Source organism: Linepithema humile, chromosome 1 (genome assembly GCF_040581485.1).
Source record: "Linepithema humile isolate Giens D197 chromosome 1, Lhum_UNIL_v1.0, whole genome shotgun sequence".
NCBI lineage: Eukaryota > Metazoa > Arthropoda > Insecta > Hymenoptera > Formicidae > Linepithema > Linepithema humile.
In genome coordinates this window covers 39,662,655-40,782,886 of record NC_090128.1, presented here as the reverse complement: position 1 = coordinate 40,782,886, position 1,120,232 = coordinate 39,662,655, and the positions used below count along the sequence as shown (strand labels likewise).

At 37.9% G+C, this 1,120,232-nt stretch overlaps 67 protein-coding genes, 9 long non-coding RNA genes, 7 other non-coding genes and 2 pseudogenes across 157 annotated transcripts; 40 read left to right on the top strand and 45 right to left on the bottom strand.

Moving 5' to 3' along the window:
- The first annotated feature begins 455 nt into the window (after nt 1-455).
- Nucleotides 456-9,043, top strand: Jhbp16 (Juvenile hormone binding protein 16). Its single transcript, XM_012363966.2, has 4 exons — nt 456-1,725; nt 3,243-3,505; nt 5,366-5,477; nt 5,795-9,043. Exons 1-4 carry the CDS (start codon nt 1,662-1,664, stop codon nt 6,088-6,090), a joined length of 735 nt encoding a protein of 244 aa, XP_012219389.1. The 5' UTR covers nt 456-1,661; the 3' UTR covers nt 6,091-9,043.
- Nucleotides 9,044-9,197: 154 nt separating this feature from the next.
- Nucleotides 9,198-14,847, top strand: LOC105670442 (Juvenile hormone binding protein 2). The gene is made up of 4 exons (XM_012363962.2): nt 9,198-9,505; nt 10,892-11,179; nt 12,290-12,439; nt 12,829-14,847. The coding sequence occupies exons 1-4, from the start codon at nt 9,337-9,339 to the stop codon at nt 12,978-12,980; spliced, it is 759 nt and encodes a 252-aa protein (XP_012219385.1). The 5' UTR covers nt 9,198-9,336; the 3' UTR covers nt 12,981-14,847.
- Nucleotides 14,848-21,548: 6,701 nt separating this feature from the next.
- Nucleotides 21,549-28,811, top strand: LOC105670452 (Juvenile hormone binding protein 3). The gene is made up of 4 exons (XM_012363981.2): nt 21,549-21,766; nt 23,579-23,810; nt 26,358-26,506; nt 26,662-28,811. The coding sequence occupies exons 1-4, from the start codon at nt 21,697-21,699 to the stop codon at nt 26,958-26,960; spliced, it is 750 nt and encodes a 249-aa protein (XP_012219404.1). The 5' UTR covers nt 21,549-21,696; the 3' UTR covers nt 26,961-28,811.
- Nucleotides 28,812-30,962: 2,151 nt separating this feature from the next.
- Nucleotides 30,963-33,016, bottom strand: LOC105670456 (protein takeout). The gene is made up of 3 exons (XM_012363984.2): nt 32,833-33,016; nt 31,736-32,098; nt 30,963-31,588 (listed from the first exon to the last, which is right to left on the bottom strand). The coding sequence occupies exons 1-3, from the start codon at nt 32,888-32,890 to the stop codon at nt 31,290-31,292; spliced, it is 720 nt and encodes a 239-aa protein (XP_012219407.1). The 5' UTR covers nt 32,891-33,016; the 3' UTR covers nt 30,963-31,289.
- A 5,886-nt stretch (nt 33,017-38,902) lies between these two features.
- Nucleotides 38,903-45,342, top strand: LOC105670453 (circadian clock-controlled protein daywake-like). The gene is made up of 6 exons (XM_012363982.2): nt 38,903-39,055; nt 42,650-42,690; nt 44,142-44,344; nt 44,495-44,669; nt 44,842-44,991; nt 45,113-45,342. The coding sequence occupies exons 1-6, from the start codon at nt 39,030-39,032 to the stop codon at nt 45,262-45,264; spliced, it is 747 nt and encodes a 248-aa protein (XP_012219405.1). The 5' UTR covers nt 38,903-39,029; the 3' UTR covers nt 45,265-45,342.
- Nucleotides 45,343-46,581: 1,239 nt separating this feature from the next.
- Nucleotides 46,582-52,796, bottom strand: LOC105670454 (circadian clock-controlled protein daywake). Its single transcript, XM_012363983.2, has 4 exons — nt 51,376-52,796; nt 47,870-48,250; nt 47,483-47,632; nt 46,582-47,192 (listed from the first exon to the last, which is right to left on the bottom strand). Exons 1-4 carry the CDS (start codon nt 51,434-51,436, stop codon nt 47,044-47,046), a joined length of 741 nt encoding a protein of 246 aa, XP_012219406.1. The 5' UTR covers nt 51,437-52,796; the 3' UTR covers nt 46,582-47,043.
- Nucleotides 52,797-52,944: 148 nt separating this feature from the next.
- On the bottom strand, nt 52,945-98,143 carry LOC105670450 (uncharacterized). The gene is made up of 9 exons (XM_012363979.2): nt 97,894-98,143; nt 95,367-95,587; nt 95,063-95,108; nt 56,313-57,704; nt 55,831-56,100; nt 55,202-55,483; nt 54,934-55,060; nt 54,687-54,842; nt 52,945-53,814 (listed from the first exon to the last, which is right to left on the bottom strand). Exons 4-9 carry the CDS (start codon nt 57,120-57,122, stop codon nt 53,693-53,695), a joined length of 1,767 nt encoding a protein of 588 aa, XP_012219402.1. The 5' UTR covers nt 57,123-57,704; nt 95,063-95,108; nt 95,367-95,587; nt 97,894-98,143; the 3' UTR covers nt 52,945-53,692.
- LOC105670451 (protein takeout-like) lies at nt 57,988-59,330 on the top strand. Its single transcript, XM_012363980.2, has 3 exons — nt 57,988-58,110; nt 58,419-58,659; nt 58,801-59,330. The coding sequence occupies exons 1-3, from the start codon at nt 58,035-58,037 to the stop codon at nt 59,240-59,242; spliced, it is 759 nt and encodes a 252-aa protein (XP_012219403.1). The 5' UTR covers nt 57,988-58,034; the 3' UTR covers nt 59,243-59,330.
- On the top strand, nt 65,621-72,897 carry LOC105670462 (protein takeout-like). Of its 2 annotated transcripts, XM_012363994.2 has the most exons (5): nt 65,621-65,787; nt 65,890-66,075; nt 70,284-70,376; nt 71,624-71,905; nt 72,057-72,897. In XM_012363994.2, the coding sequence occupies exons 2-5, from the start codon at nt 65,949-65,951 to the stop codon at nt 72,359-72,361; spliced, it is 807 nt and encodes a 268-aa protein (XP_012219417.1). In that variant the 5' UTR covers nt 65,621-65,787; nt 65,890-65,948; the 3' UTR covers nt 72,362-72,897. The 2 variants fall into 2 exon arrangements, with proteins under 2 accessions (XP_012219417.1, XP_012219416.1); XM_012363993.2 differs by having other exon boundaries at nt 65,621-66,075.
- Nucleotides 73,327-83,437, top strand: LOC105670460 (MFS-type transporter SLC18B1-like). Its single transcript, XM_012363991.2, has 8 exons — nt 73,327-73,723; nt 77,650-77,745; nt 78,469-78,759; nt 79,131-79,251; nt 79,336-79,559; nt 79,757-79,932; nt 80,098-80,266; nt 80,831-83,437. Exons 1-8 carry the CDS (start codon nt 73,610-73,612, stop codon nt 81,137-81,139), a joined length of 1,500 nt encoding a protein of 499 aa, XP_012219414.1. The 5' UTR covers nt 73,327-73,609; the 3' UTR covers nt 81,140-83,437.
- Nucleotides 86,005-128,791, top strand: LOC105670436 (uncharacterized). 2 transcript variants are annotated; one of them, XM_067358748.1, is made up of 10 exons: nt 86,005-86,272; nt 115,643-116,080; nt 116,816-116,981; nt 118,577-118,698; nt 119,505-125,093; nt 125,524-125,935; nt 126,232-126,666; nt 127,275-127,476; nt 127,561-127,752; nt 128,185-128,791. In XM_067358748.1, the coding sequence occupies exons 2-10, from the start codon at nt 115,720-115,722 to the stop codon at nt 128,368-128,370; spliced, it is 7,665 nt and encodes a 2,554-aa protein (XP_067214849.1). In that variant the 5' UTR covers nt 86,005-86,272; nt 115,643-115,719; the 3' UTR covers nt 128,371-128,791. The 2 variants fall into 2 exon arrangements, with proteins under 2 accessions (XP_067214849.1, XP_067214851.1); XM_067358750.1 differs by lacking the exon at nt 86,005-86,272 and adding an exon at nt 114,532-115,198.
- DCTN3-p24 (Dynactin 3, p24 subunit) lies at nt 128,511-130,512 on the bottom strand. Its single transcript, XM_012363985.2, has 2 exons — nt 130,369-130,512; nt 128,511-130,021 (listed from the first exon to the last, which is right to left on the bottom strand). Exon 2 carries the CDS (start codon nt 130,011-130,013, stop codon nt 129,444-129,446), a length of 570 nt encoding a protein of 189 aa, XP_012219408.1. The 5' UTR covers nt 130,014-130,021; nt 130,369-130,512; the 3' UTR covers nt 128,511-129,443.
- A 1,631-nt stretch (nt 130,513-132,143) lies between these two features.
- Nucleotides 132,144-137,393, top strand: LOC136997455 (uncharacterized). The gene is made up of 2 exons (XM_067348332.1): nt 132,144-135,279; nt 136,699-137,393. Exons 1-2 carry the CDS (start codon nt 132,144-132,146, stop codon nt 137,391-137,393), a joined length of 3,831 nt encoding a protein of 1,276 aa, XP_067204433.1.
- A 2,757-nt stretch (nt 137,394-140,150) lies between these two features.
- Hs6st (heparan sulfate 6-O-sulfotransferase) lies at nt 140,151-147,475 on the top strand. The gene is given in 5 exon segments (XM_012363959.2): nt 140,151-140,554; nt 140,556-140,947; nt 141,864-142,267; nt 142,672-142,851; nt 143,936-147,475. Coding segments are annotated over 5 exon segments (1,404 nt in total). The 5' UTR covers nt 140,151-140,444; the 3' UTR covers nt 144,254-147,475.
- A 68-nt stretch (nt 147,476-147,543) lies between these two features.
- LOC105670461 (SPRY domain-containing protein 7) lies at nt 147,544-149,462 on the bottom strand. Its single transcript, XM_012363992.2, has 4 exons — nt 148,914-149,462; nt 148,204-148,481; nt 147,963-148,065; nt 147,544-147,882 (listed from the first exon to the last, which is right to left on the bottom strand). Exons 1-4 carry the CDS (start codon nt 149,014-149,016, stop codon nt 147,785-147,787), a joined length of 582 nt encoding a protein of 193 aa, XP_012219415.1. The 5' UTR covers nt 149,017-149,462; the 3' UTR covers nt 147,544-147,784.
- A 247-nt stretch (nt 149,463-149,709) lies between these two features.
- RpL35A (ribosomal protein L35A) lies at nt 149,710-151,124 on the bottom strand. Of its 2 annotated transcripts, none has more exons than XM_012363989.2 (4): nt 151,051-151,124; nt 150,326-150,568; nt 149,898-150,056; nt 149,710-149,778 (listed from the first exon to the last, which is right to left on the bottom strand). In XM_012363989.2, the coding sequence occupies exons 2-4, from the start codon at nt 150,563-150,565 to the stop codon at nt 149,755-149,757; spliced, it is 423 nt and encodes a 140-aa protein (XP_012219412.1). In that variant the 5' UTR covers nt 150,566-150,568; nt 151,051-151,124; the 3' UTR covers nt 149,710-149,754. The 2 variants fall into 2 exon arrangements, with proteins under 2 accessions (XP_012219412.1, XP_012219413.1); XM_012363990.2 differs by having other exon boundaries at nt 150,951-151,092.
- An 838-nt stretch (nt 151,125-151,962) lies between these two features.
- Spred (Sprouty-related protein with EVH-1 domain) lies at nt 151,963-159,230 on the top strand. Of its 4 annotated transcripts, XM_012363986.2 has the most exons (8): nt 151,967-152,464; nt 152,615-152,729; nt 154,061-154,355; nt 154,534-154,702; nt 155,249-155,260; nt 155,357-155,418; nt 155,564-156,069; nt 156,491-157,718. In XM_012363986.2, the coding sequence occupies exons 2-8, from the start codon at nt 152,710-152,712 to the stop codon at nt 156,645-156,647; spliced, it is 1,221 nt and encodes a 406-aa protein (XP_012219409.1). In that variant the 5' UTR covers nt 151,967-152,464; nt 152,615-152,709; the 3' UTR covers nt 156,648-157,718. The 4 variants fall into 4 exon arrangements, with proteins under 4 accessions (XP_067214899.1, XP_012219409.1, XP_067214896.1 ...); XM_067358798.1 differs by lacking the exon at nt 156,491-157,718 and adding an exon at nt 158,442-159,230 and having other exon boundaries at nt 151,963-152,729; XM_067358795.1 differs by lacking the exon at nt 155,249-155,260 and having other exon boundaries at nt 151,967-152,729; nt 155,393-155,418.
- LOC137001006 (uncharacterized) lies at nt 155,563-158,442 on the bottom strand. The gene is made up of 2 exons (XR_010891155.1): nt 157,730-158,442; nt 155,563-157,567 (listed from the first exon to the last, which is right to left on the bottom strand). It is a non-coding gene; the product is annotated as an uncharacterized lncRNA (long non-coding RNA).
- Nucleotides 159,231-159,241: 11 nt separating the features above from the next.
- Fdx1 (Ferredoxin 1) lies at nt 159,242-160,576 on the bottom strand. Its single transcript, XM_012363963.2, has 4 exons — nt 160,224-160,576; nt 160,084-160,135; nt 159,550-159,797; nt 159,242-159,466 (listed from the first exon to the last, which is right to left on the bottom strand). The coding sequence occupies exons 1-4, from the start codon at nt 160,330-160,332 to the stop codon at nt 159,363-159,365; spliced, it is 513 nt and encodes a 170-aa protein (XP_012219386.1). The 5' UTR covers nt 160,333-160,576; the 3' UTR covers nt 159,242-159,362.
- A 7,266-nt stretch (nt 160,577-167,842) lies between these two features.
- Nucleotides 167,843-168,568, top strand: LOC136997454 (uncharacterized). Its single transcript, XM_067348328.1, has one exon. The coding sequence runs from the start codon at nt 167,843-167,845 to the stop codon at nt 168,566-168,568; it is 726 nt and encodes a 241-aa protein (XP_067204429.1).
- A 3,357-nt stretch (nt 168,569-171,925) lies between these two features.
- Nucleotides 171,926-172,302, bottom strand: LOC105677361 (uncharacterized). Its single transcript, XR_001101545.2, has 2 exons — nt 172,180-172,302; nt 171,926-171,967 (listed from the first exon to the last, which is right to left on the bottom strand). It is a non-coding gene; the product is annotated as an uncharacterized lncRNA (long non-coding RNA).
- On the top strand, nt 172,162-175,057 carry LOC137000976 (uncharacterized). 5 transcript variants are annotated; one of them, XM_067358671.1, is made up of 8 exons: nt 172,164-172,303; nt 172,378-172,449; nt 172,517-172,557; nt 172,644-172,776; nt 172,967-173,206; nt 173,440-173,626; nt 174,306-174,490; nt 174,628-175,057. In XM_067358671.1, exons 1-8 carry the CDS (start codon nt 172,270-172,272, stop codon nt 174,828-174,830), a joined length of 1,095 nt encoding a protein of 364 aa, XP_067214772.1. In that variant the 5' UTR covers nt 172,164-172,269; the 3' UTR covers nt 174,831-175,057. The 5 variants fall into 5 exon arrangements, with proteins under 5 accessions (XP_067214789.1, XP_067214772.1, XP_067214794.1 ...); XM_067358693.1 differs by lacking the exon at nt 174,306-174,490 and having other exon boundaries at nt 174,628-174,892; XM_067358676.1 differs by lacking the exon at nt 172,378-172,449 and having other exon boundaries at nt 172,169-172,303.
- LOC136996839 (uncharacterized) lies at nt 174,973-177,327 on the bottom strand. The gene is made up of 2 exons (XM_067358647.1): nt 176,372-177,327; nt 174,973-175,743 (listed from the first exon to the last, which is right to left on the bottom strand). The coding sequence occupies exons 1-2, from the start codon at nt 176,993-176,995 to the stop codon at nt 175,048-175,050; spliced, it is 1,320 nt and encodes a 439-aa protein (XP_067214748.1). The 5' UTR covers nt 176,996-177,327; the 3' UTR covers nt 174,973-175,047.
- Nucleotides 177,328-177,887: 560 nt separating this feature from the next.
- On the top strand, nt 177,888-183,154 carry LOC105670672 (uncharacterized). The gene is made up of 10 exons (XM_067358564.1): nt 177,888-178,244; nt 178,347-179,029; nt 179,100-179,212; nt 179,295-181,176; nt 181,246-181,376; nt 181,457-181,549; nt 181,642-181,731; nt 181,890-181,969; nt 182,315-182,473; nt 182,562-183,154. The coding sequence occupies exons 1-10, from the start codon at nt 178,221-178,223 to the stop codon at nt 182,670-182,672; spliced, it is 3,366 nt and encodes a 1,121-aa protein (XP_067214665.1). The 5' UTR covers nt 177,888-178,220; the 3' UTR covers nt 182,673-183,154.
- LOC105671043 (phosphoribosylformylglycinamidine synthase-like) lies at nt 182,502-190,543 on the bottom strand. Of its 2 annotated transcripts, XM_012364893.2 has the most exons (10): nt 190,403-190,543; nt 188,492-188,770; nt 188,273-188,414; nt 188,021-188,171; nt 187,402-187,792; nt 187,120-187,232; nt 186,703-186,947; nt 185,844-186,559; nt 184,053-185,762; nt 182,502-183,945 (listed from the first exon to the last, which is right to left on the bottom strand). In XM_012364893.2, the coding sequence occupies exons 2-10, from the start codon at nt 188,758-188,760 to the stop codon at nt 183,708-183,710; spliced, it is 3,975 nt and encodes a 1,324-aa protein (XP_012220316.2). In that variant the 5' UTR covers nt 188,761-188,770; nt 190,403-190,543; the 3' UTR covers nt 182,502-183,707. The 2 variants fall into 2 exon arrangements, with proteins under 2 accessions (XP_012220316.2, XP_067214659.1); XM_067358558.1 differs by lacking the exon at nt 190,403-190,543 and having other exon boundaries at nt 188,492-188,978.
- ClpP (Caseinolytic protease proteolytic subunit) lies at nt 190,503-192,246 on the top strand. Of its 2 annotated transcripts, XM_012364892.2 has the most exons (5): nt 190,503-190,586; nt 191,160-191,219; nt 191,329-191,463; nt 191,528-191,918; nt 191,993-192,246. In XM_012364892.2, the coding sequence occupies exons 2-5, from the start codon at nt 191,184-191,186 to the stop codon at nt 192,145-192,147; spliced, it is 717 nt and encodes a 238-aa protein (XP_012220315.1). In that variant the 5' UTR covers nt 190,503-190,586; nt 191,160-191,183; the 3' UTR covers nt 192,148-192,246. The 2 variants fall into 2 exon arrangements, with proteins under 2 accessions (XP_012220315.1, XP_067214816.1); XM_067358715.1 differs by lacking the exon at nt 190,503-190,586 and having other exon boundaries at nt 190,781-191,219.
- On the bottom strand, nt 192,198-195,352 carry lft (lowfat). 2 transcript variants are annotated; one of them, XM_012364891.2, is made up of 4 exons: nt 194,769-195,352; nt 194,172-194,354; nt 193,737-194,083; nt 192,198-193,660 (listed from the first exon to the last, which is right to left on the bottom strand). In XM_012364891.2, the coding sequence occupies exons 2-4, from the start codon at nt 194,326-194,328 to the stop codon at nt 193,256-193,258; spliced, it is 909 nt and encodes a 302-aa protein (XP_012220314.1). In that variant the 5' UTR covers nt 194,329-194,354; nt 194,769-195,352; the 3' UTR covers nt 192,198-193,255. The 2 variants fall into 2 exon arrangements, with proteins under 2 accessions (XP_012220314.1, XP_067214808.1); XM_067358707.1 differs by having other exon boundaries at nt 194,632-194,769.
- A 1,390-nt stretch (nt 195,353-196,742) lies between these two features.
- Nucleotides 196,743-200,785, top strand: CycE (cyclin E). Its single transcript, XM_012364910.2, has 3 exons — nt 196,743-197,777; nt 198,229-198,838; nt 198,996-200,785. The coding sequence occupies exons 1-3, from the start codon at nt 197,764-197,766 to the stop codon at nt 199,752-199,754; spliced, it is 1,383 nt and encodes a 460-aa protein (XP_012220333.1). The 5' UTR covers nt 196,743-197,763; the 3' UTR covers nt 199,755-200,785.
- On the bottom strand, nt 200,325-204,336 carry LOC137000987 (uncharacterized). Its single transcript, XR_010891127.1, has 2 exons — nt 204,198-204,336; nt 200,325-202,068 (listed from the first exon to the last, which is right to left on the bottom strand). It is a non-coding gene; the product is annotated as an uncharacterized lncRNA (long non-coding RNA).
- Nucleotides 201,746-211,602, top strand: tacc (transforming acidic coiled-coil protein). Of its 3 annotated transcripts, none has more exons than XM_012364895.2 (7): nt 201,746-201,888; nt 202,356-202,508; nt 207,751-209,416; nt 209,514-209,812; nt 209,898-210,118; nt 210,203-210,514; nt 210,673-211,602. In XM_012364895.2, exons 2-7 carry the CDS (start codon nt 202,398-202,400, stop codon nt 210,866-210,868), a joined length of 2,805 nt encoding a protein of 934 aa, XP_012220318.1. In that variant the 5' UTR covers nt 201,746-201,888; nt 202,356-202,397; the 3' UTR covers nt 210,869-211,602. The 3 variants fall into 3 exon arrangements, with proteins under 3 accessions (XP_012220318.1, XP_012220321.1, XP_012220320.1); XM_012364898.2 differs by lacking the exons at nt 201,746-201,888; nt 202,356-202,508 and adding exons at nt 204,395-204,538; nt 205,424-206,696; XM_012364897.2 differs by lacking the exons at nt 201,746-201,888; nt 202,356-202,508 and adding an exon at nt 207,439-207,556.
- mi (minus) lies at nt 210,878-214,620 on the bottom strand. The gene is made up of 5 exons (XM_012364899.2): nt 214,240-214,620; nt 213,173-213,923; nt 212,817-213,089; nt 212,189-212,738; nt 210,878-212,110 (listed from the first exon to the last, which is right to left on the bottom strand). Exons 2-5 carry the CDS (start codon nt 213,913-213,915, stop codon nt 211,886-211,888), a joined length of 1,791 nt encoding a protein of 596 aa, XP_012220322.1. The 5' UTR covers nt 213,916-213,923; nt 214,240-214,620; the 3' UTR covers nt 210,878-211,885.
- A 219-nt stretch (nt 214,621-214,839) lies between these two features.
- Nucleotides 214,840-218,196, top strand: LOC105671052 (Translocase of outer membrane 40). Its single transcript, XM_012364912.2, has 6 exons — nt 214,840-215,220; nt 215,586-215,700; nt 215,777-216,030; nt 216,119-216,280; nt 216,470-216,619; nt 216,707-218,196. Exons 1-6 carry the CDS (start codon nt 215,043-215,045, stop codon nt 216,844-216,846), a joined length of 999 nt encoding a protein of 332 aa, XP_012220335.1. The 5' UTR covers nt 214,840-215,042; the 3' UTR covers nt 216,847-218,196.
- Nucleotides 218,197-221,990: 3,794 nt separating this feature from the next.
- Nucleotides 221,991-293,586, top strand: LOC105671038 (box A-binding factor-like). Of its 4 annotated transcripts, none has more exons than XM_012364877.2 (9): nt 221,991-222,502; nt 222,581-222,718; nt 262,993-263,398; nt 264,074-265,060; nt 276,932-277,059; nt 277,692-278,018; nt 286,487-286,662; nt 288,941-289,226; nt 289,612-293,586. In XM_012364877.2, the coding sequence occupies exons 2-9, from the start codon at nt 222,655-222,657 to the stop codon at nt 290,028-290,030; spliced, it is 2,793 nt and encodes a 930-aa protein (XP_012220300.1). In that variant the 5' UTR covers nt 221,991-222,502; nt 222,581-222,654; the 3' UTR covers nt 290,031-293,586. The 4 variants fall into 4 exon arrangements, with proteins under 4 accessions (XP_012220300.1, XP_012220299.1, XP_012220298.1 ...); XM_012364876.2 differs by having other exon boundaries at nt 221,991-222,506; XM_012364875.2 differs by lacking the exon at nt 286,487-286,662 and adding an exon at nt 287,304-287,395 and having other exon boundaries at nt 221,991-222,718.
- On the bottom strand, nt 283,926-285,006 carry LOC136997213 (uncharacterized; annotated as a pseudogene).
- Nucleotides 289,392-300,758, bottom strand: LOC105671040 (uncharacterized). Of its 6 annotated transcripts, none has more exons than XR_001100550.2 (4): nt 300,043-300,723; nt 294,715-294,922; nt 291,529-291,645; nt 289,392-290,004 (listed from the first exon to the last, which is right to left on the bottom strand). It is a non-coding gene; the product is annotated as an uncharacterized lncRNA (long non-coding RNA). The 6 variants fall into 6 exon arrangements; XR_001100545.2 differs by lacking the exon at nt 289,392-290,004 and adding an exon at nt 298,005-298,287 and having other exon boundaries at nt 290,986-291,645; nt 294,715-294,909; nt 300,043-300,744; XR_001100543.2 differs by lacking the exon at nt 289,392-290,004 and having other exon boundaries at nt 290,986-291,645; nt 300,043-300,758.
- Nucleotides 295,953-317,896, top strand: LOC105671039 (uncharacterized). Of its 9 annotated transcripts, none has more exons than XM_012364880.2 (9): nt 295,997-296,090; nt 304,170-305,552; nt 308,131-308,621; nt 308,703-309,303; nt 310,824-311,372; nt 312,384-312,509; nt 313,295-313,430; nt 314,670-314,835; nt 315,373-317,896. In XM_012364880.2, the coding sequence occupies exons 2-9, from the start codon at nt 305,532-305,534 to the stop codon at nt 315,464-315,466; spliced, it is 2,184 nt and encodes a 727-aa protein (XP_012220303.1). In that variant the 5' UTR covers nt 295,997-296,090; nt 304,170-305,531; the 3' UTR covers nt 315,467-317,896. The 9 variants fall into 9 exon arrangements, with proteins under 9 accessions (XP_012220306.1, XP_012220304.1, XP_012220310.1 ...); XM_067358601.1 differs by having other exon boundaries at nt 310,824-311,381; XM_067358612.1 differs by having other exon boundaries at nt 308,113-308,621; nt 310,824-311,381.
- Nucleotides 317,897-331,599: 13,703 nt separating this feature from the next.
- LOC137000986 (uncharacterized) lies at nt 331,600-402,626 on the bottom strand. Its single transcript, XR_010891126.1, has 6 exons — nt 402,520-402,626; nt 394,302-394,586; nt 391,271-391,423; nt 383,634-383,726; nt 342,061-342,290; nt 331,600-331,844 (listed from the first exon to the last, which is right to left on the bottom strand). It is a non-coding gene; the product is annotated as an uncharacterized lncRNA (long non-coding RNA).
- On the top strand, nt 394,356-401,384 carry LOC105671050 (GATA-binding factor A-like). 2 transcript variants are annotated; one of them, XM_012364909.2, is made up of 5 exons: nt 394,356-394,543; nt 394,704-394,957; nt 398,226-398,398; nt 398,780-399,044; nt 399,376-401,384. In XM_012364909.2, the coding sequence occupies exons 1-5, from the start codon at nt 394,356-394,358 to the stop codon at nt 399,720-399,722; spliced, it is 1,227 nt and encodes a 408-aa protein (XP_012220332.1). In that variant the 3' UTR covers nt 399,723-401,384. The 2 variants fall into 2 exon arrangements, with proteins under 2 accessions (XP_012220332.1, XP_012220331.1); XM_012364908.2 differs by having other exon boundaries at nt 398,765-399,044.
- On the top strand, nt 401,533-405,519 carry Hr83 (Hormone receptor 83). The gene is made up of 6 exons (XM_067358665.1): nt 401,533-402,360; nt 402,539-402,679; nt 402,852-402,947; nt 404,172-404,435; nt 404,699-405,007; nt 405,119-405,519. Exons 1-6 carry the CDS (start codon nt 402,357-402,359, stop codon nt 405,349-405,351), a joined length of 1,047 nt encoding a protein of 348 aa, XP_067214766.1. The 5' UTR covers nt 401,533-402,356; the 3' UTR covers nt 405,352-405,519.
- A 512-nt stretch (nt 405,520-406,031) lies between these two features.
- Nucleotides 406,032-411,689, top strand: LOC105671033 (uncharacterized). The gene is made up of 14 exons (XM_067348325.1): nt 406,032-406,068; nt 406,276-406,464; nt 406,519-406,827; nt 406,971-407,168; nt 407,684-407,911; nt 408,166-408,366; nt 409,642-409,890; nt 409,973-410,155; nt 410,293-410,440; nt 410,577-410,779; nt 410,893-411,096; nt 411,255-411,278; nt 411,357-411,523; nt 411,605-411,689. Exons 1-14 carry the CDS (start codon nt 406,032-406,034, stop codon nt 411,656-411,658), a joined length of 2,394 nt encoding a protein of 797 aa, XP_067204426.1. The 3' UTR covers nt 411,659-411,689.
- Nucleotides 411,685-418,876, bottom strand: LOC105671046 (Rho GTPase-activating protein conundrum). Of its 3 annotated transcripts, none has more exons than XM_012364901.2 (10): nt 418,249-418,876; nt 416,450-416,701; nt 416,050-416,291; nt 415,783-415,910; nt 415,514-415,707; nt 415,271-415,433; nt 414,843-415,186; nt 414,599-414,765; nt 414,334-414,511; nt 411,685-414,241 (listed from the first exon to the last, which is right to left on the bottom strand). In XM_012364901.2, the coding sequence occupies exons 2-10, from the start codon at nt 416,586-416,588 to the stop codon at nt 413,865-413,867; spliced, it is 1,932 nt and encodes a 643-aa protein (XP_012220324.1). In that variant the 5' UTR covers nt 416,589-416,701; nt 418,249-418,876; the 3' UTR covers nt 411,685-413,864. The 3 variants fall into 3 exon arrangements, with proteins under 3 accessions (XP_012220324.1, XP_012220323.1, XP_012220325.1); XM_012364900.2 differs by lacking the exon at nt 418,249-418,876 and adding an exon at nt 417,704-418,225; XM_012364902.2 differs by lacking the exon at nt 418,249-418,876 and adding an exon at nt 417,372-417,663.
- Nucleotides 418,877-419,236: 360 nt separating this feature from the next.
- Nucleotides 419,237-421,304, bottom strand: Tap42 (immunoglobulin binding protein Tap42). Its single transcript, XM_012364905.2, has 4 exons — nt 421,031-421,304; nt 420,512-420,865; nt 420,037-420,437; nt 419,237-419,950 (listed from the first exon to the last, which is right to left on the bottom strand). The coding sequence occupies exons 1-4, from the start codon at nt 421,175-421,177 to the stop codon at nt 419,734-419,736; spliced, it is 1,119 nt and encodes a 372-aa protein (XP_012220328.1). The 5' UTR covers nt 421,178-421,304; the 3' UTR covers nt 419,237-419,733.
- Nucleotides 421,305-421,493: 189 nt separating this feature from the next.
- LOC105671036 (zinc finger CCCH-type with G patch domain-containing protein) lies at nt 421,494-424,168 on the bottom strand. Its single transcript, XM_067361316.1, has 9 exons — nt 423,952-424,168; nt 423,625-423,843; nt 423,240-423,320; nt 423,032-423,172; nt 422,800-422,942; nt 422,553-422,731; nt 422,211-422,489; nt 421,968-422,147; nt 421,494-421,878 (listed from the first exon to the last, which is right to left on the bottom strand). Exons 1-9 carry the CDS (start codon nt 424,000-424,002, stop codon nt 421,580-421,582), a joined length of 1,572 nt encoding a protein of 523 aa, XP_067217417.1. The 5' UTR covers nt 424,003-424,168; the 3' UTR covers nt 421,494-421,579.
- A 247-nt stretch (nt 424,169-424,415) lies between these two features.
- TRNAM-CAU (transfer RNA methionine (anticodon CAU)) lies at nt 424,416-424,488 on the top strand. The gene has a single exon. It is a non-coding gene; the product is annotated as a tRNA-Met (tRNA).
- Nucleotides 424,489-427,713: 3,225 nt separating this feature from the next.
- LOC105671054 (barH-like 2 homeobox protein) lies at nt 427,714-432,440 on the bottom strand. Of its 2 annotated transcripts, XM_012364914.2 has the most exons (4): nt 431,756-432,440; nt 431,233-431,360; nt 429,104-429,443; nt 427,714-428,840 (listed from the first exon to the last, which is right to left on the bottom strand). In XM_012364914.2, the coding sequence occupies exons 2-4, from the start codon at nt 431,300-431,302 to the stop codon at nt 428,573-428,575; spliced, it is 678 nt and encodes a 225-aa protein (XP_012220337.1). In that variant the 5' UTR covers nt 431,303-431,360; nt 431,756-432,440; the 3' UTR covers nt 427,714-428,572. The 2 variants fall into 2 exon arrangements, with proteins under 2 accessions (XP_012220337.1, XP_067203000.1); XM_067346899.1 differs by lacking the exon at nt 431,756-432,440 and having other exon boundaries at nt 431,233-431,746.
- Nucleotides 432,441-438,605: 6,165 nt separating this feature from the next.
- LOC136996953 (uncharacterized) lies at nt 438,606-442,732 on the bottom strand. Of its 3 annotated transcripts, none has more exons than XR_010887782.1 (5): nt 442,159-442,732; nt 441,887-442,019; nt 440,710-441,423; nt 440,417-440,629; nt 438,606-440,141 (listed from the first exon to the last, which is right to left on the bottom strand). It is a non-coding gene; the product is annotated as an uncharacterized lncRNA (long non-coding RNA). The 3 variants fall into 3 exon arrangements; XR_010887783.1 differs by having other exon boundaries at nt 438,606-440,024; XR_010887781.1 differs by lacking the exon at nt 438,606-440,141 and having other exon boundaries at nt 440,173-440,629.
- A 188-nt stretch (nt 442,733-442,920) lies between these two features.
- LOC105671035 (golgin-45) lies at nt 442,921-444,989 on the top strand. The gene is made up of 6 exons (XM_012364872.2): nt 442,921-443,121; nt 443,301-443,845; nt 443,922-444,121; nt 444,253-444,381; nt 444,462-444,684; nt 444,756-444,989. The coding sequence occupies exons 1-6, from the start codon at nt 443,073-443,075 to the stop codon at nt 444,918-444,920; spliced, it is 1,311 nt and encodes a 436-aa protein (XP_012220295.1). The 5' UTR covers nt 442,921-443,072; the 3' UTR covers nt 444,921-444,989.
- A 491-nt stretch (nt 444,990-445,480) lies between these two features.
- On the top strand, nt 445,481-448,099 carry Ccz1 (vacuolar fusion protein CCZ1). The gene is made up of 10 exons (XM_012364907.2): nt 445,481-445,757; nt 445,845-445,939; nt 446,001-446,094; nt 446,186-446,392; nt 446,485-446,660; nt 446,731-446,874; nt 446,952-447,097; nt 447,190-447,454; nt 447,529-447,656; nt 447,725-448,099. The coding sequence occupies exons 1-10, from the start codon at nt 445,683-445,685 to the stop codon at nt 447,775-447,777; spliced, it is 1,383 nt and encodes a 460-aa protein (XP_012220330.1). The 5' UTR covers nt 445,481-445,682; the 3' UTR covers nt 447,778-448,099.
- Nucleotides 448,054-451,278, bottom strand: LOC105671048 (uncharacterized). The gene is made up of 7 exons (XM_012364906.2): nt 450,995-451,278; nt 450,770-450,871; nt 450,535-450,677; nt 449,545-450,335; nt 449,105-449,468; nt 448,649-449,017; nt 448,054-448,570 (listed from the first exon to the last, which is right to left on the bottom strand). The coding sequence occupies exons 2-7, from the start codon at nt 450,864-450,866 to the stop codon at nt 448,112-448,114; spliced, it is 2,223 nt and encodes a 740-aa protein (XP_012220329.1). The 5' UTR covers nt 450,867-450,871; nt 450,995-451,278; the 3' UTR covers nt 448,054-448,111.
- A 1,719-nt stretch (nt 451,279-452,997) lies between these two features.
- LOC136997554 (U6 spliceosomal RNA) lies at nt 452,998-453,104 on the bottom strand. Its single transcript, XR_010888268.1, has one exon. It is a non-coding gene; the product is annotated as a U6 spliceosomal RNA (small nuclear RNA).
- Nucleotides 453,105-453,269: 165 nt separating this feature from the next.
- LOC105677977 (neuroligin-1-like) lies at nt 453,270-653,599 on the top strand. Of its 6 annotated transcripts, none has more exons than XM_067361303.1 (14): nt 453,270-453,532; nt 453,670-456,065; nt 514,996-515,128; nt 543,501-543,555; nt 589,911-589,949; nt 621,022-621,681; nt 632,042-632,339; nt 635,169-635,321; nt 636,215-636,415; nt 645,323-645,515; nt 646,330-646,774; nt 648,912-649,185; nt 649,676-649,822; nt 649,905-653,599. In XM_067361303.1, exons 6-14 carry the CDS (start codon nt 621,448-621,450, stop codon nt 650,540-650,542), a joined length of 2,583 nt encoding a protein of 860 aa, XP_067217404.1. In that variant the 5' UTR covers nt 453,270-453,532; nt 453,670-456,065; nt 514,996-515,128; nt 543,501-543,555; nt 589,911-589,949; nt 621,022-621,447; the 3' UTR covers nt 650,543-653,599. The 6 variants fall into 6 exon arrangements, with proteins under 6 accessions (XP_067217404.1, XP_067217405.1, XP_067217403.1 ...); XM_067361304.1 differs by having other exon boundaries at nt 453,270-454,660; nt 455,897-456,065; XM_067361305.1 differs by lacking the exons at nt 453,270-453,532; nt 453,670-456,065 and adding exons at nt 472,211-472,291; nt 473,282-473,729.
- Nucleotides 553,379-559,333, bottom strand: LOC137001943 (uncharacterized). 3 transcript variants are annotated; one of them, XM_067361308.1, is made up of 2 exons: nt 554,457-559,333; nt 553,379-553,915 (listed from the first exon to the last, which is right to left on the bottom strand). In XM_067361308.1, the coding sequence occupies exon 1, from the start codon at nt 559,274-559,276 to the stop codon at nt 556,916-556,918; it is 2,361 nt and encodes a 786-aa protein (XP_067217409.1). In that variant the 5' UTR covers nt 559,277-559,333; the 3' UTR covers nt 553,379-553,915; nt 554,457-556,915. The 3 variants fall into 3 exon arrangements, with proteins under 3 accessions (XP_067217409.1, XP_067217410.1, XP_067217411.1); XM_067361309.1 differs by having other exon boundaries at nt 554,729-559,333; XM_067361310.1 differs by having other exon boundaries at nt 554,729-556,910.
- Nucleotides 610,634-613,179, bottom strand: AP-1mu (adaptor protein complex 1, mu subunit). The gene is made up of 2 exons (XM_012376909.2): nt 612,988-613,179; nt 610,634-612,615 (listed from the first exon to the last, which is right to left on the bottom strand). The coding sequence occupies exon 2, from the start codon at nt 612,602-612,604 to the stop codon at nt 611,336-611,338; it is 1,269 nt and encodes a 422-aa protein (XP_012232332.1). The 5' UTR covers nt 612,605-612,615; nt 612,988-613,179; the 3' UTR covers nt 610,634-611,335.
- A 90-nt stretch (nt 653,600-653,689) lies between the features above and the next one.
- Nucleotides 653,690-656,102, bottom strand: La (La autoantigen-like). The gene is made up of 7 exons (XM_012376907.2): nt 655,684-656,102; nt 655,180-655,533; nt 654,940-655,082; nt 654,775-654,856; nt 654,419-654,673; nt 654,193-654,328; nt 653,690-653,974 (listed from the first exon to the last, which is right to left on the bottom strand). The coding sequence occupies exons 1-7, from the start codon at nt 655,921-655,923 to the stop codon at nt 653,892-653,894; spliced, it is 1,293 nt and encodes a 430-aa protein (XP_012232330.1). The 5' UTR covers nt 655,924-656,102; the 3' UTR covers nt 653,690-653,891.
- On the bottom strand, nt 654,048-654,144 carry LOC136997552 (small nucleolar RNA U6-53/MBII-28). The gene has a single exon (XR_010888266.1). It is a non-coding gene; the product is annotated as a small nucleolar RNA U6-53/MBII-28 (small nucleolar RNA).
- A 972-nt stretch (nt 656,103-657,074) lies between the features above and the next one.
- Tctp (translationally controlled tumor protein) lies at nt 657,075-660,279 on the top strand. The gene is made up of 5 exons (XM_012376901.2): nt 657,075-657,232; nt 657,909-657,979; nt 658,061-658,248; nt 659,234-659,503; nt 659,787-660,279. Exons 1-4 carry the CDS (start codon nt 657,205-657,207, stop codon nt 659,463-659,465), a joined length of 519 nt encoding a protein of 172 aa, XP_012232324.1. The 5' UTR covers nt 657,075-657,204; the 3' UTR covers nt 659,466-659,503; nt 659,787-660,279.
- Nucleotides 660,280-660,860: 581 nt separating this feature from the next.
- Nucleotides 660,861-738,924, bottom strand: LOC105677968 (retinoic acid receptor RXR-alpha-B). Of its 12 annotated transcripts, XM_067346892.1 has the most exons (8): nt 712,509-712,523; nt 710,778-710,995; nt 701,872-702,294; nt 676,706-676,832; nt 676,225-676,386; nt 668,286-668,706; nt 666,969-667,300; nt 660,861-666,721 (listed from the first exon to the last, which is right to left on the bottom strand). In XM_067346892.1, the coding sequence occupies exons 3-8, from the start codon at nt 701,954-701,956 to the stop codon at nt 666,445-666,447; spliced, it is 1,404 nt and encodes a 467-aa protein (XP_067202993.1). In that variant the 5' UTR covers nt 701,957-702,294; nt 710,778-710,995; nt 712,509-712,523; the 3' UTR covers nt 660,861-666,444. The 12 variants fall into 12 exon arrangements, with proteins under 12 accessions (XP_067202993.1, XP_067202994.1, XP_067202996.1 ...); XM_067346893.1 differs by lacking the exon at nt 710,778-710,995 and having other exon boundaries at nt 712,509-713,697; XM_067346895.1 differs by lacking the exons at nt 710,778-710,995; nt 712,509-712,523 and adding an exon at nt 711,212-712,434 and having other exon boundaries at nt 676,225-676,362.
- Nucleotides 716,881-721,974, top strand: LOC137001946 (uncharacterized). The gene is made up of 3 exons (XM_067361315.1): nt 716,881-719,170; nt 719,546-719,753; nt 720,523-721,974. Exons 1-3 carry the CDS (start codon nt 718,804-718,806, stop codon nt 721,592-721,594), a joined length of 1,647 nt encoding a protein of 548 aa, XP_067217416.1. The 5' UTR covers nt 716,881-718,803; the 3' UTR covers nt 721,595-721,974.
- A 127-nt stretch (nt 738,925-739,051) lies between the features above and the next one.
- Nucleotides 739,052-740,726, top strand: LOC105677969 (integrator complex subunit 15). The gene is made up of 4 exons (XM_012376898.2): nt 739,052-739,270; nt 739,411-740,032; nt 740,122-740,420; nt 740,494-740,726. Exons 1-4 carry the CDS (start codon nt 739,192-739,194, stop codon nt 740,580-740,582), a joined length of 1,089 nt encoding a protein of 362 aa, XP_012232321.1. The 5' UTR covers nt 739,052-739,191; the 3' UTR covers nt 740,583-740,726.
- Nucleotides 740,432-741,985, bottom strand: LOC105677970 (ribosomal RNA-processing protein 7 homolog A). The gene is made up of 4 exons (XM_012376899.2): nt 741,710-741,985; nt 741,296-741,628; nt 740,930-741,226; nt 740,432-740,857 (listed from the first exon to the last, which is right to left on the bottom strand). Exons 1-4 carry the CDS (start codon nt 741,744-741,746, stop codon nt 740,772-740,774), a joined length of 753 nt encoding a protein of 250 aa, XP_012232322.1. The 5' UTR covers nt 741,747-741,985; the 3' UTR covers nt 740,432-740,771.
- An 884-nt stretch (nt 741,986-742,869) lies between these two features.
- Nucleotides 742,870-745,380, top strand: LOC105677948 (transmembrane protein 145-like). Its single transcript, XM_012376865.2, has 4 exons — nt 742,870-743,062; nt 743,570-743,996; nt 744,072-744,661; nt 744,781-745,380. The coding sequence occupies exons 1-4, from the start codon at nt 742,919-742,921 to the stop codon at nt 745,057-745,059; spliced, it is 1,440 nt and encodes a 479-aa protein (XP_012232288.1). The 5' UTR covers nt 742,870-742,918; the 3' UTR covers nt 745,060-745,380.
- Nucleotides 745,381-745,562: 182 nt separating this feature from the next.
- On the bottom strand, nt 745,563-746,550 carry Alr (Evr1_Alr domain-containing protein Alr). The gene is made up of 2 exons (XM_067346900.1): nt 746,164-746,550; nt 745,563-746,021 (listed from the first exon to the last, which is right to left on the bottom strand). The coding sequence occupies exons 1-2, from the start codon at nt 746,249-746,251 to the stop codon at nt 745,633-745,635; spliced, it is 477 nt and encodes a 158-aa protein (XP_067203001.1). The 5' UTR covers nt 746,252-746,550; the 3' UTR covers nt 745,563-745,632.
- A 99-nt stretch (nt 746,551-746,649) lies between these two features.
- On the top strand, nt 746,650-752,479 carry LOC105677991 (ATP-dependent RNA helicase DHX30-like). Of its 3 annotated transcripts, none has more exons than XM_067361298.1 (15): nt 746,650-746,667; nt 746,795-746,985; nt 747,101-747,226; nt 747,450-747,564; nt 747,650-747,721; nt 747,794-747,875; nt 748,186-748,562; nt 748,653-748,846; nt 748,930-749,943; nt 750,112-750,453; nt 750,552-750,796; nt 750,933-751,155; nt 751,225-751,414; nt 751,506-751,579; nt 751,657-752,030. In XM_067361298.1, the coding sequence occupies exons 3-15, from the start codon at nt 747,186-747,188 to the stop codon at nt 751,865-751,867; spliced, it is 3,180 nt and encodes a 1,059-aa protein (XP_067217399.1). In that variant the 5' UTR covers nt 746,650-746,667; nt 746,795-746,985; nt 747,101-747,185; the 3' UTR covers nt 751,868-752,030. The 3 variants fall into 3 exon arrangements, with proteins under 3 accessions (XP_067217399.1, XP_067217400.1, XP_012232349.2); XM_067361299.1 differs by lacking the exon at nt 746,650-746,667 and adding an exon at nt 752,238-752,479 and having other exon boundaries at nt 746,714-746,985; nt 751,657-751,873; XM_012376926.2 differs by lacking the exon at nt 746,650-746,667 and having other exon boundaries at nt 746,714-746,985.
- A 146-nt stretch (nt 752,480-752,625) lies between these two features.
- sha (shavenoid) lies at nt 752,626-832,963 on the bottom strand. Of its 4 annotated transcripts, XM_067361294.1 has the most exons (11): nt 782,992-783,220; nt 782,814-782,884; nt 779,724-779,853; nt 778,598-778,768; nt 761,633-761,746; nt 761,109-761,242; nt 760,535-760,685; nt 759,838-760,169; nt 758,874-759,095; nt 758,560-758,662; nt 752,626-758,110 (listed from the first exon to the last, which is right to left on the bottom strand). In XM_067361294.1, exons 3-11 carry the CDS (start codon nt 779,836-779,838, stop codon nt 755,259-755,261), a joined length of 4,194 nt encoding a protein of 1,397 aa, XP_067217395.1. In that variant the 5' UTR covers nt 779,839-779,853; nt 782,814-782,884; nt 782,992-783,220; the 3' UTR covers nt 752,626-755,258. The 4 variants fall into 4 exon arrangements, with proteins under 4 accessions (XP_067217395.1, XP_067217397.1, XP_067217393.1 ...); XM_067361296.1 differs by lacking the exons at nt 782,814-782,884; nt 782,992-783,220 and adding an exon at nt 831,981-832,963; XM_067361292.1 differs by lacking the exons at nt 782,814-782,884; nt 782,992-783,220 and having other exon boundaries at nt 779,724-781,744.
- Nucleotides 783,271-843,598, top strand: LOC105677989 (uncharacterized). Of its 4 annotated transcripts, none has more exons than XM_067346902.1 (6): nt 783,271-783,519; nt 819,657-819,835; nt 832,958-833,122; nt 834,950-838,713; nt 842,649-842,957; nt 843,317-843,598. In XM_067346902.1, exons 1-4 carry the CDS (start codon nt 783,507-783,509, stop codon nt 835,022-835,024), a joined length of 432 nt encoding a protein of 143 aa, XP_067203003.1. In that variant the 5' UTR covers nt 783,271-783,506; the 3' UTR covers nt 835,025-838,713; nt 842,649-842,957; nt 843,317-843,598. The 4 variants fall into 4 exon arrangements, with proteins under 4 accessions (XP_067203003.1, XP_067203002.1, XP_067203004.1 ...); XM_067346901.1 differs by having other exon boundaries at nt 842,646-842,957; XM_067346903.1 differs by having other exon boundaries at nt 783,275-783,519; nt 838,171-838,713; nt 842,646-842,957.
- On the bottom strand, nt 842,667-849,352 carry LOC105677988 (odorant receptor 46a-like). 6 transcript variants are annotated; one of them, XM_067346890.1, is made up of 6 exons: nt 846,675-849,352; nt 846,144-846,433; nt 844,449-845,071; nt 844,272-844,376; nt 843,711-843,869; nt 842,667-842,808 (listed from the first exon to the last, which is right to left on the bottom strand). In XM_067346890.1, exons 1-6 carry the CDS (start codon nt 846,746-846,748, stop codon nt 842,743-842,745), a joined length of 1,317 nt encoding a protein of 438 aa, XP_067202991.1. In that variant the 5' UTR covers nt 846,749-849,352; the 3' UTR covers nt 842,667-842,742. The 6 variants fall into 6 exon arrangements, with proteins under 6 accessions (XP_067202991.1, XP_012232344.2, XP_067202989.1 ...); XM_012376921.2 differs by having other exon boundaries at nt 844,272-845,071; XM_067346888.1 differs by lacking the exon at nt 842,667-842,808 and having other exon boundaries at nt 842,956-843,869.
- TRNAE-CUC (transfer RNA glutamic acid (anticodon CUC)) lies at nt 847,450-847,521 on the bottom strand. The gene has a single exon. It is a non-coding gene; the product is annotated as a tRNA-Glu (tRNA).
- TRNAL-CAA (transfer RNA leucine (anticodon CAA)) lies at nt 847,967-848,088 on the bottom strand. The gene is made up of 2 exons: nt 848,051-848,088; nt 847,967-848,012 (listed from the first exon to the last, which is right to left on the bottom strand). It is a non-coding gene; the product is annotated as a tRNA-Leu (tRNA).
- TRNAL-CAA (transfer RNA leucine (anticodon CAA)) lies at nt 848,379-848,501 on the bottom strand. The gene is made up of 2 exons: nt 848,464-848,501; nt 848,379-848,424 (listed from the first exon to the last, which is right to left on the bottom strand). It is a non-coding gene; the product is annotated as a tRNA-Leu (tRNA).
- TRNAV-CAC (transfer RNA valine (anticodon CAC)) lies at nt 848,865-848,937 on the bottom strand. The gene has a single exon. It is a non-coding gene; the product is annotated as a tRNA-Val (tRNA).
- A 1,406-nt stretch (nt 849,353-850,758) lies between the features above and the next one.
- Nucleotides 850,759-855,444, bottom strand: cos (kinesin-like protein costa). Its single transcript, XM_012376931.2, has 2 exons — nt 855,232-855,444; nt 850,759-854,907 (listed from the first exon to the last, which is right to left on the bottom strand). The coding sequence occupies exon 2, from the start codon at nt 854,867-854,869 to the stop codon at nt 852,329-852,331; it is 2,541 nt and encodes an 846-aa protein (XP_012232354.1). The 5' UTR covers nt 854,870-854,907; nt 855,232-855,444; the 3' UTR covers nt 850,759-852,328.
- Nucleotides 855,445-855,700: 256 nt separating this feature from the next.
- Oseg4 (intraflagellar transport protein Oseg4) lies at nt 855,701-926,382 on the top strand. The gene is made up of 3 exons (XM_012376943.2): nt 855,701-855,853; nt 855,923-862,067; nt 925,720-926,382. Exon 2 carries the CDS (start codon nt 855,969-855,971, stop codon nt 859,518-859,520), a length of 3,552 nt encoding a protein of 1,183 aa, XP_012232366.1. The 5' UTR covers nt 855,701-855,853; nt 855,923-855,968; the 3' UTR covers nt 859,521-862,067; nt 925,720-926,382.
- Nucleotides 873,444-990,733, top strand: dlp (dally-like). The gene is made up of 8 exons (XM_012376917.2): nt 873,444-873,859; nt 973,310-973,480; nt 980,364-980,506; nt 984,045-984,293; nt 984,730-984,898; nt 985,278-985,677; nt 986,274-986,440; nt 986,548-990,733. Exons 2-8 carry the CDS (start codon nt 973,372-973,374, stop codon nt 986,913-986,915), a joined length of 1,605 nt encoding a protein of 534 aa, XP_012232340.1. The 5' UTR covers nt 873,444-873,859; nt 973,310-973,371; the 3' UTR covers nt 986,916-990,733.
- On the bottom strand, nt 975,031-976,942 carry LOC105677986 (uncharacterized). 2 transcript variants are annotated; one of them, XR_010887779.1, is made up of 4 exons: nt 976,765-976,942; nt 976,481-976,630; nt 975,605-975,759; nt 975,031-975,355 (listed from the first exon to the last, which is right to left on the bottom strand). It is a non-coding gene; the product is annotated as an uncharacterized lncRNA (long non-coding RNA). The 2 variants fall into 2 exon arrangements; XR_001101643.2 differs by lacking the exon at nt 976,481-976,630 and having other exon boundaries at nt 976,765-976,924.
- A 297-nt stretch (nt 990,734-991,030) lies between the features above and the next one.
- Nab2 (Nuclear polyadenosine RNA-binding 2) lies at nt 991,031-996,764 on the bottom strand. Its single transcript, XM_012376911.2, has 7 exons — nt 996,494-996,764; nt 994,234-996,048; nt 993,891-994,056; nt 993,496-993,659; nt 993,102-993,405; nt 992,904-993,033; nt 991,031-992,816 (listed from the first exon to the last, which is right to left on the bottom strand). Exons 1-7 carry the CDS (start codon nt 996,530-996,532, stop codon nt 992,585-992,587), a joined length of 2,850 nt encoding a protein of 949 aa, XP_012232334.1. The 5' UTR covers nt 996,533-996,764; the 3' UTR covers nt 991,031-992,584.
- A 1,741-nt stretch (nt 996,765-998,505) lies between these two features.
- Nucleotides 998,506-999,809, top strand: LOC105677983 (uncharacterized). Its single transcript, XM_067346904.1, has 4 exons — nt 998,506-998,643; nt 998,824-998,965; nt 999,166-999,237; nt 999,569-999,809. Exons 1-4 carry the CDS (start codon nt 998,591-998,593, stop codon nt 999,698-999,700), a joined length of 399 nt encoding a protein of 132 aa, XP_067203005.1. The 5' UTR covers nt 998,506-998,590; the 3' UTR covers nt 999,701-999,809.
- A 13,135-nt stretch (nt 999,810-1,012,944) lies between these two features.
- Nucleotides 1,012,945-1,074,563, top strand: LOC105677982 (uncharacterized). Its single transcript, XM_012376913.2, has 3 exons — nt 1,012,945-1,014,712; nt 1,060,812-1,061,043; nt 1,068,692-1,074,563. The coding sequence occupies exons 1-3, from the start codon at nt 1,014,602-1,014,604 to the stop codon at nt 1,069,021-1,069,023; spliced, it is 675 nt and encodes a 224-aa protein (XP_012232336.1). The 5' UTR covers nt 1,012,945-1,014,601; the 3' UTR covers nt 1,069,024-1,074,563.
- LOC136996954 (uncharacterized) lies at nt 1,044,086-1,094,703 on the bottom strand. The gene is made up of 3 exons (XR_010887785.1): nt 1,093,491-1,094,703; nt 1,093,009-1,093,075; nt 1,044,086-1,044,518 (listed from the first exon to the last, which is right to left on the bottom strand). It is a non-coding gene; the product is annotated as an uncharacterized lncRNA (long non-coding RNA).
- Nucleotides 1,084,682-1,087,250, bottom strand: LOC137001945 (uncharacterized). Its single transcript, XM_067361314.1, has 2 exons — nt 1,085,254-1,087,250; nt 1,084,682-1,084,888 (listed from the first exon to the last, which is right to left on the bottom strand). The coding sequence occupies exon 1, from the start codon at nt 1,087,002-1,087,004 to the stop codon at nt 1,085,256-1,085,258; it is 1,749 nt and encodes a 582-aa protein (XP_067217415.1). The 5' UTR covers nt 1,087,005-1,087,250; the 3' UTR covers nt 1,084,682-1,084,888; nt 1,085,254-1,085,255.
- A 12-nt stretch (nt 1,094,704-1,094,715) lies between the features above and the next one.
- LOC136996955 (uncharacterized) lies at nt 1,094,716-1,095,477 on the top strand. The gene is made up of 2 exons (XR_010887786.1): nt 1,094,716-1,095,238; nt 1,095,436-1,095,477. It is a non-coding gene; the product is annotated as an uncharacterized lncRNA (long non-coding RNA).
- A 145-nt stretch (nt 1,095,478-1,095,622) lies between these two features.
- On the bottom strand, nt 1,095,623-1,102,560 carry LOC105677961 (4'-phosphopantetheine phosphatase). The gene is made up of 13 exons (XM_012376879.2): nt 1,102,199-1,102,560; nt 1,101,255-1,101,537; nt 1,100,703-1,100,886; nt 1,100,532-1,100,624; nt 1,100,113-1,100,260; nt 1,099,630-1,099,820; nt 1,099,168-1,099,442; nt 1,098,949-1,099,101; nt 1,098,771-1,098,858; nt 1,098,476-1,098,680; nt 1,098,240-1,098,397; nt 1,097,987-1,098,156; nt 1,095,623-1,097,859 (listed from the first exon to the last, which is right to left on the bottom strand). The coding sequence occupies exons 1-13, from the start codon at nt 1,102,308-1,102,310 to the stop codon at nt 1,097,502-1,097,504; spliced, it is 2,418 nt and encodes an 805-aa protein (XP_012232302.1). The 5' UTR covers nt 1,102,311-1,102,560; the 3' UTR covers nt 1,095,623-1,097,501.
- Nucleotides 1,102,561-1,103,634: 1,074 nt separating this feature from the next.
- Nucleotides 1,103,635-1,104,112, top strand: LOC136996951 (histone-lysine N-methyltransferase SETMAR-like; annotated as a pseudogene).
- Nucleotides 1,104,113-1,104,708: 596 nt separating this feature from the next.
- Alg9 (alpha-1,2-mannosyltransferase Alg9) lies at nt 1,104,709-1,108,869 on the bottom strand. 4 transcript variants are annotated; one of them, XM_067361313.1, is made up of 13 exons: nt 1,108,716-1,108,812; nt 1,108,026-1,108,174; nt 1,107,865-1,107,934; nt 1,107,548-1,107,753; nt 1,107,336-1,107,449; nt 1,107,144-1,107,254; nt 1,106,767-1,107,049; nt 1,106,399-1,106,515; nt 1,105,950-1,106,163; nt 1,105,663-1,105,804; nt 1,105,397-1,105,526; nt 1,105,135-1,105,265; nt 1,104,709-1,105,010 (listed from the first exon to the last, which is right to left on the bottom strand). In XM_067361313.1, exons 4-13 carry the CDS (start codon nt 1,107,679-1,107,681, stop codon nt 1,104,869-1,104,871), a joined length of 1,518 nt encoding a protein of 505 aa, XP_067217414.1. In that variant the 5' UTR covers nt 1,107,682-1,107,753; nt 1,107,865-1,107,934; nt 1,108,026-1,108,174; nt 1,108,716-1,108,812; the 3' UTR covers nt 1,104,709-1,104,868. The 4 variants fall into 4 exon arrangements, with proteins under 4 accessions (XP_067217414.1, XP_012232308.1, XP_012232307.1 ...); XM_012376885.2 differs by having other exon boundaries at nt 1,107,865-1,107,891; XM_012376884.2 differs by lacking the exon at nt 1,107,865-1,107,934 and having other exon boundaries at nt 1,108,026-1,108,164; nt 1,108,716-1,108,869.
- A 312-nt stretch (nt 1,108,870-1,109,181) lies between these two features.
- LOC105677966 (cilia- and flagella-associated protein 300-like) lies at nt 1,109,182-1,110,739 on the top strand. Its single transcript, XM_012376887.2, has 6 exons — nt 1,109,182-1,109,308; nt 1,109,449-1,109,530; nt 1,109,792-1,109,861; nt 1,109,949-1,110,121; nt 1,110,223-1,110,395; nt 1,110,476-1,110,739. The coding sequence occupies exons 1-6, from the start codon at nt 1,109,214-1,109,216 to the stop codon at nt 1,110,672-1,110,674; spliced, it is 792 nt and encodes a 263-aa protein (XP_012232310.1). The 5' UTR covers nt 1,109,182-1,109,213; the 3' UTR covers nt 1,110,675-1,110,739.
- On the bottom strand, nt 1,110,712-1,119,906 carry LOC105677962 (uncharacterized). Of its 3 annotated transcripts, none has more exons than XM_012376883.2 (12): nt 1,118,804-1,119,906; nt 1,117,594-1,117,848; nt 1,117,119-1,117,272; nt 1,116,997-1,117,044; nt 1,116,650-1,116,834; nt 1,116,383-1,116,503; nt 1,115,779-1,116,307; nt 1,115,273-1,115,478; nt 1,114,956-1,115,193; nt 1,112,696-1,112,912; nt 1,112,456-1,112,628; nt 1,110,712-1,112,377 (listed from the first exon to the last, which is right to left on the bottom strand). In XM_012376883.2, the coding sequence occupies exons 3-12, from the start codon at nt 1,117,250-1,117,252 to the stop codon at nt 1,112,279-1,112,281; spliced, it is 1,950 nt and encodes a 649-aa protein (XP_012232306.1). In that variant the 5' UTR covers nt 1,117,253-1,117,272; nt 1,117,594-1,117,848; nt 1,118,804-1,119,906; the 3' UTR covers nt 1,110,712-1,112,278. The 3 variants fall into 3 exon arrangements, with proteins under 3 accessions (XP_012232306.1, XP_012232303.1, XP_012232304.1); XM_012376880.2 differs by having other exon boundaries at nt 1,117,580-1,117,848; nt 1,118,804-1,119,905; XM_012376881.2 differs by lacking the exon at nt 1,118,804-1,119,906 and adding an exon at nt 1,118,695-1,118,712 and having other exon boundaries at nt 1,117,580-1,117,848.
- Between the last annotated feature and the right edge of the window lie 326 nt (nt 1,119,907-1,120,232).

Sequence of the window (1,120,232 nt, the reverse complement as noted above, 5' to 3'; positions counted from 1 at the left end):
ATGCTCTTAGCTTTGATTGCGCCAAAAAGAGTTAATTGATAAGTAGAATAGCGTTCTTTCCTATAATTCTTAGGTTATATTGAATGTAAACAATCGCATGTCAGCACTCCCAAGCACGCAGTCTTCGAGATCCAACTGCTGCACATTTCTCTTCTTGCATCATTTCTCTCTCACTTACCTTTACGATAATAAAAATATTCACAGAAATTCTCAGTAAGGTATAAAGAATGTAATGTATGTTCTTATAATATAAAAAATGTACAGTTGAGAAAAAAAATACACAGTAGGGGGAAATTTTATTTTAACAATCTAATTTTATGATAATTTTACGATAGATCTATTTTCTAAACAAAAATTACAGCCACATAAAAAGATTTTTCTGAAAAAAGATTTTTCTCTCCTCTAATTGAGATAAACACAATGCTCGCAAAGGAAATGTGCAATTTCTAAGAACAGCTAAAATATTCCTATGCTTGCCTGTGAATGGTACGTATGATACCTACCTGAGAGAAATGTGCAATCAGCTCGTAGAAGAAGTGCAATGATCCCTTAAGGCAAATATCTCTCTCTTTTCTCGTTTTGTATTTTTCAAGGACTCGCTCATCTGCAAACTTGTATTACATTGAACTACCATAGAACAGCATTACAGGATAACAGTCGAAGCATGTTCCAAGGTCTTGCGCGTTGCCGAGATTAACATCTTCACCGTCCTTGAGTCTTCTGTTAAAAATTTAAATGAGCAAATAGCGATATGAATCATTTAATATTTGAATTTTTTAATGCTTATTATCTGATTATTTAAGCGTGCTTTGTAACTGCATAATAAGAATGTGAATACTTAAAGTCTTCAAAAATGTTTTGCACAATAAAAAATATACTGTGGCTGTGAAAATTAATTAGCTCCTTTTTATCAAAGTTGATAAATATTTAAAAGTTAATTTACTTTCTATTTAAAATTTTGAGTATTTTTGCATTTAAAATGTACATAAATAATATAAAATGTCATTTTTTTAAATTCCGAACTTCTATTGTTTCAAAATAAATTTTCAAGGTATAAATTTAATACGAAAAGATAATTCATAAAAAGTTTAGCGCAAAATGTTGTCGCAACTAGATCATAATTTTTACGTGTAATATAAAAAAATATCTCGTGCACAAGATATGTGTATCAAAATTTTTTTTACATTTGTTTGTATTTCCATAATCTGTTACAAATTGTTCCGCCTTTAACCGCGCACAGCAATGCAATGTTAGGTAATCCGTTGCACGAGACCCGTTTTCTCCTTCTATCGTGGACGTTCCTTCGCACGAAGAAAACTTGCCCGAATGTCTGAACGGGAGGGAAAAGAGACTTTTTAGAGGTAGTTCCCACTCCTGTTCGAAATATATTGTTGACTTCGTAAAGTTCTCCTACTACTGTACACTCGTGTGATTGTATAATAAGATCCAGTAAAAATTCTTAACTCGGATGAGGTTTCGTCTCTTCTCACATCAGATGTATTGCAAACGGTGAAAGTATAAGGAACGCATTTCTCGTCCGCATGGTGTTCCGAGTAAATCATTGTTGATCGTAAGTGTCAAAAAGAGTCTCTTCGGCGTACTTCAGGTTCATTACACGGAGACAAAAAAGAAAGAGAGAGAGAGAGAGATCAAACGGAAAGATGCAGCCGAAGATATTCTTCTTGCTTGCGCTGCTGATGTACACTTCGACGGCCGACGATTTCGGTGAGTACGTCCGTTGACTTTAATGACTGTTTGCGCGAGGAATTTTGATGCCAGTGATTTCCATGCTCCGTATCGACAAAGAAAGTGCATAATAGTTGCATAGAATTCAATGCAGTGGTGTGCAGTGATGGAATATATAATAAATTAGTGCTCATGTCAATATTCTGATTGTTACAATTTAAGTGAATTCAATGTTTTTATTAGTTATCTCGAAATACTTTATTACATAATTTCAATAAGTTTCTTTGTCTTTCTTTTATGAATTAAAATTTTTTCAATTTTTCTCTTGAAATTAATAAATTAAATTTAGAAATTATTTATGTAAAGTGACTACATCATGGTAATTTTTATTTTACTAAAATCTATTGTATTTTTTGTTATATTATGATTTAGCTGAATTATAAAAATAACGTGTGAACATATGAAGCATTCGATAGGACACTCTGCGATCATTTTCTCCTGAAATTTCTCTCAGTTGCCGAAACTTTCGTAATCAGTTAGCATGCGTCACGTTAAATTGCATGATTGTGTATTAAAAAAAAAAAAAATACAGCGAGTGATAGGGGTCAACACGAAATATTACTTTCACTGATCGGTCAAAGAAAACAGAGTTTGAGGATGAAATAAAACACTCCATCAAAATATTTTATTTAAATAAAATTGCCGACGTAAGGAACCGTATAATCTAAATAAATAAGTTTCTTGTTCGCGTTTACATAACCTAAGAATCTAGTGCTACTTTCATTGAAAGCTTCGTACATCGTTGCGATATATTCTCTTGTGCGTTGTGCTCTAGCATAATCAAAAAAAGAAAATACAGTTTTACCTGAAGTGTCGTAATGAATTTACAAAACAAAGTAGTGTTTATAGGCTGCATTACAGTTTCGCTTCAAGAACCATTTTTAAAACCAGTTTTAAAAAAAATGTAACCAATCAATTAAAATCGTCTGTTCGCTAACATATTACATAATGATCTTATTTTGTAAGAGAATGTGGAATACAGGAATCAATGTTCTCAAGAAAAAGTGTAACATGTTATCAGAACCGAGATGTTTAAAAGTGAAAGTTCCATTATGTGCAATTGCGCGTGTTACATTCAATGCTAATTAATAAATTCTCACTATAATCCACTGCTAATGCGCACTAAACTTAATTCAGTTCTTAAGAACAATTTATTTGTGAATTTTTCACAACATTGTTCTCCATTGAGATCAAAATAAAATATCTCATTCTCAACTTATTGTAGATAAATCAGAAAGTAAAAAAACAGGAAATGTAGATCAAAATGACTCGCATAAAATATATTTTAAAGAACTTTTTAAATGAAAAACGTCTCTTTACTTTTTTACTTTTACGATAATTTGTTTTTTTCTCTAAATCTTTTAGTTTGTGTGCGCGTGTACACATAGACTTAATTCTTGAATCATTAACTTTAATGATTTTTTTTATATATTCTTTTTCATAACGCAATGTATATTTAACCGATAAATCGACTGTCAATCATGTGTTGTTTTTAGAGGATCATTTTAAAAACTGTCATCCTAATATGTTGGGTTTCGACGTCTGTATACGAGAAGGATTAAATGCGATTCGACCTTATTTCAAAACCGGTCTGCCGAAATACAATGTGCCCCCGTTTGATCCGTTTTTTGCCAAAGAGATAACGGCCACGAGAGGGGTTACAAATTTTGGCTTTACTTTAATTCTTCGAAATGTCACTGAAACCGGATGGTCCAACAGTAAAGTGACAAAATTCACCTCCGATTTAAAAAACAACAAGGTACATGTACATAAAAATATCATGCTACTTATCGCATCCCAGTTAGTACATGTTCGTTTCAGAAACGTTTCACAAATGTTTCTTCGAAACGTTTTATAACGGTTCTTAAAAACGTTTCTCATTGGTTAAAATGTCAATTCAAAAAACGTTACAAGAAACGTAATTTTTGGACAAAAAACGTTTAAGAAACGATCAAAAAAATGGTTTTTTTTAATCCACGTGCAAAAAAAATAAATTTTTTTTCACGGAACTAATAAAATAATACATTTACATACATGTATTATTGTGTATAAATGCTTAAAGACATCTAAAAAATGTCTAAAATTTTTTGGACATCTAGTTATCTTTTAGATATCTAAAAGACATTTGTGCTGCTTGGTACACACACATAGCATTTATATACAGGGTGATTCAAAATAACCTGATGTCTTTGCAATGCCATATTCTTGAGCGAATTCTGAGACGATTTTTCCTTTTACAAAATTTTGTCCAAAGCTTAGTTTTCGAGTTATAATTGAAAACAGGTAGCAACTTATGAGTTCGGTACAACGGGAAGGCAGGGACGCGCAACGTATAATGAGACTGTCAAGTGTTTACTATCGTCTCATGACGCATTGCACCGTCCCTGCCTGTCCGTTGTATCGGACTCGTAAGTAGCAAACTATTTTCAATTAGAACTCGAAAACTAAGCTTCAGACAAAATTTTGTAAAAGGAAAAATCGTCTCAGAATTCGCTCAAAAATATGGCATTGCAAGGACATCAGGTTATTTTGAATTACCCTGTATATATATAATGCATTTTATATACACTCAAAAAAATATTTCGCTGATGTAGTTAGATTTCAAGATATCGCAACAAGAATGTATCGCTATTTTTCGTATCTGTAAAAACATTGTTTGTCACATATAGAATTTATAGCAGTAATGTTCTAGCAATAGCTTCTGAAAAATTTAGGTACCATTGCTAAATGTTATTCATTGCATGATCTAACACGTGATTGATCTTATATAGATAGACGTTTTAGAGAAACTTTCTTTTTAAAGTTCACAAATAATACAGATATATATTCTGTTTCTGTCATCTAAACTGATTAAGTAATTACATATGCAATATCACAACAGTTGCTAATCATTTATCTGTTTTAGTTAATTTTTTACACCTAGAAAATTTTAGCTATTATTGCAAGATCATTTTTTTAAGTGTATTATATATTTTTCGCGAATAAAGGAAAAAACATTTTTTTTCTTTTATTTATGAAAAAAAATGTATATGTTCATATAAATGCAATAGTTAATATATTTTTTGCAATGTTACAATAAAATATCACAAATATAGTATTTAATTCATCACAATGACATAGTAAATTGATGTAGTAAATATCAATATATCATAATATCAATATCACAAATATAGTAAAATATAATATTTAAAAAAAATCTTATACTAAATTATTTTTATTAATTAAACTTATAATATATTATGTAACTTTTATTACATTAAATTCTTAAAAAGCATTTAAACAACTAAAGAAAAATATATGAAGAAAATTAAGACACAAATTAAATTTTAAAAAATTTTCCTGTTATTATTTCTGTAAAAATTAAAAATATTTTTAAAACGTGGAAAAACGTTTCTTAAATTATGGTTCCGAAAACGTTTCTTATTGATGTTCGACGGTTAAAAAACATTAGATACATATAAGAAACGTATATGAAACGAACATGTGCTACCTGAGATATTCTTGTATTGCATTTATCTCGCATATTGCAAATTATAAATATATTTTGAGATAAACTTTCGTATAATATAATAAGCAAAAAATTAACTTATTAAATAATTTTAAATATTGTATTAATTAGGTTGTGTATACGCAAAGTTTCCCGGAAAAAGCGTTGACAGGTAATTACGAATTTAAAGGCGCACTTTTCAGCTCTTCTATTGCTAACAAAGGAAGATTTACACTCACTCTGTGTAAGTACTAATAATAAACTCATATATGATTAATAAATTTATTTCCTACACGTATGTTACTATTTATATAAAAATGGCATAAAAATTAAAATAGAGTTTAAAATTTGAAAAAATTCTAATTTATTTGCAAGTATTTTTTTTCAAAATAACTATAAAAGAGTCAAATTTAATTTTTCATTTTAGTCACATTCGACATATTTTTTATCGGTAATACTGTCGAATATAAACTAAAAACAAAATAATTCAATATTGCTGCAGTAAAGAATAAGTAGCTTTTTTATTATTTGTATTCTTGTTGATGTAGAAAATATTTTCAGATGATCTAATACAAACAACCACTGTGACCAAAGTTCCAGGACAGAAAGTGCGCGCCCAGATGGATGTTCAGATCATTAGAGATTTAAAACTCCACATTACAAATCTTGTATTCGGCAGGGAATACATCGAAAATATGCTAGATAGAATAATCAATTCTGCCTGGCAACCGGGTTTCGTGATCACGAGACGTCTGATCAACGAACTCGTTTCGACCGCTTTTACGGAAATCTTCGACAAAGCCTTCCGCAATTTTCCCTTCGAGCAGATATTCAAACAGAAATTGTCTATAAATTAGATCAATTACAGCTTTGAAGTATTATTAAAGCTGAATCGATGAAACACATATCTTCATTAATAAATAAGAAAGTAAATTATTTGCCAGTTCAAAAACAGCCCGTGGTTACATAAGAAAGCGAAATTTATTTAGATGGATTTTGTGAAATTTCGTGCAATTCTCTTGTCATGTTTACATAATAAGTTTCACTATAATAAGTTTCATAAAAATCAATATAAATTAGCATATAAGATATGAAGCTACATTAAATAAATATATATATATTTTTTTTTATAATTTTTATATCATTGTGTTATGTATCTTACATAAATTATTTAATAAATTTCTAAAATAAAACGGAAAAACGGTTTACATCTTTTTTAAAATTATTTCTATTTTTTAATCTAATTTCCTAAAAAACCAAGCAAATAAGTTAGATATGATAATAAATCTTCAATTCTTCATTGATTTTTCTTTTTGAAACATTTATATGAGGACGCGCATTGTCTTGTTGATAGCAAACGCGACTTCTATCTTGCGGAAAACTTTTTCGTACACAAAATTCGTCAATTGTTGAGATATAAAATGCACTTTTATCCAAGATTATCGCAGCTTTAATGATTTCAGAAATTTTTAATCGGGGATTCTCTAAAATCTGATATTATTTACATTTTATTCTGCAAACTTTTTAAATAATCTACGTGCTACCACTGGATAACTTTATATATACAAATCAACTTTTATATACAAATCAACTATATTTTTGTCACTTATAAATGTTGCATATCGAGTTTATATTGCAAGTTAGTTTTAATCAAAAACAAAACGTGGGGATATTTCTTTTTCTAAATAGAAATCTACTTTGAAAGGCCGTGGTCATCAACCTCTTATACGGGACCTCTTATACAGAATATACGGACACATCGTGAGACATTGGGCCAAAGAATATTGATATGCGAATTAAAATTTTATGCATAACGTATAATGCTAATTAATTTCCAATAACCGAAGCGCTGAATTTATAATCAACAATCACATTAATTCGATTGTATCATTCCACTCCGATGATTTTAATGAGCGCAACGTTCTCGTTTCAACTTATTCGTTACAACAATGTGGAATATATATATATATAATAATACATAATATATATACATAATAACATGAATTCAAGAAAGCCGTACATTGCGAAAAAAATTTTTAAATAATTTTCACATTAGCTATTTTTTACAAAGTACAAATTTATCTTAATAATTTATACGAAAAAAAATTGCATAAGTTAAAATATGTGTCCAAATTTAAAAAGGTTATTTGTTATGCATACTATAATATGCATAAAATGCATAAAATAAAGAAAGTGTATAAAATAAAATATTATAATGTAAAAACAATTATTTCAAATGTAACACATTGCATAAAAATCACGTTAGTTAGTAAAACATTACAGATACAAAATTTCGCACATAAGCTTGTATTATCAAAACTAATTGATTTAACACGTTTAATAAATAAAAAATTTGATAGAATTATGTCTTTTTATAAATAATTACTCGGAGATCCGCTATAAAATTATGCGTTTCTCAGAATCATTTGCAGACTATCTTCCCGATTTTGTTTCTTGCTCACGTTTAGACGCAGGAAGCCTGATCGGTGACGGATGACGATCTTCCGCGAATATGCGCGCAAGCGAATCGGAAACGTGACTTAAAAATGAATGTGACCAAGGCGATTAACGGTGCTTAACGTTCTCCCTACTCTCATTTCGGTTGTTCCATGACGTCCACTTTGACGTCTATCGTACGTTTTCTTTCGCCTGTACTCGTCGCACATTTTTATCGGCAGCTACATATATGTATTGTAAACTGGAGATGCCCCCCATTCAACTTTTGCTATGCTTTCAAATTCAAGCTAAGCGCTTATACAGTTAAATTGCGCAATTTTATAGATTATTCAGTTGAATCAATAAAGCATACTCGATTTAATGCACGCAATGTACCTGCAATTGCTTACTTATTTGGTTCGCTAATTATGAGAAGTGGAGAAAACCCCTTTTTAGACATCTTTTCCAATCATTAAGCACGTGCTACTTCAATATCAGCGAGGATAAAAAAAAATTGTAAACAAATGTCTGCAATTATCGGGAAAGTAAGCGCGCTGATACATTAAATAATCAACGTTTTTTCATTTTTTTCGGGATATTCTTGGCGATAAATTGTATGAACGAGACGAAGCCGGCTTGTTAGAAGAATTCAATATCCCGTTGTTTGTTGCGGTTATTTGAAATTAGCGGTAAAAGTCACAAACAATCTTCTATGAAATTTGCACCGCTTCCTTTGTTTTTTCTCTCTAAGAAAGTTGCACGACAAAACCTATCGTAGCAATGGCATAACTTTATTTACGTTGATTTTAAAATTAATTCAATAATAAAATTTTAATATAAATTGCGATTTTATTGAAAACTTGTAGTTAACTTGTAGTTAAGAAGGGAATAAGAAATTTATATATACATATATAAAATTATAAAAAAAAGACAAATAATTTTTGTCTCAAGTTATTTTGACTAAATCTGCCAAATCGCGCCACGAAAGAATCATAAATACTTTTAGAAAGCTAGAAGCATGCGAAATAACTTGATATCATGAAAAAAGATACCTTTCTTTAGTACAAAGAAAGTCATAAAAGCAAAACTTTCGAACCCTGAAGAAGTCTATACAAGCTAATTTAGCATACATATAAAGAATATATGTATAAATTCTGAATTTTTAACAAGTCCATTAATTGAATAGATCACGTTCGCTTGAATTATAATAAAATGTAATATTCAATTTCTGAAAAGTAAGAGTAATTCCTTTTAGGAGACTTATGTCAATTTCGGCGCCTTTCCTCTAATTTAAAAGTTATGATCTTGAACCGATCTTGTATATTGACACAGACGTATATTCACATCTTTTTTTTATTTAACATTCAATTTGTTCTGGACCTATACATTGTATGTACAAAGAACATCAAAGAATCCGACCGACTCAGTGTCTTGCTCGACAACTTGATTCTCTTCTTTTTCTCCTTCGTGTTCAAGGCTAGTACAGCGGGGGGGCAATGTCAAGGTGGCCTATAAGGCTGGGTACATCCCTGCCAACCGATCATTCTTCGTCGAGAAACCTGATCGAGTTGCGCGGTTCGCCAGCTAATACCGGATCACAAAGTTGATCACAAAGTTGATCGTGAAGACAAAAAGAAAGTACGTGAATTTTCTTGCTGAACGAAGAAATGAGGGGTGCCGCGCTATTGTGCTACGCGTGCTTGTTGCTGGTCGGCGTCCAGGCTATTGGCAAGTACAGAGGTTTAGAATTTTTGGAACCGTGCTCCAGGAACGATCAGAGGCTAGAAGCTTGCCTCGCCAGAACGGCCAATGTACTCGTCGAACGCTTTCGTCAAGGTGAGCTTTATCAGTGTAAAGCAATCGATAACTTTTTTGTATGATTTTATAATATAATGCGCATACGAAGTGACAAAATTATAATTCAGCTAGTCATTCACGCAACACGAGTTTTGAAGCAAAAAACGAAGCTATATGAGTTATGATAAAAAATGTTATTAAATCTGATAGTCTAAGAGCGCGTCTGTAAACTTTTAGTATAAAAGATTAGTGCGCGTTATGCTTTATTTAAAAAAGTGGACACGATTTTGTAAAAGGCGTTCCCTTCTATTTTCTAGAATTTTTTGTTTTTTATTTCCAACTTCTGAATTTGATTGCATATTTGTATTTTAAATATATTAGAAGATTCTATCTAATTTAAAAATAGAATTCGAGCGCATATAAGATAAAAGTTAAAATAAATTTCTTCTAATTTTTTTTATTTTAAAACAATGTGACATTCACTGTGACAACAATGTGACTCTTATTATAATAACTTATATGTACATAGTATGTGCAAAGAATCTTGGAACAGTGCAGTCTATGTTTCACGTACCAAGTGAAGGTAACAGATAATTGAACTTTGCGGTTGCTGAAGCGTACGCTCGCGCACTTCTCTATTTTCAATTTTTTTTTTATTTTGCGTAGTTCGCAGGAAATGTTGGCAATTCCGTTACTATTAGCATATGCAACATTTTTGATAAAATATTTTGATAATTTGAAGATTTAATCGAATTCAATGGATGTAAATTGTTACTTTTCAACTGTTAACAGTATTTTTAGAATAAAATTTTAAATAAATAAAATTTTAAATAAATAAAATTTTAAATAAATAAAATTAGTTAAAGTTTTGTTATAATTTATCCTTTTTTTATATACTCGAAATTTTGAGAAAAGTGCCAAACTTTATGATAATACAAGTGATTAGTAAATAAACTGAAAGTTGAAAGTCTGAAACTGACCGGTTTCACAACCACGTGGTTTAACGATGGATGCGGGTTATAACGGTGTATTCGAATGGTCACCCAGTGTCCTACATTCTACTCATTTCATGGTATTGCTCCAGGTGCGGGAGCAATAGCTTTCTTACCAACAATGTATTAGAGAGAAGCTATTGTAAATTCATTTTTCAAATTAATCAATTTTGTAAAATAAAAATTACAAAATTGATTAATAAACGGAAAAATTGATATTACATTAATCTGTCGATAAAAATAAAACATTATTTATTTCTGTAGATCAAACTGTTTCAATTGCAACGATTCAGTTATTGTTAATTATAATAATTAAAAGTTGAGATTTTTGAGAACTTCGAGTTTTGCAAGATTGCGCGCAAGTTTTATTACGCTGGAAGAACTACGTTTCTTGCGACGAAGCATATTACTACGTTTCAACTTCTTTTTCCAGGTCTACCGCAACTAGGTTACCCAGAAGTAGAACCAATTATTCTGGACGAGTTGCACATCGCGCTGGGAGGCGGCCCGAACGGCTACAGAGCGCAATTCAGAAATATTACAGCAAGAGGTGTATCTTCTCTGCGAATAACAGGCCTTAGGACGAGACTGAGTGATGACGAGGTGCAGTTACAGTTGGCCTTCAGCATTCCAAAAATTAGAGCGGGTGCTAGATACCGTTCTACCGGAACGTTGATCCTAGTCCAGGCTAGCGGAGCTGGCGATTATTGGGGCGAGTACGGTAAGTCCTGGAACAATACAATGAATTAATTACGCTGTTCAATAGCGTAACATATTTGATATACGACTGTGTTAATTGTTATATAAAATACGACTACGTAAAACATGTATATATTATATATTACTATAAAAATATTAATAGCATTAATATTAATATTTTTATAGTTCATAATTAATAGCATTAATTATGTATTTATTTAAAACATATGCAGATCAATTTTCGCCGTCCGCTCGTAAAATGCCACCGCGAGCATGTTGTGATTGCAGTAACTTTCACCGTCTGCGCAATATACATTTATTATCAATGAATTGCGTTTGTCGCAGTAAATGCCATTTCATGACATCCCAAACAGTTAAAGATAATAGTATAAACTGTGTATACACACATTCGAGCAAGTTTAAGCAATTGTAATATAGACATTATCTTTTATCAAGTACAATCAATTTAAAATTTATCGCATAAAACAATATTGAATAATTAATTATGATTGTACTAAAAATGTTTATGTAAAAAAATGTTATTTATTACCCTTGACAATGTTCGCCGCTAATACTGCGGTGTACTGACGATCACTGATCTTTGATATTGAACTCCTTACGAATGGCAACAAGATATACTCACTTGCTGTGAGACGGCACACTCTTTTTTGAATGATATGCGCGCTTTCTTAAAGACAGCGCGACACATAAGTCGTACTTTTTACCTGCAATTATATAATTTTTATAAGTAATATGCTCGACACTAATAATTTTAATAATTAAAAATTATTACACTTAGAAATTATTATACTTATTACCCAATTCTATTTATTGCATAAAAAAAATTATTAATAACATTTAGACTACATGTAGTTTTACAAAACAATTATAAAAATAATCGATGTAAACTGTATAAATATGTTGAAAATTCATTTGTTTAATTTATAATTATTTTACCACTTTTGTTTGATTTGTCATTGACAATAGAGTAGCTATTATTAAAGCAAAGCACGTCAGCCACACGTTTGCTGTAATTTATGTAAATTCATTGCGGTCTGCCCCTCTAATCCCTTATGCATATAGCATTCACTTTTTATCCTTCACAATTTCACACAAATTCTTGTGTTTGCAGAGGGTGTCAAGGCCAAGGTTTTTATTAGAGCAAAGCCGTTCTTGGTTGAAGGCCGTCGTTATCTTAGATTGCAGCAACTAAAAATGGATTTCAGCGTACAAAGTATCAAGATGGGAGTCGAAAATGTGCGCGACTCCAATAGCATATTGCGTAAGTGTTTCAATATTTGCGAAACGTTGAAGAATAAAAATCTTTACAATTCCAACGCACACATATATGCATACAAAAAATACAATAATATAATATATAAAAGCAAAATAATAATATTTATCCGGCTTTTATTAGCTTCTTCGGTTCTCTAATCTCTTGATTATACATATATCTTAATCGTTTATATTTAACATTCTTTCTTTCCATAATATTATTACTTATATATTTTTTTTTTAAATTGAGAAAAATCAGAATAAATACATACTCTTGTAACCTTGATCATTGATTGAGTGCTCGTTACAAAAGATTCCAACAACAAATTGAAAATTTAGATGGCCAAAAAAAAGAAGCCTTAAATTTTAACATTCAAATATTCTTTTTTTTTACAGTGGCAGCACTAAATCTCTTCATCAACACGAACAGTCAAGAATTACTGAAAGAGATGAAACCAGATCTCAGACGGAAGTTGGTACAAGTGATGACGACCTTCGTGGAGAAGTTATTTGCCCAGGTGCCGTACGACGCGTGGGTCGTGGATTAAGTCAAAAGCAAAAGTCGACTGTCGCTGCATCATTAGTGTAATTTTGAATCCTGAAGCGAGGCTCAAGGGGGAAGAAAAAGGAATCTTCGCGGAAGTCGGACATGCGACAAGCAATAAAGATGTTGTGTTTAAAACTACAATGGAAATACCGAATGGCAGAATGTCACGCGGTGAAACTGGTATTTCCGAGGGTCAAAAAAAAAAGCTTGCGTATAACGATGAATGGTCTCTCTAATCTTGCGCGCGAATTGCCTGAGAAGCATCTGCCACTGCCAAGGTCAAATAATTGCGTATAAATGCATAGCATATACTATACAGGGTATTTTGTAAGATATTCATGTCGACTTCCAAGCGAATGTTCAGCAAAAATATTAAACTTAATATTCTTTTCTATCTTTTTGTAAAAATTTTTAGAGCACAGTTATGATGATTTGCGCAAAAAGTAAAAATCATAAAAATTTCAAAGATGCACGTCAATGTAATAAATAATTATATATACACACATAGATAATTTAGGGAAAACATCGATTGCGAATAATTCGTAATTAATCTTTCTGGCTTCTGTTTGTTTGCAATTAGTTTGCCATTTTTTTCCATGTTTGCTTCACTAGTGATATTGAAGGAGCTAAACTAACGATTAATCACTCCAAGTATTTTATATAATGACGTATTTAAGTAATGACATGATTAGATATATCTGCATTTTCATACATATTCATTTTTATTAAGTAACATTAATATACACATGCTGATACAAAACTAAATAGTAAATAAGATTTGCCGAAAGATTTGGACAATCGTAGATCGTATAAATTTTATGCATATAAATTTTATGTACATATCATTTTTACACGTCCTCCTCTTTTTATTAAATAAGAACACTTGTATTGCTTATTTATCGAGCACTCATGTGTTAGTTATCTTTTGTTTCGAAATAAACGGTAGCGTTTCAACTTTGTCTCAGATTTTATTTTTATCACCTCTAAGTTTTTTAAAAGTTTGCATTTTTATTAATACATTATTTAAATGCTAATTACATTTATACATGCTGTACATAGCAGTTTCTATCTTATTTTATTTTATTTTTTTAATTTTACGTTTGCATGTAATTAGACAAATGTGGAATAGTAGGACAATGACGCAAGAGCAATAATATATTCATTACTAATTGTAAGATAAATTATGTGGAAACTCAATGACTTTTAAATTACGCATAGTAATTGTTTATAGAATCCATAATATTGCTTGGTAGCTATTGTTCTGCAACGAGAATGTTGTAATTGTATGCGTCAAACTATTCTGATCGGAAATTCACTATGCGATTCAGCGATGCATTTTATTCTCGCTTCACTTTACGACACCGCATCATTTAAATTCCGCACGCATGACTGCTATCACAGGGATCTGTGACAATTATAAGATAAAAATAAGATAAAAATTAATGATGATAGCCTTGGGATAATAAAATAATCGGAAAACTAAATTATTATTAACGTCGTGAATTATTTTTCAGACTCACAGATTATCTGTTTCAATAACCAGCGATAATAACGATTGCATTTACAATGCAATGTTATGAATATGAATAAAATTTTAAATACTCAAGTACAGTATGTGTTTTCTGATTTTCTACAATCATAAGTCATTGAGGCAAATATTTACTCGAAGATAACAGCTAATGTATTCCTAGAATTTTAAAATTCCAACTTTTTGTGTGCAACAATTAAATATATATATGATTAAGAATTAAGTAACAACTCGTACGACGAGACAGTAAATGTAAAAAATATTACAGCATAATAATTATATGTGTAGTAAGATTGTAGTGTAAATCTGATAATAATAAATTATATTTCTTCAAACTAAATCATGTTTTTTTTCTAAGAATTCTGCTGAGCAGACATATTATTCTCGTAGAAAAAATGCAATACACTTAGTCATTGGTAATAATATGTATTTTTCTTTTTCCAATAAAAAGTTATATAATTAAAAATATATTACTTATAAAGCAAAGAGATAATAAATAAAGTTTTATAAACTTTTTAAATAAATCTCAGTGGTTTGCGTGCGTATAATAGCAAAAGTACATTTTTTTATAAAGACAAAAAGACAAAGTCGTTATATCAATACTTAACAAATACTTAGAAAGAATTATATTTCTTTTTGTATATTTTTATGTATTTGTTTATGCAAATTTCTTATAATTTGTATGTTATATAGATACCATAATCTTTTTCTTGCGCATAAACCAAAGTGCTCAATCATTAGCGAAATTATGCAAAGTAAAAAATAATAACTTCTACTAAGCGGATGATAATTGCAAACTTTATTCCAACTTTAATATCCGATAAATAACATTAACATTCCGAGGGATGAATGTATCTATAATGGAAACGATACTGGATTTGCATTCTTGCAAGAAACCGACCATCTTGGAGTACGTTTCTCGGAGCGCTACGCAAATACACTCCTAGTCAGCATTATGTCTTCTCGATTAATCAATCAATTGCGAAGTTATAATATTAGTGATTGTTGTTTTTTTCGTGGGACTCCAGATTTATTTTATTGAATGACGGACGGTATGAGACTAATTAGCGTTGCACCAAATTATTTCAGTGAATTATTATGTCAGGAAAAACCGAGCATTTTGTGATCATTCTGCGCGTGCTTACTTTTCGATTCGACGCACTGCACGCAATGATTTTCAAAAACTTTTATAATATAAGAAATGCCTTAATGTTCTGCCTGAATTGCTAAAAAAAAACTATGAGAGAAATGTAAGACCGTATAACATCATTTGTGCATGCTTTCAAGATAAAATTTACACGCGCGGATATCTTGTGTCTTCGGCTAATTTTTTGATCGCGGCATATGTTGAAAATACTTGTCTTAGGCACGTTTCATGCAAAATTGAAGAGTGCCATCATTGAGCTAAAATATACAAAGAGGAAAGAATTTAATGTGCGTAGAAAAAACAATTCTTTTTCTGATAATGCTGCTAAACATATTTTCATAAAATATCCTATATTACGTATATCTAAAATATAATTTGACTTTTAATTATTTATCTAAATTGTGTAACATATTAAATTTATATTAATTATTTATCTAAATAATTATTATATTACATTATGTTTTTAAGTATTTCCATAAAAATGTTTAATATTTATGAATTCTTGAAATTTTACACTGAAGACGCATATAAAGAAAGTTGAGTGGTTATTATTATTACAAGACTCTATACTCCAATTTTTTCTCAATGCTTTTGATGAAAATAAAGATGTTTACTGTGTAAGTCACAATGTGATGACACATTCACCAGGTAAACAGTATTAAGTTACATTAAAATCATATTCCGTAATCACATAACTTCATTTTCTAAAACATATCAAAGTTTGATATTATATGTATTGATATTTTGTATTCTGCAAATACAAAAAAAATCTGCAAAACAACCGATGGTCTTATGTAAATTTGGAATATAAGGATTTAATTATAGAAACAAAGTATAAATATTTCTTCAAACTTGTTATGTTTTCTTCAAAGTTTATAAATAAAAAACTAATATTACAAGAAATTTATTTATAAATCTAACAACTTTTTTATATTTATATATTTGTTTAGATGCATGAATAATTATCTTGATTTTAATTTTCTTATTTTCGATTTTATTTTAATTAGCAGAGTGTAAAGAAAAAAATTTCTGCATATCACAAATAAAAAATTCATTAATGCACATAATATTCGCGCAAATAAGTAGTCAGGCAGTATAGTCGATTTAATGTGCATTATCATAAGTCATAGGTCTAATTTCAATAATTTCTTTGATTTGATGGATGATCATCAATTATAGCGTAATTTCAGTCGGATCAGTCTCTCGCATATGCGTAATAAGCAATCATTCTCGCATGTCCAGAAGTTACATTCCCGTCAGCAAGATTTGATCTTTTGCATCTTGATGACGCATGGTATTGTTTGAACTAATCTGGGTTTTCAGCAAATACAGCAAGATGTATTGAGAAAATTATTAGAAATTACTGGATCGTTGTATATAAAATGGTTTCTTATAAACAATTTTTAAATTGTTGTTAAAAATAAAGAAAATATGTTTTCAGCTATATATGTTTAAATCATAATCACATACAATTGTCTTTGTTAATATATAATTTTTTTTTAATGTAGAATTATATTATATTACAAACACAGTTTCTATATAAAAACAGATTTAATAACTGATATCGATACACACAACACTTTATATGCTAAAATACAAAAATTTTACAAATACAAAACATCGATACAAATACAAATACAAAAACATCGATATTTTTTAAGCTACTGTTTTGATACTTTTATTTTATAATTTGTTGAGAAAAGCTGAATTATTAAATTTACACAAACAAGTTTTTTTGCATTTTTAATAAATATTTTTTTATTTTGATTAAATTTTTTTTTATTTTTTTATTTTTATTTTTTTTTTTATTTATGTATTTATTTTTTTATAATATATATAGTATATAGTATAATATATATAGTATCTAGTATATATAGTATAGTATATGTAAAATATGGTAAAATATGGTAAAATATAATATAATCAGGATTGGGAAAGTTATTTTGTAAAAGTATCTAGTTAAAGTTACAGTTCTTTTCACTAAAAAAACAACTAGTTACAGTTACAAGTTACCGACTCTGAAAAATAACACGTTACAGTTATAGTTACTCAAAAAGTAACGAGTCGTTACTTTTCAATTATTTTTTTACAATAAATGTACACTACTATTTTAAATATAAGAATCTTACATTTCAAGATTTATTAACTTATTATATACTACATAGGTACTTAATTTTGTGTTATATTATTTTATATGTAATAAATCACAATTGTTTTAAACTTAAAATATTAAATTAATTAATAATTTAAAATAAATTATTATACACTTAGAATAAAAATTATAGAATTAAGATTTTTCAGTTTAAAAATTCACGAATTTCACACAAACAGTTGTAACTTTCCGAAAAATCGTAGACTAATGTTTCAGTTCTTCTTAAAGTCTCAACTTTATGTTTATATAATCATTCTCAAAGATAATTTATTACTGGATGGCAGTGCATTCTTTAAATGAGAATTTGTTTATTTCTGTTAAATTTCATAATTAATATCTATACGTTTATCCGTTTATTTATTTAACAAATATCGAATCTACACTTAATATGACAAATTCCATGACAATTTTGTTCCTTTCCTAATGCATATGTTTATGCGACTATGCAAGTGTGTTTGGATAGGCCCTAATTTTTACAATTAATACAATCGTATATAGAATATTAAAATAACTGTTAAATTAGTTACTAGTTACCATAAATGTGTAACTAAGTTAAGTTACAGTTATAGATAAAAAAAAAAGAACGAAGTTAAGTTATAGTTACCAAAAAAAAATAACTGTAACTGTAACTTCGTTACAAGTAACGAGTTACTTCCCAACCCTGAATATAATTAATATAATATAATAATTAATAAAAAATAGAAATTAGTTATTTGGGTCTTATTAATCAACCAATTATCAATTTAAATATAATAGCTATGCAAGTCCAAAGCCAGGTGTTAGGTGCTCTTAAATTAATAAAACGAATTAAAATCGCAGACGTTTCGGCACATTTATTGTGGCCATCCTCAGTGACAACATACAAACGGCGATCAACACCTTGACAAACAAATTAAAATTATACATAAATAAATATAGGCCGCAAGGTTAAACGCATTTCATTTAAAAATTTTTAACCGTTTTAAAATCCATATTTATGTGTTACGGATGACGAAGATTTAAAATATAAAATTCTTACTTGACGAGTCAGTGGTATAAAAAGTTAAAAAAGCGATGTATTATAATAATATAATATAGTTAATATAGCAAATATAACAATAAAATAAGATTTTAATTTTATAGTTTGTACAATTACTACATAACAGTTTTTCTTATAGTTGATAGCCTTTGTTAAAAGATTTTAATATATACGACAGCTTTTTTTGAAAGATAAAACAACACTTTTGTTTTGGTTGTGACAAGAGCGTGTACTTGGCGCCTTTCTTTTACATTTTTTTTTTAAAGGTTAAATTTACACAAAAAATGTACAATATTTAAAACAGAAAAAGAGAAATAAGAAATAGCGCAATAAAAAAGAACATAAAATTTAAGCTTTTGAAATCCGATATTTTATAATGTTTACAGCGTAACAATTTAATATTATCATGATTTGGACAAGGACTCTCATACATTAATTTTTTCTTAATCTTCTCTTAAGGTTACTACAGACTACAGACTGTAGTCTACAGTCATAAAGAGTGTGTGTTCTACAGCTCTGCAGTTATAAAATTGTTTTTAACCGGACTGTCAGATTTTTAAAAATTCTGTTCTATGTTTCGAAAGTCGAAAGTCGAAAAGTCGAATAAAAATTATTATATCTCAGATTAAGAATTGAATAAAATTGTAATGTTATTAAATTTTATTTTTTAGATATTCAATTTTACATTTAACAAAAAAATATTTATTTTTTATTAAAAGAAAGTAGTTCATTAATTTATTAATCCCATAAAAAATAATGAGTATAACAATTTACAAAACAATTGTATTATATTATTTTATATAAAACTTTATATTCAAAATATTTTTATGGCTAAAGTTATGTCAATTTTATCACTCTAGTTTTTATTACGTTGTAATGTTTTAAAAAGGCAAAATGTCTAATGATTTAAACGTTTATGTAGAAGCTGAAAATTTTATTCAACTGTTAAGAAAATTGAAAAAAAAATCTGTCTTTTATGTGTTCATTGGTATCGATCCATGAAAAATTGGTATTCTTTGTTGCATGGCATATATAATTGCATCGATGGCCGCGTCTTTTGTCGACAGTATTGCGCATTATATAAGAACAGCATCTTGAAACATGTATTTTAAGAGTTTAATAGGTCATTTAAAAACTATTTTTTTGCTATCTGTCAGAAAAAAAGAAACTTAATCTATCTATGATTACAATTCGCTATTCCAATCCGTTTGTATTTCGAAATTTAAAAATAATTTAATTCATCCATCCAAAAAAATATGTGCGAAATACGTACGGAGTTGATAAAATTATTTTATAATGTAACAATAAAAAAATTTTAATAATTTTTTATTTAAATATTGATAACAACAAAAAAGAACAGAAATCAAAAATCAAAAATATCAAAATAATTTTTATTTCTTAAAAAAAAATCGATATTTGGTTATAATTGGTGATGATCACACATTATATACACGTATATCGATTGCAGTAATGCACCCTAAAATGTGTAGAATACATTTTTACGCAATGTTGTACAAATGTATTAAGAAATCTACTTGTCCACCCAAAATCAAATTGACTCGCCTCCTTAACTGATTAATATTAAATTCTTAGACGCTGTTGATTTCTAAGCCGATTTCAAGGTAAAAGTTCAAAAATAAATGCGTTAATTAAGCTTATTGGAATTACGTTTCTTTTCTTTCGAATAGATGCGAAATCTTCGTTTAGAAAAGCAAGCGCTCAGTAAATATGTAAAAAAATTATAATTTTATATGAAGAAATATGAAACTCGCAAAATCCTTTTATTGATAGATTCCGCAGAAAACTTTTAACAAGCAAAGTTTATTGCAATAATTTTAATTTCTTTATCAATAAGATATTTTCTATCTCACAAATATTCGTTTCGACGTAGATGATAAAAGCTACAGTTTTTAATAATTCAATTTTTGTTCACCAATTGACGTTTATCAATTTAACTGGATTATTTATTATTTTTTTTTAGTTATACAAGAATAATTACAAGAGATATATTGTGCAAAATAATTTCATGATATTAAATTCACGTATACACGTTCAGTATAGACTTGATGACTCTTTAATCGCGTATAATTATTTGATTGCCTCTAATTAAATGTTTATATCATGTAAGAAGTACTATTACGTGTAGTTTATTTTCGTTATATTTTTAAAGTAATACTGCCTAAATAAGAAATATTGCGCTTAATAAGAAACAATATCTTGCGCAAAGTTACTTTTGCCAAATTTAATTTTGCTGAACTTTTACAATTATCTATATACAAGTTTAAATAAAAAAAGTTTAATACTTTAAAGAAATATCTAATATCTCAAGTGTATTTTTAGATAACTTTATGATAATTTTGTATTTATGCATGGAATAATAGAACTGAAAACAATAATAGAAAAACTCAATTACAATTCATAATTGAGCAATTAACTTACGTGGGATGTGCAAGTCAGCTATTTCTTTTAATCAGCCATTCACTAAAATTCACGAAGAACAAAACTGAAACAGCAAATATCGCTTTTTGACTGTTATTGAAGTGTCGTGCTATCAACAGGATTCGCACGTCAACGGGTATCCGTTCTCTGTTTTCGTGATTAACACGTGCGCGTTTTTGTTTTGAGGTCAGGAAGGAGAGAGCCAGATATCATCTGGAGAACAACAATTGTTCTCATCTTGAATTATGAGCAGGTGGGGAGGATCGAGACTGTTATAAGACGTACAGCTCGCACGGATCATTCATTTCCAGCCCGGCTATCTTCGGATCGATTTTGGTGCGGGAGCTCGATTGTCCAGCAACCCCGTCGTCCAATCTTGCTCTTAAGCAGCTCAGACAGTTCCGTGTTTGCATTTCTTCCGTGAAAGACAAAAATGGCAGTGAAGGCAACGATCATTATGATCTTGTTTGCCGTGACAAATGCGGTACCTGTGCGAGATATCCGTAAGTAAATTTTCATAAGATGTAAGATTGTGTGTAATATTCTTGTTTTTAATATCATTCAGCAAGCATTTAAAAAAATATATCAATCAAATAAAAATTTTTATTTTGTATTTTTATGTGACTATATTTATTACAAAAGTATTAAAGAAATTTTATCAAAATAAATAATTTTTATTACAAAAAAATTTTCCGCTGCTAAATCTGAAAATTTTTAAAAAACAATGAAAAGGCTAATAATAAAATTTAATTTAAACGTTAACAATTATAACGTAAATTTTAAATAAATAACGAGAAATATATATAAATTAGGAAATTAATCAACATATTATTCGATTTAACAGCATAAAATCATTTTAATATTAATATTTTTTGCTTATGTTAAATTTCAATCTGTTTTAATACTTGCTGATCATAAGAAGCTTTTGAGTAAAATTGATAAAAATTAGTAATATAATATTTTATTTACTAATTTTTAGTAATTGTTAAATTAAAAATTATATTTTCCGCATATTTATATAACTAATTTGTATATAGGAAATAGCAAAATAATTCTTATTGCATCATTACATGGCTTACAATATATTATATGAACATCGCCATGAATATTGTCAGTAATATTTTATGCCGGAAATTAAAACCGTATATATGTTATGAACAGATGATAAGTAAGGCATTAAGGCAATAAAGCATAATGCCCGAGATCGGGCAGAGTGATAAAACATTTGTTATTTTATTGCATTGACCGAGCAATATAAATAAAAATAAATATAAATATATATATATCACTCTGTCCGATCTCGGACCTTGTGTATAATACCTTATTTATCACTTTGTCCATAACATATATAAAAGTTGATGACCATGATAATGTTTCTTTTAAATTTGGCAAATTAAATTTTATAATGATATCTCATTTTTTGCAGCTTATGCGGGAGTAAAAACACGAGACTTTTATGTTAAAGATTAAAGATTGTGAATTAGAGATTATATAATAATTCGATTGATCAAAATAAAGTAAGCAAATAAGATGAAGATTAATTGATTATTCAAATTCATCTCCAATTCACAATGTCAATTCTCAATGCGTAGTCTGACAACGTAAGGTGTTTGATATCACTTTTTAAATTGCTATCGATTAATTTTACTAAAAACCTGATCACTTCAGGCGTTAAATAATTCAAGTTATCCTCAGATTAGTTGGGTCGCGTAGAAATACGAGCTGCTTCATCGGCTGCCTTGAACTTGACACACAATCGTGTCTCTTGATAGACGTTGTTATTTATATATTAAGCTAGTTCCTACTGCAGTCAATTGTTAAATGGCTAAGCGCTAAAGGTCTTCGATATTTGTTCAAACACAATTTTTTCCAAATCTACTTGAACTTTGATACGTTCGCGATTTATCATCGTTCTTATCATCGAACTTCTTTGTTTTTAAAACTTAAGCAATTCTTTTATTTGCGCAGTTTTTTTGCGTCATTATATTTATTAGACTTGACACATCCGGATCGGATTTTATTGTCACAATTCTTGGAAAACATCGGAGATTGCATGACGAACAGGCTAATATCGTCTAATTAGGTGATATAAATTTGCATTGCACATATACGTCGAGAATAATTTTAATATTAATTTAAATAATAATCGTACATTGAGCAATTATGTTATAAAAAGCATGTTATGTAAAATTGGATAATGTGATTATTTATACATCAAAAATTGTGCAATCCGATGCAGATTCTTGCCAATAAATATTTATTATATTCTCTATATTCTTATGCTGTTTATTTAATAATCTTCAATGCTTTTGCAGCCGAATTCTTGCACATTTGTCGTGTGAATGTACCGAAGTACGAGGCATGCGTCGTCGACAGCATAGAATTTTTGAAGCCGTATCTCAAAGTAGGCGTACCGGAATACAATATCCCATCATTGGAACCTCTCAAACTAAAGAAATTGACGATTGCACTTACAAACACCTTGCAAATACAGCTGACCGATGTCTTGGCAAACGGTGCGAGTAACTTCAAAGTTAGTAATGTAAAGTAAGTATCAAAAATATTGCAGTATCTCTTGTAAAAATGGAAGTCTGGTGTCAATCATTTGAAATAATTATTTTATTAATTTTTATTAATTTTTATTTATTAATTTATTTACTAATAATAAAATAATTTTTTGATTAATTTGATGAAAAATAATTACTTTAAACAATTGGCATCAGACTTATAAAATTAAAAAATTCTCTCCAATATACAAAAAATGAAAAAGAAAATTTCTTTTGCCGTTGTTGATTTGTGAAGGCGATATTGACGATTTAACAATCTTTCTTTTCGTAATTGTCAAATATCTTGATAACTCTGAGAGAGTTTTGGGTTAATAATCTTTTGGACAGTAATTTATCTTTTTTTATTTCTTGAGTTAATAATCTATAAATATAGCATTATGTTCAAATCAAGTAATATATGTAGTATGAGTTGTGCTCAGATCTTACGAAACTTCCGACGCGTATTTATACTTCTACTTTCAAATCAGTGCTGAATAGGCGAGAATCTTGTCGATTATACGATAAATAAACGTACGAGTGTATCATTCGAATAATAATCATCAGATATGGTCTCACAATTAAATTGATCGCATATAGTAACTTTTGCTCGACCATCAATCCAACTAAATTACATATAATTATGAAAGATACATGATTGCACACGTGTAGTTTTTGCTGTTTGACGTTTTTATATGCTGGTAGTTAGTTATTAAAGAGAAATATTTAAGTGCGCATTAAATCGCTTCGATTCTTTAATATGCATCGCTCTAGTAAATCTGTAAGAAAAATTAAACATTTTTATATCTTCTACTTTTTTTATATCTTCTACTTATATCTATACAAATATCAGTTTTGACACAAAAAATTGCAAAGATTCGAAAAGTCATAAAATCGATAAATTAAAAGACAATTTCGAGAGCAGAGCTGATGTTCGAGTGTGCAAAAATATTCCGATAAAAAAATTATATAATTAGATAGTTAAATTATATAAACTACATAAACGTTAACCTATATAAACTATATAATTAGATAGTTATATAACTAATAAAATAACTCTAATAAAAACTACTGATAAAAAAACTCTACTGTTAGAACGTGACAATCGATTTATTCTAATTACGTTTTATTTAAATGATCATAACAAATTGATTGAAACGATCTAATAATACTATTTTATCGCACTTGAGCATCAGCGCTTGCAATTCGTAACTGTTTCAATTTTTACAAATTTTATTTCTATTAATGAAAGAAAGTTAACTGAAGAGATTAAATATATAATGAGGCAAAATATATTTTAATAATAAAAAGTTTTTTATGTAGATATATTAGTTATACATTTTTTAACAGAAAATATTCTTCGAATCAATTTCTCTCATGATGATGAGATTTCTCTCATGAATTTTAAATATTTCGAGGTTTCAAAATTTTGATAACTTTTTAATATGTTTATTATAACAACGCGTATTGCTGCCGCGGCGTAAGAGTTAATTCGCGACGGAGAAGAAATAAATCAAATCGCGTAATAGTAGAACATGAATGCTTTACGATTTGTATTCCGCATGCGGATGGCCGTGACACAAACACTCAAAGTATATCTATGAAGCGTCGAGAATAACCGTGCCGTTCTTCGATTGCGAGGAAAGGAAGATGAGTATAATCGATGCAGACCGGAAAACCAAACGGAAACGACAATCGCCAGTAGCGTTTCTTGTTACCTCGTGACACGCGAAATTTAAAAGGACTCCCGTCAAACGGCACGAGGATTGAGAGCGAATGAGAAAGAGAGATGTAGCTTAGAATATATGGTATTGTAATAACGCGGACAATAATAGAAGGTCGATGCCGTTGCGTTGAAATTGTCATTAATGACAGTTCCCACGTGTGGGAACTGCGAATGGAAGGCTTATTAATCCAATGATAATTTATCGTGCGTTCGTCATAACATGAAATGCGCACATAATATTGATGTTTTAACATGACACCATTATGCAGCGTACACATTGTGTAATAAGTCGTATTGGTCGTAGACAATCTTGAAAATAACAACTGAATATTCACAAGGATTTCACTTTCTAGCAACTTTATATTTCTGTAATAAGCATTCGCACTCAATTAGCATCTCTAATGAAATGCATATGAAATCATGAGATGTACGCGCGAATGTTCGTACAATTGTAATGATAGCTCTTTCTTTCTCTCTCTCTCTCTCTCTCTCTCTCTCTCTCTCTCTCTCTCTCTTCGATAGGGTCGGTATCCTTACAAACCGTAATATCGGTGTCATATCGCGTGCAATTAACTTGGAGAATAAAATACTGAATGAAAATCTCACGTCTTACGAAACAACTAAAGATTTAATTTGTACGCATGGATGCGTGATAATGGCTGTGTTCCAAAATCCACTGCCAGTACTGAAAATCTATAGTTTACGTTACGTATATTGTAGATTTTCAGTACTGGCAGTGAATTTTGGAACGCAGCCAATATGACTTAAGGTGTCACGCGCGTTCGGCGAATGTATGTCTCTAATACTGTTCTTTGTTCTTTCAAGAGTCGCCTTCAAAGAGAATGTGCACGTGACGGTGAACGTACAATTGCCGAATATCCAAGTTGAGGGGAAATACGATATCGACGGCAAAATATTGTTGCTTCCGCTTCGCGGCTCTGGCCCGCTGCACGGCAACTTCTCAAACTGCTTAGGTATTTATCGTCGTTTCTGCAAACAGCAGAATTTCTTAAACCGTGATGCAGAATATGTTTCAGCATCAACTCTAATAATAATCATTGTTTGCATAAAATTTTTCACTCGCACATCTCGTACGAGATTGGGTCTCATATCTCGTATAACTTTTTAGGCGCGTGCAAAATCGTGGCTGAAAGATACATCGACGAGAACGGCGTCGAGAAATTTCGCGTCAAGGATTTTAAGCTGAAGATTACGGTAGGTCAGGGTACAGTGAAGCTGGACAATCTGTTTGACGGCGAACAGGCCCTCGGAGACATTGTCAACTCTACCATCAACAACAATTTCGATCTCTTCATGAAGGAACTTTTGCCGTACGTGGAGAAGGCGCTCTCCGACGCGTTCGCGCACATCAGCACTAGCATCGTCGCGCAGTTCTCGGCCGCTCAGCTTTTTCCCGGTGCGTATTGATAATCCAGATGAGCGGACTGGAGACTAATTGTAAATTTACAAAAGCGATAAAGCGGAAGTGTTAAAAAAAAACTTATTGCTATTTTCCGCTACATCGAATCTTTCTTACTCCGCGTATATGCTCGACTAAGATTCGCATGATTTAATTTGTGACACGTTAAGATTCTGTAGCGGATTTTCGATCTAGTCGGCACTCGATTCTAGCGAGAAACGACGAATAAAAGAATCGTGAATCGTGATTTTAGTGTCATTTAAAAATTCTATACTAAACTATTCAAAAGATAACGGTGAACTATTGTGACGAAAGATGTGACGAGTGATCGCGCGGATCAATGAGTCTGATTTACGATCTTTCGACATATGCAGGATATTTATTTAATTAATCAATACTACCTCAAAATTGAAGTAGCGCAAACCAGCCGAATATTTGCGAAACGTAGAACTTAAGAAAGATGATGACATTTCTTAGACGCTTTCTTTTTTTCACTTTTAGGGTGAAAGATATGCGAAATGAAAGTTTGAAAATACTAAGAAATGCAAAAATTTTAGAAAATATTTTTGTATATTTCTCGATGAGTCAAAATTTTTTTAATACGAAATTTCTATGATTATTATTACAAAATGCGAAAAATATTAGATAAGCTAAATATGTAGGATTAGTTTTAGCCCTGATCTACAATAGGCCTGTTCTTTATAGTTGAACTGGCTGCACTAGTTCAGAGTTTATCTTTCTCCTTCCAATGTAGAGGGAAAAAGAAAAACTCTGAACTAGTACAGCCAGTTCAGCTATAAAGAACAGACCTAGTGTGCTTCTTGCTTATTGTTTCTTGCCCTCTGCCTTTCGTATCTTTGTTTTTTATGTGTTTGTCGCATGGAGTCAAGAAACACCATGATTTACAATTTCTCTTTTCTAAAAATTTCCAAAGAAAAATATGCCTTTAAATAAAGCAAAAAGGCAGAAAACAAAAATCAAAAAGCACATTGTAGATTGCGTTTTAGGGAAAAGTTTCTTATAAAAATCAAAGTGAAAAATCAAACTGAAAAATCAAAGTAAAAAATCAAAGTGAAAAATCAAAGTGAAAAATCAAAGTAAAAAATCGAGTATTTCTTTGTAAATTTAATGATAAGATATTGTAAATCAAAACTCTTACTCTCTGATTCAATTCCAATTGAAACAACTTATCGACGAACAGTAAACAGCATGCTATTTTATAATTTATTTTATCCATTATTTGCCAGCAAAGATAAAGAAATCTGTAGAGTTTATCTGTGAGATTATAATACAATATATTTTTATAATGATAATATTAATGAATATACGGCGATACGGTGCGTTTTTCAATGCGTTATGTATTGTTAAATAATGTTATTGAATCTAATATTTGTCAAATAATATCAATATTTTTGTTTTTTTTTTTTTTTGTTTTTAAATCAAATATAATTTGTATTTGTATAAGATAGGTTTACTTATGTAACAATTTTTAAATCAATCGCATGTTATATAAATAACACATTATACATTTAATCACGATAATGATACTAATCAACGCTGCAATATGTATTCTACAATAGCATTAATTGCTATTGATTAATTCAAAACATTTTCAATAACACATGCTACTTACATATGCTGTAAACGTAATTTTATTGTATTGCAGTAAGCAATTAAAATATTCTTAGAAGTAAATTTTTAAAAGTAAATTCTTAAATCATAGATAGTGTATATACTGTGTATCTGTAATAAATTTATTAAAATTTATTGAATTGTATATTGATAAGAAAATCACTTATTCCAATTATAAAATATAATTAATATTATTTTGTTATTAAAATAAATCAGTGAAACTCTAATTCTATATTTTTACTTTTAATCTCTTTGTTTCTCTCAATTATATGTCAAAGCGAAAGTCATAATACACAGCTACATGAATATGCTTTGCTACAAGAAATTTATTTAAATTCCCCACAAAACAAGCGTCAGCAATAAATTGCAAATATTTATAATATAAACAAGCCGAAGGATAATTTAATCAGATTATTTTTTTAAATTTTACTGCATATAAATAACAAATTACACCGGCGCAATAGATATAAAATATTACAAAAAATGTACATACACACACACACACACACATCAATCTCAATCATTTCCAACTTATGTATATTTATTAGCCACTTTTTTCAAAACTGGTGCATAATATAACAAGAAAATTTAATGAAATTTTGCTAAAATATATTTGAAAATTTCTCTCACAATTGACCCCATTAATTAATTTCATAAATATTTCAGCAATTTTTCATTAAAAAGTAACAGTTTTCAGTTTAATTCAGTAAATTTCATAATGATAATTATTTCAAAACTCTCTCTCTCTTTTATTACTTTTTAGCAGTATATTTTAATATTCCTTATATTTCATAGTATTACACATTAAATTTTCATACGGAAAATTATGATTTATTTTGAAATATATTCAGTAATTTTTCAAAGACTTATTTTACTTTTTAATTTTTAAATTAAAAAAAAATTTATTAACACTCGATTTATATTCGAAATACATTCTGATTTTCATCAAAAGAGTCATAATATAAATATGTTCGTGATCATTACTGTTAAAGAGTGTATAAAGTGCTATTTTTTCGGCGTTTTCGGCGAAATTTATTTCCCGTTTTTCTTCTCCAATTCTTAACCGACTTTGCTGAAATTTTTTCTTTGAGTTTTTTTAATATTAAAAATTTTTTTACGTTTTTTACATTTCTGGCTTTATATACTCGGGGTAACATTAAATATCATAGAAAAAATGTCAACAAAATCGGTTAAGAATTGGAGAAGAAAAACTGGAAACGCGCGCGCGCGCGAGAGAGAATGTGTTATTTATTATTATTCAAAGAATCCTATATATAAGATACCTGTTTCTTATTTTATTATCTATTTCTTATTTAATTAATAAAAAAATTTTCCCTTGCTCCACTGTCATTAAGGGGCGGCAAATTTGATTCAGCCTAGAAGCGGCAGAAACCGAAATCCGTCTCTGCTTTCAGCAAAATATTTCCATCAGGGATATCTGATTTTCTTTGTACTAATTATCACAGATGAATATTTAATGTTACCAGTTTTCTAAAATCGCAAGGTATCCTTTGAATACACGCAATATTCGATACGGTAAATATTCACATAAGGTCAATACCCTCAAAAGTTAATGACCTTGACATATATTGTTAAGGACATATCCCCGAGTAACAATCAAATCTATGTGTCTAGTTTTTTGATAGTGAATCCTCTCCCCCCCTCTCCCCCGTAGAGAGAGGGGGCGAAACACACTGCCTTCACGCATACATTTTCTACGCGAAGCGAGATTCTACATGGGTTTGGAACTTTCCAGGTTCGCGAAGTTTTTAACTTTCAGTTGCAAACCCATGTGGAACTTCGCTTCGCGTGGAAAGTGTATGCGTGGAGGCAGTGTATTCCGCTCCCCTCCCCCCCTACGGAAGAGCTTCACCATAAAAAAAACTATACACATAGGGTCTGGATTGAATCTCGCTTTGCGTGGAAAGTTGTAAATCTATGTGGAATCTTGGAAACGATGATGTATTCAATAAATTGTTTTTGTTAATAACTTTTTAATAAACAACGAGTGACGGCTAAAACCTTGTGATTATTACTCAGGGATATGTCCTTGACAATATATATCAAGGTCATTAACTTTTGAAGGTGCTGACCTTATGCGAATATTTACCTGATTTTCTTTTTACTAATCATCACAGATGTCATGACAAAATATTTAATGTTACCGTTTTTTAATATTGCAAGGTACCCTTTGAACACACGCAATATTCGAAACTGTGAACATTAGCTTAAAGTAATACGTTTATTTGATATAAAAAAGAACAAAAAAAAAAAAAAAAAATTGACTTTTTATATTATTAATACATAAGTAATACAATTTTGTTATCAAACAGAGTTGTAAAATTTGCTTACAATTAGCTTAAATAAGAGATAAAAAATTGTTATTATAACATATTTATTTTTAAATAATTTTTTAACTATGATATCAAATATCTTAGCACATAATTTTTATAAATTTATATGTTGTCAAATTAATACAAAGATATTTTAATACTAATGCGTACAAATTTGCATTGTTATGCTAGCAATTAACAACGATTACATAATATATCTACATTCATTAACTAGCAAAAGTAAAATTTGTATTGCCTCTCACTAAAATATTGTAAAATTCAGTTTCAGTTCGTTTCTTCAATTAAAATAGAAAATATGCAAAATGACCTCGTGACAATAGACCTTAAAGTCCTAGAGTGATTTACGTTCGTTCACAGAGGAAACAGCTCTTCGTAAGTGAAATGTTTAACTATATCATTGGCCACCGAGATAATCACTTTAGAAACAGCTTCTTCTAAAGCCGGCTTGAAAGTTTTAATAATCTCTTCATTATTATTCCCTATAAAATTCTCAATAATTTCCTGTAATTGTCCTAAATTCCCAGTATTTTCATATTGATTTTCGAAATCTTTGATGTCGAGATTTAGCAATATCTTCGACAAATATATATATCTCTTGGCACCTTTGGTTATCATTTTAAAGTTCAAGTTTACGTCCGCATCTACGTTATCTGTAAAAAAAACACAGTCTGATTATTTCAGTGGAATAAACTCAGATTTCCATTTTTTTCAAATATTTAAATATAGATTTTTATAAATTTTAATTTAATTCTAGTGCAAAATCGATTATTTCATATAATGTATTGTAATTTACATACCTGTAATAATATAAACCTTTCCTTGATAAGCAATAGGCACCAGTATGCGAATATTAAAATCATATGTGGTGTTCATGTAGATACGATTAAATGAAATTTTAGTAGCGTAACGAAGAGTGTCGAGATTCATAGTAAAATTTTTTATGGTGAAATCGCAAAGTCCGCTCACTTCTGTATTTTTCACATATAATTTCACGCTATTTGATTCCGAAATAATGAGTTTGTCAAGATACAACGGATCGTTCGACGGAATATCCAATTCCGGAATTCCTTCGCAGATTTTACCCTTTAAATTATCAATGTTGTCCAATATGCATTTGTCGAGATTCGGATCTTTCCGACCGCACACGTGAATGTATGAAGCTGCAAGAAATTTATATAACTGTTATTAATTTGTAACAGACGGAATAAAATAATAAATTGGAAATAAAGTATAAATGAGCAAAATATATTTTAAAATGCGTAATATTTTTATGATACGTAATCGGTATATCAAATATTTTATGCAATGCTAAATCTTTAATAATATTGCATTATCTGTGTGATATTTTATGAATTATATAGATGATAAATAATAAAAGATTCTTAAACGCCATTTTCAATACTTTCGTTATTTAACTGTAGAGTATATTTTTTATCGTTGAAAATTGCGAACGCGAATGTATTTGTTGCACTCGTACACGCTATTATGTGTTAGTTGATCTTTTTTGCATTTTTTATAAGTTCTCTGTATTTTTTTGTCAAGAGGTGACATTTGATTAAAAGATAATTGTACTTGAACTATGTTCTCTTTTTTTCTCAATCATATTTTTTTACATTCGCGTTATATCATCTAACATGTATTTTACGTCATATTTAAATTGTCATTCCGTTATTGTATTATTATTAAAATGTTTCTAATTATATTAAAATTGCTACATTTCCTCGTAACATCCGGATGAATAATCCATATCAAAAAATGATATTTTGTCAAACGTTTCTTTCCAATCACGCGATCAGTCTCTTGCTTCAAGTAGATGTATAATAACAATTTTTTCCAAGCAATATAACAAGAAAAACGTACATATATCATGATAGAAACACAAAAATGTACTTACGTATTTCCGCCGCAACATGTGTTGTTACAATTACAAAAGCTAAGGCTATTGCAAACATTTTTCACACAACAAAAGTTTTTCTCGCGATGCAAGAACGCCTGCTAAGACTGCTATGAGAATGACTAAGAATACGATTTTAAAGACAGCGAAAGCGAATAAAGACTGACCTATTCACGATCGAATCAAGCTTATATATGTGCATACTGCACTGCATATATCAGTCAGTGGTTTATAACCGGTTTTTTTTTCTTGCACTGCGTTATAATTCACTTTGTTTAAGTTCACGGCTAAATTTATTTTTGTGACAAAATTAAAGAAATCAGTATGCATTAATTATCGTCGTGCACGACATATATTAACACATACCAGAAATAAAAAAAGAAAGCAAGAATTAGAATTAAGAAAATTTTATCAATATATTTTATCATTATAAGCAAGTTTTCTTCACGTGGAAAGACATTTCAGTACAAACTTTGGCAGAACTATTCACCATATATATATCACAAAAAAATAAATACTCTATGCCGATAAAAATTTATTTAAATTACATTATAAAAATATAAATAATGCATTTATGTTAAATCAATTTCATAACTGTATAATTTTGTAAACAAAATATTTTAGTCAAGAAATATCACGATGTCACAGCACTAAAAAATTGCGGAAATAAAATTAAAGAAATTTTATATATCTTTTTGTGATAAGAAATGCATTTGCAAATTTTGCTTGTAAAGGGTAATTTCTATTTTTTTTCTATTTTTTATTAGATTGCGTAAGAAGAGACTATGTAAATAATGAATAATCGGCAGAAGAAACATTTTCCACAGCATTTCATATTTAACAAAGCATGAGATACGCCTTTTTATAATAAATCATAATAAATAATAATAAAGAAGCAAATAAGATTTATCGAGGATATTTGCTTAAATAGCTTTTATAACGTTTATAAAAAAATGCCTAGTCAATCTTGCGATCAACCAATCCCCGTTTATATCTTTGAGCTATTATCAATTTCATCATTTACTTACAAGAAATAAAAATGCAAGATAATGTACATAATTGCAGTGAAATAATTAAAAACATTTATTATCAGTATTGAATAATACTGTATTTAATAATTTCATAATTAATTAGTTAAAGCCTAAGCATTGGAATACTAAAATTTTTATTAAATCATATTTTTGCAATTTATTGAACGTAACCTTGAAGTTCCCGTCTTGCACTCATTCCGATCGGAATCGACTTTTCACTTGTTTACAAGTTATTGAAATATCAAAGAATGTATATAATAAGGCAGCTGATGGAAAATGAAATTATTTTTAAATATTTCGAAATAAAGTAAAAGTCTTAATGACTGAACATGTCTCAATTTTTTACATATATTAAAAAAATAATTTGTACTTAATGTTTATAAATATAAACTCTATAATATTTATAAATATAAATATAAAACTCAGAAGTTAAATTAAAAATCAATTAAAATGCAATAACCTAAGCTAACCTAATAAAAAAAAACTAACAAAAAAACTATAAGAATCAAAACGAGATACTGAGATGCTAAAAATTTTTATCAGAAATTAATTCAGAGAAGCGATACGAATACAGAAACGTTTCAGTTCAATTTATGAGTCCTCTTCAGTCTGGTAGGATTCTACCCAAAAAATAACAATAATCATAAATAATGTGCGTAAATAACGTGCGACAGTTACTTTTTCTATTGAAAAAAATTTATTGTGTTATATTTAACTTTGTAATGATTAATAGAACGAGCTGAAATTATATTGTGCGAGACAATTTAGATTAATCTTGAATTTTATTAAGGACAAATAATTTTTTAAAACGAAAGGAAGCATGATTAGTTCGAATAAGTTTTAGAAACCAGTTTCAAAAAATTTCCGATTTTCTGATGTAAAAAATATCTTTTTTATATATATATATATATATATATGTATTCTATATTATGTCGAGATACTAATAAATTTATTTTAAATATATAATAACTACATTTACATGCAAAATGATTTTGACATGCAAAATAGTTAATAAAAATAAATTTTTTTCTATTTCTGTTTTTTCTATTTCTACTTTAAACTGAATTTCAGGATGCAAACTGCATAATTTTAATATGAAAATTATTCAGTAACATTGATATTTTCTAAAGAATTATTGACTAGAATTAGTAGTTGTAAAATATAATATATAATAATTAAAATAAATAGTTTATGAACAGAATAAATTATTTTATACATATTCAACAAATTTTTACCAAATAAATATTTTATTCTCACACAATGTAATTATAAACATAACATAATTTTTAAAAAATTGTGTATTTTCTCTCTGCATATTTGAAACCGCTTGATCAACTTTGAAAGTAAAACTTTATTAGCATATTAGATCTACTACTAAGAATACGAGATATAATGTAACGTTTATATTAAAGACATTAACATAAAATGCGAAAACACGACGGATGAAAACTAGAAAGAAAAATATTGCTACGTATTGTATCGGGTAAACTCAGTTACGTGTATTGCGCTAAATTTCCTGTTTCTTAATATGTTGACATGTCAATTTTAACATTGATATTTCATTTCCTTTACTAGAAAACGATATTTACCGAAATATTTTTAGTTTCTATGTACAACTTACGTAAAACATTTTATAATAGATAATAGATAATAGATATAATAGATAATAGATACAATAATACTCAAACCAAATCTACATAAGCATTACAAATGTAAATTTAATTTAAATGCAAATAATTTATGAATAATGTAATTAATAAATTGATGTAATTAACTTGAATAATAAATACATTATATAATAAAATAATTTTTATCTCAGATCTTCTTTGAGCTGAACAACATGACAAAAGTCTCGAAAAACATTATAGTTATTTATTTAAATTTTATGGTCAGCAGTCTGGAAAAAAACAATTGCTGAAAAAATTAATGAAGAAATAAAGATACAATATAAAAATCGAGAAAAATTTCAAATATCTTATAAACAGCTTTATCACGAGAATAATAATTTTATAGTATTAAAAAGTGATTTGAGTAATTCCTAACTAAAATTATAAAATGCAGTTAATAATTTTACATTCTCTTGAGTTTCCGCAAACGATTCATCAAGATACAGTACATAAAAATCTTATATAAAAAATGTTAATGTATGTATATATGTAAATGTAATTCAATATACACTTCAGCGGATAAATGCTTCGAAGTATTATGGCGACAAATATGATATTATGAATACGTCATAAATTTTCGCTTTCAGCTCATTTTCAACGTTTCAGTTTAAAAAACAATACCGCTGGAACATTTTCGATCGCACTCGACGCATTTATAACACCAACCGAATTGCACTAGTAGTGTAATGTAGCAATAATGCTGTTCGAGTTACTACTTCTTACCTGTTGGCAGTTGACTTTTTTATGCGTTTTATTTCCATCCGATAACAAGAAAGAAATAACAAATCGTTTGCCTTCAATAGATTGCCTTCAATTTGCTGCAATAACAACTACTGCATCTCGCCCGTAACGATTCTATAACGCAACTCTAACGCATCATCGGTGTATCGAATTTTTTCGCTATATTGAGACATCGACCAATGATAAAGCAAACGTGGCACCATCATAAAAGCGCATTATTCTCGTTACAAAATACATCATCGCGCCTCTTACTCGCAACTAACTTGCATAACGCACAATGTTGACTTTAAACATGTGACTTCTCTCATGCATGACCACATTGTTCGCGAGGTACACGCGCGTCAATCTTTCAAGCTAAGTATTTACGGAAAAAATATAAAACAGAAGAAGATATTAAATGGAAAAAAATGTACAAAAGCTTTCTAATTGTTGATTGCAGAAAAATAACGTATTTTTGAATCTGATTTGCCTGTATTCTAGAGTTTGCAGTCGATCGCGAACATCTTGAAAAGATGACCTTTTTTTGTTTATCAAATTTTTAGAGCGTTCCGATACTTCGATGAATCTTGAAAGAACTCTTTATTTATAATAGCTCATATAACTTTAAAGTTTGCCGACCTATGTTTATCAAGAAACGCGATCGCATTTCGCGTCAAGTCACGCGCAACAAATAACAAGGCGGATTACGTGCATATATTTGCATTCAGTACTTTAACAGTCAAAAGTATTTTAAATATTTAAAATATTTAAAATATTTTACTTTATTTTAATAAAGTACGTATATGTATAATGCAAACATCTGCTTAATTAATTCTGTACTCAGTCCAAATATACTACTGAAATAAATACAAAATACTCTCAACTAGAAAGGTCGCGTCTAAATGCACGGTTCGCCTTGCCGCTCGCTGCGCGTAGCTTTGGTGCGGAACTATGTCTTTTGATTGCCACATCGTCATAGATGCAGATTGACATGCACGTGACTTGCGTGGACTTGCGAAAAATGTGGATTCGGATTTTGTCACGGATCGTGGCTTTTTGGGCGTCGCTAGTCACCCCATTTTTCAACTAATAAGAGCGGCGAAATTACTCGCAAACCGGTGTCTACCAGTTTTTCATGGCTATGCATTAATGCATGGCAATCTTTGCGTCCTAGATTACATTCATGTAATCATTCATTAAATTATAAAAGAATATTCATTACCACGTAACGACTTTTAATCTTTTCTAATAGATATTTTCATAGAATTTTTTTCATTAAATTAATTTACTTGAAAATATTGCACTTATATAACTGTAATATTCATGTATGAAAATGTTATATATTTACTTACATTTACTTAGACATAAAGCGATATTTTTTTGTTATAAAGTTACTAACATACAACAATATAGTTACTAACTAACAACCAATTATTAAGATACATTATATTTTTATAGCTTAATTAAAGAATCAACTTAAATATAATCAGTGGCGCAACCCATGGGAAGGGGGGGGGGGTTTCGGGGGTTAAAACCCGCCCCCGAAATTTAATTAATATACCTTATTTTTTTATTAACGTAACAGCAAAAAGTCTGCAGTTAAATAAAATGCGTTCAAATATTTGTATTTTTTGTCTGTTATTAAATATAGTCACAATTTTAATAATTCAAAATTCACGCCAATATCCTTGCACACAAATAATTATGATAGCTTCTCCAGCTATACTGCTGTTCGAACGTATATAATATCTACTTTAAGATATTCATATTGTGAAAGAATTTAAATAAGTTACTTAAAAAACATCTAGCAGCCATATATGCATATATAGACAAATTTTCTGATTATTTAAGCATTCCAGTTAATCTGATTATTTAAGAAAAACCAAGAAAACTCGATATCAATTTATAATTATGCTACTATAAAAATAAATTGTATTTTTTATCAAACAATGTAACATTTTTATATTTTTTAGTGTACAATATAAAATTATTCTGACTTTTGGTCATATTGTTTTATTTGGTGTGTGTGAATTTTGTTTCGAGTAAAATGCGAACGTAAAATGTATACCACCAGAGAAGTACTCCGTGCACATTAGAAATATAATCTTGAAATTAAAAAGATAATAAAAATTTTACGTGAAATAAATTATACATATCAAAATTTATAATACAAGGACGTATTCCATGTGACATGAATCTTAAATGAATACTATATACGATGTGACAACTAGAATTGATACATCTGTTGATCATTCAAAGTACCGTGAAGCCACATTAATAATTAATAAGCTGGGTATTCTCTTTTTTTTTTCTCGCAGCACCCTTTTTGCATTTGTTTTGAACGATTAATGACAGAGAAAAGAACTTTTTGTATTGATTTATCTAAATCTTATGATTTATCTAACTCTTATTTTGAAATAAGCTTTACGGTGCTGCAACTTTAACGAGGAGTTGCGAAATATTAACACCCGATCGGAAACACCGGTTTTGCTTCGAATTGCGAGCGAATTGCGCCCGTCTTGCCGGTTTCCTTCCAGAATCGAGAAACGTGTTCTTCAACGTCCGAGGTTGGTCCGATGGTCAATAAGTGGCACGAGGCAATCAACTAGCTGAAATGCATGGCATTTTACCCCTCTCCTTCTCACTGTTTAAAACAGCATAGCTCTTAAGCCGCGAATATCTTATTATATTCGGCGGTCAAACAGTGGCGTTAAGTGCTAGCAATCGTTAGTAAGCTTCGGGATTAACTTCGGGATTGTCCACGACTGAACCGGCGACTATGTACGCTGTCATTATTCGCGCCTGGTAAATCCATTGTGACTTATATATTTAATTAAGCATCTTAATTATCCGATTGTTGACGTCTAATTAATATAATTTAAAATTTTTATATTATAATGATATATATTATAATAATTTTTAATTTTTATTATCGGCGAAAGCTATGAGAGAATTGGTGAAATCATACAGCGATCAGTGAATGACGAACTTGTGAAATACAGAACAGCATAAAAGTTTCTTTTTTTTCATTTATTCAAGATCATGTTAACAATTAAAAATATATTGATAAAAAACTGAGTGCCTTGCGAGTTTATATTAATAGAATTAGGATTGATTGAAATAATAAAATCAAACAACAAAAGACTCAAAGTTGTCTGATAGACTACTGCTGTTTTGCATTTCATAACTATAATTTTTGCAATTGAGAATTCAGTGACCGCAACATAAATTGACTAAGAGTGAAATGAAATGAACGTTTATATGTATTATTTTTCATAGCAATACGTGTAGTAAATTATACACATATATAATTATATGTAATAATATGTATATATGCAGTTATGTGACGCAACAATCGGATAAAAATTTCTCTGATACAAGAAACAATATTAGATAAATAATTAAACAAAGATAACAAATATATGTATCTTGCTTCAGAAAATATTATTATATTTCTTCAAAGAGTCTAATAAAAGATTTTAACACATTGTTGACCTATTATGTGCAAAAACTGATCGCGCTATCACCGGCTGTTTTCATCGAATAATTATTTTTATAATGGAATTAAAACATGAATAGTCATAGCCGGTCTAGAATGTTGACGTGTTTTTAGAAATTTCCATTGGCGTAACTAGAAAATTTTTCTAGGGGGCGGAAAAGCATGGCCGCTTCTATAAATTTTAAATTCCTATTGTGAAGTCTTTTACTGTCGGCCATTTAATGATAGGGTAATAATTCTAAATCAAATAAATATTTTAAAATACTTCTAACTTTCTTACGTCAGAGCTTTGTGCTGCGTACCAAAATTATTTTTATTTTTAATCCATTTGTGATATAGTAACTTTTTCTTAGTTTAATTATTCATAATTATAACATACGCAGAATTTTAACCTCGTGAGGTTAAATCGCTTTCAAAATGTTGCGCAAAAAACTACTACGTCTTTTAATTTAAATTTATTACTACGTGCTGTATTTTATTTGAATTAATTACTATTTCTGCGAAATTTCTGGGAGAAGTGGGGAGGGGGGGGGAGGCAGTCAACTTCTGGAAAGAAGATGGTCCTCTAGAATCTCCCCTAGTAATGCCTATGGAAGCTCCAAAAATATACTCTTGTAGAACAAACATTCGATAAATATATATATATATGCAAAAGGAGAAAACATATATATATACAAATAATTAAGTAACAAGTTACAAATTAATTATTTTACAATTAATAATTTTTTAGGAATGTGCTAAAAATGATTAATTTTAACAACTACATTTTTTACACCGATTGTGTCACTTTTCTTTCAAATAAGCGCTATGTCATTGTAATTATCAGTTTATTTTTGCACAATGTATTTTTTGCAGGAATAGCCTATTAGTTTGATCATGACGACATTCTTAATGTTGTCCTTTATGCTAAACAGTCCTTAATCCATTCGTGATATAGTAACTTTTTCTTAGTTTAATTATTCATAATTATAACATACGCAGAATTTTAACCTCGTGAGGTTAAATCGCTTTTAAAATGTTGCGCAAAAAACTACTACGTCTTTTAATTTAAATTTATTACTACGTGCTGTATTATAATAGTATGTAAAGAATTATTTATTATTATTTATTATTTATTTATTTTTAAAAAGAAATCTTTTTGAAGATTTTATATTGATCAAATTGCATAAAATTGAATTTATTATTAAAGAGTACGAAATTTAAAGTACATTGTTCTCATATATCGAGAAACTTAATGTACATATAGGAATTATTGGAAAGAAAGGAAGAGAGAAAAAATATCTGTCTAATAAATTTATTATTTTGAGGTAATATAATATAAGTACTGTTACATCAATACGTTTACGTTAAATTAATACATTTACGTTTAACATGAATAGATTAATATGTTATTCATGTTAACATGTATAATATATTGAAATGTTTTTAACATGATATATGCCTTATATCATTACTGCGTTTAATTAAATGTTAAATATCTTGAATAGATCGTATTCTAAAAAACATAAAATATGACTTGCTTTTTATTGTGTTCGTAGCTGAGATAAAAATTGCATTTTTTACACACTTTGTTGTGACGATTATAATAGTTACGACGAGTACAAAGTCAGTCATAAAAAAAAATTTAAATACGCTTAAATACGTCTTTGTTATTCAGATTCCATAATTAGATAGATATCGTCAGAAGATATTTATCGTGCAAAATATGCCTCACTTCTAAACTGGTGTCACTACATTTCTTTAATAAATGCTTATACTATATATTTAATATTTATTTTTATAATTTTTTTTTTTTTTCAATAATTTAAAATTAAAATTGCTTAAATTGCATCTAAGAAAATTATATTTTGTAGCTGATTTTTCCGTTTCGAATCCCTTGCGTAATTTTTGAGGCTTCCTAGAAATCGTTAGGTTAAAATGACGCAATAGGCGCATTGAGACAGAAATATCTTAATGTATAAAACGTGGAATGAAGTAATATGTCGTAGCTGCGTTTTTGTAAGATCCAATTGACGTCTGTAACGTTGTATTATCATTTTATCACGCAACTTGATATAAAATTAATTATGCATTCTTCTTCTACAATATCTATTTTTCTAATTTTTTTTCGTTTTTTACAAACATTTTCCTATCTTAAAAAACAGATATGTAGCCGCGTCACGTAAAAATCAGAGAATAATACGTACGAAGGATAAATATAATTGCTAACTCAACTTGTTTTATTCAAAGTCGAGAATAATGTAGAACAAATAATTTTTAACTCTTGTCATATGATTAATATTACAAAATAGTTTGCGAATGTCAAACATCTTTTGGAGTTCTCAGAATCCAAAATGCTGCTCGTAAGGACGAGATGTAAAGTGGAGAATTTGAACAGTCTTCGATCAACGAAATTGATAGTGTGAAACGTCCGAAGTCCAGCGAAATCCTTTGCTAACTCAAAAGATACACTTTGCTTGTAAACTCCAACTTTCCGTGTAACTAATCGTTGAGACTTAGCGTCAACCTAAAATCTATTAAATCAAGCATCGAAGACTTCAAAATGTCTTCAAGAATCCCATCAAAGTTTAAATATAAAATATATGTAGATATATAAAAGATTTTATCACGTATCAAGGTTTGTTACGTATATAAAATATATATAGAGATATATAAAAGATTTTATCAAAAATTTTTACGTAATATCTGAGCAGTGTCTATTATTGTGATTAAAAATAGCATTGTACATGCGTATAATGCGGAATGATAAATAGAAATAATACTGGTACTTATTAAAAGACATGCCGTAAACAGCAATCATTCCATTTTAAGAAACAATAGTAATTGGTTCTATAAAAATTTTATTAGCTTATTAATATTAATGATTGAATTCATTGTCAATTAATGATCTTTTATTTTAGTTTTGCCTGCATGCTATTTACCGTAGCCTTGGCCACAATACGTGAGTAATATTAGAATTATTAAAATATTACTTAATTATTTATAGATTATTTATAGGTAAAATGTGTGTCATGTTAATATATTACCGATTTAACAAATTGGTGTATAATTTAAGATATGTCTGAGAACTGAACGAACAATATATCTGCTAATTTCATCTCATTTGTATTCTATACTTGGATAAATATTTATTTATAAATCGATTATCTGGAAATAATGGCATTCTTTCTACACATCGTAAACTACCTCGAAAATAACTACCTCAATAAATAATAATGATTGCATAGCAATAACTGGATGGTTGGAAAAACGTTATATGTCACATTTTATACATTTTGAAGAAAACTAAAAATACTACGCACATTCATATTTAAGAAAGTTCATATTCAGTACCTTACTTTACATACAATCTTTTTCCACGTGTGTATTACTTAACCGCTAACCAGCTGCATCTCAGATGTCAATATTGCAACATTCAACGTTCTATGAAAAATGAAAGTAAACTTTAAACTGTGAAACATTGTAATAATTTGAGCAAAATAAATGTGTCCCAGACTTACCGTATCACCCGTTAATGGCAGATTCCTGAGGTCATTTGGAGACGAAAATCTTAATACCAATAGGAAAGGCTTAAAGTTTACCAATCAGCTTGTCAGAATTTCGCGCGCTCAGAGACATTGCATCTCGAAAGGACCCTTGCACAACACTTTATGTAGCAGATCATACTTCGTACCGATAGTATTGATTTTCTCTCATGACATGAGAAACGTCATTTGTCAATGGCACGACTGCTTTGACAGTTCGACGCGCATCGCGTTTTAATACAATTTAGAAATTATTATCGTTAGTAAATTCGTTAGTATTGCGAACAATGTAAATAAAGTGAATAAAGTGAATAAGAGCTGAGTGAAGTGAATAAAACGTATTGAATAAAGTGTTGTGCAAGAGTCCTTTAGAGATGCGATGTCCCTGAGCGCGCGAAATTCTGACAAGCTAATTGATAAACTTTAAGCCTTTCCCATTCAAATACCATAGTAGTCTCGACATTTTGATATTAAGATTTTCGTCTCCAAATGACCTCAGGAATCTGCTATTAACGGGTGATACGGTAAGTCTGGGAAAAAAATTTGTTAGGAAAAAAACATTGAATATGATTATACGAAAGCGATGCATTTGTTGAACTCTTATTTTGCTCAAAATATTACAACGTTTCAGCTTGAAGTTTTCATTTTTCGTGGAAGAATGTTGAATGTTGCAATACTGGCATTTATATACATATCAAGAGACACGGTAGTGTCTCGCGCCAAGTTCACGCGCAACGCAAGACCGAACGTGTATCTTTATAATATTACGCACACTCACACACACATTATTCATTGTGACATTCAAAAATTCTTGAGACTTTAAATTTAAAAGAGAATTTACAGATTAATGTTTTTACGTTTCTTGCAGCACCGTACATAAAAGTATGCAGTCGAAACGATCCAAACATAAATATGTGTGTAGCTAATTCGATTGAGCAACTACGACCGAAATTGACTACAGGAATTCCTGAATTAGATGTTCCAACAATCGAACCGTTTATACTGAAGCGTATACAACTATTAAAGGGTCCCAAAAATGCGAAGCTTGACTTCCTAATTTCGAACTTACAAGTTGGTATAGTATATCGAAGCTTGCATTAACACTTAACATTTTATACTAGGTTTGCTTATGTAGAGTAGAGTATAAAATATATGTACATAGTTGAAAAGATAACGAAAAGATTATATAAAATTTTTTTCAATTAAAAATTGTGCAAATAGGTGTATGGGCCTTCCACATTCAAGATTCGAGACTTAAAGGTAGATTTAAAAGATAATATAATCATTACTTTTAAAGTCAACTTCCCCAAGCTTGAGTTTCGTGGAAAATATCGAATAGATACGCAAATTCTGTTAATCAGATTGTTTGGAGAAGGAAATGTCACTGGAAATTTCCGTAAGTCTTGCATGTTTATAAAAAATTTGTCGTCTAACTTCTTGTTAAAACATAAATAAAACATGTGCGCGCGCGTATGTGCGCGTGTGGTAAAAAATTAATTAAAATAAAATTTAAATTAAATTTTAAGTAAAATATTTTATCTCTGAATAATCTGCTATATATTTTACAGTTGGCTACGACAGCAACTGCTTTTTGAAGGCTAACAAAGTTTTAAAGAATAACAATACCCACATAAACTTTGAGAAAATGAAATTTAACATTAGGGTAGGCAAAGCCCATTTTAATCTTGGCAATCTGTTTAACGGCGATGAAGTTCTCGGTATGTTTAAATTTTTATTTGTTTTTCTAATACGTTTTTGTTTTAAGAAATTTGCAGTAAATATAATCGCGCCTCAATCGTCATGCATCATACTGCAATTGTTATTTTTCTTTCGAATCAGGAGCAGCTGGCAACGAGGTTGTGAATGCTAATAGTCATTTGTTGGTGGAAGAGCTAACACCTGAACTCGAAAATTCTTTATCGGATCTCCTGACGAACATCGCCAACAAGATCACCGAAAAATTCACATACGATGAACTGTTTCCCCTTTAATAATTTACCTCTCAAACTTATTGAGATCGATACATTTCGATTTTTGTTAGTCAAATTTTTAAACAGCGAGAATCATCATCTTTTCATGTATGTTAATTAAGATTTTTATTTTTTTAATAATATTTTATAATATATAAATATTATATATATATATATATATATATATATATATATATATATATATATATATTTATAATATATAACTAGCTGTATATAATGCAGTTTGCGCTTAATTGCTTTTTATTAACACATTGATTGACAAGCTCGATTTACAATAAAAAAAATCTCTCTTTATGAATTTTTCTTATTTTTTGTATACTAACTTTCTCTTAAAAAATTATTCATCATATACTAACTTTTTTTATCTGCATCTTTAGTTTTCGCATTATCGTAGTCCAATTATCGTACTTTAATTAATAGTGATTACATCGATAAAATTCTTGTATTTTAATTATCAAACGCCGAGATAATTTACTAATTTAGATCATTATATGCTAAATTTATATAGCGTGACTACACTTAATACTTTTAATGAAATGTGTTTAAATTAAAATGGTTTACGCTATTATCTTTTTTTAGAAATTGAATTTATAAATCAAAGATTAGATACAATAATCATAAACTGATTAAATCTTATAAAAGGATATGCATTCATAGTTTTAACTGTAATATAATTGCACTTTATTAAATGTTATGCAAATACAATCGGACTTCGTGAAAAAATGCAACGCAAATAAAAATAATGAACGGTTACAATAATAATTGGTATATTTGTAGATTGTTATTCTAATGATTATTATTAAATCGAGCGTATTGATGACTAATATGTATTGATACTAATTGTGAGATGATTATACGCATGTGCATTTCAAGGAACAAGTTTTACATTTTTGGTTCAACATCCTCATTATAATCATTCTATTCATCATTTAAAATGTATCAGCAATCGCTTTAAGAAAACGGTAAATTACGACAAGTGTAAATTGATGACGCAAATATGAAATATCGTAAGAACTGTAAATTTATAAAAGAACTGTGCAATAATGTTCTTTTTGTAAGTAAAATTATGAAGTTATGAATTACATTTGAAATAATACTTTTTATTTGTCGCTTGACATGTAACTAAAAGTTTTTAAATTATTTTCTTTTTTTTTAGAAGTGACCATTTTTTATGTGAAGTCAAGTTTTATGTTACATTATGATTGTCCAAAATTTAGTCTCTCTGCGATCTCGTGATATTGCATGAATATTTAAAAACAATTTATAAGATAATATAGTAAACCTGCTATTCAATCAGATAATTAAACTGCTACGATGTAAAATAATTTTTTTTTTTTTTTTTTCAAGCAACACATTTTCTATATGTGCGATTTAATTGACTTCGGATAAAAAATTGTGCGTCATAGATAATATATATAATATATATATAACAAATATAAAATGTAATTAACAATTTGTGGATAAGAAAGTAGAGAAATAAACAAGAAGTAGACGTTGAATGTGTAATGTTTTGTTCCTTTAATGCCTGCTAAACGAACATTTCAGTACTTCTCATGTACAAAAATAAAAATAAACAACGTTCTTTCGAGACTATACGCCTATTAATTAAATAAAATAATTTTTTTAAAACAAAACAACAATTTGCCGACTAACCGGCAGAAATAAAAAAGTGATAAAGTGAAGAACATTAACTTCTGTTACCTCGACTAATGCTCGTATTATCCATGTCCTATTTTATATTACCAAAGACAAGCCGAACAAAATTCGTTTATTGAAGAACTAGGGAACGAGTTCTTTCTTAGTGAGAACACTGAGTGCTCTGGCAGCAAGAGCTTTGCTCACAGTCGCGGCAGTATCCTCGGCAATTGGACTCGCAATATCCAAAACTAGGCGAGGATTTGCATTAAAGAACGACGCGGCGGCTTCAGCTAAAATAAATAGAAATAAGCATATATTTTTAAATAAAATGTAAAAAATAAATATAAATAAGTAAATAAATAAGATGCAGGAAGTATAAGACATAAAGCATGTCCTTTATCTTTCTTTTGCCATGAAACTCTTTTCTTGCTGCGTATTTATGTTATTAATGCTATAAAAATTTAAAAATCATACTTGAGCAGCAAATATCTGAAGATTCGTTAATAACAAATATATTTAGGGAATATATAATTCTTATGCCGTTATTAAATAAGCTTTTAAACAGAATTCTAATCCGTACCGGCCAACGTGTGAGCGGGAGGTGCCTTCAGTTTAATATTTCCATCACCGATGCGAATTTTAGTAAGCAACTTGTCGATCGCAATTCTCTGCACACCATTTTTATCGGTGACCTCCTTGCCTTGCACGTTTACTTGAGCTTCAGTGTCAGCTGGAGAGTGAAAAAACACAATTGTAAAAATCACACGACATAAGAAAGTTATATGACAGCATTTTAAAAGACTAACTTTTAGATTTCTTCTACCATAGCACTTCAATATAAAATACTTTTAACGCTTAAAATTGTTAAACGTAAAATGACACGATTGAACTTTAATACATCAAGATATTTAAATATCGTGCATTATCACTGTTTAATAAGATCAATTTGGTTTCATAAGAGACTTACTGAAATTCCCCTTAAAGTTACCAAGTCCGCTTAGAGGCAGCAACAGCAACCTTCCCTGAACGTCATACTCTCCGTTCACGTAAATGTGAGGTAATCGGACCTTGATGAAAATCGTCAAGTCGTTGGGATTCGCTTTAAGTTCGTGTACAATGTAATTCGTTGCGCCGTAAACGCGAGTCTGACTCATGTTAGCCTTAATTTTCAAGGAGTCTAGATTTCTATCTATAGTTAAAGATGGTAGAAATAAGGGATCTAACGCCGGCAATTTCAAGGAAGGCACTCCCTTGGCGAGGAGCGGGGTGAGCGCTTGCAGCTGTTTCAAAATACACTTGTCATATTCCTGCGGATTATCCGTTCGCGGACACGATGTCACTCCAGGAGCTGGAAATATCGATTACAGTCCAATTAATATGTGTTTTTGCAATAAAGTATTAAATTGTTTAATAGAAACCATCTGTAGAATCTAAGAATAATAAAATATATAATAATTATACACCAACCATACTTTCCACTTTCAAAATAAAGATTTAATATATTATAAGTTTACTCTCTTAAAAAAAGTGTTTTCCGAGCATATTGTAAAGCATATTATTAAAAAAATAGTTATTGATATATAATGACGTCCAAAATACACACGGAAAGAACACTTTTGCTGAAAGATCTAAAAATTACGCCAGATAAAGATCTGTAAATAAATTTTGTTGTACATTCAAAATTTATCAATAGAACATTCGAAACTGACCAAGTACTCTATTGATAAATTTTAATTGTCCAACAAAATTTACAGATCTTTATTTGGCATAATTTTTAGATCTTTCAGTAAAAATTTTCTTTCCATGTAGAGTTAAAAACATATTCTTAATTTTTATTTCTTATGAAACTTTCTACATATTATTAAAATAAATTAAAAAATCAACTTCTCATTCTGCGAAAGAAGAAACTAAATTAAATTAATAGTAAACAAACAATATTTTATCCTCAAAATTGTTCAAACATTATGTAGAAGCAATATAACATATGCAACAACGCAATAATAGGATTAAATAAAGACATCAAAGTAAAGAAGACTTTTGCAGGTACATTGTACTTGTTTCTAAGATACGTGACGTCATCGAGCTATGAAAAACAGATATTAAGCATCTTTGAAGCAAGCATTGCATCCTGTTACAATGTCGGTTGAGCGAACGCGATAATAAAAACGTGACGATGACTAAGAGAACGGCTTTTTTCCGGTCAATCGATCGACCAGGCCTAAAATCGAAAGTGCACGGTAGTAGAAAGTGTAATTACGAAGGCGACCGGTGAATAATTTTTTTTTTTTTTTGATCATTTAATATACAGCGAATTTGTGTGTGTCATGTGAAGTATCGGTGAAACGATGCGTTAACGATCAAAAAAACTTTAACCGCTGGATAGATCGTCGGGCCACTCTTGAGCAATAGCGAAAGATATGGTAATTCATTCACTAGAGCAAATACGAAGACTGACTTCTTGATTTAGAAAATAAGATAATCTTTCTTGATTTCTCCGTAAATTGTTAAACTAAAATCGAAGTATCGATAAAAATACATAAAATAAGATACTGACAAAGATAAATAATGATGTTCGGTAATAATTCAGTCCTAATTTTAGAGAAGAAAAAAATAAAATATATTTAAAAAAAAACAAATCTCTATCAATTTTTTATCTCTAGTATGTTTAAATGTGCAATTTGTTCTACAAAATTGTTTTTTACTCTTGTTTTAATTATCAATGAGCCTGATAATTGTTAATTAATTTTAATCTTTTTTCTAAATCACAAATTATTATATTTACTGTCAATGATCAAAATGGATTCGTAGTAATTGTAATATCAACGACAGACGTTACATGAACACTTTGCTTCTCATGAACAATGTAATGATAAAAGTAAAAGTGATAAAAATAAATTCTAGAAGAATAAAATAATGTTTACCAGTTTTTCCCGTTGAAACAAATACGTCTTCTCAAGATTGTATCGTTTTACACGCACGACTAATGGCGGCGACAGGTAAAGCATTGCACAGGTAAAAGTGCAAGATTAAATTGCAAATTACATTGTCTTGCGTATGCAACATGTAAGAGTAGGAACATATCGCACAAGCATATGCATCCGATTTTCCTTTGATGATGTCGCAATACTTCCGGGTTTTCTATCGATTTCTCAATGAAGATCGTCACGCTTTTATAAAATCGTATATGTATCTACACGCAAAAATTGCAAAAATTGCGAAAAAATATAAAACTATTGCATCAAAAATCGCAGTCTACTTCACGTATAACTTTAATTATAGTTTCGATGAAACAATTATCTTTGATCGCTAGAAAATTAAATTAAAAACATCATATCACTGTAAAGAACCGCTATAAAAAAACCGCTGTAAAAAAACTTTCATAAAAATTAGAAAACTTACGTAGTCAAACATTATATGATTTTACGGCGGGATTTTTTCCAATGATCATGACTTTTCTTTAATACTAGTCTATATTTATACATATACATTACTAAACTTAATGATTAAAAAAAATATATTCTTTGATTTATATGTATAATCGCATAAGCTGTGGCAATTAGAGAAAAAATTATAGAAAAATTTTATTAATTTAGTAATGAATCAAATTTTGTGTTTTAAAAGTTGCAATTTTGTGCTTCTATTAATGCATAAATTTAAAAGAAATCAATTTTGTACAATTGTGTAAAACGGTACAATCTTGAAGACGTTTTTGTTTCAGTGGGAAAAATTGGAAAACGTCATTTTATATTTTTAGAATTTCTATTATTACATTTTATTTTCGTGAGAAGCGAAGTATTCATGTAACGCCTGTCGTTGAAAAAATTCCTATTTAGCCATTGGAGATAACGTTATTTCTCAGAATTAATTATTCTAGCAAACCACTTATTCCAATAATGTATGCGTTTCACATACATTTTACATAAACTACTTACCGAATTGATTAATGAGAAGCAAGAAAAAAAATATAATTTCAATGAATGCAAACATAAGTTTAAAAATATTCATATAAAAAAGAATAAAATTTAATAATACGATCTATTGTTTAAAAAAAACTGATTTTAAAAACTCATCAAGTATTTCTACTAGTTTTAATGTCACACATTTTTTAAAAGTGTTTTGTACAAAAAATTTTTTTCATGTATTTTCATGTATACGAAATCTTCTTCTCTCGATTATCATATCGATATCATTACGCAACATCCTGTTTGTAAATCAGATTCCGTTTTAAAATCTTTAATTTGTGATATAGAATAAAAAAGAAGAAACCGGATAAATAAGAATACACGAAACCTGTAATAACAAATAAATGATAATTATACTGATTTTATGTTGTCAGACGATAATACAAGAGAGAAAGAACACAATATTTATTATAACAATTGCACAAATTATGAGTTGTTATCAAACGAGTAAAAAGGTCATTGATGCTTCATTGTTTAGTCAATAAATAATTCAGTAACGAAGACGACTTACGCAGCTCCGACACGGCGGTTCTGGCCGACGCGGCGAACAACACGAGCCCGATCAGCATCATCTTCCCCGATGATTTTGCTTGCGCGACGAAATTCGATTGTCGGCTCCTCTCGCGAGATGCGGTGCAATTAGCGACAGCGATATCGAAAATGCGTACGATGGCCCGTCGTGCGGGTATATATAAAGTAAGTGCACTTTCTCCGTGCGCGTGACACCCCACTTGGCCGGTAGCGATAGTGAATTTATCACGGTAGAATGCCTCCTTTTAACTCAGTCAGGGCCGTAGCCAGACTGGACATACGTGTACATATACACGCACACGCGTGCAAAATGCAGCGCACACAGTGGTCTGCGTGGTGCGTTCGCCAGAATTGCGGGAAACTACCAAGTTCCGAAGGATTACAATCTCGCGGCGTCTTCGCGAATGACACGCGCTCTTTTTCACGACGTCCAAGGATGAGAACGGTACGTGCGGCTGCATTGCGCGGCTGAGTACGCATCGTGCTTTTAAGGCGGAATCGTTGACTTTCGAAATGCCGCCACTCCGTTACACGGAGTGTCATTTTTTTCTCTGTACACATATATATGCGCGTCCTGAAAGAAACTCCATGAAGTAACGTATAATTTCAGCCGGATGACGAGGCTATTAGCGCTCATTCAAGGATAGTGATCCTTTCGGATCTATGGCTGTTTTCCATGGCTTGCCGACGTAATGTTCTTCTTTGTTTGATTGGGAACCATCAATTTTTTACTCAATTTTTCAGGCGATTAACATACAAGCCGGCTCTGCCGACTTTTTATAACCTCTCGTGTTTTTATACGATTTCATTTGAAATGCAGCATTGTCGATATAAAAATTGCTTCATCCAACTAATACGCAAAAACCGTGTCAATCGAATCTCAATAAATGTCAACATGAATCAGGCGAAGAAAGGAAAATCCCACTCGCATCCGCACGAAAGCATGTAACAAGCATTCATCAATTACGTAATACTGCATTAATTACGTAATGAAGATGCATACTGAGCTGTGGTAATATGCATGTGGTAAGTGTTACATATGTGAGATTAGAGTTACAACCCGCGTACAAAAGATACGTGCAAAATTACGCTACTGATTACGATACTGAAGCTTAGAAATGTCAACACTTTCAAGCCATAGGCCAGGGCTGTGATCCGCGGTCATGTACTTTGCATTATAGGGAGAAAAGTTACTCAATTAAACATAAATCTTACCGAGAACTCCTTTATTTACCGGCAGCTGTGCGCATAACACTTTCAACCGTTATCGGGATCGCAACTGACAAATAAAGTTTTCATATATGGAAATCTATGAATAATCAGTCACAGTCCAGTACATGCGACCGATCGATGTGATCATTCGCATTGATTTTCCACACTTAGCAGCTCCTGCGGTTAGCCAAGATTCAGAGTAATCGTCTCGTATGTAAATAATTATTAACTATCATGTCCTTGTTGCATCGATGTTACCCAATCCTTTCCCGTATAATATAAAATTTGTAAAAAATAACGCTCACAGAACAATCAAAAAAAACGTTTGCAGTAAACGATTGCGAATACTGAAAAGTTGATTCGATCAAGATTTATTTATAAAAAGTCTACGTTCTTCAATTATTGTGAGTCCAAAATGCACTATTGTGTAATTACTTGCAAATGAACAATTAAAAATAAACCTGTTTGCACAGATTAAATTAATATGTAGATTAAATTATTATGTAAACCCAAGGTAGAGCTATTTATGTAGAACTCCGGAACACAAGACACGCGACTTTCCCCACGGCTGAATCAAGAATAGAACTTGAATTTCCCAAATGCGATTACGCAAAAAAATATCGGCTCATCTCTCTTCCGTGCGTGGTGTAAGGAAAAGTTTCGACGAGATATTTCTCTTCTCTCCTGTTAAGAATTATTTTATTGACACACGTTTACTTCAACGGAAGTAACGTTAAAATACCCATTCATTCTAAATTAAAATACCTTGCGTATACAATATTTATTCAATATGCAAATAAATAAATAAAGAAAAATAAATTGTAGGGAAAGTGATAAACGCGCGTGCACAATGCTAATAGACGCTATTAAAGCACATCATTGTAATTTAAAATTGTAACCTCTAAACAAATAAATCAATATTCTAATAATAAATAAATAAATCCGGACAAATTTGCAAATAAAGAAGTGAATTGAATAAATAATTAAACGTCTATAATAAAAAAGTATACGTGAAATCGGCGAACAGAACCGGAGGCGCAAAGTTCTCGACCGTTTCCGAATACCTGACCAGCCAAGCAAATCGATTAATTAACCGGTAAATCCTTGTACATCCTATAGATCAGCGCGTCGGCTGTTTTTTCGCTGAGACCTTTGGTCGCGAAGTCGTCAGCGAGCATCGCGGCGACTGCCTCCGCAGCCATTAAACCTGTAAAGGATGAAAGTCAGCGTGAATGAGAAATTAATCGAGTTAATATCTCGCGCGCGAGATCGGTTCGTTACGGGCACGTTCGGTCGCAAGAAAGCGGAGGCGGACTTTTACTCAGCGGCGATCTCGGCTCCGACGTTCCGCGATGTCGCGATACAGTGCGCGCGGTCACATTCTCGTTTCTACTCGTTCTCGAGATCACGGTGACAAACGGGCGCGCGGTGTAGAATTTAGAATACGGCGCGACATCCTTCGCGATATTGCACTTTTCTCCGCTATGTACTTTTTATATAATTGTCGTGGGATTGCCTGTTCGATAAGAGGTATCGCCATATCGCGTGTCGTGGTTTGGAGACGACTTTCCACGAAAGAATCCGACTTTTTATTCTGCCAAGTAATTACGGAAGAAATACGTAACAGAAACAAATGCGTCTTCGCGCAATCGTCAAGGATCGGTCTTACAATCGACCGGTTACCGATTGATTTATCTTACCGGTTGATTGGAAAAATATCGACCACTAATATTTTATTTTCTTTGAAAATAATAAAATAAAATAATATTGAAATTTGATTATTTAGTTTGAAATATGTAGTCGATATCGTAGCAAGCTAAGGAGATGAATATTTCAACATTATTTCATAACACGACTATTTCTAAATAATGAAGATTTCATAAATTATAAAATTAGTTTTTATGCTACTTTTAAGATGCAACTTAATTATTTTGGACAGCCTCTTCAACGAAATGTGTAAATGTTTCAGTTGGAAAATTTGTGCTATGTTAAGAAATATTTTTTTAAATCAGAATAATTAATTTGAAAAAAAGATTAGATACGTTTTCGCTTAATAATGCAATTATTAGTGTTACTTACCGTGACTGAGAATAGCTTGTACTGGCCCCTTCTCATTTATACCTTGCAGACTAATCTTCTTGTCCTTGGAGGATAGTTTCGCTCTGGCAGCGCGAACGATCATTAGCTCTTCGTTGATTTTCTTCAATTCTAGCGTGAAATCACCCACTACCTCAGCTATTAGCATAACAAAAGTATATTATTATCATTTCTATCTTTACAATCTCACACAAAATTTCGTAATGATTTGTGCGATTATTTTTCTTACTAAAGTTTCCAGCGAACAGGCCGTTGCCACGTAACATTTCTCTTCCCACCTTGCCCGTAAGTGTATACTGAGACTTTACGCGAAGTAACGGCACGCGTATTCTCAAAATCACATGCATCACGTCATCCTAGAATATATTTAGAGCGTATAGCATGTGAAAATTCTCTTTCATTAATTTACGGATACATAAAACAATATTAAAGAACACTTTAAACAATTTATTTTTTATTGAGTAAATCTATGCAGTTAAATAAATGGTCGATCTTACTTCAGCTACTTCTTCAGAATGCGCCCGCTTTATTCTCTTGGTGTCGTTGAGCTTTATATTCTGGGAAACGCTATCATCTTTCACGTTCATTCCGCCGTAATGATAGATTAACTGCATGCCTTCCTCAAAGTATCCTTGTTGTTCCTGATAGCTTTTCGCATACCTCATTAAATCTTTTAATCTTTTAGCTTCCATAGCAGCTTTAACTATGTCGTTTCTTTTCCTCAAGGCTTCGCCTTCCGTGAAATTGTATATGATAAATCTTGTGCTATCCCGAATATTCTATAACACGATTTTTCAAGAAGCTTAAGAAAAATTCAGAATTAAAAATATAAGACTGTGGAATACAAAATTTAAAAATTAAATTGGAGCTTATAAGTTTTATAAAAAATTTAACAATTTTGATAAAAAGTATGAATAATAATTAATTTCAGTTTGTTAATATAAAATAAGATAAAAATATATTTTAAAAATAGTATGTAATAATACTATTATTAAAAGAAGATAAAATGTATTTATATAAAAAATTAATAATTTTGAAAAATATTTGTTTGGCCAAATAGATAAATTTGCCTGTTTAATAAAAATATATCTCTTTGATTATAAACTTACAAATAAAATAATAATACCTTTATGACATCCTCGGTGCCATATACTCGTCGATTCTCTTTGGAATCGACACCCAGATTTCCGAAATGTTTTACGCTTCCGTTAGCCTTATCATCCGCGTAGACAATATCGATATACCCCGATCGCTCTTTCATTCTATCTGTCGATAATCTAGAATTGCCTGAAGCTACGATATCCGATTGCGGAAACTGTTCTCTGTTATACAACGCAGGCGCTCTTGCATCACCCCGATTTTTCAACCTAGTCTCCACTGTTTCCGATGCAGAAACCTGTTTTCAAATTTTGTGGCTTGAAAGTCGCTGCATATTATCTTACAACTTATCTTACTACTATTCTGTTTTGAAAATTACACGACTTACGTAAGAAGATTATATAATATAATTTTACTAATTTCTTATTTGTGTTAATTAAAAAAGATTGATTTTTATTTAAATTAATTATAAATTATAATATATAAAATAAATTAAAATTGCAATCTCACTTCGACATCCTCGCCTCGTCTGCCACTTTGTCGTTGTTCGTACTGCCGGCTGTTTTTCGGATTTCCAGTGAATTGTGAGCCCGCTGTACCTTCGCAGTCTTCGTCGTACGAACTTCTTTGATGTCCTCGGAAGTCTCTCGCTCTCTGTGCATAAGCGGATTGAACATAAGCCGGACGCTTTCCGAAGTTTCCAGCCCCATCGTCGCTCGTTGCTCTCAAATTGCCTCTGTAAAAGCCATCGGACGTCGCGTCAGGTCGAAAAGGTATCTGTCGGTCGTATTGCGGATTGTGTTCGTATATCCTGGAGCCGTATTGATCCTGTTGCAATCTGTCGAAGCGACCTTCTTGATAGCGCGATGAGGGCCTGATGTCAGTGGCGCGATTCACAGGCGAAATCACGGTTTCGAAGCTCTCCCTCGGCGCACTGGGTTCCCTCATCATAGTGTGAAATTGATACTTGACAGAATCCACGTCTCTGAGGTCGCTGTAACTCACATATCCAGCCTCGAGCTCGCTCAAGTTAGACTTCGGTGCGCCGCGAGCTACGTAGATGCTCTCCAAAGTCGACTCGTTGAGACCGACGATCTCCAGATTTCTCAGGATTATTCTGTAATTGGTGTCGCCTTCGGACTGATCCACCTTGATCACCGGCACTCTCAACGGGTCCAGTCTGCCTACCTTCGTCAGACCTCCGGACACCGTCCTGTTCCAGAGCATCCGAGACATCTCCAGCAAAGCGCATCTCGCCAGCGTCGCTGTGAAAAGTATCAGAAGCACGTGAAGCACATTCCGTTCCATCGGTCTTCTCATTTTGTCGATTTGATGGCTGGTTATTTCACAAAGCAATCGTGGCCTCCAAATTCGTTGACAGAAAATATCAAATTTATTACGAACGCAGAATTTAGAGAAATATTTTTCAGATTCTTCAATACGGTATGTCAATCTCCCAAACGTAGATCGGTTTATAAATTAACACTAGTACGATACTGATGACGACGAATATCAACAAGATGCACGCGATGATTGTGCATATCAGCATTCCATTCAACATAGATTGCGCGTCGTTAGTTCTACGATGATTTTAGGCAGCATATTGAAAGTGCCGATATTTTGCGAGATCAGTCAATTAATATGTGAGAAGAATCGAAGGATATGCGCGCAAGCATAGGCTGACTGCAAGTCGGCGATGCACTCGCAGGGCATTTTTATAGTTGATCGTGGAAGGATATAGACGATCTGGGCCATGGACCAATCTTATATGATGCTGGCTAACTAATTGTAAGTGGCTTAGTCAGACGTTGATACATTTTCTTCGGCGCGCATGACATTTCCTTAAATTCCTCCATTGCGCAATGATCTAATACAGAGCAAGGTCCTCCGACGGCCTCCCGCCTGCGATCACGATAGATCGTTATCACAAATCACGTTGAATAAATTTCTTGTTTCGAAGAGTCAGAGCATTGGTAAAAATATTGAAAATTAAATTGCGCCTTTATTGCATGAACGTAAATTTAATTGTGTCACGAAAACGAAAAATAAATTACTTCACGAGTTAAAAACAAGCGTATTAGTTCATCAAGTGAAAAAGGTACAACGTAAGGTGAAATCTCGAAATTGCACAATCAGCGCATTGCCAATTGATTGTAAAATTCACACATATGTATATTCAGCATTTTGGCGCACCGATGAGTTATTCTACGCGTGGAGTTCATCGCAGCCACAATGCACATCAATGCGAATATTCTTGCATTCTTATTTATAACAGCCAGCATTGTTGCAGTAAAATCTCGAAATATACGTAAGTACTACTGTGTGATCGCTTTATAAAATGGATAACAAAATTAATATTTAATCTTTCCAAAGAGAATCATATCATATTATTTTAACGCAATATGCGATCATCACAAGACGTTTATCTTATAAAAATATTCCATAAAACTGAAATTTTCCACCCGATATCTTATGTCCACATCAATTATGCTCAATAAAATAGCGTGTAGCAAATAATTTCAAAATTTTAATGTGTCTTTCAACAATTTGTAAACGCTGTACAAATGTTACTGTATGGCAAAATTTGCGAGTAAAATTGCAGAATACTTTTTTTAGCGACGTTTCTGAAGATATGTCACCGCAGCGATCCGAATCTGAACGAATGCGTAAAACGAAGCATCGACTCGTTACGGCCTTACTTGAAGACAGGCATTCCAGCATTACAAATACCACCTTGCGAGCCGCTTCGCGTGCCGCGGATCGAAATCAGTCAGATGGCTGGTCCAATTTCCATTAAATCGACGTATACCGACATCGAGGTTCAAGGCGGAACGAGTTTCATTTTAAAGAGCGTCAAGTAAGTCTAGTGATAGGCTGAATTTAGAAGCAAGCTTAAATTTATTTAAATTGAAATGACAAGCTCGGTAAACTTTTTTCTCATTGTAAAAAACTTGACTATACTGATAGAATTGCATTAATTGCGTGCTGTCTTTTTCAGAGTTGACGTCGATAAGAATCGCGTTAGATTAAAACTGCATCTTCCACGTCTTGAAATGATCGCGCACTATAACATGGAGGGAAAAATCCTGTTGTTACCCATAACCGGAAACGGATTGGCGCGTGGCAATTTCACGGATATCGACGTCGTAGCCACCATCCAAGGCGAACGTTATCAATCTCAAAACACTGACGAGACTCATTATCGCGTGATCGACTTTTACGTGGACTTCGACGTTGGACATGCCAACATAAATCTGGAGAATTTATTTAATGGCGATAATACTCTGTCCGATGCTATGAATCTCTTTTTGAATAATAATTGGAAAATGGTAGCGGCCGAAATAAAGCCAGCTCTCGAGAATACAGTTTCAGAATTGTTTAAGACATTTGCGAATAAGATTTATTCCAAATTTCCGCTGGACACGTTGTTGCCACCTTAAATATATTGTTGTTTTATATTTATTTTTTACAGTTATTAAGATTTTATAAATAAATTTGTAATTAAATAAATATATTTAATTTTATTTTTAAAAATAAGAGTTGATTAACTTAATTATAATTAATAATAAGTTGATTAATATATTTATAATTAATAATAGTTAATAAATATATAATTGTATAAAATAAAAGAATATATCTATTTACAATTAATTTAAAAAATATAAAAGATAATTTGTCAAAAATTCCCTTAAATATAGTTTAAAATTGTAAGATTTTAACAATGTGACAGCTTAAAGTGTAAACTTGTTTATTATTTTGAACAAAAACAAACGATAAAAACGAATTAAACATAGAAAATAAATCTTCTGCAGCTTAAATATGTGCCTGTATCTTTAAAACTATGCTACAGTAAGTATGTCAAACTCTGATATGTATAATTTTTAATTTAAAAAAAATACATACATATGTAATCTAGATTTTGTACAGTATTTGCTGACATCACACCAGCATCACGTCAGCATTTTAATTGCAGTATGATAAAAAAAGCCTATAAAAGTGTGTATTTAGATCATTTATTTGCAGAGGCAATTTAGCAATTTGCTTCACCACAGAAAACACTAATTCCAATATAATTTTTTCTTGAATTAGATAGTTATTTATTTTTTGATAGCAACTATATTTTTTTAAATAAATTTAATTGTTGAAACTTATACTTATAAAGAATTATGTCTTAATAATTGCATATATCGTATTCACAAAAATGTTCATCCATCTTATACATGTAATATTATGCTTGGTATATAACATACAATATATTCAAATTAATTGTGTGATACATCCACGTCTAATCAATTAAGTTTCCTTCAAACCGCTGACCATTATTACATACTCGCACACCTGAAAATCATCTCTCAGGCTGTCGGAACTCGTTCGATCGTATTCTTGAAGCGTTGGAACAACACACTTCATGATATTAAACTATTTGCATGGAAAAACAGTATTTCCATATATCTTATTTTTTAAAAAGTATGATTTTTTTATCATTTTATTCACATTTTCATACGGATTTAGTCTTAAGCAAAAATTATGTTACGTACATCTGTATTATTACTTTTTTTCGTCAAGTTTTTTCCGTAAATTCTGTCAAGTCACATTTCTTAGTAAGCATTTATGACATTTTATCGCATTATACGAATAATTATAATTCTCCACACTTAGTAGTAAATATGTATTTATATAATATTTAGTTGTTTTTTACAAAATAAGCAACATAGAAATAATAAACATTGTGTAATTAATATAAAAAATAAATAATAATAAATAAATATATAACAATATTTTTAAGAGTGATAATATAGTAATGCAATTATTTATTTACATACATTTTGACATTAATTACTTATATTTAATATTTACATTTAAAACAATTAACATTTATATTTTTAAAACAGAAACGCAAGTAGCATCATTAGGCATTTTATTTATTTTATATGTATTTCTAATAATTATAGAAGATAAAGCAAGGATTTAACGCAAGCAAGGCTTTTTTGGTTTCCACAAAAAGTTATTGTAATGTACGCACAAGATGCAATTATGCAAATATAGAATAACTGTTGTAATGCGTTCGATTTATTTATTAAAATGCAAATTGCTTTGCATTTCCACGTAATTCATTCTTACGTTATACATGATTCAAGAAACACAAAGAAAACAAAGTTCTGCGAAAGATAAATTCGAAGAAACAATCAAACTTTATATTTATATTTAAAATATTTAACTGTAAACTATTTAATTAATTTCTTTAAGAAAAATTAAAAATTTTGCACTAAAATCCTGTGACGACTCTTAATGCTGTTCTATTATATTGTATTTGTAAAATATTTAATATTTATATTTTTGAAACACACACACACACACAGACAGAAGTATAAGTAACATTATTAGGCATTCCATGTATTTTACATTTCTAATGATTATAGAAGATAAAGAGAAAATTTAATCACTTTTTTATTTTCACAAAAAATTATTACAATATAGCGCATAAAATGCAATTATACAAATATGGAATAATTGCTGCAATGCGATCGATTTATTTATTAAAATGCAAATTGCTTTGCATTTTCATGTAATTCATTCTTACGTTGCATATAATTCAAGAAACACAAAGAAAACAGAGCGGAAGAAACAATGGAACTTTATCAAGAGACACGGTAGTGTCTCGCGCCAAGTGCACGCGCAGCGCGAGACCAAACGTGTATCTTTACGCGAGCCCAAAGAGCCCAGAGAGCCGAGATTATCGGAATTCAATAATGCCTGAGCCGATAGAGTTGATAATAGCCTCAATCGATAGCGCATACCCAAAATATATAATAAAAGTATTCTTGTTTTTGCTCTACGTGCTCTATAAATAAACATATAAAAGTCCAAAGTCGAAATGTCAAAAATTATTATTAATTTTCTAGGATGTACAGTTATCATTTTTTACACTAGATGGCTATTGATATGTTGATAGTTAGGTTTGTGTTGGTAGCGCTATCACAGATAGCCGCGCTTATTACCAAATATCCTTTCAGAAGATTTTGACACATTTTCAAAAGAATAATAGCGAATTGGGCCATTCGCACTACATTGCACTGGTGCACACTCAAGGCTGCTTAGTGTTCACCAGTTTTTTATTAGTGTTCACCAGAGCAGTGTAGTGCAGTGTAATGCGAGTGATCAAATTCGTTATAAGTGTATTAAGTGAAATAAGTGTATATGTATATAGGTTATAAGTGTTGTATTTTAATTTTACCATACATTCTGTCAAAAAGCTTTAGTGTATGATTTGTCTAAAATAAATAAAATTAAATATCTTAAAGTTTAATATTTCAGTTCTACGTATTCTAAATTAGTTCTAACAATATTTATAATTTCCAGTCAATTTTATATATAAAAAAATATAGCATAAGTCACTTTTTGTAGTTATCCTAAATTAGTTCCAATATTTATAATTTCCAGTCAATTGTATATCCATAGAAAATAGGAAACAAAAATTATAAACATAAACTTTACAAGAAACCTTGTAATACACAAAATAAAATTGACTGAAAATTATAAATATTGTTGAAACTAATTAAGGATACATAGAACAATATTAAACTTTGATATTTAATTTTATTTATTTTAGACAAATTATACTGAAGTCTTGAGCCGTGTGCTTTTTTGACAGATAAAATTGACTGGAAATTATAAATATTGTTGGAACTAATTTAGGATACATAGAACAGAAATATTAAACTTTCATATTTACTTTTATTTATTTTAGACAAATCATACTAGAGTCTTGAAACGTGTGCTTTTTTGACAGATTCTAAATTAGTTTCAACATTTATAATTTCCAATCAATTTTATCACAAAACAAAACAGTATTGTTTTACCTTTCAAAAAAATTGTCGTATATATTAAACCTTTCAAAAAAACCTGTCGTATATATCAAAACCTTTTGAAAAAACTAGTCGTATATATTAAAATTTTCAAAAAAGCTATTACATATACTTTCTACAAAAAAATATGATATCAGAAAATGGCACCAAGTGGGACTAAAGAACTATGAAAAAAGTTGTAAACTATTTCTATAAAACTCTTCTATAAAATATTTGTACATAAAACTGTCGTATAGATATATTAAAAAAGATATCTTTCAACAAAAGCTGTCGTATATATAATTAACTATATTATATATTATATTTTACCATATTTTAAATATACTACACTATATATACTATATATTTTGTAAAAAAATATATATTACGTTGACCAGAAAATAATTGCGGTATTGGTTGCGGTATTTCTGCAATTTTATGAAACGTATTTTGATAAAATAACTTACAAATATATAAATATTTTTATTATATAATTGATTATATCGTGCTTATTTCGTGCTCTATCTAACTATGTTATTTGTGTTTAATAACAATATCTGTTTTGCTCAATTTTAGACCGTTGGAAAAATATAGAAAAACAAGGTTTTCGGAAGATTTTCTTCTATGAGTTCAAGCTTGGGCGCAGTGCAGCGTAAACAGCTCATATCAACGAAGTGTAGAACGAGTGAAGTGTTAACAAACAGTCCAACATTGATTCAAAAATTTTACGCTGAAGATGTTACCCTTGAAAATCGTGAAGGTTACGAACAACATTCTTTAGACGACGATCAACTGACATAGAAAAATCCACTTTCCGAGCCCTTTTTTCTCTTCCTGATTACTTTCTAATGGCCTTCAGTTGTTGTTTTTTTCCACTCTTCCACAAGATCACGAACTGTACGTGGATTGGTTTCCACCACTTCAATGGATCATTGTCCGCTAAAGAAGGTTGCCCACGACCCTCACGATCTACAAGGCTAACGTCTTTATCAGAAAATGTTTTAAATCAATTCGTTCGTAATGCCCTATCTACACCGAAGGATAATTCTACTTGTGGCTCATCCGATCACTTTCGCCCGTCTACACTAAGTACAATTTTAGTGTTGTTATATTGGTACCGTTGACTTTAAAACCGGTAATAATTTCAGTACCTGACCTATAAAACAAACTTTCATCCGATCTAAGGTAACTCGAATTGTTATTCTGTTCGACAGAAGATTATTTTTTATAGAAATATTTTTGCTTTTTATATGCAAATATTCTAATGAGTGATTTGCTTTTTTGAGTTGGTACGATTGAAAACCAACTTCAGTATGATTTTCGGTCGTCTACATTACTCGCTCGGATGAGTCACAAGCAGGATTATCCTTTGGTGTAGATAGGGCATAAGCGTTTCTCTCGTTCTACACTTTGTTGATGTTTCGAGTGGTTTGCGCTGCATCTCGGCCAAGTTACTTCGGCATTATTTTGAACTCGTACAAAAAAATCTTCTAAAAATCTTGTTTTTTCACATTTTTATGAAATTGAACAAAACTGATATTGTTAATAAACACGAATAACATAGTTAGATAAAGCACGAAATAAGTTTTTAAATAATAATCAATATATAATAAAATAATTTATTTCAGAAAACGTTTCATAAAATTGCAGACATTAAAATTGCAATTATTTTCCAATCTTAGCTCCTTGGACTTCAAATTTCAACTATTATAGAACTATTATAAACAAAAGCAATTTAATTGCCTAATGACACTTTTTATTACTTATTTAATTACCTCGTGTCACTTTTTATTACCTATTACATTCTTATTACTACTTATTACTACATTCAAAACCTACAACTTTTAAGAGATAAATAAAAGCATTAACTAAATACAAATTTTCTGTTATCGTAAAATAAATATTCTAAATTATCCTATACACGTTATTTAAAATTTTAAAATAATAACTTTAGCATTAACACTCTAAAATTTATTTGTGCAATATACGAAATATCTCATTTTGTTTCTTTCTAATCGTCTAATTAAAATACTGCAATTAATTTTTTTCATAAATCAAGAAAACTCAACAAATATTATTGTGCCATTTCTTGTGAGTTTCAATGGAATCATATAAATCTTGTAAGATAAAAATAGGAATTTGTAATAAATACTTTTTATGAACTTCGTCTAAATCTTATTTCTTAAGAAATAGATTTGATTTGATAAGAATTCTTAATCAAATCAAATTTCATAGATTTACTTTTTGCAAAAAGTACGAATTTACAGAATGCATAATTAATGAGCACAATCTTTTATTAATGATATCATTGCCAATTGATAGCAGCCTTGCTACAAACTATGTTATTAACCTTCTCAATGTTATTAACCTTCTCAATGTTAAAATTTCAATGTTCAATTTCAATGTCATATAAAACAATTCAACTCCTTTTTAGATTCTATGTATTTTATAACTGCGACAGCATTCATTAGTATATAGTAATAAAAATAGTATTAATAATAGCATAATAATAAAAATAGTATTAGTATATAATAATAAAATACAAATATATTTTTTAGTTAATTATCCCTTAATTAAAATTACAAAAATTTTTAAAATAAATGTGTAAAAATAGTGATAAGTTGTCGCAATATGATGTCAAGGTAAATCATAAAATAATATTATTGAAAAAATAAATCATAAAGCAAAAGAAAAAAAATGTTACAAAGATACCAGCACGTTTACAAAGAATTCTGTTAGTCGTAAATATAAAATTACGCTATAAATCGAACAGTGATAGTTCATTAATGATACATTTATCGCAATTGTACATGTAAATTTTATGTATATGTAAAATATTAAAAACGATCGGTGCTGAACGTGGTAGATGTAGAAAGAGGCGGGCAGCGGGCGGTAGTGGCACCTTTTCGGAGTAGGGGGACTCCGCGCATATAAGACAGAATATGAACCGGTCTTGTTCTTAGTTTATCACAAAGTACGTATCTATCCAGCAGTCGGTGGGACCCTTCCATCCTTTTGCATTCCTTATCTCGCGTTTATTTTTTTTTTCTCTCTCGATTATAACGATATTGTATACCCATCACGATTATGTTTCTTGTTTCACCCTCGTGCCAGAAACGCTGCCGGTTTTTCAGTTAAAAGTACATTACATGTACCTTAGTGCCTTCTTGCAAGTGTCCCTCGCGAGGGCTAATCGATCGCAGCGGCGTGATCGCTAAGGATCTCTATTCGCATTTTTGCAGACATAATCAGAACGAGAAAGTGAGGAGTGTCGTATTTCCCGAAAAAGAGCGCTGTCAGGATGGCCTCCGCGAGGATAGCTTTCGTCCTGCTCTTAGGATTCTGCTGTCTTGGCGGTTTCGTGTCCTGCGAGGATAAGAACGTCACGGAGGCTAACAACGGGCTCAAAGAGCCGAATTTCGCTATCCGTAAGTCATGTGTAATATTTTTCTCCGAATTGAATATGTACACTTTATCCTCCAAAGTGTTGCTAGAAACGCTGTATTGATTGCTATGCATTGCGCGAGCTTGTGAGTCATAGATATCGCCGTGGTAATATTCATTAATTATCTGATCATCCATGATCAGATGACGCTGTAATACGTGCAGATACTGAAGATTACTTTCCATCGAAATTGCAATTCAAATAGCTAACAACTCTTGAAAACGTTAATATTTCCGCATATTCGGAATACTATGTCAAATATTATTCAAACTTAAAATGCTCAATTTATTCAAATTTAAAAGATTTTCTATTCTACTTTCTTAAGTAACAAAAAGTAAGAGTCATAATTTTAATTTTGTATTATTACTGCTATTTATAATATTAATACAATTTAAAATTTTTAGTTGCACTTTAATCTCAGAATAGTTGCAATTTTTAAAATATTATGCCATTATTCGATAAATGTTATTGGAATCTAAAAGTAAAACATCACGAAAAAAGAAATTAATGTGCCGCGCATTTCAAGAAAAGTTTGTTACTGTTTTTATTGCTAATAATTATTATCAATAATTTAATATCTTAAACTATATATTTCTTAATTTTAAAAAGTCAATTTTTGCTTCATATTTTTATGCATTTGTGATAAATATGTGTAATAAATAATAGGAAATGATTACGCGCAGGTATAATCTTACTTCGTGTTTTCATTCGCATTTTCCGCCAAACATCTCGAGCGTATCTGCCTTTCTCTTTCGTCATAATCTGAAGAAATATGAACACAGACAAACAATGAACACGTACAATATACGATTACGTGACGGAAGCCCGTTGTTTTGATTACATTTGCGACTATCCACCTGTAACCACGCAAACTTCTTCGCGATAAAATTTGATCAAAGCTAGAGTTGATTTCCGCAAATTGCAAATTTTATGATTAGAATGTTAACATCTTGATTCAATAATATATTATTTTAAATAATATCTAAAATATATCGTATATTTTGCTACATATATATAATCTTGCTACATATATACATTCTCATACATAATTATTGTCGGCAATTATAAGTGAATCAACCGTAAAAATTATTATAATCATAGACGTCATAGCCAGCACATATAAAAAACTGATACATAAAAATATAAATTTACATAAATTCTTATCTATAATTATTATAAATAGAGCGAGAATGTTTATCGACGATCAGAATTAGCAAAGCACTTCCCAAAAAAATAGTAAATCATGATTTTTCCTATCAAAATATTTAGATAATTTATTTTTTGGTTTTTAATAAATACAATTTTGTCAAAAAATATAACTTTCTATTTTGATATCATAATAGTAAAAATTGTATGTACTTATTAATTATTATTTAATATCAGAATATTTAGAGAAAATTCAAAAGTTTATGAATTAAAAATATTAATTGCAAAAAATTCAAAATAATAAATAAATTTAGAAATTTTGACACTAAAAGTTAAAATCGAGACTAAACGTAGAATTTTTGTATAAAAAATTTTATTAAATATAAAATAGTTGCCGCGATATCTTTTATATTACTATCCATCACACTGTTCTTCAAGCAAAAATTTATATTTATAAAAGCATGCCAAATTTCGCCACTCCTAAGAGTATAATAGTAATCAAATTAGAGAAACAATTCGCGTTTCCGAATGTAATGTGAAACGACGCGCACATTGGTTTTCGCCGATATAATGTCTCGGGATATGGCGTAATGTCTCTTGACGGCGTGGCGAAGGTTATGTCAGAGATTACGTAATTCCTGTGTCGTGGATCAGCGGCAATCGTCTGGAGAAAGTACTGGGTTAAAGTCGGTATTACAACAACGTGCACAAAACATTGCCAATTCTGTACTCTGTATACTTTACGTAGTACTAAAATGATGACATTTCTTCGACACAAATATTAAACCGGAAATCAGACTCCAAAGTGAACTTTACACAATAAAGGAAAAAAATTCTGAAAATCTCTACTTTTTTCATTTTTCTGGAGAACAAAAAATACTACAATAAATATTATTAAATGTTATTAAAAGTTTATTATAAAAGTCCATTATAAAATATTTTTCTGCAGAATAATTTATCAAAATTTTTAATTTTCTGAACAAATTAACTTTAACAATCCAGTAAAAAAAAATCATTCAGCAAAAACTAGTAATTAATAATATTCTATTGCAAAATAAAGGTAAGATTTTCTTCACAATAGTTTTTAAAGCATAAAAAAATGCATTTTTTTATACCTTTTTTATTTATTTTCTTTTTTTATAGTACTTATATTTTTGATCATCAAATATTACATTGCACCTGTTCCTTCTTTTTCTTTCATTTTGCGCATGCAAAATATTCGCATAATCAATTAGAAGCGGGTATCCCGAGTGAAAGTGAAGACGTAATAGGTATGCCAGTGATTCGTCAGATGGTCCAGATTCTTATGCGAGACATAATATTGATACAAAGAAATCAATGTGTCCCTGCTGGTTGATATAGATTTTACGAGAAAAGCCTGATATAAAGCGCAAAAATATAGCTTATTTTCAGGAATTTTGGCAAAAAAATTATTAGATATATTGTAACAATTATTTACAAATTTTGCACGTTTTAAAAATATTTGTGAGTTATGGCATGTCAAAATATAAGACATTCTTTTAATTTCAAATAAAACACTTCTAAAAAAGCCTATGTTGTTGGATGATATTACAATTGCTTTACTCATCACACACTATTCGAATACCCAAACGTTTTGATAGAAATAAAAATTCATTAATTAATATATATTGGCAAAATAAATATATTTTTGTGTATAAACCAGATATTTTAATTTTGTTACAACCATAATCTTTCCGCAATTATTAATTATTAATTACTTTACATTAACATTTTCGATCGAAGAAACCTAATAAAAACCTAATATATATATATATATATATATATCATGCTAAAATTCTAAAATGTCCGGATCATCAAAGAAGACTATCAAAAAGTTGAACAATTAACGAATACAAAGTCGTCACGAGTTCTTATTTTCTTCATTAAAATGTAAAAAAAAATAAAATAAAATTTTTAATTAATGAAAAATTTTTCTCCAAAAAGCAGATGAACAGCTGTATCATTTAAAAATTCGTAAGTACACCGCTTTTTTCAATCAATATTTCTTAAATTTAGGCTTGATACAATAGCATCAATTGATTGTTAGCCTTGCGAGGTCACTGAAAGTGAGAGTGATTGCATAAAATGCATAAAAGGAAGCAGGAAGACGTTGCAGAACGAATTCACTGAACGGATGTACATGCAATTCCGTGCATGTATAATTTCCAGTATAATAAATTAATCATTAGTAGGATCTTATGGCAAAAAAAAAAGAATGACGTCGATTTAATAATTTGATCTAGCGGCTTAATCGCTCTTCAATAATAATTTCTAATAATGACAGTAACGTATTGAGATCATTAACAATCATTATAAAGATTGCTGACAATTCTAGAATAATAATGTAATAATAATAATTACTTAAGTACATATATCAATAAATAATCGATTAAAATGATATGCATAATTGCACAAGCCAATTAATTAATTGACGAAATACACGACATGGAAGAAAAATCAATCAAGTTATTAAGTCTTTTAAGGCTACAATTTATAGAAGATGCCAACTCTGATATAAACCATTAATTATTAATACTTTGCAAAATGCAGAAAAATAAGAATTCTAAATTGCGGAAAATTTAAGAAGTTTGGCTATCTTGACACAACAATTATTTAATCAATATTTTCTTGATTCATTTCGAATTTTAAAGTTTGCATCATAGAAGTTCAGCATTTCTATGAAATCGAAAAGATTGCGAAAATTAAGAATCCTGTAAATACACATTATCTGGAATAGATATATGCGAATCTGCAATTCAAATAAATCTTGTGTGTCATAAGAAAGCATTTGTAGACTCGTATTTAAATTAAAAAGATATAAATATGTCTACCCGTATTGAAAAAAGTACTTAAGAATCAATAGTAACTATCAATAATTCTAGTGCTCATAAAATCTCAGGATTAATTTATTACTCAACACGTCAAATCATATGTTATTACTATTATCGCACCTATTATTAATTACATAATGCTTCTTGCGCCACGTCTAATCACCTACAGTTAACAAATTTTTTTTTCTTGCAGCCGAGTACATAATACCATGCAGCAAGAAAGATCCAAAGATCGATTCGTGCTTTCTTAACGCGCTCACTCACATGCAGCCGTACCTGGTGAAAGGTGAGTAAAATGCGTCTCGTGCGCATGCACACATGTCGCAAATATATCATAATTCATTAAATTAGCCAAGTGCTCGTCGTTGCACTAAAAAGGATGTGCGATAAATGATGTAATATTTGATATTATCGTACACTTATCTTTCATAGATATCTTATCTTGCAAAATATTTAGAAATAAAAAAGAAACTAAATTTATTAATTAAATGTTGGCATTTTCCTCTATACGAATGAGTTTATAAGTTTTTCTTCTCTCTGTTTAGCAAAATTCTACAAATTTCAAGCGTTTGTAGCATTAACTGTTTGAGTGTCGGACGGGATAACGAAAGTGACATTAGTGTCCGCGCAAAGCAATCGTCCTAATGCGAATACGCTCGATTTCTATTCTGATTGCCAGCATTTGATCTATCATTAAATCGATGCTCTTTTTTCCTGTTTCGTAAAAAGCAATTAATTATGTAATATTGACTAATTATTCGTATGTAAAACGAAGGAGCGTGATCCTTGGCGCTTAGAGTTAAACATACATTGCCATATTGGACTTAACGTTTCAGTGCGCAACTAAATGATCAGTTTCGACATGGCTTATATCACTATTTATTGCAAAATACTCAAATAGTTCTGACAAAGAAGATTGATGCAGCAAGCATTTTATTCGCCCGATATATTTATTTTATGAAGTCGGAATTATTTTTTATTTCCACTTTTCTTTTTATCAAATTTATGTAATGCCGATTAATGCAACGCAAAGACCAATTAACGAAGCTGTAGGTAGTAAAATGTGAATACCAAATGTTACATAAAGCATATTGCCATGTCGTAAGAGCGTAAACTTTCATCGGCTCACTCCGCAAATATCGTAAAAATTTGTACAACTGACGATTTAAATCCCTACAATAACGTTTTATGTAACAGGTTAAGCCAAAATGTCGCGGGCTTCGTAGAAAAGTATTACAACACAATTACACGCACAATTCTGTCACAAGACTAATGTCTCGATTATTTTTCTGCTAATCCACACGTTTCTGCTATTTTTAGTTTTTTAAAAAGGTGATATTATAGTGAATAAATCTAAATTAAGTAAACTGTTAAATGATAGCATAAGATTTCTCTAAAAATTATATAAAGGAAAAAAAATTGATCGAAGATATTGGGAGAATAACGTAAAAACAGAGTATATAGAAACTTCTGATTAATCGTTGTCAACTAATCAGATTTATAATTATTTTACAAATATAAATTTTTCAACAGGCATACCAGAACTGGAATTGCCTCCGATCGAACCGTTAGTGATTCCCGAACTGAAAATAGAAAATGGACAAGGCCCGGTGCGCGTACGAGCAATCTTCACTAATATCACCGCGATAGGACCAGGAAATTACAGTGTCACCAAAGTGCGAATAAACGTTGCGACATATAGAATTGACCTTCACCTAACATTACCCAAGATCGAGGTTCACGGCAACTACGATATCGATGGGAACATACTCCTCTTCCCCATACAAAGTCATGGCAATTTCTGGGCATTGTTCGGTAAGTTCTCATGAGGCATAATAGAGTGACTCTTAGAAAAAACTTTTTAGTTGCTCAAATTGATAATAAATGTGAATTTTATTATTTTAATTCACATTTGATATATTCTTCTCGCGTTACTCGATACTTATTTAACGCTTTGATCATTTAGGCGACTTAAAGGCGATGGCTCGCATACAAGGCGTCGAGGAAATAAAGGATGGCGTTCGTTACATGAAAATCAGTCGATTGCTGATCAGCTTCAGCCTCGGTCGAGCTAGATTCCGCATATCGGATCATTTGAACGGCAACAATGTCATCGGCCAGGCGATGAATCAATTTTTGAATCAGAACGCCAAAGAGATAATCGAGGAGATGAAACCGGCGGCTAGCATTAGTGTCGCCAAGCACTTTAAGGAATTCCTGAACACCGCTTTCAACAAATTGCCTCTGCAAATCTGGCTGCCCGACTCGTAAGAGAGAGAAAGTTCCAATTTCTATGAATGCAAGTACAAAATTCACACGTATACGGACGGAAAAGTCGTGATTGGTGTAACGTTTTATTAAAGTACGAGTATACGTGATTGTTGAAAAATAGTGTGACGTAAGTAATCGTAATAGACTTTTTCTTTCATTAAAGTATTACTCGTTAAGTATAATGAATTATTATGATAATTATGATATTTAAAAACTTCATCGTAATCATACATTTTTTTCAATTTTAAAATTAATTAAATCATATATTTTAATTGAAAGTAAATAATTGTCAGATTTATTAGATTTATGTTTTCTAGAATTAAGTCTGCATTTCTTAATAGTGCAAACATTTTTATAAACATTCATGGTTTTGAAATTGTTAAACTTGATTCGCCATTAATTGGCAAAATAATATGTAGTTTAAGGGTATTTGTATGATTATTTGTAAGATTTCTCACTTTGTATAATTGTTGCATTACGATTTGTTACATATGCGCATGTTTCATAAAAATAATATACATATTTGGCGTAAAACACTATCGTGTTTTTTTTATTATTATATATAAAGCTGTATAAAATATATTTAGCAAAACATTATCAATAACTGTCACATTTCAATCACTTTTCAATAAAACCGATAAGTCTACCTCAAAATAAAAGAATTTTAACTTTGTTTTTATTCGTTGATATTTTTACGAAAACTTGCTTTCGACTTTTCGAAAATAAAAAAAAAGATTTCCATAATCTAATTTCGATCAAATATAATATTACGTCATAAAATCTCTCTCTTGTAGAGAATGTGAGTTTTGCATTCAGACTTCTCGTTTTCAAAGGAGAAGTGCGATGTACACAAATGGTTGGATTAAATCGGGGTTAAATCGGCTCCGGCGCGCCGCGGTTGCTCGTAAACTCACGCCCTACAGCACACGCGCGAGACGCTCGGCAGCGTCGGCCGATAATGAATTAGAACCGTGGTAGGACATATCATTCGACCTCCGACCCTGTTCTCCATTCTTTCCAAATCCTTAAAAGTGACCGGCGTCACGTAGTGCAAACAACGACACTCAGCCACGCACATCGTAAATCCGTGCGCGCGTCACAGGCGCGAGACGAGGCAAGAAACAACACACTGTGTATATTCCAATCAAGTGTGTATTATTTACTGTAAGAGTGACAAACAGTCAGTCAGTCGGTCGATTCGTGCTCGTTCCCGATGTCGTAAAGCGCAATCAAAGTGTGCAAGACGGAATGGCGATCGCTCATTTCACCAAGAGGCAATGGCTCACCCTCATCGTCATCAGTATTGCCGATTTCGCGAATGCCATCTGCGTCTCGCTACAAGCGCCGTTCTACCCGCAAGAGGTAAGAGGACGATAACCGTCGACAATACTTTTATATACAGGATGACTGCTACCGAAGAACTACGTTCGCGTAAATAAAGAGTACGGAAACTAGTGAATAATCTTGCAATTTAATTTATTACCACGTCTGGATATGTCATTCTTGTAAAAAAAATCTTTCAATCTTTTCCAAGATGCCTTTGCGAAACTTCGAATGATAGTGATATTTGCGTGAAATGTCACCCATAGTCATAACAACGACGATAATCGACTTAAAGTGTGTTGTTCAGTGACATTATACGATATAAATTGCTTGCTCATATGATAACTTATTAACTAAATAAGATTTGTATCGTCGTCATCGCGATAGGAATTTCAAACACGGTACCAAAGTGTTTACAAAATTGTCACCTCATTATTATTGCCCTTATAATGTACAAAGTGAGTCGATAAAAACAAAACTTAAATATTTTTCTTAAATTCGAAAATACAAAAGAATGTGTAGAATTTAGATTCATGATCGAAAAAAAGTAAATATAATACTTTTTTCTCTTTAAAAAAGTTTCTTTATCTCACAATCTTTAATTATTATTATTATCTCACAGTTTTTTATGTACTCCAATTCCTTACATATTGCAGTAAGATGACTTTGCAGCCATACTTCACAATATCACCTTGAAATAACTTTAACCTTGAAAATTTAGAATGGAGAATATCTTCAAGATGTAAAATTATTTTACTTAATATATCTTAAATGTTAAAATAAGAGAATTAGTCATTTAGAACTAATTAATTGTATTATATATATATATATATATATATATACACACACATTCCGTACCTTCAAATAATAAAAAAATATGTTTTTATATAAATATTTTGTCTTTAATGACTCACTCTGTATTATAAATTTTATGAAATTGATGTTTCTATTCCGTCTTACTTTTATAGTTCTAATCTTTATAGTTCAATTAAATTAACGTCAGTATAAATAATAGATACTTTTATATCTCATTATGAACAGGATGTTTTGCAACTTTAATTTTCTGGTTAAATTCAAAATCAATCTTTAGCAAAAACGTCGAAAGAAATCATTATTTATCATATATTTCTAATTTTTAATATTTTATGTATTTCTAAGCAAATTGTAAATTCATTAAAGTCACTAAATTCATTTGTCACTATAATTATGGTCGCACAAGTTATGTAACAAGTCGGCTACATCCTGTGTACAAAAATACAGTAATATATCCAACAAATTACATCAGAAAATGTTTGCATTCTTTTAAGAAAATCTGTATGATGAAATCTTTGCTGATGTACGTAAAATGGATTACTGTTACACGCACAATTTATTATATATAGTAATTGCTACGAAATATGATATGGACAAAGAAGAGATTTATTTCTTAACATAAATGTAAGCAAATAATCAAAAATATTTTATTAATAATATTTTTTAATTTTTAAATATTTAATTGTAAATTCCAATTTTATTATACGCGCCACATAAAAATATTTGCGAAATAAGCTATGTCAATTTTTATTATATCAAAAAATATTAGATATTACTAGATGAGAGATAAAAAAATATATCGTTTACGCGAATATTTGTAAAACTGTAAGGTTATCTTAATGATATAATGTTACTAGCTATAAATCAAATAAGCCTTTCTCGTTCTTTATCACAGTGAGATGGTAATGTTCAATAAGACGATAAGAGGCAGTTATCCGCGCTACTTGTTTCTTTTCACAAGCGCCAAAAAATGATCTGTCAGTCTCGTATGTTTTTGTCAGATTATACGCACACTACGAACGTATTTCTAACTCGAAACATTATATTTCGATTGGATTTATTTGTTTATTATTAATAATAACCTCTTATTATTAATAATTAACCTCTTTCGATAAAATTAGTTGCGTTAATAGAGCAAAGATATGATATTCTCTGCTTTATTTTATATCTCGCGAATGATAATGCTCCAATATCTATCTACAAAAGCACATTTAATCGCAGAAGAGTTTCGTCGGAATATCGAGTATAAGCAGCTTTCTCGTGTTTCAAAGTTTCATTAATTCAGCACGTTCAATATTTTATAGCAAATATTTTATTTAAATATTTATATATAAATATTTTATTTGCTATAAAATATTGAATATTTAAATTAAATATTATAATTATTATATTTATAACTTTTAATAAAATTTTATAAAATTTTATACATATATGTCAAAAAAACTATAAAAAAATTATGAAATAATACACATTTTTCTATAGTCTGCGTCATCGAAGGCGTCAAATTATCTGAATTTAAATCATTCTTTCAAGAGAGCAAAGGTTAACGTTTGTGGAAGAAATCTTCTCGATAAGTCGAAAGTCTGGCATGTTCAATTTATTTTCTTCTTAATAGAATCTCTATCTTGAGAGGCGCGTACGAGAACATACAAAACTATTAAAAAAAAATACAGGCCTACGATATGCAATATTTTCTGCGTAGAAAGAAGTTTTTGCTACGAAAAATCTTCCTTAATCGAATTGGACGTCAGAATCTATTTGCTACTCTGTAGTTAAAAATGCATTATACACTTATCTTGTTATAAACCAATAATTAACAGAGAGTCGAGAATGAGACTTCTCAACAAACGCGCCTACTGTAATTTGTCTTTTTATTGCATAATAACATTGCTTGGAAAGATCCCGTATTAATATTCTCTTTTATTTTTTCTTTTAACACATTGTCTCAATTATACTGATCGCACGATGCTAAGCACGCAATAACTTCATGAAGTGAAACGAAGGATTACGGCACTTGAAAGTTTGCGCGATTATATGTAGTATTATATATGTATAGTTAAATGCGTTATATATATAAACCGTAATATACAAAGTAATCATGTTTTTTCGAAATACGTTTTAAATGAATCTAAAAAACTTAAAAAACTAATTAATTTTTATAAAGCAGCTCGATGATCGAAGCTTTTATAAAGATTTCAAAACTTCTTCAGAGAATATCTCACAAGAAGTTTATCAATGCGTAATTATTGCTGTTCGTAATGTTCTTTCTTTAACTTGTAATTTTCTTTTATTTTAATCTTGACCAATTTGATCTTGACATTCTATCTGACTCTAAAAAATGAGCGAAATATATCGTACTTGGTGGTTACTTTGAACTGAATTTTTTGAGATTATCTCTGATGATTCAGTCAATTAATAAAATCGCTTATCGACTTACAAACACAGATATATAAATTCGATCAATACGCAAAAACTCGTAATAAAGTTCAAGATTTTGTAAGCATTTTTACGTCGCATAAAATTAAAGAAGTTTAATACAACTCGATTATTTTGCTATTGATTAATAATTTCTTTTAATATAATTTATATATTATAATTCATTATGATTGAATAAGTAATGTCAGTAAGTAATGTCTAGATATTATCTAATTGTTATTATATCAATAATTATGATCGAGCTAAGCTTTAGTTATATGTTAATTAACTGCCTAAACTTTCATAGTTGAATTGAAATATATACCGCACAATTATAGTTTTTACATTGCCACACATTTAAAAGAGTGTTTTCCATCTACCGAAATTGATTTCTAGTTTCCACGTGAAAAATATATCACGCAATTTTTCTGCCATTCCACGTGTGTGCACGGATGGAGCACGTGTTTAAGGATGTTTTCCGTATGTCGGGGGACAAACGACGACATAATTCGCTCGATAATTCGCTTGGTAGGCTCACCGCGTAAAGCGGAGCTCCAAAGTTTATCGAAACATTATTTGAACGAACATTAACTGCAATGCGACGAGATAATAGATAGAGCTGCTGCGTAACTCGATGTATCTTCGAATTGCTAATATTTCGGACCGGTCGACAAATTAACACGTATGTACCGTATGTATATATGTAAATTTTCATTTGTTTGAACATTTCTTCACAGGCCGAGAAGAAAGGCGCGTCACCCTCAGAGTATGGATTGGTTTTCGGGATTTTCGAGTTGGTGGTTTTCATGATTAGCCCGTTCTACGGACAACGCGTGAGTGGTGACATATAATTACCGCCAACATACTGCATACATTGCAATTTCATGTTTACGACATGTTTAACATTAGAGAAGTCAAATCGCTGTCATATTAATAGATAACACAAAATAATAAAATTCATTAAAATGTAATCTAGACGACTTTTTCTCGTTAATGTTTTTGGTACGGTCATAAATCATCCACGCTTATTTGCGTTTTGAATATCTAATCTACACGGAAATATCTTTCGTCACGGAGAAACATATTAAATAAAATATGATGAAATAGTAATAAAGATGAAGAAAATAAGTTTATACAATATCATAAATAAGATTCAATCCAGATAGTTAAATGTTAACGATTTTAGCAGATAAATTATTTGGTCAAATTTGCTGTCAAGCTGCATCAACATTGTTAACATTTTGTTTATTGGGATTTTCGTGACTATATTTGAGATACAAACCCAACTGAGCCTGTGCAATGATTAGAGTTATAACACAAAACGCATAAGTTTGCCATTTCTCAGGCTCGCCGGTTGTTGCGTGGATTAATTTTCCATGAATTAGTAGTTAATATTTTACACAACTGTATTTTTGCAAAATAAAAATAATAATTTGCCACTATTTGAAAAAAATAATTTGTAAAATAACAATTAAAATGTACTGTTATATATACAAAATAATGATAAAACCGTCGATTATTTTTAATTAATGAATCGCATTTTCTATCTTTCGCAGCTCAATCAAATCGGTCCAAAACTCCTATTCAATGGCGGTATCCTAACTACAGGAGCCTGCGCCATATTATTCGGTCTGTTAGACAAAGTCGATGGTCATTATCCCTTCATAATCTTATCTTTCGTAATCAGAATTGTAGAGGCATTAGGGAATGCTGCATTTTTGACAGCTAGCTTCGCTATTATTGCCAAAGAATTTCCCAACAATGTCGCCACGACATTCGCTAGCTTGGAAACCTTTTTCGGCTTGGGCTTAATCGTAGGTCCCACCGTGGGAGGTGCACTCTATCAAGTAATGTATTTTCAATGACATTCTCCAAATCTTGTAAATATCTATATTTTGCAGAATAACGTGTTGATCACAAATAATTCTTCTCTTTATTATCATTTATAGTTATTGGTAGTCTAACTCAATAATAAAGATTTGCAAAAACATAGCAGACAAATTTTAATAAGTAAATTGAGTATTGTATTTAAAAGACAGCACATAAATATTTTCAAATATTTAAAAATCAATTATTAGAATTTGATGGAAAATATATTGCCAATAGCATGAAGAAGTAAATATGTACTAGAAAAATCTTATAAAGATCTCTTTTATATATCCAAAGATTAAAATATATATTAAAATATCATTAATATCACGCAATGTGAACGAATTAGGTTGGTGGATACACCACTCCATTCGCAGTTCTTGGCTCAGCATTGTTCTTGGCAGCCGTCAGCACTGCGTTCATTCTACCTGTGCACAATGAAAGCGAACAAGATGCACACAATAACGGAGGTACTATTTGAATAGATATTAAATTGACGATTACACAATCGTAATTCTATCAATTTATACTACACATTATTTTACGATTTCTAGGAGTGACAAAAGTCTTAAAGATTCCAGGCGTGATGATCGCCTCGACGTCGATAGTCGCAGCAAGTATGAGTATCGGATTCTTGCAAGCAACCCTGGAGCCGCATCTGAGACAATTTAACTTGAGTCCTGTTGTGTTAGGACTAATGTTCGTCATTAACGGTGGCACGTACGCGATAACGGCGCCAGCATGGGGCTGGCTTTGTGACAAATATTGGCATCCAAAAGTAATTTTCCGCACAATAACTACGAAGATTATCGTGATTCTGTACAGAATTTTTAAGTAAATTATCCCCATGCATTTACACATCAATAATTTCGAACACTAAAAGTCTGCCGTAGCTTCAATATACACATTGCATCAAGTTTCACATATGTTATGTCTCTCATAAATATCTCTCAAGAGATATATGATGCTCTTCAGGTAGCAACTATCGCTGGAAGTTTTCTCGTGATGATCGGTTTCTGTTTGATCGGCCCGGCACCGTTCATTCCGTCGCCTACCATAATCTGGTTGACCATCAGCGGTCTCGTAATCCATGGCTTAGGCATGGCTGCCCAACTGGTTGCGAGTTTCACAGACGCTTTGCGATCATCCATGTAAGTCGTACGAGAATAAATCTGCATTCAATAATCTCGATTATTTGCAAATTGTACGAAATATGAATTGCTTTTTTCTGTTTATCTATTACATAGAAGTCTCATACAGTTTGTAAGATATTACAGATAAGTTATAATATTTTAATAATTATTATTCATATTAAGAGAGTACGGATTCCCGAACAGTCTTGAAACTTATGGTCTCATCAGCGGATTATGGACAAGTACTTTCGCTCTCGGAGCTTTTATCGGTCCCAGCCTCGCTGGTATTTTGTTGGACAACATTGGTTTCAGAAACGCTTCTATGTTTATCGTGTTACTTCATACGCTGGTGGTACGTTTTATTCATTTTATAATATATGATTTAAATTTCTAAAATACTTTTTCTAAAAAGAAGCATTGTAGCTTAATAATAATTTGTTATTTTCAGACAAATAAATGCATAGTTTTGTTCTAGGAAGCATTAATATTTATAAAGCATATATTTCAGTAAGCAAAATGTTAACAATTTTAATCAAATTTGCAGTCAATCTGCTAACATTTGACTATCTGTAATTTTAGTAATCATGATTTCTAATCTTTGGCACTTATAAAGAAATAAATCTATGAAAATAATTTATTAAATAAATAAATAATCTGTTTTAAACAATCTATAATTCGTAACAGAATTCAAAATAGAATTGCTATTCATAATTTCATGTGCTACATAATACAAGAAAGCATTTCAAAAATCGGATTACATGTGCATATAATCTGATTCTTCCATTAGTTTCTTCACTATTACACCGCACATAAATTATAAAATAGTAGTATTACATCACAAATTCTATGAATAAAAAATTATCCCGACATGAAACAACAAATCGCAAATTTATTTATACGAATTATTTGCACGCAGGGCGTGATAGCCGCGGTATTCCTGAGTAGCTGCTCTCACGCGCCCAAACCGTACACCGACGTCGGCGCGGTCGAGAATATCAGGGCACCGCTGATGAATAGTGACCGGTCGGCCCGCAGTGGCAGTTCGCATCAGACCGTACGGGGCCAGGGTGTACCGATCGATCGACCCAACGCCATGAATTCGCTCATCGCGTGCAACAGTTACTCGAACCGAGCCGGAGCCTGGTCCAGAGTATCGTACAGCGGCCGTTACTCGCACAGCTACGGATCCATAGAGAACAAACGATACTTGGAACTCACCACGTGATATCGATCGACTTCACGCCAGCAAGACGGACAATAATACAGCGCAAGATTTCGCTTCTCCATTTACTCTGGTTATCATCGAGACTTTTTAATTTCCGCAATAAATAGCTCGACTGGAAATAATTTTATATATATACATATATATGTATATAAAATTCTTCATATTTTTTTGATAGCATAACTGGCACTATTCAAAATTCTTATTGTAAATAATAAATAGGATCAAGATTATGGAGATAGTCAACGGAATGAAAAAAAATTTTCCTCCAGTTTAATCTGGATTTAATTCTCTTATTAATAAATGCGCGAGTTTCAATTTCTACTATCTGCGTAATCTTAACTTTTTAATCGTGAAATAGGTTTTATAGAAACCACAAAAGTAAACAACAAGAACAAATAAAAATTACAAAAATTACTAGTTAATAACATAATTGCAAAATATTTTTAATTTAGATTAATATATAAATTTATGTATAAATTTCTATTATATTTAAAAGATCGAAGATTGAATATATATAAAGTCACGCTGGAATTAAAATAACCAATCTCGCGAAAAAAGAAAAGCGAAGGAAACAGACACACACGTACACACACACATACACACGCATTGGTGCATAAAACGTTTCAAGCAGTATTCATATAGTGCATTATCGCTTTATCACGGTTTATTTAGCGGACTCAAGCTGCACCGTTCTCTTTTTGTTAAATGTCTGATTTGACTTCGATCCTCCCGCTACTTCGTGAGGCCACTATTACTACTAATAATAGCGTTCGTTGAGAAATCGAGTCATATCACTTAGCTGGTGTATTGTAAGCAACGATTGTAACACTATCATGTACACGCGCACATTGCAACGTTATCAGGTTTAACTCTTGGATGCATAAAAGGGGTTTTTGAAATCATCATAATTGAGATAATATTTATTTATTCTTAATAGCTTCAATTTTTTTCTCCTAAATAAATTCAAGGAAATATTAAGACTATCCTCAGAGTATTCAACTTAAATTTGTCGATATTGTTTTTCTGCTTTTCTGTTCTTGCTTTTGCAAACCTGTATTTCTGAATCGTGCATCCAAGATTATTAGCGATATTTTTTAGCGGTACACTATTATCATTTGCTCATACTCTATTCGCAACGCAAATCTTGCCGACATGTTTGACAATCGTCAAATGTAGTTTTTCAGTGCTCGTATCACGAATAAATCGCGTAATACTTAATAAAAAGTGTTAATTTTGTAATAATGTACGTAAGAGCGTTGTTATTTCGTTATAAAATTGTTATAAAATTATTATGATATAAAGTGCTATCAATATTGAATATGTAATAGAAAATATTGAGAAAGCCAGGAAACGTGATTGGTCCATGTTTAATAAATGGTGTTTGAATCTCGAATTATATACAATTATGCCATTGCAAATACAGGTTTATTTCAATGGAAGAGGTAATTAATGTTGTGAGTGTTAATGATACACCATAAACATGATGTATAGAGTGGACCACGGAACTGAACCGAACTCTAGCACTTGTTCTGTTGAAAATAGAAAAAAATGGTAGAGAAAAAAAGTTAAATGGCATAATAAAAAAATTTTTCTAATATGTATTTTTTCTTTATGAATAGGTTCTGAATTCTGAATAATGTCTGTATAGAAGTATTAAGGAATTATTAATCAAAAAATTAATATTTCACGAAATTAATATTACTTAAAAAATTAATTTTTCACGTTTTTCACAAATTATACTTGTCATTTTTGAGATACATGCTTTATGATGTGTAAACGTTCCATTGTATTTACGATTATGGATTTTAAATCTGAACACTTGAAAACGTATAAAGCAGTATCAATTGATCACAGTAATTATAAAGTAATTATAAAGATAAAATATATTCGCGTCCATGGACTTACTTTAAAGATACATTGTACATTATAAGTGCTAGAAACGGCCAAGTTTCGTGGATCACCCTGTATAGCGTGTAAATGTAGTGACTTCCGTTACGATTATTTTTTTCTGATTATTCTGATTACCGACCGTTTATAGAATTGTTCACCAGACAAAAAACTAAAGAAGTATCAGATTGAATAATGAAATTGTACATATATATGCACAAATTTTTTTAGTTGTAATTGATATATTTGTTATTTTAACAATCAATTGTTAATCACACGCATAATCCTTGTATGACGTTCTTTACCATTCTTTATATTAAATTAGATATCGTAACATTTTTAAGAGCGTAAAGTACGAATATATTGTAACCTGATGAATTCGCAATAAAAATATTTTTATTTAAAGCGCAATTCTCGATTAGCGATCTTTTACTTTAGTTAAGAATATATCACTGCTACTTGTGGTGGCTAAAAGTAATCAAAATAATTCAATTTCCTAAAGTAATTTAAAGATATCAGGAATTCCCTCAATAATCATGTATAACATTTTCCTCTCACATACGCGAGTTAGAAACTAATGCATCTCGCGAGACGCATACGTATACTTCTTTCTTTCTCCCGTGAAATTTACTTTCATGCGACTCTCATTGCCTTTAACGACCACGCCGGGTTTCCAAACGTCGTTGTGCCTGACAAACGTTCTTTCCTGCGTTCGATTTGAATTCCAAGGTGTTCACGCATACGCGACACGCCCACGCACGTGCGCGAATTCTTTAACAATATATGCACGAATGTCGTTTCTTCTGTTCTTATCTGTATATGTATAACAAAGAAAAAAAGGTTCATTCCGTGAACACCGCGTGTGCGATGATTCATATCTCAAATATTAAAAGCAGATAATCTCCGAGACAGAGAAAGGATACATTGCTAAAATATTTCATCACTAGTTTAACTTTAAGACATTTTAGCTTAAATATTCTATACTTTTACAATCTTTTCGTAGATAAAACATAGTATTCGTAAAATATTAAATTAATTTTGCCCTTAAAATTCAATTAAAAATCCCTTTAAAAAAATAGCATATCTCTATCTTTTAAATTTGACCAATTTTCATAACACTACTTGAAAAATATTATCTAATAAAAATTATCTAATCTAACTTAATATTTAATCGTAACTTTCTACGTTAGTTTTTAAAATAGATAATGCGATTTCTTTTTTAAAATAGTTTTTGTACTCTGTGCAAAAAAATCAATTGCACGTACTTTCTTTAGTTTTTCTTTTTTACATAACTAATAATCATTGGCAGAACTCAGGTATCCTCCTAACTAACTTTATTGCACGAGAACGAATACAACACGTATAGCCAGATAATGTGCTACTGTTTCCGTAACTATTTCGTATTCCGCAGATCTTCGTGTTCACTCGTGTGCATCGATCTGTCAGTAAATGATTCTGCTGTTTCTACAATGTGCTAGCAAACCTCTATTCGACACTTCTCGCAAACGGCTTTCATGTTACATGATGCAGTACATAAGATCAATGACACACACTCACCGAGACGTTAAAATCTTTTTTTTTTTCAGAAAATGCCGTATTTATGAATTATTTATGAATTATTTCAAATTTGTGTAATGTATAAAATAATTCAATGTAAAAATCTATAAAAAATAAGTAAAAAATTTAATAACTACCAATTAGGCTATATATATATATATACTCATTAAAATTATTCAGTGTATAAAACTTTACATTTTTATCTTCAAGAAACCAAGCATTCTCAATATAATAAAAAAATGAAGGCAACGCTTTCCGACGAACGGAAGGAAATAGCGAAAGAGAGTAGAAACTCCAAGATATAAAGAGAGAAAGAGAGAGAGAGAGAGAAAAAAGAGTTCGAAAGTCTTTGTCTTTCCCTCTTCAAACACAACCGAGCGCGAAAGCGAAGTGGAAGAACGAAAGGAAGACGAAAGAATTACTAACGCATACGGCGTTGCTCACCGATGTGCATCGAAGTATCCGCCAAAGCACTAACCTCCCCTCCTCCGATATCCCTCGTCTCCTTTTCTAACGACAAGACATAAGGCGTTACGTCGCGAATTCCTACGGATCTCGCCGTCCCGGCCGGTTGAATGCGAGAATTCACTACCGGAAGGAACAGCATGGTCGACGGCAACGCAATCAATTAATGCAATTACGTAATTAATTTATTTTAATGTAAAGAATGTATTAATAAAATTTAACTTCTAGCATGTACACAAAATGGACCAAAGAAAATGTCCCACTCTATTTTTGTTTCGTAATTGACAGACAACTATGTGTTTTAAAAAAATCTATCAAATGTCTCCCTCGAAAATAAAACTGTCTCGGTATTCTTCGTACAAATCAGTTGATCACAAAGTAAATGGGGTGAAAAGTTTTCGTCGACTACAGACAAAGTAAATTTGAGTAGACAAAAAAATCATATGTGGCAATCTATTAGGGCAATCTTTTCAAGTTAAATTTTTAATTTACTAAAGTGCACTAAAAATTAGAATAATAAAACGCCTAACGCCAGATGTACAATTCATCACATATCCTGACAGCATTACAGGAATCTCATCCCTGCACAGCGTTCTTCTAGATCAAAGCCAATTGTAAGAAATATCGTTATCAGCTCTCACGCAGGTAGGTAGACAGATACAAATACACCTTGCTCCAGACCTCCCCCGTACCTCGGCCTACCGTCAGGTGCACATATCGGGCGAGGTGCTGCCACCTGAGCAGGTACACCCGCAAATAAAGACAAATAGATGTATACGCACACGCGCGAAGATGCACGCACACGCAGATACGTAACGAGCAACCCGCGAAAAAGAGCGAACCTGCGGAAAGGGGGTTGCCGGTCGTTCTTCCCACCTTTCGTCCTGTCAACTGGTAGAGGGGCCCCGATACGCAGGCGCAAAGACCCGTAGGTCCCTTACACCAAGAGCGAGCGGCCGGGGTCCGACTCCTGAGACCCAAAGTCCGTTTCTATCGCAGAAGGCCGCGCATCGTGCTGATCGTCGGCGTCGCTCAGCGGCTCGTGATTTCCAGCCGGTACTTTGGTTAGTTTTTGTTCCCGGTTTTCTCTCTCTTTCGATCGCGAGTGAAACGTGCGCGATTTTCGCATTCCGACGATTGCGTAAATTGATCAGTGACGAGAAAGAAGTAATTCGTGTTTATCGGTGTGCACTGTGATATGAGAATCTAGGAACGCCGGTTGGGGTAAGTCACGTGTTTTATTTAAAAATTACTTTCTTAATCGTAAAGAGTACGAAGACTAACGTATTTCGTATAAAATTATGTAAGCAAACGTTTGGAAATATGTTCTCTTAAAGAGATCTAAATCATATATTTCAGCACATATGTGTAAAAATTGTAAAATCGAAATAAACTTTATAAATTTTATACAGACTGTTAGTCTGCTCTGGACAATTGAGAAAATAGTGTCAAATTTGCAATTTACTCGTAATATTACGAGTAAAATATAAAACAAAAAATTAAAAGTGTTCGATCGGACTTTTCAATTTTACGTATTTTGCGAGAAAAATTATTGCTCATTTTTATAAACGCAGAATAAGTAAAATAAATGAAAACTTCATGATAAATCAATTCATGAAGTTATAATCTTGCGGATTGCATATATTATAATATTTTTATGACATTATAAAATTTTTTGTCCCGAGCATATAAGACTGTCGGCGGCGTTAACTTTTTATGAGATATGACGAAAGACGATTTACAGAGATGTCGAAAGACAACAATATTGGATGTACAATAATTTAGAAACTCTTTCTAGAGCTTTATAAGATTCTGAACAATTACTGAATATTTTTAAAAATATCCTGTTTCACGAATAACTAAAGGCAACATTACCTTCCTATCTCGCTTATCTCCATCTAATTACTGTCCGCGATTAATCGTGAAAAACATGAAAAACCTTCGTGTAATTGCAAGTCCGCAAAATAACATTTGCATTAATATCCCCGCAGCACGAGAGAGCTGCAGCGCGATTCCTGGCTTGCAGCGGAGGTAGATAACCAAGCGGAGCACTGACCGGTGATTTGAATGCGTGATGCAGTTGCGCGAGCTTGCGATTCATAAACGCTCCTTACTTGCTGCCCGGTAGCAGAAATACGATACGCACACGAGCATAAACATCGTTGCAATTTATTTCCCCAGACATTCGCTTGACCTCACACGATATAACACTTGCTGCATCCACGATAAATAATAATCTTGCTACAATTCGTTTCGTACTGTCTTAATCCTTCGTGGATAAAATCATTATCCTCTCTCGAGGAAAAAAGCGCGGTCCGTTCGTCAAAATCGGAACAGTCATGCAAATTAATAAATCTCCATTTTCCTGACATTTAAGTTTTTAAAGGTTATGATAATGCACAGCCGGCACGATTTTTGAAGTTTAAAACAATTGAGGATGTTTATAATGATTTATTTTAGCTAAATTATGTAATTATGCTTAATAATCCAAGTTTCCCGCACACCATATGGCGCGAGATAAAATGCTGTTGGATAAAATATCTTGGAAAAAGCATCGATTAATAATTGATGTTCATCATGCAATGCCATCAACGTCTCACGCTTTATGAAGCGTCTTCGACGTTTTTACTTAAGAGAAAGCTATTTCGCGCGTAGGTTGCAATGAGGACATCGGTTAGGGTTATTTGAAATTGTGATTCCAGGCGTGTCCGCAAAGGGAAGGTTAGGACAAGCAGACGAATGAACGTTTGTACTACGTGCTTGTACATCGTCGGGGAGCAAATCACGTTAGCCTAATGCCTGGAACGAGCACGTTCGTATGGATACAACGTGGGTATTGTATCCGTACTCGACTACCTGAATATCCTGTGGCTCTTTACGCCATAAAAGAATTCGTGTAGAATTTCAACCTCGTGGCGCTTTTCGACAGGAATGCAGATCTCATGCTGAGAAACAACGGAGAACAATTGTAGCTAAATAATTTATGAGTTGAGACAGTTGTATCTTCTTGCAACTTTGTCAAGCGCAAACAGCTAAACAAAAATATAAAAACTATTATTTTCTATATTTAAGATGTAAAATTTTTAGATTTATTTACTAAAATATTTATTATAAAATATTAAATAATTGCAAAAAAAAACTATAATCAGTCTGGATATTTTCTCTAATAAAAAATTAATTTTAAATTCGTCGAACGGAAATTCTAGGACGCGCTGTAGGCGTTAAGAAGCATTTCGTGAAGTGTCAACGGCAATATTTTACTTTCGTCACGATATGATGTCACCGGTGATAATCAAGTGCCGTGGAAAGCTCATGATCTCTGCAATCCGCGTAAACAGGACGTAGAAAACAAGCACCGTGCTCATCGCATTAACCGGGCGTGCGATTAATCTCCATTTCGCGCAATTTCTTACATTGCAGCCCATTATCCTCTCCCCTCGCTGTCCCACCGAGGTGTCAAAATGCAAAGTAAGTGTACCGACGCAGACAGACTCGAATTAATCGCTCGATAACAGCGCGCGACGAGGTACAACTCAAGGAGGCCTCGGCGTCGAGAGATCGACCGCCGTGACTCGTTATTCGACGAAATGAGCTGCAGGTCTTCACGGACGAGCCAATCGCTCTCTCTTTCCACAAGTGTTTTGCATATGGTCTCTGTCTGGTTGTGGGTCCCGCGTCGGGCCCGTTCGAGACACGATCGCGGTGAGATTCGGGGCCTCTCAAGTGTCCCTGCGTTCGTATACGCGCGCGTACGCGCGTGTGTGCCTACGTGCGAGAGAGTGCGCGCCGTCACGAAATGTAGTCGAACCGGCTGCGAACGCATACGCGATGCATCTCGGGACTGTGCCCCGGAACTTCGCAGGACGGGCCCGGATGAATTTCTTTCTGCCAGATCGCGTCACGGTTTGCAAAACGCGCGCGGCGGTAAAAGTTTTACATCCTGCGACTGACGGACGCGGCCTTCCCTCGCGGCCGGGAGAGCGGTGGATTTTACGACTTCACATCGTATCGATACTTGGTTGCGCAAAACCGAAAACCGCCGGATTCTTTAGGAAAGGGGATCCCGTGCGCGAACGCGGAGAAAGAACGATGTAATTAAATGTCTTCTAGCAAGGCCGCGACAAGTATCAAGTTTAATTATACGCCCGTTAGTTTAATAGAAGTTGCAAAGTTGATCTTATAACTGCTGATAGAAGTACCGTTTAATGTATATCTAAACACGACAGACGCGAAATAAACACGAAATCTAAATTATGTTTAAGTAGCTAATTGTTATTATTAATTCCCAAACATTGAATTTCTTTAACATTTTAATTCAGAGAATTATAAAATATTCTAATCCGCAATTTTTATCTTTAAATAAAATATTAAAATACGTAAAAATTGTTGGCCAATGCAAAATAGCTTTAAATTTACATAATATAAGCATGGAGCATGGATTGTTCCATCAGAATAAATAAATTTGTTTGTACAAACATACATAGTTTTAAACATACACATTAATACTCGTATTAAAATCCGTGTTTAAAATGCTTATGATGCATAATAAATTCCGAGTATCTCGTCGTTCCCAGGATGTTCAGGAAAGGATAATGATACCGCCGCGTTCGATCTATACATTCATTTTAGCTGCCGTGGTATGCGCATATTCTGCCATTTCTCGTCTCGCGGCGCCGAGAGGCAGAAGCGACCGTTCGCCCGAAAGGGAATACCTCGGCTGGAAGAAAGACTCGTAAAAGCGACTGTGTAGTCATTGCGCTATATGTAAAGATCCGCGGGCTTCTGTCAAACAATAGATGCTGACGTCACGAGACTGTAACCTGCATCGCGCCAAACGAGCATCATCTCACGAGTCGCGAACGTTCCGCGAACTTTGTCCGTGGCTTTTGAACCGATGAGACAAGTGTTTGATGCGTATGGCGCCAGCATTCTTATTTCCGTACAATTATACACCATTATTTGCATATTGCTCGAGACCGTTCAATCGAAGAGCCGGAGGAAAAGTCAACAGTACATAGATAATTTATCGTTTGGAAGTCGAGAAAATTTGATAACGCGATGCAATTTTATTCGATTAATTTATTATTGCTAATAATAACTGCTGCGCTACTTTCTTAAAAAAAAATATAAAAAAAATATACGTATTTCGTTATTTTCTATTTGTGTCCGATATTCTTTCCAAAAATTTGTATCTAGTTTCAAAATAAATACTCGCGCTCCACTTACATTCATTCACACACGACAATCAATCATCTCGCAAAAGATCTCCCCGCAAATCTGACGCGCGATGCCCCTCGCAATGTGAAATATTACGTCAATGCATCATCGCGCGAAGATCCGAGAGGCGAAATATCGTTAAAGTCGTGAAATCGATAAATTATCGCCGTGACCCGATATCTCCGGGAGCTCGCGAATCGCGACCGTCGACGGAACACAGTCATTTTCATTCCCGTGCGGATCTCACTCGCTGTAACGCGCTGTAACACGCGGCGCGATGGGACATAACGCGTCCTTTTTTTCTCGATCGCGATCGCTCTCAGGCCGATGTGGACTTTCACCATTTAAAATTCGTCTGGTTCACCTGACCGAGTCATCGAGTTCGTTCGGCCGGCTCCGCAGGTCCGGATCGGCAGAAGGAGGCCTTGCTAAATATCTTATTACTTTTGAATTAACATATCGGTACCGAGAGATAACAGGACTTTTTCTTGCTCCGCGACTCCCTGTCAGCGTGTTGCGGAACGTTGTTAGGTTATATGGGTCACTCGGCGACGATCCCTTCATTGGCACGTCGGAGATCGGTTCCGCGTGCATTGGAACGAGAACTCAAGCGAGAAGCACGAAATCCGCCTGATAAACGCGCGATCGGATAAAATTTAATTGACTGTCATAGACGCGGCGCGCACGCTCGCGTATGAACGTGTTTTTTTAGCCAAGTACAACTCGTTCGCGCTTTCGCGAATGTTATCGTCGATTGGGTAGCTGCGTGTTGTAAATGTCAGCGATTTCTAATATTCGAGTAGCTCCGAGCAAGCCATTTGCAAGCCCATCAGACAAAATTAAAACACTGTCAATGCTTGTCATAGCTCGCACTATCTCTGTTTGAATGGAGCGCAGTGAAAATCGACGATTCTTTCACCTGACGAGTTAGTCTCGCGTGCACGAATGCAGTTGTACAGGTGTCTCCTACTTCCCGCCGCATCGCATCGCATCGCCGCCCGAACCCCGCTCGCGATCGATTGGATCGATCTTCGTGACTGAGAATTTCTATGCGGCGGAAAAAAAACTCGCTGCATCATGAAGAATAGTTATCAAAGTCAATCGCACACGTATACGCGTATATGCATATCGGGACGCGCAACTTCTCCCGCTTCGATCGCTCGCTCCCTCGCTCGGCAGCTTTCATTTGAGTTTCTATCGGTGCATGTTGGACTTTCAACGAAGAGGTCTACGACTTCTCGACAAACGTCCCAACTAGTTAGTACAGTAATTGATAGTTCGTCATGAGCGCCATTCTCGCACGGATAATTCTAATCGCGATTTTATTCGTGCGCCGTGGTTCGATGACTGCGCTTTTGTCCGTTCCAGTGTTTTGACAAAATAACGACAGCGCGACTGTAAATGATAAATGCTTTCGTGAAAAGTCGCTACCAACGTTAAACTTACCAACGTAAAACGTGAAATTTTACTTAAAAAATTATAGTAAATTGAGAGGAAAAATATGTCATCGACAAGTGCGCGTATAAAGAGAATTTCTTTGTAAATGGAAATAGTGACACATATTAAAATGTCCTCAATATTTCATACAATTTTTTTCCAAATCTTTAATAATTAATTTTATTAATTAATCGATTTACAAAAAAGCAGTCTAATTAACATTAAAATTTACGATCAAGATCGATATTTTATTTTTACGAAATTTTAATTCTCCTAAGTATACATTTTGATAAATTGCCAAAGTAAAGTGTATGTTGGATTAATATTTCGATGCGTAAAAAAGAGAACTTCGAAATTCTCTCAATATTTACTTCTTTTGTAATATTCTCAATTCAATCAAATTTTTCCTTTTTCTAGAAACTGCGGTGGAAATCTTAAACCTATTCTTCGAGATAGTACTCAATTTAAATTTAACGAAATCGGATTTTCTGCAAAATTTTCATTATTAAATTCAAAGGTTAAATCATACATATTTTTTTAAAAGATGCAAGTTTTTAGGGATAAAATTCAATCCGTGCCAAGTTTAGTTGGCAGAAAGTTTGCAGATAACGCGGACTCCCCTCCATCGACTGTTTCAATAAATTATAAAAAGCGCCCGCAGCAAATAGTTCGGAACTTTGCTTATCGCCTCACAACGACCGACCGGGTCGTTCTCCGTTCACCGCTCGCAAAATGGCGTCGGGGACAGTTAGACCTGTTACGTCAGGTCGCCGATTACGGTCGTGCCAAACGACAGAACGTATTTTAGAATTTAATCCCTTCCCGCACATGTAAATGTCCTCTTCTTTCTATCTCTTTCTCTCTTTCTCTCGCGACCCTGTTCCCATCCGTACAAACGGAGAGATGCGGCACGCACATGCAGTTTCTGCATGTACATACATTCGCATGATGGCTGTAACTGGGTTAAGCGACCCGCGAAAGAATTGAGGTATGCGTCCTTGGTACATGAAGAGAAGTACCGTTTCGAACGCCGAGCAAAATTGAACAATCAACTGCACGAATGATCATGTTTTTTTTTATTTCGTTTGTTTCTATTCGCACAGGCGAGTATTCCCGAATGAAAGAATGGAAGAATGCAAGACAATTGGCCTACTAGGAAGTAACGAATTACTTTATTAAAGACCTGTGAAACTTGGAAAGCATCACCTACAATTAGAAAGCATGTCTTTATATCTCTAATGCACAATTCACTTAAAGAATTACTCAAATTAAAATGAACAGACTCGGTAATTGACGTAGAAATGAACGACGTGTTTCATAAATCAAGTAGCCGCATGAACGATCGCGAATGAAAATTACTAAATTCACATCGGCGATCCGGACGATTACACGGTTTGCAATCATTTTGATCGATGCGATGCCGCTATGTTTCCTGTTATTTCCCTGCTGCACTACTGTCGCGTCTGAGGAATGCGATTCGCTCGATCGGTCGATCGGTAAATAATTGGGTTAACGGGGTTTCGCGATGGGATCGTCGTCGCGCCGACAGTCGAGGAAAACGGCCTTGATAAAATTATACAGACGTCCTAAGGACGTTTCCTCAGCTTTCTCCAAACGTATCTCTAACCGACTGACCGATCGATCGATCGATCGCTTCATTTCTCTGTAACCGCACGATTGTATGTTACTTGCGGCACTTGGCGTACACGCTTATCTTCGCACAGTTGTTTAACTCTTCGCGAGCATTGCGAACTAATTAGCGAATTAATTAAAATCTCTGGTCGCGGATTAACGTCAGCGTCGACTAAAATAATTATGCTCCTTGGGAATATAAAGAGCACTTGCACATTATTCATTGCGTAAAAATAAATTGCTTTATATAATTATCGTGTTGTGGAATACCGTAAATTAAAATTTAAGACAATTTTGTAAAAATAGCGGTAGGGAAAAGAAGAGAGATATTAAAGGAAATAAATTCAATTATCATCACATAGCAAAATTAATCACTTTATATCTCTGAGCGCGTAATCTTCGAATAAATTATAAAATTTCTTCGACGACATTCAGTCGAAGGTCAGATAACTTTTACGAAATATTCCGAAGAACTGCGTAATTATGCGACTGCTCGTCTGTTACCAAATAGGCATTTCTAACTGGATATTTAAATTCCTGTCTTTCGTCTGATAGAATGAAATCGGGGATCGTCTCCGACGGACCGGTCGACCGCATTAATTAAGCTAACCTTTGCGCGGTGGAGGTATCGTCGCAGTGGTTTTGCGAATGGAGTCGTCCTTGGCGCTGCCTCGGGATTCCTTTAAGGCCGACTTGAGCTTTCCCCGGGCATAAGTCATTCCTGACAGCTACTAAAACGACTACCACTATTTCTACTTGAAAAGTCCTCGAGAATTTACTTTTCCTTTTTTTCTCCTCATTCGCCACATAAATATTCGTGACACAATAGCGTCATACAAATCTGCAATTTCACTGACCGAACAGGAAAAATAAATCTTTGATAGTTTGATATGTTTTTAAAATATGCACATTTTCAGTCTGTAATAAAATCGACATACAAAATATGCGAACGTCCACCAAATTTATTATTAAAAAGATTACTTAATTGATAAATGCAGAAGAGAATTTTTTTTTTAATTACAACTTTCCGAGAAAAAATATGGTATAATTGGTCAGATGCAAATATATATAATTAGTTATGAAAAGATCTGATAACATATGTAATCTTATGATCATATAAAATTGCAGATCTTTTCGTAACTAATTATATATATTTACATCTGACCATATTATATCATTTTTCTCGGGTTTTAATTATATAAAAAGTATCTGTTGGTCCTTTGAATTATAGTTTGAATTATAAATTTATATTCTGGAATTTGTATAAATTGCAAAATACATTACTGTAAAAATCATAAGGTTCAACTTGCGCTTTTAATTCTTCTCATTTAGCATCCCAATATATTTAATCGTTCTTGTAATTGCACGTATTAAAGTTTTACTTGTGTCGGTTGATTGGCTCGATTAGTCGTCGTGTCACTGAGCGCAACATTATTAGCGAAAATTTATGCATTCGCGAATTCACGTTCAAACAGCAAGCGGATTATTTCTTTGATTTTACTCGAATCCGGTTTATAAACCGCTTTCACGGAAATAGATCTATTTAATCAAACGAGAAGTTCATTAATATCGCAGATAATGCTTACCTGCGTACATAATCAGAGACTTATGGGCACTCATTGCCGTAAGCAAACCCTTAATACCAAATTTATGGCTGTTTCAGTGCAACATATCGAGAAAATTTGTAAATCTAGAAAAGCCTGTCGAGATAAATTGTAAACTACTCACCGATACGATGCGCAGCAGCGGAGTTGTAGTTTATCTGCACGTTGATCTGCAAAATACAGAATTATATACAAATTATAACAGTGTCCAAAATAATTAATATTTCAAAAATAATTATATTGCGCGTATTGAACTTTTACTTGCTCATTAAGCAGATATTTAATAAAACTGTTACATAATTATTTTAAAAAAATCTGATTTTTATTTAAATATTTAAAAATCTTAAAAATATGTGTGCAAGATAATCTCGAAAATAAATGATTAATATATCTTGCAAATAATAAATAAATGATAATTTATTACTTACTTTAAAGTTGCTCCGCCGATGCCCGATGTTCCCTGGACCTCCTCCTCCTCTCTGTGGTCCATCGATGGCTGCTCCTTCATAGCATCACTCGCGAAAACACGACGATCGCGCGATACTTTTTACGACACTGACCGAGATTAACCGACGCGATCTTTGTCACATCACGACAAAGGAAAAACTCAAAAATTCACAAGAATCCGTACGGCACAAATGAGCAAGCGCTAGAAGGAAATCAAAGATTGCGTATTTAATTTTATGTACTATCCGCCGCGACTATGCTAAACCTAAAGTATTTTTGTAAACTTTCGCGCTTTTTGGATATAAAAATCTGCGTTCTAAAGCATTCAATAAGTAGTTAATTGCACGAATTGTAAATTGGCAATTATTGTTCGGAAATAATATAATATTTATTACGATCGCGATTTGAGATATAATACGGACCGATTTCTCGTTGCCGTCTACCCTATTTGAGTGTTGCCATGCGAATAATAACAAAGTCATAGTACGCAAACAACAGCGTACTATGTACGTAGGTCACAAAGACTAAACACAACCACTGAGTTGCGCGTTAAAGTATTTCGGCACTAGCTCGCGACATCTATACACGGAGAAAATTTTAAATAAAAAATTACTATGATACGGCAGTAATCACGGACCACAAGAGAAATTGTAAGTTTAAATACTATAGCTATTATGTGAAAATCATAGTAAAAATTTTTATAATTTCTTTGGTCTGCAGCTACTGCCGTGCATAGTAATTTTTGATATAAAATTTTCTCCGTGTAGTTATTTATGATTTTTGCGATACCACTTTGCGCGCTATCACCTTGCTATCGCATGTAACGACACTCAAACAGAATAGATGGCAGCGGAAAATCGCATCTCATATCACATCTCAAATCGCAATCATGACAAAAGTAAAATTATTTGTCAATCTCTATTACAAGTCAATCTCTATTACTTTATTTTAATTGTTCGCAAACTATTAATAAAAAACATATTAGACAAACAGAAATATTTGTAAAATATGATATTTTGCAGACAAAAGTAATTGAGTATTTTAAACTAGAAATTTTTCACATATTTTTATTAAAGAAAACTCTAAAACTGAAAAGTTCGAATTGCTCAAATGCCTGAAATTTCCCAGTATTAGTTTGTATCTTGTTAACTCTTGAGTGACACGTTATTTTCTTTCGCAATTGGCATCGCACAATATTTTAAATCTCTTTGAAGCATCATCAAAGAAATCTCTTACATTAACAACCGGTTTCTAGTTTGGATTGAGATATATTTAAATCGCTTGAATATGCATATGACACTAAATAACATTATATATTCATATTTAATAATCATTATTTTCTAATTCATTTTTTCTTATTTTTATTGCGCTGCCTTTGCACAATTTCGCATTTGCTTAACATGTGACAACATTAGAATGAAAAAAACGAATAAAAGACAGAATCATGCAATAAATTTTAATATCGATAAATTAAAAAAAAACACTACGATTTCTGTGGTCAACAGATTAATAATATTGCGTGATTTCATTTGTTTTTTACTGGCTTTCTGGCGTTTGATTATGTAGTCACGTAATCAAACAAATATGAAATAGCCGCAAAATAAAATAAAAAGCAAAATCAGAAAAAAAAGAAAATTAAAAGAAAAATCATTAAAGTTTTTACAATTGTAATTCTAGTTATTTAAATAAATAATTATGATGACGCACATTATATAATTACCTACAATTACAGTCAAAATCTAAATATCTTTTCTCCTAATTTTCGCTTTTTTTCCCGCTTCCTTTCTTGCGTTGTCGTCTACTTCACATTTATCTGATATGACCACGGACCACGTGAGAAAGCGTGAGAAGAACACAAAATGCTATGCAATGCTATTGAATTACTCCCACAAAGATCATTTTATCTGATGTTAATATTAATGTTAAAATGCATCGCGTCGTATCTTCTGTCATTCGCTGGTTTTCTCACTGTAACGTCATGTTGACAAATATCAAATAGTAAGAAGACAATGTCAGAAGAAAAGTAAGAAAAAAAATTAGAAAAAAATACAGAAATTTGTTTATATGTCAATAAATTGTATCTGTTTATATGTCTAAATTGTATTCTAACTTAGAGATATGCAGTGATTATGTTTGCGGTTGTGACGAAACCGCAGTACAACGGAGTACATCATCATTTTCGTTAACGTATTATCATATTAGAGAACGCGAACGCAATTAAGTTTATTCAGGACACACAAATATTAACTTTGTGTCTTTTAAATTAGATTTTAATTGTGTCTTTTAATTCAGATTTTAATCGTGTCTTTTAATTCAGGGTTAATTCTACTTGTATTTTTCGCATAATTCCAATTACTTCAATTGTATTATTTTTCGCGTTGTCTCTATGCGTTACACTGTGCAACGGCGATCATACCCGCATATATCTACACGCTTCGAATCGATTTTGTACCGTTTATTGGCAGAAACCGAACGGTATACTTGTTTATTTATATATTTTTTACTTACATAATGAAAAATCGAGACAGGAAAGAAAGTAAAAGCATCTTGCATCTTGTATCATTCTGAAAACAGAAAAAGAATATACTTAAACGCAAAAAAATACTTAGAATATTACAGAAAAACGAACAATTCCCTAATTTGCAAAAGAAGATAATATCGTTGAATTTATCGAAGAATCTATCGTTTCGATTCTACGGAACACTCTGCAAACATGTGATACCGGTCTAGGACGAGAATAGAAACGAGAATATATGAAAACCAGTGCTAAACGCGTGATCCGTACAAGCCGCCCGGTATGGCCAGATCGGCATGGGATTTCTAAGTAGCGATCTCCAGACACACACATGTGTGTGTACACATAAGCATGCATATGTACGGCTCTGGCGACACTTTCACTCGCTGCCAATGTCCGATCGGCTCCAGCAATACTGAACCGGCACGACAACGGAGCTGGCGTTACAGTTTCGTTCCACTGGCCAGGGAATCCGGTCTCCCGATACTGCGAATCCGGCTGCGCGAACAATGGATCTCCCTCGACGAGATCAGATCCGATTTCGCGAAAGAACGCACGCGATAAATGATGAAAGTGGCCTGTCTATCATAGCAAGAACGTGAAATGCACTTTGACAGGCGAAGATCCGATGAGGATCTCATAAAGATCCAATGTATCGTAATGAACAATGCATTTCCGTAATAAACCGTGCATAATTAGAGATAAAAACGCCGATACTTTATCCACATAATTATTATTGAGCTAATGATAATTATCATTGAGTTTTTAAGTTGTAATTAATAAAGAACATTGTTGAATTATCGCAACTGCACGTACATTTTGCTAGAAATTCTGTAAATTTAGAAAATCGATTTTATATGTAGCAATCTAGTATATGTGCTTGCTGACAACGCAACAGATAGCCGATACCGTTGGCAAAATGTGGGAATTATTTATCTCCATCGTTATATCTCTCTCCAGTTCGTTTGGCTTCAGACAATGTAATTCATTAATTGTAAATACGAGTGGCTGGGATAACGAGGAACTGTTTCCTCTCCGTCGATTTGGGCGGGCGCGTTAATTATGTTGCGGGTGAGATAGCAAATTATCAATTTGCAAGATTAATGACGCTAAATCGGTAAATCCAATGGCTCGCTGTAATAAGCGGCGTTAGTTTCACCTTAGGCAGCTGAGTTTCGCAAGCCGGCGGCGTTTCATAATCCGCGCGCGCGCGCGCGGTGGCCGTTATAACACGAGCGAATTCTTCCAGTTCGTCGCGTTAACTCGGATCTTATCGAAATGAGATGCCGCAACGATATACGCGACGAGCATCCGTTACAACGTGTGATCCCGGGGAATGATGACAAACAATGGCTCTCTCAACGCGTTATGCTAATTACTTCCGATCCCGGCTACGTATCATCGCGACGGTATCGAAGGTCGGCGCCGAAGTTATAGTTCTAGCGGTGTAAAACCGCTGGCGCGAATTGTAGCTTGAAAATCGCATTCCGCATGCATAAATGTCCGAGAAAAAACACATCGCGAATTTTTCCCATGTCCTTCAGCGATAAGTATGTGTGTGCGTGCTGCTACTATTGGAAATCCCATGCGGAGAATTAGTCATCGATCGAAGGGCTCTCACATTTGCACAACCATATGAATTAATTATATTACAATTATAACTGCTCCCTGCAGAATGAATCAGTGCATATTTTAAATTGTTTGTAGAATACACATAGCTACATTTGTAAGTTGCAAAAGATATTTTGATAGAAGTCACCGTTAACAGATATAGATCTCCCTCGAGTGATTCAAAAGATTTCAGAAACTTCCTTGAGATGACTTGTCGATTCGCTCGAAAAGCATATTAATTGCAAATAAATAAATAATATTTAAATTTTATTGAGAGATATAACACACACGTGTCCATAATCCGCGCAGCATGTGTTTGGCTATGTTTGCGCAACATATGTTTCGAAGGAAAAGGTCAGACTACAAGGCTGTAGAAGATGTTTCCTGAAACCACTTACTGTTCACTACCTGATCCAATGTGATGAAAAGCAGTGCCATTCTCAGAACAGTCCGGCAGCTATTATTTGCTGGATCATTCGTTCTATAAATCTGTCTATCCAGTGCCGGATCTACACATAAGTTAGATAAGCTACAGCTTAGGGGCCTCACATTATAAGGGGGCCTCTTTAGTATAGAAAAGATTTTTAAAAATGTATTTTTTGTTAATAAGAGGGGGCCTCCTTAAGATCATAGCTTAGGGGCCACAAAATCGTACATCCGGCTTTGTATCTATCCCATGCAATAATGATGATAAATTCGTAAGAATGAAATTAACAATAAGATGACGGAATCACTACACATAAGTGTATATATGTATACATCACCCTTCAGCTAAGATAATAAAGATAAAAAAAAGATACAAAATGACTTTTTCACCTTTCTTTCAAACGCAAATATATAAAAATGCAAGAAAAAATTAAAAAGAAAATTTTCATAAAAAATTGTTCAAAATCGGAATAAAGAAATTATTTAAAACAAATATTTTTAAAATAAATTTGGAAAAAAATATAAATTTTTTAATATAATCATGACTTCGTTTAATACAAGTCCATCCAACGCCAAACGAACTTATTTCTTATAAAAAGAAATCATTCTGTTTGCGCTTTCAACTAGCATTGACGTTTCTATGACCTTATTAGAAAAAAATTCTTCTTTAAAACTTTCTTCATTACTTCGAAAACGTGAAATTTACACAACTATCGATTCTGTATGATGAATGATAATTTATATTTCGAATTTGCTACAGAATTTGTAATATATTTAATAACACAAAGCTATTCGTTATTGTCGTAAAGCAGATGCTTTTCCCCTTTTTTTTTTGTTTGATCAATACTACCAACCTTCACTTCGTTGAAAAGAGCTCAAAATGATTACTATATGATTTTCACTGTTTTCGACTTTGTCTACAGTAAAAAAAGTAAGGGGAAAAAATTTCTTCTCCTAATAAAGAAATCAAGAAAAGTAAAAGTCTTTTTTTGTACTCAACATATTAGTAATATAGTTTTCACTGTTCGTTTACTTTTTCTATTCCTATAAAAAATGTATGCAAAACTTTTACAAAAGAAGAAAATATAAAAACATTATAAATAGCACGCTTAAATAACAGGAATGCGTATGGCATCAGCGAAGCGAATAAATCTCATGTGTGTGCGTATGTATGCGTATAGCATTCAAAAAAGTCTATTTCCTTAATCAGGAAACGACTATTCGTTCCATAGTAACCACGTTGGCACCGGCATGATGGGGGACTACAAGGTCAAGTTTGATGCTCCCCGATAGATCGGCCAGACTAGCTTACATCGTCGTATCTGTTCTCACGATCGCTTGGTTCGTACGCAATAAATTTTTTCTTTTACACACGAAGCATGAAAACGGCGGGAAGTGATGCACAAAACTTTGTCGCCGACCTCATGCTTCACGGCGCGTTCTTGCGAATTATGCAATTCACTGGTGAAAGCACGACTGTGTGTCGCATAATTAAAAAAAATCGCACGTGCCAATCTAGTCAGCGGTAACCCACAATAAAAGATCCATAAGCAAACACTTTTACGGTATTTAATATGCACGCGAGTTCGTTAAGGTGTTAATTACAATTTTTCCGAGCGAACAACCGTAGATAAAATCGTTTAATATGAAAGTCGATAAAGAGTTTCAAGTTTTTTGATATGAGATTAATTTATCAATTTTAATCGACTACAGTTTCACGAAGAGCCGCAAATAATACATTTTCAATTTTTAATTTTTATTATACATAATGCAATGGTTTAGAAAGTAAATGGTGAAACTGATCAAAAATTCATAATTTAATTTCTATATTACATAAAATATTGTAAAACTAGAATATCGTATTAAAATCTCACTTTTATCAAATTTGAACAACATTGCTAACAGTTGGCTATGTTTTAATGCGATATTCTAGTGTCACATGTTTATTTAATCTAAAATTAAATTCTGAATTTTTAATCGTTTTCACCATTTACTTTAATTTAATTCAACCTGATATTATATATTGCAGTATACTATTCAAAAAATTGTTAGAGTATCAATAATGTCGTAATAAGGCTTACATAACAGAACTGATTTTACTTAGAAGAAACTAATCCATAATAATAATATATTAAAAAATCATTTTGTCCATTATTATAGCAAGTGGCACAGCTAGCCAACGACTGGAATAATTTGCGGAGATCCTGTTTCAGTATAATTTGTAGAAAATTTGTCACGGCTTTTGTGAGTCTTTAATGTATTTTCGAAAAGTCTGCCTTTCAGCAATCATTTCAATTTTTGTTCTAAAAATAAGTGTACGTATTTGTTCACACACTTCTCCCGATTTGGTTGTCTGCAATCGCTCTCTGTCTTTGAAATGGAAATTGTGCAAGAGGAAAGTATAAAAGTAATCACGTCGGAGAGCTAACAGGAAGACATTCACCTAATGATCACTCTACAAATTCTTTTATATCCGTAATTTTTCTGATCTCTATACTCGACAGATCGAGATGATCGCCGCGCGCGCACTTATCCCGGTAGTCATTGCACACTCGTTACCGGCGAGATACAACATAATTTCACGTACGTATGCCGGCTTTAATGAAATCGAAATCATCATCCCGCGGCCGCGCCTAATAAGTCACATTAGACTTGTCTACAACAAGGTCGTTCTCTCTCGCTCCGTCCTCCCGCGCCTCCTCTCGCTTTTTCGCCCACCAAGTATGCGATCTCTCTCGCGATTCGGCCGGTACTTTCATTTTGCCGCCGACTCGCCGGTGTCGTTCGTGCGACCGTTTATGGCCATTAAATGAAATTCCGCGTCCGTCAGGCGAGTTGCATACGGCGCGAGAAAACGTGTCGCATCTGACTGCAGAATGCGCGATTACAATAGCCGGACGCCGTTGTTCGCATATTATTGAAATCGCTTGCCTAACACTCGCTCTGTGATGCTAAAAGTATACTAAGAGATATTTAGATCAGAAATCATTTCTCTTGTATTATACACGTAACAAGTTAATATTAAAATTATAAGATAATTGTTATAATCCAAATTATCCATATATTAGTCAAATATTAGCATTGTTGGCATATTTAGCTATCCTGTAAACGTTCTGTTATCCTGGCGTTATGACTCTCATACAAAGTGTCCCATGAAGTTGCTGACATTAATTAGCTGTCATTTTCAAACGCACATAGGAAACAAGAAAGTAAAATATCTTTTAACAGAAGACATTTTGCAGATTTATTTACATACAAAGACAATCGGAAATATCTTTATCATTAAATCAATGTTTATAAAAATATGCCAAATTTCGCTAATTTTAATGGTGTATATTTTTGAAGAATGCATCAGAATTATAACAAAAAAATTAAGTCGCGTTTGGAAACTATAAAAAACTTTATGCAACAAAAGTTACAGTTACAGTTAATTCTGACGTTACTTGGCATTTTTTTTACAAATGTTTATTTAACGATAAAAATATTACATTTAGTTTATATGTAAATAAAGCTGCGAAATGTCCTCTATTATAAAGTATTTTATTTTTCTTGCTTCCTATGTGTGTTTAAAAATGACAGTTAATTAGTTTCAGCCACTTCCCGTGGGACATCCTGTACAACTAACGCATCGTACCGTTAACCACCCTAAACCATTGCAAGCGTTTCCATCATCGTCAAGCCACTGCAATAAAAAGCCCGACAACACGCCACATTACGACAACGGTCGTAAAAATTGCGGTGCAATGTTCCCGCGAGAGATGCGCGAGTTGCGATTATCCCGACGGTTACGTCGATCTCGACCGCGGCGCGTTTTCTTCCTTGTGCAGCGCGAAGAAATACGCTCGCACGCCTCGAACGACGACGAATGACGCGTGAAACGACCTGTAGCGAAATCATGCAGTATTTACCGTGGAATGTCGTTGGCTCGTGCCCTCCTCGGCCGATTCCCCGTTGCAAGCTGCCGCCGTTCTCCTCAAGGCGATCGTAAGCTTCGCCCGAGGTGCGATCTGTATCGTTGGGCGGACTCGTGCGCGCCCACATATATACATGACATCAGAATACATATGAATATGTATAATATACGTGTGTTGCATGTAAATACATGAAGTTGGAGGGTGCACGAAGCGGTCTTTATGCAAGTGTGGGCCGACAAGGCCCCCGGGCGCGCCGTGTCTCGCACTACTGCAAAAGCCTGTCTGTCCCACTTTCTAATCAAACCGATCCAGCCTGGATCGGTTTTCGTCCCGCCGATCATTCTGCCTTTGCGCCAATCTCTGGAAAAAATTTCGGCTAAGGTCAATTGTGCAATTTTTACAAAACTATCGAAAAAATTCTTGAATCTGATTTTATCGAATCGTTTATGAGAAATAACCTATTTCTAAAATTTCAATTCTGAAAATTAAAAAAAATATTATTTTGTGAAAAGTATTAAAATGTTATTAATTTAATATACCTATATCTGTTTTGATTCGTGCAAACTATTCCAAGAAATTCTAAAAATATGAGAATTATTGGAATAAAAACAACATTTCATATGCAACGATCCAATAAAATAACCGGTCAGCCTCGATAAAACTACAAAGTTGTACTTTGTACTTATTGCATAAAATTATATTCCTCTCTAAGAAAAGAGAAGCGAAAAAATTCTTACATTATCATTAAAATACATTGACATTAATCAAAAGAATAATTTTGTCGAACAGGTTCCCATTCGAAAAATTCGTTACTGTTTATCGTTTTGCCCGGAAACAGGTTCTCATTTGCGTCGCTTTTTCCTTTTGCCTTGGACACCTTTATTATCAAGTATGAAAAGCACAGTTTTTTAACACACTGACACTTTACCATTTGCATCGCGGTATTCCTCTCGCGCATTTTATTTGCCAGCGAAAGGAATTTGCACGAAAGGCGCTTTCCAAATGCGCGTTATGCCGCATTTAATTAGAATCTTGTAATTGCTTGTTTAATGAACGCTGAGGAAGGAATATATGGAAAGTTGGTACAAGCTTGTTGTAGATGCGCTCGGCCAATGCTTGAGCATTAACGATCTGCATCATTCATTAATGTGCGATCTTGTTGGGCGCTTGCTCAATTGATTTGTGAAAAGAAGCTGAGAAACTGGAATTTCACACGTGTTGTTTTGCACTGGAATTTCATACGTGTTGTTTTGCAGTAATACAATCTTTAACGTGTTTAAAAATAACATATTGTAATCACCTGCTTTACAATCTCGTTTAAAGAAGAAGCATCTTCAGTAAAGCATGATTATTATCTAATAAATCTTTAGTACGTAACTGATAATGTAGAAAATCATAAACAGTAAGAGAAGTTATATCTTTAATAAATTAAAAATTTAGAATTAATAAATTACAAAATAACTAATTATTTACAATTAAAAAGCACACACAGTAAATTTTTTTAAAATAATTGAATTAGTATTTATATTTTACTTTCTTATAATTCAATATCAAAATATTTGCAATGCCTTTTAATCTGCGAACCTAATACGTAAACCAGTTTGATCTGATTTATTGCAGCTATCTCGTATTTATGGACAAGATTGTATAACATGAAACGGGAGGAATGTCGAAAGACTAATCGCGTCTATCGCGAGTCGCGAAGAAAGGGCGAGCAGGAAAGATACGAGAAAAATTGTTCGCATGGGACTCTACAGATTTGAATTTATAAAGAGCCGAGCAGTTCCGCCTCCCGGAGAGACTCGGCATGTGAATTTTTCCACGAGTATTTACTCTGCGTCCGATGACCGGTGTGCGAGCCGCGCAAGAATTACGAACGCAATTCGTTTCGTCTACGTCTATTTCTGTCGCTTGGTACACGCGCTCTCCCTTCCAGACACCTGTGATTATCGAGAGAAATCACCGATCTATGTCCTTCGAGATTATGTCGTTGCCAGTTCTTGTAGTAATCTGAGCTCTACACTATCTAATCGATAATTGCTATTATATAAAGTTAAAACAACTTACTTTCTTCTTATGTCATTCATTAAAAAATTCTACCAGATATGACATTCCTAAAGAAACATTTTCGTCGCTGAAGGAAATGTCGCAAACCGAAATCGAGTAATTTTTCGAATTGTGCTAATACGAGAAAATGTCATATTTATCTTCCATTAACGTGTCGAATCTAATTTTTGCTAATATCTTGCTACGGATATTATCCAAGGCCAAAGTGTGGTATTGCGACATCCAATTTTAATCGTTTACGAAGCGATTATGTCGCTAAACCATTTCTTCAGACTACTTTTTACTCCGCACGCCATTTCGCACTTTAAAATTATCTTCGCCTAACAGTAATGCTTTACGTTTTCTTCTCGTACATATTACTATTACGTACTTATAAAAACTTTACTGTAAAATTTACATTCAATTACTACAGCCACATCGCGTGCCGCGTGGAGTTAAATTGCGATACATATTTTCTGTTTGCGATAAGTGAACATGTAAATAAACATTTACGGCTAGAAAATGCAATATAGAAATACACGTCTTTACCTATTCGTAATGTCGTCCGTGACTACCGGTCAGTTAAATGAGAAAGGGACCGTCTCGGTAATCACAAGGCCACTGCAAGTTATTGCTGCGATTTTCCCGTTTAACATTGTTTTTCCTGTGTATCTAACCAAGCGGAATTCGTATTTTTATCTCACACACCGGGTGACGAGCGAATATTTCATATTTATGCGCTTCAACGGTCTCACACTCTCTGCGCCACGTTCGTGATTGTGACACATTATTTATGCATAACGTAAGCGGATATTTTCATAAACTATTTTTAAGACATCGATTGGAAAACTGTTATAAACTGCAAATCTCTTTTAAACCTCTTTTCAAATTTTCACATTTTTATGAATCCAAAAATATTAGCGCAAAAAATCATAATTAGATTTTAAATAATGCAAATCTTAATTGTAATTTTATAAAGAAAATTTTTATACCAAAGTGTCGAGGCTATTATCTCGACTAATCTGTTATTATCAAGTAATAACAGATGTTATTACTTGGTTGGTCTGAGACACCGTGACTAGAAAAAGATGAGATAGATATATCAGTATAATTCAAAATATAAATATTCCTCTACGTTACACGAAGCTAAACAGCAACTATTAAATCCGCATTAGATTGCAAGTTGCAATTACGGATTGAAATCTGAGTTGGTATCACGCGCAGAACTTCCGTTTTGCGTGAAAGGGAATCGCAATTGATTCTAACAGCGAAAGTTTTGAATCGCGTGCCGGAGTTTGTATTTCATATGCGATAAGATCGTATAAAAAAAAATTAATGTTATAATCAGTTAAAGCTTGAATTATATAATGGAAAGATTAGATACAAAAAGCTGAAAACGAAAGCCGTAATAATGTTCAACACTAAAATATTATGCATCCGAGTAATATAAATTCTAATCAAAACAATAAATTAACAAATTAATTATTTTTTTAGATGCATAAAGGCCGTAAAAAAGGCAATTCGCAATTCGAATTCGCAGCCTTATATTCCCTTGCGTTCACACGCCGTTTAAATGCAATTACTGTCCGGCAATGAAAAAGATTTCAACGCTTCGAGGACGGATAAGCGGTGACTTCAACGACGGGTTCATTACGGTACATTCGCGTTAAACGTTGCGCTTAAGAATTCGCTTTACCTTATATCTCACAGATTATCCTTTACGCTTCATATACTTTACGACGGAATATTATTCCCTCAATAGCCTATTACAACATGAATACACATACTTCTAAAGTATAATTCTTCTAAAGTATATTTCTGCCGCTTATAGAGCAGTGGAGTCTATTATGCATGTATCTCCCGATACCTTAAGCGCCAATTCTCTCGTTCAGCTTTTATTGTCGAATCACGTACTCGTATGTCTGCCATGATAGCTGACATAATACGTAAAGTATGAACAAGTATCGCGCAATGAATAGTACGACCATGATTCTACGTTCGACAATAAATCAGAAACCGCAGAATAAGTTTCTTAAAAATTAATCTCATACAAAAAATTTTATTCAATTTGATTTTTATATATAAAATCACTTTTTTCTCGACTATATCACTCGTCACTGAATATCCTGCGTATGTTGAATAAATATTTTTCATATTTGCAAAATGATAATAAAAAAATACTGCTTGTGACGCATCTGATATTTTTTTTACGAGACACTAGCTAAAAACTTTTGCGTTGAAGAACGTAACATGAGAATTTGAGAGTTTATCGCACTCCATGTAGCTACTTTCTTGCTGACAGTTTTTGCGTCACCTGACATTACGGTAACTTTTTACTCGGCTACCGCATCAATCCGTGATCTTCCGCGGCAATTATCGCGGCGTTCTTCCGTAACGGCGGCATTACGATCCGTAAGCGCGTGCATTACGAGACGCGGCGGATTAATAGGATAACGAGCGCAAACATAAAGAAAAAAAAAAGACGACCCTCGGATCAATCGTAAATCCTATCCGACTTGGATAACCTTGCAATGTCGGCTACGGGTAATCGTCGGCGAAAGTAAAACCGCAAAGCATATGCGAATTCGGTGAGGGGATAAACGCTACGTCGTGCTGAATTCGATTATTCGGGCTCGCCAGTGTCACGTGCTAATTCGTCCGGTTTAACCAGAATTCGTCTAATAATACTTTTCGTTCGAGCAAAACCTGAAAAGCGAAGTTCAAGCTCTAAGATCTCATATGCGGCATTATTTAGGGTTAATAACGTAAGGTTATACTTCCTGGTTTCGCTAATGGTACTCTCACTTTTGTCTGTTACGTAGCCGGAAGGTAATGACCCATTATTAAGTAATTTAAAGCTTTATTTTAGACAATGAAGTAATTGATATCCTTGATATTATAACTTTGCCAATAATTAATTAATTATTATAACTTTGCTAATATTTTCAACAATCAAATGAAAACTAAGAAGCTAAATAATTCTGAAAAACACCCTGTTGCAATAGCGGTTCGTACAGATTTAGATGCCACATAAAATACAGCTTGTGGCAAAACATGTTCGACTTTGAAGGTTGACGTGACACGAAGAATTTTTGTACTTCAATAATTGTCGTCTGCGCCGGTCTGAATAACTGTCTTGTTCTAGCACAGAGAAGTATACAAACGAGCGCAGTTGCGTGGGTGTACGTATTGTCTCGCAAGGAATGTAGAAAGTAAAGTATCTTGGGTAACACAGCTCCGATGGGAGCAAGAGTATAGGTTGCCTGCCAGCGAGGATGTGCCTCAGAGAGTCCCAACTCTATCATCATCGTCGTCGTTGTCGTCGTCGTCGTCGTCGTCATCATCATCATCATCATCAGCACTGTTCTGCTGCCGGCTGCCTTCGTGTTGCAGAAAGGTCATTGCGGAGGCCTGACTGCAATGCAGCGAGCCGCATACTCGAAACGGGACACTATTTATTAAAGCGAATATCGCATCTACCGAAGCCACATTCAAAGATTTTGGACGTGCCGTACCGTTCATTCATATAGAATAAAAAATTTGCGCTTTTTGTGCCAAACAACGAAATAGTTGTCTGTTTCATAAATTTAACAGATCATATCCTTGGCTTGCGCTGATTCTATCAAATTCCAGATCGCCACGTCGGTGAATCGTGAAGAATTTTAACGTTCATTTCGATATACCGCAAGCGCCGAATAGTTCTCAAGTAATTACAGCTGATATTTGGCGCGAGAAAAGCGTCTCGATGCGACAAGAGATCGGTTCGCATCCGCCAAACGTGCGATAAACCTTTGACATTTCGAGGATTCCAGACACCGCGGTTGCATAATATGCGCATCCGCATATACATATAGACGCACACACGTATATATGTATACGCACACTCGTGTGCAGGGAGAATGCAGCTTTATCTTCTAAAGAGAGTGTAATCGATGCGTCCCGTCGGCATACTTTTCCTATTCGATTCAGCTTCGGATGTTCGCTTTCGGTGCAAGAAAGAGAACGGTCTCGTCCTAGACTCTGCGCACAATGGAGGCTGGGCCGTCGTCTTCGTCGTTCGCGCGCACCGTGAAATTGACTGGTTACACTTATAATTAGGCATACAATGGCCTGTAACTATTCAGCCCGCGGCCGGCTCGTCTTAGTTCGGCGTTCGACCGATAAGCGTAATAACACGTTCGCGTCTATCTTTACACCTGCTGACATCCGCGAATAATCGGCGGTGCGACGCTCGCGCGCGGAGATGCTCCGCGCATCTCGGTTTCTCTTGATAACGTCACTTTCACCCCGAGCTGCCAATAACGATTTTACATAATCCGATTAAATTTCGATGTAAAATAAACCTGCTTAGGGAAGAATAGAGAGAGAGAGAGAGAGAGAGAATTAGAAATGAGAAACACTTTTATTCATATAATTTGTCTAAAAATATTGTGTCGTTAATTATAAAATAAGTAATTCTAATCCGATCGATCTTAAACTATTTATAAATTTATATTATATTCACGAGAATTAAAATTATTTAATCTAAACTTTCTAATAAGGTATAAATCTTAAATCAAGTTTTATTTCAAATTTAATATTCATATAAAATTTGATAGTCTTTTTATCTCATAATTCAATCTAAATCCTCTTATTTAATATATATTTAACATATATTAAAATTATAACTTTTAAAGATAAAATAAATTTACTGTTATATAAGTCCTCATTAAAAGACGATTGGTTATGCTACTTAGCACAATCGTTATATTGTAGCTAATCAATTCATCATTGTTAAGCAAAATTGATCTTTAATCGCACTTAAAGACACGTTTCTATTAATAAGTCGACGAAATATTAGTTTTACATAACAATACTTGAAGAAGTAAAATTAACTACCGGAATTTTAACATTTCGTGTGCAATAAACTAATTATTTGAATTCAAATGCTATAATATAATCATAATATGAGCTAACATAAAATATTTTTACGTGTAGAATATTTTGATTATGCTGACGTTTAACTTAGTTTTCTAGCTACGCTGCGTAAGACTGATAAAAGTTCAAATTAACTTTCCAAGATAAAGTGCGAGAGAATCGGTTTCGGTATCTAAGACTGCATCCTTGCTAACCTAAGGACATCAGTAACGTTCAACCGTTTCCGAAGGTCCGCGAAGGGTAATAGCGTGTGGGGAAAACAAGCAGAACTGGTCTCTCTCGCGCGCGATATTAAACTACGCAGGATCCTTCGATCGCGGTTCGCGCTCCCGCAGCTCGCAATGATAATCCTGGCACGACGTAAACGACTTTTGCGACTGTTTCATTTATGTATGAAGGAGCGCTGTCCTTGATTGGCTATCGATGCAAATTTCTAACAGCAAAATGTCACTCGGGGCAATGCTTATAAATCAAATCGCCGGCGTGCAATTAAAATACCGAGTATGATATCGACCTGAGTCGCGATGGGAAACGTAACGGTGGATTATTAAAACGTGCATGCACTTTGAAAGTGGACGCAGGAAAAGGTGGATACCTTCCTGTCGTGTTGTCCTCCCTCGCGATTTCCTACGGTCATTTTCCACCGTAATCCCTTTGTCTGTCAATGTTAATGCAGAGGTTGCCTTGAGTAACGCAGCGCATTCAAATAGTCTAGAGATTGCCTTGAGCAACGCGATACATTCACATTGCGCAGAAGTTTTCATGGTAAAAAAAAATGGTCGCAACAGTTCAGAATTTTATTACCTTATTATCCTTGATATGTGAATATGATCGGCGTAATTGTTATTCTTGTCGTGACGTTCGATATTCGGACGGATTATGATATCCATTCTTAAGTCATTCGCAATACACATATCAGGTCCGCGTTGTTATATCATATTGTAATTTTCTATTCTTTTTTTTTCCGACCGAATCACGAATTGTGCATAGATAATGCTGAAGAGTTACGCAAGATTTCGCCGCACGATTGCGATCAAGGTGAAAGTCTTCGAACTCGGTAGAGCGAGACTTAGTGGTATCAGCAGGCGAGTCTCATAAATTACAGGCAATGTCATTGGAGAGTGTCCTTTAACGACGAGCAAGGAGAGTCTTTTCTGGCTCGAGGATAATCGCGTGCTTCACGGTGGACTCGTTGCGTTTCTCGTCCTTTTTCGCGACACGATCCAGCAGCGATATAGATACGTTCCCGCCGATTTCCTCGCCACGGCATATGGGTGCCTATCCGGCGAATCCCCCCGCGACTTTTAATACAATTATCTCGCTTTTATTCACGAGCGCAATCAAGTCGCCTCGCAGATGCCCGCCTCTTGAGCGGATTAATTCTAGCGCGTCACGGTGAATTTCACGCGGCGAGCAGAAATTTTTATCCGGAGAATCGCTTGTCGCGTATCAAAGGATACTTTTATGCAGCAAATGGCTGTCTTAACGAGCTTCATTTTAAGATACCTATTGCTTTCAGTTCCTTTTAATCTTGTCTAGACGAGATTCAGTTAGCGAGATCTCGTTGTATTATATAAATTATTAGAAATATTTTAGCCTGTATAATTAATATTATACAGGCTAAAATTTAATTTCCATTACAGAAAAAATGTGTGACTTTTTATGTGACAGAAATCGAAATAAGTTTAAAAAAATAAAATAAACTTCTTTGTGTACAGATATAATTTTTTGGAACAAAAGTATTGTATTTTAATTGAGCGCGAATGTAATAATATTCACTATTTTTCATCTCAATTTATGATCTTTTCATTTATGCAAAATATTCGATAATATGATAGAAATAATTTTATTCAAAAACATAAATATTGCATACAGATTTGTAGGAAATTTTTGGCGTATTAAGTCACACGTCACTTTTTTACAGTATCTTATATTAAATTAGATCTTTTTCCGTGAGAGATTTAAAAAACCAGAGAAACTGAATGATACTTTTCAGTGGTGTTACGACTGCACTTTTTTTCGCAAACGTAAGACGCTTTCACTGAAATGTGCAAGAACGCCGAATTCTTCAGTGGCAGAAACATAAGCGTAGTATTGAGCATGGGAACAAAAAGTAGAATAACAAAATACATTAGGTAGATAAACTAACGTCGTAAAATGAGAATAAAAGAAAGAGAAGTCGATTTAACGATCATTTAATGTCAATTAATTATTTTCAAAATAATTGCACGTTTAAGTCTGATCTATAATAAGAGGAAGCAATGATGATGATGATGATGATGATGATGATGATGATGATAATGATAATGAAGATTATTGATTCCGCGTGATAACTATCATTCCAATAAAAACGTTAATATGCTGATTTACTTTGCACATTTAATACGAATTAATGCCAGAGTATTTTTAACGATGACCATGTTTTTAACGTATCATGACAACAAAAAATTTTTGCTAATACCAATCAATGTAATTTTTTCTAATAAATACGTGACATAAATAATGTAAGAATCATAAAAAATCAATAAAAGCGTAAATCGCATTCCATGCATAAATTATTCAAATTCTGAATAGTTTTGACATTTCAACAAGTAGGATTTAAACTGCTACTGATTCTTTATTGCCTTTAAATTGGTTAAAAGTCTGAAAGCCTTTGACACCTTTGTTAAACACAAATAACATAAATCATGTAAATATATTTGTTATTCGTTGAAAAAAGGTGTTGAAGATTTTGATGACGCTAGTCAAAAGGAATAATTCGAATGAATCGGAAGTGTGACTCTTGCGGTTTCGGAAAAAACACATTAAATGTGTCGCTATCTTCGTGGATTATGTCACGGAGATAGGATCCTGTGCAAAATCGACCCTGGTAAACTCCAGGCTTCTTCCTCGGCAGGACTCTCCGCGTCGACCGCGGGGTGAATCAGTCCTTTGTGCCGGGCTCTCTCAGGGTCAACCACTTTCGGTGCGGTATATGCCTACGACGGTTTATATGTACACTCGCAAACACACTCGCTCGTCCCGAGCGTGCCTACAGGGTGTCTTGAAAGTCACTTGGCGTAGCCAACAGTTAAGTACCACCAGCTAGTTAGGTATTTTCAGACTGACTCCGGCTCCTCAAGCCGCATCTTCTCGAAAGAGAGATAAGATTAAATATGTGTATATACGGCCAGAAAATTTGTACTTGTGAAATTTGTGCGAGAAAATTACCCTTGATTTCGTAAAACAAATCTGAGACATTTCTACGCGAGAAAAAATATAAATAAATATTAAGAAAATAGAAATAAAATTTACAAGTTCGAATATTTTAAAAGAAAAAAATTTAATTAATAACATACCAATTAAATGATCTCAGATCCTCCTGCAATTAACAATTATTGGCAGTTATCGATCAATTAAAATTTTTAAAGCGGATAGAAACGAGAAACGTAAAAAAATTGATGTTTTTACGTTATAATGACGTTGAAAAAAAGAAGAAGACAATTGACGTCCTTGCTCATTCTTCGAGATCTTTTTATTACTCGATGTATACTTTATGTAAACAAATTAGATTTAAGTATCGCATTATATAACAAAAGACACGCAGGCTATTGAATATAACTACACGTAACTATACGTAACAATATCATATATAATGTGAAAAAATCTCGCGCGGCAGCACCAAGCAGCGAAAAAACGAGACGACAGTTGCCGCGTTAAAGGCTCATTCGGGCTCGCACGCTCATTTCTTTCTTAAACGTTCGTAGAGATTTATTTCGAGTGGGTGCTTCGAGAGGAACGTTTTCCACATCGTCCGGCCTGCGGCGGTTAGAAGGGGTTAAACCTCGCGTTTTGCTCGTTTTCTCCGGCGGCCGGCGGATCGCGAAGTTTATTGGCTCGACGCCGTTCAAAGCCGAAAAAATAAGCCAAATAGGCTGCTGCTACGCAGAGGGAACGCGAAGGATGGTGGGAGGTTCGCAGGAAACGCACGGAGGACGAAAAGGAGTGAGAGGGAGAGAGAGAGAGAGAGAGAGAGAGAGAGAGAGAGAGAGACAAAGCGTGTAGCAAATTCATCTTTGTCGGCCAGAGCGAGGATGTTTCTCACGAAATTTCTCATCGCGATTCGCACGAGCCTCTAATTCGATGCTCGTTGCTGATTCACTCGTGACACGTCGTCTCGCACGCAGGCGAAAACAATTCAACGATGCGATCAACAGTGCGCAAACCTTCCGTCTTTCTCAGCGGTCTCTCGCCGCGATTGAGTCAGCGTTAAGAAGTAATTGATTTTTGCGTTCGGCGAGAACAGGTTCGATAAATTGTTTCGCGAGAATATCGATAAGATATATGCCAGTTCGGACATCTCTCTCTTTCCCATATCTCCTGCGCCTCATCGTTCTCTGGGAAGGTATAAATCTATCTCTATCGCTGACATCACTGACGGGTATCTACGTTAACTGATTAATAGGCCACTTTGGAGCTCGGCAATCAAAATAAATACTATAATAGTTATAAACTAAACTGAACTCAAATAAGTTTGTATGTTTGTATGTAGCGTCTTGAACAAATTTTGTCAACCAAGCTTCTAGTCACAAATCGATAGTCGAATTAAATCTTTGCACCGCTTTCAAACGAAAATACCGAAATATGATTGCAAAACCAAGCCTTAAAAAATTAACTATGTTTTTTAATCCCCTATAATTTAAAATCCGCTTGAAATCCAATGAAATAAATAATCTTAAACAATATTAAAAATTGTATTGAAATTAATTCAATAATAGAAACACTGTAATAGGACAACTGGCTATTATCACACAACTGGCGATACACAAACATGACAATTTGTTTGCAGAAACGGGACGCATGACAAACGGACACGAGGGCGTTATCAGGTGAGGGTTCAGCAGCTTTCGGCGACGCGATCGAGAGATGTCGAATGCCGGCGGCGCGGACAATCCGGCGTTCGCCAACGAGGACGAGCGCGTCGGCAACTCCAAGCTGGAGAACGGCGGCAAGCAACCGGCCTTGGATCAGGATCGCAAGTCCTCAACAGCGGACGGCGCGCCGCTAGAAAATGGCCATCAGCGATCCTACATATCGCAGCACTACGTCGAGCCTGTCAAGCCCAGCTCGGAGCAGTCTTACAAAACGGAAACGCGAATCGAGCTGCCGGCCGATGACGCGGAAAAGAGCACGTCCGAGCCGAAGAAGCTCAACGGCGTTCACGGGAACGGCAACAACAATGACGCCAGCTTCCTCAATAACAGCGCCACGAGCGTACAGGTCAACGGTGAGTTGAAATGCACGTGATATCCCACTACCGCACAATAAATATACTGTAAATACATTACACACACAAGCGAATAATTTGAAGTGTCACAAGCGAGAAAGAGACTTAAGGAAGACCTTATTGATTTCCATCGCCCATCGGATGTGATTTCAGCGAGAACTTTCGACCGTTAATTGCCACCACTGACGCGACCATCGGTTTATTGAGAAAGAGTCCTATTCGTGACCGGAGAAACCCCAGGAAGTATCGCGCGCGATACTTTTTACGATGAATCCGTTGATATTTAATCGCGCTGCGATATTTACTGCATCTGATGTCACACCGATCGTCTTTCCGTTTTGATATTTGATCTTGTATCGCGTGTATTTGACAATGGCAGTAATAAAAGCAAGCTTTGATAATTACAGATGCCGTCTCTTCATTAAATTTAATTAAATTATATATTAATCATTTCTTTCGTTAATTAATTATTATATTCTTATATGTTTTTTGATAAAAATTGATTTTCACATTTCGCGTAACTCTCATATTTCGTACGATGCGCAACGTATTTCGTTTGTTTTTTTGATTATATCGCGCGAAAAACAGGAAGCTCGGTCCTGCTTTAGCTTCGTCGCTATTTCGCGGAATGCGGTTTCTCCGCTGTTTCATACGACCGGAAAATGAAAACCGGTTGCGTACCTTACGCACTACGGATAATACTTTGATAGTAAACGGTTTCCCGTTTTTTCATAGAGTCTGGAAAGAAGGAGCAGATCGAGGCCGTAAATCTAGAACTCGTCTCAATGAGGCCGTACACGGGTAACAATATCCAGACGAAAGGTCAGGAAGCCTGTGAAGTGCCAACTGATCCTTACGAGGAGTACTTCGTGCCAGTTAATGAGCATCGAAAGTACATCAGGTAACGTTGTTCGTCGAAGCAAAGCAAGAACAAGTGTTTTGCGCTTATGGATTTCTTTTCCTTTCTATCTCTATTTTCTAACTCTCTTATTAACTGTTTTTCGTGACTACTATTCACCAGCCCGGCGTGCATAAATTATTCTGAATTTTAGAAACAGAAAACATGGTATGACAATGAAAGACATAAAACGTACGTAGCTTACAATCCACATCTTCCGTCTATATGCTAATTGTAAGTTAATAATCATTGTAAATGCTTTTAGACAAGTGTGGTAAAGACTCTCCTTCGTTGACGTTGTTCTTATTTTACTTTTATAAATAAGAAACATATATTACACGAAACAGGACTTTGCGATAGAAACTAAAGATACTAAAACTACGATGAGCCGGAATTTGAGTGCGCGCATACGTATGAGACGAGAGTAAAAAAATAAACTCACAATTCTTATAATATTTATGTTTAGAAATTAAATTAAGACAAAAAAATTCCGGTTTACATTTGAATTGGTCTACTAAATACATCCTGCAGAAGACAATGATAGTGCACGATAGTTACATTTCTTTCAATATCTCCCTTAGCGTAATTATACTGCAAGGACTATCGTAAAACTGTGGCAAAAATATTTGAAATGTGGAATAGAGATATATTAGCGTATCATCCGCGGACGTGCCGAGAGTGTCGAGAGACGATAAAGATCCGTCTTAGCACCGTTTCTAGCCGCAACAAATGGCAGAGCGCAGAGCTTGGCCGCTACTAATTGAAAAGCCTCACACAAAGAGGTGGCAAGAAAGAATTAGACGGTATTTTCTGTTATCACGGTACTTAGCAGGGGTCCCGAGGCCGAGGTTGAAACGACCGTGGCTGGAGTGCGTTTTGATTTGGGCCCGGGCGTCGGCCGCGAGGGACTCAGCCTGAGAGACCCCGCCGCCGGACTGGTCGACTATTCCCACTGGCTGACAGCCCTCAGGTACTTGACGGATGCTTTCGAGGAGAAGGAAAAAAAAAGCAAAGCAGAAACAGCTGGGGAATTGTCTTAGTGGAATATGTATACTTTGGTGTCTCTTAGGGGCACGCGGTCGCGCACTAACACGCTTACGCTACCGCTCCTTCCAATATCGAATACGTTTCTTTCTTCGTGTCCGATATGTTTCCTTTAGGATGATTTTACGCCCAAGAATTTACCCGGCGTATCGAAATGTCGATACCAAGTTAACTTGTGGATGAGATAATTTCGACACGAGCGCTGGTGAACGTAGAAAGCATCGAATAACTGGTTGATAAGTTAATCTCAAAAGTGTAGTATCTTGAGCGAACACTACACAAATCATATCTCGCATTCTTCTATCGTCACTTTCGGTTGAATATTTGAGGAAGTACACGATACGCGTTACACGAAATACACGATCCAGAGATTAGGCATTCGGGGACTGTACCAGGAAGCTTCTAATCTCATTGGCTGACGACTGTGCTAGGAACCGCGTTACACGCGCAACGCTGTATAAAATATGCTTTCTGGGTTTAGGACGAAGAAAATATTCAAGCGTGCACGATGCATTTTTGTCGTGTCTCTACGTAGCGTCGAAATTATGTTGCAGGGGCGAGAAGCTTTACGTCACGAAGGACAAGAGGTCCAAAAATTCGCACTGGAGAAGAATGGCCTGGGGATGCGCGCTCTTGGTCGTGACAATTGCCGTGATTATCGTCATATTGGCCGCAAGTAAGACGCCTTCTTTTTCTCTTTGCAAATTTTATTTTTACACAAAATATTAACGCGAGCGCGCTTTACTGTTTTATATCGAAAAATGACCTCAATTCAAGAAATTGAGTTAATTTTTCAACTATATGGGAAATAAAAAAATAAACTATATACACTCAAAAAAATATTTCGCTGATGTAGTTAGATTTCTAGATATCGCAACAAGAATGTATCGCTATTTTTCGTATCTGTGAAAACATTGTTTGTCACATACAGAATTTATAGCAGTAATGTTCTAGCAATAGCTTCTGAAAAATTTAGGTACCATTGCTAAATATTATTCATTGCATGATCTAACACGTGATTGATCTTATATAGATAGGCGCTTTAGAGAAACTTTCTTTTTAAAGTTCACAAACAATACAGATATATATTCTGTTTCTGTCATCTAAACTGATTAAGTAATTACATATACAATATCACAACAGTTGCTAATCATTTATCTGTTTTAGTTAATTTTTTACACCTAGAAAATTTTAGCTATTATTGCAAGATCATTTTTTTGAGTGTAATATAACAAAAGCTATCCTTAAATATTAATTTGAATAGTAAAACAAAAAATGAAAGTACGATAGTACTTGTTGGCATTTTTTTATATAAATCAAAAAGCATGATTACGCTGCTTGGAATTTTTCGCACATATTTTTGCGACCACTTTCGACATTTAAAGTTAAAAGATTTAAATATGATAAAAAATAGATCAGAGATGTAGTTTTTGTAAAAGTACCAAATATAATTGCTTTATACCCGACACATTCTTATTTTAGCCGGCGTAATCTTTACACAAGAAGCTACAGAACCCTTGGAAAATGTGGCAGAAGGTGACACTCGCCAATATGACGATGAACACACAGCCGAAAGGAAGATATACGTAAAAAATACACCGTCAAGTCCACCACCGTTTACGTCAAGTTTCCCGCCGTGGCGTCCGACCGACGAAACAATATATCAAACCGTACCGAACGCATTAGACGGAGTTCTGCGACTGGACAATCTCAATTGGAGCGACGATTTGAGCGATGTCAAGTCGCGAGTGTACAGACAAGTAAGCGACGAAATAAAGCAGCATCTAGAAAATATCCTTCAGCAGACAGACAACGCGTCTGTTGTCAAAGTGTATGATATCAATAAAGAAGGCGAAGTAAAATTCAGAATAAGCCATCCGCCGTTTAACACGCCTGGGGAAAGTCAAAAATACATCGAAGAGATATTGCAAAAGGAAGGTAACATGATCGGACAATATCATTTGAATAGACTTCAAGTGGAAAAACTTATCGATCAGTGTGAACACGGCAATCTCGAGTGCACCGGAAACTGTAAATACGATTACTTCGCGGTTGCATTTACGTGTACTTGCAATTCTGGAAAGAGCTTGGATCAGGATGGCAAAACTTGTAACGATAGCGACTTGAGTAATGTCGAAATGGACGATACGAAGCCGCAATCCGGCACAGAATCAATTCATGATATTGTTAAGGGTAGAAGCGAGTCCGGAAATACGGACGCGAGTCATCCCAACACTTGGAAGAATCCGGACTTTAAATCGACAGAATCTGAAATGGATGACATTCACTCACACTCACCTATAGAACAGCAGACCGAATCTACACCAACGACGATATACATACACATGGTGCCAAATGATAATTGGAATCACGAGCATTCGCATCATTCAACAGAAGCTACACCCGAACCCGAACCTTCTATTAAACCAGAAGAACCAACAGTACAATCATTTACCGTCGCCACAGTTGAATCAGAGCTCACTGCTGAACCAGAACCCCCTGCTAAGCCCGAGCCCACTGCTGAACCAGAGCCCTCTGTTAAGCCAGAGCCCACTGCCGAACCAGAATCGACTGCTAAATTGGAGCCTTCTGCGCAACCAGAACCAACTTCCGAACCAGAACCTACTGCTGAACCAGAACCTAGTGCCGAACCAGAGTCTAGTGCTGAACCAGAACCCAGCGCTGAACCAGAACCCAGCGCTGAACCAGAGCCCAGCGCTGAACCAGAACCCAGTGCTGAACCAGAGCCTAGTGCTGAACCGAAACCCGCTACAGAGCCGACTGCTTTTGAACCTACAACCGTATCGGAACCTGCTGCCGAACCAAAACCTACGTCCGAGCAAGAGCCTAGTGCAAAGCCAGAGCCGATTGATGTGCCAGACTCTACAGTTGAACCAGAGCCTAGTGCTGAACCAGAACCAGAGCCTAGTGCTGAACCAGAACCCACTGCAACATCGGAAATTACTGTCGACGCGAAATCTATAACCGAAAAAGAACCTACTGTGGAACCAGTGCCTGTCACGGAACCAACAGCAATTTTCAATGAAGCGAATCACGATATAAAATCAAGTACGGAATCATATTTGATAACAACACACTCACATTTGAAATCAGACACTGAAATATCTAGTCAGCCAGAACCGACCGCTGAACCAATTCCTGCCGAACCATCTACACAAATATCACTTTTAGACGACGAGAATACAACTGACGTATCCAAATTCTTAATCGATTCAAGAAATGAAAACAACAATTCCAAAGATGATGATTCGTTAATCACCACTGCAAAGTCTAATGAAAATCCAATAGATGATGACGCTCCATTGCGCGTAATACCTTTAACATCAAAAAATCATTCCACAGATAAAAACAGTGATACGCAAATTATAACGGAATCAACAACAATACAATCTTACACTACAAAGAGTGATAAAATTGGTGAAAATGCAACCATTGAGAAGGATCTTATTATTTTAAATAATGAAGATTCAAAACAGAATAATGAAGAATCAGGCGCGGAACAATCTACATTAAGTCCCGATCGCCAGAAAGATAAAGAAAGTGACTCTACCATAGAACTTGATTTAATAACCAAACAACAATCAAGCACTAGCTCGGATATTTTCAAACCCAGTTCAACTACTATGTCACTGGAAGAAAAAATAGAATTAACTACTCTTAGATCCACGCTTAGCGATAGACATTTCCATACGATAGAAATAAATGGCGTAAGTAATAAAAATTCAGAAATTTATAATAAACCTGAAATACACGAGACAACTACAACACCAGAAATTGCTTCTATCGACACGTCCACTCAGCCAATAGCTGAGGAACACGCACGTCAGAAGGAATCCGATATACCAATTTCGAATGAGAGAAATGTCATCGAACATATGCCGACGACAGTCTTTCCTAAAATACCGAAAGATTTCGCGAAAAATGTCGAGCCGTTGAGAAAACCGGACGACGAGCACATCATGCTGATACCGAAATTCGAACAACCTATAGAATTACACGCGATAATTCCGCAGCTCATTCCGGAACAAAGTGCGCAACCCGCAAATAAATCTTCGAAAGCGGAAAATTCGACGACAGAAACCAGTAACGAGACAGCGGTTAACGAAAATGTGCACGCGAAAAAGCCCATGAGAAATTCGACTTCGTTCGGTTCACCCACAGTGCGTGCTGACGAGAATATCGTTCGTACGGATAATAATCGGCAAGCGGTTCGGCCTGATGAAGTCCAAGAACATTCCACGAGCCACCCCCTTCACCCGGCGGTATTTCCCGAAAATTCAGTAGATCATCACGCAGGAAAATCTGACGTGACTGACGATCGACACGTTGAGGATATGTCGCCGTTCCTGCCGGACGTTCACAAGGAAAAAGAAAACGCGAAAAAAGCACCGCGGCTGGATAAGGACGAACAAGAAGTTCCCAATCCTTTCGAAACCCACATCGACGACGTTATAACGCATCGGCCCTTAATACGCACTAATACGGGCGACACGAAACACCGAGTGAATGAAACTGAAACCAAAGATTTGTTAAACGACGTTAACTCACATTCGGCGAGTGATGAAAGGAAGACAGATATCGCGGAGAATAATGCGGAAAATCGTAAAAAAAATATAGATGACGGAAGCAACAGCGTTAAAGACACTGTTAAGAATGATTTGGACGTTAGCGAAGTCGATGGAAAATCCAAAATTGAAAATGTATTGCATCAAGATGATAGTTTTGCGAAGTCAAACGATGACATAGCAGAAGATATGAATGAAAAAAGCAACGGTTCCTCTGAAGATGACGAAGAAACATTGAGAGTGATTCCATTGACGGTAGGAGATAAATCGATAGATTCAATTTCTCAAACAACAACGCAATCTGTAGGCAAGATAACACCAAACGAGCCCGTTGAAAGTACTACAACTTCTGCCGGGAAGAAAGTGGAAAAAGAAGTTGCAAGTTCGGCGGTAGAAAGTAGTACGACCAGCTCGGAGAAACCGGAAGAGAACGCTGTGGAGGATCAATACAACGACATTACAGATGAAACTTTGTTAAAAGGATACCGACATGATAACGCCGACAAGAACATTCCGGTTAAAGTTGCCGAGGAATCCAAGAAAGCGGTTTTTAACGACATTGATACTGTCTCTCGTAAAGCCACGCCTTCGACTACCGCATTTGATACCATGAAGGTAAGAAACGAGACGAACGAGGAAATATCTTCCGATACGACGCAAAGTCCGACGACTGCGAAAGACGCCTTGGGTAACCAAATGGAAGACGCCAGATTGACCACACAAGAACCTGTGCTACCAATGGAAATCCAACAAGAATTATCAACGACCGTAGCAACCGACAAGGTCGAAATCACCACAATGATCGATGATAATAAGCGAGAACAAAATAATGCGGAATTATCGAACGTTGGCCGATCCGATGAGAAAGAAACCGTGACGACGGTGCAGATTGCAACGACTCAATCCACGCTAGAAACCAAGACCACAGCTCAAATCCCGATCTTGCCTGAAGAGCTGCAGACAACGGAAAGCGACGTGTTAATGACAACGTCAGCGACGCCGAGAGAAGAGGAAAAAGTGACGCAGGCAGCTAAGAAGAAAACGGAGTCGGAAGTTTCGACAGGAAGTGTTAACAACAAAAGTAACGAGAAAGGAAACGCTGTCACGCATAGCGCCGAACTGGACATCGATGCGAACAGTACTTCGTCGGAAAGAAGCATGGCTGCGACGATAGTGCACAAAAGTAATTCGAACGTGGAAGCGATGGCTGAGAATTCGACGGAGAGCGCGAAGGTCGAGACGACAGAAAAGAATATCGCATATAGCGTAGAAACCTCATCAATACCTTACGATGTCACCACCGTGGAAGATGTCAGACCGGTGACGGAAGTGCTAGAAGACGACACGCAACCTATGATAGATTACAGAATGCTGTTCATCACGACAACGCCGAGATCGATCATGATCGAGCAGAGTTCGGATGAATTGTCCGACGAGGCGCTCAGAGTGATACCGCTGGAAAAGAGTCAGGAGAGCAAGAAAAAAGCGGACAAGAAGGGTTTCGACAAGTATAAATATAAGAAAGAGAAAGATCTGAGCCTGGAAGAGCAGGACGAGGAAAATGTATTAACGGAAAGTTCTGATCCAATCACTCTTTCCCAAACAGAATCGTCGAAAATTATTGTCGCGGACGACAAAGAGCTGAGCGATAGCGCGGTGAGCTCCGATTTAGACCCGGGTGTGCCCAGGCTTATCGTAACCGACACAGAAGGCAATATCGTGCCGATACCAAAGCTGAAGACCGCAGAAAATCTTGACATTCATGACGATGACGAAAATAAGGGAACGGTCGCGGAAGCGAAGCCTAAGAATTATCCCAATTTCATACCCGTGTCGGAGGAAATAATCGAATCGGCGCCGGTCACGGAGCCCTACGTGATCATGCGAAATTACACTTATCGTCCTGCGATCGGAGGGAAAAATGCTGCGGGCGAGGCGGCGATCGAAGGTCGCGCGAGTGACCCAGAAACGGATCTCTCGCATGGCGACGTGAGAACAACGGACGCGGATGGCGAACAACCTGTCTCTTTTGTCTTGGATCAATCGTTCGGCGACACCGTGGAGGCAAAAGTGGATCGCGTTACGAAAGAGCCGACCATGATCCGAACGACCGTGCGAACTACGCCGTTGGATGTGGATGACGAGAGCGCGACTGCCGTCGCCAGCAGCTTCGCAAAATCCATGCCGAACGTGATCCTGTCGAAATGCACCGCGGGTCAATTTCAGTGTATCAACGGTACGTCCAGAGACGGCGCATACTGCGTGCCGCTATCCGCCAAATGTGATTCCGAGAACGATTGTTCCGACGGCTCGGATGAATTGAAATGCGTGGAAGAGGGTTGCCCGGGCAATTTCCGCTGCGCCAGTGGACAATGCCTGAAGAGACACCTCGTGTGTAACAAGATCGTCGACTGCGACGACGGCAGCGACGAGCACGATTGCGAGAACTGGAAGTGCCAGTCGGACGAATTCAAGTGTCAAAGCGGTAAGCGAAGCATCGAGATCGAAATATATAAAGATTTGAAGATAAAATTGGTTCAAAACTTAAAATACAAAATTTGGAAAAATAAAAAAAGAAGAAAATTATAGCATGAATACAAAACTTAAACTTTTGTAAAAATTCAAAGAAAACACAGAAACATTGGACCACTTTAATAGTAAAGTATTTTTAAATTATATTATCGTTTAAAAAAGTTTAAATTATATCAAACTCAAAATTTGTTTAAATTCTTTATAGAGTAAAAATTATTTTATCTTAAAAATTTGCTAAAAAAATCTCAAAAATTAATTTTTTTAATCTAGACCCTTTTTATCTTCACGTACAAAGAGATAAACAACAAAATTCAACGAAACATGCATGATTTAAGCATCGATAATTTTTTTAATTTAAATACGATTGTAAAATATGATTTCAGGAAGATGCATTCCAGCGCTATGGCAATGCGACGGTCGGCCCGACTGCGAAGACCATCGAGACGAGCACCATTGCGCCGAAAGCTGCGGCAATAACGAATATCTGTGCCCGACAGAGAAATGGTGCATTCCGCAAACCTGGCGATGCAACGGAATTTCCGAGTGCATTAACGGGGAAGACGAGAAGCTCTGCGATTGCGCTCTAGATCAATTCAAGTGTCAAGTCGGTGGATGCATTCCCTTAACTCAAGTTTGCGATGGCATTGAGAACTGTCCGGATCATTCGGACGAATGGAGCTGTCTAATAGTCAATGTCACTGCGGACAGAAACCTAACTGATACAGAAACAGATAGCAATGCCGATAAGAATGTGGCGAGCGAATTGACTGATCGCGTGCCATTCTTAAAAATAAGGTATATAAATATTGTATAATAAATATCAATTGCTTACCTTTTTAATTTTTATCATATCGTAGTGAAAATTGTAGATCAATAACATATATGCTTCATTAAACAATCATAAATTATGCTTAATATTCATAATTATTAAATAAAAATAGATTTTATTAGGATATGGAATTAAGAAATATAATGAGAATTCGTGGAAATAAAAAATAATCAACTTCACGAATCAGACTATAATAGTTCATAATTATACTTTAAAATAAATTACGTTAGCGGTATCAATAATCACACATTTATAATTGCAGACAATATGACGGTGATTATCAATTAGTTTGCTCGGACGGATGGAGCGAGGAATTCAGCGATTCCTATTGTCGTGCTTTGGGATTTGTTGGAGCTGAAACTACCAAATTGTCCGACTTGGATGAAAAACTATGGGACCAGAACCGAAAAATCTTAAGACTGAAAGCTAATCCAAATCACCGTCAATCGCTCGTCACAAATCTAGAGCAAGTAGAATTTTGCGTATCGGATAAGGTCGTGCAAGTTTCGTGCCAAGAATTCTCGTGCGGCCTGCACTATGCTGAAGGACCAAGCGCGAGATTGGCGGATGGAATTCCAGCCAGCGATGGACAATGGTCCAGCGTGGCTTTATTGAAAGAGCTAAAACACGGAGCTGTTTGTACAGCCAGTATACTAGGTCCTATGCACGCTCTCGCCAGTTATTCCTGCGTTTATAGGTAATTAAATGATTTCAATAAGATTTGTAAGTTCGTTTAAAGCTGCTAATTTTGTATTATTGCATTTGCCTCGCAACTTACGATTCTAATTTTAATAACAGATTCTCTGATCAATTTAGACTCGATTTTTGTCCTTAAATGTTTTAAACAATCTATAATTTTAAATAGATTTTGACATAATTTTAATAGAAAATATTTAAAAATCGAAATGCAATTATAAATAGATTTTGTCTAAAGTACGTTTTATCGAGACATTGTTAGTTTTTCTATTATAAGCTATATAAAAAGGGTCTTTCGTAAACTAAAAGCTTCAGAGAGACAAACAGATAACGAAAACATATTCTTTAATTAATTTTAAGTATATTTTATGTGAACAGAAATTTAACATAAAAATATTAATGTGAAATTGAAAAAATACGATGAAAAATGATAGTTTTTTGACATTTTTACCCGGGAAATTTAATTCGAATTGATCAGAGAATTTGTTATTAAAATTAACGAATTGTAAGTCGCATCACTATCAATGTAAGAATATATAATTTTATTCACAAAAATATAAATGACGTTAACATTACTATATAATGTAATTTTTTTACTTGAATTTACAGATACAAAGGACAGAGCGAATGGCAACTTTTAACTGATGGCAATATGTTGAAAGGGCATACCGTTAAAAATATCATACCTTATCCGCAAGTAAAATATAATCAGTTCCTCTACAACAATGATATCGCCCTAATTGAATTAGACGAGCCGTTAGTATTTTCCAGAAATATTAGCGCTATGTGCCTTCCCAGACAGCCTATTCAGGTAAACTTTTGCTTAAATTTTGTTACGCATAATTCTTATTAAATCGACACATTTTCATAATGTTCAATAATTCTTGTAATTCAGCCGAGACAGATTTGTGTAACGGCAGGATGGGGATTCCCTGTGAACGGTCAAATAGACTTGCAACAATATCTCAAATTCTTGCCCGTCCCGACGTACGACTCCGACAAATGTAACTCGAGTCATTACGCGGGATTCATCACGGAACACAATATATGCGCAGGATTCACTGACATGGATAAAGGCCCTTGTTATGTAAGCTAAATGTCACGGAAAGCAACATCCGTCATCATTTCCATAATAATTAAGTCAGAGAATATTTGCGATGTTGAAAGGGTATAGAAAATATGTAGTTATATATATGTAGTTACAAACCACGAATATATGCGCTTTTCATTAATTATACCATAATATTAGTGTATCCTAATTAATCAAGACAGATATTTGAAATTGGTCAGTATTGCAATATTGCAAATATACAAATATCCATAATGCAAATATATAAATATTCATAATGCGGTGCTTGGAGAATTAAAAATCGATTAAAAATAGTAATTAACAGATTACTAGTAGTTATATATTAATGATCGGATAGAATTTATTTACTATCGCAAATTTGCTATCGTCATAACGAATTTTAATGAACTGCTGAATTAGTTGATAATTCATTGTAATGTGTATTTTTAGAATGACGAAGGAGCGCCATTGATGTGTGTCAGTGAATCGCAAGGTGCATCGGAAAGATGGGAAATTCAGGGTTTATTAAGTCATCACAGCAGATGCTCGAGAGGCCATCCAGCGATTTACTCGAGCTTGGAACCAGCACTCTCGTGGCTGCGTGAATCAGTGCCAGCTTTGCGAACGCAAAGCTAAATCAATATTGTATGGATATCTCGAATTATACGAGAAATCGGTACTTTATGATATTGTACATTAAATGAAAAAGATTGCAATTTTAATAAGCGAAAAAATTGCGAAATAATTGTAGAACTGCAGAATGAAAAAATTCAACATGGATTTTTCCACTTTTTATTTGTGGTCGAAAGTTACATACATTTAATTCGCTTTCACCTGATTTCTTCACATTTTCCAATTTCGATGTTCCTATATTGACAGCACACAAAAGGTGTGTGTAATTATCAATCTTTTTTTTTAAATTTGAATAGAACCAAACGATAAGTAGTTAAATGTTAAGATACATATAAAAAAAATCAAAGACGACGAAATTATACTGACCTATAATTAAGGAAATGTTATGTAAATACTGTATAAAGTAACTGTTTATTATGCATAATGTGGTATAAGAATTTATTAGCGAAATAGGTCTCCTAAATTTACATTTTCCATAAAATTTTGGCTTATTACTATATATATTTACACGAAACTGATCATTATAACTCAATATTATTATTACTTGATCAAGCTAAAACAATTTGTAATATTTTGGATTTTTATCAATATACTTTTGTATACCGATTACAAAATTATTTAACATAAGAGACCAATACATATACATGTCCGATTATATACTAATCGACAGTTTGTCTCAGAGATCCTAAATAAGGATTCCTGAAATGAACAACGGATAGAATTAAACAGTAGATAAATGTATATAATATATGACTATTTTATAATAAAATACATTGTTATAGAGATTAAACAATAAAGTATGTTCATATATGCGTATCATTGATAAATGCGTATTTTTTATTTTACATAAAAAAGTAGGTGAATAAATATACTTTAAACAAGCCCGATATTTTCATTACAGACCAAATTACAGACCATATTTTTATTTTAAAACATTTACTGTGTATATTTTGCAACAAATAGTTTTAAAAATTATTGATAAAATTAAATTTGCACTATACATAAAACATAGGTTGCACTAAAATGTGAATTTAAATTAACAATAATATTCTTAAATGGACAGAACAATTATCTTTTCAATCATCTGTTTGTTTCTTTGGCTTAGCTGCTATTTCTGCAGCTGTGACTGCAGTATCTAATGTAATTAGTGATTCTGATATACTGCTTATGACTGCATCATATTTAGATAAGAGATCGCGTGTATGACTGCTCAGTTCTGCAGAATTCTCATAAGCTTTTAGATATGACAATGACAACTTGTTAAATGCACTATTTAATTCGGGTACATTTTTTATGCGTTCCGATTCTAATATAGGTGTGAGTTCCTGCACTTTAATTAGCAGCTTATGATTCTCCATAATCTCTGGTTCCAATGTCAACAACAATTGAGCTTTAGCACTTGCAGGTACATCAATGTCCTCAGACACGGGCTCCAAATAGCCATTTAACTCTGGTAGCCGTTTGATAAGTGTGTTTGGCTTGTCTCTACCTGACAGTGCCGAAGAAATCAATGAGTTGATATCTAGGAGACGATCAATGATAGCATTTGGTGGTACAGGATCGTCAACATTGATTGTCTTGTTGAGTCCATGTACCTGCTTCTCCAAATTAGCAATTCTATCTTCCAGCAACTTGACAGATGACATTTTAAAGGCTAAAATACAAAAATATAAGCCATTATGTCATCAAAATGTAGGAAACAGCTGAACATAAAATGTACTATTTAATTTCTTATTTCTACTCTTCTGTCTTTTCAAATTTGTATATTATTTACAGAAATCATATAATATTTTTTATTTTAGTCACAGAAATTGATTTAAAGTAGAATATATATTATTAAATGACAGAGTATAATCACTTACCGTCCTAATTAAACATTACAGTAAAAAAAATGTAAAATTAATTCGTAAAAAACCCGTATAAATAAGTAAAATGCACAATAAAATTAATATATAAACCAATAAACAGATTTAATACTTAATACACACAGTTAATACTTACTTGCTATTAAAAACGTTAATTCAATTGGCGATGAATTTGACAGAAGCAACCTAGGAGGTTACGTTTCTTGGTTCACACAATCACTCGCTACATGCGCGACATCTCACGTAACCATTTTGCGCAAGTGTATGCACAACACAGTTCGTAATTTGAAAGTAACACCTTTTAATTAATGCACGATAAAAAATTTAATAGAATATAGATACGATCGATTGCCCTACTCTGATTAATTTTACGCATGATATGTATAAAACCATTCTCCTCACTCATGATTCTGCATCGTAAGATTATTTACTTTCCGTTCGTAGCTTTATGCGCGGAATGAGAACCAATGCACCATGCGAGCATACATTGATACACATCGAGAGTGTTAAATAACATACAAATTATAAAATGCATTATCAATGCACGTAGAGGCGTTCAATGAAACTACTTGCAATTGGTATGACCTTTGATTACAATCAATTACAGTCAAAAATAAACGCGATTATTCCTCAGGGACAGTTTAATGTTTCTAGGTAAATTTTGAATCTACAGAGTGCTCCGTTCAAAAGAAAATAAATTTTAACGATGATTTCTACAATTATTTTATGCAATTTTGTCACGACATAAAGTGACATAAGCAAAATGAATTTTCTTATACTTACTTTTGGCACAAATTTTCTGTTTGCCTTACACTCATTCTTTCAGCTCCTGTTCAGCTCTCTACAGCTTTCAGCTTCTTTCAGCTTTCCTTCTCTGTAAAAAAAGATTATATTTAAAAATTGGGCATTTTATAAAATATATTAATAAAACTCATATTAATGAAAATTTTTTAAAGTACGGATAGTCTAAAAATTTCCAAATTATTATTTTTTTAATTCGATGAATGCTAAAATACAATTTGAGAAATTTAAAACATAACTTTTTACATTAATATGGTTATATGTTTGTTTAAGATCAATATAAATGCAAGATCTTCGTAAATAAACGCCAATAGTTTAAATGAAGAAAACCGCTACGACATAAAGCTCCGCTACACAAGCTAAGCGATCACTCGAAATTCGGCGTCTCGACAACCGCCGCAAACTCTAATGCGCAAGTCGCGACGCCGAATTTCGTCGCTCGATGAGATCGATCGCCGTCGATCGCGAGAGATCGTTTTGAAAGCTTCACTTGTTCTTAAACAGTCGAAACGTTCAGATTATTAATTCCTTCTAAAAACGCATCTGAAAATCTTGAGACTAAATTGTCGAACCGCTCTCCGCGATTTCACGAATCCGAGTGCGAATTAACGTCAATTACTTTCGTTGGAATTTGTTCATTTAATTGTTAAAATTTGTGTTAATTAAATGTTATTGCCTGGTTTACTAAAAAATAGACAGTTGCTTTATTTCTCCGTAAGTTCGAACACCAGACATTTTACCTTCAACTCGCTCGTGTTTATAAGCTTTGTTTTTCGATTGTGCTTTGATCGGCTGAATAATATTTTCTGGCCTTGCTGCTACGTATGAGAAACGGTCGCACGAGTTGGACGATTTGTCGAGATAATAATTCGCATAAAGACTTTCAGCTTCAATTCAAAAAAGGGATTCCACCCGCGACTCCGTTTGCTGCGCGTTTTTCGTGAAAAACGGTTCCGGTAATCTGTGTCTGCATCGCCGCTAGCATACGCGCGAATTCGACACGAACATTTTGGTCCTTCGAGCCGGATCGTAGCGACGGATCGCGAATTGGAAAATTCAAAAGTAGCACCCTTTCTGGTGCAGTTTCATCTTGATAAATTCTCGTTCAGCATGGCCGAAATCTTAACAAAACAGAGGCAGGTGTTACGCTCGCTTGATCGCTCATTAGACAATTTTAAAAAAATCGGCAAAGGCAATCTAAGTGCAGCGCGAGTACGGAATCGAATAAGCGCGTTGAAAGACTGTTGGGCCGAAATTCAAGCCGGTCATCTCGAGCTAGTGACTCGGCTTACGAAGCAGGAGCAAGCCGCTTGCAGTTACTTCTCGGAGAATCTATACGACCACGCTGAGGACACATATCACGCAACCTCCGACTTTATGGCCGAATGTCTGGAAGAATTGGAACCTCCGGTGAGCCCGAACCAATCTATTATAAATAGTAGTGTGCACCATGGCTACACGTCGTCGGTTGCTCTTCAACATTTGCCTCCCATCAAATTGCCGCCCTTTGACGGAAAATTCGAGGAGTGGGAGAGCTTTCGCGATCGTTTCACCGCGTTAATCATTGACAATCACGATCTCACGAATTTTACGCGGATGCATTATTTAACATCAAGTCTCAGAGGCCACGCCCTCGATTGCGTGAAGTGTTTAGCTGTGACCGAAAACAATTTCACAGTAGCGTGGAATTTGCTAAAATCACGTTACGAGAGCGCGCGCCGTTTATTGAATGTGCATCTGAGCACGCTGTTGAATTTGAGCAGCGTAACTCGCGAGTCCGTGTCGGATCTCCAGTCCCTACGCGACAGGGTCGGGGTCGCTGTAGCAGCATTGAAAAATTTAAAACGGTCTCCGGAACAATTGTGGAACGACATGCTTGTGTGTATCGTTTCGCAAAGGCTCGATCCTGTTACACGAAAGGCGTGGAATCTAAAGTTCTGTACTGAAGACCTTCCGTCCTTCGAAGATCTTAAAACGTTCCTTGACACACGCATCCGCGCGTTAGAAGATCTCAAGCTTCCAGCCGTCAACGCGGATAAGGCAACCAAAGCATCATCTGCAAAAATTAATAGCGCCAACGCAACTACAGCTCTGCATGCTCCATGTTCCTTGTGTAACGCGAATCACAATTTACAATCCTGTTCAACATTTATAAATAAGAATCCGAGCGAACGTCGCGAAATAGTCAAAGCCGAAAATCGTTGCACGAACTGCTTAAGCAAGCGACATAATTACTACGCATGTACAAGTAAATTCACGTGCCGACATTGCAAACGTAAGCATCATTCCATGCTGCACGAAAGCTCGGATTCTTCATCAAAAAGTGCTGAAAGCGCGGCGCAGCAACAGCCAGCAAGCTCTGCCGAGACAGCTGTCTCAGAAGTAAAATCTTTGTTTGTTTCCACTAAAAAACAGACCCGATCAACGATCTTGTTGGCAACTGCTTGGCTGAACGTTGCCGCGCCGTCCGGTCGCACGATTTGCGTTCGAGCATTGCTCGATCAAGGGTCCGAAATGACCTTCATTACTGAGCGTCTCGCTCAGCAATTAAAGTTGAAGCGAATTCGTATGCCGATTTCAATATCCGCGATCGGAGGTGTAAGTGCCGGAACGCATCGCCACACCGCACAAATACTTATTTCGCCGCGAAATGCATTGACTCCGGTTTTCTCCACGACCGCACTCATTCTAAAAACATTAACGGCATACTCGCCACCTCGCGCAGCACAAAATTCAGTCTCAATTCCTTTCAAAAATCTTACGTTGGCGGATGACAATCCTTTCAGCTCTCATCCCATCGACATCCTCATCGGTGCAGATCTCTATGGGGAAACTCTGCTCGATGGAATCCAAAAATCCACGTCCGGAGAGCCGGTCGCTCAAAATACCGCGTTCGGTTGGATTATCTCCGGGCCGATCGTTCTTTCGAACTCTCCCATGAACACGTCCTCAGTTAACACGACATGTCAGAAAGCACTAAAGGTTAACGCAAATCATTGCTGCAATTCCGACTCTCTCGAGTACGAATTGCGCAAATTCTGGGAGATCGAAGAGATGCCTCACAAAAAAATATTAAGTCCCGAAGACGAACGTTGCGAGACTCATTTCCGGAATACGCACTCGCGAGATTCCACCGGAAGATACGTAGTGCGTCTTCCATTCAAACACGGTCCTCCAATTGACATTGGAGACTCTCGCGCTATAGCTGAGAAATCACTGCGCAATTTAATTCGAAGACTCGACGCTCATCCCGCGCAGGCACACGAATATTCAGATTTTCTCTCAGAGTACGAACTCCTCGGGCACATGCAGGTCGCTCCGAAATCGTTCTCGCACAAAGGGCAATGCATTTATATTCCACACCATTCCGTCATCCGGGATAGTAGCACAACGACACGCTTACGCGTTGTCTTCGACGCTTCGAGAGCAACTTCAAACGGATCGTCTCTAAACGATCATCTCTTAGCAGGCCCGAAGCTCCAATCAGAACTTCCGGCCGTTATAATGCAATGGCGACAGTTCAAATACGTCTTCACTGCCGATATCACAAAAATGTATCGGCAAATCCGCGTTGATCCTCGCGACATGGACTATCAGAGAATTCTATGGCAGTCCGCCTCAGCACACGTCACAGAATTTCAATTACTCACGGTCACATACGGAACAGCCTGTGCACCATTCTTAGCTCTTCGTGTTCTCAAACAACTGGTGCAGGACGAAGGTCAGAAGTTTCCTCTCGCAGTTCCCGTGTTGACGAATCAGACTTATGTCGACGACGTACTCTTCGGCGAACACGACGTAACACGCATTCGTCAAGTACGCGAACAGTTGATTCGACTCTTGCGATGCGGCGGTTTCGAATTACGAAAATGGGCAAGCAACTCGCAGGATCTTCTAGCCGAGATCAACCCGGAGGATCACGGTCTCGCTTGCACAAAACCTCTCGACGAGAGCGAAACGCTCAAAGTGCTCGGCGTCGGTTGGAATCCCGTGCTCGACGTGTTCCAATTCCAATCGACATTAAAGGACCATCCGCCAGATACCAAACGCTCGATACTTGCGATCATTGCAAAAATTTTCGATCCCCTTGGTTGGGTGACACCTGCAACTATCATCGCAAAGGTTTTCATGCAAACTCTATGGCGCCTTAAATTGGAGTGGGACCAAAAGATTCCACCATCACAATTAACTACATGGCACCAAATTCATTCAAATCTTAGGTTGCTCAACGAATTCCGAGTGCCCCGTTGGACAGGGTGCGGTCCACACGTCGTCAAGCAAGAATTGCACGGCTTTGCCGATGCTTCGCTCGTTGCATACGCCGCAGTTGTTTACCTCAAGGTCACTTCATCTGACGGAAACTCAACAATATCGCTCATAGCCGGAAAATCTAGAGTAGCTCCATTAAAGCCCTTAAGCATTCCGCGTTTAGAACTGTCTGCCGCCGTTCTTCTATCACGGCTAATGAAATTCGTACAAGAATCAATCTCAGCAAATACTACTCAATGCTACTGTTGGACGGACTCCACAATCGTATTAGCGTGGATTCGTCAACATCCATCTCGGTGGAAAACATTTGTTGCAAACCGCGTCACCGAAATTCTTGCAAATCTCCCTCATCTCACTTGGCGTCATGTATCAACCGACGATAATCCAGCTGATTGCGCGTCTCGCGGATTGCTCGCACAAGATTTAATCAATCATCACTTATGGTGGTCAGGCCCACCATGGCTAAAACGCTCTTCCGAATTTTGGCCGATTGAGAATAGCACAGTGTCCCACGAAACGGAGCTCGAAGTGCGAACTACATGCGCAACGGTCGCAATGAACGATCGCGAATGGGATCTAGCGAAAAAATATTCATCCTGGCCTAAATTGATCCGCGTTACAGCTTATATATATAAATTTTTAAATAAATGTAAACGCAGGAAGCACGATCAACCGCAAGGGTCTGAAGTTCCTGCCGCAGTATCCGCTGACGAATATCGCAGCGCTAAACTTTATTGGATCCGCTATATCCAACAAGCCTTATTTTCCACGGAAATCCAAGCGCTCACTCATAAAAGATCGCTCAACCATAAAAGTCCAATCCTTTCCTTTAATCCATTCATTGATCAGGACAATGTGTTACGAGTGGGAGGCCGATTGCAAAATTCGCCTCTCCCATTCAACAGGAAGCATCCGATTCTACTCGCGTCACATCCGCTTGTCCATCTCATTATTAAAAATGCGCACGTGCGATCCTTGCATGCTGGATTACAACTAACCTTAAATGTATTAAGACAGGAATTTTGGATCCTACGCAGTCGAAGTATGACCAAAGCCATCATTCATCGATGCGTTCCGTGCGCTCGCGAAAAGGCAGCTGTTCCGTCACAGTTAATGGGAAATCTTCCCGCGATCCGAGTCACAAAACCAGAGCGCAGCTTCCTGCATTGTGGCGTTGATTATGCCGGTCCGATCCAAATTCGCACAAGTAGCGGTCGCGGAATCAAGACTCAAAAGGCATATATCGCCTTATTCATTTGCCTTAATTCACGAGCGATTCATCTTGAGCTCGTTAGTAATTACTCGACCGACGCATTTCTCGATGCGTATTTACGATTCTGCTCTCGGAGAGGATTACCGGAGTCAATGTATTCCGATAACGGAACTACATTCTTAGGCGCTGACAGAGAGCTCGCGTCCGCATATCGGGCCGCTCTCACCGAGAGCAATTTTCAAAATAAAATCGCGACTGACAGTGTAAGCTGGAATTTTATTCCCCCATCTGCGCCGCATTTCGGCGGACTGTGGGAGGCTGGTGTAAAAAGTGTGAAACATCATCTCCGCCGCCTAGTCAAAAACGAGACGCTCACATTCGAGGAATTCACGACGCTTCTTTGTCGAATAGAGGCGTGCTTGAATTCGCGACCTATTGCGCCGCTAAGCGACCATCTCGACGATTACGAACCCTTGACTCCGGGCCATTTCCTAATCGGTTCTGCTATCACAACGACTCCTGAACCATCGTTGCTCAATCTGAAGGAAAGTCGGTTGTCACGATGGCAACGCGTGCGATTAATGACCGAAAAATTCTGGAAACTCTGGCAAAACGAATATGTCAACACACTCCAGCAACGAGTCAAATGGAAGCGCAAACAAGAAATAATAAAGGTCGGTCAGATGGTTCTCTTGCGCAAGCCAGATTTGCCCCCCTGCAAATGGGAGCTCGGGCGCATTACGCAATTACACTCTGGTTCAGATGCATTACCTCGCGTCGTGTCAATAAAAACAGCGTCGTCCGAATTCAAGCGCCCAATCACAAAATTATGTTTATTACCTCTCGATAGCGAGCCAACGAACACTCCATCGGTGTAAAAAAAAAAAAAAAACCCCCACGCCAAGAAACTCACAAGAATTTATCATCGAATTTGATTCTGTGTTTACTCGAATTTCACCAGTCATCAATTTCGCATTCGCGACGGTATTACGGCTGGAGCTTCGTTGTCGAGCGTTTTCACTAGTTCGAGAGTTCGATCATATTTCGGAATTGCCATTCCAAGGCGGGCGGTATGTTTAAGATCAATATAAATGCAAGATCTTCGTAAATAAACGCCAATAGTTTAAATGAAGAAAACCGCTACGACATAAAGCTCCGCTACACAAGCTAAGCGATCACTCGAAATTCGGCGTCTCAACAACCGCCGCAAACTCTAATGCGCAAGTCGCGACGCCGAATTTCGTCGCTCGATGAGATCGATCGCCGTCGATCGCGAGAGATCGTTTTGAAAGCTTCACTTGTTCTTAAACAGTCGAAACGTTCAGATTATTAATTCCTTCTAAAAACGCATCTGAAAATCTTGAGACTAAATTGTCGAACCGCTCTCCGCGATTTCACGAATCCGAGTGCGAATTAACGTCAATTACTTTCGTTGGAATTTGTTCATTTAATTGTTAAAATTTGTGTTAATTAAATGTTATTGCCTGGTTTACTAAAAAATAGACAGTTGCTTTATTTCTCCGTAAGTTCGAACACCAGACATTTTACCTTCAACTCGCTCGTGTTTATAAGCTTTGTTTTTCGATTGTGCTTTGATCGGCTGAATAATATTTTCTGGCCTTGCTGCTACGTATGAGAAACGGTCGCACGAGTTGGACGATTTGTCGAGATAATAATTCGCATAAAGACTTTCAGCTTCAATTCAAAAAAGGGATTCCACCCGCGACTCCGTTTGCTGCGCGTTTTTCGTGAAAAACGGTTCCGGTAATCTGTGTCTGCATCGCCGCTAGCATACGCGCGAATTCGACACGAACAATGTTAATATGTCCAAAATACACCCAAAGGATATCCAGAGGATGTCCTGTCGTCCCAAAAACGTCTTCGGGATATCCTCTGGACATCTTTTGGATATATTGTGTTGTCTGGATAGATTATTCTTTATTCTATATTCGATATTTATCATTTATTACTGAATGATATTTATACATACATGCATTCAGAATAGAAAGAAATTCGAGGTTATAAAACACCAGTCGCGCTATAATCGCCAACTCAGGTATTAAATTTCGCCGAATAAATTCCTTTAGGTCGCATTTACTTTTATTTGCACAAAATAATTTCGCACTTACATCGCATTCTCGAATCTAAATCTCGCGTAAGAAAATATACTTTTTAATGAGAAACACATGCATCTACACATCTATTCTCATTCGATCAACTCTAGAGACTCAAATATGTGCGCCGCATACTTCACACGATACATCGTATATTGCAACTTTAGTCATAATTAGAACCATAAAATATTACACACAAATACGTAAAATATAAATATTCTAATTCTAATTCTATATTTATATATTATATATTATATATCATATTACATAAATATGCTAATTATAATATATAAATACATATAGTTATGATAAAATATTCTAACTAAGAAATGCTTACATATGAGCAATATTTTTACTCAATTTTTTATCTATGCAAATAAACAATTATGTAACTTCAGAACTGCTAAAAATCCTCTTACTTTATACTTCTTTCTCTTTTTGAAACATGATCGTAGTCGATACTTGTCAACAATGTATACAATTAAAATAAATATAAAATAATATGTAAACCATTCATGAAACATTTATATCGAAATTCATAAGAAATTTAATTTATGGTCTTTTTCAAATTCTTATGTTTTTATATCATTGCTTGCAAGATATAATTCACTTTCCTGTTCAAAATTGCTATACATTAAAATACATTATTCTTTATTTTATATTCAATATTTATTGTTCGATTATTAAATAATATCTCTAAATAGGATTGAAAATAGAGAGAAATTCAAGGTTATGAATACCAACTTCTATTTTCGCAACTTACGTATCGAATTTCGGCAAGTGGATTTCTTTTGGTCGTTTTTACTTCCATTTGCACGAAGTAGTGTTTTCACACTTACGTCGTTTTGCATTCCTAATCTAGATTTCTCGTATGCACATGTGACGCGGTAAAATATATTTTTTAATGAGAAACCCACGCATATTGATTCTCATTCATGATTTGGCCAACCCTGAAAAAAACTTGCAAACTTGCACCGCGCACTTCATGGTACATTGTGTATTACTACTTTAGTCATAATTGTAACTATAAATTGTCACCAATTATTACCACAATTTATCTAATAAAGATAAATGCTCACATGTCATGAGCAATTCTCTTTGATATTATCACGTATGTTTTGTTTTATAAATAATAAATACTTATTCATTTAGTGACAATTATATAAATACGCAGCTTATTGAAAGCTCTTCTCTTACACTCCATCTTTCTCTTTTTAAAATGCGATATTTCTCTTTTTAATATGCGATAAATTGTTTTGCAATCAGTTTGAGAGAATCCATAAAACATTTATGAAATATCAATATAACAATTCATAAAAAGCAAAGTACCTTAAGTTTGTGAAGAAATAACTATAATAATTACCTTTTGCATTTGTTTTTTTTTTTTTTTTTTTGACAATTGAGATATTGCATTTTTATTCTTTGAACGCGACAAAAAAAGATGTGGCTTTCATTTGCATGGAGAGCCACTGCGTCATATGAATACGCGTCGGAGTACGAAATGTACGCGTTGGGCCAACGAGCGCTACATAAACCAATAAGTAACGACTGTGTGCACTTACATTTCTCGAATAATATAAGTACGTATACACACATACAGCTTCAGGAGAGCGCAGCAACGAAACGCGAGCTGATCTCGCTTCGGAGCGGAGTGCGCGGGGGGAATGTAGACAGCATCTGTCATGGCCGACGTTCAGTGCGAATGTAGTCACGGTTGGATTGTGTCGGCGTACGGTGGCGCGCGACAGTGCGTTGTCGTCCTTCACTGAGAGGTGGGTGAAGTTGACAGGAGTGTGAGCATGGATCGCGATAATAATGGGCAGACAGACTGGTACGGATGCAAAGATAGACGCTGTCACTAGCGAGCTCGCGGTGCTCGCCGTGCTGGAGAAGAAGGAGGTAGAGGAGGAGGAGGTCCGCGACGACGACGACGACGACGATGATGGAGTCGCGGCATCCGCGCAGGGCTCGCCTGCGTAGCGTCGTCGGGGTATGTTTGTTCCTCGCGCTAACCGGAATCGTTTACTTGGGCTACTTTTGTCCGGATCACGTGTGCGCTCTAACCAACCGCGAGATCAAAGAGTCCGTCAGGGTATCTGAGAGCTTGTCTGCTGCTGCCGGCTCTCTTGCCGGTTCCGCCGCTCTGTCTTCCGTGTCCGTCGAATTCGACAAGAACGGCCTGCTCTCGGTGCATCCCGCCTTCAAGTTGCAGAGCATCCAGGGTAGCCTGGGCTATGATGATGTCTTCGCCAACGACACCTTCCAGTTTGATATCAACGCTCACGATGTCATGGTTTTTTTGCATATACAAAAAACTGGCAAGTATCTAAAGAAAGTCTCTCTATGTTCATTATTATTTATGAGTAAAGTTTTATGAAAATAATTTTTTCGAAAATTTATTGATGCCACATAAAGTTTTGATTTGTGGTTCAATCCGTGATTCATAATGCAAGATGCAAGTTATTTTGCAATTCATAATTCATTTTTAATTCATATTTATCCATTTATAAATTTTAATATAAATGCATCAGAATTTATTTCTGAATTGATTTTTTCAAATCGCAGCATTTTATGCAAGTTATAATTTTTTATTTTTACTCTTGTGAAGACACAACGGAATAATTGCTAGAACCAGAAATATCTGTTGTGATAAAAATTATCTAACATTTAAATATAAATGTTTGTAAGATTTATTGCACAACATTGTGAAAAGTAAGCAAATCTTTGATAAAATTGTAAAAATTTAATTAAGATTAAAATGTGTGTCAAAATGTGTTTAAGCATATATTGCATCAAGATTTTTTTTAGTATATGATTGGACAAAAATGAAACAAAGCAATGTCACTTCCCTTCGAGCCATTGTGCACTTGAATTATTGCATTATTCATCAGACATACTCAAAGCCCCAAGCCCTATCTTAGAAAGAAAGAAAAAGAATAATTCAAAGATATGCAGTTATTTAGTATGCTGTATGCTTGCATTCTTTCTATCTTCTTTTTTTTTGTATTCATAACTTTTCTTTTGTAAAAGTTTACCTTATAATACATTTGTTTTGTAAATTTTAGTTTTAAAAAACCAATGGTAGATTACATATATGGCATAATTATACATAATATTTATATATACAAATAATAAGAAATTGCTAAATTTTATCTATACATTTGTACATGAAAATATTTTCTTTATTTTATTCTTGTTAGAACATATTTAACATTACATTTCTCTTGTCAAAAGGTGGGACACTATTTGGGAAACATCTAGTACGAGATCTAGATCTGCAGAGACCATGTTCATGTCAACGACGACGCAAACGTTGCTTCTGTTTCCGTCCAAATCGTAACGAAAACTGGTTGTTCTCACGATATTCCACCGGCTGGAAGTGCGGTCTACACGCAGATTGGACCGAACTCACGGGTTGCGTAGATACCGAGCTCAATAAGATTGAAGCGGAAGGCATTAAACGCCGTTACTTTTACATAACTATTATAAGAGATCCCGTAGCGAGGTATCTCTCCGAATTTAGACATGTCCAAAGAGGCGCTACGTGGAGAGGTGCTCGTCATTGGTGCGGAGGTACTCAAGCAAATATACCCCAATGTTACAATGGTCCCAGTTGGCAAGGCGTCACCTTAGAACAGGTAATGGTATTTCACATTTTGTGTGCATAAGCACTTGAACTTTTAGTTTGCTGTATCTAATCAGTACTTTTACTTATTTGTCTCATGTTATTTTTTTATGAAAGATGGGCTGCATACAACAGCAACCTATTCATACGTTATTCTATGTCTAGAAATACATTAAGATAAGAGTTTTTCCTTATCACAATAAAAGTTGTCTTTCTTGATTTACATAGACCCCTATTTCCTGCCAGATAACTTTGCCCTCTGCCATAATAAGAGTACATTATGCTTATAATTTGTTGTTACCAATATGAGCGACAAAAACAGGATTTTATCTGAAGTAATAGAAATGGAAAATAAAGATTACGATACCGATTCGAAAAAGAATTCTGTTTAATAATGTGATTATTATATTTGTTCAGTTTATGGCGTGTCCCTACAATTTGGCGAGTAATCGTCAAACCAGAATGCTGGCAGATCTGTCAATAGTTGGCTGTTACAACTCCACTCTCAGTAGTGCTGATAGAGATCGTTTAATGTTGGCCAGCGCTAAGCACAACTTGCAGTTCATGCCATTCTTCATGTTGACTGAATATCAGAAGGTATGCAATACATATATTATTATTACTATTATTATAATTATTATTATTTTAACATTTATTGTATCGTTTATAATTCGTTACAATACTCGTATAATATTCATTATTAAAAATCATCCTTTTTATCGATTGGAGAGATATCACGTTATCAGTAATCAATCAATAAAATAAGATAAAATAAGATATTTTATAACTCGTTCTACATTCTATATGCAGAATATTGGAGAAAGCAATCGTAAATTTAATAATACAACAGTAATATTGTAAGCTATATTAAATTGTTGTTCTTATGCATCACGTTCGCGGCTTGACTGCTTAAGAATAGACATCTAAACGTAAATATTTATGAGAACTCCCCTCTCAACATCTGCGAGCAAAAGGTTTATTCCATAGATTATCCAATGCTATCCTTAATCTTTTACATTTATGATGGCTATTCTATGTGTAATACACAATCAGAAAATATTTAAAAATTTGTTATTTTTATATAATTTGTCGTAATTTGTGTATTATATAAACTTGAAAAATAACATCATTAAATAAAGTGCTCCAGAATTCTAGAAGCATCTTTTTTTAATGTAATTATTATTTTTTTGTAACGTCGTATGATTTCTTGTGATATTAATTTATCATGAATATATTAACTTTTTTTTCGTTGTAACATATTACTATCGGAGCAAGTTAAAGTTGTTAGCCTTGATCTCTCACATACTTGATATCGAGAAACATTCAATTGCATAATAATATAACAGTTCATGTTAGAATATTTAAATCATTATTTTATCAAAATATCTACTTGTTTATATATCATACTTACATATAATTATATTAAAATATTGAATCTATATATTTTGTACATATATATATATAATAATTAGTATTTGCAATAGGAAAATATGGCATAAAGTATATAATGTAAAATAAACTGTTTACGCCTGTATTTTCAGTTATTAAAACAATTGTGTACTGTAATAATCAAAATATATAATTCATAAATTATTGAAAATATTGAAATTAATGATAAAGATGTCTTATATGTTTTACTTTTATATTTATACTAATGGCAAAATATTGTATTACATATTAGGTTGGGCAGTATTCTTTCGAAGAAACATTTGGAATGCGATTTGCGGTGGCTTTTGAGCAGCATAATGCCACACTCAGTGCAGCTACCATGGCAACTCTTAGCGCGGAGCAATTAGACGCCGTACGTAGACTCAACAGTCTGGACCTGGAGCTCTACGAGTTTGCAAAGAATCTCGCTTTTCAAAGATTTAAACGGCTTAGAGATCGTGATCCCTATTTCGTACAACGATTCCAACACCTTGGTGAATTACCATCGAGGCAAAGTGCCACAGAATTTAACTGGGATTCTGTCATTGAAGATACTACATATAACGAATAATGTGTGAGTAAATTATTAAGCAATCTTTATCGAAGCTTTGCATTTGACACCAAGCAAATAGCTTTGCTCTGAATTTAAGCATTTCAAGAAAATGCTTGAAACAGAGTGCTTTACATATAAATCATCACACACTTATCTAAAATTTACCAAAAGCACAGAAATATACTTGGACAAAACCAAAGAAAGCTCGGAGAACCTTGGTATGACAAACCTAGGTACTCTATTAGTAGCTAAAAATGTAAAAATTGTTACATATTAGTCGCAGAAATTTTTTATGATTCATGAAATGCTCGTAAACCCTATAAAAGTTCTTCCATATATAAGTAATCTTTGCTTATATAAATATCTTTGCTTATAATTATATAAATAGTCGTAAAGTTGCTAATTTTTTATACTTATGACATTAAAGATTGAATTATTGATAATTTATCTCAAATTAAATTAAACATATCTTTATATTTCTTTATTGATTTATATTATATAAATCCAGTTTATATAAATCCATTAGATTAATCAAAACAAATGTTGGTGACTTATATTTGTATATAAAAATTTATATAAATTTATATAAATTTTTATATAAATCACAAACATTTCTTTTGATTAATCCAATGGATTTCTATAATTTATTTAATAAACAGGATTTACATAAATAGTTCTATAATACATGTTGATAAAAATAACTTGTTATCTAAATTGACTAATATTATATATACAATGATAGTTTTTTTATATACGAAAAACATTTTGAAAATTATTTTAATTACAAAAGTTTGTTGCTTTAGTTTTAAAGTATCCTCACATGACTTTTTTATTTGCTTAAAAAAACAGACTTATCTAGAATTTCTGTATCAGAAATTTTTTTAATTTTTATATTTTAAGTAACAGACATATTAAGTAACATTATTTATTCCTAAATGTGATGTAAAATGTTATTGTATTCAAGTATTGAAATAAGCATAAATTTCTCTAAATTATTTATAAAAAAAATACACATTAGAAAAATTGACGCTTTGAAATGCAAAAATGTTAAATAATTATATAATAACAATAATGATTAATTTTATTTATGTTTGATACGCATAATATTGAATTCACATTATACATCATCCAGACGTAAATATAACGAATGTTATTATAATTATTGCACAAATGTTTTATATTAAAAGAGAGATTATCTTTTAATTAAAAATACACATCAGGAAAATTGACATTTTGAAATGCAAAAATGTTAAATAATTATATAATAACAATAATTAATTTTATTTATGTTTGATACGCATAATATTGAATTCACATTATGCATCATCCAGACGTAAATATAACGAATGTCATTATAATTATTGCACAAATGTTTTATATTAAAAGAGAGATTATCTTTTGATTAAAAGATAAATGAATCATTTCAAATCTCAAATTACTTTGCACACTATCATTTATAGAGGAAGCCAAGAAGAAAATAGTAATCATATTTTAACGTTTCATAAATTTTTATGCGTTATACATTTTTTATATCAGTAGCATATTCTAATTAAAAAGTGTGAAGGTTTCGAACTACTTTTGTAAATATCTTCGAAAGTATATTTTTTAGTCGAATTATTTGCAGCATAATTGAAACAAGCTCATTAGTTTTACAAAAGCATTTTTATAGTTTGAGTGATAAAATACTAATCATGTGGTAAACCGTACACAAATCAATGTATCTTCAAACGTGGAGGAAAAAAGTACTGATTTCCCATATTGATCTGCACATTATTGAAAAACTGATGATTACAACGGCCCTACATTCGATTAATCTATATTATAGAAAATGCTACATTGTTTATTAATTATACTATCATTTCGTTCTAAGAAGTGTTCAATATCTATGTAATTATAAATCACATCGGAAGTCCTCCTTGCAAATATTTCATAAAATTATTTAAGTTATTTAATTGCGGGCCTACATAGTTTAATCAAACGGCAGTATAATCGTGATCATTATCTCTTTAAAGTCAGTCATTCTACTTTAACATGATTTATACCAACTGAACACGCAACAATAAGTGCAATAAAATTCACGTGCGTTACCATTATAAATATTTCATATCATCCAGTCATAAAATAATTGTAATATAGCTATTATTTTAATCAGCGGCTAATAATTATAATATAGGCTGCAAAGGCTCTCTTAAAGATGTAATGATGGTCTTTCGAATGAATACAATATATATAATTACTTAGTTATATAGGAAACAGAGTGCCATAAAAATTATGTATTAAAAAAATTAACCACTGAGAATAAATAAACAATATGTTATGTTCAACACGTAGAGATTTCATTATGGCAAATAATATAAGGTAGTACATTGTTTCAATCGAATGACCTATTTATACAATACAAATATGTAATGTTAAGCGCGTAACAATATTGATATTGATAATTGTTTAAAATTAATATTAAGGACCAAAGATATAATATGTTTCAGCAAGTATTCAGAAAGCTTGCAGCACAAACAGTTGTAAGAAACTTTTTATACACATCATTAGATAAAAAACTCTTATTACGTCGATGATAAGCGCAAATTGTTATCTTAATGTTTTTTTGTTCAGCTATTCTTATATTTTAATTAATATGCGCTTATCTGACTGTGATCGATTCTTATATCACGTAAAGTATAGTTCTATTCGATTAAATGATAGTCTCTGCAGCTTATTTTGCATTAGATGTTCGTGTGTTTAATGTCGGTAAAAATTTATTTCATAATACTGAATTGGTCAAACAATTATACGATTAACGATGTAAAAAGAGATGCAAGTTTTCGACGTGTTAAAAAGAACATGAAACATTAGCTTTAATATTCAATACAATACTTGTAGTAAGAGAAAGAAACTATAAAAAGAAATAGTTAATGAAATGCCATGACACTAGCCTAAAAAAGCGAACAATAGGCCTAAAGCGGTCGATTATTTAAACCAGTGTACATACCATACCATTAGTCATCTAAGGATCAATAAAAATCGATATGTATACAATGGATATACATACGTACATATATGTATATTATATATTACACAAATTGTACACACATATTTATAATTACATCTATTATTATACAATTATAAACAAAGATATATAGTTGTAAGATAGATATCGGATCCGAATAGAGCTAAATCTAACTCATTCGAACGATTAATGTTGTAAACCCTTTAATTTTAATAAATCTGAAGAATTCTCAGTTACTTATGCAAAATTTACTTATTACAAATCTTTGTGTTCTGTAGAGAATACATCGAAAAATAGATCCACATCATTAGGCAAATCATTTATTTCACGTTCCTCGATTTAAGTATATTCACATATCATCATGCAATTATTATAATAAACGTTTATACTTCATGACATGTTTTCTTAACACTATGCCATTGTAGCCCCTTAGTTAGGATTTGTATTTTTCTCAACTAATTTCAACATTTAATCAAAATTGAAATGGATGAAAAATATCAACTTTGACAATATACCGACCATTTACTTTTGTTTTTATCACTCTGCTAGAGCAATGATTGTTCCAGCATTATTTTCTCAAAGCCCATTGGTAGAGTATGAATAAAATTTTCCAGAATTATGTCTAAAATGGCTCCATCGTCCACTAAAAATTAAATTAAACAATATCACTGATAAAAGTCTATTATCTCATGATATTACTTATTTTTAGAACAGAAAACTTACCATATAATATTGGATAAACCCTTCCTTTTATTCCTATAATTGGAGCATTTATTGATTCTCCATTCAAATAAAAATTTAACTCTACATGATCATAGGTTATTCCCTGAAAAAAATTCTGGTTATTTTAAAGAGATATGAATAGCTATAAAAAAATTATTAACTCTCCAATTAAATTTCTATTAATTTTTAAAATAAAATATTCAAATAGAAACATCACACATAATAGTAGGTATATACTTACAATGATATCTCCTTCTTGTACAGGATTTTGAATCTTATGAAGTTCTTGCTCGTTATGCCTTATGATACCATCAGAATTAAGTGCCCAACTTTCTGAATCCTTCCCTCCTACGGCAACATTAAGATCCGCGTCCCTCCTAGCCAGTCCAATAGCCCATATGCCACCCTGCTGTATCTTTACTTCAAAGTAACTTTTACTCTGAACGAGAGGAGCATTTGTTAAGGCACCGCCACTTCCGCATATTCTTAGACCATTTTTCACTATCACTACTTCATTTCCTACAAAAAAAAGTATTTAAAAATCACAATTACACTTGCCAGTTAAGATATCCGTATATAATTCAAATATACACCAATTATATAAAAAAACACTCAAGATTCATAAAGAGATCTGGACGGAACAAGTGTCTAAAAAATATACGAGTTTATCGAACTTTTTTAAAATACTTGTTATTATTGAATATATGTCAATATTAAAATGCATGGAAATTATGTGTGATTTCACATTATTGCATAATATTGCAGAATATATCCTAAATATATTTTTAATGACCCGAAAACAATAAAATCAACATCTATTTGCAAATTACACAGGCATTATTTTAAAACGATTTAAATACAGTGTCGTGTAAATTAGGCGACGTATGATTTCCGTTACGTCACATCAATTAATCCCCATGATCTGACACTTGTGTCACAAATGACAGTTACCCATGTGAGTTGTGTCTAAGGCGATAGGATTTCGCTCCCGTTTCGGTGCTTGAGTCGCAGCAAAGCCGAGGCCGTCGAAACAATTTCTCAAACAGCAAAACATCGCTGTTTACAATTGCTTGCAGTTATGGATTTGCAATTTGTTTACAAATGCAGCAAATATAACATTGTATCGATAGCAGGAGAAAAACAGCTTTTTTTCTTTCTCACTGGGAATGAATCCTGGCTACCGATTTTCCGCTTATTCTCCGAAATGTGCAAAATCCATCCGTAAACGGTCACGCAGCTCGACTGACGCAACCCCGATGAGAAACACTATTCAAATTATGCATAAGCAAATCTCACGAAAATGGCTTCCTTTCCCAGATTTTAATCAACATGAATTATTTGGATAAGCTTTCATCACGTGGCGTCCCATATTTCATGGTACTTCCTCGTATACTTAACGGTGTAAATTCATTGTTTTTTTAAACACTCGGTATGATACAAAGTTGAGGTTAGATTAAGTAAGATCAGGTTAGATTTTGCGTTGTAACTGTAACGAAGAGAAAATAATGCGCGCGCGCACACATATAATTCTGCAGTCTTGCAGCAATAATCCTCAGATGTGAGAAACCAATATAAAAAAACATTTAAAAATTTTGTGTAATTTACCCTGATAAACAATAAAGTTAAAATACATGCGAATATAAAATTCATTTTTATTTTAATACGAAGAGAAATATTTAACGCTTTTCTATATTATAATTGACTAATATCATTGCAGGGATTATGAATATAAGATTAAAAATGCAGATTTTGGTACCAAAATGGTATTTATTTATTTATGTTATACAACAGTTTATATTCGACTGGGATACATCATCTGCAACACAAAATAATTCAAATTAAACATTTCTTTTAATTAAAAATGTGTATAAAACTTACAATAGGGATTACAATAGATGCTTCTATAAAATCATTAAGTAATAAATTTTTACTCACAATTCTGATACGATGACCCATAGCCTTAGCAGGCAAATTTCTCTTAAATTTAGCGCGTACTGATCCACTTGCTCCATGAGGACGAGTAACTTTGCCCCAGATGGCCCTTACCTTTGTTTTCTTTGTGGTTTTTCCAGGTACGGGAGTCTTGTTTTTAGCCTAATTTTTATGCATTAATTATTAATAATCAATCATTTTAAAAAATAATTTAATAAAATAATTATATATTTAATTTAAATTAGCAACAAATTATACTATACTGTCATTTAAAATTTCAACATCCAAAGATATTAGATATAAAAAAAGATTTTTTGATGTAAGAAAATAAAAGTTGACAATTAAATCTATAAAATTAATCTAAGAAAATATATGTTTTGATTATCTGCATTAACTTAGTTCTTTATACATAAAAGTGTACATAGTTTTACCTTGTATACATAGACACATCGTTTTCCTATATAGAAATCAGAGTCTAGTTTAGTTCTGGCTCCTTCAATTTTAAGAAGAGCGGTATGCTCGTGTTGATTGCGCAATCCACGTTTGTAACCAGTGAAGATTGCCTTTGCATACAAACGTCCATGCCTCTTGAAAGGTCTTTTTCTCAGAGCCACAGGCGCATCTTCTGTAGTGCCTTCCTTTGTCTTAGGTGTTTTCGTTTTGCTCGTCATTTTCTACAAAAAAAAAAAAACATAATAACATAACAAGAATATTAATTATCACATAAATATTTCTCCAAGAAAATTATAAAATCACAATTCACAAACAACTTAATAGAGAACTTTAGGGTTATGTGTGACAGCAATGATGGGTAGTGATGAGAACATTTTGTTCAAAACTACGTGAAATTGCTACACATTTGTAGAATTCGGAATTTTTTGAGATATAACAATTAATTCTAAATTAATGTCTCCTCAATTAACATTTTTAACTTATATTGTGTATACACGCTTTCCTTCACAATATGAAAGGTTAAGGTGCCACATGAAACAAGTTATGATAATCCATAGAAATCTTCGGCAATTAAGTAAAATATGAGAAAGTAATTAATCTTACTGTTACTTAATATAATGCTTCGCAAAGTACTGCTATTATTTATGAAACAGATTAATTACGTCGGCTAAATTTTCTTATTAAATACGAACAACAAACGTACCGGATGTAGAACTGTGTAGAACACAACCTAAAAGAAATAGAAAATCTTACTTCCCTCTGCTGGCAGAAAATATAATTAATACAAAACTCACATGGTAATGTCACATTCTTAAAATAAAAAAATTACGACAAGTTGTGTCTAATTATGCAAGAAAATTTATCTCCTCTATTTAGTTTATATTCGAGTAGGTATAATTTCTCAATTTAAATACTCAAAAACACAATAAGAAGTAAAATAAAATTTCTACAGTCAAAAGAAGCTTGCTAAATTTAACTTAACATTTTATTGTAGTTTTTTATAAGTCAACGTGTAATATATGTATATTCTTGAACTTGCCTCCAGAGATCTATCCTCGCAATGCTAGATAATTTTCACTTAGCCCTGGTAGTTTTATATTAATTTGAATCTGAACATCGAATCAGTTATGTCGACTGTGTTGTTCATATTTACCCGCTGCTACCAATAAGGCACGTATGTCGGCGCGTTTGATTGTTATATATAGAATTGTGTACATCGATGAATGAATCCTGTTGCACAGACCGGCGACTTCGCCCTACGGAAATCCATAAACATTCCGCAAAACTACGACTTACAATTCTATTAAATAATAATAAATAAATCTGTAAAGTGTTCACGAGTGCTATTGTCTTCTCATTCGCACTCGCGAAAATTGCTTGGTTCATTTAATCGTATAAAAAACAAATTAATTAATAACGACTTCGCGAGCAAACGTTTTTTCGCAAGCATCGCATTGCGATATGCTCCGATGCACATTATGGGGAGCAGTGTCTTTTTTTAAAACTACACCTTTCAAGTGAAGAGACGTGTAATCGGTGTGACTGAGCGTGAAAAGAGTGTAAGCGGTCGATAAAATATTCCAAGATACGGACCTGGTTTTTCGCGCATGCGCAATAGTACAAAAACAACGACATGCATGGGAAATGTTACGGCTGCGAAAATCTTGGCGGAAATCTCAACGGACTAGAGCGATTCGGATAAAGTATAGATACGTGGAAAAGATTGGGGTAATCTTTCGAAACGTGACAGACAGCAGGCCAAACTCTTTGTTTACTCGGACGAAACACTAGATCGTCGCGCAGGCGCGAAGAGACAGGCCCAGCTTGTAAAGCTGGATCGATGCAGCTTTGAGAGAGCAGGCGCGATGGACTAGTGGCGGTCTGGTATCGTTGGTATGGTCCCGACGTGGTGTTCTGTGTCGTGTGCGATATCGAAGGCGATGGATGTGCGGCGATAGAGCTAGTTTACACCGATCGTTTTGATACGTACCAAGTACTATGTTCGTACTAAATGAATTTTAGCCTCCAGACCGGTGTAAACGATGCGTAGTACGAATATAGTGCGAATTTAGTACGAGAATAAGACGTACGGTGTAAACTAAATCGTAAACTGCACGGTGAGTGCAAAGTGAAGGAAAAAGAGGCGGCGGTGGAGGAGGTGGCGGCGGAAAGGGAGGAGGAGGCGTACTGCTGGGGCGTTTCCTGTGTATCGGTGTCGCGCGTCGGTGCTGATCTAAAAATAATAAAATAATAAAAATGCTCCGCAGGTAGAATCGCGCGATCGAATGTCTTTTCGATGCGACGAAAATGGTGAAGTGTGGGAAAAAGTGGGCTTTGAGTGAAGGCTTCAATACCTCGAATCATGACAGAGACGTCGGACGAGTAAGTATTTACGAACAGCGGTTTTCATTCTCATGCTGCATCCTACTTCGTGGACCGTACCATTTTCTTGAAGTGCCCGTTATTACTCTCTTTATTATTGTTGTTGTCGTTCCACATTTGACATCGAATACACGCTTCGTTCAGACATGTTTTTATCTGATTTTGTATATACTTTCACTTTCTATTCAGCTGTCTTGGATCTCTCTTTCTCTTCTTCTCCCATCTTATTTCTTTTTCTTTTTCGTCAATTTTTGTTTACGGATTAGAATGACGCGAATAAATTTTGCAACAAATTTCTATTTTTTTTCCCCTATTCGGAATATCTCGTAATTTATAAACGTAATACAAATTTTGTCGCATAATATTCGCGGTGTTTATTTCTTGCTTTTATTTATTCTTTTATCAATTCTTTTATCAATCTCTTTTATCAATCTCTTTCTGTTTTCCTAGTTTACGTGTCTTCCATTCTTTCTTTTCCTCCTACAACTCTACAATAGTATCCAATGTTGTTACATGTGGACCGGTCGTTCATTCATTAAATCAATATCAATCGGACGATATCGTATACATTCGCGTGAATTGAAATTTTCAATGAAACTTCAAGCTCATTCACGTATTGTTTGACGTTTTTAAACGTGAACTATCAGTCTCTAAAAATCTTTATAAACGTATACAATTATATAAAATTCTTTATATTAAAAGTTTATTATATTAAAAAATTTTTCTGTATTAAAAAAAGGATTTTTTTTTTTAATCAGTTTTACATATATAAATATAATAATAAGGCTATAAAATAAAATGCTTACTTTTTTTTATTTGTACACATAAAAAAATTAATAAAAGTAATCTTTAATATCAGTTATTGTATATAATAAATAATAGCCTATACAATTTATGTATTGTTAATGAATTATAGTGTTTCGAATTCATTAAAATGGGATAAAAATAAAAATTTAATAAAAATTAGTAATAATAATATTTATTTAATGAAACATTTGCTTTTTGTTTTTCGGCATATACGTGGCTTTAGCTGGCCAGGCTTACAACATTCGATTTTCCACTCTCCCTTTCCCTTTGTCCCTCCTTCTCGACTTCCTCCCTCATCTTTATCACCCTTTTCATCCACTCATATCCTCTATCATCCTCATCCAATAGATCTTTATAAATAAATTATAAATAAAAATTAGTAATTCTTTTCTTGATACTCTATATATGCCATTTAAATTTGTCTGTAATATTGCTTTACATTACTTTAATTTACTTGAATTAATTTAATTATTATGATCAGTGTAATATAATATAATAATAATAATTATGTCTTTTTTTTCTAGTGATAACTGTTTGGTGAAGGTCCACGCCCAGGTAATGACAAGAGATGACAGTTCCGGCGGTTGGATTCCTTTGAGTGGAGGTGGCTTAGCAAATGTTTCAGTTATACGTAAAGTTATTTCATCAGAAATACATCAAACAAATAATACCAATGGAACTGGTGTGTCCGCTACCATAAATTCTGCCTCTAACACAGCTGTTGGTCCTCAAAATCACGAATCTTCTAATATCTCCCCACCTGTAAATAAGAGAAAGCACGAATATGTTATTTATGGCAAACGCATCAAAGATCAATCCGTAAGTCTCATATGTCTGTAAATAATTTATTTTAGTTGACATTTATTCCAAGAAGAATGCTTAAATAATGTGGCAGCTACATTTAATATAGCTTATCATGTTACATATAATTTGATATTAATATAAATATATTTATTGTATGTGATTTGTATGCAAATAAATGTCTCTTTTTCTACAGGTTGTCCTTAGTTGTACAATCAAAAAAGATTTTGAATATAATAAGGTAATGCCAACTTTTCATCACTGGCGAACAGGGGAAAAAAAGTTTGGACTAACGTTTCAAACGGCTGCTGATGCAAGGGCATTTGATAAAGGTGTTCGAACAGCAGTTGAAGAATTATTAGAAGGTATTATATTTTCCTTGCCAAAATCAGTTATAAGAAATTAATATAATTGTTCAAATTAAAAAATTGCATCTACAATAAGTGTTAGATTTTGAGATTGTTATTCAGTGTCAATAGTATAAAAAAGATCTCTTTAATTTAAATGCACTTTTTATTTTGTTTTCTCCCTATCAATTTCAATGTATATTTATTTGGTTTAAATGTGAAAAATGTAAAAAAGTCTAGAAAACATATAAATTCATTATTATAGTTAAAACTGACATTATTTTGTAATAGAGTGGATGACTTTGATTTAGTATGTTTTTTGTCTTTTTTATATTTTATCTATATATACATATTTATTTAGATATTCTATCTATACTCAGACATTTATAATTATCAGCTCTAAATATCAGTCATGTTAACAGAATGCACATTGTGCGTGTAAAAAGATATTACATCAAAGTCATCCATGTTTTTACAAAGTAAATTTAGTTTATAACAAACATGAGATTCTTTTGCAATATTTTATTAATTTATTCGCACTTATTTTGCTGCAATTTATTATGGATTGTGGAAATGGTAAGCTCGATGATTTTGAAGTCATGTTTTATTATTTTGTTGTTCTTTATTTTTCCATTTGATTTTACTGTAAGACTATACCTCAATATGTGATAGGTCTGTCTGAGTTAACGTTGACCACCAATGCTGCAGATGCTGGAGACGAGGATGTTTTTATGGTAAGAAAATTTATAGTCTCATTTACTAACTTTACTAAACTTTAGTCAAGGAAATTTATAATAATAACGGTAAGAAAAGTTACGTTAACAAATCAAAAGAGAAATAGAGCAACAAAGTTTTTATTAAAATTATTAAATTTTGCAGACTTTGAATTTGCCAGTGGAACAACTAGAATCACATCCATCTTCAGACACATCTCATATAGCTCGAGTACACTGCATCGGTGATTCCTCTATTAAAGATCCGCCGTTACAACATCCCTTGGCATCCACAGCAAATATCGGATCGGATAATTATCCCTATGTGCAGCTTACGACATTTAACCATGAATATTTATATCCTATCATCGATGATCGCAAAGGTGAAAGATTGGACGGACATAATACCTCCAATAGTGGAAGTACGCTGAAAACGCCAAGTATCATAATGTCCCAACCTTCAGCAAATATTGTGAAACGCAACGTGCCTGTACGCTGCAAACATTGTCAAGAGCTATATTCGGTACAACACAATCCCAAAGGTTCCTGTGAATATGCTCCTGATCCATTTAGACGTGGAATCGCAATAGTATCTTGTTTATCATGTGCTCAATGTATGCTATATCATTGCATGAGTGATGCGGAAGGTGATTTTGAACAAAGTCCTTGTAGGTAAGTTATATTATTTCAACTATCATCGATGTTATTTTTTAAAATTTATTATATCATTATTATCACTTGTTACATTTTTATAATTATTACACGTTATATAATTATCTCACACATTGTTCATTTTGCTTGTTACGAACTTTCACTTGTGTTACTATTTTGTACTTTTCTTATAAACTTATTCCAATTTAATTCCAATTTCTCACAGATTGTATAAAAATTATTGTATGAATATTAAAATACTTTTTTGAAAGAATAATTTTGCATAACTACTTTTTAAGCTGTGCATTGGTATTTTTTGTATATTACCTATGCAATTGTCTTCTAAAAATAAATTGCTCCAATTTATAATAAATAGTTTCAAAATATACTCAATTAATTATAATAAATAAATAAATTACAAAACATTATGTATATCATGCAGTTGTAGCATGGAGGAAGGATGCGGACGCAGATGGTTTGGTTTGGCATTATTATCACTGATCGTTCCTTGCTTATGGATATATCCTCCACTTAAAGCTGTACATTGGTGCGGGATGTCATGCGGAATATGTGGCGGGCGTCACGATCCTGTGGGATAGCCGGAGAAACTTTTTGCTGTTTCTGCACAATGTTGAACTGGATCAAGAAATTTCTTTGCATTATACAATGCAGTAAATGTGTATAAATGTCACATTAATTGCATTATTTGATGTGGAACAAACGGAGCATAGGTTGCTGTCAAAAGTATCAAAAAAAATAGACAGCTTCCAGTACACGCACTCCATCATCATTTTTTAAAATTGATCAAAGAGAAAACACCCGGTGTAGCACAAGATATATTACATGTAGTCCCATACAATGTATATTCCTTATATTTTATATACTTTATTAGCAATGTGCATTATTTAATCTCACCACACGTTAATTTGTTGTGCAGTCAATTAGTATTATTTGACTTCAGCAATTTAATGTGAGGTAAAGATATTATCAAAGGAGTGTGATCATATGCTAAAATCCAAGACAACAATTTTCTGAATAAATTATTAATTGATTAAATATAAATGAAAGTTAAATTTTGTATTTTTATCTTCAAATATACTGTCAGTTGTTGTTCGTCTATTTGTCAATACTATTGTTGTTTATACTATTAACTCAAAGGAATTTGCAAACAATACCAGCAGAATTAACACATTTCTTATTTTTTTAATTCTAAATACAAAATATGATGTAAAAACATTAAAATAGATTAACAAAGACTGGCTAGTTGGTTTTGCAATTTAAGTTGGATAAATCAAATTTTAATAATCATGATACATCCTTTCTCACACTGATAATTCCAAGGAAATGTTTTTAATTACCTTATCTGTTTCTCCTTTAAATATCATGGGGCAAACCGCTTCATTGAACTGAGTATAAAAAAATTTCTTTGTGTTGGTCCACAAAAACTACACTCTACAATGTGCACCATGTATCACAAATAGATGGTTCAAAGTCCATTTGCTGCTTTCCATAGATTGATCTATGGATTGTATTGTATATGTATATTTCATAAATACTATGTATATATAAATTTGTCTATATTGTATATTCAATAAGTATTGTATATACTCAAAAAAAATATTGTATATACGAGGTTTGACAATAAAGTTCGCGAACTCATTGCGGCATCATTGCTACATACCTTATTGCTGGATGTAACTGTGGTCCCTAACGTAGTCCCCTTGGTCTCCTTGCTATGCATATATGCCATCACCTTTTTCAAGCCTTCAAAGCTGTCCTGCAATTGATTTTGTATGACCTTCAGAGCTATTATTGTATTATTCTTGATGTCAGTGTTGTATGTTTCTTTCAAGGTTTTTTTAAACGGAAAAAACTCACATGAAGCTAGATCAGGACAGTGTTATACAAGTAGGGATAGTCATGGTACAGAATCTACAAGGTCTTGAAAAAAAGTTCAGGTCATGTTTGTTTAACTTTTTTACGGTCTTCAGCATTTCTAAACAGCAAGCTTGATTAATGCTGGTGAATCCATCTCGTCATTAGTGACACGATTCAGAATCTTGCCTTTCCAGAAGATCTTGACAAATTTCAGCTCATCTTTGTTTTCTCATCTTTAGATTTTCAGCTAAAATTTTTTACTGTTTCTCTATCAATTTGTACTGCATCCACAATGCTTCTCACAGTTAATCGATAATTAGCACGTACAATTTCACAAATTTTTTTAATGTTTCCATCAATTCTGCTCGTTGATAATTGACCTGATCTGTCGTTATCATTATCAGTCACATTTTTTCTACCCTCAGAAAAACGTTTAACCCATTTGTAAATTGCAATTTTCTTCATAGCATCATCCTCATAAATTTTCACTAACATTTCCTGAATTTTATTCCCAGCTTTACCGAGTTCCACAAGAAACTTGATGTTCGCACGTTGTTCTAATTCAAGATAAGGCATTATTACAACCAAATGCCAAAACACGCACAAAGAAAAACCGTGCTTACAAACGAAACATCGGAATACGCCGCAATCACTGCAATAGAAAGTTCAAGAAAGCTGTAGAGAGCTAACCAGTGATGCCAGAAATGTACGGTAACATGTCACAGCGCACTATGTCATTTCTAGCAAACATTGCTATAGTGAATGCAAGGCGGTAAATTCGCAACTTTATTGTCACACTTCATATATTATATAAATATATATAATTTTATTACTACTGTATATAAATATCAGGTCGATTATTATCATAAAATACTTAATTTTTGTACGAATTGCGTATATTATTATTAATTTTAAGCATTTGGTTGATATTTGTAATGTAAAAATTATTTATATAATATTTAATTAATAAGTAGAAAATTTTTTTTTTTAATTATAATCGAAAAAATTAATTACATTTATATAAGTATATATAAGTATAAATTTCCTTGACAAGCATGTGTGATGCTAAATTAAAAAATATGTATGTGTGATGATACTTCCAAGTATACCTATAAATGTAAGTTTAAAAACCAACTAGATATTTTTCATTATTATATTTGAATGTTGCAAATTCAAAAATTAAATTTTAAATCTGCAAGTCTATTATATCATAAATATGTTAAAATTTTGTATGATTGTAACTGAAAAAAGATGTGTATCTTAATCCAATGTATAAGAAATAAATATATTGTACCATAAAGAAATATTGCATAAGTTATTTTTAGATTCTGTATATTTATGAAAATATCTATAAAAATCTATTTATTATAACAGACAATATATACAAAATATGTTATTTACATATTGAACTTTGTTAAATTCTGAAAAAATAATTGCTAATGTGGAGCAGGTGTATGTCCATCTACATAGAAATTTCTAGTTGCTTTAGGTAACCTTAGCTCTATGCCATCTAATTCTTTGGTTAAAATTATCTGGCAACCTAAAAAAAGATTAGAATTAGGAATTAACATATTCGATAAATGCTCGTAAAGACTTCGTCATTCAAGAAAAAAAATATTATACCCAGCCTAGAATTTTCTTTCAAAAAAGGTGCTAGATCTAACAAATCTTCCTCCTTCTCTTCAGCTATTGGAAGTTTTTCTGTATAATCATGATGAACATACACGTGACAAGTTGTACATGCTAAAGAGGCCTCACAAGCTCCTTCCATTTCAATCTCATATCTATGGGCCAAATAAAGCACATTATCTCCTACTTTTCCTCTTACTGAAAATTTCTTGCCATTTTTGTCGATGAAGGTGACATTGACTCTGAAAAAATAACCGATAAAATTATGTTGATTGTTCTTAATATCAAATTATAAATATAAAAATTTATATTTTGTTAATTTAATTCATATATAATAATACTTATACATAGAAAAAATTAAAAAATATTTCCTTCTTATTTCTAACTAGAGAAAAATGTACTTTGTATTAACTACAATTTTAATACTACTTATAAACTTTGTATTATATATAAAATCAAATTAAAAAATTTATCCTTTTCTTAAATAAAATGGATTTTTCGATGTAACAATGTGTTTATTGTACTTACACATCAGCTTCAGTTTTAGGATCTTGCATTTCATATTCACCATGAAACATACCTATAGAAACATTAGTTAAACTTTAAAAAACTTAATAATTTTGCTATATAATAACAGTAATATAATGAAATTATTCTCATTTCTTTACATTTCGATGTGTGAATTTTTTGGTTAAATACTCTAAAGTGATTTTTAGATATACACATTCTTTTCATACAGAATGTCAACGATCGTAAGAGAAACGTCATATTTGACATGATTCACAATATCATATTAGAATATTCGATTCGTATAAATTTACACGTGCTAACAACGTGTGCAAAAGTAAACAAAAACCAAAACTAGCAGAAACTACCGTGCACTGTGCAGTGCAAATCGCAACCTGCTGCAATTTGCAATCTACAACAATGGCTGCGTTCCGAAATTCACTGCCAGTACTGAAAATCTACAATATACGTAACGTAAACTGCAGATTTTCAGTACTGGCAGTGAATTTCGGAACGCAGTCAATGAATGCGTTCGGAAAACAACAGTTGCACAACTGTTGTATATGTCTTGTCAATACTCGACGTTGATTTGTTGGCTCTAAAGCCTTGTGTCCACGATACTAGAACTCGGTCCGAGATCTCGGACTGAGGGAAAGTTACTAGAACTCGGATCATGTACACACTGAATTTGGATGCAAAACTCAAATAAGAAGCTCAAACGAAAAAATGCGTTGCGTCCCATTTTTCGGAACGAGTTATTGCGAGTTATTAGATTTTACTAGTTTCTTTTGCTATCTGTCAAGACAAAATATAAGATACATAGGGCCACTTTTTCCAACGTCGGTTAACTTTAACCGACTGGTAACTTTTCAGAATAGCCAACTGAAAACTCGAAACTTGTATATGTATATGTATATACAAGTTTCGAGTTTTAAGTTGGAATCCAAAATGTTCGTGTCGAATTCGCGCGTATGCTAGCGGCGATGCAGACACAGATTACCGGAACCGTTTTTCACGAAAAACGCGCAGCAAACGGAGTCGCGGGTGGAATCCCTTTTTTGAATTGAAGCTGAAAGTCTTTATGCGAATTATTATCTCGACAAATCGTCCAACTCGTGCGACCGTTTCTCATACGTAGCAGCAAGGCCAGAAAATATTATTCAGCCGATCAAAGCACAGTCGAAAAACAAAGCTTATAAACACGAGCGAGTTGAAGGTAAAATGTCTGGTGTTCGAACTTACGGAGAAATAAAGCAACTGTCTATTTTTTAGTAAACCAGGCAATAACATTTAATTAACACAAATTTTAACAATTAAATGAACAAATTCCAACGAAAGTAATTGACGTTAATTCGCACTCGGATTCGTGAAATCGCGGAGAGCGGTTCGACAATTTAGTCTCAAGATTTTCAGATGCGTTTTTAGAAGGAATTAATAATCTGAACGTTTCGACTGTTTAAGAACAAGTGAAGCTTTCAAAACGATCTCTCGCGATCGACGGCGATCGATCTCATCGAGCGACGAAATTCGGCGTCGCGACTTGCGCATTAGAGTTTGCGGCGGTTGTTGAGACGCCGAATTTCGAGTGATCGCTTAGCTTGTGTAGCGGAGCTTTATGTCGTAGCGGTTTTCTTCATTTAAACTATTTGCATTTATTTACGAAGATCTTGCATTTATATTGATCTTAAACATACCGCCCGCCTTGGAATGGCAATTCCGAAATATGATCGAACTCTCGAACTAGTGAAAACGCTCGACAACGAAGCTCCAGCCGTAATACCGTCGCGAATGCGAAATTGATGACTGGTGAAATTCGAGTAAACACAGAATCAAATTCGATGATAAATTCTTGTGAGTTTCTTGGCGTGGGGGTTTTTTTTTTTTTTTTTTTACACCGATGGAGTGTTCGTTGGCTCGCTATCGAGAGGTAATAAACATAATTTTGTGATTGGGCGCTTGAATTCGGACGACGCTGTTTTTATTGACACGACGCGAGGTAATGCATCTGAACCAGAGTGTAATTGCGTAATGCGCCCGAGCTCCCATTTGCAGGGAGGCAAATCTGGCTTGCGCAAGAGAACCATCTGACCGACCTTTATTATTTCTTGTTTGCGCTTCCATTTGACTCGTTGCTGGAGTGTGTTGACATATTCGTTTTGCCAGAGTTTCCAGAATTTTTCGGTCATTAATCGCACGCGTTGCCATCGTGACAACCGACTTTCCTTCAGATTGAGCAACGATGGTTCAGGAGTCGTTGTGATAGCAGAACCGATTAGGAAATGGCCCGGAGTCAAGGGTTCGTAATCGTCGAGATGGTCGCTTAGCGGCGCAATAGGTCGCGAATTCAAGCACGCCTCTATTCGACAAAGAAGCGTCGTGAATTCCTCGAATGTGAGCGTCTCGTTTTTGACTAGGCGGCGGAGATGATGTTTCACACTTTTTACACCAGCCTCCCACAGTCCGCCGAAATGCGGCGCAGATGGGGGAATAAAATTCCAGCTTACACTGTCAGTCGCGATTTTATTTTGAAAATTGCTCTCGGTGAGAGCGGCCCGATATGCGGACGCGAGCTCTCTGTCAGCGCCTAAGAATGTAGTTCCGTTATCGGAATACATTGACTCCGGTAATCCTCTCCGAGAGCAGAATCGTAAATACGCATCGAGAAATGCGTCGGTCGAGTAATTACTAACGAGCTCAAGATGAATCGCTCGTGAATTAAGGCAAATGAATAAGGCGATATATGCCTTTTGAGTCTTGATTCCGCGACCGCTACTTGTGCGAATTTGGATCGGACCGGCATAATCAACGCCACAATGCAGGAAGCTGCGCTCTGGTTTTGTGACTCGGATCGCGGGAAGATTTCCCATTAACTGTGACGGAACAGCTGCCTTTTCGCGAGCGCACGGAACGCATCGATGAATGATGGCTTTGGTCATACTTCGACTGCGTAGGATCCAAAATTCCTGTCTTAATACATTTAAGGTTAGTTGTAATCCAGCATGCAAGGATCGCACGTGCGCATTTTTAATAATGAGATGGACAAGCGGATGTGACGCGAGTAGAATCGGATGCTTCCTGTTGAATGGGAGAGGCGAATTTTGCAATCGGCCTCCCACTCGTAACACATTGTCCTGATCAATGAATGGATTAAAGGAAAGGATTGGACTTTTATGGTTGAGCGATCTTTTATGAGTGAGCGCTTGGATTTCCGTGGAAAATAAGGCTTGTTGGATATAGCGGATCCAATAAAGTTTAGCGCTGCGATATTCGTCAGCGGATACTGCGGCAGGAACTTCAGACCCTTGCGGTTGATCGTGCTTCCTGCGTTTACATTTATTTAAAAATTTATATATATAAGCTGTAACGCGGATCAATTTAGGCCAGGATGAATATTTTTTCGCTAGATCCCATTCGCGATCGTTCATTGCGACCGTTGCGCATGTAGTTCGCACTTCGAGCTCCGTTTCGTGGGACACTGTGCTATTCTCAATCGGCCAAAATTCGGAAGAGCGTTTTAGCCATGGTGGGCCTGACCACCATAAGTGATGATTGATTAAATCTTGTGCGAGCAATCCGCGAGACGCGCAATCAGCTGGATTATCGTCGGTTGATACATGACGCCAAGTGAGATGAGGGAGATTTGCAAGAATTTCGGTGACGCGGTTTGCAACAAATGTTTTCCACCGAGATGGATGTTGACGAATCCACGCTAATACGATTGTGGAGTCCGTCCAACAGTAGCATTGAGTAGTATTTGCTGAGATTGATTCTTGTACGAATTTCATTAGCCGTGATAGAAGAACGGCGGCAGACAGTTCTAAACGCGGAATGCTTAAGGGCTTTAATGGAGCTACTCTAGATTTTCCGGCTATGAGCGATATTGTTGAGTTTCCGTCAGATGAAGTGACCTTGAGGTAAACAACTGCGGCGTATGCAACGAGCGAAGCATCGGCAAAGCCGTGCAATTCTTGCTTGACGACGTGTGGACCGCACCCTGTCCAACGGGGCACTCGGAATTCGTTGAGCAACCTAAGATTTGAATGAATTTGGTGCCATGTAGTTAATTGTGATGGTGGAATCTTTTGGTCCCACTCCAATTTAAGGCGCCATAGAGTTTGCATGAAAACCTTTGCGATGATAGTTGCAGGTGTCACCCAACCAAGGGGATCGAAAATTTTTGCAATGATCGCAAGTATCGAGCGTTTGGTATCTGGCGGATGGTCCTTTAATGTCGATTGGAATTGGAACACGTCGAGCACGGGATTCCAACCGACGCCGAGCACTTTGAGCGTTTCGCTCTCGTCGAGAGGTTTTGTGCAAGCGAGACCGTGATCCTCCGGGTTGATCTCGGCTAGAAGATCCTGCGAGTTGCTTGCCCATTTTCGTAATTCGAAACCGCCGCATCGCAAGAGTCGAATCAACTGTTCGCGTACTTGACGAATGCGTGTTACGTCGTGTTCGCCGAAGAGTACGTCGTCGACATAAGTCTGATTCGTCAACACGGGAACTGCGAGAGGAAACTTCTGACCTTCGTCCTGCACCAGTTGTTTGAGAACACGAAGAGCTAAGAATGGTGCACAGGCTGTTCCGTATGTGACCGTGAGTAATTGAAATTCTGTGACGTGTGCTGAGGCGGACTGCCATAGAATTCTCTGATAGTCCATGTCGCGAGGATCAACGCGGATTTGCCGATACATTTTTGTGATATCGGCAGTGAAGACGTATTTGAACTGTCGCCATTGCATTATAACGGCCGGAAGTTCTGATTGGAGCTTCGGGCCTGCTAAGAGATGATCGTTTAGAGACGATCCGTTTGAAGTTGCTCTCGAAGCGTCGAAGACAACGCGTAAGCGTGTCGTTGTGCTACTATCCCGGATGACGGAATGGTGTGGAATATAAATGCATTGCCCTTTGTGCGAGAACGATTTCGGAGCGACCTGCATGTGCCCGAGGAGTTCGTACTCTGAGAGAAAATCTGAATATTCGCGTGCCTGCGCGGGATGAGCGTCGAGTCTTCGAATTAAATTGCGCAGTGATTTCTCAGCTATAGCGCGAGAGTCTCCAATGTCAATTGGAGGACCGTGTTTGAATGGAAGACGCACTACGTATCTTCCGGTGGAATCTCGCGAGTGCGTATTCCGGAAATGAGTCTCGCAACGTTCGTCTTCGGGACTTAATATTTTTTTGTGAGGCATCTCTTCGATCTCCCAGAATTTACGCAATTCGTACTCGAGAGAGTCGGAATTGCAGCAATGATTTGCGTTAACCTTTAGTGCTTTCTGACATGTCGTGTTAACTGAGGACGTGTTCATGGGAGAGTTCGAAAGAACGAAATACAGAACTTTAGATTCCACGCCTTTCGTGTAACAGGATCGAGCCTTTGCGAAACGATACACACAAGCATGTCGTTCCACAATTGTTCCGGAGACCGTTTTAAATTTTTCAATGCTGCTACAGCGACCCCGACCCTGTCGCGTAGGGACTGGAGATCCGACACGGACTCGCGAGTTACGCTGCTCAAATTCAACAGCGTGCTCAGATGCACATTCAATAAACGGCGCGCGCTCTCGTAACGTGATTTTAGCAAATTCCACGCTACTGTGAAATTGTTTTCGGTCACAGCTAAACACTTCACGCAATCGAGGGCGTGGCCTCTGAGACTTGATGTTAAATAATGCATCCGCGTAAAATTCGTGAGATCGTGATTGTCAATGATTAACGCGGTGAAACGATCGCGAAAGCTCTCCCACTCCTCGAATTTTCCGTCAAAGGGCGGCAATTTGATGGGAGGCAAATGTTGAAGAGCAACCGACGACGTGTAGCCATGGTGCACACTACTATTTATAATAGATTGGTTCGGGCTCACCGGAGGTTCCAATTCTTCCAGACATTCGGCCATAAAGTCGGAGGTTGCGTGATATGTGTCCTCAGCGTGGTCGTATAGATTCTCCGAGAAGTAACTGCAAGCGGCTTGCTCCTGCTTCGTAAGCCGAGTCACTAGCTCGAGATGACCGGCTTGAATTTCGGCCCAACAGTCTTTCAACGCGCTTATTCGATTCCGTACTCGCGCTGCACTTAGATTGCCTTTGCCGATTTTTTTAAAATTGTCCAATGAGCGATCAAGCGAGCGTAACACCTGCCTCTGTTTTGTTAAGATTTCGGCCATGCTGAACGAGAATTTATCAAGATGAAACTGCACCAGAAAGGGTGCTACTTTTGAATTTTCCAATTCGCGATCCGTCGCTACGATCCGGCTCGAAGGACCAAAATGTTCGTGTCGAATTCGCGCGTATGCTAGCGGCGATGCAGACACAGATTATCGGAACCGTTTTTCACGAAAAACGCGCAGCAAACGGAGTCGCGGGTGGAATCCCTTTTTTTGAATTGAAGCTGAAAGTCTTTATGCGAATTATTATCTCGACAAATCGTCCAACTCGTGCGACCGTTTCTCATACGTAGCAGCAAGGCCAGAAAATATTATTCAGCCGATCAAAGCACAATCGAAAAACAAAGCTTATAAACACGAGCGAGTTGAAGGTAAAATGTCTGGTGTTCGAACTTACGGAGAAATAAAGCAACTGTCTATTTTTTAGTAAACCAGGCAATAACATTTAATTAACACAAATTTTAACAATTAAATGAACAAATTCCAACGAAAGTAATTGACGTTAATTCGCACTCGGATTCGTGAAATCGCGGAGAGCGGTTCGACAATTTAGTCTCAAGATTTTCAGATGCGTTTTTAGAAGGAATTAATAATCTGAACGTTTCGACTGTTTAAGAACAAGTGAAGCTTTCAAAACGATCTCTCGCGATCGACGGCGATCGATCTCATCGAGCGACGAAATTCGGCGTCGCGACTTGCGCATTAGAGTTTGCGGCGGTTGTCGAGACGCCGAATTTCGAGTGATCGCTTAGCTTATATTCCGAAACGGAGCTCGAAGTGCGAACTACATGCGCAACGGTCGCAATGAACGATCGCGAATGGGATCTAGCGAAAAAATATTCATCCTGGCCTAAATTGATCCGCGTTACAGCTTATATATATAAATTTTTAAATAAATGTAAACGCAGGAAGCACGATCAACCGCAAGGGTCTGAAGTTCCTGCCGCAGTATCCGCTGACGAATATCGCAGCGCTAAACTTTATTGGATCCGCTATATCCAACAAGCCTTATTTTCCACGGAAATCCAAGCGCTCACTCATAAAAGATCGCTCAACCATAAAAGTCCAATCCTTTCCTTTAATCCATTCATTGATCAGGACAATGTGTTACGAGTGGGAGGCCGATTGCAAAATTCGCCTCTCCCATTCAACAGGAAGCATCCGATTCTACTCGCGTCACATCCGCTTGTCCATCTCATTATTAAAAATGCGCACGTGCGATCCTTGCATGCTGGATTACAACTAACCTTAAATGTATTAAGACAGGAATTTTGGATCCTACGCAGTCGAAGTATGACCAAAGCCATCATTCATCGATGCGTTCCGTGCGCTCGCGAAAAGGCAGCTGTTCCGTCACAGTTAATGGGAAATCTTCCCGCGATCCGAGTCACAAAACCAGAGCGCAGCTTCCTGCATTGTGGCGTTGATTATGCCGGTCCGATCCAAATTCGCACAAGTAGCGGTCGCGGAATCAAGACTCAAAAGGCATATATCGCCTTATTCATTTGCCTTAATTCACGAGCGATTCATCTTGAGCTCGTTAGTAATTACTCGACCGACGCATTTCTCGATGCGTATTTACGATTCTGCTCTCGTAGAGGATTACCGGAGTCAATGTATTCCGATAACGGAACTACATTCTTAGGCGCTGACAGAGAGCTCGCGTCCGCATATCGGGCCGCTCTCACCGAGAGCAATTTTCAAAATAAAATCGCGACTGACAGTGTAAGCTGGAATTTTATTCCCCCATCTGCGCCGCATTTCGGCGGACTGTGGGAGGCTGGTGTAAAAAGTGTGAAACATCATCTCCGCCGCCTAGTCAAAAACGAGACGCTCACATTCGAGGAATTCACAACGCTTCTTTGTCGAATAGAGGCGTGCTTGAATTCGCGACCTATTGCGCCGCTAAGCGACCATCTCGACGATTACGAACCCTTGACTCCGGGCCATTTCCTAATCGGTTCTGCTATCACAACGACTCCTGAACCATCGTTGCTCAATCTGAAGGAAAGTCGGTTGTCACGATGGCAACGCGTGCGATTAATGACCGAAAAATTCTGGAAACTCTGGCAAAACGAATATGTCAACACACTCCAGCAACGAGTCAAATGGAAGCGCAAACAAGAAATAATAAAGGTCGGTCAGATGGTTCTCTTGCGCAAGCCAGATTTGCCTCCCTGCAAATGGGAGCTCGGGCGCATTACGCAATTACACTCTGGTTCAGATGCATTACCTCGCGTCGTGTCAATAAAAACAGCGTCGTCCGAATTCAAGCGCCCAATCACAAAATTATGTTTATTACCTCTCGATAGCGAGCCAACGAACACTCCATCGGTGTAAAAAAAAAAAAAACCCCCACGCCAAGAAACTCACAAGAATTTATCATCGAATTTGATTCTGTGTTTACTCGAATTTCACCAGTCATCAATTTCGCATTCGCGACGGTATTACGGCTGGAGCTTCGTTGTCGAGCGTTTTCACTAGTTCGAGAGTTCGATCATATTTCGGAATTGCCATTCCAAGGCGGGCGGTATGTTTAAGATCAATATAAATGCAAGATCTTCGTAAATAAATGCAAATAGTTTAAATGAAGAAAACCGCTACGACATAAAGCTCCGCTACACAAGCTAAGCGATCACTCGAAATTCGGCGTCTCAACAACCGCCGCAAACTCTAATGCGCAAGTCGCGACGCCGAATTTCGTCGCTCGATGAGATCGATCGCCGTCGATCGCGAGAGATCGTTTTGAAAGCTTCACTTGTTCTTAAACAGTCGAAACGTTCAGATTATTAATTCCTTCTAAAACGCATCTGAAAATCTTGAGACTAAATTGTCGAACCGCTCTCCGCGATTTCACGAATCCGAGTGCGAATTAACGTCAATTACTTTCGTTGGAATTTGTTCATTTAATTGTTAAAATTTGTGTTAATTAAATGTTATTGCCTGGTTTACCAAAAAATAGACAGTTGCTTTATTTCTCCGTAAGTTCGAACACCAGACATTTTATCTTCAACTCGCTCGTGTTTATAAGCTTTGTTTTTCGACTGTGCTTTGATCGGCTGAATAATATTTTCTATTTTCTATTTTCCCTATAATAGTGATACGAGATACTGTGAACAATATAAATAATATTTTAGTAAGTAATTATAGAATTGAAAAAATAAGAGAAATATAATTCTTAAATAAAATAAATTAATAAGATTAATAATTAATAAAATTTACATAAGTAGCTATTATTAGTTTTAATGCAGATTAAATTAGACATTAAAAATATATTATAACCTATATATACATATTATTTTTCAAGAAAAGTATAATAATATATAAAATTGATTTTCAGTAAAAACTTCTTTTATAATAAAAAATGGATAATAAGGAAAATGTTAAAATTTTATTAATGTTATATCAACAACATTCTTGTTTATATGTTACAAAAAGTGTTGATTATCATAATCGTATGAAACGAGATCAAGCTTTACAGATAATCTGTAATCAGTACAAAGAATTAACAGGACAACCACTAACAACTGAAATTGCAAAAAAAAATTAATAATTTAAGATCACAATATCTGGACCATCTAAATAAAATAAAACATTTGAAATCAAGCGGTGCATCACTTGATGATATCTATAAACCAACTTGGCAATATAACATAGATCAGAAAATCATCGTAAAGAATCGTAACTCGATTACAACGCTAACTATATTCAGCCAAGTATAAATATTATTGTTCGAGGACTCGGACCGAGATCTCGGATTGAGTTCTAGCATCGTGGACACAAGGCTTAAAAGATCTGATAGAATACTCCAATGGCGATGAGCGCTCACACAACCGTTGTGTTTTCTGAACGCACCTAGTACAACACATGAGTGAATGGGAGAGAGAAAAATGAATTGAAATAAACGAAGAGCAAATGAGAGAGAAATTCAGATGGCATCATTGTGTTAAGCCTTGTGTCCACGATGCTAGAACTCAATCCAAGATCTCGGTCCGAGTCCTCGAACAATAATATTTATACTTGGCTGAATATAGTTAGCGTTGTAATCGAGTTACGATTCTTTACGATGATTTTCTGATCTATGTTATATTGCCAAGTTGGTTTATAGATATCATCAAGTGATGCACCGCTTGATTTCGAATGTTTTATTTTATTTAGATGGTCCAGATATTGTGATCTTAAATTATTAATTTTTTTTGCAATTTCAGTTGTTAGTGGTTGTCCTGTTAATTCTTTGTACTGATTACAGATTATCTGTAAAGCTTGATCTCGTTTCATACGATTATGATAATCAACACTTTTTGTAACATATAAACAAGGATGTTGTTGATATAACATTAATAAAATTTTAACATTTTCCTTATTATCCATTTTTTATTATAAAAGAAGTTTTTTCTGAAAATCAATTTTATATATTATTATACTTTTCTTGAAAAATAATATGTATATATAGGTTATAATATATTTTTAATGTCTAATTTAATCTGCATTAAAACTAATAATAGCTACTTATGTAAATTTTATTAATTATTAATCTTATTAATTTATTTTATTTAAGAATTATATTTCTCTTATTTTTTCAATTCTATAATTACTTACTAAAATATTATTTATATTGTTCACAGTGAGTGCGTTCGAAAATAAGTTTGGTTGGTGTTGGGAAAAAAGATAAAGTTGGCAGTATTGAAAATTACCAGTGCTGCGTTTCGTTTCTTCCACTGGGATCATTGGAATTATACGTTATACCAGGGATCACTGAGGTTTGTTGAGGTTATTAAGGACATAAAAAAATTTGCTATTTGAGGTATTATGAAAGAGGTAAAGAAGAAGTAAAACATATTTTATAATAATATGCTTTATCTATATATATATAAATAAATATATATGCTATAGTTATTATATGTAATAATTAATGTAATCATAATTAAATACAGTAAAACAAATGTATTCTAACCTTTACTTCTTTTTCTCTTTTTTATAAATTATTGTTTCTTATATTTAAATGTAACATAATTGTGTAATATTTACAGATCACTTCTCTTGTTACTTATTATACGTCTCTTAAACATATATTTAAAAAATGAAGAAATCTGTGCAATTAGTTAAGAAACACAACACTCGTCAATTGAAGTTGCTTGATGAAATAACCAATATAGAATATATAATAGAAGTTAATGAAGAAGATTTCAATCGCGCTTATAAAGGTATTATTTCAATATTAAACAGTTTTCTGTAATTGTGCAATAATTTAAATATACCTATATTCAACATGTTTGTTTCATTATCAATATCTGAAGCATTGTTGTCTGTTTCATTTTGATTAGTCTCAATATTTGACAATAAATCATCAAGTTGTATGATAGTATTTATATTTTTCATATTTTTTTTCGAAGAACTGGGATTATCAATTGTGCTCGAATTACGTTCGTTAATTAAAAGGGTATGTTTTGCTTTTTGTAGCAAAGCATTAGCAAATGTAATATCTATATATAAAAATAACAATATATAATTATTTTTGCATGCTTTCTTATCTGGATAGTTAACTGTTTAATATTGAAATAATACCTTTATAAGCGCGATTGAAATCTTCTTCATTAACTTCTATTATATATTCTATATTGGTTATTTCATCAAGCAACTTCAATTGACGAGTGTTGTGTTTCTTAACTAATTGCACAGATTTCTTCATTTTTTAAATATATGTTTAAGAGACGTATAATAAGTAACAAGAGAAGTGATCTGTAAATATTACACAATTATGTTACATTTAAATATAAGAAACAATAATTTATAAAAAAGAGAAAAAGAAGTAAAGGTTAGAATACATTTGTTTTACTGTATTTAATTATGATTACATTAATTATTACATATAATAACTATAGCATATATATTTATTTATATATATATAGATAAAGCATATTATTATAAAATATGTTTTACTTCTTCTTTACCTCTTTCATAATACCTCAAATAGCAAATTTTTTTATGTCCTTAATAACCTCAACAAACCTCAGTGATCCCTGGTATAACGTATAATTCCAATGATCCCAGTGGAAGAAACGAAACGCAGCACTGGTAATTTTCAATACTGCCAACTTTATCTTTTTTCCCAACACCAACCAAACTTATTTTCGAACGCACTCTATAAGGCCGGCGTCACATAGAACCCGTAATCCGTAATCCGCACCGGAAGTCCGCAAAAGTTACTAGGGATTGCGTCTGTCTGTATTTTAGATATTTCATGTATGAATGTTCTCTCACTTACGGCGTTTGACGCGTAAATTTTAGGTTTTGTGTCAGTGTTCACGATGACTTCTATATATTCTGCAGTAAATATTATTTTATATTAAATGCTATTTGATATATGCAAGCTGTTATAAATATAAATTATTAATAAATGTATCTTATTTTACAGCGAATGAAATGTGGCTATTGCGGGTGGGTAATGTCGGACGACATGGACGAACTAATAAAACATAAATGTTTTGCAACATTCGATGAGGAAGTGGATGTCATAGTTGTCGACAAGGACAAAGTTGTTACAATGAGTATGTTACAATGCTTTCAAAATGTATATTTCGGCGTAGTTCGATATAATCATTTAACCTTTCAGCAACATTTCAAAAATATTACACATTGCAATGTCATATTCCTTACATATTTATACAAGATATGATTGAAAGGAATTGTATACCTCAAGAATACTATAACAATTACTGAAATATGATTATTTTACAGATACTCCAGAGACAGTGGAGAAGCAGCAGCAGAGGCAAAACAGCAGCAGCAGTGCTTCAAAAATCGATAGTACTGCAAAGAATGGCTTGACAGCCTTAATATCAGCAGATGCAATTGACGAATTGCTTATCGAGACTGTCGAGCAGAAAAGGCCTTTGTGGGATCATTCGCAAGGCTACAAAAATCGGACAAAGTTGAAAACCGACGCCTTATGGACAGAAGTTTCCAACATAATGGGTGGTATGAATATCAAGTAGTGATCGTGTATTATTTAATGTTAAAGGTTATGCATCACTTTTAAAGTGAGGTAACAGGCCAATCCAGACGGATTTGTATAACACATAAACATATGTATAAAAAAACCAATTCATTTTCTTATGCATATGCTTATGCACTTATGCAAGTTTGTGTGGATATACTGCAGCGTGATTTCGATTACAATAAAATTATTTTTAATTATGTTAAAATTGCAGGTGTCAAGAGTCCCGTAGAATGCAAAAAAAGATGGGGATATTTAAGAGACAATTATACAAAAGCTAGAAAATTGATGAAGAGCTATGTTCGGAGCGGATCAAGTGCAGAAGATGGCCGGCCTGTTAAAAGCAGTTTCCGCTTCTATGACAGAATGCAGTTTTTAGAATCGGTCATCCAGAGTGGACCGTAAGTATTTTTTATTTCATGGAAATTATTAAATGAAGCTGAAATTTGCAGAATTATTTCGAAATTGTAAAAATATAGTACAAATTTTAAACAATTTATTTCAGCTACTAATAAGCTTTGTAAGTTTCCTCATCACCCAAATTTTTTATATTTTATAACAAAATTAAATATTGTTAAGCGTATTTTCTTTTAAGACAAAATTTCGAATGCTACTGGTAATTTGTGAATAATTTAATATCAATGAAATAGGTCAAATAATTCGCATATTATGTTTATTATAAATTTCTGAGTTTTGTCCATGTTAGCACCATAATTTTCAAAATTGGCTGCTATATTGTAAAAAAAATAAAATAACGGACATTTGAAATAATTCACATATAATGTTCATGACATGAACCCTTCAATATTTTTTGTACAATTTTGAATATTTCTATAAATTTATTTATTTCTTTTATCAATCGAGAATTTATTTCATTAATTTCATTTATTATTTTAAAAAAGCGTTGAAATTGCTCGTATTATCCTAACAAATTTAATGTATATATTGTGCTATGAAGAATGCCAATCTATATTTCATAATTAAAATTTGTACGACTCTTGGCAAAAAGGAATATTTAACTTAATAAAATTCAGCTTCAAAATGTGATTAATAATAACATAAAATCTGATGATCTTGTAGAACAGTCAGCTCCCTACCGATGACATTGCGCGAAAATTCAGACCCATCAAATGTTTCTGTAGATGACAACATAGAAACATTCACAAGACCCCAATCAGAAGAAAAAAGCAATGATAGCAACAGCCGGCCGGGTAGTTCTGCGGATAGTTCTGTCAGCTGCAATTCGCGAGTTTCGAAACGACTACGTATGTGTATATATATGTATATATATATATATATATATATATATATATATTCTAGTTGCGCAAGGAAAAACCGTGCAGGATATAGGACGTCACAATATTATAATAAAACTCAATTATTATTATTTTCTCTTTAACAGGCAGCGAAGAAATTACACAAATTGAAGCTGAGTTGATGTCATACCTCAAGGAATCCCAGCCAATTCATGATCCAGTGCACAGCTTTTGCGATATGCTAGGGGATATTCTACGGCGTTTGCCATATAACAAACGGCGAGATTTACAAATGGAATTTCTCACCCGGGCAATCGAAGTAGAAAAGAGTTCAGATTTAGATATATAAGATATTAGATATATAAGATATTAGATACATTAAGATAATATAATTAATAACTAATATTTTTATATATGCAGTTTTATTTTATTCCAAAGAACTATTAAAATAAAAAATATAATTGTTGGAATTAAAGCTAAATCTACTAGAATGTTATGCTATTATTTTATTGATTTTAATGAAAAAAATATGTACATCTTTTTTAAAAAGATTATTTAAATAGAGACTAAAAATCATTTGCGAGTACTTTATCCCACTGCCACGATAATGGATTCACATCTTCAAAATACGACGCGTATGCATTTCGCACTCTAATTGCTTCAAGATTTTGATATCTGTTTCTTTTATTAATATCTACTAATCCCATAGAAATTATTTCACGATCTGCAGTACTGAGAGTTTGGTAGCGTCTTTCTCGCAATGGCAGATGTTCTTCTGAAGTAATAATAAAATTATGTAAAGCTGTTGAAGCTTGGACAATTTTTTGGACAGTTGACGTACATGCTATAATCGGCCGACGAAAAATTCTCCAACGTGCAGCTAATATTCCAAACGAACTCTCAACGACTCTTCTCGCGCGACTAAGTCTATAATTAAAAATTTTATTTGTTATATTTAAATTTCCACTTCGAGGGTACGGCCTCATCATGTAGGTCGTGAGTGGAAACGCTTCGTCTGCAACAAAAACGAAGGGAAATTCTTCGTTACTGCCATCAAGTTGTGCAGCTGGCGGTATTTTTAATTTCTTGTCTTCCAACAGATTCATCAGCCCGCTGTTAGTGAGAACTCCTGAATCACCTTGCCTTCCCGGAGCTCCGATGTCAACAATTATGAAGCGATACTTAGCATCGCTAATGGCTAGCAAATTGATGCTATGGTTTCCTTTGTAGTTGTAGAAGCAAGAGCCACTATTAGCTGGCGCCTGAAATTATAAACAATAGGAGTAAAAATAATTGTTTTATAATTATGTGTTCCAGCACAATTACACTTTATCAATATATATATATATAGATTAATTATAAAGAAAAAAGTTATATATATCTAGTTATATATATCTATATATATATAGATTAATTATAAAGAAAAAAGTTTCAAAAGATAGAATTAATAAAACCGTACTTTTTCCAGAATCGCAATTTATTAAAACCGTATAATTTACAGATAAAAAATTATAAGAGAGAAAGCGTTCCGTTTAGAACTTTCCTTTAAGTTCTTTTATCACTGAAGTATATTACAAAAGTGGTAATATCGTAGTGTGGTTCACTAATGAAAAATTGAAAGAAAATATTCATTCCACTATAGAATTCTGCCTTTCAGTCTTTCAATGCAACTCACTCATATGCTGACATTGAGTATAAATTTAGATTTTGATATAAAGTACATTGATTATATCTCATACAGGATCATATCTCATACAGATTATATCTCATACACAATATAATATTGTTAGAATGTTTGAAGGATATCATGTGCTATCTGAGATGAAACAGCATAAGTTTTAGATGTTCTGCATATATATAATTAAAGGGAGATTTATATCATTTTCTTACCTGCATCACAATGTGTTTGCCGTCTATTGCTCCAATGCAATGTGGAAAGTTCCAGTCTTTGTTGAAATCGTCACTGATTGTATGCCAATTAGTTTCATTAAGTTGCAAAAAAACTTTTTCTTTCAAGGTAGTCCATATTTCTTCGCATACCTCTGCTATTATTTTGGAAACTGTATTATGACCGATTCTAAATGCATATGAAATTGATGTCATACTGTCTCCAGATGCTAAATAGCGTAAAGTGACTTCCAATCGAGTACGAGGAGGTATTGGTTCCCTGATACACTCTTGTTTTGTAATACCTGGCCCAACCAATACTAATAGTCTTTGAAATGTTTCAGGTGACATTCTAAAGTAATTGAAATACTTGTCTGAATCATTCAATTGCATTTCTAGTACCAAGTTGTCGCTTGCTCCTTGCAATCGTCTTCTTTCCAGCTGAAATATCGGTCGCACCCAGCACTTGCGCTTCTGTTTTTTGGCACTTTCCAGTCTCTTCAATTTTAAATAAATTGTAAACATGTAAATCACTCTATTGTACGTTAGTTTTCTTTGATGAAATGGAGAAGCCACTGAATTTTTCAACATTGTAATCATAACTAATAACATGAACCGAAGATTCATTATGCTTCTAATTTCAAAATTGTCAAACAAGTCACTTTATAAAAATAACAATTATTAAGATTATGACACGTTTATTTTTATTTAAAGTCGGAGTGCAATTGCATTGCGTGCTTACATGCCTCCTTGTAGAAATTGCGTCCGTAACGTTACGTGTGTTTTTTCTCCTTGTGTCCCATGGAGCCGTAAATACACACGTAACGGTATTACTATTTTTTATTTAACAGATTATAATTGTTTATTTGTATTTTATTCATAAGAAAACTACAAAATATATTATAATTTTAACAAAAATTTTAATTAAATCGTCAAATTTAGTTAAATAAATAAAATTAAAAAAAGCATTACTAGTAATAACTAGTAACTTTTAGTAACTTTTACGGAAATTTCATGGAATTACGGCTCCATGGGACACAAGGAGATAAAACACACGTAACGTTACGGACGCAATCCCTAGTAACTTTTGCGGACTTCCGGTGCGGATTACGGATTACGGGCTGTATGTGACGGCACCCTAAGTATCTTATATTTTGTCTTGACAGATAGCAAAAGAAACTAGTAAAATCTAATAACTCGCAATAACTCTTTCCGAAAAATGGGACGCAACGCATTTTTTCGTTCGAGCTTCTTATTCGAGTTTTGCATCCAAGTTCAGTGTGTACATGATCCGAGTTCTAGTAACTGTCCCTCGGTCCGAGATCTCGGACCGAGTTCTAGCATCGTGGACACAAGGCTTTACTTACCTATTTCGGGCATGCGCACATTTTATTTGAATTGTACGTATTATTTAAATTACCTATATAACGGTCAAATAAACATAAATGTTGCCAATTTTTTTTATTTTTAACAATAATCAAAATATGAACAACTTGTACACGTTATCAACTTTTATATTCTTCTAAATGATATAATAATAAATATTACAAGAATGTCAACACAGATTATGTCGATTTACGTGTCGGTTATAAAATTTGACGTATAGAAAATCGGATGCGTACTTGGAACCAATCAGTACATTCGAAACAATCCGAAACGCCACAAGTTGTTGATCATACTTGATCTTATCCTAACTGCGTGTGTATAAACATTGGAAGAGAAAAACGAAGAAACTCAATCGTATTTATATCACTGCATTGTTACAACTGGTTGCAATTTCTTTTCATTTTTCACAACTCTTCCAAATAAAATTATCAAACAAAATTGTATCATAAAAATCACCATAACCACCATGGACAAGTGCGTTCAGGCTGAGGTATGTATATATTCAAGTAATAAAAAAAATGTAATAATTTATGTTATTTGAGAATTATCGTAACTGTATAAATCTGAATTACATGTTTAACTTTTATCGTAGGTTACGTTTCAGGATTTTGAGGTAGACGAACGATTCAAAAAACTGCAGCTCTCTTTAAAATTGGCTCGACTAAGAAATCAGTGCAACAAGAATGTAGATCAGAAGCTATTCTCTGGTCCAACTTGGTCCAACATCTCTAGCATTAATGGGGATAGTACCAATGTCAGTTATTTGAATTCACCATGCTGGATAAATTCACCTTTGAATCCTACAATGTCACATGCTCCTTCGATGAAGAGCGAGATTTTAACTTCCAGTAATAATCTCAGAAACATACTTTTGAAAAAAAAGCATTACAATACTAATAATAGAAAAATAATGGCTACATCCAGTGTGAAACAGTGCGATGTTAACCAAGATAAATTTGATCAATTTGTTATGCCACCTCCAGTAGGAAGTAAAATTTATCGCACAGATGGGAAAAACCAAGACAGAGTTCATATGTTGTCAAATGATAAAAAAGCAGCATCAACTGTGTTTGATGGTTTTGTACAGTTTTCCCCATCAAATATGCTTTCTGCGAAGAACAGCTGTATATCCACTAATACTAACAAAAACTATCCACAATCTTATGTTGCATCACAGATTTCTGTCGATAAAATACAGAAAGTTAGAGTTTTTTCAAGATGGAAAGTTATATTTAACGATCAATATGAATTAATAATCAAAGGAACGTTAGAATGGTAAGTACAAAATGTACGTTGTAGACATCATTAATTTATTTAAATATTAACATTTATTTATCTTTAATAGTGGAAAACTTGTACATAGCAAACCGATTGTAAGAAGATACACTGCAACATGTATTGAATCCAAATTTAAACACAAATATAATCTAAAAGGAAATATTGTCGATGAAACAAATGGTATTTAAGAGTAAAATCCATTTTATCAATTTGATATATTACTTATTTTATTAATTTTACATTACTTGTCACTCTCACGCAGAATTGCCGGATTATGTACACAACAAATTTTACAATGGATTTCCTGATGACTGGGAGAATGTTTATTTGATATGGAAAACCTATATTAGCCAGGGATGTCCAATAAAATTTCGTTGGCCCACTCCTATTACTGATAGTGATGACGACTTAAAAAGTGAAATGACAGATTTGACCTACGCTTGCGTGAGTAATGGTAGAACTGTTTTCAAAATGAAGTCTTACAGATCAACTGAACACAACCAGTCTGAATATTTGAGCAATAAATCTCCAAAGGAGAAAAAAATACATCATAATCGTTCTGCAAACAATTCTCAAAGATGCAAGACAAATACTTCGTTTGCAAAGCCCTTTATTCCTAATTCAGAAGATAATACAGCACCTATTGCACAAACGAGGAATGTAAACTTAGCACACGACGAAGATAATGAACAGCGTTTTAAATCGAATGCAAATACATCGTACTCTTTCAGGGAAATGGCCAAATTAATAGATCCAGACGAATACATTCAGGAGGATAAGCTGAATGTTATTATTAACAATTTGGTGGATAAGAATTGTCCTGAGACATATATTGATAACGTTGTCCAAGTATTAGATCGTCTGAATTACATAGTGTCTTACACACTGCCTTCAGAACGTAGTTATGACTCGATAGTTGTTACGAATCAGGATACTTCCAAGTCGGCACCGATCCCGCAACAGCAGATTACCATGCACAATAACAAACGTGTAGATACTAATAATACTCAAAACCGAGCGACGGAACAGAAAAGCTATGCACATTCTACCGACCCGGGATACGAAAGTATAAAAAATGATTTTATCACCACCCATCAGTCGAATCCAGCTGTAACTGTTGAGCCGGAGCAGAACGATAACAGAGATTCAGATAAATTGGAGAGCGAAATTTACGCGGGCATACCAAAAATATCGGTCGAACAAGTTTTAAGACACAGAGAAAAAATGCACAAGCGTCCAGCGAGAAAGAAAATAGTTCCTCAGCAGAATGCTGAACAGCACAATGCGAGATTTCGGTCGCATTGTGCTGTCGATTCGCCGCACACTGAACCTGTTCAAACAATTTCAATCACGAATGCTAAGGAAACTTTACTTACCGAATTTTACAGCACGTCTGATGAAGCAACGGACATGGGAAGACGCCACAAAGTTGTGCATCAAAGACCGCACGAAGCAACTTTTTCTATCAATCCGAAAGTACTGAAGAACAATATAGGTGTACATGAAGCAGCGAAGCCTCCGCAACAGCAGGCACATTCGCGAATTATTTCTAATGTCGATAGCAAAGTGATTACTGTAGATACAAACACGCAGGAAGCAAATAAAAGTACAAAGTCAAATATTTATTTAAACAAAGATATTGTGATTAATGATGAAAGTAATAACAATGTTTCCGAAAAGCCTCGAAGACTGCATATAGAATTCATCAGACAACCGGAAAGCGAGATTGTAACGAAGAGATCAAAACCTATCATAACCAATTCGATACCGGTGAAGCTGAATTTGAAAATAAGTAACACGAGTTTAAATAACGCACAATTGCATTATTCAGACATGATTGTCGAGGAGGACAAGCAGCGTGCGAATACCCGGTCGACGAATAAAGTTTACACGAAGGAACCCGTATTTACCACGAAATCTGTGATTATTAAAAATGATTCTAAAATGACAGATGATAATAAAAAGGAGGCTCATCCCAGTAAGAAAGATTCGACGAAATCGATGATGAGTCCAGCAATTGAACAATCTAACAGCGATAAACGTAAAAATCATTCTAAAGTGTTGATCGCGTGGATACCAAAAGTAGTGCACTATGCGAAATCCTCGTATAAATTAGGGCTGATTTTCCAAGGCAAATTACTCAAGTAAGTTGTCTTGAACAATTTTATTGACAATTGTGACGATGTTAAATTAATTTTTTTTTCTATTTATAGCGAGACTGGTTATGTCATCAATAGACATTTCACGACGGATGTTATACTGAAAAGATTATCGGAAACGTTGATCGAAACCGTAAATCATGAATTCTACGAACTTCGCGGACATTTGAATGACAATAAACATAGTAAAGTATCTAAAATCTGATAAAAATATGGTGCGCTTTATGACAAATCTATTCAATTAACAATTTCATTTTGCACTTAGATATTTCCAAGAAGCTTGCAATGCAATGTCGCAACGGATGTCCCGCGAATATCAAACAGTTCTGCCTAACTTGGGAAACTTTGCAAAACGATAGTAATGTATTTTCTTGAAATATATCTTACTCTGAATAGAAATCATTTTATATGTATATAATATGTATATAAAATGTATATAAAATTTTGAAGACAATCTTCATGATGCGTCGGTGGACTCATTGAAGGCGCTTGTTAGTTCGAGAGGACGTAAGATCGTGCCACCATTGTGCTACTGGGAAGGTGAGTAAATAATACAAACTATTGGGTTGTATAATAAGTAACTTTGGAATTTTTTTCCAATAGAAAACCTATTAAAAAATCCGAAATTACACAGCCCAATAGATTTTTGCGTACACTGGAAAAAATTGCTATCTACTTACATTTTTTTTTATATATAGGTGAACGTATAAGTATGAAAGATAACAATCCAGTCTATAACCCGGGCAATTTAACTTTGTTCAGCTCGAACGAAGCATTGGTAAGTCGTTATAATTACTGAATATCTTCATTATTAATGGCTTTATAACATTCGCGTATTAACGCAATTGTTTTTTTATTTTGTAAAATATTAAAAAAAAAAAACCCAGAAAGTCAATTCAAAAAGTGTATAAAAAGTGCAAGTATACTTAATAAGTAGAAACTGTTATTCAAATTCGATGAGGATTCTAATACAAATAGAAAGCAAATAGTTTTGACTATATGTCTCTAAAATAGATATAATAATATTATATTTTTCCACTCTAAATATTAGCAAAAAATTTACAAATCATGTTTTTATCGACTGAAACAATTGTTACTGAAAAAATTTCCATCTTCCAACAAGTCACCGAGGGTCAAAACTGCGAGCACTACGAAGAAGCAAGACAAATCCGCAGAAAAATCCGCAGAAAAATCCGCGGTCAGTAGTAAACGACGGATAGCACAACGATTGACGTATTCATCCACCGATAGTGAAGAAGAGAAAAAAGTATCTCCGCGTAAGGTAACGTTAAAATTGATTGAAACAAAAATAAAGTTATTCTCTTTTTATTCTATCAAGAAAAACTATACATTAAATTTCTTTTTTGCAGCGTTTCCGCAACTCTCAGTCGAAACAGCATGCAGATGCGAAATCTTTGAAAAGTCAAATAAGAAAACAAATATTCTCTTTGCGAAGCAGAGCTTTACATGAAGACAATTAAATCCAAGTAATTTTCACGTTTTTGAATGTTCTTGATATTTTGTGTTCTGAATTATTTGCGTTTTAAATTTGTTCTAAATATAAAATTTATTGTTCGTATTTTATATTATCGCGCGCGAACATAGACAAAGATCTCGACATTCTTTTCCTAACGAGTTCGAAATCATAAACAAGTCACGAAGTTGTTTTGAAATTTTTACATATCATGGCAATGTAATATAGAAGTTTTTTTTTAAAAAGATGTTCTTGAATAGAACTCGTTGCAAATATTTATGAAAGATAAAGCAACAGATTTGAGATGTATTACTTTCGTATTAATTATAACAATTATATACATTGATTTGATATTGATTATATAAATTGTATGTACGAAATACTACTCCGAAATACCCTAACAAGTTATTTAAGGAATATGCATAATTTACATGTCTGAATAAAAGTTGTAAATAACTAATGCAAATACAAAATAGTTTTTTTTTTCAATTTTACATATTTTTACATAACATAATGTATTCTTAAATGAGGGTTGAATAAACGCTATTCAGAAATTTCAAGCAAATGTGACTGTATCCTAAATGATATATCGTATGGAATTTTATATATAAAGACTATTTAATATACATGCCACGTTTTTAAGAGCAGCGGTTATATCGCTAATATGATCTCCACTAATTCGGATCTTGACTATCGAGTGAATTCTAATCATCTTTGTCGACAATTAGAATAGTAGAGATGATGTACATTTACGTAAACGTGAGAAATAACTGAAGTGTTTATCTGTACGTAATATAAAAGGGAAAACTTTAGGAAGAAATAGAAAAATACCAAAAGTACCCAAAAATCAGAAATAATTATCTTGGATTTAAGAATTTTATTGCTTATTTATCTATTTATCTCATAATTTTCAGACTCTTCTTATGTTCAACTCTTGAGAATTGTATGAAAAGAGAGTTTATATAAAAAAAATATAAGCAGCGATAGAAAATTGTTATAAAATTCTTCATTAATGAATATGTTGAATTTGACAGATATCTATCTAGCTGTGCTCTTGGCACCAGGTGTATGCATTATCGAAAATTCGCTGCCACGGCGAGTCTTTAAAGTCCCATTCCACTGGCTTCCAAGGCCATTGCCACATTTGCGTGCACCTCTCAGGATGCGGCATCATCGCCAAGTGTCGCCCGTCTTTGGAGCAAACGGCTGCGATGCCATTTACACTGCCGTTTGGATTCATAGGATACGATATGGTCGAATTACCATGATCGTCCGTATATCTGCGATAGAAATAATATAAAGTAACGTAGAGTATTCTTAAAATATTTAGAACTTTATCAATATGTGTTTCATTCTTAATTTCATAAAGAGATCACGCAAAATGTACCTGATTGGTAAGCAATTGTTCCTCTTGAGAGTTTGCAAAACCTCCTCACGGAAAGTGAACCTGCCCTCTCCGTGAGCTATCCATATCCCCAGCACGCTATCCTCCATCCCTTTCAGCATGATCGAGGGTGAGCTCTCGATTCTGACAGTGCTCCACCTGCACTCGAATCTCTCCGAGAGATTGTGGTCCAAATAAATCCCTGGTCCGTTCTCAACGTCCTCGTCGCCCACCCATCCTAGCAAACTCATCAGCTGACAACCATTGCAAACTCCTAAACTGAATGTGTCCTCGCGAGCGACGAATCGTTGCAGCTGCTCGCGTAACGATGGATGGAAGAGAAAGCTAGCCGCCCATCCCTTGGCGGAACCGCAGACGTCGGCGTAGCTAAAGCCACCGGGGAAGATAACACCTCTGAAGACCTCCAGGGTGACATGGTGTTCCAGTAGATCCTGCATCGTGACGTCCCAGACGTCGAAGCCGGCTGCCAGCAGAGAAGCGGCCATCTCTCTGTCCCCGTTAATACCTTCCTCTCGTATCACCGCTACTTTGATGTGTCCCGACGGATTTTTCGGTATTGAACGAGACCTAAGGGGATCGAAACTTAGCCGATAGGCTGGAACAGTACGTTCCCACAGCCTGGTAAATTCCTCCAGAGCACAGATAACGTTCGTCTGATGGCGCTCCAGTTGGTAACTGGTCTCTTCCCACATGTTCATCGCTTCGATTACGGTGGTGTTGAGTGCGACGTTATTGTGCACCTTGATGATCACGTCCGATAACAGTCCAAGGCCTACAGACTTTCCGATGAGGAACACGGGTGCTCCATGGCGCTGGAACACTCCTATCGCTTCATCGCAGTACTTCTCATCGACCTCCAGCACCCAGCCAACCTCCTCGGTAAACAAAACATCAATGGCGGATGCAGATTTGTGAGTTATGTCGACGTTTATCCCGGATATTCCAGCGAAGCACATCTCCAGAAGACACGTGATCAGTCCACCGTCGCTAACATCGTGACCGGCGAGAACTTTGTTGTCGGCAATCAGTTGCTGCGTGGCGTCAAAGGCGCTTCTGAAAGCCTGCGCGTTCTCAACGTCCGGCACGTCGTCGCCCAATTGATTGTAGACCTGAGACAGGGCTGTTCCACCGAGCCGGCTCTTCCCGCCGGACAGATCGACGAAGAGTAAGCGACCCTGCCGTCCCGCGGCAGGAGCTTTGAGATCCGGAGTGATTACCTGGCGAACGTCGGGACACGGCGCATAGCAGGACACGACGAGAGTACCGGGTGCTTTGACGACGTCCTTGCCGATGCGCGCGGCCATGCTGAGCGAGTCCTTGCCGCCGTCGATCGCAATTCCAAGCTCCTTCATCAACGAACACATAGCCGAACAGGCTTCATAAAGCGCAGCGCCCTCGCCGGGTAGTTTCGCCGGCCACATCCAGTTGCCGCTGCATTTGACATCTCGAAGACTGGAGATTCGCGCAAACACCAGATTGCTGAGGGCCTCAGCCACCGTCATGCGAGCGCCGGCCGCTTCATTCACCAGTCCCTTAATCGGCTGTTCGCCAATGGAAGTCGCGATGCCTTCCACAGAGAAATGTGAAATGGCTATCACGGCGACGTCCGCCAGAGGCGTGTGCAGTGGACCGACACATTGCTGCTGGGCTACTAAGCCCGTCACGCAACGGTCTACCTTGTTTGTTAAGTATCTGTATATGACAATCAATTTGATAATCAATAAAGTTTTATTATAGTCTTATAATAGAATTGATAATAATAAAACACAATACCGTTTGCTAGCTACTGAAGGCAGTCGAAGAACTCTGTCTAAAGCGCTAGGCACGGTCAATCCATCGGGCAGGCTCATCGGGAATCTCGGCGGCGACACCTTCTGCAGATTGAAGACCTTGCGAGGCATTTTCCCAAGAATAACATCCAATTCCAGATTCACCGGATGCTTGCTACTATCCAAGTTTTTATCTTCGTAATTAAGATACTTCGAGGCATCGCAGCTTTCCTCCTCGGAAACAATAATTTTTCCATTTCCGGTAACAGTGCCGACAAAATTGATCGGACACTTCTCACGCGCAGCGATTCTCCTCAACAGACCGTCGTCCTCCGGTTTGCACAAGATCGCGTCGCTTTCTTGATACTCCGCGCCCCAAAGTTCCATCGTGCTGATACTAGGATCACCGAGGTCAAAGTTTCTTGTGAAGATCACGGCACCGGCGGGTTCCACCAGTTCCTTGAGGACATTGCCGTTACCACCGGCACCCTGATCGTGAATACTGAGAATTGGATTGCCGTTGCCCATCTCCGCGCACGCACGCACCAAGCGGTTCAATTTTTGCTCCATCTCGGGATCGCCACGTTGCACAGCACCGAAATCCAGTTCGGCACTGTTATCGCCTTGTACCTCCACGCTGCTCGCCGAACCGCCACCCACGCCGATTCGATAGACTGGCCCGCCGATCTTGACTACTTTCATACCTCGTTCTGCTGGAACCTGAACAAGAATTATCGCATGTATGTAATATCCGAATCACGGTGCAAGTAAAAAGTTTTTTTTTTTAGTAGTATTATACTCTGAAAAATCAACTATTGTAAAAACTATTTACAATACCGCGAAAAATAAACTTAGAACCTTACTTTATTAGCAAAATTCGCATCCATGGTTCCTAATCCTCCACTGAACATTATGGGCTTGATCCATTCTCGTCTGACTCCTGCGTTATCCGTTGCTCCGTAAGAGCGTACAAAACCGGACACAACTGGCTCTCCAAATTTGTTTCCATAGTCGGATGCACCGTTGCTAGCTTCAATTATGATTTCTAACGGCGATGCCATGTTGTTGGGATAAATTGCATCCTTTTCTTCCCATAGTAAATCGTAGTCTGCAAAAGATAAACAGTGTATTGAGAATGATCCGATATTGATGTTTAGACGTTGGTGGTTTATTTACTAGGCAAAATATCTGAACCGATAGCTGCAACCATTTATTCACAATATAGATAAACACTATAATTTTAACAAAACTTAATCAAGAAAAATAAAGATTTAACGTACCTGGAATGTGGAGATTGCCAACACTGTAACCTGCAGTGCCTGCTATATAATTTCCTCCTCTACCAATACCTTGAATATCCCTCAGTCGACCTCCAGTGCCAGTTGTAGCACCACTGTTATAACATTAATTCATATTTAAAACATATATCAAATCAAATATAGCAGTAAATCATTAATCATTCATGAAACAAATTAAATCGGTATACAAACAATCTAAAATATGTAACATTGATTCTTTAATTTGATTTTACCTACTCATTATATAATATTACCTAGATTTACCTAAAAGGTGCCACACCAGTTGGAAAGTTATGTGTCTCCGCTGTAAAAATGAGATGCTGTTTGACATCGTCTAGATGAAAATTGCTGCATTTGTCAGTTTTTATAGGACGCAGGACGGAGACTTGAAATCCTTCTATGGCGCTGCTGTTATCGCTGAATTTAATCACATTGTTCGGATTTGAATAATTTTGCGTGTCTATGACCATATCGATCAAGGATTGTTTTTCCTCTTTGCCATCCAAAACGATGCGCCCTTTAAAGAACCAATGACGGCTATGTTCACTATTAGATTGCGCTAAATCGAAACATTCCACACTAGTTGGATTGCGTTTCAACTTCCGGAGAAATAATTCTGTATAAAAATCTAAATCCCAATCGTCAAATGCCAAACCTGCAAAACAAGATCGTATAATAAAGAAATTAGATAATGTAAAAAAATTAAATTATTTAAAATAATGAAAACATAGATTTATTAACAGGAAAAACAAGCTAAGATAATCCAAACTATACAATTTTATCTATATTTCAAATATCTATTTTTAATTGAAAAAGATCTAAGCTTACAGCTATGTATTGCTATTTACTCAATTGTTTATATCTGCTATGTATTACTACTTACCCAATTTCGTATTAACTTCTTCTAAAGCTTGCCTGCCTTTATTAATTACATCAACTTCGAACCATTTCTCTGGCCTGAAGCCATGATCAAACGTTTCGATGGGTTTTACGTATCTACATTCCGTCATCCGATCTCCCAGTACATCTACAATCTATAAAACAAGTGTCTTTTTAAATAAACTGGATTATACAATAATAGTAGTTTTAGCTTTCAAAAAATATTGATTTTTAAATATAAGGAATGTGTACATACAGCATTCTCTACTTTTTTATCAAACGTTCCTTTATGCTTGATGCGATATCTAATAGCCGCTTCTATCCTTGTTACTTTATTCAATTTGACAGATTTACATATGGAAACTGCGTTACTAGAAAATGCTGTCGAGAAATTCAATCTATAACAACAGAAAGTTATTTTATACGAAGCATAAAACCAAAGTTATAAATATGATCATTAAATATAAATCTTTACCTGGGTCCAATTTCAATAACAATAGCATGATTTTCAGTTTTATTGAACACACTGTCACATCGCAAACATTCTCGCTCGAAGGGAGGTGCCAAGATCCACTTCAATATTCGGACTTCCTCTTCCTGAAGCGGCTCGGTTGTTTCCACATAGTAACATAGCTCGGTCTCAAGATCCGTCACCGATGCCTCGATTTGCGACACTTTGTGCAGTTTGCTTTTCAGCTGGCCCGTCTTTAATCCAGGTGCCTTGTAAAACTTCAGGATACCCATCTTTAACAATCTATAAGAACGACCGAGATGTTAATGAAGTAGATGGCGAGCAGTGACCATCTGAGATTAAAAACATCGAGCTGTGATAGCTTTATCGATATCGTGGACCACTCAGCGAGCTGAAATTTTTTCCGTTCTGGATTGCGGGAGGTCGATGCAACAGGCGGCTAACTGATGAAATCATGTGAAGCAATTGACTTGCCTAATTCAATTCAAACCAATTCAATGTCCATGAAGTATATAGTGCGCATTATCTCAGAGCTATAGTCATTTTTGAGTTCCTTGAAATCCTTCGTCTAATTTGAATCTGATTTTTTCCAAAGAATCATAATCTACTTTTTAATTCTTAATATTAATTATAGTCATAATTATTTTTTTAATAGAATTTAATTTAAAATTATATAAACATGAGATTTAATTTGTATTCTTAAAATTTAATTTGTCAAAGATTTTTAATTTTTAATGTCAATCAAGAGATGAAATGGCATCTGGTATTTCACGGTCAAATATATTTAGAAAAATTACATATATTTATTACTTTTCATAAGAAAATTTTAGGCAAATTCTTAAGTTTTATATTGAAAATTGAAAATTTAGAACATTCAAGTTTTTGCTTTGACAAAAAACTGTAAGAAAAGATAGAAATGCATTAATTTTTTCACAGCATACAAAATATATTCAAAGATTTTAAGAATTGTTCAAGAATCAAGGGATTTTACGTTTTAAAAGTATTTCAAAATCGTAGGAATATTTAAATGTAATGATGAAAAGGTCATTTAATGCTATCATTTGTTTGTCGCCTTATGACGTTGAAAGACAAACTGCTTTACGTGATATCAATGTTGTAATTGCTTCATCGATGTTGAAAGCATAATATTGGGTCATGAGGTCATCTTATGAAGTAAACTTCAATTACTATGCTTTTATAGTTAACTATTTATATCTATAATATCAGATTTCTTTTACAATAAATATCTTGTTTAAAATCCTAAAACTATACACTAAATATTATTTGTTTGATTAATTTTATTTTTTTTATAATTCTTACTGTAATAAACATTTTGAGTTTTTTATAATAGCAAACAAAATTTTATAATTTGTAGAACAAAATTATTAAAACTGAATTTTTTCCACACATTTATGTATCCTAAACATAAAAAATATTTATTAAAGTTCTTAATTTGTTACAGTATGTTGGCATATGCTTGCATACCGCATATTATAAAAACAAAAGTAAAACTTATGTAAACGTTTTTGTAAACATATACAAGAATACATATAATTTGCATATATTTAGTTTTTATTGTTCATTGTCAGAAATCTAGTTAAACAAACAATTTTTATGTCAGAACTTTGAATAATCATCTTTCTCAATCCAACCATATTAACCTTATAAAATTTGATTTTTAAAACTTTTACAGTGAAAGGCAACAATTTTAATCTTTATTTTGTATGTGTTAGAAAGATGTATTATTCACCACATTATACAAAATATGTGATAAATTTTATCAAAATTATTGAAGATCCTTCTATTTATCTCATTTTTTTCGAATAACATACTATATGTTTTAACCGCTAAAATGCGTATCTTAATACACCAAATATTGGGTACATGAATTAAAAAATTAATAATTATACTTACTTTATATGTTCGTAACGTCGTTTTTTTACGTTTTAACTTTTTATTCAACTTGAGAAGTCTTTTATATGTTGTTTCAATATAACCTTATCAAAATTATTCAACTTCGCAATTTTTAGGATAGTCATATTCCGATAAACGTGACGTGGAGACATTTTTTCACAGGTTTTAATGAAATTTTATCTACGTATGTATCTTAATGTGTAGAATAAGGATATAATAATCAAAATTGTAGCTGGATACTGTAGAAAGAATAACAATTCGTTAAAAAATGATTTTTTAAGGTTAAGAAATCTGTCATATCTTCGTTCTGTTTGGCCGTTCATATGTATTTTCAATCGTCAATGCATAGTTTGATACAGGCTTTAGATTCTAGGGAATTTAATTGATAAATTTTGGCAAAAATTTGTGAATTTGACAAAAATTGTCAAAAAATCCAATGAAAAAGCACGATTGGAAGATTGGAACGTTGAATATAACCTATACAAAACGAATAATTAAGAGTATTTATTAATGAGAAAAAAACAAATTAATGAACAAGAGAAAGTTTCTTCTTCTTGCATTCTAATGTGTATTGTCTCCTCATGAATTTACATACAATTTTGTTTAACATTTAATGTATGGAGTATAGGTTATATTTGATATCATGCTTTTTATATTATTTAAATATTAGTTATAAGTTATAAGCTATTTGGTTTAAAAAATACTGTGATTGCCATTACATCTTTATATTTACTGAAACCATTCTTTTTATAAATAGTTATTGCATATTCCACATACAAAAATGTTGCGAAAAATGAGCAGCTTACTACAAATCACTGTAAGTATCATATTTATATAAAGAAATTTTTAATCAAATTTCTAAATAAATTGTGCTGAATTTATTTTATATAAAGATTATTAATATGATAATTTTTTTTTTGTAATAGGCTCAGGGATACAAAATGTGTAACAGACACTTAAATTTTGTACCTATTGTAGTGGAACAGAGTGGACGTGGTGAGCGTGCATATGATATTTATTCACGTCTTCTAAAGGAGAGGATTATTTGTCTTATGGGTCCGGTATGATATAATTTTTGGAACTAGGAATATTAATGTAGAATTTTTTAAAATAATTTTTTTATAGATTACAGATGATGTTTCTTCCGCAGTAGTTGCTCAACTTCTTTTTCTGCAGTCAGAAAGTAGTAAGAATCCCATTCACTTGTACATTAACTCACCTGGTGGCAGTGTAACAGCAGGACTTGGTATATACGACACTATGCAATATGTTCTTCCTCCTGTCTCTACATGGTGTGTTGGCCAAGCATGTTCTATGGCCAGTCTACTTTTGGCAGCTGGAACCAAAGGCATGCGCCACTCTTTACCTAATGCTAGAATTATGACTCATCAACCATCAGGAGGTGTACAAGGACAAGCTACGGATATTCAAATACAAGCCTTAGAAATTCTTAAATTAAAAAAACAAATCAATGAGTTATATGTGAAACACACTGAACAGGATTTAGAAAATATAGGTATGTGTTAATATTTTCTCTGAAATTTGCAGTGAAATATATCCATATTTAATAAAATAATCATATTTTTATAGAAAAGATTATGGAGAGAGATAATTTTATGAGTCCAGCAGAAGCTAAAGAGTTTGGAATAATAGACAAAATATTAGCTCATCCTATGCAAGAAGAAACTGCGAAAGCAGCAATAGAGAAATCGGATAATGTGGCAGCAAAGCCTGTTACTGCATAGGATGAGTATACAGGTACTATTTTATGTTGTAATAAATGCATTAAAAGAAATTGTGTTTATCAATGTTTAATAATAATAATAAACTATTTATAAAACAAATTATAAACTATATCCTATTCAACTGTGCTCGAAAGTAGTACATTCGCCCTTTCTCTCAAATCGGTGTATATAAAATATACTAACTTATAACAGCAGTATGAATATCGAGATAATATAATCACCTTACTCTTTTTCTGTGTATTAATATCTTCAGAACTAGAGCAGAAGCACAGTGTGTTGCTAAAAGCAACTGTCTAACTTGCGATATATGAAAAACCTATTTACCCTAAAGTGTACTATCATGTGTTAAAAGTTCGCCTCTGTTCAAGTTTCATAGCCCAATTGTAATTACGCATGTTGTTTACAATTTACAGATTTGTTTCAACAATTTTTATACATCAGTAGAAGTCAATGTATTACGTTTCGTTTAAATTTACCCTGTTTATATAACCATTATCTTACGATTTTACCTTAAAATTCTCTCTTGGCAATTTATGTTATTACGAATATCCATACACACACGCTAATTTTATAATATATTAATTTAAAAAAATTCCAAATTATTGCATTTGCAAATTATTGCAAAATTGCATCTACTTGACTTTGCCCGATCGTACTTTAACAACAATCAAGAGTTAACAAAAATTATACGAGATATAGATAATGGAAGACAAAGCCTTGTATCCCAAAATATATACATGATTAAGTAGATTCAATATGTAAATGCGAGCATTTTTTGTAGCGCGTAGTATATCTTTATAACTCTTGAAGGTGGATGGTAGAGTTGTATACTCAGTGCTCTTATACATAATATATCAAAATATCCCATTTAAGATCTATTATCACCAGAAAGCTTTATAAAGAAAAACTCTATAAAGAGATATGCTTTATAAAAAGGACGGAATAATTCTTGTCATTAAGCCTTAAAAAGAATTAAGTAAAATTGTTCATAAAAATCGATCCTCATAAAAAAATATCTCAGGAAGCTATTTTTTCAAAACTATTACCATCCTTCGCGAGAAAGACCAGTCTTGTGCGTTGTTTGTTTCAATGACATTCACGTCAGAATTTATTGCGGACAGACCTGCGCGTGTGCAAGCATTAGTATGTCTTTCTTTTCTTTTGGAAATCTAAGTTCTCGTCCCGCTAATCGGGCAGTCTCAAGTTCACGCTCAGCTAAGGCCAATTCCATTGCCACGACCCCGCCGCCACTCTCGTGCTCCCTAGCCACCCAGTCTAATGCCATTTGACTGCGCATATCATCGTCTAACGCGCGATGACTATAATGCGCGACTACTTCCTGCCTGCTGCACTGTCTCTCTCTCATGGCTTTCAAAGAGCCATTCCAATGAAGCAATTGAAAGACTGTCATTAATTCTTGAAATTCCAACATTGTTCTTCCACGATTGCACTCCAACATAAAACGGAATGCACCTATTCCTGTGTTTGGATCCTCTTTCTCGTCGCCACTCCCCTGAAAAAAACATGTGTGTGTTGTGAACAAATATCTTTAATTTAATATAATAAATAACTTTTCGTATTTTATTTACTTGTGCTTGGCTTCCAACTCCGTTTGATGTCGCTGAAGGCTTCGCAAAACTTGCCCTCGCCTCCGCAACAGCTTTCTCGATAAAGTCATCAGTAATTTTTCTCGATGGATGCTCATTGAATACAGAATTCATCAGTGCAATTTTTGCAGCCGATCTGCGCGCTTCCGCCTTAGTGGGGCAATTCTGAAAACTTCCAAAACAGGATCCACCAGGAAGTGTTACGTAACAAACATAAGGCGGGTTAGCGCCAGGGACAGACTCATAAATAACTAGTGCACCGTTTCTCAATTCTGCTCCTCTCGCTTGTTTCATCTGCCAAAATTCTTGCAATGCTTCCACAACATTTACTACACATAAAAAGTAAAAAAATATGATGTAGAATTACATAAAATTATGAATGTGCTCATAAAATTAAAACGGAAAATTTTATTATACCTCTGCCATAGCCTTGACTGTGCTTTGCGAAACTATTAACAACTGCGTCCACAGCTTCTCTCAAAACTTGTTTAGCACGGGCATCCACCAGTCCACCTGTGACCCCCATGTTTTCAGGAACACGAGATTTTGTCTTAACTGGCATCATGCCCTGCATTACTCAAAAATTTGCATACATTTACTCTGAAAATATACAGAACTTACATTAGTCAAAAACTTAGATCTATTTATAATATATCCAAAAGTATATAAAGCATTCTTTTAAAATTATTTATAATTTTTAAATTAACGGTAAAAACAGCTTCCACAGCAGCATATATTTTTTTATTTCAAATTTTTTGATCAAAAATGCAAAATGTCGAATATACGTGCAAAAGTGGAAAACATCCTTCCCAAAGTTATAAGAACGCACTGATCGAGAGTTATTTGAATTCGTGAATAATAGAAATAGCAGAAATACATTCTATAATAAAATGCTGAGTTCCCATGACGAAGCACAACGAGCACCATTCGCTGTCACCGTTGACACTTGCACTCGCGTTCGGCGTTAAATTGGCCCGCTCGTGCCGTCGTGCACGACGCCGACGCTCTACTCACCGCAGATTCTGCGAAGACAATGCTGCGTACGCGCACCACCGTCTTCCTGGTGGACGTCTGACGTCCGACGTTCACCGCGCGACGAGCGTGTCGGATGCTGCGCGACAACGGGAGCGGTGGGTCGACGGTGGCATCGGTGGCGCGAGACGATTATCCAGGAAGCCCGGTCGCACGGCAGACCCCAGGATGCCCAGGAATTCGGTGTAAATTACTCTCCGATCGGCGCACCACCGCACCGAGCGCCGCAGGATCAAATTGCAAGCACATATAATACGTTTAATGGCCCCGGGACCGCTGACGATTTCCAGAAAACCAGGGCCGTGTAACCTGCGCGTGCACCCCGCAACACCGCCGCTCACCTCATCGATCTACGTGTTTCATTTTGTCGCCGAAGCTCGCCAATCAAGAGTTAAGCATTCACATTTTTTTCTTTTTTTCTTCTTTTTTCACAATGAGTTGGATGCCAACAATAGCACTTTTTTGAAGGAAATATATCATTTTATTCCTTTAATATATATTTTTCTTAAATATTTGTATTGTCATATATATAACATAAGCTTTATAGTAAAGAAATAAACGATTCGCGAAGAAACATGTCAAGAGATATTGATCATTTGTCTCTCGCGCTTCCGACAGGTGCACCGGTATCGAATGTCATAATATAAAATTCAGTTATATCGCATTGAAGGGATTCTTTTTGTTTCAATATGATCTCTTAGTACGGTACATTGTGCAGGTCATTAAAATAAAATTATTTTATTGCATATAGATAAAAGTTACAAAAATGACAATATAATTCAAGATATAATGTGTCATATCTCTACATCAAATATTTTAATTAATCGCTTTTGTACCTTATGTTTGATGAAATTATTTATTAAAATTGAAAAAGGGTAAAAAAAAGAAATTATATATGAAAATAAGAAAGGAATCTTATATGAAAAACAAAAAAAATGTGATAAATGTTGACTTTATCAGCTTGATTTTTGCCATTAATGTTCTCATATGCATATATTACATGCACCCAATTTAGGATATATACGCGACATTATCGGAGCAACGTGAATAATTTGTGTTCTAGATGACTGAAAATGCTTGCGAGAAGACTTGGCGACAAATGCGCCATCATATAATTACTCGTGAAACTTTAATGCACCTGTGGGTAAAACAGCACTATTTATAGTTACTGTAACCGCGGTATATTTAAAAAAAAAATCTTTTTTTAATAGAATACTATTTTTAAACATATTTTGCCTTAAAAGATATATTAAAGTAAATAATAAAAAAATTTTTATTTTATATAAACAATGCTGTGATTAATTCTTAAGGCACTTTCGTCGCTATTATTTTTAATTTTCAAATATTTATTAATCTAATATTATTTTAACATTATTTCATATCTTATACTTTACTTTTTTGATATTTTACATTTAATTATTACCATATATGTATATAAATTTAAAAAAAATTAAATATAGCTGTTTAAGTAAATAACTTTCAATCTAGCAATAAATACTTTTCAAAGAAACAAAATGACTCAACTACAAATATTTATAAAAATCTTCATATATCCTCATTGCGCACAATATTCGGTACAAGTAACCAAATAAATCGAAATTATCAAATTTATTAATATACAGAAAACATCAGCGACATGTCAAGTAACATAAGTATCCCGTTGGAATTGGGATTCGTGTGAAATGAATCCCGGCGTGCCTTCGTACGAGCAGTTAGTATATCTATGTATACCCATGGCAGGACATTGCTCGCCCTTAGAGCGTTTGCCCGCCTCGGAAGCAGGAAAAGCCCGCGCACGACCCAAGCGACGACGATTTACGCGCGCACATTTCCCGCGTGGCTAGCGGCTCCAGTGCAACCGTGTGCATAGGATCGCGCGTGTGTGAGTACCGTGGATCAGCTGAGCGCCAGCTGTGTCGTGTGTCTCGGCCAATCGGTGACGAGTATACAGCGCGGCGAGGCGCCCACTACTTTGGCGTTCCCGCGAAACGTCGATTCACAAGCGCCGAGGCAGTACGCTGTGCGGTAGGATCGTGTGCGGGTTTATGACCTCGTAGTCCTACGCGATTGTCCCCGGCGTGCTAATTTCACGTGTGTGCAGACGTGGTCACAAGTACTGTACGTTTTCCGTCCTGACGCGAGTCCAGTGTGAAATCCGTGGCGAAAACGACGACACGAGACCAGCAGGAAATACACAGATGTGCAGCACGACGCGCAGCTGCACGGCTTCGGCGGGCTTTTGCACCTTCCGTTTACCGCGCACGACCCTTTGAAGTCAACGTGAACCGTCCCAGCACCAGGACCTGCCTCTGGCTGTTCGGCCAATGTGGATTACTGCATTTTAAGGGTAATTTCACCCGAACGAACTGGTCACGCAAGCAGCACCCGAACGGAGAGACGCCGATCGTGGAGTAGCTTTCAGGCGGGCAGAAAAATCAGAATTTACATGCGGAGAGGAAAGTATTCCGGTGCCGAGGCATTGTGGCAATATCGTGTACGAAATGTGTAACGAAAATGTCCAAAATCTGCCCCTTTTTTGAGGTTATGCGGTACATATAGAGGGCGTCGTATACGTGCAGGGGTTGGTCGTCGTTTCGCGCGCTGCTCTCCCGCGCTCTTAAGATTCACGTCCTCTATTTTCGTTAAAATATTGTTAATTCCCGGCTTGGGCATACCGCAAAATAGCTTTAAAAAAAGCCGAATAAATTTTCCGACCATCAAAATTTACGGTGGACAAAAATCGTGAGTCGATATATCGAATCAAAGGCTGCCAAGTGGACATGCATTATGGCGATTGTGTGTTGGTAGGTTTCGCGCGCTCCTCCACTTTTCAGGATTTTCCTAGGAAAATCATTGTGCCTAGATCGAGAAAATCAAGCGTACGCTCGATCTAAGAGTCCCTCCTATCACGGACATATAGAAAAAAATTATTCTGACGGCAAATATTTTTCGTACACGTCGACAATCTCGCAGCAAGATGCCACAGACCAGGTGAGTGATGATGTTATGTTTTACGTAAAATTTGGACTGTATCTTTTCTTCCTGGGCTCAGGAGTATTTTATATGTGATGAAATCGATTCGGCGCGTATCAATTGTCCGATTAAAAAATATATTTTTTCCGTTCATGCTAAAACTTTGCACATATAACCTTCTTGCTGTGGATGCTTCCTTTTCTAAAACTTTAGCAGCTTTTCTTCAATAATATAATAATTTTGCATCCACTAGTTTTTCAGATAACACTATTTGCTATATGAATCTGCAAACAAACTGCACATTTGTTTTAAAATACTTTTAATGACTATTGAATTTTTATACATTAGCCAAAAATCATGTGTTTGATATTTTCGAAGACGTTTATTTTGTTTACCTCATACAAATTGTTAGAGTTAAGCAATATTACAAGCTTTTGCAAAATGAAGTAAATTTGTGTTGTACAAATAGTTTACAGGAAAAGAAGTCACAAATTTACTTGCAAGGAGGCAAGGCACTATCTTTAAAGCGCAAAAGGCGTGCAACAGAGCTCTCAGAGGATTCAGAAAACATTTATCCACCCACTAAAGTGCCAGTGCTGTCTCACTCCTCATATACTGAATCTTGTCTCACTACACACTCGGTGGACACTACATGCACTCTTCAACATCAGACGTCTCCACTGAAGGAACAGCAAGAGCCAGCAACATGGTCCGAATTAAGAACTGCCACTTGTTTCCTAACACCATCAGCCTCTAATAGCACATCTAGCAGACCTAGTCCATTGCCATCTTTTCCATGGGCAGATGGCTCCCAAGTATGGTCCCTTATGTGTCTTGGAGATCAGAAAACTCTAATTCAGAGGGATCCAGAAATGTTCCAAAGGCATCCAACATTGCAGCCACAGATGAGAGCAATTTTATTGGATTGGTTAATTGAAGTTTGTGAAGTATATAAACTACATAGAGAAACTTATTACTTGGCTATGGACTATATAGACAGATATCTGTCTATTCATCATGATGTACCTAAAAATCAGTTGCAACTCATAGGAATAACATGTCTTTTTATTGCTTCTAAGGTTTGTATATATATATATTTTTTTTTAAGTTAAATTATTTGAAATAAATTTAAATAAATTTTTCTTCTTTTTTTTATTTTTGTTTTTGCAATTTAATAGATATTTTTATTTAACAAAGAAATTTGAAAATAAAATATTATAAATCTTTTGCTTGCAGGTTGAAGAAATATATCCACCCAAAATCGCAGAATTTGCATATGTCACTGATGGAGCCTGCACAGAAGAAGAAATTTTAGGGAAGGAGTTAGTAATTTTGAAAGGACTTGGTTGGAATTTATCTCCCATAACTGCTCCAGGGTGGCTCAATATTTATATGCAGATCGAATCGGGCGATTCATCCAGACCAAATGCTTTTATATATCCACAATATGGTGGACTGCAATATTCTCAAGCAGCTCAGCTATTGGACTTGGCGACTTTGGACAAGGGTTGCTTAAAGTTTCCTTACAGCCACATAGCTGCTGCGGCAATTTATCATACTCAAGGAAGGGAATGCGCATTAAGGGTATCACGATTGTCATGGGAACAACTCGCTCCTTGTGCCAAATGGCTCACAGCGTTTGCTACTACCGTCGCGGAAGAGGAATCCCAGTCTCTCTTAAGGTCTACAATCATGCCTGTGGAATCGCACTCTGGATCCGGACTGAAGGCCACCGTACCTAATATCGTCGTGGACGAATCGCATCGCATACAGACACACGTGGTCGACTTGAAAATGCTGGAAAAGGCGCAGCGATTAGCCGAAGGAATTTCAACCGGCTATGCGAACGATTCGGACGTAATTGTCGAATCTGGTAGACAAAGCCCGAACGAGAGCGGTCTTTTAACTCCACCGTCTAGTAGTCAGAAAAGTTCTCCGGTTTCGCCGTGTCCTACACCGCAGTGTTCCACACCGCAGTTACATCCTTATACATAATTAAATATTTGCAAGTACTTTATATTACATACGATGAATTCATATATTTACTACGTACGCACGCAATGAGAATTTCACTGAGCATTTCCGACGATTCATATAGAAAAGAATTATTAAATGCTTTAAAGAAGCATTTTGAAAACTATCGCATACATGCGGAAATACTGATGACATTGGATATCGTGTGACATGTTATTGTAAATAATATGATGCTTCCTAACATTCGTTGTTGCGAATAATTGGATTAGAGATACTTGCCTTTCGAGTCGGATTTAGTAACAACAAGCATTATAAAATGTCAAGCATTTTTTTCAGACATACGTAAAGTAACGCGGAATTAATACAATATTAGTTATTTTATTCACGAACGGTTGAAAAAGTGCCTTTTGTCAAAGCATTTACAAAATAATATGCCTGTCAAAGTATTTATAAAATGTCTTAAATATGAGCCATATACATGGCTATTCTCTGTGATTGTACTCACTGCACTAAAGTTCACGTCCTACATCGGATTGAGTCATAAATAATTTTTAATAATTATTTTTCTTAGGTAAGTTTTTGCTACTGCGGTTAAAGTGTTTATGATTCAACCCGATATTAACACATTTAGATTCAACTTGTCTTTATTACTTTATAAACATATATATAACGAAACACAGAAAGATGGTGCCTGCAAAAAGTGACCTTAAATAATTATTTCTACCTGATTTTGAAAGAAAGATAAAATATTGTGAATAGTATTCTTTTATACAATTTGCTTTATGGCAGCGCGTATTGAGCCGGGGATGTATTTTTATGTATATGTATATTATGAAATTCTATTAAAAAGTCTTCTCTATTCTTAACTCAAGAGTAAATGGTGAGGGATGAATGAAGGAGTGAAGTGTGACAAGAACAAAAAAAAAGACTAATAATCTTTAATGAGTAAGCATTAAAATTTTGTGGTGAATCGCACTGCCTTGCATGTAGCAATGTGCCGGTTTATACATATTTGTATGAAGACTTTGACAATAAAAATATTTGCAGACTTACATTAACAAGATAATTATTTTATGTTTGCGAAAATTGTTAATTTATTTATACTTCTCTCGAATATGATTTTGTTTTAATAAGAGCAACAGTTTATGATAAACAATTATCATTAATTATTAAATAATTTGGCGTATTCATCGTATCAAATAATCATTTTCATTTTTGTAATTATATCTCGAATAATAAATTTCGAAGATAATGCAAATCAAGGAAAGAATTTCTTAAATTTCACCAACAGCACCGATTAATATCGACGTGATAGTTGCGATGCGGACGGGAACGATCCCGCCGGGTCTTGATTTCAAATTCTACAATAATCGATTAGTAAAGCGAACAGTGTTGCGATATGGGACCGGTTGTATGCGCATGTGCGGCTCTGCGCATGTGCGGTGATGGAGATCCAGTGCCGTTATATGTTATGTGTTGACTGTATGGCGGGACGTTTTGACATGAGAAGGTCTGGTGACTACAAATAAGGTAAGATTTATTTATTTACAAGCATGGAATCTACGGAGCCAGCAGCTAAAAAACCAAGAAGTAAAAAATTTCAATCAATTTCAAAAAATTTAGAAATATTTTTAATGTAGCGGGGTAACGGTGCCTTGTTTAATTTGTATGAGACACTGTACTGACGCCGTATTGCCGCACATGCGCATACAACCGGTCCCATATCGCAACACTGAAAGCGAATCGCCACGTATAGCGCGATACATTCGATAGTACTGCATTACCGATCAAGTGCGGAATATTCGTGTGGCGCCGCGATGCCGAGTCGCGAAACTAAACGGTGCGCTCTGATTCGTCGCCGCGTTCATATTCAAGTTTGTCAAACGTCTCGCAGCCGTTAGTCAAACCGATCGCAAAACGAATTCGCTCGCAGACTCGATCGCTTGGTGCGAACGTTGGTGCGGAAGTTGAAGTGCCTTACGTGCGGTAGGAGTCCGCCTCGGTCTAGACATTTGCGGATTCCGACATCAATGTTGGTGCATATCGAGTGACGGAAGTGTGAGTGTAAACACGTTGCCTCTGCACGAAAACTCCCTTTGTCCTCCCAACAGTCGTGAGAAGTGCAAGAGTGAGTGAGATCTTTCGAGTGTTCTTCGTAAGTAGTTTTGCTTCAAACCTTCGTTCTTCTTTATGTGAGTGTCTCGTACCATGTTTTGTGGAAGATTACTTTAAGGGCTCAAAGGGCTCATTAACTCCGCCGGCGGGATTTGTGAAACTTTGCTGGCATTTTTTATTACTCGCGGAATCCTTGGAGTCCATTTCTTCTCAGAACGACCTACAAATCAACAATAATTTCGTAATAAAAAAGTCAATATCATTTTTTTAGAGATGTAACTGACATTCTTTGAAAGTAAATCTAACAATATCAATTTTTTATATGCATTTTTCGCATTTTTACTGTATTGTTTACTAACTTTACTGTATACAATGTTATAAATTTATAAATATTTATCACAGCGATATCGATATGAAACAAAATATTTAGACATTCCATGTAATTCTGTTATATTTATTTTTATTAAATTGTGAAGTGATATTATCTACAATGGTATTTCCTAGCAGAAGACCGATAAGAATTTTCGAAGTAGTGGAACAAGCCCGAGAATGTCGAGCCCAAGAGGCATTGGAGTGTCTCGTGAGGGCACAAGAGTCATACTGAAAGAGATAACTGCGACTCTTCACAATTCACCAATGATATATCCTTCGCAAGAAAAGGTACTATTGATAAATTTAAAATTTTTATTGTTTTAATACTATTTTTTATATTGTATTAAGTTGCACCACATAAAATTGCAGATATTCGACCAGTTGATCGCGATTAGTAAAGTGAATATAAAGCATATTTCTAATTGTGTTAATCATTTTTAGATAAGATATTGTGTTTCTCAATTTTTTAAACAAGCTATTTTTGTTATTGCTAACTGCAATAATTGCAGAATTGAAATTAATACTATTGCCAATTGCTAAATTAAAAGAAATAAAAAAGAATATATTTAATATTTAGTTGAAAAAACTACTAGTTGTGCATTAAATAAATTTTATCTTTTCAAAAACACAGTTTTTTAAATTTTGATCGGCAATTTCATGTGCAATTTACAGTACAATAAGAAAATTGTTCTGACGATAAGTGTAGCACAGTGAGAACTTTCGGGACAATACTTTTCTCACATTTGTTTGTGTGATACATCAATAATACGCCTGCACGGAAATAACAATAGCCAACGCAGCCTGGCTCTTATCGCCCGCGCCTTCTCCTTTCACCCTTCTTCGCTTTCCTCTCGGATTTCGCAGCTGACAGTCAGACCGGAGAATGTGTTTCTATAAATAAATCTCCGTATATCTCCAGGAGTACCTTGAAACAAAAATAAGTTTCGCTTCCCGCCATGCGGTAGCATTTCTTTGACGACCGGAAGGAACGCGGATTTACCCGCGGATGAACTCGCGTTTTAATTTTATATCCTCTCGAATGCTTTCTCCATATTATGATATATAAAACAATTTGATGTAATTCAGCTTTGACCAGAAGAACAGATGGAGTTGAGACAAATCTCGTCTTTTGCTTCTTGCAATCAGTATCTGAAAATTGCTAAATTTTTTTGAAGAGCTCGAAGAGCTTGAATATGATGTTATCTTTGTCACGTGTCACGTTATTTTATTATTTTATTTTAAATTCAATGAAAAACTGATTAACGATGGGAAATAACTGTAAAGAAATATAACTGTAAAGCGCCTCGATTATTTTTTTACGTGTCCATGCGTGCTACGCGCGTGGAATGAAATTAAACGCATTCGTCAAGTGGGTGTGAAGCATCTTGTAATTACATACAATTTGCACGAATTATACGTCAAATATATTATTGTATGTTCTACAATATATATCTGTTTTATAAACAGATAAATCTTTAAATATCAAATCAACAATATTTTTCTCCGTCATTCTCTGTCAGTTTTAATATATTAAGATCAAATATACCAAAATGTTGACCAAAATACCAAAAGACTGAAGTTTTAATATATTCTTTAATATATTCTCATATTTTTCAGTTTCTTCCACCTGTTCGAAGTGATTTCATCTACATCATATGATGTAAACAAAATCTTTATAAGACAATACCATACTTTGGTTTGGCATGTCGATCTCCCTTGTCACGATTACATACGATAAGATGTGGCGTTGCAACCGTGCACTTAATTATTTCGACATTCGTCAATGCATCGCAATCTTATTCCAGATATCAACTAGTGATTTAAAAGATCTTTTATTTTCTCATCGAGCTATCTCATCGGTACTCTTCGTATTGGATGATAGATGATACTCTTGAAGATTCTCGTCTGGAATAGCTCTCATAGCAGTCATCGCAGTCATCGCAACACGCACTCGTGTCAGCGTGATAATATACTCACCTTATCTCACGATGCTTTATCACCGAGTGTATCCGCGTCGCTCCAGATAGCGCTACGCTGTTCGCGCGGCTCTCAACATGCGCTCGATGGCCCAAGAGTCCTGTTTTTCCCACCACTTCCATAGTTGGTGATCTTTGCGGCATAATGTCCGTACGGCGTGTGCGCGGCTGGACGGTACGGCACGGTGCGACGGGCGTTAGTACGCATCATCGTGGCGCGACGGAGGCGATGGTACTCGTCGCGGTGCAGCTCTTGCCGAAAGTCCGGTCAACGCGCGGCGACACCGTGTGAATCGTCTCGACGGCGGCCTCGCCGAGGATCTCGAATTTCGTTCGTGAAAGGTGAGGCGGTGTTTTGCCGTTGTTTTACCCTTTCCCTCCTTTCTCTCTTCCTCTTCGGCGACCTCTCGCGCGGTGCACATGCACACGTATGTATGCGCGGTGCCGCGCCGAAGTGTGTCGTTCGTTGACGATGACGGGTGCTGGTGGGTGGTTCGGCGTTGGTAGTGGTGGCTGTGGACGTCTAGAGTATCGACTAAGGGAACGCGCCGCGGGGGCTAATATTAGAATCTCGATGAGAGATAACTGTCGTTGACCTCACGTCGCGGACCCTAATTTTGGGCCCGCCGCTCGCGAGACACCTTAACTCTTTTTTTTTTTTTCTTTCTCTCCGTCTTTCGCCTCGTCGGAGAACGGTCTGTGTCATAAGAACGTCGTAGATTCCAGAGCGCGCGCCGAGGGTTGCGTCAGAGCGACGAGTGTCGAGTTCTAGAATTGATTAGGAAGGACTTGGTCGTGACACTTCCCGCGTCACAGAGCCTTATCAGTAGCTGTTTCATTTTTCTTTGCTATTTCGCGTTTTCATTTTATTGCCATTTATCGCTGTTTTTTTTTTTTTTTTTTATCATCTCCATCTCCTGTGCTCGTTAGCCATTCGAGTGCACTCTGTTTATTCATTGCAAATTCTGTTGTAAAGATATACGAATATACACATCTGCGATTTCGGATCATATAATTTTATTTCTTGTAAGTAATCTTGAAATATTATAAATAATTTCCTACTCGTTAATTCTCTGTTAATTCATATCTTCCACAAAGTTTAATATCCGACCGAATATAATGACTCAATGTAATTGCGACACGAGAATCGTGTCTCCGTACAAAAGTGTATTTTGCACGCGTTGCGCCTGCTAATATAGTTTGAACGCGCTATTGTTTATGTCAAAGGTGTTAAGTGGCGTCCCTAATAAGCGCTGAGAGTTGAAGCGAGGGTTGTTGACTGTGTTGGAGGGATAAGAGAGACACACCCCGAGATAATGCTAGTGCCCCTATCAGCGCGGTCAGATGAGAATGAGTCATTGCGATGGTCGCGTTGCAGTCCCGTGATGTTGTCAAGATTGCCGAATAAGGAGTGCGAGAGACTCGTGTTTTTCGCCGTGAACTAAACTCGATTGTCCTGTCCGTCGTTTATTGGCTTTATTTTCAGAAACTGAGTTTGTGCTTTTCACTACCAAATATCTTCTATTAATTAGCTTTTTAAGATGTAATAAAATTAGATTAATTTCCTGTCACAAATCATCTTCCCACGATTTTTATATTTTATGTCTATTTTATTTAAAATGTAAATTGTTCTTTCCTTTATATTTTGCTTGGGATATTTTTCTTGAATATTCAGCAGAATTCCTTGAATTTAAGACTGCCTGTATGTTTGCACGTGTAGGAATTAGCTTATCTCGTCTGACTATCTATGCTTGAGGAACCACGTCAATTGTGTTACAAATCGCTAGCAATTAATTTATTCAGTAATTACGACCAATTCAGTATTACAGATTACGTCATTTTTATAAACAGTAGCAAATTTACAATTTAAAAACTTTTACGTTATTACATTCGCATGAAGCATCACACAAAAAACTGGAAGTGACAGAAAAATTGTCATTAAATTTTTTGAATGTAGAATCTCTGCCGGAAGCATTGAATATATATTGTACGTTAATTAAAAGCTTTAATAGGCAAAAAAACCGGAGAATACATTCAAATTAAGTATGAAATATACTATTAGATTTATCTAATAAGATACTTGTTGTACGCATCGTATTGTACATTGAATCAGTCAGATGTCTCGCCACACAATGTATACAATGAGTCATGTATACATTCAGTATTTGCGAGAAGGAGAAAGCGAGGTCGAAAATATTAATATTCGCGCGGCCGTCAAACGAAATAGAAGCATCGGACAAACGCTTTGTGTCGAAATATAATTTGTGCGTTCGGAATCACAGGGGTTAATTATTTGCGTCGATTTCGACAATTCGCTCATATGCTTCCTCAACGGACGATAAGCGTGTCAAGGGTGAAAAGCGTAGAAGGGGAAGTGAAACCGTCTCACCGCGGGGTTCCTTGAACTCGCGCGTAAATATGGGACTACGTTGTTGCGTGTTAGTGACAGCCGAAAGTTGAGGAGGTCGTTCGAGGAGTCATGGGGAATCTTCAGTCACAGGTAAAAACTCCGCGACGCTGGCGCAAAAGGCGCGCTTGCTTGTTCCCCGTTCAACAATCTCGTTTGTCGCGTCACGCGAGAATTGTTGCTCGGCAGCGTGGATACACGCGGTTGGTCAATCACTCCTCCGTGTGAGATAAAATCGTTCGAAAATATTATTTCTGCCATTAGAACGTCCGTGCCATTAGTCCATCGCTATCTCGTTATGCATCGAAAAAGAAAACAAAAAGAACATCTTCCTTCCTGTTCATTTTCATAATAGCTTCGTGTCAATTTATGTGGATATACAATTAACGCGAAACGGCAGATTCAAACGAGTCGCGAATCGATGGGATTTAAATTCGTTTTATTTGGCCTTCTCAATGCTGTGAGAATCACAGTGAGTTCTTCGAGGAAACAGTTGTGCGATCTTCCGGTCTAATAGCGACTTTGTGTTCCTCTCCGCTCTTTATCGCCGATACTGTTATTCCTGCGCTTGTAGGCACTTTGCAGCGACAATCGATTTCTAACGCGTCTTTTCCGGAACACTTTTGAGGCAGGTATCTGCTCAGAAACTGTTGCAAATAGAAGAGCACAGCCGGGGGCCAGCACGACAGAGCGTGCCAGAACCTTTCTCTCTCTCTCGGTGAGACTTTATAATTAGCCCGAGTGAGGTGTGAGATGGTTGCGCAATTTGTTTCACAAAAACCGGCAGACCTCGAACGACCGTCAGCTGATCTGGTCAGCGGCGCGATCGCCAGTAAACGTCAGTGTTTCGTAGGCTGCACGTCGCCGCTGCTATCCGAATGGAGTATATCAATAAACTTCTGCATCGCGCCGCCAGCACGAGTCCGAGAATGTCTCCGTCGCCCACGCCGACGGTACATTGCGCCGTGCACGCGTCCGAAGGCGTTTTCCGCCCGAGCTCTTCTTACCTCAGCGCGATCATTCCACTTCATTCAGAGAAATCATCATATCTCAGTGCTCAGCGTGCTTCAGCGAGCGTTTTATTTTAAAACGTTACGAAAGAGACGACGCTTTCGCAAAGCGTGCTAACAGCGTTTTCTATTTTCAGAGCGGCAACGACAACCTTACGCCGAAGACTGCGGAGCATGAGGTCAAGGTTCGCTTCGCTCGCGAGTTCGCCGACGCGGGATTAGTCGCGGAGAATCTCTGCTCGGCACGGGAGAGCCTCTCGTCGGCCAGCAGCTTCCACAGCATTAGCAGCACCCTCAGCACGAAGAGCAGCAGCGGCATCTGTCCGGATTCGACGTCCGACAATTCGGATGACATCGCGAACACGTCTTACGTGAACCGCAATATATCTGGCGTAGAAGACTTGATTCTCGCGTGTGCCGACATTCATCTGGGAAGCGACTGCGACACTCAGAATCTCAGCCAGGATCAGACCTTCGCATCGGCCACAGACGGGACGTCCTTTCACGCGAGCGACTGCTCTCTCAACGAGGATGCGCTGGACAGCGTCGGTAATGAGACGCGTGTGATCGAGAATTCTCAATTGAAGGAGGCCTGCGTTTCATTGGATCAAACGCATACTTTCGAATCGTTTATCGACGCCACTCTCGTTCAAGATTCGGAATCTGTGACTCCTCCCGCGAAAGCGGGTGCGCCGCAGATTGAGGAATCGATCAAAAAACATATTCCACCAGAGGAAAGTGACAACACAGTGAACGAGTTTGAAACTGCATGCAATATCACATGTAGCATCGCAGAGGATTCACTGCCAGCGAGTGATGCCGATAACAATCAGCTGAATGTGACGGCTACCATTTCGCCTGACAGTTTGATCTCCAATGTGGTCACGCGAGTCCTGAACGAGGAACGCGCGGTAGAAGATAGTTGCAGTGCCGAAACGCCACCTGTAGAAAATTCGGAATTGTGTCCTATTGAGGTTTCCGTTCCGTCCGCATTTTCTCCAGTGCAACATACTGATTTGCCGTCACCCACCGTCTCCAGTATATTATTAGAAGATAGTAAAGCGAAAGAGAGTAGCGAGCACAATTTATCCGAACCGGCGCAAGAGGACGCATCATCGACGGCGTTATCATCATCCAACGATATCGATCAACAATCGTCCGTATTATCGCAAGCAACTGTAAATAGCTCTGTCGTTGAAGCGGAATCGAAAGAAATTATTATCAGAAAAGATTCGCCGCAGCCATACGATTGCATTGGTTCGGACAGCAAAGAAGATAATACTCAATTGTTGAACACAACCAGTATTGTAGAGCCGAAAGTATTGGAAGTTCGAGAAAACGTACAAACGAGTGTCGACAGAAAAGATTCAGAAATAAGATATAACGTATTGAACGAAACGCAGAATATCGTGCACGGTTCTTTATCTGAGAAAGAAAACGCCATATGCAACGAGACGCGTGTTGTAGAACGTAATCTGCCAGAAAGTGTAAAAGAAAATCTCGTCGAAAGTGCAACTCCGTTGAATGCGATTAAAGAGAACGCGCTTATCGAAGAAGAGCTCGATCGTACGCTTACGTTGCAAGAGTTGGATATAAATTTCGCATTAGATGAAGAACAATATGAGGATTTTAAGCCTCAACGACAGAGTACGACATTGTCGTTGATCAACAAAGAGGCGGACTTTGAAGAACTTAAATCCACCGCGCAACAACTTACTAATGAACTACTTAATCCTAAACTGGAGCTCGCAGACGAAACAGAAACAGAAAAGACAGAAGAGTTTGTCAGCGCAACGGCTGAGAGTAAGTATACAAGTTCGATCGGGCGCTCTTAAAACTTTCTCACAAACATTCACGATTCAAATTTATTAATTGAGGAAATTTTGTTATTGCTTTACAGTTTTCCAGGATCCTTCGATCTTTGATTTTTTATTAGCACGAAGTGACTCTAATCGTATAAATCGCCTTAGAGCGGAATCTTTGTACATTAAATTTGACCCATTGGTATCGAATATCAACATGTTGCCTCAAGGAAATGCCCAGTCAGTGAATGAAGAGCAGAACGGCAAGAGTGAATCGCCAGTTCCCAACGTAGATACACCAAAACGTAATCCTGCCTTAGCGGCTATAGACAGGCTGCTCTTTTATAGCCCTCTTCCTAGTGGAACGGACAAAATAGAAGAAGCTCAAGAGAAAAATGTAAGTTAGAATCTATAAACTTTTGTTTCTCTAATTGTTATGGAAAACATTCGAGCATAAGATAAACAATAAAATTTTTTTTCAGGAGCAACCAGTAGAAGAGCCTAAATCCGACGCACCACTTATCGCCGATCACGTAGATATGAGTAAAGAGCTTGAACTCGTAAGAACTACGGTACTACAATTAGAAGATGAATTAGAGAAACAGAAGAAAGAGCACAAAGCAGAACTGGAAAAACAGAAAGAAAAAATTAATAAACTGCAGACACAAATAGCGCAAGAAGTGAAAACCAAAAGCCAGATGACGTAAGTGATTTATTTAATATTTATTTATAGCGTTCGTAAAGATTTATTTAGACTGAATAAAACATGTGAATATAATTGGTTCAGGGTTGTTGTGGAAGAATACGAAAAGTCGATTAGCAGATTACTTACGGAGCGAGAAAAGGATCGTACAAACTTCGAACAAGAGAAAGCAAAGTTGCAAGAGGAACTGCAAGCCGCGAATCACCATTTGACTAATACAGAAGCGGCATTTAATGATGTGCACCAAAAATACGAGAGGCTCAAAGGAGTTGTGTCGGCATACAAAAATAATGAAACTGTACTAAAAGAAAGTATTCAAGAAAATGTAGATACTATAAAGACGTTGGAAACACGATACGACCAACTCAAGGAGCACGCAATGACTCAACTAGAAAAGTATGTGTAATCGATATAGAAATAAATATACGTATAAAGATCGATATATAAAGATAGATATAGACGTAGATATACAAAATCTCTTACTTTTTTCCTGAGATAAATAGATATTAAATTCATACAAATATTAATTATTTATTAATTTGTTGTGTTCTTAGAGCCAATCTGGAGTTGGATGGGATACGAAAGCAAAACGAGGCAGAAACCGTGAAATTACATGCGATGATAAGGAAAGCTGAACTCAAGAGTAATTCGCTGGCCGAGCTCGTGGAGCAAAAGACTAAGGAAAATAAGGAACTCACGAAAATCCTAGACGAGGTTATTGCCAGGGTCGCCCCCGGAAATTCGGAATGAGAATAAGAATGAAGTATCGCGATTTTTGGCGCGATTAGTCTTTATTTTTTTACACATCCCTCATCTTCGTTTTAAATACAGACATGTGTTATAACTTTTTAAAACGCAATTTGTAATGACCTTATGAGTTACCACATATACATATACACATATTAGAGAAACAGAAGAAAGAGCACAGAGCAGAAAGCAAAGTTGCAAGAAGAATTGAAAAAGCAGGAAGCAGCTTTTCGAAATCCATTAATATCGAATATCAACATTGCCTCAAGGAAATGCCTGGTTAGTGAATGAAGAACAGAATGCCAAGAATGAGTCGCTAGTTCTCGATGTAGGTATACCAAAACGTAATCTTGCAAAACAAAATTAATGATTTGCAGGTTTATTAATAAACTGCAGTTTGTTAATTGTTTTTGACAGGATCATGTTTTGAGACACCTACATCGAGAATTGGCCATTCACCTTTGCCGTTCTTAAAATTAATGAACTACAGTTTATTAATTTTTTCCAGAAAATTCCTTTTTCTGCTTTTTAAATTCTTCTTGCAACTTTGCTTTTTCTTGTTCAAAGATGTGTGTATGTGTATATGTATGTACATATATACATGTATATGTGCATATGTAATAACTCATAAAATTATTACAAATTGCGTTTTACTTCAGAAAAGCGCCGTTTATTAATTATTTATAAGTTGTGAAATAAGAATATTTTAAAGCTAATAAAACTATGCTTATTAAAAACACACCTCTTATTTATACGATAAAAAACGTTTAATACCCCGGCAAGTGGGCGTGTAACAGTATACAATCCCATTTTTAAATTTGATATTACTATAATACAACACATTTTATATTCTCGTGTTATTAAATTACACAAAAGTCATAGTATAAACACACGTTGGCTAAATATATATATATATAAGCACCCATATTTGGTCATTTTAATATTCCGTCCGCCGAAAAAAGAAAAAAAGCGAACTTTGCATGCAACCTTTTGAATTTTACTAATTGCATCGAGTAGCTGTCAATCTATTGGCCTAGTATCGATAAGAAACAGTACGTGATGCTTGGCTAGTTTCAGCATCCGGTCGCTTGTACTACCAGGTTTCCGCGGAATATTCCTATTTTCGAGGTCTGGCATAAATTTTTTGATTGTGCGTGCCAAGTTTGCGGCGTACTGTTTGAACTTCGGATGATTCATGCCGATGCCTTTGCTTCGTAGGGCCTCCGCGACCGCCCAAAGTAATTTCTGAAAATGAGCCAGAAAAAAATTTATACTCATCGAGATGCAAAATACTAAGATGACAAGATAAACGATATAATATACCTTTCTATGCGTGTCGCTCAATTCATTTCTTCCTTGAGTGAAAGACGTATCGTTCTTCGAAAGAATACTGCTCGACGAGTGTCTATCCCACATGATTCGCGAGGTGTTTTCCAATTCATGTGTGCAGTCAAAAGACAGGCTCTTCGCCCACTTGAGTCGTGGCCCTTGCAACTCCTCCTCGCATTTTCTTTTTCTACTTTCTTCCCTCAGCGGCACCTGCTTCGTGTCTTCGGCGTCGTTTTCCATCTTTTTCGACGGTGAAAATAAAACGCGCTTGATCTTTTGTTTTTCTGAATTGTTCATACCTATTAATTTACTAGGACCCGCGTGCTCCGACGATGGGCTTTGAAACAGCGCACGCTTCGAAGTTTCTAATTTAGATTTACGTGGACTCGATCCGTCCAGCATTAATCTCCGCACTACCCTTTTCTTTGCCGAACTTCTTGGGCTTTTGCCCCGAGGACTCTTACCCCTTGGACTTTTACCTCGTGGGTTCTTGCCACGTGGACTTTTACCTCGTGGACTCTTTCCCTTTTTGTGCGTCGGTTTCCTATGTTACAAAGATAAAGATTTAGGAAAATATGTTTTTTTTCTTCACAAATTATAATATTTTTGTTACGACACATACTTAATTTGCACCACTAGCTGCCTTTTCTCGGAGAGTCCCAATCCCTGCAAGTTGGCACTAGAGAAAGTCTTGCGCCTTCTGGCTAAATGTGTCAGCCTCTTGCCTGGACTCTGACCGTTTTCGCGCTTGGCCAATAAACGCTTCTTCGCGCTTCCCAGTGGCTGTTTTGAAAACCATATGTTACAAGTTGACTGCGTTTCAGCTCCTATGTATCTCTCGCATAATTTAACTGTTAAATTCTCGTATTCTTCTGCAGTCTTGTTTCTGTTATAACTAAAATTAAAAAAAAAAATGATATTAGCAACCACAATATATTCAGAATATATTCTTAATTAAAAAGAAAAACATTAACTCACTGTATGCCATGAAATTTGTGAAGGTATGCTTGAGGCCATGTTAAAATTGTGGCTTCTTCTTCATTAATTGTGTGATAAAAAAAAGGAGACTGCTCAAGAGATGCGTTAGAGTTGATTACAATCGATGGAACTCTAATCGGCTCTTTAATCATATTAACAGGATTCCTTATTTCCATAGGAACACTTTGTTGTGTACTTAAATTATCACTACTATCACTATTATTGTTTACACTCGATTGTGTATTTTCTGTATTATTAGCAGGCAACTCGCAAGCGTCGAAAGCATTTGTCAAATTCCTTGGAGTGCCTTTTGTACATTGATAAATATTTCTATCACTAATTTCCGTAGTCGTTTGCTTCTGGGCGTTTGTACTTTCTGCAGATTCCGAATTTGCATTCAGTAATGGATATCCAGTCCAGAAATATTGATGATTTTTATAAATAAGTTGCAAAAAATCAGAGCAATCATTTTGACATATTGTATGCCTCGGCGGAGGTGGGACACCACTCAGAAACTTATTAATTCTGTTTAATAAATAACCGTCTGATTTTGCAATTAATTCAGCTTGCGAAGGTTTTTGGGGACTAATTGCTGTCAATGTATTGTCCTCTGGTAATGCACTATCATCTCTGTTCTCCATGTCACTCTCAGTTTCACTATCAAACATCTCTGGACTGGAGACATTTGGGAATGTCTCCGCGATTTGCGAACCATCATGTTGATTAGCAAAACAGCAGTCCATGGAATTTTCTGAAAGTATAAATGATTATTACTGTTAAATTTTAATAGATTTAATGTAGCAGAAAATTTCAAGTGTTTATGTTGTTATTTGCAATATATGTATTGTTCATGTATTTCACAAATTTTAACATTATTTATTTTTCAGACAATGTTCCGTTTATGAACATAATTAAAAGTACATGCATCGAGCTACGATGAGAATCAGGACGTGTCATCAGGACATCGTATAACGGACCGTAAAACGCCACGATTCGAATGTGCATCATATAATGCGTCATATGTGTATACAAGCATATGTAAACTTACGAAGGTGCACAGTGCTTACGTTTCAAGTATTATGACAGTTGAAGAAGTTACACTCCTTTTTCTTTTACGGATTTCCTTCCGTTTTGTGACACACAATATCACACTTCATGGAGCTCTGTTCAATAATGCACTGGCTGCGAGCCAAATTCATTTATTATTCGGATCCCCGCGAGTCACAATAACCGTACTGCTCTGCATTGCCCCGTATACATCGTGAGATTATAAAAATATGTGTGCGATGACGATGTCGCGTAATTTAAAGCACCTTTCGCATCAAGTGAGTGATGCGCGACACACAACAGTTAAAAATCGGTCTAAAGAAATGGTACATTTATGAGATGGATCGGAACATTGGGCTTGTTCGTTTTAGCTGCACTGGGGCAGCTCTGGGTCTGCTCTAAACAAGATAATACAGGACAAACTATTTATCTGTCCTGTATTATCCTGTGTAGAGCAGACCCAGAGCAGCCCCAGTGTAGCTAAAACGAACAAGCCCATTATGCACGTATTTTGAATACACCTTTATTATTCATGCTTTTAGTTGGAACTAGAATTGCATTAGAATTTCATAGTTGGCATCCCTGCGTCGCACGGCTAGCGCCAACTATGTTCGCAGAAGAAACATCGTGGTTGTCCTTTACAAATGGCGACCCACGGTAAAACACGGCGTGCTGTATAACCCGCAAGGCTGGTCCGGCCTGTATCCGTCGTGTAAATAAACGTTGAAACCTTTGGTGCGTCGTATCCGGTCGAGCGATTAGACTGAAAGCAATCGTCGACGCGAAACAGATTAGACAATTCCGTGTCGATAAATCCGTGATAATGGGAAATGTGATGGCCGCCTCCGCACCTCCTCCGCCTTCACCTCCGCCACCGGGTCCCGGACTGATGCCGAATTTAGGGCCACAGGACCCGTCCAAGGATGTGTACGCGCCCACTGACGCGACCACCCAGGTCGATAACCCGGGTACCATCGAGGATCTGCACAAGAGATGCAAAGGTAACGTGTCGAAGAGGAAGGATCTCGACTTTCGATCACTTCTCGTTTTTGTCTTGCTCCGACCCTCGTGTTTTTCCATTTTATCACAGAAAACTTGCGGGTAGATTATTTTCTTGGCGATGAATAATTAATATATGATTTCTCTTACTTGGATGGCTTTTCGCATTGCTCATCTCTGTTTGACAACATAAAAGAAAAGTATTAGATTATTCATCGATAAATATTGAAGGATACAATTTTTTAAATTAATGTGTTATATTGTGCTTTTTGGTCAATTAATTTGCTATTTTATTATGTTATTATTTCCATGTATATGCCTGTGATTTGTAGCAATTAACTATATTTTTTATGTGCTTATTTTACAGATATATTTCCTATAAATTTTGAAGGAGCAAAACTGGTAGTCAATAAAGGATTGAGTAATCATTTCCACATTTCACATACCATTAACATGAGTTCTGTAATACAATCTGGCTACAGGTAAATGAACAAAAAATTATTTGTTTTGATCATTTTTATTCTGAGATATTTCATTATTTGATTAATTTTCTTTTAGATTTGGTGCAACTTATGTTGGTACAAAACAACTTTCACCTACAGAGGCGTATCCTGTATTATTAGGTGATATCGATCCAAGTGGAAATCTTAATGCCAATATTCTTCATCAATTGGGCTCAAGACTCAAAGGCAAATTAGCAGCACAGGTGCAAAGAAGTAAATTCACTGCTGTACAAATGACAGCTGATTATCGTGGTGATGCGTATACATGCTCAGTAACCTTAGGCAACCCAGACATTCTTAATTGCTCCGGTAAGTTAATAATTATAAAAATATGCTATCTGTATGTCAAAATAGTTTTACGTGGTATCTATGTTACATATTGCAAATATATTTTCAGGCGTTCTTGTTTTACATTACCTTCAAACCTTGACACCATCGCTTGCGTTGGGTGGTGAGCTTGCATATCAACGAGGACCAGCCTTACCAGGTGGACAAATCGCATTAATGTCTGCCGCGGGAAGATATACGTACGGTAACTCCACATTCAGCGGCAGCATAAGTAAGTAGCTCTAACATTCTCAATAGTATAATTATTTTCAAAAAGATTGTAACATTTTTTTCGAAATACATCAAAATCTTAAGAAGAATCTTACAATTATGATGCATAAAAGGTTTCTATCTCTTTTTGAAGATAACTGTACGATTTTTTATGTTCCCTTTTTTTATTTTTTAAATAATTATTTTTAAGGTCCATCCGCTTGCCATCTCTGTTTCCACCAAAGGGCTAGTCAACAATTACAAGTGGGCGTTGAGTTAGAAATTAATGCGGGTATGCAAGAATCGACGGCAACAATCGGTTATCAAGTCGATTTACCTAAAGCAGATTTAGTGTTCAAAGGTGTGCATGAAGTTACTTGATAAACATTCGAATATTGACATAATCTTATCTGATTATCTAATCTTTGATTTCTACTGTATCATACAGGTAGTGTAGATACGAATTGGACGGTAGGGGCGGTTCTAGAAAAGAGGTTACAGCCCTTGCCATTCTCGTTTGCACTCAGCGGTATGATCAATCATAACAAACAGCAGTTTAGATTGGGTTGCGGACTAATCATCGGTTAAGAGCATCAACCGACCACGAGATGCACATCCAAAGGAAATCGGGGACTTCGTTTACTGCGCAGTCAGAGCCGCAAACGTGTAATCTTAGGATCTAGAATAATGCCACATTGATCCCTTCCCGACTTTGATGATTGTCTGGCCGTTTTGTTAAAAATATAATACGTTAAGCGATCATGTTTATTTGATTAAAACGTATATGTGTAGATTTCAGGATTGAGCTTTTTCTTTTTACTACTGTCTACATGTTTTTATTTCCGCCTATAATATTCTGCCATTAGAATTATCATATACTGTACTATACATTTTCTTGACAGATGTTCTTCTTTCCATGAAAAATTTTAGGTATATTTTCGTGAACAACATAACAAATTGGCGGATATTAAAACTAACAATCAAGTTGCAAGTGTTATATGGGTTAAGGGTTCATTTGGCAACTGAAGCAGACACCACAAAAGAACTGATAAAATTTCTCTTTATTATATTTATGCTAAACTGATGTTATTGTTATGAATCTCTTCTAATTGAAGATGTAGAATCACTTCGTTAAATATGTTATAAAATTTTATTTCCCGAACGTACTGATAACTTCTTCAGGTTTTCATAACAGATAGATAAAATTTATACATATTCTATCCTCTTGATCTACATATAACTTAGCATTTATTTAAATAGAAATTTTTATTGTTACAAATGCATTTATTATGAAAATTACTCAAAGAATGGTTTTCTATGTCGTATAATTGGTTTAAAAATTGCTGAATATGTTTATTTAATACAGATTTTATCTCGAAAATTTTCAACTTATAAGATAATGAAAGATTTTTGAAGATTCGTGTTCATGTATTTAAAATTGTAGTCTGCTGGTTATTAAAAAATTATTGTAAATGAATATGAATATTGCACAAAAAATATTCTATGGTCTGCAAAATCAGAAAAATATAGTTAGGCATTATAAAGCAATATCCGCTTTATGTTGATCAATTAATTCGCGCATACTTTGCTGTACAATGAATGAGAATAAGTGTAATATTTTTAAGAAAATTATGAACTAAAATTTTTAAGATGCATGTCCGTGAATCAAGATGTTCAAAAGTTAATTGATTATTGATCACGAGAAATTTAATTTTTCAGATTAAGTATAGTATAAAGCTTACTACAACAGAAAAATATATTTTTATTCTAACGGTGATAATGTAAAATTTTATATACGAAAAGCAATAGCTAAAGAGACGACTCGGTTTATAAATCTGTGACAGCACGTGAGAGACCCACGGTTTCTTATTCTTTAATCCGATTGTATTTTTATTGTAAGTACAGACAGAATAAAAAGTTGTATATTGTTGAACAGTATGTAGATTTTTAATTACTGTTCTTTTTATGTATAAAAAAATATATTTATATAAATGCACAAGTGTCGTCTCGTATACAGCAATTTCGAACATTCGCGCAATTTCACTCAGGCGCACGCGCATTGCGTCTAGATATTTGTGCATTATATATAATTGTTAATAAAGAATTAAAAACTGTATTTTATAACTTTATTAATTTAATTATTATATGCATTATTTATTTGTTAATATTACATTTATTTTTTACACTTATAAAGTATTTAAAGATTTAAAATTGTATAGAATTTTAAATCTCTCCTACATTCATAATGTATCTAAACGCGCGCGCAAACGTTAAAAATTTGTGCAACTTCATGTGAAAAGGCACTCTTGAATCCTGATCGCCTGTGTACACCTTGTTCTTTCCTCCTGGTCGAATAGGTCGAGTTTCTAAGGTCAGAGCATGCAATTGTGAGTTCACTTCCCGGAGAAAACAATAAGCAATTAGCGCGAGGATCATTAAAAGGCAGTGAGCCGCGCGTACGCCGCGGCGCTGCGATTACATACGGTCAACATACTCGGAGATTGAAGGCTAGAGAGAATTGAGGCTAGCTCGTACATATATATCATTTTATTCACTAATTATAGCTATGTATGATAAATTTTCTAAATATTTCCACGAATTGACACTATTTTTGACAATTAAAAATTTCCGCACTGATACATGTAAAAATAAATGAAAGTAATTGTTCATTTTTGGTATAGTTTCTCTAGTATGTCATATGTTCTGTGTAGAAAGCCATTTGCTCTGTTTAATAATATAAATTAAGCAGTACAATAAAAAAGCAGTATACATTTCAAAGAAAATTGGAGTAAAAGTATTCATGATAAGCGTAATAAATACATTTTTATAAAATAGTTAATATATCGCCTCGTCATGTTTTGTTATTTTCTGCTCTGAAGTTTGTTAAGAATCTTTAAAGGTATAAAGTATATCCATATAAATTGCATATGCTTATGCGCTATGCAAGTTGTCTGAATATACCCTTAGACCTGAAAATTTATTAGCGTTTTCGATTATACAGGATTTGAACGACCCAGGGTTGATCAATCACTATTTTACTATAAATGCAAGTCTTTCATTGGTGGAGAGGTTGCAATGACGTCATTAACCAACCCTGGGTCGTTCAAATCCTGTATAATCGAAAACGCTATGGCCGGTATTCATAGTCCGTTCTTATATTTAATAGCGTTTTCGATTATACAGGATTTGAACGACCCAGGGTTGGTTAATGACGTCATTGCAACCTCTCCACCAATGAAAGACTTGCATTTATAGTAAAATAGTGATTGATCAACCCTGGGTCGTTCAAATCCTGTATAATCGAAAACGCTATTAGAAATTTGAACTGTTCACATTTTACGGTTATTACGGCAAACTTCGATCATGTGAGTACGTTAATTTTACTTAATAGTGATATTATTAAATTAATTATTTTTATATCTATCCTAAACTAACAGTAACATAACATAATCAATAATTTCTCACTCAACAATATAATAGTTACGTGCATATTATATTATAATACATTGTTGAGTGAGAAATTATAACATTGATGGTATGTTTTTGTTGGTGTTAGTGCTTGTTAGGATATTAAGAAGTTTCTACAATAATATTACTTTTTGACACATTTAAAGATATTGCTCTTTGATGGATGTTTAATGAGATTGTTTAATGAAGCAGTGTGTATAAAAAATACTTCATTAAAAATTAGGTCAGGAGAGGTTAGGTTCTTTATTCTATGCTGTGCACACAACGAGAAATTTGCTTGCATTTGAGTTTAAGATCTGTGTACTGGGATGATTCGAGGTGATTTGAATGCTTACATGTGTGAACATTAATTTTATTTATGAAACACATCTCGTGTGTGTACAGAAATACATGCACAGTTAAAAACATGAGCAGTTCAGATAGACTTCTACAAAGCTGAAGTTTTGCAATTCAATTTTCTACTAAAGTAAATAAATAATTTTGTTCTTATTTTCGTGAAAATTTTTGAAGAATATTATATTAATTATAATTTATTTGAAAAACGTGTTATGCAATGTGTAACGCTCCAAAAAATGTTTCCTTTCACAATAATGAAACGGTTTCGAAAGGCTAAAAACAAAATGTGTAAAATTTACTTTCTTTTTTGATTCGATAAAACTAATATTTGCGTATACACAAATGTGGGTTAGTAATAATCAATTGGATGAATGAATGAATGAACGATCGATCGTAGAAACGGACGAATGAATGGACAGGCTTGTCCTTGACAGTCGAGTATCTGTAACCTGGCACTCTCGAAACAGTCGCTGCTTGCTTATTCTTCAGCTTGCCGACCCTGTAAACAATCTTTTCTCCCTTTATGCACCACTGTTCGGGATATGTGTATAACGTTCTTCCGGTATTGATTTATTAGTTATAAAATGTTTAAAGTAGAATTTTAGGGGCAAGGAGTGGAGGACGGCGAATAATATGAATTACATTTGATTAAATCAATTATGTGTATTGATAAGAAATAACTACATGTTTATTTTCACCTATAATTAAACTATAAAATGAATAACATACAGATTAATATTTTCAGAAAATCACAAATGTCATATGATCAAGATAAATTGTATATCAGCGATCAAGAATCTTGAAACATGAAGCTGTACTAATTTTGGATAACTCAGAATGTATGCGTCAAATCCACATTTATGTATATCATGACTGTAATTTGGCTTCTTTAAAGAATAAGTACAAAATAATAAACGTAAGTAAAAATATTAATAATAAGTCATGTAATAAGTAAATTAATTAATATAAATATAATTTTAGAGTTTTTACTTACGTGATAACAGTCTGATATAAATATCAGATGCAAAGTTTTCATTCTAAAATTCGAAGGAAGAGAAAAATGGGTCCAAAAAAAGGTAATCTTGCTTTATACTGGCATTTGCAGAGCAATTTTTATTCTTTTGTATTTTTCAATTTTATTATAATACTGAAAAATATTTTCGTGATTTAATTGAGTATTTATTGAACATAAAATAAAAAAAAAAACAATATTTGAAATAAAATATGTATCAAAATTTTTTATTATTGTTTTGAACAAAATGTTATTTAATGTAAATTATATACTTTAATCGTCAAATTGTAATTAGTTTCATTATTAAAATATTTTAAAAGAAAAAATATAACAGAATTTGAAATTTATGCGTAGAATTTTGGACGTGCCGTAACAGGAAAGACTCTACACGGGTTAGCAATACTGATCATGATAGTCAAAATCCAAGAGCATCATCAATTTGTCTCTCAAAGCTGCAAGAAGAGCAAGAAGAGCAGTGTAGTAATCAGGTAACCAAGAAAACTCATGCAGTACTAATTTTGTTAATAATGAACTTTACGAAAAGCCACACGGTCGTCAGTTATCCTTGTAATAAGAGCGCAATAAAATTGCACTTTGCGATGCATAAATTCCAACGAGCCACGAACGATGCAGTGTGAAACGTACAGAAGCCGGCCTCGATGCGACCGATCAGGAGGAAAGGAAGAGGAGGTACGGGGTGGTCACTAGCCAGCCCCCCGCGCGCTGATAAGGAAACCGCGTGCGGCGCGGTATAGAATCCACGCCGATAATAAATGCCGCACCGCGCCGCACCGCGCGGCGACTTTACTACTCCCATACTTTTCCCTGGTATGATTCGCGCTGCCCCTACCATCGACGCTTCAATATAAGGCATCAACCCTCCCCTCTCTGGCCGTCACTTCGTTTGCGACCACGATACATATCGGTCGCCCTCTCTCTCTCTCTCCCGCTCGCTCGCAATTCGTTCCGTCTTACTCCCACCTGGCCCACCCGCTCCCTTCTTCATCCCTCACCGTGCTTTTCCGTTCGTTCTCGCGGCATCCTCGTCTCGCCCTCATCCACTCCGACGGTTCGCCGGTGAATTCGCATTGCCTCGGCCATCCACGGTGCCGCAATTCCGCTTCGTTCTCCGTCTCTATCCTTCGCTCTACTTCTTTCTCTTTTCCCCTTTTGTCTTGCCGTCCTTTTTCTCCATTCCTCTACCTCTCGTTCCGTCACTCTTCCGTCGCTTGCTCCGTTTGCTCTATGTACATAATATACACGAGCCGCGCTCCCGATCATAGAGCAGTGGCGCGGGTTCTCGTATAGCCAGCAAAAGTCTGGACCTTAATTTTCGTCTAGTCGCCGATCGATATACACCGATTATACGCCGATCGCTCTCATTTTAATCTTCCGCGGATTTTCACGAGACAACACGTGTGGCTCTTCGTAGGTGAGAACGCCGTGTTCGCAATCACCTTCGTCGAACGTGTCAAGCCTCTCTTTTACGAATGGTGCGAATTCCAGGTACGAGAACGGTCGCAAAGCGAAAAGAGTCGCAACGAACCGGGGACAGGAGTCAAAATCGCATCGATCACGAGATGAAAAGAAGGAGAAGCGAAGACGATGGTAAACCAGTCGCAAAGTATCGGCATCGGGAATACGGTGAGTACCACTTTCATCCTTGGCGCGATCTTTGCGATCACCCTTCGGGATAGGCGCGAACGGAATCCACGCTCGCTCGATCGAACGACGTTCGCGGCGAGGCGCGTGACGCGCGTGACCGATTGATCCTCGCAGCATCGCCCGAACGTGCTCCGAGATGCAACGTCCCGAAGAGGAGCATGTACACGATGTGTTGTCAAAGCGCTTAACTGGGCCGGTGGTCCGCGAGTCACTGCGGGCCGGGGGCCGGTCGTGGGGGATGTATATATGTTGGATATCAGAGTGATAACGCCGCCCCTGGTCTTGCGATAACGCCCGGCCGGTATATTATACGCCGCTGGCTGACTGGTACAGCCGCCGATTTGCATTCAGCTCGTTACATCTGCCGCGAGTATCCTTCCGGCATCTTTCAGAGCATCGCATCGGTAAGGGAAATTTTGCACAACGTGCCACAAATTCGGATTGTTATTTAATATGAAATTATCGTCGTTCGCAAATCCACAAAACAGGTACTCCATACACATAACAATTATTCTCGATCTTATGATCTTATATAGTTTGAAATCAAGAGATCACGAACATTAAATAACAGTGCTTATTTTTGACGATCGTATGCTAGATACTTGAAAATTATGTCAAAATTCTGCGATGAAATTTCTTTATAATTTTGATTATTTTTTGGGTTATTCTAAAATTTGGCATTTTTAATATTATTCGAGGATTTTTTAGATATTGCGATAATCTAAGATTAAGCAACGTGTGCTCTGCATTCAGATATATGATTCATCTATTTTATGCTTGTAAAAGATGGAACAATCAGCGAATTACATGTTGCAAGTTTCTTTTCTATTTTGAAATAACAGTTTAGAAATAATTTAGCAGAGTGTCATATCTATTTTTTTAAATACTCATTTGCGGAGTTATTTGATTAACCGGAAAATATGCATTTATTAATTTAATTTTGTCGTGATGACGAATAAAGCGACTTTTTAAATTCCACAAAAGAATTAACTTTTCAAGATTAAGTTTTTTTTTATCAAATTAATGTTTTTTTTGCAAATTTTTACGTTCCATATGGTATTTACAATTAATATATTTACATGATATTATTGATATTTTATGCAAGACACACTTATATATCATGATATTTTTAGAATGATAAAAGTTCTTAAGTATTTCTCATAAAACCGCGATCGTTTATGGCAATCAGCTGCTTTTATTCGCGGTTCGTGGAAAAAAATTATATCACGTAACGCTGATCGATTATGCCACATGATAATTATTAACGAAGATAACAAACCGCAGCTCGTGATTAAAGTAGCACATTCGAAATGCCAATGATTATGAGATACAATTCGATTGTCTTGAATATAATAAATACATATTATTATATTTAAGATAATAGTTAATTTTATATATATGTTGTGCCAAAATATTGTTTATTCGCTTAACATAGCGAGTCATCAGATATCGGCGATGTTATATAAACGGCCATGCAAAACTTTTACGTATAGAAACATACAGCACAGCATATCTGCATATAGTTTATCTACATTATATTTTAGCGTAGCGCTTCAAACGCCGTTGTAATTATTCTCAAACTTTCCCCCACGTCGCCTAGAAAAGTAGAAACATCGAAAGTGACGCTTTCGATATTTCGGTAATATATTTCCAATGGTGTAAAGATAAGAGAGTTGGCCTACCATCCTATTCTGGTGCATCAGCCGCATCGCCGGCACCTGTAATGCCCACTTTGGACATTCTCTCGACGAGCTGAATTTTATCGCCTCGGTCGTCAGGGTCGCCATTATTTCTATTTAAACACTTGCTCGCTGCGTCACATGTCTCCTGAGTCATTCCAACGCGTGTCATTTCGTGACGTTCGAAGACGAGCCACCTTCGACCGCCTTTCGATTGAGCACTCGTTTCATTGTCCGCGACGTTTAAATCTCGCGGTTTGTTATTAGCTAACTTATTCATTCGGCAAGTAAATAATGATAGAGGAATAATTAAAATTGTTTTTTTCTGCAACCAATTTTTCTGCATAAAAGTAACATGAGTAAGCAAAAGAATATATATTTTTGCAACCACTTTCACTGTATTTCTGTAACAAACTTTTAAACATTGCAAATACGTGATGAATATATGACGAAGCGAGCGCTTTAGTTTCCTCAGAATTAGCATGTCGCGCTATTACGGTATCGTGTCGTAATTATTTTTGTGAGATATTAGGAAAAGTCTCGGATGGAGACGCAAACCATCGTGAACTCTCTACTGAAAACAATTCAGATATTAATGAACGGCAAATTGTTACACATTGTCGAGTCGGGATCACATGAGTCACATGTGCGCGGCTATACAAAAGGACCGCTTGTTTTTAATACTACATGTAAGATAAACTTTGGACCCCGTTTGTTCTTGAGCTGACAAAACTACCGGGACGTCGGCGAATTTTCTTTGTCCATCAGTATTCTTTGTGTTTCGTCAATTTACACATGTAATTTCCTCGTGTAAACATTATTACACATGTAATTTCCTCGTGTAAACATTATCAATTCAAGACATTATTAAATTTAATTATTATTGAATTAATTTTTCATATACGCGTTCGTTGCAATTATATTTCCGGATATGCACATGAGATAATTATAATATTTTATACATAGAAAATATACAAAGAAAAGGGGTGAAGCTCGACCTCTGCGAGCTTTGAAAGATGTTATCGCGTTGAGTCAGGCGATTTTGTATGTTTCATTTCGTAACTATCCTTACGTAAAGTCGAGAGTTCAAAATGTCAAGTCCACGCTAGATGTTTTCACAGTTTTGGTCAGACGATAAAAGTATTACAAAAAAAAAAAAATATATATTTTTTTTTTCGATTTATACTCGTTTTTGACTGCCGACTTTTTTGAACGTAGATTTATGCGTCATCAAAATAGATAAAATTATCTCTTTTTCGAAATAAGACACACGTAATGCCTCAAAATATTTTGGATAGCTTTCTCTTCAACAAATTTTGTATTGTTTGATTTTAGGCCGTTCGTAATAATCGAACTTTGTTGAAGTCGCGTATGTAAATGTGCACGACGCGGTGGTTTTCTATCGCGATGGAAAATCAGCACTGTCAAGAAGTAATCAGCCGCGCTTACTTCATTTGCATAAAAAGTTAGGAACATACATAAAGTATCGCAAATAGAATATTAATTAGAACGCGATATTAATTTTATAACTATTGTATACGTTAACAAATTTCGTATATAGATGATAATCGAATAATCTCAGCAACTGTTTTCAGTAAGCAAAATCGTTAGTAGATTGACAGCAAATTTAATCAAATTGTTTCACCAATATGATTAAATTTGCTATCGATCTACCAACATCACTAATATTTAGCAATCTGAGTTGTTTATCAGACTAGAATTTGTTATAGATTTATTATCTGCAATTGATGTGAACTAATTACTCAGTAAAGTCATCGAAGATCAACCGCGATAAGTTATAACGTAACCTCGATTTCGATCAATAAACTTCTTCTCTGATATTTCACATATTTAATAAGCTCGGTCTTCCGCATTACAGTTTCTCTTTGATAATGATTCAATATCAATCTTTACGTTAAAAATATACAACAATTTTATATCAATTTTATCCGTCAATTAAAAAATATGTGGTTATTTAATAATCAAGCAAGTGTGTAGACACAAAAGTTAATGGAAAACTCATAAATTTAAACGGTAAATAATTTCGCGATAGTTAACAACTGCACGACCGACAATATTTAATTATTAAAATAATCACAATTCCAGGGAATTTTTGAAGAGTCATATATTGTAGAGATACGTCATTTGGAAAAAACGCTCGCAATTGTTATCGTCGTCCATCGAGTCGTTTTGGTCGAAGGCCCGAATACGCCGTACAGTCGGGTACTTGTGTCTATGCCGGATTCAACAGTGAGGTCACAGTGGCGCACAAAAGTCATGGTTCACGTAAACCGATGTACATTAAATCATCGCCATCGTTTTATCCGATAGTAGAATCGTTGCCGTCATCCTCCGTCACGTCGCCCTCATTCGCCGGTTGCTACCGACGTCTATCGAGTGAATCTCATTTCAGTAAAATAACTTAATCTTTTCTTTCGATTGTGTCTCCTTAAAAAAGATTGAAATTCAAAGAAAACTCGACAGAGAAAATGAGCAGTAAACTAGTAAAATATTCATTGTAATCAGTAATAGAATTTCAAGATTTTTACTTGCAAATTTTTAAGCAAGTTAAGAAAATCAAAAGTATTAAAATATCTTGTAAGACTGTTTTGCTTGAAAAGTCTTGAATGTCAAATATTATGAACGTTCATAGCATTGTAAATATTTGTTTTTAATTTTTCACCAAGACCTTTAATAATGTTATAATGTTTTTTTCAACTTTTTGATTTTTAGCCTTTAATTTAAAATTTCTTGAGACGATTTGAATCCGATCACTAATTGTAATCTCAGTTTAAGAACTCGCTGGATTGAATCATCCAAGACGATGAAAAATTAAATTACTGAGTCGAGGAGTAATTGGAGTGGTCGAATTATGTGGTTCAAGCTGCATATTGGAGTTATAATTTAGTGTTTTAATTGTGGGCAATGTAATTAACATTGCTCGATAACGAAGCGCGATGCATTTTTCGTCACAACCGCTATTCGTGCTTCTATTGTAGTTGACTTTATAATTCTCTTCGGGATCGCGAGACATTGATGCTTTTGGTCATAGATCATGATACTTATCAGTTCGATAAAACGTGACTAGATATTGAAATAGGATTTTCGAGGCGTTTAGATTTTAAAATGCAATTTTTCAATAGGAGTTGTCAGACCTTTAAACTTTTTAAATGACGTTTTTAAATAGGGTTTTTATTTCGATTGTTATCAACGGCAAAAATTTTTATGACGTCACCGAGAGGAAGTGTGAAGAAATGCGGATGCAATGCGAAAAACCACATCCGCGTATGCTAAATTACACAAATGCGACCGCAGTGGAATGTCGCTGATAAAATTTAACGTAACGTATCTTGGAATCTACGCGAGATAATTAAGATACTTTCAAACGAAATTAGAGTACTGCACAACTTTGCGGTATTTATTATCAACGTGAAGTGCAACCACAGTTTTTTTTTTTGCGCACTTGGTTAATTTTATCAAAAGAAACGGTAAAAATATAAATTACAGTATAAACGTATTATTAATCCTTCGCGTAGTTACTAAATAACTCAGATTCAGTTACTTTTGACATGAACAACATTGCTTCTTACGCCGCGATAACGGCTTTTTATCAACGATAAAATTGCTCTCTTTCTCTCTCTCTCTTGTTAGACAACATCATTAGCTCGCATGAAGTACGTGCACTACTATGTTATTAGTCTTTATCATCTCGCGCGCATTTTATCGCCTCCTCTGGTCCGTGACACTCACAATTTTACGCGTATCGTATGTCACGGAACGGATAGCGCAACGTATCTTATGTTATAGCGCAATCTCGCATAATTACAGAATCGCTGATACGCGGCCTCTATCATAATTACTGAACGAATCGAGTTATCATCACGTCACGTCGCTAGATTATCCCCGCGAAAATAAATCTAATAATAATATATCCAATTGTGCCTAGTCGCAATATGATTCACGCTCTATTGTCGATAATCCGTCTGCTACTTCGCCTCCTTGTAAACGAGGATTATCACATATGCATCACGCATACGACGTTACAATTTGCATGCGTACAACATTAATTTGCATTAACAATAACTAGATTTCTTTCTGCTTTGTTGAATATATATATATATGTGTGTGTGTGTGTGTGTGTGTGTGTGTGTGTGTGTAGAAGGCACGCGTAATGTACTTTTCACATTTCTCGCAAATAACAAGGAGAAATAATAAAGACACTTCTTTGTTTATGAAATAACCAAATTTAATGTAATTTGATTTAATTAACGCTTTTCGTGTGTTTAATTTACACGCTTTATAAGCTGCAAATGCAAGGAATCCAAGTCCATTCATTATCGGACGTTTTCCACGCACAGAAGCAACATTGGGCTTGTTCGTTTTAGCTGCACTGGGGCAGCTCTGGGTCTGCTCTAAACAAGATAATACAGGACAAACTATTTATCTGTCCTGTATTATCCTGTGTAGAGCAGAACCAGAGCAGCCCCAGTGTAGCTAAAACGAACAAGCCCATTACGTCACGGTTCAAAGTACAGTGTCGAGACAGTTTCCATAACTTCTCGGCCGAAATTCATGTGTTTTTGGATCTCTCTCTCTCTATATTAATAGATTCTCGCTTCGGCACTGTAATTGCTGCTATTTTCTTTATGATGTAATTGCGATTTAATCTAATCAGTTGCACTCTGACATTGTTTCTATTTCTACTAAATTTTATCCACGGTTGTTAAGACGCAGAATATACAAAGTTTTAATAACGATCACTTTATCACGATGATAGAGCAACATGGAGATCATATTTCAAAGTTTTGTAAAATAATCGATTAGCAACTTTATGTTTATTGGACAAATAGGTTGCGCACGGCAGCGCACGATTGGTATTATTTTACATATTACCGAGATTAGTATTACAGTAAAACCCCGTTTATCCGAACTAAAGGCGGTGGAGCCATTTCGGATAATCTTTTTTTCCGAATAATCCATGGGAACTATTATTGGTAGTTAAAGGCTAGAAATAAACTAACAGTATGTATTACAATGTGCATCTAACATCTAACTCGAAGGGCAGCCAACAATGTTGCGCCAAAGACATAAACAAAATATGAATTAGTTATAAGACTTTAAGTATCTAACGTCTGTCACGCACATAGCTTTTACGCCATTTCGGTTAAGCCGGGTTTCGGGTCGGATAAACGGGGGTTTTACTGTCGCAGTTTTACTATCGCAATCTTTGAGAAAGCTGGGAGATTACGTTGTTCCCAAGATGACACGGAAGATAGGTTCATAGGAGGAGAATAGCGAATAGTTATGGATGCTATAAAATGGCCGCTACAGTAGAAGGGGAAGGTGGTCCGTTATGAGAAATCAAGGTCTTCTAGCTCGCTCCGCCTTCATTCAAATTTGCCAACTAGGCAGTTCTTATTTTAATGATCTCAAGTCTACATCAATGATACTTTAATATAAAATTACAATTTAATATACAGTTGTAACTACATTTTAAATCTAAGTTTACTGTCTTGTAAAAATATCTTACACAAGTGAAACATATTTCCACGATAATTAAGAGTTAATTTATATCGCGTATTAGTATTTTTTAAACCCAGATACTTTGAATCGAGTCAGTATTTGGAGAAAACGAAAACAAACAGGTTATTATGAACTGACCATACCACACATATCTCTTCAGAATTTATGAACTAGCATATTTGTAGTTTTCTACGACGCCACATTTCTCTCAATTTTTAAGTCGACGTTTACTGATCACTTTATAGTTCCGTTGCATTTACGTTGAAGAAAGGTAATAATGGACTGTAATATCCCGGCGCAATATTGAAAGATAATGTTGAAAATCAGTTTCTTTTCTTGAAAGGAAAAGTTCTTTGAAGGGCTGGAAAGTCTTTTAAAAACTAGTCAGATAATGGTACTAATATCTTCCTTGTGTCTGGTCCGGGAGATTACGAAGAAGAATGCTTTGCGTTATCATGTATCTTGAGTGCTACTGCGCTTTAACAAATACTGGATGATTAGTAACGATGACTCAGAGTCGTTTTACGTTTTAAGGGATGTTTCCTTCTAGAATCTTCTCGAGGCGTAGCTAGGTTTATTTTCTATAATTTGTCTACCATTTTTTACTTTTATTTTTTAAGTTTTTATCTTTTAACCTTTAATCTTTAATATTTTAAAGCAGGGCTCGGAATTATTTCATCTTTTCGGCCGATTCTCGTGGTATACACCTCCTTTCCTCTCCTTACCGCGCGCGCGGCAGTCGCTAGAACCAGCACCGCCGATGTCCTATCTACACCGAAGGATCCTGCTTGTGGCTCATCCGACCACTTTCGCCTTCAGTGTGATTTTCAATTCGTCTACATTACTAGCTCCCTCGCTCGGATGAGCGATAAGCAGGATCATCCTTCGGTGTAGATAGGCGGCGGCGCTGTCCCTAGCAACTGCCGCGCGCGCGCGCGCGCGCGCGCGCGCGGTAAGGAGAGAAACGGAGGCGTATACTACGAGAATCGGCTGAAAAGATGAAATAATTCCGAGCTCTGTTTTAAAGCGCTCAAAAAGAGAAATTATATATATTGGTAGATTTATAACGATAGAAAATAACGATTTTACTTCAGGAAGCGAAGAGATTGATGTTTTATGAAAATTAGTTATTATGACAGCACCGTCGGAGTTACCAGTCACGTTCATTTAGTTCAAAGAATCGATTTACCATATGGAAATTCGATTCTTGTTACGTAAGGGTGGCTAATATTGTTGAACCATCGCCGATAAATAGCGAGTGGAAAAAGCTGTGCAAATTTATTTTACCATTTTGTGTTTTAATTTAATGGTATCGTGTTATTATTATCATTAAAAAAAAACTCATAAACTATAATATAAATATTCGTAATTAATTAATCGCGAAAAAATCAGTTTTAATACTGTTTTCTACTTTCATTAAAGTATCTATCTTTATTTCTTTTCTCGGTTTAATTGTATTGAGAATTACGTTTAGAATGAAAGGGGTTATTTTCAAACATATTTTTAAAGACAGCAAGACATAAGAAACTATGAAAAATTTTATAATCATGTTTTATTTAAAATGATGGGCGGAACAATACAAAGTTCAATTTTTAGAACGTGACAATTTTTTTTAAGCTAAACAAAATAGAAAGTTTTACCACATTAAATATTTATTTGTGAAGAAACTTTCACTCTAATATTTTCCCATTAGTTTTTATTAGTTTTTACAACCAGATAATAGTTTTTATTGGAGTTGCAACTAAATTAGTGATACTTCCTTCAAGAATGTCAGTGTCAAAAGGGTGTGTTGCAAGAGAAACGAAGCTATTTAACGCTGCAGGTAAAGAGCCCCGTAGCTGTTACGTCATTTGGAGCCGGCGGTGTTAGCATTGTTTTCGAATTTTTTGAAACGGCGCCTACATGCAGTTCGTGCGAGTACAAAACACCATGGTCCGTCGCATTCAACGATGCAGTGACCGCAGTCTGCCGCCATGTAAGTCGAGTGCATACCGGGTGTCGCGCCGTAAAGTCACGTGGAATTATTATCATTTGTAAATTCACTAGAAATTGAATTCATCTTTTGCGGCAGCTATCTGTCGCACATTCTTTATTTTTGCAAGTGCTTTTTCAAAATGTACGTTCATCGTGCAAAAGATAATTCGCGGCAAAAATCGTGGCCTCCGACACACGGAATACGCGATGCTTTTCGCTCAAGATTATTGCACGCTCGTATTTAACTGCGCGCTTATAATCGGAAAATGGATGGAACATTTCGTAAAAGTTTAGTACCGTGAACTGGCGATTTCATATGCGCTATAAAAAAATTAAACTTGTCAATCTGGAATTTTAATGAAAATAAAAAGTAGCGTCGTTCGTATTTTGATTCAAGTGTTGAATTGACAACAAAATAAAATATAAATAATAATTGGTTATTGCTCTTCCTTAATTAAATTAAAAATCTTTTTAATATATATAGCCAATAGAGCAAGAGCTGGATCGATTTGCTCAAAAATTCCTTTTATTTATAAATTTCTACAGACGTTTCGGCCAAGGTACGTGGCCATCTTCAGTGTAATACAAATTATAAAATTTAGTACATGATTAGAGAAGCGTTGGTACTATTTTTTGACTAAGGAAACGCATCCTCTGATAAACGTGTAGTACAATGTGGTTAGTAAAGTTATATACGTGTGAAGCCACGGACCGTCTTAACGGTTCGTCACTACTATGTAAAAGCAATTAAAACTATGACATGTGTCCACGGCTGTGAGTGGGACTCGAAAATAAAATATAATTACTTTATTTTTTCCAACTTGAAATTTTGAGAAATTAACTTTCAACTAATTGTAGTTTACAGGCAGGCAGAGAAGTGGAAAATACCGCACTTAGACATTATATGTTCCTCGCGCAATAGAAAAGTAATATTATTTTAACTGCGACTATATACGATTGACGATAAGCTAACTATGTTTCGTAATACAGGCCAAGGCGACAGCATAATACAGGAAATAAACATAAACACATCTGCTTGATTTTTAGTTTGAAATATTTTGTTCGGCGGATTTGCTTATTAGTAAATCATATTTTCTTCAGCGCGTCACGTTTCTCCGTCGACTCCACTTCCGCTGCAGCGTCGCGCATTTCTTTTTCTTAATATCTAACCAAGCAAAATAATATCAATGGTATTAATATAGTAGCAACGTGATCTTTTTATCAGGCACCGAAAGATTACTTTTCTCTCTTTAAGGCTCCTGATCCCGTAGCCGTGAACTCCGCGTTGACAGTGGCGACATAATTGTGGTAGGAATAAAAACCTAGTCGAATTTACCTAGTCGATTTATTGTATAAGTAAATAGTGTAACAGTTTGACCTAATCAATTGATACGATAAAAGTAAATTACTGAATAACATACAAAATGCTAATTTATAATTCAAAAATTTGTTTAAAAAAAAATAAACGCGATAAATACAGAATATATATAGCTTAGTACCGTTACCGACATGTCCATATGACAGAAATGCTCATGCAGCGTCTTAGGCGGAGAATCGATGAACTATTAGACGTGAAAAAATGACATGTTGACTACCCAATTTATTCTTGCGTGCCATTTCGTTAATATTCGTTAAATGTTAGTGCTGTGATATGTGACGTGTTCATGAAACCTGTAAAATTATCCGAAAACTAAGATTAGCAGGGAAAGCCCAACGTAGAAGGAGTATTTTCTACTCATACAGACAGCTGTCAACCGTGTGTTTTCTCGCATAATTAGGCTTCGCTTCACGGTTGATTTAACGATTGTTTATAACCTGTCAAGGAAAAAGCATAGTTTTCGGACAATTTTACAGGTGTCTTAAAGCGATCTAGAGTGTTACTTTGTTAAATTATCATTTTATTTAGAAATGGCACGCAAGAATTCTCGGCGTGTCATTTCTCGCTTCTGACGTCACGAATCTAATATGGCTGCGGTGACTACCCAGGAGCCTTAATGAAGAATTACATTATTTCGATTTATCTAGGCGGTGAGAGACTTCGCGATTCTGCCTCGCGATTGTTCCAAGGAGAATTTACACCGGTTTCACGGACAATTTCACCGAGAAGAAAATCGGTGACACGATTCCGGAGCACGTCTCCCAACTTTCGCAATCGTCCGCGCACGCTTCGAGCATCGCACATATACGTGCCGTCGCAATGCGCGTCTCCCCGCGTACACTTCCTCCCACCTCGAGATCTCAGGTCTTCTCGACCGGTGGGCTAGCCACCCCGAAGGCTCTCCGCGATCTGCCTCCGACCGGAAGTCAGCCTTCTCGTGGACGGAGGTGTCGCCCCGCGTACCGTTTTCCGTGTAGCGCGCGCGGACTCCTTGTAGCGGCGGACGATGAAGGAAGGCACTTTTCCCAGGGCGGTCGAATTCGCGCGTATTGCGGCCGCGAATCGGCGATGGCTCTTTCGCGACGACTAATTTCATGAAATACCGAGCGCGTGATAATGCACACACGGAGAATGACTGAACGTGGACGACTATATCTGACTCGTGCACTCGGGGTGCTATCTTCGCGCGTGTGCCACGCGAAATGTTGGGTGGCTTTCTATCGGGTTCCGGTGTACCTGCGCGAGCGATAGGACTTATCTCACGATATACCGGTGCCTGACGAAACCTGACTTGAGCCGCACGAACACCCGCGTTCGCCGTGCAGTGCGCATCTTCGGGCTGCGTACGGCGGAACGCTCGTGTGCACTTCTTTCCGCCATCATCTGCGGATTCTCGGCGGAAACGTCCGGCGGCTCTCGGTGAATATTTTTCGAGAAGACTCACTCGGTCTTATATAAAAAATTTATGTTTCGGCGTAGGAAAGATTCGTTGATCTAATTGAGAATCAATTTTCGCTTGGAGAAACTGATCTCGTTTCTTTTGCTCCCAGCGAACTATGTACCGTTACGTATTATTATCCGCACGCCGCGTATTATTGCGTATCGTGATTTACTGGCGAGCTGAGGAATAAAGTCGACTACCGGCGCGGTTAGATGGCTGTAATGGTCGCTTTTGTGGGGTCGATGGGTTTTCTATAATCCGTACAGACCGCCGGTGAATGTATTGCGCTGATACGTCGTTTGTATATAAATGGGTTAAGGCTTTAAATTCTTTTAACGAGCTGATGTACATATGTTTGTACATATGTTTGTTATTCATGTTATTAAGAAGTTTGTACGTATGTTTTTACTCATGCTGGACGCATTATGGACGTTAACTTCTTTAAGGGTTTTTGTCTTTTAAAATCCTCAACACTGGTAACAGAAAATTGTGAAACTTTAATGCAAGATTTGCATTTTTGAAAATTTTTCTAAATTGAGTTATAATTTTTACTAAATTCTGAGATTAAGACAATCAAGATTATATAAAAATTAAATTAATTTGCTTTAATTTACTTAAAATCGTGCAAAAAATTCAATGAATTCTATAGTGAAATTGTTTTGCTGCAATCTGTTTCGAATATTTTTATATAATTATAAATTATGGAAAAATTCGTGGAAAATATTTTGCATTTACTCTTCAATTATAGCATATGGATTTTCCCCGATAAAGGATCGACTCTAATTTTTTTGAAAAATTTCTACGCGAAATGGGGATACTTTCTATGCGGCTGCCACGCTGTCGGAAAATGCATTTTTTCCCGTCGGACGGAAAACTTTACGCATCCGTTAATATTCGATTTTAGAATACGTCGAACGACAGTGTTTGACGGCAGCAAGTAGCTAATGAAACGCGCGTGGATGTCTGGGCGGGTATTATCATTCAGATAAGAATCTCTTCGAGTTCCGACACCCGACACGGGTTTCTCCTCGCGCCTCCCCCCAGCTCTGTTTACCTACGGATAGTGTATACGCCCATGAATAAACGTCATTTCTTGCGACCGATTCCTCCGCCCTCGCCTTAATGTCGATCATTTTTTATCTAGATCTCACGATCGCGGCCAATTAATTTGCGCGCGATGAATAGATCCGTTAATAAATGCCGCGCGAGGAGATAAAAGCTCGATATATGGTGTGTCTGAAAGTGTGTTCTTATATTTTTCTATTCGTGATTTTCTTGACAAATTTAGAATTTTAGAATATCTCTTCTCTGTCTTCGACACTGAAGCTTAAATTTCCATAATTAACTCTAAAATTAAAAATTTCTTATCGAAATAAAGTTAAATTTCTTTGCGGGAGAAGAATAGCGCCGTCGGTATTATTGTATATCCTGTATAATTCGTAGAAAGAAAAAGAAGAGCGGTCAAAGAATAAATTTGTTGAGAGCCACTGTCGGTTTGCAACTAGTTCAGATAAGGTATCGCCCGGCGGTCGCTGTGCGCGCGATAGCGCTTCGCAGCGCGGCCCCGATGTAACGCATCGCCACGTATTTACGGTTCCTACAAATGCACGCGGACGTTTATGCGTCTTCTACATAGGCATAAACGTGCACGTATGTAAAGCAGAAGGAAAGAGAGAGAGAGGAAAAAAGAAGGAGACATTGCACGTGGCGTGCGAGGAATTAGGCGAGTCTGTCGGCTGTGTACATTTTCTCGATGTTGTTAAATGTCTTTGTTAATTAGATTGACATTTTTTTCCTTCAACGAATAACGTGCCGGTTTATATCATCATTTATTGATCATTCTACCTTACTTTTTCGAGAGAACTTAAAAAATTCTGCTCTAATTAAATTTTGAAACTTGTTGCACGATGAGAAATTATTTATCGACGAACTATTGGCGTTTTTTGACAATTAATAACTTGAAAATTTACAATAACTTCAGAGAGAATCTGTTCCCAATTGAATAAATTCGTTATTAAAATGCTACTTGATAGAATTTATTGTGTGCTTTGTATTTTATGATTATGAAGACGATATTCTTCCAAGAAAGATTTTCGGGAGAGAGAAAGTTTCTGAAACACAGAATTCATTATCAAGGAAATTACATTTTTATCATAGTTTAGAATGTAGGAGAGAGAAAACGCGAGTTTTTTTTACGGACGTCAAAAAATTGTAGATAAGAGATCGTATCGAGTAAGGACGTCGAGCTTTCGTGCGCTTCAGGAGTGACAGACGATGGTCCTTATGTTGAAGTTGATAATCGCGCGTGTCAAGCACATATGAGAGCGTAGTGTAACTTGGGTTGTTGATAGGGTAATCTCTTGCGGCAGAGAGATTAGCCAAGGACGCGGAGATAAACTTCTGCATTGTTAACACCCCTTCTCTCTGCTACCTTGGCGATACAGGCTCATGTATACTCTCTCTTTCTCTCGTTCCGTGATACGATTCTTACTCTCCTTCGCTTAGCTCCTGACGATAATGACGTCACGAAACGTTCTAATCGGGTCAATATGACGATAACGCGCTACGTAAGAACTTATGAAGGATCGAGATTGCATGTCTGAGAATTTATGATCTGGGTTTCTTGTCGCTAAAGCAAACCTGTTGTGCCCGACAAAATAAAAATGTCCCGATCATATTGTTTCAATTCTCTGTTTATTATAAAGTTTCGTAAAATTATCGGCAATATAAATGCGCAGCAATTTTATGAGTATTTTATATAAAAAAGAAATATATGAACTGTTAAGTGATGATAAGAACAGGGTTATGTCTACGCGTAAACAATGTAAATTATGTCTAACATGTCATCTATGTAAACAATACATAATTTTGGTGTAGCAGCTATTGGTGCATATAATGGTGTGTGCTCATTTAATTGCAGTGTCTTTCTTTTATTTTTTTTAAAGAGTTTTGTCACGAATGATTTTGAAACGATACCATATTAATAGCGTATTAACGATAGCATATTAACTATTTAATAAAGGAGCAACAAATGAAAGGAGCTTTGTTTACAGTGCGAACATAAGCCTATCAATGATTTAGGATCTTCCAAACAAAGCAAAAAGCGATATTTCGACATTATACATTCCTAAGAGTTCTGTAACTTAAGAAGTTAATATCTCTTGAACGAAGCGTTTGCGAGCATTCTTCCAAAGGAAATTTTTCTTTGTTTTGAGGTCCTAAATACGTATTTCAAGTTTAACCCGGGAACACCCTGTATATATATATATATATACATACTTTATTCTTCAACTATTGCCAAGAACGGACGTGGTTACAATATTTCTAACCACACTCATTTATCCATATCTCGCGCTTTTTCCATACAATTCATTTCATTTCTTTACATTCCACTTAACTTCGTCTTTCCTTGCCTTTTGACTTATCTACCTTACAATATTTTGCTATTCATCTTTATTCTTTCTTCTTATTCTTTCTTCTTATTTACTAATTTCGTATTTACATTCTTTGGCTCTTTTAACCTTTCATTAATTTACTTTGATTTACTTTACTTAATATTATACTAATTCGCCAATCCTATTTACTTTAACTTTATTTATTTCATTTATCTTTTGCTTGTTATAACTCACTGCCACATCTTACTCATCCGCATCCTATTTCTCCTCCGACTATTCCACATAACCTAATCTAAAAACATTACTAATCTGAAAAAAGTCAATATTAATAATTATGTAAACAATGAATATCGATAAAATCTTGAGATCTACGGCACAAAATACCAAAAAACAAAAAATTTTTTTAGAAATTACTTTGTATGTGTTTTGTTATTTTATGCCTTTTAAAACAAAATTCTTTTTAGAAAAATTTTCGAAAGAAAAAGAAAAAAAGCACTGAAAACTTTTGGAGATAATGCGCATCTTATCTGATCTTATCTATCGTTAAAGGTTGTCTTTCGTGCCAGTCGTCCTCGCACCTGGTTGCATTTTACGTGGGGGTTGCGCGTGAATCCGTACGTTGCCTTTCTTTTTCTCGTCGCGAGGGGTAAGGCAGACAGCTGAACAGCCCGCGTCGTCGTCCGCCTTCCGTGGGGTCGTGGGCTGAGTGATAAGGTGAAAAAGACGGTTATTTTCCCATACGCGCCGGAGCGGAAACGCCGCGTCAGGGGAACGCGGCGGGGGAGAAATGCGTCCTCTATGCGGGTTTTATCGTGTATAAAACGTACCTCGTCGCCGGCTCGGCCCACTTCGTGAACGTTGCTCGCGACTCATGCTAATGAGCACGTGGTAATGAATTGCGTCGTCAGTAACTACGGATTTCGTGGGTCGTTACTTTTGCGAAATCCAAAACGTCTATTCTACGATTATTAAGGCTTAACCCTTGAGACTCTTTCTGTGAAAGATCGAAAAGATAATACTTTCTTTCATTATTTTCTTTTGCGAAATCCAAAACGTTTATTCTACGGTTATTAAGGCTTAACCCTTGAGACTCTTTCTGTGAAAGGTCGAAGGGATGAAACTTTCTTTCATTATTTTCTTAATTGCTTAGCTAATTAATCATTCGGAAAGTATTACAGAGTGCTGACAGTGCATTTTATATTAGTATATGATATATTAGTATAAGGAAAACAAATGAGTTTTGAATATGAGAAGTGGTTTTGAATATGAGAAGTGGTTTTGAATATGAGAAGCGGTTAGCGTAATATTGTTTTAGAAACAGATTTTTTTCCCAGAAAATTATACTCTGAAAATATGGGTTGTATATATTTTTGTAAATATTTTTAGAAGTATAATGGATGTTGCAAAAAGATAATGTGTGCATGTGTATATGTTTTTACATCTATTTTTCTAAATTTTGAAAAATAATTCTTATAGGAAAAGTATGTTTTACTATACGACATTAACAAAGCAAACCCCTTTCTTAATTTGTCTGAGGTATAAGCCATTAGTCCATTGGGGATTTAAAGTATTCCCTTAAGTTTTAGACGTATGTCTAGAAGGTTTCTCAGGGGATCTAAGAGGCGAGCCCAAGCCGAGTCCGACCCTAATCGCGAACACAAATCAAAATTTTTTTAAGCCGAACCTCTCGTACCGAGTTTGTATTGGTCGTACAATTCATGTGGCTGAATCTACATGATAATTTCGTGATGAATAACGAAAAATGAAAATTAGCAGCTTATATTTTTTTATTATATATAAATACATACTACAATCCTCTACTATCACATCCCAATTCTTTACTTATTTCTTCCCACGCATCATTTCTTTTTAACTTATTATAATGTTGGGGATTTTTAGCGTTCCATAAATAATCTTTTCTGTTCATAAGCACTAATTAATTGCAAACATTTTTCCTCAGACTATTCCATCTTGTCTATCAAAGTATGATTGTACCCAGTGATGCGATATCTACTACCGGGCTCGCGGCTCTCGAGCCCCAACACAAGTAAGAAGCGCTACGTCACGCGTCTGTGTGTGCTCGGCCGTTCGGCTATAGAGAGAGAGCGGACGTCTCTGTCTTGCTACCATCGAGCCGACGTAAACACATTGCGGACGGCAAATGCTCAGAAACAAGCGCTTTTAATCGAGTAAGGCGAGTAAGGCCTAGCAAATTCGAAATCCCGTATTCGAGACTTGATTTTTGCAACTTTTTTTTTTCTTTTTTCCACATTTGTTTCTAACAATGTAAGTTAGTTAATAATGTTTTTTTGGCTAAAAAATATTATTTTGTATATTAATAATATATTTGCATATGTTAAATTAATAACTAATTATTTTAAAAAGAATACTGATTTGCTATTATAAATAGAAAAATGAAGTCATTTTACAACATACATATTGCAACAAAGTGCAATTTAACATGTGCAATTATTGTTAATAAATATAAAATAATATTTTTTAGCCAAAAGCATTATCTAATGATTCACTTGATGGTACAGTGCTAAAAACAAATATCAAAAAAGAAAAAAAATGTTACAAAAGCAGTTTTCAAACACAAGATTTTCAATATTCCTGCCACTCGCCTTAATCGATTAGCCACGCTTCTTAACATTTATCTCTATCGAAAGATTACACACCTGGAAAATTTTTAACTATTTATTTTAAATTACTGCATATTAGCAAGAGTTACTGTACTGTGGAGATTAGTGGAGAAACGGTAACATACAATGCAGTCAAATACATCTTACAAATGCAGTCAAATAGATCAAAGATTTATTGCACTCTTGTTAGCATGTTAAAGTATGTGTAGCGTATTATTAGTTCATTAGTAATTTTAAGTGTTTATAATAGTGGTCTTCCACACCACCTTTGAGGTTCCACTAACTAGGCACGTTCGATTTTTTTTAAGTGAATCGTCGCCTGGAGCCCTATCGTACCACTTTTTTAAAATTATAATTTAAGGTAAAAGTAATTTTTATTGTTTTGATGTTGATGGACCATATCTTGTGCAAAAATAAAATAAATAATTAAAGTTAAAATAAAAGTAAATTTCTCTAAATTCTCGACCGTCTATTAAAAAATTCTTTTATGGTTTGAAGATTGTTATAGAGTAGTATAAAGTACATATAGAGAAATAAAATATATAAAGAAATTATTGAAAATAAATGTATGAAAGTTTAGTGTTATATGTAATTTAATTTTCAACAATTTCTGTATATATTTTATTTTTCTATTAAAACAGCTGAATACAACAACAGCTGAATACGAAAGCAGCAATCTTAACACACTTCTTCCGTCTTCGTCTGTTTCAAGATTTTGCATTTATTCACTCGCACGTCTCGCGGTCAATTCTGTATACATCTATAAAATATAATTCCTAATATCAAAACACAATGCTCACTTTCTTGGTTGTTACCGTCGGTTACAGTCCAGTGAAAATCTTTGAAAATCTTTGTTGAATACGTATATTTATTTTCCCAGTGCTATAATTATTATAATAATTATAATTTAATATTTTACGAGACATTGTTTCGCTGCGTGTTGCTGTTTGAAGGAGATACTATAGCCGTAACTAGTGAGATATAAATTATATTTCTTTTCTCTTTTATTATATGTTTTTTAATGTTTTATTATTGTATAGTTTTTTAATTATTGGCGCATTGGCAAACGAAACTGGAGTCTTAAAGTCCTGTCACTTTATACTTGCAAGTAAATATTTTATTTATATTTTATATTTTATATGCATTTGTAATATTTTCGTGTTCAGACAGTTAACTCGTATCGCAGGGATTCCGACTGCGATCGTGCATTTCGAATTACTCCATATATTATTCTCTGACTTCTATTTTTTACTTTAAAAATGAGTGACAAGGCAAAAAATACACGTAAACGAAGTTTTTCGGAATCTTGGCTTCAAGATGATCGTTTCAAACCTTGGATTCGTAAAGTATCATTGGACGAAAGTCTTTTTTATTGTATTATATGCAATAAAGAAATGTCTTGCTATTCATCGCATGTTGCAAGACATGCAAATTCTGCGAGTTATAAGGACAAGATGAAACAAAATATATCAGATGACGATATAAGTCCAAGAACCAAAATTTCAAAATATAACATTAAATTTAAAAAAAAATGGTTGGATATAGCATTATTTAAGCCATGGTTACGCGAAGTGTCAAATGACAAGAGTGCATTTTTTTGCACATTTTGCAACAAATCGTTTATTGGAGATTTATCAAACGTATATCGTCACGCATTTTCTAAAAAACACGTGGAACAAAACAAACAACAAGAAACAGACGAAGATGTCGATATGATAGAGGAATCGATTTCATTTAAAGAGCGAAGGAAATTGGCAGAAATTCGATATGCAGCGTTGATTGCAGATAGAAATATTCCTTTCCAAACTGCGAAAGATATTCTCAATTTTTTCCAAGAGATAGGAAAGGATTCGGACGTATTACAAAAAATGAGTATGAGCCGAAAGAAATGTACAAACATTATTTCAAATGTACTATGCCCAATAGAAACAGATCGTGTGGTTGAAAGCATTCGAAATACCAAATTTTCTATTTTTATAGACAAAACGTCTGATATTTCTAATGAAAAGTGGATGACGTTTCTTGTTCGATTTGTTGATTCTGAAACATTAGATATTCGCACGCAATTAGTAAAATTAATTAATATTGACGCAAAAAGTAGCAGTGCGGACAAAATATTTCATGCATTTCAAAATGAGATGTGGAGATTGCAGATTCCATTTACAAATATTATTGCTTTATCATGTGACAATGCGCCTGTCATGATAGAAAAATATACGTCATTTAAAAGAAAATTAAAAGAAACTTGTAAACATTTACTAACATTTGCGTGTCCATGCCATTTCGCTGCATTGATTGCACATTCTGCATGTGCAAAAATACCAGAGTATTGCGAAGAATTTTTGAAAGAAATTTTAAATTATATTAATAGTAGTCCTAAGCGTTCAGCTATTTATAGAGACTTTAGTGATTGCTTTTTGGAAACAAGTCACAACATTTTAAAATTGTCTCATACGCGATGGCTTTCTCGCCATTCATGTATTGAAAGAATTCTTGAGTCTTGGGATGCTATCAAGCTTTTTCTGACTGATATGGCGTTGGCAGACAAATCAAAGTCTGCAAAAGATTTAATGTCTGTAATGGGAAGTTACGATGTAAAAGCATATTTTTTATTTTTAGAGCATATTTTAGATCATTTTAATTCATTTAATGCATTTTTCCAAGCAACAGAAACAAGAATTCATTTATTGCAACCAAAGTCAGTAAAATTTTTAACAACAATATGCAAATATTTCTTGAAGCCAGAATTATTGAAAACCGTATGTAATAATATTGAATTTTCTCAAAAAGAAAATCAAAAATCTTTACAAGAAATAAATTTGGGATCCGAATGCGAGGAATATCTCGATGAATTTATAAAAGAAGGACCTACAGACACGATGTACAATTACAAATGTAACATAATTACAAATATACGAGAAAATTGTTTACAATTTTACGTCACCGCTGCTGAAGAAATTAGTAAAAGATTACCAATTAATGACAAATTTTTGTCCACATTAACAGTTTTAGAAGTAAATGTAGCTTTATCAGATAATGATAAAGAAATATCATTTAACGATGTTTCTTTTATTGCCAAAACTATAGGCGGATTTGACGAAAACGGTTTGCGGGAAGAATGGTTAAAATTATATGAAGATTTTACTGAGACAGACAAAATAAATTTTTCTAATTTAAATTTTGATGATATGTGAAAAAAAATTTTACGAAGTAACAACACTATAAAATATCCTAATATGAAATCTTTGATGAATGTTATTCAAACACTGCCTAATTCTAATGCAGATCCTGAAAGGATGTTTTCAGTTTTATCTGATTTAAAAACCAAAAAACGCAACAAACTTTCGGTCACTAATGTTAACGCTCTTTGTGTTTTAAAATCAGTATTAAAATCGCGTAAGGAAACAGTGCTAAATATGAACATTAATGAGAGGCATTTGTCTTTGATGTCGGCAAAGACACTGTACGCCAGTAGTCCTGGGAAAATAAAAAGGAATACAACGTTACATATTGCAGATGATGGTCCATCACAAGAGTGCAATGAATCTTTGATCTATTTGACTGCATTTGTAAGATGTATTTGACTGCATTGTATGTTACCATTTCTCCACTAATCTCCACAGTACAGTAACTCTTGCTAATATGCAGTAATTTAAAATAAATAGTTAAAAATTTTCCAGGTGTGTAATCTTTCGATAGAGATAAATGTTAAGAAGCGTGGCTAATCGATTAAGGCGAGTGGCAGGAATATTGAAAATCTTGTGTTTGAAAACTGCTTTTGTAACATTTTTTTTCTTTTTTGATATTTGTTTTTAGCACTGTACCATCAAGTGAATCATTAGATAATGCTTTTGGCTAAAAAATATTATTTTATATTTATTAACAATAATTGCACATGTTAAATTGCACTTTGTTGCAATATGTATGTTGTAAAATGACTTCATTTTTCTATTTATAATAGCAAATCAGTATTCTTTTTAAAATAATTAGTTATTAATTTAACATATGCAAATATATTATTAATATACAAAATAATATTTTTTAGCCAAAAAAACATTAACTAACTTACATTGTTAGAAACAAATGTGGAAAAAAGAAAAAAAAAAGTTGCAAAAATCAAGTCTCGAATACGGGATTTCGAATTTGCTAGGCCTTACTCATTTTAATGTAAAATTATTTTATATCTTTCTTCTTTCTAAATTAAATTAAAATTAGATAAATTAGAAAATTGATTTTTTATATTTTTTAAATAAAAAGCATATAATTTTTCATATTTCCGAATGTATGTTTTGAAACAAACAGTTCTTGGTATGTGTTGTCCCTCAGACATCACAAAGCCGCTTCAAAACGCCCCCATGGTTATCTTGCGTGCGTCAGACGTGTATGTTTGTCAAAACATTCTGCAGTTTTGAACCGTTAACCAGTCATTAGGAAATATCTGTGCTGAGATATATTTTAGGTTACTTTCCGATACTTTCTAGAAATATTTTAAGGATTTTGTCCTTTCTCTTCAAAGACAAACAATATTTTAGAAGCGTGCTTGACTTGTGAGTTATCATCAATGTTTATTTTTTACAATTAAAATATTATGTAATATAATATAATAAAAATTTATGCTAATTCGAAAAGAAAAAAAAAGATGCTAAGAGTTTTTCTAATTTAACACAATTAAAGTTGTCGTCGATGTATCGAAGCGATAAAATGAGAATCGCTGATGCAGGCGGCAGCGAAGGTGATGGTAAATCGAAGAAGGACGTAGGAAAGTGTACGAGGTATTATAACAAACTGCCGTGCAGTATTTTATGGGTTCCATAAGGAAATGTCGTGACTCGCGATTGTTCCGCGTGTAATATCGGTGCGTAAAGGCGATTAAGACTTGGCGCGGTAATTAATGCGAGGAATACGAATCGTTCCGACGAGAAAATAAGCGCCCGCTTCTTGCTTTCACGTCACGATTTTCAATTTGTACGAAGAAAATTTCTAACACAATCAATGACAGTTTTACTTTTGCACATCCGTTTCTTTACTTTCATAAAAGATTTCTACAATTGATAAATTAATATCGTCAATAGGACGTACAGAAAGACTTGATAAATTTTTTTTGCGCGAAGTATAACTCTGTTAAATCCGTCTCGTAAGCATTGTAATCGATGTGATGCCATTTTTTTCGTTTTAAATGAAATTACACGAAACTCTACAGCTCTCTTTTTATTTTGTTGTGAATTAATTATTATCCGCAAGTGCTGTAACGGGGTAAAGCTGAAAATCTGAATATCCCTGGAAATATATTTTTCCAGTAAAGTACGATGGAGCCTTAACTACCGTTGGTCACTCCGTGCTTGCTGTGCTGCGTACAATCGCATCCACGGCTATACGCTTCTCGGCGCGATCCCGCGCGGCATCGCGCTCGCGGCATACGTGTCGCGAACAAACGTCGTCATATGCACGTCGCGTATACGTAATGCAATGCTGTTCTGCGAACTAATGCCATCTGTGACTTGCGAAGTGAACAACGCGACGTGATATGTAAATTTTTTTCGGGGCGGGGGAGAGGAAAGTCTTGATATTTTTTTTCTTGGGAAAGATTACTCTGATATAAATTACATTACGTAATATATATATATATACACATTTTATATATATATATATATATATATATATATATATATAAAATGCATATTTAAACTGGAACTTGGAACTAAATATGTAGCATGAATGAAGCATAACTTTGAAGACAATTTTGTCTTATATACGTTCGGTAGCTAATGTTAAAACTAATACAATAATATAAATATATAGCTCTTTTTCTTATTAAAATAATATTCTTGAAAACGTGGATGTGAGAGCCATAGGACCCTATCGACCATGCCAAAAATGATTTCAATCATGACTTCAAATGGGACAAAGTTGACATACTAGACAGAGAACCGTGTTATAGTAAAAGATTAGCTTCCGAAATGCTACATATAAAAAGACAGAGTACAGGACTGAATAAACAGGAAGACACGGAATTATTACCTGACACATATCTTCCAATCCTTAAGAAATTCTTTAAAACCATCCTTTAAAATTTTTCCTTAATCTATCCTCTCTCTTCCTTCTTTCCTACATTTTGCCAGTCAAGCCTGGCTCACTGCCGTCGACGCATGTCTTATTTTATTTACTTGATACTTATTTCTAACGGATCTCCTAAGGTATATATCTTTTTCGAAACTAATTTATTTTTATGTTTAGTTTTGTTTTTTCTTTTAATTTTTAACCTTATTTTTAATCTAATTTATTTTCTCTGATCTATTTCTCTTTCTGTTTGCAAGTTAGATGATCCATGGCTTCTCATAAGTTTAATTGAAAAAAATGTACTATCCATGTCAAAAAAAGGTATCTATACATAATTAATGAATTGAATTCGTGAAAATTTCGTGTTTGGAGAACGTTCTTAACTCTTCGTTTTCATATTAATAGGATGCGTTACCTAAATTATTCTGACTATCTTGTCAACGTTTTCCGACTAACGACGATTTTTTAATTTGTTACACTGAAGATGGCCACGTCCTTTAGACCGAAACGTATGTAATGTTATAATAAAAGGAAAATTTGAGCAATTATAACTAGCTCCTGCTCTATCAGCTTAAAACTAATATTAAATGAATATGTATTAGGCCTATGTTATTATTATATTCTGTTAGTATATTATCTCTACATGTACTTTAACAGTTTTTTTTTGTTCTATTCTCTTCTGCAGTAAAATTTGACAAAATTATAAATTTTATAATATAATTTGGTCAGTTGACTGATAGATGTTTTACGTCCTATTATTGTAGGATGATTTAAAGAATCATATCAGAAGAAATTTATACTACGTCAGAAAATCTTTATTGAATGAATACCTTGAGTTATTTTCATATTAGATATATTTACTTTCCATAGGATCTATATATAATCAAAGCATTAAGTCTTAATTAAAGCCTCTTTGTTTGTTTAATAGCAGATTTTATGAGTTAGAACTTTTCTTTTTTATAACCGGATTTTTATATTTTGTAGAAAATTTACAAGCTCTTTATTTTGTGTACCAAAGCACCGAAATATAATGAGAGAAATATTATTCTTTGTTGAGAACAAAAACCGAGATTCATTGTTGACTTTTGACATAAAAGATGTGCGCCGTACGAAAAGGTTAAAACAACTCCTCAAAAAACCTCTTTTTCTAATAATAAATCAAAGAAAACAAGAAAAAAAAATTCTGAAATTTTGAAGTTGCCGCGTCCAGTCTTTGTTTGAAATAATGCATCGTCTGTTAAATATTTGTTTAAAACATAATATGTAACAGAGGATCTTTTAACAGTGATTAGTATTTGCGGTTTACTGATTTTTTTCAGTTATCAACAAGCTGGTCACTGAATTTATCAATATACAAATACGTCTGTAATTATTCCAACTGTTTTAATTTTACAGTCTTTTTTTTATATCAGCATTTATATGCAGCGGAAAAAGCGGGGCTAAAGTGTATAAAATGTGAATCGCAATGTATTAAATCTAAAGTTGAAAAAAATCGAGAGACCGTTTTGTTTTTAGCGGCAAAAATAAAACGAGTAGAATAAACACGGGTTGGATTTGTGAGACGAGTGGGCAAACATAAAACACTGGATTATCTTTCGGTCGATCCATTCGTCGCCGGGTTTATCGAACGTTTCGACGCGGAAGGCACGTTCGGAGCAACGGGAATGCGACATTATTCCGGTGATAACGCGGACCCTAATTGTTATGTTTTCGTCGTTCCCGCGCGAAAAGCGGCGACGCGAATAATACCCAAGCAGGGCGGTCAGACTCGTTTGACCAGAAATGCGTAACGCACTTGGTATACACATGTCTGATAAATAAACGCGCCATGATTTCCGGTTGCGGCCGTGGGAGTGCTTTCGCGAACTTCTCACGAGGAAGGCTAACCGTGTCACACCTTGGGAAAGAAAAGAGAACAAGCAAGCTTACGAGGAAAGCTTGGATTTGCGAATTTCTTACAATTGCATGAGGAGCGAGGGATATTCAATTGTGAAAATTAGGAGGCAAAAATGAAAGAACAGCTCAGACTTAATTTTGAATATTGTATTTAGGCATCGATCCCGCGTGATTTCATCAATGGTTTTCAGTGTAGATCGGATCACGGCGACGGGGATGCATTCTTTTTCTCTCTCCCTTCCCCCCCTATTTTTTTTTAACAAGCATAGATTTTGTTATCGCTCTGGGGCAGCAGTCCGGCAGCGAAACCGGATGTCCGCCCGCGCAGGATGTGACGTCAGAGCTGCTGGCAGGCCAACAAGTACCGTAAACCTGCCCGACTGCTTGCAACGCAAACATTTTCCTCTCTACGCGTCTCCTTTTCTCGCTTCCCTCCGCTCACCCCGCGCCGATTCTTTCTCGCCTTTCGGCCCATCCTTTACATTCGTTCTCTCGCCCTAAGTTACACATACGATCCGGTATTTTGAGATCCGATACCACTTGAATGAAATAGGAGGAATTAGTGTTTGGAAGTAAAAATTCCACATTGGACATTGATGAGGTGATTGATGTTTTTAAACTATTGATCGTATACAATTCATCGTACATTTAACATAAATCTTATTCTGCGCTTTTGTCACTGGAACATACTCACAAAAGGGAATATTTGGAAGATCCGACAAAATCAATTTTAAAAGGCCTGTTGATCTGTTTATCATGTACACACATGAAAATGTGTTTATATACAAAATAACAGTTTTACTCCGTTTGAACCGCACCGGTTTTAGGGTTTTCTGGGTCAGTGCGTATTTGCATAGCTCAAGTTATTTAAAAGTCGATATTCGCACTTTTGTTCTTTTAATGTTTTAAAATCTGTAAAAATAAGAATGGGATGTTAAATAATAAAAGAAACCGGTAAAAAAAAACGTTATTTTGCCGAGGCAAAAAATTAATGGATGCCGCACGACAGTCCGAAGGCTGTTTTTTTGGTGAAAGTTTTAGGCAAATATTTAGAATGCGCATGTTGCTTTCTTTTTCAGAATATTTTTTATTTTATTACAATAACCTGATCAGGTTAGCTTATGGTGGTTGTATAACTTTCTTTCTCTAAAATAATATTTTAACACGCAAAAAATGTCAAATGATAATTTCTTAACAGAATTTCTAGAATTTCTAAAATTAAATATTATATTCTAAAAAAAGTGATTTATTGCCATGAGAAACTATGTGTACAGGTGCAGTATTTTTTTTTGCGGGCGAGAAAAAAGCATTTTTTGGAATATAAAAACTATTGAGTGTGTCCCTTAATTTTATTCATATCTGGGCTTATGCAGAGTCGTAAAGTGACATTAAATAATATCTGACGGACTTAATTAAGGGTCTCCTATTCCTCGAGCCTTATAAGTTTATCTTAGGCCTCTATTACATGGTGGATGAGAATATGGTAGAACGTCATTCCAACCGTGAACCTTTCGATGACTGATTTATCGCTCTTTTTCCGCTCCAAGGCCTGATCCTTTTCTCATAGTCGCTTCATTTCGCCCTTCGTCCCTTTCTCGCAACTCCAACCACTTGTAACCATTTCTTATAAATGGAGTTACATACTTACAAAATATCGGTAAATTGATTTCTTTTGGGCTCAATAATCTCAGAGGGAAACTGTGAAATTGAGTTCGACGATTCATCGTTTTGTGAAGGCCATGAAATTAGTGACTGCAACGCGGAGTATCATGTTTCAAGGCAACGATCAGACTCGATTGATGCCTATCAGTGGAATAAATTTTTCGAATGAACTTGTCGCGACCTTTTTTAATATTCTCGGCTCGATGCACGTGCATTTTCTTCTTTAATTTCGATTTCGACGAATTACAATATTTGTTCCTTCTCTCCGAAATTTATTATTAAAATATTAGGATTCTAGATTTAAAAAAAAATATAAACAAATTTGCAATTCACAATTTATAGTAATTTGCGAAAATTGTCTACGGTATTCAACTTTCTGCACTGTTCGCGATTCTTCGTCATTCATCGAATAACGTTTCAGCGCAGTCATTCGCGTATTCACTTTCTTCTTAGGTCATTCGATCAGAAGAGTATAAAGACGCACGAACGAGCGCGAATCTATGACGCAAAGTAATACGAATAGACTGATTCATCTGACTCGCGATTTTTTAATACGTCAAAGCTTCACTGACAAATTTGCGCGCATGATGAATCACGAATGCAGACGCGATGAATTTTGCCTCCGCGCTGTATACGAATTTTGCACGTACTGTGAATCGCGTGTTGTTTAGTTTAATGTTTTATTTTCGTACAGAAGCGGCAGCGTGAAGATAACGAGAATGTTTGTTGTGTTTCGCGGTTCATAAAACTTAAGAAGCAGCAAGTACTTGAGATATTCATCCCCGAAAGTCGCGATAACGCGGAATCGGCGGCCATTAAGAAACGTAACAAACCCCTGAGCAAGCTATTAAGTTTTCGTTGCCCTCATCGAACACGGCAGATAAGCCGACCAAAAATCCGAGTACTTCGGAGTGCGCGCCGGGCTCTTACAGCCATTCGGAAATATTGCACGCTGTCTTGTGAAGTGGAGTCGAGACGCCGAGTCTCGACGATCGAGGGAATCATTAATTTCCCAGAAGTATTCTGCCGTAAAACCTTGGTCGGAAAGTCTCAACAACCGATAAGAGCGATCGACAACTCTGACGCGCAGTTTCAGTAATTTTACAGCAATTAACAGTCGGTTTTAGCCAAGCAGTTACAGCTAATCGCGAAGAAATGACCATGCGCGATTATAATAAGACGCGCAATTAAAATTAATATACGCCATCAAGCAACCTTGGCAATAATTGAGTAAAATTGTTTACGACGCAATTTTCACTTTTCCAATATACACGATGAAATTCTTGCCGCTGGTCGATTATTTGTCGATAATCCGCAGAAGGGCCATTTGTAAAGTGCTTAAATTGTCGGTGACGAGAGGAAAAAGAGGGTCCAAAAAGAGAGCCGGCGTAAAGCGGCGGCACTTAAGTGCCTCACGCTGCATGTGCGATTCGTCTCTTCTCGCGTTACGCCACGCTGTCTGCGTTTCGTTGTTTCGCGGCTCGTGACGGCTGAAACTCATCACGACGGGGACAGAAGAAAACCTGTCGACAATCTCCTGACCTCCGATCGAAAAGTCGCAGCGGGTGTTCACATAAAAGGCCCGAATGCGCAGTCTACACTCATAAAAGAAAGTGTTTAAATTTAAAACATTAAAGTGTTTTATTTTTTGTCTTCACTTTTGAAGACGCTCAATTTTTGCTTCATTTTTTAAACGCTCAAAAGTGTTTAATTGTTAAACGGACATGCGAAATGTTAAAAAGTGTTTAATTTTGAAAAATGTTTTATTCGGAAACATATAAAGGTGTTTTCGAATAAAACACTTTTCCGAATTTTAAAAAGTTTTAAAATAAAACGCCAAAAACCGTTTTATTTAATTAATTTAATTTTTTGAGTTTACAAACAACACATAACATTTACAATGAAAGAATATTAAATGAGGTCCAAAATTTGGAAAGCTTTTGATTATTGTATATAATTTTGTTCAACAATATTTTATCAAAGAAATCCAGCACCGTCTTGTAATTTGCTGAATAATGGAGAGTCTCATGCATAATAACATTCCAACAAACAAAGAGTAGATTTGACAGCAGCTGGATTTTCAACTTTCATTTTTATAATATCATCAGCGCAAATAAAATCAGATACCAATTTTTCCTCTTCTTCGAAAAATTTTATTATTATGTCATAACCTATACAGCACACGAAGATTGCATACACATGCATGGGAATGATAAAATCTTCAAACTTTAATTCTAGTCGTCCTTAGCAATGCCTCTCAATGCACTTTACAATTCATCAAAATATAACGTCTTGAAAAAAAAAAACGTTTTACTTTAATTTCAGTAAGGTGTTTTGTTTTTCGGCGTATATATACACACGACTGTTATGTGTAAGAATTTAGTGCGACAAGAACGATTTTTTAATAATATTTAAAAACTCAAAATTGCATTAAAGTCCTGCGGACAATTTTCTTAATTATTTCAATCGATATTTAATCCAAATATATTAAAATCAGAATTTTTCGAATGTTTTTTAAGTCGAATATATTTTATACTGTTGAATATATTTTATCCTGTCGAATATATTTTATACTGTTGCATTTAGCGTTCTTTCTTTCCGCTTGCAAGTGAAAGGACTGAAATTCTTTTCACGGAATTTCTGTGTCTCCATTCACGAAGGAAAGCAAACAGCGCGGTCGAGACAATTAAAAAAAAAAAAAGAGTCTGCAAACCACGAAATGGGCACTACAGAAATGGCAAATAATGTAAATCCTGGGTTACCTCGGCCGACGCCCCGTTTCCGGCTCGGTTTTATGGCACCTTCTCTCTCACTTGGTCGACATTGTTTCTTTTTTGTTAATGACCCGCGCGCCTTTTTCCTCACCGCGCGCCGCTCTTAATATTTGCTCACCTCCCTTCGTCGGAATGTCCTATGCCGGATCATACAAAGAGGACGTGCTTGCGGGTTCTTTAACTGTGTCCACTTCGTCTTCTGAACTAGTACCATAATAAACGTCGCACAAAACAGTCGATTCATTCTACAGGGAATCTCGAAATGAGATATCGTTAGTTTTTTATATTATCTTGGGAAGAAATTTATAACAGCCGCACCATTAATTTTCCATTAAGAGAAGCAAAATAGCTGTTTACAATGTCTTACAATTTTTTTAGAGAAAAAGTTGCAACGCGATAATTTTTTGCCGCTGTTTTCTAGAAACACGACACATCCGCGACGGGAATTAATTCGCGTTTCTCCGCAGCGACGCCGGAACTGGTGAATGAATTTCCGCCACTCGTTATTGGTGGTATTTAGACTAAATAGAGCGAGGAGTAGCGTATAAATCAGCAGGCTTGAGGTTTGTTTATAATAAAGGCAAAGATAAAAGAGAGTAGAGGCTCCGAGATAAATAGGGGTTAGTGACCCCCTCCTTCTTCTTCTCCCTCTCGCTCCCGCGCATATATTTGTCTCTCTTTCTTCATCTCGTTTACGCGAGGAGTTTTCCTCAAAGCCAGACGAAACGACTTATCGGTCGTAAACTGTTAATTTCGACGAGTATCTGCTGATCGATATATTAAGTCTCTTCGTCCGAAAAGTCTTTCTCACACAATTAGCCTTACGCGGCGAGGATGAAGGACTCTTAATCAACGGTGACATCTATTAATCTTCGAGACGAGCTCATACTTCAAACAATCACCACTACACAATTTGTCTCACAGTTTTGCTTATTTTCTATACTGATAGTTTATTTTTTTCAGTAAAAAATATATGCAAGAAAATATATAAAGAGATAATAACTATTGCTACCTTGAATATCTCTTAAATTGAGATATCAAGATCTTGTTTCTTCGAGGTTGTATGGTAACGAGGGGGACGTACATAGATAAAAAATAATTTTACCTAGAGGGTGCATCAAAATAAAATGAAGTTTATCTTTGTTTTTTTTAAATGAAATATTATTTTTATATATTTATTTTTTGATAGCGGCTACTATAAAGACGAATACATTGATTTATGACATGAGGTTATTCAAAGTCATTAAAGCTTAGTTATGATAAAAATATTTTATTAATGATTAGATGATAATAAATAGTTTACATTTACAGTAGTACATGTGTCATCATACAATCTCGACGAAACGGAATCTTGATATCTCATTTAGTTAAAAGATATTGAAGGCAATAGTTATTGCCTCACCTTGTATATTGTATAAGAAAATTTTAATTTGAAAATAATGTCAATTAAATTTAATTAAAGAACTATAGCAATTTTCTGTTAATCATTAGTAACGCTTTTAATGATTTTGTGAAGTATATTACTTCGTTTTCTCTGTTTATGACCAATTTTAAAAACATTCAAAATCTTAAACCATTTTTCGAAAATCACATATAGGATTAAAGCGTGACAGTCAATCGATTTTTTCGTATGAGAAAGGTTAATCCTTTTGACGAGGAAAAAGCATGAATGGATTTCGAGGAAAAGAAGATGAGATGAACATATCGCTTCTGTCGCAGTCCGTTGATACTTCGCAGCCGTCTTGTGTAACTTTTATGAGTTCTTCATTTTATTACCCATTAACTTTGAAAAGAAGCGTGATTAATGCGCTGAAAGAAAGTCGGAGTTTCGATCATCTAGTCTTCTTCGCCTCTAATCAGATTTACTAATTTATGTGTGTACGTGTGTGTGTGTGTGTGTGTGTGTGTGTGTATGTGTGAAGATAAGCTTGTTAATGAACACTATAGCACAATTCCAATTAAAAATATAGAAGTCATCGATATAACAAATCAACAAGATTAAGATATAAATGCCTAAGATATAAATTTTATATGCATTATATGTCAAATTTTAAGATCAAGTTTTAATGACAGCGCTCGCCTGAATCATACGTCTTAATTAAATTTAAAAATCGTGTCAATGATAGAAAACTATTAAATAATATTTCATACTGTGATTATTCTTCAAAAAGTCTTTTAAAACTATAGATAGTGTAGCAAACTTTCGCTGATATATCTATATCGCGATCTAGCCATATCGATTATTCGTCAACATCAAATTGATCAATTTAATTCGCCACAAATGTTTTTTACGGAAGATTTTATTACGCAATCATTTTTATTCAAATTTTGGCGACATGCCGCATTCCAATCGCAGGTGTGTTTACGCTCATTAACGCGAACTTGATGCTTTCTGCATCAGGTAGTTAATAGCTGACACGCGTGCGTTCAGCAAGTTTATTAGCGAGATTCTGTCTCACGTTTTAACGATTTTTTGAATTATTAATTGTGATTATTCGAATCAATTCTGTATTATTAACAAAATTATACCATCGATACAATTCTAACTATAACATATCTATAAGATATAATTAGTATGTGGATTCATAATTTTTCTAAGAAATGTATTTATGCGTTTTCATGCGATTATTTGTTAATATGAGTTTATTCTTATCTAAAAAATATTTTCTCTCTTATGTTTCAAAGCGCTTTGACAATATTACATTCTAGTCAAATTACGGATTATTTAATAAATCAGGAGAGAATTAAATAGAGAAATTCATCGATCGTTAAATAATATCTGATAATATCTCATCGCGATGCAACTTACGCGCGGCTCCTCTCGTTCGAGCGAAATGTAGAAACGGACTGCAGTTCAAAGGTCAACTCTCGGTCAGCATGATCGAGAGTAGAATACACTCGTTCTACGTCTTCGTTTTTGCCGTACAATGCGGCGAAATTTCCATTGCCGTGACGTTGCCATTCTCGCCCTACTCCCCCGCACGGACGGTCGTCCTCTTTGTTTGTGCGCAGCGTGCAGGCACCGCCTGATAAAGTAACAGCTCATTATTCGTCTGGCAGATGTTAATTGGGTTAGTCCCGTCTTTTTTTACAATTGTATGTCACGTCGCGAAGCGTCACGAAAATATTGCGAGAATTGAAGAGCGCCGAGAAACGGACATAAGCTAACAACGTTTTCTTACACAACAGATATAGAGTAATCATTAGTCTGACGCGTCTTTCTAATCGTGCGTATGAGAAAGAGATAGCGTAACATACAGTGAGAAGCATGTGATCTTACTAATATATTGTCGGAAGAATGTTAAATAAATTACATTTTATTTTGTGGCGATGTTATCCAATTCGATATCGATTGACATTAAGTCATTAAATCAAAATCTTTCGTTTTCTGCGTAGATTATATATATATATATATATATATATATATATATATAAATTCGCGTCGTGTTCTATCTTTGTAGTTTCGTCTTGTTCGCGCACGTCATGATAGAAAGTCGTTGGACTTTATATTTGATAGGTATGCAAATGTGGCGGCAATGATAATCGACGCGGTAGTAAGAGGTTAAAACGCCGCAGGTTGTTTCTTCTTTTCTTTCGCACCGCACACACGTGCAAGTGCGAGGAACACGTATCGTGGTCGCGTGCCGTCTCGTATCACGTTATCGGCCTTATCACGTTTTATCGGGCCGAGGTAGTAGTTTTGTACGACTCCGCGTTAAGATACCGAGGTGTCGTTGCGATCACAAAACGTGAATGATTTATCATGATCTATTTGTGACTTTGTTTTGTCGAATCGCATTGCCACGTGGCTATCGCTATCTATTTCTTTATTGAAATTACAGAATATCAATAATAACCGATTCGAAGAAACGTGATTTGGTTGCAATTGGCATTTTGTATTAAATTTTTCTTTTACTACAAAATGCTTGCTAAAAAAAAACGTTATACATTTTGCAGTTTTGCATATTTTTTTACTCCCGCGGTGTTGTATATATAAACAGGATGTTTTATTCCTGTATTATGCCGGCTTTGTTGAAAAAACGTAGATTGGGGGGACTGTCGGCAATGTTTGCACATTTTATGACATACAGACTGTCCCATAGCAAAACACTCTTTCTACATTCACAAATCCCTCGTATTAGGGACGAAAAAGTTTTCTTTTTTTTTTTTATGGAGATAAAAACCCTATCGTTAGACAAAAATTAGACAGCATAAAGCACAATATTTTATATAGTACAAATATAAATATAAATAAAAGCAAGTTGTTAAAACTGAAAATTGGGATGGTTTTGTTATGAAACAAATCTGAAAATAGACAAGCGTAAATATTAATTCCCAAATCTTTTAACATAATTCTTATGTCGCATAAATTATTCTGATTTATTTTTCAATCATTTTCAACTAACATACACGTATTAGTAGATAAAATCGTTCGATTGTGATACAAAATGTGACAAAATAGTAAAAACAATAACGTAACACAATAAACAGAAGAACAAACAAAAAAATGTTTAATAACATAAATAATTTAAGTTTTGTGCTTGTTACAAATTTAACGATCAGTTAATTCTGTGTTGCAAAGTACACTTATCATTTTTATCGCCAAATCGTCCGATACGTAAAGTACTGTGCAAGTGCGAAAAATTGTCAAAGATACGAAAACGTGACGTTAAGTAGATTAGTCCTATCTCGAGTCGCGGGATGAATGAATTACGAACGATTATACAGCGATTGTATTATCTTCTATTTCTACTCTGCCAGCAGAGTTATCATAAGCGTAGTACGGCGCGCGGAGTACACACCGCGATTGCGGGCTTTCTATCGCCTTTTAAAAGTCGCATAGTATCCTAATCTGCAACGACGGCCAACAGCCGTCGATGCAGTTTCAGCGGCAGACACCGCGACGACATCGTGACGCCAATGATGACGAGTCGGCAAGCGTAAGCAGTTTTCGAATATGACTGTTCGTCTTTGATCAACTGTAAACAAAATCGCTAAAAAAAATACAGAAATTATTTTGTTTTCGAAATTTTTTAATAATATTATTGTGTCAAATGTATTGGATTGATGAGAAAGTTCTTTTGAATTTTTCCGTAAAAATAAGAGGCAAAAATCCGAAGAAACGTGATCGATCTAATATGGTATTATTAAATATTGATGCCTGACAAAATATTTCACACTTCGCGATCGTAATATCGTACATTTTCGACGATCGACTATTATTTAACGAGTTGAGTAATATGAGGATGCATCGATTTCTTTCTGTAATTTCCATACGTGCTATTTTGAACACGAGCAACTTGGTTGCTAGTGAATCATTCGATATGCTTCGCGCGTGCGAATGTCGGTCGTGGATTGTAAATTATGGTTTCGCGAGCGACAACGACGACATGCGGAGAACGCGTCGCCCTCGTGGACGATGTACGCGGGAACACCTGGCCTTTTTCTTATCGGAAATAGGTGGAACGCACTTACTCCTAGTTCAACGTCATACCTATCCAACGACCGTCTCACTTATCCACAATGCACTCGCTGTTCCTTCGTCGACGCACTCCAGCGTCTCATACGAGTGCTTTTATTTTACGTTTCGTCAAATTCTAACACGAGAAAAAAATTAACGAAGCTAGGGAAACACTCTTCTTCTTCGAATGTATTGAAAAGTGTGAACATTCACGTCCAAAGATACTTATGTTTTTTTATTGTTAATTTTTATCTTATCTAAATCATTATCTATCATCATCAGCTACCACGAGTTCTAACGAGTAGAAGAAGAAGAAGAAGATGATGATGTAGAAGGGACTGGTGAGGTAGAGATAAAGAGGCTATTCAATCTCTGAAAATCTCGTCGTAAACCGCATCGATATATATAAGCGCTGCGTTTACTCGTATTGCGGATAACAGAGACTGTTTTTGTGGTGGGTCTGGAAGATAAGGGCAACCTCTGGCCTCAATGTACAAAACCTCTTCCGCTCGTCCAGCGAGCTGGAAACTCCGCTCTCTCGAGCTACCGTTTAGGAGCGGCCGTCACCGATTTCTCGCGCGCGTATTTTGCAGGGCAATAAACGAGCGCCCCGTTTTCCCCGCGTCGTAAATAATTCCAGAAGCGTCTTATCGCGCTCATCTTGCGTTTTGTTGCATTTTGATAACTCGAGAAGTATCGACTCGTCGAAAATGAAATAAGAAAGACGAATTAATATTGGAGATAAGATAAGATTGCGCAAACTAAATATCGAAGTTAATAAAAGTAAATATTAGATTTGTAAAGTAAATTTTGAAGTTACCTAATATAATTCGGGCCATTCGGAATATGTTTTTTATAATTTGTAAGAGACTGAAGAACTTACAGCAGAGAGAAAAAAAATGGAATGTATTAATTGTAGAATTTTATAAAAAAGGCGGAATGTAGATTTTACATGGAATATGAAAATACAATCCACTTGTGTATCGGTCGTCGAAGAATCAAAGCCGACTGTTCCTTTGTCGATGTTGACTATTTGTTTGTTTGACTGTTCCAACAATGGGAAAAGATCCCTTCTGCTCTGCAGCTGTACACGCATATATTTTCTTCATGGAATGATTAATCGGGGTCGCGGCTCTGCATCTCCTCGTCTCAGATACGGGGCGACTAATTCCTTTCCGTTGATCTTAAAAAGTCCTTTATTCGAAACTTTATATTTGGATGATATTCATATTGCGCCTTGCATTTAGCGTTTTGCACTTTAAATGAATCCATGTTAAAATGCGCAAATATATTTAAATATTATTCAATCATCATTGAATGTATATTTAATTATTACGAAATAAGATTATTTTAATGATATAAAATTTTTCGCAGCTCTCAGGAGAGTATTTTGATATTTTCAAAATAATTATACTGATACTTTTAAGTATTAAAAAAAAATTATTATTGATAAAAATAAAATTTTCATAATTACTCATTATTTTGTAATGCGTTTGAAGAATAATCTGCGACAGAACGCATTATCAGAGCTATGCACCAGAACACCCTGCAAACGCGTGCAAATTTTATTTACGTTACTTCGGAGGCTGCTCGAGACTGTACTTAGGCCTTTTGTGCAAAAATATGTTTTTTAATAGAATTCGCTGAGTGGCAACGGCAGATAATCCAGTGAGCCTGACCTCTCCAATTCGATTAGGTAACGTCAATAAGGTCGGCTGAATGTTAAACGGTCGATATATCGCGTTCAGGAGTGATGATACCGACGTCTTGAATGAACGTCATTAAATCGAATCATCTTTCCTCAAACAAAGAATATATTTTATTATCGGAATTATTAAGATTACATATATGATATATAATTCTTAAGTATGTATTTTAATGCTCGAATCAACGTTGAAGTTTAACGTGTATAATAATTATTTAATATTTCCGATAATATTTAAATTACATAATAGAAAGATAATAATAAGCAAGATAAATGGTCAGATAAACATGACTGTAGTGACTTTTGGCACCGATTTAATTTTAATTTTCAATTATTTTTGGAGAAAAAGAATAAGTTCGGCAAAGTAAAATTATCGAAAACTTTGCAATGTGACGAAAGGTTTGTTGGTTCATTAGTCATACAGTTAGATGCGTAATGATATTTGAACTTTGTCGGATGAACACAGTTACAAGCTAGATTCAGATTGGGACGCACGTGACATTTCTGAGGTTTCCCCTCGTGCGCCAAGATTATTACTCAGCGGCCGCGTGGACAATCGAGTTACGCATCAAATTGTCACGATCGGGCCGATCGGATCGGCCCATATTGCCTCGTTCGAGGTCAGACAATGGTTTATTAAGAACGCAAGAGTTGTACGTGCAGTATACCGCATTTTCGTTCCAATTATTTAACACAATTGTTTGAAATATGTCGAGCAAAAAGTGCCGATTTTCCAGAAAATCGATGCACTTCGAAATTAGTAATTCCAGAAATATAAACTGAACGACAAATATTTAGTTATTTTAATCTTATTTTATCTCCTTTTATCAAGCGAATTAAATAATGTGAGATATGTATTTCAATGTGTTTTTTAAAAAGTGATTTATATTTAAATATATTCTATAAATATATTATATATAAATATGTTGATAGCTTTGTCGTCTATATATAGAAAGAGATATCTTCTGTGTATATAATATACATACAGACGACAGGAATAATTCTTAGACACTCTGTATACGTGAAACATAAACCGAGTTTACCCCGGCAAGAGCGCAATAAAATTGAAGACCATAGGATCACTGTGTACGTGCTCGTTGGTCCTGCCACGATTTGTGGTGACCCTTGACGATTAAAAATAATATTTTTATCTCCGCGAGAGAGAGAGAGAGAACAGCTCGCGAAACCATTTTTCCCTCGTTTCTTTGCTCTTTTATTAGCCTCGTTTCTCTCTTTCTCTCCGCGTATTGCTCTCTTCCTCGCCTCTTCGTACACGCACGCAGTGTCCATCCGTACGTGAATGCGTGTGCCACCACTAACGACGCGTAGATAAGAGCACGTGGTTATTTTTGTAACGCACCGGCTAGCAACAGTTTCTCGGTGTCATCGGTACATCGGACGCGTGTGCGTCCTACGTCTGTCGAATCTCGATCGATTTCGACACTCTTACGAGACAATCATTGCGTGATTACGCGATCGCGATCACTCGGTTAGAAAGAACTACGTACGTAGCTAAAACGCATCTGTTTTTTTCCTTCCTCGAACTTTTCGAGACCAATTAAATTGAAATATTTATTCGCGTTCGTTCTTATATTTCAATAATTATAATTAGTACTATATTTTATAAATATTCTAAATTCTTTATTCTATTTTTTTTCTTAATATTATACAATCCTATTTTACAATTCCTCTTTTTTAACTTTAATTTTAACGAATTCTCTAATGAGTTTGGAACAAATTTTTCTTAGCAGAAATATCGAAGGAGATTATTATTTTTTATGACTTTTTTGTGTTTAGTATTTTTTTCTTTTTTTTTAAGAAACAAGACAAATTATATTTAACATCATAATTTTACTATAGCACTATTACTATAATACAAAGTATTTCTATAAATATTTTCTTTGAAATGTTTGATAAGATGGATTCTCGATAAGATACGTCCCACGGTAAATAAAATGATTGAATGCATTTTTCTGAAACATTTAGTTGCGCGTTACGACATTGCTTTCTACATATTAAGATGTGTGTTTGTATGTGTTGTAAACGTTTACTTGCGGATGAGTCCATATTTCGGAATCTTGTGACACGATTATGCAACTTATTACCCTCGTAACTTGTTTTTGCCGTTGACAAAGTAACTAACTTATGCTTGAAAAGATAAAATAATGCGATATATACTTTCTTCATCTTCATCAAGGCACTTTGAGATATCCCTTGACGAGAATGATATGCAAGAATTTGCGGGAGTTAAATGCAAAATGTTAATTGTATGCTTATGAGGATATAATTTGTCTTCGTAAAGATGTAAATTTGTCTTTGTTTGCAGACCACAGTCCTCACTGAATTGTAGATCGAAAATTTGCATAAGTTAAAAAACCGAGAAATACCATGTATTTGAATCTTATATTTTTGAGAATCCTGTAAAAAAGAATAAATAATGGTGATAATTTACTTCTTAATAATCTTATGAGATTAAAATTAAATCAAATTAAGATAAAAGATGCTATTAGATTTATCGCCGGTAATACCACAGTGCTAACCGTTACTTCATTATCACTAACGCTCCCCTCAAAAGTACCGCACGTGTGCGCTGAGTTAGGGTTTTTTCTTTCACGGGCGAACATGCTCATAATATACCCAACGAATCGTATTTGACGATTGTGTAGTGTTGATCGAGTATGTCGGGGCCGCGGAACCGGCGTCGCAATCCGCGCGGGAGGCAGTCAAGCAGGAGGAGGCAGAGGCGGTGGCGACGATAAAGACTGAGGACGTCATCGAGCACGAAGTCGGCCAGCAGCAGGAGCAACAGCAACATCAGCAACAGCTGGTGTACGTCGCGAAGGAAGAGGTCGGGGAAGAGAGTGGTGTGGGCGTGCTGGAGGCGGGACAGCTGGAAATGGAAAATGGCGCCCTGGTAGAGCCAACCGGTGCTGAAGTAGTCGCTATTGCAGTCGCTGCCGCTGCCGCCACCACCACTGCCACCGCCACCGACGATCACGTCAATGAGGATCCCAACGCTACTTATACCCTTCACGAGCTGGGCTACCATTCCGCACACATAATCCATGAGAGGTAAGTGAGTCAGGGCAAAATATATTGATCCAATATCAGAATAGATATCTGTCTTTTGCAAATAATGCGGAACAACGGACGGAATTTTATCGCGATTTTTGTGTCGCGTTATTTTATGTGCACATTTTATTACATCGGCATTTTTGAAGCAAATAAAAGCTTTCTGTAGTATTCTGTAAATTTTGTATAATTTTTTTCTTGATTGTTTACGTTTCTTAGATTTATTTGCGAATGATGTGGATATTGTATTAAGATAATGATGTTGAGCATTAAATGTAAAGGTTTCTCAGGATTTTTATAAAAATCAAAGCAGTTTAAGTCTTAATAATTTTGTTTTCACGTATTAAATTATTTTGTTTTTCTCAAAATTATTCATTAATCAAATTCTGAATCATATTTATTAATCAAGCTGTGAAATTGAAAAATATTATTATTTTAATCCTAATTTATAAAGTAAAAAAATTATTACAATTATGAAATTCCACTGCATTGTCTGACATAAAATTTATTGAATAAATTCTAAAGTAAATAAATAAAGAATTCAAATTTCAAATAAAAATTTACAAATTTTTTATCGTCAACGTGGAAAATAAAAGCTTCTTAAATATTATCTGTCATGCATATATAACATATCAAGAATAAACAAGAGCCTTTCTATTTTAATTCAACCCCCAGTTTCGAGAGTGGCGACATAAAAGAGGAACAGCAACAAGTTTCACAGCCGCCCCACCAGTCGCACCACCAACAACTTGACACGCACCACCATCATCAACACACGCCACAGCAATACGTTCAGCTTGGGGCGACAGAGGTCCCGGTTCCCGAGGGAGGGGATAACCGGCACTCGTCGGAGGTCTCCATTACGCCGCAGGGACGCTGTGCTAGCAGTCACATGCTTCACTCTACGATGCATCGTTACGGTACAGACACGCTCTCGTCGACTACTACGGAGCACCATCATCATCATCATCAGCAACAACAACATCATCACTTATCCGAAGTGCATCAACATGTCACCGTCTTGCCGTCCGCTCATCGTCACCTCGAGGATTCGCAACAGCACCATCATCAAGAACCCGACGATGACGTGGACCGAAATGTGAGTAGCATCACTGCGGCCATGAGGGGTGCACGGGGTGATTACCTGAACAGTCTGCTGAATGAAACCACTCGAAATGTGTTTTTCGAGAATCTGCGAATCGCGTCGAACACCGCGTCCAATAACGGCGGCAACAATCATCACCATCACACGCCGCATCACCTGGAGGACGTGCTCTCCGAGGAGTCCTATCTGCAGCATCAGATCCGCACGAGTGGCGGCTCCCCGTCGGTGAGAACTGTCGGTGGTGGCTCTCCAACTTCCAGCCACAGTCCACACGACGAGCAGGGTCTCTCGTCACCGCATCGCCAGACTCAGGAGGCCGGTTACAGTCCCAACGATCCAGGTAGACTGCAGTCCTTCACGCATCTCACGTCCATGCAACCGCCGCCGTCGGTGCAGACAAATCACGGGCTGCAGGAGGCCGATCGTGTGTCCGATCCGATATACATGGACTCGATCTACACGCATCACGCAACTGCCGCCGGCACTCCTCATCATCATCAGGATCAGCACGAGCAGGGCGCCTCAGCACCGCACTCGCCTAGTGGTCCGCTCTCCAGGTTAGTGATTGTTATCGTTATCATCGTCGCGTGCCGTAGACCGTGATGTGTCAGATGTGAAGGGATCCAGGCTAATTATTCGGCTCCTTGCCGAAGTTACATTTTTTATCATCTTACCTTTAAATAACAAAATATTTTTTATAATAAAATGGGTAAAATAACTAATAAACATGCGTTGACCAGTGTTAACGTCAGTGTTAAGCGTGAGAAAATTTTAATGTGCTTTTTTTTTACGTTTTTTTTTTTTTTAGTAGAAATGTGATATTGATGAATCGTAATCTTAAATTGCACTATTGTGTGTGTGGCATCGTTCGTTGACACCGCGTCGCGACGTCTTTCCGCGAGATCTGCGGTCATTCCGCGCGAAAAATTCGCTTTGCTTGAAGTTCATTATTTACCGGGAATATAATCAGTCGTCGTCTCCGAGACGTTAGATTTAATATAGGATTATGCGTCACTTTTGATATCTCGTCGTGTGCAAAACGGGAATCTAATTAGCAACGATGTAAAATTATAATGTGTTATATTATTAATAATTATGTGCTACACACATCATATCGAGGTCTACATTCAGATAGCATTAGAGCAGTGTTTTTTTTTGCGGTCAGATAAAAGGAAATGATCTCACCATTTGTATTTAAAATCCACAATTGGTTCTTTTGAAGGATCCATGTTTGCTAAACATTAATGCAGAGTTAGTTCGCAACAATCGGACTCCTATTTGTGATTTAAATTTTATTTTTATTCACACAAGTGCGGTGCGATCAAAAGTGCGATTGTTTTGCAAAACGCATGCCGTCTCGCGCTCACGTAAATTTACACGTCCTTCACTGCGCGCAGAAAATATTTACTTGCGGACCTAAGGGCTGTTTCGCGAGGGGCTGATGTATGCGTAGGCGATACATTCACGAAACAAAGCGCAACCGTCGATGAAAGAGCACGACGACGCGCGGCTCTATGCTAACAGGCCACATGAAAGCGAAGATTGTCTCCACCCCCATCGTCGTGTTTGTTGATTTATTCGGCACGAACCCTCAAATTTAGGTGCTTGAGATCCTACAGTGATCGTCTTCGAAACACTCTTCCGCCACGATCCTCGTAATGTGGTTTATTTTTCCATCTGTTGATTGGCCGTCTCAGTTGTCTCAATTTTTTTTGTCATTCTCTTTTCTTTCTTGTATTCCATCACATCATTTCTCTCATATCAGTAGGAATTTTTTTTTATCTTTGACCTGTTCTTCGAAAAGTTTCAATGGAGCGCTCAATATTATCTCAAGTTATTTTTTTAATTTTTGCATGATTTACAGTACATTTTAATACAATTCTTAAAAAAATGTATTTTTTAATTAAAAAATGTATTTATTAATCAATACGAAGATTAGACTAGAAAATATTGGAATTTTACGTTTGTTTAAATAAGAAGAAATGCCAAGGCTACTGATTGAGAACAAATGAAGGAATTTTATCGGAAATTCTATTAGAAAGAGTAATCTTTTTACTTGGGTTTTTTTCGAGCGACTTCCAGTTTTCGCGTGTTTCCCTTCACATTCCCTTCATATTCGATGCTTGTCGATGATAAGGCAAGCAAGTTTCACTGATCCACAGATCGCATTGTTTGCCACCCTCCGATTCCGGGAAGAGAACGAGACAGATTGCTCGCATTGCGAGAATCGCGAGAATCGAAGACATCGTGCGTCATATCCAAGGTTTTATGTTGATTCACTTGATCGGCGCGCGTTTGCGCACACGATGATCGCCGGATTTATCTTTATTACGTGACAATAAAGAGAATATATTCACGGGAGGAATCGCATATTGGCAAAGACGAGTTCACAATTTAATACGGATTCGGTATTGGAACAAGGAGAAAAGAAAGATCGTATCTGAGAAAAATATTATATCAATTGGCGATGTTAAATCGATAACTTCCCGATGCATCGACTACGATACTTTAACTTCATTTACTTTTCCACGATATTTTTGATCACTTTCTTGCTAGTCTTATCAGACGCGCTCGATCTGCATCCGATAAGGATTTATTGACCGATCGATGCGATTGACTGATAGATTTTCATCGTCATCACCCGGCAATTCTTCTACGAAAAGAGAGCAGTCGGATCACCGCGATCGGTTTCATCGCGGCGAATGTAATCGAGAAGGAAAAAGATAAAACGAGGAGAAGGAAGAAAGATGGAAAGCGGAGAGAGAGAGAGAGAGAGAGAGAAAAGGAGAGAGAAAGAGGAGAGCTCATAAGCTCTCATAAGCTCTCATAAGCTCTCATTTAAGAATTTCGTGCTTGTTGCTCTCTCACTCACGCATTGTACACGTGCACGGGCCACGACCTTTCCAAATTTGATATCGAAAGTTCGAGTGCAGATCGCGATCCGCTTTGGTCGCTTCTTTTTAATGATGTTTGCTCTTTTTTTGGCCGACTCACGAAATTGCGCTATTGCAGAGAAGTTGTCCGTTTCTCTTATGTAATCTGGCCATGAAGTTACGTAAATTTATTTCAATTTTTTACACTCGTCGAATAAAGATCATACGTTATTCTTGAAGAATCACGAGTCAATTCTACTAATGTCCGGTTTTAGTTGTCTTAATTATTTATAATCTATTTAATAGCATCTTATAGTGTAAGTGCTAATGAGTGTTACGTTTTAGAATAAAAACAAATTATATGAATTAAGATTAATAATATTAATAAAATAAATTAATAATAGTCGATAGATAATATAATAATAAAATAACAGTTGAAATTTTAGCTTTTTCTCTCTTTCTCTCATCCCTAGACAGCTTTAAGAATACTTTATTTTGAAATAATTAGAATCTCTGAACTTTATAGGACTCTCGACTTATTTTGATTAATAAAACTACGTACAAATGAAAGAATCAGTTTTCAAAATACATTATTTTAAAGAAGTAATATTGCAATACGAAGAAAGAAACTTGAGAATAAATAAATCGCAGTCATTAATACTCGTTGGGAGTTTGTTGTGAATCATTTGAGAGTTTACAGTTCATAAATACATCCACACTGCGTTCTACGAATCACATAGAACGAAACCCTTCGCACCAATACAAACTCCCATTGTTTAATCTTTTTGTTTTCTATTATAACGTCTCAGTTTTTATTGCTCTATCATATTTGATATTTTTGCAATTAATGCAATATATTCATATCTAGATTCTCAACTTTATGTTATTATATAAAGTATCGAATGCATGTTACCTATAAAAAATTTTATATTTTTTTCTATAGTTCTATAGTTTGAAAATTGTCTCGAAATTTTTGGGAATTTTCCCTGAAAGAAATTGTTATAGTTTCTCGCTTAAAGCAACTGCACATAGTGCAAGTCAGAGTATCACGACGCGCGGTCAATGTATGCAGCTGTTTCTACATTTAAAGGTGACTCCAGCATTTGTTTTCCTTTGCATGTGTGTTCACGAGTACGGTTGTCTTTCGATGCGAGTATGCCGGCGGAAGTGACACGTGGTGGATTTTGCTTCGTATTTCGACAGCTAATTACTTATTGTTCGTTCGGGATAATTAGCGCTTGTTTATGTTCCCATTACAACGTTTAGTTTAATAAGACTGAATTCAGATTTTGCAAGAATTTGTGATTATCCGACACATCCATTGCAGAAGATTGAATACAGAATTTATTGCAAAATATGTCAATATTTATTAAAAATATATGTAATAAAAAAAAAGTTTTCGTGTTTCTCGTTAGAGAATCTCACAAAAACAAAACGTTGCGCAATTCTACTTTTGCACGTGCGAATTGTTGGGGCATTTCCTTAAAAGCAGGACCAAGCGAGAGGATTCGCTTCGTAATCGGTGGGGAACTTTAAATAGTGGGGCGTCTCGAGTGGTTGGCGGATGCTAGTGGGGATACTTCGTGACAGGCGCGGTTGGAGAAAACGAAGTTGGAATACATCGTGAAATGCGATCACTCGGTGTTGCCGCGGTCGAGAAGGGGAAACACTTGCAAAAAGCGCGAGCGAGTGGGGATGATTGTCCGTCGCTGCAGGAAAGTGGCCGGGTGGGGAAAAAGAGACCAGAAGGGGAATCCTGACCACCTTCGAGGTCCTCCTGGTCCCCATACTACTCGACGTTTCGTGCACTTCGTTAGATTACATGTTGCTCAGTTCGTGTCTGCCTGGTGACAGATACGGGGAGCTCGCAGCGTTATTTCTTTTCTTTGACACGGCGACACTTTTTTTCCTCGCTTTCTGAAATTTACAAGTCTGAGACGAGCAAAGAAAAAGGTGACGAGAAGAAGAGAGATACATATATCGGAGCATATCAGCATCAGCTATCACGTCTGCTAACATGCAGTAAGTCTTTATAATCAGAAATTTTATTTATAAATAATTTATCGTGTGTTTTGTCTACCTATCTATTTATCTTAGGTTTTCATCTTTTTAAATGATGCTTTGTGTGTTGTTTATTTTTTATATGAACAAAATTCACTGGATGCTTATTATAATATTATGTAGATTTTGAATTTTTTGGGATTTTGCATAGCTATAGATTATGAATTTTGCTTATATTTTATCCATAATTGTCGAAATTTGTATACAATCTCTGATAGATGATTATATATGTCACATTTATCAAAATAATGACATTTTTAAAATTTATTTATTATTTAATATATATACTTCAGATACCTTGAAAATAGCTGTTAATTTAGCAAGATTCAAATTTATATCGTAAATTATTATTTGAGCAATATTAATTTTTTACAAGAGTTTCTTTATTTAAATTTCCTCGCGTTTTCGTTGATTGCAGTGCAAATTGTTATTTGTTTTCTACTAATAATCGCGAATGCATTGATATCCACGCAATCGGCCGCTTCAGCTGTACATTTTTTTGGATCCAATCCGATTAAATGCACTGTCTTCGGAAACCCTGACGTTATCACAGTATGATTAAAATAAAAATGAAGCAAGTATCGAACCGATAACAATTGGCACGACGGCAGTGTAAATAAATACGATGTAAATAGTCTTTTATAATTTCGATGATTGATATTTATAATAGTACGCTGATACTTGAATATTTTTTATACAATTTTAAACGTTACACAATTTCAATTTATCGATCTTTGGTGTAGTTTGTTTTCTATAATTACAATCGATAATTACTGATTTATATCTGATCCACATAAGAGAGCATCGTATAAAAAAATGATTTTTATATCGATATATCTTTCGTTATCTTACCTTATTTTTTAGAACTTTTTTTTAAATAAATACAGATTTTTATTTGTCGTGTATCACATATACGTGTATTGCAAATATTAAGTTCATATACTAACATGATTTATTTCTTGCGCTCTGTCAACCCTGACCGTATAAAAAGATCAGCAATGATATCTTCACCAGTCTCGATGCGGCTAATCAAATAAGAAATGGTGCTCCCCTTATCTCGTCATACGAGATATCTACCGTGTTACAGCATTCTCGAAACAGCATGAACTTTCGCAACGTTGAAATATTTTCTATACACGGTGTTCTGTAAGTCGCGTATTTTCTGCGAAACGGAGAGTCGGGCTGAGAATAATGAGAGTTACTTCGTGGCATCAATAATTCTTCAGTCAACTCTTTTGTATAGACGGAGCGATTTTATTTTTTAAACAGAATTTTTCAATACTTTAACAAAGTTTTATTTAAAGACTTAGGTATGTTATGCATTTAAGGACTTGGATTCAAAAACTTAATATGTTACACACACATGATGTTTATCAGAAATGGAACAATTATAAAACGATAGAAAATTTTCCATTTTTAATTCCGATATTCGGCTTGCGGAGTCTAATCGTCACCGTTATTGATTTATCGAAGATATACTCAAACTTCATATTGACTTCCGTGTCGATATCCCTGAGCAAACACGAATCTTTCACCCTTCACACTTACGTTTGTACGCCCAGTAAATTTATCATCCTCATCTTTACCTTTATATCGCCCTCTTCCGCGGGCCATCGTGAGAAGAGCGTCTTATCAGCTCGGTGGATTCAGATAGTACTACGGCAGCAGGGCTATAACCCCGTCGACATTAAACTCGCTATATTGGATTTCGCGAAATTCGCACTATTCGCCGACCGTGAGGTACCCTCGTCTTTCTCCGGTGGCAAATAGCATGTGTATTATATCTGCCATTTATCTTTTGTTTATTAAATAAACTTGTCACGCTGCTATTCCGACGAGCTAATATAAAGCTCTTGTGTCAAAACGCCCGAAAAGTTGAAAAACAATAAAGTCCATCAGAAGTTTATTAGAATTATTATTAACATTATGATGGTTCATTACGACGATAAATTTTCATTCACGATTTGTCGTTTTATTGTTTTTCGTATGCGTGGGAGGTGGTTCTTCATCCGGCCGGATTTTGTTAGTTATCTAAATAATTGTCATGGTTAGTTGCATCCCGAGTTTCTTGCGGGAGGAAGAGTTTAAGATTGAGATTACGGATGGCGGCGGCGGCGGCAATTAAAAGTGCGGCGAAGATTCTTAGAAGAAACCCGAGATCTGCTATTGAGCTCCCCGTGCAGCCGTTACGCATGCATAGAATACACGCACACGTCCGCGATGTAAAGGCGTTCTCGATTCCTGTTAGTATGACGTTACGTCATTACTTTCTTCAACGTTAGACCATCATTCGTACCCGCTGAGTGCAAACTGTATATCGCTGGAAATACTCTGTAACCCTCCCCCCCCTTCTCCCTCCCCCCGTTAGTGATGAAGAAAAACAACTATTTACTGCATTTTTGGTTTACTTACTTTTTTAAAACTTAACATTTTTTTTTACTTTGTATTGAATGTTGATTTTTCCGATAAAAATTTCGTTTACTTAGAGATACGATTTTAAAAAACTTCAAAGCAGGCAGCTATATTTTTTATCTGATTTTACTTGAGCAACTTCGAGCTTAGTTACAAAAGTACATGTTGAAACTTGAAAAAGTCGACTAAGAAATCTCAAAGCTCAATATAATAACATTCCATACAATTCAAATGAATTATTGTTGCATCATAAATAAAAGAGCGCTATATCTTTTTCAAACATAATTTTTTTTCTATATGTTATTAATGGTTCATGATTGCAATTTGTATTTATTTAGGACTTGATCAATATTTGTCGAACGGTGCCTTGCAATCGTGTGTTTTTTTCCATGGTCGTCACAGCCTTTCGTAGATTTGTCGAAGGAAGGTTCCTTCCGCTTAGCTCGCTGTCGGTCGTTTACATTGCGGAACGCATTAGCGGGGACGGGATCGCGCGCATCGCTGCGCCAGGCGTGCAAATTGCACGCAGCGCGTGCCTGTCTAATACGTTTCCGCTCGTATTAGTGCTTTTACAAAGTACTCGGTGTTGCACCTGGTACACAACTATACGGGATACGCGCAACCAGTTCTCCTCTTTCCTTCTGCACTCGTATTGCATCGGAACGGACGCTCTGTCGCACTTAGCAGCATGCACTTAAAGACGCATCCTCGTGCCCATCGAGCTCGTGTCGATACGCACGCGACATATCCTAAGACAATCGAAACCGTTAGGCGGCTTTCATTCACCCGTATTTGCATTGCGTGATGCAATCGCGCCTCCCTGTCTGCTGCACGCGTAGAATGAATATGGAACAAAAAAATAATACTCCTCCGCGCAAAATTCGTCGGTATAGTCGAAACGGAAATTTTGCGGAATGCCTGAAAAGCATTTGCCACGCCGAAGAAAAAATTCAGATTCCACTCGTCGGTGAAATTGTTCTCAATACTCTCCCGTCTTAAAATCGATTCGGAAAATTAATGCGTCTTTGAAAGCCTTCGTGTCGATCATCCTCGATATCAGCTTATTGCTTCACATCATAACCTATCCTAATGTTATGTAAATGTAAATCGCCTAAGCAGATTTCGTCGCGGTCAAGCCATGGTCGGCGAGTATCGAGTTCACCGTCGATGTGCAAATTTCGTATTCGTCATAACTCGGCCGGCGATCGGACGTAATATGTTGCTGGCCGTGCACTTTTGCACGCGAGTCGCAGTTTTCGTCTATCCGCTCACGTGTCGATCACATGCGGAATATTTATAACTTAAATTTCACAAAAATGACATTGTTCTAAGAATGGAGTTTTGATTTTGATTCTAAGAATCAGAACTCAATATGATTCATAATGTAACTATAAACAGCTTAATGTACACTGGAAAAAAAGTTTTGTTGTATTATAAGAAATTCTGGTTGATTCTACTAGTACGTTTGTTCAAAAATGGACGAAACAAATTTGTTGTTGGAATTACCAGAAGATTCTGTTAAATTTCATCCTGTTTAAATCTATCAGAATTTCTTGTAAACCTTACTACATCGTGTTGTTAGATTTACAAAACTCTACCAGAATTTCTTGTTAACTTTACTATATCGTTTTGTTAGGTTAACACAACTTTGCAGTTAAAAAACAAGTTCGGATAGGTGTGGTTTTTGTAAAATACTAACAATATATTTTGGTTTAAAGTATACTCAGTGATGTGATGTTTCCTACCGGGCTCCCGGCTCCCGAGCCCGGTAGGAAACATTACATCACTGGTATACATATATTTCATTAAAAAAAAAAAACACCACGTGATCATAAAACTTTTCGGATGTAAGGCTGATGGCAGAGACCGAGACGTAAAAACTTATGTATGTCGTAGTCGTTTCCACACATATCCAATAACCTTTCACGACTTACGTTTTTCTCTGCCTTACCATACGTCCACGACAGACGTCTACGACAGACATAAGTGCTTACTTCTCGTTCTCTGCCATCGGCCTAACTAATATTCCGTAATGGATTCCACGACGCGACGTAAAACTTTAGCGAGCTCAGTTGAGACTGTTCCGACTGCTTAACGCCATTGCTTCGCGAAAGATCTAATGCGCGCGATACACGCCGCGAGTAGCGAGGGCGCAGTAGCAGTGTAACAAATGAATGCGGCGAACAGTTGATCAACCGTTTAGTGAGTAATGACGAAACTGTTGCAGAGCGCTGCGATTTATGTAAATATAACAAGAAGTTTTGTAGATCCAACAAGAAAACACTTATTCAAATCCTTATAGTAAAGTTAACCAAACGGTGTTGATATAAGGTGTAAAATTTTGTGACGATAACCAGAAATTCTGTTTCGTTCGACTAAAATACGGTCAACCAGAAGAATTTTGTTAATATAATAAAACCATTTTTCTCAGTGTAGGTACTCGTCGTTCCATTTTACAATTAGTGTAGTTTTTATTTATTTTTTTCTTTCAGGAAATCTACGCGCGCGCGTTTACAATGTTCTTGAATATTAACAAAACGCATAGCAATTTATATAACAACGATGTTCGAATAATATTTGAAAATGCCTCACGCAATCTTTCATGTAAAAAAAAAATCACTCAGTTATTCCTGAATTAATCAAACCGAATTAATCATCAGCCTTTCATCAGCGATGCTTCTGAAACACGTTGTAATCGTTTGTAATCGCCATTCAAAATAATGTAAGCACAAGCTATTTTTGCTCGAATCCTGAAAATTGTCAGGTTTGCACATTCCATTTCTTTTCTGAAATTTGTTTGTTGTTTTAAATTTGTCATTCGTGTGTTAAATTTCCATTAATCTATATTTATTTTTCACATGTAGCCTCTCTTCTATTTATGGAGACTTTAACTGGGCTAAGGTTTCGTTCGTTGCGGAGGTTTCTCTCTTTTGTGCTTCATTTGCGAAGGAAATTGCGCGCACGGCGCTTATCGATGTTCTCTCTCTCTTTCTCTGTCTCGATCGGCGATGAGTTTGGTGGATACACAACCGCGTGAGGAGAGCATCTCGGGAATCATCGACATCGCGGGAGTGATGTGTCTCCGGACACGTACCAATATGCTGAAACGTGCCCGGGGCACCGCGCAGCAGCTCAAGGCCGCGTCCGTATTGACATCACCGCGAACGTACGAGCGGGCGGTGCTTTCGTTTGTTTTAAGCCGGCCGCTTCTTTACCTTGTTTGGAACACGTTAATGCGCGCGAAGATAAAGCAAAGCGCACGTGTGCGATGCGCGCGTGGCACGCCGAGCGCATCGGCGGCGTGGCCTTTCACGAATTACACGCGAAAAAAAAGCATATGCAATCTATATACAGGGTGATTCAAAATAACCTGATGTCCTTGCAATGCCATATTCTTGAACGAATTCTGAGACGATTTTTCCTTTTACAAAATTTTGTCCGAAGCTTAGTTTTCGAGTTATAATTGAAAATAGATAGCAACTTACGAGTTCGGTACAACGGGCAGGCAGGGACGCGCAACGTATAATGAGACTGTCAAGTGTTTACTATCGTCTCATGACACATTACACCGTCCCTGTCTGCCCGTTGTATCGGACTCGTAAGTAGCAAACTATTTTCAATTATAACTCGAAAACTAAGCTTCGGACAAAATTTTGTAAAAGGAAAAATCGTCTCAGAATTCGCTCAAGAATATGGCATTGCAAGGACATCAGGTTATTTTGAATCACCCTGTATAAATACGACCCTATCGAGACTCGCCGTATCGTCCAGACGATCCGCCACTTATCACACAGCCGCGCTTTAAAATTATTAGTAACATTTAATTTTGATCGCTACATATAAAATCAAAATATATTTCTGCTTTTCAATACGATTGTTATGAGCAGAATAAAAACAAACAAAAAAATTGACGCTCAAACACAACCGTGCTTAAGTCTGCAACCTGTCGGCATTCTCGAGATCTTTCTTTCCCAAATATTTTAGACAATAGTTCTTACAATAGTTCTCACAATCTCTTTGTCAATCTTTGGAATGATTCTTAGTGGATAACAATTCCAAGAATTCACCCTAAAGTCTCTGGGAATCCTGAAAAACCCTTGACGAACAATTCTTTAAAATCGTTGAAGGACACTCAGAAGTGGACCGTTTTGCTCCCGTTTGCACACCAGGGATTCGTCTGAAGGCAAGGAATTCGTTTATTGCCATTTTGTTCAGGTAGTTTTTGCAGTGCGTTGGAGTGGTTACCAATTTGGAAAGTAAAAACAGCTCTCGACACTAGCAATAGCAATGATAACAAAGTCGTTACGTGGAGTGAAGTCGTTTATGCGTAGGGCATCGACATCTGGAGATATGAAAAAAGTCAAAAGGTGCATGCTTGTGTTCTTCGGGCACGCGCCCGCATTGTTGGCGAGCATTCCTGTTTCCGTTTTCCCGTTGGATTGCTTTCTGAAGTCTTCCGACACGGAACGGCGATAATGACGGTGCACTTTGGTGGTTATAAACACAGTTTAGACATATTGAAAGAATCGAAAAAAAAAAAGAGAAAAAAACAAATAAGATACAACTGTCCCCTTTGCCGCCAAATGTAGCGACACAAATATTGGTACTGTTCACAAGAGCAGCCATTTTAGTCTTCATTTTTCGTTGAAATTCAATTTCGTATCGAAGTTTAACAATTTCCACGGATTACAAACCCGAGTCTGGTACAGATGTATAGTGCCACGCGTGCACATCCGCAATAAAACCGAGAGAAACTCTCCAGGGTGTCGATCGAATCGATCCGGACGATCGATTCACGCGATACACGCCTCCCCACGATCCAAATCCCATGGGTAGGGGCGTATTTATCCGCGAGACGTGATCCACGCGTGAAACATGAGACACACTTATGAGATGGATGGCCGTTGCGCGCTTCTCTCTGCTCAGCAATTGAGTGTACAATTTTTATTTTCTCTTTTCACAAGTCGCTCTGGAAAGCAACTCGATCGTTATCGAAGCCTTATGTAAAGAAAAGTTTTAATTTATTTTTTAAGAAGTCATCCTGTATCACGATTACCAATATAAGCTTCCTTCTCTTTGCAGCTCGTCGTTGTATCGGACGATGAGCAGCGTGAGCACGATGGGTACTGGAACAGGAACCGGATATATTCCTTACATGACGAGCAGCCCCACAGAATTGGCGTCGTCGCCTCAGTTGTGGAACAATCAGGGTACGTATCACCGCTGCGGAGATAATTGACCCGATAATGCGTTTCTGACGTATTAAGCAGATGACTGTCAGAGCTAACGTCTGCATTCTCTGATGCAGCATTCTTGTTGGTGATCGCGTGAGTCATCGAGAACTTAGAAGATTTTTGAGCAAAAATGCAGCTTTAAAGATTCACTGGACGCGAGAGAATTTTATTCTATCTGTGAGTCGTGGTTGTTAATGGACGCTTTAGCAAAAATTATTCAGAAAATGTTCAAAAATTAACAGAAATTATTAGCGTTATTAGTTAAAATTATTCATTTCAATCGTGATTAATTATATTCTTCAATCAATTTAAAGCAAATATTGTCAGAGGACGAAATAGAAAGGTGGATAGAGAATAGTAGAATAAAATACAATGGGAGTTTTCTAACAAAGGCACAAGTACTTTTTTACACTTCTTAGTTGAGTCATTTTATGTGAGGATTTGAGGTTATTTCTGACTCAGTGCTATCTATATCTTTGCTGAAAGATTTCCATTACCTGGTGACATTTTTATTAAAGAAAAACTCTTCATCTTGACAAAAGAGATTTGAAAAGGACAAGGATCATAATTTTCAGGTTACCTACAGTGCATTTTTATTTTGTCCGCAGTTACAGCTCTGAGCACGGGACTTCCCATTTCTGAGGATTATGGTAGTAGCAAGTCCTCAGGCGCAGTGTCCCATCAATCCTTACCGGCATTTTCGCAACCTTTTGGCAGTCGGTCTAGCTTCCGTGGTTATAGTCCACCATTCTCGTCGTCTCAACAGAACACCACTGGTACTGTTACCGGTGCCGCTGTCGAAAGCGCTTCTTGGACGTATGCGACACCAACAAGCGATCCGATGACGACGCAATACGCCACGCCGTCAAGACGACAAACCGTCAATCCGGTATCAGCACCAACGCAGCTCAGCGCCGCGGCGAGTTTGACTGCCAGTGAGTAATTTTCATATTAGACAAATTTTTTGCTTGCGAAATTAGATGTAATGGTGTGATGAATGGAGTTGGGTGTAATTAGAGCAATTTTAGAGGAATTTTTAATCCTTTCAAGGTTGTTCTTATGAACAAAGAATACGCGAAAATATGATAGGCTTTTAGGTCTTTATTTACGTTAGCAAAGATACAAGCTTTTGAAGAAATAATTTTATTCGTTCAATTTTTAAGATAGAAAATTAAAAGTGATTGTCATTGGGCAAAATTTAACATTGAAAAGGCGAATAAAACAATAGTGGCAGAAATAGATTAATAATTGAACTTTTTTAATTTTATAATTGGAGAAAATCGCGAGGAAGCCTTATTGAATTTTTTTAACGATTGTTTGTGCCTTTCCTGAAATTTGTCGCATCTGCAAATATCTGCAGCATATAGTTGCATGCATATGCATATATCTGCAGCGATCGCTACGTATTCTCACGATTTAGATCGTCAAATCGCGATGTTCGTGTCTCCGGCAGTGAAATTGCGAGAATTGGCCAACTGTCATTGCGATAACGCAAACGTGTGTGGGTCATTTTATTCAATCAGTGGAATTTAATGAAAAACATTCTTTGTAGCTTACTAATCAGCGTGACTTAACGGCTGGATGTATATAATTTTTTCACGTGCAATTCCAGCATAACTTTCCGATTACATATTAATTCGGTTGTTTCACAAAATCGCAAATTAAAAAATTTTTTTACGTTAAAATATTTTGTCGTTTAATTGTCGTAAAAATAAATTTTTAGTGATTCTGAATAATATATGAGATAGATATTACGGAGGCTCTATTGATGATACAGAATTTTTCTCATTGTCGTTCGAAAATTCGTCACGTCCTTTCAATATCCGAGCTCACGCAGTGAGCGAAATACGAAACTAAAGTATAGAATGATATGGGTGAGCTGTAAGCCTCCAACCGGGGAGGTCCTTGAGCAGTCAGAAATTCCTGCGGTTGTCGTAATGGTAGATCCTGCATCGTTGAATCATGCATCCCTGAAGTGGGCGGTGTCTTTTGACCAACCTTCGTTGCGTACATCTGCGACCGTACCGAAATAGACGAGCGCCGGCGCTAAACAACACGAGAGGTGGTTTATCCTGCGTCGCATCGACGCGCGCGGTGCGCAGCGTGGTATTGTCAAGCGTGATCGGTGGGCGTGTTGCGCGCGTTTATATATACGTTTCCTCGAGGTTTCAAATTCCGCACTCGATGCATATTACTTCCACATTCGGATCCGCTTTCTTGAAAAATATCCAGCCAAACAAAAAATGTTTTATTTTTGTGTTTTGTTATTTTTTCGCGAAAAGTTAAATTGTTATATAGTTTTTGTATCGTTGTATCATTATTGGATATTTTTTATATATACGAGGGATGTTCATGTCAAAACCGAAATTTAACAGTACGCAGTTACTGAAAGAAACTCCGATTTTGACGTAGACATTCCTCGTAGAATAAACTCGTTTGTTGATATAAAAAAAAAGGAAAGAAAAAGAAAGAAAAAGAAAAAAAAGAAACACTAAAGTTTTTATTTATCGATATATGTATAATGCTTGGTCAGTAACAAGGTCAAGTGACAAGGTCAGTGAGGAAAATATTACGAATAATCAATTATTAATTATCAATAATCATTAATTTCGACTGAATTAGTTCCATAATTTGTTTTTAATTGTTTCGATAATTATTAGTTCTGTCATTAGTTTCGATCGAATAATCAAAATCGCCGTGGTTCATCTTGCATACCAAATTTATCGAACAGCATAAATATTATCATTTTATCGTCGAGCTCTGTTTTGTGTTGGATTTTCCAACGCGATTTGTAGGATTCCGAGCGACGCGCGAGAAACTCCTTCCCCGCAGATGACGAATTGGCGTTAACCGAAGCCTTTATTATGATCGACGGCGTATCGTGTTGCGGTCGTCATAAATAATGAAGAAAAAAAGGATTTCAATAGCTTTCCGTATTCGTGAAAAATCCAACACGGAGACGGGATCAGGCGTAGCCCGATGGGACAGATAGTCGCATAGTTGTGACTAATTCGTTCATGCCACTAAATTAGGGCCGTATCCAACCGACCGTCTCGAATTTCTCGTTTCGGTTTCCCCTTACGCTGACCCAAGTTTTCCTCGAGAGTGATATTTCTCGCGCGACTTTTTTTTTTTCTCCACTCGCGTATTACTATTTATGAATGCCGTTAAATGAATATTGGATGATCGATGGGATAGATGACTGATATCTTATGGATTTCCATCGTTATTGCGGAGACGCGAGATTTATCGCTCGCACGGGTCACTGGCTGCTGACCAACGATATATCGACTTTGTAAATGAGAATCCGCGATACGAATTCGCGGTTTTGTTGTGCTTCACTGGCCTCCGTCGGGAGCAGATTAACTAATAAATACAATGAACTCTTTTTTTAATTCGCAATCGGTCACGCGTACTTTTATGACACTCGGTTCGCGATCTCTCGCCAACTTTTAAATAGCATCTTTATTTTTTTTTAGAAAGATAAAGATATAGAATGTCTTTTCTTTGCTTTGGAATAATAATTTTCGCGATATTTACATCGTAATCTTAATTTTATAAGATATTCTATTTCCGATTTCCCAAGATTTTAATTACATTGCTTATGAAAATATGTATAAAAGGGAGCACCTGCTTTCTTCTCGAAATCAGTTATTCGGTAATTGCCGCGGACGTTCGTTCTCTCGCTTCGTAGAAGCGTTCGCGCCTCGAGAGACTCAGGTTCCGAGCTCTTTATCGTCTACGATTTCGGACTTCGCGGTAGTCGTGAAAGAGAGCGTTTCTAACGTATCTCCACGTCGCAGTCGGTCCGCGCGGGGCACCCGTTTCTGCAACGTCACGCGCCGACCGGCTATCGAAGGAGAGGCATTGATACGACCATGACCTAGGCTGCACGAACGCGTAGGCTTAATCTAGTTATGTCTACGTGTGAGATAGAGGTGACGACAGGATTGTATCTAGCGGGGGCGTGTCATTACGATAAATTCCGTCGTAACGTACTTTCAGACGCGTAACATCTAGGTATCTAATCGAATGTCAACCGATGATGTCAGCTGAATGTTAACACGCGCGTTAAATTCGTATATCGTCTGCCGAAAATGGAAGCGGGCGTATCTCATCGCGTTCTCTCCGCGATTAATCGAGATTGCGCTCGCGGTAATCGGAATCTTCGGAATCTCGGACTTCCTACTCGGCCGTAAAATTATGCGAGATCGCAGGTGTAGTCTTAGATTACGAAAGGTTACTTTCGCGTCGAGTTTATTAAATCCACAACTTGTTCGTGTCCAGATTATTTTTGCAATTCTCTAGATGTAAATTAAAATTATACATACACGACGGTAATAAATTTATGGTGATGAAGTGTCACGTTCGCGGAGCATGTTATGTCGCCGGATAAGCAAATTCGATTAAAGCGCAAAATCTTTTTTTCTTTTTTTAAATGCCTCGTCCGCAATTAATTCTGGCTCTTATGCAAGCTTAAGTTCACGACCGAGGTCGATATATCGCATGCAACTTGTTTTATCCGCAACGTGACTCTCTCTCTCTCTCTCCTTCTCCGGCTTACTGTCTTTTTCTGTCCGTTTTCGGTAATAATTAAGTCTCGCTCGGCTGATAACGGCGAGTACATTGAACGTTAAATTCAACGCGTGTCGATTATTTATCACGGACGTTAATAATGACGCCGAGATAGATGTTGCCTCCTCAAGGTTCATGGAGGTCGACCGGACCTTTTTATCCGCATGACGTAAAGGTTTGCCACGCCGCGAGAGAGCAATGAGTCAAAGTCGAAAATATCTCGAATCCGAATCTCGAATCTCTTCGCTGAATATTCTTCGCGCCCGAAAGTGTCGTCGTTAATTTCGGATTTTTCTCTCATCGAAGACCCCGAAGAATTTGTCATAAGGACGCACGGACGATGTTGAAAATTTGTCATCGGCCAAAAAATGAGAACCGAGTACTCGTCCTGTTTCTCTCAACATTTAACGCGCGCGACATCGTATGAGAACGAATTAGTCGTCCTCGGAGATCTCTTTGCTCGACTGCTTTTTTTCCCATGCTCGAGTCAAGTGCTTCTATTTTGAACCTTCGAATCAGTTCCACGTTATTCTTTACGCGATATTAATACCGTGCTTTCATTTATCTCTAACGGTGTCGCGACACGCGGTTGTCGTGGCGGTAACTGGATGCGCGACGGTGATTAGAGTGATCGAGGCATCATGATCAAACGGCGGGAAAATGAAACTGAAGGGGGAGAGATGCGTCTTAGAGGGATGTTCCCGGCTGGGAAGAGAGAGTTTAAAGACTTTAAGTGGTTCTTTAGGGGCTGTAGTCTGTGGTTACACATGCCGCACCATCCTCACTCTGTGCCGGCGGATCGGCAACGGGAAAGGGAGAGAAGGGGAGGGGGAGGGGGAGACGCGCCTTTTAACATACCGCGCGACCTCGAGTGTTTCGTCCGCGAGGAGTTCACCGTCATTTTAAGTTCGACCGCGCCAGACATCCACTTCCACCTTCCTACAGGGAAATCGTCTCTCGGTGTTCTTTCATGTACGTCGTATGCGTGAGCACCGCAAGAGCCCGTGCATCATCCTGAAGGACTACACGTTGCACGTGGCCGTCCCTAAATTAATCCGAAAACTTTCTTCTTTTTTTGGACCACCGCAGCTCGCCTTTTTTTTCGTTTATATTTACATTTACGATCGGCATCCTTTAACCGATTAGAACAGATTTATATTAGTTTTTTTTTTTTTTTTATTAAATGAAGAATAGACGAATAAAAATGAATATGTATTTAATAATCTAAAAATATTTGGAAAAACCGAGAATTAAATAGGAGGAGATTAATTTTCAATTTTTGTATTTTTGATTTTTTCTTAGCTTCCAAGTGTACTTTGTAATAATGATCGGGTGCGAAAGGTCGAAGTTATAAATAACAATTGCACCGCGCGCAATGTTTGTACGCCTGGCACGAAACGAGGTATGCAGGTACGCCGCACGGGCGATTGGCCGAGCTTTCTATATAAAATAATAAGTGTCGCGGAGAGCCGAGGGTAGATTAGAGTGGCCGGAGAGGGCAAAAGCGCGGGTGAAACAAGAATGTTATGATAACGTATGCGACGATAACGTGGCGCTTATTGCCGCCGGCATAATCGTCTAACTGTGAAATTAAGTTCGCTGTGAGAAATAATGCCGTAATCGAAACTGTTACTTTAATCCGGCATGTAAAAGTACATGTTAAACCATTTATTTCTTATTACTTTTTTTTCTCGTGTTTTTTTTTTATCTGCCACTACCGTTAATTTTTCCTGTTACTTCTCGCTATCGTTGACTCGCGACTTTCTCGCGTTGCGCACTCGAGGATGAGGTGTCGCGAAGGTCAGAATGCAGATGCAATGGCGTCATTTGGGTGCGAAAGTGCAATTTGAGCCCGTGCGCTTGTAACGTAGGTTTTAGCGTGAAGAACACACCCCACGAAGGATACCCAGCCACGTCAGCTACTTCTTACTTACATAATATCCGATTGCTTCCCAGTCCGATTCCGCTCCTATCTCGAGAGGATTCTCGTGTCCTCTGACCTCTTCGTCCTCATGTCGCTTCGGTAATTCAATGCCCGCATTTTAATTCCTTATCTCTTCCATCTCCCTCCCACACCGTTTTGCGTCCTTTCATATCTAGTTACGGACGCGTCTCTAGTTCGAAAACAGCGTGCCGAGTTATGGGCGCCATGAAACGACGTAAGCAATCGGATATCACGACCTTAATTCTGATAATATTAATAACGATTTGAGAGATATGATATTATAGCGAATGAAAAAAAGACGGTCGAGTTTTCTACGAAAAAATATAGACATTTTCACAGCACTTTATGCAAATTATTTTACAATTATACACTGCAATCTCTCTTATCATTGTATTATTTAAATTAAAATGAGTACTGCTGTAATATTGTTAATTGTATTACGTACATATATTCTCTTGAAGACTCTCTCGGTATCGTTTTTACATGTTTCTCTGTTGCGTAAAAAATTATCGGATCGTGTCTTTTTGCTGAACTAGTCCATTCTTCTAATTCGCACTCGCAATTTCTCGCGAACGACGATAATCCGACGATTAACGACCCGGTATTTGTGGGTCAAGGTGGCGTCATAAAGGCGCGAGAACGCAACTCGACCCGCGCCCGTATACATAGCGCGGTACGCTCTGAGAGAGTTCGTAGGACTTGGACGGGCATCAGCAGCTTCTTGCTTACCTACATACAATATCCAATTGCTTCCCAGTCGCATTTCTGCCAAATACGCTGCTCGCGTACGCCGACCTCTCCTCGTTCTCTCCTTCTCCGCTTTGCTTTTCTTCTCCTTTTTTTTTCCACCGCGTAACCTGAGACGAATTCTCTTATTTTTCTCCGTCGTCAAGTGACGCGCTCGCTCGGCCTCTACTAGGAAGGATAAACTCGCGGATTTACGTGGATTTGCACTTTAGCGCTCATGCCGTTAAGCGACGGTGTGGACCGGATGTGGTCCGATTTGAAAAAATCATATTTTAATTTTTCGCCAAGTGGCAACGTGATTTAAATAATGAGGAAGAAAAACGTTTTCGCAATTAAGTACATTTATGGCAATAATATTTGCTTTAAATTTGAGCCAATAATTTTATTATTGAAATAATAATCGTATACAATGAGCTTTTCAATATGATATACGATGCGGCTACTGGGTTGACTTGCATTATTATCGGCTAACGCCGGAAATTCTGATAACGCAATGTCCGTTTCCATTCTTCCCTCGTCGCCTTTATGCTTCCTGTATTCTTCCCTCTCTGTTATTCGTTCGCGCTCTTCGTTCCCTCGCGTTTTCCTCAATTTTCATAGTTACTTTATTACGAACAGTTATTAATGTTTTAATGTTTATAATATTTTCACAACATATTTATGTTTATTTTGAAACAAATATCCTGACATTGGAAAGCGACACATTGGAAAAGTAAGGAACGTATTTTCGCATCGCACAATATTCCGTTATATAATTATTGATTTCTAGAAAGTCATCAAAATATCAATAACACAAAAATCATCATTAAGAACCACTTAGGTTCATCTTAAACTCATTTATACACTTGAAGAATTAGAAAACATTTGAAATTCTTGCATTCTATATTTTCTTTATAAAGCTCTATATAATTCACTAGAGTTGGCAATTATTATTTTTATTAATTCCTCGTTCTTTTATTTTGTTAGACGAGAAAAGTAAAGCCGAATATTTTCATTGCTCGGACTTGTTTTCCGTGGAACGTATTTTGCGTATTCTGGAATAGTTTATGTTCTACGCTGCGCTCGCGGCTGAGAAACTATGCATATTCATAGTCACGTAAATCGCAGTGGGGGAATACCGCTAACTAACGAAGCGCGATTGTTTCCGAATGGTCACGTAAAAAGAGGCCACTGCAGATATGGTCTCTCCCGTCATAGACACGTGTTCTTTACCTGGTCGCCAAATTGCGTCGCGTCGCGCGCATCGGAAATATCGATAGCACCGGAAGCACGCGTGATTGTATTATTATTACGCATTTTTATTTCAGTGATAGAAAGGAAAGAAATTCACGGGAGAAGCCGAGCGATCACTATTCTCGCAAATCTTGCAAATTTATTTTATACCATGTTCTTGTCTCCGCTTTTTCGAGGAAAACATATTTATTTTTACAAGTAAAAAATATGCAGAAAAAAAATGAGCACGTTCTTTTTCTCACAAAAGATGAATATTATCAATGAGCACATTTTCATGCGTATTTTCTATCTTCGCTTGTAAAAATAAGTACTTTTTGCTTTTGATTTTCTCATTTATTCTATTATAAATTAATTAATGCAGTATTAAATTATAATAAAATTGCTCCGTGTCAAGCATGTATATATAAGTTATATTGTATATGTAATCATTAACTTGATTTTGTGAATTAACACTTATAAATTGTGTAGAATGTGCAGAGCACCGAGCAGTGTGCATTGCAAAATTATATATTTTCGGTATTTATTGTTAAATACTAACCGCTATCAAATATTACGTCATTAAGAATCAGAGATATTGCATTACATTTTTTTATCGGACATCTTATCGTTTGAGCTGAACCATTACTGTTAGTCGACGATACACCATGCCCTCTGTGAAGTCACCGACAGCACATTGACGGTTCATTATTTTGCGATCCGATTTCCATTCGAGTGGTCCAAATTATAATCAATCAATTTTGCAGACGATTAACGAAATGTAATGCAATTTAAAAAGAAGAAAAATGGTGAAAGGGGTGACGGATGTGTATGGAAGTGTATATATGTGTGATAGAGTAAGTGTTCCCGCGCGTTACATCTTGATTGAACTTTCTGAGAAACACAGTGTGTATGAAATGAACACAGTGCACAACATCGAGGCGGAGTACTTTACGGAGGGCCGCGAGTGCGTGAATTGCGGCGCGATTTCCACACCCTTATGGCGTAGGGATGGCACCGGGCATTACCTCTGCAACGCATGCGGTCTCTACCACAAGATGAACGGAATGAATCGTCCTCTAATTAAACAGCCACGTCGCTTGGTAAGGAAGGCTTCACGGTGCCGCCATTGCGACGCTATCGCGATCCGGAACGGTTTGACAAAGCCGTTTGCCGAAAAGATTGCGGGGACCCGCTGCGCGCGACTCGGTAGTTTGCGCTTTGTTACAATTTTCATCATACTCGAAAGATTTGAAAAGAAAAAAAAAAATTACATTTTTTTCTAAAAACAGTAAGAAACACACAGAATTTGGGTTCCTTTTTTTTTTACGCAAACGTCTTGCAAACCGTTGGTTCTACGAGCCGGATTTAGTCGCAAGGTAGAAAAAGGGATGTAAGAGAGAAAGAGACAGAAAGAGAGAGAAAATACGAAAAGGATACTTTCTCGCTCGTCCTCGTTACTGTCCAGAAGCCTATGTGGAAAATCGCCCGTGACGTTCTGCCCTCCCGTAAGTCCGCGATACGCTGAGCGATCGCATCTCGATCCCGGAATATAAAACTGCAAAAAAAAAAAAGAAAGAAGCACGTTACGTCGCCGCATGCGCGCGACGTCAGTCTCACCCCCTCCTTGTTCCGGGTGGGAGGTGAGAGATAGGGTGCGGGCTCGATCCGCACCGCTATGTGTGTGTGTTCGGCACGCGCAGGAAAGAAACACCCCTAACGCATGGCCTCATGTCTGTTTCAGTGGCGGACCAGGGCGATTACTACAAAGGCTACTGTGGGTATAGTGGCGCCCGTCGTGGCGCCTTCTCGGAGGAGAAATCGAGCCGTCGTTTGGTAGGTGTCATCCTCCCCAGTCAGCATTCTCTCTCTTTCTCTCTCTCTCTCTCTTTCTCTCTTTCTATCTTTCCACCTCTTTATCTCGTAACACGGTATGAATAATAATATATTTTCCCAGTGTTTTTTTTTTTCTTTTTCTGTTCTTTGGCACTCCTTATCCTGTGGTTCATTGTATCCTCCATCATGTTTTCCTCATCACTGTTTGATCTTTATTGCACTCAAGTATAAGATGATAATTAATGATTGGAAGATAGTTGGATTTGTGGTTTGTGTGTGATAACATGTAATAAATTTTGGACTATCGGATATATTAAATTGATGTTTCCCCATCAAGTCTTAGCACTGATGGATAGGGGATGAAGATGATGTTGATCGAAAATCCAATAGTATTTATGAAATTGATAATTATATTTATTTAAAATAATATACTTTTGATTCTCTCTCTCTCTCTCAATTAATATCGTAGTATTGACGGATAGATAAAGATGACACTGACAAATGTAATTAAATATATAAAATTTAATATGTATAAATATAATAATCAATTATTATATATAAATCAATATTGAATTGACATATTAAAGTTGCTTGTAAAAAATTAGTGTTCTTTAAGCAAATAAGTAAAATAAGTGAAAAAGAGGGAGGATATATGGACAAAAAATCAACATATGTACATACTTCCAAGCGGTCAAACATCGACAATGTCCTTTCTGTCCCGACTTCTCCTCAATCTTACTGTCTCGCGTTAACATCACACTTTTTCTTCGATCACGTCATTGTACTAAACGCCACAGTCGCGATTGCCGTGACGAAAGCAGTCGGTCCTACCGACTGTCCTCGTCGTCGGTGGCGCGTTTCTAAAATAGAAAACACTCGGATTCGTAGCCCCGAGGTGCCACTATACCCATGGTACGAGCACTCTCACCCCCGAAATCACGTGCAGCCTGGTCGTAAAGCACGCCTCGTCTCGTGCCGCTCGCAACTTCCGATCACACGGAATGATTCTTTGTGTTTGTTGAGTTTTTCCAGGCTCACGTGATCTTCGTGACTGAGGGTGGCTCGCTCTTTTCTGCTCCGCGGTCTCTGCGGTAACTTGCACAGAAAACTTTCTAGTCACGGTAAACTGACTCAATTCTCTCCCACGTCCGTACGGACTCATTACTGGCTCTGACGGCGAAAGCGACTGATGGCCACCCGATTTTTCCACGGTCGAATATGAAATGAATAAAGAGCTATAAACGTTCGAATATTTGGAAATTAATTTTCGACCTTGGTTTTGTACTTTAACTTTCGAAATTCACGTTACAAAAGTTTCTCTCATGTTTTCGACATCGATCATAATGTTAAACTAAGTCTGATGTTTCATATTTCGCGTTCTTGTTAGAATGAAACCAGATACCTTTTAAAAACAGTACGACTCGTCATTGTGTTTTCACTAGAACACTCACGGCTACGGAATCGTTCAAAAAATAAATTTTTTTTTTCCTCTCCCATCGAAGGAAGGTGACAACATATTATAATAATGATTTTGTATTTCTGTAGTCTGCTACGAGGCGCGTTGGCCTCTCGTGCAGTAACTGTGAAACTACGATGACGTCGCTGTGGCGTCGTAACTCGATGGGTGAACCCGTATGCAACGCCTGTGGTCTTTATTTCAAGCTGCATGGCGTCAACAGGCCGTCTACTATGAAGAAGGATAGCATTCAAACGCGCAAGCGAAAACCTAAAGGTGGGATGAAGACCAGTGACACGCCTCTTTCCAACAACGTCCAGCAATGCACAAACAACAACAACAATAATAACAATAACAGCGTCAAGATTGAACCAGGTAGGTCCTAGATAGCACAATATTGATAGCATTCGACATTCATCTAGTGAACATTTTATAAAAAAACATTTTCACAAAACTTGACATTCTTAAATTAAATATAATATAATATGTCTACGATATAAAAATAGCCAAAATAAGCGCATTTATGAAATCTTCATAGAAAACATTTTTATAATATCTTTAATTGTTTTACGAATGTTTGTCGTTAGAAATTAAATGCTTTTCACTTTTCACCGATTTTTCGCTTCTCTTCTTTCTCCAATTTTTTTTTATTGTATTTTTCAACGGACTAATTTTCAAAGCAAAAGTTTTTACTTGCCATGCTATGCCGATTTTGTGCGTCAAAAAAATATTAAGAAACATTTTATTATTTTAAACCCAGACGCTTATGGCGATTTGAGGATGGGTCACACCGTGTCGCAGGTGACATACGCTAGCGCCCTGTACAACAATCCTCAGTCTTCGAGCAGGTTAGTGTCCTATCAACCTACGCCCTCGTCGAATCTGTACTACGATATGATCGCTTCGCAACAACAACAGCAGCAGCAGCAGCAGCAACAGCAGCAGCATCAACAGCTAATGGAGATCCATTCGCCGAAAATCGAATGCCCGTCCCCATCTTGCTCCACGGGGGTGCGTTCACCGGGAATGGTCTCCCAGTCTCAGTCGCCTGATCATCATCAGCTCACTTCGCCGCATATCGTCACTTTGGGCAGTCCGTCGACTAGCCCAACCGGATCGAAAATCATGCTGGATAACGGTCACCTGGAAAGGCCTACAGTCGTGTCGATATCGTCTTAAGGACGATAGAATTTCGTGATACTAAACGGGGAGATACACTAGCTAAGAATTGTTTGTATGAGATGTCGGAATTGCCACTCAGAATCTCGTTAGGTTACATACCCAGTAAACATTGCATATCCTATGTATATACATGAAATATCCATAATGTGAAAAAATGTACTGTATATACTATGTACATACATATGATATAGATACATTTGATGTAGATACATTTGTGGATATACATAAGATATCTTAAGATATACATAGAATCAGTCATTAGTTCGTTTTGCTTGCCGTTATGTGACGCATTATGCGCTATCTATCTCGTATTTAAATTTTAATCATGAGAACTATATAAAATTTGCAAAAGGCGGGTAATAATATTAAAGATGTAATAACTGTTTCTATCTGTTTAATATCTGAATCCCAACACAGGGAATTTAGATAAACTAATTGTTCAAAAATTGAGTAGATAAATATCCGAATGAATGAAAATTTGTTTATTATTAAAAAACGTACTGTATATACTATGTACATACATAGAATGTACCTCATGTACATGCTACGAATGTGTATTGCACATTCTCGGAATATATCCTATGTACATACTGCGAACGTGCACTGCACATCTTCGGAATATACCCCATGTATACCAATGAATTATGAATGTACACTGCATATCTTTGGAATATACTTATGTATGTACTATGGACATCCTATGTACATACATGTAATAATTATTTCACATACATAGGATATGCGCTTTATATACTTTTCACATTCTCTGTATATACATAGAATATACAATATATATATATATATATATATACATAGGACGTACATAGAACGTTCTAATGTTTATTGGGTATTGCACTTTATACATTATATGTTACTTTTGTATGTATATTGGATTTTGCAGCCTGTAATCCAATATGAGAGAAAATTTTCGAATATGCATTAATGTTGCATATTTCATTTTTTTCCCCAATATATGGAAACAACAAAAGAAATATCCCGCTGGGTTTTCTTTCCTTCCGCGTATTTGTGATACATGAAGTTGAAAGTTATGTATCGTTACGTACTCAATTCGAATAGATTAGAGTATGTATATTACGTGTGTATGTTTTGGAAAAATTACAATCAATTTTTTTTCTTTTTGTAGAAGTGATCTTTTTTTCTTTTATGCGCTTTTTTTTACAAGCGCAAAATACTAAATTTTAGAGAATCCATTAAGTACGATCAATTACTATATGAGCCACTCAGAAGCCAAACTGATTAACTCCACTTTTTTGTAATTTTTCAAATTTTAGTATCAAAGCACATAATCGGTGCCCTAACTTTTCATAAATAAAATAAATTGATAGAGTCTTTGGTGTTTGAGCGATTCATATATAATATGTACGTGTGTTATTAGTAATATGTATATATATATTCATATCAATATAAATATATAATTGCAAATTGGAATATGCAATTATAATTATAATAATGCTAGGATAAGTCTTGTAAATACCTTTTAGGGTGAATTTAAAATGGGTTCAAGATTTTTCCATAGAAAGAAATTTCTATCGAATTGCAGCGATGTCATCGCATGCGAGAAATTTCGTGAAGAAATGCATTCCGTGAACATCTGTAACAAAAAAGAAAAAAAGTGATAATCGTAATTCCTGTAGAGAATATTGTATATTATGAACATATTGTGTTGATATATCGGATAATTACATATATTTTATATTTTATGATGTCCATTGATAATTTTTAATTGTATGTTATGTAATATGAATTGCGATTATCTCGCGAAAAAAAATTACAGAATGTGCGAATTAATAAGGTTCTTTTAATTCTTTCTATTTTAGACATATTGCACTATATAATAAATTTTATTACTTTACTGATGATGAATTTACTGCATTAACCTAGTCTATCTAATATTATATATTTTTTCAATGCTCTAAAATTTCCACTCTATACTTATTGTTACCGATGAGTTTTCAAGATTCTTGTAAATTTTTAAGCAAGTCAAGAATGACTGAAAATCAAGAATTTCAAAACATCTTACAAGATTGTGATTTTGATTGAAAATTTTGAAAATCTTAAAAATCTTTAATGTGTTTATATGATATTGTACACATATATATATATATGTGTATATATGTGTATTTATATGTATATGTGTTATATTATAAAATATTTAATATTTTAGACATTGAAAACTTCCTAGACTTTTCAAGACTCAATCATAATAACCTTACAAAATGTATTGAGATTTCTTGATTTTCAGTATTTAACTTAAAATGTCTTAAAACGAATTTGAATCATCAGTATATACACTAATCTAATTTAATTTCTATGTTTAATAAAGTACTTTCAAATTTTTTATAGCTTGAATTTTGCCTCCTGGATCTTGTTCGTGCGATCATAATTAAATAATTACAGGTATTAATTTCAGTGTAATACTTTTTTTTCCTTTTTAGATATTTCTTGTAAGAAAAGTAATGGATCCAAAATTATGTAATTGTAATATGTACCCAAAATAATCATTCAAAAAGTATTGGAAATAAAACTGTTAGCTTTTTCACATTATCAGCTAAAGGACAAAGAGGGGGTAAACGCTATATTTTACCGTTCATATGCTTACCTTGACTTTTTGCATAATTTTACGGAAACGTTCTTTTCTTTTCCCAGTAATTTTTTACGCTTATTTACTTATCTCATAGTTTTTACTTATTTACTTATTACTCTCTTCAATTTTTTAAAATTTAGTTAATTTAATTATTTAATTAGCAGAGGGGACCTCACCTTTTCTATTCTTTTTCCAAATACGCTAATATACCTCAACTGTTTCATTTCCCATGCTACTTGTATATGTTACATAGCAATATCGATTAAAGATCTACAACTTTCGGTTATTGCCGATTTTTGTAGCTGATGCTCATTGCTTTTGGCCGCCTACGGTTCTTACAATTGACAATATCTTGTCAAAGGATTCTTTTGACTGTTTAATTATTTGTTGCTAGGAACGCGAGTCGGAAATTAGCTGAAAGTTGTAGCGCTAAAATTGCATTAAAAAGTTATATATTGCTGAATACTTTTTGGAAAAAGTTGGAAATTATATAAATTTTGGAAATTTGTGTAATTCCTTAGTTTATCTTTTGTTTTTTTTTATTCATTTCTTTTTTCTTTTTTTTACCAAAGAAGACTTCATTAACAAGTCTTGCATCAATATCTAAGATGATACCAAATTGCAGACTATATATCTATATATGTAAATTGAAAACTTTTTTATATAATATATAAGCGTTTTTATATATATCACCACGTGCAAGCGATTAAAAATAATAAGAATAATGTAATACAACTAGACAATAATATATACAACGGTGCACATTATACAAATAAACATATCCGACGGCTATGCAAACATATGCGATGACTGTAATGTAACTTTTTCCCTTTCGTAACATCGCATTACATCAATATGTTTAACAAAATATATTTTTAGAGTGTTATGTATCAAGACATCAGTTATTTTGTAAAAGAAAATGAAATAAAATCAAAAAGTTTCGCTATACGTCCTATCTCCGATTTATTCGCTTAAATTTATAAGTAAATTCATATTAAAAAAAGTCATCTAAAAATTTAGAACTAACTAAGATCATTACTAGAATTATACACTTTTTTTTATAAATTATGAATAAATGTACTATCCAACGTGCACTATCACTTCATATGCAATCGCATAATGTGAAACGTGCGATTTATGTTTTTTTCCTCCAAACTGTATCCACTATATTATTCAAGAGCAAAACCATGTACTTTTAGTATTATCAAAATGGATTACCCGAGTCACGATTAACGTTTGACCGCTGTAATACTCACAAAAACACTACTCAGCTGATGAAGCGAAAAGTCAGTGAACGGCCGGCGGAAGATTCATCCTTGTGTATTTTGGGCGATAATAAAATATCTCGCCTAATCTTTGTACATGTCAGAGATATTCTTTTGTTTGCGGCAATGGCGCAGTGACAGCATGGGCCACTAAATAATTAAAATACTTAAAAAAAATTACCAATCGCTTGAATGATGATTGTTTATTTAAATAGTTTTTAATTAAGATCTCTTTTAAATTAAATTTTAATTAATTATTACGAAAATTTGTAGCTAATTAAAACTTCCGTTTCAAAACTTCCCACACATCACGCATATCCAAAAGACGACCGGAAGACATCTCGAAGATATCTTTGAGAGATACGATATTTTCGAGACGTCTTCTTCGAAACGTCCTCCGGATATGCATACTGTGTAGGTTTTTTCTTAATTTGTCTTAGTTTTCAGGACTTGAAATAAAACAGAATCCACACAGCACAGCATATCTAAAAGATGTCCAAAGGATATCCCGAAGACGTTTTTGGAAACGACAGAAAGTATCCTCTGGGTATCCTTTGGATGTATTTATTTTAGACATGTGTGCTGGTAAGTGATTTAGTATCTTAGTATTCTTAGCTTGATAAAAATAAACAATAAACGCAACTTGCACAATTTATTTTGATTAATCCAAGGGTGTTTTGCTATTGAATAATTACAGGAATACAATTGTTACATAAAAAAGGAATGTCGTCATGAATTCCGCCTGATTACGCCGTTGCATCCGGGGCAATAATACACGCTGGATCGTCGCCTTATTAGGATGATGTCTCACCTGATCCGCTTATCAGCATACCCCGATGTGTGCTTTGTAACCATGACAACAACCCTCCGCCCCCAAACTTCCCCTCCTTCCGACCGCTGATAAGAGATCTCAGGACTTTATACGCGCCGTACACATCTAGATATACACCGCACGGATGTGCGCTTGTACACGGCAAGGTAAACCGTTCCCTCATCACAGGGAGCTCTACGAAAATAACCTGGGATAAGAGTAATAAACTGTGAACAACATGAGCGCGGCTATATAATTTTTTTCATAACACAAGATTCAGCTGCATTCTCTCTTGTCTCTCTGGCAAATTGTCTTGCAATGCTTTTATTCGAACATTATCAAAATTTTTTCAACATTTTTCTATGCGAGGTGCAAGTCAAAAGTATGTATATATTTTTTCCCTGATTTTTATCGATGGTTTTTATGCGTTATCTTTGTATCACACCACGTATATTTCGTGTTAAATAATTATTAATAATATGTGGAAGTTTAATACGAAACAAATTTTGAAAGAGGAGTCCATCTTATGGATTCTATCATGTCCGTTACCTTCACTTTCTTTTAATCTATTATTGGTTCGAAAAATACTTTTTCTCTTACAGATAAGATATCTTGCTACGAAATATTTTCCGCATTTTAAGCTTCAAATATTTTTCTCTGTAAATATTATATTTACTATATTTATCTAAGTATTACAATTTCTTTTTTAGTTTTTTTCCAGCATTTTTCTTTTTAAAAATTTTTCTTTCTCATTCTTCTGAGATTATTTTGTTTAATTAATGATTAAGTAAATAAATATGCATTTTATATTTATAAACGCTCTACGCAGCCGCTTATTTCAATCATCCCTGAAGGAGACTGTTGCCGTCAAACTGATTCCACGAGTGGAACATCACCACGAAGTTTCGCAACACATGTGATGCGAGCGATGAAGAAGTGCGGGGGACGCCGCGGGGAGCACCATCAGTGCTCCAATATGGCGTGAGCAGAAGAGGGCATAGTACGTCGAGGCACGGCGGCATCATTCGCCTCCTAATCGTCGTCAGTCAATATTTGACAGGCTCTCGGATCAAATCGAAGCTTCGATCTTGCGCTACCAGACGGCAGTTACGACGACAACGACGACCGCGATTACGAGAGCGACGGACGAGAGCCGCGACGACGAGGACGAGCCGGAGCAGGTCTCCACGCACTCCCCGCGGAAGCGCACCTGTGTCAAGCGCGCGCCGCATGTGTGTCTCGCTTCACAAATTCACTCGCGGATCCAGCAACGAGGAGCGAGTTCCGAGAACGTCGTGGACCCGCAACCAGTTTCCAGAAGGGATACACCACACGGCCGCACTTCCTCTTTGTCTTCCTCCTTCGCGAGGTGATCCGTAAGTGAAAATTCTCTTCGCGCGACATTTTCGGCGCGATTTCGCGCTTTGACAGAAACCGGCGTCGCGTAAATAGCGAGTAAACGAGCATATCTGATGTCGGCAAACTTTAATTGTCGTGGAATAATTTTTTTTGTCTGTAGCATAGTTAGTGGATGTGATATATAATCTAAAAATAAGCTGAAATAAGATCGGTTGACATAAGAAGGTAGCACTGACGAAACCGAGTTAAGTAAATAGAAGCCTGAAGTATATAGAACTCTGAATCATTTCCCTTTTATATAAACTTACAAAATAATGTGAATCGAATTATTAATTTCATAATCATAATTAATATTGATACAAGTTGATGTTTGAAGTTATATAAACATTTAATATAAATTTTTCAAATTTAAGGATACATACAACAAACGTTAGTAAAATATAAGATTTATATTTATAACAAACGAAAGAGAATAATAATACATATAATAAAGTTTAAAGTTAGGCTCGTTATAGAAATTTTATTTTTGGGTGAATTTGGTTGTGAAAGAAACAATCGCAAGGGTCGAGACTTGATCCTTGAGCGTCGAAGCACTTACACGATTTTTACCTGAACCTAAACGGCGTTGAGCGAGAAAGAGAGAGAGATGCACGCAAGAAGGTGCCGACGAACGAAAGCGAACATCCGTGGTAACGCGAGTACAACGCGTACACGAAAGAAACAATATTGTGTTTTATATTCGGGTCGTTTCGACACTTGTGTTTTATACGCGGCCCGCTTCCTCCTCTTCGTCCATATGTACCGACATCGAAATCTAGACACGAGCCTCACCGGCTTGATTCCTCCGTCTCTCTCCTTTTCTCGGGATCACCTTCTTCTTTCTTTCTTCATGTCTCCTAAATGTGCTCTTTTTCAAGGTCTGGGTTCACGTCGATTCGTCTGTTTTTTCATCCAAAAATGCGTCACATGTGCGTCCGAACTCGTGCGAGCAATGTCACCGTGGCAATATGAGAATTTTACGCCTCTCATAGTGTTACGAATAATTATTCGACACAGTTTGTGACGTTTGCATCAATAGTAAAGTTAGCTACGAAGATAGCGAAATCTAGAAACCCGATTATTAGAGTCAGCGAATATTATAAAAATTAATTATTCGCTAATTTTGTCAAATAACGCCGTTATTTAACTAATTAAATTTTTCGTTCTTCCAATTTTAACGCGAATTAGATCAGAGTCTGATTCAGTTCTTGTTTTTACATGTTAAACCTTTCGGTATAAATTTTTTTTTGACTCAACATTAATTAAATCAATCAAAAATTACTGCAATTATATAATATTTCATTATTGAATAGTTTGGCAATACAAACTTACTTATTCTTTACATGCAACACATTCTTGTGGAAAATTTTATGCATGCCACACACGAAGTCATCAAAGTATACGTAATACCCAGTTCACACAAATGATCGAAAACATTTGCAGACTTTTGAGCACACCCATTTACAGCATATTAATAAATTAATGTTTAATTAATATACCTGCGTCTGGCTTACGAACGAGACATAACTTAAACGACGGTGTCCAGATTGTTCGAACGATGCTGTTGATAGTGCGAATATAAAATCGACGATTACTCCGACGGTCAGTGCTTGCGACGGAAGATTTCGATGAACATTCTTGAATAACATTCCGCAACATTCCGTTTTTTTTTATAAATTTTATTAAATTTTTTAAAATTTTATATAAATTATTCACATTTTTATTTTTCTCGGCCACATACACACTGCGTTTTTTATCCACCTGTTTTTTTTTTTTTTCAAACATTGCACAAACCTTTTCCAATTCACACTCGATTATTATACCTTCGGGATTTATCTACCAACACAATATTTGATTTTATTTTCACTAAAATCCGAATTTGGGAAACTTACGAGAGTCTTTCCGAATTTTCCATCGATTACGACACAATCGACGTCGAAAGCAACATCCACTGTAAAAACCGTTTTTACGTGTAAACCAAGTAACTTTTCTACTTTGCGCGAATTTTCTTTTTCGGTTTACGTTCGTTCACAATACAGTTTATTCCCGAATACGATGGATCGATCTGATTTCGGATTTTATCTGGAAATCGCAGGCTGCGCGATGTCGGTATCGCTGCTCCTCGCGGCGTCTGGCACGAAACTATCCGTCGTCAGGAAGAGAGAGAGATATCCCCTGAGCGCAGATAATATTTTATTAATCATTAAGCACATAGCCGCCGCACATATAAGATAATGGGAATAATATCAGGCAATGACGATAATACTGTTTGTCGTGCACGTTAATTATTGGTCCTCGCGCACCGCGACCGACTCTCGCGCCGCGCCGTCGGCGACGATGTATCCGCTCGATTATCGATCTGTCTGGCGTTGATTTGTTCGGAAGTGACAAGATTTATTTTTGTAAAGCGTTGCATAAATTTATCATAGATTAAACAAACGACGAATTCTTCAAAGAATTCAAAAATCTCGATTTGACATGATAGCAACGGAAAGAAATTTTTTAAAGGCAATGGAATACCTACGCATAGAAAAAATATGCTGGTAGCAAAAATTTTAACAACGATTCTTCGATTATTTAACATTGCACATTGTTTCAAATTGATACAACAACAATGAGAAATTAAAAGCCTGTCAAAAATTCGTACAAGATTAATTCAAGAATGATGTAAGTTTTTCAACCATGTAACTTTGATTTAATACGTTGAAATCTTGTAAGTTTTACTATTTATAATTGAAAACTATGTAATTTGTAAAGCGTTAATACGTTGGTATAAATTAATGGAGTTCGGATAAAAATAGAAATTCGCTGATGTCGCGATAAATGTGAAAAAAGCGTCGCGATACAGGCTTTAGTTCCGAATGTGATTCCATCGTAAATCATTTTTCCAAGGTCTCGCAGCGTTCCATTCGTGGCCGAGCGATCGAAATACAAATATTGGAATAAAAAGTTTCGATCCCGTCGCTACACTGCAGAAACGCAAACATCACCATGGCGGTACAAGGCGCGCGTCTCTTCTCTTCGAGAAAAATGACGAATTCGTAAAACATCGTCATTTATCGACAGTCAGTGTTTCGCGATTGAAAAATCTGAGCATTGGTATCTTGATTTCGTGCCGTCATCTAGTTCTCCAAGTTTATTTTTTTTTTTCGGATACTTGACGACGTACGAGCGCACTATATTTGCGATGAAAACAATGAGCGTGGAACTTATTTGCACGGCGCGGTCGTAGCGCGATGTTAATCCCGTCGACGTTAAAATCGAGGCAGTTCTGTCTCGTTGTAAATTTCAGTAATTGCGCCGTAAAACCTCCTTCATCTTTGCGCGAGACACGAGGCATCGCGCTGCGTGGTTAAACATCGCGTCTATTGAGCCATAAAGGAGTTCTTACGTTCGCCATTTTAGTGCACGTGCGTGCATCATGCTTGATTGTAAGACGATGACAAATTGTAATAAAATTTTATGGGCTAGTAATAAGTAATAAGAGTCGTGAAGTTTGGTCTTAGAGCTGTTGTCTTATTTCGTAGTTCTGAAAAGTCTTCATGATAGAGTCATCAGATTTGTTGTCAAACTACAATTCCTGCGTTGTAAGTTTGAGCTAAATTTATACAATCTTTCAGACGGTTTATCAAAAAGATTTATTTCCTAGACTTCTAATAGAATCTTCAGACTTCCAGTTTACTTACGAATAGTACATGATGATAAAAGTGGGAGAGAAGTGGGAGAGAAGTATGAGGGCCTTCGAATTTTCATTAACGTAAAATTATCTTCCTGCTTAAATTTTGATTAAAAAAAACGTCAGCTGAAACATGACTTATATATCAGTATTCCTCGAATTGCATGATGTCGCAACGTGCAAAAATAAGACATCATTTTCGCGTAGATGCTCTCAGCGATACGGACTCTCACATACGAATGCGAATCACTTACCTACACACATATACATTTTTTAATGTACGATGATAAGGGATTTCTACGTGGCTGATAAAGAAAATGGCCTCGACGTGCTCGCGCTTCGTTTAATGACGTAAATATCCTCTTTGCTCGATCGATTTTTGCTTCTCGTCGTCGTGTTTGCGCCAGAAAAATTCGTTGTGTATTAATCGCCTCAGAGCGCGAAGTGCAGGATATCCTTGACGCTATTATATTTCATTGATGTCACCATCTGCAAAGCCCTCGTACTTTTTCATGAGAATCAACACTCGTCCACGTTCTTTACATACTCCGTGAATTACCTCACTTCGATCGTAAATCTGTAAATTGTGCTTCCGTGATGTCTCGCACGTGCAGATTTCTTACGCGAATCCAGATGATTTATTTTCGGAATTATTCACTTCGTTTTATGCGCCACACTTTTGCAATTTTTCTCGAGCAGCCGTCTCTAAGACGAGTATCGAAATCGCATCGAGCCCCTCACTACTATCTTTCGGGTTGCACACGTAGTGTTCGATCTCGTGCGGCGCACTTACGGGTTAAAGTACATTTCGCGCCCCGTTCTCGGGTGAATCCCCGCGGAATTCGCCCGGGAAAATCCGGTGAATCGGCGCGACGTCGAAGTAGGAGCGGCCCTACGCGCTCCTGGCGGACCCGACGACTGAAATTATCATTTTAGCTGATATACTAGCTAATGTAAGGATGCAGTTTTATCTCTTATTATCATGGGAAACGAGATAAATCGCGATAGTGCCGTTTATTTTGACAACGTGGCGGTACCTCGTGCGCCTCCCCATCGGCGATGACGTCGCGCTTTGTGTATCGGTCCTGGTATCTCTGCTCAATGATTTTGCCGTCTCCGACTTAGATACCTTGCACCTTACTGATACACTTTGCCTATCTATCATATAATCGCATGTATAAAGTTTGTAATAAAACAAGGATGCTGTCGCAGATCAAGCGCCGATGCATGCGCGAAGCGCGTTGTACGCGCGAAGAAGTTTTACATAGAAGTCTCTTTATCTTCGTTGTGATGTTTCTTTATCTTTATTAATTTAATCGCTAATTGCAATATTTGTAAATTAATTATTTAATTTTCACTTGAGTAGCAATTTTGATTAATAAAAGTTTCAAGTTTTTACAGTTTAGTGTGAAAAACATACAATAATAACAAAAAATAGATAAAATTAAATATTATAAATAATATTATAAAATTTATATAATATTCGGATGTTAAAAATTATTCAAAAAAAAGATCGATGTGCGAACTATCATTTTGTAATTGAAAAAAATTCAACACTCTCAGTTATTTTATTTGAGTTTAATCTTTATCATAATACAAGGACTCAAATTTTATAATTTAATTTTTTATTTTGAGAAAGACAGATGGTTACCGCGAGCGCACGTCAAAAATTAATTCATGCGTCATTGCGACATTGAGAAATCTCTCGTGTAATTATACATCGCGCGTCGCACTTACCTCTTGTTTGTCGACAACGCACTGTTTACTTACTCCGCGACATAACACGATTGTAAAATTGAACGATCGCCAAACTTCGCCCATTAAAGCTCTGTGTGCAGGTGGTTTAATTGCATTTCGAAGTTAATCCGCGCCGATGCGTCTTCGACGCGATATCGAATTGTTGCTTCAACGAAAACGTCGAAACAGAGAAGGCGGATATCTTTACGATTCCGTCGAAAATGCACTTTTTACTTTTGCAATCGACGATTTTATGAGAATCAATAAGTCTTATTGGCGGCCGTCTATTGACTAATTCACCACGCAAACAGAGAACAAATTGTAAGAAGATTGGAAGAATTGAAAGATAAGAACATCGCGCGCGGACATATCAATAATCTTTTTTTCTTAATCATAAACATGTATAAGTATCATTTATTCTAACAATTTTATAAAGTCAAGAGAATATTATGATTCATTCTACGGAATTTTCGGTGTGTTGCAACTGCGTACAATCTCTTCTGCTCCTTTTGTCGCGGCTCATAACAGCGCGCTGTTATCAGCGGAATTTGCTGCTTCGAGAGGAAACCTGCGATGCATGTGTGTGCGTGTACGTGCGTGTGTTCTTGATTTCTATCGAGTGGGCGCGCTTACGTTGCGCTATCATTGCGATCGCAGGTAGAAAATATCCAACAGCGTCACGTACACCGTCCCGTACAGTTCTCCGCGTTAAAAGGTTCGTAGTTTGAAAAAAAAAATATTTTTCTCTGTTTCGTGCCGCCGATTTCGAAAAAATTTCTCTCACGGAGTTAATCGGAGTGGATCGATTGATTTATGACGGTAAACATATTTTTCTTTACCTAGCTCTCGGTTGTTCGTTGGGGTCTCATTGTCTCTCGCTTTAGTTTTAGAAGTTTTAAAGATTTTAGAAGTTTTAGAAGGAAACACTTATGCTAGGATCCTTTTGATAAGTGTATTGTTTAACTTCAGCGAAATCACTATCAGTGAAAATAAAAAAATAGTTTGTTTTCAAAGATAGGTAACTGTACAGTTATAACATTTTCTTATATTTCAAAAGCTATCTTTTTTTTTTGACCTTGCATTCTGATCTAGACCTGAAAGATTAAAAATAAGTGGGTTTAAGATATGAGTTAAGTGTCCTACTTTTTTCAGATCACTTGCTCACAAAAATTGTGACGGTTTCGCCTATCGATGACGTTTTGTTTGCAGAAATGAATCAGGACGCATGGTGACGCGGAGCAATAATCATTATCTTGATGACTTTGCTACGTGTATTCTGTACATAAAATTCGTAATTGAAGTTACCACCTTTTTTCCCTCCCCTATCTGTTCTATTTCGGGGTTGGATGATGATTGATTGCGCGGCATATCATAGCGCCATCAATTATCTATGATTTAATCAGCATTTAGTCCGCTTTGAGATATTTGCGCGTTTATCACGCGAATAAAAATAAATTTTAATATTATCATTATTAGCGTAATAACTGTAATATAATTATTTTATTTTATGAATATTAATATAATTTCGATCTATTTACATTTTATTAAAAATAATGTACTGTGGATAGTACACGAAAGATACAGCGGAATGGATTGAGAACTAGATTTACGCCGTTAAAAATCGCTAACTGTCTTTATTAACTCGATTGTCTCGATTGACTTATTGTGATCATTCTTTAACCCTCTTTTTGCTACGGCAATAGCTCCTCGAAAAGTGCATACGCTATACGAGAGCGTCGAACGCCACTAGCCTTCGTGCATACGAGCAGCAGAATTGTTGCAAGTTATCACCTATTGATAGAATTGCTTAATTTATTTTATTGAAAAAAGTAAATCACTTTCTCCATAAAAAATTAAAAAAAAAACTTGAAATTTTAGATGTCACCTAATCACCTTTAGTAAAGCGACCGCTCAACAATGAGTGTAATAAACTATTATAGTCACCCTATTATAGTCACCCAATAAAAAAATTAGAAATGTTTTTTCTAGATTCGTGTAAAGACAGTTATGCGAAAGATTAAAAGAATTAGAAAAAGAATTAGAAAAACATTCTTTTAACCTTTCGTATAATTGTTTTTACACGACTCTCTCGTATTAAAACTTTTACGCAGTATTTTGAAATACAGTTATACTGTTATCATGAAATAAGCTAGAGGTTTTTGCTCGACTATGGAAACGGCAAAACTTCTTTAATGGCCTGAAAAAGCGGACAATTTTTTTAGTGCATGTGTTTTTTAATGCTAATATGTCGAGCCTACAGAATTTTACCCCAAATTTATTCATTGTCAGTATAGATATATAATCCTTACAGGATTATGGATCCCCATTTACAGGATTTATAATATGTATTAATGGAATAGAATATATAATATTTAGAAAGAGCGAAAGTTTGTCGAAGTCGTAGAATCCTTGAGCCTTGAACTGACCGTTAAAGGATTTTTAATTTCATGAAATATTAGAATAACTGTTTAATTATTACGGCAATTGTATGAAAAAAAAACATTATTTAGAAATCATTGAAAGATTTTTTTAAATAACCATTTTTCTGGATAATTTTTATGTTTATCAGACGATCTTAACATAATGAATACCTCCTGTTTCAATTTTTTGTACTATTAAAGATCCTATTACAAATCCGCTATAGCGACTGGTCAATGTGCGCGGGTGAATCATCATCCCCCTACACTTAAGCTATCGCCGCTACAAAATGGCGTTGGCAAATGCAAGGCGTTAGCAACGATGGCCGACGATGACGACGAGGCCTCACGGACACGTCTCGTTCCCTCGCGCCACTCGTTATCTTCATCGCGGCTACATCGCACCGTCGCCATTATCAATAAGCAAACAAACGGACCCCTCCGTGACCTTTTTCCCCCCGGATCGTGTTGCGTATCATTTGCCCAATCCGAGTGGACAGAATTACGGACGCGCAGGTTTGTTGGATTTTACCGCGATCTGACGACATAATGCAAACAGTACTTGTTGAACGATGAGCGATTTCGTAACAAAATTTTTATATGAAGTAGTCAAAAAGTTATTTTGTACACATACTAGACTCATCTTGGAGATTCGTCATTCAATCGATATTCTACCGAGACATTATTTTCATGAAAATAAACTTTGATATTAATTATTAAGAGTATATTTCTTCGCTTTAAATGCATATACTTGCATTTCTTATATTAAATATAAAACATGTGTATAAAAAATAAATTGCGGACAGATTTAACATTTTTTTACGCCGATCAGCAAGTTATGTATGCAACAGTATGCCAGCGTATATTCCGTGAATTTAATTGGCAAATTGTATTGCAGAAGACATGTCTGTCTGCCGATTGAATCGCGTATTTGCCGATGAGTGAAGCTGCTCGGCAATGTGTATTGCAGCTTCTGCCGATCGGTAAAACGTGCTGAATTAAATGTCGTAGACGCACCTTCATGCCAGATTATTGCGTAAACCGTGTATTGCAGAAGGCAAGAAGCGCGGAAAAATATACGAAAATAACCGCAGGAGAATCTCGAGAGCTGATTGACCAATGAAATACGAGGGACCGCCCAATCGGTCTCTCCCGCTACTGTTCGTGTCCGTTTAAACTATCTTCTGCTACTTCTCCATGTACAGCTCCTTTCTCTCTCTTCCTCTTCGTCGCTCTTCCGTTCTCTTCGTGACGATGTCAACGACGACGAGGAGTATACATCATCTCGTCTGTGCGAGGTGTAGTAGAAACACAGTAGAGAAACGCCGTTCCACCACTTTCCTTCCACCCTTCCTCCCCGTTTCTTTGTGAGACAACGCGACGAGTCGATTCTACGGTTCTCTCGCCGTCGTCAGTTGGAAAGCGCTTCCCGTTGGCGAAGCGTCTCAGCTGAGCGTTTCTTTCGAGTGCTCCTCGTCGTCGATCGTACCGCGAGTACTTTCGAGTGCATACGCGTGATACATTCCAGATCAGTGCGTGAGGGGGTTGCAAAAGTGCATTGAACAGAGAAAACACGGCACGAGTTTCTAATGCGACACGCGGCGAACGAGGTATCGATGAATGTTTAATTTGCCCGGGTGCGAAATTTTTAAGGAAGTATAGATTTAAACTTTATGTGAGTTAACTTTATCATACTTGAGATTTGATTTCAAGGAATTTTATTTAATAAAATTGCGGTAGAGTAGTTCTTTTTTCACTCGGCAGACTCCATGCAGACGCGACGCGCACAATTTGTTGCGTATATCACTTCGCGGATTTATGCACAGATTCACATTCTATCAATATTATGTGCTTAGTTTTTATACAAAATATTTTTTTATATAGAATATATATTGCATTATAAATATGTTTCGGAATTAAAAATTAGAAGATTAAAAATGGAAATATATAAATTGTGTTTAATATTTTACTAAATACTGCTGTATTTAATAAAATTGACGAAAGATATTAATGGTTAAAAAAAAAAAACAATTGGATATCACATATGACAAAGCGGTATCATATGCGGCAATTAACGGTATTAAAAATTAAACAAAAATAAATTAACGACGGTAATAAAAATGGCAAACAATAATAATCTGCTTATCAACAATATGCAAAGTCTGTGTAATTTTATTTCACGTGGGACAAGTTTTATTTTCTTTTTGTCAATCGAGTTGACGTGAAATAGAAGGCTAAACTCTTGAGTTAATTAAATTGACTTTTCAGGCGAATAACTAAAACTTTGTCAGTGAACGTGAATGATACTACAGCAAATTTATTCACTGTAAAATTATTATAAAAATCAAAGATTTCAGCGATTTTATTTATCACAATTAGAGTTTAAAATAAAATAATCTTTTATTGATTAAGATAATCTAAAACATTTTGTTATCAATTTAATTCATTCACTTCAGGGATAAACCTTATGATTCTACGAAATAAATTTTTCTTTAAGAATTTTTGTGAAGATTTTAATTTCTTAAAATGAAAATAATATAACTCATATCATTGTTGTAAACATTTCAGTATTTCTTTCAATATTTGAAGTTTTATTTGACATTTAGGGAAAATTCTTATTAGTTTCTGTCACAATATTCATTATAATTGCTGGATAATAACTAGTTTCTAGTTATTTTCGATACTTTTCGTTCTCTTCATCGATCCATTGGATACTAGTCTATATTTTATAAATATGTTCAAGTAATGTGTGTATTTTTTAAAATTTTGCTCTAATTCTTTTGTATTAAAAAGCGCTATTATTATCACTATTAAAACACTTAGAATATAACGCAGTGTTCAATGAATACAACTTCTACAGATGCGATACAAGTTTACAAAAATATAACAAATAATTCTTCTTATTCGCATCACTAGAATTCATGACTCACCATTATTATCGCATTACTCCGATTTGGTGAACGCAACGCTGAGATACAGATTGCGAGATCATCGGCGACGAGATATAGCGGAAGTCGCGCGAGGTCTTTGCCAAAGAAAAAAGTCGCGTGCTCTCACGCCGGAAGTCGAAACTTGACATTGCCGAGCGGAAGTGTGACGCAGGACAAACAGTGCCTCTCGCATTTTTTTCCGAGACGGACGAGGTGTGTCCCCGGTCCTTTCCCTCCCCCTCCTATCCTCATCACTAAACTGGCTGTGTATGTTTCTCGCCCGTCGGCCGAAACGATTTTGTGTCGCGTGCCTCGAAGGATTCCCCTGAAAGAATGACTAATCGAATCCGCAGGACCGTTAGATTTTCATTTTATTAATTGACGCTTTTAAGAAACAACTTAATTTAATTCACTGCTTTTTTAGAGACTTACTACTCTTTTTATTATGCTTAAAGATAAATATTTAGGATCTTCACACACACATCTTTATACTATTGCAAAATTTTTATTGAACATCAAAATAAAATAATATACGTTGGGATTGTTAAATTTATCTGTCATCTCCGTTCGAATTGTTATTGATTATTATAATTGATTATTTATAATTACTTCTTGAAATTTTTCTGCCTTCTTAGAAAATTGAATTTGTTTCCGCGAGAGCGAGAAATACAACGTAATTCTATATATCAGTGAGCGCCTAATGAGTAACTATTTGTAATGTAGTTGCATCTCCAGAACGGAAGTCACCGATGAAAGCAAAAGTTTTCGCACGATCGCCAACCTAGACACTAATCTCGTCCGTTATCCGAATAAAAATCCGGCAGATGACTTTTGCTTGCGCCGTTCCGTTACGCGACGATAACGCGACGATAACGCTGTTCTGGTGTCTTCGTGCGCGAGTTTTCGCACGAGGTCGTGTCACTCTGTCGTTAACATTTATATTACGCTGTCGAAAATAATCAGGCTTCAATTATGATAGACTTACATTTATCTTTTGAATAAGCTTATCGGATATTACTAGATATACTAATAACGTAATACGTCTATTAACGATAAGATATTTTTTAATTATTATATTTCCGGTACTAAGTGCAAGTGAGATTAATTAAGAATAGAAGTTTGTTTGATACAGATTTAACGAAACAAGTGTAGGAAGTAACAACTAAAGATTTCTCGTTGGAAGAAAATATTTTCGCACTCGGAGTAAATAATGTGCGATCAGATAATTGAATTATCCCAGATGTGACATGTTATTTAGGACGCGATGAAAGAAACGCTGGTGAAGCAGGAGATCAAAATGGAATGGGACGGTCATCACACGAACAATAATTCACCGCAAGTTCCTGGAAGCGAGGAACAGACAACCAGCAGTCCTCAGAGCGTAATAACGACCAGAAGACACGTGAGGACCATCACCACCGCTGGTCACATAACCGAAAGTATCGCCGAGGTCGAGCCGGAATCGCCAGATTCCAATTCGGTCGCCGACAATCTTCATCACGGGCTTCATCAGCAGAGAAACGAGCAGCACGAGCAAGCTCAGCAGCGTAATTACCAAGAGGAGCAGCAACAAGCGCATCAGGCGCAGCAGCATTACGTGCAGATCTCTCATCCGGGCGCCGAGGATCAGTCACGCCCGGCGGATCAGCAGCGCGTCGTTTACGCCACCAGCAACGGGCAGGAGGTTCAGGTGGAAGTCTCGGAGACGTCGGCGACCACCATCACGTTGACGGTTAAGGAACCGCCCAGGTAAGGACGATCAAAGAATTTCCATAATTAAGAATTGAAAAAAGAAACAAAAATGGAAAAAAAAGCGCAAATTCTGTGAAGGTACGAGACGCCTGCGCAGGACAGAACGGAAATGGATCGGATGTACGCTTATTCCGACGGTCACGAGGTCCGGCGGGACAACCAAGTGATCACCGTGCAGATGCCGCCCGATCATCGGCGAGGCCCGCACGCGGGACACAGATTCAGCCCTCACGAGAATCACCAAACGCCCTCCGGGACGAACGTCGGCGCCAGGTACCAGGCGTCGCCGGTGCTGGCCGCCGCGGAGGATTACGACGCCACGACGATCGTCACGCAGCCGGGATCCACGGTGCATCTCGGGTCACCCGCGCCACCGTATTCGCCGCCGATCGACGGTATTCGCGCCGGCCAGCAGCTCGTGGCGACGAGTTACGCTGACGCGAGCGGCGGTGTCGTCAAGTACGATACCGAAGCCGCGGCGGCCGCGGAAAGCATCAAACCCAGCACGTACACCACCCTGGAGACGGTCGCTATTCCGCCCACGCAAACCATTCAGTACACGCAATACTTGCCGAGCAACGAGACTTACCAGCAGGCGCCGACATACAGCTACGCTAAACCGGGAGATCCTGTAATCCTGGCGTATCCACCGGCGCAGCTAGGATCGAGAGCCACTGAGGTGAGAAATTATATGTCGTTGATATTTGAATTATATATCCTGTTTCTGACTTTTGAAAGCTTTTGGACTTTTTGAGAACTTTTTATATTTTTTATTCAGAATATCTAAATATATATTGAATATATATTGTAAAAATACTTAGTAAATTTATATGAATAAAATATAATAATTGCATGATACAATAAATAATGAGAATATGTTTGAATCATCTTTTTGTTGCGAGGGCCATTGTTACGGTGAAAAATGTATGAAATCGTAATTTATTATTTTCCACTTATATCTTTTCAAGTTTCCATTATATTGTATACAAAGGTGCATTCTCCAAAGTCAAATGTGAAAACACTCCGTGTTTCTGGACTGAACTTGTCAGATGTTAAGCTTATCATTTGTTCATTATACTGTCCGGAAACGGTAATCTCATCATGCAATTTTTTCTTTTATATTTCCTCAAAATAAAAAAAACATGACGTCAATTGACATTGATAAATAATGAATTGATACAATGTAAGATTGGTTTTAAAGAATGCATTGTTGTAAATAAAATGTTAGGTATACACCTTAAGGGGGGAACTCCAATCGACGGGACTCAAAAATCGAAATTCCAATTTTCGCATGACTCTACAGTTTAGTATTTCGAAAATATGTTCCCAAAGCTTTAAGTCGGAACTCGAAGATTAAATGGAGCTACAGCCCGTTGGAATGTAGCGCGTCACGCTGTGATAGGTATCTTTATTGAAAGCTTACTGAAAACTAAATGCGTCTCTCTCAAAATCACTTTTTCCAAATTGACGTGCACCATAACTCAAAAAATATTTAACCGACCCATTTCTACTGATACACACATTTACATAAATATTTTCTTTAGGTGATAAACCTCCAAAATAATAAAATTGTTTAATTTAATTCGTTTAATTGTATAATGAAATGACGAAATTTTCGTGAAAATTGATACCTTTTTTTCAAACTGCCATCATTTTGTCAATTTTGCACTTTTTCCTTTGTTACCTGCGCAATTTCTTAAAAAAGACAAATCTTCTTTGTTTTTTTACTTCAGATAAGTAGAACAGCCGCTATGCTGCGCGTCGCACAGCAACTTTTGAAACAGAGAACCTCACAATTGTTTAAATAATTTCTTTAATAAATTTTTTTTTGGCTAACTAATGGTTTTTTCTTTTGTTCATAAGTATATAAAAATACTCTCAAAATTGAAATTAGTTCCAGTGCATAGTTCTCGAAGAAAATGGTTACAAAGTTACATATGAATTTGCGCTCGTCGATTGGAGTTCCCCCCTTAAGAAAATATAAGTAAAAATAGTAATTTATGATTATTTGATTACACAGTTCTACAAAAAAATAGCTTTTTTACGAACACAAGAATGCAAGATAGAGTTTTTTCGTTGAACTGTGTTATGAGAATCCTGAAAATTTAATGATCTTCGATTCTAGATTTTCGTACAGCTTCGTAAATTTGATTAATCTCGAGAGAAGCGTACGAAACCAATTTGATTTACGTCCAACAGGTGGAATCACCCAGTGGCGCGTACATAAAGGGCGATCCTACGCTAGCGTCGTCTTTAACCGCCACTCGAGCGGTGCCGCTACATTACGAGCCGCCTGGCTCTCCGGGCTCGCAAGTGACTCTGTACAGCACAGGGGCGTCGTATCAATACGTGAAAACGCCTTCGGGCGATCCTTACTGGCCGGCCGGTAGCACACCCTCGCCCCCGACCTTGGAATACGTTCAAGGATATCCGGGCATCACCGCGATCTCTGTCAGCGACGCTACGAATATGCAACTGTACTCCGGCGGCGCATATAGCGTTTCCGCAAGCGGGAATGGGCCACCCTCGTGGACAACCCTTTCGCTACCTGGCGGCGACGAGTTCGACAGTACTGTCCTTGCAACCGAACCGAAGGAATGTGCTAATTGTGCGGTCAACATGACGCCATTATGGAGACGAGACAATACCGGCCACTACCTTTGCAATGCCTGTGGAATTTACACCAAGTTGAACGGCGTCAGCAGACCGCCTATAAGATGCTCGAAGCCGAAGCAGTCGGTCACACCGGTAAACACTGTGCGAATCACGATTATTGCAATCAAACCGTATAATTTATTTATTTTTCAAAATAACATGTACACACAAGTTTCTTATTGCGCACATTTTCGTCATTTTCGACAGTATTATATTTCTACTATTACCTCTTTTTTTAAGACAATTCTAATAATGTAATTCGCAATTTGTATTTTGTTTAGCATTTGCAAGCTACTTGTAACGAGTTTCAATTTATTTTTATTATTTTTTTAATGATTTCTGACGCAATAGATTTATGCAAAATATTATTTGCAAATATTAGTAGAGCTAAAGAAGCCGCGGTCCTCAAATGTTTAATGGATAGATCCGAAATCCGTTTGACCATAGCCAAAATGAGGCCGCTGCTATTTACCCTGATAAATTTCTCGCCCATAAAGCGTACACGGCTTCGATATTAAGTAACGTTCTCGCGCCCTCGCTCTCACTTTTCCGTTTCCCTCTACCGCTACCAAAGACAGAGGAAAGAGGGACGTTATCTCTTGCCGAGCAAATAATCACTACGGGACTCGCTGGCGGCCGTTGTTTGCTCTAGTTTTCTTGTGCTCCGAGCACTCCCATTTTCGTAGTCTCGATTTCTCAAACACCTCATCGTCAGCGACGGCGCATTTTGTTTCGTCATCGTCCGTCGAGAGTAATCAATCATCTCACGAGCGACTTTAAGAAATATATGCCTTATTTATACCTAAATTTTTCGATGGAAAAACAAAAGCGTTTACGGAATTAAATTTTTTCTTTTTTTGGTAACTGAATATCTTATTTTTGATAACGGAGAGCGTTATCAGGAATTGTTTTAATCAGTTATTTGTAATTTTTATATATTGCATCTTTCGCATATTTTTTGAGAGTAATTTTCTGTCGGAATTAAAATATTGCCAGTACAAAGTGTCTTAAGTATTAATTAAAGTTTCTTAGAAATATTTTCATTTATCTTTAATTTCTAATAATTTAATATTTCATGTAAAAGTAGCGCTTTTTATACTGTAGACCAGCGTACGGAGGACGGGAGTGCAATGTGCAAATTGTAACACAAGCAACACGACCCTTTGGAGACGAAACAACAGTGGGGAGCCTGTCTGTAACGCGTGCGGCCTTTACTTCAAGCTGCATAATGTGAGTTTTGCACAGTTATATAATTCAATTAAATTTTCTTATTTGCATGGAAGTAAAAATTTTCTTTATATAACCGATTCTAATATTATTAAAAATATTTAAAAAAACAAATAACGATATAAGCTATTTCCGATTGCTGAAAAATGTAATATTCCTGTGATCTATCTCAACAATGTTCTAAGAACTACCACAATGTCTTCTATTCTCGCGATAAAACGCCAAGAGCAACGAAGTAAACCATTTTTAATTATCACTAATCTCGCTGCGACTGGTCAGCGTCGTTATCAGTCTTTTTTGCGATTGCCAGTCTCGATAACGACGATTTGATTGTTTTTACAATCTTGCAATGCCTGTGATGAGACGACCCCCGTCTCGACGCTGGAGCGCAGATTATCGCGCGAATCAGTGCAAACGATCGTGACAACACATTTAATTAAATGTGTGACTGTAGAGGATCGTTGGAAAGAAATATCCATGTTTTTTTTCCTTTTCATTCTTTCATTAACTTTCCAATACAAAACTTGAAAAATCGCGCGTAACACATCCGTGTCTTCGCGAATCATAGATTACTGAAAGTAAATATTTTTCAGTAATATTATTTACAAAAAATATATTATTAAAACCATTTTAAATATGAAATTATTTGCGGCGTACAACAACTGCCTGATTATATAAACCTTAATCCATTTGGACAAAAGGCGTATTTCTTTATATTTGATTTACCGTTTGATTACTTTTATGTTAAAACAGGTGTGCAGAACTGAAAATGTGTAACATAATTTTAGGTGAATAGGCCGTTGAGCATGAAGAAGGAAGGAATACAGACACGAAAGAGAAAACCAAAGAATCACTCGGGAATCGCTGCAAATCTACCTGGAACCAGTGGTATTCACAAGGCCGAGATTAAATCCAGTCTACTCGGTGAGTCTTCGGTGAGCAAGTCTATTATTATACAGTTTATTTCTACTAACATCTTGCATCAATTTTCATCTTGGCTCTTAACAAACATAGAAAATATATATTTGCCTATCCGAATTTGCTTTGCTAAAATTTTTTTAACCGTGCAATTATTCATCATTCAGAAATTATTCGCATCAAAATAAACATCATTTTCCTTATGATGCCTTCTCATCTTTGCAAATGTTAATCGGGCATTCAGCCTGATTCGATTAGGTGTACCTACAGGTGGGGATGATCGAAATCGAAGAACGCGTATTTGCATGCGACAAATTTACGCGATTATTTCAATGCACAGTTATTTAAACAATTATACGTATGCTTAATAGAGATATCGACGAATTGTCGCACTATTTATCATATTTGAAATTAATATTGTCAAGCTAAAAACTGCTCTTACCACATCGCTACCATCGAGACGTATCAATAGTAATGATCAATTAGTTTCTCCGTGTGTAAATACCAATCGCGTCTCCGCGGAACGGCGAGCCAATAATTTCCATCCGCGTCCATCGACAACCGCGATGGCCGACTAAACACACGATCGCACGTACATGTGACAGCGCGCGTAGGGGGGCTCGGGGAAAGGTTCGATCAGAGCACATAACAACCGATAACATGCTTCGGATTGGTCGCAACTCGGGATGTGCTCCGATAGCGCGATAGGTACTTCTCTCTCTTCGACAGGGGATTAAGTGTAAGCATAAAGAAACACGCAGGGAGAGCGTGGGATATTACCTTCGAAACGTCGATTTATTTCTGTCACCTGAGATTATAATAAAATAGAAAAAATCGACGTGAAAAAAAGAAAAATTATCAAAAGCGCGTTTGATTATAATAATTTTGATCAGAACTTAAGATAATGTACTTAAGATAATATAATTGAAGAGAATATATATTTCATCGAATAAATTTATCGCGATAAGAGCACAAGCTGATCGCTAAATCTTTAAGTTTAAACATCATATAATTAAAGAAAAACAAGCGAAAGATTAAAAATAATAAATTCATTAAGATCACGCAAGTTTGTGCGGTACAAACAATGTATTTTAGAATACTACGCATCTTTTGGAATACACATTTCACGTATATGTGTTACACGTCGAAAGCAGTGGAAAGTACTATGTACAATCATAATCAGCGCGTCGAGCGTGGCGAGCAGAGTAATCGTGACCGATGTCGTCTTTTCTGTTGACGTTACAGTGGACTCGTTGCAGTTGAACATGTACGCAAGCGGGGGTGGGGGTGGTGGAAGGGTTCAAGAGCATTGTCTTCCTGTAGGTACACCGACTGGGGCACAATTAGGGCATGCACACTCGCCTCTCGCATTACCTACCGCCGCCGTGTTGAATCGTCAAACCACCCTTACGTAAGTCATGAGTCATCTCATTTACAGCACAAGATTTGCGCATCCCGACGCGTCGATGGCAGACTGACGATTTATTAACGAACTGGCTATCAAAACGAAATAAAATCGAATAAATTTAGAATAAAAAATGAAATAGATGATTGGTTATTTGATTAATTTATTTTTTGAAATGTCTCGATATTAATATTATTTTATTATATATTATTAACTTTAACTTTGATAAAACGGAACTCACAATTCCAAGTTTTGAAGAATGAAGAGAATGAGGATGGTTTTGAGATATCTATTCATCATAGCGCAACAAAACTTTCTATTTAAAAATTTAAATATAAAAATAATATAAACGATTTAAAGCGTGATTGCTACATTCCGTCAAAATGTAATTTAATTAATTCCTTTTTATAATCAAGTTGAATAGCAGGAAATTAATCAGAGTTATTTGTTATTAAAATTATTATTTCAATATTAAAATTCATTATTATTTATTCCATAATAGGAAAATTACTTATAAACATTTATTTATAATTTTTATTTTAGCGTGCCACCAATAGAACCAATCACTAGTCAGTCTAGCAGTGACCTCGCTTCGGTTATAACATCAACCACAGCTGTCCATGCAAACAGACCGTAGGGATCCACATTCTGTTCGTATCGGTAAAACTTGTGGGAAATACTTACCGATTGTAGCTTTAAACGAGCGCTGTAAAGTTGGAACGAACGTGCATCGACTTCGTAAATGGTTACCGATATGGAAATGCTTTACTCAGCGATAGAAACACGATTCTGTCCATCACAAATAGCTAAAATATTTTGTATAAAGAAAAAAAAATAGCGCGTATACATTATAAATGTTCGTACTCAGTTATTTAGTGCTGAATAAAAACATCCTATCTACATTAATTTCATGCAAAAAAAAATGAGATTTAGCATTAAACGCATAATGTCAATGCAAATCGAAGGAGGATCGATGTCTAATTATTACGATTTTCGGAAACGATTATTGAAATGTATTCCGATTTATATTTATTGCTAAAAGTACAGTAGTTTCTAGATACAGATATACTGTTTGAAACCGGCCGACGATTTATAATAAGGATAACTTCGTTTATCTTTCGCAAATTTTCTCGGTTGCTCACCGTGAAGAGGGTGAGACAACAAAGAGAGATAAAGCATTATCAAAGAAAAAGGAGCGAGCACGAGATAAGGAGCTCAGGTATCTTATACCTGGAAACTACTGTAGAGTAGTTGTACCTAATAAATCTATCTCAGCTTTTTTGAGGATTAAGTAGCGTGGCGCATTTTAATCGATTTATTCCACTCTGCTATCTCTTCTGTTGCGCTTTACGTATGTTATTTTTAATTTTGCAAAATAACAGAAGCAGATGTTTCGTATGGCACACGCAACATTTTCCGTCTCTTCTTCCTACAACCGATATTGTAGACTACTGTGTCGCAGCATGTGACTGAATTGACACGCTACCTATCAGAAAAAATGGAAAATATAATTATTATATTAAGGAAAAATATAACAAAACTATGAATTTTATGAAATATTTGATAAATAGTGAAAAATTTACTTAAAGTCTCTTGTTTTGTAGATACAGATTACGGAAAACGGAGATTCTAGTCCTAATTATTTTATCCCAGTAGGTGAATTATTAGCAATGTTGGCTGTCTGGGATTATGCATCGATTGTTTTTATAAATAAATGTAGTTCTCAGCTTGAATTCTACATTTGCCATGTTTAGGACAGTGCAGAATATTTTACATCGTTAATCCAATATTTATCGTGCGACTTGTACTTAATACATGTGTATGTACTCTGGTTCGTTTGCGCAATCTTGTAAATATGCATTTACGCCGATCCAAAGATATATGTGTATCTAGATATGTATAGGTGTATATCTTAATTTTCTCCAAAGAGTAATATATATCGTATATAACTGGAAATCGTCCTCATTAAAAATATGACATTTTTCGAGATAATATTCAGATTACTTTGATCAACAATATTTATCAATATTGTATCAAACTTTGCAAATAGAATCAAACTTTGCAATTATGCAGATGTCTTGTCATTAAAGAAATCGTAATTATACATTATATAAATGGAATCATTTAATCTAAATAATAAATATAATTGTAGTAGTAAATTCTTAACTTCTTCAATAGCCATTAATTCTTATTTTCTCACTATTTTTTACAATTTGAACATTATCAACTATGCAGTAATCTAATACACTTAATAAACATCAACCTCTCATAAAGAAAATAATGAGAGAAAAAGGTAGTGATATAAACATGTGGGCATCGATGTGCCGACCAGCGCGCAGTTTATAATTCTGTTATATAAAACAGGAAGTGCGCTATTCTAGAGTTAATAAAGAAAATTAATTGTGCGTGAATTCGCGTTTTCCGGCGAGTTTACAGACTAATGTCCGCATTTCTCTTCTCCTCTGTTGACGGTGATGCGTAATGTATTAGGCAGAATAGTTTGCAGGATTGCAAGCTGCTCGTAATTATGCGACGCGATAAGATGGGAATAAGATGCTTGCGAGAGCTGTGAGTCTCGCCGTGCGACAGCAGCTCGTCATATCTCAACGCGAGAGGTTTCCGCGCAGATAACGTCTGTCTGTAAGTTACCCAGTGTAATTTAATAATTAGCGCGTGAATTTAGTAATTAGTGAGAATATTGTAAATTATTTTATTAGCGTTGCACATAGCGTTCCGCCACGCGGAAGCTCGAGCGGCGGATATTTAGCGTCGGAATGGAAGTGCACAAAGTACGATTTGATCGCGATTACCGGGCGTTTTGCTGTATGCTAATAACATGTACATCGCATAATAAGTGTGAGGAGAATAAAGTACAAAGCGCACAAATCCATCATGGTTTATCATGTTGTATCATCGTTTCGGCGCGTTCCTCCTCTGTCATGGAAGTGTCAAGATAATCGTTTCATTATTTCAGGTAACATGTTTTACTGTTCGCCAACCAGAATTTTGCGTTTTGCATCTAAATTGTAATTAAGCAGTTATGATAATAAATAGATATTATTACGAATTTTTGGCGGGATTATTGAAAAATATTCAGCAATGTAAACTTGAGTAACGTTTGAGCGTAACTCTATTCATCTCGTCCTCTCACGCTAAACAAAATTCAATGTTTCACGTATACGTTAATCACGTTGAAACTTTAACTATTTATACTCTGCTATAAATTCTACATTTCGCAAAGGAAGCATCGGATTTCATGCGTAAAAAAATTACATGTCAGGATTTCACAAAAATTCATCGCACAGTTTTAGTAAAACATTCACGTCTCCCGAATTGCAGGGGTTAATAGCGAATATACGCGCGGCATAAAGGAGTGGTGCGCGTACGTGCACAAAGGCACGGCGATCGCGACGTGCAGAGCGCCGGGAAGAAAAGGCGGAGGGAATGCAGCGGAGTGCAACGAAGGTAGAATGCTGGACCGCAGGCAAGGAGGTGACAGGCAAGGAGAACGAGAGAGGCGGCCGGCCCGGTGGCAGACGGGGAGAGGGAGAGCGAGAGTCCATCAGCCTAAAGAGCGGCTATCGTGTCGGCTAAGGGCTATTCCATGTTAGCCGCTCTCACCGGGCTCCTTTTTTTCCACCTCTTTATTCCCCTACGGGACTTTTTACACCGTGGCGCAAACGTGGCGCCGCCCTCGTCGATCCCTTCCCCGCCGTCGAACCGCCGAAAGCACCGCTCTCCACCCCTCGCGATCCACTGCCTGTCCTTCTTCCACCGAAGGGCTCCCCTCGCCCCGCCGCCCCCCATACATTTTCGGCCCGGTAATTTATCGTTTTTGGTGCCTCTCGTTGCGCCGCGGGGTTCCAGGAAATTCGGCGGTGAGGAAGGGGGGGGGGGTGACGATTTATCGCCGGCAGCGATTCGCGAGCGGGGAAAAAGATGTTCTTCGCAGTCTAGGATGGGCTCGATAATGTTGCGATCAAGCGAGTTGTACATACGGGCGTTGTTTTAATCACTCCTGATTTATATATGCGAAGTTACGGCGGGATAAGGGTGGTACGGACAATTAAAAATAAATGCTAGGCTTCCAATGGTCCCCATAAAAATTGAGAAGGGAATGATCACGGACACATTTCTTTGTCTCAAGTTCTGATTGGGACAAGGGTCGGTCTCGCTACAGATGTAGCCGCGGGTCTCACGACAATAAAAGCTCCGTGAAATACTGCCGACCGAATATGAAAAATCATTATCGACGTAGTAAAGGCGAGATTAGATACACGCGTCGTAGATTCGCTCGCTCGGTGGCGGGTGAGCAGAAACGCATTTATTAGAAATAAATTCCATCGAAGTGTACAATGAAGCGAGAGTGCCTTGGCCGAAGACGGGCTGAATGGCCGATAAAATACCGGTGAGCAAATCGCAAAAATTGTTAATAATAACCGATGAGACTGCGAGAAACGGTTGGCACTTTTCGGAGATCGCAGCTGTATCTTTTATTAGAAAAACGATTATCTCGGTTTAATACGTCATTCCTCATCGACGCAGCGACTAAGTGTCTCTTGAGCGTACGAGTTATGTTGATTGCTTCTTGATACAATTGTTGAAATAAATTTCTTTCTATTTAAAATTTAAGAAATAATCTAAATGAAAGAGATTAAAACTGAATTCAGATTTGATTATGCTTTAATATTAGAGATCTCGAAAATTTTACCTGATCGTCAATATTATTAATAAATATTTTATTCGATTTAATAAAATCGATATCTTTTAAAATGCTAAAGCTAAAATTTTTGATAGAATATTAAAAATAAAAATGTAAAATCCTTTCTATTTGATTATAACAAATTTAAGAATTGTGCATCAATTTTATGAAGTAAATTCCTGTCAGCTTTTCTATTTTATTTATTTTTATGAAAAGGACAGATATATCACGACTGTAAATTGGTAGTACTATTATTAAATAGCATCGATGCACATGCGTGTAATATCAGTATTCAGATAACACATCTTCCTTTCGCGAGAAATGCGCGAGACTATTCGCGATAAAACGTGAATGACTATTGTGGCAGGCGGCTTAATGTATCCATGAGATATCGCCGATCACAAGTCTGAAATCGGTATTTGAATGCTGATAGTTCAATACTGTTCGTAAATTATATTTAAATGATATTTTGCAAAAAAGCCAACAAAGTGAATTAACAGTTCTTTAATTAAAATATGGAAGTAATAATGCCCGAATTTATTGGAATAAATTATAAATATATATATTTGTTACAAAGACAAAATAAATGAATCAAATAAATAATAAATTTCTGTTCTGAATTATAGATTAAATAAATAAAACTTACATTTGTTTAAAGATACCTTATTAATCATAATGCATTATTTTCATTATTTTGCTGCATTAATTTTGCACACTTTTTATTATCAATATATTATCAATTTTCGAACACAAGTATAAATAGAAAATCGATATTAACATAGTATTTTATATTGTGTAGTATTATTATAATTTTCTACAAAAAAGTAATAATGTCAAATTCAAATGACAAAAAGCACGTGTAATAAGACAGATACATATATAAAACAAATATAAAAAACGATATAATAATAATAAAATAAAATAGAAATCAAACATTTGACGATCTTGATTAATAAATGATTGTCAAAATACGTATTTGCAGGAATTATGTACTTTATTCGTAATATTGAATCATGTTAAAAACGTAAAATGAATAAGTTATAATTGTAGTATCCTGGCATTGAGAGAAAAATGTGTAATATTTGAAGCTATAATATTAAAAAATCATTATTGTCAGGGTATTCATTTTTATAGAAACTGTTACTATAATATTATACGCATAGTGTTACTAACCATATAATCAATATAAAAATTTTATTATAAGTTATAATAACTTTAAATATAAATGTAGGAAAATATTAGGTGTATAAGTTAATTCGGTGCCTTTAATTTTACATATTGCTAATAATTATTTTAAAGTTATATATTTTCTTGTCCTAATGTGGTTTTAAAAGACTGTCAATTATGTTTACTAAACGTCAATTAATGCAGCAAAATAAACTACAGAATCTTAAAAATTAACAGTAAGTACAATGGCCATGGATAAAATGCATATCATATCAAGCTTTTGCCTTTTAATTAAAAAAAAATACTGTTGAAGCCGATATGATTTGTACTGCTCTTAGAGAAAGTGCAGCCCATAAAACATGCAAGAAGTGATATCAAAGGTTTCGTGATGAAGACTACAATTTAAATGATGAATCACGTTCTGGTCAATCAAAATAATTTGAAGATAAAAAATTGCAGTTGCTACAATTTAAATGATAAATCACATTCTGGTTAATCAAAATAATTTGAAGATAAAAAATTGCAGTTGCTACTCGATCAAGACTCCAAATTCAAAAAGAGCATCCTGAGCAGTTAGAAGTGATTCATGAAGTCATTTCTTTTCAAAATATTTAATTTCGCAAAAAAGACTATTGTTATTGCTGGTTAAATTTAGTACCGTTGTCAAAATCAACTCTAATAAATCTGTGTGAATATTTATAATACTTGTTAAAAGTGAGTCCTAAGGATCAGATTTTTGGTGTATTCATTATACATACATTAAATACGACTAAAAAATTATTAATATAATATTAATAGTAATATTAAATAGTAATAATAATAGTAATGGTAAATATTAATAATATATTTACCATTACTATTATTATTATTATTATTATTTTATATTAATAATATAAAATATTTATCATTATACTCTTCTTCAATTTTGTATTATACTTTAAAGTTCAGATATATTGTATTTTTCTTTCATTATTGCCCAAGCTTTTGGATATTGGTTTTTTACGTACTCTTTCATAATGGAAAGTTTCAATGTAATCTTTATATGAACACGACAGATCTTACATTTTACGTAGAGATAATCATTACTCATCGTAAGAAGATTCCACAAGTTAAATATGTATATGCCTTCTTTTCAATGTATTATGTATGCGATTTAAACGTCTTAACATGTTCAGTTGTTTCTTATATAAAATGAGAACTAAACATTGAATGTATCTTGCGATTAGATTGTCATATTTTGTATAATATTCCCACACCCAGAATCGTACCTCTCTGTTTGTAAAATACTCTAAATGAAAACTTTTGAAATCATCGTTTATAGAGTGATAAGTTAAAATTTTTTGTTTTATACATATTTTACATTGTACTCGAAAGTATAATTTTGTGAAATATTCCCACTGCCAACAGTTTTTTTCATCAGCGTTCATTGTAGACATTATATCTGTTTCGTATAATAAAATGCGAGCGACTAAATACAGTAGAAACGTTCGTATCAAAAAGTGTTAGACAAAGTTAAAAACAGTGAAGTCGAAAGAAATTTAAAAAAAAAAGATTAAAAATATAATAGAAGGAAGATTAAAATCAAAGAAAGATTAAAAAGGGATCCAGTAAACTTAAATATTTCTTTGTTCATATCTAATCATTTGTATTCTAAATCTGTTCTTAGCATACTTATCAATTTAGAAAAGCGGAAAATTTAAGTGTCTAATTATTTAAAAACCTTTGTTAATCTTTGCAATATTATTTTTAATATGTGATAGAATTACCTAAACATAGTGCACATCGTATCAGGCCGTGCTTGCATAAACCGAGATGCGTTAAAAAAGTCAAAATACGCTTATAACATAGTTATACATACTTTAATTTAAATAATGCAACAAAATTTTAATTTAAGATTTATAAAAATGTCAAAGAATCAATATATAAGACCAGAATTAAAGGACATAAGAACGACATAAATAAAAAGAGCTGTTCCCCCTCGGTTATTTCTAAACATAAGATTGATTCCTCTCACGATTTCGACTGGGATAATGTAAGGATTTTGGACGGGGAACCTTCTTATGGAAAAAGAATGATATCGGAAATGGTTTTTATAAAAAGACAACGTGCAGGCTTAAACAATCAGAATGACACCGAACGCTTACTCCCCAATTAATCTGTTTCCTAAATTCCTTCATCCCCTCCACTTCACTTATACCTTTCCTTCCATACTCCTTATCCTTCCGCCTCCCCCCCCCCCTCACTTTTCCATCATTACCTGAATTTGTTTTTACTCTATTATGAACATTAAGATCTCAACCATCATATAGAATGGATCTAAGATTTCTCTTCTACCTCGCTCCTTCTGAGTGGATGAGCCGATATTCTACATGTATTTTACTACAAGTATGTAAAAATTATTTCTATCTCCGGTCGGCGCACTTATTGTAACACGAATTCTCATTTGGTTCTTTATTTTGATTACAGTCCTAGCGTCGTTAGATTTTGAACTACACTTCTGTTAACTATGGATTGTAAAAAAATTTTTTCGCTTCTTATACTGTTTATTTAATTAATGCGTTGCGTTTTATTTGTTTTTGTATAATAATACTAAAGATGGCCTGATGACAGGCAGAAACGTTTGTTTTAATATAAATGTAATAATCGAAAAAACTATTATACGATAACCTTCGCACGAATAATCTGCTGTGTGGCTCTTTACGCTCCTTTCGAATATTATTGATTTCGACAATCACCAGAGCCTGATACATCTATAATTTTTAATATATAAAAGATTGACATTTCATCAATTTTTGCTAAAATAACAGGAACTTTAATTCAAATATAGAAATTGCATGAAAAATTTATGAATATTACTCGATAACAGTCTTTTCTTCATATAATTTTCTAATATTTTGACTTTTACAATTAGCAGCGTGGAATTAGTGCCACGTTTGCGTCAACATGTATCGCGTATTGAGCGTTCATCAAGCAAGGCAATCCATTTATGTGACCGGTTTTATTTAATCCCTTATCTATCTATCATTCACGTAACTTACTCTCCGAAGAAATTGCGCTCGATGATTAGCGTGTACATCGGACGATGAATTTTGTCTTCATAATTTAATGCGTTTCGTCGAATATGACGTTTTCATACAAAATTATCGCGCGTAAACAATGAAACGTTCGAAATTTTTTAAGCGAACTTTCGCGATATCACCAGGTCTCTTCATTGGCCATGCGGTCGCATGGCAGCTATGCGTGCAGATTACGGCCGTTTTACTTTACATTTTTCACTCGCGTGCATGTATGCAACGAGGAGGTGCTCTATGAGGCGTATTATCGTCCAACCCGTCCGATTGGTCGGCTAGTACACAAGAGTCGTGCGTCACGATGCACCGCGAAAACGCTTGTGGGGGGGAAAGCCTCATTATTGCGTAGCTGCAAAAATGCGTGTAACGAGCATACAATAGCAGGCAAACAACATATCGTTCTTTGCAAAAATAATGTGATTAATAATATCGACGAAGATGAAAATAAAAGATGCAAATAAAAAACTTTACAATTTTACGATAAAAATGATAATTTGCGATTTTCGATAAAAATATCTTTAGATCCTATTTATTGATTATACAAATTTTTATCAACATGTGACAAATATTTATAAGCAAAAAAAAATAGGATAAGTGATCAGTATATTTTAAAATTTTCAGCATTTTTTCTAATTTTTTAATATAAAAATTTAAATTCTATAATAGCAGCAAATAACAATAAATTACAATCCATTCGAAGTTTCAAAAAACCTAGTGCCTAATACATTTTCCAACTATTCCGCATGTGGGTGCTCCGTATAGAATCTTAATGTTTATGGGAAGAGTATAATCTGTGTCTGTGTGCGCGACTCGCGTGTACGAGGATGGCGCCAACATTTCGACGTCGAAGGAGCATCTTGTAGTCGGGTAGTACTCTACGATGTTCGATCGTAGTTTGGTCCAGGACACGCTGTTATCCACATGCATGTATAGTTTATCTGCATATGTGGACGCGGCACACACAACTCGCGGTCCACTAAAACGAGACTACAGGAATGCAGAGACGGCAGCTCGCCGTAGATGCAGTGCTTAATTTCCGTGGGTGCGGCGTCGATGTATTTTTTATTTGGTCCCAAAAAGTCTGATATAAGATAAATTGTTAGAAGTACAAATGTTTAAGATATGTTTAAAAAATTTGTTCAACACCGAGATATTTATTATCTTATTGATAAGAGACGTAAAAGAATTTTTACAATTAAATATATTTAATTTTATTATTAGTATATGTATATTTTAATACACTAAAAAATAAAAATTATTTTTTATAAGTGATATCTCAAAGAAAATTCCTGCTTTATGTGCAACAACAAAAATGATAAATATAGCAAAATAAAATATTTTATCATAAATTAGATAAAAATGTATTACAATGTCGAAGTGTTGACGTTATTGTATTTACATAAATACATTTACATAAACTATTATTGCGATCTGATTTATGATCCACTATTTGCAAACTTCCGAATAGAAAAATAAAAAAATTAATTTTGTTTGTTAAATTTAAAAATATTATATAAAGTATAAAAAATTGATAATTAATAATTTGATAATTTTAAAATAGATTTTCATATTACCATATTCGTGCAGTTAAATCTCAAGGGGTTTAGGAAAAAGTAGCATTCCTATTGCTAAGACGATATAGAGCTTTTAACATACCTACCTAAAAACGTTGTTATTTTAGGATCTTTAAAATCCATCGAAAAATTTTTGTTTCGTTCAAGCACTTTACTGAAAAACTACGAGAATAAATTTATCATTTATCTTTGTTTTACATAAAGCAGGATTAGCAAATAAAACTTAAATTATATTTTTATAACTCTTTAGAATTTTTTTCTGACAAGATAATTGTTAAAATGTAAGAAATTAAAAAAGATTGACTAAGTTAGGAAACTAAAAATGGTGTTGATTTGATGTTTGATATGTAATAATTTTAAACTGCATTATAATCATTACAAGCGCATTCAAAATAAACAACACATTCAGATATATTCATATCCATATAAAATATTTCGCACTATAATCTCCAATAAGCAACCACAATTTGACAATAAATAATGATAAATTTAGTACGCAAACCGCTCGTTTCATCTCGTTTATCGTGCTATTATTGTTTTAATTTATTCAACACGAACGTTGCTATAATTGCTACACGTTATCGGCGCGATTGTTGAACTGAGCATTCAGACACGCAAGTCAATGTCGGAAAAATAGCAGTTTGCTTTTTTCTTCATTCTTCAAAATATATACGATATGCCGTCGCGATTGGCAAGCGTCGACCATTTTGCGGCTCCAAGGGCAAAAGGATATATCTTTATTCTTTCGTGAGTGTTCGTGTCGTTGGCGCATTAGCCATTTTCGTGTTGCTGTTTCGTGCTGCATTGCCATTGACGATAGAAATCTCATGTTCGGTTCATGTCGTTAAACTGACTGATTGTCCGTTGCAATGAACTTCAATTCCGATCGATCGGTCAAGCAAGAATCTCATACTAATGAAACTTTCTCAGAAACATTTGATCTTTCGATTGATACAGCAAATTTTATCATTTCTATGATATTTCTCACTTAAAATTGATTGGAATAATTTGTTCAATTAATATAATTATAATTTATATATATAAATATTTTTCTCTATTCAATACATGCTAATTCATTTTCAATTAAAGGTATAATAAAATATAACATTTAAAAGAGAAAATGTAGATAAGTACCTTTAGTCATCTTAAATAAAGGAATTATAATTAATGATATGTGATTTATACAAAGTGCATTAAGATTATCATTAATTCATAGATACTGTAAAATTGAATAAAACAATTGCGATTGATAACAAGCAAATGAAACACAAAGTGTTTTGGCGAATTCAATATTACAAAGTAAAGCGTAAATGTCACTACATTCTTTCTACTTTAAAATTTTGCAGCTTTCTTATTATTATAAATAGGTTCTCATTTTTCCAATTGCAACAAAATACAAACTAAACTTTTATAATTTCAACTGCCATTAAAAAATTTGACAATACGTATTCATAAAATTGAAATGCGTAGAATTCCGGAAGCGAACGAGTTCCCTGGGGCATAAGCCGGCTGCACAAGCCGCCATTCCGTCGGCGAACTACGCGGCGCTGTCGTGAATGGCTGTTTTTAAAGATTGCCTCAACTTTACCTTAAAGATTTTCAAGGATAGAGTATGCATGCATAGACGTAGATATGCAATGTAGAACGCGGTACCGATGACATACGATGACAATGTTTCTGCTTGTCAGCGCAGATCGACGGTGATGATAAGATCAAGGACCATTGTTGCGTTTTAATTTTTATATATATTTCAGCAAATATTTACTTTAGATTTTAATTAAATAATATCGAATAATAAAGATAAACGTAGAATAAATTAAATTAAACATTTGACACAAGTGCAGCGATTACCGCGAGATAAGTAATTATCGTGCAGCATAGATATTTCATTGAACTATAGCGATATTACGGAGATAAAGAGCGATGCTATGATGTGATTGTTGTAACATTAAAGCTTGCACAGTTTTTGATAAAATGAAACGCTTGCATATCTATATAATACATATAAGCGCCCTCATAAGACTGATCGATTCATATATCTCTTTCATAATAAATTAGCTTGAAAAATATCACATTCCTCTAGCATTATTTACGAAGACGATAACACGCGTATTATATTTACTTAACCGTTTCTATACGATTCCATGCCGTATCGGCAGAAATCTAAATACATATTGCTTAAAAATATTTGGCTGTATATTATTATAAATTGTAATCTTGGGATTGTTTAGATAAATCCTAGGTATTTAAATAATTACATAATAATGAGAAGATTCGTGGAAGAAAATTGTGACGAATCTTTGCTCATATTTAATTTCTTTAACCTTTAGTCGATGCTTCCATTGTTTCAATTTTGCTCTAAACTTCAAAGTTTTAATCTACTCAGCTGATGTGAAAAAGTTGGACATTCGTCTATTAAAGCGAATTAAGAAATTTCTTTCTAAATGGAAAAAAAGCGTATCAAAGGCAATAGTAACTATTTTGATCAATCTTGTCTGTTAATGTTTAATATTTTGCTCTCGACTTTACATAAAAATTTTTAATTTACATTCAATAGTGTGGCTATTTTTTATGTGCTTTACAAAAGTGCATTAAACGGATGTTGCATCGAACTCTTTGATCGCGCCGTAATTGGTCCGCGGACAGTTGAAGCGAATGTAGCGCAACCATTATCGTCGGTCATTATTAATTCTTGCCATTCACGCAGAAGAGATTTTGTGGGTTGCTGGCCGCGAAAAATGGCTTGTTATAATCGAGCTTGTGCCGTTTGATCGGGAACATTTAATCGTGCTGCGCCCGCCAAAATGCAATCCGGCGCACGTTTATCGTTTGTAAGAGCCGCTCGTACCGCGCTTTCTGTAAATTAAAACCGCTACTATCGCGCAGTACGTGCATTTCTCGATAAACCTGATAATGCATTCATTAACTTCCAACGTGCGGTGCTCCGGCGCGATGATAAGATCGCTTTCGTCTCGAACTTGGTTGATAGTAATACGCGCACCCGTGATAGCAGAAGTGATGACAAAGACGCGAGCAACGCAGACTCGACTTTGCGAGGAACTCCCGCTGTCGCTACTTTGTCGCGCAAATTTAGCATATTGATAATCAAGAGCAATATAGGAAGTACCGTAACAAATTTATACCGCGACATTTTGAATATTAAAGACATTCTGTTTCATTTCGGCAATGCAATTTTAATCGTCTAATTCTTCTGAAAAAAAACAAAAGAAGAACGTTGCTTCCCGAGTCGAAATTTAGCGTCTCTTTTAATGCTCATACAGCCTATATGAACCTATTTTTACGGAATTAGAACCTAGAACTCCTCTTTTAAAACTTGATTTCCTATAATTTGACGTTGAAATACTACTTTAAACCTATAGAGCCTCACAAAATAGATTGTATTACTAATAGAGAACTCCTCCATTAAACCTCGAACTTTTATCTAGTATATATATATATACTAGATAAATTCGACCTATAAAAGTTGTTATAATGTTTAATCATAAAGGAAAATATTTGATTCGTTGCATTTCCAACTTTCATTAATATTGATACCTTTCCGTTTCCTTCTTCAAAATAGTGATATATCTGAAAAAAATTCAACGCAAAAAAATTTTTTTAAATTAATTTTTTTATTAAATGTTAACTATTTTAGATGTACTCGTTAAAATTCAAATAAAAATGAAAAACTATACGAGCAATATGCATAATGTGGTTGTATTTTGATTATTGCTTTATTAAGTGATACAATATTATCAAACGTTTCAGTCTTAATTTGGACCTTTTTCTGTATAAGTATTTCTGTCTGAACTTGTTTTAACGCATGTTAACTACCCGAGTCGAAATTTAGCACCTATATTGAACCTTAATCTTTTATTTTGAGGTAGGCATAAGAGAGTCAAAGTAGATGTTATGCATTGTATCGTATGTATATAATAGCACCTACTTTGGCGCTACAATATGTCCGAAATTTCCTTTTTTCCTGCTAAAGCTTCAAAGTAGGGTTTAGTTAAAACTCTCCGTTGACCCGCTTTAGACCCTGAAAATATATAGATTCTTTTTTGCCAGCACTACTTTTATGATATTATCAAGAAATTCTAATGATTGCAAAAATCTTCACAATAATAAAGAAAATTACTAACTATATAATTTTAATTGATGATAATTTTAATAGCATACAATTTTTAAAAATATCAGAAATCAATACTCAATAGTTGAATTTTGATATTATATTTTGATATTATCAAGAAATTTCTAATAATTACAAATTTTCAAAAGATAATAAAATTCAACTAAATGGTATTGATTGATGATATTTTTAAATTGTATGCTATTAAAAATTATCGTTAATCAAAATTATAGTTAGTATTTTTCTTTATTGTGAACATTTGCAATCATTAGAATTTCTTGATAATATCATAAAAGTAGTGCTGGCAAAAAGGAATCTATATATTTTCAGGGTCTAAAGCGGGTCAACGGAGAGTTTTAACTAAACCCTACTTTGAAGCTTTAGCAGGAAAAAAGGAAATTTCGGACATATTGTAGCGCCAAAGTAGGTGCTATTATATACATACGATACAATGCATAACATCTACTTTGACTCTCTTATGCCTACCTCAAAATAAAAGATTAAGGTTCAATATAGGTGCTAAATTTCAACTCGGGTTCTTTCATTGATATTTTGCAAATAATTATGTGTTATAATATTTTATACAAAAATTTAATCCAAGCATTGGCGATATCAATATTCTTTAAGCTTTCCTAACATTGGAAACGTTGCGTCCTGCTGCTTTCTCGCAGTGTTTCTGCCAATATTCGCAGGACTCTCGGTTTTTCGCTGACGCGGTCTGTTTCGATGGACCATTCCGTCGAGTCGTCGCCTCGTCGCGCCGCTTTATTCCGCGCTTTATTTCGCCACCTCCCTCTCGCCTCCTTCTGTCACTCGGGGTCCGGGATCGCGTCGTCGACCGAGTTCTTTCTTTTTCGTTTCGCAGCGACTCGTTCGCCCACAGGCCTATTACCAGGACCTACGGTCGATCCTGATGCACCCACGTTTCCCCGCACGCAGTCGCAATCGCCAACACATGCGCGCGCGTCCCGGTTTCCAGGAAGCGAGAGGAGGAATGCCGACGCCGTTGACGATTAGATTGCGACAGAGAGGCTCCGCCAATTTCGGAATGGATCCGCGAGGACCGCGAAAGTCGCCGCGCGATACGAGGAGAAAAAAGATGTCTCGAGTGTGCAGCTGTCGCGAAAGCGCCCCTAGCTTGCGGTATCTCGATTGGACAGGAGCTATGCAGTCGAGAAATAAGTATCTTGGAATAGAGTGAAAAATAGTAAGCCTAAAAATGAGGCACAAGTTTTCCCGATGTTATCGGAAAAATGACAGCTACACGTGTCGAGTACTGTTAAGGTGCCTTTTCACGCTGACGCTCGACGCTCATTTTTAGCGTCCAAATATGTCACGTGAACAAAGTTGACGCTGGATGTGAAAAATGCATGAAAAGAGTTTCTCGTAAAATTTAGCGTCAGTCAGCGGTCTGCGTCGGTATTCATCAATATTTGTATATATCAAAACTGTTAAAAGTTTTTGTCACTGATTTTGTTCAGTTAATTTTTTCACTCGCTTTATTAATAATTACTGTTTTAAATATTAAAAAAAGTGTAATTAAGTAGGAATAAGATAAAAACCTTTGGTTACCAGTTCTACTTATTTTATCGAAAATGCTAAAAAAATGTTTATTAATAATTTTTTTATTATATGTAATATTTTTTATTATATGTTTACAAACATAAAATATTTACTTCATGTCATATTATTTATTTTGATAAGTATACAAAATGTATATCTTTTCAATTAAACAAAGTTTCATATTATTGCAAACTTTGATAAGTAGAGTAGGAAAAACGATATTAGAATAGTTGTTCAGTATTAGAAAATTTCTAATGTAATACTTAAGAATAGCATTTTTCAAAGTTAGAAAATTAATTGTATAGAATAAAAATGCACAGCATATTTGTATATATTATATTTCAAGCTTTTATTTATAATAAAATAACTTTTTATTGAATTAAATTTACATAACATTAATATTAAATTTACATAATTAAACATATATAATATAAAGATAATTATAAAAATATATTTTGCAAATAAATACAATACTGCTGATTCTTCCAAACCTCAAAAAGTATCATTTTTAATTCATTACTTATTCATTCTTTTTATTTTCTTTATATATATGTAGTATTGGATAATAAAATCAATTATTACTTTTTATTACTTAAATAACATCCATTTTTATTAACAAGGTTGAAAGACCACATGAGACATATGCAAATCCAATAGCGAATAGCACGCACAGACAGATCATCGCACAGATCGCACGACTTGACGCTAAAGCTAAAAAAATCCAGCTTTTTTTTCTTGACGCTAGCGTCAACTCGAAGTCACGTGACAACGCTGAAACGAGCGTCCCATGAATTTGCACCTTTATAGTACTAAAAAATCATAAAATTTATGAAAAAGTTTGACAAGAGATTAGACTTACACATAATTCGATCTACTATACAGGGTGATTCAAAATAACCTGATGTCCTTGCAATGCCATATTCTTGAACGAATTCTGAGACGATTTTTTCTTTTACAAAATTTTGTCCGAAGCTTAGTTTTCGAGTTATAATTGAAAATAGATAGCAACTTACGAGTTCGGTACAACGGGCAGGCAGGGACGCGCAACGTATAATGAGACTGTCAAGTGTTTACTATCGTCTCATGACACATTACACCGTCCCTGTCTGTCCGTTGTATCGGACTCGTAAGTAGCAAACTATTTTCAATTATAACTCGAAAACTAAGCTTCGGACAAAATTTTGTAAAAGGAAAAATCGTCTCAGAATTCGCTCAAGAATATGGCATTGCAAGGACATCAGGTTATTTTGAATCACCCTGTATATATGATAAATGTAAACTTTGATAAATGCCACAGCTGTGCAATAAAATACTTGCACTACATTATATTTGCGTATTGTAAAACGGCGCACGAGACGTCGCTAGATTCATTACGTGTAAGGCGTAGAGTTTTTTTTTATTCGTTTCTATGGCGCACGAATGTCGATATGTAAATTGCAGTAATGTTTAATGCATGTGGGTTGATTTGTCGTTACGTGGCCGGTCCGCACTGGTGAAAGGTTCACTGTCAGAGAGGCGTGCGCAATCTATAAACTTGTGCAGATATAAATCATTTATAAGCCGATAAAAGTTTGATCTTTCTAAAAACGAAAGATGCAAAAGTTATTGGAGAGAATTTATGGCGATTGCTTATTGTTTAAAAAAACGCACGAACAATTATATCCTTTTTTAGGCGATAGATTCTATATTTTTTATATTTTATCGTATAATTTAGATGACAGTGTTTAGATTATATAATTTTGATTTGAGTAAATTCTCATGTAATTCCCCAACAAAATGTGTTGAGAAATTCTTAAAAATAGACAATATAGAACAAAGAAGTACAGCTATTTTCTTAAAGTACATGTATGTATTTCTGGTTTAAAATATTTTGTTAATTTATTCTATGAATTACAACGATTGATTCTGTCACATTGCTGGGATTCTCGAAATGACAGACGCAAAGACAACAGGAATGGAGAGAGCTAAGAGGGGCGGCCACCCCTGGCTAAGCTGCACCCTTCAATTTTCTGATCGGCGCCACGCCTATCTCTACTGTTACTTAACGTTCAACTGCATGCGATATTTTATCCCAATGAGATAATGCAGGCATTTCGCCTAATCGATTAGCTCCAATTATCGTTGACGTGCATTATACTTATAACAGACCAAAGCGCTAGTGGAATTGCTACCATTAATTTTATGGACGAAGCTCAACAGTTACGAAATGTTGTAATTGTGATATAGTGTATATAGTATGAATAATAATAATGTATAGTATAATTAATAATATAGCAAAATATTTTTGAAAAATCACTGCTGTCGCACATGTGTGATATTAAGATTTCATGAGAATCGGTACGTCACATGTAACGCTTGGCAACGACCATATAAAGAGTGATATAGCATTAAAAAAAACTATGGGAAAAATGACCAAAGCGAAATTCTTTCGGGATAAAATTTTTCTCGTTTCAAATTTCTGTTTTCTTTTCTCGATAGGTGCTCACAGTCTGTCAAAAAGATCTGCATGCAAATTCTTTCGGATTATTGTGAACAATAATTCTGTCGATTGAAGAGGACGCGTCAAAGGAGTCAAAGAACCAGGCTTAATTGGCGCCGACAATCCGGTGGCTTGTGGCGACGTGAAACGAGAAGACGCAGGGAGACACGAGGAAAGAAAAACAAAGAAAACAAAAGATCGGAGGATTAAAACCTGGAAAAACAAAACCGGCCGGACGGCGACGCTAATGCGTGCTGCGGGATTGACCAACACAAGGATCGCCTTTTCCTGGAAGCAGTTGCCGCTTGTCAAGAAAGATAATTTTCGTTCCGCAGCGGGACCCCTTCGATGCAGGAGAAGACCTAACGATAGCCTCCTCCCCAGCCCACTTCCATTTCGTCCACCTCCTCGCCTTGAAACACCTCCCGACGGTCCACCTTTCTCGTGGCTCCGCTGTCTCTTTCTTCCCATTCCCCGTTCTTTTCTCATTCCGTTAGTTATTTTTTCGTCCATCTCATACGTCATAAATTCAAACTTTCGACACTAAAAGATCAGACTGCTTTACGCTTCCTTGGGAATCTTTTTGTTAACTTTAAAGATTCTTCCAGCTTCCCCTGGTTTATGTGATTTTTCTTCTTTTTCGCGCCACTTTTTACACTACTTTTTATTTGCGTATTTTTTTTTATTTGTCGTATTAGTCTTTTCAGGTCTTTTATCATGCTTTGTACTTTCATCGTAATCCGCTGTAATCTTACATTCTGACATGAATTCTTTCCTTCCCTCTTTCTTTTCACCCAACATCCGCTCTCCTTTAAATTTTTCCTATCAACCCTATTTTTCTATCTCCCCTCCTTTCGCTTTGGATACCCCGTCTCTCTCCTCCCATGTTCCTCCAGGTTTAACTCCCGGCACTTTGTCCTCTCTCCCCCCTTCCGCCGTTTGCCTCGTTCCTCTCACCTACCGTCGGGAATTGCATTCCACGTCGAGGCCGCTAATGGACGACGAATGGTCGAAGGGGTGTGAGTGCACGGAGAGTGCACTCTTGCCCTCCCCGTTCCGCTCGGTCCTCCCCCTCCGCGTGTCCCTCCCGCGCCCCGTCGTCTCACGACCGAGAAAGAAATCGACGCGAGCGTTTCTCCCCGGGGGAACACCCTGTCCGCGTCCCGGTGCATACCTGGTCGTCCCGTTTATGGTGCCGCCATGATGGAACCAACGTCCGGACGCTCCTGCACATTCCGCCCGGCATATAAATTAGTGATATTTTATGAATTTTATATTGCGCGCCGCGAGACAGGAATCTTCTGGCAGTACGGGAGGACGCCGCTGGCTTATTGTGCGGGAAGACGTCGCGACTCGTCGGGGGAATATTATTTCACTTCTTTTTTTTTATCCGAGGAACACAGTGTTGATGTTTACTGCGGAGAACTCTTCCTCTCGCTATTTTAGATTGCGCAGCCATCAGTCGCTATCATCATCGTCACAAGGAAGGAGCTAAATTGGAAGAATAAATCTCCGAAAAGTACGACGTAATGAGAGATTTTTATCGTGCAAGTTTAGAATCCATAAAGTCCGCATGAAGTGCACGAATCTCTTGCACGAAACGCAGTATTAACGAATGATATCCTGGAGAAATTGATGAAAATTTGAAGAATAAGGTTAAGGAACATTTAGTCGGAACAATAAATATGTATCATTACAGGCATAACTTCATGATACACTTTAGAAAATCGGCAGGCACTTTATATTATTGAACAGCGTATTTGAGGTCGTAAAAACTTACATTAACGGCTTACGTCGTCTTGTTCGGGAGAAGTAGCGGCTTTAATTAAACAAGATGCCGGAATGTACGAAAGATATGGTGCTCGTATGTCGAGCGATCGAAACTGCCGGCGCAGAGAGCGCGATATAAATATTTCGGTAGTCGAACGCCGAATTTATGATCTGATAAAGGTTTACGAGTAAATGATTCGCTCGCGAGAGCGCGCATTCGCAAAACGCGATGATTACGCCTACGGCTGTAAGTGGTAATACTGTGCGTTGAGAGTGCTTGAAGAGTACGAAAGAATCCTTTAGGTATTTCGATTGCCGCGGAGAAAGATTGCATATGGTCAATTTATTAAGGCTCGCGTATATTTGCGATTGTAAACGGTGCATACGCGATCGCTTCGCCGCTAATATTACAAATTATGAACGATTCCGGAATCGTTATTGATGTATTATTGATGAAGCGCGCAGAGTGATTCTCGCGCGCGCGCGCGCAATCATACACTGTGCTTTCCACTCAATATTAATTCACCTTCCGTTTAATGTTAAAGAATGTGTGTGTTGTATATATTTCATTAAATTTATATTCTGTTAAGTTGTTTGAATATTGTATCATTATTTTATCTCGCGCTCTTTATACTTTAAATTTTAATATGCACTATCAAATTCAATGTGGACCGTTTTATCACCGATTTGTGAATAAATACGTATCTCAGACGTTGAATTAGTTAAGAGAAGAAAAATGCAAATGTAAGTCGCGAAACTCGTGTGACAAATAAAAGGAATCAACGAACACGTGGCGACGCTTCGTGGCGGTTTCTTTTGGGCGAGAATCACACGATGCTGCTTGGGGAGTTCCGTATAGATCGTATCGCCGCAACAATTGGTAGCCAAGATCGTGTTCAGATAAAATAAAAATCTGAAAAATGGTAGAGAGAACAGCTCCATTAGCCGTTCCTTGGCCGCCGTGAAAAAAGACCAACACCGCGTATCTAATCCCTCAAAACTTTTAATAAATTTCATCAGAAAATCGTCGAATGATTAATTATGATCGAATTCCAGCAAGGATCCAGCGCGACAGCATGAGAGAAACAAATGTAATATCACGTAAAACACGAAGAAAGCAAATAATTAATATTTTAATTTCTGAAAAACTTAATTTATAATTTATCCTAGCAACACAGAATATTTAGTATACTGAGTATACTGAGCTTCAAATGATGGTCAGTGAAAATTCTAAACAGGGTTTCAAACTTAAATAAAAATCGCTATTTAACTCCAAACGTCGAACATAATTTTCGCGTTGTAGAAAAAGAAATGACGGCTGAAAGGCTTAGAGCGTTGTTCGTTAATTCATTCTACTCGAACGACTCGAACCGAATCTCGATAAACTCGCCGCGATAAACTTTTCTCTTTCTCTTTTTCACAGAGACCTTCCTTTTCTCAGAGACACATTATTACTTCGGCTCCAGTGGCATTCGTCTAGTCTGTCTAAAATTCCTAATATTTTTAGGCAAATTGCTTTTTATTATTGTTTTTATCATTTTTTTTTGTCTAAGCTCAAGTATTTTAAATCCTTCGCTTCAAGAGGGAAGATTATCTATTAAAATCATACAGACAATATACTAACGTTTTACAAATTAGTAACGGAGATCGTGTCTGATGGATAGAGAATTACATGGATGGATAGATAAGTGTCTGCACAGCGGGAGAAGGTAACTCTTGAAAAATATTGTTTCTTACGAAACAGAGATATTTTCAATATCAGTAACAGAGATAAAAAGCATTATATCTGCACGCATGCTGCGTTTTCAAAGACTTAAGAAAGGACTCCTTTTGACCTTGTCACGCATTAACACTATTATCCGACATTCTTTAAATGTTATCGAATAGGTTTATTATTCTTTAAAAGTTGACCAAGGATAACTTGTGAGATTATAAGGACTGATGTTAGAAGAACTTGCTACTTTATCCCTTGAATGCTTTAAATTACATGATAAAAGAATAACAATAGATACAAAACCGTCAATTGTGACGGCCCACACTGGTCTCAAACGACATGAGCTGTCTCAAAACCCCCTACAGCCTTCAATTTTTGACCGATTTCAATCTTTTTTTTTTTTAAATAATCTGTATAAAATTTCCAAGAGATCTGTGGGAGCCGATTTTTAAAAAACTTAGTTAACAATTCTAATGTTTAAACAAATTAGGAATTTTTGGATTTTTTACTTATATCTCCCTAAAAATTATACTTTTGTGTTATATATTGCATGAAATTTATGTAAAAAATTGTAAAAATGAAAAAAAAGTGTTGATATAATAATCCAATTGTTATAAACAAATTAGATTAAACCATTCAGGTCCATGAGCAAACCATTAGCGTTAGCAAGAAAATGAATACAGATATGACAGCATTAGGTAAAAATATGATTATGCATTAAAAAAAAATTTGCCTATTTGTTTAAACAATTTTTGTTTAAACAAAAAGTTATAAACAACGAGATTATTAGAAACTAATAGCGTTTTTCGCTTTTACGAGAAAAATTACGAAGGGAATGTGCCTTGCAAAATTTTTTTTAAATCTTAATTTTCAATAAAAAATATAAATAAATATTTCTATGACGAGTGAGTGCCCATTTGGACCCATTCATGGGCAAATCATTAACGATAACAAGAAAATGAATACAAGAATGAGAGTATTGGGTAAAACTACGATTATCCATTAAAAAAAAGTTTTTATTAATATTGTTTAAACAGTTTTTGTTTAAACAAATTGCTAAAAACAGTGAGATTTTCAAAAACTAATAACGCCATTCGATTTTACGTAAAAAATTACGATGGAAGTGTGTCTTAAAAAATTATAACATACAATTGTTTATTTCTTTATTGTATTGATTAAACAAATTGCTTCTTTCCACCTACCTTTAAATTACATTGCAAATAAATCTTAGAGATTGAAATTTGTTATTGGATAATATTGAGAATTTTGTGAATTGTTTCATATTGGAAGTAGGAAAAAGTTTAGATCAATTTTATGAGGTTTAGTACTTCATTTACTTTATTATTATAGAATTTATGCATCCAATGTCATCAGAATAAGTTTTCTTTGTTTATGCGAGGTTTAGAGTATTTCATTTGTTTCAGTATTATAAAAAAAGGAGTTCTATAAAATTTGCTTATTCGCTGTCAGTATAAATTTTCGTCTTTTGCTTTGTTTCCCATTTGTTTCGTTATTATAATATCGAGTTAAATAACATTTTGGTTTTTAAAATAGCAAAAGTTTACGTGTTTTTTACAAGATTTCGTTCGTCATTCGTTTCAGTATTATATAATTTGCGCATTTAATGTCAAAATAAGTTTTGGTTTTTGTTCAAGGTTTTCTTAGTTTTTCATTTGTTTCAGTATTATAGAATAATTGAATTCTATACAATTTTCACATTCGATATTAAAATAAGTTTTTGTTTTTTGTTCGAGGTCTAGAGTATTTTATTTGTTTCAGTATTATAAAAAAAGGAGTTCTATAAAAGCTTATTCGCTGCCACTATAAATTTTCGTCTTTAGCTTCGTTTCCAATTTGTTTCGGTATTGTGAAATCGAGTTTAATGACATTTTGGTTTTTGAAATAGGTAAAAGTTTACGTGTTTTTTACAAGGTTTCGTTCTTCATTCGTTTCAGTATTATATAATTTGCGCATTCAATGTTAAAATAAGTTTTGGTTTTTGTTCAAGGTTTTCTTAGTTTTTCATTTGTTTATGTATTATAGAATTAAATTCTATAAAATTTTCGCATTCGATGTTAAAATAAGTTTTTGTTTGTTCTTCGATGTTTAGAGTATTTTATTTGTTACAGTATTATGGAAATAAGTTCTATAAAATTTGCTAAATCGATGTCAGATTAAGTTTTTGTCTTTAGTTCAATACTTTGTTTTTTATTTGTTTCTGTATTATGAATATTGCGGGTTTGATGTCAGAGTAATTTTTCGTCCTATGTTCTATGATTTAATTAAATGATTAAAAATTTGTGTTTTACTAAGGCGTTTTTACTTTTAGTTTTATCAATTTTTTATTAGAAATGGAAAAGTTTGAAATTTCTAATAGTGCTTTATGCAATATACTGTTAGAACCTGAAAGTGATAAAAGCATTAATGCTCTAATAAGCCACATTAGACAGCACTATGATTTGGATGACAAAACTTTTGTATTAGTAGAGAAAAAACTTGTTCGATCCTTTATGCCTACTTTTAAATCAAAGTTTTCCAGTGTTTTATATAACGAAAATGTGTTTAGAAAAAAAATGCTAAGTGGTTGTCTCAACATTTCTATGTTGCTTTTAATGAGGATATAAATGTTGGTGGAAGGCCTGTTGTGGAAGATTTTAACAAAGGATCGAGAGCCACAAAGTATAGAAAAATTCAAACGATTGCAGAGAGTTATTCTTTCGAAGAAATTCAGAAAGCTTTTTTTAAACATTTGCGTGACTCTGGAAAGGAACATTTAATAGCAAATATAGAAAATTTGTTATCTGAAACTTCAAAGAGTGATCGAAATACAAATGATCCTATTTCTTTTACCGAAGATGAATGTATATCCCTTATAGAAGATGCAAAGTTGTCAAAATGGCAATACGACTCTATACGAAAACAAATTTCTGCAAAAAATGCTGATATTTTAATTCCTTATCAAAATCTTTCATTAGCAAAACAGAAATGTTATCCTTCTCCAGAGCATATAACCATAACCGATAAAAGTGCTGATGTCGATTTACAAGCTCTTTTAAACCATACATGCAAACGCATTTTAGAAATTCCACGTCTGCGTGTTAAAGATAATTTAATTGGAAACAATACAGAATTGTCATTAACTACGATTTCAAAATGGGGATGTGATGGTGCATCTGGTCATAGCCGTTATAAACAAAAATTTTCTGATGGAACTACTTCTGATGAAAGCATTTTTGTAACATCAATTGTGCCTCTTACTTTGGTCTTGAATAATGCAAATGCAGTTAATCAGAAAGTAATTTGGAGTAATGCTCAGCCTGGTTCAACTAGACATTGTCGTGTCATTAATTTTGAATTCACAAAAGAATCTAAGGAAACGATAACAAAGAAAGTTAATCAGATAAATGATAAGATTACATTTTTGCAGCCAACAACAATTGAGACAGATTCTGTTAAAATTAAAATAAATCACTCCTTGTATTTAACAATGATTGATGGGAAAGTTGCACAGGCCTTGACTGATACTCCTTCTTCTGCATCCTGTGTCATTTGCCAAGCAACATCCTCGGAAATGAATAACTTACAAAAATTATCTCTTAAGACAGTAAATGAAGAACATTATAAATATGGTCTTTCTAGTCTACATGCGTGGATAAGGTTTATGGAGTGTATTCTTCATATAGCATATCGTTTGGAATTTCGTAGGTGGTCTGTTCGATCAGTTGAAGATAAACTAAAAGTTAAGGAAACAACACGAAGGATACAGAAGGAATTTAGAGAAAAATCCGGCCTTCTCGTAGACTATCCAAAACAGGGTTCTGGATCATCTAACGATGGAAATACTGCGAGAAGATTTTTCCGCGATCCGGAACTGACAGCTGAAATTACGAAAGTTGATTTGAAACTAATTGAGAGATTTGGTATAATTTTGCAAACCCTTTCTTGTGGAATTAAAGTAGATGCAAAAAAATTTGATGATTATACTAAAGAAACAGCAAAATTATATATGCAACTCTATGACTGGTACTATATGCCTTCTTCTGTCCACAAGATCCTATTTCATGGTTCAGAAATAATTCAGCACTTCCTTCTTATTCCAATAGGAATCTTGTCAGAAGAAGCACAAGAATCGCATAACAAAGACATTAAACATTACAGAGAATTTAATACTCGAAAGTGCAGTAGAATTTCTACAAACACCGATTTATTACATAAGCTACTAATATCATCTGACCCTTATATTTCAAGCCTTCGATGTCAACCAAAATATCAAAAGCACGTTATTGATTCTCCTGCAAAAGACTTATTAGATTACTCATAAGAAACAAATTTTTAATTTAATTCTTTAAAGATTGACGTTAAAATATGTTTTAATTATTAATGATTATGTTTTTATAATGAGGATTTGCAATACTCGATAATTGTTTGCTCATGGACCTGAATGGTTTAATCTAATTTGTTTATAACAATTGGATTATTATATCAACACTTTTTTTTCATTTTTACAATTTTTTACATAAATTTCATGCAATATATACCACGAAAGTATAATTTTTAGGGAGATATAAGTAAAAAATCCAAAAATTCCTAATTTGTTTAAACATTAGAATTGTTAACTAAGTTTTTTAAAAATCGGCTCCCACAGATCTCTTGGAAATTTTATACAGATTATTTAAAAAAAAAAAAGATTGAAATCGGTCAAAAATTGAAGGCTGTAGGGGGTTTTGAGACAGCTCATGTTGTTTGAGACCAGTGTGCGGCCGCGTCCTCTGTCGCGCATATGACAGAATGCCACTTGTAATGGTACTTATAAGATTATTATTATCTCAAGATTATACGGATAATCAGCCCCCAAATATTTACCTGACTAGAGGTTTGTGGTCGGCTCCTGAGAGTCGTGTAACTTTCTCAGAACTGATATTATACTTCTTCGAAAATGGGAAATTTCTTCATTGAAGGATACGAGCGAATAAAGAGAAAAAGGCAAAGAAACGGAGTTCGATGGATTTCTTCCTAAGCTACCGGTATTATATGATAAACATCAGGTCGCGGAGGTTCTTACCTGGTCACTTTCGACTTTTCTGCGGTGAGAGACCTCCCATACGCATGTGCTTCTACTTCACGTTTGCCGCAGATAACGTGTGCAATTGGACGATCACTTTCAGGTCGGTCGATCTCCATTATGACAAAGAGCATTATCCTCTGCTATTTCCATTAAGTCGTTCTGTGAGTTATGCGATCTGGTATCGGAGTGTGTCGAATTCCTAACGGGAACATTCAAATATCGCTGATCTGTAACAATAAATTCACATTGTCAGCCTTATGGTGAGAATTACAAATAAATATAAAATAGATCTAGACTACTCACGGGGCTATTCTGATCGAAATAAATGAAGTCAAATTTAATTATAATTAAATACTATTAGTGCTGTCAATACCCAGCTATCTGACTACTGAGTACCCGAATAATCGGGTACCTAAGTTTCCGAAATATAATAATTACATACACGTATTGCATTGTAATTGCATTGCTAATACAAAATTATCGCATATAATAGTATTACATATAAAAAATAAAACATTATAAATTATAAATTTTTATAATGTTATTTTTTACATGTAATACGATTATATCGATTATGTACGAGATAATCAGGTATTACACGAGTACCCAGTTCTAAATGATAGCACTAATCACTATAAACAATATATCTTTATACTATCTATCGTGATTATGATTTTTTTTGTAAAAATAACAACATAATTGAAGTAGCTTCGGTTTTAAAATATTTATTAAGTATTATCCGAGTATCCAGTTTTAAATGATAGCACTAATCACTATAAACAATATATCTTTATACTATCTATCGTGATTATGATTTTTTGGGTCAAAATGACAACATGATTAAAGTAGCTTCGATTTCAAAATATTTATCAAGTATTACCCGAGTATTCAGTTCTAAATGATAGCACTAATCACTATATATCTTTATACTACCTATCGTGATTATGATTTTTTTGTCAAAATGGCAACATAATTGAAGTAGCTTCGGTTTGCTCTATCTTAAAGAAATTAAATATAAAATTATATAAAATTACTTATAAATTTTGAACAAAAGGTTATTATAACTAAAATAATAAAGTAAATTTAATCCATGCATTATACTGATGCGCACTGACTTCCCGAGAAAAAATGGTATAATATGGTCAGATGTAAATATATATAATTAGTTATGAAAAGATCTGATAACATGTAATATTTTATATAATCATATAAAATTGCATATGTTACCAGATCTTTTCATAACTAATTATATATATTTACATCTAAATTATATATATTTACATCAATTATACCATTTTTTCTCGGGTTTGTCTTTCCTTCTGTATAAAACAGTTCAGTAATTGAAACAATTCCGATCTATTCTATAAAAATGTATTCTAAAAAAATCAAGTTTACAAAATTAAAGGCAATGCATGTCTTTCGAAATAAAATTTGAATGCAATGTGCTTTTAATTGGAATAATAATTATTCAGATCTATAGCGGACGTACTGTTATGCGTGATGACCATAATTGCATAAAGAGCGCACCGCCACATGCGGTTGATTAATGCAAGCGACGATAGTGCAAGTGCAAGTGCGAAAGATGGAAACAACCTTTCGTCGAGAAGTCTCGAGTGTGTTCTCGTTTTGCTCGCCATACGCATATCCCGATGAGACTCATCTACGATAATAAAAGCATGATTGCGCGCTTCTTGAATTTTCAATTGCACAGTTAATGCGCGACAAGATATCTCTAAAGAGATTAATTTGTTTTGCCACTTTTATTTTTTATATGCAACTTGTGCACATTTGCAGTGTTACGCACGAGTATGCACATGGCGTTTAATCATTATTAAATTACTCATAAAGCTCATTTTTTAATTAAAAAAACACAACTAATACTAATATTAAACATTTTGTTTCATATATAAGTATTAATTTCATTGCCAGAAAAATATATTTTCCAAAAAAACGTTAAAAAATAATACAAAAATAAAATAAAAAGTTTGATGCAAAAAATATGCAATTATATTAACTATAAATACGTGGTGAAAAATTCTTAGTTATTCGAAATTCTTAACCAACCTTTTACAACTGTGTATATATCGCGTGTATCTATATTGGAGAATCTGCTGGTAAATAATCGAAGAACCGCAATACGTTTATGGTTGATTACCCAGTGATATTTTAAGCAACAATTTACGATGCATGAAGAGACATGCATTATATGACGGGGGTAAATTTCAAAGTTCATTACTAAACCAGCCCTTCAAGCTATAAAGTGGATAATACACGTTTGGCTATGAGCGCACTTTCAGTTTGCAAATTACATATCAGAGATTATAATCACAATTTGTAATTCATAGCCATAGCAATACTTACTGCATTCTTAACAAGCAGTACGTCACGATAAGATATGAACAATGTTTTCTATGCATCATATACAACGACCGACTGCACATTGTGTTTAACATTTTAACATTTACAGATAAACTTGATGTTTACATATCGCGAGTACACATCGCAAAATTTGTCTCATTACAATTTCTTAGCTGGAATCTATTATACTAAGTGTGCTTGTCAAATATTTTCTAACGATAGATATTTTTAAAAAAGGTAACGCACAACAGCGTTACTTACTTCCACCAGCATACTAATTCTATATAAATACTAACGCCAATCTTTAATAAGTTACATTGTCACTTTGTAATTATTTTGCATACTGCCATTGTGAAATATCTCCACGGGTGTCTTTTGCATTAAACGAACTTTTATTCCGAGTTCGTGTTAATTCAAAGAAATCTCGTGTTAATCGCACCCGCGGCTTAAGACAAGACACAAAAAAGCGAAAAGCACTAGGTGCACGCTGGTAGTTAAACCGTTACCAAGGACCGCGGCGTTCCGTAAAGTCCGCGCGTATATTTATCTGCACGCAGGCGACTGATTTATTATAACTACGATAAACGCGAGTAATCGCGACCTAATCGACCGGTAATTAACTTCAAGTTTCCAATTAACGGAGTAAGCTACGATCGTATTTTTCGCCGCGATCTCCGACAAACCCAATTAGTCATTACTCCCCGATGCGCACTTTACGTTTTACGTTTGATACTTTGCACCTATATCAATACAGCTGATAGAAAAATGAATAAATTTTATATAAAATAATGAGATTTTTCAAATAATTTTGATATCGTAGTCGTTCATATCACGTTATATTTATTCAAATTTAAATATTTAAATTTCGACAGTGTGATTGCACTTTCCGACGGTGCGTGAGCCGCATGATTTTTCCTCGTAATCAGTCGTTTACGTGAACTAACAAGTTGTCAAAATGTTAAATTTAATATCAACAAAAGAAATAGGCTAAAAGTGTATTTTGTTATAAAGCCGTATATGTTCAATATTCAAAATATCTATAGATGTTTCAGATAAAATAATAGATAATAAGTGACTTTGCTTTGATTTGTGTTATCAACTAAAGCTTATGTTGGTATTTTGTAACAATTTAGATTATCGTAAAAATTTCAGATAAAATATTTCAGATAAAAATATTTAATATAATTTGAATAACTCGAATATTTGATAAAAGAAATAAAATATTAAGGTAGTTGTCTCATAAAATAAATTTCTTACAAATTAATCCAAATTTTCACTACATCTTTATTGAACTAATATCTAAGTATTGTATATCTAAGTCTTGCAATAAAAAAATTTACCATTTTTCAGAAGCTGAGATAATTGTAATTATAATTAGTACTTTTAACACGTGTTGCATACACCATACTAAGATTAACGTCATATTTTTAATTTTTAATTATCTTGAAAACTATATTTAAGACTTTAATGAAAAATAATGAGCATGCAGAAGACAAGTATATGAACATTAAAAAAAAACACCATTATTGACCGTTTAGTTTCAACAATATAATCGTAAGAAGTATATAATTTTTAATATTTTTTGATGTATAAAAAATTTGAGCAGTAGGATGTGACTCACGATATACAATTCTTACATGTGTAGTATGGATAATCTCAACCAAAAGTTTACTCTAGCAAGCGCAAGAAATTAAATTATTAATTACTTTTAAATTATTATTAAACTTCCGATTGATTCTTTTTAGTAATAAATTGTTCGTATAATAAATTAAATAATACGTAATAATATATCTAAATTTTATTATTTGAGTTTTTCTTTTTAATGAAAGATTTAACTTTTAGATCATACTGTCGCAAAACAACTATCTTAATAAATTTGTATTTTTCTAAATCGATTTAACTTTTCAAATCATAATATTATAAAATTTTACGTTTAAAAAATTAGTCAATTCTAAAAAATTATTTATTTAATAATAATAAAACAATCTATTTAAACGTTAAATCTTGCAATATTATGATTTGAAGAATCAAATAAGTTTAGAAAAACAATCTCTCTGAAAAAAAATCCACTTCTTTATAAAAATTATCCCATTTAAACACCCTGAGTGTCCATCCAATAACGCATTCAGGATATTTTTTCGGGGGGGGGGGGAGGAGGGGGGGGGTTTAAAATTCTCACACACAAAATGAAATAGTATGACCAAAAGTTAGGATAATTTTATACTGCACACTAAAAAATATAAAAATGTTACATCGTTTAATAAAAAATACAATTTATTTTTATAGTAGCATAATTATAAATTAATATCGAGTTTTCTTGGTTTTTCTTAAATAATCAGATTAACTGGATTGCTTAAATAATCAAAAAATTTGTCTATATATACAATATATTGTATGTATGTATATAGACAAATATATATACATGTATATATACATATGGCTGCTAGATGTTTCTTAAGTAACTTATTTAAATCCTTTCACAATATAAATATCTTAAAGTAGATATTATATACATTCAAACAGCAGTATATCTGGAAAAGCTATCATAATTATTTGTGTGCAAGTATATTGGCGTGAATTTTGAATTATTAAAATTGTGACTGTAGTTAATAACAGACAAAAAATACAAATGTTTGAACTACATTTCATTTAATTACAGATTTTCTACTTTTTGCTGTTAAGTTAATAAAAAAATAAGGTATATTAATTAAATTTCGGAAGGGGGGGAGGGTTAACTCCCCCTCCCCCCCTATGGGTGCGCCACTGAGCCCACCGATATATGCTTTAAATGCGATAAAAGGAGCATTCTGCTAATAATGAGAATTGTATCAAACTATGACTGATCAAAAGACACGCATACACGTACGGAGTGATCTGTGTGTGGAAAAAAGCTTGCAAGCGAACGAGCCAAAAAGCTTTAGAAACGGGGTAGTCCATAAGTCAGACTCGAAGCGGCACGGATACCCCGAAGATACCTGTGAGGAACGACCCGGCAAGCCTCCTTATCCTCGTTCGATCTGGTCGGACATTATAGGCGCGACAAGGTGGAAAGGAGACGCCAACACCGATCGTCGAAAAGGGTAAAGAGAGATAAAGAGGGAGCGCGCTAAAGAAAGAGAAACACACAAGCGCGCGAGGAGAGAAAGAGAGAAAAAGGGGGTGGCGGAGAGAGAGAGAGATTTTATGAAAATCGATTCTGGGGTGGATGTGCGTGGTCGCCGCCTCCTCAGCTGCAGTTTCCACGTGGGCGTTATTCGCTCCGCCCCGAAGAGAGAACGCGATCAGATCTGGAGAACCGCCTTAGCCCGATCGCGGACGTTACCGTCATTCCCTCCCCGGACTGTGTCTGGCCTCGTCTGTCCGCCCCCCCCCCCTCAATTACCGCGGCTAGCCATCCCTTCCTGGTGGAGTCCGATCCTACTCGACGACGGTGGCGACTCCGTCCTACCTCCCGCGCCGCGGCTTCTCCCCGTCCCGCGGCGAGAAGCAAGAAAGTGACCCTACCGGGACAGTTTCAGAGACGCAGTCACCGGCTGCACCACGTCTTGGAGGTAGTGTCCCGTGTCACCTCACATACACAAACACCGGCGCGAATGCGAATCCGCTAGATCGCGCAGATCGTCCGTGATCCCTGAGCAGTCAAAGGAGTCAACCGGGCGATGGACTGAAATGAATCGAGACGGATCCTGCAATTGATGAATTGATCCTGGAAGCTCCGATCACTACTGAGCTGACGGTGAATGAAAGTGACGATATGTTCCTGGATTGTGGAGGAGGTGTAATCACGGAGCTTTTGTGACGAACGTGGTGGACAGTGAAGTACGCTTCGCAGAAATTAAACAGTGCACTCGGAAGTGCCTAAAGTGTTCTACTACTTGTTGAAGAATAGTTTATATTATGTACTAAAGTATTGACTATATATGCAATCGGCGATTTTTCGAGAGAATTAAATTATTACTTAAAATAGAAGCGATTTTACAAATATTAACAGGACACATCAGTTTGAATCTTAGCTATATGACTTAAAAATAAAAATTCTGATTATTTGTGATATCGTGTTTATCAAAAAGAGAAAAGAAAATTGTAAAAATTCTAAAGATTCCTCGCAAATGGATTTTCCGCGTAAGATATAACGCAGTTTTCGTGAAGTGCGTGGCAAAATTCAGGCATGCGGAAGAATGAGCAAACAAAAAAATATTTGGGACTAATAGTAATCTCAGACAAGCAGGTAAAGGACAACGGTGTTTGAATACAGTTGATGCGTCACCAAATCTTCAAGGATTGACCTGTTTTTCTTTCCCCCGGACCCAGACCCAGAGAGATGAGCAGAGAGATAGCTGAAATAAAATACTGAAAGATATTGATTAAGAAACACTGATGTATAAAGTATTTTGTAAATCATCGTTTTTGATAGATTGAAATAAAAATTTCGCACGGTAAGATATAAATTGATTGCAACTTCTTGAATGCTACTGAGTTCGACGATTAATATCGTTGGCAAATATTTTTTTACGAACGAAAATATTACTTTAATTAATAAAGCATAGAAAAAAGGAAAAAGTGAGAAGTGGCGCAAAGTTGTGCGCGATTATTAATTAGACATAAAGTGCCGAAAAGAAGATCGTAGAATCATATTTCCTACTACGAAGATTTTCTGGCAGAATAATTTTCCCCGAGACGAGAATGTTAGGCACTGACTGATAACACGTGAGTATGATATTTCGTTCAGAAAGAACATTTTTTAAATATAACGCAAATTTTAACCCTTTGCTGAAATTGCTGGAATCGAGGAAAGACGTTTACTGAGGCGATGTTATTTGGAATAATTATTGCCAATTGAATAAAATAATATATATCGCCAATTTGTTTCAGAGTAAAATTGCTTCTGCGGTTTAACAATGGTTGTCATTCCGCGTACGATAAACTTTCAAATATTATCAAATCGCGATCATAAATTTGATATTAATTTCTATAGCCGAGCGAAGATAATTAACGCGATCGGAAATGTCGAAGCAATTTCAGAGAATCACTACTATCGCAATTGTACTCGAGGAAACAGGCAGATAAGAATAATTGTCGCGCATCGCGTTGCATTTAGGATGCACATTGCGTTGCGATCGCCACATACATATTATATCGTTTTCTACACTGGAAAAAAAGTTTTGTTGTATTATAAGAAATTCTGGTTGATTCTACTAGTACGTTTGTTCAAAAATGGACGAAACAAATTTGTTGTTGGAATTACCAGAAGATTCTGTTAAATTTCATCCTGTTTAAATCTATCAGAATTTCTTGTAAACCTTACTACATCGTGTTGTTAGATTTACAAAACTCTACCAGAATTTCTTGTTAACTTTACTATATCGTTTTGTTAGGTTAATACAACTTTGCAGTTAAAAAACAAGTTCGGATAGGTGTGGTTTTTGTAAAATACTAACAATATATTTTGGTTTAAAGTATACTCAGTGATGTGATGTTTCCTACCGGGCTCCCGGCTCCCGAGCCCGGTAGGAAACATTACATCACTGGTATACATATATTTCATTAAAAAAAAAAAAAACACCACGTGATCATAAAACTTTTCGGATGTAAGGCTGATGGCAGAGACCGAGACGTAAAAACTTATGTATGTCGTAGTCGTTTCCACACATATCCAATAACCTTTCACGACTTACGTTTTTCTCTGCCTTACCATACGTCCACGACAGACGTCTACGACAGACATAAGTGCTTACTTCTCGTTCTCTGCCATCGGCCTAACTAATATTCCGTAATGGATTCCACGACGCGACGTAAAACTTTAGCGAGCTCAGTTGAGACTGTTCCGACTGCTTAAGGCTCCTGGGTAGTCACCGCAGCCATATTAAATTCGTGACGTCAGAAGCGAGAAATGACACGCCGAGAATTCTTGCGTGCCATTTCTAAATAAAATGATAATTTAACAAAGTAACACTCTGGATCGCTTTAAGACACCTGTAAAATTGTCCGAAAACTATGCTTTTTCCTTGACAGGTTATAAACAATTGTTAAATCAACAGTGAAACGAAGCCTAATTATGCGAGAAAACACACGGTTGACAGCTGTCTGTATGAGTAGAAAATTCTCCTTCTACGTTGGGCTTTCCCTGCTAATCTTAGTTTTCGGATAATTTTACAGGTTTCATGAACACGTCACATATCACAGTACTAACATTTAACGAATATTAATGAAATGGCACGCAAGAATAAATTGGGTAGTCAACATGTCATTTTTTCACGCCTAATAGTTCATCGATTCTCCACCTAAGACGCTGCATAAGAATTTCTGTCATATGGACATGTCGGTAACGGTACTAAGCTATATATATTCTGTATTTATCGCGTTTATTTTTTTGTAAACAAATTTTTAAATTATAAATTAACATTTTGTATGTTATTCAGTAATTTACTTTTATCGAATCAATTGATTAGGTCAAACTGTTACACTATTTATTTATACGATAAATCGACTGGGTAAATTCGACTAGGTTTTTATTCCTACCACAATTATGTCGCTACTGTCAACGCGGAGTTCACGGCTGCGGGACCAGGAGCCTTAACGCCATTGCTTCGCGAAAGATCTAATGCGCGCGATACACGCCGCGAGTAGCGAGGGCGCAGTAGCAGTGTAACAAATGAATGCGGCGAACAGTTGATCAACCGTTTAGTGAGTAATGACGAAACTGTTGCAGAGCGCTGCGATTTATGTAAATATAACAAGAAGTTTTGTAGATCCAACAAGAAAACACTTATTCAAATCCTTATAGTAAAGTTAACCAAACGGTGTTGATATAAGGTGTAAAATTTTGTGACGATAACCAGAAATTCTGTTTCGTTCGACTAAAATACGGTCAACCAGAAGAATTTTGTTAATATAATAAAACCATTTTTCTCAGTGTATATTTTAGCGTTTCCTTGTATGCTGATGTTAATTACCGATAATAACCATAATGGCTTACATGCAAGAACCTTCGCATACGCATTTGCAAATTTCCGTCGAGCACAATATGGAAATAGATATTGAACGCAGATATTAATTGATTGATATTAATTGATCGATGTCAAATGATATAAATTTGTTCTGCGTTCAAAGTCTTTTTTCACGCATTTCTTAAAATATTATGTATTATATATTATATTATGTATTATGTATTATAAATTATTTCAAATTTTTTTCCTCTTTTTTTTATTACCTAACAATAAAAATATTTATTTTTTATTTATCAGGTTTGTATCTGTTTTGATTATTTATTATCTTAGATCAAATTTGCTATCAATCTGCCAACATTGCTAATATTTTATTCACTGAAATATATAACGTTGATAATTTTTGCGACGTTGATGAAGGCCTTCAGTGCCTGCATAGAATACTGGTAATTATCGATATCACTTATCCCCCTACTCCTCCACCCCCTCCCCTCACTCGGCTTTGTAATACAAGTGTTCCGGTTTGCATGATAAAACTTTGATAATTCAGAAGCGACGATTAGTAGCATTTTATTAACGCTATTGAATAACTCTTGTAAGAGCGATTTTATATCAATTAAAAAAAAAAACGCCAAGAAAATAGAATAATATTTCACCGCTTTAATTTGATAGTGCAAATAGTTGAATCTCAGATTAGTTGTTTTTCGTCTTTTGATTGCAATTTTAAGAGAGAAATTAACGATCGTACAATGCTTATTTGATTTCGATTTAATAGCGACGATTAGACCGCTTAGAAGTAATAGGAGATAAATGTGTGAATAAATATAGAAGTAAATTACTGTGCATACATGAATTGGCATATTTGCGTTAATAAAACTTGTTAATATAATCTTGATTATATCATGTGAAACGCGCAAAATAAAAGCTTTACAATCTGCTAAAAAATAAATATACGGAATTGAAGAATTTTAGAGAAAAAAATACTAGAATTTAAACTGCGTATGTGTGCGATTGCGAATAAAATGGCGTGTAAAAGTTTATCGCTGCTCATATTGCAGTTTCATTACATGTTCTAGGTAAAGAAATAGTTCAATACATTCTTTGGAGGAGCATGACGGTCGCCGATAAATCACGAATTGCTTCACGCGCTTGCCGCATTATCGGTTAACAGTTATTACAATCGAGAATATGGAATATTTTACTGCATGACATGACATTACCGCCGTATCTGATGTAAGCGATAGTCGCGAGCAACAGACGTCAGTTCGTTATCCAGTCCTTTGTTATCTGTTGAAATGCGAAATTAAAAACAATACCTTCACCTGACTTTTCCCCTCCTCGACTCTTATTAGCACATTACGCGCAAAACATAAAATTGGAGATAAAGTTAAAACACGACTAAAATGTATAGCAAATATATATGATACTAAAATAAAATATAAAACAATTGCGAAACTATCGTTAATAAATTTGTTATGAAAAATGATTAAAATAAAATTAATACTTCTTGATTTTTATCAGCAATTTTCATTGCAAGTATTGCAATGTTTATTTTAATTAATTTAAATTTATTGTATTAAGCTTACTCTTTACTGCTTTGCAGCAAATATATGTATAATCACTTATATTTGGATAAAATTCTTACGTTATATACAATGTAGATTTATTTTTGACCGGGTGATATTAATTTTTTTCAGCAGTAAATTGAGATGTACGAATATAACAAGATTATCATATAAATGTGAAAATAAAAGCATATCATCAATTACTAAAAATCAGGCTTACAGCTGGAGAGAAATCATAATGCCTATAAATATCGATTTATCTGACGAGATGCCGTACCAGACATCGTTAATAATCGAGCATCTGTTGCACGAGATATACTCCAGGACCGCCATCGCGCTGTCTGGGCATCCTGTTACCCGAATACTTTTCACTCTTTTTTTTCCAGCATTAATCCCCGGCATCTTCTGCTAATCTTTGACAATCCTCTGCATCAATTTTTTACGTCATTTTCATTCAAAGAGCGCATTTAATTTGTATGACAATTAAAATCGTTCTTTGATGACAAACTTCTTTGCAAAGTTAACATTCTATTTTTAGAATTTTAATGTAATTGAGTTTTCTGACTCTGTCAATCCTTTATGTGGGTTTTATACGTCATTTTTATCACAATCGCATACGATAATTTGCATAAGATTAGATTTAACTTGCTTTTCTCTGCAAAAGATTATTTTCCTTTTCTAAAGTTTTTTAATTCCGTATATATGTTTATTTTTTAGAAGAATTAATTTTTTAGAAGAATTAAAACCTTTTATTTTTGGATATAACAAGATGTAATTCAAACGTTAACAAGTTTATTAACATAAAGATTATATCAAGAATTCTGATAATTGTAAATATAAAAAATATAAATTCGAAGATATAAAATACAAATTTAAATCCTTTAAATTCTTGTTACACAAAAATTAATTATTTGTGATATAGAACAGAGAATAAGATAACTAATCCTCTAAGGATTTATTAAACAATTATATCTGAGCGTATTCGCGTTCATACGAAGAGATAAATGTTATCGCGGCAAATAATTCCGTTAATCGAGTGGGCGCAAAATCAATTCCGCGATCGGCGAGTCAGCGCGAGTCCTATAAAAATTATGCGCTGACGAGCGCGTTCTGAGATAGATAATTAGTCGGCAAAGCTATTGTGTTGCTGGTTTAACACACGCGCAGACCGTATCGCGGTGCGGGAAATAGTTGTTTAGATAAAACTCGTAGTGGAGAATGGCGGTGCCGGCATATTCCGATGTACCGCGATATGTATTCATGAAGTTATCGTTTACTCCTTAACACCGTCCTGTTTTGTGTACAGTATGCGCTATCTTTCAGAGTGATAGAGATGAAATATATTACACTTTGCAATATAAATTAATAAAATTCACCGACTGCACTACTTTTCGAGTAAGCACGTGATCCCAGTGCTCTATTTCGCGATTTTATTTTATTCCTATTCTATATTCGGCAATTGTACATCCAAATACTGAAATATAGAAACTTATTAAGATCTGTGATGTAGTCACATTACGCTAAATTGAAATTTAAATATTAAATTAGAAGCAACAAAAATCGAACGTGTTGATATTATGCGCACCCAGTAGATCACAAAGGACCAGTCATATACATACAATATGTATATTAAATAAGTCTTTTTTAAAAAGTCTAATTGTAAAACAGATTATTATACAAATGAATATAGATAACGAAGAAATAAAATAACGGGAATGCAAGCGGCTAAATGCTTTGGAGGCTCAACTTCACAATTTTGAATCTTTCATTGACTCATAGCAATTATTTTTCAGACTTTTTATATTATTTAAGCAAAACGTGAGAGATTGTTGGTTGGACATCTCACATCAGATAAATTTTACCAGGGACACCCAGTATAAGAGGGTGCCCACGTGGACATACGTACGACTATCGGTCGCTCATAAAGCACGAACGCGTAGGCCTCTCTCCCCACAGAACAATGCCTGTCGCTATATCACGATACGTTCGTACACTACTCGCTTTCGGTATCGGAGTCGCCTTTTATCGCGAAGCTACGCTCCTACGTCGCCGTCTCACCACCGCTCGACAAGTGTTGCGACATGCGGGTGGAACTCTACTTTTCACCCTTTCTTCGTCGCTCAGTATCGCACACGAGACAATAAATACATAAATGTGTTAATACTTGTCAGGTGCAATATCGACGTGCTGAATAAGTACTATAATGCCTGATTAAAAGTCTCATCAATAATATAGAGAATATAGTTATAATAAATTTAACATTTGTATTTATACTTATATTGCTGTAATTCTCATTTTATCATATATTTTTTTTCTCAAAACATGAATTAAAATCATCAAATATTTTTCCAACAAAATTTCATAATAACAATTACAGCGATCTATAGCAAGTAATATTAGTAAAATAATAACATGATATGCCATATAAATGATATGCTAAACTTGTTTGTTACATTACGATAATGAGTCTGTAATTCTGTTTATTATTTTACAAAACTACTTTTTCGAAAAACATCGTTCCACAATCAAGCATTGAAAATTGATTTGTCTTTTTATCATCACCGATATCCAGCAAATTTACTAATTTACAAAGTAACTGAAGCATCGACATCGCGAACACGTGAATAACACATCCGGTTGGAATTATGCATTGGCGATTTAGCTTTGCAAATGACATCACTCGAAAATGATTCTGGTCTTCCGTGACATTAGTCGGTCGTGCTTGCTGCGGAAGACCAGAACGTACCACTATCGGTCACTTCGTGATAGCTTATCGCTCTACCGGGTGCTCTTCGACGATTACTTCACATCCGCCTGAAACAGTCGTTCCTAATCAGCGTCTTTCCAACGATGGGACAGACCTTCCGTCTGCATTTAATTTTTTTTGTAGGTAATTTAAAGCGCTCGCACGATATTATATAAGTAGCTAGCCTTGTGCTAGCCCGATTACGCTATTGCATTGGAATTTATCTGTAGAATTATCTGGTAAATAATTATAATTAATCTAATATTATCTATTTCAAATACGCATAGTTTTACTTCGCGAATGTATAATATTTATAAAATCGAATATATAAATACTTAATTAAGTTTACGCAATTGTAAATTGTGTTTGGAAATTAACTTTGGAATGCTAGAAAAATGATGTGAAGCGGATTTATTATCGTGAACTTTCTTGTTGATGCTTCAATTACAATTCAATTATGTCTCGCCAAGCGTTGCGTCGGGAAAGATTGCCGAGATGTTACCGAACGTCTTTTCAGGCAGACAATTTTCGTTTTAAGGTAAAGCGTTCGAACACAAGTGCCGATCTTTTCACGGGAAAAAAGGGACTGCTCGCGTCGATCTGAAGTGGCACCAGATTTTTTACACGTCTTCGGAGATGCATACGTTCACATCTAACCGCACACACATACACACACACAAAGGGATGCATTCGTGCGGCTGTGTATAGTATAATAGATACAGCCAAGACGGCACACTATGAAAGCGGTCGTGGGCTTTTTAGGCCTAATTAGTTGTCGCCCGGCATCTCGTCTCGTTCCCAACAGAAAATCTAGATCTAGAATCCAGACAGATGTTGCTAACCAATGACCCTTCCGATCTTTTTTCCCTCTTCTTTGTTTAGTCACACAATGCTGCATGTACGCATATCTTTGCTTAAAATATTACATGCTTCGTAAAATTTTCATTTGATACAATGAGATATACAAATTTAAAAAAAAACGTTTGGTCAAATCTTTCGTTCAAATAAATGCGATACGTGGTATCTGCGAAAAATTGAATAGAATAATATTTTAGTTCTAACGCAAAAACACGTCTTTTGTGTACTTTCAGTATAAAATAGATTTTGTCAGCTGTATAAGACCGGCGTAGTTTTGAGCTGTGAACTATTCGTCGTCGTTTTGTGGAAGAGGAACAACCATAACAGCCGCGACGGTCGCGCAATCGCGCGTAACCTTTGGGATAATCGTACGCGTCCACGCACTCGCATTTATCCACGACGACGAGGCACTTGGCGTCGTGCCGCAAATCCATAAACCACTTAGGTACTCGACAGCGAGTACTTTCAATACTCCCTTACCCACGTGCTGCAAGCCTTAAATAAGCGCCTATTGCCTTCCCGCGTTGCTACATTGAACAGCCTTTCCACGACAAAAGCGCCTGTTGGCTTCGCGTGTCCGTAAAGCGACGTGTTGCATTACAATCATGCGCTGTAAACTTTATATACCCACAAATACGCGAACGAATTTAAGTATGTATCGCACAGGGGCGTTGAAATCGTGGAAAAAACAAAATGTGCCATCTTCTGAATTTTTAGAACAATAATAATGCTATTTTCCGAAAATAGCTCACAATTAAGAAATCAAGAAGAGACGTTGATAATTTTTATATAAAAGTAGATAAGTACACAAGCTATTTTTAAATTTTATACTAAAATATATGATATAATTTTGGTGATTAAATATTAATTAAATTATCTAAATACCTAATTATCAAATTAAATAATAATTAATTATTATCAAAATAATTTCATAATGATTTTCATGATAATACTTTCATCTACTTTGTTAGAAAATATTTAGAAATATTTTTGGGCTTTCAGAACTTTATAGCAAAATGATAAATGAATATCTCAATACTTCTAGAAAACATATTTCGCCGCCTATGATAGTCGATATCGCACAACGCTAAACCGATGCTCCACGCAGAATAGGATTTTTCCATGCGTCTTTTGTCACGCATCGAACTGCATTTCAAAGGATTCGATACCAAATAAACGCAGAACAAAATACGCTGTAGGCGTAATTTGCTATTACGAGAAAATTGAAATTTAGATGACATCCGCACAGGTATATAAGAATAAAAGATCTCCAAGCACACTGCTCTTCCTTAATCTTCGAGCGCGAATTTTCGAGACGATCGAGAGAAGAATACAAAACCGTCATGAGCTACGGATATTGCATTGCCCCCGTTCTTTCGAATTCTTAGGTAGGCGGTGTTTGAGTCTGTTCAATATCGTTATACAAGATCGAGATGCAAATTTCGGAAATTTTTCGGTGAAAGTGCTCGCCTTTTCGCTCTCGTGAAAACAATCGCGAGTGAATCACCGGAGTATTGCGTGACATTTACTATTTTGGTAAGAATTTAAACCGTCTTTTCTAGAGACTATATAAATCTTGTAAAACTCGATGCCGAAGCTAATTACGAAAGAATTCCAAGTTTTAATGAATTAAATATGAGACCAAGTTCTCGTTCGCTGGCATTTTTATCGACAAATTTCAAGATTTAGTGCATTTCAATATTGAGATTTTTGTACTCTTATTTTTTATAATTTAATCGCAGAAACTCCAGAATTTAAAAAAAAAAAAAAAAATTTTATAACTTTAAAAATCGAGATTGCATAATAAGTGCAAAAAATTTTTTACTTCTCTTAGCCTGCACACAAATGTATATGCACAGACACACATACTCGTTGCTTCGTTGATCACCAGATACAATCTGGATTATATTACCCAGTTTTCTCACGTCGAGCTACGAAGAAAGGGGCTGGCGAGTCGCGTCTCTTCTCATTCGCGCGGAAAACGATCCAGTGGTGGAAGAAGTTATCGCGAGATCGGACCCGCTAATATCGCCGATCCAATCTGCGATCGTTCGCTCCCGAAACTCGAGAGCTGCGAATAAAGTCGCGGGCGCGAAGATACGCGCGCCGAGATAGGATCGCGAGTGCTACGCGCTCGCATCGTGATACGCGCGCGAGAGTGAGTCCCGGGGCGATTTAAACGGCGATTCGATGGTCGCATGGAGAGACCAGAGGGTTGGAAGTATCGAGTAAATTGAAGTTAACCAAGTTGTTAGCCGTTGATGAAGAAACAAGAGATGGCGAGCAGCCTCGCGATTCTCGGGCTCAAGTCAATTTTTATGCACTTACGCTGCTGAACTGTTCATTATGAGAAAGGCACTTATACTGCGAACATAATGTACGTATGTAATGTTCGTCATGCAATCCATACTAATTTTTTTACTTCTATTTTTTAAAACTATAAAGATATTATTTCTTTAGCCGTATATCATTCCCCGTGATACAATTAATTTTCATTTAATCAATTGTAATATAATTGTAGTAATTTAATTTAATTAGCCTTTCATCATATATTTATATCTACATTCAACTCTATATAAATTGGTAAAAAATTTTTACTTCAACAATAGATAACATATAATTATAGTAATAAATATGAGTGTTATTGCAAGGATTAATGTTAGCGGAACGGACATAAATAGAATTCAATGCATGCGCCGGTTGTGAAAACGAGATTGGTCCACGTTCACTTTCGACATCGTGCCATTTAGCGGGCGTCGCGTTCGCGTTTGCCGGAGATCATAAAACGCCCGTTAATGATTTTATGAATCGATAAGAATCGCGATGACTTTCTGCAATAATAATGTTGCCGCGCTGTCTACCCGGCACGATCGATAAGATCGGTAACGATCTCGCGCGTTTCAGATCGCGCACGCTTACACACGATAAAGCGATGTAATTTGTTGTAATTCGCACCGTTCTTTTAGATCTTGATACGCGCGAAGTTTTTCAATCAAACGTAATAGAGACAAAGTTGCAAGTATTTTTTTTTTAAACTGCAGCAGCGTTGCTGTACTTTCCGAACGAAATGGAAAAACATAATAATTGTTACTGACAAAGCAGAAAACTGTTCATTCTAATTATAGAGCAAATAATAAAGCAAAACGTGGTAATGGTATTCTTTCTAATAAAATAATAATTAAAATATGGATTAGCGAATTAAAACCGGTATCATCATCGATTAAATACGAGGCTTGCGTTTGCTATTTTACGGAGCAAAAACGATGGCAGAACCGAACTGCGGACCGTCGACGAGAGGATTAAGCGCACACCTGCATTCGAAGTGACCGATCCTTCGCTCATACCGCCCGAAACAAAGTTGTCCCTCTCGGTTTCTCGGTACGTCTCGCTCCTCCGGCTTCGAGCCGGGGCCCCGATCGGGACCGCGGTGTCTCATTAGCCGGCGATGTAATTTTCAGGGAGCTGTCCGTTAATCCTCTCTTCTCCTTTTTTCACACGATCGGCCCTCTCGCTCCCTCACTCGCGCCGTCGCCCGCTCTCTCCGTCTTCATCCGGCTGTTCTCTTTGATCCGGTCCGAGAGACGCTTTCCGGGATCTTGTCCCCGACATCCGACGTCGCCGCCTTCGAGGCGCTCGAAAGCGCCGACAAACTGGTTTCGCCCTGTACGTACCGTATTAGCGACATAAAATTCAGGGCCCGGAATCGAATCGGTCGAACAGGTCAGTCAATGAACACTCGGGAGAGAAACTCATGGAATAATCTCAGAGTACATTGTCATTATTTAAATAAACTCCCGAGTGTGTGTGGCTTATATTAGGTCCTTGAATAAGTTCTCGCTGTTTCTTAAAAGATGGCGTAGCGGCACTCTGTGCATGGAATTTCGTACGGAAACGCATCAGCTAAGTAGTACTATATGTAACCTCAAATTCTAGTAGATACAGTTTACCACAGTGTCAACCACGTGTTTAATTACCTATTGCGAAAATGTCTACTTTTGTGCCAAATAAAGTGTTTTTGCGGGGAATTTTATTGCACTGCTTTATTCAAAAGAAATCTGCAGCTGAAGCACACAGAATTCTTGTTGAAACATATGGTGACAATGCTCTGTCGAATACGACATGCAGAGACTGGTTTAGGCGCTTTAAAAATAATGACTTTGACCTTGAAGATAAAGAACGTTCTGGAGCACCGACAAAGTTTGAAGACGAAGAATTGGAGGCATTGCTTGATCTAGATCCATGTCAGACGCTAGTAGAGCTCGGGAAAACATTGCAAGTAGATGCGTCAACAGTTTCAAAACGTTTAAAAGCGTTAGGAATGATCCAAAAGCAAGGACATTGGGTGCCGTATGAGTTGAAGCCGAGAGACGTTGAACGACGTTTTCTCATGTGTGAATTGCTGCTTCAACGGCATAAAAGAAAAGGTTTTCTGCACCGTATCATCACTGGAGATGAAAAGTGGATACACTACGATAATCCTAAGCGTAGAAAATCGTGGGGTAAGCCCGGCCATGCATCAACATCGTCGGCAAAGCCGAATATCCATGGTTCGAAACTTCTGCTCTGCATTTGGTGGGATCAGCAGGGCGTAATTTATTATGAGCTGCTTAAACCTAATGAAACTATCACGGGAGCTCGCTATCGACTTCAGATGATGCGTTTGAGTCGAGCTCTAAAAGAAAAGCGGCCACTATACGGGCAGAGACACGACAAAGTCATTTTGTTACATGACAATGCTCGGCCACATGTGGCAAAACCAGTCAAAACTTACCTGGAAACGCTTCAATGGGAAGTTCTACCTCACCCGCTGTATTCACCGGACATAGCCCCCTCGGATTACCACTTGTTTCGGTCGATGGCGCATGGTTTGAGCGAGCAGCGCTTCCATTCTTTCGAAGAAACCGAAAAATGGGTCGATTCATGGATTGCGTCAAAAGATGAATCGTTTTTTCGACGGGGGATTCAATTACTGCCAGAAAGATGGGAGAAAGTGGTCTCTAATGATGGACAATACTTTGAGTAAAGTTATTGTAAGCCTTATATTTTAAATTAATGTTTTTTTTAACAAAAAAAACAGCGAGAACTTATTCAAGGTCCTAATATGATTCTTTGATTTCAGAATCAATCAGAATTGAGAATTTTTTCATTCATCCTGAAGAGATTTTCGTTCTTGTGCGCATAATACATGTTAATTCGAAGACTAAAAGTTTAACAAAAAATAGATGCTTATCAATTAAACGAGAAGCGCATTAAATAGTAGGAGCAAGAATTTAAGTATGCAATAAAAAGCGTCGATAACGTCTTTTTTTTTTCTTTTTTAATTCAGATCTTCATCGCGAGCCGGATGTAACTGAAAAAAGATCGGTTTGCGCGTCATGCTCGCTCGCTCGAGCTGGTTTCCGAAGGGATCGTCATCGGACGGCAGCTCTCTCGCCCTCTCGCCTCGTTTCTTTTTTCCCCCGTGCCTCGTCCGGATAAATTGAAACGAGCTCGGAACGGCGGTGGCATTAATTTAACGCGCCTTCGCTGGGCAATGACCGGCGGACGTTCTCTAAACGCTCAAAGCTCGGCCGCACCCATCTTCTCCTCCGGTACCGCGCGGCTCGCCGTGCACCGGGTTGACATCCAGTATGCCTAGGGACAAGGTTGTCCCACTGTAAGTAATTATACGTAACTCGCGAGAGGGACACGTAAGTTGTAGTTACATGCGCGCATACGCTCGTAACGGCGAAAATTACGAGCGGAGCCGCGCGAGAGCTCGGGCCATCGGGACTTGATATTTACCGAAAATCGCGTCCGGCGCCCGGTTTTGCTTTTCAGTATTTTCTAATAACGAGTCTCGCGCCCGTGCGAGCTGGAATATCTTCGCATTAATTAGAAATCGTTGATTCTTACCGGCCTACCAAGATACAACGTTCGACATTAATGTTCCATTAGAGACTTTCGTATCGATAAAACGTTTATGAATCGTCCGCTCAAAAAGAATTACCATCTGACATCGTAACTTAAATGTGCCTAAATAAAATACACATAAATGAATGAATTAAACATAAATTCAGTCAAATCACTTTGGAGCGTTAAATCATTGTTGAAGATATATACTCAGGGTCGGATGTACGATTTTGTGGCCCCTAAGCTATGACCTTAAGGAGGCCCTCATTTTATTAACAAAAAATACATTTTTTAAAATCTTTTCTATACTAAGGAGGCCCCTTTATAATGTGAGGCCCTAAGCTGTAGCTTATCTAGCTTATGTGTAGATCCGGCACTGTATATACTTGCGATTTTTTCCTTTTCTTATTTATAAAATATTTTCTTTTTACAAAATATTATTTTTAGATCTCTGTATGACTTTGATTATATATACTAGGTGTTGGAATTAATTCGTAGCGTTTTACAAAAGATGGCATTAGCCAACTATTTATAGTCACACATACAAAAGTAAATATTCCCTAGGAAGCTACTGGTATAGCGCATCTTTACCAGTATATGACGTTTCGTTATTGTGTCCATAGCATTTGTCGTGCAGTGTCAAACATGTCGAAGTTCGTACCTGAAAAATCGTTTTTGCGGGGAGTGTTACTTCATTATTTCAATATGAAGAAAAGTGCCGCGGAAAGTCATCGCATTTTAGTGGATGTTTACGGTGAACATGCCCTGGCTGAGCAAACTTGCAGAAAGTGGTTTGCGCGGTTCAAAAATGGAAATTTTGACTTGGAAGACAAGGAACGTCCCGGTCAGCCGAAAAAGTTCGAAGATGAAGATTTGGTGACGTTGCTCGATGAAGACCCGGGCCAAACACTTCTGGAGTTATCCTCATCGCTTGGAGTCGACTTTTCGACGGTCAGTAAACGCCTTAAAGCCATAGGAATGGTACAAAAACAAGGAACGTGGGTCCCACATGAGTTAAAGCCAAGGGACGTCGAACGGCGTTTAGTCACCTGTGAGCTGCTGCTTCAACGGCAGGTAAGGAAAGGATTTTTGCATCGAATAGTCACTGGCGACGAAAAGTGGGTACTCTACGACAATCCCAAACGCAGAAAATCGTGGGGCTTTCCCGGTCATGCATCGATATCATCTCCCAAGCAGAATATTCATGGGAAGAAAATCATGTTGTGCATATGGTGGGATCAGCTGGGCGTTATCTATTATGAGTTGCTCCAACCGGGTGAAACCATCACTGGGGACCTCTACAGACGACAATTGATGCGTTTAAATCGAGCATTACAGGAAAAGCGGCCGCAATATAAAGATCGACATGACAAAGTAATTTTGCTCCATGACAATGCGAGACCTCATGTTTCGAAAGTCGTGAAAACTTATTTGGAAACGCTAAAATGGGAAGTTTTGCCTCACCCGCCATATTCCCCGGATATTGCTCCATCTGATTTTCATTTGTTCCGATCCATGGCGCATGGCTTATCAGAGCAGCACTTTGACAACTACGAAATGACTAAAAATTGGATCGATTCATTCATCGAATCTAAAGACGAAGAATTTTTCCGACGTGGTATCCGTGCTTTGCCAGAAAGATGGCAAAAAGTAGTGGATAACGATGGACAATACTTTGAATGACGCCACTGTAATGATACTTGCATAATAAACCACGAAATTTTGCAAAAAAACGCTACGAATTAATTCCAACACCTAGTAGTTACATATTAGATAGTTCTATATTAAGGGCTTCCTGTTTCTTTCTCCAACATTGATAACTCTATCGCAGCTTTAAAACGCCGGTTTGCGTAAGAATAACTATTCTCTATCATCTGTTTTAGTCACGTAGACCATTTTAATATCTAATCTGCGGTTTAAACCATAATATATAGTAATCACACATTTTACACGAAGTTTAAATGCTTGGTATACGATAATATATGCTCATTTTTTCAATAATTACAGGCGCCTGCTTGCGAGGCGAGAAGTTTCCTTACAGGATAAGCTTATATCTGTTTCTTTTTCTCATATCTAGCTCTCTCGCACCTTAGTTACGGATCTATGATAGTAATTTAAGGAGGCTCGTCTGAACGATCCTGCAAATGGCTCGACGTGTTATAACTGTCGACGTATGTCCTGCCAACAGTCCACCGGAGGAACGCAGGAAAATACTTTAATTTCTTGTCCTTCGTTTTTCTCTTAAATATCTAATAACTATATTTTACTTCTAAAAGCGCTAATATCGATTATGCGTATATCTCGTTACACCTTTAATTAAAGCGGTCTCTCTAATTTGACGTTTTCAGTCTCCCTATGCGTCTGACAAGTTTGTCTAATGTTTATTTCAGTCTGTTAATGACTGCCATTTGTTTCCATTCACATTATACCAGTCTATCGCCCAACTTGTCATTACTAATGGTACTCGCAGGCTGATATATGAGTTATTTATTTCGAAAGTGGCGTGAGTAAAATTTTGAAGCGCGACAAACTTAAAAGAGATATGAACATAGATTGATACCACAAATTCATCTCAATCAAGTTTTTAAATTAATTATGTCATTTTCAAATTATCTGTTTCTATCAATTATTAATCACTTTTCTCTTAGACTTTATCAATTCTTCATTAATGTATATAAATATTTTAACAATTAAATCTGTAAAAAAGTCTCTAATTAAAAAGTAATTCTCATTATTTTTTGATACAGCAACGTAGCATAGTAAGCAAATTACAGTCTTCTGATTTCGAACAAACAATCTGCATCAAACTGCAACGTCGATTTCGGCGTGCTGCTCACACGCCGATTTATCGCTCTTGCTCTCGAAGAGATTCATTAAAATTTAACATCCTCGACGGACAAGGACAGTCCCGACACCGATTCATTCTGCCGATTTCATCAAAAGTCGAATAAAGCCCATTAAAAAGCTAACGTTCCGAAGGACGATATACACATCGCCATTAATCCGCGATTAATTATCACTTTAACGGCCCGTTATGCCCGAGATAGTCGAACCTTTTAACACGCCCCTGCTTTTCGTCAATCTCGGCGACGGCGACGACGGCGTCGTTAGCAGGGTGGACAAACATCCGGCGACTTCTCCGCGGGACATTTGTCCGGTGTGACGCGGGTTAGCCATCCGGTTAGCCGCTATTTCTTCGCGCGCTGTGTGTAGTCGGCATAATCGTAAATTATAACAACACCTTCGACGGTCGGCCGGCGCGCTGGAAGCCGAGATGCGCCCACGTGTGCGCGCGTGTGTACATACGTTGATTCACGTTTTTCGAATATGAAATCTAGCGAAAGAGAGAGAGAGAGAGAGTGAGTCAGTGCGAGAATTTATTTCGCCTTGGGGCTGACCCTTGTTGGACACTCGAGAAAAGTGTACACACGTATGTGCGTGTACGAAGAAATATATGTAGAACGGGAAAGTTAATAAAAATATAGAACAGGAAAATTAATAAAAAATAATTTTAAAAAATTCTAACAAGTAATGGCAGCAGAAGGAAATAGTGTAATGCGAAATTCAATTCCTTTGAGATACTGGGCGGTTCGAGATCGACGAATGACTTCCCGTCCGATCCTTATTACGACACGTAATCTCGATTTATGTTTCGTCGATGCATGCCAAAGACGCAATCGCGAAATCAGTGAGAGCACAACGTGCATGTGTAATTACGAGGCTGCGGGAGCTCACACGGCGCTACTCGTCGCAATTAAAATGCAAGCGAGAACGATCGAGATATTGCCAATTAGTCGCGCGGATCGTTAGGATCGGCATGAGAAGGGTCCGAGTTAATACGCGTCCTTCTTCAGTGCGCACGAAATCCTCAACACGATCGCGTAAATAATTTGACACGTGAATCGTACGCCGCCGCGGTCGCGTATACAGTGAGAATTTAAAGTATCTTGCTCCACTTAATTCTGGCCGATGACAAGCGGTGCTTAAAAATATTAATAATGTAACACGAAATGTTAATGATGCCCTCGTTTCGATATTTTAATGTCCATCGTTCAAATTTATAATTGTCAATAAAAGTCCTATTAAAATGTTGCGTTAAACTCAAATGTTAGATTAAGTATCTAATTAATTAATTAATCCTTAATAAAAATATTTAACGTCGCTAAAAATCTTCTCGAGACATTCTTAGCCTTCGGTTATTTGTTTCAGCAATAAATGATAACTATAATTATAAGAATCGCCGTTCAAATCTCTCATAAATTTCTCTGAATCTTACGTCGAGCTCGAATAAAATGTTCACTCTGCAGATATTATAAGGAGTTGACGCGTTATATGACTCGTAAACCATCTCACCGCGCGCCGATCTCGATATTGATTCGATTTACATGCGGATCCACACCCGGGACCGGCGTCGAGTGTCATACGTCAGATTTACAGCCGATTACTGCGGCTAATCCCGACACTCTCCCGAGAGCGCAGCTCGGCTCGCACACTCGCAACTGTAAACCCGCAATAAAATCTGATAAAATCGTATCGAATGCAGCCGGACTCATTCTCTCTTCTTCTTACTCTTTTTTTTCTCTCTCTCTCTCTCTCTCTCTCTCTCTCTCTCTCTCTCTCTCTCTCCCTTTTTTTTTCTCTCAGTATCGGCCGAAGACCCGTTACGTCGGAGGACGAGGTAATTAATTTCGCCTTGCGAACGCGCCTCGGCACTAGGCCAATGCAAACACCTCGCCGAGAAGGAAGGTGAGCCAGCCGACGCACGGCGACGCTTAAATATATACGCACGCACATATGCGTACGTATACGTGCGCATATTTAGCCGCGCTTGTGTTGCATTTTACCTCGCCGTCCACTTCCATAAATCCACGAGAGCCGTCCTTCGTCCTGCGAGGAACTGAGGAATATAACTGTTTCCAACATCAAGGGAATAAGATATGTAACGTGCGCGCTGGCCATTATCGTTATTTCGATGAGATTAAGCGTCGTCGTAGAAATGTCGCGCTCTTTTCGTAGCCATTTATCCATCTAGCCTCCATCGTGCGAGAGTTAGCGGCAACTGCGCTATTACGCGATATCTTCGCAGAAAAAGAGATTTTATTCTATTAAATTCTGTAATGTATTTAAATCAGTCGATGCTAATTTCTAAAGTGCGTTCCTCGATACGACCGAATGGCGTTCCGCGAATTTATCGAAAAAATTCCGTGAAGAAGGCCGCGGAGACAGCGATTAAAAAATTCAATCGCTTTAACGAACTGACGAATGATACGGCCGACCGCGTATCATGGCGTTAATTACTGCCTGGGGGAGAGAGCGCGTTAGAGGAGCTTAACTCTTCCTCGCCTATCTGCGAAGCGCGTGGTGCTATCCGGCGCAGCGGTGTGCTTCTCGTCGGCGCGCACAGATGCATTAATTGAACTTGCTTAAATTATTGCGAGCTGTTAATTGCGCGAGCCACGGCGTTCTCTCGCTGGTGTGTGGAGTCGTTGCGCCAGACGATACGTACTATAATTATTAAAGTAAATAAAATTATAAGTATATTGAGATATTAAATAATATTTAATATCAAATATTAAAACTAGAAAGAAAGATTCTTTCCCAATAAAACTGTGTGCAATAAAATGTATAACTTTTTCAACAAGAAAGTGGCAAGCTTGAAATGGCTCTGTCGCATGTCTGTCTCGGGCAGAATTAAAATATCGGAAAATTTAAAGCGTTTCACCGAATCATTCACGTAATCGGCACAAAGCCATTGCCGTTGCCTTCGACAGCTATGAAACGAGCGAAATGTCATACAAAAGCGCCGCGAGGAACGCGGAGGTACTTATAGGGCTGTCGGCGATATTCTGAGCACTAGGGCGGCTCTCACAGCCGACCGATAGGCATTGCGATTAGAGCACGTATCAGCCCGCATTCCAGTGATATCGCGGGCACCGCAGATGAGCAGCAGCGCGCACTCGGCTCGCGATGCCAACGTTCATTGTATCAACGTTGACGTTCGATCCGACATTGCTGCTGTTGAGGAAGTCGGTGTTCTGCATTAACTTGTAATTAATATCGTGCATGATTACACTTAAGTATTCAAGTTTTAAATTATATATATGCGTATACAAAAAATAAAATATAAATTTTCTTACTTAGTCGATCGGAATGTTATCCGTGATTTTTGTCTTTAGAAACTGCGATTGAAATCGTTATATCTATTTTTCAATCAGTATCAATTTACTATAAAAAATTCTTTCGATCATGAAGGAGTATGCACAAGCTTATCAATCGCTAAAGAAAATGAAATAATCGCTTCCGCGCGTAAACAAAGTTAAGAATACTTGTACCTGAAAAGTCTCTTATCGCGTCCCTCATATTCAGCCCGCATTAATTCGCGATCGATCACGCGCGACGTTAATTAATTACGCGCGTTTTCGTGTCGACGGACAGCTGCGTAGTTTCGTGCCCGCGGGTATGATTACACAAATTAGTGGGAAGAGGATTTTCCTCGGGGGTTGCATGAGCGGCGCCAGAATTTTTCTTAAAACTCGAAGCTTTGCAGTTTTTCCCAAATAAAAGTTATTGAAAACTTTATTTACTTATTACAGAATAAAATATGAAATCAATTTTATCAAAAAAAACCTAAAATTATCTGAAAGATAAATTTTAATCATCTACTCATGCAATTTAATTTGTGTTTAATTTATAATTAAAAAATTATTAATGCTTTTGCATTGAAATGAACAGTTTTATAAACATTTTTATAGGTTCAGCTCTAATCTCCGTGGACGAAATATGACTTTCATTGCATATACAATATTATCTATGTATACCTTTTTCTCGCGGCGCCCATGTGGTCGCCATATCGAGAAGTTAAATTGTATCGCCGTGCGCGATATTACCTGCGTGATCGGCTCGCGATCGGCCGATAGTTACGGCCGTGTCCGGCTCACCCTCGGGCGAATTCTCACAGCGGCCGAGGGTAAGTCATCAACGTGGGCCATAAATTCGCATGCATGAGCAGCCTTCGTCTCGGCAGCGCGGAGAGAAAAAGAGACAGAGAGAGAGGCAGACAGGAGAGAACCCGATAACTCCATTAAATCTCAATAAAACTCCACCTCGGATTCCCATCTCGCCTTAATGCGTCTCCGCTGGCGGGAATGTCGCGCGACGAACATGCGATCGGCATGAGTGCATCGAAATTCGAAATCCGCGATTTTTTTCTTGTCTCGCGTCCTTTTTTTTCTTTTCACGCAGCTACAAAGATACTCTTATCCGATCCCGCGCGCGTAACTCAGATGCCGGGAAGAGCCGTGCATTTCCTTCGGCTCACACGCTATGCGGTCGGCGCGTATTGCATAAAAGTGTGAAAAGGGAAAGGGATGCTTCGTAATCTCACTTGGCATGTTCGATGTTTTATCTTAACATTTGTTTCATGTTCTCGAGACGGTTATTAGATATCGCGCTTGTCTGTCGTCACTGATTTTCACGCGTATTTCTTGTATATAAAGCATTGATGCGAAATTCGTCACTTCTACACACAAATTTCTAGTGCTTTTAATTTAAAGCCGCGATACGCGGCTTTCCGATTTTCGATTGCCAAACGGCGGACGTCAATGCCACGAGAACGGCGTTTCGAACACGCAGGCGCGGCACGCGTGTTCGCGTGCTCGGCTTCGATATATCGCGCGATTGCGTAAGCCGATTAACGGTAAAATCGCTGGCAGCGCGAGACGAACGCGCGCATAGCTCGGCTCGCTAAAAATCGACACGCGATCCAATGTTGCGCGCGATGCAACGTTATATGCATCCGAGAGCGGTGTCTCTCCGCCGCCGCCGCCGCTGCCACCGCCGCAGCAAGTTGCATTGCAACTGTTGCAATCGGATGCAGTCAAGCGAGACATCGACTCCGCATGCGGTCCAGCAGAGCTTCCTCCGGTAGCTCGATGTCCCGAGAACACGGTGGAACAGTGCACTATAGCTCGTTGTAGGAAAATGCAAGTTGTTATGAGAAAATTAAGTTTCTGTACAATCGCGCGTAAGTGAGACTGTTTATCGATCACTAATGAACGTAAGTAAAAAAAAAAAAAAAAATCGGCGTTAACTCCTTTTATCAATCGACAATCGAAGTAGATGAATAATAATCGTTAAAAACTGTGAATTGAAAATAAAAAGATAATTTCTCGTAATGCGCCTTTTCCAAGTAATCGCGACAATTATGAAAATTATGACGAAAGCTGTCTCAATTTGCTACAATGTTTGTCTCAATTTGTTACATATCAATTATCCCTGTAGTGTAATAAATCTCCATCGAGACGCAAGGCGACCAACCGCTTATTACGGACGAACACTCGAAGTAATCGCAATTATTTCTGCGTCGTGTGGTAAATACAGTTTGTTGTGCGCCAGCAATGAGAAAAACGCATCTTGCAACTGGATATTAGTATCGAACGTGGTTTCGCATCATACTTCACCTCTCCCAACGCACTAATTTTGCTATTTATTATTATTATCCAAAGTAAACTTAACTTTTTTCGAACTCGCATTCCACACGGTCGATCGTTATTCTCCTCTCTCTCTTCTAAGATTCTGTATTTTTTTTTAATTTTACACCTAAGTAAGTAAGTAGTTTATGTTCCGTGCTACTGTTACATTCTTATGAGCGCAGCTTCCGTCGACCAGGATGAAATTATTGCGCGATAGTTAAAAAAGGAAAGAAAAACAAAAAAATGAGAGAGAGAGAGAGAAAGAGAGAGAGAGAAGAAAGAAAAGAGAGCGAGAACGAGGCGGACTTATCAAAGTCGCGCATCGAATGGTTTAACCGCTTTGCAGATTAGCCGCGCGGATATCGTACGAAGCGCCCGATAAAATCGCGGCCGTATCTACCGGGCACAATAATCGTAACGTCCCGACCGGGATGCAATAATAATCGTCCGCCGAGACGAATAAACGTAATGAAGTCTTATCGTTAATTGGATGATAAAGGAAAAAGTATCGTCGCGCGCGCCGTCCGCGGATCTTCTTACTCGCCATATCCGCGATTTATGCCGCGAGGCCGCTGCCGATCTGGCGCTTGACCGGTTTAAGATCGCGGCTGGGAAAAGAAGGGAAAAGCGTGCTTATCGCGACCGCGCGCGTTATAAATACATCTACGGCTAAGTAAATACCGCGAGTAACGAGTCGCCGTGGCGAAGAAAAAAACGGCGAAATAACCGCTGTTACTTAAGACAGAAGGCGCAATTACTTTTGCGCCCGTTTAACATCGTCGAATATTTTCTTCCCGGCCTCGCGCGTCGGATTCAGTAAGCCTTTATGATTTAGCTGACCACTAGCGTACAAATTGGCATATCAGATAACACTGGTAGCTTCTGAATGTAGATAAGTTGATAATATTCGTAAATTATTACGCGAAACGCGTCGTAAAAAAATTGCAGTACGATTATTGCAAAAAAAGAGTGTAAATATTTGAGATAAGAAATTATTTGCACAAGTGGATGCCGTAGATACAAAGCGCGATTTCTTAAATAGAATAATATACGTTTGTTTTTCCGCAAGACTCGCATTCCGATACAGAAACCGTCGGTATTTTTCGCTCTTATTCATCGGTGAAAATCTCCGCCGCGGAAATCGCTTGGAGAACGCGTAAATCGATCGCCCTAATTAAGTGGAACGATTATTTTTGCGACACGCACCTCGGGACCGGTTCGATGCGTGCGTGTGCACGCGCTTCGCAATCTGATTATTCCGATAAACATCCGGTGGGTGCAATGCTTCGAGATGCAAATGCACCCGAGTGCAGCACGCATATCGTTATGCATTAATATCGACGATCGCTTGTCGAGATGAACACCGCCGAAAACACCCTTGACGTTTCGCGCCCGCAAATGGATGCGTGGGCGATCGGTTTCGGCATTCGACCGAGCAGCTCTCCGCCGCTCTTCCCGTCGAATCATACGCGTGTGCAAACGTTATGCAGTGACCGGTTAACGGACTCGCCCGCTCAATTTACTCTGTTTGTTGCAGCGGCGCAACTGACACTTAATTAAGATTTACTCGTTCCACTCGCAAACGGAGCACATAATCTATTAATGATGATAACGAATCATGTGAAAAAGAAGAGAGAGAAGGAGAAAGAGAGAGAGAATGAGAGAAAGAGAGAGAAAGAGCGAGCAGTGGGTGGACTTGACTTTACATATATTCGCAGTAGATTCCAGTGATAACGCGGAAGGAAAAGAGAGAATCGCTACGAACGGTTTCCGCGTAGTTTCAGAACCGGGAGCATGTTTCTCAATATTTATGGGGTGGTGTTAAGCATGATAATGTTGCGAGATACGCTAATAGCGTTTATGATATGCAGATAAGAATGGTTCGAACGGTTCCTCTGTGCAGTCTCATAAATTTCAGATCGTTTATGTTAATATGGACAATAATAAATGATCGAATAAATAATATGACACATTAATTGCTATATGACAAGTTCTATGATTAATTTGTTGGAACGCGATACGATGCTGCTTCTTTTTTATCGAGTAGTATCTAAATCAACTTGTAAACCCACAATTACGATATATCAGTAATCTTTAACACAGTCACTCTTTTTGAAACACTTGTCGAAATAAGTGCCGCAAATTGTACATTTAACGATGAATATTTTGCAACTGCTTTATAAATGGCATCCCGATACGCACGCGGGAAAAATCGATATCAAACTCGTCAAAGGAATTCATCATCCAAGTTCAGATCGCGCTGAAAAGCCGTAGCGAGAACGGGAGATATAACTCTAAACTGCCGGCACACGGCAATATCATAAATCCGTTTCTGCTTTTGCAAATCATGTAATTGCTATTCCGCGCGTTCACGCAAACGTTTTCTCCCCGTCTAGGCAAAAAGAACGAGATCGGCCGGCGGCTCGCGCCGGTAGCGCCGGTCTCGCATCCTGCGTACAATCCAATTATAGCAGCCGCGATCGGCCGCGGACCAGATCCCGCGCGGTCGCGCTTATCATAAATCAAGATTAACGGTCGGCGAAGATTTTCGCAGAGTCCGGTCGGCCGTAAGTATCGATTTTTTTTGCTGAAAAACCCTACGCATATAACTGCACAGTGTCTGACGCGATTGCGAGTTAACGTGAAACAGCTGCAGACAAAAAAATATCCCACGAAAGAGCATGATCGATTAGCGCCTCGTGCGCGTTAACGGGTTAAACGTCCGCGCGATCAAACGATAATTCATGATTTTTTTGTGTTTTTCCGTGATCGTCCCCCCCCCCCCCCCCTGCTCTCTTCCCGCTCCCACCACTCAACGTCGTCATCGACGACAAAACTGGTTTGTCCCTCGTCGCGGAAGAGGAGCGGACTTTCCAGGAGCGGATCTGTATGAGAACTAGTAAAACTTGGAATTCTTAAAACGATCGTCAACGAATTCCTGATCGGAATACTTTCGTCCAGAAGTATTCGTGAAATTTTTAGAGTTATACATTATAGAATAAAAGAACATAGTTTTAAACAGATTTCTTCAACCTTTGCAAACTGGAAAGCCGATATTTTTCGGCTCTAAATTATTCTGTTTTTCTATCGAAAAAATAGTAATGCGTTATAAATTATTAAAAAATTCATATTTCTGAATATTAACAATGTCTTAAAATTGATTGCAATACAATTTTCTCAACAATCCAGACACACCATGGTTTTATTAATAAAGCTATAATAATAAATATTAGCGCGTAAGAAAAGCTTTTTTCATATTTAAAATGTAAAATCGTTAAACATTTCTGTTGAAAAAAAAATATTAGCTAGGCTTCAAAGAAAGACTGGAGCTTTCCTGACCGCGGATCGGTCGCACGGAAGAAATCCACGATACTTGGCGATTTTCGATCGTCGATCAAATCGGAGCGGCGGATCCCCCGATGTATAGGGGAAGGTGGGGTAAGACGGACCCCCTAAGCGAAAATGGCTATATTTTTTATATTAATGACAAAAAATAACTGAAATTTAGCATGAAGAAACTGTAGAATGTTTATTATAAGATTATAATGTTAAATTTTCAAAATTTGCAAAAGTTTGAATTATTATTAAGATTTTTAAAAACTTAACTTTTGTCCGTTTTACCCCACGGGTGGGGTAAAATAAACCATCCCATGGGGTAAAACGGACCAAGCCGAGATAATATGGATCAAGAAATAATTTAACTGATTAACTCAAAATCAAAACTATATATTATTTATTAAATATTTTTGAATAAGAATAGAAATTAATTTAACATTAATCATTTTATTATACACACAAATCTTTAAAATAATTATAATCTTTATAATTTTTAACGTTTATATTAAATATAACATTTTTTAAAATAAAGCATGTAAATAAAATAAATAATTATTATAAAATCTGTTTTTATTTGGAGACATTATTTTCAATAAATTTCAAGTTTCTTCTACTTTTAACAGTGCGTTTTTTATTTTTCATAGCTTTTTCCAGTAAAAAAAATGAAATATAAAATATTTCTCAAATCAGAGCAAATATATAAGCAGAAAACTATAAGTAGAAAGTATAAGTAGAAAATATAAGTAGAACAAATATATAAATTGGTCCGTTTTACCCCATTTAAATTGGTCCATTTTACCCCACATAACAACATTAATATTATCTTATTTTTATTTACCTGTATCAAAATTATTTTTGAAATGTAACTGATGAAATATTACTTCTAAATAACCAGAAATATGGAACTTGTAAAAAAATTTAAAAATTTTAAGTTTTGCAATCTTAGTCACTTAAAATGTAATACTAAGAAATTAGATCACGAGATCTATTTGCAAGAATTTGACGTTTCTTTATAAATAACTTACGATAGTCTTATGATATAATGACGTAATTTTTAAACAGTTAAAAAGCATCAAAAAGAAAATTAATTTTATGTTTATCCAGCAGATAGAGGTACGTGCTAATAAGATCTAGCAAATGGACTATTTTACCCCGCGGTCCGTCTTACCCCACCTTCCCCTACTTAAACCGGTCATCAACGAGACCAGATCTCCGACAGGTTACGATAAATCGCAAGTAACGGCCGCGGCCGGAGGGATTCGCGCTGCCGGGTTCGTGTTAATTTTCTGTTTGTTTTCTAATTAACCTCTCGCGAATGAGAGCAGGCGAGCGTGCGAGCGAGCGAGCGAGTGTTGCCTCGCCAAACTCGCTCGCTCGCGGTCGGGCGTGACCATATTAACCGCGCGAGTTTCTCAGGATTATAATTCCGGCTTGGCGGGATTACACATCGCGCTTTAATAAATTCAATAATTAAGATACTACGGGGGATTAAGAGAATAATATAGTGAACCGTCGCGCCACGCGGTTTTGATCTTGCTCCTCGACCAGCGCACGCCCCGAATGCGTTATCGCGCCTGAAAACGCCTCTCGCGACGTGCTCTATGCACCGTGCATTATTCGTTATCACCTCGCCCCTATCGCGAAACATTGAAGCTGCCACAATGTTGTTTAAAAGAAATGTTAATACACTTATCTGACTTAAATCTTTAATCCTTCGTTTATATCTTGAAGTCTAAGAACCCCCATTTTCCTACATTGCGATATATCTATTTTAATGAACATTTTCTCCGAATAATTTTATAGCACTTTATAAACACATCGATCATATCGTACTCGAAATGCATCCGTGCATTAAAAAGTGCGGTGTGTACATTTACGAACGGAAGACTCCGTCGTTCCCCACGATGCAAATGGAACTTAATGAATGAGATGTCGACCAGATAATTCCGTGGAGCTAAGTGAATTTTTACGAGGATCAGGACCCTCGCTCCTGCCCTCGTTCCCATGTGTTTCTGGCTCCGCGGACGCGTGCGTGTGCGTACGTGTGCGCCATCGTCGAGCCTGGCTGCGCTCTGTTTTTTCCAACCGGTCATGGTCACAACAGGCATACGTATAACACGCGGGCCGCAATAATATTTCATCAAGCCGGCGAACAAGATTTCGCGGCAACGGCAGCGCGCGGAAAGAAATGGCATCGTCGCTAACTTTTTCGGCGCTTTTAGCTAATGTAAATCGTACGCGCATCGTGCGACCAGGCGCCGCATGGTCAGGCTTAAGTGGAGGGTTCGGAGAGGAGCCTGTTGTGCTGATCGAGCCGGTCGAAAGGTATAGAGACACGACCTGCCAATGAGTTAGCAGCGGTTCTCAAGCGGTCTACGGAATTATGAAGAAATTCAACACAAGCAAAATCGTAAAAATTTCAAAATTGCTCTAAAATCGTATTTTTGAAAATATTACAAAAAGTTTTATAACGTAAAAGTTGAAATTGTAACGATCTATTATGTGTTGTCAAGAGAGACATTACTGAGACTGATACTGCGAATTATGACGACAACTTCGAGTAATCGAAATCCAAACGATGTACAAAATGGCCAAATAAAATCGCGAGAGCGAAAGATTAATTTTTTATCATTGCCACCTATCGAATGAGTTAGTTAACGAGTAAAGTTCTTATCGATGTGTGACTCTCGTTCTTTACTGAACCTCTTAACATTTACCGTTCATCGTTTATCACCGTGTCGTTTTTTTGCCCGTAGTTTCTAAAGTAATAGCATATACAAAAACATTGCCTATAATTATATAAAATCTATTAAAAAAATATATGTACTTATTTAGAATAATTTAGAAAAAATGAGATTCTTTAATTAAATTTATGGCGGTCTTATTAATTCTTATCCAGGAAATTTATTCGCATTTGATAAATAATTATCAAATATCAATTATTATATCACAATGTGGCATCCTACTTGGAGAGAAAAAGTCAAATAATATTGAGAACACCTGCACGGCGGTAACGGCGACGGCGACGATGTATTCCCGTAGGAAACGAATAGTGATTCATGATGGGACACGGAAAGGCGACACACGATCGGCAAGTTTTATATTATAATTACACCTCTACTCTCCGATTTCGGCAGCAATGCTCATTTTCGGCCGAACGTCACTCTTATTAATCACACCTTTCCATTTGCATATTGAAGCAAATCGTCATTGCAATTTCCACATATTACGAAAGACGACGCGTATATTCAAACGCGGTATTCGAGCGAAAAAACGAGAACGAGAACGGATTTATACGTATCGCGATTATTTAATTAATTTATGCCACTTTTTTATACACATTCATACTTCGCGATCACCATGATTCTTGGTATCGGCGGAGAGTAATACAGATTTAGCGTTAGTATGCGATCTCTTTCGAACGGAGAGTGATGGAAACCGTTCGCACGATAGATTCAATCAAGTTAGCTTGAATTATTAATCCACATATAATAAATCCCGACTACAAATCGCGATAGTGCGCGCGGCACGCTGAGAATGCGTCCAGCAAAACGCACAGGTGCGTTTCTCATGGCGGCGTCGAAAGACCTGCTTGCTTCTGATTAGCCGTATTTATTAAAATTTATATAGGCGTCAGAATTTACAGTCTGCAAATCATCTGTATTTATATAGTGCTTGTTTGTTTCAATTCTAAGTTTAGCTTTTCGTTCAATAACACAGCTCTACAAAAAATAGGTTTTTTTCGAACACAAAAATGTGAGGTATCTTCTTTTATAATTCTTTTGATGCTGAACACAATGACGGTTTTTAAAATATTCCATCACGTAACAATTTTGAAAAATTTAAGGTGAAAGTTGTAACAAAAAGCTATTTTGACTATTTTCACAAAAAAAGAAAAATCACTTTTCAAACACGTCGCATACCATAGCTATGACATGGTAAAGTATGTCAAAATGGCCCTTTTTACAATTAATCTTGAATTTCTCAAAATTGTGATGTGACAGAGCATTTTTAAGACCAGCATTGTATTCAGCATCACAAAAACTATAAAAGGAGATATCTCGCAGTTTTGTGTTCTTTTTTTTTTATTGAACTATGTAATTTGCGTACACAAAATGCAGCATCTTTAAGAAAATATAATAATCATTATTATATAATCTAAATGTTGATCAAAATATCATTAATATGTGTATAATGTATATAGAATTTTATAGATTATTTATCAAATACATACAAGTTTTGCTTCATTTTCAACATTAAATATTTTTTGGCTATTAAATTTCAGTCAAAGAAGCAGGTAAAGAATGTGTTATTAAATTTTAAAATTATCCAAAACTGAGTGTCGACAAAATAAATTAGTGATTTCAATTTTTAAATCCGTAAATTTATAAATTCTTGGATATTTCATCATAAAGTAATCATGTTTGAAAAGTTTATCTTTATTTTAAATTTTAATTTGACATAATCGCATTTTTCGACAGATATATATCAACAGAGACGTCTTAATGTATGCAGATAAAATAAAATCTCGAGAATAGGCCTCGGCAAAAAGTATGCTTTATAGAATATATTATAAGCTATCGCCGCTATTATGGCGGCTGAAACGCCATAACTGAATATTTCCTGCTATACATTGAGGATGCAACCTCGATGGGGGAATTAATGACAGGTCGGCCCACTATGATGGACAGTAATAGCCGGTTACGCTGACATAATAGAACCCCGGTTTTCCAAAGGTCGAATGGAACGCCTACATTAATAAAATGGCGCGATTTCTTTCTCATCAACGCTTATCGTCTTTATTTTATACACATATATTTAGCATTGATATTAATTTAAAAATAAAAATCACGTCTTCATTTCTAAATTATTTTCCAGAATTATTTTAGAATAAAAAAATAAATTTTCTAGATAAAATCTGTTTAGTTTTAGTCGAATGTCTCTCTTAAATTAAAAATTTGGTAAAAAAATGTTTAATCTACTTATTTTCAATATAAAATAACGATCTTACATTATTATAGTCTTCAATAACCCACACTTTCACAAGCCTACTAATCGACATCGATCGTTAGACCGACGTGTGTTAGTGCACTTCCGGTCGCGCGTTCTCCGTTTCTAATCGGACTCGAGATCAACCCTGCGACGAATTCCCGTCATTCATTGGTGTCGGACTGTGCCGCATGGATGGACGTTTCAGATATTGCGTGTAGATAAGCGCGCATAATGCGTCACAAGGCTGGCTTTGCGTACCTGGCGGGCTGTGTATCGCGCCGAGTCTCGAAGGTACACGTCGGCCGCAGATGCCTGCAACAGCCGTCCGCTACGCCATCGACTTTATTGGAAAGTCATGTTCCAGGCTAAAACCGGAAGTTTCAGCCTGTTCCTCATCGCGATGTGGAATACCTCTGACAGAAGATCGCTTCGAGGCACTTCGATTTATTGATCGCCCAGATGACATCATATTTACAGCTCCGTAAATATGACGTCACCGGATAGAAAAATTACAATCGGAAAATAATCTTTCTCTCTAATACCTTAAAGACGAGTAAAAACAAAATTATAGGAACAACTAATTTCCTAGACATTTTCAGAAAACTTCAGAGATAAACTCTTTCCATTTTGCATTATAACAATGTTAGTTTCACTTCTTCGTTTTCGCGAAGTTCAATGTTTCCAACGTCAGTCGTAACGTTCGTTCGAATCTTCCGCCCACGATTCGTGCAGCGCGAGAGCACGCGATAATCCGAATAAAAGAACGGCCATCGCGCGTATCTCGACGACGACGACGAGGCAGGCAAGCAGGCGGGCAGGTAGGCAGCCAGCCGTCTCAATCGCGGTCGAAGAATTCCTACCAACGCCTACTAATCGAGCGTGACGAAAACGACGACGACGATGACGACGACGACGACGACGTGGACCCGGAATCATGCTCCGTTACGATACTCTTACGCGACCGCGAGAGAAGCGACGGAGCAGCAATGGAGGGAGAATCGCGCGCTCCGGAACGTTCGCCGGTGTATCTACGCTACTGCTCGTACACATGTACATACACCGGTATTCCGTTTTAATTCGCCGGCTTTTTAGCAGCTTTACGACACGGAAATCCCGGAAAGCGGGTTCGAATAATTGCTAGATTTCCATTGGCGCGCGCCAACGCGAGCTCACGTGCACCTCCGCCGAGTCTACCGCATCTACCATGAATGTCGGCTGGATGCATAAATCTCCCTCGCAGCATTCGAGTGAATAGCAAGGGTACCGCAGAGAAAGAGAGAAAGAGTGAATGAGCGAGAGAGGTCGCGCTTCCTGGTTCGGGCTCTCCTGGCCGCGCAAAAATCGGAATCTATAAAAGGCGATTCACGGTGTAATTCATAAATATTTAAGCGACGTAGAGAACCGCGCTCGTGCGCTATATCAAAGCACCCATATACACGTGTCCACATATAACACACGTTTTTGACGTGTTATCCCCCCGCCGGGCTTCGTGATATATTCGATGTAATGTATCCATGCGCGAGCGAACGAGCGAGCGACGTCTCCGTCTTATTTAAACGCGCGGCAGCCCGAGAACGATCCTGAAAGCGCGCATACGTGAAATGTGCGTATGCAAATTTCCGGCGAAATCTCAGCGAATATCGTGAGAGTCTTGCATATCGCAGCCATTTCTCAACACTCGTACATAATGCAACACGTTTATTATTTTATTAATCCCGCGAATCTACTTAGGCGACGTCGGCATCCCCGACGCGTTCGCGCGGAATCAATTTCCGCGTAGCGCTCCACCGGCGAGTTTCGACAATTAATACAAAAAGCGACGACGTGATAAACGCGCTGCATAAATATATCGATAATCACGTGGGAAAACTTGCGAAATTACGATAACGAAGTCGCCGAACGTGTTTGTAATCGTACGCCCCGATATGCAAAGGAAAGTACTGACGTGTGTGTGTGTGTGTAATTCACGATCTAGTTAAACGTATTAATAGGCACGCCGGGTAATCGCCGGTGGTTACAATTTATCAAGAGTCATCGACATTCCGCATGCATACACGCAGGCAGTGATATACAATACGCCATTAAGTGCCGGGAGGATGCTCCCTCCGCGCGTCGCGTAATTATTTTCCCGTAAGAAACAGAAGGAGAGAGACGCGTTCCATCGTTCCGCATGAGCAATTTCCTGTCGATTCGTTTCCACCGACTAATTCTTCCAATATTAATTAACCGCCGTAATTTAAGCGACCCGCTGACTCTTTCTGGCATGCGTTACACTAGTTGTTCCTAAACATGCTCCTCGTATTTCTCGCTCTCGTTCGGAGTAATCGACAGCTAGATTAGCGTGAGCTTCCGTCGCGATTGAATGTGAAAAGAAAAAGCAGAATCGCGCGCGCGATTCGATGGCTATTATCTATCTCTAATCGCGTTCTACGCGTCAGAGATATATGCAACGCGCATTCTCAGATTTTCATATCGCGACTTTCGTCTCTCGAGTCGCAACGAGCGGACGCTCGAAACGCGACCGCGATTGCGCGCATTTCTGCATCCGGCACGATCCGAGCGAGTCCTTTCGAAGTTCTCGATCTCCTCTCTTCCTTTTTCTTTCATTCTTTTTTTCTTAGCAACCGGGTCTCTCGTACCACCCGCTCGGAGAATGTTCGCGGGCTGAATTGACCGTACGTTTCATGTAAAGTAGGCGTAAGTAGGCAAACCGGGCGCCGATGAGCGACCGAACGGAACGCTTTCTTTTTATCTTCGTAAGAAGGTTACGTGAATCCTGAATTTGTCAAAAAAAAAAATCCAATGCTCCGGTTTCTGTCTATCGCGGATCTCGTACAAAATATCTCCATGTTCTCCAACATATTCAACACTTGTTTAATACAAACATTTCTGTAATACATTTCTAACAGATTCTCTATTTTACTACATACACATTCATAACTAAAATATTATTAGTGGAATAAAAATAAGATAAACTGAGATAAAAAAAGATAAAGCGAGATAAATATGGAAAAGGTAAGATAAGATATAATATTTCCTTGATGCAACTTTGATGCAACTTTTGTAACATTATAAAAGTAAACAACGTCTCACACTTTTCCAGAAATACGGAATATCAAATGCGATCGCATGCGAACAACTCCGCGCCGTACGAATCGCGGAAACGCGCTACCGTGAGAAAAGAGAGAGATAATAATGTCTATAGAACGATGCGAACAGAGACGGGGAGAGACATACGAGAAGCGCTCGATTTCCATCGTGCGCGCGAGCGCACGCACGCACGCATGCTGCTCGTTGCAGCTCGTCCGGTTGCCTTGCTTACGAGCTCGCGTCGTTATTCCGTATGTGCGATTGAGATCTCGTTTATTCCGGACGCGCGCGAAAAGTCGGCGCGCGTAACTAACAACGGCGTAAGTAAACGGAGAAGGGCTCCGGAGAGAAAGAGAGAAAGAGAGAGAGGGAGAGAGAGATCCCGAGAGTCGTCTCTGTATACGCGTTTTAACTTACTTACTTGCTCGCTCACCGGCTTTACACTTACCGCGCGCGGAATTTTACGTCGGTCGGAGACGATTGGTTCTGCAAAACCAGCAGTAGTAACGCACCCGCGGCAGCCGCGGATCGTCGTATCATTGAATAATAATTAGGCAATAACAAGCCGGGCATGCGAATAGGTCCGCGTATATGCATACGGCTGCTGTCGCTTTGCGGACGTATAAAGTAGAACGCGCTACTTCTACCGCGTACGCTATTTTCCAACGCCGGAGCGTCGACGTGGTCGTTTAACGCATTCTGTGAAACAATATGTGCCATTCCGAACATTGTGTTCGATTTTTCATTATAAATTATCATCTTATCACCATGTGTGATAAGAGAATTAGAAAATATATATGAACATAAGAATTAATTTAATAACATTTGAAAAAATTTGATAATGTTCTAATTCTTTAAATAACTCGCGTTACTATGTTTCTTTTGATTAATTAGTTTGCCGATTTTGTGTCAATGCACAAAAGTCAGCGGTCAGGATCGATCAAGGCCCGATTGAATTTCCGAAGAAAAATATGCCTTTACATAAAGACAAGGTAGAACAATGAAAGGTAGAAAACGAAAGGTAGAAAACAAAAATCAAGAAACACATTATAGATTGGACTTTAGTTGACAATTTTCTCTTTTCTCCGAAAATCTCGCTAATTCTGACTCATGGAAAAGAATTTGACAGAACATTGTTTCCCTTGTGAAATTTATAGTATCAAGCGTGACTCATTGTTAGAAGAGACATTCCATTTATATTGTCGTTCTTTTTGACAAAGCGCTGCTGTCTAGATGATCCTTTTCATGTAATGTCATGACCGGCAAATTACTATGTCTGTCCTTAACCTTGGCGCCAATTTTCTTACCTACGACTTACCTTTGAATCCTTAGTCGTCGTCAAGGCGCCACCGAAGGTGATTCCGATTTTTATTGCTCTAGGTTGTCATCAGCGTGGGAAGTGAGAGTTTCTCTGAAAAAATGTTTCAGACAAAAGAATTAACTTTTTTTACTACGCAAAAACTGGATGAAAAGCGCTATGCTACGAAATTTTTCAAATGTGATTTCTTTTTAAGTAGAATTTAGTGAATCATTATGAATTATTAAGAATATAATATCTCGTCATGTAACAACTAGAAAAATTTTTAAATAATTGATTTAATAATACTTAGCAATGCTAGAATAAAATATATAAATTAAAAAAATTAAACATTTTATCCTTTTACAATCATTAATTACTTTATATTATCGAAAATAATATCGAATTCACCAATAAAAATAATATAACATTCTAATATTAACCGACTAAGCAAAATCAATTGCACGAGCTCAGAAAAAATCGATTATCTGAATAAGTTCAGTAGAAATAAAGCGCGCGCGATAAAAAGGTAGAAGGATACGAGTTTTTCTCGAAACGATACGATATTTCACTTAACGGCTTAAACGTTCACCATCGTACCGGACGCGCGGCTTTATCTTCGGGATTTTCCGAAGAACGCATATACATGATGCACCTTCGACGCGCGTATTTCAGATTTACTGCTAGATTCGGCCGAGCGTCTGCGAGCGGTGGACAATAAAAATAGCGATAAAAAAAGATCGTTATTACCGGGGAATATTTTTAGCGAGATATACGCGGCAGTAAATCAGGGACGATCTACCGAGGTGTTCACGACCGGTTCGAACGACACTTTAATTGTTCGAAGCGGGTAAGTCGCAGGACTGTTAAACGACGGTAAAAAACAATGACACGTCGATCCGTCACGGCGCGAAAAAAAGTACTTTGCAGTAACAGAAAAGCCATTCTCGAAATTTATGTTGAAGCGCGATAATGCAGAGAAGCACAATGTTTACCGCGCAGTTCACTAGGGATTTTTTTTTTATTAAACTTATCTAGCGTCGCGTTTCTCTCACGAAAATGCTGAAAATTAAAAGTCTCAAGTGCCATTTGACTTTTCCGACACTCTTAGGCATATTTCAAACACTTGTATTTACTTACACTCTCATCGTTCATTCGCTTCATTCGTGCGATCGAATCTAATACACAAGTAGACATGTGTAGACACACGTATGCACACAAAGGGATATCGAGTATTTCTACGGCAATAGAGAGAATCGAAGTAGCAAAAATTCTCGTTGCGCAAGTACGAGGAGCCTCCTTGCTCGCATCTCTTTCCCTCTCTTCCTCTCTCTTTCTCTCGCTCCCCCCACCCCTTCTTTCACCTACACGACAACGTATCCGTGTATGTTGTGGCGTAAATGCGAATAAATTTATTTCGCGAGAAGATTTATACTAACGACGAGAGCAGCTCGCCGAGGCATTTAAGTCGGATAAACATTGACATTAGACCGTAAGTGCACGCCGATCCGGGATTCGCCTCAAAATGCAGGCGCGCGTGTACATCGTTATTATCGTCCGATGTGTGTATACATTGGCGAACTATACGGCGTGCTTTATAGATAATTATATGCACTCGGGTAAAGTTAATAATAAGCGCCGCGTATCATTTGCAGAGTGCGTTTAGGTCCGCCGTAGTTAAAGGGGGAAGCGAGATCACAGAGTCAAGAAATATTTATCACATCGAATGACATTTTAATTCAATCTGCGTTTCGTACAAATAAATTCGTAAAAATAAATTTCATAAAAGCACAAATAACTGCGTTATGCATATTTATCGGATATGTATTTTTCTGCACATATATTTCGCAACAAATCAAGAACTGATCGCGGATTTGATATTCGGAAGAAAGTAAAATTACAAGAGCAATCATAATTGTCATTTTAATATAAATATAATTATTAAATAGTAGGTAAATTACGATTGCTGTCAAAAGTATTGTTAAATTAATAATAACGCACATTCACAAGCAGCTGCATCATCGCGGGTCCCACACGACCTCGAGATGAAGCGGCGCGTGCCGAAACTGGACCACAATCCCTCGAGTGGGATCTTATCTGGTGTTTGCATCTCTACCGTCTCAGGTTACCGAAAGGCACGTCTGAAGCGCCCCGTGGCGATCGGATGCGCATGATACCTCTCACACATAATTTCTCAGGAAGTGTGTTAATTGAATAGGATAAGATCGATATCTCGGCGTATATTTATCGATATCATTGATGTTCTATGTGTGTGATATCTTGTAGAATATTTTACAAGAGTAGAATTTACCTATTTTCCCGAAACATTGAATATTCTGTATAATTTTCTATAGCCTAATAAAATATTCGTAATTAAATATAAAGAGCGTCCCTAAAAAAGTAATCTTCTTAAGGGATCTTTTTTTCAAGCCAAGGGTGTCTTAGGTTAATTCTTTTTTTTTTCATTAATTGTACTGATTAATGCCTCAACCCTCGCCTAATTGTAATACTTGTGGTTGATTTATTTTTCAAGAAACATCGCACCTCCGTCAGGTAACCGTATGCCCGTTTTGGGGGCGCAGAAAAGAATCGTTTGAAAGATAGCCTGCCGAGCTTAGTTTATTGGCTCGATCTGGTCGTCCGGACGGGGAAAACACGCGACACGATCACCTTGACTGCGGTTTTCGAATTGAGAATGGAAGACTCGCGCGAGTAAGCCGAAAGATCTCTCTTTCTCTCTCCCTCTTTCTCTCTCGCTGTCTTCGGTGGTTGGTCAATCGTAAATAAGTTTACCGGATTAATGCGGTGAACAACCTTTTTCCCATTACTGCAGTACGTCCGTGTATATATCTTTCTTGTAACAAATTTGCATCGTGCAATGTTTAGTTTAATTCTGTATATCGTACAGAAAGGTGAAATACCTTTTCGCATCTCTTTCTACTCGACTATGTAGTTACTCGCGCAGAAATTAAACTCCTAAGCACCGGCGTTCATTCGTGGCATCTAAGGCACGATTTGCCGGCACGGCGATCGATAAATCGTGACTGGAGTCTCTTCACGGGGGAACCCTTATTTATTGCATTTCAAAACTTATAGAAGCGCGTCACGCGATTACCACATCTTTATACGTCACGCATACCTGTTTGCATCTCGAAAGAATGCATCTCGGAAGAAAGCTCGCACGAATATTATAAATATAAGATATTGTTGACAAATAAGTTTAGTAAGTATTTTCATTTAATAGCGACTTGCCGATAAGATAGGGAACCAAATTGTCGAAAAGAATAATATTAATTCACTTTCCATTTGTACATTTGTGGATAACTAATAATTATTATTAGCACAATCGAAGAAATTTAAAGCCCAGTGAAATCTATTAAATAATTAAATTATATTGCAAGTGTAATCGTCAAGGATATTTGTTTAATAACGCAACGATAATATCACGAAAGTGGGATAAGCTCTTCAACCACGAAGAGTGCTCCAAGACATATCACCGAACCTCTGTGTCACCTCAAGAAGTTAAAAAAAAAAAAAAAAAAAACGACCGCTGCAACATGCGTGATACGCGTGAATGTGTGTGCGCGCGAGAGTGTATAGGGCCTACAAGGAAACCCTTCTACGCGGTCGGCGCCGTGGCGCCTCGACACCAGCCGGTCCTCGGGATGAGAGAACAGTCCCGATGCACCTAAGTACTTCGTCGTAATCGTCAGAGGCTCGTCTTCCACGAATGCCGCCGGATTAAAGCTCTTCGATCGTGCGGCGCCTCGCGACGTCTGGCCAGCGTACGCAAATAGCGCCGCTTGACCCTACGATGCCCTCCAGAGTGCAACAAGACTCTAAGTACATTGCGCGTAACTCGTTTGTCAAATTTTAACAATTTGAATTAATTACAATTGAAGAAATTTAATATAAAAATAGTTCCTTTACTAATTAATTTCTATTAATTATTCTCATAAGTTATTATAATAATAAAATATGGGACCACTTTTGGCAAAATATTAAGTTAAAAATAATTTCAGTCTGGTTTGCAGAGAAACCTATTGAAATTTTTATTTCATAATGTTTATCTGATATAACGAATTTGCGCCAGATAAGGAATATACGACTCCAAGAAACAGAATTCAATTATCGTTTAAGATAAAAACGTCTGTGTTTTGCCAAAGTTTAGGAGATAAATTTCTTCTTTTATATTCACAATACACGTCCGAAAATATTAAACACCCCACAATTTCACCACACAGCAACACCTGACTTCTACGCACCGTAAAAGAACTGGAAACCTCTCAAACCTTTTCTCATTCTATTTGGTCCCTTTAACCGGCGTCCATTACTGATATATACCTGGTGCCATCGATGCGGTGGCGTCGGACCCTTCTAACTCGTTGCAACTCTCCGCCCGGCTCTCATCTAAATTCCGTGTAATCCATCGAGGGCCGTGAAAAGTACGGCGCCGCGTTGATGTGGCGCCGCAGCCGCCTAACATCGAAACGCGATTATTTTCTTAACCGGTTCCCATTAGAGAATCCGATATTTTCCGCTCCGCTAGATCGCTCTCATAAAGCGCGGCGATCGTGCCGGGGAGTTCGTAATCACGCTTAATTGCGCGCGCGTATCCCGATAAAGTAGTACCTACCGCTTATGCAAAAAATATCTGTTGTGCATAGTTCATAAATACGTGTGCGCAGAATAAATTTTGACTCTCGGGATTGCCAAAGAATTCGCAATTTTTGAAAAATAAATATATATATACGCATTTCAGTTAGAAAAAAATCTAATATTAATTATTCCATTATTTTTCACTATGTATGCAACCTTTAGTATGCTAGAAAAAATAATAACTGTTATTTACGATCTCGGTCGTTTTTATTTCTTTATATCTTCAAGTTAGTTTACGAATAAAATTTACAGAAGAGTAAGAATAAAAGTCATAAAATATCAATCCTTACGAATAGTTAAACTGCCTAAAAAAATTCGAAAGCCTAAATTGATGATATCCTGAGGGTTAAATGCGTTAGCAGCTTTATTTTATTATCTATTTAAACGTCTTAGCGGTTTTATGCCATTAGCAGAGCTACCGTCTTAATATCATCCGACATATTCGATGATTTATTACATAATTGATACGCGCGTACTGATTTACAGTTCGCGTAAATTACCTATTTTATTCATCTTGTGATCAATGGTGTCTACACGCGCAAAATGTATCTGCGATCATAAATATCCAGTGACATCAACAACTAGTAGATGCATCGGACAACGACGGATGAGCCGAGACACAATGACCGGCAGTAAACGTCGCATAAATGTAACCGTATCACTGTATAAATATGTAATTTCCGCTAATGAAGAGAACACGGTGTTTTATCGCGGAAGTGAAACGCCGTCGGCGAACGCGCGCATTTGGTAACTTGTAACCGCGTGTGTAAATTAGAGCAGCGGCGACGTGTAATTTGTAAGTCTCGCGAGCGGGGTTATTATTCATCGAGCTAATGTTAATTTCGCGACGAAAATCATAATCACGTTAATAATAGCAATAATATGAGAGTACCGTATTCACGGCCGATATAATTACAGTGCTATTATCGGCGTAATAAACTTGCGTATACGTGCATACCGTCGCGTATACATGTAACAAGCTCGGCAAGCGTAATCGCATCCACACCTTAGTGTGATTTAAGCGTGTCTTAAATGTTCCATTAAAGAGAGAGAGAGAGAGAGAGAGAGAGAGAGAGAGAGAGAGAAAGAGAGAAAGAGAGAGAGGGGGGGGGAGAAAGAATTGTGTTTTCTACGTGAGAAAACACTTTAGAAAATATTCTCTGTTTATCCCTGCCTATTTTTTCCAGAAAGAATTGTTGAAGAAAAAGAAACTTCTCATGAAAAATAGATTATCAATTGCTGATGAAAATTAAAAGCGCCATATTATTTTACACACAATCCCGATCTCAATTTTAATTTTATAATAACAGCTATACACGTTGCGTTAATCGTGATGCAAAAACGTTCAGAGAAGGATCACGCAACGCGCGAATAATAAATTAGCTTTCATCGGATCGCGTGACACATACCCACCGCCTTTCACGCCGATTATGCCGCGCAGCTTAATAAATAATAAAGTGTCCGACGGGAGACCTGATATCTCGAAGCTTTAGTTTATATATCATTCTAGATTAAATTAAAAATTATAACGGTATTTTAAAAACTCTCATTGTGTATCGATTAGCGAGTAAAATTATTTCTATAATTTACAGCAAAAACGTGAATTCTACGAATATAATATTGCAAATAATATTCGTGAGTCGGACATATGTTATTAATATTATCAGATCGGGTGTCTAAAATTTAATTGATTAAATGGTATCAGAGCATATTCTATAAGTAAATATAAAAAAAAGAGATATTTTTATAAATATAAATCTATTAAAATTTTCTTAAAAAATTATAGTAAAAATACAAGATAATTAATCACTGCGTTTGGATTTTTGTAAAAAATTGTAGAAAAATAAATTAAATTTTCTAGTGATATCTCAATCTCGAATTAAATTTTAACAACTTGAAGTAAGCAGTAAATATAGTTCAAATAAATAGATTAGATAAATATTTACTCTATATATTTTATACTTCTGTTATAAATATTCTATTTTTAAAAAAGCATTCATAGACTCTTGCAGTTATAACCTTTAAGATTTAATATTTTTATTTCGGATTTTCAATCATATAAATCAAACTGATTATGATCTGTGATATTTCAGTAAAATTGTGTGCATTAAATTATTTTAATGACTAACACAAATAATCTAATACTTATATCACCATGTCATCGATAACGACATTCGTTACGTTTCACTTATCATCGTCGGGGATAAATTGATTTTGTCACGTTTACAAGGCTGCGCGCTTTTCCACAACGTTGTCAAGATATCAAACTTACTCTGATGTCGATAAGTTATGCTAATTTTATTACTGCTGTATAGTACGTGTGTGATATACGTGTTTTTCTATCGCAAATTGAGATAAGCTGCGTTGCCACTTGTTACGCTTCGTCAAACAATGCAACGGCAATATAACGTCATTAAGGCCAATTAGAAAAATCAATATTATAACTCGAAAAAGAATCAAAATTGTTAAAACAGCGAATTGCAGCACTATCGATAGGTTTTACTCAAGTATTAATAAAATGACGTATCTAATTGCCACGCGTTATTTTATAATATATCTACATTTTTGATCGTTGTTCTGATACAAGTAAATTGATAATTTATACTTATTAAGACAAAAATATATAGCTTCAATAGCTTTGCATAAATAATCTATAAAGGGAAAAATAATTAAATTTTATTTCCCGTAAATAAATAAATTAAATTAAACTGCACGATTCAAAATTAATTTTCCAATCAATAATAATTTCAAAAAGAAATCGTAAAGATAGACGATAGATTTAAAAATCGATTCTGTTTCAATCTTTTAACTTCCGGCGTCGTCGATAATTATCGTTAGTTTTAAAAGCTGATTTATATCATAAACTACAAATCTATAGTTTCCGCAAAATTTCATATAAAATAAAAAAATGTTTAAAAAAAAATGTTGCGTATAAACAGATTGAACCAATCTTATTATCTAATCAACCCGTTTATTTATATTGATATAATTACACATACCTGCAGCGGAATTCATGCGGATCTCTAGTCGCAATTGCTAGTCTCTACGCTGCGACTTCTACCTCAGTAATTGAGCACTGGATGTTTAATTTATAGCAGTAATTGAAATACTGTCACTGGATACTGTGCTGGTTCTGACTGGTTTATCGGCATCTGTAATAGCATAACTTCATAGCTTACTTTCTCAATTCTCCGAATATCGATCATACACGCTGTCAACGACATTCGTATCATTTTTCATCGTTATAAATTTAGTTCTTAACGCTCTACCTTAGAAATTATTTCTATTTCTGAGAAAAGAACGCGTGCCTTTCTCTTTCCAAATTTTATAAATCAATTCAAGGCATCCGGAAAAAGTTCCAGAGAAAATTAATTCTTCTGATAGATTTGAATTATACTTTTTGAATAAAAAATGTGACGGAAATTACTAGGTGAGAAACAAATTTAATGCTACAATGAATTTGTTGTATTTGGAAAATTTGCAATGTTTCTGCTTCATCTTTCTTTATAAAGTTGTAAGCGGATTTTTAATAATATAATACTCCTGAAACCGAATCTGACGTGATCGGGCGCTATCTACTTCGCCATGCAGCGGATTATTGCGATTGCGTGCATCCCCTAAGCGCGCTGGTACACGCGTCGGCTAGCGTACACGCGTGCATGCATACGCGACGAAAGTTTTGGACCCGCCTACACGGAGGGCTCTTCGTGGCCGCGATGGCCGCTATCGGTATCTCTGATTCTACGGTCGGCGTCCAGACGTCGAAGGTGGAGACGCGTCTGCGCTTCTCCCTTCTCCGGCTCCCTTTCTCAGCCGATGCCCTTCTCTCGTCGGACCGCGTTTCTCTCTACACGACGCGATCGTATTATCATTTGATCCCCACTACGGCGTACCGTGGTCGATTCCCCCTTTCAGGCTTGCGCTCTCTTCTCTCTTTCCTCTATTCCCGTTCGCGAGCTCCCCACTCTCGACGTACGGAGTGACGGCCGTTTAACTTTGTGTTCGGAGCTTGGCCAACCGGAGGCATTAATTTAAAATAGTACGTGATAAAAAATATGGAGAACATACGAGAGAATTTATGCTTTAATCATTTTTTTCAACATTTCTTAGACAATTCACAAAACGTGATATAATAAATTAAAAGTAAAAGTAAATGAACGAACTTGCAGGATATTTCTCTCCCGTTCATTTCTCTTTTCTCTCGTTTTGCGCGAACGCATCTCGGTGAATCTTTCCTTTCGCGCGAGCCGCACGTCGGACGTGACTATAAATTATCCTGCCCTCCGCTCTCTTCGGAGTTTCTGAGCTCATCGCGGAGGGCCGACTGGTGGAACACGCTGATCGTGGTTCGCTTCTTCGGAAAACGCGCGTCCCAGACAATGGGACGTCCGTGGGCGGCAAGGCGTATGAGAATTGTATATCTACTATTCCGTCGTCGAGACTATCTCACACCTAGAAATGTTGAAAAATATCGCCGCATATCGGGATACTTTTGTTCAATCAGTTGTATCGATATCATTATTAATTCCGAGAGTTTGCTCTCCGCGGAATATCGCTAAGATATGTTAAGTTGCATATTCTGCAAATAGCTAGATTATTTTAAACAGAATTTTAATATAAATTGTATTTTTATTTCGTCGATTTACTTGCGTGCGTGCTGTGTTTCATGTACTTAGTCGTTTCGATTCCATAACTCTTTTGCAAATAACATAATTAAATAAATTGTTTTCCTAAAGTTTCTTAAAACAAAAGATTGTGAGTATACTTCGTGTTTACCGGCCGATAGTGTGCATTCGTTTCTCTGAATTTCGCGATGCAAAACGCACCGTGTTCCGTGCATCGCGTTCAAATGGAATGCATAGATATGGCGAGGCTGCACGTATTCTTAAGGAAACGCATATCTTGGCAATGAGACTCGTGGGCGGTACAGTACTCACGCACCGAAATGGTCGCGATGTGCGAGAAACGCCGATACGTATCGCATTATATATGCTATTTTTGTTTCTCTAACAATACCGCGAGATAAATTTCTGACGCGCCGCAAATAGCACCGGTAATGGCAAATATCGTCGTAAAGTCCATATTGCCTCGTAAAATATCGCGTAACGGACTTAACACGGGATGGAAACCGTAATTATCAATTATCGCGAGTAAAACATTTACAATGTATTCGCTTAATTTTTTGTCCCCCCCCCCCCCCCAATGCTGTTTGCAATGATATGAAAAATTAGAAAAGAATAAATTAGAAAAAAGACCTACATCGTTTTGCAGTGATAAAAAATACTGCACGTTCGATTAAATTTTAGAAACGCTGCTATTGAAACATACAAATCAATAGAAATCAATAGGAATTAGCGAAACATACACGCGTCGTATTGGCACGGAAATATCGTTGAAAACTACTTCGCATCGCAGTTGGAACTGTATATATTTTCAGTCAATATTTTCTCATTCGTGTCGCGCTAAACTTTACGCGTTACTTACTCGATCGAGCAAGTCGAAGGACTTCTAGTTTTCCCATGCACGAGGACGAGAACGCTTCTTTGCACGGTCCGGCAAGACGGGAGAGACCCGTCGGCGACCATGACGGGACTCGGCATTTTTTCATGACCATCCTTGATCTCACGGACGACCCACGCCGCGTCTACTCGTCGTCCCTACATAACGCTCGGCGAGACCTCAATGTGTACAGTCGTTTATCGGCTAAAGGAACCATTAGCATTATCTCTCTTTGCTGCAGGATGTATTATTACCGCTTCCATATTATTAGCGGCATTTGCGCAGCGATATATCTTTCCGCGGTAGCGAAATGGAATTGCCGGCGGTAACCCTTTAACGCGCAAATTGTGCGCCGCGCGCACTCGTATTTGTATTTCGTACTGTCGGCATCGAGATCAAAGAGATTACGCAGTCGAAAAGGTTGTTATCGTTACTCTTTCAAAGATAATTAATTATACAATAATATGTAATAAAAATTTAACGATATGCCAGAATTGCTGAGAATCAATATTCATATAGAAATGATCTTACCAACTTTCGACACTTTCGTTTTCGCAGATGCCGTGGTGGTAGCTCTGGGGGAGGATGTTCCACGGGGGCGGAAGTGGCGGGTACGGCGCAGGTTCCGATTACCAGCAACAGTCCCAACAACAGCAGCAGCAACACGGACAGCAGCTCCAAGCGCCCGTCTACGTTCCCTCGTCCAGGCCGGCGATTCCATCCGCCACGGCTGCACAATATCATTCTTTCCCTACTTCGCCCTCGCCCGCATGGTACATCAACTTTTATTCAAAGCTAACGTTAGATTTGCACAATCTGAAACATAAAAAAAAAATTAATTAAAATTACACAGAGTTGCAATATTGCTTTTATTATTTTTCATTGGAGAAAATATCTGTAATCTGAGAGGATTAAACATTTGATTCTGTGAAGGGAGAAGACGGCATCCTGGCAGCACGGAGTGGAGACGTACGCGGCGCATCACGCGCTCGCCGGTCACACGAGCGGCACCGCGACGGCGATGGGGCCGCATGCTGGACCTGGCCATCCGCATGCGGGACATCCGCACGCAGCGCATCCGCATTCAACCCTCGCGGCCGCTGCACCGTTCTACGCGCAAAACGTCGCGATGATGTCCTCGTGGCGTGCCTACGACAGCGCCAGCTTCCAGCGCGCGTCACCTTATGGTTCGTATCAATGCAAACTTTGATATAAATATGTCTCCTTCGATCTGCCGTAAAAGTTGTCATTTTACAATCCGGAAACATATTGCAAAATTATGGCCAAAAAGATGTGAAATGCAAAAATTTCTTCGAGTAAATAAATCAATGTGAATGTGTTTAAACTAGAGTTAATAAATTATTTTCTTGAAAACTAAATGATAACTAAAATATTAATATTAATTAGAATATAAGGCTCTGGTGATTGTTAAATCACATAAAATCAATAAGGAGCGTAAAGAGCCAAAATGCTAGATCTCCGTGCGAAGGTTATGATATATTCGTTAAAAATGTTTACAAACATTTCGACCTGCCATCAGGCCTTCTTCAATGTACAAAATAAGTAATATAAAGATTCGCTCGCAAAGATTAAATAATTAAAAGATGTGGAAGACGTATTTGCAATTCTTTATAGTCCATATTGTTGTTCGTTAAAAAATTAGATAGGACTGCAATAGATGCAAGAATACAATAATAGTTAAAATAATTAAAATAAAAAAAGGTAAAATTAAGAAAAGCGATAAACGTACTTGTATTAATACATGATGGAGAAGCGTTCGCCCACGTAGAAGGAACGAGGTGGAAAAGTTAATACCGTATGTCTTTCCATATTGACCTTGAATAACTTAGTGATCATAATTTGTTAGAGAAATTCTGAAATTTCGATTGATAGTAGGAAGGGAGAAGGGGGGGGGGGAGTCAGTAGGGAAGGAGAAAGATGGGGGTAAAAAAGAGAATTGGTAGAGGAAAAAAGGAGGGGAAAGAAATTTGTAGAGGAGGAAATAAATTAATAATCGGGAGATAGCCACCAGGTAAACGATCCGTGTCGTTTTGATTGTTAAGCCCTGCATTTTGTCTTTTAATAAAGACCATTTCAGAAATGAGTCTTTTCGGATAAGAGGATTTACCGTCTAATATCCTAACATTATTCCAATCAAAATCATGGGAAGAATCAATTCTGTGTTTAGAAATGACAGAATGACAACGTCGTTTTTTTGTTCTTTCATTCTGGTGTTAAGCTGTCGTTTTGTCTGTCCAACGTAAGTCATATTGCAATCACGACACGGAATCAAATATACAACTTGGCAATGTGAAAGTTTATCTAACTTGTCTTTCTCTGTTTTGATAACACATTTTAAATTGTTCGTGATTGAACATGCTAATTGAAAGTTGAAAGTTCTAGCTATGGAATTAAAATCTTTATATATAGAAGAGATGTAGGGAATGGTTAAAAAAGTTTTAGTTTCTCCCTTCCTACCATTAATCAGAATTTCGGAATTTCTCTAACAAATTATGATCACTAAGTTATTCAAGGTCAACATGGAAAGACATACGGTATTAACTTTTCCACCTCGTTCCTTCTACGTGGGCGAACGCTTCTCCATCATGTATTAATACAAGTACGTTTATCGCTTTTCTTAATTTTACCTTTTTTTATTTTAATTATTTTAACTATTATTGTATTCTTGCATCTATTGCAGTCCTATCTAATTTTTTAACGAACAACAATATGGACTATAAAGGATTGCAAATACGACTTCCACATCTTTTAATTATTTAATCTTTGCGAGCGGATCTTTATATTATTTATTTTGTACATTGAAGAAGGCCTGATGGCAAGTCGAAACGTTTGTAAACATTTTTAACGAATATATCATAACCTTTGCACGAAGATCTAGCATTTTGGCTCTTTACGCTCCTTATTGATTTTATTTGATTAAAAATATTAATCTAACTATAAAATTATATTAATTGTAAGTATGCGATGTTAAATTATCTTTATTCGCTGTAACGCGGAGATAGTGTCGATGTAGTTGGATTACGTTAATTTTTCTCGGCGGAGCTTGCTCGCGACGGCGCGTGAAAACGAGGGTGCACGCATCCCGCTTCGTTGGCGTGCATCACGCGTGAAGTCGCGATGATAAACAAACAAAAGTTATGTGAACTACCCGTAGCCGGCGGGACGATAAGATACGCAGGCATGCAATTTCCTACGGTGCCGATTAGTTTATCGAAACCGCAAACGATATCACGAATGGCGGGGCTACGCGAGGGCGAACTACTCGTGTAATTTTCAAGCGGACTGTTTTTACTTAGCTCCTAAACTTTCCGGAAATTTATTTTCGTGCCGTGTCGATCGGCCGCCGCCGACGTCAGACGCGAGAGTTTTCTAGTCGAGACTGTCCGAATGAATCATATATGTGCGCGGTAATAGCAACCACTTAACGAAATTGCCTCACTTAACACTTTACAGGCGGAATCCCGTTTTAACAGTCGGATGTCATTCATGCAGGCGGATCGTGCGAACTACGAATATTTTTAATGACACCTGAAATAAAGCGAATTAACGCGCGCGGAAAGGAAGCGTTTGACTTGATGATTAACACTCCGGCTCCGTGAATAGCGCTGTCGGAATGGGAAACGCGGCGGACGCGAGAGAAAGAGAGACTACTTTCCTCGAGGATGCTGCACACGGCGGGCCATGTGCGATGGATTAGTGATAGCGGCGCCTTTGAAGTGGGACCGGGTCGATCCCGCGGTCAAGTGTTTTACGGCGTAGCGCGGGGAATCGGTTCAGCGTGCGCGCGGATGCCTTCTCTGGAGAGTGCGGGAACCGTTCCGTCGCGCTCTGCCGTCGCTGTCTAACTATAAATCCCGTTGCGGGCATCCTCGAAACCAGATAAATGTAAGAGCGGTCTTATCCTGTCAGCTCGGTGCGGCACAAAGATGAGTCCCGATTCACAGAGCAAGTAGAATTAGAATTAAAAGTGGAATCGTGTTGCGCGCGATGCGAAGAAAAATTTGCGGTGGAATTAATTTTAATGTTAAATTTTCTTTTACTGAATTATCTTTCATTATATACATATTCGAAATTGGAGAAGATGTAAATAACGCGTGTACCGCAAACGAGAAGACAGTCAAATCATGACATCGCGGATAAGGAACAATTATTTATTACAAGCTTGACATTGTATAACACAAGTAGCTAAATAGACATTATGTTAAATTAATGCTATATAAAACTCTGAAAGCATTCAGATTTTTTTATTTTACCAAGTCTGAAAAAAAAGAGAAGTTGCATTTCGTCCGTCAAATCAGCGCTCTGTCAATTAAAAAATGTAGAATAAATTTTAGCCCGAAAATTTTTGATAATCAGAAATAGAAAGATTGATTCAGTTAGCTTTAGGACAAATAAAACAAGAAAACAACTAATCGATAAAAAAAATGATTGTAGACACCGCCATGGACTTCCAATTCGGGGAGGGCCGCGAGTGTGTGAATTGCGGCGCGATATCGACACCGCTCTGGCGAAGGGATGGCACTGGCCATTATCTCTGTAACGCATGCGGACTTTATCACAAGATGAACGGCATGAACAGGCCGCTCATCAAGCCCTCGAAACGCCTGGTAAGTTCATCCATAAATGATCATACGAAATTTCGTCTCCGTGCGCCTATATGTGTTCACTTTGTTAAAGTGCATTTTTTTGCATCTCCAAAAAAGTGATGTAGTATCATATAAAGCGTTCGCTTGAAAGAATCTAAACAAACTTTTACCGCTAACGTTTCGCGTAGATGAGAAATATGACAATGAATTCATATAGATTTGTCAAAATCTACAAAAACACCTTTATAAATATATGGCAATAAATTGTTTCGTCCGCAGTAAAACATATTTAAAAAGAAATTTGGTTCAGTATTCTTTTAATATCACGCACATGGTTGCGTTTGTACGAATTGAGCTACGCCACAGCGTGCGTTACAAATGGGACAGATGTCGGAATTTCAGAGCGCGACGAGGCGACTCGGGCTGTGCTGCACAAATTGCGGCACCCGTACTACTACCTTGTGGAGGCGCAACAACGAGGGCGAGCCGGTGTGCAACGCTTGCGGTCTGTACTTCAAATTGCACGGGGTCAACAGGCCGCTTGCTATGCGGAAGGACGGCATTCAGACGAGGAAGAGGAAACCGAAGAAGACCCCGGAACCGAATGCTAGATCATCCACAGGAGACCACGAAACCACCGCTTCGACCACTTCCTCTCCTTCCACGGGTTCGTAAATATTATATTACTTTCTGTGGCAAAGAAAGATAACGAAATACAAAAATACGGGATCCTAAAATAGATAATTAAACGGTATCAAAACAATTAAATAAACAGAATGAGCAATGATTGCAGTTTTAGTTACATAATTTTATTTCATTTAATTTCACGAACCTGTTTTTTAATATTAAATTCTTAATTAGTGCAAAGAAAATGAATTATTATAATATAATTTCTAATTTTTTATATATTTTTTGTATTTGATATTGTAAATTATAAAGCCTTTTTCATTCATTATTTAGCACGATTTATTTGCAACGTCACGATTACTTCCCTATAGATTTAAAGAGTAATCAGCAACAGCAGCAGCAGCAGCAGCAGCAGCAGCAACAGCAGCACCATCAAATCGAGGTGTCGAAATCATCGGGCTCATCGACGTCAACAGACAGACCCGTCTACCTCGGACATACCTCTCTGCTGGCCACCGGAAATGTGCCCGCTGTGAAAACGGAACCGCGGAGCTGCGACGGCATCGTCGGCCAGCCGTACTCATCTTACTATCAGCATCCCCATCAACTCACCGCCACCAGCGAGCATCAGCAGCAGAGCTATTACGGCACTCAAGAAGCACCTTATCATCATCAACATCACGTCACCACGGCGGCGAAATTACTCGCGTCCTCGTAATTGCTTAGCGATCGAAAGGATCGCCTTGAAGAATGAATTCAGACGCGCCGAGAGACAAAGAAGACTTTTCCGCATCGCGGGATTGATCGAGAACTCGGCGAGAAACCCAAAATCAACGATCACAAAGTATCGAGTAGTGAACCGATAAGGAAAAAGGAAACGATGAAATCAAATTGAAACACGCCTTTGACAAGTGGAAGAAGGATGCTTCCACATTACGGGACTAGTCAGTGGCGAACGTGTAAATTATTCCAAAATCTGAGAAATCAGCTGCTTTATCGATAGCAATTGAAACGCGGGAAATATTCTGAAAGGAAAGTACTACTTTGTGTGAAAACTCTTGGCTTTCCGAGGAGAAAAGTTTGCACATATAGAGAAATCTATACGGATATTTTTACTTATCCGATAAAATGATTTGAGAAGAATGAAGACATCGTCGATGTGCCTCAAAGACTTCAACTTTGAATACGATATCCTGATCGAGAGGAAAACTAAATCTCTAGTCAATGACAGGGATTACAAAAAATGAAGGACAACGTGTACTAAAAATTACACCGCTGCTATAGCGACAGTGATCGAGAAATCGGGACAAACATTTTGAAATGCTAACACAAGACGCAGCACATTTGCATGTCTAATTACGCGCTTTTTGTACCCGTTCGAATACCCGACACATGTAAATAATTGAGTTATAATAAAATAATATAATAGGCGTGCGCGCGAGGAAAGAGAGAGAGAGAGAGAGAAAGAGAGAGAGAGGGAGGAGGAGAGAAAGAGAGTGCTTCTTGATCTGACAAAGTGTGACGCGTAGAAATACTTAATAAAACTGATGGATTATCGGCAAGATTCGTATGCAATAAAATAAAAATCTAAATTCTGCGTTTGAAGAACAACTAAACGTTTTTCACGCTGTTTTTCAAATTTGTAATAAGTAAAAAAAATGTTGCCGAGATTGTCCGACGACATTTAATACAAGTGTATTGTATTGACATACAAATATTGTTGTATTGACATACAATACATTTCAACCCGCACATGCCGATCATCCATCACGATTTTTTTTCTGTTACACAGCAAATGCCGCACGCACGCAGAGTACTTAATTGTAAATAATCCCTATGATAAGCTATCGCATTGTTAGGAATAGATCGACTTTTTCGGCCTCGATGACTCCACCGCTTCATTTAATGTGTTAATTTAATTTAAAATAACACCGGATCTCAGAATACTTGCTTGCAGCAACACTTAACGGTTGCTCGAAATATATTGAATTATCTTGTTTGAATCACTTTTCTCAAATAGTAAAAAAATGTGCTATTTATTCTATTTATCCAACTCGCCGACAAGCATAAATAGATCTATAAAATTATTATAAAAAATAAGCATAATATAGACGCAGGAAGTAGATAAAATCAATTCTTCGAGGCGCGATAATATTATGAGACTTGTAATAACCCCCGCACAAATATAATAAGAACTCACTACGAGAGAGGAGGAAAAGCTTGACAAGATATAATTTATTGACTCGAGGCCCGAAGAGCTGCCACGACTTTTTTTCCTAAAGCATACATTTAGTTAACGTTAATCAAGAGAATAGATCTTTGTGTATAGTTCCTCTGTAATTACTTTTGTCACGCGTAATAAATAATTTTACTCACTTTAGTCGACAGAAATTGTGTTTTCTTTTGAGCTGAGGAAAGAAATGCCCTAATCTAATGGAAATTTAGTAATGAGTGAATAAATTAATCGCATTGCACTTCTATGATTAATTAAAATTCGAGCAATAAATGACTATTCATATTCCACGTTTCGACTTTTTAACTAGAGACAAATAAATTATTGAATATGTTAATGTTGTATTGATAGTGATATTCTTTGAAGAAGCAAAGAATTATTTGTACGTATGCAAAAAGATAATTTTGTATTATTGTAATTATATCTTGTATAATAATGATCTACATAACATTTGTAAAATTTGATTCTTGAAATATTTTAAATGTATTGCTAATAAAATAAAAGAAGCTAAAATTACTTCTCTGTTGATTAAAATTCAAGTTTCAACACACACAAAGATAGAAAATTGTACTTTCGTTTGGTATATTTTTATGTTCTCCAAACACCAAATGAAACACAAATCGCAAATAAGATCTTTCTCAATAAAATATCTTATTTTACCTTCATGGAAAGGATTCGTAAACTAAATATACCGCAGCACTTTTTCCTCTTACAAATAAATTATGGATAATTATCACAAGTACTTACTTGTCTTCTATACGAGGACTTGAACAAAGCCGTCTCCTTGCGCAATCTATCTAGAATAATTTCACGATCGAACAATGGTGTCACGCTCGACCAGTCCATCGCAAATATTACCCTTTCGCGTTCTGACGTTTGAAGTGGCACGTTGGACAAATCAAACTCGCCCCCGTCCGTTTCCACCACTATCGCGTTAAACCTCCCTCGGACGGGGGTTCGTTTCACGTCGCTGACAGAGTTTGTCTTCGCTCGCGAGTCCAGTCGGGCACGATTTACTTAGATCGCTTTGCGAGTATCGCTCAGACATCACCGCGCAATTCGTCCCTCAACAGCTTTGTGTTCGACAATCTCGAATTCGTCGCAGTGAAATATCAAAAAATGGGTAAATATATCTTTGTTTATCCACTCAATCGGAAATAACAACCCTATTGACGATACCAGTGCACGCGTCTCGACAACTTTCTCGCAATAAAATTAATCGTAGATATTTTTAACCTGTAAAATGGATCTCGGTGTTCTGAAAACAACTGAAAATTCTTACCTGACATTTCTCGCGACAGGAAGAACTCTGCCCACGCCGGTGTCCTGCAAAGTGTGCGGTGATCGATCATATGGAAAACATTACGGTGTTTATTGTTGCGATGGCTGCTCGTGCTTCTTCAAGAGATCCGTGCGTCGCGGCGCTCTCTTCACTTGTACAAGTTTGTACACTTTAAGTCGAAGTAATGTACACTTAAGTCGAAGTAATGTAAAATACATACGACGTTCCAGTATCGCCAAATAACTAAAAAAAAAAAATCCAATTGTATTAAAACATATATCTTGTACATAAATATCATATAATTATTAAAATCGGATTCTGTAATTCTTTAGATAGCGATGGATCTTGCACCGTTGATAAAGCCAGACGAAATTGGTGTCCGCATTGCCGTCTAAAAAAGTGTTTCTCAGTTGGCATGAATACCGCAGGTAAGTGAAGATTTAATAAGGGCAGAAGCACTGATTATAACACTCATATTTAGCTAACAATCAAATTTTCATTTTAGAATTAATATAAAACAAATATTAACTACATTGCATACACTTTTATGTCTGCTTAAAAAATAATAACTATTATCATTAATTGTCTGCATATTTAAATTTGCGATTAAAACATATTTTTCTTCCCTGAAAAATTTTATAGTTATAAAATACATTATTTTTTATCAAGCTATAATTTTCTATTGATCAGTCTATTAATTGTTATTGTCTCATGCAAAATAATATATCAATTATTAAATTAAATAAAGTCGATATTTTTTACGAAAAATCAGCGCTGTGAAATAGACATAGCCAGATCGAGTAGGTGCTAAACACCTCAATGAAATGCAAACAATGGCGTGTGTTAGACACGTGTTCCTTCACCCTTAACGTTATCCGGAAAAATTAATTGACAGCAGACCTGCAATAAGACAATCAATGTCAATCTAAATTACGTCTATTTTATTTTTTTGTACCTCACAAGAGATTTATTTTATTTTATTTTAAATAATGTAATATAAAATTAAATAATAACATATAAAGAAACACCTAAAAATTTTAAGAAAAAAATTAACACAATTTTCTCAGTTTATACATAAAATAGTACTTTGCAAATTTAATATTAAACAGATTCGATAAAAAATATTTATAAAAATATACTAAAATTATTAAAAAAGTCTCTGTCATATAATATTCATAATTAAAACTGACAGGAGAGAATAAAAATCAGCACAATCATCTTTCATAGATAGTCTAGTAAATAATTTAGTAGTAGCCATTGCTGTAACATGTCACGTAAAACGACATCGAGTGTCAACTCCGGTGGTCAGCTCTTAAGTACACAAAGCTTACCCTCTGATCGGAGAATTAAAGCTACCCCTCTGAAATCGTTTGACATCATTGTTACACATATCGATTATAGCGAAGGTAAAAGAAGGCAGTCACTCGATAACGTACAAATAAAAATCCCGCGAAATTTTTTTATTTATTTGGAAGATTTTTAAAGAAATATTTAAAAATATTTAACTTTAATCCGAGAAATTTTTATAAATTTTTATAAAATATTAATTTTAAATTTCTAAACAAAAATTCCTAGCACAAATCCAAACAAATAGTAATTTTCTTGATATCTCACGAGATATCGTTAAACTTTTAAAGCAAATCTTTTCACAGCGGTGCAGGAGGAACGAGGACCGCGCGTTCGAAGTAACGCGCTCTCAAATCCGCATAATTCTAACATTACTTGGAAGCCTAGAATCGAATCGTCAGCAACTTTTTATGCACACTTTAATAGCTCCGAGATGCATTTGCCTTTCAAAAATCCTGCCGTAAATAATACTTTAATGATGAAGACGCTACACAGAACTGAAAATAGAGACAACATTTTGTTTCCTGTCATTTCGCGTCACGTACAATCAGCAAGGATTATATCGCCTGGTAATTTCTTCTTCATTAAATATTTCACTTATTAACTTTCAATAAACTCCGCAGATTATTTCAACAATTGCTGCATTATTAATAAAATATATAAAATAAAGTGTGAAATATATAAAATAATATGATTAAAATTGTTCATTTGTAAATTGTTTTAATTTAATTTAATTATTTTAAAGAAATTCTAATCTAAAAGATAGTGTGCCACATATAGTTATTATATTATTCTTTATGACAATGTATAAACAGATTTTATATTGCATCAGGCACGGCTATACATTACGAAATATCCGCGCAAATATTCCTGGCTGCCGTTCGCAATGCGCGTCGACACCGGGATTTCTCGATCCTGGACACGGAGGAGCAAAATAAAATCCTTCGTCGTGGATGGTCCGCTCTTTTCGTTTTGCGCGCAGCTACGTGGCCGATCGACTTAATGAATATACGAGGGCAGAGCGCAACGAGTAACGACAATGCGTCAGCCTGCTTGAACGCCGCGCGTATCGCGATCACAAAGCTGCAGCTCGACGATGTCGAATTATGCATTTTGGACACATTCGTGCTATGCCGACCCGGTAAATAACAACTGAATAAAAATCAATAATAGCGCGAGAGCTGTACAATTCCGATAACGCGCGCGTTAAATTTCTCGGCGTATAAAAGCGCAATATTATTGTGAATTGCAGAAATTGCCGATACCACCAACGGTTTCCACGTAATGTCGCAAGCGCGAGATAACGCCGTGGAAGCTTTAATACGACACCTCCAGCATCGGGACGATCGCGATAACAAACTGGCCAGGATTCTATTTGTCTTGCCTATTCTAACCGGATGCTGCCCTCGGGAATTGGCCGGGGAGCTATTCGCGCCGATAATCGGCGACGCAGATCTGGAAAGAGTCATCGCGTCTGTGCGATAAATCAGTCGCAAAATTAAAAATATAAATATTGTAATCGCACGTTATCAAATACCTATTTTATTTACTACTATTAATTTATACGATTCAAAATGTGTACTTTCAAGCATAACGCTAATAAATGTAGTAACCAATAAAATATATGCAGAAATATCACGGCAAAAGCGCGTTCTTAATTGCATAACGACAATTGAATTCCAATACTATTCTGCATTCCTTTGTGTGGCAATCAAGGATATTTAGCATCTTAAATCGCTATAAATCACGCTGTTTTGTAAACTAACGCCGAGTGCATGCATTCGACGTAGAATTTCGCACGGCACACAGTCTCTAGATTGCAAAGGCGAGGAACAAGCGAGAAATAAGTTCTAGGTGCAGATTAAACAGGAAATTAGAGTTTCTGCGTGTATTAATTCGGAATAAACTATTATTGCACTTAGTAATGCATAAATCGTTTGTCAAATAATTAATCGGAATTTATAATGGCGTTAGGAAGAATGTTCATCTTCTCTTTCATTGCTGCTGTAGCGATAGGTGAGTAACGCTGCAAAATTATCAAGATGTAAAATGCTTAAATGTTAAGCTGTATTAAAAAATATCATTTTAATCTACGCTGACCAATTACTTTTAATATATCTGAAATAAATATACGGTAAAAAATTTCAGTCACATCTGCAATAGGAATGCAACACAAGCCACAATATCGAGTACATGAAACAGGTAAGAACTTAAACTTTTTTTCTCCCTTGTCTGCTTCTTGAATAATAATTCATAAGATAACAATGTTAAATGCTGCTGCAGAAGCCGGCTGGAACGGGAATGTATTAGAGAAACATTGTACGTATTGCAATAAAATGAGAAATTAAACAACGTAATATTACTCTTTGGTGTAATAATAATTAATAAACCGTAATAATTATTTCAAAGGTAAGAGTGAGCCTCAATCGACGGTCGAGTATTACAACTTGAACGAAACGCAATATCTTTTCTTCTCTCAGAGAGTGACTTGGGACGAAGCGCGTGTGCTGTGCAGCTATTATAACGCGAAACTCGCCATTTTAAACACCATGGAGAAGGCCAAAAGCGTCGCAGAGACGATAGCGGATTCCAATATAGGTGATTTAATGCGATAAGATGTCCGTCATATAAACTTCTCCGTTATCTATCCAGATTATTCAAATAACAATCTGTTACACATGCAATTACATCCAATAAATTGTACAAAATTAGAAATGGAGGAAGACTCGTGGCTCGGTGGCCGACGCTTGGGAAATACATGGTCGTGGATGTATGATCACATTGAATCACAGAAGAATACCGAAATACCTGTGGAAACAAACATGGAGAATTATCCTCCGTGGGCTAGGAAACCGTCGCGATCGATGAAGGACTGTTTGGCGATTGACCGTCGCGCTCATTCTCATCCCAATTTCGTCGATCTCGATTGTCGTCTGCAGCGACCGTTTATTTGCGAAAAAAGTAATCAAAATCTAACACCACCTGTATTCCACCTGTTACAAATTTAGTTCAAATCCTAATTAACAATCATAATAAATATTAATATTATAAGATTTAATTTAATATTAATTGCAAGATTCATCGATTTCAATTTCTGTCAATAGGATCCGATGAGGAAACCGGCAAACCCATACCTTTCAAGTGGGTGCAGATACAACAACACACGTACACCCTTTATCACGCCAGATTCACCTGGGAAGAAGCCGCGGTATACTGTCGTTTATTAGGCGCCAGATTGGCGATCCTGAAGAGCTCTAACATCATCGAAATCCTCGCCAATACCATGACGAAGGCTCGTCCAGGTAAAAAAGTGGCGCGATTAATGATTTTATCGTTGTAGCTATAACTCCGTAATGTTCATATGAGAGCGTCATCACTACTTTGTATATTGATACGTATGAATGTGAAAAAAAGATTACCTGTTAGTCGTAAACAGTAACCATAAATCACAGATTAAGTTAAAGATAATAACAATAAACGGTATTATGGCATTCACACAATCTCTCCGCATATACCATGAGATATAAAACTTTGAGATATAAAACTTGAGAGATGCTTTTAAAGTCGATAATAAAATAAGAATCATGATAACTGTATGATTTAACACGACGTATCTCAGTAAATTGAAATCCAGTGGATGGTCAACAATTTATTCATAATAACTTGCATTTGTAATAACTATAATTGTTAACAAAAGAAGAAGACAAGCATAAGCAGTTCGAAACTTCTGTAGAATTTCTAGATTTTTGCAGTTCTAGTTTTGATGGGAATTTTTAACTAAAAGCCAAATCGATTAAATCGAAATCTTTTTTGTAAGACTTCGAGACTGTCTGGGTCGGGGCGCACTATTCCTACGGACAATGGATCTGGATGTCCACCGGTGCGGGTTTGGATCCTGTAACGAATAAGAATGGATATCCGCCGTGGAGATACGGCAGATCGGAGAGGAATGAAGGATGCCTACTCCTCGATCGGCACATGGAAAATACGCCAAACTTCATCGCGGCAAACTGCGACCGCAAGCGTGATTTCGTGTGCGAGGAATGTGCGTTCATCGCGGTGTTTGTTTACCGCTTCCGATATAATCGCGCGCACGAGAGAAGACTGAACTCGTTTAACCGAGCGCACAATGCAAATACGAGCCAATTTCCGCACAAGTTTAGCGAACTTACGCATAGTTACAGCCGTGAAAGTTACAAAACATGATACTTTTCACGACATTCACACACGATACTGTTCGTCCTTCTCTCGCGCAGCGTAAAGATAATCGCGTTATTTATGGCTTGACGTTTACTTTAGATCCGGAAGACGAAACCACCAGTTGGCTGAATGAGCCGATAAAGTTCGCGTACGGCAATAGCATCTATATCATTTATCCGATAGAAAAGACCTGGCAAGAGAGCAGCGCGTTCTGTAACGAGCGGGGTAGCGTACTCGCTTATATGAACGACATAAATGTCACCAATTTGATCGTCGAAGCAATGGGCGATCATCCCAAAGGTATGTAATCGATGGAACGAATTCAGCCGGTCTAAAAATCGAATAGAAACTATTATACGTGCTCTATCTATTTCATTATCCGGTCAATAATTTATTCGTATAAAATGCAAGTAATTCCATAATTTTATGGGATCTCTATATTTCCTGTAAATTTGTAGAAAATTTTAATTAAAGAATAAGTCAATTAATTATGCGAATCACATTTGTTCAAGTTACGTATCAATGTGCTACGTTGCATTAATATGTTGTGATTATTGTCCCAGTAAACAAAATATTAGCAATGTTGGCAGATTGAGCAAATTTGATCAAATAATAAATTTGATCGAATCAGCTGTCAATATTGCTAATATTTGGCTCTATCTGAGGTATTAATATTCCTATATTATTGAACATAAACTTATATCATTTTTTAATATGTAATTAGAATTTATATTACGATTAACCCTTAACGGTTACCGTGGGATCTGTGTGACCCCAACGAAAGTTTGGGCTGAATTTTCTCTACGTTATTATTTCAATATATTGGACTTCTGTCGCTATCTATCGACAGTTCTAGGTTCCCTCTATGCGACCATAAGCCAGGTGCTGGCTAGAACGCGTCAGTTCATGTTCGACAGCTGTTTTTTCTTTAAAATTACCTCTTCATACCTCAAAATAAAAACCTTTTTTGAAACGCGCATTATGGTACTGATTTTTTGCTTAAAGTGCTATATTTGAAGAATATACCCTAAAAATTTTTTGAAAAAATATTAGAAATCTAAAAAGTTATGATATTTTAAGTGAAAAGGTCATTTTTTACGTATCTTATGATTCAGTAATTTTGTTGCAATGTTCGAATTAAAATTTAACATAACATGAAATTGATTCACATTTTACACTATTTGAAGAATGTTCAATAATTTTTTTGACTTAAAACGATCAATAGTTTGGGTGCGACAATCGTTCAAAGTCGTTATTTTGACCCCGTGTAACCGTTAAGAATTAATGTTAACATTAATATTTCTCTGTGCATATACGGAATATCTCAGACTAATCGTATCACCTGTTAATAGCAAATTTCTGAAGTTTCTCATATAGTAAGAATATAAAAATCAATATGCGTGCCCGAGTGCATGAATTTTTAACAATTTGATTCATCAACTTTGAACACTTTTCATTAACTTTTGCAGCCTCAACATTTTGGTATAAAGATTTTCGTCTCAAAATGACCTCTGGAATCTGCTATTAACAGTTGATTTAAAACAAATCTCTGTATATAATAGTATTCTATCGTAGACATAAGTCACATTTGGGTCGGAGGGCATCTTGTTAAACCGAACGAGTGGCAATGGGCACATAGTGGTCGCAGGATCGCGAACAAGAAGGATTCCTTCGGATTCCCACCGTGGGCAAACATGAACGAGCAATTCGATTATTATATTAGGCATTCGTCGACCTGCTTAAATTTAGATCGCAGTGATCATGTGAAGCCGCATTTGTACGGCCTCGACTGCAATAGCAAGCAACCGTTCGTTTGCAAAATAAGTATGGGCGGCTGTTGGAAGATACAGCGTTTTTCTATGCAAACAATAATAAATTACGTACATAATAAATACATACATTTCAGCGTGCGACGTAACACCGCCTGTAAAGAACGGTAACTGGATGTGCCGGGATACGGCAAAAGGCAAGCACTGCGAATTACATTGTGATAAAGGATTCATGACAATGGGCGTAAAAAATATATCCTGCACATATCAAAACGGCTGGAGCACTATAAAAAATTGGCTCGAGGTTCCGCTCTGTCTCGGTAACAAATAATTTTGAAACTGGCCAATTAAAGATTTGAGCACTAAAATAATAAACTTCATAATTCACATATTATACAATTCTAAATATATTTCATATTTGTTACAAAACTATTTTGGGACTAAAAATATTTGGCAGAATTGAAGGACTACGCGAAGCGAATGGTGAGGTCGTTGGATCACGATTTGCAAATCAGCGCGGGCTACTACTTCATTCTGGATCACGCGAACGAAAAAATGCAATCGTCATCGTTGCGTTTCGTGGAACAAATTCTAAACATTTTTCCGTAAGTGCCGTTTCAACAATTCATTTATGCAAATACATTAATATGTTGTCTTAATAACAAACAAAATAAAAATATTTATCTTATAAATGATCTAAAAATCATCGTCATCAATTTTACCATTTCAATCATATTTTAGGATAAATTATAATCTCAAAATGGGAATGTATTGCACGGCATCGCCGACTCAATTGCCATTCAATCAAACCGACATTTGCGCCACTTTACATACGATTAATAATCTCACAAAAAAATCGAACGCTATTGACAGCCGTCAACAAGCGCATTCTGATATCTTGCGTCAGCACCTGTCGATGCACAAGGGAAAAAAAATCGTAATATGTACGCAAATAAAATAAAATAAAAATAATGACACATTCCCTTTTAATTACTAGTAATATGTTATACGCAATATTAATTTCACAATAATTCATTTATTTCTTTTTTCTCGATAGTCACAGTCATCGACGTGAAGCATATATCTCGTTACATAGAAATTCTTGTCCATATGAAAACTATCGGCAATCAGATAGTTGCAATCGGCTTGCAGGATGATTGGGAAATTTTATTAGCCTTGGCTTCTATCGGCTTCGATCGTCGTAAAAATCTTTATCTATTCAATACAACGCAATTTGACACGGTTATCAATGAACTGCACAGTGAGTAAGACTATAATTTAATATTCCAGGTGTGGAATGTTAAAAAAATTCCGCTCCTAAAATTAATTTTGCATATTAACTCAACAATTATATGACACTTCTATTTTTAATAATCTTAAGTTGCTCAGATGAAAATAATTACTCGTTCTTTCACGCAGGTTTCAGGAAGAGGACGCTAAAATGTAAGAAATTATGACCAAGATTAATCTCAGGAAATTTCAGAATAATTTGTATTCTACGATTATATTTTGCGATTTTAGGTCCAACAGAAGGGAATCTCATCGATGTGTATTCGATTAAATCTAAAGCAAATACAGATTCAGCTCTTCACGGATTCGGCCTAAATGATACATCAGTCAGTAATATGGAAAACATAACAAATAGTTCTAATGAGCAAAATCAGGCTGATATAAATTTGCAAGAACAGGTATATTAATTATAGTAATAATGATTGTATATTGATATTACTGACATAATTATAATCGTGCTTATTCTATAAATTATGTAGGCAAAATCTAAAGGTGAAAATCCAATAAAGCCTCAGGATCAGGATCTAGGATAATCAAAAGGATAATCATCAGAGAACAATAGTAATAAACGTTTCTTTCGCTCAACATATAAAATATTTCTTCGAAGACATAACTGAAAATAATTAAAAATTCATATTATTTCGATTCTTATTTTGCAGATATGTCCAACGATGCCCTCGAGAATACGCAAACTCGAAGAACTTCCTGAAAATTCTTAAAACGTAGACATAGCAAAGTTTAGCGCGTACAGCAATACACAACTAAATGATTATGGATGTTATTATTTCGTCCATTTTACACAGTTTTTCTATGGATTATACATGGATAGCGCACGGGATATCTCTCCAACGTTTGTTTTCTTTGGCACTTTATTAACGCAAATATAACAATTTATGAAATGATATATACAAAGTCTTATGATAATATGGCGTATCAAATGGTAAAGAAAACACGCTATTTCTCCTGTGAAAATGATATGTCACAATAATAGAACCACATTAAAATTCTTACACAAATATAATCTTATAGAATTCCATTGTTCCCGTTTATATAAGATTTATAGGCACATTATCATTGACATCATCACATAAGCATGAGATAATTAGAATCACGTTAATAATTACCATTATATATCGTCTGTGAATAAAACAATATAGAAAGTTTAAGAAACTAAATAATGATCTTCTAAGAGATCATTACATTTAGTTTGTCACAGTTTTATACACAATGAGATATTATTTTAGTTGAAAAGATTAACAACCGACAAAATTATAATCATCCTAATGAGGTTCCACAGGCTGTTATTAACAACATTATAATAAATTATAAACCTTAAAGCCAACTGTTGCAATAATATTTGAAATGCCACATCATGTATTGTACAAAATTACATAACATGAGAAACATCTTGCTCTGCTGCATATTATCAGACTGCACCTACTTTTTACTGCATAATCAATTAATGAAAAATAAATATTATTAATAAAGAACATTTAAATATATTCGTAACACCCAATTCAAGAATATAAATGTTCTTGCATAATCTCTATTTTGTAATGCAATTGTGATGTACAAATCAATATTGGTCGCAACATATAAAATCGAAGAAATAAAATTTCGTATTCTGTAGAAAAAAAATTGTACTTATGTAAATTACGTTTAATTTCTAATGAAAAAAAATAATTGAAAAATCTATCCTATTAAATTATTGCACCTCGAGACAAATGGATTAGTAAATCATCCACATATTGTAAGATGTGTAAACTAATAAACGTAATATGTGTAATATGATTATTAGCATCAAAAGTGAGGTGATATATGGTATCATGGTTGACTAATGAGCAAAAACCTACTTAAGTAGCATTAACTAACCTATATATATACAATATCTTACAATTCACAGAAATAAAGACAAAATGCTGCAGATCTTTTGACATGCAGACAGGCACTATTATTATTCGGAATAATGCATTATATCAATGCCTTCGCAAATTACACTGGTCAGCACGATTTTTGTCACAAGAAAACTATAATTGTCTTTAATGTATATTTTTACGCTGAATTAAAATATGAATCAGATTTGTTCTATCATCCACAGTTTTTCTAACAGCTATTTCTGATATAATTTTATCGTTTTTAGTATTTTTTATAATGATAATTTGTACTATTGTAATGGTCTTCTTTATGTATTGTAAATATAATGTATGAATATTATTGTTATAATAACAGTAAACATATACTCTTCCTCAGTAAAAAAAGACTGTGCAGGCTAAAAAAAATTTATATTCTCACATGTTGAGATATGGGCTGCGTAACCCTTTGTAGAAATCCTAATATGCTGATTGACTATTGTTGGACAAAAAAAAGAGATCTTTCACAAGCAAAATGTGCCACAAAATCATCGACTGTTACTTTTTAAATAAAGCAGCATAACTTAGTATTATTATTTAAGTACTCAATTTTGTCAAACTAAGATCATGTGTTACTTAATAATTTTGTCCGATAGAGAAAATCTAAAAACATACTTGATTTCAACATAAAAAATATCAGTAGATTCACCGATTTAAATCTTGTGACAAAAAAATTTATTTTTTTGACCAGTGTTATATATCGCAAATCACTTACCTTCTTTGTAAAATTCGATGTGTTAATATGTTACATAACTTATGCATTAATATGGTTTAAAGTAACGAAATGAAAATTTGAAGTATGCGATCATTATCTTAAACGATTTAATTATCAGTAATACTTTTTTTTGTATTTACGATATCTCTCTACTTCTGACTGCCTCCGTAATTGATTTATCAGTTCCGTCGGAACGCGCCATAACTTATCAATATTATTAAGTAGAGCTTCCGTTACCTGACAGCATATGGCAGCCATGTTGACCTGAGCAGTTAGATCGGCAGGGTCCCGAGGATAAATGTATCGAGGTGGAAAAAGCGACGGTGCTACTATCATCGCCACATTATGAATCGACATTTTGTTCGACGCCTGATTCTCAACAACCAGTTTTAAAAAATTTAACAACGCCTCTAAAGTATACCGATGTTCGACGGGTAGCAACAGCACCAGCAAATTAAGAGCGTACATCAAGTCACTAGGATTCTTTACGCCTGTGTACGAAAACATTTTTTTGTAGACCTTTGGTCTATTCATATAGAATATCTAATCTATAGAATATCTATGTAAATAATATTGCACTAACCATGACTTTGATAAAAAACATCAATCAGCTCAACAGTGAGAAGTGGTTGTGGCAAGTCCCGTAACAATCTTTTCAAAACGGCCGATAAATCGTGGCATGGAGTGCGCTTAAACAGTTTATCCATCTCCTTTGGTTTACAATAAAAATCTGTTTCCAGCTCCGTACAGATCATTTCCACCTGGACAATTGTCGTTAGTACGTAATGGCGTGTAAAAAATTATCATTAAATATTTTAATTAATAATAACATTTCGTTACATATTTACCTTTTGCTTGTGGCCACCGACACGAAGAATACCTTCCTCTTTCACTCCACGCGTTGTCAATTCACTAAGAATCTTTTGGAACACTAATGGTATGTTATTTTCTTCACTTGTTAATTGACTGTCCCTGAGCAATAGTGTTGACAAAGAAACGCCAAATAAATTTCCACCTATAATTATATATAAATTTATATTACAAGACAGTCACGACACAAAAAGAGCGAATACAAGCGTCAGTATTACGTACTTTTTCTTCGTCGCTTATTGGGCTTCCGTCTCGTAAGTGGTATATTATATTTATCGAAAATCGCCGTTAGTTCGAGCCACAAAAGGGGCTGCAATCTCGTAAGATCTCGTTGCGATAATAAATCTACATCTTGCCGAGCATAATCTTCAGCGGCCGTAAGATTGTCAGAAGACCACGCTTGAGATTTCGCCTCGTTGGTTCTGCACATCTCTTCAAAACTGAGATGACCATGCGACGACGTGCGACTTAGCGGACGAGCTATTAAGTTTTCATCCGTCGGTCTCGTCAAGCCGTATAAACTGCTGTGACTTCGAGTTACTGTCGCGTGACTTCCCGAACTTCGTCTAAAATAATATATACCACACGATAATTAGAAAAATATTTCAAAAACAGTAATTTAATTATCTTAAAGTTTGTTTTAAACTTACCGAAGAGTTGATTCCTTTGATACGGCCAATTTTTTGACTGACTCAATATCTGAATGTGCTGTACCACTTGTTACATCACTAAGATCATCGTTATTATGCCTCTGACTTGGTCTGGCAATGTGTACCGTCCCCAATCTATGATAGCCGGTTAACTGTATTCCTTCTGCAACAACACGCAATATTTTAAACTTCAAAGTAAAGCTACTAAAAGATTATAAAATATAGATGTAAAGACAATAATACCAGAATCGTTCGCGACATCTCCCCTCGACCAGTTGCCAGTTCTTCTGAAAATTTCTTGTATAGGTACAGGAGCAGGAGCAGGCATTGACGCAGAGCTGAGAACAGTCTGTGGAGCACTTGGTGTTCTACGAACTGTTGCTTTTCCCTCATTTGACGCACGATGAAATATCGATACAAAACTCGGAATGCAAGCGCTTTAAATAATTAAAGAGGAATTATATCGCAACAATAAAAAAAATTTTTTATTACATAAAACATAATAAACTTACTTTTGTGCATCCTCGCAAACGGTAACCGTCGGAGGTGAAGGAGGTGATGCATTTTCTGGTGTAGCACTTGGAATTGAATCGAGAGAATCAGGAGTAGCGCTACGTGATCGTGTGCCCGTGCTAGACACCTAAATAAATACATTTCTGATTAATTTAATAAATAAAATTTGACAATTATAATTGTGAACAAAATTTGTAATTAATTAAAAAATAATTATTTTGAGATACAAGCGAATTTTATTTATCTATCATTAATTATTGACATACCTCTACGTCTTTAAAAACATCTCTAATGTCCGGCTTGCGAACACGTTGGCGTTGATTAAAACGTTGTTTAACTGTGTGATTGAGTGATCTCACGCGACGTTTCACAGCTTCTGCTTGAGCTCGCGATAGCGGACGCAAGGCTGCTCCTAATTCCTCCGGTTGTACTTCCCTGCCTGCTTTCCATGCTTCTGTTAACTGTCCTAAGCCTGCTGCACGTAACCATTCAGCTTCTTCTTCTCCCTCTGTAAAAAAAGAGCACAAAAACATTCATATATGTTAAATAAGATATTACGCCTTAGAACAATAATCGCACTTTTCAGATTAAAGCTCATTTTTCAGAATTTTTGGAAAAATATTTAAATAATAGCATAAGTTTAATATATAATACTGTTATACAAACCATCATAACTTCGTGGGCATTCTTCGTCAAGATAATCGTCCAACATTTTTGTTTCCTCTATCATTTTCTGATATTCCTCCCAGTATTCGAGTAGGTGGTTATCACCTCCTGTGTAGGTGGCACCATGTCCTCTATCCATGTTTCCGTCTTCTTTTCTCTTGTATCTTTGGTACAATATTTACCAACTAAAGTGTCATTGGAGACGTTTGAAAACTATGAAGTACTTCCAGAAGTGTGTTCTTGGTCCGATATCTAAAAGAAGATTGTATTATCGTGTCAAAATCTGTTTTATATCCCACATTTGTGTCATTTTTCACTTAATCTTTGATGATTCAGAGAGATAACACCACGATTAGTAATCAACATAAGTAAATGATATTACAAGTATAAAATTATCTCCATTATGAGTAATAGTCAGACAATAGCCAGGAATGGCGAAACAAAAAATATTATTACCTTATATGGCTATTATTAATACAATAATTTTTTAAATAAAATATTAAACAATAGACACTAAATTTTCATATCTAATTATTTTCAAAAATCTAGTCTTTATATAATTGTATTTTGCAAAATGAAAAAAATGGTTAAAATGCATTGAAATCAATTTAATTAAGTTCTACTGCTTGTTTCATATTTAAAAAATAATTTTAAAATGTTATAAAAATTATTTTTAGATATGAAATATTTTGAGAATATATATCTGTGTCAATCAAATTTCGAAGTTTTAGAAATATACAAATTAATGAAATTTTTGCCCAAAAAATTTTGTTAAACACTCAGTTGACAGTTACGTAGTTCAGACAATTATTCGTGATGGAATAATTTTTTTGAATGATACGTCGTTTCATCACATTCCACAAACGGAGAAACTAAGTAAACTTCAATAAATTTACGATTGTTTATTTAGCACACGACATACGCAACTGCAATTTCCAATGCGCTCGTAAACGGCAAATCTACCAGCGAACTTATCGTCAACGTAATGTCGAGTACACGCAAAAAATACGATAAATGTCGCTAATAATTTATTCATAACACCGTCCTTCTTTCGAATAACAAGCTGCACACATTACGGCGCATCTTGCATGCGCGCGCGCGCGGGTAAACACGCAGCTTCCACACCACGGTACAGGCACACACTACATGTTCACCGAAATACATTTTACGCAATGAAGCGCAAAATATAACCGCTTACGAACGTATATTTCACACATATATCGATACATAACCTAATTCATCGCTGCAACTTACATTGACACAGTTAACACCACGATGTCTTTTTCATGAATGGGATACGCGCGTCGTGAGCGGGATTCCTTTCCAAGGAACTCAATGACGTGTGCAGGCCCATCGTGCTCCGAAAGCGAGCTCCGAGATACAGGGTGATTTAAACGGTGAGGGAGCGAGGAGGAAAAAGACGGAGATACCGAAGGAAAGACGAACGCAGCACCGCTGCTTTTAATCCGCGGTGAAGAAACCACGCCGCTCGCTCGCTCGCTCGTTCACGCGCGTCGAATGCCAAGTGCGACTTTTCGAGGCTAGCCGCTTCCGAGAAGTCCTAATGTATTCCGCGCGCGACTGGCGCGCGACCACGCATCGCGTCGGAGATCGGAGGCGAGGGTGGGAAGGCGACGCGACGTGCGTGCATGCGTACGTTCACGAGACACGCTCACGCGACGCTAATCCGCTGCATGTTTCCAAGCGCGCAAACACGCCGCGGAAAAAAAAGAAGATATTCAAACGCGGCCCGACAACCTGTTGCGCGCACACACATAGGCACGTACACATATACATACACACTGGTTCGCGTTTTTGTCGTTCCTGAGTGACACCTGCGCCGCGGCAATCTCAGGGTTGGACGCCATCTTCCATACCGAAAGGTAGCAGGAAGGTGGCTGAGATTTTCAGCACCATCGCCGAAATTGGAGATCTGCTCGTTTGCATTTTTTTCCTGTCATCTCACACTCTAGTGCGTTGTCTAATTTACGTTATCTAACGTTAACAACCGACATCAGTGGCAAAAGACACCAGCTCGGCACGAAATTTTGACTAATAATAAAAACACATTAAAATAAATGCTTGTTAAAATATCTGCTATTTAGTTCAAGGATGGAAGTTCTCATTCGTTTTCACAAATACATCCACGTTGCGTGTTTACTTCGAGACTAAAGTGAAATAACTGCATGTAAAATAAAAAAGTGCGAAATTACGGGAACGTAATCAATTTGAATATGGATAAAACTGCGTGGAATGCAACTTCATCAGCCACATCAACAAAAAAAAACAACAATCGATGACTGTAATTACGGGAACGTAAAAACTCGATCGATCATACCAATCACGCTCGCAATCATACAAATTACCGTCGCAATTATCGGCTCGATAACATGTTGTAGCATTCCCGATATCAGGCGCCAATATCGTTCGCAATATTAGCTTACGGTACTGACGAGCACAATGTGTGCACGCGCGCGCGAATACAAACACAGATTTCTACGTACTTACGCGGCAAATACGTATACGCAATAGCCTTCTGGGTGGAACGCGTTATATCGGGACGGCCATTTACAGGTGCTTAACTGCGCGTTGCACACGCGCACATATTATGGCAACATCATGAATCATTAACGTCGAAAACGAGATGCGAGTGCAGATTCTTGAGGCGAGCGAGCGTACCGCCGCGGCGCAATTTTCCGAACGCATGAGGAATCTGGGACGTGGTTACTGGAAGAGCTCTTTCACGGATTGAATTCATATTGGCTTTGTAATAAATTACTCACGACCTTTATGTCTCTCTTTTAATGCCTCTTTTAAAGCAACAATAGCGTGTTCGAATAAAAAGAACCTGTTTACCCTCTTTCGCATTCTGCAGAACTTTATATATTTTATAGTACACGCATAAGTATACAATGCAATTCTGCACAAGGAGAGAGAGTTACCGACTAAAACTACCTTAATTATAGGTTTCACGGAGATACTGCATTATGGTTCGTTTGCAAAAGTATATACGATTTATTAATCGATAAAATATAAATAGATATACGTGTATATACGTTTGTAATTTGTTTAAAAAATTACCGCCTCCTTCCCTCCCATAATGCAAGATATAATTTAAATATTTTAAGATGGACCTGCAGTTTTGCCTAAATCTGATTAAAATATGATTCGACACATTACAATTCGTCGTAACTTCAATATCAGATAAACAAAAACGTAAAAAAACATACCATGATACAGAATTCTGTAACGCGCACAAAAATCTTCGGTGTATCTCTTGACATTTAACTTCTATTAGCACGATTGCCCCATCCGCGACGATGCGTGTCTTTGTATTCGTCCATCGCGCGGGCTCGTTCGAGATACTCGGAATCGTCTTTTTCTTCCATTTTTTCCTTCAAAACGGCTTCGTTGTCCTCATCGTTTGCGCTTGTGCTATTATTCGCTACATCTTGCAGACATCGAGAATTTACCATATTACGCTGTGATGGATCAGGCCAGCTAAAATATTAGAAATAGTGCATATTATCATCTGCCATTATCAAATCAAAGTTATAAGAAAGATGTTAGGCATGTTGTTTACTTACTCTCCATCTTTAACCCTTTGTTCATAGAATTCATCAACTGTTAAGACTGGTAAACTGGGATAGCCCGCTCCAAAAACCTTCTTCTGTATTTCATCACGTGTAATAATAATGGGTTGTAATTTTGGAGCAGGTTTATGTTTCTGACTCTTCTGTGATTCGGAAGCCAAAGTGTGCATTGGTCCCATTTTCTTCATATTTTCCAAGAGTGTTTTCTCAGTATCCAATAAATTTAACTCCTCAATTATTTGAACTGCATATAATTTTAAAAGAGTAACAAAATATTCCCTCTTGGTTTCATCGTCAATATTTGGATTGTCCAAATTTTTCTTCAAGATATCCAAACGAGACTCCAAATCTTTCTCTTGCCTGTATCTTTGTAACTTTGCATTTCTACGAAGTACCTAAAATAAAATTATTATTATGTTATTATTATTAATTATATTCTGCAATAATTATGCAACAATAGGAAACTAACCATATCCTCTAACATCTTCGGTGGTTCTTTTTGCGATTTGTTTTGACTATCTCCCGCATCTTGCTTTTCATCATCTGTTGAATTAATCTCTGGTACTTCTACATCTGTCAAACCGTATGTTTTCAGTCGTTTTAAAAAATCTACAAAATATATTTCTGCTACTTTAACGAGATGCAATCTGTCGTCGACGCCACACATTTTTGTGGTAAGCTTTCCAAGTAGAGCTGGTAGTAAAAAATATTTGACATTCTCCGTAGCTACTTCCTCGAAAGACTCATTGTCGCTGAACATGTCCACCATAGACACCAGTTTTGTTGCATCTTCAAACATACGCATTGTTCGCCTGACGTCTGCCTGCAATAAACAAAAGAGACAAAAGGGTTATTAGGTATTATAATTTTTATTGTAAGAAAAGATGTTGAGATAAATAGTCGAAGGGAATTCGACTTGGTTTAGAAACAGTATATGTATACGTTGCTCGGCGATTGGTTATATGATAAAGTATTAAAATTACGATACCTGTACTTTTGTACTGTTTGTTGGCTCCTGCGTATTATTAATATTGTTGTACAGTTCAAAAGCATTGTCAAATAACTTTGACAATGTCGTAGGATCTTTTTCCTCTTTCTCAAGGCTTAAGCCTTTCAACAAAATTCCCTCTGACATTATTGTTATTTTGTAATTATTTTTCAATGTATAAATCGTTTAGAATTGTCTGTTTATCATTAAATGATCGTACTCTTCGCTCAGGTTGGATTAGGTTAGCTTAGTTTCGAATGTTATGAAAATTGTCATACGAAAGACGACCTCTCGTGAGGTATATTGTAACTAGAATAAAAAGCGGTAAATTCAAATAATGGGAAAATACGTTGTATAGAGAATTAAGTAATTTGCAAAAAAAAAAAAATTTTTTTAAATAAAAATATTAATAAAAAATTTTATTTAAATTTGGTTTTAATATGGTTTTCAAAAATAGTTGATATATTCTTTACTTAACATTTATTATGTTGACATATCTAACTTTATATACAAACATACTTAATGTATATATTTTTTATCATATACATATCAAAATATAGATAATTTCGCTTTATTCTTCCTTTGATTCTGTTCGGCAACGATACTTTTCTCCGAAGCTCTTAAATTAGTAAGTTCCTTTTGTGTTTCATTATACTTCATTACAATGCTATTATACAGTACACTACCCTTAACATGTCTTGCTAATGATTCTTTGAGCTTCAAAGATTCTCTTTCTAATCGGTTGATGTCCTTACCAATTTGAAAACTGGCTACATTTAGATTCCTATTAGATTCTGTCTTAAATTTATCTCTACTTCGTGAACTACCAGCTTCATTGTCATCTTTAGCTGCAAAATATTAATTATATTTAAGCATATATATATATTTATTAATTATATTTAATAAATTCATTAATACATTCTTTTTTTTAACTTACCTCTGTCGCCTAACGTTTTATTTAAAAAATTAAACACGTTACTAGCCTCTTTCTGTTTTTCTCTTTGATACTGCCTTTCTTTTTGTTGTTTTAATTTTTGTTGTTGTTTGCGCATTTTACGTTCTGCAGAGAACAAGTCCTTATCATTGCCCGCAAACTCACGTAGTTCCATACAATGATCTGAAAAATATAGCAAATTAATATAGCGTATTACGTGGTAACTGAAAAAAAACTGAAACAAACCTAATGATTTTCCTGCTGGTAAAACTGTGGCTTTAACAGGTTCTATTCTACCGTCACTCCGTTTTCCAAGACCAGACCCAACTACATAACCCATTTGCATCATTATTTTACTACCAATACCGCGTGTATGTCTTTCCCAATTTCCTAAAGGTTCGTTGGGTTGTGGTAACAAGAGAGATGTGTGAATTAATTGTTCATTCGAGTATGATGGTGAATTAGGATCAGACTCTTCATCATCACTATCATCAGACGTATCTGATAGTTCTAAATCCGCATCACCTATCGATATAAATATTTTATAGTAGACTATATGATATAATGTAATTAATTTTTAATACATACCAAGAGGTAAGAGATCTTGTAAACCAACTTCCACAATTTTGCCGCTTGCCTCAAATTTTACTCTGTATTCATCTCCATCGTTTTCAGGTAACTTTAAAATAACGGATCTATGCCACATATTGTTCTTTTGTTTAGCTAATACTCTGCTCCCCATTTTGATGTTGTGAAAATCAGGCTCCCTAAATATTATATTAAAATAAATTCTAAATATAAGAAATCTTTTAAAATTTATTAAGAAAAAATATACTTGTATTCTTGTAGGCTTGAAAATGCCACAATTTCACCGTGAGAGTAATGGCAATTTTCATCGGAAAACTTACAACTGCCATCAAGGAAATATGGACATGGAATCATTTCTTTGTGTGTTGGATTGAGGAAGAAGACTCGCACCTGATTAATAATCAAATTTGAAGATGAAAAGGAAGTAAGAATATATATACTATATACATATCATACAATTGCTAGCACTACAAATTTACCTTAATATCATGGATGTTTTTAATTGTTGCGTCACTGTTTTCGTGAATAGAACATACCATAGCATTATGATAGCCAACACCACCCCAAGTACTGCCATAAGGGGCCTTGCATTTCATACCCTCTAGCGCCTTCAATTCATCCTACAAGATCAACTTGCACCGTATAATTGTGTCATTGCTATGACATAGAGAATAGTTGTATACTGACTTCAATATTATCAGAATCCACAGCAGTTGAACCATCCTGTTTTGTGCTTTCACTAACGTCTAAAGGTTTTGCCAGCTCTGCCTAATGAGTTTAAGTAATATTTAATTACACATAAAGCTGTCTTTATTGTACAATTTTACATACCAAATATATAATAGTCATGCTCGAAATGCTTGAAAATTATAAAAAATATGCTGCAACAAATCTTTATATAATAAATCCCAGTTAGAAAAATGTTAGGAATGTAGGTTGACAGCAAATTTCTATCAGGCCATCAGGAAATAATACTTTACAATATTAGTTTGATTAATTTACAATCAATCATAAAAAAGATAAAACCAACAATTAGCTCTGCCAATAATTAATAATCATATCTCAGACAGACCTTGAATAAGGCATATTCTTTATCCAATGGATCTTCTGTGTTATCAGAATCTTCATTTTCGTCATCTTCGTCTTTGTTTTCTGCATTATTTCCTTCAAGACTTTGCAAGCTCTCTCTCGTCAAAGAAATGAGTTCCTCAATGTCAGACTTTAGACTGAGCAAATTCTCTCTTTCAGGACCTTTTGATGTTGCAGACAGTGTCATATCCACTTGTGATAACTAAAAAAATACAATTGCAAGTCTAAATAAATAAAGTATGCTAAGAAAGATTTAAATAAGATTCAACTTAAAGATGTCAAAATGTTCTTTATTAAATTGTTGATATACCTGAGTCTTATATTGCTCGATGGCTTCTTTTAAACTCTTCGAGTCTGTCATATTGTAATCAATATGAAGTAAATAAAGAATGTAGGATAATCATTAAGCTGCATAAAATGCTTTTTTACAAGTATTGACAATTCCTAGTATTTACATGAAACAGCTTAGGACAGCTTCGACCCTATGCAACCCTGTTCGTTGCAAGACTGCCAATTATTTCTCATTTCATTCTATTTCCCTATTGCAAAAATGTTCCTATACTTACCTAACGATTTCTCCAAAGATTTGGCGATTTTAAGTGGATGTAAAAATTGTGTAGCAATTTTCGAGACATAATTTTGTAACATTGTGTAACATTATGTATACAAATAACACAATTTTAATATTCTTACAATAAAAATACTAGTAACATATTTTAGAAATCAAATTTAGACAGGATAAATGCTGTATATAAAAAGTTGCATCAGATAGTTGCCTCGGTAGCGCAGTAGGCAGCGCGTAAGTCTCATAATCTTAAGGTCGTGAGTTCGATCCTCACCCGGGGCAATTTCTTTTGGATATGTTAAATAATTTTTATTTTTTTTTAGTTATATGTGAACAGATCAATTTTAATATTTTATTTGATATATTTTTACAATATAAAAATTATTTGAGATATAAATGAATGATTCTTGCACAACTATAACTTTTCGAACTATTATTATATGTTACATGTATTTGCAAAATTTGTATTAACATTTTAATTATTTTTATAATAAAAATATTGTGTAACGTAGAAAACTTTGTAATTATGAAAAAATTACTTGTTATAAATTTTGTAAATCAAAGGTTCGCGATTGCTCCTTAGATCTTTAAAATTTGTGACTTGGCTAACAAATGGCAAATTTATGAAAAGTCAGTCGATGAACATAGAAAAGTGGTTCGCTTGGAGGAGAAACAGAACATAAGAGACAATTATGCAAATGTGACGCCTGCAAGAAAAGCCCGTCGGCTCTTGGAATTGAAATGTGGAAGTTAAAACGAGTTGGAATTGTTTGCTGCCCTTTAGCGGTAGCACAATTTGCAAGTAAACAGCCCATTAAGCTGAATTCGCCGTAGGCTGCACTGTTTCCCAAAGGAATAGACATTGTTCGCGGTGTTTCTTACACTCTATTGTAATTCCGATATTTCTGAAAATCGTAATTCAAAATTCTTATTTGTCTTGTAAACCTTCATATAAAGAATATAATTATTAAATAGTCACTGTTTATCACTGTTTTTCAAATAACTGCATATCCTATTTCTTAAACTTAAAATAGATATTTATTGAATTTAAAATAGCAATTAATTATATCGATTTTATGGTTCTTTAGTCATCATATTCATGAACGTTTGAAAAGTCTACAGTTTCTATTTACGCGGATTGACTAAAAATTGCGAAACGCTCTTATTTTCAGCATCATTCAGACGTGTCATTGAGTTGTCTATGAATGATGCAAAAAAAAAAAAGAAAAAAAAAAAGAAATGCACATCCTGTGGTGATGCCACACAATCCCTATAAACTGCGAAATCCTGGGCGTTGATTCAGGTCGCATTCACGGCGCATCGCATTGGGTCTCGCGATGAAAAGGTACCGCTTTCTGAATATATTCCAATTAAAAAGTCGGAGCTTCGTTACACTCGGCCCTGCCCTCCCCGGCCACCGCCCGCTGCCGCCCTTTTCGCCCCGAGGCCGCCGACCCCTCTTACTTCTGGCTTTTGCCTTTCGTCAAGGGAGGAAAGATAGAAAGAAGGAAAGAGAGAAATCGGTACCTGGGTTTTTCTCCAGCAATTACTTCGTTGCTTTTTCCCCAAAGAATTAGAAGCGCTCGCGCGTTGCTTTCTTCGGCGCATCTTCCTTTCTCCGTGCGGTATATCGACTCGCCCATGAATTAAAGTCTAAACGAGGGAATTTATTCATTATCTTCTACGATGAGAATAAAAGACATCACAAGAAACGTGATAAATATTTCGTCGATAGGACACAACACAATCACAGCTCGCATGTTTCGCGAAAGGATTAAACGCCGCCAATGGGCTTGTTCGTTTTAGCTGCACTGGGGCAGCTCTGGGTCTGCTCTAAACAAGATAATACAGGACAAACTATTTATCTGTCCTGTATTATCCTGTGTAGAGCAGACCCAGAGCAGCCCCAGTGTAGCTAAAACGAACAAGCCCAATGTTCACCCCGGAATGTGGAGAAGTTACGTCTCTCCCCAAGAGTTGTGTGAAAGAGGTCGAAGAATTTCTTTTCCGCGCACGTACGAATCGCCCCCCTGTGAAGTATTTAACGATGCCGCGTTACAGAGACACGAAGCGAGCTCTAGAGGGATAAGAAGCGCGTGCCCAAGTGCCAACACGACTTACGCACGTATGCACACGCAACGTACGCGCGACTATTCGTCGCAATACAATACGCACGTGGCCGGACGCGTGCCACTTGTCTCACGTATCTCGGTTGGAATCCCTCTTCGTGATTCGCTTTTCAGCTCTCAATAAAGATGATCGTATATCGAATTATGGAGATAAAATCGAAACGCACACAAGAAATGTGAAATTTTTTGTCTTCGTATTACGGTTTATTGATAAGATTATTTTTATAGTGGACAATCGTTTTTTAATAATGGTAATAAAAGAATTATTAAATACAAGCTGCGACGATCGAGATCGATATATAAATAAATAAATGATAAATCACTTATTTTTCAAAGATGTTCCGCCGAAGCTTGAAGCCTCAGGCCTTTCTCCTCCTCCTCTCGATAGTTCACATCAATGGCTGCTCCTTCCTCGCAAAAACACGATTGCACGATATTTTTCATGATTGATATTAATTTTAAACATTTCTTTATAAGTCAGATTTATCAAACGTGTATAAAAAGGATCGATAATGTAACATTGGCATCTGCGTAAAGTTAGATAAAAACAAAAAGCTGTTTATTTTTTGTTTTTAATGCATACTGTTTTTATTCCAATTCTCTTTACTGCCCGATGTTAGATATCTCCGTCAAGTAAAGAACTGTTAACTTGAATTAAAGGTTAAAAAGTTAAAACTAGAGATTGATGCTTCCTCCAAACGAGTTACACGCAGCTTCGAGCAAAATTGATGCGCTTGCCGTAATTTAGTTTTCTCTCAATCCAATTAGTGCGAACAATTTTAGCTGCAAAAATCGTCGTAATAATCGTAACAGTTGCACATTGTCGTTGTTTCCGTGCAATTAAATTCATCACACACGCCAATTTCAGCCCATACGGGAATCACTCGACCACTCGAATCACTTGACTTGTAACGATTTCAACCAATTACTCGTGCTTGGCCACGTGTCTATTGCCACGTGTGTACATTGCTTGTCTACTTACAAAAAAGCAGATAAAAATGTAAGATAATACAATGAAATATATCCGAGTGCTTTGTACTTGAAATTGTCCGGATGAACTTGAGTCAATATAAAAGCGCAGAAAGTGAATTTGAGGGTGAGCACGTTAAATGAAATATCGATTGGCTTGTATTAGTTTTGATAATAATTTATTTATCTACAGTAACTTCCTGTTTTTTCGCAAAGAGAGTAGTCAATAGATTTGACGGTGAGTAACAATAATCAACTAAATTACTGGGGATTAGTCCGATTAGCGCTTACGTATGTCGTCAAACATTGCACATTCGGTAATTGATAATATTACTTTCACCTGTATGTCGAGATTACATTTATCTAAAACGCTAAAGTAGCTACGAATTAAATCTGTCGCTAAACTGCGTAAATTGTTAATCGTCAATCGAACGCATACTTTTAATTCCGATTTATATTGTAAAGTAGCAGCACGATTTTTTTTCTTTACAGCGAAATAACTCCTCTCGTCTATCTTCTAAATACAATATCATTATTGCATCTAGAATTGCATCTATGGTGACAGATCACATATTGTGTTGTAACATTGCAATAATATCGATTATAGAAATTATGTTATTCTTCGAAGAAGATGTCAATTTTTATCGTGAAATGTTGATTCTTTCGTTCAATTCGATCTGCGAGCTATGCCTACCGATCAACTATGGATTGTAATTACATATTTACATCTTTACTCAATCCTCATTTTTAATACTTAGCATGCAAGAGAAGACGCGGAAGAACCGACTGCGATAAAACTTTGCATCAGCATGTTTGCATGAGCAAAGAAATACAATATCGACACGGTTGAAGTTCAACAGACATGTAATTAACGGGAAAAAGAATTTATGTATGTTTTTGACATTCTTTTGTCATCTTTTCCATAAAACATATTTCTAGATAAAAACAATATACCGCCAAATTTTAAACACAACCTAATAAGAAAAGGTATAACAACTTAAAAAAAGAAACACAATATTTACGAATACTTTCCTTACCCATTAATTAAGCGCTTATAGCAAGTGATTTTTTAAAGCAAACCTTTTCAATTCACTAATAATTTAGAGCAAACTCCGGTATAATAAAAAATATTGTTAAAACACTTCAAGTTAGCTTGGCACTCACGACACAATTAATCCGTAATCGTTCCTTCGAGCGCGGCGAGTCCAAACCAAATCATTCGCGCTGATCCAAAACTCATTATCTTGACGTCTTCGGGATCACGCGGGTTAGAGTGGGCAGCCGTGGACGTAGGTGACATTGCGGAAGAGCGCGGCCGCCGTCGAGAGAAACGCTGCCGTGGAGGCGGTGGATGGTGCCGGCGGCGGCGGTGGCGGTGGCGGATGACTGGCCTGTGTTTGTGCGTTGTACGGTGAACAATAAGCGTCTATGCTGCCGTGATGAAGACCCACACTGCGTACCAGAAGATCCTTCTCCACGGTGGCTTGATGACGCAACTGCTCCAATCGTAGCTGATTCTGTCGCTTCCATTTCGTTCTGCAATGAAAACACACATTTGCCGTTCCTCCACATGATGCTACACGAAATTCTCTCTCAACTAAAACATCGGGTGACTGAATTTTCAAGTTCTGAGCGATTGAATACAAAGAACTTGTCGAGCATGTCGGAAAATACAAGCTGGTTTATTGAATTTTAAGTACCTTTTAGTTTTATAGGTTTACTACTTGAAGATTCTTTTTTATTTTGTATAAAGTTATCAATTCCCCTTTTACATGTTTTAACAGTGAATTCCCATTTACCTTCTGTTTTGGTACCAAGTCTTTACTTGAGTCTCCGAAAGCGATAAGGCGTCAGCGACGTCGCTGCGATCTGCCACGCTGAGATATTTCTGACAGCGAAACTTCCTCTCGAGGTAAGCCAGCTGGGCATGGGTGAAGGCGGTTCGTCGTCTCCGTGGTTTTCTACCGGTCGACGACGCACTGCTGGCGGTCACTCCGCATGATTTCGCGGACGTAGTAGCCGGACCGGGCGACGGCGAAAGCGCCGGTGGAGGACTCCCTAGACGCGTGCAAGGACTACTACCAGGATCGATAGTGTCCTCGGAATCGGAATGCACGGCCGAATCGTCCTCCGAGTCTTCTGCAGCATATTTTTGTACAATCTATATTCGCAAGTATAGCGTAATGACTTTTCCGACGTTTAAATAATAATTTTTGAATATTCAACGATGTGAAGAAAAATTTGCTCTTCACTGTTCCGCAATGAAGCTCATCTCAGAATCTCCAAACATGATTTCAGATTCCCAGATTATTTGTGGAAAGAAATTTTTGTATTTTATTACATTTCTTTGCATATCATTAAATTAATTGTTAATTTATCCACAGAAGAGATACGCAGCGGACAAATGATACAACGCGTTTCCCCGCTATTTTGCGTTAACAGCTATTTTCAGATAATCCAATCATTGAGTCCGATCGGTCGGCCAAAATCTATTACCGAAACAATAATCCAGACCGAACCCCAACCGATTGTGATCGATCTCGGTTACGGCAAACTATCTCAATTAGCAAGATCTCTGCCGCACTCCCTTAGGATTAGCCGATAGACTCGTAATGGCGCGCCGGGGGGTAATAATCTTCGATGAAAGTCCACGGGATAACGAGCTCTAACGAATCTTTCGGCACCTCGCACCATCTGTAGAATCGTTCTTAATGGGGCACAACCTCCGAGGGGGTTAGTCACCCCTGGTGGCCCTGCGTCAGTGATTTAAATAATAGAAACGCACCACGGGGTCCACTTTCTAACGAGAATTCTAGCTATCTGCCACGCGTCTAGAAATGTTTGCGTGTAAAAAACACAATCCTCGTCTATGAAAGAGCTGTGAAATCGATCAACGATAAAAACTGTGTGATAAACTCTGTGTCGTCTTTGTTTTTCGTTTTTCCACCTATCTCCATATATTTCGGTATATTTTTCTAAATTATATTCAAAACGTATTAAATTTTATATTCAAATTACATTCAAAATGTATTAAATTTTAATTTATCAAAATTATTATAAATTTAATTTGCTCTTTTGTAACATAAATAGATTATTGAATAAAATTATGAATGTACAATATAGAATAAAAGTAACATACGGCAGTGATTTCAAATATCTGAAAGTCTCTTAGTTAAAGCAGTTGTCCACAGTACATTTAACAGACAACATCACAATGCTTACATTGGTTCCATGCAGCCTCTTAATTATCGCAATTTTTGACTACCAATTGTTTTTAAAAAATCTGGACTATGATTGAACTTTGGTTATTTACGCGATTATGTTTTATTCCGGCGATTTATCAGAATACAAACTATGTACTGAAGATGATCGAAAGGTCGAAACGTTACGAAGTGTATTGAATAAAGAAGATTGTAAAAGACAACCAAATTCCTGTGTTGGCTCCCCCTTTTTTTCTAATTTGTTAATTTATGTGAGCCGAGATTAATTGGTTTATAATTTAATTAAAATTATGCCGATTCAAACCTCGCTTAAGATTATTTTAAAGACATGCAATTTGATTTTGTGATTTTTTAAATTTAATTTGCTTTTTTAATTCTTAATTTTTTTGTTACATGACAGAAAATACTGGAATCATGTTAAAACTTTCTATAAGAAAATGAAAACATGTAATATCTTTATAGAAATCTGTTTATAAAATGATTTGATCAAAATGATTTATTTAATTGTTAATTGCGCAACTTGTAAAAGAAAGATTAATTGTAGTTCAAAAATAATTCTTTGATATTTCTTAACGTTATGATGAATATTGTTGATTAATATTCTTAGATATTCTTAGATATTCTTAATAATTATTAATATTCTTAATAATTTCTACTATCTATATCGCTTATTTCTATTTCCTGCAACAAGTTTCAATGAAACTTACCTTGAACTCGATCGACCAGCACATCCCCCAAAAGATCTCTGATCAGGAAAGACTTGTGCTCTTGCATCATCGCCGTCGGCGAAGCGACACACTCACTCGCGATCGTCAATCGTCACTCAAAATTGTACCTGACAAAACAACAACACAATCAATCGCGTTGATTTAAGACGAACCGTACCGACACATTCGCACCGCAGAGGAAATCGACTTTCATGCTATCGTATGGACGCTCGGCGTCGTTCTGCGTCGACCGACGACCGCTACGGCTGACCGGAAACGTCCCCGAACCCCGATGCCACTGTCGTTCACGTCGTCGTCGTCGACGAGGGCACGCGAGACAAACGCGCGGGGGTGGAGACTCACACATAAGAGCTTGGAAGTTAGCACGCGATCGAGGGGGGGGAGGGGATATACGCGCTACCCCCGCGACCCCCGTGAATTAATCCGCCCGTTTATTTTGAACGGGCTGCCTAATGCCCGCGCGATTTCGCAGCCATTTTGGGGGTGGAAGCGCCATGCTCACCCCACTGCAAGAGCGACACGCTTCCCCGATTGGTTCGCGGAGGCTGGAACGCGGTGGTGAAGAGACGAGATCTCGGCGTCGCCATTGGTCGACAGATTCCGCAGCCAGTCCTTCCTGTACTCGCGATCCGCTATCCCGGTGCACGCTTCGACTTAAGTGGATCCGGATGAAGGGGTGCGAGGGGTAATAGTGCAGTGGATGGCGAGGGTGGAAGTTGCGGGGGAGTCCGGGTGCGAGGGGGCGGAGAGACAGATGCAAACGGGGGAAGTCATTGGCGAGCGATTACTGCGAAACGAGAGAAACAAATTGAATGTGAAACTTTTCTGCGAGCGCGCGATATAGAACTGGTTTCTATGATTTCAGTGCTTGAAAGGCGGATACTTGCCGAGTTTCCGCTGTTATTGGTCTCAGTCGTCTCGTTGCTCGCGCTTGTTGGCTTCGTTACAAAACTTCAGGAGAACGCCGCAACGATGAGGTATAATAAATTCTGAAGATGTTCACTTTACTACTAATATTAACTATAAAAATTCAACGTGCACACGTCACAAAAAGAAAAGATCGATTCTTTCACTGCGTTCTTCGCGGGACGCAATATGTAACAGAAATACGCATCGAATATTTTTGTATACTTTTTAAATAATAACAAATTCTAGATTTACGAAAATACTGAATCTCCGGGGAAAAGTGTTACATTTGGGATACAAAACTCGAATATTTTTATTTACGAATATTGAAAGCGTGAAATATCGCCGATGAAAAATGCAACGTGCAGACGAAACCAATTCCACCCTGCAATAACGCGGAATAACGTAACGGGGATGCGCATCAACATTTGCATAAATACGTCCTTCGCACAGATTCCTCTTCCCGTGCCTCATTCACCGGCTCGCCAGGAGTAGCTTGCGAGTGTAAATATGCATGATGTATGCTCACCATCGCGAGTTCCATATCGCCACCCGCCCCCCTCACTTGCATCCCAGTCAACCTCCTACATTTCTGTCTCGCTGTATGCTATTCACCGCATCACCACTCACCCCTTTTAAGCACCTGTCGACATGCGAGCGCATAAACGTGTGTACGTTTGACGCTGCGCCGCGAAATCATCCGGGATGAATTCAGCGACGCACGGCATCGTCGAGTGCGCGAGCGTGTAAGAAAAGCTACGTGTAAGCCGCGAGTCTCGTGAAGCTCTTCGCATAATGCGGATATGCATGGATGAAGAAATGCGTTATTGAAACCAGAAACAATCTCAGCAAATTTAATCAAAATACTGCTCTTGTAACATTCATTAATCGCTGCAAATTAATAGGTTGATGCGCTCTATGTTGTAATCTGTAATACAAGTCAAAAAAGCGTGAGTTTTTCTTATTCAAATATATAAATGTTAATGACCGTTATCTGATAATGATTGCAGTTGTCGACGAGTCAATGTTCGATAACATTACCATATATTACTCGGTGATCCTGAAATTTTGCAGAAACGCCGGCGCATAGCATTAATTAAGGCTCCAATTAATTCTGATCGCTCACGCGAGCTCACCTTGAAGCAAGTGGTGAAGCCAGCGACGGTAGAGTGGATGCTCGCTCTATCCTCGGATTTTTGGCTCTCCTTATCCTTGTACAGCGTCGCGTGGCGTTGCATAAAGCGTCGTCCTAACGCAAGCACTGTCACCGACGCTGGACGTCGATGGTGTTTTAATGGCGATGGTGATGACAGTGTCATTGTGCGCTGCGAAACAAGAGACCCTTCGACTCGCGAGCCAAGGTTGGCGCGCGCGTTTCGGAATTCATTAGGTTTAACGTATGCGGGAGATTAATTCAAGGGCCAGCAAAGCGGCCAGGCGTCTCCTTCACGGGTGCGGAAAAGGGCGCCGTAGAGGATCGCCGGAATAAATGCATGCCGGCAAACGGACTAAATTGAGGATCGTCGAAGCTACAAGAAACAAAGGGCCTGTCGAAGTTGTCGCCGACTATTGGAATAACACGTTAATCGCCGTTGAGCCTTCACTGACGGATAAATCTATCGAGACAAAAAAAGATCAAGTATCAAGAATAAACATTTAAGCCGCTCAGAAGCCAAACTGACTAACTCCATCAAATAAAAAGTAAAGAAAATTAATAAATTTATACATAAACGCTGTTTTTTTAAATTTTGTTTGAAATATGTACACAAACAAATATTTTAGAATATTAAACATATAACTTTTATGTTACAATGTAGAAAATACAAAACAAAAATATATATATATATATATATATATATATATATATATATATATCAAGAATAATCGTTCATATATTTACAAATTAAACTTTTTGAAAAATTAGACATCAATCATGTGCTTCGACACTAAAATTAAAAATCTTGCAAAAAGTGGAGTTAGTCACCTTGGCTTCTGAGTCATTTAATAGTAAGTTATTTTGTATTAATTTAAAAAAATACAGAGAGAAAAAATGTTCTGTATTTTTCGTACCTCAAATAATTGTAGCTTCTATCAATTTATTGTAGGAAATAGCTGGAATTGTAATTATCAGTAACAATTATTTATATCTCACTTCGTATTTCAGTAATTTGACGTAAATTTTTAAAAATAAAATCAAAAGTAAATATTTCTAAATAAACACATAATTTTCAGATGTCACAATTACGGCGATTCAGAAGTTTTCTTTGCGAAGGGACTTCAGTTACGTGTGCATGAAAAATTCCAGGGAAACAGTTTATCGCATTTATCGTGCCCTGGATGAAGGCAAATTAATGATAATAAGAGTGGAGGGCGGTACGCGTGGAATTAGCTGCAAATCATCACTCCCGCTAGCTGATCATTATCGGCAATTTGCGACGTTTACTCCCTCATGGGATCCGAGATCTCATCTCGGGGTGCTTCTCTCCAGCCCGCTTCGCTTCTCTACGCATTTGTGTCGTGCAAATAGGATATTGTCGACGACGAATCATTTTCTGATAGCACAGGGGTCGAATAAATTTACAAATTAGACGTATGAGGGATGTGATTTTTTTCGACAATACGATATTGCGTTAAAAATTCTTACGACCGCAATGTTATAAACCTATTTTACGTAGCATAAAATAATTACGTTATATACTTCTCTCGTAATAACGGTAAAAATAGTTATATAAAACAATATGTAATAACAATGTTGTTATAGAATCTGAAAATGTGATTACAGAATCCGGTTCTGGAATTTTTTTGTGCATCGCAAACGCGAGGCTCAATCAGCCGAAAATTCTGGCGATGTCTGGCGTATTGATAACAATAATAGCACGGTCGCGGATCGTCCCGGTGAATAGCTAAATACAGATAAAGAACTGCGAAGGGGATCATGGCGGAGCGATTTAGAACAGAAGCGGCAACGGGGGTGGCTATCGAGCCACAATGCGGAGGACCTCGGAATCGTTAACAATCGCGGCAAGCGCAAGATCCATTGATGTGCGACCGCGCGTGTGAATATAACTGCCGAGGTGAAGTTTCCGTATGAAGCGGCATCGTCCAGCCCTTTCTGCTTTTACGGAAGAGTACAAAGGCCTCAGGTTTTAACTAAAAAATATTTTTTAAACACTGCGGCAAAGAGTCGCGCGCGAGAAAGCGATTTGCACTCCTTTTACTTAATATTCTTTAATCACTCACTTCGCATTCATCACAATTTATGAGATAATTTAACACATTTGACATTAATAAGTATTAAAATACAATCTTCTATTTTCCATATTAACTTGTAAAAAATTTATCTCGGATTAAACAATAATTAATAAAGATAATACAAAATAATGAAGATTTATGAAATTTCATAATTGCAGAAGTTTGAAATGATAAAATTTGCACGAGGATTGACGCGACATTTCGGAACGCGTCATCTTTCTGTGGAAATTATTTGATCTGTACCATAATTCGATGTTATTCTGTCGTCGCGTATACGGGCTATTGTGTTTCTCTTATAGAGAGGAGACACTCTCGAAGAATGATGGTTATGGGAAAAGGAGTGCTTGAACACGGACGTTGGTCAGGCTCCTGCGGTTCCAATTACGATTGAAAGGCGCTCCTGTTTGTTCGCTTCCTATAACTGCGGACTCTTCAGAGCCTCGTAGAACCGTACTCTAGCCCCATGGCCACTTTTGAGCTCGGTGAGCGCGTTTCCATAGCGAATACGCGATTTCGCGACGGCTGCAACGGCAGCTTCCTTCGCGAGAAGAATCCTATTCCGGCATTTGAATACAATTAACACGCAATCCTCGTCAGAAAGGAAATTCAACAATGTTGGTAATTGATTAGATAATTACTGTTTCGCAGAAATTTTAATCATTACATATGTTAAATATTTAATATCAAATATATTTAATTCCAATTTCTCTGATAATGCATTGACCAATAAAAAATAGATTTGATCGCGCGCGATATTTTTATATGATTGTATTTATTTATGTTCCTGAGAAATAAGATAAGAAAATCGAAATAGTTTTCGAATCGTTGGATCCAACGCTTATATTTCCATAACACGCTTTCTCGATGTCAGGAAATGGGGCGGTGCTGAACACACCGATTATGCGATGTAACCGCGTTTCTGCTTTCGCGTAAAGTGCCGAGTAATCAAAGGAACGATTGTCGTCACAAAGGTGCTTGATTGGCTCGTTTATGCTACGGTAATGCCCGGACTACTGCTACCAAGACAACATAGATTCCCGCGGAGAGAAGGATCGCACCCCTCTAACGAGCTCTCCATGAGATCGCGCGCCTATCCGAAAACAACGTCATTCACTAAAGCACAGATGTCTTAACTTATTAAGTATCATTACTAAAGTAGAAAAATAACGATTAAAGTAATCGTAGAGACAAATAGTACATATAATATATATGCGTATTTTATCAAACTGTGAACAGCGCGTCGTCTAAAGAAATTTACCTAAGCATCACAATGATACACTCTTGTTTCGGAAGCAATTTGATCATGATTGTCAATTTATCTTTCCCTAACATCTCGTAAAAAAGCATAACAATCAGCATTATGGATTAAGATGAACGCCGTCAGGAAAGGGATCCCGCGGCAGACAGCCCGAGGCAGTGGCGCGCGAGGAGTCATGTATCCCGCGGAGTCGGTGGTGTATCAGCGCGCCGAAGTTGGGAGGGTGGCTTGTTTACTAGCGACAGTTGATTTGACAAAGCCGCGGGTCCATTTATACGAGCAAATATTACAGGGGCGCAGTCGAGGGGCGGCTTGTTATCCGCTCATTGAAGTTAACCACGGGGCTAAGTGCGCGCGGGGGTAGCGGCGACGGCGGCAACGACGGTGGAGGCGGCCGAGGACCGGAGGGTTGGTGGATGCAGCTAGCAGCGAGGGTAGGGATGGGGTCGAGAAGAGAGCCGGAGGAAGAGAGACGGCTTGCGCGAAAGCCCGCGAGCCAATAAGAGGCCAGATCGTCGCCGCCGAGTAACCACAAGGCTTTCCGCCAGATTATTCGACCGAGATTGAAAAGTTAGCACCGGCTGCTTCGCGGTATCCGTAGGATGTTACCCTCGCAGTTTCCGCCGGTTTTTCGCTTAAAATGCCTGTCTATAAAAAATACAACTTGCCTGCCTATGAAAATTGCAATTTGATTTTTTGTAAAATAATAAATGTCTAGAAAGAGTGAGAACAATGTAGAGATTGTACAAACGTCTCACTTCTATTGGATTAATTGTCGCAATCAATTTTTCTTCACTAAATCATTATTATTTTGCGACTGTTATTTTTGCGACTTTCGAATTTTTAACATTAAAAAATTTTACTACTTTATTCTGCCATCGAATTAAAATCGTGGTTAAATCTTGCAAGCTAGCTGGGTCAAGTGTGCGCAACATCCCCAAAAATGTTTACTTCTGTATAATGCGGTAATGTCTGTGCTGTTTACTGACCGATAAGCACTCCGCAATTCCTCGGCACGTGAATAATGCCTTCACCAGAACCGACATGAATATTCACGAATATTAAACGCAAAAATGCATGCCATGCAAAAACAGATTAATGAAAAAGAACGTTTGAATAAAAAGTATTATGTATACAACTGCACAATTAAATTATATACAATTTTACTCATCAATAATAGCACTCAATTTTACGTAAAATCTTTCCAGTAGAATTTAAATTCAAGTTTTGATTATCATAATATATTCAATAAAAAGATTTTTTCAAGTACAACAAATAATTACCCATTTTACTTAAAAACAATAAATTTGGAAAAAATTAGACTATCTGCGATTTTTTTTATTGTATAATTTTTTATATATTTTATATATGTGAGTGCTTGCATTGTCGATAATGTAAAAAAATCCGAAAGTAAAGAAACGAGGTGAAAAAAGATAATTCTTCTGAATAGGTCGGCGAAGGTGGAAAATTGTGACGACGAGCGACCTGGAAAGGGAAAAAAATTTCCGGATAACCGACGCGGAAATACGGATAATGATTACTTTCTCATATTTTAATTACGATATAATTAATTGAAATGTTTCGCTGTACGTGAAAGTACTCGACTAAAATGAGATGCAAGCGCGGCGAAGACTGTTGCTTTTCTCTTCACCGAGATAGTATTTCGCTTTATGCAGCAGAAATTTTCTTTCTTTCACAATTTAGGCCACAATTCCATACGTGGGAAATTAGGTAGAAAATTTCGCGAAGAAATTCTCGGTACACCTAATTAATTCATGAAATTAATTCACAGGCGAATTTAATTAACTTGTCGTAATGGTATTTTATCAAAAGATTCATTAAATTAACGTCGTAAAATATGTTCATAGAAATGTAAAACGCATCGATGGTGATAAAATAATGATAATGAATAAATTCGCAATAGATTTTTGCTTCATTAATTTCTTAATCGGAAACAAAAGAAAACACAAAAAATACGTAATTATGTTGTACTTTGTTGTTAGCAGCATTCAACATATTTGATGTAAAAATAAAATGCGACGATTTTCTTTCACTTGCAAATAACATAATAAATAGAATTCGACTTTTTTACAAATTAATCAAAACTGCTTAATTTTATTTTATTAAATATTTTTATAAATATTTTAACGTAAACTAGAACGCGAAACAGATAGCGTTTTATATATACATCTTTCGTTTGCCAGCTCCAGTGTTTCCTGCTAGCCGCGCATCACTTCCACCCAGTAGTTGTCTCAATATCTCGAAACCCCTTCGGACACTTCGTTATTCGTTACCGCGACACTGTATTCACGTTATAGTGTTAACGAAACAATAGCGGGCCGCAGGAGTCAGAAGAAGTTAGATTGCGCGATGGACAAAGCGAGAACGCGTTGTCATTGTTAGCATTCAATTGTTCTCTCTTTGTTCCAGACATTGTTTCCGGTAACCCTTTCGCGGTAACAAGGAAGAAGCTCAATTAGAGCGGTTTGAGGACTTAAACGCCCAGAGGCTGCTGCGGTTTAAGAAGCAAGGATGCTACACAGCATCGGCCGGAGAGCATCGTTAATGCGAGCAAACAAGGCGATTCTTTTAATCGCGCCGGCAGTGACGCGGTTGTATGTCAGATTTCATTAAAAGTATTAATTGTTCCGAATACGCATACAACACATATGCATATTTGGCTTAAATATCGCAAGTGTTCAATATACAATTCCTAATTATTTAACCGAGAAAAAACGCAAGTTAGAGTAATTTATTCCCTTGCAAAATTTTACTAAATAAAAATTGATGAAGCATATGTGACATTTAATCATATGCGAATTTTGAAATATCTAAACGTTGATTATCTATTTGCCAACATAATTATTAATAATTTGAGTTTTTATATTAAACACTGAATCTCTCCAAATGCCAGTAATTTATTATGCCATCTTAGCATGTGTAATTTGTGACATTTAATTAAAATTGTACATCGCATTCGTATAAATAATATAAAGGAAATATCGTTAGTATTTGCGCAGGCGCTACTCACGTCACGCAGCTGTTTCCTCCTGTTATCCTGTCGCATCGCTGTTTCTATCTCGGAACCACTGTTATCTTTCGGCCAACGTTCCGCCAGGTAATCGGCGAGAAGATATCCCGCCGACGAGTCGACCCGAATAGGAGGGAGGACTATTGATCGTTGCAAATACGGCATCGCCTATCCATTACCTATCATACCTGCGCTCGAGGGACGTTACCAGGATATTCGAATGGCCAATTGTCCTACGGTCATTGCCCTCCTTCGAGCAAGCCCACCAAGGACGGAATAATAGAAACGTCATCCTAGGAGATACTCCGTCGCACGCATGATGTCCTAGTGGAAAAACAAGACCGTGCTTTGAAGCACAAATTGAGATAAATCCTGTTATCATGCTGCAATTAGTATCCACCGCAGTCAAACACCTCGTTGTCGTTTGAAGTCGCGAACTATCTGAATGCACAGTAAATGTATATACTTTAAATTCGCCTCTTTGCAAAATTTTTTACTCACGTTATCTTAAGCGTAAAGATAAAAGAAGCGATATTTCTTTATTGCAATGCTTTATACATGTGTAAATTATTTTGTTATATATTTTTTTGTTCTACATTATTATTAATAAATTAAAGTTTTCCTTATTTGTCCGGAGTTTTAATTAGATATGTTGGAATACTGTATTTGCATATTAAATGTTAATATTAATTATGTGTATAATTGTAGACAATTACCGAAGGGACGAGTCTGTGACACATTTGAACGCGTGCCAGATGTTTTCAGTGAGAAGTAAACAGTACGGTTGCCGCGGCACAGTTCGATGTGTCGGCGCACGCGTCACCGATACAGTTGTGTGTTGTAGCGTTATTGGAAATATGCTCGAATATTTGGATATTTTTTTCGGGCTCGCGGCTGCGTACCGTTTCATGATCGCCTGTGATCGGCACCTGAAATTAAGATGCACCGAAGACGAATTGGAACCGATAAAAAAAGTACAATACAATAAAGCAATACATCTGCGTCTTACCTTTCATCTTAACTCATTTGCAACCGACATCTCATAATTTTTATGCATAATTCTTTATCCTAAACACACAAAGGTGTCCTGACCGTGTGCGAAAACCTAAATTTACTGAAAGAAATGATTATCCGGGAGTGTCTTAAGCTTCACTTTGGCCAGTCTTGTAGGTCGTCGGAAAGCCCGCTGTTTTCGACGTAATTTGCAGGTAATTTCCAGCCGCGCATATTGCACCCTGACATTCTGCTATCCTGGCGCTCCTGGAACACCCTCCTACTGCAGAGAGTCGTGGCGGAGCCCGGAAGCAGGAGCCGCGCCCGCGCGAGCGTGCCTGAGTTATAGCTTCCTGGTGGTGCAAATGCTTCTGGCGCCACTCTCTTGACGAGTGACAGGACATTGATGAGCGTGTCGAAGGATGCGAGGAGATGCGTGTCATTGTCGTCGCTGACGGCGAAAGAAAGTGCGGCTTGGTGGCTTGCATCGCTGCGAAAATTCGATCGTTCACATGCAGCCCTGATCCGAGGGATGCTTGCCGTTCGAAAGCGCATACGTCATGGGGGTGGGAGCGTCGTAGCGCTGACGGACCGGAGAAAAAAAATCTTTCCTCATGCTACCCTGATGCGGAGAATATTTGTGAGCAACGAACGCGTGCCGATTGACCGTCGTGAATGTTTTCACGAATGCACTTGACTGTTTAACGAAATAGCAGTTAATCGAGGAGTTCTGAAATGTAAAATAATATAAATTTTTAATGAAGACGTCAACTCGATTTCATGGCATTCTCGCTATTATCGTATGATAATTCTCATTTATAACAGCCCAACTGAATACAATGATATATTTAACATTATTGATTTACAGAAAATTAGAATAAAATTGCAATTTATAGTTAATAATCGTGTTTAGAATTACAAGTTGCAAGTTAATGGCAACTATTTGATGTAGCTTATAAATATAGCCACAAATTAAAATAGCTAATATTTTTGACTATTCTAATAGATCCATTATATACCTTAGATTTCATATTTATACATTTAGCATTCCATGAAAAATTGCTTCTATAAATTCTTCAAAGAATTTTTTTTAATCATATTTGTTGGTGTTATTCGCTGGTGCATATTCGCGAATTGATTAAGGGTTAGGGGTTCAGTTTCTTTAAGATATCGCTTTCTAGAATCAGAATTACCTTCCTAGATGTGTCTCCTTTCTCGTATCCTGATACTCAAGCTTACTCTACCTTTTGAAGTTCCTCGCGTATATAATGTGATGTAGATTTTTTTCTTAGTAAATACGCAAGATACACGACTTTTGCCACATCTCTATGAAAATTATATTAAAATGTATTTTGTTATAATATATAAAATAAGCATCAAAAAACATGTTAGCATTATTTTAAGAATAAATTTCTCTTGACGAATAGTAAACAGAATTTTATTCTTAGTGGAAATATTTTCTTACGATTTTCGCTCATTTGTGCATTGTATCTCTGTAAATATATGTATTATGTATGTACTATGCAGTGCTATATGTATGGAGTGCATCTATATATCACTTTTGTTTCCTCCGAGTAGTGGGCAGCACCGTTCGGTGCACAGGTTTTATCATCGTGACGTGATATGATAGCCAATACCATGGTGTAAAGAATGTAAGGTGAAGTATTGCGCATATGGCGGCGACTTCAAATTTCAACCAATCAAATTTGCCCGATGAGGAAACGCGCCAATTATAAATGTAGTAAGTTATTTAAAAATAATATATTTAAACAATACAATTATTATATGTTTATTAATATGAAAAATGTAAATGCAATGTAATATTTACTAACCACATGTAATCTTTGAATTTTCATCCCTCTGGCAAGCCTGTAACCATTTTCTTCGCAGCTCAGGATCTTGAGGAAACGAGTAATATCTCACTTTTTTGCTGAATATATAATTTGTCCGATTTTTACAATTTCTCACGAAACAACTTGGCATGGTTGAAAATTTGTCGTCGACTTGTCAAAACTTCACAAGTAATATTCACACATGCACACAAGTGATAGCCACCGATGTCAATCATTGTCAAAACTATGTAACTGATTCTATCGTGCGCCGGCCATATTGAATTTTGTATCACCGGGCATATTTGATTGGTTCGCTGTTCCCCACTACTTTTGAACCACTGCGCATTCATCGGAATGCTTCACCTTATATTCTTTACACCATGGCCAATACCAGAGCTAACCTCATATCCTTCCCTTTCATCGCTTGTTTAACATATGCTATTATCGTTAAAATTTTATTTATATATCATGTAAATTGTAAATATTAACCAAATAATAATATATTGAATAACATATAAATCTGCGATAAGTGTCTACACTGCCAAACATGAGTGCTCCTACAAATCTCAAGAAACACAGTACCCACTGTCAACCAGGTTAGCTGTTTTATTAATTTAAATTACAATCTTGTATATTATCAATCGTTAATGTCTACGATAAGAAAATTGTACTATCATTGAAGAAGTATACCAAATGTATATGTATTACAGTAGTATACACGAATTTAATATTTTAATATTTTTAAGATAATAGTAACAATAACTTATTTTTTAAGATGTTCATGTAATGGGTTGTGTTGAACGAACGCAAGGAGATGGCATGGAAAATGTGACGGCAGACAAGGTTGAGATTAAACAAAATCGAAGTCGGCTTGGCGAAACTCTCATTTATCATCCTACAAACTTGAAGCAATTAGGATCAACAGCTCCTGTGACTCCCACTGGTACAATAGTGAACCTAGTGCCAAAGAACATTAGCAATGTAAAGCCAAACAGACGTATTTTGCATTCTTTAAAATCAAAAGAACCAAAATTTGTACCTTATGAACCATATAAGGCAGCTGTTAATCCAATAGTGCCACTTGAAAAGAAGAACAAAAAATTTCCCAGAAGTGAATCAAGTATGAATGCCGCAATCGCACAAGTTGCTGCGATGAAAATACAAGACACTGGTACAAGAGTGAAGGATTGTGTGAAAGAAAATGAAGAGAAGATATTAGAAGACGAGTGGAACAGCGAAAAACGGATGTACGAAGCTGAAATCCGCAAGCTGAAAGAAGAGAACAATCAACTTGAAACTCAGTTAAAATTTCAAGCACAAGTAAGTAAGGCAGTTAAGTTTTGATTAATAAAGAAATTTGTTTTTATGATTTGTACAACGACATATAAATGTACAGGTCAATGGAGAATTAAAGAACTTGCTGGTTGCTGCGGTAGGCGAAGATTTGCAAACAAGAGTTCATCTATTAACCGAAGACAAGTTGCAACTTGCAAGAGCTCTTTTGAATTCAGCTCAACGTTTATCTACGCATCAAGAACAAACAGAATGGCTGGCAGGCCAATGTGAAGTTTGGAGAAGTAAATTTCTAGCCAGTAGGTAATTAATAATTATTTCCTACATTACATGGAGTTTTAGAGGCTTTACCTTTTGGTTTGCACAAAATTTACGATTTTTCAAACTTTAAACTTTAATAAAATAATATGTCAATAAAATGAAACCTATTATAGTTTAATGGTGGAAGATTTGGCAAGATGGAAGGCTGCACTCTGCCAAAGAACAATAGAACTTCAAGAAACTATGAAACGGCTATTAGAAGAACATACCGGTATTCGCGATACATCGCTTAAAACATACAAGTATGCTTTATAGATATATTGCCTATACGTTACATTGCTTATACAATTTTAACTAACAAAAATTATTTTTGTTTTTTCAGAATGCTCATGATCCTGCGAGAGAAATTTGATCCTGTAGGGACATCTGGCAAGAAACATGGATTAGTTAGTACTAATATTATGGATCTTGCGCAAGGAAGTTGTCAACTTGCGGAAATTCTGAAAGTTACTTTGCTCAGTGGTATCCCGGATTCAGAATTGCAAAAAGATATCGATATAACTGGTTTAGATATGAAAACACTTGCAGAGAACAATGCGGAGAAGGTGAAGTAGTTTGATTTTTAATACTTTTTAAAATAATAGTTTGATAGAATAAATTAATATTTAATTTACAGTTATTAATGAATCAAAAATTACCTATGACTGAAAGAGATGATGTTGCTTGTACTGCGGTGATGGGGGCAGCGGTTGCGGTTGGCGGGCAAATGTTTCTTCCACGATGTGACACTAACAATATGACATGTTGCCCGCATTGCAGTGGCGAAATTAAACAGATTTGAAGAAAACCCTACTTTTTATATCTTCCACATAACTCTTTTTGTACTAAATATACCGAATATTTTTTAAAATCTAATGTTATAACACAATACTTTAGCTCTATATTTTTTTCTTTTTATATCTAATTAATTTATATCTAATTAATATATAGTTTATAAGGCAAGATTATAATTTGCAATTTTTTGTAATCTTAGTTTTTGGTTATAATTGTATATTTATAAACTTACATTTTTTTTCATTAAAAAATTATGTAAATTGTTTTAACCACTGATAGTGTTTGTTGTTTCTTTTTTGTAAAACCAAAAAGAATCTACTTTTAGTAGCTGCATCTCGTATTTTTTTTTCTTTTTCCTAACGTTCAATTATATATTTTATTTTGAATGTAAAAGATATGAAAAGTGGTAAGAGAGTAATGAGGTAAGAATGTGAAGGTTTCGAGCTAGCCCAGAGATATGGTTCTCTCTCGGCTCGTGTCAAGCTATTTAGACTTTTTCTCTCTCGATACAAAATCATTTTTAGTGAAGATTCAAAATTTTAGCCAAGATTCGAACCAAATATGTACATATATAGTTCAGTGGTAACAGAACAGACCAAATATCCCACCTGACGATGTTGGTAACAGTGACTTCTCTGAATCAAAACAATTATCTGTCAGAGATAGGTTAATCTAGTAGCTGTCATTTCAATCAGGTTGACATGTTGTTTTACTGAATAAAACCAAATCCTTGCAGTATTTGTAATAGCCGTAACTTTAAATCAGTAAAATGACTTCCAAATCCGAAATCACGTTGGAACATTTTTACATTTTTAATGGCACGTATGCAAAAAAAGAAGGAGAGGTAAATATGGAGAAACATATCAAAGTATATATTTATTTATGTAAAATGTATGTTTTTTTATTGTGTGACGTAAAAATTATTTTTTAGGAGGAAAAGAAAATATTATATTATTATCCAGAAAAAGATTTGGATGTCCAAATTAAGAACATAGGACTCAGCGAAGCAATAATCAAGTTTACAGAGTATGTATTGCAATTATATAATTTTACCAAAAGTTATTCTCTATAAAAAAAAACATTATAGATCTTTCAACCCTGGGCAACCGTGTGACTATTGCCACACACATAAAACACGTCAAATATATTATCAACCAGAACCTAATTTTTGGATGGTAATGGTAAGTACTTAAAAAGAATAGAATAAGATAATATATATATTTTTTTAAACTAATATGTGTCATAAACTAACCTCATATTAATATTTTATAGATTGTTGGTATACCATATATTTATAAAGAACGGGATGGTAATAAGTATCAAAACGATGAGGTCTCCAGTGGTGTTTGCCAAGCTATATTAAAACAGACATATATGATGTTTAGATTATTTATGGGCTCTTTTGAAACTATTATTAATGATCCGGAATGTGGATCTGTAATGTTATTGAAACTGAAACTGGAACATTTTTATTCACGAGTAAGGAAATGCATATTTCATAATTGTGAATTATGTATTTGAAATATGGACATACATTTTTATTTATATATTTTGTTTTTATTTTGTTTCAGTACCTCCTTCAACTAAAACTAAATAATAGCGACATCTTAGACGTTTTTCAAGGTTTACAATTTTTACCTCTTGATAAGATCACATTTCTCAAGGTGCAATGTTTTATGAATCTTGTAGAAGCTATGTTTACACAAGTAAAATACACAGCATTTCTTTACAATGACCAAGTTGTTTGGTAAGTAATAGTTTAGTTCTATTATAATATACATATTTTAAACAATTTTTATATAAGTTTGTGCATTTAGGAGCGGATTGGAACCTGAAGATATGCAAGTGGTTTATAATTATTTAGTGAGTACTATTTTGCCCGCACATCTTGAAAAAGAATTACACGGAGGCTCAATACCTAGAAACTCTTCTTCACCATTCACAACTTCACATTATGGAAAGTAAGAGCAAATATATTTTGTTCTAATTTAAATGTATTTTACAACAAGAATATCGTTAAAAATAATGTTCTTTACAGATTTGTTACTGGGCCTGCTAGTGTTAACGAGCCCAGTTTAATTGGAAAATCACCTAAAGTTTTTATCAATTATTCCAGTAAACCGGTATCATTATATTTAGTAGTGTATCGAGCATTAAGTGCTACAATATGTCTCTTTGTTGATAGTAAGTGAAATCTAAAATTATAATCCATTGTTAGTAAAGTTACACTTTTTCATCAATATAAAATTTAAAATATTTGTTTTTTTATTTTTCAGAGAAAACTAGTTTATTGATTGATTTTTTCAAAAGCTTAGATGGTTTTCTAGGCCCACAGTTAACCACGCTGGTTAGTTCTGTAGCTGAGCAATGCTCTAAAAATGTAACAGCCACATCAGAATCGTGTATAAAGTATTTGTATTTTAATAAGCTAAATCTAGCATACAAAAGTACAATACATTTAGATAATAGACGTTGTTCCAATGTACTTACAACACCTGAAGTATTGAGGATCATCTCCGATATGTACAATGACAAAAATAGGTATATATATTTTCAAAATTCATTAAATTTTATATTAATAAAAATTATGTATTAATTAGTAATTTGATCTTTAGGTTGAACGAAGCTGGAGAAATAATTATAAAGACTATGAGCGATTATTGGATTATTGGGAAATTATCCAATTTGAGAGAATTTTTTGTCGTTATACAGCAAAAAAGTGCAAGCATTATAGAAATTGATGGTGAGTGCAACATATTCCATGTAATTGAAATTATGCGTATACATTTATATTATTGATTTCTATTACAGATGAAGTGAAGAGACTTTGTGAAAAACAATTAAAAAGTATTTTTTTCCATTGATGGGTCACCAAGAATAAAAAATATATAGTCGAATATTATTTTATCATTTTTATAATTAATTTTTTATCGTGCTGTTTTGCCAGTTATCAACAAGCAATATACATTCTGTAAAGTGGTATCTCAATTGTAGCTATATAATTTATACATATGTGATATAAAATATGAATTTTCTCTTTACATTTTTTTCTCGTATAATTCATTACTAGAAATTTAGATATTTGCTATCTAAATTTACGACATATTGTACAGGAGGTATGTAAATAACAGAAACTATGATAATTGTAGCAACATTGTAATTAGATTATAAAGAAAATTGTATAAATCTGTTAACATTTTAATTAGATGTTTCGTCCTTTACACTTTTAGGAATATTGTTAGAGAATTTTTTCAGTTTTGCTACAAAGAAACCATCCATATTATGTACATGCGGATAAAATCGTTTAGTTAACTTTAATGAAGGGTGAAATCGATGTTGTCTATAACTTGTGAAACCGTCGGTTCCAAATTCCAAACCAGTTGGCAACAACTTAACGTCGCGTTTCTTGAGAGCATAATCGATAATCCACTCGTTCTCTTCCGGTAAAATCGAACAAGTCGAGTAAATAATAATACCGCCTGTTTCTGAACGCGCATTGACGCAATCTATCGCAGCTAGTAACAATTCTCTCTGCAAGGTGCAACAACGCTGAATGTCTATTTCTTCCTTATTTGTTTTTACACTTGGGTCTTTCGCGACTACACCCGTGCCTGTGCATGGAGCATCTAACAAGACTCTGTCAAAGCCTTTCATAATCTGAAAATTATTGAAACAATTATTAATTCTGAGAAAACGATCTTGTGCAAATTATAGAAGAGCAATCAAATCAATTACCGTGGGGAATTTTCTCCCATCGTAACTGCAGATTATGGAATTGACAATCCCAAGTCTGTGGAAGTTTCCAATAACAGCCTTCAATCGATCTTTGTTTACATCGTTAGCGAACAGTGTTCCGGTATTCTTCATGAGAGCGGCAATATGTGATGCTTTACCGCCTGGTGCGGCGCACATGTCGAGAATTCTCTCATTTTCTTTCGGGTCCAGTGCCATAACGGGCAAGAAGCTGGAAGCGCCTTGTATAATATAATGTCCAGCTAGATACTCCGGTGTTGCGCCCATGGGTACTTGGGAGGAATATACCACCAAACCAACTTTCGTCCATTTTCCTATCGGATCGAGATTAACACCCCTATTGATTAGAGCCTAAAAATAAATTTTATATCACGATTATAAGCAACTACTTTTGAATATAAGAACAATATTGATTTACTGTATAAAATATAAATCTACCTCTGCTAGATCGCGCCGTCGTGTTCTTAAAGTATTTGTGCGAATGGTCATAGGCCTCTCTACCTCACTCGCTTCTAAAAATTCTACTAACTCGTCCAGTGAAAACATTTGTATCAATTTCTCCATTAAGAAATCATTATAACTGTAATATATACATAAGTCTCGTTGAAGTAGTTCTATGTATGCAGAACGTGGTATATTTTCCGATCGTAATCTCTTAAAATCTGATAGTACTATAATAACATCTCGTATTCGCTGCTGAATATCTTTCAAGTCAGTGATATTGTCACCGTTTTCTTCAGTTGGAAACGTAAATACGCTTTGATGAGCCGTCATATCATCCATTTCTTCCTGTGCAAGTTTTCTGTTAAACACAAAAAATAAAAAAAAAATTAATAAAAATAAAAATATCATAGAAAGTAATTTAAAAATTTACTCACTCTTCTTTCTGCTTTTTCTTTTTTAATTTTATGTTAGCTTTTTCTATTGGCAATAAATCATCATCATCATCACTTTCATCATTTTCCTCTTCTTCATCTTGCTCCATTTGATCATCGTCAACAGATTCTTCCTCATCGCTAAGCGCTATTTCGTCACTATCACTTTCTTTCTGCTTTTTCTTTTTTAATTTTGTATTAGCTTTCTTTATCGGCAGTAAATCGTCATCATCACTTTCATCATTTTCCTCTTCTTCATCTTGCTCCATTTGATCATCGTCAACAGATTCTTCCTCATCGCTAAGCGCTATTTCATAACTATCACTTTCTTTTTGCTTTTTCTTTTTTAATTTTGTGTTAGCTTTCTTTATCGACAGTAAATTGTCATCATCATTACTTTCATCATTTTCCTCTTCATCCTGCTCCTTTTGATCATCATCAATAAATTCTTCATCATCAATAGATTCTTCCTCATCACTGAGCGCCATTTCCTCACTATCGTCTTCTGTATTGTTCACAAATTTCTGTTTTCCTTTCTTTAAATTTTTCTTTGATTTTGTAAGGAGTAATTGATTATCATTATCACTCATATCTTGTTCGTTTCTCTCATCTTTATCCACTTTTTTATTTTTCTGTTTTATTCTTTTTTTGTTTACAAGTTGCTTTACTTTTGTTTTTGACTCAGATAGATTATCAGAATGAATCTTCATATCATCTCTATGATGATCGTTATTGATAACTGTCTTAATCTTTTTTTCTTTCTTTTTCTTCAGTTGCTTTGATATATCTTTTCCCTAAAATTAATTAAATAAAAAAACATTTATATAAAATTGTGATATATATATAACAGTTATCATATCCAGATAGCAAAATATTAGCAATGTTTGCAGATTAACAATAAATTTAATCAAATTATTTTTTCAATTTATCAAATTTTTTGTCAATCTGCTAACATTGCTAACAATTTGTTTATTAGGCAAAAGAGAAACATACATTTTTCAATTGTATATGTTCTTCTTCCACATTAATTTTTTTCTTGAGTAATTTTTTTGCCTCTTTTTTCAGCTGTTCATTCTTCAGTAATCTCTTCTTTGCTCGTTGCTTTTGTCGATGACTTAACTTGTTTTCATCTTTAACTGCAATGCAATAAATAAGTTTATACTTACTTATCTTATATATAATTTCTTTATGTCAATATCAATAGAAATTTATTGCTATGTTTTCATACCGAGAACTCCTTTTGGAAAAGTTGGATCACTTTGCTTTTTCGCCTTTCTTCCACGTCCTGTAGGAGCTTTACTCTCAAAATTTATTTTACGACCCATTTAGCCTATAAATTCACAAAAGGTTTTTTCTGTTTGTTTCATGAATATAATATAATTTTTTTAACTTTTATTTTAAGGGTAATTAAGTTTATTTCTTTTATACAAGATTATCATAAAAATCAACTTACGGCTTATTGTTTAAACAATCAGAATTCTAACCTCCACGAGGTATCAAATTAGAAAATATCACTGATTGTACAATATACCTTAATAGTAAGATGTTAATTTTATTTAATAAAATTATAAACAAATCTATATCTTATAAATTTCTTTCAACACAATATCCGTACTGATTATTTTATTAAAATGTTGCGCACAATTTCTACCGATACACATGTTTCAACACGTTGCTTCGCTTTGCCATGTTTTGCCATGCAACATGCAGTGATGCGATGTTGTTTACCGGGCTCCCGGCTTCATAGCTCCACACAAGCAAGAAGCACGTACATGTGCTGCGCAAAGCGTTCTGCGCAGCACATGTACGCGCTTCTCGCTTGTGTGGGGCTATGAAGCCGGGAGCCTGGTAGACAACATCACATCACTGCTGCCATACTTTCAGCATGGTTACTAATGGAGGCAAATATGTCTACTTTAAGCGCCATATTCAAGATTGGTAACTCAAAACTAATATAATAAATCATGTCAATATACATAAATATATATATATATATATAATTTAAATAAGAATACATTTGTAAAAGAATACATTACTATACAAATATATATTTTTTATAAAATTTTTAATATTTATTATTACAACATTTTTTATATTAAAAGAAATAGTAATGTTAAACTTTTCAACTTTTTATATTCCATTAACAAATTTTAACTCGATATTTGCACTTCACACATTGTGACCGAATTTTCGCCGCAGTCAAGATACAAAGGCGTCAAAAGTGCGCGCGAGTCAACGTAAACCTAATTTAGCGGGGCATTGAAATTCGATGAAGGGAAAGATTCGACTCGGGAGTGGTTTAGAGAGCGAAAGGTCGAGTGAAAAAGACGGGCTGGCCGTTTTCGTTGCATACGTCGATGTACTTGATCCTGCCTTTGTCGCAACGCTACGACGATCCCCGTGCTACCCGACTTCTCTCATTTACGACGTCCTCTCTGTGTTTCACGGCTTGTTTTAATGACACGTCTATCGGCTGCCTATAAAAGAGAAAACTCGGAAGTTAATAATAGACCAGTATCGTAAAAGCTGTACGTCAATAAGTTTTCACAAGCAAATACGTAGAGTCGCTTTGTGAAGTTGAACAAAATTAAACAAATTAATACTTTAGATAAAATTTATTTACAAAACTTTTATGCTGTAAAACTTAAATTTTATTTTTAATAATAAAACTTGTATCATGTTTTTAGTTAGATTTATATCACGTTTAAAACTTGTATAAATTTATATTAAGATTCTGATATTATGATCATTTATTTTTATTACATTTTGTCTTTAACGTGATCTCATTATGATGTTGATCATCCAACGCATTAAAATTAGATGCATATAAATTTTCAAGAATGTAGGGTTTCAAAATGGTTAAAAATATGTCGATGGGACTGTTAAACGATTAATGTTTGAATAAATATCTGGTCAATGTACGAAAACTGCTTATTAGCTTTTTAATTACAAAAAATATATTAGGTGCACGTGCCGCCCATATAACGCTTATCACAATATACCGGCAAGTAGCCGTTTGATAAGAAATCTACGCCTACGTGGCACGATTCAGGTATTAGGACGTCTAAATATCTTAATTATAAGACATCTTAATTATTCTGGACATGTCTTCGTGGTAATACCGTAAATCAATATAAAGCTAATAAGAAATACGATGCGGAAAGGGATCATTAGTTATTACATTTATATGTTATTCGTGAACATACTAGAACTACGTGACTTGTAATCAAATAGCTGCAAGATGTTGAGATTATTAATGTTTTCTAAAAAAAACTGTGAAATTAATTACACTTTTACATAATTATTGCAACATTATATCTTTCAATTCGTTATATTAATCTTTAAATATACATTATTTTCTCGTGAAATTGAGATCAAAATAAAATTATTCACGGAATGAATAGAAAAAATAAGCATATGTCAAATTAAAAAAATTAATTATAAAATTAATTTGCAAAAAATGTGGAACGCTTCACGATTTTGCGTGTCATCCTTGCGCAGGGGCCATGCTAATCTTCTCTGTATCGTTCCAATTTTAGTATATGTACTGCCGAAGCAAGTACAACGGGTAGTTTATAATAGCATTATATATACTAAACGATCAGTACAAAAGCACTTTCGAGAAAACTCTGTTGTATTAGAGCGTAGAGGGTTCGTTTTAACTTTGTTTAGCAATCTAGCGGTGAAGAAGCAAACTATTTTGCTAAAGTACCACCATCTGTCTTATTTTACATGAACCTTTGAGAAATTTGAAATAAATCTTACTGAAATCAGTCTTGTTCACGGTTAGTATTTCCGCGGTTTTCATCAACGAATTCGCTGAGTAACGAATGTTTAAAACGATGTAAAAGTGCACAGTGCGTGTAAAACAATGTTCTAGCTAATCTCGCTAGTTACATTGACAAATTTTCGCTTTCCTCGCCGTTCGCGCGAGTCGAAAAGTTAACCGCATTTATTTCCGCGGAGTGTCGAAATTTGTACATCATACACGGTATTTCGTTGTTGTTTTTCGTCGTTGTTAAAAGTAAAAAATGCGTATCGTGTTTATATCAAATATCGCGGACGCATATGTATGAAATGCGATCGACAAAGGAAGTTGAGCGGACGATGAATATTTTTCTGTCACAGATACAACGGCAAGACGGATAATTCGATCTGATTTGTCAAGTACGTGTCAATTTTCTAACTGGCTGTGGAAAACATATTTGGCTCTGTAGCACACATAAAAGTCTACATAAAAGTAACATAATGCCGTGTAGCATCGGCCTACGCTATGCAAAGGAACAATTCTCGGAACGGCTTGGCTCTATGGATTCCTAGAAATCGTGAAATATGTTGTGTTTACAAACATCGGCAATGTAGTGAAGTTGAGCGGACGATGAATATTTTTCTATCACAGATACAACAGCGTCGGATAATCGGTTAGATTTGTCAAGCACGTATTCGATTTTCTAACTGGCTGTGGAAAACATATTTGACTCTGTAGCCACATAAAAGTCTACATAAAAGAAACATAATAGTGCCGCACGGCATCGGCTTGTGCTGCGGTAGTAAACAATTCTCGGAATACCTCGGCTTTGTATACAGATTCCTAGAAATAGTGAAATACATTGTGTTTATAAACATCGGCAATGTAGGGACAATTTGTCGCGTTCCTATCCATATGTTAGTTAGCGCTCACAGATGTCGCAGCGTTCGTTAAAAGTTCTGTTCCTACGGGGATTACACGAATCTCAACACGGGCGCGCCAGACGCTCTCTTCGCGATATTACGTCTTCATTTCTGATTTTGCTAGTTCAAACTAAGTACGCGAGGTAACAAATATTTGGTAGTGCTCCAATGCGATAGCGTCGCGCGAAAGTGATTGTGTGTAAAACAGCGCGTGTTGTGATCAAACTCGTTCGCGGATACATTGACAAATTTTCACGATCGCCGGCTTTCACGTTTTTCGTCGTGCGCATTCGAATCGAGAAGTTAACCGCATCTGTTTCGCGTAGTACCGAATGGCGAATTTGAGCATCGTACGCCGACGTTGCTATTGTTAGCGTAATTAGCGGTGAGAAGCCCATATCGTGTCTATATCAAATATTACAAGCGTGGATAGGATTTAGCAAACAAGGTAAGCCGAGCGGCCGAATCCTTAGTTTCTACTACGCGGATATAATGGCGGGGCATCCGATAATTTGATCAGATTTATCAAGTATCCAATCTCGTAGCTTTTCATCGTAGAAAACGTTTTATCTTGTAATGCACACAAAAGCCGTGTTATCTAGAAACATTGCATGGCTCCGGCCGAACGATCTATACAAGTACATTTCTCAGCACGGATTCCTGGAAATACATAAATTTTAAAGATATCGGTAATTTAGGGATGATATATTGTGTACTTATCCAAATATAAATTAGCACATACAGGTGTCGCGGCGTTCGTTAAAAGTGTAAGTTTCCTTAGCGTATGCTCAGTCAGGAAGTAGAATCGCTGAAGGCGTTAATTTACGGGATCAAGGACGAGTTCGATAATAATATTAATATTTAAATTAATAATGTCTTTTTTAAGATCTTCACCAGAGATCATACATTTATTTCAATTAAAAAGTTCTCTCTTATCCGCGAAATACGTGATTTCCAGATATACATAAATATATATTGTCCACTTAGCTTATGCTACTCGTTAACTCGCTTTAGTTTCTCTTAAAGCCCTTGTTCGGTATCAGGCCTCAATATTCGCTTCTCTCCTTGTTCGGCACACCAAGTCTTTTTTGTCCATAAATCGGCAATCTCGCCTGACTCCCTTTACTACTCCTCTTCCAATATCTTTACGTTCACCACTCTGTATTATGCACTTACTATTTCAACTTCCGACCACGGAAAAAGCCCCGCGTACTTCGTTACCTCTCTTTTATTCTCTTCTCCCTTGACCCTACTCGAAGATTTTTCCCTTATCCACCAATCCAAATTCGCCAGGCACCGTCCGGTGGCCAGTGCCCCCTTTTCTGCTTATTTCGCTACGTTCCTAATTGTTTCTGATCAGTTACTTTACCCTCTTTACCGACTATCGGCAATTCGTCTCCTAATTTTCTTACAAAAGTTTCAATCTCATGTGGGGATTATACAAATCTCGGCACGACTTCGTGCGTTGGCAGATGCTCCTCGCAGTGTCATGTCGTTTATCGTTGATTTTATTCGTACGGGAGTGAATAAGTGTTCGATGATTTTTACGCGCGATCGAGTTTGCTCGCGGATACGTCGACGAATTTTCGTGATTGCTGCTTTCGTGCTTTTCACCGGACGTATAGCCGAGTCGCGAAGTTAATTTGTGCGGAAAACCGAGATTTGATCGTCAATGACTTTTTAGGCAATATTCTTCGTCGTTATTAAAAGTGACAAGTATGTATCGTGCATCAAGTGTCGCGTGTGAATGTGTTTCAAGTGCAGTCAACGAAGGAAGCGGCAACAGCGGCGAATGGATTTTCAGAATATCCAACGATAAAATGGATCCTTGGTCTATGCCATCTTCAGATAAGGTTAGTCGTATTGTTAGATTCAACTTTTAAACATTCAACTTTTTAATGTGCCATCCTGATGCGAAACTGCAGCGATTTGGGGTGCGATATTTTCTATCGCTATTTTTGTCAGCCTTATTGATAAATTAGGATGTTATTCTTACTGAAATTTGGTTTGCACTTTTGGTTTTATAAAGAAACCAATATTTTTACTAGATTATCTAAATACATTTGCACGTATCAATATTATAACCACGGGAATAAAGATACAATTATTATATACCGAAAATGTGCAATAAGCTGTAAATACAAGGAATTTTAAATTTATTGATTTATTATTTTTTAGTCTAAAAATAAATGAATTAAAGAGAAAGTTATATATGAAAGAGCATACATATGTTAACAAATTATTTAATATTATTTTATTTGGAAATCAATTTTCAATATATGCAAAATAGTAATAATTCTTAATATATTTTGCATATATTATAACATTATGAGCAAATTTTTAATACTAATAATTATTTGATTGAAAGAGAAAAGTGTTCCAAAATAGAATTATTAGTGAATTTTGCAGATGAATTCAAAATTTTATTTATGTCTTTGCTGGGTGGTGCGTTTCACGATGTTTATGTCGGAGAAAAAGTTTCGGTGGCGCGCGACGCGATAGAGGAAAAGTTCGACATTCATGACAGAATTTTAAAGTTTACACCGGCGAGAATATGAATGTTTAATGGCCGCTCCGCGTCGACCAGGAGGAAACGAGCGGTACACCAGCGAGCGCGATTTGATTTTTTTCGCGGCAGTGCTATCTAACAGCCGCTCGGTAATGTAATTTACATAGCGCGAAAAAGGAAACGTTCGTCGACGACCCTCTCTCTCCTTTTGCCCACGGCCCCGGAAGCATTTCAATTATCCAAGATCTGTTTGTATTTCGTGACTGTACTTCGCAATCGGAAGGCACATTTCAGTTATCTGAATATTATCATTTCGTTTTGGCGAGATAGCTGCTTTATTTCGCATATATCATGTATTCTTGTAAAAGAGTAAGAATACTAATTTAAAAGATATGCACAAAAAAGATGTGCATAGTAAATATATTTTTATTTTAACGTAGAATTGAAAATGCATAAGGTATTTAGTTTCATGCATAAACGTCCTTTAATCAGACAGAATAAACTTTAATAGTCTAAAGTCGAAGAGAAACTACGGTTTCACTATATTATACAATAGAGTTTCAAAAGCGACTATTATGTCTCTATATGTTACACCGATGGATTGTGGCTTCAAGTTACAATGAATTATTCACGTACAGATATAACTACATTTAGCAGGAATTATTTGGCCATTTAGTAGAGAATTGAAAAAGAAGAAACGCAGCGTTAAATTTTTCAAATGAGGGGGGAGATTCTTGAAAATTATTGTCGATCTGGTTGTAAAAAATCTCGAAACTGGGTTGACATTTAGAAATACCTTAGTATCTCGACACGTTACGTCACGCAACGTAATAATGAATTACCGCACGCGGACATAATCGCAGTAGCGTAACAGCGGTCACGACTTCAATTAAAGCCGGCTATTCAATTGTGTAAGCGTCTGCTTCTCTCTTTCTCTCTCTCTCTCTCTCTCTCTCTCTCTCTCTCTCTCTCTCTCTCTCTCTCTCTCCCTCTCTCTCTCTCTCTCTCTCTCTCTCTATTGCACGCGCGAATCGAGCGTAGTGTAGCGCGGGTCAAGTCGGGATCTCACGCGATTCGACTACGCAGGGCACGTATTTCGTGGCACCATCGAGTCGTTAGAATTCAACCTCGGGCGCGTTGTGCTCGGATCGTTGGAAATAATTAAGCTCCCACCGCGCGCGGTTCGGGCCGTGGGACAAAGTCCTCGAGGGTGGAAATTGCCGGACTTCGACGGACGGATGACGACGCGGCTGTAAGAATTTCATTGTCCGGAAAATTAATTAAATAGCTCGATCGAACGCAAATTGGTCGTGCGACCGAGTTTTTACGAAGGAATCATCCGTCGGCCGGAGAAAATTCGATCGTATCAGCCGTCGTGCCACCGGTTGCTCAATTCAATAACGTAGTGTCGAAGGGACGGATCTGCACTTCGTTAAGATGATCCAGTGAGATTAGTTAAGTTATTGTCTACGTTATTTATTACGTTGATCCGTCTCATTATTCTACCTTTCGCGGTATAATTTATTACTCGAATATTCGCAGCGTTATCTATTTTCGCATATTATGTTAAAGTAAAATTAAAAATTAAATTAGACAAAATTAAATATATATATTTATTAGATTATTCGTGAAACATTGCGGAAAATATCAATTAAATACTGTAATAATGATGAGAACTTATTTGTCGAATGATTATTTCGTTTGAAAAATATTTTATATGAGATAAAATGGAAAATGTAATAAAGGTACAAGTATTTCAGATAGGTTTTAGCGAATAGCAGTAAAACTCTCCCCTTTCATTTAAAAAGCAACACCCATCTCATAAATGTGCACTTTGCGCATGAAGAAGGAGCTTGTTTCGTAGAAGTAGAAATTGTAAGAAGTAAAATACGGGATTAGGAGGGGGCCGTACTTGCTATGGAGACGATTTCAAATGGATTTGCTTGCAGCAAAGTGAGCTCAGGTCGGTCGCGGCCGACGTAATCGCCAGAATCCATCCTGTTATAACTTATGCAAGTCTTCGCATAATCCGGGAGCGTCCACCCTCTGTGTTATACATTTTCAGAGTGTACCATAAAGCGCGTTGAACATGTAAATTTAGTGGCGTTGCGCGGATTTTCATTTCAAACGAAAAGCCAATGACTATGCGCGGGCGCAAAAATTTTTGTACGCTGGATATTCATGGCTATCGTCAAGCATGACGCTTACAGGAATGAAATTCATTTTGCATATCCGTCAGACATCTTTATCTTGCATTAATGAACCTACGACATTTGCATACGGAAACTTTTCCATGCCATATTGATGGATTCAAAATATTTTCATTTTAGATCAGAAAATTTTCAGAAAAAGGTTGATGGAAGTGAAACTTAAAAGAACAACATAAGAATGTGTAATAACGTTTTCCTGATCAAAATTATAAAAAAAAAAAATTGTGGTTTATTTTTTTTTTATATTGCTCCGCTTTTATAGTAATCCGCATATTTTTATCATGCCCGTAATTTCTGAAAGACTTCGCAACAGGGATTTATATGATTTATGGCTCTTCTGATAATTTCTATGCAAATCGATTCGATTCGACGGTTCGGTCATAATTTACGATATAAAATGGCCACACGCATGCATATACAGGTACATATGTGCTCGTTACAATAGCAATTCCGCAAATTATTCTCGTTTCGCAATCGCTTCTAACTTGATTACATATTAATTTATAATTATTGTTAAGTGGAGCGTACATTTCATTCGGAGATTGTCGTAATTATAATAAACGTTAACTAAAAGTACAAATTAAAATATGATTATTCCTAATTACATCTATATTTAATCGCAAATTACGTTTCTGATTTGCAATTGTACTCGACTGAATTAAAATTGAGCTAAATAGCAGATTAATGCGTGACGCCTCTTGCAAAAATTATCTAATCCAATTTTTATTTTCATTAAAATTGATCATCCGCGTTATATTTAAATCGCTCTCATTAATATATAAAGAAAGATTTTCACACATTTATTTGTCTAGTAAATATATTCTTTTATTCAAGCAAATTTCAAGTACCTTTATCGATGCTTTTAATGCAATTGAGATCGGCCGGCTCTTTTTTCCCACACAATTATACCATCGATCGTTCGGTTTTATTTTCTCCGAGAGAGAAAATTGGAAATGGGTTCGGAGATAATAGTTGTAGCAGCATGTGACGATAAGGGGATAAATTTGACCGTGAGAAATTTGTTCCACGGGGAAGATGCAGAAGATACAACTCGGTGTACAGGGTTGCTTGCACGCGGCAGGATAAACCTTCCGGAAATCGCCAACAGTTTTCAACATTCGCTAAAAGAAGGTAGACGGCGAGGAGAAAAGGCATTCTCGGAAGCCCGGGCCTCCTCCTCCTCCTCCCCCCTCTGCCCCTTCTACTTGGCGCCGTTTCCTCTCTTCTCTTCACCTGCGTCCTGTTCACTTAGCGTCCCCTGTGCTTTTTGCCAGCTTTTCTTGCGCCCGCCTCACAAGTTTCCGCAGTTTCTATCTCTGCTTATACACCGCCTGGAGCTTTTATCTTGCTCTTATCTTGCCGAGGTACGACGCGACGCGACGCTCTCGGGAAGAATTCGCCGTGGTCTTGTTCGGCGCTTAAAGTAAAGTTTAAGCCGCATCATTGAATCCATCGATCCTTTCTTTTTTTTTTCTCTCTTTTTCCCGCCCACGTGTCGCGCTACAACTATTTCTTCAGTTTCTTTGTAGGTCCTCGGTTTCTTTTTTCTTTTTCGTTTACGTGCTTTATTGTTTTCGATCTGTTTCTCGCGCCCTCGATTATTATTACGGTATCCCAGACTCGCCACTAGAAACAAACCCATTTTTTTCTCCACTTTGCTCTCATCGCTCTCGTTATCCTTTTTGCGTCTCCATTTATAAACTGTTTTCTTCAGTTTATCTCGTCTCGCAGTGGCCTCGCTCTATTAAAACTTCGCGTGCCTTTGTCTCTAACTTTACCGCGCCGCCTACGCGCCGCACTTCATTTCTTCGCCGTCCCTTTTATTTTCTCCCGTCCCCCTTATTTGATCCCCACGTTGCCACCTCGCTACCTTTAGTATATTCATTCCCTTTCAAGTAGCTGCGTACACCGCTGTTAACCGTCACCTTTCCACGTCGCCCTCTTCCTCTACTCGGCGCCGACCCTATGCTCTTGCCTTATCTAGAAAGTGTCACCCCTTCCGCTCGTGCCGTCCTTTGTTTGTATACTTTCTTCCTCTGCATTATTTCTACGTATTCAGTCTTGTTCTCCGTATGTTCTTTCACCGTCGACATTACATATTCTTCATCTTCTTATCCTTCTGCGTCGCGCATACGTCGTTTTGTTTTCTACATTTTTCCCGTTTTCTTTAGACGTCTATATGTACGCTGCGTCGTGTGTCTCACAAACGTGTATCCAAATAAAAAAAATAAAAAAAATACTGCAAGCAAAGAAGTCATTGCGATGAGGAAGGCGAGCATCCTCATAAAAGAGAACTTTATGCAGCATTTAAAATCGTTTACGTTATTTATCTTAAATTGAATTTCTCTTAAGCGAACATACTCTTCTTTATTCACAATAAATAGCCGTCATCTCATTAAAAAATCAAGGGTATTACGCGAAATTATTTTTACATCTCGTGAATGTAGGGGAAGGTGGGGTAAGACGGACCGCGGGGTAAAATGGTCCATTTGCTAGATCTTATTAGTAAGTACCTCTATCTGCTGGATAAACATAAAATTAATTTCCTTTTTGATGCTTTTTAACTGTTTAAAAATTACGTCATTATATCATAAGACTATCGTAAGTTATTTATAAAGAAACGTCAAATTCTTGCAAATAGATCTCGTGATCTAATTTCTTAGTATTACATTTTAAGTGACTAAGATTGCAAAACTTAATATTTTTAAATTTTTCTACAAGTTCCATATTTCTGGTTATTGAGAAGTAATATTTCATCAGTTACATTTAAAAAATAATTTTGATACAGGTAAATAAAAATAAGATAATATTAATGTTGTCATGTGGGGTAAAATAGACCAATTTAAATGGGGTAAAACGGACCAATTTATATATTTGTTCTACTTATATTTTCTACTTATACTTTCTACTTATAGTTTTCTGCTTATATATTTGCTCTGATTTGAGAAATATTTACATCTCATTTTTTTTTACTGAAAAAAGCTATGAAAAATAAAAAACGCACTGTTAAAAGTAGAAGAAACTTGAAATTTATTGAAAATAATGTCTCCAAATAAAAACAGATTTTATAATAATTATTTATTTTATTTACATGCTTTATTTTAAAATGTTATATTTAATGTTATATTTAATATAAACGTTAAAAATTATAAAGATTATAATTATTTTAAAGATTTGTGTGTATAATAAAATAATTAATGTTAAATTAATTTCTATTCTTATTCAAAAATATTTAATAAATACTATATAGTTTTGATTTTGAGTTGATCAGTTAAATTATTTCTTGATCCATATTATCTCGGCTTGGTCCATTTTACCCCATGGGATGGTCCATTTTACCCCACCTATGGGGTAAAACGGACCAAAATTAAGTTTTTAAAAATCTTAATAATAATTCAAACTTTTGCAAATTTTGAAAATTTAACATTATAATCTTATAATAAACATTCTACAGTTTCTTCATGCTAAATTTTAGTTATTTTTTGTCATTAATATAAAAAATATAGCCATTTTTGCTTAGGGGGTCCGTCTTACCCCACCTTCCACACTATTATTCGAGAAAGATTTTAGATATCTTGATTTACTCTCGACTTTTCATTTCGGTTTCATTCATATGCTAAATAGGTATTAGTTATTTCATTGTTCTGCAGCATTGGTAATATGGTTCTCTAATTGTCATATCAATACGGTCGATCAACATTGTCGTATAATATACGACAATTGTATTGACCCATATTCTATGAGATTGGCTCGTGAGAGATTAATGCTGTACAATGGTCAAATAATTAATTTCGTCGGACAATTTGAATTTATTATCGGAAAGAAAAACGAGGGAATGAACTTACACCTTTTGAAATTTTAAGAATGTTAATTATGAAAAAGAGACTTGGATAACATGTGTGCAGCTCAGAAACACGTAATTTAAATATGAAAGTAAAATCTAATTTAAATTAAAATTTACTGGGCCGCAACATCAAGTTCGTATTTCATCGCAGGTAGACTGTTCATGACAGGCATTTGGATTTATAATGCCTGTCATATGTCGGCTAATTTCAAGATAGTTTGCTTTGAATAAAAGATTATTATTTTAATAACTAATTAAATTCTGTTATTTTTTTTATTGCTTTACATATTGCAATATTGAATATAACATGCGTTAGAATATAGTATGTAAACAATTAAAAAGTTTAATTTTTTTTCGATATAATAATCCAATAGATTGAGATATGAAAAATGTATAATATTACTGCAGTTTCCAATTTTGCTGTTTGCAAATAAAAAAATAAAATAAAAAACTCGTGGAAATAGGACGAGATTTTTACGATTTTTTTTTTTTAATATTGCAGCATTAATGTACGACTACTATCTACTAGGTTTAAGCATTCCTGAATATCTCGCAGGCAGTGTGTGTTGCAGCGATAATCTCGCTGCTTTGATGAGACGGATTCTCGCAAATCGGTGGGAATTTTCAGCAGTCGCGAGCGCAAACAGCAGGATGTACACGCATAAAAAAACATACACACACGCACACACATACACATACTTGCGCGAGGCGTTGAGGACAAGCAAAGGTATAGACAAAAGGGGCGACCTATATACACACACGGGGTGCGCCTAATCTGCATTCGCTTTGACTTTTAAATTCCGCGACACGGACTTTACAATAGGGCGAAGTGGTTGGAGAGGTCGGTGTGACGGGGGAGGGGAAGAGATGAGAGAAAAGGAGAAAGAGAGAGAGAAAGTTGGAGGAGAGTGCATGATGCTCGATGCAGAGACGCCACTGCAACGTTGTAGTTCGGTGCAGACGCGCCGCGGAGATCGCTGTAGATTTGCCTAAGGGGTCAGAAACTCTTCTCATTTTCCACGTCCGTCCGTTTGTCCTCCCCCCGTTTCCCTCACTCACTCCTCCTCACTTTTCCCTTCCTCCTTCCGTCCCGCGCCTTCGCGTTCCTTTTTCACTTATACGGGCGTACTCGGCAGAAAGGTTATCGCTTATCTCGTAAATACTCGCTCTTTTGAAATGCAAATGGCGAATTGTGTAAAAATATAAATTATACGCCGCTCCTTAGGCGGCGCCCGTTTTCGCTACGTAATAATTTATACGTTCAGATGCGAGCGCGGAAAATTCAGCTAAACGAACGTAAACGAGAGCGTGCGTATTTGTATCTTGGCTTTATTTTATGCGGAATTCCGCACGAAATCGGTCGGGTGCGCGTTTTTATTCTCTTCATAAATGCAATTAATGCTGTATAAAATCAAATTGTCGATCGCGAACTTTTATTAACCTAATAATAAAATAATACGAGTTCAATAGCCGAACTGTACGGCGCGTAGTAGTTTATTCGTGCAATTCTAAAATTAACTGTGTACAATGCACACTGGCGTTGAGAAATAACGCTGATGTAATTACTCCAATATTTTCGTTTGCGCGAGCATCGTAACAGGTGGCGGCGCACTTTGTTGAGATATTTCCCGTATGCGCGCATTCGTTTTCCTTTAAGCGTAAAACGCCGTGGAAACCTAAAATTCTATCTTTCCGACGCGATGATAGTGATGGATGGCATCTAGCCGATAGAAATCTAGCAGCATAAATTGAAATTGCAGCGTTGCCGTATATACGCGCGATGCTACAACAGAGCGAGCACATCGCGCTCATCTTTCTCACGGAGAACGCGATGCGGTTTGATATTTTATCGCGATACGTACTTTACCTTTGCTTCACGTTAAAACTTGAGGTATTGTGAAATTTAATATAAAAAAAAAAAAAAAATTGCGTTAAGGAACGCGTAGAAGTTTCAGAGCTCGCCTCATCAGGCACCGCCATACTTTACTTTACGTTCTTCATTGTAACGCAATTTCAAGTTCACTCCCTTTGCCAAGTTTAGGGTCAATAACGACGTTGTGTACTTACTTGCCTCGCTTAAGGCGACAGCGTTGTCGTTAACGCGTCTAATATTTTCCTGTCACGTTATGCATAGTGCATAATATTCGCCCGTGAAAGTCAGACTAACGCGGTTTACGCTAATATTGTTACGCCTATTAATTAGGAAAGTTGCTTCACAGCACAAGCTGCAAACTTTGTTCCCGAAGGGGTCGCGGGGAGGGGGAGGGGGTGACGAGGGCGAAAGGGCGGGGAGGAAGTTTTTCTCATTTTCCTCCTCTGCGGCCAACTCAAGTCAACTGATTTAAGTAAGTCAATTTTCCCCGCTATTTTATTTTAGCGCATTAGACGAAAAGTTACACCGCTCTCTCCTCTCGCCGGTACAGAAAATCCTATCGAGCTGGCTTCTGTCGTTCTTATGGAAACTGAGCTCGAGGAGAGATACTCAAGTGCGCTTAATAAGCATGACTCGTGTTCGCGGACGCGTTTTCCACTCGCTCAAAGGACCGATTTCGCGTTTCGCTTTACACCAATGATTACCATCGCGCGCGAGTCACTCGCGTTTTATTTTTAAACGCCCGTCCAACTCAATTAATCTCGGTGCTGAATCTTGAACCTCGCGCGAGCGCGATCGGCGAAATTATTTAAAGCACGCGATTCATCTCGACCTGCAAAGAATTTGTTTAATTCACTTTTAATTATGCGTACAGCTCAGATCTGCGTTACTTTCCGCGCTGCCTCATAATCGACTTTCTTTTTCATGTACATTTTTTTTTTCAAATACATAAATGTATTTTTTCTCAATATCGCGCGACGTATTGCTCCTCGGATCATCTTCTCCGAGTCCCGCGACTATATTAACAATGATACCGTAAGGCAATTGGTTGCGTTCAAAAGGGACAGCCGGGCGGCGCGATAGGCGAGGAGAGAAACGAGAGCAAAGGAACCAAGAAAAAGAAGACGAAGACGCACGAATAACAGGGTCGCGCGGTGCATTTTCTTTTCAGCGCACAAAGCGAAGTTTCTCGGGGTTGAGGACCGGGACATCGTGTTGGTCTTTCCCTTGCTCTCTTTTTCTCTCTCTCTTTCTCTCGTAGGAGGAAACGTTCCACGGGGAAACGCTATTTCATCCTATCCAATCGCTTTGTCTGCATCGTACCGAGGTTGACGGCCCCTTAACACAATTTTTCAAGTGGATCGCCGATGCCGCTCGCGTCCCCCGGGCTTCTCTCCGTCTTTTTCTCTTTCCGCTCGTGCCTTAAGGCTGAATGGACCAACCTCTTGTCCGCGCCCGACGCTCGTCGCGATGCATCGCGAAGATCAAAAGGCGCATTCGGCAAAAGACGAATAAACATTGTGCACTTTTGTCTACGGCCGCGCGTCCCGGCCGGCGGATCTGTGCGCCGCGTGTCCTTTCGAAGTCGCGGGAGCGTGAGACTCTTCCGTGTGAGACGCGGAGTTCAAATACGATGCGCAAAACTCGAGCGAACCCGGCGAACTCTTCCTCGACTTCTTTCGTCTCGTCAACGGGTCTACGCGACCCGGGCACGATCGCGCGAATCATTCGAGCACCGTTGAGTAACGACTAGCCTATACCGCCGCGCAGTGCAGCCGCTTTCGACCGGGCGAAAGCCGAAAGCCTCGCCCGCCCGCCCGCTTGTGGCGTTTCCGCGAACGCTCGACGAAATCCGCACTCTCGCACTCCACGTATAAGCCTCTCTCGCGGTGAAAGGATTATGCTCGTTTCTCACGACGATATAGTTGCTCGATGACATTCCCGAGGGGTTCCGCCAACCAACCAACCAGCCAGCTAGCTAGGCGCCGACCCTCCCCTCCCTCCGCCGACCACCCATCCTCGTTATCCTCGCACTTCCGCTTGAGCCTCCATCCGCCTCGCAATCGGCGTTTTGAATGTGTCGCTGCAATAGTTTACAGGTTACGTGTGCAACGCGGCTACGTGACGAGAACGCGCAACTAAATTAAACTAAACTAAAGCGCCGTGTTTGTTCCCCCAAAGAGAGAAAGAGAGAGAGAGAGAGAGAGAGAGAGGTAAAAAGGGAAAGACAGATACAACCGGTAACGTATTACGTGCTACCGAAAACGCGTCTATGGTCGGGACTCTCGCGTCCGACCCGGACTCGAACTAACGGGATGCAATTAATGTCTGTCAATTTTCAGAATTCAATATTCTACGCTCCGCTGCGTCCGACATGAGGTTGTAACACGAGCGTTCCCGATGCTCGTAGCGGTTTGTTAATATGATGCTGAAAGTAATAAATGAACGTTTTGGCACGAAGCGGGCTTTTGAAAAGAGACTTGTCGTCAATCTTGGGACATCGAAATTGCAGATAGTCAATTAAGCTGCATATGCCAATTAAAGTGCAATTATTCACGGCCACTTTGCTCATTCGTTAAAAAGAGATACGATATCGCGCGTTTTAAACAAAATAAAAACGTTCGCATTAAAACTGCGCCGCGTCTAAACGAGGCACATTAAGTTACATCGCGTTTAGACGTCGACTACAAGCGCGGAAATGTCCGGGCTCTCTCGTTTCCGCGCGCTGCAGGTGCATCTCATTAGCCAAAATAACCCCCGCCCGGTTAATGATGCTTCGACTTAACTTTCTCGCGCGGCATAAAGTTGGCTCGCAACAAATTTCTTACTCAGTTTCTTCCGCGGCCGCACCCTTGCAACGGATGTTCGACATTCTCGCTACCGATTCTCCCGGGTCCTGCAACCCGCTCGCCCCCAACGCCGCTACCCACTCCGCTCTCTGTGAGAGTGGCGGTTCGTGCCACTAATTACTCGAATTACGCTATCGCTCGTTGTAAAGAACAAATATCAGCGACTTCTTAGTCGCGTGCACTGACGTATGAATTAACCAGAGAAGTTTTATGGCAAAATTAAACAGCGCTGTGTTGATCCATAATTTAATTCCGCATCGTCGAAAAGTGGCGTACAAAATTATCCTTTTCCGCAGCAGATAAAAATCACGAAAAAAATATTACGAAAATGAATTAACTACAATGTATCGTGGCCATCTTGCTACAAGTTTTATAATCCTTCGGGGAGTCTGCTGTATTCATTATGAATATCTTAGTCGGTGGAGGTTTCAGGATGCGAAGTTCGGCGAGTGGGCAATGTAATTTTAACTATTTAACGAGTCCCGCTATTACTGTTTCCTTGCGCGTATTTCCGAGCAACAAGTGCCTTTTTTCAGTAAAATTGCCGTGGGAGAGGCTGATCGTTATCTACAAAATTAATCAACCGTCTAGCGTGGCGGAAGGGCTCAGTGAGCGGTAACCCTAGAACGTAACGAGGCGAAACTTCGTTAGCCTTAAAGTGCGAAGGTCGGGATTCGCGGTGTCTACTTCAAACTCCGCGTGGCGCGGTGTAATAATAACGTCAGAGCACAAATGCCGCCTCGGGCGTAATCAATGTTAGAAACGAAAATTCAATCCGAGAGTCACCGGAGATCGCTTAATCGGAACGTAATTACGGTTTCGGCCGTGATTTACATTTCAGCGTTACGTCGCGCACGAATATGCAAATATCAGAATTACCATTAATACTATCAATATTTGTATTAACGCAGGGGTTTTATACTAATGGAAGCGAGGGACCCGCCAGTCATTCCGGTATAAATACATACATTGGCACCCACGTCCGATACCGTTGCGCATAATTGTCAATATAATCGTTACAATAATTTGTGGTCATCCTATGTGACGGTGTCGTGTAGGCGGACATCGCGGCATCGCAGTATGTATACATAACGTGTATATACATCTTCATCTATATACACACACGGATGTCGGTTCGTGCGCGCAAATTATTGCACACTCCACTTTGAAGACGGGGGCCCGAGGTAACCGACGGTCGTGAATACGTTATCCCCCGTAGGAAATTTCGTCAGAATACCGGCGCGGGAGAATTTCACCCGAGCCAGTAATAAACCGAACCGAACTCGGCCAATTCTCAATTTTTATCGGTCGCTCTTCGGAAAATAGCCTTGCCCCGCGGACGAGTCCGGCGGTGGACTTGTCGGCACAAAGCTTTCGGGGACAAGCGGTATTGGTTTTACATGGACAAATTTTCTCGCGCAGGCCGCCGTAAAAAAGTTGCAAACGAGTTTTTGCGAAATTTCGATACGCGTGCGTGAATGCATCGCGCGTACATGAGATATTTCTAATTTGCTCTCGAAGTATGATTCGTATGATACGCGAGGCGATTGGCACATAAAATGCGATATATCGCGTTGCGATCAAATTTATCAAAGAATCTACCGTTTAAATTAATGTTGGTGGGGGAGAGATTCCGGGACCAGCCTATCGCGTTTTAACGCCGGACAATTTTTGGCACCTCGTTCATCGTCGAATCATTAATCACTGTAATTAATGTCGCTTTGTGGTTAGTTAGACGTGACCATTAATTACCTTCATTTATTACCTATTATCGCAATAATCATAGTTATCGCATAAGGTCGAAGCTGTGAAACTCTCTATCGCGTGCAATTTCTGCTCGACCGTTTTGTTGAACATCTACTTCATAATAGTCTCGTTTGCATTGTGAAAATATAATTTCTGGATGGTGAGCGCGTTCGCATTGCTTCTCGTAACGAAAATTCGATAACATTTTTATAAATAATTTTCACCATCGCTGCAGACTGCCATGCGGAAAATATTTGAGATTACGTTAATGTGCGAAAATATTTCCATTTCGCGTTAAAAAGCTTTTTTGTAGCCCAGATTTTAATGCGACCAAAAGTTGTATAGCAGAAAATTGGTTGAAACTCTATTAAGACCCACTTAAATTTTATTAAAAAAGCAAATCTTGTTATTTACACAGCTTTCACGCTTAATTGGCAAAATTTTTTTTTACTTATTTTCGTCCCCCGCGACAGTGACAATCTTGGATTCACGTGGGTCGCGTGCACGCGGGTTTTTATCTGCCAGTATCGTAAGATACATGAAACGCGGACAAAACGCGACTGTAATATTTGTCTGTGCGATAATGTACCGCGCGCTCGTTCCGTGCACGCCAGCCGTACCGAAGCACGTTTAATTAATTATCCGCGACGGCGCTCCATTTGCAAAAAGAGAGAGCAAATTGATAAGGTCCGCGCGGATCCGAGCTGACCTGTGACACGTGTGTGCGCGCACGCGCGCGCGCGCAAAGAGTTACATTAGCCGATGCACGAGCAAATTGCGTCTGTTTCGGGGCGCACACGTATACACACGATGTATACGGCGGCGATACGCGTGTCGTGTAAATCGAGAATCAACGGGAACAACGCACATAGATCACGCGCGCGTCCCCCGAATGTATGTGCCTGAGTGCATGTGTGTGGTCTCGTGTCTGAGCTAACAGCAACGGAACACAATTCGGCACGCGAGTTAGATGCGGTCGGAGACGAGCAGACGCATAGCTCTGTCTGGCATTTACATACCGTTGCGATTTTACGACGTAACACGACGCGGCGGTGAAGTGCGTGGCGCGCCGTAGACTTATTCAACCTCCTTCGGGATCTTTTCGCGGGGGCGTAACGAGCGCGCACGGCCGTGTTCGCGCGCCGTGGATTCAACACGGGCGACACGCACGACGATGACGGTGCATTTGTGTGCGGGTGTATTTGCAAAGTTACGTTAGCACACATGAATGCCAAACTGACAAACAAGGATACGTATACGTGCACGCGGTCTCCGTATCGTTTCAGTACTGAATTGCAAACTTGTAGCGGCATATGTAAGGTTCTGCCGCAGCGCGGTATGCGCATATGCGATTTGTCGTGCAAATGAGATCAATTATGTGTGTCAAGCATGTGAAATAATTTGATCGCGGGACTTGAAATTAGAATTAATAGAGTTGTTAATAATATTCCCGCCGGCGTAAAGTGACTCGGATGGTGCAATCTGTCTTCATTTCACGGTGGCTTTCCCTGAGATTTTTATTCGTGACATTACAAGCCTTTTCAAGTCGCGATCTTTTATCATATGTCAAATATATCAGTTTTTCGCGTAATGGATTGCCCCGCGCGCGCGGTCCCGTGAGGAAAAGAGAAGCTGCACGTCGCGCTGGCCTGTTTGTCATTTAGCCATGAGAAAACGTTTCTCTTAATAGCGAAATAAACGCACGTTGTTGCACCACGTCGTATATTTGCATCGTGAGAGATCGCGGGTGTACAAACTACGAATTCAATGTGCGTAGGCGACTTTAGCTAGCACACGCCGCTAAAACGGAACGTTAGCGGATAAGCGCGCATATGGCCGTTGTGTAAGTTCTGCACCCACCCGCGGCGGGGTACCTCGCGATATACCGTGCCGAGTTGTCGAGAGTCAAACATACGAAAGACGAACTTGGCGCGCGAGCATACGTGTTCTCGCCGTAACTTGCGATTGTAGCGTATCGTTCGAAATAATGTTTGTTAACTTTCTCGGCTAACTTTGCGGCTCAACGATCCCTTCCGGAATTCTGTTAACCGTCGTGCAACAAAATACTCGAGAGCGGAAAAAGAATTCGCGAAACTGCGATAAAACTACTCTTGCAATTTTTAACAAATGAATAAAAGATGTCGTTAGTTTGATATCGTAATAAGGGCCCACGTGTGCTCGACAATAGTCACGGACGGAACGAAATGTTGTACAACCACGCGCGCCAGTTTGATCCTTTCGGAGTTTTTAAGACGCGCCACCCCATCGGCTCCCGATGTCACGAACCTGACACGCGTGCTTGACAATGAGACTCGCACGCGCTTCCGCACGCACATGACACCCCCGACACACTCGCACACACATTCATATGTTGTACCTGACTGATCGCGAATATACGTAACGGCCGTAGCAGCAAGTTTACAGACGGATGTACGTACGGATGCACGGACGGACGTCGGATCGATCCGTGGCCCTGGAAAAGGTGCGGGGCACGGGGTCGGGAAGCAGCGAGAGGCGGCGGCGCGGCGGAGGGTCGCTCTTCTCGCGACGGGAGGGAAGGAAAGCCGCTGTTGAGAGAGGGATGGTAGTCCTGGCGACTGCTGCGCCGTCGCGACGTTGCTCGACGTCGGGGCCAGCCGAGAGTCCACCCGGTGGGGAGTCGGTTCCTCTCCTCCCCTCCTCCACGCTGCCCCCTTCATCCTCTTTCTTCCACTTTCAGCTTCTCTCTTTTCCACCATCCCTCAATCAACTCTCTCGCGCACTTCCGCCTCGCTATTGCCGCCGTCTTCGTTCATCCACTCCGCCGAGTTGCGCCCTCTCGCTCCAATCCAGTCTCCCTTCTCCGTCTCGCCTGTTCGCGCACCCCCTATTGGTCTCCTCTCTCCCACCGCCGCCCGCCGCCCTCTCGCACCCTGCCTCTCCCACTCTGCTCCAGTCTCACTCTCTCACCGCGTAGCTCTGCAAAAACAAGCATACGGCTATCTCCAGTAGCACCCCGGTACACAGACCCGACTAGAGCGTCACGTCGGGCGTCCCGCATGCCTACGGGTAACGTGGACCTCACGTTTCTCGCGTCTCGCTGTCGCGGCGACGTCATACGCGAGCGTTGCGCGTCACGTGCTACCTGCGCGTGACACCCGGCAAGTCGCAACGTGTAATCCACGACGACGACCCCACGACCTTCTCTCGGTGAAGGATTATTATCCAGTCCGGTGATAGTTGGACAAAATTTTACGTTCTCCGACGTATTTCGCGTGCGTACCTTCGAGCCGCGACCCCGGTTGCCCGAAATTGTGCCGAGATCCCGGAATCACGCGCGTGTCCTTTTTCGCGTGCTTAGATTCGGCATATTAATCGAGTGACCTGTTGTCCGACAGTGTTGCCGATCGTACTTTATACGCCCTCCGGAACGACGATTACCGGTAAATTCCGAGGGGAGTTGTTGAGAATGTCGGTCCGGCGATTTAGTCGCGAGTTGTGAGAAGAGCACGAGAGAACTGCACGCGTATATCGACGATGTCGGGATCAAATACCGAGGAAAATCGGTAGCGCGATGCTCTCTCATGCGCGATTACGGAGTCGCGGATGTCGAGGACTCTTTCTGCGGGAGCAACGCGAGCAACCGACGGGAGAGACTCATCGGAAAGTTTGATGCTTACGCGCTAGCGGAAACTTGGTCCGTACTCATCGTCCTCTTTCTCGTCGACGACAGTCGTCTTGCGACGGCGAAATTTCACCGAAGCGTTTTATGATTGAGAGTTCGGTACGCTGTACTCGTCGCGCAAATCCCCCTTTCTCTCTTTTTTCTCTTTTTCCCCGCGCGAAACTTTCCGCAGACTTCTCCGCAGGAGACCGCGTGAAACTCGTGGAATCATTAGAGCGTTATCATCACCGGTCGACATCGACCCGAACTTTATCCGGCCGTCGATAATTCGTGCGGATCGTCCGATCATAGTTTCGTATCTCGTCGGTCGGTCGGTCGGTCGGTCGGTCGCGCCGTTAATAACCGCATCACGTGTAATGATTGATCGTTTCCAGTTTTCCGAGCGAGTTCACATATGTAACATACATGAGCTAGCGACCAGAAATGAACACTCTTTCGGTTGTCACCCTTTTATCGAGCCAATCGACGTATTATTGGACAAATTGGGCTTATCTTGAAGAGACCTCAGCGTGTATTGTTCCGGCGTGACGAGAATTCATGTTGAATGTGACAGTTAAAGTGCCGAATTGAAGAGTTGACTCGCGTTTTTTTTTTTCTTTACGCGGTCCAGTGTGTTCTCGTGATCTCTCGACTTTGCACGAGCGTGCGGGAATATAGGGTGGCCCTCATCTGTCCGGCGTGTTCGCGAGGTGAATCGGCGCGAAGCGTGTTTCGGACAATACAGATTATTCCGGGCACGGGGACCGGATGTTGCGAACGGCCAGCAGGACGTGGATTTACACGTCACGCACGGCTGAAGGGAGATTCTGACCGCTCGCACCGGTAAGTCGATGTTTGATGAATCCACTGTTAATCTGCCGCGCGTACAACGGAACTCTCAAACCATTCTCGCTAATGCCCCGTGCGCCATTAATCGCGAATTTATCGCGTGATGGGATAAAAAGAGGGACGATCCGCAGAGGGATAAGTCACAAACCTGGTATTGAATGGAAAGCTTACAGAGGACTCGGTTAATAAGTATTAAAGGCTAGGTATAACAAGCTTATCACATATGTTTTTGAGTTTTTACGTGAAAGGGAGTAGAAAAAAATGTCAAGTAAATAAACTATTTTAGAAATAATTTTATTATATCTAAAATTTTCATAGAAAGATATTATGTCGAATATGTGATATTAAACATTTTATTTTGAGGAGCATTTTATTAGATCGTTTGAGTTTTCTGTAAAGGTAGGAAACTTTATAAAAGAAAAAAAAAATGAGTGGGCGTCTAAAGTACGAAGCTTGTACGCTTCGTACTTTGATCTATTTTATTTAATGATATGCGCCCTCACGTTAATGCATTCACTCGTTAACCATGACATAATTATCATTCGATTAATTGCAGTTGGCATTCAACGTCTTTCATTGTCTGAAATAATCATTTACCGGTGAAACATTTATACTTGGACGATAGTTTCCACGAACTTTTTTGTAATACTTTTTTTTCACTGCTTTTGTTGGACGGCAGAAACTTGTGCTTTTGACGAGAAACGAAAAGTAAATTTAACGACTGCTTTTAGAATGGTTTTATTCATGGATGTTGAAGACTTATAAAAATATTAAAACGTGAACATTCATTTATAGATATAAGAGGTAAAATTTGAGTAAAATTATAGCAAATAACGTTAATTATATATTGACTCAAATTAATTACAGACACTTTATTAAAATTATGGCTACAGCAAAGTTAGCAATTTACTTGCATAATGAAATTTTTAAATTTTGTTTATAATTGTAGATCTTTATCAGAAATTTAATTTTAATCGCATAAAATAAACTTTCAATTATATCTAACAATAACTTTGTGAATGAGTAATATAGATAGACAACATGGTTTAGATTGACGTAAATAATCTCCGAATAGAGTTGAGTCTTATAGCGAATACACTCGTGGTTAAATCAATTTGCAATCGAACAAAGTTCATAGCGCACATTCACGTAACTCCGTCCGCGATTGAATGCGCCTGACGTTTTAACAACGATCATAATGGCACGCCACACGCAAGCTCCCCGAATCGTTATAGTTAACTACGCTCCGAATTAATTGATGAGCACAATCGAATCTGACGGCGATTCCGCCCAAGTAAAACCAGTCGAATCGCATCCAAGCATAATTATATGCTCGCAATTTAATAGAGTCTGTCCGAGTTTGCATTCACTTTCGGATAAGCGTCTCAGAAACCGGGTGCACGCTGCTTCCATTATCGGGTGGATCCGATTAGTATATCCAATCGACGGCGAATACGCGGCGAACGAAATTTCGATTTTTATTTCGTATCCTTATTTCGATTTCGCTTTATTCTCATCTATTTTCCTCTCGAGAGCCAGCCTCGTGTATTCCCTTATTTCTTACGAGAATTACTAGGAGGTAATTTTGAAAATTGCTCGTACTATTATCCGATCCTGCAAATCGAATTAGCTTCTCCCCTCCGTTCCTGCAGGAAGAATACTACGCGAAGTTTTTGCTACTTTTCAAATGAACGCCGGTGCGCTCAATCTTGTTTACTGGCGTTGCGTTTTATCGTGCGCCTATGGCGTCTCCAATATCGGAAATGCTTTTCCAACTGTCTTCAATTTTCCACTCCATTTCCAACGTCATGCGTAAAGTTTCTTGCCTGCACGATTCTTCTCATATCCGGCAGACGGTCTTAATCAATGCTAGATTTATAAAACGGATATCATTAGCTCAATCTTTTTAATACCGATTGTATCTTATTTAGAGAAAAATCCAGCACGAATTGTATATTTATGGTTGGAGAAAATGTTCGAAATGTGGTATCTAATGGTATAAATGATGGCACAGTGATATAGTAACTTCATTGAGAACTAACTGAGATGACCTCTTGGAATTCTCTGATAGATCACAGTGCTTGAATTTAGTGGCATCATTTTCGTAATAGCGCGTACATCAACGTACGTGTTCGTCGTAATGATTTGGCCTCTCACATAGTAGTTACGATAGTGAGCTGCCTTATTGACCTGTTAGAACGTGCTCGGATGTAATACACTCCGTTACGTGTTCTCTGTGCAATATTTATTACTATAAATATTTAGTTTTCCATATCTAACGTTTAAAAGAAAATTTACAATACAAGTGTCATTCTCTCGAGACATTAAGATTAAAAAAAATTTTTTTCCTTCAATGTATACGTATTTGCGAAAACGGAGCTTTATAATATTATGCACGGATGAAAAGTCCGACGTATAATTCATTTCTCAATTATTTCCGCCACGTTGAGCGGCTTTCACGACGAAAGAAGAATACAGCTTTGCATCTTGACGTCCCGCGGGATATAAACAGGATTGTAAAATTCCCGCGGTTTCCGACTTAAAAATTTTAATGAGCAGATTTAGTAGCGCATAAACTACGTCTGACTCCCGGCGAAGCTTAATTGTATCCTTCACAATGTACGCTTGCCAACTAAAGGATATAATACACAATAAAGCACGATGCTTCTATGAGACAACGAAGCGGGAGAAAAAAGTACATGCGGAAACTCGCGATCAACGCGGATGAATTGGCTCCTTCCGGTCCGTCATGGATTTGTCCGATTCGCAGACGCATTTGTATTGCTCGCGTGTCATGTTAATTAAACACGTTGTGATGATTATTCGAGAGTTTTCGAGTATATATATTATATCATAAATATGAGAATATAATTAGCAGCTACTATATTAAGCCATTAATCATCATTCCGCTTCGAAATGGTGTTTGCATCTCTGAATTCGCTTTTAGTAACTCGGGCTTCTCCGGCATGCACGGTGCCCTCTCTATTAAAATCGTAAATAAGTGCGACACGTGCGCGTGAAAGACTCAAGAGAGAGACCTTTTACTCTTGTCGCGGAATAAAAATATTGCCATTAAGCGGCGCCATTCTTGACATCGTTGGTACGGTTCCGCGCGCGTGCGATTCTCGACGTCGTCGTCGTAGGTATCAAGCCGGGCGCCGGATATGCGCTCCGGTCGCACGCGCTTTGCATATCAAGACTTGTGTATCAAGTTACCCTTTGTGCATCACGGCCGACGCGCGCAAGCACCAGGTTCATTTATCTCTCCCGCTCTCTCCTTTGCATACATACGTCGCACGTGTGTCCGATCGTCGTCCTGCCGTCGCCCCGTCATCCCGTCGCTCGCTCGAGATTTTACGAGTTGATGCCTGCCCGGTAACCGTGTGATTACACGCTCGCGTTTCCCGAATGCTGTACGCGTGCCGCGCATCCCCGAACAAGCGATATTTGTGCGACATGCAAGATTATTGGCGAAGTCACTCGCGCGATTATGCGCGTACAGCGAGCACTGAGCGGTCGAGACACGTAGTTAATCTCGGAATGTATACCAGGTGACGTGAGTCAAAGACGATAAGTGCAATTAGTATCGAGATGTTAAAGGCATGTTATCGGGCGTGTCGATACAATCGTTACGATCGTTGCGTTGAAATTTTAACAATCAACCCGATTGTCTCTGATTTATAGAGAGACACATTTTTGAAAGTCGCTTATGAAATAAAAAGCATTTCAACCAGCCTGACACTAAGAAGGTGTAATGGAACGCACTAGGTAATAGCACGTCAGTTTTCGTTTTATATGTGACAGAAAACGAGCACATTCTAGCGGTGATCTAGCGGAGATTCTATGGGCTCGTTCCGCGACCCTTTTCAAGAGGTTTCTACTGGCGCTCCGCTGTTACGAACAGAACATTATGATATTCGTATAGTCCTCATAACAATAACAATTTCTATAAGAAGTTTGCTAAATCTACTTCTGTCATTGAGTTATCGATGCACCAACGTGCATCGAGCGAGAAAAGTACACGGATGCACATCCCTCGATAAATTTAAAGTTTCAGTTAATCACTCGCGGATAATTAATTATTCTCCCCGCGTGCGATTATGATTTGTCAAGTGTCATCGCGTTGAACTGAACGAATGAGTGCTCCGGTGAAGAAAACTCTACGGGAGAAGCTCACGCGAGGTTAAACGTCTCATTCATACGTCATTAAGTCACTCATCACCGCGACGTTGAGCACTCTTGTCTACCGCGAACTGTATACGTGTCGCGCACAGTGCACGCGACACGTACACATACCGCCCTGAATACCGCGCGCAAGGAGGCGCAAGGAGGAGAGCATCCGTGTCGTCGTCGTCTGACGTGGAATTGGCGCGAGTAAAGACACCAATACCCCGCATCCGCACCGCATAAACCCTGCATCCACTTACTCGAGTGGCTTCGCTATTCACGTGAATTTAGCCGCCGAAATATTACCGGAAATGACGTTCACACGGGCAGGCCGTGATGCACAAAGGGACGTCGTGACGTACAATCCGATATTGTGCCAAGACGTCAGGATGAAGAGGAGGGGGGGGGGGGAGCGAAGGGAGGTGGAGAAGATGGCTAGCTTAATTAGGAGAGACGCGCTCCTTAATTAACTAGTTAGCGCACGCGATAAGGAGCGCCGCCTGCCGACTCGTCGACGTTATCGGGGAGCCAGTTCTGTTTGAATTCCGCTCTGTATGAATTACGCGGAATCGCGATCTGCGACGCGACTCGGTGCACGGCGGGGACTCCTCTAAAACCAGCGGCATTAAACCGACATCATCGTGTTGAACTTTCCAGTTAGCCGTTGGCGCCTGTGGAGACCGCGGTCGCTCGCTCGCACATGTACTGAGATTACCGTACAAATTTCATTCGCGCAAATTGCGTTTCTCAGGCAAACGAATGTTTCGCCGTGCGGAGCGGCACAACGGGGCGCTCCTCCCCGCTCGTGATATCAGATGAATCTCGTACTTTTGGTTCCGCGAGTCCGGCTACCGCTTCGCTTTTGTAACGAGGCGCTTGTATAAAGCCCGATGTCTGCTGCAGTATTTCGCCTATCTCTGTGTCATTAAGATTAATATCTTTAATTCAATTGAAAGGCACCAGCTGCCTCAGAGGACTCTTTGCGATTCCGGGCGCACTCACCTTAATGCTTATTAATATTATGAAGGACTGCAAATTAGATATTAACGCAATCTTTTAATCTAGATACGCTGGAGTAAAAAGTGTCTCAATTTGAATACATGAAGCCGACTTTTTCAAATATGCATTTCATGCAGGCGCGAGGCGCGCTGTAAGAAAATATCGTAAGACAGCGCTCGGAATTAGTTGCACATTTCGGGCCGATTTCCGAGACGACGCCTCCTGTTCCCCCACTACCACCCGGCCGCTGGCGGCCGAGCCGCCGATAACTCTGGCTCAGGAGTGTTTTATATTAAAAATAGGTTGGATTGTTTAGGCATCTTTCAGAAAATCGTAATATTTTCATCACTACATAAATAATGTTTTATTTTATAAATACATAATACATATATATATTTAATTATTAATGAAAATAAACAATATTTATGTAGCAAAGAAAATATTACTATTTTCTGAGAGGTGCCTCAACAACCCAGCTTATTTCTAATATAAAACGCTCCTGCGCCAGAGCTATCGGCGGCTCGGCCGCCAGCGGCCGGGCGGTAGTGGGGGAACAGGAGGCGTCGTCTCGGGAATCGGCCCGAAATGTGCAACGAATTCCGAGCGCTGTCGTAAGATATTACTATTTTACCAATAAAAAAGAAAAAAAATACGTTTCTTGAAAGGCAGAAAGCTTTTTTCACTCGTATTCAAATCCGAAAGAAAATATCGCGCGTGACCCATATTTTTCCACGGTCGCGACAATACGCCGGCGATGCCGATTTATTAAATACATTTGCGCGGGGGTAATAAAACAATAGCGGATCGTTTATTCGCGCGTACGATATCATTAATCGCCGTTACACGGGATCCCTTATGCGCGAAATTGCAGCGCGAGGTATACAACAACACGACTCGATAACGGCCGATGAAAAATCGCGCATTAATTCCAGCCTATTTATTACATTAGAAACACTCGCTGCTATCCGACACTTATTTTTCATTCTGTCATCGTTAGCTGCAACAACCGCGGCTGTTGCGAGCTATTAATCTTTTTCCTCTCTTGCCCTCCGGCCCGTACCCTCGTGCTCCCGCGTTCTCCTCCCCGCTCGCGTCTTACGCCCCCTCATCATCCGGCTGTGCGCGCCTATCCCTCTGATATAATTATAATGGATTGAGACGCGCGCGGCGCGCGCGAGAAGTGATATCGAATATTCCGCCCGTTCCCGTATCACCTTGCCACGGGGCGGAAACATCAGGTGGCCCTTGTGAATCCGTTTCTCTCTCGGCGAAAAGCGCGCGTCAGATAATTCCACCGGCGACGGCGGACATTCGTCAGTGTCATCCGCGAAAAGAAGAAGCGCCCGCAGTACGTTGGGAAAAAGGTTTTTCGCGCAGTGCCGCCCGGAAGATTCCTGGCACCGGGGCAAAAAAATAATTTGTCAACTAAAACCTGGGAACTGGATTTAACAAAGAAACAAATATAGACTCTCTTTTTTTTTTTCTCTCTCTTTCTCTAGAATATATTATATATTTTAATATTCTTCAGCGAAATAGTTTATTAATAGATATTTATTTTGTTACGTGTTCATATTATCGCGTTTAATGTTTATGGCCGCTTTCCGGCTAATAACAAATCGACCCAAGTATTACTCTGTTCGATATCCAATATCGAACAAAGATAGAATGTTACTTGTGTCGACTTGTGTCATTAGTTGGAAAGCGGCCTCTAAATTCCTTATTATTAATATTCTTGGTAACAAGATTCTACGATTTTAATTTTAACGTTTATATAGAAAGATAGATATACGATTATTGTTCGCGAGATCTCCGCAACGGAGCCATCTTCATAAATCTATCTTTTGTGGTAGACCCTATTCTCCAGAGACGAACAACGGAAAACGAGCACCTTTCAGCTGGCTCGCGACGTATTTGTTCCCGGTTTCCCGCGTGTGCTGCGTCGCCTCCGGCGAATGATATCACGCCGCCTGTTTGAAGTGTAAATTTCAAGTGCTACCAAGTTTACGCACAGATCCGTATTGTAGTTCAGGAAGGCGTGAATTTATTTTGTAACAAATGTTTTCTTGTATTTATGCAAATTTCCCGACGCGCGTATAATAATGCGCGCATAAACGTTGATTTTTGCACTAGAAGGAATTGCGCGATCGTAACTCATCCATATACGAGAGTCATTTTTAAACGGTTAGACGAGATTTTTAGTTAAAATACGCGCAACTGCTTGTTAACGCAAAAAAGATGGTCGTGCAAGTACGCGACGTGCGCGTTTTCTGGGTGGTAGTGTCGGCAAAATACGATGAATCTGGATGTGTGTTCTTTTGATCTCGAGAGCAAAAAGACGAGGAACTCGGGGAACGATGAAAGAAATTAACGAAGTGTATACTCAAAGCGTCTAGCAGGGAGTTTAAGGTTATCGCTAGAGAGAAGCCTGAAAGCGGCCATCCCATAACGTTTTTCAGCACCGTTATTCGTTAACCCATTTTTGAATTGAAACTGCATGTGCCATATGCATTTTTTAATATTGCTGGTAAATAACGCTATTATTTAAGCAAGTGTTTGTATTGCATCCAGGAATTGTAAATCAGAAATTTGCCCTATTATGTATGGATTTAATTACGTTGTACAATACAATGTTGTTCCAATTTTGAAATAGAGGCATGTATTTTGTTATTAATAATAGTTAATAAACTAAAAAAATTAGAATAAAATTGGCGCGTTGCAACAAGAAATATAATTAATAATTATTATACGCCTTTCCTTTCCGCAAATGTATTTTTCTTTTTATTTCATTATACAGATTAGTTGAAGTATTCTGTGTGACATATTTGCTCTCAATTTTTAATTTATACTTGTGGCATAGTATGCATCCTGAAAAATTCTCTCAGCGTTGGTCCAATTTATATAATATTTAATCCTCTGCAAGGGTAAAAGCCTTATCTTGAATTATTTGGAAAATATTGAAGGAAGAGGAAAAAGAGGAAAAATAAAAAACTCGTAATCTTTTCTACTTTCTAAACTACATTCTATTCTAAATACAATATCAATAGATATCAAAACATTTTTTTATTTATTTTTATTTTACATACAAAAAATATATACGTTAAATAAACAGAACAATTTCTGCATGAGTTTTGATATTTATAAACACTGTGGAAAATTGATGTTTCTAAATACATATTCAAGAATGCTTGCGTATGTATGGTGTTCAAAATATTTTTTTCTCTCTTTCTTTTTCTTCCAATATTTTTGAAAATAATTTAAGGTAGATGTTTGGCTTACATTATACTTCCAAGACTATATATTATATAAACTGTGCGGGAAAGCAGCACTATAGGAATTTTTTAAAATGTATACATCTTATGTCACAAATGTAAATTAAAAGCAAATATTTACACGCAGCATGTTCCAACAAATTTATGTAATAGAAAAATGTATTTCCGATTTATAATTAATAATTTTGTTTATTATTGCGTCAATTCTGTTCTAATTTTGTTTATTTATTATTATTAATAATAACAAATATATATTAGAAATGAAGAGATAATTAATCCGCTAAGAGATATAATGTAATTAAATCTGTACATATATATTCTTTTAATCTACAATTTACTAAATGGTAGTGTTAAGAAAATATGGCATGGAAAAATATAGCTTTAAAAAATAATAGATGTATCAGGCTCTGATGATTGTTAAAATCAATAAATTTGAAAGGAGCGTAAAGAGCCAACAGCCAGATATTCGTGCGAAGGTTATCGTGTATTAATATATAACCATTGAACAATACATTAAAAAAACAAACGTTTCAGCCTGTCATCAGGCCTTTATCAATGTTATTACAAAATTCAAAAAATACGCAACGCAAAAATTATAAACACACATTGAGGTTTCAACCATCACATTATATGGTTCTAAGTTTTTTCTCCTACCTCGTTCCATCTTGTGTGGACGAGCTTTCTACTATGTTTAACACAATTTAACGTGGTTTTAACTACTCTTCAGTTTATTATGTCAATTTTACTTCGGTTTATGTTTATAATTTTTGCGTTGCGTATTTTTTGAATTTTGTAATAACATTGATAAAGGCCTGATGACAGGCTGAAACGTTTGTTTTTTTAATGTATTGTTCAATGGTTATATATTAATACACGATAACCTTCGCACGAATATCTGGCTGTTGGCTCTTTACGCTCCTTTCAAATTTATTAATATAGCTTTAATTTTAAAATAGATGCTAAAAGTGATTATGTATTATTGAACAAGGATCGATAAATGCTGCAAAAAAATATTGACGTGGCATTCCGCTTTTAGACATGTTTTTAATAAACCACTATTTTTACTTTAAATAGTTACAGCTGATAAAATTGATGAGATTACAGAAAAGCGTTATTACATGTAGGATTATCATTTGTAATTTGTCGAATACATATAAAAATCTGCTGTACAAAAAGCAGACAATCATAAAGTACTAGATATCGATAATTCCATAACGGAATGTAGAAGCAATACAATTTTATGGAAAGATAGTAAATATTGATTATGTCTATATTTAGAAAAACGTTTCATCTGTAAACTCGGATAATTATTAAGTCAGACTGTTTAATACATCGAAAAATTTGAACAAAGAAAAAAGGATTAAAAACAACGAGTCTGCTTTCGACTATTCATTTCATTGGTCGAGTCGTTTCTCGCAAAAAAAAAAACCATAAAGAATCCGCGAGTGTGATTAAAAGGAAAGACGTGATATTGCCAGCAGTCGCTCTAATTGAGAAAAATAAATTAAAAGCCGGGTGTGCACGGATAGAATGGAATATTTGGAGGTTACGGCGTGGATGTGCAACAGCGCGATACCAGTTGGAGCGACGACGAAGAGGTAACGTTTCGATGACCGCCCTGGTGCGCTGCGCCGCGTCCATTAATTAATTTTTCGTGCCTTTTTCGTGGTTCCAATTAAGCTGAGGTGGTTGCGAGCTTAATCTCCACTTCATCTTATGCTCCCGCGCTTAGAATAATACCCGGTCGCGAAGAAAGGAGCTCGACGAGAGAGAGCGCCGAAGGAAGGAACGGGTAAAACCGCGCGGCCACGATCCGCCTCGGAGCATGCTTGTTGCCCGCTGGTTTCTCGATGCGGCCACGTGCAAATAAGCTTTTAATGCCCGCAGCTCGCTGGTAAATAATAATTTAATCGCGTGCCGTGCACCGCTGGTCTTTTTTTTGGGTCACCAGACGGTTGAAATAACCTCGAAATTCAGCCGCCGATTAGAAATACGACCACTACACGATGTTTACGACATGTTTTCGATAGTATCGGATATAGTATCGTATTTACTTTATTTCGTTATACTAAATGTTTTTATAGCTACAAAATTTTTCTTTTATATTAGCCGCATGCAAATGCTCGAGAGGTAGTATTGTGGGAGGGGAAAAAATGATAGTCTAGATGAGAGAAAGCTGCTGGAGTCCGGAAGCCTTTTTAAATTACCATTGCGTTACTTTCCGTCGTCTCCAGTAGACTGGGAACAGGAAGCCTGAGATGAAAGGAGACGAAGGACACCCTAGAGGCGTCGATCTTGCCGGCACAACCGCGCAGCAGGTGATGGTGCACTTGTTAGAGGGAAAACGCCAGCGTGTGCATCTTCCGACCGCATAGCTTCCTGTTCATAAATTTAACGGTGTTGCATGGACGTCGTTTTTCTTCACGTTGCGCAACGATATGAAATTTCCGACGATGTAAGTATCGGTAAATAAAGAGGGATTGCATGCTGTATCGGTTATCATTTAGTTTTGGCGGACTATCGGATACTCGACTTGTTTTAAGAGCAATTTAGAAAAAAATTAATTATAAAATAAAGCCAATATTTTTACGCTAACTGTACGTTAAGTTTATTTAATTATTTTGTTAATTACAAAATATGTTACCGTATTGTAACAATGCTTGGTAAAAATACGGAAACGTAGCAATTTAAAAAAAAACACTTACAAATTCTCTGTAAAACCGTCAACTGAATCTCACCGCGTTTTTCGCCGGTGTGCTTCGCTTTGAAACTGCGTTGTTCATTTATCACGCGAAAGTATTCGGTTGATTCGTCGTTTTGCGTTCACGATGCCAGGATACACCTTTTCAATCTCGCCGTTGTCAGGAAGGCGGCAAACTCGCGGTCGAGCACGGTTCTATACATTTTTTTGCTCGCGTCATAGTTTAAGCTTTAGTTTCGACCATACGTCTGAGAATAAAACTTGGAAAAAGGGTAAAGCATCGGAATTTCATGCCATAAATTCCGTCACTCGCGTTCTCCCATAGTTTACAGCTCGCGTTAACTGCGGGCACACCCACCCACCCACCATTGGTTCGGCGCCCTCGTTGCGTTTTAACTTTTCGAAATTCCTTTCGGCGAGAGACATTTTGTTGTCCTCCCTCGCCTCGTCGAGGCACGTATTTGAGCGCGCGATTCCTCGTTCCGGCGTACTCGTTCCGAGAACTTTTTGCAACGGCGAACGATAATGGCGTGCACCTCTCAATAACCTGACACGACGACCTTCCCTTCTTCTTCCTTCTCCCTCTTTGCCTCCCCTTCCTCTTCTTATACCGCCTCGCGCTTCTTCTTTCCCGGCTGCATTCTCGTCTCCGGCATCGCATCTGGAGTCAATTTCGCCTCTTCTCCGGATCGTATGATTTTCCCGATCAGTTCCCGCTGCCGTCGTTGCTGCGAACAACGCCTGCACCACAGACTGCGAGAAAAAAGCTCAGACGAGAGGTGGATGAGATCTAGACGAGGGGACGGTCGGCATGGGGGGAGGTCTTTCAAGAGAAATGCTGAACTGCCGTGTAAATCTCTCGCGAGATTTGCAGATAATGCATCGCGTATGATGCAGACGAGCCTCGATACCGTTCCTCGAAAATTCCATCGCAGTCGTCGTCTTACCGTTCCTTTTCGCATATGTTATTAGAATGACTCCGTTTTATTTCAAGTGTATTGCAAAATACACCTCGGTTATCAGAACTCTTGTTAGACTCCGCTCCGCCCCACAGTTTCATATTCGCATTCTCATTCAAATTCATGATGTCTCGAAACTAATTTACTTTCAAAATAAAGGTCCATGTAATATTCGAGCGCTGTATTACAATTCAGGTTCAATTTAAGATGAAAATAGAACCGATGAGATATAGAGAGCGCAATTTGCGGAGTTAGTTTGGCAAAAAGGGAAGGATGGCACTTGGTGCACTTAATAGGCCTAATGTGTACTTCGACGTGTCGAAACTATTGCGGCGAAGATTGCGTAGTTCAGATATAAAGTCCTTGCGTATGCAATCAAAATATGTAAATCGGAGGTAAAATATATGAGAGTTGATAAAGAGATTACGGCGTCTTGCTCGTCGTGCTGTGAATTGATATTGTATAACGTGACCATACAATAGAATGTATCCATGTGGAAATATTCACAGTCAGGTCAATTTAAACTTGTTCGGTACCATGTCGTGACAAGAAGTTTCGTGACGACGCCGCCATATTTAATACTACCGACATGTAATCTACCGGGCAAGTCGCAAAAGTGAATTTCTCGTGCGATGATATTTGAGAGTGTTAATGGGTTTCTTTATGACAGAAATGATTCACTTCTTCGTAATTTCTTTCGAGTATTTTTCCAAGCTTTCTCCCGACAATCATTTGAACAAGTTATTACTCGCGAATGCGAATTGTAACGTCAAGCAATCAACATGTTGCTGAATAAACATTTAATTATTTAGCATATTTAAATATTGATACAAATAGAAATTAATATTTAAACACACCGAGCTGTAATTTCTGATTTCCATATTCGCGCGTTAGTTTAATTAATTAGTTGATGTGTTATTACATTCTAAAATTATACGGAACCGATATCTTCTTTTTAATATCACATTTTCGAGAGCTGCAGGTGACTCGTCAATAATTAGAACAAGCATAATTTATGTGTAGATGTATGAAACTGCAGCCCGAAATAAATTGTTTACCGGTAATTGGCAATGCACATTGGTACTATAAATTGTAATTGAATTATTACGATCGGTATTGTATTGCGCTTGCCTTTAAATCACACCTATCAGATGACAAAGTTAACGATAGAGATTGGCCTGTGCGCGTTATGACAAATATAATACATTAACTTAGATTATTTGCGCGCATTAAAATATTTAATTTAATACGGATTAATCATCGAGATTTGTTTTGTTGTGTTATGTAATCGAACACTCTCATATATTCGTGTTGTGTTGCGCAACATCAAAGGGAGTGATTAACGTTTACACATAGAACTCTATCTCTTTTCGTGATAAATAAAATGGAGTATCATCCAATCGGAAGCCCTTAATTTATATCGCAAAGGGGTCTCCACTAAATTTCTATACGGTTCTTCGGGCTTATATAAAATGGCGGACTTGATTAAAACGAGCAAAAGACAAAGACAGATGTCTCCTAAATAAACCAGGACATTCGGCGCTTCAATCGCAATCGTCTCATTCTTTTCTGCGCGGAATCTCTGAAAAAGAAAAATTGCTCTTTTTTTCCTCTTTTTTTTTGGGTATGTCGAGTCAGGGTTGATTAAAACAACTGGTCTTGAAGGAGAATCTGAATTACAATAAGTAAAAAAATATTATAAATACTAAATTATTGCAATTAACATTAATAATTATAATTTTTTCCAAGAATTATTTCTGTGAATTGTGGATGACGGTAAACAAAGAACGCGGACGGCGAAATGCGCAGCAAAAATTCGAGCAAACCCTAGCGCAATCGCAATCAGGCCAATCAATTGTTCTCTTTTTGCGACACTCGCGGTGCTCGTGCTCTTCTTCCGCGCAAGCTCACCGCATGATTAAAAAAAACCGAAGAGAGACAAGAAAGCCGCGGGCGGGAAAGAGACGGCGGGATGAAGGGGGGAGCGGCGGCGAGGCAAAACGGTGGAAATGCTCCGAGCACGAAAACTAGGTTCGCGCGACAGCGGGCTCCGTGCTCGAAACGAGCACGCGAGCCAGGTCGTCGGGCCCGCGCGTGGAGTGCACTCGGAAAAGTAATTAGCATAATAAATTAGCTCGCAAATAAAACCGGTCTGCGCGGATGACGTACACGCGCATGCGGGAAGCACGGTTAACGACATCACTCTCGTGATTAGGATAACAAAGGGAGCTCGCGGCCAAGCTCCGAAGGGATTGTTCGCCCTGCAAGAGCGCGCGCCAGCGAAACGTCAATTAGTGCCGGGAAACAGAGAGGGGAGGGAATGTTGTGACGCCAGATGGAGAAAGCAAAGGAAAATGAAAGAGAGAAAGGGCGAGAGCAAGTACGGTGAGAAAAAGGGACGGCGCGTTATCCTTTGTGTTGCGAGGTTTTCACCCATGGCTGCAGCCACGACGTTGCTTTTTCAAGACTGCGACCTATGACTTCCTCTTCTCCCTTCCCCCCCCCCCCCTACTGTGCAAGTTGGCTCCGGCCCCGAAGGCGGGGGTCGAAAAGCGTTCCGAGCAAAAGCGGCTGAAATTAGTTTAGCGTCACTTCGTTTCGGTATCCGCGGTTCATGGGGAGCTTCGAACTTGGTTCCCAACGAAAGAGTCGGAAACTTCTTTTTCCGCTCATTCGGCTCGAGCTGCTCGGGCCACAGGCCGCGTGTAAAGAGCGCGGAGAACGTATCTGGTAGGAAATCCCTCCTCGCTTTCTCGGCGGGGAATCCCGCTCCTTGCTCTCGAGTTTCATCGCGGAACTTGCTCGCGGACCCGCTGCGAACTGATCTTTTTTTTCTGCTACATCGCGAGGATTTCATTCTGTACAAGTGCTTTTTTGCTAATCTTGTAAAGTAAAGAGCGAATCTTTTTGCGGCCGGTGAGATGCACGAGAATTCTCCGTAATTACGGAGGATATCAAGACGCCTCTTTCGATGAATTTTAATCTCTATTTGAAAACGTGTTTTTATAAAGCACATTTTTGTTTTAACAATTATTTAGTTTCTTTGTGGAAATAATTTTCATAACGCGTCTTATCAACTGTTTAACTCTTACATTCGCACCTTCATTGCACGATAGTAATATATGTCGATTTGCTTTATGCGCATTTTATAATTTACGAAACCCGATAAAGAGCAACAGTTATTTTTGTTTATAGCGCTGTACGTGTCATACGATCGGCCGTTAAATGTTAATCAGAGCGACGATGAAACAAGAATTTCGCGCAATCACCAGCGATCATGAATATCGATACGTGAATTGCGAGAATAAGGAAGCCGTGAATCGTCGTAAAGGCGTCAGAGGCTCGGCATTATTCGCCGATTGTCAGGTGTCGCGTTGTATCTATAATGTAGTTTTTCGGCGCGACAAATATGTGCGCGCGCGGCCAGTATCGTCGTCACGTTTGTCGCCAACATCCGCCGCGGCATTCCGCGGAAAATTGTGCGCGTTCTTCGAGAGTCAGCCGCGCGGCAGCTTTACGCCGCGCCATATTTCCGACTTTTCACTTAAACTGAAGACGACCGCGTGCCCATTCGTCCGCTTCTTCCATCTTTTCCTCTTTATTTCCGCCGTTCGAGAACAAGAATTTCGCTCTCCGTCGCCGTTTTTTTTTCCATTTTCGCGCAACTTGACCGCGTTACCTTATCGGATCTCAGATATCGAGTCTCGGTCGACGTTCGCTGCGCTTCATGAACTACATCGTCGCGTGCAAGCTTCTCTTGCAAAATTTACTTATTACTGTTTAATCTGGTTGTTCAATCTTAGTGCTCAACATATATTTCGGCGGAGAAGGAAGGTAGTACCGGCTGGCGTACCAATCATCGTGATCTCGTTTCCTTTCGTCTTTTATTTCCGGCTCTTCTAACCGCTTGGGGATTGCATTGTTTCCGCTATCGGATTCGCATTATTTTCCTTGCGTCGTTATACTCGTGCTGAAGCCCCAATCTCATTGTGTGTTTTATAACATTTACGTAAGCTATGGTTTTATCATCGATTGTGCTCAATCGTATTGAAGAGGCACGGCGCTTTATCAGAACGTCGTGTTGCATTTGTTTTTTTCAATCGACGAGATAAATAATTTACGATATAATCGAATGTATTGTATTCTTACAATGTTTTGAATCACATTTTGTGTACCAATTTAGAATTTCGTTGAAATTGTTTTAATGCAGAAAGCAGGGAGAAAAACAGACGGGAGAAAATGAAGTTAAAAACAACGAACCTATTTCTTCATGCTTTCGGCGAGTATAGCAGCGGTCACATGCAGGCGACACGGCAGAAAATCGTGGTCTAAGGAAGGCGGCAGCGGCGGCGGCGGCGGCGGCGGCGGCGGCTCCGGCGCCGCAAAATAAAAGAAGCGTTATCGACGGCCGCGCGCGCTATGCCGTCGTTTTGCGAAAAACTATTTCCTAACGATACGAGAGAGACCCTCGGTGGCCACTCGGCCGTGGCTCGTCGGTCGCCGGTGTATTTACCGCGCTCCGATTCCGGATAATTAAACCCCCCTTTGCCCCCTTTCCCGTTAAACTACTTTGGCGCTTAATTACAAGGTTAATTAAAATGCTGACACTACTTGGCACGATTAAATTAACAGATTTATCGCGCCGAGCGGATTAAAAGCCCGCGCCTTACAAATTGCGTTATCCCGGCCGAGGTTCGCGTCTTGCTCCGCTTTTACGCGAAGCACTCATCTCTGTGCAGAGGCCGAGAGAGAGAGAGAAAGAGAGATGGAGCGCGCGCTGCAGTACGCACTTACATTACGCCACGTCCGCGCCGCACATTTATGCGTCGTTTCTCGCGTTGTGCGCGAGCTGCTGAAGCTGCAAAACATCTGCATCCAGCATCCGCAGTGTGTTTCGTCGGTGGTGCATCGGACCGGGAGTTCCCGAAATGTTTGCGTTGACCTCGAACCGAAAGCTAACTTTGCCTTTGAGAAGGTGTGGAGAGAGAGAGAGAAAGAGAGAACAGCTTTAACCCCAAAGGCGCAGTATCACGACGGTTTGGTTTTTTTCACGTCTGACTTCTCGAAGTCTCTCTTCTTCTCTTTCTCTCTCTCTCTCTCTGTCATCTCCTTTCGTGGCTCGTTTACCGCTTGCTGCTCGCAACTGCAGCTGCGATGCTTGTGTGCAGCTGCGGCTTTAACTCGGCCAATGAAACGGCAACCGATTCACTCTCCCATCTCGTTCGCTAGTTGCTCCACTCCAAGCCAATTTTCCTCTCCGTTTTCTTTGCATCGAAAGCCGGTTTTCTTTCGCGCCGTCGGAAACGCGGGAGTTTGTCTAAATAACTGAAAATGAGTTCCTTAAGAGAGCAAAGCGGACGTATAATACGAGCGAACGTAATAGCAGTGTAGAGAAGGAACGAGGGAAGTTGGATAGCGTTTGGCGGTGAAATTGCTGGAATCGGACTGGCAGATTCGATGTTTCGCAGAAACCGAGAAAGCTTTTAATGTTCAACCACCAGTGACGGTTCTTTTTTTACGATTGTGAATTTTTCAAAGGATTAATTTGGGGTAATAAATATGATATATTTCTGTGTATTATATATTTAATGTACAGAATATATAGAGTTTATAAATATGTATAAAATATATTAAATTTATACCATCTCGTGGAAACGTCCGTCAAGCTTATTGAAGGCTTAGAAATTACGGCTCGGCTAGTCCGCCATCGCTACTCTTTGTATTTACCTGTTCTTCATTTATGTACGCTCCGCTTTTCAGGCGAAAGTAACGCGCGGGTTTGAATAGTGAAACGATTCCGTTCGCGAGGCAAATACCGGATATCTCGGTTTATCTTTTCCCAGAACTACGAGGAAGTGTTTGGTCTGTATTTGGGCAGTGCGTTGTTTCGCCCGAAAGCGCGCGTTTATGCGAGGCGCGAGTGTGTTACTCTTAACGTTGCAGTTATTTGTTTGCGTCGCTCCGCAGGACTATAGGTACATCGCGCGAAATCCCGATTAAGGTTCGGCTTTGTACCGTCGAGTATTTCGGTACAGCCGGGTGTCTCGTTAATCACGGATTCCTTGGGAAAATTGGAAGCGAAAATCCTGATAGCGAGGTCGATACCGAGAGCGGAGAGACGGACGGATATATGAGCGTGTATACCTTTACCTACCGCGCGCCGTACGATGTGGTCCGAGCGAAATTTCGGTTCTGCCGTAATGGACCGGGCGGGATGGCGAGTACGGGAGTAACGAGGGCCGTTACACATTCTCGACGGAAGTACGACTTGTACATTTACAAAAATATTCACACAAAAAATTCCGAGGGATCGAGGTTTGCCCGGATCTCTCCTTTCGCGCAGTTAAGGTAATAAGCGCGCGCGATAAATCCGCGCAATATGAATGATACACCCGGCAACAATCGAGAAGTCATAAAGAAAGATACGGGCGAGAAATACGGGCAATAATATTCCGTTATCTTCGCGCCGCAATTTTCTTCCTTTCGTTTGCGAGAATCTCAGCACCTATCGCAGTAAACTGCGAATAAAGGCACGATGACTCTTCTTATCTCGCGTCGCGGAATAAACATCGATAATATCAACCCGCGTAACAACCGGTAATCGCTCACGTAATTGCATAACATTTTCTCTTCCAAGAGTTTCCTAATACGTTATTGATGGCACATCCTATGCACGCCACCCTTCGGAAGAAGTTAATTCGTTTAACGAGATGAGGCTGATCACGGCGGAAGGGGGGGGGGGAGGGGGTTTCTTTTTCATTATCCATTAATCTATCCCCTCGTCATCTGTCTTCTGTACCGCCCCTTTCTTTCTTTAAACACGCCGTCCTAAAAGCGGGCATCGCCGGGGGGTTGGGTTTTCGCGGCCTACCCTCTAATTGACCCAGTTCAGAAGATAAGTATCTCGTGGTACAGTCAGCGCTGCAAGTTATCGCTTTCTGTCTCTCTCTCTCTCTCTCTCACTCGCGCGCGCGGGCGCGACAAATCTGCTCGCCACCTCTTGACGTCGTCGCAGCTGTAACAGCCCTCGGGGATCTTGACGTCGTCGGGAAAGTGTTGATGACGATAATCTCGGAAAAATGCGATTAAATTGCAATCACGCTCCGGACGGACTATATTAAATCTTAAGCGTTTTACATTTTTATGCGGATGAAATTATTCGCGCGAAGGCGCCGCCCAGAAGGTAAAATTTTCATATCTATGCGGAACGGGCGCTAGAAAGTTTATGGAACGCTCCATAAAAATATAACGGCAAAGATATACAAAGTATTTCACGTTCCCCGATTTCTTTCTCCCTTTTTCTCCGTTCTTCCTATCTGCAGATCTCTCAGTCAATTTAGCGTCCATTGATTCAATGGTCATTCACTGACGCACTTATATTTCTCCTTGTCGACCGTTCGGCCAATTATTTTACGAACGATCCATCGGCCCATTAAATTCCGCGGCGGGAGGGCGGAATATCAAACGATGCTGAATGTAAGGAGGAAATAATTCATGAAATTTTGTCGGGGTTGTTGAAATTACCCGACGCAAAGCACGGTCGGTATAATTGGAAGCGTTTTAGAAACGGTGACCCAACGGGTCCCCGTGGAGGGACTGCGAGACCGAATAAAATAATAACCAGTTATGAAGGGGCATGCAGAGCGGGAAAAGAATAATTCTGTTTGCCTTTGAGCGCGATATAATCTGCCCGGTTGGCGAAACGAAAGGTTAAGCAAACTGCGATAGCCGAATAATTGTTTAATGCTGGTAAGGTTAATGAGCGAGCGGAAAAGAAAGCACGTATACACATGCAGTCGGAAAGTACACCTTTGAATTTCAATGCAGTCCCTCGTTAAACGATCGGCGTTATGGAAACGCGGAATTAATTAGGAGCGCATTAGCTCGCGTTAAATTTTGACGTAATTTGCCGTGGTGTGCATTATTTCGTACTTTAATCATTTCCATACTTTAATGCTTATTTGTTATTAATTAATCACTTCGAATAAGCCTATGGGCGCATTTAAATGGTGAATTTTGAGTAACGTGCACATTTTTTAAATACAGAGAGAAACAATTTTGAAGAGGGATAAATTAAAAATCTCATATCACATATCACGTTTATACTTTCTTTGAAATTAAATGCTAATTACGAAATACTAAATTTGTATATCCGACATTTTAAAAAGTACACACGCGGTATACGCCGCGCGAGAGCAAATTGTGAAAATAAATCTGGAATTACCGCAGTGCAACTTCAAAGATTTCGCGGCTAGACGGGTATGCGAGAATCCGTAAAAATCCCCGATGCTCGAATTATTTTTCTGCCTCCCGGCGCTTCCGCTAGCTATGTGGTTTCGCGGTCTGGGACGCTGTGCGACACACTAAGAATTTAGAATCGTAAAAATCGAGATATCAGAGACCGCGCAGGACGGAGGGAAAGCAGTGCCGGTGCACGAGTCTAAGGCATAGCTTCAGTGATTTCCGGAGGGTATAATCTTTGCGCTGGAGCGAAAATCAGAGTATCGACGAGGAGAATAAGAATGAGGACGATGCATATCCACGTAGGAAAATTGTGACACGAAACAGTCACAATTAATTATTGATTGATATGAATTTTTACATTGATATTGTTCTTAACAACATTTCGAATTGAATTTTTCGAAGTAAAAATCTTCCGCTTCAGAATTGAAGCAATCGTGCACGTTTTGTCGGAAACGGGCGGAAGACGAGTAGCAGATGATCACAAGTTCGAAGGGCTACGAGAAAGGGTTGAGGACGCCGCAGCGCGAAAATGAGATTGGCTCAAGTTGAAAATACTAAGCGGAAAACTGTCGCGACTTCTTCCTTTTCTTCCTTTCAAACGCAACCCAACTAACTTTGCCTTTTTTTTTCACGGTTTCCACAATTCAATGGCGCGCCGACGACCTTTTGTCACTGCCGACGACAAATTTGACGGGTTCGCATTAATCTCGCCTCTATTACCGCGTTGGGCCGACGACGTCGCGGATAATTTCTGCTTCCCGAAATTTCGCGGGTCCGCCGCCAGAAAAACCGTCGCACGAATTACGACTTTGGCGACTGAAAGAAATAGGGCGCGCGAGGGATGTCGGCATAATCGTACAGCTGGGATTTTCTTCCCTCCTTTATTTCTGCGCGCGTGCGCGCGCGCGAACACCGGCAATATGCCACCCAAACCTGCGTACGACAACTTACGCGGCAATTTGTAATTGTGAGCGAGATAAAGCACGTGCATTGAAATTTTTTTAGACAATTTATACAACTGTCATGCGTGCGCGTGTGCAAATTGGAACTGTAGGACGGAAAATTTATTCCGCAAATTTTGCAAATAATTATATGCACGAATGTATCGCCGCTTAATTTATTTTAACAATCTACCGTTTTTAGTACCGCACATATGCAGAACTTATTGTCTCTGTATGCGTAACGATGAGTAATTGAGATAGTAAGTGTGGTGGATTTTACATTAGGCGACGCGACGTGCTTTGTTGCGTGTGGTTGCCGCAGTAATGTTTCATCACGTTTACAGGGAAGACAGCAAAATGTATTCTAATTAGAATTTTATTTTTTGTTTACGCACTACTATTAGGAAATACGAGTTTTCATACGAAACATTACGCGCGATGTCGGGTATGTCGGACATTTGCAAACCGGTTTCCAGGGACTAGTCGTAAGTTGCTGGTTAGCATGTAAACTTCGACCAACTGCATATCCATTAGCATGAGCAAACACGCTATGATTAATGTAGCTACGAGTATATGTTAAATAATTCATATTTATCGTTTTCCGTGTAAATTTAATATCAATATGTAGGGAAAAAACGCAAATAAACGGAATCAAATGTAAACAAAATGTATAAAATATACGACCTAACAACATACATATGCAGTAATAACTGCAGAATAATAATAATCACACAGTAATTGTTTAACCTAGATATAATATGAATTTTGGAAAAATGAAAAATAATATCGTTGACATGTTTTAAAGGAAAATAATCGCGAAGAAATAATCATAAGTAGAATAACGACGTGTAGAAACGTGTATATTGCTTCTTTTTCGTCGCGCCGCGAAATCGAAGACCGCAGTTGCGCGCAAAAAATTTGGCTCTTTCGCATTAATCTCGGTCCTGCCGTTTGTTGCAACGATAGGAGAGTCGTTGTAATTTTTGTTTCTCGAATTTTAATGGTACGTTTAAGTGAAAAACCGTTGCGACGATTTACTCCACGTCGGCCATAAGAGAACAGGACGGCGACGTGTATAGGCAACACGGAAAAAGGAACAGGATGGAAAATTACCGTGCGCCTTGCCACCGAAATAAAAGCAGCTGCTGCCACTCGCAGCGAGAATATTTGACTCCCGTTCTATATTAGATATGCTAATTTTTCTACAGTAATTCCTGCCTCTCGCGTGCATTAGCCTTCGCTCTTAACTTCGCGTTCCCTCCATCTTCGCGCGCCGTAATTCGGTGAAACAAAAGAAAACTTTCTTTCAGGAAAGCAGAAATTCCGGTAAATTTTTTAAGTAACCATGACGAGCTGATTTATACTCGCTTTTAAAAACTTGAATAATTTATTAAAAGTGCAAATAAAAAAATCAGGCATAACGTAATAACTGTGTTGGAGACAATAGTCACGAATTATAAACACACGAAGACACATGAGTTACAGTGAGACACTGATTTAAATGTAACTCGTACGTGTGCGTTCGATTATCAATATTTGGCGGAAAGGCAATTTTGAAATTCGGAATTTTATAGCTCGTGGAATAACGCGCGACGTTAAAGAGTGGGCAACGGAAAGACGTAGAGCAGAAGTGCGGTAAAGAGTGATGAAGAAAGGGAATAGCGGGTGGGAAAGACGAGAAATTAAACGGACGTCGTTGGGAATTGCTGGGTAATTGAAAGCCCGACTGTAGTAGAAGGACGGTATCTCGTCTTTGTCGTTCCCGACACGCGGAAGCACGGAAACCGGCTATGAAGCGGAAAGGGGCGCGAAGGGACCATTCGAACATTAATTCAGATATTTCGCCTGACGAGAGCTGAATATTCGGTCCTCCGTCACGATAGAGACAGTTTTCTCATGCTTTCTCTCTCATATTGGTCTAATCAGAAATCCGTGTTATACTTTTTTATTACAAATTTGCATAAATATGTATATAAAAATGTATATAAAAATGTGTATATAAAATATGTATATAAAAATTCTTGTAAGAAATCCCGTGGAAACACGATCTTCAAAGTGTGTCGCATTACAAAATTATCATTTTTATAATTTAACAATGTAACTTTTTTAAATATAAATTTTCGTATTTATTCAAGAGTCTCTTTTACACGCTCTGTGAAAAAAACGTTACATGGAATATTTCGCGTTCACGACGGGCACAATGCTATCGTCCATCGGGACGTCCTGTCCTGTCGCCCGCGCCACTCTCGACTAACTCGATGGCATAACTATGAGATTGCAGTTGCTAATATCACAGATTCGAGATCCTTTGTTGATCTTGCCGCGATGGCGCGCAATTAGCGCAGCTTCATGGAACAGTATTCATCTTTGGCCACCAATTTGTTGGCGGTCCGGTAGACCATGCCGTGTACGAATTCTGTGTACCTAAGGTGTTCCGATTGGCCGAGCCGGCTGGCAATTATGTACAGAACCGCGATGTAAATCCACAGCGATTAACATCGTCCGCGTGCAGTTTCGACGGACGTTTCACTGAATTATCAGGAAGCACCTCTTTTTGCGTCCGACTTAACGGATTTGCAAAATTATGGCTCGCACGATAATGAGATTATATCAATGTTGAGCAACGATCTTTCTGCTATATATGAGCTACGAAACCACGTTAAACAATTAGATTTTTTCGCTATATATTTAATAAATATTGTACATTAACAAAAGGAAAATATTTTATATTTTATTTTAATAAAAGAAATATTTATGGAACACAAAGAGAATTCTTAGATAAAAGCACCCGTAATCTGAGACATATATAATATTAATGAATACAATATTTTTTCCTTGTTCGAATTTTTGCCGTATACATCGAGCTAAATAATTATGACGGATATTTTTGTATGTGCGGTATGAAAGTTTGAATTGCTCAATTTGAATGTTCAATAAATATGGTGTTTATGATACCGTTCGTGAACGAGGGTCCGCGGTTTCGGCCTTTGTCGAACTTGGTAGCAAACGAGCAATTAGCGTGGAACGGTATTCATCTTTCATCAGCAATTTGAGCGTGCTTTGCCTAGCCATGTCGCGGTATTCGGGAATGATGTTCTGATTGAATCGTCGACGATACATCTAATGACGCTGCTGGTTATACGTGCGTAAATCACGAGATTGACTATGTGAACCCGCTAAGAGCAGAAAGCGCGAGCTCCCATTTATCTTAATGGAAGTTTAAGCTTTCGCGATCGGACAATTGATATATTGATAAAGATGCCCGCCTCCGCAGCGCGCGATCTATTTCTAAAATAGCACGCGTATGTGAAACATATTTCCGTACACATTATTCTGTTATTTCTTCTATATAACAGTGCGATTATAGCAAGACTGAATATTTCACCGACAAAAAGATAGAAATTATGATAAGCATTGTTTTTTCATAATTCTTTACCTTCCTTTATACGTCACGATGTATTCAGTGCGCTCTGCGACGACCGAAGTAGAAAAACTGAGGGAAAAAAAATGTCACAACCGCCAGCAGGTTGCGAACCTTTGTTCCTGCGACACCAGCGAACCATTATTACTAAAATGGTACACGATCGCGGTCTCGTGCCCGCGTCAAGGGACGCGTCAAGGGTTTTATCGGGGACCAAAAAGCTTGCCGCTGTCTCGCGTCGAAACGCCGAAATAAATGCTAGCGCCGACGAATAAATCACTCCGGGAGAAATAAATGCTGCTTTCGTCTCGTGTACGCGGACAGGTAGGGGAGTTGGGGAGGGAGGGAGGGGGCGAGGCGCCCCCGGGTCGAGGTATCGATCAGGGTCAGTCTAGAATTTCCGTCGAGGACCTATATCAATCGATGGAGGTACGTGTGCGTCACGGAACCGCTCTTACGACGTCCGTTCCACCACGTTTGTTTCCGGAGAAAGGGGGGGAAACCTCGCGACTACTCTCTCTTTCTCTCTATCGCCCATTCACCCGCCCGCTGAATCGCATCCACCTCGAAGTGCGAGTTCGAGAAGGTCCATAAATCTATCCGACGAACTCACTGCCTGTTTGCAGTCTTACAGGCGTGACATTAGCTAATTGGTTGGTTTTGTTGCCGTCGGAGATTAAGCATCGATTCTGCAGCAGGTAACAAAACCGTATTCTTCATTCAATTTGACGCGTATTCGAATAATCCCCCTGAATGGGCAAAAATTCTTTAATTACATTAAGAGAATTTTCATTTAAATTATTTCGTGCAAAATTTTTTTCTGCGAAGAAAAAAAGACAGTAATTATTATCACCATTTGTTACAGTCGCATTAGGGTTCATATATCTTACTGAAGCACGCCGCACATATCGCTTTAATCAACTGTAGTGGCTCGCAGCGTTGTTGATCGATCTGTTCTTACGTCGCGGAACACGCGCATGGAGTGCCCGCGCACAAATGTAACCGCGAACTAATGCGAGGAACATGTATCGTTACATCGTGCTTATCCGCGAGGTGTAAACTGGTTATCGCGTACATTACGGAGTCTCGCGAAGTTGCGCACGAAGTCCCGCGGCCACTCCTGCAATTTATTGACCGTACGCACGCTTGGTAAATCCGCGACATTTTTCATCAGCCCGATATAATTTCTCGTGTAATTCGTCGCGCGATATTATCTCATTGTAGGATCGCGCGAACGCCCCGGAACGTTCACATTCGCGCAACGTCGCTCTTTCGTACTTCCGTCAAACGAATGCTTTTCCCTAGCTCGGGCGGCGCAACGAACGCTCTGATTTTCATTGAATATTGAAACGACCCGAAACCACCGCTGGCGGGACTTCCTCCTGGAGGGTTTCATGGTCGCGCGATTGCAATTGTATGCCGTGGGGTTACTGCACTTTCGTTTCGTGCGGTAGGTCGGTCGGTCGGTCGGCTGCGAGAGCCGCCACCGCCGCGCCGTATAAAATTAACGTACGTGCGCGGCCCCACCGCGCGGAATATAATTCACGGCAACCGCGACATCGTGTAGAGCGTAACGAGTAGTAATTAACGTTCTTTCGCGTCTCGCGTGGCGTAACGTCCCTTACCGCCACGCACCTTGCAAACGAATTACCGCCGGCCACGAAATCGCGACGAAATCGGTGCATAAGAAAGGCTTTTGGCACGCTTTCAAGTTTTTCGGTTTCTTGAAATTCAAGCTTCTCCTTTATATTGTATATTTGATGCAAGCATTTATTTTTAACGTATCGCGATTGATTGTCGCACGTAATGTTTTATCGAATAATTGATTATTAATGAATGAATCTTATCGTGCAAATATCATTTGCTTCCCGAGTCGAAATTTAGCGTCTCTTTTAATGCTCATACAGCCTATATGAACCTATTTTTACGGAATTAGAACCTAGAACTCCTCTTTTAAAACTTGATCTCCTATAATTTGATGTTGAAATACTACTTTAAACCTATAGAGCCTCACAAAATAGATTGTATTACTAATAGAGAACTCCTCCATTAAACCTCGAACTTTTATCTAGTATATATATATATACTAGATAAATTCGACCTATAAAAGTTATTATAATGTTTAATCATAAAGAAAAATATTTAATTCGTTGCATTTCCAACTTTTATTAATATTGATACCTTTCCGTTTCCTTCTTCAAAATAGTGATATGATATCTGAAAAAGATTCAGCGCAAAAAAATTGTTTTAAATTAATTTTTTTATTAAATGTTAACTATTTTAGATGTACTCGTTAAAATTCAAATAAGAATGAAAAACTATACGAGCAATATGCATAATGTGGTTGTATTTTGATTATTGCTTTATTAAGTGATACAATATTATCAAACGTTTCAGTCTTAATTTGGACCTTTTTCTGTATAAATATTTCTGTCTGAACTTGTTTTAACGCATGTTAACTATACTTAATAATATACTCTTAACTATATGTATTACATATACTTAATAAATAATATTTAATTCAATAAATATTATGTAATGTTTTTAATATTTTATTTTATATTTAATATCTTAATTTAATATTTTTAATATAATCACAAAGGTATATGGATTTTCAGCACTAGTTTTATGATATTATCAAGAAATTCTAATGATTGCAAAAATCTTCACAATAATAAAAAAAATTACTAACTATATAATTTCAATTAATGATAATTTTTAATAACATAGAATTTTTTAAAATATTAGAAATTAATACTCAATAGTTGAATTTTGATATTATATTTTGATATTATCAAGAAATTTCTAATAATTACAAATTTTCAAAAGATAATAAAATTCAACTAAATGGTATTGATTAATGATATTTTTAAATTGTATGCTATTAAAAATTATCGTTAATCAAAATTATAGTCAGTATTTTTCTTTATTGTGGACATTTGCAATCATTAGAATTTCTTGATAATATCATAAAAGTAGTGCTGGCAAAAAGAAATCTATATATTTTCAGGGTCTAAAGCGGGTCAACGGAGGGTTTTAACTAAACCCTACTTTGAAGCTTTAGCAGGAAAAAAGGAAATTTCGGACATATTGTAGCGCCAAAGTAGGTGCTATTATATACATACGATACAATGCATAACATCTACTTTGACTCTCTTATGCCTACCTCAAAATAAAAGATTAAGGTTCAATATAGGTGCTAAATTTCGACTCGGGTTGACTGGTTAAAATATATTGCAACTAAACGTGTAGATGAAAGAGAGAGCAATTTATTTTTTAATAATGGAAGTCAACAATTTATCTAACTTAAAAATCTAATCAGTTTTGTTGTGTCATTCCACTTCAATGATTTCGCACTTGCGAATCTTGCTTCCAACATCTTTGAAAAAAGTTTCAAGGCGTGCATGCGAGCAAAAGTCCATCCATGGTTCTTAATTAAATTCCAAGGCCGTGTAATTGCGTTTCGAATGATTTACACAGCGGTCGTGGAATCAGTGCGGCGGCAGTCTCGGCTTGAAAGTTTTCCCGGCGGCCGGAGTTGAAATCAGAAACAAGTGCGGAGATATGAAACACGTTCCTTGCGCAATTAGCACAATAGGCGAGAGAGTTTCACGGCCAGTTGTGTTGTTGAATGGTATTTTTCATTGGGGTGGAATGGGAGTGCGGGAAATAAAGTGCGTCATACTGGTTAACTTCCATCGAGAATCGCCACGGATCGATAGGTCGATGGTACTGAGAATCTGAAGAGACTCATTGTTGGGCTGCTGCAATGTAGCCCTCCGAAATCCGAAACAGATACAACGAGGTGGGGCGGATTTTTCGTAGAAGCTATTTACTATCCGTTGTACAATGGCGCATGAAATACGGCTGGCACAAGTTCAACCGCCAATGTTTGCCGGTGTCGTCACCCAAATTGTCTTTCACTGTACGCTGTACTACAACTTTCGGCAAACGCGCGCGGACAGTACTTGCGTGCGCACCTAAATATCGTCCGCCGAACTTCAATAGGGCTCGCGAGTTCGCTGGAAAATGCAAGCGTCACTCCGTTTGACACTATAGAATAAAATTTAATCAAACTTTGTTAATGCGATATAGCAGATAAAAGCAGATGATAATTTAGATCGATCAAAATTCGTGCAGTTTCACGATTGGAATATTAAGCGAGGATAAAAAAAGAACTTAAAAAATTGTGCTTCTTATTTTTGTCATAAATTGTCTCGGGAATTTTTAGCCTCTTGCGAGCTTTAATTTCGCGCAAATTCATATAAATTTTTATTAAGAATGTAAAATGCATACACGTGGTGTGTGTCAGGAAACAATTTTTTTTCTCTACCGTCGCACAAAAACTCTTTGAGAGCACTCTGTCCAGCTCATGGCTGTTCTTTGAAGTATTGATGGACATTGTTCCCGAAACAAACGACGCCGTTCGCGGAACCTATTTACAATTTACGCGAAATGTAGCGTTGGCACAACTTCAACGGCCAATTGGCTATCGATTCGCAAGCGTTATGGCAACGTTCTGTTACTATCCGAGTTATATGCTACCGTATAGGTGGAGACAGTTATCTGCAACAGGCGCACCGGAACGCGCGCGACGGCCACATAACATGCAGTATGCACGTAGTTGCACAAATTTTCATACAGAGTGGAACATGTGATCTAAAAGGAAGAAATTCCGAAGTTAACCTTCTGCATATCTGATCAGTTCTGTGTAAGGGTAAAAATAATTTTGCCCGTACATTTGCCCTGCGTTTATCTGTTCGCTATCGCATAACACGTATAACGCGTAAGCACACATATTATACACGTATTTTAAACGTAGAATGTAATCTAAATCTGCCGCGCGCTTTATTACAAATTACCTAAAATATTCAACGTACTTTGTTCTTTTCAGTTTATTATTTACACTGACAGTAACATATTAACAGACTTTAAACAACTGCGTAACGCGGAAAATTAACGGGAAACGTTTTAATCCCATTCACAGCGCGCGAATCAAAATGTTGTGAATGCTACGCGTTCGAAAGTTAAATCCTTACGAAGTTACGGTTTACGTCGCACGCGCAGGGTTATACGAGCTTAAGTCCTTTATGGAGTTATAAACTCGCGGAGGAGAGAGAGAGAGAACTATACGTCCGAGAGTTAAATCCGCGTAAGCACTAAGAGTGCAAAAAGCTCACAATTAGACATATATGATACAGATTTAACGCATCCAATATGTACAGACTAATATTGTTATTAACAGAAGCTTTTCTCATGTGGATCGATGCCTTTAATACGTATTAGCGTTAATAACATCGCGCACATGCGTAATTGCGGAAATATTGCCCGCTCTTGTAGGACAGATTAGTCATATTAAATATTTTCAATATAAATTTTACGTCGACTTGCGCGAACGATCCGCGTTATTTTAACGCAATTAACAGCGGTTCGGTCTTCCGAGAGTTACAGAATGCGACGCGTAGAAATATCCTGTTTCGAACGATTGCATCGTTCTGCGATTCGATAATTAAAAACCTCCACGCGGCGCCATCATCTCGTTCCTCGATTTAAACGCACGCGACGCGGAGATCACGGTTCTCACGCCTATTCCCGTAATTGGTGCCCGCAATCTGCGGATCTCGTGTCTTATGATTGGAATCATGTCGCCGGCAGAGATTACGTGATCCTCGATCGCTTCTTCCTATATGTGTGTGTGTGTGTGCGTGTGCGCGCGCGCGCGCGCGCGTGTGTGTGCGTGTGTGCGCGCGCGAGCGCGCGCACGGCTGGCCGGCTCTACGTACGTACTACGGGCTAAATTGGGGAAGTCCATTACGGATCAATCTCGGGGATGTCGTTTAATCAGCGACTAGTAACGATGCCATCCCTGGGTTGTAAACTGTCGATAGCGGGTGTTATCAATTTTAGTGCTATTCGCCGCGCCATTATCGGCCTCGCTTTTGCTCGCTCGCGCGCACTTATTCGCGCGCGGCATAACGATCGGCACTGAGGCAGTCTCATTGTCGCCACCGCTGTGTCGTCGCACAGCGATGAAGCAAAGAAAGTGAGTGGGCAATGCGGGGCTGCCCGATCGGTGTTTTCGGTGTTTTGAATCGATTGTATCTCCCTGCTGCCACCCTTCTCGCGCCGCGCGCTTGCGGTGGCAATATCGTATCGCCGGAGAAAAAGGCTGTCCGCGTTGACGCGAACGCAATTTGGCGCGAATCAAACGTCGTTAGTCGACGAGTGCCGCTTCTGAATGCGCCTCTTTTGCAGCGAACATATTTAAAGTAACTGCCGTGATATCGTTACACCGCGCTCGTTTCGCGTCCGCCCGCCACCACTTCGCATTATTTCCCGCAGCCTTTCAATGAAGACTCGTGTGCAAGCTGCAGCTAACGACTTCCGTTGCGTCGTTTCAATGAGTGAGGAAAAGTTTCTCCCTTTCTCCGCGGTGCTACGGTACACGCCTGTGCGCGATGAAATCGTCTTCGATCCGAGCCATTCCCCCCCCCCCTCCCCCCTTTGCAAAACGTGACGCGAGTTTACTTAAAATTCCTCTCGGATCCGTTGCGTAATGCAATGTGAGTTTTCATATCAGACTGCGGAGAAGTGCACTCTAGTTTAAATAAGTTCTCCTCTTTTAATTCTCCAATTCTCTCTTTATAACTTTCATAAACTTTGTGCAATTTCTAATTTTATTAATATTAATGAAAGATAATATTGACATTAATTATTATAATTTTATTAATATTGTGCTTCCACCAGTATCGAAGAGTAATACATTTTTCGTCCGTTCCGTAACGAAGACAAAATGCCTCGCCTGTCCCCGCTCCCTAAACGGCAACAGATCTCAGCTCGGACAAGTTAATGCAGTCGTAGATCGTGTACCGTACCGATCGCCCTCTCTTCCTCTCTTTCCCCATTTCTCTCTCGTTATTTTCGAGTGACTTATACTCGGAATTACCGCTTTAACAAGATCCAAAGTTTCGTACGTCTATGGGATAAAGCATGAGCGTCACGGCCGAAAGTTCCGTGGGGTCGATGAGAAACTCATTCTCCGTTAAAGAAGGGTAAATTCCTTTCGACCCTAATTACGCGACTCGGCGATCTCACGGCTGTCTCCTTTATGGGGCTGTTACGCAAAGATAATCGTTCTTCGTAGTGCATCCGGGCGCCAGATTTCACGGGCCCCTTTGATTCTGTCACCTTGAGTGTACCCCCCCTCCCCCCCCGCATCGCAGGATCGATAAGGATAATTTACGAACTATGATATGCGCGCGCGCCCGAGGACCGATGCGACTTTACGGAAAATACTTTTTTTACGAGATTTAAATTCCACTTTGGATTTATGGTCGTTTACGTCCCCCTGTAACTTTTCATAAAGCGGCCTCTCACGGTGTGACGGAACGCCATTGTGCGTTATGGTCGATGACGCAAGTTATCGGGTCGTGTGGATGATTGATGATAATAATTTGTTAGTAATATTTTTCGAGAGATATTTGCTATTTTTTTGTTATTGCTTATGATCAAATGTAGGACAATATTTTCCTCTCTTTCCTTTTTTAAGATTCTTTTTCTCTTTATTGTAATGGAATTAAAAAATCACAAAAATTTTATATTACTGTTACAAAAAAATTGCAATTGTAAATGCATGTGACATTTGCATCTGGTTTATGCGATCGGATAAAATGATAAAAAAAAGCTAATGCATATATGTTCGCTAAAATATATATGTTATTCTTTATCTATATTCTTTATGGTCCAGCAGATCGAAGCGTTTTTTTTTATGCATTACACGCGTGTAGCAAAAATAATATTGAAAAATGATACAATTAATTCTATGAATTTCCAGGTTTTTTAATGGATTGAAACGGATTAAAATTTCAAAGTAAAATTGCTTTTTAAACATTGTAAACATACTCAACTGCGTGTGCGCGTATTTACAAACTGAATTACACACAATTGTCCAGTGCAATTTCGAAAGAAAAGGCGATATCGGGGATACCTCAGACATCCTTCGGATAAGAATTGTTCGCTACGCGTAAAGAGGGAACTGCGATTGAGAGGGCAGGAGAAGATCGGAAAAGAAGGGTGTCCTTTCTCACAGTCTCTGCATGCTGGCCCCAAATTCCTGCGGTTGTGGTCGCGGAAGGATGCATGTGGGCGGATGGGTGCAGGAACGAGAGGCGAGGGCGCGGTGCGGGCGGAAGGGGATAGAGGAATGTCTGCGATGCTGACTGCGGAAACGTAATTTCTCGCTACGTTGCAGTCGGTGGACCTTCTTCCTTGTGGCTCCGCCACCTTCCGACCTGCGACTTCTCTCTCTTCTTCATTCCTCGTTGAGAAAGAACCAGAGTCGTCGTCGTCGTCGTCGCCGCCAACGTGCCGCGCGCGAAAGTGTCGATACGAGGGCGAACCACCGGAATTTCTCGTCCCCGAGCCGGGTTTCTTTTCTCCCTCTTCTTCCCCGTGTTTTCTTCTCCCACTGTGGCTTGCCATCTCGCTGCGCTGGCTCGTTCCGGCTCCGCTCGGCCGTCCGGAAGTGAATCCCCGAGCGAAAATTCCCGCCCCGCGGTGGTGATATTCCACAATTCTGACCACCGTGGACGATTGAGATACGCGGACCTTTACTTTATTTTCGCACGTAAAAATTTGCCACTAAGCGCTATGTTGAAATTTACCATCGCGCGCTACGTAAAACTTGAAGGACGATTGGGCACGAACGAAGCATACCGTTATTTATGTTTCGTGTTGTTCTGTGCACCCGCAAAACTCTCAAGCGAATTGCCGAGAGTTCGGTTTCTCGAGTTCGCAAGGAAGATTCCAGGGCGAAAGATCGCGCTCACGGCTGCCGCTCGTTTACCGGGCGCATCCTTTACGTCGCCAACGACACTCCTTCCTCGTCCCTCCCTCTTTCCCCCTCTCATCGTGTCATTTCCTCTTCGGTCGCGCGAGTTTTATCGGTCCCGGCGCTCTTGATTCTTTCACGTGGCGAGTTTTCGAGCCGATCCGCGCGCGTTCGACCGGACAGCTTCCGTCCGCCGGCTTCGAAAGGACAAAAGGACCGGGGCCTTTATATCTTTCATGGACCATTTCGCGTCCCGGGGTAAGATGACGTGTGCGAGCGCGACATTTACGATGTCTGTGTGAACACGGAAGCGGCGACGCGTAATTGCGCCCGTTTATTGCGCCGATAGTACACCTGTCGACTGCACATTTATTTATCGAGAGCTTCGGCACGGTGGCCGCTGTGCCGATCCCGACAACTGTAAAGCGCGCGTAGGACTTTGATTGTTGTTTATTCGGCCAGGACGCCACGCGTGTGTGACCGTTTACGCCATGAACTTTGATGATTGTGTAATCTCTTTCGCTTCAAAAGGTGAAATAAACGCAACCCATTATTGCCTCCGCAATGATAAATATGACAGATTCGCGGATGTCAATTTTTATTAGCGCAATTGTTGATGATTATGTTTTGCAATTTATCATAACTGTAATTAACTGTAGATAACTACGGCTGCGATGGTAATTGTTTTTACAACATTTCTCAGCACGACTGAAATACGGGAGAATGTTAATCCCGCGGTGAACTGTGATGCATACCGTGCCTACATTACGATATCCCCGTGAACGGATCGGACAAATGCGCCGCCCTCTCCAATGCTAAATGTGTAAATGCGATAATTCCGACGATAATGACGGCCGACCGCAAAACAGCCGTACGGTTAAACTATGGCGCGACACAATATTATCGACAGCGGCGGCAAACAGAGCGGCGCGCAGGAAGGCGCGAGGCGGCGGAACAAATTCGTCGGAGCAATTTTTCTCAACGTCGCTCGTGCGTTCGTGACGAATGGTTTCCGCGAAATTTCGGAAAGTTCCTTCCTTCCTCGCGCGAGCGCGAGGGAGAACCGCCGCGGCGGGCGGCGGAACGGGGGGCCAACTCCTGATTAATCGTGTTTCGTCGGCCGTCCGATATATCCATTACCTCGCACCTGCAGCCCACCTGTTCCGCCGGCCTATCTATCTATTCTAAGCGGCGCCTTGCCACCTCACCCGTCCTCGCGTTCTCGCGCGAGTGCGAGCGCGGAATTAATCAACGTTTCCTCAAAACGCGGCCGGTCGGCCGGCGGCTCCCACTTTATTCCTCCTACGCTCGTCGCCGTCGAGAAATTGCGACCGCCGCAATTTGTCACCTGACTCTCACTCACTCTCTCACTCTCTTTCTTTCTGTCTGCCTGCCTACCTGCCTCTCTCTCTCTCTCTCTCTCTCTCTCTCTCTCTCTCTTTTTCTTTTGCGCGCGAGCGTCATTCCGTTCACATGTTCCGGTATAGTCCGCCGTCAGGCCGTACCTGGTTTTAAATTGCGTCAGGATATTTCTCGCGGAAATAATGCCGGGCTAACGAATTTGTCCCAGCGAATTGCGATATTATCAATTTGGTGCCGGCCACTGAATTTAATTCGCCACCTCGATCGCGTTCCCGTTTAGCAAGACGCAAAACGAACCTATGTGAACTTGGCACCCGACTTTTAATAAATAAAGTTTTAAATAAGTAAAATGATAGTACTTCGTTTGTAGTTGTTTGTAGTAAAAATATTTTCGTTTGTAGTTCAACCCATTATCAAAAAAAAAATGTTTAAAAAATGACTGTCACCCGACTTTAAGATTTTTCAAATCCGCTTTTTCCACGTGATTCAGAATCGTTTGTAGTTGTTTGTAGTAATTTTCCTTTTGTTTGTAGTTGAATAGTTTAAAAGTTATAACATATTTGCAATAAACAAATAATGTAACTTTGTCAATTTTGAAGATTTTTCAAATCCGCTTTTTCCACGTGATTCAGAATCGTTTGTAGTTGTTTGTAGTGATTTTCTTTTCGTTTGTAGTTGAATAGTTTAAAAGTTACAAAATATTTGCAATAAACAAATAATGTAACTTTGACAATTTTAAAGATTTTTTAAATCCGCTTTTTCCACGTGATTCAGAATTGTTTGTAGTTGTTTGTAGCGATTTTTTTTTTGTTTGTAGTTGAATAGTTTAAAAGTTACAAAATATTTGCAATAAACAAATAATGTAACTTTGTCAATTTTGAAGATTTTTCTATTTTTCACTACAAACAACTACAAACGATTCCGAATCACGTGGAAGAAGCGGATTTGAAAAATCTTCAAAATTGACAAAGTTACATTATTTGTTTATTGCAAATATTTTGTAACTTTTAAACTATTCAACTACAAACAAAAAAAAAATCGCTACAAACAACTACAAACAATTCTGAATCACGTGGAAGAAGCGGATTTGAAAAATCTTAAAGTCGGGTGACAGTCTGTTCGCGATCGAAATGAGACTCCGATCGGAATAGAGAGGTGCCGGGTGCGCTCAGAGAGAGCGAAGGGTAAGATTGGCGGCAAGGAAAGAACGGAGTGAGCAGCGAAAGGAACGAGAAGGAGAGAGAACGCTGGCGGTCGCACGAACCGGCAACCGAGCGAGAGAAAGAGAGCTAAATGGAATTAAGTGAGCGAAAAGTGAGGATCCGCAGACGCGGGGAAACGGATCAAGTCGTATGAGCGCGATAAATGTTTGTAGAGCGATGATACTTGCAGAATAATGCACTTTATTGTCAATAATTAATCAAACGAAATTAACAAAAGTTCGCTGGCGATTAAGCCCGTCGATTACGTTCACGCGACAAGCGTCTAAATCTCGCAAAAAAAGAAAAGATTCGAGAAACAGCTGATTTCGAAGCCCGAAACTAAGCTTTCGTACGCTTGAGACGAAAAATGAGAAAACTAATTACTAGCACTCAGCGACTTGAAGTGTCTTCTCACTCGGAATTGAAGAAAGCTTCTGGTTTTGCAAAAATGACCGAGTGAAACGCCTGTCCGGTTGATCGGCTTGCGACCGCCTTTTTCACATCGGAGAGAGGGCCAGATGATCGATGATGATTCGTGCAGATCTAAACTCAAGCGCCAGAGAGGGGAACGCTATCTCTGATGATTTTGAAATTTTCGTCTTTTCAACGCTTCTCTCATGGCTTTCGCTGTTAGAAGTAAAAATAAAAACAATAGCAGCGGCTCACTCAAGATTGTTTACCGAGGCATGTTTTTCCGCGGCGAACGCTAAACATGGTCATATTCTGCCCGTTAATGTGAATTTGTTACAACGTATACGATAACGAATTATAAAGACAAAATTATAGAAATATATGACGAAAAAGAAATTATAAAAACGACATAACGCACGCAGCGCGAAGCTCGATCGTTAACACAGTCATTTTTTAAACATTTTTTTTTTGATAATGGGTTGAACTACAAACGAAAATATTTTTACTACAAACAACTACAAACGAAGTACTATCATTTTACTTAATTAAAACTTTATTTATTAAAAGTCGGGTGCCAAGTTCACATAGGTGCAAAACGATGCGACGAAATACGACACGATGCGACGCGATACGATGCTCTATCTGTTTCTCCGTTGTCCAACTATAATACATCTCTTTTATCCTCGGATCGATTCTCTTTTAACACGCGACAAAGTATTTCAAAAGTATGCGACTAACGAGAATATTTTCCGAAGCACGATCAAATAAAAAGGTCGTTTGATATTGATTTTTCGCAAGAATTTTTCATCGCAAGATTACCTCTCTCGCTGTGAGTAGTAGCCCCTTTTAACACTGGAGATTAAATTTGAGAGAAATAAAGATGACCTGATCGAAATGTGCACGATAAATGACCATGATGCAGCACGCTGCGCAAAAAGATTCCTAGTTCCGTTGCAAAATTAAAATAATATATGTACCGGCGCTGTTGCGCAGCTCTCCACGCGGTTCCAATTTATCCGTATTATCCGCCCCAGCCTCACGACGGAGACACCTTAGGCAAGGCTGCTGCCTCGCCGGCAAACGACAATGTCGCGAGGGATGATATGGAGGGTCGTAGGGAAGCTCGAGAAGTCGGAAAGGGAGAAGGGCATTATCGGAAAAGAGCTTTGCCGCTTTATTACGCGATGTCGAGGACGAGGGCAAACATTTGTAGCGTATGCTCAAATATTTTGCCACCGAGGCCGCTCCCGCCCCAGCCCCCCCCCCCCCCCCCCCCCCCCCCCCCCGTCCTACCCTGCTGCCGCCGGCTCCGCATTGACCTGCGACTGCCACCCCTCGGGCTGAAATGGACCCCATTACGAGAGGAAGTATAGAACGTCGCATTCGCGCCCGAGAGAGGCTCGATACGCGTATACTCTGCGGCTCATAGCTATAATCCGTGTTGTAGCCCGAAGGAAGATCCGTTCGAAGACAATGCCTGTTCACGGTGTGTCGCGCCAGAAACCCGTAGTCAGCTTTACGATATTCGCGTGAATTTCGCGCGAGTCACGCCCAGAATAGACTTCGACTTTGATTCCTCGGCGAGAAATGGATTTCTCTTACTTTCGTGAGAATACACGCGCTGCACGGAGGAAATATCAATTTTACCTGGACATTCCGCCTGATCGTAAATTCACGTGCACACTCCGCGCAATCCGGAATCTGTGTCCTTTCCAATCTGAAATTAATTATTTAAATCTCGCTTCGAGAAGTAAAATATTATGTGAATATAATCAGATCAAGTTTCGAAATAGTGAACGCAGGCAGCGAGCATATGCATCGAGAGTATGGCAAATGTACGTATGGTATTGGCGAAATATGTTTCTTTGAATAACAAAGAGCTAAAGTATGTATCGTCAAACAACAAAGAGCTAAATTTAGATTGAAAATTCACGTACGTATGTATATGTGTGTGCGTATACATATATGTTTCGGTGGGGTCGTGGTCACATTATGGCGGCTAGGTCGAACTCCGAGAGGAGAATCGGGGTAAAATCGATATCGCGTGTTTTGTGTACCGATATTGCTTCCCGCGACAAAACTAGGTACACTCGAGAGCGGCCAATTGCGACGAAAAACTTTGACCTTTGAAGGCGTGCGTTCGACGGAAGTGGTTTCTCGAGATTCCGACGCCGTCGAGTCTGAATGAAAACGATTATCTCAAATCAACGAGCTGGGGGGGGGGGGGGGGCGGTTTTATCGAGCATTGTGGTTTTAATGTTTCGTGAATATTCATGTGGACCACCGAACTCCGAACGTACGCGGATCACGAATCAAATTAGTAATCAGTACAACTTAAAAAAAGTTCCGCAAGTCATAAATGATTGACAAATTCCATAAATTGTGATAGAATTTTTAATGAAAGTTTTTACTGTTATTTTTTCCCCCGTCGTGCACGTTTGTAAGAGCGGTGTTCACATCCCGGGGTCAACCGCAGGATTAACCGTGGTTATTAGCGCGTACTAGCAACAATTAACTCTTTGTCGCGTGTTGATTTAAAGGGAAAACCACGGCGCGGTTTGTCTTGCGTCGGCCGCGATGCTGTTTTCAACGCGCGAAATAGCAAAGTAAAAGTCGCGCGAGCGAAACTCGTCAGCCGGGAGTTAATTTGAAAATTTCAAGAAAGCCAGAGTGTGTTGCGTGACAATATATCGTGCGTTAATTATGACGTCCTGTGTTCTTGCCGCGGAAAGGGGTCAGAGAATAATTACAAACGGTTACATCGCTAGGCGGGTTGTTTCAGAAAGACGTCCGACAACAGCGCGCGTTGTGCTTTATATAACTTGCACGCGGTTTTTCTTCATCGGGGAGTTTAATCGGCAGCTTAATTAACGAACTATTTTAATTAAAGTATTAAAGCATATTGAGAAATTAACTTTTGATCGTGTAAAGTCAAAAGTTCATTCTTCAAACAATTTTTAACTTTGCGCTTTTAATAAAACTTTGTTTTATCAATTAAAATGGAAAATTTTTAGCGGGGAAAGAATTTCGATTTCGAATTCGTTCAAGAATAGGTTCTCAATGCCGGTAAATATCTCTTTCTCTCGAGAAAGTGCTCGTGTACGGCTGCACGGTAAACCGTTTTTCCGCTCGCGGTGTTAAATAATCGATTTACGCGCTCGAAGAGAGTCACCGGCGGTAAATTAACTGCGCTCGTAGGAAGCTTTCTTCGAGTGTATCACGATGCAGGTTACATCCCCGATTCTGCGACAAGAGGGAAAAAAGAACGCCGGCGAATTTAACGGGTGGATGAGCTACAACACGTCGTGATTATCTCGCGTGTCGGAGTATACGAGAGAAGCCCCTCGACATTTTCCGTGAATTTACGTTTTCCACTACACGGACCACGGGAAATTAAACGTCGATGGGAATGCCGATTTAGCTCTAGAAATGCCGGACTGTTGGTATACGAGAAAGCTGTCTCTCCCGCGCGAGATAACTAAAATCCGACGTTTATTCCCGCATTTACTTTAAGAGGGAGTTATTTGTTTATAATACCGTTTTGTGAAAGCAAACACGGGGAGAAAAAATCTTGTTTCGCGCGCGTACCGGCCATTTCTCGTACAAGGCGTTTCACTTTTTCATTATTTTTCCTCATAATACGCAGTTGGATTTTATGAATAAATGTCATATTATAATATTTATATTCAAGTGCGCTCGTAAATTATATTTGATATTAATACGGAGACAAGGTAAACTAAATTTTAGAACCGAGAGGTATGGGAACGAGGATTTTCCGGGGCGCCGGCGCGCCGGAGAACAGCGTGTTCTCGCCATTACCGAAAATTCGTCGCTTCGATTACGTACGGTCAACGGATAGCGTGCTCAGCACATATAAGCAGGGGAAAGACATCTTGCATGGTCGAGCAGCAACGGCGGCCCGACCGACAACTGCGCGGCGAGAGATAGCAATTTCAGAGCTTGCACCGGCACACTCGACGACGTGTTCCTTCCGCGATCCCGACGACGCGATAGGAGATGAATTAAAGAAGCGCTGATTTAGCGCGTCCGGCAACACGGCGCGGCGCAGCTCCATTAGCAAAAATTAGCATACGCTCGCTCGCCGAAACGCGTTATCACGCGAAATGGCACGGAACCGGGAATTATTTTCTCTAATCCAATTAGAAGGGGTGTGGAGGCGGAAGAGGAGGAGGGGGGGGGAGGAAGGGCGGAAGAACGACGAGGGGGGTAAGAGGCGATAAAAGCTCGCCCTCTCACCGCCGTCGGGGGTTGCCTCGTCCGCAGCAATCGGTCTTCATTAGCCCGGCACGAACTTTTCCTCCGGCTTAGCTCAAATTAAGCTCGCATGCTCGCGCTAATCGCGCGATAACGAATTACTGCGTACGGGCGGAGCCGCGGAATCTGAGAAGGGGGCAACGATGAGCGGTGTATTATCGAGGATCGAAACCGCCGCCGTCGGGAGACATCCGGCGGTGGACGAAGGAATCCGCTATCACACGGGACGACAGTTTGCGGATTGGAAAAGCGAGGCGAGCTATTAATCCCCGGCTGCATCGCGTTTTCCGGCTGGCTCGGGGCTGGAAAGGACGGAGGGCGGGAGGGAAGTGGAACTGGCGGGGGTGGACCGGGGCCGAGACGCGCACTCTTGCTCGACGTTATCCGTACGGCGTCGTTTGATGGGTTCCAATATGTACTTTTGGGATTTTGTCGCACAGAACGGTTCTTAACAAAGATCATCTTTTCTGTTTATACAGGGCGCACCTCGCGTTTCCTTTCGCCTATGGATTCCTCTTTGAGCAATTTGAAGAGCGGAAAACCTTTCTCACAAAGGGATACGTGTCTGTCTAAAAAATGATGGCAGCGATCGAGTCTTCTTCAGAGGGATACGTAAGTAGAAATGAGCAAACATATTATTTTTTAAATGTATATTTATTCGGGATTATATATGTATATACGCGAACCGGAATTTCGCGATAGTTGCGATGTACAAAACAGTGTGCGTAAGTGAGAATTGCGAGATGGCGAGTGCATTGCGAGTGCATTGCGAGTGCATCGAGAGCGGGGTCGGATTTGTCGAGGCCGGGACAAAAGAAATTCCGGTGGGATGGAAGACAATGGCGCAACAACTTGCAAATTGAAACACTAAAAAAACACGATTAATCTCGCTCGCATCACGTTTTCTCGCCGCAATTGTGAGAAACAAAGCTCTCGGATGGAGCTCGACCTGATGCCGCTGCGCATTTCGCTCCGATTCTTTCGATGAGGTAATTTCAAGGAGGCTCGAGTTTCGTCTGATTTCCGTGGATAGAGAACGAACACGAATGTTTACACTCGTCCGTAAAAGTGCCCGCTGGCGAAGGAAATTTAATAGAGGGAGAGATCCCGCGTTCGCCCGTTTTTGTACACAAAGAGCAACCTCCAATTTTTATGCCCGCTCGCCATCAAACAATCGCGAAAATCACTTATTGTTTGCTGCTCTGTTTACTCACATGCATGAACGATTCAATCAATATGGTCGGGCTAATTTTTGTGAACTTTTTTGTCGTCTAGTTTATTGAAATTGTTAAGCGAATTTTGATCGAAATCGTGGCGGAAACGCGATCAGACAATTTTTCAGCTTTTTTCTGATTTCTTTCATATCGCGCCCTGTACATGACGATCTTCGCGAGAGAAGCAAAACTGATGACGATCGGGAAAGAGAGAAATGGTTTCTCGCACGGGGAAAACTTTATTAAACACGTTGAGCGCGTGGATCGGTAATGACACCAAGTTAGCTTTTCTCGCGCTACAACGATTACCTACGCGAAGTTTCTCAGTTAGATTCCCACACCTTCCAACTTCTAGGACATTAAGTTTCCGAAACTTCGTTTGATTTACGTCGACCGTGCGCATCGGTCTGTAACTACGAATATATCATTATCAATTAATCGGCGCGCTTTACAATCATTGAATGTAGTAGAAATACGCGAATTCACGGTTTAATTAAATGTTACAAGGATATCCGACTTGATGAGTGCTTGTATATTTAGTCAGTCGCCTGAGTTTAATTTGTCCGCACGGAAACGCAAAATATATTTGCGTTTATGAGCATATGTACCCTTTATGCCTTGAATATTTCAAAATATGAATTTTAAATTGTTCCATCAAACACAAAATTTTAATGATTGCTTTGCATAGTGAAGAATGCGCTATAATTTAATTTACTTCACAATATAAAATTACCTCACATCTTTGTGGATACATTGTTACTAAAATACATTTTTTTTTGCAGTCGGATAATTGCGAAAATATATTTTCTTTTTTTTCAAAATTTATATTTTAAACGAAGACAAATAACTTTAACGAACAAAATGCAACAGCACAGGTGAAAGCCGGTGAAATAGTAAACATTTTAAATCGGAGAACTCGCGTAATGGAATTAATCAGATAGGATCCAAGTCAAGTTTGACCGAGTCGTTAACTCGATCGGGATCGACACCGGTTAAAGCAGACGACGCGAGAAAAGTATTTAAGGATCGCTTACTGTAATTGAGCTCCATTCCGCCGCCAACGAGCCTTTCGGCTCAAAGGCACTTCGTTAACTGCTTTACATTATCGCGCGCAACTCATTACTTCTCATAAAATATTTTTCCCTCGCCTTCCTCATTACCAGCGATCATTAACCGCGATTGGAACAGTGCTACCATTCGCGCGATTCAGTTAAGCGAATACGAGGCAAATTTCAACGCGCTGCGAGACGCTTTCGGATAACAAAATTAAAGCTAAACAATATTTGCATTATCAATTACTGCGTCGTGTGATAATATTGTCAGCGAAACATTTTCGTCTAATTTGATCTCCAATCGCTCGTGTGATCTTTATTTGATTTTTACTGACAGTGAATTAACAGACGTAAGAGCTAGTTTGTTAAAAAAGCATCATTCTGCATTTATTTAAATTATTAAACACGATAGAGACATAATTATTAATTTTCACACACGACTTCGAAGTAGAGCAATAATTCTACGTATAAGAAAATTAACGAGCTGTCTTCATAGAATTACGATGCACTCGCCTGCCAAGATTCTCCAGATCGCTGCCAGTGGCGGGGTCCCTTTATAAAAGTTGACGAAAACCACACGAACGGCGGCCTCGAAAATTGCTCAGGCACGGCTGTCCTGTGAAAACTATCCTGGCGTTTTCATGCGGCGGTGTCGGGGACGCGTAATTTCGTAAAGTAGTTAGTCGCTGTGTGCGTGGGGCTGAATATTTTTTCGCTCGCTCATTTTTTTCTTTTTTCTTTCCTCCCCTTTTTATTGCAAATGCGCGTCTCCTCTCACGATGCGGTGCTCGTCCTGAGAAGCGCATCGGCGCTCCGCTTCCGATAAAACAGCCAAGGTGATCCGTAAAGCGGTAAGTAAGCTGCCGAGTCCCGGCTGGAAAATGCAGATGCAATTAAGCTGTGACAACCCCGGCGCTTTCTCTCTTTCCCCCCCCCCCTCCCAGACATTTTCGCACGGGAACGCGATATTTTCTATCGCGTCGCTGCGCGATGAGCGATTTCGCGTAATTAGATGGAAGATGTTACTCTCCCGATTAACTTAATCCACTTCCACGGTTGACACCGAATGGCGATACTCGTCGGCGAGCTGTAGGGAGTAATTTAATGACGTTGTTTAATGTAATATGCGAGCGAGAGCAACTTTCACATTCGGGAGTCGAAAATGTCAATCCTGCGATAAGTCGCGCGCGATTCGATTTGTATTATTAATACGCCGACGCGAAAGACCAAATCGCACGCGAAAGCACCCGCGCAGCTAGAGCTTTGCTCAGCCGTTATGGCAACATAAATGGCTGCGACATTACTCTTTCCAGTCCGGGCGCATGTTTTATTCGGCGACGTCGATGGAGATGATCTGGCTATACTGCTTAGTGCAAGAACACGAATGCATTTTGTAGACAATATATATGGCCGTTGTCGCGCGTAGCACACAGTTGGCTTTCGCGATGCGATTTTACCCGGCGTATACCGGTGGTGGTTGGGGGGAGGGGGGGGGGTTGAAGACTAGAGAGTGGGGCGGAGATAGTGAACAAAAGTCCGAGGATGGCTCCCGAGGGCTGAGCGGATGTTGGTTCGGTAGTATTGCTTTGGTTTGCTTTACAATTCAAAGAAGGTCCGCGACTCTTTTTAAGTATTCAGGATGCAGCGTCGTCGTGGGAGTGCGACAGTAAGTGATGGTTTTCGCGACCACCGTTCTTCCAGGACGGGGAGGACGCTCCAACTGCTCGCTGCACGCGCTTGAGACGTTCCGTCCAATAAAGTTACGCCCGGGGAGAAGCAACGTATTAATTGAAATCCATTTATGCATCTCTGCCCGAGAGAGAGAGAGAGAGGGGGGGGGGGGAGATAGGGGCTCTCGCCAATAATTTAGCAGTGTTGTTGAACTCTGGAAAATTAGGCAAGCGCGTGAGGCAGCGCGCGTATAAAATACTAATTTTTCAGAACTGCAATGAATTAAAAAAAACTGCAATGAATTAGAACGCTACCTGTAATGTAGAGAAAATATACATTAGCTATTTTTTTAGAATAATAGAATAATAGAAATAATAGAATAACAAAATTAGAGTTATACTTTGTATTAAAATATTGACGGGTATTTCAAATATTGACTTGAAGCAATTTTACCAGCTAGCGTACAGTACGACGTTAAACAAATTTGAAATGGAGAACGGCGGTAAATATCTGTTCTCCACAAGGCTCCAATTAAGAGTATTAATAACATCGGACAGCTCGGGGTAATAATAAAAACCGCGCCGTCACAGGGACTTTGAAACGGCGTGTCTTGATCGCGGAACAAAAATCATCGTACCGTAGCTACGCAACGTGAGATAAATGTGAAACTTGATCACCTCGGCTATAAAACTCGTTTATTTTTCAGTGCCGCGCGCGATGATCACGCGCGGAATTCGCGCTAGGAAACCGTAGCCGTCGTCGTTGCTGCCGCATCGTATCACAAATAGCGACCAGAAAAGGGAGAAACGCGAGGCGCGAGTTTATTTTCGACTCCGCATACCGACCGGAGAGTGACGAGTTTTCTGGTCCTGTTTCGATGCGGGGAAATATTGCGCTCGCCTTTGACGCATGATATATTGCGCCGGCGATTTATCTTCTTCCCTCTGTTTATGCTCATACGCGACATCCTTCTATCCCGCTGTCCCTCTCTCTCGCCCTTCTTTTCCCTCTTTGTCTCGCTTGCCATCGGAAATGGATGTATCTCTTTCCGTCCCTCTCTTTCTCTCCCTCCGTCTCTGTCTCGTCAAAGATATAATATCGTCGGGTTGTTCGCGCATGGCCGGACAACGGATAATTTCGTGAAATTACGCGCCGGATGCTTAATTGCTTTTGCGCGCTATTCGGGAAGCGCCAATTCCCGTTGTATTCGGGCCTTCGTATTTGCTGCCGCTCTGGATATCTGCTTAACCCGCTTTTACATCGTTTCATGAAACCCATTCGGTCCTCGAACTTCACTGACGGTCACGGACTCCGAATTTCCATTACGGTCGCATTTGAAAGTCGCTTTCGCTAAAACGCGTTTTTTCCCCCCGTTAATCTGCGACAATCGGTGCGTGGATTTGTGACCGTGCTGCACACGTATGTGCATTTTTTGATCTTGGTGTTATCTATTTTTTGTATACAAAAAAAATATCGCAAAAGTTGACGTACACGGCATACTTGCATACGAAAGTAAAGCTCTTGCGCTTCCTCCATACCTCGCGAAATTCTGTTTTTGAGCGGCTCGTTTCCGGGATGCAACTGTTTAAATAATAAACGCGACATCGCACCGCACTACACAAGCGATCACCTAGAGCTTTGAAATAAAAATCAGCCTGCGAATCCAGCACTGAAATGTCGCGACTCGGAAAAGTCGTGACAACGCGAAACAAATTGCATCGGAAGCACGACATATCTTCTTTTTTAACGACGACAGAAAGAATATTTTCCTTTCTATCTTCTGCACTGTTGCGAATATTCGATTCGCGTGCTTCTTATTCAATGTCGATTATTTTCTGATTTTGTTATTTACATCCGGTTTTATTATTTATAATCTCGACTGAAGCACTAAACATGTGAAATATTTGTAATATGTCTTTAAATCACTTTCTCATATTTATCGATTAAAATAGCAGCAACTTGTTTTCCAACAGCTTTTCCAGCGTATTTTAAATCCGTATTTTTTTCCATTGTTAAACAATTTTTTTTTTGACATTTCGAATCATATATCCACAGCTTCGATAACGCTACGTGTACACAGCAGTCTCAAAGCAAAATCCAAACAAATGAAATACCAGCACTTTCAGCATTTTCTATTTTCACCTCTCATTTTTCTTCATCACTCTGCTTGAACTTACGAAATAGATTTTGCTGTTTTACGTGAAAAATTTGAACTACAACTGAAAGCCTTTTAGAATCCATACTTTTTCAGACAAACATATTTTACCGTGGAAAAGCAATTTTTATTATTATTCCGCCGCGCGGAAGAATTAACAGCCGTTGAATACGTTGCACGTGCGCAATGATTCAGCGCGCGGAACTGCACGTTGCGAAACGTGTAAGTAATTGCAGCTGCGACGTATTGATAGTAGCAGACTCTGACATCTCGAAATCTTTTTCACTGTCGGCGACATCGTTGCGTTGCTCGCGCGCGCCGGTCGCATTCGCGATGCGAACCGCGCGCATTATAGAGGAAAGTTCCAATTTAATACGCAACGTCGTGCTCAACAGAACTGGCGCGCGAGTGGTTACGCGAAAGCAATTTTATTTTAACTTTTTAATTATAAGTCGACGCAGAGCGATAAGCCATTCGTGAGCTTATGCATTCCCGTTGCTCCAGGGTGAATCCCTGGAAAACCACTGATCATCGCCGCCGCCGCCGCCGCCGCCGCCGCCGCCGCCTCCGCCTGCCGCCGTCCTTTTCTAATTTACGGTAAACCAAATTTAATACCGGATCCGCTCGTGATTCGAACGTCCCTGTTGCTTAACGTACGGATTGTTTTGCCTTTAAACACTTTGACATCGCTTCGATAATCCATCACAGATGTTTAAATATTCGACGATTTTTTAACGGTACAATTTTTTGCGTGCGTTGAAATGTGTTATTAAATCTATCTATGAATTTAATATTGTCTGCCACTTAAATATTTACGAATAAATAAAGTAGCGCATTAGATAATATTTATCGGCTATAAAAGAACTATGAAAAAACATTACCGTTTAGATAAGCAAGTGACGTTTACGGTCGCGCATGAAAGTTGTTGTCAAACGAATCGTTTTACGGTCTTCGACGGCTTGATGACTCGGATGACAGGTCCGGATTATCGCGCTGCTCGCACATGCACTGTCATTAAACGATGAATTTATAAGTCTATCTATGCCATTAGCGACATTAAACTTATAAATTCCGTTGAGTTCGTTCGTTGTTCGTAATCTGGATTTATTAATGTTGAACTACGCGAGTGAAACTCTATACAAATTGAAAATTGAAAACGGAAACTGCAACGATAACAAACGCAATCGTCGTTACAATCGTGATTGCGACGCAATCCGTAGTTGCGTTTTGTAATTCGTACGCGATACTAAGCACATATGAATAATTTATATACGTACACAGATATTGTTAGCTATTATTGACTCATCCTTAGTTTCTACAGTTGTACCGCTACACGGATTAAAATTACTCGTAACGTTTAAACATGTCATAACTTATAGAAATTTTAATGAACAATTAAAATGTTAAATTGCAACAAAATTTATATTTCTAATTATTAACATTCTTTTAATTAATTACCAATTAATTTTATCACTAATTGATTTTGCTTATAATAATATTCTAATAGGTCAAATAAATCGGTAATTATTTAATAGAAAAATGTTGTATCCTGTGATTAACATCTCATAATTTTTAATCGCCATAAAAAGTTAATATCGATGCAATATCGTTGGAAATGAAACACTTGTTTAATCACGGCAACAATTTTTAATTCACAAATGTTTTCAACAGCTTTATAATAGAGTAATATTGCTTGAGGAAAAAAAAGAATTGGTGAGCATTGATTGAATGGTGAATTAAAATTTCAACAGACGGGTGGAAAAGCTGGCGCGCACCTGCAATCGCGATTACTTTAGATGCGCGAACAAGCGGTTCTGCATATCGTACGCGTATGCCAATTTCGCGGCGATTTCATTGCATCGTATACATGATGCATCGACGCATGATTCGAAGTGTACGGAATAATAGAAAAATGTATTTGTAAACAAGTGCATTTTTCGAAATAAATATGCTTTCGAAGCGAAAGACTCAAACAATAACATAATTTAACACATTGACTGTTCGACGTGTTTTGAATGTCCACACCACAGTAAAATTTGTATATATGTACCTCAATAAAGTAGTTGTAAAATACATATTGTTAAAAATTTTTTTAATTGTAATAATTTAAAAGTGCACTTTTTATTTTACATCATTATTATTACGTTTTACGCTGTTTAAAATTTTACGAGCAGCGGAATTCATTTGTTGAAAATGTTTTCATTAATAATATCGTCGGTCACACCGGTGATCTCAGCAGTCAATGTGTTAAGAATATATCACAAAGGTAATAAATATATGCAATTCGAAATCTAAATTAATATTCTAGATTTATCACAGTATCGCATCTTTTTCATGTAGAGATATTATTTATATAAAAAGAACGTCCGTTTTTTCGAATTTATGAATCAAGAGAAGAGGCGATATCCATCCGTCTATTCTATAAAAGCTCCGCACATATAATATCTATGAGAAAATTTACAAACCACTCCGAGCGTTGAGTGGCTCTAGAGAAGCTTCCCTTACCGGGGCCGCTCGTCGCGGATAAGTGCAATATCCCTGTCATGCGGATGGTCGTGTATTATTACTGACGGCGAGTCATGCGGAAGTGATTAGGTGGAAGAGCAAGGTATTCGGCGCGGCGATTGTCCATACAGTTGTTACGCGATCCGCTTGCCGGAACGACGAGACGAGACGCGAACAAGAAACAGAGAGAGAGAGAGAGAGAGAGAGATAGAGACGGAGAGGAACGAATTCTCGCGATAAGACGCCGCGCGCTGCATCTCGAGATGCACCTGTGCGCCGTAACCGGAAACGAGACGCCCGTTCGCCGCCACTCCCGCGACATGGCCCCGGGTCAAACATGCAAAATCCATCCGGGCACGTGAGCCGCATGTGAACGTGCCGCTGCAAACCGAGCTGCACTACGTGCGCCTGTAATACGTATAACGAGGGTCCAAGTATATAGACCTGTTATACAGGTGCGGAAGTTTCATTCTCCGCCACCTGGCTAGCTTATCCCGCATCTTTCTCTCTTCCTTCTCTCCTTCCTCCCTCTCTCTCTCTCTCTCTCTCTCTCGTCCTTTACCTTCCGACATTTCCGAGGACTAATACGCGGATCCTGCTGATCTCGCTTAACGGCCGCAATATCCAGAGACGTCCGGATACTCGGTCAGGCGCGCTATCGCAAGAAGGCTCGGCGCGCGAGAGCAGGCGTTACACGGGATCTCGCGGCTTGATTAGGAGATAAGACCGGTTATATTAACGCTTTCCATTCTGGCTAAGAACTGTCGTTTCCAGGGGAATGCAGTTTACGGCGTTCGGCGTTCGTTACGTAGCGATGCATACTGTAGTGCACCGGCGTTGCGCGTTTACCCACCCGTATCAATAAATTTATAGATTACACGTATATAATGCTTAACGTTAATGCACTGATTAGAGAAATTCGCGCAAGCGCCGGATGATGCATCGCGGGCTTTGAATCTGCGAGGATAGCAAAAGCGAGGCGAACGCAAAAGCTGCTTGATATTCATATTTTAATTATGCAGCGAGTCGTGTTGATTCTGCATGCGAGAGTTCCATCCTTTAGCACCTGGCTTTACCCGCTTTCGCCGGAATTGGGCATCTCTGGTCATCCCAGGGGGCTAATATGCCGATCCTTGGCCTCGGTTAATACCCGCGATAACCGGGGCGGCAGAGATTTCATCACCTATACACACGTCCGCGCGCGCGCTCCACGAGCGCACCAGCACTGCGCGTACACACGTAGATCGGCGCGATCTAAAGCGCGTGCGACGGATTTATGTAGATCGCGTCACGAAACGGTAATCCCGGCGAAAGAATAGGGGGAGGTCAGCACTCAGCGCGAGTTTCTTTGTAATTCACTCGTAAGGATTATCGCGCCGGGCGCTGCGCCGCGAGCTCGCGATATTGCGGCTCGCGATTTTCTCGGGAATGACGTTATCGCGTGGCACCGTAAAATCGGAGGAAATCGCGCGCGCGCGCGCGGGGTTTTTGAATTGCCGTTTTTTTTTCCTTCCCGCAACGTCGCGATAATGTTCGGCGCTCGCATGGTAATTCCGCCGCTATCGCCGCTCCGCGCGCGGCAACGTTTACATTTTGTAATAACGTCCGGAAATGATCTATCGCTCTGTACACGCCTGGCGAAATGGTCGAATATCAGGCCGCGTCGCGGAATACATGCATTTGTAATATAAGTGCAAAAGGGCCGCCCTCGAGCCGTATTGCGCTGTCCCGCCCGGATCGCGATGTAACCGTTCAGCCGCTTTAATTATAACGATATCAACTCGACTACGCGTATATAATTCCCATTATGCAAAACTTGAGCCATTTATTTAAGCAAACAATGTCCGACTGAGAAAATGACGTCTCTCAGCGGCTGAATTCAAGCTCCCCTCCCTCTTCTCCCCCCTCCCTCCCGCCGCTATAAATATGTACGCGGTGTAAAATAGAATTTAGGTGTGTTTTATTTCTTAAGCGGGGAGAGCGCTGAAAGTGCCCGTAAATGTTCTTACACTATGAGAGATGCGCTCAGCCCAAACTCGGGTAGCCCTCTTGCGTAAGATAAACAACAAAAGAGCGTCGTGTGTGTGTGTGTGTGTGCCGACTCGAGATCTTAATCCAGATTTAAACGAGGGACGTGAGGGAGGGGGAGGACGTAAGTCACAGTCCCCAAAACGTAAACCGTGGCTACACCCGTGGAAACGTCGCCCCGTGCATTACATCCGTGGAATTGCCCGTCTCTCACTCGTAACCGCCGCGTTCTCGCGACTAAGCCGGTTATAAACTACGGAAATATTTTCGATTGATGTTCTCATGTAAATCTTATCCTCATAAAAAACCTTTTCAAAGAACTGTACTTTCAAAAATATATTATATTAAAAAAAAGTTTTTCTCACAAAAAACCTTTCCAAAAAAATTGTACTTTTAAAAAAAGTTGTATATATTAAATAAAAATTTGCTACATATTCTGTCTATAAAAGAGGTGATATCAGAAAATGACGCCAAGTTTAAATAAAGAACCTTTCAAAAAAAGTTGCATGTATATCTAATTATTTATTTAAAAATGATATTTATGTTTATATCTAGTTAATTATCTAATTAATTCTTCTTAAGTATACTTTTTAAAATAATTGCATCTGTATCTAGTTATTTTTTTTTATATCTGTATCTAGTTAAATAAAAAAATTTTTCAAATTTAATCAAAATAAAAAAATATTACAAAATTTCGCAAAAAACTTGGCGCTGCTATAAAATAGCCTTCATTGCTCTATAATATTTTAAGATGTATAATAATATTTTAATAGCCTTCATTGCTCTATAATATTTTAAGATGTATAATAATATTTTAAGGCTATTTTATAGCAGCGCCAAGTTTTTTGCGAAATTTTGTAATATTTTTTTATTTTAATTAAATTTGAAAAATTTTTTTATTTAACTAGATACAGATATAAAAAAAAATAACTAGATACAGATGCAATTATTTTAAAAAGTATACTTAAGAAGAATTAATTAGATAATTAACTAGATATAAACATAAATATCATTTTTAAATAAATAATTAGATATACATGCAACTTTTTTTGAAAGGTTCTTTATTTAAACTTGGCGTCATTTTCTGATATCACCTCTTTTATAGACAGAATATGTAGCAAATTTTTATTTAATATATACAACTTTTTTTAAAAGTACAATTTTTTTGGAAAGGTTTTTTGTGAGAAAAACTTTTTTTTAATATAATATATTTTTGAAAGTACAGTTCTTTGAAAAGGTTTTTTATGAGGAAAACTTTTTTTAAAAAAACAATTTTTTGGAAAGGTTTTTTTATGAGGAAAACTTTTTTTTAATATAACAAGGCGTGTACTTGGCGCCCTTTTTTTACCTTTTTTTAAAAAAAGGTTTTTTGTGAGATATCATTTCTTTTTTTTAGTAAAAATAATTTTAATAAATATGATTCTTTTTTTTTAGTAAAAATAATGGTAATAATATCCCACCATCACTCCCGTCATATTTTCAATACGACGATCCTCTTTTTGATTATAGAAATCTTAATTTATACAAACCTAATAATTTTTTTTATATTTTACAACATGTTTTATAAGAAAATTATTAGTGATCATAAAAAGGTTATAAAAAACTATCTGTATTTCTAAGTTATTGCGTTTTTTTCATATATAAAAACAGATTACTTTTGATCAAATTTCTGTAAGAATGACAAAAACATCTTTAGCACCTCTAGACCATTGTCTTTTTTTAATTAGCGTATCGTCAGCTTCAATCCAAGTGTTAGACATTTCTTCTCTATAAACATTACATACCTGCCGATTCCACCAATGTGCACAAAGTACACTTTCTGTCCACTAACTACAGAATACTAACAAGGGAACGTTCACAAGTGTCCCCTCCCCGATTTGATTCTCCTTGAAATATGTTGTAAAACATACAATTTGAGGAGACACGTATTTTTTTATAGCGGCCCTAACTCAAATTTAAGGGATCAAACACTTCTTTGAAAAAAAAACGGTTTTTTTCTTTGTGTGTAACTATCGCCAAAACCGTAGGAGATAAAAAAATATTTCAAATAGAAGTTGTATGGCTTGTAATGGACTTTATAACTGTGTAGTTAAATTTTCAAAAAATGAAATTTTTTTTAATTTACCCCCACCCCTTGTTATTATTTTTTCGAATTTCAAAATTTTTGTAATGACAAAAGTTGTAGCATTTTTTACGCTGAATTCAACCATATATGATTTTATTATGTTTCGAAATCACATCTTTCAAAAATGAGTCATCAATATCACATTATATGCGTCGCGCTGCATGACCGTTTATACCGCACTTGTGTTGTGCATAGTCGCAAAATAAATATAAAAATGACATGTTAATTTATATTTGAGAAAGAAAAGTTAACTAAAATTGTTGCTAAAGCATCTCTTTCACATTACACTCTTATAGATAATCGCTGCATTTCGTGCGCAGCGCGTTGTTATATGCAAGTTAGCTATCAGCGCATATTACACTTTGAAGTTTTGCTTGCAGTGACCACGGGAAAATAATTTATGAAACGAAAACAGTGAATGAATTAATCTATTCAACATATATCTACCCTGACTCTACCTTCTTGGCCCGACTTGACTGAGAATGAAATAAAATATAAAATTCTGTACAGTTTACTCTTTTTCAATAATTTTAATATACTGTGATTCTACATGCTATTACATTCCACTAAATTACTACGATTTTTTTAAACTATGGTATATAAAATGTATATTATAAGTATAATTATAATATATATAAATAAGCTTATATATATATAAAAGCTTATTTATTGTATCAATATATTATAATTATACTTATAATATACATTTTATATTTCAAGATTTTATATACCATAGTTTACAAAAATCGTAATAATTTAATAGAATGTAATAGTATGTAGAATATATCGCAGTATATTAAAATTATTGAAAAAGAGTATGTACAGAATTTTATTCATTGTCAGTCAAGTCGGGCCAAGAGAGTAGAGTCAGGGTGGATATATGTTGAATAGATTGATTCATTCACTGTTTTCGTTTCATAAATTATTTTCCTGTGGTCACTGCAAGCAAAACTTCAAAGTGTAATATGCGCTGATAACTAACTTGTATATGACAACGCGCTGCATACGAAATGCAGCGATTATCTATAAGAGTGTAATGTGGAAGGGATGCTTTAGCAACAATTTTAGTTAACTTTTCTTCCTTAAATATGTGATAACATGTCATTTTTATATTTATTTAACGACTATTGCGCAACACAAGTGCGGTATAAACAATGCGTCATGCAGCGCGACGCATATAATATGATACTGATGACTTATTTTTGAAAGATGCGATTTCGGAACATAATAAAATCATATATGGTTGAATTCAGCGTAAAAAATGCTACAACTTTTGTCATTACAAAAATTTTGAAATTCGAAAAAATAATACCAAGGGGTAAGAGTAAATTAAAAAAAATTACATTTTTTGAAAATCCAACTACACAGTTATAAAGCCCATTACAAGCCATACAACTTCTACTTGAAACATTTTTTTATATCTCCTACGGTTTTGGCGATAGTTACACACAAAGAAAAAACTCGTTTTTTTCAAAAGGGTGTTTCACCCTTTAAATTTGAGTTAGGGCCACTATAAAAAAATACGTGTCTTCTCAAATTGTATGTTTTACAACATATTTCAAGGAGAATCAAATCGGGAGGGGACACTTGCGAACGTTCCCTTTAAGAGTGTTGTCAGCATGTGTGTTGCTACACTTCTGCACTTCAAGACGAGAAAATTTTTTTTATAAAGAATACTATTATTTTGATATACACTATCTCTATTCGTCTCCACAACACGTTACATATACATTTTACGACCGATATTAATTATATCAATGTGATTAGTATCATCAAAGCTGCGAGCTGACAGGTCTGAGCGCCGCCATGTTGGAAAAGAACAGACATCTTTTAGAAAAAGAAAGGAAAGAAAAAAGACGCTCTTATGCGGGAATCGACATTTCACGGGATGTAGAAAAGGACAACCATGTCGCATTTTGATGCTTCTAGTTGACAAAGGAAAAACTTATATATTAGAGAAGGATGACGAACAGACGACGACGACGACCAAGACTTACATAGATTTCGGCATATTTCGACTTTGGCAAACTTTGGCAATTAATATATTTTTTTAGAAAGCATGTACAAAAAAAGTAAAGATACTTTTATTATGTAAATCGCATGTGCTCTATCGATTGAGCCTATTATAAATTCGATCGGTCCACGCATTATTGAGATATGAAAATCTCGACTCCTATCAGCTCATGTGCTCGCGTAAAGATACACGGTCGGTCTTGCGCTGCGCGTGAACTTGGCGCGAGACACTACCGTGTCTCTTGATCTTAAGATACTCAGCCCGGTGCGCTCGAGAGAGTTGCCTCTCTCCTCCCCCCTCCCCTCTCTCTCTTTCTTTCTCTCTCTCTCTCTCTCTCTCTCTCTCGTCCTGACTATCCGGTCGACTTACCGTAAGGACGCCGGTTATATCACGTAGAAAATCCATTCTATTCCATCAGCTGCCGGATACGATATCGCCGGTACCCGTGCAACGGGCGCTTTTATAGCGCCCAATCATTTTTAAGAGTCCTACGAGCCCAAGCATATCCTTGGCCATTCTTGTCGAACCAGAATCGAATCCCACTACTCTGCCCTTATCACCGGTACAAGGGGAGGGGGGGGGGGGGACGGAAGTGCGGAAAATACTTTCTAGATCGACGCCCGAATTAAATCCGCGGCCAGGAATATATACCTATATAAGCGTGTGCAGCTGTCGAGCCCTCGAGAGCGCCATTAAAATGGAATATGGAGATTCGAGACGAGGTCCTTCAAAAGCGGTCGTCCGTGATTGCATCAACGTGCGAAATTTCGTGCAGCGAGGACGACAGGCTTGCCGAGCCTCTCTGTCTCTCTCCCTCTTTCTCTCTCTCTTTCTCTCTCTTTCTCTCTCTCTCTCTCTCTTCCTCTCCCTCCCTCTCTCACTCCGAGATTTCTTTAGGGATTATTAAAATTCTCAAAATAACTTTTGACTGCTTTAACGAGAATTATAATACATCGCTTGTTATATTTTGATTCTTTTCTGAAATGTCTGTTATTCTTTAAAGCTCTATTTTTATATATATTTGAATATATTTTTTATATATTATTTAAAATAATATTTGAGGAAGAAAATTTCAAAATTACTGCACAATATGTAAATTATAAGACGTTTCTTTAAAACGGAAATTTCGACAGCTGACAATTATGAGGAACGTTATTATTTTATATTGATCGGCATTAATCCTTTGCAATTTTATGTTGAAGTGGATTTGACAGAATGCTTCACGATAATCCTGCAAATTCTCTTGCAAAAAGTTCCCTTGCAAATAGTTAGTTGAAGCAGCGCATGATTACCATGTTTTCCCCATTTTTATAAAATTTCTTAAATAATGAAAGGTGAGTGTTACATTTGTTTTAATCCGATAGCTGTAAAACAAGGACGCCGATATTCAATATTGGTAGAAATTAATTCGGATCGGAAAGGATTAAAGACATATTTATATCGACAAATTATTATTAGAAATATTTTACTAGCGCAGTTCTCTCTGGAGCGCGCGCGTAACTTAATACGATACCGATTCATAAAAGCATACATCACTCTTAGAGCGTTTCAGTTAATTGACTCGCGGACTAACTGTATCACGATTTAAAGCCGCCGGCGAAATTTATGAACATTCCTACGCGTACATATAGACGCATCTGCAATTAAACGCGGCGCGAGATTATTGCAATCGCTGCGTCGAAATATCCGGGATTATCCGATCGCGCGTTCTCGGTAACCTCAGTGGCAACTTTGAATATCGATTTCGCGCTGCGAAATATCCGACTAATCCGAACCGTTTACTTTTTCCCTTGCGCGAATTGCGACACGGTCGTAAGAAGCGAGCGGAGCCATTGTCCACTGCGGCAAGTCGCGCCGAAGCGATCACGGGGCGACAAAACACAGGCCGGCGTAGCCGAGCTTGTAGCGGACGTTGGGAAAAAGCTTTCGCCCGAGCGAGCGTGGGGCGCAATCCCCGAAGTAAGCGACGAGCGTAAGCCGCGTAATTAAGTTAGCGCGCGTGACGGGGAAGAAGGAGATCTCGTCCGCAGTTTCCTCAATTGTGCGAATTAATGCGGCCTCGTCTGGGAAAAAAAAGGATAGGGGACCACCTCGTCCGAGTACCAGGGCGCCGTAAAAACGTCTATATCAACGCGCCGCGACGCCGCAAAAAAAAAAAAAAAATCCCGGGAACAGAGAAAACGAGGGAAAAGGGTGGCGCAGCCGGGAGAGAGCAATGCGAGGGAGACTGGCAGAAGGGCGGCCAAGAAACGCGGCATTCTACCATTTCACGACGTGTCTTACAAAGGATCCGGATTTTCAAGAGTCGCTCGTTCGAATTCAACACTCGCTTGGAATGGACGCGTTTAAGCCGCTTAATTCTCGATAAGCTGGAAAGCTGATCTTCGCTGCATTTAGTGACGCGAAGCGAGAGAGAAAGAGAGAGAGAGAATGAGAACGAGAACAAGGGAGCGAGCGACCGAATTCTCTCGCGCGTACGGCGCTCCGCGCTCTTGTCGAGGCTACGCCGCGTCCCTCGACCAGTTTATCTCCATCTCTTTGTCCACCGTATTCGCCGTTTCGACTGTCAATTGGGCCGCGACAACCTGGCCTTCTCGATATCAATTATCCGCAGGATTCGATTGTCGGCTCTTCTGCACAGTCACGCTGCGCGGAAGACCTAAAGAGATCCGGATAGGTGATTCGCGTCGTTACTTCCGATCAAAATGATTCGAGTTATTCGCGCAGATATTCACTGGATTCAATAATTGCGCCGTTTAACTTTGATTTAATATTCGAATTTATAAACTTTATCGAGCTCGATCTTGTATTTATTTTACTATCGAGGTTACAATTTAAACGCCATTTTTATAGCGACCATAAATGTGAGATTCTCCAATCTCTCGAGCGATAGGACGGGTGAAGTTAACTAAAAATGTCTTTGACGAATATGCTCTGTGATTCTTGCCGCATTGAGAAATGACTGCAAATTCCGGATACCGTTATCAGATTTTCGCGCGCAGGGCGAAACTCACTTGTTTCGTGCTCGCGGCGAGACGACAGATCGTCGGCGATAACTGCCTTGAACTTTCGTCGAGAAATGGAAAAGTTAGCTTTTCTCGGTGGCGTGACAGCGTCCAGGCGAAAGATAAGGGCGGCGGCGGCGGTGGCGGCGGCGGCGGCGGCGGCGGCAGCGGCGGCGGCGACGAAGGAATAAATCTACGCACAAGAGTGGCATGCTCGCAAGTGGAAACTTCGTTAGGCAGCAGCCGCGCGAAACAGTAGAAAAAGGGGAAGAGCAGGCGACGGTAGACAAGATTGCGGGGTGGTTTTTACCTGGCCGCTGCGTAATTGACTTTCAAGAACTGAAATCTTGTCGTGAAGTTTGCCCAACTACTACTTTGCGTCTCGCACAGAGGAACTCTTAAACAGTGGAAAGTGTTATAACGTTACGGCGGGCAATAGCCGGTGAATTCCCAGTGTATATATATTTGCTGACGTCCGTTCGGCGCTCGTGAAAGGGACGGCGAGAATCGCGATGGAAACGCGACGCGGTCCGTTGGCAGCGTCCGGCAATTAGCGAAGTAAGTTGAAACCGAGGGAAGTGCTAATTCAAGTCGTTGCGTTTAATACGAATGACCGTGACGACCCCGAAACTTTTCATCGTACTTCGTTTCTATGGACTGATCGTGCTTCACGGAGAAAAGATCACTCAACCTCTTTCAGGTCTGAATTATCTTTCTTACTTCTGCTGAAGTGTGCCTCGGCTAAAATTGAGTCTTACGTACAAGTTAATAAAGATTTAATTCTTCGTGCGACGCTGACAGTCGTTTATTCGCGTAAACTCTATATTCGTTTCAATTTATTCTCGGCAAACGTATTTTTACCTTTCGTTTCATTTGCCTTTTTCACTCAATTATCATGATAAATATGAAGAAAATTAAATTATTTATTTCCGAATTTAACTTTACTTTTCAACTCAAAGTAATTAAATCATTAGAGATTCATGAGTCTCGCGGAAAATGTAGCTGGTATTTGGAGCGCAAAGAGTTAAATAAACGAGGATGAGAGACGGGAGCGAAGTGCGAATGTAACGCACGCAGATTGAGGGAGGTTTAATCGCTGACGCCCTGGTCCGGTTACAGCTGCCAAGATTCTCATTACAAATCTGGCACTGCGAAGCGAAAAGCTGAGATTACTACCGTGCCATTGACTACCGTTCATCCCGTCGACCTCACGTATCCACGCACACAGACACAGATACACCGCACTCGCGTTGATTCGCCAATGCGCGCGCTCTCTCTCTCTCCCTCTCTCCTTCTCCTTCTGCCTGAGCGCATAAAAACCTCTTCAGGAACTGCATCAAAGGAACGCTCGCCCCGGGCTCTTTATCGGGTCGGTTCGGGTCGGGTCGGGTTTAGAGCGAGCTCGTAAGCGCACCTCGCGAAATTCCAATGCGTTTGCTCTACGTTGCGTCGGCGTCTGTTGTCGCCATTGTGCGAACTGTCGAATTTTACGTCGGATTCCGGATCGCAGACCGCCGCCTGAGCCTGTGCGATTGTCTGAGCCCTGGCGTTTGCACGTGTCGGGTTTCGAGTCTCCTCGTTCGTCGTCGAATCTAATCTCGCGGAATTGAAGGTAACGACGCGACACCGAGCACGACTTCCGTCGACGCCGGTGATTTCGACGGCTCGTACCTCTTTCTCTTTCTCTTTCTCTCTCACGTAAGTCGCCTTCCGGCACGCTGGATCTCAATCTGCGAAAGAGAACCGTCGATTGCATCCTCAGAATTTGCAACATGGTTAAAATCTCGTCACTCGTCCGCGCTTCAATGTATTTTGCGAAAAGGTATTTCTTAATCCTTTAAAATACAAAAGTTATTGCGACTTTTTTTTATATGAAAAATGTAACGCGATTTAAGTAATAGAGGAAAAAAACAAACAAATTCTTGCATAAATATACGGAAGATTAGGAAGGAGTGTGAGGGAAAGGCGAGACGATCTTCGAGAATGGTAATTGCGGCGATATACGTGTACACAATGGCGGAAAATATGTTCCCGGAATGATTGAGTTTTGATCCGAAATTCCGATCACGAAACGGTAGGGCAATTTACGAGAGAGTGCCAATGGACAGCTGTTGTATAATGTACGATATAATTCAGTTTATAGCCCTCCACTAGAGTGATTCCAATGCGATCGTAACTACCGCACTGCTTGAATGACGGTAATACAAAACATCTAAAATACGAGACACTCTTACAGTTTTCCCGAGGAGAATATTTTTTATTGCGCCGCAAATCTATTAAGTTTTCTCACGTGCCGCTTATTATCTCCCACTTATTTGGAAAAGAACACCTTCAACGAGGTGCGCTGAACTTTAGTTAGTCAAGAAAATTCTTTTCAGGCCTGAATATTCCCAACCGAGACGGTACGTTTTAACTATGTGCTTTATCAGAAACACGCATAATCGCACACGCTCGCTATATCTCCACTTAAATGACTGTCTTAGCAACATTTCGATTTTCCGAGCGATCGATACGCGCACGTATCTCATTGCACCAAGACGTTTCTCGAATGCGAATATCTCGCGTGCACCAAAGTACGTATATTACCTGTACAATGACGCAACGTTGCCGGTGATAATAGACAACGATAAGGGGAGATTGCGTTATTACTAACCTGAGGATTATGCCTGTAAAGCAGCAAACTTGCTAAAGCAAAGAGCGAAATAAGGCAAACGAGAGTAAAACGAAATGTATTTATTGCAATAATTATGTACATTGTTGGCGAGAATGCCGCCAAGTTTGCCGGATTCGTCAATTAGTTTTACGAATTAGCCGCTCGGTATTTTCGCAGTTATAAATAGTTTTCAGTTATAAGTAGCGACGTTAAATAAAACGGAGAGCGCGTAACTGGATGAAATTTTTGAACCGGTGGCACTCCCTCGTTCGCAGGCACGCATAAAGGCGCGTCTTCGCTTTGAGGTAGCGAAGATCCCAAGTTACTTTTAATACGGCCCGGTATCTTGTAAATTAGTTTTGCGAAGAGAACTTTTGCGCATTAACGAGAGAATACGCGAGATAATCTTGTAAAATATAATCTTTCGTACGCGCGCTGTTGTAAATTAGATGAAGGTATTACGGGAAGCATCTTAGCTAATGGGAAAAGAAATGGCTACAGTGGTTCTCGCAGGGAATTGACGGTCGGATGAAAAAAGAAAGAGAGTAATTGCGAGATGACAAAATTCGCCCGTAAAGCGCGCAACACTCCCACGGTAGATTCTTAAGGTAACTTTTCAATCAATTAATGAAACTTGACGATCCGTTAGATTATTTTTGCCAGGAGATTATCGGTTTCCGGGAAAATATTGGACGTGTATGGACTGCCGGAAACTACACGTCACGCGATATCATACGCGTTTGCAAGTGCACTACGCAACGATTGAGAGGCGGAAGAGGTGCTCGCATTGGAAATGTACGAGAAACGCCAGCGCTGACGGCTCGCGATGAGATTTAAGCGTATATGAGCGTTCACAATTTCGTTGCTTGGATCGACGATATTTCATTAGTAAAATATTAGCGTACTCCGTCGCGCCAAAACTTTTGATTAATCTACACGCTTGTGCGGCGCGTGTAGCGTAAGTTGAAAATTAATATTAGATTTCGAATGACTTTCCGGCAAGGTAATATCCGAAGCGCATCGCGAGACATATAATTATATGTGGGATATGCGCGAGAAACGCAAGGTATCTACAGTGGAATAATTAACACATAAAAGGAAATTTTATCTTTGAACGAATGCTTAAAACACCAAGCGCTTTTTTTCACCAGATTTCGTTCATCTTTCTCGTCGCAGCGCGAGCAAATTAAAAAGTTGCTTGAAAAAGCGACTCTTACGCGCGCGATACGTACCTTTGATTAATGAATAGCGCCGCTCTCTTTTCCGAATATCACGCGCAAATTGGTAGCTCATTATTAGCGACGGGCGACCGTATGTCCCCGTAAAAGCCGCTTGTTCAAGCATATTTTATGTGCTAATAAATCTCAGATATATCCAGCTATTAAAACTTTCCAATGGAAAAGCTAATAAATTTCTATCAAAGAGACGCTACGCGGCACACGTTTCGCCGCGCGCGGACGCGAAATCCGAATCCGTTACCGGCTGCCGTGTGTTGCGATTGCCGACAGAAACGTCGGATTATTTTACGCCGCCACGCCCGATACAATGTCCGTCAATGTATGGGGTATTAATTGCAGCAATTTTTCGTTATTTACCTTTGATGTATTTGGTGTCGCAGTTTCCCGCGATATAATATTTCTCAATTATCCATGTAGCGACCGAAAATATTCGAGATCCCGGTAAATAACACCGACTTCACAATTAATTGTCGCGCGTAATTTAATTGAGGGATATATACTCAGGATCCTCTTTTATGATGCAAATTTTGCGGGCGCGCTCGCGAACGTGAATGCCGCTCGGCAAATCAAGCCAGCGCCGTAACTTGTCGTCGTGAAATTATTAACGGCAACAGCAATCATCAGGCCGTCATTATGCCAGCGAATTAATCACCAGTAAGCATTAATGTCGGTGTGCGCAACAGTACTCTACATAATAGGTCTGTACATAAAAATTTATCTAGAAGTGCGATGAGAAGGAAAGGACACATTATACTTTAAATATCTTTTTGAATATCGCGCCGTACATTACGTTTATTGCCTACTATTTTTTTAAGCTTTAAAAGCAAGAGCATCTCTATTTAGGTGTAATTATAATAATTCAGTTAATATTATTTTTTGAGATAAGTGAGAGAGATATTGTGTGTGACCAGAATTAGCTTCGCATTGTTTCGTGTAATTTAATTTTTTTCTTTTTTTTTTTGCGAGTACAACGAGCGAGAATTCGAGCGATCCGGAATGCTGCAATTCAGCTTTGATACTTTGAAATTGATACCAAGTTGCCACATTGTGTGCCAAGTTACAAAAGACTTTGGAGAGGTTTAAGATTAAATTTTTTTGTCACGAGCGCACTCTCGGGCACCTCTTTGCACGGAGTATATTATGTTAGAACCGCAACGCGCGAACGCGCGTTTCGACTGCGGCACGCGAAGCCTAATCGTCACGCGACTATTATGCGTAATGACAATCATGTCGTTACACTCATGGGGTAAATAGAAGCATAACTGCCAACGCGCGTACGTGACGATTCGCGTTGGTGCGGGCGCACCACTTGCTCGGCGCTCTCTCCACTTTTGCCACTTATTTCGCCGTTATTTTCCCGCTTGTTCGATGAAAACTATCCCCATATTTTTTGGATAGTTATCAGCGCGTTTGCTGAACTCCGAAATTAATTACGCGACTAATTCAATTACGGCCGAAGTTAAGAGCACCCTTTGTGAAAAAGTTATGAATTTATGGGGCGTATCCAGGCGATACGCGTCCTGTTAACTCGGATACCAAAATGCAAATTGCCGCGCGATCACTGAATGAGGCAATATTCTACTTTACTTTGTTTAAGCTTATATTGTACGATATTAATATCAATTATCGACGGCAAGATAATATGATATTACTACATGTTTTCGTTCCGCTTTAAAAACGAATAAAATAAGCAAAAAAAAAAAAAAAAAAACAACTAATGCGTTTGAAAAAAAAGTGAAAATTGATTGAAAGAATACAGCACGCGCGAATCGGCCGTGCCAAATTTAGCAAAATATTTCCCAATATCACAGATTGCGAGTAACGGCTTTTACGTATCTGTGCGAACTTCGCACCGACCACAACTTGCGATGAAAAAAAAACCGTGTAAAACCGCAAACAGCATCGGAATGTAAAACACCGACCCTACCGCAGCTGTTAGCAACGAATTAACGAGCGTTCGCGCTGTTACGTCAGCAGGAGTGGACACCGCGACACCATGCCCGCTGTGTGGATGTTACTAGCAATGTAAATATCAGCCTATCTTATGCGATAACACGCGCGCGGTCTACGGAACGCGCGATAATACGACCGACTTTACTATGTAAATCTCTTATTGCCGTACTTGCTCCGTTTTAATGTCCGGACTTAATTCCGTGCAACGAGCGCCGTTTGTCGATGCGATTGTGCCGCAGTACAGAGTGCCGCGGAATCCCGAAATCTTATTTTAATGACCGCTATTTGAATCTAAATTATCGAATTGATTTGATGGACGTTAATAATTTTCAACTTATGCTTTCAAAATTATAGATTGTTTAAGTTCGAGCGTTTTTTAGTTTTATTTCTTATATAGATTTTCTTTTTTTTTTTTTTATGTAAATATATGTATAATCGCATTGCTTTTTGCGCAAAGTTTGCACAATAAAATCATATAATCTCGGAAAATTTGTAATTTAAATTGATGTAAAACGAGATAAATTATTGATCCGTCTGTGCTTTTTATAGTGTGCTGTTCTTTTAAAAAAAAATCTACCTTGATATCTTGATGTGCACATAAACCACTTTGCCTGAATATTTCTGAGCTATTCGCCGTGCTAATTTCCAATTTATAGTCGAGATTATCGATTTTACGCCGCTTTTAAAAATATTTTGCAAAATTATTTACAATGACGATAACACAGTAATAATCTTTATACGCGAATGTAATTCCATTCCAAAAACGTTAATTAGAATTAATGGAGATTTAACTCGTTTCTTTCTTGGCGACTAAATATGGAAAAGGAATGGGATATATATTCTTCATTCTGTGTATCTCTATGTTTACAAATAACTTTTGCTTTTTATCTTTATACGCTAAAGTTATTCTGATGAATTTTTCTCCTGCTTGCAAAATTTATCAAAATTGCTGAACCATTAATCGATGTGGTAATATCGACATGTGCTTAAAAAGTGGATTTTCACATCGGGAGATGTTGAATATTAAAATAAAGCGTCATGCATTTAACAGGCGCAGTAATTAAGCATACACAATGTACCGTAACAAAATTCCCCGCTGTTCGTTTAGAATATTGCGAATGGCGAGGTGACGCGCGGCAAATTGTAGGACGCGCCGTGCAAATATAAAATTGCAGATTGCAACACACGTCACGCTGTACAGCCGAATGTGCAAAAATATTTTGACGCTCGTTACAAAATTATCCGGACGCGTTGAACGACGATTAATATTGTAAAAATTCCACGATTTTGATGAAAAAAAAGGTATGTAGTGGTGGTGCGTGTCGCGACAACGATCGGTCATCGAGGCGATTCATTATATACATTTGATGTTTGCGTAATTGCTTTTGCTTTATTATTCCATGGAGAATCGTATTTCGATTACTCTTGGAAACACAATATTCAACAGTCGCTGGTATTTCGTACATGAAATTTTACAGTGACTCCTGTCAGCATATCACTCTGTCGACAATGAGTGTCATTAATATTCATTTTGATGTTCTTTGACTGGTTGTATAAACGCGAAATATTATCTAGTCGATGCAGCCCTTTGGGGAACAAAATCCCCTTTGGGATGCGACGAGAGAAGGAAATTATGGTAATGATAAACGACAAAGTAAATTTTCTTCATCGCGGAAAAATAAATTCTTTTTTTGAATACATACTTTTTTTTATCGTACGTAATAATTATACTAATGCATTACTGTCGTAACGAGTATTTTCCAAAAAGACCTTCAGAAAAGAATTTGTTATTTAAGAATGACGTAGCGCAAACTGGGGAGTTTATGCATTTATGCTAAACGTTCACCGAGAGAATCTCGAAGGGACGGTAGAAATTTGTTCGCGCGCGGAGCAAGAAATCTCTAATGTTGAAACCGGCAAACAATTTTCGCCTTCGCCATGAAGAAGCAGCGGTAAATTCCGGAGGACGGCGTATGGGAATCCAAGGGTCGATATCGCATAAAAACAGCGGATCACAGGAACGCGCGGCAAACTCGCAAGTGGAGAGCTCATAAATAAAAGATATTGCCGGCAAAGAGAGAGAGAGAGAGAGAGAGAGACAGAGAGGGGGGGGGAGCGGACAATTATTCTCGCATAGAACGACTTGTTTCTTGTGTCATCGAATACATTACATCCGGTGTACATTACATGATGTACGCTTACACGTCGCGAGATTCCACTTAACCCCGCGACCGCCGCGCGACGTCTTTGCCCGCCGGCGACAAAAACTCGGGCGCGCGAGCCGCGGGAGACGATACTACCGAACGAGTGCATATTGCGCCGAAATTATTCTATGCAAATCGCATTATTCCCGCCTCACCGCATTACAACCGACTGTAATGTATTCCGGAGGGGGATTTATGCGGCTTTGCGGAATAATACCTGACTTAACACATTACTACGGGGAGTTGGACGCGACAATAAGAGCCTCGGCGAAGGGGATGAGAGTGCGATCGGTTGTTCTTAGTTCGAGCTATCCCTCGATCTTGAGTTCCGCGCTTCAGGCACCTTCGTAAATATTGCAGGAAACGTTCTTGGTAAAACGAAACTGTTTGTTCGACAAATAGCGTTTTAAAATTGCATATTTTGCGGAAAATTGCAAGTAAAATTATAATCGCTGAATTATGTCAACTATTTGTGTTGCATTTAATTTCGATTATAATTATTTCAATGTGTGTTCCAAGGGATATTACGAAGACCAAAAATAATATAAAAATGTTTTGCGGAGCGCGGCATAAGGATAAATGCAAATTCAATCGTCAGACGGAACTGCGCAATACGCGCTAACTAGATTAACCGGCTGAAGTATAATCTTCTTTACGGCTCGGGGAGCTTAACGACCCACTGTGTACTCAATAATGGCGATACCGATGCCATTAAAAGACGCTTGTCTGCCGACAACCGGCTCTTCGTCGGCCATGGATTTGCATAAAATGATTGGAAATCTCCGACGAGAATGCTCGTTACTCAGCGCGACTTATCGTGCATAATGTCAAATTTCTTCCGTCAATCTAATGTACGGTTTTCTTCGCGCCGACGAAGGAAGGATAACGTCGTTTCTAAAACAATGGCCGGATATAAATAATAATTAGGTGCGTCCCTCTTTTTCTCCTTTTTCCTTCTCTTTCTCTCTCCCTCTCCTCGTGCGCACTTAACGGAAACGGGTAATTACTCTAAGTTTATACCTAATTTCTCCCGAATTAGAGCGGCGCGAGATTACGTTCCAGGTTCGCGCGCACGTTACGCGATATTGTAAACACGCTGATACTTCATCGGGAGTTAACGTCGCGGACATGTACTGCCGCGCGGCGATAAATTAGAACGTAGATTAGAATAGTTAATGCCAGCCCCGTTCGAACGCCAACGTCGCTTATGTTAATAAATCTCGCAATGGTGTTGCGCGCACCGGTGGGATCAAATGCGGACAAAGGGATGGAGAAAGATATCAGACGGAGCTGCGTCTAATCTATCAATAATACCATCAACAATACGTCAGAATTAAATGGAGAAAGTGCGGCGAACTCGACGGTTCCTCGCATACGTGGGAAATATTTTACGTCAAATATAACAGATTCGCCACTTTACAGCATCAATAAAAGGATCCAGGCAAAAAAGAAAAAAAAAAACAATACTTTTGGAAGAACGATTCATAAGCGTGAAAAATTATATACATCCGGAATAGAAATTCATGGAATTCCCACGATATAAGCGATTTTTCTCGCCGCATTTCTCTTTCGTCCCTTCCGCCCTGTTCCTTCCGTCGCGGCGCGATATATCTTTCATCTTGTGAGTGGCATTCCAAAGTTTCGACGATGAGTGAGCTGTTCGAGTCCGGATTCATCCGAAATTGCTGTCCCTCGCGCGCAAAATCTTAACCTGAGTCTGCCGACAGTCAATTACCGAGTGGGTGCTGAAATCAGAGTAAATGCCGTCAGCGAGGGTTGGCGGAGGGAGCTCGTGTGACCTCCCGCGCGAAGGACGATGGATGCTTTCCTCGACGGTGGTGGCGGTTTACCAGTTGAAGGCGCCAGGACCAGGACCGGAATTTTCGAACAAAAGAGCGGCGGTCCTGATTTAGTAGCGTGCATAATTTCGTCCTGGTCATAAATTAATATTTCCACCGCTTTGTCCATTCGTCGACCTGCCTGCGGCCGCGGAAGAAAAGGATCTTGATGAATGAAAATCCTTTTACAAATTTTGATGATATATACGAGCGCGCCCGTATAATTTTGACAACAGCCCGAATTTACGCGTTTGCAAATACTTGCTCTCATATTTCGCGCGGATGTGGAATTTGTCGCGCTGTTCATTAGCATATAAATTATATCAAAACTGTAATTATCTCTAGAATATTAATTGAATATCGCTTTTTTAAATTAATTGATAATAGATTGAAATGCAACATAATATTTCGATTCTACGATTATATACAGATACGCGCGCGCGCGCGATGCGATCTATATATGTATTTCTGAGATATATTATGCTTGGAATTTTCTTTTTTCTTGATATGGACTTTCTTTGTTATCTCGATAAAGACGTTCCTTTTTCTACTTCTTTCACTAGTAAATTAGTTCAAGAATGAAATGAGGGACGAAGCTTGTGATAAGCTAAGATAAACTTGTGATAAGCTACGATAAGTTTCACAATTAGTGACGTTAGATAACGTGTAGTGTGTGTTAGATAACGTATAATAGAAACATTTATGAGACAAAATATTTCACATGCTTTCATCTAAAAAAAATATTTTTTTTTTTTTAGTACAATACATAATAAAACATTATTAAAAATATTATTCGCAAAATGTAAACAAATATATGAATTATTTTACAATATTTGGTATTTTTCTCTTATTTCGCGGATAATATTTCTACGCATAGCATTTTGTTATATTTCATCAATTCTTGTATCATACAGATTAATTCAAACTGTTGCACACAATTTAACGTAAAATAAACATTTTTCAGACGGAAATATGAATGAAATGCGTTACTTTTTAGTGGATTATTTTCTTCCTCGTCTATTTTTGTTTTTGACAGTTTCACGATATTATTTGTTCAAATTTGCATAAATTATAACCAGCGCATCGAAATTAAAACAAATGTTCTTTTAAGCATCGATTCTAGTCTCAATGAAGGAATTTCATTTATTGTTTGATTATGCTTTAATGAGCAAATGGGAATAATTTCACAATAACCAAAGCTAATTTATATCAATTATAATATGGGGAAGCATTTGAATTATCCAATAATTATCATTTATTTAGTATAGTTAGTGGATATTGTATGTATTGATATAATATTTATTAATATTTTCCGTATATTTGTTGCAGATTAATCGGACTTTTCGAATCGGATTACATTGTATTAGGCTGCACGATTCTTAAGGTGAGAGTTTATAAAATTAACTCTACAAATTTTTCATTTAAATTCCACGCAAATATTCAGCGAAATAAAGACATATGCGTGACGCAAAAGGAAAAAAAATCCGTTGCGGTTGCGGAAATAAACGGTTTCAAATGAAAAAGCGAGGATTAAGAATTTAAGGACGACGGAACTGCATCGCGGAGCGATGTATCGCGATGCAAAGCTGCGAACGTTGAAATTAAACAGTCCTGCTAACAGCTTCGGGGCGCTTCCATCAATTTAGGCTCACCCACCTTTTTTTTTTTTTATTTGAAACGAATGCCGTTGCGGGCCTGAACAGTACTCGCGGAAATTTAAATGTATGTCGGTGGATATACGCGAATGTGTGTTCCTGTATGTACGCGAAGCTTATCTGCAGATTAGGACTTAAGCCGGGAATGGGGAAAAAATCGCATCGATCGATTATTCGGTCGACATCGCCGTGCGCGAATTAAACAACTTCAATTCAGCGAGCAATTCATTATTGCGAGCGCAATAAAAGCGTAAAATAATTAATTATTTGAAAATTTGCGGTACGAAATCAACGAATGGTCCGCTATGATTATTATAAAGGTATAAACAATGGTAATGACGAGCGTTTTTACGAGCGCTATTCAGAATAATAAGTGTTATGGAATAATTATTCGCGTTCTCTCAGGTAGTTGTATAGTTTCGATGTATTCAATAAATCTAATAAAATGCGCAGTCTCTGTTTCGGAATTCAATATCGCGGCTAAAGCTACGATTGCGCACGTGTAAAATGCGGCAAACTCATAACAACGTTTGCAATGCACGCGGCACAAATTAGGGAAGAATTTCGCCGGTCGGAGATTGTTTGTGTGTAATATCGTTGGTCGATATTTATTGCGTAGAGAGCGCCGAACGAGAGTAAGCGCGATTTCCTAAATTTCCTACGTATATCCTCTTTTTTTTATCGACACATCGATATACTTCACACACAGCAATTGTAAATAACTACGTCGCGACACAAAAAGTTTAGTTTTATACAACTCTGGAAAATTGCTCGATATGAAATATCGGTGTCAAATAAATGGAATATTCTGTATGTCGTTTGACGCGCTGAAATTGGAGATAATAAAATGTTATGAAAAAGGCGAGAGAGCGGGTGATGAGGTGCGTTTGCGAAAATGTTGTCACGCGTAATCAACATTGATCAGACCAGTCCAGTCTGAATTTGTGATAACGCGTATTTCCGTTAATCCGACCCATAGTTGACGTGATCATCAGCGGTGCGCAATTATGGCGAAATTCTCGAGCGCGGTAAACGATTATGAAAAATATACGCGCAAAAATTGATGAGTGAAAGAAAAATATCCCGCACGCATCACACCGATCGCGATGGCGTATTCAGTCGCGGAGGATAATGGAGGACTGATTCGGGAAAGGCTTAAGGATTAAAAATTATTGTTACGTGAACGCCGATTGATGTTGCGAATATCGCGTGAATGTAGAGTGGCCGTTTGGGCACCATTAAACACGACAAGATTTATCACGATTCTTTCTCCATGCGACAGCACGGCGTCACGGAATTATTTGCAGACTTTGCAAACAGCCGGTGGACGGCGGATGAGACAAACTCGTTTAACCGATATTACGACCGCCTATATGCAGGCAGCTAGTTGCGCGGTCGACTGAATCCGCATCATGAAAATATCACATGACGTTTGAGCCGCATTTGCATAACGCGTCCACCGACACGTTAGTCTCGAGGATTAACAATTATCATATCGAGCGACCGGAAAATACGCTATAACTCTTCATTATTCGTTTAATCCAGGTCAGTTGAAAAACTTTTCGCGTCGAAACATTTTATCGTCAAAAAACTGCTTTGTGTAATTTACAACGAAATAATATATCTTTTTTTTCTCAATAACAATGGAAAATTCGGTTTGCAACTGTCGAATGTTACAAAACACCTCTCCGACATGCGTGATGTGTATATTAAGACGCCATTTTTGGAATTCTGCGGCAGTCGCTCTTGAATTCGAAACTCTTTATTTGAATTTTCGTCAAAAGTCTCGTTTAGCGAAGTGTCTGGTTTTTTTTTTCCCTCTCCGAACTAGAGGCGCGTTTAGTGTGAACTGTCACGTCCGTCGCAGTGGCAATTTGTCGCGCGACGGAACGTCAGGTCGAGCCACTGAAATTTTTAATTCCTTACGAGGCGAGGTAGAACAAGGACGGTGGTTCATTTGTTCTTGAGACAATTATGTCGTGAGAATAAGGCGCGGAGCGGGTCGCGGGTACAAAAGCGGGAAGAGAGAAAGAAGATAGCGTTGTCACGCCGAGCACCGCCGGATGTAACGCAGCTCGCTATTCGGTCTTTTATCGTTAACCTTATTTCTGCGATGTTATTCTTATGACAAACGTTTCTCCCTGAATTAACTGCTTGAGAGTACGTTAATCTGTACACGAATTGCCGGTGTTAAACTCGATGAAAGTTACGCGCGTTTCATAATTCATTCGCTACTAGTAATCCTGATTCTCGTACACCCCACGTCGCAATTAGATTCGTCTGCTTACAATTAACACACAGCAAATACTCGAGACGCGTGTCGGAGAACTTTATCAGCGTGCACAATCGGAAGCTACTTACGGCGATGAAGTTCCACGTTGTTGCGCCAACACTTTCCCGCGGCCGTTATTTCGTTTCGCGTGTCGCCGGTTATACTCGCGCCGTGGGGGTGATACGCGTCGCAGTTTCTCGCTTCCGCGATTGTCGGGCTGTATTTGCATCGCGGATACCTGGGTCGCCCGCGAGTGTCGAAGCGTCGTAGCGCGAACGTACACGGGGAACCATCGAGTCCCGTGATGGTAATTCGCTTTCGCCCGTCAGCTTCGCGCCGCCGACATGCACCTGCCTGAGTTTGACGCCACGGCCAAATTTCCGGCATCCTTTTTCGCATTCAGTAGTAACATCATGTAACTAGTCAGACAGCAAATCTCCCGAGCGGTTTCATGTATTATCACGCTTGTCTGTGTGTGTGTGTGAATCGATCTTTTCTTCAAAAAACTCGGAAGTTCAGACAATTTGAAGCACTTTCTTAGAATTTTTAGCGAAACAATTTTTCCATTGAATGTCGAAAAAAAAAAAAATTATTTACAAAAATTAAGCAAAACATTTGAGATTTCTGAAAATAAGCTTGCAAGGATTCTGAACACTGCAGGCACGTAGTTGTCTTTTCCGCACGGAATCAACGGGGCGCTAAACTCGATATGTGCGTCGTCAGGTACGAACATAATTATCAAACAAACTTACGCCGTTGCGTGCGAAGAACCCGTTACACAGGATGCATTAAGATGCAATTCTGCGGAACAGACGCTGAATGTTGATGACGCGACTGTCAGAATCGTTCGTTTCTTGATGCGAGTTTCCGCTCGCCGAGTGTTCCTCTCAAAAGAAGGGAAACTATATCTACGGTCTACGTCGATTTTCACAGAGCAGAACTGCATAGCCGTGAATATCGATTGTGCCGATGTTCTTTGAAAAATGAAATTTATAACGCGGAGATATTCTTTCAGAGGTTGTCAGTCTTTTTAAGAAGTTTTCCGATATCACGCTTGATCTTGGAGAAACTCTTTAGCTAACTCGATATGTTGTCACGTACGAACGTAATTATCGAACAAACTTAAGTCGTTGTATTAACTTGAGCCATTTTAAGGGCTGGGAACTGCTAATGGGAATGTCGTTAACATCGCGCTCATCGACCCGTAAATTCGTAAAAACTTTTGCGAACGGTAATGCGATCGCGAAAGTAAGCGCGATGTAATCCGTTTACTGGCTCGAACAATGCAGCGCGACGCTCACATAAAATTGTTGAAATTAAAACATCGGCTGATGCGTCGGTCCTCGAATTGAAAAATATTATCGCGCCAATGAGTTTATCGACGGAAAAACATTTGCAGTGCGCTGTTGAAGCAATTAGAGATAATAAAGTTTTGATTCAACGGGCTTAGAGCTTTAAGTTTTCGGCTCGTTAAATTCATCGCCAACTTTATTGTAACGCGAAAAAATGCTATTCGCGAGTCGGTAATAGTGCTGATAAAACCATGCAGTTTACGCAGGCATTACGGATAATCTCTACTCGCGACAAGAACCCGACGCGACGGGACCGTTTATCGTCACGCGTAAAACCGCGATGCATCACGTCAAACCGACGTACACATCTCGCATGTGCACACACGACGACGCACTCCCGGCGGTCTTTTTGCCGTCGTTGTATTGCGCGAACTTTCGAGCGTCCAGGTAAACAGGAATGAATCATCGCGTCGCAGCGGTGTGCTCGCTAGATCGCTAGATCGACAGGGTAAAATATAGTTCGGCGCGGTCGCTCTTTCTCTCGCTGTGCGCGCTCTCTCCCCTCCTCGAGCGATCGAATCGAATTTTCGAGGTCACGCGAGACCCGCGAAGGCGCGTGATCGGTCTATTTATGAGCTGCCTCGCGCGAGAGAAGCCCGTTTCCCAAAGCGGAAAGAAGCATTTAACGAAAGGATTGGCGTTACACTTTTATTCGTTTCTACGGCGACGATGGCAGTCGTCGAGCTAAGAGCCGGGTGAGGTCCTCGTCCGAGGTCTGAAAGTGGCGGCGTGCTTTCTGCGGCACGTACGTGTCTTAAAATAGCGCTTTCGCCACCCGATGTAAAGAAACTTTAAATTCAACCGTCGATCTTAGAAATTCCGAGTCCCTTTATTGATGTTTGCAGCATGCGCGATAACGACGCGCGTGTGCGGCGGGATTTACGGTTACGGCAAAAATTTTAGAGAATACTCCGGGGATGTGCGACACGCCCCAAGTACCATCAAGTATGGATCGCCGATCGTCAAAACAAATCGTTGACAATTATATTCGATAAATCGCGCCGCCTTCGCACCTGCACTTTCGAAGTAAGCGGCCCGCTCGCCAATGAGCTTAGCTATTATCTCTTACCCGCTTACATTCGCTTTAATGTTCCGTTCGATTTAGCGGCCGACGCTGGCCCCGAAGGGGATCAAAGTTGCTAACTCTCCCTCAGCAGTATACGTACCCGTGCCCTTTGCAGTGCTACACGGGGAACAACGAAACGAAATTGATCGGAGTTTACTGCTGTCGTAACCTCCTTACAACTCCATTGAGCGTGGCCGCGCGGGAGGGTTCTTTTCATCGTAAATTTCTGGCGCCGACGTGACGCCCCGAGCAACTCTCCCTAAACTCGTAGCAAAACGCGGCGCTTCGATCCGTTTTAGAAACGTGTGCTCGCTCGCACCGCGGGAATTGCGACCTCGTCAGGCTGCTGCCAGACGCATCAACGTTGCGCCTATGTTAACGGCGGGCGAAAATCGGATACGAGTTCCGGGCTTCCCCTGGGTTTCCCCCGCGGAACAAGGCAGCGCTACACGGCTCGCCGCCGTAATGATTCCGACATATGGCTTCCAGAGTACGCAACGCGCAGTGGCGGAATGCATAGATTTCCACGGTTAAGTAGAGCTGCGGCCAACCAACAGTTTCCGTACAAGTGCAGAATAATGCAGCTGATAAAACGCTCTCGCGAATTCCACGGAATATGTAGATTCATTTCGCTCTTTCGATCTCTTTCTTCCCCCCTTCCCCCCTCGCTCTCTCTCTCTCTCTCTCTCTCTGTCTCCCCAACATACCGCACCGCACGATAACTCCGATACCCGGTCGAGTTTCAAATTAATTCACGGAAATAATCTACGACGCAATGTTCATATTCAGCTATTCGCATACCTTCAGTTTTAGCCGTCTTCCTTTCTATTTTAGATAATTGATATGAAAAATAAGTTAAAAAAAATCGGAACGGAGTCGATCACGAACGTAGATACGCGCGAGCCTCGGAAGTTTGAAAATTTCAACCAAAGTAATGTAATATTTTTTAAAAACTGCATTTCAATCAACGGTGTAGACATGGAAAAGTTTTTCCTGGAATCTGGGACAGTGTCAAATTGAATAGAAACAATTTGTGAAAACAAGTGCATTGTGTGCTATTTTGCATGAACGGGCAACGAAATATTTAGAAGGCGACCGGTTTCATTTCACGATTAAATATTTCCGAGATACAATCCAATTTTTCCCAGGGGCGAGTTCGAAACGGTCGGTTCGCCGTTGCATAACGTAGTGCAATTACTTTAAACGGTTTGGCGAATGGTACAGTAAGGGAGAAAGAGGCAGAGAACGAGAGAAACAGAGAGAGAAGGAGATCCCGGCGAGGGTGTACGTGCCGGCGAGTACCTACGAACTATTAGGCGGCACCTACGCAGCCGCGATTTAGTTCACCTCAGCGGATAAATTCTAGTACAGCAACAGAACAGTTCCCCAAAGCCCCCGAGCTTCTAAGCGTTCCCGTTTACGCGATAAAATCTGAAACGGCGGAAAAAGTTGCGCGCGCTCACCGCTCCGCCGCACGGAGGCTGCGTCGCGCCTCGTTCCGTTCCCTAACTACTTCCCGAAAGAGAGTCCACAGGTTGACAAGGGTTTATCGGTCTCGCACGCTGATACCGTCGTTAGTTTCTCGATCAGACTCGCTAATCGCATCGCGCGATTCTGGCGAAGAGAAGATCCCAAGGATTACGATCTCAGCGGCAAATCGGGTCTCGGCGTGCACAATGTGCGTAAAACGCATGACGAAGTGGAGTTTATGAAAATTTTATGATATGAAAGAAGATATTTTGGATATTTGAGATTAAAACATTTGGAATTATACACTGCTTTTATTTAATGAAATTAAATATGTAAACGGAAAAAAGAGACGCGTTATATTTATTATTTGCTTCAACGCTGCGATCAATTTTGGAAAATTTATTTAATAGCACAAGAGTTCATGAAAGCCGATAACAGTTCGCATCGAAATTTTACAGCGCCGTTAATACTCTTCCATATCGTGTTAACATTGCGATTCAAATACGCAATTCGCGCGATTAGAGTCGACGACCGCGAAGGATCCGGGATCGATTTCGGCCTGAGTAATGCCGAATCGGATTTTCCAATATTCGCGGCTACGATCGGTGAAAGTGGATGGAGAGGGGGAGGGTACGGGAAAGGTACGCGCAAATGTCATCAACGCGCCGATCGGCGGACCATACAAAATGGAAAAATTGCGAACGCGGGAAAAGCGCTTCCGCTTCTGTACCTTTTTATGCGATAACTGTGCGTCATCTACAGCCCTGGGCGGCGACGGTGGAATTTTTGGTGGGATCGATAGACGATTTCACGCGAGCGATAACGGCCGTACAATAACAGGATGAAACAAGATACGCTAGAGTAGAGAAAGAGAGCTACGGTACGCTAATGCTGTTGTGTTAAAATTTTGCGAGATATCTGGCGGATCAATATCGCGCGATACTCTACTTCTCGGCGAAGGATGCTTTTTCCGTCGGAACATCGGATATTACATGATGGCTTTACAGTGCAGAGAAAACTTTCTTCTTATCGAAGTTCTTTGAATTGATCGTATCGCTGAGAGAATCCGTCAATGAAATGTCAGCAGCACGCGATACGTCGATATTGTTGCAACGGTTGTTCGCTGACCGTTCGTGCTACTCGACGATGCCGATCGGACTATTTCTCCTCGGGACATTTCGGCGCGGAAGGCGTGTCGTCTCGCGCCCATAAAACACAAATATGGAGTGATGTCGCGCAATACGCCCGGGAGGTCGTCGGGTCCCACCGACGAGCACTCGTCGCAGCAGCGCGCGAAATTACGAGCCGCTCGAGAAGAAATACGTCCGCAGTACTGCATGCCCCGGACGCTTAAGTGGCAACCGGCACTCCGCGCGGCGGACATCATGCGGCGCGTTTTCCGCATCCCTTGCGCGGGCGGCGGTTACCGGGCGTCGTAAATAAAGCCGCATCGCTCGCAATATCCGCGCGTACAGATCACCGGCCACGACTAATGCGCCGCCTCGTTAGATACAAGCCGAGTCGTTTGCAGATTACCGCTTTCTTTGTCGGCGCAGCCGTGAGGAAAGACGACGCCGAGAAAGACGACGACGACGACGACGACGACGACGCCAACGGCGGAGAACGACAGGGGGAGGGAAAAAAAGGGGCGAGGGTGAGAAAGAAAGACGGTAGGAAGCGGTAGATCCTGCCGGCGGAAGGGAACACTCCGTTAAGCTAAGTCCACATCCTTCACCGCAGCAATAAAGACGATCGCGCAGTATAACGGCCGCGGTTTCTACCGTGCCTCGATGAATGCTCCTTTACGTTCCGAGGGGTTGATTGATAATTTTTGGAGGAATTGAGGCTTGGAATTTTTTCGCCGGGCGTCTTTTTAAGTGCGGTCATTAAGCGGGGATAAGGAAAAATAAACAGATGTTGGGTGAGAAAAAATATGTTCTTCATTATCTCGCGTAATTTGAAAGATTAATATTTGAAGCATTGGCAAATATTTTCTCGACAAAGTTATTCCGTGAAACTCGTTGCCGATCTCACGATAAAGTTTTCATCGCGCTCGCGTCCCCGTATAGATACTTATTTAAGCTTCGGGTCCAATCAAGAGATTCCCAGCTGCGTATTTTCGAGCGATGTACGGCCCGTAGATTTTACGCGCGATACCTTGCCTACAGTATCGTAATTCTCCAGACGAGTCGACGCGGCATCTCATATATTGTATCCTGTATCCAGTATCTATCACGCATCCCGTGTACACGTGGATGCACGCGACAGTCGTTGCACACCATATAGTATACGTCTATCTGAGAAATTTACGCAGAAATTTCTAGCTGACGCTGTCTCTTTGAAACGCTAAAGTTGCTCGAGTTACGCTAAACGCTTGACTGTGCCGCCACTACAAACTGCTATAACGCAAGATGCCTGAAGTTTTAACTTTTTTATATCTTTCAGGAGAGCGCTTGAGCCAGCGCTTTTACCTGAATTTAAGAGTCGGGCTGGTTTATTCTTTTTCCGCATTTCATTAGAAGTATTCAGTTTGTATCTCGATTCCGTTTGTGTGTTTCGCTTAATGCACCTCAAAGTATACATATTTACACTGTAAAAAATTACTGACTGAAAATTCAGACAAAAGTGTTTGAAGTTTTCTTACAGTCACATTGTCTGAATTTTCAGACAGAATATTGTCTTAATTTCTAGCCACAGTTGTCTGAATTTCTGGCCACAGTTGTCTGAATTTATAGCCACAGTTGTCTAAATTTTTGGCCATGGTTGTCTGAATTTCTGGACACAGTTGTCTGAATTTTTGATCACAGTTGTCTGAATTTATAGCCACAGTTGTCTAAATTTTTGGCCATGGTTGTCTGAATTTCTGGACACAGTTGTCTGAATTTCTAGCCACAGTTGTCTGAATTTCTGGACACAGTTGTCTGAATTTCTAGCCACAGTTGTCTGAATTTCTAGCCACAGTTGTCTGAATTTCTAGCCACAATTGTCTGAATATTTTTGATCTCAATGTCTGAATATTCGGACAATTTTGTCATAATTTTTAACCAGTTGTCTGAATATTTTTAATTTTAATATCTGAACATTTAAACACTTTTGTCTGAATTTCTAACAAGTTGTATAAATATTTCTTCATCTCGTCTATATATTCAGTTATTTTTGTCTTAATTTCTAGTTAACAGTCTAAATATATCTGTTTTAAATGTCTAAATATTTGGACATTTAAATTTGAATTTCTATCCACCTGTTATTGGGTCTGTCTTTTTATTGCTAAACTAGTGCAGCCAGTTCAGCAATAAGAAACAGATTTAATGACAGGTGGACAAAAATTCAAATTTAAGTGTCCGAATATTTAAACATTTAAAACAGATATATTTAGACTATTAACTAGAAATCAAGACAAAAATAACTAAATATATAGACGAGATAAAGAAATATTTATACAACTGGTTAGAAATTCAGACAAAAGTGTTTAAATGTTCAGATATTAAAATTAAAAATATTCAGATTTAATGACAGGTGGATAAAAATTCAAATTTAAGTGTCCGAATATTTGAACATTTAAAAACAGATATATTTAGATTACTAACTAGATCTATAATCTTTAGATAAATGCTAAGTTACAGCTGCCTAAATTTTGCTTATTTTTTTAAGAAAAATTAAGTGTTCCTTTAATTTTTGTAAATAGTATATATATTTAGATTTGAAACATATATATTAATAACACAGTGTATTTACAGTAGAGCCCATATATATATTAATAACATATATATTAATAACACAGTAATTACAGTAGAGCCCATCTGGAACGCCGCGATTCATAAACCTGGAGCGCATTGGATAATTTAACAGCTTTATTATTAATTCCATTGTTTTTCTTGGTGGATTCCATTGCTTTACTCCCTTTCTGAGGGTTTATGCCAAGGAAACATCTGAAACACAAATATCACACATGCCTATGTCATTCAAGATACATAAACACTAATACAGTGAAATATTTATTCACTGAGAAAAATGGTTTTATTATATTAACAAAATTCTTTTGGTTAACCGTATTTTAGTCAAACGAAACAAAATTTACACTACTACTGCGCCCTCGCTACTCGCGGCGTGAATCGCGCGCATTAGATCTTTCGCGAAGCAATAGCGCAGAGCAGTCAGAACAGTCTCAATTGAGCTCGCTAAAGTTTTATGTCGCGTCGTAGATCCATTACGGAATATTAGTTAGGCTGATGGCAGAGAACGAGAAGTAAATAATTTAAAGTGATTATAAATGATATTAAGTGATTACAAGTGATATTAAATAATTTAAAGTGATTTAAATAGGATGGAATTTAACTGAATTTTCTGATAATTCCAACAACAAATTTGTTTCGTCCATTTTTGAACAAACGTACCAGTAGAATCAATCAGAATTTCTTATAATACAATAAAATTTTTTCCAGTGTTGGTTTTCTAAATTACTGCACATACCTCTGCATAAACTGCAAGGTGGCATCAATGGATTTAGGATAGCGGAATCCAAAAACATAATAGCATAGGAAGACCGTTAGGAATCCCTCCAAAATATTTGCCACTTTGATTTGAAATTCTTCTCGAATCACAACATCACACTTAGCGGCATAATCAAATAAGGATTGACCTGCAAGAGGAATGCAGGAGGAATGCAGAGGAATGCAGAGGAATGCAGAACAATTAATAAAAGTGAACAAAATTATGTATGTAAAAACACTATCACTCTTTACCTCTTATAATCATGATACAGCCCATGCAGTGTTCTTGGGCAGCCTCCAAGACCTCGTTTTCAGAGCACATCTTCTGCAAAATACAAAGTAACTATCAAAAAATGTTTTTCAATATATTAATCATGCTCAAAAATTATTTTAAGTAAAGTTGCTAAATAAAATTTTAAGAGTTCATGTACATTCAATAGAACAAACAGATCAGTGGACTTCTCTTTCATGTACATTACGAGAAGAGGAACTACTGCTTTTGCACTTGGTTCATTGGAACGCTCAGTTTGTGCTGCAGTATTCATTTCTTCTAACAAATTCTGCATTTGCATATACTGAGAGCTTTTTGATGGTTTTTTTTCCTCATCAGCGCAGTACGAGGCCATGAATTCTGCAAAAAAATTGGCGCCTTCAAGTGCCTTAAACCATACTGAATGTACATTTTTTCCAAGGAGCAGCGAAGCATGCTCATAAACAAATAAGGTAGTGAGCATAACTGGCCATGAAGTAAAAAGATCAGTCCACTGTTCCTTGGTCTTCGTTCTATTAATGAAGTGTCTCTGTAAAGCGTAAGTATCACGGAGTAGAGTCTTGACTTGCTCTGCCATTTCATCAATGATGTAATGCTCCATAATAGCCTTCTTCTTCTCTTCTTGATTAACAGGATTCTCTATTTCAGGCTCCCACATGCCTTGCGCACACCCATACTCATCAAAGAGCATGGGAGGATCGTCAACAGTAGCATCATCTCTCACAAGTTTTTTTCTATTGGCTGCTGCCTGTTTTTTTTTGTCCTTCTCAGTGTTATCCTTCTTGTAATTAATCATGTTATATACTGATTTGACAAAAGCATTAAAATTGTCTCCAGCAACATTTCCTCCCATGCACACTTGAAAGGCGTATTCATTCACCTTGTCACGAATAGAGCAGCAATATCGTCGAATAATCCCAGTGTCGAATTGCTTATTATTATAGCAGTGTGTTGCCAATAATTTACAAACAGCCAACTTTGATTTAGCTAGCTGCTTGATCTTCTTTGCTTTATCATCACATTTGAGGGCATCATTGATCATGGTGGCAAGCCTTGTGATAGGAGGCTGGACTCTCTGAGACATATCTAGATTGAGTTCTGAACAGTTAAAAGTAAATGCAGTGATAAGCAAGGAAATACATAATTGGGGATATCTAGATACATGATCATTTGCATACGTACTACGTAAGAGAGAGCTGAAAAAAGAAAGTAATACTTTAAATCTCACCTAAAGTTGTTTGCTGATGGTCGATTTCTTGACTATTTGGGGTACTAACCACTGTTGAAGACTGACTGTTGATCACAGTTGAAGGACCAGCATCAATTCTGGTTTTCTCAGGCCACTCACTTCCCAGTGGGAGTACCATCACACATAAGTACGTGCCTACTGGTGTATTGTTTGCCATGTCCAGCAGCACATCATCGTCATCAATTTCAGCCCCATCTGTGTCATCGTAAATCTGAGGCGTGATGAACACATGATACAATTTGTACAATTAATTTCTTTTGACAATGCATAAGTTAAAAATTACTATAACTAACACTCACAGATGTCAATTCAGGAACTTCCTCCAAAAGCAGTTTAAGTATAGCTTTTTCTTTTAATTCAAACACATTGTTAGCTGAGATAGTGAATCGCTGTGTTCTATCTTTGGTCACTAACTTGAAAATGGGCATACTATTAAAATGAAGAATGAAAATAGATAGGATGGGTTCTAAATCCTCTTCTATTAATAAGCAATATTTATCTATCTAAATACCAGTTCTTGCGGAAAGCACTTTAATATGGTTAGATTAGATTAGGTGGTATATATATTCAGATGATATAAATTACCTGATATTTGTGAAATTTATTGATGAAGCCCTTTGTAACTCGTAAATTCTTCGTTCACTTTCACTCACGTCACATCATCGGCAAGGAAACAAATTGCTACACGTTCAGCGTTTCACGAAAACATCAACTAGTCCATGGAAAAACAAAAAACTAATAATATAGCTGTCAATGTGTGAGAAGTAAAGCCAATGTCACTATCACTTTATTTCCGTATTGTACCTACAAGAGAACTGATTAAAATATACGAATCGCGTTAAATATAAAATATGAAGAAATGAATTATGAAAATATTTACATATTCCACTGCATGAACGTAACATCATAATATTACAACTCACAGCTTTGTGCATACGAAGCCATGTTTTATCCTCACAAATATTTTTAAATTTATAGTATATACATGGAGAGGGTAGTAACTCAGAAGTTTGTTTAATGAAATACATTCATATCCTGTAGGTGTACTCAACTCATATGCTCTTATATGTGGTCGGAATTTTGTTTCTACAGTTTCAACTACAAAGTATATGTTTTGTTTAGTATCACAAAGTATAATTCTTATTTGACCCATGATCACATTTTGTTGGTAGCTATCTTGCCGTACAGCCACAACATTCCCTTTTTTATATAACGTTCCTTTCACAGTTGCTGTTACACATTCCTGCATGCCAGCTTCAAGATGTGCTCTTAATACTGCATATTGCAAACTCTCTGAGTACATGTGCGCAAGGAAGTCTGTCATTTCAGATGTATTAACAACATTCCTCAGGCCACATCCTGATCTACAGAGACACTGCAGAAATTCGTGCTTTGTGCTGAGCGTGTAGGTTATATTCTTGAAATTACGACATGATCTCAAGGCACGCTTGAAAAATGTATGTTTGCTCTCAAATCTCATCGTCCATACTTTTATAAGTGGTCCATAAATAGTAATAAGTTCTGGATAGTGTGACATGTAGTGATGCTTAGGACGGAGTGGTACATCAGGGAAAAGTTCCCTTCTCGTTATGAGATAGTTTTGAATTAATGTCTGCAAATATGGCAAATGTGAGACATGTAAAACTGGTGCACACACAATTTCAACGATCTCTGTCAACAGAAGTAGGCATTGCCACACTTCGTTGTCCTTATCTTCTATATGATTAATTATTATCAAAGGAAACAATCTCAGAAATGTCCAGATCTGCCATGCGCCACCCCTTACTTTTTCAGCTTTTGATTTCAAGTGGAGTGGTTTATCCCTTCGATCTTCACTTGAGTACGGGAAGTTGTCAATCAATTCATTTAACTCACTGAGTGTAAACCAACCATGATTAATCAAGTAGTTAATAAAAAGTGCTACATCATATGTGATTACACCTTCCATCAAATCATGTCCTAAGCAAGGTGGGAGACCAGCATTACATACATGGTAGTATAGCAGATCATTGAAGACAGAATTGAATTTAATACCATGGTAGGGGGTAATTTCCTTCGTTTCAGCATTAACTTTTACTTTTGTTAAACAGTTTCTGTACGAATCAACCGTCCTCCTTTCAAAAGTTTTGCATTCACCATCTTCATCAAAAAATGCATATCTGTTCAAATCACAGTATCGGCAGAAGTAAATTGATCTACTAAAGTTGTCGACAAACCCGCCTAATGTGTGACTTCCTAAGTTGTCTCCTGTAATAAAGACAAGTGAACCCTTGACAGTGTCATGGCCAGGAACATTTATCCCAACACTCTCAATTATTTTTAAATCCTCCACTATTTCACCATATACAGCTTGATGATCAAAATTTTTCTTTTTGCACAATGCCACAAGGTAGATGGAATTCTTTTGAAATCGAACATAATCAGGAAGGTTTCCAATGGCAAGATACACACCTACAAGTTCGTGATGGCCCTTTGCAGGCCCAATAGGTGTCACAACTTTAAAGCCATCTTGATATAGTATTAGACGCAATCCATTTGGATTCTCTTTGAAAAATTTACTAGTTCTGAAAGCACTACCATCTGTAAAGTCTTTGAACAGACCATCCTCATATTGTACAGGTGCACTAATATTGAAATCCAGAGACTTATCATGAAATAATGCCTTTAAAGTCTCTGAAATAGGCACAAAATGGAAGAATTCACCTTTTGATAGGGGCTTCTTCTTAGGCCACACAAAATGAAAATGTGACTTGTAAAACTCTTTTCGCGAGTAAATAGTTTGCAGTTCTTTAAATTTAGTAGAGCATGAATTGTCTGAAAAAACATCTTTTAGAATTTTATTTACCTGTGAGAAAGATATGCCTTCCTTTTGCAAATGCTTTTTTAAACTCCTCTTCACCCTTTCCTGCTCATGTACAGTTAGAGTCTTCAGCTCCTCAACAATATATTGAATTGTACTTTCCGGAATAAAGTATTCACATTCAAGTTTGAGATAGAAGATAGCCAAAGCGTTAATGAATGAATCGCGATTATCATAATCTTCATCATTATCATCCTCATCGCTAGTATTTTTGGTTATTGTTAAATCTTCATCTTTCTCTCTATAATCTATGTTTTCAGAATTTACTTCTAACCCATCGTCAATGTTCATGTCAACTGTAGTTGGAATTAAAATCTGACATTTATGATATTTAGTCAAATGTCCTGAAAATGAATTTACTCTATCATACTTCTTGTTGCAAGTATTATAAGGGCAAGTTACTTCTAATCCATTAATCATATGCTTTTTAAGATGATTAACTAAAACTTTGTAACTGTCAACTTGTTTCCTGCATATTTCTACAGTGCACACAAATCTTGCTTCATTGTTGGACACACAGGTGATATTTTTGTCTTTTAATCTGCTTACGTAGATTTTGTGTGATCGTATAAGGTGAGAGCGGAGGCTAGTCTCAGTTGAAAATCCTGATTTGCAATTATGATATCCGCAACGGTAGATAGAAGTGAGATGACGATGACATTTCCAATGCCTCAGGTGACTTTTGAGATTCTGAGCTTCGTAATTACAAAAGTAACACTTAAACATGGCTCCACCAAAAAGTAATTTAAATTTGAATTAAATAATAATTTGCTTTGACCAAAAAGTATACCAAAAAGTAATTTAAATTTGAATTAAATAATAATTTGCTTTGACACATGAAACATCAAAATCAACACGTTGCTATCAAAATTTAAAAAAAAAGCAGAGAAATCGCAGAGAACATCCACACATCGGGTTATAAAACCACAGCATGTCTGAAATTTTAGACATTGGTGTCTGAAAAATTAGACAACATATTTTTTCAAATATGTTGTCTAAGTTTTCGGACACCAATTCTAAATATTTCGGACAGACGCGCCACTATTCTGAACTTTCAGAGAAACTACTCTGATAATTAAGACAAATTGTCTGAAATTACTTTCAGGCACCCAAATCTGAAAATTCAGACAGAAAATGTGTCTGAATTTTTAGGCAATTTTTTACAGTGTTGTCTAAGTTTTCGGACACCAATTCTAAATATTTCGGACAGACGCGCCACTATTCTGAACTTTCAGAGAAACTACTCTGATAATTAAGACAAATTGTCTGAAATTACTTTCAGGCACCCAAATCTGAAAATTCAGACAGAAAATGTGTCTGAATTTTTAGGCAATTTTTTACAGTGTATATAAACGAAATGAGAGAACCTGACCGATTCCACTTTTTGCCATATTCGTATATTTTGTAGTCACTTTTTACTTACAATTAATTTTCAATCGTCAATTTCATTGTTTTATTTATTTTGTACAACAATTTTCCGAGCGATTTTGCAGATTGCGCAATTTCATATTTGAGACTGCTGTGTTGCAACAATATTAAATTTATTGCTCATGAATAATAGCGAGCGACCGAGGTCTTTGCTTGATTAAAGCTTTGATGCTCTCTTCGGGAGAATCTGTTGAAGTTACGGCTTCAATATAAACGTCTAGAAAGTGCAGTTCTGTGTCGCGCCGTCAAGTAACTATTAATTGACGAGTATACGTGCTATGAATTTTCGAGGGAGTTTTAACGTGACACAAATCCGATATTGGAGCTATCGAGGCGCAGACAAAGCCTGAGTGACGCAATATCTGCTCGAACGATATTACTGATCTTTAAAGATTCAGATAGATTTCGGCGGCTTATCGGTGTAGCGTCAATTTCTTTCATCGATCGAATTTTCGATTAATCCGCAATATATATACCTGATCCGTATATTTTTTGAAATTGTTATCACACCGCCGAGCCACATCTTTCCCGCAGCGCTATTTCTCTATCGGTTTCGTATGACGTCAGTCTTTCCATTCGCGAGGGACAATCTCAGAGCGCTCGTGATCAAAGCCATCTACAGCCTTGCTACACACGACAGACCAACTCGTCCCTTGTCCCGGACACTGTCTCGCCGAATCACCGACAAAGCTCACCGTAACCCGCCACGGTTCCAGCAGCGGCAGCGGCGTGCCATCGGATATCGGTCGGCGAACAAACGACGACGAAGGCCTCGCGAGACCGCAAGGCTGCCGGTATCTCAACATATATCCGTTGCGTATGGCCCGAACGTATATACGGGCGGTACGTTTGCTCGTTCGCTCACTCGCTCGCCCGGACTTTCGTAACAAAGCCCCGGAGCTCCTTCCGTCGTCCCGGCTATGTGGCCAAAGCCGGTATTTGGGATTTCCGTACCGTCGTTCAGCTCACTTCCCCGTGTGGTCCTCCGACTGTCTCCCCTCGCCGTCCCGTTGGCGGTTAGTTGCGGACTCGTCACCGCTCCGGGCGTGAATCCGGCGAAACGAGATGAGACGGAACGGCGGAGAAGGAAGCGGGAGGAAAACGAGAACGAGAGAACGGACGACGGGACTGGATGAACGGGATGGACACAGACACGGAAACTCCGTGTCGAGCCCGGAAGCGGGCGTGCTGCTCTCGCCGGCGAACTGTTCTCGTCATCCGCGGGCGATATTAAGCGGGGAACTTTGGGCCGAATTTATGCCGACGTGCGCGTGCTTGATGGCTTCATTACAGCGGGCTCGGCCCGCGCGCGCGGAGACGAATGGCGCGACTCGGCGCGGCACCCGGAAACACCGCAAACTGCATCCCGATTACATCGGTCGGATACGCGACGGTCGCGCGTTTCGCGGCTGAACGCTCCTATCGGGTTGATCGCGCGATGGCACGGCGTGAGAGATGAGGCAGACGGATTTCAACATCGGCTACAAATGATTTGGAAATTACGATCCTCACCCTCGGAGTCGTGTGGAGAGAGAGAAAGAGAGAGAGAGAGAGAGAGAGAGAGAGAGAGAGAGAGAGAAAGAGAGAGGGACGGATTTAACCCCCGCGTCGCAATTCCCCTCGGCGGTCGTTACGCTCGGATTTTCAGTCCCGATTACATCGCGGTATTTCCAGGCCGGGACTCGTTCGTTCGCTTGTTCGCTCGCTCGCATGCTCCCTGCAACTTCGCGTTCGCCGTTATGTTACGACCGGTGATGAATAAAAAATGAACAGGCGACGTAAGTCTCGACGCCCGCGAGCGATATCGACCGAAAACTTCGCCGGGCGAAAATTTACGCTCGCATACTTGATGGTGCCTTTACATCATCAGCGCGCCGCCGCCGCCCGCCCGTCCGCTCGACGACAAAGTTGCAACCGGCTTTAACATTAATGACGCGCAATCACGTCCGGCAAAAGCGTTCGTTCACGTGCAACATGACACAAATGTGTATAACTAAGCTTATTTACAATGCACGCGCGTGCGGGGGTTGTATGATGTTTGCGACTGATGTAACATTGCTTTTATAATGATTTACCGCCGGGAGCCACAGCGAATGCTAACATTTTATTTACATTGTTCCCCGAACGACTGCGTTTATCGCTGAATGTGAGATACGATTGTCTCCGAATGACCGCGTTTATCGCCTGAATGTGAGATACGGCCGCGGTTTCAAACGTGTCTGCATTTTCATCCCGCGCGTCCCTTGATTTTCGGCAAATTTGTCGACTCGCGTCGTGCCGTTTGGATCTCTCTGGAACGAATTGAGCGCGAGAGAACGCGACGGGGTAGAAATGGAAATCTACAGGGCGCCGGCTATATACGGTTGTACACGCCCCGGCAGACAGTGCTACCCTCATAGCGCGAAATTAAGCACGAACTTCGCCGATGAATTTACGTTCGCGCGAGGTTTGATGGCGTCATTACGTCAGGGGCGACAGCGGAGACGAGGTCGTAGAAACAACCTTGACAAATTACGTATCCCTATTACATAGCCGGCGGCAAATTCGCGTTACGAGGATAGATTGCGACGGCCAGGGCGTTTCCCCCCGGGACTATCAGCATCATTTTGTGATATTTCGAGTCGTTCTTTCTGCCGGACGATAAAAATTCTGTTAGGCGCAACGAGATAGCCGCGCGACGCTATTTCAACTCGGACCGGCACGCAGAGCTCTCCACTGTTGACCGAGTTTGCGGAAGAACGTGAATATTCAGTAGAATAGACAAACTTTTTTTCGACAAAATGTATTATGGTTAAAAAAAACGTAGAACAATTCGTATAATTGTAACAAATCTTGTACTACGTTGCTTTCTATTACGAAAATAAAGAAAATTTAATGCAAATTAGCTAAATTAAAAATTTATCGTATCGATTTAACGTTGAAAAAATTATGGTCGAAATAACAACGCGCGTTAAGATAACAAAATTTAACGACAACAATATTTTTCGACGAAAATAAATTAGTCTATGCACTGGTCCTTATTATATGTTGTCCAGGCCTATATGAAGTTAGCCCCCCATTTTTCGATTTTGAATATTTTTTTAGTTGTTCCAGGTTGTTCTACGTTTGTTCTATATTGTTCCAAAGTTATGAACAAAAAAATCGAAAAACATGACGGGAAAAAGACAAAATAATTCTCTACCTTCAAGAGTAAAGTGCTCTTTAAACGTTTGTTCTGACAAAACTGAGAGTTGTTCCAGATTGTTCTGTGCCTATTTCTCATTGTTCCAGGTTTTAGTGTCGCTGGTGTAACATTATCGGTCGAAAAAGACAAAATAATTCTCTACCTTCAAGAGTAAAGTGCTCTTTAAACGTTTGTTCTGACAAAACTGAGAGTTGTTCCGGATTGTTCTGTGTCTATTTCTCATTGTTCTAGGTTTTAGTGTCGCTGATGTAACATTATCGGTCGAAAAAGACAAAATAATTCTCTACCTTCAAGAGTAAAGTGCCTTTTATATGTTTGTTCTGGTGAAACTGAGAGTTGTTCTGGGTTGTTCTATTCGTTTTTAGCTTAAATATGTAATTTGGTGTCAAAACATAATATAATAATAGCGATAAATGTAAAAATACTATTTGGACGCTTAATGCTATTTTTTGCTATATCTTTTTAAATTCTTTTTTAGGGGGATTAATATTTTAGAACAATGTTTAGAACAATTAGAACAATCCAGAACAGCAAAAAAATTTGAATTTAAAAAAAAATGGGTGGCCACAAAAATAAATCGTTTTTTTGCTTTTCCCGTCATGTTTTTCGATTTTTTTGTTCATAACTTTGGAACAATATAGAACAAACGTAGAACAACCTGGAACAACTAAAAAAATATTCAAAATCGAAAAATGGGGGGCTAACTTCATATAGGCGTTGTCCAGAGCAACTCACGTTGCTCATCACGGTGCGACGCACATAACGCTGAGTCGCAAACATCCCAATATTCTCTGGCAGAGGACTCTCGAGTGTGCGCGCTTCTTTCTATAAGAATATCCGCGCAAGGATAAAAGTCGCGCTGTGTTGTTCTCCGCTGTACCGCTTTCAAGTGCTTTACTCGTTAAACTTGTTATCTCGTGCCGTTTTCGGGGCACCCGGAATTTTTGACGGCGCAATAATCTCGTTGCGTCAACATTTTCATTCCATAAAAGCATGGAAACATAATGACGAATATTTCATAATGCCGCGTATTTTCGCGTAACTTTCGAAAGCATAAAATGCGAAAATTATTTTTTAGATTGTAATAATAATAATGTTATTACGCCATAAAATATCGAGTTGTCGGCATATGCGACCCTTTATTTTGCAAAAGTTTCGCGTATAATATATTGAAATGTGAGCTTCCAGTGAGACGTATCTGCACTTTGATAATTAAAAAGGATTTATGAAATACTATGACCGGTATCGGAGGGGTATCATGTCTAATCCTCTTTAACGTGGCTAGAAAATTAAAATTGCGTTTCAGGTCGAAGCTTTGAACTAGTTTCGCTAGTTAAAACTTTGTAATCCCGCATCGTGTAATGGAGTATACGCTTAGCCGTGCGGACGTACATGCATTAGACGATATAACCGCATGATTATATATTCCATACGCATAGTGTACATGTTTGTTGCGTAAATCATACAGAAAACCGAAGCGATCAACTCTTCGTAATATTCCCGATCGCGCGAGTAGTTCGAATTAAATTTTAATCGCTTCGCTAATCTGAACGCGTTCGTGGTAAACATCTCAACTTTCCTCCCCCCCTTTTCCGACCGGCCTCGCCGAACAAAAATCAAGTGGAATGTCACGATAAAGTGCGTACATGTGTAGCGTCTCTAATAGTATAAACTGATTTTTGCGCACGGTCGAGATTAAGCGAACGATGTGTGCCCGCGTAGTTGATGGCATCATTATATCATGGTACTACAACAACGACCAGATCATAGGAGCGATCTCGACACGGCGCGGCTCTATTATGCGCGTCGTGTATGCACTTTCGGTAATTCCCGCGCAAAACGAAATTTGATAGCCGGATTACCTTCCGCAGGAGCTGGACGTTACACGTCATCTCAATAAGTTGCGCGCACATTATTCGTCGTGTACTATTTCTGCGACTACGTACGAAAATCGATGAAACCTGCAAAAAATATTTTCCCTTAACGAGCGACGTGTTCACTGCACTGCGTTTTATATGTATATGCCCGATGGGCGTTATCGTGACGAAAAAAACTGGGCCGGCGAAAGCTCGCTTAAGAGAGAAAAAAAAAATGGCTGAAAATTTCTCTGATTGCGCCGACCGTAATAGTGTTATTACTTTCAAAGTACGTTTCCTCACAAACAAAAAATTGCATTCATTATCAAGTTTATTTTGTACAGCATTTTTTTATACGGCGACCAAGTTTTCGTAACTTTCTGGTAGATTTCAAAGTTTTAACAATCGTATTACATTACCTTCGCAATGGTTATAAAGGAGATTGACCTGCTCAGAGAGCGTGGAAAGTCAATTTTGTCGAAATTAGCGAAATAACGAAATGATGCCGACTACGTAAAACTGCGCGAAATAAAATAAATAAAAAATTGCAGCAAATTAGTAATTTTTTTCCAGAGAAAATGGCATTGACGATTTCATTTGAGGAGCGAGCATACGCCGTTTAGAAAAAAAATTTTCCATGAAATTCTAGTTTTCTTTTTTATTTCGCTCGATTGCATGCCGAATTTCTATCCGTTGGGATCCGTCGGTGTACTTTCACTTGTAAACGAGGCCGAATGAAACGCGGAAATGGGGGTTTATGGCTAGCGGGCGATTCGGCGAGCTTTCAATTGCTACCCCGCAGATGAAATTAAGCTGAAACTTCCGGCAAATGTATGACCATATGCATACGAACGACATTGTGCCGTACAGCGGCGCATATGAACACGCGAATAACATTGCAGGAGGAAACTTGCCGATGTATAAATTATTATTTTCGATCCTGCGATTCGAGTTCGCTTTGCGCTAAAAGCGGCCGACCTGCGGCTCTGTTTAATCTTTAACCACATTTCAAGCTAGACGACCAATATCAACGATTTAATCGTCTTTCACGATATGACGTACGACAAATCGATTGGCGTACAAATATATATCTTTCGTACCAAATATAGACCTTTAGTTGCTTATTTTAACTGTTGATAAAATTATTGATAAAATTGACAGCTAAAACACACAGTATTGCACAATATTGAGATAAATTTATCAAATTTTCGAAAGAAAAACAAATTTTAGCTTTGTTTTATTAAAAACGTATTATATAAATATGAAAACCATTTTATGCATTTTTGAATCGATGTGCAGAATCGCGTATTTGTGCATGTATAATAAACGTATAATAAAAGCAAACGAAACATATAATGAAAAGACTGATAAAAAAAGCTGGTTCAGCTTTTGCATACAATATCAAATAACACATTCGTCATTTTCGAGTTAACGATTAATGGCAGGCGTTCGTAAAGCCATCGGGGACAACACGGAGTGACACTAAAGTTTCGTTACGCTTCGCTGGCCCACACCGCTGTCGCCGTCGTCGTCGTCGTCGTCGCCGACGTGCGTTATACCTGTTCCTCGATTTTCAACGTCGCGTTTCAGAGTCCCGCGTCTCGTCGGTGGCGGGAAAGCATGCCTTGTAAGCGACACTAAACAGCACACTCCGGAGACGAATATGGGAAGCCTACGGCTTAACGATAGAGGGAAGAGAGAGAGAGAGAGAGAGAGAGAGAGAGAGAGAGAGAGAACGTAGTCGAGAACGAACCGAGCGTAGTGGAGAACCGGAGCTCCGCTTGCTTCCGTAAACGGCTTCCTCGCGAGCGATATTAAGCGCCCTGCTCTCACTCTTCCCCCTCGCTTACAATTTATACCCGCGTGCTCGACTACATCACGCCGCTTAACACAACGAAGATGAGATCGCGTACCCCTCGCTGCGAGTCCCCGACAAATTGAAACATCAAATTCGCGAAATCTTTATTATTCCGCAACCCGTCGCCCCGCGGCGATGAATAGCGCGCATATGCGCGCACGCGGCGCCCCGGGAACGCAATTCCCGTTCCGTTATGCGGAACATATACTCCGAGCTATTGTGTCGAAAAATATTAATCCTTTTGGTATCTGAGGCGCTTTATTTATAGACGGAAGAATCCGAAGCCTCCATAGTTTAGTTCGAAAATATCATAATGGTTTAAAGACATATTATCTTGCGCCGTCGCGTCGAAAATTGATAAAAATTCGGTGAAACTTGTACAAAGTTAATACAATTTTTACGTCGAACGATACAAACAATTATGCAGAAAAGTTGTGCGAAGCAAATTTAATACAACAAGGCAGGAAAAAGCCATTTTTACAACCAATCAGATTTTCTACATTTTCCCGGCTTTTATATGAGCCGCTACAATCGCCCGCTCTCCCCAATCGATGGTTATCAAATTTTCATAATTGAATATTGCTAAAAAAATTGCTTTTTTTTAACCGTCGGCTCACTGAAATACGCTCTTGCAGGCTTTTCAAAATAATCGAGGAACCAACTTTAATGCTCAGCACGTTGCTGCTGCTTCAATTTACGCTATACCATTTTGCAATTTGTTGCGAGGAGGTAATTGAATCTTCTCGTCTCTCTCGCCCGGCAGCGGGTGGATAAACACTCTGACGTAAGCTCGCGATGCCAGGAGTAGGTGCATCGATTCCGCCCCGAGGAGGGGTTATTTTCGCGTTTAAGTGCGACCTATTTTTGAAGAGTTTTGATACTCGAATCGCTCGCAACCCGTGAAGGATGGTCAGCCCTTTTCTGGTTTTTCTCGAGTGGAAGGTCACGATGGTACCCGATAGTTCAACAAGTGCTCTCCGGCCATTACCGAGTGGCAATTTTTCCTCCATTAACCGTTTTGCGTTATTAGTTTTTGCAGCATGCGTGCTTCGGCGAATATCCGCGCGCATTTCGGCAACATTCTTGACGTCGCGTGCGATATTGCTGTGTGCAACATCGGGATTACCATCAAAAGTTGGAATTTCATTCTTTTGATTGTACATAACAACGGAAAAATAATTTTATTTTATGTTAACAATGTCGCTATTTTTAGCGTTTTGATAACTGCCTCTCTCCTCGGTAACCATCAAAGGACAGCTATTTCTTTTTGCCCTTCCGACAGAATCAGGAAATTTTCCGCAGTATCACAGCCGATGTACCTCATGTAGCGCGGCGCTTTTCCTTTCAATTTCCGCTTTAAAATGTATTTACAAGCGACATATCCGCGCTGTATTTCCGGGCTTTGCAAAGAGACTTCTACGCGGCGCAACGACGAGTGGGTTGTTAATTAAAACCAGAAGCAAATATAAAATCGGCAAAACTCCGTTTACTGGTTGCGCACGCGAATTTATACGCGGCAATTACGAAAAGGCAACGATAAACAGTCGTGTTATTACTTTGCCGGAAACTTAATGGGAAATTCCTCGCGGAATTTAGTCTCAGCGCCGCGGAAGTCGCGCGGATGTTCGCGCGTGGACCTAACATGTGTTCTTTCTTTCTCTCTCTCTCTCCCAAGAGGTAATTTTTTTTATAACTTTTACCGTACAATAATATGCGCGTCCCGCGTTTTAAAGGCGCTGGAATGGTCTGACTAAAGCCAGACGCGACCACTTGATAACGTCGACACGTAACTGAAATAACTGGAAAATCTCGACAGATTGTGCTCGAAAGAAAAACGTAAATTTTCTGGAGTTAATTACATAATATGATAATTATTCTGTGAAAAACTTTATGAAGCGTCTGATTAATATATTTTGAAGAAGCGACGCTTGCAGTGTTATTCCGAAGACCTCTCTTGATTTATGACGCTAGATCCATTAATACGCTTCTTTTAACGTGAACGTCGAACACCTCTTGACGAAGTATCTCAATATTTTCTTATTTACGCTCCTATCATATTCACCGTTGTATCCTCTTGCTTGCGCGTCAATGTCAAGGCGTGCGCGAGCCGCACTATCGGGACTCTAATTCACTCAGTGTCGTCAGACATAGATCGATCGCGGTGCGCTTTATCCGCTCGCCGGGAGGGGGGAGGAGAGGGGCCCGTCATAGCGTCCGAAAGCGCGATAAAATAAGGTAGAGAAAGATGGCAGGGCGGGGAGGGCAGGGGAGGAGGAGGCGCACGTCGCGGCCCTGATTTAATACTATTTGCCCGATGTGCCGGATCCACCTACCTAGCCGGGAACGCGCGCGCGATATCTTTCCGCGCCGATCCCGAGCGTCGGCCGGAAAAAGGAGTAAATACGGAGTAAATACAACAAAGAGGTGGGCAGGGTTTAGATGGTTTCCGTAAACCGCTCTCCCGCGGGCGATATTAACGGGCGGAGGAGTCCGTGTGCCCGCGCCCGGGAATTTATGGCACTAAAGCTCTGCGCGTCGTACGCGCGCGCGCGCGCGCGCGAGCGCGCTCACAACCCCCGAGCCTCTATACCAAAACCCGTTAATACCAAAGACAAACTCGGTGGCTGTGCTTCGCGTCCGGGGGTGCTTAGAGGGGCCGCACGAGTGCTTTCTGCCGGAGTTCTTCGTCCCGGGGTCAACTTGGGTCATATTTGCACAGCGCATCCCAGGGTCGCGTAGGGTCTTGGAAAGCGCGCGCGCGTGCGAACGCTTGTTCGCCCGCCGATAGGGACGGGATGATGGAGCGGTGAAGGTGTGCGGGGGAGGAGTTCTTGGGGCGGATGGGGGTGGCTAAGGGGGCGGATTGAAATTTATCGGAGCGGCCAGTCGTTAAGGCGAAACTCCGTTAACGACTGAAGAGCTTCTGAAGTTTCTGAATGCGGGTGGCGTGCCTCCGGCTATGAGAAAGAGAGTCGCCGGCGGACGAGCGTTCATTATGATCGATTAAAGTCGTCCCTCACAGGCACAATTGACATTTTTTTGTCGCCGCCGCGCCGATGATTGACAAGCCGGGGGGGAGGCATTCTCGCGGCGCGATTAACGCCGGATGCGCCGCCGCGTCGTCTCACGCTGACGCGCGACTCCTTTGTTACGCGTGTGAATCGGACGAGCTGATGGGGAAAACTCAGATTCAGGCGATGCTCTTCTTTATTCTCTTTTATATCGTTCGCGAGCGATTCTATAGAGAATGCAATTGTGGATTACGAGGTTCCAGGCGATAGACACTTCTGTCTCCCAATCTGTCGTGAATCAAGCCGGTAGGTGGATTTCGAGTCTCTATTGCGCAGCTTTTGCCCGTTCTCTTTATACGCGTAGCCGCGAAAAGTAAAACTGTTACGAGTTTGAAGTTTCTCGCCGGCGCGCCCAATTGTGCCGCGGGGGCAAACTCCGGGCGCAAACTTGCACCGCCACGTCGAAGCGAGATTCGAAGTGATACATAACAGACGCACTTGCGTCATGCTCCCTCGAGGCCGTGCACAGCCGTCGTGTTTGACTTGAATTTTTGTTTAAGCGCGTTTGGCTTTAGTCGCCCCCCCCCCCCGCATTCTCTCCCTTTGTGCGTGTTGAAAAATGCATGTTGAATGAAAAAGCGCGCCATTGTCGGGCACAAATGAATTCGTTTAAAGTGAAAGCAAATATTTCGACGAGAGTAAATTTTTTTAAAATAACCTGTATATTACACGTGTGTGTTAACTTTGAACGTATGTCTTTTGTCGGAGTCACATTTTGTCCGGATCACGCTCTGATGCATTAGCATTATGTATACATAAAGAGAATTTATGCGGATTTCGGCGGAACAAAAGTTTGCTTAAACCATTGGGAGTCACTTGAACACTCGCGTGCGGCTAATTAAAAGCGGGAGTAAAAACAATGCGCGGTTGGAAAGGGCCGGCGGCTCGACGGCTAATGCGAGACGAGATGCACCCGGCTGATGAGTGCGCCAACAATGGCGGGTATTACTGTCGGCCGGATGATTTTAAATGAATCCAATTGACAAAACTGTTAAAGTGCTTACGTCGCTGCGGACGAAGAACGAAAATATGACCGGTCGCGTAAACTCGATTGTCCCGCGGCATCGGGGAATATAATTGGTTATGTTTTGTCAATGCGCCCGCGAAGTAACTCACTTACGAATCGCCGCCGATGAAACGCGCGGTCGGTGCTGTCGGCGGGAGCGCGTTTTATGAAACGGCCGATGGATGGGATACATCTCTCGAAATTTATATCGCCGCGTCCGATACCGGTGGTTAATTGCGCGGATTCGAAATCTCGTTACCGAGTCTCGATTATCTTAATTTCACTCGCACGTTACCACTGTAATATCGTAATTGCGCCGGGGCAATCTTCAATTCCGCTGTGTGCATTTCAATTATTTCCCGAAATATCGTAATATGTGGAATAGGGAAGCACAAATGTCGTTTCCCAGCGCACGCGGAAAGTACTAACGCCAAATTGCACGTATGTGCGCGATATGCTCGACTACTGCGGGATTCTGATTCAACGGAATCCTCTTTTGCGCTCGAGTCTCGATTCGTGCGAGCGGTCGACAAGTTTAAGAAACAATAAATCCACCCTCTCGTAGAGCGGGAATTGCTGTCCACACTTGCTAGACAAGAAAAATCGTTCCCCTTATCAATTATTGATTTCCAGCGTTTTGAACTTCCGAGGGGTATTTCAGTTTCCAGCAACCGAGATGTTCAATACACGATACACATGTTTGCGGGATCGCTGAATATTCCTTAATATAAAAGCCACCGCCATAATTATTCATAAGCTCTCGAGAAAAAAAAAAAAGTATCGTACATGTTGATTGCGAGCACACAATCACGAATCTTTACGTGCTGATTTCTTTTATAAAAAAAATAAATAAATAAATAAATATGCATTTCGAGGCTGATAAATATTCGTATTGGAGAGTATCTCGGCTGCACTCATGATGAAGCGTCGCGATAGAAATCGCCATTTACAAGGTGCCACGCGAATCGCTTCCGGAAGACCTCCGTTAAAGGCACGAGCGATTGGCCGCGTATGAAATAAACATGAACCGCTCTCCGCCCACGTTATTACTTCTCCCGGTATCGCCCGGTTTTCGCCGTGCACCGGCTTACTACCCATTAGCGGCGCTCTAAGCCATTTAATCGTACGGTACACCTGCCTTTCCGCGAAGTCTCTTAACGTAAATTAATTAAGGTACCGGGACCCCGGACTTTTACCGCGAGGAAGTAGCTGCCGGGTTATAATCAAAGTTTCTTTGCGGGACGAGGGAGGGGGCGCCGGGACGGACGGTGGACGTAGAGTAGCGGTGGATGGGGTGAGGAGACGGGCGACAGGCTTGCAAACTGCCGAGAGAAAGAGAGAGAGAGAGAGAGGTTGGCGCGGGGACACAGGGGACACACGGACGAAGAGGAGAAAAGGAGTAAAACGCGCCATCGGGATTGGGAGAAAAGGTTCGTCCCGGAATACACGGGACGCGAAGCGAAAGAAAAAACCTTACGAGGCATTACTCAACCTCCATTGGATAGAAATAATGGCGCGCATAAAAGGAGACGAGCCCCCTTCGCGTACCGCGGCGCGGACGGCGAGGCGCTCGCGTGTTTTTCTGCGGTCACTCGGACCCCCCCCCCCCCCTCCCGTCCCGCGACCCGCGCGCTTATTCACTCTCGCACATACGCTCCGTTCGTCGTCTTTTTTGTCGCGAGACGGCCGTGACGTGTAAAGCCCACCCGCGCGCGTATTGTGTCTCGCGCAATTGGCCGGCTACGTACGTACACTGAGGAACGGGGATGAGAGAGAGGGGGGGGGGGAGACGGTAAATCGCGGGACACAAGAAAGCCCCTTGTGCGCCGTTACGCTCGAGCATGTTTGCGAAATAGCTCGGCTGTTACTTGCAGAAAATGCGATACAATACGACGCTTGCACAGGCCGGCGTCAAAGGGACGCGCTTTACCGGAACTGCGGGGTCGTTCGAACCCTCGACTCCTCGTAAATAGAAAACAATCGTGTCGACCAATAGATTTTACCTTCGAATGCGCGCGCGTGCTTGCCGAACAAAGTAGCGCTCGCGTAAGTGACGTTTGCGAAACGGCGGCGCCGTTGCTCAAAGCCGCGCAAATATTGCCGATTTGTTATACCCAATTTGCAAGTTTACGTAGTTCAGGATTCGCGATTAGGTGCACTCGTGGAAGCACTTTTCGCCGCCCGTCGTCGAAGCGTCGAGCGGACTACGAACAATTTTATTTTGGCAAATTGAGGCATTCTCGGGCACGAGAGGCCGTTTAATCACAGCCTCCTCTCGAGGCCCTCTCGTCCGATCGATTTGGAGTGATCGTTAAACCAATCGGCCGTTCCGATCTTAATTGCAATTAATCTCGGCCGGGGCTTCGCAAAATACTTGGGCGCGATGTAGCCGGCCGGCTGAGGGCCGATTTGCGACGCGGTAGCCAGCGCCGTACCTTTCTTTTTCGTCCATTACATTAAATTGCGCTCTCGTTACTATTATTAAGCGCCACTCACGCTCCGCTTTCAAAGACCGGCGCGACGCTGTGGCGAATTACATTAGATTATAATTACACATTCGTTTAACAAGCGTTTGTTATGTCTGCCGCGCCGTGCCGCGCTGCGCGACGCGCAACGAAATTTTTCACGTAATTTTCCCCTTTAACGAAACTGGCAATAAAATTTATTTTCCACCGCCGCGGCGGCCAATAAACATGCAACAAACCGACGCGGCGGTCGCTTTGTGTGTGACGTAATAGAAACACACGTGCGCGCCCGGCGTTATGACGGAGTGGTATAATTCTCGAGCTGCGCCGTGAGCTCTCGTACTACAACACGCGGCAGGAGCTTATTAACAATAATAGAATTTCACCAACCGAATAAGGAGTAACGATGATGTAATTTAATTTAGTATCTTCGCAGGCGGAATTAAGGTAATCATCTTAAAGTTTCCCGCGACGAGTGTTATGCGTACGAATTAACGCGGTCGTTATTAAAAATTTAAGAAAGGAAGGACGTTAATGCGACTTTGTGACTCGCGGAAGTTAATTATACCGGTCGCGCGGTGCGTTTAAACAAATTTGATTTTCCGGCTGCAACGGAGGCGGACGTACAACGTAAGAGTTTATGATTGCAACAGTAATTATGAATTTCTTCGAATTTAATTAGAATTTACTGTGCCCGTGACTGACGGCATTGCGATAAACGCCGTAGAAATTCACTTAACTCTCCTATCTTTAATGCAAAATAATATTAATTGCAACGGACACGTTGAAGAATTCCCTCGGGATTCTTGCTGTGGCGAGAGAGAGAGAGAGAGAGAGAGAGAGACCAAATTCATCGAAGTCATGTATGTCATTAAATTTCCACTGCTGCTAGGTGGCAAACCGCACTATACATAAAATATGACACCGCTTACGCAATCATGAATTTACAACGCAAATTCGCAATTTAGCTAAATATATCACGAATAATTTGAAACTGTTACACAACGTTCCCCGATTTCGACATCCCTTTGAAAACAGGAATTTCCGGCGATCGCAATTTTTCTTCCTACGATCTGGAAATCGTGTTTTCGCATCGTTTTCGCCGTAACAAACGCAAATATCAATCAAATAAACAAGGCGGAGAGCGGAGTCGACGTTCAGAAAAACAATACTCATGTACGTGCGCGGAAGCGAACGTTCGGGATGAGAAGATCTCGTTCCTCCTCTTTGCACGGTTTGGCCATCGGATCGCGAACAAATTGCATCACTGGGATTTTAATTGCATCCACGATGCAATCGGCGTGATCTAATTGCGACAATTATCGCATGCGTAGGGATGTATCGTGGCTTTGAGCTTGGCTTTCCCGTTCGATCGTCGAAAATATCGCGCGCTTAAATTATATCCGGTCATTGCCTCCGCATACGATCGATAAACAGGTCCGCGCGCGATTTACTCCGTAATTTATTGTAACGGCGAGGAAATCGACTTCTCGGAATCGCTGCTGATCATTTGCCACGAACGAACGCGAGTATCTCTATTGTTAGTCGGTCTTGAAACCTTCGCGTCACAATTTTCTAGATTGCGGACAAAAAATTAAATTATTTATCACATTACAATTGAAATTAATTATTATGTTTCGTAAGTGAACTCCAAACTATTATAGTAATACCGTTGCGTTTGTCAAGAGAAAATCAGCTTGCGCTCCCGATACCTAATTACTGCACATTACATGCATGCTGATAATCCGCAATATTATGTAAAGGCAATGTAGCTCCTCGAGGCACAAACAGCCATCTTGCCATTAATTATCCAACTTTATCAGTCATCGACGAATACTGCACGTGACAGTAACTCCACTCGCCAGTAAGCCAGCCAGCCAGCCGAGCCAAGCCGAGCTTCCTCGGCTGCTTCGGACGATCAGCGTACAAATAAGTGTCTGGCGCAACGCGCGCGACAAAGCGTCCGCGTCCCTGGAGAGCCGATAATTACCTTCCAGACAATTTAGCGCGTCGTACATTCACGGCGAGCCAAGCGGGCCGATACCCGTCACAGACTCCGACATTAGGAGCTAACTAGGACGCGTAATCTGGGATCCGCAGCGGCGGCAGCGACAGCAGTACTACGCCGTCGTCTCTCCTCGGCGTTGTATTCCCTTATCAGTGCCCAAGGTTTGCAGTATCGTATCCGTCTGTGTGGAATACGAAAGCTAATAACGGGCGCTCCGCTTTCGACGGCCGGCGGCGCTCGCGCGCGTGTCGCCGTGCGGCAAGATTCGCATGCTGCCTCGCAGATCGTGTTAACGCGACGCCAACAGTCCTTGGTGTGCCGCGACCCTGAAAATCGGCGAGTTCCGTGCTGGCTTCCGACCCTAACCATTACCGCAACTGCGAGGCGTGCGCGAGAAACAGCATCAGTGGTAGAGCAGCAGAGCGGCGGCCCGCAGGGATTACACGAACCGCCACCCGACGGTGGCCGATTGCTTGGCAAATAGGATTGTGCAGCCAAACAACTGCTGTCTGGCAGTTACGAGAGATTGTATCGCGTTACAATAGCGCGAGCGAGAAGCGCGCGCGTTGCATATGTACGCTCGCCCGCTCGTCCGCCCGCTCGTCCGCCCGCTCATCGGCCTTGGGTTCTTCGCGTATTTGCATTTGCTTACATACGAAATGTACGAAACAGTCGCTCTTCTCCCATCGCGGAGCAGGGAACATATGTAGCGGAGTCTCGGCGGCGGCGGCGGCGGCGGCGGCGGCGGTGGTGGCGGTGCGCCCGATTCCTAGAAGATATTTCCTTCCGAAGGAATATATTGACTCGCTCTCTTTGCACTTTGTTTTTCTCGGGGCGCGCGGGCCACTCGCCCCCTCCGTCGGAGCAGATTTCTCCGTGATTCTCGATGTCATGCGAAAATTTCACCCGGCGTGTCCCCTCCCGTTCACTCCTCGCCTCGCATCATCAAATCGATATATCGGCCCGCTACGTTTGTTACATGGCTATTCTTTACATCCTGAAGCGGCGTTTTATTTTCCAACGGAAGTCAAACATTCATATTCGGCGAAATTTATTTAAAATTTTCGAACGGCGATCGATTTATCGCGCTGCGATCCAAGGAAACGCATAAATTTATAAACGAATGCGTCGCCGAATCGAGACACGTTGAGAAATCGTCATAATTTATCGTTATAATTTTGTTTCCAGTTCAATTTTGGCACTGCGATTTAATTATCATAATTACACGAATAATGATAAATATTCAATTGAATAATTTTTGTATCGAACAAGCGAGAGGTTGCGCTTTGTTCGCTCTTCTCTCGCTGGCAACGCGAAACAGAGGGGAGCGGCGCTCTATCGTGCCAACGGCGGGAATCCCCAACGGCAATATCAAACGTGATTTACAGTACGTGTAAATCCAGCGAAGCTATTCGACGGCGAATCTAACAAAAAGCAGCGGTAATAAAAGCGACGAGATTATTGTTACAGCGCCGTTACACGCGACTGTGCGCCATGCGCGATTTCACGTACGTTACGTCGTCTCGCAGCCATCGCGCGCCGCCGTTCGCCAATTTTCTGGCGGGCGCGAGATTTCGTAATAACAAACCGTCCATAAAGAACCAGTAACATTCCATTATTTCTGCCGTACATATTCAATCCATCCCCACGGTGCTGCTGCTGGCTGTCGGTGGCGGCGGCGGCGGTGACGCGACGGCGGTGACGCGGCAGCGGCGTTATATATATATATATATATATATATATGTATGTACGTATTTTGCCGTTCTCGTCGCGAGATACTCGCTTAAAAGAGCTATAAAAACAGATACACGCCACGAACAACACGTGCCAGCCATGATATAAATGCGATAGTTCACCGACGAGAGCTGGCGAAAATCGCGAGCGACTGTACATCGACAATTTTGAATCTGAAACGTCTTCTTATCACTGCATCCCGATAGCGTTACACGTTGGCGGATGATATACGCAATGCACGGAAAAATTCTCGCAATGCCGTATATCGACGTATAGCTACAATACTTCAGTGTAAAAATCATATGTCAAGATAAGAAGGTAATTGTAATTTTCCAAAATCTTTTTATTCATATATTTTTATTTATTTGTCCAAAAAAGAGTTATACAATATACATTTTTTTCAAAATCGAGAAGAATAAAATAGAAGACAGGGGGAAAAGGTGAGAGATAATTTTGCTATGCAGCAAGGCACATGCAGTCCATCGTGAGCATGAATCACGATCATCACGGATAATACTGTTAAGGTCTCACAATAGAGGTTCTCGGTTTGCGAGCAGCAAATATCAGACAGAGAGAGAGAGAGAGAGAGAGAGAGAGAGAGAGAGAGAGAGAGAGAGAGAGAGAGAGAGAGAGAGAGGCATCCTCAGGGAGGACGGGTCGTGGAGAATGCACTGAGGTTCCTTTCCATGACCCCGATCTCGTGCCTTCGAGGAGAGGTAATGCTCACAGTGCATGAGATTGTCGGCACGGAGAGACAACGGGCATCGTGACCGCTCATCTTGGTAGCCGGACCACGACGGCGAGTGACTATCGATCCCGACGTCTCTCTTCTCCATTCTCTCTCTCTCTCTCTCTCTCTCTCTCTCTCTCTCTCTCTCTCTCTCCCTCTCTCCCTCTCTCTGCTTCTCTTCAGCATACCCGCCGGGATCGCCGGCATCCTCGATCTTGCGTGGCAGTCGCCCATGCGAGCCGTGAAACGCGAGCTTCACGGCGACTGGACGCGGGATTTTACGGATACGGCGTTGCTCCGTCGCTTAGGGAAATGTCACCGATCCGCTCGGATTAAGTCACTGGATTTCCGCTCCGTCTCTATCGGCGATGGATTATTTCGCGAGACTGCGTCCCTCGACCGATATCTTTGATTTGCGTTCGGAATACGGTGCGCGCCGGCACCGGTGTCGCGGAAGATATTGTTTCGACATATGCGATACGCGTATATTACGCTTGTGTTTTTCATCTGAAAAGAAAAAGGGAAAAAAAAAAAAAGAACTTTCCTCACATTTTATTTCCGTTTGTGAGAGGAGTCGGGAGCGCATCCGCGGAAGAATATCGCGAGAAAATGAAAGCCCCGTGAGCCGCCGCTGAAAGTCCCTTTCCTGCATTTCGCGTGCGATAGCACGCGGCCTTGATACCCGACAATGCGCCGCAACGGATCACGATACGGCATGTACTCGTGAAAGCAATTGTGACGCCATCTCCGCAAGCTGTCCCTCTAATTTCCGCCAGGACCCGCGGCACAACGACGCGGCCTAAACCACCTCCAGGAAGCGCTGTGTGTTTACGGTGCGTCGTAATACCGTATCGTCGTGCGAGCGCTCTCTCCGTCTTGGTTCGTTTGCTATGCCGTTCCGCTCTATGGCACGAGAGGGGTGAGAGAGAGAGAGAGAGAGAGAGAGAGAGAGAGAGAGAGAGAGAGAGAAAACTCGTTCACGGAAGCTCCGGGCGTCGGCTTCGGCGTCGACAAAGAGGTTTTCGAGAGAAAGAGAAGAGAGAGAAAGGGAGACAGAGGAGAGAAAGGAGTGAGAGCCTGCGGTGCGAACTGTCGGAATCGAGGCGCGCTTATAATAGGACTCCGGAAACAATGCTGTCCGGTATCGAACCGTCTGCCTCGATACTCCCCCCGACGCATACTCGAGGCCGCGGAAAATGCAGCGGGCTTCGTGGAGGTTGCGGTCCTGCTCCGGAAGGGTTAAGCCTTTGTCGGTGTTTTGACCTGGCAGCTGGATAAGGACTCGGGGACAATGGCGAAGGCTCGCCGCTCGCGTATCGGAAATGCCGCGTATCAGCGAGGCCGCGAGAAGTTTCCGCGCATCTTTCGCGTTCTCCCATTAACATCGCAAATTAAGGCGTATTACTTGACAACCGCTGACCAACTTCTAGCGAATATGACTGCTCGCTAATGAACGATTAGCAGCGAAGATATTCTTACAAACGACGAGCACTTTAAATTAATTGATTTGTACAATGTAGTTCCAAAGAAGGATAATTGCAGTTTAAACTGTTTGAGGACGGAAAACATTTGCATAAAGGAGGGGAGAGAGAGAGAGAGTGGGTATAGTTCACGCATTTATGCGTACTGAGGAAGATGCTTATTTGCGAAGAGCGTGTGCGTATCCTCCAATTAGAGTTAAGAGCATCGCGGCAAGGACGGGGACTCTCTTTGATAATTTGTTACATCATTATTTTACGCTACTATACATAATGATGATTAAAGCGTATCATATTCTTCTCGGCCATTGAATTATATCTGTTTGTGGAAAATGTAAACTTACGCTGCATAATTAAATAACAGAAAAATCGTCCGGCATGTAGCGGAAACTCGTTTGGCGAAACGTTATTTTCACATAAAATAATTATTTACTCTATTAATATGCTGCATTAATGCGCTGCAGCGTGGTGCCAGAATTATTTATTTCATTTTCATCTAGAAAGCTTGCATAATGTTTAATCAGGTAACTTTCAGTTTAAATCAAAAGCAAACAGTTTCTCGATATTAACTTTACTTTTACAATGATTAATTAATATACACTTGACACAATAATAATAATAATAAATCGAATTATAATCCATGTAATACAGATTGATAACGTTTTTTTGAATCGAATAATACGCTCACAGAGGGGCGGAATTTGATCTCGGGACGGGAAAGTTACTATCATAAGCGACACAAGTTTGACCCCGATCGACGTGGGAATAGCGTCACCGCGGCATGAAATTCTTCGGAGCAAGTTTGTAGTCACTGGAGAGTACATGCTGCCGCCGCTGTCAAACTCGCGCTCCTCAAAAAACTATTGTAACGGCTTTAAAAGACGTAAATTGGCGAAAAAATAGAAGAGACGCGTCGGTGACTTAACGAGATCGATCGGCCGCGATGTCAATTTGAAGCTTGCACCAGCATAACGAAGGTTTCTAAAAACTCGACCGTTGAAAAAATCGACTGTCTCAGAATTGTCGTTAAAAAAAAAGATTGGCGAAAATAATCAATTGCACTTCGTGTAATACAAATATGAAAATTTCTCACAAAAAAAAGAACGATCAATTTGTTCGACAAAAAGTCACGTTGTGAAATATCGGTGATGCAATTTAAAAGAAAAACACGCGAACGGCACGCGATGCATGAGTGCAGCCTGTATATCACTTTGTCAGGCCAGTTTTTTTTTCGAGAAGCCTGCTTTATGGAAATCGCTTAAAGCGACAAGAGGGCTGTTACCGCTTCTTCCACTTTGCGCGAATACTCAGGAACACGTTCGGCGGATCACGCTAATATCCATCACAGCGTAACAGCGATCGCATTAATATCAATAACACCCGAACGAGGATCGACCTCACGGCGAGACGATATTTCTCTCATCTCTTCGCCGGGACTTCGGGCTCGTGCATAAGAACTTGCTCCGAGACTACCTAAGAATCGTGCGGGGTTCACTTCGGGCGGTAGTCGCCGGCGGCGGGCTTAATGCATCGGGTGCAATGTTCCGCGAGGACCCTCGTCGTCACGTATCGCCGCCGCCACTAGTATGCACTCACGCACACCCCCCCCCCCTCCCCCCCCCACACACACACACACCAACGGAACACTCACACAATCGCGCGGGAGACACACAAGACCCCCGACCAGCGCCTCTCTTAGAGACGCTCCTCGCGCCGTCGAACTTTCCGTCGGCGAGCGATATCAATTTGGCTAACGACGGGGGGGGGGGGGGTGAGAGAGGGAGAGTTTTCGAGAGCGATCGGGTCTTGCCGGTAGCCTACGCCGCACGACGGGATGAATACCGAATACACGCATATAGGTACATATTTGCGACCGCGCCGCTTCGATTCTCGATGCGCGCGAGAAAGAGACGGCGAACCGTTTTCGCGGTTCAAGTTCACGTGTACACTCGCGTGTGGGTGTGAGCGCGCCATAACCGCGTGATTTATCGCTCTACGTGACCCGACGAGCTACCCGGGCCCTCTCTTCCGCCATCGTTTTCCTCCAATCGTTCGACCTTTGCACGCTCGTCATCCTTCCCTTTCCGCTCGTCGTGCCATCCTCCTCTCCGGTGCCGCTGCAGCATCGACGGAAGCGCCGGCTGATTTAAAACTGACGCGCATTTTTCTTTACGACGTAGGAGGTGGATAGATGCCGGGGTGCAATCGAGCACGCGAGCGCACGAGGAGGATCATGAAGTAGAAATTTAGATCTCTCCGCCTGACGAGGCCCGGCGATGGCGCTCGAAGCGAGTTGGGGAAGGTCATTTTCCACCCTATCGTCCGTGTTAACGTATGATAAACCTGTCGGCCCGCATGAATACCGTATTGTGGAAAATTAATTAAGTTCGCCAAGTTTCGTTCTGTTGGCAGACAGGTGTTCCAGAACTATCACCGGCCCTTCAGCCATCCTTCGCGATACTCGGGGAAGTAAACTAACGGAAGAAGAATGGCTCTTTTGTCCCCGGGGCGTTAATAGTTTTTGAATTAGAGAGCGTCGAGACGAGAATTCTACATTTTTGCTCGACGGCGTACCACCGGGCGCCGTATCAATCGTAATTCGCTATATGCATTAAATAAGCCGGAAATGTATTCGGGGAGAGAGATAAATTTTCGCGTCGAAAAATACGCGATAGAAATATAATTTCGCATTGGAGAATGTGCGATCATTCGTGGCGCGGTATGATACATGGTATGATAACTCACGTCGTCGTCGGCAGCGGCGGCGGCGGCGGCGGCGGCGGTTCGTGCGGTTTAACGGTTACCTCCGATCCCTCTCGCGTGCCTTTATCTTCGGGATATACGCCGGAAACGTATTTTCCCTGTCTTTTTATGCCGCGAGAATCACGATGGCGCGAAAAGGGGACGTATAAAAATCGCGAGGTAAAGAGATACGCGTGCGTGCGGTACTTCTCTGTATATCCGCGACTCTTTTTCATATATTCAGTCTCGATATTCGGGATTCCGCGTACATCCACGCCGGCCAATCAAAATGCAAACTTGAACAAAACTACAAGTAATTGTACAAGCGCGGCTTAAGTGCGATTTTTATGAAAATCACATTCGCTCAGTTTGTGCATTTAGTATTCATTTTCTCAACATTATTGCACGCGTGTGTACGTTAAGAAAGCCTTCCGCAAATGTTTGCAAATTAATGCTAAATATGATGGAGAATAATTTACACTGCTTTAATTATTCTTACGCTAGTTTTGGCCAGCTTTTGGGTTAATGCAGCAATTAATATTCTCGACAAAGAGGTATTATTTCTGTTGCCGTGGCGGGATCGCGATGATAATTCATCCCGCCAAGGCACATACGCGATGATTTTAACTTATGCATGTCATTTTTATTATGATTATTAAAGAAATAAAAAGACTGGAAATCTCTGACGAACAAGTGAAACTTAAGTAAAACTTATCGGCATGAAACTTAAATATCTCTCGTGTTCACGCTACGGTGCACGGTATTCGATATCCTTTTCGCAGCGTTGCGAAAAAGCCGATACGCGAAAGATAGAGAAGAGTCGAAGATAGCGGGCGGAGAAAAAGGCGGAAACACATGCAACAAATAAAAATCACGAAGGCAGGAGGATGTATACGCGTGCCACGCGATTTCCTTTGCCGGGCGCATTCGCATTGACAACGAAATGCGCGATACAATTGCACTGTAAAAAGAAATACAAATAGCGTATTGCGCGAATAACGTTTTCTCACTTCCCCCCTGCTTTCCACGCCTATTTAACCCATTTTCCTCGCAAGACGACGATTCAACCACGGCGCAGACGGCCTCGCGCACGTCTGAAATTATTTTCTTTCACGATTCCTACTTTCAGATCGGCGGGAGAAACGAGGTCCTTTTAATAAGTTTCCGGAAGCAGCACGCAGTTGTAACTCCGACGCCCCCGCCGAGACGCGCCGAATAACGTTCGCAATTTCGAAAGATATTTTCAAACATTTTTTCCCCGCCCGCTCCGCACAGTCGTTCCTGCAATGGGCGACGATCGAGCCATTCACCTTCTTTTTTCCGGGGAGAGATTCTTCTCGCGTTTTACTGCTTCGCGTTTTACACCTTCCTTTTTGCGCTCCAGGGCGCTCCCCGTCGAACCGTGCGCGAATCTTTTTCCTCGTTTTAGCGCTCGATCCGCTCGGTCTAAAATGCCGAAATCGTCCGTCCATGGCGTCCAGTTTTTTTCATTCGGAATTTAATGTTTGATCTCGCGACTCGGCGTCGCTCGCGCGAGAAAAAAATTTCCCGCGTCTCCGTCGCGCGATAAAACCCCGGGACGTGGAAAAATACGGCATTGTGCAGAGAAGATGCATACACACACGCGACGGCGTGCGGCGGTAACAGAGGTTATTTTATTCCGGCCGGGATCTCCTCTTTTCCTCCGGAGTTTGTTAAATTTTAATCGACGCGTAAGGAACCGCCGTCGCCGTTGCGTTGTGTCGCGTGGACTTTGTCCTTTTTTCCTCTTTCTCTCTCTCTGTTTTTTTTTCTTTTTTTTTTTTAACAGCGGCCAAAACGTGCGACCGCCACCGAGACGAATCTCAACTATCGAGAACGCGTCACTCATGTGACAAATTTTAAGCCGGCCCTTTGCAACGAGCGTGATACGGAGATAGAAGGAAAAAATACAATTTGTGCAGAAAAAAGTCGCGTGCGTTTGCTGTATGGATTTTTGCAGGATTCTGGATTAATGTACGTTCATTTAATAACGCGCAACCGAAACAAAGATATGTGATGCTCGTCAACCGGTGAAATATGTATGTAAAAAATATGACAGTCACTGATGAAAAATAGAGTTAATAATAATTATGGTTTGTGAGAAGCGTAATTGAAATGTGAAATAGAAAAAGTGTGTTCCGTAGTTACGCATATTTCCTTTTATACTTTTGCGAAATTATTTACGTGCGAGGAAAAGGATTGCTTGTTTTGATGTGCCTGTGACGTAAAATAACTTGGGCGATAACGAGGATATCGTTAAATCTGTCCGATAAGAGTGAAGCCGCTTGTTTATTCATTCGTGAAAACGTAATCCTATTAAAACTCCTGCTGTTTACACTGCCGGCTTATCGTGGAAAAAGTATTCATCATCCGCGTAATATCGCGAGAAAGTTCTAAGAAATAAATGGCTTCGGGACTTAATGAACCTCGACGAAAGTTCCAGCAACAAAACTGCCGCTGATTACGTTTCAGATTGCTTCGCTCGTACCTTACCCTTCGTTATGTTGCTTGATTAAATCGATAAACCGATAGACTTGTGTATTATTAAATTGCGCTGCGCACGGCCATTTGTATTACTATCGAATTAGGACGCGTAGAATTATGTGCGCTCGGGATTCCCCATCGGGAGTACCGTGCTACTCTGGAAAATCGATCATAGTGCCGTTTACCGTAGTTTTGCAGTTACGAGATATTTTCCTTGCCGCTCTATTTTTCCTATTCTTCTGTTCTCATAGTTATTACATTTTTTACGAAACAATTTTATTTTGTGTAATCTTGATATTGTACAAAATACAATTTATCACGGGAAACCCAAAATTAAAGCTGAAATAGTAAGAAAGGAAGTGTGCGAATGACTACTGGGTGTCCTATCCCGCGTCCCGTGACAGATCCTGCGCTTCCTCGACGTAATCTCTCGCCGCGCACAACAGAAAAAAGTCTGAAAGGGTCGAGTCAGAGGTAGTCGAAGCGGCAGGGAGGGAAAAAGGTTTTCGAATACCAGGTAGAAGCCGCCTTGACGTCCCGAGGAAACGTATTGCCGTTTCCCGGGCAAATTAGTGCCGTACGAAATTACGACTGTTGAAATGGCAATTAGCGATTCAATCGTCGATATGGAGAGTATAATTACGTTGCTCCGTCGTCGGTCCTCTCTCGGCGAAAGAGAGAGGGGCGGAGAGGGAGAGCGAGAAGGTAGACGTTCGAACACGATCAGATTTCGAGTGGATACGATAATAATTGGCGCACTCGCCTGTAATGGGATTAGCGTGTAATGGTGGCGGCTGGTGTACGCACCAGGAATTTACGTACTTGGTCCCCTTGATGGCCGGCGTACACTTAAGCGATTGGGCATAACGCCACGCGACTCACGATAATCGCGCTCCGGTTACGTGCTGCGCATTGACATTCGATTCTGGTTCAACCGTAGATTATTTATGATCAGATGAAGAGGTGGCCGCTTGTCGAACAGGATTCAACCGTATGTCGTGTTTAAGAGATCTACCAGGTATCTTTCTCGTGATTTCTGCTATGCATTTTTGACATTTTTTTTTTTTTTTTTTTTTTTTTATTTCAAGAAAGATATGTAGTCACATGTATTATGCAACACATATTTTACATTTTGTATTTTAATGTAAAATTATTGTATATTTCAATTCTGAATATTTCCTTAGAAAAAATTTCCGATAGCCGGAGATCTGTAACATCTCATTATTTCTGAAGCGAAAAATATCTATTACAAAGAACCGAGCGCGTTGATATCGTCTCCTCGATGCTATTAATGAGGGATTTTCACCGCAAACGCTATTTTTCATATGCTTTAATTCATCGTCTACTTTCAGCAAAATCACGTACTTTATCTTTATAATTTATTCTGCTGTGAAATTATTCGATTATAAACACGAGCGCTTTTTCGAGAGTAAAAAAGCGAGCGAAAGAACGGCGCGACGAAATAAAATAAATTTTGCGTAATTCGAAATACGCAAACTCGTTTCGCTGGCTGAGAAGACCCTAGACGAGGCTGAGAAGGCAAACGAATTATCACGTCGGCTCTCAAGGTCCAACAACTTTAAAGATGGGAGAGCTTCGATAGATATTTGACCTGGATGAAAATAAGGATTCACATATTTATATTCGGATTTACATATTTCGGATGAGAGAAAGATTTTTCTATTATTAATATAAACTGACATTCAGAAATAAGAAAATCGAAGAGGCGAAGGTAAAACTCACTTGGATATACGCTTTCAATATTTTCCCTCTGGAATATTCTCTTTTTAATATGAGATTTGTGGGCACACAACATTCTTATTGACACCGAGGTAGCGTGAATCCACGCACCATCGCTCTCTCAAGAGCCGGCGTGATGTGTGCCGCGGTCTTATCTAAATATTTAATTCTCCCTTTTACGACTCGCGGAAAACATTTTCTCTCCCTTGCCTTTTCCGCGGAGCCGATGTGAGCCGGCGCAGCGCAGGGCAGGACGAGGCAGGGCTTGCAATTGCAGCGACGAATCTGCCGCTTCGTAAATTGGTCGGCGCAAAAAGAAATAGAAGGCTCGGCTGATGGGATAGTGGAAAAGAGCGGCACAAGGTTGCAGAACGTGACCGGATTGTGGCAAAATGCCGTCGGCGAGCGTCAGCGGTTTTTGAACCTTTTTTTTCTTCTTTTTTTCTCTCTCTCTCTCCTTTTTTTTTTTATTTAAAAGCCTCGGGTGTTTTTCCCGACGGCCGATAATCGAGTAACGTGACTTATTAATCTCGCGAGCGCGAATGCAAACAAAATTGCGTCCGCGCCGCCACTGCTGGTTTATCGGCGAGCCGTAGGACCGCGCAAAAAGCGTAATAAATGTGAATCATGGACGCGACGCGCGAAGTTTTTTTCCGCGACGTCGCTAACGCGGCACTTTATCCGCTCAATCGACAGACCCGAATGAATTAATGAAGGGGCGGGTAGAACAAATCTCTCGCGCGGTCGATCCGAGATTTAACTCCGTCGTAGTCGGATGCTTTTTCAGAAGTTTGGATATTGAATAGAGAGGATCGTCTGCGATATTTGTAAAGCAGAGGTGAAAAACCGGAAGAGCGGAAGAGCAAACTGAAAGAGATACGTCATGCAATAAAAAAATACCGCGCGTACAAGCGCAGTAATGAGAATAGATAATATATTTAATTGCGTCGGGGCGAAGTGAATGCGAAAAAGTGCATTCGCCCGTTACAATGAGAATGTGGAGAGTGTGACAGTTATGAGAAATGATCTCGGTTACATTATTTTGTAGTCTATATGTTAAGCGCCATAACCGCATATGGAAAACATGTTTGGTGTTACACAGACATTTTCAAACACATTAATTTAATCGCACCATGTTTCCATATTTTTCCGGTTAATCCGGTTTTCTTTGTGCGTGATGTTTTTACAAAACAACAACGTTGGGCGGAGTTCGCTGAAATTGTATTTCGCTGTCGAACGGTTCGAAAAATAAAAGCTATATTTTGTAAATATAAACTTTACTCGAGTAACTATAACAGGCTATTATCCACGTAGCGACAGAAATTCAGCGATAAACATCACGCTACGATTTTGCATGTGATTTTAACAAGTCAGAATGTCCCGTCAATAAATTTTGCGAGACATCGCAAAGTCAAGAGAGACCGTATTGCGTATATTGTTGATTTAACTAATCGGATTTATATTGACAAATAAATTTGTATCAACAAGCGAAAATATTTCACATATTTATTACTGCCGTAAATATGTGTAATGAGTATATATATTTTTAATTATTTAATAACTAATTTAATTTATGTACAATGACGAATTATTTGCAATATTTGATGTGATTGAAAATCAACATAATTTCGAAAATTTTACATAGGGTGGCTTAAACCAACCGTATCACTCATTAATAACAGATTGCTGAGGTCATTTGAGGTCATTTGATTGCTGAAAACGAAAATCTTTATACCAAAATGTCGAGGCTGCAATAGTTTTTAAATGGGAAGTATTTAAAGTTGACCAATCTTTCAGATTGTTAAAATTTCACGCGCTCAGGTATATTGATCTTTATATTCTTATCATATGAAAAATCTTATTTGACAAATAATTATTTTAAAAACCATTAGAATTATTTGACAAATAATTATTACGCACATTAAACTTTTATTTATCTTTTATGCAAATGTGTAATAAAAGGATTGTATATTTGTATTTAATAATTATATAATAATCGCATAACAATCAAATGTTAAAAATTGCAAAAATTTTTTACAGAAAGATTTTATTTCAAAGTTTCTACGTGCGTTACATTACATAATATTTTACGTGCAATATTTTGCAAATAACAGATAGCAAATAAATGATCACTCGCTCTAAAGTTGCTCCGTCAGCGTTCGATGCTCTTTCTGAGTCTCTTTCTTTTCTCAGTCCTATTTACAGTTTTTCAAGACACTTACACGCGTTCGCGAAGTGAATACAAAAATCGCACTTTATTTTAAATGGCACTCCCGACGCGTACCTTGTCATTTGGACAAAGTAAAACTCGAATATTATCTCACGGATGACACGTTCGACACTCTGTTACATTCGTAACAAGTAACGACGAAAAGAGTGAAATCGAAAACTACGGAAAATAATAAGGATAGTATTATTGGACTGGATAACGTGTCGACACTCGCTACGTCCGTAACAAGTAACAATGTAAAGGGTAAAATCGAAAACTACGGAAAATAATAAGGATAGTACTATTGGAGAGGATAATGCTCTGCTCTATACGAGATGCGTATAATCGAAATCGGAATCGGCACGATTTTTCCTCTAATATGTTTATTGCACTCTTATTATTCGCACGATGGCAGCTTGTACGAGGCAGATCGTTTCGTATCGACACGTTATCTTCTCTAATATTACTATTATTTTCCTTATTATTTTCCGTAGTTTTCAATTTTTTACTCTTTCCATCGTTACTTGTTACGAACGCGGTAGAGTGTCGAATGTGTGATAATTTTTCATACGAATTTTATTTTTTGTTCTAATATGACAAAAAGAGAGCTTGCGTCACTTATATAAATGTTGTGTGATTTTTGTATTCGCGTTGTGAACGTGTGTAAGTGTCTTAAAGAACTACAAGGAGAACTGAGAGGAAGAAGAGGTTCAGGAAGAGCATTAGGAGCTGACGGAGCAACTTAAGTAATCATTTATTTGTTATCTGTTATTGGCAAAATATTGTATGTAACATATTATATAATGTAACGCACATAGAAACTTTGAAATAAAATCTTTCAGTAAAAGATTTGCAATTTTCAATTATTAAGATTATTAGATTTTTTAACGTATTACTTTTAAAATTATGGTTTTCTCGATAAATATATAATTTTTTAAGTAAATATTTAGATAAAAGATGAATAAAAATTTAATATGCATAATTTATCAAATAATTATTTTAAGTGCTGCTATAATTTACATTTAATTTGTATGTTACAGATCGACTTGTGAATAACTCCGCTACTGCGCATCGTGCCGGTAAGTTAATTCAATTTGTTTTATTTTAATATTATTGAAAGAATAGATTGGAAAATAATGTGAAATATATAAGATAAATCTTATTAATAGCAGATTTCTTAGATATTTTATATGGTAGGTATATATAGTTCTCATATAAAAATCTCATATAAAAATCAATATGAGACGTGCCTGAGCACATGAATTTTTGACAATCTAAGAGATTGGCACACTTTAAATATTTCTCATTTAGAAACTATCGACATTTTGGTATAAAGATTTTCGATGTTTCTAAATAACCTGAGAAATCTACTACGCAGAGAAAATGTTATATCAATAATTAGTATGATACTATAAAAGGGATTATGAGTTTAGCTACTATAGTCATTATGTAAAAAATATAGTAAAAATTTTTATAATTTCTTCATGGTCCGCGGCTACCGGCGTACATAATAATTTTTGATATAAAATTTTTTCCGCGCGTGTGTATTAACGGGTGATATGGTTAGTCTGAAACATCCTATATATTCCATAAATTCTGTAATTTATGATTTTGCTGTTAATTACGTTTATATAATTTATGATATGCAATGAATATTTATAGTTTAAACTAAAAAAAAGATAATTACGAAAGACTTTTAACTTTACGTTTATTACGATCGATTTTTAAAATCATCATCTTTTATTATCTTTAAATAAAGTTTGTTTTTGTAATAAAAAAAAGATGTTGAGATATTTTGTTTAAAAGCACTCTTAAGAAATTGAAATTGCTGCTTTGCCAGTCATCGAAAAGAACACAGAGTAAATCGCTGTACAAGTGTTTTCGTTTGATGGTCCTTGTATTGTTCCCGAGTGCACTTTCTTGCGCATTTTTCCGTTTAACTGCAGGAAGTGTACACTTACTACGGATATCGGTGATATAAACCGGGACTTTGGCGCGAATTTGAATAAGGAATGGCCCGTGAATTATTGGCCGCTCTCGGATATCGGCTTTTCTCGCTTCGGCCGGGCGTCGCAAGAGAATCTCCGGATCGAGAGAGGACTCGGCCTGGCTAATTACGCCTCCATCGCGTTTTATTTTATCCCCGACCCTAGAACGAACGAGCCTCCGACTCCTCATTAATACGGCTCGCGAAGCTTTCTTACGAACTTTCCGCTCAGCGGACGTGTAAACGGTGTGAAAGCGACGGGGAGGCCTCGCCCTTTCCTCTCCGCGCTTCTCACTTCACTCGGACGAGATGGAAATGAAATTGGCTGTTGCGTCCCAGATTCGTTCTCGCTGTCACTTCGTATTAAGAGCGCCCAGGATGCTGTGAGCGATCCTCCGGCGTTCTACGTCAGCGCGGCAAATTAAAAACGATGAGGCTCTTATATGAATTTATTAAGAGGACAAGTTGCGCCTGCCCGCAAGAAATTCCCGAGAGCGTAATATTGTACCGCATTAATATATTCCTTTCGATGCGACCGGAACTGCTCGTGCTTAAACGACCAAGTTTTAATGCGCGCGACGCGATTAAGGGAATTATTGACGAAACGATGACGCGGGTCGAGAGGATTTTCCATTCCGTGTCATATTATCATTATTGCCACTCCTGCAAACCGCCGTCCTAGATTGTTTTAAAAATAAGACACTTTACGAGCGACTCTCGACCCAGGGATTTAATCTTGAGGGTCACTCACCGCCACATTGCACGCCATCTTCCACGCGAGAGGGCCGATATCTTGTTTCAATCAGATAGTTTTCATTACTTTTATTACTCGCTCGGCAGCGTTTAACTTTCGTTCCCGGTTTTATCTTCCCCTTTCGACGGGGTGGATTTACGCTATCTCGAGTCCCCGAGTTTCTCCTTCGCGCTGTAGGGTGCCGGTTCTTTCGGTATCGTAATTGAGTGAGACGTCGCCGCTAAAACATGCGATAAAAGTGCGCAATCGTGTTTACAAGCGCGCGGTTGAGAGGAGAGTCGGCGCGAATTAATGACGTTATCCCGATACGTTCTTCCATTCGACAAAAGACATCGAATACACTTTCTTGTTACGGGCGGATCTTTCGAATGGGATTCTCGTGAAAATTCGATATCCATTTGCGAAACATATACGCGTATACGCGTATTACATGTAATCAATTATCGTGTGCGCAACGACACCAGGCTCCCCTTTTCATCGGTTATTTTTTCAGCATTATTTGCAGCATTACATCAGGCCGCCGGGCAAATTAAATACCATACATGAAACTAATTTCATTTATTCGTCATAGATTAAATTACTTATTGCTGTATATTTTACAACAAAAATATCGGCACGTACGTGCCGCGCTCGGACGAACGTTAAGGATCGCGCGCGGCGGTTCAATCCGTACGCGCGCGCACGGACGTGCTCGATATACGTTCGACAAATGTTTACCGGCGGGCTTCGATCTGACGTTAATTCACTTAATATACCCGATCGCGCGTCGGTAAACGATATCTTCCAGCCGCACAGCGTAGAAGCGATCCGTCCGTCCGATGGCGACGACCTCGCCCTCGTCCTCGATCATCGCCCTCGTTTTCATCGTCGCAGCGGCAGCCATCGGCGCATCGATTTCCTCGCTTTATTTATTCTTTTACGCGCCCGGCGCGGCTTAACGTGTCACTTGCCCGATACCCGATATAAGACAACACACCGCCGATGGAAAATGCGGCGGATGAATTTTACCTCCCGTTCAACATCAACAATATTGATTAAGTACACAGCATCACGCCGGCCACCGCGACCATCATCGCCGTTCTCTGTTATCGCGATAACCGTATGGCCACTTCGCAACGATGTCACTGGACGTATAACAAGCGCGATGGACCATGTTCCTTTTTTTTTCCGTATAACGCGCCGGATCGAATTACGTCGGGTCCGAATGAAATATCCCTCTCGTCATAGGGGCGATTTTTCAAGAAGAATCGGATATCGTCGCAGTGACTTTCTCTGTTCCGCTTCGTTATTAATCGGGGCCGATAAACGCGTTGAATAACTGAGGAATTTGACGTGCGGGAAAAATTGACAAGGGGATATTTTTTTCCCGTTAAATATGTATCTTTCGGATCTTGCGCGGTGGGTTATTTTATATCTATTGCGAAATGTTATTTCAGTGCGCTCTGGAATAGACGGGTCGTGTTTTTGTAACGTACTCTTCAGCCATGTAATTGCTGCGATTTGATTTCCGCGGCTAGAACGAAATATAAACGATCTGTATGATGTAACGCGTGCGAAATAAACGGCACGCGAATTCGTGAAGTGTAATGCAAAATTAATCAGAATAATGATGAACTTAACAATCCTCTGCCGATGCGAACGTAACGTGAGATAGCGACTGGATTCGACCCGAATTCGGTGTAATTAATTTGTGAATGAACGATGTAAACGATGAAATCAATGGTACAGCCATTTCTATCTCATAAATGCGTAACAGTTATAGAGTGCCCGTTTATGATGGTAAAAAGCCGATTTTTTTAAATGCATCCGTTGCGCATTTTCGGATATAAAAAAAATATATATATATATATATATATATATCTCTTGCGACGATGATAGAAACGGGCGAAACACATAAATAAACAAACATTTCAGTATATTTTTGATAATGGTATATGTGTCGTTAAATAAATATGGAATTAAATATTTGCTCAGTGCAATGCGCGCCAAGTGCAGCGTACCAGATACGACAACAGCGGGATACGAGTTTCGTAGCAGAAAGTGCTACGAAAATACACACTTCCACAATCTTCTCATTAGAAAATTCCCTCGGCACACAATCGCCGAAGAAGATTTGAGGCGATTTTTCGCGTTCTGCCGAGAAAACGGTAGAAGGAAAACCGCGGGAAGCTTTATAAATCTTAACGTCCACAAAGTGGAGCACTTATTTCTATTTTAATCGTCCTCCTTTTATCCCTCTCCTGCCCCTTTTATCCCTGCTCCCGTCCGCTCGCCCCACCATCCCCATTGCGATAAACCGACGTCTTCGCGGCAAGCAAGTACTCCTTTCCATCCTCGGTGAGCGAGCTTACGTCGCTCTCGGACAAGTGTCCATTTACTCCAAAAGGGCCGAAGAGCGTAGTAGTCGCGCAGTAAATCTCTCCCTCTGTCTCTCTTCTCATCTCGTCGCAGCGGGTATCTTCCTTTCATCTGCCCGACAGCGAGGGCGGCCGACAAGCGAGAATTTCGCGGCGAACGAGCGAAAGGAAATTACGTTCGCGGTGTCAGCTCTTAGGGCGTGTTTCCTCAAGAGATCCCTATGCTCGATCAATATTGCGTGCGGCGATGCCTATTGTGGAATATTACATAACCGCGTTATGAATTATATTGATTATTATTATATTTAAAAGTCATTATATGTACATATAGTATTTGAAAAATAATTAATTTTTTCTTCTCTAGAAATTAATAATTTTCATGATTTATGAAAGAGGTAAAATGCTTTTCGCGTCTTTCTACTTCGCGTTTTGTTTTGCAATATATATAACTGATCTATTTACAGATGAGACAAATCAATACCGAAGCAAAAAAAAAAGGATGGAGAAAACTATCTCGCAACATTGATTAATCGACGCTTGTTGCAATCGTCAATGAGTTTATCAGATTGGCTTTTTCTAATATAGATATCGAGAATTAAAGTGCAAAGAGAAGCTTTCGCGATCGTTTATTATTAAATCGTTCCTCTTGCAGAAACGATTTATAGTTAAAGTTCTTAAAATAATTATTATCAAAGTTTGGATGTTCTCTTATGTATTTCCAAACGTAGAACATTTGCTGTTCCCGGAAATTATTAATATTAATTAGCTTTTCTAATTTATTCCTCGGCGCAACTGAGTTTTCTGTAATTAAATTACAGATGAGAAAAATACTAAAGCGAAGAGGAGGAAAGTCATCTCGAAACATTGCTCAACTGATGTTTATTACTTGATGGCGCGGGTTGGATTTTTCAGGCCAAGGAAACACGCCTTTGTGCAAAACGACGCAGTCACGAGCAATTTCAAGTTACGACAACGCTTTCGAATGAAATCGGGTCGGCAATGGCGGCGATCGCCGCGTTTACCCCATCCTCGTTTATTCTAAATAAGGATGCACCCGCGTTCCGACACTCGACACGAGAACGCTATCGCGCGAGATTGCATTCGTCGCGTCGCGCCGTTACGTCGAAAACGTACCTGTAAAGAGAATGCAAATGCGCGATTTCCCGTTCGACGTACGATCGTTTTGCGTCACAACGAATGAGAACGACGACCGCTTTCCCGCAAATTCACGCCCTCGCTCGCACTGCGGCAAGCGTCCAAATGTGAGCGAAATCCTTCGTTCTGCGCGAAGAGATTATCGACGCTCGTTAATCTCAATATTTCGCTGGTAAAAATAATTTTTGGGGAAATTATTCTTAAAAAAAAAATCGTGTTCTTGCCTAAGTAACATTTATTCATCGAAAGTTGTACGCGTTTAGAGTAAACGGTGCGCGTAGTTATTAGCTATCGTTGCGTAATAAATCATATTGCTTTGTATCGCTCCGCTGCGATATAATAACAGATATTTCTGCCTTTCCTGCACAACATAGAAGCTGTTTAATATTATTGAAGCCGCAGTCGGCATTGATTATATCGGTAATAGCGCGACTGCGCTCAAAACCGCGTACAATCCAGTGGACCGGCCTTTTTAGATGCAGACACGAAATTGCCGAAGGTAAACTTCGCCAATGACGAGAAGACTCGACAACCAAGGAAGCACATTTATCAAAAAGAATGTAAAATTCCGCAAGAATAACCGGGATCGAAACCATGAAAGAGCGGACGGAGGCAATCGATGATGTTGTATGAAAGTTGAAAGGGAGATAGAACGCTTATCGGATCCCTGTACATCTGTATATAGATATATATATATAAAATGTGAAAACGTAAACCAAGCACGACAAGCTCGGCGGAGCAACGGATCCCGCGGAAATGATAAGACCGCACAATCTCGACGTTATGATCCGCGGATAAATCGACGAGCGTTCAACAATCCGAATCGTTCCCGCGAGAGCCCACGTGGAAAAAGAGCGCGCGGATAGATCGTTAAAATTGCCATTTCGCTCATGCGTTCCGACGCAGATTGGTTTTTCTGATACGCGATATGCAAGACCGCTCAAATTTTCCGAGCACGCTCGGTAGGCTCGCAAAAGCAGCAACTCGTCCCTTTAGCGCTCGCTCTGCGGAGTTTTAGTTTAATCCTTCGGGGACTGTTCCCCAAAATGTAGTTTTATCCCGAAACTCTTGCCGAACTTTCCGTTCGGGCAGTCCGATAACTACAGTCAGATAAGAACTTTGAAAAAAACTTTCAGGACGGGCTTTAAAAAAGTTTAAAGTATTTTTTTTATTTATAAAAATATTTATGAAATAAATCCTACTTTGCAGAATATTTAAGGAATAAAAAGTATACGGCTTCATCGAGAGGAGATGTCATTGTTCGAGCGTGAAAGTAAGGAACAATTAGCAACACGAAATTGGACGAAGCGACGTCGAGCAGTGCCTATAATCTCGGGAGATTACACAAAGAAAATCCGCGGTGGGATGATATTGCGGCCACTGTATTAACGATATTAGAAGAAGATTGAAGGAGCGTTTCCATTCGATCCCGAAGGGGTCCTCGAAGAAGTCCGATCTATCGAAGGAAGCGCGCGGACGAACATTGATCGCCCCGTGCCGGCGGCACATCGTCCTCCGAAGATCCCGTCGGTGAGATTTCTCGAAACTCCCGGCCGTCTCGATCGTCTCATCACGAATTCATTGATCGCGACGTAGTGGCGGCAGGAGGGGCGTAAGAGAGATAAGATCTCCTTTATCCGTGGAGGTGCGAGCACAAAGGCGCCGTGGGAAGTAAATTCGCCGGCTAACCAATGACGATGCTTGCGTACCCGACAATCGGGCCGGGACGAAGATAAAATTGATCGACTCCGCCGCGCCACGGAGGGAGAAAGCGAACAGGGAAGTAAAATGGGAAGTAAAAGCACGATCGGCTCGGAGATCCAGATTGCGTCGCAACTCAAGTATCATGACTTCTCGTGTTATTCCCGAGATGATAGAAGAACACTTCTTCGATCTGGATTCGAATTTTGCGGTTATGTAAGAAGATCGGAAATATATTATGCGAACGCGCTAGATAGTTTTAAACCGAACAAATAAAATCGCTTTTATCTCGCTCGTGATATCGTCGAATGATTTGCAATTTCAACATTTTATTTGCAATATCGTGGAAATTTATTTTAAAATAATATTTCATTTTAACGCTAGCGAGATAGCGCAATAACAAAATCATTAATTGTCGATATTTAATTTCATTATCGTTGCTCGAGCCAGTGTTTGCGCGCGTGGTTTCCGGTTTTGCGCTTTTGCGCATGACCGTGAGAGAGAGAGAGAGAGAGAAAAGATTCGCCGCCGATGTTAAGGTCGTAGAAGAGATTTCTTCTTTCGAGTGCCCCTTTCATCGAGAGTCTCATCGTGTATTTATTGATCGCGGTGAAGTACCGGGCGAGGATCATTCGCATCTTTAGACCGCTCCATGCTGTTTCTCGGACCGCACGAATGCTGCAGGTGTGGGTGCGCCCACAAACAATGGATCGACCGAGCCACTGCCCGAGAAAGAGATGGAATATTTATTAGCACGAATACTTGGGCAGGAACAAGAAACGTGGGAAGGGAAAAAAAAATAAGATTCAGAAATGAGATCCCGGTCAACTTGCCGGGGGAATCGATTTCGCCCCGGCGAGTTTCCGGCGAGTAATCGCCGAGATGCTGGCATGCGTTCTTGCCGATACCGCTTCTTTACGGGCGGATGTAGATAAAACTCGCATGTATATTTACGACCCTGGCATGAATGATGAAAAAGTTTAAAGGCGAACCTGTTACCGTCCGCAAATTGAACGAATGGAAAATGTAGACTTGATTTCTCCGCTGGTTCTGGTTTTATCCCCCGGCTGACGTGATTGTAAACGTGTGTTCCCGCCGCTGTCCGGCGGTGGATGCAGGATACTTCAAGATAAGCCGTATCAGATTTCCGGATCCGCGGATAATCGAACCGATGGGAAAGCAAGGAAGGGAGCAGTCTGGCATTCCGAGAACAACGGCGTCTCGAGATTTCGCTGGGATTGCTAACGCGGTAATGGCTTCTTCCAACCCGCGTATATATACGCAAGCGAATATACATACATATCTCCATCGAGATCGGGAACGCATCGAGCGTTGGATGAGGAGGGGGGGGGGGGGGGGGGGAAGGGGGAGATACATAGGAAAGCCTCTTCCACGGAATATTTAGCGCAGAACGGAACTCCATGATAATAACTCGCGCGAAAAAGGAAGCGAGATCTTAAGGGGATAAAGGGGGCGCGGCGCGGAGATTACTGAATAGAAAGTGGCAAGGGAGACGGCGTGAGTGAGTTCGATACTCGGCACATTGAATACGTGCAAGTATGTTTACCTATGTGCGCGGCGGTATATGATATACGTTCGAGAATAGCGTAGGTGGGTTTTAAAGTGCGCGGTATGAGCGGAATTTTTCACATTCGGAAATATTTTCCACGTTCCTCGGTCCTCTCTCTTATTTTCGAAAAAAATTTTAAAGTAGTCAAGTTACGAAACAATTGTTTTCGCATAAATTCAATGTGTAAAATCCATTCGTTTAATTTGACATTTTAATTCGCAAGGAGCAGAAAGAGTTGAGCGGAATATATATTTTATTATAAAATATATATATATATATATAAATGTTGAAATTATATCGCAGTCTGAAGACGGTTCGTTCCGTTTTTTTCCGTTCATCGATACTTCAGCCAGTCTATTGCGATCGTACCTAAGCCCGCCGCTGTATTCGCGTCAGCGCTCTACGTGCGCATACGTACATAACCGGACCTATAATACCCGCGGAATATAAATACGACGGCGTGGCGCGGAAAAGCGGCGGAAAGGAGTAACATTGTGTCGGTGCGTGCATATGCATATGCATTCTTTCTTCTTACAGCAGCCAGGACGGTGGGAACGGGCTCAAAAACGGTTCCACACGTGAATAATTTATACGACGTGTCCTACGAGATGGCAAAATAGGAGAGGGCCAGCGCAGAGTGGGGAGAGGAGGCGGCGTTAAATATGTATTACGTTGGAATTGAATAACGCGAGAATAATTCATATCGGGCGGGGGATGAAGTGTGCATGCGGCCGTCGCGTATTACGATCGCGCGGACGGAAAGGGGGAGAGAGAGAGAGGGGGGGGGGGGGAAATTGCGGGCCGATCGTGCGCCATCTTAACGAATGCGATTACGTGATTATACGTGCGATAACGCGTTTGTGAACACGCGGCGAAATATCAATTTACGTCTTCCGCGAAATTACTTTTGCGCCGGAAATATTTGATCCGCTCGCGCGGATGATGGAAAAACGAGCTTTCCACCTCTCGCCATGGGATATAAAACGCCGTGCGTTAACGCTAAATATTTTTCGCCGGGTATTTTCGGCGCGGTGCGCATACGTCGCGCCGAAATTTTGCCGGTGAAGGGATCAACGCGGAAAGCCCGGGCACAAGTGATTGACCTTTTACGACTGTTTCGAAAACAATGAAAAAATTTGTTTCCGCGATTTTAGTCAATCTGTCTTGCTCGATATTCAATATTTATCCTGTAAATACTCCCCGTGCGACTAGCAATCGCCGGCGATCGCAAATAGTGTCATGTGTGTATTCATCGAATACGTATTACACGTATTTCGGCAAAAAGCGGTGTGTGTTCCTGGAATTCTCACGATCAATCTTCCTTTCATTCCGCGTCTTTCTCTCTCTTCCTCCCCGTCGTCCCGTTCTCCTTGTTTCATCGTGCTCCCTGTCGCGCCAGAAAGCTCCTTTCTCCCGAAAGCTACCGCCGTCCTTTCTGATTCCCGCACGGGCCGCGGCGCGAAAGCTCGAAAAGTTCGCGACTGGACAATGAATGCCGGTCGACGAAACGACGAACTAGAAAGCTGGAAGAAATAAATAGTGGGACAGATGTGTCGGAGGTTGGTACCGCGCGGCGGTCACGGAAGGGGGCGAAAAATAGAGGGGAAAACTTCAGGAAGCCGTTTGCCGCTCGTTCGTACGATCCTTTCTCGCTCCACGGCACGGCGGACGATGATTCTCTCTGCCGGTTGGCAACTTTTCCTCCGGTCCGTCAAACAAGCCAATGTTTATCGAGCTTCGACAAAGAAGGCAGAATGACGCGACGGCCGCTGGAGAGTTTTGAAGCATCCGTCTCCGTTTACGCGCCGGTTGCCAAGGCGTCACTTTTCCTGCGATTCATCTGTGACACACTTTGTCTGTGATTCTTATTTTTTTTAACAATATTGGAACTCTCTTTTACCGTTCATCTAGATGAGCGTTCAAAGAAATCTCAGATTGGACAATGTTTTGAAGAATCGTAAAAGCCCGAAAAAGGAGAGCGCTGTAATTCTTATCGCGTTTTATCACCGAAACGTTCCCTTAAACGCACAAGTAATATTTTACACTTCGCGACGTTCCTTTTCGCAGAATATCGTTATTGCGCGAGCCACAAATAACATTAGTAGACACCGTTAACAAAGATAAGTCGCGGTATATCTTATCGTTGCTTTAAACTACACGAAAGACTCGGGGAGCATCCCGTTTCGGATAAACTCGTTCTCGGGACGATAATAAACGAGCTTAATTAATGGGGAGAGCGGATAATCTGGAGTTAACCAATCTAACTTGACAAACCTACTTAAACCGATGCCCATACGAGAGGACAGGCTACCATCTCGAGCTCTCTTTCTCCTTCGTGTAGCTGCAGCAACTCCATTTATCCAGTATTTAAACTCCTGCCGGCGTGATATTCGCCGAACGGAACGGCGAACCTTCCGGATTCGTCGTCGTCGTCGTCGTCGTCGTCGTCGTCGGCGGCGGCGGCTAACCGGCGCGAGATTTCTTTTTAGCGTGACGGAGTTAATTAACGATTTCTTCCACGGCTTACTCCCGACCGTACTTCGTCTCTTCCTCTCCTCGCCCTTCGCCTTACCTTGCCCACCCCCCTTGTCTTAAAACCTGTCTTTTCACTCGTCGCGACTCGGTCGTCGCACCCCGGAAGGTCGTGAAACGGGTTCGTGCGAGCCGCGCGCGCGCGCGCGGAAAGCAGCACGATTTTAATGAGATTCATTTCGTTCCGCCAGCATCAAAGCCCCGACGGTAGTAACTTCTCTCCGCGTGCGGCGACGTACTTTCGAAAAAGTGCGGCCTCTCTTCCGGAAGTTCAGCGGCGGCGGCGGCGGTGCTTCGGCGTCTCAGTCGCTTGCTCCTCTTCGTAATTATGCTCCCTGCGCGGGGAAAATAGGCGTGCGCGAGCGCGAACCCGAGAGGTTTTCTGATGTAACCCAACTACATTAAAGTAGCGAAATGAGGGAATTACAAAGAGCTGCCGAGGAAAGCTTTCGCGGACTGCCGCCGCGAAAACCGTTACGATTCCAAGATACGAAGAAAGCCGCATTTCCCGCGCGCAAAATATTTGAATGCCAATGAGTTCATTAACAAAGGAATTAATCTTTAGGCACGACGCGACTGTTACGCGCATTATTCTTCTTTTCCTTTGTTTCTTCTCCCGAAGAGCTACGCTCGAAGCAGGACGGCGGCGACGCCGCCGTTCGCGAGTTATTTCATCGCAAATCAAAAGTATTCGCGTAGCTCGTCGGATATTTTCCGACAGAATCTAAGCTGTATAACGGAGAAAATATTCGCGATAAAATGCTTTTACACGCGACAAAACTTATCGGAACGCCTTCGCGCGCGTCCGGCTCGTTAATATCCTTGATAAATATTCATGGTCCATGTAAAAATGCATTCTTTGTAATAAGAGATTATTTGTCGCAAAACAATGCGCTAGTGCACGGCGTACTTTTTTTATCTATTGCTGAGACAATAGCGCATTGTTCGCGGCGGGGAAAGCTTCTCTTTTTCGCACTGTGATCGGTTCCGCGTGATCGCGATCGCGACGGCACCCGCCGCCGTCGCATACGAGCGTTAGGCGAGCGCTGGTATTTGCACTCCGGGCTTTTTCCGTGTGCAGCAATGATCCGTAACTAAATGCAAATGCATGTGGACTGCAGTAAATGCAAATGCAAAGAGACGCCGCCGCCGTCGTCGTCGTCGTCGTCGTCGTCGTCGTCGTCGTCGTCGTCGTCGTCGTCGTCGTCGTCGTCGTCGTCGTCGTCGTCTCCTCGACTTTAAGCCCGCCTAATGCATTCAAGTGCGACGAAAGCAACCAAGTTCGACGAACTACGGCAGTGTGTAAGCTGCCGGCTTTATGCGGAATTGCAACAACATCGTTTGACTTCATTATTCCGGGCCCGGTTTAACGATAATGGCTTCTGCGTTGTGCGCACGCGGTGTCACTCGACGGAGATAACAGATGGACAAGTAGATGTCGAACAGACCTGGAGATAGTGCACGGTCGAGACGCGTTCTGCAACGCGTCACGACCGAGTGGAGTAATGCGCGCGATAATAATGCAAAACGCGTCCAAACTCGGCGCGAGCAATAACGTCCGCTCGTATTGTCAAGCGCCGAAGGTCCAAATAAACATCCATCATTGTGCAAAGGGTCCCTTGTTTTCGAACGTTTCCATTGTACTTACGGAGTTAGGGTGGCACGGTTAAGTATGAATGATAATTGTCGCATAGCTGTCAATGGCGCGCGCGCGCTCTCCCTCTTTCCACATAATGCAACATAATAGTACATTAAAGATACAGACTTGTAGACACCGGGTGGGAATAATTACGGTACACGGCGGCGACGGCGGCAGACGCGAGAATTGATGAGGTCTGAATCAATCCGCGCAATGCTCTAAATCAAGTAAGGCCTCCATCAAAGACAATCCAATAAATTCGTCGCCGGAGTACTCCTGCGAAGGCAATTATGCAAACCGCGCTCATTAACGAATGCAAAGTACACTGGAGAGATCTCGCAGTGGATCCCCGTGTACAAGCTGGATCGACACATTACTCGCTTGCAGGTAATTTATCTACGTTTACAGGCATGCAAATGCACGCCGCACACGCGTACCGGTTTCGAAGCGCTCCATTTATGGAAATCCTCAGCCTAGCTGACAGCGTAATATCTAATTCCCGGTTAAAGCTCCCGCGAATCGATCGTAATAACCATAAATGAATTAAGTGACTTTAGCCGAGGTGACTTATATTATATCGGACACTCCGATCGAGCGCAGCGCAACGTTCTTCTGGTCTTTATTACGCTTTATTGTACCGTGTTAAAAATTAAAATCGAGATCATGAAGTTTCTCGTGAAATATCTTTCCTTTCTTATTGCATTTTCTCTCTTAATTGTACTCTATTTTTCTGCGAGCGTCTCTCATGTAATTCCTTCATCTGTATTGACGCCGACGATAAAGACACCGCGCGATTTTTCCGATACAAAATGCTTCTCGTGCCGCTTACATTATATTCACTGGTACTCTCTAGATGCGAGTTACGTAAATTCAGATGGAGATACTACGCCCGACCGACATGATATTGCATGATATTGCATGTATGTGCAGCGTTAAAGTTCCGTAGATTGAAATAACAAGAGCTGACTTCTCAAACTTGGTTGTGAAGCGGAGCTTAGATGAAGTAGTTTTACGTTTAATTGACTAACTATGGAGTTAATTTCATCCCGCAAACTCTTCAGTTAGATCAATCGGTTAGATGAGCAAATATTCTCTTCCACTTTGATCATGCTTAATCGCTATCACGGTGATTTTATTAAATCTACTTAGAGTCTGAAATTAGATTTTATTTAATTATGTGCTTTTTTCAAAAGAAATTCTTTTGTATAAATAAAACTCATTCATAAGAACGCGATTTAATTTAAAATGCAGATTGGCAACGGGGAGCTTTCGCAATATTCCGGAGGGGAAAAACAGCTTGTCTTGGAAATAAAGGAAATTTACGATACTTAAAAAATGATAGCAATCTTTAAATATATCATAAATTAAATGATTATCGCATCTCGGTAGAGTAATACCAGAGAGAGAGAGAGAGAGAGAGAGCGAGATATAGCGGAATTTATTTACATTTAAGATCCATGAAACGGCGTAAAAGCAAACAACGCGATAGAATTAAACGATATACGACGCCGGAGGTAAACTGCGAGATAAAATGTAACATGCAGCGTATGCGTGTTTTCTTTTTTTATCAAAGAACATTTAGGAAAATCGGTAATCGGATAATCCGCACATAATTTAGAAGAGTCAGAAAAAGTATAACAAATTTGCTGCAAAAATTTTCATACTTTTACCTCGAGCGCGTTGTTTATTTCGCCGACTTTCGACGATAAAAATCGTTCGATACCACTCGAGCTCGCAACAAAAGCGCATAAATATAAATATAAATACGACAGAAGTTTCGAAAAAGCCGATAAGATCCGGAAAGCGTTGCCGTGCACTCACTGGGTTGTATCTCGCGACAAGCAGGAGGCACAAACGCATACATTGCCGCATTACGGTGCTCCCGGCTTTTCTAACAGGCGGTGGGGAGGCGAAGGGACGCAAACAACGGGCATCGGTAAATGCAAATACGGAACTGGAGTCTGGAGACGTCGGTATGTCCCCTCAGTTGAGCCCTCGGGGTTAATGTATTCGAGTGCAGCGTGAGCGCGCGCGCGCGCGCGCACGCCCGCGACGGGCGTTGTTTGTCGGCGTATGCCTGTATGCAAATGCGCGGTAAAGGGGACAACGCGCGCTACACCGCGCGTGGGGACCCCGTAATGTCGATCTCTCGATTGTCGACATTTCGACAGTGCGTTATGTAAATAAACGCCCGCCGCACGATGCAACTCGCAAACGGCGGCGACGACGGCGGCCCGTTTCACTCGCCGACCAATTTGGCGGGTGCGCGAATAATTTCAGACGGAACGAATAACAAGGTACTTCGGAGCGACGAGGCGACCGACGCGCAATTTCCGTGTTTTTCTCTGTTCTATTTCTCTCTCTCTCTCTCTCTCTCTCTCTCTTTCGTTTCCTTCTATCTATGCACAGGTTTATAACGCGGCTGTCGGTGTGGCGTACGTAAAAGGCGCTATCTGCGTTTGCGCGGAAAAATTAGGTTCCCAATAAAATGTCTGACTTTTTGAAGGCGCGAGTGCAGTTTCGTGCCGGGGGAAAACGTCGGGGAACCGTCAAGCTCGGTGACGCGGAGGAAATTGTTCGGCGAAGAGCGATCATTGATAGTTACAGAGCGTAGGGGAGACGGTATTCTTACTGTCGCCCGAGTGTCAGACATAGTTGCGCATAGTTCTAAGTTTCGCAGACGTAACACGCTGCATACATTTAACGTAAACAAGAACTCGGGATCAGGCAGTCGCGTTCGGTGCTAAATGCGCGGCGATAGCGCGGGCTCGCGCTCGATAAATTTAAAGCCGAACTATCGTTATGCCGAAAGAAGCGGAGAGATACAATAGCGGGGAATTGCAGTTACGCGTAACGTCTGATCCGATACATCGGCTAAAGCACGAAATAAAAGACAACTTCGACGTACGAATAACCGATGTTGCTCCCCGTCCCTTCGCAATTGATACAAGGAAGGAAGCTAATCTTATGGAAATTTAAGGCGACCGGAGCTCCGCCGGGCTCGAGGGTTAACTACCCCCTCGATCGACGCCTTGAAAATCGCAGGACCAGGTCGTGGCACTTTAATGCGCCATGACAAACAGCCGGTGTCAGGCGGGAGGATACGGCGGATCAAGTTTGAGCCCTTCGAAAATCACCGCGATCCCGGAAGATCGCCGCAGAACGACGAAGCGGGGAGGGAAAGGAAGAGTCTCCTCAATTGCGGGTGGCGGGATGTAATTTGCAATCAGACGTCGAAGTCGCAGGACGAAAACAAGGGAGTCCCTCGCGCCCGATTGGCTCGTAGCCAGTGACGGATCGCCGCGGTCTTGCCGACGGGGTGGCGTTTTGTCACTCTCGCAACCCTTCGCGGCGCGCGCGAACGACCACCCTCGGAAGCTTCGAGCTCACCTTCGGACTTCCGCGCCACGGACTCCGCCGGGCTTCCCTCCTCGGGCGAGCCTCAGCCGTTCTCTATCCTTCCTCCTCTCCGCGAGCGACCTCAAACTCGTCTTTTTCGGTCGGTGATAAATCAATGCGAAGCACTATTTGCGAGAGCGCTCTCAGGCGCGCTGGCTTGCCTTTTCCTAAACGACTGCGGTAAATGCTGCTTTTTCGCGCGCACCCCATAATTCACAATTTCGCTCTCGAAGCTGCCGGTTGTGCCACGTTCTGCGTACACGCGCTCGCCAGAGTTGTTTGCACACTTCGGGCGAAAAGTATGAAATAGACGATTTGCAAACTAAAAGTGTAGAGTTGAACTTTCATTCTTTGAATTTTTTATTTCACCGAACGTACCGGCGGTACTTGTATTAAAACTATTCGATGCCATTGTTTAAAAATTAAGCAATAATTTTATTCCATATGTTTAACATAAATCATCCAGCTTTCTCCTTGGCTTCGTGAGGAATAAATATCTCGCGTAATTACATACGCGTAAGATTTCGTGATTGTTCTCAGAGTTAATAATGTATCTTCCGACTAGAGAAACGATTCGACAAGTATAAATATCCCGCAGACATGAGCTGAACGAACCGGCTTTTCAGTATGGCAAGCGGAACGCGGCGCTAATTTCATAAATAAGTGAATCGACACCTTCGATGCCGCGGAACAAAGTTTCGAAGCACGTTCGCAAACCGTTACCAACCCGTGCGAAAAAACGCGTGCATATTTTAGCCTGAAAAGGATAACTTTAGGATTCATAACGGCGCATTTTCGCGCACCGTAACTTGGCGTGAGCACTTTGTACACAAGGTACATAAACTCGAATTGAGTTTGCCAATGCCAAACTCCCTTAAAAACACACTCCCACAGTGAACGCCTCGCGGAAGTTCACGCGGCTTTTACGGGACTTATAATATAACGGCATATTGCGGTAAACACCGGCGGTTACTATTACTGCGCGCGACGTCGCATTCGCGACAAAGTGCCTTGCCTTCGAACACGAGGAAAATACGCGGTGCGCTGTGTCCGAGCGCGCGATGTCGTTTTTATGGTTGACTTTTACTACTGAGAGAGATAAAAAGTCGCAAAGTGTCGAGTGCACTGTACGTTGCGTAAGAAATAAAGTTGGCGCAATTTACTGCCGCAAAACAATTGCTCGAATGTTTTTGATGCAATTAAACTCCCAATTTAATTAAAATTATATTAAATAAAATAAATATCATGTGATGTATTATATAATGATGGCTGACATTTGTCAGCGCGCGGCGATTTTCGATGCGCTTCCGAAATTAATGATGCACAGATGTAAATGAATGTGGAAATGCAAGAGTACGCTTGTATGTTCAAAGCGCGCAATTAGTAACAAACGTGGCTATTTGCCGCGTTTCATCAGTACGATTGTAAACGGGACATCGGAATTCACCGTCTCGAATAATTTGATTTGGCGATCGTACCAAATTCGTGAAAGCCGTGTCTCACAATCTGTATTTTAACGCCAGCGAATGCGTACCTGTTTCTGCACTCGTATGTACATACATATATGCACATATATATAATATATATATAAATATATAGATGTTTTAAAAAAAAAGGGGGAAAAAAAAGAAATATTGTTACTGACTAATATATTTCATGTACGATGAATGCGCCGTTTGCATACGAAAATGAAATATAGGTTTTATATTCACTTCACTTTTGTCAAAATCCTCACATATTTTATCAACGGGGATAAACTTTTGAATTTGCGAGAAAGTCGCGTTTCGGTGTAACGCCGAGAGATCTCGTAATTTAATAACGCGGGATACGAGCGGCGCAGGGCGGGAGTATGATAACTATTTAAAGTAGCTCCGAATGTCGCGACAACTATGTAATATTTCGTCGCTTCTCGAAGCTATTTACTTAAATATAGGAGTTTCATTATAACATTCCCCTCAAGGAATCCGCCACATGTTACATTGTGTAACATCGCGTACGCCAGAATAATTATAACGGGGTTAGCGGGAGAGAAAGAGATGGAGTGAGAGAGAGAGAGAGAGAGAGAGAGAGAGAGAGAGAGAGAGAGAGAGAGAGGAAGAGGAGTTTCAGTGAACACACAACTGGTGATTAACATTATCAATAATAATTGATTTCATCACAATTCGTTATTTCCATTTTGTACATGTCATTATGCAGATGGGAGAGAAGCATCCCGCGTATAATTAGCCAGCGAATATATAGGTACGTTTGCAACGAAATTATTTTAATATCATTTCCTCTCGCGCGGAACACACCGGCGGTCGTCGTGTTTAATACACGCGCGTATATTTAATACGAGGCGAACGTACGGGTAATACACGATGTACAACATGCGGATAAAAAAAAAAAAAAGAACCTCGCGTCTCGGGCTCTTCCCCACCTTTCAGCGGAAATGGAATATAATTTTCCTTCGATTTTAAACGTCGGAAATATCCCACGCGTATGATTGCAATAAATGCGGCTGTCGGGGATTTCGCCGTTGATTGATATTTCGCGTTTGATCTTCATTATGTGTGTGCACGTAAGACCCGAACCGCTGTACTTCAGCGCTAAATTTGCCGCATGGGAGCGCCTGACCGATGTGTACGAGTTTCAAACGGATACTCGCACTCAGCGTTGAACGCGCGGATTCCGGGGTGTCCCGGGGAGTCCGCGAAGTTCGCGTATTTCCGCAGGGATGGAAGTACTCTCTCTCTCTCCTCTCCCCCCCCTCTCTCCCTCTCTCTCTCTCTCTAAACGTTTAAGCGGACTAAATTACCCGCGGTTCTTACTAACGGCACTAACACACAATCGATATCGACTGGCGTGTTTTCGCGGTACAACTCGCTAATGCGAGTCGCTCTCGAAACTTTCCACCGCCGTCTCTGCCGTGTACGTTTATGTGCGCGCGTATATTTTGCGGATAAGTTTTAATATCGCTTCGCGAAAAGCACCGGAAGTGGAGAGGGAGAAGGAGAAAAGAAAAGAGAAAGAGCGAGAGAAAGAGAAGGAAGAGGCTGACTCGAGACGACGGACGAGAGTTCGCGAGAGCCGGCACCGGGTACAACTTTAAATCGTCCTTGCCAGAATTTCCTGGATCCCCTCGGCGAGTACGGACGAAACGGACTTCCTGAAGCGGCAGGAAAATCCTCAGGAACCGCCCTGCGCGCATCCCATTACCCCGCCGGGCATTTCGCGATCGGATCGGATTTCCTCGGCGCCGCCGACTCGAGCGTTAAATTTGCTTTTTCTATTAGCGACCCGGCAATACACAGCGAGGGAAGAGATGAATTCTCCGGAATTACTCGACCCGAATTCCGACCATGCACGAAGCCGCGAAGGTGGTACTCGACGAGGTGGTACTTCTTTCTCCGCTCCTTTTTGCACCTTCTCCGAGGAATCGCCTCGCCCCCTCCGCTTGTAAAAGTGACGGAATGACGGCGTAGCGGTAAAATCCCTCTCTCGCCTCTCGTATTTAATTGAAGGAATTTAACGCGTCAATTGCGATACCGTCCACCGGAAACTGCTAATATTTACCGCTGGCCAACCGCCCGTTATCATTATCGTTATTTGCTCGTGTCCCGCTTATGGAGCGCTCTATTATCCCGCAGTGCGTGCCGCTTTTCCATCAATCTTCCTCACAGCAGCAAAATTTTTATCGCTAGGGAAATACAACGTGGCGGCGAGCGTAATAGAAATATCAAAAAATTGTGAAGTCAAATGGAAAAATAACATGGATATATAACCGGCGTGGAAAAAGATACGGTTACACATTTAGGTCGGGGCTGAAAAAAATTACACAGCACCCGCGCGCGATCGACTGCTACAAAAATTTCTCCCATCAAATCGACGACGATTCGCGAATCGCTCCGACTGCTTCGAACACGCTGCACACGCGCGCGGGCCCGCTAATTCACTCGTAACAACCCTCTTTACCCATTTCCAGGACGATTGCTATCTATGCAGCAGCCCGAGCATTACCGTCGCTATCTGCGCCCGTTGCATTCCGGCGCGTCGTAATACAGCTCGTAACGGTGGGCGGGTGAGAAAGAAGAAAAAAAAAGAAGAAAATTTGTCCGGTACCGACGATGAATACGGGATAAGCACGCGGACGTCACTTCTTTCTCGGCACACCTCGACACGAAGCCGTTACCTATCGCGGCCATATAGAGAGATTCTTTTTTTTCCCTTCACTGCATTTTTTTCAATTCGCGTCGTGCGCGCGCGCGCGAAACTCTGCACGAGCGAATACTTGACGGGAGTAGTGATTTCCATAAAATTATTACACCCTCGTGCGCTCATGCCAAAAAAATTTGCATACCGCGAGCATTCGAAACGCGACGAGAAAAAGAGAGAGAGAGAGCGAAATAAAAAGGTTTCGGCTTCCACTATTCCGCTCTAATCGTGTTTTCGTGTCCTCCTCCTCCGCGTGCGCTGCGCGAAACGTCGACACGGCTCTCTCTCGTGAAATATTTATCGTTTTTTCTCGCGCCGCATCGACGAGCACTTATGCCATTCTCGATACGGTTCCGGTGCAGCGTAGTGAGGCAATCTTCGATTTTTCGAGGGGTGGGGGCTCTTATGCGAATGGGAAAAAAACCGATGTTACCTTGCAGCAGAGAGAGATGGAAATGGTGAAAATATGTAACAATTTTTATATCCTTTCTATTAAAAATTTAATACATCGATATCTTCATATTATCTTACATCAATACAATAATAATATTACGATTGTTAAACATGATATTTTTGATACAATGTAGCGCTAACCTTTTTATATTATATAATACTATTCAGCGTTTAAATTAATACCCAACGCTTTTGTTTGCTTTATAAACTCGCCTTGTTAAAGGAAAATGTTATAAAAGGAATTCCCGATATATTTACATATTCGTGTTATATGATACCTCATTAAGCGCCGTTATATTACCGTGTTTAAAAAATAAATCGAGAAATATCTAAAAGTTTCCTTTTCTCAATACCGAATGGAATCTGTCCAGATTAAGTACTCTTAAGACGAGGATATCTCTAAAATGTAAAATGTCTTTAAAGAATCTTCCTACTTACAATACATTGGCCATTCTAGAGGAATATTAAAATCGCGAAATAGGATCTGAATTTCTTCAAAAAAAAAAGAATTAGATATTCGAAAGTCTAGTTCATCTTCGTATTCCGCAAACTCTCAGTCACCTTATAGTCGTGTGAAAAGCATTTATAATTCTAATCCTTTTTTTAACCCCGATTTTGATCCATTCGGAAGCATACTACGTCTGCTGCTCGACTAGTCCTTGTATTCGAGCATAACAAAGACACCCGAGATCCTGAGATGGTCGTCGACTCCGTTGTTCAGCGGCTAATTCGTCCGCAACTGGTAATCCCCGTTTTGTGTGATATAACGTACCCATGGCAGGGCTTGGTAGCCGCTCTTCTCAATTATCTTCAAATACCGTACTTGAATACCGGATGTGGTGAAGTACGGTATTTCGAACTTCACTTGTATGGGCGGTTTGCCCTCGACATCTTCGCCGACTACGGACGGCAGACCGAAGTGCGCCCTCATTAGATACTCCTTGCCGCCGGGAAAGGACTTAATGATCCAAGTGATGGCGCTCTGCTCCGGCGAATACTTGACGCTGCCGATTGTGGTCTTGAACTTGGGCGAGTCGGCGTCGTTCGGCACCGGGATCACGATCTCCACGTTGTTTGCCGTGGAACGGCGCTTGAACTGCGATCTCGCTTTTATCATGTACTCCACTCGGCTGTGAGCGTGCCGCTCAATCACAGATTCGATCCATATCAATGGTTTCACATGCGTATTCAGTCTGTACGACATCAGCTCGAACTCGCCGTCCGGTGGAATAAACGAGATCGTCCGGTCATTTTCGAAACGGGAGAGTCTGACGCACTGATGAAACTTGACGTCCTCCAGCTCCACGGATTTCGACTTGCCACGACCTGTCGACTCGAACAGAACCTTATCGTTGAGACCCAGCCTCAATTCCGGCATCCCCGATAAGTAGACTCTCATCTTTATGGCACCTACAATTTCCGAGCTCAAGACATTTCCATTGGCATTCGCCAGGAGGTTTACCGACTCTATTACATCGAGGAAAACTTCATTCTTGCGGTATTTGATACCCTCTGATCGCCACGAGACAGCGTTAGTCACAGCCATAGGAATTCTAGGTTGTATCTCCAATTTGTGACCCTCTTGAGTGATATATTCTTGCAGAATCTTACTGTCGGTGGTTTGAGGATAGCCAAAGTCCAGCAATTCATCCAGGAGTTCGTAAATAACGACAAAGTTGTCTCGTATACTCTCTTCCTCCAGTTCTTTAAAATACTCTTGCATGACATGCACCACTTTGTGCAAGAATACAAATACCAGGGATATATTGGCGTTCTTCTTCGTAGTGGACACAATGTACAGGTTGTTATATTTTATATATGCATATGTACACTCAGTAGTTTGGATGATGGGAGTAAGATTGCCTTCCTCCTCACGTTCCATTACAAGTGGCATAAACTTCTCAATAACACCAGTCTCGATGTCGCCACGGTAATTCCGCGAGATCAACACCTTGCCCTTTACGTCCAAAATATATATCGCTGACGTCGACATCTTGACTCAGGCTGCAAGCAAACAAAAAGAGAAAGGTTAATTATTCGTATTTTTAAATCCAACTATGAAATATAGACGATTACACATAAAGCTTTCCACGCTTAAGTTTGTTATAGGTATATAATTATTATTATTATCATCGTAATGACTCAAAGGATTAGTCATAGCAGACATTACTTGAGCATTTAGGTTATGGTCACCAAAATAAAACTCGAAGACGAAATTTCACGAGATTATTTGTGGAATAATTTGCGTTCTTTCGAGATAAAAGTTGTATAGAGATCAAGGAAGCGATTGTTAATATTAGGAAATTCCATTCTAATGTTTAACTGTGTGAAAATCGTATTGTGATAATCAGGAAATGGACGACCGTCGATATTTACCTTGATACACGATGTTTGAAGTAGAATCCTCCGAAACAGTCTTGCGTATTGTTTACATCTAAAGATACGATTTTTTTGTGAAACTGAGTCAACAAAACTGGTCGACGATAAAAAGTAAACCTTTCACCTTACGCCTCTGAACTGCCACTGTGGACCATCGTAGTTGCTCAAGGCTTGCAAGGTGGCCATCATACGCATGCGTCAACGGCTAACTTCCACGACGTATCGACCGCGTCGCTACGTGCTGTTCGAACATCGTAAAATAGAGATGCTCGTCGATACTTTATTATTAAAGTATATATTGTCAATTTATTCCAAATTAAATAATTTTTTACAGTGACGTGATTGATACACAATAACATCGTGTCATCATCAAATGATAATGAGATGCAGAATAATAATGAAAGTTAAATTTTAGATAAAAATTGCCATATGTATTCAATTAGTCTATCAACTATAATACTTTAATGCTTATTATACTTGAAATAATATTTTTTTTAATATTTTATGAAAATATTTGATACAAAATAATAATTTTCATTTGCTTAAAAAAATATTAATCTAGTAATACATGAGTAATGTATGTCCATACGATATCAAACTTTTTTAATTGCTAATTTATTAAAATTATTTATTTAATTTTTTCTTTAACTTTATAAACACAAAATCCATTATTAAAAAGGCATAAAAAATTTTCATTGTTGTCGCTTTTCCGTGATGTTGATCGGTTATCTCAATGCGCGCTGCACGTTAGATTCAACGCATAATAGAGAAAATATTAGGAATAGAAATAAATATTAAATATTAGAAAGAGCAATTTGAAATTATTTTACTTCAAATGGGAACGAAATGTATTAATTATTCTTAATTCTTAATTTTTAATTTATGATACGTTAATACACATACATTCTATTTTCTTGTTTTGTAATGAAATAATTCCAATTTTCTATTCTTAATATTTAATATTTATTCCTATTTTTAATATTTTCTTCATTGTGCGTTGGATCTTACTTTGCACTATTGAGCGGTTATCATTGCGAAAATTGCATACTTTGATAGTTTATATCTTGAGAAGGTTAATAGTGTATTACATTTAAAAGAGAAACTAAACGATGTAAGTTTTTTTGTTTAAACATTAATTTTTACACATGATTGTGATTACTGCAAGTATTTTTTTGTGTTTTATAGAAAATATTCAAAGTATTTTCTTTGAATTTTGATGCATTTTCGAATTCATTGTTTAAATCTATTTTGGACTTTGTCAAAGACATAACTCTATTAGTTTAACATAAATGTTTGGTCGAAATGCGGTCCGATGATTTATTTTCAAATTGTTTTGTACCAGGGATGGCGAACCTATGGCACGCGAGAAAAATTTATTGATGCGCAAAAGATTTATTGCATGAAATCAGTTCTATTTTTATTTATTTAAATCATCTAATTAAACATAATATTTGAACATAATAGTTTTAAATATTGAATAAATTTTGAAATTACGTATGCATTGCTAGTATTAAGAAAATAAATGTTATTTTTCTTTTATAAAAATTTTATTTTTATTTTTTAATGATACCACACATTATCCATTATTATACATATTTTTTTTATTTTTTAAGCTAAAGCATAAAAGAGTTCACCATCTCTGCTCTACACTATACATTTGTGTAATAACATAATTACAAATTTAATTAATTTTCACATGTGAATAACAAGATTTTTGTTAAATAATGCTCTAAATTGTGATGCGACAATAATGGTCTAGTAATCATAAAAACTATAGGTACGAATTTCTTCAGGATTTATTGAGCGACTTAACAAAAATCGGTCGAGACACGAATGAATCTCGCCGGATTTGGGTGCCGAAAAAAAAGTTACTGTAGAGTCAAGAGAATCTAAGAGAACACCTGGTAAAACTACACGGCGTTCATTGTCCGTTAATTCCGACTTATTCGAGCAGATACAAATATTTCTAAAATCGCACTTAATACAGCAACGGAGGTAAATCCGATCTAAGGCATTTTAATCTGTACTCCGTGTTTCACGAAACATTAAATCCTACTTGAAGCCGTTTCGTAGAAAGCGCGCTGTATCTCCGGCAAAGTAGCGCCTTCCGACATTAAGATTCTATACAACTGGAAGTCATTTAATCTCGGCGGAAGATTTCAGCGCCGGCCACTCCATGAAGTAGGAGCGATAGCGTACTGCAGGATATTTCGTTCCGAGTTTGAAAACATAGAAAATAAAGCCGAGACTGTTGCAAGGCAAATTCGACGAACAAGAATCGCGCGCTTTTCTCTTCCGAAGTGAGCTTTTCAGATCATGCTTATTATGTAAACTGCTTAAAATTTAAATAACATAAATCAGTGAATAAAAATGGATTGTATGTTTTATCGGATAGCTTTTAATATTATCGCTTTAAAAGATAAAGTAATTAAATTAAAATTTATTTCTCTTCAGCAAACACAAGATAAATAATTCACATCTGAGAAATTAATATGCGAAAAGTTAATTAAATGAATTAAAATTGACAATGTATAATTTTGAATCTTACAAATAAATCTCAAGTTGTAAACAACTCATACGCTTACCTCGCTAACGCAGTGCTATCGATTTTCTAGCGCTGCCGAATATGCTGATAGACGCGATGGTATCGGCTGCATTAAACCGACTGCAAATACACGTCGATAGTGATTGCCGGCTTACAGATCCTGGCGAAATAAAACGCTCTCGCGCGTTTCCCCGAAAAGCTTCGACACGCACGACATGTTGCATTGCGCAGTATAAAAGTGCATCAACAGAATGTGAGCCATTGCAGTTTTTTTTATAAGCTGTTGATGTTTACTATCTTCTTTTTTTTTTATGTAACGTTGCGTTATAACACTGATATTACGCTTTACAAAAGTAAATTGTTCAAAAAACAAGTGAACAAAAAAAGTATTATGTTTGTTATTTTCGTGCAATCGACGTTCACTAAAATTGATCTATCAAAGATTTTAATTGAGAGTCGCGATTTGCAATGCTGTTTTGTACACAGCATGTTTGATATAGCGCTAAAATGCGATTTGTGCCCTGTGCGTAAAAGCTCGAACTCGTCTAATCGATTTAACGTTTATAACAGCCATCAAAAGGCGCACTTCCGGCCGCCGTCCGAAAATCACCGCTGTACTCGTTCAACTATTCACAAGCGGTCGGGTCCAACCATGTTATCTGCGGTCACCGTGACATACCCCATTAAATACTTCGATCACGCTTATTTTCGTTCAGTGGCGCCTCTCCCATGACTTTATAATTTGATTTTAGAAAAACCAAAGTGTTATATTAAGTGACATATTGGAGTAGGTTTTTGATTTGTCTTACTAACAAATATAAATTATGTCTGCATGTTTTTGAAAATTACGGCGTCTAAATGTGATTTAGAATCTCACTTTGCACTTAATTCATTATGCATAAACGACAAATATAGATGCCAATTAAAAAAATATAATACGGTAAAAGGAATAAATTTTCAAAAAAATACATGTCACATTTATGTAGGTACTTGTGATGTAGCAATTTGATATACAATTTATTTGGTTTTCACTAAATGTATTTTGTGAAATATTTTGCTTAATACGATTGAGATGTAATAGCACGGTTCACTCGAATATAAAAATAGAAAATTACTTTTTTCGCTATGGGCTGGATTAAAATCTGCCGCGAAAGGTAATTAAATTTTCAAAGCAGTTTTTCCACGGAAATAAATTTTAATCGCGGTTATTGAGACACGCGGCATACATAGTAATACAGTACGTTGCAAAAAATTGCGATAAATTTTCAGCTTAAGCAACTGTGACTGGACGAAATAGAGCGGCTTTCTCTAATGAATACATTAACGAGCGATGAGCGACCGGCGGACCGATGCGTCCGCGCATGTGATCAAGTTCTCGAGTTGTTTTAGCATAAAATATTGAATAGATACGGATCGGATGGTGGCGCCAGATGTGTTTGCTCGATAAACATTTCTCAGTATTTAGGAAAACAAGCTTGGTCCGGGCGCGAGTGGCCTCTCGTTGAATCCCGATTTCCTATTTTCAATTGAATTTCAGCTCACCGCGAAGCGCTGTACCCTGATAAATATTTCATACCGATCTCTGTCCGCACACATAGCATCATCGCGAATATTATTATATATAGGTATGTCTTCATGCTTCCTCTGTAAAACGCGTGTTTGCGGAAAATAGTGAAATGTGGGAACAGCGATAAGTGAATGTACGCATATCAATGAAGTGTACAGTCGTATTATCACATTAAAAATTGTAATTAACGAATATAATATCAATATTGCTGTTACTCGAATAATAATATTGATTATAAATATTACTTGAATATGTAACGAATTGTTCGATACTGCCGACTAAACAGCATTTCCTTTTTCGAGGAAGCTAACAGCATTTCCCGACCGTGAATTAATCATGAGCTTGAAAATCATTCGTCGTGCACGGCTTATACATCCGACTTAGGAGTGCCGACCGGGCGAATATTTACAGTGGAGCACGATCAGACCGTGCTGTGAATCGCATACTGTTTGTGGCACATTCCACGAGAGATTCCGTTGTAATTGAACGAGGCTGACTCGATTATAAAGTCAAATCATCGGCAGGTGGTGAGCTGAGAAGTTCTTCTTCCGTGAGTGAATGCGTTTCGCCTTTGACTACCCTCATCCCGCACTTCCCTCTTTTTCACTCGCTTTTCCCGCAAGCTAGCGCTACAGACAATGGTGGGCGTCTTGAGAGGATTCCTATTTTAATCCGCGAGTCATTGCAAAAAGACTGCTTTGAGAAATTTAGGAAATTCCTAAACTCGCGCAAATTGCTGACATGCAAATTACCGGCCTATTGAAGTGCGAGGAAACTCGACAGGAATAGAACTAAATTGAAAAATGGAATTGTTTTCGAATCTTTGGAATAGTTCTCCGTCTTACGTTACCGGCTTTAATTGATCATGAAAGCTGTTAAGGAATGTTGAAACATAATGCAATAACGGAGGCTCTTTCTATGTAATTTAATGCTGTTCCACTATATAAAAAGTTTAAGACCGTTTATTGCCTTCACTTATTGCGAGATCAACTTATTTTCAAAATATTATGTAAAAATTTTGAAAATAATATCTGTATTATAATAACGTAATACGAATTAAATTCAATAAGTACATAATTATTGAGAAATTATAAAATAATAATAAACGACAAATTCATAGAAGCGTAAAATCTAGCCGGACTGGCGGCTGGCTTGAAAAATGACGAGGCTCGACGCAAAAGCTGCAGCACGGAGCGGAGCATCGTCAATATCGATTTCTTTCGCTCGATTCACACGGATGAAACGTCAAACTGAAGATAAAGTGGCGTAGTACAAGGCTGGAGGCCTCGCACTCGCGCAGTTACATTACACGTCTATTCCTAGAGCCGTCCTCCTCTGGGAACGGCGAGCGGCTATATCGAGAGGGCGAAAGTTAGAGTCGCTCGGGGCATCGGTGCGACCGATAATTGAGGCTTGAATTAAATTAGCCCCAGTTCCATTCCAGAACGACTGAAAGTCTCGCGCGTTGCTCGCGCGATAACCGAATTGACCTCGCGTCGGCCGATCTAATCGTGATTATCGATCACCGCTCTTACGCCGAGATTTCATTAGGATCGATATCGCTCCGCAGTTAAATCGGTTAGGCAAGATGCATAATGGATTAAGCAAACGCACGTGAGCCCGATAACGATTGAACTTTCCCTTTGACTCGCTGCTCCCTGCGGGACAATCGCCTCTTCTCTTGCGGTCACAATAATAATTCTTACCATGCGAAACGTATCGTCATTCGAGCGCGCGATAGCGCGGCACGAGGAATACGCGGCATAAATTGCGGTATCATAATGAAGCAGGGAGCCCGTGTACGGCGCATCGATTTGCGAAAAATAAACCGGAACAAGGAACTTTATCTCGTATTTCTCCGCGACTTAGAAAGTTCTGAATATCAAAGTTGTAATTTATCGTAAGAACTTATTCCCGCGGCGACCACCGTATCTATTATCGTCGCCAATTTTTCGCTTTGAGAAAATGCACTGTCGATGTACACCGCGGAGAATGCGATATGACGCACAACTGCCAAAAGATATATCGTATATTTCTCTCGTCCGACTCGTTGCCATCCATTTACGTTAAATAAATCATATTACGTAATAACGTACCGAGTTATAATATACGGCGACACGGAAACGCATCCGCGCCGAGTAAATGGATTTACTTAAAAGTTTAATAATACAAGCAATAATTTATATGCGCTGTAGGAAGCTACAGCGGAAATCCATTAGAACACCGATGATAAAAACTAATAAAATGATTTAAAAAATAATTAATTTTTTATTTTTGCTTGAAAAAAAAAATTGCTGCAGGCATATATATACTAATAAAGTAGAGGACCAAAGGGAATGTAACAAATTTCAAAGCGAGACCTATCTCTTCGTGTTTGCAATCGAGCAAGAAGAAATTGCTTTGTACTTTGGTAATCTCATAATCTGCTTTCTAATTAATTTTTTTCCCCCGCGAGAGATCTGAATTCGCGCAACCGCCGCGAATGAAAAGAAAACTCTTGCCCGATCCGAATCGCGCCGATCGCTATCGAAAGGGATAATAGTGAAGATTAAAAATTTAAATCAACCATTTGGGGCGATGCGGTTAGCGAGCGAGAAAGTTCGCGGATCCGCCGCCGTTAACCCTAAGCGGGAGAGAGCGTGGAGGAAAGTGGCGAAAAGGGAAGGGGAGTGGGGAGTTGAGAGGGATTGAAAGCGGAAGGAGAGGGTTGATCAGCGAGATGTCCTGCGGGGAAGGTAAGTTTCTCGGTGCAATCAGTGCCTCGCTATCTCTCTACCCTTCCAGCAGCCCCTCCGCGCCGCTGCTCCGTTCTCGCTCCTCTCGACATCAACCACCTCGTCGTTGTGTCTGTAGCACCGCTGTAGCACTCACTTTCCTTCTTCTCGTTCCCGACAACGCGGGACTTAAGATAATGCGGCCGTTCGCAACCCGTGGTTTATCCGCCTGCGAAGTTTGCCGGCGCTTTTTGCACGCCCGCGCCCGAACCCGCGTCGAGATTTAATAATGATAGCATTGTTTTGAGAGCAAGCATCGAAAGCGATATAAATTTGATGAATCAAATTTTTTTATCTCGAAACGTAACAAAGTGCGTTTTGCGTTAATAACGGGCAACATAATTGCCCGTGTTTATTTCGTGTTTAATGAAATTTCTAAACGTTTATTAAATCCCAACAAATAGTTTGCCGTAACAAGAGAGATAATGAAATGAAATGAAGGTAACTCATGGGTTTCGCTCTCTCAATGTACATTTAATATATAATATATAATCGTACAAGTATTTAGCTTGGGGTTTAAGGGCAAATACGGAATTTAATTTCGGCGACGCAACGGCGGGATCCGATTTATATAATGGCCGATCGGTGCGTTGCGTCGATCGCCTAGTGGGATTAATTAATAAAGTGATTGATTCGGTTAAATGCATTAATCGTGCAGCAAGCCGCACACGCTCGCGCGCGCGCGACCGGACCGGCGAATTCCATAAATTCGGAACTGCCGATCGATCGGATCGCGCGTCCGTTCATCAGCGCGTCGCGGATTCGCCGCAAAACCGGACACGGTATCGAATGGATCAACGATTTGAAAAAAAAAGAAGTGATGAATGGCAATCTCGCGTCGGCGTTTGTTCGCATTGATAGGCCTATTGTTGTAATTATAAGCGTGAACAAAAGGCTATTCTTGCGAATGATAACTACGGATAAAAAGAGTAGACTCCATCATTCCGCATTCTCTCAATTTTGCTCATCTGGAAATAGCGTAATATCCGCAATAGTATTATGAATAATTTCAATTCGCATTTTTCTCGTCGCTGTGACGTCACTTGCGGAAACTTTCATGCGAAAATTTTTTCATTACTGAAAATAAAACGACAAATCTTGCGGAGATGTTCCGCACTATATTGAATTTTTTCGTTTGTTCACAGGACCGAGCAAGCCTGCTTCCCGACGTCCGAGCCTGCTGCATCTCATCGCCGATGATAGCGGAGGCCGGGCCGTTCCCTAACTTTCTTATTCAAGATGTTTTGAGAGCAATTTAACTTGGACTCGGGTTGAAGGGTGGCAGTTCCAGTGGTGGGGCTAAACGGAATAAAACGCGCGGAAGGAAAGCGACCGGCTTCGCGAGCCGCGATGCGGGAATTCGGTGGGGCGGCTCGCGCGACAAAGTTGCCCGGTTTATCGCGAGCGAATTAGACAGTTGTCGGGATATCGTCGGGGAGTGGTGCTCATCCTTCCGTCGTGATACATCACACTCGGCTGGCACCGACCGATTCGGCTCTTCACCGACGACCAAGGTCGCCGTACGGTTATGCTGGTGGCGTCGCTGCAGGTGGCCGCCAGCAAATGCTGTCATGCCGCTGCCATGCCAGCCGGCGGCCAGGAGCCGGCCGCTGGTCGCGACAAGGACCCAGATCAGGCCCAGTCGCTGCTTCCCGCGCCTAGGATTCGCGCTGCTGCTGCCGCCGCTGATCGTCCTGCTAATCCTGACCGGCCGTGGTCGCGCGGCTTCCGCCGGACAGCCTGCGACACGCTACGCCTCGCGCATCGTCGAGACGAAGAGCGGACAGATACGTGGAATACTTCAGGTGTGTATCGATTCTTCTCGCTCACCGCGCTGAGAGGGGATGGTGAAGGGGGGGGGGGGGAGGAAGAAAAGAAAGAGACGGAGAAAGAGGAGATTGACAGGTGGGAGTGCGAGGTATCGAGCGACGAATCACCATCCCCTCGACGCAGGATTTCGGTATCCTGCGGGTGGACTGGACACATAGTAAAGCCCGCGCTCGCTCGGACACGGCCCGTTGTAAATAGCGGATCGTGATTCGCGGATCGGCCCGTCCGCGGCAGTATTACGCGGCACGTCGCTGTTTCCGCGATGCGCGCACAACGAAAAGGGAGATTTATCATCGGTTTGACCCTGCAGAAGCGAAATTTTTCTATTCGGCATTGCTCGGCGGCGAATCGCACGCTCGAGAGCGTCGATTATCCGTGACAACATTATTAATACGTTATTTTTTATAATTCCGAAACTTGGTTTTTTCTTTTTTTTTTTGCGATGAACCTATCTCGCGCGGAGAAAGAAAAGAAGAATGTTTCTTCCGTTCTTTATCCGTGATTGATCTCGAACGTCGCTGTGAAGTTGAATCAGGTATTTCGCGGGCAATCGATCACGGTGCTTTTCGCGCGAATCAATTCTTCGTGTTTATAGAGGGACTGAGCCGCGGTTATGATAGTGGATATGATGACATGGATATGATGACATGGATATTTGGATACTATGTGTACAGGATGGGATAATATCTTGAACACGAATTAATCTCTTGCTGCAATTCATGTGCGAAATGTGAATCAATTTTGGTCAAGAGTTGTATACAACCGGTTGTATCCATCTGTACATCTTGTTAGTTAATATCGAAATAATAATTATGATAATACCGGTGCGCGCACTGTATTCACAATGCTGCCAGCAATCATATTAATATTAATTTCCGTTTTAACAATATGTCTGTTTGCACTAATTATCGATATCGATAACTACGTAACGTTGACGGTATTGCTAACGCTTTTAACATGCAAAATTGAAAAGGATTCCGCGCACCAGCGTTTTTACGCCGCGAAATTGTTAATCGCGACACGCGTTCGGCAAAAACAGAAATAAGGATTTAATGTCTCTCATTAACATCCCGTGGAACGTCGGCGCGCGCCGGCGCATTAATCTTGCGATTTCAATTATTTCCGCACCGCTGTCTTCCCGCCACCTCTTAAATTTGACCACCTTACTATGTATTCTTCTTCTTTTCTTGTATTTTATTCCCTTTGTCCCTCTTTTTGCTCCATCACTTCTTGCGTCCAATCTAATCGTCGTTCTCAGTGTCCAACACCTTTTTCCTTTTTTTTTCTTCTTCTCGTTGCTCACCGACGTACTCTTTCATTAAATGCGTTACTGTCCTCCCTATCACTCTCGCAAACTTCGCAGACCTCCCGGCTTTTCTTTCCGCTCTGGCGTCAGTTTCTCCTCTCTTACCATCTCTTTAACTTATTACCGCACCTAAATCTTGCTGTCGACCCGACGTTGAAACTTCCTTTCGCCTGCTAAGTATCTTTACCGGTCGATAGCTCTTATACCCCCCCTTTGCGTTTTTTTCTTTCCTCATCGTGTTCTATAGTGTTCTAATTAACCGAGAACGCGCGTGCTGCGCTCGTTAGCTTTCCCGACGTATTTTCCCAGTTAAACACATATTTTCTTAGGGGAGCGTAGCACGACTGCTCTCGTCGTGAGGCAAAAGGAAAAAGTGTATTTTATATACATATATAATAACGAAAAACAAGCTGCAATTGTGCAATTTGAAATTTTACAATCGGAATTAAAAAAGAAGAATTAGATCCTGAATTGATAGGACAGCGGAAAAATTCCCATTTGATCCTCCGCCTATTTCCGATATACACTCTGTAGCCGTGAGCCAGTCGGAGCGGAAACTAAAAGCGGTTCGATATCTCGATTGCTCCGAACGACAGCAAAATTTTTCCAGGAGACAATCCGCTGGCAGCTCGTCTATCGGCGCCGACGCGTTTTCACAACACCGATCAGTCAGAGTGGGCGAGGCCGATTTGACGTTTACTGCGGCATTCGCTACGCCGGATGGTAGACATCAATTACGTCTAATAGATATTCATATCGACAAGAGGCTGGATCGATGGACGTCCGATGAGTCTCTCGCGCGGCGTTCAATGTGAATTTCGCGTTCCGCGTTAAAGTATCCGCGGGCGGGATATCGTCGGTCTCCCATCCCGCGTGTGGCTTCACGTCGTCGAAAATAAATTTGCCGCAGCCGCGGGTAGGCGCGGGGAATGCGGAGGGCGGAGTGAGGTGAGAGGGGAGAAATCGGTCAATTTGACGCTCCGGTATCAATTCGCGCGGAATCACCGGAGCTGTCTGACAATAACGCGACCATGCCGATGCGCGAAAAAGTAAGCTTTTGTATCCCCCGCGCGTTATTTAACTCTCTCTGACGCTTGACATTTACGCGGCGTCATTGCGCACGGAATTACGAATCGAAATTGCGTCCGTCGAAAAAGGATCGTGCGGGCGTGTTAAATCGGAAGCCAATCGCGCGCACCGACGTCGAAATTTCGTCTCGGCGCGTAGCAGGCTCTCTGCTTGCAGCTTCTGTGTGCGTAAGACGTACATGCGAATTATGCAGGATATTTGAACGACGTGAAACTTTGATATTTCAGAACAATGCAAACTTATTAACTATTGCTGAGTGAAGAGCGAAATAATTGAAGCGTTTACGAGCGGTGCGAGCGAAGGGAATCGACGATTCGCAGAAGCCCGCTTTAAATACGCCAGTCGTGTCTAAAGCGGATCTTATATATTACGGGTGCGATCTATCCTCGTTCTCAGCGTTTTGCCGGTGCACAGTCTCTCTTTCCTCGTGCACGATTGTGAAAGAGACGCCGCGTGGATTACGTGTAAGCGCGCGCGCGCGCGCGCGAGCGAGCGTATGTACGTAACGGCGTCTCGCGATTGAAACATCCGTGCGCGGATCAGACTCAGGCGGTGAGTCGCTTTGGCAGGAATTGCGGATCCGCAATTTACCGGCCTTTTTTCGCCCCGGCAGTCCCCGGGCGGATGGATGGATAACGAGAAAACTTTTTCGCTCAGGACGCCTCGTGGCCTTTACATTACGTCGTAACGTGCCGCACAACTCACGCTCGTCGTTTTTTGTTCGCCCTCGTGCTCACGCTCGTGCTCGCGTTTCGCCGTTCGCCGGTCCATTTCGCACGATTGAGCGCTATACGTTTTCGCCGGAGGAAAACATTGCTCTGTCAAACGCGCCCCGGCTACACAACGACCGCTCGCTCTTCTCCCGTGATGTATAAGCAGAATTGTTTTGCATATTGCTGCTCGCGCGCGCGCGCGCGTCTCTCAGCCGCAGACCGCCGCCGATCGCCGTCGGATCACGCGCTGTGCGCGATTACAATTACGATTGCGGCTACGTCACGCTCAAAATGCATCGATCTTGATATATTGATAACGAGACGTATTAGAATATTTATTAATCCCTTTATGAAACGGAGCTTATGCACCGGATGTGTTGAATTTTGTATGCGCGCCGAATCCATACTAAAATCTAGGTCGATTTGATTCGTATATCATCCCTATCAAAGGTGCGCTATCCTTCTTCGAGATATGAGAAGCGTAATTCGAATGTTAAACGCAGATTCTCCCATGTTATATCCATCGATAAAAAATGGAAATATAGTTTCTCATTTATTTATTTATGCAAGTTTCTCGACGAGCAAGATCGCGTTAATTGCATTTCCAATTTTATCCAAGGGAAATGTACGCAGAAAAAAATTATTTATAGGTGCGCATTTTAATACAGTTATTGCGTGCGGTTACGAGTTTTCCCCGTACTTTGAAGCCGTAGCGCATGTTGAAGCGCTTTATAAATTTTCCCTCTCGCAACGCATAGTAATTCCTCCCCCGCGAAACTACGTCTACGCGATATTCACTATCGCGGAATATTTTTTTTTTTTTTTGTTCGTTCGTACTCCAAAACGCGTTCATCGTCGGCCCGATTGGCATTGCAAATGCCAATTAATGTATGCTCTCATCGCGTTCGTCAATTTGTCTTTGTACCCGGAAATCTTTCCCCGTCATCGCCGGAATTTCAATCTTGGAAATATTTTCCCCGTCCGAGATGTGTCGATCCATTTTTTTTCTTTCTTTTCCCCCCCCCCCCCCCCCGCGTGTGTCGCTCTTATAAAACGCCGGAAAAATTGTCGCGCGTTTTTTATAGTCTCGTCCTTTATAATAAATCTTCCTACATCCTTTTGGATTCTAATCGGCAATCCGCTCAACTAAATGCAACTTTATCGTCGTTTGCAGTCGCACCTTTATGTATCTTTACTCATTCGCGACAAATCTTCCGTTTCCAGTTTAGGTGCTTTTACGGAGAGAAAGAGAGGGAGAGATTCATCACGAAGTGGCAGTCTCGCGACTTTGAAGCTTAATAAATTTTTTTCTACATTTATGTACCTTATAACTCATTGGAACACGTACACCGCCAGCAACGAAAGCTTCCACGACCGTTATTGGTCGCGCACAGACCGTGTGTGCACACTGACGTAAATCCTCCGTATCTTCGCCATTTTTCCGCTCCACTTCCTTTGTCGTGCACATAATTTATTACTCCTCTAAATTTACGTAATTTATCGTCCTGCTTAAATCATGCCCGGGATTTTTGCAACAAACTGTATAATTGCCACTGCATCTACGTTCCGATGTATTTAATACGACTGTATAATTATTTTCCTAATGCGCGCTATTCCCGTCGACTCGGCTTAACTCAAAAAGCGAAAAGCCGGCGGAGCATCGGCCGCGTATTCGGAGAATAGCTTTTTTCGCGTTTTACCGCGATATAATCTCGACGACAAATTTGAACCGTAATTTCCGTCCCTAATTAATGCGAAACTCCTATCTGCCGCTATCACAATTAAACGCGTACGTGCGAATATGCGGAAGCGCGGTATTAATTCGCTTCGCTTTAGCGTGTTAGCCCGTCCCTCACTCACGTTGTTGCATCCGTAATTTATGACGTAACCAAATTTATTTCGCTTGTTATCATCTCCATGCGCGAGATGAGACCTAATGAATATCGTGCTCGCGAGAGAAATGTAAACAATCCCTTTAGGGTAACAATTGTCGCGGAACGGATGAACGTATGCAAATTGCCGAGGGGCGTTGCGCTCGCGTGCGCGCGACCAAAATAATAAATCAGTAAAGCGCCGCGATTATAGTACCTTTAAATAAATGCAGAGACGTCGCGCTCGCGCCTTTTTCTACATTTACTCTGATATCGTTTTACTTGGAACGCGCGCGTTGCATGTATTTATCGAACACGTACAGCTGGTAAATTTTTTATTAACATTTCGCCATTTCGTTCGGAACGCATCGTAGATGAGATCGGCAGGGCAACGCATCACTATATTGGCAATACAACCCCACGTTTCCATCTACACGCGCGCGTCGGTAAATGCAGGCCATCAATTTCACTTTGTATCCAGAAGAGAGATTTCGGGCTTCTGCCGTCTCGTTATTCCGTCGCTCGCTACTCTCCGCCATTGAAGAGGCAAAAAAGGAAAACGGACAGATTCACCCTTTGCCCTCTGAAACTCTTCAGCTTGTCCCGGAGGTACTCCTGCGAAATCGCCGGCGCCTTCGTCGTTTTTGCGCGCTCTTAAAGAGCAAGACGATATTTCAGAAGAAGTGCACACAAGAGGGATAATTGCGACACATCAGCCGCTCTTTCAAGTAAAATCACAAAGCGCTCGTGACGCGTCACGCATTTCAATTTCCCGGCCGATTCAAAAGAAAATTTTGCTTTTAGAAAAATGTTGCGAATATTTTCCGAAGTCTATTCCCGAGTCAAAATTTTTAGCCTAGATTAAACCTACAAGTTTTGTCGAATTTGGAGAACCAATGTAAGCTTTAATTCATATATATAGATATAACATTACATTGGCTATTGCCCTCCTTTGATACTAAAAATTGTTACTTATTGCCGTTTTTTCCATGTGGAAGCTCAAAAGAGTATCTACTGAGAACCTCTAAAAAGGCTCCAGGTTCTATAAATATGTATTTCTAGAAAATAAATATTCAAAATTACTTAATAATCTATTATCTCATATACTCTACTTGCATTTAATGTATCTTGATTTCAATAAACAATATATTAATTATTATAATTTGCTTAACTGTAAATAGGCTACTATAAGCAAATATTATATAAATAATATTCACTTATCTCTTACATATCTATCTGCAGTTAAGTAAATTACATAATTAATGTATTGCGCTTATTGAAATTAAGATATGCATTAAATATAAATAAAGTAAATGTGGTAATAGAATATTAAATAATTTTGAATTATAGGTCAGATATGTAATAAAATATTAAATAAAATTTTGAATTTTAATTGTTTTTTGTTTATTCAAATAAATTTTTAGTTATTTATAATACTAAATATAATACTGAGTTGCACTTAATTTTTAAAAATATTTTTTACTACTATTCATTTGTTATTATTTATTTTATATTATAACCAGGGTCGGACTGGAACACCAGGGCCCATCGAGAAAATTTGTAAAAAGGGCCCCCACTCTAAAGCGCCGCGGCAAAAAATTTTTTTAGTTCAAGGTCAAACGTGTTTTAATGAAATTTGGAGATATTTTGTCCTTTAATTTGTTTGTTGTTGTTTTTATTGTAAATTTTTTTTTATTGTAGTAAAGGTAGCATACGTAAAATAAATAACCATGTATAGTGCATGTATTTTATTTAATAATAAAATAATATTTCTTTGGCTTTTAGTAAATATTCTTTTATAAATTGTCAGTTGCCATAACCTTTCAGACGAATTATAAAAAAAAATGAAAGGAGAACACGAAAGACAGTGACGCACTACAGATAGTTGACTAACGCTAACTCGTGCTCAGCGCTATCTTGGTTAGAGAAGGAAAGCACGTCGTTATTCAACTGTCGCAATCTGATAATTTAGAATTTAGATTATTAATTTCTTGCATAAAAAATTTTTTAAAAAAATTTGGATTTGGGGGCCACTGGGGTCCTCAAAAACATAGGGCCCCCCAAGAAATTTCTCGGTATCTCTCCTGTCCAGTCCGCCTCTGATTATAACATTTATTATATTAATCTGATATAATAGAAATTGAACTCAATTATAGATTGAATATTAATATTTTTATTGCTAGAAATTTCGATAAGATTTGGAGATTCAAAAGAGGTAGGAGTTGTAAGAACGAAAGTAGGAATTGTATGTTTAACATTAATAAAAATAAGGGTTTTCTAGGACAACAAGATTAAAGAAAGGCCAAAAGAAGACATAACACTTTCAAGATAGAACTTGTAGGTCAAGGAACATTATTAGAGGCACAAATAACCATGTATGAGGTTTATAGTAGGTTTTAAATTTCGACTCGGGTTATCTCTAGACAAATTCAGCCCCGAGCGGCGGCGAGCAAATCGCTCGCAGTTCGGATCGAAAAGTTTTTTTCACGTCCCGCAAATAATGAGAATTACGATCACGTCTGCGGGCGACTGATTTCGAAATAAAATTCGTTCTATAGAACCGGGAGATTATAATAATTCACCGGGCACCGTTACGCAGTCCGCCCACGAATCGTTCCGCGTTCCTATCCCCGCCGCATCTCGCCGAATGCGTCCGAAAGGAGCAGACAGAGGCAATAATCCGGCCATAAGTCTGATCCCACTGTGCAGATAAGATTATTGCGCGACTATTATCCGAACTGAAAAGCATCCGAGGCGCGGAGGAATTTGAAGTGGAGACGCACGGCGTGTATTGATTTTCGACTTGGACACTTCGCTTAAGCGAACGAATTCATAATCGCAATTCTAAATCGCAATGTGTTGTGGCAGAAATTTGTCGTGCGAACGGAAACAGGGAAGTTTTGCAGGTATTTTTGTTTACTAAAACAAGCAGCATGCGACCAAAGTTGCGACACTGTAATTACCTAATTTTCTAAAATGTTAGGATAGCTCTTACGCGGTCGCATGACGTTTCATTATCCCAAATTGGTGCGGTTAATGGACACGCTAACGTCATTGAAGTAACGAAGTGTAACTCGTTTGAAAGGTTAGCGTGCGTTAATATTCATACAGAAACATAATTATTCTCATAGATGGCACGCCGCAAATTTAAAAAGCTCTAAATCAGTGCGTGTTTAAATCCAACCCAACTTAATATTTAAATTTTATCAAATTCTCACGCCGCGTTTCCAAATCGATCCCAACGCGGTCGGATTTGCATTAAAGCATTCTCTCTGTGCGAATTTCACGGTCGTCGAAAGGTTTAATGGTGATTTGTTCACCGGCTAAACGCACGGCCGCTCGCAGCCGGGATTAATAACTCGTATTTTCTCACCGCGACCTATTTATCGCAATTATTCTCGTGTCCATGCTTTAATTCATAAGCAGCTGCGCGTAGTGCACCGGTATGTACGTCATCAGATGCATTATGCATCGTATGGACGCGACGGCGCCACGCGGCCAACGTGTATACGCGTGCGGTCACGTGCCGAAGTGCGCGAGTAGGATTTCAGTAAATCCACCGCGGATGGAACTGATTTCACGTAGAGCGGCGGTAGGGCGTCGTGGATAAAAGCGCGGCAAAGAGAGAGGAGAGAGAGAGAGAGAGAGAGAGAGAGAGAGAAATTGCTCACACTTGTAACGCCGGCCTCGCACGCGACGAATCTTTTCAGACGGCGGTCCCTTTCGTCGAACACACACGCCCGTGTGTTTCCATTTTCTTGCGATTTCGCTAAACTCCCGCGTACCGTAATGGGAATTTATTTCCAGCTACGTGATAGCTCGCCTGCGGAATACGAAAATGAAGGTGATCGTAAAGTAACAAGCTTGCGCCATGAACCGAGACGAGCGTGCTCGTACATACGGAATTTTTAAGCCTCTCCTCCATCGGAAAACGTAATTATTATTTTATGAATCTTATCTCACACCTTCCGCGCCTTAACGTCGACGTTTTGCGGCTCTCTCTCTCTCTTTCTCTCTCTCTCTCTCTCTCTCTCTCTTTTCTCTTTACTCGCTCGCTCTCACGAGAGTCAATTATGATATCGTCAGCGGGAACAAAATTCGCAAACTCATGGAGCGAAATTAATATTTCATCCCACGTCATCGCCATCATCCCGCGGGATTTTATGGGAGTCTCGATAAGCGCCGATTGTTATCGGCAGTCGCATGACGCGCATTTAATTTTTAATGCAATTGGAAGTGTCGAATCGAATAACTCTCATTTTCATCTCTCTCTTTCTCTCCCTCTCTCTCTCTCCCCCTCTCTCTTTCCCTCTGATTCTCTTTCATACCTCCTAACACGAGCACATTTTTTTCGTCATTCCCTCGACGAGAACGCGACGGCGGAACGTTAATAGAAATTTGTAATTTTCAGCACGAGTCATAGAACGGCCATTTCGATGGACGGCTTTTTCCCAATTGCGCACGGCGGTGCAATTAACGTCGGCGCGCGGCAAACGAGATTTATCGGCCCTTCTGACATAATTGCTTTCAAGATGCGACCAAATGACAATTTTTTTCGCGCGATTATGTCGCGACTTATGAACTTACAAGGACAGTTCAATTTCCCGAGTCTTTTCGAGATAAATAATCTCGCCACAAAGAATCACAATCCCGACGTTTTTAAATTTAATCCTTTTTTTTTTTACAGTTCGTATCTTTTTCACCTTTCTCTTGTCACCATTTTTCTCCATTTTTGTCCATCTTCGCGTTTTAATTGCGACGTTTTCACCAAACGCGAGAATTAGAGCTCGCTTTTCTTTTAAGCGCTGTGTGTTTTTAATCATCGGGCCGTTTAAGGACGATCGTGTCGCATGCCGACACGGGATCTTTTGCTCACACGAGTCGAGTATCTTTCCGAGTCGCCCGCTCTCTCGACCGCGTGTGGGAGATGAGATGGATATTGGGTGCTGGCGTGTCGGGGCGAAGGGGAGCTGGTCTAGCTGGGCTGTCTGTTTCGCTCGTAGATTCATGTGTGCGGAACCGTGGGTGATATATCGCGGTAGCGTCGCGCCGCGCTTATTGTAGCAGCTACTTGCGCACGCTCGTGGAACAACACTGAAAAAGAAGACGCGCGCGTGAGCGTCTCGCGTTTATCACTATCGCAGCTATCCTCAGACACGTCGGCGGAATCGAAACCCGGGATACACGGGTAAAATTGATAAATATAGACACCGAGAATTGTGGAATCGATAAAACTGATAAAGATAGATTTCGCCGGCTGGGGACGTTTTCCCTCGCAATCGATGACGACAGGTCGGAAGGATAGCTAAGTCGCCGCGGATATTGAATTTACTCTGTCGTTCCTTTCTTCTCGCAGGAATTGAACAGCCGGCACTTAGACCCCGTGGAAGTGTTTCGCGGCATACCGTACGCTGCGCCGCCGGTGGGCGATTTAAGGTTTCGTCCCCCGATCTCGCCGATACCTTGGAGCGGCGTCCGGCTGGCGGACACCTTCGGCGCGGTGTGCCCGCAAAATTATCCGGATCTCACCAATGACACCGCTGCGCTCACGCAGATGCCGCTCGGCAGGTATCAGCAGCTCAAGAAGATGACCGTCTTCCTGGCCAATCAGAGCGAGGACTGCCTCTTTCTCAACTTGTACATACCCGGAAGTGGTAAGCGAGCAAATATTCATTCCTTTATTATCCGATCACGTTGGCTAAGCTGAATTGCTGAAAACTTTTTAAACGTTTTAAGCTTGATCGATTCGCTTTCTCGTAACACTTTTTTCTCGGCGTTTTAAAACTGAATTTCGGTATAATATCTTAAAAACGTAAATTTTTTTTTTCACGAAAAGGGGGCAAGGTCACGCGATAAAGAACGTTTTAAAAGGGACTGTGCAAAATTGCGTTTCTATTGTCACCTAAAGTACCCCGTCAGTAACGTAAAGTTCCCCAGTTCTGACAGAGTAAAAGGGATAATAAGTTTTAATGAAGGTCTTTATTCCTGGGGAAGATAGTAAAGCTACTCCACATTCAGTTAATGAAAGTTCAACCTTTGCTACCTGCATAAATAATGTGTTCTTCGACTCTTCTTTCAAACGGCGTATTTTGCAAAAACTGACAGCGTAATTATCAATTCGCGATTGATCCTTATTTCTCGGAGAAAAATACACGTGCGAGTGCACGTATCGCTTTGGATAAAAACTTTTAACAAATTCAGTTACGAAATTTTAATTACGTTTAACGTTCGGGCGCGAGGCAGAATTCAAACTGATTTTCCGCTCAAAATTACACATCGTTATAGCGGCCGCGCGATCGGGCGAGATTAATCGCGCACGGCGGCAAAAATTACACGGCGGAAAGTAACGCATTACATCGTGGGGGCTGTTGTAAAGTTTCGGAGCGGGCGCGGCGGCGGTAATTCGGCCCCCGAAATTCTCAACTGCATTATCTATCGGAGCCGACAATTTATGCGTCCGTATAGTATTACACGGCGCAACTTGCTTCCTAAAGTAATTAGTCCTAAAGTAATTAGTACCTTTATACCGGGTAGTATCAGCCCGGGAGCAGCCGCATGCGTCGCACGTTGCTCGGTGCGCGATGAAAGATAAAGGCGAATTTGCAACGTAAAGCGGTAGTGTGCGCCGTAACCTCGGTCGTGTTAAAAAAAAAAAAAAAAAAAAAACAAGAGAACTAAAAATTACGCGAGCCGCGCGAACAATGCGAAAGCAGGGCAGAAAGGAGAGAGAGAGAGAGAAAGAGAAGTCGTAAGATGTTGCGAAAAAAGGATGACGCTCAATCGAATTTTTGTTACAAAGGAAACGACTGCAAGGCAATCAAATCGAAGAATCTCCGCGTTGCAAAGAACTTGAATTCTCATTGTTGGAAGCGGCATCGACGCGTGCATCGCGCATTCCTTTGGCGATTTGCGGATTTTGCGTTGATTAAAGCACGATTAACGATTGCCGTAAGGACTGCTTAGTATACGAGCGCGCGGAGCGCGCGCACACGGTGATATTACGACGTACGGCTATCGACCGTTGGAGAGACGGTGCTCGCAGCGTCGAGTGCGCTTGTCGGAATGATCGATACTAATTGGGTGAGTTTTACGAGTTAGCGGATAATCAAAGTAAGATCACGCGGCGCGATTGAATCGCTAACGCTAACTACGATGATTGCGTGCACACGTAACTCGGCAGCGCAAAGCCGCTTTTCGCAGTGGTTTAGGATGCTATCCAGTCAAATAGGGGTAATCCGATCCGTGCAGTATAAATCGTGCAGGCAGACGTTAATTAGTTGCGATTTGATAGGTAAACATGTGTATACGCTAGGTTATCAATTACTAATTGCTCAGATGATTAAAAATTAAACGAGACTTTTGATCTTAAAATCGTCGACATAAATGTCCCGCGCGTTAAGACTGTTTGGAGAGATGTGCTAAATCCGAAAGGCTTCGCGAAACACGTAAAATCCTGAGACTCGAGACGCCTCTATAAAAAGCGCTGTAATAATAATCCCGCAACCTTATTAAAAACAAGTCTTTCGCATTAATTCGCCTTTATCCCGGCTTACGCGACGCTCTCGACGCGTAAAATTTTACATCTACCGTAAAAGGCGAGTGTTGAAAAAAAAGAGAAGCGTCGTTCGTTTTATCGGACCGAGCGATTTCCAAACGTACCGCGCGTTTACGACGGTCGCATAATGCACGTGGATTACATGAGATACGTCGCGCACGAATCGCGCAAGATTCAGAATCCGCGCTCTTCTTCGTTAAACAAAAAAAAAAAAAGAAAAAAAACTTTTGCTATGACTTTGCGCGTAAATGAATTCACGGCAGAAACGGAACGGTCGATCGATGCAAATCCACGGTCGAATGAAGTTACTTGATAAAAGCGCACCGTCGCATCCGTCTTCTTCGCGAGCAAATGAGCGCCTTTGACACGCCGTGCGGTTTTCCGCCCGAAGCTGCTCTACGTGCTGCGAATCGTGATGCGACGGATGTGCATCCGCGCGACTATTTCGCAATGTTTCGGCGCTGTGATAAGCTCTCAGAGCTCTCGGATCCTTAGCGCGGGTTACAAGATGCAATTAGTCATCTTAATTGCACACGCAGCAAGGACAACTAATTGGCTGTTTTATTTCGCATTAATAGGGTCTGCAAAAAAAAAAAAACAATAATAATCCGAAACGCGAAAACGATTAAAACGTGAAAATTGTCACAAAGAAAAGGTTTTGTAAGCGTATGCAAAGGTAACGTCTGTTCAAAATAAAAGATAGAGACTCGCGCAATCCCGTTGCTTTACGTTTTGCGGCTTTCCGTCTCTTGTGGGGATAAAGCGCGAAAGCATAATGCCACGTAAGCGATAATGTCGCGCGGTATTACGAGAAAGCTGGATCTGTCAATGGGAGGTTTATACGGATAAGAGGTTTATTCGCGGAAGAAAATGGAGAAGCGGAGGTGTCATACTACTGCTACACCGCCGCCGCTGCCGCTGCTTTCAGGATCCCGAGGGCTGGAAGCGCCGTACGCGGTGATGGTGTACGTGCACGGTGAAAGTTTCGAATGGGGATCGGGTAACTTGTACGATGGATCGGTGTTGGCGAGCGCCGGCCACGTCATAGTGATCACTCTCAACTATCGTCTCGGTATCTTAGGTACGTACCACCCTTTAATCAACTACCCCGTATACCGGGAAGCATTTTCATTAAGCGAGCATCCTTGAGTAACGTTCCACAATCACGAGCAAAGAAATTCCAAGTGGCGTTCGCCTTGTTTTCGAAATATTCCAACTTACAATTGAATTTTTTAGAGTTTATGATTTTGTTTTTTTTCTTGTTTTTATAAATTCTTTATTCTCCGCAGCATTTCTCCAGCAGTTTCGTGAATAATTCGTGAAAGTTTGGCGAAATATTTTTAGCGTGTAGATATTTTTCCAAAAATATTTTGCTTTGATCTGTTTGCGTGATTTGTGAAAAGAGCTGCGCCCACTTCTCTGTGAGATGGAAAAAATATCTCCGCGTGAAAATGTCTTTTAGCGGTGAATTTGTGTCATTAACTGCTAGATATATTCACCGTAATATGGAGAGAGTCTGTGGAAGCCATTTACATGCTCAAGTCAATATTGGCATTTCGGAAACCTACGAGTGCATCTCTCTGTTGGTGCGCCACGAATATACCAAAGTCCGAAAATGTCAATTCTCTCTATTTACTTGTCAAACTTAGATTATGACTTAATAGTGTAACGAACGTTTATATGTTCCGCTTAATCGTCGTTGTTATTCAAAAGACATCTTGAAACGTTGAATCATTACGCTTTGTATGAAAATAACTTATTTTTCACGAATTTCTGAATTATCGCGAAACTCGTTTTATCGTGAAAATCGATGAAATTTTCTGACCAAATTTGCGAGCGAGATTTAATCGAATAAACACTGCCACACTAAAATGCTGCGGGAGACCGAAGAAAATGTGATAAAATAGGAGAGGATATCATTCGTCGACGATCCGCGACGACGTTGAATCGCGAAACGATTTGGCGTTCTTCCAGGATTCCTGAGGACTCGTCCGTTCGCCGACCGAACGAGCGGATCGGGCGGCAATTTGGCCTTAAAGGACATCACGATGGGACTACGTTGGGTGCGCGAAAACATTGGCGCCTTCGGCGGCGATCCAACGCGGATAACTCTAATGGGCCATGATACTGGCGCGGCGCTGGTGAATTTGCTGCTGCTCGCGCCTTACAGCAAAGGTAAGAATGTCAAACACGATTGGTAATCTTTCGAGTGTCTAAACGAGCGTGTCCGTTGCATACGAAATGCCGAAATACCGAAAGTTCTCACGGAGCGCTTTTATGAAGTAAGGTTTTCGAATGGTAGAAGAAGAAAGGGAGAAGAAATCCTTATTCTCGAGACGAGATCGACCTCCCATTTTATATAGTCACATACAAAACGTTTGTCTTTCGCGCCTCGTTCAGTTCCGATCGATTGATGCATGCCCTTACGAAGGTATATCGCGCCCATTCCTTTCAGCCGCGCGTTATCGAGCCCCCGGCTCGTTGACAGCTTAATGCCGCCATTGTGCCAGGCTTAACAGTTTATCGGTCATTCTCGCCGCGGTGGACTGTCGTAATATAAAATAAATCAATTCAATCGCGATATATACACCGGGTGTGGAGGGCAGCGGAAATATTTGCTTGTCGAGTCACTTGATCCAATATTTACGCAGCACCGTTAACGTATTAATAACGCTGTTGTGTTTACGACGAGGGAACACAATGAAAAATGATTTGCCGGTATATCGAGAACATTTATATATATATATATATATATATATATATATATATATATATATGTGTGTGTATGTGAAATTCGACGAACAAGGGAGAAAATTACGGAATCGCCATCTCTTCGATCGATTCCGCCTATCGGCGATGATTTCGCCGAAATCACCGCAGCGGCGAAATAACCTTCAGGTAGAAATAGCGGAGACGCTATTTGCAGGACGTGCGGTAGATTAATCGTCCGGGGATTAGTTGGCAAGGGTCTCGTGGAGGAGACAACCGAAGGGTTGGTCCGTCCTCTCAAAAAAACATCACCCATTGATCCGTGCCCCGGGTGACAAATTGCAGGACTCCATTTTATTCGATGAGGGAAGGGAGCGAGAGGCGGGTCTTTCTTTCCTTTTTATCTCGTCGCTGGACAACACCGGTTGAAATTGAACGCGCTCCCCCCGGCTTTTGTCCTTCAGGTGGTGGCAGGATCTGTCGCAGGACGGCTTACTCGGGCGGGAAACGCGCGGCGAAAATTGCGCAATAATAAAAATGCATGGTCCCGGGAACTGCGCCTCGTCGCAGCCGCGCGAGGAACAAAAGCGTGGGACGCTAAAAGCGTCGTAAACACATCGCCGTGCGATAAATCCGCGCGAATGTGATTACGGTGTGATATAGTTGGACGCTAATTCCGCGCCAATCAGGCGAATTATGACTAACAGTGCGCGCGCGCGTGAGGAATCGTCCTGATACGCTTCGCCGTAATTGACGGTCGACATTCTCCTCTGAATTCACCCAATTTGGCACGCTTGAACCGCGCGTACCCGCCTAAATAATGTATTTCAAAGCAAATGTCACACGGCGATTTTTCACCTCATCGCGGTTTAATCATTGTTTATCGCGTTACATGCGTGTTTTTACCGCAGAAATCATAAAATAACTGAATATTTGTTTGAAAAAATGTTATCACAAAAGTGATCATTTTGTTCGAACGCAATCGAATCACAATTATGAGCAAGATTAAATTTGACTTTGACGGGACCGGTGATGAATAGCAATTCCGTTTCTATCGGGGGAAACTTTTCAATCTCGATTCCGGCAAATGTCACCGTCAAGTGTGCATTCGTACGTCAGTGCGGAAAGCCGAAAACGTAAATAGCCGTTCAGACAAGCGGAACGAACGCTAAGAAGGGCAATGCGAAGGACAAGCGACGGTGGGAAAGGAAGAGGTGGATGGAGAGGGGGGGGGGAGAGTAGCGGTCGGCCGGATCTACTCTCCCGTCTGGCCATTTCCCGGACCTCCGGTTGTACCGGAAACAGCGCAAACAGTTTACATCTCGAGGAGAGCATCGCTCTCGGTTGTGCCTTCCGCACGCCTCTCCTTCCTCCCGTGACTCCTTGGAGCGGGAGAGGGAGCGGAAAAGCCCTCGGGGCAACCGCTTTTCTTCGGCGTTCCGGACGCCGCCGAGGTCGTCGGTTTTTCCCCTTTACCACACTTTCCGCTCCTTCGATTCCGACGTCGGTGCGCTGCCGGTGGTTTTCGCGAGACCAGGTGCGGTTCCGCACTTCTTGCTGCCGGTCTGAGATTGCAGGCGGGGACGGCAGAACGCGCGCTCTCTCTCTCTCTCTCTCGAAGGAGGAGGAAATGCGCGCGAAAGAGGAGTTGCGAGGGAAGCGGCAACAAATACATCAAGCTTTAATTCGAGCTCCGTTAAGAGAGGAATTTTTGAATACAAGTCTCCCTTCATACGATTGAAAATATATTTAAGAAATATTTTTTTCGGAATCTCTCGGAGAAGTCAGCATGGAGAATCCGCGTTGTCGTTGAAGGCGAAACGACATCTCGCGAAAATTTATTCTTGTACTTATCGCGACGAGCTTCTTCGACGGATAAATGCATCGTATGCGGTCGCTTAATATTGCAGCGAAATGCAGCTCTCGGGTCTCGGTCGATTGGGGACGTAAGGCTATGCAAAGTTAACGGCAAACTCAGTGGAATGAATGGAGAAGTGTCGATGAGAGTTGCCGTTAGGTGGTCGTGGCGCTACGAAAATATTAATAGATTTCTATATGTCATGATGTGCGGTTATGTGTGCGAGGTAGCATAACGCGGAAATGCGATACACTATCGCGATGTTATAGCCGACGATTAAAATAGAGAGCCCTGTGATAAAGTTCCGGATTAAAGCCAACTTCGGGGCGGTGAGTGAAATCGCTTCGCGCGATTACATCGATTTCCGACGGAATTTTCGCGGTATCATTCTCGCGGCTTCTGCGCGGATCCGCTTTTTGTTTTGCGCCCGCACTTTGTCGGGCACCGTTGTACAATTGCAACGTGATCGTTAATAGCCTCGTCTGGGGTCGCGTAAAAAGCTTGCAAACGATCAGTTTGCTCCTCGTCGATAACTAGCCGTCGATTGCTTTTCCGCCGCTGCTGTCTGCCCTCGCCGGCGGGATTTCGATGTCCGATGATAAATGAAGACCGCGCTCTACCTCCGGTCTGGGGTTCCGCCGAAGACATAAACGTTTCGTATTACATCGATCTCTCGTATAATTCAGAAAGTCACTTCTTCTGCTTCTCCCAGGGGTGGTACGGGCGCGGCTTCCCCGCCTCCCCTTCTCAATCCCGAGAAGACTGTCGACGTTACGTATCATCGCCCGGGAAGAGACAAGAGAAATAAGCTTCTCATGGCGCGGGGAGACAGTCTCGATTTATCGTTTCTCCCCCCCCCCCCCCCCTGTAATTTTTTATGAGCGAAGACCCGGGCGTGCAGCACGCCTTGCAACGTCTTCCACTCTACGCGCGCGCATGTGTCCGTGCATCTGTGTGCGGATTTTCCAATCCTTGGTCCAAGACAACATCGCTTCTGCTCTAGAGCTACTTCTCTCTACCGTCGCGTCCGTTCCTGCGGCAGTTTCACGGTTCTCACGGACCAGAGATACGAGCGATTGGCTTCGTGAGTAATCAAGGAGGCAACCGAGTGTGATTCCTGGCAATTGTCTGATTCGCTGCACCTCGAGATGTATAAGACGCCCACGGTTATCTCGCGGTAACTCGAGCGTCACCAGCGAATTATGTTTGCACGAATGCAAGGATAGACGCAAAGACCGAGAGGATATTTTATTTTCCGAAAACATCCCGCGCGAAAAGCTCGCGGATAAATCAAGCTTCGGCGGATCAGTGCGGCGGCGCAAAGGAGAAAAGCTTATCGAAGTTATTTCATTCTGTAAATTTTTCCGCGAAACAATACTTATCTCTTTTATCTTTCAAATTTGTCAAATGCGTCAGCGCTTTGAGAAGTCATTGTGAGATGTTCGTGCAAAATTTATTATCAAAATTTATTATGATTAGAAATATGTGTATTGGATTTTCGGAGTCTCTCGGAGGAATATACGGCGAGAAAGGCCAAGCACCACGCAATACGAAGCGTAACAATAAGTCATAAAAATAGCTTGCAAACAGCGTTTCCACCTCTGCGTCTTCCGTTTCGCGCACACCCCCTTCGTTCTATTTTGCAGTTCGTTACCGACAAAAATAACTGGGGAGAGAAACACCCCGGTAACGTTACAAAAAAAAAAAAAAAGAGAGACCGTTTCGGATTTTCGAGAACCGCGTCGTTATTGGTCCGTGCACAATCGTCGGATGCGGAATTGATTTTGGCGTGTTACTCTATCATCTCTGCGATCGGCAAAATCGTTTTTTGATAGGCTGCTAACGCTCGAAATTTCGATGTAACGCTATTAAGGAATTTTCACGAATTATTGAATTATTAACCGGCACAATAACTGCCATAATTTTCCTCGGCTCTCAAATATGTTACGCTAGCGTATAATTCAAACGATACAAAGTGTTAGAATATGAATCAAAATTTATTTACCGCATTTTCGCTCTTTTGAATAAAATTCTCATTAACTTCTTTTTAAACTTTAATGAAAACGATTTTCTTCTCAGCTGAATTGGAAAAAAAAAATGAAAATTTAACGTAAGGAGATTTAATTAGCGGCTAAAGTATCGAGCAATTTGAACGTTGAACGCGACAAAAGTGTACATACTTGTGCATTCAAACTTAATTCAATCGGTATATCGGTCCCGAAGGCCCGACGTACGTGTTCGTAGAATTTTCACGAGACGCGCGAAGTAATTTACATGCGAAATGTCGACTGAACCATCATACGGGAAGGCGAGGGGAGCCGTGAGAGAGAATATGTTCCGGTAAAGGATACGATCTTGAGGAAGGTCGCGAAGTAAGTAGACGGACATTCCGTTTCACGGGTGTCTGCTCGTGAAAGCGTGAACGTAGAAAATAAATTAGAACTGCCATATTGCGCTGCCGCTTCCTTTCAAAGCGTAATTTGCGCGCCGTCTGAATAAAATTTTTTCCCGGTTTGGATGGGAATTCACGTCTGCGAAACCGGTGCAATTGCAAACACTTTTTTTCTTGGGGCGAAAACACACTGCTTTCATTCGCGGGTAATAGCGTTCCTGTGACAAAAATTATGATACTTGATGAATTAACGCTCCGCAGACGAACGCATCGTTCATAACGTGCTCCATTTCGGCGGAAGATGCGACATTGCCGAATACCACTGCGCGAATATTGCACGATCCCCGTGTGCATGATAAACGCCCAATTTTTTTCAACCCCGACGAAATATCCGAAAAAAAAACCCGGCCACGTCTTTTCGGACCATTATTTTTTATCCCATTTAACGAACGCTGGGAAATCAAACCTTTAAAAAAAAAATCATAAAAAAATAAAAATCACTTGCATTCGTATCTTCTCTCTTTCCGCGCAGCGGTATTTCGCACAAAACCCACTCTCGTTTGCTATTGGAAAGTTCGATTCGAGCTCATACGAGTCGAAATACATCTATTTCTTTTTTCATAAAAATGAGCGAAACGTGTATTCGCGTACCTATGACATTTCGCGGGCTCGTCAAAAATTTGGAACAACCGGATTTAACTCTCTCCTCGACCGTTGTAGAATTTTCACGAATCCCGCGGACAGAGAAAAAGGGAGAGAGCCGGCAGTGTGGCTGGCCGGAAATTCGAGAAAAATCCTAGCTAAAGTCGCGGGTATTGCGCAGCGCGAGACCGAGTGTACGCATTACCGTGTCATCGAGAGGTCCCGATTGGTCACCGATGCGCGGTGTACCGCGCTCCCGGACGACGATCAGCCCGCCCGCCGTCGGCTGAGCACTCGGCGCTGGCAAAATCCATCCCCGAACGCTAAGCCGGCCTGATTACCGCCGTCACGCGCCGTTGTTTCTTGTTTGCCTTTAATCTTTCGCCGCTTCGCTAACGAAAAGTATACAATTTCCGCGCCTCCGCCGCCGCGCGCGTCTTCTGGCCCCCCTTCGTTTTTCCCCCTCCTTTGTTCCGTCACACCCGATAAGAAAAGCCGGTTATTCGTTGTTTTTTTTTTTTTTTTTCATCGTAAACATCGTCATTACCAATTTTGTCCGCCTTGTCTCGCGCGGACCGGCCGGCGCCTCGACGCCGAGCGGCGGTCGCCGGTGCTGGCGCGAGATGAAGTCGATGATTGCGCTATGATGAGAGACCGGGTGAAGGAGAGACCGAATGGCTGCCGCCGAATGGGCTGGACCCCCTCGATGCCGCCGCCGCCGCCGCCGAAATTTCATCGACGCGACGCGACACCCCACGTATCGTGGACATGACATTGTGGAGGAATTATGGTAGCTGGCTGGCGGAACGAGGCTAGTTGCGAAACGACGGGAGCGGACGGGGTAGGGTGACCGGGCAGAGCACCGGGTGAAATATCGCGGTTTAACGTGACAGTTTAAGGGCGTTAACCCTGGCGACGCTAATGTCGTCTGGGGATGGAAGGCGCGGCGACCGCTGACTGCCCCCCGGACACTCGTAGAAATGGCGATCCGTATTTCTTCCGCAACATTTATTAATACGCGTTTCCAAAAGTACAAGCTGTAATAGCTCGCGCGGAATCGGATGAAAAATGAAGTAATCGCGGGACGAGAAAGGAGAGACGGGGTGAAATTCGGGGCGGAGGAGGCGAAGCCGTTTATTTTCGCGGCCGGCGGGCGCAATTTGGTTTTCAAATAAAAATAAATAAATCCTCCTCTATCTGAAAATCAGAACACGCTACGTCGGTGAATCAATAAAGAAACTCTTTTTTTCCCCCCTCCACGAAGAGGTTTAACGGCGCGTCATTAAATTGCGCGGGCAAAGGAAAATCCGAATCGAAGCTCGAGCTTCTGTCGCGAATATCGGCGCGCATATCGGAGCGACGTGCAATAGTCAATCCGTGACGCGGGGGATCAATGCGATGCTATCGAAGCGAATAAATCGAGTCCTTCGTTGCCGCATGATCCGCATGAAACGTGCCTCGCAGAAATAAAGGAAGGAACGGTGTCTATCATCAGTGGCACGATACGAGCGCGATCGACGTCAACCGAAACGTCGAACAGCAAAATGGACGTTCCGCATCGTGCTCTGGCACGAGAGGAGAGCCGCGGTCGGGGTAATTGGCCCGCTATCAGTTATCCAGAGAGTGATTGAGGAATGAACGCGAGTACTTTGTCGATGAATACACATTATAAAGATAACGCCAATCGATATCGATGACAATTATCGAGATGTTGTAGATCATCGTCGATGTTTCTCGCTGAAAATTAATCGCCCAATTTGTAAATTCATCGGTTTTCTTTCTCTTCCGGCTCATCCTGTATATAGATGAGATTAGTGCGACATATCGCGCGCCACTGGCAACCATCCAGAGGGAGGATGGCGCGCGTCAGGCGGCACCTCTTAATAATAATGGCGATAAAGCAGCCAAAAGGAGCGCCCACGGGTCACCGCGTACGCGCGGTACCGCGAGTGCACCCGTCGCGGAAATGAAACTGTGGCCATATGACACGGCGGCGGGAGAGTCCCTTGCCCCTCGACGCCGGCGCGCGACTCTTCTTCCGCGACTTCTTTTCTCGGTTTTACGGCTCGTTGGCAGCGGAATCCCCGCGTTAAATGCATCCGCGATCCGCTGTTTTGGAATAGTGCCGCGCCGCCGGCCGCGGCGAACCGACTTAATATAATGAGGTGATGTTTCCTAAGTAGTTGGCGGCGGAAATACCGTGCTCCGCACATTTCTATGAATGCCAATGGAGTGATAATAATATCTCAATAATGATATATTTGTATTTTTTACAAAGCGGGACGGAAAGAGGGAAAACAGAATATTGGAGTTTGTGGTCGGTAGATTAAAATTGCCAACTCGCCCACGGGGAGAGCTCGGAAAAATGTCAAACAACTTAATAATCTTGATTTGTTTGATTTGGATATTTTTTTCCGCTATAATGGAAAACCGTGGATGATAAAACGCCGGTCGAAAGATACCATCGCTAGCGCGCGGCGCTGCTCAGACCGCGTGCGATTTATATCTCGAGCGAGCGCGCGCGCGAATATTACTTTCGAGAAATTAAACGTGTGCGTACGAGTGTCGAGTGTGTGTAAAGTCATAAAATACAAATATTTGTACCGCGCATCAACGATACGCGAATGTTTATGTTGGACACATATTGCGTAATATTTCTCATCGCGCCGCAGGACGAGCGCGTTTCGCGCACGCGTGTACCCACGATGTTTGCATTCGAAATAGCGATTTTCATAAAGAAAACCAATGACGTTCGATAAACGACTTTAGCGTCAGCATAAATGTTTGCCGGCGAATATGATTTTTCAGTTCGGACCTGGAATACACGATACCGTCAGATGCGATATTGCGCTCCGTTTAAAAATCTTTTACCGCGTTACGTCATAAAAATTCAGCTCGTTAAAAGCTAGATTAATGACATCCCCCTCGCAGCACTCCCCTTCAATCGCCATGAATTTCAGCGCGCACGCGTGATTTCTCGCATTTTAACGTCGCAATGGTCATTAAAACGGAGTGCGACGTTAATTATACTGTCTAGAAAATTTCTGTTTACAGCCGATCGGCTTTATTAAAAATTACTTAACGCTGTTTCCGCTCCCTCCTCTCCGTCGATAACAACTAATTTAACTGCGATTCGTGTAACAGTTTTTAATCGTTTGATAATCGCGTTCACGCTCCGATTTACCGGCATTTTCAGCGCTCCACGCAAAAAACAATTTCCGCGCGGTGGCGTGGCGCGATCATATTTACGTGTGCCTCTAATTATCCACGCGAGGATAATAATCGTTTGGGGTAACTCCCGTCGGGCTCATCGCTTCCGCTCGATCGGCCGGAAACTGATGATATCCCGCCGTATTCGCTGTGCATTCGATATATACGGTCACGGCGAGCTTAGTGCCGCAAAGGGATTCTCCGCGCGCCTGTACCTCGGTCCTGTGTGAGCGCTAAACCGTCTGTTCTTCTCCTCCCCTCCCTTCCGTAGGATTATTTCACCGTGTAGTGTTATCCAGCGGCTCGGCACTAAGTCCCTGGGCCTCGGTGCACGATCCGAACGACCTCAGGACGAAAATCGGCGAGCAAATGGGCTGCGCGATCGAGGGCGACGAGGACATCGCCGACTGCCTCCGCGGCGTACCGCTGAAAACCTTGATGGACGTGCAACTTCCGGAAATCAGGTGAGCGGCTGCTGCAAGAGGTACTCATTCCGGCCGAGTAATTTTTTATCGGATCGCCGAGAAAATTAAAGCAATAAAATATGTATTGCAAAATTGATACAGATGGAATTGATATCTCTTTTTCATCTTTTTATTTATGGCAGCATGTCGACGTAATAAATATTGCCGCGGATACGCGTTTGCCATACGTATCGCGAGGATTCATATTCATCGCTTGAATATTGGCGCTACGCATTTCGATGAAAAGTGGAAAATGCTGGCATGTGAAAAATTCAAAAGTTATGATTGATACGTTCAAAAATGACATCTGACCGAACGTACGAGCTGTAATTATTGCGCTAAATTTATAATAATTTTACGAGGGTGTTTGGTTGTAATAAATTATGATGAACATATCAAAAAATTGCACGGCGATGATCGAATTCCTCCCATATTTTGCCGCGTCGAACGTTTGCACTTTTCAGACGTAAAATACGAGGATCTAGAGAAGAGGGTCGCGAAAAATCTCAAGCTAAATCAGACTTTAGCCGACATTTGCGCCATTCGCAATCGCTCGCAGGATTAACATTACGTCCGCCAGCTCATTCGCGAATTTACCGTGAGGTCGAAATGAACCTGCGATATTACTAATTGCAGGATAATCAGCGGCGCGTGTTGAATTATTATCGGATTACAATCAGATCGCGTCGGGTTAATAGCTCTTATTGATTTAATACCTTTATTATATTGATTCATTCGCGCCAAAAACACGCGCCACGCACGGCGGCGAGCGTGTGTGTGGCGAGTGTGTGAAATCGGGTGTCTCCGTTTCCAGATTCGTGCCTCGCGTCGGGCCGGGTCTGCCGGTGGACCAAAACAATCCCGATCCGGGCCTGGACATGGAGCGCGCGAGCGACGCGTTCATCAAGGTGCCGCTGATCCTGGGCGTCTCCACGACCGAGTCCAATCTCGATTTCAACGCCAACGACATACAGTTCGGCTTCGAGGAGGATCACCGCAATCGTATTTTGCGCACCTTCATCCGTAACGCCTACGTCTACCATCTGAACGAGATCTTCTCGGCGGTGAGAAACGAGTACACGGACTGGGATAAGCCGGTGCTTCATCCCATCATAATACGGGATTCGACTATGGAGGCGTTGAGCGATGGTCACACGGTCGCGCCGCTCATGCGAGTCGCCTTCTATCACGCCCGGCGAGGAGCCAAAACGTACTTCTATCACTTCAATCATCAGTCCAAGGAGAGCGGCTATCTGCAAGTAAGTCGGCCATTGCCGAGACTAAATTTGCCTAAATTTTGCGGAGTAGCGCGAGAAAAATATAATTATGGAATTACGGCGATTTTATTCTTGAATAGCTCGATCTTTGTATGCAAAGTTTTCGAGATTTTTTTTTATGATGCGAAATTTCTTAACGCAGAAAAGTATAATAAATTATAGAATCGCAGCAATTTTATTCTTGAAGAATTTTTGCAAAGTTCCTTGGATTTTTTTCAACTTACAATAAATTCTTTGATGCGAAGAAATATAATTATAGAATCGCAGCAAGTTTGTTTTCTTTTTAACGGCAATTTTTCAATACAACTTAAGGAGGAGCGTAGAAAATCTCCAAACGAAAATTAACGGCGGTACATAATGGTAGCAAGAAATTACACGATTTAGCGCTGCCGATAGGAAAACGAAATACGCGAAGCATCGATTTTTTTTCGAATAACAGTTAATGACGACAAATGAGGGCGTCGAAAATCTCCAAAGAAAAATTCTCAGCAGCAGCACATAATGATGGCGAGAAATTACGCAATTTAGCGCTGTCGATACGGAAACGTTCGCGAATAAGTGCTGCATCGATTTTTCGCCATTCCCGAAACGATGTGGTCCCACGTTCGCACACCACGAACGAATAGCGCACGACGGTGCGGGTAAGCAGAAGGGGCGGGGGCGCTGCTTAAGTCTGAGTTAACTCTATTAACGTGACGTCCCGAAGAGAGACTAACGTTCGCTCTCGACACCTAGTAGTCCGTCGGCACTCTCAGTTAAGGAAGCAACCCGTCCAACCCCCCCCCCCCCACCCCCTTCTTGACACGCTCTCTCGATCCTACGTCCCCTCTCCGTACTCTCTCATTCGTCTCACTCTGCTCCGCGCACGATCTATACAGAGCCGCTGGTAACCGCTGGCCATGACTTCACGATGAAGACACTGATTTAATAAAACGCCCGGGGCGACCCGGCCGCGCCACGTTCGCATTTTGTCTCGTGAATGACGGAGATTTGTCACGCTTGACATAATAATATCGAGAGGACAAGAAAGAAATTGTTATATCGGTCAATTTGTAAGGTCGCTGCCAAGCGGTGCATTAAGCTCGCGACTTGGGAAAAAACAGATTGACGTTTTCAATTTGGCGAAAAGGGGAGGAGAGCTACGGCGGCTCTCCGTCCGTCCGCCCGATACTCGGGAACGAGCGAAATCTGCGGAAACACGTACAGAAATGGCCGCGCGATGTTTGTCCGGCATTTAGAAACACATGTAGAAATACGGAAGTTGGCGTTAACGTATCGTGCTATCCCCAGAAGTTGTTTAATCCCGCCGGGCCAAGTGGACAAATACAAGTGCACTTTCGCAGTGCCACGTTTCGGAGTATCATCGAGTATTATTCGCGTGTGCGCAATGTGGAGCTTTAATTAAGCGCCAAAACGAAAGAAATCTTCGCTAACTTGGCGTTCCACCGGTGATCATTATCATTTCAGATATTAATGCGCAATCAAAGCGTCATCGTTATTCGAACAGGTTCGCAGACGCACACAGCGGGAAGGAAGGAAGCGAATTAAGCGAGACAAAGGCAGAAAAAGGCGCGCCAAACAGAGATAAGAAAGCGATATCAAGAACACTGAATGCAAATGCGATGAATTTATTTGAATTGTTAATCGCCGGCGTTCCGCCCGCCGCGGCTCCCCTTCGGGCATTCTTTCTTTCTCGCATTTCACGCGTGCTAATGGGAATTGGGAAATAATATACCAAGTGCCATTCCACGCAAACACGATGAAAAATTTCGCTGTCGGATATTACGAGGCGATATCTAGGTCACGTGGAGAGCACTCGAAGCGGCGTACATAATTTCTAGTTTTATTATATCAGTTTTATTAATTAACACCCGCACTGTCCATTACCGATAATTGGTAATCGATAATTAATTATTCTAATAATTAGACAAATCAAATATTTACAAGTGGAATAAGTCGATGGAAAAACTGTTCTATTATAAATTATGTAATTGCCAAATATTGTTAGAGCATCGCGCGAATATGAATATTGCGGCTGCCGAATGTACGAAGGAGTAGCCCGCAATTATCGATCGCACGGGCGATATTGGCGATTCTCAAGTGGGAAATCTCATTGCAGCGTCTGGGGAGCGTCCGTGGCGAAGACATACCGTACATTTTCGGGCTGCCGCTAGTGGCAGGCGGGGCTTTCTTCCCGCGGAATTATTCCCGACAAGACCAGGGCGTTGCGGAGGCCGTCCTCACCTTCTTCACCAATTTCGCCAAGACCGGCAACCCGAACGAGCCGCACAAGATCGAGTCGGTCGACTATGGCACGCCGAAGGAGAAGACGCGCTTCCGCGGTCTCACATGGGAACAATATGAGACAGGCTCTCAGCAGTATCTCACGATAGGTACGCCGAAAGCTTGAAACGAGTTATTTTTCGATAAATTTAATTTCCACAAAGCCCCGTCCGTTTCTCGCGAAGAGAATATCGCGACCTTTCCGTAAATTCCCTCAAAAGTTCCCTCGAAAGTTTGATTCTATGTAGTCCGCTGTACCGTGTCCGCTCCCTGTCCTACCTTTATGTTTTTTAAAAGTTCTCTGAAAAGTTTAATTACGTGTAACGTGAAATTCTCTTCGCTGCGAAATGCGAAATGATTCCCCGGGAACAATTATGTAAATGGATATTTTAATGCGTCTAATGATCGCAATTAAATTGCAATTGGTGTTTACTATTCACAACATAATACGCTGTTCAAATTCGCATAACATTTGTGGTTAAATAACGCACAACAAATAAACCTTAATCAATTAGCAAATAATTGTCGAAGACGCGGGGCGTTTTCGATCGAATTCTCTTTGCGTCAAATTTTATTTTTTATCGTACACTTTTTTTTCAGCACTGAAGCCGAAGATGAAGAGTCATTATCGCGGTCATAAAATGGCCGTATGGCTTAACTTGATACCGCAGCTCCATCGTCCTGGCGACGACGATGTCTCCATGCGGCATCATCATTTCCGGGAACGAGGCGATCATTATTACGCAGGTACGATCGTGCTTTTCGCGCGGAAAGAAAGTTGACTCCGCTCTCCCGCATGATAAATTGATCCTTCACTTCTGCTATTCAGGACCAGTCCGAGATGAATGGTACACGCCACTGCCGCTGACAGGCACCACTCGGGCCAGCTCTTCCTCGACCACCGCCTGCAGCACGTCCACGGGAGACGACAGCCTTATCGAGGACATCACTCCGATTCTGGACGACTCCGAGGACGACGCGGAGCTGCTGCAGAGATTGGCGTCCCGCCATTACTACAGCACGACCACCGCCCTCGCGATCACCGTGGGCGTCGGTTGCATCCTTCTCGTGCTCAACATGCTCATCTTCGCCGGTATCTATTATCAGCGGGATCGCGACAAAAAGCGCGCCGCCATGGACTGCAGGCCGAACGGCCAGGAGTCACTGCCGATGACCACCAGGACGGCCATGAAGCCCTCCGAGAACCCGCGATCCACTCAGGAGCCACCCCCTTCGTACACTACCCTCGCGAGAAGTCCCTCCATCCAGGAGCAGCAGCAGCTGGCGCAGGATGGCCAGGACTGCGAGCAGTCGAGGAAGGAACCGAGATCTAGTCACGGGACCAGCAGTAATATTCACAAGGACGCGATGCCGCCGAAACCGCCCGCCAGGACCACCAGCTCGCTCAGCACCGGCAACACCAACACCATCAAGAAACGCGTGCAGATACAAGAGATATCCGTATAGCATTAGGGGTTGCCCCCAGAGGGCAACTCGCGGACGAAGCGAGTGACCTTCGTGGACGCGGAGAGGGTCACCGCGGAGTCCAGGTTCTGAGTGGTGTTCCCTTGTTTGATCCACGGACCGATGGACAGTGCCGACTGGATGATGAAGGGAACTTTGCGAATACGACTCGAATCAGCGAACAAAAAAAACTTATAAATCTCATACGGTGTCTATATCGTGCACAAATTGTAACTTCGAGCACTCTAATTACGGTTGAGATTACGTGTCGGACCATACGAGAGAGTTACTATTGAAAATCGACGATTATTAGCACCGACTCCTACCACTTACAGTGCCACGAACATGGCTGACCACAACGCGAGCGTACTACTGAACTGTTATTGCCGGACTGCACCTCTGATTATTATTACTTAGGCGATATTGTGGCTGGTTTTTTCCACTGGTAGAAACGTAAGATTTGCACGTGGTCGTTACTACTGATAGAAACGTGAATTGTACGTAGTTTCTAATTATATAAGGAAGCGAGGTATTCTCTGCTGTTTTTAGGAAAATATAACAATCGCTAAAGTACCCCCATCGTGACCAGATTAAGTATATATCAAGTGCTCAAGGAATAATTCTATTTAAGGAATTTTTATTGTAATCGAAGATATCGATGCGACGTTTCCTGGTCATTTGATTCATCGGAATAAATCCTGATACCTTTGGAGACCGCGGAAAATAGGTGGCCTTAAGTATATCATTACAACACATAAAGGAAGCGTATCGATATCCTCGATATTACAAGGAGGGGCGCTTGGTGAAAAAATTATTGGAACAAAACGTGTAATTGAACTTTGTAATGCGCGGATTCGAGAATATCTCAGCTAAAAAGCAATTGAACGTGGATCCGTATAAGAATATCGTGTACGGATCAATGGACGGTAATTTCCGACGACGGCTCCGGTTTGAGAGATCTTGAAGCGATCGGAATACCAAAGTCACGTATACGATCGCCTGCTTTGTGAAGCATTGATTGGAAGGAAGAGACACTCGACTCGAAACGGATCAAACGGATCGGTCACGCTAAACGGTCGATATTCGCGAGCAGGACACGACAACGGTGTACAAAAGCTCCATTCGTGAGTGAAAGTGCACTCGTTCTTGCTTGTAAGACTGCGATACACAGCTAAGCTGCTGCGAGCTATTTGGAGCATCTTTCAAAGTGGGTAGTTTCGATTTTGTTGAAGAGGACAACTTAATATAGCGCTCGTGAGTGCTCGCGAAATTTACTCGGGCGGAAAGTGCGATTATCTGGCCGTCGCGGAAGTGCACAATCGCGAGTATATTCGACAACGTTAAGTCGTGCAGCCACTAGCTAGAACCGACGTGATTTTCGAGAGGACGGATTCGGCCCTCCGCTGAGTGTTCTTCAAGTGTTCTTCTCATAGAGAGTAGTCCGACAGTCATAAGTATTGTATCGCTACGAAAATTGGCTGGAATGATCTAATAATATAGGCGTAAAACAATTTTCTCTTGCGATTTTCGCATGTGAGCCTCGAAACTCTGCCAACTCATACAACGTGTATATTTCTCCATCTCGATAAACGGAACTGTGTGTACGAATCGACACAAGCATTGTTGAAGTAATGGCATTAGAAGAGAAAATTAAGTATTGAATTGAATATAATTAATAATTTATCCATGTGTGAAACATTGAATTATTTTTGTGCTATTGTTGGTTCTTCTTATTTTTGTAAATTACGAAATTTTTAATTTTAAGTCAAGATTGTTTGTATGAAGATCTGCGATACATTGCACGAGCCTGCTTGAAACACTTGAATTCTTTTGAGGCAAAGCTTATAAACAATATTGATAAGTCCTTTATACGCGGCCTTTCCGAACTGAGATCACCGCTGAAATCAAGTACTTATACCTGCTCAACAATGTAAGCGATAAAACGGCGGGAAAAATAATTCCTTTTAAAGTAGAATTAAAGCTGTCGAAGACTCATATAGAGTTCTCTCTCTTCCATGACCAAGTATCTTAAGACATGATCACGCTCGTGTTTGTAGAGATACACTTTGTCTTTGTAGAGAGTTCTTAATCTCGAATTAATATTCATGACCCGACATTGAACTGCCAGACTCCACACAGATATTAAGTTTTGAGAGTTCATCTTTGTCATTGCGTGCGGCTTAATCGATCAATGAGATGTGCTTTTCAGGATATTATGGAATACGATATTACAATAGTATCGAGTACGACAAAATTCATACAGAACAATTTACGAAGCGGAAACTATCACAGACGCGACCATTGATAGATTGTTACTGTAAAAGTTGCCAAAAGTTTACATCTTGTTTATATTCTACAATTCTTAAAATTGTGATGGGTCTCAAATTCATTCATATATTATGGCCTAGTTTACACCGATTGTTTAGTACGCGTACCAAATACTCAATCTGCTTCTCCGATAGGTATAAATCGTTTAGTGTAAAATCTACACCAATCAAAGAAGCTGATTTAGTACTTGGTACGCGTGCTAAACAATCGGTGTAAACTAAGCCAATAACAGATGACGCTTCTGAGAACTGAATTTTCCAACGACTTAAGCGTCGTTCTACACGAAAGAAATCTCGAAATCTTTTCTACCTAGAATGTCCCACGAATGAGCGAGTTTCAAGATCATTAAAAATCGTGAGACTGTCTAAGGTAATTTATTTAATCGATTACGTACGACTCCTCGGACGCATAAAACTATACATATGTATCAATACGATTAAGTACGTAAAGCTGTAATTAAGTACCATGTAGCGTAATATGCACGGACTTTGTGTCGCGTAAGATCGTGGTGTCGACCACGATAGTTTTAAGTGCGTACATACGTCATTACGTGTAATTTTTCAAAGTAATTGTTCGCGAATGGTATGATCTGTGACAACACGTTGTGATACTTGCGTGAAGATAGTATCGACGCACGTAAGACGACAGTGAAATTTAAATACGTGTTATAGCCTAGAAAACCAATTTGTAAATTTCACTGTACAACAATAAATGCCGATTTATAAAAATATATATATATATATGTGTGCGACTTATTTATCGGTCATATCATTCGTTGAACTTTCGATCAGCGTGAAATATTAAATGATTGAAGTAACTGTATAACAAATATAGACGAAGTATATTTTCAAAGTATGTTAAGTAATATACATCAAGAGGTGTAACGAAAAAAAAATCTTATATTCACAAAAGATTAGTTCCTGATAAATTATACTAAACATAATTCAAGCGTTCCTCTTCTAAACATAATTTGTCAATACATTGAAAATGTAGTCCACTTTTGAAGTTTAAAGTAATGAATTTCTTATTCAGCATCTATTTTACTCTTCTTAGTTGGAACAGGCCCAGGACTGTTGTTTCTTTTCTTGCTGGCTCGCGTATTACGTCCTTTGAATGCAAGAAAAATTAATTAATTCTACTTTGTCTAAGACGTAAGATCGTTCTTTATATAGTATTACATAGAATTCAGTTCTACAAGTTTAACTCAGCGAAATCCAAATATATGATTTTCATATATGTGATTCCTCAGTATTAGCATGGCAAACACATCATTATGATATATAGTGGGCGATAATTATAATAGCTTAAAAATATATGAGTTTTACCTTTTTTGCCACCCCGTTTCGTCTTGTTGTATTTATTCTTCAAAGCTATCATCTCTTCCAACGCTTTAGCAAGATACTTCCCTTCTTCTTCACCCTCAAGAATTTTGCAGGTAATTTCAACATCGTTGATTGTCAACTTAAAATATAAAATATTTTGTTGGATTACATTATAATTTTAATATCGTTATTCTAAGAAAGTTCTGAAAGCTTTGAATGTTCTTCTCACCTTGCCTTCATTAGTCTTTTCTAACAAAGGTTTAGCAGCATTTTCTCCCTGCAGACGTACCCATCCTTCAGTTTGTCCTCTTTGATAATCAATGTATGCGATATCGGCATCAAATTTGTCTAGACATTCTTTGATATCTTCCCTTGTACATGTCTTAGAAGCATTGGAAAAGTAAATAACTGAACCTTTTGGCAATTTATTATCTGATTCTGTAGATGTCTGTTCTTCGTCATCCTCAGTTTCCTTTTGTTCTGTCTAAAAAAAAAAATCATTAAATCCATCATAAGCAAAATCAGAATCTTCATTTAAAATCAATAAATTCAAATCAGATTTGTCTTTTAGTTTTTCTTACTTACAGTTGTTTTCTTTAACTTATTTTCTAATTTTTTCTTTCTGCGTTCTTCCTTCTCTTGTGCTTTTCCTGCATTATAATTAGCCCTACAAAAATTATATTCAAAATTATACATAAATAATGTCAAATAAAAATATAAAATATGTACAATCAATATGTTTTTACTTACACCCATTTTCTTATTAACTCAGTGTCTCCATATTTTATAGATTCTACAGCCATGAAAGCTTTAGCACTATCTAAATTTTCAAACTGTACAAAAACAGACCCTTTAAACTTAAAAGTTTTATCTTTATCTTGGTATTTCCTCATCTGTAAAATAAGAAAATTATTAGAAAATCTGAACACGTTTATAAAAATTTTTGATACCACGCTCAAATAATCTCAGATACAGGACAAATATACTTACCACAATTGTTTCATATGGCTTGTATGGTTCAAAAAATACTTTCAGCTTCTCAATAGTTGTGTCCGTCAATGGAAATCCTTTAACATAAACTGTCCTGGCTTCTTGTGCCTTTCTGTATTCCTCATTATATTCTGGTAAAGGATGGTTTGGTGAGCGTCGTATTTTTTTCTTGTCCTCCGATATCTCCATGAGGTCGCTAGTTTTCAGAGCTTTCAGAATTATATCGACATTTGTACTCAGAGCAGCTAACATCTTGAAGTTTAACATAACGGTCATTGGAATCCATCCATTTTCCAGTTTTGTTTGCTCAATGAGGAATTTATCTCTCTGCATATTTACGTTGCTAAAGTAATACTGTAAAAAAAAAATAGAAATATAAAATATTAACGCTTTTTTGTTATCTCTTTAGATAGGTACTCTTGCAATTTTTTACACCATGAGGACGCATTCTCCAACTTGGCATACAAAATATCAAATTATTTTATTATAAAAAAAATACGGTACCTCTACTTGATCTTTTATTTTTCCAAGAAGTTCTGCAGAAGGTTCTTCCACGTTTTCCACATTTTCTACAGAAGCCTCTTTCACATTTTTCACAGCTTCTTCCACATTTTCCACAGGTTCTTCCACATTTTTTGCATGTGCGTCGTCCGCAGCATCAACGGTCGGCTCATTTGTAACCTTTTCGCTAGCGGCGTCACCGTTTAAGCCTTCAACTTTTGTTTCGCTCTGACCGTTCTCCATATTTACGATATTTAATCTACAATATCTATAAAAATGAATATAAGCGGTGGAATACCAGCACCAACGTTACTTAAAACGTTCTATATTTTTAAATTTTGTTAGCGGAATGAAAATTACGTTCCACACGTGCGTTAGATCACCACTATGCTCACATTGCAAACGGAAATGACGTGTATCAGAGTTCTCTAATTGAAGAAAAACCCTACTATACGAAAACTCTATTGGCCGGAGCACAGACTTTTGCATAAAGCATAACGCATAAGCATAAGGAAATTGATTGGTCCATTTCCTTATGCATTTGCTTATGCTTATATATAGACCAATCAATTTCCTTATGCTTATGCGTTATGCTTTATGTAAAAGCTTGTGCTCTCGGCTTTTATCTTTTTCCCTCCACATTGGAAGGAGAAAGATAAACTCTGAACTAGTGCAGCCAGTTCAGCTATAAAAAACAGACCTAATGTTTTACTGCACCGCATTCGATGCGCATGTGTAGAAAACCGACTCCAGTTAACACACCGTTGAGAACCAGGCATGCAGTTTAATGGCCGGAGCACAGACTTTTGCATAAAGCATAACGCATAAGCATAAGGAAATTGATTGGTCCATTTCCTTATGCATTTGCTTATGCTTATATATAGACCAATCAATTTCCTTATGCTTATGCGTTATGCTTTATGTAAAAGCTTGTGCTCTCGGCCATTATCCATTATAGCAGCATACGCACACAACCGAGATCGCGTACATGTGCTGCGCAAAGCGTTTTACGCAGCAGTTCTTGGTTGTGTGCGTATGCTGCTTTGGTGAATAAATGCCTGCCCTAACGTGCGCAAGTTGGCAGCAGTGCTGCCAGTCGGGTCGGAATCAATCCCCTCTACAAATCGTGCACAATAACGTGTTATGAGCGCGCGGACCCCAGTAAACATATACATATATTGAATAATAAAGATATTTGAGGATAAGTTAAAGAAAAGTAAAATATTAAAATAACAAATAAAAAATAAAAATTATAAGCTTATTTGAATCTTCTCATGCTACAACTGATCCTGTTCTGCCAATCTAATGTGGCCCACCAAACTGCGCATCTATAACACATGTACACTGTATTTACCATTGCAGGCGCATGCGCGACCTAACCTAAGTAGAGGGGCAACCCGGCCCGACTGGCAGCACTGGTTGGCAGACGCTCTCTGAATCTCCTTCCTTTCCGGTGCACTCTACGAGGGTGACTGTATCTTGTTTAGTTTAGCTGCTTTTAAAAATCTTTCTCCATCCTTCAAAATGAAGATTTATAAGGATATATTCACCGGTGAGTAAACAAAGAATTATTCGCGCAATCTTGTAAAGCAAATATTTCTTCATTTTTAACGCCTTAATTGGATAGAAAAGATTACAAAGTCAAGTAATGATTTCGAGTTTTCACTTCACTGTGAATTCGGCAATATTTCAATAATACAAGATCAAAAATATTTCTGTATTCTGGGAAGATTAAATTCGGAGACTCCAATATATTGCACGACAAATTAACAGTAGTATTATGCTATGTGGATTCGAATTCTTTTATAGATGAGATTTATGATTGTGTTCTAACCTCCATATGTTCTTAATGTGCTTATGATTGTACATTAAGAACAACGTGCTCATTTCTTATTACAAAATCTTGAGCTCTTTCTAGAATCCAAATAAATTAACACATTTCGTGCCACGTATATCACCGATGACCTATGCTGAACTTTCTATTGAGACCGTTTAATGTTAAATATAAACAAATACAATCGTAAAACATTTCACGTATTTCTTTTGTTCTATACTATTTTGATAATACATCAATCTTAAATTAATTATAATATATACGTTTTGAGCTCAAATAATAAACGCACCAGCATGAGTCATTGATAATCGTGCAAAAACGGCTTGGCATAGAATGTGTTGATGTGTACAGCATGTTAATTTATGAGATGATAATATATTTTATATATTTTTAGGTGACGAAATGTTTTCTGATACCTACAAAGTTAAACTCGTGGATGACGTTATTTATGAAGTGTATGGCAGAGTATGTAATATATTATTTATAAAGTGCTTTAAGCTTGTATGTAAAGCTATATTATAATTTATTGTTATAATTGTTTTTCAGTTAGTGTCCCGTAAATTGGGTGATGTTGAAATAGCTGGATTCAATCCATCGGCAGAGGAGGCTGATGAAGGCACAAACGAAGTAGTAGAGAGCGGCGTCGATGTAGTATTGAATCATCGACTACAAGAGACGTTTGCTTTTGGAGACAAAAAATCCTATACATTATATCTGAAGGATTATATGAAAAAGTGAGTATCTACATGAATACAATATTAGCTTCAATTAACTTTTTTATGATGCCAGATTTATATAAGAAATATTATACAGGGTGTCTGAGACCCACCACATCCCTTTTACAACGGAGGGAAGTGGTTTTCATCAAAAACCTGAAAAATTCTAATAAGTAAATCAGATACGCTCTATCAAATGATGATATTTTCAACTTCCGGTTTTAACCGAAAGTAGGCTCTCTAGACTGGAAGTCGATTTTTTAAATGGCACATGGCATTTTCTGTTGCATTATAATTCGAATTCTACGTGAAAAAATACGAAACTGTTGGCCTTCTAATTTTCTTATTTATTTACATTTGTTTGTGGGATAATCGATTATTTTCTATCCTCGTCACTGATTTTGTTGTTTCGTCTCAGTTATTAAAGTGTATTTCTTCGTCACGTGTACTTTCGAGATCATTTCAAGATCAACGGAGGCATTTCCAACTAAAATGTTTCGGACAATAGTTTCGTATTTTTTTCACGTAGAATTCGAATCTACGATAGAAAATACCACGTGTCATTAAAAAAAATCGACTTTCCGGTCTGGATAGCCTACTTCCAGTTGAAACCGGAAATTGAAAATTACCATTCCATAGAGTGTACCCGATTTACTTATTAGAATTTTTCGGATTTTTAATGAAAACCACTTCCTTCCGTTATAAAGAGGTGATCTCAGACACCCTGTTTAACATGTTTGTACAAGTTATTGTAAAAACTAGAAAATGACTAAGAAACCATTGAAGTTTGTTTTACTTTACTAATGACTTTAAGAATGATGAATCATCGTAACTCATTGTGACTCAACAAGACCCTATATAATAAAAATTTCTAAGAAACTACTACACACAACACACACAATGATTCTTTATAAAAAAAGGATAATGAAAGAATAAAACATTTTTAATTTATTTGTATAAGTTATCATAAATGTGAAAATATATTTGCAATCTTTTTTTACAGGTTAGTAGCCAGGTTGGAAGAAAAGTCGCCAGATCAAGTTGAAATATTCAAAACAAACATGAACAAAGTTATGAAAGATATCTTGAGCCGTTTTAAGGAATTACAATTTTTTACCGGAGTCTCCATGGATATCGACGGAATTGTAGGTCTCATGGAGTACCGTGAGATCGACGGCAATTCCGTGCCTGTACTAATGTTCTTCAAGCATGGTCTTGAAGAAGAGAAGTTCTAAATAATTTTTAGATAATCGAAAAATTATGGATGAATTTTGTAAGTCATACTCTTATTTATTAGTCATTCTATCGCATCAATATTACAAGTTCATTACTTAAGCTATTTAAGTTATACATGTTTATTCGTGACCAGCACATGTGATTTGTGTTTGCCACTGCACAAACATGTTAGATCAAATTGGGAATCAGATTCTCGCTGTGAGATGTTTTTAAAAGCACAGCGTCTAATATCAACCAAACATGTTTAATTATAATCAAATTCTTTATTTCTACATACAATCATGTGATAAATCTTATACATTTTTGTACGTACTTTTTAGATAAAACTGGATTCAAGACTGCACACATGCTGCAAAGCTGTGAAATTTAGTTCAAAATACGAAGCAAACAGTTCTACTTCCGCCTTCAGTTTATGACAGATTAAATAAATTCTCCGATAACAACAGCTCAATGAACAATTGTTATATTCTATTGTTGATTACTGAATATTAACACAATAATTGTAAACGTTACATCATGTGTAGGTATGTCAAGTGCAATATGCAAGTTCTTCCATTTTTTCGATATAAATAATGTTTAATATAACAAAAAAAAAACCATTATTTTAATTTGTGTCTTATTATATTAAACAATATTTATATCGAAAAAATGAAAGATGGGGAAAGCACTTGATGGACCTACATCTGTGATGTAACATTTACATTACGTTTTATTGTATTAATATGAGCAATGTCAGTAATCAACAGTTTCTGAAACATATTCAATATATGTTCGTCATAAATAAAAATTTTTCCATAATTTTTATTTCTATTATTTTCGAAGTTTTTATTTATTTATATCTTTCCTCACCCTTAATTATTCCTTGTAATTATGAATGTGACATATGTAATTTATATAAGCTCATATATATATAAATCTTCGAATTAACTATATATATAGATTTTTTTACGAAATGTAGCCGATTATATTCCGGAAAATATTGTATTATAATTTATTATTTTTGCTTTATTTCTCTTGTTCAATGGTAAGAAAACAGCTATGTATATATTTATCGCGTGCTGCATTTACACACGTGTGCATAAAGAATCATTGTACATTTCTCTTCATTATAAATCGAAAACTTTTACTGCTTCATAAGCGAAAATATGATGCACAAAACTTGTCTGCCTCTAATGCAATACAATAATAAATATACTACAGGACAAAATTTAACGTCTTTGAATTATTAATCTTCATTAAGTGCTAGGATAGCCAAACGTTAGCAATGTGGTGGATAAATTGAAAGCAAATTTGATGAAATTCGTTGTCAATCTGCTAACATGGCCAACATTTTGCTTATTGTGTAATGTGAGTAAAGATTTGCAGGGGGTTGATAAACGGTATAAACAACAGTCTTCACTTCATAAAAATATTATATTTAGATAAGTCAGAATATATAGACGATCTATCTCTTGGCGCGAAACCGTACATTATATTTCTTTACTCAGGGATTGTTACTAGCCATACTGTTGTACAAGTACACTCATAGCATCACTCCCTTGTTTTTGCACATTTTTGCCATCAATAATTTTTCACCCTCTCTTATTCTCAATCTCTCTCTCTCTCTCTCTCTCTCTCTCTCACTCTCTCTCTCTCTCTATCTATCTATCTCTCGCTCGCTTGCCTCTTCTACATCTGGTTCTCTTGTTTCTACATAATTATTTTATATACCCTCATCTCGCTTTCAGTGAATATATTACTCTTACTCTTTCTAAAACATTTGCTCTCCTCACCTGAGAACTCAACGCCTCCGTACGTGATACTTTGCACATGTTCCGTTATTCGAAAAAAAAAGGTGAATGTGTTTACATTTACAAAAGCGTATTTAATTTAATAGTAGTAAATAGTATAAGTATGTAGACAGATTTTTTTCACAATCTACGATGGATGCGCAAGTTGAAAAGAAAAAAAAAAAAATGTGTGTCCCACTAACGAAATCATAACTTACAGCTTAAAAAGATAGAGATAGACTCTTGAGGGATGTACATACATAATATGCTCATGTACATATATGTATAATTATATTGCTTTGCTATCTACGCGGAGCACAACCATATATAGTGTCGTTGGTTATTAAAGCCAGTGAAATAAATTAATATTGATTTGCGACAGAGTATCGTACAATACACTAGTGGACACGGAGTGTCCCGTTTCATCGAAACTGAAATGTGAGACATCGAAAATTGTGGTGCTTTAAAAATCTGCGAAGTAGAGCACTTACGGATTTATCGTATGAAAGAATGAAGCGCGATATTCATAGGCATTCGTATGTGTCACCGATTAATGATTAAAGTGAAATGTTACATTCAACATTGATTGACATACAATTAGTTTACGAATATCCAATCAGTTTTATATAATCGAAATTCTCTACAGCGTTATTTAAATATTGAAGTACTCGTTACTTTGTAATTATGAATCTAATTAGCGTGAAACTGAATGAACGTTTTGTATTATGCGTAAATGTGTGTTCTCTCTCTCTCTTCTGCAAACCAGAAGAAATAAAACGATCAAGTTCGAAATATCGCAATTACGGTAATATTCGAAATAATATTTGATCGTAATGGCAGTCATACGAGTTAACTTATTAACGTTCTTAATTAGAGATTGCCCATACGTAAATTGTACGACGTTTATACATAGATGTAACATACTGGCTTACAGTTTAGCTCTTTAAAAGGTACGGTATTTAGTAGGACACCTGCTACTATTTGTTAAGTTGGGTATACCTTACGCGTTCGACAAGAGTAAACGATATATTATTAACGTTATCGGTATTGTGTTATTATTATTACTATTATCATTATTATTTTAATTATTACTATTATCGTTATTATTTATTTATTAAACTTATTTGTACTGATCTATGTAGAATGGGTGCGTAAAAGAGTTTCGGTATGCTGGAAAGATACACTTTCGTTTCGCTCACAATACCCAAGCGACAAAAGATATTTCAACGCGCTAAAATTTTACATACAAATCATAAACATGTTAGTCAGATGTTATAAAAAGTCCTCGAGAGGAAAGAGAAAAACAACATGCAAGAAGGGGAGGACAATGTATCCAGAATTCGCATAAGTACAAGACAAAGAAAAGCGAAAAGTACAATAGATACAGAAGTAAAATATATATCTATTGTTCGATCGTACACAGAAAGATTGCAGCGCACCCGATTCTTCCACTCTCTAGAACACTGTTACTAGATAAAACTGTTACTACACACAATTTGAGCATCGTACCATTTCAATGATACTTCAAAGAAGTATGGCAAAAGCATTTAAGTTTATATTAAAGTATATTCGGTACACGATCCAGTATTCCCAAAACGGTGCTTCACGCAAGAAGCTCAGTGTGTTATTTATGCTTTAGTAATCATCACGGCATTCCAAAGACCACTCTTGTAAATCCTCTTACCTTATATAATGTATCTGATCGCAGTTCATTAATCTGTCACTACCTTTGTAAACGCTTTCCTGATCACTACTGAGGTTGTTGTATTTGTATTTGTAAAAGAATTCGGTTTATATATATTCATATATTATTTTATATATATGTATAGATATTTCCGTTTTTTAACATTTATATATTTATATGAAACTTCATTCACAGGTAGCATTCGCGCCCACCAATCCTAATGGTCACTTATAGCATTGTTTATATTTTGTGAGGAATTTGAAGAGGTGATCGCTAGTTGCGCGATTGTTCAGAGGTAATTTTGGTCAGGTGCTTCGTCGATTTAAAGTAACGTGTTGAAATAACAATTGTACAATTTCAAATAATAAGATTATCTCGCGTTAATCTGCGCTCCTATCCAATAAATCAAAATGACTTGAATCGCGATACAATTCGAAAATCAAGTCAATTTACATATTCTTATATTGCTTCTGCGTCCGCGTTATAAATAAATCGTCTTCCCTGAATGCTCAAAAATGCTAAAACAGGCATCTGAAATGAATAGCAACTCCAGTATGTTATAAAAAAAATTATGAATTTAATATTGTGTTTGTTTTTCACGGTACGCATAACATTAAAAACTCTCATCAAGTAGATAACAATAACCAACAACTAACAATCGTAGGCATTCACGCAAAAATAGAAATATGTTTAATAATATACAATAATATTATCATAATTTATATTATTGAAGTAAGTATGATCATTCCCTTACTATTTCTAAAGTAGTAGAGTAAAGTGTATCAATGATTGGAGCTGAAAGAGTCCGAAAAATCTAGTATTTATACAATATTCGCAAAATTAAACATTATTTCACGTTGTTAAAAATAAAAAATAGCTTTACATCTGAACGCTCCTAACATTTTTACAACATAATTATTTTGTTATATTTAATCCGACAATGTAATCGTTAAAACTTCACAAATGGATTAAAAGTATGGATACATATAAAGTTTATATTATAAACATTTATATATTAAATAAACAAATCATTATTATACAATATTACATATCTAAAAATTTTCCCAAAACGAAGAACTGATTCAACATAATGTCGATATAAAACCATTAAAATTCGACTATCACGTGTAAATTGTGTTAGTAATCAGATTTTTACAAGTAGAAATAGTTAACAAATAGAGTAATAATTAACAATCCTAAAAATATATATATATACGTTTTTGTGGATATATATATTTTTAAATATATAATAACATGTAAATTTAGAAAATAAGCTGAGCACTTGCGAATGTTTGCCTTGTGTAATTTACAAATCTATCGGACCCTTCAGCTCACACCACGTGATACGTGATTCTGTAAATTACTAACAACGAGAGTAGGGTCCTATCTTAATTCTGTCCATGATCAATTAATTCTTACCGTATGCTAGATTTATAGTATAATTATACATTTCGCAAATGTCTCTTCTGCAAAGGTTCGAGAGCTCTTGTGTTTTCATTTTCATCTGCTTTCGCGCATTGAACATTCTCCAGGGAAAACAAATCTCACTGTCAGTAAACTATGAAAAAAGAAAACGTCTACTCTATTTGCTGCCATGTCGAATTTGTACGAGACACAGAAGACAGCATTTTCAGCACTGTAAAGTATACGCGTAGTAAGAGTCTGTCACGTTATTAAACTTCTTGTTAATGAGAAAGATCCGAGTATACATACATACATACATATATACATATATATATATATATATATATATATATATATATATATTTTTTTTTTATGTCGAGCGTGCATTTTTTATCAACGAAAGGAAATAAACGGAAACCCTAACACCCTGAAAGTAAATACTTCGTTCACACGCTCCGACATTAGGTTGTTGCATTTCCAGTATTTCACGGACACATACTGCATAAAAAAGGGGCTACAATGCGTATTTAATATAATTAATAATGCATTAGTAAGTTTGTTTTTTCCTATACTCTAAAATACAAAACAATAAATTATCATTAAACTTGCGCACTGGGCGTAAAGATACGCAACGATGCAAGTTTATGTATATGCATATATACATATATATATATATATATATATATATATATAATATAATATATATATATATACCTATATATACAAATAATGCTCTTTAAAGTAACGATCCGAATCGAGGCAGAGTTGGAATGTAAAGGTGTTTGAGAACTCGCGAGCATAAATCGCGTCTTCGTCGAGCTCGCTGAAGCGATTAATAACGCGCAACATTGTTGTGTGTGTATGAGAGAAAGAGAGAGAGAGAGAGAGAGAGAGAGAGAGAGAGAGAGAAACAAAAATTAACAAAATGCAAAAATATAAAAAAAATTTTTTTATTTTAGGAACTTTTATAAAAGATGCTGTACGACGAAGACGCGATGTCCGAAAGAAGGATCGATCGTTGGCGTGAAATATCATGTGAAACACAATCTTCGCTCAGATAATGGCACGACACATGTCACAGACTAAAGAGGCAGCGATTGTTGTTAACGATATTTATACAATTCTATTTATAGCTTTCCGTACACACACGCATTGCTTCCGACAAAACAACTACTAATCTTTATCCAGCCAATATCGAACTAAATTTTTCTGAATCACGTCAATGTCTTGCACGTATTAGCTAATATCTTCACAATTAAATATAATCAGTTTAATAAATTAACTAATTACTGATCACTGGCGTCAAAGTTTAGAATATGCTATATTTGTAATATTATAATATTCAGATTATGCTATAACGGCACGTATACAAGTCAGAGTTGTAGCACACAAATTTCTATACTTGTAAGCATAAGACGTATCTGAAAAATTAGCGAATCTTTTATAAATATTTTGTGTGTGTGTGTGTATATTATACACAAATCAACTTTTTGTTTGCGGCTATCTAAATTATCTAAATTAAACTATCCAATAAATACAAATTATCTATGTGCAAAAATTTCACTGGTTGAATTAGTTGAAATTTATGTTACGAATCAATTTATCATTATTTCTCGCTTCCTACTAGATTACTGAAATTTAAAATTCAGATCGGTTTTTAAATTACGTTTCATACTTACGGCTGTGGAAATTTGTATGTACTTTGCTTTTACAAAATATATGTATATGTATACGCACGCACACGCATTGTCATTCTTCTTTTATATGTACACGCGAATATATCATCGCATGCTTGTCGATGTTTCGTGTGCAAAAAGGTCAATAAGACCGCCTCCTTATGCTGGACACGAGAGTCGCTAGGTTCTAACAAAAACATAAATAATAGAGTGCGGGAAGAGAGGGGAGAGTAAAGAGAAGTAAGTAAATTCCACCTCGCTCGATGCGCGGATAATCTACACCGTGTCATAGTGAACGCAGTACAGAAATCGTTGCATTTCGAATACGAAACTCGACTCGAGTGCGGGGCCTATCCTCCTTCTTTTTCTTTTTCTTCTTCTTCTTCCTCTTGTCTTCCTTATTTTACAAATCGGTGTGCCCTAAGAAATGGCACACCTCCTGCTCCTAGAGATCCGACGATGTTTTTAACATCTGCAGGATAATATCATGGATATTATGATCCTCGCCGATTAACTTGAAGAAGAATACGTAGTCCAGGCACTTGAGACCAATTGAACGAATAGATGGCAGGCGCAACAGCAGTTTAGCAAACCTGCCGGGGTCATCCGGCCAGGATACGCGGGTATATTCCTCCAGGGCGGCATAGATCTTCTCTCGCAGCAGGTTGACCTCTTGGACGGATTTGAGGCCTCGCACATCGGGATTGAAGAGAATGATGGATCTACACACAGATAAATCTCGTCGATACTAAATCGAAAGTTACGATTCACCTCAATTAGTGTTATAGTAAAAAAAAGTCAGATATTTGCAAGGTTATGAATGTTTCTTCCGAATTCAAGAAAGAAGAATGATAGAGTGCAAATAATAATACGTATCGACATATACATTTTGCATGTCGAATGAATCAGTCGTATGAATCAAAGAGTATATTAAAGACGACATTATTAAAGAGCATCTTCGCCACTTACCTAAGACATCCGAGTTCGGTCCTATCCATTTTCATCTCCCGCATCTTCGCTACCAGTTCCGAGAGTATACGATCAAATATCCCTACTGCGCCCGCCTGCTGTGCCGAAGTTCGATGCACCGTCATACCTACTGTGAGAACAATACTATCCTTATCCTTCACATCCATGGAACGATGGGAGAAGGCGGCTATCAGCAACTCATTCCAGCCATTTTTAAGAAGACACACTTGATCTTCTAGAGGCAACGAGGTAAAATGCGGGATGTGCCTCGCCCAAGAAACTAGCTGCAATAGTTGTTCGACCGTTGTGTGGCAAATGTGCGTCAAACAGTTCTAAACAGAAAAGAGCAAATTAATGTAAGAATTTGCATTAGGCGGGAAAAGGTGAAAAAGCATTATACTACTAAAAAAACCACTAACAGCAATTATACACTGGAAGTGTGTTCTTTTTATGGAATGGTAAATTTTCACACAAAAAAAAAAAAATTTACCAAATATTGGGAATTAGGGTAATATTCTTCGAAGAGTTGTTTTGCATTGTGCTTGACAATACTTTAACAATGGGAACACTAAAACAGAATTTTGAAGATTTACACACATATTTGTTGGCAATTCAACACACACAAGAATTTTTCATTTTATTATTTGCAATGTTAAATAATTAATAAATAATTAATACTTTTGTGCAGTGTTCAAAAAAATTGTGCTCTTATAGCTTCCACGATTGTTTTAATTTCTTGAAACAAAAAAAAAAGATTATTAATCTGCATACTTGTGGCTATTGTTCCTACCAAAATTCAGAATAAAAATTTACTTATTGCAAAATGACATTACTTAAAAAAAATTTCAACTTTTAATCAATTTAAATTTTGGGAACCCTTAATAAAAAATTGAAATATTAAAAACATCAATTTTATTTTGGCACCAACTAGAACTGAACATCTATTTTGTATGTCTGTAAAATAGTTCAGTCTTGAGATTTTAAGAGAACCAGTTTGAAAAACACGATTTCAAGAAAAATGCATTCAAAGTTGCTCGCAGTCTATTCAACTACCTGAAAGATGGAATTCGCTCTAGCTTCGTTATTTTACTTGACCCAAGTATGCCATTTCAGGGACATATTTTTTAAATATTATACTTTTAAGTTTTGTAATTAAAGAAATCGATTTTTTTATTTCTCGAAAGGAGAATATTCCCTTAATAATAATTAATAGCAGTTAATTCTTTTACTCCGGTTTTAATTGCCTTTTTAAATATCGCTTAAAAATTATTAAATTTTGATAAAAGTTGATTATTTATGTATTCTGATCTAACAAACCTTTTTATAACATTCTTCACATTTGTTCATTTTTTCCTGATCTTTCCAAACGATCTGATCACATTCACACCATGATACGGGGTGAATATTTACCGCGCGTATATTTACTGCGAGTGCTGTGAAATTTATTTCCTCCAGCTTGCAATCGACCCGTTTTTCAGCCTCGAGGATGCGCTCGATCGGCATGTCCGCGTGCAGACTGCTCGTGCTCTCAACCTCGCTCTGATCCCGTTCCTTGGTGCGTTGACGTTCCTCCTGCACTGCCTCTCTCTTCATCCCCATGGCCAAGCACTTCTGGTATCGGCAGTACTGACAGCGATTTCTCTGTCGCTTGTCGATGGTGCAGGACTTTTCCTCGCGACAGGCATATGTCAGATCCTTACGCACAGTCCTCTTGAAGAATCCCTTGCATCCCTCACAGCTGAAAAGCGAATTCAGTTCAGATGTATATAACGACATTGTGCGCAGCGGCATTACATTCCGTTAAATTGCAGTTTCGCGCAATTCTATTCTATCTCGAAACAGAATTCGATTTCGAAGTGGACCGACCAGAGGCGATCAAACCATTAGTTTTGGAATTTCATCTAAAGTGGTTTTCGAGAAGTTTAAAAATAATCGTCAAGTGTTATTCAGGCTGAAGGAAATTGTTGCTGTGTCACGCGATAATTACATTGCGCCGTGCGTGGCACTTGAGAAACATGAATCACGGTCGACTAGAACTTCAGGCGTACAACAACAAAGTTATTTACAGCATCATTATATTTGGTTATATTGCACTTTCGTGCAATTATTCTATTTCAGAGCAGAATGTGTTATTTATCATAGGCAAATTATACTCCGTACATTTCTACTTCTAGTGCATTCCGGAATCATTATACACATTCCACTTTGAAATAGAATAACGAGCGGATATTTATCGATATTTCGCGTTCACTTCGACGTCAAAAATATGGATATCGGTGCTGGATAAACATAATTAAATTTTTTTGCATCGGAGCTCAGCTTATAAAAGCGCGAGGATTTTTAAGATAAGAAGGATTGCTCGGGCTGAGAAGGAAATTAATGCTGCGTCACACGATAATTAATGCGCTGTCCGGGGCACTCGGGAAAGGTGAATCACGGCCGACCGTCTCATATTTCGCAATAGTGCGACGACTTAAGTCCGCCGAATGATTTGTTGGCACTTTTCCCCGCGGCGTTCTCACAACAGTCTCTCGACATTCGGGGATGCATCGGATAAAGTAGCCCGGATTTACGACTCCTCGCGTGCAATTTTTATACAGCGTGCAATTGTCGGAGATAAAAATCGGCACGCAAAAAAAAATCGGAGATTTACCGCTACCGCGCATCGTCAGAGAGTGACGGTGCCAACGTGATCTTAATTTTACGCCAAGTATTTCAGAATATTTATTTATCAGCGATTGGTGATCGATTCATTGACCTAAGAAACATAACGACGCTGCACACGTTGAAATTGTCATAACAACGTCGCGCACGAATTATTTTCGACAATAATTTTTGCAAGAGAGTTTTTCCTTCATTTCCGTCATACTTTCGAAAATCTCGTGAGCGATATTTCGATCCGCGCGATCATTCAGCTCGCGGTTGTTGTCGTCGAGTTCGCGATTAGGAACGCTTCCATGAGTCACGGTCCGTTCTCAGGGTCGTCGTTTTTAAAGTTTTGGAACGTCTCCAGAAATCTCCCGTTGGGGCCAGAAAAGCGACGGCAAACACCGCGGGGAAAATTTATTTTCGCTGCAAATACATATCGCGTGTTTTCGCGAACGATTTCGCGGGAAGCCCTCTTTCTTCGCGCCGTGACAACGCAACGATGCCACATATTCTAAAAACGCTACATACTACCCGGCAAAACAAACAGCCGCGTTAAATTCCGCCGTCATCTACCGAGCGTAAATAAAGCCTGCTAAACGCGAAGAGCAATGGATATACGTCTTCGCTGTATACGTGCAAAAAACTCGATTATTTACGATAATCGAATGAAATGAAATTTCTTGCTTCATTAAACGTCTCCACAGCTCTGTATCTTGCGCGAATATGAAGTAAGCGATAGTACGTTTCAAGTAACATATTCCGTTGAAATCGCATTCATTCACCGCGACAGCGACCGATACGATCTTTAATGAGTTTCTCGCGAAATCAATTCGGGCGGCAGTCAACGCACCAGGAGCCACTGTTCCGGCAGAGCGCGATACATTATTTGCACGTCGAAAACGATCGTGACGGGCCTGTGCGAGGCGCATTCACAAAACGCATTCATGAAGACTCGAGGGTAAATCGAGCGGTGTCACACATTGTCTGGCTCGCGGCGCAGAATTCTCTCCCAGTTTCGCGTGCATATCGGCGTGCCGTGTTCCGACACGAAGACAAACGGTACGGCGCGCTAATCTCGTGGATTTTGCGAAACATCAAAATACCGCGTTTCCTCCGGCGAGACAACGCCTATCGAGAGACGACCGCGCGATACCGAAGTTTACGAGACGGCCGTGCTGTTGTTGTTGTGCAACCGTAATGTGCGCCTCGCGCGCTAAGTTTACGTCGTCGAACGCGCGCAAACGTTAATAAAGTACGCGTAATGTTTTACGTTAAATAACGCGAGTGTGGCAAGAGACGAGCGTTGGCGCCGTTAAATGCCGGGTTTAGGAATCCGCGATTAAAGTATCATACCTTTCCCAGATAAAAAGCACAATTTATTTTGAAAACATATTTAAATGGGAGAGAAGAAAGTGCAAGCGTTCAATTATACATTCGTGTCGTCTCACGATGCTCGTTTAATTGATCCTTGTCTCTCTCCGTAACGATCGTTAATTTGCAACTCGATTATGTTAAACGAAGGCTCGGTTACGACACCGCGTCTTTAATCGCTCTGTGAGCGCGGCACAGAAGAGGAAATTCTACGCATCGAATGCAAAATAATGATTCTCATACACCCCCACCGCGCGCCTACAGCGTTAGCAAATGAAATAATACGAGATGCTAATACGAAATGCTAATATCATCACGATGATACTACTAAGCGCTACGTTCCGATAGTCCGAGTGGCAGTCGCAGCGCGCATCTGTAGGGCGTAGGCGGTGCAGCGCACGTGATGCAATTTCTGGACCACCGTGGCAGCCGTTTGATCTCGCGGAGTTTATGCGAAAGACAAATATTCATGACACGAGACACATGTAGAGTCGCTCGGCCGCGCCAAGCACTCTCTCTCTCTCTCTCTCTCTCTCTCTCCATCGCGGCGCGAAGAGACCTTCAACGCGCCATATGCACAAATAATGTCGGCGCAGAAACTGCACAATGCACGTTCCTTGCAGTAGTTTTTTGCTCGAACGCGGGAAATTCCGCCGGAAAAAAATAGAAGCACGCGACGGAGGCGCGTTTCGTTTCGATATAAAAATAAAGCGTTGGTACTATTGCAAGATATATGGAATATTTATATAATAAAATATAGTTTTTTCTACATGCAGAAATTAAAGTGGCAAAACTGTGATTAATCTTTGTGAAATAATCGAGCGACTCCTCAACCGCACACTTTTCCATTCTCATTCGCGCAGAGTCGTTTGATATTGAAATTAATTCAGAACAAAGGGCGCGCCAGCTTCGACGGCAGTTTGCACCGTGAAGCTGAAATAAAACAATTCCGACGCGAGGTTTTCCAGCGGACGTATGCACCCGCCCGTGAGTGGGTATCTACGTCGAACAGTCGCGGCGCATTTATTCTGTGAGAAATGAACGCGGCGTGCCGTGGCGCACGCGAAAGGAACGCGAAAATAAGAGTAAGCGCGTTTCTCTAAGTGGCATACGGCGTTTCACTCCCCCCGCACTATCCACATTGTATGGTGTTATTACTGCAATTTGCGTGCGAGAGCATCGCATGACAGTTATGCATTACGCGGAGCGTATTAACATGTCCGAATGTTAGGCGCGACCGGTTTTTATCGACTGCCGGAGAGTCCCGGCTAATTACGCGCACCGAGAAGGGTGTACGCGCGCGCGCGCGAGATGGCTACAAATTGCCCGCGTATTTTTAATGAGATTAATTAAGTTCCCGCGGTGGTACCGGCGCGTCGGTTACGGGTCGGCTGCTTTTTCGTCTTCGAGCCATCGCATCGAATCGACCGATCCACAAATGCAAATCGAGCGCGCGCTCTCCTTCGCGTCATTTTCCGCGCAATGCGGCGCAATTATACGGCAATCGTAAGTAAGGTACGCATGATATCCCTCAGGGGAAAATGTTGAAGTGGCAGACAACTGTATGTTTCTTTGATGTTTCATGCAAATTTTACGTTCCGTGAAAGTATTAATTTACATACAAATCTACTACACTTCCACTCGTGTTTGTCACAAATTTTTTTTGCAAAATAATGTTACAACGAGCACGAAGGACCGGCCTTGCTGCTGACGCTAAGTAAATTTTTCCGTAATTTAAATGTTAATAAAAATAATTTTCAATTTTTTACATCCTCAAGTTAACAATATTCTCTGGAAGAAGCGCGAACGTAGCGAGCATATAATAATTATATTTGCCGATCAAAGGCATTTTATCGGTCAAAGAAGAATGAGCAGCACTGGGTTAAAGGGTTAATTAGTCGCCACTGGAGCAAAGTGCCTATATACAACGACGAGGGGAGGTGGGGAGGGGGGGCAGCCCCCTCCGCGCTCTCATAGGAACTACGGGTGGGTAGTCGTCCTAACTTCGTGAGCCAGCGCAGCAGCAAGTCCAAGGTTGATGGGGCTCTGATGCAACGCGAGCATCGGTGCGGCGGACCGGCCTGCAGCTCGGTGCAGCGCGCCATCGTTGCTGGAGGAACAAGGAGATGGAGGACGAAGAGGGGGGTAGAAGGGGGAGTCCCCGGCCGCTGCACATTGGGATTCTCTGCACGCGCCGCACGCCCGTGCACCATAGATCGACGATCCGACCTCAGCCGTAGCGCTCTAGTAGCAAAAATGGCTCGAGGTCGCCTGGCGATTCGCGGAAATTGGAACGGAATTCGCGATATCGGACGTTTTACGCAAGAACGTAAACGCCCGGATCGGCTGTGCCAATTCCGCACGCTCGGCAGATTTATCGCTGCTTTCGAAATTACTGTAACAAGAATACGCGTTGCATCGGGCAATAGAGAAGAGAAACTCTAATGATACACGTATGACGTGTGTTGGAAAGCTAAATAGCTGGAAAAAAAAACACAGATCTGCGCGTGTTCAAAAATAAAATTCCGATTGAAATAAAAGTGAGATCGAAACAGATTATAGATATCAACGTTGCTTGATTTAAATAAAACCAATGATTTGTCTCGATAAAAAAAAAAAGGTTTTCACTTTTACAGCGCAAATGTTATATTCGTCATTATTCGTATTCAAGTCGCACGCAATCTTTATGTGGTCCTAAAAGCTTAGGACGACTCACGAAAAATGATCGTATAAAATTCTCGAAAAAACCCTCGGACGGTTTTAGGGATCAGACCGTCGCAGGAATATTCGTTATAGCGACGGCGTCTTTTTTGCCTAAATCCCGAGTCGTTACAAAGCGGATCAACCACTTTTATCGGACAAGTACGTTAAGGGACTGAAGTAGAAAGTGAATAACGCGGAATATAGTCGTTTCGGGGGATCCACGAGATCGCTCTATCTCTTCGCCAGTTATTTTCGTCATTTCGCCGCGGTGATCTCTCAGCTCAATTCGATACAAGTTTTAATTAGATAAGTTACTTTGCGAATCCAACTTTCGTATTTGAGCTGTTTTGTAAAGACACCGAGGAAAATGTTAACAAGACCTATCGTTGTAATGAAATTCGTAAGCACGCCCCTCCGAAAACCGTACGATGTTGCAACGCATAAATTTATACCGACAGGCAGATCGTTACAAATGTATAACAATCAATCGTAACGTTGCTTTATATGCGAGGCTAATCATTTATACGATCGTAATATATTTAAGAATATGTTATCCGTCGTTGGAATTTATTTAAATATTTCTGTATGAAAATTAAGTTGTACTATTAAAGTAAAAAAAAAAACTCTTGCGAAATTACAAATTTTTTTTTGTACAATGCGAGATCTTTTTAGCGAAAAATTTAAATTGTCATGAATTAAGCGCTTTTTTTTTCAATAAGACGGGCGGACAAATGTCGCGCTGACAGGGTGCGGAATACCGCTATTACGCGATCGTGTTTTCGCGACGACGAGACTATTCAGCCGAGGTGTTCGCGTGTTCGCATAAAAGTCATCGCAGATGTTTCTTTTCAGCGTGCATTTTCGCGGACGCGCACGCAACGCGGCGGTTCGCCGCGAACGAACCTGTTGCAGCTGCAACACGAAAGACGATACGCGTTCCCGCGACGACCGATGTGCGGTGGAAACTCTTTCGCCTACTATCGAGTTTCTTCGCCTCGCGGCGGCGTTACGCTGTCTGTTACGACGCGCTTGGTTCGTCGACATTTTTATTATTCCGCCGGACGACGGTTCGACGCACCGATTATGCAATTATGCAAACGCGACGTCGCATTTGCGGCTTTTTTTTCTTACATATGCACGCGAGGAACGAATGTGAGAAGCCTCTATTAATAATCGAACATGTGTATAAACAAGCGAGTCAAAGTTCAGCGTTGACGAAGAATATTGTAAAATCCGAAGTTTGACAAATATTTTAGGAATTACACGGCAAATGTAAAACATTCGATGATAAATGCGACTATTCACGCGTATAATCTAAAAATTTAAAAAAATTAAAAGTATCGGGATAATAAATTACGTCCAACTTGAAAGCGTACTTAATATTTAAGCAAAATCATGGCTGTCAAATATGAGCGCAAGTTCGCAGACGGCAACACGAAAGCACTTTGACGAACACGTGTCCACCGACGTTCCCCTCGAAGAAGTTGATCCCTAAAGATACGAGACAACCTCGAGACTGACTTATCAAGCGCCAAATAATTGATGAAAGGTCGATGGTTGCCTCGTCGAAGAATCGTTCGAGCTGTTCTGCTAGGAAAACACCGGCAAGAACTTTTTCGCTCGCCCCACTCATCGATTTATTTGGAATTAAAAGTTCGCGATCAAATCTTCGTATTTGTTTTGCGACACAAAGTGTCAGAGGTTAACGATAATTGGAAAAAAATAAAGCACTGATTGTCGGTGCGCTTATCGCGACGTATCGCTTTATAGGTAACGCGGCCGAGCTGCATGAATAAACGACGCGCTTATTATTGTTGCATTCGCGGGTAGAATCGTTGGGATTATTCATCGTCTTCCGTTAACGAGGGTCAAGATTATCAAGTGAATCCGAAAGACCTTGAACCGCTCTCTTTTTTCCTCTTTCTCCGCCGACGATAGAAAAGTCATCGCGCAACGACCAATTCATACTCATAGGCGCGTATCTCTCCTTCTTCGCCGATAAATCGCCTTTCGCGAGCTCGCTTGTTTTTTTTTCGACGTAAAACGCCACGGAGGAGTAATTATTTTTGCAGCTGGACGAAAAGCGAGATGCACAAGAGAATATTCAAACGAGTTTGTTCATTCTCATTGAAGTCGCCGCTTGAGATTCAATATTGCCATCGCCGATGGAAATGCCGATTATATGTGCGCGCGTACATTTCTTGAATAAAATCTCCGCGCGTCAAGGATCGAAATTTGCATGACAAACATGAGCGCCAGAAGGAATAAAACGTTTTTGCAATCCTTAGACTTCTATCGGATACGCGCACTTCCTACGAATGTATAATCGCGAAACTTCAAATGTTTCCTACGGATATCGTGCATACAAATAAATGTTTCCTTTGACCTTTGACCTGAGCCAATCCTCCACAGTACTCCACCACTTCGCAATGAAAACGAGAATGATAAGTAGCAGTCGTTAAAGTTACCGAAGTCGTCTCGATCGAATATTACTGACTAGTTTGTTGCGCAACGACGCGGGATCGTGTCTTACCTGTAAACGCCATAATGTTTGCCACTAGCTCGATCACCGCATATCGAACACAGGTGTTTGCTGCCCGACAGCGGGTGATTAGGCGGATAAGACGTGACCGTTTTGCTCTGGCCACTGGGCGATGTACTCAGGAGGTTGCTGTGACAACCAGCATTGAAGGATCTTTACATGCAAATCAGAGAATGTTCATCTATAAATCTACGTCGCTACGACCGTGACGTGCATATTTGGGACACCCTGTATATTGTATAAGTTACAAAGTATACTTTTAAAATCTCAATGTAAGCGAATAATCACAGTAATTGTTTTATTATAAGGCGATGTATAATATTTTGAACAAAAGTTTTTATTTAAAAAGATTAAAGAACAAATTGCAGTTGTATATTTTTTAAATTCCAACAGAAAAATTTCTTTCGAATTTGTCTCGGACAAAATTGGCTCATATCTACTTTTGCATTAATATTTAAGAAAGGACACTTACCCAGGACTGTTAGGACCCGACGGACTGAAGTTCCCCGGATTGATAAGCGCCGTGTCGGGCTTCATGTCGAGAGGACTCTGCGGGCCCACTGACGACATCGACATATTGCTGTTATCTAAACTCAGCCCTGCAACACAAAATAAATCGGATTCATTTTATCTGAATTCGATTTCGCATACTACTTATTTTCGTAGATATTCATTTCGCTCGCATATTGAATGCTAATTTTTTCCTCTTAACGTTTTCAAATGACAAGAGAGTATGCGATAAAAAAAAGCGCATGATAAATACATTCTCCGCAATTTACAGGCAATTCCTGACATTGCATGAAACGCAGCCATTATCCGATCGTTATTTTACAACTGCTCTTCACGACACCCATCCTTTCTAAAGCGGTGAAAGGGCGTAGCGTGAACCATGATTGAAGGCATTAGGCGCCTTTCTCAGGCTCGTATCTTCCGCGTCCTTCGGCATTCCTCTCGCGAATGGCGCTCCCGCGAAGACGCCTCTCGGTGATAGCGGACGTTGCCGGCGCGATCGCCGACCAGCGTAATTTACAGGAATTTACGGGAAATCTGCGTGCGAAAACGTGAACGCTCGCGGATGCGGCTTGTGTACCTTGTGTTCCGATCGATCGGATCGACGTCTCCCTCGATACAAGAGCTAAGTTCGCGCTCGCTGCAAGAGGAAGAGACGAACAATTTCGCTCTTGAAGGTCGGCCGGCAGTCCGATCGATCAGAAACGCGCGATTACGCGGTCACGGAACGAGATGCGACCGCGCGAGCCGACGGTCGCAGGTGCACAACACACGAAGGCGCTTCCAGCGAAGACCGAAGTAATGTCTCCGCTGTTTTGTTCGTTTCGAATGGAGAACGAGACTCTATCATTATCCCTCGGAGAGGGACTTCTCTCTTCAGCATCGCGTGAATACGGGTTTTCTCTCTTTCCGTGGAATGAGAAAATTGCACTTTACGTGACGATGGAATATCTTTCATATTAATTAGTAGTGATATTAGAATTTAGAAAATCTCTACAAAAAATTTAATCCATCTCAAAATATCTATTTAATTGAGAAAAAATGCGGGACTTTATGAGTTGATAGATAGCGACCTTGCCATTTATAGTTTATAATACAAAATGTGAAGAATTCGCATTAAAAAAAACGTCTAAATATTTATAGAGACGAGACGTAAATAAAATTGTGAATTTTCGAATTTGTAAAATAAAATATTCATAAAATTCCTTCTCTAGAAATATAAATGTAGATGTATCAAGATTTTAAGAAATCAAGATTTCAGGCCATTAAACTTTTTTTTTACAGTCCATGACATTTATGGAGTTTAATGTCTCGAAGGATCCATTTATGGCACTATGGAGACCCTTGAAAGTGAGAGTCTGCGGAGACAAATGCCCGAGAGGGCAAGAATCCAGGGAGCGAAGGAAGCCGCGGGTTCCACAAAAGGACCCGGTTTCACGCAATCAAGAATGTGCAGTTGCGAAATTTGTATTGAAAACTCATTTCGCCGGGGCGCGAGATTGCGTCCCGGATAAATGAGACTGTAACAAATGGTTTACCGCCGCGGAGATACAAGTCGGCAGAGAGACAAACGAGATAGAGAAAGCTTCATCCGCCAACCACGAGCAATCGGCAACTAACTTTTCGTCCTTTGTATCGCTCGGTTTCTGCATAGAGATCTTGCGAAATTATGGGGTATTGATTCTCGCGATCCGTTTCTTCGTGCGACCCTCGACTGTTTATCAGCCGTCGTTCCTCACCCCTTTCGCTTCACCCTCCGCAACGTGGATTCATCCTCCCCGAGGAAAAAAGGTCTCTCCGACACAAAAAACCAATCCATTCTTGCGCTCGATGCTTCATTCATTTTAACGGCGGCAAAGTAATCGTGTTGTGAAAAAAATTTCGTCGTTTATCAAAAGAGCTTCTTGCGTGTTGGATTGTTTTAATTTTTTGTCCTAACGCGTAGCCCAAATATCGAAAAAGATTGCCGAAAATTAATCACGTAGAGGGCATCGGAACGATGCCTCCGCGTCTACTGCAGCGTGCATGATTAGCAGCAGTCATCAACTAGCGTGTCAATCGAAAGGGTTATCTCTCCTCGATGACCTTGTCCGACTGTATCACGGATATTTTTCACTTTCTATATTCAGCGGGTGGTCCATTATTGCCAGACGATGACGAAAGCTCCTGGCTCGCGCACCTCCGACTCGCGTTTTCTCCGCGCCGTTGGGAGTTGGGGTGGAATGTCCGGGAAGATTAACGACATTTTAATCGACTCCAGACACACAACCGTCGGGGGACGCAATGTCGACGAATGTTTACGGGACAAAGGCGGCATTAAGGCTTGTTTGGGTGATCTATAATTCAGGATAGAATTCAGGGCAGAATTCTATTCACGGTGTACTTACGCCAAATTGCGAATATAATTGAGGATAAAAAGAAACACTAATTTTAAGCCTGAAAATGTTTTCTTATCTTCGGTATCTTAATTATAAGAGTTTTGTCTCAATTTGCAAAGCTTATCTTGTCGCGTTAAATTATTAAAAATTTTTTTTCTTATAGACATTATGAGTTTAAGAGCTTATTATGAGCATGCCATCGTTTCACGTGATTTTTAATTTCCTAAAAATATGGACAATGAAAATAAAGTCTTGAATTCTAGTCGCGAACTCTAAATCGTCTAAAATGGCTTTTACATCAGCGGAGGTGGCCGGAGCAACGAGCGTCCGTTCAGACGATTCGTTGTTGAGGACGCGTCAAGTGCATCGGTAATTGCACGCCTGACGTCATTCTATCACTCTCTCTCTCTTTCTTCCTCCACTCTTTCTCGGTTTCTCTCCGGCCTACTCCGGTCGACCCGTTCGCTCGGAAGCGCATCACTAACCGACAAATGCGCAGCAGACGGACAGATTGGGATTTATGGCGGTAATGCCCCTGCACCAGGGATGGCCGCCAAGAAAACATCGATGGTCACTGATCAATACTGAAGGCGGCATCAATTTCTCACAGCGAGAAAGTTCAAAACTCTATATTGACGTGTATCCACGTGTACCACATACGCTAAAGGATATTATAATTATTTAAAATCTATCAAATATAATTATTAAATTACAATTATTTAATTCCGTCAATGTAATTCAATTATTTAAAAAAAAAAAAAAAAAAAAAAAAACCCCCAACGAATTATGTTTTATAGAGTCAACAATATTCGTTTTGATATTTTTGTACATTTTACTCCGATAAAAGAGTCGATACTTTTTTTTTCTAAAATGACCGACGTCGCGCCACACCGGCGAATACGGCGATTATTTTTAGGCCAATGCAACGGCCGGCGGCACGTTATATCGGCCGTCGGGAGTTCGTGGACCGAGAAGGAGCGGACCGTTCGATCAGGAGGAGCCGAGCCGAGCCGAGCCGGTGGAACGGGGCCACCACGTGGTCGCTCCGGTGACCCACAAAATGATTTATGCGGTCGATCCGAGACCGTGGAGAGTTCCCTCGCTGGAATTATTTCTTCGGTGTGTTCGCGCGCCGGTAATTCGCGATAACGACCCGGGGATCGAAATAGCACGTGGCGTGGATTCCACCTTCATCGGTGTATATTGGATTTAGCGGCGGATTCCACACTCAGTTTCCTACAAGATGGAGAAGATAGATTGTCAGGCTCTAGATGGGTATCGTGATCGATTAACGGTCCGTAAAGTAACATTTTTTTTTTCCTCGTATTTGCGGCGTCGTCGTCGAAGAACACGGGCAAACATTTGTCTTAATGTTTGAGAGTTCCGACCTCCGAATTGGCACGAATTTCGCCCTCGTATCTCTTTCGCGTTTTCACGATCGCTTTCTTGCCGTCCTAATTACGGCGGAAGCGCCGTAACGAGAGGCAACAGGCGTGCTCGCTCGACTTAAAAATTCTCTCTCGGTCGGTCTCGAGAAATCGTTATCGACGAAAAACGGCGTATTTAGTAATGTTTCGTTATGTATACACGAGCGATGATCTCGGCGTGTTCATTCGGTGTGTGTGTCAACAATCCGCTGCGCGTCGCGCGCGCGTAAAGATGAGTTATACATCGAGGTCGTAGCTCTCGCTCTTCTCGCAACTGACTTCTATTTCGAGTGTCGGGTCGTCGTCGTCGCTTGCGTGCCACTCATCACTCTCGTTTATTAAGCACTGCGCCGCGAGTTTAATTACGCAACCGGCCGGTCGTACCGCCGGCCGGCCGGCAAAGCGACGAACCGAAGGTCGTCGACAGTCCGCGAGAGACTCCGCGACGCGGAGTGCGCGCGGCGAGGAATGCTGCAACGCGAGAGATAGAGTGCATCGTGACGCGCTCGCGCTGGCAAGTACGCGCCGAACTGACGCGCGACTCCAAAACACGAGCACACATATAAATATGATATTCGTTAAATTTTCACGAAACGTAACTTCGTAACTTTGAAAATTTGGCCTATATGAAGTTAGCCCCCCATTTTTCGATTTTGAATATTTTTTTAGTTGTTCCAGGTTGTTCTACGTTTGTTCTATATTGTTCCAAAGTTATGAACAAAAAAATCGAAAAACATGACGGGAAAAGCAAAAAAACAGTTTATTTTTGTGGCCACCCATTTTTTTTTAAATTCAAATTTTTTTGCTGTTCTGGATTGTTCTAATTGTTCTAAACATTGTTCTAAAATATTAATCCCCCTAAAAAAGAATTTAAAAAGATATAGCAAAAAATAGCATTAAGCGTCCAAATAGTATTTTTACATTTATCGCTATTATTATATTATGTTTTGACACCAAATTACATATTTAAGCTAAAAACGAATAGAACAACCCAGAACAACTCTCAGTTTCACCAGAACAAACATATAAAAGGCACTTTACTCTTGAAGATAGAGAATTATTTTGTCTTTTTCGACCGATAATGTTACATCAGCGACACTAAAACCTAGAACAATGAGAAATAGACACAGAACAATCCGGAACAACTCTCAGTTTTGTCAGAACAAACGTTTAAAGAGCACTTTACTCTTGAAGGTAGAGAATTATTTTGTCTTTTTCGACCGATAATGTTACATCAGCGATTAGTGTCGATTAGTGTTTTTTTTTAATTTTTTTATTTTTTGAAATATAAGAGTAAAGTGCTCCTTATACGTTTGTTCTGACAAAACTGAGAGTTGTTCCGGATTGTTCTGTGTCTATTTCTCATTGTTCTAGGTTTTAGTGTCGCTAATGTAACATTATCGGTCGAAAAAGACAAAATAATTCTCTACTTTTAAGAGTAAAGTGCTCTTTAAACGTTTGTTCTGACAAAACTGAGAGTTGTTCCGGATTGTTCTGTGTCTATTTCTCATTGTTCCAGGTTTTAGTGTCGCTGGTGTAACATTATCGGTCGAAAAAGACAAAATAATTCTCTACCTTCAAGAGTAAAGTGCTCTTTAAACGTTTGTTCTGACAAAACTGAGAGTTGTTCCGGATTGTTCTGTGTCTATTTCTCATTGTTCCAGGTTTTAGTGTCGCTGGTGTAACATTATCGGTCGAAAAAGACAAAATAATTCTCTACCTTCAAGAGTAAAGTGCTCTTTAAACGTTTGTTCTGACAAAACTGAGAGTTGTTCCGGATTGTTCTGTGTCTATTTCTCATTGTTCTAGGTTTTAGTGTCGCTGATGTAACATTATCGGTCGAAAAAGACAAAATAATTCTCTACCTTCAAGAGTAAAGTGCCTTTTATATGTTTGTTCTGGTGAAACTGAGAGTTGTTCTGGGTTGTTCTATTCGTTTTTAGCTTAAATATGTAATTTGGTGTCAAAACATAATATAATAATAGCGATAAATGTAAAAATACTATTTGGACGCTTAATGCTATTTTTTGCTATATCTTTTTAAATTCTTTTTTAGGGGGATTAATATTTTAGAACAATGTTTAGAACAATTAGAACAATCCAGAACAGCAAAAAAATTTGAATTTAAAAAAAAATGGGTGGCCACAAAAATAAATCGTTTTTTTGCTTTTCCCGTCATGTTTTTCGATTTTTTTGTTCATAACTTTGGAACAATATAGAACAAACGTAGAACAACCTGGAACAACTAAAAAAATATTCAAAATCAAAAAATGGGGGGCTAACTTCATATAGGCGAAAATTTGTCATCCTTATCTTTTGTGCGCGCGATAAAAATTTCATCTGCAAAATATCAAGAGTCTCTAATAAAATGTAAAATAATATCTTCGGTAGAGCCGTAAAACAATTATTTGACATTATAAATTTTTGTTTTCGGAACATCTGATTTATGTAATACGCATCCATCGCGAAGGTGTGGTTTTCGCAAGATTATATAACACCGGCGGGAAGCAGGAGTACAATCATAATTTCTCGCGCGTCTCCAAAGTCGCGGGAAAGCACCGGCGTGGAATTATGTTTCTATGCTGGGAATAATGGTTGCGGCGAGCGACCCGACCGCGGTGGCAATAATTTAGTACGTGGCCGGAGTCGCCAATTAAATTTCCTCGACGGACTCGCACGGCGACGCGATATTCATGCGCCGCGAGGCGAGCGTGGCCGAGACCGCGCATTAAGTAATTTCACATGACGTCGCTTGGTCATAAACGCGACTTTAAGCGTATCGGCGTACATAGAGGGTGGGACGAGGACACGAGAGTGGTCACAAGGCCAACGCTGTCAGTGACGGTGTATATTATATTGCGCGTGTCTACACAGATACATTGTACATGTATGCACCGGCAGTGTTGGGCGCCTTGACCAGACGCAAACACGACGGTGCAACGCTCGAAACACATACACACACACCCACACACACACACACACACATAATAAATAACGTATCTATATCGCATAAATTTCGTGCGCATCCGTATCGAGATAGATGAGCTGCGAAAAAGGACAGTGGAAAAAGACGAAGACGAAGAAGAGCGACAGAAAAAGTTGAAGAAGAAATAACAAAGAAATTTTATTCTTCTTCTATTAATTTATTAAATTATTATTATTATATTATATTTTGTACTTTTTATTAAATTCATCATTGTTGTTTCTTTTATACTTTCTTCATTAACTTTAGTTATTCATTTTTGCATTTCTGCAAAACATAAAATCCCAATAATCTATGCTTGCATATGTACCTATATCAGTCTTTTAAATATTCATCGAAACAGAGCGAGAGAGCGAGAGAGAGAGAGAGAGAGAAAGAGATCCGACCTACACCAATGATCCAAGCGTTTGCGCTTCTGAATTCTTAAAGATTGCCTTTAAAAGTTGATCATGCTTGTCAGCATGTTAGTTACAAAAAATCTCGGTGGCTATGCAAATTTTCTTCAACAGTGTTTTGCGGAATCGGGACTTGAGCGAGGCGTAAAATTTAAAAACGGTTACGTACAAGAGACTCGTATTTTGCTTGAAATTATTAGCTTTCGAGCTTTTCGCGACGTATGCACACATGTATGGGTGCAGTGGACAGAAACTCGATAGCTCCGCGAACGTAAAACGAAAGAAACTCGCCAGCAGGTCTGTCCGTCGCTCACGATATCTCCACGTGACTTCGTAATTACTGAGCGCAAAATTCATACCGATACGCCTTCGTACTTTATCGAGGCGCAGAATAGCATACGAATTATGGAAAATTAATATCTCGCGATTAAAAGGCACAAAAATATCAACAATTTATTACGATAAAGAAACGTATTATCGTTTAGCAACGTTTATTTAAACTCGCATTGTGTATTCGATTACACTATCACAAATTCGGAGTCCCATTGCGCGGTAACGCGATACCTCGGGATGCAGTCGTCATTATCAGTACCCGGCAACATATGCACGTTGCGAAACTATTCTCGAACCGTAGGAGGAGGATGAATATTTATGCTCGCGAGAAGAAGCGCCGACAGCCTTGAAAACGACGATAAACCGTTTGGCTGCACCGTTTCGATGCATTCCATGTCGCCGGGCATGGAGTTGCAAGACGCGACAGCTACTCGGCGGTAAATTCTACGATGATAACGAAGTGGACTGAGATAATGAAGGTGAGTTAGTTACAAGTGTGAGCTCTCTACTCGCGATAAAACGGATCGTATATCAACGCGGAGCGCTTGTTGGATTAATAAACGTAGATTTCTATGTGAAACCCAAACGTGCCTGACTGTCCATTAAGGAATTGAAACGCAATACGCAATTAATTCGAGCTTAGGAAGAGCTCGTTTAATAAAGCTGAGTGCAATATATAGTAGCGCGCCGTACATAATACTTGCTGAAATTTGCATGATAAATTAGCGTCAATTCACGGGCATAGCTCGTCGCCGCGGAACCACTCCATTAGCGGATCGGGCATTAAAAGCGCGAATTTCTTTTTTTCCCCTTTTTTTTGCTCGCCAGCTACCACCCGTCCCACCTCGCCCCCGTTTTGTTTCCCGTGAGAGCCGGCTTTTAAAGCCGTCCACTCATTCCGTTCGTTCTTCCGTTAAAAGCAGATGCGCCGATAAGAGCACGGAAAGTCACATAAAAGTACTAATACTTGTTAAAATTGCGGAGCATTGTGTAACAGTGCAATGTCTCGGCGGTTCAATGGACAAACGGTGTTGTGTATTCAAGACGGATATACCTTATCTGCCGGAGATTAATAACCTTTGATAATTGAACGATAACGAGCAGTGCGGATGCGCTCGAGGTGCTAATTTGTACGCAAAATTGCGCGTCAGGAAAGAATGAATTGCTCGCTAAATCGTGAAAGTCACCGAGCGGAAATCGTCCATCCATCAACAGTCAGAGAGGTTGGTTTTAACCGCACAAAGTTGCAATTTTAAAAAATTGTTTCCTTTCTCAATTAAATAAAATAATATAAAATTAAAAGTCAAAAATTTTGCATTGCTGAATAAATATTTTAGAAAGAGATAAATGTGTGTGTAAAGTGTTAAAGAATAGAAATTTGATGTCGGTAATATAATAATGTAAAGTTATAATGAATAATTAATATCATATTGATTCGTCGTATTAATATATCCGAACTAATAGTCGAACTTGGCTGCAAAACGATTCGAAGTCGCGTTTAATCTATTTGCGGAAATTTCCTGCATGCGTCCGTACGACGGCGCGGCTCCCGGCGATGACATTGAGCTCGTACAGCAGCCTCAAATGAGTAATACGAAAATGCACGAACACGCCACAGTTCGTCATACCGCGCTAACTTTAGATCCGTGTAAAGTCGCCGGTGTGCAGAAGCGCTGAATTGAGCGAATACTTGAATGCGCACGGTTTACATTGCGTATATGTATGTATACAGGGCGTGTCCCACTTTTATCTGTCGTTACGACAGATACAATCAATACAAAATCGATCTTTCGTGAATAGAAATGCCGATGCACTTACAGTTTTTAAGTAATCAATAAAACAGCAGATAAGAAGCTTCCAGTTTATTTTAATCAATGAAAAAAAGAAGCAAAGGTATATTTTTCAGTCAAATGTCAAATAAATCTTCATATATTAATTTGACATATATTAATGTTATCTTTATTTTAAATATGTATAATGGAATATTTATTATAAATATATAAAAAATTGCAGAGTTGCAGAGAGATGATTTTTTTTCAACGTTTACGATAAGGAAAAATTGTCTCCGAGTCGATGTAAAAAATTCCAGCTAAAGGAGCATCCGGTGATCTTACAACATTTTGTATATATATGCATTTCAGACGGCAACGACGACGAGAAGTCGTTCTCCTTTTTGCATTATGCTGAATCGCGACAGATACGCGCGTCTTGACGCGATGTGATGCGATGCGGCGCGCATGTGACGCCCAGCGTCGTGTCAGTTACTCATCGCGCGGATATGCAATTCAGCATATTTCGACGGCGGATGTCTGATAAACAATGCCGATGCGCGTCCGCTCGGTCTTTATGGCTCTCTCGAGATAACTCCGGAATCTGATTCAGAGAGATACGACAGTTATTATCGCACTTTCAGTCCGACGCGTTATTTGAATATATACACTCACCCGAAAAAAAAGCGGTACACTGAAAATGTGGGAAAAATTCATCAAATTTCAACTGACGATAACTTCGTAAATAATAAAGATAGAAAGTTCTATAAAATATGGAAATGAAGCTAAAAATCTCTACTTTAAGAATCAATTTATTTCAATGTTGCAAAATAAATTTATTGAAAATGGCGGATGACAAAGCGCGAGCATGCAAAATTGAAAAATAATGGTTCGAGTTTGCGACGGTGCACGGTATAAACAAAAAATTGTAGCTTATTGGGATCAAAAGCGTACGAAAGTACAGAGTCTCCTCTTTAAAATGCTTTTTTATGCATCTCGATACGATGATTTTTCGCTGAGAGATTCGCATTTGAAGAAAAAGGCAGATTCTTACTTCAAATGCGAATCTCTCAGCGAAAAATCATCGTATCGAGATGCATAAAAAAGCATTTTAAAGAGGAGACTCTGTACTTTCGTACGCTTTTGATCCCAATAAGCTACAATTTTTTGTTTATACCGTGCACCGTCGCAAACTCGAACCATTATTTTTCAATTTCGCATGCTTTTGCTTTGTCATCCGCCATTTTGGAGAAAGTTATCACACATTATTGCGTTATAAATTTTCGAACACTAGACATCCAAACTTTTAAAATGGTTTTTAAAAAATCCTGCTAGCTGTATTACGTGCCGAGATATTCAATTTTGAACCAGACCGAATTGCAAGAATAAGAATTCTGTGGTTATCAGCTCCGCGGTATTTTAAAACTCCAAACTCTCCTTACGGTTATAAGTGTCAATTCTGCTCTTGGCGTTACCCAGGATCAACGGCGTGGACGTGGCAGAAATCTAATCCCGTGTGCACATGTAGGCACGTGTGTATGTGTGTGTGTGTGTGTGTGTGTGCGTGCGTGTGTCCGTGCGTCCGTGTGTGTGTATGTGTGTGTGCGTGCGCGTGCGTGCGTGCGTGCGTGCGCGTGCATGCGTGTGTGTGCGCGTGCACCACTGGGATAAGGACCTCATGGCTCGTTAGATCCACGATATTTTACGACTCCAAACCCTCCCGGTGGTGCGTGTACAATTGTGTGTGCGCGCGCGTATATTAATAATGGGTATGATCTCCTCGTGCGCGTATTACCTCATTCATGCGACGAGGCATACTTCTTGTTCTAATTTCAGTCTGCGTAATGTCATTCCACTCTATTTCAAGAACTCTTCGAAGTTCTGGCAATGACTGAGGAGCAGGTATATGATTTCGTACTTTTCTGTTAATATTGTCCCATAGGTGTTCAATGGGATTTAAATCTGGACTCATTGCTGGCCATTCGAGTCGATTTATGCCAACTTCATCGCAGAAATCAAGCACTTTTCTCGCAACGTGCGGTCGAGCATTGTCTTGCATAAACAAAAAGTCCTCTCCGATGAAGTGCGCATACGGAACAACGTACGGTATGAGTACGTCTTCCACGTATACATCTGCGTTCATGTTTGCGTCAAAAAAGTGGAGATCTGTGTGAGCATTCGCAGAAATTCCTGCCCAAACCATTACAGAGCCACCATTGTAGCTAGGCCTCTCACTTACAGTACAGTCTGCAAATCGTTCTCCAACGCGACGGTATACTCGTTCTCGTCCGTCTGAAGAATACAGACAAAAACGAGATTCGTCGCTAAAAAGAACGGTACTCCATTCTGCATATGTCCAGCCTGCATGCTCGACAGCAAAATTGAGTCGAGTTACGCGATGGCGACGCATAAGCGAAGGTACATTTGCTGGCCTGCGCGGAAAAAGACCGTGTTCCGCTAATCTGTTTCGAATAGTGTCAACGGATACATTACATTCGCGGACATCTCTTAAATTGTTTCGAATTTGAACAGCCGTTCGATGTCTGTCTCTTAATGAATTTAAAACAATAAATCGGTCATCGTTTTCATTCGTACAACGAGGACGTCCCGAACCAGGTCTTCTTTGGACAGAATTAGTCTCCAAGTACCTAGCATAAGCACGTTGCACGGTTGACGCAAGATAAATCAAGTGCCTCAGCAACGTACCTTCGACTACTCCCATCTTCAATTAACGCTACAACTTGAGCAGCTTTTTCAGGACTTATCGTCGCCATAATTGACCAATAATTTCAATGCGAAAAGATTAATTATTGTTTACTTTGACGAAGTCGTACGAATAAGTAACGCGTCTCGAAAGAAAAAGATCAAGAGAAATCAAGCACTCTTCTCGCAATGTGCGGCCGAGCATAAACAAAAAGTCAGGGCGGAGAAATCACAAAAGATCTGCAGACATCTCCTTCGGATGCAAAACAATTGATTGAAAAATAATGGTTCGAGTTTGCGACGGTGCACGGTATAAACAAAAAATTGTAGCTTATTGGGATCAAAAGCGTACGAAAGTACAGAGTCTCCTCTTTAAAATGCTTTTTTATGCATCTCGATACGATGATTTTTCGCTGAGAGATTCGCATTTGAAGTAAGAATCTGCCTTTTTCTTCAAATGCGAATCTCTCGGCGAAAAATCATCGTATCGAGATGCATAACAAAGCATTTTAAAGAGGAGACTCTGTACTTTCGTACGCTTTTGATCCCAATAAGCTACAATTTTTTGTTTATACCGTGCACCGTCGCAAACTCGAACCATTATTTTTCAATTTTGCATGCTCGCGCTTTGTCATCCGCCATTTTCAATAAATTTATTTTGCAACATTGAAATAAATTGATTCTTAAAGTAGAGATTTTTAGCTTCATTTCCATATTTTATAGAACTTTCTATCTTTATTATTTACGAAGTTATCGTCAGTTGAAATTTGATGAATTTTTCCCACATTTTCAGTGTACCGCTTTTTTTTCGAGTGAGTGTATAAACGCAGTTCTAAACTTTATTGCAAAACTTTTAAATTTTCTCAGAAAGATATTACTCTTTTATAGACATTATTTATATTATTTATCACAATTTTATGCTAATGATTTTGTCCTTTGAGAAATAACGTCTAGCATTTCAAAGATTTTTCCATTAATTCAACGTTAATTGCAAAATAAATCGACTGTTTACCCTTCAGAGATTTCGCGATTACATTCGCGCAACATCGCTATTTCACGCGACAAATCGATCCGTCGCAGAAGACGAGATCAATCGCCCGACTGTTTCGCGAGGCCGCTGCGCTTTTCGCGGGGAGAACCTTTAATCGTCGCCGTGAAATAGCGCGGATAAACAGCGAGCGATAACAATCGATCTCCCGCGAGAGCGCTGCGCATTTCGAAGGAGCGATTTTTCAGTCATTATTATCATTATACGGGGGCCGATGCGGCCTTTACGACGGTGACGTCACCGTCTGACAATTTGAACGCTCTTCCGAAACTGAAAACCAGTTTCCCGCTGCGCGCGCGACCTCCGTATGCGCTCTCGCCTCTAGGCGCATTGGTTGCATCGCGCGCGCTGCACCAACGGCAGGCCGTTCGGCAAACCGTCGCCTCTTAACGCGTGCTACACGCGAGAACGAGCGCCCGAGATCGTAAATTCACTATAAATTCCGCACGTTGTTGGCCGGCACGGCCGTAAATTGTCGAACGTCCGCGATATGTATATACATACGCGCGGAACTTATGATAAATCGCGCTTAACTTCCCGCCGGCTACAGCGATGCAATCGATATAATTTCAGGGAGATACGCGGGAGAAAGAGAGCTGGTCAAGCTAGTAGATTTGCGCGGTTCAAAGATCGATATTCTAAATAAATATGAACTCGAACTCTCGTGTGCGATATTCGTCTTCCTCCCGCTTTAGCGTGCGTGTTATCAGTTAGAATGAAATACTTCGGGCTTTTCGCAAAAAGGTGTACCGTGTACTTCGTCGTTATCGAAACTTATCGTTCCCTCGGCGGTGCTATACGATAAATTAAAAAATCGCAGATATCCCGGACATTGTGAGCGCGTATCGGACACACGCGGACCGCGGTGTGGCATACCGCTGCTGTTGAATGCGCGATTAACGATTTCCTCACACACCGGTTCGCATTCATCGCGAAAAGCTCGACCGAAAAAAAAGTAAATAGGTAAATAAAAAGGAAATAAGTTTTCGACGATGTGCACGATAGATAGAGGGAGTGTGAGAGAAAGAGTGAGAGAGAAAAAGAGTTTTTAACAGTTTCCTGCACGCAGCTGCGACCGGATGCCGCTCCCACACCAGGCCAACGTTTATAACGTTGCACATGCAACCCACGCAATTGTACATGTGCACGAATGTACGAAAATAGTGCCGCGTCCCTGGGCGTTAGTCCTTGAACCCGCGAAAAAAGTCGTCGGATTAATGACATCTCCGCGGGCTGATTTACGCCGCCGCAGAGAATCCGACTGCAGACGCGGCGGCGAGAGAGTCTCGGCGCATCGGTTTTGCTTCGATCGCGATAAACGTGTCCAAAGGAATTAATTACACGGATTATATGGGAATTATATTATAAGTTGAAATCGCTTTATAAGCTTCTTACAAAAAAAAAAAAAAAAAAAAAAAAAAAAAAAAAAAAAAAAAAAAAAAAAAAAAAAAAAACAGGGATGCGCGTGAATATTTCACTATTATTGTTAATCTTTTACCGTCCATTTTCTATTGCATTCGTTACTATTGTATCTTTTAAAACCTTCATAAAGAATTAAAATGTCAGTCGTTGCAGAGCATTTCATCTTTTTCATTTTTCACAATTTTTCTTTTGTTTTCCAGATTAAATTCTCTCTCCAATGTGCATCAGATTGGCACACACGGTGACGCGTAAAGCGAAATTCACGGGGCGATTTCACGTGGCATATAGCAGCGCGCGTATTAAAGGCACAACACCTTAACCGTGCCTGAATTTACGTCGAATTCTAGCAACCAGCATGAGAACTAGGCACGACACACACACACAAAAACTCCATTATGAGCGTAGAACAGTACACACTTTATACAACCGCGGCACTTTTTCGTGTTGTATCGCAATAAATATTTGGACGGTGGTGTGTACAAGTCCGAAAAGATAAGACGTATGATTTCATATTTTCTCTTCTTCGCAAACGGCGCACCCCGGGTTTTTAGCGCGCCGTAAATCTGCGCGCGAGGATATAAAACAGGCGTTTTCCAGAATTATTCGCAAGAGTTGCGCCCCGCTTCGCCCGCGAAGAGATGCATTTTCTGAAAAATAGTTCGCCAACGCGCCGCGCGGATAATTTTAGCGCCAAAGATACCAAAGTGCAAAGGTACAAATTATATGGACGATATAAAAATTCTCACGTGTGGCGTTAACGCCCCGAATAATTTTATTCTTTAATTAAATTTCGTCACGCACACGTGGTGGGAAATGTAGCGACGCAAAGTAACTTCGAGGATTCCCCCGCGAGCGAAAAATATTCTCTCGCGCAATTTTCATATACCCGTAATAAGATTCATGAGATATTACATGAGAGGTTCCATGTCTGATTTATGATGCCACACGAATGCTGTTACCGCGTAATGCTCCCTCATAATCCTCGCAAAAATAAGATCGCACGTTAGATAGGCGCCGCACTACGCGAGTCTCGTCACGCATATCAGGTCAGATGAATATATGTGTCCTCCATATACGCTGCGCGCGCCAAGTCCAAATATCATGCATTTCGAGCAGTTGAATATGAGGTGGATTGTGCGAGAGTGCAACCACCGCACCGTCTGCATATTTATGTGCGTCTCGTATCAAAGTCGTCTCGCAACCGCAATCATTTCGAGATAATTTGCGTCCGTGATATGTAACTATAGAATCAGATGTATGATTAGAGCGAGCCAATCTCGTCAACGTGAAATATAAATAACGAAACGAGACGTATTATTGGACTATAAATTTTCAGAAGCTGCATTTTCTTTACATATTCTGACATTTTTATATTTCTACAGATTTTGGAAACCTTGCATTTTAGATCTTTATCAATTATAGCACGGTAGAAAAGAAAAACGAATCTTTCCAGCGAAAGGTCCTTTACGATGTCGTAAAGGTGAAAAACGTACCGCTTTCCTTCAGACTCCGTTGCGCGAAAAAAAGCGGGCAGCCTTTCGTCGAGCGCGTAATCTGATAACAAAATAAATCTAAAGTTCACGATGTTAAATACGCCGTTGGTCGTCGCGAAACCCGCCGACACACGTATATATGCGCATACACAACGGAGAGAGGAGGCGATCGATGAAGCGAGTGCACAGTGGCGACCGCGTCGCTGCGTACGGCCCTGAAAGCAGAGAGGAGAGAGAAAGAGAGAGAGAGAGAGGCCGAGAGAGATCTATATGCAGCCGCACTTTATATAGCGCGACGTGCCACGTGCAGGGCAACTCGGTACCTGGGTCACCGGGAGAAGGTCACGGGGTCGCGATTTCAGCCTAGGTGCACGGACTCCGGCGCAGCGCTCTCAAGTGGGCGTGCTGCAGCTGCGAGTCCATGTCTCCGTAGGTGCAACATACTGTGCCGTCAGGATGCGACATGCAAGGTGAATCACCGGCTCAAGAATGCTATTAGATAATTGCACCGTTCGGCGAGTTATCAATTTTGCCATATCTTACCACTTCAACGTACCGAATCTCTCCCGGCTAACGAGATTTGAATTTTCAAAAACGCGAAAAAAAGATTGCTTGAAACTTGTAAAGAAAATAAATAAAATGTTTGAATAAAATATTAAAAACTGAAATTTTTATTAAGAGCAAATAACGAGAAATTGAAATGTTACACGGGAGTAAAAATATACTTTTCCAAACGTGATTTTATCGTCGTCCATCAAATTAATATTTTCTTTCTTACCGTCCCACGTGAATGAATGTCGTAGTTAATAATGACGCTATGAAAAAAAAATCTGATCGTCACATCGTCACTTTGCTCGCAAAGATATTATTATAAAGTACGGTCTTTGTTATTTTAGCTTATTATTTAATCGCGCCTCCGATGTCACCGTAGTAACGCGGATATCGAGTGACCTTTTAATTAAATTTCACCGAGTCAATATTATATCACATAGGCCTTCCGGTTCGTGTCTTCATTACACAATTTTCAAATTACACCTGCGTGGAGTAAACAACGTAATAGTATAAAAATGGATATGCAGTGATGGATTATCGATTTGGTTAACGATCGACCTTCTTCGTAATTTAATTAAATATTCTCGCGCATAATTATTCTCACAGAAGTGGAAAGATAAAAGGTAGTATGTAATTGCGCGAATGTAAAATTGCGGAAACTCGCGCTGATAACGATTCTTGATCGTAGCTAAATCTGTACCGTTGACACTTATCGTTCTGCTGACGCGAGAGCAACTGAATATTCCCGTGAAATCCGTCGATTTTAGTGTACGTGCGTGCAACCGCGACATATGAATAAGAACGTGTAGAGCGCGACGAAGTGGCCTTGTACGTGAATATCACGGCGAAGGTCACAAGGTCGCAATTTCAACCAGGTAAACGAGCGCGCACGTACATGGAAAACTCGCGGTACTCGTACACGCTTCGCTGTCACAGGTGCAACGAGGCGTATCGCGCTGCTATGCGATGTACAGGATGTACAAAAAATATCTATAGATATAAATTAACCGCAATTAAATGTACTTTGTTCGAACGAAATGTTTAAAGTGAATTAAAACGGAGCGATACGATGGATTTATACTTTTTTCCTACGAGATTATTTAAAATTTGAAAATCATAAAAGAGTCTACATGTTGAACGCGCTAAAAATGTGTGCGAGAAAACTTGCTTTGAATATTTCATTAAAATATATTTGTAATATTAATTTAAGAATTTTTATTGCTATTATTTTAGAATATCTTGTACATCGCATCGATTAGAATGCATTATTTCTACATTCGACGTGTGGCAATAATAATGCATTCGCGAGTGCGAGTTTATCCGAGAGCTCGTTCTCGATCGGCGTGATATCTGGAGCAAAATCAGCGACGCGCGACAATTAACCCCTTGTACAGTGGAAAATATTTTCTCCCGGCGGGTAATAAAAATATAACTCGCTTCACCGTGTACCATTCAAGCTTTAAATAGCAGGCAACGCCTCGCGAAAGGCAAGGATAATCGCCCTTAAAGTACCGCTCGGCGTGTAAACAAGATGCTAAATGAGTGCACACCGAGTGACAGTTAATATCTTGCGATTTAAAATTATAATGCGTCGCATATAGTTATGCGATTAAAATAATTAATAATATTTTTTGAAAATTATACATTTCGCAGTACAACAATGCACAAAGAAACGTAGCCTGCGTAAAAACGCGTAGAAGGCAAGGCGGACGAAGTAAATTTTGGCGGCCCTCTCAGAAATTAATGTTCATAATAGCAGCGGTGCGAGTCGCGAGCAATTTTTAGCGACGATTAAAGATGAAGCCGTGCAAAAATACACCGGAACGAATGTCAGTTTCAAGGTTCGCGCGGCCGCTACATTCTCTCCTCTCGCCTTCGCTGACACTGCAGGCCCTCCGCTCCTCTCCCAGTCTTCATCTTCTCCCTCTCCGTCCTCCCTGCCCCCTCCTCCTTGGGAGTGCTCTCCTCGTCTACGCCGAGTGCCCGATGGTTCCGTGCTAACCACGTTAGCGGCGAGCTTACGTAATCATGGACGTTGCTCGCTCAAAGGTAAGAAAGAAGGTAAGAAGGTCATCAGTCACGAGGCGAACCTTCCGTCCTCGGTGTTATCCTCGGGGACAGCCTATTGTTCGCGAAACCACACGCCTGCATGGCGACAGCAACGTGTTAATGAAACCCCGCTAATTGTTACAGGTATTACCGCGGGAGACCATTTGTCTCCGGAGAGAATAGCGGGAGCACTTGCATAATGGATATTATCGTCACAATACATGATAGGTTCTTATAGAAAACGTGTACACAAAACAATATCGCATTGACTTTTAAATGCATCGTCCGTTGCAGATTCGCAACGGACGATAATTCTCATTTGTCTTCTTGCCAGCGCTACTGAAAGTTCAAGTACGTTGCGCGCTTGATCTACAAGATCTTATCGCGTGGATCTACGACAGAGTATTTACATGAACTTGCAGCAAAATACTGGGCTTAATTTTTTCGCACGCTAACTAAAAATATTATCAGTGTTCGTACGCTTAAGAGTACGCTCATCTTTCATCTCGTTTCAACTATTTAACTTGTATTTTTAGTTACGCGTGTTCTCCCTTTCTCAGAAATTTATTCCTACATCTGCCGCTCCTATTTTTTTTTATGAAATTAATATTGTCAAGGGAGGATCGATCATCCCTGTCAGAAGTGTTTCACTTCGCAGTCACGAGCAAACGGAACCTGTCGACGGTATCGACAGCGACGAGCTGGCGTTTCGATTGGTTAAACGGTAGCGGTAACGCTTTGTTTGCAACTGCAACATGCCCGACACGCGCCTGACAGCGCAATCAACGTTTGTCTCTCTATCGATTTTGCGTTTTCGCTATTTTTCCTTGTTCCCGGCTGTCCATCAGCGCATTTGTTGAAAGTTACGAACTCGGAAGATCATTTTCAAACGACACCATATGCACCACCAGCGATACAGCAATGAAGAGTAAAAGCAAATAAAGGACGTAAATAGAGTCGTTTATTTTGCGATAGAAAAAAAGGGAAGATCTAAAACATTGTTTCGTGAATTTATAAATATTTGACGGCGAATAAAAAGAAATAAGCAATAATTTTTACGATCGTTATTTCCACGAGGCTTGAGAAAACAACGAAATAAAAGAAGAGAACGTGCGAATACGGATTTCATACGCGCACTGGGACAAATTCAGCTTTATTTACTTGTTGTCGGTTACCGACAACAGTCTTGGAGTAATTCGTGGGACTCAAGTTTACGACCCGCGTACTCTTTTTTTCCGGAACGTTGTAGATTAAATCTTTATTCATTGCTCGCTCGGCGTAACGGTGACACATTTCGCGCGTATAAGCTATTGGGTGCGACTTGAGAAAACGCGTTTTCGCACGAGCGAGGAGCTCGAACTCGCACGAGCGAATGAGCAAGCTATGACTAATTGTGTAAGACGATCGACCATTGAGACTTAATCTCATAACCAGGAAAACGAATGCATTCTAACGGAGCTGACGTGTACGGATCGCCCCGATCCTAGATTACACCACGTGTACGCATACACACGCCTATCGATGAATGCTTGTCGTAGTCGATAAAGCGTGCCTTTAGCCACGCTCACGTTCCGCACCACGCCACGTGAAGAAAATTCCCGTACAGGGTATTACGAGGCCGGCATACGCGATGCACCTTATCATCTTGTTATTCGCCGCGGGTGCAATTTTGACGTGATTCTCTCTCCTCATGTTCCAGTATTCCGGTATAGATTTATAAATTTAACGCTCCAGCCTTCAATATTATCCCGAATCGCTGGAAAATGGCAGTGGAAATTTTTCTAATCCCGCAAAAAATCTCAATTTTAGACTCGCGGGGAAGAAAACAAATGTTTATGCGTCGAGCGAATTAATTTAATAGCGATGAATTATGATATTGTTAATAATATGTCGCGAAATGTTCTCTGACATTTATCAAAAACATACACGTAATGCCGGTTAATAATAGAATAGCAAACGTGCGAGAGTGTGCGATAGTATATACGCGATAGAAACATCTATTCGGTCAGTAGCCATCGCGAGAAACCTGCCAACGTGACTATAATAAACGATCGCTTCCTTCTGCACGATACCTGGTCGCTCCGTAGTTTCGTGCTCGCGCCGAGCAACGAGAGAACTTCCGTCGATCGCAATCGTCACGCGACGTGGTTCATATGGGGAGCGAAAAATAACTTTAGAATTTAACACCTTTCGCGCAACAACAATTGCGTCCGCATCGCAATTGTTGTTGCGCATCCTTTAAAAAAAAAAAAACCGACAAAGAAACATGCGAGATTTCAGTTTTGAGAAACACATCCTGTCGCGAGTTGAAGTTCGCAATTAAAAAAAAATCACGGTTAAAAATAACGCTGAATAGGCCCTTCCGTCTGATTACGGCGCCCACGAAGCGCGCGCACGGATGGCGCGCCGTAAAAAAACGTCCGCACCCACACACGGCGAGCCTAATTCAATAGAAGGTGCTATACGTGATACGCGGGTATACGCGTACACATGATGCGCGATAGCAGGACCTGCACTTCACGGCTCGTTCCCATCGGTGCCAAGGTTGCATCGTACCCGTGTGCATTAGCCGCGCTAGAGTAGCGAGGCCTCGAGGCCTCTGCGTGTGGAACTCGCGTGATGCTCTTACGCGCTCGTAGCTTATCGTGTAGCGCGCACGCATTCCACAGCGCGTGCGCGTGTGTACGTGTGCGGTTAAGTGTGTGTGTGTGTGTGTGTGCACAGTTGTGCGTACACAACGTGTATGCGACAATGTAGAAATGAAGACGACGGCGGCGGTGCAGGCAGGGATCTAGGCTAAGTAAACGCGGCCGTAGGATTTACCGAGAGAGATAGAGGCGAGTGCAATTTCTATGAATCGCGCCTATTGGTATATGTATCATCTGGCGGCAAGCGTTGCGCAAGTCGTTGCCTGGATTCTCATGCGCTTTACGAGCGCGAGATTAGCGGTGGATTTATGTGGAAACCGATGGAACTCGACACACAAAACTACTTATATCAATTGCCTATTTGCGTCCTTCCAGGCGCTCTCCGTTCCGTTAATATTTAATGATCTCTTGTCAGAACAGAATCGATACGGAGTAGTGATAAAATTCAAGACGTTGTCAATAATAATGGCGCATAATGTGTTATCGGTAACGACCGCGATGCGATATTTTTATCAACCGGATGTTTATTAACATAATATAATATTCTCGTCGTAAATACACATTAGCATACATACAAATTAATGTATGCCGTGTAATCGCGCTATGAATATCATGAGAACGGAACTATGCGCCATTATCTAAATGTTTAATTATGAATCGAATATATCACAGCGATGACTTTTGTGAACGTATGCAAACGCGAAACCGCACGAAACAACATGTATTTTCGTCTAGGCGGATCGCACATCAATTAATATCTTTAGAATACGCACGATAGTCTTCGGGATAAGAAACAAGCTGTACGATAAACGCGATAGCGCGATGAATGTACAAAGAACTCGGCCGCCTTTGCAAATTCTAGAGCAACATTCTGCACTGGAATCATCAAAGACGTCCGCGACGCAATCATCTTTGCGAATGCAATCGCCATATTAAAACTATGCCACTTGTGGGCGGCATGATCACGGCTGCACTACGGTAAATAGTAATAAACGCGTGTCATACAACCTCGCAAAGTACTCGATCGCGTATCGATAAAAGTATAATTAGTACTGTTGTTCATCTAAATGATGTAATTCGCAACAGATCAATGGTAATCGTTAGCTAATTTATGTTTCTTCGGTATAAAAGAGCTGGCAATCGGTTACAAACGCTCATTACGAATGAAACGGAACGAGACCGTCCCGATCAATTTGCCTCGCATTAGAAATTTGTGCAGAAACATTTTGAAACATTTAGAATCGATTAAAAACTAGACCGTTAGAAGATTGATCGTGACTTTGGCTGTACATCGTATACATAATTCAACGGCGAGGATACCAACGTATGATTGATCGACAGTTCGATGCGATAAGACGACGGCAAAGGAACGGCGGTGTGTAAGTGCTCGTTGTCCGACAATAATGCACGCGGTATCTCTATAAGTTCGCGTATCGCATTTTTATCTACACGCGAAAACTTACTTGGTGCATAGCGGACGATAACGCGAAAGAGCACGCGGACGGATCTTATCCGATAATCCGATCGACGGCGCAGCCTTGCGAAGCGATTTCATGCCAGTCGGCAAACAACGCGCGTCCATTTAAGACACACGCCTGTCACGGGATGATCGATCGCGATCAGATCCGTGACCATGAATTTCGTCGCCTGGGGCAAAATTAATCTGATTTTACCACTACAGATTCGAATTTTGATGATTAGTACAATCACGACGGAGCAATGAAGGAAGAAAAATAATTAAATAATAAGTAAAATATAAAAATAAATAATTAATATAACAGGCGCCGAACAGAACTAATATTGATGTGTCTATAAAATTTTTGTGACGTAAAAACAAGCAGTTCTTTGTTCTATTTTTGAAACAGAGTGTTCAAATAGAGAGCTGTTATCAGAGAGAACAGTTGATGCATGTGAGATTTCGTCGCCACAAAATGTTAATTTGGTCAGTTCTCGATAGCAATTTCTTTCCGATATATCGATCATTGATTCCGCCGATCGGCACGCATCGCGATATTTATATGTTTCCGCGAAAAGTTCCCGTATTCGTGTGCCGATTCCGGCAAGAACGAGGCGCTGTAGCGAACGAGGCATTAAGCGCGTGTTGCACGGCAATAGGGACACGTGCGATAAGACTCGAAAACGCTCGTAAATCGCGTCCATGAGCGCTGATAACGAGGCGCATTTGCGTGACCTTCTCCGTGTTCGCTTACTCTCGCTCGTTCGCGTTTTAAAACCCGCTCTAAGGCCGCTTTTAGAGCCGGCGACTGATAACGAGCAGGCGCGCGCTTGCTTGCTTGCTTGCTTGCTTGCTTGCTTGCTTACTTGCTCGCTCGCTCGCTCGCTCGCTCGCTCGCTCGCCGCCGCAGCCGCAAATTGCGCCATTCACGTCTCAATAGCCGACCTTCACCCCGTACATTTAGCATCTACATATACGATGTATATGCGTCGACTGTGCGGCGCGTATCGGTCGCTCCGTTGCAGAACGGCAGGCTATCGCACGGACCGGGTGACTCACTTCGCTTGAGCGCGTCGGGACGGCTACGATAGTAATTTGAGATCAACGTGCTGTATATCCTCGAATCGATCAAAACACAATTCACGTAACACAACGACTTTTCCGTACTTTTTTTTTTTTTTTTTTTTTTTTGGTGCTAATTTAATACAATTTTTGAATTTTTCTATCGAAAAGAGCACGTCTTTCACAGACTACTTATAAATTTCTCAAAAATAGAATTTTGCTGGGAAGATTAAGATGTTTAACTTTGATTTTTACGACGAAGTATGGTATTTTTACGACGGTTTTAACAACAAGACGTATAGGAAGTGAAATTAATTGTTTACGCGGCACTTAGCTTCATGGTCGTGGCGGAGAAAAATAACTATCTGAAGTTCTAACAATCTGAAGTGTTGTTGGTTGATTGCGATGTAGTAAAACCAAGCCTTGAAAATCATGCTAATCGAAAGTCTAGCGTTGCGATGCTAATTATCATTCGTAAGATAGTCCGTCCTGTTTAGATACTTTTAAGTTCCAATTCACAGCACTGATACTTGGAAGTAATAATATGTGCGTTAATTAGCACAATCGCCCATCACTTTTCGTCTTCTTCGCCACAATACAATTATTATCTTTGTTATACAGCTCGTTGATATAGAATTATATCGTCAAAATAACATTATCCCACTTTCTTCATTATAAAAATACAAATTTTATTCGTATCCCGCAAAAGTAACAATCGCCCGAAGTCAATTGCATTCATGAGCAAATCGCTAATGAAACGCAGAATTTTTATTGACTTTAATCATGCGCTCTTACGAGAAAAATGCGCGATTGAATCATCAACATCAGCGATCTCATTGCCGGTGATTTCATCAATATTAAATTACTTTTAATGAGCACGTCGTCGTATAAGAATGTATTATATTACACTTCGCGCGCGTCTATAATTACACATAAAATTCGCTAATTAGTTCCAAGCGTTTGACTAAGTTTTCCCTTGTTTAAAACCCGCGAAAATCCGCTTGACTTTCCTGTCCCGATTCCATTCGATATGACTCATTTGTTAATCTTAATTAAAATCAGAGACCTAATGAGCAACCGTGTAACCATCATAATAAATACTACTGAATAATTATTAAGTCTCGCCGGTCTTATTATACGCTCTCGAGACTTCGCCGGAACAACTCTCTTAAAATAGTAATAAAACATTCTAATAGGACGTATTATTGAGGAATGTATCTTCAAATCGCCCCAGTGACAAGGTAAGAGATATTCGACTACTATTACGAACTTGCATAAACGTTACGTAAACGCATGTTCGACTAATAACAGTAATTGAGCGATGCGCTGAAATTAAATCGTCGTCTCATGTTTCGTGATCCGTGAACTTAACGCACGGCAATTACGAGGAATGTTGACATTTATACGTACAGGTGTTGCCACGCGCCCAATGCTGGGCCTGAGTCCCTTGGATGATGTCCGTCACCAACATCATCGGTTTCTCCTTCTTCATCATCTTGCCCGGCTGCTTTCCCGCTCTACTTTCACTCGTCACCGTGAACCGTCGATTTTTGTTCTTTTACACACACACACCCCCCCCGATGCACACACCACCCCGTGGTCTCTCTCTTTCTCCTTTCTTTCTTTTTTTATTTTCTTTGTTGTTTCAAACAGAACTCTAACCCCGTCCACGTCGCGTCATCTCGCAAAAGTCCTCCCTTCCACAACCTTCTGTCCTCTCTCCTCCCACGCACGAGCTAAACTTCTTCTTTTGGTATCGATTTGGTATGGTTGCTCACTGCACTTCTTTGGTTCGTTTGTGATCGACCGCACGATCACGTTAATTTAACTATTCTATAATAGAAAGAACTGTGTTTTAGAAGCAGGAAGGAGAACCGGACGGACGGAAAAATAAAATTCCTCCACGAAATCGTGCAGCGACCTTGAATCCGACATTCACCGACAACTAGCTCGTATTCCCTTCTAGTGAAGGGCTTCAGGCAATAACCAAGTCATGCTCTTGATTATAATCTCAATCCAAACTTTCACGTTTATTTCAATCAGTGAATTACAATTCTTAGCTTCTTTTCATTGAAATAAATTTCAATTGTATAAAAATATTTAATTATTCGAATAGTAAGGCAAAGATAAAGAGAGAAAAAAACCTCGGAAAATAAAGGGAAAAAATGCTACAAAGCTATTAAAACGTTGGCGTTCAGGATTTATTTTGCATCACGTTTGTGAAAGCTTATTATTATTAATAACTCGTACAAAACGAGTTATCTTTTTTTGCAGATCCCGGCGATGAATATGTATGATATTCTGATAGTGTATATTGCAATCTTTCATGTTGACTGACATATTCATAATTCCGATTTCGAATGTGCAACGTTATCTCATCGATTTTATCATCCATCAAACAATTTGTCCATTATTACCGCGCAGTTTCCAGGTTAATCGCAGCGAATGTCCAACCGTGAGACACAAAATCGCAGCAAACGTATCTTCCGTAAACATGTTATTTCCCATTTTATCTCTTATCGAATTTAATGTAATAAATAATCCGGCGTATCCCCCCCCCCTCCGCCGGTGCGGATACAATTGACAAGGTTAAAACCGACGCGTAATCAGCGGGTGTAAGTTCTTCGGCGCGTTCTTTCGGCCCACAATGAAAGGAGAATCTCAACGTTCGTAAAACATTGCCTTAAGTGTGCCAGACATGACGCGTGCAATTAGTCACGGATGTAAGCAGCGTTTTAATTTTTATTCGTGGCCCGGATTGCGAAACAACCGAGCGTGGCCGCCGCCGTGTCTCTCGACTGGAGAGGCAGATATCCTTTCTCTGTCGTTCGTCAAATTATCTTGTCACCGGAGAACGGATCGGACGGAACTTGGTGAGAACCGAAGGAGAGCCTGGAGACGCGCCGTGTTATTCGCGATCAATTGAATTGGATCGGATTGGACGATACGCGCGGTACACAGCTGTCCGATCGCACGGAACGACTCGTATCCCGAGTGAAATTCTCTCGCCGCGCACCGAGTCGTACTCGAATCTGAATACCCTGTGTAATCTGAATATTTGATTATTCGATGCGCGAGGAATAAGCGCAAGCGCACCGGCTCGATCAAAAGCCCGTCGACGCCGCAGACAGCCGTATTTTACGCTTTTTGCGCATTAAAGGTTCGTTTATACATATCCGTACCGTATCCGTACCGTGTCCGTACCGTACCGGCAAGATTCGATATGAGTATTTACACATATCCGGCTCGCATCCGTGAATATTTTGAAACATCAGTCTTGAGACATATATCTAAACTGTGAACATGGCAGAGCTATCGATAAACGAATTAGCGGTAATAGCATTAATTTTAGACGAAGAGAAATCTTTAAAAAAAAAAAAAAACGGATTTTATGGGTTGATAAAGCATGGACAAAACGAAAAACAAAAGGTAAATTTTTTACATTTTACATATAAAGAATTGGTTGATGATGCAACTAAATTTTATCAATATTTTAGAATGTCAGAACATGCTTTTAATGTGTTACTCAATTTAATTGATAATAAAATACGAAAACAATATACAAGATGGAGAGAACCGGCTAGCGAAAACACGTTCCTACATATGTATAAATTTTTGAAGAAAATTGTGTATTTTTTTTTCAAATAAAATAATATTTAATGAATATAAAAATTTATTTGTAAAATAATATTTATCATGAGTAAAATTACCTGGTTGGTCAAGTTCTTGAGAAATACTCTGCCACAGTTTTTCTTTATAAATTCCATCAAGATATTTTAGATGGGAAAGATCGTATAATTCGATGTGTTGTTGCACTAATTCTATCAATTATGTTGAAATAATTTTATCTTAATTCATTTCTTAATTTTAAAAGAATGCTCTCGATATCGCAGATTGATACAAAATAAGACTCAAAAATCTGAATGCTACACTGAAGCCTATTTACATTTGTCAGTACCGACACGTTCAGTGCCGTCCGATCCGTGAAAATATCGTCGTCAACGACATCTGCGGTGCCGGTACGGACACGGACGGCACGGATACGGAATAGTGTAAATACTTACATTTAATCATATGGAATCGAATCTAGCATCCGTGCACGGACGTGTACGGTACGGACACGGTACGGATACGGTACGGATATGTATAAACGGACCTTAAGAGAGAAGCCCGAAGGAGAAAAGTTTTGCCCCTTGCGAGGTCGCCGCCGGTCGTGCCGCCCGAAATTCGCGGACGGGCGGGTGGAGAAAACGTGGGTGCGTCCCTCGGGAATCTCCGAGGATACCAGACGAGAAGACGAATGTGCTGACTCGATCCTGCCGGCGGCCCGATCGCACGTGGAGGAAAAAGCGCGTGTCGAAGAAATTCGCAAAAAGTGTCGGTGGCTCCGCAGACGTCTCCTCCCCTCCCCTTCATACAGAAGCGGTCTATACTCTCGCTTTCGTTCGTTCACCACGATAATGCCGAGTGGGACTTGGCATAAATCTTGCTTTTTTTTTCGATAATTTATTTTGCTTTTCTCCCGCGATTGTGTAAAAAGGCAGACGGAGATAAATGTACGCCGCGTAAAAACCCAGGATATTGAGAATGTTTAAGCGACGTGTGTGCAGACCAAGATATTCTTTTTACGTGTCCGGTTGTTATCTGGTCGCGAAAATCTGAGCGGCGCGGAACGAAACGCACCGAGACTAATTAAAGTAGAATTGCCAGCGTGGCAAAGCGCGAGATAAAGCGTTCGATATTAAGTAATCAAGCGACGTTATTAGCGCCCGTTGGCGTACGAGGTCACGTCATAGGATTGTTTATAAAAAGCGTTGGTCTCGGACTCCAGACGGCTAAAAGCGCACTTCTTCGCCGGCGAGAGGCTCTAAAAATATTTATCGCCGGCTTCTATGCAGTTTCTCGCGCCGCGATCTCGAAATAACAAGCCGGCGTTCTTCTCTCGCGCGACGACCGACTGCGCGATTCGCACGCATACGCTCGCGACCTTGACCACACACGCACGCAGGAAATGCGATTGCCTTGTCTCGCCATCGACATCGGCTCGTTCTCTCGGAGGGATACAGATACGCGACAGGCCACGGACTTACGTAATGCACAGGCAATTGCACACGAAATGCACAAGCGCGAGTGTTTTCCCCGCGCGTGTATGCGTGCCGCTCGAATTTGCTGCTCGTTTTGTTACACTTGCGCGTACAAGGTTGTCGGACACGTCAATTGGTTATGGAAATATCTTTGGAGTTAATACACGGTTACCCGAGGCACAAAATTGGAACAAGTCCGTAATATGTTCACTTTCATGCTCAAAGTCGCCACTGTAATTCCGCGATTTCTCCCCTCAACCGATGTCTGATGATCTTGTCGCACGACATCCAAACTCGGCGATTTCGAATCATCAGTTTGACGCAAGTGACTCGAATCTAATTTTTCAACTCCACCCCTACATTTACCGATTCTCTCAGATTTAATCAATTATTCTCAAGCCAGACGTTTTATGTGCTTTAGACTAATTTTTTCTGCGTTTTAGCTTTCGGACGCTCGATTGTTCTCAATCGTGAAGCAATATCGATCGACCGTGTCGATCGTGGGTGGATCGCGAGACGAACGCGACTCTCGCGACCGGTCGCTAATGCCGAGGTTGAAGTTCAAGGTTAACGTCAAGACTGCGCCTGGCCCACGCTAAAGCGGAAAGCCAGATCGATATGTACTGGGGTGCTATATGGGTTCACAGGCAAGAGAGCCACGCAATCTAATTCGTGCAATAAATTGAACGACGTAGTTTTCTCATGCCATATTCGGTTTGTTTGAATTATTTTTCCTTCCTCCTCGTTGGACCACAAAATTGTAAATTGCGTTACTCTAAGTAGACATAAGCCCTCAATTAATTTAGGTGAATGCCTGGGATTCAAGTTCGCCAAGAAGCCCTACTGTTTTCACAGTCTCTAGAAATGTAAGTCACGTGGAAACAGAAATATCTTGAATTTGTGACAAAAATCAATTTCCTCATGTACGTGTGTGTGCGTTGCGATTCTATTTCCGCCGCTCGGGCGTCAAATAATACAACAAAATGGCGATAATCGATACGCCTTTTCACGTCACAGTCGCAAAAGTGACGTATTTTATGCATTATCAATAGAATGCGATGTATTCTCAAAGCTGGGAGATAGGCTGACGTAATTAAAAGGCAGAGGATGATCGATAACATTATTATAGAGCGTGCGAGCAAAGGGGGGGGGGGGGATGGCATATCGTCCTGCAAAACGATCGATCGGGCGCGTTAATTCTAGTATCCTGCACGGGTCAACGACAAAAATATGCCATCGTTATAGAGGAGGAGGCGTTATATTTTATGCATGGCGCGCCGATAGACACAATCTCTTTCATGCGCCGCCAGTGAGATGCAGATTTGACTGCTCGATTGAAACGCCCGTGAATAGCGAGAGAATTTATATTACGAGAATAAGCGTTACTTTGAATAATTTTTATGTATCATAAGCATACGTAAGCCCTTTGAAATATTTTCACGTATAAAAAGTATTATAAATGCTGCAAAATATTTTATACATGCCGATAACTTTCGAAATTTTTTTGATAAATAAAACATTTTAAACAAATTTTCTTCTCAAAGAAAATCTTGATATCGTGTAGCTTGTGAATCGCAACGCACACACACACACACGCGCGCGCGCTCTTTTGATAGCTTCGTAAAATCGATCCGCGCAACAGTAATGTCTCGTTTTCACTTGACATGTATTGTTAAACGATTGTCAGTGTATAAATCTCTCTTTGAAAGCCGAATCGCGCTATAATATTACCGCGGGATAAAATGATATTCATGTTCACGAATCGGACTTTGATTTGCGTGACGTATAAATAAACGGAGTCGCGATAGTTTTTTTGCTTCAACAATAAAGCAATAAATTTCCAATCGCATATAAATTCGATTTTCGTAATATAACTGGGATATTGTCATGACGGTTTTGTCCCTCGAAAATGGGCCAATGATGCAATCGCTAATTGCAATGGAGTTCGATTTTTCTTGACGCAAACAGGATACCGTCACGAAGTGTTCTTTTTCCGGGAGAAACGACGAGACTGTGATCAATCGAGTAGGATTTTCGCGACACAAAACAAGCAAAAAGCAAGTTTTCGCTGCGTTTTATCCTCCGTAAATGTTACTTCAATCGCGCAAGACGATCGCGTGTTATTTAGATGCGAAACGCATGAACTAAGTCGCACTCGCGGATGCGATCGCGCACGGTTATAAGCGTAAATGTCGTGACATTTCGGGTCATATTGATGCCGCGTGAAAACGAGGCTTTTGCAGGCGGCGGTAACGGCGGCGGTAACGGCGACGGCACACATTTGCGATTCGTGCAGCGGTCCGGTGTGCAACGCGCGCACTGAATGCCATCTCGGAGCATTGATTTTCCACAATAAGAGCCCGTGTACTGTCCGCGGAACAGTTTATTGAATTTTAAACAATCGCGGTGGATATAGCGCTCCGAGAAGACACGTGCAACAGACAACGGCGCACATTGAAGTCATTGGGCTGTCTGTCGTACAGGTTCAAGTATAACACATACGCACACACATACACACTCATACGAACGCATAATACACATCTGACGACATTCGCTAAGATAATCGAGAAGCGCAATGGTAAACGCTAGCGTGCCGTATCTATTTCTTTTAAATTTAGAATGTTGTCGATCTTATCTTAACTCAACATTTGTTAATTTGCTCTCCAGCAATGGGATTTTCTTATCTATTGAGGTCAAATTTTCCAATTGACATTATCAAATAACATTATCAAATAACATAAGAGCTAAACAAATCAATTTCTTTTCCTTCTCCATCGAATAGAATGCAAAAATAAGCTAAAAAAAAACTATAATTATTTCTTAACTGCTTCGGAACGTCAAATTCGATTACAATTTTGGCAATTCTATTTTTATTGACCTTTAGAATATCGAGAATGTTCAATTTAAATTTTGCGATTTACAATGCTAAATCGAAACGGCGTTTTAAATTGGCAAAATTTAAATTTAAATTTAAATGGCGGGTTAAATTTGCTAAATGGAATCCAATTTAACGCGCGAAAAGCTCTCAACGGCGAACGCTGTCAAGCGCACTCGCGAAAACGAGAGGCGTTGAAACAGAGTATAAAATTTTGTGCGGCACGTGCATTCAACCGCGCGCGATAGACGCTACAATACGCAAGCTAGAGAAGTCATTGCGCCTGCCGTTGCCGCTCAGGCATAGCACGTGACGACACTCGGCTAAGATCATCGCTCAAAGCGCGACGTGACAACTCGCGTTTCTGGCTGACGGCAATTGCTTTTTGGCACGGCGAAATAACACGGCAAGACGCGAGACTAATGGCACGATTTGACGCGTGAAATGTGCAGGACGATTATCAATGGCGGATTCGCAGAGCCGCAAAGGAACGACTCTGAACGATACAGTGTTTAGCCGAGCCCCTTTTTAGGGACATCGAAAACCCGATGAACATAATGATCAATGGTTGAAACCTGCGCGCCGGGGATAAATAAGGGGGACCGATCGTCGTTCTTACGTGCACTTGCCCTTCGCGTCTCCGCCGGGGTCACTTGCTATTTTCGCGGCTATCGGCGCACTATCGTTCCGCCGTTAAATTTAGTCGCGGGATTATTTCGAGATTACTTCCGCGTGCGTCCCAGCGCGCTGCGCGAGATCGAGAGGACAAGCTCGCCGTCTCTCGTCAAGCCGCGTGTTAAACTCGCGCGCGCGGCCCGTCGACCCAAGCAAGGCCGCCGTAACACAGCTGAAGCCGCCGTTTATCGATCTCTAGCGTCGCCGCCGACGAGGGTATCGGGCGGTCACCGCCGCTGCCGCCGCCGCCACCGCCGCCGTCACCGTCGCCGGAACGCAGCCTTCGCGCAATCGTCCGCGAAGGTCGCGAAAACGTCTCCCGAAGGACGACGCGCAGCCGGCCGGGATGCACTCTCGTTCTCCCCCCGGATACTGCACTCGTTGGTGTGTAAACACACCGCCGTCAGCCAGCGGTGCGGGGAAACCCATTGGCACACTGGCGACTTGGCGCGTTATCGATCGCGACGACGCCTCGTGCTCCGATAATCGTACACACACACACACACACACACATATATATATATATATATATATATATATATTGTGTGTGTGTATCGTATAGACGACGTGCGACGATAACCCTTTAAACGTGGATTGATCAGGCTCGTGGAAAATGCGAGCTTTCGCGAGCTTGAGAGAAAAGGGCGATAAGCTTGGTCTAAACTTGCGAGACGAAAAAGGCGATGGCTCTTCTTGAATAAATTCAGCGCAATAAAAATGTAATAAACCTGACTTTATTCTGCCTCGTCGAATTTTGGCTTTCTCTGCTTCACCCATGAGCTTGAATTTGCATTTATTGGCACTTCAGAAAATAAATAAGTTACTTTCAACAATCTGTTGCAATGTTTAGAAAATTGCAAAACTTGGAAAGCTTCTTTCATTGCTTAACTGATTAATTCTGAATTCTAAGCTTGGCAAAATTGAAACAATTTTGAAACAAAATTTGATAATATATTATATTAAAAAATATAAAGGAATAAAGTGTCAAATGCGATATAATGTAAAAAATTGACAACAAGTTAAAATTTCTTATAAAATAGATAAAAATTGTAGCGAGTTAAACTGATATAAAAATATAACTTACATGAAACTCTTAAGAAGTTAAAAATATATATTTTTAGCTGTCAATTATAAATAAGATTAATCGCAAAATTATAGAGAAGAATAATACTTTGAAATACATTGCCAAGCTTAGGAGCGAGAGTTTACTTGCCATGTCGCTGCGAAATTCTTTGGAGTGCAGCAGTAATAAAGGGTTAACCAACTTAACGAAGCCTTCGCCTTGCGGCGTGCATACGCGTCGCGCCGTCAGCGACGAAAATAAGCAATACGAAACGTGCAATGTCCGAGCGCGCGAGGAGCGAGCGAGGAGCTCGCAGCCAGCGCGAGATTTGGCAGCGCGAGGAGAAGCTAGCTCGGAGTCCGCACGAGTCTCTCGGCGAAACCGCCCTGCGTCTCGTCTCGCTTCGCCTCGCTTGCGCGCGTGGAACAACGATAAATCGCGTTTGTTGCACCGAGAGAGCAGCCTTCTCGAATTTCGAGCGAACGCGCGAACCTGCCGGTGGTTAACTCCGGCGGCACAGCTAGTAGCTTCCGCACCATTGCGCTTTCCGCACACATACATAAAAAAAAAACACTCACGCATGCATGCACTTCTCTTTCTAATCTCGAGCCAACAACACCTGAAACCCTCCGATGCGATTCTCTCACGCAAACCACGTCGTCTCGCCGACAGTCGCATTCCATTCCTGTGCGCTCTCTCGCATCCGTCCCGCCGTCGCCGCACGTACGTGGAAAGTAAGCGTCGCGCACCGGATGATGCACTCGGGAAGAGAAAGAGAGAGAAAGGCGAGGGAATCCGTGACGCATCAGACGCGCGACCCGGTCACCAGGGAGCAAACTTGAGTGAAAAGACGAAAGGATGGAGAGAGAGAGAGAGAGAGAGAGAGAGAGAGAGAGAAAGAGAGAGAGAAAAAGGAAGGGGGAAAGAACGCGAGTAAACAAGGAAAAAGATAAGAGGCGAGAGAAAGAGGAGACGAAGAATGAGAAAAGAAGAAAAAAAGGTGAGAGTAAAGTATGGTTACACACGATGTGCAAAAGAGAGCGCAGCCGATACCTCACGCGCGTACTCGAGCGACCCGATTCACCGACTGACTGACTCAATGACTGACTGACTGACTGACTCGGAGATGCACGGCGCTAAAAGCGACTGAGTGCCAGCCGGCCGGTCTGGCTCTCGTTGCATGTGAGCGTGCAGTCTCTCGGGGCGAGAGGGGCAACCGGGGGCGGAGGGCGGTCAGCCAGGACAGCGGAGGGAGTAGTGAGGACGTGCACGGGAGGGGTGAGACGATTGCGAGGAGGAGTTCGCGAGCGAGAGTCGGGCGGTGGAAGAGGATAGAGAGGGGACGGTACGAAAAGGGGGGTCAGGAGGGAAGGAGTGCAACGAAGTCTCGCCCGGCGGCTAACGCTCCGCTCTTCCACTTGCACTTTTGTTGCGTCCGACGAGAGAGAGAGGACGGGAGAGAAGATGACGAGGAGCTGATGCCGATCGTCTCCTTGCGGCCAGCAGCCGCGGCAGCTGCGGGATTTTTATCGATAATTATAATGCGAGAGCCACCGCGGCTTGATTATCGCGGAAGCCGATTACGAGCGGCGGTGGACGCGATCGCGATTGCAACGAAATTCTGATTGCAGGTCGGAGCAGAGGTGATCGCTTCGATTTACGCACGATTTCGACGGAATGGAAAATTTTTGAAAAGTAAAATTTCAAGACACGTGCAAATTTTGCGGTGCCATATGTGTCACGCGAGGAAGAATTTTGAAGGCATCGACATTGAAAACGAAACTAGTCGGGAGAGTTCCTTTCATCGCCGCGTATGCGTGCGACTCATTAGGCGAAAAAAAAAAAAAAAAACCGCAAATTGTTATCCCGAATGACAGACGGTCTTAATGACTTATTGAGAGCGATTCTACACAAAGATCGCAGCTGACGATCGCGACGAAATGAAAGCGGAAGTCACGATCGCGGAAAATCCAGCTATTCGACGCAAGAATCCCTCCGCGAGAATCCACGGTGAATTCATGAGCGGGGTCATTCAGCATAACTCGCCGCAACGTCGCGAATCGATGAAAAGTGCACCGCGACGACGACGGCTGCGTCGACGATGATGGAAATACAACCCGGCTGCTCGAGGTTTCACCAAGTGAGCCTCATGTGCCACGTCGGTGGATGAAGCGAGACAAAGTTGGTCGAAGGAATGAAAGACAGACAGACAGACAGATAGACAGAGAGAGAAAGAGAGAGAGAGAGAGAGAGAGAGAGAGAGAGAGAGAGAGAGAGAGAGAGAGAGAGAGAGAGAGAGAGAGAGAGAGAGAGAGAAACAGAGAGAGAGAACGAGAAAGAAAAAGATTACCGAGCGATGCAGAGAGAGAGAGTGAAAAAGAGGGACGAACGAAGCGAGTAGTAAGAAACCACCGATAGAGCTTGCGCCGCCACTGTGGAGCTTAGGAGTCAAGTTCTAGTGCACGGCCGAAACGGGAGAGTCGACCGCGCTATCCCTCCACGGCTGCTTCCACGCCCCCACTCGACCGGCCACGACGGCAGCCCTCGCGGTGGTGGGAATCCGGGATGGTGGGGAGAAAAGGCGACGGCGAGGAAGGCGAAGAGGAGAACGGGCGGGAGCCTTGCACGGCGCGCTGTGCAATGTCGAGCGTGCGCGAACGCGCGACGAGCCCTTCTCTCCTGCATGGGGATTCTACCAGGTGTGACCGAAATTTGCGCCGCCGGAGCGAGGCGTGCGGGTAATAGGGAATCCGATAAGGGGGCGGGGGAGGGCGGGCGAACGTGTATAGAGTACGTATGTGTGTGCCTATAGGCACGCGTGCGTGTGAGAGGACGTTCGATCGGAGAGAAAAAGAGAGACAGAGAGAGAGAGAGAGCTGTTTTTCGCCGCGACCGCGGTAGACGGCCTGGTGAACGCGAATGCGCGATTAGAGTATATCACGCCCCGGCGGCAAGTTGGACGATCATGTCGATCGGTTTGTATTGTCGGGGATGTAAGCATTCGTACAGATACCGCGCTGCGGATAATTTTAAACGTCGTTGCGAAAGTACTTTGGGCGAAAATAGCCGAGGAGAATTCGCGTAATAAAAGCGGTCGATATCGGGAAACTCGAGCCGCTCATCGCATACGATGAACTCGCGTGTCTCAATCACCGAGTCTTTGGAAAGTTGCAAAACTTTAATTTGATCTAATTGTTGCATGTTCGAATCTTATGTCCGCCGCTTTTGCGTGTAGTATATTTAGATATGCAATAACTCGTTATTGCGATAAATGTATATACGGGTACTATTTGCACACAGCGCGAGGCGGACGTGATGCGAAAAATTACGGCTGCGGACAAAAAGTTTCAAGATCATCATCGCGCCGGCCAATTGCGAAATGCCATTCCATTGGCGGATTATTCGGAAGTAGAATGCGGGCTCGCTTGAACGAAACGTCGGTATTGCGCATTTTATGTGGGCTCGGTACAATTCACAGAACACATATTATTTAAAAATGTATACATAATTGCGCCATTTCTTCTCAGCTTTGCCGCAAAAATAGAACCGAATATGTAACATTTCCTTCCCATATTTCCATCTTACATGCTCCCACTCAAACTAAGAAAAAAATTTATAAATAACTATTTCCTCTTTAGTACGCCTGTTCCAGAAATACAGCCATTCATATTAGCAACCAGACTAAGCATAAATAATTTTTATAAAAAAAAAACATCGTGCACTCGCTTTCGAACGAACGTGTTTGTATTTTTGTCCACGGAAGAGGAAAAATAGTAAAAAAATATCCTTTACATATAAATTCTATCTTTACCAGATCACTCATGTTTTTTTAAAATATTTTAAACTTAATGATAACATTTTTACAAAGCATGTGGTTTTTCAAACAATAATCGAGCAACGTGTGCGTACTCCTTACTTTGAACGTCGTATCTTTAACCGTGTTTATGCAAACCGTTTTCTTTACAATTCCGATGTATCTGATCGTTTACGAAAGCTCGACAAACAACGATTTAAAAAAATCGCTCGAATTATCTCCGTCTATTGCGTGCGAAAATATTTTCGCAAAAGAAGAGCCTACAGATGGACCCCGTTCGCGTTGAGCAACCTGCGCCGCACCTGTTTCGATACCATCGATAGATTCGCCATGGCAACATCCTAGGCACGCCCGTTGTCCTCGCAACATGCTCGAGAGAGAGAGAGAGAGAGAGAGAGAGAGAGAGAGAGAGAGAGAGAGAGAGAGAGAGAGAGAGAGAGAGAGAGAGAGAGAGAGAGAGAGAGAGAGAGAGAGAGAGAGAGAGAGAGAGAGAGAGAGAGAGAGAGAGAGAGAGAGAGAGAGAGAGAGAGAGAGAGAGAGAGAGAGAGAGAGAGAGCTCGATTTTAAGGAAGCTTTGCTGCAACGCGCTCGACAGAAACCTGTATTCACAGGTTGTGCACGCCGGCCGACGAGATATCTACGTATTTGCATAAAAAATAGTTCGGCAAACTGCTGCGATACGCAGCAAATTGCGATAGCCGGCAAGTTGCAGGATTTCGCGAAACGAGTTTGCAGAGATTCTTGTAACCGCAGGAAGATTGAGTGAAAAATTTTTCGAATTTTTGGATATACATTTTGGAATATAAAAAGTACCAACAAAATGATCTAAATACATATTTCCGAGGAAGGAGAAATTTCAATTTCTATTTGCACTAATTATTGCCGAAGAGATTCTGGCGCAAGCGAACAGTTTCTCAATAATCTCTTCAATAATCGAACAATAATATTTGTTAGTTCACCGAGATGCGTTTCGCAGAGCGTCTGCGATGATCGAATTAATGCAAAACAAGTGTATGTTATGATACTCCGAAAGCATGTCGGGCCGCGGAGGGTTGAGGAAGTTCGCCGGTTTTTGCACCGACGACGGCAGGCCAGTGTGCCTTTGGCCCATATGCCGGCGAACCGGCCGACCAACCACATCACGACACATCTACTACGGCCCATCACGCGAGGAAACACACACACACCCCGGCATTCAGCCGCCGCCAATACCACTGCCACCGACGCCGGTGTGTGCCACGTGGCGTGTACGTACGGCTCGGCCGCTGCGAGTGGTTGTCAAGGTTAGCCACCTACTCGCCGCTTGTGGGCCTGTGCACTCTCCGGTGCATGCGAGCCGTCTTTCCAGCTTTAAAGTTTATTACGTGTTCGCGAGGAACATCGAAGGCTCCGCCGCCGCCGCCGCCGCCGCCGTTGTATGACTTTATAAAGGCAACCGTCGCGTCTCGCGATTATATTTAACGCGCTGTACGTACATATACGCGAAACGGCGCACAGTTGTTGTTCCGCGTGCGTCGACCTTGTTTTTATGAAATTCTGGGTCGCCAATCTCCGCGCCGAGGCCACGACCGATCGGACGGAGTCCCTTATCTGCGACACGCGGCTCGTTACGCTCGTTATCGCGAGGAGAAATGTTGACGCTAAAAGAGTAGCCAAGGTCAAACTGATCTTCAGTTTATCGCTGTCACTTAATATAGGCATTGTTTTCCGATATAGTTGGTTACTTTGTTTTTGCGTTGAATTTTGCGTCTCCAGAATATTCTAGAACCTTCGAGTTTAATCACTAACGACGGACCTTTGAAACGATTTCGAATCAATCTTATCTTTATTGAAATGTCGGAATGGCCATAATTTCAGAGCTAAATAAGACAGTTATAAAATTTCGATATATTGCATTTGTGAAACATTTCCATCTTGATGCAGCAATTTCTTCCAACTTGCACATATATTATTTCGATTCAACGCGTGATTTTCGGGAGCATCGTGCGGATAGATTGATGCGTGGATCGTGAACTGCATACACGCACTACCGGCCGCTGCCAGTTTTTTTGCGAACGCAGCAGTAGGACGAGAAAAGGTTAACTGGACGCGCCGATATTCCGTTTACATTCTTCGCCGGAACTGGTTTTCGCCGACGTGTCGTCGTTGGTCGTCGTCGATTCTATGCGGCCCCTAGAGAGCGAGAGAACGCCCGAAACGCAAGCGACGCTAACAAAAGCGAAATCCGGGAATTCCGTACCAACAGTCCGACGCTCTGTATGCATCTCGCATGCACTCTCCCTGTGCAGTCCGGCGTTCAGATCGATATTCAAATGACAGGCGCTCCTCTCGGTCGACCGATCGCACAATGAATCACGCGCCGGTATTAAATATCAGGTCAGTCTGGATCATCGCGGACCGTTTCGTTCTGCCACACTCGACGATATTCTACCTTCAGCATGATATACGTTCCGCGCGTCTCGCTGCAAAATGCATAAACGAGTTTTCGCACTCTGATGCACCGTTCAAGTTTTCGCCTCTGAAAACTCGCCGTGAAAAAAAGCGCACAATCGCAACCCTTGCGCCGCCGAGGACGGGATGGTGCGCTATCCCGCGGCAAAGTTTTTCTCGCTCGTATATATTTTCATCTCAATTAAATTAATTTTTTTAAATTAACGGTTCACGGCGAAGAATCAAAGGAAAATATAATAATTCAGAGGCGATTTGTGGCTAAGGTTCGTAATGCTCGCGGAAAGGATTCCGCGTATTTCGCGGAAAGTCGCAATATCGCGTAATGAACCGCGGCAGATGTTGCTGATAGCGCAACATTCCTCGCGAGGATCGGCTCAAGTCGCCGCGGAGATCACGGGCAAAGATCGCTCCACTTTTTATTCCGCAGATTTAAACTTCCTGCATTTATGTATATCCGCGTGCCGTTCGCCGTATGCTCGATCCAATGCAAAAGCGGCGCGGTTGCGAATCGTGAAATTGAACGCGAAAGCGTTACTCGAGAACGGCGAAAACGATGACGATGATGACGATGATGACGATGATGACGATGACGGCGACGATAACGACGACAAAGGCTCTTGGAGCGAGCGAGAAAGAGAGTGGCAAACCCGAGCAAGGAAAACGAGAGTGAGAGAGAAGCACGGACGAAGCAGCAGCTGTTTCGTCTGGTCTCTCGCCCGGTACAATGCAAAATTCGGCCTCTAATTCTAAAGCGGTTCGCCAATCAGCCACGTCATTGTTCGGCCGTGAAAGCTCGCGATTTTTTCGGGGGGCTAATCGTTCCTTGAATCCTAATGAACGACTTCGGGTAAGAAAAAGAAAGGAAACGAGAAAAGAATTCTGGCAGACCGAGAACAACACCATGAGGGATATTCAATGGGTGCGGACGATGGACCACGCAAAAGTCCTGAATGCCGAAAGGCGTCGGGGCGCGAGAGACAAGCGTTCGTAATTATAAAAATGAGCAACATATGATTATCACATTATCACTATGTGATTATCACGAATCATTAATTCCGTTAAAGCGAGAGGCGAAATAAACGGACTCGAGGCGGAATTCGCGCGCTAAACAAGCCAACTGAGGATCGAGATGAAGAGAAAGAGAGAGAGAGAGAGAGAGAGAGAGACGGAAAGAGAGAGGGAGAATCGGCTCGATTAATCTCCGAGGAAGACGTGTACGATCGTGCAGGCATCGCGCAACGGCCGTGCCGCCGCGCGTTTATCAGACGCGCGATTTCAGGCGTCGGAAACAGTCGCCTCTAGTACGAACGTGCCGGCGGCGGCCTCGAGAATCCATGTACGCGCATACAACACTGATCGCGTTAACGCGACCACGCACGACGCATGTAGTTGCCACGCTATAAATAATGCTTGTCCACAAGAAGCGACGAGATAGATGATCAATCGGGTGTAGGTGTGGAAAAGAGCGGCGGGGCACGAAAAGAAGGGAGAGAGCGCGAGAGAGAGAGAGAGAGAGAGAGAGAGAGAGAGAGAGAGAGACAGAGAGAAAGAGAAAGAGCGAACGAGCGAGATGAGAGATATGACGGTAGACGCAAGCGAGAAGTGGAGGGAACGAGCGAGGAAGAGCAGTCAAGGACGACGTACGTGACCACTGCATTGCGACGACGGATTCTGTCGTGGATCCTGAAATTCCTCGGCCGAGAAACAGGCGCGCGCGCGCGCGCGCGGTGTCGTGTTTATAGGCGATGTATAAATAGTACGTTCACCCGAATCGCTCTCCGCCGCGACCGATCCGGAACGCGTTTACTTCGCCGGGACGCCTCCACCGCGACCGAGATACGATGGCTAATATCGCACGTGGACCGCCTTATTTTTAAACGCGAATAATATACGGACTTTCTTACTGATTTACGATTGTTGTGATGCGGTTAAATTCGATCGCGAAAATCAGTGCAGTCAATATGTTCCGAGCGGACGGTGTCGCGAATATCCGCGCGTGTAACACTTTCGCGTGATTTTCGAGCGGTTATTGACATTTTTTTCAAATGCACTTTGTTATAAATAAAATGAAAATAAAACGGAAGTTGTATACAACTTGTATCACGATATATTTGACGCGGCATCAAAAATTGATTCCATCGCGCTCGTAGCGTGCATTTAAGGGGGTTATCGTGCTACAATACGTCTCAAAAATACAGTGCCGCGAGCTGCGCGCGCCTGGTTCCCATTGCGTACTTCTCACTCTTCTTTCGAAGCTTAGTTTTTGTAACTGACTGTCTGTGCAAGAGCGCTAGTGTTTCGTCTGTGTATACACACACTATCAATTGCGTAAGAAAATAGTGATCCGGCAACAACGCACTTTTAGTTATTCAATGTCAAAATGACAGGAAGAGTTCGGATGAAGAATGGCAGATTAGCCAAGTTGAAAGTAATCGAAAAAAGAAAAAAAGCTGCAGCTGCTATGTTAGCAGCAAGAAGAAAGAAAAAAGAGGAGAGTGAAAGTAAAAGTTATGTTTGTGAGGGAAATCGCATAGTTAACCTCCAAGAATTAGGAAAAAATTTAAAATGTTGCAAATGCCAAGAAGTTCTAAGTTTGGAGAAAATAACTGATGAAACACGAGAAGGGCTTCACTCCATATTAAAAATAGATTGCTCAAAATGTGAAACAAAAAATGCAGTTTTTACAGGAAAAAAAATTCAATCCAATGGTCACACTTTTTCAGACGTTAATCTTACAGCAGTTCTTGGTAAGTTTCTTTTCTTTTTTTATAAAATAAAGTAATTCAATTATTACTTATTTTTAAAATAACTTAAATTAAAAAAAAAATTTAAAGAATCAATAAATTATACATTAAAGTTACAGCAATAGTCGTATCTGATTTGATTTTTATAAGAAATAATTTTTTATAAAATGAATAAAATACTTTACGATTAAGACATGAAAATATATAATGTGTAGAAAGTAATTTCATGACTAAAAATGTGAAATCTACTTTCTGATGGATAATATTGAAACCTCTAGTACATGAAATATATTTATTATTATTTTAAACAGGTTACTAAATATGCTAAAGCAAAATTTATCAATTTTCTACAATAATGTTTACTTTAATTGATTATAGGTTCTGTATATTCTGGTATTGGTTGTACTAGTTTGAACAAAATTTTTGCCTGTTTGGACATGCCAGTAATTACAATGGATTTGTACAAGCGGTATGAACGAGAGGTGGGACCAGCAATTGAGAAAGCTGCAATTGAAAGCTGCAAGAAAGCGGTGACAGAAGAAAGGCAGCTAGTAATACAAAATTTAAAAAAGCTTTGCAAAAATTTGTAAGATTATATTTGATTTTATCTTCAACAGCTTACTTTTTTATTTATTCAAATAGAGTTACAGTTGCACATGATATGTTATGGACTGATTAACGTTGCAAAGTCAGATAATTTACTTTTAGTAAGGTAACATCAATTTTTTATCTTTTGTAATAAAGATAATAAATAACAAATGCAGTTTAATTAACTTTTAAAATAATTAATATTCTTATTGTGTATTAATAATGAAAATTTATTGTAAGTCATATATGTAAATTTAAAAAATTAAGAATGAATAAGAAAGAAGTGGTGATACCTTACATTAATGTAATTTTACTCAAGATACAAAAGTTTTATTATATTTTTAATATTTTTTTATATATTTTTAGATTGCTTTTTTTTAAATTATTAATAATTAAAAAATTATACATAATTTTTTAACATCATTTTTTCTTCGAATATCATAATTTTCAATTGTATATTCATAATTAATTGTACATATTTACAAATTAAGATTCCAATCAAAGAATTATAAACACTATTATTATTATTATAATTATTATTATTACTATTATTATTATTATTATTATTATTATTATTATTATTATTATTATTTGTAACTGAGACTTTATTTAGTATAAATAAAAATGTAATAATACTTAAAAATTTTTATATATTTATAAGTATTAGAAAGCTATTATTTTTAAAAAATATAATTTTATCTTACTAAACATAAATAATTTATAATAAGATAAATTTTGAAATTTTTTTTTCTCTTTCTCTCTAATAGGCCTTATGATATTGTTAATAACCTTTATCCTCAACTTCAAATCCTTGAAACTTCCGATCTCTTCAATAATGTATTGTCAAATGAACAATCGATTAATGCATTTAACGCAGCTTGTGGAACAGTCATAAATATAATTGTTTCTTATGATATGGGTTGGAGTAAGCGTGGGAATGGTCGCAGTTATGATAGTTTGAATGGATATGCAGCGATTATTGGATTTATGAGTAATAAAGTCTTGGACTATACTACTCGAAATCGTAAGTGCGCAAAATGTGATAGAGGACATTCGAAGGATGACCATGACTGCCGAGAAAATTTTAAAGGTAGTGCGAAGGCAATGGAAGCTGATGCAGGAGCGCAATTAGTGAACAAGAGCAAAATTCTCCAAGACGCCATGTTGAATGTTGGAGTTTTAATCGGTGATGAAGACAGCAGCACAATTTCTGCAGTAAGAAAGGGACATGACAATGTTATTTATAAGTTAGCTGATAAAAATCACCTTGTTAAACATTTTAGTAGCGAATTATATGATTTAGCGAATAGATTTAAAAAATTGAAAAAAATAGGTGTAATAAGCCATTTAAAAAAATGTTTTTGTTATGCGATTTCTCAAAACAAAGGGAAAACCTTTGATCTCGCCAGTGCAATAAAGAGCATCCCCGATCACGTTTACAACCGACACGAAAATTGTGGTAATTGGTGCACACGAGGTGATGATAAAAGCATATCACAAGCAATAATATTAAAAGATGAATTGTTGTATGATAGCCTTCGACAAATTTTTATTAAATACTCTAATAATGCTTCAAAATTCAGTATTGCAGCATCGAGTCAAGCAAATGAGAGCTTGAATAGCGTTATAGCCAGTAGAGCTCCGAAAGCGAAATGCTACAGCAGAACCGAGTCAGCTGATTTTAGAGTCGCTAGCGCTGTTCTATCAAAAAATGAAGGTGATAGGGGATTATTAATTGTTAAAAAAAAACTTGGTTTAACTTCTGGAAAATATACAACTACGTATTGTAATAACGCTGATAAATTAAGAAAAAACAAATCAATAAAAAAAAAATACTAGGAAAGAAAAATTAAAAAGGCTTCAGCTAACTGCTATGAGACAAAATTTGCGCAAAAAAAAAAGAAAGATTAGAGGGTATTACCTATGAGAGCAATTGCGGAATAAATTCAATAAATAAAGAACAAAACTTTGATCATAATGTCAAATGTCAAATAACTTCACAGAATGATTATAAAATAATTTATTTTGATATTGAAACTTCAGGCCTAGAAATGACTAGCGAGATTCTGCAAATTGCTGCGGTTTCAGAAAACTATAAATTTAGTGTTTATATTCTTCCTACTCAATCAATTTCGTGTAATGCTTCAAAAATTAATGGTTTATATTATGTTGCAGATGAATTATATTTTCAGAATAAAAAAGTCGATGCATTAACTTTATTCGATGCGTTATTATCATTCTCGCAGTTTTTAAACGTAGTATCTACATCATGTTTACTTGTCGCGCATAATGCTCGCTTTGACGTCCCACGAATTATCCAAGCGATTACCAGTAACAAATTAAATGATAAATTTTCTGGAGTTATTGGTTTTTCTGACACTCTGCAGTTTTTTAAAAAAGAACTGCCAGATCGAAAAGGCCCAGGTTCATTTAGATTATCAACTTTAGCACATGATCTTTTGGGTACAGAGAGAAACGCTCAATTTCATGAAGCATTATTTGATGTGACTGTTTTACAGGAAATAGTAAATTTTATAGGTAAAAAAGAAAAATTATTTACTATAAAAACGACTTTTAAAGACGCAATATTGCATACTTTAAATAATAAAAAAATTAATAGCGCAATCGCAGAATGTGGCGATTTAAAAAAAATAGTGTCAAGAGATATATTGCGAAAGATTGCTATTGCAAATATCACATTAAAAAATTTAAACGAAACTTTTAAAAATGGAGGTGGAGAACAAGAAATTATAAAATTATTATCAAAAAAATGTGATGTTACTAATAAGCCAATAGTTACAAAAAATAAAAAAGCTTTAAATAAAATTATTTTATTTTTGCAAAATTTATAAAATAAGTTAAAATATTTATAATAAAATATGTTATTTATAATAAAATGTTTCAAAGAAAGATTTATGTATTAAGATGATTTATTTTTAATTAAATTGTTTACGTACGTATATATTATATATATATATATATATATATATATATATATATATATATATAAAATATAAAATAATATAAAGATCTTAAAAAAATGATTAAAATAAAAAAAAAAAAATATGTATATATATATATATATATATATATATATATCTGTATATGTATGTATTTTAAAATATTTTAATCATTTTTAAGATTTTTATATTATTTTATAATATATTTTTTTATTTTTTTTCTGATCTACTCTACACTTATGCCTATATTAAATAAATAAATGTCTTCATGCGTGATTATTTAAAATTCCTACATGTTTTCTGCCGCGGAAATCTCACGTGTCGTCGGCCAGCAGTTGCAACGTTGCCACGTCTTGGTAGCATGTAACGTCTAATTTTCTGTGTTTTGAACTTTGAAACGCAATATTTTGGAAACCGTGAAGCTAAGCTTCCTGAAATTCAACTATAGTATAGTGACTACAATCCTTAATAACATATTAGTTTTTAAAAATTTTCCTAAATTTTGTTTCGACGCTATTGTTTAAAATATGCCTTTCACAATGATCCCTCCATAAGATTCAATATTAAAACTCACAACTTTGAGAATTTATATCTCGATTTCGGTGAAGCTGAGTCCTCTGAAATTTTGACATGTTGTACATAATAATGTTATTTACACATGGTAATTTTTTCAAAATATTCTTAAATTGTTGCAAAATTGCGATAACCCCCTTAATCACGAAACACACGCCGGCTGCATACCGAGTACGGAGAATGTTATTCATTAGCGCACGAGGCGACGTGTTTCACATTTTTCTAGGTTAAATATAGTCACGTTATCTATGGGCAAATATTCGTGTAGGTTTATTTGTTGTCACTATATTATAATATTACGTCACGTTTGATCGAAATAGAAATGATAACGCCGAAATAAAAGCTATTTCTATTTCTTTATCAAAGTCCTTTAGCTTCACGACAGCTAAATACACATGTACAATTGGTAAATGATCTCTTTTCTGAATAGCGATGCCAAAGCTATTGTTCGCGAAGAGAACGATATTTTTGTCGATATCCTCGCGAAGTCAATTTACCTGGAAAAATTCTTCGGACAACAATGACAATAATAAGCTCGGAATAGCACTCACCGGAATTTCGCGCCAACATGCCTCATAAATTCCCCAGATATCAATTCTTTAACCGCCGTTCGATAAAGCGAGTCTATCGTGCATTTTTCCAATTGGATAACAAACAACGCGAGTTTTCTTTTTCGTCTTATCTCCTCCCTCCCCTGGTTTTCCCCAGGCGGACCATGAAGCAAACCTTGGCCGAGTTAAGAATGATGGACATTAAATGTACGCGGTCACTAAAGTACTCGAGGCCCGGAAATGTCGATGTGTGCGCGATTTGAGAAAAAAATTTCCACGTTCCGCGTCCTCGTTTCTTCCGACGGAAGTAATCTATCGTTTGAAACGTGTAATTACATAACGTAACGAAAATCTTCAGACCTGATCTAAATTTAAACCTACGGTTCTTCTCGCGCGAAACGCAAGAATTAGGACAAAGATACGTGGCAAAAGTATGGCGACAAGGCACTTTACACGAGTCGAATAAAGAAGCGGATTAGACAGATTTTTTTTCCGCATATATAAACTTGGCCGCGAGGCGCGGTAAATTTTCATTAAGTCCACGTTTAATCGTTGTATCTGGAGATGGCACGATTACGAAGTCATGAAGAAAACACGAAAGCATGTAAATCACTTTAGGAGTAGTTACTTACGTGACGAAGGAGTATAACACGAAGAAACGAGGTAAGACCGGTGCGTGATAACCAGGTAGATATCGTGCTACTCACCTGAAATAAAAACAAAAAAAAAAGCAGATGTTAATACGTTGCAATAAAGAAAAGAGTGTCGTGCACGCATTTATTATCCTGATTCAAAGTATTCATACACGCAGATCAACTGCGAGATCAACTACGACTGGTTTGGAGTGTTCACGTCCGAGAATTAAGGTTGTAGCGTAACGTTATGTAAGAACATGGACATAAACATGAACGAAAATGTTCTAGACAACGTTTTTTTGGTAAGATCGCACAGTTCATTGCCACAAACAACTTTCCAATGTTATATAAAATATTCTAGTCTGTTTCGCAAGCAGAATATCACCGAAAAATTATATTAAAAGAAAGTAAGAGTTTGGATTTTATATTATATTTATGTAATCTGCCGTATGTATTAATTTAAATTTTTATCACGTTATTTCAAATTTAAATAAAACTTAATATACGATGCATATTGAAATAGAGAAATCCAGAAGAATCTTCGGATCTTTTAGAAAAACAATATTTTAGTATTTACAATTAATTTTTCTATTCTAATTAAATTTTTATTTGGCGCCAAGTGATTTACAGTAGAGGAACGCTTTAATCTATTGTTCATAATCTGTTTCATAATTGTGTTTTCCAGGAGCGACCTGTCCTCGGTGAATCCGAAGGATAGTCCTTGCACCGCTCCTTGCGTCACGCTTATCAAGGCGGAAACCCGCACTTGACCCGATTTCGGGCACGCGCGCAAATTCCCTTTCCGCCGTCATCGCTTCTCGCGGGGCGGAAAAGCTCGCTTTGCCCCTCGCCATGAGATGCATTTCAGTTGGAAATTGCATCGCGCGGCCGGCCGGCCTTGACATTCCCGGCGCGTGATCGGTAAATGAAGCCTCGTCACGTTAAACTGCGGCTGGCGTAAACGAGAGGGAGGTGACCCGGCGATCCTTTGGTCGAGCAGCCTCGTAAAGTTCGTTCGCTAAATATACAACGGTGTTTTACTGCTAAGCAACGGCCGCTATTATTACGTTGCCGCCTGTGGAGCGCGATCGGTCTTGCCTTCGATTCACCCTCCCAGACACTCCCCCAATTAGCGGGCAAGCGTAAAACGTGCGATACCTCGAGGCGATAAGTAAAGCGAGCGTTTGCATAGCGCGCCCGATTAAATCGACAATCGGCGTGTCCGGCAACAAAGTTGCCACACACACCCGCGATTAAACGTACATCGCGTATCGATCGTTTATGCTCATTAATGGCTTTACGTGAAACTTGGCGTGTTATGCCTTTTAAGGTGTATCGATTATACCTCGTAAAGCATATTTTATCTTAGTAAAAAAATTTTATTCGTTTTTATAACATGTATTTTATCTTAATGAAAAATATTGAATTATCGAATAATCATAAAAAAATGTTGAGTCATAAACGATCGAATATTCTTCTCAATTGAATGAAAAACATACAATTCTGAGACACTCTTTATATTTTCTTTCGTTGTATTTTTGTTGCAGTATCGTCTTGGAATTCAATACCTATCGCTATTCGCCAATCCGATTCACTAAACGTCTTCAAAAGCGAACTGTTTGATCATCTCTCGCGGAACAATTTGCATAAAGATGAACGATTTGTATTATCAAGTCATTTCGAAGTCTTTGTGCTCTTAGGACTTTTAATTTAAAATGCATTGAGTTTTTAGAACGAGATGTATATTAACTAGTCAAATGAGTTGTCAAAAAAAAAAGGAAGTTATATACTAAAGATTCATTTTATTTTGTTTCATTTTCTTCAATAAAATTTATAAAAATATACGCAAAAATTTTAGAAATAATATGATATTTGCTGTTTTCTATATTTTGGCAGATCACAATCACTGTTCATATTCATTTTCTGTTTTTATATTGTACAAGTCATTAAATTTATAATCGTATATTTTTTCTAGCTCCGAAACTTTCATCTAAACCCGCAATAAATAGTTTTTTCCACTACTATTACTGCTGTTATATCACTCGTTTGCGGGTGACCGCAATAAAAACCCGCTAATATATTTGGACGCGGAGATTTCGCCAGCGGGGGCGAGATGTAAATCACGGCGGGGGCAGACAGAAGGGGCAAACCGGGCCAGTAATGTCGCAGTTAAGAGGACCTGTTGGGTGGAAAATGAGAAATATAGGTCGCGACTTACAGCCGACAGTCCGACAGTCTGACCGGGATTATAGAACCTGCACACGCAGGTTCCTTTATCCATTTTCACATCGTCGAGATTTTTTGTCCCGGAAATGCCCGAATGACGAAATGTACCTGCGTGCACTCGTCTGCAGCTGCGCTGTCTCCCGCCGTGCTGAAGACCGGTCTATAAATTGAACATCGGAGATTTCGTGGGTGCACTACAAAGCGATTTACGATCCTTGCGCCTCGTAACATGTGATTCGTTCCGACGAAAATAATCGAAATATTTTCTTGATCGCTACAAAAGTTCGACAAAAACGATATGTGCACAAGAATACGTAACGTTGTATGCACGATTCGAGTAATAATAATAAGGACGGTATATTTATACAAAAAAAAAAAAAACCAGCTCCGAGGAAATTTATTACACCCACGCATATACGGAGAGCGTGTATAAATTAATGTTACAAACAACATTATTATTGGTTTTATGATCCTCATAAAACATATAACAAAATATCGTAATAAACGGCGACGGCTGGCATAATTTTCACGACACATCCGACGAATGATATTGTAACGCGACGCCGGGAGCGTTACATGTTATCGCGCTGCGAGCGTGTTATCAGCGCGGGTCATCGTTTTTCACGCGCGTGCCGGAGTTACGAAGTTCGCGCGAATGCAGACAATGCATTTCCACGCTGGAGCGGGCTTATCCACGGTCGGGGGCAAGGCGGGAGGGACCAGGCCCGGCTGACACCGGGAATGCAACGCGATGCGGTGACGCGCGGGCCGGAAAGCCGGGGGGGGTACGTGACGCTGGTCAGGGTACGCAAAAGGAGGAGGCAAGTAGGTCAGTAGGTGACTCGTGCTAAACAGTGCACAGGAGTGTCCCGACATTGACCCATATGTCTACTTTGTATGTGCACTCGCCCTCCCCTCCCGTGACCCTTTCGCCTCTCGCTCCGTCTTGCTCCTCCATCTTTCTCTCTCTCTCTCTCTCTCTCTTGAGCTTGCCTCTCTTCCAGCATCCCCTCCAGCGATGCACTTTCCAGCCAATTGCACATAGGTTCCGCTTGCAGTGTGCCGGAGTGCACTTGCCCCACTCTACCCGACGACACCCCGGCGCCGAACCGCCGCCCCCGCCGACCTCTCCTTCCCCTTTCCAAGGCTGGTAGCGGACGATGGTGCGATCGATGCCCTACAGCGGGTGACGAAACTCGAGCCAAGAGTAAAAAGCTGCAAAGTGCATCTCCCAAACTTCTTTCAGCATCTTCGTGTAAGTCGCGACCCTTTCTTTCCGCCGTGCGTGCGTGGCGACCGACTTTTCGCAAACGCGGTCGCCACGCAGTATCGCCGACGTTATCGCACGTACCAGAAAGATCAATTGCGGGAGTTGTTTGCCGTCATCGTTCTTCAGAATAGTGAGTTCTTTGTAGTAAACGGAAAGATCGCGTTATATTACTGCTGACGAATGAACAACAAGTTATTTAACAGGTCTCCGTTCACGGACTCGAGCTCACAATTATATGTTGCAAAACTCGAAGCGGTTGTGCAAATCTTTATCGTTCGGCAGATAAATATCTGCCAGGATAAAATCGTCGAAAATCCACAAAAATTAAAATGATTGATTAGAGTCATAGAGTTTAATTTTTTTATCTAGTTGCTTATCAATTGCAATCTAAAGTCGAGATCTTTAGATAGAGGCCGAATGTGTTATGTTTAAAAGAAAGAGCGACCTATATCTAGTAATAAAATGTACTTCAAATGGAGACTCATATATATACATTTACGTATCTAATGGATCTACAATAGATCCTTTTAACTATAAATGTATGCCACTTTCAACCTTGAACGCCTCGTGTTTTCGCTAATCAAAACTAGGTTTCGATTTCGTGGGGACTCTATTTTGATACCGTTCCGGTACCCCCAGCTTCTCCCCCGAACAGCTGCGAAGCCGAGCGCGGCCGCTGCCGCCATCGCGCGATATCACCTGTTCGGTGTTCCGTGCGAGGTGCGTTCATCGTCGTTGTCGTCGACCTTGGTGGAAACAGTGCGATAATAAATGGTTTCGTAACGCAATCTGCGTGCGCGGCGTCAAGCCTTGCGGAAATATGAATAGTGCCTTAGCGGCACGCAGGAAGGTGAAAAAAAAGGGAGTCAAAGTCGCGCGCGAGTTAGTAACGCTTGACGCCTTTTTCTCACGTCTCGCGCGAAACGCGCCTTCCCTGCGTAAGGAGTGCGTGCCCTCGAGAATGAGGCACGCACAACCTGTGCGCGCGTCCTTCTTGCCCGCGCCCACACGCCACGTTACATAACGCGGCTCGCACTCGTCGTGTGAGAGAAGCTCGGCGTTGTTTTTGCTTCATCGCGAAATTGCGGTATCCCTGTGATTATGATGAATACCGTATAGCTTATATCATGACCGTGGCTTCTCATTCTCACAAGCACGATGTATCACCATGGTAATTATATTATGGAAATGATACAGTCGTGGGCGCGATAATGGCCATAGAGCGAAACATCGTTGCGGTAACTTGTGCATCCTTTATGATGCTACTAAAAATTGAATGGCGTGTATGCGATAAATGTGAATTTTTAATACAAACTTTTCACAATTTTGCGATGTTTTTTAAGGATAGTCGTTGTACAAGAAAAAAAATAAAAATATTAAATTGGATAATTCTTGAGAATAACTTTGTGAAAAGTTTATGTAACTACGTTGCAAAAAATATTACATTTCCATAATAATTTTTCTAGTCGCAATGTATGATGCATAGCGCAGAGGCGGAAATGTAGATCAATACGAGGCAACAGTGAGGAATCATAATTTTGTCGTTCTCGGCTATATATATATACAGAGTAGAGAGCAAATAAAAATTTTTGCTGAAACAAACTGTTTTTTTATATACGTTTAACCCCGTCTTTTTTTCGCTCCGAATACAAAAACTTTGAAGATGTCTTCAAAAGATTATTCACGAACAATATTTTTTCATTCTTTTGTCGATTCCTCTTTTCAGTATCATACATAGAGAAGAGTAGTCGCGATTGTATTTATCGCTGCGAGCCGCTTGGTGACGCGTGTCTTTATCATATCGTTTTTAAAATATTTTTACATCGCGCATATCTCGCTCCATTGCGCTGGTCATGCACGCGGACCCACGACTCTCATTTCCATCTTTTTTTCTTTTTCTAAAACAAGGTGTCACGAAGCGTTGTCGTGGTGCGATTAATGTTGCAAAGTAAATCACAGCGTCATACATCGCGACTGATAAATTCCGAAGAGCGAATCGGTCGTTTAGAAAGCCAATCTTTATAACGCAAAACTTCAATACTTCACGAACGTTTACACGATGATTTGACAAAACGTCATGCATCGAGATTTTTATTATCGCACGTTCTAATTTATTTAAAAAAAAAAAAAATGATCTAACTGAAAGCATGTGTTTTTTACGTCATGCACGCACATTGCGTATCGCACGTGTCATTTCGCGATCGGCAAATAATATTATATCGTCGATCCGCGTCCCATGCGTGTTCGTCGCAATTGGCTAAAATTGCCCGGTCGTGCCGCAATTCGTGCTGCCATTCTATCAATTCCGCATCGATCGGCGACTTAATCCCGCATTAGAGTCGCGGCGCGCATGTGTATACTTCGCCGGAGATCCCGGAGAAATTCGCGCGCGACACAGTCCTTGACGTGTGGAATTAAAACACGCGCGTGCGCGCGCGCGCACGTGATCGCGCAACCACAAGAGATATCTTAATTGCTACCCGCATACAAACACGCGGGAAACGACAGCGAGCGGCGATCATGGTGCACAATAGTGTCGTGCAATTCGCGCACGAGTTCGCCGTAACTAAATTATCAGTACGTGTTTAATTAAGCGGGGCACATCGCGCGGCCGCTGCAACGCCGCTTCCGGCCAAGGTCGTCGCAGCCCGGGGAAATAATTAGCGAACCGACGGGTCTCGAAAACGACATGATGCCTCGGATATAATCGCCGGGAATCGCCGTTGCTCGTGGCAAGGTTCTAAAGTCGGGGAAAAGTGAACGACAGAGGCGCGCCGGCGCGTTTAAAGAACCCCCGCTAACGAAACTACAATCTCGCGTCGAAAAACCGAACGCAACGAGAACGATAATCGCGTTTTTTTTTAAGCAGTAAGCTCTCGAGCAAATAATTCATTATCTATTATTAAAATTATAATTTTTTAAATTCTCTAATAGTCATTCGGGTGATTATAGCGGTAAATAATAGCGATGAATTATTCAAATAATGTCCGAGTAATTTACAACGAGTGGTGAATAATTATTATTCGAATAAATTATTCAGATAATTGCTACACTTCCCTCCACTTGCTGCGTCGTCAGCGTACAACGTCGTTAATGCTTATTTGTAATAATTAACCGATAAACGGTGCGACAAGTACAAAAGCACCAATAATCTATTTCTTAAGCGATCGGTTATTCACGTATGAAGCATTAATAATTTCCGCGAATTTCGCATTCATCACCGAAAATATCTGTTTAATACGATGGCATTTCGGAGCGGAAAATATAGAGTTATGCACACGGAATGCGTCATGGAACTATTGAACTCCAATGAAATGATTTGTCGATCGTCAAATATTTATATTTTATAATTACACGTGTCTCTTAATATTCATAGAAATCATATGAATTCAATCCCATTATAAAATCACGCGATAGAATTTCAAGTCGTGATCGCGTTATAATTGAGCGTAAAGAACGCGCGGAGAACTAAAATGTGATTGAAATCCATCTCAACATCTCTTCTTCCGGTAATTGTAAATTGTTACTCTTTGCTCATTTACTTATCGAGCATCTCCCCGATAATCATTCCGCGTTACTGTGTCAGGGACAATAGTTTCAGGGTCATTAACGTGCGTAAAAGACAGGCGTTCTTGTACACATCCAAAAAATACGTCAATGACGAGACAAGTGACAAGTGTTTTTTTTTCCCCTCTATTAAATAAGCAACGAGTTTTTTTTTTTTCATCGCGTCAAACGTAACGACGTCGCAAAAAGCGCCGGGTTGCGTGTGCGTCATTATCGATATCGCCGGGTAATCGCACGGAAGCTCAGTGCGACGCGCGTTTCGCGCGCGGTGAGAAAACTGCAAAGGCTAACGATGCGTGAATAACTCGCGGCGCGGCCTTCGGACCGCGGTACGCGCTGCATAGAGGTAGGTGTGTTCTGTTCCGCAGCGGGCAACCAATGTCACTAGGTCGACTAGATGCATTCTGCATTCGCCATGAGAAACCGGCAACAATGCGCACTGCAACAATTGCGTAACACGATTGCATAATTACGCTTCGCGCTCGAGCGGAGAACGTAGCGCAGCGCTGCGTGCTCCTCTCGGATCGCGTGCTGCAACGATCAATAAACTCGCAAGTTGCCTCGCGCAAGTATATATATCGCACGTACGCACCGAGCGTGTCGTCTGTCGCGTGCGCGCGCGCGCGCGCGCGATCAATTGCGCGATGAATCGCGCCAATTGTCCATTCAATCGCAAAATCGAACGGTCTTCCTTTGATGACAAATGCAATCACGTCGATCATAACTAGTGTGATTCGATGACCGTTATTCGCGAGTAATTATTGCCGCAAATAGAATATTCAAGTTGTTATCTGATATGAATAGGCAGAACGCTCTCTCGGCTTGTATCGCGTGTTTGCTCGGACTGCGTTCAAAGCGCCGATGTTTTCTACGGCGTCACGTTGTGTTCGATAATGCACAAGCGTTAGGTTTTACTTTCGACGACGTGGTTATTTGCGATTATCAATTACTCGCGACATTGTCGCGAAACGAGCGTGCAAGCCGCGACGAAATTCCACGCCCACGCCCGAGACGCCCCGCGTTCGCGTATTCCGGCTTTATTCAATGCTAAAACCGTTGACGTTTATAACTGCAGGACGTCCTGGCCGATACGACAAGCCGAATATCTAAGTAGCGAATGTGCATATCCTGCGCCCACGCGCCCGCGAAATTCTATCTCGTTAATTGGCGTGAAATCCGAGCGCAAATGGGCGCGATAGTTCGCTATGGAAAAGTTAATACTAACGGCAGTGCATTTGCAATCGGATACGATTGCACTATGTTTCAATCGAGACGCCGCACCTGATGGCACACCGACGCTTAATGACAATTGACGATGGCGGCCGGTTGTCCGATATCCCTTTCTATCTGTGCGATCTCATCGATAACACACGCGGAAAGCGTGATAACAATTTAAATATATATTTTTCGTGCACTTCAGTATCTCGAATCTGAGATCAGTGTACAGTTTAATGTCTCAATGCAGACGAATCAAGTTTTTATACGAAACGTAAAAAATTTCGCACTAACAACCAGCGATGCTCGGCAAGCCTCTTCACATTGGTATACGTTAAGGCTCCTGGGTAGTCACCGCAGCCATATTAGATTCGTGACGTCAGAAGCGAGAAATGACACGCCGAGAATTCTTGCGTGCCATTTCTAAATAAAATGATAATTTAACAAAGTAACACTCTAGATCGCTTTAAGACACCTGTAAAATTGTCCGAAAACTATGCTTTTTCCTTGACAGGTTATAAACAATCGTTAAATCAACCGTGAAGCGAAGCCTAATTATGCGAGAAAACACACGGTTGACAGCTGTCTGTATGAGTAGAAAATACTCCTTCTACGTTGGGCTTTCCCTGCTAATCTTAGTTTTCGGATAATTTTACAGGTTTCATGAACACGTCACATATCACAGCACTAACATTTAACGAATATTAACGAAATGGCACGCAAGAATAAATTGGGTAGTCAACATGTCATTTTTTCACGTCTAATAGTTCATCGATTCTCCACCTAAGACGCTGCATGAGAATTTCTGTCATATGGACATGTCGGTAACGGTACTAAGCTATATATATTCTGTATTTATCGCGTTTATTTTTTTGTAAACAAATTTTTGAATTATAAATTAGCATTTTGTATGTTATTCAGTAATTTACTTTTATCGTATCAATTGATTAGGTCAAACTGTTACACTATTTACTTATACAATAAATCGACTAGGTAAATTCGACTAGGTTTTTATTCCTACCACAATTATGTCGCCACTGTCAACGCGGAGTTCACGGCTACGGGACCAGGAGCCTTAAATATATACGTTTTACATATATACTCGTACTTTTCTGAAGACGTTTCCTTACGGTGAACCCTTCTCGCGATTATTATCGATACATGTTCTTTCTAAGAAAGCTCCATACGGGCGTATATAGAACCCACAGTTTAGCGCAACCGAGATGACGCCAGCAGATGTTCGGCCAGCTTGCTAATCGACTAGTTCGTCGAAGTTCAAACATAGCGGACCCGTAAGAGGAAAGAGGAAGAAAATAAATGCAAACGGGCAGGGCACAGGCACTTTGTGCATCGTAAAGTGATTTGAACCCTTTTCTTATATCCGTTTTAAAAGAAATTATGCAAAGAGAAACAATGTGTTCAGGGAATAATTAATTATCGCCGGAAGTATCGTTCTCCTCGTTTGACCTGAAATTGAAGTAGTACACGAGATACGCGAGCCCGTGAGAAAATGGAAGACGGCTCCATTCGTCCGGTACACCCTATATATAGCCGAGAAGTCTAGAATAACCTGCGAAGACGGCAGAAACTTTGTTGCACTTTGAAATTTCGTGATTTGCATCTCTCGTTTGATATTGGCTCTCTCTTTTTTTTCCCCCAAAAAATCACGATGCTCGCTTTGGGAAACCCTGAACTACACACTGTGGCGAAGCAAAGGAGGTGGAAGCTAGGCGAATAACAGGAGCAACGTATAAGGCGTCGTCTGGTGCGGTGCATGGTGCAGGAGGACAGCGCTGCGACCGAGAGGAAGCAGGAACGAGCGAGAGAGGAAAAGGGAGATCGAAGAAGGACGAAACGAGAGTGAGGGGAAGGGGGTGAAGGGGAGGGAGGAGTCGCGTAGCAGCGCGGCTCGTCCTTGGACTTATATAACGAGGAAGAGACCAACCGGGAGAGGAGAGGAGAAGGTTTGCGAAAGAGAACAACATGCCGCGCGGTTGGTGTACGCGGATTAAAAATAAAGGATAAGGGGCGACGTTGGTGGAACGCATCCGACCCTGCAATTCCAGGACAAAGGATACGGGGGAGCTTGTGGATTCTTCAGCGCAGCAGGTCAGAAAACTCTTCACAGATGCAGGTCAGAAAATGTTTTGCAGCAGCCTGCCGTTTTTTCTGCCCCATTACTCAAAATAGTAAATTCGTTTTCTTTCAAACTTTTTCTTAAAACTCACAAAACTCGTTTTCTTAGAAAAACCAAGCACTATTCTGGCGTCGAAATGCTGGCGGGGAACATTTCAATGTCTATTTTTTCCTGTCACTAAATACGAAGTCCTTTTTAAATTTGATGCGCCCCTAACGTTTCTTAGTTCGAATGTTCCAGCTTCATCGAGAAATATTTCGAACTGCACGTTTTCTTTATAAATTTGAGGGCAATAATTTATATATTAGGACCTTGAATAAGTTCTCGCTGTTTTTTTTGTTAAAAAAAAACATTAATTTAAAATATAAGGCTTACAATAACTTTACTCAAAGTATTGTCCATCATTAGAGACCACTTTCTCCCATCTTTCTGGCAGTAATTGAATCCCCCGTCGAAAAAACGATTCATCTTTTGACGCAATCCATGAATCGACCCATTTTTCGGTTTCTTCGAAAGAATGGAAGCGCTGCTCGCTCAAACCATGCGCCATCGACCGAAACAAGTGGTAATCCGTGGGGGCTATGTCCGGTGAATACGGCGGGTGAGGTAGAACTTCCCATTGAAGCGTTTCCAGGTAAGTTTTGACTGGTTTTGCCACATGTGGCCGAGCATTGTCATGTAACAAAATGACTTTGTCGTGTCTCTGCCCGTATAGTGGCCGCTTTTCTTTTAGAGCTCGACTCAAACGCATCATCTGAAGTCGATAGCGAGCTCCCGTGATAGTTTCATTAGGTTTAAGCAGCTCATAATAAATTACGCCCTGCTGATCCCACCAAATGCAGAGCAGAAGTTTCGAACCATGAATATTCGGCTTTGCCGACGATGTTGATGCATGGCCGGGCTTACCCCACGATTTTCTACGCTTAGGATTATCGTAGTGTATCCACTTTTCATCTCCAGTGATGATACGGTGCAGAAAACCTTTTCTTTTATGCCGTTGAAGCAGCAATTCACACATGAGAAAACGTCGTTCAACGTCTCTCGGCTTCAACTCATACGGCACCCAATGTCCTTGCTTTTGGATCATTCCTAACGCTTTTAAACGTTTTGAAACTGTTGACGCATCTACTTGCAATGTTTTCCCGAGCTCTACTAGCGTCTGACATGAATCTAGATCAAGCAATGCCTCCAATTCTTCGTCTTCAAACTTTGTCGGTGCTCCAGAACGTTCTTTATCTTCAAGGTCAAAGTCATTATTTTTAAAGCGCCTAAACCAGTCTCTGCATGTCGTATTCGACAGAGCATTGTCACCATATGTTTCAACAAGAATTCTGTGTGCTTTAGCTGCAGATTTCTTTTGAATAAAGCAGTGCAATAAAATTCCCCGCAAAAACACTTTATTTGGCACAAAAGTAGACATTTTCGCAATAGGTAATTAAACACGTGGTTGACACTGTGGTAAACTGTATCTACTAGAATTTGAGGTTACATATAGTACTACTTAGCTGATGCGTTTCCGTACGAAATTCCATGCACAGAGTGCCGCTACGCCATCTTTTAAGAAACAGCGAGAACTTATTCAAGGACCTAATATGTTTCTGTTGGACTTTTTGCACTAATTCGTGTGGAAAGAAATATCTAAACAATCGAAAGACAAAAACGTAAAATACTAGTTTAATTCATCGGACCAATTGATTGCGGATTATTTTGGAAGATAGACTGCCGCATACTCGAGCGCGACATCTTGAAAAGCGAAAGAAAAGCAATAAGAAGCGACGCGATGGTGTGCGAAAAAAAGAGCAACGGGAAAAAGGTACGAGGAGCGGAGTCGCGGCCGTGATCTCGCAAAGACCGGAATGAATGCAGAAAGGTCGGCGGTTGAGTCGTGTACACACCACATCCAACGCCAAGCCAAACTTAGAAATGCTCTCGCGAGTGTAATTTACTCGCGCGCAGGGTCGACGCGTATTCATGAGCGTAATACGATTTCCTCTTACTTTCCCGAAGATCGTAATATCTGTTCGGCGTGTAATTTCATATAATATTATGCCAAACTTGTCGCATATTAGTTTACTCAACAAATTGTGTTGATTCAATACTTGTGACGCTATTGTGCCAATAATTATAATTATCGAATCATTAAAGTATTAAACGTATTAATTACAATACATTGAATCAACCTCACTATCGGATCCTGATGTCGATAATGGGGGGGGGGGGGGGGTTTTGACCTGCTTTAATGCATTTTTTACCAAGATTTTTGAAACGGATCCAGCAAAATTGATTTTTTTATCTTGGAAGGGGGGAGGGGAGAGAGTTTAACTCCCTTCAGGATCCGCCAGTGATCAACCTCATGTTATTTTCGATCGCATTCAAATGATAATTTCGTTCCTTCGAATAGTTTCTCTTCTCAGAGTGCACGATGTCAGTTTACTTTTACTTTTGTACTTAACAAAAGTTAATATAATTCGGCTCGAAAAGTAAGATACAGAATAGATAAAAGTTCATTGTAGCTTATAATAAAAAAATATTATGTACGGGGAACATTTCGATGTCTGTTCTTCTCGGAAGTTCCGAAGTAGCGTGACACATGAGATATTTATTCTAACCTTGTTGTCGTTTTTCCGCGTAAAGCATTATTCCCCGACGAAAGTCAAAGATTTTCCCCGCTTCGATCGAGGGAGGTGTGCGGCGCAAGTCGGGAGGGTTGAACGGCGACGATGCGGGAGGGTTAATTCGCGATGACTTGAGGTAGGGCGCGCACGAGCGGTCGGCAGGTGTCGCCACGTCGCGACGCGGCGCAGCACGGCACGGTACGGCACGGCACGGCATGCGGCCGTCAGCCGCGGTGACCGGACCCGGTCAGGCGATAATAACTCTCACGTGCGCGCCCGTGCGCGCTTGTTGTCAAACGACACCGTGACTCCGATTCCCGCGCGCACGCTGCCGCGACCAGCGTACGCTGGGCTGTCTATGTGGGTTAAAGACACGCAGTTACGATCGCGGCGTTGCGCAACGCGGAACGCCCGCGAATCCATCGGCTCTCTCTCCCCTTCTCTCTTTACCTCTCTCACCCCCTCACTATCTCTCCCTATTTCGCTCGCTCTCTCTCTTGTGTCCAACACAGCGGTGAAATGTCGTCGCCGTACGTCGCTCTCGGCAAACGACGCTAAACAGCGAGAGGACGCGATCGAGCACAGGCGGTTCGCTGTCTCAGATTTCTCGACGGTTCCACCACGTGCCGAGAACGATTCGCAGGATGATGCCCCCGAGGTATACACTCGCGCGCTCCGTCCTTGTCGAAAGCATTCGTGGCGCGTTTGTGCGCGAGCAAGACGGTGAATGCGGGGAGAGGAGGGTGACGCGTTGGTACAGTCGCGGCCAAAAGCGCGAGGCATGACATAGATTCGATCGCCGCGGCGATTTTCACGAAATCCCGCGGCCGACGATCCGTCGCGATGTCCACGGCCGGTCCGCAGCTGGTCGTCAAGCGCGAGCGTATATCCGGACGGAAACGCGTCGCGGAGACGCGCCGTCGTCCCGAGCGAATGCGGTCACTGAACCAGTTCCGTTTCGACCCTGACACTGCCATTGCCCCCGGGGGCGTCGCGCGATTCGTGTCAGAGGCTCAATATTGTCGCAATTTCTCACGCAGGCTGGCAATTCTTAGCGGACTTACCCCTTTCGGAGGTCTCCATAGTCGTTCCGCGGACGCTGCGCTGCGGGCTGTCGGCTTCCTAGACTCGGTACGAACGTACGGCTTGGATCTAGCGCTGGCAGACGCACGTGGAAAGAGTCCCGCTCGTAGTTCACGGCGGCTGGTCGGTCGGCGCACGGCTCGAAAATTCTCACTACGGTATAAACATGGCCGGCCGCGCTCGGCCACGGTTTCTTACTTGTCACAATCGCGGTGGGGGGTCGTTGAACCTTATCGCGGGTGCGAGACGGCGTCGCGGAAGGGCACCGGCCGCGCGAACTTTTTTTCGGGCCTGCGGGGAAAAACGGCGATGCACCACAGCTCCGGTGGGCGCGACCTAAAAATAGATCACGAATTCGGTGGATTGTTTTGACTAATAATGCGCTTCGCAACCTACTCGCTGGTGGCACCACTGCGTGGCGAGATCCACCGGCGGCGCTGCGCTGCATTCACGCTGCGCGTCACGATGGCGCGCATACACACATCACTGTACATATGATAAAGACATATGATCGCATATGACCGCTGTCTCGACGGGCCACAGCGGACGCTGAAAATTGAATAAATTGTTTTATAGTACAGTTCGCAATTATATATAGATTAAAATGTCTGGGAATGATATAAGACAGGCTCTTAGAAAGCTCGATTTTCCTTATTGCGCCAGAGAAGCTTTATGCAGAATCGGTAAGAATAGGTTATATTATGACAACAGTAGTCTGTTTTAACTACATTTTTTGCGTTTATGCTAATACAAATTTAATATTGCATATCTCTCACTGAAAAAAAAAAACCATATTGTAATCACATTATTTTTTTTATTCAAGAAATACTCTGCTGTAGGCCTGGCAAACAAGTCGATCTGCAAATGGATTTGATATCAGAATTTGTGTTTGGAGAAATAGAAAGACGAAAGAAACGTAACATGTCCATAGCAATACTGGAGCTGCAATTAATAGAAATTATAAGTGACTTTTTTCAAAGTCCAGGTGGAAGTCCTGCAGTACGCAACGCTCTCTTTTTGTCACTTTTTCCAGCTGACAGTTTCAGATACAATGTCTTAGGCAACCTGGTATCATTGGCAATTGCCACACAAAATAAAGCAGTACTAAATGCAGCTGGTATCTGGATGCAGCAATTAGGTTCCACCTCGTCACAGAGCGTAGGTCTAGCAAAGCATGTACTCAATGACTATTTTGTGCTTACTCCAAAATCAATTGACAAGTTGAAGCTGTTGCCTGCACTTGCGCCACATTTCACTGCCAATTTACTAACGGCAATAGGCGAAGTTTATGAGGATAAAGATCCGCCTACTGAGCTACTTAGATTAGTAGGTGAATGGATTGATGAAAATCCAGGTTTACTATTGACTCCACTAATGGACAATCCTGCGCTGCCCACTGGTGGAATTCCAATGACACCAATAACACCTATAGCAGGCTTGTTCAGGTATTCTGCAATTAACTTCTCATACAAAAATGAGAAATAAAAATGAGAAATAAAAATATCTAATATCAAAATTATTTATTTTTTTGCAGATGGTGTATATTGAGTCCTCTGCGTAGCAATATCACAGACATAGAGAGTCAGGAAGAATTGCGAAAATTTTATTCAAAGGTTCAGCAATTGCTCATGGACTCAGTGTTACGTCTGAACAACAGCGGTAGCAATAAGCACGCAATATCGGCACAACACTTGGCATATACTACTCGGTTGTTGACAACAAATCTGCAAAATCGTCCAAACATAGATACAGTTTTGCGTGATTTAGCCATGGAACGACTCGCGCAAGCTGTCAGCGCAGCCATGTCTGCAAACTGTATTTATGGAAATAAACGTATGTATATGTATATTTTATATTATAATTGTATTTATTGGTGTATATATAAAATATATTTAATCTGTTACAGAGGAATTATTAGCGCTTTTGCAACCATTATCATACCAACATTTTTTGATAGAATGGACATTACAAACTTATGCGACTAAAGCAGCTTGAAACGTGACCATCATAATGTTGAGAATAATGAGAATGCAACTTATTTGGACAATGATATCTTAAATAGTAATTATTTACTTTGTTTGTACATAAAAACTGCGATTCTTATGAATGACAAATATAAACATGTGTTTTATAATTTTATTTTAATTTATATTTTTATATTACTTATAATAATATTTAACATACCTAAAATGGTTTAAATGTCCGTTTTACTTTCAACTCTTGCAATCTCTTTTTATCTAATTCGAACTTTTTTCGTAATTCTGCTAAATCTGAAAAAAAATAAGTATATTAATTGAATTTCTATGTGAGAAAAAAATCGCGTAATTTACAATTATACTTACTTTGTTTCTTTGCCTCACGAATTTGGAAAGTGTAGAAATTAAGCAATTGTTTCTTTTTCTTGCGTTGTTCCTCTTTTTGCTGTACCTTATCGATGGTAGATTCCTTCCTAGATGGTGCAAATTTCCCTCTTTTCTTTTTGCCTGATACTGTTGTCCAGCCTTCGTCATCCTTTTTCTCAGCTTTTTCCATTGTCAGACGTTGCTCTATTTGCTTATCATAGAAAGCAATATAATCTTCGATTTCCTTTTTTGCTACTTGTTCATCGCACAAAGAATTGTTGTACTCTTTACACCATTCTATTCAAAAAGAATGAATAAGTTATAAAAAAAATTAATTATTTTTGCAGTATAAAAAATATAACTCACTTTCTATTCCTGTGAGACACACATTTTCATCATCGTTCAGTGTAATTATACTATTTTTCGAAAGTTCCATTGCTTTATCCAAGGAGGATTCTTTTTCAAAGACAATATATGCAGTTTTAAATCCTTTCGCGTTTGCAAATGTAATAGAGCGAACATCTCCACAAAGTTTGGCAAATGCATATTTCAAACAATCAGTAGTTGCATATGGTGGCACATTTAATACAAAGAGAGTATGATTCTTAGGATACTCAGGTTCTTGATTTCTTATAGAGTGTTCCTTAAAAAACAACTGATGCTTATCGGAACTCTCTGCGTCAAAACGAATCCATAGCGCTGTAATTAGAGACAATTTTATATAATTGAGTATCAAGCACAAAATATTTAAAAAAATACAATACAATAATAATAACTTACTTTTAAAACCTTTTATATTTTCTTTCTTCATAATCATGTCTTTCTAACCTTATTGCATGAAAATAAAAGATCTAATTTAAGATCTTCTTTAAGAATTTAACACACATGAACAATATGTAATTGCTGTTAAAAACAAAACAACATCACATAATGCTAAATTACTTATTTACAATTTGTTATACACAAATTTGTATAATGAACGTGGAGATAAATAAAACATTGAACTCCACATGCTTCGTTTATAAGGTTAGACAAAGTCAGGGTTAGGCTAGGTTAGGTTAGGTTAGATATCGATTGAGTAAATTATTAGTTATATCGCAGATAACGTATATACATAAAAGATCGATTCTTTTTAAAAAAAATTAAAAAATGATAAAATCATAATCATTCTTTGCGCGCAATTATTTAAAATATTCCTGATATTGTTTTACTAAAAAATCTTATTTTTGAATAATGTAAATTAATAAAAAAATTATATATTTTAATTACTTTATAATATTTACAAATTTTATAGATTGTTTATTTCATTGTTTACCATTTATTATATAAAAAAATAATGATTTTTTTTTTAAATATATAAAGTAATGCGTAATATTATATAGAATAAATTGCAGTTGTAGTATCTTCCTCTTTGCTGCGTTGTAAATAATCAATCCAAGAAACCGCCGAGAAAATGACGCATTGCACATGCATACTACATGCCGCTTGCGCGGTATGCACGCAAATGTCACGGACATGCGATCAATTAACGCGCGTATATGATTCAAGTGATAACGCACATTTGCCGAGTTAAAAGTATCCATTTTGTGTTTTAAACGCATTTTTACGCTTTATCGTTTTTATTTTTTATCCTAAAACTGGAATTTATTTCATTTTGTATGCAGAAAGTCCGAGAAGATGCAAGATGATACAAGAAGATTTAAGATTTCACTTTCTCAGCTATACTACAATTTATATTGTGTGTAAAGAAAGTAAAATAAAAATATGTTTAAACATGAAAAATATAACAGAAAATATGTGAAATATTGAATTCAAACATAAATTTTTTTATGACGATAATTCACACCGTCGTCATGAATGACGACGTTGCACAGTTTGACGCTAAATAATCAAATCGGTGCTTGTTACACGAGTCACGGAACGGGGAAATATTGATCAAAGCGCTTGCTTGACCGCTGACAGTGTGCATCCATAGCGATCGTGGTAGTTATGTGCGGAGGAATTGTCGCACGAGCGTCGCACATTCGAAACTCGAAACTGGAGTTCTTATTGCTACTTTTCTCGATCGCGCACTTACCGTTGCTGCGATACACCGATGCCAAAATACTCCGTGGTGAATTGGTGACAAACAAAGTAATTACAATGGATAGATTGGCGAATAATTTCGCTCGGATTATTCGTGATTTTCGCGGAGTTTCGATCCATCTCTTCTGTGGCTCTTCTACATAATCAATATTTTTGCGCGACGTGTACAAACAAAACCAAGTTTCTCTCTCTGCTGTAAATGACAGATGACTTTTTATTAAATTTGTGCGGTTTAAAATGTAAAAATGGTGAAAAATTAATTTTAACGGTGCTTGGAGACGTAACTTCTCTTTTATATGGCAAAGTCCGATATATCGTTTCAAAAATTGCAAGTGAAGAATTGAAAAATTTATAATAAAAATATTTTAATAGCATGAGACATAATCGAGAAAATAAAAACGTTATAATTATTGTATTTTAAATAGTAGGCAATAATATTGACTGATGCAGAAGTCACTCTACAATAAAATAAGAAATATTAATAAATCATAAAATTTTGTCAACTACAAATAGAATAAAAAATTAATAAAATGTGATAAAATTATGATTTTTCAGAACTGGGCTTTTCTTGCGAGATTCTGTTTTCTAACGGAGCGTGGTACTTTCCGATACCACTTCCAATTAGGGGGCGAAGAGCGTGATTTAAATCTTTTGCTGTACTATGATGGACCTCATCAGTGGCGCAGCGTTTATCCTTCCAATAAGTCATGTCAAGAGAAAGAAAGTGTTCTCGATATCAGTCACGGTCAAATAATACCGCTGAATACATCGATAGATTTCTTCTCGGGATGCGTAGAGGGTGACGATGGTATAATTCGATGCGACAGTCAGAGGAGATTCATCTCGGTGCGACCGAGATGGTGGTTCATGGTTTTAGCCGACTGCTCTTCCACGAAAGGTTTGAACGTCTCGTATTGGTTATCACTGACTAACGCGCCGGCCGGTTCATTCTGGAAGGAGCACTTCTCCGCGGATGAATTCTGCAAGTAATTTGACTTTCACGACAATCAGCTTATTTCGGAATAGCGTTCCTTAATCGTGTCTGTTCTCATTGCAGATATATTGCCGCTGCTGATAGCGACCGCTAGCATTTACGTGATACTCGTCACACTCAGTTTCTACGTAGCGTTGCAGCTGCGCTCCAGGAGATTGCTGCACATATCCTATAAGCTGTTCATGGCCTCCCTGCTGTGTCAATTATTGGGTGCATTGTGCGAGATTTACAGTTACGTTAATCTCGGTCTGAGAGGAACATCAGTGGAAAACGCTTACTTATTAGGCCAGCTCTTGGAAGCGAGTTCCGAGACTCTGTACACGTTGCTCATGCTGCTGTTAGCGCTCGGCTTTACGGTTACCAAAAGTGTCCTTACAGCGCCGCAAGTCCGATGGCTTATGGTGTTTATCGGTCTGACCGCTTTCTTTCAAATGTCGCTGTTTATCTATCAATTTGAAGGATTCGATCCCGGACAGGTGCTGTATATTTACGAATCGCCAGCGGGCTACTTTTTGATAGCGTTAAAGTTGATCGCCTGGTTCGTGTTTATCACTCGTTGTTGCAAGACCATCAGGAAGATGAATACAAAGCTCCATTTTTACGCTTCGCTACTTTCTTTGGGATCTGCGTGGTTCCTCTGTCATCCATTAACGGTATTCACAGATAATATTCATCAAGCGTCATTTTATTTGACATAATTTTATGATGATTTATGTTCCTTTCGGAACAAAATGTTCCATAAAAATACAATGTATCTCTTTGATTTTTATAGGTGTTGACCATCACCGTATTCGTAGATAACTGGGTGAGAGAGAGCGTCGCCAAAGGAAGTTCCCTTTGGATTGTCTTCTTGGGTCATATAACATTTTTATATGTAACTCGACCATCTGTGAACAACAAACGTTTTCCATTCCACATTAGGACATTCCGAGTTGTGCCTATAGGTGGTCACGGGCAGGATCATAGTTATGAGCCTGGTCCTCGAACTGCAGTCACAGCATTTACTATCTCACGAACACCAACTTACCTTAGTCAACCACACTATACGTAGATGACAAAAATAATAGATAGGAAAGTGCAATTATTGGTGGACTGCACCATTATTGAAATGCCTTAAAAAATAATTTTTGTAATATCGGATTATTTTTGTACTATACTATGATTTAATGCAATTCTGCATTGATCTGCATCCTGTACCAGGATGGACATGTGAAAAAAATTTCAATAGCCGAATAATATTGATAGCAATATTGAATTGCCACTGGCAAATATTTACATGTAAGTAATTTTAAAACTATAATGAATCATATAAATGAATATTCTCTTATCTTGTCACAAAGATATTTGTAATAAAGTGCATGATGCGATTTCAGTATTTTGTTTCTTATTGTAAACAATGGAAAATGATTTATTTTATTTTCTCAAAAAAATGTATTTAAAAAATTTAAGTGTATATGTTATTAATTTTCACATATTTCATTATATGTATTTTCATATATACATATTACATAAACCAATTTTAGACCAACAAGTTGTTTTCAATGAAAAGATATATTAAAAGTCAACACAATAATTCATATTGTATTCAGGTCCCATTGTACATTTTAACTATTATTGCTACTTATCAATCACAAGAGCCATCAAGCCAACCATCCCTCCACCTTTGATTCACTAATTTACAATCAAATTCTGGCTTTCCAAGTTTCTTGTTTACCTCGTTATGTATTCTGCACAACCATTGACTCAATTTTTCCTGCGAGGTGGTCTCTGGTGGTGAATGTTTCAATTGTTCTTGCAAATCTTCTGCACATATGTTGCAAGGATAAAATTTGGAAAATACATGAAAAAAATTGTTCATATCTGTCTTTTGTTTTTCACTTGGTTTATCCGGATAGTACGCAGCCATGGTATGTAAGAAGGCCCAAGTCTTTGAACCCAATTCATCTTTGTCTAAAGGACAGTTGTCTCTGGTACCATTACTGGGAACTGATGTTTGATCTTGTTTTTTCTGCGCTTCCTATACAAAATAAAATTTGTTTAACATCAATACAAAATAGTAACAAAAAGCAAGAATAAAAATTGTTGCATAGGAATATGATGACATAAGTACTGATTATTGAGTGTAGATTTACCAATTACATTATAAATTGTTGACTTGCCTTCTGTGAGTTATAGGTTTCTTTTTGACGTTTTGCCCATGTTCTAAAGTCCGTACAAGCACGACACGGCTTTTCATATGACATTTTCTATTTGATATATTCGCAGACTTAAGTGTCACCGTAACCAGATGATTTTCACGTGCAACATAACCTTCCTTTTATTCTCTCAAAATTAAAGCAATTTCGACATTTAAAATATTTTATTCTTCCGCTTGCAAATTTACAGTAAAATTATGCATGATGTAGTTAAAATAAAGCAGGTTTATGAAAATTAAAAACATGTCTATGTAATACTAAAAATTTTTTTTACGGACAGCCGCTTTTATAGCAGCTGAGTTACTCCGAAATGTAACAGAAATGCAATTTAACCCTAACCTAACCTAACCTAACCTAACTTGACCTGTTCCTAACTTTTACACAGCTCTATATCGGGTGTTCATAAAAATAGTGACCGGTCTGAGTATCAATAAAAATTTTGTTCCTGATAAAAGTACAGCAATGTATGTTACATGTAAAGTATTATTTATTATTTTAGGCTCTATTTCTCTTTTATAACGCGTTTAACACTTATTATTCGTTTATAACTAATAAGATTTTTGTTATTCAAACCGAGCTACTTTTCCACAGTTTATCCGATATGTTGACGTAACTTTTGTTGTGAGAACATCATTCAATCGTTAAATTATAAAACTGACATTTTTATAAAAAATAATACTTATCAGTTATTTTATGTGAATAATATATTTCGACGAATTTGTTTAGAATACATAATTGTGCTGTCGCACATGTTGAAATTATTCTATCAATTTCTACTCGAGGTAAGCGTGTAACTTAACCTAAGTAAAATACATGACCACGTGAATTGATTAAATTTGACTGATAATTGAAATGAACAAAATATAGACCGTTAATTTTTAATGATATGCTTTTTAGATTGAGCAGCTTGCTTAAATAAATATTTTCTAGAAATAGTTTTTCAAATGAGTATCATATAAATTGTGTATTATACACAAACAAGATGCCAGGAAGATTTTTAATTGCTGGACAGAGATTGAGGTGGTATGTATTATTGTAAAACAATGATCTATTCTAATGATCTATGATCTAATGAGTTATTTCTAACTTGGACATCAAATTATATCATAGCATCGACAAATACTTAAAACTTTTTTTAAGTAAATAGATATTAGTATATGTAAGAGCGGTAAATTATTCATACAAATTTACTTTGTATCTGAAAGGAAATGTACAATAAATAATAATTATAATAATTTTGTTATAGGGTTCAACATTGTTGTACATCATATTTATACAAGAATGCAATTAAAAACTCGCATATTCATAGTACAGCACAATATTGTTTTTACGTGAAAGACAAAGATAGAGATTTATCACAGGTAACTTTAAACATATAACTTTGGATTATAGTTAAAAATAATATTTCCAGATAAAAATTTATTTATTTTATTTTTAACATTCTAGATAAAGAAGTACAAAAATATAGCAGACAAAAACATTTTAAATGAAAATGTTAAATTAGATGAAGTAATAGAGGTAAGCAATACACAATCAATTATAATAAATTTTTGATTATCAAAGGTAATAAGCAAAAATCTTTGTTAACAGCAAGATATCAACAACTTAGAGGAGTCTAAGTCTAATAAATTTACATCTCAAAGGATTAATAAGGAATCCTTAATTTTCAAAAGTATGTATAAAGAATTTTTTTATAAACATTTTTTTAAAGCAAAAAGATTGATAGATAAAAGATAGGTTAGAAACGGAATATTAAAATTAAAGTAGCATTATATAAAATTTCGTTCTTATGCTTGTATTTCATAGGTTGTGTTTTGTATGTTATTTTATTCTTATTTGTAGTAAAAATATATTAGTTGTAGAATATTAATATATAATTTTTCCAAAATAAATTTACTTAGAATAGAAAAATAATGCATTCTGTATAATTTATTTAGCTGTTCGTCAACTTATTCCACTTAATAAAATTTTTTAAATTTTAGGAGTAGAACGATTATATCCAGATGCGAAATCTTCTTTAGTATCTATTTATACAATAGTAGGTCATGAATTTAATGACCAAAAACTTCTAAGTTCAAGTTCTAAGTACATAAATCGATCGAAAACATGGGAAATTACTCTTAATATCAAATGGCCAGAAGTTATGTCATTTAATGGAATTGGTAAAACTAAAGGAATAGCCTCTAAGAATGCAGCTATGAAATGCTTACACTGGCTAGAAATGAATGAAAAGTTGAAAAATGGTAAACCGATCATCTATAATAAGGAAAACTTAAGGGATATACAAAAGCCAATTAAACTAAATGTAACTCCCGGAATTCTAAATAACATGATAAATTTGGTTGAAACTTACGACAAGGTAATGTTTGTGTTATGATTATTGGTCTATAAATATTTCATTGATTTGTATAATATTTGAAAGTTTTACATGTGTATTAATAATATTTAGGAAATACGGAACTTAACAGCATGGGAAGATGTTTTTAATACTCCTTGCTTTAATACCATATATCAAACTGTACCTGATCATCCAATTGTTGGAAAAACAACGTATACCGACAAAGAAGCTCGCAATACTACATTGAGACAAAGATTATTTGAAAGAAGCACCAATGAAGTTAACCTACCAATCTTCGAGTTTAAGTAAAAATGCATAATATTTTTTACATTTGTATGCAAATATGTATATTTATTTTGTATTTTTTTTAACATATATTATTTTATAGGAATGAAATTCTCTCTAAATTAGAAAACAATCGTGTTCTACTGATAGAAGGTGATACAGGATGTGGTAAGACTACCCAGGTTCCTCAATTTATAATGGATAGTTTTGCACAGAATGGGAATGCTACAGATTGCAATATATTGGTGTCACAGCCACGTAGAATCTCGGCGATCTCTCTAGCAGATCGCATCGCGCACGAAAGAGATGAGGAAGTGGGGGATGTTGTGGGTTTTCAAGTGAGATTGGAGCATGCACTGCCGAGAGAACTCGGTGGGATACTTTTTTGTACTACGGGTATTCTACTAAAAAAGTTGCAGAGCAATCCTAATTTAGTAGGATGCTCACATGTGATTTTGGACGAGGCGCACGAACGCCAGATCGACACCGACATGCTGATGATCTTGCTCAAGAGAGCCCTCAAACAAAATTCTGATTTGAAAGTGTTGATTATGTCAGCGACTATAAATGCACACTTGATTCAACAATACTTTGATTGCCCTGCTGTTAAAATACCCGGGAGACTCTATCCCGTCAAAATGAATTTTCTGGAAGATATCGAGCGCCTACCGAATATCCAGAAATATAGATACATCAGATATAGATACAACGATAATGAAAATGAAAGAATTACAGTTAATTTTGAGAAAATAGTACAAATTATAAGATGGATTTCTCAGCATAAACCACCTGGTGCTATTTTATGCTTTTTACCAGGATGGAACGAAATTGCAACTGTGCAGACTATGCTTGAGGAATCTACTCTCGATTCTGAAAATCTAATTTTGCCGATTCACTCCAAAATATCGCACAATGAACAGCGCAAGATTTTTCAACATGCGCCCGCGAACATGCGGAAGATTATCTTGGCCACGGATATTGCTGAAACTGGCATCACTGTTACCGATGTAGTTTACGTTGTAGATTCTGCCATACGAAAGGAGTCACGATGGGACGATATTAAAAATTTGTCATACATAGCCAATCGTTGGGTCTCTCAAGCAAACATCCATCAGCGGTAATTACCAAAAATAAATAATTGTATTAAATTGTAACGAAGTTATAATACTTGCGCTCAAATGAAGAAGTCTAAAGAGTAAACTTTTTAAATATTAAATTTATTGATCAAAATATTAATTAAACCGAATACTATAGATTTTGTATAAAAGTAATTATTTTTGTGCAGGAAGGGGAGAGCTGGACGAGTTAAACCTGGTGAAAGTTATCATTTAATTACAATGGCAGAATATAAGAAATTAGAATCGCATCCAATGCCGCAGGTGTTGTGCAATCCTCTAGAAAAAGTAATTCTCGACAGTAAAACGTACACGAATGAAAAGGCGATTGACTTTTTGGGTAAATTACTGCAACCACCTAATCCAGTCACAATACAAAAGGCAGTGGAGTACTTAATAGACCTCGAAGTTCTGGACAACGAGGAGAATCTTACAACTTTGGGTAAACGAATGATGTTAATTCCGGCGCATCCTAAGTTTAGCAAGGCATTAGTATATTCTTCCATTTTCGAGTAAGTTTAAATAACATAACATCTATATCTTGATTATTTTTCAAAGATTTTTCTCTGCCAACGTTAACCGATCAATATTCATTTCATTTTTACAATAGCTGTATACATCCCGTTGTAACGATAGCCAGTGTTTTTTCTGGCGAAGAGAATCTTTTTTATGGTGTACTGGATCACAAACTTGATATCAGGGAAAACAAGAAATTATACCATCCATTCAGTGATCATATCGCGATAGCATGGATATATAAGCAATGGTTTATATACAACACTACGAATCCAAATTTAATATCGAAGTTCGGTAAAAAGATGAAGCTCCGACTGAATAGAATGCAAATATTAAACCGTAAGTAACATTATTGTATGATATGACTTGTTTTTATCTAATTATTGCTATCTGTTTGCTGTTTGTCTACGAACTTTATTCAACTTCTTCAGTTTATCGATGGATCTTTAAAATGCATAAAATCGTAATTTTACAGAAATACGAGGTACATTTATTCAGCAGTTGATCCAAAGTCATTTATTGACCAATGTTGATGTAGCGCATTGTGAAAATTTCGATATTGCTACAAACAAATACGAGAATAATGACGAACTAGTACGCGCTTTAATATATTCTGCTACACAACAATTGATAGAACATAAAGACATAGGATTTAAGAATGGAATTCTGAGAACTGGTGTCAACGAATTACGAACGCAGTAAGTAAACTTTACGTAACTTCAAACTTAAATTTAGAGACGAGACTTATAACAATCTTGCTTTTATAGAAATCATGCCAAGGTTGTAATTTCGGGGGAAAGTGTTAATTACAAACGAAAAAGTTGGCCGAGTCCTTATTTGACATACTTTAATAGCACACATTGTGAAATGAGACGTGGTACGGTGATTCGTGAAACAAGCATGATATCACCCTTAACAGTATTACTTTTTAGCCAAGGAAATACACAATGTCACAAGGTAATTAAATAATTTTATATTTCTTTTAATTGATATGCATAATTAGGTAATAAATAATATTAGGCAATTTATAATATATTTTGGATTTCAGCACGATGATGACAGGACGGAAATTATAATTAATATCAATAAAAAACATTGCTTAAGATTTTCCTGTGATAACAAGTAAGTACTTATATATCTTATTTCACATTTTTCTCTTTAATGTGCTTCAGTTTGTTTAAATTTTTGTTCTTTTTTAGTACGGCTGACGTGCTCTTAAAATTTAAGGATATTATGTGGTCTCTAGTGCAGTACTCATTGAAGAAACAAGGATTTATTGCACATGATGATTTTGATTCAAAAAAGATATTTGATTACAAAAATAAATTACTCGAAACTCTCTCAGAAACACTACTTACATCGTCTAAACTGATAGAAAATGTTGAAGATAGCAAAATCTCTATATCTTAAAAACATGTATGTAATATAATATAATGTATATAAAAATACATAATTCTTAGACGTTAAGTGAGTCAACTTTTATTGCTAGAATTATTGTAATTTATATTATATTATTGTATCGTTTATATTTGTACAAATATAATCATATTCCAATCCATATGTTTTGGATAAATCTAAAGTGCGTTTAGTGTCAATTCTACCAATGTCAAAACTTAAATATGGTAGTCAATTATTAAAACGAAAATTCTGGATAAAATAATTACATAAAATTTTAGCCAAGACTCAACTCATTTTAGTCAAATCAAATATATTTTCAATTAAAGAACGGTTAAAAATTGCAATTATTTTCCGACCAATCTAATATATATTCTTTTTATAGGAATACGTACATATAAGAGAATTTGGAAGTTCTACATTTTTCCCATTAACAGTTTTTATTATAAAATAGTGAAAATTTGTTATACATGTATATACAAGGTGATGTTTTGCATAACTAGAATAACAACGTTGTTTCGATTAAATATTATGACATACTCAACAAAGTTTTATCACGCAATAAAAAAGTCGGACTATTGTTCGATACGTCTAAGTTAATAAATAACTCTTGAATTTCTTCGATAACGCATATTTTATTTTGAAGCGCTTGACACACCCGAAACCTACCGACACCAATTTGCTCAAGCCAGAATGACCGAGCAATTATAACAATTTTTTTCCCATAATCTCGAATGCTACGTTACGATCGCTTGCGAGCATTTAACAACGTACAAAACTTATTGTTAATTCGAGCATCTAAATGGATTCTTTAAAAAATAAAATAATTTTTATGGAAACAAGATTGTTAATAACTTAAAAAATATTTGAAAAATATATTGTATATTTTTCTATAAATTTTAAAAGTTACGATATAATAAATATTACATAATCTGTGCAGTTGTGCGTATTATTTTTATTACATTTAGATGATTGATGATTTTATTAAATACATTTGTGTAATTACTTTATACACATCTTTGTATAATAACTTAATTTAGGCATTACATTTAACATATAGATATATTAACGTAACAAAATATATATTTGAATCAGGTGTTCTATAGAGCTCTCGGAAATATTTACGATCGTAACGGCATATTCATAATATATTATATATTTATAAACGTTTAATATAAAATATATTTATATCTTTATTAAAATAGCGAATTGCAAAATAATATTAAATAGAACGTATAAATATAATTAACAGTATATATTAGAATCTATTTCCAATATTTACATTTGGCAGGTACGTGGAAGCGTGCGCTTCTAGTATTACAACAGTTTCATTAAAATAGATAAAAATATATTAATTTAATACATAACTATTACATATTAAATATCAAATATAAAACTTTCGAAAACAAAATAATTACAAATAAACTTTTTAAAATGATCTACTTAGTTTATGCAAAATCACTTGATGTATAACGATAAAATATATTTTAAGTACGAAAATATCTTAAATTCATAAATTATGTCGTATAAAATATATAGTTCTTGTTAGCATTACACATTTACAATCATTGCATACATTATGTTGCACGTTTGCAATCATTGCAAGCATTTCATTACACTACTTTCCACATTATATCGTTTTAACGTATGTAGAATTAGCTATTAATAATAAAAAATGCCAGTCATGTTGTAAACTGCTTTTAATAACTACGATATAGTTACGGTTTTGAGCAATATAAAAATAAAAAGAAAACGATAACAATAATTGCTGTGTGGTGTATAACAACTATTAACGTTAAGAAAGTATATGTAGGACTTTAATACCTTTTTGGCAAGATATCATTACTATTCACTTATTTATATTAATTATTCTTTTTTATTATAATTAACATTTTTAAAAGAATAAATTTTAAAACATTTTTTAAAACATCTCACAAAGATGTTTAACATAATTTATAATCGAAGAATAACATCTTAATTAATTAACTATTTCATTTTTGAGCTGTTATTCTATAGAAATTATTTTTGCCTATTTTATGTGAGTTCTTATTCCCATACTTTTTTTTAATTACACTATAGCGTATTAATGTATTATTGTGCAAATTACTTATTTAATTTATAGCTCGTGCAGTTTCGTTTTATTACGGACTAATATTGCACTTCCGGCCAATAATGCGCTCAGCATATTGTTTCCGTTACAGTAGCTACGATAATTTAGATTGCAATAATTGCAATTAACTTTAAAAAAAAAAAAAAAAAACACAAATAAGTGTTTTTATTTTTATCTACAATAAAAATACTATCATCATGCATTTATTCCAAGTGTTTTGTTTAATATGTTAGTTTAAAAAGTAATAAATATAAATAAATATATAACATATATTATTTCTGAAAAATTATTTTGTAAATATAATTAGTTATAAATCTTTTTTTATCGCACACTGTGTGATATTTCTTTAAATTAATATTTTTAATTCAAATAAATTCTAACAAAACTACTGTGTGCATATGCATATGTTCCTCATAATGATATTTTGAGTTTCTGTGTTTAAATATATTAGATTCAACTTATAGATCAATATAAAAAAATATTTAGCCCACAGAAATCAATTTCTATTCTTATCAACTGAGCGAGGAAAATATATCAATACCTGCTTGATGAACTTTTAAGCGCGCACAGCGCTTTGTATTTAATCGTAATACTTGTAAAACTATCGTGATTATAAATTATTTACTTAATAATTAATTTGTAAGTTAGTTTTTCTCTATACTGGCCTTGCAAAGTTACAAAATTTATACAATTTATTAAAATTTTCAACTTAATCATTTACGAAATTGTAATTCTTTTCAACCTTTATTTTGAAAAATCTAATGCGATTACACTTTTTAATTCTATCAATATTGAATTCAATATTTGATATTCTATCTAGCGTACGATGGCAAATCGTATTTTGATTTTTACTTACGCTCTAAAAGTAGTATTATATTGCACCATGACATTATTACGATGTAATCTAATATCAATAGAAAAGATTTCTATCGGATTGAAAAAAAGATTTTGATGCTTTGACATTTTCACACACCGCAAAGAATTTATTTTTACGATAAATATCATAATGTGTTCTTATATTTTTATGAGAGCAGTATAATATTTAATTTACGGATGCCTTGCAACGTGATTATAACAACCATATCATTAAAGCCAGGAGTAATAATATTTTTTATATCAAATTATTAATAATATTATAAATAAAGTTCAGTATTAATTTATTTCTATCAATTGCTTTTATTTGATGGAAACATCAAAACGATTCGAAACAGGGTATTCACTATTTTATACCTATTTTATAGATTCTACTAGAGAATCTTTGCAGAGATTACCTATTTCGATCGGATGCTTCCACGATCACGATACCAAACTGTTGCACTGGCTACTGCAGGGCGGTAAGACAGTGACGAGGCTTTCGGTTTCGCTATCGCTGGCACTAAAGTTTGTTCTCTCCAGGACGACCGCGACGTCGTGCCTCGCGCCGAACAGCGGCTGGTAACACGGCGGATTCTTCGGATCCAGATCCACGCCGGAGTCTGCGCTTTTCGACATCTCGGACAATCGGCGGAAGTTGCCAAAAAACACGCTGTCAGTGCCGATGCTCTCGGCGCCGCTTTCGCTGGCGCCGTCACACACTGACTCCGTCTCGTCGGTCTCCTCGGACACGCTGCTCACATCGTGCCTCAGCAGCCGCTTGTGCGAGCCGTTGCTGTCGGTGCTGCTGAGGTAGCCGCTGTCCTCGACTTTGACGTGACCGCGTCGGTTGTCCGCCACCAGTGGCAGCATTGCGTTGTCCAAGTTCGACGCGTCGCAGCTCCTCGACAGACCCTTCATCATCTGCCTCGTCTTGGAGCAATTCGGCGCTCTGTCATTATTGATCAATCTGCTTTCGTCCTCCCGATGATTATCAACGTTCCATCCTGATCGCGTCCTGAAATTTTTTGCGGAGCTTCTGTGATGTGAGGAGCTCACGGCCGCCCGTTTCTCCCGAGTCGCCTTCGTTCCTCGCGACGATACTTCCTCCTTGGCGCCAACGTCTCCATGGAACTTGTACCCGTCCGCAGAATCGTCGATTTCGATTCGCGTCTCGCACGGGCAGTCCCTGCAACCGTTCGTCACGGTACGATCGTCGATCCTCTCGTCGAGAAACATTATTTCTGTCAAAGCAACGTCCTCGCGGTGCATCTCGTCGGTCGCGACGCCAGATCGAGTCTGCGGCGCGCAGAGACAGTTCCCTACATGATATCCGTCGGTTTTTAGGACAGGAGTGCCGTTGCTGGCCGTAGGGTCACCCGCTTCGACAGGACTCCTGTCCCAGGCGTTTTTTGACGGAGACGACGGCGGTGGCAGTAGCTTCGCGTCCTCGACGCGCCGCGGCAGCTTCGGCCGCTGATAGATCTCCTCCGTGGGCGGCAGCGGCACCACGTCCGGCTGATTGTGCGGCTTTCGTTGTCTCTTCGCTTGCCTGCTGTCCGGCGTTAGATACCGGCACTTTTTCCACGAAACAGTGCCGTCCGAATCGCCGTTCGTTTGACACTTCACGTCGTGACCGTTCGTCAAGAGCGCGTCCTTCGAGATTGATTTGATCTTCGCTTCATAGATCTCCCGCAGACTGCCGTGGTCGCGTTGCAGCGCGGAATTCTCGTTGCGGAAGCTGCCTTTGCTCTTCAGCAAAATCTGAGCCGGTCGCTCCAGCGAGTCCACATAGACTTCATTGGCAATCTCCTCCCGATCGTAGTGCACGTCGTCGTTGATCCGCAGCTTCATCGGCTTCCGGTCCAGCGTGTCCGGCTCGTACTCGGACTCGTCCAGTTTGATGTAATTTTCCGGCGAGTCTTGCACCTTGATAGTCAAGTGGCCCGGGTTCTCCGGTTCGTACTGGATCTCTGGACCACTGTCGTCACTGCAGGCCGGACTCGCGTAGCCGTCGTTCACGTACACCTCACTCACGAGCGAGTATTCCGCGCGTTGATTGCTGAGCAGTTCCGGCAGATTGTTGTAGCGGTTTCTCTCGGCGATGATCTGATTGCCGAGCTTCGACATCGTCATCTCGCCGGTGCGTGTGTTAATCACGGCGTTCTGCATCGTCAGCTCCTCGTCCATCGGCAGCGCCGTGGACAGCGCCGGACTGGACTGATTGTCCGTCGATGACTGATCCGGCGACGTGGATGACTTCCGGCTACACTTGGCACGCTCCAGACTGTCCACCTCATAGTCGCCGATCGTCGCGCGATCGGTCGATTTCACATGATGATGATCCAACGCTTTCACGTCCACCATCTCGCGTATCACGGCGTCCATGATGCGCTTCGCGGTGTTTCTCGCGCCGGGCAGCTCGTTGATCATGTCCGGAAGTTCCTTCTTCTTCGACGGCGGTGCGCTCGGCGCTTTCGGTTTCCTCGATTTCTTCGGCACGGAATTGTTTTGCTGGGGTTGCTGCGATTTTTCCGATTTCTCTGTGTTGCTGGACGACCTGTCTGTTTTCGCCGACTCGTCCTCGCTCTTGTTGCTCCTGTCGTCCTTCATATTCCTTTTCGTCCCGTTCTCCACGGCCGCGTTCTCTTCCATCTGCTTGATGAAGGAATTCTCGATGGCCTTGCGGACTTTCGCGTTTATCGCGTCGTCGCCGGCGGTGAATCGGAACATCGTATCGTTTCGCCGCTTGCCACGGTTGTAACGATCGTATTCGGATCCCTCGAACATAGACCTGGTCGATCGTCTGGACACGCTGTGACGATCGTCGTTCTCCAGAATCTCGCTCCTGGCGGCGATGTTCTGGAAGGTTCTCAGCATCGGCGGGTTGTCCTTCCACGAAGACACCGACTTGCCGGCCAGACGCGCACGTTCCTCCGGATCGGCCAAGTCGCGTCTGGCTAGTTCCTTCAGGTACTCGAGATTCCGCGCGAACGTGCGGGCATTTTCCTGGAAGTTTCTGCGCGTGTCCTCGGCCCGGTCCCGCCAGCGACGTTGCGGCGGTCGCACGTCCTCCAGCCAGGCGCGCACCTTGCTCTCACCGTGGCTCGGCAGATCGGGCACAGGAAGAGCGGGAAGATGTCGGGGAGACTCGCTGCAGCCGGGGCATCCGGTGCATCGCTGCGACTTGCGCGATTTTGCGGCTGAGCCCGGGACGGAACTCGGCGTGATCCGCTGCTGTTTGCTCGACTTCGCCGACTCGCATCGCTCGGAACCACTCCCCTCTTCCGGAATACCTAATGCGTCAGATTACCGGCGATAATGGAAGTGAAAACGGCGGATTAATTGTTCCTAATTACTACAACTAGTGAAAGGCACGTCGCTTTCGCGCCGCGCGTATTGCAAAATGCTTTCTATCGAACGCACGAAATCTATTTATACGATTGCGAGCGCGAGAAGAATTCAAGAAATCGCGTACGCAACACAATCCGAAGAACTTAGAGAGTTAAAAATGATTCTGAAACGAACGGAATAATATGGTCGAAAATTTGCTGATGCGAGAATGCGAATCTAAAAATGTGAGGACTTGAAACCATGTTGTACTTTTATATTTTTCGCTAATTTGTCTACTCATTGAAAAAAGCTCTCACAAAGGACATATTAATGTCGATATTTATTATCATTCATTTTCCTTAAAACCTTACAATCTTCCTTAATCGTTTAAAAACAAATTTGGCTCTCTCACCTGTAAGGATAGGAACAAATCTTTTCGCTGCCATTTTGTGCTTGGCGATGGAGATGACTTCTCGGATTTTGAGCAGGAACTCGATGGCAGCCGGCGGTGGAGCCTAAAAAAACGCCGGGCTGTTTTCAAATTATCTTGTCGTTGGTCGAGTGAATGAGGATGTAGACAAATCGAATAGACTCCGCGCGTTGCGAGTTACGCCATTAAAACATTCCAGACTTTGAAAACGTTAAACTCGCGCGAATGACTCGCGCGAATAGGAAGTAAACAACTCTCTCCCCCTCCCCCTCACCTCGGCCCGTTAAGCAACTTACCAGCAATAGCTGTCGATCGAAGTACGCGGGATTGAAGTACAATTTCCTCCGTTGAGCACCTGGAAGAACCGGTACATCCTGCTGATGCGCGTTGTCAGCCGTCTCCACGACGCGTACATCCTCTTCCGGCAATCTCTCGCCCAGAATAGAACCTGCCGAGAAAAGCCCTTCCGATTGCTCCAGATACACGCAATGCGGATGAACGATCGCAGACGTTATCTGCTGAGAAAAAAATGCGCGAATATTATTGATTGAAAAATTTGCCATGCAAATATCAGAGATAATTCCACAATTTGTAAAAAAAAAAATTGAACCTCACCTGTGCACTGTTCTTTTTTTAATTTTACACGAACAATTGACGTTTTTATTCAACGACATTGTCACTACATTTTTTTTTTTGGCACGAAACAAATCATTTAAAGACTAGCACTGCAACGTAACGGCGATACTTCTACTTGTTTCAGCGAAGAAAGAAATTGTGCTACGTGCAGACTGGAAGCGGTTCGCAGAACGCACTGAAATTGTGGTGCGTGGTATTTCAACGACCGGTGCGGTATAAAAGTGGGATACACCTACCTACTTGGAATGGTACGGACTAACGGAGCGCAAAACTAATGCGTTAATTGGATGCATTATTAAACGCGTGCGGTGGTCCCAGGAGATGAATGGTCTCTGTATTCGAGATATCGCGAAGAGATAACCGAATAAATTGCGTGATGCTTTGCATTTAAGTAACGTTTTCAGAATACATAAATCTTGTCTAATTAGGTACGCGATGAAAGAAGAATTGAGATCTCGTGTATAATTAATTTTTTTAATTTTTAAAAGATTTTATTAAAATACTAATCCATTAAATAACTTCTACAATTACTTATTTCAATAAAATAACGTTGTACATTTAGATTTCAAAAACACATCGCCTGAGAGTTAATTTCTCAAAAAATTGAAAACATACTGTACTTACGTTTTCGAAGCCTTGCTCGTTATCGCTCGGAGCGAGATCGTCGCCCAAATCACTCTCGGTAAGTCCGCTATTAGTGTCACTCTCGAAGTGTCTCGTAGCGGTCAATAATGGATTATTTTTCACTAATCCGCTGCCGTCTCGACCACCGTCGAGAGTGATGTTCGCTTCCTCGATGGATTTTCTTTTAGCTCTTCTGCTATGCAAATATAACGATACGCTGGCTATATATATAAGGGCCAAGATGACGGAAGAAAGGCCAATGGCGATGTACTCCGTAGCCGATAAACCTTGTGACACCTGAGACGTCGATGCGAACATCACTTCTCGTACATCTGGTATGAAGAAGAAATATGAATGTGTTTAGCGAATCACTTATTACGCATACAATTCTTCAATAGTTTAAAATCTATTCCTTCGAATGTCTTTGTCAATGCGTAGATTATTACAGCATGTATCTAGAAACCATATACAAAGTTAAATGAATATTCTAATTAATTTTAGTAAACTTCAATTGATTTGACTGAGTTTTAGTTTATCATATATATTCTAAAAAACGTAATTTAAAAATTTTTTTGCAAATATTGTAGTGAACAAAAAATTTATCAAACATTATGTTTGTATTGAAATAGTATTATAATAGTTTTGAAATATTCAATGAGTGATATATAATTTTTTTCTTATATCATTTTTGACGTACTATTTTTGGAGGGTGAACCGGCAACTCTGAATGCCACGCAGGGTGTGAAAACCCCGGGAGACGTCGACTTGGGCGAGGCATCTCTGCAGACTAGTTTGGCTGTCACGACTCGTCCTTCCGCAGCGTCTCTCAGTCCAGTTTCGCCAATCCACTGCGATGATTAATCATGCATAATGATTGATTAATTACGCGTACAATCAATTAGGCAGACTATGCGAATCAACTTCATTATTCGCCTCTATATCTGTTATGAGATATTTGCGTGTCGATGTAGAAAAAAAGTAATAAACAATAACTAGTAAATTAAAATGAACGTTGGAGTGAATTCTCTTCGTTCGTGGAGCGCTGCGAGCTAATTACGGTAATTGAAGATCGCCGGCAGCACCGTTTAGCTTCGCAGCCTGTTTTCTGTTATTCGAACATAAATGATATGAAAGAACCCACCATTTTTGAAGCCGGCGGCACGTAAATATGATATCTTTTCTGTCTGATTTCAAGCCGCGCTTTTATTCGCGCGACTAATTGCGACCTTACACCCGTGTAATGAGTTGCTTCTTTTTTTCTTTCCACCGACCTGTAAGAAGGTTCTGCCCTCGTCTCGGAACAGTCTGAAAGGCGGCTCGGTGTCAGAGAGATTCCTCAGTTCGGACCATCCCGCCCTGCCCAATTGCTGAGCACCGGCGATTCCGCATACAGGAGTGGTCACACCTAGTTTCGAAAAATAATTTGTGTTCGTGTTAAGCACTTATGCGGTGAGAAATAATGAGCGAAATAAGCGTTGACGGGGATTTTCTCGGAGAAACGCATAGGCGTCGGAAGAATTTTTATTGAAGTTGTATTAAATTTTCGTGTTACGCTTCTCATCTTCAAAAAATGCAGTTACGATCAAATTGCTATTTTCTCTATGCCAAACATTTTATACGCCAGCAAATATTATTGTTTCGCACATTTCCTATTACATAAAAAATTGTTAATTTATTTTTGCGCAACAAAACTATGTGTCTTCGTCAAGATTATCTCAGCGTATCAATTTTTATACGCTAAGACGTGTCAATTTTTATTTGTGTGTTTTATTTTTGCTGGATCGTTGAAATTTACCTTCAAAGCGGATTTCCGCATGCGGATATATTATCTGTCCTCGTTGTGGTAGGAAGACATAAGGCACTCTCTCCACGTAGCCGTTGTTGCTGACAAACCCCGCAACATTGCACTCTAAAAACATATGATTAAAAAAGTGTTTTATAAATAACATGACACTGTTCTAAATGTGTTGGTCATTTATATTAAAAAAATTTATTTCTTGATATTTTATATTTGGATATCATTTCTTATAAAACAGTAAAAATCAAATTTTAATTAATTATAAATGCAACCGTGGAGAAAAAATCTATTTGCGAATAAAAGACGACGGAAACCGCAAACTTCTCAAATAAGTATGTTTCAAAAAAGTACAGAATTAAGTGTCTCTGACGATGGTGACTACTTTCTTGCGTGCAATCATATGTTCATTTTACCCAACAATTTTGGCGCACGACAGCTTGTAATTTGGGGCAAAATATCGCTCCCGGTCGGGAGCCGCGTTGCTGTTTTGCTCATTTGAATAAATTGCGAAGCCAAAAATCTCGCGAACCTCGGGGAAACGCGGCAAGCTTGCACGAACATTGCGAAAAGAGTTCCACAAAACGGACCATTTTTTTTTAGAGAAAAATCGGGAACGAGACAGCATAACAAGATGTCTCTGAGAAATTGCATCAAGACGTACACATTTCGTGCAACTGTCTTTTCAGAAATTTGATAATGAGCTCAACGTATGATTATAGTGCACTATAATCATACGTTGAGCTTATTATCAAATTTCTGAAAAGACAGTTGCACGAAATGTGTACGTCTTGAATGCAATACAATATATTATCTTCCAGTTGAAAAAAAGTATTTGTTCTTTCGCAATATCTCATGTCAGAGAATTTCCCATTGTTATTCGTATTTAAAAAAAAAAGTTAAACTTATTTAACAGAAGATATTATAAAGTGATGATTATTATTGTCAGGAATTGTAATTATAACTATTTAGTCATTATAATTACATACTCGTTAAAGCCGACAGTCTGTTGCATGCGGCGGCTTAATATTTTACGATAGTTTCAATAAGTAATTGAATTCATTACTGAATCAAATAAATTATGTTTTAGAAGATATACAAATATCTTTGATTACAAATATGATTTAAAAATATAAAAATATACAGAAAATTTAGCCGGAGTAAAACATTATTATCTATGTGTAAATTTTTATGCAACACTTATTCACATTAAAAGAACAACATCTGCAAGTTGTTTCTTTGAAGATTTAGAATGAAGCCCGACTTCATAGAAACGAAACATTAGCCAATGAATATTAATTTTTAATCTCAGTCTTAAGGGCTTGAGTTCAAATTGGGTTAACTGTGTATTTGATTATGCAAACGCCTTCTTTGAATTAACCTTCGATGCTCCCAGGCATACAAGCATAAAATTCAACACCCTTCAATTTTGCGCGGCGCGTAATGTTTAACGCAGGGTGTATATTTGCAATTTCTAATTTGCACTGTACATTATTGAATAAAGAGCGTAATAAATTGGCGAGTCCGGTAGGGTTGGATTTAATTACAGCGTGGTCACGGTGCGCAAAACCTGTTTGATCGTTGAGGGCGTCCGTTTGGACGTCGCGCATACATTGTAAATTTACATTCTCTGTATTAAAGCCTGTAACGGCTGCTGATCGTTTAAATTATGTATCAAGATTTAAGTTCGCAAAAATCCTGCGTACTTGTGCTCGAAACTCAATATCGCAACAATATCGCTTTCCCGCTGCACGATTACAGTCGACGTGGCGATAACGTGTGCTTATTTTATGAAGGTATAAGTACTGTGCCATCTAAACTTTCTCAACACTTTGCTCGAAGATAACTTAATTCCATAAAATATATGTTATCAGATATCGTTTCTGCGATTTATAGAAGTGTGATGCACACATACAGAGTGTTCAAAATCTCTGCGCTTTTATTTATTCATAAATCTGGAAACTTTGTAAAAATTTTCGTAATTTTTCTTATTTAATTTTAAATATCTAAACCGAAATCAACAGAGAATCGACATCTTGTTATTTATTTATCTCTGAAAGTATATTTCTGAAATTCTTTACGTTCTTTCCGTAGTTTTATATAATTTACAATTCAATAGCTGCCGATATCTGAATCAGTGGCGCACTCGGGATATTTTTTCGGGGTGGGGGGGGGGGTTAAAATTCACACACACAAAATGAAACAGTATGACCAAAAGTCAGGATAATTTTATATTGCACTCTAAAAAATATAAAAATGTTACATCGTTTAATAAAAAATACAATTTATTTTGATAGTAGCATAATTATAAATTGATATCAAGTTTTCTTGGTTTTTCTTAAATAATCAGATTAACTGGAATGCTTAAATAATCAGAAAATTTGTCTATATATATATATATGGCTGCTAGATGTTTCTTAAGTAACTTATTTAAATCCTTTCACAATATGAATATCTTAAAGTAGATATTATATACGTTCGAACAGCAGTATAGCTGGAGAAGCTATCATAATTATTTGTGTGCAAGGATATTGGCGTGAATTTTTAATTATTAAAATTGTGACTATACTTAATAACAGACAAAAAATACAAATGTTTGAACGCATTTTATTTAACTACAAATTTTTTCCTTTCTGCTGTTAAGTTAATAAAAAAATAAGGTATATTAATTAAATTTTGAGGAGGGGGGTTTAATTTCCAAACCCCCCCCCCCCATGGGTGCGCCACTGATATTTCTGTCCAAATATCGAACTCCAAATTAATAAAAAAATTGATACATAAAAATGTTGACGGTAGCATATGAAGGCATCCATGCATATTTATAAATTGTTTCGGTGCCTTTTGAATTAACATTATTCACAAATTAAATTTTAAAGAAATTTGCATATACGAGGAAGTGTGAGCAATTTATGACAGCTTATCTATTTATAAATTTTTACGATTTTGCTTGGTTTAATATCATTTCGAAGAAAATTTCTGAAAGAAATTGCATATACAAAAAAGAGTCGACAATCTATTTAAAAATATATATATCGCTTCTTGGGTCGGTAAATTGCGAATTTATCTCTTTGGCGACTTTCACGACAATTCTTAACTTTCTCGAAAAATGTTACATCGATCAATCCGTGAAAAATAATACTATCGATCTCTCGTCGACCTTTCGCTCCGTCGGCCAAACTCGCTGGGAAACAATGTCTGCACCTGATTTACGTTTATCGCCGGTTAAGTCTAATTAACACCGTCGCGGCTTATCCTCGCTCGATCCTCGACTTATGTATGAGCATCGCGGCTACTTACTCCCGCTGGCATACCGGCTACGGAATCGGGGACTAGCACGTGATCCAGCGTTGGATAACGACCGACTGATTAACGATCGTCGAGCTCACCTCTCGGCGCGTAAGAGTCAATCGAGGCAACGACAGTCCCAGCCGCGCTTGAACTCTAACCCTCCTCTGACGGTAAGATGACGACGAATCCGCGAAACTAGAAGCGGCGTCCGGTTCTCTACGGGCCAAGTGATAGATAGTGTCATCTCGCTCGAAAGCTATCGCTGACTTATGGCCGCGTCGAGGCTCGATAAGGCTGACCGCTTAAAGCAGTTAGGCATGCACTCCTGCGCACACCGGTTATGGTGTGTTCCTCGTATTTTTGCAATGTTTCTCTACCGGTATTTAAATAATTGATTGTGGGCCGCGATATATGCGCCTTAAAGGCGAATTAATCAATCGTGATGACGTGAATTTGTGGACTACCGCTTTTGCGCACGATTCTCTTTCTCTCTCTCTCTTTTTTATATGAAGTAGTTTGTAATTTAATTTCTATAATGTAATAAGTATTTATAAAATGATGTCTCAAGTATCAGCGTTATTAGCATTGTACGTAATTGATATCAAATTTTACGCTCTTAATGCACACTAGGTGTATATTTTTCAGAGCTGCTATTTCGAATTCTATTATTCGAAAAGTGAGGACTACGATTACAGCAGACGTAAAACAATTTGTATCTTATATGATACAAATTGTTTTACGTCTGCTGTAATCGTAGTCTTTAAATCGTAGGAAGTATCTAATGTATGTATAAGAAACTGTGTGTCATCCATAGAGCAACTTTCATCACTCTTCGGTGACATGTGGCAATAATTCTGCAATAATCAGCAAATTAGTTTAACAAGCACTTGCTTAACATCCAGCAAGATACTGCCGCGCTTCCTGCTGCGATGATGATTGCGAATTTAAACGAGATACATTAGATGTGCGTGCGCAAGGTCATCGATTATACCGATGACAGGAACGCGGCGAAGAAACGTAAACGAACCGAACAAAAGCCCTTAAAGCCCTTAATAATCTGATAAAACTTTAACATCGGTGTTACGATGGTGCGTATCTTCAACTCCGGCATCGTGATCGTGTAATTTCGCCTGCTAGACGCAAATTCTCTTCCACGTTCGATTTAATGATGCTTTGATGAAAGGTAGAGACAGTTTCCGTGGTAATTTTCGCGCCAAAGTATCGCCAATCCGCGCGGATAGACGAGATAGGCAGAGATTCAGCATTACGTTTTCAATCTGCGAACATCGTATCTCGATTTCTGAAGCGTTGCGCGTCACGAAAGAATCCTAACTACGTAACTGCGGCAAATCATTATCATTCAACGTCCGTTGCAACGGCGGGCGCCAGCTGAAGGCGCAGCTTCCGGCTACCGCGCCGTATCACGCGAATGGCCTTGACACCTGTTGCCAAGATTGACACGCGAGAAGATTGCGGTTTCGTTCGTTGGATTAGACGTGAAATTAATATTGAAGTATTGCTTGAGAAAGCTTGAAATGATTTTCTGGGTAAAAATCCTCGCAATTTTGTTGAATAAATAATGTGAAAATTATGTGAAAAAACTATGATTAAGTATGCAACAAATAATACAGTAATGCAGATAATTTTGCGTATAAAAAATTCGATAGTATTTTGTTAAAAAATAAAAACCTATAAATTCAACGGACAAAACAAATGTTAGGTCCGTATTTTTGCGACATAAAATTAAACAAAACTATCTATAAAAAATAGAAACGTCGTTTAGAAATTTCTTTTCGCAGACACGTGTGTACACGTGTGACCAATGTGAAGCAGAAGCCGGATCGTATGCCACGAAATCGTCTGCCTTTCTCCCGGGGAGAAATCGGCGTAGTTGCTCATTGTTTCTTGCGGTACTTCTTCTATCAGCGCCGCGTCGTGCCGATGCAAATGCCACGCTTGCTTTCTCGTTCTGCTGTCATTGGTGGTACGAGTTATCCCCGCGAATCAGTTATTTATTGGTTGCAAAACAGGCACGTGTGGCCTTGGTAAAAGCCGTACGAGAAGCCGCACGCCTGACACGACCGCTTGGCCCCGAGAAGGCCAACGTGGATCTTCCATCTTTATCGATTCTGTAATATCGAGGTACCTCGCGAGAAATTCTCAAAGGGCGGTACGACATAGATTTTGCGAAATACGGTCTGGACGTATTTCGCAGGTAAAAAATTAACTTCGTTCACAGAAATTTTTTTAGAACAAAAAAGTCTGGAAATATTTATATCTCTCTTACTGCGTTTAATTAATTTGATAAAATGCAACAGCTTCAATTTTCTCGGTGGATGGCCACTTTTTTATCGTCAAGACTTATTTGTCACTCAAGACAATACCGCGACAATGTTATATAACAGTCGTCGCTGACGCGACTAAACCGCGGCGCGATAGCCAAGTGTGTTAATAGTGCCTCGCCTCACGGATTATGGCGTTAAGGTATCTTTGTGATCGTCGCATTCAGGTGTACATGGACATTAGTCATGTCAACAGCTTGGGAAAGGTTCGCCGAGGGGTGCACCTTTCTACGGACCTCGATTTTCCCCGACGACCCTCCATCAATTTTCGCCACTTTTTTCCGAGCAGCGCGAAAAATGTGACTTGCGTTACCGGTCGCAAAATCTGCGGCACACCTCGCTCTGGCAAGAAAAACAAAAATGGATTTTAATGCATGATAAGTGACATCGAGTTGCTGGGTAAAGCGATAATTTCTCGTGTTCCCATGAATATTCGCCGCACGCAATTTATGTTACTGCGTAAAGCGCACAAATCTTTATCAAAGTGTCAGTTTCGTATATTAATCAATTATGTCAAATCTATCCATCCTATCATTACTCAAATTAGTTATTAAAGAAACGAGAAAACAAATTTTAATTTGAACATTGAATATTTGTTTAAAAAAAATATTATAATAAACCAAAATTATTATAATTTTTTTTACAATAAATCAGAGCGAATAAAAATATATCGATTGCTCTGAATTGTCTAGAAGTTATTCCTATTTATTTTGGTAGAATCAGAGCTAATTGTAATGCGAAGTATTTTTAGGCACTTTACAAGGAAGCTTTATTGCGGCATTTGTTCGCACATTAGTTCGTACATCAGCAGCTTGAGAACGAAAACTACAGCACACATTAGGTCGCATGAAAGTTGAAATTTATGTTTTTATTCTCTTCTGTATCCCGTGATTACTTCTCATTGTGCCCATTTCTATGCCCGTATATTTCATTTGCGTTACTCAAATAATTTGTACACGTCTAATTTTCCATAAAAGACCCCCATGAATCGTTCATGCAATTATTTGCATAATTATTTAATTTTTGATATCGACTAAAAATTCATTATTCAAGAGATTAATTAATGTTACATATAACACAAGCGATAAATCGTATCATCAGATATAAAGATCAGTGGCGATATCTTTTTAAAATCAATTCCGCGCTTATGTGCGCGATGAAAAAAATCTAATCTGTTTACGACACTGCGCTGCGTGCCGTTGCGCGATCCATCTTCGAAAGTCAATGCGACCCTGTGTCGCGATTTTCATCTCGCATTAGCATCACGATGATTTAAGGCCCGTGTCACGGCGCGCATCAGATACCGGAAATCTGTCTCCGCCGGCTGATATTCGTTGTCGCATCAATTCCCATTATTATCGGCGCTAATTATAACGCCGGTGACAGACCTGCGCGATTAATATTTATCGAGCGCAAATGCGCTCACCTCGCCTCGATCGGAGAACAGTCGTCGTCATCGTGTGGCCATCAATGATTATGGTCCAGCGTGTTATATTGACCATCTGCCGAGACGGTCCCTACCTCCAGAATAGTGGTATGATAATTTATGAGCGGTACCGGACGACCGAGTGGCGCGCGCACTCGATTTCTTTTATCTCGATTATATATTGCGCGCGCCTGTGCTTCTTGTCAAATTTTTTTTTCTTACACAACACGGACGTTGCAACACAGAAATTTACGTCTAATTAAACTGTTGGAATTTAAATTTGCGATCTTGCTCCTTGCTTATCATTAATTTGAAGATGCGAAATAAAAAAATGAGAATATGCGACTTCGCAGTAAACATGGTGATTAATTCAGTCTTACAATTAATCGTTAGAATGGTGTCGTTACATACGTTTTCGATCTGTGGCTCACTAATACATTAGCCTTAATCTTTGAAGTTGGTCAATTTCTAGGCTAATGTCGGCCAATAGCTCATTTTGACATTTTTGTACAATCATTGATGCCACATTAGTATTAATTTATGTGAGTAATTGCTAATATTTTTTTCAAAGATTTCTTACTTTCCTGATATTTGTCTAATTCGATATTACAGTTAAATATTACATCGCAATACGATTTATAATCATTCAGAAATAATATGTTGCGTGTGGCAATATTGTAGGTATGCAATATTGTTTTACTTGCGGAGAGTCGAATGCGCGCGAGATGATAGCGAAGACCTCATCAGGTGCTAGACGAAACGCACAAATAACGCTTGCAGATTGCTAAGAATTAAGTTTCGCATGTATAACACAGAAACACGTAATGCCGCACGATTGCATCATTACTGGAGCGGTTTCTGAGCGAGCAAGAACATTCTAAGGTGCACGAGGCATGAGGTAGAATCTTTGCATGACCCTCCAGAATGAACTCCAAGATGCACGAAGGCAGTATTGAGTCATTCACGACGTATATTCCGGTAATAAGAGGAAATATACTCAACACTTGAGTAGTTGCGTTTCAAAAACGCAATTGTCATAAATATTATTTTCAATGAAAATAATCCATGAGAAGAAAAATATTGTGGACAAAAACGAAATTTCTATTTCGATGAAATTAATTTCTATAAAAATGTTAATATTTTTAAAGTTTTATTAAGAAATAAATTTATATCCATTTTCGTCCAAGCAGGAAATTATAATATTAATTTATTAATGTTTCTTTAAGCTCTGGGTTTCATTGACAAATAAGATATTAATTAAAAAAGCTTAATTAGAATGTAATATCATTCTATTTCAGGATTAAGATAGTTAACTTATAGCTTGTAGAAAAAAATAAAAAATTATTCAAAAAATATTTCTATATCATATAAATCATAATATATTATTTAATTTATATATTATATAAATCATAATATATATATAATAATTATTATGCAAATCCTCTCATGGGTTTTATATCCCCTGAAGATATGAACGCTTCATGCGTTTCTACGCATGGCCGTGACAAATTCGCGAAACGTATGAACAGCGAGGTGGAACGGGCCGCGAGCAAACTCGAGATATATTTTTGCAGTGTGCAATTTAGCACAAGGTTTGTCGAATGGGTATTATAAAATATCTCGCGCAAAGAAAGGAAAAGAAATATAATATTTTCCGCGAATTTATCGTAAAGGAAGATCAGGAAACGTCGGAAACCGTTCGCGCGGTAAGGCCGGCGCTCACCCTCCGCAATTCTCTCGCATCGTCGACGAAATTATAATTATCTGCGAAGTCGAGACGCGAGAAGAAAATCCCGTAATAAGGAAACGCGTGATGCTAAGGCGCTTTTTCCGTGCACGTGAACTCGGACTGCGTCCGAGTGCGATTTTCAGCCCGCCGGCGATCGGTCCGCGATGCAAATGATCGCGGCATTTTGCAAAACGTAACGCGCCGGCGTGTGTTATCCGCAATTAGGGGGAGATCCTGAAGTAGGCGAACCTGCGGCGGGACCTTTCACCTTGAGCGCGATCTCGGCTCACGACGCAGCAGCGACCGGTTCGGAGATCTCTCTCGCGTATGACTTCTCTGCGAATTGAAAGAACTGTTGAGAAGCACGATATAGGAATAAATTAGGACCACGAGATGCATTTTGCGTGTTGCGTTCGATCTGTGCCGCGGATGCACGAAAGCGGGCGGGAACAAGAAACGCGCGTGGCGAGGCCGAAAGCCGAAACGATCATCGCCGAGCAGATAAAATTCGAGATCGATCGTTCACACGATCATTAGTTTGGCAGTTTCTTCTTTCTTCTTAGCCGCCCGGCTTTCGTACCTGTATATTTGTAGTCAGATATTAGAGAACTCTTAAATGCGTGTTTAGGTGCATGTAGAGTTACACGACTAGACTTTCATGACTCCGCTTATTTCAATAATAAATGACTATCTGGTCCTCAACTTCTCAATGTGCAAAAAATCTGTTTATGCAGTATAGTAGAGTGAAGCATGATATTCTGAAGGTGGTAAATGAGAGAAACTCATGCTCTCGCGGGGCAATTATCGTACTGAAAAAGCAGGTGCTGTGAGTACAACGCGATACGTTGTGCCAGACTTTTTTCAGTTCACTAATGAAAATCTGAGCAGAACTACGTTAATACGAAAAAATATAATGAAGCGAGAATTTAATAGCAATTGTGAAAGCTTATTTACGCTCGCAGTTTGCATTAGAAACAATTTCTCGGGGAAGAAACGAGATAATTGCTAGTCTAGAAGAAAATAAATGCTAATAGTAGACACACAATCGCAATGGAACGCCCATGAACATCGTAATAAACGATCGAACAAGATAGGTTTGCTTTAATAAATGCAGCGCGGCTTTCGTCGAACGCAGAAATCACTGGTCTTGCGTTCTATTATTATTCACAGGGCGCAATTCTCCGAACGGATAACCAACAGTCTGCTTCCTGCTTGCAGCGCGCAATACCTATTTTCAATTTCATTGATTCAGAAAGTGAAGACTGCGATAGACCCCACTATTCACGTACAGGTTCTTCCTAACATATGCATTATAACGCTTGCTCGTTCCATTGAAAACAAATCAAACTGTCAAGAGTATATGATTAGAGATTCTAAATGAGTATGCTGCATGTGTATATTATTTTGACGTCAACTTTTCCTTCTCAGGTATAGTGTTAAATCTAAATACTTAAATTTTTTTTTTTTTATTAGTTTTAATATCTTTCCTTTATGAAAGGAATGGAAATTAAAGTATCATTTTTGATTCGTGAACAATAATGAAGTAATATTAGAAACATCAGCGATTGCGATGTGCGATACGTATTTTCAATTTCATTCGATTGGATTCAAGAGGCAAAGACTGTGATAGACACCACTATTCACGTATAAGTATTTTCTACACATATACGGGCTTGCTTGTTCTATTGAAAACGAATTAAACTGTCAAGCAGTTAGAATATGTTATTAGAGAATTTTAGATGCTATGTATTATATATACAAATATTTTACATTATTTTAAAATCCATTGTGCAGTTTGTTTTATTTTAATATCATTCAGATAATGGATTTAGAAATAATGCAAAATACATGTATATTATTTTAACATCATCAAATTTCTTTTAGATTGGCGACAAATTTATATGTTTAAATGGTAAAAAAAATTTTTTCACTTTTCTTTTTAACGATTTCCTTCCGTGAAAAAAATGAAAATCGAATATTATTTTTCGAGTCAGAATACGATAATATTAGAAACATTAGTGAAAGCAAAAACCTGTTAAGCGCCATATTCAAGCGCGACATTACTTGATGTTCAGAGTTTAATCTATGAGAAGCCCGAGCCAACATGTAAATTTCTTTTCGTTGATGTCTCCAGGTATATTATTATAAGCGAGAATCCGTTTCTTGCTTGGGTCAGGGTCTTGGGATTCACTCACACACCGACCACTCTCTCTCTTCGTCTACGTAGCTACAAATATCTAATCTAACTCGCACGCACGGCGTTGTAAGTGCGGAAATTAAAGATTGATGACCAGCGCTGGTGCAAGGTTACCGCCGAGGTCGCACGGGTTTTCTTGCGGCAGCAGCGGATTCTGAGAGACGGTTTCATACTTGATTACCGTAATTCCGCCGTTTGCATAAAAACATGACGTTTCACAGATACCGGGACACGGGTGATTTGTCGTATTAATGACGCGGATAAATCATCGCGAATTCGTCATCGGTCGCGGCACGTTTGTCCGTGTAAAATCTTAACTACGATAATTAATATATTAAGATGGATACATATCAAGATAGAATAGAGAAACTGTTGTCATCAATTTTACGATATAAAGTTTTCAAATTTATAAAAATAATTTAAGAAATTATTTTTTATTGTCTTACCAAACTTTTAATTTTAATCAAATGTAATCGCGCGTAATTTAAAAATTCAAGTTTTAATAAATTTTACATGTACGAAAATTTTGCAAGCAAAATATTCTAAAATTAAAAATAAAGACATAGTACAATAAATGTGTAAAAGAAGAAATAATTATCAAATCTTTAAAAATGTATTTTGCAATCAGATAGTATAATCCGCGAAAATATCGATTATTAAATAATTATTAAATGGATTGCAAGAATTCAAATTTGTTGGCATAATGCGCGGTTGAGAAACCGAAATTGGGATTCCTACACTTAAATCGGGATAATCAAAGGGTACCGACTGTTCTGACGAATTAGGCTAATTTGCAATTTGAAACGCTCCGAGACAGCCGGTAATACAACTGTAACTCGGTGCGTGATTAATAGGTAGCGGCCGTCTCTATCGGGGTGCCGCCAGTTCTGTAGTCTCGATTTACGCCACTTGTCAATTTTTGAACGGTGCAACGATATAACGAGATGACATAATGAGAGGTCTTTACAGCCTCTTTACGACCTGCGATAATTGTAAACGTTGTAACTTAACAGATTTAACATATTTAATTACTGTAATTTGGGGTCATAAGATCATGAAGACGAACGTAAACGTGACTATAAACTGCTTAATTTCGGTTTCGTAAATTTTTTCGCAATTTGTTAACGAGAAATATCTGATAATTAGCATTTTAATAGAACATCTTTCATAAGATATTTTTTATAGAGCTTTTTTTGAAATAATTTGACATCGAGAGCGATGCGTTAGATTGTTAAATTCTTCAACGGCAGACTTGTTTTGACATCCCGCGCACGCCAGAGAAATTATATTGCTGTGACGCGAAAAGTGCAGGGAACGTTCGTCCTTTCGCGAGAGCTCCCTTGCTTCTACGAAATGTTTTTAATCTTCAACAGTTCATAAATTTGTCAGTCTCTGAGCAAAAAATTAGGTGCTGCTTTAATTGCGCGGCAAACAAATTAATATTAATAATACCCTGGTAGAAATTTAACGCAGTTTTCGATTGTTTATTGGGCAGTTATATAATATTGGCTTCTTCCTAAAAATTGAACAGCAAAACTGTTAGGATCCCAATTAAGATGTAACGCTTTTCGCGCAGTTACTACATAGAAAAAATGTACAAAATCTGAACTCAGTTACTTAGCAGTAAAAGGGCAATAAATAGATAATTGACAATTGTTACTTTTAACCTCTGTTGAAATTTTTATGACAGAATTATGTGAGTTACGTATTCTAAGCTGTTTTAATTCTGTAAGTTTTTTTTTCTTTGCCCTATATTTTTGCACGCGTTCACACATTTTTATTAATTTTACACTTGATTATTTTACAAACTTATTAAACTTAAACTTAATTTATTATTAAACTTATTAACTTTTTATTTTAAAAACTGATCAAAAACCTTTTAATATCAATGATATATTTTGTTGAAATATATTTTTGGCAACATTAGTTAAAGCAATTTTATTATACAATAAAATATATTGTAATATTATATAATAATATTGCATAAAATACTACATCGCAACTAGGCAAAATTAGTTAAAGCAATTTTATTATACAATATTATTATATAATATTGTATTTTATTGTATAATGAAATTGCTTTAACTAATTTTGCCTAGTTGCGATGCAGTATTTTTGTATATAAAGAAAAATCAGTAATATTAGATAGTAATTGGCCGAGTGTTCAATCAAACTGCACAAATTTCTACCGAGATAGCGAAATAACAGGTCGTGATGTTTTCTTTTTATCTCAAAATAATGAGCCACTTTTAATTTAATTTCCGTTTAAACACAGAGTTTAAAACGGAAGAAGGAAAAAATAAAAATTTTGCTCCTATAATTCTCGGATATGTATCATATCGGTGATATACTTTTTATTATTGTTTCTTTTATTTTCGGGACGGTTCGGCCGAGCCGCGCTTGTCGTGGCGCTTATAAATCGTCCCGTAATCGATACGTTACGGCTTAAAGGAGAAATCGGCCGTTTCGTTGCTCCGGATGACTGATTATCGCCGGCGTGGCGAGAGTTTGGCAACATTAATTTTGATATGCTCTCTTGCCGTCGCCGTTATACATATTTCATGCAGTCGTTTATGATGTGCGATATAAGTTACAGGAGGAGCGTAAGATAAAATCGACGCGTGGTTGAAGCCTGGTGTGTGTGAGACGAGGAGAACGCTCGATACATAATTTGGAATGTTTAGCGCGCCCAAGAGAGCCGCCGGTGTGGCAATAATGAACGATAATAGATTGCCGGCGATAAATAACCGTAACAAGAAATTTATTATTTATAATCCGAAATGGTTCCCATGCGCTTCCAAAGCAGTCAGGTGCGACGAAATATATATATATATACAAGAATGATAAATGATTATTATAACAAGTAGCGTAATGTTATCGCGCTTTAAATCAATCTGGTGGGAGTGAAATAATTAATATCGAAAGCAAAATTATGTTAATGGAAGAAATAACATCGGGACAGATGGGAAGTGAGATCTATAACTTAAATGCCAGCCCAGGTCGTAAATCAAAATCGACGACGTACGGATCTCTATTCGTTCAAAGGAAGGCTCATTGAAAGCGGCAAGTGTGATATGTGTGTGTGCTACTGTTCTAATAAATAATCTTAAGATATTTTCACGCCTTTAAAAGTCGGGTAATTCTGATTAATACATTTTGTGTAGTATGTAGTCTTCATTAAAATTAATAAATGATAGCAGTGCTAGCGGTCGATTAACCGCTACTCTTTCATTTGATAAAAAGTAGTTACTAAATAAAAATAAAAAAAAAAAAAAAAAAAAATTTGATAAAATAGAGTTGTCAGATGTTAGAAATAGCCGTATTAGACGTATAGAATATAAACTGTTTTGCATATAAATCAGAATACAACTTAATTCATCATTTCTGTACTATTAACTAAAAGTTAAAATCATCGCGGACGTCACGGTCTCCGATTATAATAAAAGGATTTAGCGCGAGCACAAAATAAGCCAATAACTAAAAGCAAAGTCCATGTTAAACACAACTTTATGTTCAATGCGAATTTTCCCGAGCTGCCCCAATCCGTTGTCGGAGGCGTGCAATACGGATTGTCCGAGCAGAAAAGCGACCCGCGGTGAAACAAGTCGCTAGCGTACGGCATCGCGCGCGCACTGCTTAATGCCGCGCCGCGCGCATAGCAGCCGATTTAGAAACGCACCGGGCAGACGGTTCCCTCGAACAGCTGGGGCAATCATTTCCGATGACGCGGTTCAATTGAAAACGGTATGCTCGCGTACCGAGAAATCCGCTCGACCGCCAGATGAGGCGGTACACGGCGCGAAATTTCTTCTCTGCATTCTTCGCATTTTTAAGCGTTTGCGTTCGTGAAAAGGGAACAGTGTTAAATAATGCAATCGGACAAACTTCACAATGCGGTACGAAAGATTCTCAATGTGTCTGCGCGCGACATTTGCATTTCCGGATATCTCGAGTCTTGTATACTTCACAGATGTTAATCGTAACCCTTTGGATGGGAATCTATTATTCGGCGTGGAGAAAAGTGTGTCGGTGTGTCAAGGGTGACTTATGAAAACGCACGGTGGCACTTCACATTTATTCAGCGTGCGTGTCGCGATTTGTAGTGCGATGGTAATCTCACGGTCGTAAGAAACACATTATTTGACCTTTCGATAACGATTTCTATCTAGCCCGATTTATCCAGTTTATCCGGCCTAGTTCGCGCGCAGAGAGCGTCCGGGGATATAAATGACTACGCACCGAAACATGTAAATGCAATTCGAGTACTTGAAGAACATCTCAAATGTATCAGCAAGTGTCTGAACATTTTTGTCTCTCATCAATTATCACACACTGCGAGCTATAGAGATCTGTACATAGTTTATTATTGCAACAGCAGCGAGACAATATATATATATATATATATATACATACATATATATATCAATTAGAATTTTTAAGACCAAGTACGTTCGACAGCTGGCGGCCACCAAATGGACATGCAATTTTCTGAATTATTATTCATTCAAACTCGGAGAAACGATCTCACCGCGTTGTCGATCTCATTACCAAAATAAATCAGCGGTCTCGTGAAATTTATTTCGGCAAAAAATTTATTTCCAGTCACCGAAAAGTAGGTTGTAAATTATCATGGATTTCACCAGGCATCCGGCAATTTCCCGTCAGCAACCCTGGCGGTGCACGCGATGGTACCCCGCTGTGCACACACGCCGTACCGGCCTCATCCCTTGCGCCTCAACCTCTTCGCCCCTCATCGTGTAATTACGTTCCCTCGCGCAATCTTTAACGACATAAAAGGCGGTTATCCTTATAAGTGAGGTATTCACTTAGACGCCAATTCCGAAAAATTGTCCGTGTGATCCTTAAACGGGGAAAAATCGATCGGCCAATTGCGGGTCGAGCAGAGAAGTGGGCAAAATATAGAGGAAGGGAAATTATTCAAATTTCGTTCAGCCGCAGCGGTTTAATCGCGTGATGTTCGCCACGCATAGGGATAAATATTAAAACCGCCCGAAATTGCATTGGCCGAAGCAGAACGCGCCATTTTTGCGTGGCCTCACCTCTCCCTGCAGCGGCCAATCGCAGCCGGCAGCTTAAAAACGGTACCCGAAGAGGTATGCTCGTGAGAACTTTGTGGGGAGAGACATACTTCCGGGGAGGCTACACCTGGTGCGCCGATACCGTGCGGCGACCACCTAACACGGACGATATTTCGATTACTGGTCTGGTTGCGTGAAAATTAATAACAGTGTAATAAATAATATTGCAATATTATTATTATTAATATCGCGGAGAAAAGAGGGCACTATCGGGAACCGAGACTGTAATCATACATCCCGTGTTTTTTTACGACATGAGATAATTATATATTCTACAGTGAGAAAAGATTGAAGGATCAGCGTCGCGGAATCCCGGACCGTATGATAATATTCGTGATAACCATTTGATTACTCGTGGTGGAAAAGCAACAAAACTCATACTATATACTTCGTATTGCAATCTGTTCCATATTTCGTTGCGCGCTGAATTGCAACTGTCGATTGATATCATGATTATTCCATTGCGGTATGAAGTGCAAGCGTAAGCGACACTTGGTCGCTTCTGTTCCGTCTCACAACGGTAAAACAGGAATATAACATCTGATTTTTGAGGAAAAAAAGGCCTGTAAGCCATAAGTAATTGCGATTACATGAGGTAGCATCAGGTAGCTTATTCGAGATTAATCGCGGTGATGAATACCGCGGTGATTTCCAGTGACGAGCAGTCCTAAATACAGCAGAATTAACCGCATAAATCCGCGTCTACCGTGCGAACGCCTTTACTGCTTGATTTAGACCAGATGGCAAAAGGAAGCAATGGAAGGCGCAGTCGGAAATCATTAATGCTCGCAACGGTGACTTGTTATAACATCGCGCTGCTTCGTACAGTAAATTATTTCACAATTCATAATGAGAGAATTATATAGGACTTATCGCAATTTTACCGTGGATATCATTGACGCATATGTGAAGATCCTCTCGAAAAATCGGCGAGTCAAAGTTGCACTGGCACGTGCAGGAACTGTTCGGCACAAGCAAGCTCGAACTCGAGGAACTGCGGGAGTAAGGACTGGCGGTGCCGCTGCTAAGCACCGTACAGGCTTCTGTACAAGAACCTGCGAGAAATTTTTAAACATTTTTATTAATCCATTCTTCGCGTCAGATTGTATTCTTTAGATTTAAAACAAATTCCGAAATATTTCAATTGAAATAATTATCTCCAAGTCACTATTTATAATTTTTTCAAATCTATTAATATACCTTACAATAGCATATTTCAGTATGTAAAACTATCATCAATCTGTAATTTATTATTATTCATTGGTTCCACTTTTTTATGTATCTTTTAATTTTATCCAACTGTAATTTTCATTTTTCTGCTTTTAAGTTAACAAGTTATTTCTGTCGCGTGCATTTAAGTTGTATTAATTAATAAATTCCTCAAAAATCAATAACTCGTTCGTGTTTGCATGACGTGCTTTGCACCATCTCAGATAATGTAAGATCTCGAAAAGATGACATATAGTCCGCTGTTAAAATTCGCGTGTTCCGATCAAAACGCGTCGTATAATCCAGCCGAGCAAGGACAGGTCGGACAGCTGTCAAACCGTTACATCGTAATTTCACGGTTAATCCGTTACAAAGATATTTTTTTATTTTACACAGCGGTTGTGTCACGATTCGCGCAAAATCGTTACCTGAAATACATTCAGTATTCTTGAATCACGCATTATTGTACTTCCGTGTACCGGAAAATCACGCAGGACGATTTGCGCCATATCACCGGCACGAATCGCGCTTTACGAGCGCGCATCTCGAAAGTCGAATCAGATTACTGAAACATAATGTCATCATTGTCACGATATTGCGAGAAATCGCAAATAGATATTGAAGCGATGACTGAAAAAGACCTACAAAACGGAAATTCCGTTTTGAGAGAAAATTGCTTCGTAACATTTCAGCGCACTTCTTCTAAATCTCGGATTGTCGCAATTTGTGAGATGATTGTTTTTCTTTTTGCGAATTAATATAAGTTGAAGTCAATAATTGCGTCGATAAAAGAATATTTACCTTCGATGGTGAAAATGTCTCCATCGGAGTGCCGGATGACGGACAATTCCTGACAGTGGACGACGACTTGCAGGAGATAAAAGCAGCTCGCGAGAACGAGAGCTAGAAAACGCATCTTCCCCACAGCATTCTGCAAAGACAAATGGACGTAGATCATAAATAATTGAGCGAGGTGTCCGAGAGAGCGGCAGTTTCATGCATTTCATTAACAGCGACAAACAAGTGCATTCGCTCGGCGCTATCACATAGCTGATAAGTCATTGAAAATCTCGAGGATTAATGGCCGCTTAATTCCGCAAGATTATGCAGAAGACTTCCGGCAGATAGCATCCATTTAAGGCTGAACGCTTGATCTTCGCTAAACACTGGCGCCTACGTACGCTTGTCAGAGGAATGTTAGCATGCGCGTCGTTTATAAGAAACGCGCGCACATTATTATAAGGCGATGTATGAATTTAGAAGTACACGAAGCCGTGCGTAATATCTCACGAGAACTTGTATCTTCTGTTAAAATAATTCTCGATGCGCGATAGCAATATATTAAACGTCTTACATGTTTGCTTTGGGATCGCTCATGTATCTTAAGCGACGTGCAGGCACGACGCGTAGGAGTACTGCGCGAAAATTGAAAGGATATGGATACTGATTTAGTCATTAAAATCATTAAAGTAATAATCCTAAATGTGCTGGTATATGATCGGATGGCAAACGTTACGATTGCGGTTAAATAAAATTAGCCCCGGGACCTTGACACGCGTAATCGATTCTTCGATGCTTTTTCGCATTTTTACGTTTTATAATCGACACCAATATTGACGTGATTTACAGAAAATTTATGAAGTATAAAATCTTCTCTTCTTTAGAACTCATCGCCGTTTAGTTACGCCAATAATTAAAATCAACGGAAGTTGTGCCAATTTATGTTGTCGATTGACATTCGAGCATCAAGTTATGTTAATTTCTATCAAATTATACTAATTGCAAATTAATTATCGGAATTAATTATAGTGAACACAAAACCGTCTGGTTTCTTTTATAAGTAATGAATCGTTAGTGAATAATTAGTTTTGTCTGAATAATTTCATTAATCTCATAGTGTAATTTCGGAGATCCTGCCGCAGGGATCATCGCGAGAAAAAGATGAATGCGTATATTTTATTTTTATCATAAAAAACGCAACGGCGCAATTCTCGTTATTAATCAAAAGCATAATTAATATAAATTTTAAATTCTTAATAAAAAATAATGATAAACATTTTTTATATAGAACATGGAAAGTTTTTCACGTTTAATATAAATTTTTTATGCAAATCAGTGCTAAAAAGATATAATAAAGTATAGATTTTATTATTTATCAAGTGTTTATAAAAATATTGATTATATCGCTTATTAAAATTCAATCAAGCTTATAACAAATTCGAAGCTTATGTGGTTTGCTTTATAATCATTTGTAAAGGCGTTTATTATTAAGGAATTTAATTAAACGTTGTAAATAGCTAGTTATCTGCCCGTAGTGCGTGCAATCATTTTCTAGCATTCCTAAGGAATTCCTAAGGAACACGGCAGGTGTTGGAAATTGCGCTCTTGCGATTATATTAATTGATCGACCAGTCGCGCAAAGTCTGAATCTTAACGCATGATTATCGCGCGTAGGCGGGATAATGCTAACAAGTACTGCGGTAATAACAGTGCAAGCTCTCTATGCGAAATTGTGTTAATAACGTATTTATGACAAGATCACTTTGAGACGCATCTCTTCACATCGTACTTGCAGCTAAATTACGTTTGATTGCATTTTGATTAAACTCCCTTCTCCTACATTAATGTTGTAATCACGTCGACGCTTTAGTATCCTCTTAAAAAAAAAAAAAAAAAAAAAAAAAAAATAGCAAAAGTTGAGAGAAAGCAATACTACATGGTTAAAAAATTATTTTTTACGCGGGCATTTAAACAATAAATTGCGCATAAAAATTGGTCGGATATTAAAATAAGATATATGCCAATAAAAATTCCTGAAGAGCACGGCAAACGCGTATATTCAGATAAATTATTAGCGTTTCTCGGAAATTCGATGATCGTGACGCAAACGAGCTATCAGTTTCTTGCGGCAAAATCATTGAACGTGAACGAGAAATACATATTTAGAGAGAAGAATCCGACGAATTTCAATGGTCAATAAACTCGACTGATCAAAAAGTTGCACTATAAATCTCTTTTTCGGATGACTCTAAATGTCAGAGCAATTCTTAATTAGTTTCTTAATTAGTTGCGAATGTATCAATATTGATTCTTGTGTGTGTGTCCGAAAATTATGCACAGAAAATTATGCGATACTCGTATCTTATTTTACATTATACATTTTAAATTTAATTATACAAATTTATAAAAATTTAATTATACATATTAAAATTATGGTCGATACCGTAAAGCAGCGCTCGGAATTAGTTGCACATTTCGGGCCGATTTCCGAGACAACGCCTCCTGTTCCCCACTACCGCTCGGCCGCTGGCGGCCGAGCCGCCGATAGCTCTGGCTCAGGAGCGTTTTATATTAGAAATAGGCTGGATTGTTTAGGCATCTTTCGGGAAATTGTAACATTTTCTTCACTACATAAATAATGTTTATTTTTATTAATACATAATATATATATATTTAATTATTAATGAAAATAAACATTATTTATGTAGCAAAGAAAATATTACTATTTTCTGAGAGGTGCCTCAACAACCCAGCCTATTTCTTATATAAAACGCTCCTGCGCCAGAGCTATCGGCGGCTCGACCGCCAGCGGCCGAGCGGTAGTGGGAGAACAGGAGGCGTCGTCTCGGGAATCGGCCCGAAATGTGCAACTAATTCCGAGCGCTGCCGTAAAGTATGCAATATAATGAGAAATGATTGACGATCACCGTTTGAATCGTATTTTCTTAATCGATTTAGCGTTCCATAGCGTATTGTTTACTTATTATTTCATAGACGGTATGAATTATTTATACAATACGTTATACAAAAAAAAGGATAAAAACTGCCGCAATATCACGTCGTTAAGGAAACTTTCTCTAAAAAAATCTTAATAGATCATCGGTCATTTACCTTTTCGATGCAAAAAACATCCGAAGAATGCTTGTGTGGCCGTCAGACATGGAGCACAGGACATATATTATCTGAAAATCATGCATTGCTACTGCAAATCAGGTATGCATACATAATCTAACCTATGAATTCGGCGTGCCAGCCGAGAACAACTTTTTCGCTTTGTTATATTACGTACCGAGAAGGTTGATTTGATTTTTGTGATTAATTGATGATGCTTCTCACACATCGATTATCCGAGATGAATGATTCTAGTCTTATTAGAAGTGTTGGAATCGTATCCTTCAAGCAAAAGCTTGTCCGCTCCATTTCTCCGCGCTAAGATATTGACAATTCTATCTATTGACTTTTAATCGTGTTTTTCGGTGATCCCGATAGAGGGACAAAGCATCGACGATGACGCAATCACGTGACCCTGACTCGAATTCTTACTATTGGTCAGCTGGTCGGCTGATAGTTGTACCGTTATGTGCCCAAAACCGTAATCGCTGTGTTAATTCACGTAATAATAGTTACGTAATAATAGCTGCATACCATCTGTGCGCAAAAAATAGACGTCTAGTCTAGTTTCCGTATTTATCCATCTATAAATAGCGTGCACACGTGCCGGATCTTTACAACGCTATAACTCGGCGAAAACTGGACGTGGAGACATGCGACAAAAACGGATCTTCTGTGTTTCGCGTCCTCTAGATGCTTATGTCCAGTAAGTATGCTCTCATCATGACACGTATATATTTATATAAAGTATAAAATGAGCTGTGTTGCCAAAAAGGCGAGAACTTAAACAAATTATGCGCTTTGATTGATATGCGGCGTATCACGACTTCCATGCAACACGCAGAAAAGCCCTCAAATTGAAAGTTCAACTTAATCTATCATAATCTTATATTAGAATCTTGATTATTCTTGATTATTCCATGTCTATCACCTCTCAATCAAATGGTGACACTATAAGTGACACTATACGTCATTTTCTCGCCGGGATATCATGACGATTCCCCTTCATCGCATGAATGAAATTTGTACACGAGAATCATTTCATCGACGCAATTTGCTTATTTATGTTCTGAATTTTATAAGAATTTAGAAACACAATAATATTCTCAAAGAATATACATATATTATAAAAAGTTGTAAAACGTTAAAAATTTAGAGGATTTAACAAACAGGAAATCGACAATTTAGACTACATTTAATAAAAAATAGAGATGCAGTTAGTTGGGTTTAATGATACGCCAACTTGTATCTCTAACGCATAGCGTGACCGATCGCGAGACGTTGAAGACGCGACCGTGCCAGCAAGCCGACGTATGTAACAGGAAGTACAAGCTCCGCATCCCTTTATGTTCGCCGGCACCTGCACCAGATGCACATCCGATTTTGTCCCGCGTTCCGCACGTTGCAACGCGGCGGCACGTGTTATCTTACGCGTGCCATCAGCTCGATTGTGCATAACGTTAAGCTCTATGCCCGCCGGTGTTTCTTGCTCTATTGGTCCGGTCGCGCGCGCGGTGTAATTTATATCGATGCAACGACGTCTCAAAGCTCGTATTATATGGCCCGCAGAAGATCCAACGTGTGCGATATAATACTTGCGGTCGTCGGACGGCTCTTTACGGGACACGTTAGCCATCCTGAATTTCTTCTACCCGGTCTCGCGCGCGCGCACGAGCATCCCCGCTGCGCGATATCGGGACCAAATCGCGTTTTTCTTTTCCAGCCAGCACACGGTGCATCGCGGTGTATCGCGTCTCGCGGCGTTAATCTAGCGAGACGATTCTCGTTGCACAAATGGAGATTGCAGTCTACGCGTAAAAAAGAGACTGTAACCCGGATGGAAGACGCGTAATGATACCCGAGAACGTTATAATGATGATTCGATTATTTTCACACGAAACACGCGTGACATAATATTATAATTAGCGTTCATAACTGTTTAATGTGTCATTACGACTTTATTCGACAAAAATTCTGAGTAATTAGACAATAACGTGGGCGATAAATCTAAAGATTAAATTATTCCATCCGAAACTTTAAGTAACATTTTTTCTAAACAACTATTTTCTATTGATCAAGATTGCCTGGCGTTTTTACGTAGAGCGCCAAGAATGAGCCATTCATACACACTTTCTCTTATCGGCACAAAATAGTAAAAATAAAAAGTACTAAGAACAAGCATGCGATTTTCGAAACTTTTTTATGATTTTATGACTGTAACGATCGTTTCGGCTACGCTTTAAGTATCAGAAATAAAGGAAATAACCTGTTTGTAAATCCGTAAAGTTTAAACAATTTGTGCGCGCACCTATTTTCAATGACAAATTATAGTGATTTAGATAGTGCGAATGCGCTCGTACGTCATGCAGGCGACTTATTTCGTAACAGTGCCAACAGTCACGGCCAATGAACAGAGTGATCACAGAATAATGGTAGAAAGCAGCAATTTCTAGATAGTGACATCAATATCGGAAAGGTCACTTTTTCTTGATCGATGTGGAATTTATAGAAATGTTTCGGAACGCGAAGTGTTGACGTTTCGTCAGAGTTGTTAGAGATGACTCGTTAGAATCAGCGTTTATTGCACGCATGAGGGGAATGTGAATCAGCGATTTAATGTCAATTTGAACTGATTGTTATCTAAAACGGAATCCATAAACTAGCTATAACTATAATTTATGCGAAAACAATTTTGATAAACATGTTATAACGCGTTGCGTAAAAAGTTAATTTATACAAGAAATTCATTATTCTTGTTGTTTTAAATCGTTAGAAACCGATTTATCCGCATTTATTATCAAACGACGTTAAAAGTGATCACTAATTGTGCATTAAAAATATACTTTTTAATATTAAGATATGCTCTATTCGTATAAATAAAAAGTATTCGTATTTTATGCAGCGAAAACATCATAAAGACTAAAAATTAATTTCAGTTTCAAAATAACAGAGTGATCGTTAAGCAAATGCATTATAATGCCAAGAAACATACATGTATGCATACAGTAGACAAGATATTTGATATTTATTGCTAATACGTCGTTACAAATTTGAGGCAAAGTCCTAAAGCTCTCACTGTCACCGGATTGTTCTGGGTAACCGTTAATACATAAATACATGCGAACCCACACTGTTAAAGCCGTTTTCGTGTGCCTTCGTAATTACTGTCGCCGTGAAAAGAGCGGTGCATTCCGAATGATTTCTTCATGGTATGATTCTCCGTGGTCGCCGAAATACGAAACCGGCGCCTTTTAAAGGCCGATAGGCATAAAAATACTTCCATGGCGCTCAGATATGCCGCTAATTATTGCCACCTGTTGCTCGTACATTACAGAAAGAATGCCAAGTCCGAAACACTCCCCTTCTTACGTCTGTTTACTTCGCAAGTTTAACATAACGAAATCGAGTCGAGCCAGGCGCCAATTAATCATCCCTACCTCGTTTAAATATTATGATATTTATAACGGGGACAGTAAAAAGTTCGCACAGTGGCGAAAAAAATAAAAGCTGACGAGTTAAAAGTTATTTACATAAAAATATTTTTAAGAAATATTCTGTGACAATTCTATTTTTGCAAAAGATTCTTGCATCGAGATAAAGTAGCCGGGAGTAATTGATTGAAATATTTGTCAAAAACTACAGTTGATATATTGGGATGTTTGTGACGGTGTTAAATCGATTGTCGGCGTGGCGCGAGCATTAAAATGACTAGACAGCGCGAGAATTTGCATCTCCGGTTAGCAAAAGCAGGTGACATAGATTACGGAATTTATGTCTTGACATAATATTCGGTAATTTCGGTGCGAGTTTTGATGATTTACATATAAGACATAAAAGTATATAAGAATGATATATGTTTAACGCAGCATTATGCTGCTCTTGGAACTCGATACTTAATGAAGCATGAATATCAATTAATACTCGAGGGCATATAATTTGTTTCCTGATAGGCACCGTTTTTTTATCGGCTCAACGCTATCGGCGAATATTGATCTCAGACTAACTTATATCTTACGAACTCTACGAAACACATTTTTTTTTTACGTCATAAATGTAAAGCTGAATAAGCGTATCACATAAGTATATGAGGAGTGTATCAATATGCGGATGTTCTCTTCTTTTCAACAGATTCCGATTTGATGCAAAATTAATTCTTTTTTAATGGAATTTTAACTCTATTATAACTCATTAATTTTATTTTTTTGCCCGATCAGGAATTGCCGAATTTTTGTAAAGAAATTGCATTTTTATTTATAAGGCACCGCCTTTTACTCAGGTCGCACACTCATCGTTTTTGTTTGCCGAAATTCTTCCCGATTGTATCGATAATTACAGCATTTCTTTCGAAATTCGATCACTGAAAGGCGTTGCCTTTCATGCACGACTCATAAAAGTCGATAATTATATTGTCCAAAAGTGTCTAATTAATTGTCGGCGGCTTCAGCACTTCGCTCTTAAATAGATCATTACTATGCATAATGCGCTTCCCTCTTTCTGTGTCTTCTCTCACCGGTTTTTCTTTCCTTCTTTTCTCTCGTTCCGGCTCGTATCCCGCGTTTCTTCGAGTCGTTTCTCATCAGTAACCTGTTTCTCATACGTAGGCTGCGCAAGATGTCTCGGTCGTACGTGACGGATGCCTGGCGCAAGTGCGTCTCCTTGAACGAGCTTACTTACGCGCGATTTCAATAGCAAGTCACGGCAGTACAAGAGTTTAATAAAGTATAAACGGTAGTCATTACGGATAATAACGATAAATTGTGTCGCGTCGCGCTACTGACTCGTTTTTAAATAATGTCGTTACATGGATCTCTCCTTAATTAAGAAAACGCGATGAAATGCGCCGAACGCGAGCAAAAACGCGGTCGTAAATTCGTTCGCTGTTTAATATTTGTCGCTCGCTGATAGTCTCAAGTAATTTTTATAAGCATAAATTTCGCCGATAATAACATTGGTGGTTTTTAGTTTCCTTATTGTAGGAAGAAAGATACAAAGATGTTGTGAGATAAAATATATGCGTCATGAATAATATTTAAATCTTAAAAAGATTTTAATAGTTTCTCGGTAAATGTATTAAGCGAATCCATTTTTCATGATAGCGAAGAAGAAATATAATGTAGTCAAAAGTCGATATAAAACGGTGAATAAAATATAACTATAAAATTTCAACTAATAAAAGTATTTTTACACGAATTTTTATACGAAGTAGAAATGTAGATATCTTTTGTTAATTATGTGATTTTATATAAATAAATTATTTATCGATATAGACGTTTTAACACGGCACTCTGACACGGCATACGTATATAGCTCGATCATTTCATTTCATGCTGTCTCTTAAGTGGCCATCACAAGGATTCCTAGACATTTAAAGCTTAATGATGCTTACATTATGACAGAAGATGATTGAATTCTATCGGCGGTTTAATAGAGATATTAATTTCTTATTCTGACAGAATCAATTTCTCGGTCATTCCGCGCGTACAACGACAGATGTGCGTGAAACTTCGTGTTTGAACTTCAGTCGCGTGAGTGCAGACAAGTAGTCGAACTTTCTTCCTCTTCAGTATCTCTCTCTCTCTCTATATAAGTATCTATAATTTTCAAACGTTTCACCGTGCGAATCCGACAACACTTGTACCGAGCAATTTTTCTTTGTTTTTTTTTTTTATTTACTTTTACGCTTTATTAATTCCAACTACATTAAATCTGATAACGATCTAAATTACGTTAATAAAATTACTGTAATTCCGTCTTTATTTCTTTTTTTTTTAAGTAGCAAATCCATAAAATTTTAATGGGTTTCTATTAATGAATTATAGTGCTGCCATATTTCAAAAATTTGCTCAAAAAATCGCTGATAATCATCGGCCATTTCGGTTGGTAATCCACTTTTTGCATCGACTATCCACGTAGAGCAAATTTCGCATTGATATTCGTGTGCCACCAAGATCGATATTTGCGCGCTACTTCCAGGTTATAATTTCGAGATTAAAGCCCTGTGATTGGTCGGTCCGTACATCGGTCCGCCTGTCTCCGCTTGAAATCACAGGTGTTACAAAGCGCAGCGTCTCGCTATCGTGCGTGAGCGATCGTCGTATGAGGCAGAAGAAGTCGTGTCGTGTGCGTCTACTTGTGTATGACGATGGTGGAGAGAGATAGTAATACAGCGAAGATTGCGAGGTGGGTCCGAGAGCAGTCGTTTGGTATAATACCAGGAATGCGACGCGCGTACCGTTGCATGTTTCAATTAGAATTTTGGGTCTTCAAGCTGCATATTTACGCGCTCTGGCCGGAGGTGTCCTCGCATTTGCATAACGCACGTGATAAGTGCGATCGCATATGCCGTTTCACCTCTCCTTTCGTCACGTTACGTCGCGTAGCGGCTGTGGTTGTGTTTGCGTGCTGCAAATTGTCGATTTTTCGACAATTTTGTTTCATTATGATCGATGCCGATGATCAATACGCCGGGATTCATATCGTACTGCTTTGGCGCGCGCGAAACCGCTTTGAGGCATCGTGTGCGGCTCTTCGCAATTGCGGCGCATTGTCAAAGAGATGCAGCCCGGCGCCTCCACGCTCGCACTCGCATAATGAATAACCGACCGACAAATTGTGGGCGTGCAACGGCAAAATTGCGGCTACCGCATCAATCATGCGAGAATCGATCGCGTGTTTTAAGTGCTAGCTCTTCCAGTCTTATTTAAGCGTCGATCGACAATGCACACACATCTTCAACCGTTTACCACATACAAACTACTTTAGTCGTCATTATGTACTTGCAGAATTAAATATAATTACATTAAATTACAATTGTAAGTTCTGCAATTATAGAATTAAATCTGATCATTAAGCTTGTGTCCTGAAAAGGATTGTATCATAAAACGTCTTAATACGCGTCTTACAACTGAAACGTTAGAAATAAAGAAAGAGATTATATACAATATTAAAGTTTCAAAAGTATCTGTTGCGTGGAATAAACTTCAGGAAACATTGTGGATACGTCGAAAGCGGGAGAAATTCCAGCTTGACATGACGCCTGCTTGATTTCTCAGCCAGACATCTGTCGATATTATCCAATAGGTTTGATTGCATGATGAACAACAAAAAATAACCACTCGATAAAGTACTGGTTCCGATAATTTCGACTGCAGTGGCGCAGGAGTGAGATTGATACAACTACTTGTTTCCACGAAAAATTCTCTTGAAGTTTCAATTGCTGTTACAATTATCGGTATTGCGGCGTCCGTTGCGCGGTAGGCGGGTCCTATATAAGTGCAATTTCGAAGGCAAACAAACAAAATACATCCCGTAAGTAAGGATGAATCTGCGAAAGAGATATAAGGCAAAAAAAAATGCACATTTTCCCTACCGTAAAAGTATCGCATGATCCGCGGAGTATCGCGTCAATTTATTTCACGACGGGTGATCGTTATTGAATGCCGAATAAAAAATACGCGAATCCGATGACGCTACATATTAGTGGCGAGTATTTATCGAAACTCCGATTGCGCCGTACACGACGTTGCCGGTAGCACGCAAACGGTCTTTTTGTTTTGTCTCGTCCGCTATTCATCCCACGCGCGTAGACTTTGCATCCAAAGAAAGTTTTGATTAATCGTGACGGGTTTTACTCTTGCTCGAGATGGGCCTACCATGACTCGCCTCGGGCCGTGAGCGCGTCTGGGCCTCACGCTATAATTTTGCGGCCTCATCAAGGGCGTCGCTGTCGTTTCGTCGTCACGGCAAAGTCTCCTCGTCGTCTCTTCGTTTTACTCCCTTTCGCGCGCTACATTGCTTGATTGTATGAGAGAAAAAAAAAATGAACACGAGGTTTTTAACGGCGATAAAGGGTTGCGTGTTTTTTCGCAACTGAGTGAGTCGTATCGCGTCGAGATGGGATGCCATAAAATTCGCTTTTACCCTCGGTTAAGCGCTTTAGTGTATCGGGTTTACGAGTCCTGCGCCAAGATTCTTGTCCCGCGCGATTTCTTCTCGACACATTAAACATTACGATCAGTGATACTGACGTGTTGATTTACAATCATTAACATTTAAGAAATAAAAAAATTTGACTTTTGTGAATTTAGTTGATATTTGCGCGGCATTCAACGTGTCAATGTTAATGAACTAAGAAATAGTGAGAAACGGTTGAAGACGGTCTGTGCGCACTAATTAACCGCATTTGCAAGAGAAATTTTGGTTCTGTAGAAAAAAATTCTTTGGGACTGCAAAATCGTCGAGTATTTCGATTCAAACCCATAATTATTTATTTTTTGTCGCGACTGAATGTAAGGTGGTTTCGATGGATACGGACAACCTTTCAAAGATTCTTTCCATTGAGACAAGATGAAGGCTCGCACATTTCTGTCGATTTCGACGGGATCGTTAAGGATGGACGAGAATTGTACGAAACGTAAAATCGCGAGGTGATTCGATAAATGGCACATCGGCGACTGTTGCGTTGCGAAATAAAACAGTCAGTGCGCGTCAGCAGGCGCGGGATGATCCGAAATTAACTATACTGCGTGGATGATTACGCGAGACAGAGATTAAGTAGGTGCCGATGAGGTGCAACGTAGTTACCATACCTGATAATCTAAAAGTTTCGATACAAAGGCTCCTCAACCATCTGTAGCAATATACTTCTCCGCGGAACATCGTACAGTTCATACACAATATGTTCTCTTGTACCGTTATTTATAAATCCTTATTAAGTCCGACACTGCGGAGAATCACAGTCAATGACGCGGATACTAAAATCGCACGATTGACAGACGAGGAAAAAAAAATATAATGGCCGTATCGCCATTTCTCGCTTTCACGCGCATAAATCTGCGGCAGGTTGCTTTAACGCTTTATGGGAATTTACATGCCGTCTCGGCGAGCAGAATATTTTTCTACGCTTAAATAAACAAAAACTGCGCTTTATTAATATGCAAATTGTCGCGTTACATTTGTCGAGTCATGCACATATGTACACATAAATAATACACATATATTTTATAATATGCATATTGAATTTTATAATAAATATGTGTATATTAAATATATTTTTTCTAGCATGGGATCGATATATGATTCTCGTTGATTTCAAGCCGATAATTATCGAAGATTGACTCGCGGAGAAATTACCTTTTATTGCGGAAGCTACTCATCCAATAGTGTTATTTTTGGCGGTTATTTATAGATGTTGTGTTCGGAATTATTGTGAAATCATTATTAACTCTGCGGAGAATTACAATCGATGACACGAATACTAAAATCGAATAGGAAAAATTATTATAATCGGTATCTAACGATGGCGAACGGCCTTCCATCATCGCACGTTGAAACTCGTCAGATTTCTCGATGTCGTCTAATTTTGTCTATTGATTCGTATTATTGGTCTGAGAAACCGGCGTGCTTTTTTGCCGCCTTTTAGAAAAACTCAAGTACAACAAAAATTAGTAAATGCATAAATGTGGTTAATAAAGAGAATCAAGCGAATAAATAGAAAAAAATTGATACTGCTTTGAAATCTTACACTTTGTACCGTTAGAACAATGTAATATGTTCAAGGATAAATCGCACATGCGTATATTTGATGTGCTCTGTCCGAGGCAGACAGGTAGATCAACCGGTTGCGGTGTGAGTAATCGCTCGCAAGATGCACGAAAAATATAGATCATTGCATTCGTAACGAGAATGCATTTCTAATGACGCAGGTGCAGTTACTCTTCAGTTTTGTGACTTCGCGATCTGCAGAATTATTAATAAATAACCGCGCGAGAATTTGATATCGTCGTTTTGCGCAATTTTGATATTGTAAACATGTCGAAAAATAATCGCATTTATTCGAACGCTCTTTAATAGTTTTTGTTCAACGTGAAATTAACGATGATTAACTCCCGCCTACTTTCGCACCGGATTTCTCGCACACACGTGTGCACGATCCGAGGGAGAGAGCTCTCGCTGTCTCTTCTCTCGCGGTCCCTTTAATAAGGAAGCAAAAGCCGCCGTTGACTCTCGTTGGCCGACTTTCAATCGCGTCCGATACGATTTATGGTTTCGATGCCGATGACCCGGGTTGATTTGTTTAGCATTGAGATTTGATCGGCCAATTGCATTCGCATGGGAATCTGCCAATTCATGATTACACCTGCTGCTCTGTAATGTCACGAATTGCGAGCATCGATGTTACCGTCTCTATCATACGTTCGTAACAAGTGTATTACTTTCGGTCATCCTTTGGCATTTTATCATCCGAAAGAAGAAATCCTATCAGCAGTTTTTGACGGCACAGCTATTTAAAAAAAATTAATGATTTTTTTCTCTTTTAAAATAATACTTCTGCTCGCGGGGGAATGCAAAAAGATGCAAATGCGAGTATCAAACTACGCTTCTCGATACATTAAACTTTTCATTTAACGCTATTCAGCAAATTATATATAATCTGCAAATTTTTCTCAAATAACTGTAGTTACAAATAATCACCATGCAATATTCAAGAGAAGGAAAATCACCTCTTAATGCATTCTTTGTAAAACATTTTGCATGATAAGCGTGTTACACTGCGGCGACGTTTTATCGAAATAATACGAAATTTCCTTCATGATTAATTATATATGCGGCGTGGTAGCCGACATCAAAATACTGTTTTTATTTACATCGATATCGAGATAATGCACGGGAGTGTGCAGACAGAGTAATATTTTCTTTGCGACACCTACGGCCATCTACACTGTAAAAAATTGCCTAAAAATTCAGACACATTTTTGTCTAAATTTTCAGATCTGGGTGCCTGAAAATAATTTCAGACAATCTGTCTTAATTATCAGAGTAGTTTCTCTGAAAGGTCAGAATAGTGGCGCGTCTGTCCGAAAAATTTAGAATTGGTGTCCAAAAAATTAGACAACATATTTGAAAGCAGCATCTGTCTAAAATTTCAGACATGCTGTGGTTTTATAACCCGATGCGTGGATGTTCGCGCAGTAGCGAAGACGCAGTAGCAGTGTAACAAATGCAGTTGAAGCAGTCTCAACTGACGTCGCGTCGTGGAATCCATTACGGAATATTAGTTGGGCTGATAGCAGAGAACGAGATGTAAATCGTAGTCGTGGACGTATGATAAGGCGGAGAAAAACGTAAGTCGTGAAAAGTTATTGTGTAGATACGTTTCGCGACTTACGTTTTTCTCTGCCTTACCATACGTCCACGACTACGACTTACATCTCGTTCTCTGTCATCAGTCTTACATCCGAAAAGTTTTATGATCACGTGGTGTTTGTGTTTTTTAATAAAATATATGTATACCAGTGAAAAACAAGTTTGGATAAGTGTGGTTTTTTTAAAATACTAACAATATATTTTGGTTTAAAGTATACTCAATGATGCGATGTTTCCTACTGGGCTCCCGACTCCCAAGCGCCACGCAAGCGAAAACATGTACGCGCTTCTCGCTTGCGTGGGGCTCGGGAGTCGGAAGCCCGGTAGGAAACATCGCATCATTGAGTATACTTTAAACCAAAATATATTGTTAGTATTTTAAAAAAACCACATCTAAATTCTGATAAAAGTGTTTGAATATTCAGGCATTGAGATCAGAAATATTCAGACAACTGTAGCTAGAAATTTAGACAACTGTAGCTAGAAATTCAGACAACTGTAGCTAGAAATTCAGACAATATTCTGTCCGAAAATTCAGACAATGTGACTGTAAGAAAACTTCAAACACTTTTGTCTGAATTGTCAGTCAGTAATTTTTTACAGTGTAGAGATCTCGGGCTAAATACGCGATACTGTTTGTACGAAGTTATTACATCCGTCCGCTTTGGCACCTTACCTACAATCAAGCGAATCTGAATGAGCTTTTAGCGGCATCACGGCAACAACCCGAATCGGCCATCTAGAGATCTCGGGAACATTGGGCCCCGCTCGAAACGTACGATTTTCGAGGTTGGCGAATACTTTACAGTCCACTAATAATACCACTTGTGAGACGACCGTATCGCAAATCAACGGGGCTTGGCACCGCCTGCAACCAGTGGATCACGCACTTCTTCTCCGCCCGTCATCGTTTCGGTATTCGAAAGCGAATTAAAAACAACGCCTGATACGTCATATTGATTACCTGGAAGGAACACGCCCGATCTTGACGTTTTCCGAAGAACGATGCCATCGAGCGTGCTTTATTGGTTTAATGCGAAAGGGCGCGACTGGGTATTAAGGGGCGCTTTGAGAGTAACCCGATGGCCCTGTGAAATATCGATGAATAAATATCCATACAAATGCCGCACGTTACGCTCGATCAAACTGCAATGCAGCTACAAAGAGATGAAATTAAAAAAAAGAATGAAATGGCTATTGGTCATTATCTATTGTGAAATGCTCATTGCTTATTGTTGCGATCATCTCAAAATTTTTCAGAGAATCGAGCGCCGGAGGAAGCAATAAATATGCTTTAATTTTAATTTAATAAACGACTGTAATTCGAATAACCAACGTGAAGTCGCTCCCATGATTTAACGCGACGCGAGTTAGCGAACGGACGGTTGATCGGCCGGCATGATGATAAATAGACCGTAATGGCGAATTTAAACCGATCGAATTATACGGGCCCGGCATGGCTAAGGTCGCGCCGTATCACGATTTATGATCCAATCGCACAACTTAGCGTTCGCCGATTAAATCGGAGAATTCAAAACGTATATGGTCGTGTGTGACGAATGAAAACCCGCACGGTCCTCTTTGTGGCACGGTCCTCGAAATATAGTGCACATAAATTGGATAAGCGTCTCTCGTTCGTACGGTCCGAGGGATCCACCCAATGAAATTGCACATAGCTGTAAGCGAGCATGCATTATTCAATTTTCCAAGAAATGGATGGATAAATTGAAACCCGAAATATGTCAAATTCTTTTTCATTTTCTTAAAAAAATCTTAAAAATGTACATAATTCTCTATATAATAGCAACAATTACTTTTTCGGACAGCTTTCTACAGCCAACAATTGTTTTTTTTTTTTTTTTTTTTTTTTTTTTTTTTTTTTTTTTTTTTTTTTTTTTAGAGGGAAAGTATCGTATAACCGTATTTATTTCAAGCCTTTGATATAAATTTCTAAATTCTGCCTCGCTTGATAGTCTCTCAGTTACGGTTAACAGGATATCGGCTTTTATTGGCAGCCGTATTTTATAGGATTAACGTAATTTAGAACGTGAAAAAAAAGCAAAAAAAAAAACAACATACCGAGAAAATTTCAGTGGAACTGCAGGTTATTTAGCACGTCTAGTTATCCGTTATTAATTGCTTACGGCGAGATTGGGTGTTGAGCGCCTTCCACACTCGAGCTCATAGACGCAACGCTTCAATTGACGACCGTTAGAAAGGAGAACTTTCTGCGGCCTTTAGAACCCGTCGCCCATTCGGGACCAACTCTCGGCCGCCGGTTTGTTTCTCGGTTTTGACTAGTCAGTCGAGATTCCGTGTCGATTTCTTCGCGTCGCGGCGGGACAGGTGCAAACAAATCATTTCCAACACTCGTACAATCGCTACGCAGCCTACCTCCTGCCTGCCTCTCTGGGAGTCGCACGAAATTATTTCCAGCGCGCTTTGAGACGCGCTGTGTAAACGCGGACCGCGATACATGTGGACTGTTTAAATACACCTGAGAATACGCGAGAACTGTCTAAATACGGATGCGGGAGAGCCTAGTGTGGAGGTGATGCGAGACAAGAATAATATTTATTGGCCCGTTTAATGATTTGACGGACTATTTAAAGAGAGTGAAGAATGTAAAAAAAAGACAGGAAAGTGCGCCTTTCCTTTCTTCCATTCCAAGTGAATCTTGTTTTCTTTTAATTAATTCGCATTCCATCCTTTCATATTCATATTAGGACCTTGAATAAGTTCTCGCTGTTTTTTTTGTTAAAAAAAAACATTAATTTAAAATATAAGGCTTACAATAACTTTACTCAAAGTATTGTCCATCATTAGAGACCACTTTCTCCCATCTTTCTGGCAGTAATTGAATCCCCCGTCGAAAAAACGATTCATCTTTTGACGCAATCCATGAATCGACCCATTTTTCGGTTTCTTCGAAAGAATGGAAGCGCTGCTCGCTCAAACCATGCGCCATCGACCGAAACAAGTGGTAATCCGAGGGGGCTATGTCCGGTGAATACGGCGGGTGAGGTAGAACTTCCCATTGAAGCGTTTCCAGGTAAGTTTTGACTGGTTTTGCCACATGTGGCCGAGCATTGTCATGTAACAAAATGACTTTGTCGTGTCTCTGCCCGTATAGTGGCCGCTTTTCTTTTAGAGCTCGACTCAAACGCATCATCTGAAGTCGATAGCGAGCTCCCGTGATAGTTTCATTAGGTTTAAGCAGCTCATAATAAATTACGCCCTGCTGATCCCACCAAATGCAGAGCAGAAGTTTCGAACCATGGATATTCGGCTTTGCCGACGATGTTGATGCATGGCCGGGCTTACACGATTTTCTACGCTTAGGATTATCGTAGTGTATCCACTTTTCATCTCCAGTGATGATACGGTGCAGAAAACCTTTTCTTTTATGCCGTTGAAGCAGCAATTCACACATGAGAAAACGTCGTTCAACGTCTCTCGGCTTCAACTCATACGGCACCCAATGTCCTTGCTTTTGGATCATTCCTAACGCTTTTAAACGTTTTGAAACTGTTGACGCATCTACTTGCAATGTTTTCCCGAGCTCTACTAGCGTCTGACATGGATCTAGATCAAGCAATGCCTCCAATTCTTCGTCTTCAAACTTTGTCGGTGCTCCAGAACGTTCTTTATCTTCAAGGTCAAAGTCATTATTTTTAAAGCGCCTAAACCAGTCTCTGCATGTCGTATTCGACAGAGCATTGTCACCATATGTTTCAACAAGAATTCTGTGTGCTTCAGCTGCAGATTTCTTTTGAATAAAGCAGTGCAATAAAATTCCCCGCAAAAACACTTTATTTGGCACAAAAGTAGACATTTTCGCAATAGGTAATTAAACACGTGGTTGACACTGTGGTAAACTGTATCTACTAGAATTTGAGGTTACATATAGTACTACTTAGCTGATGCGTTTCCGTACGAAATTCCATGCACAGAGTGCCGCTACGCTATCTTTTAAGAAACAGCGAGAACTTATTCAAGGACCTAATATTAACACCCTTAAATGATTAATCCACATTTCAATACGCAAGATAAAACTGCATGTTTGCATACAGATGTGTTTTTGTTTTCTGCGCTCTTTCGTAAAATTTCTTATGCAAATTTGGGCGAGCATAATCAGTTCCTCATTTCAATACGACATTAATACATATTAATACAGCATTAAATTTCGCGCGACAGCACGGCTTTTTCCTTTCGTTTCTTTTTTCCACATTCTGTATAAGTTATAATCAGCATCTTTTACATCTGCGATTCCCATATCTTTTGAATTAAACATTGTTTATTCAATCACGCGCGCGAGTTTGCAGGATCCCGTCTTTTACCAATCGCCGGGCGGTCATCATCGACGCTTATGCGCGTGCTAAATTATAATGCATCCACGCTCTTGGCACATGCACACGCGTGTGCACACGCGTAAGTATGTAAATGAGCGGGAATGTAATATTTAACGGACATAGCGGCCGATCGGCCAGAATCGGTGGCAATGAACCCCAATCGGTGGGGAAAGAGGGAGGCGGATTTACGCTCCCCCGATCGTTTTGGCACGCCTGATAAACCGATTCTTCGCGCGATCACTCCATCGATCACCGCGGTGATTGTCGCTATCGGACGTAGAGATCTTGTAGCGGTGCGTTTTCGGTGAAACGATCACATATTTTTTTGTCAACGAATGCCGAACAAGTTGGTCGGCTTCTGTGAAACAAGATAACAAATTTCGAGAGTCAAACTCCTTCCACTTTTTACATTTTTTTTTTTGGTTTTTTATACAATTAACACGGCGGGTGGTGCGTAAAAAAGCATATTTTATCATTGCAAAACGCAGTATAACAGCAGAAAGTTGATACTTCAATAGTCAAACAAAATCGATTTTTGTTGCATAATGTGTGTGAATATTTTATGTAAAAAATATTCTGTTCTTTTTTTTCTTTCAATTAGCAATAAATATGTTACATTTTTTAAATGCAAATTACGAAGTGCCATATATTTCACTATACACACTTAAATTCTATGCAATGCGATAAATGTTGTAACCGTTCACATAACCGCGACAATTTTATTCGAAACAATATTCAGCATCTATGAAATCGAATTTAATATCCAGTTGATGTACGTTTAATGACAAACCAGACAGCGCCGTCAACGTTCGCGTGAAAGTTTCTGAAGAACGCTGATAAATGTGATTTCACATCGAAAGGGAAGACGCTATATGGAAACTTACTTTCGACGTCATTAAAACCGACAGAAAAATCTGCAAACGTGAAGAACCGTGGCCATGGAGTCGGAAGTCTGGCAAACACACATGGTCACGTGTGTATTTGCTGACAAATAGAAATTCTAAAGAGCCCTTTCCTATTTTCCGACTATGTGAAAATTCTGACGTTTACGGTTCTTAACTTTTTTGAAGAATTTTTGAAAAATATTGCTGCTTCTCTCACAGGATTGATACATGAGTAGTAGCTTTTGTTTGTCTAAAAAATATTTTACGATACAAAATGAACGTTCAGAAGACGCGAAAATATTGCTGTATACTCGTTACGTGCGCAGCTTACATTAGCAAACATTTCTCTGCGTACGCGTGCGGCAAATGTAGCGTTATAAATGACCGCGATCTCTCATTCGCGTTTTCATTATAATAAATTCGTATTGAACGTCTGCGGATGTCTAAGATCTACCGTCTCCTCTCTAAGGTCGTCTAAGATTCTCCCTTCCCTTCTCATTGCCGCTGTCGACGCGAGCAGGTAGAGAGAAGCATTGCGCGAATGAAATGGATATGCTGAAAGAAAAATAAAACGGTAGATGTTTTAATGATTTATATGATAATGTCTACTCTTGTACTAAGAACGTATGCGCTTTATCTTTCATCTTTGAATCGTGTACTTTTAATCGCCCAATTCCCGTGGATCGTTCTTTTCTGCTCGATCATTTCGTACAGATGACCCGTTTCTTATCTTACCGATAATTAGAAAATTGTCTCATGTAGTTCGATGAAAACATTATTTACAAAAATTTTACGCAGTTAGCAATGCCATAGTAGCTAAAAAACAATTTTAACCAAATGCTTTCAAAGTAGCATCTTAATATTTCTCTAAAAATTGCGTAAAAGAGGAAAAAAGTTGATGCGTGAAGGCGTGAAGACTACATAAAGAAATGTAGGATCTTAAAAACACCTTTTTATGCATCCAAAGATTAAAATCATAATTTTCTTATTTGACAAAATCGAACGGCTTATTAACATATTTCTTTCTATTCTGATCAGTGTGATCGGCAAAATAAAGGTTAACAATTCGATAAGCGCCGCTGCAGCACTTATTCTCTCATTATTTAGCCCAGGAAACAAAGCTTTTAACTTCAAAATAATTCGCGGAAATCTGAAAACTTGCAGAGGTGTTTAGTTAGTTTCTGCCAATCATGTCTGAAAACTCCCCATGATTCCCCTCCCCCCTCCTCCTTGCTTCACTCATAATCGGTGTAAGAAGGTTGTTGAATGATAAATATCATGTAAGTGGCGGGAAACAAGACAAAGAAAGGTATTAATGAGTCATATGTTATTAACCTTTAGATCGTCGGCAAATGAAGTGTCATAAATCAGTAGATTTGCCGCAAAAACTCATATAAATATGTCAGGGATATGTGATACAAAGTTCTGGTTCAAGCTCGAGCCACTATAGTGGCTTTCCGGCGGAGGAAGGAGAACAAAAATTACAAAATGTTTAATTTCGAAAATAAAGTGTTTATAAGGATATTTGAGGTCACTATTATGAAGTCAGATTTTGAAAATTTTCCACGGTTGCACCAGTATTGCAGACCAAACCTTAGCAGATACGAGAATATACGGAAACCTTCCTTTAGCGTTACTTAGAGCTAACGACGTGTAAAGTTTTTGTAACTCCTTTTTTTTTTGTTTTTTCGTTTTATTGGTTTTTTTTTTCGTTTTTTTCGGGTAAAATTACTTGAAGCCATTATGATGCAATTCCGGCGGTCTAAAGGTAAAAATATGTTATTTAATGCCATTATATGCTGAAAAGTTGTAATATTTGAAACAGATACAGTAGAGAAAGTGGGAGGGAAAAGGTGAACGAATGATGGAAGTGAGGATCGGAGTTAATAAACAGTCACAGGGAGTTTTTTTCCCATTCTACTTACTTGCTCGTACTGAGTATTGCGAAGAAACTACCAATAGATTTGGCTCCAAAGCGGAATTTTTAATTTTATGTCGCAAAAACCTTCTTTCCCTGATTATGAGCGAAGCAAGGGGGGGCCCCTGATCATGGGAGGTTTTCAGACATGATTGGCAGAAACTAACTGAACATTTTTGTAAATTTTCAGATTTCCGCGAATTATTTTAAGGTATCAATAAAATTTCGCTTTATTGACTGAACTAATTATGCGTCGACAACCGAACATGGTTGAGAAAAGGCACACTCGTAAATTATTCCGGGAACCACTTATACGCACGGTCCTCGCTTATGAAGTTAACACGATGGTGTTCGGTGATACTGTCTGATGTATCTCGCGAGCGATTTATTTTGATCGATGGCAATCGCGTTTTTTCGGGATCTTAATGACCAAGCGCGCTGACTTGACACCCTCGATTCCTCTCTCTCTCTCTCTCTCTCTCTCCCTCTTTCGCTATCTGCTTTCGGCGCTCTCGAAATCTCATTCGGAAGTTAACAAAGCGCGTGCGTCATTCCGTTTAACTGTTCGTAATTGGATCCACAACGTGGACGTGTACGACGACAGGAAATGACTTTAATGTACCGGGTGCCCGTAGGATGATATTATCAAGAAAACATGTTATTTTCTTGTGCTACAATTTTGCGACCACCCCGCACCTTTCTTCGTTCTCGTATTCATCTCACTACAGGCGCGATAATCGGTACTTCTTCGACGATGGCATAAACCGCTATCGCGCATTATTATTATGCATTGGATGATAATGTACGTGAGCAAGAATGCTGAGGGTCACATATTAAACTTTGACTTTCATGAATATTTTCTATTGAACAAAAACGATAATTATCGCCATATAAAGTAAAGTTATGATGATTAGCTTGTCATAAAACCTTTCTCATTTAATACATTCATACATAAATGATATAAATATAAAAGATGGAAATTAAAAATATTGCTCAAATGGTTCTCTTCAAGTGTCGTGAGTTTAATAATGTTTTTGTAGTTACACTTTGTTATAAATTAAATTTTTGTATGAATTTTGTAAGCATTCATAAACATACACAAGCTATTTGAGTAAATAATATAATAAAAAAAGTATTAATTTTTCAAAATTGAATCTTTCATCACAAAACTGCATTACGTTTGTCGAAAAATTTGGATAAAGTAATTTTGGTTCAGCAAGATTCGTTATTTACTTATAACTTAAAAATCTATCTACTGAGATTAGTCTAACTGATCTTAAATGAATAGATATACCATGTGATAGTTTCGTGTTCATAATCTTCCATAACATTGACACTAATGAGGAAGGCTCGAGCGGAAAAGATTGACTGTAACTGATCGCCTTAAATGCCTCCCAATGTGATCTGCGGGCAGATCTCAAGGTGCATATTTGTTTAAATTTTTACGCTTATTAAGTACTTACTTATACATCGTGCGGAAAGTAAAAAATATTAAGCGGGAGTAATCATATAGAGGTTACGAAGGTATACTTACACGGCTAAGGATCATCCTCTAATACGTTCCACGAAGTGCACGCTTCAGAAATAATTACGGTGGATCGTTGTTCATTAGAAATAACGTCAGATCGCTTTTAATTGTAGACAACCTTCTGCCAGCTATTACAGCTACTCGAAATCTTTATCTCTAACGATCATAATTGCGCATCCTACGGAATAATAATGGTCATAACGTTCGGAAAATTGGAGAATTGGAGAAACCAAAAACGCGCTTGTAACACATCTCTGACAGTTTACTATTCCCGAACTTTATACAGAAGAACGCATAATTTTCGCAATTAAAATTTGCAAATTTACTAAATTTATTTATTGAAAAGAATGGTATCTATTAGTGACGCTTGCCATTATCTTGCTGTAAGATATAAAATTGAACAAAATTAATTTTAATAAAATTATCATTAAGTTGAATAGCGAAATAGTTACAGATTTTAATGGAATAGTTGCAAAAGTTTCGCATAGCCTTGAAAATTTTCAAAAGGCGATGCGACGATACAGAGTTTGCGAACCCCTGAACCCGATAGCATCGCTTTCACAGGTCGCGTATATCAAGGTTCATCCGAGAGCTAAGTCCAAAGGCGCGCATCATGTGGATGCATACATCAATCTTCGCGGGCTTCCATTCTTCAATCGTGTCCCGTGTAAACCCGTGCCGATCATCAATTTCCCATAACCGCCGGCTTAAACGTCCATTTGTACGGATACGTGCCATGCGTATATATGTGTATACCTAAGAATCCTTCTCGAATCGCGCACGTAGTCTTTGTGCCGCGTCCGGCTAATCTGTAATGGAGATGCAAGCAAAGAGCGGCGATACACGCAGCCTGCTGTGTCGCAGACCGTATTTGACTTGATTGTATCAAACATCAGCGGAACATCACAGTGCCGTTGATGTAGCTTCTAAATCACGCGAATTGATTACCGATCTGCAAAATGTCTGGTGTCGTATTTAATTTTTGACAATATCTCTCGCTGTGTTTACGACAGAAATTTATTCTCCCTTGATACTTTTCCTCATTCATCTTCAACTTTCTCGTTCTACGATAGATTTAGCTATGATTAGTTTCACTGATGAGTTTACTCGACATCACGCAGCGACTGTCGCTGATAAAGCAGCGTCACGTTATCACCGCAAACGCGTTGATAAACGAGCGCAGGGTCCCCACGCTTCGGGGATTCCGTTGGAATTTCATTGATAAATAATCGTTAATTGTTGCGGGTAAGCGATTCAACTGGAAAAGATTTTGGCGCAACTTTTTTATGTACGTCTCTGAAAAAACATCGCGACTCGATCGTCGAATTCGACTCAAGATAATTATAACTCTTGAGATAATTATACGAACTGGGAGAGCGAAAAGGTAGGGGAAGATGGAGGGGAAAAAGCGGCAGATGACGGTTCGAATAAGCGACGGAATTTAATTATGGATATATGGGCTGTGAAGTGTCGTCGCAGGAATGAGATTTAGGTGCTCATTTGAGCGAATTCGGGGATCTCGGGTAATATCGAAAGCTCGTCAACGTGCGTCAAATATAATTGACCATGGGAACGAACGCGAGGGAGACGTCGAGCGTCAATTACGCGCCAAGCTTCTTTAATCCTCCTGCTTTCGTATACGCGCGACGAATATCCGATGCCGTCGTCGGGCACGACGATAACCCGAGATAATAATCGAAATAATCGGTGTCTTGTATCTCGGCAAAACAAGTGCGAAAGTATCTCGCGAAAGTATGTCGCGCAATTATCGAGATACAACACGAATGTCTGATCGGCCGTCACGAATCGGAGATGATATTACCGATGCACTCCGAATTTTACAGTCGGCGGAGCTCGATTTTCGCCGACCTCGAGGATTTAAAAGGCGGCCGAAGAAAGCCGTCGGATAAAAATAGCTGCCGCAGTTAAAAAATCGAACGTATCATTAATTAATGCTGCGGCGTGAATATTTTAATATATAATTCAAACGTAACAGAGGACGTTTGTGTAAATATTAAATAATTTTATGTAAATTTAAGTTAAATGTAAATTAAACGACAACAAACAAAATCAAGGCTAAACATAAAACTTTTAAATTCAATTTTATCGCAATTTTGTGGACTTTGATTGTCGGGAAAATAAATAACAAAAATTAACGATAATTTTTTATAAAATTTTTGTTTATAAAAAGATTTCGCAACAGGCTGTTGATCTAGTACACTTCGTGTAAAACAGTTGGAGTGCTTAAAAACACGCTCGGAAACCAGAGACATGTGTCCTCGATCCTGCGCGTAATTGCTGCACCAGGAAGCGTGCGTGACAAAATGAAAGGAAAAAAAAAAGACAGAAAAAAACAGATGGCTCTCAGGTAGCTATTCGGGGGGTCGTTTCTGCGACTTGGAGTGCCGGTACCGTAGATGACAGTGCTCGACTTGTTCATGCGGACTCTGAAAGCGAACTCGGATGCTGCGAAGCACTTAGCACTAATGGCGGAAGCGAGATTACAAATGCAGACGATTATTGCATTCGCGCGCACACGTGTGCGTCGTACGCGTACGCGATTGACGTGTATGTGTGGAAGCTTATACCGCGAGGATTACAAGTACCAGCGGTATTATCTGGCTCGATGGCGCACACATTGGGTCCTTCTGCGACAGACTCGATTATCGCCTCCCAACATTTTGCGCTATCATCTTTTCCACTTCCATGAACGAGACCCGCTCTTAACTGTTTGAAACACGAGTGTTTGACTTTGCTTCTGTTTCTAACTGTTATCAGTTCTGGAATGCACAAGCAGATCCTTTGGGATGCTTGTCTTCTTTTATGCTATTTTCTGTTACTTTTAGCATTTACATCTCCTTTCACGCAATTGTATGCAAAAATCAATTTTAAACTATTTTTCTATGATATTTGTGTTAAGTTTCTTGCAGTTAAAATTTTTTTTATTTTAATTGCAATTAATTTAATTTTTATTTTTTTTTAAATTGTGTATGTACGGTCGTTTTAGCGTCGAAACATTTTATAATATTTTGCAAGATTTATAATTACAAATTTATAATCGGCTCTGATCGAGCTCTCGCAATATTGTCGAAGATTCAGGCACTTTCATAATAAACATAAATGTTCGAACAGAAGTTGACGCACCTGCAACTTCGCACAATTTCCGAGTCGATTACCTCCAAGCGCTTCACCTCGTCAGTGAAATCATTTTCCGGCGAACTTTAAATCGTTCTCACGCACCCGGCTAGACGCTTGCCGGGAATATTCGTGCCCGAAGGATTAGGAATTACTCTACTCGGTCATTATCCCCGGCATACCACGGCCCGTATGCACACTCGTCGCTCATCGTCCACGAGCATTTTGCGGCATCATCATCATGCAGCGCCACGAACGCGCAGTTCACGTACGGTGGTTCACCGCGACTGTTATTATTCGGTGGTGAATACATGCGCAGAAATGGGTGAAAATCTAGTTCGCACGTTCCACGATAACAGATCTTCAGGCAAGGACGTATGATTACGTATGATTACATAGGATTAGCAACAAAAAACAATGTTTTCGGCCTTAAAGAATCCTTCAAAATTTCATCGAATTATGGTTTTTTTTTTAATTAAAAATTTAATTTATCTATTTTAATCATTTATAATCGTTATTTAAATTTTTTAAGTACGTTGATTATATCGAAAAATTTTATAAATTGATGCTTTCCATTAACCACGAGAGTCGGCGACGTTCGGATGCAGATACCGCAACCGCTGCCACTAACGCCGATCGCAGGCGCGCGTTCGCACACTTTTACGCACGATGCGCCGTGCGAGGAACGGAGGAATGGGCTGACGTTGCCGTAGCGGTAAGCTATGTACATACGTCGTACAGCAAGTCCCCGCGTATGCATCGTATGTATGCGTTACGCAAAAAAAAAAGGGAGAGGGGGCTCAGATTTATTACCTTCAGTCGTAACTCTAATCGTCGGCGTACCACGAGCCTACGTAATATATTAGCGTTTGCAGCGAGAACAAAACGACTTATTTCTTCTAAACTAAGAACTCGCAGAGGCGAGAGTTAAGCTGATTGTTGATTGTTGTGCCGTGAAAGCTATTGATACGTAAGGTATTCATATTGAAGATAGATGTGTCGACTATCTTTACAGCTGGCTATATCATTAAAAGAATAAATTCATTTATTTGTTGCTAATTTTAAATAGCTGATTCTATAAAATAATCGGTAAAATGTTGAAATTTTTGAAATTTAAGATTGTGTATCTTAAATATTTCTAAAGAGGAGAGAGGGGGGGGGAGAAAGATAGAAGAAGAAGAGAAGAGAAGAGATTAGATTTTACACATTTAATATACAACTGTAGAGTTTCAAATAAATTTGCAGTCATCATCATATTTCACTTTTTCAAACTATGCGAATTTTATCATAATTTAATAGCCAAGAGTCAACTTAAATAACGTTAAATGCTACTACAGTCATAACTACAAAATATCAAGTCTCATTTGGCTACTCGTCACATTTTAATTTTGCACGATGCAAAAGTAATTTACTTACACAAATAAATCATTGTAGTTAACTTATAGCAGACATTGTAGTTAACCTTACCGTGGCATCGTTCGCGGCTGGCTCTTGCTGAGGTCTGCGGTTTCGCTACCAAGATCAAGGTGATTCAATCTCATTGTTAGCTTCCTCAACAATCACGCCACCACAATAGCTGTTTGCTGATTTCTTGTAAATTAGGAAACCGCAGTACCTCTTATTTAATAATTATACAATTATAGCTATGAGTGTTTATTATATTATTACCATAAAATAAAAATATTCTAATATAAAAAAATTTGGACAGAATATAAAAATATCTTTCAATAATATTGTAATTGAATAGTTATACGTTATGTAAATTAATCACTTTTGCTTCGTTAATGAAAATTTTTAGCTTAAAATATGACGTATAGCTAAATGAGATTCTTGACATTTTTCGGTTACAGTTTTTAGTAGTATTTGCATAAGAGAATTTTTTATTTTCATATTTCGATTTCGGTTGCGTAGCGCAAAAAAAATATATGATTCAATGATTCATTGATTTACATCGTAAAATTAATTATTACATATTGCATCTATTCCAACTCAGACAGAATGATTAATTTATTGACAAGATCTTATATCGTTCGCATTACAGACGTGTGGTTTGATGCTTCGTTAAGACCATTAAGCCTCATTCAGGCAGATCCGATTAATCAATAAATTTCACATCACGTGAGATAATAGCACGTGTCCGAGATAATATCAGGCTCCGTTCTGTCATCTACAAGTCATCGGCACGTTAACGTTTAGAGGAGTCTCCAAGCCATTTAATTAACTTATCATTCTGCGTCATAAGATCCGTCGTGGATAACTTTCTATCTCTCCGAAGCATCGATGCATGATTTATCGAATCAGGCGTTGTCTCTGTCGATCGGATAATGATTTTCCCATGCAATTTTAATTAAATAATCCACGCAAATTTATTTAGATCGCCAAGCAATGGTTAAATTGCAATTTTAATCGCTCTAATAATTATACGAATCACAATTTCGCGATTTTCCCACACCGATTTATCACGTTCAGAGTTAATTCGTTTAATTCAATGATACAAGTGACGGTCTTGATAAATGATAATGCCCGCTTCTACTGAACGTGTAAATCCGTGGCTCTTGTTTTATTTCTACCAGTTGGATCTGGTAGAACGCGGCCGTCAAGATTTCTACGAGAATTCGCCGCGAGAAACCGAGAGATCGAGACACACTGTGCTAACGAGATGTACGCGCGGAAAACAAGTCGGCACACGTGCATTACACTCGCACGCGATCGTGGCAATGCGCTTAAAAGCGCATTACTGCTACGGAAAAAGTGCGCGTGGCGAAAGAAAGTGCCATGATTGCCGACGAGAAAATAAGGACTGTCTTACATCGCGTTACGAACGCATCCGCGAACTTGTCACATTTACTTCGTAATTACTTCATAATTAATCTACAAACTTTTTGTCGAAGAAGATTCAGTTTGTTGAATAACGATCGGAAATAATTGTACAAAAATTTGAGAACTATAAAATTAACAGCAACGTTATTTGAAAAATATTGATTAAGCGGTAATAAGGTCTAGGTGGGATTTCTGCCGATGAGTTACGTTGTGTAATTAATGTGGGACGAGATAAAAGCGTTGATTATACAAATGTTTGGCTGGGAAGCGTTGAGATTAATGCGAAAAATATCTGCCCTTTTAAAAAATTCTACGCGAAGACTGGCGAAACAAATTGCCGCAACGATGCGAAGACGAATATCACCGCTGCTTGGAACGTTGTGAGCGCATGAATCGACGTTTCATACATTGTGCGGAGTACCGTACGATAAATACATTCGATACACGATATACGCGTATGAGATGCACGCGTATATTCACGTAAAAGTTTTCGTAAAAATCTAAATCTCATATAAATATAGATAAGCGAGATCATGAGAATGACAAAAGTAGATAAATCTCGTCAGTGGTCAGACAGAGAATTTCACATGAAATTATCGATAATAGAAAGGAAATAAAAGAAGATGCTTCCTCCGAAAATTAATATTTCAAACAAAATTCTCTCGTATGCCATGTGTTACTCTTCTAATTTCTCGCACATTTTCTCGTACCTTATGAAAAATTATTACGATTAGTGCGATAAAATCAAGCGATAAGATCGTGTAAAAATTTAATATTGAGATAAAAATTATTTATATGATTTATATAGAGTAATACAAATAATATAATTAATTCATATAATTCAATTTTTGGAGAAATAGAATAAAAATACAAAAAGTGTACGCACGCGAGCAGATTTTCTTCGAACTTATTACACCGCCTATAACTTACGATAACAAATGCGATAAAAAAATATGATAAACGAGTTGCGTTGCCACTACAATTTCAACGCAGCTGCTCATAATACTTAAGTATACCTCCATGGGAGGTTTGCATCGAGTCTCGTTTCCAATTGCATGGGTGAGCTTCTTGTAACCTACACTTGACATTACAATCAAATTACACGATTCGAACGAAGGAATATTCGCACGGCAAATGTTCTTGTTTCCTCTTATTGATGTTCTTATTCCTCTTATTATTGCCTCTTATTATTGCCTCTTATTATTGCCTCTTATTATTGCCTCTTATTATTACCCTTTCGATACACCATCTTTTTGGATGTTTATCGCCTTAAATTGCCGAGTTGAAATCACTTATCTCGCATTGCGACTCTTTTCGAGTTTTTACAGAAAGGTGTAAAAACTCACACGGAACCAGGTACAAAGATACGGACGGTTGTCATCCCGACCGGGCAATTTAACGACCGCGACCATGTGTAAATGAGAGCCGAATAAAAACGGATAATTGTTGAGAAACCACGCGCGCGTGTTATCCGAAAATGTGAAGGCTACAGCGATGTCGATGATGAGAAACATAATTTTTCCCCCTCCGCATGGCGAGTCGTCACGGCATCCGAGGATGCATGGAATTTTTCTTGGAAGTGTTCTTTCAGTCATTAACTAGTGAGTCCCGCTGTGGAATTCGTACAGTTGGTTGTCGAAATGCGACAATTGGTTGCCGGCCAAAACGCAGAGTAAAACAAACAGAACAGAATGTGGTTAGATTTACCGCATTTTTCTCGCATGCAAACCAATATTAACAAAACTTTAACGTTAACAATGTTAAGAAAAATTAAAATGCATTTTTCATAGTATTTTCAATTGGTGAACATCTTCTCAATTTAAATAAATAAGTTTTACTTGTAATGAATTGGCCAAATAATAGGACAAATCTTGTTTTGAGAAGAATATTAGAAATAAACTTTGGAATGTGTAAGGAGAAATCGCTCGATTTGGCAGCGATTTTATTTTTCCGTGAAATTGCCTCGTAATTTGATTCCCAGATGTCTTCGATTAAGACATAGCTGACCGCCGTGACCCGGACTTTTACGAGCCACAAGATTTACAGTCGAACCCTTTGACATCCATTATACATATTCGCTCCATTCCTAACACGCGACTCGATAACAACTGCGTTTTTCGATTTGATGTCTACAATCAACACAGTATAAGATCGGCTTGAGAAGCCGAAACGATCATCATTAATTCGATAGAGTCGTATAAATCGTTACGATCAATAAATTGCCAAATGGCATCGTAGTAAAAAAAGGGAAGATGTTTGATATTGAAGTATTGGTTTAGAAACGACAGTAACGTCGTTTGGTACCAATATAACTATCGTAGTTTCACCGATAAATAGTTTTCAGACATTCGAGTTGAATCACGTTTAATTCAATTATACAGTTAGATATCAAGAATCAAACGCAAAATTTATCGAGCTGCTTAACGACGATTCGTAATCATGTGGATTTGCATTAATACTTAGCAGATCAAATTGACGCATGTAGTAAATATAAAAGTAGTTAACACGTCAATGCAGAATGGAAGAATGTGAATTAACGGCATATTAGAAAATCTATCGTCACGTACTTTTCGACGGATTATTTCTAAGCGCTAAATCAACCAAAATTAGATTCCGCTCGATCTGATCTAAAAATAGGATTTCCTTCAAGACGTTCTCAAATCTCGATAAAGAATGCCGTGATCGAGGAGTTTTATTTTTTTTTTCCTCGATAAAAACCGTTCATTGAATTAAAGTGGAACGACTCGTTAGAATCGGACTCGCGAATGGTTTTTCGGCAAATTATTTTAATCTTCGCGATTCTAGTTGAGTCACGGCGAGCTACACTCGTGTCAACATAGGTATTTTAATGAGACGAAGACGAAGAGAGATTTCAGGGCATACCTGGGCATCCGGTCGAGCGTTATAGGTATAGCTTAAACTGTTCATTACTATCCAGTTACATAAACTACAATTCAAATTAAGAAGGATGACGATTTTAATTATTTTGACATTGAGAAACACATTGAGAACATTTAAATTGCGCCGGGAAAAAAGTCGACTCGTGGATAGAAAAAAAAAATACGGTTAAAATTTGATTTCGACTACTTCATGTAACGGTCCGCGACATAATAAAGCGAGAAACGCGGCTGGCCTCACTTTGCTCTCGAAAAGACGGAAGAATTGATATCTCGAGTAGGAAGAACCGCCCGGTGTGACAGGGTGAAGAGACCGGGAGACGAGGAAAGAATTGCGGAAAGTACAACAAACCACCACCGTGTCTGCACGTGGGGCATTCGAGAAGAGAAATATTTGCACGGCTGTTCACGGCGCGCCGCGCGACGCCGCGAGCGGATGCCCGATTCGCCTCGTAAACCAATCGCACCGTAGCTCGAAGCGCCGCGATGAAAGTGAGTAACGCGAGTCCCTATCGTCGATTATATTTGATCCGACTACATGCACGATATGCTGGATAAGCGGACGTTCCGCCGCAGGCTGGATCTAACTGTGCCGATATCTAACTGTGTCGATGAGCCGTACGGAGGATTCTTTCCTCCAATTATGACCGTGAAGAAGATGTATGCGAGACCTTGATAAAGGTCAGGTGTAATAACGTGCGAATGAAGATGTTAAGCTTCAGCATTAGACAGCGCGGCGTCTTTTCTGCACTGTTATATGCATATTATAATTTGTTTAATTAAAAGTTAGAGTACCCACTCTCTTAATGAGTCGAGTACTTTAATGAAACTGATTAAGCCTTTAATTTAACGAAAAAAATATTTGTACTTATAAATTTGCATATAAGAATATTAACAAAGTGCAATATTTATTAAAAAGAAATCAAAATTAAGGATCATTGAAATCTTGATGAGAAAATATCTTGATCGACATGAAAGCTTATTGAAAGATTATTGCTGCAAACTTTAAACTTGATATAGTTATCTATCGTCATATACAGATTATAGTGTGTTGCGTGACACTGATTATGTCCTTTCCTTCCGCGCAATATGTTCGCGAATATTTTTCGCGACGCGCCTCCGAATTACGCAATGCGTTCAAGCAGATCGAACGAAAAAAAAAAGTTTTCCGCATCGCTGACCGCTATCCCTTACCCTACGTTCGCCAAATTAGCGCGTCTGGCAAAGGCTAGACCGCCTTTAACGGAGGAGGACAAGTTGATTATCCGTAATTCAGCCGACGCAAAAATTATCCGCAACCATCTACCTTGTGGAGAGATGACGCGTGGACCGCAATGTCGGTCCGCCACACTGTCGATTATTATCCGCAATCCTACCGATGCAAAAATCCAACGGGCACCTTACGGAAACGCAAAGTGGAGGTCTTTCCTCGACGTATACGCGACCAATTATCTGCAATCGACGACGATACTAACGGGCGCGTTATGGAAATTCAACATCAACCCCTCGAGGGCGCGCGCTCGGGCGCATGGATTGTAAATTTCTTCTCACGAACAAGTATGCAACCCGAGCGATATCTTAACTATGCCGGAAATTATACTAATCTCATCGGTTACTGCAAGTATATGTGTAGAGTTACTAAGAACTTTTCACATGGTACTTTTTTTTAAACGCGGTATGGAAATTCATAATATAATCTTCAAAGAATCTATATAATTATAACAGCCAAACTCAATTATAATATGTAAAATTATATTTCTCTTTTAGTTATTTTTATGGTATATACATATATATTTATAAAAATATGTGTTGAGAGAATATTATAAATACGTCAATGACAGCGACAAATAGTATACGTCAATTTAAGAGTTTTATTTTTCAAGCCGGTTATGAAAATAAATTAGTATTAATTTAGAATAATTAATAATTTTTTCTCAATTTCCATATTTCTAAGAAAAATTCCAATCTAGTAAAACCAGATTAACGCGAATTAATTTCAATGATACAATTCTATCTCATAGCGGGTGTCAAAAGCATTTTTTTTGCTTACCAATATACATCTGCTAGGAGCGCGAAAAAGCGCGATACCGATAATGAACAGGTCTATAAGTTTCGTGCGCGTGCTGGATCCTCGTGATAGGGATCTCTCTCGGTACACAGAAGGTACACCTGTTATTGCGCCAAGTAGACATCCGCTCGAATTATCATGCGTGCTATGCAGGCATGCGTAACAACAAAATGACTCGGAACGTTTGCATAACTCTCGGTCAGATATTCCCCCTCGGGTCGAGGAACCGCTGAGGGAGATCTGACGTCCCTCGTACGTTTATCCTTCGCTTCGAGGATTCGCGTGGTCGTCGTCATCGTGCAATTTGCATCCGCGGCGCGATCGCGGTGTTTGCTTTTCCTTGTTGTACAAGCGAGCGGTCTGTCTATTAACCGTAAATCATATACTCATGAAAGCGACTCGAGCGGGCGAGTAGAACGATGAAAGTAACAGTTTACTTGCGCTTATGCGCGAACGTGTAAAGTGGAGCGTGCGAGACGCACGCTAGTAAAAGCATCGTTAGACGCAGCTAGGCTTTTTCTAATCGAAACGTCTCATTTCTGCTTTTAGAACAAAATTTCTCGACAGAAATAGATAAAGGTATAATTCACAAATCGTTTTTCTTTAAATCGATATTGTAGAAAAATTATTGTTCTTTATCCGAAGTAAAATAGCACTTTTTAAATTGATAAATAACATAAATAAAAAGAAGAAAATAATATAAGTCGAAAACAGTTATCCCTTTAAGGCCATGTTCGCACAAGCAATTGCGAGACTGTTCCGTATCCGCTTGCTCCGCGCGATGTCCTCTCGACACTCAATCGCGCATCCCGTTTTCGAGATCGACGGTCCTCCTGCATCAACAAAGTAATTTTCTGATTGGTTCAGGCTCAACGTCGAGCCACTCTTCGATTGACCAATGGCCGGTACCCGTTCCGCGCCCGGGGTTAACGCATTCGTGGTCGTTTGGTGTCATTATGTAAGATGCATTCACGATGCATGCACGATGCCTCGATACATGCGATGGTAAACCGAGGGAGAAAGAGGGTATCGTGGGGTGAACGCAACGGATGCATGCCATTGGTTGCACGTACGCCGCATTTGTCGACGAGTTGCATCGCATCGTACGACCTCAACTTTCATTCGCGTACGCATCGCGTGCGGCTTTTTTTCGATTTCTCATACGGTGTATTTCGAATCAATCAAAATGATGCACCGTCCACTCGACATCAGTTGCGCGTGATCTCACAGAAATGAGCTGTAGATTACGGAAAATTGCGCGTATCCCTGTTTCATTTCGGCTTTCGCACTGAGTGTCCCAAGTATGGCTTTTTTAATTTACAATTCCGTCGTTCATTTCGACGAGAATTATATCGAGATACATAATACAATTTATTTTAAATACTTTGATATTGAATTACGTGTGCAATCTGAAAACATTCTGTAAATTATTATTCTGAGAAAAAAATCGAAAGACAATGCAACCCATTTTACACACTTCGATATTGAATGTGAATTTTAATATGCAATTTAAAAATTTATTCTGAGAAAATGATTATTATGAGAAAAAATCGAAGGATAGTGCAATTATAAGTACTATTGATTACGTAACGTAAGAAAATTTATTCTGAGAAAATTATTATATTACTCTGAGAAAAAACCTCTAAGCACGATATAGTATTTAACGAAGTATGTCGACGGAATTAATAAGTTAATTATTCAATGTGCAATCTTCGATTATGCATCCTCGAAGTTTACTATTAGAAAAAAAAAGAAACGGGAGGCTTACATATTATCTGCTACCAGACGAACATCATTGAGTCGCACAGATCGTAATGGTGTTAGAACGCGATCTTACCGAATCATTACGTGAGGTCACGTGTAAAGCTGTAATATCATACAGCTGATATCTGCGAGCAACAAGCATGTAACAAGACAGTGACTCTAAAAAAGATATATTTTTGCAGTTAGCAGATAATATGCGAGGCTCCTTAGAGCCGTTTCCCCCCCCCCCTTTCGTTTATCGGTTGGAAAGGGAGATAGCCCGAGGCTGCGAAGAGACGACGCACGCCGCGCCGATATGGTTATAAAGAGCGGTGTAAAGGACCTATAAGTATCCGAGGCATTAAGGATTCTTAACCGCCAGGTGAGGCATAAACGACGCCCCGAATGAATTTCGTTACCGATCGGTAATGAGCCATCGCTCGGAAGCGCGAGTGTGAGGAGTTTATCACGGGGCTAATTGAGTGAGCGATTACCGATACATCTCCGCTCGCGTCCCTTTGCCACTGTCGTCGTGTCGCACAACGATTTGCGTAATAGTCCCGGTCACATTCACTGAATAGCTAATACATCTGCATGTCCTACGCGTACAAGACGTAATTTTCGAGCAGTCAAATTAAGCGATCTCGCTGCTTGTTACGGCAACACTTTGTATCAGGGAACGATAAACGTCAATAAATAATTTAGAAATTATTAATATATGCATGAGTTGCTCAAATTCCGAAAGTATATTAAAAATGGAAAAAATTTTCGCGTTCGGGAATATTTCTTATAAAACGCGTTTCAATTTGATACTTCAGTGTTTTATAGATTTGCATATTTAAGCATTCCTTTAATTCGTCTGAAATATACGCGATTTCATCAAAAATTAATATATATAGAGGCACAATGGACAATTGTTTGGGTGCCGCGGGCGGTGCTTCGAAAGAGGAACGCCCCCCCGTTATGTTATCTTATCTTATAAATATATATGTATACCATTTCTTTTTAAAAATTAAAGTAATAATTTGGTGGTAGTGAGATAATTTATTTAAATTTCGTTTAATTAGCAATTCGAGGCAGCTGCAAACTTTGTTAAAATAAGCTAAGAAAAATAAATCAGTATTAAAATAATATTATATAATATTCGGTATATGTAAAAGTGTAGTAAGTTTTATAATAAAATATAAAGTTTCGAGAGACTGCTTGAAAATAAAATTGCCTAACGGAATGCTAAATATGAAATCATCCATCTTTAGCAAAGTCCATTAGTTATGGCCAGTGTCTCGTAGTTAAGCAACCACTATTCTTCAGCAGAACAAGATCAAATTTCTACTACTAGATTCTCAAGATTACCAAAGTTGTCGGCCTTGCCCGATTGAAAAAATGATCTTATTATAATAAACGTTTACACAGGATTGCTTCTTCAATTTCTTTTACCATAAATTTCGCAACGAAGTAGTTGTTTAAACTATGTTACGAAATTTATGATAAATATTATGATTCATCATTGATGCGTACTTGGTATACGAAGCAGACAGTTTTACGATTATGTTGGAAATTGATGATCCGGATGACGATGCAGGAATTTTAAATTTTAAGTTCTTTGCTCACGCATCGACGTAAATTCTCGCATAAACATAATGCACCTGAACTAAACGGCTTCCTTTACTGCTAGCAATTTCCACGTCAATGTTAATGTACTAATTAAAGTGACATTACACGTTACGACAATGATATGCTTCGAGCTTATAGCCTTCTTCCATTCAGCAGGGCTGGCTGGTTTTACTCGTAAGTGAGTTCTTTAATGCAAATTTCGTAAAAGTTGAGTGAAGGTTTTCACACAAAATGATTCGAGATTAAGTGAAAAAAGAATTTGAATACATAAAAGGATATGAATGGATAAATGCCGCGGGTATTCAACGCACGATTTCCATTATTTGAATGACCTATAACTATAATTAATCTCACATTTTATCTCAAAAGAAATATTAGAAATTGTGCGCTCTTTATATTTTGCTTCGATTTCATCGATCTATTTTAAAGTCTCTTCAACAAACGTTAAATCGGTTAATGCGTTAGGTTTCGGCGGCGTACTAAAAATGAAACTAGTGTCACACTCGTCGAATGTTAACTCTGCAAAGCAAAAAAAAACTCATTTAAAAATCCATTCTACAGATCTAATTCCGCTTAACAATCCATTTTAGATCAAAGATGCGATTCGCTCATAGAAAATTAATTGACACAGGAATCATTTACGGCTAACCGGTAATAAATCTCAAACGAGCGGATAAGTCGAACGCTCCACTTTCACATTGATCGTTAGGTCATTTTTTCCCGTCATTTTAATCTGCGGCTTATTGCATAGGGCAAGTCACAGCAACTGTAATTAAAAAATCGGCCCTAATGCTTATGCATCTCCTTGAGCGCCGCTGTTGCTCTGTTCAGCAGTTTTTTATTAAGTAATTAAGGACTCGCGCCGGATGATGATGCCGAAATCGACGTTTCGGGAATTTTTTTAGGGAGGTGCAGTCGTAAAAATTAAATCGACATTAAGGGGATACATCCGCGCCATGTACTGGTTACAAGAAAAAAAAATTATTCAAAACACGTACCATTATAATGAAAGCCGATCAGATTATCGCAGACGATGAATAAAAGATTCCTTTAAAATGCGAACGAGATATTAAAAAGGTATTATATCTAAGAAGAAAAGATCGCGATCTGTGGACACGCTGTTTTGAGAAGCATACGGTATCGGTCATTAATTCATAAAAAATTGAGTTTCTCGTCGTAAAAAATTTATATAATCCAATAGCTCTAATAATAACTCAATTATTTTTAGGATTAATGCATATATTTTTTCTTTTTGTTCTTTTTATTGTGAGAGCTGTTCGAAATACTTCTATAAAGTATTAGCTTATACAGATTACTTTTAACGTCCAAAATTTCATTCTTTTTTTATTTACGAGGAAATAATTTTTTTTGCATTTGTATGTTGAATCGAGGAGTCTTCATAAATCTTAAGAAGTATGCGTCTAAATCTTACTCTCGGAATATAAATCACTAATTTTTTATTTGCTCGCGCAAGAATGTCACCTCCGTCACCGTTTTGTCGAGTCGTTTCTCGTTTTGTCGTTTCGTTTCTTCAAAATGATGACTGCGCATATGTTGTATCCACTAAACCATCGGGACTTATCGATCAAATCGATTAAAAAAAGCTAGTCACATTACTTCAAACAAACGCGAATGGTGAGGCGAAACCCGTTAACACGATAGTCGATCAATATATCTCGTGGCGAGGCTGTTTAGTTGAGGTAACGAGAAAGTTTAATTATGAATGCGATGTTAATTGATGCGGAAGGTGGATTCACGCGCCATTTGAACGTCGAACTTATGTCGTTTCGCAACTCCCCCCCCCCCCCCCCCTCTGAGCTTTCAACAGGCTCGTTATGTATGTATGCGTTATACGTAAAAATATATCCGCCGGGCGCGTGGTCATTAAAACGGTAGGTAATCAATGCGGCTCGCGTCGGCGTTTCGTCGTGAAATGAGGATGTATCCATGCGCCCGAAGCACGCCTGCGCGTGAAACTGATCCACGAAAGCTGATAACAATCTGCAATAAAAACAAAGTCACATCCCGATTAACAACGTACAGGTGGGATACCGTGGGACATTGCCTTCCCTCTTTTATTCCGCTTGCGCGATAATTTCGTTCCGGTATTAATAGCCGTTGCTAATGGAGGAATAAATACGCTCGATCGAACACGTTGGTTGTTACAGTTTCGTTTTTTTTTTTTTCTTTGAAAATTTTATTCGGAGCCTCTAGATAAAAAAAAATCGCGGATAACTTACACGGATCGACGTGTTTGAATCATGTTCGCGCGCACCTTTTTTTTTTTAAATCGCCATATGGTTTCGCCACCGGATAACTGTTCATTTTTTAACAGGGATTTATACGGCTGTCGAGGACGTTTATAGAGAATCCTCCTCTCACTACATTGGATGTATATAATTTTAGTTGTCATGTTGGTGTTTATTGCATTTTTTTTTTTCATTTACGAATTCGCGAATCAATTTTAAGTTTTGATTGAATTATTTCTGTCTTTTAAAAATATTTTTATTTTGACATAAAAATTAAATAAAGTAAAATAAGTGTAAAACATTTATCGCTAGTTAACAATCAGCAAATATACCGTACATTGGTGTTGTTAATCTTTTAAGATAAACATTGATATCTAAGCAGTGCGATAATTAGTGAAATCTCCTTTTCCATGCCGTTCTGGGCAAGTACAAAGCGTCCGCGCATTCGAGTGGAATTTTTTCGTATATTTATTAGAGTTCTCTGTAACAGGTGTCTGCAACCACGGCACGGTTGCGGTGTTCCGAGTGACTATACGAGTGGCATGCGTGACATTCCGCGAAGGCAAGAAATGGTTAAATCTAACTTACAGACGCCGCGGAAGTCTGCACTATCCTGTCGGATTCTGTCTACGATGGCACGGAAATTATGCCGGCGGCGCGTTCTCACAGGTAAGATATTCGCCGTTCATGCTTCACGAAGCGTCTTGTAATGTTTATTTTCTTTTTGTGCGGCGTGGAAACGCGCGGCAATAAAATTTTGTTTCATATTTACGCGTGAATATCTAGTTAAAATTTAAATTTGACATCGATTAATTTTGATCAAGATATGATAAGAGGATTTCACATAAAAAGTATGAATCTCTTTATAAGTAAAAAGTTAAATTATAATTCCGGCTCTAATTATTATTCAATAATACTATAAAATAAAAGCTACAATTTTTACACAAACGTATCTGCAAATATTGTAAATATGTTTGTGTAAATACAATATTATTATTAAATGAAAAGGAGCAATTACCATTCGGCTCGGCTCGTAATAGCTTTTATTTTATGGTATTATTGAATCTCTTTATGATATTTCAGAAATATTTCGTAACAGAGATTTCGTTTTCATTTATTTTATGTATTTTATGTATTATTTTATGTATTATAAAAAATATAATCATACTTGTTTATTCTTGATGTACGAACGTTTACAACGTTATTGTATTCGAAGCAACGGTAAATTATGAATCGCGATGAAGGTAGAATTCATTTGGCAACTTATGCACGCATGGAGAGTATGCACTCCTCTTGAAGCAGTCACAGGTATCTTTTCAGTAGAGTTGCGTTTGAAGCACGTGTGTCGGTTTCATTGACATCTTACGCGGATAGAGAATGCATATTCCAAGAAGACAGGCTTTTCTGGTACAATGATGCACAACTTGCATTCTAATTTTGATTATGAAAATACATTAAAAATTAAGATAGATCGGCGAATTAAATTGCAATAAGTATTGTGTTAATTACAACTTTATGATTTTTTTAACAATTTAATTTCTAAATGTAAAACAATATTAAAAATTATAACAAATAAAAAAGATAATGAAGCTTTTTTATTCTCTTAAAATTTAAGTTTTGCAAAATTTATATTGAACATTCAGAAATTTTGAAATGGCAAATTTGATTAAGTATTTTGCTAAGGAAAAATAACTTCAAAATTTCAATAAAAATGATACCTTACATGTACTATTGCTCTTGGAACATTCCATCACGTTCATTCGCAACGTTATTATGAAATAGTCCCGTTTGTCTACTGTCACGATTCAATAAATCGTTCGATTTGTAGTTCGCCGCCTGCTAATAAAGTGCAATTTAGCGGTTGATTGCAAGAAGCAAATTGTGCATCACTAGCTGCGGTACGTGACACGCCACAAACTGGTCGGTGATACAATACGGGTATACAATCTTGGGCGTGTATTCCTCAATTATTCTCCGCTACGTACGCTAACTTATTTGACATCGGTAATGCGGCCTTAGCGCTGCAGCTAGAAAACAATAGTGGAGCCCAACATCATAGAGATGCTGCTCCTTCAGTCAATCTACGAAACAATGATTGGTCAATGAAGTTGCGCGGTGAAATGGACATAGCGGTTCCCGAGCGGACATTATTGTTAAACAGTCAGTAAGAAACGTTGACTACCAGTTAAATGATACTGTTGACAACCATAGAAAAAGACAATAGAGTACAGTGAACGTCACCATTATTTCTTTACGCACTTTACGAACTTTCTTTACGCGTTTTCTTTTTAATCAACTTCCAGTAGTGTATATTTTACGCATAAATCACGTTTGCAGAGCATTCTTATGCGAGAAAAAATCCATATAAGATATTCCAGAATTGTTACTTTTTTTTATTCATGAATTCTGCATGTTCAACTGATTTCGCTCAAAAAATTCGGAGATACGCAGTAAATCAAATCATTTTATCAATGACTTGATAAAAATCACTATCAGAGTACACCTATTGAATATCTTCTCGGGATTATTTTTTTGCTGCGTAAGTTGAGCTTTAATTAAATAAAAAAAGTATTAGATATTGATAAGTCCACTTTATCAAATCTTGATCAGCATAATTGATATCTAGGCGTGACTAATTCAACGTTCATCTTCGCCGGTGTACGATTTCTAAAGCCATAACGGAATAAGTCTATCGAAATATTTATCGAAAATTAATTACGGTGCAAATAAGCTGAGGTCGTCGATATGGGCGTAATTAAAAATTTCCTTTTCACCGATATTAGCACTTTATTACATCGGCGATCGAGCCGTGGCGAGCAACGGCTCGCGCGCGAGCGCGCGCGCGCGCCCGCAAGCGGACTCATCGAGCCATAGTAAAACTCACTACGCCGGCGTAATAATGGTCCATTAATTAATATTTATGCCATGCCCACGTGGCCATGACGCTTCCTTTGCGTATATATTAATTCTAACGCGGTTGTATCCGCATTATTCACGCTCCGCGTCTTATTAAGGCCGCGATCGCGGCGCTTTTCGCAGAAAGAGAGAGACCCGGCGTTTTGCTATTGGAGGCACGTCTTCTCGTCTATGGATTTAATAACCTTCGTTTTGTCGATGCGTATCTCCGCCTGAAATAACTTCATCCCGCGAGAGCATGTTGCTCCCCCGCTTTTTACTCTCCGATCATAACGATTGATTCGGTTACTCTTACATAAGCCTCATTGTTGAAGTGTTTCCATATAAAGTTCGGCAGAAAAACTTTGTGGAAGTATATGATAGATAAAAAATAAAAAAATAATGAAGCAGTAACTGATTCTAAATTGGACAGTTCACAACCGCTTTTCTTCTCCGGCTTTCGATAGATATCTATGATTCGACGAATGAGAGGTGATGTGATTTCTGACACTCTTCGCGCGGCGAAGGACAGAAGAATTAAGTTTCCGCCTTAGAATTTGAGCAAATTTATTTATCGGGACTAATTACGAAAACTCATTTGTAGCCGCTGATCGAGATAATGAGCATGTTCTAAGTATTGCATAATAAACAACAGCGAGCCGCGCGTATATAGCTGTGCCGCAATTACACGCTCACCGCGGTGTGTGCGTGCCGCGATACAAAAAAGCGTACATATGCGTGTTCGTATTGATCATCGCGCCGTGACGTTCGCCTTAATATGGCCGATTCCTCGGTTTTTACGAGTTCTTCCTCCCCTACGAAAGCGGATACAGACGAAGAAATATAAACTTCCGCGCTGTGAATGTAAAGCGAAATAAATAAGGCGCAGATTAATTCTACAAATTAAGTGTTTATTGTTAAAAGAATCATATTGCAAAAAAAAATATAACTTTTAATATTTGAATGTTTCAGAATAAAATGCACTAAAGAAATAACTAATAAAAAAATGTCTTAAATTATTCTTATCAAAATAGATTTAAAAAAATACATAATAATATATAATAAGAGAGAGAATATATTTTAGATTAAACAAATTTTTACTGATGACAGAACGAATCGAAATACGATCGTAAAATACTGCGTGTATCTCCGTGTACATTGCGAGCACACCTGCTAACAAACACGCACACTTTCCGTTTCGACTAATCTAATCTCGATGTAAGTGTGTGCTTTATTATACCGCGGCGGATACACGAAGGTGTGGTGCGCACATCGACTAGAAAATGAAAGGGGTTCCGCCGAGAACGATAGCGAATCTCAGCTGGATGAGCAGAATTTCAGGATAGAAGATTTCCACGCAGGTGGAGAAACAGCCTCGGAGAAAAACGTGTCAGTGAACAGAGCCAGGGGAATCTAATTAACAAAGTCATTAGAACCCGTACACTGCGAGACTGTTCTGCTATCTTTCAATCATTAACGTATATTTTATAAATGAATTTGGAGGGAGCAAAAAAATTTGCGATTAAAATTATTGTGCGCAAAGTTATAGATAAAGCAATATGCAAATATGCTAATGGCTTTTATCCACTTTACGTATTCGATCTGTTAATTATTAGATTGTTTTATATATCAACATCTTTTTTTTTATCTTTTGTAATAAGGTTTACACTTTTCTGGTAGAATAATATAGAATAATTTAAAGTAACTACACGCGTATAGTCGTCACGCTACATGCGCTTGTAAATACCGATCTTTAAGAATGATATCTGTTGCAAAAATATAATCTTGATAAAATGTTGAAAAGTTTTAACGATAATATATTTTGATAATATTTATTTTTTATTTTATATATTTTTGTTAAATTGTTCGCAGTGTAATACATTCAAGGGTGGGCGTTTGATATCGCGGTAGGTATTTTTATCGCAATAATTCATCAGCGTATTTACGAACGTGTTCGTATGATATCTCACTGCTACTGCGCTGCATGCTGGGCTCATCCTTCTCTGTCCTTAATCACGCGCTCGTCTCTTTTTTTTTTCGCCTTTCGGTAGAGCAAAGTACACATCGCACACATCCCAGATTGCTTCGTACACATGTTGCAGCGATGACAAAAGAGCCGCGATTACGGGCGGCTTAACAGTTCTTTGATCGCGCATAGCGCCAATTGAAAACTTGTCTTCCCTTTATTCGCGCCGGACCCGAAGAGCTCCTCGAACGGGGCTCCATCGACGCTGATTGCGATTTTTCCGCGCGGTTCTAACCGCGACTTAATACCCCATATGGCGAGCAGGAGTAACATTAACAAGTGAGCAACGCGCGTATCTGCATCTACGCGGTCGGCAACTTTGCGCGTTTCACGAGTAGCTACGTTTTAATGGCCGGCACGTGAAATCTCCTTGATTTATCAAAGCTATTCTTCAGCTACCGACGAACGCGCGCACGCGCGCCCGCCGAGAGTCTTGCAACGAGACGCGAGCTTGACTTGCGATGCTCTTACGCCGCCGTGATTAATTAATCGCCATTAGTTAATCACTCCGTGCAAGTGCTGCGGTGGCTAACGAGAGTGCGGAAAAAAAGTTTGCGCGGAAGTTGCAACCTCGATAGAGAAAGATTTATAGAACGCACGGTTCTTTACAAAGAACATTTATGCAAATTGATTTGTAAAACATGAGAGAGAAGAGAGAAAAGACATCTGGTTTTTTTCCATAAATATAAAAATTTTTATTATCATTAAATATGTATGTTTCCTCACACAAAATCATTACAACTCGTTAAGATGATTATTAACTCGTCTCATTAAGTTATTACTCCGAATCGAGTTAATATCGAGCATTCATTGACGACTTTCTCCGCTGGAAAGCGTCAAATATCGAATTCCAATAGATTTTTCTTAGGATTTCTTGTAAATATCTACTGTCAAACGCGTGGAATTCTTTCCCGTTCATTATAAACTTTACATTACAAAATCTTTTGACATCTTTATGCGCAGCTTCGTGCTGCGATTAAAGCATCTCGTTAGCCGCTTCGCATATAAAATAATGCGCGCGCCGCATGTCAATGAAATTCCACGGCGCGATAATAAAAGCAAAATTAAAATTTGCAATGGGTCGGGGTTAATAGCTTGTCATTTCGACGCGCACTTTCGTTCTCGCGAGGATACGCGCGCGCACACGGAGAAATGAGAGTGCGCGGAGAGAGAACGTCGCACGCGTAATGGCCCCGGTAATTAATCCATCACCATGGTAGCGGACTTGGTAATTACTCACCGTTAATCACAATTTCATAATTACCTGGCCGGCCGCTGCGGTCGGCGCGTACGCACACCCGGGCCCCGATATCGCGCGAATAAACGAAATCAATCATCGAGTTTTCGAAGATGCATGATACGATCTTTAATTCCCGACATAGATTTTTCCAATGCGGCGCGGTAATAATCAACATGTAATTACACGAGGGCGGATAAATATTTTTATAGCCGCTCATCGTGTAACTATATTTCATGTTTAACTACCTATAATTGTAGCATTATAAGATATATTTATTGAAATATTTGTAATAAATCCCCCTGTCGAAATACGGATCGACGCGCCAAAAGATCAATTTGCATGATTATTATTATTGGTAATTACAAATTCTCTTCTCGCACGCAATTTCCGATATGAACCGAATATGTCAAGGCTAAAAGAAGCTTTCCGTTCTTATTTTCCATGTCATGAAAAAAGAAATCGTGAGAAGTTTCATAATTAATGAGTTATTTACTACTTAAAAGTTTATTATAATACAATTGAGATATTAAATAGATTCTCAGCTAGCTGCAGCAAGCAATGGCTATACTTATGTGTAATTATTAAGTAAAATTCTGATTACATATAATATTAATAATATATACTTCTTTATAATTATATTAGTGGTCATTTAAATTGTTAAATATAATATTGATCAAATTAATACTGACAGTGGAGAATAAATAGATTAGAAAACTGCAAAATTCTTCTATAATACAAAATTAACAGTAATTATAAAATAATTAAAAATTTATGATTATTTATTTTGATAATCATAATAAAATGCTATTTTTTGTAATCGTATAAAATGATATTATGAGTTTTATCAGAAATTTGCGCTAATATAATCATCCGCTCTTCACAATTATCTCGGCTGACTTTGATCTCCCATCTCGATCCATTAATATCAGATTCTATAATTATATTGAAACCGGTGGCTCATTACATATAATTCTACTAGAGTTATCGACGATATCTTTGTAGAATTATGTATCCTTGTTTTCGGCTACCTATTAATAATAAGTCATCAAACTTTCAAGGTACACAAGGTACACAAGATGCCATTAAACCTTCGTCAATTACATCGCGTCCGCAATTAAGCCGCTAACTTAGCGAGCTGAGGAATATTATAACACTCTCCGTCCGAGTGAAATCGTTTTCGTTACTCTGCAACTTACAAATGCGGATCAAGGGTAGATTCAATTGATCGATCGTCTAATTTGTTAATATTAATAAATTATACTTGATTTTTGAATTGAAACGATCCAGAGATTGCTCGGGATAGATTTATGAAATTTTGTTCTCAGCAATGGATACCAAAGGATGAATGACAAAGTGCTGTAGTGATCACTTAATACTGTCGGAATCGGTTACTAGAAGGCATTCGATGAATAATAACCGTTGAAAATTATGCCGGACCCTCCGTCGACTTTTTTCCCGAGCCATAACTCTCGCGCGGCCGAATACAACTTGGGTTACTAACACCGCGCACGGACAATCTCACGCATATTTAAAGAAGACATCGATATTACCGCGTGCGATAACGTCGCCGAATATATATACAAGGTTTTCGATAACGATCGCTTAACGAGATTTATCCGTCTTTAATAAAAAAGAGTGAGAAAGACCAGGCAAGCCGTTAATAATGAGAAGAAATATTAGCGTGACTCTAATATTGGCGGAATCGTGGATGCGAATGCAATAGCAAGTACGCGAGAACTAGCTACTTTGCATATTTCTACGCGCGAATATAGTGTATGATTTAATGCAGTGCGTGGAGATGTTTAAAAATATCGCTGTTTAAAAGCAGTGAATTAAGCAGTCGAAGACAAAGATTCTCAGACTGGCGAAATCTTGCGTTATCTTTTCTTTCACTTAGCGTATCGCTGAGCAATTGTGAGACTTAATTCTCAATTGTTCTGATAAAATCTATTAAGCAACTAAATATTTATCTCTAATATGTAAAGATAATTTAAATATTTATTTGGGAAAATATTTATATATAATAAAAGTATAAGAAGCATTTAAAATTTTTTTTAGCTATTATTGCATCTAGTATATTTACGTGAATAATATTTCAAAAATGAAAATGACGTAAGAGAGAAGTCACCGTAATGCGAGATAAACAGATCATCTTGCATCTTGCGCAATTGACTACTCGAGTAGTTCGCCAGCACCTGTTCCTATGCTCTCAAAAGGTGGCACTGACGGAAACGGCATCCGCATCCGTGTGTATCGTCGTCTCTTCCGAGTTGACGAATGATAAATCTATATTCGAACGTTGCATTTGACTTCTCACTGTAGTCATATGGCGTACACGCCGCGGAAATTCGTATCGAATGCATCGGATGTGAAGGATGCATTGCGTAGCGTCGATTCTTTTTCACATTGAAATTACAGCTCTCATATGGAAATCAGCGGTAACACAACGGCGATAATTTCGCACGAATTTATGCATCACAGATGTAATGCATTATAGCAAGTATACGTTTTCATGTACCGTTGCGTAAAGTTACCGGTGCTAAATTTGACCGCGTAAAAAAATGACGATTCCTCGATTTCACGTTAAAATTACAACAGTGAATCTAATCACGGACCAATTAGGGCTATTAGAAGACTTTATAAACAGATACAAAGTTAAAGAAATTAATTACACTTTATATTGAATAAATTTGCATTTCCGAAAGTTAAAGAAATTAATTATATTTTATATTGAATAAATTTGCATGTCTAATTAGCATGCAAATTATTTGTCTTAGAAAACCGTTATTCCGAAAATATTAAAAATAAATTAATTTTGCTGAAAATACGTAAAAAATAATATAAATGATGGTATAAAACGTTTTCACATAATTATATAAAAATGCTATCGAGTATCTTTTGTATTTTCTTTCTGAACGGATTCATTCAATTATTTTTGAAAAAATTGAGTATATTATTTTTAATCTACAGTGAAATTTACTTTTATCATCTGAATTTATTGATAGTGCAAACTCAATCGTTCGTAACATTTTAAACTTGACGCTACTTTCAAAACTAGCAGCTTGAAATAAACGACCCAAATAATCGATGCGCTCCACTTGAAATACTATTCCACAATACTCGTTTTCCCCGTAGTAAATAACGTGGGATAATTTCGAGAACGCCGATAATAACGCATTGATATTGCCGTAAGCATTCGAGCGCAAAGTAAGAAAATCGAAACCGTGGAATGCGATTCGCACTCCATTGCTTCGACGAGAGAGAAGAGATGCTTTCCTATTTACATCGACTTAATGTACCGCAGGTTCCCACGAAAGACCGTGAAATCTATTCAAGAATACGTTTCTAGTGATGTGTGCTCAGGATCGCAAAACGGTAAGAAAACTATCGGAGTAGGGGAGACAAATTATTCGCGCTGTAGATTTTCTCTGCTGTGTACACACTGCCTTATAAGAAAATGCGCAATCTCGTTTCTATCGCCTCTTATACCAGTAAAAAGAAACGGAAAACACGCGAAACATTCTTAATGAATGATCTTTAAATCGTTCGTCAATTACGGTGCCGCGGGGATGAATAAGTGAAATTCAAACGGCGGTGCCAATTTCGGTAACACCTGATATTTACAAGTTGTCCGTGATGTAGAATCGCATTAAAATTTATAAGAATAAGAGGAGGGAGATGCATGATGGCCGGAAGAAACGAAGGAAAAAAAAGTGCGGGATCAACAGGACCGTGGCAGCTGACGATTTTAACGAGGTTTCTCGCGAAACAAATCGCAAGTCGGAAATTTGATTGCGCATTCAAAAGCCGCGCGACCGACCACTTTTAACTGTTTTCCGCAGCCTCGCTATTCCATCCCCGGGCCATTAACATTTTTTTCGACAAAAATATTCGCCATCCAATACGCTTGAGTATATACTTTTTATGTTGCAAATGCATAAAGAAAGACCGTGTGTGTACTTAACGAAGTAAAATGAGAATATAATTTGGGATTCAGCTAAATATGGGATAATGTAACAAATAATGATGGATTGCATTTTCTTTATGACAGGACGTCGACAAATTGCAGCACTTATTTTAAATTATGGATTTTTCTTTTCAATTTTCTTCCAATTTATTTGAAAAATATCCGTGGAATTTTATAATGAAATTATGAAATATTAAGCTGTAGATCTGCTAATTTTACAAGAGGCACTAGATTTTACTGCGAACAAGCGCCACAAGTAAGAAGAACTGAAAAGAAAGTGGATCTAGAAACATGGCGGACAATTGAAACTTTCGATCTCAATACGTTTTCCGCTCGCGATATTCACGGCGTATCAGATGGACTCGCCATCGAGGAAACCGACGGAAAACGAGCAAAAGGAGCAAGAAGACGGGAACTGGAGCGTCGAGGCGTGGCGTCCAGCCAGCTACTTGTTTCTATTAGACGACGAAGGAAGCGGACCTGCTCTCCTCGGCCTGGCTCCGCAACACATCGAGTCTCGCTCGTCTTATTCTACGGGGATAAAGTGGGTGTGTAGGTACGGCGAGTCGAGTTCTATGCGGCCTTGCAAGGTCGTTTCTACGCTGCCCGTCGGAGATCGTGTTTCAAGGATCGTTTCGCCGCGACGATGGCGAAAGAATTTTCCAACCTACGGATATGTCGTCAAACGTGCCTCTCACGAATCCCTAATTCTTATTTATAAATTTACTTTAGGGACTTAAAAAATGCGGGATTAGCCGTTAATTAGCCGAAGATTGAAAGACTGATATCGACATCGAAACTCGGTATCGGCACAACTGTCATCGCCATCGATTCAGCGAGATTTTAACGGTTTCGCTGTAATTTGGACGTAACTGTGCAGAGCTCTTGCGGAGCGTTCCTTTCTTCCCAGAGTCATTATCAGGATAATGGGATAATAGGAAAGTTGGTGCCGACCACTTGATAACTAGAAATCACAATAACACGTGTGTGTACGAATCCGCTGAAGCCCGAATGTAACAAAGTGTGTATCGTAAAGAAATACACGCACTAGCAAGATTAATAAGTATAGTTTTATAAGCATAATCGATAGAGAGATGTATATTTCTCACCAATATTATTATAAATCACTATACTCGTTGTATTTCTTTGTTGGCAAACGATAGAGTTGAGTTTATAATTTTTAATTATGATTTGTTAAAATTTGATATTTAAATCGTGACAAATTATATTTCCTCCCAAACATGGTATCTAAAGAAAAAGATAAAAGTACGGGGTGCGGCAGCTGTACTATTTTATCGCACGAATTACGAGTAAGATGACGCACCTAGTAAATTCATGCATAATTCGTCGAAGATAAGCATTACAGTTACAATCAACGCCGCACACTATTAGAGCGAGATAAGATGCAACCGGAATTTGGAAATTTTTCGTGCCCTACGTTTCACTCGTACTCATCAATCAAGTAAACGACTCTCTAAATGTTTCAAAGAGAAAATTTGAAATGTTAATCGAACATTGAAAGAAGAAATACACGTATGTCTACCAGAATATATCTCTATTGAACCGTGTATGCATATTAAGACTGAGAAGATTATCTCTGTGCAATGCATAATTTAAATCTCAAGATTATTTGTCGTATCTGGATACATAGAAATGACGCTATTAGAACTACGAAATCACCTTACATACGCTATTTATTTTCTTTTCTTATCTCGATCTAAGAGGAAAACTTCGTAAAATTCAAATTAAAATTACTTTCTCAGATAAATTTTTATCTTCGTAAGATTCTACAAAATCTAACTGTAAAAGCAAATATACTTTTGTACATATAATGTTTTTCTAACATAAAATATAATTAAAATTATTAAAAAAGTAAAAATAAGTAGCTACAAAATAATAAATGTAACATAGCTGGCTTAATAAAACAATTTAATAATTTTAAAAAATTTTTATATTATTTATTAATTTTAAATACGTTTAGTAGAAATTCTTATATAAATAAATGAAAGAATTATATGAAACATAAATTATACCTATTCACGCATTTTAACCTTGAATAAGTACATCAACCGGAATCAATAATAGTGCTTTCGAATGATCAAAATAATACTAAAAATTTTGCCAACTGATATGATATAATGAGTTTGCAATTTCGCAATAATCGACAACGGTTTCGCAATTATAGACGATCGATCGCGCGTCAATTTTTGGAAGAACGGATTAAGATAGCTCAATTATCGGTAATTTGTCATATATGTAAAAAGCTTTTGCAACAAGTGGTTATTAAATAATGTAAAAGAAGTCAGGAAACAGATAAAAACATCACTTTTTCTAATACTGACAGTAAACATCTAAAATTTTTCTCATTCTATTTTTTATTTTTTCTAATTTTTATTTTGCAATGAAGTTATATTATATTGGAATTAAGATAGTTAAAAAATTTTATAGTTTACAGCAATTATTGCAGCGTAGATAATTAACGATAGTAATCAGTCTAGTTCTTTTATATTTTAGTTGATTTTTAAATCTGCTGTTTATATATTTTGATTTTATGCTCAAGAAATCGATAATAAGATAACTCGCTCCTTGCAGTGTTTTGTTTTTCGCAATTGTCGGCGCAATACATCGGTGCAATACATCGGTAATATGTGAGAAAAGAGTCATAGAAGATGATACTAGCACTAACCTGTTAAATGTCAGCTGGATGTGGCAGGCCATGCGGTAAGTTTCATCGGCCGTCGTAGACGCTGCAGCCGGATGATCGATGATCTTCGCAGCACGTGGACGACGTTTGTCAGGAACGATAATGCGCGCGAGTCGTTGCGGTTCTCTTCAGGTTCAGCATTTCAACAGCTGCACCGCGGACGCCGGTTAATTTTCGGATTTAACTCACTGCTCCCTCCCGTCGCGTTTTTTTAATTAATCGTTAAACGTCCCGCATAAATCAATAACGGTATCTTAATGCCTCGCGTGACGCCATAGAAATCATTTCACATCGCGAAAACTTTACGATATTTTCAAATACTTGTTCTATCGTTCACATCGAAGTCTTCCGAGTTTCAAAGCAGCTTAAAGAATCAATCATATGTTGCACTTCCCGATGAACGAATATCCAATTACAGTTCTTAGCAGGGCTCACAAGTTCTTCGTGTAAAACGAAGAGAGTTGCGTGTGATTGACCGGTGGAAACGACCACTAATCTATAGTTGAATCCTGTTGAAGGCGAATCGATGTAAGGCGACGAAACAGGTACCACTTGCTCTCCCGAGATAAACAGCCTTCTTCTTTTTTCTTCGTTTATTTGAATTTGGATAAATTCAAAGAATACATTTGTTATTTTATGATAAATGATAAAATTTATATAACATCAATTTGTATTCATCGAATGAATTGTTTCGTAAAGAGACCAACATCCCTTTGTTTCTTATTTTTTTTTAGAAATATTTTTATATAACAATGGCATGCAGCTCCTCATTTTATTCTTTCTCTAGAAAAGAGCATCTGTACTCTCAGTCTCTTCGATTTTCTATTTTAACAAGTCCGTCGTCGCAGTAAACTTCAACCCTTCACAAATCTCCTCTTCGTACTCCAACGTGTACCATTAGTGATGACATGACATAGAATTTGCAAAATTATTGTCTCTGATGTTCTCGATCTTTCCAGAGCTTCTCGTCCGCCGATTTCGATGCTCCAAGATTGATCCCCGAATTTCAAGCGGTTCCGATAAAGGGTGCAACGCGCGCCGGACTGCGAAGGACCGCAAGGACGAGTAAAAGGTCGTGTCCTGGAACGGTGTCACACGACGGGGTGAACGTCAGTAAGAAACAGGTAAGTTTCGTGTGGTGGATCCGTGCTGCGTGATGGTCGGGTAGTTTGTGGCTGCGAGCACACAAGTCGAGCCTACGACACGGCGACGGCGGCGGCGGCGGCGGCGGCGGCGCTTCGCTGCTCCGTCTTCGTCCTTGCGTCCGAACGCTTCCTTGTCGCTCTTCCGCCGACGTCTCGCCGTCTCACTCGCGCCGCTCCTTCCCTTCGCTCTTCCGTGCGGATTCTCGCGCCGCGCGTCGTGGAGGAGACGAAGAAGCCTTCCCTCGTCGCGCCTCTCTTGTTCTCCGACCTCCAATCGCTATTGCACACTGTTTCTCTCTGCAACTAGCAACGATCGCCCCTTCCTCGTCGCGCCGGTGCCGGCGAGGAAGAGGAAGCGCTTCCTTATTCCGGCGCACGTTGCGTTCGAGTCGGGAGAGCGCCGTTCAACCGCTCGACATCTGTCCTTTTAATATTCTGACAAATTTTATTTTTCAAGTTCTGATTTTTCTACAGAAAGAAAAAAAATTAATTCAACAAACTCGTCGGAGAGTAGAAAGATTATTATATCGTGTCAAGAGCGCTCGAAAAGGGGTCAACTTTCGCACGTCCGTGTCACCTTGTTGACTATGCTGCTTGGGAAATAAATACGATCATCTTCGCGACGCTCGCGCCGTCTTTCACGGACGGGCACGTGCCTACTCGTGCACACAATCGGATCGGGTTTCCATCGCAGGTCGTTAGAGACCCGTCGCAATCAGATCGAGTAACGAATCAACCGCGCGGAACAGGTTTCGTGAAACGATTTATTCAGTGCAATAGAACGCAACGGAATAGCCCCGAGCCTCCTCGATTCTTTCAGGCTAAATTGATTTCTTTGGTGAAATTCGGGTCTTAATTGAAAATTCCAATGGTATTGTCGCTGAATAATAAAGCTCCACCTGAGTTTCGCTCGTTTCCAACGCACGCAGGGTGCCACTTATAAAATGTTCCCGCTCACTTTACGAGAATACCCTATCTGAGTTCGCCGAAATTATCATTAGTCTCTTGCTGTTTCGCGTAACATCTCCAGATAAATACCGACACGTCTTTCCAAATCAAAAGCGTAAACGTGAAACGGCGCATAAAAGGCGAAACTGTCTTTACTACAGCGACATCGCAAAAACCCGAAGTTTCGAGCTTCTCCGCGAAAGAGGCAATTCGGCGCGTTCATAAAATGTAATAGCAATGATTCCGCGTTAATTACAGCCGTACACAACAATCGTACAACACAAGACTCGGCTTCGATATAAAGAAAAAAACATACATTTATTGACACTACATTTTAATTATTTTTTTATGTATATTATGTTTTAAATATTAATTTTTTTTAAGTTAACGCAGTGTGTGTTTTATTGCGTTAAATAAATGAATATGTAATTGCTTCACTTTTATTGCTTTTTAATTTGCTTTTTTATTCAAATTCTTTATTTAATCAAAGGGGTTAATGTATTTTTCATATAGGTCTCTCTCTCTTTTCGTCTGGATCATTAATAAACATAACCACCGCTTTAGATGTTGCGTGAACTGAATTACAATAATTACACAGTAACGGACATCTTCGCCAGAAAAAAAAAAAACAAGTCCGCTTGCGCAGTAATTTCTCCTACGAGAAATTTGTCGAAGGACACCCAAATCGAGCCCGTTCGGAGACGTGTGATTGCAGCACGTTTATAAAGTCTCCGGCGCTGCAATAAGATTTCAAAGTAATAACGTCGTGCCCCCTGATAATTTCATGGGCGTTTTAATGACGCCATCCTGGTCGCGACCGCGCGCTTATGAATATTGACATAAAATCAAATTCCACAGCGACGATCCATTGACAGGCCGGGTCTTCCCGTGGAGGCAAGAACGGGGGCGGGCGAGAAGCGTCGATATTCGTGAGGGGTACGCGATCCCAGCGGGGCCTACCCGGCGTGCAATTAGAGGTACAATTTTCATTCGTTCAACCGGCTATGCAGATCGCTGACTGGCTGATGCCGTGAGTCAACGAATATTGGCAAAAACCGCCTCGACCACCCGGAAGGCAATCAATGGGTAATCGGCGCTTCTTATTTTCGCAAATGCACTCGCGAGGTTAATCCCGTGTGCTATGGGCGCTCAGTTTAGCCGCCGCTAATTCCGCGAGGTTTATCTTCCTCTTTAATAGCCGCACTTCGGCAAAATTGATTCCGTATACGAATTAACGCGAGACACGCGAGACGACTTTGTACGAATTTCGCCGCGCCGATAATACCCGTCGCAAATTTGACTGAGTTCTTAAGCTGACAAGCGCATTCGTTGGAATGCGATAGCACAGACGCCCACGCGATGCGTGTAATGAGGCATAATACAGGAAGAAGCTGTGGCGAAGATTGTGAGATTAAAAAAAAAGAATCAATGATATCGGTCGTAGTCGTGAGATTTATGCTTATTACCGTTGAGTGTCGTTTTAGCGAGTGGGTTTTCGAGAGAAATAACGGTGCCGTCAAGCGGCGACATATCTTAATTTGTGGGGCTTCCGCGCAAGAAATATTAGGTGCGCCAAATGCCATCGCGTGTCTCTCGTTGAGCGGAGCATTCAGTCACGGTTGCACCGGTATCGTTGATTGACCAACTGTAGGCTCTGTAAAACAAATTGCGACAAGTTAAATTCTGACATTTCTGGAGAAGTCATCGTACTTATTCCCCGTTACATATTTTGTTTATTCAAAAAACTAAAATATATATATTTATTTTGCTTTTTATGTAAAATTCTTATGTCAAAAATATTTAATATTGTTTTAAGTATTGTCCAAAGTTCCTTTTTACATCGCTATTAGATTCTAGCGAATTTTTTGGAGTACTCGATATAATTTAGTACAAGAATTAATTGTAGCACCGTTTAAAAAAGTATTAAATATGTACGTAATTTATTAGAAAATTTTGCAAAATTTTGAAATAATATGTATTTATTTTAAATATCTGAAGAAAGACTATCGTACACAAGCTTGACCGTTCAGCTACCTCAAATCGTTCTTGTAAGTTGTCGTTAATATACTAGCATTAGCACCTGACATATGTTTTACCAACATAAACGTCACGCATCATTTAGAGATGCTTTTTGCCACGCGAAGACTTACATTCGCGCAGATGAAAAGAACCGGATCCGGAGGTCAAAGGATGATGGGGATGCTGCGGCGGGTGAGCGCGCAAGAAACAACGAGCAAGAAACGGGCTGGACGCGAAACTATCTTATGAATGCTGCGCGCATCATACACACAGCGTGTGTATGAAAAAGCCATAAATCCCGAATAATCTGGAAGATTTATGCACAATAATGACATATAGAGACATTCACTGCTCGCGCGTGCTTGTCGTTTTTTATTTTCCTTTCGTGTCGAGAAAGTGCGAATACGTGTTCCATATCCAATAACACGGCGACCTCAGGGAGCGTCTCCATCTTCTTTTTTTTTATTTTTCTCGCGTTGCATTGTCGCGAGCGAGGTGCAGGATGCCGCAATTTGTCACCGTTGCGCGCGGGACGCGGGTTAACGCGATGCTATCTGCTTTTGTCTTTTTCTCCCTCTTTTTTTTTATTTTTACGTCCTTTCTCGTTGTCATTTTTACTCTCGATGCGCGCGCCCACCTTGCACGGACTGTTAATTTTCGGGATAAGATTGAAGAGACGAGGTCGGGAGCGAGCGCGGAAGGCAAATACGCATTCTTTTATCGTTGCTAAAAATCTATTACGCGTCGCCGGTTAATCTCGCTCGTTTGTCCCGCCTCTCTTGTATCTTCATTACATCGCACGCTGATATTATCGCGACTTTTTCGGCGTTGTATTATATTACGTGTTAACTACCGTGTTAATCGCGCCAATAGTCCTGCTGCTTTCTTGTGTGCGAATAAAGTTCATACATTTAATATATTTTGAAATAATTGATACCCGAATAGATCTGGTTTTTTTTTGTTTTTTTCAACAAAGTGCATCGTAAATTACATCTTTTCTACAGATAAAAGCGTACATTGTTGAGATTTATTTTTGAGGAATCGCATGTGCAAATCGCGATTTGAGTAAAGGACACGACGGAAGTGAGGTGGCGAACGAAGAAGGATGCGACCGCGGCTCCACGAGCCGCGTAAAAGGAAGTGCGGCTGTATTTCGAGTGAACCACTTAAAGGAACGCGGCAGTTCAACGTCGGATTTATGTTCTCCGTTGGATAAAATGTGCGAGATAAGTGAAAAAATGCCCACCCGCGTGCGCTCATGCGAGAGATTTAATTTGTAAGCCGCGTCACCGGCGCGTTTCTTCTCCGCGGTAAAGTACGCTGCTTAACCGTTATTGAAATTTCGACTATGACGGTTCCTCCGTGCTTTGCGTGTCCCGTTAACGCAATCCGCATTTAAGATACTTATGTGCGCTAATTATTAAGGGGGATTAAGGCGCAAAGGTGGGCCGTGATACACTTGTAACGACGGCGTTCGTTTTGTCGCATGGGAGCACATTTACAAGTTTTTTGTACGACATTCCGCTCATGTCGAAAAACAGGAGCAGTTTGTTTTTGGTATTAAAACAATTTTAAATTTGATAATTAATGAATCGTGAAACGCGCATAATGTTTTTGTTATAATTAATAAGGACAAGTTTGCGAGATGAAACTGAGAGATACGATACATTGAAGAAAGTGTGTAAATATGCTATGAGAGTTTATCGTGCATTGAAACGATGCCAGATAACGATTGAAACGACAGATCCATATTCGTGAGAAATTACATTCTCCTTATTTACTCATAAATAGTCTTGTCTCTCCAGTATTTACTCGCTCTCGATTTATTCATAGTAACACAAACAAGTATTGTCTGGATATGATTTCTGTAATAGATACTGTACATAAATTATAAATACATAAATCAATTATCGATTGATAATATTGATTCTGACGGCTAATAAACGTTTTCATTGAAAATTTATCTGAATAAGTTTGAAAAAATATTCTGTATAGATAAAGTTGCATTCAGAAAAAAATGATTACGAATATAACATGTCTATAAGTTTTTTTTTTTTTAGCATTTAAAGATACACCGGAAACAATCTTGAACGGTCGCATTTTTTACCGCGCACAACTTGGCGCGAACATAGCGCATTGGAATCACGCGAACGTTAGCCGGAGGACGCCATACAATGATCTCCTCGGTAAGAAGTATTCGATACCACCGAGAGGAATGGTACTTAAAGACAGCCTACAGTTAGGTAACATGTGGCGAAGTGACCATCTGTCTAGGAAGCGAACGCCGACGGGAGTTGTTGCGAAGAGGACCGAGGAGGAACAACGACATCTATTGCCTCGCGCTCCTCTCTTTGCCTTCTTTTACGTGCGAGAAACGAGATAAGCCATTATGCGCGGTTGACTTTGAAGGCGTATGCCCACTTTGCTGCCGTCGCATACAATGCGAAGTGTCTCATAGTGATTGACGGAACCACTGTTACGCCTGGCCACTCGACGATTGCATGCGAAACATTGCATCGGTTGTACAAATCTGAAATGTAGATGAAATCCGGGTGGGTTCAGGCGAAACGTCGGATTTAGTTCCCAAGCGAAAGATTGATTGCGTAAGTTTATTTGATTTTAATGAATGTTTAATTCATGACTGCATTAAGAAGGGACAATAAACGCATTCAATGAAATATTCCGCTAATGAGAAAGCGGCTTCAAAATTGTCAAAATACCGTTTTCGGGATATTTTGTATATATTCTATACATGACTTTACAATAATCATATTCATATTATTATTGACCTATTTAAACCAGCTGTCTTAAATTCACAGTTAGTAATGCAGAAGCATGTAAGCACTTATCGGAATCAATATTTATCATCTTGTAATGTTAATTTAAGATTAATTGAGAAATCATACTGGCTTTGTACTTTGTAAATCGACATGTTTTTAAATGCAAATCTGCTTTCCTTCGCTTTCTTCTTGACATAATTTACCAATGTTGATTAATTACTTAATTAGTTTATATACACGTTTCGTAATATTGTAATGTTGATTCACGGATAAGCGATGAAGAGAAGTGAGTTGCATTTTCACACTGTCGATTTACATTTTAATTATGTGGAAGTGAAAATACTAACCGAAATATTTGTATTGAACGCGAATGGATCAATGTTAAATGACTTCTGACACTCACTCTAATTTATCAATGTCATTGAGTTAATTGGTTGAGAGGCTGTAGAATTTGTATCTTTCATATTTTCGCAGAACAAATTCAACCGCTGCACTTAAACTGTACATTTTTCATTTCAATAATGCATCCATAATATTATCAAATTTCGATGTATTAAAATAATGTATGAAAGAAGATTAATCATCGGCGAAACGTAGCTCCGATAAAATAGGGTCAGATAGTGTTATCGTAATGATACGAAATTGTTTGCGCAAATGATCAAGGGCAAATTTCTTTATCAGCATAGTACGCTGACAAAGAAATATATTATGTCGACGAACTGAAATGCCGAACATTTATAATCTCGCTTTTATGTAAACGATTGATCGTTGCGACAGAATTTTAAAGGGAGATATTATATCTATAAAATAAAGTTTCTGAATCAGATATTATTAAAATTATTTTTTGAAATTTAACGTTTTGAATGCAGAGTACTCAATTAATTATGTACTATAATAATTGTATTGAATTATTCCCATTATAAGAAATGCTATAAAGTAAATACTGTTTAAAAAGAAAAAGTTGCATTAATTTCAGAAAAAAAAATTAATTTAGTCATCTATGAAGTAATAGTGTTTAAGCGTTTGAGAAGCAACGATATATCGTGTACACGTGCTTGAGCGTACAGGGGTTAAAAAAAATTTCAATTACGCATCATGCGATACAAGATAATAGTCGCGCCGACTGATGAATTCCACTTGTACGGTGTGTCGTGCGAGAGCTGTATAATTACGCCACTTGAAAAAGATGTAACAAACGCCGTGTGAAATGGAAGATGTTAGCGGAGCCGCACGCTGATTGACTCCTGATCCCGAGAGCGTGTTGCGCATCGTCGCTTTTCAGACGCGTCAAAAAAAAAAAAATACACCTCTGCTCCAGGGTAATCGCTCCGAGTTCCTCTTCCCGTTGCTCTCTTGTAATAATTGCGCCACGTATGATATTATCTCCTGCAGTCTCCTCCTCGCCGGAGTTACACGAATCGCGAAAGCTCTTGTCAAAACGGAAGGTGGAGCTCCGCTTGATCGGAAACGGGCGATAATCCGGCTTTTGGGTCTCGTTAATTATCGTCGGACTTGCCGTTGCTCGCAGCATTAATTTGCCATCCACGGTAGTCGACGGCCCTTTTACTCTGCCGTGAGGCGCAATATTAATGAACTCGATAAGCGAGGATTGATTTTCCTGAATAAATGCAGCGATAATACGAAGCCTCGAGATGAATTCTCGAGATGGGAATGAATGTAAGAATGCAAGCGGTAGCAAGTCGGCGATATATCAGAAAACGCATGCGCTATCTCTGTAATGTGCAATGGTGTGCGATGTGCGATTAAAATTTGACTGACACATTCAGCTTTATTAAAAAAAAAACACATTTAAATTATGACATGTAAAAATAACTTATAAATAAATCTAGATTTTAAAAAAAATAAATATTTCGAATACATGTAAATAAATACTTGATACTAAATGGATTAAATCACCACCTTGAATTATAAGTTAAGATCGTAGAGATCGCGACTGGACTTTCGGGCTTTCGCCAGCCTCACGTTTCGGATCGTCGTGTCGACCTTCCCGTCGGATACTATCTGATGCATCTAATTTGCATCTGGAAATAAGGCCGTCGTATCTCCAAGGATCAGCACGATTTCCGTGAGTTATCAACGCTGGCACTTATAGATGTGAGTCCCAGAATGCGCCGCCGCATTTATACACGCGATCGGCTGCTACGAATACTAATTAAGCACAACACAATCAACGATTAATTACGCGCGCGCGAAGTATGGGTGGATCTAATGAAGTTAATTAAGAATCTAATCGGCGAACGTACATCGACGATCTCGAACGTGCGATCATCTCGGAATTTCGTTCGTCAAATCGTCCCATCGGCTGTTTATTAATATTTCAAGACCCACTTGCGGAGTGTCCGATTGATGGGCGATTAAAAATATGAGATCCACTTTGGGAAAATGCGGCGAGATAAATTGACTAACGGAATCGCGATAGGAAAGCCAATTTCATGTCCGATTTTTGTCACTGCGATTGCGCGCCGGTAGACGCAGCGTGAATTATGTGAAATCCTGTGTCCGATTACGAGGACCTTTGCAGAATCTCTGACCTCGTCGCAATCGGTTATTGCGATGTCTCTTATAAAAGGGATAAGCTTGAAAGATTTATTTCATTAATTTAATATTTACTTAAACAAAAGCACTTACCAGTTTTTTTTTCTTATTTATCTAAATCGGTTTCTTTTTTGCAAAACATGAAGTTAACTGGCGATCGTGTCTTTAGATCGATTTTAAATTAATTGCAATTATATAATTGAAGCAACAAATTATTGATTTTATCTAATGATTATTGATGCAAATCGACACCTTGATACATTATTCCATCGATTTGATATTTTTTTAAATAAAGATAATATCCAATTTTTTTTTAGTCATACAAATCCTTTTCTTTTTACTCGAGATAAAAGTAATCGAAGAATCGTTATAAAATCTCAATAATCGATGATCAATCGATAATCTGCAAGATAGTAGTGAGAAAAATGCGGACAAGTGCTTCCTGTGCATCTCCGTGTGCGTAAAATGTACCCAATTCTGCGCTGAACCGTGTCATAAAAGTCTTGATCGCTATCGATCCGATATTTTATGCTGATATGGTAGCCGACGGCCAACAAATCCGGCGGTTATCATTGTAATTCGTTGGCCAAGTTGCCGGCGTTGCAGTCTGGTTGCGCGGCCCGAGAATAGAAATCCTGTTTTCGGCGGGTCCATAATCGTAAAAGCTGTTGCCAACCTGTTCCTTGGACATGCTCTTACGGTAATTCTAGCACCGATCAGCCGACAGATCAAGATATCTCGCACGAACCACGTATAACCGATATTTGTCCATTTGCTTCCTTTATTTAACTGTACTGTGACAATAAATTACAAATAATATAGTCACGAGAATAATAGTGCTTATTTTGAAATTTATTAGACTATTACTTTATAAATTAGATTATTTAGAAATAATTTTTATTATTATTTATAAATTAGAATATACGATTCTGCGTGGGTAATGATATTACTTTACTAAATCAATATATCGATAAATCAATAATTTTCCATTTGATCAATCACATAAATTATTATCGATTTCTATCGCTTTTAATAGAATTTATAATTCTAGTTTACGTTATCTTCATTAATACTCGATTGCTCTTTTATTTCAACAACTTTATTTGACAAAATTCCACAACACGCTTAAATACACTTTGTACGAACTCCATAATAATGCTACATTTTATGATCGCTGATTGCATCGACATTTATTATAGCAGGTTTTCAGCCGTGTTGCTCCAGTACATTTTGCAACGAAGTACTCGACCTAAGACGTTGCGCTACGCGGTGACTAGAGCCGAGGGGTTGCCGGATTCACTCGTCGACTTCCGAGTGCATGGTGGTCAGCAGAGCGAAGAAGGAGTACGAGCCTTTCAAGATCTACGAAAAATTGTCGATGACACCGATAAACCATCGGCCGATCTTCCGCGCGCTCGCGCAAATGATGTAATCGCGGGTGATGAACGGCGGGATTCGCAGCTTGCCGAAAGCCGCTTTCGAAAAGCACGTTTTATGGAAACTTTAATCAGGTAATTTATGTAGCAATTAATGTCGCTTCCCGGGATAGCCAGTTACCGTAACGGCAGAATATTTAATTTAATTATTTCGGATAAATCCGTGTACGCGAGAGAGGACGACTCGAATATACGCGAGCCTGTGCTCGACCATTAAGACTTCGTACTTCGGCAATGTCCTTAGGCACTTTATTGCATCAGACCATCGCACGATTTAATACACGGTTGTTTACGATGAATAGGCGGAGACGCGGCTTGCCTCTCTGCGCGTGCGAGAGATGCGTTTTGTTCTTCGTATTATTTCTAGGTTCTTAGAGAATATTATTCACAGCTTGCGAGATATTTCATTTTTTTTTGTTTCGATATTCTTACAGGTATCGGCATCATTTCGCCACGGGCGAAGAGAGAAGCGGAATCGACACGTGCGACTGGTCTCAAAGAAAAAGGAAATATCGGTGTACCACACGCGTTAACTCACAGCTATTAGCGTTCTAGTGAAATATGATTTACCCGTGTCGTGTAAATCATATTTTTCGTTTTATCTTCTTCTTAAGTTCGCTCGAAAGTCCGCGCAAAGGTCGCGCGAGAGAAATATATTTTAATCTTTGTAAATTCAATCTGCCTTATTAAACAGCTATCAAGCTACTTTAATTCCATTTAATTACTGCAATCTATTTTTCTAATGAAACCAGATTTATCACGCGATACTCGACCGGTCTGCGAATACGAAAGATCATTAAAAGTTGCTTTTTTTCGACATATACTCACTGCGGTGAACGTCTCCATGGATAAAACGTAGAACACTCCCGCTTTCAGATTCAATGTTCTTTTTGAAAATATCATAGACAGGATTAATAAACGTCCTGTTTTGACGGTAAGCTCGTCGCTCCATTTCGAAAGCCACTGGCTTTGCGTCAGTGACATGCTCTGTAAGATCGTAAATTTAGCACAATATGAAAATTAACATTAATTACACATATTACAACACCAAATTAATTCCACATCGTGTTAATTACAGACTGCAATTTTGAGAAAATTATGAATATATTAATTTTTATCGAATTGAATCTTTTCTTTTTATCTCAACTTTTTATCGGACGTCGCTTATTATAACTAATATTAAGTGTATGAAAATAAAAATTTCAAAATAAAGATTTCATATAACGCTTTTATCCAGCGAAATATTCTTGTTTATATCTATAATCATAGTGTAACATTAAAAAATAAATTGAATTACGGGATTCTTCTCATAACTCAGGACAGCAGTAAATTATTAATGGAAGAGTTGCATTAGCGGAAAAAAGCTTTCACTATAGAACATAATCACACCTGGTACATCACTTCGTTGCCTACCCAACAGATATAGAAGAGCTGCGAGACGGCCGCCGCCAGGTATATCGAAAACTTGTAGGTGTTGGAGCTCTGGCCTCTGACCTGTTCGAAACAAAGCGAAACTGCGATCACGATCTGACCGCGACGGCACTTTGACTTATCACGACTGCTCACCAAGGCGGCTTGGAAGCCAGTTAGGCAAATCATCGTAGTGCTTGAAAGCATCTGAACGAACATGCCGGCGCTGAAGACCTCGTTGAAGTCGTCTATTATGGCGAGCAGACGTTGATGATTGCGGACGGATCGTCTGAATTGCCTGGTGAAACCGCCGCGGCGGATCTTGTCCGGATCGTAATTTTCCTTTTCGTATCTGGCCCCGAACGTGCAAAATATTTTGCAGCGAGCGCTTCGATTCGTGGCATGTAAATTCTCTTGTCTATCGATATTGTCTGACGGCGCGTCGCACTGGTCGTTGTTGCTACAATTTTTGTAATGCGCGTTTAAAATTTCAAGTTGCACGAGAAATAGATTACAGAGATTGGTGTGCAAGCTGTCCATCCCGATGATGCCTGTCAGGCCGACGGAAATTGTGCAGGCTTCCACAAAGAAACCAATCCCGTGCCATGGATATTTGGTCGTGTCGAAGGGATATCGTGCTCTGACCGGAAGTTCTCCATTCTCCACGGGCACAAGGAATAACAGAGCGATAACGAGGAAGAAGGCCATTGTACTGAATCCGTAAAATGTAACGCGACTGAGCGTCAGATACTTGTCCAGAATCTTATCCTCGCCGCCAACTGTGATCACATGCACGATTAAAAAATTGGAATTGCTCGATTATAATCGTTACTATGAACAAATATGCAAAAAATTAGACATTAATAGATTTGAATGTAATTAAGATCTAGTCGATAACAAAAATTAATATTATTAAAGAATAATAATAAAATAAAAATAAAAATTCTTGAAAAAGTTATAATATATTTAATATTTTCGATGTTTTTATTTGTAGATTTTTTTATGTAAATGAAAGCTTATAAGAGAATAAAATATTTTCTTATACAAAAGCTTTATATGAGAATAAAATGTGTTTAGATTAAATATAGTTATCAGAGAGGAGATAAGAATTTAAAGAGAAATTACATTTATAGTCAATATTACTGATGTACATATATACTACGCATATCAGGTGAATGCTTCGACTTCGCGATGCGATATTAGAATTAGCGAAACTTGATATAGAGTTTCAAAGAAGTGTTACGTGTCGTTGCACAAACGCATGTGTACTTGTATCAGGCATTATTATACAAACTGCCGAGTAATTCTGTATGAATGAGCGCGTAGATCTTTAATCGTGTGTCAAGAAGGATGCGTCGCGAAAGAGACTGGCAGAGATCAGTGAAAAAAATGACTAAAGTAGTTCTGAATTAACGGGGAAGTCGACGGACGCTGCGATGGCCCTTTCACAGCGTCCCTTTCGATGTGCGGATCTTGTAAAACATGAAATTACATGTTTCCTGTCATCATGTTTGCTTAATATAGGATTATATATTTATATAACTTGACATTAAAGCCATTTATATTCACAATTCACTTTTTTATACATTGTAATAGTTTAATATTTATTTAAGAAAAAAACAGCTATGTATTGTGTGTGTGTGTGTGTGTTAAAAATAAAATAAATTATATTATTAATAATATAAAAAATCAGATATTGATCAATATTTGTATTTCCGACAAAATGTGATAAATAGGTAAAATAAATAAAATTTCAAATAGTTTAACACATCTTTATAACACTCGCTCTTTTACCATATCAATTTCGTGTATCGAAATGCTTCTTACACGAACAATGGTAATTTTACTTACTGGGAAACTTGCAAAGCAGATCGCAACCCTCGATAGTTTCACGGAGCAATCGTATAATCTGTTCACGGCGAGTTTGGAAGATCATCACTTTGAAGAGTACCACAATGATCCCGGCGAAGATGCATCCATCATCGGTAACAATTGACAGATCGTCGAAACTCAAACAAATGTCAGCCAATAAAGTTATCGTGAAGATCAACATGGTCGTTAGAATAAATTTGTTGTACACAAAATACAAGCATTTCGACAATGCAGAGGAATCCGCGCCGAGAGCCCCTAAGCCAACGTATCTACATAAAATATAAAATATTAAGAAGAGTACAATCAAAAAAGAAAAGGAGATTATTTCGAAATTAGTCAAAGAACGCGTAGACGCAAATTCTAATAACGCGCAGATAATGCATAGACATAAATTTTAAGACGCAATTATAAGACGTTAACGAGACGATGTGATCTATAACAACGCACGTGATATAAACGATCTTTGTCAAATCACACCCACGCGCGATAATATCTGCAGCAGGTTCTCACTTCAAATAAGTAACGTGCAGAGCACTCAACTTCCTGAACCGCTCCAAGTAGCTGCTGGCCGTCTTTTGTGGCATTCCTATGTGGCTCTGCTCCGTGACAACGATGAAGGACCCGCGCGCCAGAGCATAGGAGAGGTCACCTGTGTAGCGTGGGTGTAATTTCTCGTGCGGTGTATATATCAAAGTACTCGTTGTGCCATTATCGAGAGTCGTTTGAGTTCATATTTTCCCTTTATACGGAAGATTGCCCGTAACAAACGGGCTCGATTGTACTGCCGTTTTTTTTCGAATTATAGACTCTCGCTCGTAGTACAGCACACACGTGTGTCTTCTCACCCACGCCAATAATTTACGAAAGTGGCAATAATGGCACTGCAATGCACATTCCATGATTTGTTTCGTTCGGTTGGCAGGTTATTTCACCACGATAAGAGTCCAATATAGAAACAATTTACAAAGTCATAACTGACAAACGTTTAAAATGGCCTATCATTTTCTACTTACAGAAATAACCAATTCGACTGCAAATTTAACAATGCGCGTTTTGTCATAAAATAGTTCCGTCATTACTGCAGCAGTATTGTCGATTGCTTCGTATTTACATAACGATACTGCGATTTAGTGATATCATTGTTGTGAATAGTAAAAAACAATCGTTACTTTTTACGAGTGTATTTTACATTTATTAATTGTAAAATTTTAATTGTGATTTAAAATACTATTAAAGGAAGTAAAATATTAATTAAGATACTTTAATATCTTAAAAAAAAAATAATTTCCGGTACCGGGAATCGAACCCGAGCCTCCTGGGTGAGAGCCAGGTATCCTAGCCACTAGACCATACCGGATCTCGAGAGCTTCTCTTCAACATTGAGAAATGTGTAACTATTGCTATTTTAATTCTATAATATATTGTATATATTTTAAATATTTATACATATTTTATATATATAAATATCATGTATATCATTTACTTACTACAGTAATATTTCGTAACATTTTTGTAAATGTTTGTTGCAAATGCTTAATAATAAATTAACATTTTATCTTATTTATATTTAGGACTAATAATTCTAATAATTGTCATATCATTGTATATAATAACATAAATGTACACAAGAAAACAGTTTCGTAAGTCTAACAAAAAAAAAAAATTGGTTATAGTGCGACTGATGTGCGACAATGTTTAAATAATACGTACCTCATAATAAATTTTATATTTTGTGTTGCATATTTATTGATTACTGATATAAAAATAATAGTTGTAAAGTTTATAATAAAAAGCAAAAAGTTTGTCAGAAGTGGGATTCGAACCCACGCCCTCAGAAGAGGACCAGAAAGCCCGGGGTCTCGGTTTTGAACCGAGAAGGTATGAACCTTGAGTCTGGCGCCTTAGACCGCTCGGCCATCCTGACAACTGACATCGATTCTCTCAATAATGTATATAAAGTGCATACATATTAAATTTAATTAATATATAAGATATGAATACAAAAAAATAAATATATCACAACATTTCCAACAAATGCTACTAATTATTTATCAAAATAAAAATTAAAATATTTGACAAAAACTTTCCGAAAAGTTCTTTTTTTGGCAAAATGCGAAAAAAATTATTGTTTAACATCGTAAAATGTTTTAAATAAATTTAAACGCTATAAACTTTTATATTTGTATGTTTTAATGTAATTATGTGCAAAAAGTATGTCAGAAGTGGGATTCGAACCCACGCCCTCAGAAGAGGACCAGAACGCTCGGAAAACTCGGTCTTGAACCGAGAAGGTGTGAACCTTGAGTCTGGCGCCTTAGACCGCTCGGCCATCCTGACAGTTGAATTCACTTTTCCTAAAATTATTTCATCACGAAGATAATTGTTTGAACATCTATAATATATATATGTATTATATGTCCGTATATTGTTTAATTAATATGTTTCATCTCTTAAATTATAAAATCTAATAATTTTCTATTATAAATATAATTTTAGAAACATTGGCTTGCATTTTATTTTGTATGTAATAGATAATTTCTCAGAAATATATAATTTTTGTTAATATTGTTAATTATACTTACATTTTGTACACAAATTTCTAATTTAAAAATAAATTTAGTTGCATTATAACCATAGAATATAAGTAAAAAATATAATTTTAAATAATGGAATAAAATTTATAACGAAAAAAAAAAAGAATGTTTCCGCCCGGGATCGAACCGGGGGCCTTGTGCGTGTGAAGCACACGTGATAACCACTACACTACGGAAACTTCTTGGAGATGAGTCTCATGAGATGAAACATATAGAATATATAAAAATTTTGATAACAAATGTATTTTGTATACTTATTACATAAAGATAGTTTGCAAATAATTAAATTTTATCACATATTCTGTTATCAGGATTCTTACTTAACACATCTGTTCTGCGAAATGTTTTTCCCGTGCCTGCTATATTTAAGTTAGAAAAAAATTTGTTAATTATATACTTAAAAATCGCAGAAGCAGTGTATAAAGATATTCATAAGTATGCATATAATGCAGACTAAATAAGTGTATCTCTGCAGACTAATAGATTATTAAGATACATCAAGATGTTCATTATACAATATTTGATTATTACTTAAGAAAATCGTGTACAATACATTTGATATATTTAATTAGGAAAAAATTATATTTAATTCTTCGAAAATGTCTTCCGATATTATAGCCTACTTTATAAATATAGTTAATACAAATATACTTAGAGATAAGAGAATTTCTTTCTATCTACTTCTTACAGTAAAGAACATCATTTTTAAATTTTAATAGAAAAAAATTTCACAAAGGTTTGGATTTACTTGTCAACGTTTTTTATTTTATTTTATTTTATTTTACATGGTTCCCATAGTCTTAACAGAAAAAATAAGGACAAGCGCAATAAGGAACACGCTTCGAAACCGCACTTAATTGACACACCAGCCGGTTGCACGATCGTTAAATCACAAATTTATAGGAGGATCAGAAACTTTGCAATCGCAAGAGCCAGTAAAGGGGCAAAAAAGTTATAAGCGCAGTCGGTGGGCGGTTTGGTCTTATCGTAACGTAGGGATTACATAAATGTTTTTTACGGTAAAAATACAGGTTGTTCGCTGCTTCATAAGCTCGGATAAAAATGGAAAAGGGAAGCGGATTGTATTAAGTCATATTTCATCGCGCACAAAACTTTGTTGAAAGCCGCTATTGTCGAACAATCTGCAATCCAACAATGCTGTGTCTTGAATTTTTCCGAAATCTAAATCGTCCTGTTTTCATGCGTACCGAGCATAGTAACGGTGCGCTGTGAAAATTGAGCACTATAACTGGTTTCGAAGCGGTTCGCGATCTCTAATATCAAACGTATCGGGAAATTATGCGCAGTTTCAGAACGCGGCTACCAATTCGTGGGTATCGTACCATGAAAAATATCTTTTGCCACTTAGTGAACAAACTTGGGACGATGGTTCGCAACGAGCTGATAACACCATGTTCGGAAACGTGATCATACGATTTGTTATCCTTAATGAATATTGATGTTGTGGCGGTTCATTTACACTACCTCTCACCTGGCTTTAACTCCGATAACTCCCAGGATAAATGCTGTGTAACATTACTGATAAACATAACGGGTGTCTACAAGTTACCGTATATTCGTAAAATTTTGTGGCAAATCCAATTTTTCTTTAACGGAGGATTGGTGAACAATCAATATTTTTCTCATTTTAAAGTAACGAATCTTTTACTTTAATTTTTCGTATAAAATAATAGATAAGAATTTATCAACAGCATGTACGATTATGCCAACAATAAGACTGCAGGATAGTCTCTATTGCGATTTAGAAAGTTGAAATGTATAAATCTATTTTATCCTTAAGTATATCTAGTTAGATTAATATAGAGTGCACGTAAATTTATGAAAATCGCTTTTAAGATGCTATTAATTATGTTAATATAAAATTATGTTAATATAAAAAAACCATTCTTGGATAACAAAAAAAAAAAAAAACACAAATTCGTAACAAATTATTTTGTAATAAATTATTAATGTATTTGGGGAATAATTAATTGAAAGGATTTATATAATATCAATTTATTTACAAAATTACAATAAATTATGTTGGAAGTGAATCAATACGAATTACCGAATCTTAACCAAATCAAAATTATGGTGACTGGTATCATATTAGGTAATCGAGACTATTCTATGCCTTATGTAATAATTGTAATTCTCGCTCAACAAAAACTGAATCAATGTTTTGCATTCCGTTTTCAACAAAAGAATGGATTTTGCAATATTAAGATGCATTTTAAATATTTATTATATAAATATAAAATTTTTCTCTTTACTTATAGAAACTTTTTATAAGTGAAAGAAAAGACTTTCTTTTTTATAAAAAAATTTTTATAAAAATATTTTTACAAAAAGCGAAGAAAAGTATTTTTTCGCAAAGTCTTTCTTTATTACTTATTATAAAATTATTTATAAAAAATATTTCTTAACAAAAAACTAATAAAAATTTTTGACATAAGATATAAACAAGATATAATAAGTTAGATACATAAAAAAATTGCCATAAATCACAAGTAATGTAATTTTCGGTATATCTTTGACAAATGTTTCAATAGTACGAGAGTTAATAATACAGAGATCAGTGTTCATCGAATGCTCCTTTCAAATACACGAATAATACTAAATAGTCGAGTAAGTAATTGCGGGGTGCAGCGAGATATTATGCGTGTTGCATCAATGTGGACCATGTTCAGAAAATACAATGGTTGAGCAGTTCGTCATTGAAGAAATCTATTCTAGTCTAGAATCAATGCTAATTACTTGCAATTGATATATTCAATAGCCAGATTTTTGATAATTTAATATCAAGTACACAACGGTGAAATTTCTTATTACACTCGTCATAATTTACAAGCTGGTTAGATTGTCTAAAATTAATTCGAGTGCTGAATACTATTTAATGAATATAATTGAGCGTTACTATTTGCACAAGGCTCTGTAAGTCTCTAAAGTTTGTCGCATAGAATCAGAGCGAAGCAATCAATACTGTAGATTATTATTTTGTCAACGCGACACTTACTTGCTAGATCAACGCTGAAATAATAACACGGTATTACGAGCAACATGCAAATACATTTTCGAATGACAGATTCTCGGATATATTTGTATTTAGATATTAAATTACGAACTTAGAACTATGACTATACGCAATGTGTAATAATTACAAAAACATGAATCAGCATGCTGTAAATTCATATTTTTATAGACATGAATTTCAATCTTTTGACGAGTATAGTTATCGTTAAACTTATTTTTCAGATGTCTACGAATACCTAATATAAATTGAGTTTTGTGAAGTACCAATCTATATTCTACAACAAAGTATAAAAAAGGAATAGTACGTGAAATCTTCACGTAGTGAGACAATTATCACATTAAGATCTCTGTAAACTATGAGACTACTATTATTATAATAAGTTAGCTAATTAAGCAAAACTTAATTTTATGCAGTCTGTCATCATTTAATATTGGTTACGAGATACTGTGCAAAAATGTGAGATAAATGTGTACAATGAAAGTATCGAACGAATAGGCTGCAAATATGTGATGAAAACCAATGTAATGTTTCTCAACTCACTTTTTCCTTTTATCGCAGTCAGTCGTCTTTTGAATTATCAATTTATTCCGCTGTCTCGTTACCTTGGTTGTCGACCGAGTATTCGGCGCGATCTGTTTTAATCCTTGTTGTGGAATTCTGCACGGACTAGCTATACGCGGGGGTGTTGTACCCTTGAGAAGAGCTTCGACGTCCGCCAATCGTTTCTTCAACGCTCTGTTCTCTTTTTTGTACTTCACGAGCTCGGAATCTTTGTCCAATCTCTCGTGGCCAGAGCTGCTTGTCTCTTCCGCGAAGTGCCGATATACATGATGCAACTTGTCCTCATATTGCCTCTGCATTATAACCATTCTTCTCTCAGCCTCCATCAATCGCCAATCTTGATTCGCAATGTGAGTCTCTAGCTCTGTTATCTGTACTTCCAGATTCTTCGAGCTTTCTTTCAAGTCGATTACCTTGCGGAAGTATTTCATAAACAACGTTATTATTTCACCGTGAGAGAGTTTCTTCAAGCGTTCCATCAGCATTCGTTCACCCTTCTCACGTTGAGATTGATTCTCATCGAAGTCTTTTCGTCCACAAATCATCTCATTCTTGTGTTCGATCATTGCGTCAATAGCTTCAATGGTTTCGCCACATTCCAGCAATTTACGTTCCTCGACTGTAGTCAAAGTTCTCTCTTTCTGAAATTTCTCGTCCAAATCGCATTTCTCGTCCACCAAACAGTCACGAGTGTGCCTCAAATTTCTAATTTCGTGCCGCAACGCTTCCTTCTCGTCCATGTCCGCGGTTCTTTCCAAATCCATGGATTTCTCTTTTAGAACGTGATCGAGATGGGATATTCTCGCGCTAACTTCCAGTAAGTTCTTCTTCTTATCTGAACAATCAATTTTCGATTTTGCATTATGTCTCTCGTCCTCGCTCTCCGATTGCATTTCCTTCAATTTGGAAGCGGTTACATTATACTTCTCCTCGAGTTCGCGAATTTTCACCTGATCCTTAGCAAGTTCCTCTTCTAGCTGCTTTTTACGCTCCTCTTCTCTTTTTAGCTGCCGCTTTAATTTGTCCATCTGCTTCTTGGATGTGTGTAGCGAGGCTTCCAATTCAAGAACTTTCTTGGCCGAATCACCCGCGATTTGCTTTATCATGTCTATATCCATCAATCGTTTTTCGTAATGTATTGCCATATTTTTCATTAATTCAATTTCTCTCTTGTGTACCGTCTTTTCATCAGGATTGTACATAGAAGCGTTTTCTGCCTGTGCCAATTGTGTCCTTGTGTTATAATATTCCTCTTCCAATTTACTACGTTTACGTTGAAACTTTTGTTTCGCGTTGGTGCGTGTATCAGAATTTTTTATCATATCCGCTATAAAACGTTGTTTAATTTTAATGGTCGTTTGTAGTTCTTCGATACGTTTATGTGCTCCATCCAAATTTGATTGAATTTTCTTTACTTGTGTTTGCTTTGCTTCATTATTTATCGTTAGGGCTTGCAATTCCTTGATAGGTTCAGGTATATCTGCGGTCTTAAGTGCCTCAAGTAACAAATCTGGTGAATTGTCATTTTGTGTCGCAACAAAATTATCGTTAATATTTATTTCCGATTCACGATTATCCAATAAGCATGGATTGGAATATTCCGATATATGATTATCTAAGATTTGATTTTGGCAAGGTTTCAAACTATCATTGAAGGCTAATACTTCATTACACATGTCAGAACCTGGGAGCATTGAGTTTCTCCTGGAATTTGGATTTCTTATTGGTACAGGACGAACGACTGGTACGTAATTATTATTCACAGATCTTGTCATTGGAGATATAATTTCAATATTTGTTTCTCTAAAATTATCCTTTTTCGAATCGACAATTCTATCCGTCTCTATTTTGAATTTGTTCATATACTCATCTAGCTTCTCCAAAAAATCTAGATTTTCTGAGCTTGCATCACTTTGATCTTCCTCATCTTCATCCTCATCCTCATCAACTTCGGATAATTCGCTTTCTGAACTAGAGGTACAATTCGAATTAAGCTTAAGTTTCATTTGATTTGCAGATTCATCCGTCTTTTCATCAGTTTCTGTTACTTCTTCAATACGTTCCAAGGATCTTCTTGTATTCTCCGTGTATCCTTGCAAACTGGTAGTGTCATCACTGGTTATACATTCTTCATATTCTTGTTTCATGCATAACCATTGTTCAATTTGATCCTGATCAGTATGTGGCAAGATATTGCTTGTCATGAGCTTTGTAAACAGACCTTCAGCATTAGAAACCAACTTAGACCATTGAGTTGCTGCAAATTCTAATCTAAATAAGTCTGCACTAGAACTACGTTCTCCAGAAGTAGCAGGTGTCATTGTATCATGCACCTCGTCGCCAGCTTGCTCGTTTTCCTCTTCAGCCAACTGATGATGGTGATCTTGATTACGATGTTGGTAGAATGGCATTACTTCCATATATGGAATATAACATGGATGATTATCCAGCATTGCTTGATGATGAATCCATGGTCCGTAATGCATCATTTCATTCGTCTCATGCATATATATCATCTAGTAAAATGATTATCTGCTCCAAGTTAAAGTTGTACCTACAAAATGTTTAATCTGTTATTTTTTATCTTATTATTATAATTAATTAAAATTGTTGTAATCCATAAAAATAATCATAGTTTAATCTCACCAAATTTTCCTAGTAAAATATTGAATACAAAAACAAGTTTATAACAAAATTTCAACATCTAGATATGCACATACTATTAAATATCTTAAATTAAAAATATTTATATCTCAAGAACCACAGTGATTACTGCTGCACCGAGATGCACGTATAATTACAGTGACTCTTACATGCTAATATTCTCTTTTATGTTTGATAAAAATCATCTAGTCTCTATGCAATTAAAATTCCTAACCTATAACAGAATCTTCTATCCCTTCGAACCATACTCCAAAATGTCTTGTCTCGATGAGAAATCGTGGCACATGCTGTGATTTATATACTTTGCAATTCTAACACAGTTTAACACCCATAAAATTCTTTGATCAAGGACTTTCTTTGGCTGATCTGGTAGAAATCAATGGCTAGTTAATGTCGAGCCATGTCGGACAATGTCGCGCAATACCAAGATTGAATAGTGTCATACGTGTGTATAATATTATATCGTCAAAACGAACTATTTTCAGTTAATAAAAGTTTATTTATGAAATACTGGAAATGTAAATCAGGAAATTAACAATGCATTGTGATTAAACGGCAATGTTTACATCAGACAATACAAATCGATCGGTAAATGCTGTCTAGTTATCCATCGACTCGTAAGATAATTGGTATAATTGTTTACATTATCTTACAAAGATAAAGTACATCTCTTTCTGATCATCTTTTTTCACGCGTGGTTCGCGTTTCTATGTACATCGCGCTCGTTGCTAAGGGAAGCTTGACAGGCATTGACAGGTGTTTGATTGATATCAAACACAACAATTTCAACACTTGTTCTAGTTCGTTTTGAATGCTGTTCTTCATGATAGAATACGGTACTTTTTTCTTTTATTGTGAGCGAAATGGAATTATAGATTATCATAAATTAGATATTTTATTTTTAGACGTCCATGCAGCCAATTCTGTAAAAGAGACTAACCTAAATCAGCAATGTTTATATATTTGAGCAAGAAAATCTCCATTCCAAACAATTTTCGATTGAACTGCATAGCATGGAATCAAAAGAATGGATATATTGCTGTGGGAGGAGAAGATGGCTTGTTAAAGGTGCTAAGAGTAGATTCCAGTGTCAATGGATCAAATAGTGGAGGGAAATCTAGAGGTTTGGCTGCAGCAAGTAATTTAAGCATGAATCAGCCTCTGGAGGGCCATAATGGTCATGTTCAAGTAGTCACATGGAACGAAGAGCATCAAAAATTGACTTCAAGTGATCAGAATGGAGTTATAATAGTCTGGATGTTATACAAAGGATCATGGTACGAAGAAATGATAAACAATCGGAACAAGTCTGTGGTGAGAGGTATGGCGTGGAGTTGCGATGGTCAAAAGATATGCATAGTTTACGAAGATGGAGCTGTGATTGTTGGTTCTGTAGATGGTAACAGGATCTGGGGCAAAGAATTAAAAAATGTATCTCTCTCTGCTGTGCAATGGTCTCCAGATGGAAAGCTGCTTTTATTTGGTTTAAAAAACGGTGAGATTCATCTCTATGATAATCAAGGCGTATTTCTGACAAAATTGAATGTACTCTCGTTGAACACCTCTCAGCTTCAAACCATAGTAGCACTGCAGTGGTACGATGGAAGAAATGGTTATGTCGCCATGGACTGCCCTACTTTAGCTATCTGCTATCGTAATGGTAGAATACAATTAATGCGAGACACCACTGACGACAATCCAGTTATGCTGGAGACTGGTGTAACCACCTCGTGGTGCAATTGGAACAGTTGCGGATCTCTTCTAGCAGTAACAGGTCTCATGCCGATGCTCAGTAATGGAGAGACAAAGGACATGAATGTAATTCAGTTTTACACGCCTTTCGGTGAGCACGTGAGGACCTTGAAGATACCAGGCAGAGAAGTAACATGTTGCACCTGGGAGAAGGGTTCTCTAAGAGTTGCTTTATCCGTTGACTCACATATATACTTTGCGAATATTCGTCTAGATTACAAATGGACGTACTTCAGTAACACGGTCGTCTTCACAAACGAGAAGATCAGCAAGGACGGCACCTGCGTGACTTTCTGGAACACAAGCAGCAATACGTGTTGCACCAAGTATGTAAGGTCTTTAATATCAATAGCTTCTTACGGAGAACACTGTGTCTTGTCTGTGAGAAACGATCCTGCTCAAGCCAGCGAGCAATTCGCTCTCCTCGTTTGCAACACCATCGCCACGCCGATAGATTCTAAATTCCTGGATCTGGAACCGTTGCATCTTACCATGACCAGCAATATGGTCATGGCTGCGTCCAAGAACAACTTCCTCGTGTGGAACTTCCGCACACCCCGCAACGCGACGTTGCATCCTAGTAGAATGCGTAAATACAGGATCTACCACGTTGACGAAACGCCCACCGGCGTGACAGAAGTTATTCAGGATCTGGACAAGGATGGCTCGTTTGAGGCACCGATCAGTACAAAAGCCACTATGGATCCTATCTGCTGCATCTACGCCACGGAAAAGATTCTTCTGGTCGGCCGAGAATCAGGGATGATTCAACGATACTCTCTGCCGCAAATAACGCTCATGAACAGATATAACACCGCGTGTAAATTGAACAGAATCGCCATTAATTGCGACTCTACGCGTGTGTCTATTATGGATGCCAACGGTATTCTGACGATGTTAGATCTGGATCCGCAGAAGATGCCCGACTCGCGAGACGGAGATACGGGCGAGGATATATCTAAGTTCGAAAGGAAAGATGTATGGGCCATGTGCTGGGCGCAGGACAATCCTGCGCTCTTAGCGATTATGGAGAAGACTAGGATGTACGTTCTGAGAGGGGTGGATCCTGAGGAACCTATAGCCTGTTCCGGATACATCTGTTCATTTCAAGATTTGGAAATACGTTGCGTTCTTCTAGACGATCTTATGCTGAAACCAGACGACACGCGAAAAGATTTGATCGTCGACTTGGAAGTGAAATCCTTGAGAGATACGAGAGAGTTGTTGGCCAAGGTAGGTCTGAAGGAGGCCAACAATTTCATCCAGGATAATCCGCACCCGCGTCTCTGGCGTTTGCTGGCTGAATCGGCGTTGACGAAGCTGGATCTTGAAACAGCGGAAAATGCTATGGTGCGATGCACGGATTATCTGGGTATACAGTTCATCAAACGTCTGCATAACGTGCACAACGACCAGCTGAAGAAGGCCGAGGTGGCGGCGTTTCTCGGCAACTACGACGAGGCCGAGAAACTATACTTGGATATGGATAGAAGAGACTTGGCGGTCGCGCTGCGCCAGAAGCTGGGCGACTACTTCAGGGTCGTGCAGTTGATGAAGATGGGCATTGGCGGTTCCGACAAGCAGATGGAGCATGCGTACAACAAGATCGGCGATCACTTTGCCGAGAGGCAAAATTGGGAAAGCGCGAAGGAGTATTATGAAAAAGGTAGAAACCTTGAAAAACTCATTCAATGCTACTACAAGCTGGAAGATTTTCCCCAGTTAGCGGCGACTGTCGATCAGCTGCCGGACAAAAGTCCCATCTTGAAGACTGTGGCGAGAATGCTCGCTTCAGTGGGAATGTGCTCGCAAGCGGTGGCGGCTTACATCAAGTACGGCGACGTAAAACTTGCCGTGGATACATGCGTGCGTCTTAATCATTGGGACCAAGCTGTTGACCTGGCGAAGACCTACAAGATGGCACAGATTGGCGAGCTGCTGAATAAATATGCCAACCACCTGTTGTCGAACGGTAAGCGTCTGCAGGCGATCGAGTTGTACAAGAAAGCCAATTACAATCTGGAGGCGGCGAAGTTATTGCTGCGTCTCGCCGAGGAACAAGCCAGATCCAAGTCGCATCCTCTGCGCGTGAAGAAGATATACGTTCTCGCGGCGTTGTTGATCGAGGATCACATCAACAGCGTTCCGGCGATAAAGGGCGGTCGCAGCAATATTGTTATGGGTCTCTCCGAAAGTAACGAGGACACCAAAATTATCGAAAACGCCTGGCGAGGTGCCGAGGCGTATCACTTCCTTTTACTTGCACACAGGCAATTGTACGACGGCGGCTTCGACGCCGCGATGAAGACGGCCTTGCGATTGAGAGACTATGAGGATATTTTGGAAGTAGAAGATATCTACTGTCTACTGGCGCTGTCCAGCGCGGTTAATCACGCATTTGCCACCTGCTCGAAGGCGTTCATAAAACTAGAAGGGCTGGAAAAAATTTCAGAGGCGAAGAAAGAAGAGTACGAGGAATTGGCGGTGGATATTTTTACAAAATATACCCCGAAGGATTCCCGCAACAACAAAGCAGAATGCGTCAACTGCGAAACTCTAGTGCCTGACTGGTGCGTAGCGTGTCCGAATTGCTCGACCAGATTCCCAGCTTGCATTGTCTCAGGGAAACCGCTGATGGATCTCAGCGTCGCGTGGATCTGCACCGTCTGCAGACATCACGTTGCAACGGAACGCGACGTTGTTAACATAAATGCTTGCCCGTTGTGTCACAGCACCATCACGTATATGTAAGTGAGCATGTAAGTAGTTTATCGAGTCATTGAATTTTTATTCAAACATTTGCTAACATTTTGTGAAAATAGATTGCAATTTTTTGTATCTTAATGATTGTGCAATAAGAAAATAGAAAATTTTATTTTATTTTATGATTGTGAAAGATATAAGGTCAATATCGAAGCAGTTTTTATAATCAATGAGTTAACTATAACTTGATTTTGAAAGCAAACAGTTTAAAACGATTCAGAAATGAGACAAAGTGCCGTTGTTTCGTGCCTTAATAGAGTAATTAACTCTGGAAAATTACTAACGAGGATTATCAAATCCAGTAGACTTTTAAAAGCGTGCCAATTTTTCCTTTTTGTGCACTGACACATTTTTACAGCCATTACAAATAGGATTTATACCAGGCTTTTAACGATGAATATTTATACGTTTTATTTGTTTTTCATGATGACGATGCCATTCTTTGGTATTATGTGCAAAACTATATTAATATTAATCCGTAGGCTAATGTCATCAACATTGAAATAGAATAATATACAGTGAACGTTCGATACTTGCTATTTCACGTTAAAGTGAATATCTTTTAACGAAGCGACAAAATGTAATCTAATGAGAATGCAATTTCAACAGCTTGCCATTACATATGCATTACCGACGTTGCGGCTATGCGCACCTGCTGTTACATTTAGAACGTAATGAGCGTTTAATGAGTAGATCTTGTTAGTTTTGCCGCGTTTGTGAAGTTTATGCAAGTGCGAGTACTATTACCAGTTGGTTTTGATATAGCCATGCAGATAGTTGCTTTTAATTTCAGCCTGACATTTGTAATCGAATAATTGATCTCTCGTTAATTGAAATATTATTATTTCTATAATATTATTCTTTTAGAGTATGGTAGTATCATTACTGATATTATAATCATATTATCATTACATATTATACGTTTGTAATCCATAATTTACAATTCCGAGCCATTATTGTTACAAAATAATTATTATGTAAGAATAGTTATCTCCACTTGATTATATTTTTTTCATTTTTAACAATAAATCATAAATTATCTTCTATTGAAAATTACGATAGAAAATTACGATAGAAAATTACAAAAGATAATTATTTAATGCAAACATTTTGTATTGAAGCATAAACTTTCATTGATCTCTGATTTTTTTGCAAGATGTGTCATATTAATAGTGATTGCATGATTTCTTGATTATGTAATTCAGCACATAACAATTTGCAACAAAGTGGAAAATTTCTCTTTGTTATTTGATATGCTATAATAGAATATTTATTTAAGTTATGCTTACGTTTAGATTGAACCTATGTTAAATTATAATTTGTATTTATACTTTATTTTGAGATAGATCATAGTTTTAAGATATAATGTGAGCCTCCCTAATATCGAAAGAGGCAGGATGAACAAAAGAATAAGTTGTAAAGAGTTTTGATATTACTGCAAAATTGACAAAACATCACATATTGCGCTGTGCGTATCAACGAATTCCGTCCAATTTTTGTTACTGATAAATGATACTCAAAATGTTATTGTTATTTATAATATAAATATAGTGTGAAATTATATACAAAATATATACAAGATTATACACATTATTTTATTTATTTAATATTAGCATTTTTAGCATTAGTAAACCTTTATATCAATAATCAATTTAATTTATACTAAAACATGTGCGCGTTATTTGTTCCTGGTTTACAATTTGTGATAGATTTACCGATATGAATAAAGATATACATAACTGCGCGAATTAATGCCGAATTGTAATTGATTGTTCTATCAGAAGTATGCAATATATTTTTATCGATAATATAAACTCTTTTGAAACATTGTCATTAAAACGCGTTCTATTCATGAAACAAGATTAAGAAAAATATAATATAAATCTATCTAAACAATTGCGTATATTTAAAGCTGCGCACTTATTTTTTTTTTGGAAATCAGCAAAAAAAAATTCGCGCGTTTCGTTCGATTTTACCAACAGCCGAAGATTTTGTAAAATTGCCGGCAGACCGGTGCGTGCGTGCGCGCTACCACCTAACGTACATCGTGTCGCGCGCAGGCGCGTACTTCTCAGCGCACATTTCACTCCATGCTCCGATCAGTGTGTCTTGCGCGCTCGGAGAAGGTGGTTCGGATTAGTAGAACGTTCGTGGTCGTTTTCATTCTTCAATTCGGTACTTTGTGAAACGCCGGCTCATTAAACCGTCAAATAAGCAATACGAAACGCGTGCGAATGCGAATGCGAATGTACGAACGTGAGTGTCCGTCCCGCCACCGGCAACGAAAGTACATCGTGAATAGTGTCGGGAATCGTCGCATGTGGTTTTCTCACCGCGGTCTTTCGTTTCTTTTCGCTCGTTCCGCACGAGAAAGACCTCCGAAAATGACGAGTGCCATGATACTGTGGATTGTTACCGTGACGCTTGCCGTCGCGACGATGACAAACGCCGCCGGCCTGAAGTGCGACAGTGTTCAAGGGTACTTCGAGGCACAGGGGTTTCCGCTCAGCGACATCCCGAAGGAGGCGATTCCATGTAAGTAGAGACAGATTCATGTATCATGTATTGCGTAAAACAACGGATGGCATTCATATCCTGCGCCTTGTATGAAATGTGATATTTGAATTTTGTTTGCGACTGCACTTGAATTTTGTTTACGACTGCTATCTTTCACGTTTGGACATACGTGTTCGCGAGAAAAGAAGAATATAAAATAGATAGTATAAGTAATAAAAGCAAAACTTTTGTTCAATCCTTTTAACTCTAATTATGGCGTACGAGTTATCGGCCATATTTAGTGCTAAATGTGCATGATATGAATTAGAGATAAATGTATTTGAAGAATCAATCAATTTAGCAATTTTTATTAAATATATTTCAACGCGCGATAAAATGATGAATAGAAGAATCAATTTATTTATATTATCAATTCTCGTTTATATTATTAATTCTCGTTATTAAGTATATTTCAATGCGTAAAATAATAATTCTTGAAAATATTAAGAGAATATATATAAGTGATAATTTTATATCCTTTTAATTCTATATCTTTTAATTCACTGGAGCAAGATTGTATCTTTTGTGTAGATATAGCCTATATTTATTTGTTATATATAGATATTTCAATTTTGGTTGATATAAAACTGATTTAAAGTTAATACAGATCTTATCATTAATGGATGATATTATCTTATTATTAGTAGCCGTCTTATATCTTATCTTATTTACGCGATTAACAAAAGATATTAAATAGTACCAAACTGATGAATGTAAGTCGTAAATATTTCAAGTGTTTGAAAATCGAATTAATATAAAATCAAATTAAAGCAGATATTTTTACGATAAAAAAATTTCCAAAAATATTTTTAAGTTAAGCTCTATTCAAGATGGAAATTTATATCCGCTATTAATTATGCAAACTTTGACAAATTTTTTTGTCACACATTATATATTTTACTGTACAATATATGTATGTACATAATGCTTATCGAGAATATGTCAACTATTGAAATCCAGAACTATTCATAACATAATATATGATGTGCCTCTGCCATTTATCATCGTTTGTTACAAAAATAATTATTGTGGTACACGCGAGCAACCATGCATCGCGAAAAAAATGTGAGCGACTACTTTTAAACTTCCCAGAGAATCCAGTTCGTACCACATATAACTAATTTAGATTTCCAGTAGAATTCTCGTTGACGGGTGAGATCGATCGATCCTCCTTAATTTGTTCCGAAAATTCGATTTTAATTACGAAGCCGGCGCGCACTGATTGGGACATCAAAGTTGAATTTATTCATTGGAGCACGCGAGCCTTTTTCGAACAGCCGGTTCTATCAAGCGGGTTTAGCGTTTCAGCTGCTGTGAAATTCCCGCGAATGATTGGCTGATCACAAGACAAATGTCAAATCGCTTTAACTTTTGCTTCGTCCGCCATATTTGTTGCTCGCTTTTTTTGCAAGAATCCACGTCAATATCTGAATCTATGCTTTTTTTTTATTACAATAAATGCAGAAAAATTATAGTATATAATTAAGTGGCCAAGTAAAATCTGCACAATTATAATTACTTTTTGCTAAAATATTTCAAGATTGTTTAGATCATATTTAATAGAGATTTTATTATAAATTAAATCTTTCGATATGTAACAAAAGCAATAAAAAAACAATTATCGGTATTTGATATACATCGACATGCATAGGCGTATAATTATAAGCGTTAATTAGACTGGAATAGTAAGTGTTGAGAAAGCTTTGACATTTGAGGATTTTGAAAAACATTTTAATCTTATCGATTGTACGTCAAGTCAGGCGATCAAATACATCTTACAAGTGCGGTTTAACCGAAAGAAATTTACGAGCGACTATGTATCGTGCGTTATCGAATAGGACAGACGCCAGATAGATAATGACAGGCTAATATTGGCTGGATAGCAATTATGGTACACATAGCTATTGAACGTTACTATTGACGTTGCATTCTTTGTTTTTTCTTGGGATCGGCAATTATCGAGTACCAGCTGTTGAGCCAATGGGAAATGTTTTCAATGGAGAACTTTAAATGCAGTTTATAAAACGACGATTAATGTTAAATGGGTTATAAAGCAGTAATGGAGCGAGGAAAAGCTACAAAATTATACTCGTGTTTGTCTTATTGCGACGGAGAGAAAAGTTCGTTTTATTTAAGCTTCTAAAGTGTAAATTTCTGAAAAAATTATCACATATATTAATGTACAGTGTTGTCAATGCTTTCGTTAACAAAGTAAATTCATAATGCAAAGTAAATTAGAAATTAAAGAATGAATTAAGAATTAATTAAGAATTACACTTATACATATATTATAAAATTCTATCAGGAAGTGATTTAAAAATAAAATAATAATTTTAGAACAATGTTCGATTAGGCTTCACCATTTTTCTAACTTTTTTTCTTCTTTTATTGATGATTCCTCATGATTTCTTTTAATACGGTTTAAAGCTCAAGGTTTCTTTTAGAAAAGAGATGAGCAAATTACTTTAAAGAGAAGAAAATGTATTATAGAGGACGACGTCGTGTTGGACACAAAAGCCGCTGGAAAATCAAGTAGGATTCCAGTAAAAGACGGGTGAGATTCTCGGGGCGCACCATTAGTGACTTTCTTCTTCTACCAACTTTGTTTTTCATTCTCGCTCACATTTTCGAGGTCACCTCAAAAATTACACTTTCGGTTCATTTACATCTTACTGTGTAATAATAGTGAAACTTTTCGGAATGACTTACAATTTTTATGGTTACAAATTATACAAATTGTTTCTTTTTTCGAGCTACATAAGATGAATCTTTTAAGCTATTTTGGGCATTTATTAGTAAAAATTATAATTTACAAATATTTTTTTAACGCTGCTTAATTGGGATTATTCTATTTATAAAATATTGTTTTTTTAATTATTTATTGTATTGTATTTTAGTATATTTTACATTACATTTTACGAAACCTTTTAATAAATTAGAAAATTGTTTCTTATAAGAATTTTTTATCTTTTTCTTTATAACGTTTATTGTTAAAAATTGTTAAAAATTAAAACAAAATTACTTCTGTTTATTTCGTATTACGCAAAATAGCCGTTGAAACAAGAATAAATTGAAAGGTGAAAGATGCATTGCCATGTATAAGCCATCATAATCATAAATTCCAACAATCCGCGTGGAATCACAATTTATTTCGCGAACTTCGGCGAGCTGATTTGCGAGGACCGCGACGTGACCGCCGGTGGATTTATGGCCGATGAATTATGCGTTTTGTTCGTTTAGAGGTGGAGAACTCCTCCACCTCTAAATGGAGTCGGAGCAGCGAAGAGAAATGAATGAAATTCCGGGAGACATCCTTGTACTAAAAATCGACGATGCTGCGGTCGTGATTGCGTTTCCTTGTACTTGTTGATGTATGGTGTCCTCTTAATTCCAGGATCTCTCAGAATAATAGGACATAATTACGTATTAGTTGGTTGAATTTATTAACTCAACTCAAATCTGTCAAAATAACATTTATTTGGAATTATCTGAAGAATAAGCTAATTACTTAGCTACATTTTGAATCTTGGACAATTATATTTTATTCCAAATTTTATTTTATAATAATATAACTTAGAGAGAAAACAAATAAAATACATCTTGATTTTAATAATGAAAATTTCGGTTTTAAAACCATGTCCAGGAATTTATTCCTAGAATTTGACGCAAATCTTGTTAAACACTTTGACATAAGCTTTTCCACAATATCACACGTTGATGCGGATGTGCAGTAAGCAATCATTTTCCGGTGTATTTAACGCGCTGATCGAATGCGGTCGGTGCTAAAGGCAAAAGTGTTAAGTCCGCATGTCTCTCTCGCGGCTTCGTTAGTACGTTTTGTGCACGAACGCGTTTTAATTTATGGACCTTCGGAACTCGCGGAGAGGTGTTAATGGCGCGGCCAATGACAAGCCGCTCTCGTCTTTTATGTACCCGTTCACCGGCGGCGCACGGTGGAAAATCTCCGTATTTGCGAAGGCTCGCGTATTCGCGTCGCGTCGCGTTGCGTTGCGCCGCTCGCGAAATCCGCTATTCGTTATCTACGCCGCAATCAAACACGCTTGTCAGCCCCGTGAGAGTATCTGCTTGCGCGAGCGGAAGATAAGCGGCGTTTACACGCGGTCGTCGGTATCGTTGCATAGCGCGAAATCAGTCCGATGTAGAAAGGTGACAACATTTTATATAATTGCGCGTGCAAATGCAGATATCGCGTGTAATTTTACATAATTTCGTGAAATTGTACCAAGGAATAAAAAAATTTACTACGACCAGTCGTGATGTATGTTGACATTCGAATAATGCATATTTAGTGCGCTCATCTAGTGAATGTTAAGGCATTTGCGGCGTCCGGTGTGCTTAATTTGCGTTATTAATATATTAGACTTGTAAATGCGGTGTATTTGTTCGTTGCATCTTCTAAAATTTGCCACCGCGTGAAGCCGTCATTCCATGCGATTTATCTTCGTTATCATTGTGACTGCGTTACACAGATACGGGCGCATTTATCGGTGAGATGAAAGCGAAAGCTGCCTGTGGGTTCCATTGGATTCGCAAAAGGGGAAAAAGCAGCAGAGGGCAAGACGCAGACACAATCTGGGAAAGAAAAAAAACCGCGTCCGTTTTATGTTTTATCGCGACAACTGCGCCACACGTGCGGGTGCGCGTGTCCTTATGTCGCGTTGCTATTTCAGGATCGTAGCCTTATTATTCGATGAGCGATAAAATAAATAGTAATAATCGTGGTTTTAGCTGTTAATCGATAATATAGCGCAATAATTACTAAGCTTTCCAAAAAAACTTTAGATGAGAATTATGAAATTACGGGTTGAAAATACAATATTTAATGAAGAATACATTGCGATGAAAAATAGGTCTAATTATATCTCTTAATTCCAGCGATATTTAAATAAGTAATCGAGTAATTTAAATAACGCAAAAAACGTTCAACTAATATATTTAGATTTCATAAATTGCTTTAAATTGGGTATAAAAGATTCACTGTGCTAATAATTAAATTAATATGCTTTTACGACATACATGAACATGGAAAACATTTTTATCTTTATATACATAAATGTTTTTTGCATGTATAAAGCATATCACACATACATTCAATTCTCGTAAAAATTTCAGTCACGGCACTGTTTGTGCACACATTTGCTGGCTCCGCCATTCTAAAGCACAACTACGAGACGCAGGATAATTAATGCGCTTGTTTCCCCCTTCTTCTCTTCTTCTATCCTCTTTTCTCTCGTTGCACAGCTTATTCACGAACTACTCGCAAGTGGTCGGTAATTAATATTTCAGTTAGTGGCAAGCTGGTTTGGCAATTAGTATTCTATTCGTGTTTTGTTCCTTTGTTATTGACACATTCATAGTTTATCGCTGTCGCGCTCGAAATAAATCATTAAAAATTCCTTAGAATACAAAAAATGGCAGAATAGTTTCTCACGTACTTGAGTGTGAATAAAGAGTTCTTTAACAATTACAGTATTCTTAAATTTTTTAAATTTCACTTTTAGTCGCGCTATTAATGACATTGGTTTATTTTAAAGAGAATGCTTTGGTTTATTCTAGATTTGTTGATAGTACCAAAAAAACTCAATTAGAAACTCAAGTTTCTAATTGATATTTTATTTATTTATTACTCCTTTGATTCGTTATTTTCACTGTGCTCACATTTTTATCATTACTGTGTATCTCGCATCATGCAACTCGCAACTATTAAATCTAATCCGAACCAATCAGTATAGTCTATTTGACTTGTCCTTCGTTCATGAAGCCTCGGTCTAACGATATTCGTGTCCCCGTGCTAAATGCATGGCGACGCATTAACGCGATCGTAAAAACTGTGTTTGACATGTAGTTAATACGTCCGGTGGTCCACAGAAGCGACGTGTCAGAAAGCCTTTATGATGTCTCATCTGATAAATTTTTTCTCAAGGTCTCATTTCCGGGAGAATGTAAAATTCAGTTTTTTATAAAACACAGATATGTGTTATATAAGTTTAATTGAAATAATTATCGATGAAAAAAATTATGAAATTACGAATAGAAAAAAATGTACTAAAGAATACATCGTGTATCTAATTAATTATATCTCGTAATGCCTTCTGTATGATTTACGCGATAACGAAATATAAAACAATAATTAATCAACCAATGTCTGAAATAGAAAGTTTGTTTAGTATTGTTTATGCAATTTGAAAACAATATATGTGATATATAAATTTATTACATTATGTATATAAATTTTAAGATTTTAATAAGTAAATGTGATTTTTAATTGCTTTTATATTATACATTATTAAAAAAGAGTAACTAAATATTTATATGTAAACTTATAAGGTTGCATTTGTTTAATATACTAAAGTCTAGTGTTATTTATTTTCTACTTCCTTTTTTTTTAGTCTACCTTTCGCATATTTTCAGAATTCTTTTCCGCTAAGGCCAATGCATTCGACACGGTTTTTTTGAAAAGAACATTGCCGTTACTCGATCGTTCCGTTTCGATGTACCATTCAATTCATTCTGCTGCTTAAAAACATTAAAGGGGCAAGACCTCCCGCGACTACCGGAATATTCATTACTCATTCGTTCATTCATTTCCCGTGCGTGTCCAATGCTTTTTCTTTCCGATTTTTTTTCACGTCTTGTCGGCTGTAAGAAAATTAATTAACAATAGAGAAACAAGAATATGCGGAAACGCAGAAGGAAAAGAAAAGACACCATTTACAAGCCACCCAAAGCGGGGTGTGAATGCTCGCTTTCCTCCTTTCTGTCTTTCTCACCGCTGAGATATCGTTTTTCCCTGTCGAGGGAGACGCGCAAGATGACTCAACAAATACAATCATCCACGGCTATTGTGGCGCTTCTCTCGCCGTCCTTTTTTCGCTCGTGCTAGTTTCGATCAGGTACAGCATCCAGTCAGAGAACCTGTGGTATCTCGACCCTCGACCACCCCAAGTTCACCTATCCCCACTACCTCGTCTCTTCCTGTGCGAGTTCTTTCGTGTTACACGGGAGATGGTATAATGAAACAGGCTTACTCGTTATACTTTATACTACATTCTCTCTTTCTTTCTGCCTCACGATGTTAAGGGTGCTGCCTGTTCGAACCTTGTCTTCTTTAATCATTCTCCGAGTTGTTTTTTTTTTGCGCTTTCTCTTTCAAGAAAGCGCCTCCTACCCTCGGATTAAAATATTCATACCGACCGACGGCGCTGCTGTTTAAATTTCATGAAATCGCATCGATCGCGGTCATTCCTCGTTACCTGTTAGCGAAAATTGTTGCGTAATTTATCAATCTAGTCTCTTTGATTGTATTGATTGTACTACTTTACCTCTACATTTTTGTTTCAAATGTCCTCGAATGTACACTTATTTCATTCAAAATGCAGGAAGTGAAAAAAGTAATTTTTCTCCTTGCGTGCGAATTGCAATATTGTGATGATGACCCACATGCATTAGAATATTGTTATACACATTGCTGTGAATAATTATGGGAATGGCATTGAAGAATTTATCGAGACGTCATTCTAGAATTATATCTATTATGTACTGTCATTGGCGTCATTCATTTATATCTGTGATCAACATTGAACAACTATTTCCTATACAGAGTAGTTTAAAATTTAAGCTAGATTCTCTTTTCAAATCAATAAATTGTAGGACAAATTAATTACAAAGCAAATTATTTATATATAGAAAAATAATTAAATTACTCAAGAAAACCTTTAATTATTATATTACATGATAACGTATACATTCTGAGAGTGAAGCCATAATAAAAACCGGTTATCAGTCCTGCAATAAACATGCTATCGCTTTTAAAAGAAAAACACGATACACTAATACGCAACTGGTGTTCGGAGAATTGATTTATGAATAGCGTTATCGATAGCAGACTCGATAAATATTATAACTTGTGATTATGGACTTAGAAAGTATTACGAGTGTATATTTCGATTAGCCGTTTGCATATGAATTGATTTTAAATGACTCGTTTTGTCGAGGCATTAAGTACATTATTCTCAACGAAATAGATTTAATTATAGAATTGAGACAAACTTCGAATCGTCAACGATTCGTAAAAAGACAGATATATCCTTTTTAGCATATATTTCATGTTAGTGTAAAAGTATAGTTTATTTTTTTACATACGAGATATTATATCTAAGACGTGATTTGTATCATTATTTACGGTGTGGAAGGTATGTCTCAAATTTGACAAAAGTCTTTAAGTTTAACTCCCTGGAATGTGTATTCAAGGCACGAAGCATGTTTACATTTTGACAAGGAAGTGACAAATTGCTGTCAAGCTTTGACAATCTGACGAAGGACTCAGGTACTCTTAACGACATTTATACATGCTTGTACATGAGCGCCTGATGTGATTTTCAAAGTCGTTGAGAAAATAGAGTCCTTGGAATCTACTATTTATGGTATCTACAGTAACGTTGCAAAACATCGCTTTTACATTCCATATAAAATCAGTAATACAAAATTCATGCTATGTTCGTTAACCTTCATAACAATTGGAAGTAGAAATTGATTTTTTAAGAAGTTGTCATATGAATGACGATTATTTTCACTTATCGGAATTTTTTTTACTAGCTTAATAATTTCCTAAAAAAATAATAATGATCTTTTCGAAAGAGCAAATATTTTATTTAATAGGCTATGATTTCGCTTGTCTTTTTATTACAAACCGATAACATCGTGCACTTGCAGAGAAAAAATTTTTTTACGTAATTACGCTCGCTTGCGATCGTTCAAATTTATATTTCCTCCTTGCGTAATTACGAGAAGGAAGGCAGGCAAATGCAGGCAATGGAATCCGTTAAAGGATCGACCACCAAACGGAGGAGATATTTAAGGGTGGGCAAGGAAGTTATGGGCGGTCGAGTATGTTTTCTGTACAGTCTGAAACGCGTGTCGTCGCGCGCGCGTGATTCCGGCAAGGTATGCAGAATGCAACCTTTTCACAGAGAGATATCCAGGCCGTGGCAGAATGTAGTTGGCCGGGGCAGCAGCGGATTTAATGGTCGCTGTTATAAGTTATAACTTTTAAATAACCAGCACCGGTGAGAGAGGAGGGGCCCTCTTCGGCCGGCCGCGGTCGGCGCTGGAAACCAGCTCACCTTGCTTTAACCGATGCGATGAGTTTCGCTCCGCGGCAAATACGTATGCGTACGATCGTCTGCTTTATGCATACAGTGATACGTGTATTCCGATGCGTAATAACGCCGAGAGATTTGGCGAGCGCGATATACAACGCATGTGCCAACCTGAATCCTTGGTTACGCCAGCCGGCTCCCTTTCGCACGTAATTTCCACTGCCCGGATTAATTACCATACTTGGATGACAGAGTTATATTATGGTCGTGATATTAGCGATGGTGTTACGAATTCGAAGTCAAGGATGGGTCTTTCTGTGTACGGATTAATTAGGTCATAGCCGAAGCTATGGTTGTCATATAAATTTTGCGAAACTTCGCATAAATAACTTTAATTGCTCGTAAATAATGACATTTAAGTATAATTTAGGTGTTATCGCAATAATTACTTTGTATTTTATGATAGGCCGACACAGTGTTTCTTTTAAAGGAAAATTACATAGCACTGGAATACTTTGGTTTTTTATAAAAGAAAATTTAAAGCCATTTTTTATTAGAACTTTTATTGATTGTTAGGAATTTGACATATTCTTCTTTGGAAATTAATAAGAGAGTTCTCCGTTCGAGTTCTCGTTTTGAAAATTAATGAAGGCACATTCCGCAGGGGAAGAAATCAGGTATCACTTCCACATTCAGAATCATGCAAACAAGATCATTTGTACATGTAATAGCTGTGTAATGTTCAGGGAGCCAGTTACAATATTGCCCTCTTTATTTTCTGGCGTGTGTAATTTATAAATACCGATCGAGATATGATACCGTTCCTAGTAATGAGATGCCATTTAGTATAATTTCGTATGTAGAACGTAGATTGGGGACACTTCTTGCGCATACGGTAAGCTCGTAGTTAGTTACATAGTTGTTGATTTATACTCAATATTTTCTAATGGGACTTGGTTTGCGATGTATGCGTGCAAACCTGATTGCACGGCGAGATAGAATCCTTTAATAAGATTCATCTCTAGCTTGGCGACGGTCTGACGACAGGTTGCGTTGCGCTGAATAATCGCGTCGCAACCACAGCGTTGCGTACAGTGAAGCTCATAATTTTGTTTGGCGTTCACAGAATGCACATAAAATTTATAATCAAGTCAGATTTTTAACTAACGCGCAAATTTATTTTACCGATATAAATTCCGCAAATAGTTTAGGCATATCTTGCGTTGATTAAATTGTAACACCTTATGTCTTATTTTGCAAGTTAGTGATATCTATATTTTCAGACACACCTTAATACGTTATATATACTTTAAAAATTTTTCAACGATTGAAAATTATAAAATGTTTAATAATATACATTTTTAATAGTGCTCAAACACTTATTACTGATTTTTGAACATAAATTTTATATGAAAAAGTGTCATTTCTATTCAACTTTATTTAATATATTAATTTGGTATAAGCAAGATGAATCAATATTTTTGAATTTTATATGAAATTAGCAATTATCTTCCAGAATTAATGTATCATACATTTTTATTATTATTCCTAATATCCAATCATTTTATGAGACAGATATTACAGTCGTTTCGAAAGTGGATTTTATGATGTATATGAAATTGATGTACCATTTCATGAATTTAAAAATATTGAGAATTAATGACCATTCATTAATTTAGAAATTGATTTTTGCCAGCACCACGAGAAATAATAGTTTCATAAAAAGAACTTTATATTATAGTCATAAAATTACTTAACATAAAGATTTTCGGAATTCGAAAAAATTTCAACAGCCAGCAACATGCTTTTTCGATCCGCGATCAAGTCTATATCTATATTTTTTAAATATTTTACATATTCGCGTAATCAGTGCAGCGACGATAATAAGAACATAATCGCATTTCCAGCGTAATTTTTTCGCATGTTTGTTTTTGTGATTTTTTTTCCGAATATAACCTTCTATTCGCTTAAATTCGATAAACGATCTGCAGGATGATCTTTTTTAATTAATTTTGTACTTTTTTATTGCTCGCCGTTTCACGTAAAATCATTCTATATCGAAATTTGTCTTTTACGCGAATGTCGATCAAGATTCATCGGAATATAGGCAAAGCTTTCTCGGGCGCAATCAGTTGTTTCCGTTAGATGTCGTTTTTGATCTCCCGTGGGATTTATCGCCATATTGTTTACTTTACGCGAGCCGATTCGCATTGTTATCAGCTTTCTATACGTTATTTATATATTTCGGCAAGAGTACGGTGGCGAATGTGTACGGTATCCGATAATGAATATATTACGGAAGCGATCGCGATAAGAGTTGTGATAAAAAGAGGAAATCTTAATTATAAACGCGGGTAGTTGTCGCGAATTATCAACGCATTTAGCGCAAGTTCGCGCTTGGAAATGAAAGATCGCGAAAACAGTTGCACAGTTGTGCACAGAATTTATGTCGAAATCATGGTTGTGTTTTTGTAATCACCGCGATCACACATGTGCATGAAATGTGGAAGAACTTGGACATGGACTCGGACTCTGAAGATCTAGGGCATACTTCGCGGTCGCCGGCTGTTGAGGTTAGGACAGCGGTACATCTTGATTTTCCTAATGCGCGTTGAATTCTGCAGTATACATATATCTGACCAGTTACGAAGGGTAAGTGTTAAATATTAAGTTCTAATTATGATTACGTGTCCGTACATTTTTCATGCTTGAGATAAGAAAGCTGACTAGAAAGTTACAACAGTATTTCGGCTCTATATCTTGGTTTCTCTTTAATTCTGCGTAGCAATTTTGTGTAGCGTATTATTTTTTATTGCAACTTGAAAGAGATGGATTTCAAAATTTCGAAACCTTCAAAGGTATTAAAAATATAGTCAGAATTTTCAACATTTTCCATGAAATGATACGTCACGCTTTACGCATACGTTTTTACATCTAAACAAATAACTGACAAATACTGACGCGTTTCAAAATATAACTCGAATGTTTGACATTTCATTTCCGAGACATAAATGCATCGTGTCAATCTTGCAACAACATTCGTTAGAATTACGAACAGGCGCGCATTTTTCATCGTGATCAGCGTGGGGTTTGCTGGACGTAAATAAAGTTCCGGGGGAATTATGTGAGCCTACTCGTCTTTATTTATCTATTTATCCGGACGTACATAAATATGGCGAGACCGGGTAGGGTTTGTCGACCTTGTGATTGATGGGACATACTATTTTTACGCGGTGTGCGCCACGTATCGTGAAAAGGAGAGAGGAAAAAAGCGGGGATAAGAAACGAGTAGAAGACACCCGTTCTTGATCAGCTGGCCGCCCTCAGCTCTAACAAGAGACAGAAAGAGAAAAGGATATAGGAGGAAAAAAGAAGACTCTTCGGAGTGATTTATCTTGATTTTATTTTTATTGTAGTCAGTCACGCGAAGGTGACGATTTATCGATTTTTCTTTGAGGCGCTCTCGCGATGCAACTCAATATAACAAGCATTATGTGCCGCGTTCGTTTTTTGCGTTCTACGGCGCGACGAGATGTTTGATGACGATACGCGAGAGATATCATTGTCGTTGTTCAGACAGAGGTCATTCATTCTGAAACTGAAACTGCGACGAAATCAAATTTGTCCCTTTCATGCGTTTTGCAGAACAGAGACACAAAAATTCGTGGAACCCACGAGAAAAGAGTTTAAGTGGGTAATAGTATCAGTAATCCACAGCGATTGATAAACGTCAACGACTAATTGAATTTTTCGTCGACAAGTTACCGCTTTGTGAATTCGAGCACGTTTCAATTTAAACGTGTTTCAATTTTGATCTCTCGCGACCCGGCTTTTTTTCACGCGAGAATGTGCCGAAACAATTACTCTCACGCGAATTTAATTTTTCGTCGCGCGGTGGTATTTTTTCCACACCGATAACATATAAAATGTAAGCTACCGATCCTGTATATTTCGAATGTGCAAGTTTTGCCGGTGAGATTTATTTGTGTCTCGTTCGAACAGCGCAGGCGAATAATTAGTGGCGTAGCGAATAAGCGACGAGTTTTTTTTTGGCTTATCGACCGCAAAGTTGAACGAAATGCTCCGCGCGTTTTGCAAAGCTAGCCGACAAAACTAGTAAAATTAGTTTCGTGATGTTAAATGCAGTATGTTTTGCATATTCACTTATTAAAAATTATGTGGAATTATTGCGTTAGGGTAATTTTAAAAGTTTAAGTATGGAGATGGCACAAATCAGTTTATAAATTTTGTGTATTATATTAGTAACAAAACGCGCGTTTTGCATCCGCAGATATTAATTTCTTTATTCCTGTTTGCAATATTAAATAGAACGTGAATTTCTTATTCATCACAATGATGGCAGAAAGAGGTTCGGTTAAAATACATAGGTAAATGTCTGCAGAGAGTGGAGATAAATTATAGAAACAGGAAGCTGAAGAAGGCTGCCGGCAAGCTGTTGCACTCACAATGCTGCCCCTCCCTTCCGGCTTTATATTTACTTCAATATGGCTTTGAGTACTTTTGCCCGTTTCGTATCTACTCCGCGATTAAATATTCAATATCCCCGTTTGTAACTGCAACGGTAGAAAACTGTAAATTTTCGCGTATAAACTTGTGCGTTTTACAAATGTACTTTTCTGTACGACCATTGACAACAGATCTCGTATGAATTATTATCGAAATAAAATATTTATTATGATTGAAGGCGTGGAACATTTCCATCACAAATTTTCGCGCGTTGACTCAATAGGCTATCGAGATAACTGAATCAGAATATTAGAATACAGCGATTGAGATGAATAAAAATGTATTCGATATTATGAGAAAATGTTCCCTTCTCGTTTTCTCAAAAATTTGATTAGAAAAGAACAAATTGCAGAGTATCTTCGCAAGCACGATCGTCTTCACGATCGTCATCTTTACAGGCGCAACCGCGGCACAATCACAGCTCTAAATAGACGGGAACATGAGACGACTGAGAGAGAGAGAGAGAGAGAGGGGGGGAAAGAAGGGCCGAGTGAGCGCGAAACATTTCACATTTCATAGTACTCTAAATCTTTCGAGTTCGTCACGAGAGAAGGGAAGCGGCCAGCCCCTTTCTTCTCTTCTCTCGTTGTGCATAGCTAGCGCAGCCGTAGGTCGAGATCTCACTTTGCCCGTGCGTTGAAGCGCTCTTCAAGTTACACTATATCTGCGCCACTTCGCTACGAGGGTTTTGAGACGGCTTGTACATACAGGGGCGCTCTCGTCTTCCGTTACCTGACACTACCCGTCGCTACGGGAGAATTGCCGGGACTCCGAAGGGGGCAACTTCTCCCCTCCTTCCGCGCTACTTCCTACGCTAACGTTACGTCGCTATCGCGGTCCTTCTGACAGCGGCATCTGCGCTCGACGAGTCGGTTCGGCCTATCGAGGCCTCTCGTCTCTCGTCATAATGCGTCGTTTCGCTACGCGCAGTCACCACTGCGAGTTGCGTCGCGAGATATAAGGGTAACGTCCTGTCTGTACCCAGTCCTTTTCGTCCTGTTCTCCACCGCGGAAACTTGCTAAAAGCTGACGCGAAATGAGGGCTCATTGTCGCGACGAGAATGCCTGGAAATGAGATTTCGCCAACTTTTCTGACGTTACGCGCACCGGGCTCGCGGGAATTGCACGTTAATCGTCTGACCGAGACTGCCGTTTGGCGAAAGTGAAAAGATAGCGTTGTTAGAACGAAATTGAAATATGTAATGTGAGGAGGAAACAGAGAACTCTGGTGCAATTTTTGGTTATATATTTTTCAGCAATTATTTCCACAAAAATTTCGATCATACTTGCATGAAATAATTTTATGACACTTGCGTTATAATTCTACAAATAAAAATGAATGAATAATACTCAATTTTTTTTGATAAAGTATACAAAGTTCTATTTTTTTAATGATTTTCCAAAATTTGTAAAATAACAACAAGCTTGCTCTATTGTGACAAAATTTTTAAAGCATGATTCATAATGCACTTGAAGCAAACAGCCCAATTAAAACAGGCAAAAGCGAGTTTACATGCATGGCATCATACGAGTTTTCCTCAGCGGAGATTGCATGAGTGCTCCTAGTGGAAATTGGGCGTGCGTATGGGTCTAAAGCCTCTAAGCCTCCGGTAGAAAGGCCGGTAAAGGATGAATGCCTAGGCTCTCTTACACGAAGCAGGTATATTCACATAATACGAAAGCGATGCCCGATCCGGGTCGGGGATTAGCCGGTCCGCTGTGATCCAGCAAATTAGTCTACCTAGCTTGACAGTCAGCTGTCTTATTTAGCAAAATAATTCGGAGTGCATGGAATCCAGCGGAATAGAAATATTTTCGTTCTCTAACAAAACTGCATTGCGCAAAAATCGATAGAGTAAATAAATTGTCAGAATTGTTTTGCTATTTTGCGACTTGCGAATTATTCAGATGCTTGTAAAAATATTGCACAGATTTATAAAATTTATTAATATTCATTTTAATTCGAATATCGGAATTTGAGTCATTATTTATGGAAAAGTATTTGCACATAGTCATGTGGTGAAAATGCGAATCTCAAAGAAATATCTCTCTCTCTTGTATGTTACACGCGTGTACGACGAGGGAGGTAGTTCGCGGAAGAAATATGAGAGGAATGTCGTAAAAGTTAAAATTATGCCGGCTACCGTGCGTATATAAACGAAGAGAGATGATACCTTAGGTGCATGTAAATACTCAAACAAGATGGGTTGCTTGTGTCCTATATAGTCCACTGAGACTCGAAGAATTCGCAAAAGAATCTCACGGGGGGGGGGAGGGTGGAGGAAGGCATAAAATTCGAAGTTAGAGTCACGCTGATACTTTAGGAAAAGGACAGTTAAAGGCGGTTAATCTAGAAAAATTTATCCATGTTTCGAGATATCTCAATTTATGACGTTTTTATTCAAATTTGATCATTTTATAATTGAGAAATTATCGCAATTTAAGCAAAAATATTTTTTTCTTCCTCCAATTAAGAATCTTATTAGGTATAGCATCGAAAGGAAGATGCAAAGTGAACAATTGGTGTGTATATCTGATTTTCCGTAATCAATCGTCTTTATACCACATCATCAAGTTCCTTGATATATTAATCGAGCCCGATCTTCTCTTTACATTTACGACGGTGCTTTATGACGCACAAAATGACGCAGGATAGGGCGAGAAAACGCGGCTCAAAGTTTATTGACCTTCATCCCTTTCGTACACACAGCCCTTCCCTTCTGCGTTCGACGTACCTTCGAACCTGCCTACCTACCGGCGAAATGACGCCCGACTTGCTTTACACACGATGCACGTATAGACGGTATCGGTAAAAAACGTGCTCGGGATTACACGGGAGGGCTCAAGTCGGCGGCGTCGGTAAACAGAGAGTTTTATCACGAACGAGTACTTTCCCTGGAAAATTGCTCCACCAATTTGATAGCGGCCCGAGAGTCTCGTTACTCGCGCGAGCACTCGGGGATCGGATACGCGAGCAAACAAGAAAAATGTCTGGTTGCGAGAAGATCGTTTCCAGACTGCTTCCGACTTGCATTTTCTCGATCGGATCGCGAAACTTCGGGGCCGTTAAAGATAAAAAGAAAAATCCATGCCATGTAATATGAAATACATAAGAAAATCATATGTTTTTTATTTTGCATGATGTATAATTTTTAATGTCAATTTTCTCACCGCAATGTCTCAACTGCTCAGAATTCTACGATAACTTTATATCTTGAAATATTTCCATTTAATTATCGTAATAAATTCTGCCAATACTTTTTTTACGCATTGGGACGGTGAAATTTATATGGCAATGAAGTAGAAAGAATTTCCTCATATAATCGTTAATGACAAGTCATAAAAAATCTTGAGAAGCTTTCCTTTCCCGGAGAAACCTTCATTGAATGTTCCCACGAGAGATATTCAGCGGCGTCGCGATATCAAACATTTATATATTTTGGTATGAACTCGTGTCAAACTCTATACCTGCTCGTCAATCAACCGCTGGAAAAAAGACGCACCGAAGTAATTTTCTACACAAATCCTCCGTGTAAATATACAAATCCGTACAAATCCACAGGTATATATTTAGATGATATCAGGAGATGAAAGAAATCCTCTATTGACCGAACGTGTGAAACCGATATTTGAGAATGATCTAATCCTTCAAAATTAAAAAATTCTTTTTTTTCTTACGTACAGTAGCTTTCAAATATAAGAGCACTAATTGAGACCGCCCGTGTGCTTATTGACGCACTATAAAGTATATTTTTCTTTGTGTTGAAAAAGCTGTCACTTCGATTAACGATATGCAGCGGCGGCTGCTCGCGGCTTTCTTGGTGCTCTCCAAAATCCTATGACATCGAATAAACAAGTCGTTAAACTCGTCGTACACTCGCTTTTACGAGCAGGAAATAAGGCTGTAAAGTTACGCGACGGCGATGTATATTGCATGTATAGCGCGTATTGTATAGGTATGTAGTTAAGCTCGCTGAAAAACGGCGCTGATACCCGGGTCCCGTTGTCATTTTCGTCGCTCATCAACTAATGGCATTTCGTTAATTGGTCCTCTCCGACTTGTAACGGTCGGCAAAACGTAAAGTTGATGTATAATCGTTCGCTCATTTTTAATTGCCGGTGAACGCTTATTTACGTCACACATTTAGCGATAAATGCAATCATCCGACTATTTAACATCAATACCGACTTTGATCTTTACGCTATGTGCTTTAAACTTAGAATTTGACTAGATTTAGTGCAGGGAAAAATATAGATGATTACAATAAAACGCTAGTAAATTTGAAAGTCATATTTTCTTGAAAGATTTTTTAACCATTTAGTTTCAAAGAGTCTACCTTTTACAGCATCTTATAAACTTGATTGTTCCTGGTTTCCGGTTTTTTGTGTTCTTTAGAAAGGGTTTATTTTCTTTGTCTTCAAAAATAACATCGGTAACTTTTCAGTCGATTTTGATTTGAAGGTACATTTGTCTGAGCTCAATTTAGGTGATCGCGTTGAGCCGCACAAATCAATTATCATTCATAAAACGATTCTTCAATTTTCAGAGTATAATTGAAAGAAAAAAAGAGAAGCGAATGGAATTGCACGAACATTTTACTTTCACGCAGCGAATTTGCTAGGGCGAAGCCAGCCTCGTGTGGCTTTTTTTTTCTTCAGCTCGCGGTTTTCCTGTTCTCTCTTCTCTCGACCAGGGTTGCGCGGTCGTTCGCGTCGACAATCGCGCTGCGCCGCCGACTTGTGCAAGGGATCACGGTTGTAAAGGAAACCGGGCAAATGTCAGTCGCCCTCAGGGGCGCATGCATACGCTTCGCGAAGCTTTTAATAAACGCTCACGGCGAAACCTTTCTCTTTCTTCTTTTCTCTCGCTCGCTCTCTCTATCCATCGCCCTGTGCACTCCACGATTACACGATCGCGCACGTGAAAGCGGGTTAGGTTGGGCCAGGTTAGGGTGAGTGATCCATCCGCGTGTTGCAATATGCGCGCGCGACTTGGGTCATTCAGTCACGACGCCTTCCTCGGATCTCGGACTCTCGCCTTTTAATGAAAATTACACGGCTGAGAATTGCAGGGGGTCATCGCGGTGAGACCTTGTAAACATTAACCTCCTTGCTTTTGTAGACAAAAAGGAAATGAGATTGAATTTCAGATTTATACGAGAAATCAGCGAGATCGAAGTTTCAAGTAACTTGTTTCAATTTTTCTTTGATAATTTTTTCATATATTAGTTTGCTAAGTTCCGCAATTTTCAGAACTAATTTTTCTCATAGATATTTGGTGAATAAAATTTTAGCAATGTTGACAGATTGACAGCAAATTTAGTTAAATTTAATGTAATGTATAATATCTTAGGAAACGAAAAGACTCGGCGTTCTCACACTCACGTTGATAGATATCCTTCACGCGTTCCTGCGATCTGGGTTAGTTCGCGATCGCAAATCAACGAGGTACACAAGAACCGTTCGTGAATCTTGTTCTGCGCAGGAATATATTTGCGTTAGGCACACTTGAACGCACATCGATCGTATGAATATTTTACGTTTCTGCCCTATGTAACTCGAAGTTTTACGGCGGGCCGTCAGGTGTAACCTGAATTACGTCTTCCTGAATGCGAAGTTAACTTTTACGGCGTACTTCGGGATGTAACAGTCTCTCCCATTTCTTCATCTACACGCTTGTCTGTTGGGACAAGAAAACCTTGGGAGGATTCTTACGATTTTCGCTGTTTGTTTAACTTCAACGAGCGCGCGCTACTCTGTCGGAATGCTCTCTATTTGCTTTCCTTTATGGAGCTGTAGCGATCTTCTAATTAGCTGCTATGTGTCAGTCAATAAATTGACCAAAATATAGCGGGATATTTTCAACATGAACGTATTTATAATTAAAACTGTATACATTTCCGAGGTTTTTTTAAAGAAAGAACTGCAAAATGTTCATATTTTTGTACTTTTTATTAAATTTTGTCTTTCTAGAATTTTAAATTTTTACTTAAACTTCTTTATTTTAAGAATAAAGTATTACATGATATCTTTTTTTACCTCGGATTATTTTTTCAAAGTTACTTTCTTACATTTTTTTACGAATTTTTATATTGTTCAAAAAATTTTCGTAGCTATGCATGAGAAAAAGATTTTCAAATATTAATCCGTCTTAGGTCTCTATAGAGCAGGAAATCATCATGGCAAATCTTAGGGGGAGTTTTTAGACGAGCATTGGTGCGGAATTTTTCGTATAAAAATTCGATATAACAGCTAAGCTCGTTTAACTTCGCAACACATTGATCCGTTCTTAGAACAGCATTATTTTTCGTTTGTGCAACTCCGGTGGGACATCTTAGACCGGTATCTCTTTCTTTTTATTCTTAGCTAATAATAAAACAGAGAATATCAAGAGTTATATCATTGCTGTTCGTTCCTGAAAAGAAAACTGTGTTACGCTCGACGAGATTGCTGTCGTAAATTGCAATGAGCGTTCGTTTAGCGCAACTGGTTTAATGTAAACGACAAATCACGGATTCGTGCGCGAGCGAGAAATAATTTAACCTGTCGACGAGATTCATAACTCGATTCTCTCAAGGAACTAAAATTAGTCATTAGCTGAAAATAGGATTCGAAAAATATGGCTATTTTGAAGCTCATTACGGATTGCATCAGTCAAAAGTTTTGCAGTATTCGAAGCAGCTGAAAAATTTATAGCGATAGAGGTTTTCTATCGAAAAAGCGGTTTTGGATTATCTCGATTGGGATACGTAATTGCGTTTCACATTGAAATTTTATCTTGCATAGAAATGATGTTTGTAATTTTCATTTGCATTCTACAATATCTCCCGGTGTTTTTGAGAGGCGCGCTTTCTCATCGAATTCAGTTTCATCATCTTTTTGACGAAGATGGATCTAGATATCCTAACTTTGCGAGTGAAAATAAATTTAAAGTTTACAAATTTTTTGCATGCGTGACATGAAGAGATGCGAATGCGGAGTTATAACGCGAGTCAAGACGCGAAGAAATACGAATGCGGAGATATAATATGAGTCATGACAGTCCGATATTTCATTCTTCGTACTTCAGACAGTATGAAGAATATGCACACGTCTCCTTTGTAGCACTCTATACTATTTAATACTCTTAGGATATGCATCCCTCAGGAAATGACGTCGCAGTATATTGGCGCGTGAGAGAACAAGCGTCTTCAGACAAGAGGGTGCATTCTTATATCCCTCCCGTGTGCCGTAGTAACTTTCGAACGCTATCACCGACGACATTGATGCCTCCATTATCCTGCACGAGAGCCTTTCAAAGGAACTTTCCTTCGCTCCACTTTATAACCTTTCTGTTCATATCTTTTACACATCTTGTTACATATCCCGCTGCTCTTATCATTGCATATTAAATGTATATCCAAAAATTATTTTATAATTTAATAAAAGTGTAAGTTATCAATGTGAAATGTATGATACTGATTATTAAAATTATACTGAAGAGAATAATTAAAAGTAGATGTTACATTAAATGATTTTATAATTGTGCTATTATAATTTTATAATTAATTTAAATTATAATTAACTGTTTACTTTTTAAATTCTATTTTAATTCTTTATCGATAAAATCGGGGTAGAAATGACGATTGTTATTAGCTCACCAACGAAGGCTTAAATCCAATCAAATTGTTAATCCAGTTATTTTTATTGAAAATTATAATTCCAATCATTAGAATACATCCGCAGTTAAATCCGTAGATTAAGAGACTTGGGATCGTTTGTAGCATCCGCGCAGACACTCTTGCAGCGATTAGACGTTGAGGCATTCAATGTTCGATGGCTTGTACGAAGCCATCAAAGCTACGACATACAATTACCGGATTAGTGTCGAAAGAAGCTTCTTAGCTGGAAACATTGGGTCGAGCATTTCTATAGTTGTTAGAACATCTGCCGGCTAACGACACTTGTACCCATAACAATAGCTGCTCAGAAAAGTATGAAACTTTATGTCTGTCTGTGAGAATGAGCAAAAAGATACTCCATTGGTTCTTTGCCTACGAACGTTGCGTTTGCTACCGCTTTTTGTAAAATATTTTGCGTCAAACATCCTAAAATATATTTTCAATTACTTCTTATTACTTTGACTTTCAAATATTATAGAAACTAAATTAAAATAAGTAAAATACTTCAACGAGTACAAATTTTATTATTAGATTTCATTAATTTCATTTGAAAACTTTTTCTTAATTGTTTTAACATATTACTCTTGAAAATAACAGTTAACGAGATAATTTATTTGAGAAGTCTGTCAAATTATGAGTTTTATTTGATAATGTGAATTTTATTCAATGTTCGGTATTCAAGGCATTAGATCGGACAGCTACGTATACGCGACAAGAATGCGGACTGAGTGCGCGCGGTATCGTCCCTTTGCCATCGCGCGCATCTCTTTATATCGAGAGATCGCGATCTTCCTTGACCGTGAATAATTGTCGCTTTCGCATCGTGACCTCGGGCCCGCGTGACTCACGTAGAAATTTCGCGCTCTTATACTCGCGTGGGACGCATTGAGATGATATATTATAGATCCGCATAGGCGTGTGCACTCTCATTGATGTCGCGGGAGAACCACATGCGCGAAATACCAGAAGGACAATGCACGTAGAGTGCGAAGAGCGACGTTAAAGCCGCAGGAATATCCGGTTTAGTACGAAGCGAGGACGTGCATTCTGCAAGAGCATTCATGCTCATGCGTACTTTGCGCGAATGTCACGATACACACAGGATGAATCGCGGGAAACAAACGAGGAGATTCAGGAAATTTCGAACAGCTGTACACCGTGAAACACTAAAGTGAAATAACTCATGCTTTATCCCAATTATAACAACAGGAAGTCACATATTGCAAAAATAAACTTTATTGAAAATATTAAATAGGCTGGCAATAGGACAAAATATTTATTTATTTATAAATTAGTAGACTAAAATTTTGGAGATAATTTTTCATTGCACAACTGCGCAATTTATTTATACATATAAAATGTACCATCATTAAAAATTCACAATAAAGTGCGTAGCGCAAAGTAAAAGCCATTTGATGTTCATTAATTATTGAAGATGTTAGCTATACACGCTATCGTTCGAGAGACTGAATGCTACATGTATTCCATTTGCGATTCGTAGGTGTTGGTAGATCAAAGGGCGATATATATAGTATCGAGGTATTCCCTTTCTACAGCACACTGCATAAACCCATACACGATGGTGTTTCAACCACGAAGAACTTTCATGGTTTCTGTTCCCATGGCCAGTTCACGCCTACCGCGTGCCGTTTTCGTTTCTCGATATCAGAACCGCGTATATAGGTGCAGGAAGCGGTGTATGCGATATACAGGAAGTGCACGTGGCCCGCGTGTATGTAATTCTTTCTTTCCGGCGTTTTTTTTTTGTTTCGTACTCTGTTCATTCAAAAATAGCCGACGCGAATGCCCGAAGCTGTACAACAGCACGCTATGAGAAACTTGGGAAAAACGTATAGATGAAAATATATATTATTATATATTATTGTTAGATATATTTAATAATACTTCAACGAGGACGCGTTATTTTATAGAACGCGAAATCTTTAGGTATTGCTATCGGTTCTTAAATAATTAAGATAAAGTTCTGATTTCAAATTGTGTAAAATTTAATCAAAATTTGCTCGATTTGCGCGTTGAAAAAATAATGAAATAAAAATATTTGAAATTAATTATACTGTCACGTGTAAAATACAGTCAAATAGTTCCTGTCCGAGCGCTCGTTAAAATCTCGCGGTTAGTACCACAGTCGGCGACGATAACGAGAGCGTTTTTCGGCATTTCGACATACGCTCTGGTCTTCCGACGCTGCTCGTTAAATACATGACGCATGGTGTGTTTTTCTTAAGGGTTTCTTCCTTATCTCGAATACAGACCTCGATGAAGAGCTGAATTTCCTCCCAGGCTCGATGTTTATTTCGATACGCGCAAACATTTTTTTTCTGTCTACTGATTTTTTCTACACTTGTAACATTCGTAGCGGTTCACGCTTGTCTACTTATCTCTATGTTTTGTTACGAAGCAAATGTTTTATTTCGAAAGCCTAGTTAAAAATGATGTGATAACTTCTGTCGATTACACTCTTTTTTTCTTTCAATTTTACATCATTAAAATTATTAATAATTATCTTTACAATGTTAATGAGCGTGAAGAGAAATGAACGAATAACTGCAAAATTCATATAAAAAGTGAAAATGTAATTTTCCGTAAAAATGTAATACAAATTTTTTTTCTTCGTTTCGAATGCAAATCACGACTTTCAGACGAATATAATTATTTACAAAGAGCCGCAAATCGCGAATGCAGAACTGTCGAACATCGATCACGATCCTTCGGAATTGTCGAACATGTCGGCGCACTGCCGACACCACCGACACTATGAGTGAAAAAAATCACTGGCGTGACAAATGTCGTCCCATTGCGAGACAAAAGCTACTCGCGAATCGATTCCGACATTCCGGTTTGAAACAAAAAAGGAAAAAGGCCGATCAAGCGTGCTCTTTCGGCATGCGCCGATTTTACTACAAATTCCATTAACAAGTAATTGTATCGAGCCAGAAGGAAATCGATGACCGAGTGCAACGAACTTGACAGAAATCTCGTTCGACGGGGTGCGTGCCCCGCGCTGACAGCTGAAGGAAAGAGCCCGGGGATGTATGACGTGCCGCGGTTCGGGGTGACATATGCACATGACGTTCGTCAAATACATCTCTCTCTCTCTCTCTCTCTCTCTCTCTCTCTCTCTCTCTCTCTCTCTCTCTCTCTCTCTCTCTTTCTCTCCCCCTCTTTCGTTAGGTACACGAACCTCTGTCTCCTACTCTCGGTTCGACTCATTTGCAAACCAAACAGAAGGTCATTACGCGGAAGCTTTGACACATCTGTAAACGTTTTGAAAATATAACATCTGCGCGTACGGCGGATAGAAAAGGGATGGAATATGGAGATGTATATGCAGGTTCAATGGAGGGCGAAATTGGCAAAAAAAATCGAGGCATTTTGGTACATAACAGTGCACATAACAATATGATGCGAATTGCTGAACGATCGATAATTTGGTACTTTCTGTTATGCATTTGTTATTTAATTCTGTTCAAAATATTAATTACGGGCAGGGATTCAGATAGATTAGAATTCATTATTAATTAAACTCGAGCATATTGTTTTGCAAAAAAATTTAATTTGCAAGTTAATTGGATCTGTCGCATTCTTTTCTTCATTTTCATCTTCGCAAAGTTTTTCCGCGGGAAAATGCACGCTACCGAAACAGCAGTTTTCTACGTGATTACGAAATCACTTTAATTCCAGCTGACGCGTACATGTCCGTCGTCCCTTTTTCCGCGCAGCCCTTCCTTCGAGGTGCTCCGTGTAATCTCTAACCCTTCGCGTGCCTTTTCTCCCGTCTGTGAGGAGAATGGCCGGCCAAGACGCAATGGGCGCTTCGACAAAGCGACCACGCGAAGAGCACGTAAACGTCCGTTGTGGTTCATTATCTGCGGCGGGACCGCGATTTCGTTTGATGTCGGCCCTGCGTGGGTAAACATTTCGCCGGGAGGGGGTTTACTTTCTGCGGGATGCGCGCACCCTCTTCGACTTTGCGGCGCGACACACCAGCGTCTGCCGAGACGTGTGCCAACAAAATCGCTGTACACACAGGTGTCCAGTGTACCGGGAAGATACTGAAAACGTCGTCGACGTTCATTAAAGCGGTCGTTATCATTTATAAATGCAACGTGTGTACTTCTTACCGAGAGAGTTTCTCAATATTGATTTTACAGAATATTAGAGATGAATTAATATACTTTATACATTGATTTGTATGAAAAGATATTTGACAAATCAATATATTTAACAATTAGCGTGTTTTTATAATTTTATATCGTGTTTTTTTTATATTTTTCTTTGTTTCCTTCCTGAAGCGGTACGAGACGGCCAATGTTTTCGTTTCCGGCAGGGTATACAACATTCTGTTTATTTATTGGAGTACTTGAAGACACAGAATACACAGAACAATTGGCCGCGGAATTCCCTTCCGTGAACAAGCTCTAAGCCCGAGCCACGAAAAGGCGCGCACTCGCTTCATCTCCGCGTCCGCGCTTTTCCCGGGTTCTCAAGACTGGAAACACTTTGGGGCATCGCGCGGGATGACTCGTCCCTGTTTTGGGTAAACAAAGAGGGTGTTTTGGTCCCGAGCTTTATTTATGAAATCCCTTTCCCTCCGCGTCTCACCCGTCTTTCGTTGCTACCGGCTGATTCTCCGCCGTCGCCTTCGATGTTTCTTCCGCCATCATGAGGTCGTATCTTCCTGCAGGATGTCTCCATTAATCCCGCTCTCCATAATCTGTCTTTGTTGCGCGATAATCCGCGATGCACAAAGCTTAATAGTACATGCCTTGAATATGCATAAAATTATTCAAATGTCCCACTTCTGAAAGAAATTTTCCAAGCGCAAAAATATAAATGTGAAAGAGATAAATTTGCATTTTTAATGCTGTTAACAGTAAAGTTAGGAATCTATTAATAAGATGGTGGCCGAATTTTAAGCTCAAAGTTATCGATTCTGATGAAAATTGGATTATATTGTACTCTATATTATACTCTTCACATCATCTTCTATTTTCATTTAGTGGCATTAATTAATTAGGAGTTCACTTATAGTGATTTACAATTTAAGATAGAATTTCAGAGAAAAATCTATTTATAATCGTGTGCTTTTTATCTTTAAAATAGAGAATATACCTGAGTGCATAGATATATAATATATTGAATGAATACACATTAAAATACATGAAATTATCGACAAAATTCTGATTGGCTATATAAGTTCATAGCTATCATAGATTTCGAAAAAAGAACTTTGATCGGATAAAACTGATCAATGATTCATAATCAGCATTAGAGAAATGTGTATTGATTCTTCACCGAATAAATTTAGACTTCAAAGAAAGATCGTTCGGCCAACAATTGTTTCATATCTCGAAAATTATTTTTCTGACACGCCGTGTTTACAATGATGAGATCGTGTTGCTTTGTGAAAGATAAAAGAGATGAAAGAAGATCGCGGAATGAAAGGTTTCCGAGTCACTTACACCGACCGTCTGGCTGTGCATAATACGGCTCCGAAATCTACGCTTCGCGAGTAATCCGTTCCTGACAAATATCGACTTGTACGCGCGCCGAGCTTTGACCTCGTGCCGTTTTTATCTTCGATCTGCCGTGCCCATCCGTGCCGCGTTACCATCTTCGTGCCGCACTTGAAACGAACGATAATTCGTCGTTCCGGGGCGCCCTTCGCCCTTCTCTCAGGACGCGCATAACTCACGACGGCGCACAATACCTCCTCCTTGGAGCCGTGCAATTACATCGATTTCTTAGGAGTAGCGTGCTGCTCGTCCCGTGTGGCGTGTTTGTCGCGACAGTCGACGGTGTGCGTTTATGATAATGAGAGAGCCGGGGTGTCTCGTGAAAGCGTGCTGCGATCAAAAGGATCGCGAGCGGGAGGAATCAACTTTAATTGAGTTAAACGTGGCTCGGTTTTATGGCGAGACAAAAAGGTGATTAATTTCATCGAATGATGACTTTAATCGCCGGTTGTACATTAAAATAATAATTGTGTAGGATTATTATCAGCAAAATTGAATTAAGCGGGAAGTTATATTCCAGTTAATTCGTCACCACTCACAGGTTTTATGTGATTATCTCCGATATTACCATCTCCAAACACTCGCATTTACACGACGGGGGATTATATCTCGGCAAATCGATTTCGCAGAGCGATTTTCCGCGTGTGCAACTTTTGATATGAAATTTTAGGAAGCTCGTGCGAGGAGAGTCGTAGGCGTTTACGGATCAGCGTGCATACATGCGCTCACGAAAAAGCGAAAAGCGGAACAAGAGAGAGAGAGAGAGAGAGAGAAAGAGAGAGAAAAAAAGAGAGAGAAACGAATGGGTTTTAAAACGCGATAGAGGGATCCGGTCCCGGCAGGCTCTGCCGCCGATCTTTTTGTTCCCTTTCCACGGCGAAATGAGCGCCGAACGAACGAAATCCCGAGATCGATCATCGACACGGAACCCGGTGTGGGAACAAGACGCGCGAGGATCCTCCGCTCCACGTGTGAGCGTGAAATCGGTGCGCCCACCTTCGATTTCGCTCTCTCAACACGCATTCCGAGCACGTCGATGTGCGGATTAATAAAAACCTAGGCTCCTTGAATCTCTCGCGATCCGCATCGATGTGCGCGGTCGCAAGGATATTTCGCCAAGCGTCAGTCGCATTGTAGACATGACTTCGAGGAATTCATTAGATACTTTAATTTGTATAATTATTATTTTAATTAAATTACTCGTTCCCCACAGGAATATATTTTTGAGTCGATGGAAATAAAGCTTTGGATTATATTGAAAAGAATTTCTGCTCATGCTAGATTCGACAGCAATGATAACAATCTTTTTTCATATTGCATAATTCGAGGTTTCTCACAAACTCAAATTTCTTATCAAATTTTTACAATAAATCAGCTGTAAACTTTAACATAATATTCGCTGTGAGCGATCAGCCGCGATACGTTATTATTAAGCATGGCATTATAATGGATGTAACATCATTACTAGTAAGGTGATGTTAAATGATCAATGACGTTAGATGATCGATCGTGTCCACCATTATTTTCCCGCGCTTCGTAATCACAGGACGAATTCGTTCCCTCTAAGCATCTATCGAGATCATTTCACGCGTATAAGTGAAGCATTGGCGATACTTAACGTGCATAATCTGCAACGATATTGAAGTTTAGTTCGGCACAGCACGGTGGCAACACTTAATATCTGTCTAGTAGTTGAACGTTCTCTCAAGAGCGTCCGTTTTAAGGGGAAGTTCTCCTGTCGAGCAAAGTATATCCCGCATGTGCTTGACGATCAAACTGATGTCTCAAGATCTCGTTACATGGCAGTAACGAGCGGGCGAAGTTCTCTCGCAATCTACCGTCAAATTACGCGACGCAGTTATTAAACGCTTGCTCGCGCTTACGCGGAACACCAATATGTTACGCGCCACGCGTTTTCAAAGTCGTCAATCTTGCCATTAATTAGCAACCGCGCGCTCCCCACATTGCCATTAAGAATTAAAGATAAAGTGTCAGATGTATTCTTTAAGCTGCCTTTAATTAGATAATTTCGAAGTAACGAGAAAAGTTACTAATTATACAAAATTGATTATTCTCGAATTAAATGGAAAAGTAGAAAAAATAAAAACGGATTAAATCGAACAAAAACCACACAGGACGAATTTAATAAGAAAAAATAGAATCTGTCCAAAATGGGGAAAAAGGAATGAATTATCGCTACAATTCTGTCGGAAAATCATAATTAGCAAACGGGATGATTTTTTGTAGCAAGGATTTCTCGCAACAGACGGTTTTCTACACATACCTGCATGCTGAGTCGTTCAGGCATTCCTGAAGTCTGGCTCGGCCAATAATTATGAGATATTAGCCGGTAATTTATAGCCCGTCTCAGGGACCTTCTCTCGAAGATACAGGCTCTCGCCTCGCGATCTTCCTTCCTCTCTGCGGAACCCGATTGAAGAATGGCGACCGTGGCGAATGCCTGCTCATGGCGATGGTGGTAGTACCTTCGATTCGAGAACCTTAGGGTCGAACCTGCATTTGTTCTGCCCTTCGTTCCCGTCGTCCGCTTCCCTCGCCATTCGTCGACCGTCCTTCAACCGGAAATGCCTTGACCAGGCCGCGGTGATTATTACTTTAGTAGATCCAATTATTTGACCATGACATTGCTGTTGCACGCTTATAACGCGAAGATTTTTTTTCCCACAGAATTATTTTGGTGAAGTAAATGTTATGCAAAATATCGCAAAATACATTTTTGAAAAGAACTCAGGTAGATAATACAATTCTATTGCATCATTAATTTCAAGTGTGACTTTTTTAAATTACCAAATTTTGATTGAGAGAAAAAATGGATTTTTTATTAGCGAAAAATTTATAGGTGAAATGAATAACGGCAGCTTTTGCAAACAATTGCTCTAAAAGTGGAGGATGGACGTTCTATATCCTCGGGGAGATAAGAGAGGCAATTCAGGGTAACAGGCGTAAAACATGAATGATCGATAGACAATCCAAAGATTACGCCGGAAGTTTCAATAAAAGAGCTGCGCCATCTCTTTGCCTCCCTCTTGCATGTGCTACTGCGGCTCATGTAGGCTGAAGACGCCATCCATCATCCTCGCGTTTCATTACACATCTACGGGCCTTACAGCGGAGTTACATTAGCTCCCACTAAGTATTTTATAAGGCATGGAGGATGTGGCGTGTAACATGACTTTTAAAATCGTTTGCTGTTAGAGCGCGCACGTACTTACCGTGGGAATCGAATCGATTAAAACTGTACTCGGAATCCAATCTCTTATTTATATTACATATTGCCAAGTGTGCAAATTATTCGACTATTTTTTCTACATTGCAAAAATGTGATCAAACCGCGATTAATAAACGTATAAAGAATGAAAATATATTGCGTTATATAAAATATTGCGATAAAAATGATTGAATTATTTTAAATTTGTTTAAAAAATAATAATATCTTGCATAGAGAAGGAACGTGTATAATTTGTTACATTATAGAAAAATTTAACGTCTATCTAATTTGTTTTATTTTTTTGCTTTGTTTCAGGTAAGTACCACGCAAAGTTTTAATGGTGACGGAACATCATGGCGGTGAGTGTTTTTGCATGGTTATAAACAAAAACATACGAGTTTATGAAGAATGTGTTTTATAAAAACACGAACGAAACAGAAACAAAACGCTATTTACTGTATATTTTTCCATGTAGCATTGCGTAACGGTTGTCGTCAGCTTATCGCAAGATATTTCTATGTTTGTTTCACGGATCACATACCGATAAGAATTTCCGTGATAGTCGCAGTTGCATTTCATGATAATACGAGTCGTGATACTACGCAAATAGACATTCCCTTATGTTGTGTTTGTTTCTTTGACGCACCTAGTTCTCTAGATTCATATCTATCCGTGCTGCATTTAACATTAAACTCCGTGCTGACTAGAGATACTCCAAAGAGATCGTATTTTAATATCTTTTCGCTTATCTGGATATAACATCCGGCGATAAAAAATTTTATATTTTGCTGCGTTGCAATTTACGCAGACCAATTATTTTCCAACTTCTTGGAATATTCTGCATCCTTCTTTTCCTTTGGATATTTTACGTTTTATAAGAATGCTCGCATTTTTCTCTTTATACAACGTAATTTATTCAATAGTCGATTGGTGATTAACACATATACTTTTTTATTATCGGCATTTTTCATTATTTATTGTCATCATTTATTGACACATCGAGGACAAAAAAAAATGTAAACAGCAGAATCGATCCACAGTGTAAAATTTGCTCTATATCAAAATTACTTAGTTTTAATATATTTGAGAGGTATAACTTTTTATAAAAATAAAAGTACATAATTTCGTAGGCAATATTTAGCATAAAAAACAAAATAGCAACAAGCCATTTTGCACAACGTGAGAAAATTAGTTTGAATTAAACGCGACTGCCGTATGTAACAAATATGAGTGAATTTCACGCTGTGCGTTCACGGCGTTAAAACTGAGCTGCGTCGCGAGACGAGCGTCGTTCCCTTCGATTCATCGCTCTTTACGTGCGGCGGGCGGTAAATCTGATAACAGGCACCGAGCGAGGATCGTATTCGTCGTCAATGTTTATCGAGACCGACGGAGGAGTTGTTTAAACTATGTGAGCCGATGTCCGATAGCTGAGAAGCAGGGGTTCTCGACGGACACGGGATATCCTTCGAGAAAACACCCCAACGCCTGCGAGAAATTTGACGCGAGATTCTTGCTTAGGTGTAGCTTTTAAATGGCGATTTTTTCCTTCCTGCAATCAAAACTTATGTAAGCAGATACGATAGCGGATAATTGTTTCGCACCTTGGTGTCCATTAACTTCACCAGTTGTTGTTTAACTGATTTCTCTTTCCAAACCGCGATACCGATTACAATGCGGAGAAAGCGTGAGAATTTCGATCAAACTTACAAAGCTCGATGACAGATCGGTTGTCCAAATGAAAATTAAATGAAAACGTCGGCGACGCGTTTAAAGTCAATTTATGTTAATTGAGATACATTTTCTTACATACGTAATATGTATTTTATATTTATTACACGGTTTATCGCTTTCGAACTTTTTTATTAGAACTCTTCGTGCAGGATGAATACGGCAAGCGATCATAAAAACGGCTATAAAGTTTTGATATCTTCTATTATCCATTTATTTGGTATCTAATTCTGACGATTGAGAGATTATATCGTTGGAAAAGCTTACCTTGATAACATTATTAAAATGCACAACATCCATTTCCACTCCGGTCAGTTATAGTTGCGTCAATCTATTTTTATGCTCCACACCCAGATACGTAATTGCAAGTATCTCGGTGCAACCTAGATTACGCGAAACATTCTTGACTTTTAATACGTATTCTCCGATAATTGCGGGAGAGAGGTAAACACGGTGATTTTAATTAGCTGCTTGTTAATTTGAGTACCGTCCAGCGTAAGGTTATCAGAATATCTAACGGTCATAATGGACGGTATCTCCAGTTACGATCAGCGATCGAGAGTCGTTTGCATAACACCGCGCATACTTTCCGCGCGATAATACGGCATATCTCTACGCGTATAAATAAAAATCGAGATTTTTTTTTTTTACACCGACACCGCGTATAAATTAAGGAGCTGACGCGATAACGAGCCGGCCGCCGGTTATATTTTAACGGGCGTGACCGCAACGTACGTACGATCGCCGTAACGTTGCGTAATCCGTTTTGATTAGCCCCGTGGAAGACAAGCCGATACACTTGAGTGATAATTAGAGGGGGTTGCTCGTCGGCGGTATTTCGTGGGTGACAAAATGCGTGTCGTTTCGCGACGTTGCGTCGCACGCACCGGTAAACTCGCGGGCGACGCGGGCGACGCGCATCACGACCTAATTAAAGCGCGTCGAATTTCGCGTGTAATTAGAGCTTAATCTGACACCGAGTCGGGATAAAGACGAGAGGCTCCCTTCGCGTCATCATCGCGTGGAACAACTGTAATTAGCAAAATTAGCGGTAGACGGAGGAGCGTCTTTGTTCCCGCCGCGGAATTCTCCATCGCATATAAATTGCTTTCAATCCTCCGTATATATCTGAATATACGTTCAAAATGTTCATTTCCATCCTCTGTACACATATGTAGGTATTTACTCTTTAAAGTACAATTGAGATTGAAGCCGGAGTAATCAGCACTAAGTCTGTGAAGCTGGCATTTCACTCTGTAAATATACAAAAATATTTCGCTGCGCACTTAATCTTTTCTTCACGCACTTTTCGAACATCTTTATGTGTAATAAGCGGAAGCACAGTCCCTATAAGTGCATAATCTCTCTCAACCTCGAGTTCTATTCTTAAATGTCACGGCTTGACTTTTGTTATTAAACATTATGAACATTTGCACTTCATACGGGCACTTTTGATCCATTATACAGCGCAGTGTGATCTTTTCTCCGGAACCCCAAGGCATCCTCGAACGTCCTTCTTCGCGGAGGGAACAATGGTCGAGGACCTTGAGTCTTATGTAAATCCGTCATTTTAAAGTCCTTTCCTTTTCTTCCCTTCTTGTCAATTTTGCCCAGCAATTTTCGGCCATTGTTTCGCCCGCGAGGTTTCTTAGCTCTTCCGCTTCTCGTTCCGGCTCTCGTCTCCTTGCCATATTTGTTTGCTTCCTGCCTTTCTCATCTTTTCTGTTTTTTTCTGTCGACAATTTCTTTTTTTTTACTACTTTCGTTTATGAGAACATTTTCAGCGTTTGACTATCTCTAATACTTGTCGTCGGAAAGTTCACGATAATGTATTATTGTAGAATAAATATATTCGATAATCGACAGGTGATTAATAGGTTTTTGGATAGATGATTGACGTAATGATCGATGATTTATAAACGTGTCGGTCAATGAGAGAAAGCTATACGAAAGAGTCGCTCTTAAGCCAGTTTTCATTAAAGCCTCGAGAAGGAATATCGATAAAACGTTCGCGTTGAAGAATTTATGGACTGTAATTGCATTACAGACTCGGTCACACACAGAACAAAGTGTCTTCATAAATTGCGACGAATTTGACTCTTTATATAATTTATTAAATGCACTTCACACCCCGAGCGGAAACTTACAAGCGTATGTCAACGTTTACAAATGAAGGCGGTTGTCGCGTCAGGACCGAACGCACGTCAGATTCAAATGGCCGCACTTAGCGTTAAACACAGGCGTTAAATGCAGGCGGAGAATGCGGGCCCCCTCTGCTTACAAGACTCTCGCGTGTAATTACATGCAGCGGCTGAAGAATGCAGTCGCATTATCGCGTGATGCAGCAGAGAGAAGGCTTTTGTGAAATTGAGGAATTCAGCTCCGGGACTACTCTCTCTCTCTCTTTCTCCCCCGAAGATCCGTGACGGAAGTTCCGTTGTTTTTCATTGAACGCCCGCGACCTAAAATGACAATGAAACTAATGAATGGACTTCCTCCGACGCCCGCAATTAATGTAATTCTACCGTACTGAATAGCTATTTAAATTGGTCCGGGAGGTGGGCGCGAGAAAGAGAAAAAGAGACAGACGGACAGGAGAGAAAAGAGAGAAAGAGGTAGAGCCTGTGTCAGTAAAATTAATTTGTGCAATGATATACACCACACGGAAGAGAAACAGCGGCCGCATCCAATGTGTGCGCTATAATAATCACTAATTGGATCGGTAAGGCGTGTCGCCGCTCGACAAACGCCGTGTGATTAAAAATCTACCCGTCCGATCTAACTTTTCGGAGCTAATTACGCTATTTTAATGTCTAATTAGATAAAAGATACAAACATACAAATATATATATATATATATATATATATATACAGGGTGTCCGGTAACTCACGGACCAACGCTCGTGAGCTAATAGAGCACATTAAACAGAACAGAAAAGTTCTTTACCATTTTGCAATTCTTGCAATAATTATTTAAGTATTAATTAAAAAAGATTGCCGAATAAGCGCGCGGCTAGACCGAAGGATGTAACTGTAGGTTTCCGCCCGCTTGCTACTGTTCGCGCGTCTGCGACTCTCGTCGCGCGGCCAAACATTTCGTTGCCGTGCGACGTGCGACTCGCCGCTGGCACGTGAGGTCCGTAAGTTACCGGACACCCTGTATATTGAGGTTATAATAAATTATGGTTATGGATTAGTTTTATTTCTATTAGATTAATTTTATACCGTACAGCGCTGTTCACTTTCTTCTTCGTCTGCATTGAGACAACCTTTCACGGATCGTTTTCCTTCGTTAATCGGAAAAATAATGAGTAACATTGTCTCGTCACCTTTTCCGCGCGAATTCAATTCATTTCTTGAGATACCTCATTTAAATACCGGCGTATTAAATACCGCGAGTTAAAACTATTCTCTCGTTTGTAACTTCCTCTGAAGCAGATTTTTCTCCGCTTAATGATTCATTTCGTGCTTTTATTATGATTGAGACTCATTCACGTCGCAGCGACAAGCTTATTCCTTTTCAGAAGCTCTTTTATTCTTCTCTGTTTCTTGTTTCCTTTTTAAACTTGCAGACGTCTCGATTAATCACTCCAGGTTTTTTTCCTGTTTAGAATCACGACTGAGCCAATCTCTAAAATTATTTTTATATAAATAAATTATTTGTTACAAAGAACTTATAAATTATTTTTTTGCCAGCTATGTTATTATTATTTCCAAATTATGGTGTGTGTTTTAATTTTTATTAAAAAATTATAATTACGTTTATATCGTTTTTGTTCGAAATTTCCTTTGATTATATAATTATTTATAATCAATAATAATTTCCGACGATTTCATACCGAATTGAAGCACAATTTCTGAACGATAAAAGTGACAGAAAAGTTCACGTTTCGCTGAATTGCTTCATTATTTTCCTCGCCAGAAGCCACCGCCTGTATTGACGACAAACGCAGGCGCGGCCGCGTTCGTGTCGCGACGCCAGTAAAAAAAGAGGGAGTCGGAAAATCCGACAGCCTGATCCGATTCAGAATTTCTTCCGGCCGGTGCGCACGACGCATTTTCCCCAGATTGCTGGGCGCGCGTATTCGTTTAGTGCTCGAATCGTTTCCAATTAGCTTGTAGGCATCTCCGCTCACGCGTATTCGTCGCGCACGCACCCCTCGCGTGTATACACCCCTTCACGGTGCGAATCGCGCGATATACAGCGCGGAAATTGTAGAGAGTGCGCGTAATGTTTGAAAAAAAAAAAAATAAAATGATAACAACCGGTGGTCTACACGTTCGTACGTCATATCACTCTAACTTTGTTTATTACGGTGTTGGTGTCGCATCCTTCACTCGTTGAATCGCGTAACGAACATTTGCGTTGTTTACAGTTTGTTTGGAAAACGTTTTGAGTTTTGAAAACGATTTTTCATGCAGGTGCATTCTGTGAAAACTGAACATGTCGACATTTTTTTTTTATTGCGATACAAGTATGTTTCTGGTTTTTTTAGCTATAAATTATACAATAATCAATTTTATTTAGAAAAAATTTTCTTTATTGACTATGAAATAAATTTTAATTTTTTATATAAAGGTTAATATTCATAAAATTGAAATATGAATATAAAAGTGAAAAAAAACTATCATAAAATAAAATTCATAATAATTTGATCGCAATTGGTAGCAATAGTAGCTTCATAATATCTACCTATTTAAATTTATAATAAATATGGAGCAGTGTATATTAATTACTTATGATTTATGCGCCACATTTCCATGAAACGAATTTATTTTCGATGTTCCTGCGAAATGTTGATTTTCCACGTGTTACTCTGCGCACGTCTGTACGCTTGCACATAAATCCGTCTTCGTGTTCTGGCTTATAACGTGGCGGAATAAACGCGCGAGTAGGGACAGGCTTCGCACACAGAGTGTGTCGTGCGCGAGTATCGCGCGTGGCATCTTAATTAACACGCCCGCTGGTTAGTAGTTAATTTTTCATCTATCAAAGATTTCTTGCGACCGTGCTAGCACGCGCCGTCGCCTTTTTTCGCTCCTGCGCCAAAGTCGTAAATAATATGATGCGGAAAAATCTAGAAAGTATCTATTTGTATGTAATAAAGCAATTAATTAGGCAAGTACGATTTTATACATTATTTTTCAATTTTTTCCGACTCTATTATACTATTTACTTATGAGAACTTTTCTCACATTTATATATATTAGATGATTATATATTGCGGCACTAAAACCACCAATCAACTTGCGGTATTTACAAGCGTTACAAAATTTCCCACATGTCGACATGAAAGTGCGTCGATACCGGCGATTTCCATATTATCAAACGCAGCGTGAAAACGCGTGTTCGCCGCGAGGCGATTTGTAATTAAACCCTCGCGGACCAAAACCTGTTCGCGACCTGCAACGCGCAATTTGCGAAAATTTGTGTGCATTTCTAATTACGCGTAGAAAATAGTTACAGCATTCTAATTTAATATTCGAACGAAATTTTCGCCATTTACGCGCTTTTCATGCTGATTAGGTACGCGATTAGCATCGTTCTCGCGCTCTTACAGGTAGTGCGGTTATTTTGAAATAAAAAAAAAAGTTGCACGCGTACATTAACGATAACGATCGTTAATAGTGCGCGCCGTGTTAAAAAGAAATCTGATACAACTATAATTTCCGTAAATCGTGTCGCGAGTTCTCTCTCACCTATTCTTTCTCTCTGCATAATCCCGTGAGTTGGTTGAACGTGAAATGCAAATCCAAGCGTTAATCTTGCCGTTGAATAGAGGATGTAAAAACAATATATTGGAAGAAAAAATTTTGTTGTAGTCAGGCATGATGTAAAACGTTACCCGGTATTTCAACTTGTAACAAGAAATATAGCGAGTTTTTTCTATACTAGCGTCGAAGAAGAGGATGAACTTTTATTGCTAATGCAAAAGCAAAACTTTTAGAAAAAAAAATTTTAAATAGTGCTTGTTAATTCTTTTGTGCTTGAATTTTGAAATATTAATGGATATTAATGATAATAGACTATATATACAATTCAAAATAATTTAATGGGTTATTTTATCATGATTGCGATGGAAATGAATCGTAATTAAACTCAAAATGCCTTTTTTAAGAATACGGTGAAGAAAATTTTTACTTCTCTTATATTAGGTTTATGATGATCGATGACAACGTGGTCTTAACATTTAACAATGAAAGAGCTTTTCACATTCTTTATCACAGCCGCCTTTTACCGTCGTAAATCTCGTTGTTTCTACAAGTCTCTGGCCCTCTTTAATCAAACGAGGCGGCATCAACAGAGAAGACATTTTCTTGCGTATATATCTTAGATACTTGCTTATCTCAGATATCAGCTTATCTTGTGAAAACCGCCGCGGCGGCCGCCTACAAAATCGCAGCTTTTGTTTAACAGTTTTATAATCATTCCTGTGTTTTTTCGACAAATTCGCCTTTATCGGCTTCCGAACAGAAATTAAGAGCTCTGAGATTAGTTGGCGTGACAAAACAAACTTTTATCAATCTTTCTCGGATTTCCTTATCACTCGCGAAATCTTTCTGCAATGAATGTACGACTGCTACGATATTGCGACTTGAAAATTTCAATATTAAATCAGACATTAACATAGGTAGTTTTATTTCGAAACTACTTGGATTAAAATTGATCTCTTGATCTTTTCGCACAAATCTCTCTGAAACCTAAGATATTCTTTTTTTCTTTTATTCGTCTAATCGGTCGTGCAGCGACTATTAAGATGTTAATCGCGACTTTCACTCGATCATTTTACTACCCAGAATCCGCCTTGGACCATTTAACTCAAACAGAGCGGGACAGACATAGACGGACCGAAGGAGAAGGAGATTATCGTATGCGAGTAAGTGGACATGCGAGAGATAAGGAGAGTCGAGTGTACGAGAGGTGTAGGCGTAATTTACACGCGTTCGTTAACGCCAGGAGCACTTCATTCCGCAGTATGTTTATAGCGCTCATACCCTGAAGCAACCGCGCGATGACGAAGAGCGTGGCAGGAAGGAGGGTGAAACAGATAAAGATGCAGAGTGAACGCTTGCGGCCCTTTTGCAAGTCTAGGTTCAAATATTTGAGAGAGAGAGAGAGAGAGGAAGGGAAAATTTATGCGCGTCGCGACTGCTTTTAACTCGCCGCTACCACCGCCGCCGCGCAACGTTGGAAGCTCTAATTATACGTGATCTCCCGAAATTCACTGGTATTAAAGTGCTGTTGTTCCACCTGTGCCCGAGAAAGAGGAAGCGCCGCCACGTGGCCGGGCAATTAAGGCCATGCCGCGTTTACAACGAGCCGCGGGGGCCTCGCCGCGTTCGCGATAAGGAAACTTAAGTGTTTCGCACCGCCGGAAGTTTCGTTGGCTCGCCCCGTTTAACAACTTTTAACATGTGCGAATGCGTGACAATTTGCCGGCGTATGGCCGAAAAAGTGCGAAATTGAAAAGAGTACAATTTGTTTTGTAAATTTTGATGTAAAATGAAAAGTATGGTCGAATTAACAATCGCGAACATTGCGAGAAGTGTCGCCACAGTTGATCTCATTCTCATGATTATCGCTACATCAGCACACGGAAGTGTTAGTTTTACTCTGCACATTCGTAATTAATGCCCGTGCACGCAAATTAATTGGACGTTTACGTTTCGCGGGTGAAAATATTTTCGCGCTAGCTAGAAATTGTTTGCACGCGAGTTTCGCGCGGATTAAATATTCGTCGATCGTCGCCGCGTTCGCCGGCGGAGCTCTTGTCGTTAATACGGCGCTCGCAAACGAGCGAACTTTACGCCCGTCAGTTGCCGTTTCAATGGCGGAGCGAGGAGAATGATGTTTGAATAGAGAATCGTATCGAGATTAAGCGGCTTCGGCGCGTCCCTTGGCGTGTGCATCGACCGTAATACAATTTACGGTACAACTCCGCGTCTCGGCACTTGGCACGAGTACTATACGCGAGAGCGGAAGCGACTCTGACGCCCGGTATGTCGGATGCGAGACGAGATAGAAGCGCGCGATGCGCATATATTCGCTCGTAATTCATGCCAATCGCTCATGGCGATTGGGAGTGTTTATCATCCGCTCATCGGAGGCTTTAATTTTATACGATTCACGTGCTCGCTCGACTGTGACGAGGAAAATCCCCGTGTTTATTACGTTCGATTTTCGCCGTAAGCCAAGTTCGATCGAAGTGAAATATGAATTTTGATCGCGCGCCTTTCTTTTTTCGCGAAAATAATTGATAGCTTTGGATCAGAAAACTTTACAGATTGTATTTTGCAAGCTATCATTTATCATACAAAAGGAGTTTGCAAATTTAAGGATCGTAAATTTGTTTTAAAATCCACAAAGTGGACAAAGCGTAATACAAAGTAGAAATATACACAGAATAGCTTATGATTTGCATGCAAATTGTTGGACACTATGGATTATTCCGCGCACAAACGCTTCATCATCATTATGCTCGATTTGTTGTCTAAATCCGCCAAAACAATGCGTTCAGATGCGCTCGGCGACGCGACGAGAACCGCGTTCACGAGGGGGCGAGACTTGGCTTGCTCTAAGTATATAGTACGTAGACCCCCGTCGGCGAAGTTGGAGGCGCCGTTTTGCACGCTTTAACAATCGCATAACAAGTCTCGCGTCCAAGTTCGCGAACTAGTTCGCTGCGGAGAAGTCGCAGTCTTCTTGCCTCGCTCGTGCCGGCGCTGCGAGATGTATCGCGGGACTCTTTTCTTCCTCCCCTCCCCCCCCCCTCCCCCCCCTCTCACTCTCTCCAGGCGCAACAACGTGGCACGTTAAATGCGCTCTTTGTGCGCGTCCCTTTACCTTGCTGCGCACGGTATTATAAATTATCCCGCGTGAATCGGCGTCGAAGTCGAAGTCATTATAGGTGGAAAAGCATCATTGATGTTAAGCCCGCGGCGTCGAACCCTCGCTTTCAAACGCGATTAAAGATTCCACGTACAGATTTTGCAATAATGATCGAGCAGTTGTTATCTTTGCGATAAAGCCGAGAATGTCGGAACGGCGAGAATAATATTGCAAAACAAAAACTAGAATTTCGCTCATCGGGAATAATTTGATGAACATCTTGAGTGAGAGAAATTGTAACAAAAGATTCGTGATATTGCGAAGAGTCGTCCGTTTAACTGCGAGACCGAGGATCTATAAATTCAATTATGGAGGAATTCAGGAACACCGGGGATCTATGGTACTGAAAATCGATGGGATATATCTGTGAAATCAATGATTTATGAAACCAAGATCTCTATCGGGGATTTAATTTATTATGCGGCCGCGAATGGTCCGCGATGAACGAGAATGGCATTTGCGCTGCATATCCTTTGATGCGAACGCATTACCGCGATGATCCACCTCGACGTTTTCCAATAGTTATTCTGGGTCTCGTGATATCAGATGCGAATGCATCTTGAACCAATTATGCGAGATCAATGGCCCACTGTTCGATATCACTGATAACGGATCGCATAAGCGTATCGCGCGAAAGCGGTGCCCAACGTAGCGTCGGGACGCGTCGGTCTGCCTCGTAAGGGATATCTCGTCGCCTCATAATGTCACGTATGACACATCTCTAGAGTTCCATGTCGCATCCACTCGGGCATTGTGAATCCGCGACATATTGACGTAGACTGGGAAGCAGTCACGTGCAGAATGCCAGGGAATTTCTCCCATCGAATAATACCGGATTTACCATGTGTAAAAATAAGGCGCGTCGCACACATATTGAATCAAACAGTTAGACGGTTTTGTAATATGATAATGTGTACACAGCGAAATAAAAAGTTAGGTGTGAATAATTTAATATGCAAATTGAGCCGGAGATGAAAGGCCAGAGGCGAAGGGAGCGATTAAAAGCTATATTTTTAAAAATAAAAAATGTAAAGCGCTCTCACTACAAATTGCCTCTCAAATATTTAGCCCATAATTTTCCAAAAGGTTCGAAGTTTACATTTGCTGGAGCAAAAGTGGTCATTTAAAAAAGCATGGTTAATTAAAACGTGATATGCGTTTCGTTACATATATCGCGCTTTCCTCGCGCGTCCCGCAGCATACATATGCAATTACGCGCATGAATATGTATAGCGAGTCACCGGACATCTGTCTCCGGAGTTTCCCCTCGGACAGCGATATCCTCACGGGTCACATAATCGAAGGATTCGTCAAGATCTCGATAGCGGGTAACGTCCGTCGGACCGGTGGCGGAAGGGGCGATCTCCTGCGAAGGGAAATATTCGGGACCTCGCCGGCGAGGAATTAATCAGGATTCCAATGTAAATAATACGAGGAAGAAAGTCGGACGCATCGCGCTGAGGGCGAGCGGACGGAGATGTATGCGGTGTCTCGGATGACTAATATCCCGAAAAATCTTTCGATCCTCTATCGCACCCGTTTTGCCTTCCCACCTCGCCTTTCATCGTTTCCCCTCTGCCCGTCCGCTACTCGCAAGTAGCGTCGGCTGATGAAAGAGTTGCTCGGATTTTCGGCGGAAACGAAAGGCGGGGAAGAAACCTCAGGGATGAATGGCGCATCTTGTCCTTACTCGGGTTTCCGCCGCGCTTTGCGGTATTTCTTTGTTTGCTCGCGTGACGCTCGTGGTTTGTCGTGTCGCCGCCCGTCGAATGACACGAATAAAGACGGACGCGACTTTTCGTGCTCCGCGTTGAAGTTTATTTCGAAATATCCGAGGGCGCCTGCTGTAATGCGCATTTGAATCACAATGCAATTCGAGACGACGGCTCGGCTTGACTAATATCCCGAAAAACTTTTTCGTGTTTCTTCTCTTCTTTCCGTCCTCCCTTCGCCGCTCCCGAGCGTGAGAGTGCAACGGCCGGCGATGTCAAAAGGAGGAAAAAGTGCTCTGGTGGTAACGTGTGACGAAGCGCATTGCGAGAAAACAATACTATTGAGGAGATTCCAGAATATCTGATAGAAACAGAGACAAAAAATGAGAAAAAGGAATTAACGTTTGAAACTGGTGATTCAAAAATAAAAAATGTATTTGTCGTTAGTTTTCGATTTGACTGGTATTAAACCTTGGAAACCAAAAGATTAAAAATTATGTAAGAATTATAACTCGATTGCATAATTCCGAAAGGAAAGTTGCGCAGTAAAGACAGAAAAAATTTTTTACGACGAACGAAGCAACATATCCAATACACCTTCCACTTAAATCTGCATTTAATTAAAGGTCATAAAACACCGAGGCAACGAATGATCGGAACGAGTTCTCGCGATGCGCATTCCGAAAATTTTTTTCCGCTTCTTCTTTCTCTTTTTCTCATCCTTCTCGCCGACTTCCGAGCGTGAGAGCGAAAGAGTAACGGCTGAACGCTCGGCTCGATGCCTGATTTAAAGGACAAGGAGGATACGCGGTGTGTGACGAAAAGTCTGGGTTTTCATTGGGGAGGAGAAAGACGGAAAGAGCGAAGGATGGGGACGAGCGCAGCGCAATTGCTGGACGAGAACAGCTGAGAGAGGATGAGTATGTCGGTCTCGTGTTCGGGCGCGCGCGAGAACGAAGGACGACAGGGGTGGAGAGGAACGCAGGAGCGACGAAAAGAAAGAAAGAGAGAGAGAGAGAGAGAGAAGAAACGACGGCGGCGGCGGCGGCGGCGGCGGAGGCCCTTTTGCTCTCTTTTAATCCCGCGGCATTCCTTTGCTCGCTCCAACCTACCTGCCCGCCGCCAGTTTAACCTGCAGCCCAACACACTATTATGTCTGACCTAAGGCGCTCCCACATTTAACTATACGCTCGATCTGACGTCGTACGTGTAGTCGCACGTATGTAGATACTCATGTCTGTCGCACACGTGTGTGTGTGTGTGTGTGTGTATGGGTGCGTGTGTGTTTGTGCACGTGTGGTCGAACCAATGCTCCGTCGACAATGACTTCGAGTCAATGGGCTTTGCCGTCTTGGCAGCCGCCGAGCGTCTATTCGGATTTGTCTTTCCAGTTTTCCATCATTCCCCTCGGGCTCCTGCAGTTACTCCGTCGTCACCTTGAAGAGTCTTTCTTTCTTTCTTTTTTTTTTTTTTTTTTTTGATATTTTTTGCGAACTGATTCATCGCTTAATTTTCACATGCTAATTTATATCCGGTTTTATTTGTGCAAATTGAGAGGCATGTTAAATGCAAATCTCGTTTTTATTACCCGCATTCTGCATCAGAAAATAAACGAATTTTCATAAAATTTTTTTATCAGATTAAATTTATTGGTTTTGTAGCACATTTTAAATCTTAATATGTTATTTTGCATTTTTATTGACGGCATGTTTTATTTGCGTAAAATGTGAATTACATGAATTTCGCTCGCTTTTGACTCGCTTTTGCATTATTAATCAATTAATTAAATTTCGTTTTTGCATAAAAACGAGTTGGAATGAATGCGTCTCAATAAATCATAGCGGACTCTTGGCGCGCACTTTTCATTCGCAATTTCCTTTGGTGTGTCGGTTCGTCTGCTCGAATGTCCTTAATTTTACAAATGCTGTTGCAGCAACAGGCTGGTACAACACGCCGAAGGAATTGGTGCGCGCGCGTATAAAGCTTATTCAGGTTTAGTCGTTCCACTAATGCAAGCGAGTTTATTTAAACCTGCAATCTGTTAGTTTCACTGTTTGTTAGTATATCCGTGGATATCTACCATCAGCCGAGACGTTTATCGTTTTCCAGTTCGTTGCCTTTTGAACGCGCGAATTGGATTCGAAAATTATCAGGGTGGAAAATGAATGAGAAATATGTCAGAAGTATTAGATTGGGTTCGAAAAGCTTGTTATTTTTCTGTTTTAAATTTATAAAAGTTAAATGATTTTAATAAAACATATCAGTATGCATACGGAGTTGAGAGGCGTGTTTCCGACAAACCACCGGAAACTCAACCGATCGAAGAGCGGAGAGAACGAAAGAGAGTTAATCGAACGCATCGGCCGGCGCCGATCATGCATCCGCACCTCGCGCGTGCAACAGACGTTGCTTAGGCGTGTAATCGTTATTCTGAATAGCTGCTAATTGCATAATCTGCACGCGCAGCGTGACCGTGCCGGGCGATTAGCAGCGAGTGGAGTTCATGCTTGCTAACTATGTCGTGGTTCGGGAGAGAGAAAGAGAGAGACGGAACGATTAAGCTCGACGTCGTGGTAGCGAGGAGACGTACGCGCGCCTTTGTCCGTGCAATAAGGAGAAAGAAAAAAAAGAGGGGAAGGGAGGGAGAGAGAGAGAGAGAGCGAGCCGTGCCTAAATCGAAACTATAGGAACGGGCGGATCCCGCGTGTGTACACGGCATCGGCCGACCGGACGTAGGTGTGCGTTAAATGAAAGGGATGAAGGAAGAGGAGCGTTCGAGGCATGGGAGAGGAATGTGGTCAATGCATAAACTATACCACCGGCTGGTTGGGCATTCCTTCGGCCCCAAGGGTGCCTATAGTTCGCGAATCGTTCCGCGCGTGTGTGTGCACTCGTATAATATGTACGTATTGTATGTGCGTCCGTGCGTGCGTGCGTGCGTAAACGTAAGCGTAACCGTATATGCGCACGTGGACCTGCAGCGTCGTGCATACCTGCAGTAATACTTGTTCGCGACCGACTATACGCGAGCGCAGGATCACGACGCGATTTTTGGCGCCTGCGCTGTCGAGGATGCGGCGAAATAAGCGCAATTAAGCGCTGAGAAAACGAAAAAAAAAAAAGCTTCTTAATAGAATACTACGATATTGAATTTATTTTTTATCACGACTGATATTAAATCTGACATGCGAAAATGAAATGTTGACAAAAATAGAGATGTCACAATTATTATAATAAATATTACAATTGTTAATAATGTTACTTTTTTGCGCAAAATTTGTTGAGATGTTTGCAGATGAACATTTTCAAACAATTTCAATAATCCACTTGAAAAACATATCGCACGATTACTCGTTACGAAGCGAGCCGCGATATCAGAAGTAACAAATGAAAGCCGATACCTGCGGAATACAACGCGTTTACGTGTATATTGTGCGCATGCCAATAACGGCGACCGCATTCGTCATACACCATTACACATACACGCGTGCACACGCCGCACGGATACAGATGTATATGCCCTTACGTGCGTTTTACCGACCATTAATGCGAGGAATCAATTAGCTTCGCTTCGCTCTCGCGCAGAGCCTCGCTCGTTCGCCAAAAAATCTCTCGTCGGCATCTCGCGCGCGGGCATACATCCGCGTACACTGGCGTATTTAAAAGATCTTCGATGCGATAAATGGTGTTTCAAAATTTCGTCTGTCGATCTTATTTCCCATCTCTCCGATTTGTAAATTTTGCTCGGTCTTTCGCTTTCGTATGTTAAATGGCTTTTGATTCTTCCGGAATAAAATAGCTATAGTTTTACCATTCTTTTCTGAAAGGAATTAATTGGGAACATTCTTTAAAGTAAATTTTTCTCTTCAGAAATTATTGAGAGAACATTAAATATTTCGAACGCGCCGTGCGAATAACGATCGGTTCGTTTTTCCGTCTGGATTTTTGTTAAACCGAAATTGCCAATTATTCGCGAGCGATTCTTTAAGGAACGATATATTTCAGTCGTGTTACGGCTCGATTAATTAACATTCTTTTCATTCATCATCGGAGCAATTAACGTCAGTGTCGTAGCGCACGCGCAGACATTATCGTACGTGAATCATTTACGCGATGCGTTTTGGCGGCTCGCCATATTGATAATGAATTCAGGATGAGAAAGAGAGAAGCGGGTAATTGAATATGGAACATCGATGGCCGATTTATACCAGCGCGGTCGACCGACGAGATCGACGAGCGAGCGCCTCGAATTACTCGGCAATTTTCTCGCACGCATGAGCCCCGACGTGCGTTTTTAATGGCGATCGTCTTTTGTGACTTGCGGTTCTCTCTGTACAAAGCTTGCGACGTTATTGGCGCCGACGTTGAGCAAACACGAACCACCGGCGTCGGGACGACGTACGACGTTAATGAGAACGTTTTTAGGGCCTCGTCGAAAAGTGTTGGAACGAGATGAGACAGTAAAACAATTTCACGCATCGGCTTCCATCATGCAAATTACGAGAGAGAGCAAAACAAATAGTCGGATCCTGTTTTGTTTACGCGACATGCAAATTACTTGTATACATATGCAAAACTTGATTAATTAAGATATTAAATATTTGCAGTGGAAAGAATTGAATTAGGTTGTTCCGATTATAAAGATGTCAGAGTTGAAAGTTTATGAAACACTTGACACACTCGAACTATTATTTTCAATTTTGGAGAATTATTTTTACAAACATCACTCGGTGAAAATAGCACACGTAAAATATTTTCAAGGTATTTGTATCGCTGTGTGTTTTTTGAGAATATTCACGTCTAAAACTCGAAAAGAAAATTAATTATTCCATCTGATAAAAATGTCGAGACAAGTTATTTAAAAGATTTAAAAAGATCTCATTCGAATGGGGCGCTTTTTTATACCACTAATTAACCGTGCCTAGACAATGTCGTGCGATTTAATTACCGAATACATTACAGCTGTCTGCACGCGAAGATACGTCTTGTCCCGGCGGCTTGATCGATCCGTCGCGCGATCATAATTAACCGGTATATCGAGCGTGCGAAAGTTTCGTAGAAAAGTTCGACAGCTTGCGAAAGTTGCTCGCCGTCGGCGAACGAACTCGCGTCCAAGTCTCGAGATGATGGCCGTGCTTGTCGTGTCGCTCTTTTTCGAACCGGACGAAAAGGCCACTCCGCCGCGCGACTCCCACGATACGGACTCGCGCTTAACCCTCCCCCCCCCTCCCCCTTCGAACGATTAACGACTGCGAATTCGACCCGTCGACGAGATCCTCGTCAAGAAGCAGCGCAGCCAGGCCACCGCCGAATGAAATGTCCGCAGGAGACGAAGGAGAGGAGGAGGGAAAGAGAGGAGAGCGTTGCAGCGGCTCTCTCGTGGCTCTTCTCGCGCGATTCCTCGCTTTCCCCTCTTGTTCCCTCTCGCGGTCTCCGCCGCAACTCACCCGCTCGCGTCGCGTCATCCTTTCGCGCACGAACCCGGTATTAGACTCGTCTGCGCTTTAATTACTCTCCTCGAACCACCTCCTTCTCTCGCGACTCTCGAGATTAACGGCAGCCTTCTGATTGTTACTGCGAGCTACACGGGGAGGGGGTCGGGCTATCTCGTTTGCGCCAACGAACGCGCTCGATCCTTCTTCCCGAGCCAGCCTCTCATAATCCCTGAACATCGATTCTTCATAAGATCACCTCGGAAGGGACGCGAACGTCAGGTGCGAGTGTGAGTGTCAGATTTATTTAGGTGGCCAAAGATGTACATGTTCTTGATTTATGGTTTTCTACTTATTACTCGAGATTTTAATTATAATTTTAATGATTGTAGTTTTTTTTTTTCTTTTGAAGAGCACATTAAGCAAAATATTTAAGCAAAATATTTTTTGTAGTATTTTTTTTTTTGTAAATTATATCAAGAACGTTTGTTTTTACTGTTTTCGTGCTTTCGAGTCTTTTTCTTGGCTTGAAAAGAGATGCATGATCTATGTTGCAGGCTTCTGCTTGTTCTCGCTAAGTCGTTCCCCTGGTTTACGATTGTCGTGAAACGAGAAAATGGTGTTCGCGGTAACAGTAAACTGGTCACGCTGGCTATCTTCATTTCGTCGCCGGGTTGCATTTCTTTTTTTACAACCGTGGCAACGTAACTCGCATGGCGAACTCTCGGCTGAAATTAGCTCATCGGTGTTACGCAAGCTGGATTGTCCCGTGCGGCGTTATCGCGTTTAAACATTAACTCCCGCTTGGAGAGACTTCACGTCGACGACGTCGTGTCGATAATGCTCTTTATAAAAATTTACGAGCGCCGCGTTAAACTGCGCTGGCGACATTAACGCTCGTCGGTCTTTTTCACACGACTTCGAATTCTGGAGAGGGAATCTCTTTATGCATTCTTTCGAGGAACTAAATCAAAGTAAATAGCATAATGCTGTTATTTTTATTTTTTATCACACACGAGAGACCCACAAAATTGTCGCGTAAAATAAAAATAAAAATTCATATAAGAAAAAGGGACAAAAAATTGTTTTTCGTTGAAAAAAATTCGGATTTTTTTCGAAATATTCTCTATTCTATTCTCGGAGGAAATTGCGATGCGCTGATCTCTATAACGAAATGTAACAGGATTTTTAACAAAAATTAATTGCTTCGAGAGGATTTCAAACTCGTTAACTATCTGTGCGACATGCACGCGCACCTTCGATTTGGCGTATATTGATTCGATGCATGTAGCGCACGGTTGTACTAATTAACAGTCATCAGAGTATGAGGGGTGAAGCTGCGTCTGTATTGATCATCGAAGCACATTGTGTCGTCTCCCCGTGTATCGATTAATTGAAAAGTGGTAATTACAAAGACAAGTAAGACAAAGAATACAAAATTAAAAAATTCGGATTATAGAGATTATTTGAATTACATTCATTTATTGCAGATAAAATTGCATTCAATTGCAGAGAAACAAATACTTATTAGAATTATAATAAAGTTATAAAAATATAAATTTATAACAAATTTATGTATAAAGCATAAAATTTACATCAACATTATACAATTATTTTGTTTCATTGAATTATTGTTTTGAATTATTGACACATAAATTTTTCAAAAATGCCTTTTAGAACATTTACTTTCGCTTTTTGTAACTTTCGCTTCTTGTTTCACTTTTGTTGCGTTAAACTCGAATGATATTAAATCCTCCTATTATTTAAATTTAGTTGGAATAGCTTTACTTGTCAAGTTGATTCAAAACACGGCGACTATCAAACTCCTGTTACAAACATTAAACTCCGTCAAACTTCGTCAGTCGCAACGGGATCAGTGATCATAGTTGATTCGCTTCGGTGTGTAATTAGATCTCGTGTGTGTCGCGCATACATAGCCGATGTGCGGCAGTTATGATTATACACGCGTGCATAAGCGTTGATTTTAACAGACGCTGAAGTGGCGCTTCGTGGTAACGTAAGCGCGCAGAATAAACATGATTCGACGAGGTTAACGGCTGCCTCCTGTGTGTACGTTTGCTTCTGGGCTGGCTCGCCGCTTGACCAAACTAAAACAAAGACGGGGATGTAACGGGAACAAAAGGAATACGGGACAAAGGGGAATTACATTCGCGTCTTGTGTTCCTGGCGAAACTCGTATCGCCGTTATCGCCATTGGGCGCGCTAATCTTTTTGCAAAGGAATTTTTAAGTGACTTTAATAACGATGTAATTATTTCTCATAAATTCGAGTTTTCTTTTTCGCAATTATCAACCTTTTAAACGAACTTTCGATTGATTTGTATTCTTTATTGCGTGCAACAAAACATAAATTCTAAGTAGAAAATTGAAGTTTGTGAATTGTGAAACAAAAGTTTGAGAGCTGAGAGTTGGGAGTTTGTAATTAGAGTTAATGTCCAAGAGTTGTGAAAGTTGGGAATCAACTGTCGATAGTTGAGAGTTTAAAATTCGAGAGTTTAAAATTGAAGATTTACAGCTCGGTGGTGTGGACAATTTACGTGTTTGCGTGCGATTTAAAATTATTGCATTGAATCGCTTTTAAGTCGCATGTGCCAAGCTCGCGGCGTTGCATCGGGCATTCCTGAGGGGTGCATATACACACGCATGCGATTGCACACGTATTCCCCCGACTTTAGTCACGGGCTGACGGTCGACCACGCCACCATCTAACCGAGAATCCATATGTTCCTTTGTTTTGACTGATCGCCAGCAGACCGTGGCCCTTGCTGCCCCTTTCGCCCTTGGTCAAGCAATTCCTCGTGGTTTTCTGCGTGCTTTCCCACACACATTGCGATTCATTTTATTGCCATTCCTCCTTCGTCAGGAATCCGGCGGCGATACCCTAGACGTCTGTTTGTCGACGGTGTTGACATCGATCGATTACGGAGATAAGATTGACAAGGCGAATTTTCTCATAACTCTACGCGTATCGCGAGCACAGCAGTTTGCGAATACACAATATAGAATTATTAACGAAAGGAAAATTTTGTGGGGAATTGCAGGAATAAAACAGAAATGGATGAAAAATGCTTCTTCTTTTTTTGACATTCATTCAGTAAATAATATTAATGCTTATCGTGCGATTATCGCGAATGTTATATGACAACTCACAGCCATTACACAGCCATCAAAATTCATTTGAGGAACGGACCGGGAGAGCGAGTGGCATTTAACGCATCCGGATAAAATACCCTCGCCCCGCTGATAACCCAATAACAAACATTACGTTGGCAAACGGTCTCTCTGCGCTCGCTGAAATCAATTCCGCGCGCATCAAACTTCATCGAATTGCTCGCGATGCTTTTTACTGCCAAGACGAAAGTGTCGCAGTGCTTTGCGATCATAAATCGAAAGAAAACTCTATGCATAAAACTTTTTTTAGGGATAGCGTGATATTTATGAGGTAAGATTGTAGATGGCAGATTTTTCCAAGTTTGTGGATTGTTTCAATCTCACGTGCATTTGTGAAAGTGGCATAATTTTTTCGTTATGAGATAAGCTTAGTAGGTTTATGGGTTAATAATTTATGAAATTATCGTGCACGTTTCTTTCCTCCTGAGCAGCATAATTATAATATAACTCCATTCGTATATAATATTGCATATTTACAAATTTTTACAAAAAATATTCAAATATAAATGAGAGGAAGCTAGCTGTGTGAAGTTAGCCCCCCAATATTAAAAAATTAAAAATTTTTTTTTTGCAAACGTTTGCCCATCGTTTGCCCACGAATGCCCCATCGAAATTTCCGTTTGCCCTCCTCTAGTTCAAAAGTTATAGGCAAATCAATTTTGGGGGGCCAATTTCACATTGGCCCCCCAATATTAAAAGTTTTAAAATTTTTTTTTGCAAACGTTTGCCCATTGTTTGCCCACGAATGCCCCATCGAAATTTCCGTTTGCCCTCCTCTAGTTCTAAAGTTATAGGCAAATCAATTATGGGGAAGTCAACTTCACACTGGCTCTTCCATATTAAAAATTCGAAATTTTCTTTTTTTGCAAACGTTTACCCTCTAGTTCGAAAGTTATAGACAATTGAATTTGAAAGGGGAGTCATCTTCACTTTGGTCCACATAATCTTGCTCATTTAAAATAAAAACTTTCCGAGTCATGAGTCGTCACTCTGAAGGCTGCTCGCGAGCAAGCTTTTGGCCAGACCTAGGTTACGCAATGGACGGGACTATGTGCCACCACTGCGCGCGCGCATGCACATTACGCATGCACGCACAGAAAGAGGGGGTGAAGAGTGGAGGGAGGAGGGAGGGAGGAAGAGAGAGAGAGAGAGAGATTTTAGATTTTTTAATATTGGGGGCTCAGTGTGAAGTTTGCCCCCCCCCCTAAATTGATTTGCAAAAAAAAAATTTTTTAATTTTTTAATATTGAGGGGCCAGTGTGAAGTTGGCCCCCCAAAATTGATTTGCCTATAACTTTTGAACTAGAGGGGGGCAAACGGAAATTTCGATGGGGCATTCGTGGGAAAACAATGGGCAAACGTTTACAAAAAAAAATTTTTAATTTTTTAATATTGGGGGCCAGTGTGAAGTTGGCCCCCCAAAATTGATTTGCCTATAACTTTTGAACTAGAGGGGGGCAAACGGAAATTTCGATGGGGCATTCGTGGGCAAACAATGGGCAAACGTTTGCAAAAAAAAATTTTTAATTTTTTAATATTGGGGGGCCAGTGTGAAGTTGGCTCCCCCAAAATTGATTTGCCTATAACTTTTGAACTAAAAGGGGGCAAACGGAAATTTCGATGGGGCATTCGTGGGCAAACGATGGGCAAACGTTTGCAAAAAAAAAATTTTTAATTTTTTAATATTGGGGGGCTAATTTCACACAGCTGAGGAAGCTGATTGTTATGGAAAATTTAACGGTAAAATTTAGAAAATTAAACGATAAAACGATAAAACAAATAAAACGATAAATTACATGTTCCGGATAAGAGCAGAATTATGTATTTAATGCTGAAAATTAGTTTATTCCGCTGTTCGCTTTTATTGACTGTAATAACTGCGGCATGGCATTTTTCAATCCCGGGCACAGATATTAACGGAGCTAACGAGATTAACCGCGGACAGGAGGGGCATGGGAGAAAAACGTAGAGATGTGAGAGGCTGTTAAACGAGAGGGTGGACTCGAGGTGACACGAATGGCGCATTTTTCTCGCGACGATGAGAATTAATGGCCGGAACACGCGCAATGTGCGCGCTCTAACAGTCTTTCTCGCTACGCAAGTCTCCACTTTATAGTCTCTTCTGTCCGCATTTCACTAGTGTTTGCCGCGAAGTTAACACCGCGAACCTCTCGCAAATTGCGCTTCACTGCACATCTCTCGGGCGCTTGAACCGTGCGCGATTATGTATTAATCGTTGAAATGATATTTATAGTGTCAGTCACGTTCCGACGGAATACGAAACACCGGTCGATCGCACGCCACGTTCGCGGAGAGTTTGTTTCCATGAGAACACACATACACCATCTAACTTTAATCCTTCGCACAACACGGTTTTGTTTTTAGACCAATTATTTATTTATTCGCGTATCCAGATGCGGACTACAGTAATCGCAAATAATAAAACGGTGAAAAAAAATGTATGCGAGACTTGAACAAGTTTTGTTCGTTAATATTTTATAAGATGTCTTTTTAGACATATAATATGTAAGAAATATGCATTTATTTTTGAAAATTATAAAAATATTTTACTAAATATTAAGAAAGACAGGTATAACATTCGGAAAACAGGTATAACTTTAGTATAATTCATCACATCGTTCGAAGTGTCACAGTATGTTTCGCTTGTATAAATCTTTGTATCGTGACCGTAATTCTCTTCTCGTCATGATGATTCTCGTCGAGAAGTCTTTATAAACTTCCGAACACGCGAGGGCTAGTGCAGATCTATACATTCGCTGAGGAAACAAGCCGACTTAAGTCCGTCCGTTATCCGCTACACGACGAAGAGGATTGCAGGCTCAGACGCCTCTCTTCCTCGTCGGTTTGTAAAAAGAGAAGCGCTCATTTCGGGGATTAAAACTGACGGCGGCAAATCGTTTTCTCACTTGCAGATCCGTTGTAATGGAGCAATGTTATTCACGTTACACAAGGTAAAGGTTGCCTTTGCACCCCTCGAATTTTTACAATCTTTTTGGATTTTAAAGAGAGACGCAAAAAGTATCAGTTGTGTCGGTCGAGAGAAATGGTCTTAATGCTAGATATAAATTTTCTAGTATACTTTTTAGAGTTAGATAATTATTTAAAAAGGAAAAATCTTAAACAGATTTCTAAAAAATAATAATTAGAAAACATTTACTTATAATTATAATTAGAAAATAGAATTATTCAGAAAATACTATTGCTATCTGCATTAATAATTTTCTCTTTTAACCTATATATCGCTAAATCTATTTCCAAAAATTCCAATACTACAATATTAAATTATCGTACATCCTAAATTAAAAACATTTCACATCTGAATAATTCTGAGAACATTTTTGTAATAGCATTAAAAGATACTGAAGTACTTAAACATATATTATAACGTCATCTTATAACGTCAATCAAAATTTCACTTTTGCAAGTAAAATATATTTCTAAAAATAATTTTAGATATCTCTGGTAGATTTGCAGATAGATATTTGAATTATTATTTTATAATGAAATGGTAAAATATATGTATTGGATTTATATTATTTGTGTAATGAGATATGATACTTTCATTTTATTTTAGTTATTTTAATAGAAATTTGCACAGTAACGATAATATTTCTATTAATATAATATTAATTGTCAATCAATCATGAATGATAACCGACAATAAATATATATCACACAGTAATATCACTATAAGCATAATCCTCGGCACAAAGTAGCTGAGAGGAGATTATTGAATTAGGTACGTGACGTACCTATAAATTTTAGCGTAGGGCATTTCAAATTTATATTCAACAACTATGTTAATCTGTGTCAATTTAAATTTTGTGTTACCCGAATAGCTTTATTTATGAATAACATAATAATAATAGCCATAATCCGATGTTCAATATTTCAGTTCAGAATATCGTAGTACGAAATTTTAATTATTCCACGTAGTATCGTGTGAAATATCAACCTGCTGATTTTACTTGTTTAATTATTTTTTGTTATTAAATAATAGATATATAGATTTTTATTATATTACTTCTTATACTTTTTAGATTATTTCTTATATTTTTTTTATATTTAATTAAATTTCAAGTAGATTTCTTGATGATTGAATAAAAACTCATCAAATATTTGCTCTAGTTTGCATAAACCATCCAAGCCATCTACATGACGCGCCACTTATGATCAAGCTATCCGACGCCACTCGTGATCCTATCATTAAGGACGATCGCGTCAAATCTTTCAGCATCCATTTCAGGATCTACGTTCCCTTCATCCGCTATCCCTTCCGCGATCTCCATGCCCATCTGAATTCGCACTTTGCATGCGTTCGTGGGGAATCTATCCTCGCATCCTATTATACCATTCCTCTCTCCTCCGCCCAGCGTGGGCGTTTCGAAGGTGGAACGAAGAGTTCACTTCCGCCGAATTTATTTCCTATGCGATGCGCCGACGTTATCCTTGCTCGATCTCTCTTCGGATTCTTCGTAGCTTTCACTTTGCAGAGTCACGATCGGCCTGGAAAACTCATTCATAAACGATCATTATGATCGATAAAATATTTCGAGCGCTCTGAGCGAATAAAATTTACTAGGGATAAAAGACATTTTTGTTATATTAAAATTAATTTTCCATTGAAATACTTATCGATACGAAATCTAATGTGATGTATGTAAGAAGAAGACATTTTCCCGCGTCTCGTAAAATAAAAAAAAGACTCGTTCGTTTAGCTCAATACCTGTTAAGGCTCTTGCTGACGTGCAACTAACGTAACGGGCTCGGGGGTGGTTACGACGAACGACGGCGGAGAAAACGAAAACGAGGATCGGGAAGGGGTTGAGGGGGAGGGAGAGGGGGGAGAGCAGTAGAGAGACGGCAGAGTGCGGTTTGGAGCAAACTGAAAACCGATAAACCCGCGATGTCTAGACGAGCCGCGTTTATTTATGTAACAATGTCGGTGCCCCGCCGACGAGTAACCGCGGGCTGGCTGCGCGCCGTCGCTCTCTTATCGGCGAACTTTTCACGGGGAGAGTTTTGCGCTTCCTCTCCGCGCCGAGTGGCCTTTTGTGCGCCGCTGACTTACCGGGGAAATCTCGGCAATACGAAACGCGATGTCGTCGTTTGACGTCGCTTGACGTCGCTTGTAACTGCGAAGAGTAGACTAACTAATCCTGAGTTACCGTCATATAAAAATTTCAGCCGCGTAATTATCGTCAAGAAATTAGTTGAATTCCGATAAATAATAAGCTTATTATGCATTCGTATCTAGATTGTATAGAAAAAAGTGTACCTATAGAGTTGTGTGTATATCATTTAATTGAATTGTATACATCGTTTAATATAATTTAATTTATTACGCTGTTTATGCTTTGTTACATACAATTCAACAATTGAGTTGCCACATAAAAGCTGATAATTATGCCGATTGTAATTTAATTATGTTTATTGAGATCCATTGAATTGCGGAATGAAATTGTATATTTAACGCCAATGATATATTTAAATCTATAGCTTGACTATATAGGATACGACTATATGCAGAAACGAAGATTAATAATAATTGATATATTATTTCCTCTGCTGGCTCTCTATTACGAATCTTGTCACGAAATGTTTGTACCTACATTAAGAACGACAGCAAAACAGGAAGAGTTTCCTTCTCATTAATCCGCCCACGGGTAATACGAAACAAACACTTTTGCGAAGTAATTTCGCAGGGTAACTACATTTAGAATAACGGTGGACGACTATTGTTATCCGTACGCTGCACAATCATTGCAACATTAAGCGCGCCTATTCTGCGCCGTCAATTCTCCTTTAATTACGTCGATGTCAAGAACGAGAGAGTGACACGCGCGCCGATGTCAAAGGGAGGAATAATTAGAGTGTGTTAATGACTTAGATGCGGCCTCAGCCGGCGCGCGGCGGAGATATTTGCCTTTGTGCACCGCATATATGAGCGCAAATTACAAAATACGACCGGGTTCGCAGCGGGCGCGAATGACACGGGCGATTGTCGGAGAGAAAGACCTTTATTGAGGCTGTCTGCGGTCTCTCCTCGGCTCTCTTATTCCCCGTGGTTAATGTGACTCACGGTCGCAGATTGCAACGACGCGAAATATCTCACTGTTCGCGCGAGCGCGCGAGCGCGCGCGCTCGATTTTCTCACCGCGGCGGAATTACCGGGGCGCGAACGCCGCGAATGGCATTCGATGATGTGAATAAAACTACAGTGGAGAAAAACCGCCCGTCGCGCGGCGTACTCCCGCTTTGAATATCATCAAACGGTCGACCAGGAGGCGGTCGTCGCACATAATTCCTTCGTCTGAATTCACCGCGTCGTGTTTTGCATCGCCGCGGCGGCGCAACTTGTGGGCTTGTTATTTCTCGGAGAAATCTTACAGACCCTCGTGAATTTAATCAGAGCGTATTTAATTTATGCTTTCTCATGCCGAGTTTAGTATATGTTTGCGTCTAATAATACAAATTTTTACAATAACCGATGTTACAATTACATTATTGTATAAATTATTTGCAATAACCACGCCTGCAACTAGCGGTAGGCATTTTACGCGTCTATAAATGGATTACGCCGTAAAAGAAAAAATTAAATATTTTAAGCCATTCAAATATATATTTTTCTATCCGAGTGTCGAATTTTGATTGAACGCATCAATTGTATTCACATTTGAATGGCGTAGTGCAGACTTCAATTTAGTTTACCGATCAGCTTATCGCGTTGTTCTTTTTTTTTTTTTTTACTATAAACGCAACAAGTTGCGCGCAAGAACGTGACGCGATTTGCAATTGCCCGCGTTGCTACGGATGCTCGCCGCGCGGCGAGCTTTTAATTCGCTGAAATTCGTGACAATTAAAGTCGCTCGTAGAAAAGAAGTCGCTGTCTCGTCGTTGTACGCGCGCACTGTTTCTCACCTTACGAATCGTTATTGTTACCACAGTCGACGGATCCCGCGGCGAAAGGATTTCGCTCGTTCCGTTATGTTAGACGCGAAATGGATCTTATTGCGTTCCGCGCGGTTAAGCCGGCAAAATATGGAAATGGTCTTTGGAGATTCCGCTAAAAGTAAACTATGGTGAATTTATGAATGAAGTCGACATTCTCGCGTGCCACCTTCTCTAGCTGTTCCTCTTTCTCCCGTTTTCCTTCTGCACCTGATTAATTCCTCGAGGTGATGTTATTTAATCGCGAAGACTGCGGTGATGTGGTGATCAGTGAATATCGAGGACAACGTAATTACACAATCTCTCTGTAGCCGTCGTGAAATAATTAAATAACGAACGGCGAAGGATATTTTAGGAACATTTACATAGCTTTTTAAAATTTTGTAGGATTAAAAGAAATTTAATTTGCGGTCAGAGAATTAATTATTATTTATTTGTTTTTTTTTTAATACATAGGCTGGCGTAAACAAAATGCGGTAGCATGATCTACATGTAATATCTCTACTAAATGTTTAATTATAAATAGAATCAAGTATATTAATCGGTATTTTCCATTCATATTTCATAATTGTTTAGTAATTTGCCTATATCAAAGATTATTTGCAAAATTTCCGATTTCAAAGATAATTTTATTATCAATGTTATCACTGAATAAATCGCTAAATCGCTACGCGATTTGTCAAATGCACTTTATTATTTCATGTAAATTTTATTGTACGATGCGAGAGAGCAATTAACGCTATTTACTCGGACTATTACCCGAGCAACTAATTAAATACATGGTAAACGTGTAGCATTAAAGCACTGACATTTTATAAATTTGTATAACTCATTCAACGATATATAATTAATTTATTTATAACACATCCAGAGTGAGTTAATTAATCCGTCTAATCGCGCGGCTTCGTTATACCGTGCCTCTTTCCAAAATTAACGATATAATTGTTCCTTTGTGAAAATTTAATGACAAATTGTAATATTTTTGTTACTTTAAAATTCTTTTTAATTAGAAATTTATCTCCTTAAATGTTTTATCTTAAATTCAACTTTGAATTTAATTTCACTCTATTCATTCATTTTAATGAATTTCCTAAATCTGAATTATAGATCAAATAGAACTTTTCTGACAGATGTACGATAATTTTCTAACTTTACATTTTTTTGTAAAACGCCCTGAAAGTGCTATGCGATTATTTTTCCGCTTCACACTTATAGTTTAACGTTCGATGACATGTACACACGTATGCACACGCACGTTGTATATTTTCTTATCGAAAAATGTCACCCCGATTGGTTAATCACGATTAATCGAAGTCGATGGGAAATAATGCATCGCTGCGAGGCAGCTGCGCGCGCTTGTCCGGCCGACCGGCCGGTTCGCGTACGCATCGAAATCTCGCCAGTGCGATCTCGAGATTCAAGGCGGGCCTTTACAGACATTGCTGCAGTCGGGGGCCCCGGATACCGATCCGCGTGCATACGTATCCCCGACATAAATTGTACGAAGCCCCCGGTTCCGGCGCGGTGTCGGCGGGGACGCGCAAACCTGTCGATTTCGTTCTTTTTGCACGGTGTCAGCGTCGAGGCACCTTTCTCTTTCTCTCTTTCTCTCTCTTTCTCTTTTCCGCTTCGGGAATACCTGCGGTGCACCGCTGTACCGTGGCATCACCACGATACGCAGCGACCGCGTGCGCGACTCGACTGCTTCATTGATAAAACTGGCTTAGCAACAGTGAGGTTTTTTTTACGCGGCCGCTCATTACTATTCCACGCCAGAAGCAACGAAAAACCGTCGCATTTACTTCTCAGAATGTCAAAAAATTTACTGCTAGTGAAACTCCGCGGCTAAAATGGACTCGAAATTGCTCTCCTCGTAACTGTTTCTTAATTTCGGTAATTAAATCTTTTTACATATTCAAGAACGTTTATTAGTCTAGAATTAATTGCAGAAAAACTTTTTTATTCTATTTGCAAACACTGTTTTTATTCGCTTCTAAATCAAACGCACGATGCTCCGGAATTTTTATTATAAATGAGAACGCGAGCCAGAAGGAAATTTATGTGGATCCGAAGTGGACTTGAAATTCTTTCTCCGACGAGGATTCCCTTGTACCTCTGGTGCGCACGGTTTTCGAATCGAACGACATGCGGACAGCTCCGATACGTAGCGGTGTCCTCACGGAAAGTAAATAAAACAGAGAACGAGCGTGCGGCGTGCATACAACGATCGCAAATACAAGTCCCTTTCGAGGGACCTCTTTACCGGGAGCCGTGCCGTGGGCCTCGGCCCCTGAAGTCGCCTACGTTGTGTGGGTGTGCACACAAGGGAGTATATTTTCCTAAAGTATCGTATTCACGTGGTGCACGCGGGTACAGGTGACTCCGGGCCTTAAAAATGTAGTAAAGAAGAGTACATAAGGTCAAGAGGGTGGTTACGAGTGGCGGCGGGTTCTTCGAGTGCCAAACGATTCAATGTGGAGCCCTTTTACGATCTTTCAGTTCCTTTTCTCTCTCTCTCTCTCTCTCTCTCTCTCTCTCTCTCTTTCTCTTTCTTCTTTTCTTTTCTTCTTTCCTTCAACGTCTCCCTTGTTCTCTCCATCTTTATTCCGACTTCGCTCGCTTGTACTCTCTCTTGCGATTCTATCTGCGCCACCCAGCTTTCTGGGTCAAGTGTGTGTGGAAGCGTTCGACCGAAAAGCACCACTGATCGCCGCGCAGAGCCGCGACGATCCGACATTTTAGATGCATCGGTCGAAAGTGGTTTTATGAGGAGCAAGAGGATTTTTGAACGTCTCGCGCCCATTTCGAAGCGAATATATGTGGAAATGTGGGAATCACGCGCGTTATTTCAGCGTTATGATAGTTTGTACGGAGTTATACACAAAGTGTTATATAATTACATATAAAATACTTGCCTTTTCCTTTTATTTTCCTAGTAGAAAATGACATTTCTAAATCCAATCAATATTAATTTTTACAATCTGTCATAATTAATTCCACAGCATATTAACTTTCATTTCTCTTTCAAAAAAATTTGTTGACATACAAATTCAATTGTATAATATTATAATAATTGATTTTATTGAAACGCGTATATCGAAATTTCAATCAGAAAATAACGAAAAATGTTTAAAACACACAATGTATTATAGGAATTATTTGTATATTTATATTGACAGTTGTCACAAAGATAAATAATTCTAAAAGCGTAAACATTTTCAACAAGTACAGGATTTTATCAATATTTGTTCTTTTTTATTCCACTCGTCCTTTTCTTTTTATTCTCGCTTTTGAAAATCTTTCTCTTTAATATCATTCCAAATACTTTTGTTTTAATCTCGCACCGACACGTTTCTTTTCAATTTCACTCCGCAACTCCTTTTGGCAACGTCCCGCCGGCGGCGAGAACACGCCTTTTCCAGGCGCGAGAGCATTTACACGCTGTAAACGGGACCGTTGCACGAGTTGTGCTTAACTGATTTCGCGGCTGAAGCGCTTCTGTTAAAGAGGCGCCTTTAGAGCCGGTGCCACCGGCAGCGGATAGCGGAAAAGATGGATAGGACGAGAGCTATTCTTCAGCTGCGCGCGAGACGAGGCGAGAAACCGACGTAAAAAGGGCATGTCGCTACGCGAGCTTGCACGAGAAGACGGATTGTTCACGGAGCCAACATGGTTTTACGGCTTTACATTAACCTGCTTTTCCACCTTATTGGCGCGTCGTCCGGTCTGAGCGCTTCGCTGTCAAGTGCTCGCGCGAATCATTAACAAGAGCCGTCTTGTCGTCTTCCTTTTCTCATTTTCCAAGCTCGAAAACTATTTTACGCGAGTGCATTCTCGTTGTAAAATCGTTCTGACCGTGTTGGCTGGCAACCGACTGCATACAGAAGTTTGTTGGCATGCGAAACAGACAGTTTTACATTTGCATTCTTCAGCTTCATTGATGATGTAGCATGCGCATTTTGTAGACATTTTTTTTTTTCGTCTTGTGAAATCTCAATTTTCATGTCGAAGCTATAGAAGCTATAAGAAATTGCAAGCGATTTGAAATCATATACAAATCAATTTAATATCCTGTTATCGACAGGAATCGTGGACGAAATAGAATTCTGCGATCGACGCGTGTGGTTTATTCAATTTTTTCGAGTTTCTTTCACCACAATCATTCGGTTTTTTAGACAATTTTTTTCAGAAGTCAATCCGGAGCCAAAACCGACCGGAGTCGATAAAACGGTTCAAAAGAGGATATCTTAATTCGTTCTACGCTCCTGTCCTCTTTGCATACCAATTTTACGGTACTATTTTTTTCCATAATTTTTGTGCTGGCGTATCGTGCATATTTGTGTATGCGTATAGCCAGAAATATTCGAAAAATATCTCGCTTTTTCTATTGGAAAACGGATATCGTAATTTTTTGAAACACAAATTTACGATTGAAATAGAAAACTTGTCGAAAATGATGATGTAAAAGGTTGTGCACTTGCGTTTGATTCCGGCATTAATTTTTGAAAAAAGAAAGAAAAATGAAAAGAACAAAATTGTGAATGAAATGTTTAAGCAATAAATTATTTCCTAAATTTTATACGCAATTTAAAGTAACACTAATTTCGCACAAATGCTTCTTGAGAAAAACACGATCTCTGAAGCGTACTAATATGCTCAATTACAGCTAACAAAGATATATAACAAGATCGCTTGACATAATAGATAAGATCACGGTTGTAATTTGAAAGTGCCTTAAAATCCGGCATCCGCGGAGGTCAGCGAAGAAACTTGATCTGCGCAAGAGAGAAAGAGAGAGAGAGAGAGAGAGAGAGAGAGAGAGAGAGAGAGAGAGGAGAGAGAGAGAGAATCGTGGAAGGATCGAGCGGAAGAGTGACGGAGAAAAGAGCGCGGCGGGATTACTTAAGTCGTAAATGTCAAATATGCAAACATTGCATTCGAAATTACAATCCCGCCCCTGCCCGCGGCTGCATGCGCGCCGTGCGTTTAATATTCCTGTCCCTCCCCCCCTCCTCCGTCCTTCCCCTGCCACCGACTACCCCGCGACGGTCGGCGCGGCGTCGTAATATGGTTGCTCGGAGGAATACGCGGATGGACGGCGGCTCCTCTGACTAATGACGCTCGTATGTAGGAATTTATTTGACAAATTTATTTGCCGTCCGGTGCGGCGCGTCCACGTCGCCTGCATTCCCGCGGTTCGTTCTGGGAATAGGATTTAACGCCATAGATATTTGCGGCCGCCCTCCTCCCCCCGATCGGCGGTGACGCTATGACAGACATCGATGCTGGAATCTGCTGATAATGGCTTTTGCGTGGGCTTGATCGTGGAATAAGAAGTAACTGATAGAAAACGCAATGCTCGCTCCGCGCTTAATGATTTTCGTATTACTACGCTCCAAATTGCACGCCAAATATTTGAGAAATGCGAATAAAATATGATTTAAAACTTAATTACATTCCTGAAAAAACTTAACAACCACGTCAAATTTCCGATTTTTTGCGAAACGTTTTTAACACGTTTGCTCATTTTCAAGAATATTGTTTATTTGTATAAACGCTACTTGTGAAATTTTATACTTTTTAATGCATCACTACATTTGTCTAATTTATTTGGTTTATTTCTGTTTTAGGTAAGTACCGAGTCTTGAGATTCTGCGTTCTCTCATCATTCGCACTTGGGCGCTTTCAAAGCAGAGCAATGCGTGAGTTATGAATCTAGAGGGACAGATAAGTCGAAAGTTTGAAGTAAGTTTATTCTTAAAGAACACATTTAAGAAATATTTTTCCGTTCGTTCGAGCTTTTACGAGAGAAGGTAATTTAGCCGCGGGCGGGCGTGGTAAATTCTGAATTTCTTCGTTTCGATTTCGCTTGGTTCGTCTGTTCGCTCGATGAACGCTATGTATGTACATGCGGCGCCGGAGGACGCCTGGCTTCATCGTTGCGAGCAAAAACGAGCGCGACGAGCGAAATGTACGGCGGAATGTTGGACATTCCGGCGCAAAAATGCAAATGAACAGATTGCGCCACGAAATTGAGATGGCTCCCCGAAGCCTCGTAACACGATGTCAGCGCTCGTGATAACGGCCTTTCTCTTTCGGGCAACCCGGTTTCGGGCGATCCTCGTTAGAACCGTGAAAATAAAACAGGAGATATGACTTTATCTGGTTTTTAATTGCGCTAGACGTCTCGGAGGATCAGTGATTCAGGCATTTTTATTGAGACCCAGTCTTGGATAAATGAGGATGTAATCAAGAGAATCGTATTAAAAAAAAAAAAAAAAAAAAAAAAACAATCGAGAGAATATTGATACGACCGCTTGATTAATAATAAAGTGTTTTCGCGTAGAAAATAAAAGAAGGAAAATTGTCGATAGATGTTTCTCTCTCCGCAAAATTTCGGGATATAGATATGTTAAACTGAAACGAACTTCTTAATGTTTGAAGATTCGATGTAAAAAAAACTAAAGTGCCAGAAATAAAAATTCGTAAACGGAACTCGCGTCTCAAGCAATATTTTATTTATTTCTTTATTTAGAAATTCGGTTTGCTTTAACACGATTCGTCTGACGGATATCTCACTCGACGGGCGTAACGGTGTGCGCGTGATGTCTGAAAAAAAATCGGGTGAAGGAAAAGCGGAAGGGAGAGAAGAGACAGCAATTCTTTTTGCGGCTCGCCGCTATTTTAGCCGCCATTGTCTCGCGGGAGAAGCGGGTGCCGGTCGCCCGCCTTCGTCGTCGACTGGTTATTATTTTTACTTTTGATACACACAGATTGGTCGCGCGGTACGACGCTGTCTAACGCCATCCATCTTCCCCCATCTTTGCTTTTTATTCGTTTAAACAGACGACTTAAAAAAAAAAAAATGGTAATTTTGCAGTGAATCGCGCGATCAAAAGTCGATTTGCTAGTAAGTAAGATTTAATAGTAATCTCGCTTCACTTGCGAATCGATAAATTAGTTAAAAATAAATTTTTGTAAGAAAAATTCGATTTTTTCAAAAACATTGCATCTGAATTTTGGCAACATTTTCATGGGAACTTTTTTTAAATATTTTAGAATCGTTACTTGTGCAAAAATCTGTGACGAAGATTTAAGGTATTTTTCGCTTAGATAATAATAGTGTAAATGCTCGGATATAGAAGGAGAACTCGAGCGTTTTAAAGTTTAACTCGGAACGGATTAACAAATTTGAATCTCATGAAATTGGAATTTGTTTAAAGAGATTTACGTCGTATTAAGTTTGAAAGATACCTACAAAGATGAGGTAATTATACTTATAATTAGCTTAGTGGCTTAACACTAGAAAATTGACTAACATCATTTAGATTGAACATAGATACCGCTCGAATCTCATGAAATTTTGTTTTATTCGAATTTACGTGGCGAATAATAATGAAATTTCCGGAGATAAGAGAATTATACTTATTCAATGACGTCGTTTTGTGTCAGAAATTTGATTCAGTTGTCACGTTTTGATTTAGTGCAGTCGCGTTCTGGAAAAAAAAAAAAATAATTGACGCGTACCAAAGGTCTCGCTGTTGTCGCGGCCCAATTGAATTTTAACACCCCGTAGAGAGTTATCGTCCCTTCGCAGGCGTGTAAATCAAACCGGGAACGATCGCCGGCTTTCCTCGAGTTACAAGTTTCGATTCCCCGGCCGTCGATCATACGTATATCCCTGACACGCCGAAACTTCTTCGTGTGTTTTACTGGATTCCTTGTACGGAATCCTGTCGATAACCTCCGACCTCTTCACGCCCGGAAGCCGTGTATCCCGAAAACACGTAAATTCTATTAAAACTTCGTTCCGTCGCCGTTTCTTATTCCAGCCGATGCGTGCGTCACCTTATCTCCCCTCTCCGGGCCGTCACAATGGAAATTTCTTTTTCTGATAGACAAGCCAAGCCTATAAATCGCGATTGGTTCTCGCGATACTGCTTGTCTTCTATTATAAATATTACGCTTATCTTCTATTACAGATTAGGAAATAGCGGAGGCGTTAAGCGTCTGAGATTTCCCCTTTGCCCTGTTAGTGACTTGGATTTTGTTTTGAAGTCTCAAATCATTGTGTTGCAATATATGTTTACAATTAGATAAATTTTATATTCTAAACGTTTCGTAATTTTATTCTATATTAATTTATTTCTTTTGCGAGCAGCTATCCGAGTTTGCCTCTTTTTTCCGTTGTTTTGCATTTCTTTCTCGAACTTTCTCGATGTTAAGTTCTCATAATAAAAAATATAACGTTTTGTAAAATAAAAATTATATAATAATAATTCTTGTAATATTATGTATATTTATGTGAATGCATTATCAATTTTTTATTATAATATTGCTAAAAATACCGATTAAAATTCAATTTTATGCATTTGTTTAATAAGCTGTGCTCTGAAAATAAAATACCACATTAATGAAACGTCATTAAAAATGAAGAGTTCTTGAGTAATTAAACGTGCAACGTAATATTCTTGAAAATATTCCGTTTGCAGATATTTCAACTAAAGCTCTCTTGCGCTTTTAATTATAGTACGTATGCAAACGTTATGATTTCATTAATGCATATTTATCCTGGGTGTTTAAATAAATGAACATGTTTCACACAAATGAAGTTATTATGTCTAAAGGGTATATCTTGTAGAAACGAATCTGTGCATTTTTTCTGTTTATAACATTCATATTTTATTTCAACGTTAAATATATTTTTCTCTCTCAAAAGTGTATCATTACATGATGTGGCCTCAAAAAAATATTAAAATCGGCAAAAGAATTACATAAAATTATCGTATCCTTTTTCATTTTGAATGCGGAATAAATTATTTTTATCGATACACAAAACGACGTTCATCCACCGCTTTATACGGCTATTACCTTGCACGATTCGTCCAGCATGATCGTGCAAGAACGGACCGCATGAATTCGACTTAAATATACTCTTTCTAGGGGAGTTAACGATTTCAATCCGCCGGCGATGCGCAATCAGCGGGAACATTTAAATCCGCGTTGCATCGTGCTGTTGCATGCATCGAGCCTTCGATGCATCCCCCATCGAGCTCCTCCGTCCCTTTCCCCGTGCCCATTCCCATCTCGATGTCCGTCCGTTCTCCGTTGCACTCACGGCGGTCAGGTATGCCAGGCTTGCAGACAAAAAAAAATAAACGGCGAAGAAATGTGGAAAGACAAAAAGAACGGGCGGACATTAAAAGAGGGAGAAGAAGGAAAGGGGGAGAGAAGGGTGAAGAGGATTGGTAGGGAAGAATGAGAGGTGGAGAGGGCGCGAGAGGCGCAACGGACGCAACTTGCAGTGTCAAGAAGGAAGAGAAAGAGAAAGAAAGGTGGCTGGATAAAGAGAAGGCTCGGGGGGGGACGAGAAGGAGAAAAAGAGATGAATCGGAACGAGAGAGTAGCCTGACCTGGACGACCTGGCCTGGTCTAAACAATCGAGCCGATCGGCCTTCGAAATACCGTCAGCTCCTGTGAACACGCTTTTGCGTGTCCGTGCACGCGTACGCCAGGTGAGGCGAGTTCTCATCATAAAACACGAACGGACGAGCCATAGACGCGGTACGATGGCCCGCGATGAAATATACGGCTGCGCTAAAATGGGCTTTCTGGCTGTTAACGAGATTAATTTGCGAACGCGCCTGGCTGCGAAAAACCCCGCGAAAAGACATCGGCCGGTAATTCGGTTGATAAACGAACAGGCGTGAAATTCGAAGCGCGGGATGCTTGATTAACAATATAATCTTTAACAACAATCTTTAATCGATACGGCGCTTCCACCTTTATTCGCGGTACAAGCGAGTTATTGGATTACGCGATATCGCTTCCTTTCAAACACCGCAAAGTGCTCGTTCTATTGAGTCGATTATTGCTATTATAAAGCGTCGGAAATCTGTAATATGTCGAGTTAAATCTTGAAATTCATTTTTTTATTGTATAACAATTTATTAAAATACTTCTGTTTGCCTTGAAGATAATGTGTTAAAAAATTTAATTACTGAATATATTGATTTATCAAAAAAAAAAAAAAAAAAAAATTAAATGATTAAAAATAAATAATTTATTGATTCAAATAGATTTCAAATAGATTTGTTCTCTCATTATTGGAAACTGAATATTATATCTGATATTCTAATTTCTTTTTGAACAAATAGTGAGAGAATTGTTCCATGTCGGAGTGCTCGCAACTAAGCTTTTGCGGTGTGACACTGAGTCTTGGATTTAATTTGCATTACGTGCCATTGAGGACGGTGTATCGCTTCCCAATTAAAGCTGCAGGATTATCGACAAGCTCTCGACATCGCATTAGCACACGTGCGAGTCTAAAGGTATTAGTCGCATAAAGCGTCTCGCTCCAGGTTAAATAAATTCCGTTCAATAATGTAATATTACTTCAACGTGTTTTAGTTAATAGGTTCACACGTCGCTGATTTATTCGCAAAGCACCTTGCACAAAAATTGAATGAATACTTTCGAGTATAACCAAAAAATAGTATACTTTTTGATTATAATTCGATAATTTTGACTGTTCTAATTGAAAACCGATAATTACTTCATTAATATGTAGTAATCAAGTTACTTGCATGAAAGAACAAGTTGCATCGGAATGACAATTGTCGAATTTGATTTTGAAGCAGTGATTATTCAGGTGACCCCTTTTACGAGCACGTTACGCTTCCCACTTTTAATCGTGAAATCCTTTTAGCTCTGGTTGCCACGTACATTTTACATTTTGCAGAACGGCTTTATCGCAAGCAAAAATTAAATCTTCTCTGTAATCATATTACTCCAAGCTCTCGCGCTTTCATTACGCCGACATATATCTAACGTCGTTGCATTTAACACTGCGATTTCATATTGCGAGCGAGCACGCTTTTGGCAGAGAAAAAAAGTTCACCTTAAAAAAAAAATTTGCCTTAAATCGCGTGGAGTTCAATATTACAATGCGTTGCGAGAAGATTATGTGTAAGATGATAATAAAATGTGTAAGATGATAATAAAATTTTAATATAATATTAGAATAATTATTAAATTGTTTTTAATTGCATTTAAAACGTGTGCATACACCAATACATTATAGATGCAAACGGGTTGTTGAGATATTTACTTTATTGTTAATTTACAGGACGCGCGTATTTTATTAAATTATATTTGTGTATATGTGGTACACCTTGTATATCCGTGTACGTGCAAACGTGCCGGAAAGCCACGTTTTCGCTCTCCGTACCGCATCCCTAGGATTTCGAGTGTCCGCAGGACGAAATCTGCGGTTTTCCAGCGCGAGTTCGGACGATCTCGTGCGGCGGGCGCCGCGTTCAACCTCAAATTAAACTCCCACCGTCGACGTTTACATCGGCGCCGCGCGTAAACTCGAATGCAGCTCTTGCTGAAACACGCGCGATAATGCATCGCAATGCATCACGCGACGGAAATCGCACGAGCGATGTTTTCTGACGCGATTACACGTGTCGGAGAAACCGAAGAACAGAGGAACATTGTACACAACAATTTACAACTGTGTAAACAGCGTGTCGAACTTTCGTAGATGATTTACGAAATTTCGTGTCTCGAACGGAAAATTATATTTGAATATACGAATTTTACGCAGCTTTATGTTAGAAGAGTATGAAAAGTTGAAAAATTATGTTCTTACAGAATTTTGTAATCCTGTATTTCTTTTTGTCGCACTTTTCGCCTTGCATTCGCCGTATTATGAAACGTAAAGAGTTTGACGTGTATTTGCACGTAAAGTTTTCAACGCCAAAATATGAATTTTTCATCGTGATGTGAGATTTTATTTCTTTTAGATTTTACTCCATGAAAGTTTCATATTTTGAACGTTACGAACTTTATATGCACTTACACGCACAAGGGCGCGTTGAAATTTTTGCTCCCTGTCGCAAATTGCTTATCTTTAAGAGCAGCGTTGGTGACGTTGAGTTTTCTGAGTCTAATTATATAAAATTTTTATTTCAAAAAGTAAAATCCATACATTAAAATGTATAAAAATAATTAGTGTAGCGAATATTTCTCATCCCGATTTTTTCTCTACCTCGACGCGTGTAAATTTTACAGTTCCGCTTAAATTTACGATTTTGGCCGTCGCTTGGCGAACTTTTTTTTTTATTTCCCATGTACGAAATTATCGTCCATCAAACTCATGACGAGTCGTCGACAAACAAAACACGGGTGCGTTAAATAAGGCGGGGAAAACGTCGACGAAGCGACGATTATCGCGGCTCGACGGGCGCGCCGATAGCTCTGTCGATTCGTGAAATCGTGTCCGGCGCATCGATGCACTCGCGAGTCAGTTGAGTAGTTTGCGGGTGGTTGGAACAGACCGATGGAAGGGCTTATGTCAGCGCTGATGGGTCGGCTGGCACAACTACTCGATTGGAAATCGCGAGCCGATCGAATTCCAGAGGCTTGTTTGCGCCGGTGTGTCGTTGACGCTCTTCGCGATGTGTGCAGCTTTTATTACAGCGACGTGATTCATGGCGTAGATTATGATGGACGGTTCTCGCGAAGAGTAGGAGGAAAGATGAATTAAAAAAGAACTTTTGCTTTGTTAAGCTAATTTGCCATTTAGCCGGCTACGTTTACACGGAATAACCCGAAGCTATAACACAGCGATTTCAACTATACCTTTGTCAAAGTGAAGTAAATTATGAGGAGACTTTGAGGGATTTTTTTAAACTTTAATAATGGAGATCTTTAACAATATTTTTTACTAAGCTTTAGTTAGCAATTACACGATACAAGTCAAACTTTTAACATTTCTAAATAATTGTTCGACACATTTGATACTTATGACACAAGAAATGAAGTATTTCGCGAAAATTGCAAAAGAATTTTATGATAAAAATCTGAATGTAAATAAATTTCTCAAACTGAGGGAGGGTCTGATTCCGGCGACGTCGGTGAACGTTTGCGGCGTGTCACAGCTTTAGCACGCTAATTTTCTTAATGCACCGTCAGACGTACAAACAAATGCATCCTCTCAAGCGTAGTATCAACTTCACTCCAACGACTCGTTGAATTCATTTAATTGAGAGCGTGCGTGCCGTGATCTACCCGTCGGCATCGGGCTACGACACGACTCCTTTGTTTCCACCGTAACGCGCGCATACAGAGAGCGGGAAATCAGGAAGTCCTTCGTTCTCCCCCGCGCGATAGAGAGAAGATAAGATCGTCGCCGGCCCCCGGTTCGTATATACGCATTTAGGTATGTACATACGTCCGTTCTACGCGCGAGGGCGAGAAAGTGAAGTGACTGTACGACGCGATTAACATAATGCATCAGATACGCACAACTGGTCCAATGATGCCGGCGGAGCGTTTAGGCCGCGGCGGCATTTACAAACGTCCACGTCGAGTTCGTAAACGTCAGGCGTCGCGAGAATGCGTCGCGTATCAAGTGTGACGTATGGACAGTGATAACACGTATAACGCAGACGTGTAGAAAAAGTGCGATTGCTTCAGAAAGATATTCTCCAATAATTAATAATGCAATTATAATTTTTCGCACATTATAATTTTTCTATTTTCTAATTCGCTTGTTTCTTTTAATGAGTCTCTCAGGAAACGGAATTTCCCGCTTTTATCGATGGAATTAATCGACAATTGAAAGTTAATCATGTAGACATTGCGTCAATACGCTCCGTTGCGTATCACACCCGCCGAACGTGCGCTTATCGCGAAATCTCGTATTCCCTCCTCGCGTTTCTCTCCGTCGAATTCGAGATACGCGCGAATTATCCCGGCTGCTCTCTTATCGGCGAGTCGCAGCGAAGATCCCCGAACGCAGCGGAGTCAAGGGTGGCTGACCCCCTTTAGCGAATCAGCTGTTCGTGCCGTCGTTACATCGGTGCCGGCGTGCACTGGCGCGAGGTGGGACGGGGAGCAGAAAGACGTGGGGGAAGGGGCACCACCTCGGGCGGCGAATCTCAAAGCATACCATAGAGAGCGACGGGAGGAACGAGCGAGAATAGGGCGGAAGAGAGAAGAAGCGGCCTCGCGAAAGAAAGGACGAGGATGCGTTCGGCGAGAGAGAGACAGAGACGGGCACGAGAGAAGAAGGGTACGGGAAGGGGAAGAGCAGACGCGTGGGAGAGTTCGGCTTCGTCGGGATGGTGCTCAACCTGGCACAGGTGAGCGGAAGTCGAGAGTCGGTCCGACTTATCTGCTCGCCCGAGTCGAGCTGAGGGAGCTCCATCAGTTCGTGAGAAATTCGATCTCCTCTCGTTGATGGTCAATGTTGGGTTTGGGACACGGCTTCTCGGTAGGTCCCTCGGGATTTTTTTTTTTTTTTTCTCGAGCAACACGGTACACGCATGCTTCTCTTCTCGGAGTTGAGTAGCGGCATGATTTCGAGAGAGACTCGATAATTGATAGAGAAGTTTGAGGATCGCCGGATGGAGCGATGCGTCGGATAAAGTTTGTTCGGCGGGATGATAGTCGTGACTCGGTGGATTCGTACGTTTGGATACGATCGTATATATGATTTATTAATGCGTGGAACGATAATATGATAATTACTGTATAATGCGGACCAGCTGGATCAGCTAACGTCGCTAGACTAGCTGTGTCGAACAGCTTTATTGGAAAAATGTAATTTTATTCCGCCTTCGATAGCTGCGGAATATAAATGAGCGCGTAAGAACATATAATAAATGAGTGTCGCTAAATGGAAATTTTTAATCGCACTTGTTAGTCACTAAATATAAATCGTTCATAAATTAGAAATTTTGCAGTAAATATCAGCAGTATATCTTTTTAAATATTTCATGTCAATTTTTTCTTCACAAAAATTTAAATTGAGATACAATCTTAGAATTATTTACAGTATTGCACTAAATTAATATGAAAAATTTGCATTTTAAGTCAGAAAAAAAGTTACTTTTATTCATATTAGAAAGAGAGCATGAAATGATGTACGAAGAGCGTCTCGGAAGCCCGTCTTTAGCAAAGTCTTGAAATTCCACAATTTTTTCTTATTTCAGAAATATTTTCCTCGGAGCTCTTCCATTCTCTCCCATGTTCTCCGTTCCTTTCTTTAATTTCCGCCGAAATTTCGCAGCGGTGCGCCTGGGACGAAACACGCACGGCGACTTTCGACCCCGAACAAAATTGCCGCGCGAGCTCGTTTCGCAGCAAAGGCTGCCGCGGGTCTCGAGATCCGTCCGCCGCCGAAATTGAATCAATTAGGAGACAGCGTCTTTTTTTTGTCGCGTAATTTACGACGGCAACAGCAACGACAATGACGACGACGGCGACGCCTCGAGGGTTATCGCGAATTATTGCGCGCTGCTAACGGATTGTGCGCCGTTATTATCTGTGATTACGACACCGGACTTGGATGCTTTCGACTACGGTCCAATTAGAAAACATTCCCCTGCATCAAATAATTATGCGTCTGTTGTAAAAATACAGGTTGAACTGTCGGACTCGATATCAGGGCGATATAAGTGGCTCTTACGTAAGCGTTTGGAAATTCGTTACACAATTCTCCACGAGGGTGTTAATTATTGCTGATAAAGAGCGATTCGTTTGTGCGAACTTACGTCTCATCTTAAATTCCTCTTTAACAAGTTGCTAATTTTTAGATAAAAAAATAATTGTTGCTTCTCTTAGTTTCCGCGCAAAATGTGTTATTAATTAAGCTACAAATATAGATATTAAAGGTGATAAGAAATAAATTTACGAAAAGTAATTATAAGTTATAAAATTTTAATTGAATACGTTAAATCGAGCGAATATGAAAATATTGTAAGAATTAAGGATTAAAAAATATGTGAACAATAAATTTGAGTGACGTGCAATTAATAGTTTGAAGTTTATTTTCCAAAGCTTAAATTTTGGTCATAACAGTTTTTGTTTGAATCGCTCATTATCACGCGACAAGTTCGACGCGAAATGAGAAAACGCAAGTGTTTGCAGCGCCCGCGATTGTGTAGCGCAGTTCGATTTGTTGGCAGGGTCGTATAAATAATCCGACACGGTGACAGGAGAAACATCGGGCATATGAAGCATAGAATTACGGAAGTAGTACAAGTTAGCCCGAGGGATATTGTATTGACGACAGCTTAATCATTGAACTGTCAAATGCGGTCACGTTTCAACGATTACGGTCGAGCAAGTAGAACGCACGATTCTTCTCTGAACGCAAACGAATCGTGTCAGCGATTATTAATTGAAAATTTACACAGAATTATGCTAATGCGAATCAATTTTAATGTACAGGCGTTGACGAACTTTTTTATTTATCATTTTTTCAGCATAGAAATCTTATTGGTTTTAATACTGTATTGATTAAAATTCTATTCAATCGAGTTTTATCAGTCTTATTCAAATTTTATTCATTGGGGACCCGTTAATTTAGCATTTTAATATAAAAATGCACAGTTATAAAAATTTTTGACAACCGATTTACATATTTTTTTGCCATCGTAAGACTGAAACAAATTTCTATCTCTATCTGTGTACTTCTTAAACATTCGTAATTACAATAATCGCATAAAGTGTCTGCAAAAGTAAAGGCAAGAAAGATATCGCGGAGAAATCTGTTGTGGCGAAAAGCAAGAAAAGCGAATCACGGACGAAATCGTTGAGCAATTGCTGGCACTCACGAAGAAGCCGAGGAAGACAGTGCGAAGGGATGAAGGAAGCAGGAAGCAAAAAAAGGAGGATATGGCGTGAATCGCTGGCCAAACGGCGCCAGCCGACAGCTTTTTTTCTTACGTTTCACAGCAATGCCGGCTTCTTCTCTTTCTCTTTCTCTCTTGACTCTTCTTGGTGCCTTTTTCTTCCCTCGATCATGTTCGACTTCTTCGTTCAGTTTTCTCAGTTGCGTTTTGCGCCTTGTCCCTGGTCTACCGAGTTTTGTCCCTCGACGTGAGCACAGACTCGAGAAACTTCACAGATTATGAAATATCCGAGAAATGCGGAAGATTATTTTGTAGAAAGGGGAGAAATTTTTGTACGACAGAAGAATGATATATACCGTTTGAAATCATACATAAACGGCGAGATTATTAAATTGATTTCATACGATTTTAGACATTTACAATTAGATTACATTTTGTTTTTTATATTTGAAGGATATATCAAATTATTATTGTTTGTCCATTTTACTTTAATTAATCAATTTCAAATAGTTTAAAACATTTTTATTCCCGCGTATTATTTTTTTTAGTACTTTATTTAAGAATCTTCCGTGCAAACTTACAAAAAAGTATATAAGCTTGCGTTTGTTATCAAACTTAATAATAAGATGTCGATAATTATATCAGAGATGCACGCGATTCTTCACAACGAAACCTGAAATTCATCGTAATAAAATCATAACGACAGAACGATTTTATCGACGTTGATAGCGCCCAACCGGTCGAACATGTTACTTAACTTATTTGCTTTGCAAAATGCCCGATCGGGAGGAAGACGGAGATAGAGAGAAGACGGCGGTTGTGTGAAAGAGAGAAGCGAACGGGGCTGCAAGGCAAGTTTTCCTTGCAACCAACGATTACGGTATACCGGATATGAAAAGATTATAAAGTTATAAGATTACAAAGTAAGGTGCGAAAATTGAGAAAATTTTCTCTCGCGATATAATTCTATTGCATTCTGTCATTCTTTTTTTTGATTAAAATATTTAGAAATTTCTGGAGCTTTATTTTCCCGTATTTCTCTTTGCTGTGAACACAAAATACGATTTTTAGCTCATTGTTACATTGACGCTTCTTTTTTTATCTCCTTACATAATAAATGAAAATTTTCTCGTGCACGGCTATTTTTATTGATTCCCATCGATTGGGCCAATGGAGCAAGCCACATACCTCTGAATTTTTTAAATAAAGCGATATCACAATCCGATCGATTAATCATAATTTATCACGCGTCTATTTCCGCGCCTTACGTGAAAGTATCTTTCCTCTATTTCTCTTTTTTTTTTCTCTTTCACAATTATCGTTTCTGTTCCCGCTTTCAACCAGATTAACTTGATCTGATCGTCGTATAAATTATGCAAAGCGCCGTCGCGAGACTATCGGGCCGAAAAGTACCACGCATTTCACTCGCACCGATATCACGCGCGCGGACACGCACGCGAGGTCCGCTGTGTCGGGCTCAGGATTTCAATTGCTCATTAGTGAAGACGTTAGAACGAAATACGTAAGACACTATGCAGCGGATTCGAGATCCAGGAGTTGGAACAGGTTTGGCGGCCGCGCGCGAGCGCGTCAGGGTTTCTCAACCGTTTCTGTCGATAGCCGTTAATTTTAAAGCCGTTAGCGTGGATTTGAGGAATGATTCAATCGCACATGTATAATTTGAAAACGCCTCACGATAATTTAAATGATGAACGGACGAGAACTTATAGAATGATTTTTGAAGGACTGACTTCATATCCGACTAATCGGCCACATGAATTCTACATTAAGCACACGGATGTAACATCCTTTGAGAGAATTGTGTAGAATCTAGGACGTGAGAGATTTCTGAAACAATAAACCAATCGATTAGTTTTATCGCGTCATCTGCTTATTACTATATTTCGCATATTTTCGATTCGACACGATGGCTTTGTTAGCCGCGATAAAAAACGGCGGAATTTAGCGTAAAGTAAAGCAGTCTTTGATTGCAAATTAGGAATGCCATGTCCAAAGTGTACTTTAATTATGTATAATGTTTACTTTTGCATATTACGGAAGGATTATGAATTAATTGGCAATTACTAATAGTAAACAGTCGACTATTACATCGACTATGCGCGTGTTGATATCTAGACGTGGAAGTGCATGTCGCTTGTAACATATCGCCGTTGCGTGATAAACAATTAATTGAAGCAAATTACGTTTGCGTAAATTACATAACTGACTCGCTGTTTGATCAACATAATGGAATAAAGGAGCGCTGCGCAACATCGTGCATCGCTCCCCCATAACTTTCATATTAACAATATTACTGCATATCGCATCGTCGTTTTTTCATACGAAACTTCTAAAACGAAGTGATGTAACGCGGTCTGTTTAACGCCGAAAGTTTAATTTTCTCGCACAGTTGTTACGAATTCTATTATGCGCGTATTCTGCCAAGTTGTGCGTGCAACTGTATTTGTTAATTAAAAAGCACGTATTTTTTTCGCATTTTCTCTTAAACTCTCTCTCTCTCTCGGACTCTCGCGGTAGAATGACAACACAAAAGCGGTTTTGTGACGAATAATTCCGACTGTTAATCATTAAGAATTATTATGATCCCGCGATCATTCACGGCGATCGAAGCGCGAATTTAACAATAGTTGTATTACACGGAACACTGGGCCTCTCGCGTTCCCTTAATTCGTTGGCTCGCGGCACCGTAGAATTACACGCGCCGCAAAATCGATTAAATCCACCGCGAGAATGCAAAATGATACATAATTTATTTCTTCTATTGTTGCAGGTGAGTATCGAGGCGAGATCCAAATCCAAACCCACTGCCGCGCCGCCTGCGGCTGACACGCGATTACACACCACCCCTCTCTTCCCCACTCTGAAACTCGTCGAGTGAGTACAAAGCGGTCCTAGAGTCCGACGTTACGTGCAAATAGTAAGTCTATGTCTACGAGTAATCTACGCGGACTATCTCTTTGCGCGTAACTCATGTTGACAATGCATAATCTACATAGATAACGCTCGCATGTTTTTCGCATCTTTTTTCGTTTCCGGGTCAGACCTCATAGCAGGAAAGAAAATTTTGATTCAGAAAGATTAATCCCTTGGCGTTAAGAATATTTTAGTACGCAAATTATTGCAATTTTTTTGTTTGTTTGTCAAAATGTATAAAAATCTGATCTATCTTACAGCTTGTGTTATAATTTCATTGTGTTATAATTTCGTGCTATTTTTTCATCATATAAAAAGTAATTATTTTTTTATTAATATCATTAATTTATAAACTTACTTTTTTATGGCGGCAAATATTAAATTTAATATCAGCGTGTTCGTTATTCACACAATTCGCAAAATAAATACGAATAGCTGTTACTATTGCATATCGCGGCTTCATTCGAATAAATTTGTGCGGAGAAAAAAATACGAATTTTAATTTTTAAATGTAATTATTAATAATATTTATGCAGCGAAAAAATAAACCATAAAATATACGTTACATCGTATAAACAATTTGCGAACAAGCCGAGTGATTGTAATTTTACAGTTCACGGTTCAACGGAGACAGAAAATTCTCTCTTCCGAGAAATCGCTGGTAAATTCCATAAATCTTTCGGATAAATCACCGGCGGCGCAGTTATTTCGGAGCCGAGTCGAGAAAACGAACGAGTAAAACTCCGCGGACTATGTACACGCGACATACGCACAACGCACGCGGGGCTCTCACGTGGGAAAGAAGAAATTATAGTTACTCGATCACCGAACTCTTTGATCACGATGGAGACATAGCTCGGCGCGATGCGACATCGGTTTGATCGATGAAAATTGATCTAATCAATATTAATGAACCAGCGTGGATCGGTGGAACGTATACGTGATTATTATCGCATTCCGAGTGGTATTATAATTCGTGCCATAAAGTATCCAAGTAATGCATACTAATCGTCCGGATGCTGCGCGACGAACCGTTTTGCGCGCTTTGTAATTCGTGCGGCACTCCAAGTTCGTGTCGCGACAGCGATATCGAGCATGTCAAAATATGAGAAGGCAAATTGATCAATACAAATAGCACGCAAATTTAAATTGTTGGAAAACAGTAACATTGTACATTTTTTTTAAAGTAAAATGTCCATCAAAAACACAGACTTATAAAAATGGAAATTAATATACGTTTTTAAAAATACAAGATTCAAAAAGTATAAATAATAATACGCAAGAGTATATACATTTCTAGACAAAAGTTATTTCGATTTTAAAAAAACGGACAGTCAAATTGAGGGATCCAATTACGCTTCGAATCAAAACATAACGACGTTTGGCGTTCTGCTAGCACATCATAAGTATTATTATATATAATTATGTTTCGAGAGTTCCAACGGTTTATTTAACGTGAACATTTATTAACATTATATGCTATTCGTTTTCATCTCCGCATTCTCTAAAATGAAAAATACGCAGTATCGTGAAAAATAAAGTACAATTTATAATGTAGTTTCACGTTATAAGGAATTAAATTGCGTCATTATTATTGGAAAACCTCGAGCAACGATGTCAGTTTCCTTTCTTTCTTTCTTTCTCTCTCTCTCTCTCTCTCTCTCTCTCTCTCTCTCTTTCTTTTTATAATCAACCAAGAAAATAAGATAAAATTCTCATTGAAAATTTATTAGACGCTATTCTTATTTTCACTTACTAGATTGCTTTGAAAAGGCATAAATGTTGAAAGATATCCAAGATCGTAAGGCTATATTTGCCTCTTGATAAATGATTAACCCTCTTTCCAAGATGAGGCAGCATCATGCAAAGCGCAGCTTATGATCACATAGCGACCATATATACTATATGCATACACACGTGTATCTCGTTTACCTTAATAACTATAAAAATTCTGTGGTATTTTTCACATAAACTAGAATGATAAATGTAATGTCATAACCAACACCGTACATTCTAACCGTTAAGCCGCACGGAGATATTAAAAATAAACTTCAATTACAAGATGCGCTAAATGTTAACAATATGATTAACAACATACTTAAGTAATATTTCCTCTCGTATTAATGAACTGAATATATGTATTTCTTATATTCCAGTTTTTGTAAAATTATCAGAGTGAAAAAAATTTGAATTCAAGTATTTTTATGAACAGCAAGGACACCGTATTTCAATTGTGGCAACAATTATTAACGGCCGTTCCGTACGTCCTTCGCGAACCCGTCTTTCCATGAAACTGGAAAGACGCGCACGTCCGCCCGTACCTTCCTCACTTTATAATAATCGAGAGGCGCGCGCTATGCCGATGTAAGGTAATTTCAACCGTGGCGGTGCGTGCACGCATGTACGTCTGATATATCCGACACGCTAACGACCGGGGCAATTACGACGGGTTAAAAGTTAATTGCATCTCGCGGAGGGAAGGAGAGAGAAAGAGAGAGAGAGAGAGAGAGAGAGAGAGAGAGGGGGGAAGAGTGACGGGGCCGTTGTAGAAAAAATACTCGATTATTTGGAAATTATTAGGATCCTTCGTCTACCACGATCGACAGGTATTTAATGAGCAAGGATATTTCCGTCTCGTAAACATTCGCGCGCGTGGGAGGATGACTGATGGCATGCTGTGATGTACCGTTTATTATTGTGCCCGTTATATTAGACAGTGACATAGTCTTTTCTTCATAGTTCAAAATTAATCGTGTCCTTTTCGGAGGATATTGTGAATATAATGAAGTTATATGAACAAGCATCATCAAGGAGTGTTTGCGAAATATGCGGACAAAGTAAATTAAAAGTAGATTAAAATATCTACAGAAAAATATCTGTAAAAGTAAAATTCAAAGATCCGCAATTGTTTATTAAATAATGTAATTATTTAAACATTTTTGGCTGTACATTGCACCTTAAATAATTTAAATAATTTATAAAATACTCTAAGATATATATTCGAGATATGATACATATTTGAATTAATCCCAACTTGGAGATAGCTATCATATTTAAAAGATTTCCTTTGAAATAACGTGACATGTACGTTTGGAAATGTTTTATTTAATTTATTTCTTTGTTTCGTTTCTGTCAAACATTACACCGTAGTCGATGTTATTCGCAGCTGTGCAAATATGCAATTTTGGTCAGCCGTCAGCGAATCGTAACGCAGTAAACATATGTATATTTAATGCGGACGAGTGACGGAATAATGTCGCGTTGCTAAAGAGATTAAATGCCGATTAAACGATCTGAATCTTAATCGCCCTGTCAGAATTTTAAATAGCGTTACGGATCTCATGGTAGATTTTTTTTATGACACACTCGTTTATTCAATTACATTGACAGGTCAGCAGTATAGCCTCTACTGGATAAAGTTACTTTATTACTTGTCATATTAATTAAAAATTTGTTAATTTGACAAAATTTCCCTATATATTTGAATACAAAAATATGAAGTGATATAATATATCTATATTATCATAGAGCGAAATTGAAGATTAATATTATATTTTACTTTATTATATGTGGAATTTTTCAAAATAGTTTCTCGGTTGTCGCATATTTTTTATTTATATTATCATTAGTAAAATTGTTTCACATATTACCACTACGTAGTCGAAAATATGATGGTATAGGTCAACGTAGGACAGAATTAAGACAGAATGTTAAAGTAGAAAATAATATTTCAACTGGAACCGAAATTTCAACGGATTCTATTGTCGGTCGGCGGCTGTACACCTGTATATTTCATTAAAGGGACCGTTATTGTCGATCATTTTGCACGAAGAACCGATCGAGGCGCCCTTTGAAAACCTGGAAAAGCCATAAAAGACAGTCCCTTATGCGCCGCTTCAAATTGTTGAGCCAGCTGTTACGATGCACCACGTCCTTCTCTACTTCCTCTCTCTCGTTTCATCTCTATCCGACTAAAGCCTTAGGTGCATTCCTGCCATCTGATACACCGAAATTAGAAAATTTCGTCAGCCATATCCGCCGATACTTTATCAATGGTAACTGGAAAATACACATATTAATTATGCGCATACTTAATTGGGCGGCTGTTAACTTTATTATTCATTATCGATATCAATTATTAAATTTGTGAAACCACGACATTATCGTCGTATTGTATCAAATATCAATTTTGTTAATTATACTAACAAATTTTTCTAAGTGTCGAAATTATTAATTATCAACTGCCATATGTCAAGCTCTATCAACTGTCAATTCTGTCAATTATCGATCTATTCTTAACTCTCTGAATTTTAATAATGCTCAACTCTCTCAACTCTCAGCTCTCAGCTTTTTTTCGCTTTTACTAGCTTTTTTTTCATCGTTCAGTGATTAACAATGTCTCAATTAACAACAATGATGCTTCCGTCGTTTTCGATCAAATGCACCGCGGCACGTACGCGATTGCGGCTACGGCTGCGGCGAGACACGCGTAGATGCCACCGGCGAGATACTCGAGACGACACGCGTTCTTGTCCGTCGGGATCCGACGATGGTGTCCGTGTTGCGACGACGCAACGCATCTCACGTGCTACACGTGAGCGCGTCCGTGTACCGTCGGCGCCTTTGATGCGGCCACACTCGCGCGCGTGTGCGTCGCACAGCAGCGGAGGAAAGTGGCGCTGCCGAAGAATGCACCTTGCCTTCCCCCGTTCACCTTCTCTCCGCCTGATGAAGAAGGTAGAATCTTCTCTCGCACAAGCGAGCCCTTTTTGAACGTTCTACAATATGAAATCTGCCCGATCGAGGAGGACGAAAATGTTTTATCCAGTTGAATAGATTTATTCTACATTTTTTCCTATTTAAAAATTAATTATTCTAATTACGAATCCGAAATTTATCTCAAAACTCTAAGCTTGGAAAGACTTCGGGAAGGTATTTTTACTTAAAAAATCTTTGACATGTTTGTGATAATTTTTAAATTTTTTCTATGCGTAAAAGTATTATTTTATTTAATATAAATTTTTTGCATGCAATGTATTTTAAAATTTTCTTTCTTTTTTTTTTGCTTACTATGTATTATATATGTCAAATTGCGTGTGACAGATATCATACATGCATACAGTAATTGTTTTGTCCTTCTACGTTGGACTGATTTCACACAGTGCGTCTTTGCCGGATGCGTATTTTCGCATGCGTGCATTCTCGTTTTCTTCGAAAAACTCCGGAAACCTCCTTTTACCCTATTATTAAATTATCATTCACTATCTTTTTGAGTTCGGCTTTGTTGCACCGTAATATTCATGCACAGGCAAAAAATTAAAATTTATAAAGCGCTTCAGTGTTTAAGGCAGCAACTTGAGATCTTCGGATATACACATTGTTTTTAATAATCTCAAATCATGATTTGCATAATATTTTTTTTTTTCCGAATGTGTTTTCACTTCACGTAATTCAATTTACGAATGTTTCAAAGCACCGCACTTTTGTAGAAACGCCGCATATTGCGCACGCCGGCTCCAGACAATGGAAAAAGTGACATTGACGAAGAATGCACCTCGGCGGGAGGTGGCCTTCCGTCCGGGGCGGCATTTTTCAAGGCGCCGCGACGCGGCCGCCACCGTCGGCAGAAAGCCATCTCTCTCCGAAAATCGAGCGTGCCCTCCGGAAATCTCGCGCCGTCCATCCTTCGACGGTAAAGCGCGGATGAAAATTGGCTTCCGTTTGCCGAACGTCGCCTCCGTGATCGCCTTGACGTGCGCGCGCGCTTCAACCTCGGCCCTAACAAAGTGCATCGGCTGGGTGCAATCTCGTGCAATCTCGTTCGCTGACATTCGTCTTTCCGGCATACTTCTTCGTGGTATTTTTTTCGTCGATTTCATCAACGAGAAGCTCGAAATTCTCGCGGACGCTCGAGAAAGCGAAGAAAGTTCACGAGAGCCTCGGACTATTTGAGAAGTCGAGAAATCTTTTATATAAGGCAAATTTCGAAGCATTCTGATGGATCTGTTTGAAGCATTTCAAAGCGAACTTTGTTTACGAAGAAGCAAATAACGGCGCGTGAAATCGACAGATTAGAAATAGTGCGAGAAATTTGCAGAAATGTTCAGACTTTGATTGATTTTAGATCGATAAAAATTAATCCGATCATACCAACAGTTACATTGTAAATATATTTCACAAGTTTAAGGATAAATTTCAAAAATTTCTCACGTGAAAGAGGACGGACGCAAAGGAAAGAAAGATGTTGGAATTTTTCTCGTCTTTTCCGATCTTATATACTTCTTTTTCTCATATTTTTCTTTTTATCTTCTCCCCAGTAAATTCCATCGAAAATTCATCCTCGATTTCTCCCGTTTCTTTGTGCGCCGCACACGCCGTGCATTTGCGCAGCTGCCGGCCGGCAGGTGATAGAAACACATGCTGCATGGACCACGTTGGGCAACGCATTCCTCCCACTTGGCAGAGGTAAAACTTGCCCCGATGAAGACGCCTGCTCGACCAAGCACAAATCTTAGCAACTCACCAGTAAAACGGTGTTTTCTACTTTAAAGAGTTAATTCTTTCTTTAAGACGCAGTCTAGAAGATGCACTTTGGAATGAACAATATATTGAAAGTAGAGCAAAGTATGCGCATGAATGGAAGTTTACACAGTACAGGATTTTTCTACTAAATTATGTAATTTATGTGCATTTTGCCGTCGATATTCTGAAGCTAAAGAATTTATAATAGTCATGTAACAGAGAGGCTTAATGCAGCTTTCACCTCGACGTGGAAATACTAGATAACGCAGAACTGTTTCTGATGCGTATGTTTCTGTAATGCCATGTAATCTCGCGATAATCTCTGGTTTGGAGCCATCACGGAGTAGTACGAGATAAGTACAAGAACCTTTGGTCGCCATTAATCTTAGCTATCATAGAGTAGTACACACAACGGTGCACGGTAAGTGCGGGAATCAATCTGAGTTCTTGTGCAGCAGATAAGTGCGATGGAGGCCACAGAAGGGCTTAAGATTAAATCATCTGCACCACATAATAAAGCAACCTGGTATTAGCATAAAGAAAAGTCTTTAATAGCATAAAAAAACTATTTATCAGAACCGAGCGGTAAATCAAACTTTTTAAATATCTTTCTCAAGCTTTAAGCGATTTTGGTTCATCTTTTTGCTTTTTTGCATAAATTCTCAATTTTTATCGTAATGATATTCCGTCAATGTCCATCGAATACCGCCGATACATCCATTTTTACACCCGAGAGCTAATATCTATCCTTTTCGCGAGCATCCACCGTGTAGATCGTTACAAGTAATATCGGCCTACGGGTTAACCGTCGCTTCCGGCCCTGAATACCCTGCAACAGGTCCACCCTTTCCCTTCTGCTCGATCGGGCCTCGATAAGGTACCTATTGACTACCCTCTCTTTCTTCTCTTTCCTTTCAATGCCGGCGCTATCCGCTTGGGCCTTATTCGAATATAACTCTATTATAAGTTTTCTGCAAACTTCAATATCGATTGAAATAGAAACCAGATTCAAATTGAGTTAAATTAAATTATTGCAACGCATCGCTGAAGACTTGAAACAAGATTGATAAAAAACTATTGTGATTTTAATCTGAACAATATTGAGAAAAAAATGTACATCTAGTGCATTTAGAAATCTCAAACGAATAAATGCGCCTGTCAGTTTTTGAATCCGTACTCGTTTTCTCAACATCTTTGCGAATAAAAATGGTAAGATACAGCAAGAAAGAAAACGCCCGCGAAATGTCTCGACGCAGTTGCACGCGTGTGAATGCATGCGCGAGATTCCGAGGGAAAAAGCGAAAAAAAAGGAAGTCACCGGTCAGATGGTCAAGCCTCATTAGCGAGATAAGTTCCGCGAAGAAGTTTTGCAGTTCATTTCTCTCTCTCTCTCTCTCTCCCCCTTATTTCGCCGTGGCATAAATGCATGCACACTTCTTTGTCGTTCTCTACTTCTCTCTTTCTCTTCCCCCCCGTTCCATCGGCCACGCGGGAATCTCCGGGCTTTATTAACGTCCGCCATTATCGTTTTAACCACGGCATCGCATTTTATTTTTATCTTTACCTTCGAGATACCGCTCGCGCGCGCGTTCAATAATCGCCGCGAGAAAGTAGAGGAGCGGCGGCGGCGGCGGCGGTTGTTTTCTCTACTTTTGCGTATCTCCCCCTCCGCCCCTTCCCCGTCGTGGTATGCTTTTCTCTCGAATCTACCGATAGCTCGTCCACCTCCACCTCTTTCTGTCTTTTCCCTCCTCCTCTTTTCGACCTTTTCATTTAACCCTCGACGCCGACCGCACGGAATTCCGAGAGACTTCGAATTATGCTACTCGTCCTCTCATCCCTTTTCGCCCTTTTTGCACACTGGTAGAGCCGACACTACTCTCCCCGTCGTCGCGGTAGGGCAGTATGATAATCGATACAGTCGCGTTACGCGTGTATCCCTCCGAAGGGTTGTTTCGGAGCTATCACAGACCCGTCAGGACACGCGCACTCACACTACATTATTTTTGTACACGATACCCGTAATCGGCTCAGCGCGTTGTTAATTAGCAACGTGGACCTGTGCATGACCCGAATATCGAAGGGAAAGACAGATCATTTTTACTTATATTAAATTTTTACAAATTTGTCTTAGAAACAAAAATTGTGTAAAGACAACGAAGAACATTAATCTCAAACGCTTGATTATTCCATTCTCGAACGCGAATGGTAATTAGATATTATCGCTTCAAATTTCTGTATCGAAGCTTTATTTTCAAACCGACATTTGCCGACTCTTCTCTACGAGATTCTGAAACGCGCGGCCCGCTGGCAACCCGGACGATATAGCAATTGAATAGTTTATGATTCCCGTTTCTCTCTCTCGACGCGGCTTCCCCGGCTGCAATCGTACCGGGAATGCGCCGGCCGTTGCATCTCTTCAGGGCGGCGAAGCATCTTTCCGCAGGCCGGAATATAAGGAAGACAATTGAACGGCCGGAATTGCCGACGCAGACTCGCGTTCATGGCATGGAAATGACGCTTCCTTCCCGCACTTTAGCTTCTCTATGCCTTCTTTATGGCTCATGATAACGGCGCTACCCCGCGTATGCGGGGAAAGTAACAATAAATTTTACACGCATTCCGACTGCCGCGGAATCTCCGTGCAAAATCCATTGCGACACTCGCGTTGATACTCAAGCGTGAATTTTAAGAGACGCGTATTGCGAAACGTGCGATTTCCTTCGAAGCTCATGATTTATTATCGAAATATAATTAAGTGTATTGCGGTTTTCGGCAGTTATATTTTATCATCTGTATCGCTGGCTTAAACTGTGCACGGTTTATACGATAAGAAAAACAGTATTTCTGCGTAATGGCAACATTGTTTCATAATTATCTAAATTGCAAGTGTAATTCATTTATCAATCTAACTTTGCAATTATTTGCGCAATTCGCATGAGATTGTGACAATTTTCATCGCGTATCAAACAACGAGATAAGTATCGCGCTAACTGCAGCGTTTATATGCTCCCGTTTCACGGAATTCGCGCTAAGGACGCATAATAATCGACCGCCTTCGCGCGCCGTAATCGCGCAACATTAGACGGAACGCGATAGTGGGACGCGATACGGATCTCGGGCTCATTGCCAATTGCGTTTCCAGCAAAATTGAAAGATTGTCGGCCGCTGCCTATGCCGCGCCCGGCTACCTTATTATCCCGCCTTATTATACTCAATCCACGAAATCGTATATCCGGAATTTCCCAATGAGCCCGAATGCCGTCGGAGACGAGCCCCAATCATTCGCACGCACTGCGAACGCGCGCGTCGAACGAACGCCCACGGTGCTACATTTAAATTAAACGCGATTCGTGGCCCGGGGCTGCCCATTCTTGCCAGTGTCGAAATAACATAGAATTATCGGAACGACGCTACAAAGTATGATAACTATTAATCACGTATACCGAAAGCGGATGAACGCGTAGAAGCGGAAAAACAATGTATCGATTTTACATTAACGCCGGCAAGACTCTGCTTGCCCGGTTTCGTTCTATTCTCGCAGAATACGCGTTACGTCGCGTCTGTTAAGCGAGGCAAATCTCTACGCGTGAATAATACGTATGATCGAAAATGTAAACGTGGGATTGCCAGCAATAGCCTGCAACGCGCCGCGGCCGCACGTATATCTAGTTTGCTAGACAGTGAGTTAGCGGTAAAGTCGATGCGCGACTATCAGTGCACCGTGCAAAAATAACCGATATCTCCGCGATGCAGTTCGCCCCCGGTGAGCGAACTTCTTCCGACGCATATTGTGCAAGAATTGTTGCACCGCTGGCGCTTTCGCATTTGCATTTACGACCTAGTTTCGCGCACGAGTTTTCTTTTAAGGTCACTACGGAAAAATGCCTAGAGCAGCGAGAGAGTTATCGTTAAATCGATAATCGATTTGGAACGGACAACTTTGATCGGATTATTAATTAAATCGTGACATGCGGAGAATTGTGCACTATGAATTCATGTTTTATCATTTTGATATTATCACGAATGCAATGTTACATTCAAAATATTATTTTTTAATGACACTTGGACGCGCAAATTAAATTTTTAATTGATGAAAATATTTACGAACGTAAAAAAGAGTCGTAGTAGTTATACGCACTTAATCCTTCGCGGCGATCGAAATGTAATAATTTAATGTAACGATCTAACGCGCCTATTCCGAACTTCGGAGCTCCTCGCTTCTTATCCCCCGGGCTCCAATTCTTTTCCCTATTCGTGATTGCTACGGCGGTCACGCAGACAAACGGGCGCGGCGGAGTAAGGTCACGAGGAGGAGAATCAGGATGATTCACGAAAGTAAACGCTAGTGATCTCACCGTTTTCGTCATACTGCGCGGCCGCAGAAAAAGAAGAAGAAGAAGGCGCGACCGACAATGCGCGATGTGTGCGCCGGATGCTAGAGTAAACTTCGGCTTCCGGGCGAGCGAGCGGGCGAGCGAGCGAGCGAGCGAGCACGCTCTCGAAAGTATTCATAAATATAAATTGGACTTTGATTCGGCCCCCGGTTGGCCGCGGGGATGGAGGAGAGATGCGGGGGACCCGCTTGGTAGATCGAATTCTTTTGCTCCCCTAGAAAGAAGGAACTTACAGTGAAATATTTGGACAAACTCGTGGAGCGAAATTTCGTAGCGAGATGTAAGAATAGATTCACGCAAGCCTCCGCACGATTAGACATCCGGAATGACTGATTTCTCAGACTCGAAAAATTGTATTCAAGAACTACATCTCTTACACGCTGTGCGTTACATTAAAATTTTCTATTCTCGTTAGATGTATTTGGAAAAGCGACACGAACTGAACTCATTTCTGAAATTGATTAAAGTATCTCCAGAAACACCCCTCATATCGCGCTTTCGCAAATTTGAAGAGAGACTTCAGTTTTCTCGGTCCCTCGTCTTGTACAAATAACGAGAGAGCACTGTGTGCTTTTTGCTACTTAAGAAGCCAAAATGATTGGCTACAGGCTGCCGAATCGATTATTTTGTCTGAATGCAAATTTGTGCAAATATGAATCTTAGGTATTTCTTGAAAGATATGCAAAGGAAAAAATTCATGTCAGCAATACAAAGAGACTTCTGGTGGGTCCGTTCTTTAAATTTTAAAGAAACGCTTCTTCATTTTACAACTAATTTTTATTTAAATATCAATTATGTCATTATTTTTTCCTCTAAAAACTACACACAAGAGGTGTCTACAATATTACGTGAACATATAATTTAAATTATATAAAACTAAGCTTCTGACGGCACATAAAGAAGACATTTATAAAGAACTCGTTTAACAGATCCACGTCATTTTCATTCATTCATTTCACTCACTCGAAAAATATCAGACGTTGGAAACTCGAGACAAGACAAATATTTGTCGCCTGGAAGCGACTGTATCGTACAGTATTAGCACAAAACTTTCCCCGACGAATTTATCTATCCGTGGATCTTCTCGTGGAAGCGTTTCCCGCTGTATACGCGCTATCGTCTCTTTCTCTTCTGACATCGTTGCCTGCGAAAATACAGCAAATACGCGGCTCGCGCGCAAGGAGACGAAGGAAGGCGGGGAGGAAAGAGAAGAAAAAGACGTCGTGGCGATACGAGAAACCGCCGCCGCCCTCGGGAATTGAACTCTGGTTACCCGCACGACGACGACGACGACGACGACGACGACGACGACGACGAGGCAAAAGTGACTCGGCTCCCTTCTCTTTGTCCGAATATAACTGTATTTATCTCGATTCGCTCGACTGAATCATCGAAGAACGAGAGAGCGAGGAAACGCGCTCTCGAACCCTCCCTCGATCGAGCGCAAGCTCAAACACGCCCCTCGCCTGAGAGTTTGTCCAACTTTCCAGCGATTCGGTCTCTTTTGTTATCTGTCTCTCTTTTACCTCTCGTCTTTGAGAGATACGAAATTGCGTTGTCACTTCCTTGTAACTTTGTTGTCTTAAGCATCGTTTTACCAGTAAAATCAACTATTCTAGATAACATTATCTGATCGTTGTGGAATTTAAGTGTGAAATTTTAACGCAAATACGGAACACGCCCATACATGTCGATATGTCGCATTCTTCGATTCTCACCACGTCTCATTGTATCACTCTCGACTTATCAAGACGTTGAAAAAATAGCTTGCTAATCGCTCCTCGTAAATTGTTCTGCCGAGATTACGGAATGCAGAATATTTCAGAACGAGCGATAATATCGCGGTGAATTACGCACCGGCTGTGAGTCAAATCTCCGAGCACACTTTCGACCACGAGCGCGGGCGCCAATATTAATAATGCAAAGTGTCCTCGTCGTTACGCCCGGAGCGCTCGGAAACGTCCATTTGAATTCATCGTAGGCGAGACATCCAAATTCATTCGGTGGCGCTCGCATCTATTTAATACATAGAGGCATTTATATGATGACGATGACATGTGGCAGATTTATGAACGGACGAAATAAAAGCCGTCGAGCGAGTGAATTCCTTTTGTTGCCGAAATACTATAAACGAATTGCCCAATAAAGAGCTCGACTGTAAAACCGTTTTATTTTCTTCAACCTTCGGAGTTTTCACTCTTCGATGCTGTGACGTTGAAAATTCTGCTAAATATTGGATAAACGATAATTCGGGCGAAGAATGGAATGGGTAGACATTGTGCGAGGTGAAAAATGCTTTTTCTTAGCATAGAGTCTTTTGAAACATTTTTTTTGCACCCCGGTAATAGTGTAGAGAGGCTTACATATTTTTCACGCAGCAGGAATTATGACACCGGAAATAGGCCTTTCTTTTATGATTAAACGTTCACCTTCGGAACGACACAAGTGACAGAGTGAGCTCGCATTCAAGCGCGCGGAATAGCTGGAATTGCGCTTAGTCAATTAACCATGACTGACGGACACGTCATTTGCATAATACGACTCGTTGAGCAATTAAGTTGCACTCTGTCACTCATATGTCGAGTGCGTGGAATTTCTTTTTCGACGAATGGAATTTCTTCCGTCGCAGTCAACAAATGTTCACGTGATACCATCTGGCGCCCGCATTAATGTTCCGTCGACATTGAATCATTCACCATCCTCTCTTTTCAACTATATAATCTCATTAAACACTATATTAAACACTACGAAATTTTATATCGATCGGAGTGAAATGAATGAATTTGAATTTAATTATAAAACTTGAGATATAAAAAAAAATTTATAAGCTTTTATATGTAAAATACTGTGAAAGAATATATAAAATTACACAGTGTGGAGACTCAAATATTTTCTGTAATGAAATTGTTGCGAAGAAAATCGATCTGACAGCACTTTATCAAAAATTTATTGTGGAATCTATTAATTTTTTTTTAAAGATATAACGTTTTACTGTAGATAACGTTTATTGTATTTTTTCTATAATTATTTAGATTAAAGCCATCTACACACATAATTAGCTACGTCGATTACAAATGAAACTCATTGTCAGTATTGGATTAATGCTATCTACCCGCAGAAGGTTCATTGGCGACTTTCAGAAATATCATTTTTATTTATTGGTTTGATAACTCTATTCGCGTTTAATTGCATTATCAGAGCAGCAAATTGTCAGCGACAGACGAACACTTCGGCGATTATCGCGCGCGGCGAACAATCTCCCGCTATTTTTTTCTTTATTAACACTCGATGTTATTTCTCTCGAATGACGAGAGAAGACGATAGGGCTCGTTCGGGCAATTGCTGCTCGAGTTATCGCTTGATTAATGACCTCGGTCTAATGAAGACGCTTGCCTGAACTTTAATTCGAATGAATCTAATCTCATTTGGCAGGTCGCATTTCCGCGGTTTATTTCCGTTCCATTTTAATCGATCATTGCACCATCGCAGCATTTCGCGAACCAGCGATGCCTCTCGATGTCACTCGATACGCACTTGCACGCGTCCCAAATGATAAAGTGCGTCCTCGTGTTTATCTAAAATTTATGCGAATTTACGATCGTCTCCAAGCTGATAATACGAGAAACGTCGAACGACGCGTCGTTCCGCTTGATTGATCGTAACGAGATATTTGCACCTACTTACGCCAAATAAGTTTTTTTTACTAAAAGTGTTATGCTTTATTTGTATATTTTATTTAGATTAACTGCTTTACTTCACCAATCGATTTTTATAGTAATGGAACTAATATAAAGTTATTGTTTTTAAATACATTCTTCCTGTCGTTTTTTTTTTTCAAAATTTCTTGAAATCTCTAGTTTATAAATAAAGTTGTTTTTATTACAAAAATAGCGAGAATTAAATTTTGCAAAAACTATTGTAAAATAATGTCAAATTTAGAGCACTTTAAATAATTCGTGGTATTCCAAAAATGACATTTTAAAATAACACTGGGTGCTTTCCATTTAGCAACGCAAATCGATAGAAGTATTCTACCTTTGTTGTTCACTGGATGTTGAAAAAAAAAAAACAGAATGACGCTTGTGTCGACTTGTGTCGTCAAATGGAAAGCACCCATTTAAAAATACGACTTGCCACTTATAAAATGTGCCATTTTAGAAATGGCACTTTTAAAATCGGTGGTCTCAAATATCTGTCACACCTCTTTCGGAAATGTTCCGCGATAAGGGCAAGTAATGTGAAAAACGTCTCAATATCGATGACCGTATTTGCCTTATCTGCGGAACGGTATATAAACATGGCGCGCGTAACGCGCGGAGCGCCAAGAGGCGCTAAATGCCTTTCGGATATTCGTATCTACATATCCGTACTTATATACACGCGGCTGATGCACGACGATCGAATAAAATAAATACGACCTCTTTCGGCGCTGTGTATATGTGTGCTCAGCTTTCGAGTTCTGGTAGGTCCGAGATAGGGGATGAAATATTAACACTCCACGCGACCCTATTGGCCCGCTAAAACTCATTCCCGAACTTTGCGCGCGGACACACGTGTGTTACACGAAACAACTCTGATTTATGCGCTCCATCTAATAAATCACGAGTTTCTCGGATGAACAGAAGCACGCGACGAATATTGCCCCGCAACATTGATCGCTGACGTTTCGGACAAAGGTGATTGATTAATAAAAGTTATTTTCATGAAATATTAATTCACGTATTTACACGAAGTGTAATGATATGTTTGCGCGCCCTTTCACAGCGAATTTTCGCTCGTCACTGCTTTGCCCGCTACTTTTCTTTTACAGGAAGATCCATTTTTATCGGATCGGAAAATGACTAGCATTTCTTTCCACTACATTTCCGCGGCGTGAAAATTTTTATGTAATTAACCTTCATCTTATCTTTGAGCACAATAATTAGTTCTCTTGGCGGGATATTAACTTTTAATTAAACTCCAAGAACGCCAGCTATAAGGCAAGAAATTCCTTTTGCGAGAAGTTAAACATCGAAGAAAGAAAACGCGAACAGAGGGTAGATCTGATTCAAAGCGAAAGCTTTTTATCATAAATATTTCACGACGTCCGTTCGCTAGACTCTCGATTCCGTTGGTCATTTTCAATATCAGTAAAATTACTCAAATGCCGAACATTTTGTTTATTTTGAATGCAATAATAATTATTATTGGATAATATCCATGTTAGATAATTTTAAAATTCGTTTGTTCAATATTATGGAATTATAATACTTTGTTCCATGCGAAATGCAATATCCGTTTTTGATTAAGAATTAATAACTTTCTCTCCTATTTTCCGCTGATATATAACATCGTTGAAACATGTAACGTGATCGTGCGTGCGCTTTTGTTAGTAATTATTAACGTTAATGCGAGTATAAATATTAAATATTGAATGTAATCCTATTACGATAATAATTGTTTGAAATATATTGTCTTCCAAATTTCAAGAGTAAAATTAGCGAAGTGCGCAGTGCCGAAGGTTGAAAACTCGCGGTAAACAAATTCGGGTTGAAGGGAAGTAAAAAGTAAGATACAAATTGTGACTGCGAATTGTCCACATCTGCGGTTAAAAAGGATATCCGGCGCTCTTGCGACATCCCGTATATCATTATCGGCATGCGAGCGAAAGAAATCCGTCGCATTGCGTTTGATGCGTGTCCGCGACAACCAACGCGCCGTAAGTTCACGTGCTGTCGGACAAATCCCGTATGTGTTATGACTCGCGAATGCGACGAGCGGAATAGATACGATCTCCCCGGGTGGTAGAAGCCGTTTCCAGGGCCATTTCATGCGCGATTTAACCGCGTTTGTCCACACTCGCGCACAATGTTCGCGAAAGCCCGCTCGTTGCTTCGTCTCTTCATGGCTGGGCGGCGTAGCGAAAAGTCGCGACGTCACACCGTTCGATTATTCGGCCAGGAAGCGTTCGACCGGAAATCGAGACCTTCGCAAATCGTGCTGTCTAAGCAGTTTTAACCGCACTATGTTATTCTCTGCTCAGAATCTGCATACATATATTCGTAATATATTCAATATTGTAAAAATTTTAAATGATTCCGGAAGAAGAAAAAGTGAATTACATATCCGATATTCGTAAATCTGTTTAATTCATTGCCGGGCTGCGAATAAAAAGTACGAAGTATAAAATATTAAAACGTTGCATAGAAAAAATTGTGTCACATTTTTGAAACGCTTTCATAGAATGTAAATTGAATGAATGAATTGTTTAATATTTCTTTAGTCAGAAATTGTGTGTTTGTTTGGATAAAGTTTTATTTTCCACTGATGAACAAGAATTCATCATGTCGCGCATTCACTGTGTAGTTAATTTAAACGTTACATTAAACGATCCGGCAACAGCGGAACCAACTCACGTTCCATAATTAGAATGCTATCAATGACAGAGCTCTGCATAAACGAACTGGCAGGCCACGTGGTTACGACCTCTGTGTTATGCGATCAACCCTTTGCCGCCAGTTGTCATTATACACCACATAGACGAGTACTTGAATGTTTGCGCACACCAAACGCGATAATATATAATAGAAACAGTAACGCTAACATTTCCGGTTATTGTGCTCGATGATTAATTAAATCCACAAATCACAACAAGCGATTGCGCGGAATTTCAGTTTCAATCGACAGTGCTAACTGTTTTGACGTGTTCAATTTGAATGAACTGACAGGGGCGATCGATGACGCACAGATATATTTTTGCAATAATCGCAGAGATACTTTTATCGGATTGAGGAGAACTCTATATATATTTAGCGATTGGTTGATATTTCTTTCGCGAAATATTACTCAAGTATCTCGATCGCTTTGCGATTCTCAATCTCCATACGCTTTTACCGTTCTGTAAACCTTTTTTAAAACTTTATAGGTTTACGAAGCGAGTCGAGACAAAAGCGCAAAACCCGTAATTCGAAACTTTGATCGCGGATTGTATCGAGCTTTGCGCCGCGACTGTTTTCTAGCTATCTCTGTATATATCCGACGGAAAGGAAAAAAACTAACAGAGGCGCTTGTGTATCGAAATCGACGTCGGGATACACGGTTCGTCGGCATTTCGCGGGCGCGCGCACGCAGCACGGTTCAGCGACCACGTGTTTCGCCTATGTTTAGAAAACGTGCCGGACGTTGTTGTCCCTTGGCCGGTGCACCCACGTCGAACCGGCGCCGATCTAAACTCGGAACGATAAACAACAGTTCGTACCTTCCGCTTTGTAAACCCATCGCGGCCCACGCCACGTCGGAGGAGTAAGGAGGCCTTATTTCAGCGTGGGCGGAGATGCCGATCGCGATCCCGCGCTGGACCATTGTTCCGTGGGGTCGCGAAGACGCGTCGTCATGTCGACGTCACTCCCGCCGTCTCGACGGCGATGCCGGATTAGCTTCCTAATTGCATTGCCTCCTCGCGAATTAGAATAGTTGCTAAAGATAGCGATATCGCGTGACTCAGACGAAAGGCTTGGACTTTGAATTCAAGACGAGATCATTGATTTGATTATTGTATTTATAAGAAGTTTTCTAATATCGTTAGATTTACAGATCAAATTAAGGTTTATTGCATAAATAAAATTAATCGGGTGTCAGATCAACTTAATTATAACACTTTATTTATTTATTTCAGGTGTGCATATAAATTAAAAAAGTTTATTAGCGTCAATTTCGCAAATTTCTACACGTTTGTTATGCTTATCCGTTTTCAATGTTTATTTAATTCGGCATTTTGTCAACCCTTTTAATTCCAATTCAATTTCGCTTTCGCGATTACAAGTGCGCGGGCACGCGTTACGGAAGAAGACCCTCGTAAAATCCTGCGTATCGCCCCACACCCGCCGCTATCGTCACGCCGTGGACAAGCCGCGCTTTCCCATGACAACGATCGAAATCTCATTTCGCGCGTAATCGTGTCGAACAATAATAATAATCGGCGCGATAAAAGCCCGCGCGATAAATAATAAATCAACAACGTTGGCCGTCGCGTTTTCGATACCGCCGCCAGACCGCAAATATTCGGCATCGCAGTGCGACGTCCGTTTCGTTACATCGGCGTGCAATCAATTATCCAAAAGAGCGCCGTTTGTCTGCGATAATGAGAGCAGCACGGGGTCGATGCGGCGCCGCACCGCTGTGCGTGCACAAAATGCAAATGCACGCGCCGGTGCATCTCGTGACGCGCCGCATTGTCGCTGCGGGAAAATCGCCCGCAAAACTGTGCGCGGCTCTTCTCGCCTCGGATTAGCATTCCGATTCCCCGACGATCGCGAATCTTCCCCCTCGCGTTTATGCCAGTGGCGTAAAAGGAGAAGGTAGATAAAAGTTGATGTCGTCATATGCCCAATTTTCCCCAACAGAAGGAAAAGAAATTTTTACAATAATAATTCTCTCCTGAAATATTCTCTAAAAACTTTTGATCTTTGAAACACGTAATCACATTTTTTTACATATTTTTTATACTAACATTTATTTTTTTCACGTTATTTTATATATATATATATATATATATATATATATTTTACATATATATATATTGCCACTCGAATTAAAGTTCTTTCAAAATAGTTTATGATAAATTTAAGAAATTCTAATTTATTTCAACTACATCATATAAAGGATGCAATTAAAAATTTTGCAAACTCGAAAAAGCTCTAATTGGAAAAAGTTCCATACGTTTTTTAAAAAGTAAACATTTTTCTCCTATTACCACGCCGCTGCAAAATAAAATAACCGCGAATTTACGCACGCTGCTGGATATAATCCGGCTTGCTTTCCCTCTTTATTTCCGCTTCCCTTCTTTGCCTAAGCGTCGTCGCTCTCCGAGGCTTGTCGCCGCGAAGGCGTACATTCGTATGCGACGCGGCAGGTGAGGAAATACAAGATTCAGTCGTGAGGGAATTAAGGGCGGTAAAGTGGGATTCCCGATAGGATGGTGACGAGAATGGGGCTGAAATTTTTCACTCGGTATCAATTGCAGCTATATCTGTCGACAGAAGATATGGATGAATCCCAATTCGCATGAATCATTATTGGAATACCAATTTCATCCCTTATAAGAAATATCTACCCCATTTTTAAAATTGAAATTCTTTAGGACTGCTAACTTTATTTCTTATCACTTTCAAATTAGCAAGCAAGAGTCATGATCGAATCTATGGTTTTGCAATAATTTTACATGATCGAACCTATCGTTTCTAAAATGTTTTAATTTCCGCTTATCACAACTTTTTTAGAATGTAAATTATCTCGATAAAACGTCTTTCTTTAGGTTGAGAAAGGTTATTTGAATAAATGTATGTGCAAATATTCTGATAGCTTTACAGGAACTGTCGAATCACCATAAGATTGCTGGAATCGGGTCAAGATTGCCTTTGTTATTTTTTTATTCAAATTCGACTACTTATCTTCTGGAAAGAAGTCAAGGTGTATATAAACATAAATTTATTATCTTTGCGTGAAATCAAACAGTAAATCTATCTTACGTGCGCGAGTTTATGTGAATTCATGAACAGACTTCATGACGCTTGTCATGGAGTATATAACATACGCGCCCGAAACGTGCATTTTCGTGTATCTAAGTTATAATGGTCCCGGTAGCCCATGGGTTTAACCAAACCGATTTGAATCTCGAACACGAAGTCTAGATGGCCAGTTCTGAGTAAATCCACGCGCGACGAATACGAATGAACGATCTACGGACTTTTTTTTATCCAGTTTTGACAGATTTATGAGTTCTTTGTATGAATTCTCGCTTTATTTATACTTGACAGGTCAACGTGACATATATCCTTAAAAACACCTCGATGATCCGTTGAATATTAAGTATATTTAATTAATCGCTTGCTTTTCTATAATAATATGACCTCTTTGCAGGAAAAGCATTTTTTATTTAATTAGTGCTTTACATCAAAATATCTTGGTTATCGGGCCATTTAAATTTAATTTAAATTTGACGTGGAAAGACTTGTTAGCGAGCATAGCGGCGTAAGAAGAGTACTAGAATGCTTAACGCGAGAGAAAATCCTGAAAGAGCGGTGAACTCTGGAATGAAAAAGAAGGAACTCGGCCGATTAATTAGCGCAGGTGCGCCTATCCTGAAAATTTCCTGCCTGCCGCGAATAGGTCGACTCACACGAAACTTATTCGATGGTTTGGTTATTTTATGGACCACCTGTTAGAACGAACGCTCTTTACCGTTTCTCGCCGTCTTGTCCTCGACAATCCTCGTCCTCGAGAATCACTCAGCCGCGGGCTTAAATAAGCTTTCATGACACGTGTAGACGAAATTTGGAACGTGCGCCGCTGCGACGTGTTATAAATATAAGGCTTAAGATTCAATGGCCCTCAAGAAGTCCTAAAAAAATACAGCATTTAAAGATCATCGGATGTTTTCTCACTTATTCTCTGATTGATTTGAAATCGATTCTTCCTGAATAGAAATACCTTTAGTATAAATATTTACACTCTTTTCGAGTAATTAAGATTGATTGAAAATAAATCAGACTCTTTAGTCAATTCAATAAACTTTATTCATAGAATTTTTGTTTTTATTTTAAAAATGCAAATTAAAAAAAAAAATAAAATACAAATAAAAATAAGTATAAATAATTGGAATCTCGCAATGAATAATGACTCGCTTCGGTTTTTTATCCGGAGAAAAATTGTTATCAATTCAGTCGAAAGAGTATTGTAAAGAATATGGCGAGAATATTTCGAGCCACCCTGTAGACAAACGATGATCCTTTAAGATCCTTCCCTACCGCGGTGTGCATCATGAGGTCTGCGAGAAGAGGTCACGAACGTCTTCCGGCAGTGAAGATTAACGATGTCTGAGGATCGGTGGACATCGGACGACATACACGGCACACATACACATATACCCGGCGCACTGCTTATCTTCCAGGTGGAGGAGGTCAGGAAGCTTCGTGCTTTACACACGCATCCTGACCACACCGCGTCATTTTCCTCCGTCTAGACGACAACGTCGGCGGAAACCGGCGACGATCCTACTCGTGCAACCAATTGACGTGTCCCTCCCCCTACAAGTCGCATAGGGTAATGCAATATAACACGTGGAAGAGGGTGTCTCCTAGCAACAGTGTGTCTTCTCACCCCGCGTTCTGTCTCGCTCGCGCTCCCTCGCTCCATATCCGAAATCGCTCTGCCGCCCCTAAGCCTCGTCCTAAAGCACCCTAAATCCTGCGCGCACCGCGACAGGACGCACAGGAAAGTTTCGCTCGCCGTGTTGTCGCAGGTGCGTATCTACGACGTACGCGATCCGATTTCATCAGACTTTCGCAGTTTCCGAACTTGCGCGCGTCGCGGAAAGTATTGCGCCGACGGCGCGGAGGATGAGGCGGTATCCCTGCAAGAATTGCATATTTTCTAGGATTTTACATGCTAATGTTGTTGAAAAACACTTGTGTTGCAAGTGCAATTATCCAATTTCATAAAATTATAAAATATTAATATAAATACTGTCGTTTAATAAAATATAACATAATAAGTTTTATTATTTTAAATTGTACGCAAAAAGAAGATGAATAAGTAGTAATTGGTAATTTCATTCTTGTTTCTCTTTTGATTAATGTTTTTCTCAGACATGTAACTTTAAGAACTTATCAAATCCATCATAGCTTTCAACTCTCAAGACTGATTCTCGATAAAACTCTTAAGTGGACATTCGCGTGTACATTCACACTCAGCTTAATCTTCTATAATCGATCATTTTAACTTAAAATAGAAAAAAAATATCAAATGTCTTCAATTAAGGTCGAATCATAGAGAACATAAATCCTATAATTAATTGAAAAACGTAATGATTTATTTGCTTGTGCTTCGTCGCTGCGCCTCCGAGTCGAAGGCGACGAACGAATATCAGCAATTAACGCTGCAGCAACATGATTTTATCTCTGTCACGATTTTCGAATATACAATTTTTATCTCTCGTCTATTTCCGTGGCGCGTAGACGCCGTGGACTGCATCAGTTTGTGCCAGCGCACCCGGTAGCTACCGGTCGGATATGGACTGTGGATCGATGGCTATCCCGACGGTTTGAATATTTCAATTCGCGTGTGCAATTGCGCTTACGAATGCAGTAAGAGTGAAGTTTCTTGGCGTCTCTAAGACGGGATTATATAGTTGCCCTATAAAAAAGATTACTGCACGATGAGTTGGAAACGATCGCTGTATAATAAGACGAATATAAATAGATATTGCACGAGACATGATTGAAGTGGGGTGAGATAGAAACAGAAAAGAAAATATATATTCAAAATATAAATAATATGTAAAAATTTGTTCTAATATTCTCTCTCTTATATATTTCTTGCGCACTTTTATAAATTATGGACTAATTTGTTTCTAGTAAAAGATAAAAATATAAAAGATAGAAATTGAAATGAAATAATGCAAATAATATTGAAAAATATTTGAGTTTTATCCGAAATGCATTTTTCAATCTGCAATGCAAATAAACTTTGCGATATTAACCATTTTAGAGGTAAATAAGATAGATTAAGTAACCATTTTATTGTAGATAGTTTGTTCTTTGAAACCCATGTAGCGTATTCTTATCAGGCGTAGGCTTATCTTAAGGTATTGGAAATCTTACTTAAATTTTACTCATATCGGAGATACAATCACGCAAAAACAGCAGAGCCGAGTCAACTTGAAACATTTTTGTCGCCGACCTCGCAATCGAAGTGACCCTCACGCATGAACCACCCCGTTGATGGCATCGACCCAGAAGGGTCCCCGTGCGTGTGCGTGTACATTTACGTACACGTTTGTGTGTGTGTGTGTGTGTGTGTGTGTGTGTGTGTGTGTGTGTGTGTGTGTGTGTGTGTGTGTGTGTGTGTGTGCCCACGGCCGCTCGGTTCGCAGGCCAGGCCCGCCTTCGATTATCGAGCGCAAACGAGTTTCGATTTTCAGCGACCGTGGGGTGCCACGTGAAACTTCACAGGCGCGTCTTTCTTTCACAGCCGCTGCCGTATGTATACATGTCGCCATTGAGACGCGCGTGCGAGGGGATGCGTGGTGGAGCGTGTCGGAAAAAGCTTCCGCTCCCCTCTGCGTTTACCCACGTGCTCCCGCAATTATCGTGAGAGATCGTTAGTTTCGTTTGTCAGCCGTGCATTTTCGCTTGTGAATCGCGTGAAAAGCGTGTCGTTTGCGGCATGTCCGGTGCGAATCCTGTCGCCGAATCGTTTACATCGTTCGAAGCGTGTAGACTCGCGCGCGAAAAGGGCGAAAGGGCATCCTCTTCTCGCGGAATACGGACAAGAAGGCATCACGGGACGGATTTGACGGCCGTCGGTAAATATTTAACAAGGATTCGCGACGGGACGGCATAATGGCGAATACTCGGAAGCGTACGCCCCGCCGCGCGCGGTTATGGTCGTCGTTCCCTCGTAATAGCAAGCGCAAAAAGATTCCCCAGGGACACATTATTCTGTTTAGCGGACGGACGAGCTCGCGAAACGATCCGTATTTGTCGCCGGCGATCAATCTTGCAGCATATGATATACGACAATATTATTATTGCGTTACTTTAAATGTCAATCATATTTTTGAGAGATAAACACGAATTTTAATTAGGAAGCAGTTTAGAAATAATTTGTGAATACAGAAATCAGAAAAATTAAAGTGAAAATTAATGCAAGGGGATTACTGGAAAGCTACATTCCACATTTGTACACCTTCTACATTTGCAGCAGCGATTGTGCAGTATTTTATATAAAAACAGATTTGGGTTGAATTTAGATAAAATAGAGCGCAACTTTCTCATTGAAATCTGCTTCCCTTCTGCCATTTCCTTCGAAGCTATTCATGCTTATCGCTGCAACTGCGACAATACGGTTGAACGTTATTTTTCTTATCTTTATCAAGGAGGAAGTAACTACGTAACGTCGTATCGAACTTCGAAAAGAGACGATCAAAAGGACGGAGGCGCTCAAACATAACCGTTTGGCATCCACGACTGCTATGTTCCGATCGCATCGCCGACTTCCTGTCGGAAATTCCAGTTTTCCCGAAGGAAGTGATTTAAGGGTCCACCATCTCTTGCCCTCCCGCCCTCCTATCCCTCTCCTCCTTCTCGAAGTTGTAGATGGGTGGTTGACGAGGGTGTAAGGAAAGGAGCGCCGGGGATTTCATAGACTCCATGGAGATTCCTGTCGTGTCGGTTGCCACGCAAATATTTGGCATCCGCGAGACCGAGCCTCCATTAATTTCCGCCCTATTTTCAATTTCAGCCAAGACGCTTTACTTTGCCACACGAAACAGCCATCGCCGCCAATCTCGTCGTTCCCGCGTCTCCTCGCTGCTGCACTCCCCTCCCTCCTCCTCTCTGGTTCTTTGGAGATCCGCAAATATTTAGGGGTTGCAAACGCCGGGGGAGTTCCGTCGCTCGTTCTCCACGGTGGATGCTCGCGGCGGAACTTACTTGATGTTGTTGCCATTTGTATTTCGCGGCGATGAATGCCGGGCCGTATACGGAATTTTCATCGGCGGATTCTTTGCGACTTCGGGCGAACTTCTTCTCGACGAAAATCCTCGGCATCAATCGTCTCAGAGTTATAAGAGATGAAAAGTTCGAGAGTTCGGCTATATAAGTTTGAAACACGTAAATAAAACCTCACTTTTCAATCGATCTCCAGAGAATTTATTTTTTGAAAAACTTTATTTTATTATTACTATTGCGATATCGAATTAAAAAAATTCTCAGGGTTTAAAAAGAAGAGATATATATGTGTATTTATTTTTTCGAAGATAATATTCCGTTTGCTTACTTTTGCATTGCACTTTAAAGATACATAACTGCTGTTATTTATTAGCAGATTATTTGTTTAAAAAACACAACGGTGAAGAATTAGCTAGAAAATAAAAAAATCAACCTCTCGATACATGCATGAACAAAACGAGTATCACAGAGAAACGTGCACTGTGTACCATAATTTAACTTTAAAATGCAATCATCGCGAATAGTGTGTGAAAAAAAAAAAAAATTCGCGGTGGTCTGTCTTGTTAGCTAAATATTTCGAGCAAATCACAAATGTGCGTACGATTGCACATGTTAGCTTCCGGTTATTATTAACGACAGAAATATTCACGACAGTTCAAACATAATATTATATATCTTTCGTACATTACAATAATTATAATTTTTCTTAATTAAACTTAAACATTGGGTTTTATTTAAGAGGAAATAATTAAAATTAATACATATATCAAATGTACATAATTCTTCAAACGCAGTAATATAATTCTGCAATTTATTAATTTAACAAATTTTTAATAAAACCGGAATATATGCGGAATTTATTCGCTTTACTTGAAATTTTAATACAAACTTCACGTTCTATCAATATTGCTGCTATTTTTCGCTCTCGTGCAGTTTTAATTGAATTAATAAGTAAATTAGTAAGAAAAATTCGCTACACATCCACGTCGTTAGATATACACGGAACGTCGTGTAAATTCACGATACGCCACTTCCTCCCAATTCGTCATCCTTATCACTGTATTTTTAACCTCGCGACACGTATGGCGTCCCTCTATGCGTTCTTGCGCGTACATACACCCTCGACATTAATCCTGAGGTTTCACACATCCGTCGCGACATTGCGAAATTAATCTCAGGATACGTATATTGTTTTGGTCGGCGCGATTAATTTACATTCGCGTGATCCGCTGCGCGCGCGAGTTTTATTTTTTATTAGCGAGAGAAATGCGCGACGTAGAGACATTAAATATGTCTCTCGAGATTCTCGAGACTCTTGTGCGTGCGCCACGTGTGCGCGATATGATTTACCTACGCATGGCGGAATTTGTTCGTAATTAGTCATCCTTATCAATGCACTTAGCGTCTGCATTTTTTTTTTCTTTCTTTTCCCCTTTTATTCTCGGAGAGATTTCGAAAATAGACGATATTATCACCGTTAACCGGTCACGGCAGTTATAGAAATTATGACGTCAAAAGCGAGAAACCAAATGCAATTTTTCTGAAAAGTAATTGGAAAAATTCACGCCAAATCGCGTTTTATAAAACTTATTAAAAATTATTGAATTCCAACTGCAATTAAAAATTATTAAATTTTCAATTTCTAGCGTCAAATTTGTTTATTTATTTGTTAAAATAAAAATTCTGAAAATCAATAGTTGTCGCCTTTTGGTCAACTCAGATTTATTTTAATTTTATTCTTAACTTTGGGATCAGACGTTTTTCGCGAATACATGTACTCGCAGAACATTTTGTTTCGCTTTTTCATCGGGCATGAATACTGCACCATAATACACGAGATACCGCCGCATCGCAGGATCGGATTTCGCGGTCGTCATTTGGGGGAATCCACTTACAATGGAAATTTCTCCATTTCCCGGCGTGGCGTTTTGCATGCTTCGTGCCGAGAAAGCTCGCGAGGTCCGATACCTCGATATTGACAATTATCGTCTGGCAAATACACGACCGCTGTTCGCGCGCGCGCGCGCTCCCTCGCCTATAAATATTTATTGGCACGTCAATATTCCGATTCCATTAGTGGAATTACCTTGAGTTAGCACATACTCGCTCGATTGTAAAGCAAATATATGCAGTGTTGTTGTTGTGGATCTGGCGATATCCGCGAACTAGTCTTTATTGAAAAAATGGGTTGACTTTATTTGTAAGAATTGCGAAGATCTTCGGAAGTAACGCAAAGTGAACTATCAGAAAGACATCCCGAAGAAGTGCAGAGTGAATATTTTCCCCAATCTCAGAATTATTTATAAAGAAATTTGAACCTAATTATTCCATTATTCTATTTTTTATTTTTTTATTCCTTTAAGTTATTTATATAAATCGATAAAGATAATATTTTTATCATAGTTCTTAATTAGATCGTTAAAAAATAACTTGATTTTATAAGAAAATTATTCTTTGCAGATCTCATTTTCTTTACATAATTTTTTATTACACAGCATGCTGCAATCTTTTTTTTTATAAAAGTACGTATTTTAAACGAGATAGCAATCGATATTAAAAATAACAATGATTTAAATAAGTCTTTTTAGGTATTTACGAGCGCAATCGGTTATCAAGCAGAAAAAAATGGAATGAAGTATTTAACGGAAACGGTCGATTTGTCCCGCCGATCGACGGCATGCTCTTCAAACGGGACGAGAGTAATTGTTTTAAATGCACATATATGCGGATTGATTTCGTGCTGCAGCGCGGATTTTGCATTGATGGTAATTTATTCTGACTATAACTGCGAGCGTTTCCAAAAAGCACAATTAAAAATTGTCGAAGGCAACCTATTTTCTATTCGAAAATAGAGAAGCAGCGTGTAGCGGTCAAAAATACGATAAGAGGAAATATTATTATTGTTAAAAACAAATTTTTAATTGAAAAGCCGTAAATTAATGAAGCGTACAACGTGTTAAAAACTTGTCAGATATTAATTGGACATTTAACTGAAGAAATTTAAGTATAACTTTTAATATTTTTAAAGCCGTTGCATGCAAAGTGTCGTTTACATTTCTTATTATGTTTCATAACAGCGCGACGCGTGAAAAGACGTGTTTTTCTCGGTAAACGGGAGCGTTGCGAAAAAAGCGTCTTGTTACTGCGGAAAGTGTTGCAATTCGATTACGAGTCAACTCTTCGGCGGAAAGATGGCCTGCGGTGACACGCAGATGCGCCAATTTTCCGGAAGAAACGGGAAATGGCGAATTGAATTTGATCGCGCGCGTAGTCAATTGTACAGAACCATGCGAATACAGTATATATTCTCAAGATATACATGTATATATGTGTATGTATATTATACATGCTGAGCTATTGGTTTCCCGCGTACTATTGTGATAGTGAACTGTCCTAAGCTCTGTAATTACTTTCATTGCATCTCTTTCAATCTTGTATGTTCGATACACAGCGACGCCGTAATTAATTAAAGCTTCGAATTAAATTCCTTCGCTGTCTTCATGAACACAAGACGTTCCATTGATTTTATCCAACGAGTTTGCCGACCATAGTTTCCCCCCACAAAATTGTTCACCAACCAATATCGCTTTCCTGACCTTCCACGCATGAGGTCCTTTCTTCTTTTTTTTTTTTTTTTATCAGGTACGATCGCGTAAATTATAAACGCTGATCGATAACGGGAACATGACGAAACGGAGACGAGCGCAAAGACTGACCTTTCGTATATAAAAAAAAGGTAAATAAATGAAGAGGCAAAGCGAGAAAACGATCGTCGCTCGCTCGAATTAATCCGGAGTTAATCGGCCGTTAAGCCTGTTCGGTGAACGATGGCGGTGCATCGGCACGTGTATACGTCGCACCACTCTCGGGACAAATCGATCCTGGAACTGACCTAAGTTAGAGACCGTCCCCGCTCGCTGAAGGTAAAAAGGACCATAAATCAAGCATATTGAAGAGATTGCGCACAGCTGTTTAACTTGGTTGAAATACGGATTTTGAGACTTCTGACGAAGCAAAAATTTCGTCGATAATCTCGGTTAATTTGTCGAAAATATTGACACAGTTTCAGTCTAGACGCATGGCAATCGATTATAAGATCTATTTTTCTACATTCTATTTTTTGATGCGTGTATTCTAGGTAAAATGCTTATATATAATTTATAAGACGAATAATAATTATCTCCGTTATATTGAGATCACTATGCAATTAAACACAAAAATAACAAAGGTTCGAAATAAAGTGTTATTAAGGATAAGAGATTATTCTATGCTATATGATGCTATTTCCTTTTTTCGTTGATTTACATTCTTCGTATATGCAACATATCTTAAATTTAAATAAATGTTATCAATAACATCTAATTAAAATAGGAATAAAATAATAGTCAGACATTTATAATTATTTATAACAGAAAAATTCGAGTGCCTTAACAATTTATTTTATTCTAATTGTTTGGAACTAAGTTCAAAACTAAATATTGTTTTAGTTATTCGTTATGCCATTTAGTTGTCTGAATCACTATACAATTTTCTGCAGTTTATCTTATTGTTAGGTACAAAAATGATCTAAGCTCTAATCTTATAATTAAAAAAAAAAAATATATTCTTTTTATTTCAATTATTTAAGATATTTAACAATTATGAAGAAACTTTGTGAAACCGTTTGTCTTGGAAGTGCGCCACGACGGATATCTCGGCGTCTCAGTGGCGTCGCGACGTCGCTAACAAACGACGGCAGTGGCATAGCCCTGTTACGCTTTGCCCGGAGCTTTTACGCGCGCCTCGTCGGAGCTTTTACCCATGCTGCGAGCTCTTCGGGAGCGCTTTTAACAGCCTTCGAACCACCGCGCCGGCTCCCTTCTCTCTCTTGTTCTATAACCCCTTTTAACACCGACCCGTACACGGACGGCGACGTGTCGAGAGATTTATCGTACCTGTATATTGCGAGGCATCTTAATCGCTCGTGAAAGCCGCGGCGCGTGAGCTTTCGCGAAGTCTTCCCTCGATTTTCCCGGCTTGTTCGCACGAGCCGCGATTCCCGAATGGGATATTACGGATATTAGATTCCACGGGATAGCGGAATGTATTCATGCTCTCGAGAAAGAAGATCAGTTTTGGAGGACGCTAGGGAACTTTTTACTACGAATTTTTAACGCGTAAACACGTACGACAATTATTAAAAGACGTTATATAAATATTTATAAAATAATTTTATTCTTAACGAAATATATCTTATCTAATTTATCGCGACTGATAGGAAAATGTATATAAACATTTTATTATAACTTGACGTTATCATAAAATTTTATTTGTCCAAGCACTAGTTACTTTATTTATTCCAAATTTCACGGCGATTGTAAAATCGCCAGTTTTGCGCTGACGAAGAAAAAGAAACCGATTTCAACGTCGTCAATAGTTTCTCTCTAATATGTCGCCCCGTCTTTTTCAGTATTTTAGTATTTCCGAGCAAACCACGTACTTATCGATCCGGACGATTTTGCCGGAAGTCAGCCGGTCGTTACCCTCGATCGCCTTTATCAACCCTTATAGCTACATCACTTGTCCGCCAATACCGGACGGTCTAAGCTAATTTTATACCCACTCCCCCGCGTTCCCAACAAACCCCTCCCCCCTCTCGCTCATTGGGAACTTTGAGACACGTTGTAAAAGTAATCCCGATTCATTTCCGCGGGATTGCCCATGTCATTCTTTTCTCTTTCTCCTCTTACCCCTATCCAGCTCGCCGCAACCCCCCGTCCATCGATGCAAAGAGTTAACGAGAAAAGTAATCCAATTTTGATCCAGCAACGGAGAGTAACCCGATCGGGACGCGCAGTTGCTTCGTATCGCGCTACGGCATTTCTGTTGTCGAGGATAAATTCTGAAGATGTATCTCAATTGTAAGATATCGTGACCAATTATGCTCCACATTGCATCGCTTAATCATTTATTTGATTCTACATTTCGAAACAATTACTACATCTGTAAACTTTAATTATGTAATTATACTTACCAAAAAAATCTTTTATTGCAATATCAACTCATTTAGTTACTGTAGATGCAGTTAATCTTTTTTTTTTTTGTTTCTAGAAGACGTTAATTTGATAATTTTTATTTTACTTCTATTTTATCGAATAGACAAAGTATTCTAATTTGTTTCGCACAAACGCACGCGAACACAAACGCACACACTTACCGTAACGGAAAGAATTTATAAAGGAAAAGCAATATCACAGGAAAAGACTTCGGTGAAGTCAAGTCAAGTCCCATAAGGAGTTCAGCTCCTACATGTTTATCTGCGACACTCATGGGAAAATCGTGCACAGCGACGAATCTGTGTCGCGTGTGCAACGTCGCCGGAGAATTTGATCTCACCAGGGAACTTAACTAAGTTATATACGTCTCGAAACACGATTTCATCCTAGATTTTAGCTGATCTGCTTCGCTCACGATGACGACATTGGCGATGTTAGACGGCTAAATTATCATTTGAACCGCGAGCTCAATTGAGCTGTACGACTTCTCATATTCTGCAAAATTGTGCTAGCCGTTCTTATTATGATTACTTTACTGATAACATTACAAATAACAGAATGATATAAACAATATAATGATTGAATCGCTATTATTTTCTTTTTACACGTACGTACGTATATTTTTCAATTCTGTTAAGCCACAAGTAATGAGTGCCATTCAGCTAAGCTAAGAGGATTAAAACGGTGACGAATCCGGTAATTACTTCGTGAAGTGTTGCAAAGGATTACGAGCGACCGTGAACACTGCGACGCGTGAAAGGCTGCGCGTGTGCGTGTGCGTTTTAAACAGCCGTGCGACAACGAGCGACCGAATTTACCTCCGAATTTACCCTCGGCGTATCCGAGTGCCCTCGAGGTAGCGCCGACCCCTTCTTTCATTGGACGGATCGTTTCATCCCCAAAAATGCGCGCGTTATTCGTGCCGACCGCCCCGAAACGGTAATCACGAAGTTGAAGGAGAGAGTCGCGCGAGAGGCGGCAGACGAGGGGGGATGGGAAAAGCCCGCGGGATGTTTCCTGTTTCGTGCCTAACAATGGCACTTTTCTCCGGGCGATTTCCATCCATCGCGTTCGTGAGAACGATTTTCATCCATCCGCGGATTCGAGCAACGATGAATTTCAGGTGTTCCGGCATGCCCGATTAACCTTTTTAACCCGTCGTCTTCTGCGCGATAAGCATGGTGATTTATTCGTTCGCATCGTCGAATGCGACAAATTAATCGAAAATTGACATCGTGAATTTTTATTTCAAATTCGAGCATTGATTTTACTAGAAAATGAAAAAATCTATACATATTTATTTCTCAACTATTTGTATATCTTATAATAGCAGTGTTTCTCAATTGTATTTTTGTATCTGTCAGTTTTTTTTTTTTTTTTTTTAATTGTAATCAAGAATCGAGGTTAAGGAAATTGCTTTCGAAGCAAGTTTGAAATTACTGCTAACTGTGTGTTTTAAGTAAACAGCAGCTTCGCAGCAAACAAGAGGCGCTTATAACGAGTACAGTAATTTCTGCGCTTAATTTGGAACTTGACACTCGTTAATGCAAACATGCGAGCATGTAGAAGTGCGTTCCTTCACAAGCGCGGGAAAACAATGTTTTGGCGCGTTCTCCGCAAACCCGAAGCGCTTTGTGTACGTAGCCGTTGTCTCTCGGATTCTGAAAACTAAATTGCATTTGCCGGAACTCTCGACGAGCATCTTGCGCCGGGGCTGCAAGTATTCCTTCTTCAAACACACTCGAGTTGCGGTATATATCGTAAAAACATTTCGCTCGCCATTGTTTCCCTTTTCGTTCCCTGCTTTCGTATCGACAAGAAACCGACGATCGACGATGAATGCGGTAGCAAAACTTTTATTCTACAACTTTCAGTTTGTTTAGTATTTAATTGAAAATAATTTAGACTGCTAATTTATTTCTGTCGATAGGTCAGCCGCTTGGATTGCTCCATTCTTACAATATTTATTTATTACATAATTATTTTTTAACACAGCCACAACAGATGTATTTTGTTGAATATATTGAAATTTCGTAAACACACAAGAGAAGGAAATGTTATTTGAAAACATATTTTGCTTTGATACGGCAGAACGCTTATATTGTGTTATTCGCGATCGAGTGCGCCGATTGCTTTACAGTCTTTACAGAATATTGTCGATTAATCTGTATTTTTTTTTCTTGTCTGTTTACAGCGAAGGAACTGAAAATATGCGGCAGCGCAAGAAGCGGCGGCGAGGTGTGCTGCTCGGCCGACATGGAATTGAGACTACAGGCACGGGCACGCGACAAGCACGAGAAGATCATAAAAGATACTCTCCAGAGACTGCACCAAGTCCTGTTTTCGCGAGGAATCAAGTTCCACAGTGAGTAGCGCTTATATTTTCCCGATTCTATCGATAAAAGAACGTCCAGTGCGTGACGCGCACTGCGACGTCCGATGAAAATATGTACGTGCCCGCTCCCTCTCTTTCTTTCACTTTATCGAGAAATTGAATGAATGATTGAAGGCGGAAGAAAGAGTAAAGCGCCCCCAGTTACTTATTATCTAATATATAAAATTAAAAATTTTAAAATTAATATTAAAAGTTTATAGTAAAAAGTTATCAATGCGCATGTCACTTAAATATTGAAGAATTATTACTCGTGTTAGAGAATACAGCGTTATTAATTATGAGATAAATTTGTAATATGAAAGATACGATATATGTGGATTATACGATGGAATTCTAGATATAACACGTATTTAAATCTTAGGCAAAATCTGAGGCAAAAATACGAGGCGTATCATCTCCGATAGGAGCCTTTTGGGGTAAAGGAGATGGAAATTAAATTTTGTGTTTTAATATTCGCGATTAACAAGTCCCTCTCGTGTCTCCGATACAAACTTCAACGTAAACCGTTCCTCTGCTTTCCATCTCGGCCAGCATTTTATTCGCTTTACACCGGCGAAACTTTTTAATCGCCTTATTCAAATCCTTTTAATCCACTTATTCGAAAGTAACGCGCTGCGTTCGTATATTCAGCATCCGAAAGTAAAGCCAATATTTCATAGTAAGAGACTCGAGTTTCCAACAGCCGGAAAGGCGAGGCGTGGAAGGGATACTTTTCGTTTTTGTTTATACGAAGGAGTCTTCCAAGAGTCTCACCGTGTAAGAACAATGTAAGATTATAACATGAGATCGAACGTACGGAAAAAGGAACTTGAAGTTGCGAGAAGGAAACTTTTGTGAAAGATATCAAACATATAAAGTATAAAGTTGAAGGAAGTGCGAAGATGAGCAATAAGATTTGCGATTTTAATTTTTATATTTTAAACAGCGAGATTAGCGAAGTATCTCTTTCATCTCCGCCGCACGAAAACCACCCTCGCGAATGATCGAGCGGTTTAACCGACCAAACCCCACTCGTTCGGCCACCCTCGGCGAATACCCGAGTTTACCCTCTGGACATTCCGCGCATTTTTTTTTTAAATGGCATGCTCGAAACACGATCGGACGCGCACTCTCGTTCGTCTTACGCGTCCCAAAGTGGGCGGAGGGTTGGGGTGAGTGGAATGAAAGGAAGATTTCAGAGATAACGGCGGTACGGCTCGAAACGGAAGAGTGGTTGTTGACGACCTCTCGCCGTAGCCGCGCGCTCCTCGAAGCCGAGAGCGAGCCTTCGCGAGGTTTTTTTCTAATTAAAGAGGAACCGCAGACTGCATCGACGAGTGTCCACGAGGGTCATACGTGCGTATACTTAATGCAGATACTGTCTCGTGCGTGCGCTCGAGGAGGCATCTGCATGCAGGCTCTGTTGTGTGAACGTATCGACTCGATTGTGTCAACATACGAAGAGAAAAAAAATAATGGTGTACGCAAAATGATTTAAAGGCGGTGACATGTCTTAAATAAAAGATAAGAAAAGACAATAGTTGTATTAAGTAATAAAAATGGTTATATTAATCGTATAAAATAATAACTTTTCACAATAGAAGCTTTTATTATCAAGAGTACACTTTTCTGTGTAATCATAATTGTAAGAATAACTATAACAGTTTCTTTATATTATTTAAAATAAAGTCTTATGTTGAAAAAATTTAAAATAACTTTTGTTCCGTTGAATGCTAATCCTGTTTTGATTCCATAAATCTCTGTCTACAAATAGTCTAGAGTACGGAGAAAATACATAGTCTTTGTTTTCTTGTTTCGAAGTTACAAGTTTGGTGAACTTGCTGGAGAACGATATCGCAGCGTTGTCTAAAAAAAAATAATTACAATAAATAATCATATTCATCGTTAATAGATTAATTTTGTTTACTAAAATTTTGTATTACAAACCAATATCGTTAATAACAATTTTATTATAATGTTTAGTGGCAAAATTCGCGGTTTGTTTCTAATAAAAATGTATCAGTACAAAATTATTTTGCACATTTTATATGCACGATTCAAAAAATAATTAACACATCAAATAACTATCTATAACAATATAAATTGACATTTTACCAAAGATTAACATTAAACAGATGACGGTCCACAATGTTTGCCTCATCTTGTATAATATTGTTTAATTCCTTCTTTCACAGAAAAAAGTTAATTCAAGTTGAAATCAAGTCACTTCGTTTTTTTTATTAGTCTTTTTAATCAATTTTCTCAATTGCCTGAAAGTAATAAAATAATCATCTTGTATGTTGAAATCGTAGAATATTGCTTTTAAATTTTCATTTTGAATTATTTATTTTAATATAATGTAAATCAGATCCAATGGATTATATTCTATTATATTTTAAAAAACATAATTTATATAATTGTTAAGATCTATCATCTAAAATGTATAAGTACAGACAAATTTGCACAAACATTGGCTCAACAGCTTACATATTCTTATATAAATTTGTTATTTCCTTTTATTCTATGTAAATTTTTTATACAAATTTAATAGAAATCAATTATTAAATTATATCGAAATATAAATAATTAATATATCAACACTCTACAACAATGTGATGTTTTCCACTTTTGCAATTAATATAATAATTATGAAGATATAATAATTATGAAGATAATAAATAATGCAAGCAAAATGTAATTTCAATTACGCGGAGAAAATAAAGTGTTTAGCTTTAATGTATTGCTTGATAAGATCACAAAACAACTTTGAATGACGCGTATAATGTACACAACAGTTGAAACAGTTTTACTAAACAGAATTTATCACAAATGAGACAAATAAATTCATTAATGTAATCATGTCATCATCAAACCGAGTGCTATTAATTTTCATTACATAAATAATTCTCAATTAACATATTACATTAATCGAAACGATAATTTTGTTGTCTACGATGCCCGAGATTTTTAGTTTTTATCATATATGCTCACCAAATGCTATAATAATGTAAAATTTCCATAAAATATTGCAAAACTTGTTAAATGTGTGGCAATTAATGACACAATAAAATGACGTAAATGATGATGAGCTATAAGAAAAAATATGGCAACGCCTACATTCCACAGTGGTTTTTAATTGCACTAAAAATAAAAATACATAACACAGAAATTCGTGGAGATGAAAATTAAAGAAAGACCGAACACAGTATCTAGTTTAATGCTCCATCCAGTTTGAAACAGAAATTAGTAACTTTACAAATGTCGGTTTATCTTACCAAATTGAGATTCATCCGTCTGTACGTCTTTCTTGTACACGCGACATCAGAACAATGCCAAGTCTGCGGCCCATGTAAAATATAAACAAGTGAGTTTTCTTAGTGAGGCTAGTTGATCCATTCGTTTGACCTCTATTAATTATACCAAAATCAATTGCAAATTCGTGAGTTTACAGGAAGAATATATAGTCGACGGGAAATAGCGCGGTGGAAAAAAGATATCTCGTATATCTTACCGAATCTATTCGGCAGGGATAAAAGCCGCCTGCGCCGCAAATAAAAGCGTCTTTATTGATTTGTTGTTTGACGATTTATAGGGAGAGTCTGTCGCGTTTTCCGTCACGTAAATGGCGCAAGGGATCATCAGGATATCCGCCATTCCCAATCGTTTCCTCTATATTTGTACATTTCTGCCAGTAACCGTCCACCCCAAAGTGTTTTCGCACATTCGCATTTGCATATACATTTTAGATGTGTGAATTCCAGGTGCCTAAAATTTGATTTGTCCGAGTCGACCAAACGTGTTTGCGAATATAATTCGATAATGAAACAATACAAGTGCATAAATTTTCATATTGTCACTTGATAAAAATTGTCTTTTATAAAAATCGTTCATTTCTTTTTTCAATTTATTCGCGATTTTATTCATTTATTTGTTTGCGTTTTTCTCGCCCATTATTGTATTCTTAATCAAAAATGATATCAATGTGATTTTTCATTATATTGTCTATATATTTTTATTAATATTTTTGTAATTTTGATTTATAACTTAAATTAAAAAATTAAGCAAATATTGCAATACAAAATTCTACAGCGTTTACATTGTTCTAGCATTTTTTTTTTTTTTTTTTTTTTTTGAACTGACATTCTATATATCTATCAGCTAAACTACGCTCGACTAAAACTCTTGGAACAAATATGGAATTTTGTCTACGCCGCGTTTTATTTATATTGACTTCCACTCGCGTTCCCATTACCTTCTGTCGCGTCAATATGTACTGGCAAACGTCTGCAAGATAACGACGCGAAAGCGACCCTATCCAGCCAACCTACAACGTATCTGCAACTTTGTGCGCCACAAACAAACGCTATTGCAGTTAGCCGTCTGCTCTGCAGCAATTAATAGGCAGCTGTTGAATGCGTGTACGCCGTCGTAATTAGCATCAATGCGGCAGGTAGCGTTAACAATTCGCACAATACTTGAATGCCCTCGGAATGCCTGTGTCGAGAACGATAATTATTCGAGCTTCCTTGAAACCGTTCCGAACGTTATCCATTGCCGTAAGCGCCAGCTGCATGCGCGCGAAGAACTGCTTCGAGAAATACAAGAAAACTTTTTAAACATTACGTATAACGGAATGCGCGAGCTCTTTTATGCACTTAAATAAATTTAATTACAGTCTCGCCTGACTTTTTCGATTTTTCACTACTTTTTACTCGCTGCGTTCTTTTTTGCTCGCTTTTTAACAACGCTAGATCTTACAACAACATGTGAAAAATTAGGAAACAAAATATTGTTGCTCAATTGTCGAAAATAAAATTCCTATGAAGTGTCTGTACAATTGACAGGCTTTGAGAATTCACGGATTTAGGCTGCAAAAGCCGTATGTCACGTTATGTAGAAATGTAATGCATGAGTTACGGTGAGACTTTCCCCGTTGTTTCACCATATAGAATATCGATGAACGAGGAAAATCGCATTGTCTCGGGCACGCCGGGGTCGCCCTACATACAGGGTGTTCCGCGACAGAATATTTACATTCGTGCACTTTGCAGGAAAAAAAAAGCAGCGAGATATCTCATAAAATAGAAAAATTATTATCGAAATCCGATAGATTCGTGAATATTAAATCTATAGAATAGCATTAAAGAAAAACAAATGAAAAAACATTAAAAATCCCTATCTTTAAAGTAGTTCTAAATATTTTCGAAAAATTTTTCTGCGCCAGATGATATAAAATTATAAATTATTGTATAAAATGTAGTTTTCTTTTTTATTTTTTCTTAATTTAAAATAGAAAGAAAAGTTATGCATTATTTTGACTCCAAGTATATGTAAATGAAATATTCTGTCGTGGCACGTCCTGTATAAGCGATGGAGGATTCTTGTGCTTCGCAAAGGTTCTATGAACTTCCATCGAGAGAAGTGCTAGGTAAAGTGAGTACGTATCCGAGTTGATAGCGCCTCAAAAGGGCCTCGCCGCCTACGTGCAGCGGAAAAGATGGAAGACCGAGAAGCTTTCGCCTTCGAGTAATTTCGTTAACCAGGATCGTTAGACACCCAGAATGCTTCTCGAGTTGGAGCGTGTCCTAATTTTCACGCTAATTACTCGCACTTTGATGGACACTCTTGAATAGATTCGATCAAAGATCGTCTTTGATGAACTATGATTTAAACAGATTTTGGCGCTGAGCAAAAAGTAGCACTGAATAATTTTTTTCATTGTAGACTTCAGTGCATAATATATAATATATATTATATTATATTCATAGACACGTTATAAATTGTTACTTAATTCCAAATTGTGATATATTTATTTCGTTTAAATTATGTAATCGGAAATATCTACGTTCTAGCAATAAATTTACATTGACATTTGTTTTAATTGAATGCTAATTGTGATTTTATATGTGGTTATATTGCTTGTGCGGTGAATGTAATATTGACCTACTGCCTCGTGACCTATTCCGCCGAACAATTATTTCCACAATAAGGCATAGTTGTTAATAAATCTAATAATAAAGTTGCAAGACACACGGACATCGAAATGTCACGGCAACGGAACGATACTATTGACTCGGTCTTGCGACAGAAAAAAAACCGCAACTCTCGAGGGACAAAATGCAGCGCGGGCGGTACACGTGTAATACAGCAGGAGCAAGATAAGCAGTGTTTTTCCGCTCCCGATCCGCCGCCGCCGCCGCCGCCGCTTTCGCAACCCTCGCCCCTGCCCATCGTCGAACCTCCTTATCGTCACTTCAGCCGCGGGGAATGTGATTAAAATTCCTTTTAGCGACGGGCTCCCTCTCTGTCACGAGTCCGCGATGCCGACGACCGGCATCGCGCCGGGGTGTAAAAAGCACAGACGCACTTGACGGCGAGAGAGATGCCGAGAATGAGGGAAAGAGAGAAGGGTAGGGGAGAAAGGAATGAGGGGAGGGAGTCGAGAAGGCAACGGATGCGACTGGCTAGAGTTGCCGCAAGTTCGCCGAGCTTTTAATTCGCGATACGACCACTGCAAACGACGACGACGACGACGACGACGACGACGACGACGACTCGCACCCTGAAATCTCGGCTAATTTCCCGTTTCGCGCTTGGCCGCGATTTTCCGCTGCGAAAGGTGTCAAAGCGCCGGGAAACTTGTCGCGATAAGCCATTTCGAGATTTCCACGTATATAGAACTTCTTCATATTATGTTATGTAGAAAAAAAAAAATAACGATGATATACTTTTTGAACAAAAAGACACATAACCAGAAGTTGTAACAATGCAATAATAAAAGCTGTAATCAAGCATTGTCACAGTTATTTTAAGAATTCATTAATAAATCGCAATTGTAAATAAAAAAAACTTTTTTTTTGTTTTTTTTTTTTAGATTTTTTCAAGGAACTACTGTTAGACAGCAAGAAGGGCTTTCACGAGATGTTCAAGAAGACCTACGGCATCCTTTACGAACAGAATTCGTATGTCTTCACGGACTTCTTCAAGGAACTGGAGAGTTATTATCTGAAGGGAACGGTAAGTTTCTTTCTCCTCATTCTCTTTTTCTTCAAATTAAGATTCTCCATGCTAGAAAAGGCGTGTACAAACTTATTTTACTATTCGCTGAAAATTCCATTTGCAGCAGATATCTCTGCAATTTGTATTCAAATAATTGCAATATTCAAGGTTTCGGTATTCGCGAAAAGGAATAGTTCCGAGTACAAGTTCTTCTTTCTCTATTTTCCGAAATTATTGGTTCCGCGGAGAGCAATATTCTTTCAACCCCGAGCAATTTATTTACTTTTCGTTTGATGTCACGCGGTGTCCCCGTTGTACCGGTGAAAATTGCAATCGCGCATTAATTTTCCCGTCTTCTCCCGGCCTTCTTTGCCCCCCGGCACTCTTCGCCCGGTGCATTAAGCGCGAATAAATAGGATGGCGAGCTGTGAAGAAAATTTCCCGAGCTGCCAAGGCGCGTCTCGGCGATCTAAAGTTTATTACAACCCGTTTCGCGCAATTACGCCCGACGACACCCCTCCCGGCGCATTAGTAAGGGATCTAAGGTATCAGTAAATAAGAGAAACGCTCAATAAATTTTTTTTAAAGAATTGCGAGCGTATAATTACGTAAAGTAAGAGCACTTTCGAGTCGGTCGCAACTATCGATTGAAGCAGAAACGAAACAAGAACGCGGCGCTGTTATCGAGTCTCTGTAATTCGACAGATGACGCGATATCTTGATTTTCAAAGGGAAAAATTTATATCCTTTTCCTCGCGCTACAGACATTGTTCACTCCGGCTATTCGAAGTTATCGTTCTTAAGATCGATCCACATTGAACACGACGTGACGTGACGCAACGTATTACGCGTCAATTTACCTTACAACGTTAGTATCGTGACAGTGATATTGCAAAGTTATTATCAGGAAACACGTCAGAAACACGAACTGAGGAAGTAAAAACTTTGTTTTATAGCAAAAAATCCAAGACATGCTCTAAACTTTTAATTATCATTTTTTTTCCTACAACTGTAAGAGTTTAAAGAAGTTCAATAGCTTTTAAAGAGTTTTAAAAAAAAAATCGTTAAAAAATTATTTCGTTGAGTAGTGCAATTTTTGTTATGATTTTATATTTAAAATGGACTCGACAAATTGTTAACTAAATTGTTAACTCCACTCTTGTATCAAGAGTCGTATTTTTGATCCCAATCTTTTCTCGGGAAAATTATTCCAAACAATCGTCGCGAAAAACCGACGTGAACCGACTTTTACCCTTCTTTTCGATAACTTCTATCAAAATTGCGAGCAACCCTCTGTCTACGATGTCCGGTCTGCGTCTTTCCCAGGTTCGAAAGTTGGAGTGGAATCGCGTGCGAAGGCGAGTTTAATCAATGTGCTTTTGACGTCGTCGGCATCGTGTCTCGATAAAGGGATTGCCGGTCGGTGAAAGCGAAAATATCCCGCAACTTTGAAAGGGTCCCGTATGCGTCCTTCGCGTACCTATCTGTCTATCGAAGTGCTTCCACAATTATACTGCAATTTATCGAATTTTCCGAGCTCGCCGCCCTCCTCAGTCGGGCGCGGGCGTCTTCGGGTCCGTCTCGAGATGGAATTTAATTTTACTTGAAACACGATCGCGCACGCTGTGGTGTTGCGCCAGAAAGCGCGTTATTAAGCGAACGAACGAATGAAGAATCCGGAGCAAGCGCGAGATGTAATAAAGTTCCGATTGCTTAGGAGGATACCGGAGGATGCGAGACCGGCGGGCGCATTACGGCGAAATAAGAATGATGCATAACAACGTAAAGTACTGCAAGATTAAATCTGCAGTTTACGCGTAAGGACATTTACAAAGGAAAGGACTCTGAACGGTAGAAGTAAGCGATGCTATTTCTCCTCAAGCTCTACATTGAACAGACAGCATAATTATGTTTCAAAATTAAACAAGAGATTCCGCTAACTTAAACGCACGTGCTAGCAGATTTTCTCTGCTGAATTGTTAAATTTTACGTTTGGAAAAACAAGAATTGTTCCCTCGTTGACATTTAAGACACGAAGTTGTATTTTTGAGAAATATGACACGTAATATAATATTTTTAATGGAAAGTACGTGCGAAGCGTTATAATCGCTTCGGCGTCGCACTATTATCATGATAGAACTCAAAGTGTTAATAATAGCTGCTGCCTAGCGACTCGAAGAGGGATGCGTGACAGGTATGCGATATTGTCGTACAATTCGTCATGCGGGATCAAAAGGGAGAGAGAAAGACGACGATGGAGACGAGCCGGTTTGTCGATTGTCATTCAAATTGCCTTTCAAATTATTCACCGGCGCCACTCGAACCTGTTCCGCATGCACATGCGAAAGAATCGAAGTGCCGGTCGCGTGAATGCATTATTGTCGCAGCACGGCGTTATCGTGCGTTAACGCGTCGCTAATAAATTTATCGCTGATATTAATCTGTCGCGTTTCGGGGCGTTTTTAACGCGCAAACGTCGCGCGACTGTACGAGATATTGTTTCATGGACGAAAATTTGAGAGCAAAATGGCGTTTGTCGGAATTTTTAGGAGTTTATCGCAATATTTTATAACAGAATCACTTGAAATTTTTATCATAGATTTTTTTTATTTTGCAACTTGATCGTGTTATGTTTTGGAAAGGTTCGAAATTTTGCAAAACACTCAAGATAATTGAATGATGGTAATTGGAAAGTATATTGGAAGCTTGGAATTATATACAAGTACAAATTGTACAATATTATACAATAATTGGTTAATTGTTTTTATTATTGAGAACACGAAAGATTGAAATTCCGAATAAGTGTAATTTATTTTTGTTTTACTTAATATCTTAAAAGCATGTGATTAAACTAAATGGCGATGTTAAAACTGTGTTTTGCGTCGGGAGCATTCATGGATTAAATATATCGAATCAATTTATTCTTCTGTCCTTTTCTATCTCTCGCTTCTTCGTTTTATTCGCAATGTACAAGATCGTAGCAGCGAGATCGAGTTCTTAGCAGGCGCTCTTGTATTCTAATTGCGCGAGTAATTGCTGGAAGTCATTAATATTTCATTCAGCTACCGGGCTTGGCGACTCGATTATCGATTTTCGATTAATCCCAGTCATGATTGGGTCCAACGCAATTTATTTAAAGCTGAAAAAGTACGAGCTGTCTTCTGAATAATTATTACCGAATTATCATTGACTTGTGATTAATACAGTTTGATTGTATAAGCATTAAAATTAAATTTATGACACTAATTTATAATTGGATTTATAATAATTTTTTCGCATATTTAGTATTTTAAAGTTATATTTTTTGGTCAATAAATCATGTTTTTATTTTATGACGTTCTTAACAAATTTATAAAAATTAATTTTATAATAAAGAAAAAAATTAATAAATTACTATTATATTTTCTAAACTTTTGTTTGAGTTTTTTGATTAAAAGTTTTTGCATATGCTTGTGTGTGTGTTCAAGATAAAAAATATATGTTATTGTACGTATATATATATAATATTGAAATGCATTGGACATATAAAAAAATATATATTATTCGTGCATTCCAGGTGGACCTCGATGACGCTATGGACAATTTCTTTAACACTCTTTATCAGAAGATGTTCACGGTGCTCAACAGTCAGTACAACTTTGACAATAAATATCTGGAATGTGTAAGCGACCACATGAAGGAAATGCGACCATTCGGGGACGTGCCGCAGAAATTAAGCGTGCAAGTCAAACGATCCTTTGTGGCTACAAGAGCCTTCAGCCAAGCTCTGACGATCGCCGCGAACGTGCTGAAAAATATGCAAACGGTAAGAGCGTGCTGAAGATCGAGATAGCCCAAAGCGATTGCAGTCTTCAGTTTAACTGCATTTATTAACCAATTTTCAAGCAGATTTTATTAGAAATATGTCTGATTTGCATTCGGCATTCAATTTAATGATTAAAACTTTGGTCTTGGATCTTTCCAAAAACTCCCTAATTTTTAGAGAAACTTTAGGAGAGAATTAACAAATTTATTTGACAAGCGCTTTGATATTTCTTTTAAATAACTAATAAATAATTTGTAAGATACATGCATAGTTCGGCTAAACGTAGCATACATGTAATGTAATATCGCTATTCATCTTTTTTTTTAAATTAATTTTGTAATTATTTCTTTAAAATTCACGAATGCTTGTGCTTCTTACGCCACTATTTCGCCGTAATCGCGTATTGATTATAGAACATATTCTTTGTTGATTACAGCTAAAACCATCGATAGAATGCGCAGCTGCCGTGACCAGGATGACAGTCTGTCCATCCTGTAGTGGTATACCGGGCACCGTGCTGGCGTGCGGCGACATGTGTACCAATGTGATGAAGGGTTGCTTGGCGCATCACGCGGCACTCGACGCTGAATGGAATCAGTTCGTTGGTGAGCAATTTATCCTCCTTCAATGCCTTTATGCTTGACTATCGGCTATTATACCGAAAGAACACTAATCATCGACGTACACATGCGTGCAATCCATTGTGATACGCTGCAAATGTTTTCGTATCATATCATATTTCGTTCGTATAAAACGATACGACATTTATTACAAGAAAATTATTTCGAAAACTAAATAATAAAAATAGTAGTATTAATGCTTCGCACTTTTCTGATTAAAAAATTTCATTAAGAAATAATTTATCTCGGAACATAGCAATATTCTGTGCGAAATATTTTCGATTCTCTTCATCGCGCTGTTCTGCAAAATATAATAACTTCATTTGCAGCGTTTAATTCTAATCGATTCGTTTTTCCAATGCAGAGGCCGTAGACAAAGTCGCCGATCGGCTGCTCGGACCGTTCAACATCGAGGTGCTCGTGCGTCCGATCAATCTGAAGATCTCCGAGGCAATCATGAACTTCCAGGAGAGCAGCCAGGATGTGTCGCAGCGAGTGTTTACCGGCTGCGGTCGACCGGTGCTGGGCAGACGTAGGCGTAGAGACAATCGCGAGCTGGAATTGGAGTCCCTGAACTTCGATCAGGAAACGACGACGGATGATCGCTCCTTTTCTCACGTGGACAAGCTGGTAAAAGAGATACGCCAGCGGGTGCGCGACTCCAGGCAGTTCTGGATCTATTTACCCTATCGAATGTGCAACGAAGGTCTGGCGGTGCCACCCAGCAACACGAAGGAATGTTGGAACGGCACGCACGTGGACAAGTGAGTAAACAATCTCTCCTTTGTAATATTAACTCTTTGGCTGCGAACACCGTATACGTACACGGTGGATTGAGAAACTTCTCCAAACTGAGAACTCTATTAAAACAAATGAAATTTTAAGTGATTAATCGAAAGCTTGGTATATAAATTATCTCACGGAATATCTCAAGTTAATGACAATAAATTATATGTTTTAGGAAACTAGTTGCATTTTTTAACTGATAATAAACAAAAAGTTCTGCGAAAAAGTAACTAGATTTTGAAGTGATATTTTGGTTTGTGGTAAGCGTTGCAATAGTTTGGTTGTAGGAAACAGTATTTTGGTATAATAACTAGGTATAATGATGAGGTATTCTTTCCTCAAATTGTAAATCCAATAATTAGAAATGCACTTGGAACAACGTACACTCATGCACACCTTCGTATTCTTCCTTTAATTATCATTCCCGTCATTAGTCTCCGCGTTGTACGATCGTTAAAGAGACATGAACCCGGTAATTAGGGAAATATGACGGCGTATTCTTTGTGCGTTACACGACGTCGCGAGAATATTATCGATGCACACGATTGATTGTACGCGCATGTTATTCTTTCAGATACGTATACCCCGTGTCCTCGGACGGCGAATCTCAAATGATGAATCCAGAGGTACGCAGCATAGGAACAAAAACGATCGTGAAGGATCAGATTTTCGCGCTCAGCGGCATCACAAATAGGTTGAAGTTGGCATACAACGGGCAGGATGTCGACTGGTTAGACAACGGTGATTATCCGACGATTATCAACAATTCATTGGAATAATCTTATTGTAATGCTTAAAATTGTACTTATACGCCTATGTGAGCAATAACCATTTCTCTGATTTCACAGAGGACGAGGAGTGGAACGGTTCCGGCAGCGGTTCGGGTGGCGGTGCGTTCACCGACGACGAGGACGGCTACGGCGAGGGCTCCGGCTACGATAAGCCGCGCGTCGTAGAATCAGAGCCGGAACCGCCGCAGAAACAGCCGCTGCCGCCAGTTGTCCACGAGCCGGAATCGCCGAAGGTGGACATCGCCGAGGATCCGCAAAAGGGCACCGGCACGAGCAACGCGGACGCAGGTAACAACCAAACCACCGCCGTGGACAGTGGCGGCAGCGCCAGCAGGCAGAAGATGTCGCTGTCCAGGGCGCTGACGACGTACCTGGTGCCGATAGTGGTGATGTGGTTCGGCGGTGTCTTCAATGAGATTCTGTGATTGTGCGGACCCCGCGACTGTGAGCGTAGCGCAGTGTAAATAATATTATTCGTTTGCGTGCCACGATCTCCGACGGAGATCGATGGAGGATGAGAAGAGGACTAACGACGGACTCTCGCTTCGCGAATCTCGCGGAGCTCCGCCAAGGACGCTTCGAGAAGAAATGGGTCAGAAGACGTTTTTTGCAAACGGAGCGTCCCCGAATCCATTCCCAGACCTCGATATAATTACTCGCTAAATCGACACAATTGATCGACCTTTCGGAATTTTAGATGTATAGTATTTTAGACGTGTTAACGTTGTATCAGATTCTTACCGCGAATTACCGAAATTCGAGCTTCTGCGTAAAGAAATCATCAGCCGTGATAGGATACCGCATTTTAATCTAAACCGAGTCTTTCCGAATTTAAGATTATATTACCTTGTCAGAATTTTACTGCCAATCGAAATTACGAGTTCGAACGAATTATCGATAATGCGAGTAAAGAATTTATCATCACGGAGAGATGACTCATACGGATCGGATCGAATCTTTCTGAACTTTAGATGCACTCTTTTAACCTTATAGAAATATTACTGCCAACTGAGAATTTTCACACTTTCTCACCCTTTTTATCCGAATATTCGATGATACCGTAATATTATCCTCTATTTCATCTATTTCGGACACTTCAGGCGTTTGATAAGCGTCAAATCGTACGGCCAAAGATGAGATCGTCGATCAAACGGGTGCGATTACTTATCGATATCTTGCGTACATCGTACCGCATAGCGTGTCGATAATCGCTGCACGAGCGTAATTGAAAAGCAATGTATCCCATGCGCCGATAATCGCGGCGATTTCGTTATACACAAACCCGAAACAATCATGCGACGAGAGAGACGGAAACATTATAACATATACGTAAAACGAACTGAACAGAGTATACGAGCGGAAGCAGGACTGAGTATTTATTAAGTGTTCGACAGGATTTCGAATGCACACGAGTCCTGAGTACGTGGCAGGAGGCACGAACAATCAGAATCCTTGTCCTCGTGACGTTTCGTCATGTATGGATTTTTGCTGCGACCCCGTATATACATATATGCCATATTGATTAAAATAATCTTCGCTTCGTGCGACAGAAGTGCGAAGATTTTAACCGAGTAATTTTAGCGCTGAATGACACCGCTTGATTTTAATTTTACATTAGCAATGAACGCGATCTATTAACATTAGATCATTATTGTATTATTATTATCTTTTATAGAATTATTGAAAGATGCAAAAGAATCGTAAAGTACGGGATTGCGGCGACACCGTAAATCCAGACGAGGATTCAACTTGGCTCACGTTATATGCGAGATTTATTAATGGAAAGTACAGTGTTCTCGGCGCTGTCGGTATTGCCAATGACAAATATGATCCCTTCGGACAGCTCGATACGATGCAATCAAGTGGAAGTAGCAATTAATCGATAATAATGGCTTCAGTGAATTCCGAAGGGGATATGTTTGATATTATCGCGAAACCGAACCGTAACACTGTAGCATTAATTTGCTTTAGAATTAAAAGCATGGAAAACGCGCGTGAAAGATATTCGTTATGATATAAGATGTAAATAAGGAGAATGGCGATAAGAATAAAAAAAAAAGAGTGTGATAAGAATGCGGAGACGCGTACACCTTTCGCGTTTGAAATGAAATATATGTACATGCGCTTCAGACATCATAGAACGAAAAGGGAAAACGAAAAAATTATGAATGATGTAGAAAGTGCAGTTGTAAAAAGGAAATAGAACTTTTGTTCCTCGATATTGTATTGTGGAACGGCCGATTTCGCATTCGTCATTGTACGAACTATCGAACAAAATGATGGTATTTGTCAGCAATGTCATTATTTTTCCAATTGCTTTTAATTAGACTTTGTTACGAGGTTATTTTTTAACTTAATAAATAAATGTAAGATATATAATGTTGAATTGTAAATAAAATTAACAGTTATTTTTTTAAGAAATTATAAGCTTCTTAAATACAAAATCTTTTTTGCGTAAAATGTCTGGCGTCTTGTGTAAACAAATTTTTGTCCGGTTTTTTTTTATGTTATGTATTTTTATATTAACCATTCTTCGAGCTATTCATGTTTCGTCAAAATGTATGACTTATACCATTATACCGTTCAACGGCTTATATTACCCGCTATTTTGCCGTATTGTTCGCGTAGCCATTGTCAACTCGAAGGTAACAGTGTCAAAGTGATGTGAGAAAACGGCGGTCGGAGGCGGGCTTCTGTGATAAAATCAAATAGATCGAGCATTATGACCGCTCTCCATTCATCCGCGCTTTCTTTTTCGGCTCGCAGTTGGAGGATGAGGGGTGCGCGAGCGCGCGAGGGACATTTATTGAAAAAATAAATCTAGTGAAATATTAAAATAGAATATTATGAATAAAACTCTAATTATTTGTAATTATTATAATATTATTATTTTTATTATTATTATATATTATATATGAAATGAAATTAATATAAAATTATAACACTCTGCGGTACGTGAATGCTTTATGTGTGCGAGTCTTTCCGATGTCGATTGCGGACACGTTGATCCCTCCCCGACGACATATACGCACACACACCCACACACATACACACACACACAAACCGTTCACGCATGTACACGTAAGTATGATATTTTTAGTCCTTGCCAAATTATCTCGCGAAGAACGTTGTGCACACTTTTATACATATATGTATGTATGTACGTATCATATATATATATATGACGTATTATTTTTTCCTCCCCTTTTATTTTCTCTCCTACCCTATTTCTAAAGACACCGGCGTCGCAGGATATATGATGCGCGTGGTATCGAGTAACAGAAAACAGTTTTCAGGAAAAATTTTTAGCAGCAATTGATACATTTGTAGAATCGAGATGAATTGGTGAGTGAAACCTGATTGTATCTCGTTTCGAACGTTCGCAATTTCTTTTTCATTCAGCAAAAAGTTAAACGAAGACACGAAAGAAAGTAGATAGATAGGGATTTATTCTGTGAAACCAATTTGTTTCGCGAATTCCTAAATTATTGAATCGCAGTTTGAAAGATTTGAATACTGTCTCTTGCCTATACATCTCTGAAGTCTTGTAGAAAAAATCAATCAGGGATTTCAGAAGTAAAAGTATTCTTCTTAGAATTAAAATATGTAGATAGTCTCTCGATTAGATAAGCAGAGAAATATTCACTTTCATAGAATTAAATCCTCTTTAATGCAATTTAATTCATCTATTTTCTATAAGAAATCTCTATCGAGCTTATTTCTGCGCTGAAGAAATATATTCTGCTCCACTTGTTAAGTTAAATTAAATTAGTTAAATTGTACTAAAACCTAATGCATTTACGCACATTTTTCTAAATTTTTTTATTCGAGAGAAAAAAATTTCTAAAGTTGATATAATAAAGAAAGGAAGTATATATCTCGTACATCTTGGGTTTCCGGTAAAGAGACTATATGACAATGGAGATGAGAATGGGACGGAGAAATATAGTTTCCCCAAGTGCCCAGTACGACAAAGAACATAACAGATTTATACATGATATAGATGAGGCGGATACAGAGTTGTGTGCGAGTGTAAACGAGTGTGTGCATGAAAGAAATTGTGTTGAGATTTTTTTAAGATACACGCGATCGCGCGAAGGGCAGCGTATAGTCGAATATTTTTAAAAATGTAACACATTTTATTTCCTTAAACAGTGTGAAAGTGATGTATACACGCTAATATGCTAATTATGTCGACATAAAGTTTTATTTGGTAATCAAATAAAGAATATAAATAGGAAAAGTCTATTCTGATTTATGCGCAATATAACTTTGCAGATGACCGATGTTGAAGGAGGCTGATTATGCATGAATTTTCCATTTAAAAAAATTAATTTTTCTAACTTTTATTTTCTATCATAATATTACTTTTTATGAAACCTTAGAAAAGGAGAAGGAGAGGGAAGGGGGAATGTTTCAGAAACAAGCCAGTAAGCAAAATGTTAGCAATGTCGACAGATTGATGTTGAGCAAATGTGATATTAATCTGCCGACACTGCTGAACATTTGGCTGGAAAAACTATTATAGAAATTACAGAAATCATTTACAGAAATCATCGTATATTTGTTTCTGATAATGACACGTCTCAGTAATATTGTACATCTGATGCGCAACAGTTTACTAGCACTAAATATAATAATAATAATAATGCAGAATCACCTTCGATCCCTACGATTCTATACAATTCGTGTAAATTACATAAACGTGGTCGAGTATTGTGGTATGTGGTATCTGATTTTCACGATGCCTCCTCTCGGCCGCGGAGGCGGAATCGATGCAACGCCCGAGCGCGCAATAAATACAATAGAACAACCGCGTGCTTTTATCCATTTCGAATTAAGTCACTGGCAAGTATAATCAATTTATATCTGTAACCTTAGAAAAAGAGAACTTCTTGATTACAAAACAAGCATATAATCGTTATAAAGTCGAAAAACATATTCATTGGTGTTATGTTACGCTCGATACGAAGTACATTGTGTGCCCCAAAAATTCACAAACTTTTTTCCAGCGTTTATCATGCGTCCATCTAGTCTTTATATACATATGACTTTTCGTAGATTTTTGAGAAAAAAAAAGAACAGAGAGCCGGTGTAAAATTGTGTGTTAAATTTGAAAAATTTACAAACTGTATGCAATACATAAAAACGGTCGTAATGAAAATTTTGAATGATGAAAAAAGAATTTTCTCAACACTAATTACACATCGACATAAAAAAGATCAGTTTATGTATTCAAATAAATAATTATTTTGAAAAATAAAATTCAATAAATTTTTTCATCATGTAAAAATATGTTTAAGATTTCCCTCAATTCCAATTCTAAAGTAAGAAAAATTTGATATAACAAATTCGCTAATTTTTGGGGGACACTATATATTATAATACGTTTGTCATTCTAACTGTACTCTTTTGTATATATATATATGTATATATATATATATTTTTTTTTTTTTTTTCGTTTAATCTAAAGTAACAACATGCTTTGGTTAACTTTAGGGAAGAAAGAGAAAGGAAGATTCAGCGAAAGTGAAAGCACAGAAAGAATGATTGAAAGGAGCAGATCTAATTGTCGTTTTTCTGGCCGTTTCTTACGTAGATAATATTTATATACTATAGGACAATACTAGAAGCGCACTGACGATGCATTCTTGAGCATATTCATCTGACAATGCGCAGCTCATTGTATGATGCACATAAATCGAAATGAGATTGCCTCAGTGAGACTTTACTTATAACATTCTACATTAAAAAATTAAAGAGCTTCAACAATTAATTTTAATGATTTAACTGAAATTGATAGATTAACTTTAATTGTTTAAAATTATTGGAATTAAAGCCTCTCCATCATGTTGCACACAATGATTGAGAAAGGAAAGCCGATATAATAAATCGCAACAAATATTTCTATATTTTCTTGAACACATTTTTCAATCGCGAAGTCAACTTCGCTATGGTGATCTCATTTCAACTTATGCTATTTAAACATTCGCACGAAAGATACGTCGCCGGTCTACAAAGGAACATCTCGCAGACCAGAACTTCAATTCAGTTAAAACGATGTATTCAAGTTTATATATCCGTGGCGGTTTACTCAATCTCGCCGCCGCCAAGTGAACTTTGTTCGCTGACTCGTCGTCTCCGTTGTCGGAATGGAAGTGACCGGATGGGAGTACGGACACGCTGGTTTGGTGCAGAAGGGATGATACTTACATTGCTGAGCGGGGTGAGAGAACACGCAGCCTAACTTTGTGCAAGACAAACCGAATTTGCACTTGGGATGTTTGTAGGCGCACTTGTCTCCGTACTTGCATGCCGGAAAGGCACTGTAGAGAAAAGAGAAGTTGATTAATATTAAAATCAAATGCAAGTTTCTGTGCTGAACAAAAGCTACGTTAAACACAGCACGTTACCTGCACATGACAGGGGGATGAAGGTACGCGCATTTGTTGCCCAGCGTACAATTCGGCCAGTACCTACAATTCTCCCGGGATTTGTCTACAACGGCCGGGGCTGTACTTTCCACCGGTTTTTTATCTGCAACTGCAAACAAAGATCAATGTAGCGATACGTTTTGCGCTTCGTGGACACAATTAAATCTTAATGCATACATTTGATCGTTAGTGTCGGCAATACCGCGCTGGATTTCAATCGCACAGGACTCGGGGAATGAGATCTGTTGTATACTATGGGGCTCAATTTTCTCCGCTTCCGCGGCACTTCATCAGTCTTATCCACGTTCTCCGTATTGCAATTTTCATTGTTCTCCTCTCCGCTCGTCTCCTTCGGACTGGCCTCGACATCGTCCTCCATTCTATCCGCCTTCATTCTGAACGCGTCTGTCTCCAGCTCGTTCTGCGCCGCGTACGTTTCGTTATGCGTCGTCAATAGCGCAAGCTCGTCGTCCTCGTTCACCTACGAGCATGAAGAGGAATATCGTGCATCTAGAATGCGCGCAAAAATCAAAATCGAGAAAAACACTTTGTAAATGACGAAAAATATTACCTCCATTTCCAGTTGCTCTTCGTCGTCCTCGGAGCCGATCTTCTCCTTCGTGAGATTATTGTTGTATCCATTCAGAGTGACTAAGAATTTCTGATTGTCGTCGCTCCTTTGGAATAACGACATTACGACTCCTATATGCTCGTCTGTTACCGCTTGTGGTACATCTAGAGATTATGCGACAGTGAATATGTTACAAAAATACTGGGAGTCGGATGAAAGAGTTAATCTTCGTATCGCGAAAGTATTAGTATCGTAATATTTATTTGTTTAGAACGACTTTGATTAATTTTTGATACTGTATTTAAATTGTTAGTGTTAGATATTAGAAAAAAAACTTCCGTAACTCTTTCAAACGCTAGTACCAGAACACGTTTTCGCATGAAAGCAGGACTTACAAGACTCGGGCTCGATATCTTCCGCATCCAGATTATCTACCGTGTTTAATTCGACTTGGATCTTTTCCATGACCAGTCTCTTACTAGAATTAAAATGTACCGACAAGTTTTGACTTACATCACGAGCCGGAGCAGGTTTAAGACGTTTTAAGACCGGCTTCTTGTCCTACCAAAATTGAGTTTTTGATGAAAAAAAACATTTTTTTCTTTTCGACGTTTAAATTTGTCCAGAAAATATCGGTATTAAGCAAAATTTTGACATTCTCATTCTCGGCATTCAATTACAAGGATTTCCATTCAAATGTGATTTATATATTTGCAATTCCTATCCAATAAAACTCACCAGAGACGGCTCCGGATTCTTTTGCGTGACGACTGATTGATTCGCTTCCGCAACCGCTCTCAATAAAAGCGACTGCGTGGCGCGTTTTTGCGTTGGTTGCAGCGGTTTCAGAGGTCTTGGCGTGACAATCACTTTGCTCGACAATCTCGTGTCTTCGACGTCCTCGTCCACATCGCTAGATTCATTTCTGTCCTTATCCAACTGCAATTTAGCGCTTCCATATCCCGGGTAGCCAGAATGTTGAGTCGCATTAAAGAGGACCTCACTCGACGCTTTTATACGTTTCTTGTCGGTCTTTCCGGCGACCGAGAATGTAGATCTGTTGACAGCGACGATATGCGATTTCACAGGACCCGCCAGCGTTTGATCGTCGTTGTCCAATTCAGTCTCCTCCTCCTCTTCTTCTTTCTCCTCTTTCTCGAAATTCAGAGATTCATTATCTTCGCCACTGCGAGGCTGTCTCTTATGCACCGGCCTAAAATTGTTCCTCAACGGGCCCAATCTGTCCTTGATGTTCTTACTATTGTTGCCAATTTGTTCTGAACTCTTTGGGTTGTGTCTGTAATCTGCTGTCTCCTGCAATTTAACAGATTGCTTCTGCACTTTGTTATTGATACCCGTAATACCTAGACGATCCTTAACAGTGCACATGGATTTCTTTGCAGTATCCGTTTTCGAGCTGGAGTTTTGGATCCTCTCTCTAGATTCTATAGTTTTGCCGAGTCTTTCGTTTTTGCTGCTCTCTATTCGACTTCTCACATCGTTGACTTTGTTCGTCTCGTGATGACGCAAGGAGTCGCCGTCGCGGTTCCGTCTGGAGTTTCGATCGTCCATCTCGAAATTCCTATTTCTGTTGCGGCTGTCTTCGTAACGATGCGGTTTCTCAAACCGCTTTTCCGATAGACGGTGGCGACTGTTATCTTCTTTCTCTCTGTAAATTTCAAACTTTTTTCTCGGTGATGACAGGCCGAGCCGAGTCTTCACTGACACGACCGAAGTGATCTTTGGCTTATTTACGCAGGATTTAAGTTTCCTGGAAGCTGTGTCTGAAGATGACGCGATTACATCTTCCTTTTCCTCTTCAGACGGTTTTGACCGTTTTGCTTCATTGTTCTTTTTCTCTGTACCGTCCTGACAACTACTCGACGCCTCTAGTGTTCTCTTCAAACTTTTATCCGACGCCTCACTCAGTCTTTGGTCACGATGCAAATCCGGGATTTTTACAACGAAATTTTCCGAACTAGCAGTTTCTTTCGTCGTATTATCGTCGCGCGCAGAACTCTTCTGTGGCCTTTTCGAAGAGGCCGATTCTTGATGAGATTCACTATGCGCCTCATCTGTTTTGTTTCTGCTATGTACACTCTTGACAATTTTCTCTGTACTCTTATTGTGATTCTGCTCTAAATTTTGATTCAGTATGGAAGATGTTTGTGGTTTTTGTACCGATGGTTGCTTATCGTTCTTTGCATTTTTATCCAAAGATTTCTCAGTGGTAGAAAGCTCCATTGTTTGATCCTCCAGAAACGAGGTCGCGGATATTTTTCTCTTCTTCCTCTCTTCTTCCTGCTTCACAACTACTGTAGGTACAAAATCGCGTGATGATTTCTTCTTCGCTACTGTGACTTTCTGTAATTTTTTTAGCACTTGATCGTGCAACCAATCCACAAATATAGTTGTGCAATCTTCCAGAAATAAATTTAGATCATCATGCATCTGTTGACGAGATTTCTTATTGACTACCATTACCAATATATAATCTGGTAATTCCTCATCATAGCGAACTCCTAACTCCATAAGCTTTGCCCGAATGGCGCTCTGAAAAAATAAAACAACTTTAATATAAATAAAAATTGTACAACAGTTTGTTCTATATACTCTATGATTGAAACATAATCTGATTTTCAATTAGTAATAAAATCTGTTAGAAATATTTGTGCTTAAAAACTTTCAATTATGCTCACAGTCTGATTTTTGTATGCATAAAAACAAAGGTCAATGCTTTGTAAATAAACAAGTTTCAGAGCTGACAGTACACAGGAAATTTTTACGTAGATCTGATAAAGTGTAAGTATATATTACTTCAAATGTGCACACATGCATACACATTCATATCCTTTTGAAGAATTCGATATTATGATATAATAATCATGACCTTAATGTATAGTCTATATTTCCATGCAAGAAAATCAGTTATTTCTATCAGACTGGATCGTGCAAATTTTACACTGTGCACATCCAAGACACACGTTTCAACACTCACTCGGAGTTGATTCGTGACTTCGATGCCACGCGTATCCATGATCACGGAATGATTGCTAAACTTCAAACAGGTCGAACAGGCCTCGCAGAGCTAGAAACCGGTCGACTGGATAAGCCGACTGCAATTACGAATCAGTCTATTATGGAACAAAAACATTCCCCGCCATGATAGATGGAACGTCTTCGCTAGTCTTCGCCTTCACAGTGTCATTGATGAGATACTATCAAAGACAGTCGGCCTCGCAGGAATTCATATTACTCGAAGTATTTGCTGCACGTTAACGCCCTCAGATATTGCGGTCAGGATGAGAAGCAGCTAGCCGAATTGGACACAAATGGTAAATCATCAACGTATCTGTGAAACATCTAATAATAAATTATAAAATAAATATTGCCTTATAAATCTTTTATTATAAATCTAATATTTGTACATTTTTATATTAAATATCTAAAACAACTTATAATGTCATTAATCAAAATAAAATTTATTTGTTACCACTTTACTGTGCGAAGATATTAACAATTCTATCGATTGCTGATCATATCCCGAGTGATACCGATTTTGATTACCCAAAGCTAACTGACAGTGTAGTCATACAGTCTATATAAGCTAACAATCTACTGATCAACTGGTCGTAGTAACGTAGTTACGATAATTTACACATACGCCTACACTACACGTACACACACATACAATTACGTCACGTTCACTCATAAATAGGCATGTGCTGGATTTTTAAAATCCTATAATTTTGCGAAAAATGAAGCGATATGCAACAAAAACAGATATTCTGTGCTTCACATTTCGTAGATGCTTATATTCAGTTTATTGCTCTTATCGTGATACATATATATCAATATATTTATATAGAATATAAAATGATAGATAGTAATATATAGAAAAGAGAGTCTTATCTGATAAGTATAGAATACTTATTTATTTATAAACAATATTTACGTTTAATTAACAGTTTAATTAGATAGTGTGTTAAAAGAAGTAATAATCTATTAAAAGAATAATTATATTATGCTGCCGCACCGAAGAGATTAACCAGAAAAATTATGTTGGCTTATCCAATATGCAGACAGAAGAGCCCTTGAATTAAAGTCATCGTGAAAAATATTACTTTCTTAACTGTTTCATTAAAATCTTAATCTCCTTGCATCTTAATAGAGTGCCTCGACGCATAAATGCAGTTAATTTTTTTTTGGAAAGAAACATAATTAATATATATGCGTACAATCTTTACGAAAAATAATTATAAATTGCAAAATTTATATTTTATTATGTGATTAAAATATATATTGTACTAATTGCAAGATTCAGAAGATTTTTCAAAAATAATATCAAATATTACTCACGGAAAGAAAGTTACTAAAACATGTTAGATGTAATTTATGATAGTGAGCAAAGCGTACGAAAGTAATTTAGGTGTAGCACAGTCGCAGCGGGTGGTGCGCAAAATTGGCCGCGTAATTTTCGATTTTCTGCCGCCGTTGCCTGCGATAGCTATTTTCTCGAAGTAGATAATTCGCAAGATTTATTCCATCGAAGTTCATTGCGCGAGCTGTCGACAAAGTAGCTGCCAAATAAAATATAATTGCGCACCATCAGCGGCAACTATGCTACATCTAAATGATATATATGTGAAAATGCGTGTTGACTGGATCGATAAAATGTGAAAACAACAGTGTCACACACATCCGTTTAATGGCACTCGTGTGTTAATGGCAATTTCGCGTATATTTTTTTCTCCAAAGCGTGTTTGTTACGTATACGTATGTACGCGTCGCGATCGCACGATATGCACATTTTCTCGTATTCTCGAGTTACATTGCGACTGTGATTATCTCTGTGGGAACGTCGCGTGGGTATCGATGTAAAATTCGAACCGCTACGAAGAGGACACCGCGATTAACAATAGTATCACGTGATTATGCGTGCATTCCACTATATGCAATTGGGGGAGGAAGAGAGGTAGGGATGATTACGCGAATCTATATATGTAGCGTTCTGTGCGATCGTCCGTGACAATCGCGGTAAGGTTTATTCGTGACGATTGCAACGTGACAATACGTGAGGTGTAATTTCGGCGCGATGGAAGGAGCAGTGCGTTTTGTCGTCCTGATGACGATTCTGCCTTTCACGATGTAAGACAAATCGCGGCATAATTATTCAAGTATTTGTAAAAAGAATTGCTTGTTTGTAGAGGAGCCAATTTCAAATTTTGAATGAATGATTGAATGAATATATTATGTAGGATTTTATTTGTTTCTTTTTACAATCTTGCCAATTACGGTTATTGCAACTTCTCTTAATAACTCTTTAAGGCAAGAAGCTTCGGAGGGTGCGTGTAGTTGCTCGGTATTCGCTGTTCCGGGAATAGAACCGATAATGGAACACACGCTTCGATACAATGTGAATTGCGATCAAGAAGGTAACGAAAAGTGCAAACAATTATGTGTCGCCTTGGTGAGTACATTTTTACATTATTTCCGTATTACATATTTCCATCGTGTACATAATATTAACTATAAATGTGTTTCTTATTTTTTAATTTTAAAGGACATATGTAGGGATAATATTTTAAATAATTATTATAATATTTTATTATTAATAATAGCAAGAAAATAAAAAAAAAATATTAAATATAATATTTTTTGCATTTATAGGCTGAAAGTGCTCGAGATAAGGCACCGGCGCTGATTTGTGAAAAGCTAAATATGGATGTCGAAAATTTAAAGGTGTGACCAATTATACGTAATATATCCAATTTCACTAATCTATTTATATATATATAATTTTTGCTTAAAACTTAAAGCAAAAAAATATCTACTAAATTTAAAAAATATTTTGTTTTTATGTTAAATTTATTTTTATTTTCATTTAACATGAATAAGCAAATACAATTAGAATCACGTACAAAAACTGAATAGAAGTCATATAAAAATATTATTTTACATAACTCAAACATAATTGCATTATTTTGATTTAATTATTTCACTCTTTTAAATGTTAATTTCCGCAATCATAGCATAAAACATTTTTATTTTTCTCTCTCTCTTTGTTTTTTAGGTGGAGCTGTATATGAAATCATGTAATATGACTTTTTGGACATTTACTGGTTTAGAGAGCACAGAGCCCATTTGCTGTCACGAAGGAAAAGCGGTTGTTTGTGATGAAGCGATGTCGATAATAGAGAATTAACGAGCTGAAACTCATTATTTCCCGTTCAATTCTATCATTAATGAATATTCTATTATTGATTGTATAATAATATATAGTATGATCAATATACTACTTCTTGCTACATCAACAGCATTATTCGTTCGCAATTTTTCAGATATTTACGTAGAGAAAGAGTAACACTTTGCAAATCAATAAAATAGAATTTTTTAAATGACTATATAATATAAATATAAATATATATATATATATATATATATATATATAATAAAGTATATAAACAATAAGTCTGTTGAATTTATGTAGAATTTGAAGAATGCCGTTTCGGGAATTTCGGAACATTACTCGATATGCATTTATATCCTTTGTTCCCTCCACAAAGCTCGGATGCCAAGACTGAGACTGCCAAGAAGTCTATCTGCTGTTGAAGTCTGTATACAGATGGTAAAGCTCAAGCTTAAAATATAATAATGCTGATTCTACAACTCTAAAATACCTGATTTTTCGCAGAATTTATCCGATGAAATATCTGTTTGCGTTCTATTCTGTATTCTTCATGTCATTATAAAATATTCTGCAAAAATTCATTTCTAAATAATAAATAAATGTAAAATATAACATGGTCACATTTGCACGCAACTCGCGACTTTAATATTAATAAAAAAATTTCTGACAAGCTTGGAGTAAATTTTTCTCTAAGAAAATTATATCGAGGTATTAATAGCAGTTGATATAAATTTAAAAGTTGTTTAGAGTTTCATAAACTTATATATAAATTTAAAAGTTCTTAAGAATTTTGAACTTAAATAACTATTATCTAATAATTTCGATTCTCGCAATGAAGCATCTCCGTAATCTTCATCGAATCTCTTTTCAGATGTTCGCTTTTGAAATCGATCCTATTCTGTTCTACTTAATACTTTTTTGTTCAATACTTTTTATAATAACTTCTAATAATACGAAATAGATGTTCAATAGAAATACAAGGATCTATTTTTCTTTTTCACGCTGTTATGTGGCCAGACTTCGATTATCAGTAGATTAAATCTCGGCAGCTGTGCTCTCGCATATCTAAAAGTCAAAGCTCCCTCGAAAGAAAGTACTCTTGAAAGCATTAAACGGTATTCATTCTCAACAGACCAAAACTTTTTTCACAAAGTACAAACACTGCGATTTACTATACGAGGTGTATCGTGAGATATAAGATTTTAATATATTTGTTCTTTTGACGAAAGTGGAATGTATTCTGTTTTCGTAGAAATCTTAGAAGATTTAATGATAAAGTGATCTGGCACTGCGAATCGGAAGCTTTTATTAAGTTCCAAAAGAGTAAATAGTAATGTCTGATTCTACGGTTACTTTTTCGTCTTTGACAAACATTTAACTTCAGATTTAAACACTAAAATGTCGAACGTGGAATTTGCATAGCTAAGTGACGGCAAAGAATAGTCTTTAATTAAATTTAATTTTGCTAAAACAGGGTCTCTAGAAACTTCCCAAGTAATTCAACACTACTACAAATTCTCACGTTTCATGATTCACCCCAGTATACGTCAAACTGTGGATCCTGCCACGTACAAGTATGAACGTTCTATTCCACCGACTCCATACCCTCTATTTCGATGATGGCGTTTCTCAGAGTCTTGTCCCAGAAGCCACTGGCATTGAATGGACGGTTTGTTATCGCTTTCCCCCTCCCCGATTTCCTGAGACCGAGTCCTCGTCCGAACTCTCCGACGCATCTCTATAGAGCTTGCCAGCCGCGAAAGCCATTGTGCAACTGAGGTTTTGTCGTCTTTTCTTCGGTCGATTTTAATGATTGCCATTTCCGCAAGCGAATCCTGATCGCGCGATTTCGGATCAGTATAATCTGGTACCTGTCGTGTCGTGCGAATGTGACAAACTGAATGTATCAGTAAATGTCAGAAATTTATTTCTCATGCGACATAAAGATACTTCTTTGTCACATAATTATCTTTTGCGTATTCCATGAGTTTAAAGTTTTCAATTCTTCTTGAATTTAATAACAAAAGAAAAATTGTAATTCAAAATGATAATTTCGCAGCAAAGACTCCTATTATAATTTTAATGAATATTTCTTCGTTTAATTTACTTTCCCAATTAGCAAAATGTTAGAAATGTTGGCTATCTGGCTTCATGTCTCTTTTTCAATTTTGTACATGTTTAAAAAATTTTGTTTCTTTTCAGTCTTCATTGAATTAAATGCTAGCTCTGAACATTTTTGTGTAATTCTGTCATTTTCAATCTTTATAACTCACAGATAAATTCTTTACAAGAGATCATAAAAAATTTTTTGACCCGATATCCTAGCACAATCCTGAAATGCTTGCGATGCTTCGCGATATTTCGCACATCAAAGGTAATCTAGAATTCATTCAACAATATCTCTCTTTGCGCTCTCGTCACCCACATATCGGCCGTGTCTGTCGTACTGACACAATTAAACGAAACGGAAATTGAGGTAACTAATTGTGGGTTTCCGGTTCAGTCTCTTCGCCACAAGGCATTACGCGAGCACACACATGCACAACCACAGCGTCAATACATCCTCACTCCCGGTCGATCAAATACTCGTTCGCTTTCCACATCCCGTCATGTGTTGTCACGCACTGAAGGTTGTAAAGGGCCAATGGCTCAATATCTTCATCGTTATCATTGCCATCATGATGAAACACGAGTTAATCATCGGTCGAAATTTACATCAACATATAGACTGCCTGTATGCAGAAATCAAGCGCAAATGCAGACGATGACAAGCGAAACATTAATCCTTTGATAAATGAGTAAGTAATATTCAGCATAATTTTTCAAAAGCTTTTACATTTTATCTCAATTTTTATTTTTCATAGCAAGATAGGACAGAAGATGACATTAGACATTTTAAAATAAAATAATTACTAATATTTGCAATTTTGCAAATTGTTATTTCCGCGCCCTAATAATATCATTGCTCGAAACACATGACATATCGAGCCATTAATTCCAAGTCACTAGCAGAACTAGGTATAATGGATGCTTTTGAAAGGAAAAAAAGAATTAAAATAAAGCGAGGGTGAGTCATGAAGCGAGAGGGTTAAGACGAAAAGAGAGATTAAGTTATTATTTATTAAAAAATCATTTCGAAGAAGAATCTATAATTAGGGGAATTTGCTTAATAAATTATCAGCGGGTAATAATTTCAAATGAAATTTCCAAGCCATCAAGCCGATCAGTTTCAGTAGAATGGCTTGCGAATAATCCAGTATGTCTGATATTATTATTATACAATTATCAAACATAATAAATTACCAGAAGTAATAGGAAACAACAATTTGCAAACAGTAATTTAGTAAATTATTTAAAAATGTCGGCCAAAAAAAAATTTAGACATAGTTTAAAATAATAAGAAGCTACCAGAGCCAGAGCTAGATTACAGTGCTCAACATTATTAATTATATTAATAATTAATTAATTAACCTTTTATCATCAATGTACAAATCGCAAACAAATTACATAATAGACATTAGAGATGCAGACATTTAAAAAAATTTTCACACAATAATTTTATTTTATGATTTTTGTCAGCAGAAGTTAATGGCTTATTGCATATCTTTATAATAGTAATTCAAACATCGGAGTATATTTTAAACAATTTTATGGTATTTTTTATGTAATTTGGATTTTAACCTTCGGTTCATCCAGAAATACACAAATATCAAATTATTAGCTTTAATCCGAGGCTCCGGAAGTTTAGCATTTCCTCAGTGTGATTTTGGTTTATTTGGATTGGTTCGAACATAGACATGTGCTAAGCGCACGTACACCTTCCACGGGCTAAACGTGTGTTTATGCACGTGTGTTTACCTATTAGCGACACGTCGGAGTCCACGAGGTCTATGCCCGACAAGCTTTGTGATTGTTCTCTCCCTACAGTTCGCACCTTCGCATATCCGTCTATGCCAATGTCGTGCAGATGCTTTTCTAATGCGTACCTGCTACCGCGCATTATTTTAGCACGACGAAATAAACAGCTCCGTTTATTTTAGCTTGATAACGCAAGATTGGTAAATACACAAAGCTGCGAAACGTCGTGATCCTGAAATTTTATGAGGAGCGGACTCGGCAGATCCGTTTCTAGTAACTTTTCAGTTTGGTAATTAAAAAATCAAATTACATAAAAAATACCATAAAATTGTTTAAAATTTACTCCGATGTTTGAATTACTATTATAAAGATATGCAATAAGCCATTAACTTCTGCTGACAAAAATCATAAAATAACAAATAGCGCGACGGCATAATATATTTAAAAAAGTGTAAATATATTATTCCAAAAAATATTGCAAGTAAGTTTTAGCAGAACGCAAGATTTCCCGCAAGCATTCTGATCAATACCATGGTGCTAATCGAGCAAGGGAGATGTAACAAGACAGATAAGTGGGCAGATAGACGGACAGATAAAGAGGGGTAAGGGGGGCAAAGGGGGAGGGTACCGACTACAGAGGATGCAAGCGATAGTTCGGCAGAACCTGTGAAGCGGATAAGCATGCCTGCGGGGTGGCTCCGATCCGAGAGTGGAGATTCCTGCTGCGTGAGCGCGCTGTCTGCTACAGCGTGCTCTCTATACTCTCTCTCTCTCTCTCTCTTTCTCTCCGCTCGGGTTCAGCGCCGTATATAACTAGACATACAGAAAATAAATATCTCGGGACAAAAAAAAAAGGAAGCGTTACTGGAAGCTGTATGTAAGTTTAAAAAGCACTGACAAAGTGTTGTAGAATTTCCGAAAATTTTACTTTTCGAAGGACCGTCATCGTAGAGAAACGCGCGCAATTTCGATTATCGCAGCTGGAGTGAAACCTAAAATTAGTTACAGCGCCGAGCGTCTTAATCGCATCTTGATTGGGACTCGCGTACGCGCATTAAGGTGCATAGCCGCGCGAGTGTAAGTAGCTGAAGGCGCGCGCGCCTGTCAGACCCGCGGGACCCCGGGAGTCGGATGCTCGAACGCAGGCACGAAACTTGGCGCGGCACCGCTTATTAACTTATTGCATCCTCCCGCAAGTTGCCGCTAAACTGATATTAATTACCGCATTTGCTCCGGTGCAACGCCCCGTCCGATCTTCTCCGAGGGCTCGCGCCGGCTTTCTCGCGACCGACCCACTTTCGAGTTTCCGCGCCCTCTCGCCCGCGCGCCGTTTTCTTTCCCTTTCTTTTTTGCGTCTCTCACACAAACCTGTCGCGCGACGACGTTACATGCATGCCTGATGGGGCTTATTGAATTTCCTCCGGTGCGAGCCTTTCCGAAAGGACGATCAGTTCTTTCAATTTCTGTTTCCGCTTATTGTGCTGCGTTGAAAAGAATACATAGAAATTTTATCTCGTCAGCGGATTCCATAATAACGCAGTATTTTTTTTTTTTTTTTTTTTCTCCTATCCAAAGACCACTTTCTGTAATATTTTATATCAGTTTGTCCGACGGTACGTATTGCGCGACGTTTCGAAACTAAAATAGGGCGACAGCGTGATCGACAGCTTGAGCCAACATACGTAGTCACTTATATTATTGTCGGAATCCGTCGGACCCCATCTCGTATAATAAATCTTACCGGGAGACGTGATTTATGTCGCAGACGTATTTTTCGTTTCTACAGCCGCGTAATAATCACGCAACGATTTTATTCCACCGCGACTGCGGATTCCGCGCACGGCCGTTGCGTTCTCGCATCCATTTTCTAATCACGGAGTTTTCAGCATACGTTTGCATACGCGTAACTCACGAGACACCTGTAATCTCATCAAGATACATAATTCATCACCGTACCGGCCGAGAGTTCGCACTACGGAGAGAAATAAATAAATGCATAATACATCAGTTTTTCGCGGGCGCGGTATCTCGAGTGCGGTGCGTTAAGGGCGCGCCGTATTTCCCGGCTTATCTCACGGGATAGCGGGTGCTTGACGGACGGAGGATCGTGTTTACCACGAAGGACGAGCACTCGAACAGCTTCCTGGACAATGGTTGCTATTGCCGAAAATGTTTTCTCATCCCGTTGGCTGTTTGTCTGCGTATTTGCGCGTCGGCTATTGACATTCCCGCAATCGTCGTTCTTCCTTACACACCGGGCGTAAAATCCGGTTTATGTCTAGAGTCGCGAAGTTAAATAGAAAAGCAAATTTATTGGCTCCCGTAAGAGACCATTGTGTGCAGAAAATTTAAAGAAGCCGCGCCACCGGAAAATCGGAAAACTACGTCCGCGCGTTTTACGTCGCGAAGATTGGGGATTAAACGGTGGATTTCGCGCAGAGAAGTATTAGCATTTGTTGGCTGGCGAACGTAGTTTCCCGCTGACTTTAACACTTTATGCACTTAATCTGCAGACGATGGTTCCTTTGAGATTGTCAAAGATGTGCGACGGATTGCGGTGCCCATAAAACTCCACACACTCTCTCTCTCTTTTTCTTGAGCACAGAATGCTACAAATTACTTTCAGAATCTTAGAAGAAATAAATGCCGAATTAAAAGATATCGAAATATATCTGTCGAGAATAAAAAAAATTTATGTTCTATAATAATTTTTTACATTTTATCTGAAAGTGGCACGTTAGAAAAAATTGCTGCAATGGGCTTACAAAAAATAATAAAAAATGTTTCGCACATCACCTTGCGTTTTTATGATTTTTCGAAAAGGATGAGAGTGTGAATGCGGCTTGTTGCTCCGTGGGATACCCATTTGATTTCGCTTACGAACTTTCGCGTAATATGACCCTGATTGGCTGCCGGGAACACTCACGATAGCCAGAGCAAACGTCATATCCGATTTTCACGGCGCGATTGACCCGGCAGTCGGTAGCCCGGCAAAATGGTGGTAAAGTCAACACGTCGATAAAATCCCTCCTCGTCATCGACAATGGCACAGTCGCCAGTCTGCGCCGCCGACATGCGTGACTATTAAAATATTAGCGAATGCACATATATGCTCCGCGTCCCGATAGAAGCGCGACGTGTCGAGTAAATAAGCGGGATTGCAATTAGAAAAGTAGAAACTTGTCGGTTCGATGGATGTAAATTTATTCATGAAGTTGGTCGAACACCACGCTCAATCGATCGATATTTCCATGAATCTGAAAATTTCTGATTTCTCTACTTCGTTGTAACGTATGTTAAAATGATTTATTGTCAAATAATTAGATAAGATAAAGCTATACAGAAATATTTAAAATTTATGATAACATCTAGAATTTAATTATTTTACACATAGATCCGTTTTAACATATAGTATTATTTTTTAATAGCATTCTTTGATCAATTTAAAAGTATTTTTTTAACGAGAGGAAGATTCCAATTTTTGTTCAATTTTATATAAGATTTCAAATACATTTTAATAATTAGAGCTTTTAAATTAAAATTTTCTTAATTCTTTTCAACTATTTTTTACAAGAGAAGTTATCAGAATTTTAGTTTTAAAGCGGCAATCGCAGATTTTGCATAAAAAGTACAAGACTGCAATCATTGTTCGTTCAGTTAAACATTTTACCGATCAAAATCTAGAAGTGCAGGCTAAGTCTTAGGAAATAATCCTTTCTAGATTTTGTACTATACACACTTTCTTACTTCGCGTTCCTTAAACGCTAGTAGTTTGTACTACATTCACTTGAGAATAAGTCGATTCGTATTCGTTAACTCGGCTTTCGAATCCCCTCGACGTGTTGTCGAAATTGAAAAGGAGGGCGGGATAGCAAAGTCGAAGATATCGTAGAGTTTAATTTAAGCGAAAGAACTGATCCACGGGGCGCTCCGTTATCCTTCTCGTTCTCCAATAATAATAGTCGGATCCGTTGTCGAGTCGTACTACTTGCTGCAACGCCGATGCGGCACGTTTCAGCGAACAGTTTTACTGCGATCTCCCTCTTATTTCACGTAGTCGTCGTAGACGTGCACTTACAGGGAAATAATCATTGTCCTTTTCTTTCCCACGTTCACACTTACTGTTATATAAAGCGCCTGGACTCAGCTCTGCTCGATAACATCTGCAGCCGGCGAAGTAACGAAACAAGTCGGCTTAACCGTTGCCGTTTCTCCTCGCGATCGAGCATCTTCTTCTGTCCAATTGTACAAAATTTATCTACTTTTTCCTTTCCCTTTCTTTGCAGTTGCGACGCATTAATAGAACATCCTTAATTGACGTTTACGGATAATCGTGGATTTTTCTACTTAAGCGCGAGTTTTTTTTCTGATGTTAGATGTACACGTTGCAGTTTGTTCCTGCGAAAAGTTTTGATACGAAATTTTGCTTCGCGATATATATTAATTCACGAGCGGAAATGAGAAGCAAACGAACGACGTAATTTTATTATGGCGAAAATTTCCTGGTGTGTAGCAGAGACGAATAACCTCGTTTCAAAATGCTCTCTGACACAATGCAATAGATATCATCATTATTATTCTACTTTTTGACGTAAACTTCTAGAAAATGTTCGCGTATATCTGCCCAACTTGACAGAAAACATTGAATATTGTATTAACAAAGATTTTAATTTTTCAGTTATTTTTTCGTAATAAAATTACTGCTAATCGAAGTAGAGATAAATTGCAACAAACGCGCTTCGTAAATATAGCAAATATCCTGTACAGCATAATTCTCATGAAAATAGGTTGATTTATTCCAGCGGGCTTACGGAATAACAGAAATGAAGTGAATGAATCCGCGTATTGTCGGACAAAATTTTAGCTTTCATTGGTAGGTAAATTGAGAATGTACGCGGCGCGTTTTGATTTCGTGAAGTTATATTTTCTGCAATAATGAAAAATATTTAACTGTCGATCATAATTTTTAAGTTAAACGTAACAATAATTTGCGCGCTCGTATCATGAATGTTCATTAATGTAAAGGAAATATCGCGCACTCTCAGGCGCCGTATTTCGAATAGTTAATTGTATCCTCGCGCATGTGATATCCGGACGCATTTTGATAAAATTCTGACAAACGGGAGATAAGCGGTTCAAGCGGCACGTACAAATAAACGCACTGAGAGTGAAATTTGAATTGCTACTCTCCGCAGACATCGCCTCCGCTGCCAGTTAAAACTATAAATTTAATTATTTATAATGTCCGCGCGAGAGCTAACGGAATTTGAATACGAAATTATGCGCATATATCTTAGATACCTCGGTACGCTCGAGTCACTGAGGCGCTTTATATATATAAAAAAAAAGGAGAATCCTCTTCTCCGGAAAATTAGTGCACTCTCGTGCGGCTCTCTCTCTCTCTCTCTCTCTCTCTCTCTCTCTCTCTCTCTCCTGTTAATGCTCTCTCTTGCGCGCTTCCGTTTTTTAAAACTACCTTAACAGTACTCAGTGCTGTTGATAATCTCCTCCAGTTTTAATTAATCCACTTGTGCAAAATACAGACAAGAAGTGCATTTCGACGAGATTGGCGAGCGTGCGCGAAATCCGAAGAACGCATAACAAGTTTATCATATTTTCATGCTTTCCATACTCTTTCGACAAATGATCCTACATGTTTTATACATTCTAAATGATTCTACATGTTTTCGATATGCGCGTGATCATTATTACGCGTTGAATAATTTCACGACGGCGTAACAATTTCATTGTTTCGTCAAGTATAATTCGCCTCGTTGATTTACCTTTGAAACGCGAAGAAATCAAAGGAAATGTACATGAGATTAGTGTCCGATAATATTCGCCTCGTACAAAATAGGCAAATATAAAATATGAAACTGTCGCGTAAATATTTACGTTGGAGTGAATAATCCCTACGTAGCATTTGATGAAATGCAATTCTGTATTAATCAAGGTATTAATCAATACAGTTGCTTTGTATTCATCGAATATCATTAGTAAATATGCCATGTTTGACTGTACTGAGCGCATAACATATAAATATTTAACACGTGACGAACAACTGAGCGTGATAAAATTTTCCCGCTCAAACAGTACGTTCGATTTAATTTTTTTATCTGTGTTTTAGCTGAACTTTCAAAAAATTACAACTATTGACAAGGCAGTCGGTTGTTATTGTTGTACTACACCGAAATGCACCTCGTTCAAATTTAATTATGTATTTCCGTTATGAAGATAAATAAGCATTGAAGCAACGAACCGGGAGTTTGCGAAAGCAACGCAAAATTGCAAAATCGCACAAATCATTAATGTGCCGTACGCTTATGCTAATCACAAACCACATATCTTTGCAGTATCGATTAACGCTTACGTACGTGTACTTAGGCGATGTGAAAGCGGTCGACCAGCAAAAACGAATGGGCTGCGAACGCCAAGTTAACAATCGATCTCTCTGGAGAACAAGACTGACAGCACGTCATTCCGCTAAGTACAGGCTAACAATTTCTGAGTATAGTTCTCCGTCGAGAATTCGTGACGTCTCTCTGAAGTGCGGGGAATTAATAACGCTAAATGGTAGAAATCAGAATGATGTTGCACTTCAATTTTGTATCCTTTCACGGAGAAAGTTGCAATAAAAAAATCGCGAGCATCAATTATTTCATGTAAAAAAATTGGCCAAGGATAAATTTTTTAATAGCCACAATGAGAGGCCCCTAAATCGATAATGCGACCGATAATGGTTTCCGATGCGTCTGAAGCAAATACATGAACACATCAAACATAAATGGACTCTGCTGAATTTATATGAAAGCATACTCTGCGCTATGCGCGTCGTTCTAATCGCCAGCGACGTAAAAGACAGTATTTTATTTTTGCGGTGCCCAGGTGCGGACTTGAAAAGAAATGTACGCGGTACTTGTGCCGAAACATTTTACATCACTACTCATGGCGATGTGTGACGGTATGTGGTAGTCTAGTGTGCTTCTGCCTCGTTGTCGAGACGTCTTGGCTTGCCCGGCATGTTGCAGGCGCTCTCTCTTCGTCGCTGCTCTCCGTTTATCAGCGGTGGCAGCGGCGGCCTGCATCGTACGGCGGATTGAATGAACGAATTAAACTTTCATTGTACCGATGCGCTCTCCACGAGGGACACGTCCCTCTTCGCGGTCCATTCCTCTCTCTCTCGCGTCTTATTGTCTTGATTCGCACGCTTCTCTAACTCTCTCCTCCTTCGTTGTTCCTGCCGTTTCTCTTTCTCCCTCCTCATTTCAGTTATTGCTTACACTTTGCGCGCTCATCTCTCTGCGAACCCACTTCATTGTTTCAACATTTTCCCGCGTTTTTATCCTTGTTGGTATTATGCTCCGCGTATCGTAAAATTGCCGATTTAATGATTACAACGACCGTTCTTGTACCGGCATGAGATATTTTTTATTGTACCCCTTGATTGCACAATTACGCCAGTTAAATGTACAAGATTATTCGATGCATTTTATATATGTAATATTATTTTATATTTATGTATAAAAAAAGAATTTTATGCATTTATAAATAGCAGGAAAATATAAATACAAAAACACAATTGTAAAGGTTTAAATTCATAAATATTTACTTTTAAAATAAATTAAGTAAATAATAAACAAAATGAATGAAATAAATATTAATAAATTGATAAAATAGTGATAAGAAAAGAGGATCAAGAGCCGACGTTGGATGTAAGTGTTTCTTAAATCTTTCTTATTTAAAGAATTGAGTAAACGTTTCTGTCGTCAATCCGACTATCTTCAATACAAAATCTGGAATTCGAAGAATTGTGAGTGTTTTATAAAACAAAACTTTGGAAGTCGTCCTCTAATGTAACTGTCATTTTATACGAGACAGAAAAATTGTGAAGAGTAAGTGAGCTACTTACTATGTAACTCACTTACTGTGTAGCTCACAATCTTTTAAACAAACTACTAGTCAAAGATTACACATATCTTCACACATTTTTCTCTCTCGTATGACAGTTACATTAAAGGACAACTTCCACCGTTTTGTTTTATGAGACTCTCACACTTCTTCGAATTCCAGATTTTGTACTGAAGATGGTCGGATTGACGACAGAAACGTTTACTCAACTCTTTTAAATAAAGAGGATTTAAGAAGCACTTACATCCAGCGTCGGCTCTTGATCCTTTTCTCTTATCACTATTTTATTAATTAGTGTGAGCCTTTAAACAATTCTTATTAATAAATTGATTTAGATCGAGTATTTAATATTTTTATTTTTTTATAATAATATTGTTATATATTTTATAAAATTCATTTAAATTATATAAAGTAAAATATGTTTTTCTATACGTTTGACTTGTAATCATTTTTAATCTCCAACATAATTTTTTTTCTTCTTAATAAGTTTAGAATCTATTACATATCTTCAAAAAATGTATAGATATTTGATATGTGAATTACTTTTTCTTCTTTTTATTCTTCATATAGTTTCTACATTGTCTGTATTTCTACTCTTACAGATGCAACGCGTAACAAGACATATTGAGATATTAAGGTATCAAGCAATTAAAAGCCCCATCTCGCCGGATGAAGGTTCTCGATTTGGCAATTGTAGCTTTACGAGCAAGATTCGAGATATAAGACATTTAGTGCGGTCGATGTGGTCTTGATAGCGTCGTTGAAAGCTCGGAGAGGAAGTTTCGTCGAGGTAACCGAAGTTCGAAACACTTCCGATTTTTGAAAATAATATTCGTGAAATTCTGATCTTATGTTTAATTTCTTCCTCCCTACATTCTTTTGCTTCTGTTAAGTAGAGAATTCTATAATAAATTTGCATTTATATTTTAAAATTTGTTATTTCTATTTGTTTATTGTTTCATTATTGATCTTTGACTGATATTGTGATAAATTTACGGAGAAATATCGCACAAAGCAAAACATTTTTATCATTTTGATCATATTTTGCAATTGTATATTATGCAGCTTATGAAGAATTTTTCTGTAAAAAATTTAAAATTTAATTTCTTTTTTTAATATTAAAAAATGCAAAAAAATGGCATAAAAATAATATTTTCTGCTTTGTTTGACAATCTTTGTTTTTGTTTGTAACGTAAAATGTGTACTTTACAAGAAACAATTTCTATATTTAAACTATAAATATTATCTTAAAACTACCGTATTTTTCAGATTAAATGCGACAACTCTTTAGCAGATTTACATTTTAAGTGGCACAAATTACGCGCTAGTTAGGTTCAAAACGTCTGTAAGACAATCTGTAAGACTATCTCATAAATATTTATGCCTTTTATTTATATTTGGCGATTCGCTATAGCGATGTCTTTATCGCGCTATAGGAATCTACAAGACAATCATTGTCCCGCGGCAAACGGAGGAATAACAGCTTAGCTATCCCATATTGTCTTCGTTTTCAGATTCCCTCGTGATCCTCCGCGGTTGTGTCCGTCGCTCTTTCGCCCTCCGTCGTTATCCCCCGTTATCCCCTCCTATCGCTCTCTCTCTCTCTCTCTCTCTCTCTCTCTCTCTCTCTCTTTCTCTCTCTCTCTCCCCGTTTCTCTCCGTTCGTACTGGCGTCGCGACGGAGGACGGACGGACGGCCGTGCCGAACGAGGACCAGCGCACCAGACTGGGAACGTCAGAGTGCCCTCCGACTTCGTCGCGTACGCATCCCTGCCTGCCTGATCACGGCTATCGGCGCGATAGACGTTGCGAATCGTTTTACGATTACATTACGGGGATACACGCCCGAGGACAACGCGGTGTCCGGAGTGTCCTCTCGTGCCGCACGTCGGTTGTGAATGGACTTGTGATTTTGTGCCTGTCCGAGGAAGCACGTTCGCAGTCACAAGGAGCGAAACGGAAATTGAAAACGACGGTAGTGCAATCCGGTAGATCGGGAGAAACTCAACTTCATTTCGCGCGAAATTGCAGAGCTCGTCTTCAAGGGAAAGCCTCTTCGGAGTTCCCTCGATTATATCATCACGGAATTTCAGCCCGCTCCTCGGGAATTATCTCCGAAAATTCATCGGTGGAAACATCCGGTCTGATTATTGAGAATTCCATTACGCAGTGCTGGAGAAGATATCCTCTGGAAAATCGGTTTTATTCGAGAATTTTGTTTCCGCGCGATCGTCATTATATTTAATGACCGCGATCAACGTGTCAACGGCAGAGATCGCTCGATAGAGATTCAGCGTGAAGTAACGTGACTTTTTGGTCAGTGCGCAGGAATAAAAGGCGGTGGATCGTAGATTCGGATCGTACGATCGATAGATCCTCGATCTAGGATGGACATCTGGAAGAAGCGACGCTCGTAAAGTTTCCGGTAACGCGTTTCGAAGCGCGGTGCTCGTATTCTCGCTCGCAGTCGACGAAATCGCGGGAAAATCGAAAGAGAACAAAGCGTTGTGTATTTCGAGCAGACTGACGTGTCGGCGGAAAATAGCAGGCGATCGAATACGATGCGTTGAAGAAGCATCGATCATCGCAAGCCAAAAACGGGAACGGCCTAGGCGCGCTGGACATTCAATTAAATTGTTTCATCGTTGAAAACGGGACGGGCTGATAGTAATAGCGATAAGGAATAAACGAGTGACTGTAAGAGAAAGAGAGAACCGAATAGAGTGGAATCGCGTGACTCGATCAGTTCGAAAATATTACGAAGTACGAGCGACAAATATCGCGATGTGGCTGCGAAAAGGCGTTCCGCTATCGCAATAAGAGAATCTAAACGTATTCGTGCGAGAAAAGAATATTTGAACTACTTTCGGAATATCTGGTGATTTCACTGTGAAAGGCGTAAAAAAAAGAAGAATACTCAGAGAAATTTTTTTCAAAGCCTATCGCCGATAATAATAGTGATACCGCTGAATCGAGATAACCGAGTATATATTCGCGCGGAAAATTAATATCATAGAACGGTATTACAATACGGTACAAAAGCGAAAATTTTGACGTTCGTGCGGCTGGTGCTACTACTATATTAATTGCCCGTCGTAATTGGGGTTCGTAAGGATCGCGCTTAATTAGTTTGGGTTTCTATCGTGAACGATGAAGTGGTGCGTGTTGGTATTGGCGTTCGCCAGTGTGAGTAGAGGCGATAAAACCAGCCTCTTCGTCTGCCCGGAACTGAATGCTCAAGAAGAGATAGATCTCGACAAGGTATGTGCGCGGCCCGGCCCTGTTCGCCACCGTTCTCTTAAATTCACAAACGCGACACCAACATCTCTCTATGATTTCTAGTTTCTGGCATATTAAATACATATAATTGCAGGTTGCTGTATTCTTATCCGTCCGTAAATTTAACTTGCACTCGGCCCTTATCGCTGGATGCGGGAATATTTAGGAGACAGAGGGCGAGCCAGTTTGTAACTTTAACAGCGCGCGCTTGAAAAGGAACGACAGTTGCAAAAGACCGGCATTTTTTCTGACACGCGTATCGCGTATCTAGTTGTTACAGATACGTAAGATGGTGTTTGGATAAAATGTCTCGGCAAGAGGATAATATATCAAGCTTTTAATATGTTCCCCGTCACAAGCATTACCCGTGATGCTCGCCGATAATTTACTGCTGTGTCATAAGCATCACTCGTGGCTCTGTGCGCGGTATACATTCGCCTTGATATAACTTTCGGCAGTTTTGCATTTCGGAAAGGAAAATGTTTGCCATGGCTGCTATCACTTTGACATTAGCACGCATGACATTTGTCAACATAATTTTACGTATTGGCACGCGGCAATCGATTGCCCTAACACGTTAATTAATTATTACATTTAATTTTCTGCCCATTAAATAGAGATAAACTTTATCAATATTATATTATCGTGCCAATTTTCTCTAACGTTTGTTTAATATATCAATAAATACGTTATGAATGTGCGGAAAATATTCATAATATTATATTGATTATATGACTATTTGTACAAGAGAGATGCAATTTAAAACGTACAACTAAAGTGGGAAAAATAAGCTTCTCCATCATCTCGCTGTTCAGAAAATATAAAATTCGAGATGACAGATTCAATAAGCTGGACATGTCGATCTTGTCACTGATGAGCGCGATATTAATAATGGCGTGAAGTATCGTTTCTGAAATCCTGTTTGACGAAGTTTATCAATGAAAAATAATAAATATAATAAACAGATAAAAGGAGAGAGAAATATCATATTGGAAAAGAAATCGTTAATTCATTGAAATGCGAGCTCTTACGCTCAAGCGTATATACAGTCTTGTTTGGATTCCAATTTGTTCGGCTACAAATTTTATTCAATCCAAAAAAAGAGTATAACGTTTGTTTTAACATCGATATATCAACGGTATCTGCTTTATAAAAAATTAAAAAATTTGAATAAATAAAACGTTAGAAATATAGATGGATAGAAAAAGATCTGTAGTTTTCATTTAATTTCAAATATATACCAATTTTATTCAAGAGAATTTTAATTGAACCCGAGCGAATCGACTCTCAAAATTTACTAAGTATGCGTCCTGCAGAATTTTTAAAACGATTGGAAAACGTTAGTTTTGCTTGTATGTCGCTCAAAAATAGTCGGTGTATATACTCCACCCTGTATATGCATGTACACGCAACATGGCACGTTCATTGATTAAACCAGATTTAACAGCGCTGTGTGTCACGGCCTCAAAAAGCAGGTCAACCTTCCTTACCAAAAAAAGCCATCAGAATTTATTTCGCCGGTTAATGGACGTATGCTAATTTGCATTTTAGTACATGAAACATCACTTTCAGCTTGCGCCGTGCGTTACGCGTTGTGCAGCGACTTTTTCAGCGCTTAAACAGATTAAGATGCAAATGCCGCCAGCAGATTTCAATATCTTTAAGTCCCGACGATTATAACAGGATTATTCTTTTCTTTTCCGTTAATATAGAGAATGTGGCTGTGCACGCAAGTATTACAATTGGACCTGCAATCGTTATGAACGAACCGCATAATGGTTAGCAGTTGGGCGAAGCTTAAAGTATCGTTAATTCAAAACAATTACGAGTTCCTGGCACGCTGCCTCTACGAAGTTGTCGAGCCACTCCTGCTTATATAGTTACATACGGAGTGCATTAAGTGCCGGTCATAATTTAAACGGTCGCGTCCAAGACTTGTAATTCCAATCCCATGAGGTTAGCTACGCGCGGGCGTAATTAACGGGCCACTTTTTTCCGTGTACATAACTTTTCATCATGTAGCGGCATGTAGAGTGCCATAAAAATTATTAAATCAAATTATTAAATTCAAACGGGGGTACAAATATTTCGAGAGTCATATTAGTCAATTAACCAACTTAGAGGTACGCAATTTTGAAATATAAAAATGTTCCAATTATTTGGAGTGTTGAAGTATCAAGCTTTTTACTGTGCTCTATTCGCTGATTTGTATAGCGTGTGTGTAATACTCTGATAAATATATATATAGCTTTGTCGATACTTATCGGGCACACGATGTATAAGGTTATCAAAGTCATGCTGGCTTAAAGCTTCACGCAGGGTGCATTAAGTGATCGTTATGAATTAAATCGTCGTGTTCAAGACCTGTTATTTCAATAGAACAAGGTTATCCGTACACTAACGTACTAGATATGGTCCTTCTAAAATTTGCATTTGATGTATCACTGGCGATTCGAAATCTTTCAGTACCAATAAATGATGGTATAAAAAATTACAATTTTAGTCAAATCCTATTAATATCAATAATAATTAATGAACAAAATCTTAAAATATTTTTTTTAATTATTTATGTCGCTTAACTTCGTAATATCAAGAATCTTAGATTATGTTTCGGTGAAATTTTTCTCCTTTATAACCGAATAAAGCAGGATCTAAAAAGCAGACAAAATGGTCCTCGTTTACACCTAAAAATTCTGAATGTAAGACTTGAAGGTCTTAAAGAGAAGCATCTTCTTTTCATCTTTTACGTCTAACTTTCGTTCTTCATATCTAAAGTAGAAATATACGTAATACGTAATATCTAAAATGGAAATAACTCGAGGTCCGGCGCTCAAAAAAGATCCTTCGATGTAGTATAAATTCCTTAAGTCCTACAAAAGTAGAATGTAAAAGATATCGAAGGTTAATAAAATTTTTCTCATGTATTACTTTATTTTCTCATCAAAAATTAACAAAACCTAATCCTTCGTCAACAATCTGGGTGTTTTAAGACACAAGCAAAATTACGATTGCCGACAAAGGGTTAATAAAATACTCGTATAAAATTACAAAATCTTTTTTTATCGTAAAGCGGATTTATTTCGTTGTGTTATCAATTGCCAGACAAACATACTTTTAACTCACTTTGATATTGCTTTCCTTTGCTCTAAAAATTTTTGAAAATCAACGAATCGCATGCAAGAGATGTACTGTGATTCTCTTTGAGGATGGAATCTTAACAAAATTTTCCTCAACGTATATTTCATAAACTATCTCATTCCTTCGTCTGAATGCTACCGAGTTAACGTTTGAAAGGCCACTTTTCTCGTACTCTTCTCATATCCTTCGCGACTGGACTTACGCTACATTATTATCAAAGCTCTTATCGTCCAGTGAACTCTCACGATGTTTCTTTTTTCGTCGTTCAAAAGGATTTCTACTGAACTGCATTTTATAGGTGTGTAATGAACCAAGAGAAAAATCTCGACTTGTTTATGATCCATGGAAATAAAAAAACGAAAAAAATAATATCTGTATCTAAAGAAATGAATTCAAAAATACATTTTACGCAAAAAATTCGGTATATCGACCTCAAATACGCATTGCATTCTAAAAAGAAATAAATTATTATATTTTTTTGATTTATTTGATCTAATCCTAATCAAACATTAAACAGGCAATTTGAAAGAACTAAATTAATTAATTAATTTGGTAAATTAAAATTTTCAGTTGTGTATTTTGCATTTTTACATATAATTTATTACTTCGTGAAATATTTTCAGAAAATTCAATTTGCATCTTAACTCACTTCTAAGTCGTTTTCTGTTACCTTCAACGTACTTAATGACTTTTTCCTTAAAATCGGCGTTTTGCTACATGAATAAAGGAGACTTTTGCAACGGACTTGTGCTCGCGTTTTAGAAATAGCATGAAATAAACTGTTCTTGTAAATGGTTCGCCTGTCAGCTGTTGAGGGTGAGTGTAACTGCAAACTGCATCTGCGGTGCTTTCATCTGCAACCACGTCGTAACGTGCGCGAAATCGCAGCTACGTCGGCGGCGAGGTAGGCGTTATCTTGCTTGTAAAAAAAAAAAGAGAACTTTCCTCTGCGCTTTCTGTTGAAAAGGCTTTCGGTGTAAGTTTTCGTGGCAGACAATAAACCACGGCCATTTCTCATTGCGTCGTTGTATGGCGCATTGAGAGAAAGAGTGAGGGGGAGGGGAGTGAATATTCACCGACGACATCAAAATTTATTTCCGGAATTATTCCTTAAACTTTTCGCTATAGTAATTTGCATGGTTTAGAATTTATCGCGCAAGTAGCAGGTGTTTGCATCTACATGTAGCGAAACTGAAGATGTATTAAAACATAGTTACATGACAGTGACAAGGCTTAATTTGAAAAAGATAACTTTAGTTTACATTAGTTTAAAGTTCGATTTCTACTATATTTTGTTGGGAAGCACAAGTAGGAGAAATGCCAATGAAGAACTTTGTGGAGTATCGAATATCACTAATCGATCTTTAATTTAACGATCCACATTAATTTCGCACGCAAACTTTGCTGAGATTAGTTAGTTCGTGAGTGACGTAACTTCAGAAATTTAATTCCAAAATAATTTCTAGTTTTAAACCATTATACAAGCAGCGAGTTCTGCGTTTCTACGTCTTTTCAGGCAGCGGACATACGGACGTAAGGGGGATTAGTGTACGCGCGAGTTGATGACAGCGTGCAAATGCCACGACATATATCGGATGACATGTGTCACAGCGCGCGAAATGGGCATAATTGTCATCGTACCGTTTATTTGTCATCGCTTTGAAAGATCCGTGCCGTTTGTAACGAATTGTGAAACAAGCTTCTATTTTGGATCGCTTTCGCTTCAATTAGTCACGCACGTCTGTTTATCCGTTTTGTTTGTGTACATCAGCGCTCGGAATTAGTTGCACATTTCGGGCCGATTCCCGAGACGACGCCTTCTGTTTCCCCACTACCGCCCGGCCGCTGGCGGCCAAGCCGCCGATAGCTCTGGCTCAGGAGCGTTTTATATAAAAAATAGGCTGGGTTGTTGAGGCGCCTCTCAGAACATAGTAATATTTTCTTCGCTACATAAATAATGTTTATTTTTATTAATAATTAAATATATATATATTATGTATTAATGAAAATAAACATTTATGTAGTGAAGAAAATGTTACGATTTCCTGAGAGATGCCTAAACAATTCAGCCTATTTCTAATATAAAACGCTCCTGAGCCAGAGCTATCGGCGGCTCGGCCGCCAGCGGCCGGGCGGTAGTGGGGGAACAGGAGGCGTCGTCTCCTGAATCGGCTCGAAATGTGCAACTAATTCCGAGCGTTGGTGTACATGAAAATATCAGCGTTGGCCGTTGCGGCGCGCAAAACAATCATTGCCGGTCAAAATGTTTATCCACTGTAACTGCGCGTAGTTACGCCCGCTTTGAAGGTAAATATCTCGGGAGCGACTTGTTTCCGCCCGGCCTCGGAAATTTCATAAAGCGCCCGCGCTCTTCTTCCCTTTATTTATGGAAATCCCCGTCCAATGCCGCGGGATCTGAAACTTTGCGGGATCTCTCGTTCCATTCCGGCCGCATACGGAGTCATAAAAGCCTTTGCCTCTTGACGTGCGCGTTTCCGTGCGGCCAATTTGACTAACGTTTCGTAAACTGGAAAAGACTTACCTCTACCGGGAGGGACGAAAAGTGGAGAAGGACGTTATAGTCTACGCGAAGCCGGAATGCTTTCTGCCGCACATCTTACCGCCCCCTCAACCCCGATGACGGGGCTACATAAGCCGGTTACGCGCGCGAAAGTCTACGTACTGAATATAAATTATGGCTACACGGTAACGGTGTCGACGCACGGGCTTATGGGCAAGCTGTTGCAGCGCGAAACGCCGCTCTGCTTTGTAGCGACGCTGTGCATTTGCACTCCGCGGGGGTGGAGAAAGAAGCGAACTTTCTCTTTTCGCCCATATCCCGCTCTACATCTAAACTTCTGGAACGGATTCTCCATCTTGAGTAGTCTCTTTGAGGTTGAATACGTACTCCAAGTTTATTCGGTTAAATAACTCTGAATTGTCGCGCGAATTCCAAGTTTATATGAAATTTGTAAATTTATGTGAAAAGATATATTACAAATTTTAATTACAACTGTGTGTAACTTTTTACAAAAGTACATTTTTCTTACCGGCAATTTGTTAAAAATCCTGGTTTTGAAGTTAAACATCGTGCGACAAATACATATATTAAAATAATTCATACATAATCTATTTCGCAATGAAGGTGTCATTTGGCTTAAAGGAAGATATTTCCACGATGATAAACGATCTGTCACATAATATACGTGATGAAACGGTAACAGACAGTTTCTCATTAATAGTTAAAGCATCAAAATCCCCCACATTTATTATAAATAAGCTTTCGCTTTATTTTTTGCAGCGAACAAAACACCATTCTTCACACCATTCTTCTTTCGCTCGTGATGAAAATCGAAAATTTCATCCTCAGCTTATCCATTGATTTAAGAAGCTTCTTATGACACATTCTTAAGAGGCGACACCCTAATCCGTTTTCGTCTTCGCTGCTGAAAAGCGCGATTACTGAAAGGTAACGGAAGAGCATCGCGTCGCGAAAGCAAACTGCGCTTCTTCTCAGCATTCTCTTTACATCGTCGTACTTTCCAATTTTCCGCCGCTATTACCGATTAACATTAATTCCGTTGAAAATACGCGAACTGAATGCAAAGCGACAGGTACGTTGTCGCGGCTGAAGTTACGGGCAAGCTGTTGCGGGCGCTGAATTGGTTTCAACGACGTGCCGGTGCACTCATAATTGCAGACGTGCCCGCGTTGGCAGTTTTCCACTGGGCGAAAAAGAGCCGGCCTATCTTTTTTCCACTTTTCTTTCTCTCTCTTCCCCTTTGTCCGAAAAAAGCAATACGATATCGTTTTCCAGTTTTGTACGTAACAACGTTTTCGCTCGTCAAAGGCGCATCTGCTGATATCGAAAATGATCGTGCGGGCAAAAGGCCACGCTCGCAATAAACCTGCTTGTTCAAGTCTATCCGTTTCAAAGCGAAATAAAGTTACGACTCTCTGTATTATATCATATGAAAAGGTCCGCCCACGCCAGCGGAGCAAGTGATAATGACGTCTATAAAAATCGTTGTAACAATTTTTAAATTATATTTTGCCATTGAAGTGCACAATAGAAATTCTTTCACAATAACTTTGAAAGAAAAATCGTTTAAATTTTCCAAAATGTTAGAATAATAAAAAAAAACATGTAATATTTTTTATTGATCTTTTAACAAATATCTCTTTGAATCCTCAACGTTAATTTTTTAGTTATAACTTTTTTTAAACATATTTTTTTTAAGTATACTGGAAGAAGCTCCCTTTATATAACACATGTATATCATCACATTTGCATTTTTAAAAGTACTATCCGTTTACTAAGTTTACAGAAAAACGAACATTCTTTTACATTTATTATGGTAAGCTGGGTTTTGATAATTTCTGTGCATTTAAACACTTTATAGCATTAATATATATAAGCTGCGTTTACGACGTTAAGATTTGTTAAGATCTATGCTTCGAGTATACAGCACGGAAACGTTGTCGCGCTTCAAGTTACGTACAAACTGTCGCAAAAGTTGCGTTTCTACGCTATGCTCCCTGCACATGTAAGTGCATTCCAGGGAATTCTCCTAAAATGCTAGAAGAATTCTGAACCTTTTCGTGCTATTTCGCAGAGTCCTCCGAGTGCTTTTAACGATTTAGCATGTGATTAAACATGTATATCACTATAAAGAAGCAATGGAACAACCTACAAAGCACAGATAAGCTTAATTTAATAGTAAAGATTGTATTAATTTGATTAAATTTTATTTATAATTTTTATTCAATTCAATAAAAATAATGAAATGATATATAATTTTATTATTATAAATTTTATGCGTTTCATTATTTTATTATACTTATTATTACTTCAATTTTAAATTTAGTTTCCAAGATACTTAAGTCGTGATAAAAATAAAAGAAGTAAAGCACTTGCCTCGGACGCGCCAAGTTCTTTTGTGCACAAAAAGAGGTGAAGTTTCTTAATTCTTATTAACGCATAAATATACATATAATTCTGTACTAACTTACTTGTCTTCATTTTAATTTAAGATTAACGCAATCTTGTGCTTTGTTTCAGACGCAAAAATAAATTTGTTTCACCTGCGGCGCTTAATGATAAAAATAAAAATACATCCGACCAAATTTTTCCTCAGCAAAATTAATAGTATTCGATATATCACTGAATGAATTCGTGTGTGACGCTTATCCGTTCAGAATTATCTTATATATTGGTTTAACGTAAAGTGTTACGCCGCAGAATTACTGGATTACTGTAGAGACCACTATATTGAGACAGCAAAAGTTCCTAATTTCGACCAACTTGATGTTCCCAATTTCGTCCTCTGGATTCGCTGTAACTTGTTCCTTGGTTGCATCAAGCGCGGTACACATCGTTCACAAATCAAATTCCGATCAAATTCATTTACGCGAATCAAACTCCGATTAAATGCGTTTGCAGCTTAAGTAGCTCAACATGTTCCATCTAACTTACTGCGAATTACGCAATCGTTTTAATATAGTTACGACACATATCGATTATTCAATTTCATTCTTTTTAAATAAATTTCGCTGATAAAGCCAAAAGGCAATTGGCTTTTAGATTTATTTGCCCCAAAGATATAGTCGAGTGAAATAATTCTTCAAGTAACTAACAATAACCACATCATCTATTGCATAAACTTTTTTTTAAATAAAAATAGAGTTTTCAAAGTGAACAATTAATTTTCGAGAAAATATCGTTATTTTCTCTAGCCTGCGCAAACTCGAATCCACTCGATGGCCGCGGTGCATTTCGTATATCGGCTTTGCGTACTAATCCCCGTGGGTTTACCCGTCCAATTCGCCAAAAATACCTCTCTTGTACCATAGATTCGTGGTACATCTCCCTGGAGCGAGCGAACGGATTAACATAAATTCCGTTTAAAAAGCACATGGTGAGCATAAAGCAGTTGAGTCTCGTCCCCGGTCGCGTTTATGCGCAAGCTACATGAACGCGACGATGCGTTCCGCAAGCCTGGGGTGCACCGCGGGATGCACATTGCACCCTGACGTAACACTGCCGGTGCACCGCCGCAACCGTGTCCGCGAGGCTCGCTTTTCGAGTCCGGGGAGAAGAATCCAATGTTTCCGTGCCACCGGGCGGAAATGCCCGCTTTTCTTTGTAGCCCGGCGATTTACGATCGATCGGGATTGCGAGGAGATTTATTAGAAGACCGCCCCCGCTCGCGCGACTTTGGATCTCGTTTCGACGCGTGTTCGCCGCGTTTGAATAAAAGGCCGTGAGCGCGCGATGAATCGGCTGTCAAAATCGGGGATATTTCATATAAAATATTTCTTCAATTACACTTACGTCGTGCGCGCGCGACGTCGCCGCACGATGTCTCGATTTATAAGCTGCGAGCGATATTATCTGCTCTGTGACTATTGTTTATGCGACCGTCGTGACGCTTTCACGTATTTATAGTCGCACGCTCGAGTGAGCCGACATTGTTAAATTCAAATAATCCTTCACACACGAATACGTAGACGTAGTACAATGTGCAAAGCGCGGTGAATATTTTCTAGTTGACGAATGAAGCTATAATTATCATACATATTACTGGAAGGGGAATTGCGCGTAATTCGCATTGAGGTCGTTCAATAGGTAGGTAGATTTCGAGGGACTGCCGGATTGCACACGATCTGTTCGTAACTATCTGTTCCAAGCAAAGCGGGATACTGGGCGATTACTGCAAAATCTATTTTAAATTCGCTTTTAAAGCCCAGGAAAATCCAGAAAGTGGCTTCTTCCTGAGATTTATGACCGTCAGAGATCAGAGAGAATTTATACCTTCAAAGGCGTCTTCATTGGCGAGAGATTTCTTTAAATATCTAAAAATATTTCTTATATATATATGATTTTCACTCATCAGTATAAATCGGTATAAATCTTGCAAGTTTTGATAATAATTTTCGCTTAAAGCAGCTCAATATAAATTTTTAGCATTGTTTGATATTACTTGAGTATTGTTATTATTCAATATTAAACACATATTTACAACAATTTATATATTATATTCATTACAATTAAAGCAAACTTAATCTAGCATTTAATACACTATAGCATGTTATTTCATTATTTAATAATTAAATATGTTAGCATTGCTATATAATATGTATAATAAAGTTGTTTGATAATTTATATTTATAATAATCTGTATAATTACGCAAACTCATAATTACAAGTTATTAAGACTTACTTCGTGTGTTCTGATAGCTAATTTATGCCGTAGCATTTCAAGCAAAGCTTTATGACAAAATATTTGAAAAACGTGCAAAATTGTTACTATTCGACAATATGTGTTAATAATCATGTTAGAATTAATTTTGAATAGTTTTACTTTTCCAAATTTATTCAAAATAAATCAGTTACGCTAAATTTATTTTCAATAGGCACCAACAAAGTACTCTTTCGATAGTCGCGCTTTATTTCCTGCTTCGTTTGACACTTACAGAAATAGTGGGCGCGTCTGTGTCATTGATCAGCTTGATGAGCGGTTACATAATATGTATTGGATGAATGATCGATCGTCAGCTGTCGAGTAAATTCAGGCTAGGAAGATGCTGGGAATAAAAACGATAGCAAATGTTCCGTAAAACTCCTGATTAGTCGCTTCGATAACGTACTTTCCGCGCATGCAGAAAAAGAATATTGGAATACAGATAACTCGCGGAATAACGTTATGCGCGCAAGGGAAATGAGATTAATGCGAAATGCGAAACACGAGATGAAAAGCGAAAACTTTTACACTTAATAAACTTGTACTGCGAATTCGATGAGGATAACTTTTAATCAAATTTTGCTGAAGTGCAGGCGAAGACAAACTCCTTCCCGCGTTTTGATTGACTATCTGGTTATCAATTCTAATTTGCGTTTCACGCTAAAAAGTATTTGCAATTCGAAAAGCAAAATTGCAAACGTAGAACACGCTCCAATCTTCGCAAACTGTGTAGTAGCAATTTTCAAACGTTTTGTTACAAATATAAATAATATTTGCATTTCTCGCTTTTCGCTCCGATCGTTCTTCTTCTCAGTATGAAAACATCAAGCGATATTTTATACGTGATATCAAAATTTCAGTACAAGTAGGAAAAATCTTTGGTTTTTTCGCTCAGCTAAATTTTATAAAGAATGATGAAGAAGAAATCCCCTCGACAAAAAAACGGGACGAGTTCTTATTTTAATGCTTCGCGAGGAAGAAGAAACTTTTCATAAAAAAATATCAAGCTGATTTTATAACTCTCTCTATGTGCCTTCTTATTGCACACACAAATATTTAAATATAAAATCCAATATATCAAATAATATTTAAATAAACAAGATACATTACCTCTCAATGTTTATTAAGAAGAGGAATAAATCAGTCGTCTATCTTCTTACAAGCATGTCAGTCGCTTTTTCTCTCGCGCCGTTAAAGCCGCGCGAAAAATCTGACGAGACTCAATACGCGACGAACAACGATTTGATTCAACGATCCGATTCGATAGTATAGAAACGTACTTCGGACTGGCAACCTGTGCTTCATCCGGATCCCTCTCGCGTAAGAAAGAAAGTTTTTCAACATTTTCCAGATAGTGGTTAACTTGCTACTGCGAAAGAGCAGCAAGAAACGTCCCCTTTTTCCCCCCCCCCCCTCCCCTTTCCCTCCTCAAGCTTTCTGTCGGATGAGCTAACGCAAAGCCCTTCCGCGATTCTTTCCCGATCGATCACGATCGACCCGGAAGTCCTACAGATGAACGGGTATCGCTTTTTGTTTCTCTATCGTTTTAACTCGCTCATGCAAGTCATGAGAGGGAGTGTGTAAGAATATATAATATATGTGAAGGGAAGTATCGCATTATATCTTGAGGCCACACGGTATCATGATGCATGTATACATTAATGGAAGTAAAATTTACGCGGATAAAGGTGTACACACGATAAAGGAGTTTAACGATGTAATCCGATAATACGTTAGCAGCCTCGAGCTAAAAAAGAATGATTAGTTATAGAGCTGGCAATAGTCAACTTAAAAAAAATTGATTTTATTAAGACTCGTTGTTGATTAACTTGTTATTGAACTGTGATGAGTCTGGATGTGTGTGACTTTGTGTTTATTAAATGATAAAAAGTAACTTAAAATCAAATTCTGTTGCGTATTTAATTATGCAGAAGTTTAACTCGTCAATAGCTCGAACATTTTCCGTATGTTTTCCAACGTTAAATATATATTTGAACAATTCTCCGCTAAGAAAAAGTATAATGCTTGTGTAGTGCTGTGTAGCTAAATTAGCGATCACCACGTCTCCGCCAGGAAAAACGAACTGAGAAGAAGAATGTTGAAGATATAAGTTGCACATTGTTTACTATTTTCGCTTAGCGAAGTTAAAAAGCTCTCCGCTTACAAATGTAGCTCCGCAGAGTTACTAGGCCGCGCAAAAGAACTCAGTCGAGATCGTCGGATGAACGCGAGAACAAATAAGGCCATGAAAATCAGAGAATGCGCGCTCTCTGAGAGAAAGTCTTTCCTCCCAAAAGCATGAAACAACACGCGCGTATTAATAAAGCGGTCGTTTTCGTGCGGGTACACACATATCTCGCGATGAAACACCGCCTCTCCCGGTTTGCAGCGGAATGTGCATTTCAAGATTGCGTCCTTGCGAGAGAGAACATCTTACTTTCCCTCCCCCTCCACCCTCAACCCCGTTATGGATACCCAAGACTCATAAGAAATTTCGACTAGATTTTCCGCCGCGCGTCGTCTACCACCCGAAATCCGAGCTTTCTCGCGACGTGGCTGTTCAAGATTCCGAGACACCGGCGAAAATGTCATACGAGAACGCGAGAATATTCCTGAGACCGCACTTGCGACATCCCGGCGTGACGCCGCGACAACGCCGGTTTGCAGGTGCATCGTTATATCATATCTACACGCGTGCTTCTGAGTGTGCTTCATTCCCGCAATATTTTAGCGCCACGATAAAACGGCCGAATCCGTTATTCTGCTACACAAGCCCCTTTCGAGCGACTGCAAAAATGGTTCCATCTTTTTATCAGTACTTTCCGAATTAAGGGAAGTAGATAAAACTATTTCTCAATTTTCGGCGACACCTCAACTTCTCTTTTCTTACTTTCATAAAATCACGAATTGTAGGCGTTTGCTCTTTAGAATTTTAATTCCCACACTGTTTGCAAGTCTGCATTTAATAAGGCACGTGTGCAATGTCTGAATTTTCTACATGGAGCTTGAATTTGAAGAAAGTTTGCCAACATCTGCTTGTCACCGTACGATACGACGAAGGAATACTTTACTGCAACAGACAGACTACTGAGCTCGTTTGTATTCAAGATTCGCGTTGTCTGACCCAAAAAACAAAGCTAGCGAGCTGACTATATTTTCTGAAGCAAAGACACACCATCGTAACACGCGTAAGTCTCGCTGTTATGTTAAAAAAAAAAAAAAAAAAAAATTGTATACTTGTACAAGCTCTCGGAGATTTTAGGTAGATAATGTTACTCGTAGCAACATTAATTCATTTATGAAAGCCTTTGTTTGTTTTGCGCTAAAATGTTTTTTTTCACCCACTAATGCTTTTATGTGTTGAGCAACTCGTAATTCTTTAATTTTTAAAATATATTTATATTTCATAAAAAATGTTAATCTTAATAATACTATTTAACTGTAATGTATTTTAATAATGTCATTTAATTGTGACAAATATCATTGTTAGAATTAGAAAATTGTAATTTTTTATACAAAATAATTTTGTAATTTTTGGTCAATGAAATTTTGAAAGTAAAACATATAATATTGAAAATATAGAAATGCAAAATAAGAATATCAAACTGCGGAAATCATGTCGATAAAATTCTTTGGTTGAGAGCATGCTTTAGAAAGGAGAAATGTCTGGCGCACTCGTGGGATGCGTGCATTGTTCGCTATCTACCGCTATTTCGAAATAAGGATGCTTCGCTTCGATTGAAATTGTCAAGCGAGGAAGATGGGACACAACGACAGTGAAATGAATTTGGGATTTGTCGATCATAACATGAAAGACGCGCGCATACTGTGGAATACAATATGAAGTATACGTGTACGTAAAGTATAGACTTTATTGAGGCACTGTCTTATTGAATGTCGTTGCGACGCTCCTTCTCAGCGGTTAAATTTATGTTCGGCAACATAGTAATAGTTTCTTTTCTCCGCCGACCATATTCTAGTTTTACTTAAAAAATTTTATCATAAATTTAGTTTTACAAGTAATCAAAATATGATAGCTCGCAAAAGTATTCGTACAATTTCAATTCAATTTATACGTGTGTACTGGCATTTGAATATTTTAGAATACTGCAGAATTGTAGAGCAGCATTGTCTCCAAACGAATATGTACATACTACATATAACTATATATAACTTTTTACTACATATAACATTTCTTTCTTTGTGACATTTAAATCCTGCGTTCTAGTTACAAGAAAAAACTACATAATAGAAACGAAACAAATTATTTTGGTTTATTAGTGAAGTAACACAATATTGCACGGAGATAATAAGTTATTTTTCAAAGCAGAATCTCAATCTGCGCGCGAATAACGTATAACACAGATTCTATTAGTACAACAAACGCCTCGATATCCATATACGTATACATTAACCCAAGCCACTGAGAGCTTAATTATTTGGTCGGTACACGCGCTGTGTTGTGCATACACTAATAACGGAGTCACGCGTACAGCACGCATCCGGTGTGTTCGGAGTGCGAATAAACAACTGACAAACAGAAAGATGAATAATTCCGAGCAAGAATAATTCCACGGATTTGGAGAATCCGCGCTGAGAGAGCGCATTCGCGGAACGCTTTTCAGGCCGTACGGAAGAGCGACAAGCTTTTAACCGCGGATTTGTCGCGGTTTCAAGTCTCCAGTTTCTAGACGCAACTTTTCGCTTGGTTGCCCCGTCGAGCGTGTCAAAATGAATTTCTTTCACACAACAAGCAATTTTTTAGTTAATTTACGCATCAAAATTGGAATGTTATTGAATAAGGCAAGACGAGTGTGTCGACGAATAAAATTGCTTAATATTTGTAGAAAAATATTTAAAAGTTTAAAAAAGCCGCAATGAAAACAGTGACTCTATCCGTTCTTCAATTTTTGCATCAAATATAAATACTCCCGACGTTTTTTTATATGCGTACATGCGAATTACTTTGTATCTTGTCACGGTGGCCGCGCCTCGCTGTTGGATTCTAAAAATCGTCGTCGTGCGCGCTTTTCTCTTATGACTTCAATCCAATCTGCATGCATCACGCTACGGTACATACATGTTCTATATATGTTACGTATATCGCAAAACTCCATGTATGTATGTACTTCGATACACGATGCGTTATCCTCTTTATTACTCTGAACGGTATATACATCAGCATGCGCGAGCGTACACACTATAACGTCGAGTTAACATTTATGCATCAATGCGCTGGTGCAAAATGCGAATAGGCAGAGAAGGAATGAACTGTTTAACAGACTTCTCTGAGCATAAGACACTTGCTCCGAGCGCTCGAAGCTAAAAAGCGCGGAAACAAACTATTTATAAACAAATTAAATTTACTTATTTTTTTCTTATTTTCTTACTTTTCATGCGTTACATTATTTCTTTTTTTTAAGTTATTATTACTTTTATATACTTTCGAATATTGCCTTTGAAATTTTACGAGGTAATATCCATTTTATAGCAATATATACCATAGTTTATCGATATACGAGAAAAAAACGCAGTCTGACGAAATTATATAAAAAGATTATGTGGAGAAGAGCGCAGTTTCCTGCCTCGAGTACAAAAACAGCCGGGGTTACTAACATATTCATATCTAATATCGTAAACTTGGTGGAATTGTAAGTGTTACCCCAGGCTCTTCGTGATAAATTTTGAACTTGTTGGTAAACGGCATTCCACTATGCATAAAGATATGGTTCGCATCGTGATGAGAAAAACAAACTTCAATGATGTCCTTTTCTGATTTTAATAAGCGACATATCGCTTTACACTAATTATAATTATTAATATTGCTTTCCAAATTGCTTTCCAATAATTTGACATCTTTTCAATTCAGAGATAGAGTTGAATAATTTAAATTCGCCATGGATAATATCATTCTCGATTAATAAAAAAAAAGACGACAAAAAATTTTTTTATCACAGTACATTTAAACAATTTCAATCTATTCTAGTATTTAAATATACTCTTCTTCCAATCTGTAATTAATGTTGTCATTCCATAATTCTTTTTTTATTCCTGATAATTTTCCAGCGTATTTCAACCGGCAATAACGACGCAAAATTTCATAAACGATCGCGTAATTGAAGTGCATTACTGTTGCACGAGTAACGAACGTGCGCGCAACCAAAATGCACTATCGTAAAACGAATAATAGACGGTAGTACGTATAGTTATTTTTACAAAGAGAATGATTTATTTTCACAGGAATTTTTTGCAAATCTTTATCTCGAGATACGTGCGTTAATTTAGTTAGACAAATAGCCAAACTAATTTAATAACATACGCAAGAAATTGCGTACGTGAACATTTCCATTTTCTAAATCTATATTAATTTATAATACAGAGTTTAATATCTCGAAATGTGTATGCTTGTTATATGAATTCAAATCTTTTGGTTGATTTTTTAATTGCAAGTTATAATTGAAAATCAAATTACTTTTAACAAATGTTTCACAAAATTGTAACTTTTTAGAATTTTTAGTTCTCGATATCGCTTGTGTGCGTTAATTAAAATTAATTCAATTGTAAACGTTATCTTCCATTTGCTGCAAAACGTTGTATAATAATATCTTTCAGCATCTACCGTGTGAAAAGTGTATTCAACGCATATTTTATCTTACACGTATATTTGCAGGCATACTTTAATTCCGCGGCAACTTTGAGAATCGAGAATCGCCAGAATGTTTGGAAAACGAAAATGATTTAATCGCGAATGACGGAACTTAAATGAGTTTCTCTTATCGCGAGCGCAACGACTTTTACGACATCGGCAATTTAAGGTGGTAACTACAGGGTTTCATAAACCATCATGCAAATGGAGTGCATTTACTACCTGGTGTACTCAAGAGTAATGAACGCTAGCCGACAGAAGTGTAATATCGCGAAACAGATAATAAACGTTCACATTAAAGCTTAACACGCTACAATATCCTTTCGGCCGTTTACTAGCTTTTATAATTATTTTAGAATTATTAATTAAAAATATTCTCATAAGTTTATCAGTAAAATTTTGAATAACTAATAAAACTGAAACATCTAAAATAGGTCGAATATAAATTATCGCGCGTGTAAATTTGCAAATTAAAATTTTAATTTAAATGTTAATTTAATGATAAAATCTTTAATCGTAAATCCGAAGTAATGAAGTTTTCCTCGGTTTGTGATTACATTTGAATTTTTCCATTATATTTCGGTCTGCGAAGCGATATTGCGCCGTGCCAAATAACTGTTGGCAAATTACGCGGCAGTTAACCAAATTTTGGCCTTCTTTTTTCATCAGTTCTCCGATATATGCAGCGTGGCGTTTACGTGTACACGCGCTTCCCACGAAACACGTAATTACTGTCGATAATTTAATGGCGTGTTACGCGCAGTACACTATTAGTACCACGCGGCACGCTGATAACGAAATCATAATATGTGAACAACTGTCTAGCCGACAGTTATTTGTTGCGCGAATTGTTCAATCAGACCGCTTACGAAATTCATTAAAGGGGAAAAGTGGTACGCGCGATCGAATTTAGAATCGTTGTTTTTTGGACGAATTTTCAGCGGTCGTTCGTTCCTGTTTCATTACTCACGTATGGTCGTCTGATAAAGCTCGACTCGTAAAATGTGTCGGGAGACGAGTTGGATTCGCTGTTAAAGCTGCTTCATGAAATAGCACCCATCGGTAGACATAAAGGGTGACATCGGTATCAAAGTGCGACTATACGTCTACATTTTCCCTTTTGTAAAGATAGATAATCAAACTTTAAATGAAATACTTACGCAAATTATATTACTGCACTAAATATTATTCTCAAATAATAAAAATTTATTATCTTTCGTTATAATATTGATCATTTACTTGAATATACATTTATATTTTACATCATATCTTACATTTTACATCACATTTTATCTCTCTGTTTTACTTTGCAAATATTATTTTACATTCAATGTGGATTTTGCAGTGCGGCGACATTAAATGCATTGTCGAGTACAAGCGCGTTTTTCTGTGAAAAAAATTTAGATGAAAGATTTGTGCGAAAAGCAATGTGTGATAACGAGTGCGAAAGAAGATGATGGCAACAAAATCTGCAGACTTGCTGCAAATTAAAAAGCTCCACCTCCACTAAATCCCGGGAACTGTCCATTATGCGTAGCAAGGTACAATGAGGAGAGAGGGTCGTATTGAACGCATGTGATATTCATGTATTGTACTCGCATAACCGAGCTAACCGGGTTACCAGAGTGTGAAAATGCATTTTGGGCGTAGCACTAGTGCACTCTCGCAACATATGCATTCTAATCATATTGGTTTATTTTGTTTATAAATTTTTGATACGTATCCGTATTGACACGCGGATGATATCTGCGTTGATTGGCTCGATGATGTATTTTCACCATTATTTTTTTTCGTATTTTGTGATAACAAGTCAATTATTTCTTTATCATATACATATATATGAGTTTATTTTATGTATTTAAAATTAATTTTAAATCGGCCGATTGGATGCAAATAAGAATAATGGATTAATCTCGCGTCTTGTTAGTTCTTTCGTTTTCCATATACAATTTACTACGTTCGGATTCAAACGAACATCCACACATTTTGACATATCGCGCGTGTTAAGAGGAAGTCACCGTGACATATTTTAAATATTCAGATGTAAAGTACGGGCATGTTGCTCATGCGAACTTGTTTCGACGTCCTGTCAGACTCACGCTTCAGAAATTTGACACCATCGGGCCATACATCGCAGATACACCATGAATAATACAAGCATGTATCTGGCTTAAATCTATAACATCAACTTCATAGTTGCTAAACTTGAACTTGCTGTACATCAAAGCAAAACAGCGGGCTGAACATTTTAGAATGATTTGTGTGCATTTCATATTTTTATTTAATTATCCATATTCAACGATATTTCTATTTTATAGTACATCCTTTTACGAAACAGAGTAAACAAATTGAATCAAAGAACCTGTATGCTTGCGATAAATATAAAATGTAGAGTGAGCTTCATAGACGTCGATAGAAGTTTTAATAGAAAAAAACTTCCTGCATCGAGCTTATCTGACAAATTTGCATATCATAATTGAAAGAGTAGCTGTATAAAGAGAGATATTTATAATATAGTAAGATTATATTTTACAGTTTTATATCACCAATATCACGATATTGGTCCAGCATTGCGTGTGGATCAATCATCTTTTTACCTTGTTGATAAATATATAGTATATTTATCTATTTTAGTCATACTATATATATATATACACTCACCCGAAAAAAAAGCGGTACACTGAAAATGTGGGAAAAATTCATCAAATTTCAACTGACGATAACTTCGTAAATAATAAAGATAGAAAGTTCTATAAAATATGGAAATGAAGCTAAAAATCTCTACTTTAAGAATCAATTTATTTCAATGTTGCAAAATAAATTTATTGAAAATGGCGGATGACAAAGCGCGAGCATGCAAAATTGAAAAATAATGGTTCGAGTTTGCGACGGTGCACGGTATAAACAAAAAATTGTAGCTTATTGGGATCAAAAGCGTACGAAAGTACAGAGTCTCCTCTTTAAAATGCTTTTTTATGCATCTCGATACGATGATTTTTCGCCGAGAGATTCGCATTTGAAGAAAAAGGCAGATTCTTACTTCAAATGCGAATCTCTCAGCGAAAAATCATCGTATCGAGATGCATAAAAAAGCATTTTAAAGAGGAGACTCTGTACTTTCGTACGCTTTTGATCCCAATAAGCTACAATTTTTTGTTTATACCGTGCACCGTCGCAAACTCGAACCATTATTTTTCAATCAATTGTTTTGCATCCGAAGGAGATGTCTGCAGATCTTTTGTGATTTCTCCGCCCTGACTTTTGTTTATGCTCGACCGCACATTGCGAGAAGAGTGTTTGATTTCTCTTGATCTTTTTCTTTCGAGACGCGTTACTTATTCGTACGACTTCGTCAAAGTAAACAATAATTAATCTTTTCGCATTGAAATTATTGGTCAATTATGGCGACGATAAGTCACGTGCTTATGCTAGGTACTTGGAGACTAATTCTGTCCAAAGAAGACCTGGTTCGGGACGTCCTCGTTGTACGAATGAAAACGATGACCGATTTATTGTTTTAAATTCATTAAGAGACAGACATCGAACGGCTGTTCAAATTCGAAACAATTTAAGAGATGTCCGCGAATGTAATGTATCCGTTGACACTATTCGAAACAGATTAGCGGAACACGGTCTTTTTCCGCGCAGGCCAGCAAATGTACCTTCGCTTATGCGTCGCCATCGCGTAACTCGACTCAATTTTGCTGTCGAGCATGCAGGCTGGACAACGATTTGCAGACTGTACTGTAAGTGAGAGGCCTAGAAGTAAGAATCTGCCTTTTTCTTCAAATGCGAATCTCTCGGCGAAAAATCATCGTATCGAGATGCATAAAAAAGCATTTTAAAGAGAAGACTCTGTACTTTCGTACGCTTTTGATCCCAATAAGCTACAATTTTTTGTTTATACCGTGCACCGTCGCAAACTCGAACCATTATTTTTCAATTTTGCATGCTCGCGCTTTGTCATCCGCCATTTTCAATAAATTTATTTTGCAACATTGAAATAAATTGATTCTTAAAGTAGAGATTTTTAGCTTCATTTCCATATTTTATAGAACTTTCTATCTTTATTATTTACGAAGTTATCGTCAGTTGAAATTTGATGAATTTTTCCCACATTTTCAGTGTACCGCTTTTTTTTCGGGTGAGTGTATATATATATATATATATATATATATATATATATATATATATATATATATATATATACGGGTTTTCATAGATAAATCATGTTTTCTTCAAGCCACAGATTCTTTGACTATTTTTAAATCGGCTATTTTTAATTTTTCCTTGTAAAAAGTTTAATAAAACATCTTTTTATAACTATTTATTTTTAGTATTGAATATCACAATAACTAAGGCTTAGTAAGTCTGTTAAAGAAAAATTTTTTAGTTATTTAAAAAAAAGTTTTTGTTACTTAGTGACATTTATGATATTAAATTGCTTATTATCACTATTATTTCGTTTTTAATATTTTCATAAAAAAAATTAATAATGATAAAAAAATATGACATTTAAAAAATGCAGGAGATCTATATATACGTAATAAAATGGCAAATAATAAAATGTTTTGTAAGAATAACTGAATTTTCATAAAAATACTGTTTTCTTTATTTTTAGTATGTCCATTAAACTATGGCAAATTTTTATGAAAAAGTTGTATTTTCATCACATTGTTGTAATTCTGTCGTCATTCAGTATTCATATTGTAATGAAACGTTATGTATTTCAAATATTCGAAAAATATGTATATTTTAAGAGTGTAATAAAAATGTTATTCGCGCGGAGCGGCCACGTAATAAATATCCATTTGCAAATTCAAAAAAGCTTCATAACCAATAAGGGAGCTAATGGGTAACGTAGAAATTATTTTGTCTTTTGCGCAATTACACGGGGAAGTAAATTTAATTTAATAAAGCAATACGGATTTTCGAATTTAGCGATCCGCATTCTCGATCTAGATAACGTTAAAGCTCCACTAATCTGTGCTGATTACGGCCTGTATTGCCCCGGACGTAACTGCACCTGTCTACTTTTACATAGTATTGCAGCAACGTTCTTTGCGTAAATAGCGATTTACGAACTTGAAAATAATTTATACTTCACAGTTTAATATTTATATAAATTGTAAAAGAGATTGAAGATTTCGAAATGTATAAAAGCATTAAATTTTCGCTATTAATTTGCTTTACATTTCACGTTATAATATTTTCTTAATAAAGATTTTGCTGCATTTTTCCTATAAAATTCTAATATTTCAAATTAATATTTGCCGGAATATCATAACAATGGAAAATCTACAAATATAATTTCCGAAGAGCTGAAAAATCACGTATATGTTGCGTCGATTCAGGAAAACTTCAATTTTCTTTTAAGAGCTTTCATATGCGGTCTCTTGATACGCGCTTATAGGCACTTCACATATGGCTTGTAGATGGCCGTAAATAAAAAAACGATCGTGAAATATCTATGGCAAAAACTGCCGCATGGCTAACTTTCCCATACTCGTAGATCGTAAATAAAGCCCACGTTACTTTTCGCTCTGGTGCGCGAGCACGACTGCAAAAAGCTTATGGGATCGTAAGGCCTGATTGCGATCGTACGTGTTCCCCAATCCAGATTCGGAAAATTGAACCGGAGAGCAAATTATGAAACGTTCCCTTTTAGGATGCATAATGTGAATTATTTTCGCAATTACTTCTACAGACGATTGCATTAAAACTTTTCGGAATTTTGTCGGAAAATATATAATATTACATATACTAATGATAAATATTATACTTTCTGTGTAAAATACATTATTTAAATATTATCCGAATAATTTTAAATCATAAAATTACGAAATATTAAACCCACACTGTTGAACGCATACATATTTGCTTAATTCTATTTCTTTATATTAAATGTATAAATTCCATATCAAGAGACACGGTAGTGTCTCGCGCCAAGTTCACGCGCAGCGCAAGACCGACCGTGTATCTTTACGCGAGTAATTATTACACGTGATTCAATATGCATGTGATCCCTTATAAGTTTTTTGCGTTTGAAAAAAATGTAGGAATGTCCGCACATGTCTCTTGCTACTGGTAGCTCGCATTCCTCATCGATAATCTGCCGTGGAGTCTCGCCTTTCGCGCGATTTGCATACGGGAATGCATTCGAGGTATACGTCATTCTCCGGGTAAAACATTCCCGGGGTGAATGTGAACGCAGGCGAAGAAGAAGATGAAAAAGGAAGAGAAGGGTCGAGCGCGAAAGTCTGGCATGAAAAAGACCGCGTACAAAGGGATCGCGAAACGGCTCAGCCGTGAACGGAAATGCATTCTATATCGTGACGTCGGGGGCCGAGAAGAGGTGTTCGCGGAAGCGCCGGATAAATTCGTACACGTAGGTGCATCAGCGAGCGGTGCAGATGCCGGAGGAAAGTTCACGCGAGGTGGAGAGAATATCGATTGTACTTTTTTTTTTCTCCTATTCCCTTTCAACGCCACCGCCGCTTTAGTCTACAGACGGCGAAGTTCTATATAGTCAGAATCATTTACTCGCAGCAATACGTGCATGTGCGAGATCTGACTGCACAGATTGAATAAGTACGGATGGTATAGTCAGTATCAAAATTGTGACACTCTATGCTGATAAGTTTTTACATGAAGCAAAGATGATGATAAGCAAAGTCCTCTCTCTTTCGATATATGTCTGAATCCGTCATGTCGCAGCACCAAAAATATCTTAACGCTGGTGATTTATTTATTTGAGACTACACCGTATTTATGTTATTCTTGTAAAAATTGTGTCCACATACTGATAATTATTAGTAAAGTTTCCTTTGCCCTAGTTGAAAATGTTTCACAACTTTAAATTAGTTACATTATAGTTAGATTGCATCGCATCGCACGTGATGTGCAAAAATTTAAACACTAATTTAAGATTCTTGAAAATCATAAATTAATCAAACTTGACTAAAATTAAAAATTTACAATTACATATATTTACATATATTTCAAAGAAATCGTGAATTACAAATTATTTTATCGTTGCTTTTGGAAATATCGCTCGTTAAAAAATTCAATTAATAATTATTACCTTATTTATATTTTATTTATATTGAAAATTTAACGTTTAATTATACGTAATTTCTCAAGCTTTTCACATCATGTCCTTCCTTTAATCGCTAAAAAACACAGAGTGAGGGTATACTGCTTATGCTATTATTATTTAAGTTAACGCGGAACGTGCGTTGAGATAAAAAACTGGCACGTTACACCGAGGGTATGTATTGCCGAACAAAGCGTAATTACAACCAGGCGAAACTGCTACACAGCCGTTCATCTGACCGTGCAAAGGGTGCAAGAAAATGCATCGCGCGACCCACATACCTGACATACATGGCTTTCGTACCCATGTCACGTATAGGGGATGCACTTTTATTGATTAGATGTAACCTCCCCCCTCCCCCGCCTCTCTTTTTTCTGTCAAAAGATTCATTTCATAATTGTCACCATTTAAATAAATTTTTGTCGCTCCTGGCGTAATAATTATTGCAGAAAATATACGTTCGTTTAAATAAAATATATAAATTAAAAGGAAATAAATCAAATAAATGTGAGTTGTGTACGCGCGAGTGATACATTTCTTCCTATTCTATTTCTTTCGATTGCGATCCTGCTCCGATTTCGTTCTGCAGTATTTTTCAAATTTTAGATATACATTGAAGATTTATTTTATATTCGTAGAAACATCTCTTATTGTTGCTTTCTGATATTTGTTTTAGGAAAAAGCTTTGTGCAACAGTTCCAGTTTGTCGTTGTTAAAACAGTTTTAATTTCTAGTTCCATCGCAAATAGCATTTTATTTGCCGCGGATTGTACTAGAGAATATGATGCTACAATAGATAGTAACTTCATACGCGCTAGAACCAGGAAATCGTGCATCCGTACAATTCTAAACCGAACTATGGTTCACCTAATATTGGCTCGTAATATGGAAGTACATGTGCAGAATGTATGATATAACGTATTGTATTTGTCGAGGATAATTGCGTATCAAATATTGCATATTAAATTGTCGCGTATAAAATATTGCTTTTATACGCCGAAAAAGATGCAACGACTCGTTGGGAAATAAAATGTCAAAATTTAATTAAAGACAATTAATTGAGCTTAATTACGCGCTGTGTTTCTCTCGTTACACAAATGTGTTAGCATAAGAATAACATAATATTTGAGACTGATTTAATCTCATCGCATTAGCGATGTGTAATGCTTAATTACTATCTGATACCATCCGATACTAGCTTGTAGGTGCACGATAGGAGATAATAACTTCACCAGCTATTCAGGAAACTAAACTTCAGTGTAACCCGCAACATCGAAGTATGCAGACCTAATAAACAGATATAACATGATTATAATCAATATGCTTTAAACGCGTCACTTTATTTAACGAAATCGACTTTTGTAGAAAGAAATGGCTGTGAAAATCTTTAACGAGAAAAAAGAATTTTCAATTTGCAGATTGCACGTTGGAGCAAGTTCCTTTTCCTGACTTATTCATTATAGAAAATGGCTTAAATCTCCATTAGCAAATTAGCTGGTGCTTAATTAATGCGTTGCTTGTCTAGAAAGCGATTACAGGGCAGGATTTGTGATCTTCCACAATAACTAAATGATGCGGTTTGTTTTGTTCAATACAAATAAAATCAATTTGCTGCAGAATTATGCAACGGCGATTATCCATGTATTGATGCAGCAAGCTGCATTGTAAATTTGACAGTGCACGCGTTAAAAATAAAAATAGCCTGCTGGCATCAATTGCATAATAATTTCGTGGCTATGGGAAAACAGTTTCACGATTGGTGCATTTATAGCGTCGTAAGACCGTTCATAAAAATGAGATCAACTCAGTGATACGAAAAACAGAATAATGTATGTACATTCAAAAGTTTTTGCAGAAATACAGCATTATAACACATCACAGAATCAGATTAAATAAAATAAATAAGAGTATATATGTATAAATATAATTAGATTAAAACTTGCATGCACAATTATGTACAACTTTTTTGGCGTTTAATTAAACAATTTTTTAATAAAATGTTTAAATTTTTATGTAGACAGTTTACAGAGTGTTCCTCATTTTTCACGCATTATTTTTTAACGAGAAATTTTTTGGACAATTAAAAATCAATTTTTTAGAAAAAACACTGAGAAAAGTTATTTATCATAACTTTGTAATGATTAGCAACATATGTTTTCGTATTTTATTTCCAAATTAAAATTCTAGTAAATTTCACTTAAAATTAGCTCAGAATAACAATTTTATTATCTATTTTGTTTCCTTAAGTTTAATTTGCAGAAAGCTTTCGTTAATTATGCAATATTTTTATTGAAAACAATTGATTCAAAGTTGACTCAAAAAATCTGTTGTTAAAAAGCAATACAGTGAACATGAAAAACACGGTGTGTATCAATATCAATTTCAATATTTAATAGTTTGGCTTTTTTGCAAATACTCTGCTACATGTTTGAATGTGCAGTCATATGTTTGCATACATGACGAGTTTGATCTCATCTCTATAGCATTTACTCTGCTGCAGATACATTACGTCATACATGAGAGAGGCAAGGACTCACGTGCCATGACCCACATGCTATGTGTGCGCGCGCGCGTTTCCCAGTCTGTCCTGATCCCCTTCCGCAAATGCAATCGCCGACATTAGTGGCGTTGCACATGACTATAACATTGTGTATTGTGGCGCGTTTAGGTCAACGCGATTACATGCGACGTACCAAGGAAAATCTCCGATGATTGTATCTCCATAATGTTCCGTAGGTATGTTCAAACGTTCCAACCGCAGTCGCGTAAATATGTATATTAACTCTACACCCGCGCAATTTTTACATACCTTTAACTAATTAGATTAAAACACAAAAACCGTGCAGTGTTAAGAACAAAGTATGAAAAAATATTTTTTTATTCCAGCGGTTTTTGTTAGTACGCTTGATTAAAAAAGCTCATTAAAATACAAGCAGAAATTTTATATTTAACTAACTCTACATAATGTATGTAATCATTTTATATTCCTTTAAGTAATTACAGTTTGAAATGTAGAAAGTGCAATATTAAGAAGAAATATAAAATAAATTTTTCTTGTTTTAATTTTTTTTTTAATTTTTTATTTTAACAAGTCTGGTTAAAAAGCTCATTAAAATATGGACACGAATCCAGTATTTAAAACGCACAGCACAAGAGAATAGTATAAAAGAACACGTTTATGTTTCATTTTCTCTCAAAATGGAAAATAGCACGTTTTCTTGCCTATATTATTCTGACATTCTGACAAAATTATACTGTCCGACGGACAATGTTAATTTACACTGGTGTTTTACATTTTGCACTCATATGTACGCGTTACGTGCAATTGGAATGTATTCAAATGTCCAAACTGTGTCAGAAACTTCTTTATGTCGCCGTGATTAAAGAAAATAATTAGAAAAACTTTTTGTGGGACAATCAGTATAAAGCAAGATGCGTACGAATAATATTCAAATAAATGTAAAAGCAGAATATGTAAATTGTGTAATATCGACAGAATATTCAATATTTTCTCGCGATTAATTTAAAGCGCAAACAGTGGAAAATTGTTTACGGTCTCTTACAATATTTTCCAGTTCGTCGCTGATATGCAAACTTACTTACGAGTAATTGCTGTCAACGTCCTGGAAACAAGATCCCAGTAGGATATCTAAACGCTGACATGCCGACATATTGCCGCCGACATCGAAGTATAAGGATTTGTCGCAAATGTTTGCTACCATATACATATTTCGCGTCTTGCGGATAGAAATTTGTAAAATTGGCATAAACACCGACATCGGCGCATTGTGTAGCGCTTTATAAATTATTTACTACGTGTTAAGTCATATATTTATATATATTTCATAAATATATTTTCTCATGATCAATTTAAAGCACAGATGAAGTAAAAAGAATTGTGTAATGACGAGGGTTCAATATTTGACTTGGAGTTTACATGTAAAAAAATTAAACAGATTTGATGAGCCGAAAATCGATGACGGGAGAAAAACATCTGCCTTAAAAGACTTTTCTGCTACTTACAAATTTTCATTTAAGTTTTCAGGCGTGCATAGCGCAACTTAAAGATGATACTTTAATAAGATCACACTGTCCAAGAAGCAGCTCGCCCAAAGACATTGAAAAGTTTTTAAAGGCGACTATAGCGAGATTATGAAACTTTCGTAACCGTTTTCTCCTTTTACGATCTTACTCTGCGCACGTTTACATGCCCGAAATGCGCGTTAAGACAAAGAATGTATCTAAAGATTGTTAAGAACTTGATTAAACATTTAGTATCTCCTTCTGCTTATATGATGCATTTGTATTGGTGATATTTACGCGTTCAAGTACAAGAATAAGCCAAAGAAAACTTTTATGAGAACTTTCAGGGAAATGTATGACTGAGAAATTTCCACGAAAACAAAATTGATATATTTCGGTATTTTTCGTATAAATTGATCATCAGGTTACAATATCAACGAGATGAAAAATGTTTTTTTTCGTCCTGTATGTACAAAATGTTTTCAAATATTCTCTCTTATCATTTTTCATCAATGGATTGCTTGTCCAATTTTATTTATTTTGACATTTAATTGTGATTGCATTCACTTTGTAAATAATAAATCTACACAAAAGTACATTAACTACGAAATAAAATTTAAATAAAGTTTTAAAAAAATAACAGTTTTGTTATCTGTTTGTACTTTAGTTTTTGAAAATTATTTAATTTTCAGACTTTTATAATTTAAAAAATATATTAATTTCTTTAATATTTTTGTTCCAAAAAATAAAATATAATTTTCCAAATGCAAGATCAGTAAATATTAGTTTAAATTTGTAATATATCACCTTGACATTTAAAAAAAATAAAAGCAATTGTTTATCCAAGTTCTACATATTATAATAAAAGCCTTTAATGGATTAAGGCGCGCACAAGTGTTGGAGGACGCCGCAGTGGCGGCTGAGTTTCTTTGAAAGTTCTTCACCCACTCGTTAGCGCCATTACTCACGCAGATTGTCGTCACGTAAGGCGGAATGAGTAAAGTCGACCCCGAAGAGACGCGCTGGCGCCGCGCGCGCTTCCCGCGGTTATTAAAATTATAAATTATGCGCGCGTCAGGCATCGCGGGCCGCGAAACGGCCGTGAAATTTACGCCGCGACCATTTCGCAAATTCCTAGCTGTCGACGTTAACCGCCATAACACGCCGTATATGGCGCAAGTCGCTCTCTCAAAAAATCGGGTCGCTATTGTGCTTATTGCTCTAACATACATGCAAAATATTATGACGTCGAATTATCGTTAATAAAGTAAATGAAAATTATGCAAGAATAACGACTCACCGGAGGATTCGCCGTCGTTGGTCGCCATCGCTATCATCTTCTTGTCGATAGTTCCATTATTCCACTCGTGCAAGATCGTTTTCGTTGACTAAAAAGACGCTGCTAATTATGATCGAGCGCGTTTATTAATGCAATGCAACGATTACCGGGCATTTTGTACGGCACTCCGTTGTTGTTACACGTACGATGCACTTCGAACCAGCAAACAATGTGAAACACTCTCGATATTCGTTGAACACGTAATGCACTTCGACATGCGAAAGATCCGAACTTTAACTCAACTTCGCGTCGATATACGAACCACTCACCGTTTAAATTTTACATATCGAAGAACACTGTTCCTGAAACAAATAATTTTAATTAAATACGTTAATTAATATTTTACAAAGACTGTCTGTAGCATGTTTCAGCATATTCGATATTCGTACACGAAATTCATTTCCGATCGAAAAAATATATCCGAAATGCAGAAATCACAACTCAACATAATCGAATTCCTTTTAACAAAGCATAATGAAATAAGCTAAATAACTGCTCTAGCATCGCGCTAGTCAAACAAAAAATTGATTTATTCCACGCGCCAATTCATTCATGACATAAATTCATTTATTTCTGGATAATCATTTAATCTCTTGATTTGTGCGTGCAAAATAAATTTACTGAATTTATTTAAGTATTCGAGTTAATTAAATATTCAAGTATTAATTAATATCTTAATTAAATTAATATCTTAAACAAAACTGATTACTGGCGCATGCAATATTTTTATTTAATATCTCTAGCTTCAATGTATCATTTAATACTTCGATATTTTAATCAATTACTAACATATGCAGTAAAAAATTAATTATTATTTTTCATACGCTATTATATTCATCTTTTTTTTTTTCTCTTTTTTAATTATTTTGTTAGCGTGCTTGTATAGTAGCGTGATTGTTTAGTTTTTATTTTTTTTTAAATTCAATTTTTTAAAATAATAATTTTAATTTAAACTTAAATTTAAATCAATACACAAAAATAGTAATTTTATATTTGCATATCTATTATTTTTCTTCCGCTATTTTTATATATAAATATGTAAATTAGTTACATTTGAAATATACACATGCGGTATGACTGCAATACAATACAATAAAGTGGTATGCAATAAAATAAATATTTAAAAATAGTTTAATATTGTACCAGTTATTATTTTTTAAATAATTTTTATAATTTTTTATAATTTTTTTTAAATAAGCAAATATCAATTTGTAATATTTATTAAAAATAATTTCGAACAACAGCGTAAAAGAAAATTTGAAATATTTTTAGTTGTTGATCTAGAACGTGTTCTGGCAAAGAAAGCGGAAGAAGCACGTCGAAGAGACACGCGACTGAAAACGTACGAGTGCGACAAAAGAGCCAACAAGACAAAAGTAGAATCGTCTCTCTTTGAAAAGTAAACGAAAGCATTTACTTCTCTCTCGCGCGATAGCGAATTCCTCCATCAGTTCAGGGAGGGTGAAAAGCGAAAGCTTGCGAAAACTTGGAAGCCCGTAGCGGCGCAGGCTTAACTCCAACAAGAGCGAGGCGTCGAAGTTCGGTTAAATACAAAATATAATAATGCCGCGGGCCGCACTAATGGCGTACGGCAACGCGACGCCATAGAAAACTTGGTCTGTACTAGCCTAAGTTTAAATGCAAATCTTAGCGTGCGCTCTTTCTCTCTCTCTTCGTCTCTCCATCTTCCTGTCTCTTTAGCTACCGCTGCTTTCCTCGCCACAGCACGCCCCGACGTGCAAGCTCTGGTCAATTTGCAAAGGTTGAGAGGTCTAAATCAATCGCATCTTAACTCAATGGTAATTCTGCGTATAATCATCGTATTCATAGCCAATTTGGAAATTCATGTTCAAACACTTGTGAAACACGATCTATTTGCATATGATGACCTCACAAAAGTCATTTTTGAATTACTTTTCAACAATTTAAGATCGAGAAAACGTCAATTCAGAAATTTTTAAGCAAAAGTTGTGATATTTAAACTGGAATTTTCTGCTTGATTAAAATTATAATCCTTCGTTTACATTTTATTTATTCATAAACTTTAAATTATTGATTATAAAACAATTAAATTATAAAGAAATTGATTTTTCCGTTACATTTTCGTCAAAAATTTTATACATAATGGATTATTATGGATCATCGGTTCACTGAAATATAAGACATAATAAACCTACGCTAATAGCACACTCGGTCCAACTTTGCCAAGAACTTTCCCTATTCTGAGCAAGACAGAATTTACTGCTAACCTCTTAAGCCGAATCCCCATCGGACACGAAGCTTCGTTCCACTCGATGGTTCCTTATCCCTCGAGAAGTACTTGATAAATAATGTTCGATTAAAGGATTACACTGTATACAATAGTAGTGTCAGCAAACCGCTAATGGATAACACTGAGTCTTTTTACGTCGAAACCAACCATGCTTTCACTGATGCAATTTTGTTTTGTTTCCTGATCGTGTTTTACGGCATGCTATTGGCGTGAATCAATCGCGCGAGTTGTTTTTTTTAAATTGCGCTCTTCATAGTTCTTTTAAATCGATCGCACTACAGGCACTTACAGTACGATTTCGTGTTGTATGTACATACAAGCAATGCAGTCTCTATTTTAGAGTTTGCTTCGATACAGTTTAGTACAAAATGTTACAAAATAGCAGACTGCAAAAGTAAATTTTTTAGAATAAAAAAAAGGAAAAAACATTTATTTATAATGTGCAGTTTTTTCATAATAAACATTATGAATAGAGTATTATATTTTTAATATATTTAAGTATCTTATTTTTTTATAAGAAAAAAATTAATGCGTCAATTATATAATGTTGACTTGCTAACACGTAATTCATTTATGATACATTTTTATGTAATCTAAATTTAATTTTAGCCAATCTTGAAGAAATAAGTTGTTGTGTCGCATTTCTATATCTTAATTTGATATGAAAACGACGCTTTACTTGCTCGTTACCGAGAAGTCTCACTCCGACTATTAATCATACATGTACGGTGTTGAAATTACGTTGTCTAATTATTCCCCGAGAGACCTGCCGGAAATTCGTTGCGCAAATTACCGAGTGCGTGCAAAGCACTTGACGCGTCCACCGGTCGTTATTTCGCATCGTCAGGATCGAAAAATTAATCGATCACCCAGCTACGATAGGAAATTCCGCAACGCGCTCGGCTGACAATCCGGAGCGACTACGAACACGTTCGTTGTCGGATTTCGAAACGGTGTGCGGATTAAGTTGAAATTGTCAATTTAATAACCACTTCGGTAAGTCAATATTTTTCGATGCTTAGCGTTCGTCCACAGACGGATTACTTTTTGACGTAAGCCAAAATGATGTAATTGGTATCATTCATGATGGTTTTATAATTTCTGTTATTTACATTAAATAATGTTTAACAATTTATAAATTTTATAAATTTTACAATAATTTTTGAAAAGCTACTAACATTTAAAATCAGATAAATGGAGAATTTCAAGATTGTTATGGTCTGGCTATCTTCAATTTGTTTTCTCATAATTCTCTTGTGTTGCACTTCTTTCAATTAAAGTTTGCATAATTATTTTAATAATTTTTCCAATTGAAATTTTCATAATTACTTGCACAATTTTATAATTCACTTCGTTTATCTCTTCTAGCGTCATATTGTGGTCACCCTTCAATTTCACTGCAATTATACATGTATAACGTTGCAGACGAAGGAATATGCATTAAAAATACGGTGATGTTCTTGCGAGCAGCTTAAAAGCATCCGAACGTCGGGGCGTAACGCTGCACCGAAAGCTCTCGATTTCAGAAGATTTGAGCCCGCCAATCCCGGATTTCACGGAGATTAACAAACACGCACTCGCGCTGATATCGTGATGCTAGGAAACCGACACTGCTGCAATATGCATAAGATTCAAATTCGCGCGGTGGACTTGTCCGCCGCGCAATGTCGGCGTCGTATCGCCGCTTTTACACGTGGGTCTTCGTAAATAGCTTTTGCGAAACGAGGAGTTCAACGAATAACTGTACGGACGAGATGCGACCTGCGCAGAAATTCGCACGTACGAACGTAGCCGCAGGTGAAAGAGGAAGCTGGAAAATATTTGCGATGTTTCCGTGAAAATATCTTACAGATTCACGCGTATACATCTCACATAGATTGCCGTTAAACATGTGATTTCGTAAATTCTAACTTTGTTATCAAAAAGTCATTCCAGCAATTGTAAAACATTAATTATTTCGATATTTTCTGCATAGTAAGCTAAATCTTGTTTCCGATATTGTATACAAATTATGCACGCGACACATCATGCGCTATGCGCATTATGAGTTGGCAACATGACAAATATATTTCCAATCGCGTTTATCAAATTCGTATAAATGGAGAATACCAACGAACTAGATAATTAATAGTGGCAAAATGGCCGACGTAATCGCACATATAGCGGATCTGATAAAATTAGCGATATAAATATTATGACATGAATGATAATGTTTAATTGGTATTCCGAGATAAACTCAATGCTGCAATAATTTCCGTTAATCGATAAACATTGTATGCAAGATATCAAAAACCTTAGTGCATTAATTTATCTGCAAAATCTATTATATCTCGTGAAATTATCAAATGTTAATAACTTTCATCAACAATAATTGATCATTACTTTTGATTGTGTCGCGCTAATTTCTCATTACCATTTTATGAGAAGCAAATTGATGAAATAAAAGTCTTAATTTCTAGAGAAGGAAAAGGAAAAAGCAATTACATCAAGATTCTCTTAGTAATTGAAAGCGACAAAAGTATTTGTGTGACTGATCGGAATAATTGAGAAAAAAGGTTGGAAATGTTAATCCTTCAAAATTGCCAGTTAAAGCTAATGAATAAGAAAATCTTATTTGTATAAATTAATTTAATATTTTTAAATCGACTATAATAAATTATAAATAGCTTTTAAGGTGAGTGTGTGTGATACGTCACCGCGTATAAAATAGTTAAATATTATTGACATTTACTTCATTAATCATTCTTCTCTGTCAGAAAAAATAATTATATTGATTGATGTATTTAATAAATTTAACAAATTCAAAATCAATATTTTAGCATCCAAATTTTAACGGTCGATTATTATCCACTTGAATTTTCTTTTGGCGCAAAATAAATAATGCGATCTTCTCCAAGATCTACAAGAAATTATTTGGAAGGAGAAGTTCTGTTTTTCCATTTACAGCCTGAAACTTGAAATCTGCATAGATTCTTTTAAAGGAACGTATTTATATTCAGCACTGATTCCTGCAGCAAGAGCGATCGGTGTTTACTGAAATAATCAGGTTCTCGTTAAACAAGCAAAAGTGGAACAATCAGCACCACTTCTTTCCGCATTTCTTCCAACGTCGCGCACAGACATTTAATTATATCGTTCTCCATCCGAATGGCGCCTCTATTCGGCGCAATTCGAAGTAGTATCGAGGAACTTTTCTACTGCAGGAGAAGTCGTCGTTTGGGTTCCAAGTCCTCCAATCGCCGAGTATATAGCCTATTCCGGAATTGCTTTATTTTTCCTTGCTCTTTCTTCCGCCGTGAAACGATCAGGATCTGCTACAGGAAGATAAAGGCGCATTCGTACACGTCGAAGTCACGGATTTTCTTTTAGGCGTTCACAGTGCTGCAATTCGAGCCGTTTGCACTCGCGATCGGGCGCAAGAATTCATGATATATGTAAGTTTCAAGTCGCGTTCGAATTTCTCTCGCTCCGCTCTTTCTCTCACTTTAAACCATGCTTCTTTCTTCCGATGTCATTCAAACGAAGAAACAATACGAAGTAATTTTAATCCAGCGCGCCACCCCTTTACGACTTTTCGTGAATGGTCCGCGCCGTGTACAGATGGTCGTTTAATTTTTCCGCGCGTCGTATTTTGCATAATGGACTCTTCAATGCTGTGCCGCGTCTTCTTCCCGCCAGCGCGGCGTTTTACTGCGCGACTGCATTCGAAAGAAAGGCAGTATTTGCATGTGCTAATCGCCGTCTGTTTTGAATTTCATTTCGAGACACTCGTTTCCGCGCGCGTAATCTCGTGTCGGAATTTTCCGTTCCGTCTCTTACCCCGTTTTAATTACTTCATCGTCTTGTCTCGTCGGATTACTTTAACTGTAGCACTTAAGCGCGCCACGTTATTGTCCATTTTGAGAGCATGGAACTCGCCGGTGACATCACGGAAAAGTGGGAAACGTTAAATTGTTATCCAAATCGACGTCGAAAGAGAGATAGACAACATCGCGGATGCGCGTGTTGCTTTTAAAGGGTTATTGAAAAACTTTTGCGTTGCTGCATAGCGTTACTATTCCAATTCAAGCAGCCGGAATATGGAGACCCGATATGTCCCGCAGGCAGTTTATCGTCAAGTGTTTCCGATCGATTTCTTTATCAATCCACGGCGCTTGAAAGAGAAGAAAGGAACGCAATTAATCGACTTTCAATAGTTCCACAGATTGTCGGTGTTCTATTTCAGTCGGATGATTAATGGAATGTTTAATGGGTTCCGTTAGACCAGGTCGAATGATATAAAGTGCGAATATGTACGTGAAAAATGAACAATTGATTTTCATATTGAAATAATTGATTAGAATTACTTAGAGTTGCGTATATATTCGAATAATATCGAATTGGAAATTATTTTCCTAACTTTGCTCCTTGAGAACTTTGCACAGAATTTATTATAACGCGGAGTCGTTCGAGCGCGGCACCAGTAATGAATAAAATAATCAGTTTTATTAGTTTTACGATTTTATACATAATGTTTCCATTTTACTTTTTATATTTTCAATCCCCTTTGTACTATTTTGCAGGATATACGAGTTTGAAACGCTGCTTAAGGACTTAAAATTAAGGACTCCTAAAGACCCGAAATGGTTAATTGGAAAGGAAAACTGCTTCTCTCAACAGCGAATTCAACGTAATTCACTTTCGGCATCCTGAATCGGTATCAATGAACTGTCGGGTTGCGCTGTTTAGCCGCACTCGCCAATCCAATCAAGGCTTTGGCGCGACGTAAGGGTAGTTTCTTCCTTCGTATATATCGAATGGTTTCCTCGTCCTTTTGCCGCGAGAACGGGTCTTCGGCTGAGGGGTGGCACGGAATGGAAGAACGACGTCGGAGGATTGCGATCGTACAACTTCGCGAAATCTTATAGCTGGTCACGGATCGAATGCTCGTAACCCCCGTGCGACTTGCGACCACCCCGAGCGTACAGGCTGTAAGCGCGAAGCCATAAACGTGAAGCGAGAAACTTCGGAAACCTCCGGGTTTCGAGGAACTCGAGATATGGTTCTCACTTTTTCGCCTCTCCCCCCCCCCCCTCCTTCTTTCCCCAAGAGACTCTGAGATGTGATTGATTTGCATTAGCAACGAGAAAGTGCGATTAATAATTGAAGCCGCTGCGCGATTGATTGCGCGAATCGCCGCAACAATGGGAAAGCCGCGACTGAAAAACACGATTCTGAAAAACACATTACCCTTCGCAGATTAGCATGTGCGTATCACGGCCGGAGATTTTAATATCAGATCGCGAGAAAAGCGCGAAATCCGCTTCGACGCGTCGGCGTTCCATTGCAAATATCTCGAGTGTGCATGCAAATGCGGCGCATAAGTTAGCATAAGTAAGAGGCTGTTCACGTGTACTGAGGAGGATGTTAAGACAACTGATTTTGTATTGGATGTCGGAAGAGAGATGTAAGTGCGCGTCAGATCACAAACAGTTTCTCGCCTTAGAGAGGTTCTCAGGATTAATCAATACACTCTATATTCGAAACAAACGAGCCTTTGTTTGACACTCTTATTAATAAGCTCAAACCTTATATGTGTATAAACCTAAATATGTGATTTGAGGCATTCTGACCATTTTGTTTCAAGAGAAGACTTCTATTAATCTAGATTAAAATAATAAAAGATTTATAATATTTTTTTCCATATTCTAAAAATTCTTGAATTAACACTCAAAAAAATATTTCGCTGATGTAGTTAGATTTCTAGATATCGCAACAAGAATGTATCGCTATTTTTCGTATCTGTGAAAACATTGTTTGTCACATATAGAATTTATAGCAGTAATGTTCTAGCAATAGCTTCTGAAAAATTTAGGTACCATTGCTAAATGTTATTCATTGCATGATCTAACACGTGATTGATCTTATACAGATAGGCGCTTTAGAGAAACTTTCTTTTTAAAGTTCACAAACAATACAGATATATATTCTGTTTCTGTCATCTAAACTGATTAAGTAATTACATATGCAATATCACAACAGTTGCTAATCATTTATCTGTTTTAGTTAATTTTTTACACCTAGAAAATTTGAGCTATTATTGCAAGATCATTTTTTTGAGTGAATTATTATCAAAATTGCATATCACTTTCTTATTAATCATTAATGATTTCGTCACATAATCAATAATTATTGTAAATTTTATTTTAATTATACAATAATCATAGTGATTGGTTCAATACTAAATAATCATAATCATTTATCATTAAATTAAATACTGAATAATCATATTCGGTAATAATTAATTTGATTGCATTTTATCCGATTCTATATCCGTGATGGAACTACCATTGCGCTCGTCTATCCTATTGTGCGTCACTACAATTGTCGCTTCGAAATGGAGTGACGCTGCTGAAGACGTATAATTGAAAATGATAATGATATTCGCAAGCTACAGCACAGCCCGCATGCCGAAATCCGGCCTGCGAGCGAGTAAATAAGCGCTTTCGGAGTAAACTTGCGTAACTAAGACAAACCAACGCCGTCGCCTTGTGTGAGATAATAGTTCCCTCGAGATCAGCAACGTAAGATGTGTGCAAATTAATGCCGGTTTTATTGTAACGCTCTAATGAAATCAATGGTGCATGTACGAAGTGGCGTGCATTAATTTTTTCCTGACAATCATTACCACGCGCGTCAATTCATTTAATGAATAAATATAAAATATTGAATTTAGATATTCTCAAATAATAGCAGTTTTGAAGATAGCGATAACCTCAAGAAAATGACCTCAGCAATGTCGTTATAAAATAAATAAACAAATTATTTTATCATATAATTACATTTTTTGGTATTGCATTAGTGCTTAATTTTTAATTCTATTGTCTGTGTATTTTTTAAAGATGCAGTATTTAGAATTAATAATGAAAAAGAAACAAAATAGTGAAATCAACACTGAATTATTATCAGAGCTTTATTAACATTTTAATAATGTATATTATTTTCTCAATTGCAAAAAATATATTGATATTATTTTATATTTCAAAGATATATAAGATAACAAAGCTGATAAACGATCATTCTCCGGTACATCTATCCGAATGATAACCTATATGCTTGCTAAGCACTGAAACGCGCCGGATTACATATGAAATCGTATACACGCTATGTTCGCAATGTTCAATTTGATCAACCACATTTGGTCGCTTTGATTCAAGCGCATTGTTTTACAACGTATATAATTACTAAAGCAGCTTGCGACCATCATTCATACGGGGTGTCTTAGAATTCTGTTTTTATCATTTTTCAGATCTCGAAATCGATGCAGATTTGTCTTTAACAAAATGAAAGACAAGATCGTCAAGACTTTACTATATTCTAATTTGAAACAAATTTATAATTTTTAAACAAATATATGTGCTTTTTTTTTGTTTTACAAACGCGCATTTAACAAATTTGTAAATATTCGTATTTGCGTATAAAATTTCATATATTTTGAAAATAAAAGTGTGAAAAGCAAATTGAAACGAAAAAGCAGGATTCAAAGATATTGATATACAAAATAATTGGTAATTCGGGGACATCCTATATAACAGCAAACGAAACAGCGCGCGTTTTGTTTCACTGCAACGGTTGCACGCCCGAGCGCATATTAAACTGTTACAAAGTAAAATTAGTTTGATTAATTCAAGTTGTCGGCGACCAACGAGGCTTTGTCACTGGTCGGACCGACCCGACACGTTTTGTCACGCTCGAGAAAATCACGATGCATGAGGAAGTAACACGCCGTATCCATACAAATTGCCGCTACAAATTACGCTCTTGTCGAATCACACGGCTAATCCGGTTCATTAGAAGGATAAAATCCATTTTGGCGCGTGGCATGGACACAGATGAATGAGGATAATTGCTCAACCTTATTTCACTACTACTGCTTATAATAAATTTAAAATTAAGAAATTGGTTATTCGACAAACAAAAGCTCGTTAAATGTGCAGAAAATCCATGAAAACCCTTATTGCATTGTCACAATTTGTAATAGAATGTCTATCAAATAAATTGTAGCACCTTTTTTTTCTCAAAGCCCAATAAGAAGCAATTTAAAAAAGTGCAAATTTAATGTTTTCAACAATAATTGGATAATTTAAATCTTTATGAGTTTTCTGACAGAATTTTAATAGTTATTTAGTTTATTTGTGTTTTCTACAGTTTGTACGTGGTACATCAAATTTGCGATTCTGTTTTTACTATCGTAGGCGTTAAATTTACAAAGTAACTGAAACATTATTGACTATGTACGTGCTATGCTACTACACATAACAGCTTGTTGCAAAATACGTAGTAAACATCGTTGCAGCTAAAATTCAACTGTCAATTTTACGCGCTTGGAAGCCGTTAGCAAATAATTAAGTGCGTTAAATGTGCAGGAAATTCATAATGTGGCAAGCATAAGTTTATAAGAAAATCTTACTACTTTGTCACAATTTGTAATACAATGTCTATGAAATAAATTACAGCATTCTTTCTCAAAGCCCAATAAGAAGCAATTAAAACTGATTAATCCAATAATAAATTGCAAGCAACTACAGTAAGAAAAGAGAAATTTATAAAGCTTAATAAATTCAAGGAGATAAGTGGCAGGTTCTAGAAGGCCATCAACAACTCATGATCGACCTTCGAGCCAGGGTGAAAAAGGACTAACTGTCACCTGCGCCATTGGAGTATCGATTTAAATATAAAAACGGCGCCGGCAAAAAGATATATAAGCGGCTTATAGTATCTTGACGGTCTTTTACCTTTTTTCATTTTTAAGCTCGCCGCGCCACAGCGTCCTACAGACAGAAGAGTTTGCCCTATGAACCCTGAGACTCCTCTCTCTCGACGTTCTTAAGCTGCCCGTATTCTTGCACCCTTCTCAGGTTTTGCCCAGTACACAAGAAACATTCGCGGCTCGATTTATTTTCGGCGTACTAAAGGAAGACACGGTAAACTGAAGAACAATACCTAAATATAATAAATTAATATAATAAAATAAATACAACAATTTTTATTTTAGAGAGAGTATAAAAATATAGTAAAATGTAAAGTTAATCTATTATACAAAAATTCTATTTGATCTAAGATAACGTGGAATGTTAAAATTAAAATTTTTAAGTATTATTTTAATATTGTTCTTTTTTATATATTTAACAAATTTTTATTTTGTGGAAAGCACGAAAAATTGGCTTCCTAAAAGTCTTTAATTTTTAATCATTTAGAACTCAAGAACTAAGTATTTATCAGTTTTTTTATTGGCTTGAAACTTGACTCGATAGATTTCGATCACAGTGTATACAACACTACTGATAACGAGTCAATGTGAGTTCGAACGCGATGTCGAATCGATGGGAAGCAAATTCCCGCGTTTTAATTAAATTCCTTTTGTACAGGTACTGCAACGTGACAATTTATTTTAAAAACCGACACTCCTGTAGCGGCTGCACAGGCGATTTACTTTCTATGTTGTATGACGTTGTTGCGTATTTATTATGGTTTTTAATATTGAGACCGTCCACTGCTTTGACGCTGTACGAGTCACTCTAAAATTTCCAATTACAATTTTATAACTTGAAAGAAAAATAATGTTAAAGGCAAAATAAAGAAAAATAGTATTAAAAGTATTTATCACGTGCAAAAATTTGATGGAAAATATTGAATGTTTAATTTTCTCTATATTCGTACGGAAGAAAATATATAAAAATATATTTGTCATTATATTATTTATTATTGATAGTAAATTTTTTCTTGGTTTTTTATCAGTGGTCAGGTTCCACTATAACTTGTGAAAAGTAGAATTTCATATTGCGAATGTCGCGTTGTAAGAAAATTCAGCTTGGAAAATTCAGCTTCCGGCTTGGAATTTAATAAACGTATAAATACAACAATGTGCCGCTTGGGCTCGACGAGGGACTTTCCGCGTTCTTTTTCCCTTCCTCTCTCCAAACTGTGATCGTACACAACTCTACTCGGTGCAATTTTTGCCGCTCATCTCTCGGTGTCGGAGTGGCGTCGCGACGCGAACGACGGTGGGCACTGTCGAAAGTCGTAAAGATGCAAATGCACGCCTCCAGGAAAAATTGCCAGCTGTCGGATGGCAGCCCCGAAACTACCGGGAACCGATGAATCCTCCAGTCTGCTCTACCTTTTCAGTGCCGTCCTAAAAATTATGGCCGCGAGAATCTCGAGTCGCGCTCCACAATTTGCAAAATGTATATTATGACGAAAGGAAAAGTGTTTTCGATAAAGTGCTTGAAATGGCATAAAGTGAATATTCTTGAACTATTCTTACCGCTCACACATGAGAAATGCGTATATGCGAGTAAAGTATATATCGCTGCGAGGTATCTCCCGAAGCGAGAGGATGCACGAATAGCGAGCGGAGTTTGGGCAGCGGAATATATTTGAATAGCTGCTCTTTCTGCGTGATCGATGAGGCAGCAGAACGAGGTGTAACTTGAAAAAAAACGTACTTCTCGCACTACTTCGTTTTTTATTTCGGAAATTACCTGCTATTAGACAGCATACGCGCGCGGTAATTTACCTCACTAATTACTGCAATATTCCCGTGAAAATGCTGACGTTCTCGTTACGATAGCGAATGCATAAGTCACGACTGGGGGCTCGCGCTGGATGTCCGGTAGTGTCTAATAAACGAAAATTTATCCTCGCGCGACGCGCCGGTTTATTTCCCAGCAATTCTGCCCAGCGTCGTTGCGTCCAGACGAAATGCATATATATTATTCGGCTTGTAATTATAACTGAATTTACGCAAAGTTCACCGAGTTAATCGCTAATTTCTTAAACAGTAAAAATTGTTGCACAGAACGTTTCACTTGCCACCATATAAATCATTAATCTTAAAGGATTGCGATATGCAAGAACTTGATTAAGATGCGAGATTGCTTCTGTTGCAAAAATAATCATTAATTTAATTGTCTTAAAAGTGAAAAGATAAAAATAAGTCAAATGTTATCGGACATTAATCAGAACGTACATTAATTATATACTATTTTTTATTTAGAAAATATAAATGCAGTTTTGCTTTTATTAAAAAAAAAAAAATAGATAATGAAAATAAGGCTACTTTTGCGAGTATGTCTTCAATTGCACTTTTGCACAAATAACGCGGATTTAGTTTGGCAATGCGTCGGGCTTAAAATCGTTGTGGTCCAGCGGCGGTTTTTATCCAATTTTATGCGGCAAATCTTCCCACGTGAAAAACTGCTGGTTAAAATAAATGAACGTTAAATCTAGTAAAGGGATATAAGGTTATTCGGAACACCGTGCTTTTAAAGCCCTCCGATTGTTATACTATTTCATATCGACGATGCTTTCAATTCGCAAAAAAATACATTTATTACATTTTGCATAGACCGGAAATGCCACAGTGAATATATCAGTTCATCCTATAAATAATACGATTTTTCGTTGCTAGACGGATTGAATTTTTTGAGCGCAATATTAAACGGAAAATTTGTACGGAAATAGGGGACCAGATATTTAGTAAAAAAAAAAAAAAAATGAATACAATTGTAAATAATAAAGAAAGCATACCAAGAAAAAATTTATCGTAAAGTAAGTTCATATAAATTAATCAATTTAAAAAAATATAATTTTGTTAATTATTCTGATAAAACTTTTCTAACTTTTGACCTACACATTCTCATGCAATTTATGCGATTTTGCTTTAATAAAATGTTAAACAATAAGTATAATACAGAACGTCTAACACTTCGCAGCATGCAACAAAATGCAAGGTGGTTGAGATTTCGATTAATTTAGAAATCGGAAATGTTCAAGGGAACGTGTAACGTAATCGTGTTGCACGGAATAATGGTAGCTGCTGCTGGGCATCAATTAAACTTTTCTAACTACTTTCGCAACTTGAGTGAAGGTAACTCGAGGCTTGCGTTTATCCAGTTATTGTTAGCGATATAAATTACAAGACCAGCACGATAATGATGCGGGTTATCTGTCCCGAGCGCTTTATGTAATCTTATTCTCTTTTGGATACTGATTAAACTTTCCTTAATTTCAATGTACAGGTATCGACGTTCCATGTCTTATTTATAAAATTAGATAATAAAACAACTTGATAAAATTCATTATTGGCCGCACATCGAAGTTTCTCGCCACAAGACTTATTAGCGCAGATTATTGTTTAGGGCACAACAGCGGATTTTTGAACGTGGAAACTTTTTTGAAAAGATAAAATTATCTTTAAAATTGCCTAGTTTTTCTTGTCGTATTTTTATATAAAAGTATTAAAAAGCATGTGTACGCTTAAAAACTCAATAATCGAGATTGTTGTAGAAAATATAAAATTAATAAACTTTTATTTTTTATTTTTATATTGATCGGCGTTCTTCTATCACAATTCTGAAATGTGTATTTAATTTTGCATTATTTTATATAACCTTTAATTTTCTCCAATTAATGTTATTTGCATAGAATCACAGCGCGTTTGTTGCAAGAAGAGCGCAATTTTCAGCAAATAACCGCGAGCGCAATTGTTCATACAATTCGATTCCCTCAAAATGGCAATTGGATTTTTTTGCGGCCCAATTCGACAAAGGCCATATTTATTATCTCGTTAATTTTAATCCCCTGGCCACGCCGTGACCCAGTATCACGTACACCTCAACGACAATGATTTACGGCGCTTTTCCGGTACAATAAGGACAGGATATTCATGCACATACGTGCCTTTACATACACATATAAATACATGTGAACACGTGCATATTGACTCGATAAAAAACGAGAGATAAAAAGTGCATGCTGCTTCTTTCCATTTTGCCCGGTTTATTTATATATAGAATACGTTCCAGATTCACCGGATATTTCTTTTATTCAAGATTCCTCGGCTGAATTCCGAACATGTCAAGGTAATCCGCAATTTTTGAATAATTATCGATTGAAAGCAAGCAATTTACGGAATTTTAGGAGAGAGAATACACGAGAGGACTAATAAGAATGGCACTTGACCGTATTATATCTTCTATGAATATTCCCGACGTAACAGAGGCACGTCCGTACGAGACTGGAAATTCATTGATAGCATAAAAGCGAGGCGAGGATCCTTTATACGGATCTCGGGCCTTGGCAGGATTATTGTGGTCATTGTTCAACAAACTCTCCTTAGCATTCCCCGCGGGTAAAACCGAGTATCGTACTATCTGAGCTCAACAAGTTGATAATCTGCATCACTGCGGAACATCAACTTCGAAACTAAGCGCTTTCAATGGATATATTAGCGTCGTATGCCATGTTAAATGTACACGCGGACTGAATAAACAATTATGCTTCGGTATAATATGAAACTTTGCATATAGATTAGAATGGAGTTAAAGCGAGTTTTACCACGATATAGCGTAAAAGTATAAGCCATACTTATTGCATACCAAGCAAAATTTGCTCTCTGTGGATTGAGTTTCTTTATAAATAACCGCGCTGCTGCCCGACTTTGCCTGGAAAGATCGTCAAAATTAACTTTTAGCTTCTTAACGCAATATCGTAGGACCGATTTTGTGGTCTGCGCTTTTCGACGCTGCTGCAACTGAGACCGACAAAAATCTTTGATCTCCACGATAGTTGTTGAAGCTATCTTTTAAAATTAATTCTTTAGCTATTTATATCTTTGACCGAGTTTTCGAAAACGTATTACTGCAATGTGCAAAATTGACAAACTCCTTATTACCTTCGTGATTCTTAAAGCTAATATTCTATGAATATAAAATCTCCGCTGTTATTATATTGTTAAAAAACTAACGAGTTGCGAAATCAATCGACACTTCGGATGATAAAAGATAAATAGGAGAAAGATTATACTGGATAATCTTTGCGGTGCAATCCGATTAAAAAGATTTCACGAAGGTATAAAATCGGTTTCTCTCTCGATTGATCTCAGAAAAGGAAAAAAAGTGAAAAACCCTCGCACGCATTATGCCGGGGCGAGATTCAACGGTTATTCAGCCCGTCCGATATTATTTCCACGAGCTTAATCACTAAACGGCCGCTCGGCCAATAAATCGCCCGTAATTTGCTTTAAGCTCCTCACGGAATTATCCATACCTACCTCCGCCAAAGTTGCTGGATTACCTCAACTCTCTCTCATACACATACTGACAATGAGTGTTCCGCGCTCCCTTCTTTCAAGCAAGCTTTTCGATCAGTTTAGAGTCGATTTTTTTCTTGCCCGTAAATTTAGCCGTGTTTCTTATTCAAAATAATAACTTTCTTTTTACTTGCGCCAAGCGTATTGCACGATAATAATCTTTCACATTATTCTTATGTTCTGTTACAGATAATGGGCAAGTGGTACGTCGTGGAAATACTGGAACACAGAAGCGCTCCGAAGTTAATAAGCAATTCGTACGTCGTTGATACATGTCCGATCGTGAATTTGAGATCGTTATTAGATCAAGCCTCCTTGAAGCTATTGTGGACCGAAGGGGCTGGGAATCTGGAATACACCTTCCGGATACCGGATATATCCAGAAGAAAGGGCTATTGGCAAAGCATAGGTCTACAAAATGGTAAAGTTTCGTTAGTTTTTACATGGCAGTCAGATTTATACATCAATTCGCCCATTATTTCTTCGCCGTTCCATTGATTCTTCAATCATGAGAAACAAACATATTAATAACAATAAAATGCGAAAGCATATTCTGCAGTTTTTGTAAAGGAACAAATAGCACTTAATTGAACACATTTGAACAATGCAATGCTGCAGTTTAATTAACAAGTATATAATGGCTATTCAATTAGAATATGTAAGTTAATATCGAAGCCAGATGTATTAATTAGCATCATTGTGTAAATTAATGCATTAAAGATCTATGCGGCGATCCGGGAGATCGCTGTGAAAACAAATTTTTCACAATGAGAACAATGGCTCAATTCTCAAGAAATAAGAACAATGGCTCAAAATGAAAATAATGATTGGACATATCAATTGAAGGGAGAGGATGAACTTTGTCGCTTTATATCTTAATCTAATCTCTCGGCATACTGTTCTTTTTTATTTACTTCCAAAGTATCTCGACCGTTCCAATTATAAGACTAGTTACGCCCATCGCGATTGATTTTCTATACGTAGTTAGCCGAGTTGAAAGTTTTTTCGCGATATCAGGATATTTAATTTTTAACTACCTTGAGCGGTATTCCTCGCAATCGATATTCTCACAAACATCTCTTTAAAAAACGAAAAAATAGAACTCTGTGAAGATCTTTTTAAAATTGCAGGAAGAATGACAAACACTGCTTGCTAAATGTATGCAACTATTTTAACATGCGATTCGCGAAGCTTCGAATAGCTGTTTGCTGTTTTTTCGTGTACGATAGAAAAACTCGACTTTTACTACGAAAGAATTTTTCAATTTGTTTCATATCGCAACGAAAAAGTGTTATGCTGTTGCGCATCGCAGTATTATTTTCTTTCTTTCTTGACTAGATGCGTGCTCTGGATTTTATCGATCCATCGTCTATATTCAAAGAACTATATTCAGCCAGAAAGTGAATTCGAGAATATTCTCGTAATAAATAAAAAGAAAATTTTGTATTCGTTCTTTAAAACAAAAATACGACAATTAAATAAAATTATTATATAACATTTTCTTTAAATATAAAGTAAAAATAAGTCTTTGTATAATAAAAGTTTTATCGAAAAAATTGAAACACAAAATAACTAAAGTTTTTTTAGACTATTTCTTCACTGATAAATAAAATTGTAAACAAGATGTTTGCTTTACTTACAAAAGTCTGCTTTCATAAGGAAGGAACAAATATATGTACTGTGCGAACTTCGACGTCGAGTTCAAAGTTCTTTCGAGACTGATTATCATAAGCCGGTCCAAGTAACCGATCACGCCGCACTAGCCGAAACTTTCGAGGAACTCCTCGTAGAGTAAATTGGATTAACGATTCGACCGAGTTGATCACGTTCGAAGTTGCATCGACATTAGAGACGTGCCATTAGGTCGGCGACTCTTAGAACAGTTGATATGCGTTCTGAATCGATCGCCAAACAAAGACAAACATTTGTAGCGAATGGAGAATTTCTATCGCGAAACAATCAATCGGAATTTATTTCTCAGCGAAATTCGTATCGCGAGCCTCGAGAGAAGACTATAAACGTACAGGCTAGCAAGCGAAGGAGGAAGATTGATCGTGAGATCGAGGCAATATATTGTCTCCGCAAAAGAAAGACTAAAAGGAAGGAAAAAAAACCATATACATGGTCTGTAGACGAGATATATTTCCTTTCATCCATCGGTTCTTTGATCCATTCTGTTCTTCCTTATTGAAAGATAATGATAATTTGCTGAACGGATAATCAATGGTTTTTATTTCCATGTAAAAAAAATTATACTTAAAATAGAATGACAATAAAATATAATAATAATAATAGATGCGCGTAATTCTTAAAACAACAAAATGATTTTTTTTAATAAATTAAATTTAACATCATTTTATATAACATTTACTGAAATACGTATATAGATAGAAAATATTTTTTATAATATAAATACCTATCTAATATTCGATTTAACTGGTAATATTGATAAAAATAAAAATCTCTAAAAGGAAAAATGTGCGAAGATTAAATTGATTCAACAAAATTGTTTGGCTCGCTGGATACTTTGTTAAACTCTGACCTCTTTACTATGTTTACGTGCCCAGCAGATTAAAAGTGCAGATTAAAAAGTTTGTTAAGTGAGAATGAGCAGTACGTTGATCTATGAGCAAAACGAAAAATATTATTAAGTCAAAAAGGTTTGAAAGTAATTATTTCGTGAAGCATATTATACTATCATCTTGAATATTTCCCAGTATATTTATACAGTATGTTTGTTATTTAAACAAACTGTGAATTATACGTAATTTCAAAATATCGAATAAAATATACCAAAAACATGTAAACATTGTAGATCAATGTAATTCGCCAAAACACGATTTGCCGACGGTAATTAAAATTCTAAGACGCGCCGGATAACGATCTTAATGAATTCGTCGAGTCGTCCGCGTGATTATCGGTTAACCGTCAGTCGAGCCCGGGGATTCAGCCGTCGTAAGCCAGTAAAGTCGAGGCATCCAATTACGAATGCCGGTTGTCGGAAAATGACGGGGAACGCGGAAAATTCGTTGCGAGAAGCTTCCGGGGAGAACGCGCTCGACGACGCGGAAAATAATTTTTCAAAAGTCGCACGGCCCTCTGCTCTTTTTAATTTCTTTCCGGCCGACTCTGCAAGTTCTCCTATCATTTTCCCCCCTCGGCGCGAGCATCCACGGATTTCCAAGACTTGTTCTCGCTATTCTTCGCTATCAGCTAACAGCAAATACGAAATCCGGCATAATGGCGTGCGCGCACGCGAGCAGACGAAAACGTAATGCGGATTGAGATTTCCGGGAGTTCGTTTCAGTCTGTCTACCGGAGCATACTAATCCGAAAACCGAAAACGATCCTACCTTCCGAGATAATATGGCCCGGCGTCGTGAATCTGCAAGAGTATGCACGATTGATGTATGGACGTTGTTTGCCGAGTCGCTAGAACTTTGCGACTGCATCGGGAAACGACAACTTGGAAGTTCCTCATATTAATCCCCTTGCAAATGGATCTTTATTCAAGGCAACTGAAAATGAGCGACACACACGTATCTCTAAAGCGAGAAGTTTCAATAAGTTTTCTATTATATTATTCAATACAAGCTCAAAGCTGGAAGGACGCGCATTGTTCATAACTAACATGTAATCGCGAAAGTGCTGCGAAACTTGATTATTAAAATTGCTTTTCTCTAATTTACATCAGTTTGATATTAATTCAACATTATTATTATTATCGCAGTAAATAAAGTAATTAAAATGATTGAATTAGTTAGTGAAAGAAGAAGTTTCAAACATTAAGAAATTCTTCCTTCACTAATTTAGAATCCGTTTTTTTTTTTTCATTTTAATTCTTTCTCAGTACCAATGCATTTCTATTAATTTATTACAAAACATTTTTTAATTTTGACATTTTGCATCACGGAGTTCTCGTTAGAACCAATTTTGACCCAGTATTTCAATATCGAAGCATCAGAAAAATTCCATCATAATAGAATTCCTGAGAAATATCTTTCTACACCAAAGAAAAAACTAAACCCAGATATGATAAAAAATATAATTTATGAATTCAACAGATAATATATATGCAATTAATAATTATTATCTCAATAGATGGTTCGTTACACATATTTCCATCTCATGCAGATTTTTGCATAAAAATATAAAAATAAAATACATACACGAATAATCAAATTTATTATAAATTTAATTTAATTTGAAGGCAAATAAAGAATAAAATATAATAAAAATTAAATATGAAATACATAATTAATAAATAATTAACTTTTAATTATTCAGTATGTACAATTTGAATTCAAAGCTTGATTTTAAAGCTTCAAACTTACACATGTTTCCAATAATCTACTGATTAAAATTATATTAGATGCGTTTAATTATGCTAAAAAAAATATGTGTGTGTGCGTCTCTCGTTCATCTCGTTCATCTCGTTCATCTCGTTCATCTCGTTCCGTATTAACGAAGATAAACGCTATCAACATTCATTTTTTTCGCTGGCACAACATAAGCGACTTTATTACGGAAAGTTAAATCAATTTCGTGCATTAGCCGCTTCTTGAACCGGAAGCGCTAGGGACTCCGCGAGGATTCGCCACGAGAATGTTTTTGCCGTTTTATAGACGGCGGAATGAAAACTTTCTTCCGACATCTTCCTCTCGCCAAATTTAACTTCTCTTGACTTCGGCCAGGAATCTCATCAGAGCTGCAGCTGCCGTACTTTAGGCACTAAAAAGGAAGATTTCGGGCAGTTTTTCGCGATGGGATTCGTAATTTTCGCACAACGTACTTCGCGGCTAACAGACGACGCTTGACGAGACGATAAAGAGAACACTAATATATCAATGTAAGAGTCTGCCTATTTAAGATCGCAAATACTATCGGACCAACTACCCAGAAGAGATAAAGACCTCTTAGCGTTTTCCATCTGACCTAGTTTTCGCACTCATAAAGAAACAACGTTATTTCTGTCGGAGAAGTCAATTGAAGAAGTCATCGAATACGTATGCAAAAAATATTTTATAATGCAGAACGAAAAATGATATAAAATTTTATAAAAAAATGCTTCACAAATTTTTAAAGTTATTTATTTATTTTTTTTTTTTTTGAATAGTTATTGAACCAAACATCTGCAATATACATAACGATGCTAAAACAAACATAGAACTTAATTATTAGGCTAAATGGTTAATTAGTTTGCTTGTTAATTCATGATTGTTTAGTCATGGATAAGGTATGTTGTTTAACTATTAATATATAATTGTTTACATGCGCGTAGGGAGAAGTACGTCGCGGTTCATCGTGCACGTCACACAATTTGGAGCAACAACATAGCCAGTAGTTGGCAAAATGTAATGACAGTATCACGCTATGAGAATGAATTTGAATACTAATCAGGACGATGTATCGACTGAAGTAATTATGTTGTCAGCGCGTACTTGCAGTATGAGTAATTAAGTGCGTATATAATTAGCATATCGTTTTAATTCACGACTGCGGGAAGGGCGCATCGTGAAAAGACGAATATCTAATTACCCGCGACGTGTAATTACGGATATTGTGACGCGCTGTCGATTTTATTGTCCGCGATTCTATGTCGCTTTGCTTAATAGCCGGAACAATTCAGTCGCAGTAAATGTCATTCGCAACCGTTTCAGTGAACTGCCATTTCAATGAATCGTCAGTGTCGCTTCACGACAATGATCGATATGTCATATGTCTACATGAAATGTTGTCATCTAGTATTACTTTAGATTCTATTACGATTATAAAAGACAAACGTAAAATATTTTCTCTCTCTCTCTCTCTCTCTCTCTCTCTCTCTCTCTCTCTCTCTCTACATATTCAAGGAGCAGGAGAGTATAAATTTTAAAGTCTTTTGAGTCCGAAAACTTTTTAAAAAGAAGTTTGCAAAGAGGATTTTACAATTTAAGAGTAACGGTAACGATATAAGTTACTTTAACACGATTTTAATTTGATTATTATCCCTGAAAATATTTAATATCGAAAATGGAAAAGTCATGACATACTCTCTTTTTCTCTCTTTCTCTCTCTCTCTCTCTCTCTCTCTCCCTCTCTTCCAACATTTCCGCGGAGGAAAAGTCTCGACTCCACAGTTATCAAAGATTTATCAAAGATTAACGGTTGATCCGGTAGAAGTAGATTCTCCCTCCTGTATATAAGTCGATTACGCTTCCCTTCGGAAACGCGGATGCTTCTAAATGCCAGGTATTAAAGTGCTATCCTTGGTGAAATACCTTTCCTACATCGCGATGGTCCCGCGAACATGGAATGCATATGCATGCTTATGGTCGCAGCACATTGCGCATATAGATTGTACACGTGCTTGCCGTCTCGTCTCCGTATATTTCCCTTCATAACGTTAAGTACATTCTCAACGATGTAATGAGACGTAATATTGCATATTTCCACGATGCTCGTACACTCGTATATTCCACAGATCGTCACAGATAATCGTCGAATTCATCTAAATTACGCTAGCAAGTGGAATCAAAATCATTGCAATTTCAATTATTTAAGTACCTTCTTTGGAAAAAGTAATATGACTTAATTAATTTGTTTCGATGAAAAACACGTAAGTTGAAGCTTTTGATGTAGAAACATTTATGCGAATCGTAAAAGAGAAAAAAAAATAGAGATGGAATCAAATTTTACATTTTTTAAAAAGTAAATAATAATATTTGGATCAAAAATACTGCCGAGGTTTAGATAAAATACCAATCGGTAGTCAATTTATTTCCCTCAGATTAAATATTTCCGTAGATTAAACATTGCACAGCTTGGAGTTTATATCTCGGAATTCCTGGTGAAGTGGTTGAGAAGCTTACATTTGTCAAAGCCGCGACTTAGTCCATTAAATGCGTTCAGATAAAAGTGCCAGGCCCAGTGATAAATGATACTAAATACAATGGTATTGTACACTATTTGTTACTCGCCGTGGGAATTTCCAGAGAAAACACTTTGGTTTCTTTTTAATTTCGTGCCCTCTCATCAACTTTTGTTGCAACTTTCTTACTTATTATTTGAAATACTTGATTGCTTCTCAAATATTATATAATAAGAAGATTAATTCAATCTTTAAAAAAATTCATTATATAATACATTATATATGTCGAGTTTCTTGATAAAATTATCGAAAATTATCGATCGATAATTAAGAGCTTAAAGAAATTTTTAAAATATTTGGTTAAAAATGATTCTATAGAGAACATATTCGAGTCAGGAACGTTGGATGTAGACGCGTGACTGAAAAACAGCAGAAAATCTTGTCGGCGATGTCAACAAGTTCTCCTGTTATTTTTTTAGTCACGTCTACAGCGTTCTTGATTCAAATTTAACTTGTAAAGTTGTTTTATAATCGTATTATATTGATTTTCAATCCCACTCTTACTTCATTAACAAATATTTTTTAATATTTCTAAAATTGTATGTAGAAAAACCTTTAAATAATATTTCTCCTTATTAGCATATTAATAAATACAAAACAAAATTGGAAAGTCAATCTCTTCCGATTTGCTTGATTGCTCTTTATTGTCGTGCTCTTCTGGTTTGACAACATCTTAGATACCCTCTTCAAAAAGTTTCCTTCGTCGCTCCCGCCATCAATACATAGTTAAATCTGGTTAAAAATCTGTCAGGTAGGACTCTAAAACTTTTTCTCGAATATCACTGAAGAAAATTGTGTCATTACTAGAACTCTTTAAACAAGAAACCTACACTTTGTCAATTTTTCTTTTCTATGATTCGCAAATTGTTTCCGTATGAAATAAAAATTCTCACGTACAAGATGTCCCATTTCTACCTTTCTTTCTATCTCATATAAGAGTATTCTTCGCAAAAATGAAACTACTTCGCAAAAATGGAATTGTCGTCGACAGACACTTATTTCTGCAGTCGCGACAGTTTCCGTTTGTACAAGAGATTCTACTCTGTGCAACGGATGGAACTGACTCGCGAAAGCCGGGGCAGGAAATTCGATAGTGAAGTCTCTCTCCTTGCGTATCGCGCGTCGCTGCTTTTTAACCGGCTGCTGATTTAATTTACAGGCACCTTGGCAGAGCGGGAGTACAGGCAGTTCGCCGGCAACGTGCACGTAATGAAGGCCGTCGCGTCGGACATGGTGTTGACTTTCTGCGCCCGGAGTCCCGACTCTCAACTCTACTCGCTCCTATTGTCGCGCGAGCACAATTTCCTACAGAAGAGCGACAAACGAGGCGTTCACAATCTGCTGGGTCGCCGCGGCCTACAGATCGGCAGCATCCGGGAGACTTGCGTGAATGGCGGCGCCGGATTTAGAAGGGGCGCGCTTGATCTCATCACTTGGACGACTCTCGTCGGTCTTCTCTCATCGAGCTTTCTCTTTAGATCCTGGCAGTAGTGAATTAGATGGACGATCGATCCCGAAATGCGATCGCCAGCCACTCGAGTGTCTCTCCGTCTCGACTAATTAACACGATTATTAACACTTTGGATGCTGCGCGCAAATAATCTCAAACATCGCCGAATGCGAAAATCCGTCGACTGCACTCGATGCATGTCACGTTAATTATATTTCACTAAAATACTCGCGCATTGGATCAAGTCAGCGCATCGCTCTCTCTTATAATTTTCTGTATAATTTAATTCTCGAATATTTTTTAATCGCGAAATCAATTTCTCTTTCAAAAAATTTTGAATCGAGTTGTTTGATATTGTAAGTTTTAATTAATAATTACAAAGCAAAATACACTAAGGAGAGTAATTCTTTAAATTTCAAAGAAAAATTATTATTTATATGATATAATTATTAAATAACTTATTATATTATTTCCTTTTATTTATCTCTCTAGCGTTTCTTCAGCATATATCGAATAATATACAAAATTATGTTAAGTAATTGAAAAAGAAAATATCGTATCCAAAGAGTTAAAATGATAACCGTGACACAGACGCTCTATCATTGACATCGAAGATTTCTTCTACAATTAACTTAAACGTCGTTTATTATGGATATTCGATCAACATTACAAATGCGGAATTGCGACTTAGACTCGCAGACTTCCCGGTCTGAAGTAATCGCACAGAAAGAACGAATCTCGTCGACAAGATTTGCGATTCGGCGCCACCAACGACCTTAAGAGGATCAGATCGCGAGGGAAGCAAGATCGAGCGGAGGAACATTGATATCATCTACGGCTCTTACGGAAGCTTCTTCCGCTGTGCGTTCCCTTACAGATCCCGGATCGTCGACCACTCGAATATTTTTTAGCGACGTCCTCGTCGTTTGTTCCTGCTCCGAGAATGAATTACCCATTAGGTGATTTCTCTTATCCCAGACATCAGCCTCGCTCTTTGCCGCTTCGTAAAGTTTTTAATCAACAGTGCTTTGTAAGAGCCGCAAAAAAGAACACAAGTGTAAAAAGTTTACCGTGTAAAAGAATATTCCTCCTCACTGCCGTGAATAAAATATGTGTACACAGTGAGGTTAATTTTCTTTTCACATGATATCATAAGTTCTAATGTTTTCCTCGCGACAAGTTTGCTAATTAGAGTAGTTTTAATAGCATTTTTTCATTAAATTTTTTTTTATCGCTGTGTATCTTAATTATATTTATGCTAATTTAAATAAATAATTTTTGCATTAATTTACATTATTACATTACTCGTCGTATTCTCATTACTCTTTATAATACGGAAACAGTCGCGGATATAAGTTTATACGAACAACTTTTATCGCGAGTTAGAAAAAGAGTGGTGGCAAAGTTTTCAGCTTGTTGAGATCATCCCGCCCACTTAACGCCTGTTGCAAAAACACGTGGTCACCCCTTTTAATGGCGTAAATCTCCGCGAAATCCGCAACAGAAAGAGATTAAGAATGACGGAATATCGAAATCTCGCACGAATGCCATGTTGAGGATTTGCCGTAAATACTTTTCCAATATCCGAGAGACGCTCAGCCCTCGGCATTCCTTTGACCACGTTGAACGATGTTCGAGCGTCGCTAAAGCTCCCTCGCCCACTCCTTCTTGATACTTGTCCATCAGAAAAGTTCCCTTGAATTGCGTTATCACGGAGAACATCTCGATGCTCGTGCCCCACCGATAAGAGCGAGGATTACGGAAAGAGAAATGGAGATGCGGAGACCGCGGGGTGCTTATACCCTCGTGTGTCTGTGTCAAAAGAGAGAGAGTGAGGTATGCTCTCGACGATTTCGAGTTCCACCGACGCAGCAACCTCATGCAGAACTGTCTGGTGATAATGCCGTTCCGCGAGAAGAAGTTTTCCCGAGATTCGCTCTTGCCTCTTCCGGAAGCTTTACATACAGGGTGTTTTGAAGAAAGAGGCTAATGTTAATAGCGGTAAGTGTGCATTATGTGGAAAAGTAACTCAATGCCGTTGATGTGATTAGAAATAATATATATGGTAGAGAAGTTGCCTATTAGTGTATCTAGATTAATAAAAATTCGAGTGCTATTATAATTTTTTAATATTCTCTTTTATACGAGATTATCTCAATTTTTTATCACAAAGTTGAAAGTACAGCATTTTGCGAAAGAATGTTTGCTAAAAACTATTTGGAAAAGTATACTTGTATTTCAAAATTTATAAACATTTCAAGACACCCTGTATTATTCCGCCTCAGCTCGAGTCACGTAAAGCTCGCGATTGTCGTGACGCTGTCGCGACGTCGACGTATCGTCTTCTTCTGTCACCCCGCGTAACAAAATCACCGAAATCTTCGTGCTCGCGTCTGGAATTTTAAAGCGGCTACGCAAACAGGTAACTGCCAATTTTCTTAGGTCGTTAGCAATTGATCTACTAATCAGATCAGACCAATCAATTTTTGCATAATTGTCGAATAAATTAAAAGTAAAAACTAAGATAAAGACTAACAATAATTGTAATACCTAAGCATTACGAATCACTTTTCTTATTGCGAAATTTTTGCATAGACATCTGTCAAATTTTCTAATATTTAAGGGGAAATGATGTACCGCTCCAAAATTTCCATGCGCATGTTACCGAGAATCGACGTCTACACAAATTGCTTGAGACCGGTCCAACAACATCGTGTGTATTTATAATAAGTAATTTTGGCTAAAGTTCCGAAAAGATTCTTGCCCCGATTATTGTCAATAAGTCAATAAGCATATTTTTCCATTAAAAGAATTTCTGGTTTGTGTACTAATTTAACTTACCATCTAAATAAAATAGCACCAAATAGATGGATATTTTAAGGTATATGTATTTTTATTCACAATATCAAATTTTTAAATAATTCGAGACAGATGCTTTTCAGAACTTTGCTCGTAATTTTAAACAAGAGTGTCATCTAAGTGTATTCAATTTAAATGAGTCAGTATGATCGGAAATCGCGTAGATATAATTTTTATTAACTTGGTTACAGAATTTTATTATCTACAGCATTGAATGCAAAATTTGATTGATTTGACTTGCGTTATTTCCAATACTTTAGAGAAAAAGATTCTGATTGCAACTAACTCTTAGATAAAATTTTTCTTATGCGCTTTTCGATCTCACTGATACAAATAATCATATTATGGAAGATTTATGTCTAAGAGCGAATCGGTTATCGCTCGTTCGTATGACTTGAAAAACGATAGGTAGAAGTGCATGTCGTATATGTTTCTGGTTAGTAAATATAAAATGACAATAGATGTCAGCGATTAAGCTGGCTCTGCGAAGATGGATAAATAGCGAATCGTCATGTTTATGCGCTAAAGTCTAAACTATTGAACCAAATAACGCGTGATATCGATGTACCGTGATAATTTCACATTCAATCTGCAGTTCTCGAACGTTTTCTCTACAGTCGTTTAGAATTAAGAATGCCAGCTAATGATAAGCTATCAACATAATCGAATTATACAATTCTCAATACGTTTTAGCAATACGTTTTAGCATAACAAAACGTATTATTAATTTAGAGTTTATCATTTCCTTCTAGTTTAATAGATTGATAATAACAACTATAGAATTATATAATAAGTAAAAGTAATAATTTAATCTGATTACAAAATTTCAACAAAACATTTGAAACAATATAAAACAATTATTTTCTTTTCAAATGCATTTATTGAAATGCAATAATTATATTTATTTTATTAATTTTTTTTATACTATATAACTCTATAGCAAATTTGTTGCTAATTATCAAGTTATTGCTAAAAAAAAGTCTATTATAAAATGATGTAGTTGTTAAAATAATTATATATATAAATATATAAATATGAATAAATATGTATATATATATTTATATATATACAAATCTCGTAAAAATATATATGTAATAATTACTGACCGATTATATTGAATTGCAAAGTCATTGTGATTAACAGTGTAATTAACTTCATATATATTATAATAACAATCACACAAATACATTTTTAAAATTTAATAGATTATTTGATAAAACTGCCAAAGATAAATCCAAAATTTAATAGAAACAAAAATTAAAATAAGAAATGCTCATCTCAACAGTTTGCAATTTTATTTCAATATCAGATATTTATGCTTCATTTGTATTAACGACGTTGTAGCGAAAATAAGAATGTAAAATAATTACGTGTATTAATATAGATAAATTTAAGAGAAAGTACGAATGAGGAAATTGTCATGATTAATATGGAAACCGCGCTAATTGTTATAAATTATTATCACTGCTGCACAACTGTGCAGTGGCATAGTGCGGACAAGTAAACAATTAAAGCTATCGTGGGACGGAATTAAGCTTGGCATAGCTCAATAGCTCGGCCGAAGGAGACCAGCTTATCGATCCTCGTACTCTCGAGAGCAGCCCGAGCTACCGTTGTTTCCGTAACGTTGCACCGTTATGCAGAATTTACGAGGCCGCGGCGCTAACCACACGAGAGCCATGCCATCAATTTTTATCACACTCACTTCTGAATTAAGCTTAAACACGATATTTCTTTTTAAGCATACGGCGGATTTATCGGACGATTACATGGAAATCCCATAACTTGCGTTACAATCCGTTACGTATTTCTCATATCCGCGCATCGCACTAGGTTGCCATTACTTTTTCAATATCTCACCATTTATTGGAGGATTATTATCGGCGCTCGCTTCTGGATTCGTTTCTCAATACGTCGTTCTCGTTTCGAATTTCGAGGCGAGACGTCGATCCGATGCTTATAAGCTTTCGTCGACTCCAATTGTACCTGTTGGAAATTTATTGCTTAACCATGTTCGTTCGCGCAATTAAATTTTAACATTCTAAAGTTTAATTTAAATCTCCTTTATAGATATTACCCGTATAACTATTTATTTCATTTTTAATATATTTAAAAGATTGATATATATATATATATATGTATTAAGCTTGCAGATGGGCATTTTATTCCCTTTTGCAAATATTAAAAATTTTCACATTAAAAAGAATTTTTTTAAATAATGTTGAAAGTAAAAGTTTAAAACTTCTGTCACATATCCAAAATAATTCAAGGTGTTCTGTTAGCCCATCACTAATTACGAATCTATAATATACTAATATAAAGGAGAAACATAATCGAATAAAAATATGTAAAATCTATTGCAAAAGGAAGATGTATTCTGTATATATCTTGACTTTGAGTTGAGATATTCGTGATATTGATCGTGAAAACTGCCCATAATTGTCGCAAGCTCGCGTTCTCGCGATAATTTAAGTGTAATGAGGAAGATTAGAGAAGCTCGTTATTAAATTATTGTATATTCGATGCCAGTCGCGCGGAATCGCGCGATGTTATGTTTAAAATGCTCTAGAGTCTTTATTTATTGTACAAAATGCTGGATATGATAAATATATATACGTATAAATTATACATGTACGATTTATAGTACCTAATACGATGTAATCGTATGCTTATTATGTGTATAAATATAAAACAATAAAAAATTACGTCGACGTTTCACGCAGCTCTATCTATTATATCTTTCTACCCCTCTTTTTTCATTTCCGTCCGCTCTTCTGTAACAGTAACGCACTGTCGTATATCTGGTGACACAAAAATGTTCTGAATGCTATCCTCTTTTTCCTTACAATATTAATTTACAAAAGTCTCACCTGCGCTGACATAATGTTACGATGCTGTAATGCGGCGGAAGCAACTTCAACGCTACCGCGAACAATATAATGCGTTCTGTAACATGTTACGTCACGTAACTTGTTCAACAAAATGCAACGGAAAGTTTCGAAACTTGCTCTGCGTACCAAATAGAAAGGAACTCCTCGAACAAGAGAGCCGAGAAAGAAGGAGAGAAATACGAAAAAGCTTTCAAGAGCGGCGCATATATTTGCATCGAGGAGGCATAATACAAAGCGGAAGTTCGATCGCCGACGGTAGTCGGTAGTATAAATGTCAGACGGCATCAGGAACTAGACTTTATCCATTGGAACAACAACGTTCCGTATAATTTCCGTTGATTTGTACATATGTTTACTTTTCGCAATGATTACATTACGAAAGCTAAAAATGTATTGCTTTGGATTTTATAAAACAAATATTTATTATCATTCAAAATAGAATTCCAATTTTATAAGCTGTACATTTGAATACATATGTGTGTATTCTATTTTTATCGTTTCTTGTAACACGGTACAAAATTATAAACAGTATTCTTTACCTTCAATTTTGTTTCATTGTTTTTTAAATTTATTAAGAATACCTTCTCTTAAACTTACTTGCTGAATTATTTCAATTTTAGTCCGACTGTACACAATCGGCCTCTTCCACTCTCTCTCTTCATGCTCATCTATCATATTTTCGTATATATCCCCAGTATCTATTTCTTTCTCTATCTATATTTAAGTAATGCTTTTTCACACATTTTATCAATCAATCTTTTTTTCTTTTTTGCGATTTTTATTACTGAAAACCGTATGAATTTTTTATCCATTTTTTAACCGACGGAACTTTTTTCTCTTTAAGTTTCCATTTTTTCTTGTTGATTCTCTTTCCTTCATCGTCAGCAATTCTTCCTTTGTCACTTTTGCGCCCCAGATAGAATCGCAGACGTTAAAAGGACCAAATGCACAAAGCACCAACATTCTCCTGAAAAGTTTGCATTTCAGTTTGCAGTAGGCGACAACGAGAGTAGAAGCGCCAACGGATTTCGAGCATCGTTTTCAATTTGAAAACAAACCGCTGTAAAAGTTGTTGGTGATTCAATGTTATTGTACGAAGTTCGTAGTCGCTTTGTTACATTTTCAAAGATAACGGAAATTATTTTTTCAAACGTTCGAAGAAACATGCAACACTCTGCAACATTATTGGGTTGCAATCTTTAGTATTAAATTTATTCCGAAAGTTTGCGAACTCTTATTTGATTATTATGTAAGCAACTATCGGTGTAATTAGACAGGCAAGCATGTGAAGCATTTCTAAGTGCATCCTAAGTGCATCGTATACACCGTCGTCTGGTCTTCAGAGCTCAAGCGCTATAAACTTACGTTGAGCAAAAAGCTCATGGCTCAAATAAGATAATAAATTTCCTGATTAATTATTAGCGGATTATTTCAGTCTTTATTTTTTCTTTATTTATCAAACACATTATATTACCAATCAACTCAATAATTATAACCGTTATTCAATAATTTGATCGTTCGGTGTTCATTAACTCCGCCACGTCTTATGCAACAGACTCCTACAAGAAACGACGATCCCTTCATAGTTTCGAAGCTAGACACGCCTACATCGAGGATTAAAAAGACTGCACAAGATGCGCCGACAACGGCGCATTCCCCATCTAAGGAACGACTTCCCCAAACAACATGTCAATTACTTCATTGAAGGAAATTAGCATGTTAATTACCACGTAGGCGTGACGGCAAGGCGGCACGCGGCTTTTTCACTGCGCCAGGGCACGACCTTTCGTCCGCGCTTTACTGGCAAACAAGCGCTTTAATAAATTAGCTAATGGACACACCGGTGAAATTGCCGGACTAATTCCGGGTGCAGGAAGTAGGACGAGTGACATCGAGTACATGCGAAATTCCCAAGTGTAGGAGTTACGGGGATGACATCGCGACGGGCACCGCCGTGTGTTCGCAGCAACCGTGCGCTCTCGAGTTTACTCGTTTTACGACGCACGTGCAGGGAATAAGAATTACATTCAATTAGACACGACCTCTAACGCGCATAATTTCCGGTTGCGTAAAGTTCGCGCGCCCCCAGGCCCGCGATTCCGCGGCGTCGATTCAGAGCACGGAGGATTTGATGGCGATGGACCGTACTCTAATCTTTCGAATAAATACAGAATGATTAGACATCTTGAGTTACGGAAATGCATCTTCTTTTAAGAAGTTGCACCAGAGAAAGTGACATTAGAAACTTTTTCTGATAAATTTTCCCTCTTTTTACATTTGCATGCTTGAAGATGTATTTTATTTACAAAATACATCGCTTTTTGCAGCAGTAAGAGAGAATTTAAAAAACTGCATAAATAAGAGAGTAATCAAGCAGCTTTATTAGTTTCAATGTTCGTGGAATCCTCCTTGCCTGTTGATTATCTATTTTCTTATATACTGGATGATTCCAATAAACCTTTCTTTACTGCAGAATAAAGTTAATCCTGCGTAAGTAATCTCATCCCGACTTACTGCATATACTGTATACCTTTCTGCGTTACCTTCGTAAATGTTTTTGTGTTATGGAGTTCCAAGCACTACGCGAGAATGTAGAAAAAAACGCAACAGTCAAAATGCAGTATCCAAATATATATGCCAAAATGATACGCATACTTTTTAATGCTATCATAAAAAAGAAATAAAAAACAAATAAAATAACTCAGAATGAAATAGAACTGTATGTGTCTATATGCTTCATTTATACTGAAACTACGCTATTTTACTTCAAATCTTAAATAAAAATTTCTCCTGCGTCAGACCGTCGTGCTAAATTCAAACAAAGCGCTTACTAATTAATATAAATCTTCCATATGTGTCGTAATGTGTGTCGTATGTATATTTACATCGTGAATATTTCCGCGCATAAATCCGCTCTTCAACGCGTGAGTTGCGTAATGTTTCAAATTCGTACGAGCGCGCTCATATTTTTCCGCATTCGTCGTAAAACTCTATGGACATCGTTCCACTTCGAATTTCACACTGAGCGGCATATACACGACTGTGTCATATATACACATATATATATATTTTTTTTTTTTTTATGTGGCATCTGATTTCCCGCCTCGCGTGTTCAGAATTCAAGATCGAATAGGATGCGTGTATGCGTTCGCTTCGCGTAAGCTTCAAATATCTCGTGCGCGATCAGAGCATTCTAGAAATATTTATTAACTTTTTTACTGCCAATTTTTGTTTTTCTACAGCACATATGCATTCTACACATTATTAGTTAAAAAGTTAATTTTCATCCTGCATGTAGCATGATTTAATTTAGTCTAACATACAGAGAGTGAGACAATAATTAAATTTTTCAATTCAAAACTTGTACTTTTATATACATATATATTTTAAAATATATAGAATAATAAATCAAAGTGAGAGAGATCTCTCCAATTATTTTACTAATGTGCAGAATAAACATTTAAGATATTCTCTATGAACGAAATAGCGCAGAACACACCAAAGATTGCTCTCATAGAATTATATAATATCCGAGTTTCACGCAGCATTATCTACATAGACTGAGACTTCAATATTTCGTGATATTATGGTTAAACCTCGCCAAATGTTGCTGTTACCGAGGCTGAAGAGGTGGGCACGGAGACACATTACATATTTACATTAGGGCACGCAGTTAATGTGGCGAGATAGCGTATAGAGGACCGACAGAAATACTGTATGCATTAGATCTGCTTCTTGCAAAGATCGGCTAACATCTGTTTAACATATTTAATAAATATATGTATAATTTTATTTATTAATATTTGTCTTCACACGCATACGCATCTATTTTACGAAAAACTTATGAAATTAACTTCGATAAAGCCTTTGCACACTCAATTATTTTTATCATATTCAAAGAACGTGATGGTGCTATTAATCATATATAACAGGCTATTAAAGAGATAGTTTCATATCTGTTAATTTCGGTTTAATCTTTTCTTATGAGTTTTCCTGATATATAAGAAGAACATAAGCAATTCATAAACTGCTTAAAATTGTTATTCATAATTTATTTTAAAGAAATTGCAATTAATTTCAATTTTATTCGAAAAAAATTTCAGTAATAGTAATTTTTAGCACATTTAAGTTTTGTAGAAATGTTTAATATAGAATACGGGTTAAAGTTTTCTTATGGTCATAGCCTCTTAGTTTTCCCTACAAGACACTTTGAAACCATGTTCTTCGTCGCTTACAATGAGAGGGAAAGAGTCTAATCCTTTTATCCTCTTCTCATTCTACAGAACTCTCCACATTTCTCTACGCTTATTGTCACAGTCTCTCGTACTGTGCGTTCTTCCCGCTTTCTTGCCCTGCGCTCTTTGAGACTTCTTTCTTTCATTTATCTTGACTGTCTTCTGGACTTAACACATGTAATTCTTTAGAGTGGACATATATCTAATGTTTTCGTAGTTGATAAAAATAGTTGGCAATTGTGGTCAACGTAAACTTTTGAAAGTTCTAAGGTAATTCAAATTTAGTACAAGGCTAGTCTCAGTGCTGATATTTCATATAACAAATAATATTTATGTAAATTAATCGGTATTGTTCATACGTGCAAGAATAAAATATTCGTGCATTACAGTCAAACTCGAAAAATATTTGTTATTAATTATTAAAGTTAATAAAGTATCAATTTTTTTATGTTACTCTTTTTACTTCAATTTATTATTTTATGATAGTTAAAAAATAATAAAAATAACAATTTTGGACAATCAAATAAATGAACGAAAGTATCGTTAAAGTTTCACAATGCTTCAGTTGAATATGATTGTTAATTTCAATTCGTAATTCGTAAACACACAATTTTATCGTGTCCAATATTTCCTGTTCACGGACAGAAATTATATTAATTTAATATTATAATAATTTTATGTATAAATAAATTTTAATGATAAATTTATATTAAATAATATTATTTTACTTTTAAATATTTTCACGCAGTTTAATTTTTCTTGCTGCAAAAAAAGTAGGGATGTTGTTAACACGCGCTAATCGACGGATTAAAAGTTTTCTTATTACATAAATGTTTGTTCCAGAAAGAATAGGGGTTTGTGAGATGGAAAAAGCTTTTCTAAATTCTACTTTATTCGTTTTCATGAACAATATATTTTATGATATTATGCGGAAGAGAATACGACGATACATGCGCGCGCGTGTCATATCCGTCATAGGTAATAGACACACATCTCGATAACGTCCAAACTCGACAACGCGTTCATTGTCACTCTCCCTTTCCCCCTCCTCACCACAGAAACGCGACGCATCGCACTGAAACGTTTACATATTCTAGGATAGTATCGATCAGCGGTTCTCTAAACATCACCACTCACAACAGTCAATCAGAAATTCGTGTGACAACTGATAAATAGCCAATGTACATTATTCCCACGAATATTCGTTTGCGGCCACCTTATTATTCTCGAACTTGAGTATCGGCGATGAAGATCTTGCAGTATTTATTTTTAAAAAATATAAGGAAAACATCGAGACGGTCCGCGGACCAGGCCAGCGGTTGGGAAATCCTGTTGCACATTGGCCACACTTTCCACACTCCACACGAATACGGCTCACTGCTTTCATGGGCGATCGCTTGTGTGTATCAGTGTGCCTGTGCTTGCGGCATTATCCGGCGATTCGTGCAAAATTCGCGGAGGCGTGATCGTGAGCAATTCTCTCACGCGCCGATGAAGCGATCCTTTCAACGGGGGGGATCGCCGATAGCAGGTGAATAAACAGGCACGTATGTGCTACGGACCGGAGGGTTGGAGGCACTTCGTACTAGCTACTAATGACGCTATGCAACTGTAGTAGTATCGTTGCATAGCCGGTGAACGATCGTTTAAGAAATATTGTCACATGTGCCTTCGCCTTTTACGTATCGTTAAAGATAAAAAATTTTTAAGATTACAATTTTTTTTATTTTGTATTAAAAGCGAACGTAAAATCGATCTTCAGCAGGCACTGTAAATTTTATAAAATATTTAACATTGTGGCGTCTTTACGTGGTGTCAAAAAAATTATGAAAGCTAAAAAATCTACAAAAGAATGTTTTTAATTAACTATGTCACTTTGTGTAAGGCTTCATGTTCAACCATTAATTAAACACAACTACAAATTAAGCCTGTACATCTTAATACAAGTTTATATAGAAGCGTAAAATAGCGGGCGTGTGTGATGTGCGAATGACCCCGGCATACAAAGCGTATAAGCTTCCGTGTGCTCCCACCATTTTAATCTGCTCCGCTCGATTTGACTCTCGAATAAACGAAGGCTGTAAGAGAAAAAGCCGCTGCAGGAAGCCATCTATTATAAAAGGGCTGCCTGAAGTGAACTCAGTCTCTCCGAGTCTGTCGACTCATCTTATCACGTACTTTCTAACGCAATTAATAAAATAACGCGCTCACCAAATTATATAATACAACAACAAAAATTTGCGAGTATTAGCTATCAAGGTATTCTAAGTCTAAATCAGTTTTTAAAATTATATTTCATCAATTAATCGTTAAAAGTTATTTATTTCATGACATTCTTTCTATTTTTATTTATTATTTTATACAAGCCAAAAAATAATTGGAACAATTTTTGATAATTGGAAATAAAACAGCGGAAACAGCGTTGAAATTATTTTGAATAGAATACAATTGTTAATTTTCATTTCTCTGGCTCAGACAATTCTATTAGTAACGACATAATAACAAGATCTGAAATTACGGTCAAACTAATATAGAAGTCTTTTTTTGCGAATGCGTCAAATGCGCTCAATCGCACAAGAATAGAAGTGTAGGAACAACAAGAACTCTAAGAAAATAGACTCTAGTAGCTAAGAAAACGCGTTCCTATATCGAGTTCTTACATCAGCTTTCCTGCATCTTATAAACCTTTTTGTCTTGTCCCCATTCCTCTTGCGAATACGAAACTTGGGAAGTCTATTGTATCGTGAAAATAAAAACACTAACTGGGAAGCAGCAATTAACCACATCAAGAGCGCAAGTCGCGTTGATTTAAGGAGGATCGAGATCGTCAGCAATTGTGATAGCTAATTGCACGTGTTCGATCATTTACTCGAACTAAGAGAATTTTTTTAAACGAGTTTTACTCAATCCTCTAATTATAGAGTTGGTAGTTTGTTAACTTTTATTTAAAATTCGTTGTTTGCAATATCGGAATGTCGATTATTGCTGCACTGTTAAACCACGTTAAAAATGGCAAAGTAAAAATACGTATATAAAAGCGAAATTGATAAAAGCAAAAATTTCTAATTACAACGTTTAATTTACTGTAAATTACACTTTTCAATAAATTTTTTATAAATGTATTTATCTTTAGTAAAATTGAAAATTAATACTTTATGTCTGTTTATACAAATTTTTATATTTATAATTATACTTTAAAAATATAAGCTAGAATTTATGAAAAATTAGAAAGAACAAAATAATAATTAAAAGTTGAAAGTCGAGTACCTTATAAAATCATCGTCTTTCAAGAATTTTTCTTCTTGCAAACGACTTTTCGCAGTTTTCTTTTCTAAATACAACTGACAAATTATAAAATAAAATGTTTGCTATCGTAACAAATATCGATAATTAAACTTCATAAACGTGTAATTACTATATGGAATTTATATTATTTTTATTTTCCACAACATAGTCTGTTATATACAGAAAAAAATGCTTTAACTTAAAACAAGTAATTTAATATCTTTAACCATATTTTTTGTTTCTTTTTATAAAAATAAAAGTGGAACAAAAAATTCATTTTACTTCCGAATTTGACGTTATCGAAATTGATTTCCACTTTATACGACACATTATCTGAAAAATTGTTAGGATAACATGTTAATTTAATGTTTTCTCAATAACTTACAAGATATGACCTTGACGCAAAGAGAACTTGGACAGTCAAATCGACTTCAATGACACAATGAGTTGACTCATCAATTGAGATCAATTACGGTCCTTAATCCGTAATGTTTCATTTTTCTACGAAATTAACTCATCAAGCATTTATTTTGGAATCTGCATAAATGTGTTTATTCGAGGTAGAAAGTTTTTTCTAAAAATATTTTGTATTTAAAAATTAATTTTTTTTTTTAATATTATTAGAGTTTATTTTATTAACAATTAGCTTCTGTGCGTTCTAAAAAATAATTTACTGTAAAACAAAAAATTCAATATCTGAAAAATCAACTTTAATAAAATAAAATTATTGTCACATTTCTCACAAAGAGATTTCTAACCCGAAATAAATTCCAACGGTTTAAAAGAGACACTCTGTGAGCGTCCGGAGGAAAAGATCCATTGCAACATGTGATTGTCAACATCAGACAATGTCGTACTTTCAGCACGGACGTCCCACACCCGGAAACATGTTCATTAGCATACTTCGATTAAACAATGTCCTTAGCAAGCGCGCTCTTCCCCAGGGAATAAAATAAGTACAGAGGGAGAGTTGCGGAAATGGTGCGCGGTGATACCACGGGCAAAGCGGAATTATTTATCTCGCGCCGGCCGCGCAGCGTCCAGGACCTTGATAAATAGATCCTCGCGCGAAACGTTGCAGCAGGTTCCCGCAGTCCGGACTCGAGAAAGGACCATTAGGTGGGATCTACCGTGGTGAAGAAATGAAAAAACAAAAAACAAAAAATAAAAGAAAAAAGAAAGCAGATCGGCGTGGGGTCGCGGAATAAAAGCGGTCGTTTATAGTCGCTCCCGCGGATGCTCCCGTCTTTTTTCATCAGACGCACCGTTATGGAAAATTGAAATAATTAATCGAGAGACCTCTTTTTCTCTCGTCTGTCTCGTTTCGAGGACGCGCCGCGCCGTTATTTCGCGAGCGCGGTATGAATCAACATTAATCAACCGATCGAAAACTCGACTTTTTTCCGTCTTTAAAGATGCATACCTGCTTGTACTTAAATTAGCTCGTTCAACGGAATAAAACTTCAAATCATTTGCCTCAGAAATAAAAAAATAGAATGCAAGAGTACCTCATAACGTTATTATAACGCTTATCATTAGACAGTAATTTTTTTCATGTAATTTACTGTAACAAGTTAACAAAATTGTATAATGTTATAATAGTCGAAAACATTTAATGTGATTTTGTTCTACAATATTGTATGTGTGTGAGAAAGGCAAAAAGGGTGACGATTAGAGAAGTTTGGTAAAAAAATAATAGGTTATTATTTATTAATTATAGATAGGGTGTCTGAGATCAACCACCGGTTAATAGCAGATTCTTGATGTAATTTAAACATAAAAACCTTATCACTATCTTAAAATGTCCAGGCTACAATAGTTTTCAAATGGGACATATTCTAAATTGACTTAGAATCAGATTGTGTTAAAAATTCACGCGCTCAGGCACGTCGCATATTGATTTTCATATCTTCACTATATAAGAAATTTCAGAAATCTATTATTAACGAGTGATACGATTAATCTGAGACATCTTGTACACTTCACATTATTCTTCAATCTATTCTCTTAATAATATTTAAATAAAACTAATTGAATCAACTTACCGGCACTATGTACAATAGCGGAGTTGTTCATAAGTTGATTTGCAACACAAAGTACATTCAAATTATAGCAGCGTTTCAAATAATTATTTGAAACGCTGCTATAATTTGAATGTACTTTGTGTGTTACAGATCAACTTGTGAACAACTCCACAGATGCGTACCATGCCGGAAATCAATCCAATTTATTTGATTTTAATATTGTTTTATATATAAGAAAATAAATTTTAAAATAATGTAAAATATATAAGATGTCTCAGACTAATTGTATCATCTATTAATAGCAAATTTCTGAGGTTTCTCATATGGTTTCTCATATGGTATTCCAGCCTCGACATTTTGGTATAAAGATTTTTGTCTTTAAGGGGTTATAACACCTTTGCGTAAGAAATTTTTCCTCTTTTTCATTAATTTTTTTCACATCTAAGGAATAGAGTAATCAAAAAACAGATTTGAGGGTTGATTTTATTATAGTTTTTAGTTATAAAATATATTTTTTTAATTAAAAAATACTGAAAAGAATATCCTGTAGATGGCGTCAAAGATGACCCTTTGCGCTATGCCGGTCCAATCGGTGTGCAGGATTCCGGCTGACTGGTATGACATAGAACAAAAATTCAAAACATCTCATATTCTCTGATAAATTTGCCTTGGAAGTACGTAGGATTTTTGAAAAATATTAATTTTTGTGGAATTTACAGTAACTTGAAAAAAAGTATACAAATCTTCACTAAAAAATCGTTTATAAAATTGATTCCCAAAAAAAAACTAACAATCCTATTAAAAAACGGCTACGTACTTCCGTAAAAAATTTAATTTGGCGCAGGATAAGCTTTGTTTCAAGTTAATCCGATGTAAATTGTGGGAGCTACGCTGCACACCAATTTGAAAAATGGTGTTTTACAGAAATCGCATTTAAAGTTTTGTAACGAGAAAACTTGTAATTATTAGGAGCTCACCGTTAATCTGCAATGCCTGCACCATACAGTTGACCTTCTACATTTATATACTCGTCATCTGTGGCCTTCCGAGCTGATGTCTGCTGCCTACGAGCTTCTTGAGCTTCCTTGGTCATGGCGCGCTCAGCTGCGCGGATCCGGCGTTCGTCTGTTTCAACGCAGAAATTGTAGCAAGTACTGCCAATTATCAAATTTAAGACTTGCATAATTTCCATTATGCTGTGCAAACCATCGTTAAAATTGCAAACAGCAATATTTGCGGCAATATCAACGATTGCTTTGTTACTATGAACAATTTTCGGTGCTATTGCCCACAGCACAGAATTGAAGCTCTCGTTGCTGTTTTGGGTAAACCCGCCAACACAGCGGGATAGCAACTCGTCTCGACTTAGTTCTTCATAAATTGGTTGAACAGCCTTAAAAACTTCATTATTCAAAGCTGCTTTGTGTTGGTAGTGATGTAATTCGTTGTGCGCTTTCGCCTGCTGCCAAGAACACCAAGAGTTTTCTCCGACTGGGCAACGGTCGTGCTGCGGTTCGCTGTCCGTGGAAATCTTGTGGAATAAAGTCGCCCATATTTCTCGTCTCATATCTTCAATGGAATTAGGATTTCTGCGAATAGCTAGACCATAATATATTGTCAACTCGTCGATCAGTTTGCCTGTCAATTTGCCTCTGCCTCCAAGACCTCTTATATTTTTTTTCAAATTACGTAATCTCGTGCCCATACGTTTTTGAACGTGATCTATACATTCTTTTTTACAAACATTCAAATCATCATAAGGTTTCGAATCTAAAATGCCTTTGAATGTTTTGCTGTCCCCGTCACCGATGTAATGAGAATATTTTAAATTGTGCAATTTTTCGGACCGCTGAAACATTTCTATGACTGCGTCTACTTCCATCTTTCCCGACGAACCTTCGTGATTTCTTTCGCAGTTTGCTTCGTGATTTGCAGCCCATTCTTCATATTCGCTTGTATTTTGCTTTCCGTTCCACAAACTGCAGGCCTTACAGAATTTAGATTTCACTGCAATGTCGACGACTTTTCCCGTGCACCACCCTATTAGTGATACGACACCGAACAAAGACGAAAATCCCCTCTTTCTCCAGGTTCCGTCACCAGAAACTGTTATCCCGTCTATCTGTCCTCTTTCCAATGACATCTCTTTTTCTTTTGCAGCTGCTCGTTTTATTGAAGTTCCACACACAGCATTAGTGGCAACACGAATGTTTGAAATTATTTTGTCATAAAAAGACTGATACACTGGTATCGGCAAACACATAAATGCACAAAATTTTTTAATCCCATTAATTCCTATACCGAGTAATCTCATTGTAAATACCATTCGGCGATTTATGTCGTAAGCGTGATTGTTTATAAGTGGGCTAGAGTTAATATATTTTGGCACGCACTTTTCACAAATAACAGCAATTTTGAAATCTAGACCGCGACAACTGGATTCTTCAAACTTGATGTTCGAGCCACACGTTTTGCAAACAATTAATTGCGAAATGCTTGTAAAAACGGTAACAAAATTAATGAAACAATACCCAAAAGTTTTGTTCACGTGTATCTCGTAATCGTCCGTACTCGTTTTCAGTTTTTTCGCCGACGTGCTCACACTTTCAGTTTCGCCTTCTAAAGAATACCTATTTAAAGGTTGCCTTCTCTTTATTGAACTTCGACTTGCACGTGAAGTACTTGCTCTACTCCCTTTCTTATTTGCATATATTCTCTTTTTCGGCATTATTACAACAATGTTACGACGTTTCAATGCAATTCGAAAAGCCGAAGCCGGTGGTATAACAGAAACTGTTTGCAGTAAACAAACAATTCCGGCATGAAATAAAGTTTTTTGTTTAAATGATCGCAAGCGACATCTATAATACTATATTCAGGGCTGGGCAAACACATTTGAAATACAAAATACAAAATACTAACTATTTTAGTATTTATTGCAAAATATCTTTAATTTTTTTATTTAAAATACAAAATTTTTGTATTTTAAATCGAAAATTAAAAATTAAAAGTATTTTGTATTTTATAATTTAAATACCAAGATTGTGTTAGCATTGTACATTTTGTATTTCAAATATTTTATTGTATTTGAAATACAATTTGAAATACATTTTGCCCAGCCCTGATTATATTAAACTATACAAAACCCTCAACTACTCGACATTTGAAGTAGAAAGGCAGAATACTCGGAGAGCGCTCCGAGGCTCTCTCCGCGCGCTATGGCGCTGCGTACAAACATGACTATTTCGTACATGAAAGAGTTCCAGATCGAATAAAATTATATTCTGTACATTCCAATCATATCATTTAAGCCAAAAAAAAAATTTGAATTTTTTTGACCCTCAAAGGTGTTATAACCCCTTAAATCAGGAATTATGCTATTAATCGGTGATACGGTTAGTCTCAAATACTATGCATATTAAATAAAATAAATTAAATACATTAGAATTGGTCTTTAATTGTTCAAATTATTTAATTAGATTTATATGAAATGTGATTGAATATTTGAAACTTAATATAAATCTAATAAAATACTTGAAATAAACAATTAAAGAGAGAATAATTAAAGATAAATTAATAGTTTTAAGTATTTGTATAATTGAGCAAAAAACATTACTAAAATTAATAAAATATTTTACTTTATCGCAATTGTTATAAAACTATTTAGATGTTATTATTGTATATATTATTGTATATATTATTGTATATATGTTATTAATTGATACAATATTTACTGCTATTGCAACCGTTAAACACATTATGCGTTATCACGACTATAAAAATATTTTAATGTTGTCATAATGTGTAATATATGAAAACTAAAGATCATACTTGTATACAAAACTGTATTATTTTCTTAATTAAAGCGTTATATTTAATATTTGGAATATAGGATGCGAATTGTATTTCATTTGTAAAACTTCTTCACTAAAATTGTTTACAAACAATGTTTTAACTAATTATTAATGTTATCTACACGTAAACTCTCTGCTAATTTAATAATAAAAGGCATTTTTTACTTTCAAAAAGCTCGAAAAGCAAACAACAAATTTACAAGAATATATATTACATTAACTAAAATTGCAAAATAAATTCGCTTAAGTCCCGTTACGTTCTCTTTTATATTCCAATCGTTTAGCAATTATTTTATATAGATTTGTACAAATAAATTTATATACTTCGTGTGTATAGGGAATCCATGTTCCACAATAAATAATGTACGTAATTGAATGACTGGTAGTATTTGCGATTGGTCTCCGAGGATGCTACTGTACAATTTCGCGGAATATATACCATTTGCTCCTAAAAGAACCAAAGATGAAATGAAAAGTGTGCTTTCTATAAAATGCGTTTCGATATGTAATAGATAGTTGTGAGCGCTACAGCGCAATGCACGCTGTAGCACTCGCAGGCGTAATATAAATAAATGAATAAAATCCTCTCGTAATCTATATCAGATTGTATTGCAACAGGAGAGCGCATTCTGGTTTGAAATATTGATCTGGCCGAATTGTGGATGTTCTACCGAAATACATTAAAAAGACACGGATAGACGTTTTTTTCTCCGGCGCGAGATTGGAAGTAATGTCACGTATATACTTTCGAATTGTACGTCCGGTTTAAAATATCCAAAAGTAAAACGACAAGAGTAAAATGATCCCATCCGTATAAATGACGCGTGCTATCGACGTACAGAAAAATTTCCGTGTACGAATATTTTCTGTCAAAGCGTAATGTTCTGATTAAATTAAAAGAATTATTTTATAAATTTAATTTGTATTTTTTTATATTTATTTTATATATATTTTTTTATATTTATTCTAATAAACAAATATTTTATTGCATGTAATACCAATGCTAATTGCATAGCTTCGTACATATAAATTATGTGAATTCATATACGTTTGCGAAAACTATAGACCAATTCTACGTAAAACAATGGCAAAATATTTCACATATTATTGAAAGGTAAAGGTTTGTCGATTTATATGCAATTAATCGCAGAAATTTAGAGATGTCCTAATTTTTGTAGAATAATGCTGATTTTAGACTATACCTATTTGCTCTCATTAATAATAATTTATTATAAATAAAAAATATCTCAATAATATGTGCAATATATCTAATAAAGATTAGTTTTTTAAATTATATTTTAATTATTTATGCGCAATTTTTTATTTAAATAAGATTTTCAATTTATATGATTCAAATATATTATAAAACTAAATCCTACAATCTTGCACAAAAAATAAAAATCATATCTGAAAATTCCACAGCTAACTTCATCAGAACAATTTATGAACATTCATCACGTAACATAGCTTTGACGTTTCAATTAAATAACATTCTGCAATTCTTTGAAGATTACACTAATCCGAAAGATTTAAAACATTCAGTTAAAAAAATGTTATTCTAACACATGATACGTGCAATCCGTTAGCGAACTCATTCCTTTGCACAAAAATGCTATTGGAAAGCTTTACTCTCCATAAAAGCTAGCAGCTTTGCAGTTGCTATCCAACTAAAAAGTTGACAACTTTTTTTATTTTTACAAAATTATTTCAATTTCATAAAATCCTTTGCGTTTGTACATTTAAATTGAACTTTAGATTGGAATCATATAGAACTAACGTAATCCTCATCCATTGTCAATTAATACTATTTAGTAATAATTAGTACTTTTTTAATGCAGAATAAGTTATGGATTTAATTAAATCGTTTGTTTTCCTCGAAAACAAAACCTCGTATAAGAATTTATTCTATGTTTTCAACATATTTTTTACATAATTTAGATTATATCTCTTTCCTGATTGTATTGCCCAATTTTAGTTTAATCGGCATTCTGTATAGCTTAATAATAGTTTAAATGATGTACTATATTAAAATATCCAGTAATAATCCTGTCTAATAAGTGCACAATTAATTATCTTCAGTATATTTTCCAGTTAAAATACATATATGGATCAATTGTGAATATCTTTTAAGATATATCTGTCAAATATATTTAAAATCGTGTTTCTTAATAAGAAATAAACAAAATTCAATTTTATTCTTTTATATAAATTGATAAGCCATAAGTCATGCAATTTCTTTCTCTTATGCTCATTTCATCAAAGTATCTATTGTTGTCATCTGATAACACAGAAAATGTTCCACGATGTTTATACCAGAAGATAGAACATGTTGGCTATCTTGTCCGAATAGTCTTGTATATTGGAGATGAAAAATTCATGAGCCTCGAGATGCAACGTCCAATCTTAGGTATTTATTTCATGTAAGATACATGTGCGCGACCCTATTTTCCTCTTTTACGAAACACGATGTCCCATAATAACAATACTTAATTTTTCAGTATTTGTGCGATGAGTGGCGAAATATGCAAAAGCGCATATTAGAATGCAAAAAGAGAATATTTTATAAACAGTTGTTTTAAATAAAAACTTTAGGTGAATGTCAAAGACTTATGTTAATTTATATGCGATTTCCAATCCTTTAATATTATTTGATTTAATTTATTTTTAAAAGAAAATGTTTTAAGTTGTTAAAAAAGTCTAAATACATAATAAATTATTAATTTATGTAAAAAGAATAAAAAAAACGTTAAATATGATATTATATATCATGATTAGTTGAACTGAACTTCAATTAGTTTTCTTTCTAACTAGTATAAATGCTCTATAAAATGGTTGTGTATGATTAATAGCGTATAGTACATAGAGATTAAAGCCGATATTTGAAGAAGTATCGATTATCGCGCCAGTACAAATTGGAAGATAATTGGCTGTGTCAGCTTGCGTGCACCAGTCTGGTTCCCGACTGGACAATATCGTACAACGGGAATTTAATAAAGCTCCGACTTGGACATTGCGTAGGACGTGGCTGAAAGAAATGGACGTGGAGCGTGTCCAGCATGCACAGGACCCTCTTTCGTTCGTTCTTCTCCTATCACCCAGTCTACCGCATTTCCCAGCTCTTCTTTTGCGCGACTCACTCCGTTTTCTTTATTTTCCGATCGCGTGGATAAAGTTTGAGAATAAAGTGAAAGCTACGGAACAGCGTCATATGGCGAATTTTTATTTTTTGTAAAATAGATTTCAGTCGATTACCTAACCTTTTCTTTGATACCCCTTTTTGAATAAGACAACGCTCGGAATTAGTTGCACATTTCGAGCCGATTCAGGAGACGACGCCTCCTGTTCCCCCACTACCGCCCGGCCGCTGGCGGCCGAGCCGCCGATAGCTCTGGCTCAGGAGCGTTTTATATTAGAAATAGGCTGAATTGTTTAGGCATCTCTCAGGAAATCGTAACATTTTCTTCACTACATAAATGTTTATTTTCATTAATACATAATATATATATATTTAATTATTAATAAAAATAAACATTATTTATGTAGCGAAGAAAATATTACTATGTTCTGAGAGGCGCCTCAACAACCCAGCCTATTTTTTATATAAAACGCTCCTGAGCCAGAGCTATCGGCGGCTTGGCCGCCAGCGGCCGGGCGGTAGTGGGGAAACAGAAGGCGTCGCACAGTGGGGCCAAACGACATTTCGTGTTTCAAAAAAGGCTACAGTCTCGAAATGTTAACCGATTTCGATGCTTTTTTTTTTAAATGAAAGCTAACAAAATTTGCAATAACTTTGTGGAGGTAGATTTTTATTTTTTGTTTTTTTTTATTATTAAATTACACATAAAACAATTAAATTTGTAAAATATAATGACTGAACAGCAAGTAACTCTTCAACAGTAAATATTTTCTGTAACTTAACATCGGGCACTGATATAGTTGAAATTAAACATTCAAATCCTGATTTAGGAACCATAAAGTTTGACCTAACTTCACAAAATGTTACCTTAACAAATAAAATTGATATGATAAAAATAATATAAAATTTTAATAAATTAGTAAATTAGTGAATTAATTAAAAGTAACACTAAATTATTATTATAAATTCGTACTTATTAAATAACTATTGTTCGTCAAGCAACAAGTTTTGAGCTTCCGCATCTATTGGAATTGGAAAATGCTTCCATTCGTTACGAATTTATAATAATAATTTAGTGTTACTTTTAATTAATTCACTAATTTACTAATTTATTAAAATTTTATATTATTTTTATCATATCAATTTTATTTGTTAAGGTAACATTTTGTGAAGTTAGGTCAAACTTTATGGTTCCTAAATCAGGATTTGAATGTTTAATTTCAACTATATCAGTGCCCGATGTTAAGTTACAGAAAATATTTACTGTTGAAGAGTTACTTGCTGTTCAGTCATTATATTTTACAAATTTAATTGTTTTATGTGTAATTTAATAATAAAAAAAAACAAAAAACAAAAATCTACCTCCACAAAGTTATTGCAAATTTTGTTAGCTTTCATTTAAAAAAAAAAGCATCGAAATCGGTTAACATTTCGAGACTGTAGCCTTTTTTGAAACACGAAATGTCGTTTGGCCCCACTGTGCGTCGTCTCGGGAATCGGCCCGAAATGTGCAACTAATTCCGAGCGCTGGAATAAGATAATAAAAATTCAAGCTGTTTTGTTACTTTCTCCAGTAATAGTGCAAATTGCAAACAAGAATGCAATTATTCGAGTATAATGTGCTTAGCAATTGTGCACATAATAAATATTGACAAATGAAAGACATATTGACAATATTGACAAAAGACAGTGGATATTTTGATTTTGTGTAATGACAAATAACAATTAACAAATTTACTCACCGATCGTTGTAGGCTAGTTAAAAGTTGCATAGTGTGCGTAGGCTGTTGAAAGTTTTCACAGCTGCATCTAAAAAAAATTAATATATAGTTTAATTACTATGAATTATATCATACATTTTTTATATGTTTGTAATAAACTGCGTAAATATATTATTTAAAATTTAATGTACATTTAATAAACACTTCAATAAATATTGTAATAAATGTATAATATATTTAAGTAATATACTTGTGTGCACTAGCGGATCCTGATGTCGATAATGGGGGGGGGAGGGAGGTTGACCTGCTTTAATGCATTTTTTTACCAAGATTCTTGAAACGGATCCAGCAAAATTGATTTTTTTTTAACTTGGAAGGGGGGGGGTTTAACCCCCCCCCCCCCCTTTCCCCAGGATCCGCCAGTGCTTGTGTGTATGTATGTATGTATGTATTATAGAAAAATAATGTAGAGATTGAAATAATAGACAAATAATTGTGCTCACCAGCTAGAATGTTGCAATTTGTTTCATTTCCCTCCTTTGCATCAGCTCCGAAGAATCAATGTTTATCTGCAGTTACATGCAGTTACATGCACTACCGAATAAAAGTAAATTCGCGCACTTTTCACTTAAGCGAAATTCACACGGACTTACTCCACATAGTACAAAACATGCTGGGGACATCTTAGGGATATTCCAATGTCTGAGAATAGCCTCAGGACATCCTGAAGATCCAGGATGTCCCCAGGATGTTTTGTGCTATTTGGGAAGTTGCGAATTGACCACGTCACGGAATACGAAATGCAAACGTACACATTCTGTACTGCAAGTCGTACACAAATACAATTGTAACTGAACTTTGTGCGGATACATAGAGAGACTCAAGAAACAATTTGATGGTTAGAAAACCATCAAGTACGAGTACCTACACAACAACAATTATGTCTTATTCGATTCACTTTCAATAAGCTAATTTTGTGACATTCTACATCTTAGAAAAAGGATATAGCACATTTATGCAGTACACGCAACAAAATCTCTACTGTTAGAAATGTACCCGTTTCGATCCACGGTACTGCGATCGACGAAACACCGTTAATCTCGTAATAAAGAACACGTTCCGGCAATCGCCCGTTACTTTAATTGGCATTCTCGACAAAAATTCGCATTATTATGCACTTCTAAAACGGAAAATAAAGCGTTAAATATGCGTTCAATTCGCGGTACATTTTCACGTTATTCTTTCCAAACCGTTTCTGTAAGTAGTAGAAAGTACCACAGCAGACGATAGATGACGCACATAGCTTTGATATCGATCGTCGATATGTTCGTTCGCAAGGATGACTGAACCGCACAGTCATTTGGGCTTAGCAAACCCACGAACCTGAGCTCGCACACTGCGGTCATACACACACACATATACACTGTCTTATTTACATATTACACACAGTGATTAAGCGTTGTGAATTAAACAGTTTAAAAGTGTGAATTAGATTAATTTATTTTTTGACGACAGTTTGCGCTCGCGTAGCTGCTTCATATTGCGATAGCTAGATAGCCAATGGCCAGGGCTTTTTCTTTACATCTTTAAAAACCAACCAATCGTCGATATGTTTATAATATAGGCACTATTTTCTGGTTACTTTCGAATATCAACGCGCATCGTTTTCCCGCCGCCATAGCGCGCCATGATACTTTCTTTTATTTTGTCTCATTAGTTCAGAACGCAAAGCGCGAAACATTTCGGATCGCGTATTTTACTCATTAAACGAGCATAACGAGTACGAATTTTTATCGGGAGTGCTGATTAAAGTGATAAGTAATAGCTAGAATATATTATTGACTGTGAGTGTTCGTGATTTATCGTGTTTCATCGATTTCTGCCGTGAATGAAGACCGGTGTATGTAAGTCCTCACGTTTGAAGCGCTACAAAGTAACTGTACTTTTCACTTGTATGCATGCTGAAAATTCAGCTAATAGTAATTAAATCGGGTCTATTATAGTTGTGTTGTGTGCGTGTTCTTTACCTCGTGTGATCGTTAAGTAGTCGTCGTTCATTTTACTCTGGTGTGTGTGTGTGCGCAAATGTGTGTGATTTTCATATCAGTAAGTGCGTGGATTGATTTGTGTTCAATAGTGTGCGTGATTAACAATAAGTGCCAAATTGTTCATCAATTCTTCAATGGAGCTGATGCAGGTGAAACTGTGAAGGAATTTGTAGTAGATGCAGTAAACTGCAATACTCTAACTGGTAAATTGAATTATTTATTTATTACGTATTATTTATTAAAGATTTTTAAAATTATTTATTAATTATTTAAAAAATTTACTGCATGTATGTTAATTCAAATACATATTATATATTAATTTAAATGGAAATAATTAAATAATTGGCAATAATCGATATATATAAAATCTATAATAATTAAAATATTAATTCCTCTATAGGTGCAGCTGAGAGAGCGTATTTAGTTAGGGTACAACGATCGGTGAGTGAATTAATTCATTGTACTTGTATTATTATATAAAATAATGATATTAACTCCTGCCTTTATAATTGCACATTAATAAAATTAATATAAAAAGCTCTTATGCTGTGTGAAAGAGCATTTAATGTTTCAAAAATGAATGTATGTAGAAAGATATAATCATGAATTTTATTTTAATTAAAGTAATATACATAGGCAATCCAGCAGGCAAAATGTTAGCATGTTGATAGATTGACAGCAATTTTGCAAATTTGCTGAGATAGCAAATCTGAGATAGATAATCTAACATTTGGCTATCTGAGAACTTTCTTTAAAAAATAGAAAAACACTTAGACATAAGCTAAAAACGCATAATATATATAGATACAACGTCAATTTTACAAAATTTTTAAACGTCAAAATATATTTTAAAAAACGAAAAACAAATATTGCATTAAAATAAATATTCCACATCATATAAATGCAGATTCTGGATTACTTGACTTACAATACAGACAAAGAGAAATGATATATATTGCATATGTATCACGACTAAATATTAATTATGATTACCAATATTTTTAATATATATACACTTTATTACATATGTACAGAAATAATTAATTATAATTGTTGCATTAAAAGATGGTCTTTAAAGAATGTATTACAGGTCGATATTAGCTTGCTAATTTACTAGGTCGACAGTAGCTTACTCTATTTACTTCTCCTAATTTCTTTAATATAGATATTTTAACTGATTACATGGAATCCTCTATAGATTTTTATTTAATAGATATCAAAATTAAGATTTTTTAAATTCAAATTAAAACACAAGTTTGTAAACTATCGATTGACTTTTTATCTATTTTTTAGTTCTTTTTCAGTTTTTTTTCTTATTAGATCTAAAATACGTTATATTTATAAAATAATAATTTTCTTTTTGGCTTTTCCATAGTAATAGATAATAAAAAAGAAAATTAACGTAATATTTGTAACTATACAGTATGAAATATCTGGCATTATTATAATTAGAACTCTAAAAAAATTATAGTCTTCTGGAGGAGTATTCGCAATATTAAACTTGTTTTACAAATAGTAGTATCACAGGAAATATACTATGCAGTATTTTATATCTGTATATACTGCATATATGCAATACATATATTTCTTATGAGTAAAAAATTGTATAATAATTGTAGCAATTACAAATTATATATGAAATAGTTTTATTGTCTTTAATCAATCATTAATGTAGTCTAATTATATCTCAGCATTAAATTTAGATAAATTTGTTTACATACATTGATATTAATATTTCTCAAATTTTCGTGAAAGATGAAATAAACTTAATAAGTGGACGTTTAAAGTTTAGATCAGTTGGATTAAATTAGAAAATTGAATCAGTGAATTCAATTCATTCAAGTCAATGAATTAGATTAGAAATTGTTAACCCCTAGATGAAAAAATTATGACAATTTTATATAAACATAGAACATCTTATGATTGTTCTGTTCAGAAACTTGGCTAATTTTATTCAACATGTATAAATATCTCAATAGTAAAAAAGTGATGCTCTTACTTAGTTCATATAGTTAATAAGTTTATAAAATTTTGTTTTTCACATAAAACTTAGATTTCAAAAATTGAAACTTGGAAGGCAGGATAAAAATATTAATACGAGATTTTTTAAAAATATGAGAAAAAATGTGAGAAAACTAACAATATGATAACGACTTGCCAATACAAGTTAATAATACAAACTGAAACAAACATACGGTAATCGCTGATAGTATCAATATAAAAATGACGTAAATAATGTAAAAAACAAATTTGGTTAAATGGCAATTTAATTATTTAATATAATTATTTTAATAATTTTTTATATTACGATTATGATTATCTGACAAATCACATGATATTTCTGTATGTTTGTTTCGTGACAGTGCAGATCAATCACGTTTCTATAATTTAAGCGTATTCGCACATGACTGCCTTTTTTCTTCTTTTTTATCACTGACATTTAATCTACAAATAATATTGCTTATTTTATACGGATACTTCACTAGTATTTCTATCGCTAGAATTGTCGCATTTGCAAAGTTCCGTTGCTTGTCCTGTACATTTCGATAGGCAATCGTCTTTTGCTGCCTCCGGTTTTATTCCAATGTCGTAAATTTTGGTTGGGGTAAAATTTGGTGGCGGTTGTTCGTATTTGCATATCACAGCATACATATCGCCACCCAAACGAATTGCCAACCATCGATTTTTTATAACTGCTAATTTCAGACACTCACACTTCATTTTAGCGTGAAAATTCGTATGTAAAGTTCTACCCATTCCCTCGATGACTATAAGGTCTACATTGTGCTTCACCATTGCAAGACATAGATCCAAATTTAAACGACTGTAAAATGTTAAAGTAATAATTTAAAAAAATTAATATTACTTAAGTATTAAATTACAAGTTTTTATATACGAAGCAAAATAATTACGGTACTCATGTGGGACATTTTATATAAGAAAATACATACCTCAAGTCCAAACAAGGACCTGCTTGCGCGGTTTCCATCGCAATAAGCATATTATCTTCTAGAGCCTGTTTAATAACATTACAAACTTTCGCGGCATCCCGTAATGTTACGACCAATTCGGGATATGTTACATCATTCAAAGCTGGTAAAGAATTAGCGCACAATAATACCTAAAAATACATAAAGATAAAAAAAAACATAATTTCAACACAATAATTTACATTAATTATTTGATAAATTTTTAAAAACTAACTTTAGTTCCTCGTTGTAACAAATCTCGTGCAAATGGCAAAATTCCAAGAATAATATCTACACCGCTGTTATCGATAAAAATAGCGGCACATTTATGAGGTGGCCCAGTTTGTAATCTTTGTATCCAATCATCTAAATTATCCTCTAGCCATGGTCTACCTATTTCCAAAGAAAAAATCTTTTTTAAAAGTGTTCAACATATTGTAATATCAATTCAGTTTTATGACGACAATTTACCTGGAATTTTTGTTTGAGCTTCTTCGAAACCAAAATCATCGGTTTCCAATAGTTTTGCAACATCTTTTGCACCCCAATCAAATATATTGCCACTGAGAACGCCAAGAATCAGAGCTTTTATCTTCTCTGTGCCTTCCAACTTATCTAGAGCTGTTATTCGATCATGTAAATGCTTCAATGCTTCTTCGTTCTCTCTTCTCTTTTGCTGTAAACGAGACAAAATAATGGTTTGATAAATTTCATTTTGACACATTTATTTTACAAACATTAAAGAAGTATAACAGAGATTACTTACATGCAAGTATGGATCTGGAAAATCGAATTCTTTCATACAGTGTTCAATGGTATCCAGTAATATTCTAACTGTGAGCGCCCCATATGCACTATAAATAATTAAAAATGATATAACTTAAATTTTATTACGTAAATTTTAATGATTTTATCTTAATAATGAAAAAATTGTAAAAACTTACAACGGTTGTGCTTGGAGGTAGTGTAATCTGTTAATGTACTTCTCTTTAAGTTTCGATCCTCTATCCTTTGCTGTTGGACTGTGTGGTTGACTATGAATAGCTCTCGACACAAATTTATCCACAGATTCTTCAAAACATTGTAACCAATAATCTCTGTAAGCAGAAACATTTTACCATTTCTATACTCTTAATTTGATATCAATTATGTGAAAATCTCACCTAGCTTCTTTATCTTGAGCAAGATCTGTAGTGTCAGGATTATAAGATACAGGATCTTTCAATAGTGGACAGAATGTAACAGCATATTCTGCTTGATCAATTTCCAACTGATCAACTTCAATTCCGAGATCGGTCGACACAGAATCCTTAAAACCTGATGATCCGGCATAATTTTCCAACCAGCTGTACTTGTCTGATTGTTCAGTGCCGAATAAATATGCTCCGATTGCGCCAAGGTAACCTTCATGGCGAAGAAAGAGAGGCTTTACCTTACCCTAGATAGTGGATATGTGATAACAACATAAATATGTAGAACCATATAGTTAATGGACATTTCCTGCACTTGGTTTTGATTTTTATTTAATTATATAAAATAATTTTATTCAAAAAGATATAATTAGATCTGTATGTGCTAAAAAAAGAATTGTAAAATATAAAAAGAAAACAAATGTAGAGACTAACATGGGACCAATATTTAATGGAGTATGAGATGGTATGCATTGATAGCGGATGGTTACGTAGAAAATAACCACCGAAGTATACTTTGTCCATTTTGTGCACCGTTGCATATAAGCTAGCTATGTGTCCAATGTCATTGCTAATAGTAAGCAATAAACTCCTTGCAAGGTCAGCTTCAGAAAATTTTGGCTGTCCTAGAATGTTATTAAAATATTATTAAGAATATAATTAATATTTGAATATGCTAATGCATATCTAAAAATTGTTGACTATTGTAAATTATGATCTAAAAAAGAATTTTATGTATTTTTGTTTTTAAAGATTAATTTGTAAAATTATATTATTTTTAATTTGCTTATAATTAAAAAAATTTATCAAATTTAATGACTTATCAAAATAGTCGTTATTTTCTCTTAACTTTAAATATATATTTAGCCAGTGCATTTCAGACAAAGACTTTTAATATAAATTATATACATCGCTTACCACAAGCCACTGCCTTGCCAAAAGATGATGCAATAAGCTCTCCTGGTAAACCTTGGGAGGAATAATCGCCCCCATAAATATCTTTCACTAACATATCTACATTACGGTGATCCCCTCGTTCTGCAAGTTGCAGCAATTCATCAAAGCCCTAGTAGGGTGTTTTTAAAGTCATTGTTTTAATACATATATACAATTTACGTGACTCAGTGGTACTACAATCGAGTACAATCCTTTTATATAATGAAATTATTCATTTTACTATATTATTTCTGATAAATTTGTAAAAATTGAACAAAACCAAATAACGTTTATTAATGTGGAATTGTTGCAGTAAAAAAGTTGGCTGTAAATGGCTGACAAATAGATGGGGTAAAATAAAAAGGTGGCTGTAATTTTAACAAATTATATAAGTTAAATACCTTTCTTTTTGTAAGTAGTGACCCTAATCCCCAAAATGTACCTCCTCCTGTTGCTGTACCTCCAACTCTTTCAAATATTTCATCTGATTCTACCTATAAAAAAATAAAAAAGCGTTCTGAAATAAGTAAATTTATTTTCCTAAGAAAATTTATTAAAGCTCTATTACTTACTTTAAGAATACTGACGCCACTACCGATGTTAACTAGCAAGTATGGAAATATATTAGGTCCAGCTTTTTGAAATTTATATTCTGGATTTGCATGCCGATGATATTCAAATGCTTCACACGGTATATTTTTAAGTAAGAAATTGCAACCCTTTATCAGACAATCTATCTCATCTTCCTTGTCGACTCTGAAATTTTATCTTATCAGTAAACATAATTATCTCAAGAAAACTTCATATATCAAGTAAAATGTCATAAATTTGAATGCTTCACAAGGCAATGCTTGATATTAGAAAGTCAATTAATAAAAATATTTGCTTCATATGTGTTTAATATTCTTTTAAATGCATTTATAATAATGCAAATAAATATTTTTATTAATGGACTTTTTAATATCAAACATTGTCTTGTTATGTAAAGCATAAAATTATGTAAAGCTAAAATTTGTGTTTTACTTGATATATGAAGCTTTCTTAATGCTTAATATGTGTTCAATATTTTTTAAAAGCATTTTAATAATGCAAACAAAGTTCATATATAATATAAAAATGCTTACAATAATCCTAATTTGTCTTGTAGCAATGGGGTATATTTGTATGCTCCACCTCCTGTTACTTTAATACTTTTGCCATGAAATCGGTCAACATCTACTAAATTCTTCTTGACAAAGTCTAAGCAGCTCTCAATATATCTTGTCTCAAACTTAACAAAGTGCAGTCTATTACCCTCAAATACTTTATATGCTCGTTCTCCGCTATTTCCCAAACCTTCTGCATCTTCATAAAGCGCCTTACGATAACTAACTGTTGAATAATAGGCAATTTTGGTTAACGACAAGCCTGAAACAATACAATATTTATTTAAATGTGAATATATATATATATATATATATATATATATATATATATATATAAATAATGATAATTCAATCCTATATTTAATAATAAGTCCATCAAGTAATATTATGTGATTTTTATAAATATAGTATTTTCTTGACTTTACAGTCAGATCTTGTTAAATGTAGAAATATAAATATATAAATAGATTTGGTTAAAATAATGTAATATATATAATTTTTGATACTATGTATAGTTCTATGTTTGATAAAATAATTTCTAAAAAATCTTTGAGAAAAATATTATTGTGAGACATTTATATACTAACTTAAGAATTTTCTCTTCCAAGAAATGATAATAACCAACTGAAAATTGCGTAACAATAACTAGAGTATTTGCATAATTCAATACAAAAAAGAAAAATAATTTTATTATGAAAAAAGAATAACATTAAAACGATGTTACTTATAATAATATCACATTATAGCAATATTAATCATGTGCCATTTATTTATTGATGTAGAGAATAATTAAGATTTATTTCGCAGATCTCTATCTCTTATAAGTATAAGAAATCCCACGATTACAATAGCAAGTTAACCTTAAAATCAAACAAAGGATATAATTTGAAAAAAAAACTGATCAGGTGTAATTGATAACATACCAATGTCTATGGCGAATATTTGTGCATTTTTTAAATTAGCAAAGACTTCGACGGCGGGCGGTAATTTGATGCATTGCGGATGTAATTGCTCGCTGTCGATCTCCATTGCCATTTCCGTATTACGGTCGACGATCTTTTGGTTTTACAGTTGACACCTCAACGGTCTACGCGCATTTAACGATTGGCAAGTAGCGAACGTACTCACATCACGACGATCTAAGGCAGTTCAAGCGCTAGATAAATAGCCTGATATGCTACTGACACAAATATCTGATCACATCTGATTCGAATAATTTCAAGAAATTTTCGCTCTTTCTCAAGCATAGCGCGCGCATGCAGCGAGCAGCTGTTTACGTGTGTTTACCAGTAACGTATGTTTACCTGATGGCGACAAACTGCTATGTATTTAAAAATGGGTATCGGATATAGTTGTACAATAGCATACAAATAGATCCGACATACCATATAAGTTCTGTGGTACGTGTAAAACCAGAGAGAAAAAATAGAGAAGACTAGGATATCAGAGAATTTATGTTTTTTATTACGTGCGCTTTTAGTGACAAATAAGCAATTAACAATAACCATCTGAGCACATATCACATAATATGCAAATCACGTAACATAAAATAAATAATATATAATAATAATAATGTTCTAAATGTGTAAATATTATATATGAATTATTATAGGCAACAAGCCAATATTATATTTGGCAAATTTACTATTTCATTATTCATGGACGCGTATATACATACTTTTTTTTGCAAATATAATTTACACAAGTAGCTAACTATGTACAACTATACATGCAACCTATGTAACAAAAATTTAAATGCATTTAATATGGCGATATGGTGGTATAAAACAAATCTCCGAATTTTTTAATTTAAGCGAGGGAAAAGGTTTTACCAGAATAAATATTTTGTGTAATATAATTTGCTTTAAATTCTTATTATAAAATTCTTATCACAAATGCAAACAACTCAGTTCTTATAGAAATTAGTTTTGAAATAAAATCACAAGAAAATTTTATTTATATTAATTTATATATATATATATATATATATATATATATATATATATATATATATATATATATATATATATATATATATATATATATATATATATATATATATATATATATATATATGTATGATAAGTACCCGTGTTTAACGACAGAAAGCATCATTGACTCAAAGTCTGTATACCATCGTTTAACGTCATCTTCTAAACGACGCCAGTCAAAATTTCAAACAGATTTATCGAGTAGTTTTGTTTTGACAACTGTTGAAAGTGGACAAGGTTGTGTTTGTTTGCAATCATGGAAAAAGAGCAATATCGGTCAGTGATTCGATTCCTTTTTTTTGGATGGGAAGACGTGTGAGGAAATCAAAGTGAAGTTGCATGTCGTTTATAAGGACCATGCACCTTCGATGACTACCATCAGATATTGGTTCAATGAATTTAAGCGTGGCCGAACATCCGTTTTTGATGAAGAGCGCCCAGGTCGTCCGAGGTGACTACGAAGGATATGGTCATCAAAATCCATGATATCGTGCAGACCGCCGGGTGAAGATCAGAGAGATTGCTGACATTGTAAACATCTCAATTGAACGCGTACAAAATATCCTACACGAAAAATTGGGCATGAGAAAGCTATCGGCGAGATGGGTGCCGCGTTTGCTCATAGTGGAACAAAAACGGAATCGCATGACAACTTCGAAGCACTGTTTGGACGTGTTTAAGCGCAATCCGAAAGAGTTTCTGCGGCGTTTCGTCACTGTTGACGAAACATGGATCCATCACTACATGCCAGAAACGAAAGAACAGTCAAAACAGTGGATTTCACCTGCTCCAAAGAAGGCAAAAACGGTTCCATCGGCCGGAAAGATCATGGCCACCGTTTTTTGAGATTCGCGAGGCATCATTTTCACCGACTATTTGGAGAAGGAAAGGACAATCACGGGGCAATACTATGCCGATTTATTGGGCCGATTCGACGCTGAATTGTAAAGAAAACGGCCTCATTTGGCGAAGAAAAGTGCTCTTTCATCATGACAACGCACCAGCTCATTCGTCCGCAATCGCCACTGCAAAACTGGTCGAATTACGCTACGAATTGCTGTCTCATCCACCCTATTCTCCAGATTTGGCTCCCTGCAATTTCTATTTATTTCCAAACATGAAAAAATGGCTTGGCGGAAAGCGGTTCTCGTCAAACGAGGAAATCATCGCCGAAACAGAGGCCTATTTTGCAGAGTTTGACAAATCATATTTTTTGGATGGTATAAAAATGTTGGAATATCGCTGGATTAAGTGTATCGAGCTGAAAAGAGACTATGTCGAAAAATAAGTAAAAAAATTTTTTTTTACTTTTTACTTTTTTTAAAATGCGTTTTCTTCCCTAACACGGGTACTTATCATACATATATATATATTTATCTATATATTTATATTAATAATAAGTTAATACTAAATATGGTCCACTAATTTTTACTCTCCACAAATTTTAAATAAAATTTTTAATTAAAATATTTAACTTAAATTGATTTGACTATCTATAATATATGTACATATATATTATACAAATATACTCTATAAAATAATAGAAATCACTTTTTTCATCCGAATTGCATAATCTTACTGATCCAAAACCCCGTTCTTTACTTAAGAAAGTTTGGAATTTTTTTGCTTTGAATGCGAAACTATCGTTTTAAATGTATTGCTTTGTAATAAGTTATATGAGCCATATGTACAAAACTTATGCGATACAAATGGAATGTAAAAGGCTCTGAAAAGTGGATGTGATCTGTAACAAATAATGATAGATTATATTAGACAAGTATTAAAAAAATATTTCATATTATAAAAGTAATTCTTACTATTTACAATCAATATATTTTAAATATACGCATAAAGCATTGTAAACTTACCTCGATGCATCTAGAAATTTAGAAGTTTTTACAATAGTAAATTGACCACTTAAGCGAGAATAATTCGGTTCTAATGCTGTTTCAGTTTCTATATCTAGATCTAATAAAAAATGACACTTGTCTAAAGTAAACTGAAACAAAAAGAAGAGATTAATTAATTACTATTTATTACTTATATTAATTAATTACTATTTATTACTTATATTTATAAAAATTAGTAATGATAAACATTTTATGCTACTTATATAATGTAAATACTAACATAGCGTGACGGTTCTTCTTTATTTATATCATTAAAATGTGCTTGAATTATACTTGTTGCATTTTCATCATCTGAGAAAGGTTGAGGTAACTGTCCTTTAAATTCAGATGCCAAGTATTGTAACTTCCAACTAAAAATAGTTTAATATCGTATAAGAATAATGTAATATTGTATTGAGCTGAGGTAAAAAAATTATGGTACACTGTAATATATAAAAATTAGCAAACGATATTTTTTTATAATATAGAACTAATTTGTGTACTTACTTATTGGATGGAAAGAAAAAGCTGCTGGGAAAGCGATGCCATTCTTTTCCAATACAAAAATTTATGTTAACGTCATTAGGTATTTTGCCTTCTGTTGCAAGTTTATTAGCTTCAATCATGATTTCCATGGGAGCATAGTATCCTATTTGCAGTAAGCAAATAAATTCAAGTAAATAAATTCAAGCAAATAAATAAGCAAATTCTATTATAGATTAAGTTCTGTAAACTGTGAACACTGTATTATTTAAACAAAAAATAATGTTCCAAAAATAGTGTAAGATATAAACCTTTATATATCGCTAATGATCTTGATAGTCCGAAGAGACTGCATACTAGTATCGCCCCAACGGTGATGTATGTAGTATACTGTAGGTAGTGGCAACCGATATGCGATGGATTGAATTTCATTGTAACATAAAAGTATAACTTCTGTACAATATCCATCGCTATAGCTCCTGCCAAACAAATCATAGGATATACAGGAAACAAGAACCGTTCCTCCTGTTGACATATTCATTTTATCAATCTCTCTGTTTGCTTTTATATACGTCAAATTCATATATATATATTATGGATAAATTTCTAATACTAAAATAAAATAAAGCACATTTGAACAATCTAGAAATTGCGCACATAAAGTTTTCAGCATTATTTGCATTTCTCAAAGGTGTAGTAATACAATGTTCAAATATGCTATTTTTTTAATAATATTATCAACATCATTTTTTATACATACCTTATGTGGTTGAAAGAAAAATACGAGAATCCATAAATATAAAGGAGCTAATGAATACCAATAGGGAAGACATAAACGATCCCTCGGACGCGCCGGCACAATCAGCCATGCTAAAAACTATAACTGTAATTAAAATACTGCCAAAATGTTTTATGCAAGATATTACAACTGTCGCACACTTTCTTTTTCATAAATGTATATCAAAGACGAGATTTATAACATTAATCGATTTGATATCGTTATTTGCCAAGAATTAAGACTTGCAAATTGTAAGAAAGAATTATTCAAAATTTGTTGAAGAATCTATAATTTATAGAAAGTGTATGACTTCTTAGAAATTTTGCAATATAAAGTATCAAAATTCTTACTAATCCCAATGGTGCGAGTAATGCACCAATAAAGACAAAGTTGAAATTCAAGAATCCATTGAAGATATAATAACTAAACGGTTCAGTGCCGTAAAGATTAGGTCCATGGCTGGTAAAAACGTTGTATAATATGATGTTTAATGGTGCGACGACGATTTTGCCAAAATACACAGAATCTACCCATACCATTGGTATTGCAATTACCACAGCAGATATAAGAACCCATTTTATAAATTTGCTCCATTCTTTTCTGTGTAATAACATTTCAACAGCAATGGGAAGTCTAAAAATAAAACAAAGAAAAATAAATATTACTTCGGGTATTGTGTAAAATATTGCAGTATGTAGTATTCATTTAGCTAAAACGTACAACATACCCAAGTAATGCAGCAAATGGCCATCCAAGTAACGAAGAAATTGCAGTAGCAAAAATAGCCAATTCATATTGGCGAGCGTACCAAGCTGCTGTAGCAACAGTACTTAGATACCTGTGACAAACATTAATTTAAAACATAGATAAATTATGTATTAAGATTAAAATCTTTTTCTTGTTTTAGAATTACATTTACATTGAAAAAGATGATGGTAAAAATGCAGCACTAGAAATATACATCCCAGAGCTGAGAATAAGAAATACTAATGTAAGTCTCGCTACATGGATCCCAAATTCACGACAGATACTTCTGAAAAATATAAAATCACATGTTATAAAAGAAAACAAAAATTTGCATCAATTTTTACTATATGTATGTTGTCTAGTTTTATAAAAGACAAAACATACTTGTAAAAGTATACTTCAGACAATGCACAGCCTACAGACAGCAAGCATCGTATAAAGTAGAAAACTAGCATGGGATTTGGTTCCAATAAGTAATGATAAACCTTTGCTGGTACCATGTGGATTAACAGGTACATATATGAACGTAACGCATATTCAGGACTATATTCCCATGTTTGTTGGCCTGTTCCATAGAGCAGGTAATGACTCTAAGACAATTCAGAAAATAATACAGATGCAGTAAAATTTATTGCAAAAAAATTACTGTATCCACCAAAATCAAGAAAAATATATATAGATTAAACTACTACTGCACTTACATAAATATTCTTTCACAATACGTCTGTCTTTAAGAAAGAAACAATTTTACTTTCCACATTTTTATTAAATCTAATAAAGAATAGTCAAAAGTAGTTAAAAGAAAGTATAATAGTTTTAAAATAGTATATGTAAGATTGATTGAATTTTATTATAAACTCACCGGTTCCCAATAATTATATGTTTCATCACAATCTGTTATGTGACTCCATATAGCAGAACAAAATCTTGCTGATAACAGCAATTTGAAAGCTGTATCATAACTAGGATAAATGAGTCCCATATCAGAAGATTCTTCTGGCCTAAAACACACTTACTTAATTTTTCACTTTAATTCTTACCTTATATTTTAATTAATATTGTTTATAGTACATTTCTCAAAGCAGAATCTGTATAGTTCTGTATAAATTATAAAATTATAATTGTTAAGAAAAAGTAATGATTAAAAACATAACAATTTCTTAGTGACATGATATTATTATTTATAATTTTTATTTAAATACAGAATGTAAAACTAAGCAAAAGCAAATAAGGTTAAAACTAAATAAATGTGCAGCATAGAATTCCCTTTACAATTTCTTTGAAATTCACATATTTTATATGTTCTGAGTTATAGAAATTAAATATTAATATAAAAATATAACGCATAATTAAATGTTAAAAATGAATATAAAATATATAAATAAATATAGGGTTTTATAGGCATGTGTAATATTTGTTGTTATTCTTGAGTGTTTCAATATGTCATGACAGGAGAGGTTAGCTAACATAGGTTGATGAACGTTTTCCACATTGGAAATGTTTATTGAATCATCTAAAAGAAGTGAAAAAATAAAGAAAATGTTTTATATACTTTGAGAATCTTCTTCCATTGATCTTTTTCAATTCTTTCTTCGATAAAACGAGCTGTCGTTGACGTTGATTAGGCGCCATGATCTTCTCGTGGAACTATCTATTATCATCTATTATCTACTTGGGTCACATTATTATCTATATATATTTATCAATGTTAAAAATCAATACTGACGATAATCGAAACCGACGGTAATTAAAACCTCATAAAAGTATTTGTATGTTCTGAGTAACATATTTGTAATAATACATAAAAATGCAAAAATATTTATATTTAAAAAAAGAAAGATATGCAAATAATTTTAGATATCAAAACTGTTAGAAAAATGACAGGATTTAGGACGTGTCATATTATCAATAAAATATATTAACAACATTATTATATCAACAATATAATAAAAAAAATAGTTTTATGTTGTTTCTGCACTTTAGATGAAATATGTAGCATTAAATACACGTGTACGTGCTTGTTGTTTCCATAGAGACTTTTGTTATCAAGATGGACATTGATCCGAAATTCACGTTCGTACCATTGAATGAAAAAACTTACGTGGGAATAAATGACAAAAATACGCAAGAATATCTTTGTAAATGGTAATGTTAATATTAATTACAGTAATACAATATTTAAGTATATTTAATTCACTAGTCACCGAGCATTCTAATTCGATACTTTCAGTAAGTACTTAATGATAATTATTTTTAAATAAGTTGAAAATATTATTTTTTTATAGGGGTTTAAAAGAGAACTTTGTTATTCAGAGTTTTTCATTCAACGAACCATTTCAACAATATCACAAATATCAGCTGGCTGATGTAAGAGTGATTTCAATAATGAAAACAACTAAATTATATACGATTTTATAGAATTTGCGCATTGATTTCAAGTATTTTAGCAAATTCGAAAATATTAGGCTTTAATTGATTTTTTAAATTGATCTATTATCAAAGCAGAAACAAAAATTACATTAATTTTTTTTTGTTTTACTTAAAAGATTTAGTTTTATTTATTTTTTCAATATTTCCATTTTGCTAACACATGATTTATAATCTTTATTAAAATTCATAAATTTATAGGCATTTTTTAAAGATGATATTGTCGCAAAAACACTACTGTCTAAACAGGGTAACATCTGGTTAAGACAAGGTAACATTTATAATTTTACAAAACTTGTTATAGTTATTCATTACAATGAATAAATTTAGCGAAATAAAAAGATATGTCTGCTGTTAGGTATAAGAGCTTCGAGTGTGGAGGTAAAGCAAATACCGTGTTCCGTTTTAAGTATGTCGTTTTTTAATAAATTAAAGGATCCAGATAATGGAATAACATATAATTCAGGAACAATCTGTAAAAGATATGATATACAAGTGGAAGACTTTCTGGTATCTGACAACTTGCGCGGTGTAAGATATTTTCATTGGAAATACATTAAATCTTTGTAATATCAAATTGTTTAACAGAATTGTTTTTCAATATGTTATTTCTAACTTTTCACTATTTTTAGATGCTTTTAGATGAGGAGTCGGAAGAATATAATTTGTATTCGGAAGACGAAAGAAAGGAATTTGTATTTCGAATTTTTCAAATGCTCGTTCTTGGCGGAATATTATGTCAATTTGAGGATATGTTACAGCCATATCTAGATATTACGAAAAATATTTATAAAGATCTCATAAGGTTAATAATAATACTTCTCAAAATACTTTAACAAAATTTATAAAATTAATGAGAAATTTAACGTTGCATATTTCTTCTAGGGTGCAAAAACAAAATAACTCGAATGATTTGTTCGTCAGTACTCTGGTATTGGAAGTAATTGCTAAAGATAGCAAAGGTCAGAATTATTTTCCATTCAACCCCAATAGGCAAAATATTGCATTTTTACTAGTAGATGCTAATTCTCGCGAAATCACGACTTTTGTGCATCAATATGGAGGATATTGTTCCACAGATTAAAAATTTCATTATACTACTTCTACATATGGAGAACATATTTCATTCGTTTAGAAATATTATATTTTTCAATTAGTACATTTCATGTACTATATCTTCATAATTATAATTAGATATAGTCTTCTTATTCGTAAAATATACTTAAATCTTATATACATAATAATTTATATAAAATAATTTATCACAACATTCAAGATATTCTGTATTTCAAGATTGTACAAGATAATTTATTTAATTGAGCTGAATTAAACTAAATTAAACTCAATTATGTACGTTTTATCCGTGTAATTAAATATAATTATTTCATTGTGCATAGAATTATTCGATTAGAATGCAATAATGCTTTGTATATTTTATAATTTATACATATATATAAACTACACATTAGCTTTTCATTTATTAAATAAAATTGGACTCTTGTTTTGGTAGGATTTAATTTATCCTTTATTTCTTAATATTGTGCTGACATTATTTATTTTCAACAAAATTTAAAAAAAGCCCTTTATATTAAAAATCTTTCTTTGCGCAGAATATTACTGCTCATTTTATTATTGCTTATCCTTCGCTCATATAAGTAACTTGTTGCAAAATATATCTTCACGACATTCATAGAAATTACACATGTATATAATTACATGATTTTTTATCAAGAAGTATATAAAGATATAAATATACATGTAAATATACATATATGTATTCACTTGTGATTTTTATAAAGATCGTAGCAATTAGTTTTATTTAAAGATGTATCAAGTGTAGATATAGTGAATCACAAAAGTATACGGACGTTGTATTTAAAATATTTATTTTTAAAGTTTTTTGTTTTTATATATGAAAATTTTTGTATAATTTCTTTGAATGCCATGATAAGAGTTAGCCCGTTGTTTTCTTGAATATGTGACTAGTAAACGCATATAAGTTTGTATTTTTATAATACAAATATTTATTATCTAATAATCCGGAACGCCTATCATTATATCTTGCTTGAACATTATGAGTTTCTTTTTTACAAATATATAAATAGAATCTTCCTTCTTAACATTATTGGTATTGTTTAGACAATTAGTTTTACTACTCGTCAATTAAGAACGTAAAATTGGTAAATGTGATGAATAATTCATCAAATTTCTTATAACATATTATGAAAAAATTAAAACTGTGACTTAAATTATTTTTAATATGTATTGGCACAATATTAATTTCTAATAGAGTTTGCAAATGTATGTGCAATTATACATTTAAATAGGAAATCTTTATAACATATAGATATCACACATGCACAATACTTTGTATCATAAATTAAAACATAACTATTGATATAATTATTATTATTAGACATAATGAAGATTCTTTTAAGAATGATATGTGAAATATGATATCGTGGCACTAATATTTACGTTCATCAATACGTAAATAATTGGAAATAAAGGTAAAATCAGACTAATACACGTGATTTTAGAAAATGAACGAGATGCATCACAGTAGTTTTATTTAAATTAAATAATAATTATCGCGGTTTAATTAAAACTAATCTTCCTTTGATTGATATTTTGATGCGTGTCATTTCTATCTATACAACGTTTAAAATTATGCTACGTAAATATTACCTATCCTTTACAATAACAGTATTTACGCAAATGAAATAGTGAATTTTCCACGCATCTCGCTTGAGATCCATACATGTTAATCCTGCTAACATCGGAAATCTATAACAAAGTAATTATATGTTATTTGCCATAAAATATTTGTATTTCTGAGTGTTAATTGAATTCATCTGGATTCACCTTAGTGCGAAAAATATTTTTTCCAAGATCATGAGAAATGCTAACTTCAAATAGTGCATTACCCGGCATCGTTCTCATTTTTAATTGATAAATGTCCGCCGTCACTTTGGTTTTGGCACTGAAATCACCTATGAAACCGTCTTGATCCCCGGATTTCTGGAAATCCAGCAAACCTGAAATATTATAAAACATGTAATTTTCTTTGCGAATGATGATTACATACTGTCTCGCGTGTTATACCTTTAGTAGGTATGAGCTTAGCGGCCCATAAAATCTCATCCAATTGTAAAGTCGCACATATGTCACGATGATCGACGGTATAATCATTAAGGAATTGAACAAAATAGTGGGCAGCAGCAACAACGTTTGCATTGTCAATTGAAATTTCTTTCCATCCGAGACAAGCACACCAATGAGGCTCTATGAAAGCATCCGCACATGTTCTGTCTAGAGGCACCTAAAATATCGTATTAATTTAATTACTAACATTTGTTTTCACATATTTAATCGTATAAAAGTTAAAAGTCAATAAATAGTGATTTTACATTATTGCCATCAAATATGTTAAATAAAAAATTATTTATTTTTATTTATTTGCAGTTTTTGAAAAGAACGCTTTAGTAAAGCAACGAGAAAACGTCTTTAGAGAATTAGGTCGAATAGTAAGAGCTCTGCGTGCTCCGACCGCAAAGGAGTGGGAGATATCCGATAATATGATGTTTCATTCATTTGCAACATTTCATTCGACATTACATTAGTATTACTCAGAGCTCGCGCTGAGCAACAAGTAGCATACATTCTCTTGTTTCTCGGCTAATTTATTTTTTTGTTTTTTTGTTTTTTTTTTGTTATATGAAGTTCTTGATGACATTTTTTAAAATTGTTTGATACAAAACTTAGTGATTGAATTTATGTGTGGTGCATATGTAAATATATTTACGGTAACTATGTGTATTTTATATAATAATTATGTACAATTAGTGTGACTCATTCGTTACGTCACAATGCTTTGCAAAAAGAGAAATCGCAGTTTTGTTATATTTTCATGGATATGCAAAACTCGAATTTTCTACACAAAAAGATGGATATACAACGAATAATCGCTACCGTGTAAAATCCAAATTTATTTTGCCATGTTGTGGTTTACGAATTTTTGTATCGTTAAATTCATAAAAGATATTCAAATAATACATTTTATGATTTAATATTTTAATATTTTAGTGTACGTTTTTAACATGCTTAGAGTCTTTAGAGGAATTATAAAACTAGCGTATCGTGTCATATTGCTTTATATCTTCCTATTTTATATTGTAGATAAACTTGCAAAACTCACGATTAGATCTGATCTTATCTGTAAAGTATGTATATTATCAGCAAAATATGTATACGAGAGATATCTTCGAGATGTCTTTTAGACGTTCTTTTTAGGGTGTGCTTATATACACATACGCACAGAATTTATAATATATCACGCTTAAAAACTTATGATTAATTGCAAATATACAAAAAAAACCATATACAGATAAATTATTTTTACGTCATTACGTTAAACGAATGAAATGTTCTTTTACAAGACCACAAACATTGCAAGTATTATATATTACTTGAGATGTTTGTGGTTTTGTAAAAGAACATTTCAATTCTTTGACGTATTACGTATTACGCAATAAATATAAAAAGTATATATAAATGTAGAAATTATTAATAAATGAGAATCGCTTTTTTTGCATTTTCAATATTTTTATAATATCAGATTTTTATATTATAGAAAATGCCATTTTTATCCAAATTTGCTTGTTAATCATTAGTTTTTCTATTTGCTTTGTGAAGATATATATATATATATAAAATGTTTTGTAATTTATTATTTACATCAGTAATTAATTTTTGTTGCATCTAATTTAAAGCAAAATGTTAATATCTTTTCTCTAAAATTATAATATAACGTTATATATTTATAACACAAATAACATGTATAATGGAAAGGCTCATTTTTGACAACTATCAAATAATATAATAGAAAGGCATTGAGAACCGTCGCGAGATGTTAGTGCGAAATTTTTAATTTTTCTTAAAGAAATTAATTTATTAGTCTAATTTTCGTATACTTTAAGTATCTCGATCTGAGATCGGTGTACAAATTAACTGTCTCATGTAGACTAATAAATTAAGTTTTTTAAGAAAAATTAAAAATTTCGCACTAACATCCCGCGACGGCTCTCAATGCCTTTCTATTACATTATTTGATAGTTATATATTTATATTACGTTTATTTTACACACACACACGCGCGCACACACAATTAATGTAATATAAATATATAACATTATATTATAATTTTAGAAAAAGATGTTAACATTTTGCTTTAAATTAGATGTAACAAAAATTAATTATATGTTGATGTAAATAATAAATTACAAAATGTTTTATTTTATTTTTACTTTTAAATTTATCAAATGTACACACATGCAATTATAATTAATACACATAGTGAACTGACCTTATCAAATAAACTGATAGCTCTTTGATGACGTTCTCCATCCTTTGGTGTGCCAAAATTAAGTATGTTTTCCAGTGTCTTATGTACATCGAATGGTGATGTCAAGTATTGTGTGTTATATACAAAATTTGCATATGCTTGTGGATGGGCTTGTTTGAACCAGGGTGGAAAAGTAAAAGAGAAAAACGGCAATCTTTCCTCTTGCTTACCTTGCAAAGTATTGCGAATGTCCGCAAATCTATAAAATAAAAATAATATAATTAATATTTAATCGGTAAAATACAAAATATCAGTATTTACATATAAGACATTCGAACCTGTGTCCGTGATCACTCATCAAAATTAAAACAGTATTGTTTAAATGTCCAAAATCATGAAGATCTTTCACCCAAGAATATAAATCGTCATCTACCACTCCGATATCATTGTAGGAATCATGGGAAAGTTCTCCATGAAATCCAAATACGAACTTTGGCTGTTCCTTATATGTATTGAATATCGTTTTTATATAATTCATCATCACCTATACACAATGCAATAATTAAATACACATTGTATAAAGAGTCACTGTGAACATGTAAGTCGGAGAGAAATTAGCATAACTTTGAATTTGTAAATTGTGTTGCAACTTAACAAAATTCCCAATTTTGAAATAACATCGTCAATATCATTTTTATAATATCATATACTACTTTCATTCATAATATAATACCTCAGATATAGCTAAATGTTATTTTCATATCAAAATATCATTTTTGATTGATTTTGACGTCATTTTCTTATTTTATCTCATTAATAAATTCACATAATTTCTAATACATACCATATGACGTGGGACACCAGCTATGCAAAATTTGTTGTACGTTCCGAAATACGAAGACGCAGCAAGATAATAAGTGCGCATATAATGATGAGTCGGTTGCTCGTCGAATCCTTTTAAGCGATACGTGAAGGTCCCGATATGCGGCACATCTTCCATAAAACCTGTTATATAATCGTGTTCTTTGTATTTCTTCCATATCATTGGATATACGTTGACATAATTAGCTTTATGACCCATTCGTTTCCGCGTTTCTGGTAATTCAAGTTCGATCTTGCCGGTTAGAATTGGGATAAGCGCTTGCGGAGTGCCATCCCCTACGATATTGTATCCTTCCAGAACTAAAGCATTCAGTTGCTGTTTTATGAAACGATAAGTTTTGGGCAATTTACGAATAAACGTATTTCGTGATAAAGAGTCAAAGCCGAGCATAAGCACATTTAATTTGAGGCCTGTGTTCGGCACATTGTTCCAATTGTGCCGCTGATTGGCGTACGGATCGTGTTTCACTCCGGCAAGTAAACTGTGCCACCTAAAAATATCCATCATTAGCGAAATAACATACTGGGGACGTTTATAAAAGTAACGCATAAGCAAATTAACTAACGTATTTCCACTTTTTGACTTGCATTTCACATCTGCAAAGTCGCTGTCCCTCAAAGTGTAAAAATCATCCGCTTCTATGCCGTCTAATAATTTTGTATTGTAATCGTCTATTCTAACAATTTCTGAAAAGAGACAGTAATGAATCATTAAATAGAGTAATATTTTATATAGTAGTTGTAACAATTCAATATTAACTGATTAAAATAGTATTTTCATTTTCATAGTATTTTATTTTCACAAATGCATAGAGAATATTTTGTTAACTTACCACTAAAGATACATGTTATTTCTCCGTGCTTCGTCTTTGCTTTATTAGTAATAACAAGTTTTGAACCTTCCACTGCAACCCAATCTTCAGATCCACAGAATAAAGGTGGTACGTCATGTATGAACTTCATTATTTCTGGACTAGAGATATTTAACTGAGGTAATCTGCACGCAACAGCGCCTTCTCTGCACAGACATATTAACAAATAAAAAATACATGAATAGTGACAATTATAAACAGTGAAATGCTACAGATATTTGTTACAAAATATTAATAAGGGTATTCTATGCAATTTAAATAACACTGTGTGCTTTGTTTCTTTTGAAATCGAATTATTATATACATACCTCACGTAAGATTTTTCCGACTCTTTGATTAATTGTGATATATGCATTCTGAAAGATTATTCAATAAGAGTTATAAAATATAAAATATATCAATTTAGCATTAAAGTAAGAGGGTTACTCACAATTTGTCTACATTTGACAAGTCCGGTTCGTTAAATCCCAATTCTGTTCTTATTACTTGAATAATGCAAAACAATAGTCCTAGAGATAATACTGCTATTATGCAACGTCGGAAATGGCAAGCCGTGACCCTCATCTTTGTTCAGTTTATTATTTCTGTAAAATATAAAATATTATAAGAGAGTTTAAACATTGGTTGAGATTTATTTAATTGAATTCTTTAATATGTAAATTTGATTTTATTTCGAGAACATAATTTAATATTATTTTTACAAATGATATGCTAATCTTAATTAAAAAATGAACATCTGAAATTAATATCACATTAATAAAGCACGATTTATCGTATTGATATGCTTTATTACTTTTTAAAGCGACATAATGCAGTAAAGAATTAACACACTTACTAAACTACTTAGACAAGTTAATAAACTTATTCCATGCTAAAAATATATTCTCTTACATGTTCAGACGTACGATTTCTAGTATAGGGAGAATAACACATAGGAAGAAAGACGATGTTGATTTTAATTTAAACTGGCATGTACTGTCAATTGCATGAAAGCACTGCTTGTTGTTGACTCTTATGAGACGTGTATCAGTTTTGTCTTATAATATGCATGATAACACGTTGTATATATACATTATAAGCACCACAGATGCAAATATTGAAAATATTTTCTTTCTGGTGATTGCCGCTTTTAATTTTGATGTCACTTATCCCATTAAGACCTGAAATATAATCTTAATTATTGAATTGTTTATGGATTATATCAGTGTTGCAGTTCACACATGATATATACATATCTCTTTAATTAAATACACTTTAATATCATTTGAAACAAAATATGTATGTATTGCTACTTATTGATGTTTTCGAGCTAAACATTCTTTTTAGAGTACACACAATTTTGTCACATATCATAACTTGCAAATGCATACTTTAAAATCATCGAACAATGCTAATTAGAAATTTGTTACAAGGAATTATATCATTGCGCACAGCACTTATATTTATGACTATCAGTTATCTGTTTGAGTAGTAATGCAGATAATGTTTTATTTGTGTCTGTTATCTTATTTCAAAATTGATTTTTTTGTTATATTTTGTTATATTTGAATATGTTTAACTTTCGTCATATTTGATGTTATTTCATTAAAGTTCGTTAAGTGAAATTACTTCATATTCCTTATGCAACCTTGCGCATTTCTGTCTAATATCATCGAAAAGAAATTTTTCAGTGTTTACATTAAACTCATACTATTGATAATGTTGTGTAATGAAGAGCAACTAGAATTTTAACATAATAAGTGATCCAGCAATTTATTAAAAATCACAAGTCACTTGCATGTAATGCATAAATATTTAAGTGACTAAATACTAATTTTTCAAGCGATTGGGAAAGACTTTAATGCAGAATAGTGTTATAAAATTAGCAAGTAAAATTAAACTGGTATTGTACACGTTTGTTATCTTATACAAAGATTTTACATGTTACAAAACAAAAATAAAGTTTTGCTTTTACATTATCGCTGATTATAAATAACGAATGTGCAAGAAATATATATTCATATTACTTGTAGAAACTTGTAAATATTCAATCTGCAGTATGATTAATAACATTAATTATTAACGTTTAATTTGGAACACGACAATGAATCATACGTTTGTAATCACGATACTAACGTTTACACGATAAAACTCCCATTGAAAATGACTCAGCAATTAAACATGCACGCCTAACGAGATATTCAAACCACAAATTTTTCCGATGTAGCGTCACGAGATAAAATATTGGGAAAGCGTGTTTCGATTAGCTCGTTATATGGAGCAATTGGAGTAATTGCGAATCTCTAGAAGATCCCGCGGCACGTCACGACGATCGGGTTTTCCGCGTCACCATCATCTCGTGCCGGTACGTTCGATTCTTCCAATAAATATGATATTTCTTCCCACTTCTTTTCATTCAAGACCGAAGTCATTTCGTTCCAACACTTTGCGAACGTCCGTTTGACCATACTGCACACACAGCATTCCACACGCATCATATATGCGCATGCATACACGTACACATATACACACGTATACACACGTACACTCCTATTCACGAAGGGTCTGTTCTGTGACTACCTGCGAATGGCAAGCGAAAGGGATTAAAAGAATGTGGTGAGAAAATGAGAAATAAAGAACAGACTTAATATATATGGTCCTCGACACATGGTTTGCCAATTTTTTTTTTATTCTTTACGAGTGTGAAGCGAATTGAATCATACAATTAATTATGCAAGCAAAAATATATACTTTTCAAATATAACAGAGAAATTTGATTGCTTAACGTAACGCTTTATTTGTCTGCATACTAATTCATTTGTGTTGTACGAGTCTTTTTTATCTTGTTTGCAAAAAATTCCTCGATAATGCATGCGACGAAATGTCAAAAGTGAGATATCATCGACTGATGACTGTGAAGTTATACACACACACACACATTTAAAATCAATTTTTCAAAAATAGAAAAATATTTAAAACATACAAGAGAAAGGTTAGCCACTTGCGCCCTGATATTTTTTCTCTCATTTTCCCTCTTTTCTTTAATAATTTCATATTTAATTCGTACATTCTGATTCTTTGTTGTGAGATAATGTACTTAATTTTCGTACACTCGAAGGATCTCAATCTGAGATCGGTGTATTTTAATATCTCAATGTAGACAAATAAGTTTCTATTATATCTATTATAATTATTAATGTATTAATTTAGGGTGCGTTTGAGGAGCACGCTATCAGCGCTATTGTGTCATTCTATCCCTGTTTTATGTCTAATGAGCGATAAAGATAGAATGACGCAAATAGCGCTAATAGCGTCTTCCTGAACGCACCCTTTATTGCTTTTAAGTTCGCGGTCGCGTTTTATGTTACATATTAACAAACGATACAGTACTGTCGCATACAATCTATATGCATTACTGCATGGAAGGCTCGATATTATATGTACTAGAAACATTTATTTCTTTTTTATGTAAAGTATTAGTTTTTTTTTATAAAAGTTTAATTAAGCAATGTTTTAAATATATTTGTTATAGAAAATAATATTTTTTAACTGATACATATCTTAT

Coding starts and splice junctions, on each gene's coding strand:
- Jhbp16 (XM_012363966.2), top strand. CDS start 1,662: ATGCAGCCGAAGATATTCTTCTTGCTTGCGCTGCTGATGTACACTTCG. Junction 1,726..3,242: donor TTCGACGGCCGACGATTTCG/GTGAGTACGTCC, acceptor TGTTGTTTTTAG/AGGATCATTTTAAAAACTGT. Junction 5,478..5,794: donor AAGATTTACACTCACTCTGT/GTAAGTACTAAT, acceptor AAATATTTTCAG/ATGATCTAATACAAACAACC.
- LOC105670442 (XM_012363962.2), top strand. CDS start 9,337: ATGAGGGGTGCCGCGCTATTGTGCTACGCGTGCTTGTTGCTGGTCGGC. Junction 11,180..12,289: donor CGATTATTGGGGCGAGTACG/GTAAGTCCTGGA, acceptor TTGTGTTTGCAG/AGGGTGTCAAGGCCAAGGTT. Junction 12,440..12,828: donor CGACTCCAATAGCATATTGC/GTAAGTGTTTCA, acceptor TTTTTTTTACAG/TGGCAGCACTAAATCTCTTC.
- LOC105670452 (XM_012363981.2), top strand. CDS start 21,697: ATGGCAGTGAAGGCAACGATCATTATGATCTTGTTTGCCGTGACAAAT. Junction 23,811..26,357: donor TTCAAAGTTAGTAATGTAAA/GTAAGTATCAAA, acceptor TGTTCTTTCAAG/AGTCGCCTTCAAAGAGAATG. Junction 26,507..26,661: donor CAACTTCTCAAACTGCTTAG/GTATTTATCGTC, acceptor ATAACTTTTTAG/GCGCGTGCAAAATCGTGGCT.
- LOC105670456 (XM_012363984.2), bottom strand. CDS start 32,890: ATGTTTGCAATAGCCTTAGCTTTTGTAATTGTAACAACACATGTTGCG. Junction 32,099..32,832: donor ACATGTTGCGGCGGAAATAC/GTAAGTACATTT, acceptor AATTTCTTGCAG/CTTCATACATTCACGTGTGC. Junction 31,589..31,735: donor AAAGGTTTATATTATTACAG/GTATGTAAATTA, acceptor TTTTTTTTACAG/ATAACGTAGATGCGGACGTA.
- LOC105670453 (XM_012363982.2), top strand. CDS start 39,030: ATGTACGCTGTCATTATTCGCGCCTG. Junction 39,056..42,649: donor GCTGTCATTATTCGCGCCTG/GTAAATCCATTG, acceptor CTTTTATTTTAG/TTTTGCCTGCATGCTATTTA. Junction 44,345..44,494: donor TCCTAATTTCGAACTTACAA/GTTGGTATAGTA, acceptor TTGTGCAAATAG/GTGTATGGGCCTTCCACATT.
- LOC105670454 (XM_012363983.2), bottom strand. CDS start 51,436: ATGATGCTGATCGGGCTCGTGTTGTTCGCCGCGTCGGCCAGAACCGCC. Junction 48,251..51,375: donor AACCGCCGTGTCGGAGCTGC/GTAAGTCGTCTT, acceptor CGATATTTCCAG/CTCCTGGAGTGACATCGTGT. Junction 47,193..47,482: donor TCCCGCTCACACGTTGGCCG/GTACGGATTAGA, acceptor TATTTATTTTAG/CTGAAGCCGCCGCGTCGTTC.
- LOC105670450 (XM_012363979.2), bottom strand. CDS start 57,122: ATGAGAAGACCGATGGAACGGAATGTGCTTCACGTGCTTCTGATACTT. Junction 55,061..55,201: donor ATTCTGAAGAAGTAGCTGAA/GTAAGATCGACC, acceptor AATATATTCTAG/GATGACGTGATGCATGTGAT. Junction 53,815..54,686: donor ACAAGCTATTCTCAGTCACG/GTAAGTAACACT, acceptor CATCCTTTACAG/GTTTAATGGCTGCGGAGGCA.
- LOC105670451 (XM_012363980.2), top strand. CDS start 58,035: ATGCACATCAATGCGAATATTCTTGCATTCTTATTTATAACAGCCAGC. Junction 58,111..58,418: donor AGTAAAATCTCGAAATATAC/GTAAGTACTACT, acceptor TACTTTTTTTAG/CGACGTTTCTGAAGATATGT. Junction 58,660..58,800: donor TTCATTTTAAAGAGCGTCAA/GTAAGTCTAGTG, acceptor TGTCTTTTTCAG/AGTTGACGTCGATAAGAATC.
- LOC105670462 (XM_012363994.2), top strand. CDS start 65,949: ATGGCCTCCGCGAGGATAGCTTTCGTCCTGCTCTTAGGATTCTGCTGT. Junction 70,377..71,623: donor GCAGCCGTACCTGGTGAAAG/GTGAGTAAAATG, acceptor ATTTTTCAACAG/GCATACCAGAACTGGAATTG. Junction 71,906..72,056: donor CAATTTCTGGGCATTGTTCG/GTAAGTTCTCAT, acceptor TTGATCATTTAG/GCGACTTAAAGGCGATGGCT.
- LOC105670460 (XM_012363991.2), top strand. CDS start 73,610: ATGGCGATCGCTCATTTCACCAAGAGGCAATGGCTCACCCTCATCGTC. Junction 77,746..78,468: donor GCCCGTTCTACGGACAACGC/GTGAGTGGTGAC, acceptor TATCTTTCGCAG/CTCAATCAAATCGGTCCAAA. Junction 78,760..79,130: donor TGGGAGGTGCACTCTATCAA/GTAATGTATTTT, acceptor TGAACGAATTAG/GTTGGTGGATACACCACTCC.
- LOC105670436 (XM_067358748.1), top strand. CDS start 115,720: ATGTCGAATGCCGGCGGCGCGGACAATCCGGCGTTCGCCAACGAGGAC. Junction 126,667..127,274: donor AGTTATTCCTGCGTTTATAG/GTAATTAAATGA, acceptor TTGAATTTACAG/ATACAAAGGACAGAGCGAAT. Junction 127,753..128,184: donor TGGATAAAGGCCCTTGTTAT/GTAAGCTAAATG, acceptor GTGTATTTTTAG/AATGACGAAGGAGCGCCATT.
- DCTN3-p24 (XM_012363985.2), bottom strand. CDS start 130,013: ATGTCATCTGTCAAGTTGCTGGAAGATAGAATTGCTAATTTGGAGAAG.
- LOC136997455 (XM_067348332.1), top strand. CDS start 132,144: ATGGCCGAAATCTTAACAAAACAGAGGCAGGTGTTACGCTCGCTTGAT. Junction 135,280..136,698: donor CAACGAATTCCGAGTGCCCC/GTTGGACAGGGT, acceptor CTACATTCTTAG/GCGCTGACAGAGAGCTCGCG.
- LOC105670461 (XM_012363992.2), bottom strand. CDS start 149,016: ATGTTTTGCTGTTTGAGAAATTGTTTCGACGGCCTCGGCTTTGCTGCG. Junction 148,482..148,913: donor CTTAGACACAACTCACATGG/GTAACTGTCATT, acceptor TTTTTTTTGTAG/GAAATGAAGTAGTGATAGTG. Junction 148,066..148,203: donor TACAAGAAGGAGATATCATT/GTAAGTATATAC, acceptor AATTTTTTTCAG/GGAATAACCTATGATCATGT.
- RpL35A (XM_012363989.2), bottom strand. CDS start 150,565: ATGACGAGCAAAACGAAAACACCTAAGACAAAGGAAGGCACTACAGAA. Junction 150,057..150,325: donor GATGTGTCTATGTATACAAG/GTAAAACTATGT, acceptor CATAAAAATTAG/GCTAAAAACAAGACTCCCGT. Junction 149,779..149,897: donor TGGGTCATCGTATCAGAATT/GTGAGTAAAAAT, acceptor TTTGTGTTGCAG/ATGATGTATCCCAGTCGAAT.
- Spred (XM_012363986.2), top strand. CDS start 152,710: ATGACAGAGACGTCGGACGA. Junction 154,356..154,533: donor AACGCATCAAAGATCAATCC/GTAAGTCTCATA, acceptor CTTTTTCTACAG/GTTGTCCTTAGTTGTACAAT. Junction 155,419..155,563: donor GAGACGAGGATGTTTTTATG/GTAAGAAAATTT, acceptor TAAATTTTGCAG/ACTTTGAATTTGCCAGTGGA.
- Fdx1 (XM_012363963.2), bottom strand. CDS start 160,332: ATGTCAAATATGACGTTTCTCTTACGATCGTTGACATTCTGTATGAAA. Junction 160,136..160,223: donor AAAAATTCACACATCGAAAT/GTAAAGAAATGA, acceptor ATGTTTCTATAG/GTATGTTTCATGGTGAATAT. Junction 159,467..159,549: donor GAAAGAAAATTCTAGGCTGG/GTATAATATTTT, acceptor ATCTTTTTTTAG/GTTGCCAGATAATTTTAACC.
- LOC136997454 (XM_067348328.1), top strand. CDS start 167,843: ATGTATTCCGATAACGGAACTACATTCTTAGGCGCTGACAGAGAGCTC.
- LOC137000976 (XM_067358671.1), top strand. CDS start 172,270: ATGATCCCAGTGGAAGAAACGAAACGCAGCACTG. Junction 172,777..172,966: donor GGACAAAGTTGTTACAATGA/GTATGTTACAAT, acceptor ATTATTTTACAG/ATACTCCAGAGACAGTGGAG. Junction 173,627..174,305: donor TCGGTCATCCAGAGTGGACC/GTAAGTATTTTT, acceptor ATGATCTTGTAG/AACAGTCAGCTCCCTACCGA.
- LOC136996839 (XM_067358647.1), bottom strand. CDS start 176,995: ATGAATCTTCGGTTCATGTTATTAGTTATGATTACAATGTTGAAAAAT. Junction 175,744..176,371: donor GCAAACACATTGTGATGCAG/GTAAGAAAATGA, acceptor TTATAATTTCAG/GCGCCAGCTAATAGTGGCTC.
- LOC105670672 (XM_067358564.1), top strand. CDS start 178,221: ATGGACAAGTGCGTTCAGGCTGAG. Junction 181,177..181,245: donor TTCCAAGGCAAATTACTCAA/GTAAGTTGTCTT, acceptor TTCTATTTATAG/CGAGACTGGTTATGTCATCA. Junction 181,970..182,314: donor TCAGCTCGAACGAAGCATTG/GTAAGTCGTTAT, acceptor TCTTCCAACAAG/TCACCGAGGGTCAAAACTGC.
- LOC105671043 (XM_012364893.2), bottom strand. CDS start 188,760: ATGGGTATCCTGAAGTTTTACAAGGCACCTGGATTAAAGACGGGCCAG. Junction 186,948..187,119: donor TGGCAATCTCCACATTCCAG/GTACGTTAAATC, acceptor TATCTTTTGCAG/ACTACGATTTACTATGGGAA. Junction 185,763..185,843: donor CCTTCAGTAGCTAGCAAACG/GTATTGTGTTTT, acceptor TGTCATATACAG/ATACTTAACAAACAAGGTAG.
- ClpP (XM_012364892.2), top strand. CDS start 191,184: ATGTTGCGAAAAATGAGCAGCTTACTACAAATCACT. Junction 191,220..191,328: donor GCAGCTTACTACAAATCACT/GTAAGTATCATA, acceptor TTTTTGTAATAG/GCTCAGGGATACAAAATGTG. Junction 191,919..191,992: donor ACAGGATTTAGAAAATATAG/GTATGTGTTAAT, acceptor ATATTTTTATAG/AAAAGATTATGGAGAGAGAT.
- lft (XM_012364891.2), bottom strand. CDS start 194,328: ATGCAGGGCATGATGCCAGTTAAGACAAAATCTCGTGTTCCTGAAAAC. Junction 194,084..194,171: donor CAGTCAAGGCTATGGCAGAG/GTATAATAAAAT, acceptor TTTTATGTGTAG/TAAATGTTGTGGAAGCATTG. Junction 193,661..193,736: donor GAGTTGGAAGCCAAGCACAA/GTAAATAAAATA, acceptor TGTTTTTTTCAG/GGGAGTGGCGACGAGAAAGA.
- CycE (XM_012364910.2), top strand. Junction 198,839..198,995: donor GTCTTTTTATTGCTTCTAAG/GTTTGTATATAT, acceptor TTTTGCTTGCAG/GTTGAAGAAATATATCCACC.
- tacc (XM_012364895.2), top strand. CDS start 202,398: ATGTCGAGCCCAAGAGGCATTGGAGTGTCTCGTGAGGGCACAAGAGTC. Junction 210,119..210,202: donor AAAACCAAAAGCCAGATGAC/GTAAGTGATTTA, acceptor TAATTGGTTCAG/GGTTGTTGTGGAAGAATACG. Junction 210,515..210,672: donor GCAATGACTCAACTAGAAAA/GTATGTGTAATC, acceptor TTGTGTTCTTAG/AGCCAATCTGGAGTTGGATG.
- mi (XM_012364899.2), bottom strand. CDS start 213,915: ATGGACTGCTGTTTTGCTAATCAACATGATGGTTCGCAAATCGCGGAG. Junction 213,090..213,172: donor CACAAATTTCATGGCATACA/GTGAGTTAATGT, acceptor TTTTAATTTTAG/TTATAACAGAAACAAGACTG. Junction 212,111..212,188: donor TGAGCGACACGCATAGAAAG/GTATATTATATC, acceptor GCTCATTTTCAG/AAATTACTTTGGGCGGTCGC.
- LOC105671052 (XM_012364912.2), top strand. CDS start 215,043: ATGGGAAATGTGATGGCCGCCTCCGCACCTCCTCCGCCTTCACCTCCG. Junction 215,221..215,585: donor TCTGCACAAGAGATGCAAAG/GTAACGTGTCGA, acceptor CTTATTTTACAG/ATATATTTCCTATAAATTTT. Junction 215,701..215,776: donor GTAATACAATCTGGCTACAG/GTAAATGAACAA, acceptor ATTTTCTTTTAG/ATTTGGTGCAACTTATGTTG.
- LOC105671038 (XM_012364874.2), top strand. CDS start 222,565: ATGGTGCGAATTCCAGGTACGAGAACGGTCGCAAAGCGAAAAGAGTCG. Junction 222,719..262,992: donor GTATCGGCATCGGGAATACG/GTGAGTACCACT, acceptor ACGATTGTGTAG/TGTTGATCGAGTATGTCGGG. Junction 265,061..276,931: donor CCTAGTGGTCCGCTCTCCAG/GTTAGTGATTGT, acceptor TTCTCTTTGCAG/CTCGTCGTTGTATCGGACGA.
- LOC105671039 (XM_067358601.1), top strand. CDS start 305,532: ATGCGACACGCGGCGAACGAG. Junction 309,304..310,823: donor TAGGATCGAGAGCCACTGAG/GTGAGAAATTAT, acceptor TACGTCCAACAG/GTGGAATCACCCAGTGGCGC. Junction 314,836..315,372: donor AATCGTCAAACCACCCTTAC/GTAAGTCATGAG, acceptor TTTTTATTTTAG/CGTGCCACCAATAGAACCAA.
- LOC105671050 (XM_012364908.2), top strand. CDS start 394,356: ATGTTCCACGGGGGCGGAAGTGGCGGGTACGGCGCAGGTTCCGATTAC. Junction 398,399..398,764: donor TCAAGCCCTCGAAACGCCTG/GTAAGTTCATCC, acceptor CAAATGGGACAG/ATGTCGGAATTTCAGAGCGC. Junction 399,045..399,375: donor CACTTCCTCTCCTTCCACGG/GTTCGTAAATAT, acceptor ACTTCCCTATAG/ATTTAAAGAGTAATCAGCAA.
- Hr83 (XM_067358665.1), top strand. Junction 402,948..404,171: donor AGTTGGCATGAATACCGCAG/GTAAGTGAAGAT, acceptor ATCTTTTCACAG/CGGTGCAGGAGGAACGAGGA. Junction 405,008..405,118: donor ATTCGTGCTATGCCGACCCG/GTAAATAACAAC, acceptor TGTGAATTGCAG/AAATTGCCGATACCACCAAC.
- LOC105671033 (XM_067348325.1), top strand. CDS start 406,032: ATGCAACACAAGCCACAATATCGAGTACATGAAACAG. Junction 406,828..406,970: donor ACCGTTTATTTGCGAAAAAA/GTAATCAAAATC, acceptor TTCTGTCAATAG/GATCCGATGAGGAAACCGGC. Junction 410,156..410,292: donor CGAGGTTCCGCTCTGTCTCG/GTAACAAATAAT, acceptor AATATTTGGCAG/AATTGAAGGACTACGCGAAG.
- LOC105671046 (XM_012364901.2), bottom strand. CDS start 416,588: ATGGATAGAGGACATGGTGCCACCTACACAGGAGGTGATAACCACCTA. Junction 415,708..415,782: donor GTTTGCGAGGATGCACAAAA/GTAAGTTTATTA, acceptor AATTATTTAAAG/CGCTTGCATTCCGAGTTTTG. Junction 414,242..414,333: donor TGTTTTTTATCAAAGTCATG/GTTAGTGCAATA, acceptor TTTCGTACACAG/GCGTAAAGAATCCTAGTGAC.
- Tap42 (XM_012364905.2), bottom strand. CDS start 421,177: ATGTCAGAGGGAATTTTGTTGAAAGGCTTAAGCCTTGAGAAAGAGGAA. Junction 420,438..420,511: donor CGAAGATGTTAGAGGATATG/GTTAGTTTCCTA, acceptor ATTTTATTTTAG/GTACTTCGTAGAAATGCAAA. Junction 419,951..420,036: donor CAAAGGGTTAAAGATGGAGA/GTAAGTAAACAA, acceptor CTAATATTTTAG/CTGGCCTGATCCATCACAGC.
- LOC105671036 (XM_067361316.1), bottom strand. CDS start 424,002: ATGACAGACTCGAAGAGTTTAAAAGAAGCCATCGAGCAATATAAGACT. Junction 422,943..423,031: donor AAAACATCCATGATATTAAG/GTAAATTTGTAG, acceptor ATTATTAATCAG/GTGCGAGTCTTCTTCCTCAA. Junction 422,148..422,210: donor ACCAGCAGGAAAATCATTAG/GTTTGTTTCAGT, acceptor TATATTTTTCAG/ATCATTGTATGGAACTACGT.
- LOC105671054 (XM_012364914.2), bottom strand. CDS start 431,302: ATGATGCAAGAGCACAAGTCTTTCCTGATCAGAGATCTTTTGGGGGAT. Junction 429,444..431,232: donor GCTGGTCGATCGAGTTCAAG/GTAAGTTTCATT, acceptor AATATGCTGCAG/AAGACTCGGAGGACGATTCG. Junction 428,841..429,103: donor ACTTGGTACCAAAACAGAAG/GTAAATGGGAAT, acceptor TTTTCATTGCAG/AACGAAATGGAAGCGACAGA.
- LOC105671035 (XM_012364872.2), top strand. CDS start 443,073: ATGAGTGCTCCTACAAATCTCAAGAAACACAGTACCCACTGTCAACCA. Junction 443,846..443,921: donor AGTTAAAATTTCAAGCACAA/GTAAGTAAGGCA, acceptor ATAAATGTACAG/GTCAATGGAGAATTAAAGAA. Junction 444,685..444,755: donor CAGAGAACAATGCGGAGAAG/GTGAAGTAGTTT, acceptor TTTAATTTACAG/TTATTAATGAATCAAAAATT.
- Ccz1 (XM_012364907.2), top strand. CDS start 445,683: ATGACTTCCAAATCCGAAATCACGTTGGAACATTTTTACATTTTTAAT. Junction 447,098..447,189: donor AATATGTCTCTTTGTTGATA/GTAAGTGAAATC, acceptor TTTATTTTTCAG/AGAAAACTAGTTTATTGATT. Junction 447,455..447,528: donor ATGTACAATGACAAAAATAG/GTATATATATTT, acceptor TTTGATCTTTAG/GTTGAACGAAGCTGGAGAAA.
- LOC105671048 (XM_012364906.2), bottom strand. CDS start 450,866: ATGGGTCGTAAAATAAATTTTGAGAGTAAAGCTCCTACAGGACGTGGA. Junction 449,018..449,104: donor GACGGCGCGATCTAGCAGAG/GTAGATTTATAT, acceptor ATTTATTTTTAG/GCTCTAATCAATAGGGGTGT. Junction 448,571..448,648: donor ATGGGAGAAAATTCCCCACG/GTAATTGATTTG, acceptor AATAATTTTCAG/ATTATGAAAGGCTTTGACAG.
- LOC137001943 (XM_067361308.1), bottom strand. CDS start 559,276: ATGATTAATGGATTAGAAGTAACTTGCCCTTATAATACTTGCAACAAG.
- AP-1mu (XM_012376909.2), bottom strand. CDS start 612,604: ATGTCGACGTCAGCGATATATATTTTGGACGTAAAGGGCAAGGTGTTG.
- LOC105677977 (XM_067361303.1), top strand. CDS start 621,448: ATGCCGCTGCCATGCCAGCCGGCGGCCAGGAGCCGGCCGCTGGTCGCG. Junction 649,186..649,675: donor TCAGCAGTATCTCACGATAG/GTACGCCGAAAG, acceptor CTTTTTTTTCAG/CACTGAAGCCGAAGATGAAG. Junction 649,823..649,904: donor AGGCGATCATTATTACGCAG/GTACGATCGTGC, acceptor TCTGCTATTCAG/GACCAGTCCGAGATGAATGG.
- La (XM_012376907.2), bottom strand. CDS start 655,923: ATGGAGAACGGTCAGAGCGAAACAAAAGTTGAAGGCTTAAACGGTGAC. Junction 655,534..655,683: donor AAATAAAAGATCAAGTAGAG/GTACCGTATTTT, acceptor TTTTTTTTACAG/TATTACTTTAGCAACGTAAA. Junction 653,975..654,192: donor GAAACGGGGTGGCAAAAAAG/GTAAAACTCATA, acceptor TTGCATTCAAAG/GACGTAATACGCGAGCCAGC.
- Tctp (XM_012376901.2), top strand. CDS start 657,205: ATGAAGATTTATAAGGATATATTCACCG. Junction 657,233..657,908: donor TTATAAGGATATATTCACCG/GTGAGTAAACAA, acceptor ATATATTTTTAG/GTGACGAAATGTTTTCTGAT. Junction 657,980..658,060: donor TTTATGAAGTGTATGGCAGA/GTATGTAATATA, acceptor ATTGTTTTTCAG/TTAGTGTCCCGTAAATTGGG.
- LOC105677968 (XM_067346893.1), bottom strand. CDS start 701,956: ATGATGAAGAAGGAGAAACCGATGATGTTGGTGACGGACATCATCCAA. Junction 676,833..701,871: donor TTGGGCGCGTGGCAACACCT/GTACGTATAAAT, acceptor TTTGTGTTGCAG/GGCTGAGTTTAGATAACAGC. Junction 666,722..666,968: donor ACCGAACTCGGATGTCTTAG/GTAAGTGGCGAA, acceptor ATCTGTGTGTAG/ATCCATCATTCTCTTCAATC.
- LOC137001946 (XM_067361315.1), top strand. CDS start 718,804: ATGACAGGAAGAGTTCGGATGAAGAATGGCAGATTAGCCAAGTTGAAA. Junction 719,171..719,545: donor TAATCTTACAGCAGTTCTTG/GTAAGTTTCTTT, acceptor AATTGATTATAG/GTTCTGTATATTCTGGTATT. Junction 719,754..720,522: donor AAAAAGCTTTGCAAAAATTT/GTAAGATTATAT, acceptor TCTCTCTAATAG/GCCTTATGATATTGTTAATA.
- LOC105677969 (XM_012376898.2), top strand. CDS start 739,192: ATGTCTGGGAATGATATAAGACAGGCTCTTAGAAAGCTCGATTTTCCT. Junction 739,271..739,410: donor AGAAGCTTTATGCAGAATCG/GTAAGAATAGGT, acceptor TTTTTATTCAAG/AAATACTCTGCTGTAGGCCT. Junction 740,421..740,493: donor CTGTATTTATGGAAATAAAC/GTATGTATATGT, acceptor AATCTGTTACAG/AGGAATTATTAGCGCTTTTG.
- LOC105677970 (XM_012376899.2), bottom strand. CDS start 741,746: ATGATTATGAAGAAAGAAAATATAAAAGGTTTTAAAA. Junction 741,227..741,295: donor GTGTCTCACAGGAATAGAAA/GTGAGTTATATT, acceptor CTTTTTGAATAG/AATGGTGTAAAGAGTACAAC. Junction 740,858..740,929: donor TCGTGAGGCAAAGAAACAAA/GTAAGTATAATT, acceptor ATTTTTTTTCAG/ATTTAGCAGAATTACGAAAA.
- LOC105677948 (XM_012376865.2), top strand. CDS start 742,919: ATGTGCGGAGGAATTGTCGCACGAGCGTCGCACATTCGAAACTCGAAA. Junction 743,997..744,071: donor CTTCTCCGCGGATGAATTCT/GCAAGTAATTTG, acceptor TTCTCATTGCAG/ATATATTGCCGCTGCTGATA. Junction 744,662..744,780: donor TCCTCTGTCATCCATTAACG/GTATTCACAGAT, acceptor TGATTTTTATAG/GTGTTGACCATCACCGTATT.
- Alr (XM_067346900.1), bottom strand. CDS start 746,251: ATGTCATATGAAAAGCCGTGTCGTGCTTGTACGGACTTTAGAACATGG. Junction 746,022..746,163: donor CTATAACTCACAGAAGGCAA/GTCAACAATTTA, acceptor TTGTATAGGAAG/CGCAGAAAAAACAAGATCAA.
- LOC105677991 (XM_067361299.1), top strand. CDS start 747,186: ATGCCAGGAAGATTTTTAATTGCTGGACAGAGATTGAGGTG. Junction 748,847..748,929: donor CTACCAATCTTCGAGTTTAA/GTAAAAATGCAT, acceptor ATTATTTTATAG/GAATGAAATTCTCTCTAAAT. Junction 751,156..751,224: donor GTCAACGAATTACGAACGCA/GTAAGTAAACTT, acceptor TTGCTTTTATAG/AAATCATGCCAAGGTTGTAA.
- sha (XM_067361292.1), bottom strand. CDS start 779,880: ATGATCTACGTCCATTTGTCTTTGCAGAATGCTGTGGGGAAGATGCGT. Junction 761,747..778,597: donor ATGCGTCAATGATATCCACG/GTAAAATTGCGA, acceptor ATATGTTTTTAG/AGTGCAATGTTGCGGGGTTT. Junction 758,663..758,873: donor TCGATCGACAGCTATTGCTG/GTAAGTTGCTTA, acceptor GCGTTTTTTTAG/GCTCCACCGCCGGCTGCCAT.
- LOC105677989 (XM_067346902.1), top strand. Junction 819,836..832,957: donor CCGGCGGCGCGTTCTCACAG/GTAAGATATTCG, acceptor CGATCTTTCCAG/AGCTTCTCGTCCGCCGATTT. Junction 833,123..834,949: donor TGAACGTCAGTAAGAAACAG/GTAAGTTTCGTG, acceptor CAAATTCCACAG/CGACGATCCATTGACAGGCC.
- LOC105677988 (XM_012376920.2), bottom strand. CDS start 846,748: ATGCCACAAAAGACGGCCAGCAGCTACTTGGAGCGGTTCAGGAAGTTG. Junction 845,072..846,143: donor TCTGCTTTGCAAGTTTCCCA/GTAAGTAAAATT, acceptor ATGTGATCACAG/TTGGCGGCGAGGATAAGATT. Junction 843,870..844,271: donor GCAACGAAGTGATGTACCAG/GTGTGATTATGT, acceptor ACGATCTTACAG/AGCATGTCACTGACGCAAAG.
- cos (XM_012376931.2), bottom strand. CDS start 854,869: ATGATATATATGCATGAGACGAATGAAATGATGCATTACGGACCATGG.
- Oseg4 (XM_012376943.2), top strand. CDS start 855,969: ATGTTTATATATTTGAGCAAGAAAATCTCCATTCCAAACAATTTTCGA.
- dlp (XM_012376917.2), top strand. CDS start 973,372: ATGGAATTGAGACTACAGGCACGGGCACGCGACAAGCACGAGAAGATC. Junction 984,294..984,729: donor TGCTGAAAAATATGCAAACG/GTAAGAGCGTGC, acceptor TGTTGATTACAG/CTAAAACCATCGATAGAATG. Junction 985,678..986,273: donor AACGGCACGCACGTGGACAA/GTGAGTAAACAA, acceptor TTATTCTTTCAG/ATACGTATACCCCGTGTCCT.
- Nab2 (XM_012376911.2), bottom strand. CDS start 996,532: ATGGATACGCGTGGCATCGAAGTCACGAATCAACTCCGA. Junction 993,660..993,890: donor AGATATCGAGCCCGAGTCTT/GTAAGTCCTGCT, acceptor CATAATCTCTAG/ATGTACCACAAGCGGTAACA. Junction 993,034..993,101: donor GCCGACACTAACGATCAAAT/GTATGCATTAAG, acceptor CTTTGTTTGCAG/TTGCAGATAAAAAACCGGTG.
- LOC105677983 (XM_067346904.1), top strand. CDS start 998,591: ATGGAAGGAGCAGTGCGTTTTGTCGTCCTGATGACGATTCTGCCTTTC. Junction 998,644..998,823: donor ACGATTCTGCCTTTCACGAT/GTAAGACAAATC, acceptor TAACTCTTTAAG/GCAAGAAGCTTCGGAGGGTG. Junction 999,238..999,568: donor TGGATGTCGAAAATTTAAAG/GTGTGACCAATT, acceptor TTTGTTTTTTAG/GTGGAGCTGTATATGAAATC.
- LOC105677982 (XM_012376913.2), top strand. CDS start 1,014,602: ATGAAGTGGTGCGTGTTGGTATTGGCGTTCGCCAGTGTGAGTAGAGGC. Junction 1,014,713..1,060,811: donor AAGAGATAGATCTCGACAAG/GTATGTGCGCGG, acceptor GTTCTGTTACAG/ATAATGGGCAAGTGGTACGT. Junction 1,061,044..1,068,691: donor AAGCATAGGTCTACAAAATG/GTAAAGTTTCGT, acceptor TTTAATTTACAG/GCACCTTGGCAGAGCGGGAG.
- LOC137001945 (XM_067361314.1), bottom strand. CDS start 1,087,004: ATGCCGAAAAAGAGAATATATGCAAATAAGAAAGGGAGTAGAGCAAGT.
- LOC105677961 (XM_012376879.2), bottom strand. CDS start 1,102,310: ATGGCAATGGAGATCGACAGCGAGCAATTACATCCGCAATGCATCAAA. Junction 1,099,821..1,100,112: donor TGGCAAGGCAGTGGCTTGTG/GTAAGCGATGTA, acceptor ATAACATTCTAG/GACAGCCAAAATTTTCTGAA. Junction 1,099,102..1,099,167: donor GCTCAAGATAAAGAAGCTAG/GTGAGATTTTCA, acceptor TTCTGCTTACAG/AGATTATTGGTTACAATGTT.
- Alg9 (XM_012376884.2), bottom strand. CDS start 1,108,795: ATGGCGCCTAATCAACGTCAACGACAGCTCGTTTTATCGAAGAAAGAA. Junction 1,107,450..1,107,547: donor TCTGAAGTATACTTTTACAA/GTATGTTTTGTC, acceptor TATATTTTTCAG/AAGTATCTGTCGTGAATTTG. Junction 1,105,266..1,105,396: donor AAGAAGAACCGTCACGCTAT/GTTAGTATTTAC, acceptor TTTTTGTTTCAG/TTTACTTTAGACAAGTGTCA.
- LOC105677966 (XM_012376887.2), top strand. CDS start 1,109,214: ATGGACATTGATCCGAAATTCACGTTCGTACCATTGAATGAAAAAACT. Junction 1,109,531..1,109,791: donor ACAAATATCAGCTGGCTGAT/GTAAGAGTGATT, acceptor ATAAATTTATAG/GCATTTTTTAAAGATGATAT. Junction 1,109,862..1,109,948: donor TAACATCTGGTTAAGACAAG/GTAACATTTATA, acceptor GTCTGCTGTTAG/GTATAAGAGCTTCGAGTGTG.
- LOC105677962 (XM_012376883.2), bottom strand. CDS start 1,117,252: ATGAGGGTCACGGCTTGCCATTTCCGACGTTGCATAATAGCAGTATTA. Junction 1,116,308..1,116,382: donor AAGTCAAAAAGTGGAAATAC/GTTAGTTAATTT, acceptor GGATATTTTTAG/GTGGCACAGTTTACTTGCCG. Junction 1,112,629..1,112,695: donor TAAGCTCATACCTACTAAAG/GTATAACACGCG, acceptor ATAATATTTCAG/GTTTGCTGGATTTCCAGAAA.